The following is a 1153433-nucleotide window of genomic DNA, read 5'->3' on the forward strand; positions in this document are numbered from 1 at the left end:
GCGCCCGTCCGATAATCCGGGGTGGGTGAGGACACTTGGAGGGGTCAGTGCGCAGAGACCGTCCAGAGGTTTTACTGGGGATTGTGGGGGGAAGCGGCGTGGCATTAAGTGAGGGATACCGTTTTTTTCTCTACTTTCTGCACTTTGTTCACCTGGGACCGAAGGACTGGCACGTCCTTCCTGCTCCTTCCGACACGTCTGGGCCGCCTCTGTCCCCCGAGAGGATGGAGGGCTGAGCGAGGGCAGAGGAGGAGCCTACATTCTTCTCAATTACTCTTCTTAGGGCCAATATCACTACTCTTCCAGGCTGTGCCTTCCCGCTGAGCCCGACTGGGCTCCTGGCCGTCCCTGAGGAAGGCTCGGCGATCCCCTTCCCCTGCGTACGTCCTCCCGTGCCCCTCATCCTGGGTGCCTCCCCCTTGTGGGGACCAAGAAGATGCCCACCCTTCCCATGGGGGATTGAGGCCAGAGAGGGCAGCCAAGGTGCAAGGGGAGGCAACTCTGCTAGTACTCCTCAGGAAAGCAGCCCTGGGGGCTCCCACGAAGGGAAGCCACAGCAGCCAGGGACCCTATTAATGGGCCTGCCCTGCTGGCCCCACCCCTTCTCTGACTGCAATAAGAAGGTGGTGACACCTAATGTGGAACCAGAAGCAGGAAGAGCAGCCTGGGATTAAGTTCCAGCTAAAACCCTGTTGCCCAGAGAGGCATTAGGTCTTGCCCAAGGTCATAGCCAGTTAGTTAGTAGCAATGGAGTTGGATCTTGTGTCTGGGACTCCTCTTTTCTAAACCCAGTCTCCTATCCTCCCTGCTCCCCATCCTGAAGGTTTCAGGCATTGAATTATGAAGCAAGACAATTGTGAAATACACAGCCTATGAGGTTGGAATGTGTGAAGGAAGAGTGACTTTATCAGGGATTCCTCAGCTGGCCTGGGATCCAACCTCCCCTCCTCCCTCAATGCCCAGCACTGATATGACTCTTGGCACTGTCATCTGTGAAATGGCATACAAATAAGTATGCGGGAAGTAGTACTATCACAGAGGTGGCTTCCAGATCGACAAACCCCAAGGTAGGAGGAAGAGGAAAAAAGGTTTTAGAATGCTCAACGGGCATTTAAACCAGAGGATTAACTGAAGTGGGACAGCTGCAGGGCCAACACAGCTCTCTGTGCTTGGCATTGTTTCCTGTGAAGTGGGCAGAAGCTGAAGTCCTAGGCCCTGAGCTAACATTACATGGAGGCAAATGCACACCATGATCCCCATGCCATGCAAGGACCATCAGGAGTGTCCTCTCACCTCTGCTAACATCAGGAACCCATCTTCTCAGGGAACACAAAAGGAAAGCAACAGTGTCCCTCAACCCATCTGTGTGTATGGCTATATTAACTTCTTTATAATTTTTAAGTGCTTTTTATTCTTTCCTTGCTCACTTGACGGACAAGTAGAAATCCTCTCTCTGGGCAAAGGACCTTCTAGAAAGGGAGCTCCCTGGGCAGACATTTCCTATTCTTGTACCTTGACTTGATTTTCCTGCAAACCTGACATAGGCATCATTAGCAATAATGTAAATGTGGGCATAGGAGGAGGTGAGGAAGGAGGTATTTTGGACCTACTTAGGAGTACATACTCCACTTGACTGTACCCACTGGGAAAATATTTGCATAAACATAAGATTTTTGAATGGGATGGTAAAGAGCTGCTACCCTAAACCTTCAGAGTGCCCTCTGCCACACTGATTGACCTATGCCTTTCCCCAGCACACACACACACACACACACACACACACACACACACACACACACACATACCCTCCTCCAGGAAGGAAGCTAAACTCAACTAAGAGTTTGGTTGTTGACACTGCTGCTGATAATCAGATTCTCCCCAGTTCTCCTGTAAGTGGGAAGAGGTGAGCCTGAAACAATCTTCCCTGTTTCCTTTTCTACTTGCATTAAAAAAAAAAAAAAAGCAAACAAAAAAAAAACAAACCATGTATTGAAAGCTAGAGCTTGGTTAGAGGAAGCTGTTAGAAAATATGCCAGCTATAGGTGATGTCATTCTCATGCCCTTGCCTTTCCTCTTCCAGGCCACTGACCCCTTCCATCAAGGGCAGGAGCGCTCCTATCCAGCCGGACTTCCACCAGTGGGTGGTCAGCAGAGTGTGCGTTGAGGGGCCTTGGAAAGATCTGGTTCACCCATGCTACAAGGTGAGTGACTTTGGATCTTGGAGGTTCTACCATTGACAGTGTTGAATATTACCTGAAACAGTGAAGGTGGAGAAATCCCCTGTCCTTTCATGTCCTGGAAAATAGCTTACAACAAAAAAAACCACCCTTTCCCAGATGACTTAGATAACACTCAAGGATGTCCCTTTGCTTATCTATGACAAGGGTAGACACTGACCCTACAAATTCCCATTCTTTGCCTCATAAATGATTAGCTGAACTGTTTCATCCCCACTGATCCACTGGACAAAATGCTTGTTAACCAAACTGTGGTTAAGCTTCTCTCTTTCCTCCAGGCCTCTGAACTTTGGCTCACTCTCAGCCTGAGCCAGCATACAGCCCTTCCTGAGAACTGAATTGGACACTAAAATTTGAATTTCATACAGTTTTCACTTGTCACAAAATATTATTCTTCTCTTGATTTTTTTCCCAACCATTAAAAAATGTAAAAAATCATTCTTAGCTTTAAGAGTGTACAAAAGCAGGCAGCAGGCTAGATTTGACCTGTGAGCTATAGTTTGCCAACCCCTGCTCTAGATATTCTAATGAAAAAGTTTATTGTGGAAAGGAAGAAAGTCTCCCTGGTGAAGTTTTCGGATCTGTGTGATTGGGAAAGCAAATTTACCATTGCTGAGATTTGTTTGGGGACAAGATATTCAGTTTCTTTTAAAATTTCAAATAACATTTTTAAAGGGCTTGAGATTTTTCTTTTTTTTCAAAAGGAGCATAGGTTCCCTTAGGTTGAGAAACACTCCTCACCACAATCACCTCACACCCAATAGGATGGCCACTATCCAAAAAAACCCATAAAATATTGTATTTTACAATATGTCCTTGTATTGGCAAGGATGTGGAAAAATTGGAACCCTGTGCACTGTTGATAGGAATGTAAAATGGCACAGCTGCTGTGGGAAACAGTATGGCAGTTCCTCAAAAAGTTAAGCATAGAATTATCATATGATTCAGCAATACCAGTTCTGGATATGTACCCAAAAGAATTGAAAGCAAGGTCTCGAAGAGATTTCCCTGTTCGTAGCAGCATTATTCACATAAGCCAAAAGGTAGAAGCAACCCAAATGTCCATCAGTAGATGAATGGATAAAGAAAATGTGGTAAACACATACAGTGGAATATTATTCAGTCTTTAAAAAGAAGGAAATTCTGTCACACGCTATCATGTGGATGAATCTTGAGGACATTATGCTAAATGAAACAAGTCAGTCACAAAAGACAAATACTGTATAATTTCCCTTTTATGAAGTACCTAGAGTTGTCAAACTGATAGAAAAAGAAAGTAGAATGGTAGTTGACAGGGGCTGAGGGGAAGGAGAGATAGGGAGTTGTTTCATGGGTATAGAGTGTCAGTTTTGCAAGATGAAAAGTTCTGGAGATGGGTTGCACAGCAATGTGAATATACATACCACCACTGAATCGTACACTTATAAATGATTACAATGGTAAATTTTATGCTATGTGTATTCGACCACAATTTTTTAATCCAGTTATTTAAAAGGAAGAAACAAACGAAGAAAGATGCCCCCCAGAGTAACAGAGAATCAACCTGTGCCGCCTTCTAGGTGATAAAACTGTGAGTAGGGCTTCCCTGGTGGCGCAGTGGTTGAGAATCTGCCTGCCAATGCAGGGGACACGGGTTCGAGCCCTGGTCCGGGAGGATCCCACATGCCGCGGAGCAACTAGGCCCGTGAGCCACAACTACTGAGCCTGCGCGTCTGGAGCCTGTGCTCCGCAACAAGAGAGGCCACGATAGTGAGAGGCCCACGCACCGCAATGAAGAGTGGCCCCCGCTTGCCGCAACTAGAGAAAGCCCTCGCACAGAAACGAAGACCCAACACAGCCATAAGTTAAATAAATAAATAAAAATTAAAAAATAAACAGGAGCTGTTGTTTTAAAAAAAAAAGCAAAAAACTGTGAGTATATGAAGACAGCTATAGTGCTCCCACAAACCTTCTCTCTTTCGAGCCAACTGCCCGCTTCATCAGCTCGTCCCCATATGACAGGCTGCTCAGACCCTTTGTTCCCCTCCATTGTGTTCCTTTTAATGCTCTCTAGTTGTTGTTGTTGCTGGGGGTTGGGGGTGCTGAATTCCAAGACAGAAGACCATGATCCACGTGTGGTCTAATCAGGATAGAATGAGTACTTTGGAACTGTTCCTTCCTATACAATCCAGCAAAGAATAAAAAAAAATAAAAATAAAAAAACCACTAGATTTCATGGTCTAAGTAAAAAAAAGACCAAATCTGAAAGTCACATGAAGCTCCCTTCCCAGCTTTTCAACTGTTCTTCACATGATAAATTGCAACAACTGAGCTTTCTTAGATCAAGATTGAGACAAAAATATCACATACATGGCCAATCAGTTTTGTTTAGTGTGCCTGCCTCTGATTGGTAGCGGCTGCCTGCAGCACTGTGTTTAGCAGGAATCTGGAGCCACAGTGAAGGCATAGCAGGGAAGATGCAGGGATAGATTTAAGGTGTCTGTCAAAAACAGGGGTAGGGAGAGAGAGGCAAGTATGCCACTAATTTCCCAGCAAGGCGCCATGGGTTTTACTGTGGTTGAATTTCTGCCAAAGGTCCTGTGATAGAAATCTAGAGGCTGTTAGCAGGGAGTGGTTCAATTGCTCTTAATTGTCATTACCCTGTGGTAGGAAATAAAGCTAGAAAAGGAAACATAATATCTGTAATTCCCTCAGACTTTAAAGGACATCTGCACTACTGGGCTGGTTATTCTGTTTTGTTCCCTCCCACCCAGTTCTGAGCCAGAATCTAAAACAGAAACAGGAAACATAATTCTAAAGGAAGCCAAAGACAGAGAAGACATCACGATGTTATTTTTTTAATTATCGATAATATATAAAACATATGTATGTGAAAATATTCTTTCAATTTTATATGAAATTTGTATGTGGGGTGTGTGTGTGTGTGTGTGTGTGTGTATGAATCTAGCCTCACTAAGATAGAAAGACATATACCTTGTACCATATACCATATACAAGGACATATAAAATCACAGCAGAAATACACAGGAAAAGGACCGAATAGTCTCAATATCATCTGTATTGCCAGCTGTTATATTTAAAGATATTCAGAGTATTTTTATGTTATGAGGCAAACAATGGCCCCCCAAGCCAAATCTGGTCTGTCGCCTGTTTTTATACAGCCTGTGAGCTAAGAGTGTTTTTTATTTCTCCTAAATTGTTGGGAAAAAATAAAAAGAAGAATTTTTCATGATATGTGACAAGTATATGAAATTCAATTTTCAGGGTTCATAAACAAATTTTAGTACTGGAATAGACCAACACTCATTCCTTTACATGTTATCTCTTGTTGCTTTTGCTCTGCAACCCTCAAGTCAAGTCATTTTGACAAAGACTGAATGGCCCACAAAGCCAAAATATTCACTGTCTGGCCATTTACAGAAAAAGGTCTGAGGGAAAGTGGCCATGATCATGTCCAGGACTTCGTTTCTTTTACAGATTCAGCATTGAAACCTCGATTTTGGATCCAAAAGTAAGTAAGATTTCAAGCAACCTGGGGTTTGTACTTTCCCATGTAATTTTATTATAATACATCTTAATCTAAAACAATTTAATAAATAATAGATTGGTCTGAACGTTTTGATAAAATATCAAAATACAAATTGTTGTTATAATTAATATATTAAATATTAAAATTTTATTAATTAAAATATTACATTTAAGTTTTTAATTTTAAAAATTATTAAATGAAAATTATTACAACAACCATTTTCTTTTTAAGTAGTAAACAGCAAATAGCCTAACACCTGGCATATACTGGGCATTCAATGAATGTTTGCTGCATTTAATTAAAATAAATCTTCTATTTCAATTCATTAAATAAAGCAGATATTCCAAAGGCTATTATTTTCAGAGCCTGCTCTAGCAAAGGAGTCAGCCGCCATCACTCATGTTTTGGCAGAGACTCAAAGTCAGGCAGAGGAGTGGAAAAGCTTTATGGTGGAAAAAAGGGAAGACCTGAGGCGTGCCCTTGACTGAAGGCTGTTGGCATGGGAAGCTGCAGGCAGGCTAACCAGAAGTGGAGCACCTTATGTGATTAGTTAGGGGAGCGTATTTGGCTTTCTCCAATCGGTCCAAAGTTGAAAGTAGGAGCAAAAATTAGAGAAGCTGTCAGTTATTAATCAAGTCTTGACCATTTTGGGCCAGTTGCTACGGGAGTTGTTTGATTTTCTGGACTGGCTGCTGTAGATAGAAAATCAGAGTTATATTTTCATATATGGTCTATTTGTATATTAGTCTGTCAAATGCAAAAGACTAAAATTCACTTCAATCCCACAAACATTTACACAACCACCATCTACATGCCAGGAACTGCATCGAATGCTAGGAATAAAAAGATGAAGAGGACATGGCCACGGCCCTACACTGTGGGGGAGGGCCTATAAAAGAACCTACTAGGAGAACAGTCCATCCCCCTTATCTCTTGCAGACATGAATTAAAGCTATTCTTAAATGAACTATTGACCTAGAACCCTCCAAAAGAAATTTCACTGCCTTCACGGTAATGCAAGGCCCTTAGAGTTAGGAAATGGTTTTCATATCTGTCTTGGTGTCAAGACAATATTCTCAAAGCTTACCCAGCAAAATGAGAAATCCATGAAATTTCTTTACTTAACGTTTTTTTAAATTTAAGTTCTGCCATTTTTTCCAATGAAGTCTTTGACTCACTGTTGCTTCCACTCTCACAAACCAGAAAAGTGAAAACTCTATAAAAATTAGACTAAGCTAAGGTGCACCAGCTTCCCAAAACCAGTCTGTTGATCTTTTAGAAACATATTCTTGAATATTGAATGGCACCAGCCAATAAGCAATTGTTATACCCCTCTGTGTCAATCCCAATTTTCTACCTAGAGCCCTGCTTCTCCCTCCTCACTGTACTTAGGGCTGCTCCCTTCCTCTGTTCTTCTGGGATCTTACAAGTCCTGCTGGGTTCACTGAGGCTTATCAATAGCATCCATCACTTCTGCCTCATTTTATTGGCCGGAGCAAGTCACACAGCCAAACCCAAGTCAAGAAGGCAGGGAATGGGCTTTCAATACAGTATTCATATAAAGCAATAAATATTAATGTTATGAAAAAAAAAAAGAAGTCAGGAAAGTAGGCCCCACCCAAAGGGAGGAGTGAGGAACTGGGGCTGATGACATAGTCTACCTCACAAGCATCTGTCTCTGCCTCTGCACACTGTTGTAAAAGCGTAAGCAATAAAGCTCATGTCATCTGTACTGCAGCTCCAGCCTTGAGCTTCCTCAAACTCATTAATAAAGCACAGCACAGGGCTTCCCTGGTGGCGCAGTGGTTAAGAATCCACCTGCCAAGGCAGGGGACATGGGTTCGAGCCCTGGTCCGGGAAGATTCCACATGCTGCGGAGCAACTAAGCCCATGTGCCACAACTACTGAGCCTGCGCGCCTAGAGCCCGTGCTCCGCACCAATAGAAGCCACCACAATGAGAAGCCCGCGCACCACAACGAAGAGTAGCCCCCGCTTGCCGCAACTAGAGAAAAGCCCGCGTGCAGCAACAAAGACCCAACACAGCCAAAAATAAATAAATAAAATAAATAAATTTTAAAAAAACAAAAAAAAAGGACAGCACAGTAGCAAACTGAGTTTGGGAATAGACAGATTTGGGTTTGTTACCTAGTTCTCACCATTTACACCATCAAAACCTTGGGTAAGTTACTTAACCTTTCTCTGACCCTCACTGGTTTCATCTGCAAAATAGAGATAACAACAATGCCTTCTTTACATGTAAAACATGACATGTTTTTATCAGTTAGAGTACAACAGGAAGCAGGCAGCACCCACAAACTGGGAAATATGACAAGAGTTTAATAAAGGGTCTCTTCTATAAAGGTGTGGGCAGAGTATAGAAAAACCAAGAAGCGATAGCATAGTATCCCAGGAATAGCAACGGCAGGAGACTGGTACCAATCCTAGGGCTAAAAGAGTAAGGGAAAGGAGCAGCTACCCAACCCCAGAGCGGTTGCCTACATGGACGCAGCCAATCTGCAGTGAGCCTGAGGAGAATAATACCTCCACCTCCTCCTCTTCCAGCCCCCTTCTTCCCACCAGTGCCTCCCACTGATCAAACACAATGGGAAGCCAGAGGACAGGAGCCTGTTGATGCAGCCTCCCAAACTAGGGTTGCCAGGTTTAATAATAATAATATAATAATATACAATGGAATATTAGCCATTAAAAAGAATGAAATCATGCCATCTGCAGCAACATGGATGGACCTGGAGATTATCATACTAAGTGAAGAAGTAAGTCACACACAGAGAGACAAATATCATATGATATCACTTATATGCGGAATCTAAAAAAAAAAAAAAAGATACAAATTAACTCATTTACAAAACAGAAACAGACTCACAGACTCAGAGAACCGAACTTATAGTTACGGGGGGGGGGGGGGGGGGGGGGAAGGGGGAGGGATAGATTGGAAGTTTGGGATTGACATGCACACACTGCTATATTTAAAACACATAACCTCGGGAATTCCCTGGAGGTCCCGTGGTTAGCACTCTCGCGCTTCCACTGCAGGGGGCCCGGGTTTGATCCCTGGTCGGGGAACTAAGATACCGCAACCCTCGTGGAGTGGCCAAAAAAAAATAAAATAGATAACCAACAAGGCCTACTGTATAGCACAGGGAACTCTGCTCAGTAGTCTATAATAACCTAAATGGGAAAAGAATTTGAAAAAGAACAGATCCATGTATATGTATAACTGAATCACTTTGCTGTACACCTGAAACTAACACAACATTGTTAATCAACTATACTCCAATATAAAATAAAAATAAATAAAAAATACAGGAGCCCAGATATATTTAAATTTCAGATAAACAACAAATACCTTTCTGGTATAAGTATGTCCCAAATATTGCATGAGACACACTTATACTAAAAACCTGTTTGTTTACTAAAGTTCAAATTCAAATTAAACTGGGCCTCCTGTATTTCATCTATATCCCAGGGCACAGAGCAGGATAAAGAAGAGTAGAGCTTCCCGTAATGGTACCAAGTCCAGCCGCTTTGGCCACTGTGTGGCTCACTGCAGCTTCATCACTCACCCTGACTGGTCCAAGGATAGGAACTTCATCATGTCCAATTCTGGGGACTATGAGATCCTTTACTGGGACGTGGCTGGAGGCTGTAAGCTGCTGAGGAATCACCATGAGAGCTGAGACCGGGAGTGGGCTACCTACACCTGCGTGCTGGGCTTCCATGTCTATGGCATGTGGCCAGATGGCTCGGATGGAACCGACATCAATTCCCCGTGCTGCTCCCACAACAAGCGCACGGTGACTCTTTCCGACGACTTCTGCCAAGCAGCCCTCTTCCAGTACCTGTGCGCGTGCGCCAAGGAGCCGAGCCTTGTGGACTGGGGTCACGGCAGCCACGTGACCAGCGTCCGGTTCACGCACAACGACTCGCACCTCGCCTCGCTGGGCGCCAAGGGCACCAGCAGTTTCCAAGGAGGAGTGCTGGGTGCTGGGGGCTTGGGGCCGGCGCCCACTACGCCCTCTCGAACCCCCCTCCCTGTCTCCTACTTCCTCTCTCGACGTCTGACAGCTGCCTGATGGAACGCACTAGCCCTGCAGCCTGGCCCCATCTCACCCAAATCCCCCAGGACCTGGCCGACCATGTCCTTGCATTTACCTGGAGGGGGCGAACGGCACCCCTGCACACACTGTATAGACTCGCTGGCTGAGCCGGGCAGCCCCAGCCTGGGCCCTGATTCCCGGTGTCTGCTTAGGGGCGATAAACGAAAAGCAAAGTTAAAAAAAAAAAAAAAAAAAAAAAAAAGAATGGAGGTGGATGGCCGGGGTGGGGAGAGAGGGGGGTACAAAATAAGACTCTTCAGAACAACGCGCATGTGCCTTTTGTTAATAATCCTATTCTACCGGTTTCCCTTTCTCCTTGTTGGTTCTGAGTTTCTCAGGTCAGCTTTTGTTTCTATAAGTACTAACTAGAGAAAAATACCAGTCATGGCCATGAAAAAGAAATGCCGTTCCACCTGCTGATGACAGAAATCTCCACAAGCTAGGCCTCTCCTCCAGCTGCAGAAAAGCAGCAAAGACTCTGTCACAAAATTGCCCTTGCAGGTGGTTTTTCTACCAAAGAAGTCGTCTAAGACACCCCGACTACGAAAGAAAACTTTCACCTCTTAAAGTCTGTCATTTTACTTTCACCTCTTAAAGTCTGATCTCCTTTCTTAATAATGTATTGCCCTTGTAATGATATTTAAACTGATATTTTGTTTTCTGGAAGGTACAAATATTTGGAAATTTTCTTTAAGCTGGGAAAAGATTGATGGCACTTTCCTTTCCTCCCACATGCACAAGCTAAAATCAAACCTATGACTCTGGCTAGATTTTTTTTTTACTTAAACAAAGAGTTTTAATGTCTGTGTCAAGATTAGAATTCATAATAGTATCTGTCTCATTATGAAAATTAAATGGGCTAATGCCTGGGAAGTAGTTAACGATTACTCATAATAAACTCACTTATTCCAGACTGGCTATCGAACTCTCAAATTAAGTTTGTGCGCCCGTGCATTAGAACAGAAACTCAGAAAGTGGAACAAACAAAACTAGGAGGGACATTACACATGGCCAGTGTGGGGCAGGCCCAGTGCCCAGCCCTGGGAGAGAGAGAAACCAGGTGGAGGAGCCTAGTTCCCGGGGCCTGTCTAGGCTTCATCAAGGGCATGAGTGGGCCCCAGCAGGAAGGCAAAAATGGTGACCGGGAGGCTATAAGAAGCTGATACATAACAAGGACAAGTTGGCAGGCCACATCTGACAACAGGAAGTTGGGCCTCTTCTCCTCTAAAATAATTTATATGATTACAAGTTATGTTATAAACTAAAACTGATTTTTGACATTCTGCAATGTCTTTGCATCTGTTAGCTTGTATTATTCTTATTTTACCATCTTTGGAGCATTTTAAGGAATTTTAAACAAATTCATCTAATGAGTCTTCAGACAGTGTGCTTAATAACAATTATTATCATAGATAGCCTTCCTTAAGCACTTTCTATGTGTTGGAGGATATGTTAAATGCAGCACTTAGCTGACTGTTCAGAGCAGGGCTTCTGATGATGGCCTTGATTCAAAGCCCAGCTGCACAATTAATAGCGGTATGATGTTGGGAGATTATCTCACCTATTTTTTAGGTTCTTCATCTGTGAAATGGGTGAAGATAATAAGAAATTTGCCATCGAAATCTCTATATAAAATGCTGGCCCTAGTAAATTATCAACACCTGTTAGCATGTCATCACTGTATAGTCATGTCATCATTATAACAGCGAGGTCAAGCTTGGATTAATCCCATTTTAGGTTCAGGGAGGTTAAACTACCTGTCCAAGTTTATGCAGGTTCAAATCTAGGTCTTTCTGACTCAGACCCACGCATGTTCTTAACCACTGTGCTATGTCAAACTCCCACCATTTATCAAATCTGAGCATTTTGAAAATGACAGAATTGTTTTAGATCCGTGTGCATTTACTTTGTCTATTTTTTAACATTTGAAGAACTTTTTTTGCCAGTTTGTCCGAAGGGCTATTTATTCAAAACGGAACTAGGGTCACAACAGACTATGAAGCCATGGCCTGACAAACGAAGGACCAGTCACCGGTTCTGCTGTATGAAGGGGGCCTGGGCCCCAGCAACCAGGGGGTGCCCAGTGGCATCCTAACCAGAACAGGAGGTGAAAGCAGGAGAAGCAGCAGTGCCCACCTGAGACCAGGGCGTTTACACTTCCTCTGGTCCCCACAGTAACAATTAAACACATGTGTGATTATCCAGCAACTTGGAAACCGTGAGATAGACATGTCAAATGACTTACCCTTTAAGTAAACGCTGCAGCAGGACTTGTACTAGAGCTTAAGGCGTGGGGCATGGAGTGGAAGAAAGGAAGGGGCAGACCACACAACAGAGAACGCCTCACAGGTGACCGAGGTGGTTGCAGGTGGAGCACTGCGTCTACACCCACGAGCTGTGGGGAACTCCTGGAACCTTGTCTAGGTTGAAAGGATCTCAGCCAAAGTGGAACACACTGGGGTCCAGTTGGAGCATGAGCTGCCTCTGGGGTCTCCCTCCAAGCTAGGGGCTGCTGCCCCAGCCGGCAAATGCGGTTCTTAGAGGAAGAAGGAAGGGAGTGCAAATAAAGGTAAAGTAAGGAGAGAGACATCTCTGTGGGGACCAGACCCCAGCGTGATGACTAGCAACCAGAGCAGACCCAACATGACCCCAGAGCACGACCTCAATTCCGCAGCTGTCTCAGGCTGCAACTTGGAAACTCCAACTCCGCACTGCAGGTGAAGACAGTGCAGCATCCAACTTCATTAAGCCCATGAACAGAGTAGGGGAAAATACTTGGGTTCTGTATCAGCTGGGCATAACAGGAAAACCTGACCAACAGCGGCTTGCTTAACCACAAATGCATTGAACCGAGAGACTGGAGATAAAAGCTTGTCAGCGGGCGGGGCTTTGCTTTCTCCACCCACCCCCAGCTCTGGGGCACAGGCGCATCCCGTCCTCCCGGCCCAGGTTCCCACGCAGCCCGGGTGGGTGAGCTTAGGGGGAGGGTGCTGCGCTGTTGGCCATCAGGCTAAGCCTTCCTGTCCCTGCCTTATCCAAAAGGAAAGGCTCCAGCATCTTGTGAGCCTGGCGCCTCGAAGCTTCACTGACCCCCTGGGAGTGGCCAGCATTATGCTAGGCCCTGGCAATCCGACTATAGACAAAGCAAGTTTCCTCCCCTCTTAAGGAAAAGTCCCCTTTCACCCCGCACCTCCTTGTAATTGCAGCTCTGGGTTCCTACTTCCCTACGTAACAAAGTTTCATCCAAGAACAGGCTGTCACTGGCTGCAACTGTCTCATCTCCCACCACCTTTTAAGAATTTTTCTTTAATTTAAAAAAAATGTAGAGACTTCCCTGGTGGCGCAATGGTTAAGAATCTTCCTGCCAAGGCAGGGGACACGGGTTGGATCTCTAGTCCAGGAAGATCCAACATGCCGTGAAGCAACTTAAGCCCTTGTGCCACAGCTACTGAGCCTGTGCTCTAGAGCCTGGAAGCCACAACTACTGAGCCCACATGCCACAACTACTGAAGCCCTCGCGCCTAGAGCCCATGCTCCACAACAAAAAGAAGCCACCGCAATGAGAAGCCTGCACACCGCAACGAAGAGTAGCCCCCACTGGCCACAACTAGAGAAAGCCTGCGCGCAGCAACGAAGACCCAACGCAGCCAAAACTAAAATAAGTAAACAAATGAATTTATTTTTTTTTAAATGTAGAAAAGTAAAACAAAGCAAAACCACAAACGTATTCATTTATCTCATCTAAGAAAATATCTGGAGATAGGTAGTTCCAAGACTGTTCAGCTTTTCTGCACTTGTGTTGGCCTTCTCAGGATCACAAGATGGCTGCCAAAACGCCAAGCATTGCATAGTCACATAATAACAATCCAAGCAGGAAGGAAGAGGACTGGTGGGAAAGAGCCTTCTCTTAGTACATACCTCTTTTTTGTTAGGTAAAAAACTTGTCCCTAGAAATCACCTAGCAAATGTCCCCTCCTACATCTCACTGGCCAGCACCAGGTCATATGCCCAGTTCCCTAAAACACTAGCAAAGAGAAATGAGATCCCATGATTAGGTTAAGCCAATCCTGATTCCTCACCTGGGGCTGGGAATCGCCTCCCAAACAAAATCGGGCTTCTTTTAACAAGACTAGGCCAGCAGCAGGGGCTCCATCTCCTACTCCCAACCTACCCTTTACCCCTCCCCAAGAAGTCAGTCCTTGATTTATCAAATCCATTTGGCCTACTCACAGAAGAAAAGAAGAGAGCTCTTCTTAATGAGTGGGGAGGCACTTTGTGTGAAGGCCAGTTTCTGCTAACTATACCACGGAAGTTCTTGCCACAACCATTACCAATGGCACCCAGGTGGTGTGGTTTTCCATGGGAAGGCTCTGCTTCCCTCACACCCAAGAACTCAGCACTTTGATACATCTCAAAACAGACCAGTTCCTCAGCAAATTTACTGGCCATGGACATTTCACTGAAGAGTCCATAGAAGCAGACACAGAGGAGTGGAGAACCTCAGTGCACAGCCCTTCACCCCAACAATTCTCCCTTGAAACACCCCTCCAGACCTACCTCCCTGGTAACTCACCACCTCCCCTCTGCCCTTCCTTCACACACCCTCCACAGAAATCGCCCTGAGTAGTCTCTCTTGCCTTCAGCCCACTTTATCCACTCAGCCAAAGGCCCAACAGCCATTCCTGGGTTTGGAACCAAATATTATTCCTCAAGCAAAGCAATTAAAATTATTCAATATTATAGATGTTGATAAGTAGGATGAGTAGGAGAGCAAGGGATAAAGGGTGGAGATTAAGCCGAGTAATTTCTGATAGACAATATTGCAAAGAGAGTATTTATTGTTATATCTTCCAGCAGGTGTTTTTTAGGTCACCTAAGAGTAGCTAAGTTCTACAATTAAAATTCCTGGGACTTCCCTGGTGGTGCAGTGGTTGGGAATCCGCCTGCCGATGTGAGGGATGTGGGTTCGAGCCCTGGTCCAGGAGGATCCCTCATGCTGTGGAGCAGCTAGGCCCATGCACCACAACTACTGGGCCTGAGCTCTAGAGCCCGCAAGCCACAACTACTGAGCCCGAGTGCCACAACTACTGAAGCCCACGCGCCTAGAGCCCGTGCTCTGCAACAAGAGAAGCCCACGCACCACAACGAAGAGTGGCTCCTGCTCGCTGCAACTAGAGAGAGAGCCTGCACGCAGCAAAAAAGACCCAACGCAGCCATAAATAAATAAATAAATATATAAATATATAAAAAATAAAAATGAAAAAAATTTCCTGTCTCTGTGAGATGAAGAAATATACCCAAAGCAAGAACAAATCAAAGTCAATTAGGGTTGTCATACCTTATTTTCATTAGCCCTAATTTCATGTTCAAACTTTTTTTATGTGTGTGTGTGTGTGTGTGTGTGTGTGTGTGTTAAATATAAAGAAAAATTAGCCAAATGGACCCAATTCCCCAAACCTCTCAAGAGCTTGCTATGGTGAAACCAATTTTACAGGCGTCTGTCTTACATAGACAGCCAATTATTGGGATCTCTCTAGAATCCCAATTGTTCCTTAGGGCTTGCCATGTTTCCTTTCCCTCTGGTGAGATTCAGGCAGAACAGGCAGGGGATAAAGTATATGAGGTGCTCAAAGAACTATTGACTTTAGTCAGCTGAGAGCTGAGGCTAAGACAGCTCACAAAGGGGGTGCACTTGCTACCTCACTGAAGATAGGAACTGTGGTTGAACAGAATCGCTGGGGCCATTGATTGAGAATTTTTCAAACAGTGAATTTGGCTCAGATGTACCCTTCCTGGTTGCCCTCTAGGAAAGCTGCTCTCACCCTATTTCAGTTTCAGTTTCCCTTTGCTGTATGAAACACACACATGCACACATGCAGCAAAACTTAGCAGCTTAAAATTATAACAATTTATCATTTCTCCTAAGTCTGGAAGACTGTGTCTCAGGTCACTCATGCAGCCTACATTCAGCTGGGAGCTGGCAGGAACCCCAGTTCTCCTCTACATGGCTTTTCTTTTCATGTGCTATCTCCAACTCTGGCTCCTCCCAGGTGGCCTCTCTCCAACAGGGAAACCTAGACTTCAATAGAGCATGGTAGTTGGGTTCCAAGAGAGAATGTTCCAGAAGACAAACCCCAACACACAACTGTGTATCCAGCCTCTGCTTATACCATGCCTGATAATGTCCCATTGGCCAAAAAAGTCACAGGGCCAGTGTGGGAGGAGACTCCACAAGTGGTTCACTGGAGGCCCTGTTGAAACTGTCTACCACAACCTTAAAGCACCAATTTCTGAACTTACCTCTCTTTGAAGCATAATACTCTTTCTAGACAGGACAATTGTGAGACCCTATGGGCTAGAGCTTCTGAGTCAACAGAAGCAACGCTGTAACAATGAGTACAGAAAGAGGATTTTAGAATATGTGTTAAGATTTGGTACTCGGTGCTACCAAAAAAAATCATATTAATAAGGGTCAGTGAAAACATAAATCGAAAGCATTTAATCAGAGAGTTTAAAAATTTTTTTTTTTTGGGCTGTGTTGGGTCTTCGTTGCTGTTCACGGGCTTTCTCTAGTTGCGGCGAGTGGGGGCTACTCTTTGTTGCAGTGGCTTCTCTTGTTGCGGAGCACAGGCTCTAGGCACACAGGCTTCAGTAGTTGCGGCACGTGGGCTCAGTAGTTGTGGCTCGCGGGCTCTAGAGCTCAGGCTCAGTACTTGTGGCGCACGGGCTTCGTTGCTCCGCAGCATGTGGGATCTTCCCGGACCAGGGCTCGAACCCATGTCCCCTGCATTGGCAGGCATATTCTTAACCACTGTGCCACCAGGGAAGTCCCAGAAAGTTTTAAATTATTGAGTCTGGAAGGTAGTGGGTGTGCCTAATTGAAACTTGTCTTCAGAAATGCTTCTCTGATCTCCTCTTTCCTTAAGTTAGTACTTAATTCGTCCATTTTGTTAATCTTTAAGTGTTTATGAAGCACCTGGCGTCACTACATGTTAAGGCTTTGGGCTGCGCCCTACTCCATCTCCCACCTTCTCCTACCTGGACTCTGGCAGTGGCCCAATAGCTGGTCTCTCCACCCCAACCACACGTGTTTGTTTGAAAACACAAGTCTAAACCCATTTTGTTTCTGCTTTGAAAACCTCTGACACTATTAAAATTTAAACCCTCTAAAGTGGATTTCAAGGCCCTTCAGAACTGAACTCTCATGTATTTTCTGTTAAAGTATCATTTTTCATAAAGGATAAAATCATGACTCAGACAAATATAAAGTAAGCACATGTCAAAGATTTTACTCAGCCATGAATTAATGAGGAACTTATAAGGCATTAAAACCCAATTCAAAGGAGTGTCCACAGAGCAGACACATACACAGGCACTCAGAAATGCTGAAAGGAATTCGTTAACAGGTGCAAAACTAGATGCTTCCAGCTGTAGGGTTTGGGGTGTTGAGGAGGCAGGGAATCAATTGCAACTCTGCCAGACAAAATTCGTTTTCATTTCTACAGACAAGAATCATTTGCATTGCTATCAGAGTTGCATAACTTACAATGTGTAAAAAAGGTCAAAGACACGGAAATGTGCAGACCACTATAGAACCAGATGGTACGGAAGAGGGCACAAGTCAATGCCCAGCATTCTATTGATATGACACCTCGTCATCTTTTCTTTTCCTTTCCTATTTCAAAGCCTTTGACAATTTTTTTACACTTTCCAGCCTTGGCAGCAGTGCCTCTAGCCCTCCACTCTAAACTGTAGCCATACTGTGCTCCTCATAATCACTCTGGAAAGCCCCAAGCAATTCTGACCACATTCCTGGGCATTTTCTGCATCCTCTGCATGGAGTGGACCCATCTTTATTTGGAGATCTATCCATAATTTTTTTTTTAATTCCTCATGTACTTCCTTCTACACCAATAACAGGCCAAGCAGTGAGGATTCAGAAGTGAAGAAAACAGACGAGGTCCCAGCCTAGACTGGGAATTGTACTTTGGGTGTTGCTGTTTACCTTGAATCATCCGAACTTCAGGAAATACTCTGATGTCTAACCATTGTGTAACTGTGAGTGGTGATGGGGCTTCCCTTGCAGTACATGGACATTTCCGCTGTTGATCATTCTGAGTTAAGAGGAGCCCTCAAAGGAGACTGAGGAGGAACATTCAGAGAAGGAGTAGGATCAGGAGAGACCAGGACAGGCAACCAGAGGAAGTCGGATGGTGGTCAACAACGCAACCACCATGGAGAGGTCCAATAAGAATATGATTAAATATGCCCATGTGTTCTAGAAACTGCCCTTTGCAGAGTGTTTCAATGGAAAGATGGAAGCAGAAATCATATTACTCTGGCTATAAAATGAAATTGGGGTATAGAATTTTAGAGATTGGCTGTGGTTTTTTCTTTCGAAGGAATACGGATTCTACTGTGGAGCTAGAAAGTGGAGGATCATGGGAAGAGGAAGTGTAGTATAGGCTAAGTCATCCCCCAAAGAAAATCAGCTACGTTGAGATAGAGAAAAAGCACTGGATATGGAGGCAAAAACTTACATTCAAACCCTGGTTACAAGATTCGGGGCTTGTTTTGCAATCTCTTTAGACCTTAGTAAAATTGGAATAGTAATGCCTCGAAATATCTTTCGATGACATAATCTTTATAAAAGAACATAGTACAGGGGCTTCCCTGGTGGCGCAGTGGTTGAGAGTCTGCCTGCTAATGCAGGGGGCACGGGTTCGAGCCCTGGTCTGGGAAGATCCCACATGCCGCGGAGCAACTGGGCCCGTCAGCCACATCTACTGAGCCTGCGCGTCTGGAGCTTGTGCTCCGTAACAAAAGAGGCCGCGACAGTGAGAGGCCCGCGCACCGTGATGAAGAGTGGCCCCCGCTCGCCGCAACTAGAGGAAGCCCTTGCACAGAAACGAAGACCCAACACGGCCAAAAATAAATTGATTAATTAATTAAAAAAAAAAAAAGAACATAGTACAAAGCTTAATACATCTTTTCTGCCCAATGTGTGTTATTTTAAGCCTCAACAAGAGAGCAACTACTACCCTAGGTAATCAGGTCAATAATCTTGACAAATACCCATTGCATTCCTTGAGGTTTTTGTTTTGTTTTGTTTTTATATCCTGTCTGAGTGGGGTTTCAGAAGTGAAGAGTAAGGGACTTTGCTGGTGGTGCAGTGGTTTAGAATCCACCTGCCAATGCAGGGGACACGTGTTCTAGCCCTAGTCCGGGAAAGATCCCACATGCTGCGGAGCAACTAAGCCCGTGCACCACAACTACTGAAGCCCACATGCCTAGAACCCGTGCTGCACAACAAGAGAAGCCACTGCAATGAGAAGCCTGTGCACCGCAACCAAGAGTAGCCCCCGCTCGCCACAATTAGAGAAAGCCCGTGCACAGCAACGAAGACCCAACACAGCCAAAAATAAATAAATAAACAAATAAATAAATAAATAAATAATTTTTTTAAAGTGAAGAGTAAAAGAGCACACTGTCCAAATGCTTTGAACACTTTGTTAATAAGAGTTTGTTTCAGGATCTGTTTCTAAATAAGGACCTGGGAGATGATCCTGCTTTGCTCTGATTTACCTTACTGAAGAGCAAGGCCCAAGAAAGAGATCCCAGTGCAGACCCTAGACACCAGGTCTCCTGAGAATTGTCCACTGCCCTTTCCACCTTACTAATTAGACCCCAGAAAGATTCTGTGATGGACTCGAATGGGAAATATGAACAGCTTCCTTTTATCACCAAGGAGACAAAGCAACAAAGAACCAAAGCATCTTGCGGTAGAATTGATACAAACCCCATGCCTCCTATGACTAACATTCCACCCACCACCCTCTCCCAAACCCACCACTCCCACCCCCCAGAGGAAGAATTAACTACTTGGAACAGATGAGTTTAGGTTTCTCTTCTGTCCTAAAGAGGGGAAAACAACTTCACTTTCTCTCCTCTAGACAGCATCCTAATTTGTCTCCACTTAGCTACATAGCTCAGGACAAGAGCTTTTGAAATTAATGATGCTTTTCTAAGAGTAATTGCTTCTGCTCTAATCACATGATAGTTCTTGCTGCTCACGGAGCTCAGCATTAAGATTGCCTAAAGGAATCATCAAACTGCCCGAAATGCACTGCTCTCAAGCTCCCAGGTTGCTTAATAAACGATGATGAGTCACCCTAAGCCAGATAGTCACCTCACACACATCTCTTAAAATATGAGCTTTCACATCGATATGCTCCCTAGGATGCAAATCAAAATATGGGGCTGATGACTTCCCTGGTGGCACAGTGGTTAAGAATCCGCCTGCCAATGAAGGGGACAAAATGTTCGAGCCCTGGTCCGGGAAGATCTCACATGCCACGGAGCAACTAAGCCTGTGTGCCACAACTATTGAGCTTGTGCTCTAGGGCCCACAAGCCACAACTACTGAGCCTGTGCTCTAGAGCCCGCATGCCACAACTACTGAAGCTTGCGTGCCTAGAGCCCATGCTCTGCAACAAGAGAAGCCACCACAATGAGAAGCCCCCGCACTGCAACAAACAGTAGCCCCCGCTCGCCGCAATTAGAGAAAGCCGGCGCAGCAACGAAGACCCAATGCAGCCAAAAAAAAATAAATAATTTTTTTTTTAAAAAGAGAGCATCTGGGGGCTTCCCTGGTGGCGCAGTGGTTGAGAGTCTGCCTGCCAATGCAGGGGACACGGGTTCGAGCCCTGGTCTGGGAAGATCCCACATGCCGCGGAGCAACTAGGCCCGTGAGCCACAATTGCTGAGCCTGCGCGTCTGGAGCCTGTGCTCCGCAACAAGAGAGGCCGCGATAGTGAGAGGCCCGCGCACCGCGATGAAGAGTGGCCCCCGCTTGCCAGCAACCAGAGAAAGCCCTCGCACAGAAACGAAGACCCAACACAGCCGTAAAATAAAAATAAATAAATTAAAATTTAAAAAAAATTTAAAAAAAAAAAAAAAAAAAAAAAAGAGAGCATCTGGGACTTCCCTGGTGGCACAGTGGTTAAGAATCCGCCTGCCAGTGCAGGGGACACGGGTTCGAGCCCTGGTCCGGGAAGATCCCACATGCTGCGGAGCAACTAAGCCCGTGCACCACAACTACTGAGCCTGCGCTCTACAGCCCGCGAGCCACAATTACTGAAGCCCACGCGCCTAGAGCCCGTGGTCTGCCACAACAAGAGAAGCCACTGCAATGAGAAGCCTGCGCATCGCAACGAAGAGTAGCCCCCGCTCACCACAACTACAGAAAGCCTCACACAGCGATGAAGACCCAACGCAGCCAAAAAAAAATAAAAAGTAAATTAAAAAAGAAAAGTAAGCATTAAAAAAAAAATATGGAGCTGAGAAAACTAGGGGCTCAGATTTTTTAGAAACCTTCCCTGCTCATTTTTTTTTAATGGAGAGGAAATTCACAAAACATACAATTAACCATTTTAAAGTATACAGTTCAGTGGTATTTTGTATATTCACAACATTGTGCAACCACCAGCTCTCTCTAGTTTCAAAACGTTTTCATCACCCCATAAAAAACACCCTGTACCCATTAGGTAAGTCACTCCCCATTCTCCCCTACCCCATCCCTGATAACCTCTAATCTCTATGGGTTTTCCCAAATCTATGGATTTGCCTCTTCTGGATGTATCATATAAAAGAAATCATGCAATATGTGCCTTTTGTGCCTGGCTTCTTTTACTTCACATGATGTTTTCAAGGTTCATCCATGCTGTAGCATGTATCAATACTTCTTTCCTTTCCATGGCTGAATAATATTCCATTGTATGGATATACCATTAATTTTCTGTTCATCTACTGATGGGCATTTGGATCGTTTCCACCTTTTGGTTATTATGGATAATGCTCTATGAACATTCTTGTATAAATTTCTGTGAATCCCAACTGTTTTTGATATACTTCTTTGCTCCTTCAGCTCACAGAGATCACTTGACTAGAACAACCTCCAAGAAACCCCCAGTAAGAATAAGATATTCTTAAGAAGAAAGGGATGTTCTTCTTTGTCGTTTTGTTTTCAGTTTGCTACATGATTTTATTGAAAATGTTTAGCATGGTATTGGAGGAACATTGTATTCCAAACAGACATGACAGTACCACTATTCCTGGATATTGTTGACATATAATATAATCTAATATGAATACCTGTAAGTTGGTTGATGTAATGTAAGTTTGGGTTCAATGACTTTTGCATGTTCATATTTTCCTGACTCCCTTATTTGACGAGATAAAAGTTGAGTCTCTTTGCATTCAACAGAGTTAGATGTGACCAGAAAATGTGGTCGGTCTCGCAGATTCTGGATCAGTGAGGAGCAAGAGATGGGGAAGCACTGAGACCTGCTGCTTACAATCTTTATCAACTGGATTGGATTGCAACCCTCAAATCTCCTTAAAAATTTGGCCCCTGAGTATGCTAAATCTAGCCTAATTAATTGACAAATGTGTATAAAATACTTTAAAACACAAAAGTAATGTTAAGTAATGATAGAATAATAAATTCAAGCCAGGGAAAGACAATACAGATGGTTGTCATATATTCTGCCTGAGGATCATTTTTTTTCCAAGTTCATAATTTATTGTACAAACTGAGTATCACATGATGAGTTAACATTAGCTTCCCCAGACATAGGAACTTAGTTGAGTACATTTAGAACCTGTTTATGTTGCTTTCACAGCTGGAGGCTTTTTTTTTTTTTAAACATCTTTATTGGAGTATAATTGCTTTACAATGGTGTGTTAGTTTCTGCTTTATAAAAAGTGAATCAGCTATACATATACATACAGGAGGCTTTTTATATATTAACTTGAAGGATAAGACCATCAAAGCAATGAAATATTTTTTAACACCAGTGAAATGGAATTGGGCATCAGTTTTTGGACCTGCCATAATTTCAGCCTTGCAAAAGGCACAAATTCCACAGGCTGTATCCTTCAACATATGCAGCTACCCCTCCCAAGGATTATTATTTTAAAACTAGTTCAGTATATTCTTAGACTCTAAATATCTCAAAGCAAAACGTTTACCTCTAAATGAACTGGTTTTAGCAACACCAACATGTCTGTATTTGCATGTCAAGATGTCTTCATAAACAGGTCAAAAACTACATTTCCATTTCTTCAAGGAAAGAAATTCAAATGCAGAATTCATATATTTCTCAAAAATAATAACTATTACATAGCTTCTTTTTTTGAAAGAAATATTTGGTTTTTGTGAGTTGTTTTTTTTAAATTAATTAATTAATTTGGCTGCCCCAGGTCTTAGTTGCAGCATGCGGGATCTTTTAGTTGTGGCATGTGGGATCTACTTCCCCTACCAGGGATTGAACCTGGGCCCCCTGCATTGGGAGCGAGGAGTCTTAGCCACTGGACCACCAGTGAAGTCCCCACATAGCTTTAAAACATGGTCCTTTTATCATGCTAAGTCAATCCTTTCTAGATATAAGTCATTGTACTGTAATGCTTATCAGACTAAAATAAAGTTCTCATTTGAAAACTTTTTTTAAGGTGCAGTAAAGTACACCAGTTCTGCCAAAATAACTAAATGTTATTTGCTAGCTTCAATTTTCACCTCTTATTATATGAGTCTAAAACTCTAAATGCTGTTCAAATCTGATCAATAGTTTTGATTTTCAACTCACAGAATTTATTTATTTTTAATTTTTAAAAAAATTTTATTTATATTTTTATTTTTGGCTGTGTTGGGTCTTCGTTTCTGTGCGAAGGCTTTCTCTAGTTGCGGCAAGCGGGGGCCACTCTTCATCGCGGTGCGCGGGCCTCTCACCGTCGCGGCCTCTCTTGTTGCGGAACACAGGCTCCAGATGCGCAGGCTCAGTAGTTGTGGCTCACGGGCCTAGTTGCTCCGCGGCATGTGGGATCTTCCCAGACCAGGGCTCGAACCCGTGTCCCCTGCATTGGCAGGCAGACTCTCAACCGCTGCGCCACCAGGGAAGCCCCCAATTCACAGAATTTAGATCAGGATGTATTCTCTCCCTTTTTAAAGATTCGGCAGAATGAAAGTTCCTAGGCTTTGTCTACCCAGGCAAATCCCCTCCTCTCTTTCTGATCTGAATTATTCAGGTTGGAGGTCCAGCCAATCTGTATATAAAATTCAACCTTCTCTTCAGCTGTGTAGGCAGTATGGCGTCTCACTTGGGAAAAAATTGTAAACTGCCAGCTTGTGAATAACAAAATCCTCAGTGAGCTTTTCCCTACCATCACCTTTACTTTGGGCAATTCTTGAACATTTTCCTAATGAAACAATTAAGGCTTACTTATTAGTACTTTTTTCTTGACATTCTCCAACCTGTATTTTTCAGGTAAAATCTGGTAGCTAAAACAATCATTTTCCTAAGAGACCTGCCACTTCATAATACAAAAAGCAAAAGCATATTTAATATGAATGAACTAATCAGACACAGAAAGAAACAAAGAAAAGGGACAGTGTTTATGCATTTGCAGACACTCATAACAAAGTCATCTATTTCTTATATGAAAAAGCAAAATAAAGCATCAGATTGGATAAATTCTAATGGATTTTAATAGTCTTCATTTTGAGGGAAATCCACAACATAAAATTACAAAGGGAAAAAGGAAGGGTAGAAGCTAAAAATACAATGTAAATGAACAAAATGGAAGGATATATTAAAATGCATCTCAAAGAACTAGGAAATACTGTACATCTTCCAACTTCATTTGCAACTCACTAAGACAGTCAGAATTTGCTCATCAATTTGATGATAAGTTTAAAGCAAGTAGCTCTACTGCTGTACATAACTGGAATTTTAAGATTTAGAAGTTCAAGTAAGTGTGAGTAGTTATCACATGTTTTAAGAAGTGGTGGTTTAAAAGTTATGATGATTTCCCAGTTGAATTAGAGGCAATTCATAAAACTGCATTTACTTATAATTACATCACACCTGATTTTTCTAATTCATATGAGAAAATAAATGAGTCACTGGCCATTTTCAGCTAAATAAAGTTTGGCTCAAATAAAGCAAAATAGCTAAACTGGTTTATTTGACCCTGAAAGTCAACATTCAAGGTATTTCATGATTTCCTAATGTTCACTCAAAATAAAGGGTTAATTAGTCAAATGTTCATAACATGTAAACTAGTACACAAGGTGCTTTAATAGGAAGTTATCTTTCTTTTCTTTTCTTTTATTTATTTTTGGCTGTGTTGGGTCTTTGTTGCTGCGTGCAGGCTTTCTCTAGTTGCGGTGAGCGGGGGCTACTCTTCGTTGCAGTGCGCAGGGTTCTCATTGCAGTGGCTTCTCTTGTTGCGGAACACGGGCTCTAGGCGTGCGGGCTTCAGTAGTTGTGGCTCGCGGGCTCAGTAGTTGTGGCTCGCGGGCTCTAGAGCGCAGGCTCAGCAGTTGTGGTACACGGGCTTAGTTGCTCTGCAGCATGTGGGATCTTTCCGGACCAGGGCTCGAACTCATGTGCCCTGCAGTGGCAGGTGGATTCTTAACCACTGCGCCACCAGGGAAGCCCGATACGAAGTTATCTTTGACAACCTCAGAAACATGTAAACTCTGAATTTACACAAGGGGGGTTTATGTTACATAAGGAAATTATATAATTATATACAATTATATGATATGATTGTCGTCTCAAAGTACTGTAAGAGCAAAGGTAAAAGTTACCTGTCACAACAAGGGAAAATAACACAGACATTTCTTATTCAAGATAATTCAATTAAAAACAACACAAATGGTCCTCTATCCCTATTCATTCTCCTAAACCCATAAAGATATGTTCCAAGGCTTAATTTTTTTTTTTTTTTTTTTTTTTCTGGCCATGCCGTGCAGCTAGCGGGATCTTAGTTCCCTGACCAGGGATTGAACCTGAGCCGCAGAAGTGAAAGTGCCGAGTCCTAACCATTGGACCACCAGGGAATTCCCTTTTCCAAGGTTTAAAACAGAGATCTGATGCTTTAATATTCATTCTTCTGTTTTTTATTGAGTTCTAAAGTCAAAAAATTTTTTTAATTCAGAGTATAATTAGTAGTAGCAAAGAAAAGGACTACAACATAAAAAGAAAATGATCTGAGAATAATTTAGTACAGACGATAAAACCACTACTATTGGAACTTTTCTGAGATTTCTTGAACCACTGTAATCTCCCCATATGTGTTACTTTGGCCGCTCCTTCCCTATGATTAGCAGGAAAACCTTTAAAACAAAAAGGCCTGTGTGTTTATTTAGCCCCTGTACCAAGAGACCTCGAGTTCAGGCACATCCTTGTGCTACTCCTGCCAGAGAGGATGTAGACCATATTACAGGAAATGTCACAGTGTTATGCAATGGGGTGGGGATGTCATTCTGTGCCCAGACAAGACTCCCATCAGAAAGGATCTCTTCTTGCCACAGAGAGTACAGCAGTAAAGCAGAGAAAGTTCACTGAGGTTGAGAACAGTCACCGACGAAGCATCAGATGGAGAGTGCTTCTCAGCAAAGCAAAAAGATAAGAGCCTCTCCCGGAAAAGCAAAAACAGAACGACCTCAGCATTTTGCAAAACAGATTGGAGGAAACAACCCTTAATAGAAATCGATTGATGAAAATCGCAGTAAACATGAACTTTTTGCAAACAACTGCAAAAGTAGAGTCAGAGGCCTTGATATGAGAATACCATCTACTGGGATTAATCCCAATAGAATGAGAAAAACATAGGACAAATGGAAGAGGGGTGACAGATTCTGGATACAGAAGACTTGATCTGAACAAGATTATTCTTGTGGTTCATTGGTTGAGAGTTCTGTATTGATTAGCATACTTCCAGCAGCAAAACAACAATAAAATAGAAAATTCCAACCCAAATCAGATTAAATTATTGTAAGGAATGCATTCCTTCCACTAAACTGCAAGACCAGAAGTAGGGTGGCTCTTTCTCCATTTCTTTGACCTCCTCCATGTCTTAGCTTCATTCTCAGACTGGCAAGGAGATAAGCTACAGCAGGTGCCAGCCTCACACCCACACATAACAAAGCCCTGAGAAAGAAGAACAAAGCATGCTCACCAGGCCAGAGAAAACCTTTAAACAGAAAGAATCATGTGCTTGAGGTAGGAGGTCATTGGTGTGATATGGAAAACTCCGCCCAAGTTACAAGTGACCTCCAGGTCCAAGGGGATCATTACAAGGTGCATTGACCGCAACCACTACATTTCCCAGAACCCACTCCCCAGGCAGGCCCCTCAGTTTCCACACCTCAACCACAGTCTCTCCTCTCAGATGTTCCTGGTGTCCATTCTAACTAGATTTCATCTAGATTCAATCAGCAACAGGGGAGGCATGGCTTGGGCCAGCCCCCAGCAGTGGTTCTGGAAAGGATAAGACTCGACATGTACTGAGTACCTACTACAGGCCCAGTTCTGTACATATATTGTCTCATGGTGATGCTCAAAACAGCCCTATGTTTTTCACAATGTCCTCCCAATGCTATATATTGTACATATACATACACATACCCATATACTTATATATACACATATACATATACACATACACATATATATGGAAACAGACCTGGAAAGGGTAGTAACTTGCTCCATCTCAAATGTCTAGGAATTGACACAGCCAAGACTCAAACCACGCATGGTTAACTCCAAAACCTCACACCCTTTCCTCCTAACACATGACGAGAAGCCAGTGCCTCTTCACCTCTCAGCACATTTCCCTTAGATCAAAAGACCCAAGTTTACATTCTTGGGAACTTCAGAAAGCCCCAGTCCTCCCAGAGCCAAAGGTAAAATAAACCTGATTGTTTGCCAGGATATATTCTACTGATACTAAGATATTAGTACCTAAACCCTGCCTACAGGTAAACCTCTCCTTAAGACACATCCACTTAATACAAAGCCCTTTTCATGTCAGGCCAGCTATTTTGCTGCTTTGGGTTTATATGAGGAGGGATTGATGTAGAACAAACCAGAGAAGAAACCTACTCATGTTACCTCCCTCCAGGGGAACACTTGCCAAGGCTGGGGACTAAAGGAATTCAGTACTCATTAAGTGGAGAGACTTTGCCTACAGGACGAGCAAGCTTTAAAGAGTCCAAGTGACATATGTGGCAGTGTTTTCCAGCCTGGGTGTGTGTTGCACCAAAGGAGTGGATAATTTTAGCAAGTTCACCTGCAGATGATTTCCCCAATGAGTCTCTGGAGAAGACTCTTCCTTCCCTCTCAGGGCAACATGAGCTGGGATTATTCTTTCAGCTCCTGCAAGAGATTGGATCCTATATAAAATCCTTTGCCCCGCCCAAGAAGCTCTTAGCAACCATCACCTTGGTCTCATGTTTCACCACTGGGCAATAATTCCATTGATTCATAGGCATTTAATGGGTATTAACTGCTCCCAGCCCTGTGAAAAGCAACAAGGATACAAGCAAGGTCTAGTTGCCCTCAAAGAACGTTGAGGAATGGAGGATTTGCATTTTTTGTGAGTATTAAATTAGACAACAAATGTGCAGATGCTGGCATTGTGTCTGGCACATATAGGCTCACGGTCAGTGTTGGTTTATTTTTTCTTTCTCATCATAGTCTTCAAAATACCTTTATGGGAATTCACTTGTTGATTTCTCAGAGCTTCCTCGAATCCAATTTGGAATGAGACAGAATAAAAGCACATAAATAAGTACAGGAATCCTGTGAGTAGAAAGAGGCAGGCAGTATTAGCTTCATCTGTACTTGAGGAAATCGCAATCAGTTAGGCCATGGAGCAGCACAGCGGGGAAGGGCACAGCTGAGGAGCCTGGGTTGAAACTCTAACCCTGTCACATCCCAGCCCAGACCTTGGGCATGAACTCTCTGCCTCAGTTTGCTCATGTGTAAAAGGGTTTGTGAAGGTTAGTTGCGTGTGTCAACTTGGCTAGGCTGTAGTGCCCGGCTATTTAATCAAACACTAATCTAGGTGTTGCTGTGAAGATATTCTGTAGATGTGGTTAACAGCTACAATCAATTGACTTTAAATGAGGGAGACTACTCTCAGTATTGTGGGCGGGTCTCATCCAATTAGGTGAACAGCCTTAGGAGCCAAAACTGAGGTTTCTCAGAGAAAGAAATTCTGTCTCTGGCAACATAGGCTCCTGCCCAAGCCTAATGATCTGCCCTACGGACCCAGGACTTCCCAGTTGTGTAAGCCAATTCCTTGAGATAGATAGGTAGGTAGGTAGCCAGATAGATAGATAGATAGATAGATAGATAGACAGACAGACAGACGATGGATAGATAATTGATCTATAGAGATAGACGAAGAGAGATAGAGATCTCATATTGGTTCAGTTTCTCTGGAGAACCCTGACTGATACAGGGGACAATAATACATCCCCTCTCACTGGGTCATAGTGAGGAGCAGTGTGCTTAGGAGAGTGCCTGACACAAAGCAAAAACCACACTAAATGTCACCTACTCAAGATCACTTGGCTGGTGGCTGTGAGCTAGGACAAGTCCGCAAGGGCAGGACGTTTACACCACACCCTCTATATCAACTGCCAATGCGTAGAGAGTTGTGCCCATCTGCCCTGCCCTGCAGAACCACTCGAGTGAAAAGGTGAGCACACATTTCCCGAATTCCTGGCCACCTACTCTCTTAGTTGATTTACAAAACGGCTGGGTCCCCCTGCTTGAGTGATGGCGATCCCGACTAGAATCTGCATCTCGTTCTTCCCTAAGGGCTTCAGGGTTATTAATGGGATACCCTCAAGAATCCCCTCAAAGCTGAAACCTGGGTTTGGCTTTAAGCCACAGGTGGGGAGTTCACTTTTCTATCAAGTGTCATTGACCCATGAGGAATAGATAATCAAAATCATAAAGGTTAAAAGTAATTTATTAAGAGTTTGCTTTTTTTGTAAGAATGGAGATATTTTTAGCATTATATTTTGGTTTTATCTCGCTTAGCCTAAGAAAACAGACTGGGAAATGGTAAAGGGGGACTGAAAAGGAAATGGAATTTTGGAATTTGCCAAATTTGCACACAACAGAGCAAGTATTAGAAGCCAGATCCCCACATTTCCTTTAAGTTCCATACTGGGCCCTCTTCCTTTCTGCCTCCTGTTCCATCTAAGCCCCTCCTCCTGGTCCCCCTGCACCCTTTAGCTCCTGCTGCAGATTGTCAGCCTTTTTCAAGGTACCAGGGACCCAAAGGCAGATGAGGCATTACTACAAGTAACCCTGTGCCTGCAGGGAAGAAATGGTACTTTTGAAATAAACTGGGAATGCATATCTCTAAGACACACATGGAGAAGCGCAGGGGCTCAGACACAAGCGATTTTGATCAGCTTCTGGGAGAGAGGGGGTAATTTTATCCAGTGTAACCCAAACATCACCACCCAGTCATGGAGATGGAGTGGCACAGCCAAGAGCTCTGAACCAGGTGTCAATGACCTAAGCACCGGTTCCAGCTCAGCCCCTAAGTCCCGTAGGCAAGTCAATGCCCCTCTCTGGACCTAGGTTTCCTCTTCTATAAGGTGCAGGACTGGGCATAGAGGTGCTGAAGCTCCTTTCCAACGCATCACACTCTGGATCCTGTGCTCTAAGAGACCACAGCTCTCAGTGCAAGCTTGTGTCATCTCCAAGCACCAGTCACTAGGCCAGCAGGAGGCCAGGCTTCATTGGGTGAGGTCCTCACCTCTCAGGGTGGGGGGTGAGTCATCATTTGCTTTCCCAAATAAAGCAAGGGTGGGATAGAAGAAACTAGGCATCCCTGGGGGCTCATTTGTGGTTTCCATCACTATGGAAAATTCCTGAAGCTTCTGTAATCTTCACCTGTGGTGATGTGAACACCCAATCTGGATCTGGGAGAACACCTGGGCCAAACTGCCCCACTGAGCATATCACGTCTTCCCCAGCCTTTTCTCACCCTCTTGCCGGCACAGCCTGCATCTTCTCTGACTCAATTTTCTCCACTAATTAAATGTCACACTTCCAGCTGCAATCACTAAGAGATGCTCTCCAGGCACTTCAGCAGAGGGAAAAGTAAGGTCCTTCCCATTTCTTACTACCCCTATGAGACGGTGACTATGAAGATGGCTAAAACTAATGACAAATAACAGGGCTGCTCTGAAGAAGTGTTAATGGGGCCCATGGCCCAAGAAGTTGCAATTAGGAGACAAAAGGAAATACTTAAAAGGAAGTAAATAGACTCCTTCCCAGAGATCAGGGGAAGCATGTGAGCCCATGACCCACATATCTATGATTCACCACACTCCATGGTTATGATCTTCTACTCTATTTCTCTATTTTATAGAAAATAGAGTGATCAATTATTTTGCAGGCATTCTGGTCGATGCCACAGTTCTTTTTGGAAAGCTGTGGGGTATAGATTCGAAAGTCAACCAGGATGTTACCAGCTGGTGTCCAATGATGAATGAATAGGGATCCAGAATCGGACCCCATGTCAATACATACAGTTGGCCAAGTTAAAGCATTTCACATCTGTGAGACCCCTGCATCTTCAGAACACCTGTGTAGAATGGGAAAGGCATGAGTTCTTGTCTTGGTTTAGAAGATGAGGAAACCAAGACCCAAAGAAGATAAATGGCCTGCCTGAGCTCACTCAGTAAATAAGTGATAGAGCTTCTACACCAGACCATGATTCCTCTCCATGTGGTTTCCACTCTGACAGTTTTCAGGTTCACTCTCATTGAACAGAAAAGGAAGAGGCAGCAAGGAGAACAGGAAGCATCATAGCTTTAAAAGATTAGCCACAGTATCCAAAACCACTAGATTCCCATGGGACAAGAAGTCATGGGAAAATCCGCAGATGTGGGAACATGCCCTCAATTCCCAATGGCTACCAACACAGAACAGATTCCAAACACACCACAGCTGGCAGTGATGGGGTGGCTGTTGATAGGAGGGAAGAATGAGCATTCCTGGGCTTTGCAGATGTGACCTGTCACTTATGGTTAACCACCCCTCCTCCCCACTTGGACCTCAGGCCCTTGACTGATTTTCTCTTCCGCTGAAATGAAGACAACCAAAGGTGGAGAGTTGAGTGCTGGAAGGAAACCCAAACATCCAATTCAACTCCTGTTTTATGGATGAGAAAACTGAAGTCCTAAAAAAAAGAGGTGACTTGCCTGAGGTTACACAGCCCCTTGGCGACAAACTCAGGTTTCCTGATTGCCTTTTCATGCCTCTTTCTGAACTGTTCAGCTGCCCAATTTGCCTGCGTGTGACTGAGATAGTCCTAGTGACACAGGACTCCTATCAAAGTGCTCAAGGGAAAAAGTCAGGCCCTCAATGTATACAGAGTTTGGGGAGACAGCTCTTACCATTCTCTTAGACACTCCCTTTCCTCCTCAGGACGTGCACCCCTGTGGGCATGAGTTAGGATGAGTTCGAGCATAGTCGCTTTCCTAGGACCTTCACTCCTTGCTGATCCTCAGCTTCTTTCTGAAGCCACTTCCTCATACTTATGACTCTTTGTTCCCCTGTGATGAAATTCCAAGACCTCTGAAATCCCTCCCTTCAACCTGTATTGGTATTGGGTTGGCCAAAAAGTTTGTTCGGGTTTTTCCATAATATTTCACCAGAAAAACCCAAACAAACTTTTTGGCTGACCCAATATGTAGCCCCTCTCTTCCAAATGCATCAGATAAGCCTGAATGGGTCTGAACCTACAACCTCCAAAAGACTCCCCATCCTCCTTGTAAACTGGAGGGTACAAACAGATCCTTTAGAGAAGGGAACACCTTAACCCCACCGTCTGGATGTTGCCAGGGCTCAGTTCTGAGCCAGACCCGATTTTCAGCAGTACTCTGTATTCCAGCTTCCCACTCCCACCACAAGCAGAACCCATTCCTCTCTCTCCATGTGCTCCAAAAGCTAACCTACTCATCACACTGTATCACAGCTAGGTAGATGTGTCTCCCGGCCAAGCAGTGAGCTTCCGGAGGGCAGGCACAAAGTAGGTGCTCAGTAAATGATTGCATTATTCATGATAAACGTGAACATTTTTAAATCTCCCTGTGTCTTTATTTTACTCCCTCTGCTAACCTTAAAGCTAACTGCTCTGCAAGTTCAGCCATTTTCCAAGTAATAAAGCCCACTTTCTTGGGCTTGGCTTAAAAGATAGCTTTATTGACGCCACTTAGTTCAACAAATCACATGAACCCTTGTGCCCAGGCACTGAGCTTTGTGGTAGAAGATTCAAAGAGGACAAAGGGCTCAATTCTTGGGGGAAATGTTGTGGACTAAGTGACAGTTAGCTTGAATTGTTGAAATGGAATTGCTGTGACAGGAAAACCATAAAAATAAGTTGATCCAGGGTCTCTTAAAAATAGTAGTAATGACTACCGCCATTTATTGAGCACTTACTATATGACTGAAAGCTATACTGGATGCTTTACATGTATTATCTTAGTTTTTACAACCCTGAGAGGTGGTTATTTTTCCCTATTTACAAATGAGGGGATTGAAACCAGAGACATTAAGTAGCCACCTAAACTCACACAACTAATAAATGATTGATTGGGACTAGAGTCGAGGTGAGTCTGATTCTAGAGCCCATGTTTTCATCTACAACGTTATATACTTAGAGACAAGTTTTTTACAGCACCTCATGTAGAAAATATGAAGGAAAAGATTCCTCCTTTTCAAAAATAAGTGTAAAATAGTATGGATTCAACCCTTTACCTGCCCTTGTGGTGTGATCCCAAAGTAAGTACAGCAGAGTAGAAGACCAGAACCTGATTTGGAATGCAGGATCTGGGGAAAACGAAACACCCATGGCTTCAGCAACTCGTAGCCTGTTCCACAGTGCCCTCCAGCGGCCAGCTGATGTCACGCATGATTTTTCTTCTTAGGTTCAGGAACGAAATGTTTTAACAGCCTAAGATTCAGTCAGGGTCAACCTTGAAAAAAGTAGACGCAGTCTTTTCCAGCCATTCTCTGTTCCAGCCTCATGCCAAATGACCTCACGCTCCTGTGACTGGAGCAGACAGAGGGCAGCAGATTTGGGCATGAGGCTGACCTGAGATCAACTGCCAGCTTCACCACTTAGAGATGTCAGTGAGTGGGAAGCACAGGGCACCAGGACCATGCTGGTCACCTAATCACCATTAATCCTTGCTTTATATATTTCATTGACTCAGTATTTAGGTATGGATTATTTTTTCTTAATAGGTATAATTTTTATCTTTACGAAAGGAAAAACTCAATCTTGAAACTGACCCAGAACAATAAAATTCACTCTTCCTTATCAGAATCTATATGTCCTTAGTCAAAGAGGTGAGACCTTTATCCATTTATTTTTTAATGGGCATCACTGTTTTCAACGCTTATCAATAACATATTTTGGGGACTTCCCTGGTGGCGCAGTGGTTAAGGATCCGCCCGCCAAATGCAAAGCCCTGGTCCAGGAAGATCCCACATGCCGCGGAGCAACTAAGCCCATGCACCACAACTATTGAGTCTGCGCTCTAGAGACCGTGCACCACAACTACTGAAGCCTGCGCGCCTAGAGCCCGGGCTCCGCAACAAGAGAAGCCACCACAATGAGAAGCCCGTGCACCGCAGCGAAGAGTAGCCCCCGCTCGACACAACTAGAGAAAGCCCAGGCGCACAGCAACGAAGACCCAACGCAGCCAGAAATAAATAAATAAATAAATAAATTTAAAAATCTTTAAAAAAAAAAAAAGATACAATATGAATTCTTCCTCTCAGAAACCTCCCCCCCCCCGTACGCTGTACTTTTCCTCACACAATTCCTGTCTCTGCACCATTTCAAAACAGCATTTCAACATCTGTACTAATTAGGGAATCTCCAAAGAAACAGAGCCAAGAGTTTATATACGGTAAGATTTCTTGAAGGAGCTGGCTCATGTGGAGGTGCTAGTCCAACATCTGCCAGGTAGAGACACAGTGAAGAATTGTAGGTCACAGGCCATACGCTGGCACAGGTCCCTCTTGCTCAGACTGAGACTACTATTCAGCTGGCAACAGTGCTGAATTCAGAAGCTCTCCTTATCACACCTAGTTTTCTACTTGGAAAAGTTGTGTAATATTTACAACACGCTTTATCTCCAGCAGGATACTCAGAAGAGCAAGTTTAACGTTATCTTTCCTACTTGGAGAGGTGAGATGGGAGAATCACCCCATGGATCCTCCTGCCTGCCGAAAGCCCTTCCCCCACGTACTGAATGAAACGCTAGATGTCTACCTTCCAAACATTTTCAAGTCTTGCTTGTCATTCTCCCTCCAGAGGACTTTTCTGACTTCACCATAATAGGTTTTAGAACCTTTAGACCTTGTCAAAAACAGTACAGGGACTAGGAGCTCTAAGGTATCTCTTCCAGCCAGACTGGTCTCACAACATGAGGAGACTTTGGTTGGATTACTCTGTGACCCTGGGCCAGTCACCGACTGGGAGCCTCAGTTCCCTCATTTGGGGAGCAAGGAGAGCAACAATACCCAGCTCATGGGCTGTTGAGGTCAATGAGAGAACCTATTTCTAGCATTTAGCAGAGTAACTGGCATATAGCTAGAATTCGAATGTTTCCTATTAACCTGAACAACAAACACTGCCCCATGCGCTGCTGCAGTCTCTTTGGTGTGAGCACAGGGTGAGGAAAGGGAGGTAATGGACACAGGTGTTAGAAACCTTCAGGCTTTGGTTTACAGGGAGGGTCCCTAATCCCACTGAACCTCTTTGGGGATTCAGATTCCTTACCTGCCCCAGGAATGGAGAATGGATTATAGACAGGATTCTGGTACCAGGGACCCAGGTGAAGCTGCTGGGCCACGGGGTGCACATAAAAGAAAGGTCTGGAGTTACTCCCCTCAAAAGTTTCGTTGTTTCCTGAAGAGTTCATTGCCCAGGCTGAAAAGCAGGTGTTTGTAGTTAGGAAAGCACAGCCGCACTCTGCCCTGTAAAGTGCTGCGAAGGAAGAAAGTCGTCCTTGTCCCCCATCAGAACTGGGAGCCTGGGTGGAGGTCCCTTACCTTCTCTTCCCGCTCGCCTGCGATGGGAACACGCGGGGGCTGCCCTGCGTGCGTTTCGACCAGGGCAGCAGCGCCCAGAGGCCCGGGCCCGCGTCGTGCTCAGCAAGTCTGGCTCCCCCGGCAGGAGCACCGTGGGGAGATGAGGCCTTGGAGGTGCGGGGTACCTAGTGCCGGGCGCCAAACGCCAGGGGCCGCGCCCCGCGGCTGCACTGGGAGACGCGGCCTAGGCCTCGGCTGCACCGCCCTTGTCCGCAGCCTCTCCAGCCTGTCCCCCGGCCTCCACCCGGGCCGAACCCCTCCTCAGTCCGGGAGTCCAGGCCTCCGGCTCCGCGTCTCCTAACACCCCCCTCCCCGCAGGCCAGTCTGTTCCCGCGACCGCCACACCCTGCTTCAGTAGCTCTAGTGCACGGGCTCAGTAGCTGTGGCTCTCGGGCTCTAGAGCGCACGCTCAGTAGCTGTGGCTCTTGGGCTCTAGAGCGCAGGCTCAGTAGTTGTGGCTCTCGGGCTCTAGAGCGCAGGCTCAGTAGCTGTGGCACACGGGCTTAGTTGCTACGCGGCATGTAGGATCTTCCCAGACCAGGGCTCGAACCCGTGTTCCCTGCATTTGCAGGCGGATTCTTATCCACTACGCCACCAGGGAAGTCCCCATATTGTATCTTAAACATTCTTGGAATTCACAGGCTGAGCTGCTATATACCCCTGGTTTTTCTACACTCTTAAGGTTTACAGTATTTTATTTGTCCTTTAGAGTTGTGGTTTAGGAGAATTAAAGGGGTAAGTGCTGGAAGTAGGAATAAGATTTGTACTCGGTTTTTCTTAATTGCAATATGACTCAGATTTTAGTGAGAAGAAATTTATAGGATGTATTGTCTTGTGAAACCTGGAATTCCAGGAGTGAAGCCACTTCCGGTTGGCTAGATGGGGATGAGATCCCCTACAGGGTTTGTGTGTATGTTGTGATTGTCTGTTCATGTCTCTCCAATACTGGGGGTAGCAGTTTTCCCTGTACACTCACTGCTGTGAATGATCTGAAAAGAGTTTGTGATATATTAGCTTTTTTACTGTTTTGGGAGTAAGTGACTTCCAAGCATTTTACATAGCCAGAATGTCTACCACCTTTTAAATATTTAAGACATGGAGTACACAGTGCTGTAGAATTGAAAGAGAGGGCTGAATTATGGGGGACGGGGGGGTTGTTTTTTTGTTTTTGTTTTTGGCCACGTCCTGAGGCTTGTGGGATCTTAGTTCTGCAACCAGGGATCAAACCCACGCCCTCGACAGTGAAAGTGCAGAGTCCTAACCACTGGACCGCCACAGAATTCCCTGAATTATGTTCTTAAAAATGGGCTGATTTTAGTAAATATTTAACTTCTCTTTGCCTCAGTGTTGTCTTCTGAATAATAAGCTGAATTAGAGGAGTTTTTGCCATCGGCCAACATCTCCCCATTCCCCCACACCCCGTGCCTGTCAACCACCATTCTATTTCTGTGATTCCACTTTTTCTATATATTTACATAAGTGATCATACAGCATTTGCCTTTTTCTGTCCAACTGATTTTTCTTAGCAAAATGCCTCAAGGTCCATGTGTTGGCAGGATTCCCTTTGTAAAATGATTAGGCTTTGGTAGCAGTTTGGTAGCAGGGAAAGGAGGAAAAGAGGAGTTGCCTTATGTGGAAAAACCCATCTATGGCAAGGTCCTTATTGGACCACCTACATCTTAATGAGATGATACCATGAGAAACTAGATAATGAGGTGCTTTATGCCATCCTAAGAAATGTGGTCATTGTTCCTCATTATCCTGACAGGCAATGATAAGCCATTCAAATACTGTAACTGAAGTGAGGATCACAGATTGCTCAGAAAGATTGTTCTGGAAGCAAAATGGATTACAGGCCTGTGAGATGTGTGGGAGATGGGTTAAGAAAGTTGTTAGTAGTTATTCATGTAAGAACTTGGGGAGGACTTTTCAGTCCTTTGCATTGGTAACCGAAGAGGTAACAGAAGACTGGGTGGTTGTCCTGTGGTGGATTTGAACAGTTGTGGCTGTACAGGTGTGGTGTGTACTGGCTGAACGTAGTGACCAGCTGCAGGAGACAAAATAGCTAACTATTCCATTCTTTCTGGGTTTCACAAATGCAAGTCTGTATTTTCCATATCCTGTGGCGCTCCGTGAGTATCCTAGCTTCCTCGTCCTTCAGTCCCCATTGCCCACTACTCTCAACCAAACACCCATGTTTCCTATGTTTTATAACACGGCACAATTCCAACAATATGGTGGCTACCGGGAAGAAACGAAAACAAAAGACACACAAACAGAAACTGAACCTCAACAGGCTGAAAACTTGAATGAAAAACAAGATATTAACTGAGAAGGCGACAGCCATGACATAGTAAGGGTGACCAGTATCCCTGTGAATACATTCTCCCCTGAGAATGTGGGTGAAAAGGAAGAGGTAGAGAACATTAGCTATCCTGAGGGAGGTATTGCCTCCCTGACCTGGTTGGCTCAGGTCAACAAAGTAGATGAGGCCACTCAGGGTGCCATGGGTCAGTGCTATGATGCACAGCCTGAGCCACCATCAGAAAGCAGTGAAGGACCATGGTGGAAGTATAGGGACCTCTTTGATGATGATGATGATGATTCTGATAGTTATGAGCAGTATTTTTATTCCCCTGTACTGTCCCCTGCCCCCCTGCCCCCCTGCCGAATGAAGTAGGTGAGGGCATACAGCTCGAGGAATTCCCCCAGCAAACGCCCTCTGGAGGTGACTCTCATAGCCTCTATGAGGGGTGTCATTATTCCTCCCCTCCTTCCACCCTGTACAAAGTAGATGAGGGCATCCAGTGGGAAATGAGAAAGGGAGCAGAGCAGCTGGAGAGTAGGTACCAGTAAGTAGATGAAGATGAAGGTGAGGTAGAGAACAATGAGGGGCAGAGTTCCTCCCCTACCTGGTTGGCCCAGTTTACCAAAGTAGATGAGGGCATCCAGTGCGACATGAGTTGGTATGAAGCACAGGTAGAGAAATCTCCCCAGCAAATGCCCTCCAGAGATGAAGGGACCTCACCAGACTGCAAAACCAAGGGGTCATGGAAAAAGCCGGTCACAAATAGGAAATTAAGTGCAGAGAGAGATGAAGTGATCGTGAATGATGAGACTGGGGAGGTGCATAAAGAGAACTTGAAAAGGTGTGCAGAGATTAAAAAGATTGTGAAAGGCAGGAAGCTGAAAGACCTGAGCAGCTTCTCAAATGTTAAGACAGCCTATTTGTTGAAGAAAAGTGCTGCCTTGACCATTGTGCTTCCTGAGGATTCAGAAGACTCTGAGTTGGAAGGTGAAGATGTAATGCATGAGGTAGAATGCCTCCTTGAAGAAGTGAGTCCACAGGGCCCTCTGACATCTTCCAAAGGAAGGTCTTAACTGAAGGCTGGAAGGATAATGAGGATGCCACCTGAGTGCTCTGTCCCTCCCCAACTTATGGTCTGGACCACCAGAAATAAGTACAGGTTATTACAAGCTGGTGGTGAATTTGAGCGCATCCTTGTGGTTTACCAGTTGAAACAACAGGATGGTTATGAAAGCACTGGTGTCAGGCTCCAAAGCAAATACACCATGGCCAAGCAAGAGGGACTGCAGTCCAGGAGAGCCTCTCACAAATAATTGAAATGTAAGTGACTAGTGGGTTCATCTTATTTGGTTGTCTGCGGTGGTTCCATACTGGGTCCTGGATGCAAAGGCAGCTGTGAATCAACAGTATTTCTCCATTTTTAAAGTATGTTTTCACTTAAGCTGTAGGTGCCCACATTCATAGGATTTGCAAAGAGAATCCCAAGTTAGAACTCCTGCATTCTAGGAAATTGCAATGTAATGTGAAACGAAGTGCTCTAGTAGAAGGTGATAGAGAGCTGGGTGATAGCAGTAAGGAGAGTTGGGCTGAGATAGTCAGGAGGACATCAGTCTAGCTGGATTGCTGAGAATGGGCAGTCCATGTGGAGGCAGAGAATTTCGACACAGTTTTACGTTCTGTGGTTTGGAGACAAAAGAGGAGCAAGTTCGGAGTGGGAATGGAGACAGTAGCGTGAGCTCAAATGCGCCGCCAGAGCAGGGTTCCTCTTGAGACCATCCTGCCAGAGAAGGGAAGACTGGCAGAGGAATTGGGAAATAGGAGAATGGGGTAAAGGAGTAGTGTTTCTCTTCACTTGTAGATTATTATCCTGTAGGCAAGGGGCTAATCCAGATTGAGTAGAGAAATGAGACAAATGTGCCATAGGAATTTCAACCAGCAGTATTTTATAGGAGAAATTAGAGTGAAGAGTGCCTATATGGCTGAAAACCAGTTTTATTCAACAAAACCAAGTGGTGAGGGTTTTGATTCACATGGGAGTAAAAGATATGTGAGAGGACTAACAGAACTGAATCTTAAAAAAAAGTCTGGAGTCAGAAGTTGGGAAGAGAAGTTGTTTTGCTTTGCTGTGTGGGTTATGGTGGGAGGGGCATAAAATGGTGAGATTGAGGGACTAGACTAGCAGCCTCCCCACACCTGGTTGAAGCTTGAGTTTGGACCATCCTGTGACTGGCGGGGGCACAGCTGACAGGAGTGGGGAGGGAGGGAGGGCCCAAAGGAGAGCTTTGGGAGATGATTACCTCTGGGGTGCAAAGAATGAAGCAAAGCAGGTAAGTGAAGAATGGGATGCATAAGGGCCCCAGGGAAGTTTAAGTAAGTTCCAGTCTTAGTCCTAAAACCATTAGACTCAAGAAAGATTTAAGCCTACCATTTCCACTTAAAGGTTGGGGTACTGTCACATCTTAACTCTTGGCTGTTATGACTTTGATTCACACTCAGTGATTTGGAATTTTGGGATTTTTAAAAACAAGGTGAATTTATGAGCAAATTTTTTGCCTTTGGTATGTTTAGTCCTTGTTTAGTCCAGAGCTAAACTTCAAAATAACCTTCTTAAAAGAGGTTGAGGTGGTCCCTTGGAGGTGAGGGGAACGAAGGAAAGGGGCTGGGAAACACTATTTTAATTGTGTGCATGAAAAATCTTTGTACAAACAAATGTCTTTAAAGGCAGCAGTACCCGTTCTTCAAACACCATCTTACACTGGATGAAGGTGCTGCTGCTCTGGTGCGGTGGAGGGTGTGCACGCAGAGCTCTACCTGTTCCAGACCCGCCCTCTGTGGCCCAGAGCTCCTCTCAGGTTACCTGGATAAAACCTTAACACGGAACATCCTTTCTATTACAGGCATATTACTGAAGCATATACTCTGCAGGCAGCTACAGCCCTGTGGAAGTCCATTGCCCTTGCAGCCAGAAGCCCTGGAGTCAAAGCACTGCTCTGTCTCTTACCTTGTACCACTTAATAACATATGTTAGGCGGCTTCCTCTATAGAATAGAGATCGTACCCTGACTTTAACAGCGCAGTGGTGAGAACAAATTAAATAAGTGAACTTTTTTGTAAATGGTGCTCTATAACTTGCACGTATTGCGGGTGCTACTTGAAACCCTTCCACACTCACTGCATGACTCTGACTTCTTTCCCCAGTGGCATCCAAAGTCCTTTGGTTGGTGCATGGGCCAGAAATTCCCTGGCATGTTCATTGCCCGGGACATCTGGTATACAGTTTTCTGGCTTAGTCTCACCTTCCTGAAAAAGTAAAGTGCGTAAGCTATGTGGCAAAAAAGCACCGGAACTCTCTCCCACTTGTTTGAGAACACAGCACCGCCAATACAGTGGACACGGCTTCGAGCCCTGGTCCAGGAAGATCCCACATGCAGCGGAGCAACTAAGCCCGTGCGCCACAACTACTGAGCCTGCGCTCTAGAGCTCGTGAGCCACAGCTACTGAGCCTGTGCGACAACTACTGAAGCCCGTGTGCCTAGAGCCCGTGCTCCGCAACAAGCCACTGCAATGAGAAGCCCACGCATCACAACCAAGAGTAGCCCCCCCGCTCGCTGCAACTAGAGAAAGCCCGCGCGGAGCAACGAAGACCCAACACAGCCAAAAATAAAAACAAACAAACAAAAAAAAGTACCAACAGGCAAACTACAAACTGGGGAAGTTATTGCAAAATGCATGATTAAGAGTAACCTATTAAGAATTCTTACAGATTAGTAAGAAAAAGAATGGTATCTCAATGGCAAAACCCTCATATAAGTAATTCACAAAATACTAATCAGTTCAAAATTAATTTTTAAATATTTAAACATACCAGGTTTTGCCTATCACAATGGCAAAGAGAGGAGAAAATAGAACATAGCCAATGTTGGTAAGTGTGTGAAGGGTACTATGAAAAACTAAAACTGTAGGTTGGCACAAACTTTTTGTTGGCAACATGACAGTATCTATCCTTTGACCTTACATATTTATGAATTTATTCTAAGAAAAATAAAAATGTATAAAGATTTAGTTAGACTACTGTGGCCAGTAATAAAGAAAAGGCTAAATAAGTTATGGTAAACCCATTTAATAAAATACTATGCACACATTAATGTTGCCAAAATATTTGACATGGAAAGATTCTCCCCATTTAAATTCAAAAAAAAAAGTCTTATATGGAGGTTACAAAACAGTACATTCAGGAAGAGTAAGTTTTTGTAAAAATAAAATGTGTACTGAGAGTATATTAAGAAAGTCTAAGAGGATATACAGCAAAGTGATTAATATTTTCCTTTTTCCTTTATCTGCACTTCTACAATGTGCATATATTACCTGTGTATTTTGCGTGTTTGTTTTTAATAGGAGTTAATGGAACTTGAGTTCAGTAGAAAAATCGTCATTTCAAAGCATCAGAGTTTGAACTGAATTTTGTAAGTAATCATTTCAGGTTTTTTTAATGCACCTGTTCAAAATCAAAAGCTCATCATTTTGTTTGGAACAATTTTTCTTTGAGAATCAAATGGTCACCTAAATGAGGAAGCAAATAATCATAAAATGACAGGAGAGCAAGTGACAAAGTAACTACAACCACTGGCTATTGCAGTATAATAAATAAAATGACGGTTAACAAAAACACCTTTATTTTTGTCTTCAAAGAACAAACTGTTCTTCTTTTTCCAACATAATCATGATTAACTTACAAAAACAGGCATTTACAATGCATCTTCAAAGCATTTCCCTTTAACGGAAAACTTGGCTTCACAGAATACAAACGTTAAAAAGTTTTAAAAAAAAATTCTATTTTGTTGTCATTGTAAGACAAAACAGAATCTAGCATAAGTCAAGGAAATCCATTCATACTTCAGGTCCTTCTCCTCCAGGAACCAGCTGCAAAGGAGGAAAAAGTTTAATATTTAGTTTAGTACTACATAATCTAAAAACCCCTACTGAGAGCTCCTCATTGATCGGAGTCACGCCTCTTTGCCCCTCCCCCATATTTCCATTTTCTCCATGTCACTGCTGTTTACAATTCCAACATCATCAATTAATACTTAGTGTCTCAACAATGATTCTTGGCAAAATAAATGATTAAAAAGCACAAGCAAACTAATCTTAGGCCTAATGTCATCTTCAACAGTTTGGCCATAGAGCCCCGACCACCAGAGCACCCCTTTCCCATCTTAAGCACCACTGGACCATGAGCATTTAGTCAAGCAAGTTAGTTCTGTAATCCCTGCCCCACAAAAATAGCTTAACATCTAAATAAAATAGCTTTACTGTGTCTTACCATTGTTATGTTATTTCCATTTAGCAAAATTTGATCTAATTTAGTAATTCTTCTTCCTTCTGGTGTGATTTCACTAAACAAATAGATTAAAGGTTAATTATATATAAATGAACATGAGATCAGGCAATTTTATCAACACTTCAGAGACAAAGTGGGTGATGTAAATTCTTCCCCAAAGGCAACAGAGTGGACTGACTGGCCTAAGATGCACATCCACTAGGGCTGATCTACATCTAAAAAGGTGAAACTTGCCAAGGAGATCAAATATGAAATAAAACGTTTACTATCCTCACTCTTTTTACTATTATTTACTACTGATTCCTATCCATTATACCAATCTGTAATTAATTCAAATCTGAAAGCAGAGCTACTGGTCACGATCTTTATAATTACTATAACTGAAGCATCATTTACATTTTCTATTATATATAAGTTGTAGAATAATTAATTTAAAGCATTAAATGCTCTTATTATCAGTTCCTTTATTTGACCTGAGCCCTAAGATCTCTGGCTGTTTTTAGTACCTTTTACCTTAAAGCTTTGTCTCTACTAATTTCCTAGCAATTTAGTGACAATTACATAAAGGTAATAATCCTCTAATCCAATTTTACTAACGTGAATAGGTAAAACTTCTATCTTTAGAGTAGTTCGAATAGGCAGTGTTCTCTGACTCAACAGATCATTTTACTGACTCAACAGTACTAAAACTGCCTTAAATTAAAAAGAGATTCCCCTGCCCAATTCCTTAATTTTTAACACTACTCACAACTCAGTGACATCTTCCAGTACCATATCTGAAATTTGGTGTTAAGAAAATAAATATACCAAGTTAAATTTACTCTGGCTTCTGCCTTTGTTCAGTTTTAATTATGACATTGAACACAATGGCTCAAATTCAAAATGCTTGTGATTGGTAAGAATTTCATCTTCTTTCAGTACACGCACCTCTATCACAATTTCCATGAGAATAAATTAATTTTTATTATAATAATCCGTAAGTACTGATTGTCTACAGTTCTTTTTTTAAAATACTGAAAAAAAACCATACTACCAACTTTTAAAAGGATACTGACAAAGTCATCAAATCCCAGAAGTGTGCCAACAATCTCCTTATCACTCTTCATCACAATGTGAATCCTTGATCCTATACACTTGTCCACAAGCTCTATGGATTTTTTTTTAACAATAAAAAAGGGGTGGGGGGAAGAGGAGAGAAAAGATTATTTTGCCCATTCGTTACTTCAACAAATATGTGAGTGCCTACTGGCACTTATTACTTGCATATGGTGAAAGATAAACCAAGAAAAGTATTCACTCGAAAACTTTAGGTCTTACACTACATGTCTCTGTTCATCATTCTATGAACAGGAAAGTTTTCCCTGTTCTCCACTTACCCCTCCTTTGTAACAATTTATCATGGTTGTGGCTTAATATTATTTTAGGTTACCTTATTGACATATGAACCCCACCCCCGCCCCCCAGACTCTAAGGTCCATGAGAGCAGAGACGGTGGTTGTTTTTACTCATCAGTGTATCCCCAATGGACACTGCCTGTCATACACTGACCCTTCAAAAAGAGTTTGTTCCATGACACTTGACAATCACGGCCACATCCACTAGCTCAATCACCCTTCAGATACAAAATATTAAAAGAGAGGCCTGTCTTCACCAGAGATCCCTTCTTGTCACTACGTCTCCCCCACCCCCCAAAAGTCTATCCTCTGTAGTCTGACAGCAGCTTGAACATCTCTTCAGCAGGCTTAGCGTTATTTGGTACGATGTTTATTTGCCCGGTATCCTGTCTCCTACACTGGTTTGTATGCTATCTGAAGGCAACGGCCGTGATTTTAGTTTGTTCAACAGTGCCCAATCATGGTGTCCAGTGCACAGAGGCGCGATAACTGTTGAATAAATGAACGGCAATAAGAGCTAGTTTCCAGAGTCCTCTTTTAAGGCGCAGTCCAGATCCTGGTGCCTCTCTCAACAACCGGCCAGACGGGCAACAGGGCCTAATCTGGGGATTTTAAATGCTAGGTTGAAGAACGGTACTGCTATCCACTACTGAAAGGCGAGCTCACAACAAAGAAGGCCGACGACTTATTCACTAAGCGTGAACCTCTTCCGGTGACAGTTTGGTCTGGGGAGTCAAAAGTCCCTGCCTCGAGAAAACCCCACCACGCCGAAGAGACGTGGGCGGCCTGAGGCCGCAGAGACTTGGAGCCTAGAGGAGAGCCGCGGAGAAAGAAAGCAATTGGTCATATACATTTTTCTAACACTCAGCCAGGGGCTGCGCTGCCCCTCGGGCCCCGACCCTAATCTTCAGCTCCCCGCCCCGGAACCCCAACACGACAACGGTTACCTAGAGGGAGAAGCTGCGACGGGTTGGTAGTAGCGTTAGCCGCCATGGCTACGCCGGAAGTGGTCTGCGTCTCTTGAAGTTGGGAAGGCGAGATTTAAAGAGCGCGCTTCCGCTTTTTCCGGCAGCCCGGACAGGCTCGACCAATCTGAGGCCGAGAGTGCGATCGGGCTGGTCCATGGGGATCGCTCCCAGTCACTCCTTCCCCGGCAGGGAGATCCTGGGAAATATTTCCGTTCACTGAACGTTCTGCGTTCTCGACAGACACTCATTTTCCTCTCCAAATTTCCAAGAGTCTTTAAAGCTATCCCGCCTTGTAAATAAATTATTCCTCTAACCCGGAAGACTTTGCCAAACGGAAACCTTTGAGTCTTTTTATCTTCCCCAAGTTGTATCTCATTTCAACCCAGGATCTTTCTTCAGACCAGTATAAATAAATTTGATTTTCCCGCCACCGATTCGTTGTGTTGTAATTTTCGTAAATTTTTTTTGTTGTTGTTCTTGTTTTTGTTTCTTTTAAGGAATCTACCGCTTCTTTTAAAAGTTCGGCGGATTGAAAACCCACAGCAAGGGACTTCCCTGGTGGTCCAGTGGTTAGGACTCTGTGCTTCCATGGCGGGGGTATCGGTTCGATCCCTGGTCAGGGAATTAAGATCCCGCCTGCCGCATGGTGTGGCCAAAAATACATAAGTAAATAAATAAAACCCACAACTAGCATCTTTAAAAAACTTTTCTGGGCGAGGGGGAGATTTTAAATATGTTTCCTATTTTCTACTATCGTTCTTAAATCCTGTTATATCTAGGAGTCTACTATAGACTTTTTGTATTCACTATTTCTTCCACAAACACATTGTCCAACAGGCAACCACCAGATGTCACTCTATGTTAATGACATCATATTTAGGAAACCTTGATGCTTTTACACTTCTTTTTTGAAAAGAGAAAGCAAACAAATTTTCTGCCTTAGTCTATTTTATGTTTGTATCTGAGGAACTTAAAACTAAAGAGGCCAGAAAGAACATCCTTCATTCATACAACAAATGGTTGTAAAGCACCCATCATTCATTCATTGAACAAATACTTTAGTTGCACACTGTCTGGCATTTTGCTGAGTATAAAACAGTGTAAAGAACAGAACTACGTCTTCTGTCCTTATAGGAGCCAGATGATAAATAGGGGAGAAAGACAATTAACAAACATGTGGAAGGCATATGAAATTTAATACATAAAGCAAAAAGTCCTCTTTTAGCTTCAGGGATCCTAGAGAAGTAGGTATGATTTAAGGCAAACATCAGTGAGGAGGTTCAGAAGCCCTTACAGGTGGGCCCTTGAGTTCAAAGCCCCCTAGGATTCAGCCTCCTTCTAAATACTAAGCCAATCCTGGCTTTTTTTGCATTTCATAAATATTGAGTACCTAGTATGTATCAGGAAACTTACAAATACACTTACTCCTAATCTTTATTCTTTTAATAGAGATAGAGTAGGATAATTAAACAGTTAGTTTATAAATCCCACTAGGGGATTAAAGAGAGAAAGAGAATTTTAAGGGAGTTTGGGAAACTTGTAAACTAATGACCATTCAAGAAAACAATCCCGTTTAAAAGAAAAATAAGAATCCAGTAAAAATAGGCTTCATTCAGCCTCCTTGACCTTCCCTGAGTTCCAAGGGGCAGATTCAAACAGTTTCTAATAAGGGAAGGGAGGGGATGCAGAAGTAAGGGGGGAGCAATCAAGAAACAATGGTGCAGCCTTGGGGCAGGGTCCTGGTTCTTGCTCAAAGAACATACATAATATCTTTGAATTCTGCAGGAACTAAGGCCCCCACCCAGCTGGAGGATAGTAACTTCAGGTTGAGCGTAAGATTCCTAGAGCACCACCCTGTTACCTCACTACCAATCAATCTGCAGAAAGTCACACACCCTGCAGTCCTCACCCCAAATTTTGCCTATAAAATCTCCTTCCCCAAAACCATCAGGGAGTTCGTGGTTTGGGGGGGCATGAGCCACCCATTCTCCTTACTTGGCCCTACAATAAATCTTTCTCTGCTCCAAACTCCAACGTTTTGGTCTGTTTGGCCTCACTGTGCATTGGGCACACAAACTTGCGTTCAGTAACATTCTCTTATAATTATCTACCCAGGGGGTAACACACATCCCACCCCACTCCACTCCTGCAAAAGACTGTGGGTTCCTCAAAGTCAAGAATTTTGGGAAGCAGCATAATGATTAAATCCATTAGTTTTGAAGTTAAATTACTTTGATTCAAACCTCATCGCCACCACAATTCCTTCTAGTTATTTGACCTATTCAAACTTTGCAAGTCCCATGTTACCCATTGGAAAGAACAGAATAATAGTGTCTACTTACAGGATTGTTGTGAAGATTAAATGAGATAATCCATGAAAAGTAGCTAGCAGAGGACTCATTAAATATGAGCTATTATTACTTATTTATCTTTGTTTCCTAATATTTAATATGATGGTTTGTGTTACAAAAGCTAAAATTGCTAGCTAGCTAGTTTCACATTTATCTTACTTTTAAAGACATAAGCCATTTTAAGGCAGCAATTTTGTTAGCGGAAAACTGGGTTTGCCTCTTGGTGGGTGTCCAGCTGAAAGACACAACCAAGCCAAAGATCCAGAGAAGGCAGGATTTCTTACTTGCAGCAAGTAAGGAGAACACGAAGGATCTTTCCCAAAACAGTGTCTCACTGAACAGGAAAATTGGGGAAGTTTTAAGCTAAGGGTACATGCATATTCATGAGGGGGCTTGAGCAGAAAATTCAGCACAGAATTGGGGCAAAGGTTGACAGAATCAAAGTTTTTGTTGGTTGAAGGCAGGAGGGTCACAAAAGGTCAACATCAAACCTCAGGTTATGGTTGAGCAAAACAGCTCAAGAAAGTGCTTCAGGCTAATCTTTATCATTGAAACAGAACTGGCAGTCTTTATGACAGATTTATTATCTTTGCTATTGTTACTTCTCTTGTCTGATAACATCTTTTGTTCCATTAAGATCATTATTACTGACACCTGTTCAAGGGCAAGCATTGTGGCCAGGCTTAGATCACAGAATCCCTTAAGCCTAAAATGGCTTCTCTTATATCAAAAAGCTGTATCTGGTTCTTTTCCTCCAGGCACCCCCTACCCTCTCTGCTTACAATTTTTTCCTTTCCTTTCCTTCTTTCTTTCTTTCTTTTTCTTTCTTTCTTTTTCTTTCTTTCTTTCTTTCTTTCTTTCTTTCTTTTCTTTCTTTCTTTCTTTCGTGTGTGTGTGAGTGTGTGTGTGTGTGTGTGTGTGTGTGTGTGTATGTACTGTTCCTACCACAGTTCCAAGCGTACTGTATGGTCTAATGTTCTTTAAGTTGATTCTCATTCTATTTCATTCATATCCATCGAAAACCTCCTTAATCTTCACATGATTCTAAAGACAAAGTAATGCCAAATTTGTTGTGAAGCCCTTTTCTTTTCCTGTTTGTTTGTTTGTTTTCCTATCTCTATTCTTGTTTCATTTTCACCATACCATAATATGAGTAGGGACCAAATTCAAGGCATTGTTGCTACTTGATAGAGTTTAAAATTCAGAAAAATATGCTTTAAGAAAGTCAATACTTTGTATTCCATTACAGAAACCAAATTAACATAAGCAATATTCAATACTATTGATGACGAATAAAGAAAGTCTCTTTATACTCTGAAAAAGGAGATACAATTTGTTTACAGAGTAGAGTTAATGGGGATTGCAGGAAGAGAGTGGTTTTATTTTATTGAGTACTTTCCTGAGGCAAGAGACAAAAAGAAATACGCAATTCCAGATGGAGAGTTCATTTTTAATGAATTTGAAAACATGTCACAGCTCTATGTCTCCAGGGTTTTTCTCCCATTAGCTCTTACTTACAGAGCAGATATAAAATAGAATTTATAATTCACCATAAAATATATATAATTAAAAGAAGCTTTTCAATGTATTGTTATGTTCAGAAAAGCATTTCTAATTATTTCCCTGGAGATAAATGTCATCATAAAAATACAAGCAAAAGTTCCCTTTCGGGCTTCCCTGGTGGCGCAGTGGTTAAGAATCTGCCTGCTAATGGAGGCGACACGGGTTCGAGCCCTGGTCTGGGAAGATCCCACATGCCGCGGAGCGACTGGGCCCGTGAGCCACAACTACTGAGCCTGCACATCTGGAGCCTGTGCTCCGCAACAAGAGAGGCCACGATAGTGAGAGGCCCGCGCACGGCAATGAAGAGTGGTCCCCGCTTGCCGCAACTAGAGAAAGCCCTCGCACAGAAACGAAGACCCAACACAGCCAAAATAAATAAATAAATAATAATTAAAAAAAAAAAAAGTTTCCTTTCAAAATAATGTTCAGAACAGAAACGGACTCACAGACTTAGAGATTAGAGAATGAATTTATGGTTGCAGGGGGGCGAGGGGGGAGGGAAGGGATAGTTAGGGAGTTGACTGACGTGTACACACAACTATATTTAAAAAGGATAGCACAGGGAACTCTGCTCAATGTTAGTGGCAGCCTGGATGGGAGAGGAGTCTGGGGGAGAATGGATACATGTATATGTATGGCTGAGTCACTTGGCTGTGCACCTGAAACTATCACAACATTGTTCATTGGCTATACTCCAATATAAAATAAAAAGTTTAAAAAAATAAAAACAAAACAAAATAATGTTCAGGAAGTATTCCATTATCTCAAATTGTTATTTCCAATCTTGTTCCTTACAATACTTTTTAAAATAAAGGAGAAATTTCTATTTTCCCCTCAATAGATATTTGTCCTTGTAGACAATATGTTGTTAATGAATTTATTTTATATTAATACAACTCATTATACAAGTCCTACAACTACTGTAGGACTTCCCTGGTGGACCAGTGGTTAAGAATCCGCCTGCCAATGCAGGGGACATGGGTTTGATCCCTGGTCCAGGAAGATCCCACAGGCCGCGGAGCAACTAAGCCCGTGTGCCACAACTACTGAGCCTGCGCTCTAGAGCCCATGTGCCACCACTACTGAAGCCTGTGCTCCTAGAGCCTGTGCTCCACAACAAGAGAAGCCACCACAATGAGAAGCCCACGCACCGCAACGAAGAGTAGGCCCCGCTCGCTGCAACTAGAGAAAGCCTGCGCGCAGCAACGAAGACCCAACACAGCCAAAAATAAATTAATTAATTTTAAAATATTAAAAAAAAAAACTACCATAAAAGTTGTTATTCTAAATTGTTAAATGGACCAGTCTGTATATTTAGAGATGGAAAGAATTCTGGAAATCCGCTTGTTTACTTTCTCTTCCAATTTTCCCTGTAAGCAGATGGAAGAAAACAGTAACATATTCTGTATACAGGCAATATTATAGTTTCACACACAGTTTTGAGCCAATGCCAAGAATTTTGTAATACAGAAAAGAAATAGTAGCAACATCTTGAAATTTTTCTACAGTATTTTTCTTAGCATTAAAAAAGTTCAACTGAATCATAGAAAGTATATTCTAAGAAGAGTATACTGTTTTTCTCAGCCATACTTAGATTAGAATGAATGTCCTTAAATTTCAAGGCCAGAAGTGGAATCAGCTGCTAAGGTTGTCTAAACTAAGGGATGTGCAATTTGTAATGATAAACTTCACAGCTCGTTATTGTAATAATTGTGAATGTTATTTGAAGCAGGTACCTATCCTCAAACTGCCCTGGATAAGACTTGTTAAATCTATTAGTATTTCCATTATTCACTTTAAATTGACATAAAATGAGATTCAATTTTTTTTAATTGAACTAGTACAATCAGCAAGGAAATAAAAAATCCTGGTGACAACAGACCCCATGTATTTTAGTACTCTGTGCTGACCAGAGTACTAAACTCAGAAAGATAGAATGAATTTTTTTTTTTTAAATATCAGGACTAAAATAATAAATAAATAAATAAGTAAATAAATAAAATAGCAGGACTAGAAGGATCATTTTACAGGTCTCCCTGTAAATTTACTTTCAAGGACATTCTGCATCAGGCCTTAAAACACTTCCAAACTCCTATACATAATATTTAAATAAGGAAAAAAACATAGAACGAAGCAAAAGAGAAACTCTGGGTAAGCAGGTAATTTAGAGGTTGAATACACAGATATACAGCCGCACCAATATGTCTCCGTGTTATCAAAATTTAAGAGTAAAGAGCAGAGAGGCTGTAGGCCAGAGAGACGAAGGAAAGGAAGTGAAAGAACTGGATACTCCGAAAGTGAAGAAAAAGAAAAAGGAAAGCTGAGGGAAGAGATGGGAAGGGGCGGAGATTTTAAGGGGGAAGAAACGAGGACAGAGGAGTAGAAAGCGGTATGAGATCTCACCTAGAGGGTGTGACCAGGGTACAGGTGTGCCAGGCGACCCCACCAGGCCCCGCCCCATCCCGGCGCCCCGCCCCCTCTCCAGGCCCCGCCAGGCCCCGCCCCATCAGGTGCCTCCCGATCCTGCCCAGTCCCGCCTTACCGGCGGCTGCCGCCGCATCAGGTGACAGCCCGGAAGCAGCGGAAGCGGATGAGGGAAGCTCGGCCGCGGCCCGAGGGGGCGGTGCAGAGCTGCAGGAGCCTCGGCCTCCTCCCCGCTCCCTGAGCGGCTCTCATGCAGCGGCCTCGCTGACACCTGAAATCCACTGCTCGCCGTCCTCCTGGGGATCACGGGGTTGCTCGGCTTGCCGCCCTCGGCGGTTTCAGTCGTTGTCGTGCGGGCCTGCGGCGGTCGCCCATGGAGAAGAACGGACGGGGCGGCGATAGCGCCCCCCGGGGGCCCGTACTGCACATCGCGGTGGTCGGCTTTCATCACAAGAAGGGCTGCCAGGTGAGGAAGGGGCCTGTGCCCGCCCCCGGCCGTTCGGGCGTTCGCGCGCTGCCGGCACCCAAGCTGCTCCGCTCTGCTTAGACCTCCCTCTAGTGCCCTCGGCTTCGCCCCTGAACTTGATTCCTCTCTCCGGTTCCTCGCACTCACCCCACCTGAAGCCCACCCCCCCACGCTCCCTTTTTTCTCCTGCCCCTGAAAATTGTATCTGGAGCAGCGGAGGAGCTATGTGTCGGTATACTGGGGTTGGTAGGTATTTAGGTTCTTTGGTGGGGTGGGAGGAAGGAATCGAAGGTCGGCCCACTCTCTTCCCCATCCAGCTCTGCCTCCGCTGACTTTCTGGGTGTCCACCTATAATGGGATCCTTTAGAAAAATTCAGCACTTGGGCTGCGTTTTCGAGGTAATGAGCTCTGGGACTCCACACGCGTGAAGCACACGCGGCGCCGTGGGGAAATCAACTTCCTTTGTTTATCTGTGGAAGCCCTAGAACCCCTGTTAGGCTGGTGTACTGACTCCACCCCCCCCCCTTCCCATTCGGCCTTGGTTTTGCTGTTTAGTTTTGTCCAGATCTTGCCTTTTGGTGAGAGATCGACCTCTCCAGCTCAATTGCAGTGAGAGGACGTGTATTTCACCGAGCAAAGAAACGTGCAAATGTAAAGTCATTTTTAAGCTTCTTCACTGAAATGGTGAACGGGAACAATAGAACATTTGCAGTCTATGTACGGAAGGCAAGGGAACAAAGATAGAAACAGGATTATTTAATGAGAGCAAACGCTGGAAGGCAGTGATGTCATAATGTGCTAGTGAATGGTAAATTGAAATTCTTGAAGTACTAAAAATACTGATTGCTACCACTAGGTAATGTAACATTTTGTTTCTTGCGTTTCACAGAAAATGTAACATTTTAGAAGACTTTTATTGGCAAAATTTAAGTTCGTTAGAGGATGATAACAGAAAAGTGATGGAGTGGAAAGATAGTTGTGTTTGTACGTGTTTTAAAGACTGTTTAACTTTAAAATATATCATATTCCTTGTCCCTCAGGTAAAAATGGCATAGAAAGATACCAAGGAGGAAGTGGCATTATTCAGTATAGTATTTAAAAAAATTCAAAGCAGCAGCAGTAGAATATAAGTTTTTAAAATGTAGCCCTCACAGCAGAAACTAACACAATGTTGTAAAGCAATTATACTCCAATAAAAATTAATTTTAAAAAATAAATTTAAAAAAATGTGGCCCCATATTTAGAGGTACGAAAATAGATATTTGAGATAATTGTACCATGGCATGTAAACACAGTGTTCATCATCAGATTTTTAATACTTTAAAACTTCACATCTTTGATGTTGTCTTTTATAACTTACCTTGGATATGGGCGAAGTAACTGAAACTTGGAGGAAGTAAAATGATCTTACTGAGGTCACGCTGGAGTTAGAATTGCCTGGGCACCATGTGTGTTCATTCAGCTGAGCCCCGTGGCATTTAGGAGTCTTTTACAGTAAAGTAAGAACTGGGGCCCACTTCACAACCAAACTGAATGGAACTTCTAGTGACAAAACAGAAGGAAATTTGGTAGGAAATAGAATAAAATCTTTTAATCGTTGCTGTCATCTAAAGTCAAGATTAATTATTATGTGTTCTACGTGTTTTATTGGTAAAAGTAGTATAATTGATGTTTCCAAAAGGAAAAATGATTTACCTTATGGAAAAAAAATGTAATGCTGCTTAGGGATTAAAGAGTACTGAACAACAGATTGTAAGATGAAGCAGAACTCTGGGGTGAAATAGCACCCTGGGTATGCCCTTTCTGTGGATTTGTTCTGGCTTTTGGTTTCAGCATTGAGATTGATTTTTTTTTTTTTGACTGTGCTGCATGGCTTGCAGGATCTTAATTCCCCAACCAGGGTTTGAACCCAGGCCCTGGCAGTGAAAGTCCTAACCACTGGACCACCAGGGAATTCCCGGTGACTGGTTTTGTAAAATGGACATTGTGCTGGGTGGGAGTCAGAAGACCTGGATGATGTCCTGGCTTCACAGCTTTATGACCTCCAGCAAGTCCAAATTGCTTAATTTTTTCTGTACCTCATTTTCCTCTACCAGATTTCATCATGAGAATTTTAGACCTGGCAGGGATCCTTAGAGGTCATCTACTCTACCTCCCTTAAATTTACAGATGAGTAAACTGAAACCCAGAAAGGTTAAGTGACTTAAACATACTTACACAGCTAGTTAGTGGTAAAAGCAGATTTTATTCAGAAAAGCAATTGCAACATTGAAAAAGAGACCTCGGTATAGAGCTGGACTTGATTCCGAAAATAACAAGGAAAAGTGAGAATTTATAGCCAGGAAGCAGAGTGGGGGCCAGTGGATGGAAAATTAGTACCTCAGGGGTAACAGGGGTTTCTAGCTAAACCAGTCTAACAGGATTCTTGCTAAAATTGGACAATGCAGAGATGAACCCAGAAGCCCAGAAGTCAGGGCCTAATTGAGAAGAGAGTTCAGAGGAGCCTGACTAAAGTTTGGTTAAGGAGAGCCTCTTTGTCAGCACTAACATTAAAGCCCAGCTGTCCCTGGTCTTTATAACTGCATCTCTTTTAGTAGCACTTTAGGTTGTAGGCTTTTAGTAGAGTGGAAAAAATACATGCCTTTTATATATATTTTTGTAATCCACAAGGTGCTTCAGGGAGACTAAGGCAATTATTTTTGAATACATACACTTGTTGAGTGTCTGCTCACCTGGGTTGTTGATAGAACTGAAGAGAACGCAGAGGGTTCTGCCACAATGCGATGAAAGATGATTTGGCTGTGCCTGGTCTTAGTTGTGGCACACGGGATCTTTGTTGCCGTGTGTAGGATCTAGTTCCCTGACCAGGGATCGAACCCGGGCCCCCTGCATTGGGAGCGCGGAGTCTTAACCACTGGACCACCAGGGAAGTCCCAGGGTTATTTTCTTATTGCTGGCTGAAAGCAGGTTTTGAAAATTATACTTACCTCACTTCGCGCTCCCAAGGCAGGGGGCCCAGGTTCGATCCCTGGTCGGAAGGCAAGATCCCACGTGCGTGCCGCAACGAAGATCCAGCGTGCTGCAACTCAGACCATTCCCAGCCTGAATAAATACATACGTACATACACACATAAATAAATATTTAAAATTATAATTACATCTCATAGCAGAAAATGAAGAGCTAAGAACCTGTTTTTGCAAATCAAACAAGAATTTGTTAGAATTTGTCAAAGTCAAAATGTAGGTGATTTTTAGATTGAACTAGTGTGTGTTCTGTAGCTTTTGCAAGAGTCAAACACTTATAATTTTTTTTTTAATTTTATTTATTTATTTATTTATTTATTTATTTATTTATTTATTTATTTATTTATTTATGGCTGTGTTGGGTCCTCGTTTCTGTGCGAGCGCTTTCTCTAGTTGTGGCAAGCGGGGGCCACTCTTCATCGCGGTGCAGGGGCCTCTCACTATCACGGCCTCTCTTGTTTGCAGAGCACAGGCTCTAGACGCGCAGGCTCAGTAGTTGTGGCTCACGGGCTCAATTGCTCCGCGGCATGTGGGATCTTCCCAGACCAGGGCTCGAACCCGTGTCCCCTGCATTGGCAGGCAGATTCTCAACCACTGCGCCACCAGGGAAGCCCCAAACACTTATAATTTTAATAGAACTATTACTATTTCTCAGAGAAACATTTTGGCTTACTAGTAATCTGGTTTCTGTTACTCCTCTAATGGAGGTTAGCTGGAGAGATGACACTGATTTCTGGACTCTAAAGAGAGTTAAGGTTGGTGAGTTGATAATCTGAAAAACCTTTGGAACCCTCTGTGGTGGTAGTCAGGTTGTGTCAGGGGGCTGCTAACATAACCACTCCACTCAGCCAACAGAGCGAATGAATGAAAGGCTCTCACACTGAGTTGATTGGTAAAATTGACACGTCATTGCAGTTGAAAAACAAACTTTTGCTGGAGACGTAATTTGTCTAAATTCATGGAAGTTCATCCAGCTGGAATAGGATGTTCGATTGATCTATACTAGTACAGGAAAAGATGGGAAAATAGTTTGTTCATCTACATTTCTCATTTTTGGTTGCCCTACTTTCTCTCTTTTTTGTCTTAGTTTTTATAAAATATCAAAGTGTACTAAAAATGCCAGTATATGTCATATTAGTTCTTAAAGGATGTTCTTCACTTCTGCAAATGATTTTGGATGACCTACAACTCTTTTTTTTTTAATTTTTATTGGAGTATAGTTGATTTACAATGTTGTGTTAGTTTCAGGTGTACAGCAAAGTGAATCAGTTATACATTTACGTATATCCACTCTTTTTTAGATTCTTTTCCCATATAGGCCATTATAGAGTATTGAGTACAGTTCCCTGTGCTATACAGTAGGTCCTCTATTTTTTATATAGTATTGTGTATATGTCAATCCCAGTCTCCCAATCTATCCACCCCCCCCGCCCCCCGCCCCACGCTTTCCCCCCTGGTAACTAAGTTTGTTTTCTACATCTGTGACTATTTCTGTTTTGTAAATAAGTTCATTTGTACCATTTTTTTTAGATTTCACATATAGCGATATCATATGGTATTTGTCTTTGACTTACTTCACTCAGTATGACAACCTCTAGGTCCATCCATGTTGCTGTAAGTGGGATTATTTCGTCCTTTTTTTATGGCTGAGTAATATTCCATTGTATATATGTGCCACATCTTCTTTATCCATTCCTCTGTTGATAGACATTTAAGTTGCTTCCATGTCCTGGCTATTGTACATAGTGCTGAAATGGACATTGTGGTGCATGTGTCCAACTCTGCTTTCTTAACCCTTCAAAATCCAAATATATTTGATGTTCTGTAAAGTACATGCATTAAGTCTTAGGCAGAAGGACTGTTCTAGAGACTGCCGTTCTTTGTTAATCAGTAGTGTATCAGGTGTTTCAGACTTTCTAATTATGTAAGATTTCCCTCAGGATGGATTAATCAGCTACCTTCTCCACCGTTAAGATTTTACTTCCAGGTGTAAAGGATTAAAAGTACATGGCTCATTGAATTGTAACTGACTTCGGATTGTTTTAGGTGGTTTGAGGGTGCTTTGTTAGACTGCTCTTCCAAGTACTCAAAATGCAGCAGGTCATGTTGATCACCAGTTCATTCCACACACTGAGATTATTCATAGAGAAGATTCCCATACTTGGTTGTAATTTGTAATATTTAGATTCAAGTGAGCCGAAGTAAAACCTTTGCTTAAAAAAGTAATTCCTGGGATTTCCCTGGTGGCGCAGTGGTTAAGAATCCACCTGCCAGTGCAGGGGACACGGGTTCGAGCCCTGGTCGAGGAAGATCCCACATGCCATGGAGCAACTAAGCATGTGTGCCACAACTACTGAGCCTGCACCCTAGAGCCCGGGAGCCACAACTACTCAGCCCGCACGCCACAACTACTGAACCCTGTGCTCCTAGAGCCTGTGCTCCACAACAAGAGAAGCCACCGCAATGAGAAGCCCGCACACCGCAACGAAGAGTAGCCCCCGCTCGCCACTACTAGAGAAAGCCCGCACATAGCAACGAAGACCCAACGCAGCCAAAAATAAAAAGATAAATTAATTTATATATTTTTTTAAAAAGCCAATATATTTCTTTAAAAAAAAAAAAGTAACTCCTTTCAACAGTGTGCTGGGTTGAACATGATTATTTAGGGGAATGTACTAAATCTTTGTAGACTCTTCTGTTATAAAGGTGCTCTGCAGTGCTGTGATAAAGAGGTCGGTTTACATGGGCAAGATGAAAGCCATCTATGTTGAAGATCCTCAAACTAGGCATGTAGATGTTGATTCCTTCACTTTGTTTCCTATTTTTTCTACCTTTGAGGCCTTCAGATGTATTTTAAATGAAAAACGCTTTCTTTTAAATTAAAATGAACATCTGTTTATCATTTGATTTTTTTTTCATTTTTATTTGGGTAATTCATGAGAATGAATTCTTCTATAGATACCATGTTAATTTCTAGTGGTCATTATTCTAGTTTATTGACCTACTTAACATTTAGAACATTTTAAGTGAGCTAAAGTACTACCATGACAATTCAAACGGTTTTGAAATATGTATCCATTCCAGCTCTTTCCCTGAAATTTTTAAAAATTTAGCACTTAGCAAAGAATTCTTCTTCCTTCTTATTCACCTGCAATTAGACTCATTGACATGAGGTAATTTATGGACATCTTCTATATAGTAGTTTGCTTGTTACAGATTGTGTGTCCCAGAGTTTTGCTTGTTCCTTATTTGCTTTGTGGAAGTAAATATATAAACTGTATTTGTTAGATTTGCATAATGTTTGGCAAAATACTATAATCAATGTATATCAAACTTTTTGGTTCTTTCATAGATAGAGTGGAACTTTTTAAAACACTCAATAGGGAATAGTTATTTTCCAAAGTAATGTCATAAAAAGTTGGAATTATTACTTGAATTTTGACCACTATTCTGATAGAGTTCATGGTTTTGTAAACATAACTAGCAGTTTTAATTCTTGGATAAACTGGTTTTACCAGACTGTACTTCTTTAAAAAGTAGAGTTATTAAAGCACTAGAACTCACGTTTACATGAGTAGTTACAAAAATGAATAAAGCAACTAGAAGCAGTGAAGAGAACAGTATATTTTCCTTTTGGTCTGAGTGGGCTGATGATGGGGAAATCTCCATGAATAGCAGGATGTAGCATTGTAAATTCAGGAATGGGTTGAGGAGATTTGAGGGGATGGTTGGTTTATGTTAGGGTGATAGTGTCAAGCCCTGACCCATTCAGGTTTTGGTGACAGAAGGCTGGCTGACAGATACAAAGTTTATGTACCTGCTATTGATGGAATCTTGTGGTGACAAGGATGAAATGTTGGGGAGGTATTGCTTGTGATTCTTGTTGGAATAAGTAGGTCTTTGGAACAGAAAAAACAAATTTTTGGAGAATTAGAGGTTAGGGAAGAATAAAAGTCTGAGTGGGCTGATTATGGGAAAATTTAAGGATTTTTTTTTTTTAGCTATGCAGGAAAACTCCTGAAAGAAGATTGCATTCTCTGGCCCTCCATAGCACTTTTATTTTTGGGTGGAGTTTTTTTGCTGATTTTAGCCATGCTTTTTCTATGCTGAAATGATGAAAATCTCTGACTTTGCAGGGCTGCAACATTAACACTTAATAGCGGTGGAATAGTTTTCTTTTAGGCCTTGGCATCACAGCTAAACAGGGTGGGAGGTCAACCTGTGTAATGGAAATTTAGAAATATCAGGAAGCTTCTTTTGCCCTCTTATAATTCTTCCCAGGTAGCTAGAAGGTGCCTAACAGTACATAAATTTCTTTTTTTTGAATTTTATTTTTTTATACAGCAGGCATAAATTTCTTTCTTTGCCTAAGTCTTTGATCCCCAGTAAAATACATATCATGGGTAGCCTTCTCCTTGTTATCAGTGTGGTGCAGATCCTTTGCTGAGCACAGATTTTGCTAGACAAGGGAAGACTGCAGAAGGGCCCTGGTCTATCATGGATGGGCTCTACAAGAGGAAGATGAAGACCTACTTACCTAATAATTTTGAGAAAGACTGGTCCTATTATATTCTTTGGTTACAGTGCCATCAGAGGGAATTCCCTGGCAGTACAGTGGTTAGGACTCCCCCCTTCCACTGCAAGGGGCACGATGGTGAACTAAGATCCTACATGCCATGCAGCGCGGCCAAAAAAAAAAAGATGCCACCAGATTAAAAACTCAGTTTCTCCCTAGGATATTTTTAGAGGATGTTATTTAAATTGATATTTTTGACAATTTTTAAAATCATATTTCAGCTGTTTTAAAAAGTGACTTCAAAAAAAATAAATTTATTTATTTATTTTTGGCTGCATTGGGTCTTCATTGCTATGCACGGGCTTTCTCTAGTTGCGGCGAGCAGGGCTACTCTTCATTGCGGTGCATGGGCTTCTCATTGTGGTGGTTTCTCTTGTTGTGGAGCATGGGCTCTAGGTGCGCGGGCTTCAGTAGTTGTGGCACGCGGGCTCAGTAGTTGTGGCTTGTGGGCTTAGTTGCTCTGCGGCATGTGGGATCTTCCTGGAGCAGGGCTCGAACCCGTGTCCCCTGCATTGGCAGGCGGATTCTTAACCACTGCACCACCAGGGAAGTCCCAAAAAATGACATTTCTTTTCAGAAGTAATATGTACTCACTGTGGTAGAAAAGTGAGAAAATATAGAGAGGGGAAAAAAAAAAGAAAACTAGCACTTAAAATCCTATATCCTAGAGAAACCTGCCTTGAATATTCCTGGAGGAATATTTTTTATGAATATATATAACTTTCCAAAAATGTATCATACTATAAACAAATTTTAGGACCTGCCTTTTTTTATGTAATATTTTACCATTAATATCTTCCATTTTGATAAGTATTGAATTATAGCATTTTTAAAATAGCTAAATAATATTTTGTAGACATCTTTATTTAACTGGTCTCCTTTTTAGATACTTAGGTGGCATTCCAATTTTTTGCTATTTTGAAAAATGCAGCAAAGAACATCCTTGTGACTTTGCACCATTTTTCTAAGTGTGGAGACTAAGTCATCTTTTCTTTTCGTTCTTTTTTTTTTTAAATGGGGATCTTTTTAAAATAGATTTTGTAGCAGCATATACTGAACACAGTTTAAGTTAGTCTGGATGATTCTGCCTTCATAACAAATGTCACTCATTGTACTATGGTATTATCGGTTTATTTTAACATAGAGTGATTTGCACATGCCTCTGACTCAGCTGGGCTTTTGATAGCCAGTCAGAGAGAGGGAGATGATGGAGCAGTGAGCAGTTACTTCTCAGTGTTGACCAGAAACATAATGTTGTAGTTTTCAGCTTCCCCTCCCTGCTTTCTCATATGTTGCTTCTTTTCTTCAGTGGACTGGGAGGGCACATCTACTAAATGTGTATGAAATAAAATGACTCAGTCATGGGTTTTGAAAGAAGACCTAAAGACTTCTCCTTAGTATATTATCCAGGGCTGCATGACAGCTGGTTAGGCTGATAGATGCTTTTCTTACTTGTTCCTAGTTGGCAGTGTTCTAGGTAATTAAATTGTCATAAGTCTGACTTCAGAATAAACTATGTTTGGGTGTCCAGTTAGATTTGAAATATGGCCCTCTGCACTTGTGTTTTCTTCATCCAACTCGTCACAGGGTATGCTAGCTATTTATTAATATATGAGGAAATCACTGCAGGGTTGTTAATGAAACCTGTTCCTGCCCCCATGGCTTTCACAGGTGATATTAGTAATTTGTTAGATTCTATTTTGTGGGTGTGGTGCATGCCCAGAAATTGGAATCTTTTTTGCCATGTAAAAGTTCAACATTGAAATATTAAAAATAAATTGATGTGTGGGATTTCCCTGGTGGCGCAGTGGTTAAGAATTCATCTGCCAACGCAGGGGACACGGGTTTGAGCCCTGGTCTGGGAAGATCCTACATGCTGCAGAGTGACTAAGCCCGCGAGCCACAACTACTGAAACCCACTCGCCTAGAGCCCGTGTTCCACAGCAAGAGAGGCCACCACAATGAGAAGCCCATGCACCACAACGAAGAGTAGCCCCCGCTCACTACAGCTAGAGAAAGCCTGTGTGCAGCAACGAAGACCCAACACAGCCAAAAATAAATACATTAAAAATAAATTGAGGGCTTCCCTGGTGGCGCAGTGGTTGAGAATCTGCCTGCCAATGCAGGGGACACGGGTTCGAGCCCTGGTCTGGGAGGATCCCACATGCCGCGGAGCAACTGGGCCCGTGAGCCACAATTGCTGAGCCTGCGCGTCTGGAGCCTGTGCTCCGCAACAAGAGAGGCCGCGATAGTGAGAGGCCCGCGCACCGCGATGAAGAGTGGCCCCCGCTTGCCACAACTAGAGAAAGCCCTCGCACAGAAACGAAGACCCAACACAGCCATAAATAATTAATTAAAAAATAAATAAATAAATAAATAAATTGATGTGTAAAAGATTGCTAGGGTAGAGTTCATTAAAACAAATTGATTTTTTTTGCTGTGCTGGGTCTTATTTGTGGCATGCAGACTCCTTAGTTGCGGCATGCGAACTCTTAGCTGCGGCATGCATGTGGGATCTAGTTCCCCGACCAGGGATCAAACCTGGGCCCCCTGTATTGGGAACCCACTGGACCACCAGGGAAGTCCCTAAAACAAATTGATTTAAATCATTTGTTAGGAAGTTTCTAATTTTTTTTCCTGCAAGAAAATAATTTTTGTAGCTTTGATAATCATCTTTGTATATATTCTCAATAGCCTAGAGATAAATAATGTTCTATTTATATCATCTCATCCAGAAGACCAGTCTTCATCATTCCACCCTATGTTTTTTATAAATCCTCTTCCTAGCTCTCCTGTATTAGAGGAACTTTATATACAATATTCCTAATATCCCTTTGTAATTTCAGCTCTGCCAACTTTGTAAGAGACTAAATGAGGAAGAGTGCCATTTCTTTTCTAATACTGAATTGTTGAGAAATTTGCGAGGGAAAATATAACTCAGAGAAGATGTGTCTTCTACGTCCGAAGTTTCATTTAAATTGAAAAACATCATGACAGAGCCTTGGTGCCTAAAATGTTTTGACTGTTAAGAAAACAAGTACCCCGTACTTCTGATAAAGGAGGTAAAATCCCTGAGGTACTTAGGAAGGGAGCGGAGAGGTGGAGCAGTTGCTTCAGAATTTCAGGAAGCCCTCTCCTTCCCTTAGTAAGCCCTGTTGTAGCCATAGCCTGTGGGGTCCAAGGATGTGTTTAATTTGTGTGCTGTTTAGCATTGTGGCTTTTATGGTTCTCTTGACAGTAGAGTGGATTGTTAGACAGTGAACAAAGGGTACTTTTGAAGTAATCAAAGTCCACACCAAGACACTATGTTAATTGTTTTGTTTTTGTAGTTTTTCATTGTTGTTTTTTCAGTCTTTTGCTTCTGAAGACAAAGTAGATGGAATCTGATTAGAGCACCCCAATTTGACTTGTGAACTGTGGAAAGGGGTTGTAATTTTTACCATTCCTGGAGGATAAACATACGTCACGGGACTTACCTGGTGGCGCAGAGGTTGGGAGTCTGCCTGACAATGCAGGGGACACGGGTTCGAGCCCTGGTCCAGGAAGATCCCACATGCCGCAGAGCAACTAAGCCCGTGAGCCACAACTACTGAAGTCCACGCACCTAGAGCACGCGCACAGCAACGAAGACCCAAAGCAGCCAAAAATTTAAAAATATATATATATATGTCACCATTTCTTATATAGTTCATTTAGCATTAAGAAAAATTGCCTTTTATTCTTTGTGATTAGAGCATCTTTATTCAGCTTTCCCTTGTTAGCAATCAGCCATTGTCTTCTTTTTCCCTCCTCTTATCTTCTTTTGTAGTTAAGTATGTAAATTATTACTACTAATTGAGATCAAAATAGATTTTGCCATGTGAGTGTTGGTTGACATAGAAAGAGAGCTACTTAAAATTTGTGTGAGTTAATCATAGGGGAACATTTGATGTATCTGTTATATATTGTCTGTGCTAATGCCCTCCCAGATACCATCTTTGCTCCCCAAATTTAACTTAGATTTGGGGCTGTGAACTTTCACTGTAAAATAGTAACCTTACTGGATGATAATCATTCTAAATGTTGCTTATCTCTGAAGGTTTACTTTGGTTTTTGTCAGTGATTTCTCACATATACTGAGGGCTACCCTGTACAGTGTGCAGACCCTGCACAGCACAGCTGCAGGGAGAGCCCTTCTTGTGAACTGCAGTGTTGGTGGTTTCCCCTAGAGTTGGACTGTGAGGCAGCCTACTATACCTACCTTTACTTTCTGTGGTACTGCTTAGTTTTATTGGCATTATTGTTTAAATTGCATTTTGATGCAACTGAGTATTATGTGAGACTCTCAGGTAACCTCCAAGAGAATTCCTCTTAAGCCTATATGCCATGAATTGTGTGTCTGCCTGGATTATTTTGGACATATTGAAAAGGGGCATATAGAGTGTTGAGTCTGTATTCAAAATATGAAGAATGTACAACTTAAGGTTTATAAATCCCATTATTTCGGAGATACCAGATTCATTGTTAATTTGTTTTTCCCCACACACTGACCGGATATCCTACAATTCAGTTCTATTCTACGCTACGTGTCTACCCCTCAGGTTCTAAAATTTCCTAGAACAACTCGTAAAACTCAGGAAAACACTGCTTACCTTTACTGGTTTATTAAAGGCTACTACTCTGGAATAGCCAAATGGAAGAGATGCATAGGACAAAAAGTAGGTGGGAAGGGGCATGGGACTTCCGTGCCGTCCCTGGGCACAGCATCCTCCCAGCACCTCAGTGTCTTTACCAACTGGGAAGCTCCCTGAACCTCATCATTTGGGGATTTTATGGAGGTTTCATTACATAAGCATAATGTATTAAATCATTAGCCATTGGTGATTGAACTCAATCTCTAGCCCCTCTCCCCTCCCCGGAGGTTTAGGGGTGGCGCTGAAAGTTCCTAGCTTCAAATCAAGGCGTGATGGTTCTGGTGACCAGGCCCCATCCTGGAGCCATTTAGCCCATGCCCACCAAGAGTCCCCTCATTAGCATACACCCAGGTATGGTTGAAAGCATCTTGTTATGAATAACAAAGGCTACTCCTATCACTTAGGAAATTCCAAGTGTTTTAGGAGCTTTGGGTCAGGACCAGGGACAAAGACCAAATAAAAATCTATTTTTTTTTATTACATCACATTTAACTGTACTGAATAGCTTATAATAATTTTTAAAAACTTAAAATGTTCAACAATAAAGGGTTGATTAAATAATGAAACAACACCATATAGCCATTGAAATCGTTGTATGTGTGTAGACACAGAAAGGAGTTTGTGTGAAATATTGTAAATTTGATGAGCAAGTTTAGCAGTCTCCAAATGCAAGGATTTGTTTGTAGCAAATAAACTAGCAGAAGAATTCTAGAAAGTTGCCAACACAGTATAGGCAGTGTACAATTTATGAAAAAGTTGTGTCACAAAAAAGTTAGCTGTTTGAAATTCTGAATATGTTTTCCTGAAGAATCAATGTTACAAGTATTCTGGATGCAAGTCAGTCTAAAGCCGCCTTATTTTACCCAACAGAATTCTTCAAACATATGTAGTATCTACACTTAACTTATATTTATAACAATTTTATGAGTTGATTGCATTTTAAGTTCAAACTAGGGTCACTCAAAACAGATCTTCCTTTAATAGAATTAGGATCATATATATAAATATATATATATATATATTTTTTTTATCCTAGATATTTATTCACATCTGCATTAGTTTGCTAGGGCTACCATAACAAAATCACAGACAGGGTGGCTTAAACAACGGAAATTCATTTTTTCACAGTTCTGGAGGCTAGAAGTCCAAGATCATAGTGTTGACAGGTTTGGTTTCTTTTTTTCTTTTTTTTTTTTTTTTTAGTTGTTTTGTTTGTTTGTTTTTTTATACTGCAGGTTCTTATTAGGCATCAATTTTATACACATCAGTGTATACATGTCAATCCCAATCGCCCAATTCAGCACAACACCATCCCCACCCCACCGCAGTTTTCCCCCCTTGGTGTCCATATGTCCATTCTCTACATCTGTGTCTCAACTTCTGCCCTGCACACCGGCTCATCTGTACCATTTTTCTAGGTTCCACATACATGCGTTAATATACGATATTTGTTTTTCTCTTTCTGACTTACTTCACTCTGTATGACAGTCTCTAGATCCATCCACGTCTCAACAAATGACTCAATTTCGTTCCTTTTTATGGCTGAGTAATATTCCATTGTATATATGTACCACGACTTCTTTATCCATTCGTCTGTTGATGGGCATTTAGGTTGCTTCCATGACCTGGCTATTGTAAATAGTGCTGCAATGAACATTCGGGTGCATGTGTCTTTTTGAATTATGGTTTTCTCTGGGTATATGCCCAGTAGTGGGATTGCTGGGTCATATGGTAGTTCTATTTTTAGTTTTTAAAGGAACCTCCATACTGTTCTCCATAGTGGCTGTATCAATTTACGTTCCCAGCAACAGTGCAAGAGGGTTCCCTTTTCTCCACACCCTCTCCAGCATTTGTTGTTTGTAGATTTTCTGATGATGCCCATTCTAACTGGTGTGAGGTGATACCTCATTGTAGTATTGATTTGCATTTCTCTAATAATTAGTGATGTTGAGCATCTTTTCATGTGCTTCGTGGCCGTCTGTATGTCTTCTTTGGAGAAATGTCTATTTAGGTCTGCCCATTTTTGGATTGGGGTGTTTGTTTCTTTAATATTGAGCTGAATGAGCTGTTTATATATTTTGGAGATTAATCCTTTGTCTGTTGATTCGTTTGCAAATATTTTCTCCCATTCTGAGGGTTGTCTTTTCGTCTTGTTTATGGTTTCCTTTGCTGTGCAAAAGCTTTGAAGTTTCATTAGGTCCCATTTGTTTATTTTTGTTTTTATTTCCATTACTCTAGGAGGTGGATCAAAAAAGATCTTGCTGTGATTTATGTCAAAGAGTGTTCTTCCTATGTTTTCCTCTAAGAGTTTTATAGTGTCCAGTCTTACATTTAGGTCTTGAATCCATTTTGAGTTTATTTTTGTGTATGGTGTTAGGGAGTATTCCAATTTCATTCTTTTACATGTAGCTGTCCAGTTTTCCCAGCACCACTTATTGAAGAGACTGTCTTTTCTCCATTGTATATCTTTGCCTCCTTTGTCATAGATTAGTTGACCATAGGTGCGTGGGTTTATCTCTGGGCTTTCTATCTTGTTCCATTGATCTATGTTTCTGTTTTTGTGCCAGTACCATATTGTCTTGATTACTGTAGCTTTGTAGTACAGTCTGAAGTCAGGGAGTCTGATTCCTCCAGCTCCGTTTTTATCCCTCAAGACTGCTTTGGCTATTTGGGGTCTTTTGTGTCTCCATACAAATTTTAAGATGATTTGTTCTAGTTCCGTAAAAAATGCCATTGGTAATTTGAGAGGGATTGCATTGAATCTGTAGATTGCTTTGGGTAGTATAGTCATTTTCACAATGTTGATTCTTCCAATCCAAGGACATGGTATATCTCTCCATCTGTTTGTATCATCTTTAATTTCTTTCATCAGTGTCTTATAGTTTTCTGCCTACAGGTCTTTTGTCTCCCTAGGTAGGTTTATTCCTAGGTATTTTATTCTTTTTGTTGCAATGGTAAATGGGAGTGTTTCCATAATTTCTCTTTCAGATTCTTCATCGTTAGTGTATAGGAATGCAAGAGATTTCTGTGCATTAATTTTGTATCCTGCAACTTTACCATATTCATTAATTAGCTCTAGCAGTTTTCTGGTGGCAGTTTTAGGATTCTCTATGTATAATATCATGTCATCCGCAAACAGTGACAGTTTTACTTCTTCTTTTCCAGTTTGTATTCCTTTTATTTCTTTTTCTTCTCTGATTGCCGTGGCTAGGACTTCCAGAACTATGTTGAATAATAGTGGTGAGAGTGGACATCCTTGTCTCGTTCCTGATCTTAGAGGAAATGCTTTCAGTTTTTCACCATTGAGAATGATGTTTGCTGTGGGTTTGTCATATATGGCCTTTATTATGTTGAGGTAGGTTCCCTCTATGCCCACTTTCTGGAGAGTTTTTATCATAAATGGGTGTTGAATTTTGTCAAAAGCTTTTTCTGCATCAATTGAGATGATCATATGGTTTTTATTCTTCAATTTGTTAATATGGTGTATCACATTGATTGATTTGCGTATACTGAAGAATCCTTGCATCCCTGGGATAAATCCCACTTGATCATGGTGAATGATCCTTTTAATGTGTTGTTGGATTCTGTTTGCTAGTATTTTGTTGAAGATTTTTGCATCTGTATTCATCAGTGATATTGGTGTGTAATTTTCTTTTTTTGTAGTGTCTTTGTCTGGTTTTGGTATCAGGGTGATGGTGGCCTCATAGAATGAGTTTGGGAGTGTTCCTTCCTCTGCAATTTTTTGGAAGAGTTTGAGAAGGATAGGTGTTAGCTCTTCTCTAAATGTTTGATAGAATTCACCTGTGAAGCCATCTGGTCCTGGACTTTTGTTTGTTGGAAGATTTTTAATCACAGTTTCAATTTCATTGCTTGTGATTGGTCTGTTCATATTTTCTGTTTCTTCCTGGTTCAGTCTTGGAAGGTTATACCTTTCTAAGAATTTGTCCATTTCTTCCAGGTTGTCCGTTTTATTGGCATAAAGTTGCTTGTAGTAGTCTCTTAGGATGCTTTGTATTTCTGCAGTGTCTGTTGTAACTTCTCCTTTTTCATTTCTGATTTTATTGATTTGAGTCCTCGCCCTCTTTTTCTTGATGAGTCTGGCTAATGGCTTATCAATTTTGTTTATCTTCTCAAAGAACCAGCTTTTAGTTTTATTGATCTTTGCTATTGTTTTCTTTGTTTCTATTTCATTTATTTCTGCTCTGATCTTTATGATTTCTTCCCTTCTGCTAACTTTGGGTTTTGTTTGTTCTTCTTTCTCTAGTTTCTTTAGGTGTAAGGTTAGATTGTTTACTTGAGATTCTTCTTGTTTCTTTAGGTAGGCTTGTATAGCTATAAACTTCCCTCTTAGAACTGCTTTTGCTGCATCCCATAGGTTTTGGGTCGTCGTGTTTTCATTGTCATTTGTCTCTAGGTATTTTTTGATTTCCTCTTTGATTTCTTCAGTGATCTCTTGGTTATTTAGTAACGTATTGTTTAGCCTCCATGTGTTTGGATTTTTTATGTTTTTTTCCCTGTAATTCATTTCCAGTCTCATAGCATTGTGGTCAGAAAAGATGCTTGATATGATTTCAATTTTCTTAAATTTACTGAGGCTTGATTTGTGACCCAAGATGTGATCTATCCTGGAGAATGTTCCATGCGCACTTGAGAAGAACGTGTAATCTGCTGTTTTTGGATGGAATGTCCTATAAATATCAATTAAATCTATCTGGTCTATTGTGTCATTTAAAGCTTCTGTTTCCTTATTTATTTTCATTTTGGATGATCTGTCCATTGGTGTAAGTGAGGTGTTACAGTCCCCCACTATTATTGTGTTACTGTCAGTTTCCTCTTTTATAGCTGTTAGCAGTTGCCTTATGTATTGAGGTGCTCCTGTTGGGTGCATATATATTTATAATTGTTATATCTTCTTCTTGGATTGATCCCTTGATCATTATGTAGTGTCCTTCTTTGTCTCTTGTAACATTCTTTACTTTAAAGTCTATTTTATCTGATATGAGTATAGCTACTCCAGCTTTCTTTTGATTTCCATTTGCATGGAATATCTTTTTCCATCCCCTCACTTTCAGTCTGTATGTGTCCCTAGGTCTAAAGTGGGTCTCTTGTAGACAGCATATATATGGGTCTTGTTTTTGTATCCATTCAGCAAGCCTGTGTCTTTTGGTTGGAGCATTTAAACCATTCACGTTTAAGGTAATTATCGATATGTATGTTCCTATGACCATTTTCTTAATTGTTTTGGGTTTGTTTTTGTAGGTCCTTTTCTTCTCTTGTGTTTCCCACTTAGAGAAGTTCCTTTAGCATTTGTTGTAGAGCTGGTTTGGTGGTGCTGAATTCTCTTAGCTTTTGCTTGTCTGTAAAGCTTTTGATTTCTCCATCAAATCTAAATGAGATCCTTGCCGGGTAGAGTAATCTTGGTTGTAGGTTCTTCCCTTTCATCACTTTAAGTATATCATGCCACTCCCTTCTGGCTTGTAGAGTTTCTGCTGAGAAATCCGCTGTTAACCTTATGGGAGTTCCCTTGTATGTTATTTGTCGTTTTTCCCTTGCTGCTTTCAATAATTTTTCTTTGTCTTTAATTTTTGCCATTTTGATTACTATGTGTCTCGGCGTGTTTCTCCTTGGGTTTATCCTGTATGGGGCTCTCTGCGCTTCCTGGACTTGGGTGGCTATTTCCTTTCCCATGTTAGGGAAGTTTTCAACTATAATCTCTTCAAATATTTTCTCTGGCCCTTTCTCTCTCTCTTCTCCTTCTGGGACCCCTATAATGCGAATGTTGTTGCGTTTAATGTTGTCCCAGAGGTCTCTTAGGCTGTCTTCATTTCTTCTCATTCTTTTTTCTTTAGTCTGTTCCGCAGCAGTGAATTCCACCATTCTGTCTTCCAGGTCACTTATCCGTTCTTCTGCCTCAGTTATTCTGCTATTGATTCCTTCTAGTGTAGTTTTCATTTCAGTTACTGTATTGGTCATCTCTGTTTGTTTGTTCTTTAATTCTTCTAGGTCTTTGTTAATCATTTCTTGCATCTTCTCAATCTTTGCCTCCATTCTTATTCCGAGGTCCTGGATCATCTTCACTATCATTATTCTGAATTCTTTTTCTGTAAGGTTGCCTATCTCCACTTCATTTAGTTGTTTTTCTGGGTTTTTTTCTTGTTCCTTCATCTGATATATAGCCCTCTGCCTTTTCATCTTGTCTATCTTTCTGTAACTGTGGGTTTTGGTCCACAGGCTGCAGGATTGTAGTTTTTCTTGCTTCTGCTGTCTGTCCTCTGGTGGTTGAGGCTATCTAAGAGGCTTGATGGGAGGCTCTGCAGGATCATATATTGAACATAACATAGCATCAGATATTAGACTCTGGCCTTTGGTAATTTGATAACTAAATCTTCAGAAAAGGAAATGGATCTCTCCATGTCCCTTTGCCTCCAAAAGGATAGGATGGAAATACTTCCTTCTGAAGTTAGGAACTGCTTGTGGTTATCATTTGCTTTTTTAAAAATTATTATTCTAAAAGCAGTCATTTAGGGACTTCCCTGGCGGTCCAGTGGTTAAGATTTCGCAGGGGGTGCGGGTTAGCTCCATCCCTGGTTCAAGCTAAGATCCCACGTGCCTCGCGGCCAAAAGACCAAAACATAAAACAGAAGCAATATTGTAACAAATTCAATAAAGACTTTAAAAATTGTCCACGTCAAAAAAAAAATTTTTTTTTTTAAGCAATCACTTAGGGACTTCCCTGGTGGCACTGTGGTTAAGAATCCGCCTGCCAATGCAGGGGACACAGGTTCGATTCCTGGTCTGGGAAGATTCCACATGCTGCGGAGCAACTAAGCCACCACAACTACTGAAGCCCGCGCACAGCAAAGAAGAGTAGCCTCCGCTCACCACAGCTAGAGAAAGCCTGCGCACAGCAACGAAGACCCAGCACAGCCAAAAGTAAATTAATTAATTAATTAATTAATTTTTAAAAAGCAATCATTTAAAAATAAATACCAATTTACTTAAAAGTAAATGATAATATCTTCAACTTATTGTCAAATGGTTTAGAAAGTATTTGTATACATGTGCAACACAAATAAAGCACATATGGCCAAAAAATTAGCAGTTTGTGAATATAGATGAAAGTTACAAGATTTTTGAACTCTTTCAAATTTTCTGTAAGTTTGAAATTTAAAAAAAAAATGGAAAAAAATTAACAGGAATATTCCTTTAGCTCCAATCCCCAACTCTTTTCACCTCTCCAGAGATAAAACCTCTATTAAAGGTTTTTTCAAGTATGTTTTTTAATCCATTTACAAAGATGTATAATTGTTTGCATAAATGGAATCACAGTATAAGTAGGATTATACTATATTTACTGATATCCTGCTTGCTTTTTAAATTTAACAGTGCGTATTAATTTTCTATTGCTTCTGTTACCACAAACAACACACTTAAAACAACACAAATTTATTAGCGTTCTGGAAGTCAGAAATCTGAAATGGGTTTCACTAGGCTAAAATCAAGGTGTTGGCAGCTCTGCATTTCTTCAGGATGCTCTAAGGGAGAATCAGTTTTCTTGCCTTTTCCAGCTTCTAGAGGTTGCCTGCATTCGTTAGCTCATGGCCCCTTTCTCCATCTTCAAAGCATCTTGAAGCATAGCATCTTCAAATATCTCTGACTCTGTTTCTTCTGCCTCTCTCTTCTAAGGACCCTTGTGATTACATTGGGACCGCCTGGATAATCCCCATCTGGAGATAATCTTATGTGCAATGTCCCTTTTGCATTGTAAGGTAACATTGACAGATTCTAGGGGTTAGGAGATGGACATGTCTGGAGGGCTCTTATTTTACCTACTATACAGTGTACCATACCTATCTTGCTTTATCAATATATTATAAATCTATGATTCTTTTTTACAGCTGGATAGAACTGATGTAAAATTTATTTGACCAATCTTCTGACGAATATTTAGGTTTCCGATTTTTATGCTTCAATAAGTCACGTTTCTGTGAATATTTTTGTACATATCTGTGTGAATATCTGTGTATTCGTGGGATAAATTCCTAAAACTGAAATTGCTGAGTCAATGTATTGTTGATTTGATAATACTGCCAAATAGTCATCCAAACTGCTGCACCAATTTACAGTCCCACAGCCAAGCCCCATACTCTTGTCAACACAAAATATGCATAATCTTTTTCATGTTTTTCAGTATATGAGTAAAAACTTTATTATTTCAAATTGCATTTCCATGTTTAAATAAGAGGTTGAGGAACTTCCCTGGTGGTCCAGTGGGTAAGACTCCGTGCTCCCAATGCAGGGGGCCTGGGTTTGAGCCCTGATTGGGGAACTAGATCCCACACGCATGCCGCAACTAAGAGTTCACATGCTGCAGCTAAGAAGTCTGCATGCTCCAACGAAGATCCCACCTGCTGCAACTAAGACCTGGCGCAGCCAAAATAAATAAATAAATAAATATTAAATAAAAGTTTGAGCGTTGGCATACTACTTTCTTTTGGAATTTTCTAGATTAAACTTGTCAAATGAATACAAACAAAAAAACACACACGTGAGAGTTGTGAGTTAAGTTTTTTTGGGGGCAAAATGAGAACTATAGCCCAGGAGACAGCCTCTCAGAAACCTCTGAGGAACTGCTCTGAAGAGGTAGCACGAGAGGTTAGTATATGTGTGATTTTTTTTTTTTAATGGAGATTTTTATTTATTTATTTATTTATTTATTTATTTACTTATGGCTGCGCTGGGTCTTCGTTGTGGTGTGTGGGCTGTTCGTTGCGGCATGTGGGCTCAGTAGTTGCGGCACTCGGGCTTAGTTGCCCCTCAACATGTGGGATCTTAGTTCCCCGACCAGGGATCGAACCTGCATCCCCTGCATTGGAAGGCAGATTTTTCTTTTTTTTTTTTTAAGGAAATATCCTAAATCCATTATTATTTTATTTATTTATTTTAGTTTTGGCTGCGTTGGGTCCTCGTTGCTGCCCGCGAGTTTTCGCCAGTTGCGGTGAGTGGGCTTCTCATTGCGGTGGCCTCTCTCCCTGCAGAGTACCGGCTCTAGGCGCACAGGCCTCAGTAGTTGTGGCACACGGGCTCCAGAGCGCAGGCTCAGTAGTTGTGATGCACGGGCTTAGTTGCTCCACGGCATGTGGGATCTTCCCGGACCAGGGCTTGAACCCGTGTCCCCTGCATTGGCAGGCGGATTCTTAACCACTGCGCCACCAGGGAAGTCCCTGAAGGCAGATTCTTAACCGCTGGACCACCATGGAAGTCCCAGTATACGTGTGAGTTGGTGAAGGGGGATGTGTGCAATCAAGCACACATTTTGGCAGAGGGTTGCTGCTAGTCACGAGGAGCAGATGTCTCCGTTAATGATTCTAGTGCTTTTCTAGATATGAGAAGATGCAAGAAATTGGGTTCAGATCTTCTGAAAAGATCTAACTATCTGAAGGCCTGTTCTGCCAGTTTTTCCCAGAGCACAGAGTGCCTCATTCCTGATCTCCGCCCTGAACTCCTTTCAGGGTGTGTTGAAGGTCAGTGACTGCAGTGGCTAGTGACCTAATCCTTGTAGAGGCAGATTGCAAGTGATAATTTTTAGTTGGCAAACTTTTTGGATCCTGAAGAGCAACATACTTCATGATGCATTTGTGAGAATTTGAGTCCATGATGTTTATATTTATTTAAAAGCATGTTTATTCCATACTAAATGCTTTTAAAATAAATACTATACATAAAAATTAGTGGTTTTCCAAAAGAAATTATTTTGTAATAATTACCGAGGCTTCTTATGTGTTATATATTGGACTTTAGTATTTACATAAAATACAATAATTTATTTTCTTGTTTCTTTTTTTTTCCTTGTTAAAGCAAGAATTCTGAGTTGGGAATTTTTTTTAGCTCTGTAACTACCAGCTTCATAGCATCAGCTTTGAATTTATGTCTTTCCCTCTATGGCACACCATGCCTTCCCTTACACTTTTAAGATTTGCCAATATAAAACTGCTGTGATAGAGAAGATACAGAGAAATGTGAAATGTAGCTTGAGATTATTTATGCCCAGCCTTCAGTTAATTGATGTTAAGTAACTGATCCTTTCAAATTGAAATGTTGATTGCTTCTGGAGGTGGGCACAGGGAAATTTAAACATTTTCAATATAGAACTAGATCACCTGTTAAAAATAGTCATTATTAAAGCGCTTTTATAATCGGCTCTCATGTGACTGGTGGCACCTTGATTACTTTGAGATGTGGGGAAATGAGCCCTCACGTCTTTCCACATTAAAGACGGAATCTAAAAGTGATTCTTATCCCTATGTTGTTCCAACTTCAGTGTATTTATTACTAATGCAATGCAAATTCCTGCTTAAATATACTTTGAAAGAAAATTAAACATAAGACACTTAGAACTTACGTCAGTATGATAACCCAAGTCCTCAGCATTTAATTCTGCCTTCCTCTCCAAAAGTCTCATTGAAATAACAACAAAAAAACCCATAAGCAAAGGGAAAATGCTAGTAAACCTAGGGAATGCCAGAAACTGGGGGCTTATACTAAAAACTTTGTTATTTCTACAAGACAAACAGTATTAGAGAGACTTCATTGATCAGTTCTCAGTCTTGGGGGAAAAAAATAACCTGAAGTGGTGGTTAATGCCCATTCACCTCCCTAACAACCCATCGAACCATGAACTCAAAGCTTCAAGTATTGGGAGCAAGGGAGCCAATTGATGGGAAGCAAATCTAGAACTTGGCTCAACTTCTTAGGCTCCTTTGTTGGATCTCTCCTACTCAGTTCAGGAGGATATTGGTTTTTCTCAGGGCTCCATGTCTTCTGTTACTGTCTATTTGATAACAGCTCCCAAATGTACATCTCCAATCCAGTCACCACCACCACTACCCCCTACCCTCGTGCACATCAAAGTTAAACTCCTTTAAATAAAAAAGGGGGAAAAGGCTTACAAATTTTTTCTTTTTCCTCATTTTTTCTTTTTTTTAGGGTTTTTTTCCTTAAACTTTATGTATCTATTTATTTATTTATGGCTGCATTGGGGCTTCATTGCTGCTCACGCACTTTCTCTAGTTGCGGCGAGCAGGGGCTACTCTTCGTTGCGGTGCACGGGCTTCTCATTGCGGTGGCTCCTCTTGTTGCGGAGCACGGGCTCTAGGCGCGCGGGCTTCAGTAGTTGTGGCTCACGGGCTTAGTTGCTCCGTGGCTTTCCTCCCTTTTTCTTTTTCCTCTTCTACACCATAGATTTGCTGAAAATGGCATCAAGAAGTATGGCTTATCCTTAGTTCTGTCATTGAGAATTTGAAAGCATTTTTGTCTGCCAGGGTATAATGCTCCCTTTGATCATCAACCTGTTGGCTAACATTCCTTACCATTTTAGGTTGAATTCTCTTACCCGCCCCTGATCCCAGGAGATGGACATGACAGTCACAGTCTACCTGAAGAATGGAAGTATTTGCCCTTCCTTGCCTTACCAGATGGCGCACACAACTACCAAGAAGGTATGTAAACAGACAGTGGAGCAATCAGTAGGTGGCTTTTTTAAAAATTTGCCACGAGTCTGAGTACTTTGGTAATGAAAGACCTTTGGCCTATTGTGACTATTCATAAAATATTTAAATGCTTCTTTGGAGATGACTAGTTAGTCATATACTAGAGGATCTGCAGAGAAGTGCCAGGCTTATACTGGTAATGGTTGGTGAACACTGGCCACTCCTTTGCCAAGAGCTCTGGCCAAAGTAAGTGATTAGCCATATTAGGACATCTGCTACTGGTAGCACTTTCTGCATTTAAACTTCAGACTCCTCTCAGAGACAAACTAAGGAGCTTTACCTGCACCAGCTGCAGATTGATTGGAGCTCTAGCTTCGTCCTCCAGTGCCCACCTGAGAACAGCTGGGATTGCTTCTCCACCTCTGGAGCACTGCCATCACAGCGCTCTGCTTAAAAGTTTGCTTGCATGCGTGGGGAGCATGTTAACACCCTCAAAGAAAGCAGTGCCGTGAAGTTAGTACTGAGTCTCCTATCACCGTATGCTTTGAATGGCTTAATGAAGAAATACACTATACTTGATGATGGTATTAGAGGCTCTACCAAGACACAAGATTAAACTTGGTTTGACTACTTGTTTTTCTAATATTTACTAATTTTTGTATGAAATGAAGCAAATATTACCCTGCAGTTTAACATAAAATTAATTTTTAAAATTTATTTATTTATTTATATTTGGCTGCATTGGGTCCTCGTTGCTGCGTGCAGGCTTTCTCCAGTTGCAGAGAGGGGGGGCTACTCTTCGTTTCGGTGCGCGGGCTTCTCATTGCGGTGGCTTCTCTTGTTGCAGAGCACGGGCTCTAGGTGTGCGGGCTTCAGTAGTTGTGGCTCACGGGCTCTAGAGCGCAGGCTCAGTAGTCGTACCGCGCGGCCTTAGTTTCTCCACAGCATGTGGGATTTTCCCAGACAAGGACTCGAACTCGTGTCCCCTGCATTGGCAGGCGGATTCTTAACCACTGCGCCACCAGGGAAGTCCCTAACATAAAATTTAAATGCTGTACTTTTAACTTCACAAATCTTTTTTTTTTTTAACCTTTTTATCATGAAAGCTTTTAAACATACAGAAAAGTTGGAAGAATAGTAAATATTCCACAAACTTTCTTTATATATGTGTACGGTTTTGCCTATACTATTTGAAAGTCAGTTGCAAACATCATGACACTTTAAATACTTCAGCCTGCATCTTGTAAAAATTCCCCGGGATGACTTTCGATTCTTTTACCACAGCTAAGAGATTTAACAGTAATTCCATAATACCATCTCATATCTAATCTATGTTCAAATTTCCCCAATTGTCCCAAGAATTTCTTGGATCTATTCAGAATTTATGTGTTGCCTTTGGTTTGTATGATTCTTTACTTTCTTTTTATCTGGAATAATCCTGTATAATAAAGTATTTTCTGAGAAAAGTGATTGTAGTCTCAATTCGACCTGTTATGATTCAGCCTCTTGGGCTTTTTGTGATGAGTGTACACTGGAAGGCAGTGAGAGGAATTCTAAGAAACCAGTGGTTGTGATGCTAGAAATAAGTCTGACATGGGTTCCTTGTTACTTCATCGTTTTTGTTTAAGTGACTGCATTATAATAACGTCAGAGTTCATTATTAATACGGGTAGTCCACTTTGGTATTTACCTTTTTCTGTATATCTCTTAGATACTGTGTTTTTTCACTTGCCACCCAGAAATGGAAATGGAGCCACTGTATATGGTATCTCTTGCTATCGACAAATTGAAGCCAAGGTACAGTTAAAATGAATAACACTAAAAAACGCTAAAAAATTGTTTAATTGTTGGCCACTTAAGATGTAGAATTTGGGGAAATACATAGTCTTTATGTTTCATGTGGTACCTGTGATATTGTTTTAAATTTTTATAAACTATGTAGCTGTTTTCTCTATAGTACCAGTTTATTCACATGAATGTTTTTCTAAGTTGACATTGGTGACTAATTATATTTGTATTGTATAATATTTTGTACATTGTTTTTAGATAGTGATACCAAAATTATCCATTTGTCTTCAAAATACTGTATGTCAATTTCATGGTGTCCTTGAGTTTTCCATTTCTAGTGTTTGGTATGTAACTTTAAAAAATGGAATGGTAATGAGTGTTGTTTTTTTTTTTTTTAAGGAACATTCTAGAAGTAATGGAAAGTACTTATAGTAGCTGCAAACTACTTACAAGTTATCTTAATTATATATAACTAAGATTTTGATCATTCTTAAACTTACCTTCCTGCTTAATGCCTAACTTACTATAATATCTCTAATTAATAAATTTAAATAAACCAAGATGGGTAGTTTCCCCTTTCCTGGTTTGCTTCTGAGCAGCACCGTTCTTTTTGTGGTGGCGATACCCTTTCTGAGTAAAGATCTCTTTCCTCTTATGAAATCATTAATACTCTGGAGTAGTGAGCGCTTTTCAACCTCGGCTTCACGTTGGAATCACCTGGTGAGCTTTAGATACTTGGGATGACTAGGGCCCAACCCCAGAGATTCTGATTTAATGTTCCGGGCAGCAGGAGTATTAAAAGTTCCCCAGGTGATTCTAATATGTAGGCAAGACTATAAACCATGTAGGCAAGACTATGAACCACTGCTCTAAAACAATGATTTTTAACCAGAACTACATGGAGACTCTTTTCTTTTTTTTTTTTTGGCCAGGAGACTTTTTTTTTTTTGGCCACAGCATGCGGGATCTTAGTTCCCTGACCAGGGATCGAACCTGTGCCTCCTACAGTGGAAGCACGGAGTCCCAACCTCTGGACCGCCAGGGACGCCCCAGAGACTTTTTTTTTTAATTTAAGTATACTTGCCGGGCCTTTCCTTCTACAGACTGAAGTAGAATCTCTGGTAGTAGATCCTAGGCAATTACAAAGTTTTAAAAGCTTCCTCAGGTGGGTAATTAACTTAGTAAGTCTTTAAAAATTTTCTTTCAACTTTTATAATGAACGTTTCAAACACGCAGATAAATTAAAAGAATTGCACAATAAACACCTGTATACCCACCATCTACATTCAACAGTTGTTAATGTTCTACCACATTTGCTCTGTGTGTGTGTGTGTGTGTGTGTTTCCCTGAAGCATTTAAAAGTAAACTGCATGAATAAATCCCAGCATACACAAAGTAGTTAACTACCGTGAAATAACCCTCCGTGCACAGGGCCTGGAACATAGGAAACACCCAGTAAATGTTTGTGGTTCAAATGAATAACTGAGTTTAAAGATAAAGAAACCTGTGAATAATTACGCATTTGATTTCTTCATGTACCTTACATCTTATTAGATGAGATGAATTGAGCTGCTGCCCTTTCTTGGAAATTTGTTCCTTTCACTATCTCTTATCCCCTGTAGATTTTATAACCACTAGTAAAATTATTCCTCCGATGCTGTTGTCATTAACAACAGTTCTCATGCTCTACGTAGACAGCCTTTAAGTGGCATTTCATACTGCCTATCTCCCTCACCTCCTGAGTCTGACCCACTCCAGAGTATACTGGGGTTGCCCATTTCTCCAGGTTGTTCTCACCTCATCTGATAACCAGACAGATAAACCAGACATCAGAGAGCCCTAGAGCCTAGGAGAAAGCCTTTCCTTTCCTTTTGAACACAGCTGAGACCCGATGGATGAATCCAATCAAGGTAAAGAGGTAGAAACAGGTTGAGGAAAGGCTCTATTCTTGATGTAATCTAATCATCAGTCCTCAGGCAGTTGAAGACACTGAGACCCCATGGTCCTCAGGACAGATGCAAGGAGACGTCAGGCAGTACACTAGAGGGGGAAGAGTCGTTCTTACTGCCCTCACAGCCTTACCTGAGGTTGATCAAGTCCTGTTTCCTACTAGCAGAGAACTGCAGATATCTCACGTAGTCATCTTCAGAATCACCGAGGCTTGAGTTACGGCTCAGGGCTGGGCTACAATACAATACAGGTGTGCCAGGATAGACTCCAGTAACGTAGAATAACCAGCTTAACAAAACTGCTGACAATTCTTCCATCTCTGGAGAAACAAGCCGTTAAACTGTCCCTTTCTCACCAGAAACATTAGTCTCTGAAAGGGGTGTCCATCTTAAAACCAGAACCAGGGATGACTGATTTGCATTATGGATGTGGCAATTTACACATAAAGTAATCTCCACCAGACTGTAAATTCCTTGAGAGTAGAGATTGTCTCTCACTGTTAATATTCCCATTGCCTGCCAGATTCTGGCAGAGTGCTCTGGCTGACATTTATTCATTCAATAAACATCTTCTGAGATTCTCAATAAGTACTTTTAATTAAGTGCAAGATACTTTTTCTGATTGCTGTTTTATATTGAAAAATAATTATTTTTAAATATTTCCATGAAATATTTTTAATAATGACTATTTGTTTATAACAGGCATTGAAAGTACGACAAGCAGATATCACCAGAGAGACCGTTCAGAAAAGTGTCTGTGTTCTAAGCAAGCTGGTAAGAGAGCAAATAACCTGTTAATGTTAAACACTCATGGCAGCTTTTTATTTGATGATAAAGCATTATTAGAATGAGGAGAGATTTATGAAAACAGTGATACATTAAAATTAATCAGAGGCTTATTGTTGATGCTCTTGCATCTCCTCTTTGCCTTTCAGCAGGTTCACTCTCATTTCCCCTCTGCCCAAAACTAGTTAAGAGGGAGGAAATCTAATAGATCAGTTTTGGGGAAGGAGGTTGATATGTGAGCAAAATGAGGCATCTGATATATTTAATTTATCCAGCTTTGTTTTGTTCTCGAGACTGTGGATAAGTAATATTTTACTAAAATTCAAAGTATCATAATTACTCAGATTTTATTGATGATACAAAAGTGCGTGGCTCTTTGCAGTGAAAAATTGTATCCCTAGCTTGCTCTTTAAAAACTAAAAATGGGGCTTCCCTGGTGGCGCAGTGGTTGAGAATCTCCCTGCCAATGCAGGGGACATGGGTTCGAGCCCTGGTCTGGGAAGATCCCACATGCCATGGAGCAACTAGGCCTGTGAGCCACAACTACTGAGCCTGCGCGTCTGGAGCTTGTGCTCCGCAACAAGAGAGGCCGCGACAGTGAGAGGCCCGCGCACCGTGATGAGGAGTGGCCCCCACTCGCTGCAACTAGAGAAAGCCCTCGCACAGAAACGAAGACCCAACACAGCCAAAAATAAATAAATAAATAAAAATAATAAAATTATAAAGTACCAGCCCTAGCACAGTAGTTGGAACATTTAAAAAAAAAAAAAAAAAACTAAAAATGTTTGAGGAAAGGAAATGACATAATGAATTGTACTATAACAACACTTTAAAATTGTTTCTTCTCCGTACAGGTTGATCAGATGCAAGTTTATAATCATTTTAACTTTTTAGTTTTCAAAAGAAAATATATAACATTTCTTATTTTTCATAGCTGTCTCTATTAAATCATTTGTGATGTCCCATTTGTATTATTAATGGGGTAATAACACCTTTACCAGTAATACCAGATACCTAGTTCTACATGTAAAATATAGTCCCCCCAGTTCTGTTTGTGGGAAAAAATATCTAGATAGCTATCATATTAATTATCTTAGATCTATATGATTACTGAGTACAAATGTTTCTGCAGTTAACCTAATGCAAAACTGAGAGTATTTCATTAGCCTAGTCACCAACAAAACTATGGTTTTATTTAATTATTTCTTCTACAATTGTTCCAATTTCTTATATTCACAGACAGTTTAAATGTAGCTTGCTTAGTACCAAGCTTTAAAAAAAAAAAAAACAAAACCTGAGTGAGAATAACTTAGTACTATGGACCTTACTAATAAGATTTTGAGGATCAGGATATTTGTTCCAAGATAGTAATTTTTTTTTTTCTGTTTTTTGGCTGCATTGGGTCTTCGTTGCTGTGCGCGGGCTTTCTCTAGTTTGCAGCGAGCGGGGGCTGCTCTTCCGTGCGGTGCACGGGCTTCTCACTGCAGCGGCTTCTCTTTTTGTGGAGCACACACTGTAGGCACGCGGGCTCAGTAGTTGTGGGTTGTGGGCTCTAGAGCGCAGGCTCAGTAGTTGTGTGCGTGGGCTTAGTTGCTCTGCGGCATATGGGATCTTCCCAGACCAGGGCTTGAACCCATGTCCCCTGCATGGCGGGCGGATTCTTAACCACTGCGCCACCAGGGAAGTCCCAAGTAATTTTAAATATAGGGCAAGAATAGTCTCCTAGAAAAGGAATGGTTATAAAAGACTTCAATATCAGAAAATTGGTAAATTGCTAATCTGATTCCTGTACACAGTTTCTAGAAGGGTAGCCTGAAAAAATAAACATCAGTGAATTATTGTTTTTTAGTACTGGACCAGATGACCAAAGTATAGGAGTGCTGGATATTGAATAAACACAACATGTTGAAAGGCTTCCTGAATAATTCTTCAAAGAACAGTAATAATAATAATAAGTGCCATTTATCAAGTGCCTCTATGTCAAGTGTTCTATACCAGGCACTTTTTAGATATAGTTGTCATTTTAATCCTCATAAGAAGAGAGATCTAAGTATTTATTGTTCTCATTTCACAAATAAAGATATATCTCAGAGAAAAAATGTCTAACTCTCATGAACATGTAACTGCTATATGATAAAATTGGGGTGAAAATCCAGTTTTATCAGACAGATAAAACAGGCAGGGGGGATGGTGAGAGCCAGCTCACACAAAAATGTTTGGTGGTTCATAGTGCATTTTAGTCTATATATAAAAATATATTTAGTTAGAAATAATGATATATTAACCGGGATATTGGGGGAGAAAAGTATTCCAGTATTACTTGTTTTAACTAATTAGAGTATATATTCAGCATTAGTCTCTACATCCTAAAAAGGACACAGAAACCAGAAAACATCTAGAACAGAACATAAAAGGATGGAAATGGTAGGAAGAAGGTTTTAAATAGAGAAATAAGAATTAAGGAGTAACTTTTTTCAGATACAGAAAAGAATATTATATAGGATATTATAAAGGACACAGACTAGTTGTTTTAAGCCTCTATAGAGGGCAAAAAAAGGGGAAATGAAATTAAATTTAATCATGAATGTTCAACTGAATATAAGAATTAGTGCTATAAGGATGATTAAACGTTACTACAAGCTAGCAGAACAGTGTGCAGGATTACAATATGTTTTAAATTTTATGATAATGATGGCTAGCATTTAAGTGCTTTCTATATGCCAGATACTCTAGAAAGTGCTTTCACCTGTGTTAATATGAGAAAGCCCCATAAGATGTACTGTCTTTTCATATACCCATGTTCACATCAGCCAGCAGATGTGGAGAGGTTAAGTGCCCAGAGTTACGCGGCTGAGTGACTGGAGCAAGACCCAGGAGGTCTGTGCTCACTCTCAGCCCCGGTGCTCTGAGTGGGTCAGGCACTTTGCAGCTGCAGTCCAGGAGCTAGAACGGTGACTTAACAACGTTCAGCTGTGAATAATAAGATGCTAAAGTTGTCAGTAACTTTTTCCTTCTCGGTCTTTTCAAGTTAAAAAGTTGTGGGGTGTTTGTTTTTTTACTATTATCAAACTAATGGTAATTTCTCTTTTTCTTTAAGCCTCTCTATGGCTTACTTCAAGCAAAACTTCAACTCATTACGCATGCGTATTTTGAAGAGAAGGATTTTTCCCAAATTTCCATTCTAAAGGTAACTTTATCCCCCCCCATAGATGTGTGTGAAGACAGATTCATGAATCAAGTAGACTTTTAATAGCGTGAGCTAATCATTTATTAGCTTAAGAAGGACATTCTTCTTTGAAAATAATATTGAAGGGCCAATGATCATCCCAAAATGTACAGTTCATACTTATTAAACTTAATGAAACCATCTTTTATTAGAAAATAATGATTGACAGTTGACTATAACATAAATGTTTCTGTTAATGGATAATAGCCCTTTCGCTATGGCATTGCTTCTCTACATTTGTTATCTTAATAATACACTGAACAGTATGTTTATATATCACATTTCTGGATCCTAACTCCCATACTAAAAAACACAGAAAAACCACATTCCTATTTTACTGAAGATGGATAATATGTTTTTCTTGAGGCTGCCATGGATGTATAGAACATGGATCTCTCCTGGATTCTAGTGAGAGTAGGACAGTTAGTTATTTAGCAAGGAAGTAGAGGAAATTTATCCTAGGAATCCGTACCACCATGGGAATGAATCAAGCTCTAATATGTAGAGGAAGAGAAGGAAGGATTGCTGGAAACTGGCAAGTTTCAGAGAGACAAAATTGCCTCAGTTAAAGAACTAATTTTCCCTTGGTCACCCCATTTCTAATTCAGTGTCTAAAATGATAGTAAAGTGTTCTAAACTGAATTTGTATTTTATAGGAGCTCTATGAACATATGAATAGTTCCCTGAGAGGAACTTCATTAGAAGGATCCCAGGTATATCTTGGTAAGTCACTTTTTTACAAGTCAGAAGAAATGCCCTCATTTCTTTTTGTTTGGCATGCTGAGTTGCATGTAAAACTTCATGATAAGAATTACGTTTCTATATGGGATCTAAATTCCCCAACATTTGATGCTGCTGCTTCCTTAAATATCTTCTTAGGCAGTATTTACATTAAGAAGGGTTGTAACATACTTGTATCAAAATTTACAACTATTATTGTATAAGGAAAATTTCTGCTTTTCAGAGTAATAATGGAAGTTTTTTCTTTTCCTTACATTAATGCTGACCAGGTCAATTCCCTGTCATAACACAGAGGGAGAGCAAGAGAGAGAGATCTGCTTATTAGCTCTTTTCTATTCTAAGATCTTTCAAGTTGAGGGTTTTATGCTGTTTTGACAACCCAGAACATTCGTTCGTGTGTTAGGCACTCAATAAATGTCCTTTTCATGTTTTAAAAAAATTGTTGATCACATAGTGGTTTATGCTTGCTCAATTCCCATTTTAGCATGATGTAGCCAAACCCTGGTACTTCACTTTTGCAATCCTGTGTGTAATGTAAGCTGGTTACAAAGCTCCTATTCTGAGAATATGTTTTTCTCTAAATTAATTTATTTTGTCTAATGGCAGATGATCAGAGAAGATTGTGATTCAGAAATAGTAGCCTATGGGGTGTAGTGACCAAAAACCATGTTTAAATGATTGACTGCCACAGTAGTACAAGCTTTGTAGTTTCTAAACTTGGGTAATTTGTAAGATGGCTGGAAAATGGGGAGGTGTTAGAGCTGCATGACCACAACACGAGCCACTAGCCACATGTGACTGTTTACATTTAGATTAGAATTAATAGAAATTAAATAAAATTTAAAAATCAGTTTGTCAGTCACACTTGCCATATTTCAAGTGCTCAGTGACCACATATGGCTACTCTATTGGACAGTGAAGATTTAGAACATTTTCATTATTGCAGAAAGTTCTATCGCAGTGCTGTTTGACTGTTAACAGTATTTGATAAATTCTGATTATGCGTGTGCACAATGAGATACTACATAAATATTTAAATATTTGCATATTCCTACTTTTACCTGCCTTTCTTTTGAGGAGGTTAAAACTTTCTTTGACAAAAACAGTAGGTTGTAGTCACAGATTAGCTTTTTTTTTTTTTTTTTTTTAACATTATAGGTCTGTCTCCTCGAGATCTTGTACTTCATTTTCGACACAAGGTATGAAACGTTATTTAACTTATGATGTACTAAAATTATTTAACTGGGCAAATTCCATGAGCTGCATGGTCTAATGCAGATTGTGGCATAACCATGTTTTAGTTTTTCTGAGACAGCTGTCATAGTGATACAAAGTTGAAAGTGTTGGTAGTGCTCATATGATAGAAATTTCTAAAAGTATACAAATAGTGTCTGTTTATTTCTGTTCAGGATAGGATACTTTTTTCTATGGTTTTTGTAATTTCGGATATCATGAAATCAGAGTGGAAAGAAACTTTTCTTTTTTTCACAGGATGTTGAGTATCATTCCCCGTGCTATAGAACCTTGTTGTTTATCCATTCTCTATGTAATATCTTGCATCTACCAATCCCAGACTCCCAGTTCACTCCTCCCCCACACCCCCCCATACACACGTGGCAACTACATGTCTGTTCTCTACGTCTGTGAGTCTTTCATGGATAAGTTCATTTATGTCATATTTTAGATTCCACATATAAGTGATACCTGTGGCATTTGTCTTTCTCTTTCTGACTTACTTCACTTAGTATGATAATCTCTAGCTCCATCTGTGTTGCTGCAAATGGCATTATTTCATTCTTTTTTATGACTGAGTAGTATTCCATTGTGTATATATACCACATCTGAAAGAAACATGTTTTTATCTTGCAGAATATTTTATATGTTGCCCTGAGAGTGAAACATTTTCCAGTAAAATATCTACGCTTATATCTTTTGATCTCTATTCTTAAGGCATCTGTTGACTGGGACATACACACATTGATCATTCACTTAACAGCTCTAATGAGTATCTGCTCTGTGAATGCCCTGGACATCCAGAAGTAAATGAATAGTACCTTACCTTTAAGGAGCTTGCAGATATTTCAAGAAAAACTGGCACAACTTATTCCAAAAAGTGCAATTTGATAGCAATTTAAGTGGTATTCACATTTTTAGAGGACACAGGAATTTCTCAGTATAAGTTCATAATTTTCAATGTAGTGTTTAAAGCACTAGAATTATTTAATATTATTGATTCAATGATACATGGTTATGTTTGAGGAGAGGCAAAGGCAAATGAAAAATAGGCTTGAGTTTCTTATTTTAATACAATTTTTTTTTCTTTCTTCAGGTCCTAATCCTGTTTAAACTAATTCTTCTTGAAAAAAAGGTGAGATTTGAATGTTTGGAATATTTAATATTTAATATTTATTGACATTTCTTAAATACTATATAAAATTGAAACTAATGGTAAAATATAAATTAAGACTTTTTTGGCTATAAAAGTACAGTGGGCTAAAGCACATATTTTTGTCCACTACTATAGAAGTGTAAATTCGTGCAGTCTTTTTTGGGGGTAGTTTGATAGTATTCAGTTATCAGAATGGTTTTGACTATAGATAACAAAGTTCTCTTGATTGATTGATTGGTTGCCATGCCGTGCGGCATGAGGGATCTTAGTTACTCTACCAGGGATCAAACCCATGCCCCCTAGAGTGGAAGCGCAGAATCTTAACCACTGGACCACCAAGGAAGTCCCGAAAACTCAATTTAAATTGACTTAAAAAATAAGGAAATGTATTGGCTCGCTTCAGACTTCAGAGTGGATTGACTGAATGGTTTGACAATATAATAAATACCTAGATTTTTTCCATCTCTTTGTTCTATGGTCCACAGTGCTTGCTTTATCTTGAGCCTAACTTCCCTTGTAGTGTAGGATAACTGCCAACAGTAATTGAACTATGTGCTTCCTTAGCTATAACTGGTGGCAGAGATAATACCTCTTCCCAAACCATTTAATAAGGATTCTTCCTGTCAATTCCTTTGGGCCTATGAGGCCATGTGCCTACCCAGAACCAGTAATTGTTGCCAAAGAAATGCCTGTACTGATTGGCTTAAACCTGGGTTCCAGACCATTCTCTAGGACAAAGGGATGGGATTGCAATGATTTTAGAGCAAAGATTTGATGAGGGATTTTAGACCAAGAGTCTACACACTAGGCCCCAGGGCCAAATCTGGTCTACCACCCATGTTGTAAATAAAGTTTTTTTGGAACATAGTTAAGGCCATTCTTTTTCTTATTGTTTATGGCTGCTTTTGTATTACAGTGGGACAGTTGAGTAGTTGGGACAGAGACCAAATGGCCCACAAATGAAAAATGCTTACTATCTGACCCTCTATAGAAAAGTTTGCTGACCTCTGGTTTAGAGTAATGAGGATCCATCCCTGGATCTGTGGCCAGTTATATACACTGTATTACTGTGCTCAGTAGAGTAGGGTGGAATGGATATTGGAGAGTCAGCCATTCACAATATCCAGTATATTTTGTTTCCATAAAAATGTTTATCTGTTTGGCCCAGTAATTGTCCTCTTAGAGGTTTATTTTCCAGAATTAATTCTTAGTTGACGTAAAGCTCTATCTAAGAGATTCTTTCCGTCATTTTTAATAATGAATTATCAGTGACTAAGTAAGTATTGATTTATTTTGTATATAATTTCCAAACAACAAAAAAGATTCTGGGTGGGTTTTTTTATTGTTGTAAAGATGTTTCATGGCATGTTAAGTGAAAAAAGTTTGCCCAGCTACATATCAAGCCCATGATTCCAATTTTATAAATAAATATGTATTCATTGAAAAGAGAGTAGGAGGAAAGACAGCAACAGTTTGGTGAGAATATCGGCTATATTTTTAAGAAGGAAATACACTTTTCTGTATTCTAGCTTTCTGGATGAATATGTATGCTTTCTTCAAACAGAAAAATAGTAAATTTTTAAAAAGTGAATGAAACTAACACGTACTAGTACAGTGTTTCAACCTTTAAAAAAAGTTTATACTTGTAAAATACACATAACATATAATTAACCATCTTAACTATTTTTAAGTGTACAGTTTTGTGGTGTTAAGTATGTTCATGTTGTACTATTATCATCCATCTGTAAAACTCTTTTCATTGTGCAAAACTGAAACTCTGTACCCATTAAACACTAACTCCTCGTTCTCCCCTTCTCCCACCTGCTGGCAACCACCCTTCTATTTTCTGTCTCTATGAATTGGGCTACTCTAGGTTCCTCATATAAATGAAATCATAGGTGTTTCTTTTTGTGACTGGCTTATTTCACTTAGCATAGTGTCCTCAAGGTTCATCCATGTACAACAGATGTCCGAATTTCCTCCCTTTTTAAGGATGAATAATATTCCATGTATGTACATACCACATTTTGGCTGTCATGAATAATGCTGCTATGAACATGGGTCTATGTATGTCTCTTCAAGACCTTGCTTTCAGTTTTTTGGAGTGTATACCCAGAAGTGGTATTGCTGGATCACATGTTAGTTCTATTTTTAATTTTTTGAGGAACTGCCATCTTTTCCACAGTAGCTACATCATTTTACATTCCTACCAACAGTGCATAAGTGTGCCGATTTATCCACATCCTCTCCAACACTTGTTATTTTCAGGTGTTTTGATAGTAGCCATCCCTAATAGGTATGAGGTGATATCTCCTGGGTTTGATTTGCATTTTCCTAATGATTAGTTATGTTGAGCACCTTTTCATGTGCTTTTTGGCCACTTGCATATCTTCCTTGGAGAAACGTGTATCCAAATCCTTTGCCCATTTTTAATCAGGTTTGTTTTTTTGTTGTTGAGTTGTAGGTTTCAAACTTTTTATTGCAACCCATAATAAAAAATGTTCTTTGTTGCAACCTAGAGCCCATGTGGATACATGTTTCTGAAATAAAAGTTTGCAAAATAATATTTAACCTAGCCACATGCAGTGACATTTATGATCAAGTAGACTTTATTTAATGTGGCAAATCACAGGTACACACTTTTTATATTGGTTTGATAAAGTAAGGACATCTTTTAATGCAGTCTTGGTTTCTCTGTACTTGCAAAGCACTCAAATAAGCAATGTGTAAGGAGAGCACAGGAGATTGTGGGTGCTATGCTTTACCGGATATCATTTAGTGCCACTAAATGATTTAATTGTTTAAAAAAAGAAAAAAATCTCACCTGAGCAACTATATGCTTGTTTTTTTCCTCTAATTATCACCAGCGTTAGTTTTAGTGCAATATCTAACTGAACCCTGTTCCAGTTTAATTTTTCTCAATTTTTATTCTGAAAAATGTCAAACCTACAGGAAAGTTGATAGAGTAATATATAATGAACACTTTTATACCCTTCATCTGTATTTATGAGTTGTTAACATTTTGCTTTTGTATTACATTGCTTTATATGTGTTCATTTTTCTCCCTGAATCATAATAATTTTAAACTAATTTGTAGACGCCATGGTACTTCATCCCTAAATACTTTGGGACAGCAGTCCCCAACCTTTTTGGCACCAGAGACCAGTTTCGTGGAAGACGGTATTTCCATGGATCGGGGGCGGGGCTGGGGGGATGGTTCAGGTGGTAATGCAAGCGATGGGGAGCAGCACATGAAGCTTTGCTCACTCGCCAGCCGCTCACCTCCTGCTGTGCGGCCCGGTTCCTAACAGGCCCTGGACGGGCACCAGTCTGTGGCCCCGGGGTTGGGGACACCTGCTTTAGGATATATTTGTTAAGAATAAGGGTACATTCCTACATAGACAAAATACCATTTTCACATTCAAGAAATTTAAGATTGATATAATAAGTGCTATCTAATGTACAGTCCATTTTCACATTTCCCCAGATGTCATAATAATGTGCTATAAGCTGGTTGCTTTTCTTAATCTGGAGACCAAGGATCATTTATTGCATTGTTAGCTTTCTTTAATCTCAAACAGTGGCACCACCTCGCTCTGTTTTTGTTTTTATGACATTGGCCTTTTAATTTTTTTTTTTTTTAAGAATCCAGATTAGTTGCATTATAATATTAGATTTGTCTGATTGTTGTCTTGTCACTAGTTTCAGATTAAACTTTTCTGGCAAGAATACAGGTGGTGGTGTGTCCTTCTCTCGGGGCATCACAACAGGCGCCCCATAACTGTTTGTATTATTATTGGCAATGTGAAATTTGATGATCTGATTCAGGTGGTGGTTGCCGGGTTTCTTCAAATTAGGTACTTGTTTTTTCTCTTTGCAATTAATAGGTAAACTGTGGGTTGATAAATTTGAAGGTATGTGGATATCCTGTTACCCAACAACCTTTCACAGTAGTTTTAGCATCCATTGGTAATTTTTACCTGAACCATGATAGATGCTTGGTGATTTTCTGATTCTATCATAAATTCTGTATGTATTAGCTGTTATAGTTCTGTAAAGAAGAGTTTTCCCCTCTCCCTTCTTTTCTTTTTTCTTGTTTTAAAGTATCATTGTGGACTCATGGATTTTCTGATTTAATTTTGATTGACTCCATTTCAGGTTCTCTTTTATATTTCTCCAGTGAATAAATTGGTGGGTGCCCTGATGACAGTGTTATCCCTTTTTCCAGGTAAGAGCGTAGCAGTTTCTACTCTTTCTTTTTTTAATTTGTCCTGGACCTTTTTTTTTTGAAATTAATTTATTTGTTTATTTTCGGCTGCATTGGGTCTTTGTTGCTGCGCACGACCTTTCTTTAGTTGCGGCGAGCGGGGGCTACGCTTTGTTGCGGTGAGCGGGGGCTATGCTTCGCTGCGGTGCGTGGGCTTATCATTGCGGTGGCTTCTCTTGTTGCAGAGCACGGCTCTAGGCGCACGAGCTTCAGTAGTTGTGGCACATGGACTCAGTAGTTGTGGCGCCGGGCTTAGTTGCTCGGCAGCATGGGGGATCTTTCTGGACCAGGGCTTGAACCTGTGTCCCCTGCATTAGCAGGCGGATTCTTAACCACTGTACCACCAAGGAAGCCCTGTCCTGGACTTTTTTTTTTAATATTAATTTATTTTTATTTTTTTGAATTTTATTTTTTATACAGCAGGTTCTTATTAGTTATCTATTTTATACATATTAGTGTATATACTTATTTATTTTTGACTGCATTGGGTCTTTGTTGCTACCTGCGGGCTTTCTCTAGTTGTGGTGAGCAGGGGTTAATCTTCGTTGTGGTGCGCAGGCTTCTCATTGCAGTGGCTTCTCTTATTGCAGAGCATTGGCTCTAGGCACGCAGGCTTCAGTAGTTGTGGCTCGCAGGCTCTAGAGCGCAGGCTCAGTAGTTGTGGCACACGGGCTTAGTTGATCCACGGCATGTGGGATCTTCCTTGACCAGGGCTCAACCCCATGTCCCCTGCATTGGCAGGCGGATTTTTAACCACTGCTCCACCAGAGAAGTCCCTGGACCTTTGAATGATAAAAATTTTCAAGGAAAAAGTGGTTAGGGTTACCATTCTATCTTTTTTTTTCTCCAAAAGTTTATTTTTTATTTTTTAAAAAAATATTTGTTTATATATTCGGCTGCACTGGGTCTTAGTTGCGTCACGTTGGATCTTTGTTGCGGCACACGGGATCTCTTAGTTGCGACATGGGGTAATCTTTTTTTTTTTTTTAATAAATTTATTTTTTCTTTATTTATTTTATTTTTGGCTGTGTTGGGTCTTCGTTGCTGCGCATGGGCTTTCTCTAGTTGTGGCAAGCGGGGGCTACTCTTCGTTGTGGTGCACGGGCTTCTCATTGCGGTGGCTTCTCTTGTTGCAGAGCACAGTCTCTAGGTACACAGGCTTCAGTGGTTGTGGCTCACGGGTTCTAGAGTGCAGGCTCAGTACTTGTGGCGCATGGGCTTAGTTGCTCCATGGCATGTGGGATCTTCCTGGACCAGGGCTCAAACCTGTGTCCCCTGCATTGGCAGGCGGATTCTTAACCACTGCGCCACCAGGGAAGCGACATGGGGGAATCTATTAGCTGTGTGGCATGTGGGATCTAGTTTCCTGACATTTTCACTTTGGCAATAGGTTTCTCTTTTGTCTGAGATTTTCTTTTCTCTCTCCATTTTTTTGGAATTTATTTTTTTATACAGCAGTTTCTCATTAGTTATCCGTTTTATACACATCAGCGTATACATGTCAATCTCAATCGCCCAATTCATCACACCACCACCTCACCGCCCCGCCACTTTCCCCCCTTGCTGTCCATACGTTTGTCCTCTACAACTGTGTCTCTATTTCTGCCCTGCAAACCGGTTCATCTGCACCATTTTTCTAGGTTCCACATATATGCATTAATATACAATATTTGTTTTTCTTTTTCTGACTTACTTCACTCCGTATGACAGTCTCTAGGTCCATCCACATCTCTACAAATGACCCAATTTCATTCCTTTTTATGGCTTAGTAATATTCCGTTATATATATGTACCACATCTTCTTTATCCATTCGTCTGTCGATGGGCATTTAGGTTGCTTCCATGTCCTGGCTATTGTAAATAGTGCTGCAGTGAACATTGGGGTGCATGTGTCTTTTTGAATTATGGTCTTCTCTGGGTATATGCCCAGGAGTGGGATTGCTGGGTCATATGGTAATTCTATTTTTAATTTTTAAAGGAACCTCCATACTGTTCTCCATAATGGCTGTATCAATTTACATTCCCACCAACAGTGCAAGAGGGTTCCCTTTTCTCCACACCCTCTCCAGCATTTGTTGTTTGTAGTTTTTCTGATGATGCCCATGCTAACTGGTGTGAGGTGATACCTCATTGTAGTTTTGATTTGCATTTCTCTAATAATTAGTGAAGTTGAGCAGCTTTTCATGTGCTTCTTGGCCATCTGTATGTCTTCTTTGGAGAAATGGCTGTTTAGATCTTCTGCCCATTTTTGGATTGGGTTGTTCATATTTTTAATATTGAGCTGCATGAACTATTTATATATTTTAGAGATTAATCCTTTGTCCATTGATTCATTTGCAAATATTTTCTCCCATTCTGAGGGTTGTCTCTTCATCTTGCTTGTGGTTTCCTTTGCTGTGCAAAAGCTTTTAAGTTTCATTAGGTCCCATTTATTTATTTTTGTTTTTATTTCCATTACTCTAGGAGGTGGATCAAAAAAAGATCTTGCTGTGATTTATGTCAAAGAGTGTTCTTCCTATGTTTTCCTCTGAGAGTTTTATAGTGTCCAGTCTTACATTTAGGTCTCTAATCCATTTTGAGTTTATTTTTGTGTATGGTGTTAGGGAGTGTTCTAATTTCATTCTTTTACATTCAGCTGCCCAGTTTTCCCAGCACCACTTATTGAAGAGACTGTCTTTTCTCCATTGAATATCCTTGCCTCCTTTGTCATAGATTAGTTGACTATAGCTGCATGGATTTATCTCTGGGCTTTCTAACCTGTTCCATTGATCTATATTTCTGTTTCTGTGCCAGTACCATATTGTCTTGATTACTGTAGCTTTGTAGTACAGTCTGAGGTCAGGGAGTCTGATTCCTCCAGCTCCGTTTTTTTCTCCCTCAAGACTGCTTTGGCTATTCAGGGTCTTTTATGTCTCCATACAAATTTTAAGATTTTTTTGTTCTAGTTCTGTAAAAAATGCCATTAGTGATTTGATAGGGATTGCATTGAATCTGTAGATTGCTTTGGGGAGTATAGTCATTTACACATTATTGATTCTTCCAATCCAAGAACATGGTATATCTCTCCATCTGTTTGTATCATCTTTAATTTCTTTCATCAGTGTCTTATAGTTTTCTGCATACAGGTCTTTTGTCCCCCTAGGTAGGTTTATTCCTAGGTATTTTATTCTTTTTGTTGCAGTGGTAAATGGGAGTGTTTCCATAATTTCTCTTTCAGGTTTTTCATAATTAGTGTATAGGAATGCAAGAGATTTCTGTGCATTAATTTTGTATCCTGCAACTTTATCAAATTCATTGATTAGCTCTAGTAGTTTTCTGGTGACATCTTTAGGATTGTCTATGTATAGTATCATGTCATCTGCAAACAGTGACAGTTTTACTTCTTTTCCAATTTGTATTCCTTTTCTTTCTTTTTCTTCTCTGATTGCCATGGCTAGGACTTCCAAAACTATGTTGAATAATAGTGGCGAGAGTGGACATCCTTGTCCTGTTCCTGATCTTAGAGGAAATGCTTTCAGTTTCTCACCATTGAGAATGATGTTTGCTGTGGGTTTCTCGTATATGGACTTTATTATGTTGAGGTAGGTTCCCTCTATGCCCACTTTCTGGAGAGTTTTTATCATAAATGGGTGTTGAATGTTGTCAAAAGCTTTTACTGCGTCTATTGAGATGATCATATGGTTTTTATTCTTCAACTTGTTAATGTGGTGTATCACATTGATTGATTTGCATATATTGAAGAATCCTTGCATCCCTGGGATAAATCCCACTTGATCATGGGGGTGTTGATCACTTAACATCCTTTTAATGTGTTGTTGCATTCTGTTTGCTAGTATTTTGTTGAGGATTTTTGCATCTATATTCATCAGTGATATTGGTCTGTAATTTTCTTTTTTTGTAGTATCTTTGTCTGGTTTTGGTATCAGGGTGATGGTGGCCTCGTAGAATGAGTTTGGGAGTGTTCCTTCCTCTGCAATTTTTTGGAAGAGTTTGAGAAGGGTGGGTGTTAGCTCTTCTCTAAATGTTTGATAGAGTTCACCTGTGAAGCCATCTGATCCTGGACTTGTGTTAGTTGGAAGATTTTTAATCACAGTTTCAATTTCATTACTTGTGATTGGTCTGTTCATATTTTCTGCTTCTTCCTGGTTCAGTCTTGGAAGGTTATACCTTTCTAAGAATTTGTCCATTTCTTCCAGGTTGTCCATTTTATTGTCATAGAGTTGCTTGTAGTAGTGTCTTAGGATGCTTTGTATTTCTGCGGTGTCTGTTGTAACATCTCCTTTTTCATATCAGATTTTATTGATTTGAGTCCTCTCCCTCTTTTTCTTGATGAGTCTGGCTAATGGCTTATCACTTTTGTGTATCTTCTCAAAGAACCAGCTTTTAGTTTTTTTGATCTTTGCTGTTGTTTTCTTTGTTTCTATTTCATTTATTTCTGCTCTGATCTTTATGATTTCTTTCCGTCTGCTAACTTTGGGTTTTGTTTGTTCTTCTTTCTCTAATTCCTTTAGGTGTAAGGTTAGATTTTGTATTTGAGATGTTTCTTGTTTCTTTTTTTTTTTTAATAAATTTATTTATTTTTGGCTGCGTTGGGTCTTCATTGCTGCGCGCGGGCTTTCTCTAGTTGTGGTGAGCGTGGCCTACTCGTCGTTGTGGTGCGCGAGCTTCTCATTGCAGTGGCTTCTCTTGTTGCAGAGCACAGGCTCTAGGCGCACGGGCTTCAGTAGTTCTGGCTTGTGGGCTCTAGAGCGCAGCCTCGGTAATTGTGGCACATGGGTTTAGTTACTCTGTGGCATGTGGGTCTTCCCGGACCAGGGCTTGAACCCATGTCCCCTGCACTGGGAGGCGGACTCTCAACCACTGTGCCACCAGGGAAGCCCGTTTCTTGTTTCTTGAGGTAGGCTTGTATTGCTATAAACTTCACTCTTACAACTGCTTTTGCTGCATCCCATGGGTTTTCGATCGTTGTGTTTTCATTGTCATGTGTCTCTAGGTGTTTTTTGATTTCCTCTTTGATTTCTTCAGTGATCTCTTGGTTATTTAGTAATGTATTGTTTAGCCTCCATGTGTTTGTGTTTTTTTACACTTTTTTCCCTTTTATTGATTTCTAATCTCATAGCATTGTGGTCAGAAAAGATGCTTGATATGATTTCAGTTTTCTTAAATTTACTGAGGCTTGATTTGTGACCCAAGATGTGATCTATCCTGGAGAATGTTCCATCCGCACTTGAGAAGAAAGTGTAATCTGCTGTTTTTGGATGGAATGTCCTATAAATATCAGTTAAATCTATCTGGTCTATTGTGTCATTTAAAGCTTCTGTTTCCTTATTAATTTTCTGTCTGGATGATCTGTCCATTGGTGTAAGTAAGGTTTTAAAGTCCCCCACTATTATTGTGTCACTGTCGATTTCCTCTTTTATAGCTGTTAGCAGTTGCCTTATGTATTGAGGTGCTCCTATATTGGGTGCATATATATTTATAATTATTATATCTTCTTCTTGGATTTGTCCCTTGATCATTATGTAGTGTCCTTCCTTGTCTCTTGTAACATTCTTTATTTTAAAGTCTATTTTATCTGATATGAGTATTGCTACTCCAGCTTTCTTTTGATTTCCATTTGCATGGAATATCTTTTTCCATCCCCTCACTTTCAGTCTGCATGTGTCCCTAGGTCTGAAGTGGGTCTCTTGTAGACATCATATATATGGGTCTTGTTTTTGTATCCATTCAGCAAGCCTTTGTCTTTTGGTTGGGCATTTAATCCATCCACATTTAAGGTAATTATCGATATGTATGTTCCTATTACCATTTTCTTAATTGTTTTGGGTTTGTTGTTTCCCGCTTAGAGAAGTTCCTTTAGCATTTGTTGTTGAGCTGGTTTGGTGGTGCTGAAATCTCTTAGCTTTTGCTTGTCTGTAAAGCTTTTGATTTCTCCATTGAATCTGAATGAGATCCTTGCCGGGTAGAGTAATCTTGGTTGTAGGTTCTTCCCTTTCATCACTTTAAATATGTCATGCCACTCCCTTCTGGCTTGTAGAGTTTCTTCTGAGAAATCAGCTGTTAACCTTATGGGAGTTCCCTTGTATGTTATTTGTCGTTTTTCCCTTGCTGCTTTCAATAATTTTTCTTTGTCTTTAATTTTTGCCAATTTGATTACTATTTGTCTCAGCATGTTTCTCTTTGGGTTTATCCTGTATGGGACTCTCTGCGCTTCGTGGACTTGGGTGGCTATTTCCTTTCCCATGTTAGGGAAGTTTTCAACTATAATCTCTTCAAATATTTTTTCGGGTCCTTCTCTCTCTCTTCTCCTTCTGGGACCCCTATTATGCGAATGTTACTGTGTTTAATGTTGTCCCAGAGGTCTCTTAGGCTGTCTTCATTTCTTTTCATTCTTTTTTCTTTATTCTGTTCCACAGCAGTGAATTCCACCATTCCATCTTCCAGGTCACTTATCCGTTCTTCTGCCTCAGTTATTCTGCTATTGATTCCTTCTAGTGTACTTTTCATTTCAGTTATTGTATTGTTCATCTCAGTTTGTTTGCTCCTTAATTCTTCTAGGTCTTTGTTAACCATTTCTTGCATCTTCTTGATCTTTGCCTCCATTCTTTTTCTGAGGTCCTGGATCACCTTCACTATCATTATTCTGAATTCTTTTTCTGGAAGGTTGCCTATCTCCACTTCATTTAGTTGTTTTTCTGGGGTTTTATTTTGTTCCTTCATGTGGTACATAGCCCTCTGCCTTTTCATCTTGTCTATCTATGAATGTAGTTTTTGTTCCACAGGCTGCAGGATTGTAGTTCTTCTTGCTTCTGCTCTCTGTTCTCTTTTTTTCTCATTGAAATTTGTGCAAACATAGCTTATTAAAATTTTTATAGGAGAGTTCCACTCTTCTGTTTGTATTTTTTAAAATTTTATTTTATTTTTTTATACAGCAGGTTCTTATTAGTTATCTACTTTGTACATATTAGTGTATGCATGTCAATCCCAATCTCCCAATTCATCCCACCACCACCCCAACGTCCCATGTTCCCCCCTTGGTGTCCATACATTTGTTGTCTACATCTGTGTCTCTACTTCTGCCTTGCAAACCAGTTCACGTGTACCATTTTTCTAGATTCCACATATATGCGTTAATATACGATATTTGTATTTCCCTTTCTGACTTACTTCAGTGGAGTTCCACTATTTAAAGCAGAATATACAACTCTTGTTTTTCCTTTACCTTATTATAAGCCAAACTATTCTCCAATATTGTATGTTTTAGGCATGATTGAACATGGTCTCAGTGATAGTTCTCAGTATAGACCCCGAAAGAGTATGTCTGAAGATGTTGGGCTTCAAGAAAGTAATCCCCCTGAAGATGAATTTGTTTCTATGCCTGCTCCTGACATTTCAAATACCAACTTGGGAACTGTCAAGAAAATCATGATGGGAAACCATGGAAGAGATGCTGCCATCAAGACTGAAGAACCTTTGTTCCAGGTAGACGATGACAACAGTGAAGGACAGGAACCCAATGACAGCAATCAATATTTGAAACCTCCTTCTCGCCCATCTCCAGAGTCTTCAGAAAGTGACTGGGAGACCTTGGATCCTAGTGTCTTAGAGGACTCCTCCTTGAAAGAAAGAGAACAAGTGGGATCGGAACAGACAAACTCATTTCCAAAGGAGTCTTTGCCCTCAGACAGTCCTCCGATTACTGTACAACCTCAAGCTAACACAGGCCAGGTAGTCCTGATACCAGGGCTAATTTCCGGTTTGGAAGAGGACCAGTATGGCATGCCCCTGGCCATCTTCACAAAGGTAGGGTTTAAAATCCTTTATTAAGGCCCTTAAGGATATAACAAAATCCTTTTAGAATTTAACTTTTAGTGTTAAACACATTTTCAGTCTGAAAATTTTTCTTTGACTGTAAAATACACAGTGCTGTGGCATCTGTGACCATAGTGCAAGGCTACAGAGAATTAATTCAGGGGATTTTGAGGTCACCAATCACTGTATTTGGTCTGTTTTTAATTATTCAGGTTTATCTTTGGTGGGGGAGGAGGCAGTCTTGATTACATTAAATGAATGTATATTAAAATACGACAATTCCAAAAACTACAATTTTGTAAGAACAAGAAAGCTTAAATGGCTAACTTAAATATTAGTACCCCTCGTAGATATAATATAGTGTTTTGGTTAACTTGCCCTAAAAACTATTTTTTAATCTTTTTATGAAAAAACATTCAAAATGTATTTGTGATTTAACTTAACACAACGTAGTAAATCAAATTGAATCTTTGAGCCAGCATCTTATGTCCTAGGATATCATTTCTTGATGTCAGGAATATTTTAGGATTCTGGAAGCGACATTTGGTTTTTTTTGATTTTTCATCCTACTCAGGAGTTTCTCAGGAGAAACTCCTTATTTTATTGCCCTTCATGCATTATTTTTCAAAATGGAGCAGAAGAAAAAAATCCCATTTTTTTTTTTTAAGTAAAATTTATTTATTTATTTTTGGCTGCATTGGGTCTTCACTAATGTGCGCAGGCTTTCTCTAGTTGCAGCGAGCAGGGGCTGTTCTTCATTGTGGTGCGTGGGCTTCTCATTACAGTGGGTTCTCTTGCTGTGGAGCATGGGCTATAAGCGCACGGCCTTCAGTAGTTGTGGCAGACGGGCTTAGTTGATCCACGCTATGTGGAATCTTCTCAGACCAGGGATCGAACCAGTGTCCCCTGTACTGGCAAGCGGATTCTTAACCACTGTGCCACCAGCAAAGTCCCCCAATTCATTTTTTAGTCAAAAAGTATTTATTGCCTTCCTATGTGCTAGGCTCGTACTAGGTTCTAAATTCTTGCAACCATGGTCTTGCAATCTACCATGAAAGACAAATACATCTGTCCAGTAACGAGAGCAATGTTTTATGTTTTCTGTAAATACCTTGCTTTATTCCTGAAGTAAAAGAAAATGGATAGTATTGACTTGAACATGTATTTCCACTATATGATAGATTCTTTCTGGGTTTATTCAGTTTTACAAATAAGTAGTTGCCCCAAGTTAGTGTTGGCTGAATAGTTAACAGAAAATGCTGTCTTTGTTCATTTTGTGACCTGTTAGGGGATGCTGAAATTATCTTAATTGGTTTCATGATTGAACTAATGCACATTTTCTTAAAACTGGGATTCAGGAGCCTGGGGAGAAAACTCAGGGCTCTCAAACTACTGAGTATACTCAATAGCCACAAACTGTGGGTTTTCTGAACTCATATGTGAGTGTCATGACTGCCTATACGTTTTGGAGCCCTTACTTTGCTGCTTCACCCACCCACTCTAATTTTTATCACTGTGGAGATATCAAGAGGGAGGGATTTTGTTTTTGTCTGCCAGGTTGCCGAGTTAAAGCAATGGTAATGTGTTCTGTGTGCTTTTAATAAACCGTTTGGCAGAATATTCTTTTTGTGTCCATTATACCAGTACTGCGTATATGATGGGCTTACCACCATCATTATGGTAAATTAAACTTTTTTTTTGGTTTTATGTTTTATTGCGTAATATTCAAATCTAACTTGTTTAATCACAGTTTCAAATACAATTGCTGATTCTTTCATGTCAGTAGCTTTCAAATACGGAATATACTGAAAAGTGAATTGCCTTTAGGCTTTTTCTTTTTTTCTCTTGAAGATGTTAAAAATACTTGTACAGAAGAACTAGGTTAAAAAGCATCTTTTAAAAAAAATTATTTATTTATTTATTTTTGGCTGTGTTGAGTCTTCATTGCCGCACATGGGGTTTCTCTATTTGTGGCGAGCGGGGGCTACTCTTTGTTTTGGTGCGTGGGCTTCTCATTGCAGTGGCTTCTCTTGTTGAGGAGCACGGGCTCTAGGTGCGTGGGCTTCAGTAGTTGTGGCATGTGGGCTCAGTAGTTGTGGCTCACGGGCTCTGGAGTGCAGGCTCAGTAGTTGTGGCGCACGGGCTTAGTGGCTCCACGGCATGTGGGATCTTCCTGGACCAGGGCTCGAACCCGTGTCCCCTGCACTGGCAGGAGGATTCTTAACCACTGCGCCACCAGGAAAGCCCACAATTTGTAACTGTTTTAGTAAAACAAATATATGAAAGAATTAAAAGTATATGTAGTTGGAAACCAAAATTCTTTTCTGCCACATGTATTAAACCGCTTTATGTATTGCTTCTGAGTTTATATTTGGTTTGCTTGCTTACAGAGTATCATATTCAAATTTAGGGAACCTACAAATAACTCGTGACTAGCTAAAAAGTAATGGATGCATGTTTTTTAGTTTTATTTAAGTGGCACTATACTTTTTCTTTTTCCTCTCAACATTGTTTTTAGTTTCATCTGTAATTTTGCGTGAAGTTGTGTATTATTATTCCTCTGTAGTTTTCTGTTTTCAGCTATTCTGCAGCTTACGAACTCTGTGGATGGAGATCTACATTGTTTCCAATTTCTGGCTACTACAAATAATGCTTCTATGAAATTCTTATTCAGAAATCTTGGCTGTATACATGCAAGCATTTCTTTAGGATTCAGCACCTAGAAGTGGGAATACTGGATTACAGGGTATGGGTATGCTAGCTTTACTAGAATAATTCCAAACTGTTTTCTAAAGTGGTTGTGACAGTTTACATCCCCATAGCAGTGATTAAGAGTTCCCATTGTTTCACATTCTTACCAACACTTGTTATTGTCAAACTTCCTGATATTTAGCCAATCTGATAGTATCTTCTGGCTCTTAGTTTGTAATTTTTTTTCAGTAGTCACTATTGAGGTTGAGCATCTTTTCATGTTCTTCTTAACCATTTGGATTTCCCTTTGTGTACTCATTCTTCAAAGCTTCTGGATTGTTTCCCTTGTCGTCACTGATTTGTGGGACTTAAAGCTTTGTAGTTTTGACTTTCACATTTTGGGTTTTATCTACCTGGAATTAATTTTTGTGTGTGGTGAAGAAAGGGAGTCTGTCTCTGTGTTTTTTGTTGTTTCATTGGTGTATCTGTCTATCCCTGTGTCAGTCCTGCACTGTGTTAATTACCATGTATGTCGTGTCAGGCAGAGAAAAGGCTTCCCCTCTTGCTGTTGTTCTTCAAGAGTTTCTTAGCCCTTTGCATTTCCACATTAATTTTAGGATCAACTTAAGTTCTCACTCACACAGGTTGAGATTTTGAGAGATTACCTTTAAACGCTCGATAAAATTTTGGAGAGAACTGACATCCCTGCAGTATGGAGGCTTCCAGTTCATGAACATGCTTATCATCCCTGAACAGAGGAGAGATGAGAAAATGGCAGTTGGTCCTGATGGCATTGTAGCCCTTCCCAAGTCGCAGTGGAGAAGGCAGTATGCTTTTGCAGCTCTCTAGCAGGTCAGCTCACAACAGGTTTGCCAGATTTACCAAGCTGAGGTGTGTTTTTTGATGTTATTTGTTTTTTAGTTTTAATTGTGGTTTAAAAAAAAACAACATAAGATTTATCTTTACCATTTTTTTAAGATTTATTTTTATTTTTTAATTTATTTTTGGCTGCATTGGGTCTTTGTTGCTGTGCGCAGGCTTTCTTTAGTTGCGGCGAGTGGGGGCTACTCTTCATTGCGGTGCGTGGGCTTCGCATTGCAGTGGCTTCTCTTGTTGTGGAGCACGGGATCTAGGGACACGGGCTTCAGTGGTTGTGGCACGTGGGCTCAGTAGTTGTGGCTCACAGGCTCTAGAGCTCAGGCTTTAGTAGTTGTGGTACACAGGCTTAGTTGCTTTGCGGCATGTGGGATCTTCCCAGACCAGGGCTCGAACTCGTGTCCCCTGCATTGGCCGGCGGATTCTTAACCACTGCGCCACGAGGGAAGCCCCATCTCTACCATTTTTAAGTGCACAATTCAGTGGTGTTAAGTGTATTCTCATGGTTGTACTGCAGATGTCTAGAACTTTCTCATCTTGCAAAACTGAAACTCTATAACCTTTAAACCACAACTCCCCATTCTGCCCTCACCCCAGCCCTTGGCACCCATCATTGTTTCCATGAACTTGACTACTTTAAAATACCTTACATAAGTGGAATCATAATACAGCATTTATCTTTTTGTGACTGTCCTGTTTCAGTTAACATAATGTCCTCAAGGTTCATCCATGTTGTAGCATATGATAGGATTTCCTTCCTTCTCAAGGCTGAATAATATTCCGTTGTACGTAATACCACATTTTCTTTATCCATTTATCCATCGATGGACATATGGGTTGCTTCTACATTTTGGCTATTTTGAGTAGTGTGGCTGTGAACATAGGTGTGCAAATATCTCTTCAATTTTCTTTTTTTTTTTTTTTTAACCATTATATACTGCAGCTCCAAATGTGGAAGTTAAAGCATCCTAGAAAAGTGGAAAGCCATGGTGAGTTTGGGTGTAGAGGCTGCTCTATGTGAAAGTACCCAGGCTCTTGCTGCCACCAGACACTGAAGACCTTTAAAAGATTTAGGCTAAATTGACCATCGTTAAAAGTAATGATGGCAAAATTTTAAGGCCATTTTGATCTACTCTTTAAAATAACTTTATAAATATGTAATACTTTCACATCGTTCAATATTCAGAAGGTTCCAAAGCATCTATAATAAAAAGTCTCTCTCATTCCATCCCCTGCTATTCAGTTGCTCTCTCCAGTGGCAACCAACCTCATCTATGTCTTTTTTTTTTTTTTTTTAAGCAAAATATTCCTTGGAGATGAACTTCATCACTCGCTGCAATGTGTTCCATCATATAGAAGAACATTTATTCATTGCCCTGTTCATGAATAGTTAGGGTTCCTGTCTTTTGCAATGATAAGCAATGCTGCAATAAATAACTTTTTACAAATCTCACACATGAACGGGTGTATCTGTAGGATAAATTACGAGAAGTAAAATGCTGGGTCAAAGAATATATATATGTATAATATTTTAGGGAATATTTTTTTCATTTTTTTAAAAAGCTTTGAACTATTGATTTTTTTTAAAAAACACATTCTTAGTTTTCATGCTGTTATAGACTTAGCCAAGAATTCCGCTGTTGACAGTAGACTTTTCTTCTCTAACAGAATCAATTATGAAATGCAATACTATGAGCAATTAAATCAATCTTTGTAAAAATTGGCAGTTCTGAGAGTGCCTTTATCAAGAAGGATTCTCAGGCCTAGTTGGGGGAGTAGGGTATTCTGGGGTCCATATCAAGTTTGAAAGAACATTCAATACTGTAGTATTTATGTTTAGAAACAGGTAGTTGGGGAGCAGGGAGCCTGTTGTTTTTAACACATAGCACACAAAGTAAAGCATGACCTGTGAGCCTTGCACCAGCTGTTTGAGTGATTTGGCATAAGGACCAGGGGTCCTTTCCACCTTTAGTCACAAGAGGGTGTGGGTTGAGAAGCACTATATACTGAATATGTCTAATGCATAGGCATAGATTTATTTTTGCTGCTTCTGTTAGTTGGCGTATTATAGAGCAGAGGAAGACACTGTCAAGAAGAAGAATAAAACCAGGTTTCTAGACATATATTCCAACTTTTGGAAGTCTTCTCTCATGTTAAGTATATAACAACCAGCTGTGAGGTACAAGGCAGATGGTAGATGCACGGAAGGACATGCAGTAGCAGAAGGGGTGTCTCCTGCCCTCCGCGAAATTCGTCTCGTGAGGGAAACAAGACACTATCCAGATAACTATAGTCAGTGTTTCTTAAAAAAAGGTGAGAGTAAAAAATAAATGAATAAAACTGTCATCAAACTTGATTGAAACAAATTCAGGGTTTCAACAAGTCCTCCCTCCTGCCTTCACATGCAAATTGTGCCACTAGTTGGAAATCTATCTTGATATAGAATCTTTCAGCAGAAATTCCATTTCCTCCTTCAGTGCATCACTCTAGTGCTAACACCTTTATTTTCAGGATATAGGCTGCTTTCTGTACACTTAACTCCCTGCTGTGGCTTGGTGGTTAAAGTATAATTTTCAGGGCAATGGTATTTTCAAATGCAATTCAAATGGAAATTAATTAAATACACTACTGCCACTGTCATTTGTGCTTTAAACATTTAGTAGCAAGTGTCTTAAAATACTGTTGCATAATTTTAAACAATAGGACAATAAAATAATTGCTATGCAGTGTTTGCTATTCTTATAATAGTACTTTGCTGGTTATGTGCAAATGCATGTGTTTTAAAATTTTACTGGAAGAACAAACAGCTTTCTACTAAACAACATACTTTTTTTTTTAAGTATTTATTTATTTATGGCTGTGTTGGGTCTTCGTTTCTGTGCAAGGGCTTTCTCTAGTTGTGGCAAGCGGGGGCCACTCTTCATCGCGGTGCACGGGCCTCTCACTGTCGCGGCCTCTCTTGTTGCAGAGCACAGGCTCCAGACGCGCAGGCTCAGTAGTAGTGTCTCATGGGTCCAGCTGCTCCACGGCACATGGGATCTTCCCAGACCAGGGCTCGAACCCGTGTCCCCTGCATTGGCAGGCGGATTCTCAACCACTGCGCCACCAGGGAAGCCCCAACATACTTTTTAATGGGCTTAATACTTCATTTCCTAAATGAAAAAAAATTCAGTTTGTTAGTTACAGTGGAGGCTTTCAAGTTGAGCTGAGGAACAAGTGGTCAAGTAAGACAACCTTCATGGTAGACCACTTTGCCAAGATTGACCATTCATGGAGAAGCTTAGCAATTAACTGGCCTTAATACAGTCAGGACCTATGGTTGTTATTTTTGGAATATTATTGTGTTGAGTCAAAGATCAGCTGTGTTAGGAATGGTGTGGGGTTGGGGAAAGATGGGGAGTTTTTTTTCCTACTATTAGCTCTCTAGGCTTGAGGAGAGACGTGGCTGTTCCATTACTTTTCTAATATTTTCTGTTACTCTTGTAATTCATAGGGGTATCTGTGTTTGCCTTATATGGCGTTGCAGCAGCATCATCTTCTCTCTGATGTCACCATTCGAGGATTTGTTGCTGGAGCTACTAACATCCTTTTTCGACAACAGAAACACCTCAGTGATGCCATTGTGGAAGTAGGTTTACATATGAGTGTGGGTCCTTGACACCGCTGGTCTGTTTTCCTTCTTTCTTTTTGTTTTTCTTTTTTTTTTAACATCTTTATTGGAGTGTAATTGCTTTACAGTGGTGTGTTAGTTTCTGCTTTATAACAAAGTGAATCAGCTATACATATACATACGTCCCCATATCCCCTCCCTCTTCTGTCTCCCTCCCACCCTCCCTATCCCACCCCTCTAGGTGGTCACAAAGCACCGAGCTGATCTCCCCGGAGCTGATCTCCCCGTGCTATGCGGCTGCTTCCCATTAGCTCTCTATTTTACATTTGGTAGTGTATATGTGTCCATGCCACTCTCTCACTTCGTCCCAGCTTACCCTTCCCCCTCCCCATGTCCTCAGGTCCATTCTCTACGTCTGTGTCTTTATTCCTGTCCTGCCCCTAGGTTCTTCAGAATCTTTTTTTTTTTCTTTAGATTCCATATATATGTGTTAGCATACGGTATTTGTTTTTCTCTTTCTGATTCTTTCTTTCTTCACTGGAATTTGGGACATAGTAATAATACTAATCGTGGTAATAATTGCTTCCTTTGCCAGGCATCCTAAGCGCCTTAGGTATATGAACTGGTCTGGTTTTCATAACAACCTTTGAAATAGGCATTGTTACTGTCTGTATTACACCTGCACAAGCTAAGGAACAGAGAGATCAGACAGCTACTAACTGGATGAGCCAGGATGCCTACCTAGGCAATCTGGTCCTACTACAGTCTCACAATTAAAATGTGTTTATCGTATAAATATTTTAAATACTTCTAGCTTGTTTAATATGCCCTGATATCAAGAGGAAGGAACTAGAGATAAATATTTGACATCTTATTAATATATAAGAAATTTAAATAATTTGTTCAATTTTACAATTAATTTTTACAAATGTGTGAGGGTGATTTCGGCCACCCTAAGGTTTTTGTAGTTTCTAACAGAAAGTACCAGAATGTGCTTCCTGGGAAAACGTTTATAATACAATAAATGAAAAATCTGGGATTCATAGCTATATGTATCCCAATTTTGAGGGAGAAAAATACATATACTTTCCAAGGCAGGAGGATACAGATGGGAGGACCACAGAGTTTTCTCAACATTATTGGTTACATTCTAGCTCTGAAGTTGGTTGGCAAGTTCATGGGTATTTGTTTTATTATTATACTTTAAAACTAACCTGTAAGTTACATATATTTCTTTCTGTATCAAGTATTACATAATAAAAATATTCCAAAGTATCTGTGCAATCAAAGGAAAAATTTTTAGGAATTATATTTAATTGTATTCATTTCTGTTTGTATGATAAAGGTGATTTTAACTATACATTTCTATATTTTCCAAAATATTTAGTCAACATGAATTACTTTTATAATTCAAGATTAAATATTTATGCATATATTTTCTAAGAACAGAAAATGAGCATTTTTAAAATAGTGAAAGAAAAAAAAAACTTCACTGTAAAAAACCTGTCTCTTTCTTAGGCTCACCTTTTGAGAATGCTGTTATTCATATTTTTTATTTCCAGCTCCAACTCCCCAGTAGTTACTCTTTAAAGTGTGGCATGGATATCTGCGTGAATGCCCAGACTCTGACTTATACCTGGGTACCCTCTAGGTAGAAGAAGCTCTGATCCAGATCCATGATCCAGAACTCAGGAAGCTGCTTAACCCAACCACTGCAGACCTGAGGTTCTCAGATTACCTAGTGAGGCATGTGACCGAGAACCGGGATGATGTCTTCCTGGATGGCACGGGCTGGGAGGGAGGCGACGAATGGATTCGAGCCCAGTTTGCGGTCTACATCCATGCACTGCTGGCCGCCACACTGCAGTTAGGTAAGGAGCTCACAGCCTCTATCTCATTTTGTAACTCTTATGGTGTTTTGAATTTCATAAGAAACAAGTTTATGATAAATTACCTGTCACTCCCTTATACAGACTTAACTACTCTTTGCATTTTGAGTACTTTATATCCTTCTAGACCTTTTTCTAAGCCTGTGTTTTGGATTTTAGTTTTGTGGTATTTGTGGTAGTCCTTTTACAAACATGGATCCCATTTTTCATGTTTTTTATAACTTAGTTTTTCTTTATAATAGAAACATAAACATATTATCAAGAGAGTAAGTGCAGATCTTCATCACTTTTTACATGGCCCCTTAGTATTCCACCATATGGAAGGATATATCAGTATTTGAGTGCTATTTATAAACACTGCTTACATGTTAAGATATATAATGGGTGAAAAGAGAAATATAAAAAATAGAAATCATTGAAAATCACATTCTGAGTGATTAGACCTTCACATTTATCCCCCATTCTGAGAAATTTTATCCCTATTAAGTGGTTAAAATGGAACAGGCAAACATAGAAGCACTCCTGAGTTAAAATTATCTCATTCCCCATAGAAAAGAATATATACAAGGAGAAAATGAAGCTCTGCAATGAGCTCTCACACCATGGACACCTACCACCCTGGACACTTAGCATACATTCAGTAGCTTTAGTGGTGGTGGTGTTAAAAGAGTATAGAGCTTTTGTTTTTCCTTCTTTTCAGTTATCCAACTATTTTGCAGTTGCTTTTTAAAAAAATGTAGTGGAATCCACATAACCTAAAATTTACCATCATAACCATTTATGAGTGTATCATTCCACAGTGACATTAAGTGCCTTCACATTGTTGTGTTAGTATTTTTAAATCAACCTCACCACTGCCACCTTCCAGGTTAGTTCTTCACGTAGTATATATAGTTTTAAACCTAGGCTTCGGGCATCTTCTTCATTCGTTAGGAAAGCTAATGGAGTGACTCCTTATTTGCTAGTGGGATTTTTTTTTTTATGTCTGTCTCTTCTATAGTTGTAGCAGCTGAGACCCCAAAATTAAATCCTCTAACCCAGAATCATTCAGTTTATCTAGTAAGAAAACCCAAGTCTCCACCAACCATGTAGCTTCCTGAGTAATTAATTTACTTCTTAAAAATATTTGCCCCGGTAGCTGTGAGCACTGAATAATACATAGTAGCTAACTTTTGGGGGGAACGTGTAACATATGCAGCACCCCCTTTTTTGAACACTTAACATCTGCTAACTCATTTCATCTTCCCAGCAATCCTAGAGGTAGATACTGTGTCATCCTCATTTTACAGACGAGAAAGTGAGGCATAGAGAGGTTAAATAGCTTGCTCTTCCACCTGGTAAGAGGCTGAGCTGGGACTTCAGCCCAAGAAGTCTGGCTCAGGCCCAAGCTCTTAACGGAAATTCAGACCAGTGAGCTGTTTGAGGAGTAAGTTCTTAAAAGAACTTCCTTATGCTGCATACAGAACCGTGTTAGTCCTTCTCTTCCTCTCCCAGCAAAAAAAGTCACGTTTCACCCTCAAAGCAAGCAACTTGAAGTTAACATAGGAAGCAATAGCCATTTGAATCAGTCCTCGAAACCTTTTCTATTCTTCCAAGTAGAAGAAACGCTCCGCATTGAAGCTTCCCCTCGATGGTGATAAAGCCAAAAAGTTTTAAGCATTAAATATATGAAAATCCCCTTGTTATTTTAAGTATTTTGACTGCGGCGAAATGTATGGAAACTCAAGAGTAAGTTTCACTGAATAGTGAGGCAAAGAAAAGTAAATAGTGTCTAAAAAGAACCAATTAATGTATTCTTTCTAATTGCCTTTCTTAGCAAAATGGCATTTGTGAAAAGATGAAAAGATACCCTAATTGCCTGCTCCACGTGTATACATCAGTATGTTTAACCCACTGTCGAGCCTATAGATTTTAATAAATAATACGATGCCTCCTTACCTTGGTAAGGAGAACTTGGAAATATTTTGGAGTTTTAAGGAACCTTAGAAAATATTTGGCTCAACCCCCTTATTTTCTAGTAAGAAAAATGAAATTCTAAGTGAGTAAGTGACTTACCAAAGGCCACATCGCTTCTTAACAGGATTTCTGGAATTAGACCCAAGATTCCTGACATCTGGTAGGCTGTCTCCCCAAGAAAGCAGGGGGACAGGGAGGCTAAAGCCATTTCTTTACTGGTTTAGGTTATTAATCTTTACATCCCTGACTGGCTACAGTCCAGCTCAACTTTCAAATATTTACTTGACAGATAATGAAAAGATCTTATCAGACTATGGGACGACCTTTGTTACAGCATGGAAGAACACTCACAACTACAGGGTCTGGAACAGCAACAAGCATCCAGCACTTGCAGAAATAAATCCGAAGTAAGCACATCCTCTGAAGGTTGATAGAGGTGGTTCACTTAGTAAGTGTGGCCCAACATAAAGAAAATCGTATCTTAACTCTGATGATATTGTGAATATCTTCAAGAATCTCCCTGAGTAGATTTTTATAAAAAGGCTCCCAAGTACAGAGAAGCAGCTGAAAACTGCTTCCCTATTCACACTTCTTACCCACAAAGCACAAGGCATTTTGGAAGCACTAACATTTCTCCCAGCTTCCAGCGTGATTTGGAGACGAAGTCCTGGCCTGTGAGGATGCTGCTACCTCATGGTTCTTCCCTCCCTTTCCCTGGATCTGTGCCTCAGCAGAATGGTCAAGCGAGACAGAAGCCTTGAGGGAAATAGCACTGGTTAAAACTGAGAGGTTATTTTAAAATATGAAGTGTGAACAAGTAAAGTTAATATTTGAACTCCTAGATTTGCAGTCAAATCTGATGCAGTTTCCACGTCAGATTCTAAGATCCAACAAAATTTAATACCTGTCACAGTGTCGACTGCTGGGCAAAGACTTTATCCCGTGTAAAAGACATTTAAACATGCTGGGGAGTGGGGCCATTAAGAAATAATACTGTGTGAATGGCAGAGTAGTGTCTAAGGAGATCAATTAATATAATGCATACATCTTGGGAACTTCTTTTCTAAATTAAAAAATTTAATTTTTTATTTACAATACAAGTATTCGCTGAACGTTTGTTTTCATTTGTATTTTAAACTTTACTTCTCGGTGAGAATCTGACAAAAATCAACTTAGTATTGATTACCATATTATTTGGGAACTAGGGTAAACTTAGCTCAATTGGGGGATGTGATTTAAGTGGTGCTACAAACGCAAAAACCAAGAATTATGTCATAGTAACTTGCAGAAGCATCTGTAAGGAAGCAGGGTTTGGGAGAACATGTCTGCCAATGCTTTGTACCTATCAAGAACAATGAGTAGGTTCAGGACCGATTTGGGGGAATTTAATCCTCATACTGGGCTGTAGCAGAAACCTATGTTGCCATTTGGGTGTGGTAAAAACATAGAGAATTAAAAGGCACAAGCGTTCTAATAGTATTAAATGAAAGGACTAAGAGTTCAGTGTTTTCTCCCTCACTAACCACAGGTCTGTGTCCTAAAGAGTAATGAGGGGAAACAGATGTGAGTTTGTTTGCCTGGCGGCGCTCCTTGTGGCAGTGCTGGGGGAGTGACCGTTCACGGTTTGGTCTCCTCCCCGGTACTCTGACCTTTAGCCTGTTCAGATCTTTACTCAGCCCCTGCGTCTGCTGTAGTGCCTTTAACTTGAAGCAGCTCGACAGACTGTGTTGCAGGTCCATATGAGGATTAGTTGGAATGCGTTTTAAAGGAATGTAAAAACAATACTTTTAAAAATATGTAAATAAATGGCGGTTACTTAGATTGAGGAGAAAGCTGAAGAAAAGGACCAGAAAAAAAAAAGGTAGGGAAATTATGCAGATATGACCATCAGCAGATTTTCAATATTTTCACCAAATTCAAAACAAGAAATGATAGTCTTCAGCTGTCACCAGGGGGTATAATTTAGAAATATTCAAAACTAAATGTAAGGTTTGAGATCTATGAAACCCCCTTTCTTCAACTCCTAAAGATCGGAGAAGGTAGCCCTCTGACTTCCCTTAAAAGCAGCAGGCATGTTTCATCCTTTAAGCACAGCGTTTGCAGGAATAGAAAATGATGAACTAATCTCTCTATTCTTTCCAACCGGTCATTCAGAAATCCAGAAAAAGAGGGGTTGTTAACATATGCTTAATATGGCCAATATATCAATTTGTTGTCATTTGAAAAGCCGTAAATAGCATTTTGATATTTCAGTAAGTGGCTACAAATTTCACTAGGGTCACTTTCTTTGTTAGGCATTGACAGAGAGACCCCTGTGTATGAGATAAGAATTTGAATATTTATTGACGCCTTGTTTAATAGTGTAAAGTTGATCAGATTGCCTGATTTTAAAATGTCGGTGCTTGGGCCCCACCCCAGACCAGGTAAATCAGAACATTAGGGCAGCACTAACACAAACCATCCCCACCCAAGAAAAAAAGCACACCTATTTTACAAGCGAGGACATAAGCTCAGAGGGACTTACGTAACTAAGTGGAGAGCTGTGATCAAAGCCCTGTTTCCTATATCGCATTTGGAGCACTGCCACCCAGCTGAGTCACCCCTGCGAGGTTTCCTGATTCTTCCGTGTGATAACTGTGTTGCAGCTTTATTTGTGAAATACGCATAGTCTAAACTCAAACTTTGTTTTACAGCCATCCTTTCCAAGGCCAGTATTCAGTGTCAGACATGAAGTTAAGATTCTCACAGTGAGTATTTAGGGAAAATACTAGGAACATTCTTACGTCTGAATTTATGCCATGTGTTTCATTGCTAATTGGGAATTGTTTTTCTCTACTTCACAGACTTGTGCTTCAAATAGTAACCAAATATGTGCATAACATTCTCTAGCTCAGCAGTGTGTATGTTTGAAAGTGAAAACACTGCTGTTTCATGGAGAATGGTGTGAACTAATAGCCGGATTTGCCATTTTTATTCTGGTGAAGTTACTTTAGCATATTGTGACTCTAGGGAGAGTTAAGCATACATCCTTATGCCCTTACCGCTTTTTGGCTCATCTGCATATTCTTTTAGTGTTTTCTGAAAATTCACATGCTTAAAATGTTAGTAAATTAATTGATGCATAACAAATAATGAATTATTTAGCTTCTTTCCTCAGTACTGATTTGAGGGGTGGTTATGGAGTGGTGAATGTATACCTGAGGGATTTTTTAATATTGTACTTAACATTTCTCTCCTTTGCTCAGTTCTGTTCAAAACAGTGAACGTGGCAAAAAACTTGGAAACGTCATGGTCACAACGAGTCGGAATGTTGTGCAAACAGGAAAAGCTGTTGGTAAGGATGTCTTAGGCAGGAACAGATTGGAATCATAACACATCTCTTCTCTATGCTCAATATGTCATTGATAAAAACATAAAGTTGTAGAGATCTGTGTATCACATAATAATGCAAGATGGTCAAATACAGAAGTTTTTGTTTTAAATTTTGGTCTTATTCATTAAAACAATTCTTGTGGCACTAGATAATGTCAAACCAAGTTTAGCAAATTTTGTCCTATCTGTTCTGTTACCAGGATTCAATCTTCTCTGGAGTTTTCCCTCCATTCCCTGAGTTGCCCACAGTTCTTTTTTTTTTTTTTTAATTTATTTATTTATTTATTTTTGGCTGCGCACGGGCTTTCTCTAGCTGCGGCCAGCAGGGGCTACTCTTCGTTGCAGTGCGCGGGCTTCTCATTGCGGTGGCTTCTTGTTGTGGAGCACGGGCTCTAGAGCGCATGCTCAGTAGCTGTGGCTCTTGGGCTCTAGGCACACGGGCTCAGTAGTTGTGGCTCCTGGGCTCTAGAGTGCAGGCTCAGTAGTTGTGGCACACAGGCTTAGTTGCTCCGCGGCATGTGGGATCTTCCCCAGACCAGGGCTCGAACCCGTGTCCCCTGCATTGGCAGGCGGATTCCCAACCACTGTGCCACCAGGGAAGTCCCAGCCCACAGTTCTTTATAAATAGTAAAAAGCCATAATAATAAAGTAGGCATTAGGAGCTGCCGTCTTTTAAGGTAGTATCACACAATAAAGAAGGTCAGTGAAACCAACAGTTGTTTTTATGAAAAAATCAACAACATTAGTGAAACCTTTTAGACTAATAAAGAGAAAAAGAAGATAAAATTACCAGTATTGGGCATGAAAGAGGGGACACCACTATAGATCTTACAGAAATTAAAAGGATAATAAGAATATTGTGAATAATTTTATGTCAATTTTTCAACAACTTAGGTAAAATCTACAATTTCCTTGAAAAACTCAAATCGCCAAAACCAATGCAATAAAGAAGTAGAAAATCTGAATAGCCCTATATCTATTAAATAAGTTGAATTAAAATTTAAAAGCTTGCCACTAGGTTTTAAATATAATCTAAGCACAGATGACTTCACTTATGAATTTTATCAAACATTTAAGGAATAATGCTATTGTTATACCAACTCTTTCAGAAAGTAATGGTTGAGGTAATACTCCCCAACTCATTTACTGAGCCTAGTATTACCCTGATACTAAAGCCAGACAAATGGTAGCATGCTGTTGTACACACCCTTCTGTACCTTTTTTCACTTAAAATGTTTTGAAGATTATTCCATATCCTTTCTAAAGAAACTTCTTGTTCCCTCTTTTCTATATTTTTAGCTTTTTATTTTTATATTATTTCAAACTTAAATTGTGCAACAGTGTACAAGGAACTCCCAGTTATCTCAGATTCACTGATTACTTACATTTGGCTACGTTTGCTTTGTCATATCAGTATTGAAAATAGGACCTGTCTCCTTTCTTAGCTCCTGAGAGAGCCTGGCTAACCCTTACTGAACACAACTCAAAAGCCCCAGAACTAAGTGATCTCTATGCAGGGGTCCTCGTAGCGCTAACGTCCTGTATATCCAGAGGTAGACAGGGTGAGAGAACTACTCCACACACTCGTCTTAGAAGAGAAACACAAGGCACATAGCCCCATCACTATGGAAAAGTAGGAAAATTCTACATCATAGTTATATGATGTCAGTTGTTAGTTAATTTTTAGTGATGCTGCTGATATTTAAATTCTAAGGCCTATTCTCTTCTTCCACACTCCCTTCTTCAAGAATAGTGAATATGTATGATTCAACTTAAATAATTTCACTTTAACACCAGCTTTTGAGATAACGCTCTTGAAAACAGAACAGACCTCAGGCAGATAGAGCTCTGTGTGTCTTCATTTGATGCAACATCGTTTTAGATGACAAAAACAAATTTCCCTAAGCAGCCTAACAATTCTTCCCTGCAGGTGGTTTTTAGTTATCAACTTGGATTTAGGGTACAGAGAGCTCATAGGACTTTTTCAGCTCTCCAAGTCATTCTGCTGCACAGCCAGTGCCGAGAACCACTGGCCTGGCACAGTGGGTATTAAGGAAAGAGTTTGCTCAAGATTTTCAAAATGCTTAGGAGAGCAGGGTCTTACACCCGGGCATTATCCAAGTTCCTCTTAGACATTCCCATGGTAAGGGATTATTTTGAAACTAGAAGTGTAAATGGTATTTTAGTAACTATTAGCATGTCGGTTGCAGTTAATTAACATTTATTAATTAACATTGGTTTTTCAGTGTCTCTTAACAAAAGTGAAGACATTTTTCCTTTTGTTTTTCCCCTTCTTCCCATTCAGGCCAGTCAGTTGGAGGAGCTTTTTCCAGTGCAAAGACAGCCATGTCTTCATGGCTTTCTACTTTCACCAGTTCCACTCCACAGAGTCTCACTGAGCTGCCTGACGGGAAACCCTGAGTGGAGCAAGCCACCCAGAAGCTGCTGTCGCTTTCTTAGGTTTAAGCGTCCCCTGTCTGTCTGCTGCTCCCAGACTGTTCCTCTTCATCGACCACAGGTCCACAGCAGGGACCGATAGGTCGAACTGTTTACATGGACGGTTGCCCTCTGTGTAAATGAATGTCACGGGATGCTGAAAAGACGAAACCACAACCGTAGCAGGGACGGCTTCCCAGGTTGGGGTTTAAATTGACTACTTTTATTTCAGTCTGAGCCTGATTAAAACACAGTGAACGTTCTAATGAATTTTGAGTCCTGATATTATACATTTGTTTACTTTAGAAAAGTTTTTACTTGGTGTAGATTTTGTTCTGTTGTTGCTGTTTGAATATCCAGATGGATATTCATATGTGCTAAGATTAAGTTATATTACTATTTTAATTTCTCTAAAATGGGCCCTAAAATGTGCTTACATTTAACAGTAAGGGGCCCTATAATCCAGCCCTTCATTATTATCTTGCTGAGTTATATGAGGATTTTTTGTTTGTTGGTTTTCTACCCACAAAACACATTTATCACTTCACTTCCTCCTAGAAACCGTGGAAGTCTGAGGTGGTAGTTCTGAGGATGGAGTGTTTTGTTTTGTGCTTTTAATTTATTCATTCCCAATCCTAAGCACTTGCTTTGAGGTATCAAGGAGTGTCACTGTGCTTTCTTCCTTTTCCTAATTGTTCAAGTAGATGTGCAAAGAAATAGCATGGTGACGGTTATAGCGGTGTTCAAGCAGTTTAACTGAGTGTGTATTTAGGGCAAGACTTTTAAAGATCTAGGTGTTAGTTCTATTGACTGTAGTAATGTTGCAATCTTTACATGCATTTTTTAACCCAGAGTTTGTGCCTTCTATTTCTTCTTTTGAACAGTTTTCCATTGGGTGTTTACAGACTTACAGGTTTTTTCTTTGTCTTAATCTTCGTAAAGCTTTTCAGGGCGCTTGGCCTTCCTACTTCCCTGATAGAAAATCCTCATGTAATCAATCTCTACCCCCTTCCAAAAGTATTTATGAAAGAAAAGCAAGATGATCTGTAAATATTAAATAGAAATCTCATCTTGGCTCACATTTAGAAAAGCAAGAGAAGAAAACTACAGCCATGACATCAGTCATGTTTCATGAAGGACACCTGGGTTCATTTTAGACACAGGTGTGCTCGCTACTGAAGATTTTTACACAACTAGACCTCATGTGGCTGCCAGGCTCAGCTCTCATTTGCTTTTCAAGGGGACTTTGGATGGGTGTTCTCAGGGAGTACTTACAGGCGACAGACTGCTTTTTCAGTAACAAAGGATACTTGGAAAATACATCATGAGTATAATCTACATTTGATATGAAGAGTATAGAGAAAATCGGGGACCTAATTAGGGAGGACGCTTGATTATATTTGATTTATCCTTTAAGAAATGTTTGTGTAAGAAACACTACTAGGGCATGTGAAATGAAACATAGGGACATAATCTAAATATCCCTAAATTTTCCAATTTGTGTTTTAACACAGGTCCTGCACGCCTAAAAGCGTACTTCCCTTTGAGTATAATAACTCAAGGTAAAGGGCTTATTGTGAGAACTCTATTAATTCCACTTCTGCTAGGAAAGTTAGCTTTCTCAGGAAATACTATTTGAAGAGAAGAAAGTAGTACCAAGCAAAACTTTTAAAAGGTACTTTAAAGTTGCACTGAGACTAACACCTTATTGTTTGGTGAGACCGCATTGTTGGGTAGAGTGTGATAGCGCATCGGTGCGCAGTTGCTACTCTCGACTGCGGGGCTGTTCACGGCGCTAAAAGTGCCGTGAGCGGTCAGCCAGCACGCTGCTGGTTCCTCCTTTCGTTTGTATGGCTTGTATGATTGGGGTGAATTCTCATCTCTCACTATTCAAAGAAGTCCAGTCCACTTTGGAATCCCACTGAAATAAAACAAGTTCCATAAGATTTAACTTTGCTTTAGTATCACTCCCTATTTTATATACGCCTTAATGGAACTTTCTATTCATGTTTCTGATTAAGAGTTCAACTCTTATTTTAACAGTGGTCATTTTTAACTGGCTTTCAACATAAAGTGAGTATTTCAGAAGATAGAACTTTTGTCATAGAAACGGTCAAAAAACCATAACTCTATTTCCTTCAGGTTCTAGAAGGTATGGGCGTCTTCAGGGACTGCAGGCTATTGCACTGTTGGTGGGGGGCCCTGGGGCAGCCAGCACAGTTGCAGGCAGGAAGCCTGGCCCCTGGTCCCGGGAGCCTACGTGCTTCAAGTTTGGGTTCCGGGCTCCAGCCCAGCATCCAGCCCGGAAGCAGTAGCCTCCTGCAGCCACTGGCTCTGTGAGCAATAGGAGCCAACACTGGTGTGGCTGTCTTCGGACAAGTCCCTGGAAAAGGTGTGTGCTTTGCTTGGCCACAGTGTTTTTGCCTGAGAACTGAGTGCGTTTATAGAGGCCCGAGGGAGCTCGGGTCAACCAGGCTTTTTCAGAGTGTGCCAGGCAACACAGACTGCATCCATAGCTTGGTGGAGACCTCGCTGCTGCCAGGTGACTTAAAAAAAAAGTGTTTGGAAAAAGTCCCTGGTGTGCTTTAATTCCTACTAGGCACTGTAATGACGATGACATAGGTAAAGGAAAGAGGGTTAAAGCTGGCCCAAGTGTCCTGAGTTAAGTGAATAGGAAAATTTGCCTGTCACAGTATGGCTTAGGGTTATTTTGCATCTGCATTTGGCTCACATAGCCAGTATGAATAGTCTATCCCCAAATCTGTTAGTGATTTACTAGCCCCCAGGCCCTAAAATACAGTTCTCTTCTACTTTTTGCTTTAAGAAACGCAGCAGCTATATCTTTGGGCAGCAAACCAGAGCATATGACGTGATTTCCTCAACCTTATCTTGCTTTCCAAGTCCTATATTAAGCTTGTTTTTTTTTTGTTTTTTTTTTTTTTAGAATAATTCACTTAGAAAGGCAAGGAGAAAACAAATTAGGAAGGGAGAGGTGAGAAGTTGCAAAGCCGAGAGACAAGGTCCTTTAAAATCTGAATGAAAGTACTTTGAGAGCAGTATTTTTTTTTTCTTTTGGTATAAATTTATTTATTTTTGGCTGTGTTGGGTCTTTGTAGCTGCGCGCAGGCTTTCTCTAGTTGCGGCGTGCGGGGGCTACTCTTCATTGCGGTGCGCGGGCTTCTCATTGTGGTGGCTTCTCTTGTTGTGGAGCATGGGCTCTAGGAGCACGGGCTTCAGTAGTTGTGGCATGTGGGCTGAGTAGTTGTGGCTCGCAGGCTCTAGAGCGCAGGCTCAGTAGTTGTGGCGCACGGGCTTAGTTGCCCTGCGGCACGTGGGATCTTCCCGGACCAGGGCTCAAACCCATGTCCCCTGCATTGGCAGGCTGATTCTTAACCACTGTGCCACCACGGAAGCCCGAGAGCAGTATTTAATATGCTAAAGGTTATAAGAATTCTTTTATGGAGAACTTAAATTTTTCATCTGCTAGTTACAAGTTTTAAAATGAGGCTTTAACTTTATCTCCCTGGCAGGCAGTTTTTGTTTTTAATTTGTTTTGTGGAAGTTAGAGCCAGTGGTCCTTTTCCCTGAGGCCTGGTGATGAGTTTAGGAGCACACAGCCCTGTGAGGGGCCAGTGGACTTATCCTGAACCCCTTGAACTTTTATCTGCTTCAGCAGTTTGGGAAAGTAGCCTGTTAGGCTGGTAGCCGGTAAGTGTTGCCTGTTATTTTATCAGGGAGTTGGTTGGGACTCTTGAGATGGCATTGACATTTGCGTGCTCTGATTGTTTGACCAGAGGTGGCACAGCATTCATGGGCTTTCCACCCAGTTCTGTGGTAGCCTCTAAACACGATAGAGAACGCAACCCTAGTTTCTAGAAGATGATTGTCATTCCATGTAGCTCAGCGTGCCACTACGAGTTTTTTCATTCCAAGTCTTTGGACTTCATAACATTGGAATTGTTTTTTCATCATTTCCAACATTCCATAAATATTTGTCAAGGACAAAGAAAAGGAATGTGGATCTTTATTCTTCTCATATAAATAACTTTGTACACATGACTTCCTGCTTTCATATGAAGGAGAAGAAACTAGCTCCCTTGTATGGCAGCTCCAAGACTAAAAGATTGTTGCACGTATAAGGGGTTGAATATATTTTGTAAAACGCTAATGCATTTGTATTTCTGTGTTGTTCTAAAGATTACCTTTTTACTTGATATTAATTAAAGATATAGAAACTATATATTTAAATCATGTTAAATGGGACACAACTTAGGGATTTTCCTCAATCTTATTTTTCATCAGCTTCTCACACTCATATAGTATGCTGCTCAAATTTTTTTGTGTGCAATATGAATATTTGAACATTTCAGTCAGGTACTGAGCCAGAAAAGGTAATTGAAGTTTTTAGAAAACTTACGTGCTTAGGAAATATATTGTTTTCTTGAAATATTAATAATTTATAGCTGGAAATATAGGATCAAGACTTGTTTCAGGCCACTTGATCACTGGTTCCTAAATTTAGGAAGCATATGATTAACAAGTTGGTGAAAGCATTTAGTGGGTACAGGAATAGTTTAAATACTTGAGATTAAAGGCTTTCCACAAACCCCTTTCTAAGAAAGTTTAGCTTAGAAATCTTAGAAAGTTTTCTTAGGAAGTTTAGAGCTGTGGTACATATTTTGATCAGAAAGGTAGTTTCTCTTTGCTCTAGTAGTTTTATAATTTGTACTAGTCTTTTGTTTCTGTTGTCATTTGTTTTTTAAAAAATGTTAAAATTATCAGTGACATCCAATCATACTGAGTTGTAAAACTTCTACTGTATCTTTATTTTAAGGAAAAATGAGAATAAACTTATGCTGTTTGTCCTGCATACAGTGGACTTGGCCTGTTTTTCTAGAAGTACCCTTCATGTTGTCAGTGTGGTTTCTGGCCTGCTTCACAGTTGGACAGAAGGGCCAGCCTTGTTTATTAGGAAACCAGCGGAACTAAAGGACTCATTGCTCGTTCTTTTTACTCTCTCATTTTGAAAATACTTGTGGTGGTGCTTCAGTTTGTGAGGTGGTGACCCTCGCAGCAAGAATGTTTAGTGCCTGGGGCTGCACAAAGTACAACCAAACGGAGTTTGGTCGTGCAGTAACGTCTTGTCACATGCTCATGGACAGAAATCCCCAGGGGACTAGGATGTTGTCCCAAGCAACCCATTTTTCCATCCGTACTGGTGAGCTTCAAAATAACCTTGACATTTCCACTGAGGACTCCTAGCACATTTTCACATATGTATTTCCATGTACCATGGTTTCCTTACAGCTGTTTTGCAAAACAGCTTCACAGAAGAAGGAGACAAATGTCTTTGCTCCCAGGAATGTGCGCTGCCTTGAGTACAGGGTTAAATTTAAGGTACCAGTGTTCTTACAGCGTGGATTGTTGCTGCCTGGAGCTGACAAGGTGACTCGGGCAGTAGAGCTGGACGCCGCCAACATCTCCCTTTTCCGAGGACCTGTTCCAGCTGCTCTTCAGGCTCTGCCGTGGTGAGGGGATGGTCCCCCATCGTCTCCCAGGTCAGAGCTGCCTGCTCTTCATTCTGATAGGATGGGAGTTGCAGTGATCAAACCTGGCCACATCTGGAAGGAGCATGATTATAGAGCCAGTTTCTTCCAAGGAACCACACTTTGTGAAGGGCTCATCTCCTCCTGTGGTAATCACAGGCTTGGGGAACCGCTCTGCAGCAGGACTGATCTGTCCAAGTTCACAATCGGCAAATCCCCAGATGACCCTCCAGTCGCGTGACTGACAGCCGACTGCAGTCGAGGCGGCTCAGGTCTGGTCATCCGGCACAGGTAACACGCTTCGTGTGGCTGTGGAGTCAGAGGCCAGACAGTGTCCGGGGCAGGAAAGCCAGATGGTCGTGCTCTTTGCTCTTGATCCCATGTATACCTGCTGTGGAACCACTGACCTCCCAGCATAACACAAAAACTAAGATTCAGATGTTTCTAAATGTGTATATGTTTTACCCTTCACCAGACCTGGCTTCCCTCCTGGGGCACATTGATGTGGAGGGTGGGAAAATGGCGAAAGCCACTCGATAAAATATTGATCATTGTTGAAGCCAGGAGATGAGTACACAGGGGTTCGCTAGACTATTCTGGTGTCATGTATGTTTGAGAATTTCCATAATGAAAAGTTAAAAACTCCTTGCTCGCCATTAAACAACTCTGCTGCTGCTGAAAAGGCTCCACCCTCTGTGTCCTCCCTGCCCGCCCCCCCCCCCACACCCGCAATACTCTCAGGTAGTTGCAGGGAATTTTGAAGCCTTCAGTCGGGCTCTCGGCATCAAATCAGTGTGTCTGCTAGTCCTCTTCTGACCTTGTGTGGTTCCAGCCACTTGTCCTTGTAAAGCAGAATCTCTCCTGAGTTAGCTTTAGAATGGAAGGGCTGGGAAAGAACAGAAAATAAGTTTTTGAAAAAGTCTGTTCAGTCACTAAGTTCTTACTGTTCTTCCTCAGTAACTCGTCTTCGTTCCATCTCTTTCTGACTTCACTTGCGTCATTCCTGGTCCATTACGCCTGAGCCTTTATCGGTTTCTCTACTCTCAGTCCGCCCTACCCCTCACACCCAGAATCATCTCCCTAAGACATTAGGGTATTTTTAATTGCCCCTTTGCTGCATGGTAATCCTCCAAGTCTACTTACTGTCTACAGAATTAAATCCAGATTCCTAAATCAGGCACTCAGGGTCCACCACACAGTAACATCCCAAACTTCTCCCCTGACACCCTGGCCTCCACAAGCCCCCTGGCTAAGTGACACCTTTGCTGTGGTCACGCTTTCCCACCCCTCTAGTTGTTGGAGAAGCATTATTGAGAGAACCCCTAATAGACACTTAACAGAAGGTCAGCTCCAGCCTCCCTTGCTTCTCAAAGTCTCCCCTGGGGCTACTCTGAGTTCTTTCTAAAATACTTGGACTCAGCTTTTATTGAGCACCTCGCAAATAGGTGCTTCCGTCTTGGAAATTTTCAACCAGTAAAACTCTAAGAAAGGGATGGGCAACTTCAGTGCGAAATACACACACAGAAAAGAAACGTATACATTAAGCTTAACCAATCACACAACTAGTACCCAGGCAAGAAATAGGATATTGCCCGCACCTAAAATGCCCCGCCCCTTGTGTCTCTCCCAGATCATAATTCTTCCTTCTCCAGATGTGTTTGGTTTTCTGATTTTTGAGATAATCATTTCCTTATAATTCGACCTCCTCCTTCCTGCGTATGTATCCCAAACAGCATTGTTATTTTTTGTCTGTGTTTAAACTTGTATAAACGGTATCACACCATTCGTATTGTCTTTTTCTGCTTAATTTTGGTTGTAGGAGATCATTCTCTTTCACTGCTTTATCAGCTGTTCCACTGTACGACTGTGCCACGGTTTATCCAGTCTGCTGTGGGTGGGCGTCGGCTGTTTCTGGTTTGAAGCTAATGTGAAGAGCCGTGCTGCTCTGACCCTTCTAGTATGCATCTCCCAGTGCACCTGTGCACGTTTTCTCTAGGGTATAAATGTGGGAATGAAACTGCAGGGTCATGGGAATATGTATCTCTTCGAACTTGTTAGTTAATGCCAACCTGTTTTTCAAAGGGATGATACCATTTCACCCTCCCACCAGCAGGGAATGAGAACAACATTGTTCCACATTGTCTCCAGTGCTTTGGTATCACCAGGAATTTAAATTTCTGCTGATTTGATGGGTGTAAGATGGTATCTCATGGTGGGTTTTAATTTGCATTTCCCTGTGTACAAATAAAATTGAGTACTTTTTAATTTACTTATTGACTATTTAGATTTCCACTTCTGTGAAATGCCTATTCGTCTTTTACCCATTTTTCTGTTAGGTTATCTGTTTCTTATTTGCTTGAGTTTTAATTTTATGAGTGTGTATGTATGTGTGTATACATCAATCTATATATATATAGATAGATACAGATAGGTAGATAGATTTCTGGATACTATTTCTTTGTCAATTATGTGTGTTGCAAATACTCATTCTGTGACTTACCTTCATTCTTTATGGTCTCTTGATGAATAGAGTTCTTAATGTAGTCAAATTTATCTTTCCTCTTATGATTAGAGGAAATCATATCTTTTTGTGTTTTATTTAGGAAACTTTTGTCTACCTCAAGGTCATAAGGATATTCTCTATAATCTTCTAGGAGTTTTTCAGTTTTGCCTTTCACATTTAGGGCTTTCTTCACGTGAAATTTCTTTCCCAGTCCCCACTCCCCCCCTCCCCTACCCAATATGGCTAGAAAGTTTTGGCACTTCTTATTTTGCCAAGTAAGGACTCTATTTATTTATTTTTATTTTATTTATTTATTTATTGGTTTTTAAAAACCTCATTGAAATATAGTTGATTTACAATGTTGTGTTAGTTTCAGGTATACAGCAAAGTGATTCAGTTTTATATATATATATTATATATATATAATATACATATATATATACACACACTGTTTTTTAGATTATTTTCCATTATAGGTTATTACAAGATATTGAGTAGAGTTCCCTGTGCTATACAGTAGGTTCTTGTTGGTTATCTATTTTATATATAGTAGTGTGTATATTTTAATCCCAAACATCTAATTTATCCCTCCCCTGTCCCCTTTCCCCTTTGGTAACCGTAAGTTTGTTTTCTATGTCTGTGAGTCTATTTCTGTTTTGCAAATAAGTTCATTTGTATCAGTTCTTTAGATTCCATATATAAACCATATCATATGATATTTGTCTTTCTCTTATCACTGTCACTTTTTACAAAGACGTTTTAATCCCAAAACATGGGAAGAGCATAGGGTCAGAGTAAAGGAGAATCCTTTAAATCAAATGAGTACCTCTTTGTGTTGTATGAGTTTAATTTGTCCATATTTTTCTCATTTTGTTACAGGTCCTGTGCAAAACTTTGCCTCAGCATGAGTTTTTGAAGACAGAGGAAGGAACCCAATTTTTTTTACTTTGAAGGGCTGATGTTCGCCAAGTCTAGCAATCACATAAATGTCCGGTATGTCCAGAACTGTCCTGGGCAGCCACAAGCCCTAAGGACTTTTAACACCGAAGCAGAGACTCACACTGGCCTCCAGAGATCCAAGATGTATACATCTTTGGCTACTTGCCCTGGGAAGTCACTTTCAAAACTAACCCAAGTCCCTCACACTGCATTTTAAACCCTACCTTCTTCCCATCAAGTATTTGAGTGCCTACTGTGTACACACACAGTACATGCCACCCTACATGCCACCCACATAGCAGGGGGAGAATGGATGGTTACCATAGAGGGTAAAGAGGCTGGGTCAAAGGTCAGCCCAGTGTGTTTGAGCACAGCATGGTGGCCAGCTCCTTTTTGACAGGGGTCAGTAGATGTCTCTTCCCCTGAAGGCTAAGTGATAGTTTTAGGAGTGAGGTGGGTTTAGATACAAAGGGCTCCAGGGCCTAGGAGAACAACATAGGCAAAGACTGGGAAGCAGTGAATGTTCTTTGGTGTGGCTGGAACCTAAATGGCAAGGGGGGATGGGCAAGAGATGAGGCTGTAAGATAAGGCCAGGTTTGGAAAAAGAGATCCCTGTCAGCCTGGCAGAGCCAGGTGGACTTGATCTAAAAGGGCAGGGGAAAACCTTAAAGGGCTCTCCAAGGGCAAGTGGCAGGTTGGGTGCTGCATTCGAGAGAGTTCATTCTGGGTTGGGTGCCACTGTATTTGCACAACCATTAGCTCTAGTGATGTTTCTCTGAACTCAGCAATCACCGCCTTCCTTTCCTCAAGGGCCCAATCTCTTAGCTTTGTACAGCTTTCAATCCCATTTGCCCCAAACAATGGGCCCAACAACAGAACTCCTATGGGCCCAGCCCTCAGTCAAAAACCAGTCACCCTGATATCACCCTGATAACTCTTTTCCTTTGATTTCCCCAGCAGTTAGACTCGCGGGGGCTTGTGAACGAGGAGCGGCTCTAAAGTGATTGTGGGCGGTGCTGGGAGAGCACGGAGGACACTTCAGCATCTGCTGAAGTTACTCTTTTTGGCAAAGGGGAGACACAAGACACCCGTGCCGCCACCACCATGTTGATAAACCTGGGTGAAACTCACTTTTTCTTCCTGAAGTTTACAAGCAGGAAGGGAATACTTCGTATGTTCAAAAGTCCATCTGCAGTTAACATCCGGACTTTCATTTATATGTGATCTAATCCATGAAATTTTTATTCTGATCAACATTACCAGATGAGCCATGTGCGCTGAGGAATGATTAGCCCAAAGTAGGACAGAAGATAATCTGAAAAGTAGCCTTTCCACCTGCCCCCTGGCTCTGCCCTAGAAAACAGTCAGTCAGCAGCACTTCCTAGAAACCACGGAGACAGAAGTTACGCTGCACCGTCTTCAGCTGCAGGAATCCTGAACTGGTTCTTCGGACAAGATCATCTGTTAAACGCCAAAGCCTCAGTGCCCTCGATAGATCATTCACTCCCACTAAATGCCTTACAAATGGAAATTCCAGGTAAGGTTTTAACAGATGAAGATAAATTAGTATTTTTTGTGTGTCACCCACTTTATGGTCATTTAAAAGCTCAAGGACTGAAATTTTAAAATCTTTTTTTTAATACATATAAATTTATTTATTTATTTTTGGCTGTGTTGGGTCTTGGTTGCTGTGTGCAGGCTTTCTCTAGTTGTGGCGAGCGGGGGCTACTCTTCATTGCGGTGCGCGGGCTTCTCATTGTGGTGGCTTCTCTTGTTGCAGAGCAGGGGCTCTAGGCACGTGGGCTTCAGTAGTTGTGGCGTGCAGGTTCAGTAGTTGTGGCTCGTGGGTTCTAGAACGCAGGCTCAGTCATTGTGGCCCACGGGCTTAGTTTCTCTGCGGCATGTGGGATCTTCCCAGACTAGGGCTCGAACCCGTGTCCCCTGCATTGGCCGGCAGATTCTTAACCGCTGTGCCACCAGTGAAGTCCCTGAAATTTTAAAATCTTATATTTTACAACTTTTAAAGTGTGTTTTTCTATTAGTGATAGATCCTGCATTTTGGGACTCGAAGTTTAAAACATTTTTATTTTGTGTGCCATTAATTCCACTCCTTTGAGCATCTGGGCTTAATGAATCCTTAGAATTTTTCTTCTTGGGTCTCCTTGGAAATGAAGGATACTAGTCACTACTCCTGGTTGGAAAAAGTTTTTTTTGTTTCCTTTTAAGTTATCAGGTTAAATTCTGTGACTATTCTCACTTGAAGAGCAGATTGTATTTCCAAGGTTTCTGATACAATTCTTAGGGAATGCAGAACGGGTTTCCTAAATGGACAATGTTGTTTGTGGGAGCTGTGTCTCAGCTCATAAAAGCCTGCATGTCAGAGAGCCAGAGTATGTACCGAAGTATAGTAGAAGGTGCTAGAGAACTGCAATGCTCCACACAACAGACAGAAGAATGTAACTTACAACTTGACAGCTGAAAACATAGCTCCTGTCTGCACAGCCCCAGCAGGAGTAAGTCAAGATTCAGTCACAAAACCACTTGCTGTGGGTGAGATGCTGTCGGGGCTCCAGGAGACAAGAGATCTGATAAAAAAATTTGATAGTGAAAAATGTGATGAGTGTCTTGAGAGGTCCAGTAAAGTGCCATGGCAGTCCTTTCAGCTAGGACAATCAGAGAAGGCTTCCTGTAGGAGGTGGCATTCACACTGCTCCTTGAGTGAAGATGGTAAGATTTTGAGTAGAGACAGTAAAGATAAGAGCAGATTTTCAGTCCACCCTAGGGGGGCCTGTGGCCTGTGATGCAGAAGAGCAGGTCAGTGAGTATAGCCTAGGAAGGGTTATGGAGTGATGACAGAGGAGAAAGAAGGAAGAGAACAGTCTTTGGGGATGCTAAAGCCAGAAGGAACCTGAGAAGTATAGAAACCACCGGAGATCACTCTTGGTGAGAATACAAGGATTAAGGAAAAGAATGAGGAGGGGGGAAATCCCCGCCGATACAGGAAGGAAAAGAAGTACCTGTAAGGGGTCATCTGTATGTTGAGGACTTCTGTTGGATGAGGTGGCTGCCTTCCCAGGGTCAGGAGTATGAAATACTTTCCATCAAGTAAGCTGGAAAGTTTTGGAAAGTGCAATTGCCTTTATATCACCTTCACAAAACAAAGCATTTCGAATAGAAACATCAAGTTGTTTTCTTTGGGGACCAGAAGATACTTTATCCGCTTTCAAGCTGTGACAGATATCAAGGCCAAGCATAGTGTTGATTAAAATCAACTATTTCACTTGATCTATGTGGTTTCATAAGTATATACATAGTTAAAATCAAATTGTACACATAAGACACATTAAAAAAATTTTTAATCATAAAAAACCCCAACCATTTCAAACTGTAATTTGTTTCTGGAGTTAGGTAGGCATGGTCAATGGAAGGAATATGGTTTCCATTTTTCAGGTGCATCTTTCAAGAAAACTGCAAACCCAAAAAAGCTGGTGTCTCTGACAAGTGAAAATTACCAAAAAAAGTGCCTGCATTTTCATTTTGCTAGACTTTGGCAACAGTAATCAGCATCAGTCTTTGCTTTTGCTCAGGGCTTTGTAGCTTACAAGTTAGGATCTCATAAATTGGATGTAGACAGGCCTGGGTTTGAAATCCAGCACCCACACTTGCTTATTACTCACCATCTCTGAAGCTTGGGTTTCCCATGGGTGCGGTGGGTTTAGATGATGAATGGGTTGTCGATGCGTTTATTTGTGTTCATATTGGTTTATTGTCCATCTTCCCCCATAGAAAGTGAGGAGGGATTTCTTTCTGATTTATTCACTGCTGTGTCGTCAGGGACTAGAACAGTGCCTGGGACGTAGTAAGCCCTTAGTAAACACTGGATGCACGGACAGTTCTGATTTGTGACTTTCGGAGAAGGGAGAAGATATATGTAACTGGAAGGTGAAAGGTCACAGTCCACAGACAGATGAAAGGAAAATGAAGAAAATGGTGTGAATTCCTAGGGTTTGAGGAGGGGGGACCAGAAATGAACAGCATAATTGGATATAAAAGGAAAGTGAATTTCCTAAGCACACCCACGGGCAGTGTATCTGATACGCAGTTAGCTTTGAACACACATTTGCTTTCAACAATTTTTAATTCTTTATAAATTAACAACTGAAGAGATTCAAATGAATTTTTATCCAATGTGTAGGGTATAAAGGATAACAATAAAATGAACACTCCACCAGCCGATTTAAGATGGTGTTTCTCATCCCTCTAGGCTGGGAAAGAGATGGGAAGAGGAGAGAGGAAAGGCCCAAGGAAGCACGTGGGCCGCTTCCCTCAGGGCCTCCTCCCCTGGGTTCCAATCGCTACCTCAGTTTCCCTTACTTACTAGGACAGCATTTCTGTACAGAGAACCCCAAAAGCTGAAGGCAGAATACAGTCCTAGACTGTTATGTGACCTTGGGCATGTTAAAAAAAGACTTCTCTGGGCCTATGTTCTGAATAAAAGAAAGGAGGTAGATTGGTGGTTTTCACATCCTCTCTTAGGTGGGAAGCTGCTCCAACAAAATCCTCCCGGATGATGACTGACTGAAGAGGATGCCTTCCCCAGCACTTGACTGTTTATTCCTTCCTTATTTAGGTCTCCATGACGCAGTGCTTCCTGTGCTGTATCGAGTTCCTGCACACTCCAGCGGAGTTCTTTTTTGAGTGTGTTTGAATGTTAAGCTAATGCTTATTTCATTGCTTTCAACAAGATGCACTTTTAAGGAGTGTCAAAAACGCAGGCATGAACATTTTTATGACCCTGTACCTTCATCAGGAGAGCGTCCAACTCAATGTAAACGGACTTAATTCCCCCCAAGCCTGATTGGCATTCCATTCCTAAGAGTTAATATCAAGGAAATAATCCAAAAGGCAAAAAAAAAAAAAAAAAAAAAGGCATGTGCATGGAGTTCTTTGTCATAGCATTTTTCATTATAGTGAAAAATGAAACACTGGGAACAACCAACAGAGGACTGAGTTATGATGCTTCAGTGTTATACTAGTGAGTGCGACGCTCATTGTCACATTTGACAGCTATCAGAACAATCACTGTAGAAACTGGGGTAACGAGGAGAAGAGAAAATGCAGAACCTACTGAAGTATACAGAGGAAGCAGGAGGCCAGCTTGCTTCCCCTGCGTTTCTTCTTCCTCTTTCCTATGTCTTTTCTCAGTTTCTCCCACGTTGCTATGGGAACATGGAAAAATGAGTTGATATATGAGGTCAATAACACAGTGGTGATTTTCTGCTTCTGAACTGTGCCAGGGCACAGAATACAAGCACACTGCATGGTAATTAGAGCCTCTCAGGCCTTCAGTGCCTTTTTTCCCCCAGCTGGACCCTGAATGTATTTCCATCACCATCCTTACTGTTGCGGTTTTGTAATGAACTATGAGGACTGGAGCAGGGCACATAGTAGGCACTTGATTTACATTGTGACATGAACAAAACCTTCCTTTCTTTCCTCTGTGGTTGTGGCTTACCGAGAAGCACCATGTAACTGATGCACTGAAACAGCCGGAGGAACTGAGAAAGCAAAAGAAGCAGTGCTTTCAACTCTTTCTGTCTTACAAAGTGCTTGGTGAAACTGTGAGAGGATATTTAGCACCACAAAAAGTAGGCCAAGGGTAAGAAAAACTCTCCATACCCAAGAGAATTCAGATGACCAAATTAAGTCTGATCCAGAATAAACAGTTCTCATCTGGAAATCGAGCAGTTCCAGAAAGTACTGTCCGGGGGAAAAAGGCCCACGATGTCGAGCTGCATAATTATGTAACCCTCCAGGAAAGAGGGAAGAAGTGCCATCGTACAGGGGTGCACGGGGAAAATCAAATGTGAGCAAGTAACAGTTCTCAGGCCTCAAAGAGGAAGACTTTTTGCTGAAGAGAAACCAGGCCCTTTCCCATGAACTTGACCAGCTTCAGTTTTCCCCATCCTCACCCAGCATCCAAAGCCTAAAACAAGGTTGCTATTTCAAATCCCTCCAATAGAAATAACTTTCCAGTAGTCATGTGAGTAGTGTTGCACATGAAGGAACTCACCTGAAATGAAACGGAAGCTTAGCTATTATGAATAGGTCAAGACCATTCATGTTAGTATTTTATCAGGAAAAGCATTATCATTGTCCCCTTACAGGTCACTTAAACACATCAAACAAACAAATTAAATGCCAGATGGTAAGAGGAATTTAAAATATAACTTTCTCCCACAAATTGTAAACATCCAAGCTTGAAATTGAAAGCTGGGACTGGCGGAGATATGTGTACACCCAAGTTCATAGCAGCATTTTTCACAGTCATCACGGGGTGTGCACAACCCAAGTGTCCATCGCTGGATAAACAAAATGTGGTGGATACATATACATACAATGGAATATTATTCAGCCTTAAAAAGGGAAGAAACCTGATACATGCTGCAGTGTGGATGAACCACGAGAACATTACGTTCAGTGAAATAAGCCAGTCACAAAAGGGCAACTACTGTATTGATTCCCCTGGTGTGAGTTACCTGGAATAGTCAAACTCACAGAGACTGAAATCAGAAGGGTGGTTGCCAGAGGCTGGGGCGAGGGAGGAATGGGGAGCTATATTGTTTAATAGGTACAGAGTTTCAGTTTTGCAAGATAAAAAGTTCTGGAGGTGTATGGTGGTGATGGTTGTACAACAGTTTGAATGTACTTAATGCCACCGAACTGTATACTTAAAAACACTTAACGTGGTAAATTTTATGTGTGTTTTACCACAACTTTTAATGCAGGCTTGATTCCACCAGTCCTTTGTTTAATGATGGAAAAGCCTAATTTTATGTCTTGTACTTTTACTGGGGGCTCTGTACAAGATATTTTGGGTAAATAGAGGACTCTGTTACATCCTGTTAAAAAAAAAATTTCTTAACACATAGGAGTCAACCTAATTAATTATAAGGACGTTGTTCTTTCCGCAGCACCCAGGGTGAACCTATTCCAATACCTCATGCCTATAATGATCGTGGTTATGCAGGTCTAATCCCTTAACAGCAAACTCCGAAGACAATACTTCTTTTAAACTCAAGTGGAAATTAATCTTTATATTTCACTTATTCATCCAATAGTAATAATTATTACTGACACATATTGAACAATTGGATATGCTAGAAAATGTGCTAACAACTTTGACATGTGTAATATAAAGTTAATAATCCTATTAGTAGAAATTATTATCCCCAATTTTTGGAGGAAAAACTTGAACGAAGGTGAAACTCAAATTCACATCATCCATAACCCACCACGCTCAAAAAGACCATTGAACTCAGAGAGACATAGGGGATCTTCAAGTTCAGTCGCTTCATTGTTGTTTACCTTCATTATGGAAATTTTCAAATACATACAAAAGTAGTCAGGAGAGTATAATAAACTTCCTTTTTAAAAAAAAAAAAAAATTTTATTTATTTGGCTGTGCCAGGTCTGTGGGATCTAGTTCCCTGACCAGGGATCAAACCCAGGCTCCCTGCATTGGGGGTAGCACAGTCTTAACCGCTGGACCACCAGGGAAGTTCCTAAGCTTTTTATAATAAACCACTCAGCTTCAGTACTCATCAATTTATAGTCAATCTTTTTTTTTTTTTTAAGATTCTTTTATGTGGATCATTTTTAAAGTCTTTATTGAACTTGTTACAGTATTGCTTCTGTTTTATGTTTTGGTTTTTTGGCCCTGAGGCATGTGGGATCTTAGCTCCCCGACCAGGGATCGAACCCACAACCCATTCATTGGAAACCTTAACCACTGGACCGCTAGGGAAGTCCCCTATAGTCAATCTTATTTCATCTTTACCCTCACTTATTTTCCTCCCTCCCATAGAATATTTTTGCCATGTGATTTTTTTTCTTTTTTTTTTTTTTTTTTGTCTGCGTTGGGTCTTGTTGCCGTGCGCGGGCTTTCTCTAGTTGCAGTGAGCGGGGGCTACTCTTTGTTCTGGTGCACAGGCTTCTCATTGTGGTGGCTTCTCTTGTTTGCAGAGCACAGGCTCTAGGGCGTGCAGGCTTCAGCAGTTGTGACACAAGGGCTCAGTAGTTGTGGCTCTCGGGCTCTAGAGCGCAGGTCAGTAGTTGTGGTGCATGGGCTTAGTTGCTCCGCGGCATGTGGGATCTTCCTGGACCAGGGCTCGAACCTGTGTCTCCTGCATTGGTAGGCAGATTCTTTTTTTTCTTTTTTTTTTTTAATTTTATTTACTTATTTATTTATTTTTGGCTGTGTTGGGTCTTCATTTCCGTGCGAGGGCTTTCTCCAGTTGCAGCGAGCAGGGACCACTCTTCATCGCGGTGCGCGGGCCTCTCACTATCGCGGCCTCTCGTTGCGGAGCACAGGCTCCAGATGCGCAGGCTCAGTAGTTGTGGCTCACGGGCCTAGTTGCTCCGCGGCATGTGGGATCCTCCCAGACCAGGGCTCGAACCCGTGTCCCCTGGCAGGCGGATTCTTAACCACTGTGCCACCAGGGAAGCCCTCCATATGATTTTCTAAAGTTTTTATTTGGAAATAATTTCAAACCTACATATAAGTTGCAAAAATGAAAATAGTAAAAAACCAAATACCCATTACCCTTTACTTTCATCTATTATTAACATTTATTCCATTTGCTTCATTTGTAGGTCTGTCTCACACACACACACACACACACACACACACACACACACACACACTTTTTTGGGGGAATGATTTGAGGGCAACATACATCACAATCCTTTATCCCTAAATACTTCATTGTGTATTTCCTAAGAATAAGGATATTCTCTTATAGACCATAGTATAATTATCAACCTCAGTAAATTGAACATTGACTCAATAATTTTATCTACTGTACCATTCTTATTCCAGTTTTGTCAATTGTGTTCTTCAGAGCTTTTTTTTTTTTTTTCAATGCCGCACCGTACAGCCTATGGGATCTTAGTTAGTGGGAACTGAGGAGGCCTTGGTTCCTTGCCACATGGGCCTCTCCCTGGGGTTGCTTGTGTGTCCTCATAGCATGGTACTGGCCTCATCTAGAGCAAGTGATCCCTGAGAGGGCAAGGAGAGGGCAAAGCCTTGTGACCTAGTCTTAGAAGTCACACACTGTCACCTCCACTACAGTCAACTCATTAGAAGTGAGGAACCAAGTCCAGCCCACATTCCAGGGAAGGGAAATTTAGCTCCAATTTTTTTTTTTTTAAGTTACAACTCTTTTTTTTTTTTTTTTTTTTTTTATGGCCACACCGCGCGGCTTGTGGGATCTTAGTTCCCCGACCAGGGATTGAACCCGTGCCCTTGGCAGTGAAAGTGCTGAGTCCTAACCACTGGACTGCCAGGGAATTCCCTAAAGTTCCAACTCTTGAAGGGAGAATATCAAAGAATTGGTGGGCATATGTTAGGACCATTACAGAATCCATTGATGATTCTTGCCTGATGTAATCCTTACTCAAAATAATGATTTCCCACCTATTCTGTATTATTTTTAAAGCGAATTCTAGCATCATATTTCATCTGTAAATTTTTGAGAATGTATCTCAAAAAATAAATATTTTTTAATATTATAAATTGATAATATTATCAAGTAGCAAGTCATTATTCAAATTTCCATTTGTCCCATGAATGCTGTATTTTCTGAGATACAATTCACATGCCATAAAATTCACCCTTTTAAAGTGTACAGTCCAGTGGTTTATAGTATTTTCACAAAGTTGTACAATCATCACCACTAGTTTCATCACACCAAGAAGAAACCCTGTATCCATTAGCAGTCACTACCCATTTCCAAATTAATTTCTGTGGGTATGCCTCTTCTGGATATTTCATATAAGTGGAATAATTACAATATGTGGTCTTTTATGTTTGGCTTCATTTGAAACCGTGGTGCAATCCACGTCACCTGCCTTCACTAATCAAGGTTTTAAGACTTTCAGGTCCTCCAAGCAGCACGTAGCCTAAACAATATGTTTGCCCAAGGTGTTTTCCAGGAACTTGGAGTCAGCTGCCTCTGCTTCAAGTTGAGCCAAGAGTCAGCTCTGTCTGGTTTGAGCCAAGCTGCTTAGGACTGGATAGGACCACTGACCCTTCAACTGGGCATGCGGGAGCATCTGCTTGTGACATATTGAACGTGCAGAGGCCTGCCCAGAACAATTATCACACCTTTTTCCAATAACCTTTCCTCTTCCTCCACACCTCGGACTGCCCTGCTTCTTTGTTCTTTTTCCCATAAATACCTGAGCCCCTTGCCTTTGGGAAGGCAGGTTTGAGATTTGTCTTTCCGTCTTCTCGCTTTGCTGCAAATCTCGGCATCTCACCATTTTGACTTTCTGCGCATCCGGCAGAACAAACCTGGTTTGGTAACACCCTCACTTAGTATAAAGTTTTTAAGGTTGATCTGTTGTAACATGAATAAGGACTTCATTCCTTGTTGTGGCCGAATAATATTCCTTTGTATGGATTTACCAGGCTTTGTTTATCCATTTTTTTGGCTATTACGAATAATTGCTTATGTACAGGTGTTTGTGTGGAGCCATATTTATTTTTAGTTTGTTTGAATTGGTACTGAACTAAAGTCTACACAATGCCATTAGTTGATAAATCTTTCAAGTCACCATAGGTTCCTCCTCTACAACTTTGTATTTTTTTCCAATTTGTTGAAGAAACTGGGTCATTTGTCCTGTACAGTTTTCCAAGATCTGGATTTTGCTGATTGGATCCTTTAGGCATAAATAATTTAACATGTTCTTCTAACATCTGTAGTTTCATAGGTTGGTAGCTGGGTGTAGAGGCTTGATCACATTCACACTTGATGGGGGCGGGAGGGCTGGCAAGATTCCATGCTATGGCCTATTACTCTACCAACATAAAGTCCCAAACTTGCCTTAATAAAAGGTGAAAATGTTACTGTTTAGTATATTTTATGAAGAAATTGAGCTTCATAAGTGGACAAATATGGGGAATTGTATATAATCAGTGTTAATTTAAATGATCTTATTCTGGTGAATGTGATTTTTTTTTTTAAGGGAGTATGAAGCCCTTTTCAAATTCTCATCTCAACAGAGCAGACTACGAGTGAACGAGTCCACAGCGTGATCCATATTAATAGGCTTCTCGTCTTTAAGTCTTCATCCCTTCTTTCTCTTAATTACTGAAGGGCAAATTGCTTCAGAGAAATTTAAATACTAGTATTTGAACTTTATGCATAATTCTTTTTTTTCCCCACACCGCGCAGCGTGCGGGATCCTAGTTCCCTGACCAGGGATCAAACCCGGGCCCTTGGCAGTGAGAGCGCTGAGTCCTAACCACTGGGCCGCCAGGAAGTTCCCCATACAGAATATTCTTTGTAGTTCCTTTTTATTTTTCAAGGGTGAACTGCTTTTTAATAAGTCAATGTCTGTTTATACTTTTCTCTTGGTTTGGGTCATGGTGTTTGATCATGAGAGCTTTCAATGGAATGTGGAATAGGAGAAAGAAAAAAAATCTGCCAAATGTGTTAGAAAGCATTTGAAATAGAAGTGCTGGTTCCTACTTAAAACACTTCTCTTTGCTGCATACACCAAGATGAGAGTAAAAGATGCCTTAATATTTAATTTTTATATTGTTAGAGACAGTGGTTTTAATAAATTCCTATTTATCTGTTGTGTATTTTTAGTTTTTGGTTAACTGAGTTCTTCTAAGTGGTTTCACATAAAACCACATTTCAAGCCTTGTTTGTTTTCAGGTATCCAAATGTATGTCTCAGCCCAAGCATCTTTGTAAAAATAGGCATAGAAGTCTTTTAAATGCTGAACTGTAGTACCTGCTTGATTTATTTTTTTAGTCATAGTAGAGCAAACTATTAGTACAGTTTTATCAGGAAGTTACTGATGTGTATGTGCGATTTACAGTGATTCTGTGTATGTTCCCCAGCTTCAAAACACTTGGAACTACTGCTGTGGTTTCTGGAAGGGTCAGTTGTTGGTTCTTAAAGTTACACCTGTGCAGCTTGGGTTTGAGTTTTTAAAGAATAGTTAACTTTTAAAGAAATTTCCTTAGCCAAAGAGCAGTTTGAGTTGTATCCATGGTTTTTGCTGGGTTAACATTGGCTTCAGTTAAATCGTTTGAATTATAAAGTAAGTATAATTATGGTGAAGAAGATCAGTCTCGTTTTTAAATGCTGAATCACATTTTATTTCTTTAATTAATACAATAGAAACATCAAAATTCAGGACCACTGAAATATGCCAACTTTTGTTTTGGGGTTGTGTGTGTAGTTGTGTTGATTTGTTTGCTTGTTTTTAAATTTATTTATTTAATTTTATTTTTATTCTTGGGTGCATTGGGTCTTTGTTACTGCGTGTGGGCCTTCTCTAGTTGCGGCGAGCAGGGGCTACTCTTCGTTGCGGTGTGCGGGCTTCTCACTGTGGTGGCTTCTCGTGTTGTGGAGCATGGGCTCTAGGCGCGCGGGCTTCAGTAGTTGTGGCTCGCGGGCTCAGTAGTTGTGGCTCACAGGCTCTAGAGCACAGGCTCAGTAGTTGTGGCACACAGGCTTAGTTGCTCTGCGGCATGTGGGATCTTCCCGGACCAGGGCTCGAACCCGTGTCCCCGGCATTGGCAGGCAGATTCTTAACCACCACACCACCAGGGAAGCCCATGTTTGCTTGTTTTTTAAAGAAACTGAAACTGCTATATCTGCTAGTGAAAGAAAATGCTTTGTTTTGCTCTGAAGATTCTGCAGTTGTTTAGGTGTATCTTGGTGCATAAATTACAAAGAATAATGCTAGTTAAATGCCAATGAACTATTTTACTCTTTTTATGTGAAACATACAAATTTCGGAGGGTGATGGTGGCAGTGGTGCCTCTTATACTACCTTATGTAAAACACTGGAACATTTTCATCAATATTGCCATCATCTGTTTAATATTCCCAGTATATTTTCTCAAAGTCTGTTTACTTAAAATTGTATGGAATGATATAATAAGCAATAAAATCTGAATTACACACACACACACACAAAGAAAGTAATAGTTCAATTTTTAAAAATAAGTTTCTGTATTTTGGCAGGAACACAAATAGAATTTTTGACATTCATTAGATGATTAATGATATTTCTTTTGATATAAAGTCCTCTTATTTAGGGTTTAATATTCCATATATTCTAATGAGTACACTTTTCCCAAATAAAAATAATTAAGAAATTTTGAAATTTTTCATGCTAGTGTTTTAATTTCTGAAGACAATAAAGAAAAGAGATTATTTAGTAGACCATTTCCAGGAAAAAAAAAACCATTGACATATTTTACAGTGGTATCCCCTAGGAGATTCAGTGGATTAAGGGTAAAATAAGTTCCTTTGCATACCAGTAAACAGCTGGTACTCTCCCACAGAGAGAAGAATATTTTCAACATGGAAAATACATGATACAACATGTGCTTAGTATTGGGAAAATACCTACTTTCAAATACATATATTAATGTTTGTATTTCAGTGTTTTTCCTCTAAAAATAATGTTACTGGTACAATGAAAAATAACAGGGAAAAGGAATCACAATAAAAATGAAAGAGGAGGTGACGCTGCAGGGCGGGCCCACAGGCTGCAGGGTGGATAGCGGATGCAGGGACGCGGTTTGAGCTCCTGCCCCGCCATGGCGTTGTTGCCGCCATGACGGGGCTAGTGCTGCTCTACTCCGGGGTCTTCGTAGCCTTCAGGGCCTGCCTGCTCGTCGTGGGAATCTGCTACACCATTTTTGACTTGGGCTCCCGCTTTGATGTGGCATGGTTCCTGACGGAGACTTCCCCCGTCATGTGGTCAAACCTGGGCATTGGCCTAGCTATCTCCCTGTCTGTGGTTGGGGCAGCATGGGGCATCTACATCACTGGGGAAGGGGTGAAGGCCCCCAGGATTAAGACCAAGAACCTGATCAGCGTCGTCTTCTGTGAGGCTGTGGCCATCTACGGCATCATCATGGCGATTGTCATTAGCAACGTGGCTGAGCCTTGCAGTGCTACTGACCCCAAGGCCGTTGGCCATCAAAACTACCATGCAGGCTACTCCATGTTTGGGGCTGGCCTCACACTGGGCCTGTCTAACCTCTTCTGTGGAGTCTGTGTGGGCGTCGTGGGCAGTGGAGCCACCTTGGCTGATGTGCAGAACCCCAGCCTCTTTGTAAAGATTCTCATCGTGGAGATCTTTGGCAGCGCCATCGGCCTCTTTGGGCTCATGGTTGCAATCCTTCAGACCTCCAGAGTGAAGATGGGTGATTGGACGGTCTGTGTGGGCGGGGCCACCCCCCACTCTTGTTTGTTTGTGGTTTTCGCGGGACAGCTGGAGCTGTGCCCCTTCGGCTTTCAGGGGGCTTGGTGTTCAGGGCCCTCCCTGCGCTCACTTCTGCTGCCTGTGGACTTGGAGGCACTGCCTGGCTGGACCCTCAGTGTGGCTTGTGGGCTGCTGATGACTGTGTGCAGCTTTGCACCCGTGTCCCACCTCTGCCTCCAACCCATCTTCCCAGTGTTTGTGAAATAAACGTGGTATTTGTCTGGGTCAAAAAAATGTGAAAGGGAAATGTGTTATAATTCAGAAGCTTTAATTTTCAACAAATCATTAGCCTAATATATCTTCCTCTTGTTGGAGTTTTTATTCTTACTGTTGCTCAAACTGCCCTCTCTCTGCTCAGTGGTTTTTCGGTTCATTTTTAATTTTTTGTGGCCTCATCTGTCTCTACACAGCCAGACCTGAGAACTGATTCCAGGGAGCCTCGATGCTGAGTCACAGTGGAACACACGTTTGCAGTTAGCTCTTGCACACTTGCCCTTGGGCATCAGGCCCCTGTGGCCCACCAGGCCGTATTCCTGGGACCAGGGGTTTGCCCACACTGTGCGATTGACGAGGAGGTTTGAATGGTGGTTACAGTCCCTGCTGTCCTTGTGGGTCCAGCAGTCAAGCGTCCCAGGTGTCTCCCATCCCATGGAGCAGTAGTCAGGCCTGCTCAATGGTTCTTGTTGACTAGTGGGCTCCAGAGTCATTTAACGTGACTCTAATAGTCTTTGATAGCTTTCTTTATATCTGGTATAATAAGATATTCTAGGTTCCTTTGTACATTTCTCCTTTCTTTTTTTTTTTTTGCAGTTGAAGTTATTCTTTTTTAAGTTTAATTTTTATTTTATATTGGAGTATAGTTGATTTACAATGTTGTGTTAGTTTCAGGTGTACAGAAAAGTGATTCAGTTATACATATACGTATTTCCATTCTTTTTCAGATTCTTTTCCCATATAGGTTATTACAGAATATTGAGTAAAGTTCCCTGTGCTATACAGCAGGTCCTTGTTGATTTATCTATTTTATTTATAGTAGTGTGTATATGTTAATCCCAAACTCCTAATTTATCCCTCTCCCCTCCCACCTTTCCCCTTTGGTAACCATAAGTTTGTTTTTGAAGTCTGTAGGTCTGTTTTTGTTTTGTAAATAAGTTCATTTGTATCATTTGTTTAGATTCCACATGTAAGTGACATCATATGATATTTGTCTTTCTCTGTCTGACTGACTTCACTTAGTATGATAATCTCTAGGTCTGTTCATGTTGCTGCAAATGGCATTATTTCATTCTTTTTTATGGCTGAGTAATATTCCATTTTGTGTGTGTGTGTGTGTGTGTGTGTGTGTGTCTGTGTGTATCACATCTTGTTTATCCATTCCTGTGTTGATGGACATTTAGGTTGCTTCCATGTCTTGGCTATTGTAAATAGTGCTGCAATGAAACATTGGGGTGCATGTATCTTTTGTAATTATGGTTTACTCCAGATATATGCCCAGGAGAGGGATTGCTGGATCATATGCTAGTTCTATTTTTAGTTTTTTAAGGAACCCCTATGCTGTTCTCCATAGTGGTTGTACCAATTTACATTCCCACCAACAGTGTAGGAGGGTTCCCTTTTCTCCACACCCTCTCCAGCATTTATTGTTTGTAGACTTTTTGATGATGGCCATTCTGATTGGTGTGAGGTGATACCTCACTGTAGATTTGATTTGCATTTCTCTAATAATTAGGGATGTTGAGCATCTTGTCATGTGATTTTGGCCATCTGTATGTCTTCTTTGGAGAAATGTCTATTTAGATCTTCTGTCCATTTTTTTGATTGGGTTTTTTTTTTTGATATTGAGCTGTTTGTATATTTTGGAGCTTAATCCCTTGTTGGTTGCATTGTTTGCAAATATTTTCTCCCATTCTGAGGATTGTCTTTTCATTTTATTTATAGTTTCCTTTGCTGTGCAGAAGCTTTTAAGTTTAATTAGGTCCCATTTGTTTATTTTTGTTTTTATTTTCATTACTCTAGGAAGTGGATCCAAAAAGATATTGCTGCAAGTTATGTCAAAGAGTGCCCTATGTTTTCCTCTAACAGTTTTAAATAGTATTCGGTCTTATATTTAAGTCTTTAATCCATTTTGAGTTTATTTTTGTGTATGGTGTTAGAGAATGTTCTAGTTTCATTCTTTTACATGTAGCTGTCCAGTTTTCCCAGCACCACTTATTGAAGTGATTGTCTTTTCTCCATTGTATATTCTTGCCTCCTTTGTCATAGATTGACCATAGGTACATGAGTTTATTTCTGGGCTTTCTGTCCTATCCCATTGAGCTATATTTCTCTTTTTGTGACAATATCATACTGTTTTTATTACTGTAGCTTTGTAGTATAGTCTGAAGTCAGGGAGCCTGATTCCTCCAGTTCTGTTTTTCTTTCTTAGGAATGCTTTGGCTATTCAGGGTCTTTTGTGATTCCATACAAATTAAAAATTTTTTGTCCTACTGAAAAATGCCATTGGTATTTGATAAGGATTGCATTGAATCTAGATTACCTTGGGTAGTATAGTCATTTTGACAGTATTGATTCTTCCAATCCAAGAACATGGTATATCTTTCCATCTGTTTGTGTCATCTTCGATTGCTTTTATCAGCGTCTCATAGTTTTCGAGTACAGGTTTTTTGCCTCCTTAGGTAGGTTTATTCCTAAGTATTTTATTCTTTGTGATGGTAAATGGGATTGTTTCCTTAATTTCTCTTTCTTATCTTTCGTTGTTAGTGTATAGAAATGCAAGAGGGACTTCCCTGGTGGTCCAGCGGTTAAGACTCTGTGCTCCCAGTGCATGGGGCCTGGGTTCAATCCCTGGTCAGGGAACTAGATCCTGCATGCTGCAACTAAAAGAGCCCACATGCCGCAACTAAAAGAGCCCACACGCTGCAGTGAACATCCCGGGTGCTGCAATGAAGATCCCGCGTCCTACAACTAAGACCTGGTGCAGCCAAATAAATAAATAAATAAATAAATGTTAAAAAAGAAATGTGAGAGATTTCTGTGTATTAATTTTGTATCCTGCAACTTTACCAAATTCATTGATGAGCTCTAGTAGTTTTCTGGTAGCATCTTTAGGATTTTCTGTGTATAGTATCTTGTCATCTGCAAACAGTGACAGTTTTACTTCTTCTTTTCCAATTTGTATTCCTTTTCTTTCTTTTTCTTCTCTGATTGCCATGGCTAGGACTTCCAGAACTATGTTGAATAAGAGTGGCAAGAATGGACATACTGGTCTTGCTCCTGATCTTAGAGAAAATGCTTTCAACTTTTCACCATTGGGAGTATGATGTTAGCTGTGAGCTTGTCATATATGGCCTTTATTATGTTGAGGTAGGTTCCCTCTATGCCCACTTTCTGGAGAGTTTTTATCATAAATTGGTGTTGAATTTTATCAAAAGCTTGTTCTGCATCTATTGAGATGATCATATGTTTTTTATTCTTCAATTTGTTAATGTGTGGAAAACGTCACGTTTAGTCGCCTTGGAGCCCACTGTCTGGTCCCATTGTTTTCCCCCATCCCTATTCCCAAGCACCCTTTGATCTCTCATTTCTGGAAACAGTAAGCCCGTTCATCTATTGTAGAGTAACCCCTGTGACTCAATATTACCATACTGCGATGTCATTTTGTGCTATTTTGAACAATTAAAAGACTTTTTGAAAAAAAAAATTTTGTATCACACTGAATGATACGCAGATATTAAAAAACCTTTGCATCCCTGGGATAAATCCCACTTGATGATGCTGTATGATCCTTTTAATGTGTTGTTGGATTCTGTTTGCTAGTATTTTGTTGAGGATTTTTGTATCTATGTTCATTGGCCTATAATTTTCTTTTTTTGTGGTATCTTTGTCTCATTTTGTAATCAGGGTGATGGTGGCCTCATAGAATGAGTTTGGGAGTGTTCCTTCCTCTGCAGTTTTTAAGAATAGTTTCAGAAGGATAGGTGTTAACTCTTCTCTAAATGTTTGATAGAATTCGTCTGTGAAGCCATCTGGTCTTGGACTTTTGTTTGTTGGAGGTTTTTAAATCACAGTTTCAATTTCAGTACTTGTGATTGGTCTATTCATATTTTCTATTTCTTCCTGGTTCAGGTTTGGAAGGTTATATGTTATATGTTTCTAAGAATTTCCTCTAGGTTGTCCATTTTACTGGCATATTGTTGCTTGTAGTAGTTTCTTATGATCCTTTGTATGTCTGTGGTGTCAGTTGTATCTTCTTTATTTTTAATTTTATTGATTTCAGATCTCTCCCTTTTTTCTTGATGCCTCTGGCTAAAGGTTTATCAATTTTGTTTATCTTTTCAAAGAACCAGCTTTTCATTTATTGATGTTTTCTATATTTTTCTTTGTCTCTATTTCATTTATTTCTGCTCTGATCTTTATGATTTCTTTCCTTCTACTAACTTTGGGTTTTGTTTGTTCTTCTTTCTCTAGTTGCTTTAGGTGTAATTTTAGGTTGTTAATTTGAGATGTTTCTTGTTTCCTGAGGTAAGATTGTATTGCTATAAAATTCCCTCTGAGGACTGCCCTTGCTGCATCCCATAGGTGTTGGCTCACTGTGTTTTCATTTTCATTTGTCTCTAGGTATTTTTTGATTACCTCTTTGATTTCTTCTGTGATCCATTGGTTGATTAGTAACATATTGTTTAGTCTCCATGTGTTTGTGTTTTTTACAGTTTTATTCTTGTAATTGATTTCTAATCTCATAGTGCATAGTGGTCGGAAAAGATGCTTGATATGATTTCAATTTTTGTAAATTTACCGAGGCTTGCTTTGTGGTGCAGCGTGTGATCTGTCCTGGAGAATGTTCCATGTGTACTTGAGAAAAATGTGTATTCTGCTGCTTTGGGATGGAATGTTCTATAATTATCAATTAAGTCCATCTGGTCTAATGTGTCATTTAAGGCCTGTGTTTCCTTAGTGATTTTCTGTCTGGATGATCTGTCCATTGATGAAAGTGGAGTGTTAAAGTCCCCCACTGTTACTGTGTTACTGTCGATTTTTTCCTTTTATGGCTGTTAGCATTTGCCTTATATATTGAGGTTATCCTATGTTGGGTGCATATATATATATATGTATATATATTTTTAATTAATTAATTTGTTTATTTTTGGCTGTGTTGGGTCTTCATTGCTGCACCCAGGCTTTTCTCTAGTTGCGGCGAGCGGGGGCTACTCTTTGTTGTGGTGTGTGGGCTTCTCATTGCAGTGGCTTCTCATTGCGGAGCATGGGCTCTAGGTACATGGGCTTCAGTAGCTGTGGCACATGGGCTCAGTAGTTGTGGCTTGCGGGCTCTAGAGCACAGGCTTAGTAGTTTTGGTGCACGGGCTTAGTTGCTCCGCAGCATGTGGAATCTTCCCGGACCAGGTCTCGAACCCGTGTCCCCTGAATTGGCAGGTGGACTGTCAACCACTGCGCCACCAGGGAAGTCTGTTGGGTGCATATATGTTTACAATTGTTATATCTTCTTCTTGGATTGATCCCTTGATCATTATGGAGTGTCCTTTGTCTCTTGTAACAATCTTTATTTTAAAGTCTGTTTTGTCTGATATGGGTATTACTACTCCAGCTTTCTTTTGATTTCCATTTGCATGGAATACATTTTTCCATCCCCTCACTTTGTCTGTGTTTGTCCCTATATCTGAAATGGGTCTCTTGTAGACAGCATGTATACAAGTCCTCTTTTTGTATCCATTCAGCCAGTCTATGACTTGATTGGAGTATTTAATCTGTTACATTTAAGGTAATTATTGATATTATGTTCCCATTGCCATTTTGTTAATTGTTATGGATTTGTTTTTGTAGGTCTTTTTTCTTCCCTTCCTCTTTTGTTCTCTTCTCTTGTGATTTGATGGCTATCTTTAGTGTTGTGTTTGGATTACTTTTTCTTTTGTGTGTGTGTGTATGTATTGTAGATTTTTGGTTTGTGGTTACCATGAGGTTTTAATATAGCAGTCTATATATATATACAAGATTATGTTAAGTTGCTAGTCTCTTAATTTCAAATGCATTTCCAATATCCTGCATTTGTACTCTCCTTTTCTCACAGTTGCTGGTTTTGATACCATATTTGTGTGTGGATTGTTTCCTACTTTGCTGTATGTTTGCCTTTACTTTGCCTTTACTTTGCTTTCCCATTCATAATTTTCTTGTTTCTAGCTGTGGCCTTTCTTTTCCATCTAGAGAAGTTCCTTTAGCATTTGTTGCAAAGCTGGTCTGGTCATGCTGAATTCTCTTAGCTTTTGGTTGCCTGTAAAGCTTTTGACTTGTCCATCAACTCTGAACAAGAGCCTTGCTGGGTAGAATATTCTTGGTTGTAGGTTTTTCTCTTTCTTCTCTTTAAATATGTCATGCCACTACCTTCTGACCTGCAGAGTTTCTGCTGAGAAATCAGCTGATAACCTCTTGGGGATTCCCTTGTATGTTATTTGCTGCTTTTCTCTTGTTCCTTTTAATATTTTCTCTTTGTTTTTAATTTTTGTGCATTTGATTAATATATGTCTTGATGTGTTCCTCCTTGGTTTTATCCTGTGTGGGACTCTCTGCGCTTCCTGGACTTGAGTGTTTCTTTTCCCATGTTAGGGAAGTTTTCGGCTATTATCTCTTCAAATATTTTCTCAGGCCCGTTTTCTCTCTCTTCTCCTTCTGGGACCCCTACAATGCAAACGTGGGTGCATTTGATGTTGTCCCAGAGATCTCTTAGACTGTCCTCATTTCTTTTCATTCTTTTTTCTTCTGTTCCACAGCAGTGATTTCCACCAATCTGTCTTCCAGCTCACTTATTCGTTCTTCTGCCTCATTTATTCTGCTATTAACTCCTTCTTGTGTATATTTCATTTCAGTTATTGTATTGTTCATCTGTTTGTTTGTTCTTTAAATCTTCTAGCTCTTTGTAAAACATTTCATGTATCTTCTTGGTCTATGCCTCCATTCTTTTTCTGAGATCTTGGGTCATCTTTACTATCATTACTCTGAATTCTTTTTCAGGAAGATTGCCTATCTCCACTTCATTTAGTTGGTCTTTTGGAGTTTTATCTTGTTCCTTTGTCTGCAACATATTTCTCTGCCGACTCTTTTTGTCTAACTTTCTGTGTTTGTGGCCTCTGTTCCTCAGGCTGCAGGTTGTAGCTCTTCTAGCTTCTGGTGTCTGCCCCCTGGTGGGTGAGGTTGGTCCAGGGCCTGTGCAAGTGTCCTGGTGGGAGGGACCAGTGGGAGGGACTCCCTGCCCACTGGTGCATGGATCTGGGTGTCCTGTCCCTCTTGTGGGTAGGGCTGTGTCAAGGGATATGTGTAGAGGCAGCTGTGGGATCAGCCTGTCTGCTGATGGGTGGGGCTGTGTTCCCACCCAGTTGGTTGTTTGGCCTGAGGTGTCCCAGCACTGGAGCCTGCAGGCTGTTGGATGGGGCCAGGTCTCAGTACCAAACTGGTGACCTCCAGGAGAGCTCATGCCAATGAATATTCACTGGGGCCTCCACCACCAGTGTCCTTGCCCCCACCGTGTGCCACAGCTGACCTCTGCCTCCCCCAGGAGACCCTCCAAGACCCACAGGTAGGTCTGGCCCAAGCTCCCAGTGCATGTGAAACCTTGTGTGTGTCCTCTAAGAGTGGAGTCTCTGTTTCCCCCAGTCCTGTGGAGCTCAGGCACTCAAGCCCTGCTGGCCTTCAAAGCCAAATGCTCTGGGGGCTCCTCCTCCTGATGCAAGACCCCCAGGCTGAGAAGCCTGACATGGGGCTCAGAACTTGCCCTCTTGTGGGAGAACCTCTGTCTGCAATATAATTATTTTCCAGGTTGTGGGTCGCCCACCTGGCAGGTATGGGATTTGATTATATCATGAAAGCGCCCCTCCTACCATCTCATTGTGGCTTCTTTTTGTCTTTGGATGTAGACTATCATTTTTGGTAAGTTCGAGTCTTTTTTGTTGATGGTTGTTCAGCAGTTAGTTGTGATTTTGGTGTTTTTCATGAGAGGAGGTGAGCTCAAGTCCTTCTACTCTGCCATCTTCTCTCTAAACTTATAGCCTCCTTTGTACATTTCTTGTCTCACATCTGGAATTAGCCTCTTTTTTTTTGTCAAGAATCTTTGTTTCCTTTAGTGGGACGTATTATTTCAAGACTACCATCCATGGGCTAGGATGCTCACTGCCATAGGATTGGTGATTGTTTTGAGGCCTGTTCAATAGAAAGGAGAAAAAAAATTTTTTTTAAATAAAATATATTGTGAATTTGTATAGGGTTTTATTTATAAAACCCTGCAAACTCAGGGTTTTACTTATCCTCTTCTACTCTTCCTTTCTCCTCTGCAGGGAATTCCAGTTCTAAGAAGATTCTAGTAATAACAGGTAAGATTATTACTCATTTGCTTTAACCACAGTACACACACAGTAGTCTTAGAATACTAATACCAACACTACCACTAATAATGTGACTAAAAAAAGTTAAAGGTTTTTTTTCCTTTTTTTTTTTTCCTTAGGGTTTATTCCACTAGGGATGCACAAATTACTGTTTTAAGTTGATTGAAACTTCCTTTTTGTGGGGTTATGCCACCCCCATATACTAATTTAGATTCTTTTGCTTCATCTTAAAATCTTTAATTTTAATTTTGTTTTATAATTATGTAAAATATTTACATAATTCCAAAGTCAAATTTATAAAACAAGGTATGTTCAAAGAAGACTTCTATTTTTATCCCTCATACTGTTCTTTTCCTTTCCCTCTAGTTAACCATTTAAAAATGTTTATATTTATCTTTTTACCTTAAACACATAACAAATTTTGTAAATAATGTACATTTTACTGTATATACACACTTTTCTCCACTTTGCCCTTTAATGATATATTCTGGAGATCTACTTTATGGATCTGACATTATTTAACCAATACTGATTTAACCAATTACTGATGGATTTTGTGTTGTTTCTGGTCTTTTTGCTATTACAAATACTGTTGTAAGGAATAACAGACCTGTGCATACATTTAAAAAATATTTTTGCCAGTTTATCTTTGGGAGAGATCCCTAGATATAGGATTGTGATCAAAGGATTATTTTACCAGTATTGTCAAATCTCCCACAGCTACCATAGTATTTTGTAGGACTATCAGGAATGTATGGGTGTGCTTGTTTCTCCACCAACAGTATTCAAACTTTTGGATTTTTGCCAATTTAATACATGATAAATAGTATCTCAGTGTTGGTTTTATTGTGTGTTTCTCTTAGCATATATTATATGGTTTTTCACCTCAGAAGCTCAATTTCTTATAGAGTTCTTGGCCTTTTTATTTTTAAAAGCTCTTTAAAGATATTAGAGATACTAGCACTTGAAATTTTTTTTCCAGTTTTTTGTCCTTACTTTGCCTATGGTGTCTTGCCTAGGTGTCTTACTCTATACCAAAGTTTTATTTTTTTGTATGTGAAATTACATTTTGTCTTATTACTTCTGGAATTTGAGCTATTAGGAAAGTTTTCCCTACTCCCTCATTGTAGAGGAATTAATCCATGTTTCTTCTAGTACTTCTATGAATATATATATATATCACAAATGGTCCTTGGATTTTGTCAAATAATTTTTCTGTGTCTACTGAAATGATATGATTTCTCTCCTTTATTCTGTTAATATGTTATATTATGTGATTTTCAGATGTTAAACCAACCTTTCATTCCTGAGATAAACCCCACTTGGTTAAATCCTTTTTATATTGTTGAAAGTTTGTGGGGTTTTTTGTTGTTTGTTTTGGAAAGTTTGTGTTTTAATTTTTATTTTTTTGTTTTTGGCTGCGTTGGGTCTTCGTTGCTGTGCGCAGGCTTTCTCTAGTTGTGGTGAGTGGGGGCTACTCTTCGTTGCGGTGCACGGGCTTCTCATTGTGGTGGCTTCTCCTGTTGCAGAGCACGGGCTCTAGGCGCACGGGCTTCAGTAGTTGTGGCTTGCGGGCTTCAGTAGCTGTGGCTCGCAGGCTCTAGAGCGCAGGCTCAGTAGTTGTGGCGCACGGGCTTAATTGCTCCGCAGCATGTCAGATCTTCCCAGACCAGCGACTAAACCCATGTCCCCTGCATTGGCAGGTGGATTCTTAACCACTGCGCCACCAGGGAAGCCCCGGAAAGTTTGTGTTTTTAAAGTTTGTGTTTTTAATGCCAGCTCATTTGATGTTAATCTGACAAGTCCTTTTCCATACTGTCAGATACTCCAATAATTACTACAATTCTGAAATAGTGGTGTGAATGATTTACTGTAATTCAAATTCCCCTTGTGACCTATGCATGCCTTTATACAGGTTTTATTGCGTGCCTACTATGTGCCAGGCATCCTGTGCTAGGATGCAGAAATAGGGTAGACACAAGCCCTTGCCCTCACAGCAGTGGTGAAAACAATCAATAAGTATAAGATAGTTTAACGAGTATTAGGTAATATGGGGTACAATTGAGATTTATTCTTTTTTTTTCCAAGAATTTTTAAAAATTATTTATTTATTTATTTGGCTGCACTGGATCTTAGTTGTGGCTTGCAGGATCTTTTTTTTAGTTGCAGCATGCAGGATCTAGTTCCCTGACCAGGGATGGAACCCAGGCCCCCCTGCATTGGGAGCACAGAGTCTTAACCACTGGACCACCAGGGAAGTCCCACAGTTGAGATTTAAACAAAGGGTACTCATGGTAGTATCAATAGAATTTTTTTTTTAAGCCAGTTGGAGGAAGTTACCTGAAGTGTAAACTGAATTCAACCAGGGTTACCATATCATTTACTATCCAAACAGGGACACTTTTCAAAGTGAAAGGGAAAACAGGCACAAACTAGGATGTATAATCACCTGAGAGCTAACCAGTCAAAGGGGAAGAGTGTTTGAGGCAGAAAAAACCATATGTGAAAGAGGACAAGGCCCATTCAAATAACTAAAAATCTTTTTTTTTTAACATTAGGCTCTGGTTTCCCTCTTACTTTTTAGGTAATTTGTGTTCCTGCAGTAAGGCTCAAATCAGACAAATATCATATAATCAACAAAATTCTGAAGAAATCACCTGTAACAAACTAAGCTGACCCCGTAAAACTAAAACTAAAAGCATACAATTCCCATCACAAAAGAAAAACAGATATTGAATATATACAATTTATTTAATAAATTAATGTCATTCAAAATACAGTGCCAGAACATTATGCAGTTGAACATGCTAGTAATGTTTGTCATGAAGCACCTGTGCTCATGTTAGATTGGCGGCACCCCGCTACTGCTAGTGGTTCCTGGGATTAATGCCAGAGCAGCACTAGTTATCTGCTCTTCTGCACCACTAGTGCAGAGAATTCCTGAACAGTTCACCTTTCTAATCCTACCCCCCACACACAACAGGTTAAAAAAAAACACACCCTGACAGCTAACGAATATCTATACACAATCACTCTACAGTAATGTTTGTTATTAAATTAAGATGTAATGACCTGGTTAACCCACTCTAAATCTTAAGATGGAGAAATACAACAGCAGCAGGTAGTTATATGCATGAGCCAATGTTAATGTAATACAGAAAGTGGAGGCATTTACTGATTAAAGCTCCACACAGACCCGCACAATGAGGGACTAGCAATTCATATTGCAAGCCCAGCAACTTAAGTCCACACCTGGTAAATGACCAGCTGATTGGAAGACCTGTATTCTAGATAGACAAGTATAAGTTAGTGAGAGAATACATGCACCTAATAGTTAGACTGATCCTGCAGTCATACTTTCCCTGTGCAATACCATAAAATGGAAGATCTTCCTCAACTATAGGATTTAGACAACATTTCTATACCAACATGGACATTAGTGTTAAGTGCAGCTCAATTAACTACACCGAAAAAACTATTCCAGGACTTCAGAACAGAAGCACAGGAATGAAATACATATAATAAAATAACCTCAGCATAATTTGCGATATACCACACTAGGAACAGGAAAACTACTTTAATAAGAGAACTTTTGGAACTGTACATACACAGGGCTAACAATGTTAGATAATCCAGATTTTTATGCTCTCATGATACACATAAAAGTTTCTCAATTATTGGATAATCTATTTCGTATTATGGAAGCATATCTTTCTTAAGACTCACCGATATATATTATACTGATGCAAATATTAAGTAGGGCATAAAAATAAAATTTATCAAAGATAGATTTTTATGTACTCATATTCAGTCCTTTCATAGCCTCTCTCATTTAGCAAAGAAAATGACAAAGCAAATAGATCAGGCGTGCACTCCCTGAACTCCTGACTATACAGATGGTAGTGCAACCATTTCTCCATCCAGTTCAAACTCCTCTGTTCCATCCGGTGAAAAAAGATAAGTTGGTGGCTTCCATGGAGATTCTTCAAGGCAGGATGGATAAAGTTTCCCCACAGTGCATCGAAAATCTCTCCCTAAGTCCCACAGTACACGTTCAGATATATGCTGCCGCAGAGACCACCGGTCAAGTTCCAGATCATACTGGTAAGTGACATATTTAGCTCTTTCATTTAAGTGGGTTTCTCGCATAAACACACACAGAGAATTTGAGATCACAACAGCTCTAACACAGGGATCTGAGTACCTCTTAGCAGGGATGTTGGCTGCCATTTTCCACTCATTTTTATTCACATCATAGATTTCCACAGTTACTGAAGACCCATCTACAGTGCCAGAGGGGAGTCTTATGCCAGAATTGGTAGCAATGTGCAACCCTCCAATATAGAAAATTTTATCACCGAAAGCTGCAGCTGAAGCAAAAGACCTGCTAGTCTGTCTCATGGCCATTTCTACCCATGAATCAGACCTTGGAAAATAACAATACATGAGGTTCAGTGTCATCACATAAATGCAGTCATGAACCACAACTGCTGCACTCCACTGCCAAGCACAAGGCAAAGGGCTTACCATTGTCCATTCATCTTTCTCAGTGTCATATCTTTCTACAGTCCTCCGGTTAAGTTCTCCACCTACACTGTCTCCTCCAATTGCATAGATATAGCCTTCACAGCAAACCAAAGATGGCTTTACGCGGACAAAAAGCATCGGGGTCTTTGGAAACCAGGTATTTTGCTGTGCATCAAACCAGTAAAAGCAATTTACAGTTCTAAAGGCAGTCTGAAGTTTGCTTGTTTTACTGTGATTTGTTTTTGTGTTTTTCAGAGGAACTTGACCACCTGCTATATAGATGTCATTATCGGGAGTTACAACGGTCCCAACCTTATGTAAATCAGCTGGTGGGCTGCATAGCTTGTAAACTTTTTCTGCTTGGGGGCTGTAACAGACAGAAGAGTAAAGACTACAAGGATTTTCTGAAGATGCTTCAATGAAAATCATCATCTCTTCTTTAGTCATTCCAAGTCTTGGTTTGAAAAACTTGGGCATGGACTTATACAGACCTTGAACAACTACAGACTTATCATTGGGTGGCAGACCTTGAAACCAAGCTCTCTGTGTTACTTCTGAAAGTGCATCAATTCTGATTTGGCTAAGAACTGAAGACAAATACTGGGATCGTGATTCTGTGTTGTACTCTAGCCACAGCATAGCAGCTTCACGAACTGTCTCTTCCTTTTCTACGTTCAAATTGTCACTACTGAGAATGTCTATCAGTAAGTCATGTGACAGCTGCATGAAAGCTTCCTGGTGATACACAGCAGTGAACTTGTGCTCCACCATCCTTTTAGCACTTTGTTTTAATTCCTCACAACTGAACAGATCAGCAAAACTCAACAATCGCACACAGTTCTCTGCGTTTATCTTTTTAATTAAATATTCTCGACAACGTTGTAACACATCTTCTACCTAAAATGGAAAAAAAAAAAGGCTGATAAAGGCAGGCTAGACAAATTTTATTTTTATGTAACACACAGGTATATTAATCAGATCCCTATACTGTAGTTTTTATTTTTAGATACACGTTTGGGCTAAGAGATAATGTCTTTCAGTGATAATAAAATTAGAAGACTATGCATAGTTTTGCATTTCGTCTTCCTGTCCAGTGGCCTACTTAACTGCCCTATTTAGGAGTCAGTAGTATAACATTAAATAGGCTCTTAAAAACCTAAACAGCCTTAAAGGGAAAGGGAAAGAAATTAATTCATGCATAAGTTATGTATTTTTTAAAGCCTAGCAAAACATGTAATTGAGAGAACCAAATGAAAACAATGTAAATCAGTATAGGAAATGATTACTGTTGAGAAGCTGGAATCTGGTTTTCTCAACATGGACAAGACAGTCATATAGAAGCAGAAAATCATACACAATGCCTAACAGTAGTTATTATTCGCCTTTCTTACGTGGAGCAGTAGGATAACCAATCAAAAGAATATATTCATGTGCAATTACAAATTACCTACATTTAAACGACCCATCTTAGCCACTCTAACTTTCCTAGATTTGTTGTTTCTTAAGAAACAGTAGATCTCAGTTGAGTCAGAAGTGCTACCTACTATACTTATTCAATGTCACAGTGATTGACTAGAAGCAGTTTGTGATAAGAAGTCAGGCTGCTTGGATTCAAAACCTGGATTGGCCAGTCAACACTTGTACAATATCAGACAAGTAGCTTTACTTCTCTAAGCCTCAGCTTTCTCCTGTATAAGATGGGGAAATCCTTCCTTACAAGTGATTATTTTAAGGATTAGATGAGAACCTATATAAAGCATTAGTACAGAATCTGGCATATAAAAACATCATTTCATGTGGCTAATAGTAAAAGCCATGTTGGTAGTCATAAAATGCCACATGCCCGGGCTTGCCAGGGCAACTTACTCCCAGAGGCAGAGTCCTGTTTTGCATTTGGCCAAGCACATGCCTATAGGTTTCATTAACATGATAGAAAAAATTATAAGGAAAGGTATCACTATAATAACAGTGTTCTGGAATCCAAATTTCTTAAAATTCCTCAATTTTTTAGCAATTATAAAAAAACTTGCTTTTAGAATTGCTGAAAAATTAAAAGAGGTAATGAAAACATATAAGCTATGGAAGAAATACAGTTCTTACAGTAGGTATTTCTCCCTTTTAGGTTTGGATTTAGGATGTGAATGTCTTCCATTCTAAAGCACCAGGAAGCTACCATGGCTTCCGTGTCCCCAAAGTTGTAGGTATAGTAGGACACTGCACAATTTATGGGCAGGGTGGGGGAAAGAATACAGAACTAAAAAGGAAGACAGGTACTTAAGGCATGGACAGACTGAGTTCTGGTTCCCAAAGTTACACCCAGAAACTGGCATTCGACTGGCGTCATTCACATTTATTCAGCACACATTTATCAAGTACCTACTAGGTATCATGAACTGTGCTCCCAGAATTTAACCTTTAAAGTTTCTCCCTCTGGAGAAACTTTATTTCTCCCTTTGGAGAAAATGAGGAAAACATTTTTATATTCCTCTTAAAATTAAAAGAAATGTTGAAGGGGAGCATTCCCTGGTGGTTCAGTGGTTAAGATTCTGCACTTATACTGCAGGGGCCCCAGGTTCCATCCCTGGTCGGGGAATTAAGATCCCGCAAGCCATGCGGCACGGCCAAAAAAGAAAAAAAGTTGAAGGGGAAACAGTGAAATAGTTTATCATATGTAAATATATCAATCATCACTTTTTGTTTTAGTTTAAATAATTCTCCTTAATAGCTCAGTAAGGTCTCAAGCCTATTATAAACATTTATGTTTGATAACTTCCATAAGAATCTTGACATTTTCTGTGAAAATACCATCAAAAATTAGCACATCTAAGCTTTTAGCCAAAAAACTGAAGCACTTAAATTTAACAAATACTGTTAAAAATTTCTTTTACTTGAAATCTAAATCCTGTGGTATATTAGGCAGAATATGAAACTAATATGAAATTTTCACCTATCTTTTTAGTCAAGTTCCCATCATAAAACTAAGTTTATTAGCTGATCAAATCCTATTGTTTTTCCCTTACATATATGAAAAAGAGAAGAAAACTTTTACCTTCTAAAATCTGCAATAAAATTACATAGCTATAAGACACCGAAAAAACTGCTTACCTGCAGGAAGCAAGCTGTTTCATAAAGTTGTTCTACAGTGCTGTCATTTATTGCCAGGTTACCCGTGTATGCGTACGTTATTATTATCTGTAAGGTGGCTGAATCCACATTCCTCAGGTGTATGTGTGTCTGTTTGCTTTCACTTAGTCCACTCATGAACATGGCCCTATAGTAGAGATGGGGAAAACAAATGTAAGGCTAAAAAGAAAAACTAGACAACATGGGATGTTTATTTAGGGTACTTGCTGATGGACAACTTATAGGGAAAGCTTTCAAGGGAGACAATAGAAAATTATAATCCAGTGCCAAAGATATACCAAACTATTCCACTGTGCCATTCTGAGTGATAACATCAAAATTAATTTAATCCTTATAGTCATACAGGAATTCAGCAATAAAAAGGAACTCTATTATATGTACTACAACACAAACCTCAAAATCATTATGCTCAGTGAAAAAAGGCAGATACAAAAGACCACATACTGTATGATTCCATTTATATGAAATGTCCCCCCAAAGCAAATATATAGAGGCAGAAGGGAGATTAGTGGTTACTTAGGACTGTGGGTAAGAACAGTGAGTGACTGTAAATGGGCACAAAGTGATGGAAATGTTTCAAATTATATTGTAATGATGGTTGTACAGCCCTTTAAATATACTAAAATTCATTTAATTGTGTGTAAATTTGATCTCAATAAAGCCGTTAAAATTTTCATTTACTCAAATGATTTCCTAAAAATATGCAGAACAGTTTCCTAAAAATTACATGCAGGAAAATATGCTGGAAAGGCAATTAGTGTTGTGGAGAATACAGTAAAATGCCCATATACATGGAAGAGGTATAAAAAACAAAGAATATTGTTGCATGTACAGAAATGCCTATAGTGATCATAAGTGGGTAGCACAAGAACTAGCCTCTAGCCTGGGCAACCTCAAGGACAAGAAGATGAGAAAGGCTTTAAAATGGATAAAATAGTGAGTCAGGGTAGAACATAAGAACTGTTTTTCCCAGTGACATTGCTGAACATAAGGGCTCATGCAAAACATCGGAAAGATGAATGGCAGTCAGATCACAGAGGGCTTTTTTTTTGGCTGCGCAGCATGTGAGATTCTCAGTTCCCCGACCAGGGATTAAACTGGCGCCCCTTGCATGGACAGCACAGAGTCTTAACTACTGGACCACCAGGGAAGTCCCGCAGAGGGATTTTAAAATGAGATACAGGAGGGAATTCCCTGGCAGTCCAGTGGTTAGGACCCAGTGCTTTCACTGCCGGGGCCCGAGTTCAAATCCCTGGTTGGGGTAAGATCCGCAAGCCCCTCAGCATGGCCCCCCCAAAAAAACCACACACACACACACACACACACACAGACATACGAGTCTGAGCTTTTTATTGTAGATAGTGAAGAAGGGTTCACTGAAGGGTTTTCAGCATGGATTTATTAGCATAATAAAATGTATTCTAGGATGAATATTTTGTACTGACAGACCTCAAGGGCCAAAGGCTGGAGATAGGAAAAAGGGTTCTGAGGCTACTGCAATAATCTACATTAGAAGTAAGAACCACCTGAGCCAAAGGCTGGAGATAGGAAAAAGGGTTCTGAGGCTACTGCAATAATCTAGATTAGAAGTAAGAACCACCTGAGCTAGGGTGGCAGAAATGGATACAAAAGCTTTTACAAAAAACCAACACGATCCGGTGATTTTCTGAACGTACGGAATAGACTAGAGTAGGAAGTAGACAGGGAAAGAATCAAAGCTATCTGTTTATTTTCAAGTAAGTACCTGAAAAAAAAATATTGTTAACCATTGAGAGAAGAATTATAAGGTCAAGGAAAACAGTTAATCTTGCAAAAAAGGTGAGTTAAATTTTAGATATATTTAATTTGAGGTGTGAGCAGCTGAGTCAAATGCAAGTAATACAATAATCAGTTAAGTATTTAATACAACTGGAACTTTGAAGGTCAGGCATTAATGCAGTAGACTGTGAATTATCTACAAAATGACATGTGTTAAAGCCAAGTAAGTTATCTGAGGGAGACTAAAAGAAACCCACCCAGAATCCCAATGACCAACCTGAGGTAGAGTTCAATTAGAAGAAAAAAGAATGACAGAACGTTGAGAAACATTCATCAGAGAAATAAGAACAAGCCAGTCAGTACAATGCTACTCAGGGCAAGAGAGGTAGGGTGTCAAAAACTGTAGAGTCAAGGATAACAAACATTGCAAAAGCAATTAGGAAGGCACTGGTTATTTCTAGTGTAGCTCAGAATGAGCAGTAAGAACAGCAACTAAACTTCAGGCAGTTAGGGAATGGAAGAGTGGCAAAAACATCAATCAGGGTGGTTGATAACTTCCTCCCAAAGAATACATGGCCATAAATAAACACAACCAAGTAACAGAGATTAGGAAGTGCTGTTGAAAAATACCCAAGATGTGACAAGAAACTAATAAAAACACCAATTGCTACTGGCTTCACTTGTGTGACACGGGAGAATGGGAAATAACAAAAGCAACCTGAAAAGAACTATAGGAGCTCTGAGTAAAAATGGAAGATTTAGGGGTCATGTGCCTTTCTGTCTGTGCCAGTAGAAGGTAGTTAACTTTGGAAGAGGAAGTAGGGCAAGGGAACAGCTGACTATACAGATGACACTGAGACTGGTTATTCTAGACTATGGTTTATGACACCAGAATGATGGACTTCTGTGAAGGAACTATGCTTCCTGAAGACCAAAGATTAGTAGAAGCCTAGCCAACTTGATTATAAAAATTTTAAACAGACTTTTTAAAGAAAGAGTAAATACTGAATTGCATAATATTATAGGAGGCTAAATTACCATAGTGGAAGAGGTGTTGAGTAATTCTCAAGTAATTCCCTTCATTTAGGGTCTAAAATGAAGTGTATATGTTACCAAGAAGAAGAAACTACCATTTCAGAGATTCTCTGAATTTTTAGAAGTTCTTTTGATTCTTAGTGGGATGGAACTGGTAAACTACAAAGGAGGAATGTATCTATTTCAAAAGGCAAAATTTCTAGTAGTAAATTTCTAATGATAAAGATTGATAGCAACATTATATGTAAGGATACCAAAATCTACAAACCTGAAAGCAGAATCCAGTTGAAGAACACTTGGGAGAAAATCAGGTTATTATTGTGAGAATATACAGTAACAATAATCTACCCAGTCCAGAGAAAAGATATATATGGGAGGAAAAATTAATATATATGTGTCTTCATCTTGTGGATTATGAAACTGGCCCAGACACAGGATTTTAAAGATGGATGGCTTTAAGCCCAAACATAGATAGGACTACTCTTTCTACTATTATTTCTACTTCTTAGTATCTGATTTGCTTTAGGGAGAATATATTCTCTCAGAACACCAAGGATGCTAAAGAAGGGAACTAGCTAGTGATAAGTTAATAACAGCAGCCTTAAAGAGAATGTGTTGTTTTTAAGATTGTAACATTAATGAAATACTTAAACTTCTTGGGCTTCAGGAAAACCAATTCCAACCCAATTAAAGATAAATAATAACCTCATGGCTAGAGAATTTAAAGAATAGTGTGTTATCTATACAATAAAAAACAGACTTAGCGAGGAAGAAAAAAGGGTAAGATACCTAACCCATAAACCCACATGTTACTTCCTGATAAAGATGATGACAATTCAGAAAATATGGAGACAGACTTTCTGCATAGGTTTAAAAGTTACACAAGATGACTGCTAAAATATTACCACAAAAGATTCTACTCTATGATTACAAATATCAATCTGAAAATCCACAACTAAAGCATATAGCTCATTCCAATAATGGATAATCAATTTGTAATTAATAACCATTAAAAAGGGAGAACTAATGGACCCAGGTTTGATTGAATCTATAACCTTGAATTTCTAACACCATCTACTAAGTCAATAAATATGAAAAAACAAAAACAAACAAAAAAACCTGACCATCACAATCATCTGGGAAGCTCTTAAACATACAAATCCTGAAACTAACTCAGACCCACTGAATCATAATTTCTAGGTTTGAAATCCAAGAATCTCTATTTGTAGAAGCACAAGAGGATTCTGAGCATCCTCTAGATCCATTAGATTCTCTAGAACCACTGTTTGCAAATATGCTAAGCTTCCTAAGATAAGAAAATCAATGTCTGAAATTGCATGAAATATCCACAGCTAAACCTGAAACAATGGCAGGCAGAGCAAGGCAACTGCCATTTGGGCCTTAGCTTCTGTAATCATCATGAGATGTGTTATACTAAGGAATGTTAAATTTCTACACCTTTGTGTATGTAGGCCTTGAAAAGTCAAGATTAAACTTGTCCTGTCTACAGCTGCCACTAAGGAGCAGCAGAAAATAACTTTCATTGCTGATCTCCACTTATGCCAGCTAAGATTTGTAGCAGGAATATACTGGTCCACATTTCATTCATCTTTATTCTCCCTGTTCCTTTCAAATATTAAGTAAAAATTCAACCTAAGGGCAGAGACCAAATATAGGAATTTCTACACCTTAATTCTTTTCCTCCCATGAAACACATAATAAAGGGAAACCTACCTTAAAAAGATTAAAAGTTGCAAAAGATCATAAAAATGTAAAGTTAAGCTTTATTTATTTGTAATTAGCAAACAAATAACTAAATCAACTTATAAATTCTGAGGCATAGAGAACAAAAACATTATTAATTATTAACTATTTCAATCTGGCAAGGAGTCTGGTACAGCTAAAACAATAGCACAAATGATGAAGAAACCAAGAGTGAGAAAAGAAACTCATTTTTGCAAAGGAAATAAAAGTCCTTAACATGTCTAAACAGTACCAATTATCTTCTAAAAGTTATTATTAAGCCTCCTGTAACTCTTAAATTTATAAACAATGACTGTTTTCTAAATTTAACATTTTAAAATCTTAAAAGTGAAAATCAGCCCATTCGTTTTTCTTTCTCTTTCAATGAAAAAACAGTATTCTGAACCTTTTTGCCTCCCCATCATTAAAACTTTACCTTAGTTAATTTCAACAAGTTTCTTGTTTTTAATCCTTTGTAAAAACTTTCGCTTGCCCCTTACTTACACACGCAAGGAGGTGATTTGACAAGCACTATATCACCCAAATAGAAAATTTAAGCAAAACATTAAGACACCTAACTTTTAAAAAAAATTTAAATGTTTAAAAGAATTCCTATTAAAAGATTAAAACAAGCTAACATTCTGCATTTGAAATTATAAACTAACCAAGATTACAGTACTTACCTAAAATAAGAACTACATGTTGCAAGAACCATCTTATGACAAGGGAATTCAGTGCCCTCGACAATTAACACTATGTCCGTAAACAACTGCTGTTCATAAAACAGTTTTAACTGTTCCAGCAAGGACACAGCATATTCAGTATTGATCTGCTTCTCGTCTTGAGTGGACATGACTGTATTCCATTAATATATCCAGGAACAGATTAGAAAAGTCAGTCTTACTGATGGAAGGTCAAGTGAATGCTTCAGAAATAAAGAAAGGAGAAACTCTGCTTGCTGTTATCTGCAGCATTCAGAACCAAGATTGACACATTCACTAACGAGCAGTATCTTTTTAGGCTTAGAATCACTAGCAGGTCATCCTGTGTTAATTACGTTCTTCAGAGTTTTTCAACACAGTCTGCAGATACCTTGCTCAAATTTGTAACTGTTGTTCAACTCATGAGTGAAAGAGAATAACACACGAGGTAGATTTTGTGGCAACATCCTATGTTCTGTGGATCCTCTGGAGTAACTAAAAAGAAAAAAAAGTTCAGTTAGAGTATCTAGGTCAGTACATTTTTAGAATACAATGTTTAAAATTGCAGACTTAAATATGAATTACATTTTTTTGAAGTTCAACTTTAGACATTACCATAAAAATGAAACATGAGAAAGGGACATTTAATAAGTTTATTACATTTGTGGTTTTAATTCTTTGCCTTCTATACAAAATATAAACATTCTAGAAAATACGGAACACATCAACAAGCATACATTTTTTTAAAAGTTCTTTAAAAATAAATAATTTCAATTACCAGCAAAGCCAAATCTCCTACTTATTTGTTTAGGAGCAATACATGACTGTAATTTAAGAGAAAAAAAAACCCCTTTCTCTTGCAAGGAGATTCTCATTTGGGGAGTATAATTTAAATGTATTCACACAGCCTTTATATTTAAATTACTTAAACTATATGATAAATAGACTGAATTTGTTTATTTCCAAAGCATAAACTATATTATAAAATTTGCAGTTCAATCCTGTAACGGAGATAAATACAACATATCTCTCTGTACAGTGGTTCCTTCCTAGAAATCTTTATAAGAACATACAATTTTACTGAAAAATGAAACATAAAACATGATAAAATAGAGAAATGTATTCCTACATGAAGACTTCATACTATACAGATATGAATGTTCTCAAAATGTGTAAATTTAATACAAATCCAACTTGCAGAAGATTCATCTGGAAGAATTCACAAATACTGCCAAGATATTTGAGGAGAAGGGAGGACAGGTTTTTCCTCATACTCTTAACAAATATTAAAATGTATTACAATTCTACAATAAACCCAAGTAAACAAAAATAAGTAAATATAATAAGTAAATAAGTAAATACAATACATCCATGTTAAAAAAAAAAAGACATTAGATATGATAAAGATAAACAAGTCATTTCAAACTAGAAGATTGGGTTATTTCAACAAATAACGTTGGAACAACTGGTTACCCACTGGAGGAAAAAAAAAAACCCACCTAAGTTTTAGTCATACTGCATACCATTCATCAAAAGAAATTCCAGCTGCATTAGAGTTTAATTTAAAATGTTATTTAGAAATCAGTATTTACAACATATGGCAAAGGAATTACAAATCAGGAAAAACATATAGAATATACAGTGCTAATAACAGTTAAAAACTATCACCTATTTCCTAATTAGATGACTCTTAGCTCCATAATCAGAAAGTCAAGTGCTGTTGACATGAAACCTGTAAATATATTTGACCATCACTGGAACCACTAATACTTTTTCTCACAAAAATATCATCCATATGTCAAAGAGAAGATCACATTGTACTTCCTGCCAAACTATACTTTTACATGAACTGCAAACCTGACGTAGACTGTCAAATTTCCAGCCAAGTTAACTATATGGAAGTAACTAAAACAGGTGCAAAGGCAGAGACTTTGGGTCATTTAAGGTAATGACTTTGCTCTTCCAAATCTGAAAGTTACACTATAAATCTAAGTTTACTACTATAACCTCCAAAGCTAATAATACCTAAAATCACTGGCTATTTTCACATATTAATAATGCAGCAAGGCCCAGTGTTAGTGAGGGTGTGGGAAAACGAGCATTCTTACAGAGGAGTATAAGTTGATACATACGTACAAGCCCTTAAACAAAACTCTTGGGACTTCCCTGGTGGTGCAGTGGTTAAGAATCCGCCTGCCAATGCAGGGGACACGGGTTCGAGCCCTGGTCCAGGAAGATCCCACATGCCGTGGAGCAACTAAGGCGGTGCGCCACAACTACTGAGCCTGCGTGCCACAACTACTGAAGCCTGTGCACCTAGAGCCCGAGCTCTGCAACAAGAGAAGCCACTGCAATGAGAAGCCCACGCACCACAACGAAGAGCAGCCTCCGCTCGCCACAACTAAAGAAAGCCCACGTGCAGCAACGAAGACCCAACAACGAAGACCCAATGCAGCCAAAAATAAATAAATAAACTTAAAAAAAAAAAGAATCCACCTGCCAATGCAGGGGACACGGGCTCAAGCCCTGGTCCAGGAAGATCCCACATGCCGTGGAGCAACTAAGCCTGTGCGCCACGACTACTGAGCCTGCGCTCTAGAGCTCACGTGCCACAACTACTGAAGCCCGCGTGCCTAGAGCCCGTGCTCCGCAACAAAGACAAGCCACGGCAATGAGAAGCCCACACACTGCAACTAAGAGTAGCCCCCGCTCACTGCAACTAGAGAAAAGCCCGCGCTCAGCAACGAAGACCCAATGAAGACAAAAACAAACAAACAAAAACAAACTCTTGGAGCCAGCTGTGTTCTAGAATTTAGAATTTTTCAGATCTTACAGAGGTAATGTGGTACATATATCATGTATTACAAAGGGTCTGGGGCAGAGCTCCAGAACTGAACATCCTACTATTCTCACTGAGGGAAATATGCACAGTGTGAAAAACAATACTATGTACAGTCTTATGTTACTTCAGGTCAAGTTTTGCAAAAAAAAATTTTTAACTTGATTTTAAGAGCTTTTTGAATTTCAGATTGCAAATGATTATAGAAGATATATTTGGCAGTGAAAATGCTTACTACCTCAATCTTTCAATTCTACCTGTAAAAATCTATCTTACAGAAATGCATGTATTAATAGACTATAAGTCCTAACCCCAGCTGCAGGACCCAAAATTGTCCCCATCCATATTTATTTATTATTATTATTTTTTAAAATTTATTTTTGGCTGCATTGGGTCTTCATTGCTGCTTGCAGGCTTTTCTCTGGTTGCAGCGAGCGGGTGCTACTCTTCGTTGCAGTGCACAGGCTTCTCATTGCGATGGCTTCTCTTGCTGTGGAGCACAGGCTCTAGGCACATGGGCTTCAGTAGTTGTGGCATGCGGGCTCAGTAGTTGTGGTGCACAGGCTTAGCTGCTCTGCAGCACGTGGGATCTTCCTGGGCCAGGGATCGAACCCGTGTCCCCTGCACTGGCAGGTGGATGCTTAACCACTGCGCCACCAGGGAAGCCCCCCCATCCATATTTAAACCAGGTGACAGGAACTGGTGGCCAGTGCAGGGATATATTTAGATTATACTCTAGACTCCAGAATTCCTTGCAGGGTAGCTGTACAGGTTCACTCTGGTCATTTCTCTGACCTCATACTATGACCTGATTTTTTTGCAGTGACTTTTTTGAGCCCCATTGAATTTGTCTCAGTTTTACTAGATTTGATTTCTTTTTATCATATGCATGAAACTGTATTAAAAGTGAAGTCTGCTTTTAGAATACTACATGGCGAGCCAACTTTATATAATCTCATTGTCACTGCTTTATACACCCTATTCCCACCCCTTCCTTTGAAATCTAGGGTACATTTCTTCCTAATAAAGTAATTTTTATTTATGATATCTTAATATTAAAATATGCAGAAAAAGAAAGTCATTCAGACATCATATTAAGTAAACTTAATTTAAACTGATCTGTATCTAGTACAATCCAAAATAAAATTCAGTGTCCCTTCTCTGGGAACATAGACTTCAAAATGTATTAAATAAAAATGTGAAAATTGGCAAAGTTTAAGATGATCAACAACAACCACCTTAAATGCCCATAACATATTTTGTATAACAAGATTCCTTCTCTCCTAAAACTAAAACTTAAATAATTTCCCAACTTGTTCCAGAAAAAAAAAAAACCTTAAAATCAATATCCTACATACTCTGAAACATTTCACAATGTCTGTACTATATTACTTAATAACCAATGATTTGACATTTTATGAATTTTCCCTTTTTAATAAATATATTGTACCATATATCATTCTGTGTTATACCTAAAATTAGTTTCAAAATAAAAAGTCATACTCCCTGTTGTCTGTAGAAGTTAGCATCCTCAGACTTAGTAATTCTCAGGTATCAATGAAATTGTTTACTTAATTTTCTATTATAGATTAATGGCTACTTAAATTTAACTCAACAAATGTTTGAGTATTTACTAAGGGCTGGTCATTGTATCGTACTCTAAGGACTCAGACTGAGAGTTGCCAACCACTAGAGCTCCAAGACACCAAGCGCATTTACTCTTACTACAGCCAAAACACGACTATCATTTAAAAACAGGGTGTTTTAAAAACCAATTATTCTAGACAAACTCAGAAAGAGGCAGGCAAATGAATAAAATCTAGCTGTCTTGATCTTTCATTTCCAAACTTTTGATAGAGACATAATACAAGAAAATTTTATTGTTTACCATAAGAACAACTGTGGCACAAGTAAAATGAGGAAAGGAGGCAATTGGCACTTGTCCCCATTGCTAACAGTGGTTCACACTGCAGAGGAAGGAAAAACTTATTGAAGACCTATTTAAACCTTCTGAATTTTGTTAACATATGCAATGATTATTTAATTAAAAAACCCAAACTTTCAAAAGGTATACTACTCTCTTTTCTCATCATAAAGACAAAATATTTTAGGCTTTGCAAGCCCTTAAGGTCTCTGTCCCAAATGCTTAATCTATTGTAGCCTCAAAGCAGCAAAAGTCAACCTGTAAACAAATGGACATGACTGTTTCAATAAAATGTTATTTACAAAAACAGACTGCAGGCCAAATGTACCAATCTCTGCTTCAGGCTGCTTCTTGATCAAATATTAAGAAATTAAAAAAAAAAATCAGTGACAAAAATACATATCTCAAGCTGTTTTTCCTAGAAGATTGTTTTCCCTTCAGATCACACAAACAAGGAAAAAGCACAAACCTCAAATGCTTGAAAGTTGAATTAAATAAAATTCTTATAAATTTATTTATGGCTGTGTTGGGTCTTCGTTGCTGCACACGGGCTTTCTCTAGTTGCGGCGAGCGGGGGCTACTCTTCGTTGCGCTGCGCGGGCTTCTCACTGAGGTGGCTTCTCTTGTGGAGCACCGGCTCTAGGCGCGCGGGCTCAGTAGTTGTGGCTTGCGGGCTCTAGAGCGCAGGCTCAGTAGTTGTGGCGCACAGGCTTAGTTGCTCCACGGCACGTGGGATCTTCCTGGAGCAGGGCTCGAACCCGTGTCCCCTCCATTGGCAGGCGGATTCTTAACCACTGTGCCACCAGGGAAGTCCTAAATATAATTCTTAATCTAACCTGTATATATTCCACGTTCCAACTGAAATATTTTAATATCTCTTAACCTAATCACACAACCACTTTCCCCACTTACTACAGGCTCAGTGGACTTTTGAAACACTTTTTTTTTTTAATCTAGTGTGAGTATCCTTTATTAAGCTTAGAAAAAAAGGACTTTTTTTCTGAAGATAATCTGCTGGAAAAAACTCACAATGAGAAAAAAACTATTTTAGAGTCAAAAACACTTTCTCTTTTTTTTTTATCAACTACAACATATTTACATACATTTGAAAACTAGAAGATGTATACAAGACAATGTGTAAAGACACTTAGTGAACACACGGATTCATTAGATGAACCAAGGGCCAAAGACTGGGAAACCACTATTACTTGCCACATTTCCTGGTACCAGGCACCTCAAGATTAATAGAAAAGTCCTGTATTTTAAGCTGGTTGTCAGAACATACTCCACAGTGAAAAAAACCAACTAGAATAAGAATTAAATGGGAGTCATACAAACACAATATAACGAAATTCAGAATCTAATAAAGTACAGTGTACTCTGGCATTAAAACTATGCACATTCTTACTTTTTTTTCTAAGTTCTGAGCTCAATTCAATATTTTTGATTGATCTGTTTGATAGCAGAGAATAACAGCAATGAATAAGGTTAGAATGCTATACATAGGATGAGATCCTTTCCTTTTTACCGACTTCCTGCAAATAAGTACAGAACAAAGACCAACTTATTTTTAAATCTAAGAGCTTCCTATAAGAGCAGAAAATTTATAAATTGCTTGAGATTGAGAGAAAAAAAGGAAAAGCAAAAACTTTGATCCTAACATTTTCTCTAGGATAGGGGCCCCCAACCCCCGGGTCGTGGACTGGTACTGGTCCCCAGCCTGTTAGGAACCTGGCCACACAGCAGGAGGGCAGCCTTACCGCCTGAACCCTCCCCTCCCCACCCCACCCCCGCCTGTGGAAAAACTGTCTTCCACGGAACCAGTCCCTGGTGCCAAAAAGGTTGGGGACCGCTGCTCTAGGATACCCAAGCCTCCAAGGTTCTGAGTGAATTCCACCACACAAAACAGTTTCAAAACAAACATTGTTATTAAACGGTCATTAGGATTAAATCAGTCAACAATCCGTATCAATATATACAATTCTACTTAAAAATCTGAAACACCTCTTATGGAAAGTTATTTCAGTAGGTTTTCCTCCCTTTGAATAATCAATGCGACTATAAATTTTCACAGAGCTAACTTGTTTTTCATTTTCACCGTAGAATCACATTGTAGAAAAATCCAACTTTCAAAGTACCTGTACAGCTGACCCTTGAACAGCAGGGGTTTGAACTACACAGGTCCAATTTTTTTCAATGGTAAATACTACAGCACTACACGATCTGCAGTTGGTTGAATCCTCGGATGCGGAACCACAGATATGGAAGAACATAGAATTTGGAGGGCTGACTATAAGCTACATGCAGATTTTCTAGTATTAGGAGGGTTGGCGCCCCAACCCCGAGTTGTTCAAGGGTCAGTTGTACTCCAGAAGTTTACGCTGGTTGTCTGAAATCCTCACTTCACTTTCCTATAAAAAAAACTGTTGAAGTCCTTAGGCTGCAAAAGCTAAAATATGCCCAAAAGTGTATCTGCAAAGAAAATTTACATAAAGTAAATGCTACTATAATACTCATAATTTAAAAATAATAGTAACAATAAATTTCATAGGATCTAAATACTGATATTCAAGGAACAGGAATCAAGATTAATTGGAAAAAGGTATGAAATATTAAAAAAAAAAAAATCCAAATACTTTCACAGGTTTCAGAGGTTGATGGCAGTGGTTTTTTATTAGGGGAAGTAGATGTGTCTAACTTCACTTTGAAATCTAGTTTTCATTCCCACAGGTGTGTCATTTGTAGTGCCCTTCCACAGAGTAGCTATAGAAACTCAAACAGATACAAAACAAGCTTTTCCAATGTTATACAGGGAAGACCTGGAGGATAAAGGAAAGAATAAAGGATTAAATAACTACTGATTGTGAATATGAGTCTGCTCAGCAATTAACTGAGCTGTATATGTAAAATGAGGAAGGATAAAAAGATGGGGAGGAGGCTGCAAACAAGGACTGCACAAAAACTACACAGTAAGGATAAAACAGTGATAAAAAGCAAGGGCAGTGGGCTACAGGTTATCATGTGTATGAAGCATTTTCAAGCTGTATATTATTAACTTAGGTGATGCTCCATCTTCCAGTGCTACAAATGGCAATACAGAAAATCAAAAACTTTTGTTAGAAAGAATCCAGGGCATTCTGAATGTCATGTATTGCCAAAAAATTAAAAGCATGAACTGTGGAGCCAAATTACTTGGGTTGAAATCCCAGTTCTGCAACTTACTAGTTGTGTGACCCTTTTCTGTCCTGTAGTATGCTCATCTGTAAAACGGGGGATAAAAATAGAATTCTTCTCAATGAATTAAGGATTAAATGAGTTCTATGAAGAGCATGGAACAGTGCTGCCTGAGACACAACACTACTACTGTGTGCAAAAAAATTGGCAATTATTTTTATTAACGCACTCACTGGTCAAGCTTTTTGTAGCACTTTCCCGACTTTCAAAACTTCACACCTATACAGGTCTAAGGGTCCCAATTACAAGGTCTCAACACTCAAACACAGTTCTCTTTTCACGCTGGGTGAATGCTATTTTAGATAAGAGAAATTTATTCAAAGATTTTAGGGAGTATTTTGATGGTACAAGTCATGAAACAAACTAGTACAACAAAGACTAACCTTGAGAAGGCTGATGCCCATGCAGAAAAACTAAATGATACCAGTCATAACACAAACCTTTCTTCATTTCAGTGAGAAAACAGGTTTCTCCTTAGGGAGGACAAAATATTGGTGCCAGAAATACTTTGCTTTCAAGTTACCAAAACAACCCTGACAGTTGAGAATGTTTGGAAGACCACCTGATCTTCAGATTGATTGTCAACCACTACACAAACAGAAATTTCTGGAGTCGTGACAAGCATCAGTTAAAAAACAAACACCTGGACTTCCCTGGTGGCGCAGTGGTTAAGAAGCCACCTGCCAATTCAGGCGACATGGGTTCGAGCCCTGGTCTGGGAAGATCCCACATGTGGCGGAACAACTAAGCCCATGCACCAAAACCACAGAGCCTGCGCTCTGGAGCCTGAGAGCCACAACTACTGAGCCCACAAGCCGCAACTACTGAAGCCTGTGCGCCTAGAGCCCGTGCTCCACAACAAGAGAAGCCACCGCAATAAGAAGCCCGCGCAGCACAACGAAGAGTAGCCCTTGCTCGCCACAACTAGAGAAAGCCCGTGTGCAGCAACGAAGACTCAATGCAGCCAAAGAAAAAGACCAAACACCTTGCCTTTTAAATAATTTATCAAGTTTGATAAATTTCCGTACAGCTTCCTCTAATCAAATTCAGGGCCTAGGTCTATTCCCTTGTGCTCCTCCTTTCCAACTATACTGAAAAAACTACATGGCTCCATCAAGTTAATTATGCTCAGTACCCTAAGTAAATTCAGGTCACAAGAATAAGCTTCTGTTCTACATTATGAATTATAAGTTGTCTCACTTTAAAAAAATTAAACAAGAACATAAAGGAGACACCATCTGTGATAGAATAATTATATGAGTGTAGTATGTCCTTTTATTTTGGATATCACTTTTCTCTTTTCTTCTCAGCTCTGCATAGACTTAAGAAAGCTGGAGAAGTATAGACTAAAGCAAAACTGACCTTAACCTTTTCAATGGGATTTCATTTTCCACCAAATCAATGATTTTTTTCTATCACAACAGCAGAAGAAAATATTTCCCAGATAATAAATATATTCATGAGGTCATTAAGGGCATAGCTGCTTAACAATGATTATGACAATTTAAATTTCTCAGTTTCTTTAAAAAAAAAAAGGGGGGGTAAACTGAGAAATACTTAGAATCCCCTGCCTATCATGGAACCTACTACATGTTGCCACTTGTCAGAGGTACGGGAGTGGAGCTGAGAAAAAAAGGGAAGACTTTAAAAAGCATCTCTCATTAAATGATTACATTTTCTCCAAATTTTCTCCAATAATCCCTTCTTCCCACACAGAGGAATCTAGGTACTGAAAAATCCGGCAAGGGAACCACGAGTAACCTTCATATACTTAAAACGTTACTTGAAATCAACCTATCATTTCCAATACCCTGAGTTATTTAAATATCATCTGCTCTATTCAAACTCCACAAAACTGAAAATGATAAGACTAAGATATAATGAAGGACTTTGACATTTTCATTCGTATTTTTTATGATAGCAGGACCAATCCTTTTTCCTGGGCTTAGGAAGGAGAGCAAGAAAAAATACAACTCTTTTCTAAGTATATGAGTAAAATCTTTGGGAAAATCAAAGTATCTTTTGGCTTTTGTGACTGCATTCAAGTTTCTATGAATTTACCATCCACGTTTTTTTTTTTTTGGCTGCACTGGGTCTTTGTTGCTGCGCATGGGCTTTCTCTCGTTGTGGCAAGCAGGGGCTACTCTTCGTTGCGGTGCACAGGCTTCTGATTGCAGTGGCTTCTCTTGTTTCAGAGCACAGGCTCTAGGCACGCGGGCTTCAGTAGTTGCAGCACGTGGGCTCAGCAGTTGTGGCACGTGGGCTTAGTTGTTCTGCGTCATGTGGGATCTTCCCAGACCAGGGATGGAACCTGTGTCCCCTGCACTGGCAGGCGGATTCTTAACCACTGTGCCACCAGAGAAGTCCCTACCATCCACTTTAAACACATTCAGTGCTCAATATTTGGATTTTATGAGACAGCTCGTTATTTCCATTAACCAGAAGAAAATATATGGAGAAGTGTGGACTAAAGCACTATGACACCTTTATTCCCACCCATCTCCTTAAAGGGCATGTGAATAATCAAAGCTAACAGATTTTATGGTAATGCTTATGAGAGCAAAAAGGAGAGAAGAGTTATAGCACTTAGAACTCTTCTTATAAAACTGTAGAGAAAATAGTACTATGTGGAAAAGCACGAACTATAAAGCAAGCTCAACAGAAATGCCATAGCCCTGTACTGTTTACTGAGGACAACAACCTCTTGAGAATTTCAGGGCCCAATCTAAAGCGACTTCAATAAACACTAGACCAACAAAAGATCAAAGTGAAGAAGTAAGCTTAACATTAAGAAAATTCTACATCATCAAGACTGGAAAACAACTGACTGGTTTGACTTTTCGATTTACTTTCGGTCAGAAAAAGTACTTCTAAAAAAAGTCAGGAAAAAGGTCCTTACCAAAGGTTAACTAAAGTAAGTCACTCACAACTGCGAGATTTGAAGTCCATACCACTCAAATTCAGGCAAAAATTCACAACACAGCGGGAAGGGGGGGAAAAAAAACCACCCTGTCTTAAAAAAAAAAAAAAAAGAAAAAGAGGAAGAAAACCACCCTGTTAATTCCACCCTGTTAACTGGTTGCCTCAATAGAAGAAAATAAAATTTTAGTCAGACCACATTGCTGATAGGGTTGTTTCTGAATGCCTGAATGCTAAGTGAGCCAGACGTACAGATTCACGTGTCAACAACACGTGACCAGTCCTGTACCCTACGTTTTTATAACACTACTGATATAGAAGATAGATATTTCACACAAACATACCCTTTCACAGTTAATTTTACATTTTTAGATTCTTTTTCTATTTTCATTTGAAGGGGCAATCGTGGCATCGGACAATTCTAGAGATCTGTGGAGGGTATATTATTCTCTCTTTGAGGTAGTATAAAAAGAGATCTTAGATCAACAAACGAGAAATAAAAAACCCGTTAACTCAAAATAACCGCTCCACATCAAACTAAGGGATATTCTTCCACTTCACGGTTTCTCAATTCATAGGGAGAGAAAGGTGGTCGAGTTCAAATAAGTTAGCGATTTCACAGTCTAAAGTAAATACGTACAGAATTTTCCGTTTCAAAGGGCAGTTTCTGCTTTCTTTTTAAAATCATCAGTAGATCACAATGGGGCCTCGGTTAATCTAGACATCTCTTGGTTACTTCAAAAGTACCGGGAAAAAAATGCAAGGAAGGTCTTGCCCTCCTACTGCCCACCGTCTCCCGAAGACGTCGCGAGTCTTTAAGGGAAGCAGCTTCATTTTGGCAATGCGGGCGCCAGACGGGGCCAGGGCGCCGCCTGGGAGACCCGCGGCCGGAAACGCCCCCGCGAGTGGCAAGCCCCGCCGCCCCTGCCCCAAGCACCGGCCGGAGGCAGAGCCGCAGAGGGGCCGCCGCCGGGGGTGGAGGGAGGCGCCAGTCGCCCGCGCCCCTCCCCCGCCCGCAGCGGAAGCTTCTCCGGTTTGAAAGATGCCGCCGCCGCCGCCCCCCGCCCGCCGAGCCACAAAGGGCCGAGCCCCCTCCCGCCGCGGCCCTCCTCCCCCAACTCCTCCACAGGTCGTCTCGGGGTACCCCCGCCCGGCGCTAGCGACGCCTGCTCACCCGAGTCCCTCAGTCCCGAGGATTGGGATCCGATGCGGCTGGTGGCCACGAAGACACTGGGCCCCTCACGCGCGGCGGCGGGGGCGTGGCCCTGTTGCCGCGGCTAGGGCCGGGGTCTCGCTTCTGCTTCCCTCCGAGGAAGGCTGGCGCCGCCGCCTCCCCTTCCTTCCGGTTTCCCCTCGCGCCCTCCCTCGGCCGGTTCGTCCTGAGCGGAAAGCAGCGTCCTCTCTGGGCGCAGCTGCACTCTCCACAAGGCCCGACCACCGCCAGACTCCTCCCCCGGGAGCCGCGCAGCCTGCCCGCGCCGCCTCGTCAGCCCCGGAGCCGCGAAACGCCCGGCTAGCTGCTGCCGCCCCGCCCCTGCAGCGCGCTCTCGCCCCCTTGGCGGGCCCCTTCTGAGACCCGGGAACGCGCGGACAGCAGACCGTGGGCCAGCCTTCGCCAGCTTCCCCTTTCCGCTGCTCGCGCGCGTCTAGCAGCACAAACGTCAATTTTGCAGTTTCCCGGGTTCTTGAGACGCCCCCACCCCACCCGCCCTTACCCTCGCTTCCCCCGCCCTTTTCCTTTGCCGGATCCCACCGGAAAGCCAAAACAATTGGGTCCGCGCAGGCGCGTGGAAGAGCCGGAAGGGCGGGGAAGGCGCGAGGTGAAGGGGAAACGCTTTTGAAGGGGTTTTCTGGAGAAGGTCAGCGGAGATCCCGCGTAGGGCGCGTGCGCGGCGGAGGGGTCGCCCCCGAGACGCCCGGGCCTGGGGCGCCAGGGGGTTCGGGCGGTGAAGGCTTCAGGCCTAGCCTGGCGAAAAGGGAGGTCGGAGAAATTCAGTGCTAGGAAATGCGGACAGCACGGCACCAGGTTTTATGCCGTAGAGTGATTTTTCCCTCTTGAAATATAGAAGTTTGCAGGCTGAGTCGGGGAGTGGAAATGAGGAGGACTAGACAACACCAGACCAGGAAAGAAAGGGAGATGTTGGGCGGCTGGCTGAGTGGGCTTTGTCTCCTCGAACCCTGCTCTCCAAAACACGCTCTGCACGTATCAAAGCACGCTCCGTTTTCTTGATCTCGTCAAGAGAGGCTTCATGTCCTGGTCTCTAGGCCAAGAAAAAACTCGAAGCAGCACCTGAAAGAGCCCGCAGTTCTGGGGAAGCTCTGCACGGGAAGCCTTGAGCTAGTTTCGTGCTGCGATGCAGCGGCTCCCCGCCCGCCGCAGTAAGTTCCAAAGGAGAGCCTTCCGCTTCACAAAGCGAAGCCTTTGTAGCAGCTGTAGGCTGTGGCCCACACTAGTGTGGTTAACTTGGTACGGCTTGCGAGCCTGCCAGAAGTCGTAGGTTTACTCTCTCGTTTGATAGCAGTAATTCATAGATCGAAATTGTCAGAAATGCCCATATAGGCTTCTTCAACCACCTTCGTAACTTCCTTTCTTGGCAGAAGCCCAGTCTGGAGGATGTACGTGACCAGTTTTAAACTAAATGCGTACACGTTACTGAAGAGCCTCTTTCTTTAGGCCAGATTAAATCAACTGAATACACACCAAGATGTGTATATCTGGGACTACTGATAAAGGATTTTACAGTAGAATCTAGAAGCTAGATAAACTCAGCAAATCTTTATTGACTATCCAGGATGCTGTCACGCTGCTTAGTCTGATTAAATGTTTACGTGTTTTGATATTTAACAACAAAGAAGCCATACAAAAGATTCAGTCATTTAACAAACACCTGAGCTCCTACTCTGGGCCAGACTGGATCCTGGAGATGCAAAGCCTAAACAAGAAGGCAGAAACAACAAAAAAAGGAGTTTGTGCTTCCTCCTCTAGAGGACTGAGAGCCATGTAAGATTTTTAAGGAGGAGAGTATCTTATAAGATTTTAGAAAAGTAATTCTGAAGCATGGTGGATATTGGACTGGATGTGGGGATACTATCTAATGAGGGGGCTGTAAAAATAGTCCAGAGAGGAGGTGGAGAGAGAGTCCAAACTAACGTAGTGGCAGCAAGGATAGTGAAGCAGAGATGGACTTGAAACTAGCTAGATATAATAAACAAGACTTGGTTACTAAGAGGATGAGGGAAAATAAGAAGTGAAGGATGACTGAGTTTTCCAGTTAGGGTGACTAGATAGTAATAGCAGTAACTATAGGAAGAGTAGCTAATTGTGAGGATGAAAGAGAGTACTAAAAAGGTGTCATTTTAATAGCTGCACAGTTAGGAATGCATATGGCTGCGAATTAAAAAACATTACATTGCAATGGCTTAAAGAAGCGTCTCTTTAGTCACCTAAGTCTGCAGGTAGTTGGTTATCGTTGGTTCAACAGCTCAAGAACAGGAGAGCCACAATTTCTGTGATTCTCTTGACATTTCTCACATGGTTGCAGGGTGGTTGCAGCAGTTTTACTCTTTACACCCCCGTTGTTCAAGGCAGGAAGATAGGGAAAGGAGTGGCTTCAGCCACCTTTTTCTTTTTCCTTTTTTCCAGGAAAGTAAAAGCTTTCTCAGGATAATACTCCATACCCCCAACTCAGCTGACTCTCACATACATCTCATTTTCTAGAACTGTCTTTCAGCCAACTATAGCTGTGAGGACTTAGTTTTTCCAAGCTCTAGCAAAAGGCTATTTGGGTCAGGCAAATAGCAGTCTGCTACTTGGTTAATACCTTAAGCATCACTTTTTAACATTGAAAACACTGTGGGCTGGTAGCCTGGATTGAAGTTTCTAGAGTTTCAAAGAAGCCAATCTTTTTGGTGTTTTATCTTAACTGGGAAAAGAACAGGTTGAAAATTTATCCTCAGGTATTTGTAATTGTTTTCCATTCCTTTTCTCCTCAAAGTTGCCATCCCCTTAAAAATCCTCAGAGGGAACTGGAACCATCAGGAAGAAGCGCCTGCTGCAGTCAGAGGAGGCTGACTCCTTGCAGCTGCTGTGGTAGAACAACTATAGGGTGCTTGGCATTATGAGCATCAACACCACCTTGACTGCTTTACAGATTTCACCTCGTAGCTTGGAAGCAGAACAATCACAGCTAGTTTGAGAGTCCAGTTTAGGGAGATCATAAATCAGTATTTTCTAGCTATTATACTATTTATTTTTACAATGTAAAGTACTCCCATGTGATCTATATCCAAAATTAGGCACATGACATTGTTTTAAGCATTCCCTTTTAGTTAATAAGGCATTTTCTTTCAATTAAGTGCCAATGGCCATGAAACAGAATCCTTCTAAGACTGCATTTTAAACACTGTCATGATTCTAGAAAGAAAACAGAAATGATTTCCTGGGAAAATAAAGATGCAACTACACATTTTCTAAAGTTGAATCTTTGCTTAACCATTTCTGATGTTACACATCAGAATCATTTAAGATATTAAGATAATCTAAAATATTCTTAAGGTTAATTTTAACCTATTTAAAAACCCTGGATTTGGGGGAGGAAGTTACCAGGCCATCTGTGAGGGGGGAGAGTGCACAATCCACAGTTGATTGAATCTGCAGGTGTGGAATTGCAGATAGGGAGGGCCCACTATAAAGTTACATGTACTTAGAGAAGGGTCAGTGCCCCTAACCCCCATGTGGTTCAAGGGTCAAGTGTATACCCTCTCCATCTTGCTTCCCTGTATTATATACAGAGAAAATCCAATTAAAATGGACATCATTATTACCGGGTAGCACAAGGGAGTTCTTTATGGTAACAGAACATTTCTGTATCTTGATTGTGGTATAAACATATACATATGATAAAATTTAATAGAACTACATGTAACACCTACCAAAAAATAAGTGCATATAAAAGGTGATGAAATCTGAGTAAGGCCTATAGTCTAATTAATTGCACTGTGCCAATGTCAGTCTCCTAGTTTTGATAATGTACTATAGTTATATAAGACGTTACCACTGTAGGAAGTTGGGTGATGGGTACACAAGGAACTCTCTGTACTATTTCTGCAACTTCTGAGTCTGTAATTATTTCAAGATAAAAAGTTTTAGAAAGTGGATATCATTTATTCAACAAAGATTTGCTTTAGTACTCTAGGATACAGAGATAAAAGACTCATAGAGGAACAGGAATGTTGGAGGAAAAGACCCAAGCAAATCAACAGTAGGATAAATTCTGTGAAAGCAATATGTACACTGGTGTTATAAGAGTACATAAGAAAAACAAGAAGCTCAAGAAAGTTTTTTCAGAAAAAGTGGAGTAGGGTAGGCAGAAAAAGAAGGGGACCAGCAGAGGAACATAGCAGGGGTCAAGGATAGAGGTTTAAACAAACGAGCTGGTAGGTTTCACTATTATGTTTTCATTGTACACAGTATTTTTAACTCACAGCCCTTCTGATGGTTATAATTAAATGTTTTTATAATGTAAGCTCCATGAATGCGGAAACCCCTTTCATATCTTGTTGACTCTCCAATGCCTTACACAGTGAGTGTCTAGGCGCTCATAAATATTTGTTGGGTGAACGAGGTCATTAGCCATGACTAGAACATGGAGTATTTGTGGGGGAGTGACAGGGTATCTGGAGAGGAAAGCAAGAGGTAGATACAGATCATGAAGCTGCTTATAGGTTAAGTTTGGACTCTATCCTAAAGTTAATGGGGACCTAGCAGTGGAATCAGTTTTGTGTTGTAGAAAGACAGTATGAAGAGTAAGTAGTAGAGTAGAAGCAAAAAGTAGCAGTGTCCCAAAAAGTCAAAATGCAACCTGAGTAGTTTGTGTGTTAGCAGAGGAAAGCAAGCTAGGCTGTTAGTAACTGCAGGTCTCACTCAAGGGATAGTATGTCTACCAGCCTCTGAGTGTCTGAGGTCTTTGTTCTACACCAATAATAATAAAAACAAAACAAAATCTAACTCTTGGTGAGTACTTATTATGTGCCAGGCACTTTATATCAACTCATTTAATCCTTACAACAACTGTTATGAGTTTGCTGCTATTGTCTCCACTTTACAGTTGAAGTGACTAAGGCACAAAGAAGTTAAGTAACTCACTCTAGATCACACTACTAATAAATTAGCAGAGCCAGGATTAAAATCTAGGCTGCCTGGCTCCAGTGTCTATGATTTTAACTACTCTGTTTTACTGCTTTCTTTTCTCCTAGCCAACTGCTTCCGTGTATCACTTCAAATCTTAGGAACTACCATATTATCTCAGTAACATGGTTTAAGTAGTATGAGCAGGAAGGAAAAAGAGGTGATTTTTCTTCTCCCTTCTCTTGGATTAACAGATAGGAAAAATATTTCTCAGAATCTTCAGCAAAGTTCCTCTTACATTGATATCTTCTTGCCCAGGATAATGAGATTCCTGTAGTTGGTTTTCAGACATTGATGGGGCTAGAGGGGGAAAAGACATACTTTCTCTGAACACATTGTTTTTCTTTATCTGGACAACATTGTGGTTCTCCCAGCAAGGAAGAAGTGGGTGAGACCACTAGTAAAACTAGCAACAATGCCTGCTACAAAGACAATCAATCCATGAGACCAACATGGTAAACGAGAGTGTCCTTCAGGAAGAGCACTGGACTGGGTTTTATCAACTTGCCATTCAGTAGCTACATCTTCCTGGCAAGTTATTTAACCTCTCTAAGCCTATATCCTCATATAAAAAATGGGCATACTATACCTTGAGATTGTATAAGGATTCAAGACAATATAAGTAAAGTGCCTAGCACACAGTAGTCATTTAATAAATAGCAGTAGGGCTTCCCTGGTGGTGCAGTGGTTAAGAATCCGCCTGCCAATGCAGGGGACATGGGTTCGAGCCCTGGTCCGGGAAGATCCCGCATGCCGCAGAGCAACTAAGCCCATGCACCACAACTACTGAGTCTGCGCTCCAGAGCCCGCGAGCCACAACTACTGAGCCTGCGTGCCACAACTACTGAAGCCGGCACACCTAGAGCCCGTACTCCACAAGAGAAGCCACCACAATGAGAAGCCCACGCACCGCAACGAAGAGTAGCCCTCGCTTGCCGCAACCAGAGAAAGCCCGTGTGCAGCAACAAAGACCCAACACAGCCAAAAATAAATAAATTAAATAAATAAATTTATAAAATAAATAAATAACAGTAATTAAAATTATGTTCTTTTCCACATGTTAAACAGAGAATTACTATACTCTCCAGCAATTCCACTCCTAGGTATATACCCAAAAGAACCGAAAGCAGGGACTCAACCATATATTTGTACACGCATGTACATAGTAGTACAACAGCCAAAAGGTAGGAACAAATGTCCATCAATAGATATAGGGAGAAACAAAATGTGATATATACATTGGAATATTATTGCAAGGGGAATATAATATTATTCAGCCTTTTCAAAGAAGAAAACTAACACATGCTACATTGTGGATAAACCTTGAAGACATTATGCTGAGCAAAATAAGCTAGGCATCAAAGGATAAACATTATATGATTCCACTTATATGAGGTACATAGAGTAGTCAAATTCATAGAGACAGAAAGGTAGAACGGTAGTTGTCAGGGGCTGGTGGGAGGGGAGAATGAGGAGTTCCTGTTTAGTAGATACAGAATTTGTTTGGGGATGATGAAAAAGTTCTGAATACAGATAGTGGTGATGCTTGCACAACACTGTGAATGTACTTAATGCTACTGTATGCTTAAAATGGTTAAAATGATAGTTTTTCTGTATATTTTACCAAAAAAAAAGGTTAAAACAAAACAACAAGAAAACATTGGAAAGAGGCCTGGCTTTGTCACTTACTAGATCTGTGATCTAAAGCAAATTACCTAATCTACCCAAGCCTCAGTTTTCTCATCTATAGACTGGGAAAAATAATAATAGTACCTACTTCCTAGGTCTATTGTGATGTTAAAATGAGATAAGTTTGTCTTACGCTTAATTCGTCTTGGCTTCAAAAGTACTCTAATTCTAAAAATCATGAAAGTCCTTAGTACTTTATCTAGCAAAACTGCTACTGTCACAGTGGCAGAGAGAAAATGTGCATTTTTAATAGTTGGCTGGATTGTACGGTAGGAATATGTTTAGTTTTGTAAGAAACTGCCACACTCTCTTCCAAAGCAGCTATACCATTTTACATTCCCACCAGCAATGAGTGAGAGTTCCTATTGCTCTACATCCTCACTAGCCTTTGGTGTCGTCAGTGTTCAGGATTTTGGCCATTCCAATAGGTGTGTTGTTGTATCTCCAATAGGTGTGTATTGTTGTTTTAATTTGCATTTCCCTAGTGACATAATGATGTGGAGTATCTCTTCACATGTTTACTTGCCATCTGTATATCTTCTTTGGTGAGGTATCCATTAAGGTCTGTGATCTCTTTTCAAATTGGGGTGTTGGTTTCCTTAGGGTTGAGTTTTAAGAGTTCTTTGTACATTTTGGATAACAGTCCTGTATCGGATATGCCTTTTGCCTTTTGCAAATATTTTCTCCCAGTCTGTGGCTTGTCTTTTCATTCACTTGATAGTATCTTTCCCAGAGTTTTTAACTTTTAATGAAGTCCAGTTTATCAATTCTTTCTTACATGGATTATGCCACTGGAATTGTCACTAAAAAGTCATCACCATACCCACGGTCATCGTGGTTTTCTCTTCTGTTATCCTCTAGGAGTTTTATAATTTTGCATCATTTTACATTTAGATCTATGATCCATTTTGAGTTCATTTTTGTGAAGGGTGTAAGGTCTGTGTATAGATTCTTTTTTTTGTTTTTGCATGTGGATGTCCCATAGTTCCAGCATCATTTGTTGAAAATACTATCTTTGCTCCACTGTACTGCCTTTGCTCCTTTGTCAAAGATCAGTTGACTATGTTTATGTTGGTCTATTTGTGGGCTCTCTATTAGATTACATTGATTGTTTTGTCTATTCTTTTGCCAGTTCCACATTGTCTTTATTACCGTAGCTTTACAGTAAATCTTGAAGTTAGGTAGTGTCAGTCCTCTAACTTTGTTGTTCTCCTTCAGTATTGAGTCAACTGTTCTAAGTCTGCCTCTCCATATAGGCTTTAGAATCAGTTTCTAGATAGCCATGAAATAACTTGCTGGGATTTTGATTGGGATTGCACTGGATCTAGAGATCAAGTTTGGGAGAACTGACATCTTGACAAGATTGAGTCTTCCTATCCATGAACATAGAACATCTCTCCATTAACTTAGTTCTTTGATATCTTTCATCAGTTTTGTAGTTTTTCTCATAGATCTTATACATATTTTGTCAGATTTATACTTAAATATGTCATTCTTAGAGGGTGCTTGTGTAATGTGTCTTTTATTTCAAATTGAAAATTTTCATTGCTGGTAAATGTGAAAGTTATTGATTCTTGAATAATAACCTTGTATCTTGCAACCTTGCTATAATTGCATATTAGTTCCATGAGTTTTCTTACCCATTCTTTTGGATTTTCTACATGGAAGATCATGTATTCTGCAGACAAGGACAGTTTTATTTCTTTTTTCCCAATTAGTATACTTTTATTATCCTTTTCTTATTTTATTGCATTAGCTAGGACTTCCAGTATGATGTTGAAAGGCAGTGCTACTTGCCTTGTAGCAGATATTAGTGGGAAGCCTTCAAGTTTCTCACGATTAAATATGTTACACATGAACTTGAGAAGAATGTATATTCTGCTATTGTTGAATAAAGTAGTCTATAGATGTCCATTTTATCCAGGGGATTGATGGTGTTGTTGAGTTCATCTATGTCCTTACTGATTTTCTGTCTGCTGGATTTGCTCATTTCTGATAGAGGGGTAATGAAGTCTCCAATTACAACAGTGGATTCATCTATTTCTCCTTGCAGTTCTATCAGTTTTTGCCTCACTTAGTTTGACACTTTGTTGTTAGGCACATACATGTTAAGGATTATTATGTCTTCTTGGAAAACTGACATTTTTATCATTATGACATACCCCTCTTTATTTCCTGATCACTTTCCTTGCTCTGAAATCTGCTCTGTCTGAAATAAATATGACCACTCCCACTTTCTTTTTTTTTAATAAATTTATTTATTTATTTATTTATTTATTGGCTGTGTTGGGTCTTCGTTGCTGCATGCCGGCTTTCTCTAGTTGTGGTGAGTAGGGGCTGCTCTTCATTGCAGTGTGTGGGCTTCTCATTGTGGTGGCTTCTCTTGTTGTGGAGCACAGGCTCTAGGCACACGGGCTTCAGTAGTTGTGGCATGCGGGCTCAGTAGTTGTGGCTCACGGGCTCTAGAGCTCAGGCTCAGTAGTTGTGGCACACAGGCTTAGCTGCTCCACAGCATGTGGGATCTTCCTGGACCAGGGCTCAAACCTGTGTCCCCTGCATTGGCAGGCGGATTCTTTTTTTTTTTTTAATTAATTTATTTATTTATTTATTTTTGGCCGCGTTGGGTCTTCATTGATGTGTGCGGGCTTTCTTTAGTTGCGTCGAGCGGGGGCTACTCTTTGTTGCGGTGCACAGGCTTCTCATCGCAGCGGCTTCTCTTGTTGCAGAGCACAGGCTCTAGGCGTGCGGGCTTCAGTAGTTGTGGCAGGTGGGCTTAGTAGTTGTGGCATGGAGGCTCTAGAGCACAGGCTCAGTAGTTGTGGCGCACGGGCTTAGTTGCTCCGCGGCATGTGGGAGCCTCCCGGACCAGGGCTTGAACCCGTGTCCCCTGCGTTGGCAGGCAGATTCTTAACCACTGCGCCACCAGGGAAGCCCTGGCAGGCGGATTCTTAACCTCTGCGCCACCAGGAAAGTCCCCTCCCATTTTCTTTTTTTTTTTTTTTTTTAAAAGATTGACATCTTAGTGAGATTCAAACCAAGCTATAATTTTATTTTTATTTCCCCTGTCTAGTTTAGATCCTCTTTATGTATTCTTTTTTTTAAATTAATTAATTAATTTATTTATTTATTTATTTTTGGCTGTGCTGGGTCTTCGTTTCTGTGCGAGGGCTCTCTCCAGTTGCGGCGAGCGGGGGCCACTCCTCATCGCTGTGCGCGGGCCTCTCACCGTCGCCGCCTCTCCCGTTGCAGAGCACAGGTTCCAGACGCGCAGGCTCAGCAGTTGTGGCTCACGGGCTTAGCTGCTCCGCGGCACGTGGTATCCTCCCAGACCAGGGCTCGAACCCATGTCCCCCGCATCGGCAGGCAGACTCTCAACCACTAGCGCCACCAGGGAAGCCCCCCATTTTCTTTTGATTAGTGCTAGTATGGTACATCTTTCTCCATCCATTTACTTTTAGTCCCCGTGTGTCTTAATATTTAAAGTCAATTTCTTGTTGAATCTTATTTTTTGATCCATTATGTCAATCTGCATCTTTTATTTGGTGCTTGAGATCACTGACATCCAAACTGATTACCCATATAGTTGAATTAATATCTACCATATACATTACTGTTTTCTACTTCTTGCCCTTGTTCTTTGTCTCCATTTTTGTCTTCCACTCTTTTCTGCCTCTTGTGGTTCTTACCGACCATATTATATGATTCTGTTTTTTCTTAGCCTATCAGTTGTACTTCTGCTTTTGCTCTTTTTAGTGGTTGCCCTAGAGATTGCTATATACATTTACAACAAATCCAAGTCCACTTTCAAATAATACTATACTGATTCCACCAATAGTATGAGTACCTTACTAATTCCTAATTCCTACTTCCTGACCTTTTTATCATTACTATCATTCATTTCAATTACAGGTAAGCATATATAAACATATATATACACAAAAGCATATATAATTGAATACATTGTTGCTATTATTATTTTGAGTAAACTTTTATCTGTCAGATTAGGAATAAGAAAAATAAAGTTTTTATTTTACCTTCACATATTCCTCCTGTAATGATCTTTTCTTTATAGGTCAGATCTGAGTTTCTGACCTATATCATTTTTCTTCTCTCTAAAGACTTCTTTTAACGTTTCTTGCAAGGCAGGTCCACTGGCAACAAATTTCCTCAATTTCTGTTTGTCTGAGAAAGTCTTTATTTCTCCTTCACATTTGAAGGATAATTTCACAGGGTACAGATTTCTAGGTTGGTGGATTGGTTTTTTTCTCTCAACATTTTAAATATTTATTCCAATGTCTTCTTGCTTGCATGGTTTCTAAGAAAAAGTTAGATGTAATTCTTATCTTTGCTCATCTATAAGTAAAAGTGTTTTTCTCCTCTGACTTCTTTCAGTATTTTTTCCTTTAGCTTGCATTTTCTATAGTTAGAAAATGATATGCCTAGGTGTAGGCTTTTTTTTTTTTTTTTTGGTATTGATCATGCTTGGTGTTATCTGAGCTTCCTGGATCTGTGGTTTAGTGTCTGACATTAATTTGGGGGAAATTCTCAGTCATTATTGCTTCATATGTTGCTTCTGTTCTTTTCTCTTTCTTCTCCTCCTGGTATTCCCATTATGTTTATGTTTCACCTTTTATAGTTTTCCCAATTTTTAAGTATTTTGTTCTGCTTTTTTCAGTCTTTTTTCAATTTTTGAAGTTTTTAATTCTATTATTATATTGTCATATTCTCAAGCTCAAAGATTTTCTTCAGCTGTGTCCAGTCTACTAATGAGTTCATCAAAGGCATTCTTCATTTTGTTAATGTTTTTGATCTCCAGCATTTCTCTTTGATTCTTTCTTAGAATTTTCATCTCTCTGCTTACATTAGCCATCTGTTCTTGCATGCTGTCTACTTTATCTATTAGAGCCCTTAGAATATTAATCACAGTTGTTTCAAAATCCAGGTCTAATAATTCCAACATCTCTGCCACATATGAGTCAGATTTTGATACCTGTTCTGTACCTTCAAACTGTGGTCTTTGCCCTTTAATGTATCTTGTAATTTCTTTCTAGATAGCTGGACATAATGCACTGGGTAAAGTACATCATGGGTACTGGCTGAAGAACTGCTGTAAATTAGCTTTTAGCAATGTAGTGTTATGGTATGGGGTCAGGGCAAGTGTTCTATATTCCTACGATTATGTCTCAGTCTTTTAGTGAGCTTAAATCTCTGATTGTGAACTTCACACATGTCTCTCTGTCCCACCTCCCAACGCTTAGGTGAGATAGGACAGCTAGAGTGTATGTAGTTGGGAACTTTCCTTCCCAGAAGTAGTTTAGGTTCTGATAAAACCCCAGAAGGGTAGGCTCTGAACAGTTTCTCCTGAGGGCAGACCTTGTTAAGAAGAAAAGAATGATCTGGCATATTTTAAAATGGTTCCTTTTCTGCTACCCCTGCTGAAAGCACTCTGGGATTATTCTGCAATATGTACCATGAGAAAACTGTAGAGCTCCAGGAGGTAAAACTCGTAAACGTGTGGGGGTCCCACCAATGACTGGGCTTACCTGGAGTTTTTATTTCTCAGACTTGTCAACACTGAGCCTCCAGCAATTTGTCAATAACAGTTCAGGTTTCCCTACTGAGTGCTAGTTCCCATAGAGGTTGCTGCTCTTGAGCTTCTCCAGTAAATTGTGATTCTCTGTATTTGCCTGTCCTAGAAACAGCCATTTCTCCAAGCTCTGATTCCTTTGAGTGGAGAATGGCATTTAGAAACCAAGATTTGAGGGCTAGGTGTGCTCCTTGTTCCTAAGGTATTATTTCTTTCTTTTTTTTTTTAATAGTAATCTTTTATTTATTTATTATATTTATTTTTGGCTGTGTTGGGTCTTCGTTTCTGTGCGAGGGCTTCCTCTAGTTGCGGCAAGCGGGGGCCACTCTTCATCGCGGTGCGCGGGCCTCTTCACTATCGCAGCCTCTCTTGTTGCGGAGCACAGGCTCCAGACGCGCAGGCTCAGTAGTTGTGGCTCACAGGCCTAGTTGCTCCGTGGCATGTGGGATCTTCCCAGACCAGGGCTTGAACCCGTGTCCCCCGCATTAGCAGGCAGATTCTCAACCACTGCGCCACCAGGGAAGCCCCTAAGGTATTATTTCTTTAGGCCCTCTCAGCAAACAGAACCAGAAAACAGATGTAAGCACATACATACAGACACACACACATATATATATATATGTACATATTTACATGTATATACACTCATTTATATCAACATATATACATACATTCTATCCCTATCTATCTATATCTATCTATATACATGCCATGAGTTCACACTAACATCTCTGATTCCAATCCAACAATAGTGGATTCATTCCCCCTTTCCATATTTGTAACTCTCTCCTCTACTAGTGAAAAATCTGTCTCATGATGGGAGATTTCAAACACGTGTAACTCAGTAAATTATACATCAAGTAGACCAAAAATTAGTAAGGGTATAGAGAAATTGAACAGAAAAATATTGGATCTAAAGGATATTTATAAATAAGGAACATCTGATAATTAGTGGATAAAACTTCTTTTCAAGTTTACTACAATCATTTACAAAATTTGAATACTTACAAGGCTATAAGACAAGTCCAAACAAATACCAAGTTATTGGTAACTTACAAATCGTGTATTTTGACCAAAATGCAATATAATTGGAAATCATTAATAAAATGTAAACCAAAATAATCTGATGTTTGTAAATTGAAAAACCTAGTTCTTAATAATTCAAGGATCATGACAGAAAGCATATTGTAATTAGAAAAAGGAGCAAAGAGTGGAAATTAGAAAATTTTAGAAATAAATGACTATGAGAATGCTTCACAACAAAACTTGTGAAATACAACTAAAGAAGTATTTAGAAGGAAATTTATAGCTTTAAACATATATATGTATAAGGAATAAAAAATTAAATTAATTAGGTAAATGTCCAACTCATAAGCTAGAAAAGCAAACAACAGAGGAAACACAAAGGCATTTAAGAATATAAATAAAAGAACAGTAATTATTACATAGGAAATAAAGGAGAGGAACAACAACAAAACAGTTGGTTCTCTGATCAGACTAATGAAATGGATATAGTTTTGAGCACATTGATCAGGAAAGAATATAGAGGACAAAGAATATTAAATATCAAAATGGAAACATGTTTACAGATATCACAAGCACTTTTAAAAAATCAAAAATTATGAAAAGTTTTATGCCTATAAATTGGGAAACTCAGACAAAAAGGGCAAATTCCTAGAAAAATTCAAGTCATCAAAACCAAATCAAGAAATGGAAAAACCAAACAGACTTATAAACATTAGATAAACTGCATCAGTAGCCATGTCTACCTACAAAACAAAATACACAACATACTCTTTCAGGGAAGTTCTATCAAACCTTCAAGGAATAAGTAGATAATCCTTGTCTTACGCAAATTGCTCTAGAGAACAGAAAAAAATGGCAAGTTATCTAGCTTATTTTATGAGGCTAGGATATCTTGAAACCAAGAAAAGACAATATGAGAATTAAAAATTATAAAACAATTCCACTTATAGTCTTAGATTCCAAAATTCTAAATAAAATACTGGCAAATGGAATCCTGCAATGTATATTAAAATATATCAAGACCAAGTTGAGTGTATTCTAGGAATATAGGGATTGTTTAATGAGAGAAAAATTTAGTAAGGAATCTGCTTTGTTAGCAAGATGAAGAAAGAGGAAAAAATATTATTTCAAAGATGCAGGAAACCACTTGCTAAAACTTAACATTCATTCAAAATTTTAAAACTTCTCAGCCAATGTGGAATAACAGACCCTACTAACTTGCTAAAGAGTATCTTGAAAATAACCTACAATAATTCTTTATAGTGTATCATTAGAAATTAAGTACAGGACAATGCTATCTGCTATCAGTGTTTTAAATTGAATATTGTGCTGAAGGTCTTAGAAGATTAATACAAATAAGAGAAATGAGAAGATATTCATTGAAAAGGAAGAAACAAAACTTCATTATTGGGACTTCCCTGGTGGCGCAGTGGTTAAAAATCCGCCTGCCAAGGCAGGGGACACAGGTTCGAGCCCTGGTCTGGGAAGATCCACATGCTGCGGAGCAACTAAGCTCATGCGCCACAACAACTGAGCCTGTGCTCTAGAGCCCACGTGCCACAACTACTGAAGACCGCGTGCCTAGAGGCCATGCTCTGCAACAAGAGAAGCCACCGCAATGAGAAGACTGTGCACCGCAACAAAGAGTAGCCCCCGCTCACCGCAACTAGAGAAAGCCCGTGCACAGCAAAGAAGACCCAACGCAGCCAAAAATAAATAAATATATTTTTAAAAAAAAGCTTCACTATTTGTAGATGATTTGAGTGTTCACATAGAAAATCTAGTCAAATCCATAAAAAATTGAAACTAAAGAGTTAAGCAAAGTTGCTGGAATATGAAATCAATATGTAAATATCAATATTATTCCTATATACCACCAACACAGTTAGAAAATGTAGTTTAAATAAATCATTTTCAATAGCAAGAAAACTATAACTCTAAAAGATATTATAAAAGAAATTATAAATTAGAACCTTGTATTTAAGATTTATCCATGGAGACAGATGTGATTCTAGTTCATTCATTTAACTCCTATGTAGTTTCCCATAATTTATCTATACCACAACTTATTTATCCATTCTCTTGTTTCATGGACATTTAGGTGGTTTTCGTTTTTTTATATATATATATTAAAAGCAATGCTATGGTAACAAACATTTTTAATAAACAGCTCCTTGTGTGTACATACAAGGTTTTTTCCCTAGGATATTTCGAGAGGTAGAATTGCTGGTTCATGGGGTATGACACATTTTCAACTTTTTCAGATACTGTCAACTTGCTCTCCAAAGTGATTTTTACCAATTTACACTCTCAGGAGTAATGTATACATGTTCCTGTCACTCCACTTCCTCCTTAACCCTTGGTGTTGTCAGACTCATTTTTTCCCCAATATGTTAGTTGTGAATGGCATCTCATTGCAAATACCACAAGAATGTAGGCTCCTTAGGAATTACAATTTTGTTTTTCCTCTGTTTCCTTAGGGCTAAAATTGTGCTGGTACCATTATAGGGACTCAAATTTTGTGAATGGAATGAGTAAATGAAGGATCACTAGTGAGGCTGAAGGAGGTTTTTAGGTGTGGAAAGCAAGACTATCATTACATTTGTGTTTAAAACTTCTATCTGAAATCAGCATGTCAGTTGAGGGGGAAGTGGAAATTACTCTGCTTTAATGGGAGACGAAGACTGTCAAACTGTCAAAATGAGAGTGACACTGACCACACAAACAGTAGAAAAGGCACTGGGTCTGGGAATTCAAAGACCTTACCCCACTCCCCTTCCAACTAGTAGAACTGCAACTTAACATATGTGGACAGATTATTTAACCTTCCTGAATCTCAGATATCCTCATCTTAAAATAGAGATGATAATAATAACAACCAGTTGGAATCCTGAGCAGAGAACACACAGTTTACCAGCTGGAACTTAATGCAAAAATAGCAACCACCATCTAACCTCAGACACCCCACCCAACACAAAATGCCTCAGTTGGCACAAAAACATCCTTACATCAGCGGTCTAGTTGGAATCTATGGGCCAGGTAGTACCACTCTATGTTTCATTCTTGACATCTTCCAGCACTGCCTCAAATTCAAAGTTCCCAGTTAGCTGGCATTTCTGGGACACTTTCATTCCAGTCCTTCTCCCTGCTGACCCACCTACCAACTCTCCCAGCCACTGCAACCTGGAAGCCCTGTTTGGCTAAGCACAAGCCACCATATTCCTCACCCTATTTACTGAATAGTCATTGAAACTTGTTCCCTCATAAGGAGGTTCTTCATTCTCCCACTCTCCATGCACTCCAGGGCTGACATGGCCACTAGCATGTGGCAGATCCAAGTTTTCTGGGGACTGAAGATTATAAAATTTGGGGGACTCTCTTTAAGAAAAACATCACATTATGAATACAAACATTTTGTGATGTTTCTATCTCTCACCTTGCTGGTCACTCTGCCACATTCATTGAGGACATGGGAACCTCTAAATGACTACAATACGAAAGAGGTGAAATGAAGCAGGGCGCAGCAGGGCCCTCCCGGGTACAAAAGCCTTTCTGTGTCTGCCATTTCTCATTTGTAGAAAAAGGTTTAAGTCTCCTAGATTCTCCCTGAATCCCAAAGAGCAGATTCAAACAGTTACTAACTGGGGAAGTGAGGGAATGCAGAAACAAAGGAAAAGCAAGCCCAACATAACCTTTTCCATGATTGTTAGCTTAAACTAATGCCTTGATTTATGACCCCAAACTGTCGAGATAATGTCCTGTGGCTTCAACCAGCTGGCCCCAAGCAGACTTAAAATTGATGACACCTGGAGGGTCAATTAAGAACTGAAGCTCCTGAACCATCATGAAGGCTCTAAGTACAGAATAAAATGCCTCAACCATTGCTTTTGCTCTCTCCTAGAAAGAAGTTAAGGGATCACAAGACCATGATTTACTAGTTTGCTTTGCAGGAACACATAGATCAATCACAGTCACCAATGACACATCAAGTCACAGGAAGCCAGGAAGTCTGCAGTTGAGGTCTTATAAAGAAGCTGAAATCACAAAGAACCTTTACCTCTGTTGCCTTTAAAAACCTTGCACCCCAGCCAGCCAGCCAGCAAGATGGATTTGAGATGAGTCTAGGTCTCCCATCTTTTGGGTTGGTGCCTCTTCAACAAATACTGTAAACCTTTCTTTGCTCCAAACTCCCATGTTTCAGTTTGTTTGCCCTCACTGTGTGTCTGGCACACAAACTTGGGTTCAGCAACAGAGGGGGTGACTCATACAAAACCCCAGCCTCCCAGATCTTTTCCTTTCTCAGCACAAATGACCTTCATGCCCACAGGACTTCAGCAAACCAATGGCCACGCCGTGGACCTTGTTACAACTTACAACTGCTCCAACTCTGAAAGCCGAAACTTCAGATTTCCATTCTCGGACCACGAACGCCCTCCTCTAGCTCTTTCATTCTCATGTATAAGACCTCCATTACTTTTTCTTAACTTGATCAGTTCCTCTCTGACATTACTTTCTCTTCCTGACTACATGCTAGGCCACTAAGTAGGGTGAGGTGAGGTACCTAGGGAGCACAATTTATGGAGGCACTCACACTCAGGGTCACACGAGTGCAGGGTATACATCATGTGCCATGATGTATTTAACTTCTCACCATTACACTGAACTTTCTTGAACCACTGACTTCTCTTCCCACAAGCCCTACAGAACCACAGTCCTTGATCCATCCAACCACTGTGTCTCTCCCAAGCAACTGAAAATGACTAGGCAAGTGACATAACACTGCAGATGAAGGCCAATACAAATTACTGAATCTCACCCCAGGTCGGCCCCCAACTCTACCAGCAGCTCTTTTTGCATGTCTGTAAATTACTGCTCTTCCCATTCCATGGGGAAATACGGCAGACATGGTTAGTACTATTCCTACCCCTCTTGACTGAAAATATAGTAATAACAAGGTCATCAGATGCTAATGCACTTAAATTCCTGCCTTCAGGATTTCATTTCCCTCCCGACCGCAAGGACTTTCTTCTGTCCAAGGCCAAGCACTGTAACCAGCCTTGGCTACTCTCCCATCCTCAGAACATCGTCCTAACATTCTTCTCTCTCCACTATCAGTAACGTCTCCCTGTCAGTCCATCCCAGGATAAATATACCTCAATCCCTTTCTTTCAAAAACAAAACGAAATCCACAATCCTCCTTACAACCCCACGACTCCCCCCCCCACTACTGTCCTATGACTTTCCTTTCACTCACACACAAACAGTACTCTGTACTTGCCAGCTTCCCCCTTCTAACTGCCCATCCATCACCCCACAGACTTCCAGCGCCTTCCTGTCCCACCACTTCCCCCGACCACTAGCGTCCAAATTGCCGAAGCCCCCCCCCCCCCCCGCCGCCCCGAGATGTTGCTCTCAGCAGCATTAAGCACGCTTGTTCACCTCTCCTGTGTGAATCTTCCTCCTCTCAGGTCTGTCCTCCGTCCACGTTGGCCTCCTTCCTCTCTGCTTCTCCTCGGTAGGCTCCTCTTCCTTAAGTGTCAGCGGCTTTAGGCCCAAGGAAGGAGACCAGGAGCTCAGAGGAGCGGCCTGACCCGACCTAACTCAACACACTCAGAGGAGGGGACAGTCGTGGAGAGCGAAGGGACCGGGAAGGGCTCTGTCCTCTAGAAGAGTCAAGGCCAGGGCGCCCACACACACAGGGGTGTGCAGAAGGGAGGACTGGGGTTCACCCGGGAGCAGGGTGCACAGGACCTCTCCCCTCCACCAAGTCTCAGCCCCGGCTTCTACCAGCGCCTTCAATCCGACCCACCTGGCCTACGAGCTCTGACAGGGCGCATGCGCGGGAGGGAATGCGTCAGGGGCGGTGCCTGCGGAAGAGGCAGCACGTTGTCGTCCAGCCGCCCAGATAAAGGCTAGAGCCTCGGCCACCGGCAGCGTAAATTCCCTCGGTTACAGAGGTCGGATCGGCGCGGGTCGTGTGCGCCACCGTAGAGGCTGCCAGTCGCAGACGTCGAGCTAGAGCAGGTTGGAGTCCCGAATGCGAGCGCGGGTCCTGCAGGGCGCGGGGATGCAGGGTGTGGAGGTCGCGGGAACAGACTGGCCTGCGGGGAGGGGGGTGTTAGGAGACGCGGAGCCGGGGGTCTGGACTCCCGGACTGAGGAGGAGTTCGGCCCGGGTGGAGGCTGGAGGGCAGGCTGGAGAGGCTGCGGACAAGGGCGGTGCAGCCGAGGCCTAGGCCGCGTCTCCCAGTGCAGCCGCGGGGCGCGGCCCCTGGCGTTTGGCGCCCGGCACTAGGTACCCCGCGCCTCCAAGGCCTCATCTCCCCACGGTGCTCCTGCCGGGGGAGCCAGACTTGCTCAGCACGACGCGGGCCCGGGCCTCTGGGCGCTGCTGCCCTGGTCGAAACGCACGCAGGGCAGCCCCCGCGTGTTCCCATCCCAGGCGAGCGGGAAGAGAAAGAAGGTAAGGGACCTGCCCACCCAGGCTCCCAGTTCTGATGGGGGACAAGGACGACTTTCTTCCTTCGCAGCACTTTACAGGGCAGAGTGCGGCTGTGCTTTCCTAACTACAAACACCTGCTTTTCAGCCTGGGCAATGAACTCTTCAGGAAACAACGAAACTTTTGAGGGCAGTAACTCCAGACCTTTCTTTTATGTGCACCCCGTGGCCCAGCAGCTTCACCTGGGTCCCTGGTACCAGAATCCTGTCTATAATCCATTCTCCATTCCTGGGGCAGGTAAGGAATCTGAATCCCCAAAGAGGTTCAGTGGGATTAGGGACCCTCCCTGTAAACCAAAGCCTGAAGGTTTCTAACACCTGTGTCCATTACCTCCCTTTCCTCACCCTGTGCTCACACCAAAGAGACTGCAGCAGCGCATGGGGCAGTGTTTGTTGTTCAGGTTAATAGGAAACATTCGAATTCTAGCTATATGCCAGTTACTCTGCTAAATGCTAGAAATAGGTTCTCTCATTGACCTCAACAGCCCATGAGCTGGGTATTGTTGCTCTCCTTGCTCCCCAAATGAGGGAACTGAGGCTCCTAGTCGGTGACTGGCCCAGGGTCACAGAGTAATCCAACCAAAGTCTCCTCATGTTGTGAGACCAGTCTGGCTGGAAGAGGTACTTTAGAGCTCCTAGTCTCTGTACTGTTTTTGACAAGGCCTAAAGGTTCTAAAACCTATTATGGTGAAGTCAGAAAAGTCCTCTGGAGGGAGAATGACAAGCAAGACTTGAAAATGTTTGGAAGGTAGACATCTAGCGTTTCATTCAGTACGTGGGGGAAGGGCTTTCGGCAGGCAGGAGGATCCATGGGGTGATTCTCCCATCTCACCGCTCTAAGTAGGAAAGATAACGTTAAACTTGCTCTTCTGAGTATCCTGCTGGAGATAAAGCGTGTTGTAAATATTACGCAACTTTTCCAAGTAGAAAACTAGGTGTGATAAGGAGAGCTTCTGAATTCAGCACTGTTGCCAGCTGAATAGTAGTCTCAGTCTGAGCAAGAGGGACCTGTGCCAGCGTATGGCCTGTGACCTACAATTCTTCACTGTGTCTCTACCTGGCAGATGTTGGACTAGCACCTCCACATGAGCCAGCTCCTTCAAGAAATCTTACCGTATATAAACTCTTGGCTCTGTTTCTCTGGAGATTCCCTAATTAGTACAGACATTGAAATGCTATTTTGAAATGGTGCAGAGAAAGGAATTGTGTGAGTACAGAGGGTAGAAAGTTCTGAGAGAAAGCAATTCATATTGTATCTTAAACATTCTTTGAATTAACAGGTTGAGATGCTATACCTCTGTGGTTTTTCCACACCATTCAGCTTAAGGTTTAAATTATTTATCCTTTAGAGTTGTGGTTTAGGGGAATTAAAGTGGATGGTGCTGGGAGTAGGAATAAAATTTGTATTTTTTTTTAAATTGCAACATAATTCAGATTTTAGTGTAAAAAGGAATGTATAGAATTCCAAGAGTGAAGCCACTTCTGGTTGGCTAGATGGGGACTCAAAACACATAATCCATTTTTTAGTCTGTTTCCCTCTATTTCTAGGTTCTGACTTTCTCTTTGTTGGCCTCAATGTCAGCCATTATTTCAAAGTGGCAAAGATGGTCACAGCATTTCCAGGCCTGTAATGATTCTATGGCTAGTGATCCAAGAGAAGAGACCACTCTTCCAGTAGTTTCAACAAGAGTTCCAAGCCTGACCTTCCATGGACTGGCTTTGAAGTTATCTGTCTCTGTAGTTAGATGAACTTCCTTCTGTGGCTTCTAACCTCTTAAGACAGTGTTGAAACCCAAGCTGAGATTTCCTTTTCCTTCAATAAAGGAAAATACCCATATGCATGTGCTTATACAAATATACTAGTGGTATATTAGCCAGGTACTAGAGGCACACTGATACATTCCTCAACAGTGAAACTGGGTTCATAAGATCTACTGCACAATATTGGCTAAATTGCTTCATGAACACTGATTTGAATATGACTGTTCCTTCTTTTATATAGTTAGAAGTTTTACCTTAGCTTCATTTGTCAGTTGTACAAATCTGTCTTGCAAGGTCAAATGCCTTACCCCAAAATATATTTGTTTGAGAGAAATATGTCTGGCATTATTGACACCACTGCAGTGGTTATCCCTAAAGAGTGGAAATAGGGGAAGATGTGTGTGTGTGTGAATGAATAGTGCTGAATACATAGGCTTAGAAAGGATTTTAAATCCAAAAAACTTTTGTTCCCTCTTGCTCTGTAAGGCCTGATGTTATTCTTTTTGCAACCATGACAAGCCTGAGTTATGCCTGGTATGTGCTTGGTCTCTTTTAAAAGGCTACAAAGTAGGGGTGCTATTCTTACTATGCTGACCAACTGATGGCTTGGGAACCAACCAGTTGGAACAGATGCCTACTCTAGTGCTGTTCTAGTGTGAAGAAGGGTTCTGGAGGCCCCACTGTTCTAGTCATTGCTCCTTCACTGGTTGACTCCTGTGGATGACCAGGGAGGAACTGGGGGCCTTACCAACTGACATAGAGAAAACTCAGTATTTTAACCATTGGTGTGGCTGTACAGGTGTTCTGGCGGAATGTTGTGACTGGCCACAGGAGACAAAATGGCTATGCCTTTCTCTTTCTAGGTTTGAGAAATGGAAGTCTGTATTTTCCATATCCTGTGGTGCTCAATGAGTATCCCAGCTTCCTCATCCCTCAATCCCCGTTGCCCACTACTCTTAACCGAAGACCCATAGTCCCTATGTTTTATAACACGGCACAGTTCAGAGAATATGGTGGCTGGGGGAAAAAAATGAAAACGAAACACACACAGACTGAACCTCAACAGGCTGAAAACATGAGAGAAAAACAAGACATGCACGCAGAAGGCGACAGCCATGACATAGGAAGGGTGACCAGTATCCCTGCTACTAATATTGACATTGAAACTGACAACATTCATCAAGAAACAGATGGGGCTTTGACTTCTGTTGCCCAGAAGAGGGAGCTACATAGCAAGAGCCCTTCTAATAACACTCTGTATAGAGATGCACCTCAAGGAATCTGTGTATCCGAGAAAGAGCAAAGGAGGCTAGTACAGGGCAAAGGATCCTCTATAATAAAATTCTGGAAATCATTGAAAGAAACTATGGGTTTGTATGATGTGGCTTATGGTAAAGCCATGCCAGAGAACATACTGCAGCACAATGGGATTTCACAGAGTTCCTGTGAAAGTAGAGGTGTGCTCTGTAACCCTCATGAGGGTGGAGACTGCATTGCATATAAAGATGAACACAGAGCTGTCCAGTCAGAGCAGTGTCTTGATGTTGTAAGACATGAGATGTTTAAGTCAGGATCTATCATGGAGATGAACTTGGGTGAAGAAAAGAAGGAATATGCAGCTGTTTCCCAAAACCCACCACCTCCAACTGACAGAGATGAGATCCAGAATAGCCTGAACTCAAAATTGTACCAGTCTACTGGAGATATCAACAAGCTTCATCAGGAAAGGCCACTCTGTGCCAGCACGGAAGCAGTTAAAGACCCGAGCCTACATTCAGAATCTCAGAAACTCCTTACTGTAGGGGAAAGTATGCCAGAGAACAGTAGTGGGAGCCATGGCTCCCCTGAGAATGTGGGTGGAGAGGAAGAGGTAGAGAGCAGTAGCTACCCTGAGGGGGGTGTTCCATCCCCTACCTGGTTGGCCCAGTTCAACAAAGTAGGTCAGGCCACCCAATGCGATATGAGTTGGTGGTATGAGGTACAGTCTGAGAATTCCCCTGAGTCTTCACCAGAAAGTGGTAGAAAGGGAGCAGAGCAGATGTCAGTGGGGAGCAGGAACCAGGATGAAGTTGATGAGGTAGAGAACAATGGCTGCGAGGGGCGCGTTCCCTCCCCTACCTGGTTGGCCCAGTTTACCAAAGTAGATGAGGGTATACAGTGCGACATGAGTTGGTATGAAGCACAGGTAGAGAAATCCCCCCAGCAAATGCCCTCCAGAGATGAAGGGACCTCACCAGACTGCAAAACCAAGGGGTCATGGAAAAAGCCAGTCACAAATAGGAAATTAAGTACAGACAAAGATGAAGTGATGGTGAATGATGAGATTGGGGAGGTGTATAAAGAGAACTTGAAAAGGTGTGCAGAGATTAAAAAGACTGTGAAAGGCAGGAAGCTGAAAGACCTGAGCAGCTTCTCAAATGTTAAGACAGCCTATTTGTTGAAGAAAAGCGCTGCCTTGACCATTGTGCTTCCTGAGGATTCAGAAGACTCTGAGTTGGAAGTTGAAGATGTAATGGATGAGGTAGAATGCCTCCTTGAAGAAGTGAGTCCACAGGGCCCTCTGACATCTTCCAAAGGAAGGTCTTATCTGAAGGCTGGAAGGATAATGAGGATGCCACCTGAGTGCTCTGTCCCTCCCCAACTTATGGTCTGGCCCACCAGAAATAAGTACAAGCTATTACAAGCTGGTGGTGAATATGAGCACGTCGTCCCTGTGGTTTACCAGTTGAAACGACAGGATGGCTGTGAAAGCACTGGTGTCACCCTCCGAAGAAAACACACTATGCCCAAGCCAGAGGGACTGGAGTACAGGAGAGCCTGTCACAAACCATTGGAATGTAAGTGACTAGTGGGTTCATCCTATCTGGTTGTCTGTGGCGGTTCCATACCAGGTCCTGGATACAAAGGCATCTGTGAATCAATAGGATTTCTCTGATTTGAAGGTATGTTGTCACTTAAGCTGTAGGTGCCCATAGTCATAGGATTTGCAAAGAGAATCCCAAGTTAGAACTCCTGCATTCTAGGAAATTGCAGTGTAATTTGAAACAAAGTTTCTCTAGTAGAAGATGATAGAAAGCTGGGTGATAGCAGTAAGGAGAGTTGGGCTGAGATAGTCAGGAGGACATCAGTCTAGCTGGATTGCTGAGAATGGGCAGTCCATGTGGAGGCAGAGAATTTTGACACAGTTTTAGGTTCTGTGGTTTGGAGACAAAAGAGGAGCAAGTTTGGAGTGGGAATGAAGACAGTAGCGTGAGCTCAAATGGGCAGCCAGCGCAGGATTCCTCTCGAGACCATCCTGCCAGAGGGAAGACTTGTGAGGAATTGGGAAATAGGCCAAGGAGAATGGGGTAAAGTAGTCATGTTTTTCTTCACTTATAGATTTTTATCCTGTAGGCAATAAGGGGCTAATCCAGATTGAGTAGAGAAATGAGACAAATGTGCTGCAGGAATTTCAACCAGCAGTATTTTATAGGAGAAATTAGAGTGGACGGAGAGTGCCTATATGGCTGAAAACCAGTTTGTTTGTTTGTTTTAATTTTATTTTTTGGCTCCGTGGCATATGGGATCTTAGTTCCCCGACCAGGGATTGAACCCAGGCCCCCTGCATTGGAAGGTGGAATTTTAACCACTGGACCGCCGGGGAAGTCCCCCCAAACCAGTTTTATTCAACAAAAAGTGTTGTATTGGGTTGGCCAAAAAGTACCGTAACAGCTTACAGAAAACCCGAATGAACTTTTTGGCCAACCCAATAATTCAACAAAGTGGTGAGGGTCCTGACTCACATGGGAGTATGAGATAGAGACATGTATTTATGAAAATGATTCTGTACTCTAGTAAATCTTTTTCCGCATGGACTCATTTGTATCTCTTCATAGTCATACTCTGCACGATCTGTATATAGTGCATCAAACTTAGAGGTGTGACCTTAAATTTAACTTTTTTTAAAAAAACCAGGAGGTCAATAAAATTTAAACTGCTTAACAACTACGTATACAAAAAAAAAAAAAAAGACATGTGAGAAGACTAACGCAACTGAATCTTTAAGAAAGGGCTGGAGTTTGAACTTGAGTACATCGAAAAAAATGGTAACATCCATGGAAAAGAGTTAACTTGGGAAGAGAAGTTGTTTTGCTTTGCTGTGTGGGTTATGGTGGGAGGGGCATAAAATGGTGAGATTGAGGGACTAGACTAGCAGCCTCCCCACACCTGGTTGAAGCTTGAGTTTGGACCATCCTATGACTGGTGGGGGCACAGCTGACAGGAGTGGGGAGGGAGGGAGGGCCCAAAGGAGAGCTTTGGGAGATGATTACCTGTGGGGTGCAAAGAATGAAGCAAAGCAGGTAAGTGAAGAATGGGATGTATAAGGGCCCCAGGGAAGTTTAAATAAGTTCCAGTCTTAGTCCCAAAACCTTTGGACTTGACATATTTATGCCTACCACTTCCATTGAAAAGTTGGGGTATTGTCACATCTTAACTCTTGGCTGTTGTCATGACTTCAATTCATGCTCAGTAATTTGAAAGGGGTTTTTTAAAATAGGGTGACTTTACAATATGAGCAGAGTTTTTTGGCTTTGGTATGTTTAGTCCCTGCTTATAAAAGACGGCAAGAGAGACTGTCTGGACCACTGTGCTTAGAGACCCCTCATGCATAAGAAAGAAGCACTGTGTAAGCTCCATAATGAATGGGACCATTCCAGATGTGTGTGAGCCCTAGATCACGATGTCTAACATTGTAAAATGAATAAACTAAAACACAGGCAACTTTACCTTTAGCCTTCTCAAAGTCTTATCTGCTTCTGAATTCCCATGTCATTTCCCATCAGAGCATGTATGAATCTTTTTCTATTTTGGGTAATAACATTGGTTATAAATTTACTCCCTCTCCCCCTTCTTAATACTGTAGTTTAGTAGTTTTTAGCACTTTCTTCTTTGGCCATGTCTGAAAGAGAGTCTGGGGAATTCCCTGGTGGTCCAGTGGTTAGGACTCCTTGCTTTCACTGCCGAGGGCCGGGGTTCGATCCCTGATGGGGGAACTAAGATCCTGCAAGCCGCATGGTGCAGCCGGAAAAAAAAAAAATCCAAGTTGTCCTGTGAAGAAGATAATGGGAACTTCAGTTTACTCCAGGTTACACAGTCAAGATTTTAATTTCCAGGCTGAAGTCTCTCTTCTATAAACTGTGTTATTATTTTTGCCAATGATATTTTTTGCTGCCAAGAACTACAGAATGATATAGAATAGTATCATGAAAAACAGGTCAATTTCTTGAAAGATGTGTTTTTGATTTATTTTTTCCTTTTGGTTTTTAAGCAATTTGGATTATTTAATGTATGAATCACTTCTTCCCTCAGGTAACTGTGAGAGATCAAAAACCAAGTTCCCCTACAAAGTAACAGAGATTCGAGGCAGATGCTATAAAGTTTAGGAAATACCCAGCAGCTCTAGAGGTTGGTATCTGTCCTGTGTCCAGTTCGTCTTATGATTTGCTTTTTGGACTTTATTTGTTTGGGGTTTCCTACTTGGTGCCTGGTCTGCCCTTCAAAGCTAACACTGCTTATGGGCAATGACAAACGGCAGAGTTCTACCCAGGTAACAGGCATACCTTGTAAAGAAGGCCCTACCTGACAAGATTAGAGCCAAAGCCTTTCAATTCTGTGGAATGTTATTTTTAAGCTGGCTTTCACACTTAACTCCCGATCTGTTAATGGTAGTATGTAGTGGGTTAAAATGGGATTTTGTAAGTGATCCTGGCAGATTCACTCTTAGTGTCCCAACTTAGAGCTGGGTACTGGAAGCTTAGCATCTCCATTAAGGGGCAGTAGCTTGACAGGCTTCCCTACACAGAGTCTTGGCATTGGGTAACCCTGCCTCACCTCAACCCCTGGGTCCTGGAGCAGTGGCTTGATGGCCCCTTAAAGGCCATTTCTGCCCTGCAGTGGTCATAAAGGGAAGACTGATAACTAAGCTCAGGCAAAATGTCAAGACCTTTGGCTTTATCCTAAAAATGGAAACTAAAGATATTGGTAATGATTCTCTGTATAACATCTTGAGTCTGTTACACACCAATTTAAGGAAATGTATTCTATTGTTATTTCATAGGAAATAAATTGCTGAGTTCCAGCTTCAAGGAAGAGCTAAATATTGCATCAGATGATATCTCTCTTGACTGAACTATTAAAGCATTGTATCAAAAAACAAGAAAATGTGACATTGTAAAGCCTTTGGAAATATAAGTTGTAAAACAGCAAATAAATTGAATTGCAAGTGTGTGATTCTTAAGCATTTTCTTCTCTCAAGATGGCCACATCACTCATGACAGCACCAGCTGTCATGAATAGTTTTGTCTTGTAATCTCCAAGGACCTTTAGATAAGGAGAAAAGGATGGTGGATTTGAGGACAAAATAAAAAGATTAAGCATTCCCCACAAGAAGAATCATCTTGAAGACAGAAAGGATGCCAACTCATTGTTTATAAATGGAGGCCAGGAACATAGTAGGTCCACGGATGGATATTTCCAGTGGTGGCCTGTAGAATCATGTTTTATGCTTTCAACTAGTGTAGACTCCTAGGAATAAAGGAAGCTTTAGGAAACAAAAGATCTTTATACTAAGAACCTAGGAGGTCAATTTGTAGAACCAATCTCCCAATAAATGGTGCAGGTTAGGTCTGTGACTATGTGCTAAAAAGATTTTTATGTGATTGGAGGCTCTCCCACGGTTATTTGAAAGAACAGAGCATATGTGAGAGGATGGGGGTGCCTCCAATAAAGGCTTTCTGGGTGATAGTATGGACAGTATTTTGATACATATCAATGTGTCCACTCAATGCTGCTGCTAAGTAACCCTGTGATGAAAATGTCCTATAGAAAAATGTCCTTTAACTCCCTGTATTAACCAAGTATCCCTCAAAATGGATTAAGGAGATGGTAAAAAGTGATTAAGCACTACATTTTTTCAGATGAGAAGCAAAAGATGATAGTGTTTCCAAGGCTGGTCTTATGAGACCTATGACTTTATCTAACCCCTACTTAAAGATTTTGTTTAGATACTCCAGGAAAACACCTCTCACTCCTATCCCCACCCAAGGCTGGATTATGTGACACTCCTATGTGTTCTAGTAGCACCTGTGTCTTAACTTTCATAGCCCATTTCACCACATGACAGATGAGACTTGTAACATTCTTACCCTCATCAAAGGAGACCATATATTCATTCCTTAGGGCCATGGATTAGTGTAGCCAATGCAGTATCCCCATGGAAGAGTATAGAGCCTGGGACATCATATATATTCAGGTATTTGTGAATGAATGGCTTAGTGTTAATTAGATTAACAAATTGGGCCTTGTGGGTTGGACTCTAGAAGGTGGGGAAACTGGTAATGCCAGTATATGGAAGAGGAAGCACAAAGACAGAGGAGAGTACCGATGAACACTTTCCTGTTCTGTAATCCTTCCCAAAGTCTTGCCTTTATCCTAGAGGGGAGATGAAAAGCCAAGTATAAATTTGGAAAATGGAGTCTAAAATGAACGATAATTTCTGACCACACCTACCCTTCTTCTTCCCTGCCATCTTACCTCTGTGGCAGGTTGAGTTCCTTAGGACCAGACTCTGAGATGGAGATTTGGGTGCAAGAAATTTAATGGGGAGTGCTTTAGGGAATAACATCTCTGAGGGGACAAAGAAAGCATGATTAAGCAGGAGTTTGGGTGTGATGCAGGCACAACAAAGGCCTTGGCCAATCCCACTGAGAGCTCATGAGCTGTAATGACCTTGCAGAACTGTCCCAGTTGGGGCAAGAGGCTACATCTTACACCCCTGCATAGACCAGTCACTGTGATGCAGGATGCCCCTGGAAATGAGGCGTGGCCTTGGATAGGGTAGCTCTCTTCAAGAAAGAACAACCAATCCCTGGAAAGGAGAGGTCATCTGCAACTGTTACCTGAAGTCAGCTGTTAACCAGCAGTTGGGAGAATAAATACTTCAGTCCTGAAGTCAGGCGTAGGGGTTAGGAGGCAAATACAAGTGGCACAATACAGCATCCACTACAACTTCCAAATCATGTTCCAAGTGGAAAATGTAACCATACTTTTAATAAATTCCCATTGAACACCACCATGCATGACACATTGTGTTAGAAGGTGAGACTACAACATGAAACAAGATGGTCTCTGCCCTCACGAATTTTCCAGATGTGGGCAGGAACTAATTACCACAAATATAGTGGCTTAAAGCAATATCCATCAACTTCCAGTCTCTGGTCTGGCATGTAAAGAGATTAGAAGTCTTCACTCTGTCCTAACAAGTAAAAAGCCGAACAAACTAATCATCAAATCTTCTTAAATCTATCAGAGAATTGAGGTCACAGGGCAAACCGCTGACCCAAAAATTGGAGAGATGGGCAGATAAAGAGTCAAAACTTACTGCAGCAGAAACCTCTGTGGGAACCACTGCCATACTTTGCTACCTGCCAGAAAAAAAACTCTGGTTTTAAAATTTTCATGCGAGGGCTTCCCTGGTGGTGCAGTCGTTAAGAATCCGCCTGCCAATGCAGGGGACACGGGTTTGAGCCCTGGTCCAGGAAGATCCCACATGCCGCGGAGCAACTAAGCCCATGTGCCACAACTACTGAGCCTGAGCTCTAGAGCCCGCAAGCCACAACTGAGCCCACATGCCACAACTACTGAAGCCCGTGCACCTAGAGCCTGTGCCCCACAACAAGAGAAGCCATGGCGCCACAACAGAGTAGCCCCCGCTCGCCGCAACTAGAGAAAGCCCACACACAGCAACAAAGACCCAACGCAGCCAAAAATAAATAAAAATAAAAATAAATTAAAAAAAGAAAAATCTCAGGTGATTTGGTTCAGATCACCCAGTCACCCTTAAAAGGCCAAACTATCTTTTAACATAATCTAATCATGGGAGTAAAATCCCTTAAAGTAACAGTCCTACAGGTTTGGGTAGGAAACCTTGGGGCTGTTTTACAATTTCGCCTACCACAACCATGATGGCAGGCTGTTAAGATACCTTGGTAAAGGGAGGTCTGGTGGCTTATTTTGACTTCCTTAATAGTAGAGAACTGAGTTTGAGGAAAGAGGTTATAGGATGAAGGAATTTGATTGACAGCTTTATGGGCTCAGCAGTCTGGGAATCAGAACAGAGGAGGAGGAGTTTGGTTTGAGGTTCTTTTGGGTAAGCTGGGCAGAAAAACCACAGGTCAAGGGAGATAACAGGCTTAACTGATGGACCACAGAATGTAGGCCGGAAATAGAAGACAGAGAAACCTGGAGTGAGGGAGAAGGGACAGGAATTAACTTGCAGGGCTACAGTGGATGGAGAGATTCCCATTAAAGCAGAAAGTGGAGAAAGGCTTTAGTAAGAGGTTAAACATTTAGATCAGCGGTTCTTCAAATCTGTTCCCCAAACTGACAGCATCAGCATCATTTGGGAACTTGTTAGAAATGCAAATTCCACAGTCCATTCCAGAATTAGTACAATAAATCAGAAATTCTGAAACTAGGAGTAGGGCATGGGTATCTGTTTTAACAAGCACTCCAGGTCATTTTGATGCACCATAAGCTCAAGAATCATTCATATTATTCTTCCGTATTGTAATAGAATATGTTTATCATGAATGGGACTCTAGCAGGAGAAAGAAAATTCCTGGAACGAGAATTTTCTGCTGCATGCTGAGCTAGAAATGCCAAGGATAAGTGTAAGGCACTGCTTGAATTAACTGGACTTAGGGTTTTCAGGAAGAGCAAGTCCTGGGCCATTCCAGCCAATTGTGTTATTGAGATAAACTTTCCAAGGCCAAGACTAGGAGCAGTTACTGAGGAGAACTGGGAAGGAGTCAGCCTGGCCCACATTGGTTATTCTTTAAAGAGGGGGGAATCCAATCCCTACGAAAAAAGGCAGGCAGTGGGAACAGTGAGTTCCTGGGACCCTGAGTGATGAAAACAGCAAGAGACCCTAGTGGAGAGGGAAGGACACTTGCTCATGAGCAAAATCTGGCTCCACTTTGGCTCAGCAAGAACAGACGCCCTCTCCTAGCTGCAGGCACCATCCCAACCTGCTGAGCTGCCTCAGCTGCAGCAGTCAAAGCCAGAAGTTCTCGTGTAGGCTGTGCTTAGCCAACAGGATGAGGATATATTTTGGGATGTGGGTAGCTGACCCAGTACAGTAATTCCTATATCCTTGTAAGTTTTCTGAATCAATTATTCTGGGAATAATAATAATCATGGGACAATGGCAATAAGTGCTAAAGAAGATAAAGACAATGATTGTTCATTGTTATTATAGGATAGCCTTTCCCCCTAAAAAACTCAACCAAACATAACAGGGATTTATGATCTCAAGACTTCTGTGTGCAGCAAAGACCAACATACTTTACACTGTTGATTTAAAAAATGAAAACAACAATGCAGACAAATGTGTGTGGTATGCTAGTATTTGTGTTAAAAAAGAGAAAAAACATTTGCTTGTGATATACAAAACATTTCTGTATGACTTCACAAGAAACTGGTAAAATGGATAGCCATTGGGAAAGGGAACTAAGTAGCTGGGGAAGAGAAGAGGAAAGTTTTTCATGATTAAACCTTATATACCTTTTATAATTTTTTTTTGACCACACTTCGTGGCTTGTAGGATCTCAGTTCCCTGACCAGGGATTGAACCCGGGCCACGGCAGTGAAACGGCCGAGTCCTAACCACTGGACAGCCAAGGAATTCCCCCTATATACCTTTTAAATTTGGACCATATATTATTATGATTCAAAAATAAATGAGTATTTTTTTAAATAAATAAAATAATGAGCTTTTATCCTCAGCGACAGAGGAAAGTCAAGCCTGAAGTCTAAGGCCATTAAGTAGCCCCACCATGGAGGGTGGAAGCTGCGGCAGCACCTGGAGGAGCTTCCTCAGAGATTCCCTTAGTCTGGCCACCCTGCCAGAGGCATTTCTAAGGAATCAGGACCCACAGTGATCTGCAGGGAGGAGAACAATGAGAAAAGCTTTCCAGCCTGAAATCAGCCACTGTCCAGAGCTAGCACCTGGCAAGATACAACTCACTCTCCTGGGGGTCACATCTTTACTGGAAGGTAGGTGAGAATTCACACCTGTGACACCAAATCTCCTCCTCTCTTGGTGTCTCTCTCTCCTATTCCTCTCTGATTCCACATTCCTCTGATCTTTGGCCACAGTGTTTGATTTTTGAGAAGAGAATGTTGAACAAGTCAAGCTCTTGTCATTCTGAGTCTGAACTCTCATTTGACTTGGAAGACTTATGCTTTCGTTTTTTCTTCTTTTTCTTTTCTTTCTTCTTTTTCTTATGCTTCTCTTTCTTCTTCTTTTTCTTGTGTTTCTCTTTACGTTCTGAGGAACTGGAGCTGCTCCCATCTTCATCTGATGTTGAATCCTCCAGTAACTGTTTTAACTGTTGTATCCTAAACACATAAGATTGACCAAAGAAACATATTCAATGTAACTTAAAAAATTCTTTTAGATAAAAATATAAGAACAGTAGTGATGTCACAAATCATCACCTCATTAAAGACAGTACTTATTTTTATTTTTGCATGTTTTCCCCATTCTTGCCTACATCCACACCTATTTTACATGACTGTAACCAGTGTACAAGCCATTTTGTATTCTCAAGTTCATACTAGGCAATCTACCTCCTCAACAATTATAATTCAATATCACCAATTTGAAAAAAAAAAAAAAACCTCTTGTTTTTTCACCCTATCTTTATTCATGTCTAAGAATAATTTTTAACAATAGCTCAAATCCTTAAAGCTGCTGGAGAAGATAAAGTAAGCATACGAAAGAGAATCAATCATATAGCAGAACTAGATACCACAATGTGGGTTGCCAACATCAACTATCAGTGACATGAGTGGGCTGGGAGAAGCCCACTGCTTTTTTTCTTTTTTTTTTTTAATAAATTTTAATAACGGTTCTTTTCTAAATTAATTAATTTATTTTTGGCTGCATTGGGTCTTCGTTGCTGCGCGCGGGCTTTCTCTAGTTGCAGAGAGAGGGGGCTACTCTTCGTTGCGGTGCACGGGCTTCTCACTGCGGTGGCTTCTCCTGTTGCGGAGCACGGGCTCTAGGCGCGCGGGCTTCAGTAGTTGTGGTGCACAGACTTAGTTGCTCTGCGGCATGTGGAATCTTCCTGGACCAGGGATTGAACCCATGTCCCCTGCATCTTAACCACTGCGCCACCAGGGAAGTCCCAAAGCCCACTGCTTTAAGTTAACCCAAGTAGAACAGGCTGGCCTGCTCATTCCCCACATACTGGCCTTTTCAGGGATTACTCCTGCTCTCCTAACATTTCACAATTAAAATACCATATTTATTAAACCATTTCTCTAATATTGGAATGGTTGTTTCCAACTTCATGTAATTTCGGACTTTAAGAGGATATTGTTATCATCAGGACAACCTCACCTTACATCCTTTTCATGTCTTTTATTCTCTCGTATGATGTCATACATGGGATCTTCATGTGCCTTAAGGGTGAGAAAAGGTTAAGGTTGGGTTAGGCTTCATGGGTTGTTAGTTAATTAAACATTAAATCCCTGTTACTAAAAGCCAGTTATTCTTTTCCAGTTTGGTTGTTCAAATGTTCTAATCCTTCCTAAGGGTCACCAGAACTGCAAACTCCCTGAAGCTGTGAAAAGCATTTTCCAATTAGAAAAATACAGAAGGGAATTCCCCAGTGGTTAGGACTCCAGGCTTTCATTGCGGAGGGCCTGGTTTCAATCCCTGATCAGGGAACTAGGATCCCACAAGCCACGCAGAGTGGTCAAAAAAAGAGGGACTTCCCTGGTGGTCTGGTGGGTAAGACTCCACACTCCCAATTCAGGGAGCCCGGGTTCAATCCCTGCTCGGGGAACTAGATCCCACGTGCATGCCGCAACTAAGAGTCCGCATGTTGCAACAAAAGATCCCGCACGCCGCAACGAAGATCCCGTGTGCCGCCGCAACTAAGACCCAGCGCAGCCAAAATAAATAAATAAATAAATAAATAAGTATTTTTAAAAAGAGAAAAATACAGTATATAATTTAAATATCCTTTTTTTTAAAAAGACTTTTGAAGTTTGTTTTTTTTAAAAAAAATTTTATTTATTTATTTATTTATTTATGGCTGTGCTGGGTCTTTGTTTCTGTGCGAGGGCTTTCTCTAATTGCGGCAAGCGGGAGCCACTCTTCATCGCGGTGCGCGGGCCTCTCACTATCGCAGCCTCTCCTGTTGCGGAGCACAGGCTCCAGACGCGCAGGCTCAGCAATTGTGGCTCACGGTCCCAGCCGCTCCGCGGCATGCGGGATCCTCCCAGACCAGGGCCCGAACCCATGTCCCCTGCATTGGCAGGCAGACTCCCAACCACTGTGCCACCAGGGAAGCCCCTAAATATCTTTTATAAAGAAATAAACCATGGCAGAATCATGAAAAACTATTCAAGGAAGAAATATTGAGGCAATTCTCTTTGTTCTATGTGGATACATGACCAAGAAATAGTATTAAGAAAAACAAGTGAATTATAAAATTATATATAACAATGAAACATTTATAGGTATGCAAAAATATATAAGTATCCCAAACAAAGTCTGGAAGTATACTGGAGGTATAGATAATTTTAAATGATTTGAATTTCTTAAAACTAAGAACACGTATGGGAAATGTTATGGTATATGAATTATCTCATTTTAAAAAAGAATAAATGTTTAAATGTTTATTACAGAAATTTTAGATATCATCAGAAAATTAAGTTTTTAAAAACTATCTACTACTTCACTACCCAGGGATAACAGTAATATTAACATTCGGTCTCTCTTTTTCTTTTTTTTTTTTTTTTTTTGGCTGCACCACGCAGCTTGTAAAATCTTAGTTCCCTGTCCAGGAATTGAACCTGCACCCACGGCAATGAGAGCGCTGAGTCCTAACCACTGGACCACCAGGGAATTCCCTGGCCTCTCTTTTTATTTATTGGACGCATTGGGTCTTTTGTATTTTTTTTTTTAATTTATTTTTGGCTGCATCGGGTCTTCGTTGCTGCTTTCTCTAGTTGTGGCGAGCGGGGGCTACTCTTCACTGCGGTGCATGGGCTCTAGGCACTCGGGCTTCAGTAGTTGTGGCTCGCGGGCTCTAGAGCACAGGCTCAGTAGTTGTGGCGCACGAGCTTAGCTGCTCCGCGGCATGTGGGATCTTCCCGGACCAGGGATTGAACCCGTGTCCCCTGCATTGGCAGGCGGATTCTTAACCACTGTGCCACCAGGGAAGTCCCGCACTGGCTCTTAGTTGCGGCACACAAGATCTTTGTTGAAGCATGCGGGATTTTCAGTTGCGGCATGCAGGATCTTTTGTTGTGGTGCATGGGCTTCTCTCTAGTGGTGGTGTGCAGGTTTTTCTCTCTCTAGTTGAGGCGTGTGGGCTCAGTTGCAGTGCGCAGGCTTAGTTGCCCTGCGGCATGTGGGATCTTAGCTCCCAGACCAGGGATCGAACCCGTGTCCCCTGCATTGGAAGGCGGATTCTTCACCACTGGACCACCAGGGAAGTCCCTGGTCTCTCTTTTTAAATCATTATTCATAATTTATGAAAAATTATAATCATACCATTTATATATAAAACTCTACTACTTTTCACTTATGTTTTCATAAACATTTTCTCATGATATTACACATTCTTCTAAAACACAATTCCTAATGGCTAAATAATTTCTGTTACAGTAATTTATGTTGATATGTTGGACTATTAAGGTGTTTCCTATTTTTCTTTAGCTCCCATTTTTCTAACCATATAAATAATAATGAAAGCTATCCTTATACATACATAAACAGTTGTGTATATATTAATGTTCTCTTACATCCTTAAGGTAAATTAAAGTGGGATTTCTGAGGCAAAATGAGTATGTTTAAAGTTTTTGAGATTTATCACCAAACTATGTTCTATAGTATCTGTAAAAATTGTCATTCCACCTAAAAGTAGAATGATTGATCCAAAATAAGTTATTTCAGATTATTAAAATGAAAACACAACATCTTAAAATGTGTTAAAAACTGGAGAATGGGGCTTCCCTGGTGACGCAGTGGTTAAGAATCCACCTGCCAACGCAAGAGACACGGGTTCGATCCCTGGTCTGGGAAGATCCCACATGCCGCAGAGCAACTAAGCCCACACACCACAGTTACTAAGCCTGCACTCGAGAGCCCGTGAGCCACAACTACTGAGGCTGCATGCTGCAACTACTGAAGCCCGTGTGCCTAGAGCCTGTGCTCTGCAACAAAGAGAAGCCACCGCAATAAGAAGCCTGCGCACCACAACAAAGAGTAGCCCCCTGCTCACTGCATCTAGCGAAAGCCTGTGCACAGCAACAAAGACCCAACGCAGCCAAAAAATAAAATTAGAAAACAAAACAAAACAAAACAAAAACTGGAGAATGTTGACTCCAGTTTGATATATGTTGATAACCTCAGTACATCCAGACAGCTACATATTTCACTTGACAGAAGCAGTTACTGAATGGAGAATTTACACCCCTGGGAAGTGACTCTGTTAAAATAAGGTGAGGAAATGATAATTTTACTGTCATGTAAAGAGCAAATATAATTTATATATACACTTCTAGCTTATAGTTTAAGACATATAATCTTCAGGTAAAGCCTGGAAAACTAAAACCCTCATTTTAGTTATGAAACATGATTTTTTTATACAATAAGTTAAAAAAAAGTGATTGAATAAATAACAATGTCTGCTTCAGAAAAAGAATCACTATTCCCAAGGTATAACACCTTAATAAGAAGTTTACAAATAACACCTTAATAAGAAGTTTTTTGTTAAGAACTAATCTGTCACACAAATGTACAGGCATGCCTCATTTTACTGCACTTCACTTTACTGCACTTGGCAGATACTGCGTTTTTTACAAGTTGAAGGTTTGTGGCAACTCTGTGTTGAGCAAGTATATCAGCATCATTTTTCCAACAGTATTTGCTCACACCATGTCACTGTGTCACATTTTGGTAATTCTCACAATATTTCAAACTTTTCATTATTATTACATTTGTTAGGGTGATCTGTGATCAGTGATCTTTGATGTTAGTACTACAACTCTCTGAAGGCTCAGATGATGGTTAGCGTTTTTTAGCAAGAAAATATTTTAAATTAAGTTATGTAATTTGTTTTTTTAGACAGAATGCTATTGCATACTTAACAGAATACAGTATAGAGTTAACATGACTTTTATATGTGTTGGGAAATTTAAAAATTCATGTCATTCAAAAAAAAAAAAAATTCATGTCATTCACTATATTGTGATATTTGCTTTATTGAGGTTCTAGATATTGCTAGAACCAAACCTGCAACATCTCTGAGGTATGCCTGTAATTTAACACAAATGTAGTTAACACCCGATACTTTGGCCAAATGACTTCTGGGAATGTATTTTGTGTGAATTTGCAGTTCACTGTTAGTACCTAATCATCTGATATTCACTATCTCTCATAAATGTAAATTGATATGGTAGGGTTCTACTTACTACTATGAACTGTTCTAACTTTTGGTTGCCTTTGATAAAAAAAGGGCATTCTTTGTCGCCTGTTCGGTGACCATATCGTTTACAGCGCCAACCTGAAAACAAAGAAAAGAGGAAATATTTCTGTAAGATAACACAGTTTCCTTTAATGAAGACAAAGGATCAGTAGATCATATTAGTTTTTCTTCATTAAACTCCAATTCTAAAAGCAAATGCAATCAGTGAATGAACCATGTAAGATCCTAAAAAACAAAGGGAAACTACAGATCTTCCTTGAGTTATGATGGGGTTACATCCCAATAAACCCATCATAAGTTGAAAATACTGTAAGTTGAAAATGCACTTAATACACCTAACCTACTGAACACCATAGCTTAGCCTAGCCTACCTTAAATGCACTCAGAACACCTACATTAGCCTACAATTGGGCAAAATCATCTAACACAAAGCCTGTTTTGTAATAAAGTGATGAATTTCTCATGTAATTTATTGAATACTGTACTGAAAGTTAAAAACAAAATGGTTGTATGGGCAGATAATTTTGAGAGCTGGATCTCAGGAAACCATTGAAAAACAATGAAGTTTGGGGGTTCTCTGTTGACTGCCTCTGAGCTGTCCCTGTCTTTATCTCTCCCAACATTTAAAGTTCAGGGAAGGAGGATAACACTCCTTCAAACCAATGTCTTTCTTTGTGTTCAAAACCCTCTTGCCTTTAAAGGAAAGGTGATCCTTACTGTTCAAAATGTGGTCCATGTCAACAACACATGGGAGATTGGTAGAAATGCACAGTATTAGGCCTATCCCAGAAACACTGACACATACTTGGAGTTCAAAAGACTTATTGGTGATGTGTAGACATATTAAAGTTTGAGAACCACTGTTCTAGATAATACTACAATCACTAAAATCAATGAAAGTATGCATATGTATATATATATATCTTGTTTGGAATGAGTCCAAATTTTGTGGTGCCTGAGCTTAAATTATTTGGTGGGGGTGGGGATGGAAGGGGCTCTTCAGGAAAAACAAAAATCTTGCCTTGGCAAATTTTGCAAAATCATATGACCATAATCAACACATCACTATGGTTCCTGCAGGTCTTTGAAAGACACAAGTGAGGGGCCCTGAAACTTAAGCTTCATTTACTTCTTGGTAAAACTGGATCTGGTCCCAACCCAAACTTTTATTTTCCAAGTCAATGCAAATAACTATAAAATACTAAGTGAAATGCAACTAACCACCCCATCAAACAGAGCAGTGGTTTTCAAACTTTAAAAAAAAGCCACAGACTTCTGGGTAAAGATGACAGACTGAACACATTCGTCTCCTTTCATTTCCTTCCTGAGATTCTATAAAAATGACAATGAAGAGAATTCTTTTCAAAAGGAATAATCCAGTAAGTATTTCAAGAAGGGCCAAGTAACAACCTCCATAAATCTGTTCCTCCGTAGAAGCACTGGAAATAGTTGCAAATTTTTCCAAATCAAGTTATCCGAAACCTTGAAAATTAACCAAAGGCTTGCCACAATCTAAAGAGTATTAATTAAAGAAACCCTACTGAGCCTTGGTAAGAACAGCAGGATTTCTGGCGTTTTAACTGGGCTTACTCCCAACCCCTACTTCCACAACAGTCTTAAAAACAAGCAGCCATGCAACCATGACAGCTGTGAAAAGCAGCAGTGTCACACCCACTGAAGAGGGAAGACTGGATTTTGAGCACCTCAAAAAGCCCTGACTTCAGAGCACAGAGCCACGCTGGCAGGGTATTGTTGCTATCTGACTAGTCATGTAGTTTGCTCTACAGAAAAAGCCCTACCCCAGGATATTTGTCAAAAATAGTCACTTGCAATTGTTTAACATCACAGCTTATTATGGCTGTGATATCACTGGGTAAACAAGAGCCCAGCCAAAAGTTTAAAAGGAAGATCTGGGGAATGAGATGTCCATAGAGGGCTCTCAAAAATTCTGACATAATTCTGGGAAGCTAGAAGACTATACACATGTGTAAGGCTGTGTGCATGCATAGTAAAGGCCTGAGAAGGCCTTTTTTTTCACTTCTGACTCACTGTTAAGGCTCTGTGCAAGCAGGCACTAAAGGCTAAGGCAGACATGTAAACCAAACCACATGAGCATTTGAAGCCTGTCTTAAGACACACATATAACCTCTTGGCAAAGGGGAGAAGGCTTCTTAGATCAATGCATTCAAGGAAATCTCTGTTGTATTATTAGCTGACCTCTAAGCTAACAGAGGAGACTTCAGTGGCCATACACTACAGGGAATACAGATTTACCGAATTAGTCCAGGAAAGTCACTAAAAATACAAAAAGGAACAATAAAACCTGGGTAGAAGGGAGAATCTGATTTCCAGACCACCTTATATTATCTAAAATGGGCAGTTTTCACCAAAAAATTGCAAAACACACAAAGCAACAGCAAGTCCAGATACTGGACTTACTAGACAGAGACTTTAAATCAGCTATTATAAATAAGTTCAAAGAACTAAAGGAAGTTATGTCTAAAGAATTAAAGAAAAGTATGAAAGTGATGTCATAACAGATGGAGATTATTAATAAAGGGATACAAATTATAAAAATTAATAAAAAAGAAATTCTGGAGTTGAAAAGCACAATAATCAAACTGAAAAATTAACTGGAAGTTCTTAACAGCAGATTTATGATGGCAGAACAAAGAATAAGCAAACCTGAAGATAGGTAACAACTGAGATTATCCAGTTTGAGGAACAGAAAGAAAAAAGAATGAAGAAAACTGGCCAGTCTCAGAGACCTGTGGGATACCATCAAGATTCACAGCATATGCATAAAGAGAATCTCAGAAAGAAAGGAGTGCTAGAGAGTGTAAAATGTTTGAAAAAATAATGGCCAAAAACTTCCCCAATTTGATGAAAAACATTAATCTACAAATCCACGAAGCTCAATGAACTCCAAGTAGAATGAGTTCAAAGAGATCCATCATAGGCAAACTGTTAAAAAGCCAAAGATAACAAGAAAATTTTAAAAGCAATGAAAGAAAAACTACTCATCACATATAAACAATCCTCAATGAGATTATCAGATGACTTCTTATCACAAACCATGGAGACCAGAAGGCAGTAGAATAACATATTCAAAGTGCTGAAAGAAAGACTATTAAGCAAGAATTCTATAGCCAGCAAAATTATCCTTCAGAAATAAAAGGGGACTTAAAGTTCAGATAAACAAAATCTGAAAATTTATTGCTAATGGACTTGCCCTACAAAAAATAACAAAGCTGAAATGATGAAAGAATATTAGGCAGTTACTCAAATCCACAGGAAATACACAGCACCAGTAAAGGTAACTACATACATAATTATAAAAGACAGTATAAATAATTTTTTGTAATTCTTTTATTCTCCTATCCCATTTTAAAACAACTACATAGAGAAATAATTATAAAACAGGGATGATGAGCTTATAATATATAAAAATAATTTGTATGACAATATTACCACAAAGGAGGGGGAGAGAATGGAGCTGTATAGGAACAAAGTTTCTGTATTCTATTGAAATTACATTAGCATTAATCTTAATGAAAATCAAAAGGCAGGTATTGGCAGAATGGATAAAAAAATGTTTTCCAAGTACAACAGACAAACTTTAGATTCAAAGACAAAATTAAATTGAAGGTAAGAGGATGAAAAGAGATACAAATAAAGCAGTGTTTACAGGAAATTTATAGCTTTAAATACCAATATTAGAAAGGAACAAAGATCTCAAATAAATAATCTAAAGTTCAGTTTAAAAATCTAACTGAAAGAGAGCTGGAGTGGCTATACTAATATTAGAGAAAACAGACTCAAAGGCAAAAATTGTTACAAGAGACAAATATTGACATTTTATAATGATATAAGGGTCAATCCATCAAGAGGATATAACACTTATAAACATATATGCACCTAACAACAGAGTTCCAAATAGATGCAGCAAAAATGGACAGAACTGAAGGGAAAACTAGACAATGCAACAATAATAGAGACTTCAATATTCCACAATGGACAAAACAACTAGAGAGAATATCAACAATGAAATAGAAGACTTCAACAATACTATAAACCAGCTAGACCTCACAGATATCTGTAGAACATCTGACCACCCCAAAAGAGCAGAATACACACTTTTGAATCCCACATGGAACATTATCCAGAATAGAGCATAGGCTAGGCTATAAAACAAGAATTAATAAATTTAAAAGGATTCAAACCGGGACTTCCCTGGTGGCGCAGTGGTTAAGACTCCGTGCTCCCAATTCAGGGGGCCTGGGTTCGATCCCTGGTCAGGGAACTAGATCCCACATGCATGCCACAACTAAGGAGCCTGCAAGCCGCAACTAAGGAGCCCACGTGCTGCAACTAAGGAGCACGCATGCCGCAACTAAAGGAGCTGGTGAGCCACAACTAAGGAGCCCGCCTGCTGCAACTAAAACCCAGCACAACCAAATAAGTAAATAAAATAAATACTTAAAAATAAAATAAAATAAGGATTCAAACCATACAAAGTATGTTTTCCAACCACAAAGAAGACAAATTAGAAAGCAATGATAGTAGGAAACTTCGGGAATCTACAAATATGTAGAAATTAAACAACACATTTCTAAACAACCCATGGGTCAAAGAAGAAATTTCAAGGAAAATCAGCAAGTATTTTGATTTGAACGACAATTAAACATAACATATGAGATGCAGATAAAGCAGTGCTTAGAGGGAAATGTAGAGCTTTAAATGCCTATATTAGAAAAGAATGGGGCTTCCCTGGTGGCGCAGTGGTTGAGAATCTGCCTGCCAATGCAGGGGACATGGGTTCGAGCCCTGGTCTGGGAAGATCCCACATGCCGCGGAGCAACTAGGCCCGTGAGCCACAACTACTGAGCCTGCGCGTCTGGAGCCTGTGCTCCGCAACAAGAGAGGCCGCGATAGTGAGAGGCCCAAGCACAGCGATGAAGAGTGGCCCCCGCTTGCTGCAACTAGAGAAAGCCCTCGCACAGAAACGAAGACCCAACACAGCCAAAAATAAATATAAAAATAAATAAATAAATTAAAAAAAAAGACCTAAAGAAGAAATACATGGCGAATATCTTTAAAAAAAAAAAAAGAAAAGAAAAGAATGAAGCTCTCAAATCAATAATCTCAGGTTCAATTAAAAAATCCAGAAAACAAAGAGCGACCCAAACCAAAGGCAAGCAGAAGGAGGAAATAATAATAATGAACTACTGGCATTACTGGCATGTGCTGTGCCATAGATGAACCTCAAAAATATTATGCTTAAAGAAAGAAGCCGGTGGCTTCATGTGGCAATGAAGATCCTGCGTGTGGCAACGAAGATCCTGGGTGCTGCAACTAAGACCCAGCACAGCCAAATAAATAAATAAATAATTTAAAAAAATACTAAATGCTAAATGAAGAGCAGACACCAGAAAATTGAATTCTAAGCCACCAGAGGGGAGAACGGAGAATCAGCACAATTTCTATTTGCAGAACCTCCAAAGAGCTTAGGAACTGAGCTCTGAGCACCAGATACCTCTAAAAGTAAAGGTAAAGGAGGAGCTGAAATAAGGAGGATTGATGAAAAGTCCAAGGGCAACTCTTACTAGCCCCGGTGGAAGGAAGTTTATTGTCTGAAAAAGGTAAAGCATAGATCTCTGGCAAAATGACATCAGATACATGTGAAGGCAAGGTGCCACAGTAAATATAGAAGATTACATGAACAAATAAAAAGTAAATGGCAAGATTTCCCAGCCTTCTTGCTCCAATCAGATCCCACAACACTAGCAGCTTGGCCTTGACCCTCCAGGAAGGAGCCTTCTTCTCTAGGAAAATATAACCCACCCCAAGAAGAAAAACCTACAGGTACTGACCTCACAAGTTCCCAATTGACAGGACTAGAAAGATCACCCTCCAGTGAAACTCAGCAAGCCCCACTCACACACTTAGAGCTCCTAATCCACTTTTTAATCTCCCAATGATGAGCAATAACTGTGGTTGCCAGTCTCAAAGATGGACCCCAAAATCCCTGACTTCTAAAAAGCATGCCCTCCTATATTCCCTGCCACCCTGAATAAGGCTAACTGTTGTAACCTAGGTACTGGAAAAAGGATGATGTGTGAATGGAGGCAAAGAGACTGCAAATCGCTATTTTAATTATGTGCGTGAAGAATCTTTGTACAAACAAATGTCTTTAAAGACAGCTGTATCCCTTTTTCAAACGCCGTCTTACGCTGGATGAAGGTGCTGCTGCTCTGGTGCGGTGGAGGGTGTGCACACAGAGCTCTACCTGTTCCAGACCCGCCCTCTGTGGCCCAGAGCTCCTCTCAGGTTACCTGCATAAAACCTCAACACCTCTGATGAGGATGACTGACTGAGGCAAGACCCAAGGGACCACCCTCCAGTGCATCCCTTGTCCCCCATGGCATTTCTACATGGAATATCCTTTCTGTTACAGGAATATTACTGAAGCGTATACTCCGCAGGCAGCTACGGCCCTGTGGAAGACCATTACCCTTACAGCCAGAAGCCCTGGAGTCAAAGCACTGCTCTGCCTCTTACCCCAAAACACTTAATAACATATGCAAGGCGGCTTCCTCATCTATAGCACAGAGATCATGCCCTGACTTTAGCAGGGCTGTGGTGAGAATGAATCAAAAGAAGTGAACTTGTTTGTAAACAGTGGTCTATAACTTGCATGTATTGAGGGTGTTACTTGAAACCCTTCCACACTCACACTGCATGACTTTGACTTCTTTCCCCAGTGGCATCCAAAGTCCTTTGGTTGGTGCGTGGGCCAGAAATTCCCTGGCATGTTCATTGCCTGGGACATCTGGTATACAGTCTTCTGGCTTAGTCTCATCTTCCTGAAAAAGGAAACAGTGTGTAAGCTATGTGACAAAAAAGCACCGGAACTCTCTCCCACCTGTTTGAGAACACAGCACTGCCTGGCTTTCTCATGGGCTGGAGATCCCAATGTCATCATGAGTTACCCTCTGAAGAGCTAGAAAGAAAGACAAATCATAACTGACAGAAAAAACGGAAGTAACTATACTAGAAGAGCTAGCTATGCCACAAAAACAAAGTAGCTGTTTTTAGAGAAAAGTTACTAGTGTTTACATAGGATTGATCTGTGAGCTCCAAATTCTGATTCTAGATCACAAAAATTAGATTCTAAGATCACAAAAAGTTTTCTGCTAACTTAAAAGCTTTGTGGAATGAGGCAGAATATAGAGTTAAACAAGTGAGGTTTCCTGGAATAATAAGAACACTGTGTTAGAGTAAAATAGATTATTAGACCTTGAAGGCCACTGTCATGTTTCATAATCTCATACATGCCGTATTTGTGAGATGTATTTTCATTACCAAATAACTGCACTATATAACTAAGGTGCTGTTTTTTTACCTTATGATTTTTTCAAGTTTCCACGAATATTAAATTTATAGTGGAAGAATGTTTTCTAAAAATCTTTTTTTTAAGTTGAAAGTTACCAAACAGAAAAGGTTACTTTGGCCTTAAGTCCTCTAAGTCTCACTCCTGCAGAAAGACACTGACACTGTGGCCAGGGTGCTGGAGGAGGGACTCCTGCAACAGGTAGGGCTGGACTGGATGAGCTTCACGTCTCCTCAGAGTCCAGTGTTCTCTGAGCTGATGACATTCAAGAAATCAGCACCGGGAGGGTCAGAGAAGGAACATGGGGCAGGAGAGCTTTGAGAAGACAGTCACAAGTGAGACAGAAAGAATGGGAGTGAGCGCTGGGGAACACTCGGGGGGGGGCCTGCAGTGGTTTCTTAGGGGACAGACACAAGGCTGATTAAATTTCTGCAAAGGCACAGGCTGTGACAAAGCCCAAAGTGCATGAACCGACTGCCATCTGCAGGGAAGACACAGAACTATCACAAAAGGAGGTTCAAACCTTATGCAGCTGTTTTTCATAACAAGTGACTGAGTCTGAGCACTGAGTCAAATCTGTCTCAGGGAAAAACCAAAAGTACAAACTTCACACTGACCTTGATAAGTCCAGGAGGAGGTTTTTCATAACTAGAAAGGAAAAAAACACTGGTCATCAACCATGTTCATAGGAACGTTAACACATCTCAATCAGCAAAAGGCAACTGCAGACCAAAATGAAAAGGCTTTTTTTTTTTTAGTAAAAACTTAAAACTACATTATAACTAAAACAGTTAATAAAATATGCCGTCAGAAGTCCTATATAAATAAACTGATGCTATTCCACATCCTGCTCGATGTAGAACTTAAATTCACTGAAATCATAACTGGTGCCTTGGCACAGCGATTTTATTTTTGGAAGAAGGGAAAGCAAGAGATTGCAGGGAAAATGTGAGGTAAGAAGAGCCTTGAGGGCCTCCCTGGTGGCGCAGGGGTTAAGAATCCGCCTGCCAATGCAGGGGACACGGGTTTGAGCGCTGGTCCGGGAAGATCCCACATGCCCCGGAGCAACTAAGCCCGTGCACCACAACTACTGAGCCTGCACTCTAGAGCCCGCAAGTCACAACTACTGAGCCCGCGTGCCTAGAGCCTGTGCTCCGCAACAAGAGAAGCCACCGCAACGAGAAGCCCGCGCACCGCAATGAAGAGTAGCCCCTGCTCGCCGCAACTAGAGAAAGCCTGCGTACAGCAACTAAGACCCAACACAGCCCCCCCCCCCAAAAAAAAAGTTATAACAATGTTAACACTGACATTGATTAGGAAAGTTATTATGATGGAGCTATATTGGAAGGATGGAAACAAGAAGGGCAAGTAAGAGAACTAAATCTTTATCTACTATGACAAGAAGTTAACAGATGTCTAAAACTGTTGAGTCAACAAAAACAGTATAAGCATATAATTTAGAAATGTGCAGTTAAATCCAATAAGTAAAAACTAAAAGAGTCTGCACATGGAAGGCTTGGCCTTGTTAGGAGGGAAGGGGGTGGAGGGTTGTGCAGGTTACTCTGGGGGGTAAATGAGGAGTTGGGCAGCCCACCACTATTTTTTGTAGCATTTTTAGTACTATTTGAGTTTTTAAGCTATATACAAGTATTACTCTGGTATGAATTAAACTTAATTAAAATCAAACAAAACCCTGAACTAGAAAAAGCAAATATGTCCATAGCCTAGCCAGTTTCAAATCTGTGAAACTGGAAAAATCCCACTGGTCTGAGAATCACACTCCTGAATTCTGCTGTAATTCTGTTGGCTAATCAGGTCAGTGGCTTAACCACTGAGCCTCCATTTTCTCATCTACAAAACGTTAGCAACTTTCTCTTGTCTGTGAAAAAGCTCTGTGAGCTACAAAATAAACATATAGTATTAACCACCACCTGGCATCCTACAGTTAAAGATACAGAGGGCTGGTGGGGCTAGGCCCTGCCTGAGCCCAGAGTGCCTTGAATGCGCCAGGACTGTGGATGTCAGCAACACGGCACCTGTATCCAAACCACGGCCCACTGACGTGAGACTCAGCTCAAGAGCCACACTGAAAAGAGCAGGCCAGGCTCCAAGCAAGCATGCACTTTGTATCAAAGCTCCCAGAAGGTTAATGAGGGCCTTTCCTTACACGACCGTCTCAGCAATCATAAGAAGGTAGGTAATGGGAAGTGCCTAAAACAGAAATAATTCAGATAACTCAGTGAACACCAAACTTAGTAAAGTCAGACTTCTAAAGCTGATCACAGAACGACAGAAACAAAGAAAAGAACCGCAAGGATCATTAATCCAACCTTCCACCTGATGTTTAAGTCTCCTTTACAACCAACCCTTCTCTCAGGGGTTATCTGGACTCTCTCCAACCCCGGGTAGCTGGGGGAGTACAGTGCCTCCTAGGTCAGGCCACGCTGACCAGCAAGAATCTATGACTCCGGTCCTAATTCTTCTTGTTGAGCTGGAACTGGCCTCTTTGTAGCTTCCACCCTTAACCCTGGTAAAAAAAAAAAACAAAATCCTGGGGACGAGAGAGAAGTCCACGCTCTCTTCTACCTGACAGCTCCTCCCGCAGAGTCAGGGACCAGGCCCTCACCCCACGCTTATTCGTCCCTTCCTCACCGCACTCATGTTACGGGACTGGGCTTTTTCTTCCCTAGTTAACAGCACTAGATGAAAAGAATGGGGATTTACCCAGTTCAGAGCGAGCCCCTTGAACTGAGAAACGGGAAAGGACCCAAGGGCGCAGCCGCACTTCTTCTGTATTCAAATCCTGACCGACACTGACGTCGCCGCGCGAGGAATAAAACCGTCGTTTCCGGCGGGGAAGCGCCCGCCCGCCGCCGCCTCGCGCGCCCGGGACGAGCCTGTGGAGGGAGCCTCCCCGCTCTTCCTCCAGCGGCTGAGAGTCCAGCGTCCCGCAGCCCGGGATCAAAACCCGCACCCGGCTCGCTGGGGTCCGACGGGCCCACCTGCCCACTCGCAGGTCTCCGAACCCTGGCGGGCCCCGCCGCGCGACCCCGGGCCCCGACCCCATTCCTCGCATTAGTCGGGGGCGGGCGTGACGGACTCACAAGGACTCCAGGTGCTTGAGCTGCTGTAGCTGCTGCGCGTCGTGCCGCCGCCGCCTCTGCTCCCGGCGTCGCTGCAGCTCCTGCTCCGGAGGCTCCCGCGGCCGCCGCGCGCCCCCAGTCCCTGAGTCGTCGCGCCCGAGCCGGGACGACATTGCGGCCCCGCGCCGAGCCGCGAAGACCGCACTTCCTCCGCGCCGCGCCGCGTCCGCCCGGCGCCGCAGCGCCCCCTTTCGCCGCCGCTCCGCGGCCCGCTGGGCCGGGCCCAACGTCCCGGCTGAGGCCGCCAGTGCCCCGCCTCCCGACAAGCCGGCCCGACTGCCTCTGCGAGTCCGCGCTCTGAGCGCCCGAACCGTGCTGCGGAGTCAGCGGGTGCCGCAGGCCGGAGCGCGCCCCCTGGCGGCGGCCAGGAGCCCCGGCGCTGTGGATGCTGTGGAGGGAGCCAGAGCTTTCCCTTGGTTCTCTTGAAGTATTCCCTCCAGAAGCCTTCAGGGATGTAAGCTGTTCAGTTGCATAGAAGCCACCATGCTAAGAGGAAGCCCAAGCTAACAAATGGGGAGAGATCACGTGAAGAGGCCCTGAGACAATAAAAAAAGGGATGTCAGGTCAGACCCCACTGTTTAACCACACCCCACCCCTGGTCAGACGACTCCTTGGTGCAAGCCAAAGATAAATCTTAAGGGGCTCACGTCAACCAAGAATTGTTCCTGTCCTGCTGGGGAGGCTTTGTTGCCAGCCAAGTTATGTGCTTAAAATAAAAGAAGAGAAGATGGAAGAAGGAAAAAAGAAAAAAGAAAAGACAACAAACATTATCTAACCACAACCAGTGACCTTATGGCGTGCAAGCAAATAATCTGAAAACTTTAGTATATACTTATATGCAGAAAGCAATTGTGTTGGATTTTTCTCACTTGCAGTTGAAAGAAGTCAATTCAAAGTCAGTTTGCCTAACATAGTGATTTGCTCTCTCAGCAAGAAGACCCAGGGATTGATAATTCCATTTTAGCAAGTATTAGTCAAAATTCTTTTGAAAACAACAATGGACCAAAATCCAAATCAAACTGTTCTAAGAAAAAAAATTAAGTAATTTATGGACTTACATATGTGAAATGTCATGGGATGGGACTTCAGGAATGGCTGGATCTAGGTGCTGAAATGTTATAGTCAGCAATTTCCCAGCTTCACGTTCCTTTGTATTGCTTCATTCTTTGCAGTTTCTCCCATTGTGGGGGCAAAGATGGCCACTGGAAGCCAAAGATGGCCAACAAATTAGCAGCCCCAGCTGGAAGAAACTTTGTTTCTCAGTTCCAATAAGAATTCCATGTATTATACTCATTGGCTTAGCAAGAGTCATGTATTTGTCATGGAAACAATCACTGTAGTCAAGGAGTTGCAGAACACTGACTGCTCATGCCTATGTTACATGTCCACCCTAAATCCGAGGGGTGGATCAGCTTTATCCAAGCCATATAGACTAAGAGAGGGGGAGGGGTTGTTCCTCAAAGCAAAATCCAGGTGCTATTAACGGAGGAAAAGAGAAAGAGAGAGACAGAGGAAGAAGAAGAAGAGGAGGAGGAGCAGGAGGAAGAGGAGGGGGAGGAGGAGGAAGGAGAAGAGAAGAGCAATGCTGGGCAGGGAAAAATAACAGATGTACAGTTCAGTAGTCTGACAGCCTCACCCAGTACCACATCCTGAGCTGCATTCTAGGCATCTCTCTTTGATGATTACCCTGTTAGAGCTTATAAAGCAGTGAAAATTCTTTTTTTTTAAATTTTTTTATTGGAGTATAATTGCTTTACAATGTTGTGTTGGTTTCTGCTGCACAGCGAAGTGAATCAGCCATACACATACACACATCCCCTCCCTCTTGGACCTCCCTCCCCTCCCCATCCCACCCAACTAGGCCATGACAGAGCACTGAGCTGAGCTTCCTGTGCTATACAGCAGGTTCCCACTAGCTATCTATTTTAAACATGGTAGTATATTTATGTCAAATCTAATCTCCCAGTTCATCCCACCCTCCCCTTCCCCCCGTGTCCACAGGTCTGTTCTCTACATCTGCCTTTCTATTCCTACCCTGCAAATAGGTTCATCTGTACCATTTTTCTAGATTCCACATATATGCGTTAACATACAATATTTGTTTAGTGAAAATTCTTTTGCTGCTTATATCCACCTGTTTATGTGAGCCTGGGTTCTTTATGTATTTTGGCACCAGATTGAGAAGTTTCCTGGTCACCGATCCAGGATGATATGCAAGGTGTTGTGGTCACTCCACAGAAGTATGCTGGACCCTCCTCCACCCAAAATCGGTTTGCTGTCAAGACTGATGATGCCACATATGCACCGAGAGGGTAGGGAGAAATTTATTATTCACATATTGAGGCTTTCTGGGAGAGCAGGTCAGGCACCTAAGACAGTTCAAAAATAGCTTCAGCAAAGGAAAGGTGAGTGACCCTGGGTTTTATTGTGTTTAGGAGGTAGAACCTGGGTGACTACTCCTGCACACAAGCCAAGGCTTTGTGGGGTTTGAACTTTCCTCTGGTGCCAAGGGAAGGAGTGTGTGGGCTTTCTTATCAGCTTGCCCACAGGTGGGGAGGAAGCGGAAAGTGGAGGTGGGGCTTGAAGGCTGACAGTGGTCAACATAAAAAAATGGAGTCAGATTCTTTATGACCCAGGGCCATCTTTCAAATTCGGCCCCATTTTCTGATTGTGATAAACTCAATGTAGTGACATCTAGTAAGCAGTTAGACAAACAGGAATTCTTTCTCTGGTGGTTATGATTCTGAATCATTCTTCTTACCCATCACCCTTTCTTTATGCCTATAGCATCTGGAGGGGTGTGCAGGTACAGCTCCTTTCCAGAAAGAAAGAGTAGAGTGATTATTACCCAACTGTGAATACACATGGAGTCACCCTTCACTTTGTACCCGGGCGCCTAGCCCAGGTGAGTGAGAGATGCCTTCTTTGTCCTCCCTCTGTGTTCTATCCTCTGCTTCAGTCTTTTCTACCCCTCTGCTTCATCCTAAGATAGCAGATTCACTCTCAAGGCCAGCCAAAGGGCCTTGGTGTTGGCCTAATTGTAGAGGGGTGGCTGCAGCTAGTCCTGACTCTGTGTTACTGGATAGGTTTGAAGCCTTTCTGAATGAAACAATTTTAAAAAGACTAGATTTTCTTCTTCCCCCCGACCAGGGATGGAACCCAGGCCCCCTGCAGTAGAAGCATGGAGTCCTAACCACTGGACCACCAGGGAATTCCCCCAAATGACTAGATTTTTCTCCTGCTTATATGTATTTTTTAATTAATTAAGTTACTTATTTTTGGCTATGTTGGGTCTTTGTTGCTGCGTGTGGGCTTTCTCTAGTTGTGGCGAGTGGGGGCTACTCTTCGTTGCGGTGTGCGGGCTTCTCATTGTGGTGGCTTCTCTTGTTGCAGAGCTCGGGCTCTAGGCGCACGGGCTTCAGTAGTTGTGGCTCACAGGCTCAGTAGTTGTGGCTCACGGGCTCTAGAGCACAGGCTCAGTAGTTGTGGCGCAGGGACTTAGTTGCTCCGTGGCATGTGGGATCTTCCCGGACTAGAGCTCGAACCCGTGTTCCCTGCATTGGCAGGCGGATTCTTAACCACTGCGCCACCAGGGAAGCCCGCTCCTGCTTATCTTGACCAGCTTTTGCAGCATAGCTTTGATGCCATTGTTTTGCTCACAAGGTGTTTTTTTAACTAGTTCTTAACTTACCAATGACCTTTTCCCCACTGGGAAGATGCAGGAAGGAAAAAAATGAGTTAAAGGGAAAGATCACATCCTATTACATACTGATGAATCATGGCTAGATTAGAGGGTAGACTGCAGAATCTGTCTCCCCCCTTCCCCCCTGCTAAACACCAGACTTCAAAGAATTCTGGTCAAGTAGTAAGCTCCCAAGGGTCCATGTCCACAGTTCTCTGCAGCACAGTGGAAACATTTGAGAAGTCCCATATTATTATTTCTAATAATTTAAACTGGTATTCTATTTAGTAACCAGTAGGATTAGAGGAAAAATTGCAGACAATGTGCTTTACTTGATGCTTGGAGGGAAAGGGGAGACATCTAACATAATTGACAAAACCTGTTGGTTGACAAACCAATTGCCATTCCTCCTTAACTTCCTTGCTCACAGCACTCTGGTTTTGTTCAGGAAGCTTAGGGAGCCATCTACTTCAGAGGAGGCTGGTTAGAGAGTCGAGACTCTTTCCTTGCTCTCTGCAGATGAATCTTGATTAGTCTTAAACCAATCGTAGTAATCCTATTTCTCTTCCACCGATAGGTTAGCAATGGGCATGGGATACAGGTTCAGTCAATGAGACATGAGGGGAGGTCTGTAGGAGGGAGGCTTTCTGGAAATATTTGCTCTTCATAAAGATAAAAGATCCCTTTTCTGCCTCAGGGTGGCGCTCCCTGCATGTGGTAGCTGGATCTGGGAGAGCCGTGTTGGAATCATGAGGGGGAGCAGTGAACCCCCTGAAAAGGACAGGAGAAGACACCTGAGCCCTTGAGGATGTTCTAGAGACACTTTATTAACCACTCCTGCAGCTGCTTCCCATCCAGACTTTCTCTGCTGAGAGACAGTATCCATCTTTATGGGTTAAGTGATTTTTGAGTTGGGTCTTCTCTCACTCATAGATAAATGTGATTCCTTACATTTACACAGTACTTTGCAGATTTCCATCCCTCATAAATTGCTTCACTTGATCCTCATAGAAACTCTATGGAGGTAGGCAAGACATCTTACAAATAAGGAAACTGAGGCTCAGAGAGTAGGGGCATGAGTGGCCCTACAACCAGGGTGGTGTGATTTCTAGTCCAGGGTTTTTCATCAAACCACATGGTGACTCCAGGTGTGTTGTCAAATACTGAAGGTGGGAGAATTTCTTGGAAACTCTTGGGGAGGGAGAGAAGACACTGCTGGAAACATTTCTCCTACTTCACTTTTGCCTCAGGTCAACTCAGATGAATTTGGGGGGGGGGATGTTTTTCTTAATACTGGCCTTTTCTTTATCCCCCACTCAGTGTGTGCCAAGCTAATGTTAATAGCTTACAAAGCTTAGCCCCCAGGGTTTACTGCTCTTGGAAGATCTGATTCATGCATGAGTCCTTTATTTCAGGCTCAATAAAAACTGAGATTTTCTTTAGTGCCCTGCTTTACTTGCCGGATTATGTTTGTAATTTTTCCGCTAACTTCCTGTATAGAGGTGGATAGAAAGAACCTAGTTTTCTGACGTTCATTCAGACCGATCCTGTTTCAGATCCCCCTTCGCTTCCTTCTCCATGTTGTTCCACGCCCCCATCCTGGCCTCAGACCTTTTGGATGTTTCTCCTATTATGTCCTTGCCTCTGACTATGTCACGTTCTCTTGTTCCTTGGCTCTCTGTTCTCTCACTGATTCTCCTCTTCTGTGTTTCCCTTCTTGCTTTCTCTCTCACTTCTCTCCCCGCTCCTTTAAAAAAATTCCAGTACCTTTCCCTTCTTTCTGGTTCCTGTCTCTCACCTGCTCCCTCTTCCCCCTATCTTTACCTTCCCGAACTTTTAGTCTACTGTTGACTCTTCTTGACTGGATTTACAGTTTTTAGACTTGACAAGTCCTCACAAAGTCACCCCCAGAAGTTTAATGGAAATCCTTTCTTTAAAATCTCAGCTTGATTTTAATTAGTTTTTATGATAATGTAGTCAGTAATGCCAAGACGTAAATTTTCCCTTTGGTAAATTGCTACAGAAATCCAATTCAAAGAATGTCTGTTAGGATTTAAAGAGACATTATAGAGCACACATACTGTTTGATCAGATAATTAACATTTTAAAAGGAATAACAAGGGAATTCCCTGGTGGTCCAGTGGTTAGAACTCAGTGCTTTCACTGCCGTGGGCCTGAGTTCAATCCCTGGCTGTTCAGCGTGGCCAATAAATAAATAAATAAAATAAAAGGAATGACAAGGAATCAAACCACTTGGAAGCACTACAAGGCAAAATGGAAGTGGCAGTCACTGCCTGGCCTGTTTATTCCTACATCTGTCTTCTTTTCCATTCTGGAATGTCTTCTCTCTCACAGGATCATAGGCTTTTAGAATTGGAAGAAGTCTTAGAAATCAACCCCTTCATTTTACAGATGAAGAAACCGAGGCCCAGAAGGTGGCATGCGTTGCCCACAGTCACGGTAAGGGAGTGGAAGATTCCTGACTGGAACCAGGTTGACTTTTTTGTTTGTTTGTTTCTGTGTAAAACCTGACATTGTTATTAAAAACCATAAAGAACTACTGAAAAGTACATAGAAGGAAGAAAATGATCACCCCAAATTCAACCACCTATAAATAATCAGTGTTAGGATGAATTGTATTAATAGGTTTTCTATTTCAATAGAATAAGCTCTATTAGGAATAATGAACATTTCTTTAGGGCTACGTGTAGTTTCTCATTAGATCCTGGATCTAATAAAATCTATAATAATCTAATAATTATCATTTTTTTAAAAATTAGCACGTTTTATCTTCATCTTACAGAGGACACAATTTGCAGGTCACCTAAATAGTCCGCATAATTGTGGTTTTTTTCTTTAATAAGTTGTTGGATTCAATTTAGTCACAATTTATTAGCATTTTTGCATTTCTAGTTATAAATTAGGTTGGCGCCCACATTCTCTCTCTCTCTTGCTATCTTTGCCAGGTTTTGCTTCCAAAACTAGTTGAGAAACCTTTGGTGATTTGCTTTCATTATTCCAAAGTTTCAATAAATGAGAACAACCAATTCTAAGCTAAGAATGCATTAAAACTACTCTAATGAATTTCCCCGCAGCATCTGAGTCTCTAATGTGGGGTCTTAACCGGCTTAGTCATGCGGGTGGGATGTTTGCTATTAAGTATCACTCACAGTTAGCAACTTAAAACTTTCGTCTGGACAACTGTCAGGGAAGTCTCACAATTCATGTCTCCCCCTTTCTCTGAGTATTAAAAGAAAATCCTGGAAAAAACTCTTGAAGACGGTTTCAGTCATTTTCAACGTAGAATCCAGGCTTGAAACTAATTAAAAAAAAAAAAAAAAAAAAGTTCTCCTCCCTCCCCAAAGCAGCAAGGGGTTATTGGATCCGCGGCCACGTAGAAGCCTCTGGTGGCCCTAAATCCGGAGAGTCTCTAGCGACAGGCAGAGACCAGCGGGTTTGCCTGGGTAGTAACGGTTTTTCCCTCCCAACTTTGGGCCGAAGCCCAGTCCCGAGGAGTTCACGATTTCTCCCTCGGGGACGGGTCCCCTTTGAACTCGCCAGCCGAAGAAGGCCCGCCTCTTCCCCGGGCGGGCCAGCCCACCGGACCCTGCGGGCCCAGGCTTCTCAGGGCGCAGCAGGCGGGTCCTGGCGCGCGGCCGCGGCTCCTCCCCTCCCTCGGATGTGGCCTGGGGGCGGGGGGCGGGAGAGAGGGGGTGGTTGCTGCTGCCCGGGGAGGGCCGGGAGTCTTTTCCACGTTTGCAAACGCCGCCGCGCGCCCAGGCCCGACCCGCGCCACCCGAGCTCCGCGCGCCTCGCCAGCTCCGCGCCGCGCCCCCTCCTTTCCTCTCTGTCCGCGATGGCGATCAGGGCCCGGGGTTGGCGGCCCCCGCCGCCGCCGCTGCTCCTGCTGCTGCTCTGGGTGACCGGGCAGGCGGCGCCCGTGGCGGGCCTGGGGCTGGGCTCCGACACGGAGCTGCAGATCGAGCGGCGCTTCGTGCCCGACGAGTGTCCCCGCACCGTGCGCAGCGGCGACTTCGTGCGCTACCACTACGTGGGAACGTTCCCAGACGGCCAGAAGTTCGACTCCAGGTACCTCGCCCGGCGTGCCGGCCCGACCTCCGAGGCTGCAGCGCCCACTCTCCAACTTCCCTGTCTCCGGACAGGCCTTTCCCTCCCGACGGACCTCCCCCAGCTCCGCCCCGCGCTCCTCCCTCTCCCTCTTCCCACCCCAAAGCTTCCCAGACCCTTCATCCCTTCAGCCTGGAGTGTTGGGGGGTGGGGGTGGGGTGCCGCGAGTTTCCCGGTCCTTTTGCTTCCCTGGTCAGCGGGAATCTTGATAGGACCTTGCGCAGCAGCTGGGTCAGGACAGATCACGCCCTCCATCTCCACTCTGCGCATGAACACAGGCGAAGTGGGTGTAAAGTCGTCAGCCCGCAAGCAGACACCAAGAGCAAATGCTGGTGTCCGCCTGCGGGTCTCCCTTTACTGCTCCTTCCGGAAAGGCCCTTGAGTGTCTAGTCAGACATGCCTCTGGAAGGTGATGATAGCAGCCGCTAACATATATGGAGCTATTACAGTGTGCCAGGGTAGTTCTAAGTGCCTTCCATATAACGAACTCATTTAATTCTTAACAATTCTCTGAGGTAGGTACTATCATTACCCTCATTTTGCCAGTGAGGTAACTTGAGGCCATTGAGGCTAAGAAGCTTGTGTAAGCGGAATCATTTTCAAACCCAGACAATCCAAGTCCAGGATTGTGCCTGTTAACTACTGCCCTCCCTTTACTGCCTTACCAAAAACTCCCTGGGCAGGAGGTAGTCCAGAGCAAGTCACTCAACTTTGCCACGGGGCCGTGCACCGTGTCCACAGTTTCAGCCCTAAACTCTGCCCCAAGATCACAACACCTCTCCCAGCTTCTCTCCAGTTTAGCTTTAGCGCTGACAAGGCCTCTTCTCCTCCAGCTCCAGGCTGCTCTCCTTCCCAAGACTTTGTTATAATCCTAGGTCTGTGCCCTATAATCTCTTAAGTGAATCGCCAGACTAAGTAAAGAGAAATGTTTGTTGAGCATCTGTTTTGTGTTCGAGGCTGGGCTAGGCTCATTCCTGAAGTTACCTTTTAAAAAGTACTCTTAGCCTCTCTTGCCTTTTTTGAAATTCCAGACAATGAGTGAATATAAAAAAGCTAGTTAGTATGCCACATGGCACATAGCAAGTGCTGAGAAATAGTCATTCTCACTATTGTTTCAGTTGCTTCTTTTTTAAAAAAAAAAAAACAGCTTTATTGAGATATAATTCACATTCCATACAATTCACCCATTTAAAGCATACAATTCATTACTTTTTAGTATATTCACAGAGTTGTGCAATCACCACAAGTCTCTAATTCCAGAACATTTTCATTGTTCCGAAAAAGAAATGCTGGCTCCATTAGCAGTCACTCCCTTCCCCTCCAGCTCTAGGTAACCACTAATCTACTTTCTGTCTCTTTTTGGAATCATGGAATTTGCAGGCTTTATGTCTGGCTTCTTTCACTTAGCATAATGTTTTCAAGGTTCATCATGTTGTAGCATGTATCAGTACTTCATTCGTTTTTATGGCTGTATAATATTCCATACTGTACTTTGTTTATTCATTAGTTGATGGACATTTGAGTTGTTTACACTTTTTGGTTATGAATAATGATGTTATGAACATTCATGTACAAGGTTTTCTGTGGATGTGTGTTTTCATTTCTTTTTTTTAAAAAGAAATTTATTTGTTTATTTTTGGCTGCGTTGGGTCTTCGTTGCTGTGCACAGGCTTTCTCTAGTTGCAGTGAGTGGGGGCTACTCTTTGTTGTGGTGCACGGGCTTCTCGTTGCGGTGGCTTCTCTTGTTGCGGAGCACGGGCTCTAGGCCACAGGCTTCAGTAGTTGTGGCACGCGGGCTCAGTAGTTGTGGCTCGCGGGCTCTAGAGCGCAGGCTCAGTAGTTGTGGCGCATGGGCTTAGTTGCTCCGTGGCACGTGGGATCTTCCCGGACCAGGGATTGAACTGACGTCCCCTGCACTGGCAGGCAGATTCCCAACCACTGCGCCACCAGAGAAGTCACGTCCTTGAGGTTTTGATTCATGTTTCCCTAATGGCTAAAGATGCTGAACATCTTTTCATGAGTTTATTGGCCATTTGTGTATCTTTTTAAATTTGCTTCATTAATTAGAAAATAGGTAAGAATTTCCTGCTTGTGCTGATGTTAATAATTCCCATTGGAACAAATCGTCTAATACTTTCTACCCTCTAGGATGGCAGTCACTGTGAGGCAGTGTGGGACAGTGGAAAGAAAACAGAGGAGCTACCATCCATTCAGCAAATGTGTATGCAGTGTCTGCCCCTGAAGATGGTATCCCCTCCCTGCCCTTTCGCTTATAGTCCAGACAATTATATAGTGTGATAAGTACAGAAAGAATAATAGCACACACTTCTGTCTCTCACATAGAGTTCACACATAGTTCTTACCATGTGCCTTTACATATATGAACTAAAATGAATTCTTTTAACCTCACAGTACAGTGAGGGAGGTATCTCATTACGAACGAAGAAACTGAGGCTCAGGAAGTTCAAGTAATTTACCCAAGGTGGAGTAAACTACCAAGTAGTTTAACTACTTAACTACTAAGTGGTGGAGTGGGGCTTTGAATCTAGGCAGTTTAGTGCCAGAGTCTAAAGTTTATGATCTGTAGTCCACCACGTATAGGATGGAAGAACGGCAAGGAGCTTTGGAAGCACCCAGAAGGCTTAACTATATGTCGTGTGTGTGTGTGTGTTTGTGTGTGTGTGTGTGTGTGTGTGGAGGGGTCGGGGGGAGGGGGAGGGGTGGTCAAGATGGAGCTCTGGGATAGCAGGAATAAAGCCTGAGGAAGATTAAAATTTACCAGGAGGAGCTGAGGGGTGAGTGCTGAGGAGTAGGGGTCGGAAGAAAGGGTGTGACTGGTAGAGAGAAGAGCATATGCAGAGGCCTGGAAGTGAGGGCATGTGGAAGCTGTTCAAAATAGCCTGAGCTTGGAGTGGGAGTAGAGGAGTGACAGAGGGCGTAAAAGAGGAGGTGAAGGGAGGCCAGAGAGAAAGACAGGAGCCAGCTTTTGAGAGCTCTCCTCTGCCTGGCTATGGAGTTTGGTCTTTTCGAGGGACAATGGGAAGCCATTGAAGAGTTAATCAGGGACGTGAGGGATCAGATTTGCATTTTACAAAGGTCCCTTTGGCTGCAGTGTGGACAATGGAATGGTAGGAGCAGGGTACACAGTAGGTGATTCATTAATGTGAGTTTCCTTCTAGGACCTCTATTCCTTTGGGAATTTATGAAGTATTAGGGCGTTACTTTGCTCTTCCTGCACAAAGAGCTTAGGGAAGGAGAAATCCGCATGCTTTGGGCTTTGGCTGTTGATCTGGAGGTTTTGCCCAGAAGAAAATGATAGCTGTCGCTGTGACCAGAGTCATAAACCACAAAGGGCCTTTCTTTCCACAGAGCATTCTTCCTGCGTCTGTGCCTGGCGCTTGGGGGCAGTTGGTATCTTTTCAGCTTATGGGCATTTGCAGTTGCCAGGAGGCCCAGCCCTTCACCCTTGGTCACTGGCTTGGACGTGGTTTCATTTTATTTTGGAGCCTCCATGGCCTTGTTAATATGCTCTGTGGCTGCTGCTACAGACCTAAGGAGAAGACAGCAGCTTCCCGCCTGCAGGTTTCTGTGGGGGGCTCCTGCTCTCACTCTCTAGTCCTTGGAAACTCCCTGTCCACCACTCTTGATTCAGCTTTTGAGGAGTTCCATAGCATTCCTAGTAGTGAGGGACTGAAGTTTAACATGTTTCTGTTATCTTTAGCAGGCAAAACCGGCATCCTGGTCAGTTCATGCACAGTCTCAGGCCTGTCTGCAGACCTTTAAGGTCTCTACATTCAATAAATATTACTGTGTGACCACTACATGCCCTGTTGGGTATATAGAGTTGTAAATGCTCAGACCCAGTGGTGTTCAAACTGTACACGCATCAGAATCACCTGAAGCTTATTATACACAGTTCCTGATTAGGTAGGTCTGGGATGGGGCCTGAGAATTTGTGTATCTAACAAGTTCCCAGGTGATGCTGATGCAGTGGTCTAGGACCACATTTGGAGAACCATTGCTCTAAAAGAATCATAGACTCGTAACAGAGGTCAACTTCATTTTACATATTCATTCATTCAACAAATATTTATTTATTTATTTATTATTATTATTTTTTAATTTATTTATTTATTTATTTATTTTTGGCTGCGTTGGGTCTTCGTTTCTGTACGTGGGCTTTCTCTAGTTGTGGCAAGTGGGGGCCACTCCTCATCGCGGTGCGCGGGCCTCTCACTATCGCGGCCTCTCCTGTTGCGGAGCACAAGCTCCAGACGCGCAGGCTCAGTAGTCGTGGCTCATGGGCCCAGTTGCTCCGCGGCATGTGGGATCTTCCCAGACCAGGGCTCGAACCCGTGTCCCCTGCATTGGCAGGCAGACTCTCAACCACTGCGCCACCAGGGAAGCCAACAAATATTTATTGAATACCTACTATTCTAGTTGTTGGGATGTAGCAGAGATAAAACAGACAAAAATCCCTGCCCTCAGGTAAAACTATTTTGCATGATACTCTGATGGTGGATACATGTTATTTTACCTTTGTCCAAACCCATAGAATGTACATCACCAAGAGAGAACCCTGATGGGGGACTTCCCTGCGGTCCAGTGGTTAAGACTCCACGCTTCCAATGCAGGGGGCGCGGGTTTGATTCCCGGTTGGGGAACTAAGGTCCCACGTGCCGTGCGGCCAAAATAAAATAAATAAACTTAAAAAAAAAAAAGCGTGAACCCTGATGTAAACTATGGACTTTTGGTGGTAATGACATGTCACTGATTATAACAAATGTACCCCTCTGGTGATGCACTCTGCTGATAATGGAGGAGGCTATGTGTGTGTGGGGTGGCGGGGTGGCGGCGGGGGGTGTGTGGGAAATCTCTGTATCTTCTGTTCCGTTTTTTTGTGAACTCAAAACTGCTCTAAAAAAACCAAAGTCTATTCAAAAAAATCCCTACACTCAAGCCAGGGTAGAGGGAGGGCCCAGAAACCCATTCCAGCTGGCTTAAGAAGAAAGGAAGGGAACTTATTGGAAGGATCTGCAATTCCTCCTGAGGATCCAGAATCGTGAATGGACTTGACTTTCTGGATCTCTCTGAGGGATTGCAGAGGGACCGCATTTTCCCCTTCCCTGAAAGAGAGCTCCAGCAGGCTTTCCATACCACATACGTGACCTCTTGGGTCCAGTAACGCTGACTCACTGGATTCTGTCTCAATTCCACATTCCCAGGATCTCTCCCATTTGATTGGTCCCATTTGCATCAGGTTCCCGGCCCCCCCCCCCCACCACGTGGGTGTTAAGTCATGTGTTAAGTGGAAGGGTGTTAAGGCTCATCCCTTCTGCAGGACTGGATCTCAGAGAGCCGGTGGGCTGGGCAGTACCTCGGACAGTGTCAGGGTGGACCGGAAGGGTTAAGTGGCGGCAGAGAGCCTCAGGTCAGGACTGGCTTACTTAGGCGGGAAGCATTTAAATTGTTGATCTGCATGGTAAGCCTTCCTACAGAAAAGCCATGTAAAGAAAGAGAAGCTGCCCAGTGAGTGCAGTTCTGCTAACTTTAGGAAAAGTTATTCTTTTATTGGCAGACCAACCTAATGCCCCCTTTGAAGACTTAATGGCACTGTTTTTTTTTTTTTAATATTTATTTACTGATTGATTTTTATTTATTTATTTTTGGCTGCGTTTGATTTTCGTTGCTGTGCGCAGGCTTTCTCAAGTTGCGGTGAGCGGGGGCTACTCTTGGTTGCGGTGCGCGGGCTTCTCATTTGCGGTGGCTTCTCTTGTTGTGGAGCATGGGCTCTAGGCACATGGGCTTCAGTAGTTGTGGCACGCGGGCTCGGTAGTTGTGGCTCGCGGGCTCTAGAGCGCGGGCTTCAGTAGTTGTGGCGCACGGGCTTAGTTGCTCTGTGGCATGGGGGATCTTCCCAGACCAGGGATCGAACCCATGTCCCCTGCATTGGCAGGCAGATTCTTAACCACTGCATTAATGGCATTGCTTTTAATTTTCATTTGTGGGTCATTGCAAGTAACTATACATTCATATTGATTATTTAAGTTGGCTATATTTTGCTGGGCTGAGAACTTGTGTAAAATAAGAATTATTTATAGAGAGCTGACATTTTAACTTGTGCAGTTGCTTAAAAGCAAAAATCCACAATAGCAATGTAACGATTTTACTTTCCTTTGCAAAACTTTTCTTTTAATGATATTTTAATGCACCAAAGACCATCCAAGCCAGCCACTTGCATGTCAGGGTCTGACCCTCCGTGGAGGTGTGAATAGATGTGTTCTCTCCTTTCCTTCCTCTGCACTCCTACTCGCTCCTCTTTTCTCCCTCACCTTCTCTCTCTTCCTCTCATTTTTCCATCTGGGTAGCAGACAGGTAGTCTGCCAGATCATTAATGGCTTGCCTTTCCCCCCTGCCAGGGCTCATTAGCTGCTGGTAGAGGTGGTTGTTTGAGGAAGATACTCTTGGGCAAAGGGTCTGGGTAGCCCAGAGTCACCTTTGGGAGCAAGAGGTGTGGGGAGGGAGGTGGGAGGCAGAAACATCAGACTTGGCCTCCCTCCCTTGAGTTGGGCCCAAGCTCAGCAGTGGAAGTCAGCCTGGGGAGTGTGTTGAATCTCAGCTGTGTCATCCCAGGGCTAGGCATCCAGCTAGGAGGTGAGTTTCTGCTTTTGTGCATTTCATGAATGTTCTAGTCTCATTCACCAAGGGCTTTGGCAAGGACCACAGTCCTCATGTCAAGCACGTCCCATGTAAGCCAGCCATCTGACCAACTTTGAGACACCAGAAGGCGGTTCCCATGCCCAATCGACTGGCTCTTTATTAACTTGCTTCCCTTCTGTTATGAATTCTCAAAATATGGCAGTCTTTTTAATGTTCAAAAGAAATTTATTCAGTCTAATGTACAGCAGTGTGAATATAGTTAATAATACTGTATTGTGTACTTGACATTTGCTAAGAATGTAATTCTTAAGTGTCCTTACTACAAAAAGAAAAAGAAAATGGTAACTATGTGAGGTGATGGATATGTTAATTAGCTTGATTGTGACAATTATTTCATGATGTATCAAAACATCAAGTTATACACCTTAAATATACGCACTTTTTATTTGTCCATTATACCTCAATAAAGGTGCAAGGGGGAGTAATGTATTTGGTTATTATTTGTCTAAACTGAATCTAAAATTGGCATTTAGAGCAAGCTGTCTTTTCCTTTCATAGTTGATCAGGGCTTCAGCTCTGCTAACCATAGGGCCATTCTCTCTTCCCTTTGTAATGGCCATTTTAACTTCATTTCTGGCTCTGAGATCAGAATAATCTCAGCAACAAGTAGTATACATGCATGTCAATTTTTGGCAAAATGTTTTAAAATTAATTTAATTTTTAAAGCAATACAGATGCACAGAGTTTTAGAAGCAGTTAAATAATTCCATAAAGCTTAAAATTATAGTTACCAAGCTACTATGAGTGGGGAAGGGGCTCCGGCATGAGGTGTAGCTGCTCTGAATTCGGACTTTGATGCTCCAGGTTTCTTTCTGCCCTGCGGCCTCCGCAGGCTCTAGGAGGCACACGGCGTCCACCCTTGACCAGATCCCCTTTTGCATACACCTAGATTCTGTTTCTTCCCTTCTAGGTCAGTTTCTGCCCCTCCGTTCCCTTTCCATCTTCCAAAATGTTGCCATCTCTTGACAGCAAGGGTCTCCGCTCTGGTTTTCTCAGTCCTTTTTAAAAAAAGAGCTTAGGAGCTTGGCTAGGAATGGGCTTTAGGGGCTCTAGAGAAGGGGGTGTGTTCAGTTTGCCGTATGTTCTTTTTAAAGTTCATCCTCACTGCAGGTTGAAACCTGCATTTAGAAGTAGAGCCACAGTACTTATGCTTTAAGAACACAGCCACAGGGGCAGTTACCTATCTTGAGGAATAAGCGCAAGGCAGTGTATGCTTGTTTGTAGCAGATGAGTGAGTTGAATTTGAATGAGTTGAATATGATGGGTGTTACGTGATGTCTCCTGTCGTAGTGGTCCTTGAGCTGATCAGCTGGAAGAGCATCATTGGAGGGTGCTGCAGCCACCTCCCATACCCCGCTTGGGGCAGAGGAAGGTAGAAGTGTCAGGGGCAGCAATCAAAGGGTCTACAGCAGTGAATGAGCAGGGGAGAAAAAATAAGCTGGTGGAGAGGAGAGGGGGTGTTGGATGTGCTGGATAATTTCCATTTGCCTTTCTAGGTCCACTCTACCCCTGTTCCACTTGCTTTTTGCTCTGGGAGGTTGACCTATATGGACTACCTGTGCATAGTACGGGTTATATCAGTGACCCCCTTGTAGTCCGGCTTGTGGTTGGGTTCAGCCAATGGGGCATCAGCAGGAGATCAGAGGGAGGGAGGAGAGTGAGGTGGAGATATTTATTCCTCTGGCTTCCTGCCTATAGAGTCATCACATGGGCTGTGTTCCTAGACCAAAGGTCCTAGCTTAGCTTCTGTCAGGTGCTCTGAGCTCCCTCTCTATTCCTGGATCCTTCAGGTCCGGGTGTGACAACAGCACTCCCTTCTGGTCCCCAGAGGTACTGCATTGTCCCTTAATTGTTTCTCTGCACCCTGCACACAGACCCTTTATTAAAGTGTCCTGGAGCTGCCTAGTTTGTGCCTCTCATCTCTTTCCTGCAGGACCTCGATTGGGACATCTGCACATCAGCCCGATACTGGGACAGGCTGAATAAGGGCTAATTGCAGCACTTGCAGAAATAATTTTCATGACCAGCTTCTGGCTGGACCCTGCATATGAATTTGTTCCAGTTGTACTGATCAGCACAGACTTGCTGAGAACAACTTTATTTTTCCAGATGGTCAGAGTTTTCAGCTGTAGGCAAAACTGGCCTTGCTTGTTAGTTTCTCATGTATGTGAATTATACATTTTCTTTTGGAAAGGTGTTTTTTGTTTTTAGCATGTTGCTTAGGCAGTCATCAAATGAATAAATTAATGCTGCGAGGCCATACCAGTTTTTATACATCATCTAGGGAGGCCCTGTGCATGGAGGGTAAGAGTCAGATAGTCCTGGGTTCTAGCTTTCTTTCCCACTTGGCTAACTTTGTGAGCTTGGGAAATATTTTCACCTCCCAGGAGCCTGAGTATCAGCACTTACCTTCAGGTGTTGTATGAGGATTAAATGAGGTAGCATATAGAAAAGCTTAGGTTACCCCTGTGCCTGACACATAATAAACGCTCTCTAAATAGTAGTTATTATTAAAAACTCCCGTTAAATTTGGGTTCTGTGGATGAAAAATATAAAGTTCCGTGCCTGGGAAGTCTTCGAAGCCTGAATTCTGGTCCATAAATCCTCCAGTTTGATGATGGTTCAGGGTGTGGCAAAGCCCCAGCCAAGTGAAACTGAAGAGCTGGCATTCCCCAAGTTGGGTTTCCGTCCTCCGGAGACAGAGGGTGGAGGCTAGAGCCGACTTTGGCACAAAGCTGATGATGTGCTTTTGTTCTCTGGCTTGTCAGCCAGAACTTGGACATTTGCTTTCTGTTCACTGACCTTGGAGAAAGGAAGGCTGTGAAACGGACTGTAAAACTAGGAGGAGAAAGGGAAGGAGAGGGCAGGTCTGAGGAAGATGACCTGACGGATGGTTAGGTAGACCGTGCTGCTCTCCCAGGCTGTTCATTAAGGAAAATGAGGAAAATGTAGAAGTAATTTACCAAGTGAAGGGCAGGTAGATTCCAACAGCCCTTAACATTTTATTACACAAGTACAGTTGTCTCTCGGTATCCATGGGGCATTGGTTCCAGGACCCCTTTGGATACCAAAATCTTCAGATACTCAAGCCCCTTATAGAAAACGGTGTAGTATTTGCATATAACCAAGGCACATCCTCCTGTATACTTTAAGTCATCTCTAGATTACTTCTGATACCGAATACAATGTAAATGCTATGTAAATAGTTGCCGGTGTGCAGCAAATTCAGGTTTTTGCTTTTTGGAACTATCTGAAATTTGAAAAAATATTTTCAATTTCCAGTTGGTCGAATCCATGAAGTGAAATCTGTGAACATGTATTCCATGATCATTTTGAAATTAAGAGAGAATTAAAGAGAAGACAAATCGTCACCTGAAATCTCCTACCCATAGATTACTATTGGTAATATTTTCACGTGTCACCTTGTGGATTTTTCACATGCATCTGTATATGCAAATTCAAAATGGGATTATTTTATATGTGGCTCTGTAACCTACACTTTTCTCTTCATGTGTATGTCCTTCTATGCCAATGAATAGAAATGTTAAAAATTTTTTTTTATTGAGGTATAATTGACATATAGTATTATATTAGCTTTAGGTGTACAACATAATGGTTTGATATTTGTATATATTGCAAAATGATCACCACAATAAGTGTAGTTAACATCCATCACCATGCATAGTTACAAAAAACTTTTTTCTTGTGATGGTAACTTTTTTTTTTTTGGCTGTGTTGGGTCTTCACTGCTGCATGCGGGCTTTCTCTAGTTGTGGCGAGCGGGGGCTACTCTTCATTGTGGTTCACGGGCTTCTCATTGTGGTGGCTTCTCTTGCTGTGGAGGACAGGCTCTAGGCACGTGGGCTTCAGTAGTTGTGGCTCACAGGCTCTAAAGCTCAGGCTCAGTAGTTGTGGCGCACGGGCTTTGTTGCTCTGCGGCATGTGGGATCTTCCCCAGCCAGGTCTCAAACCCGTATCCCCTGCATTGGCAGGTGGATTCTTTTTTCTTTAACATCTTTATTGGAGTATAATTGCTTTACAATGGTGTGTTAGTTTCTGCTGTATAACAAAGTGAATCAGCTATACATATACATATATCCCCATATCTCTTCCCTCTTGCGTCTCTCTCCCTCCCACCCTCCCTATCCTACCCCTCTAGGTGGTCACAAAGCACCAAGTTGATCTCCCTGTGCTATGTGGCTGCTTCCCACTAGCTATCTATTTTACATTTGGTAATGTATGTAAGTCCATGCCACTCTCTCACTTCGTCCCAGCTTACCCTTCCCCCTCCCCGTGTCCTCAAGTCCATTCTCTACATCTGCGTCTTTATTCCTGTCCTGCCCCTAGGTTCTTCAGAACCTTTCTTTTTTTTTTTTAGATTCCATATATGTGTGTTAGCATATGGTATTTGTTTTTCTCTTTCTGACTTACTTCACTCTGCATGACAGACTCTAGGTCCATCCACCTCACTGCAAATAACTCAATTTCATTTCTTTTTATGGCTCAGTAATATTCCATTGTATATATGTGCCACATCTTCTTTATCCATTCATCTGTCGATGGACACTTAGGTTGCTTCCATGTCCTGGCTATTGTAAATAGAGCTGTAATGAACATTGTGGTACATGATTCTTTTTGAATTATGGTTTTCTCAGGGTATATGCCCAGTAGTGGGACTGCTGGGTCATATGGTAGTTCTATTTTTAGTTTTTTAAGGAACCTCCATACTGTTCTCCATAATGGCTGTATCAATTTAGGCAGGTGGATTCGTAACCACTGTGCCACCAGGGAAGCCCCAATGATAACTTTTAAGATTTACTTTCTTGGCAACTTTGAATATGCAACACAATATTATTATTATTTTTAAAAATTAATTAATTTATTTATTTTTAATTTTGGCTGTGTTGGGTCTTCGTTGCTGTGCGCAAGCTTTCTCTAGTTGTGGCGAGTGGGGGCTACTCTTCGTTGCGGTGTGCAGGCTTCACATCGCGGTGGCTTCTCTTGTTGCAGAGCACGGGCTCTAGGTGTACGGGCTTCAGTAGTTGTGGCACTCGGGCTCAGTAGTTGTGGCTTGCGGGCTCTAGAGTGCAGGCTCAGTAGTTGTGGTGCACGGGCTTAGTTGCTCCGCAGCATGTGGGATCTTCCCGGACCAGGGCTCGAACCTGTGCCCCCTGCATTGGCAGGCGGATTCTTAACCACTGTGCCACCAGGGAAGCCCTGCAACACAATATTATTAACTATAGTCACCATTATCTATATTCACTATACAGTATTATTATCTATAGTCATGTATAGTAATGCTATACATTACATCCCTATAGCAGAGATCTGTTATTTTAAAATGGCCATAGAGCATTTTATTACATGTCCTTGCCTTATATGCAATCAGTGCCATACTCTTGAACTTCTAAGTTATTTCCAGTGTTTAGTTATTATAAACCAAGCTCTGTAGTCATTTTCTTAAACACAGTGTCTAAAACTCTGTAGGTGTCTCTGCCAGTATATAAGGTACTTGTAGGCAAAGTCCATGCCTTGGACTTTTTTATATCCCCCAAAGCCCCTAGCATAGTATCCTAATTGGCACCCCCTTGTTGTTGCTAAGTTTGACATGGAAGAGGATGAGAGCTTGGATCATAGCCATGATTCCATTATTTATTTTCCTACTTAAGGCCATCACCAGTCAGCCTTTAAAACACATGTATTAGTGATTTCAAGACTACATCAGACTTTCTGTCACCTGCAATAATTATGTATAGTAATATTGGCATAACCCTTAGGGTTTCAGAGTACTTTTCACATTGTTTTATGGTACGGATCTTGTGATGGCTATTATCATCACTCACATTTTGCAGTGGAGGAGACTGAGATTAAGAGAGTTTAAGTGCACTTCCTGCTACACCACGCTGCCTCTTTGTTTAACTTATTGACTTAAAAGAAAAAAAAAGAAAATTAGTGTTAATTTGCACATGAGTATCTGTGATGTTGCTGTTAGGTACCAATCACATAGAAATGGAGTAAACGATTTTTTTTTTTAATGGAAGAATTGGTAGATATTTCACAACAAACAACATATATTTTTTTCTAGAGAGAGTTATGCTGATGCTTATCTGACTAGATTTGCTGGCAATATTCAAGGTAATTAAAAAATTCCAACCCTGCAAGTACTGTCCAATGAAGATATTTCCTGCATCAGTAACTCCTCTGTGGGCTTTTTACTTTGCAGTGACCTCACTCTGTCCATGGGTACATTTTTACAGGTTAGTTTCACTAAGGGAAGGATTATTTATACTTTTCCTTCTCTCTCCCTACCTTTTGGGTCTTCAGCTATGACAGAGACTCCACTTTCAACGTGTTTGTGGGAAAAGGACAACTGATTGCAGGGATGGACCAAGCTCTGGTCGGGATGTGTGTAAATGAGAGGCGTTTTGTGAAGATCCCCCCAAAGCTGGCCTACGGAAGTGAAGGAGTTTGTAAGTGTTTGTTCTGTTCTTGTAAACACATCTGCCAAAACCACCAGAACATTTGCAGACTCTTCAGTCAGGCAGACTAGAGTCTTTGGAAGCTTCGGGTAGGGGAAAATGAGAAGCTGTGAGCACACACACACAGCTAAAATTTCATCTTAAAAGTTTATTTATTCTAGATATGAAAGAAGTGTTATTAACACAGATATACTGAATGTTATCCTTGCTGAGAGGAAATTTTTGTGTTTTTTTCTCTTTTCTTTAAATTTCATTTGGAGGGAGTTCCCTGGTGGCCTAGTGGTTAGGATTCTGGGCTTTCACTTCCATGGCCTGGGTTCAATCCCTGGTCAGGGGACTGAGATCCCGCAAGCCACAGGGTGTGGCCAAAAAGATTTTTTTTTCATTTGGAAAAAAGAAGGAGGGAACGTGGCTCATTTTGGAATTGTATGTGACCTCTTGAGCCCTTTTGGCTTCCATTCACCTTGGCAGCATCCTAGGTGTTTATTTGTCTGGCCCAAAAGGCAGCAGCTTCTCACTGTGAACCCTCTTTATTTTCTAGCTGGTGTGATCCCCCCAGATTCAGTGCTTCATTTTGATGTACTTCTGATGGATATTTGGAATTCGGAAGATCAGGTTCAGATTCACACTTACGTCAAGCCCCCCAGTTGCCCTCGGACCATCCAGGTGTCTGATTTTGTTAGGTACCACTACAATGGAACGTTCTTGGATGGGACGCTGTTTGATTCGAGGTAAGTCCCGCCATTCGTGGTAGTATCATTGAAATGCCCCTTAGTTCTTTCTCTCTCATCCGCTTTTTTATGCCCATGGAGAAGTCAGAAAAGGGATTTATTCCCAACTGCTCTGTGATTGGGAACAAAGATGTATACATGCTTTTTCTCCAGGGATGGGTATGAGTTCATTGGTAGCTGAGTTTTGGGTAAGAAAAACCTTTTGAAGGATGAATTGGAAATGCCCTCATGGTATGGAACTTTTCCCCTTTCTCATTGGTTTTCAGTCACAATCGCATGAAAACATATGACACATATGTGGGAATTGGCTGGCTGATTCCTGGAATGGACAAAGGGCTGTTGGGGATGTGTGTGGGAGAAAAGCGCATCATCACCATACCTCCTTTTCTGGCCTATGGAGAAGATGGAGATGGTAAGTCCTTCTCATTCTTCGAGCCACTCTCATCTGTCTTTATTTCTTTTGCAGTGGTTAATTTAACTTACTGTGTGAAACCCACCAGAGCTTTTGGTCTAGACTTGCAGTGTCCAATATGGTAGCCACTAACTACATATAGCTATTTACATTTACATTAGGTTAAATAAAACTTTAAATTCTGTACCTTGGTCACACTGCCACAGTTCATGTACTTAAAAGCCACTTGTTGCCCAGGGCTGCTATACTGGACAGGGCAGATACAGAGCATTTCCATCACTGCAGAAAGTTCTATTTGGATGGTGCTAGTCTAGATCATTTGCTGTCTGATGAGTAAGTTGCAGAAATCTCCACCTATTCATGGTCATTGTTGTTCTTTTTCTTTTTTTTTTTCCACCTAGCACTATTTTATTTTATTTTATTAAAAAAATTTTTTATTTGAGTATAGTTGCTTTACAATGTTGTGTTAGTTTCTACTGTACAGCAAAGTGAATCAGCTATGCGTATACATATGTCCCCTCTTTTTTGGATTTCCTTCCCATTTAGGTCACCACAGAGTACTGAGTAGAGTTCCCTGTGCTATACAGTAGGTTCTCATTAGTTATCTATTTTATACATAGTATCAATAGTGTATATATGTCAATCCCAATCTCCCAATTCATCCCACCCTCATTGTTGTTCTTAAGTAAGACATCTCGGGACTTCCCTGGTGGTCCAGTGGTTAAGACTCCATGCTTCCAGTGCAGGGGCATGGGTTCCATCCCTGGTGGGGGAACTAAGATCCCACAAGCCGTGTGGCCAAAAAAAAAAAAAAAAAAAAAAAACAAAAGAAAAGAGAAAAAAAAAGAAAATGTGATGCTATTTAAGAAGCTTACTGACAGCGATACCCAACTTCTAATAACCCCCTAATATAATGTTTTCCAAGCTATGTTTTCTGGCTCTAGGTCTACAGAGCAGGAGGAGAGGTTAGCCTTCTCCCCTGTCGACCTCCACTTTTATTACTGGGAATCTGAAGACAGTTTCTTTAAAAACCTGCTAAAAAAAAAATATAAAACTTGAAAATAACTGCCACAAATATATCTTAATTCTCCCCTCCCCAAGATATGTTATTATTCTTATCACTACTCAAACTCTCTCATCCTTGGCTAGTGGAAGTTCATTCCCCTTGTCTCCCAAATCCTTTTGTCATCATCCACATGCATATGAGGTACCAAATAAAGCTAGATGCCTAGCCTGATGTGAGGAATGTTATTTATTTATTTTTAATAAATAATAAATAATTTAAATATTTAAAATAAATAGTTTATTTAAAATAGTTATTTTTAAATGCTTTATACTTTGACACTGTGCTCAGCTATCCAGGTATAAATTTAAACAGGTGAATTGTATAGTATGGGAATTATATCTCAATAAAGTTGTTATAAAAAAAACCAAATATTCAGGTAGTACATAATAATGCTAGAAAAATTTAAACCCTGGGGTTACTGTAAGGCTTTCTGTTTTCTATTAAATTAAAAGATACAGAAAAGTAAAAAAGATTAACATTCTATCACACACCCTCCCACACCCACACCTGCATTTCAGGGATTAACCACACCTGGCGATCCAGAGGCTGACTCAGCAGCCTGCTTTCAGCAGATTTCACAATTCCTCTGAGGGGAAGGAGACAGAGGGGTGGGCTCTGCCAAAGAGCCAGTTGAAGGAGCACAGGCTTGGCATGCCCTGTGGTTCACTTGTCTAGGCCTTCTCCTTTGCATGACATAACAAATGGCAAGTAAGAGTGTTGAGGTAAGTGGTTTGTCAGGTAACTAACTTCCTTTTATCCCAGAGTCCTGGATTTAGAGTTACTTATTGGTTGATGTTGATCTTTGCAGGAAGAGCTAGTGCCCAATAATCTCTTCATGTGGATTATCGTGTTGCACATATTCAATAAATCCTCACTGTTAGGAACATCCATGAGAAGCAATACCATCCTGAAGTGAAATAGAAATGATTTGAGGGCTATTTATGTTTTGGATTGTGGGTGCCATTTTTTCCCCTCTTATCTCAGCTAACTTTAGTTTTACTTATATCTTGTTTTGGATGCACTTAAAGGATTGAATTTTTGCCTCTTTAAAAAATTGGGGGACTTCCCTGGTGGCGCAGTGGTTAAGAATCTGCCTGCCAGTTCAGGGGACATGGGTTCGAGCCCTGGTCCGGGAAGATCCCACATACCACAGAGCAGCTAAGCCCGTGCGCCACAACTACTGAGCCTGCGCTCTAGATCCTGCGAGCCACAACTACTGAGCCCGTGTGCCACAACTACTGAAGCCCACGTGCCTAGAGCCTGTGCTGCGCAACAAGAGAAGCCACCGCAATGAGAAGCCCACGCACTGCAATGAAGAGTAGCCCCCACTCACCGCAACTAGAGAAAGCCCGCACACAGCAACGAAGACCCAATGAGCCAAAAATGAAAATAAATAAATAAATAAATTTATAAAAAAAAAAATTGGTTGTGAGGGACTCTGGTAGAGCTCACACCAAGGAGTACTTCCCAGAACTTCTGCTGCCAGTGTCCTTGTCCCCACAGTAAGCCACAGCCACCCCTTGCCTCTGCAGGAGACCCTCCAACACTAACAGGGACTCAGATTGATCTCCGAGATGGCCCCAAAACTTTAGCAAGACTGAATGATATGAAGGAAAAAACCTATATGTGTGGAACAAGGACAGAAACTAGCAAAAGAGCCGTGTGGTAGACAGGGTTGTGGTGCTCCAGCCAGGTGTCAGGCCTGAGCCTCTGAGGTGGGAGAGCCGAGTTCAGGACATTGGATCACCAGAGACCTCCAGGCCCCACGTAATATCAATCGGCAAGAGCTCTCCCAGAGATCTCCATCTCAACGCTAAGACCCAGCTCCACTCAACGACCAGCAAGCTACAGTGCTGGACACCCCATGCCAAACAACTAGAAAGACAGGAACACAACCCCACCCATTAGCAGAGAGGCTGCCTAAATCATAATAAGTTCACAGACACCTCAAAACACACCACCGGATGTGGTCCTTCCCACCAGAAAGACAAGATCCAGACTTATCCACCAGAACACAGGCACCAGTCCCCTCCACCGGGAAGCCTCACAACCCAGTGAACCAACCTCACTCACTGGGGACAGACACCAAAAACAATAGGAACTACGAACCTGCAGCCTGCAAAAAGGAGACCCCAAACACAGTAAGTTAAGCAAAATGAGAAGACAGAGAAATACGCAGCAGATGAAGGAGCAAAGTAAAAACCCATTAGACCAAACAAATGAAAAGGAAATATGCAGTCTACCTGAAAAAGAATTCAGAGTAATGATAGTAAAGATGATCCAAAATCTTGGAAATAGAATGGAGAAAATACAAGAAACATTTAACAAAGACCTAGAAGAACTAAAGAGCAAACAATGACGAACAGCACAATAAATGAAGTTAGAAATTCTCTAGAGGGAATCAATAGCAGAATAACTGAGGCAGAAGAACGGATAAGTGACCTGGAAGATAAAATAGTGGAAATAACTACTGCAGAGCAGAAAAAAGAATGAAAAGAATTGAGGACAGTCTCAGAGACCTTTGGGACAAGATTAAGCACACAAACATTCAAAATATAGGGGTCCTAGAAGAAGAAGAGAAAAAGAAAGGGACTGAGAAAATATTTGAAGAGATTATAGTTGAAAACTTCCCTAACATGGGAAAGGAAATAGTCAATCAACTCCAGGAAGCACAGAGAGTCCCATACAGGATAAAGCCAAGGAGAAACATGCCAAGACACATATTAATCAAACTACCAAACATTAAATACAAAGAAAAAATATTAAAAGCAGCAAGGGAAAAGCAACAAATAACATAAAGGGAATCCCCATAAGCTTAACAGCTGATCTTTCAGCAGAAACTCTGCAAGCCAGAAGGGAGTGACAGGACATATTTAAAGTGATGAAAGGGAAAAACCTACAACCAAGATTACTCTACCCAGCAAGGATCTCATTCAGATTCGATGGAGAAATTAAAACCTTTACAGACAAGCAAAAGTTAAGAGTATTCAGCACCACCAAACCAGCTTTACAAAAAATGCTAAAGGAACTTCTCTAGGCAGGAAACACAAGAGAAGGAAAAGACCTACAAAAACAAACCCAAAACAATTAAGCAAATGGTAATGGGAACATACATATCGATAATTACCTTAAAGGTAAATGGATTAAATGCTCCAACCAAAAGACACAGACTGGCTGAATGGATACAAAAACAAGACCTGTATATATGCTGTCTGCAAGAGACCCACTTCAGACCTAGGGACACATACAGACTGAAAGTGAGGGGATGGAAAAAGATATTCCATGCAGATGGAAATCAAAAGAAAGCTGGAGTAGCAATTCTCATATCAGACGAAATAGACTTTAAAACAAAGACTATTACAAGAGTCAAAGAAGGACACTACATAATGATCAAGGGATCAATCCAAGAAGAAGATATAACAATTGTAAATATTTATGCACCCAACATAGGAGCACCTCAATACATAAGGCAAATACTAACAGCCATAAAAGGGGAAATCGACAGTAACACAATCATAGTAGGGGACTTTAACACCCCACTTTCACCAATGGACAGATCATCCAAAATGAAAATAAATAAGGAAACACAAGCTTTAAATGATACATTAAACAAGATGGACTTAATTGATATTTATAGGACATTCCAACCAATAACAACAGAATACACATTCTTCTCAAGTGCTCATGGAACATTCTCCAGGATAGATCATATCTTGGGTCACAAATCAAGCCTTGGTAAATTTAAGAAAATTGAAATTGTATCAAGTATCTTTTCCAACCACAACGCTATGAGACTAGATATCAGTTACAAGAAAAAAACTGAAAAAAATACAAACAAATGGAGGCTAAATAATACGCTACTGAATAACCAAGAGATCACTGAAGAAATCAAAGAGGAAATCAAAAAATACATAGAAACAGATGACAATGAACACACGAAAACCCAAAACCTATGGGATGCAGCAAAAGCAATTCTAAGAGGGAAGTTTATAGCAATACAATCCTACCTCAAGAAACAAGAAACATCTCAAAAAAATAACCTAACCTTACACCTAAAGCAATTAGAGAAAGAAGAACACACAAAAAAACCCAAAGTTAGCAGAAGGAAAGAAATCATAAAGATCAGATCAGAAATAAATGAAAAAGAAATGAAGGAAACGATAGCAAAGATCATAAAACTAAAAGCTGGTTCTTTGAGAGGATAAACAAAATTGATAAACCATTAGCCAGACTCATCAAGAAAAAAAGGGAGAAGACTCAAATCAACAGGATTAGAAATGAAAAAGGAGAAGTAACAACTGACACTGCAGAAATACAAAGGATCATGAGAGATTACTACAAGCAACTCTATGCCAATAAAATGGACAACCTGGAAGAAATGGCCAAATTCTTAGAAAAGCACAACCTTCCGAGACTGAACCAGGAAGAAATAGAAAATATAAACAGACCAATCACAAGCACTGAAATTGAGACTCTGATTAAAAATTTTCCAACAAGCAAAAGCCCAGGACCAGATGGCTTCACAGGTGAATTCTATCAAACATTTAGAGAAGAGCTAACACCTATCCTTCTCAAACTCTTCCAAAAGAGAGCAGAGGGAGGAACACTCCCAAACTCATTCTACGAGGCCACCATCACCCTTATACCAAAACCAGACAAAGATGTCACAAAAAAAGAAAACTACAGGCCAGTATCACTGATGAACATAGATGCAAAAATCCTCAACAAAATCCCAGGAATGCAAGGATTCTTCAATATATGCAAATCAATCAATGTGATACACCATATTAAGAAATTGAAGGATAAAAACCATATGATCATCTCAATAGATGCAGAAAAAGCTTTCAACAAAATTCAACACCCATTTATGATAAAAACCCTCCAGAAAGTAGGCATAGAGGGAACTTATCTCAACATAATAAAGGCCATATATGACAAACCCACAGCCAGCATCGTTCTCAATGGTGAAAAACTGAAATTATTTCCACTAAGATCAGGAACAAGACAAGGTTGCCCACTCTCACCACTATCATTCAACATAGTTTTGGAAGTTATAGCCACAGCAATCAGAGAAAAAAAAGAAATAAAAGGAATCCAAATCGGAAAAGAAGTAAAACTGTCCCTGTTTGCAGATGACATGATACTGTACTTAGAGAATTCTAAAGATGCTACCAGAAAACTACTGGAGCTAATCAATGAATTTGGTAAAGTAGCAGGATACAAAATTAATGCACAGAAATCTCTTCCATTCCTATACACTAATGATGTAAAATCTGAAAGAGAAATTAAGGAGACACTCCCATTTACCATTCCAACAAAAAGAATAAAATACCTAGGAATAAACCTACCTAAGGAGAAAAAAGACCTGTATGCAGAAAACTATAAGACACTGATGAAAGAAATTAAAGATGATACAAACAGATGGAGAGATATATCATGTTCTTGGATTGGAAGAATCAACATTGTGAAAATGACTATACTCCCCAAAGCAATCTACAGATTCAATGCAATCCTTATCAAACTACCAATGGCATTTTTCACAGAACTAGAACAAAAATTTCACAATTTGTATGGAAACACAAAAGACCCCGAATAGCCAAAGCAATCTTGTGAAAAAAAAACGGAGCTGGAGGAATCAGGCTCCCTGACTTCAGACTATACTACAAAGCTACAGTAATCAAGACAGGATGGTACTGGCACAAACACAGAAATATAGATCAATGGAACAGGATAGAAAGCCCAGAGATAAACCCATGCACCTATGGTCACCTTATTTTTGATAAAGGAGGCAAGAATATCCAATGGAGAAAAGACAGTCTCTTCAGTAAGTGGTGCTGGGAAAACTGGACAGCTACACGTAAAAGAATGAAATTAGAACACTCCCTAACACCATACACAAAAATAAACTCAAAATGGATTAAAACGTAAATGTAAGGCCAGACACTATAAAACTGTTAGAGGAAAACATAGGCAGAACACTCTATGACATAAATCATAGCAAGATCCTTTTTGACCCAGCTCCTAGATAAATGGAAATAAAAACAAAAATAAACAAATGGGACCCAATGAAACTTAAAAATTTTGCGCAGCAAAAGAAACCATGAACAAAATGAAAAGATAACCCTCAGAATGGGAGAAAATATTTGCAAACGAAGCAACTGACAAAGGATTAATTGCCAAAATATACAAGCAGCTCAGGCAGCTCAATATCAAAAAAAAAAACAACCCAATCCAAAAATGGGCAGAAGACCTAAATAGACATTTCTCCAAAGAAGATATACAGATTGCCAACAAACACATTAAAGGATGCTCAACATCACTAATCATTAGAGAAATGCAAATCAAAACTACAATGAGGTATCACCTCACACTGGTCAGAATGGCCATCATCAAAAAATCTACAAACAATAAATGCTGCAGAGGTTGTGAAGAAAAGGGAACCCTCCTGCACTGTTGGTGGGAATGTAAATTGATACGACCACTATGGAGAACAGTATGGAGGTTCCTTAAAAAACTAAAAATAGAACTACCATATGACCCAGCAATCCCACTACTGGGCATATACCCTGAGAAAACCATAATTCAAAAAGAGTCATGTACCACAATGTTCATTGCAGCACTATTTACAATAGCCAGGGCATGGAAGCAACCTAAGTGTCCATCGACAGATGAATGGATAAAGAAGATGTGGCACATATATACAATGGAATATTACTCAGCCATAAAAAGAAACGAACCTGAGTTGTTTGTAGTGAGGTGGATGGACCTAGAGTCTCTCCTACAGAGTGAAGTAAGTTAGAAAGAGAAAAACAAATACCATATGCTAACACATATATATGGAATAAAAAAAAAATGGTTCTGAAGAACCTAGGGGCAGGACAGGAATAAAGACTCAGATGTAGAGAATGGACTTGAGGACACGGGGAGGGGGAAAGGTAAGCTGGGACGAAGTGAGAGAGTGCATGGACATATATACACTACCAAATGTAAAATAGATAGCTAGTGGGAAGCAGCCGCATAGCACAGGGAGATCAGCTTGGTGCTTTGTGACCACCTAGAGGGGTGGGAGGGAGACGCAAGAGGGAGGGGATATGAGGATATATGTATGCATATGGCTGATTCAATTTGTTATACAGCAGAAACTAACACACCATTGTAAAGCAATTATACTCCAATAACGATCTATTGAAAAAAAAGAATATATATATATGTGTAACTGAATCACTTTGCTGTACTGGAGAAATTAACACAACATTGTAAAACAACTATACTCAATAAAATAAATTTTTAAAAAATTGTCTGTGAGTTCCAAAGAACAAGTCTATGTAGTGTTCTCCAGAACCAGATCCAAGCTTTGGAATGTCTGTGATTTGCATCTGTGTACAAACAGAAACCCACAGAGGTATGTATTGGGGTTTGCATGTGGGTATATAACCACTCACACAGAGCCTTGATTTGCAAGCACAAGCATAGAAAATGTGGTCACAGTATTCTCCATGTCATTATTATCGGTTTGCTCCTTTTTCTGAGGAAGTCAGGCTTCAAATTATACCTGCCAGCCTTCGGTTGGACACCATGGTGAGACAGCACGGTTAGACACCATGGGGGACCACCCAAGATGTGGAAGAACATTTGTTTCCTTGGCTTGGAAACTTCAAGGAATGCGTAACACCAACGCAGTGGGTGTTGAATTGTAGTTAAAATACTGATACTTCCTAAATCTTGTGTCCTGATTTCATCATCTTCCTTCATTCCACTCTAGGGAAAGACATTCCTGGACAGGCATCTCTGGTGTTTGATGTTGCATTATTGGACCTCCATAACCCCAAGGATGGCATTTCCATTGAGAATAAGGTAGTACCTGAAAACTGTGAGCGGCAAAGTCAAAGGGGGGACTTTCTCAGGTATCATTACAACGGCACACTTCTGGACGGCACATTCTTTGATTCCAGGTAAGCAAACAACAGGGTCCTTCACTTACCAGAACCTCTTATTAAATATAGTTTATAGCTTGTCAGTGCTGATTTTGAGTTAGTATTTTCATCTCCAGTATAGGTTTCTATTTTCTGATACTGAATTCCTTCAGAGGTTGTTAGAACAGTCTCCTTGGGGCCTGTGGGAGATGGGTCTGCAGGAAAGCAGGAGAGGCTCACCCTAGACTCCCACCATCCCTCTAGACTGTGCTTAGCTATCCAAGTATAAACCCAACTCTGGGGTCCAAGGTGGGAAGTGACCAGAAGGCAGGTCCAGGCGGTAGGATGCGGAGAGAACAGACTTGGTGCTGGGAGACCTGGATTCCAGTCCCTGTGTGTGGTGCACTAGGTGTGTGACTTTGGATAGCATTTGACCTCCTTGAGCTTCAGTTTTTTCCCTGTTGTTAGCACCTTTCTCAAAAAGATGGTTAGATTAAAGAGGGAAGGTAGGCAGAAGCACTTTGCAAACTTTAATGGCTTATCTGCTGCAGGGACTGTTTGGATGCTGGGCGGAGGCTAATTACTGAGCCTGTTGTTATTCAAAGCTTTGTTTTGTTTATCAGGCTTAGCCTGCAGTTGTGAGCAGGCAACAGGTGTTTGGTATGTGTTGCTCATTCAAGTGGCATGTGTTGGTTTGGATTCCTTTAGCTTCCTATAGAGCAAGCAAGTAGTGACAGCAATCTACCTGTTTCTCTGAGGTAAGAGACTTCTCGTTTAATTAGTCACCCAGAAACGTTACAGAATTTTTATATGGTATAATTTTATTTGCATAATTCATTCTTCCTACTCCGAGGATCCCTTCTTTTAAATTTTTCATTTGATTTTTCGGAAAAAGGCAATAGTCTCATGGTTCAAAATTAAAACAAAATATGCGTTAAGATATGTTGTACCAACCATCCCTGCCAACCTCACATCCTCCTCCCCCCAAGCCACTTAGAGTTAACCACTGTTATTAATAAGTTTCTTTTTTTATTCTTCAAATGTGTGGATTTTTTTCCTAAAGCAGATATAAGCAAATACAATTGTTATATTATTTCCTCCGCTTTATAGTATATAGCATATAGAATACTATATACATACATATATAACATTATGTATTATATACATATACACATAACATAATGCTACGTACTATATGCACTATTCTGCTCCTTGCTTTTTTTTTTAAATTAATTTATTTTTGGCTGCCTTGGGTCTTCGTTGCTGCGCACGGGCTTTTCTCTAGTTGCGGCGAGCAGGGGCTACTCTTCGTTGCGGTGCGTGGGCTTCTCATTGCAGTGGCTTCTCTTGTTGCTGAGCACAGGCTCTAGGCACGTGGGCTTCAGTAGATGTGGCATGCGGGTTCAGTAGTTGTGGCTCCCGGGCTCTAGAGTGCAGGCTCAGTAGTTGTGGTGCATGGGCTTAGTTGCTCCGTGGCATGTGGGATCCTCCCGGACCAGGGCTCGAACCCATGTCCCCTGCATTGGCAGGCGGATTCTTAACCACTGCGCCACCAGTGAAGCCCCTGCTCCTTGCTTTTTTTCACCTTGGAATTTTTCCATATTAATGCGTAGAGAGAAATCATTTTTTATGTCTGTGTAGTGTTTCATTGAGTGAATATACCATATTTATTTAACCATTCCCCATTGATGACATTTGAGTTGTTTTTATTTTTTCTATTAAAAAAAATTGAGAGAGTGTGTGCATGTGATTACTTGTCACATATGAGCTTAGTTCTGTCTTTTATTTCCTGGAATTTTGTTTTTAGCTGAAAAGCCATTTTTCTAGTGGATACCAGATTTCTTTCCATATTAATGGAACCACAGTTTTCTTAGGTTTCAAACAGATTTCCATTTTAGTACACTGGGGTCTAATCCATCCTAAGAGCTAAGTAATATTCCATTATATAGATTTGCCTTAATTTAGTAATCAATCCCTATTATTTTCTATCTTTTGATGTTCTAAGTGGGAGTGCAATAATTATTTTTGTAGCTAAATCTTAAATAATATGATTGTTTCCGTAGGATAAATTTCTAGAAGAATTTCTAGGTCTAAGGTTATGTGTATTTTTACAGCTTTTGATATAAGTAGCAAGTTGTCCTCAATGAAGGTTTTACATCACTAAGAGTACCCCATTCCCTGCAAACTCAGCAACATTGGGTATTATTTAAAAATAATCTTTGCCAATTTATAGGAGAAAAATAGAACTTTATAATTGTAATCTGAATTTCTTTGATTGCTATTAAGGTTGAAATTCTTTCAAATGTTTATTGACTATTTGGATATTTTCTTTTGTGATTTACCTGTTTGTGTATTTGCCTGTTTTTATATTGAGGATATTGGTATTTGTCCTTTTCTTATTAATTTAAGATCTCTGTACATTAAAGATATTAACACTTTTATGGTTGCATATTGTTGAAAGCATATTGCCTGTTTATTTGCATTTTAATTTCGGTTGTTGTGATTTTTGATCTGTTTAAATATAAACCTTTTATGTTGTTAAATACATCCCATTTCTCCTTTATGGCTTCCTTTATTCTTATATAAACTCTTATATATTCTGTCTTGAGTAACTTACTAAAAAGTCTCTCCCCGCCCCTGGACTTGTTTTTTTCCCCTAGAGTATATAAATATTCACCTGTATTTTCCTCCTGCTCTTCTAATGGCTTTATTTTTTTATCCTTTAAAATATTCTCTATTAGAATTTTTATCTTAAAAAGTATTATGTTCTTGTTGTATAAGTGAAACAATGCAAAGATATTTAATAAAAGGTAATAATTTCACATCAACCCCTTCCATTTTCACTACTCGAAGTAAATATTAAAAAGCTTCTGCAGGCTCTCTCCATGTTTATAAATGCTTTCATGTTTAAATCTTAAATCCATCTGGAATTTATTGTGGTGTTCAGTATGACAGTAAGGATCTAAATGGTTTTTTCCAGATGGTTAGCCAGTTTTTCCAACACCCTTTATTGAATAACTGTATTTTCCTCACTCATTTAAAATCTGACATTGATCATGTACCAAATTCTTGTATACACTTTTGGGTCTTGGTCTAGAATTTTTATCCTTTTCCAGTGATCTAGCTATTCCTGGGCCACAATCATACCTTTAGCTATTGTAACTTTTTAATTTGTATGATAGAGAATATTCTTTTTCTTTTTAAACATTACTTTTTCCTACTGTGATACATTGATATGGTTCAAAATCCTAAAAGTATAAAAGAATATACAATGAAGAATTTTTCCCCTGTCCTTGTCCATCAGTCACCCAGTTCCCCTCTTCACAGGGAACCAGAGTTATGCATTTCATAGGTCTTCCATACATATACAATGAAATACAGATAATTATGTAGAAAATCTGCTTCCTGGGTGAGGAGAATCATTTGTTACTATCATTTCTTCACGCCCCTTGGCTTTGTGGTCCCTGAGGGGGGTTGAGAAGGAAGAGCCCCTCACAGCTCTGCCTTTTCATCTCCCTGGTCCCACTGCTGACCATCTTCTCTGACACAGTCAGCATTGAGCTGTGTTTGATGAGGTGACAGTGGAACTGACTGGCCCTTTCAGGACAAGCTTTTTGCCACATCTGCTCCAGCTGGGGGTGGGTAATGGGTACAGATCACTGTGGTTCAGAGTTCAGTATCTGAAGTGGCAAATAAAGTTTTATTATTTTATTCTGGAATCATCAGGCTTTGTTTTCTCCAAACTCATAGTAATCAGACTCAGTTGGCAATTAATACAGAGGCTGGATCTCTCCACTGAGTGGAATGCTTGGGGCTCCTACCGGAGGCACTTGGGAAATTCAGGTACTCACCGGGAGGTAGCTTGGTGAGCATGGATTGCAGTAGGGCGAGTTCACTGCAGAGTTAGATTGCTCTCAGTATATATGCAACTTTTCTGGCAATCGGAATATTCATGTCCCACATATACAGATACTCTCCTCTTTAGAGAAATTCTTAGTTTCTTTCTTTCTTTCTTTTTTTTCCTTTTTTGGCTTTCATTTGAAACTTATGTTAGAGTAATAGAAGACTCTAGAACTTCTAAGTTGTTTCTTTACAAGAGATAACAGAGAAATTCTTAGTTTCTGACAAGGGCCCCCTTGATGCTTTTTTCATTAACCTGACATGGTCAACAAGCGTACAGTCCGATTTACATTAGCTACATTTCTGTGTGATTGCTTCTTGTAACCTGCATCCATTCATAACCTGACCAAACCAGAGGGCTGGAGGGCTCGTTTCTGGGAGCGTTTGTGCAGGCGGCAGCTCCCACGCAATGTGTGGATCCTTGTTCATCATTTCAGGGGAGCCTGTTTCCTGGCTTGTACTCAGATTCTAGGGTTCACCCTATTCCAGGGTCTGGAGGCCCCTGCGCTCTGTTGCCTCATGGTACCAACTACACTGCTGCTGCGGTATCCCTCGTGACCAAGCTCTTCTCCTCTTTCCCAGCTACTCGCGGAACCGCACCTTTGACACCTACATTGGGCAGGGCTACGTGATTGCCGGGATGGATGAAGGTTTACTCGGCGTTTGCATAGGAGAGAAGCGGAGGATCGTGGTCCCCCCTCACCTGGGATATGGCGAGGAAGGAAGAGGTGAGCGCTGGCTGCCTTCTAAGGTTAAACTGAGAGGCACTAACTGATGCTTCCATGCTGCTTGGAACCAGGGCCTCTGGCAAAGCATAGAAGCTAAAGTCTAGCTTCAGGCTCGAATACTCAAATAACTCTAGTTTCTAGAGATGCTCTGTCGTTACTCCTTGTTCCCCCTGCCCGTTTTCCTTTTCCTTTTGGAAAATTTAAAACCTACACCAAAGTTGAAAGAACTGTACAGTGAACTCCACTTAGATTCACCAGTCGTCAACATCTTGCTATATTTGCTTTATATATATAACTACAGTACATTTTTTCTTTGTTGAGCCATTTGAAAGTAAATTGCAACCCCCCTTTTTTTGTTTTTCGTTTTTATTGAAATATATTTGACATATAACATTGTGTACATTTAAAGTGTACATGTTATTTTGATACATTTATATATTGTAATGTGATTGCCATTGTGGTGATAATTAGCACCTCTATCATGGTACATAATTATCATTTCTTTTTGATGGTTGGAATAATTGATAATTAGTAAGTTTGATGATTATAAGACAATATTGTTGTCTATATTCACTATACTGTGCATTAGATTTTGGTTTTTGTTTTTAACAACTTTATCGAGGTATTATTTATATACCATAAAATTCACCCAATTTAAGTATACAATTCAATGACTTTCAGTAAATGTTGTGAGTTGTGCAACTATCACCTTAATCCAGTTTTAGAATATTTGTCACCCAAACAGCAAACTTCTTTTAAAAAATTACACAAATAATATATGTTGACTTTAGAAAAAGAAAATAGAGATCAACAACAACAAAAATCTCCCATAATCTCACCACCCAGGAATAACCATTGTTAATGTGGTAGGTGGAATATCGGCCCCAAAAGATGTCCATGTCCTAATCCCCAGAATTTGTGAATATGTCACTTTACACAGTAAAAGAGACTTTGCAGATGTGATTAAGGTAATGGTTTTGAGGTAAGGAGATTATCCTGGATCATCGAGGTGGCCTTGATGTATTTACAAGGATCTTTGCAAGAGGGAAGCAGGAGACCAGAGAGAGGATAAAATGCTACACTGCTGACTTAGAGGATGGAGAAAAGGGCCACAAGTCAAGGAAGGAGGGTGGGCTTGAGAAGCTGGAAAAACAAGGAAACAGATTCTCCTGAAACCTCCAAAAGGAACACATCCCTGCCAATACCTTGAATTTAGACTTTGACTCCCGAGTTATGAGAATAAATTTATGTTGTTTTAAGCCACCAAGCTTGTGGTAATTTGTTATAGCAGCAATAGGAAACTAATATAACCATGAAGTGACTATCCTTCTATACTTTTGAGTATATGTGAATCTATGTAGATAAAAGGAAATAGACACATATCCGTCTACACTATTGACAAAAAATGCTACAGTATTTTTTTGTCAATAAATACTGACAAAAGTGGAATCATCTATACATATTAGTTTGTAATTTCTCTCTGTACGTAATTTGTTGTGAACAATGTTTTATGCCAACAGGTTGCATAGAATTTTAATGGTTGCATAGTATTCCAAACCATATTTCCTTTATTTTTTTTTCTCAGATACCATTTTTTGCTAACTTACTTAGGAAGAGTTGATGCAGTATTTATTTTGCTTTTGTGTTCTTTTTGCTGATGAGATTCTGGCTGTCCTGGCTGGCTGTACACATTCATTTTGTTAACCTGCTTCTGACTTCTACTGCTACAGTGGATTTCAGAATTTTCCCAGTAGGATTTGTTTGGAGGATCTAAGAATCACCAGGTTGGTTGGAAACTAGGCTGTACCATGGAGAAATATTTTTTTTCCTGACTTAAATTTCTGATTTATAAAGCCACAGCAAATCACAGCTTAAGGTCTTAAGATCATTCAACAGGCCTTGCTTCATGTTCTGCTTGTCTAGTGTCTTGATGCTCTGTTGTTTTGTATTATGTAAATTTCTACTTCTAGCCAAATACATGCAGGAACAGACAAATACTTTCAGTGTATTCATGTTTCATTTTGCCCTCAGGACTAACTCTTCCTTTCTCTAAAAAGAATATACTGATGGAAAACATTTGCTTAAATTATTTCTACTTTTGGCTTTCTCACAAGTATGAGACAGTTTTGTAAAGAATTATATAAGGCTCTGGGAAACATTTGAAGTCTCATAAATTTTCTGGGCATGAGGCTACTTCACCCTGAATCATTTGTTCCCATGGGGGAGAGGGGCACCCTGGCAAGTAACACCCAGCTGCTCTTGCACAGGGTCTGTTTCTGTCCTATTGATTAGCGAGTGCCCTTGGCCTCCTTGTGGGGTTTGCACAGGACCTAAGGCTAATCACTGAGGGACTGACCTTAGAAGGGTGTCAGGACACAGAGGAAGCCTGTGGCTTTCTCACCACATACCACAGGGCCAGGCACATGGTAAGCATTCAGTAAATATTTGTGGAAGGAAGAAATGCTGGACTCTCCGACTCATCAGCATTTCATTTTGTTGCAGCCATTTTCTCTTGCAGGGTTGGTGGAGGGGAGGGGGTAGTCCTTCTGTAAAGGCTCTGGCCCTTTCTGCTGTCTGCTTTGTTCCATGGGGACAGTCCTGAATTTAGAGCGCTTGGATGTTTGCAACCCTGAAGTGGAGAATGGATTCTGCCGCAGGGTTGTGGCAACATCACTTTCTCAGTGATTTTCTGTTCCCCAGCTTCCACATGACCTTTTAAGCACTCTTTTTCAAAAGTGAAGAAAGCTAATATTTTACCCACACTGTGAAGGACTTCTCATGTACGAGCTCATTCAAACCTCAAAACAGTTCTCTGTTAAGATAACGAGGCCCAGAGAGGTTGAGTCATTCGCTAGAGGCCACAATAGCTAATCAGTGATGGAGTTGAATTGCACCCAGGGTTCTTGCTGCCTGTGTCATAGGCAGAGGGGAAGAATGAGTTTCCATTACGCTGTGACTTGTTGATACCCATATATGAAGAACTGAGAACTCCAACCAGAAGTCCCAGAGCTCTCAGAGGAAACCCACACTGCCAAGAGCTGCCGTGTTTCCTTCTGGCCCAGCTGGCCGGCCGCTTTATTTTTTGTCATCTGTGTCTCTTCTTGAGGCGGTTTATCTAGTGGGGAAAATTGATGAATACTTTTCTGCATTGGTTAAGGGTTTATTCAGAGAGGAGGCTGGTGTCGGGGCCATAATGAAATGTTGGATTATTTTCACCTGTTTGCTGGTGTTGGGGAGGAGATAGTTTCCTCTACCCTTCTAGGCTCTTCTGGCTGGTCTAAGAAATAAATTGATATGAGACAGATTAACAGGAGAAAGTCAAACAAAGTTTAATGACATGTACATATGGGAGAGACCTAGGGAAACTGAGTAACTCACCAAAATGTCTGAAGCCCTCACCTTAAACACCACCATTAGCTAAAGACAGAAGAGGATGTTGGGGGTAGTGGTTTCGGACCTGGAGATGGAAAAGCAAATGTTTGGTAAACAAATGTTTACTGGGCCACACAGACATTGGGACACCAAGAGAAATTTTAACTAACGGACTTTGCTAGGTTCCTTCCTGTCTACACATCTGGTTCATACCGTAGTTATGTATGGTGATAGCTCCCCCCATGCCCCAACAGGTCTTCTATCTACATTCTTTAGGCAGTTAGGGAGGTAAAAAGAAAGGTTTTCTTTTTTTCTTTTTTTTTGAGTCTTTTGGGTCTTGTTTATTTTCAACTTGAAATAATCCACATGTCGAAGAGACATTTTTGGGGTGGCAATTTTACTCCCCTACACTGGTCAGCACTTATTTTTACACTGTATATTCTTTGGAGAAGGCAGAGCCAGATAGAGGGAATGAGGGTGGAAGGGGTGCTGGCTGCCTGGGGCAGGTGGGATCTTATGGCTCGAGGTCTAGTCTGGGTTTTTTGCAGGCCCAGCAACCCCATCTATCTGTCCATCAAAGATTTAGTGAGTGCCAGGCTTCTCTGGTGGCGCAGTGGTTAAGAATCCGCCTGCCAAGGCAGGGGGCACGGGTTCGAGCCCTGGTCCGGGAAGATCCCACATGCCACGGAGCAACTAAGCCCATGTGCCACAACTACTGAGCCTGCAGTCTAGAGCCCGCGAGCCACAACTACTGAAGCCCGTGCGCCTAGAGCCCGTGCTCTGCAACAAGAGAAGCCACCGCAATGAGAAGCCCATGCACTGCAGTGAAGAGTAGCCCCCGCTCACTGCAACTAGAGAAAGCCCACACACAGCAACGAAGACCCAACACAGCCAAAAATAATAAATAAATAAAAATAAAATTTATTAAAAAAAAAAATTTATTGGATGCCTTCACATCCAGGCACTGCCCTAAGGTGTTGGGGATTCAGCAGAGAAAAAGACAAACTCCCAGCCCACATAGAGCTTACGTTCTTATTGATGCCTCAGTAGATGTGCATTTGTGCCTTAATCAGACACCTGGTAGACTGACGCATGCTAACTTCCCAGGAGCCGACATAGAACCGGACATTGAATACTTACTTGACAGGGTGTGATTGACCTCTCCACTGATCAGAATTCTTGGACCTGGGATCCTGGGGGCCTGAGAAGCTGGGTTAGTTATCAGGAAAGTGCTGGGCAAACTGATATCAGAGCACAGGGGCGTGGGTAGTCCTGGTGCCCTAAGATAGTCCTGCACATGAATGTGCCTTTGAGGGTGTCAATTAAAAACAAACAAACAAACAAAAACAACAACAATGTAAGAGCTGTGAGTTCAGTTTTATAGTTTTATTTGGGGTTACTGAGAACTATAGCCTGGGAGATAGCCTCTCAGATGGCTCTGAGGAACTGCTCCAAAGAGGTAAGGGGGATGGCCAGTAAATATGTGAATTTGGAGGAAGGGTATGTGCAATAAAGCACACATCTATTTTTTTTTAATTAATTAATTTATTTGTTACTATTTTTGGCTGTGTTGGGCTTCGTTGCTGTGCGTGGGCTTTCTCTAGTTGTGGTGAGTGGGGACTACTCTTCATTGCAGTGTGTAGGCTTCTCATTGTGGTGGCTTCTCGTTGTGGAGCACGGGCTCTAGGCACACAGGCTTCAGCAGTTGTGGTACGTGGGCTCAGTAGTTGTGGCTTGCGGGCTCTGGAGTACAGGCTCAGTAGTTGTGGTGCATGGGCTTAGCTGCTCCACGGCATGTGGGATCTTCCAGGGCCAGGGCTCGAACCCGTGTCCCCTGCATTGGCAGGCAGATTCTTAACCACTGTGCCACCAGGGAAGCCCTAAAGCACACATCTTGGTAGAAGGTAACTGCTAGTCACAGGGAATAGGTATCTCAGTTACTGACTTTAGTGCTTTTCTAAATGTAGGAAGATGCAAGAGTCTGGGTTCATAAAGTTTTCTCCTGAAAACCTCTAACTACCTGGAGGCCTGTTCTGCCAGTTTTCCCAGCGCACAGGTACCTTATCCCTGATCTTCCCCCTGAATTTTTTCCAAGGTGTGCTGTAAGTCAGTGACTGCAGTGGCTAATGACTGAATTCTTGTAGATCCAGGTGGCAAGCAACATTCACTTAGGTGGTGCTGGGCTGCAAGCCTTGTAGTTGCCCAGCCTCGAAGCTGAAGAAAGAGCCCAGAGACAGCAACAGAGACATCAACCAGTTATTGGATAAGGGATCTTACAAGTCTGCAGCAAAAGATCCTGGAGTAACACCCCATCGTGAATGGCAGAGAGCAGGCAGAACATGGCAGGAGTCTTCGCTACGTGCGGGGGAGAAGGGGCCACCATTTAAAGGGGGAACTGATGTCAGCTTGGCTCATCAGTTACCAGGGAAACCAGCACCTGGGGCAGGGGGCAAGCATGTAGGCAGTTACTGATTAAGCGCTATGATTAAGAGAATTGGATAGTCATATGAGTGAAGCAGGGACTGGTCGAGCAGGGGCTGTACAGAGAGCAAGAGAACAGCCCTCTTGAATGGTCCAACCATATAGTTGGCAAGGGGAGGTTAAGTTTGTACCAGCCCAATGCCATCAGGTTCTTGTCCCTTTTTGGGCTCCATCCACACGTTTTCTTCAGAGAGGTTATTGGAGCTGCTCAAGGTGCAGCTTTCTTTTCCACCAATCCCCTTCATCACAGCCATGGCCTGCACCTTGGTCCTCCTCATGGAGATGAGAGGTGGGGTTCCTAAATATCCTCAGCTGCTCACTTACAGACCGTTTAGCACAGCGCTCCTAAACCTTGGCTGCCCCTTAGAAACTCCTGGAAAACCAATGCCTGGTGCCACTGTAGTCCAGCCGTTCTGCGGTGTTGTAGCATATCACAGACAAGAATCACCTGGAGAGCTTAAAGATCACAGAACCAGAGGTGCTGCATGGGAAAGGGCCTGGCCCTTTGTGTTTTCGCCAAGTTCTCCAGGACATCCTGATGGCGCCCAAGGCCGAGATCACTGCACTAGGTGAGCTACATCTGAATCTCAGAGTGGGGCCCAGGTGATGTTTTTTTCAGATGATCATGATTTTTTCTTTTATTCTGTGAATGTGGTGAATTATATTATTTTTTTTATTGTGGTAAAATGCACATATTTACAATTTTAACACTTTTTAAGTTTACAGTTCAGTGCCATTGAATATATTCACAATGTTGTGTAACTATCACCACTGTCTCTACCCAGAACTTTTCCATCATCCCCAACACAAACTCCCCATGACCCTCTCCCCCTCCAGCCCTTGGCAACCACCATTCTACTTTCTGTCTCTATGAATTTGCCTATTCCAGGTGCCTCAGATAAGTGAAAGCATACAATATTTGTCTTTCTGTGTCTGGTTTCTTTCACTGAGCATAATGTTTTCAAGGTTCGTTCCCCGTTGGTTTTAATGAGCAGCCAAGATTGAGAAACCACTTGTCTGGCTCCACAGCCGCTCACTCCCGCTAGTGTGTGCTGTTTCCCGCAAAGAGCTGCCCTTGGCCCTGGTTCCAGGCACCCTCCTATGGCAGTTTGCAATACCTGGTTCCTCTGGGAAAGATCCCGGACCCTGTTAACCACTCACTTCAGCAACTCCCCATCACTAGTGAGTATGAGGCACCTGTGGGCTGCTGTAAAAGCCCAAGCTTCTCGAATTACTACCTCGGTCACTTTGGGCAGCCATCAAAATCTGTGCCTCAGTTTCCTCATCTGTAGGTTGGGAATATAGGATTATAATGAGAATTAAACTAATACATCTAAAGCACTTAGAAGAGTGCCTGGTACCTAACAAGCACCTACCCATTAAGTTTGTGTTAGAGAGACAGCAGCCGAGAAACAGAAGAGTGCATGGTGGGGTGGGGGTGGTGTGATCTGGAGGATGGGGGGTGGGGAGGGGCTGTTGATGTCCACGTAGCGCTACTGAATTCTGTCTATAGCTGTGTTGTTTTCTTGAACAAGTTATATCTGAGTTGGTTTTCTTGTCCGTAAAATGCTAATGAAAATACTATACCTCCTTGATTCTAAGTAACACTATTTACAAATTTTTTACATGTAAACTTCTCTGAAATGATCTGGGGGTGTGGTTAACAACTGATACCCCCCCTGAGAAGCTGTCATTAAATGAATGGATGATCTGCTACTCCTGCATTTATGGTAATATTTACCCAAAAAGGTTCCTGCAGGGATTTAATGAGAGAGCATATGTGAAAAATGCTTTGTAAACTGTAAAACATTATTCAGATGTGAGATAATGTTTTCAAAAATGGAAAAGAGTAATAATTTTGTGTAGAACAAACAGGATGTGTTGTAAAGCACTTTGTGAATTGTTAGGTGTAGTATATCTTAAGGGGCATATATGGGCCAAGTTTGGCTAGGTGATTTCCCCTGTGAAGTTTCTGTTGGTTTTGCTTCTCTTGAGCAGTGGGAGGGCACTAAAGTGATTTTCATTCTACAGCTGATTTTCTCATCTCACTTCTTACTTCTAGCAGGAGCGGGGTAAGGGTTGAGCTTTAGTTTTCTCATCTGTGATGAACTTAGCCATAAGTCTTTCAGGTTGAACCATTCCATGGGGCAGTAGTACTGTGTCTTGAATTTTAGTCCAAAGTGTGCTCCTGACTGTGGACCCTGGACAAATCTGTGCCTCAGTTTCCCCATCTATAAAATTGGGTTAGGCTACTTCTAATGGCCCTTGCAGCTTCACTCTTCCAGCATTCCCTAGGATTTCACAGGTGGGTCCCCGTGTTCCTCACTGGAGGTCTGTGAGGAATAGCTGGTGATACTGGGGAGGCACGTGCGCTGCTGCTTGGAGGGTTCACTCTAATTGCCTTTGTCTGTCCTTTAGGGAACATCCCCGGCTCGGCTGTGCTGGTGTTTGACATCCATGTGATTGACTTTCACAACCCTTCAGACTCCATCAGCATCACCTCCCACTATAAGCCCCCCGACTGTTCAGTGCTGAGTAAGAAGGGGGATTACCTCAAGTATCACTACAACGCCTCGCTTCTGGATGGGACCCTGCTGGATTCCACGTAAGGGCAGCCAGGGATGGGTGGGGTGTGAGCCTGGCAGATAACAGTCAGTGTTCCAACAATCCTCCTTTTCTTTTCATCCGGTACTGGTTGAGAGCTTTTATCTTCACGCCCTTTGTGCTGAGTATCTCAAGTGTACATCGCTACTCTGGTGCATTGTTCCAAGAGTTCCCTATGAATGGTTTCATCCTGCACCCGTGAAACTGTCTTTCTGAAAAGCAGATCTCATCTTATCCTGCTGTCTTTAAAAATTAACCCACAGATAAAATCTAAACTTCAGAGTCTCGCACATCAGGCTCTCTTGTCAGCTCTGTTCTGCCTCGCCAGTCTCATCTTCTGCTGAGGCCCGTCTTCCGCCTCCCAGGGGGTGCCATGTGCAGTGGTGCAGGATGTGCACTGCTTACACCCTTCCTTCTGGCCAGCTTCTGCCCTGGCTTAAATGTATTCCCTTTTCTCAAAATCTTTGCTTAATTCCTAGGAAGAATCAACTGCTCCCATTTCTGTAGTCTCATAGTCTCATAATGTTTTATGTATTACCTGCCTTTTAGTTATTTTTGTTTCTATCACTGGTGCTGGTCTGAAAACCTTAGACACCCAACATGTTTATTCATATTATTCCTTACACCTAGCCCAGAGCATAGCACAAAGGGAGTATTTTATAAATGTTAAGTGATTGAGATGAATCTGAAAATATATTACTAGGAATCAACAGCGTATACTAGTATCATACAGGTAAAAGGAGCTTTCCTTCTTATGTATCTGAATCTTCAGAGGTATCTATAAGTTAATACACTATTCTCTTCTTTGGGAAAGAAACATTTTTGGCCTTTCTTTTTTTTAATTTTATTTAGTTTAGGCTGCATTGGGTCTTTGTTGCTGTGCATGGGCTTTCTCTAGTTGTGGCGAGCGGGGGCTACTCTTTGTTGCAGTGTGCCGGTTTATTGTGGTGGCTTCTCGTTGTGGAGCACAGGCTCTAGGTGCGTGGGCTTCAGTAGTTGTGGCACACAGGCTCAGTAGTTGTGGCTCACGGGCTCTAGCGTGCAGGCTCAGCAGTTGTGGCATGCGGGCTTCAGTAGTTGTGGCGCACGGGCTTATTTGCTCCGTGGCATGTGGGATCTTCCCGGACCAGGGCTCAAACCCGTGTCCCCTGCATTGGCAGGCAGATTCTTAACCACTATGCTAACAGGGAAGTCCCTGTTTATTTTATTTGTTTATTTTTGGCTACATTGGATCTTTGTTGCTATGTGCGGGGTTTCTCTAGTTGCGGCGAGTGGGGGCTACTCTTTGTTGCGGTGCGTGAGCTTCTCATTGTGGTGGCTTCTCTTGTTGTGGAGGACAGGCTCTAGGCATGTGGGCTTCAGTAGTTGTGGTACACGGGCTCAGTAGTTGTGGCTCATGGGCTCAGTAGTTGTGGCTCATGGGCTCTAGAGTGCAGGCTCAGTAGTTGTGGCTTGTGGGCTCAGTAGTTGTGGCTTGTGGGCTCTAGAGCACAGACTCAGTAGTTGTGGCGCGTGGGCTTAGTTGCTCCACGGCATGTGGGATCTCCCTGGACCAGGGCTTGAACCTGTGTCCCCTGCATTAGCAGGCGGATTCTTAACCACGGCGCCACGCAGGGAAGCCCTCAGTCTTTCTTTATGTCTCCATATAAGTACACCCATTTTTGTATTGAGCCTGACTTAGAGTCCCAAGTTTAGTCTTGAGGAGAAAGAAGGGCTTCATATAAATATGTGCTACTGCTTTTATTCTAGATGGGGAGGGTCTTCTCTCCCTTCACGCGTGCCTCTGCCTTGTGGCTTCAGGTGACAGAGTGTGGCTGGGGAGAGCCAGCGTGCAGAGCCTGAGGGACATACTGCTCAGAGCATTCTCTCTGGTGCTATGACATCCGGTATCCTCAGGCAGTTAACGTATTTCATCAGATCTAAAACGTGCTGGTTGTTAGAAGCATCATTTTATGTGTCTCAAGAAAGTAAGAACACTGCCAAAAAATAATGAGATGATGTCAATTGTAAGATGTATCCCAAATCAAGAGATATTAAAATGTGAAAAAAATATGCATTATAGAATCAAGGAAATATGTTCTAGGTGCTGGGGCCCAGATTTACAGGGACCTGGCTTACAACAAACCTCTTTGCACTGATGACTAGACAGTGAGGAAGAAGCATGGCTTGTAGTTGTTTTGGGATCAGGTGAGCTTATGCATGGGAAAACTAGGTTAGAGCAGTCTGTAAGGCCGATGGCTGGCTGTCATTGCTCTGGCCAACGTTCATATTCTTGTCTGGTGCTCCTATGGCCTTGGAAAGGGAAGTGGGGGTGGGAAATGAACAAAGGAATTTCTTCTCTGGTGGGTTCAGGATACGCTTCTCACGTGGGGTGGGGAGAATCAGTCTTCCTGCTTCTAATGCGTGTTTGGCGGATGCACAATATTGTTACAGAGCATCCGGGAGCCACGTGATGCTCCTTCCTCTTCTCAGAGACTCCATTCTGAACCACTTGAGTCATTTGTGTCACGTGTAAATCGACACGGAAGAGCAGTGTCTGGGCTTCCCTGCTGGTCTCCGCTGGGTGGAAGCTTCAGAATAATGGGATAATGGGAAGTGTGGCAGGAGACTGCTTACCTGGGTGTGGGAGAGGAGCTCCTTCTGGAAGAGGGGATCTGGTCCCACCCCAAGCCCACATGGGCTCTGTAAACAACGAGGCAGGTGCTGCTGTGGTTGCTCGTTCATCAGCGCTAGGAGAATCCATGATGGAGAGGATAGAGGGGAGTGTGGGTGGAGAGCCAGAGGGGGCAGCCTGCAGGCAGGAAGCAGGAAGCTTGCAATGAATGGGAAGCCGGGAATGCACAGAAGGAATGAGGAGAATGTCTGAGAGAAAAACTGCAAAATAAAAAATAAAAATAAAATGATGACTTGAGGAAAAAGAATTAGCAGGGTTTTCAGAGATGACACATGAAAACAAATTGCTTGCTTGGAGGATTTTTTTTTTTTAAATTTTATTTATTTATTTTTGGCTGTGTTGGGTCTTCGTTGCTGCGCGCGGGCTTTCTCTAGTTGCGGTGAGGGGGGGGCTACTCTTCATTGCGGTGCGCGGGCTTCTCATTGCGGGGTTCTCTTGCGGAGCACGGGCTCTAGGCATTCAGGCTTCGGTAGTTGTGGCATGTGGGCTCAGTAGTTGTGGTGCACGGGCTTAGTTGCTCCGCGGCATGTGGGATCCTCCCAGACCAGGGCCCAAACCCGTGTCCCCTGCACTGGCAGGCGGATTCTAAACCACTGTGCCACCAGGGAAGCCCTTGGAGGATTTTTTTTAATGTATGTTGAAACTGGCCTCAGAGAAGAGTAAACATTTGTTATTTGATAACTAAATGAGTTCTCAAATATTCTGTAAGACTTTGAAACCCAGTAGTCCCACGGGAAGTTCCCCACGGTCCCTGGAGAGAGGCAGTGTGAGGGCGCCTCTGTGCCGCTGACAAAGGAGGGATTGTGTGGGGGGCAGGACAGAGGACGCGCCTGCCCTCCCGCAGGCCTGCGGCCAAGGCATCCTGTGCCAGAATTGGCTTTGTTTCTGCTTCCTCCCAGGTAGGACAAATGCAAACGCGGTTTTAATTTGCTAGCTCCAGAGAACCAGCCTGGCCCTGGGAACCAGCTTGAGGAGGGAAGGAGGCTGCGGCCCTGCAGCCAGGGGAGGCTGGGAAGCCTGAGAAGGGGAGGTGACCACAGGGGCAGTCCCTTCCCTGTTGTCACCACTTGGTGATGGGCATCAAGGGGGCGCCAAGATATCCAGGAGGCTTTTCTTCCTTGCCATGGAAGAACATTCCCACTGTTTGCCTTCAGGATGTGATAGGAATGCCATCAATTTGGAAATAGATTTACTTTCAGTAGTGAATGAGGTGATTGAGCCAACTTTTATTTGTTTAGATTCCCCTAGGACCTTGGGCATCAAGGATAATTAACACCATGGCCCAAGTTCACAGTTATTTTTCTGGAGTCATAGGCTATTACAGGCACAAGCACTTCACACTCTCAAGGCCATCCGTTTATTGAGCTCTTCATGCTTGCTCTCTGCCGTGCCAAGCATATTATTTACTATTTGGAACCTGTGCAGTAGCTGTTATTATCTCCATTTTATAGATGAGGAAAACTGAGACATTATATTTCCTAGGGTCAAATTAAATTTGACCAGGATTCAAACTCAGGTCTTGCTGAATCCAAATCCCAGGGTCTTAACTACATTATATATTTTTTAAATTCTCATGAAAATTTCTGACTAGCTACAACACTGACTAAAACTTAGAGAAAAATTGCAAGACCAGTACAAAGAACTTCCCCCCCCACCCCGAACCATTGGTGAGAAGGTTGCCACTATGATGTCTCTTCACCTCTGAAAACTTTAGTGTGTATTTCCAACAAACATGGACATTCTCTTACATAATTCAATTAAAATCAGGAAGTTAATGTTGATACATTACTTTTAATCCTCAGACCCCACTTAAGTTTTGCCAAATGTTCCAATAAGTTCTTTTAAAGCAAAAGGATCCATTCCAGTATGTCCAAAACTCTTGAACTCTCGAACTCCCTTAGTCTTCCTTTGATTTTCACCTTGACACTTTTGAAGATTACAGGCTGGTTGTTTTGCAGAATGTCCCTCAATGTGGGCTTGTCTGATGTTTCCTTATGATTCCATAGGGGTTCTGTATCTTTGGCAGAAAGATCACAGAAGTGGTATGTTCTTCTCAGGAGGACACTCTTAAGTACCAGTGGGTTGATGGCCTAACCGGGGACTCTTCTGTTTCATTTTTAGGTGGAACCTAGGTAAAACGTATAATATTGTTCTGGGATCTGGACAAGTCGTGTTGGGAATGGATATGGGTCTCAGAGAGATGTGCGTCGGGGAGAAACGGACCGTGATCATTCCACCCCACCTGGGATATGGGGAGGCTGGTGTGGGTGAGTATGCAACAATGTTTTATAAAAGGTGTTTGGGGCACATGTTTTGTCTGTATTTTGTGCTTATTTAGAACAATATGCTTCTTCCATTTAAAACCTAAAGACTCTGTGGGACTTTTTTTTTTCAAATTTATTTTTGGCTGTGTTGGGTCTTCGTTGCTGTGCGTGGGCTTTCTCTAGTTCCAGCGAGCGGGGGCTACTCTTCCTCGTTGTGGTGCGCGGGCTTCTCATTGCAGTGACTTCTCTTGTTGTGCAGCACGGGCTCTAGGTGCGCGGGCTTCAGTAGTTGTGGCTCACGGGCTCTAGAGCGCAGGCTCAGTAGTTGTGGTGCACGGGCTTGGTTGCTCCGCGGCACGTGGGATCTTCCCGGACAAGGGCTCAAACCTGCATCCCCTACATTGGCAGGTGGATTCTTAACCACTGCGCCACCAGGGAAGCCTGGGGACTTTTATTGAAGTATTTAGCATTTTTGTTTCAAGACCCCGTGAATTCGGTGTTAGTGCCACGTTAATGGGATTAAGCAGGGGTTTCTGTGAAATAAACCTTGGCTCTTCAAACCCACATGTGGGAAATGTCCCTGAAAGGGCTTGCCAGGTGATTTCTCTTAGGTGAGCCAGGTGCTTCCTTGGGGAACTGTTTCCCAGGGCACTGGAATGCTGAACCTATAAGCTATCCAAGGAGATTTCCTTGTGGAAGAGATTGGTTTCAAGTTCTGGAAATACTGGCATTACGTCGCCCTCACAGCTGTTACGGTTTACTTCATGATTTTGGCCAAAATGAGCCCTCCTCGTGGGGGTGGGTGGGAACCCCTTCTTTTTCAGTTTTTATGCCCCTGCTGTCTGGAGATGGAGGAGATGGGAAGTGCTAACTTATAGAAGTGATAGGTACTTTGGATTTTCTTTTTCAAAATTTTTAAGAAATTGTAAAAGATACTCTCTGCTAATCCCCCCAATCGGAGAAGAAACACTTTAAAAAATAATGTAGTATATCCTATACGACCATGCTCCTATGATATAGATTATAGTTATAATATATAATTTAAAATAATGCACATTTATTTATAGTCACATACTTATAAGTTCTTTTGGACCCATACTATATATACTGTTCTAGAATTTGTGTTTACAAATCATATCCTGGATCATGATTTTAAGGCATACTGTATTATTCTTAAAGTTCAGCGGTTAGATTTATTCAAAAGTTCTACCATTGTAGTCTCTGCTAGTGGCTTTTAAACTTTTTTCACCAAGACACACAGTAAGAATTACATTTTATCTCCCAATCTGTGTTACACATAAGCATGCAATTTTACCTAATATACATATCCATTTAATTTTATATATAAAATTAAAACTAAGTTTCATAAAACAATACCTATCCTTTCTATGTGCAATGTACTCTGATTTTATTCTATCCCTTAATTTAAAAAAATGTTGGTCACCATTCTCTAAACTGATTTTGAGACTCACTATCCACAGTTTGGAAAAACCACTCGCTGATTGATGCTGAACTTTCTTGGTTTTGCAAGAGATGCCTCCATCCATGAGGCAGCTAGAACCGGGGTTGGGGCGGGGGAGATGAGAGGGGCGTGCCCCCCACCTTGTCGCTAACGCCCCCTCCTCCCGTCGCTGCGGCAGATGGAGAAGTGCCCGGCAGTGCTGTGTTGGTGTTTGACATCGAGCTGCTGGAGCTCGTGGCCGGCCTGCCGGAGGGGTACATGTTCATATGGAACGGCGAGGTGTCAGCCAACCTCTTTGAAGAAATTGACAAGGACGGCAATGGAGAAGTCCTCCTGGAAGAGGTAACTGACCTTTTTGAAGGGAAGTGGGACCCAAGGAGCTCAGGGAGCCTCACTGGGCCGGGGTACCCACCCTGAATGTGAAGCCTTTCAGAGTGAGGACAGCTGTGCTTGCTTGTGATGCTGGTAACCTGCGTGCTCGTGTACCAAGCACTTGCACGCACACAGTCTCTAAGTTGAGCTCACAATTCCTCTTTGAAGAGACCGAGGCCCTGAGGGCTTCAGGGCTTGGCTCCAGGTCTCACAGCTCTGGATTCAGCTCTTCATTCCTGGGTGCTCACTGCGGCCTGCACTGTGCTAAGTGTTTTTCACATACATTATCTTGCTTGACCTTCACAACAGCCTTGTCATCATCCCTATTTTTCAGAAGAAGCAGCTGTGCACAGAGAAGGTAAATGACTTCCCCAAGATTGCACAGCCATCCAGCGGTTTGTACACATCCCCGTCTGAAGCATCTAGATCCTGTGTTGTTTCTCCTGCATGAGACACCCCTTTGTGGAACTGGGCAATAGAGCCCTCTGTCTTGTCACAGCCCCAGGGAATTCCAGCTCTCCACCTGTTCCACGTCTGCTTATTCAAGGACATGGCTCCAGCCTTCTCCCCTTTCTCTCTTCTGTCATCAACATTTCCCCAGCTACTGGATCGTTCACATTAGCCCGAGAACATGCTGCTGTTTTCCCTTCTCTTAATGCATCTTTCCATTTCTTTTATGCCTTTGCTCCCTTTACAGCAAAAACCTCAAAAGAGTTGTCTGTCCTCCCTGCCTCCAGTTCCTTTCCTTGTAATCCATTTCACACCCACTCCTGTTGGGTTTTTATCCCTCCACGCCACTGAACCTGGTCTCGCTAAGGCGCTGAAACTTACTTACTCTTACTTCAGCACAGCCGTCTCCTTTTTGAGACGTCTTCTTTCCCTGGCTTCCACAGCACAGTTTCTCTGTGTTCCTTCTACCTCACTGGTAGCTCCTTCTCAGGAGTCTTCTTCCTGGGCTCTTCAGGGTGGAGGGCCCCAGGCTAAGTCCCGAACTTGAGCTCTTCTCCCCCTTTACGTCACTCCCTTGGTGGTCTCCTCCAGTCCCATGGCTTTACCATCCTTGTCCTGTGACTTCCAGATGGGCAGCTCCGGGCCCATCTTCTCTCCACTTCACACTCAGGTATCCAGCTGCCCACTCGATATCTTCATTTATTGAACGCCCAATATCCACCCCCCCGAACTTGCTTCACCCAAAGCCTTCCCCATCTCATTCGATGGCATCGCTTTCCTTCCAGTTGCTCAGGTGAGAGCACTCAGTCATCTCTGACTCCTCTCCTCCTCTCACAGGCTAGAATAGATCCATCACGAAATTATTCTAGCTCTGTCTTGAAAACATATCCAGAACCTGACCACTTCTCATCACCTCTGCTCCACAGCATATCTCAGTCCAGGGCCCACCGCCTCCCGCTTGGACCTCTACGAAGGTCTTCTTGCTCTCACCCTTGCCCCTCACAGCAGCCACAGTGATCCTTCTAAAACGTAAGTCAGAGCATGGCCTGCTTCATCTCAGAACCCTGCAGAAGCCTCCTGTTGGGCTGCATCCCGCAGGCCTGAAAGCCTTGTAGTTGCCCAGCCTTGAGACTGAAGAAAGAGCCTAGAGACAGCGACAGAGACATCAACAACTTATTGGACAGGGGTATCATACAAGTCTGCAGCAAAAGGTCCTGGAGCTACCCCCCGCGCACTGTGTACGGCAGACAGGAGGCAGGACATAACAGGAATCTTCGCTACCTGGGGGAGAAGGAGGCCACCATTTATAGGGGAATTGACGTCAGGTTGGCTTATCAGTTACCAGGGAAACCAGCAGCTGGGGCATGTCCCTCACAGCCCCTCAGGTTAACGACCATCACGAGGGCAGAGGTTTCCCTTTACTAAACTAGCAGGTGGAGCCATTCTGGCCTAAGGATTAGAACAATCACTAGCTGGGGCAGGGGGCAAGCACCTTCTTGTGAGTAAGGTGTAGGTGAAGCAGGGACTAGTCAAACAGGGGATGTACAAAGACAAGAGAACAGCCATCTTGAGTGGCCTGACCATACATCCCCCTATTTCCAGTCTTTGCGGTGGCCCACAAAGGCCCTACAATGGCCCTCCACCACCTGCTCGCTGTAACCTCCCCTCCAACGACTCTCCCTTTGCTGTCCTGTAAACACACCGGCCATGTGTCCACCCCGGGCCTTTTTACCAGATGTTCTCAGCTCAGAAGACACTTCCCCTAGATAACTGTTGGGCGTGTTCCCTCAGTTCCTTCAAGCCTTTGCACAAGACTCTCTTTAGCATTAGGGTTTTACCCTGACCACCAAATTGATATTTCAACCCGTTCCCCTAACTGCACTCTGGATCTTCCTTACTTGGCTCTACTTTTTCATTTTTCTGGAGCATTTTACTTTCTAAGTTAACATGTAGTTTACTTACTTTTTAAATGTTCCTTTTTAATCGTGTATCTTGTCCACTAGCATATGCTAGAATTGCAAGGGCAGGATGTTTTGCTTGTTTATTGATATAGCTCCAGGATCTAGGATGGTGCTTAGCACACAGTAGACAATAAGTTTTTATTGTATGAATGAATGAACGAATGAATGAATTCTTAGAGGCGAGGGTGGTTAGGGGATTGGCCTTTGGTGTTAAACTAAGTGTTGATTTGGGGAAAAGGGATAGTTCCAGTGGCTGCTGTGTATTGCTGCCTGGGGCCTAAGGGCTCCTGGAGTCATTTTGGCAGGGGTTTTTTAACCTGCATCTGGAGGAAAAAACCCGGGTCATGTAGTTCAGAAGATTTTTGTCTGTTCTGCTGGCTCAGTCTCAAATTCCAGCCCCATCGCCCTTGGGCTGCTCTGTTCAGGCTCCAGCTTGGTGTTCTCAGCTGCTGTATCTCATGGTCTGTCCTGCCCCTTTCTCTCCAGTTCTCAGAGTACATTCATGCCCAGGTGGCATCTGGCAAAGGGAAACTTGCCCCTGGATTCGATACTGAGATGATTGTGAAGAATATGTTCTCCAACCAGGACCGGAATGGAGATGGGAAGGTCACAGCTGAGGAATTTAAACTCAAAGACCAGGAGGCAAAACACGACGAACTCTAAACCTGATATGAGCCACTTGTGTGATGCCAAGCCCCCTGTTGTGGCAGAATGTGCAGTGAGGGTGCGAGGGTCTCTCAGAAGGGGAATCGTCAGCAAGTAGTAGGTGGGTCATATAGTACCTGGGACATACATCGGGGTGGGTTGATACACATGGTGAGAATTCTAGGCTGATGTCGGTGATACTAGAAAAATCAGTGCGGGTGCCTTAGCATGGGTTGTATAGAATATTGAAAATGCTGCATTGTCAGCAGTTGTTTTGTAAGCCTTCTGGGTAGTTTTGTTATTAAAGGGAAATAGTGTCATACAGAAGTTATAATCATCTTGGAGGGAACAGAAGAAAATGTGTCTAGGATATTTACATAAAGAGGATTAAAAATGTTTTTAACTTGCTGGTGTTGTAAAATTATTCTCCAGATGGCTAGAAGAGACAGAGGGCATGCCCCAGCAGGATTCCCAGACAGCCCCAGAAAAGTTTTCCCAGTGGCCCGTATGGGCCCTGGTAATGCCCAACCTCCACCATGCCTCTACTCACACACACACACAGACACACACACACACACACAGACACAGGTGTGCTCTTCTAGTTAATCATACCCCACCTCACTGTGGTCCTCCTATTGGCTAGGTAACTTGGAGGTTAAAAAGAAAATCAGTGGACCAAACAAAAGGCATCTTGGACCATGAGTAGAGAATTTGATTCTGCATTTGTCACATAAGATTATCTTCTTCACTCTTGCTTATTCCCATCACTCTATCCCATAGCACCCTCTCTTCTCACCCTGAATCCTTTGATCAGATATAGATACACGTAGGGCTGGTGGCTAAGCCTAGCTCCAGGGTATCTCACTGTGGCCAAGATGGAAATGTCATCCCAACAGGTGAGCATAGACAAAGTGACATACTTCTGCCTCTCATTCGTGTCCTAGAGAGGGAGGTGCCCTAAGGCCTGGGAGCCTCTCTCTGCATAGGAGAAGGACACTGTACCTGCTGGCCTGTCCCCATGTTATGCAGTAACCACCTTGCTGCCTCATGTCCTCTGTTCCCAAGTGGTGGTGGCACTCACCCTGCAGTAACCAATGATTTTCGTTTTGAAACAGCTTTGTTCTACTAATTTAAACTGTTTTGTACTGATGTAGCCCTGAGATAGATAGTTCCTGAAAATGCTGTGCACTCATTCAATGGAATAAATGTTGGAAGATGACTTTTTCATAAATAAAATATTGAATTATATCATCAGGTTTTGTGGTGTTTTATTTGAAGTCTCATTTTTCCCATGAGAATACACCATGCCATCAGAATCCCCTTGATAAAAACTCAGCAGGACTGAATTGGAAGAAGTGGAAGATTGCCGTACGGTATATGGGGGATGTATCAGTCAGAGTCCTGGCTGGAAACATACCCTCATGTGGGACTTCTGAAGAGAAGCTAATGAAAGTACTCTTTGCAGAAGCGTGGGCAGGGCTCAGGGGGCCCAGTAAGGATGTCGAGGTACCCATGACTGCTGTTGGCCAATGACAGTAGGAAGCTGTTCCACCCCTGGGCGGGGCTGCCTGGTAGGAGCCGGTGGGGGGATGCAGCCACTCCCAGCGCTGCGGCTGGCAGTGGAGCAGAGTACTGAGGGAGGAAACACCCATCCTCTCTGTCCTGCCACTGGCTCCCATTAGCTGAAGCCAACCCGAAGCCAGAGGGCAAGGAGCTCAGGGGCTGGTGTTCTCAGGGATCAGTCTTTTGGGGTGCAGAGGAAGGTGGAGAATGACCGGTTGGTGTTGGGTTGGGAGCAAATGGAGAATAACTGGCACATGTATAGGGAAAAAACTATACATACATGGTTTTCTAAAGAGCAAATGTTCTGGTTTACTCTTTGCAGAAGCAACTTCAGGGACTCTGTGTGCTTTTGGGAGGGGAAGGAGGTGCCCATGGCCTTCCTGGCTGTTCCCGAACCCTCTTCTACGGTGCACACAGTCACTCAGCCTTTTCATTTAACAGAATTCCTTAAGTGCACTAGATGCGTTTATGATCTGCTAAACTGAACTGCTCTTTGGAATGCATTTGACCTGTAGCACTTCATTACGCTTACGTATCTTCATGAAGATAAACATCCTGTGCTTGGTCTCTACCCTACATCTTTAGTTGGTCCTGTTTGAATATCTTCACTGGCTGTTTTCTATAGTGGTGGAGACAGGTTGGCTGAATAAAAAATAAGTTTCTCTAGGGAAATTAAGGACTGTGGGCCTTAGAGCTTCAAGAATGAAGGGTAACTTTAGCTTGTATTTGTTTTTGTATTTAAACTGCCTACCTGACTGCTGAGCTGGAACGCTGGTCTTTTCTGGCCTTCAGACTCAGACTGAAGTCTTGGCTCTTCTTGGGTCTCTGTCCTGCAGGCTTTTGTTGTTCAGCTTTACTGAGGTATAATTAACAAAACTGTAAGACATTTCAAGTGTATGTGATGACTTGACATAAATGTACACTGTGAAAGGATTCCCCCATCTACTTAAATTAACACATACATCACCCATCACCTTTTTTTTTTTTATCACTTTTTTTTTGAGAACGTTTAAGTTCTACTCTTAGCAAATTTCAGCTATATAACAGTGTTATCAACTATAGTCACCATGTTATACATCAGATCCACAAACCTTATTTATCTTATAGCTGAAAGTCTGTATCCTTTTTTGTATTTCCCCCACCCTCTAGGCCCTGGTAACCACTTTTTTACTGTTTCTATGACTTCAACTTTATTATTTTTTGATTCCACATATAAGTGATACCATGCAGTATTTATCTTTCTAAACCTTTGGCTTGAGTGCTGCCTGGCACTTCCATTCTTTCCGTTGCTAAGGGAACGTATGCATTTTGTTAAGGAAGTTGGCCTGACTGCAAGATTATACATAGGCACTTTAATATCTTAGGTTTCTAGGAACAGAGTTGCTTTCTTTGAAGGCTTCTTCCCTTGGATATCTTAGGGTCTGGAGTCTTTTTATAAAATAAGAATACTGCTCTCCATTATTTATTGCTAGTTGCAGATATTATTAAAATAGTGTTTGATTCTGTGTGGTCATCCTTAATGTTGGAATTTCAATAGGTCATGGGAATTCCTTCCAGCTTACAGTGGCCATATTTAAATCTCATTGAAATGCAGACAACATCCAGATTTATAATTGCCAAAATTTCTCCTCTGAGCTCTAATCTGCCTATGGTATCTTCTCCTGTATATCTCACAGGCATCTCAAACTGTGTGTTCAAAATAGAATGTATATTCCCACTCCCTTCCCAGCACCTTCCATCCAAGCCTGTTCTCCTCTCTCATTCTTTTGCACCCATTCGCTCAAACCAGACACCTGGGGTCACCCTATTCTCTCACCCCACATGTTTAATCCAACAGCAAGTTTTGCCATTTCTGAACTGGTAATGGCTAGAAGAGGCTGTAGAGACTGCTCTCATGGCTTTCATTTTAAAGGGAGGTGACTGACCTATAGTCTTAGCAAAGGACTGAGCAATGACTAGAATGCAGGTCATAACTTCAGTATTCTTTACACTTACACCATGCAGTGTGCTTATTTGTGGAAGCACATTATAAATCCTATGGAAAATAGCCAATATGGCAAGCTCTAATAGCAAATACAGGAGTAAAGAGCTCTCATTAGATAAGGGATTCCCAACTTTTTCTATGTGAAAAAGTCCTCCAGGTAATTGATACTCCCATGCCATGCTATCTGCTTTAAAGCAAGAAGCTTGGTTTTGAGTTCCATTCTGGAAATACCCAAGCAGGGAACAGTCTACTTTGTGCCACCGAGTACTTTGCTTCACTGTTTATTATAAAAAGGAGAAGTAGTGATGGAAGATAAGGATGGGCTGCAGGAAAAAGGTTTGCATCACAAGACCTTGCCTCCCTACCATATTCGACTGGACTAGAGATTACTGACCACACTAGATGTCCAGAACCAACTGGATCATGCTTTGTCTGTATCATAGCTCACATGCTAAGAAAACCAATTAGTTGCTCATAGACTCTGCAGTTCAAGGGCTAGAGTCAGGGTCAAATTTATCACAATGGTGGGCTTCCCTGGTGGCGCAGTTGTTAAGAATCCGCCTGCCAATGCAGGGGACATGGGTTCGAGCCCTGGTCCGAGAAGATCCCACATGCCGTGGAGCAACGAAGCCCGTGCGCCACAACTACTGAGCCTGCGCTCTACAGCCTGTGAGCCACAACTACTGAAGCCCGTGCGCCTAGAGCCCGTGCTCCACAACAAGAGAAGCCACCGCAATGAGAAGCCCGCGCACCGCAACAAAGGGTAGCCCCTGCTCATCGCAACTAGAGAAAGCCCGCATGCAGCAACGAAGATCCAACACAGCCAAAAATAAATAAATTAAATAAATAAATTTATTTTAAAAAAATTTATCACAATGGCAAGTCTAAGCCTTGTGTAAACCATTATGGGGCAACCAAAACTCAGAATGGGAAGTCAGACTGCATAGAGGAATGGCAGTTCCTAACCCTGAAGTACTCTGTTTTAGTCATCATGAGACCCAGCTACATTTTGTTTTCTGCCTATGGCTATTTCTGAAACGCTTAGACTTTCAATATAGTACCTTCTTTTACTAATATTTTCAATGGGGGAAAACAATTTTCCTAGGCCCCAGTATTTTCTGAAGGACAGATTAAATTTTCTCTGCAAAACTCTCTTTATTTTTATAGTGTGTAAATCTGAAAATAATCTAAATAGCCACTATGACAAGGACATTAGGATTCATACATCACACACAAAAACATGGCAGGTTCTGTTGAATGAATAATAATAGTCTTGACAGAATTAAAAAGGCTTTTCATTTCATTTTTATCATCAGTGCTTCAATATAGAACATTCTGTAATGATTAGTGGCATGTAGATACCAATAGATTTTTTTTCAAACATCAAGTGCCAATATTTTTTGGTAAATATCGATTTTCACCAAACAAAATAACCAAACATAACACAATTTTAGGAGATGGTTAATCCATCAACATAATTCACCCAAATTATAAAAATGACAACACTTAAAATCATGCACATTATTTCACCATTTCAAAAAACTTTTTAAACGTCTACAAACTTTCCCAATGTAAAAAGACTTCTCAAAAATGTCATAATAACATTAAGCTACAAAATTCACTATGGAAATGTAGGGAGTTATTCTTCAAATTTTTGCTCTAAGTTTTTTTTTAATCTGTTAAAAAATATAGTGAGGAGTGTGTTGAGAGAGATGGAGAAAAAGGAGCTTCCACTTGATGGATTCAATAAATCTGAAAATACTTCAGCAGTATAGAGGAAAAACTTCAAGATCAAGAATATATTATAAATAAAATCTTTTAACAAGATGAACAGATGAGCAGCTCTTGCATCAATTGCACCCACAGGTGAGAGGTCTTCTTGAAGAATGCTTGTTTATAGAATCTTCTGTAAGATAGAGTTGGCTACATCCAATGATTCATCTTTTACTAGAACAATATCATAAGAGTCCATGTACTTTTCTAAAAGCTCATCCACCTAATCAACAACCAAAAAAATCACAAAAATTAAATTAATATGCAGGGGGGAGAAGTAAATAATCTCAATATAAATCTCACTGCTATGTTAAATCTTTTGGGTAAAATGTTGTAAATTAATTTGCTTTCATAAAACCTTTGAAATGAAGAAATACTTTCAAAATTTTAAAACTCATTGACATAGGAAGTTTCCCATATGGTGGCTTTTCTTCTGAAATGATTTCTCTCTAGCCCAGTGGTTCTCAACTGGGGAGATAGTGCCCAAGGAACATTTGGCCATGTCTAGAGACATTTTTGATTCTCAACTAGGGAATGATACGGGCTTCTAGTGGGGAGAGGCCAGAGGCGCCTCATTTAGAATGTACACTCTCCCTCCCCGCCAATACCTATAGCATGCATATGTGCATACCAACTCCCTTAATCATCACCAAAGTAAAGGGATAAAGAGAAATCAAAATGTCTCTAAAATAACTGGGGCTTCCCTGGTGATGCAGTGGTTAAGAATCTGCCTGCCAACGCAGGGGACACGGTTTTGGGCCCTGGTCTGGGAGGATCCCACATGCTGCGGAGCAACTAGGTCCGTGCGCCATAACTACTGAGCCTGCAAGCCACAACTACTGAGCCCACGTGCCACGGCTGCTGAAGTCCGCGCGCCTGGAGCCTGTGCTCCACAACAAGAGAAGCCACCGCAATGAGAGGCCCGTGCACTGCAACGGGGAGTGGCTCCTGCTCGCCGAACTAGAGGGCTCGTGCGCAGCAACGAGGGCCCAGCACAGCCAAAAATAAATAAATTAAATAAATAAATTTTAAAAAAAAGTCTCTAAAATAACTACTTTCTCAGGCACCTTTGGTAACAATTGTCTATAAAGTTTCATCCTAATTTTTTTTTTTTCTAAAGAAAATTAAATGACATCTATATACTTACTCTATCATTTAGATATCCAATTTTCAGAATGTGTTCAACATTGGCTACTCCATCTGCCATTTTTAAGTCCCCTTGGGAGTCTCCCAGCAGAATTATGTTGCTATTGTTTTTTAGTTGATTGAAATATTCCGTATTCTTCAAGGATCCATCATCTTTGTTAAACACATGAATTAGTTCTCCTTTAAATCCTCTGAGCAGTCCCTGTTAAAAATATAAATCCTCTGAAACAATAGGTTCTGCAAGTTCTACTTGTTGTATTTTTACATTCATGATAGGTAAGAAGGGCTCTGAGAAGTTAATGACTTCCTAGAGACCACTTTAAATGCATTGAAAACCATTGAAAAACCACTGAAAACCACTGAAAGCACAATGATTTGAAAACCCAATTTTTACTTTTCATTTGTTTCCCAACCAAAAGGTCTCATTTTATGTATATCATAATATATTGTCTTTCTTAGAACTCATTCAAATAATGTCAGTTCTAATTCACTTTTTTTCCCTATCTATGGATATTAAGTGTTCAGAATTGCTGCATTAAATTACTTTAAAAGAAGTTTTACTAATTTTATTATTAGTCTGCAGCTTCAGAAGCAGAAGAAGGGTATATTATTATTTTTTGGTATATTATTTTTAAAACATGGATATAGACATAACCCTGGGAGAGATGATGATTTCCAGAGCAGGCCTATCAACTTGGCCTAATTTAATGAATATACATTAAATAATAAATTAAAATGCATTTACACGATTAAAATATTTTCTGATACTAAAATTAATCATGAAGAATGATTTGCTATCCTTACACTGTCATCAAAATCCATGAAGTTGGACACTACTTTGACATTTGGATAATAAACACCAGCTTGACGGATAACCTCCTCTAGTATATCACCGATACCAGCTGAGAATATGAACACAGGAATACTGTATTGTTGCAGCTTATCAAAGAAATTCTCATATCCGTCCCTGTAAGATGGAGGTAAGAAGTGAGTGTTAAAGAGCAAGGTATATCTCCTTTTCACCTAGAAGTTAAAAAAGCTAAATATTTCTACTTGATTCTATGGCTCATTTATATTCTCATTTCAAAATACTGCCCAAGAGGGCTGTTACTGTTGTCTATGACACTACTGCAAGTTTTTCAAACTGGTTAGCTTTTTATCCTCCTTTCAATAAATTCTAACAGTACAAATTAGATGATTTTAGACTTGCACTGAATATGGATATAAACCTACCGTTCAGAATGTATATCATTTTACAGCAAATAATTGAAGCACACCTTGAAAAACCCACAAAAGGTGAGCTGGAAGACCTCCTGCTTGTCATCTTGCTCATCTACTCCTTATTGTAAGAAAAGCAGAGTGGTGTATTCTCTTTACATCTGGCATCTCTCTTACCTAAGATCTGGCAGCCATAGGTAATGTCTTGATCTTAAAATCAAAACTCATTTTACTCTTAATGGACTATAGGGTAAGCTGCCTACAAAGGAATGAAATACTTACTAGCTGTCCTCACACTCTTTCTGACAATTTAATGCTTTGCTCCTTAGAAGCAGATCACCTTAAAATGTAGCATCATCAAAAAAAAAAAAAAGAGAAAAAAGAAATAGCATCATCATATTCACCTAATGAGTTGAAAAATTTAGAAGGTGGTAAACAGTACTGAAAATAAGCTTAAAAATGTTTATATATTATAATTCCTATATTACAAATATTTTTATTATCTGCTAAAACATATTCGCCTTTCCTAGAGATAGTAGTTTTCAAGGGGAGTTTGAGAATTCAGAAGGCAGATCATGTAACAGAAACAGACTCATGAGCTTACAATCCTTTTCAAGTTGATTTATAAACATTCCTTTCATATTTCATGTCTTTCAAAAGTATTTTGCTAAAATATTTCAAAATGGTCTTGGTTTCATAAATTTTTAAGTTAGTCTTGAAATTATCTGATATGTCATTCTACGTTCGTTATCTCACCACTGTTTTATGATAGGTGGCATATTCTGGATATGTTTTTATATGTGATATTTTATAGATTATTTTAATAAAAAACCGCACTTGAATACATATATAACAACAGTTCAAGTCTGTAGACAATTAACAACAACAAAAAAACACCCGAGAAACTTACTTGAGCATAATGTCAGATTCTTCCACAATTTCTTTAAGTTTGGCTTTTGGTAAAGCCTGTTCAACAAGCAAACCATGTGATTTAGTATACCTGGAAAGTATAAAGAGAATATCAATTACCAAAGAAAAAGAGAATATCAATTAAAGCAAATTAAGACTATTATCTTTATTAAAAAGCATTCTTCAGTATGAGAAAATGAGTATTTCATTCATCATAATTTTGAATTTAAATTTTAGAGATTTAAATTCATCACTAATGAATGTATACCCCATGTGTCTCAAAATGTGATATGCACGTTCTTACTGTATTTCCCAGTTCTCAAAGTCTGGTTTAATTTAAATGTGTTAATAAGATAATGAAAGGATACAAGGTGTAACTCTTTCCTCAGTCTACAGATAACACTGAATTGAAGCTAGGGAGGCACAATCATTTCTCTGATTGCAGGGAGAATTAGAGCTAAGCCATTTTTCCCCACCTGTTTGTGGTCTGAATTTTCATGAAGAGCCGAAGTACTGAAGATGTTGCCTAGTGAGCCAGAGAAAATTCTTGCTATGGAAATTTTTATATATAGGTGCTTTGTAATTACATAAAACCACCTATAATTATAGCATCTCAGTATAATAGGCCTTTAGAACCTCTCTAGCTGATATCTAAAAATCTACCTATAATGTTCCTAAGTGACCCTCCTCTCTGAGTCAGCTCCCATCATGTTAGTGAGCTCATTCTCCCAGGGAAGTTTATACCATTGCTAGAAAATTCTAATTGCTGGACAGTCCTTTCTTTCATCATGTTGAAATCAGTTGGCTTAAGCCTTCCAAGTCTAGTTCTGTTTCGAGAGGCACGTAGAGTAAGTCTAATCCTCTTTTCAGTGTTTCATACCATAAACACTAATTAAGTGTGCAACGTATTCAGGTTAGGTGATGGGATAATGAAAACCAGTAACATCATTCCTAGTCTTCTGAGACTAAAACCACAAGTTGCTGCTTCTCAAATCAAAGCATCCTCTCTATTCCTTGAAATCTTCCTCAAATGGGATGGCTCCAATTCCTGTGGTTATCTTAGTGGACTCCTTTGACACAGACTAAGTTTGTCAACATTTCTCTTAATAGCATTCTCCCAGGACTCAACACAATGCTTTCACTGTGGTCTGCTTGGAATGCTGCATTTTGATTAATGCGACCAACATCAGAGGATCATTTCTCAGTAACTATGTCACCTGCTGGCTCCAACTAAATTCAGAGTCAACTTAAATCCTAATTCTTTTTCTTTATACATTCAGCCACATCTGTCCATATACTTAAAAAAATTTTTTTCTTCTTTTTAATTTAAGGCTTGAGTGCAGGATTTAAATTTATTCCCACTGATCTTCATATTAACAAAACAAATTCTAGACTGTTGCAGTGATTAGAGAATTAGAGTTCATTTTGTCATATTTAATCACTGCTCTAACTCACTGGATAATCTATGAATCTATTTATATACAGTGCAGGGGAAAACCATTAGTTGTAACTATAATGTTATTTTATATTTTTAACCCTCCCATCACCCAATACACACTTACCACTCTACTATATAAGGGTACTTCTCTTCTACAGTAAGAAAAGGATCAATTTCAATAGCATAATATTTTTCCTTTAGTTGCAGTAACTAGAAATAAGTGAATAACAATCGTTAAGACTACAGAGTTGTCATTAAGCTGCTTAGTTTTACAGATAGCAAAACAATGTAAGCAAGTGTTTTCCACAAACTGCTTTATATGGTAATGATTAGATCATGCCTAGCTAATGCATAGATCCACTGAAGACATCTTTGTTGAGCTTAGTTTACATGTAACTAAATACACCTGCAAAAAGTTACCTTGCTTTTTCGGGGGCTTCCCTGGTGGCGCAGTGGTTAAGAATCTGCCTGCCAATGCAGGGGACACAGGTTCGAGCCCTGGTCTGGGAAGATCCCACATATCGCAGAGCAATAAGCCCGTGTGCCACAACTACTGAGCCTGTGCGCCACAACTACTGAGCCTGCGTGCCACAGCTACTGAAGTCCGTGTGCCTGAAGTCACTGCAATGAGAAGCCCGCGCACCGCAACAAAGAGTAGCCCCCGCAGCTAGAGAAAGCCCAAGTGCAGCAGCTAAGACTCAACATAGCCAAAAATAAATAAATAAAATAAATAAACTAAAAAAAAAAGTTACCTTGCTTTTTTAAAGTACTTTCAGGTCAGTAATTCAGTGAAACCAGTAATCAAATTATCACTACCAAAAAACTCTTGTTCTCCTATGAAAGTATTCAATTTGATTCATATTTGGAGTCTTATTTGTTAAAATAGACACAGATAGACACTTACTCAAGGAAGTAGAGAACTGAGCCAGTTTCCTGATCAATTTAAGGGGATAAAATACATAAAACCACAGCACGTTTTTTTGGCTGCAGGGCTTGTGGGATCTTAGTTCCCCGACCAGAGATCAAACCTATGCCCCCTGCATTGGAAGCTCGGAATCCCAACCACTGGACAGCCAGGGAATTCCCGTCACAGTATTTTTGTTTTAATTCTCCAGTTAATATAAGGACACCAGAATATTTTCGTAATCTATTAAAAGTTTCTCATGTAAGTTTTGTTGTTATTGTTAAAAAGTAACTGTTAATTTTTTCATTAAAATAAGTTGGGAGCATATAGTCCATACAATAAACCTAAGATCTATTGAGTGTTTACTATGCGCCAGATATGGCTATAAGCACTTTGCAACCATTCTTGTTTCTATGAATGAACCTGAAAAAACTCTCAGCAAAAAGGGTAATGAAGTCTTTGAGTAACTCTGGATTATAGTTAGTGTTTACCTTTTCTCGACATGCATCTGTAATTAGCTTACAGTTGTCAATGACATCTAAAGAAAGAAAGCAAACTAGGCATTAAAAAAAATACTCTGAACTATATTCAATATCCTGGGATAAACCATAATGGAAAATAATATAAAAAAGAATGTATATATATATGTATAACTGAGTCACTTTGCTGTACAACAGAAATTAACTCAACACTGTAAATCAACTATACTTCAATTAAAAAATAAATTTAAAAAAAAGAAAAGAAATACTCTGATGCTACTAGTACTATAAATAACTTATTACTTTTAACTTAAATGCCAACTCAAGTAGCATGGTCATTACAACTTTTGGTGTTAGTGCTGTAATTCACATGGCATTCCTAGAGAATCTAATGGTTTTAAAATCTAAACCTTGGATCTAAAGCTTTTTTCCTACATTTGGGATTACTTGATTAGAAATTCTCCAGAGAGGAATTACTGGGCCAAAGGGTACAATTTTTAGTAGTTTTTAAAAATAAATTATCAATGATTTCTCAAATTACACATGTTCCAACAGTTAGTGAGAGGGCTTATATCAGGTTGAAGAGTATTATTTTAAAAACTCACTGCTAAGTTTGGAAAACAAAAAAGGTATATTATCCTAGCAACAGACTTTAACTGGATATTTATTTAGTAACTCACTCTTTTACTTAGTTTATCAATGATACAAAAATTTAGTAACATTCCTAGAAAACACAAAGCATTTGATAAATCTGTTTCTTTAGGCTAATTCAAAGTTTAAATTCATTTAAATATTTCCTGAATAATAAATAGACCACATTTGGAGAGAAAAATTTCAGAAGTCTTCATTCCTCTTGCAACCAAAACCATACAGGAAAATAGCCATTTATGTAACATGGGGAAAACAAATCCTAAAAATATAATAATAAAATAATAAGGCTCCCTCACTTTCAATGTCCAAAAAGAAGAAAAAACCCCAAGTAATCTCATAGATAATACAGGTAGAAAAGGAACTTAAAATAATGATTACTTTCATAAATTTGTTTATGAATGCCACACTTACTATGACATGATGGGCATCTTTTCCCTCTGTGGGAAAATCGACTCAGTGTCATATCAAAGTCTGTTATTATCTGTAAGAAAAGGGAAAAAGGCATTATGAAATTACAGCCACCAAGGCCAGATACTTAATGCACATTTCCTAGAGGCATGAGACTGTGTTCCGTCCCTGCCCTCCACCGTAGGTTATTCGGTCTACACTGAGATTTCTAATGCAGTTCATATATCAAGTCCTGAGAATTTCCTTAACTACAAGGTGAACCTTAAGTGCCCCAGCACTGTCGCCAAATAAAATCTGACTAATCGGTATAGGAATTTGCAACTGCAGGTAATATGGTTACTATTGCTGACAGCAATAAAACATTGCACAATTTCAACCTACTTGGTCAATGTACAAAAATGCAGTGGAAGCAAACTACATGAAGCTTTACGTTATTGAAACTGTTACATTCTTGAGTTAACTTGTCTATTTAGGTAAACTCTACCAATGAATGAATGATACGTAGCAGCAGTTTACCAACTCTTGAAACTTAGGAGACTGGGCTAAATATTTTTTCAGAAATGTTTAAAAAAAGGAATAAGTTTTTACTGAATATCCAGACTGTTGATTTAATTTACATGTAAAACATTCCTTTAAAAAAAAGGAAAGAATTAAAAAAAAAAGTTATCTATCTCCTAATAAAGTTACATCTTACTTTGAACTACTAAGATTTATTTTATTAAAAAAAATTTTTTTGGCTGTGGTGGGTCTTCGTTGCTGCACGCAGGCTTTCTCTAGTTGTGGCACGCGGAATACTCTTCATTGTGGTGCACGGCCTTCTCATTGCGGTGACTTCTCTTGTTGTGTAGCATGGGCTCTAGGGCGTGCAGGCTTTAGTAGTTGCGGTGTGCGGGCTCAGTAGTTGTGGCGCACAGGCTTAGCTGCTCTGCAGCATGTGGGATCTTCCCAGACCAGGGCTCGAACCCGTGTCCCCTGCATTGGCAGGCAGATTCTTAACCACTGTGCCACCAGGAAAGTCCTGAACTACTATGATTAATTAAATTAAAAGAACAACTTGAAACTGTACACATTTTAAAGAATATTATATTATTAACATTAATATTTTACTTAAGATGGTTTAACACTTATGCACAGCACTAGTTAGCTTAGCACTTAATATTAAAGAAAAGCTAAATTTATCTCAAGGCTACTAATTTTGTTTGTTTCCAGTGGGTCATTCTGCGTATTTTAGACCAATTCTAGATATATCTCTTAGATTTTACATTCCAAAAGGATAGGCGAAGCTTGCTATCTAAACTTTCTTTACTTAGATTGTAGCAACACATAGGATGAATGAGTCTGCTTGAACATTAAAAATAAAGGTTTAATACTAAAGGCTTCTTGATAATTATTCACCTGAAGTTTGGCAGCTCCTCCTTTGATAAGACCACAGATAATTTCTTCTACTCTTGTAGGGTTCTTGATGTGAACTGAATTTTTCTGGAATTCTGGCATCTAAAAATCAAAGAAATTAATTAACTATTTTTAATTCCTTTTTCCCCAGGTTCCTTGGATACTAAGCAGAATAATATAAAAAGCTTATATTATTTAAAGATGTAAAAATGTTGGGGCGTTATTTTTAAAAAAGCAAACCACCATATCAAGTTGCCATTTATTTGTACAAAAAATTTTAAAGCACATCAGTAGTTTCCATCTAGAAGATTAAGGCAAAACTACATTGGTAATACATTATCAGAAAATGCAATTTTTCTAATTATAAAAGTCATGCATGTTTACCACAGAAAAAACCGAAGTATAAAAAAGAAATAAAAATTGCCTGGAATTCTACTGCCCAAAGATAAACAAGTAAACATTTTAATCAATTTTCCATTATTTTCATTTTTATGATTGCAATCATGTATGTATATGCACATAATTTATCTCATTCTCATTACATACTTTTGCACCTGGCTTTTTTTTTTTTTTAAAGTAAATACCTTAGTTTTAACAGTACTTAAAAAAAGAATGCATTCTTTTTAAAAAAAATTTTATTTATTTATTTATTTATTTTTGGCTGTGTTGGGTCTTCGTTGCTGTGCACGGGCTTTCTCTAGTTGAGGTGAGCAGGGGCTACTCTTCGATGCGGTGCGCGGTCTTCTCACTGTGGTGGCTTCTCTTTGTGGGGCACGGGCTCTAGGCACGCAGGCTTCAGTAGTTGTGGCACGTGGGCTCAGTAGTTGTGGCTTGTGGGCTCTAGAGCACAGGCTCAGAAGTTGTGGCGCACGGGCTTAGTTTGCTCCGCAGCATGTGGGAATCTCCCTGGACCAGGGCTTGAACTCGTGTCCCCTGCATTGGCAGGCGGATTCTTAACAACTGCGCCACCAGGGAAGTCCTTGCATCTGGCTTTTTGAAATTAATATTAATGTATTTAATTTGAAAAGTTGCTTCAAGATCTTTGCTTCTTTATTGTACTATATCCCCCAAAACTTCTTTGTTCTTGGCATAAATTTTACAATGGATTTATTTCAAGTTAAGACCCTACTAGGTATTAGACCACCTGGGCTTAGAAGCTGCCACTAGGCTGGTTTATGCAGGCTTTAGTTTCGCTCAACAATTTAATGTTATATAAATATTGTTTCTCTTTTCTACCATATCACAGATATAATGAAATTGATCAGAGTTTGATCAGAGTAAAATCAGCACCAGCACAGTGCTCTTACAGCTGTACAAGCAGACTGGGGGAAGGAAACTATGAATCATTTAATAGTCAGCTCACAGTATAAAAAGAAAATAACTGAACCTCAAATCAAGATTCTATAGTGGTTTGTATCAGGTAATATTTATTTACTTTATATCCTATTATTATGGGTGTGTTATCACCAATATTAACATATTTCATGTGTGTTATGGACACAGTTATGAAAAATTCCCCAGACCTTGTATCTCTGCTACAAGAGAGTCTGACCAGTTAAGTCTATTAGGTCCCATGTTGTCGCTACACAATGGACAAAATTAGAAAATCAGAAGAAAGCTAAAATGTTTTCCTAAGACTGGAGGATGAATACAGAGTGTACAGGAAAGAGAAGTGGGAACATTAAATTTTTCTCCATGAATGAAAGACCTGGACTTATAATACACTTAATTTTAAAAAGCCATATTTAAATAGGATAGGATAACCTGCAATGCAACTAACCTTCATACCGTGATCTTTTTAATTTAAATGGACTTTAAAGGGTTTCAAAAGAATAAAGAAGGTTATTTAAATCATCTAAATAAATCACTATTTTATTGTGATTTTTTAATCGATGAGAAAAACCAATAGGCATTTGTCCCTACATTCCTTTTTTTCATTCATTAATATCCATTCACTTGTTTTATAAATACTTATCATGTGTCTACTTTGTGTCAGACACGAGAAGCTAGAGATATGATGACATGATGCTTATACTGTTTTCTTGTTGAGTTTTAGGAATCATTGCTGTTTTGGAATATCACTTCTGTTGCTCCCTTACAAATACCTTAGCTAGTAAATGATCCCCTAACTAAATTCTGCTCTTACTTCTGCCTTAACTGGCAGATGCATAACAACCAGCATATGCTTGATTCAATAACTAACCTGTTGATGAAAGCAATAGAGGGTATATGTCACCTACTGTATTTTCGCCAAGAAAATTAGACATTTTGTTTCAGTGTGTCAATACTGAGGAACATGTCCTGCCTCAAGCAAGTCACATATTACAATACATTTAATTTTAAAAAGCCATGTTTAAACAGGACTTCAAAGTAGGCTGGTTTCTGCTAGGCTAAACAACTATTAGATTGGTTTATTTGACGGTGAAAATAAAGAGAACCAGTGGCTAGAGGCATTCATATCCCTGCTTCTGCACAAAATATAACCATTCATTTTCAGATAAATGAGTAGCGAATACTCAAACAGTACTAGGGTGAAATACCAGTGGTGAAAACAGATGGAAGGGCAGCTACTCTCTCCAGAGAACACGACAGGATGGAGGACACCGGCGTAAGAAATAAAAAAATTATAATTATACTTGCCTTGGACTATATGGTAATACACCACACACCCCCCTTTCCACAATACACATACAATATTACTAAAGTATATGATAAATACTTCTCAGGAACTTGAGATATTGGACATTTTACTCAAATATTTTAGAATACAGCCTAAGAAATACAATTTTATATATGAAATGTGTCAATGAATATCAGAATATCAGAACATTATGAAGCACACTGCAGGAGTATGCATTTCATCATATGTCACATACTTTTGTTACCTCCTCAAATCCCTTCCTCATATTCCTCTTGGACAAAATACACCTTCCTCTTTGGTGATACATAAAATAATGATACTTGAAATTTGAAGGGCAAGTTATTTTAAATTTTTCGAAAACTTTCCAATTTGATAATACAATTTTATGAAAAATAAGGGGCTAAAAATTTCCATCATTTGTGAGCAAAAGAAAACAAATTCATTTTCTAAGGCCATAATATAAAATGTTAGGGAGGGAGCGAAGCTTTCCTAACAAGAATCAGGGTATTCTGGTTGACTGGAGCCTAATCTGAAGCAATGCCAAAGATAACTATGGAAAACCTAAAATATACTTATTCTGGCTGATCTTTAATATACTGTATTTGTACAGATGAAATGAATTCCTAATTATTAGTCTACTTACATATTCAGAATGCATGATTTCTAAAGAAATTGATTTCAAAGTTATATAGTTTTGTTCACAACCCTATAGCAATATTAGAGTATTTGATATTATCTTGTGGATACACTGAGATGATATAAATGAATATCTGCATGGTAGTCACAAAATTGTCCTAAGGATGTCTACCTGTATTTTTCTAAACACGGCCACATCAAAATTAGTTTGAATTACTTAAGAATCTTTGTCTGAAGCTCTCAGGGAAGATATTTTTTCTTTGTTTTCCAATGTTCAGATATGGTACAAGCAAAAGTCTTCATTACTGGTACAAAGGAGTGGGCACTACAATTTTTATGTGATGACATAAAAAGTATAGATTTTTAAAACCACCTATTCAGACTGGTACATTTACTCACTCACATACCTGGATGATTCTATGATTTACTTTGAAGATTATGCACTGCTAAATTTTATTGATAGCCGTCTCTCCTGCCTACCACATATCTGGCCTGTCTCCACATTAAGGGAGTGTAGGCCAAATTCTTTCCTTCATTTACCATATAGTCTTTAACTGTAAGGCATTCTGTTAAGCAACTCTGTAAAAGATACAGAAGTTTTAGTAAGATATACATCTTATACTCAAATGCATGTTCTCTAACATGGATTATAATACAGGAACCCAAATAACTAATACATTGCCAAGATGTCCAAGTACAATACTAGAGAAACAGAAGAAATTGAGATTACTTCTGCTGGGGTCAAAGGAGGGAGGGCCAATGGAGCTAGGATTTCAGAGTGAAGCAGGATTTGGGTATGCTGAGACTGGGGAGGGGTCAAAGTACAGGGTCTAATGTGGGAAAAGGATAAACAGCTCTGTTTTTCTAGAACTTAAGTGTACATGGAGAAGAGTGTGAGTGTGTGTAAAGTCTGGAAGGAGAGATTTGGACTCAGATCATGAGAAGTTAAGAATAACATCCTAAGGAGATATCAACTTAAAGATGTATCAATGTTTTTAGAAAAGCAAACCCAAGGTAAAAATTGTGTAAATTCATGCAATGATAGTAAAAAGTATTTAAGTATATATCATCTTTTGGCTTGTTTTCCTTCAATAGTGTTATTGTGGGTTAACTACATTGCTACTTGCTTCTAAAGGAGACACATGTTAGAAGGTTCTAGGATCCAGGTAACAACAAATTATATGCTAAGACTTTCCTATGTCTCTTGTATTCATTTTGGTTAAAAAAAAAAAAAAAAGAAAATCAACTCAAGCAAGAAAATGAGTTTAGAATGATTTAATTCAGCAATGTTCATGCTCAGTACCAATGAATCAAATGCCAATCATGCAACGGATGCAAAGATCATGTCCAAGTATTAGGCTGAACCATACAAAACTGCCAATATTGGACTATATTTGATGTATTGAAAATATCGGCAATTTCATGTGCTTTATTCTAACAGCTCTAAGTATACTGATGACAGGCTTAATCAGCACTTTGAGTCAACTTTAACCTCCCATCACATATTGGATGAGGAAAGTTAAACGAGAGATCTACTAATTGTGACACAAAGCTGTTTGCATGCTAAGTTCTGGTTTATAGGCTCAAACCAGAAAAAGAAAACTAGAAAGAAAAAGGATGAAAAAATAGAGAAGAGGAAGAACAAAAAAAAGGACAGAAAGAGAAAATACGAAAGAGATCATGGGGCAGTTGTCCTCTTTAAAGGACAGAAACTGTGATTTAAAAAATGTTTATGAATAAGGAGGATGGACATAATTTTCCCCACACATACAAATAAATGCTACATACAGAGCTAAAACACTTACTAACATAATATAGGAGATTCACATTCACTGAGTGCTTACTATGTGCTATGAGGTACTTTATATATACTTTTTCATTAAATATAAGAACATTTCAATTATAAGATGAATAAGGTCTGAGGATATAACGTATAACAACATGGTGATCATAATGTTTAACACTATCACAAAATTGAAGTTTACTAAGAGAGTAGAACTCAAATGTTCTCAAAAAAAAAAAAAAAAGGAAATTTGTGAGGTCACGGATGTGTTAGCTAGATGGGGTAAACTTTCACAATGTATATGCATATCAAATCATCACACTGTACACTTTAAATATCTTGTAATTTTATTTGTCAATTAAATCTTAATAAATCTGGGAAAAGATATGAATGAAAACAACACAAAGTTGGTGCTTTCACACCCATTCCTTAAAGGTGAGATGGTTGCCTTCATTCAAGGGTATCACAGCTATCAAGGACTGAGTTAAGATCTGAAGCCAGTTCTGATGCCAAAGCCTATATTTTCCCTACTTCATCCTAATTTCTATAATGCAATGAAAGCTACTGCTGTTCATGAAGTTTTTAAAAATTCTTAAATGCTGGTCATTTTAATTCAGAGGCCTAAGATAAAAGATCTCATGTTGTATGATTTAAGTGTGCTGTTGCTGAGCAAGGAAAATTTAGCACAAAAAGGAACGGGGTAATCATTTTATATGCCGAGAAACACTTTAATGCACATTATATTTCAAGCAAAAATAATTCCAAAGAAATTCAATTCAACAAACATTCGAAGTTCTACTGTGTGTCTAACATTGGGAAGAAAGATCTGTATACATTTACAGTCCCATAATTAATTATCTGGTTAGAGACAGAGGTAAAAGTGGTGAAGATTCTCCATTAATAAATGGAACTGGAAATATTCAAATACCCACCATTTTCACATGTACAGCAGAATCTTGATTAGGCATTTCTTGGTTATCCAATCTTCTGGATTTTCCCAGGTGATGTCACAGTGAAAGAGAGAGAAAAAAAGTACATGTGACATACATACACATTTTAGTCTCTTCCTTTATGTTAATGACATACCCGGGAGGTGCTTTTGGTTTGATTGAAATACCCAGTTACTGAAGGCATTTTTTTTTCTTTCCTAAGAAGCTCAGCAAAGATTTTACTCTGTCTCACAAAGTTTTGGGTTAAAATTGTGTATGGAGAAGCTGCAGCTCTCCTATAAGAATTTATATGGTGTTAATAAGATTTGAATAGAATTACAGTGAAGTATATATTTGCAAGAAAATGCTCTATTGCAAGAACACTTTATCAACATCTGTACATGTAAGGGTGAAGTTTGTGGGAAAATTATGCATTATTATTACTGAATAAGAATGTAAGGAGAAGCATAATCCACACAAGTCAAATTTATTCTTCAATTTTCTCATTTTAAAATCTTTAATTTTGTGAAATGATGTGACTAAGATCTGACTTGTGTTTGAATCTAGCATAGTGTCTGGCACAAAATAGTATGTAATTGAATGATCATTTAAGGGTTTTGGGTGAAATTTATATGCATCTATTTGTTAAACCAAAAGAAGTTTTAAAAATACCCTATCATTATACTAAGTTTCATTTTTGCAGTATAAATTTTAGGGAAAATTATTTATTTTTGTTCCTCAATGACTTTACTTTTACTTTATTCTAGGTAAGCAAAATTTTATAATAAAAGCACTGTTTAAAAAGGGTAAGTTAGTTGAGAGGGAAAAACTGACTTTTTCTTAAACTCTAGCAATAGAAGTTGAACATTAGATCTGTGTTCTTTATAATTAAAATGTGTGTAGCAGACATAAAAAAATTCTCAAATTCTAAAATCCATCCCCCCTTCCACTTAAAGTACATATATAAAATTGGGAAATATCTTACTTAAAAAAGTATTTCCCACCCCTCTCAGAAAGGCTGTTAGTAAGTTGATGATCTTATAACTGATGGTATCTTAGAGTTGAATAAACAGTATTTCCAAACAGTAAGATACCTCCATTTTTTCACATCTGAAAAATATTGTCATCAAAACTGCCTGGCAAGTCTCTTTCTTCATTTATAGACTCCAAAGCGTAAAATATTAAATGCTTATGGCTTTTCTTCAATGTTTAATATCTGAAAAGGATTTCTAGATTTCTCAGAAGGCACTATTTAAATAAAACCATTTTATTAGCTTGAAAATGAGGAAGGAGAATGTGAAAAAGTACAGTGGAGTTTACAAAAATATCACATACTCTGAAACATTTGAAAAGCTCAAAGGAAAACAATTCAAGCAGTGAAGAATACGTTTTAATATCTGGGAATCTCAAGTCTTTTGTTACACATAGCCAAGTAGCCCAATTCCTCTCTACTCTCCGCCCCCAAGTATGGCTCTTTTTGGAGCATTCATTCCTTTTCTACTAAATAACTGGCCTTTGAAATCTATTTTCTTTTCTTCTACCACCTTCTCTTACCCTCCCACCTTTTGCTATTCAGTTTCATTTTTGTTTTATGTCTGTATCAAGAGAAAGTTTCATTTTCCAGTTTGTGTATTTTTCTTTTCACTGCTGCCCTGAAAATCTAATTAGGGAGAATTCTTTAAATGCCCCCAAGAAACTTATTTTATAATGTTATACAAATAAGGAACTTATAGTTTGATTTTCCATGTGCTAATCACAAAATATATTTCAAAATAGAAATCACAAAATAGAAATCACAAGATAGATTTCAAAGGCCAGTTATTTAGTAGAAAAGGAAAGAAGGAAAAAAAAAAAAAGCCAGTGTTAGTAGGTAAAGGAGTTAATCATCTTTCTCATGGTCTCTTCATTATTTTATTTATACAAATGAAAACAAAGAGTGATCAGAAATTTGATAATGGCCAACTTTAGGACATTATTTTTAATAAGTAAACCTAATAGTTTACTAGATACTCTGCAAATTTCAATGACGATATTTCATTCTTCCTAATCCTCACTGGCAATCTGACCAGAATTTATCCTTACTCAAAGATAATCTCACATGAAGTGATACTGCAGTCCTAATAGAAAAATCACTATCATTATAGAAGTGTAAAGACTAAGGTATAAATGTCAGCATTCTGGCGCTATTCTAAGGAAGACATTGAAAATTAGGGCAGGATATTTTTAAACCAATAGGCTTGTAAACCTATACTTGGTATATAAACTTCTGGCTTACTTTGCCAGCAGTCATCTGTTGCAGATGCTTCAAGAGAAGAGTTGCTGAAAAAAACACATCAAGTGTAGAAGACATGTTCAAAAATAGAAAATATTACCCTTGAACTATGAACTCTCTACTAAGAAAGTTATGAAGTTTTAAGTATTTGGAACCTTTAAATGTGGACTGGAAAATGTGGAAACTGGAAAATAATTACTTTGTGTTCTTTCACTGTGAGTTTAAGGTCTCTACTGTAACAGTGTTCATTACAAGGAACATGTAGGACAAAGCTAAAGACTGAAGCAAGAGGTAAGAAGAACTTCACTTGCACAGCACAAACTTGATAACTGAAAGTTTTAGCTATTGTGGTATTTCATTCTGAGATGATTCTCTTTACACCTTGAAGTTATTTACAAATCAAAATGACTGAAAATTTCTATATCTACCTGAAAAAAATTTACTTGCCTTTATACAAGTTTTAAAGTATCTATTTGAATGCAAATTGAATACTTTTAAAGGCCCACTTGACTGTCTTCTGGGAAAGTGAAAAAAGATTAAATTCACTGATATTCATAGCTTAAAAAGCTGTGATTCTGCTTTAAGCTTGATACTTTTAGAAACATTTAAATTACACAATAAATTAATGAAATTTTGAATGGTAAACTGTATACTACTTACATAAGAAAAGGTATGCATTACTACAGTATGGACAGTGTGTCAGCAACAGTCCTAAATATCTTACTGCACATCTCCAGCAACATATATTACTTGTCCTAAGCTTGGGTTTTTAATAATGACACTTTTTTAGGGTGATTAGCACATGGAAAATCAAACTGTAAGTTCCTTATTTGTATAACATTCTAAAATCAGTTTCTTGGGGGCATTTAAAGAATTCTCCCTAATTAGATTTTCAAGGCAGCAGTGAAAAAAAATACACAAACTGGAAAATGAAACTTTCTCTTGATACAGACATAAAACAAAAATGAAACTGAATAGCAAAAGGTGGGAGGGTAAGAGAAGGTGGTAGAAGAAAAGAAAATAGATTTCAAAGGCCGGTTATTTAAAAATTGGCAGTTTATACCAATTTTCTTAAATAGTAAAATGTGGCTTCTCAGTCAGAATTTTGTAGATACTTATGAAAATACACAATTTCAAAGCTTAGAATTTATTCATCTATCCTCCCCACGTCCACTAACCTAATAACTAATAGCGTTTTTCAAGATGAGTAAACCAAGGCACATAGAAAGTAGATAATATATACTGATTACCCTTAGAGTACTCTGAGTTCCTCTGTCCTTGAATATGTCCTAGAACAACAGCATAGGTAGTAAGCAGTATCCAGAGATGCAGGGCTTGGATATAGGCTGCCAATAAAAACCAAGTAAACTACTTTAAGAAATGGTCTGCTGCATTAGCTAACTATAAAAAATAAGGTAAATTCAAGTATTTAAATCTAAGTTAACTAAAATGTTCTAGGCTATTATGGTGATATATATGTTTGAATCTTAATTTTCAATATACCATGTGTTATAATCCTTACAGACAGTAATCCAGCTTTTATTAATTTATAAAACATACCAGTATAAACCCATTCCAAGATATCCTGGATAAGGCTTATGGGCACAAAATAAAAATTAATTATCTTTATTACTAGCCATAATAAATAGTTCCTAATCCTAGGTACACAAAGCATGTGGCTATCAGCAAAACTGAATCACACAACAACTAATGAACAACAAAATTGGATCTTTTTTCCCCTTGAAAAGAGATTTCTGAGGGTACTTTGCTTTTCCTTAACATCTATGTGTGAAACAATAAGCTCTTTTTTTTTAAACAATAAGCTTTTAAAATTAGATCCTACAAATTATAATTTCTGAGACTCAAGACACTGCAAAGTTTTACATATTCATATCTTTGCAAACTATAAAAAAGTTTTACATTATACAGGATCATTCTGTTTTTATTTCCTTAATTTGGATGTTTAAATGCCTAAAATTTCAATAAGATACAGAATCAAAAAAGAATCAGATAAAGTTAAACAAGAGAAACTCATTTTTACACGAACTGTACACACTTACCCTGAAGGTAACCGGACAAGCTACCGCAGCAAAAGAAAATTCTTCCTGTCTGAGGAGTACTAATATAGCACAAGGTGCAGCTGAGGGCGGTTCCAAAAGCCTTGGCTAATAAGCTCTATGCAAAAACAGTCTTGTGACGCATCACTACACAGTGCTTTATTATGCTCTGGGTGACAGGCTTGCTAGCTCTGAGTTAGTCACCAGTCAGTCTACAGAACATGATCAAATAAAATAATGTGGCAGTTAAGAGAAGGTAAATCTGTACTATTAGAGCACTGCCAACTTGCTCTGCAAAGAAAAAAGGAACCTCAACAGTAACACTTAGAAACACTCTGTTCCTCATGTGTTTTTTTGGCTGTCAGCGTACTTGTAGTATGTGTACTTTTCTGTATGAATATTATATTTCAATACAAAGTGAAAAAGAGTAGGTCGTGGTTGCCAGGGGCTGGAGGAGGGGAGAGAGGGGAGCTATTGCTCAACGGGTACAGAGTTTCAGTCTGGAAGATAAAAAGAGTTCTGGAGATGGATGGTGGTGGTGGTTTCACAACGATGTCAATGTACTTAATGTCATCGAACTGTACACTCAAAAGTAGTTAAAGTGGTAAACTTTGTTATGTATGTTTTACAGTTTTAAAAAGATTTGTTCATTTAAGACGTGAAAAAAACATGATGCATAAAAGTGTGGTCAGTAAGATATTAACAATCTTTATTGCAGGGCAGTGGGATTTAAAGTGACTTTTATGTTTTTCTTCATATTTTCCTACACTGTAAATTTCAACAAGACCATGCATAGATCTACTAAAAAATCTGAACACAATGAAAACTAATTTTTATGGTTAAAAAAATTGAAAAAAGTTCCCTTCCTGCTGGAAATGAAAGCAAACTGTTGTGAAGATAAATATTTTTAACCTTTAAAGAAAAATCAGTCTTGTTTTCAACCTGAGTGGTAGGAATAAATATGCTAATACCATGTGTCAGGGCCTGATACATAAGTTATGCTACGGGCTCTGGGAAGCTTTATCATTAGAAACATGGCTATGCTACACTTACGTAAATAAATTTTTATATCAGCCTTCTCTCTTCTACGCTCAAGAGAAATCAAACCCACAAAACATTTCAGTAATCAAACTTTGTGAAGTGGCATTCTCTATTACAAACAACACAAAAAATTTTAAAATAGCTTTTAAAAAAGGCCACTAACAAATTATCCAAACTTGGTATCCTACCAAATGTTAAAAATTTGGCATTGCTATCTTATTTTAACAAGATGAGAAGATTGACAACATAACATTTCTCTTAGAGGAAACTCTTTTATATTCTAGTAATGGAGGCTCAAGGGCAAGCAGGTGATCCATTTTGAAAACACCTCTGTATTAGGTATGAATGTGACGACTTAACTGTCCTTTAATATATTAATATGGTTAGTAATGATAAGAATTTTAAAGATATCTCATTGAAACATGACTCCAGATAAATCATCTTCAACAAAAACAACAAAGAATGCTGGAGTTAGAGTTCCATAACCTTTCTGGAGGGGTATTTAGAAATACTATTAAAAGCTTTAGAAATACACATTCCCTTTGACACACCAATTTTATGTCCTAAGGAAATAAGACAGTACACAAAGACTTAGTTGCAAGGGTGTATATTGCAGGGTTGCTTTATAATACTGGGAAACTGTAAACAGCCTAAATGCTCAGTATCTAAATGTTTATTAATACTGGAGAGGTGAATAAATTGGGGTAAACACATAAAAAATTATACAGTTCTCAAACATGATTATTATAAATAGCTAAAATTTATTGTATGTTTACTGTGTGCCAGATACTTTTAAGCACTTGACATACCTCTTCTCATCTCATCTCATATTCATAACCCTAGAAGGTATGGGCTATTATTATCGTCATTTTAAAGGTGAATAAATTAAGGCTTGTAGCTGGCAAATGGCAGAAATGGATTCAAATTCAGGTCTCTTGACTTCAGAATCCATGCCTGTAAATCACTATACAGTACTGCTCTGTGAGATCAATATTGACATATATACTGAGACATACATGATCTACTATTGAGTGAAAAGAGTTATGAGAGTATCTATAGCAAGAGTCCAATTTTGGGACAGGAAAGTCTAAAGTAGAATACATAAGACAGTATCAGTAATGGGATTAAGGGGCCATTTTTATTTTCTGAGCTTCATAAAATAAATGAGTTCCTTAGGGAAAAAATGGCTTGTTAAAAATGATATAGTAGTAGAACCGATCATGTCCATAATCGGAAAAGAAAGTTAAAAAAAAAAAAATCAGAACCAGTCAACATCATACGGATGGATTATTTTAAACCATATTTCTAAAGTAGAGACAGAAGCAAGGAATTCAGCCAGTTTACTCTAAAACAAAACAAAATACTTTACAGCATGAAAACCAAGATGGCTAGTTTCTTATCAAGAGGGGTGCTTTGGTCTCTAAGGGATAGATGACTTTGGCTTTGATAGTGTTCTGTCCAGCTACTCTAAGGAGAGTGGAGAAGAGAGGAAATATGAGCATTGTTTCCTGATCACATATAGGGGACTTCTTCGGCCTTTCAATTCCATCTAGTAGGTGGGTATACGTGGTGGGGGTGGATTGTGTGTCTGGTGGGGTGTCCCTCTATGTCTAAAAAAATATGCATACCTTAATTTAAAAATAATGTATTGCTAAAAAGTGCTAATGATCACCTGAGCCTCCAGCAAGTCAAAATCTTTTGGCAATAGTAACATCAAAGAACACTGATTACAGACCACCATAACAAATATGATAGCAATGAAAAAGTTTGAAATATTGTGAGAATTACCAAAATGTGACACAGAGACACAAGCTCACACAAGTGAGCAAATGCTGTAGGAAAAATGGTCCCAATAGACTTGCTTGATGCATGTTTGCACAAACCATCAATTTGTAAAAAAATGCAATATCTGCAAAGTGCAATAAGACGAGGTATGCCTGTGTAATTTAATCAGTAAAACCTTAAGAGAAAGATAATACTTCCCCCTTCATTATAGGTAAGGAATCTAACGTCTGGGAGAAGTCACTTGTTACTTACATACATGAGCTGGAAGACTTTTTTTCTTACTTTATCAGCACTGTTTCTAGGCAATATTATTAACATAACACTTACATGAGAGGGCTAAAGATGTGTATGATAAGAGTAATGTTTTGAAACTGTGCCATAGAAAAGGAACAAGGACACAAGCAAAGTACTGAATGAAAGAAAATGAATTTTGTTTCAAATAGCTCTAGGATCCTCTTTTTTTTTTTGAGAGGAGACATAAAGGATCCAGGAATAAAAGAAGTCATAAAGGCAGTCTCTTTAGCAGCACAGTAGACTTTCATCTCTGGACACAATGACTGGGCCTTGTTGCCTTGGAGTTTCTTTATTCACTGTCATAGAAACAAAAATTACTCATATCACTCCTGATGCAAACTCTAAACATGAAATTGATATGCCAAGAGCAAAGAATCATACAGGACTCAAATATCTGGCAGATTTTTCTCCCCTTATAACACTGAAACTGGCCGTCTTTATCAACAGAGAAAGGGATATTCATTTGTACTTCAGAGTAACTTGTTACAACTTTTAGATACCGTCAATTTTCAATTAACTTGAAAAGCTAAAAATGATCACTTCATATTTTGCCATCAAAAAAGTTTCTCAAAATTTTGAAATAATGAAAAAACAAAAAAGTACACAGAAAATCTATCAGGTTAAATCTTAATAACTTAGTAATTGATTTTGCCTTTAATCTTTGGGCAGGGAGTAAAGGGAATAAAGGTATTATATTAATTAATAGTTATATATGAAAAAAATCATTTCATAATCCCACATAAAACCTGTGGTATTGTAGTTATTTCTCAATAATCCAATCTATGACTTAACCACTAACTCAGAGTTAATTTACCATAATCCAATTACCATTTCTCTGTGGAATGTATTTTTAAACTTCATTCTGAACTTGCTTGACACCCTAGGAAGTTATTCCAAACCAAACAATAAAGTCATATAAGGAAGACAATTCAGTAGGAGGTGAGATGTAATACTCTCTATAAGGACTCTTGCCAAACTTGTTCCTGCTAATTGTTGCATGATGTAAATAGAAAGACCATTTTTTTAAACATGCAAAACACCTGTCTAGGCATTTGACTTCTCTCAAAACTTCTCGGAAAAAGACAACAGTCAACTAACTTTAAAAGTGTGACTGTTCAAAATAAAATTGAAATAAGGTGATATAGATGTTTATATGAATATGGTTTAAAATGTTTAAGGAGCAAAAACAGAGATGAAAACAATGAATTATTATATGTTGGGGAAATGAACAGCAAGTAAAGATTTTCTCATAAGTTTTTCTCTCATTTAAAATAATTCCAAAGACTTATCCTATTAGGTGACTGTTAGCAAAGTTGATTGCTGCATTTATGAATTTAGCAAAGTTGATTGCTGCATTTATGAATTTACACACATATATATATAAACTGAGGAAAACCTATGGTTCTAATCTCAATACATTTCTTAAAAACTCTATGCAGGGCTTCCCTGGTGGTGCAGTGGTTAGGAATCTGCCTGCCAATGCAGGGGACACAGGTTCGAGCCCTGGTCTGGGAGGATCCCACATGCCTTGGAGCAACTAAGCCCACATGCCACAACTGCTGAGCCTGTGCTCTAGAGCCGGAGCTCCGCAATGAGAGAGGCCACAGCAGTGGGAGGCCCGTGGGCACTGCAACGAAGAGTAGCCCCTGCTTGCCCGAAGACCCAATGCAGCCAAAAATAAATAAATAAAATAAATAAATGTATATATTAAAAAAAATACATCTTTGTTGATATGTACACATTAAAAAAAAAACTACTCAAAAATCTAGGATTGAGTGACTTAATTTTCAGAAACTCAAATGAAGTTCTTGGACACAGTCTATATCTTTTTACTTTCTTATTTAAGAAGTAATAAATTCTGTAAACTCCTTTAGAGGAAATGACATTTGTGTTGCAATAAGTAGGTCAAGTTCAAGAAAATCCGATGTAAGACAGTACCATAAATGAAGGAAGTCTTTCCTAACTCTCAAATGTACTATGTTCTAATCTTTCAAGATGCTTAGCACTGAGATTATTGTTCCTATTTTATTATATCTGGATTTCTGTGCCTGAAATGCAACAAGAAGAAAAACTTTTGTTTTAATTTTGGACTCCTTCCACATCACAAAGTTGGCATTCTATATGTTGAAAAGAAACAGTATTGTTTAGGATTGCTATTTTGATATGGGTTATAATAAAAATGGTAAAAAAGTTATGTTATTAATGGCTTTTATTATTGATGTATTATATCCAGTACATCTAAAAGGAGAGTACAAAGACAACTTACTATCCCTTCTTCTTGCTATGCTAAATAAACTCATTTAAAAAGTAATAAGGTAAGAAAACAATGAAGAAAATTACTGAGATTCAAGTTCATAAACTAATAACTTGTAGCAAATAATTATTTGAAATTATATGGATGATATCAGCGGTTGATAACTTGAGTTTTTAAAGTATATAAGTAGAAGAAAACACAAAATATAACCCTTTCAAAACCTCTCTGATTAATAAACTCAACATAGTAAACCAAAGTAATTAATTTAATCTTAGAAAAGTTTTGATAACATATAGTACATTCAATAATGGAATGTGTGACACAGAAACCAAATTTATGGTTATCAAAGGGGAAAGGGCTGGGGGGGGGGAGGGATAAATTAGAAGTTTGGGATCAGCAGACAAATTACTATATATAAAATAAACAAGGTCCTACTGTATAGCACAGGGAACTATATTCAATATCTTGTAATAAACTATAATAGAAAAGAATCTGAAAGAGAATATCTTATCTATCTATTTATCCATAAATAAATATATCTGAATCACTTTGCTGTACACCAGAAACTAACACAACATTGTAAATCAACTATACTTCAATAAACCAAACCAAACCAAACCAAAACCAACAATGGAATGTGTGCTCATTAGAACAGAACTTATAAAAATAAGTTTATTAGAAAATGGCCTTCAAAAAGCTTTGTGATCAGGTTTTATACTTGTGAGCTCTTTCAAACTTTAACAGATAGCTCCCATGCTAGATAAACTATAACACATAAAAAGAAGTTAACTACCCAATTCCATTTATGAACTAACTAGTATAAAACCCTGAAACAAATGTCTCTCAAAAAGAGACAAAAAGAGAAAAGATACCTAATTTCACTTATGAATACACATAACAAAAGTTTTAAATAATAAACCAGTGACAGGGTGGGATAGGGAGGGTGGGAGGGAGACGCAAGAGGGAGGAGATATGGGGATATATGTATATGTATAGCTGATTCACTTTGTTATAAAGCAGAAAAAAAAAACCCAACAACCCAGTAACAAACTAAATTCAATAGTATAATAATCATCTGACATGACTGAATCAAATATATTCCAAAGATCAAGTAATAGTTATCAAACAGCAATGATAGGATCACAGGTGATTGTATTTTCTTCTTCATACTCTCTGGTATTTTCTAAATTTTCTATAATGAATAGTATCTTATACCTAGAAGAAAACAAAGATTATTTTTTAAAAGTTACATGTCCCAAAATAAAAGAAAGTGAAAGTGTGTATAATGCTACTACATCTTTAGAAGAAATGGACATGGCATATATTAAGTAATATTTATGAAGGTAAAATGAAAATTATCTATTGGGACAAATCATAATGCCTTACTATTTTTTTCTGTAGTTAGCCTTCCTCATTCTATGGCTGGGAGGGTCAACTAGTGAGTAAGTTATACAAACTATTTAATGTTATATTCTCCTCCTACTCTGGCTATCAAATGAAGTCATAATGTGTAAATGAGGAGTCATGTGCAATCAAGGTTAGTAAAACATTCCAAAGAATTAGTACGTTGGCTTAACGAAGCCATTTAAAGGTTTGAAAAGGAAGGTCAATTTAGACTACTCAAAAATGGAAGTGAAACAAAAACTTGGAAAAATATATTTCTAACATACTCTCATGGCTGAAAGTCATTTTATAAAAGCCCTTGCAAATCAAGAAAAAGAACTCAGATGGTTCAGAAAAGAAGAAAATAAGTGGCCAATTTTTTAAAAAGTTCAACTTCAAAAGTAATAGAAATATTAATACTTTTTAAAAAAGCTATCATTTGGCAAAGATCAGGAAAAAAAAAAAAAAAAGATATCTACTCCCAGGAAAACACGGAGCTAGGTACTTAAATATACTGTTGGTGAAAATATAAATTGGTACAACCTTTTCAGAGGGTAACCCCTGGCAGCACATTCAAAAGGCTTTCATCAAGCAATTCCATTTAAACAATCATGGACACGCACAGATGCTACAAGAATGTTCACTGATCCATTATTTATCATAACTGAAAGTGAGAAACAATCTAAATGTTCACCAATGAAGAACTTGCTAAATAATTAATGATATCCATATATGATATAATACCAAAGACAATATAGTCATTAAAATAAGTATAAGTTTATCATTAAGAAATAAATTAACAAGTTAAACACTGTTTTAACAAGTTAAAAACAATGTTACAGTATGGTCTTATTTTGGGAAAAATGATACTTAATAGTTATATGTACAGAAGGAGAAAGGAGTACATTTACTAAAATATGGGGTTTTTTAGGTGGCGAAAATTGCAGATTACTTTTTTTGCTTATCTAGATTTTCTAATTTTATATCAGCATATAGTACACCAGAAATAAAAAGAGAAAGAATCAAAGGGAAAATTAAGTTTAAGATAGGTAAATAATTAAAAATGGAGAAATTCCTTGTAAAAAGCTGGATCTTAATTCAGGTACTCATGAGTCCTTAATCATCAAAACTCCCCTAAAGCTGAATCAAATGATTGGAAATCCACACCTGTGGACCCCATGAGTTAATTTTGAAATATATAATGAATCACATGATCTGTGCTTGTTGTAAGTATACTAGAGGGGACTCAAAAGTGAGTCAAACAGATACAGCTTTATCCTTTATAATAACTCATGTTTCTCATACAATTGTAGTGAAATTAAGTCTCAGTAATTGTAAATGATATATGCCAAGCCTCCAAGTGTGCTACCCAGGTCAGCTGAACCATCTACAATTGTGACAGCAGGCATGCAGGGATTGGGCTAGGTACAGTTTTCTAGAATGCTAGGTACTCAGGTTAAAAACTGTTGCTCAGAATTTGGCATAATGCTGGACATTTCTCATTCCCAATCTTTTTAACTTTAAGAAAGATATATGATAAAACTAGTCATTCAGTTTTTATCTCCAAATCTGAGGGCTCAAATGGAATACTGTTTAGACATCATTTTTAAATGCATTACTTAATATGAATAATATACTATATGAGAACATCATGTCTAAAATAAAGTTGGGAAAAGAATAGCTTTGTTTATTATATACACTGCATGTATATAATTTCTTTTTTAATCTTAATAACCCAGGTGGATACTAGAATAGTATACTGTTGGAATTCTCCCAAAGTGTAATTATTTAAAACAAGTGAAATGAAAAATAACAACACAAAAACAGAACATATTCTAATATAATACCCTGAAGGAAACGGGGCAGAAGAGTTTTTAGGTGAATCTTTTCCACTCTAGAGAACTGGAAACTAAGGCTTACAAAAGTGAAATCTGTCCAGGGCTAAACCATTAGAATGTGGCAGTGCTGAGATCTGAACCAAGGATTTACCAAATACTAAACTCAAACATTTATTACATGACCCCATTCCCTTACAAGATTGTCTAGTGGTCAGATCACAGATTAACATAACTTGTTAAAGAAAGAAAATGCTGTGTATCTTTACTAGATAAACCACAATATTTATATTACGCAGAGAAAAACAGAACAATAATTATGGATCAGTAGATAGAGTTCCTTCTCCTGCCAAAACTAGGAACACGTGACAATATCATGCATGGTACACAGTTGTGTACAAAAGACAAAATAGAATAAAGTAATTAGCTTAGAAAGACAAAATTTTTAAAGATCAGCAACATAACAACACCTTACTAAAGAAGTAATTCTCATTCCCAACTGGAAGCATGCTTTACTCAAGAGCTTCAGAGAGAGCTATAATCCGAGTGAATGCTGGCTCTGCTATTTATTAGCTAAGTTCCTAAGCAAATTGATAGAAAATTACAATAATTACCAGCTGTACTGTGTTTTAAGAATTAAATTAGGTAAACATGCAGGGCACACTTGGACATAAGTAGATAACTCAAAGTTTTAGTTCCTTTTCCCTGGTTACAAGATAACAAGGCAGTGCCAATTAACCCAAATGCAAATCGGTTTCTAATTGTTTTCTAGTTCTATGCAGTGTAGAGCCCCCTGTTATCTTAGGGAACTTCAGTGGGTTTCTTTTTTGTAACATTTCACTATGCTTTAAAGCTAGGTTAGGTTCTCAAACTTTTCCTATCTCCCTCTACCAAAATCCATCGAGTGTCTCATTCCCTTAGAGAATGAGAACGCTAGAACGCTAATGGTGTGACTGACAGAGAAATCAAGATAAACTGACAAACTGTTCATGGGGGAAGACTGTATAATAACATGATGATTTTTTTGATGGTGTATTCAGAACCTAGACTCTGAGCGGGACATTTGAGGTAAGGTAAATGAGAGGGCTGTGCCACGACAAGGCTTCAGAGGAGATACAACAGAGGCAGGAAGGATGTTGCAGGAACCCACATCATGTTAAACCTCTGACCGTCTACTTCCACCTAATTATAAGCAGGAACTTGCCAAACAAATTAAGCAACCCTCCAATCAACTGCTAAACAACTTTGTAATCTATTAGCACCTTGAAAATGAAGAACATATGTTGAAAAAAGTAGACAAATGGCATTTACATCTATAATGGCAGAATACTGTCATACTTGGTTTAAATTTCATAGGTTAATGGTCTTTAGGAGAGGAAAAAAATTTTCTCTCTATCCTTCTAGATTCTTGCCTGAGATCCCCTGTACTAAAAAGACAGATTAACAGAAAAAAATTTTTTTGTACCTACAAGAGCTCCCACGAAGATATGAGACCCAAAGACAGCCAGGTAGGGGCTTCCCTGGTGGCGCAGTGGTTGAGAATCTGCCTGCCAATACAGGGGACACAGGTTCGAGCCCCGGTCTGGGAAGATCCCACATGCCGCGGAGCAACTAGGCCCGTGAGCCACAATTACTGAGCCTGAGCATCTGGAGCCTGTGCTCCGCAACAAGAGACGCCGCAATAGTGAGAGGCCCGCGCACCGCGATGAAGAGTGGCCCCCGCTTGCCGCAACTAGAGAAAGCCCTCGCACAGAAACGAAGACCCAACACAGCCAAAAATAAATAAATAAATAGAGTTCCTTTAAAAAAAAAAGACAGCCAGGCAACTGAGTGAGGCTTATACACCATACTGAGCTAAGGAGAAAGAGGTAGGAGTCTGGGGCTTTAAAGGGGAGGAAGGCAATTCACAGGAAGAGGGGAAGAGCAAACGTTTGGTAAACAAACATTTGTCCTGCTATGCAGATAAGTCTCTCAGATGAAAAATGTGATCTCTGGTAATAGCTCTCTTCCTGGTACAGGACCCCTGTCTAAATTTTTAGGCAGTTAAGGAGGAGGTAAAAAGCTTTTCCTGAGTCTGCTGAGTCTTACTGCCTTCAGCGCCAAATAATCCACATGCCAAAATGGCACATTTTGGGGTGGCATATTCTGCTCCCCTTCAGGTTTAAGAAATAGATGGTAAACATAAAAGTGCATTAATAAGGAAAGTAAATAGTTTAGAAATGTAGCACCGTGCCATAGCAGAGGGAGAAGTCTGCCACCTGCTGACAGAAAAACAGGATTGTATAATTTCCCTGATTGCTGTTTTTTTTAAAGGGGGAAAACCTATCAGGTAAGGTTCGACATTAGATTTCAAATAAGTTATTACATGATGATATAAATTACAACCTATAATTAAAAGAAGAATAAAGATTAAAATAGGATTTCAGATTCTCTGTATTTTTTTTTTTAATAAATTTATTTATTTATTTATTTTTGGCTGCGTTGGGTCTTCGTTGCTGCACGCGGGCTTTCTCTAGTTGCGGCAAGCGGGGGCTACTCTTTGTTGCGGTGTGCGGGCTTCTCCTTGCAGTGGCTTCCCTTGTGGCGGAGCACGGGCTCTAGGCACGTGGGCTTCAGTAGTTGTGGCACGCGGGCTCAGGAGTTGTGGCTTGAGGGCTCTAGAGAGCAGGATCAGTAGTTGTGGCACACGGGGTTAGCTGCTCCACGGCATGTGGGATCTTCCCGGACCAGGGCTCGAACCCGTGTCCACTGAATTGGCAGTTGGATTCTTAACCACTGCACCACCAGGGAAGTCCCTCTGTATGCTTATTAATTTAATAATAATTATTAATATTAATATATCATTAAATATTATTAATTTAATAATTATTTTAAAAACAAGTAAAAGAGGAATATATGGAAATGATTTAACATAAATTATAGGGAACATTCAAACTGCTGTGAAAAATTAAGGATAACCCAAAACGCTTGGCAAAATTATAAAATCTGTGGGGGAGGGAAAGTGATTTTCCCTCTATCCTTCTAGGTTCCTGGATGAGACTCCCCTGTAATAAAAGACAGATTGAGAAAAACAAGTTGAATAACATATACAGTATACTTCCTGTATACATGAGAGATACCCAGGAAAACTGAGTTAACTCTCAAAATGGCCCAAGCCATCGCCTTAAATACCATCTCTAGCTAAAGACAAAAGATGCTGGGCAGGGGAAAGCCAGGTTTTCAGGCAAAGCTCAGTAAATAAGGGTATGGTTGTCATGCGGAGTTAAGACCTTTAAGAGTTTCTATAGGTTCAGTTGTTGCCCTCTTTCTGACAGAGAGAGGTAGACACCCGTACAAATGGAGATTTCCCTTATAAGTGTAAATTGTTCTTATCAAAGGGTAACTTCTGCTTGCTTTTCAGAGTTTCTCGTGTCAGCTGTTTTTTTAAAAAAAATAATCAGCCTAAAATAATCCCTAATGCCACAGAGGCATATTTTGGGGTTACAAATTCTGCTCCCTTTCAAATACTGTAGATTTCACCTCTGCAATCCTCTTTCTGTCCTCCTCTCTCAACTGCTCCCACAGCAGTCTAGAGAGCATAGTCATTCTCTTTACTCCAGGCGTATTTTAATTCCTGCTCGTCCAGAGTGGCAGGTTTGCCACCCCAAGGTGTACCTCTTTGGCATAAAGATTATTTTTAGATGATTATTTCAAAGAAACAGCAGACACAGGAGAAGCTCTGAAAACAGAGTAGAAATTACCTTTTTGTAATGGAAATTTACATTTATGAAGGACATCTCCATTTGTGTGTCTCCCTTTGTACCAGGAAGAGAAGATGAGTAAAGCACAAGAAACATATTAATGGAGAATGCACTTAAATTTGTGTATCAACCCTAGGTCAGGCTTGCCATACCCTTCTTCTGCCGCAACTCTTAACAGGCTCCCACACCGTTCTTTTGTCTTTAGCTTTAGATGGTATAATTCTAAGCCATCCAGGAGTTACTCATTTTCCCCTGGTATCGCCCATGTGTACATGTTAATGAACTTCTGTTTGTTTTTCTCTTGTTAGTTTGTCTTGTTATGGGGTCCCCAGTGGAGAATTTAGAAAGGTGGAGGGAAAACTATTTTTTCCTCCCCTATATTTCTCTCCTCCTGATCCTAGTAATGCTAATTCAGTGTACCTCAGATACCAGGTTATTCATACTAAAACGCATTCCAGATCTTATTTATTTTAGAAAAACAAACTCAAAGGCTCTTTAGCAAATTAATTACAAACATCTGATAATAAAGATGCTTCTACAATGTGGTCCCAACACACTTTTTATAATGTTATTGCTTTTAATTAACCAGTTTTAAAAAATATATAAAATACATGCACATGTTCTTTCAAACAGTATGAAACGTTAAAGAATGAAAAAGCTGAAGGCTTCCTCCACAGTCTCATCCTCCCAAGTTTGACTCTCACCAGCAACAACTATAAACAGCTTCTAATATAGTTTTTCAAGAATTTCCAATAACAAGCATATACATGTTATCTCTTTTGGAACCAAAACTGTCCTCCAACTTGCTATTTTCCCCCTCGTTTGAGTTTTTGTTTTTTAAAAATTTTATTTATTTTTTATACAGCAGGTTATTAGTCATCCATCTTATACACATCAGTGTATACATGTCAATCCCAATCGCCCAATTCATCACACCACCACCACCACCACCCTGCCGCTTTTCCCCCTTCGTGTCCATACGTTTGTTCTCTACATCTGTGTCTCTATTTCTGCCCTGCAAACTGGTTCATCTGTACCATTTTTCTAGATTCCACATATATGCATTAATATACGATATTTGTTTTTCGCTTTCTGACTTCCTTAACTCTGTATGACAGTATCTAGGTCCATCCACGTCTCTACAAATGACCCAATTTCGTTCCTTTTTATGGCTGAGTAATATTCCACTGTATATATATACCACATCTTCTTTATCCATTCGTCTGTCGATGGGCATTTAGGTTGCTTCCGTGACCTGGCTATTGTAAATAGTGCTGCAATGAACATTGGGGTGCATGTGTCTTTTTGAATTATGGTCTTCTCAGGGTATATGCCCAGTAGTGGGATTGCTGGGTCATATGGTAATTCTATTTTTAGTTTTTTAAGGAATCCATACTGTTCTTCATAGTGGCTGTATCAATTTACATTCCTACCAACAGCACAAGAGGGTTCCCTTTTCTCCACACCCTCTCCAGCCTTTGTTGTTTGTAGATTTTCTGATGATGCCCATTCTAACTGGTGCGAGGTGACACCTCATTGTAGTTTTGATCTGCATTTCTCTAATAATTAGTGATGTTGAGCAGCTTTTCATGTGCCTCTTGGCCAACTCGTTTGAGCTTTTTAAAATGTTAACTCATGCAGATTTACTTTTTTGTTTCCAAAGCTGCACAATATTTTATTATACAAATGCACCATAATTTAACCATGCACTATTGTTTATTTAACCAATGTATACCACCTCCAGAGTAAATGAAAGTGACCATTTTTCTACATCCTCATCACTCTGCTTTCTCTTCTTCACACAGTAATTTCTGGCAGCCCCAATTTTCACTATTTGTGAGCACAAGACTTGGAAGTCTTGTGACTTGTAAAATTTGTAATTTTGCTGAAGGCAAGAACTTGAATTTTTTACTTCAATGGTTCTCAAACTTTTGCAAGCCTCAGAATCACAGGGGTGGGGGGGAGGCGGGGGGTGGGTTGGGTGGTAGCTTGTTAAATGAAGAAAGTAAAAGGATCTAAGGATATGACAGCTTTTAGCCAGAAAACAAAATTCTTGAATAAATTAAAAATATTAGTATCTGGTTTAAGGGTGGCTCTATCTGTCATGTAAATGAATTCACAACAAAAGGAATAAGCAAAAAAAAAAAATTTGTAAAGCTAAAACTTTTTCAGGAACTATTCTAGCTAATATAAAAATGGCTCACTAGATAAGAGATCACATTTTTCACTGAAGTTGAAAATGTGGTTTAACTTGCTGCATGAGGATAACACACAGGAAATATGACAAACGTGCTTTGAAAAGTTAAAGTCATATGCCTGGTACAAACATTTCCCTACTTCCAAATTTGGAGATTCAAGATGACCTTGGATATTTTCTTTGCCAAAGTTAAGATTTTAATGTATTTTCCTTATTTGACAATTTATTTTATTCAAATTGGACTAATCATGATTGCTACCCCTCAAATACCACCACATCCATCAAACATTACCCAATGTCATCTCCTGTTCCTTTGAACTCCACAAAGCCTTCTGTTGATCTCTCTCTCAAGACATTTATATTCATTCATTCTAGAAGTACTGTTAGGACTTTAGCTTTTAAGCTAGTTGTGACACATTTGGGAGATTAGCTTCTAAATCTCATTAGCATGTATGAAGGCAGTGGCCATGTGCAGGAGCTATTTAAGATCTAGATATTTCAGGTGTGAATGAATAAATCCTTACTCTTGGGGTGGACAGAAGATCAAAGCTATTCAGAATTTGTATTCTCTACTGCTGTATAACCAAATACTTGGAATAGTTGGAATGCTCATTTTTCTACCAGCCTACTGACCGCTGGTAATATTATATTATATACAGGTGTTTTCATTTGATTAAATATTGAATATTTACTGAATAGTCAATGATATGAAAAAAGAACAGGCACTGTGGTGTGGCACGGTAGACTGGTAATTACCTAATACACACCCTCCTCTTCTTCTTACTAATAGAATCTCAATTTTGTCAGAGGGTGGCAAGTTGCTCAATCAAAAAAAAAAAAAAAATTCCTCAGCTTCACTTACAGTTAGGATGACCATATGACACTGTTTCCTCCAATGACATGCAAGAAGAAAGTTTTGCTTATTAAATAAGTATTCTCTTTCCTGCTTCCTCCTTTCTGCTGCCTGGAAGACGGAAATGTTGGCCAGGACTACAACAGCCATCTTGTGACCATGAGAAAAGCCAAGGACATTTCAAAGACCTCTTTATATCCTTGTACCCTCTAATTAACACCAGCAACTACCTATTTTTTGGACTTCTCATTACACTAAAAAAATAAAATCTGTACTGTTTAATAAAGCCACTGATTTGGGGTCTCTGTTTCTCTTAGTCAAGTACAATTAATAAAAAAGGATGACAAAGAACTATGCACCAATCCAGACTCTTCAAGAATATACATTACAGGGGCTTCCCTGGTGGCGCAGTGGTTGAGAATCTGCCTGCCAATGCAGGGGACACGGGTTCGAGCCCTGGTCTGGGAAGATCCCACATGCCGCGGAGCAACTGGGCCCGTGAGCCACAACTACTGAGCCTGCGCGTCTGGAGCCTGTGCTCTGCAACAAGAGAGGCCGCGATAGTGAGAGGCCCACGCACCGCGATAAGAGTGGCCCCCGCTTGCCATAACTGGAGAAAGCCCTCGCACAGAAACGAAGACCCAACACAGCCATACATACATACATACATACATAAATGAATAAATAAATAAATAAATGAATAAATGAATATACATTACAGTAAACAATATAAGAGAGTACCTAAATTGCTAAATTATGAGAAATCATCAGGAAATGCCGCAGGAGTTCAGGGAATACGCTTCACAGAACAAATCAAGAACTCAAAACAGGTGCTAAAAGGTCATAAATTTCTGTACTGATATAAATTAGATGAAAGTTGAGTTATAGAAATATTTTAAAAGCCTATGTGATAGTGTTGATCCACTAAAGCAGCTGTTTGAATCTTGGTTTTCCCCCCTCCCTTTTCTAAATATATCTAAATATAGACTCAGTAGTGGGCTTTCCACTTAGAATAGTACCCAGAAAACATTTGATATTATCTTTAGAAGAAAGGAAGAAGTTTTTGTTAGAAGTTTATCTCCAGGAAGGAAACACACTGAAGTTTCAAAAACAGCACCAGCTATTTAAGGAATAACTGCTGATGTTCACAAGGAAGCCATAAATACTTGAGACGTGTTTAAATTAGAAATGACAATTTTAATTGGTTGGGGAACTTCCAGTGACAGTACCATCTCTCCTATTCCTGCTGTCGCAATAATTTCCACCCTCTCTGTTGCTCTTTACAGAATAGTGTTGAGACTATACATTTGTTCTGGTTTTGTGCTTCCATTTTATTTCATTTGTTAGATACTTCTACTTTGGGAGAATTCCCCACCCCCAAATTTATAGAGATATAACTGACATATGTCACTGTATAAGTTTAAGGTATACAGCATAATGATTTGATATACATATATTGTGAAATGATTTCCTCAATAAGTTTACTTAGCATCCATCATCTCATATAGATACAATAAGAAAGCCAAAAAAAAAAAGTCTCTGTTTCTGATGAGAACTTTTAGTATTTAATCTCTTAGCAGCCTTCCTATATATCCTACAGCAGTGTTAGCTATAGTCATTATGTTGTACATTATAACCCTAGTACTTATTTATCTTATAACTAAGTTTGTACCTTTAATAAAGGATATGAGAAGAACTGAATAAGATTAAACCATCTTATCTTTTTTTGGAATTAGTTTTCTATTGGAGAAAAATAAGTAATCTGCTGGTAAAAAGTAAAACCAGAATATATTCTGGTAATACAAAAAAAACAAAAAAGAAAACAATTGATATATAATAATTGGAAAGAGGTGCCATGTAGTAGGAGAAATTAAGTCAACTGGACAGAAGTAAAGAACAAAGTAAGTAGAGACAGTGCAGGGCTGAAAATAAGACATAATGTAAATTAAAATATGCATAAATAAGTGGATACTATAAATCAGTGAGTAGTACAGTCGGCCATCCGTATCTGTCAGTTCCACATCAGCGATTTAACCAACAAAGGACTGAAAATATGTGGGGGGAAAAATTCCAGAAAGTTCCAAAAAGCAAAACTTGAATTTGCTGCTTACTGGCAACAATTTACATAGCACTTACATTGTATTTACAACTATGTACATACCATTTACATTGTATTAGGTATTAGAGATAATCTAGAGATGATTTAAAGTATATAGGAGGTTGTGTATAGGTTATAAGTAAATACTACACCATTTTATAAAAGGGCCTTGAGCATCCTTGGACTTTGGTATCCAAGGGGGTCCTGGAACCAATCCCCCATGGATAGCGAGGGGCTACTATTCACTCTTAGAGAGAGGGATGTTCCTTATTCCTTTAAAAAGGCATCTGTCCACCTGTGTTCTCTATCCCCTACCTTCCTATCTCCTCTGGAACTCAGCTTGATTTTCCCTCTCCCCCTCTCTCATTTTTTTTTTTTTGGCCAAGCTGTGGGGCTTGGGAGATCTTAGTTCCCCAACCAGGGATTGAACCCAGACCATGGCAGTGAAAGCGCCGAGTGCTAACCACTGGACCACCAGGGACCTCCCTTCCTCCTCTCTCACTTCTTTAAGCACTCGTTTTTCACTGCCATTCTGCCTGCCAACATGGTCACGTGCCAACCATTCAGAACCAAAACCAAACCAAACTACACTGACGGCACAAGTATTTTTGTACTCAACAATCACTTTCTGGTCTTCTTCACTTCATTGTTCCTCTAGTGGCTGTCCAACCCACAAGGCTTTCAGTCAATTTTTGATCTGTGCAGACTGACACTTCTGCCTCTGCCCCTTCTTTTGGAAACATGTCCTGTTACCCCATCTCTGAGATCTCTGTTTTCTTTACTGAACACCCACTATATGTCAGTATTCTCAAGTTTTCTTTTTCATCTTGCTGCAAAGTTATGGGTGAGAAATTATAATCATTTCCACTATTATTGCCAAGAGGCTAGACACTTGAGAAAGTAGCTTCTAGTCCCAGTTTATCTTCGCAACTCCAGCACTACATTTTCCATTGCTGTTGCTAATAATAACAGGTAATGTATATACTATATATTACTATGGGCCAATATATGGCAACAAATGTTTTTCTAAGCACTTTAGTTATTTTAACTAATTTATGGACATTTCTACTTGGCTAAACAGGACAAAGTGAACTTATTGTTCCACATTGTCCCTGCCTCCTCTTTCTTTCCCCCTTTCTATCTTGGCTAATAATGTAGCCAGTATCACCATTTAGCTTGTAATCCCCCCCACCCCTGTGATTAATCTCTTTATTTAATGATCATAAATAATGATAAGCTCACAAATGATAGCAATTATGTCCACTGTGTTATTTCATGTAATCTTCACAAGTACCCCATGAAGTAGGTAGTAGTATTATCTTCCAATTAATAGATGAAGAAACAGACTCAGAGGAGTTAAATAACTTGCCAAAGATCACATAGCTTGATAAATGAGAAAGCCTAGATTCAAAGCCAGGTTTGTATGAGTCCAGAGTTTGTAGTGCCACTAAGTCCTGTTGATTTTACCTCTGAAATGTTTATCCTCTGATCGCTCATTTCCTAGTCTAGACCCTAATCATCTTTCACAATGAATACTGCCAACAACCTCCTAAATTATCTCCTTCTTTCCAGGCTCTCCCCTTTCACCCTATCTTGTCTAAGTGATCTGCATAAAATATAGTTTTGAACATGCAACTATCCTGTTTAAAAACCTTTCATGGCCCCCTATTGCCTACAAGATAAAGGGCAAAGCCTTTAGAATGGCTTTACAAAACTCCTTTACAATTTGGCCTCTTTGCCCACATTCCCCATCTCTTCCTTCCAAATACACATCTGTGGCTTCCTGGTGTCGCAGTAGTTAAGAATCCACCTACCAATGCAGGGGACAGGGGTTCGATCCCTGGTCCAGGAAGATCCCACACGCTACAGAGCAACTAAGCCCATGCGCCACAACTACTGAGCCTGCGCTCTAGAGCTTGTGAGCCACAACTACTGAGCCCACGTGCCACAACTACTGAAGCCCGCGTGCCTAGAGCCCGTGCTCCGCAACAAGAGAAGCCACCACAATGAGAAGCCCGCGCACCACAACCAAGAGTAGCCCCTGCTCGCTGCAACTAGAGAAAGCCCGCGTGCAGCAATGAAGACCCAACGCAGCCAAAAATAAATTAATAAATTAATTAAAAAACAAAAACAAATACACATCTGTATATTATGCTGTAGCCACAAGACTACTTGTCCCTATGCCTGAATTAATATAACATATTATGTATATATAAAGATTGACTGATTTCTATACTACAAACAATGGGCCTTAATTATTTTCACAAAGATGGCAAACTGTTCTTATAATGGCTTCATTGTGGATTTTGTGAAAGCATTGATTTTTACCTCTACCTGGTTTAGAGGAGAAGTGATAGACTAATCCACAGTCTAAGTACATACAGGAAGGTATGGCAATGTGGGTTTTTTCCCCACATTTGTATTATACATTTTTGGTTTGGAACAAAAGGAAGCCACCAAAGTTTTCTATGCAGGACAGCAACATAAACAAAATGAAATTTTTGAGATAAAAACATTTGCTGCTATGAGTACAGAGATGGAGAAAGACTATGTAATAATAATCTAAGACTAATTTAACCCTACCAATAAACAAAACTATTGGCATATGAGATATGTGGGAATTAACTTTTTTTTTTTAACTTTTATTTATGGAAAAATATTTCTGTATTCGACCTAGGGCCAATAGCAAACAACGGGACAAAAAGTTTCTTTGATCAATTAGAACATATGATTGGGCTAAGTATTCTAACATGAGCCTAAAATGATATTATTTAGTACAGCGGTAAACTGTCAACTGACTTGTCAAAAATACTTGACCCCAGAAGTTCACGCGTGTAGTATCTCATCGGGAGTATACACGGGATTCTTCACTCCAGGAAGTATATTAGAATGCAACTCACTGAGAAAACTGTCTTGACGAGTGGGCTCTAATTAAAAAAAAAAAACCTAAAAACATCCCCAACTTTGGAGAAAATATTGCTTATAATGTACCTCAAGTAGAATTCTTCAAACACTGTCTTACAATAAAATTGGAAATAAATTTCTAAAACGTTATGTAAGAGGTTTGCGGGGAAAAAATGAACACGAAGGCACATCCCGGCAGTTTGAGACAAGAAGGAATAACATTCAAATACAAAATAAACTATTTTGAACTCCAGCTGGGTTAACTGGCATTCCTTTAATTAACCACTGATAAGTTACACCTTGTCATAATCGAACTCATCCTAGCCACGGTGCAAAAAAAAAAAACCCTCATCAGAATGGGATTGTTGCAACGGTTTGACGCGGGATGAGGGAAGGAGAAATCTGCCCAGAAACGTCCGTTTATTTCTCGAAAAAACGGGTTTTGCGGCGGGAGGCAGCTTGTTTCCAAATCACCTATTTTGCTGTCTTTTTGTTTCAAATGGAGACATAACAAAGCCCATGGGAAGCCGAGTGCCGCCGTCGAGAGTCCAGACCAGGTCACCTGGCCGCGGTGTGGCCGCACGCCGGGCGAACGGCTCCCCTGTGGGCCCCTCTCATTCCAGCAGCGGTCGGCACGGGAAGGCGAGGCCGGACGGACCACCCGCGGCCCCCTAAGCGCTCCGTAGCGACTAGCCCCCATACTCACCATCTCGATGATCTTGGTCTTCCGGCCCGTCTTTCTCTTCAAGGTGAAAATGTACTGGGCCAGCACCGCCCCCGCCACGACGGCGCACACGCTGGCGCTCGCTACCGCGCCCACCCTCGCCACCGCGGATCGATCCATGGACGGGACCTCCTGCGCCTCGCGTTCCAAGGAAAGAGGTCGCTAGATGGCTGCGGGCCTCGGAAGCGCCAGCCAGGGAAGAAGCCCCCACGCCCCGCCCCGCCTGCATGAGCCCCGCCCCCAGGAAAGCCCCACCCACGAGCGCCCAGCGGCGGGAAGCCGGAGGGAGGAGGAGGGACTAGCCTGCGTGGGCGGCCCAGGTGGGGAAGCTGATCTTCTCAGAACCTGGGTCCGAGAGACTGAGGACAGAAAAGGGGACTTGGAGTTAATTCTCTCTCTCTCTGCTAATGAGGACCAGGCAGTGGTTCATTCCAGCCCCGCCCAGCAGAAATCTGATTTTAACCATCACTCAGAAAATATCCTCCGCCTTCCACCCGCCTCTGACACTCAGGACTACAACCCCCAGAAGGCATCCGGGCTCAGCTATCTGACTTGCGCAGTAGCTTGGCTGTAAAGTGCTGTGACAGACTGCAGGGTGCAGCGAAGAAAACAAGGGAGTAAAAACGCGACCTACAGAATGTGAGAAAATATTTGCAAACCGTTTATCTGATAAGGGGTTAGTATCCAGATTATGTTAAAAAATTATGTCAATAACAAAAAACAACCCTATTAAAAAATAGGCAAAAGACTCAAATAGACAATTGGCCAAGAAGCTTACGAAAAGATACTCGATATCACTAATCATCAGGAAAATGCGAATCAAACCCACAATGACATATCACCTCACACAAGTTAGGACAACCATTGTCAAAAAAACAAAATTAAAAGTGTTGGTGAGGATGTGGAGAACTGGAACCCTTGTGCACTGTTGGTGGAAATGTAAATTGCTGCCGCCACTGTGGAAAAAGTGTGGAGGTTCCTCAAAAAATTAAAAATAGAATTACCATATGATCCAGCAATCCCATGTCAGGGTATATATCCAAAAGAACTGAAAGTAGGTACTCAAAGAAATTTCAGCCCTCCTATGTTCATTGCAACACTATGTATAATAGCCAAGATGTGGAAACAACCTAAATGTCCATCAAAAGATGAATGGATAAAGAAAATGTGGTATGTACATCAAATGGAGTACTATTCAGCCTTTAAAAAGGGGGAAATTCTGCAGTATTTGACAACATGGATGAATCTTGAAGACATCATGCTAAGGTAAGTTAAATAAGCCAGTCACACACACACACACAAAAGTGCTGCATTAGTCTGCTTACGTGATTAGTCACTCTTAGAAAGTAGAATGGTGGTCATGGGGTCTGGGGAAGAGGAAATGGGGGGGTCGTTCAACTGAGTATTGAGTTGCAGTTTTGCAAGATGAAAAACTTCTAGAAATCTGCTGCAAAACTATGTGCCTATATACTACTGTATTGTACCTCTAAAAATTGTTATGTTGGTAAATTTTACGTTATACGTTTTATGCCACACACATAAAAACTTGCTATGACAACAGAGCAAAGGTGGCTTGAAGTTAGGCTGGAACAAGTAGGTGTTCGTCCTTTTTCTGCTACATCTCGGTCAGTCATCACCTCTTCCATCATTTTCTTTTTGTGAGTAGCAGGACATGTTCTCACCTTCCTGGTCTCTTTCAAGGGATGGATGCAGTTTCCTCTGCTTTTCTCTGGGGATGACAGGAAGGGGATGCAGTGGAACTACCTGTGGGGGGGAATCACGCCAACTCTGTGATGCTACTTGGTGAGGTGCTCTCTTTGCCCAGGACATGGAAGAAGTTGGAGCAGGAGAACAAGAGGGAGCAGTAAGGGTTATTTTTCTCTGCATCCTCTGCTCTTGCTCTAGTCATTCCAGCCCTGGGACCCTGGCAGGTGTTCTGCTTAAAGGGAAATTTGTGGAGAGTTGTTAGAAAGGTGGGATAGAGCTCACCTGAGCAGGCATCTGGTAAGAAAACAAGTCTGGAATTAACCACTGGGTGCATGAATGCCTTTTGCAGAACTGGGAAACACATGGTGGCTACTATCAGCCCATATGTTTGGTTTCTCTGTTGTTGTTTTTAACTTTTTAAGTATGTAAATCTTTGTTTTCCAGTAAATTATTATCTACAATGATACATGATGCCACTTGGGACAGCAGGAACCATGGGAAAAATATGCAGGAATTTGATGTAAATTTATGAATTTTGCTATGCACGACCTTACACTTTGCTCTGATAATTGGCTTGGCCTTGGTTTGAAGTAGTTAAGTAGTGTTCTTGTGAGGAAGAGCCATTTGTTGGATGTAGGTTTAAGATCTCCTCACACTAACACTCCTGTTAAAAATTAAAACAATGGAAAGCAAAACTAAAAACACACCACTGACACCTGCTCTCTCATTTCTTTGGATATTAAGTTGTGGGATGGTGACAGCATACAAGAAACTAAAGAGCAGGAAGAAAGTAGGCAGAAAGCAAGCTTCTGCCATTAGCTGTGCTTAGAGGAGTAATGTCAAATCTCTAGGCTTTGCTTTCTTATTCTGCAAAAGGAGAAAAACCAAATGATTTTGGACACCTTTTAGCTATTAAAGCTCTTTGATTAGAAAGTAATGGTCTTTTTCATGCCCTGGAACTTGGCAGAGGTCCTAGGAAAAAGAAGAGGGAAGTTCTGCTATAAAGAAACATCCAGGGCTTCCCTAGTGGCGCAGTGGTTGAGAATCTGCCTGCCAATGCAGGGGACACAGGTTTGAGCCCTGGTCAGGGAAGATCCCACATGCCGCGGAGCATCTAGGCCCGTGAGCCACAACTACTGAGCCTGCGCATCTGGAGCCTGTGCTCCGCAACAAGAGAGGCCGCGACGGCGAAAGGCCCGCGCACCGTGATGAAGAGTGGCCCCTGCTTGCCGCAACTAGAGAAAGCCCTCACATGAAACGAAGACACAACACAGCCAAAAATAAATAAATTAAAAAAAAAAATCCTTCCCTCTACTTAGAAAACAAATGAAAAAAACCTTAAATATTAAAAAAAAAAAAAAAAAAGAAACATCCACCTAAGGCAATCAAGTGTCAGTTCAACAAGTGCTTCTCAAATGTTGGGGTGAATGTTGGGGATGTTGTTTGGGGTGAGGCCAAGATTCCACATTTCTAACAAGCTCTTGGGTGTTGCTGATGCCCCTCGTCTGGGCACCACACTTTCAGTAGCAAGGAACTAAATTGTGATTGGGGGGCTTTAAGAGACTTTAAGGAGTTAACAAATGGAGGGAGGGGTGGCTAAAGAGAATTGATAGAACAGGAGAAACAAGAAGGAATTAAAGTTTGCCAATGTTATTTTGTCAACAGAAATAGATCTTCAGTTTTATGTTTGAAGTCCATGGGAAATTACAGTTTGATATAGACAATGTTGGAAAGTTAGTTTTGCTTAATGGAGACATTTTTCTCTTCATTCTAGCAACTTGACAATTTTTTCACTAACGAAGGTGTTCAAGGCCTTTGTCACATTACAGCTATTTTTACCTGATACAATTACTTTTTTTAAAAAATTTTATTTATTTATTTATTCTTGGCTGTGTTGGGTCTTCGTTTCTGTGCAAGGGCTTTCTCTAGTTGTGGCAAGCAGGGGCCACTCTTCATCGCGGTGCACGGGCCTTTCGCCGTCGCGGCCTCTCTTGTTGCGGAGCACAGGCTCCAGACGCGCAGGCTCAGTAGTTGTGGCTCACGGGCCTAGATGCTCCGCGGCATGTGGGATCTTCCCAGACCAGGGCTCGAACCTGTGTCCCCTGCATTGGCAGGCAGATTCTCAACCACTGCGCCACCAGGGAAGCCCTACAATTACTTCTTGTTTGAAGTTATTTAAATTCAAACAGAAGCCATGTCTCTTATCTAAGCGTTTTGATTTTGTATATATCATTCAATAGCCTTGATTGAAGAAGAAAAATTCTCTTGCACCATTGCTTGGGTGTTTCGTATGTTCTCTAGGCAGGGCGCATGAGGTTCTCTCTTCTGTCCCCATGAGCGGACAGTAAGACCTCTTCAGATGTTGGGCAGATCTTCCCTTCCTATTTTATCTCCTTGAGACTCTTTTTGAACTGGCTCCTGCAGACTGTGTGCAAAGGATCACTTACTTGTTGGTTAGCCTATTGGTTTCTGTCCTTGGCCGTGACTCCAAATGGAGCTTGTGCCCCCAAGTCTTCATTCTTTATGGTGGATCAGCAGCAGTTGATATAGCTGGTTACTCCCTCTTTCTAGATACACTTAAAAAAAAAACAGATCACAGTGGTATTATTTTTATTTTGTATTATTATTATTATTTTTTGGCCGCACCACTTGTGGGATCTTAGTTCCCTGACCAGGGATTGAACCTGTGCCCTCGGCAGTGAAAGTGCAAAGTCCTAACCACTGCACTGCTAGGGAATTCCCTAGATCCATTTTTTTCCCCCACTTCCTTCCAGATAACATTCCTGGTTTTCCTTTGATCTCCTTAGATGCCCCTGTTCAGTTTTCTGGTGACTCCTCTTCTCCCTGACCTCTACAGCACCCTAGAGCCCAGTCCTTTTGCCTCTTCATTTCTCTATACCTCAGTCACTAAGAGATCTCCTTCTGTTTTTATGACTTTAAGTATCATGTATATTCTGATTACTCTCTTTCCCAGAGCTGCATCCTGCACAGTATATCCAACTTTTTATTTGGAACCTCCACTGAGATGTCTAATTGACATCCACACTTAATGTGTACAAAGCTGAACTCATTATACCTTCCTTCCTAACTTCTGCTACTCACTGTATTCTCCATCTCAATAATGGAATTTCATCTGTACAGTTACTCGAGTCAAAACTTTGGAGTCATCCTTGACCTCTCTCTCAAACACACCATCTGGATCCAAAATACATCCAGAATCAGACAACTTCTCACCTCCACTTTGACCATTTTGGTCTATTCTACCATCATCTCTCGACTGGATTACTGCAGTAGCCTTCTAAAAAATTTTCCCTCCAAAATCTATCCATGCTCCTTCACAGTCTGTTCCATACATGGTATCCATAGTGATCCTTTGTACAGTACATCAAATCATATCACCCCTTTGCTCAAAACCCTCCAATGGTTCCCCAGTCCACTCATAGTAAAAGCTGAAGTCCTCACAATGGGCTGTAAGTATATGTATTCCTATACTCTCCTTTATCTTCCTTTAATATTTACTCAAAAGTTACTTTCTCAGTGATCATTACCCTGGCCACCCTATATGTAATTTCAGTCCTTCCAGCTCGGGCAATTCTGATCCTCATCACTCTTGCCATAGCACTTACTGTCTCTAACAGACTGACAGACTAGTATAGAATTTATTCATTATGTTTATTGTGTCTCTCTTCCTGATACAATAACCTTCTTAACAGCAGAGATTTTTGTTTTCTGATGTATTTTTGGCTTTAGAACTGTACCTAGAAACAAGAAAGAAATTACATCATATGTAAAAATAAGGATAAATCTGGAAGACAGTATGCTAAGTGAAATATGCCAGCTTCAAAGAAGAACAAATACTGCATGATTTCACTTAAATGAGGTGTCAAAAACGGACAAACTCATAGAAAGAAACAGAGAATAGAATGTGGTTACTAGGGTCCAGGGGACAGAGACATGGGGAGTTGCTGTGCAACGGCTATAAAATTTTAGTTACGCAGGATGAATAAGTTCTACAGATTTGCTGTACCACATGTGTCTATAATTAATGATACTGTATTGTATACTTTAAAAAATTTAAGAGGATAGATCTCATGTTAAGTGTCCTTATTACACACACATTAAAAAAAAAAGTGGCTGTACCAAATTACATTCCCATTAACAGTGTACAAGGGCTCCCTTATCTCCACATCCTCAACATTTCTTATTTGTGGTCTTTTTGAAGGTAGCCATTCTGACAGTTGTGAGGTGATATCTCATTGTGTTTTTGATTGCATTTCTCCGATGATTAATGATTTGAGCATCTTTTCATGTGCCTGTTGGCCATCTGTATGCCTTCTTTGGAAAAATGTCTATTCAGGTCTTCTGCCAATTTTTTAATTGGGTTGTTTTTCTTTATAAATTTATTTATTTATTTTTGGCTGCATTGGGTCTTCGTTGCTGTGCGCGGGCTTCTCATTGTGGTGGCTTCTCTTGTTGTGGAGCCCAGGCTCTAGGAGCGCGGGCTTCAGTAGTTGCAGCACACGGGCTCAGTAGTTGTGGCTCGCGGGCTCTAGAGCACAGGCTCCGTAGTTGTGGCGCACAGGCTTAGTTGCTCTGTGGCGTGTGGGATCTTCCCAGACCAGGGATTGAACCCATGTCCCCTGCACTGGCAGACAGATTCTTAACCACAGTGCCACCAGGGAAGTCCTGGGTTGTTTGTTTTATTGTTGTTGAGTTGTATGAGCTGTTTATATATTTTGGATATTAACCCCTTATTGGTCATAGCACTTGCAAATATTTTCTCCCATTCAGTAGGTTGTCTTTTCATTTTGTCAATGGTTTCCTTTGCTGTGCAAATGCTTTTAAGTTTAATTAGGTCCCATTTGTTTATTTTGGATTTTGTTTCTTTTGCTTTAGGAGACAGATCCAAAAAAGCATTGCTATGATTTATGTCAAAAGTGTTCCACTTATGTTTTCTTCTAGGAGTTTTATGGTTTCCAGGCTTACATTTAGGTCTTTACTGCATTGTGAGCTTATTTTTGTATATGGTGGTAGAAAATGTTCTAATTTCATTTTTTTTACATGTAGCTGCCCAGTTTTCCCAGCATCACTTATTGAAGAGACTGTCTTTTCTCCATTGTATATTCTTGCCTCCTTTGTCATAGATTGACCATAGATGCGTGGGTTTACTTCTGGGCTCTCTATTCTGTTCCATTGATTTATGTATCTGTTTTTGTGTCAGTACCATACTGTTTTGATTACTGTAGCTCTGTAGTACAGTTTGAAGCCAGGGAGCATGATACCTCTAGCTCTCTTCTTCTTTCTCAATACTGTTTTGGCTATGTGGGGTCTTTTGCATTTCCATACAAATTTTTAAATTATTTGTTATATTTCTGTAAAAAGTTCCATTGGTATTTTGATAGGGATTGCATTGAATCTGTAGATTGCCTTGGGTAGTATGGCCATTTTAACAATATTAATTCTTCCAGTCCATGAACACGGTATGTATTTCTATCTGTTTGTGTTGTCTTCAATTTCTTTCATCAGTGTCTTCTACTTTTCCAAGTACAGGTCTTTTACCTCCTTAGGTAGGTTTATTCCTAGGTATTTTATTGTTTTTGATGCAATTGTAAATGGGATTGTTTCCTTAATTTCTCTTTCAGATAGTTCCTTGTTAGTGTATAGAGAAGCAACAGATTTCTGTATTTTTGCATCCTGCAACTTTACTGAATTCATTGATGATTTTTGGTGGCACCTTTAGGATTTTCTATGTGTAGTATCATGTCATCTGCAAACAATGAAGTTTTACTTCTTCCTTTACAATTTGGATTCCTTTTCTTTCCTTTTTTTTTCTTGTCTGACTGCTGTGACTAGGAATTCCAATACTATGTTGAATAAAAGTGGTGAGAGTGGGCATCTTTGTCTTGTTCCTGATCTTAGAGGAAATACTTTTAGCTTTTCACCATTTAGTATGATGTTATCTGTGGGCTTATAATATATGGCCTTTATTATGTTGCAGTATGTTCCTTCTATACACAATTTCTGGAGACTTTTTTTTTTAATCATAAATGGATGTTGAATTTTGTCAAAAGCTTTTGAGATGATCATGTGTTTTTTTATTCTTCATTTGTTAATGTGGTGTATCACATTGATTGATTTGCGGATATTGAAAAAATCCTTGCATCCCTGTGTAAATCCCACTTGATCCTTTTAGATTCATTAAAAGATATATGATCCTTTTAATATACTGTTGGATTTGGTTTGCTAATATTTTGTTGAGGATTTCAACAATGTTTCGTCTATGTTCATTATGATATTGGTCTGTAATTTTCTTTCTTGTATGACATCTTTGTCTAGTTTTGTTATCAGAGTGATGCTGGCCTCGCATAATGAGTTTGGAAGCATTCCTTTCTCTGCAATTTTTTTGGAATAGTTTGAGAATGACAGGCATTAAATCTTCTCTAAATATTTGGTAGAATTCACCTATGAAGCCACCTAGTACTGGACGTTTGTTTTTTTGGGGAGTTTTTTTTTTTTTTCTTTAAATTACTGATTCTATTTCATTACTGGTAATTAATCTGTTCATATTTTCTATTTCTTCCTGGTTCAGTCTTGGGGGATTGTACATTTCTAGGACTTTGTCCATTTCTTCCAGGTTGTCCATTTTATTGGCATAGAGTTGTTTGTACTAATCTCTTATGATCCTTTGTATTTCTGTGGTTTGGTTGTAACTTCTCCTTTTTCATTTCTGATTTTATTGATTTGGGCCCTCTCTCTTTTTTCGTGATGAGTCTGGCTAAAGATTTATCAATTTCATTTATCTTTTCAAAGAACCAGCTCTTAGTTTCATTGATCTTTTCTACTTTTTTTTTTGTCTCTATTTTGTTTATTTCTGCTTTGATCTTTATGATTTCTTTCCTTCTACTAACTTTGGGTTTTGTTTGTTCTTTTTCTAGTTCCTTTACGTGTAGGCAAGGATGTGGAGAAAAGGGTACCTCTGTACACTGTTGGTGGAAATGTAAATATATGTAGCCACTGTGGAAAACAGTATGGAGGTTCCTTAAGAAAATAAAACTAGAACTACCATATGATCCAGCAGTTCCACTACTGGGTATATATCTGAAGAAAACAAAAACACTAATTCAAAAAGATACAGGCACCCCAACATTCATAGCAGCATTATTTACAATAGCCAAGATATGGAAGAAATCCAGGTGTCCATCAACATTGACATTTGCAACAACATGTGTGGATTTGGAGGGTACTAATGCTTAGTGAAATAAGTCAGACACAGAAAGACAAATACTGTATGATATCACTTATATGTGGAATCTAAAAAATAAAAAAGGTTAGCAACTATAACAACAACAACAACAACAGAAGGTGGTAGAGTGTGTGTAGCTACAGCAGTTAATAAATTTCCAAATGTGTATGTGTCGATTGCTTTGTATTTTAAGCCCTCATGACCAAGATCCTGAATTTTAAAAGTTTCTACACGTACATACACAAAGAATTGTACCTGGCACATAGCAGGTGTTCAATAAATATTTGTTGACTGAATGAAGAAAGCATATTGGTACATTTTAGCATATGCCAGGAATTGGGTCTGGATGGATGGATGAAAGGTAGGGATATTCCCCTTCATCTTTCTTTTGAATACAAATTACCATTGTAGTCTTTTATGGGTTAGAGAATTAGTTTCTTGTATCTGAAAGAAACTAACAGTAACTCAACAGTACACTAAAAAATAACCTGATGGAATATGGATGCAGATTTAAGTAGGATCAAAAGGCATGTGGGCTTAAATTTTCATCTCATTTACTTTTTTTTTTTAAATTTCAGTTCATTTCTGCCTTGCCTTATTTACTTTTTCTAATGGCTCTCAATTTATTATTATTTTTGTATCTACCCTTGCTACTGTCATGGAATAATTTGAACTGGCAGCTTGGTTGCCACAAGATTCTGAAACCTTGTTTGGAAACTTGTTCCACTTTGAAGCCACACTAAAAAAGCCTAGGTGATTTGAAGCAGGTCTAGGAAAAAAATGAGAATATCTACATTGATTCTGGGTCTTCAGAGCATTCAGAGTGACTAGGTGGTATTTCAGGCTGGGAAGCTGGGGAACATTCTGATCTGGGCTGCAAGAGAATGATGTATCTTTGGTTGTCCAATAGTATGGCATATTATAGTATTCCTATGCTTCTGGAGTACACAAATGAGAATATATGTCATTTATTAAATACTGTGACTTCCCTCTCAAATTAAACAAAAGCAATAAAAGTACAATAAAAGGGTTTATTGCATTTAAGTCTGGCTGCCAGATTTGAAGTGTAATCATAGGCTGATTTTTAAGGTTATATAATGCAATTAGCAATAATGAGTGATGCAAATTTTCTATAAGCTCTTCCACATATATTAAATTCATTATAAATTTATTTATCTGCTATGTATTTTTTTCTTCAGTTCCAGCAGTAATTTTTGTTTTTAATCTGACTAGTTTCTTTCTTCTTAGCAAGATACCTTGGTTGGAGGCATCTTTCTTTTTCCTTCCTTCCTTCCTTCCCTCCCTCTCTCCTTCCTGTATTCTTTTCTTTCCAGTGTTTTTTTCTTTTTTTAATTTTCATTTTGAAATAATCTTAGATTCCCATAGAAGTTGCAAAAATGGTACACAGAATTCCCATGTACCTTTCACACAGCCCCCAAAGGTACCATCTTACAACTCTATTTTATAACCATAACACAATTACAAAACAAAGAAATTGACATTGGTACAATATAGAAAGTCCATTATACATCTTTCTTGAACTTCATCAGTTTTCACAAGAACTATTTTTGTGGTAGGTATATAGTTCTAAGAAATTTTGTCAGGTGAAATCAGTTTAAGGATACAGAACAGGATCCTTTACCCCAAAGGAGTTCCCATGTTATGACCTTTTTTTTTTTTGGCCAAGCAGCTGTGACTTGTGGGATCTTAGTTCCCCAACCAGGGATCAAACCCCACCTGGCAGTGAAAAGGTCGAGTCCTAACCACTGGACTGCCAGGGAATTCCCTTGTATGACCACTTTATAGTCACAGTCTCACCCCAGACTTAACCACTGGAAACCACTGATCTATGCATAATATCCTTGAGATTCATCTAAATTGTTTTGTGCATCAGTACTTCATTTTTTTCTATTGCTGAATTGTTTTCCATGATATGGATATAACAGTTTGTTTAACCATTTTACACATTACACATTGAAGAATATTTGTGTTTTTCCTTGAATGTTGCTTTTTGAAAACCATGAAAAGGAAACAGCATCAATGACTAACATTTCTTAGGTACTTAATAAATAGTGTCAATTTCAAGACTTTTATTGAACTCAATCTCCAGCTCCCTGCTGCCCCCCCACCCCCCAGAGGTTGAGGGGTGGGACTGAAAGTTCCCACTCTTTAATCACAAGTTTGGTCTTTCTGGTGACCAGCCTCCTTCCTCGAGTTATCTAGGGGCCCCACCCTACTCACCTTATTAGCATAAATTCTGCAGTGGTGGAAAGGGGCTTATTATGAATAACAAAATACATCATTTGCACATGTCCTAACAACAGCACAAGTCTTCTGTTGAGATATACATGTCTAGTCGAGAGACTGGAGATAGAGATTTGGGTGTGAGCAGTATGCTGGTTGTATTGTAAGCCCCGAGAATGGATGAAAATGCAGAGACAGTGGAATAAAATGGAGAAAAACTTAAGACCATAACCTGGAGAATATGAACATTAAAGAGAGAAATTTGGGAAGAGAGCCAGTAAAAGCCTTTAAGAAGGGTCAGTAGAGAGGCAGTCAATTAGGCTGGTACCTGGGAGGTGAGGTTTAGTGATATGAACTGAAAAATTTCCATGCCATTTAGCAGCAAGTGGTTTATTAGTGTCCTTGGTGAGGGTGAATGAGTGGGCATAATGGTAACAAAATCTGGATTTGCAGTGAGTAAAGGAACAGGAGGTGGAGAAGGCTGAGTGTTTATGGTCCTTTATAGAGAAATTTAGCTGTGAAGGGAAGAAGGTAGGATGATGATTGGGGACGATAAGAGTAAAGGGAAGTGGAAGAAGAATGTTTCTTTCATTACCTGAATCCATATAACAGACACTGTTACCTGCCCAATTAATATCTATTCTCCACTCTTTCTTAGTCACGGCATCCCAGTTTCTTCCAAGTGGCAATATGCCCAGCTCAAAGACAAGAGCTCCCACACATCCTTTCAACTGGGGGTAACCAAAGAGATATAACCTGAAGCTGCATGTGTTTTCTATTATAACTCTTTAAGAACACGACTGATGACTGACGAGCAGCTGCTGTGTGTCCTTTGTGCCCCCCTCCCCCCTCCAATTTCCCTTGTTTTCCTCCTGCTTTCTGCTTGGAACAAGCATTTGGATAAAGAGGCAAGTTGAAGGAAGAAGCCAGTTCTAAGGATGTTGGGTAAAGAGTGAACTAGATGGAGTCCTTTGTGAGACCAAGAAGCCACCAGGCCAGCCCTCAGGCAGTCCACCTCCAGAGTTTTTTTATGACAAAGAAAACCTTTACTCTGTCTCACCAACTGCAATTTCTGGCCAAACACGATTGCGACCTGGTAACACAGTCATTCCAAACTTTTAATGCTCCTTAGAAGTACTATTCCTGCCCGCTTTACTACTGTCCTATGTCTTTCCTTTCTCTCATGTACAAAGAGTACTCTGTACTTGCCAGCTTCCCCCTTCTAACTGCCCATCCATCACCCCACAGACTTCCAGCGCCTTCCTGTCCCACCACTTCCCCTGATCACTAGCGTCCAAATTGCCAAAGCCCCTTCCCCCAGAGATGTTGCTCTCAGCAGCATTAAGCACGCTTGTTCACCTCTCCTGTGTGAATCTTCCTCCTCTCAGGTCTGTCCTCCGTCCACGTTGGCCTCCTTCCTCTCTGCTTCTCCTCGGTAGGCTCCTCTTCCTTAAGTGTCAGCGGCTTTAGGCCCAAGGAAGGAGACCAGGAGCTCAGAGGAGCGGCCTGACCCGACCTAACTCAACACACTCAGAGGAGGGGACAGTCGTGGAGAACGAAGGGAACGGGAAGGGCTCTGTCCTCTAGAAGAGTCAAGGCCAGGGAGCCCACACACACAGGGGTGTGCAGAAGGGAGGACTGGGGTTCACCCGGAAACAGGGTGCACAGGACCGCTCCCCTCCACCAAGTCTCAGCACCGGTTTCTTCCAATGCCTTCGGTCGGAGAAGCCTGGCCTGGGAGCTCTCACAGGGCGCATGCGCGGGAGGAAATGCGTCAGGGGCGGTGCCTGCGGAAGAGGCGTTACGTGCCGCCCCACATAAAAAGGCGGGAGCCAGTGCTGTAGCACTGTAGGCTCACCTGCTGCTGAGGTGAGGTCAGCGCGGGTCGTGTGCGCCACCACAGAGACTCCCAGTCGCAGACATCGAGCAGGTTGGTGTCCCGAATGCGAGCGCGGGTCCTGCAGGGCGCGGGGTGCAGGGTGTGGAGGTCGCGGGAACAGACTGGCCTGCGGGGAGGGGGGTGTTAGGAGACGCGGAGCCGGAGGCCTGGACTCCCGGACTGAGGAGGGGTTTGGCCCGGGTGGAGGCTGGGGGGCAGGCTGGAGAGGCTGCGGACAAGGGCGGTGCAGCCGAGGCCTAGGCCGCGTCTCCCAGTGCAGCCGCGGGGCGCGGCCCCTGGCGTTTGGCGCCCGGCACTAGGTACCCCGCGCCTCCAAGGCCTCATCTCCCCACGGTGCTCCTGCCGGGGGAGCCAGACTTGCTGAGCACAACGTGGGCCCGGGCCTCTGGGCGCTGCTGCCCTGGTCGAAACGCACGCAGGGCAGCCCCCGCGTGTCCCCATCGCAGGCGAGCGGGAAGAGAAGGTAAGGGACCTCCACCCAGGCTCCCAGTTCTGATGGCGGACAAGGACGACTTTCTTCCTTCGCAGCACTTTACAGGGCAGAGTGCGGCTGTCCTTTCCTAACTACAAACACCTGCTTTTCAGCCTGGGCAATGAACTCTTCAGGAAACAACGAAACTTTTGAGGGCAGTAACTCCAGACCTTTCTTTTATGTTCACCCCGTGGCCCAGCAGCTTCACCTGGGTCCCTGGTACCAGAATCCTGTCTATAATCCATTCTCCATTCCTGGGGCAGGTAAGGAATCTGAATCCCCAAAGAGGTTCAGTGGGATTAGGGACCCTCCCTTGTAAGCCAAAGCCTGAAGGTTTCTAACACCTGTGTCCATTACCTCCCTTTCCTCACCCTGTGCTCACACCAAAGAGACTGCAGCAGCGCATGGGGTAGTGTTTGTTGTTCAGGTTAATAGGAAACATTCGAATTCTAGCTATATGCCAGTTACTCTGCTAAATGCTAGAAATAGGTTCTCTCATTGACCTCAACAGCCCATGAGCTGGGTATTGTTGCTCTCCTTGCTCCCCAAATGAGGGAACTGAGGCTCCTAGTCGGTGACTGGCCCAGGGTCACAGAGTAATCCAACCAAAGTCTCCTCATGTTGTGAGACCAGAGGTACCTTAGTGCTCCTAGTCCCTGTAATTTTTCGACATGCCCTAAAAGATTCTAAAAGCTATTATGGTGATGTCAGAAAAGTATGTTGGAGGAAGATGACAAGCAAGTCTTGAAAATATCTGGAAGGTAGACATCTTGGACCTAATGGATAGAAGTCCGTTCACATTGTCAATTTCTAATTGTGTGAGTTTTGGCAAATTGTCTCTTAAGGAATTGGTCCTTTTTATCTATGTAATAAGTATTGTGGGACTATGGTTCATAATATTCATTTCTTTTTAATGTCCATGGGATCTGTAGTAATGGACCCTCTTTCATTTCTTTTTTTTTTTTTAAGACTCTACTGAGTCAGTTTTTTTTTTTTTTTTTTTTATGGCTGTGTTGGGTCTTCGTTTCTGTGCAAGGGCTTTCTCTAGTTGTGGCAAGTGGGGGCCACTCTTCATTGCGGTGCGCGGGCCTCTCACTATCGCGGCCTCTCTTGTTGCGGAGCACAGGCTCCAGACGCGCAGGCTCAGTAATTGTGGCTCACGGGCCTAGTTGCTCCACAGCATGTGGGATCTTCCCAGACCAGGGCTTGAACCCGTGTTCCCTGCATTGGCAGGCAGATTCTCAACCACTGCGCCACCAGGGAAGGCCGACCCTCTTTCATTTCTGATATTAGGAATTTGTGTCTTCTGTTTTTTGTTTTCTACATTCATTCAGTTGTGGTCTAAGCAGACATGTTGTGATTAGTATACTTTTAAATTTGTGTTTTTTGTGGCCCACAATGTGGTCTATCTTGGTGAATGTTCTATGTGAGTGTGAGAAAAATATTCCGTTGGATGAGGGGATCTGTAGAGGTCAGTTATGTCCAGTTGGTTGGTGGTGCTGTGGAGTTCAGCGGTCCTTATTGATTTTTTTACCTGGCTGCATCTATCCATTTCTGCTATAGGTGTGTTAAAGTTTCCAATAATGGATTCATCTATTTTTCTTGCAGTTCTGTGACTTTTACTTCACATAGTTTCACCCACTGTTAAGGACATACATATTAGGGATTGTTATGTCTCAATGAAGAACTGACTTTTTCTTGTAATGCCCCACTTTATATCCCTGGTCACTTTCCTTGCTCTGAAATCTGTCTGAAATAAATACAGCTTCTCTCACTTTCTTTTGATTAGTGTTATTAGCGTGGTAAACCTTTCTCCTTCCATTTCCATATAATCCCTGTTTTTATATTTAAAGTGAGTTTTTTTTGTAGACAGTTTTTGCTTTTTCTTATGCCTTATAATGTCTTTTTGATTGTCAGCCATTTTGTACTGGATAAAAGGAACTGATCTGAATAGGCCTTTAGTAATGTGGTGTTACCTTGTGGAGGTGGGGAAGGGATCATAGTCCTGTTTGTGAAAGGACTATGATTAGGTCTCAGTCTTTTAGTGTGATTGTGCCTTTGGACAGCAAAATACACATGCTTCACCTTCCCCCTCCCATTGGGTTGGGAAGGGTGGCTAGAGTGGGCTGGAGAAAAGTATTTCATTCCCCTGCATCAGTCAGGCTCTGGTTAAATAGTTTCTTTTGAAGATGAACCTTGTTAAGAACAGTGCTTTTGGTGTATGTTACAGTGATTCCTTTCCCTCTCTCCCTGCAGGACGGACAGGGGATTTTTCTCCTAGATTTACTGTGAGAAACTGGTTGAACTACTGCATGTAGAACTTAAAAAAGTATGTGGGGCGGTCCCCTTATGAATGGGTTCCTCTGAGGATTTGAACTCAGACTTCTGCATCCATCCTGATCTTGCAGTCTGTCAATAACAGTTCAGATTTCCCTACCCCACTGAGTTCCCATGGAGTTTTGTTTTTTTTTTAATATTTATTTATTTGGTTGCGCTGGGTCTTAGTTGCAGCAGGAGGGCTCCTTAGTTGTGGCGTACGAACACTCAGTTGTGGCATGCATGTGGGATCTAGTTCTGTGACCAGAGACAGAACCTGGGCCCCCCCTACATTGGGAGTGCGGAGTCTTAACTACTGCTCCACCAGGGAAGTCCCTCCCATGGAGTTTTGATTTTTTGAGTTTGTGCTCCTGTAAGCTGTGAATGTATTCACATGTCTCTCTGTGTTGTGGTAGCAGTTTTCCCTGTAACTACATTGCTGTGAATGATCTGAGAATTCTTGATTCTTGTTCAGCTTTTTACTTTGGTAGGACTGAGTGACTTCCAAGCTTCTAGAATATCCAGAATTATGAAGCCTACCATCTTTTAAATATTAATTGGACATGCAGTACACTGTGCTGTAGAATTAAAATAGCTGAATTAGTTCTTTTCTTGGGTAAATGTTTCCCTTTTCTTTGCCTCCATTTCGTCTTTTGTATGATAAGCAGAATTAGAGGTTTCTTTTTGCCATTGGCCAACATCTCCCCATTTCCCAACCATCTAGCAACCACCCCGGCAACCACCATTCTACTGTTTCTGTGATACCATCTTTTCTAGATTTTACATAAAAGTAATCATACAGCATCTGCCTTTCTCTGTCCAACTGATTTCTCTTGGCAAAATGCCGCAAGGTCCAGCAGTTGTTGAAAATGGCAGGATTCCATTTTTAAAATGTTTTGGGGGAGGGGATATGGGAATATATGTATACATATAGCTGATTCACTTTGTTATACAGCAGAAACTAACACAACATTGTAAAGCAATTATACTCCAATAAAGATTAAAAAAAAAAAAAAAAAGATTAGGGAAAGGGAGGGTGTTCCAGAAAACGAAAGAGAAGTTTTCAAAGTTGGCTTAGTGGAGGAATGCGCCTATGGCTAGAGCCTTGGTGGACCACCTACACTTTAATGGATGTAATGAGATGATACAGTGGGAAACTAGATAATGAGGTGCTTTATGCCATCCTAAGGTCATTGTCCCTCATTATCCTGACAGGCCACGATAAGCCATTCAAATACTGTAACTGAAGTGAGGATCACAGATTGTTCAGAAAGATTGTTCTGGAAGCAAAATGGATTACAGACCTGTGAGATGTGTGGGAGATGGGTTAAGAAAGTTGTTAGTAGTTATTCATGTAAGAACTTGGGGAGGACTTTAAGACCTTTGCTTTGGTAACAGAAGACTAAGTGGTAGTCCTGTGGTGGATTTGAACAGTTGTGGCTGTACAGGTGTGGTGTGTACTGGCTGAATGTTGTGACCAGCTGCAGGAGACAAAATGGCTATCCCTTTCTCTTTCTAGGTTTCACAAATGGAAGTCTGTATTTTTCATATCCTGTGGTGCTCAATGAGTATCCTGGTTTCCTTGTCCCTCAATCCCCGTTGCCCACTACTCTTAACCGACGACCCATAGTCCCTGTGTTTTATAACACGGCACAATTCCGACAATATGGTGGCTATTGGGAAAAAATGAAAACAAAGGACACACAAACAGAAACTGAACCTCAACAGGCTGAAAACTTGAATGAAAAACAAGATGTGCGCTCAGAAGGCGACAGCCCTGATGTAGGAAGGGTGACCAGTATCCCTACAATTACATCAAAAGAAACTATGCCATTGTATGATGTGGCTTATGGTAAAGCCATGCCAGGGAACGAGGTGCAGCACAATGGGATTTCACAAAGTTCCTGTGAAAGTAGAGGTGTGCTCTGTAACCCTCGTGAGGGTAGAGACCGCATGAACTTGAGTGAAGAAAAGAAGGTATATGCAGCTGTTTCCCAAAACTCACCACCTCCAGCTGACAGAGATGAGATCCAGAATAGCCTGAACTCAAAATTGTACCAGTCTACTGGAGATATCAACAAGCTTCATCAGGAAAGGCCACTCTGTGCCAGCACGGAAGCAGTTAAAGACCCGAGCCTACATTCAGAATCTCAGAAACTCCTTACTGTAGGGGAAAGTATGCCAGAGAACAGTAGTGGGAGCCATGGCTCCCCTGAAAATGTGGGTGGAGAGGAAGAGGTAGAGAGCAGTAGCTACCCTAAGGGGGGTGTTCCATCCCCTATCTGGTTGGCCCAGTTCAACAAAGTAGGTCAGGCCACCCAATGCGATATGGGTTGGTGGTATGAGGTACAGTCTGAGAATTCCCCTGAGTCTTCACCAGAAAGTGGTAGAAAGGGAGCAGAGCAGATGTCAGTGGGGAGCAGGAACCAGGATGAAGTTGATGAGGTAGAGAACAATGGCTGCGAGGGGCGCGTTCCCTCCCCTACCTGGTTGGCCCAGTTTACCAAAGTAGATGAGGGTATACAGTGCAACATGAGTTGGTATGAAGCACAGGTAGAGAAATCCCCCCAGCAAATGCCCTCCAGAGATGAAGGGACCTCACCAGACTGCAAAACCAAGGGGTCATGGAAAAAGCCAGTCACAAATAGGAAATTAAGTACAGACAAAGATGAAGTGATGGTGAATGATGAGATTGGGGAGGTGCATAAAGAGAAAAGGTGTGCAGAGATTAAAAAGACTGTGAAAGGCAGGAAGCTGAAAGACCTGAGCAGCTTCTCAAATGTTAAGACAGCCTATTTGTTGAAGAAAAGCACTGCCTTGACCATTGTGCTTCCTGAGGATTCAGAAGACTCTGAGTTGGAAGTTGAAGGTGTAATGGATGAGGTAGAATGCCTCCTTGAAGAAGTGAGTCCACAGGGCCCTCTGACATCTTCCAAAGGAAGGTCTTATCGGAAGGCTGGAAGGATAATGAGGATGCCACCTGAGTGCTCTGTCCCTCCCCAACTTATGGTCTGGCCCACCAGAAGTAAGTACAAGTTATTACAAGCTGGTGGTGAATATGAGCGCATCCCTGTGGTTTACCAGTTGAAACAACAGGATGGCTATGAAAGCACTGGTGTCAGGCTCCAAAGCAAATACACCATGGCCAAGCAAGAGGGACTGCAGTCCAGGAGAGCCTCTCACAAATCATTGGAATGTAAGTGACTAGGGGGTTCATATACTATTTGGTTGTCTGTTTTGGTTCCCTACCAGGTGAATCAATAGCACTTTTTCATTTTGAAAGTATGTTGTCACTTAAACTGTACTGCTCACATTCATAGGATTTGCAAAGGGAATCCCAAGTTAGAATTCCTGCATTCTAGGAAATTGCAGTGTAATTTGAAACAAAGTTTCTCTAGTAGAAGATGATAGAAAGCTGGGTGATAGCGGTAAGGAGAGTTGGGCTGAGATAGTCAGGAGGACATCAGTCTAGCTGGATTGCTGAGAATGGGCAGTCCATGTGGAGGCAGAGAATTTCGACACAGTTTTAAGTTCTGTGGTTTGGAGATAAAGAGGAGCAAGTTTGGAGTGGGAATGGAGACAGTAGCGTGAGCTCAGGCAGGATTTCTCTCGAGACTATCCTGCCAGAGGGAAGACTTGTGAGGAATTGGGAAATAGGCCAAGGAGAATGGGGTAAAGTAGTAGTGTTTCTCTTCACTTGTAGATTTTTATCCTGTAGGCAATAAGGGGCTAATCCAGATTGAGTAGAGAAATGAGACAAAGAAATGTGCTTTGTCTTCCACCGGTAGTATTTAAGAGTAGGAATTAGAGTGGAGAGTGCCTATATGGATGAAAGCCATAAAGTCAGTTTTACTCAATAAAAAGTATTGTAATTCAACAAAACCAAGTGGTGAGGATCCTAACTCACATGGGAGTAAATAGACATGTAAGAGGGCTAGCACAATTGAATCTTAAAAAACAAACAAACTGGAATTTGAACTTGAGTACATCGAAAAAAATGGTAACATCCATGGAAAAGAGTTAACTTGGGAAGAGAAGTTGTTTTGCTTTGCTGTGTGGGTTATGGTGGGAGGGGCATAAAATGGTGAGATTGAGGGACTAGACTAGCAGCCTCCCCACACCTGGTTGCAGCTTGAGTTTGGACCATCCTATGACTGGTGGGGGCACAGCTGACAGGAGTGGGGAGGGAGGGAGGGCCCGAAGGAGAGCTTTGGGAGATGATTACCTCTGGGGTGCAAAGTATGAAGCAAAGCAGGTAAGTGAAGAATGGGATGCATAAGGGCCCCAGGGAAGTTTAAATAAGTTCCAGTCTTAGTCCTAAAACCTTTAGACTGAAGAAATATTTAAGCCTACCATTTCCACTTAAAAGTCAGGGTATTGTTAGATTTTAAACTCTTGGCTATTGTCACTTTGATTCATGCTCAGTGATTTGGAGGGGATTTTGTAAAACACACGTTGCCTTTACAATATAAGCAGGGTTTTTTGGCTTTGATAAGTTAGTCCTTGCTTGCAAAAGGGCAAGAAATGATATGGGCCACTGTGCTTAGAGACCCCTCATGCATAAGAGGTGGCAGCATTTTGTAAACTTCAGAATGAATGTGAGCATTCCAGATGTGAGCCCTTGTTTTTAACGTCTAACATTGTAAAATCAATAGTTAAATTAAAACACCAGCCATAATACTGTTGGTCTTCTCAGTCTTATTTGCCTCTGTATTCCCGTGTCATGTCATTGCCCATCAGAGCGTGTATGAGTCTTTTTCTATCTTGGGAAATGACACTGGTTATAAATTTACTCCCCTCACCACCCCTCACCGCCCCTCCCCTTTTAATACTGTAGCTTAGTAGTTTTCAGCACTTTCTCCTTTGACCACGTCTGAAAGAACGTCTCACTGAGTTTTCCTGTGAAGAAGTTAATGGGAACTTCAGTTTACTCCAGGTTACACAGTCAAGATTTTAATTTTCATGCTGAAGGCTCTCTTCTCTAGATTGTCTATTATTTTTGCCAAATGTATTTTTTACTGCCAGGAACAATAGAATGGCATAGAGTTGTATCGTGAAAAATAGGTCATTTTCTTGAGCGATGTGTTTTTGAATTGTTTTTTCCCTTTGGTTTTGAAGCCACTTGGATTGTTTAATGTATGAATCCCTTCCCTCAGGTAACTATGAGAGCTAAAACCAAGGTACCTTACAAAGTACCAGAGATTTGAGGCAGATGCTATAAAGTTTAGGAAATACCCAGCAGCTCTAGAGGTTGGTATCTATCCTGTGTCCAGTTTGTCTTATGATTTGCTTTTTGGATTTTGTTTGGGGTTTCCTACTTGGTGCCTGTTCTGCCCTCCAAAGCTAACACTGCTTATGGTAGATGACAAATGGCAGTGTTCTAACTGGGTAACAGACATACCTTGTAAGACCCTAGCTTACAAGACTGGAACCAAAGTTTTTCAATTCTGTGGAAGTTGTTATTATTTAATTTATAATTTATTTTTATAGAATTTTAAAGGTTACTTTCCATTTACAGTTATTACAAAATATTGGCTATATTCCCCATGTTGTACAATACATCCTTGAGCCCTGTGGAATGTTATTTTTATCCTAGTTTTCACATTTAATTCCTGATGCTGTTAATGGTAGTATATTGTGGATTATATGGGATTTTTTAAGTTTCCTGGTGGCTTCACCCTTAGTGTACTAGTTTAGAGCTGGGTAATGGAAGCTTAGCATCTCCCTTTAGGAGCCAGTAGCTTGACAGGCTTCCCTTCACACTGAGTGTTGGCATTGGGTAACCCTGCCTCACCTCAACCCCTAGTCCTGGAGCAGTGGATTGATGGCCTTTTTATTTTATTTTGTAAATACATTTATTTATTTTTGGCTGCGTTGGGTCTTAGTTGCCGTGCGTGGGCTTTCTCTAGTTACGGTGTGTGGGCTTCTCATTGCGGTGGCTTCTCTTGTTGTGGAGCACGGGCTCTAGGTGCACGGGCTTCAGTAGTTGTGGCACGCGGGCTCAGTAGTTGTGGCTTGTGGGCTCTAGAGCACAGGCTCAGTAGTTGTGGCGCACAGGCTTAGTTGCTCTGCGGCATGTGGGATCTTCCCGGATCAGGGCTCGAACCCGTGTCCCCTGCATTGGCAGGTGGATTCTTAACCACTGCGCCACCGGGGAAGTCCCTAATGGCCTTTTAAAGGTCATTTCTGCCCTGCAGCGGTCATAAAGGGAAGAATGATAACTAAGCTCAGGCGAAATGTCAAGACCTTTGGCTTTATCCTAAAAATGGAAACTAAAGTTATTGGTAATGATTCTCTATATCACATCTGTTTCACAACTGTATTATTCCATTGTGATTTCATAGGAAACAAATTGCTGAGTTCCAGCTTCAAGGAAGAGCTAAATATTGCATCATCATGATGGATTAGAAAATGTGATCTCTTTCTTGATTTGAACTACTGAAGTTATACCAACAAACAAGAAAATGTGACATTGTAAAGCCTTTGGAATTAAAAGTTGTAAAACAGCAAGTAAGTTGAATTGCAAAAGTGTGTGATTCTGAAGCATTTTCTTCCCCTCTCAAAGTGGCCACAACACTCACGACAACACCAGTAGAATTGGATCATTCATGAATAGTTCTGTCTTGTCATCTCCAGGGACTTTGGGATAAGGAGAAAAGGATGGTGGAGTTGAGGACAGAATAAAAAGATTTAAGCATTCCCCATAAAGAGGAACTATCCTGGGGAATAGAGAGGATGCTGACTCATTGTTTATTAACTCAGGCCAGGCACATAGCCGGTCCCTGATAGATATGTGGAAGGGTATGTTGTCACATGTTCTTTACTAGCATCTAGTGTCTATTCCTAGAAACAAAGGAAGCTTTAGGCAAGTAAGACTTCTTTATACTCAGACCCTAGGACCTGGATGGTCAATGTGTGGAACCAATCTCCCAATAAATGGTGCAGATTAGGTCTGACTAGGTACCCAAAAGGTTTGTGTGGTTGAAGACAGCTAGGTTTTTTGAAAGAAGGTGGCATGGCAGAATTCATGGTTTTCCAGGTGTGGGAGACAACGGGAGTGCCACCAGGAATGTCTTTGGTCATTATGGGGATACATGGTTGGGACTGGCCAATGTTCCGAGTTAAGCTGTATGAGCATATCCTTGATGTGCTTATAACTCCCTATACTAAACCAGTACTTCTAGCTGGTGTAATAAGAATGTAAAAAGTGATAGAAATGAGCAGAGACAAGCAAAAGATAGTGTTTGCAAAGCCGGTCTTATTAGAAGGTCTATGACTGCCTAACTAACTCCTACTTCAGACCTGCTTTAAGTAACATCTGGAAAGTGGTTCTGGCCTGTATCCCCACCCATTGCTGGATAAGGTGACCCTCATGTGTCATCAGTGCACTGTTACCACTTTCATAACGTGACAAATGAAATGCAGTAGCTGTCAGTCTCCTGACTATACTGTACATTTCTGGCTGATATTGATTTGCTGTATAATCAATAATATCCTCATTAAGTAGTTGTATAGAGACTGCCATTTAGTGTACAGTATTTAATGGATAGCTTAGTTTTAACTTAAGATTAACCCATTTTGCACTGTGGTCCCTGTCTCCACTAGCATTCCAAGCCCATCAGAAGACAACTGAACTACAGAGGTAGTTCAAGATAGGAATCCTGGAGATAGGAATGCAATGGTTGGGGTAACGAAGGATTGGGTAGGAAGGGTACGGTAAGCTTCCTTTGCAGATCCTGACACCAGCAGTATGTCTTACGATTTAACTCAGTTCTGACACTCTCTGCCTGGAAATAGCATCAGATTCTACGTGGTAAGGGCTCAGTCGTATAGGACTGTGCCACCGCCCCCCACCCCAGCTTCAGATTCTACTCAAAAGCCAGGTTTCACCTGTGCTTTTGACACACTGGCTATAGATCGGAGGTCTCGTAACCCCCCGTTTGGGTTCGATTAATGTGCTATATTACTGGTTTATTATAAAAGGCTGTAACTCAGGAACGGCCTGATGGAAGAGATGCATAGGGCAAAGTAGGTGGGAAGGGGCACAGAGCTTCTACACCCTCTGCTTGCGGAGCACTCTCCCAGAACCTCCATGTGTTCACCAACCCAGAAGCTCTCTGAACCCCCACCTTGGGTTTTTATGGAGGCTCCGTCACATGGGCATGATTGATTAAATCATCGGCCATTGGTGACTGTTTCAACCTCCAGTCCCTCTCCTATTTCCCCAGTCAGGGGGTGGGACTGAAATTTCCAACTCTATTCAGTTAGGTTTTCCTGGCAACCAGCACCTCCCCCCATCTTTAGGTACTTTTCAGAAGTCACCTTATGAACATACACCTAGTTGTGAATAACAAGACACCCATTTCACCTTTCAGGCTCTGTCATGAACTGAGGACAAGAGACCAAATATAACAAAAGATGCTCCCATTGCTCTTGCCATGCATGACATTCCAAGGGTTTTGGGAGCTGTGGGCCAGAAACTGTGGACAAAGGCCAAGTATATCTGAGAAACATATTTTGGTCATATGAGTGATCAAATATATATTATAAATCACAATATTGAAGAATGAGAAATAGGAAACAACTGAATTGCGATAGAGGAATGGTCAAATGAGTCATAACACCTTCAAACCAAGGAATTCTGTGGCCATTTAAAGCTTGTGGTATATATGGTATATACAGACAGCTCATGCAGCTCAATATCAAAAAACAGCCCAGGCTTCCCTGGTGGCGCAGTGGTTAAGAATCCGCCTGCCAATGCAAGGGACACAGGTTCGAGCCCTGGTCCGGGGGGATCCCACATGATGCGGAGTGGCTGGGCCTGTGCGCCACAACTACTGAGCCTGTGCTCGAGTCTGTGAGCCACAACTACTGAGCCCACGTGCCACGGCTGGTGAGGCCCACGCGCCTAGAGCCCGTGCTCCGCAACGGGAGAGGCCACCGCAATGAGAGGCCTGTGCACTGCAGGGAAGGGTGGCCCCCGCTCGCCGCAACTAGAAAAAAGAAGGCCCGTGTGCAGCAGCAAAGACCCAACACAGCCGAAAATAAATAAATTTAAAACAAACAAACAAAACAAAACAAAAAAACCCAGCCCAATCAAAAACTGGGTTGAAGATCTAAATAGACATTCCTCCAAAGAAGACACACAGATAGCCAAAAAGCACATGAAAAGATGCTCAACGTTACTAATTATTGCAGAAATGAAAATTAAAACTACAATGAGGTATCACCTCACACCAGTCAGAATGGCCATTATCAAAAAGTCTACAAACAATAAATGCTGGAGGGGGTGTGGAGAAAAGGAAACCCTCCTACACTGTTGGTGGGAATGTAAATTGGTACAGCCACTATGGAGAACAGTATGGAGGTTCCCTAAAAAACTAAAAATAGAACTACCATACGACCCAGCAATCCCACTCCTGGGCATATATCTGGAGTAAACTGTAATTACAAAAGATACATGCACCCCAGTGTTTCATTGCAGCACTATTTACAGTAACCAAGACATGGAAGCAACCTAAATATCCATCACAGATGATGGATAAAGAAGATGTGGTACATATATACAATGGACTATTACTCAGCCATTAAAAAGAATGAAATAATGCCATTTGTAGTAACATGGAAGAACCTAGAGATTATCATACTAAGTAAGTTAGAGAAAGACAAATATCATATGATATCACTTATATGTGGAATCTAAAAAAAATGATACAAATGAACTTATTTACAAAGCAGAAACAGACTTAAAAAAACAAACTTATGGTTACCAAAGGGGAAAGGTGGGGGGGAGGGGTAAATTAGGAGTTTGGGATTAACATATACACACTATTACATATAAAATAGATAATCAACAAGGACCTACTGTATAGCACGGGGGACTCTACTTAATATTCTGTAATAACCTAAATGGGGAAAGAACCTGAAAAAGAATAGGTATATGTATATGTATAATTGAATTACTTTGCTGTACACCTGAAACTAACATAACATTGTAAATCAACTGTACTCCAATATAAAATAAAAATTAAAAAAAAATAAAGCTTGTGGTAAGCAGTTTGCCAAGGTATAGTAAGTGAAACCAAGTCATAGAACAATATTCATAGTGTTCTTCAGTTTTTACAATAAAATAACCCTGTGCCTATGTGTTTGGTAATGCATTTTTTAAAAGATCTGGAAGGCTATATCAAACCATTATAAGTAGACTCTCACTTTTTATAATGGCCCTGAATGGGGAACTTTTTATGAGCATGTATTAATTTTATAATTTTAAAATAATTTTTAAATGCTGGGGGCAACATAGCAGTCAAAAAGAGTCTGAAGACGGGAAATGTGATAATGAAAGGAGGAAGATGCCCGAGAAAGCAGGAAGAGATGTTGATGATAGCATAAGTAGTAGCAGGAGTAGCTAGTATTCATTTAGCAAGTGAAATGTGCCAAAATGTGTCCTAAATGCTTTACAATACCAAGTCACTTGATTCTATGAGGTAAATATTATCAGTCAAGGAAATGAAGGCATAGAGAGGTCACACACCTTGCCCAATCTGAGAGCTCATGAATGGTGCAGCTGGGATTCAAAACCAGGTTGTCTGAATTCAGAGGCAGTGCTTTTATTAATCACTGACCTCTACTGCTGGCTGACAGGTGGGGTCCAGAGCACAGGTGGAGGAAGAGAGAAACCTGACTGAACTGTTAATTAGTTTTCTGTTGTTGCATAACAAATTACCACAAACACAACGGCTTAAAAAAACCATTTAGTATCTCACATTCTGTAGGTCATAAGTGTGGGCAGGCTTAACTGGGTTCTCAGCTTAGCATCTCACAAGACCAAAATCAAGATGTCAGCAGGGTTGGGCTCACACCTGAGGCTCTAGTGAAGATTATGCCTCCAAGGTCATTGACGTTGGCAATATTGAGTTTTTTTGGCACTGAGACTGAGTTCCCCATTTCCTTGCTGGCTATTAGGGGCCTCTAATTAGTTTGCTGCACTCCTCACCTTGTAATCCTGACTTCATCTGTATCTGTCTGTAAGGTCAGCAGTGGCACGTGGAATCTCTCAACAGGCTTGAAATCTGAGTCCCTATACTGTGACCAGTTAGAGAAAACTCTGGAATTATAAAGGGCTCTTATGATTTGGTTAGGAACACCCACATAATTTCCCTTTCCTTGTGCTTGTAAAATTATCTAATCATCAGAGAAAAATTCATCATACTTAACACTCCCGGAGAATAGGGGGAAAATCCTGGGGCCATTTTAGAATTCTGCTTACCACAACTATGATGGATGGTGGGACGTCTTGGTGCAGGAAGGTCTGAGGGCTTGTAATGCCTTCCTGGATAGGACTTGAAAATGCTCAACTTGAAGGGAGATGTTTTGGGATGAAGATTTGAACAGGTGACTAGCAACCCAAAGTGTGCAACTAGTCAGCTTTATGGTGTAAGTTGAGTTTGGAGGTGACTTTAGGGGGGTACCAACTACATGGCTGTGTGATTTTTCTCTAGCAGTCTGGCTCAAGGTTCTTCTGAGAAAGAAGGCCAAAAGGACCACAGGTCAAGGGAGATGACAGGCTTAAGTAATGGACTTTAGAATCTAGGCCAGAAAGAGAAGATAGAGAAAAGCACAGTGAGGGAGTATGGACAGTTAATTTACAAAAGCTGCAGCGTATGGCCAGATTCCAGTTAAAGCAGGAAGGAATGCTCCAGTAAGAGGTTAAAGATATAGAGCAGTGGTTCTCCAAGTATGGTCCCCAGACCAACAGCCTTAGCATCATTTGGGGACTTGTTAGAGAGGAAAATTCCCAGGTCCACCTCAGAGTCAGAAACTCGAGAATTCTGGGAGCACAGGAATCTGTGTTTTAACAAGCACTCTAGTTGATTTTGACGTCCCAAAGGTTTGAGAATCATTGATGCAGATTCTTTCCTATTTTTAAAGAACATTTCATCCTGAATGGGACAGTAAGAAATTCCCTGAAGAGGCTGGGACTGGGTAGCAAACATTGTGAGACATATAGAAGAGGACAAATGGCCCATGTTGTGCATGCTGAGCTAGGATGCCAAGGATAAGTTTAGGGCATACCTAACTTAACTGGCCTCAGGATTTTCAGAAATAACACGCCCTGGTGATTCCAATCTGGACAATTGTGTTACTGAGGTACTATTCCAAGGGCGAGACCAGGAGGATTTATTGATTAGAGTAAGAGGTGGGTCCATTCTGGGCTTGGATTGGCTGTTCTTTAAAGAAGGGGGAATCCAACCCCCAGGGTAAGAGGTTGGAAATGGGAATAGAAAGTTCCCGGGACCCTGAAAACAGCAAGAGACATGCTGGATAGGTAAGGACACTTACCTGTGAGCAAGATCTAGCTCCATTTGCTTCAGCAAACCATAGGACTTACTTACTCTCCCATAGCTGCAGGCACCACCCTGATGGGTAAGCTGCTTCAGCTGTGGCACAAAGCTAGAAGAGCACAGGTGGGCCATGCTTACCAACAGGAAGAGGAAGGAAGTGAGGGATATATTTTGGGATGTGGGTAGCTGACCCTGAATAGTAATTCCCCTATAGTCTTAAAAATTTTTCTGAGTCAATTACTCTGGAAAAATCATAGGACTCGCGCAGTAAGATCCAAGCAAGTTAAATACAATGTAGCCACACAAGATTTTTCACTATTGTTATAGGAACCCCTCCCCACAGTCAACAAATCATCTCAGGTGATTATGAACACACTGTACCTGTGGTGCAGCAGCACAGGATGTACTTAATATTAAAATCAGTTTTAGGGTTTCCCTGGTGGCACAGTGGTTAAGAATCTGCCTGCCAATGCAGGGGACACGTGTTCAAGCCCTGGTCTGGGGAGATCCCACATGCCGCAGAGCAACTAAGCCCGTGTGCCACAACTGCTGAGCCTGCACTCTAGAGCCTGCAAGCCATAACTACTGAGCCCACGTGCCACAACTGCTGAGGCCCGCGTGCCTAGAGCCCATGCTCCGCAACAAGAGAAGCCACCGCACTGAGAAGCCCGCACACCGCAACGAACCCAATGCAGCCAAAAATAAATAAATAAAATAAATAAAAAAACAAGTTTTATACTGTTAAGTTAAAAAAATAACGTGCAGATGAATGTGTATAGCATTTGTGTTTAAAAAAAAAAAAAAGGCCCTCTGCTTGTCTGTGATGTATACAATATTCCTGGAAGACTTCACAAGAAACTGGTAAAATTGGTAGCCATTGGGAGAAGGAACTGGGAAGCTGGGGGAGAAAGGAAGTAGTAAGAGTTTTCATAAGTAAACCTTAGGTACCTTTTAAATCTGGAGCACATACATGCATGCATTAAGAAATAAAAAATAAATACATTTAAAAAATAAATAACGAGATTTTATTATCCTCGACAACAGAGGAAAGTCAAGCCTGAAATCTAAGGGCATTAAGTAGCCCCACCATGGAGGGTGGAAGCTGCGGCAGCACCTGGAGGAGCTTCCTCAGAGATTCCCTTAGTCTGGCCACCCTGCCAGAGGCATTTCTAAGGAATCAGGACCCACAGTGATCTGCAGGGAGGAGAACAATGAGAAAAGCTTTCCAGCCTGAAATCAGACACTGTCCAGAGCTAGCACCTGGCAAGATACAACTCACTCTCCTGGGGGTCACATCTTTACTGGAAGGTAGGTGAGAATTCACACCTGTGACACCAAATCTCCTCCTCTCTTGGTGTCTCTCTCTCCTATTCCTCTCTGATTCCACATTCCTCTGATCTTTGGCCACAGTGTTTGATTTTTGAGAAGAGAATGTTGAACAAGTCAAGCTCTTGTCATTCTGAGTCTGAACTCTCATTTGACTTGGAAGACTTATGCTTTCGTTTTTTCTTCTTTTTCTTTTCTTTCTTCTTTTTCTTATGCTTCTCTTTCTTCTTCTTTTTCTTGTGTTTCTCTTTACATTCTGAGGAACTGGAGCTGCTCCCATCTTCATCTGATGTTGAATCCTCCAGTAACTGTTTTAACTGTTGTATCCTAAACACATAAGATTGACCAAAGAAACATACTGAGTGTAACTTAAAAAATTCTTTTAGATAAAAATATAAGAACAGTAGTGAGGGTGAAAAATGTCACAAAGCATCACCTCATTAAAGACAGTACTTATTTTTATTTTTGCATGTTTTCCCCATTCTTGTCTACACCCCCGCCTATTTTACATGACTGTAACCACTGTACAAGCTATTTTGTATTCTTTTCACTGTCCTAAATGTTTCTGCATGTTTCCATAGTCCTTACTATTATAACTTCTAACAGATGGATACTTTCCTAAATCATTCCCCCACTGTTCAAGTTCATACTAAGTAATCTACCTCCTCAACAATTATAATTCAGCACAGGGAACTATACTCAATATTTTGTAATAACCTATAAGGGAAGAGAATCTGAAGAATATATGTTATATATATATATTATACATAATAATTATATATAATTATAGTTCAGTATCACCAATTTGAAAAAATACCCCCCACACCCCAAAAAAAGTCTTCTTGTTTTTTCACCCTGTCTTTAACCCTGTCTAGGAATTTTTAACAAAAGCTCAGATCTTTAAAGAAGATCTAGAGAAGATAAATTACAGTTGCCAACGTTAACTATCAGTGACATGAGTGGGCTGGGCCAAGCCCATTGCTTTAAGTTAACCCAAGTAGAACAGGCTGGCCTGCTCATTCCCCACACACTGGCTTTTTCAGGGACTATTCCTGTCTTCCAAATATTTCGCAATTAAAGTACCATATTTACTAAAACCACTCCTCTAATACTGGAATTAAAAAAATTTTAATTTATAAAGTTTCTAACTATATAATTTCAAACTTTAAGAGGATATTGTTATCATCCGGACAATCTCACCTTACATCCTTTTCATGTCTTTTATTCTCTCGAATGATGTCGTACATGGGATCTTCATGTGCCTTGAGGGTTAGAGAAGGTTATGGTTAGGTTAGGTAGGCTTCATAGACTGTTAAGTTAAAATTAAATCCCTCTTCCACTGAAACCAGTTTTTTTCCCCTCCTGTGTGGTGTAATTTTATATTTAATACATTCTAATCCTTCCTAAGAGTTGCCATCATTTCAAACTCCTGGAGGCTATAAAAAAGATTTTCCAGTTATACAAATACAGGGTATAATTTACATAGCCTTTATAAGGAAATAAACCATGGCAAAATCATTATTAAATACCACTCAAGGTTAAAAATCTTGAGGTAATTCTATTTGTTCTATGTGGAAGGAAGATCAAGAGATATTATTAAGCAAAACAAGTGAGTTGGAAATGATGCGTAAGAATGATTCATTTATAGGTACACAAAAACATACTGGATATGACCAAAGAGAAGTCTGGAAGTATACTCAAGCTACTTACTACAAATTCCCTCTGGGGAGAGAGGCAAGATTGGACTTGAAAAATCAATTGTGAAAAAGCTTACTGTAATGTTTCCATTTTGTTAAAATAAGGCAAATTTATTCCTATGATATTTGTATAATTAAAAGCTACTTAAATTACTTAAAATATGAATACACATAGAATGAATTTTATGGCATGTGAATTATCTTTAAAAGTATATTTATTATAAAATTTTTACATATCAAAGAAAACATAAAGTTAAAAATATCTATTATTTTACCAGCCGGGATATCCACTGTTAATATTTTAGTATGGTTCTTCCAGTCATTATTCATAATTTACAGAAGATTATAATCATGTTATATATACAACTCTATTCTCTTTTTCACTTATGCTTTCATGAATATCTTCCTATGACATTACATATTCTTTTAAAACATAATTCTTAAAAGCTATATGATTTATATATTGTGGTAACTTATGTTGTATATTGGACACTGCAGTTGTTTCCTATTTTTCTTCAGTTTCTATTTTCTAATCATATAAATAATTCTGAAAGTTATCCTTATACATTCATAATAATTTGTGCATACTGATGTTCTGCTATATCCTTAGATCAATTCTTAGAATTTAGGTTTCTAAATTTAAAAAATATGAGTATGTTTAAGTTTTTGAGATTTATCATTAAATTTTCTATTATAGGCACTGTAAAAGTTGACATTCCAGGTAGCAGTGATTTATCCATAATATTTTCTGTAAATTAGTAAAATGAAAACCCAGTATTTTAAATATCTTAAAATCCTTGGAGAATGTTTATATACCCCTGTTTGATATGCTGATAATCCCAATATATCCAGTAATAGCATAGTTAAGTTGACCAAAACAGTTACTGAATGGTGAATTAACCCTGGGAGGTGACTTTGTTAAAATAAAGTGATGAAATGATAGATTGATTTTACTGTCATCTAAAGAAGGTACATCGTTTATACACACACTTCCAGTTTATGATAGAAAAATATACTATACAGACTTTAGACAAAGACTGGGAAACTAGAACCCTGATTTTATTTATGAAATATGATTTTTTTACATAAGTAAAAAAAGACTGACTGGGGAATTCCCTGGCAGTCCAGTGGTTAGGACTCTGCGCTCTCACTCCTGAGGGCCCAGGTTTGATCCCTGGTCAGGGAACTAAGATCCCACAAGCTGCATGCCAAAAAAAAAAAAAAAAAAAAGACTAACTGAATTGATAAAAATGCCTGCTTCAGAAAAAGAAGCACTGTTCCCAAGACAAAAGCAAATAACATTTTAATACGCATTTTTTGTTAATGAACTAATCTTTCACACAAATTCGATTTAATAGAGATGTAGTTAACACCAGATACTTTGGCCTAAAGGCTTTTGGAATGTATTTTATGTGAACCTCCAGTTCACTGGTGACTGCCTGATTCACCGACATTCATCATCTCCAGTAAACGTAAATTGACACTCTGGGGTTTTACTTACTACTCTGAACTGTTCTAACTTTTGGTTGCCTTTGATAAAGAAAGGGCATTCTTTGTCGCCCGTTCGGTGACCATACCGTTTACAACGCCAACCTAAAACAAAGAAAAAGGGATATATTTCTGTAAGATAATGCATTTTTACTCAGTCAAGATAAAGGTATCAGTAGATCATATTAAAGATATTCTTCATTAGATTCCAATTTTAAAAGCAAATATAATTAATGGATGAACCATGTAAGATCCCAGAAAAGAGAGGGAAACTAATTACTTCCTCAAGTATCCTTTAATCGTAGAGGTTTAGAAATGAACCAAGTACTTACTAAACAATCCCATGCAAAAAGCAAAGTGTGATTTTTTGTTTTTTAAGTGTCTTAGAGGTTGAATTGTGTCATCCCGTCTGCTTCCCCACTGTATTGAATTGTCCTAACCCCTAGTACCTCAGAATGTGACCTTACTGGGAGACAGGGTTTTTAGAGAGGCCTGGAATACATCCTTCCCTCACAGCACTCAGGAGGACACCCTGACTTTGGACTTTTAGCCTCCGGAACTGTGAGACAATAAATTTCTCGTTTAAGTCATACAGTTTGTGGTACTTTGTTACAGCAGACCTAGTAAACTATACAGGCATTAAGCAACTCCAACCAAGGAGGTCAGGAAGCAGGAAGAGGGATTATAGGTAAGATCAGCCAAATTTGCTCCATGCTGGTAGCTACTGAAAATATGTAGTGACAGGGAAATAACGTTTTCCCCTTTATATTTTTATTTGAGAGTTGGTAGTAGGAAACCATTGGGAAAAAATGAAGTTTAGGGATTCTCTGACCTGCCCCTGTCCTTATCTCCCCACTATTTCCACGTGGGGAAGAAGGAATGCACTCTTAATGTAAATGCAGACCGCTTCAAACATGTCTGTCTTTATGACAAAAAGGGGGGGATTTTAAATGCCACGGATTGATGTGTGGGTATCAAGAAGGATACATACCATCTGTGATCAAAACTCTTTGTTAAAGGAAAGGTGATCCTTGTTACTCAAAGTGTGGTCAACGGTACGGACCAGCAAGATTAGCATCACCTGGGAGCTTGTCAGAAATATGGAATCTCAGGCCCACCCTAAGTTTGAGAAGCTCTGCTCTAGATAACACTAGGATCATGGAAATCAATGAATACGGGGTTATGTGTGCATGTGTTTTTCCATCTGGGATGGATCCAAGTTCTGTGGAGTCTGAAGCTTACATAAATTAAGTAGAGGAAGGGCTCTTTAGGGGGAAAAAAGTCTTGCCTTGGCAAATTTTATAGAAAGAAAGAACCATATGACCGCATTGGTGGGACTCCAAAGACCTTTGGAAGGTACAAGGGCCCTAAAGGTTAAGCTTCATTAACTTCATGTAAAACTGGTTCTGGTCCAGACTAAACACTTTTAATTTGCAAGTCAATGAAAAGAACTATAAAATGGTAAGTGAAGCACAACTAACTACCCTATTACAGAGAGGAGTGGTTTTTAACCATAATTAAAAAAAGAAAAAAAAAGAAAAAAGAAATGTAATCAGTTTAATACGTGATTCAACTCTGAAAATAATAAACACAAAGGGTTTACTTAACTAAATTTATGATATAATTATTACTGGGAAAATGAGATATAGGAAGGGTATGTGTATGAGATGGGATGGAGGAAGAAAAAAAGAGCTGAATTCTTGTCTTCTACAGGAAGAAGTCAACAGATAATGAAGAAACCTGAAAAATCAAGGGGCAGGAATATAACCCTGTTATCTAGATACACAGGGATAGGGGCTTCTCTGGTGGCGCAGTGGTTAAGAATCTGCCTGCCAATGCAGGGAACATGGGTTCGGGCCCTGGTCTGGGAAGATCCCACATGCCGCGGAGCAACTAAGCCCGTGCGCCACAACTGCTGAGCCTGCGCTCTGGAGCCTGTGAGCCACAACTACTGCGCCTGCGTGCCTACAGCCCATGCTCTGCAACGAGAGGCCACTGCAGTGAGAGGCCCGCGCACCGCAATCAAGAGTAGCCCTCGCTCGCCTCAACTAGAGAAAGCCTGTGCGCAGCAACGAAGACCCAACGCAGCCAAATTAATTAATTAATTAATTAAAAAAAAAACAAAAACCTTTATAGATACATAGGGATAAACTTCAAAATAACCTTCCTAAAAGAGGTTGAGGTGGTCGCCTTTTAGGTAAGGGGAATGAAGGAAAGGGGCTGAGAACTGCTATATTAATTATGTGCATGAAGAATCTTCGTACAAACAAATGTCGTTAAAGACAGCTGTATCCCTTTTTCAAACGCCGTCTTACGCTGGATGAAGGTGCTGCTGCTCTGGTGCGGTGGAGGGTGTGCACACAGAGCTCTACCTGTTCCAGACCCGCCCTCTGTGGCCCAGAGCTCCTCTCAGGTTACCTGCATAAAACCTCAACACCTCTGATGAGGATGACTGACTGAGGCAAGACCCAAGGGACCACCCTCCAATGCATCCCTTGTCCCCCATGGCATTTCTACATGGAATATCCTTTCTGTTACAGGAATATTACTGAAGCGTATACTCCGCAGGCAGCTACGGCCCTGTGGAAGACCATTACCCTTACAGCCAGAAGCCCTGGAGTCAAAGCACTGCTCTGCCTCTTACCCCAAAACACTTAATAACATATGCAAGGCGGCTTCCTCATCTATAGCACAGTGATCATGCCCTGACTTTAGCAGGGCTGTGGTGAGAATGAATCAAAAGAAGTGAACTTGTTTGTAAACAGTGGTCTATAACTTGCATGTATTGAGGGTGTTAGTTGAAACCCTTCCACACTCACACTGCATGACTTTGACTTCTTTCCCCAGTGGCATCCAAAGTCCTTTGGTTGGTGCGTGGGCCAGAAATTCCCTGGCATGTTCATTGCCTGGGACATCTGGTATACAGTCTTCTGGCTTAGTCTCATCTTCCTGAAAAAGGAAACAGTGTGTAAGCTATGTGGCAAAAAAGCACCGGAACTCTCTCCCACCTGTTTGAGAACACAGCACTGCCTGGCTTTCTCATGGGCTGGAGATCCCAATGTCATCATAAGTTACCCTCTGAAGAGCTAGAAAGAAAGACAAATCATAACTGACAGAAAAAACGGAAGTAACTATACTAGAAGAGCTAGCTATGCCACAAAAACAAAGTAGCTGTTCTTAGAGAAAAGTTACTAGTGTTTACATAGGATTGATCTGTGAGCCCCAAATTCTGATTCTAGATCACAAAAATTAGATTCTAAGATCACAAAAGGTTTTCTGCTAACTTAAAAGCTTTGTGGAATGAGGCAGAATATAGAGTTAAACAAGTGAGGTTTCCTGGAATAAGAGCAATGTGTTAGAGTAAAATAGATTATTAGACCTTGAAGGCCACTGTCATGTTTCATAATCTCATACATGCCGTATTTGTGAGATGTATTTTCATTACCAAATAACTGCACTATATAACTAAGGTGCTGTTTTTTTACCTTATGATTTTTTCAAGTTTCCACGAATATTAAATTTATAATGGAAGAATGTTTTCTAAAAATCTTTTTTTTAAGTTGAAAGTTACCAAACAGAAAAGGTTACTTTGGCCTTAAGTCCTCTAAGTCTCACTCCTGCAGAAAGACACTGACACTATGGCCAGGGTGCTGGAGGAGGGACTCCTGCAACAGGCAGGGCTGGACTGGATGAGCTTCATGTCTCCTCAGAGTCCAGTGTTCTCTGAGCTGATGACATTCAAGAAATCAGCACCGGGAGGGTCAGAGAAGGAACATGGGGCAGGAGAGCTTTGAGAAGACAGTCACAAGTGAGACAGAAAGAATGGGAGTGAGCGCTGGGGAACACTCGGTGGGGCTTGCAGTTGTTTCTTAAGGGACAGACACAAGGCTGATTAAATTTCTACAAAGGCACAGGCTGTGACAAAGCCCAAAGTGCATGAACCGACTGCCATCTGCAGGGAAGACACAGAACTACCACAAAAGGAGGTTCAAACCTTATGCAGCTGTTTTTCATAACAAGTGACTGAGTCTGAGCACCGAGTCAAATCTGTCTCAGGGAAAAACCAAAAGTACAAACTTCACACTGACCTTGATAAGTCCAGGAGGAGGTTTTTCATAACTAGAAAGGAAAAAAACACTGGTCATCAACCATGTTCATAGGAACGTAACACATCTCAATCAGCAAAAGGCAACTGCAGACCAAAATAAAAAGGATATTTTTAGTAAGAACTTAAAACCATATTATAACTTAGTTAATAAAATATGCCTAGCAGTCAGAGATCTTATATAAATAAACTGATGCTATACCATATCCTGCTGGGATATAGCACTTAAATTCACCAAAATAGTAACTAACTTGGTGTCTTAGGACAATGATTTTATTTTTGGAAGAAGGGAAAGCAAGAGATTGCAGGGAAAATGTGAGGTAACAAGAGCCTTGAACGAATTATGGTTCCAGCCTGTCATTACAGTTGTTGGTTGATTCACCTACCATAACTTCCAGCTTCCATAACACTGAGAGGCTCATGGGGGTGGGGGGGTGTGAGTGATCTGTTCTAACAAGGATGGGGGCTGTGCAGAGGGGAGGGAGCAAAGCCAGAGGGAAGGGCCTGTTGTAGGGGAAGGAGGGGAGGGTGATCTGTCCCAGAGGCTCCCCCTCCCACCTCGCCCGCTCCCCCCCCCCCCGCCCCAAAAGCTCCAGATTCAAGATCCTCCCCACTGGCCTATCCTGTTTGCAGAGTGGGCTGCTGGGCTGCCGTCTGCTGCTCAGCTCTCTGACTGCCCTTTATGCCCCTACTGACCTCCTGGGACTCAGGGATGCAGGACTCCTGCTTGGTGCCTGGACGACAGGCTGGCACTCAATGAAGAACTACCGCTAGAGAAGCAGGTGACTGATTGTGTGCAAATGTACTTCCCCTTCCACCAACAAAGAGAGCTCTCAGACCCCCGGGTCCTGAGGATACAAATCATGCCTGTGCTCCCAACTCATTTCCACTTCTCATCACTCTGCTGGAACTTCTGGAAAAGGCTGATGGATGCCAAATCTAGAAAAGCAGCATCCAATGCTAGGGTTCATTTTAAACAAATCAATTTTAAAATTAAAAAATTGAGATATAATTGACATATAACACTGTATTACTTTCAGGTGTAATTATGTTCAGTTTCAAGTACTGACACATTCCAGGCTATGCAGCACATAGCATGGGCGTCTGGCTTTTAAATATGAGTGCCTAATTGACACAACCCCCTTCTTAAAAAAAAGTAGTTGGAGGGACTTCCCTGGCGGTCCAGTGGTTAAGACTCTGTCCTCCCAATGCAGGGGCACGGGTTCTATCCCTGGTTAGGGAACTAAGATCCCTCATGTCACACGATGCAGCCAAAAAAAAGTAGTTGGAAAAAGAGGCAGAACAACTGAACATCTGAGGTCTTTTCAATGCCTCTATAACGAAATTTTACTGAGAGAGGGCATCAGGATGCTGTGGCTGGTTTAAAACTGTATCTGGGCTCCAACAACTTGGAAATGGGGGAGTCCCAAGGTTGCTACACACAGAAGGTGAGTTCAGAGATGATTAATTTTTTGAATTTTGTACAGTGAAAATAATAAATTCTAAAATGGTTAATCATTTATCTAATAGTCAAATAGATACTAATTATCCCAAAACTAGTCGAAAATTGTTTAAGTTAAAAGAAAGAAAGCAGTAGTGTATAGGACAGTGTGTTTGGTATGGTTCTATTTGTGTGTACGGGAAAAGGGAGATTATATATATAGGATACCTGAGGGAGGGAGCTTTATTTTTCACTTACATTTATTTACATGCAAATACACTGCCTCAATGTTTTTTAGTTACAAAAGAAAAATGAAATTAATGTCATCTTCCTTACACCTATGTTGGTATGAGCCCAGGCTAATAAAGTTCTGAGAGATAAACCAAAGGTAACTTGGGACGTAGGAAAAAAAAAAAAGCCAAAAATATGCTAATAGGAGCTCATTTCTGCTATAGTTATATAGGCTGCATTTTTGTTTTAAAATTTCAATGTTGGGCTTCCCTGGTGGCGCAGTGGTTGAGAGTCTGCCTGCCAATGCAGGGGACACGGGTTCGAGCCCTGGTCTGGGAAGATCCCACATGCCACGGAGCAACTAAGCCCGTGAGCCACAATTGCTGAGCCCGCGCGACTGGACCTTGTGCTCTGCAACAAGAGAGGCTGCGACAGTGAGAGGCCCGTGCACCGCGATGAAGAGTGGCCCCCGCTTGCCGTAACTAGAGAAAGCCCTCGCACAGAAACGAAGACCCAACACAGCCATAAATAAATAAATAAATAAATGGATCATCACATTAAAAAAAAAACCATCTGTATGAAAAAAAAAATTTCAATGTTATTTCTCTAATTGTTTCAGTAATTAAATCCTCACTCTTGCTCTAACCAACTTGCTATTTCCACTTACCAAAAAAGATCAGGTATATTAGGAGAAACTAAACTTAATTTTAAGGCGATACTGAAGGTTCAACTTAAAAATTTACTCCTTGCAGAAGTAACCAGTCAACAATAATCATGCCAGGCTTAGTGCTAAGTAGCAGAAGGGAGAACTAAGGGGATAAGGGTACTCCTAAATGAAATCTAGAAAAGCCATAAAGTTGAAACTCCTCTCAGAAACACCCATGTAATTCTTGACAAAGGTACTTCGTAGCTTGGGACCCCCAGAATGGAGGCCTCCCCAGTGGCCCAGCTCATGTCACAAATCTAAACCTAAGTCAGCCTGCACTAACGGGAAATGCCTCACTGTCAAGGAAATCTGGAATACCCCAATCACGATCCTCCAACTCAGCTTAACTTAGCTTATCTGACCCTAGGTAAGAGGACATGCTAGTCTTATAAGGAAATCCCTGACCCTCTAGCCAATCGTGCCCTATTTCCAAGTTGCCTCACCTAACGCCCTATAAAACCCGCTCTTGTCCAAAATCCCTGGGAAGAGTGTTCCACTGCATGTGAAGTGCTGTACTTCTCAATCCGCGGATTGTTTTCCCTTGAATTAAGGACATCAAACTCGTTAACAAATTGTATAATTTTTCTCTTTTGACATTCTTTAGAACGGTCTTTTTTTTTTTTTTTAATTTTATTTATTTATTTATTTATTTTATTTATGGCTGTGTTGGGTCTTCGTTTCTGTGCCAGGGCTTTCTCTAGTTGCGGCAAGCGGGGGCCACTCTTCATCGCGGTGCGCGGGCCTCTCATTATCGTGGCCTCTCTTGTTGCGGAGCACAGACTCCAGACGCGCAGAGTCAGTAACTGTGGCTCACGGGCCTAGTTGCTCCGCGGCATGTGGGATCTTCCCAGACCAGGGCTCGAACCCGTGTCCCCTGCATTGGCAGGCAGATTCTCAACCACTGCGCCACCAGGGAAGCCCCTAGAACTGTCTTGATAAAGGAGATGTTTTGTTTTTTTGGAGTAGAGAACCCCATATCCCAGCCAGAACGTTTTCCAGTTCTAAATCAGTGTGAATGGGCTTTGCAGGTAAAAAAATTTTACTTTGAATTGTGATCCACTCTCACTGCTGTGTACCTTGGGCAAGTTACTTAAACCCCCAGAGCCTCAATTTCCTCATGGGTAAAGAGTTCACAGCAAACATGTGAAAGGCACTCCACAATGCTGGCTTCTGCCTCTTCTGTTGAAGAAAAGTTAGTGCTCTTAGTAGCCTCATGAGGCAGCTCAAGATTAGGCACTAGCATCATAAAGGTCAAGATCTGGACCCAAGAGAGAGGCCTCGCCAACCCTCACATCTTTTTACAGATCTGCAGCTTTACGGGGATTTACCAGCTGCTCCTAAGAGGAGGTGGGCACAGACCTGGCAGTGGACTTCCTACAGACATCATCCCCAGCCAGGTTTACTGCCTTTCTAGGCCATGTGACTCTTCAACATCTGGCTCCAGGGATCACTGCCTTTTCCCCATGCAGGTGAGGTGGTATAGGATCATGCCACCTAAGCTGGCTGTTCTTTGGCTCTCTTTATATCCCCTATTTGATCAGTCCCTGCGCTTCACCTACACCTTCCCGCATGACTGACCTTCCCTCTTAATCACAGAACTTATTCAATAACTGCCTCTGTGCCTGCCCCCGCCCCAGCTAACAGCTCCGCTAGGATAGTTTATCAAAGTGAAAACCTCTGCCCTATGATGGTTGATAACCTGAGGGGCTGTGAGGGACACGCCTCTCTGCTGGTTTCCCTGGTAACTGATGAGCCAACCTGATGTCAATCCCCACTATAACTGGTAAACCTCCCCACCCCCCAAAGACTGCTGTCTGTGTCCTGACTGCTGTCTGCTGTACACAGTGGGGCGCTGCTCCAGGACTTTGCTTCAGACTTATAAGATCCCCTATCCAATAAACCTTCAGTGTCTCTGTTGCTATCTCCAGCCTCTTTCTTTGGTCTTGTGGCTGGGCAATTATAAGGCTTGCAGGCCTGGGGGGTGCAGCGAGGTATATCAGAGGTGCAGAGGTGGTAGATCAGGGTTCAGCAAATCTATCCCTACCTCCTCTGAGGCTCAGCAAATCACCATGTGATTAGAGGACTGGAACTTTCAGCCCCACCTCCAGGAAGGCTGAATTAATCACTAATGGCCGATGATGAATCAATCAAGCCCATGTAATGAAACCTCTATAAACACCCAAAAGGATGGCGTTAAGACAGCTTCAGGGTTGGTGAACACGTGAAGGCGCGGCATACCTGGAGAGGGCATGGAAACTCTACACAGCTTCTCACATACCTTACCCTATGTATCTCTTCCATCTGGCTGTTCCTGACTTATATCCTTTTATAATAAACCAGTAATCCAGTTAGTAAAACATTTTCCTGAGTTCTATGAGCTGCTCTAGGAAATTAACCAAACTAGAGGAGGGGGTTTTGGAAACCTCCAATTTATAGCAGGTACCAACCTGGACTTGCAAACATCTCTGGACCCTTCCAAATAAGGATTATGATGGAGGCATCTAGTCTCCATCCTCATCCTCACTGTCACTAATCCAGGGCCTTTCTAAAGGGACAGAGGAAGATTTACTCCCTGAAGATTACACAATAAACAACTGGGTATAAGTAGAATTAGCCTTTTAGATACAGTACAAAGCTTTTTAGGTATGGTATTTCCAAAGCAAATTCTTAAAATATTTTCCAATGGAAAGCTGTCGCATGTCATAGGCCTAGGCCTCTTTTAGGAGGAATAATGGAAATTTGCATAAATTGGGCAGGTGATACAGTCCATCAGCAGCCCTTCATTAGAAACATTAATGCTATGTCTTAGGCATTGGGACTTAAGGGAGTTTGGAAGGGAGGTGGTAAAATCTATGTAAATATCCAGTAATCCGACAATAATTTCTTTTTGCCATAGGAGTTGTACAAATAACATGGTCAAACTATCTGAATTCCTGAAAAATATGTAAATGTTTTTGCCTAGATAGAAAAAAAATGTGATGGAACTGCACATTTCTTTTTAATTTTTAAATTTATTTTTATTTTTTGGCTGTGTTGGGTCTTTGTTTCTGTGCAAGGGCTTTCTCTAGTTGCGGCGAGCGGGAGCCACTCTTCATTGCAGTGCGCGGGACCTCTCACTGTCGCGGCCTCTCTTGTTGCGGAGCACAGGCTCCAGACGCGCAGGCTCAGTAGTTGTGGCTCACGGGCCCAGTTGCTCCGCAGCATGTGGGATCTTCCCAGACCAGGGCTCGAACCTGTGTCCCCTGCATTGGCAGGCAGACTCTCAACCACTGCGCCACCAGGGAAGCCCCTGCACGTTTTGAAATCTGTTATTATTAGCAATGGACTTCCCTAAAAAAGTCCATTTTAGAACTGTTTCCACAAGTGTAAAGGAATGTGGTTGATGTTTTTTCCTAGGGCTAAACAATTCATTAGTTTAGGTAGCATGTTAAAAAGATATTTCTCAAAGATTAAGGTAATATTTAACTATTGAAAATAACATTTGGAAATGAGAATCGGAGTGTGTTTATTGAGTAGCTGGCTTCTGTGCTGTGACAGCTGAGAAGTGTGCATTATCTTTGTAATTAATCCTCAGAATTAAAAAAAAAAAAAGTTAGTGGAGGCCCATTATTTTGTGCCATCTGTGAATCCTTGCCATTATATCATTCAGATTGTGACAGGTTGCCCTGGGCAGTATAAAGACTAAATTAAGATAAATTTCGATAAGAGATTATCTCCTAAATAGGCATGGGACAAAAAAATCTTTATTTTGCCAAGTACTTAATAATACTCTTTGAGTATTTGAGTGTTGGGGTAGGATTTCTTTTGGAAGAGTCCTTCACGTAAGCATACTCCATCCCAGTTGTTCCTGTAGCCTGGCCCTGTGGGGGCTGGAAGGCAGAGATGAAAGTCCACATATACACAAAATGCCCATTCTGTTATGCCCAGTAGCCCAGGAGCACTTGAGTGACAGAGCTGGAAAATGGGCAGGAGCATGTGTGGAACACTCAGATGACTTTGGGGGTCTGGCAGGTATGGTAAGAGTAAGAAAAATTAAGGTCAGGTGTAAGAAAATGACCAGAGGAGTGTGAGGGTAACTAAAGAGGGCATACCAGGTGGCAAAAGGATTTGAATTCCATTTGTAAAAAACCACAATGGAACTTAACATGCCTGGTTGACCAACTTACTTATCTGTCTTCCTTCCCCAGACTCTCTTAAAATGACAATTAAAGAAATTAAAAAAGGGTAGAAGCCACACAGAAATCCTGAGAGGAGATACAAGGCTGGAGACAAGAAGGGAAGGGAAAGAGAACTAAACCCTCATCTACTATAACATGAGCTTAATAGGTAACGTTTACTATTCAATGGAAAAAAAGCAGTATAAGCATGTAACTCAGAAATAGTTAAATCCCAGAAAAAAAATTAAAAGTTTCCCCATTGAAGCCTTGGTTGGAGGGAAAGGTACAGGGAGTGTGAGTAGAGATACAAACCACTATTTTTTGAAATTAGACTTTTCATACTATTTGATGTTTAAACTACGTTAAAGTATTATTCTGGAAATACAGACTTTCATTTAAAAGGAAAGAAGCCTCTGAACTAGCCAAACTATAAATATGTCAACAGCCCAGAACTTTTAAAATCTCTGAACTGAAAAATCCCACTGGTCTGAGAATCAGACACCCGGGTTTCTCTTTAGTTTTGTTAGTTTACAGTTCCGTGTGTGCTTGATCAGGTTACTTAACTGCTGAACCTGCATTTTCTCATGTGCAAAAGGAGGTTATAAAAGGATGTCTGTGAGTGCGCTCTGAGCTACAAAATAAATGTAGAGTATTAACAACTATGTGGCATCCTACAGTTAGGATACTGAGGGTTATGGGGTGGGGTAGGGCGACTGAGCCCTGCCTGAACTTATCCTAGGGAAATATTGTTCAACATCGGCCTTGCACGGGCAACAAAGAGCCTCCCAGAGTGCCCTGAAGGGGCCAGGACCGTGGATGCCAGCAGTCCACAACCACTGACCACTGAAGTGAAATTCAGCTCAAGAGCCACACTGAAAAGAGCAGGCCAGGCTACAAGGAAGCATGCATTTTGTGCCAAAGCTCCCAGCGGTTAATAATGAAGGATTAACCCTTTAAGGACTTTTCATGCTATCTCAGCAATCATGAGAAGGTAGGTAATGGGAAGTGCCTAAAACAAATAATTCAGATAACTCAGTGAACACCAAACTTAGTAAAGTCAGACTTCTAAAGCTGATTACTGAACGACAGAAACACAGAAAAGAACCGCAAGGGTCATTAATCCAACCTTCCACCTGATGTTTAAGTCTCCTTTACAACCAACCCTTCTCTCAGGGGTTATCTGGACTCTCTCCAACCCCGGGTAGCTGGGGGAGTACAGTGCCTCCTAGGTCAGGCCACGCTGACCAGCAAAAATCTATGACTCTGGTCCTAATTCTTCTTGTTGAGCTGGAACTGGCCTCTCTGTAGCTTCCACCCTTAACCCTGGTAAAAAAAAAAAAAATCCTGGGGACGAGAGAGAAGTCCACGCTCTCTTCTACCTGACAGCTCCTCCCGCAGAGTCAGGGACCAGGCCCTCACCCCACGCTTATTCGTCCCTTCCTCACCGCACTCATGTTACGGGACTGGGCTTTTTCTTCCCTAGTTAACAGCACTAGATGAAAAGAATGGGGATTTACCCAGTTCAGAGCGAGCCCCTTGAACTGAGAAACGGGAAAGGACCCAAGGGCGCAGCCGCACTTCTCCTGTATTCAAATCCTGACCGACACTGACGTCGCCGCACGAGGAATAAAACTGTCGTTTCCGGCGGGGAAGCGCCCGCCCGCCGCCGCCTCGCGCGCCCGGGACGAGCCTGTGGAGGGAGCCTCCCCGCTCTTCCTCCAGCGGCTAAGAGTCCAGCGTCCGGCAGCCCGGGATCAAAACCCGCACCCGGCTCGCTGGGGTCCGACGGGCCCACCTGCCCACTCGCAGGTCTCCAACCCCTGGCGGGCCCCGCCGCGCGACCCCGGGCCCCGACCCCATTCCTCGCATTAGTCGAGGGCGGGCGTGACGGACTCACAAGGACTCCAGGTGCTTGAGCTGCTGCAGCTGCTGCGCGTCGTGCCGCCGCCGCCTCTGCTCCCGGCGTCGCTGCAGCTCCTGCTCCGGAGGCTCTCGCGGCCGCCGCGCGCCCCCTGCCCCCGCGTCGTCGCGCCCGGGTCGGGACGACATCGCGGCCCCGCGCGGCGCGGCTGAGGCGGCCCCGTGCGGCGTGGCTGAGGCGGCCGGCGCGGCGAAGACGGTACTTCCTCTGCGCTGTGAACGCCTAGCCCCGCAGCGCCCCCTCCCGCTGCCGCTCCGCGTCCCGCCGGGCCGAGCCGGGTGTCCCCTCCGCGGCCGCCTGCACCGCGCCGCCCAAAGGCCAGCGCGGCCTCAAGTTGTTGATCGGAGCGCGGGGTCCTGCAGTCAGGTCGGCTGGTGCCGGAGGCCGGAGCGCGCCCCCTGGCGGCGGCCAGGAGTCTCGGTGCTGAGGACGCTCTGTGAGGACCCAGAGCCCGTTCTGCGCGTGGCTGGGCCCCTCTCCGGGTCGGGCGCCTCCCCTCGAGATCTTCGTCCCTGGAGGCCGGGAAACCTGTGCAAGTCATTTTCGTATTCCCGCAGTGGCTAGGCACACAGGAGCTGCTCGTTACATGTTAGTAGGATTCATCCGGTTTTGGAAGAAAGCAAGGCTTCCATAGAAATTCTCCAATTTTCCAGAACATGTGATCCATGCGATGTATAGTCAGTGTAGTATACTGTATTCAGATAAGGTTTGGGTTATGGAAACGAAAAGCTAATATACACTGTGCACTTTTTATGCGGTCATTGAGCTAAGCCCTTAATAGGAGTTGATTTAATTTTTTAAGTTAATTAATTAATTAATTTTAATTTTTGTCTGTGTTGGGTCTTCGTTTCTGTGCGAGGGCTTTCTCTAGTTGCGGCAAGCGGGGGCCACTCTTCATCGCGGTGCGCGGGCCTCTCACTGTCGCGGCCTCTCTTGTTGCGGAGCACAGGCTCCAGACACGCAGGCTCAGTAGTTGTGGCTCACGGGCCTAGTTGCTCTGCGGCATGTGGGATCTTCCTAGACCAGGGCTCGAACCCGTGTCCCCTGCACTGGCAGGCAGATTCTCAACCACTGCACCACCAGGGAAGCCCTGATTTAATTTTTAAAATCGTAATAAGTGCTGTACGTAATACCCATGTGTATTATCCTTATTTTACAGATAAGGAGGCCCAGAGAGTTAACTGACATGCCCAAGGAAACAGAACTCGTAGGTCATGGAGCCAGGATGCAAAAGTGTAAGCTGCTTAACTAGGTTGTGCTTTGAAACTGTATCTGATATATAATTTTTTCAGCCTTGAAATAATGGAAGAAGCTGCAGAGGAATTAAAAATAAGTGCATAAGGGAAATGCTTGCCAAAATATTCAGTTGTTAATACCCCAAAGTGAAGAGCTCTTTCAAATTTATTCAAGAAAACACAAACACACAGAAGCTATGCACAGACATGTGAAATTATGCTGATACATGTTCTGGAACTTGGAAATGACCTCTTCCTCTTAAGAATGAAGCCAATTAAAATTGTTGCATGAATGTATGATTCAGCCATTCATGTGTAACAGATCAGGACCCTATGGGGGCCTTCCGGGATAGACCCCTCCCCCATATACTCTGCTATAGCTCCTGTTTGAAGTACCCAGATAATAGTATCTCATGCATATTTCCTGAGTTTTTCATTTGGTAAAAACCACCACAAGTGGAAGAAATTAACTACTTGATGATCATGAGCCCCAGCCCCCAGACCTTCTGGCACCTAAGAATTGATAATGTTAAATTAACCACCCAGTTACCTCAACATCAACCAATGAGAGAGTTGTGCAGTAGCTGATCACATACCCTGGGACGCCCCTCCCTCACCTTGCCTTTAAAAATGCTTTGGTGAAACCCTTCGGAGAGTTCAGGGGTTTTTTTTTTTTTTTTTGAGCATGAGCAACCACTTCTCCTGGCATGGCCCTGCAATAAACCTTTCTCTGCTCCAAGCTCCAACATTTGGGTTTGTTTGGCCTCACTGTGTGTCGGGCACACAAACTTGCGCTCGATAACGATGGAAGTTACCTGGGCCAATAAATGACCTGTATGGTATCTTATAAGACATCCAAATTCAGTTAAGAAGGAGGATATACTCTTTGGAAGCTGTGATTTACAAACAAAGAAAATGTAATTGTGTTGCAGAAAGAAGTTGGTCTACAGAATCAAGAAGAAAACCAAGGGAAAGCAATCAGGTAGTGTTTTTCCTGCGCTGTTGTTATAGAACAGCACGTTCCGGGTGTCCCACGCACAGTACATATTCCTTCCTCTTCAAGGTAACAATGTACTGGGCCAGCAGCACCCCAGCCACCAGGGCGCACACGCTAGCGCTTGCTACCGCGCTCACCCTCGCCATAGCCGCTTGGTCCATGGACGGGGCCTCCTGCGCCTCCCGGTCAGGAGAAGAGGTGGCTGGGTGGCTCGGGCCTCGGATGCTCCGCCCCAGAGACCAACACAGACGCCCCGCCCCGCGCCGCCCGCGCCCCGCCTCCGAGGAAAGCCCCACCCACGAGCGGCGAGAACGGAGAAAGGCGTGGGAGGGGCGTGGCTTGCGTCCCCGCCGGGGTCGGGAGGCGGGTCTTCCTCAGAGCTCGCGTCTAAGGAACTGTCCAAGGACAGAAAAGGGGAGTCGAATTAATTCTCTCTCTCTCTCTCTGCTAATGAGGACCGGGCAGTAGTTCATTCTAGCTCCGCCCAGTAGAAATCTGATTCCAAACATCACTCAGAAAAAAATCCTCCGCCTTCCTCTCTCCTGACACTCAGGACTACAACCCCCAGAAGGCATCGGGGCTCAGCTATCTGACTTGCGCAGTAGCGTTCGTTGTAAAGTGCTATGACAACAGGGCGGAGATGGCTTGGAGTTAGGCTTGAGTAGGTGTCCCTTCCGCCGCTGCTGTCCTTTTTCTGCTACATCCCACTCACTGCCTCCTTCATTATTTCCTCCTCTTTGTGAGCAGCAGGTCTTACCGCTGTTCTTTCCTGCCTGATATCTGCCACGGGATTGATGCCGTTTTTCCTGCTTGTCTCAGCGTGACAGAGAGGGGATGCAGGAGAGCTACTTGGTGGGATCGCTCAAGCTCTGTGGAGCTGGTGGTGCCAACTGGTGAGGCGCTGTCTTTGCCTGGGACGTGAAACAAGTTGGATCAGGAGAACGAGAGGGAGCAGTAAGGGTTGCTTTTTCCTGCACCGTCCGTTCTTGCTCGTCGTTCCAGCCCTGGAATCCTGGCAGACGTTCTTAAAGAGAAATCGGTGGAAGGAGAGTTCGAAGAAAGGTGGGGCAGGACCCACCTGACTCGGCATCAGGTAAGAAAGTATGTCTAGAATTAAACAGCGGGTGCATGAATGCCCTTTCTGTGTTTTATTTTTTAGTCAGATTGATTCTCTGATGCCGTATAATGGTTTGGGGGATATAGGGTGATAGGTTTCTTATGAAGGATGCTTGCATTCAAAACAAAACAAAACGAAACTGCCAGAACAATGTGTGTGTGTGATCCTGTGAACATTTTTGAGAAAGGGTGATAAGAATTTTTAGAGATTCCATTCAGGAATGTCACGTGGTGCACAAGCATTTTCCTCCTGTGACACTTCAACAGGTCTTGTGAGCAAATGGTCAAAGCAGTTCCCATCCTATGACTGAAGTAGGATGCATGTACTAATACCCCCTAATTCCTTCTTGCAATAGGATTATTGCTTCTCCTTCTCCCTTTACCTTGCAGACCACAGCAGTTTCGATGAGCTGAGGTGATATTATTAGCATCTTCCTTCCCCAATCAATTCCTGCAATCGACTCCAGTTTCCTGGAGTTTTTCTGTTTGTTTGTTTTTTTTAGCATCTCACTTTTTTTTTTACTAAACATGCCATTAAAAAAAAATTATTTATTTATTTTTTGGCTGCGTTGGGTCTTCGTTGGTGCACACAGGCTTTCTGTAGTTGTGGTGAGTGGGGGCTACTCTTTGTTGCGGTGCGCGGTTTTCTCATTGTGGTGGCTTCTCTTGTTGTGGAGGACAGGCTCTAGGCGCACGGGCTTCAGCAGTTGTGGCACGTGGGCTCTAGAGCGCAGGCTCAGTAGTTGTGGCGCAGAGGCTTAGTTGTTCCGCGGCATGTGGGATCTTCCCGGCCCAGGGATCGAACCCGTGTCCTGTGCATTGGCAGGTGGATTCTCAACCACTGCGCCACCAGGGAAGTCCCTACATTTTGATTTTTAAATGCACTCTTTTCTTTAATGGTTAAAGCAGGTGTACAATGCATGTTTGAGCAGATGTACAATGCATGTTTGACAGGCCGTGAGACAAGCTGTTCTAGTTAGCATAAAGTTTACGTTAAATCATATATAAGCCAGAATGACTTTCCCATACCTCAATATGTGAACATTTCTTCCATAAAGTGTTTTTACAATGGAAGAGTTTTGGATTTTGTCAAATGCTTTTTCTGACTCTGTTGACATGATTAGGTGGTTTTTGATTTTTATTTTATTGCTTTGGTATATTTCCTTAATAAATTTTGGGTGTTAAACTAACATTGTATTCCTTGGGTAAACTGCACTTGGCCATGGTGTATAATTCCTTTAATATATTGCTTGATTCACTTTGCTAGTGTTGTGTTGAGGATTTTTACATACATATTTGTAAGAGATATTGGTCTGTAGTTTTCTTTTCCTGTATTTGTCTAATTTTGGTATCAATGTACACTAGCTTCATCGAATGAGTTGGGAAGTGATCCCTCCTCTTTTATTTTTTGCAGAGGTTAGTGAAGAATTGATGTTAATTAAAAAAAAATATTTGGTAGAATTTACCATCTGAGCCTAGTCTTTTCTTTTTTTCTTTTTTTCTGAGCCTAGTCTTTTTTTGTGTGTGTGGATAGTTTTTTGATTACTAATTCAATCTCTTTCCTTGTTATAGGTTTATTTAGATTTTCAGTTTCTTCCGTAGTCAGCAACAGATAGCTGGGAGCAGGACAAATAATGCTGATGTCCTGCCCTTCCTGGGAAAATAGTTCTCTGATTGGGAGCTGTGGGGAGAGGGTTCTTGGATGTACCACTCTGGAGTGCAGTTTCCATCTTGCTGAGCTAGGAGTATGGAGAGGAGTGAGTCTTAGTTTAAATACTACAGACTCTTACTGTTCTTACTGAATTTTAGATTTTTAATGTTTCTTTATTTGTTGTATACTCTTAGGACAATTTCCAGAGACTTGAAATGGTTTTTTTTAAAAAAATAAATTATTATTTTTAAAAAATAATTTTCAGTTTCACTGGGAAGTGGGCCAGTGGAGCTTCTCACATGTCACACTGAAAAGTGGAATTCTCTGAAACCTTAAATTGCTTAGCATATGGTTATGGGAGAAATACCTATATTATCAAAAGATTTCATCAGAGTTCCATTAGATATCAAGGTGCTCCAGTGTCTGTAAGACTTATATTTAAGAGCAAGTATAAAAGTGATTATATATAAGCTTATTAGGAACACAACTGCTGTGTGCAAAGAGAAATTTTTTGTAGGTGTGTTTTATTTGTTCAAGCCAAAGGATTGAGCCAAAGGATTAAGCTTTTTTTTTTTTTTGGATAAACAGGGATATCCAGCAACCTTAAGTTGTTCAGACTTGCTATCAAATCTGTCTTTGAAGCCAAAGTGGAAAAGAACTCCCCTTTGAAACCTTTTGCCTTGCAGCCTACGCTGTCATTTAAAAATACACCAATTTTTAGAAAAGGAAATTAATGATGTACAAATTGCACAAATGAGGGTTTGTGGTTTCTTAATTTCTTGGGAGTGGGCAGTGCGCCTTCCTCTGCTTCTGCCTTTGAAATTGGAGAGAGAGGCACTGGGAAACATGCTACTGACCATCAGCCCAAATTGTTGGTTTTCCTATCGTTCACTAATTTTTCAAAGATGTAAGACCTTATTCAATAATTTATTGTCCACCATGGTAAATGTTAACACCTGGGTCATGGGAGAACCAGTATGCAGAATTTTGGCATAATGGAATTTATGCAGTTCTGCTATGTATTAACTTATGTTTTGCCCTGGTATGAAAGTAAGTTGATCTGAAATGAAGCAGCTGTGGTCTTGTGAGGAAGAACCATTTGTTGGACCTAGGTTTGAAATTAGCACCCTCTCCCCCAACCTTTTAAAAATTAAAACAAAGAGAAACAAAAAAAAATCCCTCTACTGACCCATGCTTTTTCAGTGTTTTGGATATTAAATTGCAGGCAGTGACAGCCTAATAATACAAGGGTCTAGAGTAGGGACAGGGTATGCAGAAGCAAGTTTCTGCCATTAGCTGTGTGATTTAGGGGAGTCATTATAATCTACAGAATGAGAAGACCAGCTGATTGATGGGTACCTTCTAGCTGTTGAAGCTCTTGATTTTAAAAATGAGTCTTTTTTTCAAACTTTGGAAAGGTAACTAACTGGTGACAGAGGTCACAGGAAAAAGGAAGAGAAGTAGAGCATTGCTATAAGAAAACATCCACTTAGACTATCAGGTATCCGTGCAACTAGTGCTTTTCAAATTTTAAGGTGCGTGTGAATCACTTGGGGATCTTGTTTGGGGTGGGGTTGAGATTCTGCATTTCTCACAAGCTCTTGGGTGATGCTGACCTGCTGGTCCAGGGACTACACTTTGGGTAGCAAGGAGCTAAACAATCTAGGAAAGGAGGGCTTTCAGAAGCTAATGAAGTGGTAGGTGACTAAGGAGAAATTGATAGAGCAGGAGAAACAGAAAGGAAATAAATGTTGCCAGAGGTATTTTGTTACTAGGAATAGATACTAAATTTTATGATAGAAGTCCATGAGAAATTAGTGCTTGATGTAGAACAGTTCCATTTACACACCATGTTGGAGAGTTAGTTTTTCATATTGGAGTTTTTTTCCCTCCATTATACTAGCAAGCTGAAAAAATTTGTTCAGTAACAAAGGTTTTTAAGGCCATTTTCACATAATAGCTATTTTCATCCGATGCAGTCATGTGTGTTTATATTCAAACTACAGATACATGCACTTTTTCCCTTTCCTGATTATGCTTTTTATCCTTTTGAGTAATCATAGCCATGATGATGACTATATGATGACTGTAGTGCTGTGAGTCCTCCTAGTGAATCATTGAATGGTATTGAATTTGGGTAGCATTCTGCCCTGTGCTGCAAGAGAATGACGTATCTTCATTGCGGCAGTCCAATGGTATGGCGTATTATAATTTTCCAATGTATCTCGAGTACATAATGAGAATATATGGTATTTATTAAGTACTGTTACTTCCCTCTCAAATTAAAAAAATCCAGTAAAAGTATAATAGGAGTGTTTATTACATTTTTGAATACTTGTTGTGAGATTTGAAGTTTTGAAGTCATCTGGCAATTTGTATGGTTACATAGTGCCAGTATTAATAACAGCTGATGCAGATGTTTTTCAGACACTCTCCCACATGTTAAAACTCATGATAAGTTTATTTACCTGCTATGTATTTTTCCTTCACTTTCATCAACACCTTGCCTTTACCTGACTACTTTCCTTATTAGCGTAAAGAGAGGGCCTTAGATGGAGTTTTCTTTCTTTTTTCCCCCTGTTGTTTGTTTCTTTAAACTTGTCACTTTGACATGATTTATGTTCACATAGAAGTTGCACAAGTAGTGGTTTCCCAATGATAAAGTACAATTATCAAAACCATTAAATTGACATTAGTACAATACTATAACTAAACTATAGATCTTATTTTGATCTCCCAGGTTTTATATTACATACGCTATTTTGGGGGGAGAAATATAGTTCTAAGAAATAAAATTTATCCCGTGAAACCACCACCAAAGTCAGGTTACAGAACTTTTTCATTACCTCAAAGAAATTCCTTTAAAGTCACAGTCTCTCTTAACCGTGGTAACTACTGATCTGTTCTCCATCAGTTTAATTTTGTAATTTTGAAAATGTTATAGAAATGGAATTATTTAAAATGCAACCTTTTTGTAAATCAACTATACTCCAATGAAAATTTTAAAAAAACCTAGATAAGCAACAGGGATAAGTTGTATAGCACAGGGAATTATAGTCATTATCTTGTAATAACTTTTAATGGAGTTAACATAATGGAGTTAAAATACTTAATCACTATGCTATACACCTGAAACTCATATATATTGGAGCTCAACTGTACTTCAATAAAAAATACACCTGAAACTCATATATATTGGAGCTCAACTGTACTTCAATAAAAAATAATGAAGTAAGGAAAAAAAATGTAACCTTTTGGGATTGGTAACCTGTTTTTTTAACTCAGCGTAATGCCTTTGTGATCCACCCAAGTTGTTGTTGCTTCATTTTAAAAAATTGCTGAGTTGTAGCTAATTCAAAAAAATACATGCACCCCAAAGTTCATAGCAGCATTATTTACAATTTCCAAGATATGGAAGCCACCTAAATATCCATCAACAGATGAATAGATAAAGAAGATGCGGTATATATATACAGTAGAATACTACTCAGCCATAAAAAAGAATGAAATTTTGCCATTTGCAGCAACATGGATGGACTTGGATGATATTATGCTAGATGAAATAAGTTAGACAGAGAAAGACAAATACTGTATGATATCACTTATATGTGGAATCTGAAAAATACAACAAACTAGTGAATACAACAAAAATGAAGCAGACTTACAGATATAGAGAACAAACTGGTGGATACCAGAAGGCAGAGGGGCAATATAGAAGGCAGAGGGGCAATATAGGGGTAGGGGATTCAAAAGCACAAACTATTATGTATAAAATAAGCTACAAGGATATATTTACAGCACAGGGAATATAGCAATATTTTATAATAACTATAAATGGAGTATAACCTTTAAAATTGTGAATCACTATATTGTACACCTGTGGCATATAATATTGTACATCAACTATGCTTAAGTAAAAAACAAATAAATAAATAAATAGCACTTTGCTTTTGGGGTCATTTGTGGTTGTGTGCAGAGTTGCAAACAATTTGAGTCACTTGATATGCGTGTTCCCAGCTGATGTCACACACAGCGACTCTCTGCCTTCTTGCCTTCTTGTTTCAGCTCTCATACTATAAACAAGGGTCCTTTTCATAGTCTATTTAGTGCCATGTTTTCGACATCTCTGTGGTTTGGGTTGTGTGTGTGTGTGTGTGTGTGTGTGTGTGTGTGTGTGTGATATTGCTGTTTAAAATTGTCCCCCAAAGTCATGCTGAAGTGCTGCCTAATGTTCCTAAGTGCAAGAAGGCTGTGACGTACCCTGTGGAGAAAATACATGTAGTAGATAAGCTTCCTTCAAATATGAGTTATAGTGTTGGCCACTGAGTTCAATGTTAATGAACCAGCAATATATTAAATAAAGTATCTTTAAACAGAAGCAAACAAAAAACAAAGTTATGTATTGATTGGTTGATGAAAATGTTGTAAATAGAGGCTTGCACGACCCCTAACCCTGTATTTCCTCTAGGAGCAATGGTTCAGTATTTGCTAATTCAATGTTTGCTGCAACCTTATAGAACAGAGTTTTTTTGAATGAAGAGCATTGACTGCGTATCCTAACATTTAAATCAGTGTAGCTTGAAGGAAATCTTCATTTATGTTAGATAAATGAATTTTCATAGAATCCCAGGGTATGTGATGTTTGTGTTGTAATTCAAAAGTCCAGTGGGCTTTCACATCTGCCACATTCGTAACTCAGTGGTATGGCTGGTATATCCTCATTTTAGATGAGGAATCAAAGCACAGAGAGGTTGTGTGGGTTGCCTGAGGACACACAGGTAATTAGTGGTATAAATAGACTTACAACCCACTTTTCCTGGTTGTTTTTGGTGTGAATTTCCCTCTTCCATCTTCCTTTCTACAATTAGAAAGGGGAAATGGAGTGAATGCTTTTTGAGTACCTGTAATGTACCCCTTCCAGTGTTAGTCATTTGATGCATTTGATCTCATTTGCTCTTCTCAGCAACTCATTGTGAAAGCAGATGCTGCAGTCTTTTTAATGACCAAACTGAAGGGAAATTAGGTGTTATGCCTAGGAATTATGTGCTAACTAGTTCTGGTAGAATTTGAATCTTGATCCTCCGAAGAATATGTTTGTTACTTTGTACAGTTGTCTACTAAATGTCCCAGAATAGAGAATTGACCCAACATAAATGTATAATTTCTCAGCTTGACTTTTCGATGGCATTGCAAAATATCTGATTAATGTTTCCACTCACTTGGATTTGTGGTTTCACATATGTCCACAAAATACAAAACATTAGAGTTGAATACAATGTTTTTTCTCAAAGTTGTCTAACTTTAGTTTGCTATGTATGCCTTAAGAGTTAATTAATTCAGAACAACAACAACAAAAAAGAGTTAATTAATTCATAAATCATGGTGTGAAGTGGACTTTTTTTGTGAAGTGGATTTTTATTATAAATAAATGCTTTCTTTTTTAGAGTGAGCGAAAATGTCTTTATTTAAAGCCCGTGATTGGTGGTCTACTGTTCTGGGAGAAAAAGAAGAATTTGATCAAGGCTGTTTGTGTTTGGCTGATGTTGACAATACTGGAAATGGACAAGGTAAACAACTTATGACCAAGCATCTTGGAGCAAAGCATTTTATAGGGATGGAATAAAAATGACTTCTTTTTTTTAATGTGTACTTTATAGAACTTAGGTGAACTGTCATGACTATGCCCTAGTTTTTAAGGTAGTTTTCCTTATAAGTAATATTTAAGTAGCAGGCTAATAAATGTGGTTATTACTTATGTTTTGTTGTTTGTGTTTTTCTGGTTTGTGTTGATTCTGTCATATTATTTACTGGAACTCAGAAAAATATTATAAAGCATCATTTAATTTGTTTTTATTTGTTGCAAAATCAGGTTTCGTAGGGTAGAGCTGGTAAAATATTTTGAATTTTGAAAATTTTTCTTTTGTAGAAGCTGCAAGAAAAATTATATTCTTTTAAAATAGAATCTGAAAGCCATTTACCAGAATGGAGAAATTATGTTAGCTCTATTTGTTTGTAGAAAACAATTGTTAAATCATTGATTTCATTTTTATATTTTGAAACTAGAAACGATATTCTATTTTATTCTTATATTATTTGCTCCTCTTTGCGTCTTCATATAAGTGGTCTTTAAAACATTTTAGTTCTATATTATTGCTACTTGAAATTTATATTTGGTTTGAGTGATTTATAGTCATGAGCTTTTTTTTTTGTAATTCAGATAGTCACTGGCCTCTTAAAAAGAAAACTTATTATAATAATTTTTCTTTTGTTCATTGTATATAAACATTGTCCCCTTACATTTTTCTTTATTCTATTTCTCTTGCCTATAATGAAAACAGTAGAATTTGGGGGATAAAGTGAAAGGAGAAAATTATATTGGCAAAGAAGAGTGGGAGGCACTAAACTGTTCTGAGCACCTACTAAATTGTTTCTAAGGAAAATCTGGGCCCTGCCCTCCTACTGATAGGAGAGGCAAAGGTCTTCTATTCATAAGGTGTCCTGAGCTGTTCTTCAAAGATTAGCAACCCTGCCTCCTGCCCAACTGTTTGTTAAAATTTATGATTCCTCTATAATTTGGTAGCATAGAAGAGTCATATCACAAAAATACCTGCCAGAGAGAAACAATTTCAAACCCACCTCTGCCCAAACTATTTAAAGCTTAACTTGGTTGGAAACTATACTTACTGATTATCTGAATAACATAGTGTTCACTCATCATTTCTATTAGAGCTCCTCACTGGGGTGCCACCACTGGGTTACCAATATGCTGAGATGTTTCATCCACCCTATTTACTTCCAGCTGTGAGCAGCTTCCTCTGTTTTCCCAAGCATGCTATACAAAAATCATTCTGTGTGTATGTGTGTTCCACATAGAAAAAAAACACTGATCATTATTTCTCAAAGCCTGGACCACCTACATCATAATATTCTGGGGTGATTATTATATATGAAGATTTTCTATCCCAGATGTACAAGATCTTCTAAGATCATATTCTCTGGGGGGTAGATGGATTGGACGGGGGCTTAGGTATCTGCATTTTGACAAGCTCCAAAGTTGAATGGTGGCACACTGAAGTTTAAGAATTATTACTGTTGATCTTATGGAGTGGAAGTTTAGTGAGAGCAGTTTCGGAAATGCTCTGTTTGAAACAGAAGTGTCTGGTAGGCAGAATCGAGGTAGAGATTTGGGAGTGAGCAGTACACTGGTTGTATTTGAAGCCCTGGGAATGGGTGCAAATGCACCGAGAGAGAAGATGGAACAAGAGGGAAGGAACTTTAGGACCATAACCTGGAGAATATGAGCATTAAGGGAGACGCTTTGGGACAGGTAGTCAGTAATAGATTCTGAGAAGGGCAGGCAGAGAGGCAGGAGAACCAGTTGGGCTGATACCTGGGAGGCAAGATTTAGTGACGTGAAGACTGATTTTTAAATTTCCATATTGTTTTGCGGCAAGTGGTTTGTTAGTATCCTTGGTGAGGGTGGATGAATGGGCATAATGGTAACAAAATCTAGATTTGCAGAGAGTGAAAGAGTTAGAAGTGGGGAAGCCTGAGTGTTTATGGCCCTTTAAAGAAACAGCTGTGAAGCGAAGAAGGGAGAATGATGACTGGGGACAATGTAGGGTAAAGAGAAATGGGAAAAATTCAGTGTGTAGCATAGAGGATATAATTGATAAAGCAGGGATCCAGAGAAGACAGTTGGAGGTGGGATCAAGTACGCAGATGGAAGGGTTAACTTTAAACAGGTTTGAGAATTTTTTTCACTGTGATAGAAGGCAAGAAGGTAAGAATGGACATAGATGAAGAGAAGTTTGCAGGTCAGTTTGGGAAGTTGAGACAATAATGCCAGTTGATCCCTACTTTCTCTGAGGTGATCAGAGAGTGAAAGGATAGTATTAGGCATCTTGAAATTGCTTTAGGTGAAGCTGACTTGATTCATAGAAGAAGGATTCCTCGTTAATCTTGAGAGAATCTGAATGGTTCAGCTTAGATTACGTGCTAACATATAACCTGGAGGGAGTGTTTATTACAAGAATCAGAGTTAAAAACACATTATATAAGGCAGACTAAAAAATAGTTCTTATATTTATCTTTTAGCTTCTCAGCATTTATACCTTACATGGGGCAACTGTCCCTTGTACAACTGCACTTACACATACTCTTACCCATCTGCCACGGGAGATAACTGCGTGCACCTGCTGCTTCAGAGGCTCTTTCAGGGAGCTCTGGCTCTTCAAATCTAGGATCCCTGGGTGTTATACCTTTCGTTTGTCATTCGGTCATGATCATGTTCCAATATTCTGCTTCCTCTAGAATAATTGGTACATACAATCCGTGTTCACAACCTAATATATAATAGTTGAGGAAAAGAAGAAGAGAAGGAAAAACTTAAAAGTTAAGATGAAGGAGCAGGAAAAACTGTATGGCAACTTGAAGAAGTCATGTTGGGAGCTACATCCTTTTGTTTTGCAACTGGTCACCCGGCTGTGTTCTAGGCCTCTTCATTCCTGGGGGATCTAGAACACTGACGCTTGCCTAAAGAGGGTTATAGTAATTCCATTTACTACTGATACAGACAGTACAGGAAGGGCCCATGGGGGTCCCTGGGTTTCACTCATATTTCTTTCAGCCCCATTCAGCCTTTATGAGATGGTGAGGTAGTCCTGGCTCCTGCAGATTGGATTGTGGTCGTACATGTAAAGATATACTCCTGCTTCTGTCAGGTGAAAGCAAATCATTTCTGTTGGTCTCTGTGTATTGGAAAGGAGAAAATACATTACTAAGATTTAGAACTGTACTCAAGCAGATGGGATGTATTAGTTGGCTCCAAGAAAAAATAATTTGTGGAATAACAGAAGAATTTAGAGTTACCATTTAAGTTATACTGATCAACTCTAACTCTATAAGACCCATTAATTAGACTTTGATATCAGCAAATCTGGTTATTAAACAGGGCTTTGATAGGAATTATCACATATTACAGAGTTAAGTGTTTTGGAATTAAATTTTGGAAACCACCCCAAATCAGGTTTAGGAGTGATATTGATTTTGATTTTCTCCCTGTTGGAGAGATGGAGTTCCACTGGCTTCCATATAGTCCTTTCGATATAATATCCCTCGCTCTGCATGTTAGAGAACCAAGTGGATACTCTACCGTTTTCTACGGAAATACATTTCCTTTAAGCTCTCCTATGCTGGGTGAGAAATCATAGGTTGGCTTTGCTTTCCCACTGGGTGAACTAAATTAGGAAGTTCATTTATCATGGGATCTCCATAATTGGCAACAACAGTATCTTCCTGGGCTTCCAGAATTAGCAGTAATTTAGAGCCAATATTCAAGTGTTCTCATAAAGGTTGGGTATATACCTTTCCTCAGTACACTTGGATAAATGACTACTGGTCCAATAGGGAAGAATCTGAGGAAACTTCACATTAGGCATGTGTGGTGTTACAGCAGTCTATACATAACCTTGTCTTTGTTCAAGTGACTCTGAGTCTATAAATTGACTTAAGTATGGGGATCAGTGCTATGCCATGACTGTCTAATATGGTGGCTTGAGTTAGTCCTCTTTTCCATAGACCTGGACTACTTTTGGTTATAGACTTCAGAAAAGGCCTTAATTTGATAAACACACTATAGTACATTGTTACAATTAAATACTACTCAATAATAAAAAGAAATCAATCACTGGGAAAAAGGGCCTTAATGAGTTGCCTGTTTGTTCCATTCCTGGGGATCCCATATTAATTAATTATAGCTTGTAATCTGTGATAGTTAGACTGTTACCTGAGATCTGGTTACTATAATAGTCCCGCTGTCTATTTTAATAATCATACATACACATTTTAATTCTAGGGGTTAAATTGTCACCACTTGGACTTGGCCATCCTGGTTTCCTCTTACCCCTGAGGATAGGGCTTTGTTGAAGTTGAGTCCCATTCTTTGTGATCAATGTCTTTACTTTTATGCAAGAAACCTGGAGAGACTGTGAACTCATTTGTTACTGCAATTTAAAACCTATAGAGTTAATCCCTGAACTAGATTCTTAGGGGTTAAGCCCCCTGCTAAAAGAGGTAAGAAATTCTGCAGACTCTCAAAGACCCTGAGTTTTATTCTTTACCTTGAGATGAGAATTTTGAGATTTAAACCTATCATTCTCTTACTTTAAATTATCCAGTGCCCTTAGAAAAAGCTATCTTATGTATGGTTTGGCATTCCTCCTTCCTGTTCATTTGGCAGCAGCTGTTCAGTTCACTAGAGTGTCACCTGTAATGGGCACAGTGTTCCAGATGCTTGGAGGTGTTAACTTGATTACTGTTCTGTCACTGTGTACAATGCTATTTAACCCCACCTAGAATATGAACAGGAGTCTTAATGCTTTGTGCCCCAACTTAGCTCAACAACCAATTTCCAAATATCCCTGCAGGAATTGGTGTCTGTAGTTTATTCAGTGGTGCTAATCTGTATATCAATTAACATCTTATTTTATTTTTTTGCCACAAAGTGACAGGAAACAATTTTGATAAATGCAAATAAAAGAGAGATTGGAATGAGAGTGACATAGCTCTCCTGAATGCAGGAAGAGTTCATTTGGCCAAGCCTTAGTCAGAGACAGGAACCAGTATGTTTCCAGAGACCTTGTAGACCTCTGAGGCTGCCATCAGATCACCCAGCACCAGATTCATTTTGTTTTTAATTGAAGTATAGTTGATTTACAATGTTGTGTTAATTTCTGCTGTACAGCAAAGTGATTCAGCTATATATATATGTATATATATGTGTGTGCGTGTGTGTGTGTGTGTATATATATATATATATATATATATATATATACATTCTTTTTCATATTCTTTTCCATTATGGTTTATCACAGGGTATTGAATACTGTTCCCTGTACTATAGAGCAGGACCTTGTTGTTTATCCATTCTATATATAATAGTTTGCATCTGCTAGTCCTAAACTCCCAATTCAACCCTCCCCCATTCCTCCTCCCCCTTGGCAACCATAAGTCTGTTTGTTTTGTAAATAAGTACATTTGTGTCCTATTTTATATTCCACATATCAGTGATATCATATGGTATTTGTCTTCACTTAGTATGATAATCTCTAGGTCCATCCATGTTGCTGCAGATGGCATTAATCCATTCTTTTTTATGGCTAAATAGTAGTCCATTGTATATATGTACCACATCTTCTTTATCCATTCATCTGTTGATGAACATTTAGGTTGTTTCCATGTCTTGGCTATTTTGAATAGTATCACCAGATTCTTAATGACATGTGTGTCTCTATTCAGGATTGAAATTCCTAGGATAGTACCTCTCTCATAGGGTTATTATGAGGATTTAATCAGTTAGTATATATAAGCTACTTAGACCATTGCCTGGCACCTAATAAACTCTCAATAAATAAGTGTGTAGAACTCCTTCTTTTAAGCTGATAGAAAAAAGTCAATGTATTCTTCTAATCCAGGGATTTCAAACAACCCAAAGTATTAGTTTCCTAGGATTGCCATAACAAAGTACCACAAATTGGCTGGCATAAAACAACAAATTTATTCTGTCACAGTTCTGGAGACTAGAAGTCCAAAATCAAGGTGTTGGCAGGACTACGCTACCTCTGAAGCCTCTAGGATCCTTCTTTGCCTCTTTCAGTTTCTGATAGTACCAGGCATTCTTTGGCTTGTAGATGTATCACTCCAATCTCTGCCTCCATTGTCACATGATCATCTTCTCCTTGCTTGTCTCTATGTCTTCACGTGGCATTCTCCTCTCCCCACCCCTGTCTCTGGCTTCTCTTCTTATAAGGATACTAATTGAGTCCTATCACTTACCTAATTGAGCGTGACCTCATCGTAACTTGATTACATCTGCAAAGACCCTATTTCCAAATAAAGTCACAGGTACTGGGGGTTAGGACTTCAACATATCTTTTTGGGGGACACAATTCAACCCATAATACCTATCCTACTATTTCCTCCTTTTGTACCCAAGACTAGAAATTGTAAATCAGAGCACTCTGTCTAATGAGGCCTCAGTGTTTTTACACTGAGTTAATACGGTGTTTCAACAGCCAAAACCAGGTATAGAGTTGACACTCTATGACGAAATCAGCTTACAACCTGATACTGGTCCTTTCTTAAAAGGGCTTGCTTTGACTGTGTTAAATTATGGCTACGACCCCAAATCAAGGCTTAAGAAAAATATAATATGTTAGTACATTTGAATATTGGTGATGTAAAGCTATTTTTGAAAAGCTATGTGTTATTAAGATAAGTTCACTTTAATTACATATTCTATTGGCAGATTGGTTTTTGCATATGAAGCAAAACTGGATTCTTTTAATTTTTAGATTTCTCTTTTAGACACTGGAAATTTTATTTCCAAAAAATTTTTGTTGCTAATGTTTGTTTCTTTCTATATTTTTAAAAAAATCTCTTTACAGATAAAGTAATTGTGGGTAGCTTTATGGGATACCTAAGGATCTTTAATCCTCATCCTGTAAAAACAGGAGATGGAGCTCAAGCTGAAGATTTGCTTCTAGAAGTGCATCTACGAGATCCAATACTGCAAGTGGAAGTAGGAAAGTTTGTTTCGTAAGTACAGCCCACCAATTCTGGTGTTTTATCTTAATACTTGGAGTATGTCAATCCCTTACTATGTCACTTTTGTGGATGCTTCAAAAAAAAAAAAAGACTATCTATGAATTAAATATATTTCCTGTATATTGTCACCTAGGTGGTCCTCATGTACTGAACATTTTAAAATTTGGAAACCTGTACATTTAAGATAGAATAATTTAGGACTTTTTTATAGTAACAGACCTAAGATGCCTGATGTGTCAGAAGCTTAAAGAAAAGAGATAAGCTTTTGAAAAATAACCAGACAAAGAAATAGAAAGTATTCACCACTTAAAGCACTAATTGTCCAGTTTTAAACAAATTGTTTGTTTAAAAAAATTAGACATCATAGCAGTTATGTGATTTGGTGCATAACTTTGAAGCTTTGAAATGAATTACTTATTTGGGGTAGAGAGGTCCTTAGTTTCTTAAAGGACGCCAGCTCACCCCACAAAGTAAGTCTTTGGTTCAAAGTACTTTATTTTTAAACCTTATTTATTTTAGAACACCGTTTATTATTTTGCATTTTGTGTAATATATCTGCTTTTTATTTACTGATGATATTGCTGATTTTATCTTATTTTCATACATGCATTTTCTTAAAATTAAGCCTGTATTTCTTAATCATTTATAAAAGTATCTATTGTGAAGTGTTATGTAGACAGAGGTGGCCTTGTTTTCCCGTACCTTTTCTTTTTGAGCGCCCTTTTGCTGTCTTAAGTCGGGGAGTGCCCTGAGCTCTGGATTTTGGCTCACTCCAGTTGCACATCGTGATTTATTGGCCCCAGGTTCCACTTGTTCAGGGCCCTGACTCCTACTAGAAAAACCTGAAAGACTGCTCCCGAGCATTAACCCTCTTCTGGTAACACGATTCATTCTGTTGGGAAGCTGCTTCGTGGATGCTATAGGCCAGGACATGAGATGGGACTTTTATGCCCTGTGACAGGCTGGATCAGGATGTTATGATTGACGTGGCTGGTAAATATCTACTCCATCTCAAAGCTGATGATGATTAGGTGCCCATTGTGTACCTAGCACATATTAAATATGATGGATTTATAAAGTAAGGAGACAAAAGAATTCTTGCCTCTAAGAGCATTTTTACCTTTTCATTTTTTAAAAAAGTGGAATGCTGTCACAATCATTCTACACAGTAGTGTGGCTTTCACCTATGTGATCACTTGTTGGAAGGGAGGAGGTGAACATTAATGATACTGTACTAGTATTAATTGACTAGTACTATCTCATTAATCTTATCTGTAAGATGTGATCTGCGTTTAGAGATAAGGAAACTGGCTAGAGCTTAGAGCTTTAGGTTACACAGCCAGCATTCAGGCCCAGGTCTGTCTGACTCCATTCTTTACTGTCTTTCCATGACATCATGTTCTTTTCCTGTGCATGATGGAAAGATTGTTTTGAGTGTTACAGGGTACATATAAAAATCTTTGAAGGCGGTCTTGATTATGTGATAGTTGTGTATATTTTCATTTTCTGGTAGTAGAGTGAGTTGGTGAGTATTTATATATTCACTGTAACAATGTTTTGCAGGTATTATCTAATATAATTCTTATTTGATAAATGACAAACTCACACTCTGAAAGATTAAATGATCACAGAAATATCAAAGTGCAGAGTCAAGACCCCAGTCCAGGCCTTCAGACTTCAACTATAGTCCTTTCAGTTTAGAACAGAGTCTGCATCAGAGGTCGAACATCAGAGGCCTGCTTGCAGATTAGTTTTAAATTTAAAAGAATTGCCAACATTTAGGAATGAGAAATTTTCACATAAAATCCCTGCTTTCTGGCTTTTCTTGAAAAAAATGTGGAGATCTGGCCACAAGCCCAGAGCTGAGTAGTCGCTGCCTCCTTTAGTCTGGCCCTAGTCTCCAATTGATCACAGCCATTTACACCCTTTATTCACTTACATCTTCTGACTTGACCCTTGAAGACTTTGAAGTTGGGATTTCTAGATTGTGCCTTGTCTCTGGAAACCACTTGATAGGGGCTGGGAAGTGTAGTGGTGGCAGTGGCCGTTTATTTCTATTTGAGATTTAGACCAAACTGAAATATTTTCAATACCTTTAGTATAATTTCAGACCTCCATGTGATATATGCCTTTTGCCAATGATGATTAGCATTCTGTAGTGCTTTATACTTTACAAGGTGCATTCACATGATTTTTATTTCATTTAATTTAAACCTCTTATTTTCCAAAAGAGGAAATAGGCTTAGAGAGTGTAAGTGACTCGCTCAAGCCAGGACCAGAACGTGGGTCTCCCCCTCCACACACACCCTGCGGCTTGCGGGATCTTAGTTCCCTAACCAGGGATTGTACCCGCACCCACTGCAATGGAAACGCGAAGTCTTAACCACTGAACTGCCAGGGAAGTCCCACATGGATCTCCTTATTGTGGGAGAGCACTCGTGAAGGCACCTCTGATATGACTTTTGCTGGGAGACTCCCTTGGCCTCAATGTGAAGGCAGCTTCTTGAGGCAGAGTGCTTGGGCCTCTGGTATTGCCAAACTGGTTGCTTGTTGTTCAATTTATTTTTCAGCTTTGAATGTTATCTAGTGAATTATTTAGTTCACTCATGATAGGTTATGGTTAAAATCTCTTTTTAAAATCATTTTGTCATTTTTTTGGGTTACATCTGAAACTAGTATTTAAACTTTTAAAACTTTCCCTGTTTTTCAGAGGTACTGAAATGCTTCATTTGGCTGTGTTGCATTCTAGAAAACTGTGTGTCTACTCTGTCTCAGGTAAGAAACATTTTTTTCTAATGTAGAATTTGTACTAAAATCTGGACTTCTTAGTATTATGTAAGAATAGTTAATATTGACTCAGTTGAAGGTTTTCTTATCTTGCTTAGCATTTTCCCATTGTTCATTTATTCTTTCAGGTACAAAGGCTATTACATTTTCTTGGTCTGCTATTTCCATGCATACTTAAATTTCTATCACTGTAGAGGGTTCCTTGGAATCTCCTTCCTCTGAGGAATTGTGTGCAGGATTGCCTATGACTAATAGAGGCCAATTCTGGGTATTTAGGACACTTGAGTCTTAAGAAATGTTCAACAGCAACAGCAGAATTCATTAGATGCTGAGTCATGGTGGTTTAAAGTACATTTTCTTTGGTGAACCTCGAGTATTTCTCTTTACAGTTCCAATTTCTTGGCTTTTGGTTGTCTTCACTCAACCAGACCTCAAGGCATTTATTTGAGACTTAATTAGGTTTCATTCCCTGACATGGTTCTGTGGGTACAAGTATGAAAGTTAATTGCATTTTGGTTTCAGCATTTTGGCCCTTATTAAATATGAAAAGGTAACTTACAAATTTTGTTTCAGTTATTAGATAAATTTTAGTCCAAGTTGACAGTAATTTTTATGACGTGCAATATGGGGGAATCTTTTAACGGATACAATAAAGCTGAGTGTCTGTGGACCTATTGCTTATACAAAAGATACTCTCTTTCGGAATTTGCTGTAAATATTAGCTTCTAGGATTTGGATGTCTCACATTCATTTTCTTGATTTGGGCTTTCTTTGTATTTTGCTTTCAATTTGAGTCATGATTCATATTTACTGTCACTGAGCTGGATTTTTTTTTAAGATAAATTTATTTATTTTATTTTTGGCTGCTTTGGGTCTTCGTTGCTGTGCGCGGGCTTTCTCTAGTTGTGGTGAGCAGGGGCTCCTCTTCGTTGCGGTGCGCGGATTCCCATTGTGGTGGCTTCTCTTGTTGCGGAGCACAGGCTCTATGCAGGGGCTTCAGTAGTTGTGATGCATGGGCTCAGTAGTTGTGGCTCGCGGGCTCTAGAGCGCAGCCTCAGTAGTTGTGGTGCATGGGCTTAGTTGCTCCGCAGCATGTGAGATCCTCCCCGACCAGGGCTCGAACCCATGTCCCCTGCATTGGCAGGCGGATTCCCAACCACTGCACCACCAGGGAAGTCCCAGAGCTGGATATTCTTAGGCCATCTCTTTTTGGGGCAAAGATCTATTAGATTTTGAAGGCAGCCTTGATACATGGTGTGTGGTAGGCATACTTGTTGAATGAATGAATGAACTTATTTCTAGGTAATGCTGAGGCAATTGGTAGTGGCTATTTATTACTCTCTGTATGTTATTTTCTTCTTTCTTCTTTCCCTTCTCTGTTACCACTATCATTTTCTTTTCCATTTCCATTCTATTTATATCAGAGGCCTGGTAAACTACCTCTTACTGTCATTGCTAAATACTCTTATTGGTTTCATGGTAAAAGATGTTGCTCCTCCTAGTGGTAGGGCAGATATTTAGTGTTCCAGAGTAAATGGAGAAGGTATGATATAGGCTACTTTATTGCAGGAATCTAGTTGTTCCTCTGTTTTCCATCATAAGCCTGTTAACTTCAAGTGATATTTTATTAACAGGTATGGAGGAGGAGAACTTGCCCACAGTAACTCTTGAATACTGCTTGGGGTACTGGTCCCTTCTAGAGGCTCTGGGAGCTCTAAGAGGGCAGGAGAGGGAGACATCCTAAAATCTAGAAATTAGGTTAGACTCTTGGCCTTCCCTGGTCTCGTTTGAATGATGGCTCAGAAAGCCAGAAGTCTCTAGAGTTTCACTGGGGTGTAGGGCATAGACTAGGGATGAAATGTGTGTTTATCAAAAAAGGCTAGTGAAAGAAACTGGCATGTTTGGTCACAACTTGTTTATGGGACATTGGTATCCTCCTTCAAATTAGTGTTGATAATGAAAGTTATTTGTCACGGGAATGGCGATTTTATTGCTCTTTTATTCTTTCTATTCATTTACAAGCTTTGTATTCTCTGGGGATGAGGAGTTGTCCAAACTACATTCCCTTACACTCCACCTCATTTTCCTTCTCTGTCTCTCATTTCTTCAGCTTCCTATGATATTCATACGCTGACAGTTTGTATATTTTTCCTGGCTTGGCTTAAATTGAGAAGCAGAGAAGTTAATGTTTTTGTTCTCTTGAATATGTTTCTTGAGGTACCAGACTGAACTTTTACCTAGCTTTTACTGTAACAGGGGAAGCATAAACACTTTCTAGTTTAAGTGAAACCACTGGTGTCAGCAGATGAAAAGTGTTAGCTGAACTTGACATCCTTAACCCTGACGGCCCCCTCCCCAAATGTTTTTTGTTTTCTTTTATGCGCTAATGTACTCCTAAAAAATATTTGAGGCAAATTAGAGGAGACCTCCTGGATATAGCAAACAACTCCTAATAATCAGAGGCTAGTGTGCTGACTTTTTTTTTGGGGGGGTGATATGTCATTAAATGCAGGCTTAATACAGAGAAACAGCAGGGTCTTGCTGACCTGAACTTTGCCCATCTTATCATACTCTGGTAAAGGAAAAGCATCACATGGCATCTCAGATTCCTTCCTGATGGGCCGCAGTTTCTGAGTAAATGGTTACAGATGTGTGAGCTTAAGCCATACTGATTATGTTCTTTTAAATATTCTTTTCCAAAAATTTTGTACTTACTAAGCATTTGACATATTTATAGAATTTTAATATTTGCCGTGAGAGGGCAAAAGGATGTCTCTTTACTTTTGACAGGGTTATATAATCTAATTTGATTATTTAATACAATGAACCTTTTAGCTTACTCTGTAATGGCTTTTATTTCATTTAACATCATTAGATTTCTCAGCAGTTATGTAAAATTACACCAAAACCTGTTTTCAAGGTGACCTTTGATTGTCCAGAGAATTATTTTGTTTAAATTAGGTCTTGTTTAAATAAGACCATCAGCATAAATGTTCTGATATCCATTTACTATCTAATTGATGAAACTTTACATTAACTTTAGCTACATATAGACTATTATTATAGATATACATTTACTGTATTCAGTCTGTATATTCAAGGACAAAACCTATGTAAGTAATTTTAATCTTATGTCATCAATGCTTCTCTAGAAAACAAGTGATCAGAATTTTTAGATTTTCAGGTACTACCTTTATTCCAAGTTAGTATTGAAGGAAGATAAATTGTCTTTTGTTCTCCATAGGTGCACTAATACATTTTAAAGTGCTGTCACCTGAAATTTAAAAACTTACCAATGCATTTGCAGCTTTTTCAAGACATAAATCCTAATGTCATTTCATGCAAGTTTGTTTAAATATTGACTGCTGACCCTTGTGTTCACTGACCTTTTGGCTAGCAGGCATGCGTAAGTGCATTCCTTACTCGGAGGGGTCCATCCGGTTTTAGGTGCAGAATGAAATTTGGAATTTCTGTAGGGACAAACCAAAAGTTTCTTGGATCTTTTTTTTTCCTGGTTTCTTAGAGGCTAGAACTGTCCTTAGGTCAATGCTGTGAGTTATGTTTTTAGAGTTTTTGTTTTTTGTTTTTGCCCGTGTGGCTGGTATGGTTGTGATTACCACCAGTTTCTCTGGACCTTACTGATTTTACTACCATTTAGGTTCCAGAAAGCTTTCATCTCCTATCAGGGTTAGCTGGCAAATCTGAGTCTTTCTCTTTGTTTTTTTACTCTATTGGTATGTGAGTTGTTAGCATTTTCAGGGGCATAGATCTGAGTAGAAGTGGTTCTCCTCCAAGAAATCCTTGCCTGTTAGTTTTTCTCTTTCAACCCTCCACCTTCCAAATGAGGAAGAGAAAGCCAGGGAGAGAAAGGTAGAGGTGAAAATAACATATATATATTATATTGAAGTATAGTTGATTTACAATGTTGTGTTAATTTCTGCTGTACAGCAAAGTGATTCAGTTATCCATATATATATATATATATATATATATATATATATATATATATACACATATACACACACACACATTCTTTTTTATATTCTTTTCCATTATGGTTTATCACAGGATATTGAATATAATTCCCTGTGCTATACAGTAGGACCTTGTTGTTTATCCATTCTATATATAATAGTTTGCATCTGCTAACCCCAAACTCCCAATTCATCCCTCCCCAGGAAATAACATATTTTTGATGCTGCTTTTTTTTTTCAATTTTGGAAGTTGTCATTGGCTTACCAGGTTCCCTGAAAGTTGTTAAATGATGGACAACCAGGTACCAGGATATATAGTGCTGGCTCTGAAGACCTAGTTTGAGTACTGTGTCCCTTATCAGCTATGTGATTTTGGGGGAAATTTATTGAATTCTTTTTTAAACTTAAGGTGCCTCAGTTGTAAAGTGGAAGTAGAAATACTTCTGTTCTTGCAACCTCAGTGTACACTGGTGAATCCTTCTGGACAAAAAACAAACAAGTAAATGCACATGTATAAATATGTATATACATACATACATACAAACATATATTTAGATTTTTTAAAAATAAATTTATTTATTTATTATTATTATTTTTTTATTTTTGGCTGTGTTGGGTCTTTGTTACTGCACACAGGCTTTCTTCAGTAGTTGTGGCACATGGGCTTCGTTGCTCCGCGGCATGTGGGATCTTCCCAGGCCAGGGCTCGAACCTGTGTCCCTTGCATTGGCAGGCAGATTCTTTTTTTTTTTTTAAACATCTTTATTGAAGTATAATTACCTTACAATGGTGTGTTAGCTTCTGCTTTATAACAAAGTTAATAAGTTATACATATACAATATGTTCCCATATCTCTTCCCTCTTGCATCTCCCTCCCTCCCACCCTCCCTATCCCACCCCTCTAGGTGGTCACAAAGCACTGAGCTGATCGCCCTGTGCTATGCGGCTGCTTCCCACTAGCTATCTATTTTACATTTGGTAGTGTATATATGTCCATGACACTCTCTCACCCTGTCTCATCTCACCCCACCCCCTCCCCATATCCTCAAGTCCATTCTCTAGTAGGTCTGTGTCTTTATTCCCGTCTTGCCACTAGGTTCTTCATGGCCTTTTTTTTTTTTTTTCCTTAGATTCCGTATATATGTGTTAGCATACTGTATTTGTTTTTCTCTTTCTGACTTACTTCACTCTGTATGACAGACTCTAACTCCATCCACCTCATTACAAATACCTCCATTTCATTTCTTTTTATGGCTGAGTAATATTCCATTGTATATATGTGCCACATCTTCTTTATCCATTCATCTGTCGATGGACATTTAGGTTGCTTCCATGTCCTGGCTATTGTAAATAGAGCTGCAATGAACATTTTGGTACATGACTCTTTTTGAACTATGGTTTTCTCAGGGTATATGCCCAGTAGTGGGATTGCTGGATCGTATGGTAGTTCTATTTGTAGTTTTTTAAGGAACCTCCATACTGTTCTCCATAGTGGCTGTATCAATTTACATTCCCACCAACAGTGCAAGAGAGTTCCCTTTCCTCCACCCCCTCTCCAGCATTTATTGTTTCTAGATTTTTTGATGATGGCCATTCTGACCGGTGTGAGATGATATCTCATTGTAGTTTTGATTTGCATTTCTCTAATGATTAATGATGTTGAGCATTCTTTCATGTGTCTGTAGGCCATCTGTATATCTTCTTTGGAGAAATGTCTATTTAGGTCTTCTGCCCATTTTTGGATTGGGTTGTTCGTTTTTTTGTTATTGAGCTGCATGAGCTGCTTGTAAATCTTGGAGATTAATCCTTTGTCAGTTGCTTCATTTGCAAATATTTTCTCCCATTCTGATGGTTGTCTTTTGGTCTTGTTTATGGTTTCCTTTGCTGTGCAAAAGCTTTTAAGTTTCATTAGGTCCCATTTGTTTATTTGTGTTTTTATTTCCATTTCTCTGGGAGCTGGGTCAAAAAGAATCTTGCTGTGATGTATGTCATAGAGTGTTCTGCCTATGTTTTCCTCTAAGAGTTTGATAGTGTCTGGTCTTACACTTAGGTCTTTAATCCATTTTGAGTTTATTTTTGTGCATGGTGTCAGGGAGTGTTCTAATTTCATACTTTTACATGTATCTGTCCAATTTTCCCAGCACCACTTATTAAAGAGGCTGTCTTTTCTCCACTGTATATGCTTGCCTCCTTTATCAAAGATAAGGTGACCATATGTGTGTGGGTTTATCTCTGGGCTTTCTATCCTGTTCCATTGATCTATATTTCTGTTTTTGTGCCAGTACCAAACTGTCTTGATTACTGTAGCTTTGTAATATAGTCTGAAGTCAGGGAGCCTGATTCGCCCAGCTCCATTTTTCGTTCTCAAGATTGCTTTGGCTATTCGGGGTCTTTTGTGTTTCCATACAAATTGTGAAATTTTTTGTTCTAGTTCTGTGAAAAATGCCAGTGGTAGTTTGATAGGGATTGCATTGAATCTGTAGATTGCTTTGGGTAGTAGAGTCATTTTCACAATGTTGATTCTTCCAATCCAGGAACATGGTATATCTTTCCATCTATTTGTATCATCTTTAATTTCTTTCATCAGTGTCTTATAATTTTCTGCATACAGGTCTTTTGTCTCCTTAGGTAGGTTTATTCCTAGATATTTTATTCTTTTTGTTGCAATGGTAAACGGGAGTGTTTTCTTAATTTCACTTTCAGATTTTTCGTCATTAGTGTATAGAAATGCAAGAGATTTCTGTGCATTAATTTTGTATCCTGCTACTTTACCAAATTCATTGATTAGCTCTAGGAGTTTTCTGGTAGCATCTTTAGGATTCTCTATGTATAGTATCATGTCATCTGCAAACAGTGACAGCTTTACTCCTTCTTTTCCGATTTGGATTCCTTTTATTTCTTTGTCTTCTCTGATTGCTGTGGCTAACACTTCCAAAACTATGTTGAATAATAGTGGTGAGAGTGGGCAACCTTGTCTTGTTCCTGATCTTAGTGGAAATGGTTTCAGTTTTTCACCATTGAGGACAATGTTGGCTGTGGGTTTGTCATATACGGCCTTTATTATGTTGAGGAAAGTTCCCTCTATGCCTACTTTCTGCAGGGCTTTTATCATAAATGGGTGTTGAATTTTGTCGAAAGCTTTCTCTGCATGTATTGAGATGATCATATGGTTTTTCTCCTTCAATTTGTTAATATGGTGTATCACATTGATTGATTTATGTATATTGAAGAATCCTTGCATTCCTGGGATAAACCCCACTTGATCATGGTGTATGATCCTTTTAATGTGCTGTTGGATTCTGTTTGCTAGTATTTTGTTGAGGATTTTTGCATCTATGTTCATCAGTGATATTGGCCTGTAGTTTTCTTTCTTTGTGATATCTTTGTCTGGTTTTGGTATCAGGGTGATGGTGGCCTCGTAGAATGAGTTTGGGAGTGTTCCTCCCTCTGCAATATTTTGGAAGAGTTTGAGAAGGATAGGTGTTAGCTCTTCTCTAAATGTTTGATAGAATTCACCTGTGAAGCCATCTGGTCCTGGGCTTTTGTTTGTTGGAAGGTTTTTAATCACAGTTTCAATTTCAGTGCTTGTGATTGGTCTGTTCATATTTTCTATTTCTTCCTGGTTCAGTCTCGGCAGTTTGTGCTTTTCTAAGAATTTGTCCATTTCTTCCAGGTTGTCCATTTTATTGGCGTAGAGTTGCTTGTAGTAATCTCTCATGATCTTTTGTATTTCTGCAGTGTCAGTGGTTACTTCTCCTTTTTCATTTCTAATTCTATTGATTTGACTCTTCTCCCTTTTTCTCTTGATGAGTCTGGCTAATGCTTTATCAATTTTGTTTATCTTCTCAAAGAACCAGCTTTTAGTTTTATTGATTTTTGCTATTGTTTCCTTCATTTCTTTTTCATTTATTTCTGACCTGATCTTTATGATTTCTTTCCTTCTGCTAGCTTTGGGGTTTTTTTGTTCTTCTTTCTCTAATTGCTTTAGGTGCAAGGTTAGGTTGTTTATTCGAGAAGTTTCCTGTTTCTTGAGGTAGGCTTGTATTGCTATGAACTTCCCTCTTAGCACTGCTTTTGCTGCGTCCCATAGGTTTTGGGTCGTCGTATCTCCATTGTCATTTGTTTCTAGGTATTTTCTGATTTCCCCTTTGATTTCTTCAGTGATCACTTCGTTATTAAGTAGTGTATTGTGTAGCCTCCATGTGTTTGTATTTTTTACACATCTTTTCCTGTAATTGATATCTAGTCTCATAGTGTTGTGGTCGGAAAAGATACTTGATACGATTTCAATTTTCTTAAATTTACCAAGGCTTGATTTGTGACCCAAGATATGATCTATCCTGGAGAATGTTCCATGAGCACTTGAGAAAGATGTGTATTCTGTTGTTTTTGGGTGGAATGTCCTATAAATATCAATTAAGTCCATCTTGTTTAATGTATCATTTAAAGCTTGTGTTTCCTTATTTATTTTCATTTTGGATGATCTGTCCATTGGTGAAAGTGGGGTGTTAAAGTCCCCTACTATGATTGTGTTGCTGTCGATTTCCCCTTTTATGGCTGTTAGTATTTGCCTTATGTATTGAGGTGCTCCTATGTTGGGTGCATAAATATTTACAATTGTTATACCTTCCTCTTGGATCGATCCCTTGATCATTATATAGTGTCCTTCTTTGTCTCTTGTAATAGTCTTTATTTTAAAGTCTATTTTGTCTGATATGAGAATTGCTCCTCCAGCTTTCTTTTGATTTCCATTTGCATGGAATATCTTTTTCCATCCCCTCACTTTCAGTCTGTATGTGTCTCTAGGTCTGAAGTGGGTCTCTTGTAGACAGCATATATATGGGTCTTGTTTTTGTATCCATTCAGCCAGCCTGTGTCTTTTGGTGGGAGCATTTAATCCATTTACATTCAAGGTAATTATCGATATGTATGTTCCTATTCCCATTTTCTTAAATGTTTTGGGTTTGTTATTGTAGGTGTTTTCCTTCTCTTATGTTTCTTGCCTAGAGAAGTTCCTTTAGCATTTGTTGTAAAGCTGGTTTGGTGGTGCTGAACTCTCTCAGCTTTTGCTTGTCTGTAAAGGTTTTAATTTCTCCATCACATCTGAATGAGATCCTTGCTGGGTAGAGTAATCTTGGTTGTAGGTTTTTCTCCTTCATCACTTTAAGTATATCCTGCCACTCCCTTCTGGCTTGCAGAGTTTCTGCTGAAAGATCAGATGTTAACCTTATGGGGATTCCCTTGTGTGTTATTTGTTGTTTTTCCCTTGCTGCTTTTAATATGTTTTCTTTATATTTAATTTTTGACAGTTTGATTAATATGTGTCTTGGCGTGTTTATCCTTGGGTTTATCCTGTATGGGACTCTCTGTGCTTCCAGGACTTGATTAACTATTTCCTTTCCCATATTAGGGAAGTTTTCAACTATAATCTCTTCAAATATTTTCTCAGTCCCTTTCTTTTTCTCTTCTTCTTCTGGGACCCCTATAATTCGAATGTTGGTGCGTTTAATGTTGTCCCAGAGGTCTCTGAGACTGTCCTCAGTTCTTTTCATTCTTTTTTCTTTATCCTGCTCTGCAGTAGTTATTTCCACCATTTTATCTTCCAGGTCACTTATCCTTTCTTCTGCCTCAGTTATTCTGCTATTGATCCCATCTAGAGTATTTTTAATTTCATTTATTGTGTTTTTCATCGTTGCTTGGTTCCTCTTTAGTTCTTCTATGTCCTTGTTAAATGTTTCTTGCATTTTGTCTATTCTATTTCCAAGACTTTGGATCATCCTTACTATCATTATTCTGAATTCTTTTTCAGGTAGACTACCTATTTCCTCTTCATTTGTTAGGTCTGGTGTGTTTTGACCCTGCTCCTTCATCTGCTGTGTGTTTTTCTGTCGTCTCATTTTGCTTATCTTACTGTGTTTGGGGTCTCCTTTTCACAGGCTGCAGGTTCGTAGTTCCCGTTGTTTTTGGTATCTGTCCCCAGTGGGTAAGGTTGGTTCAGTGGTTTGTGTAGGCTTCCTGGTGGAGGGGACTATTGCCTGTGTTCTGGTGGATGAGGTTGAATCTTGTCTTTCTGGTGGGCACGTCCACGTCTGGTGGTGTGTTTTGGGGTGTCTGTGGCCTTATGATTTTAGGCAGCCTCCCTGCTAGTGGATGGGGCTGTGTTCCTGTCTTGCTAGTTGTTTGGCATAGGGTGTCCAGCACTGTAGCTTGCTGGTCGTTGAGTGAAGCTGGGGCTTGATGTTGAGATGGAGATCTCTGAGAGATTTTTGCCGTTTGGTATTACGTGGAGCTGGTAGGTCTCTTATGGACCAGTGTCCTGAAGTTGGCTCTCCCACCTCAGAGGCATGGCCCTGATGCCTGGCTGGAGCACCAAGAGCCTTTCATCCACACAGCTCAGAATATAAGGGAGAAAAAAATAGAAAGAAAAAAAGAGGATAAAATAAAATAAAATAAAGCTATTATAATAAAAAATAAGAAAAAAAATTATTAAGAGTAAATGTATTCAGAAAAATTTTTTTTTAATTTTTAAAAATAGATTTATTAATTTTTTATAGTAAAAAAATAAGAAAAAAATTAAAAAAAAATTTATTAAGAAAAAAAATTTTAATTTTTTAAAATAAAAAATATGAAAAAACTTATTAAAAATTTTTTTAATTTCTAAAAATAGAAAATACGGAAAAAATTATTAAGAAAACATAGGAGAAAAAAATTTTTTTAAGTAAAAAGTAAAAAAAAAAAATGGACGGACCTAACCCTAGGACTGATGGTGAAAGCAAAGCTATACAGACAAAATCTCACCCAGAAGCATACACATATACACTCACAAAAAAAGGAAAAGGGGAAATTAATATATCCTGCTCCTAAAGTCCACCTTTTGAATTTGGGATGATTCGTTGTCTATTCAGGTATTCAACAGATGCAGGCACATCAAGTTGTTTGTGGAGCTTTAATCCGCTGCTTCTGAGGCTGCTGGGAGAGATTTCCCTTTCTCTTCTTTGTTCGTACAGCTCCCAGCGTTCAGCTTTGGATTTGGACCAGCCTCTGCAAGTACGTCGCCTGAGGGCGTCCGTTCCCCGCCCAGACAGAACGGGGTTAAAGGAGCAGCTGCTTCGGGGGCTCTGGCTCACTCAGGCCGGGGGAGGGAGCGGTACGGAGGAGGCGGGGCGAGCCTGCGGCGTCAGAGACGTCGTGACGTTGCAGCAGCCTGAGGCGCGCCGTGTGTTCTCCCGGGGAAGTTGTCCCCGGATCACGGGAGCCTGGCAGTGGCGAGCTGCACCGGCTCCCGGGAGGGGCAGTGTGGAGAGTGACCTGTGCTCGCACACAGGCTTCTTGGTGGCGGCAGCAGCAGCCTTAGCGTTTCCTACCAGTCTCTGGGGTCCGCGCTGATGGCCGTGGCTCGCGCCCGCCTCTGGAGTTCATCTAGGCGGCGCTCTGAATCCCCTCTCCTTGCGCGCCGCGAAACAAAGAGGCAAGAAAAAGTCTCTTGCCTCTTCGGCGGCTGCAGACCTCCTCTCCGGCTCCCTCCCGGCTCGCCGCGGCACGCCAACCCCTTCAGGCTGTGTTCACGCCGCCAACCCCAGTCCTCTCCCTGCGATCCGACGGAAGCCCGCGCCTCAGCTCCCAGCCCCGCCCGCCCCAGCGGGTGAGCAGACAAGCCTCTCGGGCTGGTGAGCGCTGCTCGGCGCTGAGCCTCTGTGCGGGAATCTCTCCGTTTTTCCCTCTGCGCCCCTGTTGCTGTGGGATCCGCGCTGATAGCCATGGCTCGCACCCGTCTCTGGATTTCGTTTAGGCAGCGCTCTGAATCCCCTCTCCTTGCGCGCCGCGAAACAAAGAGGCAAGAAAAAGTCTCTTGCCTCTTCGGCAGCTGCAGACTTTTTCCCGGACTCCCTCCCGGCTAGCACCAAAGCCCGAGCCTCAGCTCCCAGCCCCCGCCCGCCCCGGCGGGTGAGCAGACAAGCCTCTCGGGCTGGTGAGTGCTGGTTGGCGCCGAGCCTCTGTGCGGGAGTCTCTCCGCTTTGCCCTCTGCACTCCTGTGGCTGCGCTCTCCTCCGCGGCTCCGAAGCTTCCCCCCTCTGCCACCCGCAGTCTCTGCCTGCAAAGGGGCTTCCTAGTGCCTGGAAACCTTTCCTCCTTCACGGCTCCCTCCCACTGGTGCAGGTCCCGTCCCTATTCTTTTGTCTCTGTTATTTCTTTTTTCTTTTACCCTACCCAAGTACGTGGGGATTTTCTTGCCTTTTGGGAGGTCTGAGGTCTTCTGCCAGCGTTCAGTGGGTGTTCTGTAGGAGCAGTTCCACGTGTAGATGTATTTCTACTGTATCTGTGGGAAGGAAGGTGATCTCCGCGTCTTACTCTTCCGCCATCTTGCCCCTACTCCCAGGCAGATTCTTAACCACTGTGCCACCAGGGAAGCCCCTATATTTAGATTGTTTTAATCATCTAATATTATCCAGTTTGGGACTATTTCATTTGCTTTGTGATATTTTAAGTTTTTCTTTTAACTTTTGCATTTTTGAACAAATGACAAAGATGCTTCTTAATGGAAAATGTTACATTTGGAATCATTTTTCTTTCTAACACCTCTTTTAATCATAATGTTCTTGCCTGATCACTAGGATATAGCTCTAACTGTATATACTCTAGAAAGCCTAACAACTAGAGAGTAAAATGCGGATAAAGAATCTTTTCTCATTTGGAATGAACTACAAAGTGATTGTAGCACATATGATCTATTAAATGCAGGGAAAGTATTTTTCTTTCTTTTGAAGGAGATTATTCTTGGCAGACTTCAAAGAAAACATATTGTATTTACTTGCTGAGAGAAGCTTTAGATCTCTCTATTAAATTAGAACATAATATATTAGGGGCTTGAATATTTTGAGAGTTGGGACAGAAAATTGAATTGCTTGAAAGTGTGGGGAATTTTTTTCTTAGACACTTTGATTCATGTCTTTGGTCTATCATTGTTATAAATGCAGGGAACTTAACCTCATTTATTTCAGAACTGAAATTGGAGAATTTTGTTGTTACTTAAATAATTACACTTTACTCAGTCATAATGGACATAGATAACAAAATGTCACCCAGCGTAGTATTTCATCTATTGGTATAATCTAGCTGAGACTTAAATTGTTTTAACTGTGCTGGCATTCTGTGTCATCAGTATACTAATTGTTCATAATACATATGTTTTAGTGCTTTGCCATTTTAAATTTCACTGAAATTGAATTACTTGGAATTGGTAAGAGGATGAGAAGATATTAATATATTTTAATGTAAACAAATACAAAGCAGTCTTTTTATTTTTCTCTTTTTAGGAAGCTTGGGTAATGTGGAACATGGGACCCAATATCAGATCAAATTGATGTATGAACATAATCTTCAGAGAACAGCCTGCAATATGACTTATGGATCATTTGGTGGTGTAAAAGGTAATTTGCATTTAATCATGAGTGTGCTATTGTAAGGGCCAGAATATTTGGCCATATAAAAATGGAGAATTATGTGGTATGAATCTTAGAGTGAAACATATTTTATTGAAACCTTTATATTCAAATACTTGGGCAAAGTAATAAAAAAAGAAAACTTTAAACCTTGAATGTGTTTGATTTTCATATAACCAGCACTTTTATGTGGTCTACAGAGACATTTCTAAAACTGTCTTTTCTTTACATTTTGTCTTTTATAAATGAGCTGACTGAAATTGAGCTTTTCTGTGGTGGAACTGTGTCCCTGCCTCTCTCAGTGGAAGAAGGGGTTGATCTTTTCGTTGATGGGGGTCCCTGCTCTACTTAGGCAGGGTATAGGCAGGGTGAAGCTGTAGACCCCTGTCTCCACCCAATCCACCTCCAGGGCCACTGTACAGGGTTGTGCAGATTGTTTCTAAACCAGGGCACCTGGACCAGGGGCATGTGGAGACTGAAATGCAGACCTGATCTTGCTCATCAAGCCATGTGCTCTGGCCTGGAATAAACATCCCCAGAGGAAGGGTGCCTTTCCTAAATTTCACAAAGGCATTACCTTTGCGAAGTATTGGCTCAGTGAGGCTGGGTTCCTCCCACCCTGGTGGTATCTCTTTCTAATTAGCGCAAGGGCTGCCACCGTAGTTCCAGAGCTTCTGAGTTACCAGGGCTTGGTGCTTGCTTGTGTATACTGTTGCTGTTGGTGTGGGAGAATAATTTACAATCCAACTCCTCTCATTTCACTGTGACAGGACGATAGAGGAGCTGCTAGTGCTGAAATGAGGATAGGAAGCCAGGTGTCGACACCTGTGTGATTGTGTGTGTGTGTGTTTGTGGGGGGCACCTGATGAACATGTAACTAGGGATTTTATAATATAGCTCTCTTTGGGCTCAAGTTTGTATGAGTTTATTGTTTAACTGTTGTGTTAATAAAAAGTAGGCTACCTGTGTTAGATTTTGCTTTAGTGACACAAAAAATGTCTTTATTTTGGAAGCATCCTTCATTCATGTGAACTCACTTTTTTCATATATAGAGGTAAAGGCAAGAATATTTTGGGGGGTGGTAATGTAAAAATAAACATTTTGTGTAATTAAAGTGATATGAGACAAAACACTTGACTGGATTGCAGTATTGCTTACCTTGAGTAACAGGAATGTTTGGATTATTTGAAGAATATGGGAGATGTCTAGAGTGAAATGAAGAGAGGAAAGAAAAAGCTAAAATTTGATGAGAGGCTAACTTCTGTGAGGTGTCCCCTCCCAACTTCAGCTGTTAGAACTGATTTCCACTGTTCTTTAAAAAAATGTCTGATATGATCGGGGGACCTAGGTCTCCCCTGTTTAATTAACTATTTTCCATGTTCTTTCCCCTACTAAATCCCCAAAAGAAAAATGGCTAAATTCTATACATCTGGAGTAAAAAAAATTATTATATGAGGAAAAAGTGCTTTGGCTAAATGAAAGTAAGTTTTTATTTTTTGGTAGTATCAAGACATTTATTTATTTATTTATTTTAAAATTTATTTATTTTTTATTTTATTTATTTTTGGCTGTGTTGGGTCTTTGTTGCTGTGCGCAGGCTTTCTCTTGTTGCGGCGAGCGGGGGCCACTCTTTGCCGCGGTACGCAGGCTTTTCATTGCAGTGGCCTCTCCTGCTGTGGAGCACGGGCTCTAGGCGTGCGGGCTTCAGCAGTTGTGGCTCGTGGGCTCAGTAGTTGTGGCTCACGGGCTCTAGAGCGCAGGCTCAGTAGCTGTGGTGCACGGGCTTAGTTGCTCCGAGGCATGTGGGATCTTCCCGGACCAGGGCTCGAACCTCTGTCCCCTGCATTAGCAGGCAGATTCCCAGCCACTGTGCCACCAGGAAAGCCCTATTTTTAACAAGACAATTCTTTAGATCACATGTCAAATGTTATCTTACATTGATTGCACTGTACTTTTAGTTTTATTACCAGATCAAGTTAACCCAATTAAAATAAAGTTTTAAAATTAAATAAAAAAGAAATTCCTTGCTTTTGTGTGACATTTTTGCTATATTCAGTAATGGACTTTCAAAGTAATTAGAGTTGCTACTAGTTTTGGAAAGAATAGGTAACTTTGTACTTATATATCTTCTCTTAGTTCTTAAATTATGCCTTACATTTAAAAAGTACCTTCTGAAAAAACAAAAGGTGATTATAAGTTATCTTACTTTCCTATGGTTAAGCAGGATATTTCCCAATTTGAAACAGAGAGATATCCGAGTAGCAGAAGCAATTATTCGTTTCATGGGTTTGAAACACTTGCATAATATCATTGAGGTATCTAAAAGAAAACATGAAAAAGTAGTGGGGTGGTAAGGTAGTAAAAATTAGCCTTTTGGGGGGATTGGCATGGGGAATGGGGAGTTACTGCTAGTGGTTACAAGGTTTCTTTTTGGGATGATGAAAATGAACTCAAGTTAGATTATGGTGATGGTTGCACAGTTCTATAAATACACTGAAAACTACTGAGTTGTATACTTTTAAGGGGTGGTAAGTAAATTATATCTTAATTGTAAAACTGTTAAAAAATTATCCATGGGATAAAACTTGCTGCTAGAGTGGTGATAGTACAGTCTGTACATCCTACATGGCTTGTGGCCATGTAAAATTTTACAGTACTATTACAAAGCAGGTTGGCTGTTAAGAACTGTGAAAATGTTCTTGAATGCTGATATGTGGTTTACGGGAATGTATATTAGGAAGTGATCCAAAATGTGAAAAAGTCATATCAAATTGACATATATTTAATTATTTCCTTCCTCTTTGTCCTCCCTTCCTTCCTTTTGTATATACATATATTTATTTGTAATATAGAAAAATTAGAAGTGATCTAAATGAGTAACAGAGGAGAATGATTAAATAAGTTTTGATGCATAGATTCAGTGGGTTATTATGAAGCTGTTGAGATTAAGTTTGGTTTGCTGAAATGAACGTCTTTGAATATAAATCTTTGCCCATGTTTCTTATTATTTTCCTAGGATAGAATGTAGAAGTGGAGTTATTGAGTCAGAAGGTTACAAAATACTTTTTTTCTCAAAAAAGCACCCCTGCAAACTATATAAATATATTGTAAAAAGTACAGAACTTAGGAAGAAGAAAGTAGAAGTCACCCCAAGAAATGCACATTTCAAAAGAAAGCCTATTTTCTAAGCCTGATGCTGCTAGTGTGTGTCTGATGTGCACCTTTACAGGAGAGAGCGGGTCAGTCTTTTAATCTGAAAACTTCCCTAGGCTTGATCACTTGATCTGAGGTTTTTTTTTTAAATTTTTTATCTGAGTTTAAAAAAGGAAATTGAAAAATTTTTGTCTTCTACCTTCCTCTGTATTTAAGATGTCTTCTTGTGGAATTATTAAGTTGGGTAATCGTGTCAGTAGTCTTCAAGAAAGGAATTAAGCAAAAAGAAAACCTGGCAGCATTTTAAACAAATGTGTTTAGAGTACTGATAGGCAGAGGGAGTTTATTTGGTATGTGCATCAGAATGAACTACCACTAGATGGCAGTCCTCTACAACCTTGGGCTTTAGTTGGGTCTCTCTTTGAATACAGAGGTATGGTAAAAAATCACTAACGGAGGAATTTTTATCCCAAATAATACTTTGCCTTTTGCTAAAAATAAATGTAACTTCAGAAGAGCAATGGAGTGGTTCTTTAAAAAATTAATTATTATAGGTAATACCTCAGAATATAATGTAAAAATGCTTTCTAGATGTTCTTTTCAAATTTTAATTTGCATCCAAATCATAAAGGGATCATGATAAAATTGTAGGTTCTGGCTCTGTAAGTCTGGAATTGGACCTGAGAGTTTGAATTTCTGACAGTCTCCCAACCGATGCCAAGTTGCAGAGATCTAGAGGTTTGCTGCCACCCTGCATCTACTGAGTGCTTATTCTGTACCAGGCACTGTCCTAAGGGCTTTATAGGTTGAGTAACTTAAGATATACTTAGTACATGGTAGAGGAGGGATTCCAACACAGGCTCTCTGCTTCTAGAATCTTATGGCGTTAACCATACTAAACTGGGCTATCTAGGCTATGAGTAAATTTGCTTTCTCCCTGATTCAGGAAAAAAACTTTCCAATCAGAAAGATGTGTACTTGGTTTGGCTAAAGATGGTGCATAACTTTGGTTCGGCATAGATTATGGAAAACATGTTGGGTAATTTCTAGGTCAGATATTTGCTTTCTCAATTTCATTTCTTTGGTTGGTACTTTGGTTTATAAGAAAAGTACCCCCTAAAATAATCAGAGAGTTTATATGTGTGTGGAGGTAATATATTATTTGAAATCAGCAAAAGAGTAATTACTGTTTTTTTCTAACCTTTTTTTTGTTTGCTTGCTTGTTAAGAAAACCTTTCAAAAATACCCTTTATACATTTGCAAAAACTCAAAGGTGCGTTCATTTGATGTCATAAGTTTTGGTTTTACCTCAAGCTATGTTGCAATGTCTATTAATGAGAAAGAAGTGCTAAAGAAATAGGAAATCTAGTTTTATGAACTACTTGAAGAATATTTGCCTAGTAGCTTCCATTATTCAAACTACTACCTGCCATTCCAGAATTTAAATAAAAATTCTTTCCATATTATACTTTTTAGAGGGAAATGATTGAAATGTGCGATATTAGTGGCTATATTGGGCTTTTTTTTTTTTTTTTAAACTGTTCTTAAATTTATTTATTTATTTATTTATTTATTTATTTATTTATTTTTGGCTGTGTTGGGTCTTCGTTTCTGTGTGAGGGCTTTCCCTGGTTGCGGCGAGCTGGGGCCACTCTTCATCGCGGTCGCGGGCCTCTCACTGTCGCGGCCTCTCTCGTTGTGGAGCACAGGCTCCAGACGCGCAGGCTCAGTAGTTGTGGCTCACGGGCCCAGTTGCTCCGCGGCATGTGGGATCTTCCCAGACCAGGGCCCGAACCCGTGTCCCCTGCATTGGCAGGCAGACTCTCAACCACTGTGCCACCAGGGAAGCCCTGGGCTTTTTTTTTTACAGAGGGGTGTGGAAGATGTGTTTGAAGTTTAAAATGTTTATAGTTTCTTTGATTTTAATCTAAGCCGATTTAAAAAAAAAAATTATTTATTTATTTATTTATTTTTGGCTGTGTTGGGTCTTCGCTTCTGTGTGAGGGCTTTCCCTGGTTGCGGCAAGCGGGGGCCACTCTTCATTGCGGTCGCGGGCCTCTCACTATCGCGGCCTTTCTTGTTGCGGAGCACAGGCTCCAGACGCTCAGGCTCAGTAGTTGTGGCTCATGGGCCTAGTTGCTCCGCGTCTAAGCCGCTTTTTTGAAGGAACATGTGACTCTGGGTTTTTGTAAATATGGTAGTTTATCTATGCTTTTTATACTATTGACTAATGCTTGCAAAATTTAGTGAGTGACATAAGTATGGACAATCAAATTATAGTTTGGAAATATACTAAATCAATTTTGAAAAGGTGGATTTGAATTGATTTAAAAATATGTAACTAAAATTGGTGTTATTTATTTTGTTTGGTAATTTGAATTCTACTTGTTTTTGAAAAAAGGAACAAGTGATATACCTGCCAGATTTTCCTCTGCTTTTGTTTCATTGTGTCACTACAACTTCCAATGGTTTTTGACATGATACTTTACCTAATTAAGATAAGCTTGCCATTTCAGAATAGTATTTGGAAAAGGACATCATTAATGTTTACTGACAAAAACCCAGTGGTGGAATGAAGAAGGAACATTATTGTTTTAAGGTCAACAACTGTGTATACCTAGTTTGGTAAAATATGATACTTTATGTAGTCTATGTAATGTATCTTGCTACTATCAAGATAAATTTGAGCTAGAATTTCCTTTACTCATAATGTGACTTATAGACCCTATAGTTAGTTGCATCCTCAACTACCCAAAATTTATCCTGTAGGGCTGAGACAGGTTGATGAACCTTATAATGTATAGGAATCTTTCAAATGTGTGACAAGGACAGTGGGAAGAAATAGTTGATTTGTTGGAGATGTATGGGAACTTTCAGGGACTAGAGCAAGTGTGGTAATTGCATCATCTCTCTCTGTGTGTCTGTCCATCCATCCATTCATCCATCCATCCATCCCTCCATCCATCCATCCATCCAATGCCCATTTACTGAGAGTCTTCTGAATGCCCAGGCACTGTACTAGTTTCTTAGAGTAGAAAGATTATAAAGTCTTTGAGGAGTCTTCGAGGACATAAGATGAAATCTTGATCTGATGAACAAAATGCCTTCCATGATATTTTGTTGAAAAATTTAACTTGAATACATTTTTATTTGAAAAATTACACTGGATTATGATGGGCCAGTTTTGTTCCTTAAAATTTTTTCCCATTACATAATTTGTGCTTTTTAGTCATGTTGAATTATTGCCATCTCTTCATAATGAATTGTGGTTTATTAAAAATAGGCTCTATAATACTTCAATAGTGATTATCACCACCATCTGGTTCTTTATTCAATTTTTAACCTTCTCCAACATTTTGCTTCTTTGCTCTTATTTTTTATATTTATCTTCCATTTATTCATTCATTCTATCTATCTATCTATAATTTTACTGTGGTAAGAAAAATTAACATGAAATCTACTTTTTAAATAGATTTTTAAAAATTGAGGTATTAATTGACATACAACATTATATTAGCTTCACGTGTACAATAGAGTGATCTGATATTTGTATCTCTTAACAGATTTAAAATGATATAACACAGTATTGTTATCTATAGTCTGCTCTAATTTTTAAAATTAATTTTCTTGATCATAAATTTTTGTTTTTCATGAGAGTATTTATATTTTGACCTTACCTGGTAATAAACAACTCAAGACTTAAAAAAATGTTGCCATCAAAACCCAAAACTTCCCAATTTCTGTATAGGCCACAATTCTGCTTTTCCACTGGATGTGCTTCTTTTCTCTTTCGAATCTTGCCTTTGGTACAACTGAGAATTCTTTTGATTGCAGTTGACAGTTGGCTTAAGCAAGAGTAAGAAATTTACTGGCTCTCATCATCTGGGCCTTCAACGTGATCAGATCTGTTTTCTCTCTTTTCATCTCTTGCTTCCGTTTCCTTGGACAGGCTATTTCCCCCTGGTTACAAGATGGCTATAGCAGCTCTAAATTTTACTTCTCAGATTCTAGTCCATGTGAAAAAGTGCCTGCTTTCCTCCCAGAAGGCTCAGCAAAGCTCTCTTTCCAATTCAGTGGCTCTGGTTGGGCATCTCTGAACTGTTACTCTCACCAAAGAAATGTGATTACACTTGGGCTAGAGTTACTTTTGCTGAAGGTATAGTGAATTCTCCTTTTACAAATAAGATTGAGAGTGGGGAGGGGTGGCTCTTCGGGGGAATATCAGTGAATAATTAACTGTGGTGAGTTTGAGGATTTCAGAGCTGTTCAAGGAAAAAGACTGTGAGATGGCAGTAGCACACAATGAGCTTTTTTTGGGTGGTGCTTTGACAGGATTTCTTATGAGGGGAAGTCCCTTGCAGCAGGAGATCTTCCAGAGACAGTGACACAGGACCACCACCCAGAAGGGGAAGAGGGCAAGGAAACTCCCAGGGGAGGCGGAAGTTCGAGTGGGGCTTATGTGTCTAGGTGAAGTTGCTCAGATGCAGGATATTGAGTCTCTGTCAGGGAGCTGTGAAGGGCAGCCATGACTTGGAGCCTTTTATAGCCCCAGGATTTGTCTTATATGTGGCTAGCAGATGTTAGTTGCAGTTTCGCAGAGTATGCAAAGAACGTACACTCTAAATGGGTAAAGATATGCTAATTTGGGCTATATTTAAAGCAGTTGGAGGTGTGAACATTTGAGTTTGGTATCTATCTGCGGGTTTTGAGTTCACTGTCAGCCTGCTGTGAGGAAGTAAACAATGTAGGGTAACGTGCCTTTCCTTTAAAATGGCAAAAAGTTTCACACATTGATTTTAAACCTATGCACATTATATATTCTGGGAAAGCCATCTTGAGGTGCACATAGGGTGTGTCCAGTCACACCTCAGGATCTTTGGTAACATTGTCTGCTGGTGGATGGGGAGTATCCTGTATCAGTACTCTGGGACTGATGGGCAGTACCCTGTATCAGTACTCTGGGACTGATGGGGAGCATGTGTGACAGCACTTCTGACAGTCATCGATGCCCTCTGCTGATTCTCAGTTCTGTTTTTTCTTCATCTGTCTTTCATTTGTTATCTTCCCCTTTCTGTCTCTCCCTGCCTTTTTTTGTAGTGCGTTTGTGGAATTGCCAGGGCAATCTCTCTTTATCTTGCTCAAGACAGGGCAACTCTGTCTGGGTCAGTTTGCTTTTTTATGGTGCTGGTGAATTTTCCTTGCCTTTACTCCTACCCAACCAGAGAAGAGTTTGTTTTCTTTTCTGACACACTGTTTTGAGGGCTAGATGTTGCTCAGGGAGTATTTGTGGCTGTGGCAGCCATACTGGACCATCCGGCCTCAGCCCTGTCTTTTGTGGTTTTGTTCATCGTCTTGGATCACTGTTTACTCCACCTGGATGGTCTTTAACTTGTTATTTTGGAAGGTGGGAGGGTATTCTTGGGCTTTGGATTTTCTCTGTGCTGACTTCCTCCCCACTCCCCCTCTTCCTCCCACCCCGCCCTTTCCTTCTGGCCCCTTGTGGGTATGTGTGAGGCTTCTCTAGCCCATCTTCCCCTCCCCATCCTCATCATCATTGTTGGAGATATTTAGTGTGGCTGCTATTCTTACGGTCTATGGCCTTTACTGTTGTTTTTCTTTTGGCAGAAAAACACCAACATGGTAAAATTTGTTTTACTTATCTGATAGAAAGGGAATGTGGTAAAGGTAGAGGTTTTGTTATTCTGGGCATTTCCATTTCTCCAGGCTGTCTATATCCCTTCTGGGTCTGTCTTTCCCTAAATTTGGGAGTTTTAGTAAGGTTTCAGAATTTTGTTTATTCACTACCTCACCACCCCTCCTCCTTATGTGGAGTTTGGATTTAGCACCTTCAAAAAATGCACTAAGTCTAGCCCTGAAGATTCTTGGAAACATCTACGTTTTATGATGGTCACCATTTTTCAAAGCTTATGGCATGAAGTTGTGTTCTTTCTTTTGTTTCACTGCTGCTGGTGTATGTTTACTATTCTTTTTATCATTTAATTATTTGTTTGTTTAGTCCACAATGTTACATTTTTGAAAGGGTTTTTTGAAAGTAGTCTGTGGACTGCCAGATTTGATGAATGGATGTTTATTATAAAAATTCTTCTGGATTCAACAGTTCAGTTGTTTGGATGATTCTGGTAGACTCCTGGATAGATGATCTTTTATTTTATTTCTATTATTTGAGCTATTTATTTAGTACAGATTAATTTCTTTGTACTTGGTGCGAACGTCTTTTTGCCAGATTGTTCTTGGCTTTTAAACTGTGGGTTCTTGGCTTTTAAATTACGTGTGTGTGTGTGTTTTAATGTGGTCAAATCGTTCCTTTCCTGTTCAATTTATTCTATTTGTTCTAAGTTTAGAAAGATCTCTCCCTTGCAGAGTTTTGATGTTTCTGTCTTCTGTAGTTTGATTTTCCAACAGGCATTTTTATATTTATTTATAGAGAAGACTATATGGAGAGAGCTAATATTTATTATCTTCTCTATGTTGTGCTATTGCATTTAACCCTGTAAGATAGGTGACTTAATTACCATTTCCCAGATTGGGAAACAGAAGCTCACAGACCATAAGTGTTTTGCTGCAAATCATACCTGGACAGAGGGAGGCCTTGAATCCAGAGCTATCTGATTTGTAGACTTAAAAAATTATTCACAACCTAAAAGTTGAGAGTTATGTTTTATTTGGTGGGAGTTTTAAGGACTTCAAGCCCGGCAGACAACATCTCAAGTAACCCTGAGAAAACTGCTCTGAGGAGGCAAGTGGGGGAGCCAGGTTATACGGACATTCTGAAACAAAGGGCAAGTAATTGGGAACATCAAAAGATCATTGTTAATTAAAGAAAACCAGATATCCCAAGTTAAGGAATTTAACACTTTTCTGTGTCTGGGAAGATGCAAGAGTCTGGACTCACTGAAATCATTCCTTTGATATGCACCTCAGCTCTCTGGGGCCAGTATCCTGTATTTTTACATCCTGAGTTTCCTCATGGCTCACTGTGGGGAGTGGCTGCAGTCTGATGGCTGCTAGATGGCAGGTATTCTTTCCTTTCTGAGTTTCCTCAGGGCTCACTGGCTCACGTTGGAGGGCTGCAATTGCTGATGACTGTGACATCCTTTGTTTATTGATATGGCAGGAACTATTCCATTTCTCAGATTCTAAAGCCTATGTTATTTCTAATACATTACCTCTTATTTAATTGCCTTTCTAGTTAGAGGATTTATGTGAACCGTGAGAGAGGAAGGAGAAGGAGCCTTTTCTGTAAGCTTAATGAGGGCAGACACCATATTTTTTGTTCACCATCGTGTGTCTAATGTCTTGCACAGTCCTTGGCACTTAGTGGGCTAAATCAGTATTTGTTGAGTGAATGAACCAAAATACCCATGTAACTGAGCAGGGCCGACGTCATACACATCAGGCTTTCAAGGTTATTTTTCAGAAAAAAACGTTAGCCCGGTGCCCTCATTCTAGCCAACTTCTGGGTTTTGTTTTCTTCTTTAACAGGCACGTGTTGAACATCTACTACAGTGCATGGGTCATGGTAATTACTGTTAACCACCATAGTGGTAAAAGTGGAAGTGATTACTTGGGCTTCCTGGATTCACCTTTGCTCAAATTATTTCTCAATATGCCAGTGAGGCAGCACTTATACAAGACAAACTTACCAATAGAAATAATCAGTTTTTTCATCTACTTGGGGTTGTGTTTCTATACATTATTGATTCTTTTGTTATTAATATGTTTTTCAGCATAAAATGATATTCAAAATTATTTGAGTGTTTGTGATAATGTTCACAAATCAAAAAGTTTTTATTTTTCAAAAATTATTTAAATTCTTTAATATTTAGTATAAAAGACATTTCTTCTCTTTAACCCTTTTATCTCTCTTGTTTTTGTGCCTTGTGAAAGCTCATTTTCCTTTAATTCTTTCAGTTCTTTTATTTTACTTTGATTTTTTCAGTCAAATGGAACTTCAAAAAAATAGAATTTTTATCAAGGAAAGGTTAATGTTAGAGTGTAGACATAATATGGGCATGGTATAGATTATAAAGGTCTGACAGCACAGTAGTCCCACGTTTGTGACTGAGGTGGAAAAAAAATACTATATATAAAAGGTTCAGTATGTTTGGGAATATAATTGTCAGTAAAGGAGGCGAACAGATTTTACCAATAATATATATGAGCATGGTGGAATATTTTTTAAATCATAAAATGACTTCTATAAGCTTGTATGGGATTATATTGTCACATAAATAAAAATTCATGAATTCTTTGGAATAAAAAGCCCGCCAAAGAAAATACTGAATTGAAGAATAAGTAAGTCACCTTTGCCTCATCTTGAGGCAACCCTAGATAATCAGATCCTCAGCCTTCAAATAACTTCTAATTGTCTAAACTGGAGCCTTTTTCTTGTCTGCCAAGGAAATGTATTAGTGGCCACATGTGGTTGCTGAGAGGCTATACTTCTCAAAGCCGTCTGGATTCTTTGATTGCCATCCAGAGAGTGAGCTGATATGCTCAAATGGGGTGAATGAACAGCCAGAACACAGCCTTGCTTTTCTGTGTAGGGATGTTAGCGCTAATAAAAGATTAATGCTATTTTCCTTATAGGGAATCAAAAAATAATGTTTGGATAACCCTTGTCTCACTAGTGAACCATACGGCCTCTATTTTCCAATAGATATGGTTGAAATGTTGGAAAATAATGTTATGGAAGAATCCCTATGCTGTGCTTGCTCCCATTCCTTGCTTAAGCATTAAAGTATAGAGGTTTTATAATACTGGAGAACTTCCCTCATTTGTTTTTAAGATCCTTTATGGATCCACCGTGAAAAGTCAGAAGATCAGGAGGATGATAGTATTGATTTTCATCCTGTGCTGGTTTTTCTCATATATATGGTATTCATTTATAAAATCTCTGGTCCAAGACCCATAAAATAATGTTACTTTCAAATAGCATCTTCCTGTATATTATGTTTTATAAAACCTTTAGTTCCTGTGGGAATGTTATAAAGAGAGTTCCCTGTGTTCTGCAAATTCATTTTTCACACGATCATTTAAAGTTGTTACTTTTCCTGAAAGGTGAATTCTGATTCCCTCTATACATATGCTGTAGAAATTTAGTGGTTAAATGCCTCCTTGCCTACTCTGGCTAAGAGGGGGGGAAAGGTTAAAAAGAATATTTGAAGTTTCTTGGTGTTGTTTGAAAAAAATACTTTCTTTCATGGTGGCCAAATGCCAAGGCTGGAAAAGTGTTATGGGAATGTCTGTGGTCAGAACTGCCTTTGACAAGAAGATGGTTAAATATGGTAGTCTTGATAGGATTTGACAGCCATTTTTGATCTCTATATATGTTTAATCATGGTCCCCTTCTTAAGAGTGGAATAACTAAGCTATTAAATACTTTACTCAACTGAGAAGGAAAATGATTACCATAAAACTACTTTATTCAGATGACACTGTGATATAAAGGGTTCCAACATTTAAAAAAATTCATCTATAAAACACATTGTCATGGGAAATGAACAATCTCCCTCCCCCCACCCCCAGTCTCTCTTGAATTAAGTTGATTCATTAACCCTTTTCCATTCTACATGGAAACTCTTGCTTGCAGATTTAAATTCTAAAGCACAAGGTAGAGATACATGTTAATGCTTAATATGAAAAACAAATGTTGTGTTGACTACTACCATGTTAAAGGTATTTTCAAAGTGCATTAGTAGTCCTCTGTGTAGAGGTTTTACATATAAAAGAAATTTTAAGTAGATTATCTTTTTGATGGATATTTGGGTGGTTTCCATTTTTGACTAAAATGAATAAAGGCTATAAACATCCTTATATAATTCTTTATGTGGACAGTACAAAAATAAAAGTGTTAAACAAATGTAGATGATTTTAAAAATTATACTGCTACAATTTTTTCCCAATCTTTTTACTATTAAAATTTTTAAAGATGTTCAAGATTATCGAGAGTAGAGTTCTATTAGTAGTAATAAAGTACTACTCTTGCTTTATGTGCAAGAGTAGTATTGTGTGTGTTTACTTCTTAAACGTTAAAGATATAAAATGTGTACCTTCAGTATTTCATATAGTACATAATTTAAGTCACTTCTGGCTAATTTAGAATATCAGAAATTATTAAGCTTGGCATATCAGAATAAGCCCCGCCCCATCTTATTAATATTTGAACTGTAATTCTGCCTAAGTTAAAAATAAACATTGTTTGTTTGTTTTTTTTTAAAATAAATTTATTTATTTATTTATTTATTTTTGGCTGTGTTGGGTCTTCGTTTCTGTGCGAGGGCTTTCTCTAGTTGCGGTGAGCGGGGGCCACTCTTCATCGCGGTGCGCGGGCCTCTCACTATTGCGGCCTCTTGTTGCGGAGCACAGGCTCCAGATGCGCAGGCTCAGTAATTGTGGCTCATGGGCCCAGTTGCTCCGCGGCATGTGGGATCTTCCCAGACCAGGGCTCGAACCCGTGTCCCCTGCATTGGCACGCAGATTCTCAACCACTGCGCCACCAGGGAAGCCCCTAAACAGTGTTTTTAAACCAAATTTCCTTACATTGAAATTTGTGAATAAGAACCTTTTAAAGCAGCATTTGCAGATCTTTGCTAAAATAGGACAGTACTATTTAATATGGAAACAATAACCAAAAAGTATTCCTAAATCTAATTTGGAAAGTTATATTCATGATTTTAGGGGACTGTGAACATAAAAATGTGTGAATGGAAAATTAAGATTTCATATAGCTTTTTGCAGCTGGTTGATTAAGTCCTATGCAGTTCATTGCCCTAAACATGAAATTTGTACAAGGTTTTGGAAGGTAGGAGTTGTATATTTAAAGTGCTTGCTTCCAAGGTAGTACAAACTGGTTTTTAACAGTCTATCATCTTTCATTTACCAAAGGAAATACGTAAAAAGAAAAGGAAAATGTTCAGCAGGAACAAAACGTTGAGATGATGAAAAGCTACAAGGAAAGAAAAAAGACTTTAGAAAGGCTACTAAAAAGAAACTAGCTTTTTTCCTCAACAATCTGTCTGAATTCATTTTGCTTTCATTATATATCTAGCCTGGAGGCAAAGAATGTTGAGTATTACAACAAAGAGGGTGTTATAAGGAGGACTCTTTTTTCAATAATAAAGTATAACATATGTGTAAACCATGCAACTTTGTAACAGGAAACTTTATAATATAGGAGGACTGTGCTTAGCTTTTCCACAATTTTGGAAGAATAAGTTTTATTAGGCGTTAGACAAAGAAATTATCAACTGACTTTTATGCTGTAAGGCTGAAAGATTTGTTATGACCATTTCTAGACTTAGCAGGGGTTTTAATGTAGGTCCTGATATATTAGGAACAGTGCCTAGCACTATTAATATGTCTACTGTTGATAGTTCTCTTAAGGAATATGATGTTTAACTTTTGCCTTTCAATGAAAGATTATTCCAAATCCTGTTATTCTGTGGTTTTCTCAGCAGTATTAGGCTGTTCTTGAATTGATCAACACATAATTTGGGAACACAATCAATAGTTCTTTTCTTTTTGAAAGATGGTGACAAATTCTACTGAAACTTGGGAAATTGGCTCCATCATTCATCCCTTACTCTTTCTTTGCTTCTCTTGCCCAACTTCCTGAAAACCATATTGTTTTGATGTCAGTATGTAGAATAGATTATCTGTTGGGGAAGCAGTGTGTATTAATTATATTGGAATAAATGTAAGCGTGGCAAATGATATAGATTAGTAGGCATTGGGCCTAATAGGTTATTCAGTTAATGAAGACATTAAAATTAGGGACCTTTAATGTGCCTGAACCATATTTCTTGTAAATTTTCCTCAGTTTTGAGATTAACTGGCAATAGCTACGTTTTTCAGGCTTTTAAAGGCTAATATATTATGGTAGAGTTTTAGGATTTATATAGTGCTTATTATAGAATAGTTGAGCTGTTTGTATTTATCACACAGTTACTGAATGAAGTGAGCTAGAAGTGTAGAAGTCAGTCTTCTACTTTTTTGGCTTTTCAATAATCTATTTTTTAAAAAATATTATACCTACTTATTCTCCTCCCTCTCCCACTTAAAAATTACACACTATGTACATTTATGTACTGTCTTAAATCAAGGTGGGGGAATTTAATGATACCTTTTAATATGGTACAATCCACTGCAGGGCTGTTGGAAAATCAGAGGTGAAGCTCCTAGGCTTAGGAGAGAGATGTTAGAAGCGTATTAGCAAAATATGTTATTATATCTTTAAAAATAGACCACTTACTTTAACAATTTTTTTATTTTATTTTTTTACAATTTTTAAAATTGAAGTATATTTGATTTATAGTGTTGTGTTATTTTCAATCAGCAGAGTGATTAACTTTTGCCTTTGTAAATCAGCAGAGAAATTCAGTTATACGTATGTATACATATTCTTTTTCATATTCTTTTCCATTATGAGTTATTATAGGCTATGGAATATAGTTTCCTGTGCTATACAGTTGGACCTTGTTATTTATCTATTTTGTATATAGTGTGTATCTGCTAATCCCAAACTCCTACTTTATCCCTCCCCCACTCCCTTTCCCCTTTGGTAACCATAAGTTTGTTTTCTCTGTCTGTGAGCCTGTTTCTGTTTCGTAAATAAGTTCATTTGTGTCATATTTTCTTTTCTTTTCTTTTTTTAGTTTTCAACCAAGAATAATTTTTTTAAATTTTATTTTTTAATTGAAATATAGTTGATTTACAATGTTGTCTTATTTTCAGGTGTACAGCAAAGTGGTTTAGTTATACATCTATATCTATACCTATATCTATATATTCTTTCTCAGATTCTTTTCCCTTATAGGTTATTACAAAATATTGAGTATAGTTCTCTGTGCTATACAGTAGGTCCTTGTTGGTTATCTATTTTATATACAGTAGTGTATATGTGTCAATCCCAAACTCTTAATTTATCTCTCCCTACCTTCCCCTTTGGTAACCATAAGTTTATTTTCTATGTCTGTGGGTCTATTTCTGTTTTGTATACAAGTTCATTTGTATGATTTTTTTTTTTTTTTAGATTGCACATGTAAGCAATATCATATGATATTTGTCTTTCTCTGTTGGGCTTACTTCACTTAGTATGATAATCTCTAGGTCCATCCGTGTTGCTGCAAATGGCATTATTTCATTCTTTTTTATGGCTGAGTAGTGTTCCACTGTGTATATATACTACATCTTCTTTATCCATTTATCTGTCGACGGACATTTAGGTTGGTTCCATGTCTTGGCTATTGTAAATAATGCTGCTCTGAACGTTGGGGTGGATGCATCTTTCTGAATTAGAGTTTTCTCCAGATATGTGGCCAGGAGTGGGATTGCTGGATCATATGGCAACCCTATTTTTAGTTTTTTAAGGAACCTCCATACTGTTTTCCATAGTGGTTGCACCAGTTTACATTCCCACCAACAGGAGGATTGTGTAGGAGGATTCCCTTTTCTCCACACCCTCTCCAGCATCCGTTTTGTAGACTTTTTAATGATGGCCATTCTGACCCGTATGAGGTGGTACCTCATTGTAGTTTTGATTTGCATTTCTCTAATAATTAGTGATGTTGAACATGTTTTCATGTACCTATTGTCCATCTGTGTATCTTCTTTGGAGAAAAGTCTATTTAGGTCTTCTGCCCATTTTTTGATTGGATTTTTTGTTGTTGTTTTTGTTATTGAGTAGTATGAGTTGTTTGTATATTTTGTCCTTGTTGGTTGCATCGTTTGCAAATATTTTCTCCCATTCCATAGGTTGTCTTTTCGTTTTGTTTATGGTTTCCTTTGCTGTGCAAAAGCTTTTAAGTTTGATTAGGTCCCATTTGTTTATTTTTGCTTTATTTCTATTGCCTTGGGACACCGACCTAAGAAAACCTTGATGCGATTTATGTCAGAGAATGTTTTGCCTATGTTCTCTTCTAGGAGTTTTATGGTGTTGTGTCTTGTATTTAACTCTTTAAGCCATTTTGAGTTTATTTTTGTGCATGGTGTGAGGGTGTGTTCTAACTTCATCGATTTCCATGTGGCTGTTCAGCTTTCCCCACACCACTTACTGAATAGACTGTCTTTTCTCCATCGTATGTTCTTGCTTTCTTTGTCAAAGATTAATGACTGTAGATGTGTGGGTTTATTTCTGGGCGGTCTGTTCTGTTCCATTGATCCATATATCTGTTTTTGTGCCAATACCACACTTTGTAGTATTGTCTGAAGTCTGGGAGGGTTATGCCTCTGGCTTTGCTTTGGCAATTCTAGGTCTTTTATGGTTCCATATAAATTTTAGGATTATTTGTTCTAGTTCTGTGAAAAATGACATGGGTAATTTGATAGGGATCACATTAAATCTGTAGATTGCTTTGGGTAGTATGGCCATTTTAACAGTATTAATTCTTCCAATCCAAGACTATGGGATATCTTTCCATTTCCTTGAATCGTCTTCAATTTCCTTTATCAGCGTTTTATAGTTCTCAGCATATAAGTCTTTCACCTCCTTGTAGACCATTTACTTTAAACCTTGCAAGATGACAGAAACATTCAAAATAACTTTTAACCATGTGCAATTTATTTGATAAAAATAAAATGTCAAATAGTACTGACAAACTTATGAAGGCGTCAGCCCCCCACTTCCCCCTACTCTCCAATATGATTCATTTCTACCTTTATTTTTTCTGATGGCTAACTCCTTGTCTCTAAATAATGAGATGAGGTTCTCCATATCCTTGCCAACACGTTATTATTTATCTTTTTGATTATAGCAACTCTAGTGGATATATGGTGGTATCTCATTTTGGTTTTGATTTGTGTTTCTCTGATTGCTAGTGATTTTGAACACCTTTTGATGTGATTATTGGCTACTCATTTATATTTAACAGTCAAGCAATAAAGGCTAACTGCAAACCATGTGTCCTTGGGGCCAGGGGCCAGGGCTTATCAACTGGTGGGCTTCATCTTAGGGCAGTTAGGGACTACCTCACTGTTTCACTGGGGACTTGGTTATCAGTAGCTGTGTGTCTTTTCTCCTGAGGTGGTTTTCTTTCTTTAGAGGTTTCTTTAAGTCCTGTCTCGGGAGAAGAGCTAGTCCCATGTTTTCTGGAGCTTGGTGGGGAAGGGAGTTAGAGGATTGACTATTCAAGATGTAGACAGGTTTTTTATCCTTGTATTTTCAGTTGTTTGCCCTGTTCCCATGCTATTTCACACTTGGTGTCCCTCTAATCTGGAATCACTTGCTTAGTTCAACTGCTCCAGAGATTACACTTTCTGTATCCTGTAGAGGTCTGGGTACCTAAATGTTAATTACACAGACATTAAAATATTACCCTTATCTTCAGATCCCACCTCACCCCACTTTCTGTGGTGCCTGGTGCTTTTCAGAATTTTGGGGGGTGGATAAATGTATTCCTTTCTAGGCATTTAGATTTGACCTTTCTCTTCTCTTCGCTATTGTTTACCTTTTCTTTGTTCACTTGCTATCTTCATAGATTGTGGTTAGGCTTACCATAGTTCTGATTTCTTTGAAGGAGTTGATGTCTGTTTATTTTACTCCTTGTTGTTTGGTGTGGTTTGTTGCTGTTGTTGTTTTTTTTAGAGGAGACATAAGGGTCTTTAGCTGATTATCTTGAAATGGGAAGTCATACCTGCTCTTTTGTTATAATGCTTCTATAAAATATTGAGGAGAAACTTGTCCTCAGAGTCACTAGTCAGTTAAAAGAAAATCTGAGTGCCTGTCTCCACAGGCTTTTAATTCTACCCTGAGTAAAATAATAATAAAGGGGGAGAGAATGGTTGCCAGGTCATGATTACAGAAGCTTGGCTGTAAGTCATGGGCAAAAAGTTTTATTGTCTGCCCCCATGGTTGAGTGAGTTATTTCACCTCTGGGACCCAGTGAATGTTCAGACAGTTGAGTAATCCTACCTTCATGTACATGGTTGGCAGCAGGGCAAGTAATATCTGAGTACTTGGCATAATAATGAATGGGGAATATAGAGGGAGTATAAACGTTTGACAAGACTGTCTCTTAGTTTCCTACAATTTCATTTTCATGGCTACTAATAGGATTGGTTTTGCTCAGAGATTAAGGGTGTTTTTAATTTTGGTAGATGTTTGGGATTACCATTTTTCTAATATAGTTTCTGGAGGGGAGAGGAATGAACATTGTGTTAATCCACAATCTACTATAAGAACATTTTAACCCAGTGTTTGTTAGAGAGGCTAACAATCCCAGGGTCCAATTTCCTATTTCAATACTCCATTTATAACTGGAATTCTATAAGCCCCAGTTTGACTAGTGGATACTGTGGTATTTGGCATTCTCATGGATTAATGAACCCTGGAAGGTCTGTATATTTCCTTTTTCTTTGTGCAGTGTCATCCTGTTAAATGGTCTTCATAGAAGCTTTTGAGTTTTCCAATTGTACCTTGATTTGGGAGTTTAAGATCCCAAGCTTTTATATTTTCTAAGTGCTTAAGCCAAGCAGGTAGCCCATTCAGCAATCTTTGTAATTACCACTCTCATCAAACAATCAAGTGCAATAGCCATTTATCTCTCAAAGTCTTCCACTGGTACTCTGTCGCACACTGCACCAATGTTAATTTGAATAATTGTGATTCCATTGCATACCATGTATTTCTGTTGTTTTTTTTCCTCAAAGGGAAGTCATCTGTGCGTTCATCAGATATGTGAGCAAACTAGTCCCCAAATCTCTTAAGTACTGTATCAGTTAAGATCCCAGCAGGAAACAGAATTCATGGCAGATGTTCAAATGAAGTGGAATGAAGAAGTGGGATTACAGATAGAGATGTGGAAAGGGTTTGGAGAAGAGATTGTCTCTACAGTTAGCAAAAATAAATATAAGCTATCTAATTTAAGTCATTGTATTTTGGTGTATCTTTGTTATTGTAGCTTGGCCTTTTCCCTAACTAGTACAAGAATTTACGTTATTACGACTATGTGTAGACACTACTGACAACTGAGATTTGATTACCTTTCCTTTCTTTGTTTTCTCTGAAGTTAAAAATAATATAAGAAATAGCCTTTATACCCTTTACCCATGTTTTCCTATTGTTAATACTTTTATTTGCTTTATCATTTCTTTCTCTCTTTTGCACTCACTCTCTCTTTCTCTCTCATGTGCGCACAATTATTTTTTCTGAACCATTTGAGAGTACATTATATGCCTCGTGGCCCTTTATTCCTAAGCACTTTAGTGTGTATTTCCTAAGAATAGGAATATTATTACATAACCACAGTACAGTTGCTAATTTCATAAAATTACTTTGATATAATACTTTCATCTATTCTAATATCCAAATTCTAATTTTTTCAGTTGATCTAATAATATAATAAAGTGCTTTATAGGATTCCGCCCCCACCCCCCGCCACCCTCATCCCACTGTTATAGGATCTAGTCTAGAGGCAGGCAGTGCATTCAGTTGAATGTATTTTTAGACTCTTTTTTAAAAATTAAATTAATTAATTAATTAATTAATTATTTTGCTGTGCCATGCGAGGCATGTGGGATCTTAGTTCCCAGACCAGGGATCAAACCCGCGCCTCCTGCAGTGGAAGCGCAGAGTCTTAACCACTGGACTGCCAGGGTAGTGCCATTTTTAGCCTCTTTTAGTCTGGAAAATTTTCACCCCCTTTCTTTGTCTTTTATGACATTGACATTTTTGAAGAATGTAGTCTCCCCATCATTTAAAAAAAGAAAATATTGCTCATTTCCTCATTTTGTTTGTCACCTGTTTCCTTGTGATTACGTTGAGAATATGCATTCTTGGTCAGAATACTGCCAAGAGTAGGTAATATAGCATTTGTTTCACAGTATCACATAGAGTCATCTTTATTGATAATTAATTTTGATCTGCTGGTCAAGGTTTTGCTTGATTTTTCCACTGCATAATTACTGTTTTCCCCTCTTGCTACTAGTAAACAGTACAAATATCCTGCTTTTTGTCAAAATTTCCCTGTAAATTTATCATTCATTGATGATTCTTGCCTGATAAAACCTTTACTGTGATGGTTGCAAAATGATTTTTCTAACTCAGCATTTTCTTCACATTTGCCAGTTGGCCCTTAGTATTCTACTATACGCACTAGATATTCCTTCTCCATCATTCATGTATTTGTCTATTTATTATAGTGTGCACTCATGAATTTCTATAATTCAATACTGAACTTAATAATTTTGGTGCTTAAGTTGTCCCTAGCATTTTTTGTTTTTTTTACTTTCTAGCATAGCAAGATGTTCCAGGATAATCTTATACCTATCCTGCTCCAGCCATGGAGTAAGCTTTTTCTCTGAAGAACCCTTGTTCTTTTCAGTGGGAAATGGTATTAGAGACCAAGCTCTAAGTGCTAGGTGTGCTCAGGTTACATAGTGTCTTTGCTTTTAGGCCCTTTCAGAGGGCAAAGCTAGGAGATATGTACATGTGCAAATACACATACATATATACAGATATACATAAACACATACATGCATACATATAAACATGCACATAACCATGAATATATGCACATAAGTACGCATAAACTCATACATTAACATTATTTAGATACCGCAAGTTCACACCGGTATCTCCAATTTCACTCCATCCTTACCTGATTCTTTATTGCCTTCCCCATTCCATATTTATATGTCCTGTCTTCCAAAGTGGATCCCTGACTCCCGACAACATCAACACATGTATTTACTTGCTCATTCCTATAATACATCTAAAGTAGTTTCATAATTGCTTCTGACCATACCACTTATCATGTAAACAAACCTCTTTTTCTATCTTCTCTTTCTAGCTAACTCACTCCCCAAATCAAGTGCTTCTCTAAGGCTGCCACTTCCAGTCCTGCACACTTTCAAGCTCCTTTCCTGTAGCCAGAGCCATGAATTCCTAGGTCCCACCCCATGTTAAGTATTTACATTTATTGTTTCACATATTCTTCTGATTTTGTCTGTGCTTTCTCTAAAATCTCTGCTTCCCTCTATTCCTTTTCATAGAATCTTATGTAAGTCTTCCCTTCTCCATTCCCCATACCCTCAGGTTTTTAGTAGTAGCAGTGGGCTGATGGTGGAAGCACTGTTGGAATTTTCTCCCCCACCCCCCTTATGTATGGTGGAGATTACAGTATTCTCCATCTAATAGTAATGCAGAAGGTATGGGTGCAGTGTTGTTTTATGGTTTTTTCCAGGAGAGTAAAGGAGGGAGGGTTTTGGAATTAGGTGACCATCATTATTCCCTAAATCCAGAAACTCTGTTTTATTTATTTATTTATTGCTGTGTTGGGTCTTCGTTTCTGTGCGAGGGCTTTCTCTGTGGCAAGCGGGGGCCGCTCTTCATCGCGGTGCGGGGGCCTCTCGCTATCGCGGCCTGTCGTTGCGGAGCACAGGCTCCAGACGCGCAGGCTCAGTAATTGTGGCTCACGGGCCCAGCTGCTCCGCGGCAGGTGGGATCTTCCCAGATCAGGGCTCGAACCCGTGTCCCCTGCATTGGCAGGCAGATTCTCAACCACTGCACCACCAGGGAAGCCCCAGAAACTCTGTTTTTTAAAAGACACTTTCAGGTCCCAGAGATATTAAAAGGAATATAAAGGAATATTATGAACAACTTTACACCAATAATTTAATAACTTAGATGAAATACACAAATGACTTGAAGACCACAACTTACCACAAACTGACACAAGAAGAAATAGAAAGTCTGGATAGCCCTATATCTACTACATTTTTTGAATTCATAAATAGCCCTATATCTACTACATTTTTTGAATTCATAATAAAAACCTTTTCACAAAGAAAACTTCTAATGTGTATAGTTTCACAGGTGAAAGGTCATAGACTGAAATGTAAAAGCTAAAACTGTAAAACTTGTAGAAGAAAAAATTAAGAGAAAATCTTTATGACCTTGGAGTAGGCAAAGATTTCTTAGGGCATTTAAAGCACTAATTATAAAAGAAAGAAAATAATAAATTACATTGCACTCAAATTAAAAGTCAAAAGACAACTTCAAAAGAGAACTGTCAAGAAAATAAAAAGACAATCCTTGGGCTGAGAGAAAATATTCACAATGTATGTTGCTGACAAATTAGTTGTATTCAGAATATATAATGAAATCTTATAACTCAGTAAGAAGATAAACAACTCAATTAAAAAAAAATAAATTTATTTATTTTATTAATATTTATTTTTTGCTGCATTGGGTCTCTGTTGCTGCACGCAGGCTTTCTCTAGTTGCGGCAAGTGGGGGCTACTCTTCGTTGCGGTGTGAGGGCTTCTCATTGCTGTGGCTTCTCTTGTTGTGGAGCACAGGCTCTAGGCGTGCAGGCTTCAGTAGCTGTGGTGCGTGGGCTCAGTAGTTGTGGCACACGGGCTTAGTTGCTCCACGGCATGTGGGATCTTCCCAGACCAGGGCTTGAACGTGTGTCCCCTGCATTGGCAGGTGGATTCTTAACCACTATGCCACCAGGGAAGCACCAACCCAATTTTTAAAAATGGACAAATATTTGAAGAGACATAGCGCAAAAGAAGATATGCAAATGGCCCAGTAAGTGTGTGAAAAGTTGCTCAGCATCATTAGGCCTCAGGGAGATTCAAATTAAAACCACAATGAGATACCTCTACATATCCAGCAGAAAAGCTACAATAAAATTACTGGCTGATCACCTTGATGTTGTGACAGCTTGATTTTATGTTCTTGTAGGGCAGATTTGCGGAAAGTCCAAGGTATTTCCTAAACTCCTTTGACTTGGGATGTCTCAACTCCCAAACTCTCTCTTCCCTGTGGCGCTTGTAAGGGCTTGGTTTTAGACTGTGTTAGGTGGGTGTAGAGCAGACCTTACTCTGGGGCCTGGCCCTTACTCTTAACAGAGCAGCCTTTCTCAGGGTATTTACAAGGTATTAATGAGGTCTTTTCATATCAGCTGGGTCAGGCCTTTAACATCCCCCAGCACTGCTTGACCTCTGGTATCTGTTCCATTCTCACCCCTGTAGCAGTCATCCTCTGATAAATCCTGCACAGTCTCTCCATGTGCATGCTCAGCTCAGCGCTCAATTAGAGTCAATCAGGGAACGTCTCACAGCCTTCTGTTTCTCCCACTGAAAGGCTCCCTTCTCTCTGGTGCCTTGCCCCAGATTTCAGGTTCTGCAGCTGCCCCCAAGTCTGATAGCTGCCTTCTTAGCTTAGTGGGGCTACTGTGCTCTGCTTGAACTCCAGCTTGCTGTGCTGCAGTTGGAAATTATCTCCTGACAGAGCTTGGGCAGATGCAGGGGCTCACCTCATGAGTTTCCCTTCTCTTGGTGTCATAGGCTGTGCTGCCTGTTGTGTTAAATGCCTGCTGACAGTAGCCTGATATGTTTTGTCCAGTTTATAGTAGTTTACAGTAGGAGGGCTAGTTATTTTGTTTTAGCTGGAAGTTGAAATCCTCCAAGAGAGTCTAGATGTGTTAATACTTGGAAAACGAGATTATTCATGATTTCCTAAGAGAGAATAGGAAAGCTGTAAGATTTGCCTTAAACTTCATTCAGGAGCAGTGAAGAATGAGTCCACAGAACAGCTTTACAGGAACAATGATGGGGAAAAAATTGTTTCCTGGTTGTACTCTGCTGAGTTCAGGAAGGAAGGAGACTTCACCTTTCCATTTGCTACTCTTCTGACTGTTCAATTCTATTAGTTTTATAATTTAAAATGGTTAAAAATAGATCAAGTTTAATCTTATGGACAGGCAACCCCTGAGACAGAATAATAGACCACATAAAGACAAATGGCTGTCATGCAGCCCCAAACCAAAGAGTTTCTACCATTCCAACAACGAGAGAGAAGGAATGAACTATCACAATCAAAGAGACCAGTGAAAAGCTTAGAACAAGGATAAAGAGCAAACCTAGAGCTCTAAACTAGAGACTTGGCATTGTTTTATCTTCCCAGATTAGAAATTTTTTTTCTATTTAATCTATTAAAATGTAATTGAACTAAAAATGTTAGGATTACTAGATACATGATCACAGGTATCAATAGTTTCAGGAAAAATGGCCAAGTATACATAAAGGAAAAAGAAAGATAAGATTTAAAATGTTTGGAAGAACCACATCAATAGGAGTTTTGGTAAAATGAGATCTAACACCAGCTAGTTGCCTTACTGGAATTTATGAAGTATCCCTTAATACCAAACTCTGAATGAGTCATTGAAACAGACATAATTAAGAAATTACAAGATATTGGAGAAAACAAAATCAATTTCACAGTATATATAGTTCTATTGGAGAGGCAAAATTGGCTCCAGTGACATTACTCACATTGAGTTGCGAAATGTCACACTTTTATTCCCTTGAATAAAGTTTATTCTTGTAAGTTTTGTAGAATTTATTCAGTGCTTTTATTGTGGGAAATTTTTCTAGAAATTTGCCCACTTCATTGAGGTTTTCAAATTCATTGGCATAAAATTGTTGTTGAGGTGGCAGTAGTCATGGCATCTCAGTGGTTCCTTTTTTTATAAGATTCTTTTTTTTTTTGATGTGGATCATTTTTAAAGTCTTTATTGAATTTGTTACAATATTGCTTCTGTTTTTTTCTGTTTTGGTTTTTTGGCCCCAAGGCATGTGGGATCCTAGCTCCCTGACCAGGGATCAAACCCGCACCCCCTGCATTGGAAGGTGAAGCCTTAACCACAGGACCACCAGGGAAGTCCCTCAGTGGTTCCTTTTTGATAATTTTTTGAAAAAATTATAAACTCACAAGAAGTTGCAAAAATAGTACAAAAAGGTCCTGTATACCCATCACTCAACTTCCCCCAATAGTAACATTGTACAATGTGAAAACTAGGAAACTGATATTGGCACAATACTACTGACTAGATACAGACCTTACTTGGATTGCATCACTCTTTACCTGAACTGATTTTTTTCTGTGTGGGTATAGTTCTATGAAATGTTATCACTTGTATGGACACAGGTAGTTGCCATCCCAATCAAGATATGGAACTGTTCCATCACACAAAGGCCCTCCATTGTGCTACACTTTTATAATCATACCCCTCCCTAACCTCTGACAGTCACTGACCTGTTCTCCATCGCTCTAATTTTGTCATTTCAAACTTGTATAAATGGAATCGTATGGTATGTAACCCTTAGATATTGGCTTTTCTTCACTCAGCATGGTTAATGATATTGAACATCTCTTCATATGCTTATGTGCACCCATATTCCCTATTTGGTTAAGTGTCTATTTCAAACTGGATTTGGTGTTTTTTGTTTTGTTTTTCTAACTGCATTGTTTGTGTTTTTACTGGTAAACTCAGAGCGTTCTTTATATCTTTCGGATACAAGGCCTTTGTCAGATATGTGATTTGCAAATATGCTTTCCCAATCTGTGGCTTATCTTTCTAACCTCTTAACAGGGTTTTTCACAGAGCAAAAGTTTTTAATTTTGGTGAAGTCCACTTTATCAATTTTTCTTTTATGGATTGTGCTTTTGATGTTATATCTAATAATTCTTTGCTTGCCTTAGGTCACAAAGATTTTTTTCTGAAAGTTTCCCTCTAAAAATATTATAGTTTTACTTTTTACATAGACTTATGTTCCATTTTGAGTTAAGTTTTGCATTAGTTTTCAGGTTTGCTTCAAAGTTCATTTTTCTTTCTAAGAGGGTTCAACTGTTCCAGCACAATGTGTTAAAAATGCTATCCTTCCTTCATTGCATTGGTTTGCACCTTTGTCAAAAATCTCTTGGCCATACTCGTGTGGATATATTTCTATGTTCTCTATTCTGGTCTACTGATCAATGTGCTTCACTACTAAATAACCAGAAGATCGCTGAAGAAATCAAAGAGGAAATCAAAAAATACCTAGAAACAAATGACAATGAAAACACGATGACCCAAAACCTATGGGATGCAGCAAAAGCAGTTCTAAGAGGGAAGTTTATAGCAAAACAGTCCTACCTCAAGAAACAAGAAACATCTCAAATAAACAACCTAACCTTACACCTAAAGCAATTAGAGAAAGAAGAACAAAAAAACCCCAAAGTTAGCAGAAGGAAAAAAATCATAAAGATCAGATCAGAACTAAATGAAAAAGAAATAAGGAAACAGTAGCAAAGATCAATAAAATTAAAAGCTGGTTCTTTGAGAAGATAAACAAAATTGATAAACCATTGGCCAGACTCATCAAGAAAAAAAGGGAGAAGACTCAAATCAACAGGATTAGAAATGAAAAAGGAGAAGTAACAACTGACACTGCAGAAATACAAAGGATCATGAGAGATTACTACAAGCAACTCTATGCCAATAAAATGGACAACCTGGAAGAAATGGACAAATTCTTAGAAAAGCACAACCTTCCGAGACTGAACCATGAAGAAATAGAAAATATAAACAGACCAATCACAAGCACTGAAATTGAAACTGTGATTAAAAATCTTCCAACAAACAAAAGCCCAGGACCAGATGGCTTCACAGGAGAATTTTATCAAACATTTAGAGAAGAGCTAACACCTATCCTTCTCAAACTCTTCCGAAATATAGCAGAGAGAGGAAACTCCCAAACTCATTCTATGAGGCCACCATCACCCTGATACCAAACCCAGAAAAAGATGTCACAAAAAAAGAAAACTACAGGCCAATATCACTGATGAACAAAGATGCAAAAATCCTCAACAAAATACTAGCAAACAGAATCCAGCAGCACATTAAAAGGATCATATACCATGTTTAAGTGGGGTTTATCCCAGGAATGCAAGGATTCTTCAATATCTGCAAATCAATATGATACACCGTATTAACAAATTGAAGGATAAAAACCATATGATAATCTCAATAGATGCAGAAAAAGCTTTCAACAAAATTCAGCACCCATTTATGATAAAAACACTCCAGAAAGTAGGCATAGAGGGAACTTACCTCAACATAATAAAGGCCATATATGACAAACCCACAGCCAACATTGTTCTTAGTGGTGAAAAACTGAAACCATTTCCACTAAGATCAGGAACAAGACAAGGGTGCCCACTCTCACCACTATTATTCAACATAGTTTTGGAAGTTTTAGCCCAGCAATCAGAGAAGAAAAAGAAATAAAAGGAATCCAAATCGGAAAAGAAGAAGTAAAACTGTCACTGTTTGCAGATGACATGATACTATACTTAGAGAATCCTAAAGATGCTACCAGAAAACCACTAGAGCTAAGCAATGAATTTGGTAAAGTAGCAGGATACAAAATTAATGCTCAGAAATCTCTTGCATTCCTATACACTAATGATGAAAAATCTGAAAGAGAAATGAAGGAAACACTCCCATTTACCATTGCAAGAAAAAGAATAAAATACCTAGGAATAAACCTATCTAGGGAGACAAAAGACCTGTATGCAGGAAACTATAAGACACTGATGAAAGAAATTAAAGATGATACCAACAGATGGAGAGATATACCAAGTTCTTGGATTGGAAGAATCAACATTGTGAAAATGGCTCTACTACCCAAAGCAATTTACAGATTCAGTGCAATCCCTATCAAACTACCAATGGCATTTTTTCACAGAAGTAGAACAAAAAATTTCACCATTTGTATGGAAACACAAAAGACCCTGAATAGCCAAAGCAATCTTGAGAAAGAAAAATGGAGCTGGAGGAATCAGGTCCCTGACTTCAGACTATACTACAAAGCTACAGTAATCAAGACAATATGGTACTGGCACAAAAACAGAAACATAGATCAGTGAAACAAGATAGAAAGCCCAGAGATAAATCCACGCACCTATGGTCAACTAATCTATGACAACGGAGGCAAGGATATACAATGGAGAAAAGACAGTCTCTTCAATAAGTGGTGCTGGGAAAATTGGACAGCTACATGTAAAAGAATGAAATTAGAACGCCCCCTAACACCATACACAAAACTAAACTCAAAATGGATTTGAGACCTAAATGTAAGACCGGACAGTATGAAACTCTTATATGAAAATATAGGAAGAACACTCTTTGACATAAATCCCAGCAAGATCTTTTTTGATCCACCTCCTCGAGTAATGGAAATAAAAACAAAAATAAACAAATGGGACCTAATGAAACTTCAAAGCTTTTGCACAGCAAAGGAAACCATAAACAAGATGAAAAGACAACCCTCAGAATGAGAGAAAATATTTGCAAACTAATCAATGGACAAAGGATTAATCTCCAAAATATATAAACAGCTCATGCAGCTCAATATTAAAGAAACAAACAACCCAATCCAAAAATGGGCAGAAGACCTAAATAGACATTTCTCCAAAGAAGACATACAGATGGCCAAGAAGCACATGAAAAGATACTCAACATCACTAATTATTAGAGAAATGCAAATCAGAACTACAATGAGGTATCAGCTCACACCAGTTAGAATGGGCATCATCAGAAAATCTACAAACAACAAATGCTGGAGAGGGTGTGGAGAAAAGGGAACCCTCTTGCACTGTTGGTGGGAATGTAAATTGATACAGCCACTATGGAGAACACTATGGAGGTTCCTTAAAAAACAAAAATAGAATTAGCCTATGACCCAGCAATCCCACTGCTGGGCATATACCTCGAGAAAACCATAATTCAAAAAGACACATGCACCCCAATGTTCATTGCAGCACTATTTACAATAGCCAGGTCATGGAAGCAACCTAAATGCCCGTCGACAGATGAATGGATAAAGAAGATGTGGTACATATATACAATGGAATATTGCTTAGCCATAAAAAGGAACGAAATTGGGTCATTTGTAGAGATGTGGATGGATCTAGAGACTGTCATACAGAGTGAAGTAAGTCTGAAAGAGAAAAACAAATATCGTATACTAACGCATGTATGTGGAACCTAGAAAAATGGTACAGATGAACCGGTTTGCAGGGCAGAAGTTGAGACACAGATGTAGAGAACAAACGTATGGACACCAAGGAGGGAAAGCCGTGGGGGGGTGGGGATGGTGGTATGATGAATTGGGCGATTGGGATTGACATGTATACACTGATGTGTATAAAATTGATGACGAATAAGAACCTGCTGTATAAAAAAATAAATAAAATAAAATTCAAAAATTCAAAAAAACAAAAAAACCCCCCAAAATAAACAAATGGGACCTAATGAAACTTAAAAGCTTTTGCACAGCAAAGGAAACTACAAACAAGACGAAAAGACAACCCTCAGAATGGGAGAAAATATTTGCAAATGAATCAACAGACAAAGGATTAATCTCCAAAATATATAAACAGCTCATGCAGCTCAATATTAAAAAAACAAACAACCCAATCCAAAAATGGGCAAAAGACCTAAATAGACATTTCTCCAAAGACATACAGATGGCCAGGAAGCACATGAAAAGCTGCTCAACATCACTAATTATTAGAGAACTGCAAATCAAGACTACAATGAGGTATCAGCTCACACCAGTTAGAATGGGCATCATCAGAAAATCTACAAACAACAAATGCTGGAGAGGGAGTGGAGGAAAGGGAACCCTCTTGTACTGTTGGTGGGAATGTAAATTGATACAGCCACTATGGAGAACAGTATGGAGTTTCCTTAAAAACTAAAAATAGAATTACCATATGACCCAGCAATCCCACTACTGGGCATATACCCAGAGAAAACCATAATTCAAAAAAGTCATGTATCACAATGTTCATTGCAGCACTATTTACAATAGCCAGGACATGGAAGCAACCTAAGTGTCCATCGACAGATGAATGGATAAAGAAGATGTGGCACATATATACAATGGAATGTTACTCAGCCATAAAAGAAACAAAATTGAGTTATTTGTAGTGAGGTGGATGGACCTAGAGTCTGTCATACAGAGTGAAGTAAGTCAGGAAGTGAAAAACAAATACCGTATGCTAACACATATATATGGAATCTAAAAAAAAAAAAAAAAGGTTCTGAAGGACCTAGGGGCAGGACAGGAATAAAGAGGCAGAGGTAGAGAATGGACTTGAGCATACACGGAGTGGGAAGGGTAAGCTGGGACGAAGTGAGAGAGTGGCATGGACATATATACACTACCAAATGTAAAATAGATAGCTAGTGGGAAGCAGCCGCATAGCACAGGGAGATCAGCTCGGTGCTTTGTGACCACCTAGAGGTGTGGGATAGGGAGGGTGTGAGGGAGACACAAGAGGGAGGGGATGTGGGGATTTATGTATGTGTATAGCTGATTCACTTTGTTATACAGCAGAAACTAACACAACATTGTAAAGCAATTATACTCCAATAAAGATGTTAAAAAAAATAGATCAAGTTTAAGAAGAGTAAGTGCGTAAGTGTAGCTCCCTATTTCTTCAAATGTCATATGACATGTGTCTATGACTTCAAAGGTGGTTTTCAGCCAGTCCTTTGATAAGCACAAATATCATGTTTATAAGTTTTACATAGCTTTGGCAATGACGAAAGAAAATAATTTGAAATCTTTTGTTATTCTGAGTATTGGATTATCTTTCTCAGATAATTTCCTTCTAAGAAGTAACGTACTTGTTTAATTAAAATGGAAATATATGATATACTGATATCAAGAATATACAATAAGAATGTTAGACATCATGGGCTTCATAAACATCTTTCATCATTCAATTTTTACTTTAATATGATTAAAAATAGCTATCATTTATTGAATACTGTTTCAGTTACTGTGCTAGGTGCTTTGCAATACTGCTTATATTGTATATCTTTTTTTTTTTTTTTTTGGCCGCGCTGTGGGGCTTGCGAGATCTTAGTTCCGTGACCAGGGATAGAACCTGGGCCCCCTGCAGTGGAAGCGTGGAGTCCTAACCACTGGACCGCCAAGGGAATTCCCTTAAGAAATAAGTACCTATAAAAAATGGGTGATACTTTACCCCAATTTTTCGTATGAGAAAATTCAGAATTACAAAATAAAATTTCTGTTCTTTCATCAGTTTGATAAATCACGTTCCTCTCCAAGTAATTCTGTATGCATTTAGAAAGACAGTTTATTTTGGAAGTTGTATTAATGGTAGACAATTTAACACAGAGATCTTAAAATTATGTATTAGCTAATTCAGTTTTCTCCCTTATTTTCCTATTCCTTGGCTTCCCCTAGCCTTTTCTTTTCTCTCTGATGTATTGTCTTCCTCTAACATTTCATCTACTTGTATGTGTGCAAATTCTAAGGGATGACAGAATGGTAGGGATGCTTGTAGTGGGGGAATAAAATTACTTTAGGTGTTTGCTGTACCCAATTCAGGTACTACTAACAAAGCTACACCTGTAGGTTTGATCCCATCGCTGGCTAATTAACTGCACCTGTTTAACTTCTGCATCCATTTTAGCCTTTTGGGGATTAAGTAAAAGGCTATGGTTAGTTCCCTAGAAACTTGTTCTCATGACTAAGAAACAGCTCAGAATGCATTTGTTGCTGACTGAATCCATAATCTTATATTCGTATATGAATATAAAGTGCACCAATTTGCTTCACCCTCCCACTCCTCTATTTGGTAAGAGGAATTAACTTTGCATGTTTTTCTTACATTTGTTGGAACCAACATGATGAACCAATAGCACCAATAGAAGCTGGATGAGAAGAGAAGCTCTAGAATCATTTTATCATTAGGATATATATATATTCTTTTTGATTTACATCCTGTCCCTTTTTTCTTGAATTTTCTTCTTAGGAAAAGTTCATGTTTTAGGAAACTAACATTAAAGGGAAGCTCTGAATGCTGATTCTGCATTAGACAGGGAAAGGGTTGTTACTACCATGGGTAATTCATTGTTATTAGTTTCCACATTCTTACCCATTTGAGGATCAAAGGCTTCGTTTAAGTCATTGAACTCTGACCCCTTACAAGGCAGCACGCACTCTGACACTAGGCCACCAGGCCTTCTGTGTTCTTGTTAAATATATAATGTCATAACGTACATGCTGTTCTTTTGACTAGTGTAATGGCATCTACACTTCTGCTTTTAATAAGAATAAGACCCCTTTATAAATACTGCATTAAACATAGAATAGTTCTTCCACTAGTAGCAGATGCTCTTTATTCATGGTTGACATAATTTTTTGGTTTCCAAACCTAGGTCTCAGTCCTATCCTTGCAAAAAACCAAGTTGAACTTTATGTCTTCTGTTTACCAGAGAAAGAGATTAGTGTCTCTCTATACAAAGAAAAGTAATTATTAGCCATACAAGAAAAGTGTAGGTACTATATTCCATTCAAGGTTGATAAGCCACTGGAGTGAAAAAGAATTGCCTTTTAATAATGAAAACAATCCCTGATCTTTCACAAAAAAGATATCTATGGAGAGTATAAAAACAATCAGATAATAAACCTATTGAAAATCAGTTTTAGGATCATCAAGAGGTTTGCTGTGCTTGGCTTCTTCACATGGTCATAGTTTGTGCGAGAACTTTAACCTTATTTGATGCAGCAGATGCATGTGTTTGTCTAGCTTATTGATATAGTATGAAGGAAAGGGTCTCTTGGATGGGCCAAATTGCTTTTTGTTTTATTGATTATTTTATGAAATTGGGATTGCCTTTCTTTTTTAAATAGTTAACCAACTTAAAATTGCAACCCTTGGAAAAACAAGAATTATGTTTGGTGAAATTTGACCCTTCATTTTTTTTTTTTTAAAGATTTTTTTGATGTGGACCATTTTTAAAGTCTTTATTGAATTTGTTACAATATTGCTTCTGGTTTATGTTTTGGTTTTTTGGCTGCGAGGCATGTGGGATCTTAGCTCCCCAACCAGGGATTGAACCTGCACCCCCTGCATTGGAAGGCGAAGTCTTAACCTCTGGACCACCTGGGAAGTCCCGACCCTTCATTTTTTCTTTTTTTTTAACATCTTTATTGGAGTATAATTGCTTTACAATGTTGTGTTAGTTTCTGCTGTATAACAAAGTGAATCAGCTATATGTATACATATATCCCCATATCCTCTCCCTGTTGCGTCTGCCTCCCACCCACTCTATTCCACCCCTCTAGGTGCTGACCCTTCATTTTTAATAACTGAAAATTTCTCATACATTGATGTATTTATGGTATGTTTTGCTAAAAAGGCTCTATGTTAATAGTCATTTGTTATGTGACAGAAAAGAGCATACTTAATATTACTTGCAGTTCCTAATTTTTTTAACACTAAAGGTGCTTTTTTTGACATTTAGCATTTCTGCTTACATGAGCCACTATATCTGTGAAGTGTTTTGGACTTAAAGAAACTTTGAAAACAGAGGCATTGACTAAAATTCAAAAATTTTAGCTCCCCAAACACCACCCACTGGTTACTTAAATTTTATATTGAATCCATACAATGTTTATAATGCAAATACATTCAAAATTTTCATATTTTGATAAGAATAACATTTATAATTCTCAGAATGCACATATATTCCAGCCATGCCAAGATAACACTTGTGTTCAAACAACAGTAGCTGGTCTGACGTTTAAAAGAAACACTTGCTAGCTGAAGGAAATTCCTCTTGAGGCACGAACTGGAAACCATGTTGAGTATGCTAAGTGATTCCATCTGACCTGCAGAAAACCACTGTGGGTTACATTTTCACTTTGCACATATGTCACTGACAAAGCCAACTGGCTGGAGTAAGATTTTTGAAATGGACATTTCTGGCTGAGCTTGGAAGACTGCATTTTTAAATGTGAAACATAAAAAACGCACTATTCACTGGTTGCACATTAAAAGCAAATGGCCAGAGGAAACAAGATGAACTATAAAAAGCTCATAGGATAAAAACATTAAACTTTGTGTACAATTTTAATTTATTCTATTTGTAGTAGGTTTAAAAATAATTATCCTTAATATAATAAGCCAACGTCCCTAAAAAAGCAAAACGATTTACAATCAACCTTATATTACAGAGAAGGATACATTGAATAGCTTAATAAAGAAAAGATTTTGGCATTGTTCCTTTTATAAATGTTTATTTGCAACTGTATATAGATTTCATACTTTTTGAGTGAAGACTTGGAAAATCGATGTGAATCAATGTACTTTTGTCCTTTGAGGAAATGCAGTCTGGGATGGAAAAAACTCTAAACTTGAAGCAAAAATTTCTGAGTTCGAGTCCTTGTTTTGCCATTGATTCACTGTCCATATAAAACATACTCTTTTAGCCTTGGGTTTCCCTCAAAATATGGTTATGTGTTTACCTCATCCTGTCATTGTCAGTAATGAACTGTTATTTAGAAGTGGCTTAAGCTCCTGGTAAGAAAGCCATTTTTGTAAATTCAGGGTATTGTTTTTACAGTGTGCACTAACTGAACTGGTACAGCCAGAGCTTATGAACCACATGTGGCATTGAGAGATTGTTGAGTATTCAGAAGTAGTTACCCAAGCCATTTTAGTTAGCTGGGTTTTACCATAGGCTTCTTTTGTGAAGCTCTTTGCTAGATACTGTTAGAGTTATAAGATAAATAAATGCTAGTGTCTTAGCCCTAAGAAATAAAGGAAACCAATGTAAGAAACCAACATGAGTTACATGCTGAATTGTGCCGGGTACTTTGCTGGTTATTGACAGACCTCATGTAATAACCTATATCAGTTGAAGACTTCACAGCAGCTTTTATTCAGTGCTTACTATGTGCCAGGCATTTTGCTGGAGTTGCGTAACTGTAGTTTATTTTACAGATGAGGAAACTAAGCTTTAAAGAATTTCCTTAAGAGCATATAGTGCTAAGTGGCAGGGTGCACATTTCATGCATGCATTGCTTCACAGTTGGGGGCAACATATTTTCAAATGAAAAGAGTTTGAGAGTTAGATATCATGACATAGTTAAAAAAAGGGCATATTTCCGTGTTGAGGGATGATCAGAGTGGATGCCACTGATATTTTTTGACTGACCCACCCCTCTTTTGCCAAATGGGAGAAGTTCTCTGGTGTTGGGATGTTCAGGATATTCTCGATTGACTAACACTTGGAATTTGCTTTGATGTTCGCCTGGGTCCTGTTGTTAGACTGAGTCTTCACTATCACAGTGATTCCTATTAAATATAAAACTACTTTTTATACAACTGTGTCCATAAACATAAAGACTAGATTTAAGGAGTTTTGAGCACCATCATGTTTAGGAAATGTGAAGATAATTGGTTCTCAGGCAGGCACACTGTGATTTAATAGTAAAGAAATGAGTTCTATGTGATACATTCTTTTTTACATATATTATTTGCAATATTGTAAGTTATCCAAATCATCTGTTTACCAGTTTACATTTAATCTTACAGCAACTCATCTTAAACAAATGCCAACGCCCTTCTTAATTCTGAAATTAGCATGGAGTAATAACAATAAAATGAAATACTCTAAGATCACCTTTGAAATGCAAGTTATAAAATTTCACTTGTCTAAGGCTAAGGGAGAGAAAACATGTTTTATGGTTTTGACTTAGACTAAGAAATTTGTTTTACAACTACAAAGTTAAAGTCATGTACCTTTTCTAAAGTGTAAGAAAAATCTAAAGCCTCTTTTATAAGTTTAGCAGTGCTCTTTGCACATGCAATTTCTCCTGTCCTGGTGGCAGTTACCAAATGATGGCTTTTCAGCATCAGACAGAGCCTACTTGGAGCCCCACCCCTGCTGGTGTCACTTTCTCTGTTAAGCCTTTCTAGTCTGGCCTGCTGGTTTGGTTATTTCTCCATTTCTATTTCTACAGAATTTGTTTATACCTTACCTTTAATTATTGCATGTACTAAGTTGTGGTATAATGATTTGTTTTAGTATTTCTTGACCCCAGTGTTTGTTTCTTGAGATTAGGACTATATTTTATTCATATTTTTAATCTCTAGTACATAGCCCAGTCTCAGACATACAGCAAGTAATTAACATCTGGATTGAATGAATATGATAATTATATTTTGATTAAAAAAATATGTATAAGATTGAAATCACCAAGTACAGTGAACTCCATGCAAAAAGTATTTATTTTAAAACATTTCAGTTTGAAATTAAAATGTGTTCTTTGGTTATTTCATTTTAACAAGAAGAAAAAAAAATTAGGGGAAACTGCTTTCTACTGTGGATGTTATGTACTTGATTAAATAATTCCCTTGCTTTTAAATTACCCACTTTGTTGTTACAGAAAAATTGTAGAGCACTGGAATTTTGGAATAAATCTAGAGTGCTTCAGGCAATTCATGTAGCTGAAGATAAAGGTTTTGTACTGTTCAGATACTAGAGTAATTTTTAATTGCTTATAACCTCTTAACTTTTTTTTTTTAAATTTTTATTTATTTATTTATTATTTTTGGCTGTGTTTGGTCTTCGTTTCTGTGCGAGGGCTTTCTCTAGTTGTGGCAAGTGGGGGCCACTCTTCATCGCGGTGTGCGGGCCTCTCACTGTCGCGGCCTCTCTTGTTGCGGAGCACAGGCTCCAGACACGCAGGCTCAGTAGTTGTGGCTCACGGGTCTAGTTGCTCCGCAGCATGTGGGATCTTCCCAGACCAGGGCTTGAACCCGTGTCCCCTGCATTGGCAGGCAGATTCTCAACCACTGTGCCACCAGGGAAGCCCCCCTCTTAACATTTTTTAAACAACCTTACAAACCTTGCCAGAGTTGCTGTTCTTCATAGAGGTATGTGGCAAGTTTGAATTTGGAAATGAATTTGTGTTTGAATTTTAAATAAGGAAATTATTTTGAAAAGGGAATCATGTTTGCATTTGAGGAACTTGGAGGTGATGAAAATAAAAACAACTATATATCTATTATCTATGTATTCATATATATATATATATTTAAAAGAAGTATTCTTGGTTAAAGATTAAATACACTATAGGAATTTTAACCTTAAGAGGAAAATATTGCAATATATATAGAATGAAATTGGGCAGTCTTTGTAAATGAAAGGAAGCCAGTGTGTAATTAGTGATAGCAGACACTATATGAATTTGAATATAATTTTAGCCTCTTAATCTATGTAGCATGAACTCTATTGAAAATTGAAACTTTTTCTTATTTCTTATTGTGTGTGTGTGTGTGTCTGTGTGCACGCGTTTCTGTCTAATGAGTCAAAGACTTATGCACATGTCTATTTGTTTACAGGAATAATAGAGATTATATGGAGTTCTGCTCCTTAAATTTTTTTTTCTCTCTTTTATAACCAAGGCATCAAATTGGTTTGTGGTTGAGTTTTGAAAAAGTCTAGGCTACCATAATGGTGGAATTGGGTGACATCTTTATTATCACATGAACTGGAGGATCAGGATCATTGGCCTTGATTTCTATGCTGTTCTGTAGGTCCTGCTAACAAGGAGTTCTAATGACATTGAAAATGGAGGAATAAGATGCTTCATCATCATCTCTACCATCATTGCCTTAATTTGGGCTTTCTCTGTTTCTCATCTACATTGCTGGAAGAGGCTCCCTGCTGCTCTGTATGCCTCTTATCTTGCTCCCTAGGCTGCCTGTTTCTTTCTTCCTTCCATTCTTCATTCTGCTGCTTTAGAGTAATCTCTCAAAGCACAAATCTTATCATGTCTTTGACCTGCTTAAAATTCCTCATGGTTCCCATCACCTGTGAGAATAACAAGGCTTATATAAGTCTCTGGCCTGCTTAACTCTATCATCTGATCTTACTTCAGACCCCAGCTTGAAACAATACTTTCTCATGCTTCTGCCTGTACAGTAAAATTTACTTTCCCTCAGTTTTTCATTTAGCCAACTCCTACTCTTTCAAAATTCAATTCAGGCTCACTTTTTTGGTGGGAGGACTTTGAAACCAATTACACCTACCTCTTGTCTCATCCCCCAGTCCTAGGTATGCCTTTTATGTGAAACTATAAGACCCTTTGTGTGCTTCTATCATGACACCACAATGTCTTATAATTTTTTATTTGTCTGTTTCTTTCACTGGACTATGAGTTCCTTGAGATCAAGAACTTCTTTTATCTTTTCATCTGTGATGTCTGACAGAACTTCTATTTATTTAGAATCCTAAAAACTCAAAGGAATGTTTAGTATTTATTATATTTGAGTCTATTTTGCAAATAGCTACTGGTCCAAAGGCTAGTGCCACTTTGTAGTAAAACAAGTAGTACCAATTGTCAATTTGATTTTCTAACCTCTTTATATTTGGTAAATAATTGCTCTTATCTGTTAACATAGGTTTAAGGTTGACTGAGGCATATTTAAAATTAATTTTTCCTCCTTTCTTGATGTTTCCTTAAATGGGTCTTCATGTATGTAAATGTGGTGAGTGTGGTATTTACTTTTGAACAGGAGTTTTGTGATTCTTCACATTTATATTTTAAAAATTCTAATGTGAGACATTTATTATTTATGATAAAAACTACATTTAGTGGGCATGTTTTATGAGTGATTCTGCTAAATTCTTTGTATACAGTATCTTATTTAATTGTCGAAACAATCTTGTCAAGTCAGTGTGATTAAACTTCATCATACAGATGAGGAAACTAATGCTTATAAAATAAAATTTCTTGCCTCAGTTTACACAGCTATTAAGTGATAAGCTATTAAGAGCTGAGGTTTGGACCTGGGTGGATCTGACTTGTAGACTGAGTTCTTAACTATTTTGTCTCCCTGTTGCATTTATGACTGTGATTGAAAATAATAATTTGAAAGCCATAAGTTCATTTCAAGTTTTTAAAAACCTTCTTACAGTGCACATTTTCAGTTAGGATTAACTTGAGAGTACAGTGGCAAAATAATGTGTTAAAATGCCAAGTTTTACTGGCTTTTTATTCCATTAAAATATATTAATAGGTTAAAATTAGATTCTCCTTCTCTTCTCTCTCCTCTCCCCTCCCTCTTCTCTCCTTCCTCCCTCCCTCCCTACTCTCTCCCTCTTTCTCTCTCTCCTCTGTAACTTATTTGTTGAATAGATTGAATTGTTTGTCCTATTAATTCGCATAGTCTAGTTTTTGCTTGTTGCATGCCCATGGTGTCTTTTTTTTTTTTTTTTTAATAAATTTATTTGTTTTTATTTTTTTTTGGCTGTATTGGGTCTTCGTTGCTGTGCGCCGGCCTTCTCATTCTCTAGTTGAGGTGAGCTGTGGCTACTCCTCGTTGTGGTGTGAGGGCTTCTCATTGCTGTGGTTTTTCTTGTTGCGGAGCACGGGCTCTAGGCGCGCGGGCTTCAGTAGTTGTGGCACGTGAGCTCTAGAGCGCAGGCTCAGTAGTTGTGGCACACGGGCTTAGTTGCTTCGTGTCACGTGGGATCTTCCTGGGCCAGGGATAGAGCCTGTGTCTCCTGCATTGGCAGGCAGATTCTTAACCACTGCACCGCCCGGGAAGCCCCCCATGGTGTCTTATAGATGTGTTCCTCTGTCCTTCAAATTTGTAAATTTGTAGTTAGATCTAGAAGCTTTATCAGATTCAGGTTTGATTTTTTGGCAAGACAGCTTCACAGCTGGTGTTGTGTACTTCTTCTATAAGTAGGTACATGATGCCAGGTTGTCTGTCTTTGTGTTGTCAATAGCCATTGATGATCATTGCTTATTAGATCAGTATTTTATTAGAGATTCAAAATTGTTATATTCTGATTTTGTCATTTCTTTATTATGTAAATACATCTAAAAGAATAGATTTTTAATAAATTATAAACTATTTGGTTACCCAGAGATACATTTCATATAGGAAAGGCAGGATGAATGCTTGGTTCTCTTTTGTTTTTCTAAATACAGAGTTGGTTCCGTAGAACCCTCCAAAGATGACAAATTAGTTGTTATTTTTGTTATTTGCGTATTATTATGAACTCATGGATTTACATATTTGGTGCATTTTAATTTACTGAAGTTGTTATTTTTATTAATGCTAAAAATAATACCATACCATTTTTGGCCAAGGGAACCTTTACAAGTTGGTGCTTCCGAGCCCTTTTGACAGAGCTCCAGTAGTCCCTGTCAGCATTCTTGCTTTCTGTTATGAGATATTCCAGCCACATCTTGTATATTTCCCCTTCCAGAACTGGAATAAGTCGTTTTTTTTAAAGGAGCATATTTCTTTTTCTTGGTGGGAAATGGCATTTGAAGATCACAATCTGGGTGCTAATGGTGCTGATTGCTCCTGGTTAGTTATTGCTTCTGGTTTGTTTTGGTGGATAGAGCTAGGAAATATATAAAAATAATTTTTAAAGATAAAATATATTATAGGTTCATATTGATACTTCCAGTTCATATTCAGAATTACAGGATTTACTTATACTCATTCATCTTATATACATACACGTGCATGTGTTCTGGAACAATTTTGGGAACACTGCCATAGTCACTGGTTCTCAGACGTTTTTTCTTTCCCAGGATAACCAAAGCTGCAACACACTTTCTTTTGGCTTTGTGGCAATGATTTTCATTCTCAAGGGAAAAAAGAGATGGAGAACCTATAGGTTCTCATTGGTGAGTGTCAGTGCAGTTTGAAAAACTATCTTTACACTCATTCCTTTGAGAATTCATACCCCAGAAGAGGAAAATTTGTCCTGGGAATTCTCCTCAATATTCTGTAATAACTAAATGGAAAAAGAACTTGAAAAAGAACAGATACATGTATATGTATAACTGAATCACTTTGCTGTACACCTGAAACTAATACAACTTTGTTCATCAGCTATACTCCAATATAAAATAAAAGTTAAAAAAAGAAATTTAACCAATAATTAATAATCTTACAAAACAAGAAGAAAGAGATTTTTTTCAGGAGAATTTTGGATATTAGCCTGGGAGATCATTTTTTTTCTTTGTTTTTAAAAAATTTTTATTGGAGTATAGTTTATTTACAATGTTGTGTTAGTTTCAGGTGTACAGCAAGTGAGTCAGTTATACATATACATATACCCACTCTTTTTTAGATTCTTTTCCCATATAGGTCATTATAGAGTATTGAGTAAAGTTTCCTGTGCTATACAGTAGGTCCTTATTAGTTATCTATCTTATATAGTAGTGTGTATATGTCAATCCATGGGAGATCATTTTTAATGAATTTTTAACTGTTAGATGGTGTCAGCTTTAGGGTTTAAACAGATACACAGATCTGCTTTGTTAGACATTCTTGTGCATTATAGGTATATCTTGTAGGTCTTTGATTTTTTTAAAATTATTTTCATTTTTTTAAAAGTCTTTATTGAGTTTGTTACGATATTGCTTCTGTTTTATGTTTTGGTTTTTTGGCTGCGAGGTATGTGGGATCTTAGCTTCCCAACCAGGGATCGAACCTGCACCCCGGATTGGAAGGTGAAGTCTTAACCACTGGACCACCAGGGAAGACCCCTTGTAGGTCTTTTATTGATAAGTACTGCAAGATTAGAGAAATCTCTTCTCACTTCTAATATTATGCAGAACAAAGAAGACGGTGTAAGAGCCATACAAAATATATCTTTATATTATCAAGAGTGAATGAATACTCAAAAAGTTAAAACAATTAAACATAGACTTACTGTATGATCCAGCAATTCCACTGCTGGGTGTACACCCAAAAGAAGTGAAAGCAAGGACTCAAGCAAATATTTGTATACCCACGTTCATAGTAGCATTATTTACAATAGCCTCCAGAAGGTGGAAGCAATCCAAGTGTCCAATGACACTTGAATGGATAAACAAAATGTGTTATATACATATAATAGAGTATTATTCAGTCATAGAAAAGAATGAGGTACTGATATATGCTACAACATGGATGAATTTGAGAGGCATTATGCTGAGTGAAATAAGGTAATCACAAAAAGACAAATACTCTGTGATTCCTCTTATATGAGGTTCCTAGAGTAGTGAGATTCTTAGGAACAGAAAACAGAATGGTGATTGCCAGGAGCTGGGAGAGGAGGGGGTGGGGAGTTAGTGTTTAATGGATACAAAGTTTCAGTTGGGAAAGGTGAAAAAGTTCTACAGATAGATGGTGGTGATGACTGTGTAACAATGTGGATGTATTTAATGTCCCAGAACTGTACATTTAAAAATAGTTAAAATGGTAAATTTTGCATTATATATATTTTACCGCAATTAAAAAAACACAGCATCAAAAAAAAAAAAGCAGGATGAAATAAATATCAAAAAGCTGTGATAAGAGTGTTAGTACAGTATGTAGTTTGTTTCGAGTCCTTAAAGCCTTCAATCTTTATTTAGTTGAGACAATTAAAAATAAAACAAATATTAATTTGAAATAAAAATCTTATTAGCTGGATTTGATTATCTTTATCCAAATTCAGAAACTTTTCATTTCCTTTATTCTAGAAGATACACTCACAAAACAAAGAGGAAGAACTTTTGTGTATCTTTAAGTCTCTTATTTCAAGGTTATACTTGATTTTGGGTCAGGGGTATGCTGAGGGCGGTGAGGACAGAGAATTAAAATTGAGAATGAAAGAAAAGTTAGGCTTTATTTTTTAAACTGCTTTAAAGAAGTAAGTAGTTTAGATGCTTGGAAAGTTGGAATTAGTGTGTCCTTCAAAAGAAACAGGAATAACTTTTTGAATTAAAATTATTTGTCTTTAGGATTTTGACTTGTAACTTAAACATAAAAGATTTATATTTTGTACATCAGAGTTTCTTACCCTTGGCACTGCTGAGTTTGGTCTGGATAATCCTTTGTTGTGGAGGCTGCCCTGTGCTATTGTAGGATGTTTAGCAGCAATCCTGCACTCTACCCATTAGATACCAGTAGCACCCTCCACCAACCCGTGTGACAACCACTCGGGGGACAGAATCACCCCCACTGCTCTCATTATAGGATTAATATTAACAAAAATTAAGGACTATATTTTAGGTATAACTTACACATCTCTTTTCTTCTCTTATTACAACAGTTAGATCTGAATCAGAATTTAATATATGTATGTCCCTTTTGAACAAACCATGAAAAGTCATAAATTCATAGATTAGCCCTTTGGTACTATACATTTTTCTTTGGAGGGAGTTACCAATACCAAGCTTTCTGATTTATAATTCATACTCAAATGTTTTAATTATTGCTTTAGAATTACTTCTGTTTTAAATTATGAAGGCCACATATAATTTGCACAAAATTTGGAAAAATACAGAACATTAAGAAGAAAATTTAAATTACCTTTAATCTTAAAATTTAAATATAAACAGAAATACATGAACTTGTAAATCAAGTATTGATGAAAATGCAGTGTGATTTTGGTGAACATTTAGAGACACTAGATTAAAATAGAATCCTCCCTTTTTGGGGTAAAAATGGCAAACAATGACTGTAAACAATTCTTGATTTTTTTAAGAAATAAATGTGCTAGAGCTCACCAGTATTTTCACTTAGCTTAATTTTGACTGAATTGTATAAATAATTGTGGTAGCATTTATGAGGATATCTTTGAGATTACAAAAGTTTTGTTTATGAATGAATTATCCATTTGAGAGATTAATATTAATTTCCTCATACGTGTGTAAAGTACCTACTTATATAACACTCTAAACCTTTCAACTGTTCATATATAATATATAGCCTGGGTGTATATGTTTATAAATGTGTGTGTATATATCTTTATATATTTGTATCTGTTTCTAATTTTATAAACAATAAAATCTAGGTTTGAACAGAAGCCATAGTCTTTGCTATATAATTGAAAAAACATGTGTTTCCACGTAGGCAAACCTAAGGAAAGCAGTAACTCTCAAACAATTCATCTGTTTAGAAAATGCTTTCAGGACGTTACATGTTAAATCCATAATTCTATTACAGTTATTGAATTTTGTAACGAGAAACATTTGTTCATTGACTTAAACTTTTAACAGAGTTTAACAATTAGAAATTTTCCAGAATGATGCATGCTGTGTATATTGGAGAAATAGAGGAGATTGAGAAATGAGACATTGTCTGGAAAGCTGAAATAATCTTCTTTTATTATCAGATTATAATATGAATCATATTATGGCATTGATAGTTTAGGTGGCTATTGATGATGCTGAAATGTTAATTTTTTGTTTGTATTATTTTCCTTTAGAATGTACCATAGCAATTTTGACTGGTTTCAAGTAGTTAGTAAAATGTTACCAAGTTGCAAATATATTTTTATAAATTACAAATAATCTGTTCAGAATGTTATTTACTTTTTCTAGGAGAGGAGGAGTTTTCATTCTTAACTTTTTGCTTTCTCATTTTGGAGTCATTAGAGATTTATTGACTAACGGCTTATTTTGATATTAAAGCATATGAACTTTCTATAAGGAGGAACATCATTGTGTTTCATACATTAATTTATGTTTTTGTTAGACCAACCCTTTTTTTTTAAATGAAAGCTACTGGTATTGTATAACTGACATCCCAAAATATGAAGTCAGTAAAAAACTATGAAAATATCTTAGATGGAGAGTGTGTTTGATTTAAGAGGGAAAAAACAAGACAACTGCAGATGTTGTTTCTTTTTCTTGTGTTAAAGAGATCTCCTAATAAAGGCTACTAACTTTGAAATCTCTATTGTCTTTCCAAAGGCTAAGAAAAACATTTTTTTGATTACAAGATTTGGTTATGTGTCTGGTACTGTGCCAGGTTCCTTCACACGTTTCCATTTAGTTCTTGAAACAACCTGCAAAGTAGATATTATTCCCATTCTACAGATGAGGAAATTGACAAGAGTCAGAATTCTGTACAGTTATATATATTTGTACATATTTATAGGTATATTATGTGTGTGTATGTACATATACTTATATATACATACATACACACATATATATTAAAAGATTTGAAAATTTCAAGGTTTAAATATCATAATGGCAATCTCAGGGGAAGAGAGAAAAATTAAGTTTTCGGGAAATACTGATGTTTTTCAACATTCATTGTATCATCGGATGAATTTTTTTGAATGGACAATAATAGAAGTCATGGTTTTATTATGCAATCTCATTTTTTTCCTCCTTGACTTCGTCATTGCTGATATATTTTGGTTTTGAATTTGACATGTGACAAGTATATTTTAATATTTTGTTAGAGTAATGCTATCAAGTAAGGGATTTTATCTGTTATCTCAGATCATGGATCCAAAGAAGAGTATGTTTTACTTTTTTGGGAAATGAGAATTTTGCATTTGGCAGCATTGGATAGTTTAAGTGGCATCACTTATTTTTCTGCATGAGAATATAGTTTTCTATTCTTTCCTCTTTCTTCCTTTAAGACAGGATTCAGATCTGAGGTATTTTGAAAATCCACTTGAGGTAGGTCATGAAGGACTTGACTTTTTCTTCAGCAGGAGGTGGCAATCTTAGCACATTTACTTCTAATTAAAACCAGAGCCCAGTGTTTCACTAGGGAATTTATTATTACTTTTAAGCAATGAGTATTTTGAACTTGGGAGTGGAGTTTTCTCTTATAAACCTTAAAATTCATTTGAGCCTCAGGATTTAAAAAACTGTTGACTGCCCATTGTGCATTAAAAAGGTTAAAAGTCATCATTTTAATAGTTAGTTTCTCTTTCATTATAATGCTTGTTTTATGGGTTTTATAAAGGTGCATTAAAATGCAGCAACTTCTGTTGGAATGATGTTAAATTAAGGTCGTGGCTTCACTGGCAACTTTTTTGTCCTTTATAAAATTGATTAGACTTTTAAAGCTACACACATGACTGAAGATGGAAATGTTTGTGCACTGGCATATATTATATAAAGTAACTGAGGTGTGTACATATACAGGAAGTGAAGTAGAAAAGTGGAGGTGCTTACCCGGGCAGTTCAGATTCTTTACCAAATTTACCTGAAATACTTGGCTATTTTCTCTTGTTATACAAACAGTTTCTTTTATTTTTCACTTTACTTTGTGTGACTAGAAACGGTATTAACAATTATTTATTCACGAACTTTAGATATATAGCTTTTTTTGTGTGCATAATGAAACTGTTTTAAGGAATATTTTTCCTTATTACTCTACTACTATGTTAATTGTTTACAGATTAGAGAATATAGTTAAATGAATAAAAAAAATTATACAGTGGGTTACTGTTAAATTTTATGACTAATTGTGATTATTGACTTTTATATATTCATTTATATACACATATATGTTTTATTTATTTATTTTAAATATTTACTTATTTATTTGGCTGCGCTGGGTCTTAGTTGTGGCACACGGGATCTTTTTAGTTGCGGCATGCGGGAACTCTTTGTTGCAACATGCGTGATCTAGTTCCCCAACCAGGGATGGAACCCAGGCCCCCCCCTGCACTGGGAGCACGAAGCCTTAGCCACTGGACCACTAGGGAAGTTCCTATATACACACATATTCTTTAAACCAGGGGTCCCCAACCCCTGTTCGGAACCTGTTAGGAACCGGGCCGCACAGCAGGAGGTGAGCAGTGGGCTAGCGAGCAAAGCTTCATCTGCTGCTCCCCATCGCTCCCCATCACTCTCATTACTGCCTGAACCATCCCCTGCATCGCTTGCATTACCAACCTGAATGATTCCACCCCCCTTCCCACCCCCGGCCGTGGAAAAATTGTCTTCCACGAAACTGGCCCCTGGTGCCAGAAAGGTTGGGGACTGCTGCTTTCAACAAAATGGGTAATACTGTTCATTCCTGGCCATTTTGCCTTATAAATTGTGACTGTCTTTCCATGTCAATGAATATAAATCTACATTTTTAATGGCATAGAATTTGTGTTTTATGCATACATATAAGTTGACTGTTGAACAACATGGGTTTGAACTACAGGGGTCCACTTATACTTGGATTTTTTTCAGTGAATACATACTATAGTACTACACGATTCTTGGCTGGTTGAATCTACTCATGTGGAACCAAGGATATGGAGGATTGATTGTAAAGTTATGCTCAGAGTTTAGACTGTGTGGAGGGTCGGTACCCCAACCCCTGTTGTGTCCAAAGGTCAGCTGTACATCATAATTAATTTCTGTTGGTATATACACTATCTAATGCTTTTAATATTTTTCTTTTTATAAATCATTGAATGTATTTGTAATTCTTTATATATTTATTAAAAACAAATATATCCTTATATTTTAAAAAAAGAATAAAAACTGAAAGCCCCTTTTTTATTTCCTTGCTGCCTATGAAATTTTACTCCTCTCTCAAGGTAAACAGTTTGGTGAACAACATTGCACTTGCATACATTATTCAATGCATTTATAAACATATTTGGTTTTGTTTTATTTTGTTTTATGTCAATGGGATCACTCTCTATATGTTCATCTATAACTTGCTCATTTCATTTACATGGATATCTTTCCATGTCCAAATGTATAGGCTTACCTCGTTCTTGTATGCGCCTCATAGAATTCTTTTTCGTTTTAAACTTATTTATTTATTTATTTATTTTTGGCTGCATTGGGTCTTTGTTGCTGCTCATGGGCTTTCTCTAGTTGTGGTGAGCGGGGACTATTCTTTGTTGCGGTGCATGGGCTTCTCATTGAGGTGGCTTCAATTGTTGTGGAGCACGGGCTCTAGGCGTGTGGGCTTCAGTAGTTGTGGCACGTGGGCTCAGTAGTTGTGGCTCGCGGGCTCTAGAGCGCAGGCTCAGTAGTTGCGGTGTACAGGCTTAGTTGCTCTGTGGCATGTGGGATCTTCCCCGACCAGGGCTCAAACCCATGTCCCCTGTATTGGGAGGCGGATTCTTAACCACTGCGCCACCAGGGAAGTCCCCATAGAATTCTATATATGGGTATTTCATAATTTATTTAACCATGGAGATTGCTTCCAAAATTTACTATTGTGGACAACCTCTTTTTGCATTGGCTCACTCTGCTTTGATATATAGGCTCAGAGTAAAGCTCACAGGTGACTAGTCCATTGGACTGACTGTGACATGTACTTTATTATTTACATTTTATTACACTCAGGAGTACAGTTGTATTTGTTGATCTTATGATGGAGAATAGAGGCAGTTGGCTAAACATTCTAGAAAATTTGCAGAGTTTGATCAAGTAAGTCGAGCACAGGAGTTTCCTCACTTCTGGTACTACAGTTATCTAGTACATTCTTTAACAGTCATTTTAATTAACCTTCTCACTGAAAGCCCATTTGAGTAATGGAAGAGTTCCAGAAAGCTACTGAAGAAAAACAATAGCTATTAGCAGGAATGAAAAACCAAGATTCAGTCAGACAAATATTTTTTGAATGCTTATTATTCCTTCCATAAGGATCTTTCCACATGGCTGGAGAGATGAGAGTAACATACATCAATCTGACAATGATACTGAACAACAGAAGTCATCGTGTAATATTTTCTTCTGATTAATTTTGAACCCAGTCTGGGAGCTGGTGGACTTGAACCACAGGTATTCTACTCTTGATGGCCTTTAAGGTCTTTATCATCTTCTAGAGAAATAATGTTGTTATCACTTGTTTCTGACTTTTGTTGGCTTTTTACCATGTGAAAATAAATTGATAAAGATTCCAAATGTATCAGGGCTTTCTAGGTAGGCTACTCAGCAATTAGTGTTTTTTCAAACTCTTATCCTGGCGAAGATCAAGATCAGTAGGAGTCTGGCATTTTCATGGCTCATATGATATTTTATAGTCAGTAGAAACAGGGCTTGTCTAGAAGTTGCATCAGTTAGTATATGATGAGGTGAATGCATATTCTCTCTGTTTTCTCCTCGCTTTTCTTCCCTTCTCCCTCATCCTTAAGAATAAAGAGATATTTCATGTACAGAGGGCATTGTTTTATTTCATGAAATAAGAATAGCCTGCTTAAGGATAGATTCTTTTTGTCTACTTCTGGAAGGAAGACTATAAATCAGCAATTTTAAAATTTAGGTCATCATTTTTCCAAAAGCGTTTTAACGTATTTGCCTTCTTGCCAAGGTTCAATTTATATGTTTGGTAATGGATTTTTAAAAATGTTTGCTTGAACTTTGATCTTTATACCTGTGGAAGAGCCAATCATTGGTGGGGCCTGAGCTTCAGGAATGGTGGGAAGTTTGATTGATACCTGCCTCCTCCATTAAAAAAATTTTTTTTAAGTAACATGTTAATTTTGGAAACTTTGGATGAGGTTTATATGAGAAGGGAAATAAAATAATCTCTACTCAACACTAAGAACTAACTAATCATTATGACTATTCTAGTATATTTATTTCGACTTTTTATTTTGAGTTTTTATGCCATAAAACCAGATTCATATTGTATTTACTCTTTCTTTTTTAAGGAACATTTATTTATTTATTTACTTATTCATTTTTGGGCTGCGTTGGGTCTCCGTTGCTGCATGTGGGCTTGCTCTAGTTGCGGTGAGCGGGGCCTACTCTTCGTTGTGGTGTGCGGGCTTCTCATTGCGGTGGCTTCTCGTTGTGGAGCACGAGCTCTAGGCACGTGGGCTTCAGTAGTTGTGGCACGTGGGCTCAGTAGTTGTGGCTCGCAGGCTCTAGAGCTCAGGCTCAGTAGTTGTGGCACATGGGCTTAGTTGCTCCACAGCATGTGGGATCTTCCTGGACCAGGGATTGAACCCGTGTCCCCTGTGTTGGCAGGAGGATTCTTAACCACAGTGCCAGCAGTGAAGTCCCTGTATTTACTCTTTTAAGGTCTATTTCTCACTTAACAATATCACAAATATTTACCAAATCAACAAATATTCTACTGCAATGTAATTCTAAATGATTATAGAGAATTCTATGATTTACCACTGTTAAATTTTGCTTTTAAAATATTTTGCTTTAAAAAATACTATGGTCATCCTAAAGCTTGTATGGAACCAGAGAAGACCCCAAGTAGTCAAAGCAATCTTGAGAAAAAAAGATCAAAGCTGGAGAAATCATACTTCCTGAATTCAAACTGTATTAGAAACGTATAGTAATCGAAACAATATGGTATTGACATAAAAATAGGTATATAAATCAATGGAACAGAATAGAGAGCTCAGAAATTAATTTATGACAAAGGAACCAAGAATACAGAATGAGGAAAGGATAGTCTCTTCAATAATGGTGCTGGAAAAACTGGATTGCCACATACAAAAGAATGAAACTGGACCCCTATCTTATACCATACACAAAAATCAACTCCAAATGGATGAAAGACTTAAATGTAAGACCTGAAACCATAAAACCCCTAGAAGAAAACATGGAGGGTAATCTTCTTGACATTGATCATGGCAATGATGTTTTGGATTTGGCACCAAAAGCAAAGGCAACAAAGAAAAAATAAACAAGTGCCATATAACACTGTATAAGTTTAAGGTATACAGCATAAATGATCTGACTTACATATACCGTAAAATGATTACCACAGTAAGTTTAGTTAACATCCGTCATATGATACAAAAAAAAGAAAAAAGAAAAAAAAATATTTTTCCTTGTGATGAGAACTCTTAGGATCTACTCTCCTAACAATTTTCAAGTATTATATCAATAAAACTGGAAAGAATAAAAAGGAGAACATTTTTTAGCACCACAAAAAATCAAAAGAGAAATAGAAGTGCTAGAAATTTTATACCCATAGAAAAGTTGCCTGATGATCAAAATTGAGTAGCAAGGAGTAGCTAGCATACATTTTTATTACTGAGAAAATGATGACCATTCAGATTTGTTATTTCTATCACATTTTTGGATAAATTCTTTGGAAAGAAAAGTGGGTGGGGCCAAAGGGGGACCTTTCCTTTGCCTGTATCATTGTAATTATTATAACAAAAATGTATCCATGAGATTAGTTGCAAATTTTAAAATAAATAATCACTGCCTAAAAAACCCCCCAAACCCCACAAAAACCAGGTGGGATTACATCAAACTAAAAAGCTTCTGTACAGCAAGGGAAACCATCAACATAATGAAAAGGTGACCCGTGGAATGGGAGAAAATATTTGCAAATCATATATCTGATAAAGAATTAATATCCAAAATATATAAAGGACTCATACAACTCAATAGAAAAACCCCCAAACAATCCAATTTAAAAATGGGCAGAGGAACTGAATAGACATTTTCTCGAAGAAGATATCCAGATGGCCAACAGGTACATGAAAATGTGCTCAATAATACTAATTATCAGGAAAATGCAAATCCAAACCACAATGAGATACTGTCTAACACCTGTTAGAATGGCTATCATGAAAAAAGACAAGAGATAACAAGTGTTAGTGAGGATGTGGAGAAAGGAGAACCCTTATTCATTGTTGATAGGAATGTAAATTGGTGCAGCTACTATGGAAAACAGTATGGAGGTTCCTCAAAAAATTAAAAATAGAACTACCATATGATCCAGCAATTCCACTTGTGGTTATATATCCAAAGGAAATGAAAACAGGAGTTTGAAGAGATATCTATACTCCCATGTTCACTGCAGCATTATTCACAATAGCCAAGATATGGAACAACCTAAGCATCCATCAATAGATGAATGGATAAAGAAGAAGTGGTAGATACATATAATGGAATATTATTCAGCTATGAGAAGGAAGGAAATCCTGCTATTTGTGACATCATGGATGGATGTTGAGGGCATTATGCTAAGTGAAATAAGCTAGACAGAGAAAGACAAAATGCTGCATTCACTTATGGGGAATCTAAAAAAAAAGTTAAACTCATAGAAACAGACAGTAGAAATTCTAACAGACACGCAGAGGTTCAAATACTGGTAATTATGACCACTGTATTTTTAAAATTTTCTTATTTTAATTTGGCTTTGTTGAGGTATAATTGACATATAAAATTGTAAGATATTTAAAGTACATCGTGGTGATTTGATATAGGTACACATGGTTTAAGGATTCTCCCCATTTCGAGTGGCATGATATATTTAAAGTGATGAAAGGGAAGAACCTACAACCAAGATTACTCTACCTTGCAAGGATCTCATTCAGATTCGACAGAGAAATCAAAAGCTTTACAGACAAACAAAAGCTAAGAGAATTCAGCACTACCAAACCAGCTCTATAACAAATGCTAAAGGAACTTCTCTAAGTGGCAAACACAAGAGAAGAAAAGGACCTACAAAAACAAACCCATAAAAATTAAGAAAATGGTCATAGGAACATACATATCAATAATTACCTTAAACGTGAATGGATTAAATGCTCCAACCAAAAGACACAGGCTCGCTGAATGGATACAAAAACAAGACCCATATATATGCTGTCTACAAGAGACCCACTTCAGACCTAGGGACACATACAGACTGAAAGTGAGGGGATGGAAAAAGATATTCCATGCAAATGGAAATCAAAAGAAAGCTGGAGTAGCGATATTCATATCAGATAAAATAGACTTTAAAATAAAGAATGTTACAAGAGGCAAGGAAGGACACCACATAATGATCAAGGGATCAATCCAAGAAGAAGAAATAACAATTATAAATATATATGCACCCAACATAGGAGCATCTCAATACATAAGGCAACTGCTAACAGCTATAAAAGAGGAAATTGACAGTAACACAATAATAATGGGGGACTTTAACACCTCACTTACACCAATGGACAGATCACCCAAAATGAAAATAAATAAGGAAACAGAAGCTTTAAATGACACAATAGACCAGATAGACTTAATTGATATTTATAGGACATTCCATCCAAAAACAGCAGATTACACTTTCTTCTCAAGTGCACACAGAACATTCTCCAGGATAGATCACATCTTGGGTCACAAATCAAGCCTCAGTAAATTTAAGAAAATTGAAATCATATCAAGCATCTTTTCTGACCACAACGCTATGAGATTAGAAATGAATTACAGGGAGGGCTTCCCTGGTGGCGCAGTGGTTGAGAATCTGCCTGCCAATGCAGGGGACACGGGTTCGAGCCCTGGTCTGGGAAGATCCCACATGCCGCGGAGCAGCTGGGCCCGTGAGCCACAATTACTGAGCCTGCGTGTCTGGAGCCTGTGCTCCGCAACAAGAGAGGCCACGACAGTGAGAGGTCCGCGCACCGCGATGAAGAGTGGCCCCCGCTCGCCGCAACTAGAGAAAGCCCTCGCACAGAAACGAAGACCCAACACAAGCCATAAATAAATAAACAAATAAATAAAAAAAAAAAGAAAAAAAAAAGAAAAAAAAAAAAAAAGAAATGAATTACAGGGAAAAAAACATACCAAACACAAACATATGGAGGCTGAACAATACGTTACTAAATAACCAAGAGATCACTTAAGAAATCAAAGAGAAAATCAAAAAATACCTAGAGACAAATGACAATGAAAACACGACGATCCAAAACCTATGGGATGCACCAAAAGTAGTTATAAAAGGGAAGTTTATAGCTTACAAGCCTACCTCAAGAAACAAGAAAAATCTCAAATAAACAATCTAACCTTACACTTAAAGGAACTAGAGAAAGAAGAACAAACAAAACCCAAAGTTAGCAGAAGGAAAGAAATCATAAAGATCAGAGCAGAAATAAATGAAATAGAAACAAAGAAAACAATAGCAAAGATCAATAAAACTAAAAGCTGGTTCTTTGAGAAGATGAACAAAATTGATAAGCCATTAGCCAGACTCATCAAGAAAAAGAGGGAGAGGACTCAAATCAATAAAATCAGAAATGAAAAAGGAGAAGTTCCAACAGACACCGCAGAAATACAAAGCATCCTAAGAGGCTACTACAAGCAACTTTATGCCAATAAAATGGACAACCTGGAAGAAATGGACAAATTCTTAGAAAGGTATAACCTTCCAAGACTGAACCAGGAAGAGACAGAAAATATGAACAGACCAATCACAAGTAATGAAATTGAAATTGTGATTAAAAATCTTCCAACAAACAAAAGTCCAGGACCAGATGGCTTCGCAGGTGAATTCTATCAAACATTTAGAGAAGAGCTAACACACATCCTTCTCAAACTCTTCCAAAAAATTGCAGAGGAAGGAACACTCCCAAACTCATTCTATGAGGCTACCATCACTGATACCAACACCAGACAAAGATACTACAAAAAAGAAAATTACAAACCAATATCACTGATGAATATAGATGCAAAAATCCTCAACAAAATACTAGCAAACCGAATCCAACAACACAATAAAAGGATCATACACCATGATCAAGTGGGATTTATCCCAGGGATGCAAGGATTCTTCAATATATGCAAATCAATCAATGTGGTACACCATATTAACAAACTGAAGAATAAAAACCGTATGATCATCTTGATAGATGCAGAAAAAGCTTTTGATAAAATTCAACACCCATTTATGATAAAAACTCTCCAGAAAGTGGGCATAGAGGGAACCTACCTCAACATAATAAAGGCCATATCTGACAAACCCACAGCAAACATCATTCTCAATGGTGAGAAACTGAAAGCATTTCCTCTAAGATCAGGAACAAGACAAGGATGTCCACTCTCGCCACTATTATTCAACATAGTTTTGGAAGTCGTAGCCATGGCAATCAGAGAAGAAAAAGAAATAAAAGGAATCCAAATTGGAAAAGAAGAGGTAAAACTGTCACTGTTTGCAGATGACATGATACTATACATAGAGAATCCTAAAGATGCCACCAGAAAACTAGAGCTAATCAATGAATTTGGTAAAGTAGCAGGATACAAAATTAATGCACAGAAATCTCTTGCATTCCTATACACTAATGATGAAAAATCTGAAAGAGAAATGAAGGAAACACTCCCATTTACCATTGCAACAAAAAGAATAAAATACCTAGGGAGACAAAAGACCTGTATGCAGAAAAGTATAAGACACTGATGAAAGAAATTAAAGATGATACCAACAGATGGAGAGATATACCATGTTCTTGGATTGGAAGAATGAATATTGTGAAAATGACTATACTACCCAAAGCAATCTACAGATTCAATGCAATCCGTATCAAATTATCAATGGTATTTTTTACGGAACTAGAACAAAAAATCTTAAAATTTGTATGGAGACACAAAAGACCCCAAATAGCCAAAGCAGTCTTGAGGGATATAAACAGAACTGGAGGAATCAGACTCCCTGACTTCAGACTATACTACAAAGCTACAGTACTCAAGACAATATGGTACTGGCACAAAAACAGAAATATAGATCAATGGAACAGGATAGAAAGCCCAGAGATAAACCCACTCACCTATGGTCCACTAATCTATGACAAAGGAGGCAAGGATATACAATGGAGAAAAGACAGTCTCTTCAATAAGTGGTGCTGGGAACACTGGACAGTTACATGTATAAGAGAAATCAGAACACTCCCTAACACCATACATGAAAATAAACTCAAAATGTATTCAAGACCTAAATATAAGACTGGACACTATCAAACTCTTAGAGGAAAACATAGGAAGAACACTCTTTGACATAAATCACAGCAAGATCTTTTTTGATCCACCTCCTCAAGTAATGGAAATAAAAACAAAAATAAACAAATGGGACCTAATGAAACTTAAAAGCTTTTGCACAACAAAGGAAACTACAAACAAGACGAAAAGACAACCCTCAGAATGGGAGAAAATATTTGCAAACGAATCAACAGACAGAGGATTAATCTCCAAAATATATAAACAGCTCATGCAGCTCAATATTAAAAAAACAAACAACCCAATCCAAAAATGGGCAGAAGACCTAAATAGACATTTCTCCAAAGAAGACATACAGATGGTCAAGAAGCACATGAAAAGCTGCTCAACATCACTAATTATTAGAGAACTGCAAATCAAAACTACAATGAGGTATCAGCTCACACCAGTTAGAATGGGCATCATCAGAAAACCTACAAACAACAAATGCTGGAGAGGGTATGGAGAAAAGGGAACCCTCTTTTACTGTTGGTGGGAATGTAAATTGATACAGCCACTATGGAGAACAGTATGGAGGTTCCTTAAAAAACTAAAAATAGAATTACCATATGACCCAGCAATCCCACTACTGGGCATATACCCAGAGAAAACCATAATTCAAAAAGACACGTGCACCCCAGTATTCATTGCAGCACTAATTACAATAACCAGGTCATGGAAGGAACCTAAATGCCCATCGACAGACAAATGGATAAAGAAGATGTGGCACATATACACAATGGAATATTGCTTAGCCATAAAAAGGAACGAAATTGGGTCATTTGTAGAGACATGGATGGATCTAGAGACTGTCATACAGAGTGAAGTAAGTCTGAAAGAGAAAGACAAATATCGTACATTAACGCATATATGTGGAACCTAGAAAAATGGTACAGATGAACCGGTTTGCAGGGCAGAAGTAGAGACACAGATGTAGAGAACAAACGTATGGACACCAAGGGGGGAAAGTGGCAGGGGGGTGGTGGTGGTGTGATGAATTGGGAGTTTCGGATTGACATATATACACTAATATGTATAAAATGGATAACTAATAAGAACCTACTGTATAAAAAAATAAAATAAAATTCAAAAATTCAGAAAAATAAGCATTCCCCCCCATTTCAAACACATCCATCAACTCACATATTTATCTCTTTTTTTTTTTGGTGAGGACATCTAAGTTCTACTCTCTTAACAACTTTTAATTTTACAATACAGTGCTATCAACTACATGTTTTACCTTAGATTCTCAGGCCTTATTCATTTCATAGTTGAAAATTTGTACCCATTTACCAACCTCTCCCTATTTCCTCTATCCCCAGCCCCTAGCAGTTACTTTTCTACTAGAATCCTAGGACTTTTTTTTTTCTTCTAAAATTCTAAACTGTGGGGATCATGGTGATGGTTTACCAGGGCTCCCTGACCTATACAGGCCTCTGCTATGGGGGTGATGGCCAGTCCTGTTGTCTGAGTGATTCCCTGGGCCCAGCAAAAGGACCACATTTCCCGAGCCCTGAAGACAAGTGCTAACATCCCAAAATATGGCCTTATTTTCCACTCTACCTTCATTAGTTGAGCAGCTGCTAAGAACAAAGGCTGCATCTCCTGATACCTGGCAAGTAGAACAAGTTGTGGAGCAGCTGTCCTTCTGTGAGACTGGAGAGATTCCACGAAAGAATCTGGATGTCATGAAGGAGGTAATGGTTCAGAGGAAGCGGCTGCTGAGATTACTAGGAAGCTGGAGAAACAGGAGAAGTAACGCTTGAAGAAGGAAAAGAAATGGCTGGCTGCAATTTCCCTGGCATCTTCAGAAAACAGCAGTAGTACTCCAGAGGGGTGTTGAGGAGATAAGTGAAAGACCCAAAAAGAAGCAAAAGCAAAAGCCCTAGGAGGCTCCTCAGGAGGATGGAATAGAAGACCCATCTGTCTCCTTCTCCAAACCCAAGAAAAAGAAATCTTTTTCCAAGGAGGAGCTGGTTAGTAGTGATCTTGAAGAGACAGCTGGCAGTGGAAGTCTTCACAACAGGAAGAAATCTTTGCCCGAAGAGGAACCAGTTAGTGACCCTGAAGAGTCAGGAAACAAAGAGTGTCCCCATGAAAAAGAGGAAATTCTCTTCCAAGGAGGAGCCACTCATCAGTGGACCTGAAGAGGCCGCTGCCAGCAAGAGCAGCAGGTCCAAGAAAAAGAAAAAGCTCCGAAAGCTGTCCCAGGAGAATTAGAATGGACATTTCCCTAGTGGGGCATAGCTTGCAGAGATATTTCTCAATCCATCCCCTATAGTCCAATAAAAATAAAAACATTTTCAGAAAAAAAATCCTAAGACTAGGTACTGAGACAAAAAGCTTTTGATACACATTATAAATTGTTTTATGTCAGGGAGATGGGCCAAATATACCCTTTTCTCAGCTATGTGTAATATCTGTGCCAACATCATGTACTATCATTTTTTAAAAAGTTCAAAATCTCCACTTAATGGGCAAAAGTGATATGTTAAATTTTCATAATTTAAAATAGTAGCAAAAAAATATTTATTGGACACTTGCCAGGTGCTACCACCTAGGACTGTGCTAAGGATTTAACCTTAACTTTCTCATTTAATTCTTAAAGCAACCCTGAAAATCAGGTCATTATTTTCATTTCAGGCACAAGAAAATTTAGGCTTGGCAAGATTAAGTAATTTGCCCCAGGTTGTGTCCTGTGAATGATTATTTTAACCTTGTTCATTTACTTAATGGGACAAATACTTTAATTTTTTATGATGTTAAACGTTTTGATCTTTTTTGTTGTGGCTTCTGATCTTTGTATCATTCTAATGAAGACCTTTCCTATACTACGATTCTAAAATATTTTCATATGTTTTCTTAACTTTTCTGGAATTTATTTTTAGGTATCGTATATAGTAGGGCTCTAATTTAATTTTTTTCCCAAGTGTATACCCTGTTGTCCAAGAACCATTTATGAATATTCTTTTTATAATTTGAAATGCTAATTTTCTTATATGCTAAATTCCCGTATAATCTGTAATTTGCTCTTAGACTCTATTCCTTTCCCTTGATTTATTTGTCCATAAATAGTGTATCTATAAAGAATGCCAATACTGTATTTAAAAAATTTAATGTATAGTATGTTTTGATATGTGGGAGGAGTAATCATTCTTTATTGGTCTTGTTTTTAAATATTTATAGGTTATTCTTGCTTTTTTTTTCACTTTCCTTTCAGGTTTGAAAAATAGTTTATTGAGTTCCATGAAAAAATCATGCTGGAATTTTGTCTGGCATTGCATCAAATCTATAGATTATTTTAGTGCATAACTGACATGTTTATATATTAATTCTTCCCATCCAGGAATATAATATGTCTTACTATTTATTTAGCTGTTCTTTTATGTCTTTTAGTAAAAATTTTACTTTTTATCTATATTAGTTTTTATTTGTTGGTTATATCTTCCTTGCCTCTTTCCTTCCTTCTTTCCTTTCACTTATGTGCCAAGCACGGTGGTAAACAATATGGTGATAAGTATAGAGGTCTATGGCCTCATTAAGTTTGGAGAGGGAAATACACAGTCAGTAGATAATCATAGAAATAGATATAAAATCACAAGTGCTATGAAGGAAAAGATGCCATGATAACGAGGGTATATTTTAGGTGTATATTGCCTAATTTGGCCTTCCTAAGGAAGTTAAGATCTGAAAGTTAAGTTAGAGTCAGTGTGTTAGGAACTTAATTGCTTTGGTTGCTATTGTGAATGGAATCTTTGTAATAACATTAAATTTTTTTTTTTGGAGGGAATGGGAGGAAGTCTGGGAATATAATGTTATGTTGATAGTTATTTTTCTTGCTACACAAAAGATAATATTCTGCTCTATTCTGACTTTCACTGGTGTTAAGAGGTCAACTTTTAGTCTAGCTGTTATTCTTTTGCTAGTTAATCTGTCTTTTCTCTATTGCTTTTAAGAAATTCTCTTTGGCTTTGGTGTTCTGCAGTTTCTCTGTCGGGTATCTAAGGGAGGATTTATTTTTACTTATCCTATTTGGAATTTATTTGGCTTAAACCTGGTCTTAGGATTAGTGCCTTTCAACAATTCTGGAAAATCTTCAGCTATTATTTCTTTGAATATTGCCTCTTTCATATTCTCTCCATTATCTCTTAATGAAAATCCAATTAGATACATGTTAGACCATCTTATGCCATTGTTCAAGTCTCTTAACTGCACTTGTATTTTCTGTCTCTATGTTTCTTACTAATGCATTCTAGATTATTTCTTAGATGTATTTTCCTGTTTCCTAAATCACTGCTATTCGGAGAGTAATTTCTTTTGAAACTACTCTTGGAGTTTTATTAACTTTGTTAAGTCTAGTTATTATATTTATTATTTCTCAAAGTTTATTTGGTCCTTTTAAAAATCTGCTTGGTGATTGATAAAATCTTTTATTCATATTTTTAATACCTGTTTTTATTTCCTTAAACATAAAATGTAGTACTTTTATTCTGTTGATTATTTCAGTAAATGAAGTCTTTGCATTTCCGATTGTGCTATTATTTTTGCTGTCTCTTGCTTATATTGCCTCCAATTCCTTGTATATTGTGATTTTTGCCTGTGAGGTCATATTCTTGGAACTTTATCCATGGGAATGATTGGTGTGTCCCTTCAAATATTTGAGTTGTCTTTTGCCAGGGATTTGGTGGTACTTCTAACCCAGGATCACTTTTACTAACTTCACAGATTGAGGCTTCTTGGGCAAGTCAATAGAGTGAATTTGGTCTGAAAACCCACATTAAGATCAGCTTGGGGTTTGTGAATTCTTAGGAGAGATTTTTTTCCTTTATCTCATTCCAAGTTTTGAGATATGCATTTTATTTTGCTTTCTCTTGGGCTTGGGTGGGGGTGGGGGGAATGCTAGTTCTAAGTTCTCCTTACACTAAGGGTAGAGCCCTTTGTGGTCTTAGCTTTATACCAGGGGGGAGAAAGATAATGTACAGGATCAATTGGATTTCCCACCTAGAGTGGGCTCCAAGGTTCTTCTCCTTTACCACATGTTATTTTGAGACTATGAAAACTGATGCTGTGGGTATATGATTTAAGAGATTGCCCCAGGGGTTCTGTTTACCTTTGTGGGTTCTCACGTTCACTTAGTGTTTGGCTTCTGAACTTTATTTACCTTTTTTTAAGTGGGGGGCAGCATATTGATGTACTCAAAAATGCTGCTTTTAACAAACATTTTATTCAGTAATTTTAGTGGGAGAATCAGGGTTTTATCTGCTGTTCTCCTCATCTACTTAGTTTAGAATTTGTTTAGTTTTATTTACCTTTGCAAGCAATCCTTTTAGAAATAAGACAAGAATAAATAAATTATAGCAAAGAATTTACCAAGCAGCTATATCAAGTTTTGTCTGCCAAAGTGAAATATTTAACATTTTCTACTTAAATCTGATGTTATTTATAAGCATACCAAGTGCATTTGTGATGTTAGGCCATGTTAAATTTGAAATCAGAAAGGAATTTAGAGATTATGTCATTAGAGTATCTACTTTATGCATAGTTTTCAGTTGGAGAAGCAGAATGAAGATTAGAAGATGTATAGGGTTGAATTCTGCCTCTGCTACTCACCAGCTGTGTGTCCTTAACAAACATCGAACTTTCCTGAGCCTTAGGTCTCTCTATAGCCAAATGAGAACAATAGTTCTTGATCTTCCCAAGTTATAGAATAGTTGCTAGAGTTGGATGTGTTAATAATATATGGGCCAGTGCTTGTAACCTGCTATTATTGTTAATTTTGAAGTCTTTAATTTGCTTCTTTTAATCTCATGAGATTTCTGTGAGAGAAGGCCGTTAATGCATTCATAGATTGCTACCTTTGTTCTGCATAACCTTTTGAAACCCACCTCATTTCTTTAGCCTTTTTAAATTTCCTCTCTGTATGACATTCTAGCTCAGTTAAGCTTTAGAGCATAGAGCAGACACCAAGAAATTTGAAAGCTGGTTTAGAAAGATTTAGTGAAATGTACACGGAGTATTACCTAGTTATAAATGTCTTTCACATTTTTATCAGATGGAGCTATATTCCAGTGTTTTAGGATATAAAGTAAAACTAGTCTTTGATAGAGAATAGTAAAAGCCCATGCGATATCCAGTCAGTATTGGAAAGATTTTTGAAAAGTCAGTTGCCTTTTGATAGGGTTAGATTCTTTGTCTACTTGTCAGCAGGGGGAGCCTTTGCCTCACTTTTTGATTCCAGAAGTCTGACAGTGGTGGCTCTTGTCAAGAGCCAGCATATTATGGAAAATGCTTGTTTCCTCACCTAACCTAGGCCTGAATACGTTTTGGAACCAGTTTTTCCTTTCTTCTTCTAATGGGAAAACTTTTTGTGCTTGTTTTCTGAGTTTTTTTTATACTAGTGGTATTTAAGTGCTGGTATGGGGGTTCTTTAAAAGTGGTTCATGCTAGGATAAACTAGTGGTTTGCAAATGCTATGCCCCGTTAAAGTTTTAAATGGTCTTAAGGTAATGAAAAAAAATTAGCTAATGAAGTAAATTTTTCATAAAGCTATAATTTGTTCAGTTAATGGACTATATTGAAGACTAACATTTTCTACTTCCTACTTATTCGTTTTACATTGTCTTTGTAGAAAATGTTGGTGATGATAGTCTTTACTTTTTTTTTTTTTTTTTTTAAATATCCTTATTGGGCAGTTTACAAGGTTGACAACCTATGATGTTCCCCAGTAGTTTCTGAAATTTTATAGATCAGTGAAATTCAAGAGCCAACTACTTTAGCAAATAAAGATTGGAACTTCTGAACTGAACCATTTCCAACTTCCTGGTCACCTTTTTTCCTAACTTTTCCCTGAGGTGTTTACTTCCCTTTTACACCTAAGGAGTGAGACTTAATGACTAAACTACTGTATCTGATATTCAAGATATAAGTGTAGGTACTAGGGAAAGTTGGTTTGATTATTTTTTTAAGTGTGCTGTATTTGGAATTAAGATCGGCATGCATTCCTACCATGTTCCAGGTCCTGAACTGGATAATTTGCATATCTTCCGTATCTTTACAGCAACCCAGTGGGGTATAGAGATTGTGATAGGGTTTATTTTGCATGTGAAGAAACAGAGTGAACGAAATTAAACAAAATAGCCAAAGTCACGTATCTAGAATGTGTCAGAGCAGGATTAAAACATTACCAGGTTGCCTTTTTGATTCAAAATCATTGCTCTTTCCACTACGTATTAATACTTTATGCTACATTTGATACTTTTCCCATCTTCGCTCAATTTATTCTTTTATAATATACCATCCTGCTCTAAGAACAAGGAATAGCCAGAGAGTATCCTATTCAATACCCTTTTGGGGGGTGCTTTTCCTGCTGGTAATAATCCCTTGTTTCCTGTTACCCAGAGAAAGATTTTGTACCCAGGGCTCTAATAATTACTAAAGTTTTAAGGCTTAATCTGTGTATGTTTTTGCAGTTAGAGTTTTATGAAATACTGATGGATTTAAAGATCGTTCTGTTTCTTTGGTATCCTCTTTGGGCTGCCACAATTTATTCTTTATGGTTAAGTGATTTCCCTTCTCATTTATATATTTTCCTTTTGCCATCCTTTCCCACCCCACCTTTATTTCTTGTGTCTTTCTATTAGGCTTTATCTTTCTTAAGAGCAGAGTATTTCCTAGTGTATCTAATGTTGCACATGCAATGAATACTTTGTCTTTTGACATAGTACTAAGCCTTGAAATAATTTAGAATTTCAGCTTCTTAAGTGTCACATGTTAAAACTAATTGTTTTAGGGCCTTTTCCATACCACTTTTACTTTGCTGCTATTCATTCATTCATTGAATGATTATTTATTGATCTCTACTATATACTAGGGACTATTTGGGGTGGGAAGGTGTGGTAAATAAAGCATAATGCCAAATCTCAAGGAGTTTTCATGTGACTATGGTAATATTATCAAATATCTTGACCCACTTGATGATCATTGGCATCCTGATACCTAGTATTACAGTTTGAAATGGTTTTCTACTTCCATGTGAGTTCAGTTGACTTGAACAGATATTTTTGGAACACTGACATATAAGGGACTATACTGAATGCTGTGAGCCAGACCGTGAAAACAAAATCGACTTACCTTCAAGGATTTTATGCTTCATTTATGGGAGTTGAGGAGGGGAGAGAAATATGCCAAATTTAGCTGTATCACCAGGAAAAATATTGTCAGTACTAATAGGCAGTGATGCAGAATGTACTAAGAAAGAAGAGAGGAAGAGTGTGTTATTTATGCCTAAAGGGGATTGGAGAAAGCTTCAAAATGGTTGGGTGCTGGGGATGGAGGATATGTAGAAGGATTTTATGAGGTTAAGATGGGGGAATGATATCTGAGGTGAATTGAACTAGAGTAACAAATGCATAAGGGCATTTAAGGCAAGCTTATGTTACCTGAAGTATTTGGTGGTTGGGACTGGATGAGAAGGAGTAGTCAAAGTTCATTTAGCGGATACACTGAAGAGTTCTTTGGATATCCTGCTTATTAATTTCTACTTATTTCTGGAGACACTGGTGTACCTTTGAAGTTTTTGAGTGGGTTGACAATGTGATTCCATCTGTATATTAAGATGATAACTTTGGTATATTTGTTTTCATGACTTTTATTCAAGATATGGTATTTTAACTGCTTCTTTTAGAAGAATCCAAGGACATTTAACAGACCAAACAATGGTTAAGCGGCACATCAAACTTTGTGATAAGAATTGACAGTTCAGGAAACTTAAAGTCATTGTTGTCATTATCCCAAATTCATTTTGATTTGCCTTTTAAAATTGTATGAGTTTAGATGAAGTTGAACCTCAGCTGAGAATTTCCTGGCTTTAGTTATTTTTTTCACAACCTAATTTAATTGGTTATAGTGAATTCAGTGTAGACTATAGTTTTTTCTTATTCCTTCTTTTGATACAATGACGATTTTAGGATTGAGAGTTAACAATATATAAAAAGCAAATATTTAGCTTTTGGTGTTATTGCTTTATTGGACTGATAATATTGCAAATGAAGAATGTTTGTACAAAATGAAGAGGTATTTAAATTTTTTTTCTTTTTTAAATTGTTTTTTGTGGAGAGTTTTCTGGATTTCTTATCATGGCTGGTTATTACCTTGAGAAGTTTACCTCACTTTGAAACCAGTTATTAAAAAAAAATATATCTCCAACATTATACTCACCCTTTAAGAATTTTCCTTTTGGATGAGAGAGAAGAAAGGAATGCTAATAAATAATGGGCTCTGCTGTATGATATCATCTATCTTGTCTTTCGTATGTCACTCAGGGTCATCCTGCAAAAAACGTCAATAAAAGAGAGGCAGGGTTGGGGGTAGGGGAAGAAAATGGGTATGTGTGTGTTGGGGGAGGGTACAGAGGCAGGGACAGCTCATTCCCAAATAGAGCTTTCTGACACACTCATAATGTACTTCTTTAGAGATTTCTTCAATAGTTATCATGTTAGAGGAATTGCTGTTTTGAGGAAAGTATACTTAAAATAGACAGAAAATCATCTTGAATAGACAGCAGTTCACACAGACCTAGGTTTTGAGAGATTTTCCATAGTTCTTGAAGTCTTAAAAATCCTTTGCTTTGGCAAAAAGGGTGAATTTCTGATTTGGTGTGTGCTTCTTCCCACATTAAATTTTATCCTTTTTGGTCTGAAGGATTTTTTCCTCTCAATTTTAAGTTTTTCACATAATTTGGTCTGTAAGGAAACTGGTAATCCAGTAATATCAAACACTTACCATTTATTGAATGCTTATTAGGTACCAGCCAGTATGCATTTTTATTGTATTTTATCCTTACAGTAGCATCATTACAATCTTCTCCTCATACGACTGCTGTACAGATGAGGATATTTGATAGAGCTTTCAGGGCTAAAGTAAGGTTGCAGCAAATGTGGACTTAAGTTGTGGCTTTGCCATCAGTTCTGATGAGCATGCCTGCCATCTTCATCAGCAGTATCTCCCTCCACTCAACGCCCTCCCTCAGAGTTTACTGATCTTGTTCCTCTTCAAACAGAGCTTTCTTATAATCCTATAATCCAAGTCTCTGAATGGCGTGCTTTCTGCTTTTGCTTCTCTGAACGTTTGGCAAACTCTTTCTCAGCCTGCAAAACCCAAGTGTTATTTCTGTTCTGAAGCTTTTCTTGATTCTTCCAGATACTATTAATCATGCTTCCATAGCCTTTGTATGCCTCTGTTCTTACATTGTTATAACTCCCGTATTCACTGAACTTTCTGAGGGTAGCGACCGTCTCTCCTAGCATATACTAGGTACAGCAAATGTTTGTGGAATTTGTTGAATGAATGTGAATTCTGGAGAATGTTATCAAACCTTTCATGATCATTACGTCTGACAAAGTAATTCACCCAATATTTTGTGGATGGATGCAAGTGATAATATGATGTTTAGGGCCTTCTTTTAAACTCTAACATTGCATTCATATTGAATCTATCACATGTAATGCTAATTTAATGAATGGTTGTAATTTCTTTATAATATGTTATTAACCTTGTTCACAGTTTAGGGGGGAAAATAGTGATAAATAGCTTAGTGGAACACACATTAGTGGTCTTTGTGAGGCTATTAAAATTCCTATTAAAATGAGAACATTAAAATGTCAAAAGTCAAGTTCATAGGAAGAGTTAGTATGTAGACCCAATTTTTATTTTCCTCAGTCTTAATTAGTCTCCTGAATTATTTATTGGTATAACACTTGAATAATAGTTGAGAATTTGTGTAATTTTTCTGTGTTACATATTTAAAAATATTAGCCATTTAGCTCAACACATGTATCCTATTTGTTGATTTCCTCTGTTTTCTTAGGGCTTTAAATACATTTTATTTATTTATAACTAAGGTTTTAAACTTCGAATCTACTTGAATATTGCATTATTATTAGACACTAATTACTTTTCAAATGCTCAAATAAAAAAGAATATGAGGGAGAGAGTAATAAGAAAGAAGTTAGCTATTCTTTTATTCAATTAATTACCAATTATTAATTTTTAAGCATAGCCAAATAGTAGCATGTATCTCAAAAAATGGTGATAGTTTTATTTCTATAATGATATGAGAGAAAAGGCACAAAAATGATATTTAATGGCAAATTTACTATCCTGCAAGCTCTAGAAATCCATCTACCATTGTTTTTAAGTCAATATCTGTTGAAATCCTACTCTGAACATTTTTGTGTCTGTGCTCATAGCAAACATGTTGTATCATTTTTGAGTTAAGTTTGCAATAAAGATTAATAAGTTAGTGTTTCAGTTTTTCTGTAACAACAACAACAAAACCTTTTTCTGTGCATGAAGTGCATGCATAAAACGAGCGGAAGTTCCACAGACTTTTGGACTCTTCTGTTCTTACGTGTAAGTCTCTTGATGTTTCCTGTCTGCCTTTTTGACTACCTGTACAGCTGTTTTTCATGTGTTTTTCAGACTTGGAGAAAGACCAAGTATTTTTGACAGCTGTATGCTGAACTGCAGTGTATGCTTGGCCACAGGTCACGTTTGCATTTCTTCACTTGTATTTTTACTCGATGTGTAAAAGAAATACGAGCGTAGAGAGATTCAGAAAACATGTAGCATGCTGAGTAATGGTAGTCTTCTTCTCCACTTACTCTGCTACATAGATTCCACAGAAAGAAAAAGACAGCAGAGAAATGGAGGAAATGGTATTCAGAACTACCCTCCATGGGGCCCTTGTTGCTATAATAATGAATGATGGAAAATGCTCTGCGTCAGGCATGGTGGAAAGAACTGAGCACAGGGACACACACACACACACACACACACACACTGCTACAGACCATTTTAGTGAACAGACTGTAATTTAGTAAAGAAAAGTGTTAATCTAGCAGTCAGTTCAACATGTAATTGATTACCAATTTATGCATAATGTTAAAGCTTTGTCTATATGATATTTTAACACCAGGAAATGAGACACACTTTTTAATAAATATTCATTTCATGAGGCTGCCATAATGGAACTTTCCTGCCTCCACCCACCCATCCCCACAGGCACAAAATTTTTTCATTGCCTTTGAAAATGAAAAATACTGATTTCCAAAGTTCTTTCAAAATGATTTTGGTAGGTCCTTTGTCAGTTTGTTCCTAGATCTTGCAAATAGTGTTTCAAATCACAATGCTTATTTTTCTGTCATCATGGTTATGATTAATGAGATAAACATCCAGATTTTAAATTCTGATGAAATCTCCACCCTTCCTAGTTATTTCAACTTTAAAAGATAATTTTTCCCCTGTATTATTTAGGCATAATTTTTGAGGAAACATCACTTAGCTATTGTCATCTTTTCAATCTGTTGCTTTTACATTTCATGCCCTGGTGGTAAAACTTGATCCATTGCATTGGATCAAGTCTAATTGTCTCTGTATCTTTTTCTAATATGTTCTTTTTCTCTTGCAGAAATTTCCTCTGCTTTTACCTTTGATCTCTTTTCATTCTACTTATCCTTCTCAGTCTAGGTATCCTTCTCAACTGAGAGGTAGGATACATCCTACCTCTATCATGAAACTTTTCCTAGGAAGTTCACTGTAATGAGGCTCTTTGATTTTCTATAGTGCTTAGTCAGTTTCACATCATTTAGATTTTATATGTTAACTTATGTTATTTTAAAAAAATGGATCCAGTGTGGTAAAATGGAGTCAGATTCTGACTTGAGTACTAGCTGTCATTTTTTAATTCTTTGACATTAGACAAATTATTTAAGCTCTGTGGGTTTCAGTCTTCTCATGTGTAAAATGGGACTATTGTTATTAAAGATTATAGCTATATGCTGGATAAATGTTTAGTACAAAGGCGGGAATATAACAGGTGCTCAGTAAGTGGCAGTAGTAGTTATTTGCTGTTGTTCTATATTTCTTACAGCTCCTAATATAATACTGAGCATGTGGTAAAGACTCTTTGAGTATGGTTCATGGCTAGGTCATTTAAATAGCTCCTGAAATCCCATCGCTTTTATGAAGGCTTCCTGTTGGCTCTGTCCTATTAGAACTACAAAACTTTCATGGCTTCTCTGGACTGTTCTTTCTGTTCTCATTATCAGTAAGGGGAGCCTTTGGTATGTATTCTGAAGTGGCTTCCAATACAGTGATTTGAAGAATTTATTTATTTATTTTTGAGTAATGTTTTGGATTGATCCCTACATTTTTCTAATCGTCAGTGGCTGGGATTGTAATAAATAAAGCATTTTTCATGTACTTAAAATGCAGTATGTGAAATGCATAGAATAAAGTCTCAGCCAATCTGAGCTGCAGATGAATAAAGTATTTTGCCTAGCTTACTTCAGCTCAACAGACATTTATTAATGTACCTCCTATGTGCCAGGCATTTTCTAATTGTTGGATTTACAAAGATGAGTAAGATATACCTTCTTGCCGTTGAGTTTAAGCTAAGGTTAATGAGAGGCACAAAAATAGATAATTTCAATCAGTGATTAATTGTAAGATGAAGGTAAGGATGGGGCTCTGTGGGATCACAGATGGAGGGTAATTGAAGGGAAAGAGAAGATTTCTGGGAAGACATGAGCTTCAGTCTGTGATGTCTCTCAGAGGACAAATGGGTTGATCCACTTGATTCAGGGACAGAGAGCCAACTCAGCTTCAATATTTATGAGAATTTATTGCCTATAAAGTTCATGGATAGGTTTGGCTCCAAGTGAGGCTTGATGCACTTGCTTAAACAGTGTCTTCCATGGCCCTCTCTTAACTGCACCCTTGTAAAAGCCTAATGGCTTCTCTGATTCCAGACCTTATCCTTCTCACATATTACTCCCCGGGGGGAAGAGTAAGTTTTTCTTTAGTTTCAGCTCAGTTTAGGGATTTAGTTTCTTTCATTGGCTGTAAATTATAACCATCCCTTAACTAATCACTGTGACTAGTGGGATACTAATTAGTTTATATAAGTCAGGGCCTACCTACTCTCAAGCTTAGAATGAAGTCAGTCTCATTCAAGCCTCATGGCTAAAGATGGGAGGAGAGGGCAATGGATGACCAGGAGGCATCCAGCAAATGTTCACTATCCCAGGGGAAGAAAAGTGTAAGAATTTTTTTGGAAAGGAAATAATATAAGCAAAAGCAAGGAAGTATGCACCATTACGATGTGTGTGGGAAACAGCAAGTAGTTAAATATTAATACAACATTTAGTATGAGACTTAGAAAATAATTATAAAATAATAACGCGATGCAGTATTTAACACCTGCTGGATCTAGTTTCCGTACATTACTTAATTGAATTCTCACAACAGCTAACTAAGTTAGGTACACCATCTTGCAGATAAGGAAACTTGAGCCCAAATTCACAGCTAATAATTGGTTGAACTGGACTCAAACTCAGATTATCTGGCTCTAGAGGCAGCCCATGTGGACATTACAGTATATTAAGTATCTCCTCTATATTGCTAGAGTTTCAGGAAATAAGACTTCATATATCATGCTAAGGAGCCAAGTGTTCTCTGGGGCTCAAGTTTTTTTCAAGCTCTAGCTCTTTGTCATACCATGCGAAAGCAGTAGTTCTCAAACTTTAGCATGCATCAAGTAGCCTCTAGGGCTTGTTAAAACCTAGACTTGGGCCCTATCATCATAGTTTCTGATTCCATAGGTATAGAGTGGGACCCTAGGATTTGCATTTCTAAGAATTTCCTAGACAATGCTGATGCTGGTGGTCTGGGAGCCACACTTTGAGGACGACTTCTTTAAGGTCTTTGGGAGACTGGAAGATTTGTGGTTCAGAGACATTCAACATATTGAAATGAACTCAAAGTTTATTGTACTTCTGCTTGGAAGTATACATGCCTTGACCTCACATTCTTTAATAATACAAAGAGTATATTTTGGTTACAGTAATATCCTCCCCCATAGGTCAAGGTCATTGCATGTGTTTCATTGATTGGATTTCTTCTGTCTCTGATTCTTAACTTATTAAGATTAGATTTATTGCTCTCCTCCTAAGTCCTGCTCAATGTGCTAATGCTCAGTTCCCTCCTTGATGGTTAATAAAGTGCATTTGTATACTAAAGGAATATATTTGAACACTTTATGTTATTTGTTTACATTTTGATTGTGAAAAAATTTAAATATCAGAACAAGTAACATGAATGTCCATTTTTCCACCATTTAGAGTCAACAGTTGTAAATGTATACACATGTATACACACACTTTTTTTTTTTTTGATGAACCATTTGAAAGTAAGTTACAGATCTTATGCCACTTCACTCATAACTATTGCAGAACACATTTCCTGATAAGAACATTCTCATATGTAATCACAATACCATAATCACACTTAAGAAAATTAACAATAATTCCTAATGTTGTCTAACATGCAGTCACATTCCAGTTTCCCCAGTTGTCCCAATGTCTTCTATATCTGGTTGTTTTTTGGTATCAGGATCCAATCAAGTGAAATTAAATTTTAAGAGTCAGTAAAGCTGGATGGATCTTTATGCTCAGATAAGTTCTGTGTTATTTAAGATATAAGTTTCATTGCTTTAATAAAGACCAAACTTAATTAAGGAAGATGTTTATTTCTGTCAGATTTAACCACCTGGAGATAAAGTGGTCCAGGACTGGTAGGCAGCTTTGTTGTTCTCAATATGTGGCTTCTATCTTTGAGGCCAAGATAGCTGTTCCAGCCCTACCATCATGCTGGGAAGAGGGGAAGGGAGTGCATACTCAGCCCTTTTAAGGGTAAGTCTGGGTGTTGCACATATCACCCTGCTCCCATCTCATTGGCGAGAAAGTACTCATATGATGTATCTGTCACAGAGGCCTGGAGATACAGGCTTTATTCTAACTGGATGGCCATGAGTCTAGTGATAATTCAAGTACCAAAAGAAAGAATGGCTCTTAGGGGGAGCAGTTAGCATCTCGGCCACAAGTTTGTTTTTGCAAATGACTAAACTATACTAAACTGTATTAAATCCATTTAATAGCTACTAGTACATTGTAATATGCCATTTCTCTTTTTGAGATATATAGGGCTAGTAATTGCTTCTAAGCTGAGCCCTGACTGTTATTCTTTTTTGAATTATTGGATATATATTTTATAGATGTCCTGTTGCCTTCTTTTTTGTTGGGGCATAGCTGTCACTGCTCACAGCTATCAGTGTTTTCATACCTTTTCTAATTTGCTATTTTCTTTTCTCTGGGCTGGGGAAGCAGGTAATGATAACCGTCATAATGATGCTATGATTTATTGTGTTTTATGTGTGCTACACAGTGTTAGAGACTATTAAATCTTATCTGTAACTTTGGAGCTCTTAGGCAAATATACTCATTTTATAAATGAGGAGGCTGAAGCTCCTAGAATATCAGTAACTAGTTTATGAGAACTGCAACTGTTCGAACCATAATTAGAATAAGAATCGATGCCCTGAGTGAGACCTGGGAATCCTACCTGTAAAAAGTTTGCATAATTTTCATTACAAAGACTTTGCAGCATCTATTTTGACTATTTAGAGGAATATTTATACTTTTTCATTTTTGCTTGGTACAGACAGGAGGATTGCTATATAGTTAAATTCTGGATAGATGAGGTACTCTTTGTCTAAATATATCTCTGTGAATACACTTGTACAACATGCATATACATACAGCATCCATACAAACTCATATCTTGTTTTATGAAAACTTTAATAAGCATAGTAGATAAAGAATAGATTAAAAAATCTTAAAACAATGACTGAAAAACCTACTATGCCTTATAAAAGAATTTGAGCTTTGAGGGAATACTCTTCAAAACAGCATTAACATGAACAATCCCTTTCTCTCTAGCAATCCCAGAGTGGTTCAGATGTGTATTTTGTGAATATATGCTAAGACAATATTCAACCTGAAACATCTCTCAGACTATTTAAAGTTGTTAAATTTATTGAATCAATTAAGATGGGGTAGAGTATGTTGCAGTAATAAGCACCCCAAAGATCTCAGTTTGTTTTCTTTTTAAAAAAACTCCTTTGGCAACATATTTTGATTTTTAAAAATTGCCCTTATATCCATACTCAGATACAATAATAAGACTACCATCCATTTCTATGCAATTTAATTTCTTTTTGAGCAAAGTATTCTTTAAATTTCAAAATTTAGGGATAACTGTATTGGCACTGATATCCAAGGTAAAATGGAATAGTTACTACAGGACTTACTGTATGTGGTAAGTATGGGTTAGAGATGACAAATTAATTAGAAGATTGACCTTTTGTTTATTCTCTTAATGAGTAGCTTAATTTTTCTTTGACATAGTTCTTCCCTATATAATAGATTATAAGATACACTAATCGCACTAGCAGAACGTGAAAAGTTATAGCCACTAGATCTTTCTCAGATTAGGGATACTATACTGCACCATAGAAATCATCATCATTATCATCATCTCAGTATGTTTTAAGAACTGTGAATTTTGTAGTTAATGTTTACAGACTAATAGTAGAAGACACTTCAAAATCAATCGATAGTTTAGGGCAATCAGTGACTAGTATTTTTCGGTATTAGTCATTTTTCTCTCCCAACAGTGCTCAACACTGTGATTTGTATAAAACTGGTGCTTAATACATGTCTATGGATTTGGTCTGCTGTGTTTGACTGATGTCTAAGTCATTTGAAAGTATGGGGCTGACATACTATGAAGAAGAGAAGGCGTCATGCAGAACAGTTTGTATTTCTGATTTTGGAAAAAATGATATCTTGCAAAGAGTCATGATTGTTCTCAGGTATGCTCTTGAGCTACAGATTTTAGCTCAAATAAATGAAAATAAATGTATTTAAAACTATAGACATGAATAATGAAAAAACTGGGAAATGTATAGATAGTGATATACAATAATCTGATAGCTTCATCAGTTTGCGATTTAAAATTTAAACTGCCCATTTTGTCCCTTGGGGAAAAAATTAACTGACATATTTGTGGTGAATAGGGATAAAATCATTACATTCATAAAAAGAATAAGTTACCTAATTTCCTCTAATTCTTCTTTAGGTCGCGATTTAATTTGTATCCAGTCTATGGATGGAATGCTGATGGTGTTTGAGCAGGAAAGCTATGCTTTTGGGAGATTTCTCCCTGGTTCTCTTTTACCTGGCCCTCTTGCTTACAGTTCCCGTACAGATTCCTTCATTACTGTTTCATCCTGCCGACAAGTGGAAAGTTACAAGTAAGTTTGGATCTTGAATCTTTGGAATCATGGTTTTTTAAGTGTATGCTGCTGATAATTTCTTATCCACAAAGAGCTTGAATATTGCAAATGAAAAAGAGAGTGGTTTCTCTGATAAAATGTAATTGTGGTGACTTAGAGGATATCATTTACATATCATAAAACATTTGAAAGGCAGTATAGTGCAGAGATTGAGAGGAAGGATTTGGAGAGAGGCACACCTGGGTTGGAGTCCTGATTTTGCTACTCACAGCTGTTTGATGGTCAGTCTCCTTATCCTGAATGTAAAGGAGGTAATAACATCTATTTCGACAAATTTGTTAAAAGAATTAAGTGTATGTCAAGTTACCACCCCATAGAAAATGCTCAATAATTATTGCGATTGTTCCTTGAATTATAAATAATAAAACACAGTCTGAGTGAAAAAAAGCCAGGTACAAATACATATATAGAATGATTTTATAACAAAAAAAGAATGTATATGATATAGGAAGAATACTGGCAAGAAATACAAGTGTTTTTATGAATGTTTTTAAAAGAACGGTTTACAGAAGTGAAGTATGAAAATGACCCTATGAAAACAGCTTATACTTTTTGCTAGAAATTCATATTGATTTCGGTGAATTGTGTTTCAGAGAGACCGTTTTCTCCTCTACCAGCTAAATTTCAATAAAGATTATGGTTTTGAGTTTTTGGAGGCTGTGTTTTTTATTGGAAGGGAGAGTGGGAAAAAAAGTAGAAATCCATTCTGGGAAAAGAAATAGACTTGGAGAATTATAATATTTTCAGTAACTTTATTGTTGTTATCTTACTGATGGCAGCATTTAGAACTTTAAACATCTAAGCAGCACTTCATTATAGCCTTTCAGTATTATTTTTGGCCACCTGATTTTTCCCAAGGCAGGAAGAAAATATAAATTCATCAGGCAACAGATGTAAATTTTTGCCTTCAAGTTTTATTATTGTGTATATTGCAAGTTAATGTAGTTTTCTCTTAATGAGTGGCAATCTACATTCTGAGAATTATTGTTCAGGCATCTAGGATTTAAAACTCTGAAAATAAGCAAATGTTTGTGACTAAGCAGAAGTTAACTGATGGAGGTAGTGTATCATTATGTCATATTCCTCCTACAACTCCTATGGTGCTTGTCCAAAGGAGATGAATGAGTTGTGGCATTGCTACTGATAATAAATAAAATATCATAATTATTATGAGACGCTGAGAAAAATATCTGTATAATTCATTCAGTCCTGCCAAAACTTAAGCAATATTGAGAAGATCTGCTTTGCAGCTTTCCACCCAGTTCTTGCCAAGTAGAGTGATACTAGCAGTGTTACACTGGGGTCATGATACAAAGATGTGAATGTTCCATGACTTACTCTTTGAAATATGGGAATAGGAATTAATTTGGTAATAATTCCAGGAGTGATTGGATGAGAAAACAATGTGTAGGTTTCCTTAACATGAAGGTTTAATCTCACAGAAACTCATACTGTTTTAACTGTGGTAATTCTCCAACATACTGATCTATTAAATTCATCTCCATCTAAGACTAAAAAAATGCACACTTTATTTATTATGTGGATCTTTTAAAATGGTAAAAATGCATGGGATATGTGATTATTGTGAAATGATGACAATCAAGAGGGTTTATAACATTGAGTAGTATGTTGTATTTATATATACTTTCAACTTTAATAGATTAAATGGTAATCACAGGTGTAATTTAGGATGGGAGAAAGCATGAAATCTGTAGGTTTGGTGTTCGGAGGCTTCATTAAATCTATTTATAATCAGTTAAAAATATAATCAGTTAATAGAAAAGGATTTTAAGACATAATTCATTTTCATTTTTGATATTGATGTTTAATTACTTTAAAAACAGATCAATTATGTTCAAGTAGGAACTAGAGAAGTCTATGAGTCTCAAACTTTAGTGTGCATAAGAATCATCTGAGCATCCTTTTATGAAATGCACATTTGCAGATTCTTAATCCCCAACCCCTTAGATTTTGATTTAGTAGGTTTGGGGAAAAGACCCAGAAATCATCACAAATACATACTCCAGGTGATTCTAATTCAGGACATACTTTGAGTGTTGTTTTTCTTTTGAAGTGAGAGAATTTTTTTTTTTTTTTTTTGGTAGAGGAGGGGCTTAGGGCCATTCCCTTGGCCACGTTTGTACAAACTTTGGATCATCTTTTATTCTCTTTTTCTTTCCTTTGCTTGTCAGAATTATTTAGTCAGTAAATCGTGACCTTTCTACCTTTTTTTTTTTTTTTTTTTCTCTTATTCAGCCGTTGCTTCCCATTCGCATTGGCATTCAGACCTTTATCTTTTCACTTGGATTTCTGTTTTTTTTTTTTTAACCTCTAATCTAAACTTTGAAGGGCCTTTCTCATAGCTATTCTTTTAAAACACCTCTTTAAGCCAGAATAATTTTTGTTGTCCATTAAAAAATCTAAATCTTCTCATACGACATTCAGTGCTCTTTATGCTCCAGTCCCATTTTACCTCTGTTAAGTGGACTTTCAGATTTGGAAGGGACTTTTAAAATTAACTGGTTTAAATATCCTCCTTTTTTTTAACCTCCTAGATATATTATTGCCCAACACACTGATTGTTGCCCAATATCATATTTGCTTTTTGTGTTGTGCTAAAATGTTCCAGAGTGTCTTGCATTATCAGGTTCCTGAGAGCAGAATCTGTTTTAAATACCTGTTCACTAAAGGAATAATTCAGTTCATTGGTTCAGTCATTCATTCAGCAAACATTTTTCAAGAGGCTTCTCTGTGCCACACACTGTGCAAAGCACTGGAGATGCAAAGCCAGATAAGACCTGTCTCTTGTCCTCCAACAGTATGCCAGCAAGTGGGGAGGTAGCAAGTCAATCAGCTACTTCAGTTCATTGTGATACTGGCTATGGCAGCACTGTGCACAGGAAACTGAGGAGCCTAGAGGTGATACCTTTAAATAAGAGTTGAATGTAAGGAGGCTCCCTGAAGAAGTATACTTGCCAGGAGTTTTATCTTTCTCCCCTGTTTGCTATACACTTTCCCCTGTACCCCTACAGTGGCTCCTAATATTAATACATTGCTAAGTAGACAATAGTCTTTAAATCAGTATTTTAAAATCTGTTTGTTGAATTTAATGGATAGTATTTGAAAAAGAGGATTGTGTTCTTCACTAGCCTTAGGCTCTTGCCAAACTGAAATATTTGGTGTTATTCATATATAGTCAGAGCTTCTCTCTTTCTCTCTCCTCTTTTGCTCATGATGTACTCTGTCTGAAATGCTCTTCCTTCCTTTTCTGTGAATGAAAATTAGGTCTGGAAGCCTCCCTGCTCCCCATTCAGATCTTGACTGACATAGCTGTCAGTAACAACTCCTTCTTCTCAATTCACAGCGTAATTTTTCACTGTGTTCCATAAGCACTATTCATGCTTTCACTGATATGACATATTTACTTGTTTTTCTCCTTGACTAGGCTAAATGTTCCTTGATGGCAGGGATTTTATATCCCCTGAAGTGCCTAGCATTGTACCTTGTTGAAAGTAGATGTTTAACAAGATCTTAATGAAGGAATGAAAAGTTTGAGTAAACCTTCTATTTTGTTACTGGCATCTTTCAATGAAAATGATTCTCCCAGGCATAATCAAGAATGCTTTAGCTATAGTTGGAATGAATGTAGTAATGCTCTGTATCCAGAGCTTCCAATTCTAGTAGAGTTCTGCAGGTTAAATATCAAAGTTCCCAAATCTCCTGGTACACTTTGAGGTGACAACTATTTTTCATTGGAAAATAAATGATTTTGGAGGGTTTACTTTTGTGTTCTGTGACACCTCAATCCATATTTTAGTTACTTGCTGCTGTTTTTACGATGTGATACAGAGGAGCACTAAATTATATGGTTGAGTTTGTCATTGGTGCTCCACAGGACCTGTTAAGCATTTGTGGCTATTGGTTCAAAAAGTACCACTGTTCACCTGGACTTGCTGTATTTGTGATTAGTGCCCTTTCTGTTCTGAAAAACACATATGACACTCTTTCATTAAATCTTTTTACATTGGACCTGATTATTCTTTCAGCAGTTTCAACAAGGGAATTTTATTCTTTAGCTTACTTATATCACGTAACACCTGAGCGATAAGAAAAAAAAAAATCCAAGTGTTTTCTTTATTTCAGAAATTCCAAGTCTGCTTGGAATTGTTTGGTTTTGGAAACAGATTTCCATGTACATTATTGGTCACAGTTAAGAGAATTTAAGGAAGAATCATAAAATAAATGCTATTGTAAGTTTGTCATCATCTAAATTTACTGTCAGTTACGTTTAGTAATAAAATACTCTTCTGAGTTGTCTTCTGGGAAGAGAATTGGTCTGGGTTTAGAAATCAGGAGTCAATTTTGGCTGTGTCTGTGCCTGCTGTTTTGATGTTAATGAGGCCACTTTAGGGGTTCACTTATGGCTCACATGAAATAATAACTCTTTTTAGTTATATAAGAAGCTTCAAACAGCTCAAAATCTTTGGATATTTGCAACAATCTCATGAATATCCGTATCATCCTCTGGTAAGTTGGTGTCTGCATGAAATGAATGGCCTATGTAATTAATTGCCCGAGGTTAGATCCATTTGCAGGACCAGCTCTGGACTGATGTTCTAGTCACTAGTGCATACTAATTTCTGTTACCATGAACCAGAAAGAGTAAAGCAATCTTATTTGGAGGTTGGACTATGAGGTCTAATTATTTGGTGCTTTTGGAGAGTTAGGGATTTTGAAGGTCAGTCTCAGATGGTATGGAGATATTTGCTGCAGCTGCCTACAGGATTTTTTAGCATGATTTTACAAGGCCGAGATCTTCAGCCTCCTACCATTTTTTGTCTCATTTCCCATGACTCATTCCTCTCCACCATGCATCTCTCCTAAACTCCTGCCATGGCCTTTCATGTCTCTTTTACTGCTGCATGCCTTTGCATGTGCTGTTTGCTTTGCCATAATGCCTTTTACTTCTTTAACAGCATGATGAGTTTTCACTCATTCTTCAAAACCTAGCTTTCTCCTCCTGAACTGATACCAAGAACATATATATTTCCTCCACCCCAATTACCTGTTCCTGCGATCATATTCCCTTGGTACTTATATGCATACCTTCTATTAGCACAGGGCACTCTGAGTTACACTTGTTTGTATATGAATCGTCACAACTACTTTGGAAGGTCCTGGTGGATATAGGTCATGTAGTAGTTTTTCCCCTTGTTATTGCTTATATGAGATCCCTACTATATGTTTATTGAATGAATGAACTTTATATACATTAAGCTTTCTTATTAACTGTAATTTTCATGAATGCATTGCAAAATCTATCTTAATTCATAGTCATTCTACATTCACTGAAAATTGGAGGCTTTTTACAAATTAAGTATTGCTGATTGAGATAGAAGGCTTTAAGAGTTGGTATATGACATTTGAATACCAGTGTAAATTTCAGTGCTTGTTTAGATATTCTGCATTGCCTTTATTCATTCAGGTCCCTGATGTTTACACTATCAGACATCTTTCTCTTAGACAATATGAAATGTCTGAATATATCTATCTACTAATTTTCCTCTTAGCTATCAAAGAGCAATGTAAGAAGTTTTGATTCAATAAGAGGGAAAGGCTTAATTATTTGTTGAGATGTTTTTGTTAACCTTCTAATACCTTTTCTCTGCCAAGTGTTACCTTTTGGAGAGCCTTCCCTATCTCCCCTATGTAACTAGATATGCACCAACAATAAAAGTAAGAAACTTCAAAAAAAAAAAAAAAAAAAAAGAGGGAAAGGAATCTATGAGCCTAAAATTTCTTCATTTTGAGTAGGATTATTACTCTAACAATATACCATAAATTAGTGCGAGTAAGGGAATTTAAACTTTATTGTCTAAATTAATAATTTCTAAATTGAATGGTATTTATAAATTGTTTTTAAGAATGATTTGAGCTAAATGTTACTATTTTTTAATTTTTAACTTTTAAAAAATTTATTTTATTGAAATATAATTGATTTACAATGTTGTGTTAAATGTTACTATTGAAATAAAAGCTTTAAAATACTTATAGAAAGTTATAATGTCCATTATTGAGAACTTATTACATACTAGATAAATTACTAGGTGATTTATCTCTATGTATATATAAATCTGTATCTGTCTATGTGTTTGTCAATCTGTCAATCAATAATTGGGCACCTAGTATATACCAGATACTGTACTAGGCACTAAATTATTTTTTAATTCTTTTAACAATGCTTAAGTTCGAGATTATTATTCCCATTTTATAGATAAGACAGAGTGATTAATTTAAAAAATTTTTCTCAACTTGTTAATGGTTTAGCTGGGAATTAAACTCAGGTGTTCTGGGATCCATAGATAATCTATTAATAATGTCTACTATTTCTACTACTACTTTTTTGGGGGGGTTGCAACAAGTCGTCTGGTTGCTTTGCATTATTTGCATTTTTTTCTGTTTTGTGTTTTGGTGCTGGATCTTTCTTGAGTATTGTTATTTGTCACATAAAATTCTAATGGAGATGCTTTGATATTTGGCAGAGCTATTTTTCCAACATTGAATTTTGGGACATATGGTTATAATTTCTTTACTATTGCAGTTTTACATAGTCTTAAGCCACAGTATCATTCAGTATGAATTCATTACTAAATTTTACAATTTTTAAAATCAAGGAAAAAGTTATTCATAAGGTTTGTAGATAATGTGCATTTAAAAATTATAGCTATACTGAGATTATGTGTTTTTAAAGTTTAAAATAAATTACACTTTTTAACTATAAAGTCACTTACAATTATTCCATATCTTTTAAACAGATACCAAGTACTTGCTTTTGCAACGGATGCAGATAAAAGACAAGAGACTGAACAGCAAAAACTTGGTTCTGGAAAAAGACTAGTTGTAAGGCCTTTTAAAAATATATGAAAATTTTAGTAATGTTATATCTAATTAAAGATGTTCGTGTAGAATAAGAATTCCTGGGAATAAAAATTTAAAAAACATATATTTTAGCCATTTCTCTTTTCTGTGTTAAAGTTATGTCAATGATCAAAGAATTTAGTTGGCTATTATTGAGCAATGGAGATACATGCCTAGTCATGGTCATAATATAGCAGATTATAGAGTTGTACCACTAGAATGATAGATATCCAGATGCAGTCACTTTTAACTGAAGTGATTATAAACTAACAAAATAAAAATAGAAAAATTAAAAATTCCTTTAATAGGCAAAAAAGTTGCTACTAGTAGGCATGTGATGAAATACATAAGTAAAAGATGAAAAAATTTTCACAGCCTACAAAGATAAAGTTAACTCAAAGACAAACGTGGACGTTTGATAACTTGAAAAAGTAGTTTGAAGAAAAATTGTTTGAATTTTATGGTTTCTGGTCTTACATTTAGGTCTTTAATCCACTCTGAGTATATTTTTCTATGAGGTGTGGCGAAATGTTCTAATCTTATTCTTTCACATGTAGCTGCTCAGTTTTCCCAGCACCACTTATTGAAGAGACTGTCTTTTCTCCATGGTATATTCTTGCCTCTTTTGTCATAGATTAATTGACCATAGGTGTGTGGGTTTATATCTGGGCTCTCTATTCTTTTCCATTGAACTATGTGTCTATTTTTGTGCCAGTACCATGCTGTTTTAATTACAACAGCTTTGTAGTGTAGTCTGAACTCAGGGACTTACTTCCAGCTTTGTTCTTTTTCTCAGGATTTCTTTGGCAATTCAGAGTCTTTTGTAGTTCCATATAAATTTTAGGATTATTTGTTCTAGTTCTGTGAAATATATCGTGGGCATTTTAATAGGGATTGCATTAAATCTGTAGATTGCTTTGGGTAGTATGGACATTTTAACAATATTAATTCTTCTAATCCAAGAACATAAGATATCTTTCCATTTCTTTGTATCATTTTCAAATTCCTTCATTGATGTTTTATAGTTTTTAGAGCATAGGTCTTTAACCTCCTTGGTTAAGTTTATTCCTAGGTATTTTATCTTCTTGATACGATTTTAAACAAGATTGTTTTCTTGCTTTCTCTTTCTGATAGTTCATTATTAGTTTATAGGAAAACAACAGATTGTCTATATTGATCTTGTATCCTGCAACTTTCTGAATTCATTTATTAGTTCCAATAGTTTTTTGGTGGAGACTTTAGGGTTTTCTATATATAAAATACCATGTCATCTGCAAAGAGTGATAGTTTTACTTCTTCCCTTTCAATTTGGATACATTTTATCTCTTTTTCTTGTTGGATTGCTGTGGCTAGGGCTTCCAATACTATGTTAAACAAGTGTGAGAGTGGGCATCCTTATCTTGTTCCTGATTTTAGCAGAAATGCTTTTGGTTTTTCATCATTGAGTATGATGTTAGCTGTGGGTTTGTCATAAATGGCCTTTATTTATTTATTTTTTTTGTGTGTGTGTTTGTTTGTTTATTTATTTATTTATGGCTGTGTTGGGTCTTCGTTTCTGTGTGAGGGCTTTCTCTAGTTGCGGCAAGCGGGGGCCGCTCTTCATCGTGGTGTGCAGGCCTCTCACTATCGCGGCCTCTCTTGTTGCAGAGCACAGGCTCCAAACGCGCAGGCTCAGTAATTGTGCCTCACAGGCCTAGCCGCTCCACGGCATGTGGGATCTTCCCAGACCAGGGTTCGAACCCATGTCCCCTGCACTGGCAGGCAGATTCTCAACCACTGCGCCACCAGGGAAGCCCCATAAATGGCCTTTATTATGTTGAGATATGCTCTCTCTATACTATCTCTGATGAGAATTTTTATCATGAGTAGATGTGGAATTTTGCCAAATGCCTTTTCTGTGTCTATTGAGAGGATCATGTGACTTTTATCTTTCCTTTTGTTAATGTGGTGTATCACATTGATTGATTTGCAAATATTGAACCATCCTTGCATCCCTGGAATAAATCTAACTTGATCATGGTGTATGATTCTATTTATATGTTGTAGGATTCAGTTTGCTAATATTTCATTGAGGGTTTTTGCATCTATATTCATCAAAGGTATTAACCTGTAATTTTCCTTTTGTGTAGTGTTTTAGTCTGGTTTTGGTATCAAGGTAAAGTTGGCCTCATAGTATGAATTTGGGAGTTTACCATCCTCTTTAATTTCTTGGAAAAGTTTGAGAAAGATAGGTAGAAGTTCTTCTTTATATTTTTGGTAGAATTCCCCTGTGAACCTGTCTGGTCCTGGACTTTTGTTTGCTGGAAATTTTTTTAAAATAACAGATTCAATTTCACTACTAGCGATCCATTTATGCAGATTGTCTATTTCTTCCTGATTCAATCTTGTCAGGTTGTATGTTTCTAGAAATCTGTCCATTTCTTCTAGGTTGTCCAATTTGTTGGCATGTAGCTGTAGTATTCTCTTATGATTTTTTGTATCTTGTGGTAGTGGTTGTTATTTCTCCTCTTTCATTTCTTATTTTGTTTATTTGGGTCCTCTTTTCTTCTTGGTGAGCCTGGCTAAAGGGTTATCAATTTTGCTTATCTTTTCAAAAAACTAGCTCTTGCTTTCATTGATCTTCTCTCTTATATTTTTTGTCTCTATTTTATTTATTTCCTCTCTGATCTTTATTGTTTCCTTCCTTATGCTGACTCTGGGCTTTGTTTGTTCTTCTTTTTCTAATTGCTTTAGATGGTAGGTTAGGTTGTTTATTTGAGATTTTTCTTGTTTCTTGAGGTGGGCCTGTGTCTATAAACTTCCCTCTCAGAATGGCTTTTGCTGCATTGCATAGATTTTGGAAAGTTGTGTTTCCATTTTCATTTGTTTTGAGGTATTTTCTGATTTCCTTTTTGATTTCCTCATTGACCAATTGGTTTTTTAGTAGCATGTTGTTTAAATTCCACATGTTTGTGCTTTTCCCATTTTTCTTTCGGTAATTGATTTCTAGTTTCATACTATCGTGTTTGGAAAAAATGCTTGGTATAATTCCTATCCTCTTAAATTTGCTGATACTTGTTTTGTGATCAGCATGTGATCTGTTCTGGAGACTGTTCCATGTACACTTGAAAAGAATGTGTATTCTGCTGGTTTTGGATGGAATGCCCTGTAGATATTTATTAAGTCCAATTGGTTTATTGTGTCATTTAAGACCACTGTTGTGTTACTGATTTTCTGTCTTGATGATCTGTCCATTGATGTAAGTGGGGTGTTAAAGTCTTCTACTATTATTGTATTCTTGTCAATTTTCCCCTTTATGTCTGTTACTATTTGCTTTATATATTTAGGTGCTCCTGTACTGGGTGCATATATGTTAATGATTGTAATATCCGCTTCTTGTATTGATCCTTTTATAAGGATACAGTGATATTATTATATGATATCATGTATTATATTATTATGATATTATAATGATATAATGCACTTCTTTGTCTTTTGTTATAGACTTTGTTTTAAAGTCCATTTTGTCTGATATGAGTGTTGCTATCCTTGCTGTCTTGTTGTTTCTGTTTGCATGAATGAAATATCTTTCTCCATCTCCTCACTTTTAGTCTGTGTGTGTCTTTGGCTCTGAAGTGAGTCTCTTGTAAGCAGCATATAGATGGGTCTTGTTTTTTTAATCCAATCAGACACCCTATGTCTTAAAAAATTTTTTTTATTGAGGTATAGTTGATTTACACCCTATGTCTTTTGATTGGAGCATTTAGTCTACTGATATTTTAAAAAATATTGATAAGTATGTACTTATTGCCATTTTATTACTTGTTTTCCAGTTGTTTTTGTAGTTCTTCTCTGTTCATTTCTTCTTCTTGTTGTTTCTTCTCTGTGGTTTGATGATTTTCTTTAGTGGTATGCTTGTGTTCCTTTCTCTCTAATTTTTGTGTTATCTGTTGTAGGTTTTTGATTTGTGGTTACCATGGGTTTCATATATGTTGACCTACAACTGTATCTACTTGTTTTAAACTGGTGGTCATTTAAGTTCAAACACATTCTAAAGACCTACATTTTTTACTCCCCTCCCCCCATATTTTGTGTTTTTGATGTTATATTTTATGTCCTCATGTTTATCCCTTAACTGTTTATTATAGTTATAGTTGCTTTTATAATTTTTTTGCCTTTTAATCTTCATAGTAGCTTATTTAAGTGGTTGATCCTCAGCCCTTACTATATATTTGTCTTTCCTAGTGGGATTTTCCCTTTCCTATAGATTTTTACTTCTTTCCCACTTAGAGAAGATGTTTTAGCCTTTCTTTTAGGGTAGATTTAGTATTGATTGATGAATGTTTTTAATTTTTGCTTGTCTGAGAAGTTCTTTATCTCCCTTTCAATTATAACTGATAATCTTGCTTGGTGGAGTATCCTAGGTTGCAGGTTTTCCCCCTTTCAGCACTTTGAGTATATCATGCCACTTCCTTCTGGCCTGCAAAGTTTCTGCAGAAAAATCAGCTAGTAGTCTTATGGGGGTTCCCTTGTGTATAACTCTTTGTTTTTCTCTTGCTGCCCCTAGAACTCTGTCTTTATCTTTAATTTTTGCCAGTTTAATTATGATATGTCTTGATGTGGATCTGTTTGAATTCATCTTCTTTGGGACCCTTTGTGTTTCCTGTATCTGTATATCCATTTCCTTCTTTAGGTTTGGGAAATTTTCAGCCATAATTTCATCCAATACCTTTTTAACCCCTTTCTCTCTCTTCTCCTTCTGGGACCCCTGCGAATGTTGGTACATTTGATGTTATCTCTTAAACTGTTCTCATTTTTAAAATTTGTTTTTATTTTTGCTGTTCTGATTTGGTGACTTCCATTATTCTATCTTCCAGATCACTTATGTGTTCTTCTGTACCACCTAGTCTGCTATTTATTCCTTCTAGTGTGTTTTTCATTTAAGCTATTGTATTCTTCAGTCTGACTGGTTTTTAAAAAATATTTTCCAGTTTCTTGTTAAAATTCTCACTTTGTTCATCTATTCTTTTCCCTAATTCAATTAGTAGTCTTATTACTAATGCTTTGAATTCTTTATCTGGTGAATTGTTTATTTTTGTTTCATTTTTTGGTTTTTTTAGGTGTTTTCTCTTGCTCTTTCTATTGAGACCAATTCCTCTGTCTTCTCATTTTGCTTAACTTTCTTTCTTTCTATGAAATTAGGTGAAACAGTTATCTAATTCAGTGTCCTTATGCGGGAGCATCCTTGTATAGTTTGTATGTGCCCAGTGGTTTTGATGGGAGAGCTGGATTTGATGTGAACATAAGTCACATCTTTCCACAGGGTGTGCTGGCAGCTATTACCTTGGTAGGAAGTGGGCTGGAGAAGGAGGGCTAGGGACAGAGCCAGGTGTGAGCCAAGGATTCCCCTCTCTTCAGTGGCCATCACTACCCTATCAAAGGTGGGGTCAGGTTCCAAGTTGCTGGAGCAGAAGCCCTGAGGGTAGAGTCTTTCTGGCTCTGTTCCCTTTAAGTGTGAGCCCTCCCCATTTCCAGCACTGGCACCCTTGTCCCAGAGGGGAGCAGTGCTGGAGTAGGAGGGCCTGTGCAGGCTCTTGGTGTTTGAATGGGTATAGGCTGTGGTGGTCCAGCCATAGACAGAGGTTAGGCTTCTTCTGATGTGCTGCCTGTGCTGCCCCCTCCCTGGTTAGACAATGCTTTTGGTCTTAGCTGCCTCTGTGTCTCACTGCTGAGTTCTTTCCTCAGTCATGGCAGCCCTCACTCCAGTGTGGAGCTGCAATGTGAAGTAAGCAGGGCTGGAGCATTCAGTCTGCTCAGGCTGGGGCACTCACGAGGCGGTTGCAGGAAACCAGTCAGCCACCCATGCAGTTCTGATCTGCACTTTCCACCCTGTTTTGGGAGTGAACAAGCATGTGTGCACTCCTTCTGAGTTGGATCTGGGGTTCCCTCAACCTTCCTATTAGTCCCACCTGCCCTCCAACTAGCCAAGGGGGTTTGTCTTCTCTGTGCAGGACCCCAGAGCTAGGGTGCCCAACATGTAGTTCAAATTGCTAACTCCCCAGGGAGGATCTCTGCCTGTGAAATCTCCCTTTTCCTCTGAGTCCTGTCCCTCACACAGGTCCTGACCTGATCGCTTCTCTTCCCTTTCTACCTGATTATGTGTGGATCTCTCTTCCAGCCTTGGTTGTACAGGAGTCTTTCTGCCAGTTTCCAGTTAATTTTAGGTGAGAATTGTTCCACATATGGATGTATTTTTGATGTGTTTGATGCAGGAGGTGAGTTCTACATCCTCTGACTCTGCCATCTTGATTTCTTCCTCCAAGAGCAGAGGTCTCCTCTGTCTTCTTGCTTGCATTGTTCCCATGAGAAATCTTTCATCTTATCTTTGTTCCTTTGTACATAATGTCTTTTTTCTCTGGATGTTTTTCAGATTTTCTCTTATCACCTGTTTTGAGCAATTAGATTATGATGTGTTTTGTGTAGTTTTCCTTTCTTTCATTCCTTTTTTGATGCTTAAGATTTGCTGAACTTCGTGTATAGTGAATTTATAGGTTTCATGAAATTTAGAAAATTTTTAGCTATTAATTCTTCATATATATTTTTCTGTTCTCCATCTTTTCTCCTCTCCTCTCAATTACACATACATTTAGGCTACTTGAAGTTACCCTACAGGTCACAGATTTTCTTTTTCTTTTCAAAAATTCTTTTTTCTATTTCATTTTGGATAATTTCTACTGCTATGTTTTCAAGGTCACTAATATTCTTTCTACAGTGTCTAATCTGGTATTAGTTCCCATCTGGTATAGCTTCTATCTCTACAAGTTCAATTCAGGTGATTTAAAAAATATCTTCCATGTATCTACTTAACTTTTTGAAGAATATAGTTATAATAATTGTTTTAATGTCCTTGTTTTCTAATTCTAACATCTGTATCAATTTTTTTTTGATGTCTGATCTTATTTATTTGTTACTCTTAGAACATCTCATTTTTGACTGGACTCAGACTTAGAAGTAGAAGCTCTCAGAGAGGACAGCCTCCAGCTCTTGGCAATCTGTTCCTGGCATTTTTCTTTGGCCTCCTTCATTCTCCTGGCCAAAAGTTTAGCATATTCTGCAGCCTCTTCCTTATTTTTCGTAGTACGCTGTTTCTTCAGAGCAATACACCAACGTTTGTCTTGCAGAACACGTGGAGTAACAAGATGCTGAATCTTGGGTGCTTTGGTCCTAGGTTTCTTACCTTCTTTGTTTAGGGGCTTTCTCACAACATACTGGTGGACATCATCTTCTTTAGAGAGATTGAAAAGTTTGCGGATTCTGCTAGCTCTTTGGGGCCCCAGGCAACGAGGCACACTAGTATAGTGAATCCAGGAATATCCTTCTCCCCTTTTTTTTCGATGGCCAAATTGAGAACGCTCAGATTGGCATCTACAATGCAACGCCGTACAGATTTGCCCTTTCTTTCTCCAGTCCTCCTTGGTCTGTAACAAGAATGCCCCTTACTCAGTAGCAGGCGGACTTGGCCATGGGTCAAGACACCCTGTTTCATGGGGAAACCCTGTTTGTCATTTCCACCACTGATTCGGACCACATAACCCTTCCATTCTTCACCCAGAGCGTCAGCAGCAACTTTCATGGCCATACGCTTCTCATAAAAGGTATGAAGTTTTCGTTCATCGTCCACTTCAATGAGTTTCTGGCAGCCAGTGGCCGGGAAAGAGATGTTCAGCTTCATTCTGAAGTGGCCAGCCGCCTCTGAGGCGCCGCAAAAAGAGTCTGTATCAATTTTGAGTGAATTTCAGTTTATTTATTTATCTCCACATCATGGATCACACTTTCCTGTTTCTTTACATGCTTGGTAATTTTTTATTGGATGCCCAGATATAGTCAATTTTACTTTGTTGGGTGCTAGATATTTTTGTGTTTCTATAAATCTTCTTGAGCTTAGACCTGGGAGACAGTTAAGTTAGTTGGAAACAGTTTGATCTTTTTGGGTCTTGCTTTTAAGTCTTGTTAGGTGGGACCAGAGAAGTGCTCATTCTGGGGCTACTTATTCCCTACTCCTGAGGTAATACCCTTTGAGTGCTCTGTCCAGCTCCCTTTGAATTATGAGGTGTTCCAGTCTGGCTGGCGGGCACTGGCAGTATTCCAGGCCCTTTGTGAATGCTGGGCACTGTTACCGCTAATCCTTTTGGGTGGTTCTTTCCCTGGCTTTGAGTAGTTTTCTACATGAATGTGCTGATAAGTACTCAGCTGAATACTTGAGAGGATTCTTTACAGATCTCAGAGTTCTGTCCCTTTGCTGCTCTCTTTCTTTGTCATGCTGTCTTATGAACTCTAGCTGCCTTGGTTTCTCTGAACTCTTAGCATCCATCTCCTCAACTCGGTGTCTGTTGGGCTTTGCCTGGGTTGTTTCTCCCTGTGCCATGGCCTGAAAACTCTCTCATGGCTGGAGCAATTTTACCACTCACCTCATTTATTTTATGTTTTTAAGGGGATTGCTGTCCTTTGTTTTCTGATATCCAGTGCCTTGCAAATGGTTGTTTCATACATTTTGCCCGTGTTGTGGTTGTTTCAGATGGATGGAAGATTTTTTTCCCATTACTCTATCATGGCTGGAAATGGAAGAAGTTTTAAATGATTGTTCTTAGTAAACTTCTGTGCATTTTGAGACTCATTAATTTAGAATGTGGTATATTTCCCTAAGGGGAGGTTACAAAGAGTGGCACTCAGTACCTAGTGAACTGAAAGTATTTAGTGGCAGGATCTTGGCCTGTGGCCTCAGAAACTTTGCCTATCCACTCTGAATGAATCGTCATCTCTCAGAGTCAGGGACACATCAGCCTGAGTTACAAGCACTGAAAAGTAATGCTAGAATGCTAACCTATTATATTGTAATGAGAAATGTTAACTGTCTTAGGACTGATGTTCATGTCTTGTGTCCAGTAGAATCTTTTCATAGTTCACTTGAACTAAGTGGTAATTGAATGATTTCTTGGTGTTGAATCTGAATTTAGATGAAGATAATCTGATGCATCTACCTATATTTACTATGCTATCTCCCTATTCCACATTGTTCTTATATACACACTGATTATATTTGCCTCTCTGGCTAGCCCCATTTGGATTTCATACCTTCTTCAGTATTTTAATCCTAAAGTAGACAGATTAATACCTAAATCATTTCTGGATGGCATGAAATTTATATATATATATATTTAAAAAAATTTTATTTTTTGGCTGCTTTGGGTCTTCGTTGCTGCGCGTGGGCTTTCTCTAGTTGTGGCAAGTGGGGGCTACTCTTCGTTGCGGTGCATGGGCTTCTCATTGCAGTGGCTTCTCTTGTTGTGCAGCATGGGCTCTAGGTGCGCAGGCTTCAGTAGTTGCAGCATGCGGGCTCAGTAGTTGTGGCACGTGGGCCCTAGAGCGCGTGGGCTTCGGTAGTTGCAGCACACAGGCTCAGTAGTTGTGGTGCGTGGGCTTAGTTGCTCTGCAACATGTGGGATCTTCCCGGACCATGGATCAAAACTGTGTCCCCTGCATTGGCAGGTGGATTCTTAACCACTGAGCCACCAGGGAAGTCCATATCTATCTATCTATCTATATATATATATCTACCTATCTTTAATGTGACTTTTCATATCTCTTCTTTGAACTTTTATTTGCTGATTCTTGCCTCAAAGCCTAACTTTGAGGGCAATCTTACTTCCTCTTTATCCACGTACTTTTGTGCATTCCATCTCACATTGCGTTTCCCTGATGATTAGTGGTGGTGAGCATTTTTTAATATACCTGTTGGCCGTTTGTATGTCTTATTTTGAGAAATGTCTATTTAGGTCTTTTGCCCATTTTAAAATCAGATATTTGTTTTCTTGCTATTGGGCTGTCTGAGTTTCTTATATATTTTTGTATATTAACTCCTTATTGGCTATATGGATATATTTTTTTCCATTTCATAGATTGTCTCTTCACACAATTGATTGTTTCCTTTGCTGTGCAGAGCTTTAAAAAATATTTTTTTATTTAATAAAAGACTTTAAATTCTATAATGCTTTACAATTTTCAAAAGTTTCACACACATGATTTCATATAATCCCATACTAACCTTTTTTTTTTTTTTCCCTGCAGAAGCTTTTTAATTTGATGAAATCCCTTTTGTCTATTTTAATATTGTTGCCTGTGCTTTTGAGGTCATATCCAAAAAAATCATTGAGCTTTTCCCTATGTTTTCTTCCAATAATTTTGCAGTTTCAGTTCTTATGTTTAAGTCTTTAGTCCATTTTGAATTGATTTTTGCATATGGTATGAGATAGGGGTTCATTTTCATTTCTCTGCATGTGGATACCAAGTTTTCCCAACACCATTTTTTGAAGAGACTGTACCATCTTGCATTGTGTGTTCTTGGTACCTTTGTCAAAGATGAGTTGACTATAACTGCAGAGTTTTATTTCTTGGCTCCCTATTCTGTTCCATTGGTCTAGATGTTTGTTTTTTATGCCAGTTCCATGCTGTTTTGATTAGTATAGTTTTGTAGTATATTTTGAAATCAGGTAGTATGATGCTTCCAGCTTTGTTCTTTTTGCTCAACATTGGTTCGGCTATTTGGAGTCTTGTGGGTTCATATGAATTTACACATTTTTTTTTCTATTTCTGTGAAAAATGTCATTGGAATTTTGATAGAGATTTGAATCTGTAGATCACCTTGGGTAGTAGGGACATTTTAATAATATTAATTCTTCTAATCCATGAATGTGGAATATCTTTCTATTTATTTGTGCTCTTCAATTTCTTTCATCAATGTTTTATAGTTTTTGATGCACAGATCTTCACCTCCTTGATTAAACTTATATGAGTGTTTTTGAACTGCTGAATAGCTAATATCATTTGGTAAAAGATGGGGCAAAAACTATTAGAGTCTACAAATTATCAGAAATATGGTCATAGGAAAAAAAAAGTGAATGAAGATTAGCCAATCCTTTTTTTTTTAATTTTTAAAAAAATTTATTTATTTTGTTTATTTATTTTTGGCTCTGTTGTGTCTTCGTTGCTGCATGCGGGCTTTTTGTAGTTGCGGTGAGCGGGGGCTACTCTTCGTTGAAGTGCGCAGGCTTCTCATTGTGGTGGCTTCTTTTGTTGCAGAGCACAGGCTCTAGGCACACGGGCTTCAGTATTTGTGGTACACGGGTTCAGTAGTTGTGGCTCACGGGCTCTAGAGCGTAGGCTCAGTAGTTGTGGTGCACGGGCTTAGTTGCTCCATGGCGTGTGGTATCTTCCTGGACCAGGACTTGAACCCGTGTCCTCTGCATTGGTAGGCGGATTCTTAACCACTGCGCCATCAAGGAAGCCCAAGGTTAGCCAATCTTTATGCCTGCGTTGTTGTAAAGCATTTCTTAATTGTATTGATATGACAGTGACTAAAATGTTCTGTTTTTAGCAACTAAATTGATCATAAGTTTTCCTTTGCAGGTGGATTGGACTCTAAATATTGGAGAGCAAGCCCTTGATATATGTATTGTCTCTTTCAATCAGTCAGCATCTTCTGTTTTTGTTCTTGGTGAGAGAAACTTTTTTTGCCTTAAGGATAATGGACAAATTCGATTTATGAAGAAACTTGATTGTAGCCCAAGTTGTTTTCTCCCATATTGCTCAGGTGAGTAGAAAGATTTTCTTTTATCTCTTCCATATGTCATGACTATATTTTATACATCAAAAAAAGCCCAAATCACTCACATATATTTTAAACATTTAGGAAAATAGTTTTATATGGAACATGTAATGGAAATTTTAACTTTTAAAATTTGAATAGAAGTGTGATATAAAGCACACATTTGGTTTTGTCAGTTATTTTACTTCATACAAAATGACTTGTAGAATTGGCCTCAGGTATGCATTAATGCTTTCCAAGATGTGGCTGTTCAAGATGCTTCTAAGAGAACATCAGACTCTTTTACAGGCAGAATGGAGCATAGTAATGCCTAATAGGATTATTTGTCTGTAGTGAATGTCTAGTAAATATTAGCTTAAACGTGTTAAATATTAATCAAATTCATGCTTTCTAGATAAAATGCAAAAATGTTGGCCACTATCTAGTTACAGTTTTTGTAGTTATATAAGTAGTTTTTATATACTTATAAAATGATTTTTTTCTTTTTGATATTGGTAGCTTGTAGTTGAAAAATAATGTTTTATTACTTAAAATCTTTATGCATTGTCAAGACATTAGAATTAATTTGTATCATAAATCCTCTAAAAGGGATATAATATACTGTTGGAAATGATTGTTTTCTTATTATCCTCTTTTTCTATCTTCAACCCATAGTTTCTGAAGGAACAATAAATACGTTGATTGGAAACCATAGTAACATGTTGCATGTTTATCAGGATGTGACATTGAAGTGGGCCACTCAACTTCCCCACATTCCTGTAGCAGTAAGAGTGGGCTGTTTACAGTAAGTGGTTTAATTGAACAGTTTTTTAAAAGGAGTATCTTAAGGAATTCACTAGAAGTTGTATGGCAAATGATTTTACTAAAAAATGACAAGTGACATTGAATGTCTGCAATGGAGATAATTTAAAATATAAATTTTATTGGTAAAGAAGGATATTAAAAACCCTTAATTAGCACCGTTAATCGTTTTTATCTAGTATCTCTAACAAGATATTCTTTATAAATTCAAGATTTCAAGAAAATAGTTTACCTGATAGATTATTTTCTTTAAAATGAAAAGAATTTCTTCAAGCACTTAATGGATCCCATTTAGAGATCACTTATTGTTGACTGTGAGAATGTTACACTTCAAAATTTGTTTCAGAACTTATTATGTCAAACGGTGCAGAATTGCTAATGATTATGTGTTCAGGACAGTTTAGATTTTAAATAGAGCCTTTTTGCATTTAAATGAAAGACAAAATTCGTGTGTTAACATTAACTTTACAAAATTTATCAAAAACGAGAGAAATAGATATCTAACTGTGTAATTTTTCTAGTTTGTCAGTATATGAGGCAAGATCTTGACAAACTCTTTAGCATCTCAAATTATGTTTAGGAATTGAAAATCTCAATAAATGTATAGAAACACAACTTTCTATAAAGCTTCATGTTTCCCAGATCTATTCAATTCTGCTTATTTAGATCATTTTATTGAACATTTAAAAACCGTATGTAGAATTTTTCAGTGATGCCTATAGTATCTGATCAATGTGGCTAATCCCCGCAATTTAAGAGGTTGAATGTGGAATATTATTGTTGAGGCTCAATGAAAGGCATTCATATTTGCATTAATGGTTAATCTGAAGCTTAGATGTTGGAAAAATGAAAACAATGTTTTGAAAACATTGAATATTTTAAAAAGAAACTGCTTTTCATATTTATGAGAAAATACTATAATTATAATACTATAGTTATAGTTTCTGTGCACTTAACACAAATTACAGTTATTTTGTATCTGAAGAAAAATTTAAAATTTTGAGTTAGCTTTTGCAAAGTCCACCAGATGGTCTTTTAAGTTCAACCAAACACTCAGACTCACCAGACATTTTATATCAGATTTACTTATAAGGATTTAGAACAGGAAAAATATCTTGCCAGCAGGACAACATCAAGTAATTCTCTTTTGGGAGAGTAATTCTTGCAGCGGTCCATATATCCATCCAAGAGCTGTTCTCTTTGGCCCCCCAAGTGACAGCTTAGGTGCAAGAAGACAGATTCACACTGGTGGGTATGCAGCCCATCTTGGCTTAGAGTCTCCATGCCCCTCAGGAGCCAGTATCTTTAAATACTAAAAAGTCATTGTGGTTTTTGTATGTATGTGGGGCATGGGAGAGTGATAGAAAGAACTTATTGAGATCATTTAGTTGAAATACTTATATTACAGGTATATTATTTACAAGGGATATGTCTATTTTAAGAGTCACCATACTCATTGAGAAGCTCAGAGATATGGGTTGCCAGCAGATATTTATGGTTAATTTATAGTTTCTGGTCCAGATGCAACTTACAAGTCAAGGGACAAATAGTAACTGAAAGTACCTTGAATAAAAAGTCAAATTTCTATATAGTGTGCAGCAAGATGCTTATATTCAAAATTAGCCTGACACACCTAAATTTAGGTACTTGTAAATGAAACTTCCTATTTCTCATAAAGATCATAATTATAAATAAGTGCAAATATTACCATTAATGATTTCCACGGTTAATATATAGCAATAATTTCTAATTATTCATTGGAAGATTTTTCTTATTTTTATGCACTTTAACATAAAAATATAGGATTAGAGTGTTTGAAAGAATTTCACTGTAACTTTTAGTAGAATCAAAAAAATTTATTACTGACTTAACTATAACATATTTGTATTGAGAAGTTATTATTTGAAGTTAGAGCACTGAAATAATGTCACTTCTGCTTTTTATTACCTTTAGGGTTAAACTTTTTTGGTAGAAGCTTCCTTGGCTGCATGTGTTTATTTGTAAAGGAAATTGCTGCTATTTTAATATGTTTCTTTTCAATGAATAAGAAATATTGGATTTGGATCAAGTTGGTGCAATTATACTTAATAGCAGCATTTTCTTCAGAAACTACGATGCTTTATTTCCTCCCACTCCCTCCTAGTTGGCAGTCCTAGTCCTCTCTACCTTGTTTATTATAAACCAGTTTTAAATCTGTCTGGGTTTCCTTCTTTCTTTTCAGAGTAAATGGCATTCTTGATTAGAATTTTTTTAGTCTAATTATTTTAATTTTTGTGTGTTAGACTATAGGAATGTGAAATAAATATGCAGTTTACAGAATCAGAAGAGCCCGAATGTGATAATGTTCTTTAAATTCTTAGCTATTACTGTTTTCCTCTCATTGCACAAAGTAGCTATGGAAGCCTGGCGGAGTATCTTACCTCTGCTATAGTCAGTTTCCCAAACGGCAAATAAAGATCATTGTTTATCGGTAACGTTATTCTCTCTAGAGATATGAAATATACCTAAAAGTAGAAGTCTATTTGAATGGACATTCAAAGTGATGGGAGCCTTTCCAAACTTTAGCTGGCAGCCACAGCCATTGTGCTTTAAAATCTTGTTACAGCTCATTTTTTAGTATAAACAATTTGGTCTAGGACTACGGTGTTTTTCTTCCTAGGCTATATTCACTATAGTAACTTTTTATAACTGTCAGTATTTAACATTTTATTCTTTAGTCTTCGTTGATATAGTATTCTTGACCAGAATGTTTTCCCCGTTTCTTCTCTGGATTTTCAGATTTCTTCTATCTTCGAGTCCTAACAAGTCACATAAATAAGCCTTCCCTCCTACCCTGATCTCCTTCTTTGAATTTCTATAATATTTATAGTATGTTGGTGACTGTTCTTTGCTTTTTCTAACTCCCCAATGTGATCATACACTGTTTTAATGTAAGGACCTGTTCTACTTTTGCATATCACATTGAATAATCAGTCAGAAAGCTGAACATATGGTATATGCTCGGTAGATACATGAAAATCATTGTGGTTTGTGTGTGTCAGGGTGAGGGGTGGCTAGAAAGACCTCATAAGAGCTTTTAAAGTTTTTTTTAAATATGAAAAAATTGAGACTCATAGATGGAAGGATATTGTTTCTTTGATATTTATTAGGAGAGTTTTTAAATTTCAAAGTGACTTTTTCTTTCGTTTTAGTTTAACGTTTGCTGTTAATTTGTCTTTTTTTTCCTTTGTGCTTTGTAGAAAGAGAATGTTGGCCTATATATACACTTTCTGCTATGTTATATTTTTAAGGATTTCCTTTGTGGCTTAATATTCCACATAATATTTGTAAATATTCTTGGAAGTAGGGTAGAGCATAAATTATGATTTTCAGAGCTTGTGCATTCTTACTGATATTTTCCTCTGTTAATCTATTAATCAGCAGTGGAATGCTTGTCTTTCATTACTATATTTTTCTGTCAATTTTTTGTTGAAATCTAAGTATTTTTGATTTATATATTCTAGTTCTATGTATTCAACTTATGTTTATGATAGTTATTTTATTTTATTTTTTTGGTTAGTTTAAAAAATTTTGCCAGTATAAAGTGACCTTTTTTTGTGCTTTCATTTAATGTTTTCTTGCTTCTTTGTTTTGTTTTGTTTGCTTTGAGTTCACTTTGTTATTAATTATTGGTATGCTATTGTCTATGCTTTTTTAACCTGTAACTTTATTTTGGGTGTATTTCTTATAAAAAGAATTTGATTGGATTTTTCAACCCATTTTGGAGACCCATTTAAAATTGTTACATTCGATGTATTTTGTCAATTTTCAGCTTCTATGATATTCTCTACTTTTTATACTATTTTCTTTGGTTTCCATTTCTTGTATGTGAGTTGTGGTTTCATTGCACTTGGAATTCTTTCATGTATTAGATGTTACATACACATACATATCTCTTTTCTTTATTTTACCATAAAATATAACACCCTATACCATTCTGGGGAACATTAAATCAGCCTACTGAGGGAAGAAGCACAATTAATAAGTTAAAAAATTAAAATTCATGATATAAAAAGATTCACAATCTTTAACAGATATAGAAAAATACATTAAAATCACTGTATGATCGTATTGCCTAGATAAAAAGTGAATGCAAATTTTAAAAACATTCTTGAAAAGAGCATTAGTTTACAATAATAATTTATAGCTGATAAAAATACATGACAGAAAAATATTGTACAATGATAAATTTTTATCATACTGCTGTGGGCCTGGGTTTGATCCCTGGTGGGGGAACTAAGATCCTCTAAGCCACATGGCATGGCTGGAAAAAAAAAAGATAAAACTCAAGCATTATTTAAAGTTACCTCAATCTTACCATCCAGAATTGACATTTGTTAGCACCTGTTAAACATCAAGCCTGATATTTTTGTCTACAGATATGCCAATTAGGCATAGGATAAAATTTACAAAGCAGAATCATATGTTTTTTATATATAAGTTTATTTTATGTTCTAAGAGAAAAAAGAAATAGATAAAATGGAAGGAATAAATGAATTTTACATAGATATTAATTCACAACAATGTATTTCAGTTTCTAAAAGACCCCTCTAAGTATAGAAAAAAAGTAAAAGGTTGATATTTTCAATTTTTTAAAGTGGTATTTCAACTTTTGGCAGTGTCTGTTGACTCCTGTTATAAAAGATAAGGAAAACAGCAACTTATGCTTTCTTCTTCCTCTCTTCTTACCAAGTTCTGACATTGTTGGTATCTTACTATTATTTATTTTGTCAAAGTTTAAAACATTTACATACATTTTAGTAATCACTATTTTTAGTCCTTTATTCTATCCTCTCAAAGCTCACTGCCAATTCTTTTACCGTTCCTGAATTATCTTGATTTACTTCTTGGTTAGTTGAATTCAATCATCCAGTAGATTTGAGGAAAGCCTTATAAGTCTTCTTGCAATCTTGAGAATTGTTTATTGCTTTTATACATGAAGGTTATCTTAGCTTCCCCCAGAATTTTGGAACCTCCATTTGGTGTTGATAGTGACTGTGGTAAAGTCTGAGGCTGGCTGAACTTTTCTTAAAACTTCTTATTGAATGAATTGCTTTTTCTTCCTGGATGCTCATATCTGACTTATTTTTTAAATCCTTAAAAGACTGTAAATTCACTAGCATCATCATCAATTGATTAATTTTGTATGTATCAGTTTGTTCTAGAACAAGGCAAGATTTGATAGATTCAAGTTTTTGTTCATATCAGAAAAATTTTCTTCCATAATACCTTTGAATATTGGTTCTGGTCTACCAGTTCAGTTTTCTTAATCAATATCATTATTATAAATATATTAAGCTTACATTGTCTTCCAAATCTAGCATCACCTCATTAATTGTCAATTTTTTTCTATTTTGATTTGTCTATTTGTCTATTTTGATTTATCCATAACTCTCTACCATGCTCTTATGTTTGTTTTTATTTTATTTTATTTTTTCTTGTTATTGCTCCTAATGTGGCTTTCATCCCTCCAGTTTGTGTTTGTGCTTTTCTAACAAAGAAAAAATTATGTTTCTTTCGTTTCATCGATACAATAGTAGCTGTTTGTCTGATTTCTTCATTTATTTCCCTAGGAAGTTCTTGCTATGGATATTTTCTGCTTTTTGCTTATGTTCTAATCTCCCTCATCTCTATCTCTTTTACTTTATTTGCAATTTCTACACAAAGGTCCTCTGTTCATTACTTTGCAATTATTGCTCATTTTAAAAATGATGGCAGCAATTTACTTAAGAATCATGTGGGAAGTGATGGGAGAGAGTAATGAACTCGGACCACCTGAGTCTTTTACCTTCTCATTGTGTTTAATTTCTCCTTTGCCCTGGTGGTCCATCTCCCTCAGTTTTCAGGGTTTAAGTGGTGGATGAGTCTAACAGAAATCCCCCTGTATCTCCAGTCACAGGCTGTTGGTGTTAAAAATCAGTGGCTGCTGCTTGTCCTCTTATCTTCATTGGTTAGGAAGCTAGCTGATTGATAAATGCATCTTATACTTCTACTGTATCTTTCTATTCTTTTTTTAAATTTTTATTGAAATAGAGTTGATTTACAATGTTGTGTTAGTTTCAGGTGTAAGGAAAAGTGATTCAGTTATATATATATGTATTTTATATATATTTTATATATATATATTTTAAGATTTGTTTCCATTATAGGTTATTAAAAGATTTTTTTGAATTTTATTTTATTTATTTTTTTGTACAGCAGGTTCTTATTAGTTATCTATTTTATACATATTAGTGTATATATGTCAATCCCAATCTCCCAATTCATCCCACCACCACCACCCCCGCCCATTACAAGATATTGAGTAAAATTCCTTATGCTATCCAGTAGGTCCTTGTTGGTTATCATACCGTGGTTTTCTATTTTCCATTTCCTGCATCCCACCTGTACCCTTAGATTTCATTATGTTAGTCTAGGGCCTGACTCTGTATACCTCTATGCTTGAGGTCTGAGAAGCATGTGTCAGCTCTTGGCATCCTGTCTTATTACGGTACAGAATTTAAAATGTTCAGCCTCAATAAAATAGATAAACAACCAGGACCTACTGTATAGCACAGGGAACTCTATTTAATAGCTTGTAATAATCTATAATGGAAAAGAATCTGAAAAAGAATAGACATAAATATATATATGTGTATAACTGAATCACTTTGCTGTATACCTAGAACATTGTAAATCAACTATACTTCAATAAAAAAAAGTAAATAAGATGTTCAGCCTCAAAATTTGCTGATTGTGACTGTAGTGATGTCCTTGTTCAATTTCCCTTTTTTTTGATGGGGGCACTGGTTGTTATTGTCATACTTTCTGCTGTTTTTTGTGAGTTTTGAGGAGTTTTGCTGTGCCATCTTTGGCTGAAAGTCATTATTTTTTTTTATCAGTTGATGTTTATTGTTGCTGGGGAGAAAATTATGGAAAACTTGATTTTTGTTGTGTTGTAAGTAACTAGTTCTTTGTGTGTGGTTGCTTGAAGAATGTTTTTCATTTTTTTTTCTGTAAATGCCACATTTGTCACTATATATTTGTATGATATTGTTTTCCTTGATTTAGTTGGGAATGTGGTGGATTTAATCTGTTTAGACTATTTGTTTGGCTGCTGAAGAAAGCTTCCTTATATTGTATGTTTGATTATTCTTTCAGTTCTGTTTGATATAGTCCATCCTTCAGGGAAATGAATATTGTTTGGTTGGCTATTTATTTTCTGTTCCCCATGTCCACTATGTTCTTCTTCATAATTTTTATTTCTTTGTCATTCTTCTTCCTGTTTTCTGGGAGAGTGTCTGAATTTTGTGTTCTGTATCAGTGCTTCCACAGCATTTTCTATGTCTACCATTGGAGATTTTTTTAGCCTACTGAAGTGATATCTTTCTCCCTTCTGCATGCCTCCCTCCTCCTGCATCTTTGGTATTATTAACCAGTGTAGTACATGGCAGGCTATAATTCCCATGATGTACTTGTGCCAGGTATGTCTTACTTTGAAACCTGTTTTTAGTGTTTATTTTGGGATTCTATCTCTGAGCATATAATATGCTACTATTAATTTCTGTCCTTTACTTAGCCAGTTGTTTTATAGAATTTGTTACCTCTGTATGGATATAGATAGTGCAGAGAGGCCAAGGGCAGTGGCAGAAGTGGGAAAGGTTCTGATGGGTAGGGATAAAATACCTTGCTTCCATAATAGGTCAGGTTTGAGTAGTAAAAGATGTCAGCATAATTTTATGGTTCCTATGGAACCTGGGTCGCTGAACCAGATTAGGGTAGGTGTTGAGATTAGGGAAGAAGAATAAAACATCTTCCTACCTTTGTTCAGTTGGTCTCTATGAAGTGAAGCTGGGGTGTGGCATAAGCTAAAGCTGCGTTTTTGGCTTTATCTACCTGATAATTAGTCTAAATTTCTTTTAGGTTCTGAATTTACAGTTTATGGGATTGTTTTCTACACTTTCCTCCCCTTTTCTTCCTTTTTCCAATGATTTCATGTCTGTGTCTTTGTCTCTTTCAGCTCCTGCATGGCCATTTTAGTTAGCTATTGGAGAGACTGCATGAGGACTGTTGCCATATTGAATTGAACATTTCAGAAGAGCCTTAGGATCATATCATTAAATTGCAGAGAAAAATCTAGTGGGCAATTAGATTTGAATAGTACTTAATTTAGGGATCCTTTTGGAGAAATTGGCTTTTTTCCGGTCCTGACCACCATTTAATTTCCAAAAATAATTTTGGTTCAGGCTAGAGATTGAGCAGAATAGTGAGTTTTTTGGGAAAAAAATTAAAAAATAAAATGGCAACCTTTTTAGAAGATATGGTCCTTGAAAGGTGGCTGAGCTCTTAATTTTACACAGAATATATCACTGTCTTTAGTAACTGGGTATCCCACTGTACTTTCTGACTGGTTCATATTTGGTCTTGTTTCATGCAGTGTTCATTATAGATGAATTCTAGATCAATTGAAAGAATTTGCATACCCTCATAAAATTTAACATAGTGGGTTTTGACATTAATTTGATTGTTTTCCTAACCTTCCATTTTCCTCACCATAATGTAGCATTTGTATTCTTTTGGTGATTTTTAGAAATTTTGTAGTTGATTGTAACTGGTGCTTTTGGCATTGTAATTAAATTAAGCTTAATTTAGCTCATTTTACTGTGATGAAGCTTACTGATTTTCAGTGTTTTCACTATTATTTTTTCCTGAGAAGTCTAATTCCTTCCCCTATTTTTTATTTGCTTGTTTAGTTTTTGTTTTGTTTTGCTTTTTCCTTTTATTTGGGAAGTAAAAAATATCTTTTCTGTATTAATAGTGATAAATCAGTTTTAAAGAAACCCATTGAGACTTAAGTGGCATAAGATGATAATTGGGTTGTTAACCAGAAATATTAATATTATATAATATATTATGTGATAAATAAATATAAATATAAATAGGGTGAGAGAACCCCTATCAGAAAAGGGGAATTCCAGTTTGGGACATGGTGGGCCTGCTAGTGTAACATAATAGATTATAACTTAATGTAAGGAGATATGGGGGAAGGAAGAGAAGGAAGAACAGAATTTATCATATTTGGTATTTTTTTTCTTTCTCTTATTGTTGATACCTCAGTAACCGTGATTTAGACAAATTGTTTATGTCAATTCTATTGAAGCATTTTGGGAGTAAAATGAATTGCTGTACTTTTGATGGTCATCATTACTTGTATGCATATACAGTATTTCTATTGTGTATGGTCAAGGTCTTTAATGAGGTGATTTCTAGATTTTATGTTGATTGGATTTTATATCATTTGAACAAGAATTGTGCTTGTAAAGTCTTTATAACCATGTAGCTAAACCATGGTTGACCTATGGCCTATCAATATGCTGCTTTATGAACTGTAGTATTGCTCCTTCCATAAGTATTTTATTCACATGGAAAAGACTTGCAGTAATCTTATAAATAAATTAAAAAGCCATGTCTTTATTGTTATTTATCAGTTGAGGTTATAATCCTTAGAAAACTTATGAAAGTTAGAAATCTTTTGCTGTGGTCTCATGTTTTCATTATCATTTTATTTTTTATGTAGTAATGTAAAACACAGCATCCTCCATTCTCATGAAAAGTTTGATAGTAATTACAGTTGCAGATTGTTTGACTTTGGTACATTCCATAGCAAATCTGTTTAATTTGTCTGCCAGAGGTTTTAGAAACACTCTACAGCCAAAGATAAGGAGTTGCACTTAGAATGCTAGTTGGGTTTATTCTTTTGTGTTTTATAAATTAAATGTTTTAATGGTAGAATTCATATTATTACCATGTATTTCCACTGCAAAATTTCTTTAGACATACTGTCATTGAGACTGTGAACTTCTCTTAAAAGGAAGTGCTCAGTCTCAAAGAAAATAATCTATATGGAAAAGCCTTGTGTTTTGGTTTCCGATTCTCTGTCCCATACTGATATGAGAGTTAATTTCATAGTGGATGAAGGGGCTGGCAGAGGAGTCAGTTGTTCAATAGAGTGGTAGCAGCAGAAAAGTGTTTTGCTTTTCACTAGTTAGGGTGACTTTTGTCTTTTAATAAATGCATAGCTCCTTGGCCTTTTGGTCTTGGAGATTATTTGTATCAGGTTGGTGACTTTGCTTTCATCTTTCTTGGAAATACATGCATCTTTCTTGGAAATATATAATTTTACATTTTCCCTCCTCACTTAAAATACTCTGGTTTCAAAGATAGAATGTGCTTTAAATTTATTTCTAAATTATTAAAAAATATTTATTTTCCAAGATAAAAAGAGTTACATTTTCTAAGTTGCTTACTGGAGAGTATAAAAGAGAAACAAAGTTATTTTTTGGGGTAGTATTAGGTTATATTATGCTACTAATAACTTTGGAACTTTTAATGAACTTAGTTCTTTTAACTTGTTAACCAGTATATGGTCTATACTTTTGAACTAGCATTGGAGTGCATATCTGGGATATTGCCAAAATAAAAAAGGGTGTATGTAAGTATATAAATCTTACTCTATAAGCTAAAGTTGGATGCCTTAAAATTAGAATCAACTGTTATCTGAAAGGAAATGCAAGAATACAACAGTACATAGTTATTGCCTGGTGTGTACTGGCATCGTTGTATCATTAGGCTTTTAAATTCTAAAAAGAACTACATTAGTAACTCATTCAAAACTTCTGAACTGTTTAATAGTTTAGAAATCTTCACTAACTCCCTACATCTTTAAAAAACAGATTGGGGAGGGTGATGGTGCATTACTTCATTTCAAGAGACTGGAATACTAAATAAAATTACCAAAAAAAGGGGTTGAAAAATATAATATAGTCAAGCAATCATGTTATCATTTAAGTCCTCTTTATAACTTTAACTTGAAACTGGTAAGTAAATGAAATTTTGCCTGCTAAAATAGGGCTTTATCTCTCAATTATCTGACCTCTGTGACACACGGAATCTGTCACTGAATAGATAGGAGGGTTCCCACATATTCTAAAATGGGGATCTGTATTCAATGGTTTTCCTGCCTGTAGATAGAGAAAGTCTACTAACTTTTGTCCACTGAAATGCAGTTTACTATTTAAAATAAGTGTAAAATAGAAACAGACTTACTACCTGCTTTATTGATATGCTAAAAAAAGAAAGATTCAGATGCCCATATAATTTGTTTTGAGTGTGTAATATTTAAAACCATAGAGAAAACTGTACTAATTCAAAGTTAAAGTGTTTTTGTTTTAATTAAGTAGGTGACAGAATGCCATTATTGAACGTTAATTCATTAATGTAGAACATATGTTCTAATTAGAACTTATGTTCAAATCTTTATAAGCCTTGGCTATGTGAAATCTTTGCTTAGTTCAGAAAGAAAGATTTATTATACTTTTTTCCCCTTGTAGTTCATCAAAAAGTCATCTTTAATTTTCCAATGTTTTTAGAGTGAGAGTATTTTAATATTTGTAGATAGCATGTATTACATATTATGAAGATGTTTTAGAGCATACATTGATTGTCTAATTAGTAATGTGTTCTTTTACCATAACACTGTTCCAAGAGTCCATATGATAATAATAAGTAATATTTATTTCACTTACTATGCACCAGGCAGTATTCTAAGTGCTTTATACATAGTAATTTATTTAATTCTTCTAAGAATTGCTACTATTATTAATATTATTACCATTCCCATTTTATAGGTGATAAAACTGAGGCATAGAAAAATCAATAATAAGCCGGAGCTCATAATCAAACATGTAAACAACTAATTATAGCATAAATGGGTTAATGTCCCAACATAGAAAAGCAGAAAGTGATAGGGCCCTTCAGAGTATTTAGTCTACCATGCTACTAGAAGTCGAAGTCCCAACTCTTTTTGTTTCTACTAAAAAACTCTCATACCTTTCTTTTCTCCAGAACAATTGCTTACCTTTCATATTAGTGCTACCCAATATTCAATCTAATGACAGTATATTGTTTGAAATTAAAATGATAAACATTTGAAAAACCAGAAGGTAGAAGCCTAAAACAAAAGTGATTACTTTTGGAGTGTGGGACTGAGGGGTGGAAGAATCTGGATATGTTCTTTATTTTATTTATTTATTTATTTTTAAACATCTTTATTGAAGTATAATTGCTTCACAATGGTGTGTTAGTTTCTGCTTTATAACAAAGTGAATCAGCTACACATGGATATGTTCTTTAAATAACGTTTAGAAAGCCTAAGGTATTCTAAAAATCACCTTCAGTCTTTGGAAAAACAATGATGCTGCTAAGGCTCTTTCATTTAAATCTAAAATAGTTTAGATGTATTAATATAGATATGAATATTTTAGAATGAATAAAAAGTGAAAGATAAATTATTAAGTATTTTAATTAAGAAGAACAGTGTTATAGAAAATTATTCCTTTTTTCTTTTTATTTGAAAGAAAAGTTATGGTTTGTGAATTAGAAATTACTAGTATTCAGTTATCAAAATACAATGAAAAAAATAATACCTTTTATCTCTCACTTATACTTATTTCCAACAGCAAATTTCTCTCCTCTTTTTATCCCATCTTGTTACCTTCATATTTCAAATGAGTAGAAACAGTTCATATTAATTGAACATTTAAAAATTTTTCTTGGAAGGAAAATTATTCTGATTTGGACCATATAACAATTTACCTTTAGCAATGAATTTTGCAATAACTCTGAACATTTAGGAGTATACAAATTCTACATTTCCCTTCTTTTAAAAAAACTTTGTTAACGATGGAGAAAACATATATGACATCTTTCAAGATCTGTAGTTGGAAAAAAACATTCTCTACTTTGCAAAGCCTCAGCTATGCCCATACTGTGTGAATGCAGCATGGAGCTAGTGTGTGAGTGATCAAGCTGCAGGAACAGTTTCTATGGAAACAATATTCAGAGTACTTAAAGTTTAGCAGAAAAATATGAAAAATTAAAACACAATCACATTGGGAGTAATGGGCGGATGGAGATAAAAAAGTTATCTTGCTGCTTTTTTAAATTTCTGCAGGCTTCCAGATGGTACGAAATGCTTTGTTCTTCCCTCCAGCCCATCTGTTGTTCTTTAGTGTAACTGACATCACCACAACTACTGCAACCATTAAAGCATCACCATATAAAAATGGCAAAATTTAGAACGTATTGCATAGTTTTATGGAAAGAAGATTACAAGAATCAAAGTTATAGTTTGTTGAAAGATTTGCTATTTTATTTTTTATTTTTTGGTGTGTGTGGCATAGTGGTATGATAGAAGTAATGCCCAGGAATGATGTACTCTAAGATTAGAACAAATTTCCCTTATTTGAGGTGGTGTAGAAAAATTTTCATGATTTAGAATTAAACATAGGGATTTCTTTATGTATCATTGAAATGAATTACTTTTTAAGTAAAGGATATAGTGTATGTGATCCACTAAACCTATGCATTTGTTTTATTTCTTTTTTCCCCAGACTATTAGTCTTTCCAGAAATGGATATGTGTGTTACTGTTTTCTATACAAAGATTACTTTAAAGAAAATAGTTATAATAATAATTATTTGTGCCAGTTTCAGTCCAGCAAATATATAATTTTTGTAGTTTAAAAAAGTTAAGCAAAATAAATTTCTATTTAAATAACATAAAATATTATAAAATAATTTTTATTTATTGGTGTCTGCCTAAAGGCAGATCTCATAAATTTTATTTGTTGTTTTTTTGCCACTTTTATCAAACAGAATTTGTGTTTGCTAGAATAGAATTTAGATAGTGAATTCTTTACTCTTAATCAACAAATTCATATCCTTAGAGTAACTTTGGATTGATTATTCATCCTAATTCTTTCCTTTTTTACTCCTTAATTACTTATGTCTAAAAACTAGTCTTTATGAAAAGTTAAATGAAGTTTTGTTAAAGTTAGAATAATTCTTGTCTAGGTTACTTTTGCCCATTTTTAAGTGCTATAATTTAAAAATACTTTAGAAAAATCAAGCAATAGTTATGTGTTGCTTTTAAGGAGATTCTTGTCACCTTTCTTGTGTTATTCCCCCCCAATACATATCTTTCTTCCAGCTTGTATATATTTCATGAGAATTCATATTTATTTTGAAAAAATCTTTCAAGATTATGCCACATTTGAGTTCAGGAAATCCAATTTTGACTAGAAGTATTGCTTTACCTTTAGCAATGTGAAAATGAATTAATACAATACCTTGAGTTTTGGCAAACTCATCTTTAAGCCATTTGAACCTCCCAAGTGATACTCAAATATGTAGTGAAATTCACTAGCTCCTAGAAGCCCAGTGAGTCTACAATGTTTGGTTTCTTAAAAACAAGCTAAACTGAATAGCAGTATTAGGTGAGTTTCATTCAGAATGCCATGTAGCACGGAAACAAGTCATTTGTCTTCCAGTGTGAATTCTAATAGGTCTTAGTTCCCCAATCTAGGCTCTTTCTGTGGCCAGGACTGGGGTCCTATGATGTGTAGTCTTTAGGGACACTTTAGTTTCAAGTCTGGGGAGAATACCTTCTCCAGCTGAGATTTTTCTCTGGGAAGTTGGCTTACAGAATGGGCATCTCAGAGACTAGAATAGTGGTTATTAGGGGTGAGGGAGATGGAGAGATTCTGGTCAAATGGCACAAGCCTTCAGTTATAAGATTAATCAGCTCTGGGGATCTAATGTACAGCATGGTGACTATAGTTAATACTGTGTTGTATACTTGAAATTTGCTAAGAGAATAGACCTTAAGCAGTTTTATCACACACACACACACACACACACACACACACACACACACACACACACACACACACAATGGCAACCATGTAAGGTGATGTATGTGTTACATCTGGTTGTGATAATCATTTCATGAAGTGTATGTATGTCAAATCATCCCATTGTATACTTTAAATATATACAGTTTTATTTGTCAATTATACGTCAATAAAACTGAAAAAAAAAAGAATGGGCATTTCTTTTTTTCACATAGGGACCACCCTGTTCAATTTCTTCAAACGTGGCAGTGAGTTGGTATTCAATGAATGTTGGTTGAATGACTGACTGACTGAAGGGATTAATGAAGCAATTGAAAACAAGTGACTTAGTTAGAAGGGTCAAAGGCATACTGCTTCACAGCCTGAACACTTTGCCTATGGGAAATTAAAAAAGTATTTAGTTTGGCTGCTTAAGAATTTTTTTTTGACCATAATGCATTTGTTATAGGAGTGGACTAAAACTATGGCCTGAAAAAAGTGTTTTCAATTTTGTGGGAATTTAATTTAGTCTCAGTAATCCTGTCTTCTCTTCTGTGGATGATGGGAATTTGTTTATGGAACATTTATTTGTTTGTTGAGGTTAAACATTTTATTAACCTTTTGTATTCTGTCAGACATAGATGAATAACTCATGAAGAGTCTTAGATCCATATTTCATGAAGGGCATAATTGCGACTTGAATCGCAATCGCAATTGATTCCTTATATGCATAATTATTTATTATGCTAATGAGTATGCTTGTACTGTTAACTTTAGGTTGTAGAAAAGAAATTTTAAAAGAATTATGTTTTTATTGGCATTGACTTTATTTTATGTCAGCAGTCATGAATTCATGTATTTTTATGTACAGAGTGTCTCATACCACTTCATAGAAAGCGTATTTAGTGTTGTATGAAAGGAGAGAAGGTTAGCACTCCCCTTGACAAGGATGGAAGAGGCCTTCCGGCCTAACAACACACATATGGTTAAGAAAGCATATTTAATTATCTTCTAATGGATTATGTCAAAATTTCTTTCTCTTACATATTTTACATGGAAATATTTTTTATTCTTATCAAACTCATATACATATGTATCAGGAGTGGCCACTTGAAATATATAATTATAAGAGAGTGAAAATAGAACGGGTTATACCAACAAAAATTTTTTGATAATCAGAAATAACACAACACTCTGATGCTCTTTGGGAGAAACCTCAGGGCTTTTTTCTTTAAAAAAATTCAACTTTATTGAGGTATAATTTACATATAGTTAAATTCACCCACTGTAAGTGTTCATTGAGTTTTTTAATTTTTAATTTTTTCTTCCAGTTTTCTTGAGATATAATTGACATAGAGCATTGTGTAAGTTTAAGGTGTATAGCATAATGATTTGGCTCACATCTATCATGAAATGATTATCACAATAAGTGTAGTGAACATCCATCATCTTATGTGCATACAAAATTAAAGAAATAGAAAATTTTTTTCTTGTGATGACAATTCTTAGGATTTACTCTCTTAACAACTTTCATATAAAACATAGAGCAGTGTTCATTATATTTGTCTTGTTGTACATTACATCTGCAGTACTTATTTATCTTATAACTGGAAGTTTGTACCTTTTGACTTTTTTCATCCAATGATGAAATAGGCAAGCAAAGGACTCATGGGCAAAAGAAAAAGGGGATTTGTAATTTGTCACAAGAGAGGAGATGAGTCAACGTAGGTCAGAGTATATTTCTACCTAGGCACTGAACAACTTCATACCTTATAATGCAAACTTCTATTGTTTCTATTGAAATATTGTTTATATTTTTATTTTTTATTTTTTTGGCCATGCTGCGTGGCATGTGGGATCTTAGTTCCCCAACCAGGGATTGAACCCTCGCCCCCTGCAGTGGAAGTGCGGAGTGTTAACCACTGGACTGCCAGGGAAGCCCCTGAAATATTGTTTCTTGAGGTCACATAATATCATCTAGGAAACAGTGTTAAGTAAAGAAAATTTATAATAAAATTAACTGTCTTGTAGGATAGCAGAGACTGAGTGCAGTGTATTATCTACGTTTTTTTCCATTTTCTCTTTTCTGTGTGTTTAAATAATATTGTGTCTTGTTTAACCAATAGATAAAAACCTATGTCTGTAGACCACTGGGCCATTGTGATTCATATACTTTTAATTTCTGTAATTATTAATGAGTAATATACTTAATCCCCCCCAATAGCTTCTTTTATTCTCTGTTAAATACATCACCTTCTGTTTCTGGGAGACTTAAGTTTTTTCCTATATGAAGAGATTTAACAAAATTTTATGTGTGGCTTCAATGTAACTGCTAGAAATATTTTTTTTTTTTTTTTAAAGCACTTTTCTTTTTTATAGCTACTTTATTTATTTATTTTATTTTATTTTTGGCTGTGTTGGGTCTTCGGTTCATGCGAGGGCTTTCTCTAGTTGAGGCAAGTGGGGGCCACTCTTCATCGCGGTGCGGGGACCGCTCTTCATCGCGGTGCGCGGGCCTTTCACTATCGCGGCCCCTCCCGTCGCGGGGCACAGGCTCCAGACGCGCAGGCTCAGTAGTTGTGGCTCACGGGCCCAGCTGCTCCGTGGCATGTGGGATCTTCCCAGACCAGGGCTCGAACCCGTGTCCCCTGCATTAGCAGGCGGATTCTCAACCACTGCGCCACCAGGGAAGCCCTAGAAATATTTTTATGCTACTTCATTTCTCAGTGGAGCATGAGTTACATTGCCCTAATGTTGGGGGAGGGTATTAAAGACATTTTCTCCCTTTCTTTCTGAGTGGCCTGAAACCTATGAACTAAAAGCACAGAAGCATCAGACTGTGAATCTTAGTTTAATATGTATTTTCTTAGAAGCCACTACAGGTGAATTATTTATTCTGTATTATACGATGCTGTTTAACTTTGATCTGGCCAGCTAGTAGCAATAAGACTACTTCTAAATATCTTTCCATTTGGAGATGTTTACTATTGTCATCAACAGCAATCCCCTCCACTCCCACACACAAAACACTTTCATTTATGTATGTATGTATATATGTATGTACGTATTTACATTTTTATCTTTCCTCCCCTTCACATTTGGTGGGATGTGCGTGGCTTTCTGGAGAGCGGAGGGAGAAGGAGGCCTTGGCTGGAGGCTGCTATTGATTTAAGGCAGTGGGCATTAATAGGCAGCATCTGCCCTCTCACTTTTAGTAATGCAGCTGACCCTTTTAGCTGTTGGATACCCGAGCTGTAAGTGGCAACTTTAATGTGATACCTTAGAGTTATGTCCTTACTAAGTAAATCATATTTAGAAGCTTTTATGTTATCATAGTCATGCTTGTTTTTAAAAAGCCTAAACATGATGAACATTAAAAATGAATTTATATTCATGAAGCAAAATTTGATTTTCTAGGTAATTACCAATTCATCTAGAAACTCAAACGGTTGCTTTTAGTGTTCATCTATGTAAATGACACAATAAAAAAAGAAAGCTATTCTGTGATACTCTGTGCTTTATTTCAAATGATTTTCTTGATGATACATTTATTTTGTCTAAGGCTTTTTCAAATAGTCTCTTCTTTCCTAAGTAAGTTTGCTGTAGATGGAAATAACTTAATATGTCTATTGTTAGAATGAGACCAGTATAATCTTTTACTTAGTCTTTTATTTAGGTACAACCTGAGTGGGCATATTGAATATTTGAAATATGGTTGTAGATTAAAGAATATACAGAGAAGTTATGTAATCTACCTTTAAAGCAAGTAGTGTTGGGATTTGTACTTAAGTGATGTTGGATCTAAAATCGAATCAAAGAGGCAGAAATTCAGAGAGGTTTGTTTCTCCCTAATTAATAAGAGAAAGAGATGAATTGCCATTGATTTTTAAGAGTAAAATTCTTAACCATGATGGAGGATTTCCCCATATTTTTCTCCTCATATCATTCTCTTAATGTTATTCATACACAGCTTTTGTTATTTAATTTTAGGTTTGAAATGGGAAATGATCAAAAAGCATTTTTATAATGGAAGCTTAAAGATTATAAACTATATAGTTAAATTTTTAATTGTATAAAAATGCAATAAAGTGGGCAAAATTAAGAAATATATATTTTAAAAGGACCAAAATTTTATGTGATACCTAAATTTTAAACCTTAGTTCTGCTTTTACTTCTTTTCTTTTTTGGCCACACTGTGCAGCATGTGGACTCTTAGTTCCCCGACCAGGGATCAAACCCGTGCCCCGTGCATTGAGAGTGAGGAGTCTTAACCACTGGACTGCCAGGGAAGTCCCATTATATCCGTGTAGCTTACTTATTTTATACGTAGTAGTTTGCTCCTCTTAATCACCTACCCCATCTTGCCCCTCCCCCATTCTTCTCCCCACTGGTAACCACTAATTTGTTCTCTGTATCTGTGAGTTTGTTTCTGTTTTGTTATATTCATTCATTTGTTTTATTTTTTAGATTCCACATAAGTGGTAACATACGCTATTTGTCTTTTATTTTTTGAATTTTTGAATTTTATTTTATTTTATTTTTTATACAGCAGGTTCTTATTAGTTATCAGTTTTGTACACATCGGTGTATACATGTCAATCCCAGTCTCCCAATTCATCACAACACCACCCCCACCCCACCGCCGCTTTCTCCCCTTGGTGTCCATACGTTTGTTCTCTACATCTGTGTCTCAATTTCTGCCCTGCAAACTGGTTCATCTGTACCATTTTCCTAGGTTCCACATATATGTGTTAATATACGATATTTGTTATTCTCTTTCTGACTTACTTCACTCTGTATGACAGTCTCTAGATCCATCCACGTCTCAACAAATGACCCAGTTTCGTTCCTTTTTATGGTTGAGTAATATTCCATTGTATATATGTACCACATCTTCTTTAGCCACTCGTCTGTCGATGGGCATTTAGGTTGCTTCCATGACCTGCCTATTGTAAATAGTGCTGCAATGAACATTGGGGTGCATGTGTCTTTTTGAATTATGGTTTTCTCTGGGTATATGCCCAGTAGTGGGATTGCTGGATCATATGGTAATTCTATTTTTAGTTTTTTAAGGAACCTCCATATTGTTCTCCATAGTGGCTGTATCAATTTACACTCCCACCAACAGTGCAAGAGGGTCCCCTTTTCTCCACACCCTCTCCAGCATTTGTTGTTTGTAGATTTTCTGATGATGCCCATTCTAACTGGTGTGAGGTGATACCTCATTGTAGTTTTGATTTGCATTTCTCTAATAATTAGTGATGTTGAGCAGCTTTTCATGTGCTTCTCAGCCATTTGTATGTCTTCTTTGGAGAAATGTCTATTTAGGTCTTCAGCCCATTTTTGGATTGGGTTGTTTATTTTTTTAATATTGAGCTGCATGAGCTGTTTATATATTTTGGAGATTAACCCTTTGTTGATTCGTTTGCAAATATTTTCTCCCATTCTGAGGGTTGTCTTTTCGTCTTGTTTATGGTTTCCTTTGCTGTGCAAAAGGTTTGAAGTTTCATTAGGTCCCATTTGTTTACTTTTGTTTTTATTTCCATTACTCGAGGAGGTGGATCAAAAAAGATCTTGCTGTGATTTATGTCAAAGAATGTTCTTCCTATGTTTTCCTCTAAGAGTTTTATAGTGTCCAGTCTTACATTTAGGTCTTAAATCCATTTTGAGTTTATTTTTGTGTATGGTGTTAGGGAGTGTTCTAATTTCATTCTTTTACATGTAGCTGTCCAGTTTTCCCAGCACCACTTATTGAAGAGACTGTCTTTTCTCCATTGTATATCCCTGCCTCCTTTGTCATAGATTAGTGGACCATGGGTGCGTGGGTTTATCTCTGGGCTTTCTATCTTGTTCCATTGATCTATGTTTCTGTTTTTGTGTCAGTACCATATTGTCTTGATTACTGTAGCTTTGTATTATAGTCTGAAGTCAAGGAGTCTGATTCCTCCAGCTCCGTTTTTTTCCCTCAAGACTGCTTTGGCTATTCGGGGTCTTTTGTGTCTCCATACAAATTTTAAGATTTTTTATTCTAGTTCCATAAAAAATGCCATTGGCAATTTGCTAGGAATTGCACTGAATCTGTAGATTGCTTTGGGTAGTATAGTCATTTTCACAATGTTGATTCTTCCAATCCAAGAACATGGTATATCTCTCCATCTGTTGGTATCATCTTTAATTTCTTTCATCAGTGTCTTATAGTTTTCTGCATACAGGTCTTTTGTCTCCCTAGGTAGGTTTATTCCTAGATATTTTATTCTTTTTGTTGCAGTGGTAAATGGGAGTGTTTCCTTCATTTCTCTTTCAGATTTTTCATCGTTAGTGTATAGGAATGCAAGAGATGTCTGTGCATTAATTTTGTATCCTGCAACTTTACCAAATTCATTGATTAGCTCTAGTAGTTTTCTGGTGGCATCTTTAGGATTCTCTATGTATAGTATGTCATCTGCAAACACTGACAGTTTTACTTCTTCTTTTCCAATTTGTATTCCTTTTATTTCTTTTTCTTCTCTGATTGCCATGGCTATGACTTCCAAAACTATGTTGAATAATAGTACTGAGAGTGGACATCCTTGTCTTCTTCCTGATCTTAGAGGAAATGCTTTCAGTTTTTCACCATTGAGAATGATGTTTGCTATGGGTTTGTCAGATATGGCCTTTATTATGTTGAGACAGGTTCCCTCTATGCCCACTTTCTGGAGAGTTTTTATCATAAATGGGTGTTGAATTTTGTTGAAAGCTTTTTCTGCATCTATCGAGATGATCATATGGTTTTAATTCTTCAATTTCTTAATATGGTGTATCACAGTGATTGATTTGCATATATTGAAGAATCCTTGCATGCCTGGGATAAATCCCACTTGATCATGGTGTATGATCCTTTTAATGTGTTGTTGGATTCTGTTTGCTAGTATTTTGTTGAGGATTTTTGCATCTATATTCATCAGTGATATTGGTCTGTAATTTTCTTTTTTGTAGTATATTTGTCTGGTTTTGGTATCAGGGTGATGGTAGCCTCATAGAATGAGTTTGGGAGTGTTCCTTCCTCTGCAGTTTTTTGGAAGAGTTTGAGAAGGATGTGTGTTTGCTCTTCTCTAAATGTTTGATAGAATTCACCTGTGAAGCCATCTGGTCCTGGACTTTTGTTTGTTGGAAGATTTTTAATCACAGTTTCAATTTCATTACTTGTGATTGGTCTGTTCATATTTTCTACTTCTTCCTGGTTCAGTCTTGGAAGGTTATACCTTTCTAAGAATTTGTCCATTTCTTCCAGGTTGTCCATTTTATTGGCATAGAGTTGCTTATAGTAGTCTCTTAGGATGCTTTGTATTTCTGCGGTGTCTGTTGTAACTTCTCCTTTTTCATTTCTAATTTTATTGATTTGAGCCCTCTCCCTCTTTTTCTTGATGGGTCTGGCTAATGGTTTATCAATTTTGTTTATCTTCTCAAAGAACCAGCTTTTAGTTTTATTGATCTTTGCTATTGTTTTCTTTGTTTCTATTTCATTTATTTCTGCTCTGATCTTTATGATTTCTTTCCATCTGCTAACTTTGGGTTTTGTTTGTTCTTCTTTCTCTAGTTCCTTTAAGTGTAAGTTTAGATTGTTTATTTGAGAGTTTTCTTGTTTCTTGAGGTAGGCTTGTATAGCTATAAACTTCCCTTTTATAACTGCTTTTGCTGCATCCCATAGGTTTTGGATCGTCGTGTTTTGATTGTCATTTGTCTCTAGGTATTTTTTGATTTCCTCTTTGATTTCTTAAGTGATCTCTTGGTGATTTAGTAATGTATTGTTTAGCCTCCATATGTTTGTGTTTTGTACGTTTTTTTCCTTGTAATTCATTTCTAATCTCATAGCGTTGTGGTCAGAAAAGATGCTTGATATGATTTCAGTTTTCTTAAATTTACTGAGGCTTGATTTGTGGCCCCAGATGTGATCTATCCTGGAGAATGTTCCATGCGCACTTGAGAAGAAAGTGTAATCTGCTGTTTTTGGATGGACTGTCCTATAAATATCAATTAAATCTATCTGGTCTATTGTGTCATTTAAAGCTTCTGTTTCCTTATTTATTTTCATTTTGGATGATCTGTCCATTGGTGTAAGTGAGGTGTTAAAGTCCCCCATTATTATTTTGTTACTGTCGATTTCCTCTTTTATAGCTGTTAGCAGTTGCCTTATGTATTGAGGTGCTCCTATGTTGGGTGCATATGTATTTATAATTGTTATATCTTCTTCTTGGATTGATCCCTTGATCATTATGTAGTGTCCTCCCTTGTCTCTTGTAACATTCTTTATTTTAAAGTCTATTTTTTCTGATATGAATATCGCTACTCCAGCTTTCTTTTGATTTCCATTTGCATGGAATATCTTTTTCCATCCCCTCACTTTCAGTCTGTATGTGTCCCTAGGTCTGAAGTGGGTTTCTTGTAGGTAGTATATATATGGGTCTTGTTTTTGTTTCCATTCAGCCAGTCTGTGTCATTTGGTTGGAGCGTTTAATCCATTCACGTTTAAGGTAATTACCGATATGTATGTTCCTATGACCATTTTCTTAATTTATTTGGGTTTGTTTTTGTAGGTCCTTTTCTTCTCTTGTGTTTCCCACTTAGAGAAGTTCCTTTAGCATTTGTTGTAGAGCTAGTTTGGTGGTGCTGGATTCTCTTAGCTTTTGCTTGTCTGTAAAGCTTTTGATTTCTCCATTGAATCTGAATGAGATCCTTGCCGGGTAGAGTAATCTTGGTTGTAGGTTTTTCCCTTTCATCTCTTTAAATATATCATGCCACTCCTTTCTGTCTTGTAGAGTTTCTGCTGAGAAATCAGCAATTAACTTTATGGGAGTTCCCTTGTATGTTATTTGTCCTTTTTCCCTTGCTGCTTTCAATAATTTTTCCTTGTCTTTAGTTTTTGTCAATTTGATTACTATGTGTCTTGGCATGCTTCTCCTTGGGTTTATCCTGCCTGGAACTCTCTCCACTTCCTGGACTGGGTGGCTATTTCTTTTCCCATGTTAGGGAAGTTTTTGACTATAATCTCTTCAAATATTTTCTTGGGTCCTTTCTCTCTCTCTTCTCTTTCTGGGACCCCTATAATGCGAATGTTGTTGTGTTTAATGTTGTCCTAGATGTCTCTTAGGCTGTCTTCATTTCTTTTCATTCTTTTTTCTTTATTCTGTTCCGCAGCAGTGAATTCTACCATTCTGTCTTCCAGGTCACTTATCCGTCTTCTGCCTCAGTTATTCTGCTATTGATTCCTTCTAGTGTAGTTTTCATTTCAGTTATTGTATTGTTCATCTCTGTTTGTTTGTTCTTTAATTCTTCTAGGTCTTTGTTGAACATTTCTTGCATCTTCTCGATCTTTGCCTCCATTCTTTTTCTGAGGTCCAGGATCACCTTCACTATCATTATTCTGAATTTTTTTTCTGGAAGGTTGCCTATCTCCACTTCATTTAGTTGTTTTCCTGGGATTTTATCTTGTTCCTTCATCTGGTACATAGCCCTCTGCCTTTTCATCTTATCTGTCTTTCTGCGAATGTGGTTTTTGTTCCACAGGCTGCAGGATTGTAGTTCTTCTTGCTTCTGCTATGTGCCCTCTGGTGGGTGAGGCTATCTAAGAGGCTTGAGCAAGTTTTCTGCTTTTACTTCTTAATTACATTTCTAATTTTTCCTTGTCTTTTTGAATGTCTACATTTTCCTCCAGCCACTTCCAAGTTAAAAAAGAAAGTCTAGACTTTCTATTTCAGAAAACACTGACTTTGAAGAAAATATGTGAGTATTTAAAACATGTAGTAGGCAGAAAAATCAAGAAAAAAATTTCTGGAAATACATTGCAATGTGATTTAATCACCACACCAATAAATGTTTAAACCATACTGTTGACAAAATAGCCCAGAAAATATTATAATTAGTGACTCTTGATAGTAGCTTTCTGAATGTACCTTGGAATTGATTGGTACTTACAAGTTATAGAACTGTGGAAAATATTATATACCATATATAAAAAATACTATATCATCAGAATTTAATTTGTGACTAGATGACATTTGATAAAATTTTATTGATATTATAAACAAACATGACACCCAATTAATTTAAAGCAATTATTATTCAGAAATTGCATTATTTGGCATGCTTTCATTTTGGGTTTGTAATTTGGTAAATCTTTAAGTTGGAATGATCACTTGCTTTGTTGAGATTATGGTAATCTAAAAAGAGCAAGATGGGACTCCTACTTAAATTAGACATCTGACCCAAACTTAGCAGTTTTCTCAGCTTGCCAGGGAAAACACTTGATGGTTTCACTACTTTCTTCCCTCATCTTGAGAGATTCTACCCCATTTTCCTCCTCCATTGACTAACCTTTGTCTTCCCAAACCTGCATTTCTTTCCAACAGGGGTGAATAAGCACTCTTGGTATGTGAAGATTAAAGGTCCATGGACCCTGCAGGTACCCTGAAGCAAATTTGTTCAGAATTAATTTGGTACCTCCAATTGTGGTTTTTTTAGGATAGGAAACTAGATAGAATTCAACAGTGTATCTTGAATCTTAGAACTTAGTACTTTTGTTACAAACAACAGGGAAAAAAAAAAGAAAAAGACCAAGTGCCAGTAACGTTTACTCTTCAAAGGAAAGTTTTTGTCTTTCTGTGCCTGGTTATCTTCAAGAGTTGCAGAATAAAAAAGAAAATTTCAGTGGAAGTATACTTCAGCCTCTGATATAGAAAAGACCTTTAAAAAGAGTCATTGTTGACATGAAAGGGAAAACATTCTGATTTTCTGGGATGTAAGCCTTAGAAAACAAGCCAGAGTAAAAGAACATGTAGAAATGAAAAACTTATGACTCCAGGAGATGACCTGTTGTGAATTATTTCAGAATTCAGTGGATATCTCAGTTGGTTGATTTTTCTCCTATGAATCCTTGCTCCTATGAACGTACTGAGTAGGCATCAGCTCTGTTTTAGAGTGAAACAGTCACTGCAACGAATATCACTGTTTGGAATACATAAACCGGTTGTTCTAGAACATACTGTAAAGTATGTACTTGTAAAGGGCAAAATGTGTCTATATGACTAAAGAATGTAAAGAAGTATTTCTCTAAGAAATTGTAGCTATTGATTTGTCTTTTGTCATAGGTGACTTGGCTTACAGATTTCAGAATCTAAAACTAGTAGATGCATTTTGCCAATTACACTTAGGTGATTCTGGCAACAGAGATAGTAATCTGGAAGTGACAGAGGAATTAAGAAGCAGAGAAGCAAGAAGGAATAGATCCTTTCTTAGGCATATGCTTTCTACCTTTTCGTAAAATAAAGTGTGCAACAAAATATATGTTTCACAATACTACCGATGCAGCTGACTCCTGGAATTCAGTTGATTATGTTCTATTTAGGAACAGAAGCAGTTAAAAACAGGCATTTGATAATATATTTGGTAAGTTCTAGTTGGGTTGGCAAAATAGTACATTCAAAATCATGAAAGGATGCTTCTCTTTATTTTTTATTTATTTTTTAAAAAATACTTTTAAAATTAATTTTTATTGGAGTATGGTTGCTTTACAATGTTGTGTTAATTTCTGCTGTACAACAAAGTGAATCAGCTATATGTATACATATATCCCCTCTTTTTTTGGATTTCCTTCCCATTTAGGTCACCACAGAGCATTGAATAGAGTTCCCTGTGCTATACAGTAGGTTCTTATTAGTTATCTATTTTATACACAGTAGTGTATATATGTCAATTCCAATCTTCCAGTTCATCCCACCCTCCCTTCCCTCCTTGGTATCCATATACCAGATGTCTGTTCTCTACATCTAGGATGCTTCTCTTTAAACATCAAGCATAGGGCAGAATCAATTTTGTTATATCCAAACACCTTCATGTTATTGAAAACTTATTGCATAATTGGGTACCTTATAAATAGTTATCAAAGTCAGTTTTTCAATCCTCTACATTTTTACCATAGAGAACCTTCTGAAATTTCATTATTTAGAAATCTTAAGATAGCCTTCTTTTTTTTAGGAGAGATATGCTCAGTTCTCTTATTTGTTTGAAAATCTAGGCTTTGAATTGTTAATATGAAAATAAATAGAAGATATAGGAGAGACTAGAGCTTTAGAAGAACCTTAATCAGTTGAGTAATGTCAGGTTCAGGAATATTTTTAAAAGCCATATTTTTACTGTTAAGATATTATGATGGTTAAAGCAGAGGACCCTGGACCACATACATGCTCACTAGCTTACTAACTATGAGACCTTGGGCAAGGTATTTAAATTCTCTGTGCCTCAGACCCTCTTTCTGTAAAATGGGGCGCAGAGAATTTAAATACCTACCACGTGGGGTTGTTATGAGGATTGAATAAGTTAATACAAGTACTAATAGCACTACTATATATGTTTTAGCCAACACTATTATTAGATTTGGTGCATTTGCCAATTTGCTTACTTTGACGATTGTTTTCCTTAGAGAGCCTATAACTCTCTAGTTATTGAATTAAATTCTTTGCAGGAATACAGTTGTCTCTGAATTATATCTCTCTTAGAAGATTGGGCCCAAGATAGGAAAGCTAGGCAAAACAGATATTTCCTGGTAAATATTATGTAATGGGTCACTGAGTCAGCAACATCATTTAGTGCCCACATGTGTTCAGAGTTTTGTTTTAGCCTCTTCTGTTTGCTGGATTGCATCAAGTTCAAACAGTTCAAATCACAGGGATTTGGAAATTGTGTTTCTTAGAGGAATTTGATTCAGGAAGGCAGCTCGTTATGGTTTCTAAGATCAAGGACTTGAACTGGAGTCCACATGGAATCCAGGTTGAACTGGTACCTTGACGCAGTACAAAGGAACAAGTCGTACTTTTCTTTTTCTACCTATTGAACCAGTACCATAATCAGCCTGGAAAAAAATACTTTGCTTCGTGATTTAAATAACAGTAGTCTTTTATTGTTGTTGATACCTAGAGAAAATTTGGAAGATGGTTATCTATATAGTGTTGCCAAATATATTGTTATTATGCAGACCCTGCAGGCAGCAGCTGCAGTTGTTTTCCAAAGGACGTGCAACCAATCTAGCTATCGTGCACCCAGCTTTAGTATTGCTGGCTGTATTTGTTCTTTTTATTCACAGATGCATGCATACTAACTAACACTTTTAGTCACAGTGTTAAAATTGAAGGATGGGTGCTATATTTTAATGGTCCTTATCTTCTCTTTCATCTGTTCTTGGTTGTAGTTCTTAATTACTGCTATTATTCTTGGGCATTTCTGATCACAAGCATACATTCAATTTCTATCTAATATATCCTTTTTTTTTTGGTTCAGGGCAGTTATGTAAGTATATGATGTACTGAAATGATTTGCTTTGACTTGACCCAATTAAAGTTTACTTTAAGTCTTGAGCCAGCTGAAATAAGATTCAGCTGATTTATGCCACTATTTTTTTTCCAGTAATGTTGACTGGAGCAGAACCACTTATTGTGCTAATGCTCACTTCTAAAATGTACAGGCTTATTTACATAGCCTGAAAAAAGTATGCATACTAGTTGCATTTTAATCTTGTGGTAGGCAAAGTAGCATATTGTAAAAGGTATAGTTTGCCTCTTTGACATGGTTTTCTGGTATGAAACTTGATGTATTAAATATTAATCAAAATAAGACACGAGATGGATATATTTATTCCAGAATTATAGTCATGTGGTCAATTTTATACCATACCTGTGAAGCAGATAGTGGTAATCAATAATAATAATGATAAAAATAATAATTATTTAATATTTATTAAGCCTTTACTTTGTACCAGGCACTTGGGTTAAGCTCTTTACATTAAATAATTCACACCAAACAACAATTTTTGAAGCAAGTGCTAGTATTACTTTTTAATTTTACAGATGAGATAACAGAGGCTTAGAGGTGTTAGCATACTCTCCAAAGCCACACAGTTTTTTTAAAAATAATTAATTAATTAATTAATTAATTTATGGCTGTGTTGGGTCTTCGTTTCTGTGCGAGGGCTTTCTCTAGTTGTGGCAAGTGGGGGCCACTCTTCATCGCGGTGCGCGGGCCTCTCATTATCGCGGCCTCTCTTGTTGTGGAGCACAGGCTCCAGACGCGCAGGCTCAGTAATTAGCCACACAGTTTTGAAGCAGGGATCCACTTCCAATTGTTTCTGACTTTAGAGCCTGAGCTCTTAGTGTCTGTTCTATTTTTACTACCTTCCATGTTATATATTGGCATGCAGTTATATAGATCAGGGTCTTGGCGGCAAATAGATTGCACACTCAAATGGGGTAATTGATATAGGAGTTATGAACAAGAGTAAGAGATAATAACAAGGGATGATGAAGAGATGGTGAGGCTAGCAACAGTGGGAAATATTATCATCCCTATATATGAAGGGACAAAAGAAGGGATTGGTTACTGGATCTTGAAGAGAGGGCCATCTGACAGCCCCTGTTGTCTTAGGTTGAGGGACATAACCAAGCTTGGTGACCTAGCAGGGAAGGAGCCGAGGAAATAAATACCCTGACCGCATTTTCCTCCCTCTCTCCAGTCTCTTGCCAGTGATCCTCATTGGCTGAACTCAACTGGAAGCCAGAGGAAAAGAGATCCTTTGATGCAGTGATGAGCTTCTTCTGGCACACAGCAGGTTGGAAACAGATAAAAAGTTTGCAGGGCAAACAGAAAATATCCAGTTCACAGATGCACTACCAAGAAAATAGTTTCTCAATGTCAAAGCATTAGTGAGGCCAGGATTTTCTACTTAGGTCTCTAATCATTTGACCTGCTTATTCTTAATTTTAATTTTTTATTTTGACTTCTTAATTATAGATTTCAGAAACAGCATGCATTGGTAGGGAGAATGTAGACCAAGATTCTTTCCTTGAAATTGCCAAGGTTACGTTTAGGATTTTGAACAAATTAACTTTGGATATGTCTCAACTGTTTTCTTCTTCTTTAAAATATGAATAACAATATCAGTACTGTTCTAGGTAGATACAATAAACGTTCATGAAATAGTTATAAAATTTGGACATTTAATAACATATACATATGTCTACATTTTTACCTTTTTTACTAGTCTTCTTCCTTTCTAAATCCTTAAGTGTTTATCTGAGATCATTTTTCTTCTCCCTAAAAAACACCCTTTACTGTTTCTTTGAGTATGAGTCTGCTGGTAAGTTTTTCGATTTTTTTTTGTCTGAAATGAAATGATTTCTTTATCTATGTTCATTTTTGAAGGGTATTTTTGCTGGGCATAGAATTCTAGATTAGCAGTTATTATTATTATTATTAGCAGTTATTCTTTCAACACTTTGAAAATATCAGTCCTTTAGTCATCTGGTTTCTGTAGTTACTATTGAGAAGCTAGCTGTGTTGTTCTAACTATTACTTCTTTGAAGGTAGTCTGTCCTTTTCTAGTTGCTTTTAAGATTTTCTCACTTTGATTTTCAGAAATTTTACTATAATAGGCTTAACGTTATTAATATATTCACAGCTTGCTTCTTTCCAAAACACTTATTTCAAGAGGACCCAAAAGGTTGGAGTGTTAAGTAATTGTTATTTTTAAAAAATAAAATTAATAAAAAAACTGATAGCTAATGAGGGCTGATGTAGATAAGTTAACAGGTTCCTCTTTTAAGTACTTTTACATATTTCTTCTTAACATTGCTTCTTTTTTCCAGCTTTATTGAGGTATAATTGACAAATAAAACTGTATATATTTAAGGTGTACCATGTGATGGTTTGATATATGTTTACATTTAGAAATGATTACCATAAGCTAATTAACACATTCATTATCTCACATAGGTACCATTTGTGAGTGTGTGTGTGTTAACATTGCTTCCTTTTTTTTAAAATAAAAAAATTAATTAATTTTTGGCTGCATTGGGTCCTCGCTGCTGTGCGCGGGCTTTCTTTAGTTGCGGTGAGTGGAGGCTACTCTTCGTTGCGGTGCGCGGGCTTCTCATTGCAGTGGCTTCTCTTGTTGCGGAGCATGGGCTCTAGGCACACGGGCTTCAGTAGTTGTGGCACGCAGGCTCTAGAGCACAGGCTCAGTAGTTGTGGTGCATGGGCTTAGTTGCTCCGCGGCATGTGGGATCTTCCCGGACCAGGGCTCAAACCTGTGTCCCCTGCACTGGCAGGTGGATTCTTAACCACTGTGCCACCAGGGAAGCCCAACGTTGCTTCTTAACAGAAGAATGATGGTAGTGCAGGAAGTCAGGTAAGGTCAAAGAGAATCTGGCAAGGTTCCTTCTTTCCCTTATCTAATGCCAGGAATGTAGAAGAAGAGAAGGAAAGGATAGACTTACGTCAATTCAGAAGTATTATACAAAGTGAAGGATCTTGAAAATAGTAGAAGATTGTTTATTGCAAAAAACAAATTATTTTGCCCAGTGAATTGTCAGTCTATAGTGAAGGCTGTCATGCTACTGAAACATTTTTCCTTACATACACCAAATTCATATCATATTAGCATCAACAAAATCTCCCATAGTCAATTCTGTTACTCAGGACAAGAAAATGTAGAAAAAGGAAAACAAGAAATTTTATGATATAAAATTTAAGAGTCTTTTTACAATCATTAAATTGTATTGGAGTAAAAATGATGAAATGCTTTTCTTTTGATAGTAATCTCAAAAAGTTTGTATACTAAGTCCTGTAAACCAGATATTTGAGTTATTGGATTGATATTGTACAATGGAAAATATTTGAAGCATTCTGATTTCTTGAAAGGTTATGTTGTTAAAAATTTGTTTTGTAAGAGTAGATGTACAAAAAGCATATGTCGTTGTTATTACCTAGAATCCAATAAAAGATAGCTTTTGCAAATTATTACCACATGTGTGTAGGAGTTGCTTTCACAGTTAAGTTTTTAAAAAATAATTAATTAATTAATTAATTTTATTTTTTGGCTGCGTTGGGTCTTCGTTGCTGCGTGTGGGCTTTCTCTAGTTGCGGTGAGTGGGGGCTACGTTTCCTTGCAGTGCACGGAAGGAAGGGCTACACTTCTCATTGCGGTGGCTTCTTGTGTTGTGGAGCATGGGCTCTAGGCACGCGGGCTTCAGTAGTTGTGGCATGTGGGCTCAGTAGTTGTGGCTCACGGGCTCTAGAGTGCAGGCTCAATAGTTGTGGCACACGGGCTTAGTTGCTCCACAGCATGTGGGATCTTCCCGAACCAGGGCTCGAATCCGTGTCCCCTGCATTGGCAGGCAGATTCTTAACCACTGCACCACCAGGGAAGTCCAGTTAGGTTATTTTAGATAGCAGGATAATTTGTTTTACATTTTAAGCATTGAAATGCCCCTTTAAGTTCTGTATTCCTGTGACTCCAGCATGATATATAATAGAAATAGCACAGAATAAAATATTTTGGCAAGTAATTGAAATAGCGAATTCTGTGGGTAGTGTATTGAATGAAATAATGATATTTGCAGGGGCATTGTATGAGTGCAGTATCTGTGAGAAGTCTTCTCCCAAAGCTACTAAATTCAAGACTTATGTCCTTAAACCATATAATTAAAAAGAAGAAGAATATAAGGCAATTGACAAAGCAAAGAATGACCAGCAATTCATTGGTGACTGCAATATAGTATAATTTTCAACTTTTAACTTGCAACCTATATTTGCTTTTAAAGTATCACTTAGCTGTGCACATGCAGCCACAAAATTAGGATTTTTTTTCTCCTTGTGGTCTGTATTTACTGAATTTTAAAGTTATGGCAAAATTCTGAAGTCATTTGAACCCTAAGGGAATTTACAGTCTGCAATCATAGTAGAAGCAGAAGTATTAGTAACCATAAAGAAGGCCATTCTCATTTCCCACTTAGAGGTCATATGCCTTGTGTGATCTATTACAATTGAGGGCTTATCATAGGCCATCTAGAATTTTCAAAAAATTGCTTGGGACTTCCCTGGTAGCACAGTGGTTAAGAATCCTCCTGGACATGGGTTCAATCCCTGGTCTGGGAAAATCCTACATGCCGCAGATCAACTAAGCCCGTGTGCTACAGCTACTGAGCCTGTGCTCTAGAGCCCGTGAGCCACAACTACTGAGACTGCGTGCCACAACTACTGAAGCCTGCGCGCCTAGAGCCTGTGCTTCGCAACAAGAGAAGCCACCGCAATGAGAAGCCCACACATTGCAACGAAGAGTAACCCCTACTCACCGCAACTAGAGAAATCCCGCACGCAGCAATGCAGACCCAACGCAGCCAAAAATAAATAAAATAAAATCAATAAATTAAAAAAATTCCTTATTAGTACTGAAATGTGTTTAAAAGTTGGCTGTCAGTTTATGAGTACAATCTTTGCCTTACATACTGCATTTTTGGTATATTTGTTACTAGTGATTACTCGGTTGTAGGGGCTGATAGACACTGAGGAGTATTTTGCTTTTATAAGTTAAAGGTGTTACTAACTTGGACTAAGTTCTAATAGATTTAGATTATTTGTTTATCATTAAGTATCATTGCAAATAAGTTAGTTCTGTAGGCCTACAAAAAGGAGACAGATTTGTGCTGTAATGAAACCGTTTGATACTACTCAAATTATGCTGTATTTTGTTGCAATAGCGTCACTTTATACTCTACCAAAATGAAGTTGTAAAACAAACCAATTGCTAGATATTTAGCAGGTCTGCAAAATGGCCTCAATCATTGAAGGAAAAAAAAGTCAAAAGCTAGGTGGTCATGAAGTACATGTGTTCATTGGAGTAAATGATGTGTGTAGAGGGGTGCGAATTGAAGATGTACAAGTGAATAAATGTCATCTTCTGAGTGGTAAAAGGTAAGTTGGCAGGATATTGTTGTTTGGGTGCTCTCAGCAATTCAGACAGCTAGCTGACTGTATGCTTTACAAAGACCACATTGACCACAAAGACCACAAGGACCACATGCAGCATCTGTGGGGAAACATGGAATCAAGTTAAGAAGGACTGGAGTTGGAGGATGCAGCTCATCACAGAACCCTCTGTTCTCCCTAGAGAAGAAAGTTAAAGCCAGAAATAAGGTTAAGCTGCCTAAAGAGACTGAAAGGAAATGGTGAAAGGAAATTTAGAGGTTGATTTGTCAAGATTAGCCTAAACTTTCAGGTAGGAGTAAAGTAAGTCAGAAAATAGACATCAGTGAGTTTCTGAAATTCTTTGTTTTAACTGGATTGTTCTACAGAATTATCATTGCTAAGGTGTCTAATCATAAGATTTGGTTGTTCGCTAAAGGTCTGATGTTTGGTAGCTTGAGTTTATAGAGCTATAGGAAAACACCATTCACCACAATTCTGAAGTTAGGAATTGTCCTTATCTCCTGAACTTTGTGCCACACTGATTCTCCATCTCAATCAGTTGACAGTATTTCTAAATTATGGTAGCAGTTTTCAAGAGATAAATAGATCTCTTCTTGGTATTCGGAAAATGCAAGCCCCAATCACTACTTTATGAGGGATTTTAAAAAAATAGACTTAATACTTATTACGTCCTCAATCCTGACATAGTTTCTGTAGGGGAAATCAGAAGACTACATCTCTGACCTGTGACCTTTTAAGAGACACCAACCATACACATATGGGGGAAAAAAGAAAGCATTTTTAAAGCAACATAGAAGCAAGCATTATATTAGTTGGTGTAGATTGTATATAAGTAGTAGTTGTTCTTTGGCACAATGAAAAGAATGTGAGTTTTCGAATCAGAGAGAGCTTGGTCCATTTACTAGTTAAGAAACCTTGAGCTAATCTTGTCACTTCTCTGAAACTGAATTTCCTTACCTGCAAAATGGAAGTGACAATATTGAGGGCTTAGACTTGTGGCTTTTAGTTTTGGTGGCTTTAGAATCACTGGAGCATGGGGTCTTTAAATAACACTCATTTTTGGACCCCAGAAGGACTAGGTATAGGTGATTTTTTAGAAGATTCCCCCAGGTGATTCTAATGTACTGCTAGGATTGAGAATCATTGGCCTAGAGTAAGGTAGTGACGAATGAATTCAAGAATTTGGAGGACTTAAAATCGTAACAGAGTTGAGCTAGAAGGGGCATTAGATCAACTAGTTTAACTACTTCATTTTGCAAATGAGGACACTAAGAAGCAAATAAGTCATCTGATTCGGTGACTTTTTATGCAGAGGCGTGAAGTAGAGAAAGAATTATGGTCATTTCTGTAACATGGTGTTGAGGTTAATTGTACTGAAATTGAAAGAGATGGAAAGGTTGGAAAAGGGACCAGGTTTATGAGAAAGAAAAGTTTAGTTTTCACTATATTGAATTTAAGGCAACTGATGTACATAGATGGAAATAAATGTGTGTGAAAGTTGTTTTTTTTTAACATCTTTATTGGAGTATAATTGCTCCACAATGGTGTGTTAGTTTCTGCTGTACAACAAAGTAAATCAGCTATACATATATTCCCATTTCTCCTCCCTCTTGCATCTCCCTCCCTCCCACCCTCCCTATCCCACCCCTCTAGGTGGACACAAAGCACCGAGCTGTCTCCCTGTGCTATGTGGCTGCTTCCCACTAGCTATCTATTTTACATTTGGTAGTGTATATATGTCCATGCCACTCTCTCACTTCGTCCCAGCTTACCCTTCCCCCTCCCTGTGTCCTGAAGTCCATTCTCTATGTCTGTGTCTTTATTCCTGTCCTGCCCTAAGGTTCTTCAGAACCAATTTTTTTCTTTTTTTTTTAGAGGCCATATATATGTGTTAGCACACAGTATTTGTTTTTCTCTTTCTGACTTCACTCAGTATGACAGACTCTAGGTCCATCCACGTCACTACAAATAACTCAATTTTGTTTCTTTTTGTGGCTGAGTAATATTCCATTGTATATATGTGCCACATCTTCTTTATCCGTTCATTTGTCAATGGACACTTAGGTTGCTTCCATGTCCTGGCTATCGTAAATAGAGCTGCAATGAACACTGTGGTGCATGACTCTTTTTGAATTATGGTTTTCTCAGGGTATATGCCCAGTACTGGGATTGCTGGGTGGTATGGTACTTCTATTTTTAGTTTTTTAAGGACCCTCCATACTGTTCTCCATAGTGGCTGTATCAATTTACATTCCCACTAACAGTGCCAGAGGGTTCAGATTATTGTTTGTAGATTTTTTGATGATGGCCATTCTGACTGGTGTGAAGTCATACCTCATTGTAGTTTTGATTTTCATTTCTCTAATGATTAGTGATGTTGAGCATCCTTTCATGTGTTTGTTGGCAATCTGTATATCTTCTTTGGAGAAATGTCTATTTAGGTCTTCTACCCATTTTTGGATTGGGTTGTTTGTTTTTTTGATATTCAGCTGTATGAGCTGCTTGTATGTTTTGGAGACTAATCCTTTGACAGTTCCTTCATTTGCAAATATTTTCTCCCATTCTGAGGGCTGTCTTTTCATCTTCTTTATGGTTTCCTTTGCTGTGCAAAAGCTTTGAAGCTTCATTAGGTCCCATTTGTTTATTTTTGTTTTTATTTCCATTACTCTAGGAGGTGGATCAAAAAAGATCTTGCTGTGATTTATGTCATAGAGTGTTTTTCCTATGTTTTCCTCTAAGAGTTTTATAGTGTCTGGTCTTACATTTAGGTCTCTAATTCATTTTGAGTTTATTTTTGTGTATGGTGTTAGGGGGTGTTCTAATTTCATTCTTTTACATGTAGCTGTCCAGTTTTCCCAGCACCACTTATTGAAGAGACTGTCTTTTCTCCATTGGATATCCTTGCCTCCTTTGTCATAGATTAGTGGACCATAGGTGTGTGGGTTTATTTCTGGGCTTTCTATCTTGTTCCATTGATCTACGTTTCTGTTTTTGTGTCAGTACCATATTGTCTTGATTACTGTAGCTTTGTATTATAGTCTGAAGTCAGGGAGTCTGATTCCTCCAGCTCCATTATTTTCCCTCAAGTCTGCTTTGGCTATTCGGGGTCTTTTGTGTCTCCATACAAATTTTAAGAATTTTTGTTCTAGTTCCGTAAAAAATGCCATTGGTAATTTGCTAGGGATTGCATTGAATCTGTAGATTGCTTTGGGTAGTATAGTCATTTTCACAATGTTGATTCTTCCAATCCAAGAACATGGTATATCTCTCCATCTGTTGGTATCATCTTTAATTTCTTTCATCAGTGTCTTACAGCTTTCTGCATACAGATCTTTTGTCTCCCTAGGTGGGTTTATTCCTAGGTATTTTATTCTTTTTGTTGCAATGGAAATGGGAGTGTTTCCTTCATTTTGCTTTCAGATTTTTCATCGTTAGTGTATAGGAATGCAAGAGGTTTCTGTGCATTAATTTTTTATCCTCCTACTTTACCAGATTCACTGATCAGCTCTAGTAGTTTTCTGGTAGCATCTTTAGGATTCTCTATGTATAGTATCATGTCATCTGCAAACAGTGACAGCTTTACTTCTTCGTTTGCAATTTGGATTCCTTTTATTTCTTTTTCTTCTTTGATTGCTGTGGCTAAAACTTCCACAACTGTGTTGAATAATAGTGGTGAGAGTGGGCAACCTTGTCTTGTTCCTGATCTTAGTGGAAATGGTTTCAGTTTTTCATCATTGAGAATGATGCTGGCTGTGGGTTTGTCATATATGGCCTTTATTAGGTTGAGGTAAGTTCCCTCTCTGCCTACTTTCTGGAGGGTTTTTATGAAAAATGGGTGTTGAATTTTGTTGAAAGCTTTTTCTGCATCTATTGAGATGACCATATGGTTTTTATCCTTCAATTTGTTAACATGGTGTATCACAGTGATTGATTTTCTTATATTGAAGAATCCTTGCAGTCCTGGGATAAACGCCACTTGATCATGGTGTATGATCCCTTTAATGTGCTGTGGGATTCTGTTTGTTAGTCATCAGTGATATTGGTCTCTAGTTTTCTTTTTTTGTAGTATCTTTGTCTGGTTTTGGTATCAGGGTGATAGTGACCTCATAGAATGAGTTTGGGAGTGTTCCTCCCTCTGCTAGATCTTGGAAGAGTTTGAGAAGGATAGGTGTTAGCTCTTCTTTAATGTTTGATAGAATTCGCCTGTAAAGCCATCTGGTCCTGGACTTTTGTTTGTTGGAAGATTTTTAATCACAGCCTCAATTTCAGTGCTTGTGATTGGTCTGTTTATATTTTCTATTTCTTCCTGGTTCAGTCTCGGAAGGTTGTGCTTTTCTAAGAAAAGAAATTCTTAGAAAAGAAGAAATTCCATTTCTTCCAGGTTGTCCATTTTATTGGCATAGAGTTGCTTGTAGTAATCTCTCATGATCCTTTGTATTTCTGGCAGTGTCAGTTGTTACTTCTCCTTTTGCATTTCTAATTATATTGATTTGAGTCTTCTCCCTTTTTTCTTGATGAGTCTGGCTAATGGTTTATCAATTTTGTTTATCTTCTTAAAGAACCAGCTGTTAGTTTTATTGATCTTTGCTATCGTTTCCTTCATTTCTTTTTCATTTATTTCTGATCTGATCTTTATTATTTCTTTCCTTCTGCTAACTTTGGGTTTTTTTTGTTCTTCTTTTGCTAATTGCTTTAGGTGTAAGGTTAGGTTGTTTATTTTAGATGTTTCCTGTTTCTTGAGGTAAGATTGTTGCTATACACTTCCCTCTTAGAACTGCTTTTGCTGCATCCCGTAGGTTTTGGGTCGTGGTGTTTTCATTGTCATTTGTTTCTAGGTATTTTTTGATTTCCTGTTTGATTTCTTCAGTGATCTCTTGGTTATTTAGTAGCGTATTGTTTAGCCTCCATGTGTTTGTATTTTTTTCAGTTTTTTTCCTGTAACTGATACCTAGTCTTATAGTGTTGTGGTCGGAAAAGATACTCGATACAATTTCAATTTTCTTAAATTTACCAAGGCTTGATTTGTGACCCAAGATATAATCTATCCTGGAGAATGTTCCATGAGCTGTGAGAAGAAAGTGTATTCTGTTGTTTTTGAATGGAATGTCCTATAAATATCAGTTAAGTTCATCTTGTTTAATGTGTCATTTAAAGCTTGTGTTTCCTTATTTATTTTCATTTTGGATGATCTGTCTATTGTTGAAAGTGGGGTGTTAAAGTCGCCTACTATTATTCTGTTACTGTCGACTTCCCGTTTTATAGCTGTTAGCATTTGCATTATGTATTGAGGTGGTCCTATGTTGGGTGCATAAATATTTAGAATCATTATATCTTCATCTTGGATTGATTACTTGATCATTATGTATTGTCCTTCTTTGTCTCTTGTAATAGTCTTTATTTTAAAGTCTATTTTGTCTGATATGAGAATTGCTCCTCCAGCTTTCTTTTGATTTCCATTTGCATGGAATATCTTTTTCCATCCCCTCACTTTCAGTCTGTATGAGTCCCTGGGTCTGAAGTGGGTCTCTTGTAGACAGCATATATATGGGTTTTGTTTTTGTATCCATTCAGCCAGTCTATGTCTTTTGGTTGGAACATTTAATCCATTTACATTTAAGGTAGTTATTGATATGTATGTTCATATTACCTTTTTCTTAATTGTTTTGGGTTTGTTATTGTAGGTCTTTCCCTTCTCTTGTGTTTCCTGCTTAGAGAAGTTCCTTTAGCATTTGTTGTAAAGCTGGTTTGGTGGTGCTGAGTTTTCTTAGCTTTTGCTTGTCTGTAAAGGTTTTAATTTCTCCATCGAATCTAAATGAGATCCTTGCTGGGTGGAGTAATCTTGGTTTCAGGTTTTTCCCTTTCATCACTTTAATTATGCCCTGCCACTGCCTTCTGGGTTGCAGAGTTTCTGCTGAAAGATCAGCTGTTAACCTTATGGGGATTCCCTTGTATGTTATTTGTTGCTTTTCCCTTGCTGCTTTTAATATTTTTTCTTTGTATTTAATTTTTTATAGTTTGATTAATATGTGTCTTGGCGTTTCTCCTTGGATTTATCTTGTATGGGACTCTGTGTGCTTCCTGGACTTGATTGACTATTTTCTTTCCCATATTAGGGAAGTTTTCAACTATAATCTCTTCAAATGTTTTCTCAGTCTCTTATCTTTTTCTCTTCTTCTTCTGGGACCCCTATAATTCTAATGTTGGTGCATTTAGTGTTGTCCCAGACGTCTCTGAGCCTGTCCTCAATTCTTTTCATTCTTTTTTCTTTATTCTGTCTGTGGTAGTTATTTCCACTATTTAATCTTCCAGGTCACTTATCCATTCTTCTGCGTCAGTTATTCTGCAATTGATTCCTTCTAGAGAATGTTTAATTTCATTTCTTGTGTTATTCATCATTGTTTGTTTGCTCTTTAGTTCTTCTAGGTCCTTGTTAAACGTTTTTTTATATTCTTCATTCTATTTCCAAGATTTTGGATCATCTTTACTATCATTACTCTGAATTCTTTTTCAGGTAGACTGCCTACTTCCTCTTCATTTGTTTGGTTTGGTGGGTATTTACCTTGCTCCTTCATCTGCTGTGTATTTCTCTGTCTTGTCATTTTGCTTAACTTACTGTGTTTGGGGTCTCCTTTTCTCAGGCTGCAGGTTTGTAGTTCCCATTGTTTTTGGTGTCTGCCTCCATTGCGTAAGGTTGGTTCAGTGGGTTGTGTATGCTTCCTGGTGGAGGGGACCGGTGCCTGTGTTCTAGGGGATGAAGCTGGATCTTGTCTTTCTGGTGAGCAGGACCGTGTCCGGTTGTGTTTTGGGCTGTCTGTGAACTTGTTATGATTTTAAGCAGCCTCTCTGCTAATGGCTGGGGTTGTGTTCCTGTCTTGGTAGTTGTTTGGCATAGGGTGTCCTGCACTGGAGCTTGCTGGTTGTTGTGTGGAGCTGGGTCTTAGCGTTGAGATGGAGATCTCTGGTAGACTTTTCACCATTTGATATCATGTGGGGCTGGGAGGTCTTTGTTGGCCCAATGTCCTGAACTCGGCTTTCCCACCTCAGAGACTCAGGCCTGACCCCCGGCCGGAGCACTAAGACCTTGTGAGCCACTCGGCTCAGATGAAAAGGGAGAAAAGAAAGAAAGAAACAAAAAAGTTATTAAAATAAAAAAAATTATTAAAAATAAAAAATAATAAAAGTAATAAAAAAAAAGAAAAAAAGAGAGCAACCAAACCAAAAAAGAAATCCACCAATGACAGCAAGCACTAATAACTATACAAAAAAACCCCCCAAAAAACAGGACAGAGAGAACTGTAGGACAAATGGTAAAAGCAAAGCTATACAGACAAAATCACACAAAGAAGCATACACATACACACTCACAAAAAGAGAAAAAGGAAAAAAAAAAAATATAAAAAAAAGGAAGATAGGAACCAAATCAATAAAGAAATCTACCAGTGATTAAGCTCTACATACTAAACTAAAATAAACATAAAACTAGAAACAAATTACATGTAGAAAGCAAACCCCAAGTCTACAGTTGCTCCCAAAGTCCACTGCCTCAATTTTGGGATGATTCGTTGTCTATTCTGGTATTCCACAGATGCAGTGTACATCAAGTTGATTGTGGAGATTTAATCCGCTGCTCCTGAGGCTGCTGGGAGAGATTTCCCTTTCTCTTCTTTGTTCACACAGCTCCTGGGGCTCAGCTTTGGATTTGGCCCTGCCTCTGCATTTAGGTCGCCTGAGGGCATCTGTTCCCTGCTCAGACAGGATGGGGTTAAAGGTGCGGCTGATTAGGGGGCTCTGGCTCACTCAGGCCTGGGGCAGAGAGGGGTACGGTAGTCATATTTGGAATATGGGGCAAGCCTGTGGTGGCAGAGGCTGGTGTGACACTTCAACAGCCTGAGGCGCTCCTTGTGTTCTCCCAGGGAAGTTGTCCCTGGATCACAGGACCCTGGCAGTGGCGGGCTGCACAGGCTCCCACTAGGGGAGGTGTGGATAGTGACCTGTGCTTGCACACAGGATTCTTGGTGGCTGCAGCAGCAGTCTTCACATCTCATGCCCATCTCTGCTGTCCACCCTGGTAGCCACAGTCTGCGCCCGTCTCTGGAGCTTGTTTAGGCTGTCCTCTGAATCCCCTCTCCTCGCGCACCGCAAAACAATGGTCTCTTGCCTCTTAGGCAGTTCTAGACTTTTTCCTGGACTCCCTCCCAGCTAGCTGTGGTGCACTAGCCCCCTTCAGGCTGTGTTCAAGCATCCAACCCCAGTCCTCTCCCTGGGATCTGACCTCTGAAGCCTGAGCCTCAGCTCCCAGCCTCTGCCCGCCCCGGTTGGTAAGCAGACAATCCTCTCAGGCTGGTGAGTGCTGGTTGGCACCGATCCTCTGTGCAGAATCTCTCCGCTTTACCCTCTGCACCCCTGTTGCTGTGGTCTCCTCCCTGGCTCCAAAGCTTCCACCCGCCCACCCCCCATCTCCTCCAGTGAAGGGGCTTCCTAGTGTGTGGAAAGTTTTCCTCCTTCACAGCTCCCTCCCAGAGGTGCAGGTCCAGTCCCTATTCTTTTGTCTCTGTTTTTCCTTTTTTCTTTTGACCTACCCAGGTATGTGTGAGGAGTTCTTGCCTTTTGGGAAGTCTGAGGTCTTCTGCCAGCGTTCAGTAGGTGTTCTGTAGGAGCTGCTCCACATGTAGATGTATTTTTGATGTATTTGTGTGGAGGAAGATGATCTCCACGTCTTACTCCTCCACCATCTTGAAGGTCCCCCCCTGTGAAAGTTGTTTTTAAACTGAAAAGACTCATACACATGAAAGTTAATATAATTCAAGTGGAAGTACTCAGAGGTGATCTGGTCACATGATATTTGAGATTACAGGCTGTGAGTGAGACTGGCAATTGTTATCACAGAGGTAATAGCTAATAGAATGAATTCTCAGAGTTAACAGAGAGTGGGAAGCAGAGAAGTTTGAGTAGTGTTTAGGGATTCTCAAAATTAGGAAGCAGGAAGAAGAGCCCTTGAAGAAAACTAGGAGTAGACAAGTGGGAGAAGTCCAATGGCACTGGAGCCAAAGGAGCGGAGCACATCACCACAAAGATCTGTGTCCCTGCAAGTTCTGTGCTTCCGCATGTCTGGTGGGTATCACCTGAGTATTGAGAGGGTGCTTCAAAATTCAAGCTTACTATCTTCATCATCTCCCCATTCACTCCACAAAATACAACCCATCTTCTATTGTATATCTAATCTTGATAGATGTCTTTATATCCAGCTCTCTCAGGCTAAACCTTAGGGATTTTCTTTGACTTCTTTTTCCCACATTTAATTGATCATCATGTACTATTTATTATTCTTTGTATCTCTGCCGTGTTTCTTCTGTCCACTGTCATTGTACTATTTTCATTAATTCCAAAGCCTAATACAAAGGTAGTTTTTTGTTTTGTTTTGTTTTAAACCATAGTTCTTGGAAATAATGCTATAATTTCTGCTAGGTTAGAAGAAATACCATGGTCATTATGTACATAATAGTTCACTTGGTCTGGGCAAGAGAACCCATATAGATACATCCAGGTAGGATGACAATATAATTTATTAACTTGGATACTTCTGAGAGTGAAAGGGGGTGGTGTTAATAACTGTACCAGGACAACAGGCATAAACTGGGACTGACCTTTGCAAACCAGGATGTATTATCTCCTAGCTCAGTGGTTCTCATCTGGGAGAGATTTTGCTACCCAGGGGACATTTGGCAATGCCTGGAGACATTTTTGGTTGTCATAACACAAGGAGGAGGGAGAGTTTTTATTGGTATTTAGTGGGTTCAGAGTAGGGATGGTGGTAAACATCCTAGAATGCATGGGATATTCCCCCACAACAAAGAATTATTTCGCTTTCTTCATTTAATTAATTCAGTGAATGTCTATTTAGCCTCCCTCTCTGTGCCAGGTACTCTGCTAGGTTCTGGAGATACGTTTTTGAGCAAAGCAATCATAGTCACTGAATTTATGGAACTTGTATTGAGGAAGACTGATATTAAATACATGATTACACAGATAAAGATATTATTTCAATAGTGAAAAATCCTGAAGGGATAGTAGTACCTTGTTCTTTGGGAGCATGTAAACAAGGAGCCTCACCTAGAATGTGAGGTCCTAGGAAAATTTTCTGAGTTGAAATCTGAAGGATGAGTAGACTTGAGCTAGACAAAGATCCTTTTTAAAGGGAGGGGAGGAAGAGCATACCAGGTACTAAAGGGGAATGGAGAATGACAATTCCAACGAAGTGGAAGAGGGAAGTCAGTAGAAGGATAGGGAATGGAGGGCTGGGGAGGGAAGTGACTACAGGTCAAATAAGCAGGGGTCATAGCTTAATTTAAAGGATTTTTTATTTTTATTTTATTTTACTTTTAATGTTTATTTATTTATTTGGCTGCGCCCGATCTTAGTTGTGGCACGCGGATCTTCGTTGCCACGTGCGAGATCTTCGTTGCAGCATGTGGGATCCAGTTCCCTGACCAGAGAACAAACCCAGGCCCCCTGCATTGGGAGCATAGAGTCTTAACCGCTGGACCACCAGGGAAGTCCCAGGATTTTGATTTTTAAATGGGAAATCACTGGAGGTTTCTGATCCAGGGAATGGTGTGATTAGACTTGCATTTAAAAAAAGATCCCCTTTCTAAAATGTTGTCTAATTCTGTTATTGCCTTACTTAAAAGAGAGTGCTCACAGCCTTCAAGATCTGTCATAGTCTGGCCCATTTGCATTTACAGAGACTCTTCACTTACCTGCCTTGTTTACCGCATGATGTGTTCGAAAGCTGCCTTGATTTTTCTCCTAAAAATATCTGTATATTGATGTTAACATTTTAATTGCTTAAAATAGTGGTCATTATTTTTTCCCACTGACATTCTTCAATAGAATGTTAATCTAAAAAAAAAAAAACAAAAAAACCCAAAAAAACAAAACAACATAAAAAAGAATGTTAGTCTAAATAGTAAGAAATACACTTTTCCCCACAGGGTATATTATAATAAAAGCTATTTTAATTTTGGAAGAAAAGTAATGTGGCCCAGAAAGATTTGCATTTTTTGTGAATTAACTCTGATGCAGAAAAGCTCTTATGATTTTTGCCATACTGCACTTGAGATGACATATGATTGTGTCCCTCTAAAATTCTCCACCTGAAATACCCTTTTTCTGTCCATCTCTTTTTGTTTACATCCTATTTGTTTTTCAAATCCTCCATGAAGGCTTCCTTGGTTTCATAATATTAACATTTTATAGTGTCCTTTTCTATGTTACTATTGAACTTTGTTCATTCATTATATTACTTAGCACATAGGATCTTGTGTTATCTAGAATGGAATACAAGCACCTATCTTCCTTAGTGACCAGAGATGAACCACACCTCTGTAACCTTTTATGACATATAATATAGTATTAATTTAAAAATATTATTATTATTATTATTTTTAAAGATTGATTGATTGATTGATTGATTAATTGATTGATTGCTCTGTTGGGTCTTCGTTTCTGTGCTAGGGCTTTCTCTAGTTGCGGCAAGCGGGGGCCACTCTTCATCGCGATGCGCGGACCCCTCACTATCTTGGCGTCTCTTGTTGCGGGGCACAGGCTCCAGACGCGCAGGCTCAGTAGTTGTGGCTCACGGGCCTAGCTGCTCCGCGGCATGTGGGATCTTCCCAGACCAGGGCTCGAACCCGCATCCCCTGCATTAGCAGGTAGATTCTCAACCACTGCGCCACCAGGGAAGCCCTTAAAAATATTATTTTTAACACAGTATCATGTAGCTGCACAGTGAGTGCCTATGGAATGAGTGAATGGGAGGGACATGATCAGTTCTGTCAAATACTGCATGAAATTGAGGAGTACTGAGAAAATTTATTGTTTCTCCTCCATTGGGATCTTTCAGTGGTTTCCTATTGCTTGTGGCGTAAGGTCTACAATTCTTTGCAGGGCATTCAAAGCCTTTGTATTTTTATCATCTTTAATTTTTATCACCCTCACTTTTCCATATGAATCCCCTTGGGGAGAAATAGACTTTCTGGTTGATGGAAACAGGTGTATCTTAATACTTAATGCTGTTCCACTGTTCTGGAATGCCCTCCCCAGCCTATGCAACTCATGTCTTTCCTTCTAGGTCCAATTTGAGTCTTACTTTATCTGCTTACTTTTTCTTCATAGCGCCTGTCACCTTTGAACTTACTATATATTTATTTCTTTTGTTCATTGTTTTTCCTCTCCTTACCAGAATGTGAGCTCCTGGAGGACAGAGATTTTTGTGTCGTTTCTTCACTGGTACTCACTTTGAGAACTATCTCTGACACATCTTTGATACTCACATAGATATTTGTTGAATATCTATTTGGTTCTGGCTTTGGTAAAACACCTTCTGAATGCCCTGTACTCTATGCAGGGTGTGTGTGTGTGTGTGTGTGTGTGTGTGTGTCCCCTTTAAGGAAAATGCTTTGCTGGAATACCCTGCTCCTTCTCTTATCCAATTCCTGCTTGTGTTATCTCCTCTAGAAAGCATTCTGTCTGCTCACTGTCTGATTTTGATATTCTTTCACTTTGTTTTTATTGGTTCCCTTGCTTACATCCATCATTCATCAGAGCATGCTTCATACATCTCATACATTTTTGTTTGATTTACATATCTGTAATGGCCACTGTACTTTAAGTTCTTTGAGGAAAATGACCAGTGTAACCTGCCTATCTATCTATAACATCTAGAATGATGCCTGGATACAGTAAGTTCTAAATAAACACATAATTTTCAATAATGAAAGAGGTTAGAGTTAAGTCCTTATAAATGTATTTTGCTTCCCCAGTGCAAAATAGGCACGTCTAGAAGTTATATCTTTTCTTTTTTATTTCTGTTTAGCAATTTACCTGTTCAGTCTTGTGAACATAATTAGCCAGATTTAGCAGTCTTGTGTGACTTTCTAATAAGTCTAATAAGAGATAGGTTTGAAAGAGCAAGCTCACGTCTGAGTTTTTGATGCTTAGAAATTTCTTTACTACAAATGGTATTTTGTTCAGTCTACCCAACTACAACCTCTGTAATTTCTGCAATTTGCTGTGACAACTTCTTTTGGTAGAGCTATTTTTACTATGATATGTTTGGACTCTGGCCTTGGCTCCCCCATTTTACTTGTCCTTTTCTTGGGCATTCTAATTACCATGTCTCTCATATTAAATAATCCAGCTCTTGATTATCGAGGCTAATTGTGGATAGCAATAATAACTAAAAACCATTTACACAAACCTCAAATTACACCTTAAAAATTGTTTTAAATTTTCCATTCTTGGGAAGTCAACATGGAATGGTGGGCAAAAATATACCTCACTGTGAATCAGGAAACTTAGATTCTACGCTTGATTCTTCCTGGCTCCCAGATTTTGTATTCGGTACGAACTATGTATGTCAAAAGGTATTGATATGAAGCTTTGCCTGGGAGATGGTCATACAGAGAAGAACAAACAAGGCCTAATTATTTTTAAAAATTGCAAAAGTAACTCCTCAACACGTAAGAGCTAAAAATACACAGGTTGTTTCCTTAATGCCTGACTTAATTCTGGTAAGGGCTTAATACATTAGAAAATTATGGCATCAAATCATGTCTTCTTTCATGCATCAGGGAAGGACTCCAACATCTAGTTTTATTTATGGAAAGATTCATTGCTTTGAACTTTTACTTTAGAAAATGTTCTTATTTTCCTTGGGAGAGACTATATTTGCATACTAGCTTTCTTGGCATTCATACGTTCAAGGCTCAGTGCCAGGTTAGAGCTACCACCTGCATATTCTTATCTTCCCACTCCTTTTGGCATTGTCTTATTATTTGATGATTAGAAGGAATAAGGAAGGGACATTAGATAACTGTAAATAAAGTTGGGTTTATCTTATATTGATCTAAAGGGTTCCATTTGAAGTATTATGGACAATTACAGAGGTCTTCTAGATTTATTTGTTAGTCTATAATTATTGATTGGTATATGGAGTGTTGTGGTATTTTTGTATTTGCTTATGACTTAGTATTAGAGGTGAATTTTGAATTCTTTTGGAAAATTTCATATAGATGAAGTCATTGTGTCTGGCACTGAGGGACACAAATTCAGTGTCACATAATTCCTGCCCTGAGGGAATTAACAGCCTGGTTAAAGGTGACAAACATGCAAAAATTTAAAGAAATGCTATAACATTTTGTAGATGCTACTATATAAGTATTATTTAGTGGGTATAGTAAAGTGGTCTATTTTATTTGAAGGTAGTAAGATTGGCTGTGGAAGAGATACTTTTTAAAAGAGGAGTCAGTGTTAGCATCAAAAAATAATGATGCCTTTAATTATTTGGGGGGGAAAGGGTCACATTGATGGGCCCACACATTGGCTTGTTAGTTTTTTTTTTACCAGTGAATCAGTTGCTGTGGAATTGTTGCTTCATTTAAGTAGCTATATGTCAACAAGGTACTTAAAAATACCAAGTATTCACATAAATCATCTCTCTCTCTCTGTTTCACACACACACACACACACACACACACACACACACACACACACACACACTTAAAAGTTCTGTGTGTCTGTTTATGCATGTGTGAATAAGGGTGGGAATGGGTGCTAAAATGTGAGGCAGGTCCCAGCTCACGTCAAGGTAGATTTTATACGTTATCACTAAAAGTATTTTGTGTTGGTGGTATCACTTTATATGTATTTGTGTAGTATGTATACACTTTATTTGCTTCTTTTTAAACCCCCCAATTTTTGTATTATGGAAAAGTTTAAATACATACAAAGTAAGTGGATGGCATCATGAACACCCTTGTAGCCAGTGCTCAGCTTCAGCACTTACCAGTGTTCTGGCATGCTGGCTTTTTCTACACCTCTGCCTACCCTATTTTTTAATTCCTTTTTCAAAGGTAAAATTTATATACATTGGGAATCACAAACCTTAACTGTACAGTTTTGACAAATGGATATACACCTGTGTAACCCATAGTTCTCTCAAGTTATAGAACATTTCCATCACAGAAATTTTCCCTGTGTCCCTTTCCAGTTAATAATCCCCTTCTTCCCTGCTTCCAGGTAACAACTGTTCATATTTTTTTCATAATAGATTTGTGTTGCCTGTTCTAGAACTTCATATAAATGGTATCACACAGTATGTACTTTTTATGTCTGTCATTTTTTTCAGCATAATATTTTTCAACATTCATTTTTGTTGTTGCATGTACCAATGTTGGTTTATTTTTTGCTGCTGAGTAATGTTACATTCAATGAATGTATCATAACTTGTTTATCTCATTTTATGTATGAGCCTTTTTGTGGACATATGTTTTCATTTATTTTAGATAAATAACTAGGAGTAAAATTGCTGGGTTAGAGGGTTGGTATATGTTTAGTCTAATGAGAAACTGCCAAACTTTTGTGCACATTAGTTAAACCATTTTACACTCCCACCAGTGATATATAAGAGTTTTGGTTGCTCCACATCCTCTCCAGCATTTAATGCAGTCAGTCTTTTAAATTTAGACATTCTGATGTATGTGTGGTGGTAGCGAATTGTGATTTTAATTTGCATTTCCCTAATGACTAATAATATTGAGCATTTTTTCTTAACTTGTTGACAGTTTTTATACTTTACTCTGTGAAATATCTATTCAAGTCTTGCCCAGTTGAATTTTGTATGCGTGTGTGTGTGTGTGTGTGTGTGTGTGTGTGTGTCTTGGTCATTTGTTATAGTAGTTCTTTATATGCAGAGGACACAAGTCCTTTTCCTCAATTACTGTAGATTTACAGTGTGTCTTGAAGTCAGTTTATGAAAGCCCTCCATCTCTATTCTTTTTTTCAAGATTGTTTTGCCATTCTAGGTGGTTTTTTTGGCACTTCCATAGACATGTGGAAATCAGCTTGTTAGTTTCTACAAAAAAAAGCTTTCTGGGATTTTCATTTGGATTGTGTTACATTATGGATCATTTTGGTGAGAATCAACATTTTAAACTATATTGAGTCTTTTAGGGTACATCTTTTTAAAGCATATTTTGCTTATGTCACTCACTAGCTCAAAAGCCTTTACTGGTTCCACAATTACATAGATTAAAGCTTAAGATCTTTAGATGGCCTTATTCCCCAGAGTCTCTTTCCTCTTTTTTTTTTTTTTTTTTATTCAATGAATGTTGATCCAGGTTGCTTGTTCTTTCTCATACATAGTCTAAACTTTTCTCCCTCTTCTTCTCTCATGTTCTCCGTGCTGAATGTTCTTCACACCTGTTCTCCAAATCCCAAAGGCTCAAATACTACAGATATTTATGTTATAATGTAATAAATTACAAGTTAACAGTAAGAAGCCTTTAAAAATAAATTGCCACATTTAGAATGTATAAACAACAAGGTCCTATGGTATAGCACAGGGAACTAGATCCAATCTTCTGGGATAAACCATATGGAAAAGAATATTAAAAAAAAGAATGTCTATACGTGTAAAACTGAGTCACTTTGCTGTACAGCAGAGATTGGCACAACATTGTAAATCAACTATATGTCAAGTAAAAAACAAACGAACAAACAAAATAAATTGTCATGGGGCAGATCACTTAAAATTTATACAACTGTGATTGGAGCACCAAAAAAGCAAAGCAAAGCAAACCAACCAACCAAGAAACCAATCAACCAATCAACCAAACAAACAAACCAAACCCAAATAACAGTCATATTAAAATAGGACTTTACTTTTAAATAGAAAGATGATGGTAGCGTGAAGGAAGCGTTGAGGAAAAAAGAGCAAAAGACAAACTGAACATGAGAACCATGTAAGAAGCACTTTCAATCCAGGACATATTTGCAAACTGAGCCAAAAAGAACAGTGGAATAATGGTGCTTTGTATATAGTCATGTACTATATTTTCCTGCTACTACTTGGAGGTTCAAAACAGTCAGGCGATGGGTAAAAGAGTATGAACCAACTTCAAAGTTCTATTGACATCATTTCCTTGCTTACAAATCACATGTGAGTTAATTCAGATTTCAGAAATAATCTGAAGAATAGACTGAATTTCATTGTCCAGCTTAAGCTTTTATTTCCTCCATCAAAATTTCCCTGATCCCCTTGGCTAGAAATGACATTCCTACTTCTGAACACTAAAGTACTTTATACTTGTCTTATAGCTCTTATGTTTTCCACCCCATGCATACTTATCAAGATGCATGTCTTATTCTTTTACATGGTTGCAATCTTTTTCAGCTAATTTCTGATTTTATCTGTGTATGCTCTATAGCACTTCAAATGGCATCCTGCATATAACAGGTGTTTGAAAATATTTGATGAATGAATGAATGAGTGAGTGAATGATAAGCAAATGAAATATAGTAGAGAAATGAGAGGCAGATAGTAAATAAAAAAGAGACTAGATGAAAATCGTGCACCTTCCTACTTTTTGTTTTCTGTTTCAGTATTATTTTGGTAAAGGCATGAAAGAATCCAAAATTTAAGTTTTTAAGATTTCTTTGATATCTGTATATCATAATAAAAACCAGACTTTGATGATTTGATAATTTAAAATATTTCTATTTTGCATAAAGTGCAGCTGGACAAGAACCGTTAGATTCAGTGCATGTTCTTTTCATTTGTTTTTAAAGCTATTATTCATTTGTTTTATTGTATTAGCAAAAGAAACTGTTCATTTTTTATCTTTTGAGCTGTATTTCAAATACTTTCAAGTTGCTCACTTTATAGATTGGCCTTGTCAGAAAAAGAGAACTAGATAAAAGTTTTAATTCCATAGATTATTTAACCTTTAAGTTGCTGATTCAAGTGAATTGTACATTTTCTTTGACCTTTTTCTTTTGAGATATACTCATTTTCATTGACTAGTAAGAGTTCTTTACATAGTAGATGGAACATACAAAATTATTTTTATAGGTCAAAAACAGTTGAATATCCACAACTTCATATGATTCAAGTTAAATCATATATTTATGTTGGTTGCCAAGGTCTTCCCAGTTTGTTTGTCTTTTGTTCTTTTTACTGTGATGTATTTTTAAAGCATAGAACGAGTTTAAAATTTTTTTGTGGTTTAATTTAGAGATCCTTTGCTTTGTCCTCTATTGCTTTCTTGCAGCAAAAGTTCTTTCCATCCCAAGGGCAGATAAATATTTTTGTAGTTTCATATTTTTTAATTTAACTTTTAAAATCCATCTGGAATTTTGTTTGAATGTGTTGTTAAGGCCAGGATCTGTTTACTGAGTGAAGAAACAATTACCCTCAGTTTCCTGAGCTAACTCTATTGTTTAATTTCATGCCCCATTGCTAAAATCACAAAATTATTGTGTGTCCTAGCAATATATCATCTTTGACCTTGAGTCCTCATAAAATACATCATTCTGGTTCCTTGGTTTAGCTGATGTATTTCAAGGACCAGAGTAATCTAGAGACCTTCATTTTGAAAGTGTTAACTCTAAGGATGTAAGTAATAAGGTACACAATACTTGATTTACTTGATGGCTTCTTCTAACCATAAAATTCTATCACTCAGAAAATTTTACTCATTAACTCACATGGACAATATTGTTTTAAAAATGTTCTTTAAGTAGAAAGATTAAAAAAATCTTGATTGTATTCTCTTTTATACTTAAATTGGACTTTATACTTAGGTTGGGCTTAACTTTAGGAATGATATATATATATATTTATATACATATAATTTAAAATTTTCCTTTGCATTTAAGATACCAAGTGATGACATTACTTATGTATTAAGTAGTGGTATAGGCCTGTGTCAAAGTACTTTTTCCATCATAGATGTTTTAGACAGAAATTTCACTGATTTATTCTAAAATATTTAGAGCTTGTGTTAGTGTTCCTGTGGAATAAAACATGCAATGTTAAATGAATTCAGCTATTCTAAATTTCTGTTATTTGATCTAAATTGTATGTAATGGCTCTAATACCGCTGATAAGAAAAAAGTAAATTGCTTAAGTTTTGTAATTTAGTGTTAAGACATTTTGGTGATGCTTGTTAGGCTCTTTAAGTGGGTAAAGACCCTGGCTCCTCCCTTTTCTGTTTGGACACATCAAAACACCAGTAAAGAATTTTTTCTTTTTGAGATGCTGAAGAAATATGTGTATACACTACTATTCAAACTCTCTCTATCTGAACTCAACAACTTAATAGGTTCAGATAAATTTTTAGATAAATCCCTGTATCTAAATTGTTGCTATTTGCCATCTAAAACAGTGGGATGAAACTGATTCCGTAATAAGCTATCCAATTCAAAGACCAAATAAATTTGGATAGTGAGGTATATTTGTAATGCCTCATGCTAGGTTTCCTTTATAATGGATCACTCAAAGGGGGAAGATAAAATGGAAATACCCTTTTGGATTCAAAGAACAGGTGATCCCCACATTGTCTGAGAAGCTCTGCCTTTTAGTTTCCTAGCATTTCCTTAGGACATACTGTATTCTCAGACTTCAGTAGGTCTGGGTGGAATGGGGAACAGACTACAGTCACAACTAACTCAATAGGGACAGAGGTTTGCCCTCTTGAAATGGGCTTGTCAGAGCTGGAAGTTGGGATTTCCATGGCCACTAAGTGGCTTCAGTTGCCTGCAAGGAAAGGGTCAGGCCCAGAGATACTACAGGGGTGAAAACATTTTATTTTAGGAAAATAATTTTATTTGGGAGTATTTATTTTCTGAGCTATTTTGATGGAACCAGTTTGTTAAACTTAAAGACCTTTGAGGATCATCTCGTTTCACCCTCTCATTTTAGACATAAAGCATTTAGGAAGACTTCTCCAAGTTGACTCAGCTACATAGAGCAGAGTCAGAGCTAGAACCCAAGTCCCCTTTTTAGTTTTTAGCTAGTTTTTTAGCTATCGAATCAGTGATACCAATCTATTTTTTATTTTTCTGAAGTCACATTACAGAATTATGTATATATCCTGGAGAAAGTATGTACAGGAATATTGTATTGAAGGCAGGTGGTGAAGTGGTTGCTGGTGGCCACCTTATGGGAAGGATTGAGCAATGGTAGTATTTACTGTCAATCAAGTTGAGCTTTTAGATTAATGAGCTGACCACTTGCTGTGACCCGAAGTTGGGGAGTTTTAAAAATTCTTATTTGTTCTGAATGAGTCCTAGACCCTTATATACCTTAACTCCTTTTCTTCAGATAAATAGCAACACTTCTTTTCAAGTTCTTTTCTCTCTCAAGTTTTCTGTTGTTTTTGACTAATATTTAACCTTTAGAAAAGTGTTGGAAAACTTGTTTTTTGTTTTTTTTAAATCACAGACCAATAGAAAACACAACAAACAAATCTAAAACAAATTCATTTTATATCAGTTCAAAATGACTTATGGCAATATTGAATTTTTTCCCCTCTGGGTAAGGTAGGGAGGAAGCCAATAGTGTTCATCTCAACTACTTTTTATAGCAAGTTCAGGAAAACGTACAACTTTTATTTTTAAGCATTTATGCTAAAGTTATCTATAATTTATATATTGTGGCTGTTTCTAGAGAATAACAGAGATGAGGGAGCCTAAGAGAGAAGGAAGAGTGAAAGGTTGGGGAGGAAAAGAGATAATCAGGATGAGAAGAGTGATGGAGAAAGAGCTACTAAATGAGAAAATGGGATACTTCTGTCTAAGAGTGAAGGGAAAGAGAGAACAGACCAGAGAGCTACTTGAATAGGAGTGTGTGTGAAGGAAGCCATGGTGAGTGGACCTGGGGAGGGAGGGGAAGCATGTCCCAAGGGTAGAGAGAAGGAAAAGGAAAAGAGCAGGGGGCACATTTCTCTTCAAGGCCTCGTAGGGCTTCCTCCACTAACCTTCCCATTCCCCTGGATTGTCCCATCTTCCCTCCTGTGCCTCAGCCCTAGTCTTCAGCCAGCCAGTAGCCTAGCTCTTGATCCATTGTAGCTCCTACGTGTTGTTCACTGCTTATTATGAATCTGCCAAGTGGGAGGTGCAGTGAGGATTGAATGATACAAGTAAGACCTTGAAAAGCTCTTAGAGCAGAAGTTGCCACATAGTTATGTCCCCAAAAGTGGAAGCTTTAATAATAATTGTTATATTTCTGTAAATGTAAATCATGTTTGAAACATTTAAATTGAGTCCTTGATGTAAAACTTTAGAAATAGATACATTATATAGTCATTTTCTTAATGGTATGTTGAAGCTGAATTGAATGAAAATCTAGTTGGTCTAGATTAAGTCTAAATCCACCAAAAATTTTAATTATGTCTCATTTTCTCTTCCTATTTGTAGTGATTTAAAGGGAGTGATAGTCACTCTGAGTGATGATGGTCACTTGCAGTGTTCATACCTGGGGACAGACCCTTCTTTGTTCCAAGCTCCAAAAGTTGAATCTAGAGAACTAAACTATGATGAACTTGATATAGAATTGAAAGAACTTCAGAAAATCATCAAAGATGTTAACAAATCACAAGGTATTTCATTTGCAGCTTTTTATTATTTGATTTTAGTATTCATTATAAAATTTATATTATTTTGTATATGGATAATGTTTTGTACATATTAGTTGATTTTCTCCCCCCAGCCTTATTTAAAGTCATTTTTGTAAAAACAGCATTGCTCTTTAACATACTAGTCTTTGTGCTTAATTTTATAGCTTCTGAAAAATATGTCCTATTTAAGGTAATACTTTTGTTAGTGTGTTTCAGGGACAGTGCTGAGTTTTTTTCTTTAAACTCTAAGAAAGGAACATGTATTTCTTTGGATAGTGGTTTTAGACCTTTAGAATTACATTAAGGTTTAGAGTGATCATTTATTAACTTCTAATATCCCTGAAAAAATTTTAGTTGCTTCTTTTAAAAGAAATCAAAGCAGTACGTGAATTACTACTTTGTTACTAAAAATGTAGTCATTTGCAGCCTAGTGATATAATTTATGTTTGTAGTTAATTAGCCATCCAAATGGAGTGTAGCCTGTGGTATGCTGATTTCTAATGACTCAGAGGCTGATGATATTTTCAGTTCTTGAGTTTTGTATAACTCAATATTATCTTACTTTGGGATTCACAAGGGTATAATTTTACTGTAAATTAAAAGGAGAAACAAAACAGCAATCCTGCAGTTTGAGTTGGACATGTGAAAAGCATTACTTTAAGTTCGCTTCTCAGGGTCAGGTAAAAGTATTTTTTTAATGTGAAAAAATATGGACTATTTTCACATAAAAGAAATGTTAAAACAAGCAGGAATAATAAAAGAAGCAGAGCATCAAAAGCCAACCAAAACAACAGAGCCAGTCTTAATCCTGGTCCAATCACTTTCCTAGATTTATGTATTTTTGAGTCCATATTACCAAGAGACATTCAGAGGAATTTAGATAATATATTTTAAAAATATTAATATTAAAATAAAATTATTATGCTTTGGTTTTATACATTCTCTTAGAAAGTTTTGAAAGTAAGCAAGTGAAACTTAGGTCTTTTAAGTACCTCCAATTATTTAAAAACCCATTTGTTGTCAGGACCCTCATGTCAAATAGAAAATAGTTAAAACTGGATGTGTCATATTGCACATTTTTTTCCATTTTTGATACTAGTGTTTTGGGATTAATGGAATATGTCTCATTTTGTCATTTAAAAATGTAATTGGAGAAGAGTGGCATACATATGAAACATGAAATTTCCAGAGTTGGTTAAATAAATTTAATGTGGCTTTTCACTCCAAATTTTGTGTCTTGAGATTTTGGCCTTTCCATAAACAATGTGCTAACGATATTTTGATGAACACTTGATTATGTAAAACATTTCTCAGGTAAATCCCTTACAGCTAAAATTTATTTTTTGGTGGCCATAGTGATTCCCCTGGGTGAGAAGGGTTAGGCTGTTTTACTTGTCATTACCCTGATTATTCTGTGTATCTTGAAATAAGTGCTAATTAAGCTAGGGATGTACCTACAGACTTGAGTGCAAAGTTTATTATTTATATAACCTCAAAGTTAATATTTGAAGTTCTCTGCCCCTTCTTTGCCACCATCATTTGGTATTATTCCTAAAAAAGAAACCGAGACTCTTTTAAAAAAGAGAGACTTTTAACATATTTTATTTCTAGATATGGAAAAAATTTAGTATTCTCTACACTTATAAAATTGTGGTAATTTGTTCATTAAAATACCTGTAATTATATAAAAGCACCAAATCATTTCATTACAGAAGACTATGAGAAGTTAAAACTCTGAACTTTTTGATGACCTCATTATTCATTTAAATGCCACCTATTTTAGTACAGTGACTTTAACTTGCAAAAAGGAAGTTCACAGTCTTGTGGGTTATGTTCAGCACTTAAAAGCTTTTTTTATTTCTTCAAAGCAAGAATTGCAGCAAAATGTAAAGCCAATTTAAAGAGTATATTTTGTTGTACACATGGTATATATTATCTACTGTAATAAAAGTATTTTTGAAGCTGATTTTATGTGTGTAAGTTATATGAGGGATGTATGTTGTAAGCATGAAATTATAGTAATAATTTCTGTATGGCTTATGGATTTTGAAGCTTTTCATACTCAACTCATTAGTGAGAATCCTGCCTTGCATTTCTGTTACTAGTAGTCAACAACATCTATCAGTCGGCACTTTCAAAAACAGAGTTTCCTTATGATTTATTTAGACAGTTGATATGTTCTTTACTTGGGATGGATATGAAGGAAAGGGTGCAATACTGAGATAGACTCCCACACAGCATAGTTGTGTCTTCAGGAAGAGAAAGAGAGCAGTAAGACATGGGCGTATAAATGAAAGTCTTCATCCATTTGAAATATGTCTAGGATAACTAAGTTGCTTCTACCATTGCGTAGTAGAAACATTTGTACTTGGTAACCTTGTTGGAAGATGTGCTATTCAGGGTTATGTCTGGCTGCATATAACAGAATGCCTCAATAGGGTGCTTAAATAAGGCACAGGTTTATTTCTTTCTCATGGAAAAAAAGTCCAGTAATGGGCAGTCCAGGGTTGATTTGGCAGTTCCAAAGTCATCAGGGACTCTGATTCCTTCTCACCCAGGGTCTTCTGTTGGTCTAGGATGGCTTCTGGAACTCCTGCCCTCACATCTGCAGCTGAGTCAGCCCACTTAACGATCTTTCCTGGAAGCCACACCCTGAACAGCTTCCATTTACTTCTCACTGGCCACTCCAAGCTGCAAAAGAGCCTGGGAAATTTAGCATTTTTGTTGAGCACTTTGTTACTTAGGATAAAATTGGACTCTTTTTTAGTGAAGAAGAACTGAAGAATCTTTACTGGGTGGGCAACAAGCAGCCTTTTGTACTCTCACTAAGTTTTGGAAATTCTTATTCCAAACAGTGTAATATTGGTGGGAATGCCTGGTGGCAATTGTAGGCAGTTCTTTTCTCTTTGTGAGACAGCTGATTCATGTGACATCATCCAGGTGCTTTCTATATTTTCAGTCAGCCATCCTCAGTGTGGGGGGATGTTTCCTCTCAGGGTCACAGGGTGATTTTAGCAGTTCCAGGCATTATGTGCAAGTATGATTCACAGGGAAGAAGAGAGATATTTCTCCCAAGTCTCCCCATTTATTAGGGAGGACTAGCTTTCCCAGAAGCATGTACCAGCATGCCGACTCCCACCTTTCCTCACCTCACATCTGCCAGGATTAGGCTCCATGCTCACGACTAAAACAACAAAAGGTCAGGGGAATGAAATCATCATGATGGGATTTGACCAATTCAATAACTTTGAGATGAGGTGAATGCTTCAACAGAATTAGTGTTCTGCCACAAAGAAGGAGGAGGGAAGAATGGATGTTAGGGGGACAGCCAATAATCTGTCATATATATATGTATATATATACACATATGTATGTGCATATGTATTATTTATGTTTCTTGTTTATTTAGGATCTCTATAACTTGTTCATAATATCTCATTATGCACTATAAACATTTTTTAAATTGTGAAATTTTAAGTTGTAAAGAGAAAATGAATATGGTCAAAATAATTCAAACAGTACTGAAAGCATAAACCCCAGGTCTTAGTTCCACTAGATTATTTAAAGGTAACCTTTATTAAGAGTTTTTGTGTATTCTTTGAGAAAATTTTCCTGTTTATATAATTGTTTTTACACAAATATGTGTGTATTAGAGACATTGTACTACATCTTGCTTTTTTTTAATCAATAGCATATCTTGGAGTTCTTTTCATGTCAGTATATAACGATGGACAGCACTCTTATTTAGAGTTTTGGGTTTTGGACCATTGCACAGTGTTGATATACCATAATTTAGTTAACTATTTATTAATAGAAATATAATTTAGATTTAGGCTGTTTTTGTTTTTAATAATTACTAGCAACAGAGAAACTCCTTGGGCATGTCTATGAATATTGGGTAAATGTTTGGGAGTAGAATTGTTAAGTCACAGGGTATGTGAATTTTACATTTTTTTGGTGAATTTTACATTTTGATAATTATAGCCAGTTTACCTTCAAAAGGGTTGTACTCTTCTGGGCTTCTACCAGTAGCTAAGGATAGGGAATTGAAATTCCTGACACTGGTCAGTCAATGGGTCACATCTTAGCTAATATCTTTGGAAAAAGAGACAGTTTTTCTTTCTAGTAATGTAGAGGGGAAAGAATTAGCATAAAGCTTCTCATTCTGTAATGCCTCAGTTTTTTTTTTTTCAACTCGTGAGTATATTTTTGATATATGGTATAGATAAACCTTAAAACAACTATATACAGCAAGTTTTACTTTATGAGTAAATACTTTTTTTTCTCTTAAAATTACAGGTGTTTGGCCTATGACCGAGAGAGAAGATGACCTGAAAGTCTCTGCCATGGTTTCTCCTAACTTTGATTCAGTATCTGTAGGTGTATTTGCAGACTTTCAAAGGGTTTGTGATAGTGGCGGACTCTGATAAATTGGGATCAAAATGTATTGGTTTAAATTCTGGGCCTCTAAATAGAAACTTTAGGGAAGATAAGTTTTAGGCTTTGTTACTTCTAGAAAAAAACACTTCTAAGCTCTTTGTGTAATAAGAAGTTCCTTAGGCAGGATTTCTGTCTTAAAAAAGGGAGGGAAGGGAAATGGTCAAAGAGGTTCTCACCATTACTCTGAATCTACCTACTTTTTTTAAAAAAACTTTTTCAGTGCTGAGTATTGAGATAATCCTAATCCAGATGAATAATACTGACCCCACTAGATATTTGTTGAAGGTTCAATGAGATAATGTTTATGAAAGGCATAGGTCAGGGTTTGGTAATTTATAGTCTTTAATACATTACGGTGATTGTGGTGGGGAAGTAGTTTAAGAATAGAGTTGGGCCAGGAATTATTTATCCTCTCATTTCTATCTGTGTGACCCAGGGCAAGGTATTCAATTTTCTTAGTCTCAATGTATTCATCTGTAAAATGGGAATAGTAATAGAATCCACTTTGTTGAATTATGATAATTAACTAACAAATCATTATAATAATAAAATTACATTTTAATTCTTTTAAAACGATCATCACGATCATCACCACCACCACCACCACCACCACCACCACCACCACCTGCATTCTACTCGTCTTCTTCAGTGCCATATCCTTAGTGCCAGTCACATAATGGGTGTTCAGTATATATTCGCTCTATAAATGAATTAATAAAGCTGAGAAACAAGAAAGAGAGACTGTCCTTGGTTACATTACCCCATCTCTTTGTTTAGTCTTCTGTAAGCACTTGTTAGATTATGGTTGGGTTTCTCTCACTGTCTGCAGTTTGGGCAAAATATGTTAAGTTTATCTATATCTGTACCAAAGTTTATCAATTTAGGAAAGTGATTGAATTCACTGTTTTTTACTCTGTATGGAATTTATGTCATATAATTTTGCTTAGGAAATGACTTTGATATTTAGGTATCACAGCGTAATATAGTAAGTAGTTCCATAAGCTTTTCAAAGATTAATCTTAGTATAAACAGCCAACCCAAGTTGTGATAAAAATCACATTAACATTGCCATAGTATAGTAAGTTGGGTATACTTAAAAAAAGTAGGGCTATATATGAAAGAAACATTCACCCAGCTGAGTCACATAGTAGAGGTACTGTTTAAACATTGGATATTCAGCACACACCATTTCTCACTCTACCTGAAGGGTGCAGTCTGAGTGGAACATTTTTGCTTAGTAAGCTGACAAATGTACACACATTTTCTTGCCTTGGAAATGATTCTTTTTTTCCTTTGGGCAACTTATATAATTTTTTCTAGGTTCTCTTAAACATAGGCTATTTGGATTGAAATTCCCTTTCTGTTCTTTAGCAACTTTTGATCATTGTGAGAAAAGGCCTTATGTAATAGCACTGTATTGTAATATATATTTCCCTATCAGTAACCTGGAGTGCTTTTTCCTCTTAACTAGATGTCTCTTTTCAGCTTCATTTCCCCTTCTTACTATTTTTTTTCTTCTTAAGAGATTCTTGAGAGTATCATATTCATCCCATTGGAAAACATCAGTCCAACGACTTAGGTGGCTGTGATGCTATACTGTCTTTGTAGAGCTACTTCTCTCTGGCTGTAATTTCATGTTTCCGAAGGACTTTTGTCCCTGAAATATCTAGGTGTTTAGATATGGATTGAAAAGAGCAGGAAACAGGAGATGTTGGTTTCTCTTCCAGAACTGCCGACAGCTAAATGTAAAACATTTCCTGGATTTTAGGTAATACTAGAGCAAAAAGCCTGGCTTAATATTTTATTTTCAATCATTGTTATGAAAGCACACATCCAAAAAATAATATAATTAGTGTTAGAATGGGGGCTTTTACAGAAGAGATAAACATCGCTATCCTCTCTTCTTGATTGAGAAGTTGGATCAAAGTTCATATATAGTTTCCTATGGAATCATAAATAGAATATGAATCTCCCAACTCTTAATTATGCTGATGACCATTACATCATAGTGATCCCCGCTGATTAGAAGTGATTTAATTTTTCTTAGTAAAATAATTCCAAATAGGTTAACAAAGTACAATGGATTTATTCATTGTTGGACAGAGACTTCATGATCTTAATTGTTCCCTCAGGAATTCATGTGGGTATTATTAGAAAATATGTTATGCTTTGATCTTATTCTATTGTAGAGTGACCATATTTTCCTCTCAACCTACCACTCTAAAAAATAAGTTATAAATTCTAAGGAAATGTTTGCTCTATTATATTATATTCTGAATTCTTTAAGAGATAGGACCAGGTAACCAAGGCTGATGCTCAAGGAGTAAAAGAGTTTATGATATGCGCTAGTAAAAAAAATACACTCCTACTTTTGTTTTATTTTCTAGGTGTAAGGCCACTCAATCTTTATATCATTAGTTACATGTCTTAGATATCAATACATATTATTAATCAGAATAAAACATACCTTTGGCAAGCTAAAAATACAAGGACCTAAAAGAATGGCATACTGTTTATATAGAAAATATACAGAAGTCTTCTTTTATATAATATAAAGAATGAGTTAATAGAATTAGTTTCAGTTTTTAAGGAAATTTGGCAATAGAGTAGTTTGATAGTAAAATATGTGAACTTTTCTTCCCTTTTTGGAGTCGTGGGTTTTTTAATATTAGCTTGTGACTTTCCCAATGAAGCCATCCAAAAAGTCACACTGACTCTTTTAGTCTGCCATCAGAGTGATAAATCCGTTATAGTTTTTTTTGGTGGTGAGAAGTATGTATCACACCTACTGTGTTTACTCATTGATGTGCAGTATTGAAACTATTCTTTCTTTCCTTCTCTTCTCAATTCTGTGTTTACAGCAATCTACTGATGTTGAAGTGGGAGCTGACCTTGTCCCTTCAGTCACAGTGAAGGTATTGTACATAGTTCTAGACTGTAATGTGCAAACAATATCACACATTTCATCACATCTGTCACTTGTCAGCCTATAAGTAGCTTATGGAAATGTAAAAACACTTGGTGGGCAGAAGAACTAATAGACATTTACCAGAGAGAACATCAAAATGGCCAACAGACACATGAAAAGATGCTCAACATCACTGATCGTCAGGGACATGCGCATCAAAACCACATGAGATATCACCTCACACCTTAGAATGGCTGTCATCAAGAAGACAAGAGACAACAGGTGCTGGTGAGGATGTGGTGAAAAGGGAGCCCTTAAATATTGTTGGTGGGAATGTAAGTTGATCCAACCACTTTGGAGATCAATTGGAGGTTCCTCAAAAAATTTAAAAAAAATCTACTGTATGACCCAGCAACTCCACTTCTGGCTATAAACCAAAGGAAATGAAAATAGTATTTCCCACGAGAGATATACACTCTCATGTTTATCACAGTATTATTCACAAAATAGCCAAGATATGGAAATAACCCAAATGCCTATCGATGGATGAATGGATAAAAAAAGATATGGTACATATACACAATGGAATATTATTCAACTATGAGAAGGGAGGATATCCTTCCATTTGCAACAACATGGATGGCTCTTGAGCACATTATGCTAAGTAAGATAAGTCAGACAGAGAAAGACAAGTCCTGTATGATATCACTTATATGTGGGAATCTAAAAAAGTTAAGCCTGTAAAAAACAGAGGGTAAAATGGTGCTTACCAGGGGATTGGGGGTGGTTAAGAGTGATGATGTTTAAGGGCACAAACTTGTAATGAGTAGTAAATAAGCCATAGAGATCTAATGCACAGTATAATGAATATAGATAATAATATTGTACTATAATTATGTAATGTGATAAATATCACTGCCTTGGCAATCATATTGCAATATATAAATGTATCAAAGTAACATGCTGTACATGTTAAATGTACACAATGTTACACATTAAATTTATTCAATTAAACAAAAGATTTCTTGGTTAAAAAGTTAAGAAATAGAAAAACTCAAACACTTGACATTTGTAAGTTTTCCTCAGCCTTGAGTAGTAAATAGATAGCCTTTATTGTTTACTACAAATTTAAAACTAGTAATTGCATTTATAGCAATATGTATATAATAATTGTTAGGACTTATTCCTACCATTAATTAAATATGTAGTGTGATTAAGGGTCTTTTTTCTAGAAACAAAATTAGTATTTAAGTATACTAAAGGAATTGTGTCATCACATTCATAGTAGACCAAGCAGTTGATTGCAGTATCATACATATATTGGGGAATCATATGAATATTAATAACATCTTTCTTCTATGTATGATTATGTGTGTGTTTGAAAAGAATTTCCAGCCATCTATCTGCCATAGTATTAGCTTTAAATAGATGTATTTATAGCAAGAAAATATTAAATGAAGAAACCACAAAATAGAGTAGTGACAAATTGATAGTCCCCAAAAAATAGAGTATGAAGGATGTGGTTTTGGTTAAGATTTTTAGTCCTGCCATTGCAGAATTTTAGAACTAGGACTCAAATGTAGAACCCTCTTAAGGCATTTAGATTAAAGTGTGGTAATAAGTCAGCACATTATTAAGCTGAAAATATTTATCACTGCCCAGACTTTGGAGCCAGGGAAAGTTGTGGATCTTGGCGATTTGCTAAGTCGAAACTTGGACAGGGCTTTATATTTTCTTAGATTATGGGTTGCTGTCCTTGGAGGAGCTTGACAGGGCACCAGGCTTTACCAATTGTGTTCGCTTATACTGGACCCAGCGGGTGGCCCAAGTGTGGGGATCTTTGGTAGAAGTTGAAGGGAGCCCAACCTTATAACAGTTTCCTAAGCTAATTTTTTTGGATTCTTGCCACTGGTAACAAGGGTGGTCTTTTCCCAGTCTCCCTTCCCCCTGTCCAGTCAAAGGCTCTATCCCATTAATACTTCTGAGTCTGGAAAAGCATTAGTGGCAAGAAATCAAACATTTAAGAAAAAAAACCCAACAACCTTGTAGCGTTCCAGGAATGATCTATAGACTTTTGTGTAGGGAAATCTCTTTTATATCTATCTACTGATATTGTTCTGACACATAACATAATAATTCAGGAGCACACTGCAAATTGCAAAAAGAAATCTTGTACCTAAACCAGATAACTTTGCTCATGCTATTTTTTTCCCTCACAACTAGTTATTGCTATAAATAAATACACATTTCCCTCCCGTGCCATTCTTAGGCTTTCATGTGTAATAGCCACCTTAAAATGGTGGCATGACACTATTGGAAAATTCTCCTTCATTAGGAGAATAACATTTAACTATGTTTGAGAATGGCTAAGTCACAGCTCTCTTCCTTATTGCCATTATAAAAGAATGGGAAAGAATGCGACACACGAGTTGCACAAAATCAGCTGGACTTAAGCAGCAGACACCATGACTTCCTGATTCTGCCTGACAGTTCCTATACAAATTTCTGTTATAAATCTCTCCTTATAGCCTTTTATAACAACAGCAGCCAAGGTATATAACCATGGAAGTTTCCATCATAATAAATCCTGTTAATTGAGAAAATTTTTCCATCCGTTCCAAGTGAATGAAGATGTGGCTAGCTTGAGTGTGTGTGCGTGATGCGTGACCATCTATTGCAGGCAACTAAGGCAGAGTGGTTGTTAATACCTGGCCTTTGGAGCCATGTTTATATATCTAGGATAAAAATTTAGTATTATGTTTCCTGAAGATCATATTTTATTTTGTTAGAAATGGAAAATAGCATGGAAAATTCTGATATTAATTTTTGTATTTTCCCCTTAATCTATAATTATTTTTCTCTTAAAATATGAGGTTCATGGTCTAGCCAAGTCTTTAACTCTTTTTTTTGGCTCAAACACAACTCTTCTTTGTTACTGTAGTTATTTTTGTCACACATCTTCTTGATTCACTTTTTTTTTTTTTTTAGAGTATTAGTCATTTTATTTTTATTTATTTATTTATGGCTGTGTTGGGTCTTTATTTCTGTGCGAGGGCTTTCTCTAGCTGCGGCAAGCGGGGGCCACTCTTCATCGCGGTGCGCGAGCCTCTCACTATCGCGGCCTCTCTTGTTGCGGAGCACAGGCTCCAGACCCTCAGGCTCAGTAATTGTGGCTCACGGGCCCAGTTGCTCCGTGGCATGTGGGATCTTCCCAGACCAGGGCTCGAACCCGTGTCCCCTGCACAGGCAGGCAGATTCTCAACCACTGCGCCACCAGGGAAGCCCTCTTGATTCACTTTTGAAAGTGCCTTGTCCATTGCTGGGATTCGATAGATCTGTGTATGAGAGTTATCACCATTAATCTTGCATCTAAACTAAATGCAAGCACTTGTAACAATGTAAAATTGTACGATTGTTGTCTAAGTACATGTTGTTATGCCAGGCAGAGTCAGAATGTCTGCTGTCTTAAAAATGGCTTATTACTACCTTAAGGATTTTTCATTTTCATTTTTAAAAGTAACCTCTCACGAGATGTTCCTGGTCATAGTTTTCAGCTCTCTTGTACATATTGGCTGGATGGTCTTAGACGTGTTATTGAGCTTCTCTGGACCTCTAGTTTTAAACTGTAAAATGAGGGTACTTCTTCATTTGCAGAGTTATTTTGGGACTTAACCACAATTGATTAAGAGTGTGGGCTCTGGATTCTGACAGACAGAAGTTAAATTGTGCTTCTTCCACTTATAATCAGAGTAGCCTTAGTCAAATTATCTAGCTTCTCTGAGCCACATTTTTCTCTTATGTAAAATGGTATATTGTGATAGTACCTGTTTCACAATGTTGTAATGATTAAATGAGATAATACACATAAATAATTTATTAGCGTGGTTCCATGAATATAGAAAGCTGCTAATGGTTATCATTAATTTTATTTAAAAATATATGTGCAGATCAGCATATTATTGTTAACAGTAAAATATTGAAATTGTGTTCTGTTTATTTAGTGGAATAGCTATCAGAAGGAATGTTGTCTACAGCACATGTGTACTTTCTTCTTCCCATAATTACCATCAGTGTTTTATTAAAAAGGTATTATGATTTTTATAATGGTCAGATATCATTACGGAATCTTTCTTTGTGGTATGCAGATTTCCCCCCATATATTCCCAGGGCTTATAAAGTAAAAATTGAGGGTTCATTGTTCATTTGCTGTGTTTATTGTATTTATTTGCATCAGTAGTTGTCCTTTAAAATTTTTACTTTGCAAGTCAAAAATGTTATGCTTATTTTTAAGTTGTGCAGAATATCCACATCATTTAAATTAATACAAGACATTTACTGAATCTAATTATATGTGTATAATGTTTGTGGGCCAGATGTATATTCTTGTATATTGTTTATCTATAGTATGTATGTATATATATAATTAATGAATAGTTGATACATGCCTTTTACCTAAGAGAAAATTCAAAATGACTTTTCCTAAAAATTAAGTATGCCCTTGCATTTTGTCAATTAATAATGAAATGTATCTGTCTCATATACTAGAGTCTAGTAACTAGACTAAATTGCTGCATAGCAAAGGTGCCCTGTATAATAGAAGAGTGCTTCTCAACGCTGGTTGTAAATAGCTATCACCTGGGGAACTATTAAAGCAATACCAATACCCAGGTCTACTCCCAGAGATTGTGATTTAGTTGGTCTAGCAACTCTACCTGGCCAGTGACTGTGATAAATCTGGCTTACCATGTGGATAAACTCATCCAAAAAGACTGTTCAAAGAGGCTGGGACTTTTAGGAGACAAAATCCAAAGAGAGAATGTTCCCAGTGGAAGCCAGATATTTAAGCTTTTTCTTTGATGCCCCTAGCACTGTGGCCCAGTAAAGATCCTTGGGCCTGATGGATTCTATTGACGTTCCTCCTCAGGAGGACTGAGAGGAGTCCTGGCCTTCTCTACCCCTACCCACCCTATTTCTCAGTCAAACTATTACCCCAGAATTCATAGCTATTAACTCTGACTAGAATGGGAATTATCATTCCAAGCATCATCAACCAAGAGCACCAGTTTGGAAATACAGCCAGCTTAGAAATGCAGCAGTCATTATTGCCATTCTTTGATATTTTCTAGAATTAGTTATGTCAGGTATTTTTGTATTAAGCCGTGGAAGAAACTGTAGTGCTTTGATATGTATTTAAACTACTGATGGTAAATACCTACCTAGAAAGGAAATCTTTAGAGAGTAACTTGTGTAAAAGGTAATATACTGATACTAGATAAAATAAATAATTCATGATGCCACATCTATACATGTAAAGAAGAATGAACACATATAATATTTCATGATGTAATTATTCACCAGACATGAGGGCAGATTTTTTTGGTCTGCTTTTGATAGAACATATTTTAATAGCTTTATTGAGATATAATTCACATACCATACAATTTACTCTTTTAAAGTATACAATTCAATGATTTTTAGTATATTTGCAGAGTTGTAGAATGATGACCACAATTTAATTTTTGAACATTTTTGTCCCTCCAAGGGAAACCCCATATTCATTAGCTGTCACTTGCTGTTCTCTCCATTCCCCCACCCCCAATCCCACTACCATCCCAAAGCAACTACTAATCTATTTTCTGTCTCTGTAGATTTATAGATTTGCCCACTCTAGATATCTCATATAAATTGAATCATATAATATGTGGTCTTTTGTGACTGGCTTCTTTCGCTTAGCATAGTATAATGTACCCATGTTGTAGCATGTGTCAGTACTTCATTTCTTTTTATTATTATTAATATTATTAAATATTATTCTGAATAATATTTCATTGTAGAGATATACCATATTTTGTTTGTCCATTCATCAGTTGATGGACACTTGGGTTGTTTCTAGTTTTAGCTATTATGAATAGTACTGCTATGAACATGTGTACAAGTTTTTGGGTGGACATATGTTTCATTTCTCTTGGCATGGAATTGTGAGGTCAGATGGTAATTTTATGTTTAATTTTTAAAGAAACTGTCAAACTTTTTTCTTGAATGGCTATACCATTTTACATTTCCATCAGCAATTTATGCAGGTTCTAGTTTCTCTACATTCTTGCTAACACCTGTTTTTGTCTGTCCTTTTGATTATAGCATTTAAGTAGATGTGTAGTAGTATCTCATTGTGGTTTTACTTTGTATTTCATACAAAGATTTTGAGCATTTTTTCACGTGCTTATTGGCTATTTGTACATCTTCTTAGAGAAAAGTCTGTTCAACTCCCTTGCCCAGTTTCTAACTGGGTAGAACTTTTTAATCTACTACCTATGTTACAGGTTATGTTTTGTGACAGCTCATTTTTTTTTCTCAGATGGTATTTCCTAATTATTTGCAAATGATTTTTTAAGTAGTTGTGATATTCTATCAATTTGGAAAAAATGTAATTTTTTTATTAATAACAATTTCTGTTTTCTCAGGTCACACTGCAGAATCGAGTGACATTGCAAAAGATCAGATTATCGGTCTATGTACAACCACCTTTAGTATTGACTTGTGATCAGTTCACCTTTGAATTTATGGGTAAGTGTTTTGTTTTGGCTTAAAGTCTATCATGGTGTGAGGTTTTTTTTAATTAAAAATTTTTTTTATCAGTGGGTTTATTTCATGGCTATATTTCTTGTCTGAATAGTGAGACTGGTATCTTCCTGAAATCAGTGATTGTGTTGTTTTGCTTATATTTTCCCTCCAAACATCAAGCATGGACATTCAGTGAATGGCTGTTGAGTTGAAGTAATTACAGATTTTCAAACGCTTTTCTTAACTAGATGGACGTGTAATTGTACTTAAATACTATATTTTGGAAGGCTTTTTTATTGGTGTTTCTCTAGTGAGCTATTTATTGAATCTGTAATGTTTGAAGAAAGAATATTGGCTTTGGAGTCTGGCCTGAATTTGAATCCTGGCTCTGACACTCAATGTGTAACCATGGGCAAGCTACTTTAGTAATTACTTGGAGCCTCAGTTTTGTTTTGTTTTAATCTGCAGAAAGGGGATAATGATATCTGTGTTACAGAACTGTTTTAATTAGAATTTAATCAGAAAATTAATTGGACTTAATTAGAAAATGAATCTATGTAAGATAACTGTAATAATGCCTAAGATTTCTTTGCATAGGGTCTCTCTTACCACTTACATCCAGTTGTCATTAGTCCTGTTAAAATGATTTCTGAATTATCTTTCAAGTCTTTTTCTGTCTTTCTTCACTGCTACTGTTCAGCTGGGAACCCTATGTCTTATTCACAAAAAGCAAGAACATATCTCTCTTTTTTCCTTTTTATAACCAACCTCTACCTTAGGTGCCCGACAGATAGTAGAAACTCAATAAGTATTCATTGAATCAGTGAATGAGTGATTGAATGGTTGAGGTAAACTTGTAGTTGATATCTCACTTTATTTTTTAATTTTTCACAATACTTCCAATTTGTCTTTCTAAAAAACATTCTGGACAATTAATGTTTTAAGTTAAAAACTTCTCTAATGCAGGTTGGAGGTCAAATACATGAATATGGAAGGCTATGCACAATCTGCCAAGTTGCTACAGTTTTAGTTACATCCATATCCAATTCCCCCTTCCATTTTCTCCTGCAGACTGTGTTCTAGCCATGATAAGGTACTATTTCCCACTCCCAACTTCTCTTGCCCTTTGCGTACCTTTTGCTTTGTTCATGCTGCCTGTTCATCTGAGTAAAGAGAAGCAGTGGTGTAGAATGTTAGGTACCCTTGTTCTGGAGTTCTGGAGTCAATTCCCAGCTCTGTATTAACTATATGACCTTGGGCAAGCTTTTTAATCTCTTTGTAGCCATTTTCCTCATGCACCAAAAAATGGGGATAATAATAATACCCACCATGTAGGGTTGTTGTGAGGATTAAATGAGTTAATCTATGTTATGTAAAGTGCTTAAGACAGTAGCTGGCATGCAGTATATGTCTAATTTTAACTGTTTGTTAATAATAATTGTCCAAAATTATGTAACATATTATTTTTACATTGCTTATAGCACCGGAGATGACTAGAACAGTGGGCTTTTCCGTTTATCTGAAAGGAAGTTGTTTACCACCTGAATTGGAAGGAAATACTGTTGTTTCTTATTCCAGACCTACAGGTAAGCATACAGTTGTTCATGAATTTACAAGCCTAATCACTTCTTTTAAGTTATTGGAGTTATGAGTTAAATGTTTAAGTGTTTAAAATGGGAAAACACATTGTAAAATATTATTAAATGAAAAAATATTCTTTTCTAGTGTTAAATAAAAATGTATGTTCAAATTACTTTGATGTGTTAGGAATAATTAATGATAGTCTATTTAGCTGATCTCCATTTGTAATGTTTGATTCTATCTTTTCAATTAATAGCAAATATGATGTATTTTTATTCCCACTAGAAGAATGTTATCTAGCCAGACTTCATGTATTTGAACTAAAGAGAAAAGCCTAGTCTGAATTAGTAAAAAAGACTATTATGGGTTGCTGTAATATTAAGTCAGTCTTCAGAGTTTCAGACACTGCTTTAGTGATTAAATAAAACTCTTTATTATCTTACATGTTAAAATATTTAAGAACAGGATCTGTATTATTTCAAGAAACTCTTAATAGATCAAAAAAGTTATCTTTAGTCCAGTTGCGATCTAATTATTATAAATTTCAACTTGGGTTCAATTTTATAGTTTTGTGTGTGTGTGTGTGTGTGTAGTGAATTTTTCATAGTAACAGTTTGACAATTAGTTGATTGATAGAATAAGAATAGTTATTGCTGTTTTTAAAAGCCGTTTAAATGTGGTGTAACTGATAGGGTATTTCAACAATGTTGCATTTGTGTTTTATAAGCATTTCTGTACAGTTTTCTTAATTTAAAAAGCTTAGAGATGCCTTATTCATATTTTTTTCTCTCTGTTGATACCTACTTTGCTTACTTAGCAATGTTTTTATGAGACTGATGCAACTACCTACTGTGCTAACAAGGCACCTTGGCAATGTTTTTAATAATAGTAGTTCTTATTTTGTCTAAGTGAATTTTCTGGTTTATGAATTGACAACTCTATGCTTGGAGGTGATTTTATAACTTTAGTACATGTTTTCAAAATCTGTTTCTCCTTCTTTGTAAGTTATTTTGCTTTAAATTATAAAAAAATCATTTCTGGCCAGAAGTGACCACTTTAACCATTTACCTATATTTTCAAAATTTGGGGTAACATAAATATTTTATGGTTAAAAGGCTTTGCGAAATCTGGCTTTGGAGAGAAATACGAATCTTCTGTAAGGGATCAAAGAATGATGGACTTTTTAGTTGGATGTTTCTGAAAAGAACATTGAAATGTTCAGTGTTATTTTAATTTTGAGTTGTGAAATAAAAAACAGGAAATGTTGGCTAAAATCTCTAGATCATTTATCATTAATTGAACATCTCAATAATCATAGGCATGATTATACTTTTTATCTTTGTTACACCTTGTGTATGTAGTTATAGAGATTGTTGATGCCTTAATTCAACTAATTATTTCATTTGCTTTCAAGGAAAAGTAGTGATACTGGTTGAAAATAAATTTAAAATAAAGAAATGGATTACCTAGCAAGTGGACAAAAGGCTTAAAAATGCATTATGAAGTTATAAAATCATTCAGTGAGCTTATGGTTGCACATACCATTTTTAGCTATTATGCTTTTCTAAAGACAGAATTTGAAAGACTATAAATTATTACTAAACCAAAGAGCATAGGCATTAATTGGTTGAAAGTTAATTAGAAGTTAAAGTAAAAACAAGTCTATAAAAGTAAAAGAATACCAAGACAAGCTGAAAAAAAAAATAGACATTGTTCCATAGTAGTATCTATTAACTAAAGTTATAATATAAGCAAGACTAACTGGAAATATTAATATTATATATTTGTCTTTCACTCAAATTTTTTCCAAAAAATTCATTTAATGCTCTTGATGTCATTTACATATTGAGTCTGGTTTGCTTTTGGCTAGATCATATATCTTTACCTCTTTTTGCCACATTTATACTGGAATAACACCCTCTCATGGATTTCTGAGAATGAATGAAATATATTGTTAGATTTCATTTATTCATGTTATATTCTTCAATTGTGAATTGGCTTATCTTTATTGGAGGGCCATTTAAATCATCTGTAAGAATCTTGAAAATTTTAAATTATATTTTAAGCAGATATGTGTTGTAATTTTATAACAGATAATTTGTTACATTTTCTCCCCTATCCCTTTTTGCATTGCCTCTGATGGATAGATCGAAATCCTGAGGGTAAGTGAAAAGATAATTTAGAACAAAATGAATTTCAGAACTGAAATTTGGTCAGTTAATTGAATTGGTATTATACCATGAATGAATTCTTTTTATGGACTGCTGTTTTAACTATAGCAACCTCTTTAGGGTGATTCAGTGCCTTGATCTGGCTATGGAGAAGCTAGTAGATGTTTCCACTTATAGATACTTGTTATTCATTATTAGTTGTTTCAGAGTCATGAGAAACAATGAAGCTCCATGACTTTATTGAACAAAACCAAAGGCGCCACTGACAACTTATTTTTGTAAGTCATTGGTGATTTACCTGTATGCTCAGTTATCTTAGTGTACTTAAAAAGAGTAAGGAAAAAAATTCTGAATTGTAATTGTGTGATTCTGTATACCCCAAAATATTCACCTCTTTGATCAGAATGCCATGTGTACTCATTCTATGGGCCTATTCCTTGTCTTGTTTAGAATTTGTGGGGGAATATCATCAAGGGACTGACCCCTTGAACTTGCCTGGGTCAGTGTTGTCACCATTTTGCTTTCCCCAAATCCTTTGTTTACTACTCTGCTATAATACTTATCATAATATGAGTTTCATTAAGTTTGTTCCTTAGGTTCTCCTAGTAGATTTTTGAGCTCTTTAAGAGTAGGGTTCAAGTACTTATCTTAGGATTGTGCAGTATCTGGTTACATGGCAGGTACTCTATAAGGATCTTCTACTTTGATTAGTTTTCCTCCTAGACGTAGACTTAATGTGATGGTTTGTCTTAGTTTATTAGCCATTTTAAGATTAGTATTAGATAATATTAATTAGTAATAATTAGATAAATAAAATACTTAAAAATAATGGCATTATTTACTCATATAGTTTTGGTGGTTCCAACAACCTGAGTTGCATAGTGTCTGGGAGGTGAATATATATTTATATGAGAAATATTTTAATAGAAGTAAGCTTTTAGCTTAATAACATAAAGTATACTTGTCAAATTAGAATTTGGGTTATTAAAAATAATTTTAATAATGAATATTTACTTTGCAAGATTTCAATGTAACTGATAAGATTTCACAATAACTTTTATAAAATACAATATTATTATTTAAATTATTTGTTTTGAGTTTTAAAAAAATCAGTAAAGGTTATTATTGAAAGGAATTTATTTCCTCTTACTAAAAATTCAGATCAAACCATGAGAAAAAAAATCACAATATATGGAAATCTTAGTATTTCAATGCAAACCTAAAGCTGGTTTTAATAATCTCTTATGATATATTTTAAAATTATAATTAAGCTTCAGGGAGTAGAGTTGAAATATTCAGCTTTACCTAGTAGGCAAGAAATTAATATGTGGCCACTTAGATCTTACTTACATAAGGCTTCAAATTTCAAAGACTTTTCCATTTTATTGGCCTGATCTGTTCAGGCTGTATTGCAGATAAGCAGTCCTGCTTTTACATATGGAAAAAGAGAAGCAATCGAGGTTTTATGTTGTCCCATAAGAGTTTGTCTCCATTATTTCTGCATTAAAGTTACATGACACGGGCAGCGTAAAACATGACTGCAGATGGAGCACAGTACGTAGCCAGACATAACAGGAAGGGATCAAGGAAGTTCTGGCTACCAGACATTGCTACTGCTTTGGGGTTCCTTGTTTTCAATAAGAAATGACTCTAGCAGGCCCCTGGAAAGAGTTCTAAAGGCATTATGTAGATGTGTAATATATAGATACAGTTATTCAACTCTGGTATATAAGTTCTTTTTTCTTTTTTTTAAAGCACATTTTGGCATCCCTCTTGACAGTGATACTGGTCTCTTGGGTGTGCCAGGGGTAATTAGAATTCTCTTCCTGGAAAAATTGTTGTGTCAGGAGTGATTTTGATCTGAATTTTCTCTCTAAGTGTTAAATAATTTTGTGATTAATTGCACCATGGTAGTTGCGACTATCCATTTCCTCTAGTAGGCTAGAAGGGGAAGTGTTTGAAGGAGAGGTGATTATATTTGTTAAAAAACTGTAGAAAAAGGTCAGTCTGATGAGTGAGTAGGCCAATATTTGAGTATTACAAATGACCAATTTCTTCTTTTCTCTCAGCATTATATTCAGAGAGTTGAATGAGCCAAATAGAGACTGTTTTGCCAACTAAATATCGCTGATGGTAGGCAGTTAGGATCAGTTAGGCTCTTTCAACTGAGTTGCAAGCTATCCTACTAGCAACTTTGGAAAGTCTTCAAATGCATATAATCCTTTCCTTCCTCATTACAGATACACGTATGCATACACTCACACATACCTCTACGTGTCTCTGACTTCAGGTTCTTAGCTACAGTTATAGCCTGAAGAGTAACTGGTAGCCAAATCTGCATTTCAGGTTTCTTAAGAAAATGTAAATCTCAATAGAAATGTGCCTCTGATGAACTCCATGTCTAAACACTAGACGTTATATTTTGAAACGTTTGGGTTTTAATTTGATGGGAAGTAATATAAAATATTGGCAGTATAATTTTTCTTTTTAAAGGTATGGTTTCCTTAAACTGGTTTCTAAAGGATTTCATGCTTTTTTCCCCCCCAATGGTAAAACTTTTCAAGCTGCCATCATTTAAAAAATAGCCATAATCATTTTATTAAGTATGAGTGTCATCATTTTTCAAAGTAATGTTTTCCAAATGTCCTGTGAAACAGGTTTACAATTCCTGGAGAGAAAAGAAATTCTGGAGGGGTTCTTCAAATCTTAGCAACTGCAGACCATTGCCCTAGTGTGTGATATTGTCATTAACTGACTTAACTGAGCTGTGAATTGAGTTACAATGTATTTCCCTTCTTGGGTTTATTAGTGCTTGCAATCCATTTGTTTCAATTTCTGAAACATTTATATACCACCAGTTTCTTTAGCTCTGGGTTCTCAGAGTTTTAGTGTAATAATCTAAGTAACATAAGGCTAGTGTTGTTGATCATGATTAATCTTGTTTTACCACAACAAATTCAGTCAGTACCTGGCCCAAGTGAAGTAGAGCCACAGTTTCAGCAGTGTAGTTTTAGAAGAGCATTTACAGCCAAATTTTATTTGAACAATTAGCTCAGACTTTGGTTGAAAGTACATAGAAGATAGCTTCTCTTTGTGCATGTACAGAGTTGTCAGAAGATGAAGCATTTTTCCCCCGTTATTCTATTCATTGAAAATGAAGGAAATGGAACTAGGTTTCAGTTTCCTTGTTCTTTCCAGACTGCATCTATTAATTGAGGCTGTAATTTATATATTGTAGAGGAAAAACATTAGTAGGTATATTTCCATAATTTGGGGATATATGGAATATATGAAGTTGGAAAAAATAATGCTTTGTAATGTTTTTTGTGGTGATATTGATAGTTGTGGTCTGAGCAGTAGCTTAGATCATGTTACCATAATATTTTGAGTCAAAACATTTCATCATTTTAAAGTACAAATACACATGCCTCTAAAACCTCACAAAATGTCAGGAAATAATACCCTGGGACTTCTCTGAAGAGACACCAGTCATAATTTGCATCTAGGATTCCAGGAGAAGTGAATTTAACATCTGTTGGTTATGAGCAAAAAATGAGCTATGTAAAATTTGATGGATAATAGATTATGTTGAAGAGAATGACAAATATGCTCCACATGCTCTGAAAAAGTATTTAATTGGCCTCATATATCAATATGCTTGCCATTGTTGATGATCTCTTACTATCCTAGTGAATAAGTAGTTCTGAAAAGTGTACTCCCAGCTTGGTTATAGAGTAAACCACACAACTCCAATTGGCATTAACAAAATATATTGCTAATTCTAGGAATCCTATTTGGGATCATGTCTACAAACTTTACTGCTTCCGCTTTTGTTATTTTTAAACTGCTCTCTGACTCCACTGTAAAGAAATAAAGGAATTAATGTGTGGATCTATCCAGTAGAGTAGAACATTTTAAATTTTCCTTTTTTCTACAGTAGTTTACTAAAATATAGGTTTCTGTATATTATCTTTTGTCTTATCCAGTCAAAAATAGAATCCTAGTATAAAATGAGAGAGAACTAAAGTTGTAGAATTGCTTTACTTGATTTATAAGTAGAGAGCCTAATTTGCTTTGGTTTCAGTTTCATTCTTTGTAAAAATATTAAAAGGAATGATTTTTAAAAACTTTAAATTCTGATATAAAACTCTTCATTGTTATTTATTTATGCAGTTACTTATTTCAATATACCTGTATACTTTCTGAAAAAAATTTGAGAATTGAATGACTATGTAAGCCTTTCAAAATGTTGCTTAACAGTGATATGTAAAGTTAAATGGATTGAGGAAAATTCAGTTTGTATGAAAGTAATATTCTTCATATTGATGTGTAAAATGACATCATTAGAATGAACTTCATTAGAACTTCAGTAGGGCAAATTCTGCTTTCATGCTCATAATTTATTGCAAATTGTTAATTGTACTTCGAATCTTCAATAAGTAAAAAAACTAAAATTAAAAAATTCAGGGGGTAGAGAAATGATTAGATATGGTCATATAGAGTCTTCCTGATATAAATTTCATATTCTTTGCTCATTTTAGCGGATAGTCTTGGATTAGGGCTAGAGCTTTGAAGGTCTTAAAGACAGTTCAGTAATTGAATATAACTACATATAATGTTTTATATAGCGTTCAACTGTGATGACTTTTAAAATATGATATTACTATTAAAGGCAGAGCTTATCCTATGCTCGTTTTTAAGATTTTATTTTTGCCTTGCACTTTTTGACAATAAAGTAAAAACATAAATTATGATAATGCTTTCCAGTTATTTCAGTTATGCTAAATGAAATGGGCAGGTAACAAACATTTAAACTAAGATATGTTGCTACTATGTACTACTATTAGTAGTACAATATTTTTCTTATTTGTCAAATTTATGAATATATATTTCTCTTTATTTCAGGCATTCCTCGAGTTAGCCAATGTAAGTTTAGACTTCCCCTGAAATTAATCTGCTTGCCAGGCCAGCCTTCAAAAACTGCAAGCCACAAACTAACTATTGATACCAACAAATCTCCAGTCAGTCTTCTCAGTCTCTTTCCAGGTAGGACTCTTGAAGTAACATGCCTGTAACATCAGAAATGTTAAGAATTTAGAATGGAATCCTTCATCAGCAGGTAATGATGGGGTAATTATCAGATAATTGTTAAGTCAGAATATAAAAGTGCCTCAAGGATTTTTTCATCTTGTTTGCGGGTTCAAAGGCAAATAGCTTATATCAATAAGGTAATAAAGCGTACCTTTTAAGTTTGATTAAAATTATTATAATCATTATTTTGCTTCAGTCTTCAGAAATGAAAACATCAAATGTTTCTTTTTAGGCTGTGGAATTATTTGGCTTGGAATGTAAATATTTATTATTCATCTTTCTTGTAGGTTTTCAAATATATCCCTTTTCTAAGCATGTAAATATTTATTATTCATCTTCATTGTAGGTTTTTGGAAATGTCCCTTTTAAAAGCATATTCTCATGCCCCTGAAAAGTAACCTCATAAGTAGGTGCTCTATGTGGTTCTGCTGTCTTCAGCAGCTGGAGGGGGCAATGTCCATTCTTTGCCTCCAGTGCTTTAGAAGGGGCTACATGTATAAAGCTAGAATATCACAGCGAACATTATTGGTAATTTGTGAAGGTGTGACTTTCTCCAGGTGTTGGTTTTTCTTTTTGAGTAGCTTAGAAAAGAGAGAGGCATTGATTGGATAAAACATCTTTAGTTGCCAGGGTTTCTAATGTGTCGCATCTATTAACTTTCTTGGTGATGAGGTGGAATTAAAAAAAATAATCTGGGAATTAAATCGACCCTTTTAAATCCATCATTAAAAATCAGCACTGTTGCCTGTAAGATGCATCTTCACCCTTGCATTAGTGGATAGGATTTAGAATACAAGTATTTCCCACAAGGTTTAGAAATTTATGGTAAGTCAACTTTTGTGTTATAACCTACTTAAAGTGACTAAAATTTATTTTTCATTAATTTGAATTTTTTTTTTTTTAAGTTTAAGCTAACTTTTTTTTTTTTTTTAAGCTAACTTTTATTTATTTATTTATTTATGGCTGTGTTGGGTCTTCGTTTCTGTGCGAGGGCTTTCTCTAGTTGCAGCAAGCGGGGGCCACTCTTCATCGCGGTGCACGGGCCTCTCACTATCGCAGCCTCTCTTGTTGCGGAGAACAGGCTCCAGACGCGCAGGCTCAGTAATTGTGGCTCATGGGCCCAGTTGCTCCGTGGCATGTGGGATCTTCCCAGACCAGGGCTCGAACCCGTGTCCCCTGCATTGGCAGGCAGATTCTCAACCACTGCGCCACCAGGGAAGCCCCTGAAGTGTTTTTAAAAGCTTTATTTATGTATAACTCTATGAAAAATCTCCAAGATGCTCTTTATTACAATTAATCTATTCTTTAGTTTGAGTGAGTTCGAGTGAATGAGTGTGTGTGTGTGTGTGTGTGTGTGTGTGTGTGTGTGTGTAGTTAGCAAATAGTTTTGTACCTTTTGGTTTCTTATTCCCTTTCGTTCCCTTTCTTCTTTGTCAATTTTCTTATAAAAATTTGGATTATAAAAAAGGCAGAGAGTCACTACCTTTATAACATCTTATGCAAACATACTAGTTCCTTGGTCTCCTATTCTATCCTGGCAACATAGTTGGAAATTGTATGTTGCGCACCAAATTTATTGATGCCTTTGAAAAATGTTTAAGACTCTGGCTTCTGAGTGGTCAATCTTTACTGCAGATGACTGAAACCGATGGAGATTGAATAAGAATGTATGCTTTTGACCAGAGAGGGTATCTCTGTAAGCTATGAATTGGGTAAGAAGTACTAAGGAAAGCTTAGATAACTCATGTGTCCTGATTTTGGACTCAGTTGTTTTGATGTCACAGGTATCTTAGGCTCTTCAGCATATATTTGCTTCTTATTCACTTTAGAAATGAGACTCAATGACAAATTTAAAAAATTTCCCCTAAGAGTCAATTTATGTAATATAGTGTGTTCTCTTTTTGAGTTTCCAGACTTGTGTTCATATTAAACATGCTGGAATCCTGTAATTGTTTAAAAGAAGTACTCTTGCTACTTTTTCACTTTTCATGATACGTTTCACTCTTGCTATATATGACTTCTATATGTTGATGTTAAAGTTGCTATTACAAGTTATTTTTTAACGGAAATAAAATTAATGATCTTCATAGAGTAGAAATAAAACTACTTTTAATCTACATCTCTTCCTATTTGTTTATTTCAGTTCTTTTTTTTTTTTGTATATTTAAAATTAATTTTTCTTATTACAAAAGAAATGTGAAATTTAGGAATGGATAACCAAAAAGAAGAAAATGAAAGTTACTGGTAATTCTTACACCCAGCAATATCTACTTATATTTCATTACATTTTCCTACTCTTTTAAAAAATATTTTTTCTAAGCATTTCATCCCCCCAAAGAATATTACTTTGCATATTGTTGGGAGACACCTTTCTATATAATTAGATTTTTTATTTTATGATTTTAATGATTACATACTATTCTATCATAAATCATTTGGCCAGCATTATATTTTTCTGTATTTATGTTGTTTTCAGTTTATTAATATTGTAAATATATTATAGCAATATTTCTCTAAATTTATTATTACTTCTTTGATGAATATGTAAAAGTGGAATTACTGAGTCAAGCAAAGGATAATAATATTTTTAAAGCTTTTGAAATATAATGTAAAATTGACTTCCTGAAGGGCCACTAGTTAACTCTATCAACAGTGTTTGAATGGAGGTGTCTAGTGCCCCAAATACTGGCCAGTAGAGAATATTATAATTATAAAAAGCTTTAATATGCTTAATGGCTATATAGAAAATATTTATTTACATATATATATATATATATATATATATATATATATATATATATATATATATATATAATAATTATCTGGAGTGATTTTGGCTAAATGTGACTTAAGCAAGATAATATGTATTTTTTATCTCAAATAAAGAGAGGTCCACAAGTGGGCAATGGAAGCTGGTATAGTGGTTTGTGAATGTTATCAAAGACCCAGCTTTTTTCTTTCTTTGCAATGTGCATTCTCTAGTGTGTTGGCTTGTTCCATGGCAATAGGATAGCTGCTTTGGCTTAAGTCATCATAACTGACTACAGGGCAGGAGGTAGGGGAAAGAGATAGCTATAGCAATGACTGTAACTTTTATCAGAAAGGCATGTTTCCATAAACTTCTTAGGAGATTTCTACTTAGGCCTCAATAGCCAAAATACTGTCACATGGCCTCTTCTAGCAGTAAAGGGGGCTGAGAACTACTGTAGATGGGCTGGGGAAAAGGAGGCTGGGAATAGATGTTAAATTAGCTGACATTCATTGTATGCCATGATACCAGTAATTTTACACAAAAATTTTACATAAATGTAATAACAAATAGCGTGCTATTGTAGCAGCCTTTTATGGTACTCAGATATATGGCTATCTTTCCTTGTCAATGAATTTGTATTTTAATGTTTACATAATATTCTATTGTTTAGGGGTGCCATGTACATAGCTTTTTTGTACTTCTCTGTTTCTCTTTGGAGAAATTCCTTGAAGATAAATGACTGAGTTAAAGGATATGCACATTTGAAAACTTTATTCAAATGCCAAAGTTACTTCCAGAATAATTGTATCAGGTTACAAGCCCAACATCAGGGTTTGTACCCAGGATAGCAGCTGGATTTAAAGCTTTTAAAATTTTTGACATGGTTAGGTGAAATATGACATCTCTTTTTAAAATTTGCATTTCTAAATTATTTGTTAGCATAGAAATTTTGTAATTGTTATTAACTACTTGTATTCTTTTAACATATAAGGTTTATATTTTTAGGCAGTAAAATTTATCTTAAAATTTAATTTTATAACTGCTTTATTTAGTTTCAAGTTTTCATGTTGTTCTTAGAATGATCTCTATTTTAAGATTATAAAATATTAATTATATTTTCTTCTGGTACATTTTAATACATTCTTTAATTCTGAAACACAGCTTCAGTATATATTTTTTGTTTTTATAAAAAACAACTTTATTGAAGTATAACTTATGTACACATGTATAAAGTATACAATTTGGTAAGTTTTGGTGTTTGTATATACCTTTGAAACCATCCCTGCAATCATGATGCTGAAAATATCCATCACCCCAAAGAGCTTCCTTGTGCCCCTTTGTGATCTGTTTTTCCCCCATCCCCAGGCAACCACTGGTTTCCTTTCTGTCACTATAGATTAGTTTGTACTTTCTAAAGTTTTATAAAATGGAATTACTCAGTATGTGCTCTTTTTTGTCTGCCTTCTTTCATTCCCTTATCAGATTATATGACTTGCACATATTTTCTCCCAGTCTATGGCATGTCTTTTCATTCTTTTAACAGTGTCTTTGGAAGAGCAGAAGTTCTTAATTTTGATAAAGCCCAATTTATCTGGTCTTTTCTTTTATGGATCATGATTTTAATGTTATATTTTTGCCTAACTCAAGGTTACAAAGTTTTTCTCGTACTTGTTTTTCTAGAAGTTTTCTAGTTTTATGTTTTATATTTAGGGCTCTTATCCATTTTGAATTGATATTTATGTATGGTGTGAGATATGGATAAAATTCATATTTTTGCATATGAGTATCTAATGTTCCAGCACTACTTTTTTTTTTTTTTTGGCTTCACCACGCGGCTTGAGGGATCTTAGTTCCCCAACCAGGGATTGAACCCGTGCCCCATGCAGTGGAAGTGTGGAGTCCTAACCACTGGACTGCCAGGGAATTCCCCCAAACTACTTTTGAAAAGACTATTTTTTTCCACTGAGTCACCTTTGCAAAGTTGTTGAAAATCATCTGAATGTATATCATAGGACTATATAAATCATCAGAATGTATATATATATTTCTACTCAGTTTGTTCCATTGATCTAATTGTCTTTGCCCATCAATATTGCTATATACCAATAGCATAGTGTCTTAATTACTATATATAAGTCTAGAAGTCAGGTAGCGTAATTTCTCCAACTTTATTCTTTTATTTTCAAAGTTGTCTTGGATGTTCTAGATCATCTGCATTTTCACATGAATCTTAGAATCAGCTTATCAATTTAAAAAATGCCTGAGATTTTGATTGTAATTGGGATTGCAACTGATCTAATTCTATAGATCAATTTGGAGAGAAACAACATCTTAACAATATTGAACATGGTAAAAATTGCTCCACTTATCCTAGTTTCTTAAGATGAAAGTAGAGACCTTCCTTTATTTAGGACATATTTTATTTTTCTCACTAAGAGTTTATAGTTTTCAATGTACAGGTCTTACAAATCTCTGTCAGATTTATCCCTAAAATATATTTTGATGTGATTGCAAATTGTAGTGTTTTATTTCAATTTCAAATTGTTCTTTCCTAGTACATAGAAATACAATTGGTTTTTGTATATTGATCTTGTATCACACAGCATTGTTTCTACTAGCTTTTTTTTTTTGTAGATTTAATCAGATTTTCTACATAGATGATCATGTCATCTGTAAGTGAAAACAGTTTTACCTCTTCCTTGCCAATCTGGAGATTCAGTTTGTTTATTTTTTGCTTGCTTTTTAACCTTGGCTAGAACCTCTGGACGATGTTGAATAGTAATGGTGAGAGCAGACATTCAGTCTTTCAGCATTAAATATGTTTTAGATGTAAGTATTTTGTAGGTGTCCTTTACACGCTTGGGGAAGTTTCCTTTTATACCAAGTTTGCTATGAGTTTTATTAGGAATAGATATTTAATTTTTTCAATGCTTTTTCTACATCAATTGAGATATTTTATATCATTTTCTTCTTTAGTCTGTTAATAGGTGGATTACATTGATTAATTTTTTAATGTTAGCCCTACTGTGCATTCTTGAGATAAATCATACTTTATCATGATGTATTTTCCTTTCAATAGACTGTTGGATTTAATTTGTTAAACTTTATAATTTTTACATCTGTGTTTATAAGGGATATTGATCTGTAATTTTGCTTCTTTATAATTATGTGTCATTAATGTGGAGTTCATGGAATGAATTGGGAAATATTTACCTCCCTTCAATTTTTTTGAACAGTGTGCAGAATTGGTATTATTTTTTGCTTAAATAGTTGGAAGAATTCACTAGAGAAGTTTTCCAGACATAGAGTTTTCTGTATGGGATAGCTTTTAAACTACAAATTCAATTTCTTCAAAAGATATAGGCCTCTTGAGGTTATCTATTTCTTATCGAGTGAACTTTGTTAGTTTCTGTCTTTCAGGGAATATGTACATTTCATCTGAATTGTTGAATTTATTGGCATAAGGTTGTTCATAATATTTTCTGATCCTTTTAATATCTGTAGAATCTGTAGTGATGACAACTCACTCATTACTGATACTGCTAATTTGTGTTTTCTCTCTTTTTTGTTCCTGATCTGTTGACTAGAGGTTTATCCATTTTATCTCGCTTTGAAAAACCAGCTTTTGGTTTCATTCATTTCCTCTTTTTATTTTTTGTTTTCTATTCCTTTTAATTTCTCTCATATTCCTTTCTTGTGCTTACTTTGGGTTTAATTTTCTTTTCTTGGTTAGTTGGTTAATGCTATAAAATTTCCTCTATTGCTTTAGCTGCATCCTACAAATGATGAAATGTTGTAATTTTAATTTTCATTCAGTATAAAACAGTTTTAAATTCCCCTTTTGATTTCTTTTTTGACCCTAGTGTTATTTAGAAGTATGGTATGTAGTTTCCAAACTCTTGGGGATTTTCCATACAACTTTTGTTATTGATTTGGAATTCAGTTTCACTGTGGTAGGAAAACATACTTTGTATGCCTGGAATCCTTTTAAATTTATTGAAACTTATTTAATGGCCCCAAGATAGGACTGTTTTTATAAATGTTCCACGTGCATTTGAAAATAATGGATTTTCTGCTGTTGTAGGGTGGGATCTTATGTAAATGTCAGTTAAGGCAAGTTTTCTGATAATGTTTTTAATCTTCTATATCCTTACTGATTTTCTGTCTACATGTGTCAATTATTTTATTTTATTTTTTTTATAAGAGTAACCACCTCTTTTTTTATATATATAAATTTATTTATTTATTTTTGGCTGTGTTGGGTCTTCGTTGCTGTGCGTGGGCTTCTCTCCATTGCAGTGCACCGGCTTCTAATTGTGGTGGCTTCTCTCTGCAGAGCACGGGCTCTAGGCGCTCAGGCCTCAGCAGCTGCGGCACACAGACTCAGCAGCTGTAGCTTGTGGGCTCCAGAGCGCAGGCTCAGCAGTTGTGGCGCACAGGCCTAGCTGCTCCGTGGCATGTGGGATCCTCCCGGACCAGGGATCGAACCCGTGTCCCCTGCATTGGCAGGTGGACTCTCAACCACTGCGCCACCAGGGAAGCCCTACATGTGTCAATTATTGAGAGTAGTTTGTTGAAGTCTTCAACTATAATTTGTCTATTTCTTTTTTTTTTTTTTTTTTTTGCAGATCTGAAGTTTTTGCTTCATACATTTTAAAGCTCTGTTTTAGGCACATGAAAGTTTAGGTGTATAATGTTCTCTTGATTATTATGAAATAGCTTCTGTTTTTGTTAATATTCTTTGCTCTAAAATCTACTTTTATGATATTTATATAGCTATTCCAACTTTCTTTTCCATAGTGTTACAGTGATATATATGTATATTTCCTTTTAAGATGTTTACATCTTTATATTTAAAGTAGGTTTCTTATAGGTAGCATACAGTTGAGTCTTGGCTTTTTTAATGCAATACAATATTATCTATCTTTTAATTGGGGTGTTTAGACCATTTTTAAAAAAAATAAATTTATTTACTTATTTTTGGCTGCGTTGGGTCTTCATTGCTGTGCGCAGGCTTTCTCTAGTTGCGGCGAGCGGGGACTACTCTTCGTTGCAGTGTGCGGGCTTCTCATTGCGGTGGCGTCTCTTGTTGTGGAGCATGGGCTCTAGGCACACGGGCTTCAGTAGCTGTGGCACGTGGGCTCAGTAGTTGTGGCTCTCAGGCTCTAGAGCACAGGCTCAGTAGTTGTGGCGTATGGGCGTAGTTGCTCTGCGGCATGTGCGATCTTCCCGGACCAGGGCTCAAACCCGTGTCCCCTGCATTGGCAGGCAGACTCTTAAGCACTGCGCCACCAGGGAAGTCCCTAGACCATTTATTTATTTAAAAATTTTTGTAAAATTAATTAATTAATTAATTAATTTTTGGCTGTGTTGGGTCTTCATTTCTGTGCGAGGGCTTTCTCTAGTTGCAGCAAGTGGGGGCCACTCTTCATCGCGGTGCACGGGCCCCTCACTATCGCGGCCTCTCTTGTTGCAGAGCACAGGCTCCAGATGCGCAGGCTCAGTAGTTGTGGCTCACGGGCCCAGTTGCTCTGAGGCATGTGGGATCTTCCCAGACCAGGGCTCGAACCCGTGTCCCCTGCATTAGCAGGCAGATTCTCAACCACTGCACCACCAGGGAAGCCCTGACCATTTATTTTTAATGTGATTATTGATATGGTTGGTTTTAAATCTACCATCTTGCTCTTTGTTTTCTATTTGCCTCATCTGTTTTTTTTTCTGCATTCTTTTTTTTTTAAAGATTTTTTTTGATGTGGACCATTTTAAAAGTCTTTATTGAATTTGTTACAATATTGCTTCTGTTTTTTTTTTTTTATGTTTTGGTTTTTTGGTCACGAGGCATGTGGGATCTTAGCTCCCCGACCAGGGATCAAACCCGCACCCCCTTCATTGGAAGGTGAAGTCTTTTTTTTTTTTTTTTTTTTTAACATCTTTATTGGAGTATAATTGCTTTACAATGGTGTGTTAGTTTCTGCTTTATAACAAAGTGAATCAGTTATACATATACATATGTCCCCATATTTCTTCCCTCTTGCATCTCCCTCCCTCCCACCCTCCCTATCCCACCCCTCTAGGTGGTCACAAAGCACCGAGCTGATCTCCCTGTGCTTTGCGGCTGCTTCCCACTAGCTATCTATTTTACGTTTGGTAGCGTACATATGTCCATGCCACTCTCTCACTTTATCCCAGTGTACCCTTCCCCCTCCCCATATCCTCAAGTCCATTCTCTAGTAGGTCTGCATCTTTATTCCCGTCTTGCCCCTAGGAAGGTGAAGTCTTAACCACTGGACCTCCAGGGAAGTCCCCTCCTGCATTCTTTTGAATTGAGTATGTTTTATGATTCCATTTTATCTCCTTTGTTGTCTTATTCACTATACCACCTAGTGTTAATTTAGATGCTTCTTTGAAGCTTATGGCAGTGTTTCTCAACCTTTCTTTTATGATTTTCTCCACAAGACTTTTTAGAATCTTTTTCTTAATCAGCCCCTCCACACAGTTTTAGTACCACAGATAATCCTGTGTATCTGTTCACATTCTATATGAATATGTTTTTATAGATAAAATGAGTAAGATTTTTCTGAACTCTATAAATTTTTTTTTAACATCGTTATTGGAGTGTAATTGCTTTAGAATGGATGAACCCTATAAATTGATTTTTGCCCCTTTGGAAGCAATATTTCCCTGTCAAAAATGCACAGATGCATAATACTGTGTACATCTTTAACTTATCACAGTCTATCTTTAGGTGATAGTATAATGCCTCAAACATACTATAAGACTCGTACAATAGTATACTTCCATTTCTCCACTCCCAGCCTTTTTGCTATTGTTGTTTTATATTTTATATCTACATATATTATAAAGCTTGCAATACATTGTTATGAATTTTGCTTTAAACAGTGATTATCTTTTTAAAAAAATTTTTTATATTGGAGTATAGTTGATTAACAATGTTCTGTTAGTTTCAGGTGTACAGCAGAGTAATTCAGTTATACATGTACAGTGATTCTCTTTTTAAGAGATATTAATAATTAAGACAATGATCTTATATATTTACTCATGGAGTTACCTTTTCCACTGCTCTTCATTCCTTTGTGTAGAACCAGGTTCCATCTGGTATCATTTTCCTTTTTCTTGAAGTACTTTGTTAACATTTCTTTTAGTGTAGAAATACTGGTGATGAATTTTTTCAGCTTTTGTAGGTCTGAAAATGTATTTTTTCACCATTTTTTTGAAAGTTATTTTCACTAGGTAAAGATTGTAGGTTGACAATGTTTTTCTTTCAATATTGTAAAGATATTGCTCCATTGATTTCTGGCATTGCATTAAGACATAAGCTGTACCTCTATATGTAATATGTCTTTTCTCTCTGGCTGCTTTTAAGATTTTTTTCTTTAAGAAATTCATTTTTGGTGTACCTTGGTTTAGTTTTTTTGGTTTTGTTGTATTTTTATTTTGCTTGTGCTCGGTGTTTGTTAAGATATATATATATATTTTAACATCTTTATTGGAGTATAATTGCTTCACAATGGTGTGCCAGCTTCTGCTTTATAACGAAGTGAATCAGCTATACATATACATATATCCCCATATCTCCTGCTCTTGTGTCTCCCTCCCACCCTTCCTATCCCACCCCGGTAGGTGGTCACAAAGCACCGAGCTTATCTGTCTGTGCTATGCAACTGCTTCCCACTAGCTATCTATTTCACATTTGGTAGTCTATATAAGTCCATCCCACTCTCTCACTTGTCCCAGCTTACCCTTCCTCCTCCCTGTGTCCTGAAGTCCATTCTCTAAATTTGCATCTTTATTCCTGTCCTGCCCCTAGGTTCTTCAGAACCATTTTTTTTTTAGATTCCATATATGTGTGTTAGCATATGGTATTAGTTTTTCTCTTTCTGACTTACTTAATTCTGTATGACAGACTCTACGTCCATCCACCTCACTACAAATAACTCAATTTCGTTTCTTTTTATGGCTGAGTAACATTCCATTGTATATATGTGCCACATCTTCTTTATCCATTCATCTGTTGATGGACACTTAGGTTGCTTCCATGTCCTAGCTATTGTAAACAGAGCTGCAGGGAACATTGTGGTACATGACTCTTTTTGAATTATGGTTTTCTCAGGGTATATGCCCAGGAGTGGGATTGCTGGGTGGTGTGGTAGTTCTATTTTTAGTTTTTTAAGGAACCTCCATACTCTTCTCCATAGTGGCTGTATCAATTTACATTCCCACCAACAGTGCAAGGTGGTTCCCTTTTCTCTACACCCTCTCCAGCATTTAATGTTTGTAGACTTTTTGGTGATGGCCATTCTGACCGGTGTGAGGTGATACCTCATTGTAGTTTTGATTTGCATTTCTCTAATGATTAGTGATGTTGAGCAATCTTTCATGTGTTTGTTGGCAATCTGTATATCTTCCATGGAGAAATGTCTATTTAGATCTTCTGCCCATTTTTGGATTGGGTTGTTTATTTTTTTGATATTGAGCTACATGAGCTGCTTGTAAATTTTGGAGATTAATCCTTTGTCAGTTGCTTCATTTGCAAATATTTTCTTCAGTTCTGAGGGTTGTCTTTTCATTCTGTTTATGGTTTCCTTTGCTGTGGGAAAGCTTTTAACTTTCATTAGGTCCCATTTGTATATTTTTGTTTTTATTTCCATTTCTCTAGGAGGTGGGTCAAAAAGGATCTTGCTGGGATTTATGTCATAGAGTGTTCTGCCTATGTTTTCCTCTAATAGTTTTATAGTGTCTGGCCTTACATTTAGGTCTTTACTCCATTTTGAGTTTCTTTTTGTGTATGGTGTTAGGGAGTGTTCCAACTTCATTCTTTTACATGTAGCTGTCCAGTTTTCCCAGCACCACTTATTGAAGAGGCTGTCTTTTCTCCATTGTATATTCTTGCCTCCTTTATCAAAGATAAGGTGACTATATGTGCCTGGGTTTATCTCTGGGCTTTCTATTCTGTCCATTGATCTATATTTCTGTTTTTGTGCCAGTACCATACTGTCTTGATTACTGTAGCTTTGTAGTATAGTCTGAAGTCAGGGAGCCTGATTCCTCCAGCTCCGTTTTTCTTTCTTAAGATTGCTCTGGTTATTTGGGGTCTTTTGTGTTTCCATACAAATTGTGAAAGTTTTTGTTCTAGTTCTGTGAATAATGGCATTGGTAGTTTGATAGGGATTGCATTGAATCTGTAGATTCCTTTGGGTAGTGTAGTCATTTCACAATGTTGATTCTTCCAATCCAAGAACATGGTATGTCTCTCCATCTGTTTGTATCATCTTTAATTTCTTTCATCAGTGTCTTATATAGTTTTCTGCATACAGGTCTTTTGTCTCCTTAGGTAGGTTTATTCCTAGGTATTTTATTCTTTTTGTTGCAATGGTAAATGGAAGTGTTTCTTTAATTTCTCTTTCAGATTTTTCATCATTAACGTATAGGAATGCAAAAGATTTCTGAGCATTAATTTTGTATCCTGCTACTTTACCAAATTCATTGATTAGCTCTAGTAGTTTTCTTGTAGAGTCTTTAGGATTCTCTATGTATAGTATCATGTCATCTGCAAACAGTGACAGTTTTACTTCTTCTTTTCCGATTTGGATTCCTTTTATTTCTTTTTCCTCTCTGATTGCTGGGCTAAAACTTCCAAAAGTGTGTTGAATAATAGTGGTGAGAGTGGGCAACCTTGTCTTGTTCCTGATCTTAGTGGAAATGGTTACAGTTTTTCACCATTGAGAACGATGCTGGCTGTGGGTTTGTCATATATGGCCTTTATTATGTTGAGGTAAGTTCCCTCTCTGCCTACTTTCTGGAGGGTTTTTATCATAAATGGGTGTTGAATTTTGTTGAAAGCTTTTTCTGCATCTATTGAGGTGATCATACAGTTTTTATCCTTCAATTTTTTAGTATGGGTTATCACATTAATTGATTTCCGTATATTGAAGAATCCTTGCATTCCTGGGATAAACCCCACTTCATCGTGGTGTATGATGCTTTTAATGTGCTGTTGGATTCTGTTTGCTAGTATTTTTTTGAGAATTTTTGCATCTATGTTCATCAGTGTATTGGCCTGTAATTTTCTTTCTTTGTGACATCTTTGTCTGGTTTTGGTATCAGGGTGATGGTGGTTTCGTAGAATGAGTTTGGGAGTGATTCTCCCTCTGCTATGTTTTGGAAGAGTTTGAGATGATAGGTGTTAGCTTTTCTCTAAATGTTTGGTAGAATTCGCCTGTGAGGCCATCTGGTCCTGGGCTTTTGTTTGTTGGAAGATTTTTAATCACAGTTTCCATTTCAGTGCTTGTGATTGGTCTGTTTATCTTTTCTATTTCTTCCTGGTTCAGTCTTGGGAGGTTGTGCTTTTCTAAGAATTTGTCCATTTCTTCCAGGTTGTCCATTTTATTGGCATATAGTTGCTTGTAGTAATCTCTCATGATCCTTTGTATTTCTGCAGTGTCAGCTGTTACTTCTCCTTTTTCAGTTCTAATTCTATTGATTTGAGTCTTCTCCCTTATTTTCTTGATGAGTCTGGCTAATGGCTTATCAATTTTGTTTATCTTCTCAAAGAACCAGCTTTTAGTTTTATTAACCTTTGCTATCGTTTCCTTCATTTCTTTTTCATTTATTTCTGATCTGATCTTTATGATTTCTTTCCTTCTGCTAACTTTGGGGTTTTTTGTTTTTTCTCTAACTGCTTTAGGTGTAAGGTTAGGTTGTTGATTTGAGATATTTCTTGTTGCTTGGGGTAGGATTGTATTGCTATAAACTTCCCTCTTAGAACTGCTTTTGCTGCATCCCATAGGTTTTGGGTCGTCGTGTTTTCATTGTCATTTGTTTCTAGGTATTTTTTGATTTCCTCTTTGATTTCTTCAGTGATCTCTTGGTTATTAAGTAGTGTATTGTTTAGCCACCATGTGTTTCTATTTTTTACAGATTTTTTCCTATAATTGATATCTAGTCTCATAGCATTGTGGTCAGAAAAGATACTGGATATGATTTCAATTTTCTTGAATTTACCAAGGCTTGATTTGTGACCCAAGATATGATCTATCTGAAGAATGTTCCATGAGCACTTGAGAAGAAAGTGTATTCTGTTGTTTTTGGATAGAATGTCGTGTAAATATCAATGAAGCCCATCATGTGTAATGTATCATTTAAAGGTTGTGTTTCCTTATTTATTTTCATTTTGGATGATCTGTCCATTTGTGGAAGTGGGGTGTTAAAGTCCCCTACAGTGATTGCGTTACTGTTGATTTCCCCTTTTATGGCTGTTAGCTTTTGCCTTATGTATTGAGGTGCTCCTATGTTCCTATGTTGGGTGCATAAATATTTACAATTGTTATATCTTCTTCTTGTATTGATCCCTTGATCATTAGGTAGTGTCCATCTTTGTCTCTTGTAATAGTCTTTATTTTAAAGTCTATTTTGTCTGATACGAGAACTGCTACTCCAGCTTTCTTTTGATTTCCATTTGTATGGAATATCTTTTTCCATCCCCTCACTTTCAGTCTGTATGTGTCCCTAGATCTGAAGTGGGTCTCTTGTAGACAGTGTATATATGGGTCTTGTTTTTGTATCCATTCAGCCAGTCTGTGTCTTTTGGTTGGAGCTTTTAATCCATTTACACTTAAGGTAATTATCAATATGTATATTCCTATTACCGTTTTCTTGATTGTTTTGGGTTTGTTATTGTAGGTCTTTTCCTTCTCTTGTGTTTTCTGCCTAGAGAAGTTCCTTTAGCATTTGTTGTAAAGCTGGTTTGGTGGTGCTGAATTCTCTTAGCTTTTGCTTCTGAGGCTGCTAGGAGAGATTTCCCTTTCTCTTCTTTGTTCATACAGCTCCTGGGGTTCTGCTTTGGATATGGCCCTGCCTCTGTGTGTTGGTCGCCTGAGGGGGTCTATTCTTCCCTCAGACAGGACGGGGTTAAAGTAGCAGCTGATTAGGGGGCTCTGGCTCACTCAGGCTGGGGGTAGGGAAGGATACAGAATGCTCGGTGAGCCTGTGGTGGCAGAGGCTGGCATGACATTGCACCATCCTGAGGTGCACCATGTGTTCTCCTGGGGAAGTTGTCCATGGATCATGGGAGCCTGGCAGTGGCGGGCTGCAAAGGCTCCCAGGAGGGGAGGTGTGGATAGTGACATGTGCTTGTACACAGGCTTCTTGGTGGCTGCAGTAGCAGTCTTAGTGTTTCATGCCTGTCCCTGGGGTCCACACTGATAGCCACAGCTTCCGCCCCATCACTGGAGCTCGTTTAGGTGGTGCTCTGAATCCCCTCTCCTCGCGCACCCTGAAACAATGGTCTCTTGCGTCTTAGGCAGGTCCATACTTTTTCCTAGACTCCCTCCTGGCTAGCTGTGGCGCACTAGCCCCCTTCAGGCTGTGTTCACACAGCCAACCCCAGTCCTCTCCCTGGGATCTGACCTCCGAAGAAGCCGGAGCCTCAGCTCCCAGCCCTGAGCCGTCCCGGCCGACAGGTGAGCAGACAAGCCTCTCGGGCTGGTGAGTGCTGGTGGGCACTGATCCTCTGTTGGGAATCTCTCTGCTTTGCCCTCTGCACTCTGGTTGCTGCACTCTCCTCCCTGGCTCCGAAGCTTCCCCCCGCCACCCCCCGTCTCCACCAGTGAAGGGGCTACCTAGCGTGTGGAAACTTTTCCTCCTTCACAGCTCCCTCCCAGAGGTGCAGGTCCCATCCCTATTCTTTTGTCTCTGTTTTTTCTTTTTTCTTTTTCCCTACCCAGGTATGTGGGGAGTTTCTTGCCTTTTGGGAAGTCTGAGGTCTTCTGCCAGCATTCAGTAGGTGTTCTGTAGAAGTTGTTCCACATGTAGGTGTATTTCTGATGTATTTGTGGGGAGGAAGGTGATCTCCATGTCTTACTCCTCTACCATCTTGAAGGTCTCCCTCTGTTAAGATATTTTGATCTATGGGTTATAATTTTTATCCAATTTGGAAACATTTTGGCTATTATTTTTTCAAATATTTTTTTCTGTCTCCACTCCTTTTTTCATCTTTATTTTAAGGACTCCAATTATATGTATATTTCTCACTTGAGGTTGTCCCAGAGCTCAATGGTGCTGTTTTTGTTTTTTCAATCTTTTTTCTCTTTGTGCTTTTTTTTGGGTAGTTTCTACTGCTATACATTCAAGTTATTTCTTTTTTCAGTGTGTAATGTGTTCATAATCCCACTCAGTGTATTTTTTTAATCTCAGACATTGTAGTTGTCATCTCTCAAGGTTTGATTTGGGTCTCTCTCTTTTTAAAAAAATTTTTCCACGTCTCTATTTAATATAGCTCCTTTGAATATTTATAATAATATAATAATTATTTTAATGCCTTTGTCTACTAATTCTATTGTCTGTGTCATTTCTGAGTTAGTTTTGATTGATTTTTCTCCTTGTTAATGGGTTGTAATTTCTTTTCTCTTTCTGTGTTCTGTAATCTTTGACTGAAGGACAGAATTCCTGAACTTTATCTAATTGTGTGTTGAGTATTTTAGCTTTCCTATAAATATTCTTGAGGTTTTTTTTTCCTGGGACACATTTAAGTTACTTGAAAAAGTTTGATCATTTTTAGTGTTGTTTTGAAGCTTTGTTAGGTGGAACGGGAGCAACATTTATTCTAGTGTGAAATTTACCTGCTACTGAAACCAAACTCTTCTATGTGATCTACCTGATACCTAGTGAATTTTGATGGTCTATATTATGGCCAGTGTGAAAACAAGGATTATCTCTGGCCCTGTCTGGGCTTGTGGATTATTTCCTGTAATCTTTTTGACTGTTTTTTTTTTTTTTTTTCTCCCCAACCTCAGGTAGTTTCCTCATAGGCATGCATCCATTAGTATTCTACTGAGTACTCAAATGGGACTCTGCAAATCTCTGGAGTTCTTTCTCTGTAGCTCTGTCTGCTCTCTGCCTTGAGAACGTTTGCCACTTTGGCCTTCCCAGATTACCAAATCTATCTCCTCAACTCGGGGAGAATGCTGGGTTGCTCCTGGGCTCCCCTCCCCTGTGTTTTGGCTTGGAAATTTCTCTAGGTGGTAAGCTGGTGCAAACATAGGGCTCACTTTGTTTCTTGTTTGTCAGAGATCCCTGTTGTTCATTTGCTAATTTCCAGTGTCTTAAAAATGGTTCATATATTTTATTCCATTTTTTAGTTTTTTGAGATGGGAGGGTAAATTTGGCCCCAGTTTTTCCATCTGGGCACAGAGTGAAAGTCTCCAGTGTTATAATTTTTATTTGTTTTTTTTTTTTTTGAGTCAGGAATCAAATATGTTTCACTTGTAATTTTTTGATATGAATTTTTTGATATCTCCTCTTCTGTAGGCTTTCTCCTTCATGTCTCTTTTTAATTTGCAGTTTATTTGTTAAAGAATACAAATTATTTTTCCTGTGAGTTTCCCATTCTCTGAATTTTGCTGATTACATCCCTGTGATTTTGTTTAATATTTTCTCTGTCTTGTTCCCTGTAAATTGATAGTTGCATCTAGTGCTAATAGAGTTAGGATTGATTATTTTGGCCATACTACTGCAAGAATGGTGATATATACTTTCAGCAGTGGGTACATTATATCTGTTTGTCTCCTTTTTTTGTGATTGTAACAGCTATTGATAGTCAATGCTAAGATCCATTAATTCATTGGAAGTTGAAAAATGGTGGTATTCTATTCTTTCAGGCTTTCTACAATTTTTAGCTGGAATATTTCCACACAGAGAATGTTTCCCTTATTTACCACTGTTTATGTGGTACAATTTGGTAGGATCATCAGGATAAATGCTTGGTTCTTTGTCTTTATTATTGATTCTTAGAATAATGAGTTGATTCTCTAGGATCCTTCAATAGTGAGCATTTGGGTTTTTTGTTTTATTTTTAGTGTCAATATGAACACATGCCTTTCAATATATTTGATATATTTTACTTCATTGCAGTTATTATGATTATTATTTTGATACTCAAGTATTTTCATCTCTGGCCAGTGGTAGTCTCTTTAAGTTGGCTCTTACGTCCTTTTCATACAAATCTGCTGGTCACTGATAGTTTCCTTGCTTTCTGGTGTGACAGGCATTCTAAGTTCATCTTGTACATTTCCTGCCTCAGACCTAGAATGAACTAGTAGAAGAAAATTAAGTGATTTCAGCATGTTCTTCTGAGGCAGTAATTTTAGCAATTGGAAGCAACTGTGGAGATCAGTTAATATATTATAGTCCACACATGGACCTTAAACATGACTAGTGACATAAAAAATACTCATTGTCAACTAAGCTTCCTATTTTAAACATTAAGTGTTTTGCCTTGTGATTATGTAAGGTGATTTTTTCTTTTCTTTGCAGGCTTTGCCAATCAGTCAGAAGATGATCAGGTGAATGTAATGGGTTTTCGCTTCTTAGGAGGTTCCCGAGTTACTCTTCTTGCTTCCAAAACCTCTCGTAAGTAAAGCCATGGTATTATTGCTTTTGAAAACTTCTATTAAGAACAATGCATCACAGATCATTGCCACATCAAAGATTTCTGCAAGGGTGATGTTAGATATTGAAAACTAAGGGCCATTATATTAGTTATGAAGATAGAATCCTGTTTTATTAGTGATACTTAACTTTGGTTTTGGGGATGAGGAGAGTTTGATAGAGGAATTTAAAGAACTGAAAAATGTTTTTGAGATAGGTATATGGTGAAGTAGGTTTTAGGAGTTACTAGAAACTGGAGTTAATTTTTTTGGGTTATGTGTATATTCTTACATCCTCCTTTTGGACACTTGCAAAGATGAAAGTGAAAGTGAATAACTTTTGCTGAGATTAATCTCAGTAGAATGAAAAGTAGTAATTGTATAGTCAAGTTTGAATTTCAGATTTAAATATGCTTTATTGATTTGTTTGCTTCATATGAGAATAATGGTTGAAACTACTCAATGTAAAACTGACTTCTGATGTATGTAGACAATGAAGCTACTAAACTCACTGAGTTTTATATACCTTCTTGGAAATAAATTAAAATATTAAGAAAGGAAGTGTTTAACAAATTTTAGGTACACTAAGGGTATTAGGGGAAATGAATGTGTGTGTGTGTATATATATATATATATAAGTCTGAGTACACTCCAATTTTTAAAATCTCTGCCATTTGTACAGTGGGTTTCATTTTCTATCAATACTTTATGGATTTGCAGTTTTAGTTGGTTATTTCTTTTATAATTAGAAAAGATAGTAAAATAAGGATATGTTCTTTTTGAAAAATGAAGATGTTAACAGGGGGAACATATATACATCCTTATTTTAGAAACTAATGAAGTTTCTGTGGTTAAGATCATAACAGCTTCTGGAATGTGTAGGTTGGCGGCTAGTGAAATAGATTTGGAAACAACTAAAAATTAAAGAATAAGATACACAAATTAAAGACATTTCTGAGAAGAATGAGAGAATTCTGTACTTTTCGTGGTCTTTGTGATTGATCATGATTGTAGTCTTCTTTACATTGGCACCATTTTGTTTTGATTAATTTTAATCTTCAGTTGGATGATGGAATCATTTTTGTACATTTCTCTTTGTTAAAGTGTTCTCTTTAGTTATACTAAAAAATTGTTGCCAACATTTCTTTGGGAAATTATACACATCTGTTTGATTTCAGTTGATGATGCTGTATAATGAATCTGCAATTGAGACCATTTAAAAAAGGCAAAATTTATTCTTTGTGCAAATGAGGGTATTTATGTCCTAATGCATTATATTTATTCTTTTTTATATAAAGTAACTCTTAGAACATTGCTGTTGCCCATAGTTACTTTATCATTCTCTAAATTTTACCCAATATCCATGTATATAACTGATTTATTCACATTCATCTTAATATATGGTAATGAATGCCTTGACACAGCTACAGTGTGGGCAGACAGACTAAATAATGGAATTGGACAGGAACTACTAAATAAAGAATCAAATGAACTGTGTAAACTGAAACATGAAGTGTAGCCATTACAATTCCCTGATGGTTATTTTGGCTTCAGTGATGCCCAGAATTCTACCTAGGGAATGTCCTTGGAGATGAAGGGAGATAGATATGAAGAAAACACAATGGGATGGAGTCAAGATGGTGGAGTAGGAGGAAGCGGAGTTTGTGTCTCCTCGCAACTAGGGCACCTACCAGGCACTGGTGGGGGACCACGGACACCTAAGGAGATGGGAGGAACCCCTGAGCAACTGGGTAGGATGTGGGGGTGGGGAGGGAGCGTAGGGAGAGGTAGAGGAGGCAGGTTGGGACCAGTGCCCCTGAGGGGTGGCTGAAGGAGGGGAGGTGTTCCCATGCCTGGAGTGGCCCACGCATGGTGAGGGGAGCATCGGGGATGGGGGAGAGACCCTTGGGGGATCGGAGGGAACACAGCCAGCATTTCCCCTGCCCACTTGGGCTCCGGGGAGTCTGCTGAGGTCCCAGGCCTGGTCCTCTGCCCTCTGAGGCCCCTCCAGCCGTGTGGGTCCTGAGGGCATGGGAGGGCGGGAGAGGGAGAGGGGAGAGGAAAAGTGGAGGCCAGACAGGATTGGTGGCCCTGGGGGGGCGGCTGGGGGAGGGGAGGGGTTCCCACGCTCGGGAGAGGCCCACTACAGTGAGGGGATCAGCGGGGAGCCTGCTGAGGTCCGGGGCCTGATCCTCTGCACTCCGAGGCACCCTGTGCTGCTCAGAGCCTAAGCCCCGCCCCCACACCCCCACCCAGGGCCTAACCTCCGAACTCCTCACTCTGAGGCCCCCTCCGACCCTGCTGCATTTTCCGGCCCTGCAGGTCCTAAGCCTAGGCCCCGCCCCCACCTAAGCCCCGCCCCCACCACCAAGACCTTTTCCAGCCTTTTTTTTTTTTTTTTTTTAGGTGTGGTTCTGTTTTTTTTTATTTTTCATGTTTATTTATTTTGGCTGCACTGGGTCTTAGTTGTGGCACACTGGATCTTTGTTGCAGCATGTTAAGTTGTGGCATGCATGTGGGATCTAGTTCTCCGACCAGGGATCAAACCCCGGCCCCCTGCATTGGGAGCATGGAGTCTTAACCACTGGGCCACCAGCAAAGTCCCTATGGTTCTGTTTTACCTTGTTGTTGTTGCATTTATATCTTTATTTTTTCTAAAAATTTTTAATTTTTCTAATTTTACTTTATTTTTTATTCTTTGTTACTGTACTGCTCCTTTTTTTTTTTTTTTGCTGCACCACGTGGCTTGCAGGATCTTGATTCCCAGGCTGGGGGGGCAGGCCTGAGCTCCTGTGGTGAGAGAGCTGTGTCCAAACTGCTGGACTAACAGAGAACCTCAGGCACCAGGGAATATTAATCAGAGTGAGGTCTCCCAGAAGTCCTCATCTCGGCACCAAGACCCGGCTCTACCCAACTGCCTGAAAACTCCAGTGCTGGATGCCTCAGGCCAAACGACCAGTAAGACATGAACACAGCCCCACCCATCAAAAAAAATGAGATGACAAACAAATATGTTACAGACAAAGGAACAAGGCAAAAGCCTACAAGACCAAATAAATGAAGAGGAAATAGGCAAACTACCTGAAAAAGAATTCAGAGTAATGATAGTAAAGATGATCCAAAATCTAGGAAATAGGATGGAGGCACAGATTGAGAAAATACAAGAAATGTTTAACAAAGACCTAGAAGAATTAAAGAACAAACAAACAGTGATGAACAACACAATATCTGAAATGAAAAATACACTAGAAGGAATAAATAGCAGAATTACTGAGGCAGAGGAACAAATAAGTGAGCTGGAAGATAGGATGGTGGAAATAACTGCTGAGGAGCAGAATAAAGAAAAAAGAATGAAAAGAATTGAGGACAGTCTCAGAGACCTCTGGGACAACGTTAAACACACCAACATTCAAATTATAGGGGTTGCAGAAGAAGAAGAGAAAGAGAAAGTGTCTGAGAAAATATTTGAAGAGGTTATAATCGAAAACTTTCCTAACATGGGAAAGGAAATAGCCACCCAAGTCCAGGAAGTGCAGAGAGTCCCATACAGGATAAACCCTAGGAGAAACACACCAAGACACGTATTATTCAAACTAACAAAAATTAAATTCAAAGAAAAAATATTAAAAGCAGCAAGGGAAAAGCAACAACTAACAAACAAGGGAATCCCCATAAGGTTATCAGCTGATTTTTCAGTAGAAACTCTGCAGCCCAGAAGGGAGTGGCAGGATGTATTTAAAGTGATGAAAGGGAAAAACCTACAACCAAGATTACTCTACCCAGCAAAGATCTCACTCAGATTCGATGGAGAAATCAAAAGCTTTATAGACAAGCAAAAGCTAAGAGAATTCAGCACCACCAAACCAGCTTTACAACAAATGCTAAAGGAACTTCTCTAGGTGGGAAACACAGAGAAGAAGAAGACCCACAAAAGCAAACCCAAAACGATTAAGAAAATGGTAATAGGAACAGACATATCAAAAATTACCTTGAATGTAAATGGATTAAATGCTCCAACCAAGACACAGACTGGCGGAATGGATACAAAAACAAGACCCGTATATATGCTGTCTACAAGAGACCCACTTCAGACCTAGGGACACATACAGACTGAAAGTGAGGGGATGGAAAAAGATATTCTATGCAAATGGAAAACACAAGAAAGCTGGAGTAGCAATACTCATATCAGATAAAATAGACTTTAAAATAAAGACTATTATAAGAGATAAGGAAGGACACTATATAATGATCAAGGGATCAATCCAAGGAGAAAACATAACAATTATATTTATGCACCCAACATAGGAGCACCTCAATACAAAAGACAAATGCTAATAACCTTAAAAGGGAAAATTGACAGTAACACAATAATAGTGGGGGCCTTTAACACCCCACTTACACCAAAAGACAGATCATCGAGACAGAAAATAAATAAGGAAACAGAAGATTTAAATGACACAATAGACCAGATAGATTTAATTGATATTTATAGGACATTCCACCCAAAAGTGACAGAATACACTTTCTTCTCAAGTGCACATGGAACATTCTCCAGGATAGATCACATCTTGGGTCAAAATTAAGCCTCGGAAAATTTAAGAAAGTTGAAACCATATCAGGCATCTTTTCCGACCACAATGCTATGAGATTAGAAATCAATTACAGGAAAAAAACTGTAAAAAACACAAACACATGAAGGATAAACAGTGCACTGCCAAATAACCAAGAGATCACTGAAGAAATTAAAGGCGAAGTAAAAAAATATCTAGAAACACATGACAATGAAAACATGATGACCCAAAACATTTGGGACGCAGCAAAAGCAGTTCTAAGAGGGAAATTTATAGCAGTTCAATCTCACCTCAAGAAACAAGAAAAATCTCAAATAAACAATCTAACCTTACACCTAAAGCAACTAGAGAAAGAAGAACAAAGATAACGCAAAGTTAGCAGGAGGAAAGAAATCATAAATATCAGATCAGAAATAAATGAAAGAGAAACAAAGAAAACAATAACAAAGGTCAATAAAACTAAAAGTTGGTTCTTTGAGAAGATAAACTTGGTAAACCTTTAGTGAGACTCATCAAGAAAAAAAGGGAGAGGACTCAAATCAATAAAATTAGAAATGAAAAAAGGCGAAATTACAACTGACACCACAGAAATACAAAGCATCATAAGAGACTACTACAAGCAACTATATGCCAGTAAAATGGACAACTGGGAAGAACTGGACAAATTCTTGAAAAGGTACAACTTTCCAAGACTGAACCAAGAAGAATCAGAAAATATGAACAGACCAATCACAAGTAATGAGATTGAAACTGTAATTAAAATCTTCCAACCAACAAAAGTTCAGGACCAGATAGCTTCACAGGTGAATTCTATCAAACATTTAGAGAAGAGCTAAAATCTATCCTTCTCAAACTCTTCCAGAAAATTGCAGAGGACCACCCCAAATTCATTCTACAAGGCCACCTTCATGCTGATACCAAAACCAGACAAAGATATCACAAAAAAGAAAATTACAGACCAATATCACTGATGAACATAGACGAAAAATCCTCAACAAAATACTAGCTAACAGAATCCAACAACACATTAAAAAGATCATACACCATGATCAAGTGGGATTTATCCCAGGTATTCAGGGATTTTTCAATATATGCGAATCAATCAACGTGATACACCATATTAATAAATTAAAAACTAAAAACCATATGACCATCTCAATAAATGCAGAAAAATCTTTTGACAAAATTCAACACCATTTATGATAAAAAATCTCCTGAAAGTGGGCATAGAGGGAACCTGTCTCAACATAAGAAAGGCCATATACGACAAACCCACAGCAAACATCATACTCAATGGTGAAAAACTGAAAACATTTCCTCTAAGATCAGGAAGAAGACAAGGATGTCCACTCTCACCACTATTATTCAACATAGTTTTGGAAGTCCTAGCCACAGCAATCAGAGAAGAAAAGGAAATAAAAGGAATACAAATTGGAAAAGAAGAAGTAAAACTGTCACTGTTTACAGATGACATGATACTATGCATGGAAAATCCTAAGGATGTCACCAGAAAACTACTAGAACTAATCAATGAATTTGGTAGAGTTGCAGGATACAAAATTAATGCACAGAAATCTCTTGCAATCCTATACACTAACAACAAAAGATCAGAAAGAGAAATTTAGGAAACAATCGCATTTACCATTACAACAAATAGAATAAAATACCTAGGAATAAATCTACCTAAGGAGGGAAAAGACCCATACTCAAAAAACTATAAAACACTGATGAAAGAAATCAAAGATGACACAAACAGATGGAGAAATATACCACGTTCTTGGATTGGAAGAATCAATATTGTGAAAATGACTCTACTACCCAAAGCAATCTACAGATTCAATGCAATCCCTATCAAATTACCAATGACATTTTTCACAGAATTAGAACAAAAAATTTTACAATTTGTATGGAAACACAAAAGACCCTGAATAGCCAAAGTAATCCTGAGAAAGAAAAATGGAGCTGGAGGAGTCACACTCCCTGACTTCAGACTATACTACAAAGCTACAGTAATCAAGACAGTATGGTACTGGCACAAAAACAGAAATATAGATCAATGGTACAGGATAGAAAATCCAGAGATAAGCCCATGCACATATGGTCACCTAATCTATGACAAAGGAGGCAAGAATATACAATGGAGAAAAGACATCCTCTTCAATAAGCGGTGCTGGGAAAACTGGATGGCTACATATAAAAGAATGAAATTAGAACACTCCCTAACACCATACACAAAAATAAACTCAAAATAGATTAAAGACCTAAATGTAAGACCGGACACTCTAAAACTCTTAGAGGAAAACATCGGAAAAACACACTTTGACTTAAATCACAGCAAGACCTTTTTTGACCCACCTCCTAGAGTAATGAAAATAAAACCAAAAATAAGCAAATGGGACCTCATTAAGGTAAAAGCTTTTGCACAGCAGAGGAAACCATAAACAAGATGAAAACACAACCCTCAGAATGGTAATAAATATTTGCAAATGAAGCAACGTACAAAGGATTAATCTCCAAAATTTACAAGCAGCTCATGCAGCTCAATATCAAAAAAACAAACAGGGCTTCCCTGGTGGCACAGTGGTTAATAATCCGCCTGCCAATGCAGGGGACACTGGTTCCAGCCCTAGTCCAGAGGATCCCACATGCCACGGAACAACTAAACCTGTGTGCCACAACTACTGAACCTGCACTCTAGAGCCCGAGAGCCAGAACTACTGAGCCTGCGTGCCACAACTACTGAAGCCCACGTGCCTAGAGCCCGTGCTCCACAATAAGAGAAGCCACTGCTATGAGAAGCCCGTGTACCACAAGGAAGAGTAGCCGCCGCTCGCTGCAACTAGAGAAAGCCCCCTCGTAGCAATGAAGACCAGACCCAATGCAGCCAAAAATAAATTAATTAAAAAAAAAAAAAACGAACAACACAATCAAAAAATGGGCGGAAGACCTATATAGACATTTGTCCAAAGGAGACATACAGATGGCCAAGAGGCACGTAAAAAGATGTTCAACATCACTAATTATTAGAGAAATGCCAATCAAAACTACAATGAGGTATCACCTCACACCGGTCAGAATGGTATTCATCAAAAAATCTACAAACAATAAATGCTGGGGAGGGTGTAGAGAAAATGGAACCCTCTTGCACTGTTGGTGGGAATGTAAATTGATACAGCCACTGTGGAGAAGAACAGTATGGAGGTTTCTTAAAAAACTAAAAATAGAACTACCATATGACCCAGCAATCCTACTACTGGTCATATACCCTAAGAAAACCATAATTCAAAAAGTCACATGTACCCCAGTGTTCATTGCAGCACTACTTACAATGGCCAGGACATGGAAACAACCTAAATGTCCATTGACAGATGAATGGATAAAGATGATGTGGTACATATATATAATGAAATATTACTCAGCCATAAAAGGAATGAAATTGGGTCATTTGTAGAGATGTAGATGGACCTAGAGACTGTCATACAGAGTGAAGTAAGTCAGAAAGAGAAAAACAAATACCGTATATTAACGCATGTATATGGAGTCTAGAAAAATGGTACTGATGAACCTAGTTGCAGGGCAGGAGTTAGAGACACAGATGTAGAAAACGGATGTGTGGACATGGTGGGGGAGGGGAGGGTGGGATGAACTGAGAGATTAGGTTTGACATCAATACACTACCATGTGTAAAATAGATAGCTAGTGGGAACCTGTTGTATAGCACAGGGAGCTCAGCTCGGTGCTCTGTGATGACCTAGCCGGGTGGGATGCAGCGGGCGAGGGAAGTCCATAAGGGAGGGGATATATGTATACATATAGCTGATTCACTTATTGTACAGCAGAAACTAACACAACATTGTAAAGCAATTATACTCCAATAAAAAAATAAAATAAGGAAGTACAATTTTCCAGAGTCTAGGCAGATATTGGTGCTCCCTACTGCTCTATCAGTGCATTCATACCCAAGAAAGGAATGAAGTAATTTGTATCCAATTTGTTTGGCATTTTTCTTTTTTATGAAAGTCACACAATCTTTTGTCTTGAAATCTGCATGGACAGAAAAACCCTACATATGGAAAGAACCCACTATTTTTTCCCTAGCAAACAGTCAAATGCTACATATGTCATATATAGTTGTCCTTGATCCTGGATAGTGTTTTATGTGGGTTTTAAAACCTGCTTGATAATCAACCAGTCTTGAAGTGTACTATGCGGTAATTTTAGTTCAATTTGGTGTAGATCAGTCAGAGCAGACAAGAGAAAAGTGAATGCAGCTCTTTGGCTCAGGTATCCAGTCACCTTCTCTGGGGAGCTGAATAAGTTTTTCATTTCAGAAAGTAATGATTCAATGTAATTAGAGTTTATTATGTGAATTCTGAAAAATCCCAATGCATTGAACATAAAAATATGTAGGAAAAATACTCTACACTAGCGAAATTTCTGAAAATGATTTCCACAGACCTAAATTGAAAATAATAAGACAGGTGATGGATATGTATATTACTTTTTAATGTATGTGTATTACTAATATATGTATGTAATATATACTAATATATGTATATATGTATGTATATTACATTACTAATTATGTATATTATTGATTGTAGTGATAGTTTTACAGGTATATACATATGTCCAAATTCATCAAATTGTGTGTATTAAATATATACATTCTTTGTATATCAGTGCTACCTCTATAAACTTGTTAAAAATAACCAGTAGGTCACATTTTGTGAAATCAAATATTTTTATAATCAGAATTATAGAATATTTCTACATGGAAGTCAATTATTTTTACTGATTCAGTACAATGAAATTTCAGAAGAAATATGCTATTGACTAAATACTTATATATTCCTGCCATGGCACTCTCTTAAGATCCAGATCCACTTTGTGATTTATTACCTCACACAACAGACACTACCTCCTCTCTCTCCCTCTTCCTTCCTGCCCCTTTTGTCTCCATACTTTTCTTGATCTTTCTTATATATCTATTTTTGTCTTTTTCTCTACTATATCTATTTGTACTTTGCCTTGTTCCACTTTTTTTTAATGGATTTAAAGTATATATATAAATTATAAAAATTTCCAAAATATGAAAGGAGAAAGTAAACAGTTGAAGGAACAGAGAGAGAAAATAAGAGCAGGAAATTAATAAAGATAAGAAAAAGATTATACTGCAGAATCAATAAGATGCTAGCAGTCTAAAAATAACAAGAAAGCATTTTAGTTCCAATTTTCAGAATGTTCATAAGATCAAATCAAATCAATTGTTCAGGAGATGCACAGCCTTTACTGATGCTGAGTCCAGGATGAAGTTTCTCTTCTGAACATCATAAAGATAGCTTCTTCAATAATGTCTCCATAGCTTATTCTTATAGTTATAATTGTTATACTTATATAATTATACTTTATGAGTAACAAATTTCATAAAGCTTTAAAAATAATGACAAAATGCAATTACTAGGTATAATTCTGTATGAGCCCAAAGCAGTACAGTCTAAGCTGCAGCTTAATCCAAGGATAAATTTAGAGTGTCTAGTATTACACACTCTAATTTAGTATCTAGCATTTTCAGTAAGAATTGGACAACCAAACTCAGTAATTCAGAAGTAAAATGTAGCTGGAAGGAGTTGTGGGTTTTGTTTTTAAATGAGCAGTATTAGAACATGTTTGAATAGCAATTGAAATGATTGAATTAATGGGAGAGGCTGATGATCAGGAAGAAGGGGATCACAAAGCAATGAAGTCCTTTAGAAGGAGAGAAGGGGTGGGATGCAGAGCCTGGAGGGTGAGGAGAATTGAAGGACAGGCCTTTTGTAACTTTACTGTGACAAGATGTAGGTCCAGGGAGATTCTGTAGATTTGTTGACGGAAAGATAGGGGAGCTTTGATGATGTCTAAATTTGAAAAAGAAAAGGCATGACACTGATGTCTTGAAGAATAAGAAAGCAAACTCATGAAATATAAGGCAATGTTGAAGTCTGAGATCCTGAATTTTGAAGTGAAGCCAGTCATCCTTAGACGATTTTGCCTGGCAGTGATTTGTTTATCAGTATCCAAGCAACTAAAGTCAGGGCTGGGATTTTGAAACAGAGAATTTCAGATAAAATATTTTTATGAGAATCACTGTAATAATGGACTACTAAATCTAAGAGAAATAAAGTAGAGAAAACTGATACATGGTGAGAATTTAATGGGTTCAATGGATCACAAGCCTTGATAAGGTTGAAGAAGTGAAGTAGTAGGAGTTATAGAGCAAGTGAACCAGAAGAACAAAAGGTGGTGGTCAGAGAATGAATGAAGTGCTGATGTAAAGCGTTCAGAGAGACTGCAGATTCTGATGAGAGGCTCATCAGGCAAGGTGTGACACTGGGGCAGTGGGTTGTGAAGATGGAGAGAAAACCAATGGAAACAAGGATTTCTAGGAAATGAAATGTCTCAGTTGTGGATATTGGAAGAGCCTATTTGATGTTAGCACAATGAAAGAGAAAAAGAAATACATACAGATATATTATTGTGAAATTTTAGAGCACTAAGAATCAGGAGCATATCTTCAAAGATTATAAAGGAAAAAACAATCTACTCAAGGAACATGAATCAAGAAGGCATTTAACATCAAAATTATTAGATGCTAGAAGACAATGGAAAAATTTTCGCTAAGATCTGAGGGAAATGATTTTCAATTTAGACTTCTGTACCCTGCTAAATTGGTAATTAGCAATGAGTGCTGAGTAAATACATCTTCTCAGTGTCACAAGTAGGGCTAAGCAATTGCAAATAGCAAATTTATGTTGCCTCAGGTAGGCCTTTGGGATATGGAAAGGATAACTAATATACTAAACATTTCAATATCCTGAAAGATTTTAACATGCTAGAAAGAGTGATTGAATTGAACAAGGTCAAGTTTAAAAGTCCTTTGCTTATCCATTTTGACTATTTTGTTTTCAGGTATAATGAAAGAATTGTAGTCATGTACGTGAATAAGGGTTGGGCCTTGAAAAAGCCTTTTGTTTTGCATCTGTCAAAAGAAAGCATATGTGATCCTGAACTGTGTTAAACAAAATACCTTCAGAACAAGGAAAGTGAGAGTCTTGCTCCACTCCATCTGGGTAGACCACGTGCTTTTGTTCATTTTTCATTCAGCAGATGTATTAGATATAGAGACTGTCGTGGCTGTTGTGGAGCTTCTGTGCTAACGGGAGAGACAAACAGGTAGCGAACTGATACCAGAATGCTTGATGTGCTTACAGAAGCACACTTTAGCTGCTGTTGGAGTCCAAAGGAATGAGATTCCATAAGAGATTTTATTTGTGAAGGATCTTGAGGAATGAATAGGAGATTATTAGGTGGAGGGCATTCCATAAAGAGAAAAAGTTATCTTCAGATGCTTGATAAAGTGGGGGGTTTTTAGAGATCAGTAAATTTTCTTCTGTGCCTGGAAGTTCATAGAGTAGGGTGTCTGTGATAGTCCTTTAATAAAGCCAAAAAATTTAGGGACAAGTGTCATGATCAAATCTAAACTCACCTGACACCCACCTCATGCCACTGTGAGTGCTTTAATGTGTACAGTGATTCATCAATATAATATTACTATTAATATTTATCTTAGAACACCTTAGCAGTATTATCAAGGGACAATGGGAATATTATATAAATCTGCTTGGAAAAAGCCTTTTGCAAAGTAAGTTTACAGAAACCATCCCCAGTTTCTACTAATATTGAAGAGGTTGTATATGTAGAATATTATACTAGTATCTACTGAAATTGTTTCTATTATTTCTTCCAACTTTTGGTTTAAAAAGCATTCATCTGCTTTTCCATCTCACATTTTAAAATTTCCAAAGATCATAAATTATATTGATGCTTTGTTTATGATATGGATACAAACATTATTTATATTGATGAACTTCAGATGTTCTGACATGAATAGAGACTGACATTATGCACTTTTGTGCCCTGCTTAGTTAAATGTATTATTTTCTCCATTTGTAGTAGGCTGCAATGACAATTGACTGGGTTCTAATCATCCAAATTTATTTCATTTGCAGGCTGAAATGGTTATTTCCACTGAGCTGCTATTACAAGATGCAAAGGAAAAGAGATAAAACAATAAATTGAATGTTCATTTTGGCAGCTATTTTAATTACCATATTGTAAAGATATATTTTATAGTACAACTTTCTTCTTTCATGTTATATTGCAAACAGAAATTTTCATTTCTCCTTTCCATGAAATGCATACTCTGGAAAGTCTCCAGGGCAATGTTAACTACCTGGGAGTACTAGTACTGAGAATATGCTTAATAATCAAAATAATGCCTTATAAATCTTCAACTTATTGATTCTTGTTGATTTTTGGTAATCTGAAAAAAAATCAACTTGCAGATATCGTGTTTATATTTTTATTTATTATTTTTAAAGATAAATTTATTTATTTATTTATTTATGGCTGTGTTGGGTTTTCGTTGCTGTGTGTGGGCTTTCTCTAGTTGCAGCGAGTGGGGGCTACTCTTCGTTGTGGTGCGCGGGCGTCTCACTGTGGTGGCTTCTCTTGTGGCGGAGCACGGGCTCTAGGTGTGCGGGCTTCAGTAGTTGTGACACGTGGGTTCAGTAGTTGTGGCACACGGGCTATAGAGCACAGGCTCAGTAGTTGTGGCGCACGGACTTAGTTGCTCCGCGGCATGTGCGATCTTCCCAGACCAGGGCTCGAACCCGTGTCCCCTGCATTGGCAGGCAGGTTCTTAACCACTGTGCCACCAGGGAAGTCCCTTGTGTTTATATTTTTAAATCCCAAGTCTGATGGTGTTTTTTTATTTTAAAACATTTGTTCCTGCCCCCCACCCCCACATGTGTTGATGAATAAGAAAATAATTGAGGCCCAAATGTTAAAGTTACAGAAAATATCACACTATTTAAATGTTTATTATTATGATTTTTACTTTTTTGTTGTTTGGTGACATTCATGTATTATAGTTTATCACAGTGGAGTACTATCTTAATCCATTTGGGCTGTTATTAAAATATACCATAGACTGGGGTGGCTTTTACCCAACAGAAATTTATTTCCAATAGTTCTGGAGGCTGGGAAGTCCAAGATCAAGGCACCAGTAGATTTGGTTTCTGGTAAGGGCCTGCTTCCTGTTCATAGATGTCTGACTTTTCAGTGTGTCCTCACATGGCAGAAGGGTCAACAAAGATTTCTGGGGTCTCTTTTATAAGGGTGCTAATCTCATTCATGAGGGCTCCATCCTCATGACATAATCGCCTCCCCAAGGCCCCATATCCAGGTATTATCACATTGGGTATCAGGACTTAACATATGAATTTTGGGTGACACAAACATTCAGGCTATAGCAAATACCTGCTGGATATATAGAATTTTATTTATATTTAAATTTTTCATTGAGCTTTAGATTTTTTACTCACTTCATTCCACACTTTTTGTATCAAAGTTTTAATTTTTTCAGCCAATGTATTTTGAACATCTAATTTTGCTTGATCTAAATTTTATAATACAAAGATAAATTGTGCTTGTGTAGGTCTTTTCCATATAACACTATAGTTGATCTCCATACCAACCTTGTGAGGTACGTTTTATTTTCCCCTTTGTGTGGATGAAGAAATTGAAGATTGGATGATTTATTTGTACTGAAGTCATAGATTTAATAATTTACTACATTTTAAGTTTTGCTCAGGGATAAGACCTGAGAAACTGGAGATTTCCTTCCTAATGTGATACCCTTAATTGCTTATATATGCTACCACCATCTGTTACCTTGGTCATGGTTATAATGTCCTAACTCTAAGTCTATTCTTGTCCCTTTCCAATTCGTTTTCTACTCGGCAGTTCTTGTAATAAAAACGAGGAAACAAACAATTACAAATTATATCATGCCACTCTCCAGCTTAAAATCTTTTGTGTTTATAATAATATCCAAACTTTTACCAACGCTTATAGGTCTCCCTGTATGTTCTGGCCTAGCCTAACATCCAGCTTCATCTACGGGCACTCTCTTCCTCACTCTGGCCTTCTCTCAGTTCCTGGTACATGTCTGACTTTTTCTACCATGAAGTTTTTAACTTGCCATTCCCTCTACCTGGGCTATTCTGCCCATCCTTAAGCTCCAAGCTTTATGCACAAAATGGTTAGGAGTGTGGGCTCCAGGCTCTGGCTTAGAGTTCGTTTGAATGACTTTGAAAAAATTACTGTGCCTGTTTTTTCCATCTACAAAACGGAGATAAAATAGTACAATTATAATGTGTGAGAATCAAATGGGATAATTCCTAAAAAGCATGTAGCAATTTCCTGGTACATTGTAAGTGCTCGTGAAATTTTAGCTGCTAGTATTATTTAGCTGCTGTATTATATGAAATAATATAAAAACTATTTTACCCATTAGTCTTTATCACAGCACCCTTTTTATCTGCATCATAGTCCTTTCATAACTTTTAACTATTTATTTGTTATTTACTTATTTATTTTCTGCCCTTCTCACTAGGATGAGGACCAGGACCAGTATGTGTTGTTCCCCATTGTTTCCCCAGCACTTAGCATTTAATATCTTTTGAATTGAATGAGTAGGTGCAGAGTAACTTTGAATCTTTTTGAGACTATCAAATAAAGATAGTCTTGAATTATGGCTATTTTGTAAAGGGAATTGCATTTCATTTCTCTCATTTGTCTCTTTCCTTTGAACCTATTGTACACGACTTTTCTCTGTTACTTTATCTTTAGAAAGTGGAAGTCATTGCCCAGTACAGGGGATTGAGATGGGTTTCTGAGAGAGTTCACAGACCTCTGTTCAGATAATTCAAATCTTGATAAAAGATAAAGGGAAATGTTTAGACTTGCCCACATTTCATTTTGTCGGATTAGGGATTTTGTTGTCTGCCAGGAGTGAGGAAGGAGCTCCAGCTGTAGGTAGCAGAGATAAACACTTCCCCTCTCTGGGGAAGAGTTTTGGGCACCACTGCCTTTCTTGGCTATCCCACAACATCCCCTGCTCTCCTTAATGAAACACCCATGCCCAGTGTAAGCTGTGAATGGGGACTAAACCCAGCACTTCCTCGGAGGCATTAGAATAGGTGTTAATTGGATTTGTCTTTCCCCAGCATCAGCTCAGCCAGTGGACAGCTGAGCTTGGGGTACTGGTTGGTATTTGGCTGAGAATCCTCTCCATATTTCCCCCAGTCATAAATTCTAATAAAATGTTTAACTTTTAAATAAAACTTAACTAATAAAACTAACTTTTGGTGGACAAACTTGCCAGGACATACCAGAATATGCCTTATTATGAGGTTTTCTTGCAGTACCTACGTAGGTGATTTAACAGAAACCGGTGTATTATCTCGTTATAGTGCAGCATAAAAACTGCTCACTCAGCTTCAGCCATGCTAGCTTCCTCAGTGTTCCTAAAAGCACATTTCCGCCTCAGGGCCTTTGCACTCACAGTTCACTTGGCTGGGAATGCTGTTTCCACAGATATCCCCATGGCTTGCTCCATCATTTCATTCAGGTATCTTGAGATGTATATTTTTCGCATCTTGGGCCAGATGACATAGTTCTTTTAAAAAATGTGTCATAATAATCCCAGTTGTTTATGTGCATCTCTTTTAAGATTTGTAAATTGTGACACATTTGTATTGAAAAATTGTAGCTGAATGGATAACTTCCTCTGTAGTTTTATTTCATTTTTTTTTAAATTTTATTTTTTAATTTTTGGCTGCATTGGGTCTTCGTTGCTGCACACAGGCTTTCTCTAGTTGCAGCAAGAGGGGGCTACTCTTCATTGCAGTTCATGGGCTTCTCATGGCAGTGGCTTCTCTTGTTGCGGAACATGGACTCTAGGCATGCAGGCTTCAGTAGTTGTGGCACACGGGCTCAGTAGTTGTGGCACACGGGCTCAGTAGTTGTGGCTCACGGGCTCTAGAACGCAGGCTCAGTAGTTGTGGCTCATGGGCTTAGTTGCTCTGCAGCATGTGGGATCTTCCCGGACCAGGGATCAAACCCGTGTCCCCTGCACTGGCAGGCAGATTCTTAACCACTGCACTACCAGGGAAGTCCTATTTCACTTTATATATAAGAAATTTTATTCTTTAAGTATATTTAGGCTATACCCCAGGTTTTTCTACTTGTATGTGGAAGCCTATTCAAAATCCTTCTAGGACCTAAATGAATTAAATTTCCTTTGAAATATCAGCGCCGTAATATTTATGTAAAAATTTACAGCTCTATCTAAAATGACAATAAATTCTATCCTAAGGAAAACACATTTTATTAAGGCCGCTTTTTTTTTCATATCTGCTATTTGAAAGTTACTGGGTTAGGTTCTATGTGGGTCTAATGAAGTTTATTATGGAATCCCTGCTCTTTAGTTTATAATAGCCCTGAGGAAATAATGGTGAGAACGATGACAATGGATAGCATTTATTGAGCACCTAATATATTTTAGGCACCGTTCTGAGTATTTTATTAAAAGGTACGTATACATGAGAGGAAATGACTGCAATGAGGCAGTGCGTTGTCTCACTTTCAGGATCTCAGAATCTGGGAGTAGTAAAGGATCTTGTTCAGTATGATGAACCCTGGAGGTAGCTCTTCTCTAATGATCTTGACAGGCATTCCTGCAGGATCTCCATGGAGATTTGCAAGAAGGGCGGGGCTTTGAGCCCTGAAGAAGGAGCTCACACTGCCCAGAAGGAGCTGAGGCTGAAAGATGAGGGCCATGAACAGCTGTTTGAGGTGTGGGAACACCTGGAACAGGAGCTGGAGGAGTTACTGATGGCCAGCCTGTCTGAGGAAGCCCACAAGATGGTGTAAGAAGCCCACATGAAGTAGGTGGGATCAGAAAAGCAGCTGAAGGAGGCATAGGCTGACATGCCGTAGGTGGAAGTGACAGCCTTGAAGACATCGGTCATCATATCCACACCAGCCTCTCCCAACCATGAGCTCCACCTGGCCCCACTAAGCCTGGACCCCACAAGGGCCCAGAGCACTGGCAGCTCCATCTGCCCAGCTGTGTGTCCCGCTGTGGGACATGCTCTCACCCTGGACTAGGATGACAAGGAGGTGGACATGAGTTCTTTCCCACCCTGGACAAGCCCTGTTCCTTCCTGGGAAGGGTGTACCATAAGGATGTGGGCCCCTGCCTGGATTTCACAAAGTGGGATCTCCTGGTGCTGGTGCAGGCCACTCTGGAGGACAACATGCTCACCACCCAGCCTGTGGCTTTGCAGGCAGCCACAGTCAAGTGTGCAAGTGCCAACGTATGTGCCCACACCTGCTACTATCACATTTGGCTCTGTCACTCCAATAGTCAGGACTACATCTCACCATCCTCTTGGGCCTGCATCACTGCAGCATGCAACTTCATCACCTACATCTGCTACATCCAGTGAGGACTGTGTGGCAGAATGTGAAGCCAGTGTTTCAGGAGCTCACAAAACTACAAAAGGAGATGTAGCTGAATCAGCTCAGCTTCATCCTCTAGAAGGCCAAGGGCACTGCCTGGGCCTGGATGGGTGCTCTCGGTTGGAGCAAACACCTGCCCCAAGATGGGCAGACACAGAGAAAGACAAGGTCCTGGAGCCAACCCTGAGCCAGAAGCCACCCATCTACCTAGGAGTAGGGACAAATGGCTGGGACCCGGAGGCAGCACTGAGCTGCCAAATATCTGTCCCAGGATGGATGGAGGGACAGACAGGTCTGTACCTCCAGAGATGGCCTGTCTTTCTTCCCCATTGAGTTCTATATCTCCCAAGGAGATTTTAAAGAAAGCACCAAACACCAAGGAGCTCAGAGCCTTAAACACTTCCTGAGGCAACTGACTCTGTGAATATCTATAATTATTATATAATTCTATCGTGCCTTCTGCCCTTTGCAGCTCCCTTGCTATTGTCTAATCCTTCTGCTGTGTGATAGACCGTCACATACTTGAAAATAGTTATATATCACTGGGGGAAAGCCCTGGAACTTTTGTGGCAAAGTCAACCTTAATGGGGTATCCCTGACTCAGTGATGGCGGAAGCCATGTTTGTTCTTCCCCCATCACTCCATCTTCCCAGGTCGAAGGGGAGCTCCGTGAGAGCAGAGGCTCTTGCTTTATTCCCATTCTTGCTGATTTTATCCCCAGCATCTTGCACTGACTTATATAAATGAATGAAAGAGTGAATAAATACCAGTCTGGGTTTACTGTGTTGGACCCCAAGCTTACCTTTGGTAAGACTCCAGATTTAGAGGATCCTAATACTAGCATACTTTGTCATCAGCATTCTCCCTTCTACCTCTCTACTCACACCCCTCCATAATTGTGCTCTCTTTATCCTTCTTCTAAAGGATTAAACCTTCAGTGACATTTACAAAGAAAGGTAAAATTGTTATATCTGACCTTGGTCCTACTATCTTTGATGAGGAGAAATGAGGAAAACATCTGATCAGCACCATGGGCAGAAACCAACATTCAGAATAAGACTGGAGTGAGGGAGGGCAGAGAAGGAAGCTGAAAGGAGGGGGGATGAAAAAGACACTGAAGCCCTGTGGCTGACAGGATCTTGGTGTTCTGACTGGGTGTCAGGCCGGTGGCTCTGAGGTGGGAGAGCCAAGCTCAGGACATTGGTCCACCAGAGACCCCCCGGCTCCAAGTAACATCAAACGGCAAAAGCTCTCCCAGAGATCTCTATCTCAATACTAAGACCCAGCTCCACGCAACAACCAGCAAGCTACAGTGCTGGACACCCTATGCCAAACAACTAGCAAGACAGGAACACAACCCCATCCATTAGCAGAGAGGCTGCTTAAAATCATAATAAGGTCACAGACACCACAAAACACACCACCCAACGTGGTCCTGCCCACCAGAAAGACAAGATCCATCCTCATCCACCAGAGCACAGGCACTAGTCCCCTCCACCAGGAAGCCTACATACCCACTGATTCAACCTTAGACACTGGGAGCAGACACCAAAAACAATGGGAATTACGAACCTGCAGCCTGTGAAAAGGAGACCCCAAACACAGTAAGTTAAGCAAAATGAGAAGACAGAGAAACACACAGCAGATGAAGGAGCAAGGTAAAAACCCACCAGACCAAACAAATGAAGAGGAAATAGGCAGTCTACCTGAAAAAGAATTCAGAGTAATGATAGTAAAGATGATCCAAAATCTTGGAAATAGAATGGAGAAAATACAAGAAACATTTAACAAGGACCTAGAAAAACTAAACAGCAAACAATGCTGAACAACACAATAAATGAAATTAAAAATTCTCTAGAAGGAATCAATAGCAGAATAACTGAAACAGAAGAACAGGTAAGTGACCTGGAAGATAAAATAGTGGAAGTAACAACTGCAGAGGAGAATAAAGAAAAAAGAATGAAAAGAATTGAGCACAGTCTTAGAGACCAATGAGACAACATGAAACACACCAAGATTCGATTTATAGGGCTCCCAGAAGAAGAAGAGAAAAAGAAAGGGACTGAGAAAATATTTGAAGAGATTATAGTTGAAAACTTCCGTAATATGGGAAAGGAATTAGTCAATCAAGTCCAGGAAGCACAGAGAGTCCCATACAGGATAAATCCAAGGAGAAACACGCCAAGACACATACTAATCAAACTATAAAAAATTAAATACAAAGAACAAATATTAAAAGCAGCAAGGGAAAAACAACAAGTAACATATAAGGGAATCCCCCTAAGGTTAACAGCTGATCTTTCAGCAGAAACTCTGCAACCCAGAAGGGAGTGGCAGGACATATTTAAAGTCATGGAAGGGAAAAACCTACAACCAAGATTACCTAGCAAGGATCTCATTCAGATTCGACGGAGAAATTAAAACCTTAACAGACAAGCAAAAGCTAAGAGAATTCAGCGCCACCAAACCAGCTTTACAACAAATGCTAAAGGAACTTCTCTAGGCAGGAAACACAAGAGAAGGAAAACACCTACAATAACAAACCCAAAATAATTAAGAAAATGGTAATAGGAACATACATATCGATAATTACCTTAAATGTAAATGGATTAGATGCTCCAACCAAAAGACATAGACTGGCTGAATGGATACAAAAGCAAGACCCATATATATGCTGTCTACAAGAGACCCACTTCAGATCTAGGGACACATACAGACTAAAAGTGAGGGGATGGAAAAAGATATTCCATACAAATGGAAATCAAAAGAAAGCTGGAGTAGCAGTTCTCATATCAGACAAAAGAGACTTTAAAATAAAGACTATTACAAGAAACAAAGAAGGACACTACCTAATGATCAAGGGATCAATCCAAGAAGAAGATATAACAATTGTAAATATTTATGCACCCAACACAGGAGCACCTCAATACATAAGGCAAATGCTAACAGCCATAAAAGGGGAAATCGACAGTAACACAATCATAGTAGGGGACTTTAACACCCCACTTTCACCAATGAACAGATCATCCAAAATGAAAATAAATAAGGAAACACAAGCTTTAAATGATACATTAAACAAGATGGACTTAATTGATATTTATAGGACATTCCATCCCAAAACAACAGAATACACTTTCTTCTCAAGTGCTCATGGAACATTCTCCAGGATAGATCATATCTTGGGTCACAAATCAAGCCTTGGTAAATTCAAGAAAATTGAAATCATATCAAGTATCTTTTCCAACCACAACACTATGAGACTAGATATCAATTACAGGAAAAAGTCTGTAAAAAATGCAAACACATGGAGGCTAAACAATATGCTACTTAATAACCAAGAGATCACTGAAGAAACCAAAGAGGAAATCTGAAAATACTTAGAAAGAAATGACAATGAAAACACGACAACCCAAAACCTATGGGTTGCAGAAACAGCAGTTCTAAGAGGGAAGTTTATAGCAAAACAATCCTACCTCAAGAAACAAGAAACATCTCAAATAAACAACCTAACCTTACACCTAAAGCAATTAGAGAAAGAAGAACAAAAAAACCCTAAAGTTAGCAGAAGGAAAGAAGTCATAAAGATCAGATCAGAAATAAATGAAAGAGAAATGAAGGAAACAATAGCAAAGATCAATAAAACTAAAAGCTGTTTCTTTGAGAAGATAAACAAAATGATAAGCTATTAGCCAGACTCATCAAGAAAATAAGGGAGAAGACTCAAATCAATAAAATTAGAAATGAAAAAGGAGAAGTAACAACTGATACTGCAGAAATACAAAGAATCATGAAAGATTACTAAAAGCAACTATATGCCAATAAAATGGACAACCTGAAGTAAATGAACCAATTCTTAGGAAAGCACAACCTCCCAAGACTGAACCAGGAAGAAATAGAAAATGTAAACAGACCAATCACAAGCACTGAAATTGAGACTGTGATTAAAAATCTTCCAACAAACAAAAGCCCAGGACCAGATGGCTTCACAGGCAAATTCTATCAAACATTTAGAGAAGAGCTGACACCTATATCCTTCTCAAACTCTTACAAAATATAGCAGAGGGAGCAACACTCCCAAACTCATTCTACAAGGCCACCACCATCACCCTGATACCAAAACCAGACAAAGATGTCACAAAGAAAGAAAACTACAGGCCAGTATCACTGATGAACATAGATGCAAAAATCCTCCACAAAATACTAGCAAACAGAATCCAACAGCACATTAAAAGGATCATACACCATGATGAAGTGGGGTTTATCCCAGGGTTGCAGGGATTCTTCAATATACGCAAATCAATCAATGTGATACATCATATTAACAAATTGAATGAGGAAAACCATATGATCATCTCAATAGATGCAGAAAAAGCTTTCAACAAAATTCAACACCCATTTATGATAAAAACCCTCCAGAAAGTAGGCATAGAGGGAACTTACCTCAATATAATAAAGGCCATATATGACAAACCCACAGCCAACATCATTCTCAGTGGTGAAAAACTGAAACCATTTCGTCTAAGGTCTGGAACAAGACAAGGTTGCCTATTCTCACCACTGTTATTCAACATAGTTTTGAAAGTTTTAGCCACAGCAATCTGAGAAGAAAAAGAAATAAAAGGAATCCAAATCAGAAAAGAAGAAGTAAAGCTGTCACTGTTTGCAGATGACATGATACTATACATAGAGAATCCTAAGGATGCTACCAGAAAGCTACTAGAGCTAATCAACGAATTTGGTAAGGTAGCAGGATACAAAATTAATGCACAGAAATCTCTTGCATTCCTATACACTAATGGTGAAAAATCTGAAAGAGAAATTAAGGAAACACTCCTATTTACCATTGCAAGAAAAAGAATAAAATACCTAGGAATAAACCTACCTAAGGAGACAGAAGTCCTGTATGCAGAAAAGTATAAGACATTGATGAATGAAATTAAAGATGATACAAACAGATGGAGAGATATACCATGTTCTTGGATTAGAAGAATCAACACTGTGAAAATGACTCTACTACCAAAAGCAATCTACAGATTCAGTGCAATCCCTATCAAACTACCAATGGCATTTTTCACAGAACTAGAACAAAAACTTTCACAATTTGTATAGAAACACAAAAGACCCCGAATAGCCAAAGCAATCTTGAGAAAGAAAAACGGAGCTGGAGGAATCAGGCTCCCTGACTTCAGACTATACACCAAGCTATGGTAATCAAGACAGTATGGTACTGGCATAAAAACAGAAATATAGATCAATGGAACAGGATAGAAAGCCCAAAGATCAATCCACACACATATGGTCACCTTATTTTTGGTAAAGGAGGCAAGAATATACAATGGAGAAAAAACAGCCTCTTCAATAAGTGGTGCTGGGAAAACTGGACAGCTACATGTAAAAGAATGAAGTTGGAATACTCCCTAACACCATACACAAAAAGAAACTCAAAATGGAGTAAAGACCTAAATGTAAGGCCAGACACTATAAAACTCTTAGAAGAAATCATAGGCAGAACACTCTATGACATAAATCACAGCAAGATCCTTTTTGACCCATCTCCTAGAGACATGGAAATAAAAACAAAAGTAAACAAATGGGACTTAATGAAACTTAAAAGCTTTTGCACAGCAAAGGAAACCATAAATAAGACTAAAAGACAACCCTCAGGATGGGAGAAAATATTTGCAAATGAAGCAATTGACAAAGGATTAATCTCCAAAATTTACAAGCAGCTCAATATCGATAAAGCAAACAACCCAATCCAAATATGGGCAGAAGACCTAAATAGGCATTTCTCCAAAGAAGGTATACAGATTGCCAACAAACACATGAAAGTATGCTAGACATCAGTAATCATTAGAGAAATGAAAATCAAAACTACAATGAGGTATCACCTCACACCGGTCAGAATGGCCATCATCAAAAAATCTAGAAACAATAAATGCTGGAGAGGGTGTGGAGGAAAGGGAACTCTCTTGCACTGTTGGTGGGAATGTAAATTGATACAGCCACTATGGAGAACAGTATGGAGGTTCCTTAAAAAATTAAAAATAGAATTACCATACAACCCAGCAATCCCACTACTAGGCATATACCCTGAGAAAACCATAATTCAAAAAGAGTCATGTACCACAATGTTCATTTCAGCTCTATTTACAATAGCCAGGACATGGAAGCAACCTAAGTGTCCATTGACACTTAGAAGATGTGGCACATATAGACAATGGAATATTACTCAGCCATAAAAAGAAACGAAATTGAGTTCTTTGTAGTGACGTGGATGGACCTAGAGTCTGTCATACAGAGTGAAGTAAGTCAGAAAGAGAAAAACAAATACTGTATGCTAACACATATATATGGATTGTAAAAAAAAAAAAAAGGTTCTGAAGAACCTAGGCACAGGACAAGAATAAAGACGCAGACGTAGAGAATGGACTTGAGGACACAGGGAGGGGGAAGGGCAAGCTGGGACGAAGTGAGAGAGTGCCATGGACTTATATGTACTGCCAAATGTAAAATAGATAGCTAGTGGGAGGCAGCAGCATAGCACAGGGAGATCAGCTCGGTGCTTTGTGACCACCTAGACAGGTGGGATATGGAGGGTGGGAGGGAGACAGAAGAGGGAGGAGATATGGGGATTTATGTATATGTATAGCTGATTCACTTTGTTATAAAGCAGAAACTAACACACCTTTGTAAAGCAATTATACTCCAATAAAGATGTTAAAAAAAAAAACAAAAAGACTGGAGTGAGGGGAAGACTCGGGAAGCTCCAAGGGGAATGATATGACAGCAGAGAATACCAGGGTGTTTGCAATGCACCATGGCAGGCATACTCAGTGTATTTTATTCCTTATAGAAGTGAAAAGAGTATGACTAGGGGAATGAGAGCAGATATATTCTTGAATTCTAGCTGAGGATGACAAATTGAAGTTAAAAACCAATTTAAAGAGGTAATATATTTATAGAATTTGTCAACGTACCATGGGGAATATAAATAAATATTTCACATGCACGTATCGTATTACCTTAAGCTCCTTAAGCAAAAAGACTAAGTTAATTTTTGTACCCCCAACATTTCTTTCTTTATGAAATTGCACATAATAGTTGTTCAATAAATGGTGAACTAAATAAAATAGGTAACTTTGATCTCAAAAAGTGTACAGTCTCTTTGCAGAGACTGAATATAATCATCTGGAAAGTTAAATAAGGGTACATGGTTGTATGTATTAAGTGCATAGTAAACTGTAGAATTCTCTGTATAAATTCAGAGAAATGCAATGTTATGAGGTGCTTAAAATTGATAGATAATCTTTGGATGAATTGCTAAAGTTCCAATCCCTGCTCTGTTACTAACTGGCTAGATGACCTTGCAGATTATTTAAACTCTTCTGTCACTAGATTTATTCTCCTGTAAAATGGGTCTATTGTTATATAGCCAGTAGCCTATTGGGCTGTTGAGGTTTAAACAAGAGAGTGAATGTGAAGTGCTTTAGATAGTGATTGGCACATATAAGCCTTCTACAGATGGTAGAGAAATAAAGGTTTCTTGGGGTAGGTGAGACTGAAGCCAGATCCTGAAGAATAGGTAGAGTTTAGACAATTGGGGAAGAAGGATATATATCATGAATTATAGGTCTGACATTTAAATTGCTTTGTGACCTTTGGCAAGTCTCTGAAATTCTCTGTGCCTGGTTTTCCTTCTTATAAAAAATGGGTTGTTGTAGTTAATAGTGCTTGATGCATAGCTGGTGCTCTTATCATAGTTGCTCTCACCATAGATGTGGTTATTGTCACTGCTGTCATCATCATTGTTGTCATCATCATCAGGGTAGGAGGTAGACAAGACTTTGGCTGTCTTGGAGCTGATGTGTCAGGGAATGGAGGGAACCAAGATTTATAATTGGGGAAGGGTCTTATTGCAAAATCTCTCTTCAAATGAAAGAACTATTAGAAAAATAGAAAACTTTGATTATGATTACAGGAATTTAAGCTGGCTACTGTGTCCAGGATGTGGGCTTTCTATAGAATAAATTTTATTTCACATCAATTTTTTGAAACAAACTAATGATACCAGATTGTACTTTTGCAACGGCTGTTTTCTTACCTTTTTTTGTTATGTTTCTTTGTTTTTTACCTTTTGAGTAAAGCTCTTTTTAGAAGGATCCAAATTTTGTGTTTTTACCATACTGAAACCTATTATAAGATACATAGTTAAAAGGACTGTGCAGCTTGCTGCTGTGACCACATACCTTTGGAATGAGCTTTGAAAATGTTAAGTTGTTGATGCAGAAAATCACGATAAGGCAGAATTATTATTTTTTTTATAAACATTTTTATTTTATTTTATTTTATTTTATTTATTTATTTATCCATCCATGGCTGTGTTGGATCTTTGTTTCTGTGCGAGGGCCTTCCCCAGTTGCGGCAAGCGGGGGCCTCTCACTGTCGTGGCCTCTCTTGTTGCGGAGCACAGGCTCCAGACGCGCAGGCTCAGTAATTGTGGCTCACGGGCCCATTTGCTCTGTGGCATGTGGGATCCTCCCAGACCAGGGCTCGAACCCGTGTCACCTGCATTGGCAGGCAGACTCTCAACCACTGCGCCACCAGGGAAGCCCCAGAATTATTTTTATTAAGCCAGTAGAAATTGTATCTATATTCCAAAAAAGAAATCCTTGTCCTTTTGGTATTCATGTCAGAGTTAGTGATAATTCATGTAGTTTCAGCTACTAATTATGTGTTAATAAGCCTTTTCCTTAATTATTTTTTCTCCTTAGAACGATATCGCATCCAGAGTGAACAATTTGAGGATCTTTGGCTCATAACAAATGAGCTTATTATCCGCCTTCAGGAATATTTTGAAAAACAGGGAATCAAAGATTTCGCATGTTCTTTTTCTGGATCTATGCCCCTTCAAGAATATTTTGAGTTGATCGATCATCATTTTGAGGTGTGTATGATCATAACCCGTATCATCTGTAATTTTTCAATATATGAAAGAAAGATGCTATAGAGGTAAGGATTCTAGTATACATGCTATTAGGCAGTGTATGTCAAGTTGTTATTCTTATGTGGATGGTGGGGTTGTGAATCTGTTCCTGCCCTCTTGCCCAGTTTGTGATCAATTGCAGACTTTTACAGAGTGACTGCTTGGAGCTGTGGTCTGGCCTCAGAACAGAGCTGGTTTAATTCTCCCACATGGGGATTTAACCTTTGACCCCAATAACCCAGTGTTAAAACTATTTGAGCTTATTGGCAGCCATTTGGCTAACTAATTCTAGCAGACCATAAATGAGGTGTGATGATAAAGTAAAGTGATTTTTCCTTTTCATTTTTAACAAGCACACCAGAACTTCTGCATCTGAATGAGGGTTAATCACATAAAATATTCTCCAGTATCTGGCACAATGGGTGCTTAGTAAATGCTGAATGATTAAATGTCTAAATTAATGAGATCTGACAGTGACTTTGTTGCCTGGATATGTTTGCATTTCTTCTTTGGAAGTACCTTCAGAGCCTGTGTTAGATTCTCTTGAGTATCTTGAGGGTGTCAAATCTTCATCCTTTGAAGATTGATTTGATATTTCCAAATGGAAATAGTCAGGAGTCATGTTTTGTGAAAAAAATTGGACAATGAAAGTCATTGTTTTAAGTCCCATGTGTTAAAAAAAAAATCACCAGGCTCTTCTTATTTGCCTATAAGTAGACCCTGTAGGGAATTACAAAGAGGAATTTCAAAACAAGTTTGCACTTTATTTAGGGAAACATTGGTTCCCTAGAGTGGCTACTTTTTAAGGAATCAATAGGTTTTTGCATTTCAATTTGTAAACTATGGTGCATGTGTGTGTGTGCATGCGCGTGTGTGTGTGTGTTAGTGAGAGAGAGGATGAGAGAGAGAGAGAGAGAGGGAGAGAGTGAGAGAGAGAATAGGTCATGTAAATTGTCATTCACATGAACATTCTACTTAATGTTCAGTCCCTTGAACATTCTAAGAGCATTGACTTTAACCTACAAATAAAGACTTCTTTGAATACAGTGTGAACATAAAGGGAAAATTTCAGTGCATACCATCCAATTGCAGATAACACGTCATTATCAAATAAATTGAATTTATTTGGGTCTTCCCTCATCTAAGCTGATAATATTGTATAGGACAGTATACTTTGATCAAACTGTGGCACCAAAATCAATAGTTTGGGAAATATGTTTAGGTACGCTAAGTATTGAGAACCTTTATAATTCTCTAGAATATATCTTAAGAAATTCCTGCTTCACTGTGCAAAACTGGGGTCCAGTGACTTATGGAAGACAGTCCACAGAAAGATTATACTAATTACCTATTTGTAATATTTAAAATCGAAAATATTAGATTCTAATTGACTATGTTTGACATACAGTCCGCCTCCTTCCTCCCCCCCTTATTTGCTGGCTAGTAAATCCCTGGAGTTTCTACCTCAGGGACATTTCCTTTCTGGGGAGGGACTTAGGGAATGTGGTGAACTATAGGCACTTTTGTTACACAGTTAGAAAGGGCATGCTTATACTTCCTTTGCTCTCTGGCCCCGCTCCACTTTTTTTTTTTTAATATGACTTTAAACTTTGAATCAAGGTGGCTTTTGGAATCTAAGTGTCCCTTAGTGTAAGCTCCATGAAAACAGGAATTTTTGTCTGTTTTATTCATTGTTGTAATTCCTAGAGTCTAGAACACTGCGTGGCACTAAGATCAATAAATATTTGTTAAATGTTGAAATTCTGACGTGAAAACATTTCAATCACTGCTGTTTTGTTACACGTTCAAAGGAATGATAACCTGGCTGATGTCTCAGTTTTGAGAATATTTAAAAAATTTTTTGTTTCATGAATTGAGGAAATAAAATATTATAGCAGGAAATCATACAATTAAAAGGGTGAATTATTGATAACTCTAACATTCTTTTTTAAAAATTTAGTTGTTATATCACTTAACTTTTGGTAATGAAAGGTTTTTTTTTTCCTTCAAGAGAATATTCTTTGATTTAGTTAGCTACTTAATGCTTCTGAAACTGGGGTTAAAAGAAGTTAATAGAATTCCAAGTTTTTTTTCCAATCATGTGTCTGTTCTCCATACATGCACTGAAAAGGTAAGGAAATTTGGTTTGATGTCAGAAATGTAAACTATAATATGTTTGATTTCTGAACATTTTGAATATGGTATTTACTTCAGAACTAGTTATGACTGTTAAGTTGAATTAGCAGTTCACATGATCTGGCTTCATGGAGTTGTTCCCTATGACTTTGACTACCTTTCTTTATTTTAATAATATTAAATTCAAAAGTTATGAGAAGAGTTATACTGAAAAGAGTCAATTCTGATTCTCATCCTCCCACTATTCAATCTCCTCTTTGGAGGCAATTTTTGGTGTACAGTTTCTTGTTACCTTTCTAGAACTATTCTATGCAGTCACAACTATGTTACTATATAGATTAAAAAAAATAACGTGAATGATATTCTGTATTTCTTTTTTGCTTTGTTTCATTCAATGCATCTTTGGCTAGCATTGCTTATCAGTACCTGGTGGTCCTGCAAAGTCCTCTTTATTTATTCAACCTGTTCCTCTATTGATGAGTATTTTGATTATTAACATTATCTTACTATAATAGCAACAGAAAAAATCCTATAATGAATATCCTTGTGTGTACATTACTTTTTGCAAGCTCACCCCTAGGATAAATTCCTGGAAGTGGGATTGCCAGGTCAAATGCTGTATGTTTGAGAGCTATTTGTATTAACTTTTCTGTGAATTTTGCCCACTTTTCTATTGGATTGTTGCTCTTTTTCTTACTCATTTGTTTGGGTTGTGGTCCTTTTACATCAATTTGTAGATGCTTTCTAGATATTATAGGCATGGTTTTTTGTCTCTGTGGTTATTGCTATTATTTTTTGCAGTTTGCTGTTTGTCTTATCACTTTACTTATAATGTTTTTCTCTACTTTTTTTCTTAACCACGTAGAATTAAAAAAAATTTTTTAGTTAGTAATTTATCAGGGGTGTGTGTGTGTTTGCGTATGTGTGACTTTTGACTTACAAAGATCTGTCTCATGCTAAGATTATTTTAAAAAATATAATTTTCTAATGCTTTGTTGTGTTTAAACTTTTGATTCCTCTGCAATTGATTTTGCTGTAAAGACTGGGGGAAAAATCCTTATTCCTTTTTTCCCTTATGTATTTAATCAGTTATCACAAACATTTATTGAATGATCTATCTTTACCCCAATGACAACTGGGCCATTTTTACTAAATTTCCATTTGACCTATTTCACTGTATCATCTATGTATTCATGTATCAAATATCACACTTTTAATTCTCTTAACTCTGTAACACACTTAAATTTCTTCTTTACTCTTTTCAAACTTTTATTGGCATTGCCAGTATCCTTACTTTAGACACGTTTTGTTGTGCACATTTAACCTGAATTAAAGAAATTCTTCATTGTAGTTGCGGATAAATGGTGAAAAATTAGAAGAACTCTTATCTGAAAGAGCTGTACAATTTCGGGCCATTCAACGCCGGCTGTTAACAAGGTTCAAAGATAAAACACCTGCTCCTCTCCAACACCTGGACACCTTGCTAGATGGAACTTACAAGCAGGTTAGTATAATAACAGTGATAGTTTTATACTACTGGATATAATTTTTTCCCTCACCCTAGAGTCATGCACCAGACTATCGAGATAAGGTATTTCTTTCCTATGTATTATGGAGCAGCAAATAGCACACAAGCTTTAGAGTCAGAATTTAAAGTCAAGCTCTCACTTTCTAATTATGTGACCTTGAGTAAATTAGATTAGATCCATCCATATTTTACTTCCCAGGGTTGTTGTGAGGATTTTCCATCATTTATGTGAAGCAGCCAGCTTAATGCCAGGCACATAGGATATGCTTGATAAATAGTAGCTATTATGATTAGTGTTATTATTGGACAATTCTTGGTACATCCCATAATTATCATCATAATTCTCAAATTGTCTTACAGAGCAATTGGATTACACTTCTAGTTTTATGTCAGTTGATGTTTTGAGATGGAATTCTTTTTTTAAAATTTATTTTATTGAAGTGTAGTTGATTTACAATGTTGTGTAAATTTCTGCTGTACAGCAAAGTGATTCAGTTATACATATATACATTTTTTTTCATATTCTTTTCCGTTATGGTTTATCACAGGATATTGAATATAGTTCCCTGTGCTATAGAGTAGGACCTTGTTGTTCATCCATTCTGTATATAATAGTTTGCATTTGCTAATGCCAAACTCCCAATCCATCCTGCACCACCCCTTTGGCAACCACAAGTCTGTTCTCTACGTCTGTGAGTCTCTTTCATAGGTAAGTTCGTTTATGTCATATTTTATATTCCACATATAAGTGATATCATATGGTATTTGTCTTTCTCTTTCTGACTTACTTCACTTAGTACGATAATCTCTAGGTCCATCCATGTTGCTGTAATGACATTATTTCATTCTTTTTAATAGCTGAGTAGTATTCCATTGTATATATGTACCATATCTTCTTTATCTATTTATCTGTCATTGGACATTTAGGTTGTTTCCATGTCTTGGCTATTGTGAATAGTGCTATGAATAGTAGGGGTGCATGTATCTTTTTGAATTATAGTTTTGTCTGGATATATGCCTAGGAGTGGGCTTGCTGGATCATATGGCAACTCTATTTTTAGTTTTTAAGGAACCTCCATACTGCTTTCCATAGTGGCCACACCAAATTACATTCCTACCAATGGTGTAGGAGGGTTCCCTTTTCTCCATACCCTCTCCAGCATCTGTTATATGTAGACTTTTTAATGATGGCCATTCTGACCGTTGTGAGGTGGTGCCTCATTGTAGTTTTGATTTGCATTTCTCTAATAATTAGCGACGTTGAGCATCTTTTCATGTGCCTGTTGGTCATGAGATGGAATTCTTAAATAGCCCTTTGTTCTAAATCAAAAAGACTATTTTCTTCCTCTTCCTGATTCGTCCTTCTACCAGTGGTTTATCATTTGCATGACTAGGGTGATCTGAGTCTCACTCTTAAGGTATTATGTCTTCAAAAACCATTCAAAATTATCATCTCAGGCTTGAAATAATAATTTTTAAAATTCAAATTTCATGGGTAAGGCCTCTGCCAGTTCCACTATAAGGAAGTCAGCTTTGAATAACTGCATTATGTCTTCTCATATTTCTATACAATATCACTGATCTGTTTCAAAATCAGTGTTGGTGATATGAATATTCTGTTGATTTTTTGATTGAATTTTTTTGTTGAGATAGTTGTGTATTCCCATGCAGTTATACCAAAAATACAGCTAAATCTCATGTATCCTTTACCCACTTTCTTCCAGCAGTAGCATTTTGTAAAACTGTAGTATAATATCACAACCAGGGTATTGACATTGATAAAATCTATAGATTTTATTCAGATTTCCACAATTTTACTTATACTCATTTGTGGGTGTATTAAGTTCTATATAGTTCTATCACACATGCAGGTTTGTGTATCCACCACCACATTCAAGACACCAAGCAGCTCCATCACACAAGACTCCCTCATGTTGCCTTTTATTAACAGAACTCCCCTCCCGTCCACTGCTCTCTACCACATTCTGTTGTTTTTGAAAGAACGAATCAGGTATTTTTTTTTATAGTTGGCTTTTCTAGAGGAAAGAAAAATAGCTTACCATGTAAACATCAATAAATGTGTTGATAATACATTTGCTTCTTGAAATTTTCATGGTTATTTGAAAATTAGTAGCAATTCGAGGGACAGTCTGTAGCAATAGTAGGGTATTGGAAAGAACACTGGGCTTGAAGTCCAAAGACCCCAGTTCTGTCACTTATTAGCTATGCAGCTTTTGGCAATTCCTTTACCTTCCCAGAACTTCAGTTTCTTTCTATAAAATGGAATAACTACTCACTGTGTTGTTACAAAGATTCTATTCCATAATGGATGTAGAAATGCTTGGTAAATTGTTCTACAAATATAGACTGCCAATTTCTTTTGTGCTGGAGCAATTATGTGACTCTTAGGTTAGTAGGCACTAACGCTCTTTCTGTTCCAGACTTCTTTTTTCTCTCTTCGGTACATTTTTTGTTTTGGTTTGTTTTTCATTTTCTTTCTTTTTTTCCTCCTCCTTCTTCTTCATATCTCTTTGATGACCTATCTCATTCTTAGATTTCCTGCCACACCTGCACCTGGGGCTGAAGAAATGCTGAATCTTATCTTTAATGGTGCTGTATCTTTTTGTGGACGCAATGGCAGAGGGGTCTTTAAAGGGGTTTGTTGAGGATGCTTGATTTAATGCTTTCCATATTTTCTATATAGCAAGACTTTCTTTGTCTTTTATGCATTCTCAGTTCTGGGGTTTATTTTTTTCTGCTTAACTCCAGGTTGGGTTTTTCCATGATTTTTAATATGGACAAGATGATCAAAACCATAGAGTTTTGCTTGAATCTATGTGTTAAGTCTCCATTCTTTTTAGATCAAAAAAGAGAATGAACAAACTTTTGAAAGAAACGTATGAATACTATAAGAAATTTGAGTTAGTTTTAATGCAATTTACTACTCAGTTTTATTATATATATTAAGATTATACAAAATGCTAAATTCTCGAACTTAGTTCTTTATCATCTTCTCAGAAATATAATCACTTTGTATGTTTTTGTGTCTTTCTAGACCTCTTTGCCTTCAAAAACAAAGTGTTGTTTTGTGAGGCTAAAAAATTCATAAATAGTATCATACTATATGTATTAGTCTGCCTTTCTTTTTTGTTTTGCTTCCAACAGTATGTACTGGAGCTCTTTTCACACTGTAGATCTACTTCTCTATTTGTAATGGCTGCATAGTATTCTGTAATATAGACATTCTGTAATATGGAAAAGCACAGTTTATTGAAAGATAAATCTTAAAAATAGTTTTAATTCTGAGTCTAACACTGAGAAAAATCCCTTTTAGACAATTCTATTGTGACTAGACAGGTGTATGACATACCTCACTATCACATACCTTTGGTTTAGTGTAAACTTATCTTTATACTTTGCCTGGCTAGGGGGCAGATTACTTGGATGATTTACTTGGCAGATTAGCCAATCATGAAATAATGATTTGTGCTAGAGCCTGCTCTTACTCTCCATGGCATAACACCATTGCATGAGTGTCACTAGATTTGTAAAGTGTTTTCCTAATGTGTCAGTTTAAAATTAGTTCTACTACCTGTGTGGAGTCCTTGTTTTCTCATGTGCAAGGGGCTTTTAATTTTCTCTTTTCTGTGGATCTTAGTGCCACTTTAGTTTTAGTTGGATAAGCATTCTGAGCTGTGCATTGATAAATTTACTTCCTGTCCATTTGTCACCAGGCATCAGGAAGATGCTATATTGTCATCATATAATGAAGTGGTGATAATTGGTTCATGTGAAAATAGAAGCAGAAGTCAGTATCCTCCTAAAACTAGTGTGTAAACTCTCTTAAGGCAGGGACCTTTTTTTTCTTTTGTCTTATTCACTACTATATTCTCAGCACAATACACTTCTTGTCGCGTTATAGGTGCTTAATAAACATTTGTTCTAGGAATGAATGCTTTCTTGCCACTAAGATAATTTCTTGAAACTGGATGTCTTGGATAAGGGCAATCCTACAAAGAACAGAGCAGCAGAGAATTCCTTCAGTTCAGGCTCATGAATCATTAGGATGATTTATTCTAAAATCCTCAAAAGCCACTAAAAAAATGAAACTCTTCTTGCTTCCTAAATAATATTGTTGGAGGACTCAGGTAAACTGTCATAGCTAGGAAGGTTTTATCGCTGAAAATTCTTGACTAAAGAAATCTTTTCTATTCTTTTTTTGTGAGTATGTATGTGCCAAAGTTAAATATGAAATAATCATCTGTTGAAATATCTCAATGCAGATACAGAGGTTAAATTTCATCATATTCTAAGTGTAATGAGAATTATTTGAGATCTTTCAGTATTAATACCTGTCCAGAAGCATGAAAAGTTTGATTGTCTTCATTTTCCATTTACATAATTGTTGGGTTCTTTCTCTTGGAAACAAAATTTCTTTCATAAAATGTATCCTCTGAACAGTGAGGATAGGATGTAGAAATGTAGAACTGAGGAAGTTTGGAGGTCTTATGGGTGCTACATGTCCAGCAACTGCTATGAATTCCAATAAAGTCCTTAGGACAAACTGAAAGTGAAGCCCAAGTCCCTTCATATACGAATGATTAAGCATTGCTGAGTTGGCTGTAATGTGAAATAGTTGGTATGGTATATTTACTTGTGTAATAGAGTTAGTGATGGTATGTTCATAGGTTCTGAGGTCAAAGTTTGGCTTACTAGCTCTGCACTCAGTAATGATAGCTATTGTTATTTAGGAACCAAAAGTCAATTTACCAGGTACAGGAGTAGGTAAGGTCAGGGTGGGAGGACAGAATGGCTTCTGTGCCCTTGGTGTTTAGCAGAAACTCTGGGTACCACTAGTTTACATGGTGAGGCCAGTGAAGTGGGTTTCCAATCTTTGAATGACTTGGGATGTAGGTGCCTTTGAATCTGGTCCAGCAAGAGCCTGTTAGAGAAAGCCACTGCTTCTAAGGTTGCGGTAAGACATCCAACATTGTTTCCTTTAAATGCATGCTAATAAATGTTCTAGGGTTTGAAGTGGAGTATCTGACTTATCCTAGTATAATGATCAAGAACTCTGTGTCCAGAGACAGCTTACTTGTATTCCAGCCCTGGCTCTGTGACCTTGGGCAAATTACTTAAACAAAAAGAAAGCCAAAACCCTCCTAAACCTCGGTTTTCCCATCTGTAGAATGGTGCCTCCTTCATTGGGTTTTTGTGAGGACTGAAATGTGTAAAGACATAAATTGCTTAGAATAGTGCTTGGAACACAATAATCTCTCAACAAATGTTAACTACAATTCTGAGGATAGTTTTTCATCTTTATTTGACTAATAAGTTATGCCATCTCAAAAATGGTGCTATTCATTGGTCAGAAAAAAGAGGTTATAATACATCATCTTTCTGAAACTTCGCTATCTGTTGGCATCACAAATCTAGATCTCAGCTAAGAATCATGAAGATCATGTATCCTCAGGGGCACCCCCAAACTCCTCTAGGGTAACTGCCTTGGGTGTTTGGTTCCAGAGAGGATACCAAAAGGAAAGGCGCATCAGGATCGTAAGGTCAAGTGACCATCTTACCAAAATCCCTGATTGTTTCATCTGGATGTATTCTTAGAAGGAAAATTGCTCAATCAAAAAATATTTCTCACTCACACACACACACACACACACACACACACACACACACGTACACATACATATTGCTTAGCAAAAATGTACTAAATTATAGTTACTCCAGCAGTATATAAAAATGTCTATTTTGTAGGTATTATTGTTTTGATCTTTACAATTCTTAACTGAAAAAATAATTTGACTGTTATTTCAATCTTTCTTTCTTTGCTTACCAGTGAGGTTGAACATTTAAAAAATGTTAATTGGCCATTTATATTTCTTCTTTTGTGATTTACATATATAGAACCTTTTGTTCAATAGTATATCAGGTAGTTCAGCTTTTTCTTATTTTGTGTATATTAAGAGTGGCAATCTTTTAGCATACTTTTGTCATGCATAAAAAATACTTTGTGTATGTAAGGAATGCAATCTCTCTTCATATGTAAAAGAAGTTTTACCAATTTGTCATTTGCCTTTTATTTTTATTTATGATGTTTTTTAGACAAGTAAAATTTATAAAGTATTTACATAATAAAGTCTATTCATCTTTTTCCTTTAGGTTTCTCTGTCTAGGAAAGTCTTCCCACGCCAAGAGTATTATCGATCTATAATTTATTTTAACATTTTTATGCTATCATTCTTTATATATACTTTTTTTTAATCCATCTGGAATGTATTCTGCAATTTAGTGAGAATCTCATCTCCTCGCCAAAAATGGTGAGCTAGTTGTCTCAGCCCCTGCTTACTGCATAATCCATTTTTCTCTTGCTGAGCTGAAATACTACTTGTATCATTTAACAATTTTACTGTATAGCAAACTACCCCAAACCTTAGTGGTTTAAAACAACAGTTCATTATTGTTCATGAGTCTCTGAATCAGCTGGGCAGTTCTGTTGACCTGGGCCATGGTTGACTGTTCTTGTTTGAATTCACTCATGTGTCTCTGGTTAGCTGGTTGCTCAGCTGGGGACTGGATGGCCTAGGATGTGCTTACTTACATATTGGCATTTGGCTCACAATTAGATGGGGTGATTGTACCACATGTCTCTCCTGTGTGGCAGGCTGGCCTGGGCTTGTTTACATGGTGGCTACAGGTCCCGGTGCACAAGTATTCTTCAAGGCTCTGCCTGTGCCATGTCTCTCATTCCCCATTGGTTTTGAGCAACCCAGATCAAAGGGTTGGGGAAATAGACTCTGCTTCTTTATTTAAGGAGTCGAGAACTGTGGGCATTTTTACAATTTACCCTAATTCTAAATGAGCATATACTAAATGAGCAAAATGTTTTGAAAGATAATTTTTTTCAACCTTTCCTAATCCTTGAACTTAGGTTTTCTATACTTTTAACTTTGAAACCTAAATTTTTGTTGTTATTAAAATTTTATTAATTCATAATCAGTTATGATCTATGGATTTGAAAGATAATTTCTCTTATAATTAGATTTGTCAAGAGTTATTTAAAGCAAACAGAGCATCTGTGCTGTTTTCAGGCTAGTGAAACTGCCTGAATACTTGCCTATGTGCTTAGTTATGGTCAGGTGTTTCGGGGATGGAATCTGTTATCTAGTCTCCTTGTAGGTCCCCACCATAGTCCTGTCCAGGGTGGGCGTTATGGGTGTGTGATCTATGCAGTCACAGAGCCCTGTGTTTGGTTGAATGCTCTGTGGTAGCCGTCGTGAAATTCTTAATACTTTTTGAACAAGAGGCCCCATATTTTCATTTTGCCGTGGGCCCCTCAAATAATGTAGGTGGTTCTTGCCCTGTTGGGATACTAACTAATTTTTAATGAGTAGAACAAGACAATTGGGAGCTCAAATACAGAGTAGAATTCAAAGACATACTGGTTTTATTACCACTACCCCAAAACCACCTGTACGTTTCCCCAAAGATGAACAGAAAGGGATGCAGTGGGCATCAATGAACTCCTCTGAATAGCTCAAAGGCTTCTTTCTGGGAAAGGCATCTTGGTTAACTGACAATGAAGTGACAAGGGTTATCTCATTTAAGAATATCATCCTGCAATTAGCTGTCTCTAGGCATGTTGTGGGTGGCAGACTTTTTTTAGATTTCCATTCTGTGGGTCACTGGCTTCAAGATGCACCATGAATAGTTATGAGTTTTGGTGCACAAAGGGTTCAGCCAACCACTTTTCTCCTGTTTTTAACTGCAGGTTATTTCTTATATCCTTATCTTTGATTGGACAGGAACCCCAAAACCACAGCACCACATTATACTTTTAGTACCATGCCTTTCCTGTATAGTATCTACTAACCATCACATCACACTTCACTGGGGGCATCTACCAAGCACCCTTTACTGAGGTCATCCTACAGCTGAGACAAGAAGAGAGGACTAGGACTGGCACTCTGGGAAAAGCATCTCGTGATTCTTATGTGGGAAGGATCTGGTTTCCAGTGAATGAGGATTTTCCAGTTGCTCACCACAATTTCTATAATTTATTCTAGAATTTTGGAAAAAAACTCTTACTTTTTGAAAGAACTTTCACCTTTACTTCTAGCTCTAGAGGCATAATGTTGAAAGAAAGTAACCGTGTCAAGTAATTTCTTTTTTTCAGCAGTTAGAAACCTAAATTTCCTCATTTGGATAATTGGAATCCTGCTTTGTCAACCAACTGAATACATTTTTGGAGGACCTAAGAAAAAAAGTATGGGTAGAGAAGGGAAATTCATGTTTATTGAGCATCTGTTGAGTCTGAGATACATTTCATTTATTTATCATTTTATACAGCCATCTTGTGGGTGGCATTCTTGTTTCCATTTTATGGATGAAGAACTTGAGACTTACAGCAGGGTTAAACAACCTGCTCAGTGTTACACAGTTATTAAGCCATCTATTCCAAAGTCCATGTTTTAGTATGTCATGTGGCATTTTTACTTCAATTATTTCCAGGTGGGAAATAGACATCATAGGTTTTCTTTAGCAAAACTACAGTCAGGTTGAAGAAAAAACAGATTTGTGCAAAATATTTGTACATATTTATGATGTATATATGTATATATTCATGATCATCCAATATTCATTGTATATACACCTATCAGAAGGTAACAAAATCTTCTGGAGAGTTCCCCAAATGTGTATTACATCTGAAACTTGGGTATCAGAGGAAGAGGTGAGTTTGTTAATTTAACTGATACTGAAGTTCAGTTTCTTTGCCATCAAATGCTAGTGCTTATTGCATTTGGCAGAAAAGCTTTGGAAAATAAGTTCTCTTTGATGTTATAAAATTTTCACGTGTATTTGTTTGTCAAAGCAGGACTGGTTGGTTGAATTGAAATAGGGGAAATTTAGACTTACCCTATGGTTTGGCTGTGTTTTGATGCTTTTATGTGTACTAAGATTTTTTTTTTCTCTGCTTGAACACTAACCCTCTGTTGTAACAGGGGAAAAGTGTTTACTAATCTAAAAGTTTAATTGTGTCAGATGACATATGTGTGATGTAATGACTGATAGCCATTAATGTTTTAGAAAGGCACTTGGCTGGTTTTTCTCTTCTGCAAAACAGAGGCTGTATTAGGCATAATTTTAAACAGAGATCCTGTGGTTTGGAGTTTGCTATTTGTTACTTTTTCTATACTTAAAACTTCCTTCTACTCTGTTTATTTGTGTGTTATTGATATATAAAAATCATTTTAAGTCACACAAAAATCTAAGAGCTTTTTGGTCTGTGACTTTTTAAATGAGCATGATTTTGGCTGATAACACAAAGGAATATGTGATGAAACCATTCAGAGGCCTACTTTCCTCTTTGCATTGGCAAGTAAAAAACAATATGCTGAGACTGAGAAGGAAGTATCAGGGATTTGATGATGTTGCTGCATTTGTCTTCCTTATAACCACTTAAGACCTAAGAAAAAGTTCTTTCTTTTCCCAAGGAGATGGAATAAACAGATGATAAAGGGAGCACAGAAAAATGTAACCATATGTTTGGGGATGAATGTGAGAGTTTAAGTTAAAAAAATAAAAGGATGGGATGGCAGTAAAAAAATGGAGTTTGCATGTTTTGACCCTATAATTCTATTCTTGGATGTTTATCTAAGAAAATAGTTCACAAAGGAAAAAAAATACATTCATCAAGTTGTTCATTTACAGTATTAATCACCTTTGCAAGAAATTATAAATCAGCTTTCTATAGTTGGAAAATGATTAGATTTATTATAGTACCATCATTTGATATATCATTTCTTATTATTTTAAAAACTGGAATAATATAAAACATTTTATTTTATTTTTTATTATTATTTTTTAATTAATTTATTTAATTTGTTTATTTTTGGCTGCATTGGGTCCTTGCTGATGCACACGGGCTTTCTCTAGTTGCGGCGAGCCGGGGCCACTCTTGGTTGCAGTGTGCAGGATCTAGAGCACAGGCTCAGCAGCTGTGGCACAGGGGCTTAGCTGCTCCGCGGCATGTGGGATCCTCCTGCACCAGGGCTCGAACCCATGTCCCCTGCATTGGCAGGCAGACTCCTAACCACTGCGCCACCAGGGAAACCCCTAAAACATTTTAAATAATTGGAAAGAGCAGATTACTATATAGTAAGTCTCCAATAGATGTATCTATAATAGATAAGTGTGCAAAGATTTGGAAGGAATACAAAAAATTAAAAATGACATACATTTGTTTTAGATGACTTTAAATTCTTAAATAATTAAAAAAATTGTTATGATCATAATTTTATAAGTGTGAAATTTTTTTTCACAATATGTGAATGTACTTAGCACTACTGAACTGTACACTTAAAAATACCTAAGGTGGTAAATTTTATGTTCTGTTTTACCACAGTTAAAAAGAATAATAACTTTTTGAAAACTGGGATGTGGTCAGAAACTCCTTGTCATCATTGGTTTTCTATTTTTTTTTTTTTGCAGTGTAGACTAAACATAACTTTTTTTTTTAACAGTCCTATTCACTTTTTCTTTTTAACATCTTTATTGGAGTATAATTGCTTTACAGTGGCGTGTTAGTTTCTGCTTTATAACAAAGTGAATCAGCTATACATATACATATATCCCCATATTTCCTCCCTCTTGCACCTCCCTCCCTCCCACTCTCCCTATCCCACCCCTCTAGGTGGTCACAGAGCACCGAGCTGATCTCCCTGTGCTATGCAGCTGTTTCCCACTAGCTATCTATTTTACATTTGGTAGTGTATATATGTCCATGACACTCTCTCACCCTGTCACATCTCACCCCTCCCCCTCCCCATATCCTCAAGTCCATTCTCTAGTAGGTCTGTGTCTTTATTCCTGTCTTGCCACTAGGTTCTTCATGGCCTTTTTTTTTCCCCCTTAGATTCCATATATATGTGTTAGCATACTGTATTTGTTTTTCTCTTTCTGACTTACTTCACTCTGTATGACAGACTCTAGGTCCATCCACCTCACTACAAATAACTCAATTTCGTTTCTTTTTATGGCTGAGTAATATTCCATTGTATATATGTGCCACATCTTCTTTATCCATTCATCTGTCGATGGACAGTTAGGTTGCTTCCATGTCCTGGCTATTGTAAATAGAGCTGCAATGAACATTATGGTACGTGACTCTTTTTGAATTATGGTTTTCTCATGGTATATGCCCAGTACTGGGATTGCTGGGTCGTATGGTAGTTCTATTTTTAGTTTTTAAAGGAACCTCCATACTGTTCTCCATAGTGGCTGTATCAATTCACATTCCCACCAACAGTGCAAGAGTGTTCCCTTTTCTCCACACCCTCTCCAGCATTTACTGTTTGTAGATGTATTGATGATGGCCACTCTGACCGGTGTGAGGTGATACCTCCTTGTAGTTTTGATTTTCATTTCTCTAATGATTAATGATGTTGAGCATTCTTTCATGGGTTTGTTGGCAATCTGTATATCTTCTTTGGAGAAATGTCTATTTCGGTCTTCTACCCATTTTTGGATTGGGTTGTTTGTGTTTTTGATTGAGCTGCATGAGCTGCTTGTATATTTTGGAGATTAATCCTTTGTCAATTGCTTCATTTGCAAATATTTTCTCCCATCCTGAGGGTTGTCTTTTAGTCTTGTTTATGGTTTCCTTTGCTGTGCAAAAGCTTTTAAGTTTCATTAGGTCCCCTTTGTTTATTTTTGTTTTTATTTCCATGTCTCTAGGAGGTGGATCAAAAAGGATCTTGCTGTGATTTATGTCATAGAGTGTTCTGCCTATGTTTTCCTCTAAGAGTTTGATAGTGTCCGGTCTTACATTTAGGTCTCTAATCCATTTTGAGTTTCTTTTTGTGTATGGTGTTAGGGAGTGTTCCAACTTCATTCTTTTACATGTAGCTGTCCAGTTTTCCCAGCACCACTTACTGAACAGGCTGTCTTTTCTCCATTGTATATTCTTGCCTCCTTTATCAAAAATAAGGTGACCATATGTGCATGGGTTTATCTCTGGGCTTTCTATCCTGTTCCATTGATCTATATTTCTGTTTTTATGCCAGTACCATACTGTCTTGATTACCTTACCTTTGTAGTATAGTCTGAAGTCCAGGAGTCTGATTCCTCCAGCTCCGTTTTTCTTTCTCAAGATTGCTTTGGTTATTCGGGGTCTTTTGTGTTTCCATACAAATTGTGAAAGTTTTTGTTCTAGTTCTGTGAAAAATGCCATTGGTAGTTTGATAGGGATTGCATTGAATCTGTAGATTGTTTGGGTAGTAGAGTCATTTTCACAGTGTTGATTCTTCTAATCCAAGAACATGGTATATCTCTCCATCTGTTGTGTCATCTTTCATTTCATTCATCAGTGTCTTATAGTTTTCTGCACACAGGACTTTTGTCTCCTTAGGTAGGTTTATCCCTAGGTATTTTATTCTTTTTTGTTGCAATGGTAAACAGGAGTGTTTCCTTAATTTCTCTTTCAGATTTTTCATCATTAGTGTATAGGAATGCAAGAGACTTCTGTGCATTAATTTTGTATCCTGATTCTTTACCAAATTCATTGATTAGCTCTAGTAGTTTTCTGGTAGCATCTTTAGGATTCTCTATGTATAGTATCATGTCATCTGCAAACAGTGACAGCTTTACTTCTTCTTTTCTGATTTGGATTCCTTTTATTTCTTTTTCTTCTCTGATTGCTGTGGCTAAAACTTCCAAAACTATGTTGAATAATAGTGGTGAGAGTGGGCAACCTTGTCTTGTTCCTGATTTTAGTGGTATTGCTTTCAGTTTTTCACCATTGAGAACGATGTTGGCTGTGGGTTTGTCATATATGGCCTTTATTATGTTGAGATAAGTTCTCTCTTTGCCTACTTTCTGGAGGGTTTTTGTCATAAATGGGTGTTGAATTTTGTTGAAAGGTTTTTCTGCATCTATTGAGATAATCATATGGTTTTTCTCTTCAGTTTCTTAATATGGTGTATCACATTGATTGATTTTTGTATATTGAAGAATCCTTGCATTCCTGGGATAAACCCCAGTTGATCATGGTGTATGATCCTTTTAATGTGCTGTTGGATTCTGTTTGTTAGTATTTTGTTGAGGATTTTTGCATCTATGTTCATCAGTGATATTGGCGTGTAGTTTTCTTTCTTTGGGACATCTTTGTCTAGTTTTGGTATCAGGATGATGGTGGCCTGGTAGAATGAGTTTGGGAGTGTTCCTCCCTCTGCTATATTTTGGAAGAGTTTGAGAAAGATATAGGTGTTAGCTCTTCTCCAAATGTTTGATAGAATTTGCCTGTGAAGGCATCTGGTCCTGGGCTTTTGTTTGTTGGAAGATTTTTAATCACAGTTTCAATTTCAGTGCTTGTGATTGGTCTGTTCATGTTTTCTATTTCTTCCTGGTTCCATCTCGGGAGGTTGTGCATTTCTAAGAATCTGTCCATTTCTTCCAGGTTGTCCATTTTATTGGCATAGAGTTGCTTGTAGTAATCTCTCATGATCCTTTGTATTTCTACGCTGTCAGTTTTTACTTTCCTTTTTCATTTCTAATTCTGTTGATGAGTCTTCCGCCTTTTTTTCTTGATGAGTCTGGTTAATGGTTTATCAATTTTGTTTATCTTCTCAAAGAACTAGCTTTTAGTTTTATTGATCTTTGCTATTGTTTCCTTCATTTCTTTTTCATTTATTTCTGATCTGATCTTTATGATTTCTTTCCTTCTGCTAACTTTGGGGTTTCTTTTTGTTTTTTTTTCTCTAATTGCTTCAGATGTAAGGTTAGGTTGTTTATTTGAGATGTTTCTTGTTTCTTGAGGTAGGATTGTATTGCTATAAACTTCCCTCTTAGAACTGCTTTTGCTGCATTCCATAGGTTTTGGGTCGTCGTGTTTTCATTGTCATTTGTTTCTAGATATTTTCTGATTTCCTCTTTGATTTCTTCAGTGATATCTTAGTTATTAAGTAGTGTATTGTTTAGCCTCCATGTGTTTATATTCTTTACATTTTTTTCCCTGTAATTGATATCTAGTCTCATAGCGTTGTGGTCGGAAAAGATACTTGATATGATTTCAACTTTCGTAAATTTACCAAGGCTTGATTTGTGACCCAAGATATGATCTATCCTGGAGAATGTTCCATGAGCACTTGAGAAGAAAGTGTATTGTGTTGTTTTGGGATAGAATGTCCTTTAAATATCAATTAAGTCCATTTTGTTTAATGTATCATTTAAAGGTTGTGTTTCCTTATTTATTTTCATTTTGGATGATCTGTCCATTGGTGAAAGTGGGGTGTTAAAGTCCCCTACTATGATTGTGTTACTGTTGATTTCCCCTTTTATGGCTGTTAGTATTTGCCTTATGTATTGAGGTGCTCCTATGTTGGGTGCATAAATATTTACAATTGTTATATCTTCTTCTTGGATTGATCCCTTGATCATTAGGTAATGTCCTTCTTTGTCTCTTATAATAGTCTTTATTTTAAGGTCTCTTTTATCTGTTATGAGAATTGCTACTCCAGCTTTCTTTTGATTTCCATTTGCATGGATATCTTTTTACATCCCCTCACTTTCAGTCTGTATGTAGGCCTAGGTCTGAAGTGGGTCTCTTGTAGACAGCGTATATACAGGTCTTGTTTTTGTATCCATTCAGCCAGTCTATGTCTTTTGGTTGGAGCATTTAATCCATTTACATTTAAGGTAATTATCGATTTGTATGTTCCTATTACCATTTTCTTAATTGTTTTGGGTTTGTTATTGTAGGTCTTTTCCTTCTCTTGTGTTTCCTGCCTAGAGAAGTTCCTTTAGCATTTGTTGTAAAGCTGGTTTGGCGGTGCTGAATTCTCTTAGCTTTTGCTTGTCTGTTAAGGTTTTAATTTCTCCGTTGAATCTGAATGAGATCCTTGCTGGGTAGAGTAATCTTGGTTGTAGGTTTTTCCGTTTCATCACTTTAAATATGTCCTGCCACTCCCTTCTGGCTTGCAGAGTTTCTGCTGAAAGATCAGCTGTTAACCTTATGGGGATTCCCTTGTATGTTATTTGTTGCTTTTCCCTTGCTGCTTTTAATATTTTTTCTTTGTATTCAGTTTTTGATACTTTGATTAATATATGTCTTTGTGTGTTCCTCCTTGGATTTATTCTGTATGGGACTCTGAGCTTCCTGGAATTGATTAACTATCTCCTTTCCCATAGTAGGGAAGTTTTCAACTATGATCTCTTCAAATATTTTCTCAGTCCCTTTCTTTTTCTCTTCTTCTTCTGGGACCCCTATAATTTGAATGTTGGTGCATTTCATGTTGTCCCAGAGGTCTCTAAGACTGTCCTCAATTCTTTTCATTCTTTTTTCTTTATTCTCCTCTGCGGTAGTTATTTCCACTATTTTATCTTCCAGGTCACTTATCCGTTCTTCTGCCTCAGTTATTCTATTGATTCCTTCTAGAGAATTTTAAATTTCATCTATTGTGTTGTTCATCTTTGTTTGTTTGCTCTTTAGTTCTTCTAGGTCCTTGTTAAATATTTCTTGTATTTTCTCCATTCTCTTTCCAAGATTTTGGATCATCTTTACTATCATCACTCTGAATTCTTTTTCAGGTAGACTGCCTATTTCCTCTTCATTTGTTTGGTCTGGTAGGCTTTTACCTTGCTCCTTCATCTGTTGTGTGTTTCTCTGTCTTCTCATTTTGCTTAACTTACTGTGTTTGGGGTCTCCTTTTCACAGGCTGCACGTTCGTAGTTCCTGTTATTTTTGGTGCCTGCCCTCAGTGGTAAGGTTGGTTCAGTGGGTTTTGTAGGTTTCCTGGTGGATGGGACTAGTGCCTGTGTTCTGGTGAATGAAGGTGGATCTTGTCTTTCTGTTGGGCGGGTCCACGTCCGGTGGTGTGTTTTGGGGTGTCTGGGACCTTCTTATGATTTTAGGCAGCTCACTTCTAATGGGGGGGGTTGTGTTACTGTCTTGCTAGTTGTTTGGCATAGGGTGTCCAGCACTGTAGCTTGCTGGTTGTTGAGTGGAGCCGAGTCTTAGCGTTGAGATGGAGATCTCTGGGAGAGCTTTTGCCGTTTGATATTCCATGGAGCCAGAGCTTTCTGGTCGACCAATGTCCTGAACTCGGCTCTCCCACCGCAGAGGCACAGGCCTGACACTTGCCAGAGCATGAAGACCCTGTCATCTACACGGCTCAGAAGGAAAGGGAGAAAAAAAGAAACGAAGAAATAAAATAAAATAAAAAAGTTATTGAAATATAAAATAAAAAATAATTATTAAAAATATAAAAATTAAAAAGTAATAAAAAGAAAAAAAAAAAAAAGAAGAGAGCAACCAAATCAAAAAACAAATCCACCAATAATAACAAGTGCTAAAAACTATAGTAAAAAAAAAAAAGAACAGAAAAAAAAGAGACAGAACCCTAGGACAAAGGGTAAAAGCAAAGGTATACAGACAAAATCACACACAGAAGCATACACATCCATACTGACAAAAAGAGAAAAAGGAAAAAAAATATATATCGTTGCTCCCAAAGTCCACTGCCTCTATTTTGGGATGATCCGTTGTCTATTCATGTATTCCACAGATGCAGGGTACATCTAGTTGACTGTGGAGATTTAATCCGCTGCTCCTGAGGCTGCTGGGAGAGATTTCCCTGTGTCTTCTTTGTTCGCACTGCTCCTGGGGTTCAACTTTGGATTTGGCCCTGCCTCTGCATTTAGGTTACCTGAGGGCGTTTGTTCCCGCCGGGACAGGACGGGGTTAAAGGAGCAGCTGATTATGGGGCTCTGGCTCACTCAGGTGGGGGGCGGGGGGTGAGGGAGGGGTACGGAATGCGGGGCGAGCCTGCAGCGGCAGAAGCCAGCATGTCTTTGCAACAGCCTGAGGTGCACCGTGTGTTCTCTCAGGGAAGTTGTCCCCAGATCACGGGAGCCCGGCAGTGTCGGGCTGCACAGCCTCCCAGGAGGGGAGGTGTGGACAGTGACCTGTGCTTGCACACAGGCTTCTTGGTGGCGACAGCAGCAGCCTTAGCGTCTCATGCCCATCTCTGGGGTCCGCGCTGAAAGCCGTGGCTCGTGCCCGTCTCTGGAGCTCGTTTAGGCAGTGCTCTGAATCCCCTCTCCTCGCATACCCTGAAACAGTGGTCTCTTGCCTCTTAGGCAGGTCCAGACTTTTTCCCGGACTCCCTCCTGGCCAGCTGTGGCGCACTAGCCCCCTTCAGGCTGTGTTCACGCCGCCAACCCCAGTCCTCTCCCTGGGATCCGACCAGAGCCCGAGCCTCAGCTCCCAGCCCCCACCCGTCCCGGCGGGTGAGCAGACAAGCCTCTCAGGCTGGTGAGTGCTGGTTGGCACCGCTCCTCTGTGCGGGAATCTCTCTACTTTGCCCTCCGCACCCCTGTTGCTGCGCTCTCCTCCGTGGCTCCGAAGCTTCCCGCCCCCCCCCCCCACCACCACCCCCGGTCTCTGCCAGTGAGGGGGCTTCCTAGTGTGTGGAAACTCTCCTTCTTCACAGCTCCCTCCCACTGGTGCAGATCCTGTTCCTATTCTTTTGTCTCTGTTTTTTCTTTTTTTCTTTTGCCCTACCCAGGTACGTGGGGGAGTTTATTGCCTTTTGGGAGGTCTGAGGTCTTCTGCCAGCGTTCAGTAGGTTTTTCTGTAGGAGTTGTTCCACATGTAGATGTATTTCTGATGTATTTGTGGGGAGGAAGGTAATCTCCACGTCTTACTCTTCCGGCATCTTGAAGGTCTCCCGTCTTTGGTTTTCTGAGAGAAGTATTTTCTCTCACCTGTATATACCTTGTAAACTTATTTCTCTAGTCTCGTAATGTTTAGAACTTTAGGTAATCATTGCATATATGAGATAGTTTATTCCTATTCACTCAAAAGAGAGCAATTAGATAACTGGATGGTATGCTTGAATGAAGATATGAATAGGATGGATGTTGTCTTGCTCTATCTGACCCTAAACTCGCCAGTTCCTCAGCCAAACTGGAGAAGCATACAAAGCTCTTTCAAAATGATGTCAATTTTTCTTCATCCAGGTCAGAGTACAATCTGGAATGTAATCTCCAAAGTGTGTTTGTTTTAAGTACATCACTGACGTATTCAATATAAGTGTGTGGCTATATAGAAATATAGCTCAACAGAAACATACCTCAAGCCACAAATATAAGCCATACATGTAATTTGTAATTTTCTAGCAACTATGTTAAAAAGTAAAATGAAACAAGTGAACTTAATTTTGATAATGTGTTTTATTTAACCCTATATATCTAAAATATTATCATTTTGACATGTAATCAAATAAATATTATTAATGAGATATTTAATATTTTTTCCACAGTAAGTCTTTAAGACATGGTTTATTTGAGACTTGCAGCACATATCAAGTGCTGAATAGCCACATGTGGCTAGTGGGTACCTTAGTGAACATTACAGTTCTGGCTACAGATAATTGTCAACTCATAATTTTATATTATTTCTTATAATGTCTCTTTTGATTTTTTTCTTTCCCTTAGTCTCTTTAAATTCTTGTTCATGATAAGACTATCACTGACCATTGATTTTCACTTACTCCATGTGAATAGCAGGCAGTGGGAATCGCTTAGATTGTTATGGGACTACTAGGAACCTTTGCTTACATAAGCCATGCCTTCAGGTATTGTTTAAAAAAAAAAAAACATCAAATTTTGTGGCAACAGATTTGGGTCCCAGTTCCAGCTCTCTCTGGCTCTTTGGCTTTGGATGTGTCACTTAAACGCTCTAAGCCTTGGCTTCTTAACTTTCATCTTTGGACATCTTAGGACCTTTTTGCACAGCATCCAGCATGGGGCTTATCTTCTAGTAAAATTCTCAATAAATATTTATTGTGTTGTATAATCGTTAGGGCAAGTGATTTAGAATCTTAAGTTTCCATTAGTATAGGATTTCAGAAACAAATGGGGCCTTTGGGTCATCTAGTGCCAGCCCCTAGACTGGAATGTGGTTGTGGGCCAGTCATTGTCTGGTGGACGCTAATGCTAGTGATCTAAGGTACAGGGCTTTGTGAGACTGAATTAGTTTTCAAACAAAATATATAAGTGCAAAGTATTATTATAAATTGGAGCTACAATTTATTCCCTGGATTTATGTATGTAATGCTAATTGATATTAATGGGGATTGTACATAAATCAAGGGGAGAACAGACCTATTAGTGTGTATAAAAAACATTCTACTTCTAATGTCCGTCTGGTATGCTTTACTTCCCTGGGGCATATGTGTTTTTTATAAACTGAATGCATACTTCTTTGTCTTCATGTTGTTCAATCAGTATTGGAGTTTTCTGCTTGCTAGTGTTAGTTTGAACGTCTCCCTAGATTGTAAATTCAGTATTAAGGTTTCATTTTGGCAAACTTAGCAGATGCAGAAATGTGGTATTTGTCTGGTATAAAGCATTCTAAGCCCAAAGTAATCAGGGGTACTCACTTGTGCTAAAATTTCATTCTATTTATTGTTTGATCTTTAAAAAAAAATTAGTCCTTTGACATACACTCAGAAGCAAGATGTTTCTAATATTTCAATAAAACAATTAATGGGTCCATTATAAGGAAATGAAAATCTTTCTGTGTCAGTGATGAGAGAAAAATATATAAGTGGCCTCCAATTATCTGTAATTGTATGAGGTTTTCTTTCATTTATGTTATCTATCTTCCTGTTTAATCCCATCTAGCACAATTATTCCTTTTGTATTAGTTTTCTGTAAATGGAGTTCTGAATGGTTTGAATTGTGAATCAACAATTGTGATGATCACAATCTTCACAACCCTCCTCTCCACCTTCCTTCCCTTCCCTGCCTTTCTCGTTCTCTTTAAATAAAGGAAAACAAATACATTTTCCTGGAGAGATTATTTTATGATCTTTCTTAGCAAAAGAAAAAGATGTATGGTCTTTATAAGAGTATCTATGAATAGCTGAATAATTATATCAGTCTGATATGTGTTTCTCTGTATATTAATAAGTAGAGGGCTAATAGTGCTCTGAAAGTATGAAATGTAACCAAGGATAAATTGAGGTGGTATGTTTTTAAAAAGATATTTTTGTGAGACCTACCTGTATGTCTAGGAACAAGGTAGTAATAGTAAAATCAGTTTCATCTAATTAAAAGAAATGAACTTTGAACATTGGACTTTAAATGGATTTAAATTTATTATCACTCTACCTGGGAATCATTAATAAAATGTTGTACAGTAAAATCAGCAGGCATTTATCTTCACTATTTTACCTGATGGATCACCCTATATTGTTGTTTTTAAGTTTCCTTTTATATGATTTCCAAATCTCTTATAGCAGGATATTAGATTTCAGGGAAATCCAGCCACCTTTCCCACCCAAATATTGATTCTCTGCCTCCCTCTACCCCATTCTAAGACTGGCTTCTGGCCAGCAGTTAATATTCTTATTCAGTTGGTTCCCCAGTTAGAAAGATGGGCTCAGAGGCCATATTCTTGGAGATGTTCTTTCCATGGAAGTGATAGATTTTCACAGGACTGTCACCTTCCATCTTTTATCCCACCTTTGTGATTCAAGGTAAAGATGTGTAAGAGGATTGGCTCTTGCTAAGTTGAGGCCATGGACTCGAGGACACTCAAGGAAACCACAAGTTCCTGGTCCTTGTAGTCTAATATGTCAATTACTTGTCTGACACATTAGACAAGATTAATCTTCTGAATGTAATTATCTGCAGTTTTTCTTTGTCTGTTTTTGTCCTATCTCATTCCAAGACCTTTAGGGCATCCCTGCTGTCTATCCAATTAAGTTGAGACTTCTTACTCTGACATTCAAAGGTCTCTGAAGAGTGGAACCCAACTCCTTCTAAACTCCTACTTCTGCAAAACCTACATACCAATCAAGCTAGCCTATCCTCTTAAACAAAAACTCTATTGATGTATAATTTGCATACTGTAAAATTCACCTGTTGTAAATGTACCATTTAATGATTTTTAGTAAATTTATAGAGTTGTGCAGCCATCACCACAACCCAATTTTAGAACATTACCACTATCCCCAAAAGCTCCCTTGTGCCCTTTTTCCAGCCTTAACACCAAGAAACTGCTGATCTACTATCTGTCTCTTTAAGTTGACCTTTTCTGGATATTTCATATAAATAGAGTCACACAGTAAGTAGTTTTTTGGATCTTTTTTTTTTTTAACCTAACATTATGCTTTTGAGTTTCATCCGTATTATAGTATGTGCCAGGAGCTTGCTCCTTTTTATTGCTGAATAGTATTCCATTGTATGGATATACCACATTTTGTTTTTTATCAGTTCATAGACATTTGGATTGTTTTCAGTTTGACCAATAAATGAATAATGCTACTGTGAACATTCATGTATATGTCTTTATATGAACACGTTTTGTTTTCTCTTGGTAGATTGTTATTATTTTAATTAATTAATTTTTTTGCTCTCAGGCATAATAATGACTTTATCGGGTACCCTTCTGTGCCAGACACTCTTATAGGCCTTAACATTTTTTTTCTTGATTAAAAAATACATGAATAATTCATGCTCATTATAACAAATCAAACAATACAGAAACAGATAAAGACAGCACCAGCATCTCCCCCACCCAAGCTCCACATCTTATTTAATTGTTGCAACCACTATGAGAGATAAGAATTATAGGCCGTATTTTATACATGAGAAAATTGAGGCTGAGAAAGGCTCAGAGTGTACCCTGCAGTGTTTAACAGGAAGAGCTTTGGAGTCTGATTACCTGGGCTCGTTTCTTAACTTTGCAGTTTACTATGTGTCCATGAGCAAATTACTTATTATTTCTGTCCCTCAGTTTTCCTACCTGCTAGTTCATAGGGTGCAGTGAGGATGTAATGTGCTAAAACATAAAAATATTGCTGTTTCTAAAGAAAAAAAGATCAAAAAGAGAAATTATTTTAAAATGACAACTAAGAAGAAAATACTAAGAATTAGAGCAAACTCTGTTCACCATTCTGCTACTTCACTATTCTGCTACTAGTGTTCTCTTGGTGGATTATTAGGAGTGGAATTGCAGGGTCATATGGTAAATTTATGTTTAACTTTCTATGAAATTCACAAACTGTTTTCCTCAGGGTTGTGTTGTATCATTTTATATTCCCGCCAGCAATGTATGAAGGTTCCAGTTTCTCCACATGGTCACCAACACTTGTTATTCTTTTTTAAAATTTTATCTATAAGCATTCCAGTGGGTATCTCATTATGATTTTAATTTGCATTCTTCCTAATGACTAATTATGTTGGGCATCTTTTCATTTGCTTATTAGACTATTCTCTTTTGATCAGACTTACCCTATACATTTCTTCCATTATGCCTGTGCTTATGCTGTTCTCAGTACCTGAACCTTACCTTTTTTTCCCCATTATCTTTTTTGGAAGCTTTCTACAAAGTCCATCTTCTTTTTTGAAGCCTTTCCTTATTTCATCCTGCCACTTCCAGTTATTGGTGATCTCTCCTTCCTTTAAACCTCAGGAGCACTATGATTAAATCTCTGTTGTGACATTTATTTATATTTTTCTGCCTGATATTATAGTTACTTGAGTATTTGCCTCTTTTCTCCTGGTGATCTGTAAGCTCTTGGATAACTGGGACAGTTTCTTTACTTACCTATCAGTGCACAAAACAATGACATACTGGGAGGAGTACTGCATGACTGTTTGCCAAATAGACTTGTGGAGGAAGGTGTATGTTAAAGAAGAGAGGCTTCTTTAGTTAGTAATAAAGGCAGATAGGCTAAGTGGGCTCGGTTTCAGTCTGCATTAGCTACAGCCACAATGCTTCCTCTCTCACTTTGTGAGGATTATTCTTCAAACTGTTTTCATGTTCCTTGCTCTCTTTACGGCATAGATTCCAGTATGATCATCTCAAGTGATTTATTCCCTATGCCCATGAGTCCCTCGTTATAGTCTTTCCTTTCCTTTGGGAAACCAGTATCAGAACACTGTCTCTGTTCCTGCTGCCACTTGAAATTCATGCCTCAAAGCTCATTTGCCTAAAATCCTACCTTCACCTTGGTCAGTCACCTCTCCCATTTCTCTTAGTCAGTCAGCAATCTCCTCAAGCCCAATACTCACCCCCTCCCTCTCACTCTTAGGAGACAACCTTAAAGCCTATTTTGCCAGGAAGATTGAGACCATCAGGTAGGTCTCTCTCATTGTCTCACCAAGGCTCTAGAAACTTATCTACATCTATTTTTCTGTCTTCCTTCCTATCTCAAAGGATGAGGTTCCTTCCTTTTCTCCACTTGATCCTTTTGACCTTCCACTAGCTTCTAGAATACAAACTTACAGTCATTTATTCTGGGTCTTATATTTTTGATCTCTCCCTCTCTCTATTTTTTCCCTACAGCTTATAAACATACTGAAGTTTATTCCAACATAGACCTGCCTCCTGCAGCTTTTGTTGGTATTTCTCTCCTAGATGTAAGCCATCCTTTCTTTTCTCCTTTCACACACTTCCCTCATAAGAACTTTCTACTTTTATTTTCTCTACTCTGTCACCTCCCATTTCATGTATCCATCCACTTTTTTTTATTGTGTTGAAAAAAACCACATAATATGAACTCTATTCTACTAACAAAATTTTAAGTATACAGTATAGTTTTGTTAACTGCATGTACATTGTTATACAGTGGATCTCTAGAACTTTTACATTTTGCGTGACTGAAACTGTATACCAAATATACAGCAACTCCTCATCACCTAATCCCCGTAACCCTTGGCAATCACCATTTGACTTTCGAGGAGTTTGATTACTTTAGATATCTCATTTAAGTGGAATCATGCAGTAGTTGTTCTTCTGTGATTGGCATAATCACTTAGTGTTAAGTCCTCAAAGTTCCCATCTTGTCACAAATGGCAGATGGAAGCCGTTTTTATGGCTGAATAATATTACATTGTGTGTGTGTGTGTGTTTATGGCATGTATATATGTGTGTGTGTGTGTGTATATATATATATATATATATATATATATATATATATATATATATATATATATATATATATATGGCATGTTTTCTTTATCCATTTAGATTGTTTCCGTATCTTGGCTACTGTAAATAGTACTGCAGTGATCATGAGAGTGCAGATATATCTTCAAGTTACTGTTTTCAATTCTTTTGGGTAAATATTTGGAAGTAGGACTGCTGGATCATGTGGTAGTTCTATTTTTAATTTTTTGAGGAACCTCCACACTGTTTTCCATAGTGGCTGTACCATTTTACATTCCTACCGACAGTGTACAGTGGTTCCAATTTCTCCACATCCTTGCCAACAGTTATTTTCTTTTACTTCTTTGATAATGGTGTTTATTATCAAATTGTAGGAGTTTCTTATATATTTGTGTTATTAGCCCCTTATTATATATATATGGTTTGCAAATATTTTCTCCCATTCCATAGGTTGCCTTTTCACTCTGTTGATTATTTCTTTTGCTATGCAGAAGCTTATTAACTTGGTATAGTCTGACTTTATTTTTGCTTTCATTACCTATGCTATCTCTACCTATGCTATTAGTGTCATATCCAGGAAACCGTTGCCAAGACCAGTGTTATGATAGGGAATGAATTGAACCTGTAGATTGCTTTAGGTAGTATGGACGTTTTAACAATATTAAGTCTTCCAATCCATGAACATGGGATGCCTTTCCAATTATTTGTGTCTTCTTTAATTATTCATCCACTTTTAATGTCATTTATGCCCCTGCCACTGTTACCCCTGACCTTCTGATTGTCAAATCCATTAAATACTTATTGGTTATAATATTACATGGTCTTTCTTACATGTTTAACTCTGTTGTGTACTCCTGTTTTTTTGAAATCTTTCCTGGCTGCTTTAATTGTATAGCCATTCTTATGACCTTTTCTTCTTTGCTCTCCTTATGGGCTACTCTTCCTTCTCTTACCTTTAAATGTTGATGTTCCACCTGATCTGCTGCTCTTCTCTCTAGACATACTCTCACTGCCTATATGATTTCTATGTAATTTCTATATTCCCTTATGGGACATTCTGATGTTTGCTTATGTATAAAACTCTATGTTAGAACTGTGAGGAGAGGAGTGATAAAAGTTAAACAGAGGTAATCTCTACCTGTTTCCATATTCAATGAATATATTTTTCAACTGGAATATCCCATCCCATTAGACACACAAAAACATGTTCATGACCTATTTAACTGATTGCACACACCGCCGGTTTATTGTTTGAGAAGCACTGAAGATAGAGCAGAAAACAGGTCTGAGGACTGAGCCTGGTGTTCCTCCAACATTTAAGGCCTATTAAGTATTGTTTGTTTCTCCAGTGAATAGTCTAGACAAAAATGCTATTTAAAATTCTTTTGCCTACTTTTAAAAAATATATAATTTGACTTCTTGCTTTCTGTTGGATTTTGGGGTACCATTTTCTGTTTCTTTCTTTTTCTGATTTGTAATAGCCCTGTTGACTCCTAATTTACTAGTTCTAGAAGTTTAGCAAACAGGTTACCAAGTCTGTTTGTTTGATACATAATTAAGGCTAGTGAGTGCTAAGCAGGGGCCTAAAGTTCTTGTTAGTGCTTTATGTGAATTTGTTTTAGGGCATGGGCTTTATTTAGGAATCCATTTTAGGAGTTCAGGTGTGTTCTCCCCTTACTCTCTCCACCCCCTCATAATTCTTATTATTGCTTTGGGTGGATGACATTACTGGAAAATTGACATCTAGATAGCTGATATTTTACTGAATGTACACACCTTCCCACACTTCTATATGCATGCATACATTCTTTTAGTTTGTTACAAAGGTTTTCACCCTTAGAAAATAAACTTAAAGCAATTTCTAAAGTTAGACACCGTGTGATACGCCACTATTTACATAATGATATTCTTTGATGTTTCTGAATAAATACATATCAGTTGCTCTAAAAGTCCTAGCCAGAAAAAAAATATGCTGTGTTAAATAACATAGCGTTAATATAAAATTTGACATTTATTTAGTTGACACAAGATGAAATAAGTTATAACAACGTAGAGCCACTGGTATTTATGCTGTGCTAACCAATTTTACCACCCTTGGGGATTTCTTCTTCCACTTGTGAAGAGCTTCTACCGATTTAAAATGAATTGAATCTTTTCTTCTTGAAACCACTCTTGCTTAGAAAGTTTCCCTTGAAGTTAAGGGATCCATGTAGATAAATAATCTGGCTCAGAATATCTGAATTGCTTTTAAACTTCAGGCAAGGTAAAGGCAATATTTGCTGATGAAGCTATTTTTTGTTTGTTTGTTTGTTTGTAACTTCTGGGTAGAGTGAAATGATTTAGAGATTGCCTTTGACATTAGTACCATTTAGGTAGTTTGAAACATCACATATTTTAAAAAAGACTTGTGTTGGCATGTTTTTAACTTAGGAAAGAGGATAAAATTATATAAGAAGTTAAATTTAGATTGTGCACATGTACAAGCAGACCACAGAAGAATTTAAAGTTTTCCTTTTTTTAAAAAAAAAAAACTGCCTTATATACCTCTAGTATAATGTAGGCCCTATGTATACATAAGGGAATAATTAAATACAGAAATGCAGCCTACTTGTTAGCCAGAAAGGATGCCTGGAACATGTGGATAAGCTTGGATATTTGTCTAATGTTAATTGGAATATTGGTTTTCAGTTGAAGATGCCAAATCTTCAGAAAAGTAATTGGATTTAGCTTCCTATTTAGCAAACTACTTCAAATCCCTGAAGTATCCCACATCCGAAACTAATTTTTCTTGATTGTATCAAGTTTAGTCATGAACAGAACAGGGTTGACATAGTTTTTTAATATTTAAAATATTTTTTGACAAGGTTTCAACACTGTTGCTTGTCCACAAACCTTATTGTTACATTCACTAATGACAGATGAAACCGTAGTTTCTGTGGAAACTAGTTTTAAAACTTAGTGAAACTATCCTCTTGAAATAAACCAATTTATTCTTCTTTCCTATACATTTAAATTTAAGCTTAGATTTTGCTCAGATTTCAAGAAATAACACAAAAATGGTGTATTTCTTATTCCTTTTCATATAAACTTTTATGTGTGCTTAATTTAACTCCTTCAGATTCAGCCTAGGAAATGTATTTTGTGGTGATTCTTGGTTCTCAAAAGCATTTTCAGTATACAGATGTTTACTGTGATGTGTCAAAGTATTTGTAAGTTGTTTAAAAACTTCTTAGAAAGAATACCCTATTTGATCATTAAAATTCAGGGATTAAGAGATTCGGTTTAAGGGATTTCTCTATCAAATATCTATTGAGCAACTACTATGTATAGGTTTCTTTGTGATTGGAAGAGAGGTATAAAGGTGTTTATGATATGGTTTATAATCATATAACCATGAGGAGCATGACTTGCTTATACTGATGATAATTATAAAGATAGACTAACATTACCTCTTCATCTAGTCTTTTGCCACTGAACACAATCACTTTAATATTTGAAAAGATAAAGTGGTGCCTCTTAAGTGAAATATTAGCAGATGTATTACACATAATTTTTTAATTAAAATATATTATGAAAATGATGAAAATTATCTTAATTGATATTAACAGTGATTAATAGCTATACAGCTCAACAATAGATTATTCTAATGTATTTTTTGTTCTATGAACCATCTTGTTAGAATAAATTTATAGCCGGGCTTCCAGGTAATTTTCCTTCCAGTAGAAGAATACTGTACATTTCAGCTGAAGTAGATTTTCAGTCTATTTTTAGTTTGTCTTCAGGGAAGAATTAATAGCCAGACCTAACATTGTTCACTACTGTGCCCCATTGCCTAACACAGAGCCTAGTATGGCACATAGTAGGTGCTCAATATTTGTTGAACTTGATGGTCCTGCCCCCAGGGCAGTTGGCCTTTCTTTAGGGAGCTTCTGAAGGCATGCCTTCTGTCTCTGCCAATAATTTTTCTGGGACCAGGATATTATTTAGATAATGAGATATGTACTTTATAACTTGTATATTTTAGATCTACATTTATTGTTCCCACTCCTGGAGTTGAACAGCCATTGCTGATACTATGGGCAATGCTATTAATCCTCCTTTGCTATGATTGTGTTGTTTTTTAATTTTTAAATTTTTTTTATTTTTTAACATCTTTATTGGAGTATAATTGCTTTACAATGGAGTGTTAGTTTCTGCTTTAAAACAAAGTGAAGCAGCTATACATATACATATACCCCCATATCTCCTCCCTCTTGCATCTCCCTCCCACCCTCCCTATCCCACCCCTCTAGGTGGTCACAAAGCACCGAGCTGATCTCCCTGTGCTATGCGGCTGCTTCCCACTAGCTATCTATTTTACATTTGGTAGTCTATATATGCCCATGCCACTCTCTCACTTCATCCCAGCTTACCCTTCCCCCTCCCTGTGTCCTCAAGTCCATTCTCTATGTCTGCGTCTTTATTCCTGTCCTGCCCTAAGGTTCTTCAGAACCAAGTTTTTCTTTTTTTTTTAGAGTCCATATATATGTGTTAGCATACGGTATTTGTTTTTCTCTTTCTGACTTCACTCTGTATGACAGACTCTAGGTCCATCCACGTCACTACAAATAACTCAATTTTGTTTCTTTTTATGGCTGAGTAATATTCCATTGTATATATGTGCCACATCTTCTTTATCCATTCATTTGTCGATGGACACTTAGGTTGCTTCCATGTCCTGGCTATTGTAAATAGAGCTGCAATGAATACTGTGGTACATGACTTTTTGAATTATGGTTTTCTCAGGGTATATGCCTAGTACTGGGATTGCTGGGTGGTATGGTAGTTCTATTTTTAGTTTTTTAAGGACCCTCCATACTGTTCTCCATAGTGGCTGTATCAATTTACATTCCCACTAACAGTGCAAGAGGGTTCAGATTATTGTTTGTAGATTTTTTGATGATGGCCATTCTGACTGGTGTGAGGTCATACCTCATTGTAGTTCTGATTTTCATTTCTCTAATGATTAGTGATGTTGAGCATCCTTTCATGTGTTTGTTGGCAATCTGTATATCTTCTTTGGAAAAATGTCTATTTAGGTCTTCTACCCATTTTTGGATTGGGTTCTTTGTGTTTTTGATATTGAGCTGCATGAGTTGCTTGTAAATTTTGGAGTTTAATCCTTTGTCAGTTGCTTCATTTGCAAATATTTTCTCCCATTCTGAGGATTCTCTTTTCGTCTTGTTTATGGTTTCCTTTGCTGAGCAAAAGCTTTTAAGTTTCATTAAGTCCCATTTGTTTATTTTTGTTTTTACTTCCATGTCTCTAGGAGGTGAGTCAAAATGGATTTTGCTGTGATTTATGGCATAGAGTGTTCTTCCTATGTTTTCCTCTAAGAGTTTGATAGTGTCTGGCCTTCCATTTAGGTCTTTAATCCATTTTGAGTTTATTTTTGTGTATGGTGTTAGGGAGTGTTCTAATTTCATTCCTTTACATGTAGCTGTCCAGTTTTCTCAGCACCGTTTATTGAGGAGGTTGTCTTTACTCCACTGTGTATTCTTGCCTCCACTGTCAAAAATAAGGTGACCATAGCATGGGTTTTTCTCTGGGATTTCTATCCTTTTCCATTGATCTATATTTCTGTTTTTGTGCCAGTACCATACTGTCTTGATTACTGTACCTTTGTAGTATAGTCTGAAGTCAGGGAGTCTGATTCCTCCAGCTCTGTTTTTCTTTCTCAAGATTGCTTTGGCTATTTGGAGTCTTTTGTGTTTCCATACAAATTGTGAAATTTTTTGTTCTAGTTCTGTGAAAAATGCCAGTGGTAGTTTGATAGGGATTGCACTGAGTCTGTAGATTGCTTTGGGTAGTCGAGTCATTTTCACAATGTTGATTCTTCCAATCGAAGAACATGGTATATCTCTCCATCTGTTTGTATCATCTTTAATTTCTTTCATCAGTGTCTAATAGTTTTCTGAATAGAGGTCTTTTGTCTCCTTAGGTAGGTTTATTCCTAGGTATTTTATTCTTTTTCTTGCAATGGCAAATGGGAGTGTGTCCTTAATTTCTCTTTCAGATTTTTCATCATTAGTGTATAGGAATGGAAGAGATTTCTGTGCATTAATTTTGTATCCTGCTACTTTACCAGATTCACTGATCAGCTCTAGTAGTTTTCTGGTGGCATCTTTAGGATTCTCTATGTATAGTATCATGTCATCTGCAAACAGTGACAGCTTTACTTCTTCTTTTGCAATTTGGATTCCTTTTATTTCTTTTTCTTCTCTGATTGCTGTGGCTAAAACTTCCAAAACTATGTTGAATAATAGTAGTGAGAGTGGACAAACTTGTCTTGTTTCTGATCTTAGAGGAAATGGTTTCAGTTTTTCATCATTGAGAACGATGTTGGCTGTGGGTTTGTCATGTATGGCCTTTATTATGTTGAGGTAAGTTCCCTCTCTGCCTACTTTCTGGAAGGTTTTTTATCATAAATGGGTGTTGAATTTTGTTGAAAGGTTTTTCTGCATCTATTGAGATGATCATATGGTTTTTCTCCTTCAATTTCTTAATATGGTTTATCACATTGATTGATTTGCATATATTGAAGAATTCTTGCATTCTGGGATAAACTCCACTTGATCATGGTATATTATGCTTTTACTTTGCTGTTGGATTCGGTTTGCTAGTATTTTTTTTTGAGGATTTTTGCATCTATGTTCATCAGTGATATTGGCCTGTAGTTTTCTTTCTTTGTGACATCTTTGTCTGGGTTTGGTATCAGGATGGTGGTGGCCTTGTAGAATGAGTTTGGGAGTGTTCCTCCCTCTGCTATATTTTGAAAGAGTTTGAGAAGGAGAGGTGTTAGCTCTTCTCCAAATATTTGATAGAATTCGCCTGTGAAGCCATCTGGTCCTGGGCTTTTGTTTGTTGGAAGATTTTTAATCACAGTCTCAATTTCAGTGCTTGTGATTGGTCTGTTTATATTTTCTATTTCTTCCTGGTTCAGTGTTGGAAGGTTGTGCTTTTCTAAGAATTTGTCAATTTCTTCCAGGTTGTCCATTTTATTGGCATATAGTTGCTTTTAGTAATCTTTCATGCTCCTTTGTATTTCTGCAGTGTCAGTTGTTACTTCTCCTTTTTCATTTCTAATTCTGTTGATATGAGTCTTCTCCCTTTTTTTCTTGATGAGTCTGGTTAATGGTTTATCAATTTTGTTTATCTTCTCAAAGAACCAACTTTTAGTTTTATTGATCTTCGCTATCGTTTCCTTCATTTCTTTTCATTTATTTCTGATCTGATCTGATCTTTATGATTTCTATCTTTCTGCTAACTTTGGGGTTTTTTTGTTCTTCTTTCTATAATTGCTTTAGGTATAAGGTTAGGTTGTTTATTTGAGATGTTTCTTGTTTCTTAATTTAGGATTGTATTGCTATAAACTTCCCTCTTAGAACTGCTGTTTCTGCAACCCATAGGTTTTGGGTCGTCGTGTTTTCATTGTCATTTGTTTCTAGCTATTTTCTGATTTCCTCTTTGATTTCTTCAGTGATCTCTTGGTTATTAAGTAGTGTATTGTTTAGCCTCCATGTGTTTCTATTTTTTACAGATTTTTTCCTGTAATTGATATCTAGTCTCATAGCGTTGTGGTCAGAAAAGATACTTGATATGATTTCAATTTTCTTAAATTTACCAAGGCTTGATTTGTGACCCAAGATATGATCTATCCTGGAGAATGTTCCATGAGCACTTGAGAAGAAAGTGTTTTCTGTTGTTTTTGGATGGAATGTCCTATAAATATCAATTAAGTCCATCATGTTTAATGTATCATTTAAAGGTTGTGTTTCCTTATTTATTTTCATTTTGGATGATCTGTCCATTGGTGAAAGTGGGGTTTTAAATCCCCTACTATGATTGTGTTACTGTCGATTTCCCCTTTTATGGCTGTTAACATTTGCCTTATGTATTGAGGTGCTCCTATGTTGGGTGCATAAATATTTACAATTGTTATATCTTCTTCTTGGATTGATCCCTTGATCATTATGTTATGTCCTTCTTTTTCTCTTGTAATAGTCTTTGTTTTAAAGTCTATTTTGTCTGATATGAGAATTGCTACTCCAGCTTTCTTTTGATTTCCATCTGCATGGAATATCTTTTTCCATCTCCTCACTTTCAGTCTGTATGTGTCCCTAAGTCTGAAGTGGTTCTCTTTTAGACAGCATACATATGGGTCTTGCTTTGTATCCATTCAGCCAGTCTATATCTTTTGGTTGGAGCATTTAATCCATTTACATTTAAGGTAATTATCGATATGTATGTTCCTATTACCATTTTCTTAATTATTTTGTGTTTGTTATTGTAGGTCTTTTCCTTCTCTTGTGTTTCCTGCCTAGAGAAGTTCCTTTAGCATTTGTTGTAAAGCTGGTTTGGTGGTGCTGAATTTCTTAGCTTTTGCTTGTCTGTAAAGGTTTTAATTTCTCCATTGAATCTGAATGAGAGCTTTACTGGGTATAGTAATCTTGGTTGTAGGTTTTTCCCTTTCATCACTTTAAGTATGTCCTGTCACTCCGTTCTGGCTTGCAGAGTTTCTGCTGAAATATCAGCTGTTACCCTTATGGGGATTCCCTTATATGTTATTTGTTGCTTTTCCCTTGCTACTTTTAAATTTTTTTCTTTGTATTTAATTTTTTATAGTTTGATTAATATGTGTCTTGGCGTGTTTCTACTTGTGTTTATCCTGTGTAGGACTCTCTGTGCTTCCTGGACTTGACTATTTACTTTCCCATATTAGGGAAGATTTCAACTATAATCTTTTCAAATATTTTCCCAGTCACTTTCTTTTTCTCTTCTTCTTCTGGGACCCCTATAGTTCAAATGTTGGTGCATTTAATGTTGTCCCAGAAATCTCTAAGACTGTCCTTAATTCTTTTCATTCTCCTTTCTTTACTCTGCTGTGTGGTAGTTATTTCCACTATTTTATCTTCCAGGTCACTTATCTGTTCTTCTGCCTCAGTTATTGTGCTACTGATTCCTTCTAGAGAATTTTTAATTTCATTTATTGTGTTGTTCATCCTTGTTTGTTTGCTCTTTAGTTCTTCTAGGTCCTTATTAAACGTTTCTTGTATTTTCTCCATTGTATTTCCAAGATTTTGGATCATCTTTACTGTCATTACTCTGAATTCTTTTTCAGGTAGACTGCCTATTTCCTCTTCATTTGTTTGTTCTGGTGGCTTTTTACCTTGCTTCTTCATCTGCTGTGTATTTCTCTATCTTCTCATTTTGCTTAACTTACTGTGTTTGGGGTCTCCTTTTTGCAGGCTGCAGATTTGTAGTTCCCATTGTTTTTGGTGTCTGCCCCCAGTGTGTATGGTTGGTTCAGTGTGTTGTGTAGGCTTCCTGGTGGAGGGGACTGGTGCCTGTGTTCTCGTGGATGAGGCTGGATCTTGTCTTTCTGGTGGTCAGTACTGCGTCTGGTGGTGTGTTTTGGGGTGTCTGTGACCTTATTATGATTTTAGGCAGCCTCTCTGCTAATGGGTGGGGTTGTGTTCCTTTCTTGCTAGTTGTTTGGCACAGGGTGTCCATCACTGTAGGTTGCTGGGTGTTGAGTGGAGCTGGGTCTTAGCACTGAGGTGGAGATCTCTGGGAGAGCTTTCGCCATTTGATATTACGTGTAGTCGGGAGGCCTCTGGTGGACCAGTGTTCTGAACCGGGCTCTCCGCCTCAGAGGCTCAGGCCTGACACCCGACCAGAGCACTAAGACCTTGTCAGCCACACGGCAAACAACGGAATACCAACTATGGAAATGGTGTTGCTTTTCTTCTTTAAAAAAATTTGTGTCAGTATCTGATTAAAATGCTGGGCCCTTTGGATCTTCTTCTTAGAATGCCCTCCTTGTTTCTCTTCAGCAAATTATGACTACTTTGTCCCTTACAATGCTGCAAGATTTTCTTCTGCTTCCTCTAAGAAGCTTTCTTTTCCTCCATCTCTTTACTGAGGAAGCTGGCACCAACACCCACGTTCTTTCTTTTTTTTTTTTTTAAAGTCTTTATTGAATTTGTAACAATATTGCTTCTGTTTTATGCCTTGGTTTTTGGGTGACGAGGCATGTGGGATCTTAGCTCCCCAACCAGGGATCAAACCCTCACCCCCTGTACTGGAAGGCGAAGTCTCAACCACTGGACCGCCAGGGAAGTCCCCCCCACGTTCTTTCTTGATGTACTCCATTACGTCTGGTATGCATCCCCCAAAACATAGTTTAGAGCATCATCGGTTTCAGCATCATGCACCCACAGTGGCAAGCTCTGCAGTACAGTTCTGGGGTTGGAGGCCACCACAAAGAGAAAGAAAGACTGCTAGTGTTGGAGGGTCTCCTGCAGTGGTAAAGGGTGGCTGTGGCTCACCACAGGGACAAGTACACTGGCAGCAGAAGTTCTGGGAAGGACTCCTTGGCGTGAGCCCTCCCAGAGTCCACCATTAGCCCCACCAAAGAGCCCTGTGATTGTGTTTTAACCACTGATTGTTTCAGGACTCTGTTTTGTCACTGTGGAATTTTTATGATCCCTTTGTGCTTAAAAAGCAATTATCATCTTGAAACAAGAACATGCTCCATCATCTTTCTGGTGTTAAGTTGAAAGTGTTTGAAAGGTTTATGCTGTATATTATTTGAGGTAAATTATTTTTTACATCCCAGTTAGGTTTACAGTTCTTTTTTAAAAATATTTTTCATGAGCCTGTATCATAGGTTAAGATGAGGTACTTCATCTTTCCAAATTTTGGTTTCTCGTTTGATAGCACTCTCCTTGAGTTTGGCTTTTATTCTTAAAATAAACAAAATTTTCCATAGAAATTTCAAAGCTGGTGACTGCAATTTTGATATCATTTAATGGGGAATGTTAAGTAATAATTGGATACCTGGGACCTAGAAAAGGAGTCAGTTCATTTTTTGTTATGAATTAGTTTTTCTGAAATCCTTACAGTCAACACTAGGTGATAAGTTAAATGATAGTTCCTCTAGCCTCCCATCAGGTACTGGTCCAGATAAAATATGTTTCAATAGTAAGTGTGTGAAAAACCAGGTGTTCCTACAACTCTTGGTGCCTGAGAAAACTTATAGGCTCGTTTCTACTCTCAGCCATTATAACTTTCAGCTTTGTCAAGGTGGAGACTCTATTGGAACCATGAGTGATGATTTACTTAACCATTCCCGATTAAGACTTAGGTTGAGTTTAATTTTTTGTACTGAACATCATTTTTTTCTATATAAAAGTTTCTTTTCTTAAGATAGACTTCCCCAATAGTAATTACTAGGTCAAAGAATAGGAACTTTTTAAGGCTTTAATCTAAATGACCAGATTATTGCTAATTTTATGAGTTGATAGTGCCACCAGAAGCAGGGAAAGTGCAAGGGTGATTCTTTAATTATTCCCTGACAATGTCTTCACTGTGCATCGGCATCACTGTTTGCAGACTGCCTTACAGGGAATTGCCAAAAGGATGTGTCTACGTGGTCCTATCTTAGAACACCACCCAGCCCAGCTGGAGAAAGCAAAGAGTTGTATATGGAAACAAACATGGAATACTAGCATGAATAGCTAAAGATAGGGGCTGGCTATTGACCCCTTGCTAATGGTGAATTTAAAAACCAAGCCAAACAAAAACCCAGCTTCCCAGAGTGGACTGAGAAGGAGGCAGCACTGGAGTACCTCTGCAGTCTTGTTTTATATGGGGATTTAGATCAGTTAGTAACAATTTCTCTGACTGCTTCAGGCCTACAAATACACAGGAGAAAAAGGGGGAAATGACCCAAAAGGGTGGTAAGCAGTGATTGACTTCTGAGTGGATTATATAGTGAAATGAGTTTAAATTATACCCACAAAGAAAATTTTTACAAAATTCTTTTTGAAGACAATCAGAAATACTTTCGGTTTATGTACTTACAAAATTTTTAAGAATTACATTAAATACTATCATGGTAGAAAATTTGTAAAATTCAAACAAATGCAAAACACAAAAATGAAAATGAAAAACACCCATAATTCCCTGTGAGTATTCTTCTTTTTCTTTCTCTGTGTGTATACATGTGTGCATTATTTTAAAAATTGGGGTCATTATATAAAAGATATGTTTGTAGTCCTATTTTTTCCCTCAGTTTCATCTCAGGATTATTTTTAATGTCATTATAAATATTATTATAACATCTTTTTTAATGCTACATAGTGTGGCTATGTCAAAATTTAACCAGTTTTCTAGTGTTGGATAATTTGTTTGCCTTGATGACTTTGTTTCTATAAATAATGCTGCAGTAAACATCTTTGGGGGTAAAACTTGGTATATTCATGGCCATTTCCTCAGGATAAATTTCTACTTGTGGAATTGCTGGGCTAAGGTCCATGTATATGTGTAAAGGCTTCTAATACATGTTTTCCTTCAGAAATGCTGTATCAGTTTACTCTCCCTCCAGCAGCACATGAGAAAATCCACTTCTCGGCATCTCTGTCATCATTGAGAATTATCATGAAAAAAAAAAACCAAAAAAATCTTTGCCAGTTTTATAGATGAAAATGGTGTTTTTTAATTTTAGTTTGAGTCTGTAGTGTTATGAGGTCTTGGTCCTAATCTCTGTCGACATTTGGGATAAGTGTTCTTCTTTCATGTCTAATTGTTGGATGTGGAGATTAAAGTAAAGATTAATTGAACTCCCATCCAATTCTGTTTCTAAGTGGTTTTATCTAGTTTGTCTCTGGGCTCCATAGTGGTGTCTTCTTTTACACATGCTTTCTGAACTCAAGGAATATGGGAATTACTATGGTTCTCAGTTTGTATTACTACTAGGTTTCCTTCTGCTTTTGGCTCTTACCCACAGCACTTTTTAATGGAACATTTTACAAAACATATTTTTACTTCAGTATGTGACTCTAAGTCTATCCCTTTCTCAGATTTAGCCTTGGACTTTGTCTCCTCCTCCTCTTACCCCAAGAAGCCTATCACCATAGTCACTTGTTTTCCAAAATGGTTTCAGTGAGACCCTAAGATCTCAGTGGAGCCTATTGGGCAGTTAAGATAAAGGGTGAGAGGTCAGCCTTCATTCTGGAGTACCTCAGTTTTATTTTTTTTTTTAGGTATTGGGCTTCACTTAGGATTTCAATCTTCGAAAAGCTTGAAAACTTTGCCCTAGTTATTCAAGTTTTTCCAAGTTAGAAGGGGCCTTCAAGGCTGCCTGTTCAGCCTCCTGCTTGTTGTATCCCTGATTTATAGCCTTTGTAGCTTTGTTTGAATACTCCCAAGGAAGCAAAGTGCTCTCTCCCACTTTCCTGTCTCTTTTGCCTTTTGGAAGGAACAGCATAGGAATAAATCATCCTCATTTTCTTGATCAGACATTAGAATGGGCTCACACAGTGTTTTTATTGAAACATTTATTAATTGCCAAAATTAAAAGCCAGAAAATTTTACATTTAAAAAATTGACTTTTGGTTTCTCTTGAAAAATCATAAGTCCTAGCCACACTGGGCTTACATTTGCCTGTGGTGTCTATCTGGCTGTCCTCTTCATGCTTGGTAATCCTCATCAGTGGTATTGTCTGCTGACACTGAGACAGAGGGTCAGTTACCATTTATCATCAAGTTTGTGCTGCCTTTTTTTTTTCATATTATAAACTTAAAAGGAAAGGGAAATTGTTTTTTTACCTACATTTGTAAAAATTAGAAAAATGAATGGTAGACTGAGAAATTATGTATACTTTAGGGTTCAAAACATTATACTGATTAGTACAGAGCCCAGGGGGCCTGTTAAAATATATTGCCTGGACATGATAGTCATTCATTTATTCAACAAATGTCATTTGAGTGCCTGCTATGTGCCAAGTCACCGAGCTAGTCATCAAGAGCTCAATAGTTCACAAGATAGTCATGGTTCCTCCCATTATGAAGTTTACAGTCTGGTGGGGTTTTCCGTGTTATTCCAAACCCATAGCTTATAAGCATCTGATAGGTGAAAATGGCCATTCCAAGTCACTCAGAGGCGGTAGAGGAGGTGGCCAATTATCTCCTTTTAGTGAGCAAACCACCCCCCCCAAAACAAAAAAAACACACTGAAGCCCCATTGTCCCTTTTTCCTTTTATGTGAATAGAAAAGAGTAGGGGCATTTGCTTCCCTGCTGCTTTTAGGTTTCCTCCTAAGAAAATCTGTCATTTATCTACACTTGCTTAATATTTATTAGGCACACTGGCAGAGGAGCTGGGGAGGGACACAAAATATGTCAGAAATGGTTGTTCTCCTCGAATTGTTTCCAGTATAGTCAGGGAGATGAGATATGCACTCCCACAGCTGCAACAGAAACCACATTTTAGCAGTTTTGGTAGTTGTTAGATCTTGGGTCTAGTCCACAAAGCTGTTTTAAACTTTTATTGAGAATAGTATACTAACCCCCCATAAGTCTGTTATTTTCTACTACTCTTTAATTTCAAATGTATACTGGTTCAGTTCCATTTTGTCACATAATGGTCTAAAAGGGTCTTTTGAGGACTGGTTTGTGAAATAAACACAATTTATAGTATTGTCTCACTGGGGAAATTCCTTCTATGGGTTTAAATACCCTACTAATAAACACATTTTTGGAATGTTGTAGTTAATTTAAGTTGGATACGTCCCAATTTTGGAATTTCATATTCTTAGATTCATGGCATTGCAACTGACTTAGTCATCTAGTCCAACTTTCTGTTGGGTGTTGAAATTTTTTTTTTTATTGCAATCTAAGACTGCACTAGCAAATGAGTTTCATCTCCTATGCCAATTCTGAACAGTTGGTGGTAGCTGCCTAAAATACTGAGTTGAGAAGGATTCTGAGGTTTTATTTGGGCTCTAAGGCAAAGGTTACCATAACCATTTAGCAGAGTTTGTTAAGGACATGGAATTAAGAATGTTTTAATATATGCCTGAATATATGAAGGAGATTTTCTGGCTAATGGGAGTAAGTTTTGACCATCAGCCTTTAGAAATAGAAGTCTCAGTACTATTTTCTCTTTCTAATGGCCAATCTTTCATTCAGCCAGATTCTTTAGGAACGTCGCCAAAGGATTTAAGCACAAAAAAGAGAGCATATAATGAGGAGAGATGGAAAAAGTGTTTCTACTGAGCTGCTTTGTTCACGTTTTGAGTTTGGGCCCTTTCCTCTTTACCAAAGGTGAAGCCTTATTGACTGAGACTATCTGTCGCAGTGTGTGCAGCTACTAGGTTCCGGGTCCATGGGGACAGGGACCACATCTGTCTTGTTCACTCTATCAAGCACATTGCCTGGCATATGATGGGTGCCTCAGAGTTTATAGAGTGAATGAATGAATACAACCCCTGACATCTTTGGAGGAAATTAATGATTAGCCCTTGGTCTTCTTGAGAGTTACATGGTACCTGGTACTGGATGCTTAAGCAGGTTTCTGATTACAAATGTGATCAGCAGAAGGATGATGGATATGTTTTCACCCCTGATGATGAGGAATAAGTATTGACCATGCCACTGACCCTCTCCCTTGGGAGACAGAGTGTGTGGCCAAGTGTGGCACGGTGATTTCTTGCAATGTAATTCTTAAGCTTGGGTGTGTGTTCCAGTTCTCTTTTCTCAAGCTCTGGAGCTAGGTCATGGGGTCTTTTCACAGTGTAAACCATTTTTGCTCAATTAATTGGATGAAAACAAAAGCTGGCCTTATGCCCTGTGGTTATTGCTTTATAAGCAAGAGGCGCAGGTTGAACTGCAGGCTCCCTATAGGTCCAGGACCGGAATGCTGTGGTGGCTCTGGCCCTGTGGAGAGAGCTGAGTTTAAAGCATCTTGTAGCCACCTTTCTGGTTGACTTAATCGGAGAGAAGGTAACCCTGCAAAGGAGCATTTCCCAGCCTAGGGAAGTGTGGATAAGAAATCCTGAGAACTTGCTAACAAAACTCCTTAAAGGGTTTTGATCTTTCTCCCACTTTTAAAAAGAAACTACAGATAAAACGTGCCAATCAGATGGCAGTCTCCAGAGTCTTTCATGTCACAATGTGTCCGTTTACCACAGCATTTAGTAGGCCAATAATGCCTTTAGCTTAAAGTAGTTAATAAGCATACCTTGCAGTGTTACTTTTATTTTCTGCTCCCTGTAGCACTGAGCAAAATCCCATTGTGCAATTGGGTATTATTAAATGTTAAAAAGTTAATTTGTTCTGCATTCCATTAAAATTGCACTTTTTTTTCAGGTGCACTTGTCCTTACATCTCGTTTAAAACCTATAATTTAAGCTCACACCATGGTAGAGTCTTAAGTAACCTTTCGCCCCTGCTGCCTTAATTATTCTTCATCACACACATTATTTCAGGAGGATTGTGGCAATGGGTTAGCTATTTGTTAGTTAATGAAAATATCTATCATTTAAAAAGCAAAATGTGGACTTGGAATTTTAATTAAAATTGCACATCAATAAGGACATAACATGTACTTTTTATTGAGGAAAACAGACTTTAAAAAGCATTGCTTGCTTGCTTTTTGAAATAACCATGCTTTGGTTAAGGCCAAACACTTGATTAAACAATTGATGGAAATGGGGAGCTTATTTCCATTTAAAATATTAAAACAGTTGCTTTTTAAATGTAATAATTTTCCACTTTAATTCATTGTCACCTTATATAAATATGCTTAGAGGTTATGATACAGTAGAAAAACAAGTGAAACCAGATCCTAATGGTGATGTGGCAAAAATAAACTTTTTGTTATTTGATTCAATTTTGTTAGATAATTTTTTTTCAATTTTGTAGTGAATAAATAAAAAATAATTTTAGGGATTGAAATTTCCTGAGACCATATTTTAATAGTTCTTGGTGCTTTATTTGGCTTACTTTTATTTGATAACTAGTATACACCATTAAACACGACCAGGTTCAGAGAGAACATTACTGACAGTTGCAAACTCTACTCAGTAGTAGAGAGTGTCTGACATATGAAACCCTTAGGATTACCTTGGATTTTTTTAGCCTAGAGAATTTACATCCTTATGTCAAATCAAAAAAAAAAAAAAAAAAAAAGAAAAAAAAGGTGGTGGTGGCGGTGGTGGGAGTAGCAAAGAAAGATATGAGCAAGTCTGGAGAATATGGATTTTTGGAGTGTAATAGAGTCTTAGAAATTAGGTTCAGTCACCTCATGTCACAAAAGAATAAAAAGAAGCCCCAAAGATTCAATGACTTGTCCAAAGTCCTCCAGCTAATATAAATAGTTGAGATGGGAAAGGAACTGGGGTCTCTGGGCAGTTTGGTGGGCTTGGCATAGATTTTGGGGTCAGAGACAGATCTGGGTTTCAACCCTGACTTCATGGTTAACCACCTATGTGACCATGGGCGGATTGTTGAAGCTCTCTGAGCCTCAGTTTCCTCTTCTATAAAATGGGGATAATTTTCCATTTCAAGGGCATTGAGTGAATTTCAGGAGGTAATGGATTCGAAGGGCTGGTTCAGGGCCTGGCTCCTCTAAGTGCTTAGTCAGCATGGGCTCCTTTTCCTTTGCCAGGCTGGTGGTGTTTTCTGTACAATACACAATTGTTTGACAGCAGGTCATTTATGCAGATTGAGACCCTGGCTATTTTGGCCTTGAGGTCCGAGTTTGCTGCTGGCCCAGCACCAGACATGTGGGGGCAGTAGTATATAGTATACACTTGGCTCTTGATGATAGTGTTCAAGGTTAGAGCAGGGAACCCATGCTGAGGCCATTCCACACCTTTGTTCCGTGGCCTATGGACTCCTGAATTTCTCCACTCTAAATTTGATAGTGCAGCTGAGGAGTCCACAGAGAGGGAGATGACATTGTGGAGGCCGCTGCCTTTTTCTTTTTTTTTTTTTTGCAAAAGAAATGTTTCACAGAAACTTTCCCTGTGAACCCTCTTCAGGAGATTTATACAGATTATGAAGTCAAAAGATGGGGTCATTCCAGACTTTTCTTTCCAGGCAAAGAGGCCAACACATAATTTTAGCAGGTATTAGTAAAAATTGAGAATATTTTATGTATGCTGGGATTCTTGCCAACATCTGTGTTTGCAACTCTCAAGATAGGGCTAAGGTGAAAGTTTTTCCTCCCTGCCCTTGGAAGACTGTTGAAACAAGCTGGCCACAGTTTTTTTCCATCGCATCTGTGTTACCGAGGCCTCTCTAGACACTGTTTTGTGGAGTCTTGGGCCAACACAAATTAATTTACTTTTCACCGAAAGAGCTTCATGCTGAATGTTGACTGCAGGTGTGTTTTGGAGGAAGGGGTAGAAGAGTAAAGACTGAGGGATTTGGTAGTTAGACAAAGCAGGTGTAAGTCATTTGACTATTTCCCAACAAACTGCAAAACTGCTTAATTTGGTAGGAGGTTTTTTTTTTTAATAAATTTATTTATTTATTTGTTTGTTTATTTATTTATATATTTTTGGCTGTGTTGGGTCTTCGTTTCTGTGCGAGGGCTTTCTCTAGTTGTGGCAAGTGGGGGCCACTCTTCATCGCGGTGCGCGGGCCTCTCACTATCGCGGCCTCTCTTGTTGCGGAGCACAGGCTCCAGACGCGCAGGCTCAGTAGTTGTGGCTCACGGGTCTAGTTGCTCCGCGGCATGTGGGATCTTCCCAGACCAGGGCTCGAACCCGTGTCCCCTGCATTGGCAGGCAGATTCTCAACCACTGCGCCACCAGGGAAGCCCTGGTAGGAGGTTTGGTTTTTTTTTTTTTTTTTTTAAATGTAACAAATGATTCTACAAAACGTGAGTCCAGTTAGGTACATCCAGGGAATTTACAAGATTAAAGATAGATCTTTGAATTTGTTTAAAAGAGATGAGAAAAGATCTGTCTCTGAGGGGGGTACAAAATAAACATTTAAAAATATTACCTCTAACATACCATAATTAACTATTGCATGTAGAGTCATTGATTAATATGTGAGCATGGTGATCCTTGGTGTGTATGTTTATAAACCATATCCCTTTTATTAGATTAAAGAATATGCTCATTTATCCATAAAAATGAGTAAACCTCCATGAGAACATTTTAACCAGATATAGCAAAGACGGAAGCATTCTTTACTGATCGTTTTGTGCAGAACATCAGAGAATGTTCCAGCAGAGTGCAGCAAAAGCCAATTATTGCAAAATATACTCTTGTCTTTCTTTAGTCAGTCTGGAATGTGGAGACATAGAAGAATTTCAGATTCAAAAAATGATGAAAACAAACAATAGAGATCCTGAAACAGTGTTCCTGTCCCCCATCCTTATGAGCAGGCCTCAAACAAGTCAAGTTTTCTCTAACTACTCAGCAATGCTGATCTTTCTTGAGGAAGGGAAGTGGTTGTAGCCCAGGATAACACTTAAAAGTTAGTGTGGTCTATTTTTACTTCCTTGTCTTTTAAATATAACTTTTTAAAAAGCCACAAGTACTACGTAACAGAATTATTTGTCAGAAGAATAAGATAAGTAAAGAGAAGAAAATAAAAATAAAAATTACCCTAATCCCACTGCCCAGAAAGAAATCATATTTTAAATTAAGTATATTTCTTTCCAGATTTGTGAATTTGTTGTATTGTGTATAAACATAAATAAAAAATAGAAATATTTTAAAATGGGGTCATGAGGTACATACTGTTTGGAAAGTTCTTTTTTCCATGTAAAAATAAATCATTAATATGTTCCATGTTAATAATATATGCAGTTTAGCTACTAGACCTTTTAAAAAATAGTTAACTCTCGCAGCTAGTTTCAATAACATTTGTATGGTATGTTTCTGCCTTTTGAAAAAATGTGGCATACTGCTTCACAGCAACATGTAAGTAATTCATTTCACTTTGTGAATAAATATTATTCTGATGCAGACCACTGTATATTTGATGTGTACCACAAGGAATAAATATTTACTATTGCAGACTAGCCGATTTTTCTTTCTGTTGGTAATTTACTTTAAGAAACTTCTCTTTCTAACTTCTATCCCATTTTTAGACAGAGTGATATTTTTTACAAGAATGTGATTACATAGTGATAATACCTCAAATTTGGTAATTTTTAAAGTGTTGGTTAAGTAGGAAAATAGATGCCTACTTTTCTTGCTTTCTGTCTGCCAAAATTCTATTAATTTTGATTGTCCTACTTAACAACAATAATAATATGTTATTATATTCTCAATATGATAATTGTGTTCACAATTATGTTCACAATATGATAATTAAAAAAAGAAGCATAAAAGATTATACTTGGCTTTCCACAAAGAGCAAGAGCTATCAAGTTTTAAAAAAATGTAATTAATAAATACTATTTAGTTGGCATATGAGCACATCCATTTGAATTATGTCTGGCATATGAATATTCCTGAAGGAATCCTCACTGGGGAAGAACTTGAAGTGACCCAAGTCAAGGACCCTCCCATCAGAAATGAGTGCCACTTCCCCAACAGGCTGGGGCAGTGGTCATGGTGAGTGCCTGGGATCTGGACACTTGTTGATTCAGAAGCAAGGAGATCAGCTATGTAGGAAACTATAGCCAGGTTAGAGAGATTATGGAAGCGACTTGCTGAGAGGCTGAGGACTTAGCAGGCCTGGCTGTGGAATAAGACTGGCTGCAAAAGCACAGGTGTGGACCAGATTCCGTAGCAGAGAACACCTGCCTCTGCTACTGCGGGCGGGAGCAGCCCTGGGCCTGCAGGGACACAGTGGAGGAGGCATGCAGAGTCAGGGCCCATGCGTGGGCACACCCTGCCTCTGGTAGTTAGCAGGAGTTAAGATTAAGGGAGTCTTTTTTACGGTATGTAAAGAATATACAATCATAGAAAACAAACAAAAAAAACATAAAAATATCTTGCATTGTTTTAGCAACAGAGTTCAAAGTCGGTAAACTTCAAAAATTGTAGATGCCTCAGGAAATAAATTTAAGGGCTGGAGATATTCACTTTACAAGAATGAGCATATCAGGACATTTAAAAACCAACTTTAGTTTCTGTCCTTACTTTAATGATGAAACTTGAAGTTGTCTTTCAAGACGTAAGCCTCCATAAATGTAAAGCCACTATGGAGAACAGTATGGAGGGTCCTTAAAAAACTAAAAATAGAGCTACTATATGATCCAGCAATCCCACTCCTGGGCATATATCTGGAGAAAACCGTAATTCGAAAAGATACATGGAACCCAATGTTCATTGCAGCACTATTTACAATAGCCAGGACATGGAAACAACCTAAATGTCCATCAACAGAGGAATGGATAAAGAAGATGTGGTACATATATACTCAATGGACTATTACTTAGTCATAAAAAGAATGAAATAATGCCATTTGCAGCAACATGGATGGACCTAGAGATTCTCATACTGAGTGAAGTAATTCAGAGAGAGAAAGACAAATATCATATAATATCGTTTATATGTGGAATCTAAAAAAAGGGTACAAATGAACTTATCTACAAAACAGAACTAGAGTTACAGATGTAGAAAACAAACTTATGGTTACCAGGGAGTAAGGGAAGGGGAGGGATAAATTGGTAGATTGGTATTGACATGTACATACTACTGTATATAAAATAGATAACTAATAAGGACCTACTGTATAGCACAGGGAGCTCTACCCAATACTCTGTAATGGCCTCTATGGGAAAAGAATCTAAAAAAGAGTGGATATATGTATGTGTATAACAGATTCACTTTGCTGTACACCCGAAAGTAACACAACATTGTAAATCAACTATACTCCAATAAAAATTAAAAAAAAAAAAAAAGACATAAGCTACCTAAAAAATCTTGTGATGGAGGTAAGCAGCCACCAGGGGGCAGCCACAGCTTGGTTAAAACTATTGCATGTCTGAACAATAAAGTATTTTCTCTGGTGGGAAAGTTAAAAGGACTGCTTTTATTCCTTTTTGAACTAAAGCAAATAAAATTTTAAAAAAGTTAAGTAAAATTTACAAAACAGAATTAATGCATTCTTTGACTTCTTAGCTACTGAGTGGCATTTTCTGCTTCAGCCTCCGACTGCACCATCTTTCTCTGACTTGACTTTCCTGATGTTTTTCTCATCACCTTGTAGCTAGAGAAATACACACATACACCATGTATATGTATTATTTTTATTTTAAAATTCTATCTTTTTGATTCTGTGCTTGAAGAACAAGTGGTTATAGCAAGGTGATTTATGGAGGAGCAGAAGAAAACTTCTTGGCTTATCATTTCAAAAGAACAGAGAGAAGACTGCTCTCTCTATTCTTATAAAAGAGAGAACCACCCCTTTTCCAAAGCACAGTTTTCTGCTGCCAGCCAGATGCTGCTTGAAATGTACAACCTCTATCCTTTAGTAGTTCTAAAATTTGCCTTAGGTTGAATCTAAAGGGGAGCATTTAAAAATACAGATTCCCCACCGTAGATTCACTGAATTTCAAGGAAGAAGGGATTTTAAAAAAGTTTTCCTGGTGATTCTGATGCAAAGTCCAGGAAAATGCCTGGCAACTTTCTCTCTTGTAACTTGTGAGCACTACACTAGTAAGAGAATTCTTCAGAACTAACTTTTTAAAAAGTTTGAATTATTGGAAACAGGTATTTAAAAATATCTACAAATAGTACATGTAATAAGGTTTTAAGCAGAGGTTTTTCTTTTTTTTTTTTTTAAATCTTGATGGTATTCACATTGCTTAATTTGTGTCATGCTTTATTTATTTATTTATTTATTTAATTTATTTATGGCTGTGTTGGGTCTTCGTCTCTGCGTGAGGGCTTTCTCTAGTTGCAGCGAGCGGGGGCCACTCTTCATCGCGGTGCGCGGGCCTCTCACTATCGCGGCCTCTCTTGTTGCGGAGCACAGGCTCCAGACGCGCAGGCTCAGTAATTGTGGCTCACGGGCCCAGCTGCTCCGCGGCATGTGGGATCCTCCCAGACCAGGGCTCGAACCCGTGTCCCCTGCATTGGCAGGCAGATTCTCAACCACTGCGCCACCTGGGAAGCCCCTAAGCAGAGGTTTTAATACAATTTTGTAAAAAAATTTAGTGTGTAGACTATATTTTAATGAAATTTCTTGTTTGGGGGTTTCTTCTTTACACTTATGGTTATCTAAGTATAACATTTGTTTTTTGAATTTTGGAAATGGAAGTGTACTTTCCTGCTTAGCAGCTTTTCAAGAAAGATCATTAATGCCAGAGTAATTGGAGTTCCTTTTTATGACTTGACTTGGAGATTTGATCACTCTGAGAGTAACAGATGTACAAGTGGATAGTCACCATCATGTTATGGTAAAAAATTTTAAAATTGTTTATGATTTATTTGGTACACATTTATTTGGTATAAAATTAATATATTATGTGTTCATTAATCTCTCTAAACTATGAAAACTATGTCTAGTTTACAGACAAGAACTTGAGCAATGAGGAGGGAGAGCACTTATGTAAGGACATTCTAACATACTGTAAACACACAGAAGAGCCCTGGATTATTTTGATTTACATGTCATTTTGTTATCCACTATTTTGGAATAATTGGAGAAGTTCTTCTGCTTTTCCTACCCCCTGTCTAAACTTAGAGACTGGTTATAGATCCAGCTGTTAAGTCATTCTTCCTAGACCTCACTTTATCTAGTGGTTTATCGTTAATTAATTCAAAGCATGATGTTAATTCACACAGGCACACTTTTGAGAGGCAGTTTGGTCAGGTGATACATGTCTTGGAGAAATGGATGTCAGGTCTCCCCTCCTCAAAAGGCTCAGGAAAAAAAAAAAGTACTGTTATGAGAGGAACTAGAAGTAGCAGGGAATTAAGAAACATCTTTCGGGACCTACTCAAGCTAACTTTGGCATTGCCTGTGATTTAAAAAAACCAAGCAGACCTCGCGGTATTTTATTTTGGTGCTGAGCTTCATAAACTAAACCAGTGTCTTTTGCCACTTGCTCATAAGATCCTGCTTGACCTTTCGGTGGCAACCCTGTTAAGAGAGAAAAAACTGAAGAAAGCACAAACACAGAAACTTTGAATTAGTTCTTCTAAACAAACGAGGATCTATTTTCTTACCTTAAAAGAAAACAAAAAGGAAGCCTGGTTTTGGGTAACATTTATCAAATTTAGACTAAAATAAACCTAGAGGTTTATAAGGTCCAGTCTGTGGAGTAAAACATTGGCATGAGGAGAATGGAAACATTGCATGTAGGAAAATGTTCGGTAGTAGAATTAGAAGGGAAAAATCACTAGTCATGACCCGATGTTACTACAGCTACACCAGCTTATTTATAATAGGAATTCAGTGTGTTATAACAAAGAGGGTTCTGTAAATGCACCATGATAAAAATGACTAATACTTATAATAGCTGCTATTTTTTGAGCACTTACTGTGTGCCAGCTAGTGTTAAGTACTTTACCTACATTATCTCAATTATTTTTAAGGGTTCTTTTGCACAGAAGGACTCTGAATTTTTTTGCTTCCAATAATTTAATTCTTTTAAAAGGCATTTCTTTATGTAAACACTTCCCTGTGGATTTGGGATTTTAGGAAATAAAAGGGAAAATATTAGCTAAACTTGTGTAAGAGAGAATGATGATATTGGGCACATGGTATAAACTCTCCCCAGATTTCCCAAACTGTGCTCCAAGGAATATTCCTTCAGGAGATATTAATAAGTGTTTTGTGAAAAATGGGTTTTAAAACACTGCTTTCTATATCCTCCTGTTAGGGGTTCACTAAGCCACGTTGGGTTATTAAAGGCTCTGAGAAGTTTTGCTCTAAAGAAACTTAAAAAAAGCTATGTTTAATATTTCCCTAATTTATGTAAGCACAGAACACTGTGTGTGGGAGAAGGGAGTATATATCCCATGAGTACGTGGCTGGTGTCGGGAGACAGTCCTGTATGGTGTATCGTGTTTCTGCACATCTTGCGAGCTAAGGCACTGGCTGCCTTTGCTCTGAACTATCTCTTTAAGACTATTTTTACAGGGAATAGCCTTGGATGATAGAGATAACATCTCCCTCCAGAGTGAAGCATAGGTTGTTTCTTGTCTAGTATAATAAAGATAGTCACTCCTTCCAGGCATACTTACCATTATAAAATATTTGGGTTCCCTAAGCTCTGGATTCTTCTTCTGTAACCCAACCCACTGCCTGTGTAGATGTCACCTTGGTTCTTTTAATATCACTTGTGGGAATTTGGGCTCAGGAAACTGGCACAAATACTGAATTCTGAGTATTTTTTTGTTTTGGCTGCGCGTGGGCTTTCTCTAGTTGCAGCGAGCAGGGGCTACTCTTTGTTGTGGCGCACGGGGTTCTCATTGTCGTGGCTTCTCTTGCTGCAGAACACGAGCTCTAGGTGCAGTAGTTGTGGCACGTGGGCTCAGTAGTTGTGGCTCACAGGCTCTAGAGCGCAGACTCAGTAGTTGTGGCGCACGGGCTTAGTTGCTCCGCTGCATGTGGGATCTTCCTGGGCCAGGACTCGAACCCGTGTCCCCTGCAGGCAGATTCTTAACCACTGTGCCACTAGAGAATTCACTGAATTCTGGGTATTACGGTTGCTATAAGTAATAAAATTTTTTGTCTTTTGAATCTTCTGCAAGCATCCATGAAACTATGACAGATTAACTTGTTAACTTGCAAGTAGGGTGAAATCTTAGACCCTACACAATTCTTGACAGTTAGGAAATGCTGAAATATGTCCTTGGAGGTAAATGAGTCTAATTCTGGCTGCGTAAACTAGGGTGAGATAGGGTGGAGTAGCTGGGGGAAAAGCTATGAAGAATGGAAAGGAAAAAAAAAAAAGGAAAGATTCAACAATGTATGTCGCCAAGATGCAAGAACCTTCCAAACATTCTGGAATATTGAATCTCCTTGCAATTTTGCTCCTCTGAGACAATTAATCTCAGTTCCTATTGCTTTCCTTTTAGGCTGTATTTTCTAGACTTCAGTTATATTTTGCTACTGTTCTTTTTTATGCTTTATTTTTCCAGGTGTAGAATTTCTATTTATATAATGAAACATAAAGTGGTGGTGGATCATTAGTAATGCAGCTCTTTTAGATTTAGGAAAATGAAAGAAATAAACATTTATTGACCATGTATTGTATACCTGGCACTCTGCTAGGCACATTACATGGGTTTTTAAGTGTAATCTTCCATGCTACTCAGGATTTTGGTATTATTATATTCAAGAAGCAACTTGGGGCTCTGAGGTGGTGGTTGTAATAGTCATAGCTAGCATTTATAGAACACTTCCTACACCAGCTACTATGCTAATAGTATATGATACTACATAATAGTATATAGTATAAGATATTTTCTTATCTCATTCTCATAATGACCCTGAAATAGTTACTATTATTATCCTATTTTATGCATAAGGAAACAAAGGACCAGAGAGGAAGTGATCCCAGGTCATGTAATTAGCAAAGCTATGATCTGAATGCAGGTATGCATCTATGACTTCAATATCAGGTCATCCCCTCAAGCCTTGATTTAAGGTTTTATGAACATAACAGTACTATGTGGCTTGAGCTTAAGGTGACTATGTAGTTAAAATCCAAACTAGATGTTTTGGAGAGGAAAGAGGAGCAATATTAATAATTGCACCAGGACAAAAGGAATAAGCCCAGACTGTCATGGAAAAGCACGTGTGTGGTCACTCAATGATGTGCAAATAAAACAAGTAAGTTCTAGGATAGACTGAGCATATTTGCAGTACTGATTTTTGACAGTTGTGGTTCTAGGGTATTATCTCCCATTGAGTCAATATGTTGAATTCAAATAGTTTTAAGTATTTTAGTATTCTTTTAAAAGTGTTTTATTGCGAAGGTGGATCCACCCTTACTGACAGTTCCAGTATAAATAAAATGGATTACTGCACATCCTTTTCTCACACCTCAGAGTTTTATGGGTACCAGAATTTAGTACGGCCCAAAGTAGAGTGAATATTTATGACATTTTTAAAACAAAACAGGAGAGAATTACTTTCCTCTCTCTTTCTCCACTCCCTCAAACTGAGGAAAATGATTGACTTGGCTTTATAGGGTCCACGTTCCTAATCTAAATGAAATGTAGCTGAGGATGGAAAATTGCAACTCTATCTTGTCCTCCCAATGTCAACTGACAAAGGATAAAATACTTAAACTTTGCTTTCCTTGACATCATTTTCAGTGGGAGTTAAAGAGAGAATAGTATTTAATATACAGATCTATAATAACTATGGTAGTTTTCTTGTTGTGGCTTATACATAGTTGTTTAATTAGCCTCTACAGGATATTACAGTGGGTTTCAATTGATTTTTCTCTATGGCACTACTTGTTAGATTTTTTTGATGTCAGGGTTAGGCTAGCTTTGTATATACATTTTGTGCATTTTTTTTTTATACTGAAGTATTTTTGAAAGAGTATATTCTGTGAAATGATCCCACTATCAAATAATGTATCTTTTGGTGATTAACCATACACTTTAGCATGTTAGACTAAGAGAAATGCATGTGAACAAATAACTTGTTCACTTTCTTTAGCCTAGCATTTCCCACATTTAGACACCAAATGTCTTTTTTTTTTTTTTTTTTTTTTTGTGGAGCATCTATTAACTTTCTATAAACCTTTAGAAGCACATTTTGGAATCCATTGGTATGTGTGTATTTCTACTCTTATTTGTTATTATATCTCCTTTTCTTTCTTAATTTTGTGTTGCCGTCACTTCCCCACTGTTTTGAGTAGTTTTGCCTTGGGATTTAAAAAAATTCAACCAGAACTGTCTCTATTATTTATTTATCAAACTTACTCTAATTCATTATGTTTGAATCTCTTAATCCCCCTTTTCCTGCCTACTGTGGTTTGCTTTGTTCCTTTTTCAAACTTCTTACTTGAATGCTTGCAACATTTATTTTAATTCTTTTAGAACACTGAAAGCATGTAAGGCTATGAATTTGTCTTTGAGTACAGCTTTGCCAACATACACATTTAAGTGTAGTGATGATGCAGTATGGCTTGGTGAAAATACCATAGGCTTAGGAGGCAGCTGGACCTTTATTAGGATCTTGTCACTTATTTCATGATCTTGAGTCTCACTTTATGCTACTATGAAATGGGACTGTTAATACTTAGCTTTCAGATTTACTAAAATAAGTAATTAAATTTTGTCTGTAGAGTTCATAGCATATAGTACCTGGATGGTAGATTGTTGACCAATGGGTGCTTACCATTATTATTTTTATATTTTTACAAATACTCTATAATTTAAATTTTTATTTCCCTTTGACACAGTAGTTGTCCAGTAGCTTTTTAGGAGAGTGATTTTACTTCCCAAATAGCAAGATTTAAAAACATACAGTTTTCCTAATATTTAGTTGTTTTATAAGCTGATCAGACCATGTGGTCTTTAGAATTTTGCATAGGTAAACCTACACAGGCAAGGGATAGATCTGGATTTTGGTGGAAATATTTTTTGAAGGTCCAACTCTCTCTGCTTAACCTGACTTTCCTGTTCAGAGCCAGAGTCACATGGTTAGTAGAAGTTACTCCTGATGCTGGTGGATAGTTGACAAATATTTTTACTTTGCAACGCTTTGTAACTGAGCCTTTTTTTGTTTGATTTCAAGAGGATTAATGTTGAAATAGGAGAAAAGAGCAAATCAAGTACTGTGTGCTAGCTACCATGTCAACCAGAAAGCCCCTTATATTACATTTGTTCTTGTAAAAATAACCAAAGAAAAAATATTTTATAATATTCCCAAGAAACTCATTCCAGTTTGTCCAACACTTGTGCCAGGAATTTTTTCTTAAATTATTCTCAAAAATCTTTATTTTGCAGTATAATTCCATTATGATGTGATTTTATAAATGTTATGTTTCTTTCATGATAAACCTAGAGGGTTCCATGAAAAACTAGCTGATATCATCAGATTCAAGGTGTTCTTTTTGGCCATTATGCTAAAGTATTAAACTAAGGTAGCTTTGCTTCTTTTCTTTCTTGTTTTAACAGAAAAATGCTCTCGGAAAATCAAATTTGTATATTTTATTTTTCGAAATAGAGGATGACTTGAAGTAAAAACTATGTAATTTTTAAAAATTAGGTATATAGGAGAGTTATTATTAATGTCTAAACAAATTTTTATGATAAACATGCTTTTCCTTTTTTCCAAGCGATTTCCCCCCATTTGTATCACATGTGGAATATTATGCTCTATGAGTTTCCCCTGTAGGATTTTAGAGTTGAGGAGCCATTTACCTGCTAGGATCCTCTATCCTTCACTCTCTCTTAAGGCACTGATCCATTCTATAATTCAGACCCTCAGTTGAAAAGGAACTGGCATACATGTGAAAAAGAGAGGGCTTATGTATTCCTTGAGGCATGTTTCATTAATCACCTAGCCACTTTACCAAGGAGACTGAAAGCTGTGAATCATTTCCTCCAGTGCTACAGGCTAGAAGACCCTTGACTTAGGAATATGGATAATGTGTGCTACAATTAACTCTTTTGTATCTGTTTTATTTCTGTTCTTTGTTTTAATACATAGCATATAGTTTTATACTAATTACAGAGATAAGCAATTAAAATTTTGCATTTCCTAGCATTAAGACAAGTCTTTTATTGATGAGTACTGATAGTTACGTGAAAACACATTGTATATTAATCAATAATTTACATTCAGTGACAGTCATCTGTGTAATGTCTTTCCTCTGATACATCATTGATACAGCACAATTTGGCAGTGAGATAGCAACAGTTGTTAATCGATTTTGCATTCCTTCGGCAGAGTTGCATCAATTCTCCCATAACCTGATCCAACAGAGATATTAGATGGATTGCTATACTGTACTTGCATTTGAAATTTCTTCCTCTGTTTTTACTCTGAGTATTTATTTTCCATCATCTTGTAGCATTGTAGCATTGATTGGTACAAGTAATGTATTATTCATGCCATTCTGGTTTCATTCCATTAGTGCTATCAGCATTAGTATTCAGTCTAAAGAGATACAATTACGTCAAGAGCTCTTTGGATCAGCTTGTTCCATTTTGCATTTGTTTCACATTCATAGAAGAGACTCCTTTTGTATAGTAGACCGTTTTATTTTGTTGGTTCTAATTGAAATGATATAAGAAGCTAAGATGAGGCTGATGTAAATGTGCCCTCTTAAATAATTTTTTAGTTTACAAGTAATCATTGTACCAAATGTGGAAAATTTGGAAACATATTAAGGAGGAAAATAAAGTCATCCATAATTTCATCACCCTATTCACGTCTTGATCCAATACTGTGCCTTCTACTCTCTCTCTTTTTTTTTTTTAAGTTAAGTTCATGTTGGACTTCCCTGGTTGTCCAGTGGTTAAGACTCCATGCTTCCATTGCAAGGGGCACAGGTTCTATCCCTGGTCGGGAAACTAAGATCCCGCATGCCGCAACGTGTGGCCAAAAACACCCAAACCAAAACAAAACAAAACAAAAAAATCACAAATAAAAGTTAAGTTCATGTTATATATACAGTTTTGAATACTGATTTTTCCTTTACTATTATATGTAATAAACATTCTGGAAAACTTGATTTTTGATGTATTTGTAATGGTTCATATTGTTGTATCATTTTCAAACATTATTAATTTTCAAGCATTTATATTTTTCCATAGTTTTATTTCTATCAGTAGTAATGCACATCCTTGTTCATAAATCTTTGGTCATATCTCTGATTATTTCCTTCGAATAGATTTCTAGAAGTGAAATTATTGGGCCAAAGAATATAAACATTTAAAAAGCTCTTGATACATATTGCCAAACAACTTTCCCCAAACACTGAACCATTATCTTCTGGTCAAAAAATGTAATCATCTGGTTTTAACTTATGTTGTTATAGTCATTTTTGGTGTAGTGTTATATATCTCTGTCTTTTTAGTAATATATTCACTTTAGTAGATACATTAGGACATTATTAGATTGCTAAAATAACTAAGGCAACTCCTTGGATAGCTTCCTAATGCTAAAAGCTGCCTGATGTCTTGATGGACCATCTTTCCTTAGCATGTAATTTTTGATGACTTAAATTGTTCCATTCTGTAGCTAAATGTATGAACAGAAATATGGCATGGGTCTGAGCATTCAGAGAGATAACAACAGTTCTACTGTCTGCTGTGGAAAAGTGAGAGCTACTATCTACTGCTTCATGAATAATAACTGAGCTTTTATTGTGTTTTACCTGTGATTTTACCTAGTTCCTAGAACCATTTAGTGACCTAGTTTTTTAATTATAAATATGTCTAAATTAGTAGAAAGTCTAGGTACTTTATCAAAACAGGTTACATTTGATATAATATATCTGCTCATTAACTTATTGAATCTTAAGTAATGGGAATCTAGAATGTACAGTGATGGTCATGACATAATTTTTTATGAGTTTAAAATAATAAGTGGCTTTGACCTTATAAAATACACAGAAAACACTAAGTTCAAAGGAAATATTTTAATTAGAGTGTTGTGTCTGTGTTACTAATTTTAGCCTTCTATCACAAGACATTTTAAAGAATATTAGGAAATCTCACATCCTCTGTAAAGACTATGTAAAATGAATAATGATTTCTATTCCTCTGTCCAAGCTGGTGGGAACACTGTTTTGATTAAAAAGTAACCCTAAAACATGGGCATAATATAAATACTGCATTTTTGGTATAATATAAATAGTGCATTTTACTGCTCTTTCTACTTGAATATCTCTCTTTGGGTCCTGCAATAAGATCACCATCTTATTGATGGTGAAGGGAAGGAAACACTGGAATTATCAAGATACTTGGAGTCATTCAAATATTTTATCTGTAACGTTTACTAGCTATATGATGCTTTTCAAGTTCTAGATACTTTCTAAGCCCCAGTTTTCTCCTCTGTTAATGAGGGATGACATTGCCTCAAATATTTAAGGGAATAATGAGTGAAATGCCCCATTTGTAGGAGATCCTTAATAAAAGTTTGTCCCTTTCTAGTCCTTATATGTAAAATATGTGGAAGGTTAGGGCTAGACCAAGAACTGTGTTGAAAGGCGCCAAACCATTAAGCTCGCAGCCTGCAGCACTCAGAAAAGTAATACCATCAAAAATCTTTTTTTACTTTCTCTACAATACAGATGCATCAATAGATACTGAATTAAATGCCTAACTTAGTGTGTGGGTTGGCAACATTCTGTATTTGCAACTCTCTTGGTACTAATTTGCCCAATTTGCAGGAATCATAATTATGAATATGTTATTCACTAAATAGCAGTAGATGTTCACTATGGAGACATATTTTCCATGAAAATCATTAAATTGGTTCCAAGAGGATTTAGTGTGTTCTCTTGTGACACTGAGTGTTTGGTCCCTTGTGTTTCTGATATGTAGAAACTTAAGTGCTCAGAATTGTCAGTATGATTTGGCCACTCATCACATTGAAGCAAGCGTTCTGTGCTGAGTTATCAGGGCATTTTTTGGGGCCAGAGGTGGCACAACGTGTTCACTTGGGCAGGTGGCTTTAGTCCCCCCATGACCTTCAGTGTAGCCTTCCCCAATTCTTTGATATGGAGAGATAACATACTTGCAGGTTTTTTTAATGGAAAGTGCCATGCAAATTCAGCTTCAAGACCAGTCAGCCCCCTAACTTCCAAGCAGATTGCTACACTGAGGCTAGAGCCACTACAATTTGGGACTGCTTGATTTGAGCAAGAATTGTTGGTTTGCCATCACCTACTACCTTTCTGCTGCTTAACTCTTTCCTGAATCTTGGAGATGTGGGAACCCTGTAACAAAAATATATGACCACTGCTATCACTGGATGTGAACTTAGATCATATTTTTGCATGCATGGAATAAGTATGTTATAGTGTACTTGAAGAAAGATGCCCATTAGTTAAATTTTTTTCTTTGTTATCATTACTGATTGTTGTAATATTCCTTTGGTCAGTGTACCACTTTGAATCATCTAACATCTAACTTCAGATGATCATTACTCAGAAAGTTATTTTCTTAAGTGTTGTATAATTGACACTTGTAATCACGTAATTTATAATCTCACACTCTCATACTGGAAATAATGAATAAAAATATTTGGTTTTTAAAAAATATTTGGTTTTTTAAGTCCAAACCAAAGGCATTAGATCTCCTGATATTATTTAACACTCCAGTCCACTGTTGACTCCCATTTGCCATTGATCCACCTTGACTGTAGCATTTATGACATTGCATTGCAATCACTTGATAACACATCTGTTTTAAAAACGTTGTGAGCATTTGAGGGGAGGGGGCCTGTCTTCTTCAGTGATATCCCTAAGTGTTAGTAATTGTCCCCATTGTAAATAAGCTCCAGATAAATTTTTTCCAAATGATCTTGAAATGACTTAACCATGAAACATTATATAAAACACTCAAGTTATAAAGCATTAGCAGTCCAAGGTCATTTTTGTGTAACTTGACTTGGAACTGTGACATGATTTATTTAACATGAATTTTGGTGGTTACATTTGTACAAGAGTGAGGAAATTTTAATAGATGATTCAAAATACCAGGAATTATTTATTTTAACTGTTATTTTAAAAATGGAAGTATAATTGACATAATATTATATTAGTTTCAGGTATATAACATAATGATTCCATATTTTTATAGATTACACATCATACAAAGTTATTATAAAGCTATTGATTATGTTCCCTGTGCTGTATATAGCCCTGTGACTTATTTAACTTAAGACTGGTAATTCCCCTTCACCCATTTTGCCCCTTCTCTTATGCCCCTTACTTCTGGCAGCCACCACTTTGTTCTCTGTGTCTGTGAATCTGTTTCTGTTTTGCTACATTTGTTCATTTGTTTTGTTTTTTAGATTCCACATGTAAGTGAAAACATACTGTATTTGTAAGCAACAACAACAGCAAAGTATCAGGAATTAAATAAAGAAACAGCCTTCAGCTTTTAAGTGTCAGTTGGACCAGCCTTCTAGAATCCATCTCTGTTTATCGCAATCTTCAGGCCCATCTCAAACATTTAATCCTTCTAGAAGGATAATTAGAAACCCCCCAATTCAACGTCATCTCTGTTGTAAATTGAGTTAGGATAAATTGAAACTTGCCTTGGAATTACCCTCTTTAATGTCAGAGCAAGGCTCGCCCTGTTGTGAAAGGCCACGCCGCTGACCTCTCAGCTCCCATACCACTCCTCTTCCAAACAGTGGTTTGAGAGTATTCATCGAACAAAGCCTAGTACTATATCAGGTTAACTCCAGGGAATTTTTAGTGGATATACATGAATGTTTGTTAAACTATAGTTTTAATTTCTGAATTTCAGAGAAAAGTCAGAGTGATATCCATAAGACTTACTTCCAATTTCTTTGGGAAAATCCTTTTGAATTTTCATTAATTGTTTAGTTAGAAACACTGATTTATATTGAGGATTACTATGCACAAGAAGTAAGAGCTTCTTAGATAATGGTGTTCATGTGTTTTCAGTGTATCTTTGGGAACAGCTTTTGTGCTTTAACAAATAATATATTCAGTATTTTTGCTAGGCATGGTGTTAGGTTCTAAAATACAGAAATGAAAAAGACACAGGCTCTCTTCTTTAGCAATTCTAATCCACTGGCAAAACAAAACAAAACAAAACAAAAAGTACTTTGAAATACCTTGTGATAGGGCCACAATAAAAGTTTTGTGTTGTTTTGCTTTTTTAAAATACCATAGAACTAAACTGATTGGCTATCTATATACAGTAAGTCCCCTACATATGAATGAGTTCCATTCCGAGAGCATGTTTGTAAGTCCAATTTGTTCATAAGTCCAACAAAGTTAGCCTAGGTACCCAACTAACACAGTCAGCTATATAGTACTATACTGTAATAGATTTATAATACTTTTCACACAAATAATACATAAAAAACAAACAAAAAGCAAAGAACACATTTTTAATCTTACAGTACCTTGAAAAGTATAGTAGTACTGAACAACAGCTGGCATACAGGGGCTGGCATAGAGTGAACATGTTCGCATCTTTGAAAGTTTGCAGCTTGAAGGTTCGTATGTAGGGGACTTACTGTATAAAAAATACAGTTGGATCCTCACCTCACACCAAAAACAAAAATAAATTCTAAGTGAATTAAATACCTAAATGTGAAAGGTATGGCTTTTACGAGAATACAAAAGCATATTTTTATAACGTCAGGGTAGGGAAAAATTTCCTAAAGAAGCTACAAAAAGCACAGTCCTTAAAAGAAGAGATTGATAAGTTTGACTATGTTAAAATATAGAACTTTTGTACAAAAAAAGAAACTATAAACGAAATTAAGACAAAATGTTTTTAGTTCATTCTACCAACAAAGGAGTATGTAAAGGACTACATATAAATAAGAAAAACAAACCCAGTGGAAAAATGGGCAATGTGAAGAAAATTGGGTATGTGAAGAAAATTCTCAAAGAAGAAATGTAAATAGCCAAAAAACATATTAAAAATGCTTAGCCTTGGTAATACTCAAAGGAATGTAAACTAAAACCACAGTGAAATTCCATTTCACACATATCAAACTGAAAAAAATATTAAAATGTCTGTTAGGATAAAGTATTGGCAAGTACATGGAACCATGAGAACCTACCATATGCTACTAGTAGGAGTACAAATTGGTACAATATTTGGAGAGCACTTAAAATGAATTAACCAGGGCTACATCTGTCAACATTTAAAACAATCTAAAGAATACAATGTTGAGAAACAATAACCACCTATGGTGTGATGTCAAAGTTAAACAACATGCAGAATGTATTGTTTAGGTATACATACATAGTAAAATATGCAAACACTGTATTCAGGATACTGGTTACCTCCAGGGGAAGAGAGGGTAATATGATGGGAGCAAGGCCCAGAGGGACTTTGGCTGTATCTAAAATGTTTAATTTCTTAAAATCTATGGCAAATATGGGATCATGTAAGACATTTGTTTGTTTGTTTATTTATTTATTTATTTATTTATTTATTTATTTATTTATTTATTTATTTTGGGGGGATCATGTAAGACTTTAAATGCTGCGTATTTGTTATATTATTTCCTATACCACCTTGTATGTTTTAGCTATTTCATACTAAAAGGAAAGGAAGAAAGAGCACAGTGGAGAATTAATTTTCTGAGGGAAGGTCAGGGAGGGCTGTTTGGAATAGGTGCCCTTTAAGCTGGTTTTGGAAAAGTGGTATAGTATGTGGAAAGGCATGGGGTTCTGAAATAGCATTTCGTATTCAGGGACCTATATGCAGTTTGTTATTTCTGCAGTTCCAAGACAGGGGTGTGGATGGGATGAGAAATCAGGAAGGTTATTATAGATGAGCCTAGAAAATGAGCCAGGAATCAGATCTTATACAGGATATTCACTTCCCAAAGCTGGTAAATTTTCTCATACACTGCTATTCTCTACTTTAGTTGGGACATTCAACTCATTGAGTTATGATGTCTAGAGCTCCGGAAGAAGACCCTTTTGACCTTAGTTCATAACCTTTGGTAGGTACTTATAGGGTTTGGAGCACTCTACTGGTACTTTGGTAGATAGGCTACTGATAATGAATACAGAACTTTCAAGCTTCAAGCTGATTTACAAACAGTCAGAATGCCTACATTGTTGAGCAAGCTTTATGGCTCATCCAGTTCTAAAGCCTGAGGCCAGCTCAGGTTTGAGGGGCATGCTAGGCATGGCCCTAGTTGTCTTCCCTGGGCCACCTGGAAAGATCAGTTTCACCTCTTCTTACTACCACTCATATGGCTCTGCCATACATGTTTTTGTTTCATTCTTTTTTAATACATTCATTTCTTACAAGAACTTTCTCTTGGAATGCCCTGGAGTGGAGTGTTTTGATTTTTGAGTGACTGCCTGTGTGAGCTCTTACTATGTTTTGCTTATATCAAATAAACTTATCTGAGTTTTAAAGAATGCCCTTTACAGTATTATTTTGGGGAAAAATACTATTATCTTTCCTGTGCCATCCATGATTTCATAGATTTCTAATTTTCCTTCCCAGCCTTCATTATTCCAGACTGAAACATTTCTGTCTTCGTAAGGCTGTACCCACACCCACTTTTCCTCTTTCTTATTGATTCTTAAGGGAGCACCTCCCCCTCTAGTCTTTTCTGATACCTAGAGTAGGGCACAAGGAACTGGCTGCGAGGTGGGCAAAGCAAGTAAGGTCAACCTTAGCAGTTAGGTTTTGCATGAGGTGTTTGTCTAGAACAGTACGTGGTATAGCAGGGGAAATTTGATATGCAATCAGAAAATGTTTTCTGGTAGTATAATGTAAAAAGGTTTGGAATTTAGGAATGGCAGTTTTCTAGCTATGTAATTTTGGAAAAGACTCTTAGTATCTCTAAGCCACAGTTTCATCCATCGAAGGATAGAAATAATAAAACTTATCTCATATAGTTTTGTGGTATGTTTTAAAGTGCATTGCAAATTATGTAGTACCTTACAAATATAAGATATTAGTGTCATCAGTATTCTTCTTAATGATGCTTAACATTCTCTTGACCTTTTTTGGCTTTGTCAATACATGATGTCAGTGTGCTCATAGCTCAACATAGACTTTCATCCCTATTTTTGGTGGCCTTTGTTTCATAAAGAAAGGGTAGATTATTTATCCATAGATGAATTGCAGCTGGGGGCATCCCTTTTAACACATAAAAGTCACTAAATATAGGATGGTACTGGTGGGGATGCTACTACGTGGTGCATGCAGGGTTGTGGGCCACAGTTCTTAGTTTTGGGGGCCTGTCCTCCAGTCTTTGGATGCCATGGTCAAGAATTTGATATCAATAAAGAGAAACTGCCAGAATTTCAGCATTTCCTTCTCAAGGAAGTATTTATCAAGAACCTAAAAGCCTACTGAATTACAAAATATTATGTTAATTGATGTTAAAGAGTCATTGGAAATTCTTGAATATGGAAAAATTCCAGGATCCATCAGTGCACATTTAGATAAGGTAGGCCAAGCTCATGTGAACCCAAGATATGTCAAAGAGAAGTACAATAAAGTAAAACCATCCAAATCTGGCAGTCTAGTGTTTTTTTGTCTACCTACGTGAGAAAGAAGGAAGATGACTTTGGATACAGCAATATCTTTGGGCTTTAATAGTACTCAGTACTATGCTGGAGATTGGAAAAAGTGAGCAACATATGAATTTTCAGAGAATAAACAAGGTAATTGAATTTTGAACATAAGTTAGCCCTTTCTTTGTATCAATATATATGCAGCCTGAGTTAGTGGAATGAAAGAAAAATTTCTAATGCTGGTGACACCAGATAATTTGTAGGGTGATTTTGAGCAAGTCATTTACTATTTTATTCTCCTCCTTATCTATAAATTGAGAATACCACTGACCCCTGCCTATTTTGAAAGGCTGCTGAAGATTGACTGAGACAATGTATGTTACTTGCCATGGAAATATAAGGGTTAAGGTTTTAAGACTTAATTTTTATGTAGTTTAAAATAGTTCAGTAGTGTTCTCAAAGACCAGGCTACCTGTGCTACCTAAGCAAGAAGTGTGACCTTTTGTGTTAGTACCTCTTTTGTTCAAATAGGCAACGTGTTAGACCAGGAGATCAATAAACAGACTTGACTCTAAAGGATAAAAATTTGGGAGCCAGAGACATAAATGAAATTTGAACAATAAAAATATATTAGCAGCATCAAAGGAACTATGGAATGGTATATACCCATATGACAGTGACATAACTTATAATTCAATAAATGGACATGATCTACAGGAACAGAAATCAGAAGAATGGTTGCTTTCATGGAGGGAAAGGAATTAACTGGAAAAGGGAATGAGGCAACTTTCTAGTTCTATTTCCATATCTTTTTTTTTTTTTTTACATCTTTATTGGAGTATAATTGCTTTACAATGGTGTGTTAGTTTCTGCTTTGTAACAAAGTGAATCAGCTATACATATAAATATATCCCCCTATCTCTTCCCTCTTGCGTATTTCCGTATCCTGAGTAAGGTATTGGTTATACAGGTATATACATTTGTCAAAACTTATTGAACTCAACACTTAAAATTTGTATATTTTTGCATGTAATTATGCTTCAACAAAATAATAAAAGCAGAAAAAATATTTAAATGGAAAAATTACTAGGTATGAAAGAAATAATCAAATGGATACAGATTATCATAGTATAGGTAAAACATCTAATTTTAATGGAAAACAAAGTGAAAAAATCATCAAAGTATTTGGAGTGGAGTTAATCCAGGAATGCCCCCTATTTGGTGGGTTCTTGAGCTTGGTTTTGAGGAAAGGATGAGCTGTAGATTGCCAAAAAGAAGGGAAAGACCTTTCAAATCCTGGAAACTCATATGCACAAGGGTTCAGAGGGAGCAGGGTACAAACTGAGGCAGGATAGCAGATTGATTTTTTCAAAGAATTTATGATGGAGTAACAATGCTTTAATGTGTCTATTCATAAAATGAGAACCCCAGTAACAGCTTGTGGAAACTTAATAATTAGTCATTTAATGATATTTTGGATTATTACTGCATAAAATATATATATTTCTTTAGAATGTTCTTTTTGACATCTTGAGTATTCTTGTTAGTAAAGACTGAAGCTTGAACACCCACTTTTTTTTGCATTTATATATCTAAGATCTCTATTATACCAGGAAGTTAGTGTTCACATGGTTATTATCCCTTTTAATTGGAACTAACGTGCGCTTTGATGACTTTTGTTTTATTTCATTACCTTTTTGATTTGTTTTGTTTCCTAAGAATCCATTATGAGGACTTTGACTCATCTTTTGCAGAGCTCAGAAAGTTTAAGATGTGTTAAAGGCATTCCTTTAATGGTTATCTCAACTCAATGCATAAAAATTGCCCGTCAATTATAGGAATGTTTTCAATCATCCCTGGCATATACTTCTAAGAAAATTTCACATTCAGTCAGTTTGACAGTTGAATCCATGAACTCTTGGTCTAAAAGCCCTTGATACTAATTATTGTATTAAGTTCGTCAAAGAACAGGAAAGAGATTAAGATAACAACAGTTTGCATAATTCAGGCTGTAATATAAAACATAGAAAAAGAGCAATGTGGTTTGTGGTGTGTAAGCTATATGTAGAATACAAGTATGAACTTTTAAAAACTGAAATGCATTTTCAAGAAAGTATCAGTGGCATGTGTTTGAAGTACTTTGGAAACATTTTACCAAATTAATAATATTATTTGTGGTGGAATTAGAAGGGGTGAAAGTTAATAATTTTAGAAAGTTTTTTTAAAATCACAAGCTAAAGTATTACAATTGATTAAAAGGGAAGTGAGTCCATTTTTACTGAAAAATTATTACTTTCTCTTGGGTGGGAAGGAAAGGGTGATTAGCACCTCACAAATCAACAGCAATGATGGGAAGCTCCAATGTATATACACCAAATTTGAGAATTATTGTCCCTCAAAGAAGGTATGCATTAAAGATGACATGATCACTTATATTTGTCTGGTTAGCTTGATGTTTATCAGATTTCTATAGTTAACCTAGGTCTGGTTAGAGTTATAAGCTACTTGCACCTGGATTGGTCCTTGTCCAATTTTTACACTATGTAAATATAGGCAGAAATAAAAAAACTTTCCTAAGAAATAGATTTGAAAACTAAGGAAGTCTGTTGGAAATAAATATAAAGTGTTTTTGGCATCTTATATGTCATGTATGAAAAGTTAATGGAATTGGTTTTCATGACTGGCTAATGGAATTGGTCTCCTTATTATATTGTCACACCTTGTATATGCGTAAATGGGTAGATCGTATACTCATTTCTGTGGAAAATTATGACCACTCCATGGAAGAACTGGCAGTATTATCAAGAGTTTATGAATTGGAGCATGATTTTGGTAAAACTGGACTTTGTCTTGAGCCAAATGCTTTAATAACCAAACCTTTCAGTCTGTAACTGTTCACCAGAATTACTTGATTTTGGTTTGATAAAAAGGTGGAGGTGGGAAATGAGAGTTGCTTGTCATTATATCTGCTGGTTCATAAAAAGAAAAATGGAAAATTTCATCCTTGCATAATTTGAGTTTTGGCTAGTAGAAGAGTAGTTTTGTCACTGATTTCTCTTAAATCCAGATATCCTGTCTTCCAGGCCCCTCACTTCCATTCTGGGAACCCATATATTATCCTTACCTTTGGACTCCATGCCTTAAATATTGTTTGTCTCCCAAGGATATTAAGTCATTTTTACGAATACCACATAGAATGACATATAAAAGTTTTTTGACCAGTGTGAAATAATTTGTATTGCTACAAAGAGACTTAATATTTTACTCCACTTTGGAAACCATATTATACATAAACACGCACGTTTCATCATTTAAAAAAATATTGAAAATAACTTGTTGACTCTCCATTTTGACCTTTAAGGAGTCCACATTGGAGGCATTTTCTTACAGTCCTGTTAGCAAGCATTGATCTATTGATCAAGCCAAAATGGGGTACGTATGACACCAGACCTCTTCTTTATGAACATGGATTATAACTTTTTAAAAGGGGTTTTACTTGAGACTAGTTTAGGGCAACAAAGTGAATGCCTGAGAAAAGAAGTCATCAGCAGAGGTTTATGAGTTACCAAAACAAAGGGTTCAAACCATGCTCACCAAAAGCAGAAGTAGTTAAAAAATTAGAGAAGGTGTTTGAATTGAGCTGTTTGAGTTGGTCCTCTGACCTCTGAAATGACCTTTCCCATTGCCTCCTCAGGTTTGAAGATAATTCCTCTCCTCTTCTTTCCCCCTAAGGCAACCCTGGCCAGGATTTCAGTTTGTCCTTTTGAAGGGTGATATCATGGTGCAATGCATTGGGTCAGGATATGACCCTGCACATCTGTATTTCACTAGGACCACTGAATAGACATGGCTACCACTGTTGCTGCCTTTGGATGGGGGCTTAGGGTGGTGCCTCCCCAAATCCAAACCAGTCTACATCTTGATAGCTTCTAATAGCAGGAGGATCATTCTATTCTACCCAAACGGTTTTTCTTTTTTCATTGTCAGTTTTAGAGAACAATGACTCTATTATTCAAGGGGATAAAAATGAAGTAAGTTATTTGAAAGTGGTCTAATATGATAGTTATTTTATATTATGAAGATTTTAAAAAGTTTCTCCTATTTTTCAACATGTTTAGCTGCTATCTTATCTTCATAGCACGTCTGGAGTTGTAGTAATAAACAGCTTAATCAGGTCTTATAAATTTGTTGTACACTGCTAAGGACTTTAATAGGAAATATAATAAATCCTTTAAGTAAGGACTACTCATTATAGAAAGCTGATTTGCAACAGCTGAATGTTCGCATTATACTAAAGTAAGATATAAACACTCCTTCATAACTTGCATGTCATTATAACACACAGATGTCTTGGCTCCAAGAACACGTGTATTAAATGAGTGCTGGCTTGGATTTATGCCAGGGTTGAGGCTTAGTGATCTTAAGTAAGAGCCCAGAACATCGCATGATGGGAGGTCAAGCTAACTGCCTTTTTATTAAAAGAATTCTAGTCTATGCTTTGGAGTCTGTAAATGGTAGAGAGTAGATGCCCAGTGTAGTCTGTTCTCCTACAACATACTTTAAAATCTCTCACAACTAAAGACAAAGCCTTTTCAGTACATGAAGACCTTAAGATATAAGTTGAAAATCTTGCAGAAGACTCTTGCTTTAGGGCAAATAGTGGCTGGTTTAGTTGATTTAAGAACTGCTGCATTTTCCACAGTTTTTAGTTACGTGGGGAAGCTGAGAGTGTAGACTGCATCTTTCTCTGTGTTTAAATAAATTGTGTGTGTGTGTTGGGGGGAAGTGAGTGGAAGGAGGGAGGGGGAGAAGAGGAGCAAGGCTATATGCTAGGGCAGATCCACTAGGTCAGATTTTGAATTTTGGTGTATCTGATCTCTATTGGAAATGAATCCATATAAGGACCTATATTTTGTAGGAGGAAGCATGAGTCTGGGTTTTAAGGCTGTAAAGCACTGACTGATCAATTGCTGGATCCAAAGGCTAGTAAATATTGAACTGTGATGATATTACTATTAACACTATTATTATTTTAGTTAGTACTCTGATTACAGAACTGTATACTTTTCGAGAGGTCTGCCCATAATCCTCCACCCCCTACCACCCACTGCCTGCCATAGCCTTGTTATTTTCATTAGGCAGTTTTCCAGAATGTGATGTTTTGTAGAAACACAAATATTGTATTTATGTCAGAAATGCTTGTATACCATGGTAAGTATTTACTTAGTAAACTGCTTACATGTTGATGTATAGTTAAATTTTGTTATAAGACCTCTGTGACCAGGTTGAGAAGCTGAGGCATAAAAAGTTTGAGTTGTTGTCATATAATTGGAAGGTTCTCTGTTTATCAAATTGTTCCTCTCTTTGTGAAACTATTTTAACCTCTCTAAATGGTATTAATATATTTTTTAAGCAGATAATGTAGAATTGTATCATTATTCTTTCAAATAATACATTAAGACCTACCGCCTCAAATTTAAATTTATTCGATGTGGGAGTGGGTCTCCTAGGATATAGTTGCTTGAGATGAAAACAGCAGCGACAACAACAACAACAAATCACTTTATGATAGAGACAAAGTCACAATGCTTTATAAGGGAATAAAGGAAGCCCTAAAAATGCAGTCCTTGTGAGCAAGAGAATAATTCACATGAGCCATAAGTTCCTGTCTTCCTATGTCGGCTATTAGGGTACAATTCTGAGTCCACAGTGTTGCCAGTTGGTTAATATCTGGATATTAAATATTATGTTAATATTTAAGTATTAATATTTAATTAACTAGTATTAATAATTAATAATGAAATTAAGTATTAAAGCTATTTTCTTGAAAGAGCTCAAAATTCCCTTACAACGTTAGGTGTCATAACTATCATTATATCAAATCTAAAACTGGGCAAATGTCAAGTATCGAGTACCCACTCAGTAGCACAATCATATTTGATAAACAGCCTATCTAAAGGAATATTAAGGTCTTCATTTAAGCTTTTTTGGAGGTGGAAATGTGGGGTTGGCCAAGAAAAGGCAGAAAATGATTAACTGAGAAGGTGGCTTAATTCCTGCCTTCTTCATTGCCTTGTATTTCTCCTATCCCATCAAAAAGATGATACCACATTTTCCAGGATCAGCCACTTCCTCTCATGCTATTGAGGTGAGTGGTGAGCAATACTAGAGAGAAGACTTGGATTGCTTGCCTTTCCATTCCCTTGGTGTGAAGCACACCAATCCCCAGATAGGATCTGGTGTTGAGCACAGCAGAGGTCTTCCAGCTGGCATCCAGACAAGGCCCGAACATGTGGAGAACAGATTTAGTCTGAGTTGACTGTGGGACTCATTTCATCCTATATTAGGCCAAAGGTGGCAATCCCTGCTCTCAAGGGAAGACTGCTTACTAGTTTAGGGGGAAAAAAAAAATCCAAACATGGGCAGTAAAGAATCCAATGAATTTATAAGATAAGCAAAGAAGCATGTCATATTATCAAAAGCCAGGATCAAACCTTAGGAGCATCCATCCCCAAACCATGCAAGTATCTTTAGGATTGTGTTTCTTACACATTATCATGGAGGAAGGAAAAGAAAAACAAAGATTGCTAAAGATGTGCAAGAGACAAACCAGAATATTTCACTTTATTCCTATTTGGCAGTTTTCTCCCTTCACTACTAGGCCAGATGACCACAGACTGATATTACGATGAGAGGCCTGAGATCCACAATTAATTACTGAAGCTGCAGGGAAGCAGTCATGGTGGGCCTTCATGAAGGAACAGACTTCAGAGGAAGATAGTCCAGTCAGACCTGGTATTTCAGAGGAGAAACCTCATTACAATTAGCATTTTCAGTACTTAATGAAGTAAATAATAATAACAAATAAAATACATTTTCAGTAGTCACGGCTTGAGTTGACTTTGAGTATTGTCCTGACATTTTCTAAAATTTGCATCTAGAAAATGTAGATCTGACTTGGGTGCTTGTTAGAAGGCTAGTCATCTAATTGCTCACCAAAAGGCTTTCCTATAATGTTTTCCTTAATTTGCCACTAGATATATATATTTAGTGTTGTTTTACATAAATGTACCGTTGATCTGTTAAATATTTTTCTGATGTCAGCTGAATGATTAGCAGCCAGTCTGATATGGCCACTGTGGGTCATGTGTCTATTAGAGAATTTCTGTGAGTTTTAAACTAATGCTGACTTTGGATCGCTTTTGCCCTAGATACAATAGATACGTTATTTTTGGAAGTTTCAAAAAAAATCATAGTTGATTTTAATGAAGAAAGAAAGGTGGGTATATGTTGTTCAGGGACCTCAGGTTGCCTACATGGTGTCTAGCACCCCTTTTTTTTTTTTATAAATGATAGATGAAGCTACTTTTTTTTTTTTTTAATTAGTTAATTTATTTATTAATTTTTGGCTGTGTTGGGTCTTCGTTTCTGTGCGAGGGCTTTCTCTAGTTGCGGCGAGTGGGGGCCACTCTTCATCGCGGTGCGCGGGCCTCTCACTGTCGCGGCCTCTCTTGTGGAGCACAAGCTCCAGATGCGCAGGCTCAGTAGTTGTGGCTCATGGGCCTAGTTGCTCCGCGGCATGTGGGATCTTCCCAGACCAGGGCTCGAACCCGTGTCCCTTGCATTGGCAGGCAGATTCTCAACCACTGTGCCACCGGGGAAGCCCTAGCACCCCTTTTATTACTAGTAGAACTCCAATTTTATTTGGGGGTTGGGGAAAGGAGTGGGTGGGCAAAGTTTTATTGGTACCTAGTTAAAAGCCCCTCCATTTTCTAGTCTCTCTTTCATCTCAGAGTGGACATGTTCCACAGGTCTGGCCAGTGAGATGGAAGTGGAAGGCCTCATGCCTTCTTTGATGTTCCATCACACCGATTCCTGGCTGCCAGATTTCTGCCTCTGTTAGACGTGATAGCTGCAACATTGCTCACCATGTGGGAGAACAAGGACTTGCTCTGATCGGTGTGTGTGCCAGTGCCAGACTGTTTCTTTGGCCCCCAAATGTCCTGATTTCAGCTCTGCTCAGACCTTTGGATATTTCCCCAGCTCAGGCCTCTCTCTCTTGTTTCCTAGCTTTTCTGGTGTCTGACACACATTCTCTTAGACTGGGGTTGGTTTTTCAGATTGAGATGTAGTCTGAGTGCCTTCCCTTTGTCATGGCAGTTTTCCACTTTAAGAGCTCTGGTATATAGTCTCTCATTTGCTGTTATGAAGGCAGCAAAGGGTCGGGGTATAGAGCAGTCACTGTAGAGCAGTGACTCTATAGTCAGACTAACCTGTATTTGAATCAATGTCTAACCTTGGAAAATTTACCCAGCTCACTGGTGCCTCAGTGTTCTCATTTCTCTAGTGGGGGTAGTATTTTCCTTATAAGATTGTTTGTGTGTTAAATGAGATAATGAACACAAAACTCTGAATATGATTCATGGAACACACTAAGTGCTCAGTAAACGATATTTATTATTAAATATTATTTAAAACAATACATTTTTAATGTTTCATGTATTTCAAAAAGACAGTAGAGTAAATGTAATAAGTTATGAAGGTAAGAGAGTCATTGTAGGAAGACACTCTAGCAACAGTGGGAAGTAACAACTGATTGTGTGATTGGAAGAAAGAAGACAGACACTATAAAATTAGATATAAGAGCAACAATTGTTCAGTAGTTATACTCATGTAGTATAGGATCAAAAGAGCTTTCCACCTCTCCATAATTTCTTCCAGCTGAATAAATGTACAGCTGAATACAGCAGTTGATATTCATAATAGGGACTTCTTTGAGTCATCAGGAAAAGATTAAATTATGTGAAGTGCACTCCATTTAAGAAGGCAGTGGGGTTGGAGCACAATTTAGAAAGGTTTTTCATCAAAATAGTGCCTTTTTTACTGATGGCTCTGCAGACCCTCAGCCTATATAAAAATCCCTGATGTTCCATATGAACATTTAAAGTGCTGGAAAGCAGGCTAGATCTCGGTAGTTCTGGAGTAAGAATGGCAGTGCCATTAGCAAGACATGCTTTTCAGATGATGTAATGTTCCAGAGGATTTACATCCTCTGACTCCACTCACAAAAGCAGCTGAGCTAAAGGAAAGAAGGGGCTAAGTGACCCTTGCTGGGCTGACAGTGCCAGCCTAGATCTAAATACATGTGACTCTGGATTTAAGCAGGACTTAGGAGCCTTTTGGCTCTTCACTGAGGGTAAGGGTTGCCCCTGAGCCCTTCCTCCTTGCTCTGCCTGGGAATTAGTATTGTAGAGTGGTCAAGAGCATGAGCTTTGAGATCTACCAGTTAAGGGATGCTTTTGGCTGTAATTGAAACCCAACTCAGACTGGCTTAACCAGTAAGGCAACGTGTGGGTCCATATAACTGAAAGTCCAGAGGATTCAGGGTTGTCTATCCAGTGGCTTCCATTCTGTTTTCTTGTGACGCACTTGGTTTTGCCTTCCTCTGTGTTTTGGTTTCATCCTCAGGCTGGTAATGGTGAGATGTCCACAGTAGTGCTGGACACGGGACATCTGGAGACTTACGAAGCATCCAGCAGACTTTTCCTTCTGTCTCTCTGGTCTATATTGGGTCATCTACTCATTTTGGAAGCAATCTCTGATTCTGGAGGAATGTTAAATATTGAGTAGCTTAGTCCAGGTGCCTGAATCAGTCATTGCCAAGAGGAATGGGATTATCATGATTGGTTTAGACAAATCATGATTTACCTCTAGAGCTGGAGTCAAACCACCTAAATCACAATGGCTGCTACGCTGTGGGTGGATAGGTGTTGAGGATAACACAGTATTCTTTCTAGAGTCAAACAGGACTTGTTCCCAAGTTTCAGCTCCATCATTTACTAGCTGCAGGCCCCTGCCTAACATTTGTGGGCCCTGAGGGAAGAATACAAATGATGGCTCACATACCGTATGTCAAAACATTTAAAAAAGTTATAAATCAAGCCAATTTCTCCTACCCTGACAAATTTACCTTTATAGTGACCTGGAAAGTCATGTTTGAATTTGAATTCCTGGATATTTCAGAGTTCTGCCCTAGAACATGGTTACACAAGGTGAGTAGAACCTAGGTCTGCTGTCTGTGTCTGTAGCCTCCCTGCCTCTTATCCTACACTGTAAAGTGTTGACATGCCAGCCCATAGTCCAGGCTGTGTCTTTCACACTCAGAAGGCCACCCCTTGTCTACCTTGGGCCTAGGCGTGTGGCCATGTGATATCTGCTATACAGTCAACCCTGGGAAGGATTTGGGAAAGAGGCCCTGGAGGTGAGCTTGGGGCAGTTTAGGCAGGGAATTCTGAACTAATCAAAACATGTCTAGAGGGCTTCCCTGGTGGCGCAGTGGTTAAGAATCTGCCTGCCGATGCAGGAGACACGGGTTTGAGCCCTGGTCTGAGAAGATCCCACATGGCACGGAGCAACTAAGCCCGTACACCACAACGACTGAGCCTGCACTCTGGAGCCCGCGAGCCACAACTACTGAGCCCGCATGCCACAACTACTGAAGCCAGTGTGCCTAGAGCCTGTGCTCCACAGCAAGAGAAGCCACCACAGTGAGAGAAGCCTGCACACCGCAACGAAGAGTAGCCTCCGCTTGCTGCAACTAGAGAAAGCCTGTGTGCAGCAACAAAGACCCAACACAGCCAAAAATGAAAATAAATAAACAAATTTATTAAAGAAAAAACAAACATGTGACTCTTGGTTGATACATACCCTTGGCCTTATACCCTATTGTATCCTTGGAGAGAAGTATAGAAAGGAGGGCCCCACTCTGGCCTTTCAAAGCCCAGTACCCAGGGTAAAGGGTCACCTTCCTGGTATAAGGGCAACTCTGATGAGCTATGACACCACAGGCAAGTAACAATTCCCCTGAGACTCAGTTTTCTTTTGTAAAGTGGGACAATGCATGTAATATCCAGTTAATCGAGTTGTGAAGGTTAAGTGAGATGAGCTATGCCAAATACTCACCAAATGCCAGGTCCATTTAGTGTCATTAAGTATCCCAGTACACAAGTGTTTCCTGGCTCTGATTCTCACTAACGGGAAGACCTTGGACAAGTAAGTTGCTTCACCTCTTCAAACATCACTTTCTCTTTAAAATACAGTTGGTGGTGCCTTTGGCGCTGTTGATGGATATAATGGGAGGGAACATAAAATACACAGCAGCATAGCCTAGACTCTCAGGAAACCTCTGCGTTTCTTTTTTATTTATTTATTTATTTTATTTTTAAACATCTTTATTAGAGTATAATTGCTTTACATTGGTGTGTCAGTTTCTGCTTTATAACAAAGTGAATCACTTATACAGATACATATGTCCCCATATCTCTTCCCTCGTGCATCGCCATCCCTCCCACCCTCCCTATCGCACCCCTCTAGGTGGTCACAAAGCACCGAGCTGATCTCCCTGTGCTTTGCGGCTGCTTCCCACTAGCTATCTGTTTTACGTTTGGTAGTGTATATATGTCCATGCCACTCTCTCACTTTGTCCCAGCTTACCCTTCCCACTCCCCATATCCCCAAGCCCATTGTCTAGTAGGTCTGCATCTTTATTCCCGTCTTGCCCCTAGGAAGGCGAAGTCTTAACCACTGGACCGCCAGGGAAGTACCCTCCTGCACTCTGTATGACAGTCTCTAGGTCCATCCACCTCACTACAAATAACTCAGCTTCATTCCTTTTTATGGCTGAGTAATATTCCATTGTATATATGTGCCACATCTTCTTTATCCATTCATCTGTTCATGGACACTTAGGTTGCTTCCATGTCCTGGCTATTGTAAATAGAGCTGCAATGAACATTTTGGTACATGACTCTTGTTGAATTATGGTATTCTCAGGGTATATGTCCAGTAGTGGGATTGCTGGGTCATATGGTAGTTCTATTTTTAGTTTTTTAAGGAACCTCCATACTGTTCTCCATAGTGGCTGTATCAATTTACATTCCCACCAACAGTGCAAGAGGGTTCCCTTTTCTCCACACCCTCTCCAGCATTTATTGTTTGTAGATTTTTTGATGATGGCCATTCTGACCGGTGTGTAGTTTTGATTTGCATTTCTCTAATGATTACTGATGTTGAGCATTCTTTCATGTGTTTGTTGGCAATCTGTATATCTTCTTTGGAGAAATGTCTATTTAGGTCTTCTGCCCATTTTTGGATTGGGTTGTTTGTTTTTTGATATTGAGCTGCATGAGTTGCTTGTATGTTTTGGAGATTAATCTTTTGTCAGTTGCTTCATTTGCAAATATTTTCTCCCATTTGAGGGTTGTCTTTTTGTCTTGTTAAGGTTTCCTTTGCTGTGCAAAAGCTTTTTAGTCTCATTAGGTCCCATTTGTTTATTTTTGTTTTTATTTCCATTTCCATTTTATTTCCATTTGACCCACCCAGGACGTGGGTCAAAAAGGATCTTGCTGTGATTTTTGTCATAGAGTGTTCTGCCTATGTTTCCCTCTAAGAGTTTGATGGTGTCTGGCCTTACATTTAGGTTTTTAATCCATTTTGAGCTTACTTTTGTGTATGGTGTTAGGGAATGTTCTAATTTCATTCTTTTACTTGTAGCTGTCCAGTTTTCCCAGCATCACTTATTGAAGAGGCTGTCTTTTCTCCACTGTATATTCTTGCCTCCTTTATCAAAGATAAGGTGACCATATGTGCGTGGGCTTATCTCTGGGCTTTCTATCCTGTTCCATTGATCTATATTTCTGTTTTTGTGCCAGTACCATACTGTCTTGATTACTGTACCTTTGTAGTATAGTCTGAAGTCAGGGAGCCTGATTCCTCCAGCTCCGTTATTCTTTCTCAAGATTGCTTTTGCTATTCGGGATCTCTTGTGTTTCCATACAAATAGTGAAATTTTTTGTTCTAGTTCTGTGAAAAATGCCAGTGGTAGTTTGATAGGGATTGCCTTGAATCTGTAGATTGCTTTGGGTAGTAGAGTCATTTTCACAATGTTGATTCTTCCAATCCAACAACATGTTATATCTCTCCATCTATTTGTATCATCTTTAGTTTCTTTCATCAGTGTCTTATAATTTTCTGCATATAGGTATTTTGTCTCCTTAGGTAGGTTTATTCCTAGATATTTTATTCTTTTTGTTTCAATGGTAAATGGGAGTGTTTTCTTAATTTCACTTTCAGATTTTTCATCATTAGTGTATAGGAATGCAAGAGGTTTCTGTGCATTAATTTTGTATCCTGCTACTTTACCAAATTCATTGATTAGCTCTACTAGTTTTCTGGTAGCATCTTTAGGATTCTCTATGTATAGTATCATGTCATCTGCAAACAGTGACAGTTTTACTTCTTTTCCAATTTGGATTCCTTTTATTTCTTTTTCTTCTCTGATTGCTGTGGCTAAAAATTCCAAAACTATGTTGAATAATAGTGGTGAGAGTGGGCAACCTTGTCTTGTTCCTGATCTTAGTGGAAATGGTTTCAGTTTTTCACCATTGAGGACGATGTTGGCTGTGGGTTTGTCATCTATGGCCTTTATTATGTTGAGGAAAGTTCCCTCTATGCCTACTTTCTGGAGGGATTTTATCATAAATAGGTGTTGAATTCTTTCGAAAGCTTTCTCTGCATCTATTGAGATGATCATATGGTTTTTCTCCTTCAATTTGTTAATATGGTGTATCACATTGATTTACATATATTGAAGAATCCTTGCACTCCTGGGATAAACCCCACTTGATCATAGTGTATGATCCTTTTAATGTGCTGTTGGATTCTGTTTGCTAGTATTTTTTGGGGGATTTTTGCATCTATGTTCATCAGTGATATTGGCCTGTAGTTTTCTTTCTTTGTGACATCTTTGTCTGGTTTTGGTATCAGGGTGATGGTGGCCTTGTAGAATGAGTTTGGGAGTGTTCCTCCCTCTGCTGTATTTTGGAAGAGTTTGAGGAGGATAGGGGTTAGCTCTTCTCTAAATGTTTGATAGAATTCGCCTGTGAAGCCATGTGGTCCTGGGCTTTTGTTTGTTGGAAGATTTTTAATCACAGTTTCAATTTCAGTGCTTGTGATTGGTCTGTTCATGTTTTCTATTTCTTCCTGGTTCCGTCTCGGGAGGTTGTGCATTTCTAAGAATCTGTCCATTTCTTCCAGGTTGTCCATTTTATTGGCATATAGTTGCTTGTAGTATTCTCTCATGATCCTTTGTATTTCTGCAGTGTCAGTTGTTACTTCTCCTTTTTCATTTCTAATTCTATTGATTTGAGTCTTCTCCCTTTTTTTCTTGATAAGTCTGGCTAATGGTTTATCAATTTTGTTTATCTTCTCAATGAACCAGCTTTTAGTTTTATTGATCTTTGCTATCCATTTCTTCATTTTTTTTTCATTTATTTATGATCTGATCTTTATGATTTCTTTCCTTCTGCTAACTTGGGGTTTTTTTCTTCTTCTTTCTCTAATTGCTTTAGGTATAAGGTTAGGTTGTTTATTTGAGAGATTTCTTGTTTCTTAAGGTAGGATTGTATTGCTATAAACTTCCTTCTTAGAACTCCTTTTGCTGCATCCCATAGGTTTTGGGTTGTTGTGTTTACATTGTCATTTGTTTCTAGGTATTTTTTGATTTCTTGTTTGATTTCTTCAGTGATCTCTTGGTTATTAAGTAGTGTGTTGTTTAGCCTCCATGTGTTTGTATTTCTTACAGATTTTTTCCTGTAATTGATATCTAGTCTCATAGCTTTGTGGTCAGAAAAGATACTTGATATGATTTCAATTTTCTTAAATTTACCAAGGCTTGATTTGTGACCCAAGATATGATCTTTCCTGGAGAATGTTCCATGAGCACTTGAGAAGAATGTGTATTCTGTTGTTTTTGGGTGGAATGTCCTATAAATATCAATTAAGTCCATCTTGTTTAATGTATCATTTAAAGCTTGTGTTTCCTTATTTATTTTCATTTTGGATGATCTGTCCATTGGTGAAAGTGGGGTGTTAAAGTCCCCTACTATGACTGTGTTGCTGTCAATTTCCCCTTTTATGGCTTTTAGTATTCGCCTTATGTATTGAGGTGCTCCTATGTTGGGTGCATAAATATTTACAATTGTTATATCTTCTTCTTGGATTGATCCCTTGGTCATTATGTAGTGTCCTTCTTTGTCTCTTGTAATAGTCTTTGTTTTAAAGTCTATTTTGTCTGATATGAGAATTGCTACTCCAGGTTTCTTTTGATTTCCATTTGCATGGAATATCTTTTTCCATCCCCTCACTTTCAGTCTGTATGTGTCCCTAGGTCTGAAGTTGGTCTCTTGTAGACAGCATATATACAGGTCTTGTTTTTGTATCCATTCAGCCAGTCTATGTCTTTTGGTTGGAGCATTTAATCCATTTACATTTAAGGTAATTATCGATTTGTATGTTCCTATCACCATTTTCTTAATTGTTTTGGGTTTATTATTGTAGGTCTTTTCCTTCTCTTGTGTTTCCTGCCTAGAGAAGTTCCTTTAGCATTTGTTGTAAAGCTGGTTTGGTGGTGTTGAATTCTCTTAGCTTTTGCTTGTCTCTAGAGCTATAAATTTCTCTGTCAAATCTGAATGAGATCCTTGCTGGGTAGAGTAATCTTGGTTTTAGGTTTTTCCCTTCCATGACTTTAAATATGTCCTGCCACTCCCTTCTGGGTTGCAGAGTTTCTGCTGAAAGATCAGCTGTTAACCTTAGGGGGATTCCCTTATGTGTTACTTGTTGTTTTTCCCTTGCTGCTTTTAATATTTGTTCTTTGTATTTAATTTTTGATAGTTTGATTAATATGTGTCTTGGTGTGTTTCTCCTTGGATTTATTCTGTATGGGACTCTCTGTGCTTCCTGGACTTGATTAACTATTCCTTTCCAATATTAGGGAAGTTTTCAACTATAATCTCTTCAAATATTTTCTCAGTCCCTTTTTTTTTCTCTTCTTCTTCTGGGACCCCTATAATTTGAATGTTGGTGCATTTAATGTTGTCCCAGAGGTCTCTGGGACTGTCTTCAATTCTTTTCATTCTTTTTCCTTTATTCTGCTCTGCAGTAGTTATTTCCACTATTTTATCTTCCAGGTCACTTATCCGTTCTTCTGCCTCAGTTATTCTGCTATTGATCCCTTCTAGAGAATTTTTAATTTCATTTATTGTGTTGTTCATCTCCGTTTGCTCTTTAGTTCTTCTAGGTCCTTGTTAAACGTTTCTTGTATTTTCTCTATTCTGTTTCCAAGATTTTGGATCATCTTTACTATCATTATTCTGAATTCTTCAGGTAGACTGCCTATTTCCTCTTCATTTGTTTGGTCTGGTGGGTTTTTGCCTTGCTCCTTCATCTGCTGTGTGTTTCTCTGTCTTCTCATTTTGCTTAACTTACTGTGTTTGGGGTCACCTTTCGCAGGCTGCAGGTTCGTAGTTCCCATTGTTTTTGGTGTCTGTCCCCAGTGACTAAGTTTGGTTCAGTGGGTTGTGTAAGCTTCCTGGTGGAGGGGACTAGTGCCTGTGTTTTTGTGGATGAGGCTGGATCTTGTCTTTCTGGTGGGCAGGTCCACGTCTGGTGGTGTTTTTTTGGGTGTCTGTGGCCTTATTATGATTTTAGGCAGCCTCTGTGCTCATGGATGGGGTTGTGTTCCTGTCTTGGTAGTTGTTTTGCATAGGGTGTCCAGCACTGTAGCTTGCTGGTCGTTGAATGGAGCTGGGTCTTGGCATTGAGATGGAGATCTCTGGGAGATTTTCACCATTTGATATGACGTGGAGCTGGGAGGTCTCTTGTGGACCAGTGTCCTCAACTTGGCTCTCCCACCTCAGTGGCACAGCGCTGATGCCTGGCTGGAGCACCAAGAGCCTGTCCTCCACACAGCTCAGAATAAAAGGGAGAAAAGAAAGAAAGAAAGAAAGAAGAAGATAAAATAAGATAAAGTAAAATAAAATAAAGTTATTAAAATAAATAATTATTAAGAAAAAAAATTCTTTTAAGTAATTAAAAAAAAGAAAACAGACAGAACCCTAGGACAAATGGTAAAAGCAAAGCTACAAAGACAAAATCACACACAGAAGCATACACATACACACTCACAAAAAGAGAAAAAGGGGAAAAAATATTTATATCATTGCTCCCAAAGTCCACCTCCTCAATTTGGGATGATCCCGTTGTCTATTCAGGTATTCCACAGAGGCAGGGTACATCAAGTTGATTGTGGAGATTTAATCCGCTGCTCCTGAGGCTGCTGGGAGAAAGTTCCCTTTCTCTTCTTCGTTCGCACAGCTTCCGGGGTTCAGCTTTGGATTTGGACCCGCCTCTGCATGTAGGTCGCCTGAGGGCATCTGTTCTTTGCTCAGACAGGACGGGGTTAAAGGAGCAGCTGCTTCGGGGGCTCTGGCTCACTCACGCCGGGGGAGGGAGGGGTACGGAGGCGGGGCGAGCCTGCGCGGCAGAGGCCGGCGTGACGTTGCACCAGCCTGAGGCGTGCCGTGTGTTCTCCTGGGGAAGTTGTGCCTGGATCACGGGACCCTGGCAGTGGCGGGCTGCACGCGCTCCCGGGAGGGGAGGTGTGGAGAGTGACCTGTGCTTGCACACAGGCTTCTTGGTGGCGGCAGCAGCAGCCTTAGCGTCTACTGCCCGTCTCTGGGGTCCGTGATGATAGCTGCGGCTCGCGCCCGTCTCTGGAGCTCCTTTAAGCTGCGCTCTTAATCCCCTTTCCTCGCGCACCAGGAACCAAAGAGGCAAGATAAAGTCTCTTGCCTCTTCGGCAGCTCCAGACTTTTTCCCGGACTCCCTCCCGGCTAGCTGTGGTGCACTAACCCCTTCAGGCTGCGTTCATGCCGCCAACCCCAGTCCTCTCCCTGGGATCCGACCGAAGCCCGAGCCTCAGCTCCCAGGCCCCGCCCACCCCAGCGGGTGAGCAGACAAGCGTCTCGGACTGGTGAGTGCTGCTCGGCGCCGAGCCTCTGTGCGGGAATCTCTCCGCTTTGCCCTCCGCACCCCTGTGGCTGCGCTCTCCTCCGTGGCTCCGAAGCTCCCCCCCTCCGCCCCCCGCATTCTCCACCTGCGAAGGGGCTTCCTAGTGTGTGGAAACCCTTCCTCCTTCACAGCTCCCTCCCACTGGTGCAGGTCCCGTCCCTATTCTTTGTCTCTGTTTTTTCTTTTTTCTTTTGCCCTACCCAGGTACGTGGGGAGTTTCTTGACTTTTGGGAAGTCTGAGGTCTTCCGCCAGCGTTCAGTGGGTGTTCTATAGGAGCAGTTCCATGTGTAGAGGTATTTCTGATGTGTTTGTGGGGAGGAAGGTGATGTCCGCAAGTTACTCTTCCGCCATCTTGAAGCTCCTCGTAACCTCTGCGTTTCTGATGAAATAAGGTAGAGGTTCTAGGCCACTACTGCCCTCTATAATTTTTCAGGTAAAATTTTCCAGGTGAAATCTACTGCTGACCAGATAATTTGTTCAGACTTCAAAGAAATTCAGTTTATTAAACCAGAAAGAAAGTTTTGACAAATTAGCCCTGTTCTTTTATTGTACTTAAAAGTGTTGCCTTCATGTCCCACCTCTACTCAAGGCAGTCTGACAAAGTCACTCTTGTTTTTCCTTGACTTTATTTAAGCAAAATTATCCCCATAATGATAATTAACAGGTTCCCATGGCATTTGAGACTGTAGAAAACTGTCAATGGTGAAAAAACATCCCCATGTGGTATGGTAACCGGGATGTGGACTTTTTCAAGAAAGGCAGTATCTGAATGGGACTCCAGCTAACCAAGATGAGAATCACAGGGGATTGTAAGAAAAACCTTTTATTCCGTTTTAACAGAGCTGTTAGTGATAAGCAGTTGCATATTTGGCTCAACATATTTTGTTGCAATATTAAAAAAGAAGAAATCATTTGTTTAATTAGTACTATTAAGTCAATATATCTGCCTTTTATATATTTAATAAGCAATTTCAGAAATATTTGGAATATGTGGAGATAATGAAATTATTGTGCTGGGGAATAATTCACCATCAAAGCAGAAGCATGGGATCAAACACACACACACACACACACACACACACACACACACACACACACACACACCATTAATCCAAGATATGTTTATGTAATGTTAGTGTTCTTTGGTAAACAATTTTTGTTTAATCATAGAAATAACAAATATTTTAGTTATAGTACACAGAGAGAAGGCGACTAAGTATCTTGGAACTGATTTAGGGGTGGTATTTTAAAAAATTTAAGTTCTAAGTTAAATCCTTTAAACTATTAGGTAACTTCAATTTTCTCACAGACTTTGAATTTGAATGTAGGTACTGGAATTAATTCCATGTTAAAGGAAAAATATGCATTTAATTAAGAAAACATCATTTTCACAGTGATAGCTGTATTGCTGTAATTTTGAATGAAAGAAAATATAGATAACGAAATAAGATGGTGTCTTCACTTCAGAATCTTTCTTCTTAAACATGTGCTGTACCAATTTATATTAGTCTAATATGAAGAGTCATTTTTAAGTTGTAATTGGAAGACTCTTTTACTTTGTTCTAGGTGGGTTTTATGACTGTTTTTTTAGAGTTAAAAAAGCAAAGCTCAAGTGAGAACCACGATTTCCCTTGTGTTTTTTCTCTCCCCCTGAACAAGTTGTTTTCTGTATCTTAGGTTTGGGTAAATAAATGCCTCTTCCAGATAAAATGGAAAGTTTAGGATTGCTATCATAAAGAACAAAGCCGTGAATGTCGGTTCCCACTAAATAATGTCCCTGCATTTCCTGCAGTGTCAGTTGGAGCTTTAAAGAAGTGGCAAGATGTAACATCATTCAAAAAGTTCAAGTTTTTAAATAGAACAAATAGGCCATAAATAGAAGGAATACCAATTATCTTTAGAACTGATTTTGATTATGAGATGGTTTTTCTTAATAAAATATGTTTGTAGAACAAACAAGTCACATTGTTAATTAGTAGGGTGACTCATAAGTAGGGCCGAGACTTGGTCTCCATGGTGCGTGGTGGAGAATGTGTGTATGTAGCCCCTAAGAGGGAGGCATAGGTGCACTCCAGAACTATTTTAAAACTAGTCTTTTGGGAGATAGATTAGGATTTATCCTTTTGCCCTCTTCTCTGGCTTCTGTGGGCCTCCTCAGACATTGTTTACACAGAGGGTCATCTTTCTGGAAAATCCATGGAACACACTGATTAATGAGTCACAGAAGCAGTTAGCTTTGTAATTCTGAGAGTTATTGGCAAGAGGCCACATATTTTCCTAAGGTACAAGAGGAAGGTCAAGAATGAAATAAATTAGCCTATGCTTGCTCAGAGGAGTTTTTACCTCCACAAAACTAGTCTCTTATTACTGATACACTTTGAGAAATGCGGTAGGGCAGATTTCAGGGCCTTTCTTTGGCTTGCCCTGAGGATAACATTTTAAGACTTTCTCTGGACCAAAGAATAAGGATTCATGAATCTTGGCTAATGTTATTGTTTTAATAAACCTGTCCACTATAGTTAATCAATGAGAGATGTCATGATACTCATTTCCATACATTATGAGATCAGATGCCTTCTTTTTTTTTTTTTTTAACTTATTATTTATTTTTGCTTCATTGCTGGGCACGCGCTTTCTCTAGTTGCGGCGAGCACGGTCTACTCTTCGTGGCGGTGCGTGGGCTTCTCATTGTGGTGGCTTCTCGTTGCGGAGCACGGGCTCTAGGCACGTGGGCTTCAGTAGCTGTGGCACGTGGGCTCAGTAGTTGTGGCTCTTGGGCTCTAGAGCACAGACTCAGTTGTTGTGGCACATGGGCTTAGTTGCTCCGTGGCTTGTGGGATCTTCCCGGACCAGGGCTCGAACCCGTGTCCCCTGCATTGGCAGGTGGATTCTTAACCACTGTGCCACCAAGGAAGTTGCAAGATCAGATGCCTTCTGAAACTTATTTGTTGATAGAATAAGATGTAATTTTTGTACTTAAAATGTTTCACAGAATACACAGGAAACATGTATCTTAGGAAAATCTTTTGCATTCTTCTTAGCGAGCTGATAATTTTGAACTCAAGATTAATTTGTCTGGAAATGTAAAAGATTTATCTATGGAAAAACTCGAGTGAAATTGTGTCTGAAAAGAGTGTTATTTAAAGACCCCAGTATCTCGATTTAGAGTTTAAAAATACAATTTAAGTTTGATTTGACAACTTTTAGCCAATGCTCTTAAAGTGTCCCTTCCATAAATTACCCTATCATTTGCCAAATAGTTGCCATTTATAGATCAATAAAAGTCCAGAGAGGTTAAGTAACTTGTCAAAATAACACAGCAAGCGGCAGAATCAGAAGATTCAAAGCTTTTAATTTCTAGTCTTTTGCTCTAAGACAATTAGCTAGTTCTCCCTCGAGTTCAGCACAAGACAATTTAAACAGGCTTCCAGGTGCACTTTGTAAAAGGGACAGTTGTCTGGCCTGGATGAATCTGTGCTTTTTTTCTTTTTTTTTGGATCGTACTTGTTATAGAAAATGTCTGGTTTTGGCTAAACTGTTTATGTCACTCTTTATCTAAGAAGGAATTTAGAACTCAGCTGAGGAATGGGTAAATGGAACACATCTGTAAAGTTGATTTTCTGAATGAGAGAAAAAATGAAAGAAACTTCTTTTACATTTTGAAAAGATAGCTCTCAGAACATTATGCCAGTGTACCTGTTTATTCATTTGATTCATAAGTTTCTTCCTTGAGAGCACCTAACGTCGATATATAATTAGATTTGCCCTTAAGGTTCAAGTCCAGTTTAAGAATTTGTGGAATTAGCTTATCATTTTGGAGAAAATGTTCATATTAACTATCCTGCACCTATTTCTCTTTGTGAAAAATCCTTCTTTTAGGCTAGAATAAGTAACAAGAAGCTAAGGCTTGTAGCTAATTGTCTAGAATACAGGATTAAAAATCCAATTCTGACAGAAGCCAAATGAGTTACACTGAATTTGGCACAGGGTGTAAAAGAAACTGGTCTCTGTTAATGACATGTTCTTGTTCATAAACAGGTGTTTGCCCAAGGGGAGTATACTTGCACTTCTTTGCAAATGTTATGGAAGAGTGATTCACTGGAATAGTTGAACATTTCTCAATTTCACACCCTGAATATGTTATGGCAATTTTAGTGCTCTGAGTTCAGTGAGCTTTCGCTAGCAGCGGAAGAGATGGGATTCCACTAACTGTAACACCCTCCTTATTTGGTGTTTCTGAGTTTAACCGAAAGGCTGTCGTCCCTGTTCTTAATTAAATTGCTCTTCAACCCAGTGTCTTTGAAAGACAGCTTTCGTGAAGTGTGTCAAGCACTAGGGCTTTTCTCTTTTCTGCCATGAAGTTTTTAGCAACAGAGGGAATGAAGTTAGGGGATCAGGAGTATAGCACTAAAATAGTCATTAAAAAGGCCTTGCTGCTGACTGCTGAGGGGGAAAGAAGAGGAGAAATGTTAAAGAAGAAAAAACAAACTCCTTTCCCCCAAGATCCCTCTTCTTGTTGCTATATTGGCTCTTTACACCAGCCAGAATTTCACAGCATTATTTGATCAGTGTGTTTAACTATCAAGTTTTATTTAGTTCATCATTTTGAAAGTTTCTCTAGAGCATGGTTCTCAATGTGGGGAGGAGATTTTGCTCCCTTCCCACCCCCAAGACATTTGGCACATTTTTTTTTTAACATCTATATTGGAATATAATTGCTTTACAATGGTGTGTTAGTTTCTGCTGTATAACAGAGTGAATCAGCTATACATATACATATATCCCCATATCTCTTCCCTCTTGCGTCTCCCTCCCACCCTCCCTATCCCACCCCTCTAGGTGGTCACAAACCACCGAGCTGATCTCCCTGTGCTATGGGGCTGCTTCCCACTAGCTATCTATTTTATGTTTGGTAGTGTATATATGTCCAAGGCACTCTCTCACTTTGTCCCAGCTTACCCTTCCTCCTCCCCGTGTCCTCAAGTCCATTCTCTAGTAGGTCTGTGTCTTTATTCCTGTCCTGCCCCTAGGTTCTTCAGAATCATTTTTTTTTTCAGATTCTGTATATATGTGTTAGCATACAGTATGTGTTTTACTCTTTCTGACTTAACTTCACTCTGTATGACAGACTCTAGGTCCATCCACCTCACTACAAATAACTCAATTTCGTTTCTTTTTGTGGCTGAGTAATATTCCATGGTATATATGTGCCACATCTTCTTTATCCATTCATCTGTTGATAGACACTTAGGTTGCTTCCATGTCCTGGCTATTGTAAATAGAGCTGCAATGAACATTGTGGTACATGACTCTTTTTGAATTATGGTTTTCTCAGGGTATATGCCCAGTAGTGGGATTGCTGTGTTGTATGGTAGTTCAATTTTTAGTTTTTTAAGGAAACTCCATACTGTTCTCCATAGTGGCTGTATCAATTTACATTCCCACCAACAGTGCAAGAGGGGTCTCTTTTCTCCACACCCTCTCCAGATTTATTCTTTGTAGATTTTTTGATGATGGCCATTCTGACTGGTGGCACATTTTTGATTGTCACAGTTGGGGAGGAGGGGATAATGCTATTGTCATCTAGTGAGTAGAGGCCAAGGATGCTGCTAAACTTCCTTCAGTGTGCAGGGCAGTCCCCCAGAGAAGCACGGGCCCAAGATGTCAATAGTGCTGACAATGAGAAACTCTGCTCTAGATGAAGAAATTAAAGGGCTTTTGAAAGAACTGGCCTGTCTCTGCAAATTCATAGCCAGTTTGTGCAAGCAAATATTCAAAATATCCCGGTCCAGATAATAAAGGCATTGAGCTGTTTTTGTTTTTGTTTTCAGCACTGCCTTACTTCCCGACACTGGAAGATGTTCCAGGCTCATCTTGTGTATTTCATACCCTAGCCCTAGAATCAGTTGTTTCTCCAAGGAGGCCGTGTTCTTTTATTGGACAGTAGTAGTATGAGAAACCACAGCCTGGGTGCTGAGTGTGCTCGTTGGCAGCGGGGTTTTAAACTCCATAATCTAAACTTGGTTTATTCATTGGTTCATTCATTCATTTTTTAAACCTTGTTCTTTACCATATGCATGAGTGTACTTTAAAAATACTTTTCTTAAAAATTTTTTTTTCCAATGTTTGAGCTTATGTAGAACATTCAAATTACCCAGGTAATACTGAAATTTGAAATGACAGTTTTATAAAAAATAAAAGCTCTAATAATGTGATTTATAAAGTATATTTCTTCTTTTATAACATAATGATGGCATCTGTTGCTTTAAGTCAACTTTTGTTATTGAACACTTACCACATATAGTTTTATTTAGTTTTATTTCATAGCCTCCTATGAAATAGGAGGTTGGAAGGTGCTTAGTCCTGCCCTGTCTACATACGGATAATTTGTTCTGAAGTGTGTAAGAATCTGCATAATGGTGAACCTTGCTATAAGAGTTCTGTTATGATTAAGTTAAATTTATTTGATAGTCTTTAGTCTTTCGTTAGTCAGTGTTCATATCTCTGTGGAAATTTAAGGTTTAAATTCTCCTAAGATGATTTCCAAAATTTCCTGGCTTTACCTTTAACTGCTTTGCTTATTTTAAAAAACTGTCTTCTATACGCATGATTGATCTACATAACTTGTCAGGGTTTTCTCTTTAAGTGTCATCACTGACTTTTAAAACATTCCACATACAAGTAAAACAAAACAATGCAATGATTTTTTTCACACTTCAGTGTACATATAAAGAAAAATGTAAACAAAATAAATTGTTTAAGATATTTTTAAAACTTTTTCACATTCAGGGTCTGTTTGGGATCACTTTTAAACTTAGAGTTGTCAATATCTGTATTTTTCCAAACAATATTGTCCTCAGTGTTATCAGAAATTTTGGTGATATAGCATTGTTAAAGAATGATTTGAGATGAAATTCACATACTATAAAATTAACCATTTTAAAGTGAACAATTCATTGGGATTTAGTACATTCAGAATGTTGTTTAACTGTCATTGCTATCTAATGCCCCCAAATTTCTATCACTCCAAAGTAAAACCCTTTACCCATTAAGGCATTTCTTTCATTTTACCTTCCCCCTAGCTCCTGGTACCCACTAATCTGAGTTCAGTCTCTGTGGATTTATGTATTCTGGATATCTCATATAAATGTGATCATACAATATGTGACATTTTGTGTCTGGCTTCTTTCACTTAGCATAATATTTTGGAGGTTCATTCACATTGTAGCATGTATTAGTACTTTGTTCCTTTTTATGAGTAATATTCCATTGTGTGGGTGTATCAATTTGTTTATCCATTCATTTGTTAATGGACACAGGTTGTTTTTAACCTTTTGGCTATTCTGAAGAGTGCTGCTGTGAACATGTATGTATATGTACTTGTTTCAGTACCTGTTTTCAGTTCTTTGGGGCATATATCTAGGAGTGGGATTATGGGATCATATAGTAATTCTGTGTTTAACTTTTGAGGAACCATCAGACTGTTTTCCACAGTAGTGGAATGATTTTTAAAAATATTCTTTATGTCTGTTATCTAAATCAAAATACTCTATTTGGAAGTATATTCTCTTCAGTGCTTTGATTTTGTTATTAAAAAGTAAATTAACATATCCACTGCTTTTTCCAAAGCTACTTAAAAAAATCTTTGGATAATTCCCATGTTCCTCTCAGGAGAGTTTGTAAGACTCTCAGAAAAAGATTCAAGGCTTTTAATTTCTAGTCTTCTGCTCTAAGACAATTAGCTAGCTCTCCCCTGAGCTTAGGGTAAGCCAATTTAAATGTCCAAACACAGAATCTGCTTTCCATGTGACTTGATAAAAAGCAAAACAAAAACAAACAAGAATTATACTGGGTGTTCAATGACCTTTTATATATTTAAGGAGACAATAAATATTTTGTTTACTTTGAATAGGATAAAAAGAGATCTGCATTTTAAGATGTATCCATGAAATAGAATGCTAATTTTTTCTTCTTTGCCATAGTGGCTAGAATTTTAAAGATTTGCCTGAAAAGATATTATTTTGCATTGGACTCTTGTAGCTTCATACAGCATATGTTTTTTACCAAGTGGATTCAGAAATAGTGTGTACATTCCATGGTCTTTATTACTGGCAACTAATAGTTTATATTGTTTTCTAAGCACTTCATTTATATGAGCTTTTTATTTCCGAAGACACAGAAAGGGAGCCAGGGATCCTATGTTAGCTCTCTCATACCCTTAAATGAGTCAGAACAGTACTGGTTTATTACAGATGCTTGATAAATACTTGCTGAACTGAATTGATGGTAAATTCTCCAGACAGGAGACTCCATGAATGCAGGAAGCACGTCTGTCTGGTTCATGGGAATACTGCCAGCACCCAACACTGTCTCTTCCACATAATAAATATTTATTGAATGAATGAGCACACCAACTCTAATGTATAACATAAATATTTTCTACATGGTGATGAACGGCAGTTTTCTGAAGCTAATTCTTCCTATATCAAAGGTCATTTTAATTTTATTTCTCTATTTGGTATTTTTATGATATTCAAACATGAAGATATGTAGTTTTTCCTTGAGATACATACACTAGGTTAATTGTTAAGTAATAGAAGTCAATCTAAATTTAAAATGTTAACTAGTTTGATTACACAAGAACATTTTATTGAGATTAATACTTGGTTTTAGTTGTTTGCTTCTCTTATGGAGAAATACTTTTATTCTATTAAATAAATAAAATATTCCAAATTTATATCCATAACTGGCTTTTATATCCCAGATGTGTTTTGCATTTACATTTGAAGTCAATCAAATATTTTCTTGCAATCATTTCCTTAATTAAGGAAATATGTAAAATTTTTTGACAAGAAATAGAATGTCATTGTAGGAAATGAAGTAATATATGTAGTTTCCCTCAGGGCACTGGAAGATGGCACATGGTAAATTCAACTCCAAGTTGCCACAATTATTAGGTAACAAAAATATCTCCTATGGATGGCTACACTTATCTGAAAACACTGTGGGCTGACAGTACAAATTATTACCGTATATTGACTTGGAAAATTGGAGTAGTTCAATTTGAAACTATGAAAGCTTAAAGTACTGTTCACATTATTTCTGGCAGTGACAGAAAAGTGATGGTGAGTTCTTTTGTCTTTAACTAAACTTTAGAAAAAAATCTGTGCTTAGGCACATACCTATGGAAAAACATTTAAGGATTCCAAGTGAGTTCTTTAAAACTTATTCCACACAAATGAAGATATTACCTGGAACAAGTCAGAATGAAGTTACCCAGGAAAAGTGAAAGGACATGTCTGGAATGGCAGCTCTTCTTGCACAGTGGAATTGCTCTGTGGATTTGATTCAACAAACACCCACGAAGCCCATGCTCTGTCCACTTTCTAAAAAATGTTTTTTTAATTAGGAAACATTTTAAGAAAGTCTGAGTGAGTAGATCAACTACAAAGTCATTTTGCATTTAAACCTTCTTGGGATTTAGAAATGTAAGGGCAAGCCAGGAGAAAATGGGAGATAGAAGGGGGTATGCTTATGTGTGATGTGCAAAATAGGAGGCCTGGGCCATCCCCAGGCCTGGGGAGCTTGAGGGTCTGCATAAGGAATAATGGATCTGTAGTTTGTCTGGATTTGCCAATATTTCTTAAAGGGAGTAGTGTGCCCAGGCTTCCTTTGTGTTTAGTTGTCGCTGGCCAGAGGCTATGTTGTTCAGCTGAACAGTCAATCAATTAATCAACAAAACCAAACCAAACTGGTTGCTTGGAGTCATATAGACCAAAACACAGATGTGCAAAGGCTTAGATTTTCCCTTTTCAACCAATTGTGCTGGCATTGTATATTCAGAAGTGAAATAGCAAAGGGAGTTTTTAGATTAACTTTCTGACATGGAGCTGCCTCTATCTTCCTCTGTAGATCCAGTTTCAGTTAGGGACCTTGTGAGAGAAAAAAATAGTCTTGTTTGGAGCAGTGGGTGAAATGGGTTCCAAAGTTTTCCTTGTTATAATGATCCCTTCCAGTTCTAAAAATTCTGAGACTCTAGACTGTGAGTTTACATAGTATTTCTGGGAGCTGTGATGTGCTCTTACCATTGCTCTTAATCTTTTATTTTTATTTGAAGTAAAGTTAATCAAATTCCTCTATACTGGAACAAGCTTCAGCTAGTAAAATGGGGCTATTGCAGCCAGATATAAACAAAGTTAAAATAATGGTTTTCAAGTATTTTAGGCTTTTAAGCTATTCTGTTAGCCAAAGCAGAAGAGCCTAATTTATATAGAATGAGACCCATCAAATATTATACAAATATAAAGGTGCTCGATTCACTTTTGTAGAGATTAAACTTAAAATTAAAAATTTCATCTCCCTATAAACCCAGAGTTGACATTTATATTTTATATGGGTATGTGAAAACTGTTAAATTGTTTGTTGTTCAATAAGTTGACAAATCTTATGGCATAATATTCTCAAGTATTTTTAGATGTGGTGATGTTTAAATATGTTTCATGTTTTTAAATGACAATTCTTGTTGTTTTGTTAAATTAAAATTATATTCCATGTATAATATATCCAAATTTGTATAATGTCTCATGGGACTCAGTCTATAAATGTGGCTATCTGCTTTGGCTAATAGAATTGCGTATAAACCTAAAATAATTGAAAACATGACTTTAGCTTTGTTTACCTAGACACAGACATCATTATCAGAAAAACTAGGTCAAGATAAAACAAAAATGAACCTCATGACAATGAGGGGACTATTCTTTAGACAGCCTGGGATTATGTAAAAAGATAAGAGGTGTAGATTGGAAGATTGAGAATTATTTCCTGCTTTTCCACTTACTCCCTGACTCAGTTTCCTCCTCTGTAAAATAGGAATATGTTTCTTTCATAGTAGATAGAATGGGAATAATAAAATGTAACAGATATAAAACGGAAAAATTTCTTTATAATTCTGTAGAGTTTTTGTGGGGGGAGTGAGGAATATTTTTCTTGAACTTCATTTTTTCCCCAGAACTTTTTAAAGGTCTCCATTTAGACGATCTGATTGAAAATATAATAACATCTGTTTGATAATTTTTTTCCACATTGGAATACAGGAGGTATATTAATATCTTTCAGATTGTTCTGATAGATCATGAATGTGGAGTGCTAGTGTTTTCATTCTCAGTTTTTATATTATATATTTGATAATATTTAATATTATAAAGCATATTCACCAGTTCTTGTTTAATTTTATTTAATTCTCATAATGAGCCCATTATATAGCTGTTATGAACGTATTTTACAGGTGAGGAACCTGAGGCTTAGAAACTTATTCTGACTATCGCTTATCTCTGCCAATCCCAGCTGTCACTGAGACGGATGGTATGTGTCAGTTGGTCAGACTTTATAATTTTTAATTATGTTGTTCTTTTAGAGCTGGCAAAAGCCAGTTCTTCCATAAAAGCCAGAGCTTTTGTTTCTTCGTTACTTGGTGGCAGCTCCATGTAGAGATGGAGATCTGTGGTTATTGCCTGTAATTTTGCTTCAGAGGTAATACTTCTGGTACCAGAAAGGCTAACTCTGTATTCATACATTAAAAAAAAAAAAAGTATGAATGGTTCTGGTTTCTTCAACTTTTTACCATTAATGCTTCCATGAAGCATATTCATTTTATGATCCTTATGAAAACCATTCCCAGTGCAGTTCTCACGGTGGGGTGTGGGTGAGGTGGAATAGACCCTGAACATGTGAACAGTGCACTTGCAGAGGAAGGCCAGCAGGGGGAAACATGAATGCTATTGTCCTAAAAGTACTTCCGTTAACAAAGTGAAGGATAATTCCTTTTTTGGCTGTCTCATTTTGAAAAGATAAAATGAACACTCTATAAACATTAGTTAATTTCAGGATACTCTTACTCCATCCAAAATGACGTTTTGAATTAAAAATCTCTTTCTGGGACCTATCTGGATTTGAATTCTGGCCCTCATTAGCTTTGTATTCCTGAGCTCGTTACTGCTGTATCTCAGTTTCCTCATATGTAAAATGGGGTAATAAGAACTTCACCTCGGGACTTCCCTGGTGGTCCAGTGGTTAAGAATCCGCCTTCCAATGCAGGGGACGCAGGTTCCATCCCTGGTCGGGGAACTAAGATCCCACATGCTGTGGGGCAACTAAGCCTGTGTGCTCTAGAGCCCGCACACTACAACTGTAGAGAGGCCCGCGCACCACAACGAAGGTCCCGCATGCTGCGACTAAGACCTGATGCAGTCAAATAAATAAATATATATATATTTTTTAAAAGTCCTTCCTTTAAAAAAAAGAACCTCACATTTAGTACATGGTACATACTAAATGCTCAATAAACGTTAGCTGCTATCAATATTGTTATTATTACTTTTCCCTGCTTTGTTGCTTACTGTTAACTGGAGTAGTAACTTTAAAGAATACCCTTTCTAGCAGTGAAAATAATGCTTTCACTAAATACCCCTTCTAGCAATGAGAATAACAATTTCATTTCTTACTATATTTGATGAACTACAAAAATAAATCAAGAAAGATTGTTTTATTAGGAGTAATCATTGTCATGAAAGACACTAATTGATTACTAGGTAGAAGAATAAGAATCATGACATCACATTTGACATCCTTAAAAATTAAAAAAAAAAAAAAAGACTAAAAAAGAAGGATAAATAGCAGTTAAAGAAGAGAAAGAGTAATTTTATAACCAGGAAGAAATGGGACAATGTCACGTGTTGATCAAATATAAGTCGGAAAAGACATACAAGCAGGCATCCAAGCCCAGTGGGCACAAACTTGGCCCAGGGGATATGTCTTGGACATGGGCCTATCAGATTCTCTGCTTTAGTGTGGAAAGCTTGGGGTGGAGGGTATCAGCTGAGCTCCTCTGGTACAGCTTCCCAGATATCAGGACACCTCCACCCAGCCCCTTACTCTCTCTCCCTTATTATGACAACTGAACTCCTCATTATGAAACTAATGAATAACAACTATTCAATTAAGAGAATATGGTTACCTTTTTAGTAGAGGTGGAAGCTGTGATTGAAGATGGCCTAAAGACATTTGCTACATGCATCCTTAGGAATGGGGGTGGAGGGATGGGAGGGGCTTGATTCTGACAAGATGGTTTTCCAGGAAGCGTTCTATGCATATCTCTAGGTTGTCTGCTGGCTTAGTGACTTGAACAGCAAAACACTGCCTTACATTCCAGTTTGTTTACTAGATCCAGAATGATATACCGTCTTCTGTGTTTTTATCACCTTCCAGCTCTATTTAAAAATCATTAGAGAGCCCAGATTCTGTGTTAAATTTCCCTTGTATCTTCTTTGGGGCTGGACAAGATCATTAACTTTAATTCATTCTTGTTTTCCTATTCCTAGTTTACACGAGTAAGTCTACCCATTCATCTGTATATTTTTTGCATTTTGGCCCCTTTGTGTGACCCTTTCTTTTTCAAATGTCCTTCTTTATCACTGACCCAGTTGTGCTGTGGAACAAACCCCTAGCCCAACCCCACTTTTGTAATTGTCTTATAACTATTAGTACTCTTGATATAATGTGTTAATCTTCTGTCTTAGAGTTTATAATGGAATTTTCCTACATAAATGAAAGGATCTTGCTGGAGTAGTGGTTTAAAAGCCAAATTCTTCACTCAGAATTTATCTTCTCTCCTTTTTTGTTTCTTTCACTTTTAATCATGACTCTTGTCTGTCTTCATTTTTGCTAAAATATTGATCATTTATTATACTGGCTGAAGACATTTTACTGGTTTCTTTGAACTTATTACAGGCCACATGGGTAACAGAATCCATTAGCAGCTTTTTGCCATCTAAGTTGCATCAAATTATACCAGTGTTAAGTCTGTAGGAATTTAATATAACCTTTAGCCATTTTGAGATATCTGACTTCTATTGACACAGAACAATAGCTGTGGACTTTATGATACTACAGCTCTTTCTCCCATCCTGAACCACTATTATGACTCTTTAAATTTTTGGATCACATTGAAAATTCTGTCCTAGACTAGACTCACCATGTTTAATCCCCAAAGCTATCCTCTTCCCAAATCTATTCATCTCCTGTAGATCCTAAATTTAGGCCCAGCTGCCAGGAAATCTGCTCTATTCTCCATTATTTTAGCAATGAAAGGTAGTTCAGTCAACAGAATGAATTTAATCTGTTCAAGATATTAAGCTGGACTTCGATTTTGGGGGTTCTTTTGCATACATACAAACAAACAACAGAAAACACATTGCACATAACATTGTATCATCCTTAGGTGATAGAAATTACATTGAAAAACCAGAATCAGCAATGAATAAATAGATATTTCTTGTGCTGAAAGATAATAAATGATGTGGGTCTTTTAATGTGCAGAAACTCTAATAGATTCTGAGTAGTCAGTGTACCTAGGTGAAACAGTGGTTGAAAAGAGAAAATATGACAGCTTCTGTTAATGGGAGGGAGGAAGCAAACCAGTCCTGAGGCTGAAATCTAAATATGTAATTACCTCACTGAGTTGTCCAAATCCCTGGCTAAAGAATACATGGTCACCTTGAAAAAGATTTCGTCCATTACTTTGCTGATAATTGATCAAACCTTAAGACATAATAGTCTGTGATCTAAGTGTTCAAGTGATTATTCATTTTTAGGGAAAAATGTAGCTACAGGAAGATGCATGTGTTTTTTCACTCTGATGTTATAGAAAATAGTGGGAAGAGGAAGTTGAAAAGAGGGCGGTCAGGGAGTGGATAAAATAGCTAGGTGTTGCAGGAAAGAAAAAAAAAGACTCTTAGCATTAACGGGGGCAGTGCAGACATAGTGAGTTGACTCAAGTTGTTTCAAGCCCAGATATCTTTCAGTACTTTTTGAAAACTGTTCTAATAGATTCATTTCACTGTGAAGGCAGACCCCATCAAACAGTGATAAATTCTTCATTTCTGATCTAAATTTAGAAACCACTCTTTTGGAGGTTGTACTAATAACCACTTATCACAGAGGAGTAGATTAACTGTGCATTGGTAAGTAGTGTCAGATTGTTCAACACCCCTTCTAGTGATTAATTGGTGGAATCTGAGTCAAAATAGAGGGACTGGTGAATGCATTCTTTTCAAAACTATCTTAGTACACGTTTCTCTTCTTAGCTACAGAAGAAAAACAATATGAGTTACAGTTTACAGAATCTCAGACAAGGGCAGTCTATCTTATGTTGCATTCCATTTGGTACAGACCTGTGGAGTGGTCAGTGGAGTCAGTGTGTGCAGACATCCCTGCACATTTTTGTATAACAAGATCTTGGACTATATTTTAAAGCCTGCTTTCCAATCAACATCAATTTTATTTGGCTAAATAACTTTGATATGTAGTGTATCACGTATCACAAAGCTCCTATCTCTTTACAGACAGGAGGAATATCATTACTAAATTAGATGGGGAATAATAGAGAAATTACTAAGAGGGGGAAGATGTTTTCTCAGCTAAGATGCAAAATGAAACAGTTGACAAAATGGGAAAATATCTGGAGGCTTAAATGAACTACGAAAAATGTGAAGTCTATTTGAAACCCTTTTTATTTTTGCAAAACTAAGCAAAGCCAAAAGAATAACTTCTTTGGACCAAGCACCTTACCCCACAACTTTCCCAGCTGTTAAAAAAGAATAAAGAAAAGAAAAGCTGCTTAGACCTCAGTGGTCCCAGAAAGCACGTAACCCTGGTTTGTAACTCAAAGTGCCTTAAGGTTTGACTTTGCTTCCATTTTTCCTCATTGTGTGCCCTTGAACAAACCAGCTGGCTATGTTGTCTTGATTTTCTTACAATAATATCTTCTTTTTCTCAAGAGTATATACTTGTGAGCACATTTAAGGAACCTTTGTTTTAATTACTATAACTAGCAGATGTCCGTGTGTTAGATTGGATTAGTTCTGAGAGAGCCTTTGTGAGCTTGGAATTAGAATGTAAGCTCCTTGGGGCTTCCCTGGTGGCACAGTGGTTAAGAATCTGCCTGCCAGTGCAGGGAACACGGGTTTGATTCCTGGTCCGGGAAGATCCCACATGCTGTGGAGCAACTAAGCCCGTGAGCCACAACTACTGAGCCTGCGTTCTAGAGCCCTCGAGCCACAACTACTGAGCCTGTGCGCCTAGAGCCTGTGCTTCGCAACAAGGGAAGCCACCGCAATGAGAAGCCTGCACACCGCAAGGCAGGGTAGCCGCCGCTCACCACAACTAGAGAAAAGCCCGTGCGCAGCAACGAAGACCCAACGCAGCAAAAAAAAAAAAAAAAAAGAAAAGAAAAAGAAAAAAGAACGTAAGCTCCTTGAGGTTCAGAGGCTACATCTTATTCATCCTTGGAACTGAGGGCCTACCTAGCACAATGCCAGGGGCCATGGCGCCCTCAAGAAATGCTTATTTTGCTAAACCAAACTGTGGTGTTACTTTGCTTTTTCATAACAGTATAGAATTACATGATTTTCCCCCCAGAATTTCACATTTATTTTAGTATTAGCTTCCTAAATGTCTGTAAACAGTGAATACCAGCATACTTTTTCTCAGATAAATGATTTGCTACAGGTCAAACAACTAATTATTTCTATAGTAGAAAATTAGAACCTAGGTTTTTTATAATGGCCAAACCTTCTAAAAAATATTCCTTTTCTAGTGATATTCAGGCTCTCTCCCTGACCTCCTAATGTAAATTCCATTTCTTCCCCTTTGTTATTAATTTATTTATTATTCTCCTGTAGATCATTTCTAGTTTTCCACGGAAATAGCAAGCTTTTTCCCTCTATGGAGATGTATGATGCCAAAGCTCGGTGATGAATTCCCTCTTTTCAGAGTGGTACTGGACTTCTATCTCAGCATAACAGGCCTTGGAAGATGGAAAGCCAAGGGAGGCAGAAAATAGCAGTGAGTGCCTACTCACCCTGAGCTATGATAAGATACTACCGCTGAAGAATTAAAAATTCTATTGTAGAAGAGAAATCATGTTCAAATTAACAGTTGTGGAAGGCTGTTCCAACAAGCAACGTATGAAGGATGCAAGAAAATCCTTGGACCAACTCTGTTGCTCTGAAGATCTGAGCAGCTAAATGGACATACAGAATGAAATTGAAGGGGGGAGGATACCCTGGGGTCAGGAGATGTTGAATTTTGAGTACGCTTTTCAAAAGAGGGGACAAATAGGAATCAGCTGAGAAATAGATGGTGATGAGTCTTAGAAGATTCTATAATGTCATCATGCCACATACTGGTATAGGCTGTCATCCTGAGCATTATTTATTAACCAGTTTTCAATTTGACATCTTCACATGTGGAATAATGTGAGATTTTTAGCTGATATCAGTAAAGAAGTATGTTTTTCTTTAGCATCAATTCAGGTGACTTTTTGTTGTTGCAGTGGCTTATTATCTAATTGCTGACTTATCCAAGCTTCTTGTTTCTCCTGTTTCATTCTTTCACTTGACTTTTAAGTGGACAATCCTAGTGGGACAAAGGAAGAACGATGAAGTGATGATCTTTCATTTATTCTAAAATCGTCACCTATTTGCTTGTACAGAAGTTGATGGAGAAGAAGGTTTAAAAGAGTTGGCTAAAGTGAGATGTTGGAATTGATTTTGGATTTATCAGCAGTATTTCTTTTTTAGCATAAAAGATGACAAGTTGGCTGTGTATAGAATTAAAGAATTGTTCCACTATGAACTCCTGGAGGGTGGGGGTTGTGACTTATACCCCTTGTTACACATCTAGCCCATAATAGGTGCCTATTAACTGCTGTGGAATAACTGTCTGACTGGAGCTGGAAGGGAGCTTAGGGGTGCAGAAATCAATGTCCAGGAAATTTAAGGGCATTCTCATTAGTAACAGAATCAGGACTGGTCCCAGGTCTCCTTACCTTCCATCCACTGTGCTTTCTACTACACCTCATTGCCAGAGGCCATGGCAGTGCTAGCCACGTAGAGCCCAACAGCCAAGCTGGAGGCTGTGCCCAGGGACAGGAAATCAGAGGCAGCTGGGGCGAGAGGGATTTCTTGCCAAATTTGCAAATGTTGGTTGTCAGCAAACCAGAATTACAGAACTGTTTTAGAAAATTTCCAGTTAAAGTGGAATTTTCAAAACCAGGAGCTGCTACTAGGTCAGCAAAGTTGGTTTTCTGGGAACCCAGGGTTCTGCACAGCTGGTAGAGCAGGCTGGTAATGGTGGCTCAGGTTGAGGACTTCCGTCTGACTGAATTGCCTCTGACCACAAGTGCCTAAAATCATCTACTCCCAGAGATGTTCTCCTCGTCATTTCTTAGGACAAAAACCCATTTTCTCTCTAATGCCTTTTGGCTCACAGAGTAACTTCCAGAGAGACATTTATTCATCTCATCTTTCTGTAGGCACCGACTGAGAATTAGTGAAGTAAGCAAGAGGGTGTAGGAGTGATTGCTCAATGATAAGTAATGACTTGTGCAGAGAAATGGTATTTTTATTCCTTCAGAGGCAATAGGCATATCTCAAGCACTGTGAAGATGTTCAGGTGAGTTTATTAAATTTTGAAAGAAAAGAAATAGATGAGGAGTAGATGAGAATCTTGGATGAAGGCCTAGACCTCGATCATGGAGGATTTTATTTATTTTTTGATATTTAGAGTGGATAATAGCAAAGCAAAATTCATAAAGAGGATCATTTTCCAGGAAAAATGTAGCACTGATTTCTTATGTAATACTTGAGAAAATATCTCTCAGAGAAGATTCTGGATCTAATTCTAGCAAGTGGGCCAAATGTAATAAGTAAGCTTGAAGCTAGGTGACCTCTCAGATCTAATAAGATGAGGGCATGATGTTAAACAACATGCGGGCTGGCTAGTACTTATGAACAGACTATCCCTAGCAGGTGTGGCATTAGTTAGCTGCTTCAGAAGTTCTTTAGCAAAGAGATAATTGCAGGATACACTGACCATCAGAGTTTATAGTTGAAGTTAAGGGCATAGTTAGTTGTGTGAGCTATTTGGGCCAAATGGCCTCTTTTTATCCTGTGGCTCTTTGCGTCCTAACATACAGTAGCATTAGCTCCATCCTTTTAATCACCCTTGTTTTTCTCTTCTGGTGAACGTATAAACTTTATTTTTTGTGGAACTCACCACATGATAAACATTGTCAACAGCGTCAGTGATCATAACCACATAACAAATTGCCTTTCCACTTGGGCCAACTTGTAATGAAATGATTCATTCCAGACCTCTTCTTCATGGTGACTTGATTGGGTATTGATCTAATTCCCGGTTCCACAGGGTTTTGGACTCTATCTAACCCCAGGCTCTAGTTTGGCCGTGTGGACCTGGATGGTCCTGCTGAGCTCCAGCTCTGGGATGGACCCTTTTTTGTACTTGGGAAGACTTTCTCCTTCATGAAATTGAGACCATCTTGTCAGTCTTGAAAGAGGATGTCTTCCCCTACCAGGTTTATATTGAGGAATTAATGAAGACAAATCACCAAGTATAGTGACCTTTTAGGAAGAACAGTGCTTTGAAATAAAAAAATACTGCCTACACGCTAATGTGTTTTAAGTAACTACATTCAAATTAATATATGATACAAGCTTCACAGTCTTCTGTATGCAACATTTAAAAATAATAGTTTTCCAAATAGCAGCTTCTAAAATTTTTGTGTTTGTGTGGTAAATTGCACTTTCCATAATGTTTTCTCACTCATGACTTTGATTCTGACTAGAGTATCTGCTCCTCCTATGTGTTTCCATGACACTGTAAACTCCTGTTCTGTGATTCCTTGTCTTATAATTCTCTATGTATATTTATCATTTTCCCCACCAGATGGAAAGCTCCTCGAAGGCAGGGGATCATGTCTTATTTGCTTTTGTGTCTCTAGAACCTAACACAATGCCAGGTGCATTATATATTATGTAAATATGTGCTGGGCTACAATACATACTCTGGAAAATGAGGTTCCTTACACTTTGAAGATTTTAAATATCCATTTGGGTTTGGTGCATCACAAATTCGAACTGATTAAAATCCAAGTTGTGGTCTCTTTAGTTGCTGCTGATTTTTGGAGAAAAGATTGCAAGCAGCAGGAGCTGGTGCCGTGTGCTGCCTGTGGTAAGCCTTTGATTATATCTCTGCAAACGTGGCCTCTGCTGGTTTAAATTGCTCCAGTTGCGATGGAAAAAGGAAATAGTTACTCTTCACTGTCGTTGTTGGGGGAAGTTTAATTTGCTTCAAACCAGAATTGTTCTACTTTAGAATTTATATGCATTAGGGACCCAAACATACGTACACTAAAATATAGACTTAAGGTAATTAAAAACTCCTGTGGTTATTTGGGTTCAGCCTTTTTTTTTCGCTTCTTATCAAGTCTTCTTGCTTCTCAATTTTAATTTTTTTCTTATTACTCATGTAATACATCCTCACTGTGGAAAAAAATTTTAACATACAGAAATCAGGTTGTTTTCCCTCTCTTACTTCCCCTATCTTTGGAGTATTATTCTTTCCCTAGCCTTGGTTGCAAGGTTGCTACTGTAGTTCTAGCTATCACATCCAGACAATATAATATCCAGAGGAAAAAAGAGGACATCCTTTTCTGTCTCCTCCTTAGAAATAAAGAATGTTTTCCCTAATGATCCACCGTTATGTCTAGCAATATTCTTCTCCCATCCTAATGATCTTATGCCTTCCCGAGCAGTCCATTCCTAAACCAATAACTGGCAAGAACAATAAAATTACCATGACTGGCTTTCAGGGGTTGGCAAACTTTTTTGTAAAGGACTTTGCCGCTCATCTGGTCTCTGTCATAACTATTCTACTCTGCTATTGTAACAATAATAGACAAAAAGTAAATAAATGGGTGTGGGTGCGTTTCAATAAAACTTAATTTACAGAAATAGGTGGCAGGCCTATGGGCCATAGATGGACAGCTCCTGGAGCCTTAGACCAGTGACTCCAAAACATTAGCATGTATCAGAATCAACTGGGAGCTTGTTAAAATATAAGGTCCCACACTCAGAATTTCTGATTTAGCAGATTTGGGTTAGAGTCAGAGAATTTGCATTTCTAACAAGTTCCCAGTTGATACTGTGTTCAAGATCGAGTTGATGCTGGTTCAATAATAGACCAGGGTTTCTAGATACTTCTTTGTCATGTGTGTGGGAACTGTCCTGTACATTGTAGGACGTTTAGCAGCATCTCTGGCCTCTATTCACTAGATGCCAGTAGCCTCTTTGCTCCTCCTTTAGTACAATGACCAGAAGTGCTTGAAACATTGCCAAATGTTCCCTAGGGGACAGAATCTCTGCTTCTCCCTCCCCGTTAGACTTACGCTATTCAGATCTACCCCCTGGATCTGGGAATAGGTTCATCTTTCCTTGTAGCATTTTGGGGAGCAGTGTCACTGTTCTGCGAGGAAAAAAGGGAGAGGAATGATTCTGTTGGATAGGCAACCAACAGTGTCTACTGCTGATCACATCAGAGCTCCTGAGAAAAAAGACCTCACTGACCAAAACAGTCCAGAAAATGGAACAAGAATACCCATTTTCTAAGATTTTTCTTGAGCATAATATTGACTGCAAAATTGAAGGAATTTTACAGAGAGTTTGACAATAAATACAGAGGGGTGGACAAATAATATGTAAAACATTCTGTTAAGTAAAGCCTTAGTTAAAGGTGACATCTATATTTTGTTCTTATAGGATTTTTTTCATGCAAAGTCTGTAAAAGAGTTAATGTCATATTTATAAAATTTTGTTGGCTTTTTCAAAAGATCATTAACAGACTTTTTTTTTTTTTTAAAGGTAAAGCTATTTTTATTATTTATTTATGGTTGTGTTGGGTCTTCGTTTCTGTGAGAGGGCTTTCTCTAGTTGTGGCAAGCGGGGGCCACTCTTCATCGTGGTGCGCGGGCCTCTCACTATCGCGGCCTCTCTTGTTGCGGAGAACAGGCTCCAGACGCACAGGCTCAGTAGTTGTGACTCACGGGCCCAGTTGCTCTGCGGCATGTGGGATCTTCCCAGACCAGGGCTCGAACCCGTGTCCCCCTGCATTGACAGGCAGATTCTCAACCACTGCGCCACCAGGGAAGCCCTACTTTCTATTTTTTATAGTTAAAATGTGAAACACCTGTTTTTGGTAAATTTATGGGACTTTTGCTTAGGAAGTATTTATTCTTGGATAGTATTTGGGCTAGAACTTTGACTATTTATGTAGGTAATAAAGCATGGTGGAAACCTGTGTGGTTACTGAGCCATTCCTCACCCTTTTCCAGTTCAGGTCTGTGTCATAGAGGGTTGTGGGCCACATCTCTCAGGATCCATGTAAGCTGGGAGGTACTGGTAGGAGACCTGAAGGCAGCATGAATTTTGATGTCAATGTTTCCTTCCTTATTTGCTTTGAGCAGCATCTCATTAGTGGCTGCATTTCCTCAAGGGCTCCAGCTCTCTCTGACCAAACCTGACATTGGTGATCCTGGATCCCTGGTCTCTGATATCTCTGTTCCTTTTCATTATCCTTCCAGCCTGTGAGGTAGATGGTAGTAGCTTACTACGGCTGCTAATCTCCAGGTTACCTCACCACCCAACCCCTGCCTGGCTTCTAGCTCCTCCATACCTATTAAACCCTATATCAAAATCCTTGAACTGTAAATACTGGAAGTGGTTTCTGTTTTCTCGATTAAACTCATACTGATGCAAAGCCCAACCACAACTGTCTTGTCATACAGACCTAAAAAATTTACATCTCTGCATGAGATTTTGTACAAATAAAATATCTATTAGAATTGTCAATAATAACCCATATGCTAATGTGTAACCTTGATAGCTGTTAGTTTCAGATTCTTATAAAAACAGAAAAAGGAAGTTAACAAGTTCACTATAATGGGGACCCTTTATAGCCTAGAGACAAAGAACACTAGTTCTAAAGTTGAACTGCCCAGGTTCAAGTGGGCCATACCCCTTCCTAGCATTGTGGCTTTAAGCAAATGATCTAACTTCTCACTACCTCAGTTTTCTTGACCATGAATTGGTGATAATAATGGTACATATTAGGTCTCAAAGAGATTGTTGGGAGGATTGAATAATACACCAAAAACACTTTGAGAAGTGCTTGGCATATAATAAGCACCCAATAAATATTAGCCATCATCATCACTATTGTTGTTAACTTACCCGAGCCATAACTGATTGAGTCACCCTGTCCCTATGGAGAAAAATTTTAGGCCCTAAAAATAAGTTTCTACATGGAATAAGGATGAAAGTGTGTATCAGAGAGAAAAGTGCATTCGAAAGTATGCTCCCTGAAATACCTCCTTTTCCTCCTAATTTGCTTACTGTAAGTCTGACTGCTTTAAAGCATGTATAAATTAATATACATACCCACACCTTAATATCTCATAATAGAGATTATTACTTTAAAAAAGCTTTTGTGAATGTCAGGACTTCAATTTTAAGAAGAGTAAGATAAGATTCTCCTGATTACATTGGTTTAATTGACCCATGGCAGTTCTGTTATTCACGCAATGTCCTAAAGCTCTGTGAATAAGCAAGTATACATTAGGTTGTTCACCATAGATATATTATTGACCATGGGCATTTTAATCATTGAATGTAAGCAGTGGGCTTCTAGAAGAGCCTTAGCTAATTCATTAAAGTTTGTCTGGTCACCACAAGTTGTGCAAACACAAGAGCTAATAGGTCAGGAATAGAAAGAATATCAATTGAAACTTACAGAATGTGTTGTGTTTTGTTTTTATTTGTTTGTTTTCTGGAAGAAGAGAGAAGTCTTCTGAGCGATGTGAAAAAAAAGCCAGGAAATATTAATCATGACTTGTTAATTATTAAAATGCTCATTTAAAAAGAAAGTTCTTCTAACTCAATGGTTTGACTTTTCTATGGATTGCACTACTATTCATTTATTCATTAGCCCTAAATTTCTCATAAGAGATCCAAGAAGTTGGAAACATTTGGTGTGAGATGTGAAAATTTGTTTTATTTGTCTCTTATTTTCTGCTAAGTTCCTAAAAGTAGTTGTGTTGCTTGTTAGATTTGTCAAGTATCTTACCCCAAAGTAAAACTGAAGTGATAACAAAGAGAGAAAAGCATCACTTCCTTCTTTTATTCAAGATTGCACATATTATTTATTAATTTTAACATTAATTGCTATTGTGTAAATTTAAAGAAATTATTATTGGGATTCATTTTGTAAGTAAAGATCATCCCATAAGAGCTGGAGCTGCATGCTGATGTGATGTGACATAAAGTGTGATGTAAGACTCAACTTGCCTTAAAATATCCTATTATTCCAGCTTCGGATGCTTACAGTTTTTATCACTAAAGTTATTTGTTTTATTTCAACACTTGTATGGAAAGTCCTTATAACATGTTTACCCAGGGAATGTGGCATAGAAAAATCCCTGTGAACACGTTTGCCCACATTAGTTCAAGCAGACTGGCTAGTTGTCCTTAACTAGTTAGTTAGCTGTGCCATCTGTCAACAGTTGAAGATTGGTAACACTGATACATCAGGGTGAATTGGGTTGGTGAGACCTGGTAGGGGAGTGGTAGAAGAGAGAATCTCAAAGAGAGCTTTGTGAGTGTGAGTGCATTTTAAGTGAAGGAAATCATATGTCCCTTGATTCAAGCAGCAGGTAGGTTTACTTGACTCTGCTAGAAATTCCAGATCTGTGAAATAATAATGGATGTGGGCCATTAAATATGATGGAGGTGATGAAAGTAGAATATTAAAATTACGATACCTGTGAACCTTTTTTGAGGTCAGAGACTCCAATGGGACTCTGAAAGCTTTGGGCTCTTTCCTCCAGAAAAATACATAAAAACATCTAAAATGTTACTTACAATTTCAGGATATTTACCAACCCCTGAAACCCATTCTTGGGCCCAAGTTACAAACCTCTAGTCTAAATGAAAAGTTAGGATTTTTAGGAAAATGTCAGTCTTTATAATTTTGTTATTCATTTGGGAAGCAGCTGGGAGCCACTGTAGTTTTCTGATTGTGGGATTGGCACGGTCATGGTAATTCTTACACTTCTTATAGAATATCTATAGAATTCTATTATATAGAATATAAAAACTGATGCAAGGTGCAATAGAGTTAGAACTACGTATTTAACTGAAAAAGAGTATGAATTTCAAATGTTTATCAAGGGAAACACAAAAAAGTACATTAAATGTAATTTTGCCTCAGAATAAAAGGTGTTCTTATGGGAAGCTTTGATTTTAGTCAAAACAATCAGGAAGATTTGTTAGCAATTTATTTGTAATTTTTTTAAATTTGAGAGATGATTCCAGGTTTGTTGTTTGTTTTACTTTTCTCTTCATTCTACATAAATCAGAACATGATTCATTAGAGCCACATACTTTGCTTTTATAACTGTTTGTAAACCTTCATTTAGACAATCTTAACAAGTCTGTAAAACAGTGAAAGTAGATTGTTCTTCCAAATAGGCAAGAGAAGCAAAGTTGATATTTGTGGTTTTTGGACCTATTTAAATATGGTGTTCTTGTTTTCCCAAACATAATTTATTCTTGACTGATAATAGTACTTTACTGTCCATTTACTAATAACTGACATTCCTGAAATCAACGTTATCAAGCAAAGCAATCAGGCTGGGTTCAGGGTATGGCTATACAATGTAGCAAGCAGTTATGTCTTTCTTGAAGGATTTCAGACCATTGGGTCCCAAGCTTGTTGACTTTTAGCCCTGCATGGCTCAGCTCAGGAGGAGTCACAGCACTGTTTTCCTGTGGTAATGCTCAGAGAGGAAAGTCTCAGTAGAGAGTTACCTAAACTCTGAACTCTAGAAACAACTTAGAAATAAGAGGAATAGATGTAAATTATAAAAAATTCTTCTAAATTCTTATTAGGTGCATGCAATTACTAGTCACAGCCAAATTCTTATCTCGCAGCATTAGCAGCAGCAATAACAATACACTATTACTTACTAATTTTGTACAGGGCTCTGTACTAATTTCTAGGAACACAAAAGAAGGATAAAGCAAGTTCTTTAGTTGTAAGGAATTGACTGTTTAAATGGAGAAAGACCTTTGTACCCCCAAAGGTAAATTACAGTATAAGAGAGCATAGACTAAGTTTCAAAATGAATAGCATGGGTAATAAATAAGTGGCAGAGGAATTCTGATCTGGGAGGAGACATTATGGGCTAGGATGTCTTGTCAAAGCTTCTCAGAGGAGATTTTTATGATGGGTGCCGCAAAAGTTCTCTGTCATTGTATCTTGACCTAATGTTTATCACATTTTGTGTTATCAATTTGTTAGTTGTCTTTCTTGGCCATTAGTGGGTAGATTGCTTAGGGGCAGGGCTGATGGGTACATTGTTCACCTCTGTATCTTTAGCACTGGGGCATAGTAGACGCATAGTAAATATATGTTGAATGAATGTATAAATGAAGGTGATACTTGTGTTTAATTTTGAGGGAAGGGCACACATTTGAGAGGACATAAGAAGGACTTAGAGTCAGACAGAAGGGTAGAAGTTAATGTATGGTCATGGAAATCCTTGAGGAGTCTGGGAGATGATGACTGGACCAAATTACTTGTGATGAAGAGGCTGATATAGGAGAGTAACAAAGTTGAGATTAGGTAAGATAAACACTGGCAAGATTGGGAAGACTAAATATTGTTATTAAATTACTCCATAGCATGGGCAAGATCTCCAACTTCAACATGTATTTCTTTCTTTATAAAATGAGGATACAAACAGATCAGTTAGGAAATACAAATACAGAAAATGATATTTTAGAATTAAATTATATAGTATGATATTTATTGTATAATGTTGATTTAATTAAGCAAACATCTAAAATATGATCCCATTCATGTGAACTTGTGTATATATCTATACATGTGTAGCTAGTCTTAGAAAGAATTGTCTGAAAAGATGTTTCCCAAAATATTAATAATGGCTCTCTGTAGGTAGTGTAATCTGAGTGAACTTTTTCCCGCTTTTCCAATTTAGCTGAAGTCTCTTTCAGTAACTTAGAGGTGATTTGAGGAGGATAATGATGGTTGGGGTGGGGAGGAGGAAATAAATATGGGGAGATGTTTTGAAGGCAGAATTGAAAGGACTTGGGGGGGTCTTACTTAATAAAGCGGATCAAGGAGGAATTGTGAGTTAAATATGATGTTGAGGTTTTGAGCCAGTTGGCATGGTTAATACCAAAACTGGGAAGCGTGTGCACCCTGTAGGTTGGGACACTTTTCATTGGAAAATTGGCTTATTAATGTTAATATCTTGAACTATTATGTAAATACATGAAGCAGCAGCTGGAGTAGTAGCTAGTAGTGAACTAGATCAGGTAAAGAAAAGACTGGAGTAAGCAGAGGCTGGTAGTAAATTGTGATTTTTCTACCACAGAATTCAGCATTCTTGAAAAAACAAATGTCTTCTCAATTCTCATATTTTCTTGAATAGAATGGACAGATATGATTTATCCTCATTTTAGAGACTGGGGAATTAAGAATTAGGGAAATGGAGAAACTTCCAGTTATGTTCCAGTGCTTACTGAATGGCAGCGGGAGGTTCTTCCTGTTGGTTGCCTACTGTGTTGCCTTGGATGGGAGAAAAAGTCTATCACTGATGCTCCTGTATCCCATTGTGATTGGCCCTCCTTTGGTTGTAACTCTTTCTTCTTTTTTAATCCTGATAAAAAAGGGCTTTGTTTTCAAAAGCCATGGTGGCCTATTTTTAAAGTTTAACCAATAACATAGATGAGATGCCATGAAGAATGGCTCAAAATAGAAAATACAATTGTATAATTGAGACAAAAGCGATATCCTGGAAATAATATTATGTTTAGTAGTAAGTTTTAGAGCTTCTAATTATACTGGTCTTTTCCCTCCTCTAATTACTAATTTTAGAAAATGTTTCTTTCAATTTAAGAGTTAGTCAGCCTTAAATTTGTCTCCTGAAACTATGTTGGAAACCACATTATTTCCAGTTCGGTTGAAATTACATGGTATTAAACCTGTATCTTTCCAGGTTCTATAGACTTTGACAGAAATGTTGGGATTTAAAGCATTAGTGCTTCAGTGGCTTTCAAAGGTTAAGACCCTCTTGTTTGGGCCATACACACTTTACCATTTTTGTGTCTGGGCTGTTCTGGAATGGAAATGAGATTTATTCATTTCCTTTGGATAAAAGTATGTTATTTATCCCTATTTAAGGGTGGATTAGTAAGCCAGATTCTGGATTGAAATCAAGGGAAGGGGCAGTTTTACATTTTAATCTCATAGCTTGAATAAGTCATGAATTCTAAATGAAGAATAAACACCTTTATTTTCTTCTGTGAAATAGCTTAAACATAGACTGAAATGTTTGATAGCCTGTCTTAAAATAATTTGGTCCTTGGCCTTGAGCAGAAAATCCTTACATTCTATGAAGAGAAGTAGTTACACTCTGTATTGACCTGGCCCAAGATGGAAAAACTCGGCACTTGGCCTTTGGAGTCACCAAGCTCAAATATTTGATTTGATTCATTATGTCCTTCTATAATTGAATTTTCCAGGACTTTCTATCTTATAACTTTTGCTTTTTTCCCATGGCTGTCTTCATTAGTGTACGAAAACATGGTGTCATTGGCCTATGAAAACAGAGTCACCTCTGTGCCTTCACTGGCATATTTACCTTACCTCCAGTCTTCTTTGACAGAACTAATTTAGGTTCTCCAACCTCCAGTGAGTCTTTACTAAGAACTCCAGGCTTCATTTATTAAGCTCATCAAGATCATTCCTAGGAAACACTTTGAAGTTTACCACTGAATTCAGTACCCTGTGATATTTCCTTTGGTTTAATAGATGCTAATTTGATCTCAACTTAAACTTTTACTGAGTATCACCTTTAAGCTTAAAGACAAGAACCTTCTTTTTGAGGCAAAGTGTCAGGCACATAGTAAATGATCAACATTACTGGCCTTAATATTAAGGTGATATAGAGAAAAAATTCTGAAATGAGACTTATTGGGCTGAGAGTTAAATATTTGCTAATGTTAATTGAGCTATTGAGACTATTTTTATTGTGCTCAGCCTGGTATAAGCCACTTAAATTAAATTCAGCAAGAACTTGTTGTTAATTAGTAGAGTCAGCCCAGTAGTACCCAGGGAAATCTAGAGAAAAGTACGTTAAATCAAGGTAGATTTCTCAACAAGTCTCAAACAATCTGCATGGAAATGTATAAAAAATATTCCTTCATTGCTAGACATGGACCACAGATTTGACTTATCTCTAAACAATACAAAGTTGAGATCACAACCACTTAAAAGATTCTTAATGTTTAAAACAAACAGAACACTTTTTCCTTGTTTTAGTTTTTTGACTGCTTGTTTATTTTTGTTATTGTTTGGTTTTTCAATAGCAGATTTACTTTCCGAATACCAAGGTCTAAGAGGAGTTTTTCTCCTCAGTCTTTATAAGGTGGACATGGTGTGATATAGAGAATAACAACCTTGACATGAGTGGGAAGATATGGTCAAATTAGTTGAATACATTCAAATCCAAAATTAAACAGTTGATTAGGTGTGAACCTTAAGAAGGCCATTGATTCATTTTACCCAAATTGTTCGTTTTTGCGAGTTCTTTGCTGCAGTGGAGATAGCCACTGGAAAAAAGATGAATTCATTCACTGATTGAATCCAGTGCCTGATGATTCATGAATAGTTGGGTGTAATTCTTATGACCTCACAATGGTGGGTTGAAGCCTGATTTCCTAACTTTAGAAATTAATCTTTTTTATGCTCTTTCGGGGGGGGGGGTATGGAGGGGGAACAACCAAAGTAGTCTCTGTCTTCTCCAAAATTCAGGGACATAATTTAACCTTGCAGTTCAATACTCTCTGCCAAAGCTGAGTCTGGGGCAGAGTTTCTTTTTTTCTCAGTCTAAATCATCTAGGCTAAATCATTTTTTAGCTTAAAATCAGGAGCAACCTTGGAATAAAGGTACTGTCACAGCACCTCAAATTCATAATATTCAGGTGGGCTGTAAATGGTCTCCTCATGGATGTATGTGCTGGGGCAGCCCCAGAGAGAGCCCCTGGGAAAGGAAGTGCTGGAGTGAGGGAGCCACGGTCAGAGAATCTCCTATTCAGCTGCATGACAGTGTGCTCCTGAGAAAAACCTGTAAAGAAATGAAATTTGTTTAAATCAAATTCTATTTTTAGTGTACTTAGAGAGTTGCTGAACATAAAAGGGATTCTGTTAAGAATCATTTCTTTAAAGTGAATAAACTCCTCCAATATTGTGTGATTTCATATTTTTACATGTTCAGGGATCCTTGCCTAACTCACCAACCAAGAAAACATGATTCATTGTCTTAGCTAGTAATGTGTTTTATTGAGTACAGATTGAGTTTGTGATTTGTTGGGTTGTTTCTTACCTGATGTCTTCATCATGTGAATGTCCCAAGCCAATGACTATATTTTATTTTAGATATTGAAATTCAATGCCAGTGTTACAGAAAGCAAAAGATCTTTCTATAAAATTTTTTGATATTGAAAATCCTTTGATCCTCACCTGTGGCTATTGAATGTCCCCTGTACTCCTGTATAATCTGGCAAATCTTTACTCTTAAATAGTATTCTTTGTTTAAGGACAGATGCCAAAGATTCATTGTAATTCATTGGTATCCCCATTTCTTAAACAGTAATCTGTTCCAGATGCTATTATTTCCAGATATTATTTATAGATGCTATATATTTCCAGATACTGATTTTATATTCTTTTCTTGTAAATTAGTTGAATAGAGACCTCAGTTTGGAGAATATTAATTAAGAATATTTGGAGCTGTTAAGTTCCTTATTCTTCTAGTGTAGTGACAGCTAACATTTATATTGTATCTCACAGTTTACTAAAAGCTATTACATACATTGTTTTAATTGGCCCTTATAATAACTCCGTGAGGCAAGTTAGTATTACTTTGCTACTTTTTACATTAGGAAAATGAGAATTGTCAAGAAAAATAGAATGACTTGCCTGAGCTAAACAGCAAAACTGGGACCCAGACTGTTAAGTCGAAGGCCTGTGTTCTTTCTGTCACATCAAGCAATCTTGAGATAGGTTTTTGCTTCTGGAAGAAGTGGTCTGGGCTATTTCTTTTCCTCTTTTATTCCATGCCCACATTTTGATCTCCTTCATCCCAGTAACTCTGGCCAGAATGGCCAGGTTATATGTCTTGGTCTCTGCCCTTTATGAATTGTGTTGTTCTCAACTGTTAGGAAACACCTTATGCCCAGCCTGAGAAAGGGTTAAGGTAGAGGCTCAGGTTCTCCTATAAAGAAAACATCTCAACTTAATGTCCCAATATCACAGCCTAGTGATCACAGGGAAAATAATCATCAATGTCAGAGATGTGATAGACTGTAAACTATACATGAGATCAGCTATAAAAATTATAAAACTGTGACAGTGAAGAAAATTACTAAATTTCTGGGAAAATAGAAAGTCAAAACAAAGCCAGACTATGATCCTGTTTTATGGAGAGACCAGCTTCAAGATTTCCTCCTTCCTCCAGCCAACTGCACCTGTGCCCCTTATATCAATTTCTTTTTATGCAACATCTATGTTTCCCCCTTTTGTGCCATCCCATTTTCTGGAGCACTTGGACTAATTTCACTTCCCCTTCCTAGCTTGTTCCTTGTAGGTAAAGAGTGGCATGTTTTAAATCCTCTGTGGCTTAAGAGTAAAAGCTAAGGCATGGAGTTCTGAGTTTAATACACTTTTAAACCTGCCATGTGACCTTGGCATTTTGCAGTTTTTCCTAATAAAATGAGGATATAGGTGCTTACTCCACTTGATTTGAAAGCTTGTTGTGAATAGTTAATGAGACAGTGTAACTAAAATCCTTAAAGCAGGATGTGAATGTGCCCTGGTTCTAGTACTAACCTTCTATGTGATTTTAGGCAAGTCACTGAACCTCTCTGGGCTTTAGCATTTTTTATATATATAAAAAATAAGGGGCTTAAACTAGATGATTTTGAAAGTTTTTTCAGATTCAATTCAGTTGAATTCAGATGAATGTATTGAATATTTACAGTGTCATGAGCTTTAAATAAGGATGTAGTCCTTGGTCTTGAAGAACATATCTAGGGAACGGAGACATGTAAACAAATCACTGTTGGGTGATATAGTAAGTGTCTTATGATGTAGCCCTCCAATTTTGTTATTGCTAAATTCTTCTCCTCTTGGTCTCATTAATATTAGAGTTTATTTCTCGTCAGAGGAAAGGAATTTATCAGACCTCTAGATAAGTAGTTTCATATTAGGCAATGGAGTTTGCTTGGTTTTTAGCAGAACATCACTACTAATTGATAATATATGTGAGCGGTTAGCATATCTGAGATACCTTATAACACTCAGGATAGACTTCTTTAAATCAAAATAACCAATTGAAATTCCCATAGTGACAAACTAATGAAAAACCTTTGGTCTAGAACATTACAGAAAACCTTGTGGATATTCCTAGTTAAGATTTCTGTTCTTGGGACTTCCCTGGTGGTCCAGCGGTTAAGACCCTGTGCTCCCAATTCAGGGGGCCCAGGTTTGATCCCTAGTCAGGCAACTAGATCCTGCATCCCACATGCCACAACCAAAGATCCCACATGCCACAACTAAAAAAAAAAAAAAAAAAAGATCTGCAACAAAGATCCCATGTGCTGCAACTAAAGACCCAGTGCAGCCAAATAAATAAATAAATATTTTTTAAAAACCCAAAAGATTTCTCTTCTTGAAAGAGATTAAATTTGATTGGGAGAAGAGTCAACTAGTAGAAGACTGGTCTAGAGATTTGGTCCTAACCCACCCCCCTCTTTTTAAAAATGAATCTGATTCTAACTCTTTGTTGCTAAAGTTGCCGCTGAGTTTTTCTTCAGTAAGTGGAAGGAAAACTTGGATATTTAATACCTTGTCAAAGTAGTATTAAAAACCAAAACCTTTCTATTGCTCCTATCTCTGTTCAAGCAAAAGTTGTTATAAAACCAGAGAAACAATCTAACTATCCTACATATCGGTAAACTAAGATGTGACTGGTCAGCCTCTCATTCTCAGATTCCTGCCAGAATGGATTTCTGACATCCTGGAAGTTTTGTGGTGAGCAGTTCCCCAGTAATGTGTATAATCTTTCGTAAAACTGTTTTTTAATCATCAAATCATATAGTTTTAAAGATTGCTAAACTCTACTTTTCTAAGGTGTTCTTAGGAGACTTAAAATGATGGCTGCAGGATAAAACACTAGAGAACTGAAACAAAGAACTATTTCCTGAGGGTTCCCAAGCCAAACTGTAATCTTTCCCATCACTCATGCATGCCCCGAAAGTGCCAAGATGGCATTCTATCCCCAGATTAAAAGTTTCTTCTCTGGATGATTTGGTGTGATATCTGTTATTTTACCCAAATTCAGCTTGTTATCACATTTTTGGATATTAATTCCAAGAATTTAAACAAAAAGTGTCTGTGTGAATCAGTTACTGGTGTGATGATAATCTTTTTCTCTTATTCTCTGAAAATGGATTCAGATTTCTGGTAAATGGACTCTATTGGAGGATTCTGATTTAACCTCTGACACCTGTTTGGTTTAGCTAAGTAAACTAGAAAGTGAGTTATTTTTAAAACTAGCTTGTAACCCATACCTGTCTCATCAGATACTGTCTTCCATGTATAGTCTATTTCAGCTACTTAGAAGGAAGAAAAAATATGTTGGACTTAGAGGGACCTTTTTTTGTTTTGTTTTAATAAAAAATATGTTGATCAGATGTTTAGCCAGGGAACAACGAATAATAATAATATTAATACTTCTAAGCTCTATTGAGTACTTACTGTGTGCTAGGTGTCGTGACAAACACATTTATGTTGTATCTCATTCGATCTTTGCAGCAAATGCCTCTCTTTCACAGAGGGGAAAACTGAAGCTTAAAGAGATTACGGGCCTCTCTTAGGGTCAAACCACAGTGAGGGGTGGGACAGGACGAGAGCCCAGATTCAGGTTTATTCATTTGTGGTGCAGCTGATTTCTACTTTGTCATACCTGTTGTAGTTGTTTTATGTTTGAAAAGCTTGTGATTATTGCAGGGATTACAAACTCATATGACTACAGGGCCAGGCAGGAAACAGAGATGTAGATGCAATACAGTAAGGAGTGATGTTCAGGACTCATGAATGCTTTTCTGAGCCAAAGTCATTCAAACGTTCAAATGTGGATTTGTTTAAAAGAAGGGCAAAGGAATCTGTGGGCCCTTCATCCCCAGAAAGTCACCCTCCTTGGTGGGGAGGGGTCGTTTATAGATTTTTCTCATATTAACCCAATAATCATTTGTATACCACTTACATAGCATAGGGGTGTGTGTGTGTGTGTGTGTGTGTGTGTGTGTGTGTGTGTGTGTGTGTGTGTGTGTGTCTATGGGCACAGTGTGGTATGCTGGGAAATAGTTGGGCTTTGGAGGTTTTAGTCCTGGTTTGAATATAGGAACTGCTGTGTGATTTTGAACAAGTTGTTTAACTTCTCTGAACCGTGTTTCCTTCATCAGTCAAAGATAATAATTACCCAGAGGGGTTGTTGAAAGGTTTAGGAGTAATATACATGGAGTTCTCAGGATTGTGCCTGGCACATAGTGAACACACAGTAAGCAGCAGCTGTTGTTTTTATTAATATATTTGTTTTTATTGCTAAACTGTTCTTTGCAGGCAGCTGTTAAGTCACATATATCCTCATCACTTAGCACAGACTTGACATTGCGCATTACCTTTGCCAATTTGGTCATGCATAACTCTTAAATTCTTTTCAGTAAGTAATGATAGCCATCAAAATACTTGAGATGAATAAGAATGAGCTATTTCCCCACAACCTTTCTTCCTCGTTACAGTGAAAGTAAGTCTCACGTAAAATTTTGCCACATATGAAGACATTTATTAAATAAACACATAAGCATGGAACCATTCATACTCTAAGCTTGGGGAAGGCTCATCTCTATGTCTTTCAGATACTAGAACATCACCTTCCTGGAAAGGTTCACTTGAGGCAGATAGGACAGTAATCCAAAGCAAGATCCATTTATCCTCATACTGAGCATCAGATAGCTAGAAATTTTCTGCTCCAAAGACAAGACAAAGGATCACTTAGGCTCAAGACTTGGACCATATCCCTTCAGGGTCTTCCTGGATTCTTATACTCTGTTCAAGCAAAGAAGAGTATGAGTGTAAAAATATTCAGCTTATTTACTTATCTTAAATACCATTAATTTTGTCAATGAATCTATTTCTAGCACCCATAATGCTAATTATCAAACCTCTGCACCAATCAAAACTCATTTCTGACGTTCATTTATGGTAATTAGAAAGTCTCCAGTGTTACTAGAGACACCAATAGCTTAAGTGTTTGTGGTAGACCCCTCTGGCTTGTGAGCTTTGCTTCTGATTGGAATGGCTGTTTTGAGCACAAATGCAGACTCTAGAGCAGCAATTCTCAACTACTATGATTTTGCCCCCAAGGAGACATTTGGCAATGTCTGGAGACATTTTTGGTTGTTACAACTAGGGGGAGGGTGCTATTGACACCCTCTAGTGTGTAGAGTCCAGGGATGCCGCTAAACTTCCAGCAGTGCCCGGGACAGCTCCCCATATCGAAGAATCATCTGGCCCGAAATGTCATTAATGAGGAGGCTGAGAAACTCTGCTCTAGAGTGTAGCTTAAGCTGATTCACATGCTTTCATCATATGACCTTGTCTATGATGATGTATTTTAAAGTTAAATTACAGACTTTATAGCACTCACCACATAAACTTAGCAGCAAAGACTTGAATGAATTTAGTAATTCATTGTAATACTACCTGTGGAAGGCATGAATTTAGACCCTAGTTATTTACTATCTATGGTAGACCCAATAAGTAACAAAGCCTATAAAAACTTTTAAAAAATGGTAGGTTCTGGTCTTGTTCACCTGGAATGTAGGGATGGACTTCCATTGCCCAAGTAGTGCTCCTGTAAATTGGCATCTTAATGGACACTCTGCTACTGAGTTATTAGGCTTTTTAATTTACTTCAGTACAGCAAACATGCTGTGAGCCAGAGACTATGGGAAGGGTACAGCAAACAATAAAATAGTCTCTGACCTGGAGGAGTTTACAGAAATCTGGCACAACATGTCTTCAACAAAGCCACTTGCAATTATAATGTCCCTACAGCCTATGATTGTAGAGATGCCCATAGTTTATCTTAGTTTCACTTCACATGAAACCAGGAAGCTCCATTTATTGCCTTTTGTATTATTTCCATGTTGTCTGAGCCATATAGTCCTCTACATATCTTGCCAAAGTACTACCAGATAGTAGTGGTATAACTATGTATTTTATCTAAAAAAAGCAAAAATGATTAAAATTCACAGGTGTTCAAGAGAAACAGACTCTTTGAAAAAGCAGATCTTTTAAAAGAAGATTCATATAAAGGAAAAACTCAACAGTTTCACTTTTCTGTGAACATGTCACGCTCACCTCTCAAATTCTGGAACCAAGGAAATGATCAGTAGCATCGCTGGCACCGTTGGGGTCTCCAATCTCTCTTTTTGCCTTCGGGTGGATCATCAGCATGCCTTAATTGATCACACTTAATAATGTGTCTTAGCATGTGCTAAGGCATGCTCTTAGGACACCTGCCAACTGCCCATCTATTCATCATTTCCCCCCATTGGAGATGCACTCAAGGCTGTGTGGGTGGCTACATGTAAGAATGTGGCCTGAAACTTTCTAAACTTAGAAGCTATTCAGGTCAGACCTCATGGTGGTTGTTTTTGGACAGTGATAACTCTGGCATTCTCCAGGGTTTGTAAAATGAGCTCTGACATTGCCAGCCATAGGTTCCAGCTTTAACAGCGATCTGTTCAATGAGCAACGGTGGTCCGGAGAGCATTCATTCTTCTGTTTACAACTTGAGTCCATTAATTTTTTTTTTTTTCAAATCGGAGTTTCACTTGGCTGTAAGTAGATAATTTTATGGAAAGTGGTGAAAATTTGGTCACCTGGTGTTGGGGGGCAGTGGTAAGAACAGTAATCAGGTTTGAGACCAGTTGTATTTTTGGCACTATATTAGCCAAGCACTGGAGTTAGTTTCCCTTCAGCTGGTTAAGTTACATGTCTATTTGGTGAATAAACTTTGCAGAAATAGCAAAATTTGTCTCTGTGTCACTTATAAATGATTTATTGTCTTTTTCATTTAACATTTTTATGTATCAATGGTATATATTTTAAAAGTCCCAGCCAAAGTCTATATTCCAGCACTGCCTACCTTTTATATTCTTCTGGGCAGAACATTAAAAAAGAAAAAAAAAAAAGGGTTCTACAGTATATAGTATAAAGAAGTTTCTCAGGAGTAATTTGTTTTTCTAAAACCAGTTTTCTATGAATTCTCAAGGCGTTTGGCAAGTGTAGATTGGTGTCAAGGAAAATTATAATCCTAGACCAGAAAAACCATCAGGGCTTCAAAGAGTCACAAAGATCATATCTTGCTGTTGCAAAGCATCAGGTGATTTAGGCAATTAGCAGGTCTCTTTTTATGAAGATAAATAACTTGTGCAACTGAAGTTTTTTACTGAATGGGTACACTTTCTCTGTTGTTTTAATAGCTACTCCAAGGTTGAGCATGGTTAAAAATGTATGCTAATCCTGGGTTTGGTTTAGAAGTTTCAGCTAAATGCATGTTATAGGGGTATCTTAGGTTTTTTACTTCATGTGAGGTACAATAGAATGTAATCCAGTCCCCTATCCTATTTATACAAAATAACATAGTAGCAAAGTAGCTAAGAATTAGATTCTTGCTATGCCTCTGAAGTAAAAACCCAAAGTTCTCTTTTATCTAGCTAAAGGTTCAGCACATAGATAATGAAACACTTCTTATATGCTCATCTGGCATTTAAATCATCTCTGTGCCCTTTCTCTTTTCATTTTGAACCTTATTTCACTGTTTTTTGGTAAAAGAATAATTCTTTTGGATACAAATTGGATCTTTTCAGCCAAAGTAAAAGTTTAGACCTGGTAAACTTTTTCTTCTTCCTCATTGCAAGGCCTTTGCCATGTTGGAGTCCGCAGCAAATGCCATGATAAATAACATGGTTGAGTAGGAAGCATGTCCTATTTCTTGCCTGCTTCCAAGTCTCCCCCAGATTTAAAGTGTCTTTCTAACCAAAGGGCAGCCATGTGAAGAATAAATTAATTTCAGCAGTCATTAGAGCTGTCTGTAGCTTGGCGTTAGACAGCTGTGGCTAAAGGTGAATTGGAGGGATTTTTTTTTAAAGTACATGACAGATATATTGAGGTAGGTCAGTTGTTTCCATGTGACATCCCTTGAGTTCCATTCAAATTGGGAGCCTGACAGTATCTGATTGTGTCCAGGATTTAAGAAGTAGTTTAGTATGGCTCTTAGTTGTGCTGGATTTTTGGGCAGACTGACTTTGAGGTTCATCAGTTCAACCAGCATTATGGGACACCCACTGTGTACTGAGTACTGGAAAATTGAGGGCATGTTGGGTGTAACTTCATCAACATTTTATTCACATCACCAAATTTTCTAGCATTTTCACTAAGGTACAAAGGAAAATCAAACAATGTCTAGCTCCCTGATTAACAAGCCTCAGAGGATTTCTAGAGCACAAGTCATATCAGGCAAAGTTGTGTGTCTGTGCGTGTGTGTTTTAACAGAATTGCTAACGAAGTTGAAAAGGGAATCCAATACATGTAACTTACATAGCTTGTAGTAATATATTGAAACAGGGTCTCATGACATTTTACTTTGAAACTGGATTAAACTTGGCTACAGAATGAGCACTGTCCCAATGAGTGACCACACAGAGAGGGCCAGGGAGCACTGCAGAGTTATCAGCTCTCCTGCATCGCCTTAGGGGGCGGTAGTTGGTAGTGTGCCTCAAGTACCAGGAGAAAGGTCTTCCTTTTTCAATGTCATTGTTAGTCTAACAGAAAAAGTAGAATTTACCAGGTGTTACTAAATTGAAATAAGCCTTCAACTATAGGAAATATTAAGAAACAGTAACCAGGAGTGTTGTTTTACAGGTGAGAAAACTGAGTCTGAGAGAGGTAAAGTAACTAGCCAGAGGTTGTACAGCTAGTAAGCAAGCATTACCAGCATTCAGATTTAGATCTAATAGACTTCAAAGTCACATGATCATTCCATCATCTAGAATGTCATTAAGCCCCAGTTGCAATTTGATATAGCCATTAATATATCAAAATTGTTTCTTAAATAAAAGTGCCTTTATTTGTGTTAATTTATCTACCTTTTATGAATTATGCTTTCATAGTACTTTTAACTTCTATTATTATTTTTAACAGCTTTATTGAGATATAATTTACATACATACAATTTGCCCGTTTAAAGTGGACAACTTAATGATTTTTAGCATATTCACAGGGTTATGCAACCATCACCACAATCTATTTAGAACATTTTCATCCTCCCTAAAAGAAACTCCACACCCATTAGCAGTCGCTTTCCATTTCCTCCTGTCTACCACCCACCCCAGCCCTAAGTAATCACCACATGCTTACTATGTTTATAGATTTGCCCATTCTGGACATTTCATATAAATGGAATAATACAGCATGAATAATACAAGACAGTCACAAAAAAGACTTTTTGTGACTAGCTTCTTTAACTTAGCATAATATTTTTAAGGTTTATCCATGTAGTAGCATGTGTAAGTACTCCATTTCTTTTATGGCTGAAGAATATTCCATTATATGGATATGCCACGTTTAATTTATCCATTCATCAGTTGATGAACATTTGAGTTGTTTCTACTTTTGGGCTATTATAAATAATGCTTCCATAAACATTTTTGAACAAGTTTTTTACTGGATATATATTTTCATTTCTCTCGGGCATAAACCTAGAAGTGGAATTTCTGGGTCATATGTTAACTCAATGTTTAACTTTTTGAGGAACTGCCAGATTGTTTTCCAGAGTGACCATACCATATTTCCACTAGCAAGGTATGAGTGTTCCCATTTCTCCACATCCTTGCCAACACTTGGTATTGTTCATCTTTTTACTTCTCTAATTTAATTCTCATAATCCTATGAATTAGTCAAAGAAAAACATTCTTACCGGTATTGTATAGATAAAAGCTGCAAATCAACAAACATTAAATGAGAAACTCAGTATGTGTACAAATAGAGGGGAAGAAATGGATGGATAGATGGGGAAGGAGCATGGATAGTTCAAAATAAATCATACAAAAGTAATTTAAAAGTTTTTGCATCTGACACAGCTATGATGGTTGTTAGAGATCATATTTCCCACCCCTACATTTTAAAGGTGATGAAACTAGAGCCCTGAAAAGGGAAGTACATTGAACTCTGACCTAAAGTTTTTTAGTAGGGAAGCCAGGACTAGAATCTCTGTCTTCTTGGCTCCCAGGCCATTGCCTGTTCCAGCACAGCCTATTACATTCTGTCCTGGGGGATATATAAACTCATCCGTATCATAGGAACTCCATTTTCCTAACTCGTTCATCCATGCTGACCTTTTGTTAAAATAAACCTATCTTAATTCATATGGGGTATTGGAACATCAGCAAAGCTGAAACCTCCCATTGGGAAACTTTTGATAGAATTTGTTCCACATATTGCCTATGATGAAACTGATGTGCAGGCAGAAAATTAATGCAGGCAATGTTGCTTGGTGATGTTTCTTGGGTCAGATTGCTTGGGTGTGAATTCTGGCTCTGTAACTTACTAACTGCTTGACCCTTTCTGTAATTCTGTTTCCTTATTTTTTAAATGGAGCCAGTACTAGTATCTACCTCATAGAATTGTTTTGAGAGTGAAATGAGAGAATCCCTGTAAGGACGTTAGCACAGTGCCTGGCTCCTAGAAAGCCCTAAGACAATGTTAACAATTATTGTTATATACCATCAACTTGCTCAGACCACGGAAAACATTGTACTCTATGATTTATAGAAAATAAATCAATCATTCCTTTTAAAAAAGTAGCTTCACTAAAGGAGCAGGCCTAGGAAATAGCTGTTTTCTAGTCTTCATAATTTTGAGTTATATAGAACATAATTAAATTCCCTTTGTTAAGAGAAAAAAACTTACTATGTTAACTTCCCATCCTTTACAAATTATGAACTAATTTCCTTTATACTGTAACTTTGGGCAGAAACCAACCTGGAAATTTCAACCTATGTTAAAAGCCCCAACAATGGGAAAACTTAAGTAAAGCACATATACCTGTTATTGCTACAATATATTAGTAGTGTTTTTCCTCAGTGTTTTTGTTTGATTATCAAGATAAAAATCCACTGGATTACTTTATGGAGCCAACTGTATACGTTTGTGTATCAGTGAGAAGAAAGGGCACCCAATGGGGAATCAGAAGACAGGATTAAAATCCCGGTCCTTCCCTGCCCTAGTTCATTACCACAGGCAGTGTGCTCATCATTTGAGCATTAAGCTCATCAGAGCTCTAAGCTTCTGTTTCCTCAGCTGGAAGTGGGAGCCAAGGTGATCAACGATTTTCATCTCAGAAGGTATCATGAGGACCAAGTGATAACCTGAGTGTAACAGCACTAGCCCAGTGCCTGGCCCACAGTCAGGGCTCAGTAAATGACAGCTAAACAGCAGTGTAGTGGGGTTCTGTATGCCATACATGAGATTGGGAGCCAGATTCGATGGTAAGTTTAGGTGAAGAAATTGGACATGTCTGTGTTCACATAGTATGATTCATGTCTACTTTGCTGTTGCTGCTGCTGCTTTCCTGTGACCAATTTTAGAGCCTATCTTGGCAGCTGGAAGTATTTGGGATTAATTTCACACTCACTTTATGAGTTGAGCGTTTTCCTGCAAGCAGCTCCCTGGGCCTCTGCCTCATTACTTTGGCATCAATTGATATGGCAGTTGGATAGAGATGTCCTTTGGGGTCTCCATTTTATTTGGAATCCTTCAATTTGAAAAAGCAAAACAAAGGCCATCAACACACTGTGCTTGAAATCGTTAGCATTTATTTTTTCCTAAACCTCTCCCTTTCTGTAGTTCTGTTGAACACCAGGGAACACACATCTTGTACAGCCAGTGATGAGCACTGAAAAATCATTGTCCCTCAAATGTAAGCCCTAGCAGCTGGTTGGCCTCATTTCTCAGTTCCAGGTGAGCTGCGAGATCCTCTAGGCCCTGGTCAGACAGATCTAAGTCTTGATGGGTCTAGTTTTTCCATCCCTTTTTACTCTGTTAATTCTGCTAAATTCATTTGGCTCTTGTGGAGAACAAAGTAAACTTGGCTATTACGTGTAAAACTAAATTGAGAACATGGAGATCTGTTTAGTATTTCATGCTGGCCAGTAGGTCAGGAAGATTTTCCTTGGGGGTAATTTACATAAGGAATTGTTTATCCCATTTCTTTCCAATTTCTGTGACCATTTGGGGATAGCAGACTCTTTCCACAATGGCACAGAAATATATCCAGCGAGACTGAAACTTAGAGAAACGATGCTTCTCCAGGATTGATGTATTTTGGGTCTTGCTCAGGAAAGATCCTGTGGCTTGGGCTGCTGTCTCACTGAGAAGTCATTCTTCCACCACAGCTGTGTTTAGCAAGTTGGGTGGGTCCACGAACTGACATGCTGTTACACTTAGTAAGAATTTTCCCTTGATAGTGAGGAACGTGCATAAAAGCCTCACTTAAGTCCCAGCAAATGCTCTAAATGTTTGCTGTGATCCGATGGCTACTTAGAGCACAGCCTCCATCAGATAACGCCCATACTCAGAATACTCTGTGGCTCTCCAGTACCTGCACACTCTTCACCTTGACATTTTGGTTCCTCTACAACAGTTGCCCAGGTGACCTTTTTAGTCTCATCAAATGCTCTTCCCAAACTGGAATATTTGCTCTTTCCTGAACAAGCAGCCTCTACATTTGCGCTTTAATGCACTTGCTCAGGTTGTGTCCTTCACTTTTAAAGCCCCCTTGCCCAATATCTGTTCTTGAGGACAAATTTCAGGTACCTCTTCTCAGTGGCATGCTGGTAAATATTTACCAACTGGCTATTTGGGAGGAGCAGGGTGGGTGGGAAGCCTAACTTTATAACATTTGTTGATTTGCATGTTGTAAATACCTCCACCATGGCTGATTTCAAGCTTCTAGCATGAGGTCACTGAATGTGGAGTTGGGAAGAAATGGGCAGTAGCTCACCATTGCAGAGTGTTGCCAACATACAGATGCAACAGGCATAAATAACCTCAAGGGCCTAGATAACAGTAAAATAATTAGGAAGTAATATGTTTTGAGTATTTATTACTTTTGTTTTCATGTAACTTATTTTTAAGTTTACATAATTTAATTTTTAGCAATGGCCATGTTTAACAACTGGCTCACAAAATTCCTGAAAACTGAATAATCAGTCCTTTCTCCTGAGCTGGTAGGAGCTGGCTGAGCCTGGTCCAGTGGCCACTGCTGCTTCTTCCACCTTTTCCTTCCCAAGGCCCTCCACACTCACTAGTAGTTAGGCCCTTCTCCGAACCTATAAGGTGCTTCAGGTCTCATGCAGACTTCAGAGTGAGAGACTCCAAGTCGAATCCTGGTTTCTCGTTACTAGGTGATGGTCAAACTGGCTACTTAATTTGCAGTTCCCAGTGCAAAATGAAAATGCAGGGCCCTTGTTAAAAGGTAGAAGAAAGTGCTATTGAAACAGCTACTAAAATATAAAGTTCTTTCCTTTCTTCAGTGGTCTCTCTTTCACACCTTCTGGTGGTGCTTTTATTTCCTATTTAATGTTATTTCAAGTAAAGAAAAATTAAAATTTTAAATTGTTAGCATGAATTCTATGATTAATCTTTATATTGTGCAATGCCAGTTTTAAATGCAAATGTAAGAGCATTTAACTCTCTGAGTTAATGAGCATATCTCCTCTGATCATGTGCATGGTCCATTATCCTATAGACTTCACTTACAAAGCACAAATTCAAAAATAAAGTTATGAAGACTTTCAAGACAGACACAACAGGGCCTTAAACCAAGCATGGAGCACTTCTAAGCACAGACACAGTTGGCACACCCTATGTACAGTACTGGGCACATTCCTTACATCTGCTGAGCCTCAGAGACCTCATCTATAAAACAGAGATCTTGCCAACTAAGTCTCAGTGGAGGCGTGAGGATTGAACGCACTGATACCTGTATGGCACAGAGCAGATTGCTTGGCATACAGTTCATGCTCAATTAATTGGAGGGATTATTATTATTAACATAATGATCATAATGTTAGTGGTATTCTCCTCCTTAGTAGTCTATAGGGTCTTCCCTATATTGTCAGTGTTTGCCTCCTTGACCTATTTTCCTTTCTCCGTTATAAACTCTTTGAAGGTGGAGGTTATCTCTGTTGCCATTGAATTCCCTGTAGTGCTTCCTGCAAATTCTTGCACATCTCTGGCATTCAGGAGGTGTTTATCACCTTGGTCTTTGTATGATTTGGACTTACTGACAATAAGCATCTGTGTCATCATATGATGGCCCCCACAGTGAGGCTTAATTGATAACATTCACAGGAAGAAAATGAAATTAAACTTAGATTTTTAACAGGAGTCAGTTGTAATCATGGTGAGGGTTGGGGAAGCAGATGATTCCAGGTGTTTTGGTTTAAGGAAAGTGACTTCTCCATCTCTTCGAGGGGACTTCTTGAAGTAATGGGGAAGGGATGAGTTCCAAGCCTCATTTGAGTAAAAGAGGCCCCAGGGATATTAACTCTGGCCCATAGTAATCTGCCCCTTAGCTAGCTTCTTTCACACTTACTTTCTGTGCTGCACAATAAGGACGTTATTACAGTAATGCTTCTTTCCACTAATTGGTTGTGTATGTATGTTTCCTGTCCAACAAATTATAAGATCCTCATGGGCTATAGGGTATCATGTACCCTTGAATGCAAATGAAAAGTAGCACAGTAGTAGGCACTCAGTAAGCAGTGTGCTTTATTGTTAATGCTTACCTTGGTCCCAACGCCCAGGGCTCCCTCTAGAGCTGAATGTGCATTGTGATTGCCTTTCATAACTCCTGCAAGTGGCAAGGAATCCTGGTTTGCCAGGCATTGTCAGGCAAGGGCCTTCAGGTGCTTTGTCTTTCTCTAACCTACATCTCTTTTCCAGTGTCTCCCAGATACTCTGAGGACTGTCCCCTTACAGCCCTTCTCCTACATGGAATTTGGGAGACCACACAGCTGCAGACTATACTTGTTTGACTGATGATTTTTTAATAGGCCCTTTGGGCCAGTGTCAGTAAGCCGTGAAATATCACCAAATGGATCATCTGCACTAGGCTTCTGAGACTCACCTGAGCTCTAGGCCCTCAAGCTGGTGGGGACTTGTAGAAAGGAGCTTACATTGCCCCGGCTTTCGCTATTCCAGTTCTGGGGGCTGTCAGGTGCCTTGAGCCTCTGGGCCAATCAGTTCATTACTTTTAAGGAGCACAAAGTTCACCAAGACATTAAAATAAAATAAAACACCAATGGGCTGTCTTCAATGTTCTATCCAGTTGTTACTTTAGTTCTTTTTTCCACAGGATTATTCAAGAGGATGAAAAAAAAAAAAAAAAAAAAAGCCAATTCTACTCACTCCTGCCAGTTTTATCCTAAGTAGATTAGGCATTGTAAAGCTAACACACCCTGAACATTTTTTTCTTTCAGGTCCCTGTGGGCTGGTGCCTGACATTTGTGTTAAAAATGACATTGCTTGATTAGTCAAATGTTTGAACATTATCTACCTTTTAAATATAGTAAAGAAATATTGGATATTCCAATACCACGTAAAAAGTAATAGAGGAAGACAGTTATTTTCTGAAAAGGGTATTATGAAGTTATTTGAAATTCCAAGGTAAATGCAGTTACTTTGATAAGAATTTTTTAAATTGATCAAGAATATTTTAAATTGATCAATCTCTGTGACTGGTAATGATGACCGTAATAACTGTTTTAGAGGTTACTTATATTATCATATATTGTAGAAGGTGAATCGATGGTGAAGCAGACACTGAACAATGTCCCCATTAAGCTGATTTCGTGGATATTTTCATCTCTTGGCCATATGGATTTGGAATTACTTTGGGTATTTTTTTTTTAAAGAAGGAAGCGAACAGATGAATGATAACTCTTTTATTACTCAACATAGCTTGTGTTTGTGGAAGACAAAGTTCATGAAGTTGTTTTAAAGAAAAACAAGAGTGTGCCAAATGTAATTTGTTGAGGGCTCAAGAATTGTGAAATTATCCCTAACTGAAGTTTGTAATTTCTGCAGGTAATCGCTCTAGCAGATGCAGTAGAGGAAAACCAAGACAATCTGTTCCAGTCATTCACCAGGCTGAAAAGTGCCACCCATTTGGTGATTCTGCTGATCGGGCTGTGGCAGAAGCTTAGCGCCGACCAGATTGCTATCCTGGAAGCAGCATTTCTGCCACTGCAGCAGGACACTCAAGAACTGGTAAGGACCCACAAGCCTGCAGTGGTAACAGCCACCGTTATTGAAAAAGGTTGTGGTTTTAGGAAGATATCACATGGCTATCATGTTTTCTAAGGTATCAAATGAAAGCTTGGTTTTGTTTTGTTTTTTTACCCAAATCCTGTTTTCCTTTTCTTCAAACCATAATAAAAATGTCAAGTAAAGGCCTTTTTTTTTTTTCTACAGCTATTTAAAAAAATAGGTATATAGTCCATTTTTATGTGGTATCCAGTCTATTTTTTATATACTCTTCAATCACTTAGAAGCCAGGGAAACAGTCATTTGACCGCCAGGGTGATGGCAGTAAACCTTCAGATTATCTAATCCTTTCCTTTTCCATGAGAGAAAACAGTTCAGCCATTTTAATTTGCTCAACGTTCTTAAATTTGTGTCACTTCAAGGGTTAGAGAGAACTGAGGTAGCCTTGCTGAATGACAGGGATATTTTGTTACATTTATGTAATTCTTTATATGTAGTTTATAAACTCTTTTACTCTTGATCCTTTGAATAGGCAGTTTAGAACAAAAAGGGAAAAAATGGGGGTATGCATTTGGAGTTTTTGGTGAAGGACGATATAAATAAACATCTTAGATGCTTTGAATCATTGAGGTATGTGACTACCAGGTGCCGTTAATGCATGCTTTTATTTACAAAGAAATAATATACTTCTTTGAAATCAGAGATGCTTGAACTTATATTTTTGTATTGGAGGAAACTGTTTCAACAAAAAAGTCATTTCAGATCCATTTTTAAACACAGATGTGAAAACATGGTACTAAAGATAATAGTACTAAAACTAAAATTTTGGGGTGTTAACTAGGTACCATGTTTTCTTTGAAGTGTTTCACAAGGATTATCTCATTTAATCTTAAACAAGGACCTATAATATAGTTAAGGTATTGTTTTCATCCCTATTTTACATATGGGAAAATTTAGGCTTTGAGAGTTAAGTACCTTTCTGAAATTAGTGGGTGGTAGAGCCAGAATTTGGACCAAAGTCTGTCTGCTTCCAAAGACATGTTTTTAACCTGTATATGGTATTTTAGCAACAAAGTCATGAACATGATTTTGAAAATCACAAGCTTTGTCAGTTGAATCTAATTTTCTACAGTTGGGTCAAAGGGTTGTCAGAATAAAAAAAAAAATCAAGCTATATTTTATATCCTTAACAAAACTGTAAAAATAAATCAGAAAAATTTTAGAGTACACATTATTTTTAGATTGATAAAATTACAGCTAAAATCGACCTTTGAGAAGCTAGAAATGTACACTGTAATAATAGAAAATAAAGAATAGAATGGTCAAGATTATATATATATATTTTTTGAATTTTATTTTATTTATTTTTTTATACAGCAGGTTCTTATTAGTCATCAATTTTATACACATCAGTGTATACATGTCAATCCCAATCTCCGAATTCATCACACCACCACCTTCACCCCCCACCGCTTTCCCCCCTTGGTGTCCATACGTTTGTTCTCTACATCTGTGTCTCAATTTCTGCCCTGCAAACCGGTTCATCTGTACCATTTTTCTAGGTTCCACATATATGCATTAATATACAATATTTGTTTTTCTCTTTCTGACTTACTTCACTCTGTATGACAGTCTCTAGATCCATCCAGGTCTCTACAAATGACCCAATTTCATTCCTTTTTATGGCTGAGTAATATTCCATTGTATATATGTACCACATCTTCTTTATCCATTCGTCTGTCGATGGACACTTAGGTTGCTTCCATGACCTGGGTATAGTAAATAGTGCTGCAATGAACATTGGGGTGCATGTGTCTTTTTGAATTATGGTTTTCTCTGGGTATATGCCCAGTAGTGGGATTGCTGGATCATATGGTAATTCTATTTTTAGTTTTTTAAAGAACCTCCATACTGTTCTCCATGGTGACTGTATCAGTTTACATTCCCACCAACAGTGCAAGAGGGTTCCCTTTTCTCCACACCCTCTCCAGCATTTGTTGTTTGTAGATTTTCTGATGATGCCCATTCTAACTGGTGTGAGGTGATACCTCACTGTAGTTTTGGTTTGCATTTCTCTAATAATTAGTGATGTTGAGCAGCTTTTCATGTGCTTCTTGGCCATCTGTATAAGATTATATTAATAAGAATATTAACTATCACTATCACTATGAACTCAGATTTAGTAGTCAAAAAGACTTGGGTGGCTTGAGGTGCTGGTTCCAGCAAAGTCCTTCTGGTCAAGTTTCTTAGCTGATCTAAATCTCTGCTTCTGTAGCTCTAAAATGGAAACAATTACGTTAGCTGTCCAATAAATTGTAATAAGAATTAAATGTGATAATTGGATAGAGTGCTAATCATCATTACTAGTGGTTTGTCTACTTTATGTGTATTATTTATAGTCCTCACTTAAAGCCATGCAAGGTAGATATTACTACCTTTTCATGGTGATTTGTCTCCTCAACTACACTTGAGGGCAGGAATTATATCTTACTCATTTTTATATTCTCAGTGCCTGGCACAATGACTGACCATAGCGCAGTTGATATTTGTTGGGGTGAATGAATGGAGATAAGGGTGGAAGCTAACAAGAGGTGACTTGGCAGAACAGATGCAGTGGATCGAGTCTGGAGCATGAGGAAGCAGGGCAGGGCCAGCTGTATAATTTACGAGGTTGAGTGCAAAATGAAAATGCAGATCCCTTGTTCAAAAAAGTAGGAAAAAATGCTGAAGTGCTGTTAAAACAGGTACTAAACACATAGCTTTTTAGTTTCTGTAGTCTCTCTCTCATCGTGGTATTTTTGTTTGCTATTTATTTATGTAGTTCTAAATAAAGAAAAATTCAAAGAATTGCCACAATTATACAATATATGCAACTTGTATTTTGTAGCTCATATGCATTTTGTTCTCATGGAACTGCAGAATTGCTGCACAAAACTTAACTGTCTTTATTTCACTTCTTAACCAGTGCACATCTACCAACACTCTCTACCTTCAGCTTCCTGCTGAGTAAGGAAGGACTGAAGGGAAAGGAGCTCTGTGTCACTCTATTGCCCTTTCTTTCTATGTTATCATTTTCAGTGTAAGTGGTTGGTTAATACAGGGAAGTAACAGGAGTGTAGTGGGTTTCCTTAGTCATTCCTGTTTCTTTGAATCTATTGCCTTCTTTCTTAATTCAAAACAAGTTCTGGTTCAAATGAAAAGCCTCTCAGGGCTGTCAGTTCCTTTGCTTAATCAGTCTAGACAGAATAGGCCTTCCTCCTGCTTACTTTGAGTCTCTGTGAACTCCCACTCATCCTGGGGCCACGGGAATTCTGAGCTATGGGGCTGTATGTGAATGGGGGGAAAGGAGGGAGGAGGCATGCATATTGCACATATTTTCCCCTCTCACACGTGCTTCATTGTCTTATCAGACTTCACTTACAAAACACAAATTCAAAGATTAAATTATTAAGAATTTCAAGATGATGACAACAAAGCACTAAACTGAGCACAGGGCCCTGTGCAATTACACAGCTTGCATGCTTCTGAAGCTGGCCCTGAAGCATGCTTAGACCCAAAGGAAGAATTTCCTAGAAATAAACATTCTCACATGTAGGAATTGAGTCCCAAGAGAGACTGTGGTATTTCTGACTCCAGAGATCTTTAAAAACAGCTTCATTCGCCAGGAGTGTGTAAGTATGCTCATCCCTGTAGGCAGGTGAATGGACTTAGCATCTTCTCAAAGCTCCTTTCTACCCTGCCTCTGTATTCTTTACTGTCATACCTCCCAAATCATGTAAGAAAAAATTACTTCAACTCTCTTCTGAATTTGGTGAGATTAGAAGGTGTGTATACTTGTTATGTCTATCGAAGTCATTAATGAGACAGGACATTTGATAAAAACATAACTTGGAGAAGAATGAATCAAAAAAGACATTTTAATACTGCTTGTTATACTCTTCATCTTTAATTAGGTTGTGGTATTCACTTTGGACTTATACTATTGAGACAGCTTATATATCTTGAGAAAAAAAGGAATCCTTTTTCATTCTTTAAGACGTACTCATGCAGTATGTGGTTTTGACATGCTGGTTCACAATCCTCCACATCATGCCTTTAGACCTCACAAATAAATGTTATGTGATGGGTATCCCGCTGAGATGTGAAAATGAAATATGCAAACCTGAAATAACTTGGAAGGAGGGTGAGGTGGGGAAGAAAGGAGTCTCTGACCAGAATGTTGAAATATATCCCATATTGAAGTTATTATGATACCACAAAAATCTGAATGTAATTTAGACGGTTTGGTTGAGGGTGGATGGCAGAATACATTGTGAGAGGGAGAACTTTAGACATGTGGGCAACATTTTCAGAAGAGACTCTCAGTTCAAGGTCAGATGTCCCCACAGTATTGAGAGGTAAGAGAAAGTGCTCAGAAGATGTTTTATTTACGGTTCAAACAGCACTGCATAATGGTTTGTTGTATTGTTATTTAGATGGCATGTGTCACAAGACAGGCTAAATACCATAGTCAACTCTGGAATATTTTCTTCTTAATAGCCTCAGTTTCACAAAGCAAAAATGTTTAGAATTCATTATTGCTAATGAAAGGTAGTGTTCTTCACACTATATTATCAGTATTAAAAAAAATACCATCCCATTTGGAACAGAATTCATCAGTGTTTTCTTTGATCTGTCTCTTTAGTAACACTTTTCCATTTTTGCCACTTCTCAGTACTTTTGGAAGGCAAATAAATGCTGGTGTTGCTGACTATTATATGTGATTTTTTAAGTTGCTGAAAGTTATATATACCAAATGTGTTTTTGTAGGGATACTCCCTATCACTTTAAGAAAAACGTTAAATGTTTTATTTGGCGTCTCCAAAAAGAGGTCATAAACATAGTTCTATCGGTGGATTTGATAATATAGTATTATCCCTATTGTCTTCCTGTGATGCTGGAGAAGTTTTACCTAAAATAATGTTCTATCAGAGTACCTGTTAGGGAAACTCTAAAATGAATTTTCTTACTTTTCTGAGGATATTTCAGAGTATTTGGATCCTCAGTGCAGAATTTAAATACGCCTCTACTGACCCTCTATCCACTTGAAGCTCTATGGAAAATACAGTCTCCTTAGACTTACCGAAGTAAGTCTACTTAGGTCAATGTGTTACTGGTTTGAGCCTGAGAGAGTATTTAATTGTGATATTACACACATCTCCCCCTCATTATGCTGTATAGAAGCCAAAAGCTGCAAAACTACACATACCTCGGGATTGGCCTAAGAGGAAAAATCTTTTATCCAGTTCATTTATTATCCATTTTTTCATTCAATGAATATTTATTGAGCACCTGCTATGTTTCAGGCAGTGTTCTAGGCACTTAGCATACCTCAATAAACCGAATAGACTTGGTACCCATCCTTTGGGGATTTACTTCAACATTACAAGCAAACATATTCTAGTCATATTCAGTTGTAAACATATTGGCTATCTAATATGGTAGCCACTTGTCACATGTAGCTATTTAAATTGATATTTAAGTAAATTAAAATGAGATAAAATTAAAATTTCAGTTTCTCAGCCACACTAGCTGTATTTCAACTGCTCAATAGCTGCATGTGGTGAGTGGCTACCACATTGGACAGTATAGATACAGAATATTCCATCATTGCAGAAGTTTCTGTTGCATAACACTATCAGTCATTAAGAGGGAAAGGGTTTTTTCAGTTGAGTTAATAACTTAAGCACATTTTAACAAATTAGTGAAAGCAGGGTAGGATACTGACATTAAATGATGCCATGGTGTTTGCATTAGCAGCCCTTATTTCTGGTATTCTGGGATCAGCCTGGTCATTTTCACAATAACCATATATTCTCCCAGGAACAAGAAACTTCTCTAGGGAGATGTGTGCATCTGCATAAAGGAGAGGCAAGAATCTGGCACAGGGGCTGCTACTCCCCCTTCATATGGCCTTGGTAGACGTTATAATCATCATAGACTCTTTCCTGTTGAGCTGACACCATGGCCTCAGAATCCTTTTGAATACAGCACTCTAGGTAGTTACTGTCCCTTGGAGTTGGTACGTGGATGAAACCTTTTTGCCCTTCCTAATCTCTATACAGATCTGCTTCTTATTTTCCTAGTTAACAGCTTAGATGACTAAGATTCTGTACGATGAAGTCCCGCAGATGGCAGGAAAATAAGGAGAAGCAGTGCTGGTATTTCCAAATGGCTGTCTCAAACTTCTTCTGCTCTAAATGTTCATGTGTTCCACCTGATTCCAGAGGAATCTCTAAAGAAAAGAGCAACAGTGCACTGGTTTGGGGACCTGATTACATACAATCCTAGAGTTGGAAGGAATATTGGCACGTTGCATAGCATCTTGCCTTTTTCTTTTCTTTCAAGTGCATTGAATATCTTTAGTAGCTGTTATCTGCTATTTGAAAAAAGAAAAGCTTTATTGTGTCCTTTAGGGGTTTAATAGTTACCTTCCCTAGTACTGAACTTTAAAATCCCCTGGGAAAGTTAAGATGGAAATTTACATCAGTGGGGGAAGGAGATTTGGACCTTCAGCCTTACTTTTTGATTGATTATTCCTTTTACAAACTGATATGGAAAGAGAAACTTATTTTTAACATTTTCAACATGGTTCATGTGAGAAAACAGATGTTTATAATAGGAAATCCTATTGTGTGGAGGGACTTATCAAGACTCACTTACAAGGCTTAAAGACTTCTACGTCACAGGTCAGATTTGATGCAAGGGCCATTGTGCTGCCTGTCTGGATTGAGTGATGACTGAGATGGCTAATCATTACTATTATTAATGACCTTTTCTTAAAAGGCAAACAAAAGGAGGAAGTCTGGTGTCAGTATCAAGCCTGCCTTTATGACTGCTAAAGTATCATCGCAATTATAACTGTCTATGGGAACATAGTGCAGAAAGTAAATATTTTGGTAATTCCCATGATCTTAGCCAGCAAGATAAACATGAAAGAATTAGTTTTATGTTCATAATGACCACATACTCTGTGTTGTTGCTAGTTAGGTGCAACTGGTGTTATGTAATGTAATACTTGACTAGAGTTGAATATAATGTATCTCAGAGCTTTTCTGATGACCTGCTTGCAGTTTTAAAAATTGAAATAGTTGAAATACATCAGAATAGGAGCCAAGTAGAATACATTTACAGGTGGTGACGTGTAATTTTTTAATCTTTCCTTATGTATATCAAATATGAAACAGCGCTTTAACGGACACATTTAGTATTATTCATGCATTTAAGAATAAAGAGACTAAGTAAATGAACAAAGAATTGATTATTTGAAGCTCCACTCTCACTGTATGTGAGATCCTTTGTGAAATAAGGTGTGATTTAATTATAAATAAGTAAAATAAGTAAAAATCACGCTACCACAGTGAGGAAAATAATGATCATCGCCATCCTTATAATGCTTACCAATTTGATTCCTGGCTGGAAGTGTATTTACTTAGTTCAATTTCCTTAAAATACCGTTACTGTGCCTAATTTGAGTCTACTAATTACAAAGAGATGATTTTGCCATTTCTGGGACGTTGCATTCTCTTACAAATGTACACCTGGAAATTGGTGACTCTTTCCTCTAAAACCGGTGCTCCCTCTTCGCTGTAACCACATGCAGAGCTGCACCTCCAGGTTTAGTCAGTCACCCTAGCCGGTGGTTGTTCATTTGGAAATGTTTCTGGGAACCCCCCTTGGCTTGCGTCCTTGTTATTCTACCTGGCTTTCTGTGGTGGCATTTGAAGTAGCCTTTCTACCCACGTTTTGCCCTGCACATCTCTGCAAGACTCAGCCCACTGCTCTGCTGTCACACATCTGCTTACATACTTTCCATGGCTCTCTTTGCCCCTGGTCGAGTTTGGGTTCCAGTGCCAGGCGTTCAGGACTTTCAGTCACTTGGCTCCACTATATCTTCTTTCTGAAACTCCTTTTCTGCGACTTCCCAGCTTCCCCACTTTGTTCTGGGAAAGCTGACTTTCCATGGATACACAACTTCTTTCCATCAAGCAGGGCTAATAGAGCTTTTTTCCCTCACCTAAAATAGTGTCCTCTCTTTACCCTTCTATCTACCCTCTTTAAGAGGCAGATCAATTTTCATTTCCTCCCTATTTATTCTGGCTTTCATTCTCTTGTGAATTTCACTTGGGAGTATGACATAATTTAGCTCTCATTTTATACTCAAAAATTGTCTATGTGCTTGTCTTGTATTCTAATTTAAGGACAGATTCTTTCATATCCCCACAGAATTGAAGCTTAAATTAAGCATATAGTCGGATATAAGATCCGTGGATTGCTTGATACCCCATTTACTTTCATAATGTTTCACACAATTACAGATTGTCCTCCAACAACTGTGTAGATTTTTAAAAGTCATTTTTAAAAAAGGAAGCAAGCTATTTCCATGTTGAATTACTCCTTTTTTTTTTTGCAAGCAACCTCAAATTTTTGGGGCATTCTATAAGAGAAAACTTGATCTTTCCTGTACAGATGGTAAAAGATATAGGTAAACTGATAGCCAGACCATCACACATAAATATTTATACATATATTCATTCACATATCCTGTAATTCAAATCAGTTAACATAAAAATTTTCAGTCTTACCAGTAATGAATATATGCAAGTGTAAACAGCTATTAGGTACACTTCACCTTTATTGATTTAGTCAAATTTGGTAATAAATACTACTAACAGACATGTAGTGAAATAGACACACCCAGCTATTTCTGATATAGTCTTTCCAGAGAGTCCTCTAGGAAAATGTGGGTCATAAAACTAATCCAACACTTGGGCACCAGTAATCTAAGTTAATGCACTGAAAGTAGTAAACTAAAATCCATTTAGTACCATAATGTTTATATTTATAATTATGAAATACCACAAGCAACCTAAATGCTAATAGTTGGAAAATACAAATGGTGGTATATCAGTTGAATAGAATATTATGTCAGACCGGGGTTCACATCCCTTTTAGAGCAAATACTTAACTAGCTGGGCATCCTTAGGCAAATTACAGAACTCTTTAAGCATTGGTTTCCTTATCTGTACATTGGTGAACGAGACCAGACCCCAAGGACTGGTTCTGCTTCGAAGAGAGTTGAGAGTGGCCATCCAGCTTTGATTTTACCTTACCTTTGCTTTATATTCCTACTGAACCAGTAAATAAATGGTACAGAGGAAGAACATGACATAAAGAAAGTGAGTGAACTTGGCTCCCCAATGCCTTTCTCATGAAGACATGCCCAGAGTTTGTTGGAAAACACAGTTCGTGCCGAGTGAGGAATCTGCCAGTTCAGAGGTGCTCAGAGCCAGAAACTCACTGCCCTTCACACAGTTAGGTCGGGAGAAAGGCCATGTCAGGATCTGAGGAGCTGTACACATGGAATTTCTCTTTACATTTCAGGTATATCCTTTCCTCTACTATGTATTTTTTTTTTTTTTTTTTTTTTAAAACCACGTAATCTGGCTTTCCTTAGGTTTGGCTATGGTCTACTATTCATGATTTACTGAAACACAATAAATATTGAATAAAAATATGTATAAAATAAGGTTTTTCTTCTTCAATAATATTTATCCAAATTCTATTTCCTACACAAAGTAAGAAAGTTACATTGCTCGTTTGGTCTCAGTGAACTAGACCATATACTGAGCCTCCTTTGGGTGTCTTCACCATCATTTTTAGATTCAGGGTTTTGATGTTTAGTTATCTATGTCAACTGGAAGACCAGAATACCACTACTACCACTACCACTACCACTACCACCACCACCACCACCACCACCACCACCACCACTACTACTACTACTACTACTACTACTACTACTACTGCTATTATTAATACTACCACAGAAGTGCTAAACCTTATTTTAAAACAATATTACTTGTGTGAACTCATTTGGAAACTACTTGTCGAAGATGTGCAGATGTTAAGGACACCTTTTATAAACCTCTTAAGGTTCATAGGAGGACTAATTGAGGAAATGTACATAAAGTGCTAAACATGGTGCTGGGCATATACAATCTCCAAGAATTACTAGCTCTTGTTACTACTATTTCAATAATGGAATGCCATCCATTGTAAGTGACAGCATTATTTTATGGACCGCTTAGAAAAAAAAACAAACACTGCCAATTAAACTATGACATAGTGTTCTTTATCACTTAAAATTTTAGATAATTATTGAAAGAGATTTTAGACTTATTTAGACATACATTTTATCACATCTTACTCTTGAGCCTCAGTAAGAGGAAAGCAGCATAAATTGGTTAAGGTATTCCTGAAACTTCTTCACATTCAAAGTTTGATTCTCTTAAGTCACCTTTCAACTACAGGTGATCCCTATCCGTGTTTTTACACACAGCATTGTCCTGTGTGCCATGAAGAGCATTTTGACACAACCTTAAGAGTGTGCCACTGTTGCCTTCATGACTTTTTTCTGAGTCCCTAATATCTATTCTAAAAATTTTCCATTTTGACTGAGCTCAAAGCTTCGTTTTTTTCCTTCAGTTGAATCGTATATTGGTGCAAGAAGCTTCTATCCATAGTTAGCAAGAAATTTTAGGCAAATTGATGTTTACTGCTTTAACAATAGTCCTGTGTGATACATTAATTAATCAAACCACATCTATCCCAGAGACTTGGCAATTTCTCTTACTTCAGTTGTATTGTTTGACAGAGAATAGTAATCTGTGCGCATGTATCTCAGTAACAAAACATAATACATTTCTCCTATCTGTATCTTCTTATTTTACATCCTGGAAGGCACTTTGCTTTTGCTTTGCAAGAACATATGGAATTGCTGTCATTCTTCTGTCATGAATATTTGCTTCACTAATTTCAAATTTATACTTCCAACTGTTCTATTCCCATGCCTTTCCGTGCACACAACTTTTTTGTTCAATGATGAATCATAGTATAATTTTGATATTTTAAATGATAATCAGTTTGACAGGAAAGTATGGCCATTGCACATCCATCAATTGAAGTGACAAAATATGAACAGCTAAGACAAAGACTGCGCATACACAGGCACTGACAGCAATAGCATGACTGGTGCCTGGAAGCCAGCGGTTGTCAGATGCTGCCGAAATTGACACAATCTATTTCAGAGATGTTAAAATGTGAAAAAATTGCTCTGGAATTGATGGAACATAATTGTAGGCACAGAGTAAAAGATTTTAATTACAGTCATTTTTTATTAACAGGAAATTTGTGAGTGGTTTGAATTGGGGACAGGAAGTTATAGGAAAGGGCAATGCCTTGGTGTTCCGTCTTGGAGCAGGCATCCTGAACCAGAAGCAGATTTCATATAAGTAGGAAAGATCTTACCAGTTGTTGCGTTTTGAAGAGAAAGCTGCAAATAAACTGTGAGAAGTAATGAAGGTTGCTATCACTCCTAATTTGGCAGATTGCATAACATGATTATGAAATCTAAGCTTTGATTTTCACTGATATGTCATTTATGAGGACTGCAGGAACACAGGTCTTCTCTCTCACCACAGTGAATGAGACGATGCGGATGAAATCACTGATATTGTGAGCAGGAATATGCTTCACTTTCTGCATTTAAAGTGGTGAAACTTGCCAGTTTCCTATGAAATCTAATTTCTGTGGTTTAATGGCAGTGATCAGTTGCAGTGGTTAGTTATTTTCTAACCCATTGGCTGTAAATTCAAAGTCATAAGCATCTCTATATACTTTTTAGCAATCTCAGAACCACATCCAATAAACTTCACTAATTAGAAGACATCCCTGTTTTGTAGAGAAATAAGGAGGGAAATTAAACACACACACACACATACACATTCATACACACACAGAAGATATAGGCCTGCCTCCCCCAATTCAAAGAAATGTAAGAAAACTAACTTATTGAGCGTTATTAAGTACTACGCATTGGCCAAGGACTCTGCATACATTACCCCATTTAATCCTCACTCTGTGCTGGATGCTGTTTGTGCTTCACCCATGTCTCTCCACCTCCTGCCATTCCTGAAAGCTTCTACATGCTGGACACCTGCCGTTTTGCTGCCTGGGGATTCTCCCTGTTTGGCAGAGGCTGTGCAGCCACATGTTTGATCAATGACTGACAGGGGTTGGTAGATTAATACCCCAGCTCCCTCATCCCTCCAGTTGGCAAAGTCCAAGGTACATTACACACCACCTCCCAGAGTAGTCCAGCAGGATTGCACCAGTTACCTACAGCGGTAACTGCTCACAGCCCAGCAGTTTATTGTCTTCTCCCCCTTCCCCCTCTCACTTACTCACTTCCCACCAGCACCTCTTGGATCAGCTGTCAGATAAACTACTTGCATCCACATCCTTGCTTCACAACTATTACTTCCAATTTACAAATGAGGAAATATGCCCAAGGTCATATAGCTAGAACACAGCAGAGGCGAGATTTGAACCCAAGCTAAGGAGCTTCACAAAAATGAGAAACCTGACTCAATGGGGGAACTTTTGACAAGGTGATCATACGGAAGTTTTATTCTTCTCCAATATGACTACTTTAACAAGGATAAGTATAATTTATATTGTGTATTATGTGTACCCGTGCTGGATTCTATATTAGAAAATGCTGACAAATTTAATCTACTTGTTTGCTTCACATAACACTAAAAAGAACTCAAACTATATAATTGATTTTTTCACAAAGTTGACGGGAAGGTACCTCATTATGTAGACAATTACTATTTAACTTTGAGATTTGTGCTGCTGTGTTGCTGTTATCTTAGCTTGATTGCTGTGAAAAATGACATGAACATTGAATGGTGTACAGTCAGTCACTTCAGATCCCATTTTCTGTATTTTTTTCTTCGGACTTGAATTCTATTTGAAGGAAGATAGAAATAGAAATCTAGTATTTGGACCTTCCTATAGCTGTTTCAGATCCACCAATGGCTTTGACCAAGAAAGAAGTAGGTAAGCGAATCTTAAAAGAGTGAAGCTTCTGGGTGGTCCTAAAAAATACAAACTAATTAAAAGGAAGAGAGAGACACAGAAAGAAAGGGATCCTAAAGAAAAGTGCTTTACACTTAAATCAGTGGTTTCATGTGTATTGGGACATTTTTTCTTGAATTTGGTTATTTCCTATTCTTTGAGATTTTTAAGAACACAGCATTGTTAGGGAGGAGTTGATGCCTTCAGTTTATTTACATGGCTCTTCTCTCGTCCTAGCTTCAGTAAGATTTTCCCCAGACTCTGTCAGATATATGGGTATTTGGGGAGTCTGTGACCCCATGAATCTTTTGATTCCATAATAAGAATGGGCTCTCCAAGTATTCTCAGTAATGAGTCCTTGAAATGAGCACATAACTCAGACTCATCAGAGTCAAGTCTGACCATTGTTATGTTTTCAGGGGATGTGGTGTCCCAAGGCCATTCCTAGATGTTAGTTACAGTAGTCTATGCAGGTGCTAAAAGCTTTGACCCATCCAAACTGGCACAAATCATAGTGCTTTTTGATTATGCAGTAAAATCTTATTTAATTGTATACAGATTATTCACTTGGATGAAGAAGCTGATTTGAATTTTGATTCCATGAATATGTTAATTGTGACCATAAATTTTCTGGGGGAAGACCTCATATGATATTTTCTGCCTAAGGTGATCTGATGAAAATAGATTGAAAGGCACACATGATGAAATGGGGAAAAAGTGGTCTGTAGTTTAGTGACCAAGAGCATGGAATTTAGAGCCATACAGTCCTGAATCCCATTACAGCTCTTACTTTTAATAATTGTGTCATTTGTGGTAAAATACTTTGCATCTAGCACCTTAGTTGGAAGTTACAATACCAATTTAACAAGATAATTATTTACAAATAATATTTGTAAATTTCTTAGCATACTTTCTAGTACATAAGAGGTCCTAAATAGTTTTTGCTCTTGTTGTTATTTCTAGTGTCATTATTATTCACAAGAACCAGCCCCCAAAAGATCAACTTTTAGAGACAACTCCCAGAAGTAAGAATAATAGCATGGAATTAAGTAACTACAATTGCTAAATATGTCTCATTAAATCTAAAAGCACCTGGCAAAGGAAATTATTTTTCTGATTTTTAACTGATGAGGAAACTGAGACCCAGAGACCTAAAATAATTTTCCCAGAGACATACAGCTTGTAAGGAAAGGTGCCACATTTTAGCCTAGGTCTTCTGACTTCTAACCCAGTGCCCTTCTCATGACCCATGCTGGCTCTTACATGGAAATACATAAGCAAGCATAAGTCATAGCCTGAGATGGTGAATAAGTGAAGGACCAAAGCTGCATGTTAGGCCAGGTAACTAATGACCTCAGGGGAAAAAGCAGCCACAAATTCAGGACTCGCTTTCCTGGGCTTCCCTTGTCCCCTGGATCTTGACCTGGTAACTACTATCTTGTTAGCTTTTCTATAACTTCAAAGAAGTGATTTTTGTATATGTTTTTTCTAGTTATTCTCAGTGAGATAATTGGTCCAAATGATCTAATCTACCATCACCAGAAGCAGGTTTCCCTTGGAATATTCATTATCAATTTTATTTTCCAGTCTTAATATTTTTGTAAGTTGTTTCTGAATAGTGCATGTGACTGGAAGCTTTTGCCTGAAGCAGACTTTAATGCTTAGTCAAAATGGTTGGCTAGGGACTTCCCTTGTGGCGCAGTGGTTAAGAATCCGCCTGCCAGTACAGGGGACACACGTTTGAGCCCTGATCCGGGAAGATCCCACATGCCATGGAGCAATAAGCCTATGCGCCACAACTACTGAGCCTGCACTCTAGAGCCCACGAGCCACAACTACTGAAGCCCGTGTGCCTAGAGCCCATGCTCTGCAACAAAGAGAAGCCACCTCAATAGAAGCCCGTGCACTGCAATGAAGAGTAGCCCCCGCTCGCCGCAACTAGAGAAAGCCCGCTCACAGCAACGAAGACCCAATGCAGCCAAAAATAAATAAATTTATTTTTTAAAAAATGATTGGCTAGGTGGGACATCATTAATGTTTTGTTTTGTTTTAAAATTGAATACGGCTATCCAGGATCAGATTTCATGATAATTCAGGTAATCTACTTGTGTTCCTTCCTCTGTCTAAATCTTTGGGGTCAGAATGGGAGTACAGATCAAATGCAAATTTCTTAGCAAAACATAACTTAAAAAAAGTATCAGAGTAGGTTGATTGGAAGCAACCTTATGTTTTCTGCTTGTACTGCTGCTAAACTCCATGAAGATTGCTTAGCTTCTGTTTCTCAAAAAGGTTTTGGATTTTCATCCAATAGGAAGCAATGTGCTTTATTTTTCACAATGCTATGTTGATAAGGCTGGCACCCTGTTCTACTTTTGGTTAAAATCTGAATGAGATTTTTACAGCTTTTGAATCATGACAATACTGAAGTCCAATAAATCACTTCAGTTTAAGATTAAAAGATGATGATATTGGGGAGTGCTTCATTTTATTAGTGATGGGTTGAAAAAGTTTAAGCTGATTTTTTTCAATGTTTTATTTTATAAAAACCACTGAACATAATTTTAAACTCATTAAGATGCCATGTAGGCCATACAGCTTGGTTTCATTTTTAAATTTTATTTTATTTTGTTTCAGGTTCAAAGAGTTGTTTTACTCTTCAAAGGTAAATAGCTCAACATTTCAAGCCCTCCTTTGCATGAAGGAAGATTCACTGAATAAAATCTAGTCTTTAGAAATAATCTGAACCTAGATAAATCCGGAAAAATTCTTATATCTTCCAAAATATATAATTTACAACTAAAGAAATAAGTTTTCTTTGTACCTAGGTTTACAGTGACCCTTCATTTGATTATTTTTCCTTATCTTGGCTAATTATAATATGATACAATACAAAGTAGTAGTAATCATAAGATCAATCATAAATACCAAAGACTTTTAATTGTGAATCCTTTACATCTATTCAAGAGGAAATTTATTTCTCTTTAATACAACGTTTTTTTTTCAAATAAATGAATACGATGTAAAGGTCATTTTACCTTCAAATGTACAATGTAAGACGGGCCATTTCTGAGAGTCTTCTCTCCTCAACTGAAACCTGGGATGTGGGTACACAATCTCCATTTGTTCCTTTACACAGATTTCTTTTTTTTTTTTTTAACCTTTCCTCTCTCCCTTAGAGTTAACTGTGTGTACATTTGGTAACAAATGCTACCATGGCATTGTGTTGTTTTCCCCTATACTACTATAGTTGCGGATGTGGTAGTGTTTCTATTATAAACATAAGTTTGCAGAAGTTTATAATTTTTTTATAAATTTATTTTATTATTTATTTAATTATTTTTGGCTGTGTTGGATCTTCGTTTCTGTGCGAGGGCTTTCTCTAGTTGCGGCGAGCGGGGGCCACTCCTCATCGCTTTGCGCGGGCCTCTCACTATCGCGGCCTCTCTTGTTGCGGAGCACAGGCTCCAGACACGCAGGCTCAGTAGTTGTGGCTCACGGGCCTAGTTGCTCCATGGCATGTGGGATCTTCCCAGACCAGGACTCGAACCCGTGTCCCCTGCATTGGCAGGCAGATTCTCAACCACTGTGCCACCAGGGAAGGCCCAGAAGTTTATAATTTGTTTGAATAAAAGTTTAAAGATATTACTCTTCACATTGGATTCCAATTGTGTATTTGTATTTTCTGATTTAAAAAAAAGTAGGATTGAATATACATGCTTATGCCATAGTATCTTCTGCTTAAGATTTGAGTGCCTTACCATTCATGTAAAATTGGCTTGGCAAATAGTGTTATTCCTGTTTTATGGAGACCTTAGATATACCCTGCAGAGATTAAGTGATTTATCTAAGGTCATACAGGAAAGAGGCTGTTGAGGTGAATGAGGTTAAGTCAAAATCCAGAAGCCTTGGGGCAGTTATCTTCAACTCGGCTGTTTTAATTTGCAGGTGGCATGAGAATACTCTTTTAGTTTATTTTTTTCTTTGGTTACTTTGATTGATACCCTAGGAAATTAACTTGACAAACTTAGTCAAACTTTCTGCGTCTTACCGTTTCTGAAAAGCCACTTGCTTATACTGGTTTTTGGGCACAATGACCAGTGGAGACTAGCAGGGTATGTAGAGCAGGGAAGTCAGAAACTCAGCCATGGCTGTGTGGTCTCTGGATAGCAAAAAGCACAGCTCGGTTGACTTCAGGCAGGAGGAGGAACAGGCTAGCAGAGGCTGAGGCCTTGAATTTGAAAAGCTTCCTCCTAGAAATGGGGCATCACACTGGTACAGAGAGGCATCTGGGACCAGCATGGCATATAGGAGCCTCCACACAGGCAGGTGAAACATGAAAAGCCATGTTGGGGAACGCACACAGCAGGCAGCTTGGCACTGAAGTCCGGCAGCAGGGCTACAGCCTTAGGTCTAGTTTCTTGGAAGGGATTTGGCAGGAGCAAGGCAGCCCAGTCCTTTAAGGAGTGACCCTTTAAGCAGGCTCCCAACGTAGGGGCTCAGGTAGAAGGACTAAGGCAAAAGTTAAGTTACCACATGGGGTAGAGCCTAGACCTTGGGAACAAAGCAAAACCCCGATCGTCAATACTAGACTAGATATAGTAAGCACAAAAAAGCCCAGTAAATAAATTAATTTCTAGTACTGACAAGGGCCATGAAGAAGATAAAACAGAGTAACATGTACATTTAAATTTATTTATGGATTTAGTCACACATTTATAGCTGTAACTTCACACCTACTGTTGTTTTCTAAAAGCCATACATGGGTTAACTGGGACTTTAAGAGTTAGGCTATGGATTTGAGAACTAAAGTCATTTCAACTATCACCAAAGAGCACTTGCTTAGTAGTTTCTTCCCTTCCAGATGTTTTGTAGCACCATTTTACCAAAATTCAGATTTTCTTTCACTCTTGCAATTAGGAGAGGTAATTGATGTTCAAATGATAAACATCAACTGATGTTCAATTATTAGTACAATTGGTGTTCAACTTTAAAGGATAAAGGTCAGGTATGTGCATGTGGTGTGTGTGTGTGTGTGTGTGTGTGTGTGTTTAGACATTAAAACTGAATATTGGACTTATCAATTTAAGGGCTGTAAATAAAGGTAATGGATTCAAACACCAAAAAGGTGGTTAAAGTAGCTTATCTTTAATGTACTTCTCATACTTGAGATTCTAGATTTCCACATAGTTTTGTTTCACATTTTATCAGGTAAGTATGCTACATGGTTGATCAGTGGATTATCACATTGCATTTTTAAGGCTCTTCTTTTGTCTCATAAACATTCCTTTTTATTATCATATTTGAGTTTATGTAGCAATTCAGGCCCTCCAGATAATAACCCTGTATTTCAGTAACAATATTTTTGAAGTATTGGCATCATGCCTCATTATATTAAAGAAATATCCATGCCAAATACCTAAACATGACATGGTTTTTGACTTGATCTGCAAGTTGGCAGTAGAAAAGGAAATTCTGTAGTACCTCTATATTAACCAAATGCCATATCTACTTAAATTATCTAATATGTTACTGTAACCTACTTATGAAAACAGTAGTTTGCTTAGATGAATAGTCTATAAAATAGTAGGAACTGTTTTAATGCTGAAATGACCACAGAGCACACAAATGCCAAATTATATACAAAGGATTTTTCCTTCTTATACTCCAGAGGTCATCATCAGTGCCTTCAAAAACAACTTGAAAATATGTCCTCTCCAATGACATTTGGGTTACTATTTTGTCTTAATTTACCTCTTCCCATTATTATTGAAATACAGTTCAATTTTAAATATTTGTCTAGTTTAGATTTTGATATTTGTATAGAGATGTCTTTGTAGTAACCAGCAGTTTATTATTCTTTAGTGGTTTGGGATAGGAAGCTGTTTTTATAGCCTTTGACATCTCATTTAAAAATAATTAATTTGTTTCCTAATTTGCCATCTATAATGGGTCAATAGAGTAAAAAATCCTGATGTTGGCAATCAGCGGGAAGTTCTCTAGTGGATATATACAGAGTCTGCACTTTGCTCTAAAGAACCAGCTGCTTAAGCCTACAAGGAAGATGTGTGGTGAGTGTGGAAAAGGCCTGAGGCTTAATCATCTGTTTGCTCGTTGTGAATCAGGAGTGTGGTGCAGCTGCCAAGAGAGCAGAGGCAACCAGAGGCCAGGCTGGCAGTGAGAACTCCCAGTAAATGGGTGGCGGCTCTTTCCACCCTGCACTCCCATCCCCAGCCTGGTGTCTTGGGGTCAGTTTGGGGTTCTCTAGTTAGCTGTATAAATGTTTAAGTGTTTAAAATTGGAGCTCATTCAGAGACAAGTGGTCAGGATGGAGAGAAAACTTGAAACCATGTTTATATAAGGAAGAGCTGGAGGAACTGAGGATGTTTATTCTGGAGGAGAGGGTACAGAATTGCTGTCTTCACAGATATAAAGGGCTGTCATGTAGAAGAGAGGTTAGATTTATTCTCCATGGCGCTGGAGGATAGAATAAGGGCCAACGGGGCAGATTTTGGCTCAGTTTAGGAATAGCTTTCTGCTGGTTACATATGTCCCTGAAAGGAGTGAACTGCCCCCAAAAGTAGTAATTTTGGATCTTGGGGACAACCATACCTAGGCAGATGGTTGCTACTGTATTCCAGGGAACGTCCCATGAGACTGGACTAAAGATCTCCAAAGTCATCCCAATGCTAAGGTCCTAGTTCACCATCTCTCTGTCCAGCAAACACATTTCTTGACGAAGCACAGTGCTAGGGGTGCGGAGACCTCCAGGCACTGGAGAAACCAGGCATGCAGACAGTGGCCACTGCACAGGGTGAGGAGTACAGTGATGGATGTGGGTGTGTGAGGTCTCAGAGTCCCGGAGAGGGCCCACGAATGCGATGCTTGGATGGCAGTGCCTGAGCTGAGTCGTAAGTAGTAGTTGGCCAGGTAACAAGTAGAGATAGGGCATTGCAGCAGGAGGGCCGAGCATGTGTAGAGGCCAGGGTGAGAGTGGGAGTGCAGATGGACAGGGAGAGAATAAAATGGAGCAGGAGCTGGAGCAGAAAGTGCTTTGTATGCTAAACTGAGCATTTGGCTTTAGGAGTTGAAGTTTAGGAATAATGTAATCCGATTTGCATATATGAAAGGTGGCTCAACTGATAAGGTTGAGGATAGAGTGGTACCAACAGTGAAGTCACCCAGGGACTCCTCTCTGAGTCTCAGGTTTCTCACCCCTTATGTGAGGGGCTTGGACTATTCTGCAGTATTCTATGAGGATAGTCATTCAGTATCATCCTTTATAATTTCACTTTGATTGTCAAGCCTGTGGTGTTCTAGGTCTCACCAGCCTCTGGGTACAAATGCAATCACATTGGCAATAATACCCAGATTTCATTCACACTTCTCTATTTTCCTGCTTAAGACCTCCAGACCCCCCGAAAATCATATCCAGTTGTCTCTGGGGCCCCCTGGGGATGTCCGATGGGAGAGCACAAGCTGACCCCTCCCACTTCTCATTCTGTTGTTATCTGAACCCACCTGAGGGTGGTGCTTCCTCATGCCAATCCTCTGTGATGACACCGCGGTCCCTGCCCGCCATAGATATCCCTAGAATTACAGCTTGCAGGGTGCCGAGGTGACACTGCACTCCTCATGGTCTTCACTGCAACCCAGCCACACTGTTCCCAGCAAATGGGGGTAAACGGCTCACTTCCTCACTTCGTGTCACTTTTTTGTCACCTGGGCACGGGAGTGGGACTGGATAGGCTTGTATCTCCCAAAATCCCTCTTGACAAAGCTCCTCTGGTTTTGGCCTGCAAACCCAAGGCTGTGGGACCAATAGCTGAGAGAGACATCAGGGTTTTCTCTCCATTCCGGTTTCCCCCAGTCTCCCCTTGTCCTGGCTGGTTCTCCTTCAGCAGCAAAATGAACTATAATCCTAGGGCTTCACTCTCTGGATCATCAAACACACATACACCTGAGATGATGATGATTATCATGCCTGGCACAGGGCTAAAAGCTTCTCATATACCATCTCATTTAATCACCCCCACCCTTGGAGATACTACATATTATTAGTATCCTCATTTGTAGGTGAGGATGAGGCTAAGAGGAATTAAGTAATGTGCTCAAAGTCAAACAACTGACAGAGCTAGAATTTAAAACCAGACTGGTCTGGAATATTCCAGACACCAAGCTCTTAACAAGTCCCCAACACTGGGACATAAAGACACTCATAATCTTATAACTTGATTAACAGTAAAGTGCTTACTTTGCTCATTTGTCATCTATGCATAAATTCCAAACTGGCTTTTGCATCCAGGGCTGGGAAGAAACGGTGGATGCTGCTATTTCCCACCTTTTGAAGACCTGCCTATCGAAGAGTTCCAAGGAGCAGGCTTTGAACCTCAGCAGCCAGTTGAGCATACCCAAAGACACAAGCCGATTGAAGAAACATATCACCTTGCTGTGCGATCGATTAGCCAAAGGTGGACGTCTCTGCCTAAGTACTGACGCAGCGGCTCCGCAGACCATGGTCATGCCAGGTAAGAGCTCCATTCATGCTCCCAAAACACAACTGTACTTTGGCCAAATTAAAGGAATGTGCCTGTGGTTGTACTTGGGGTTTACATTTCATATTAAAGTGATGATAGCCAAGAAAATTGCTTTCACGTTTCCCCTCAGATATCCCAGGGTAACCACTTGGATAAATATTCTTGGGGTATTTGCTTGCTAGACATTTCTAGAATGGTATGTCTTTTTTCTTCCCTCTGCTTTTAAATATATGATCCATTTTGTTTTGCTTCTAACCAATAAAAAGTGGATTAGAGAATAAAACTATTTTTAAGGAAAATTTTACTAAATATGATCTCACGATACCGTATTTCATAAATGTAAATAGCATAATACAAGCAGCTAATATAGTCCAGATGAGTCCCATCCCTTCTGCTGTTTTCCTGGTTGTGGTCACCAGAATACGGGGGAAGAGACAAAGAAAAAGACTGGAGATCAGGAGACATGAGCAGGCTTCAGGGCTGAGCCCTCTATGTGCCAGGGGGAGAGAGATCCCGGTTGCCCAGACCTGGGCAGTCAGTGATGACCATGGGCATCCAAGTCAGCCCTTCCCTCAGTCAGAGGGGCTGAGCCGTCAATAGCGCTGCATTCGGTCCTTTAGAGGCCGCAGCTCCCAAGTCCCGCTTAGCTCTACTTAGTGTCTCTCTTTATGGCAGCAGCAAGGAGCATAAGTAAATGAATTTATTAAATGCAGCAGCGGTAGCATCTATTTCCTCTTAAAGCAAGGACCATAGTATGGGAAGTGGTGTGGAGTTTTTCATCTTCCTCCTTACATGCATTTCGTACACTTACCGCCCGCCCCCCCCATGCTGATGTTACTGCTCATATGACCTGGATATGTTTGTTAACTTTCCAGAGTCTAGTTTCTCCTTTCAAAGTGGGTATAATAATGCCTTCCTTGTTGCCAGGGCATTATATGTTTGTAAAGCACCTAGCACAATTCTTGGAACAGAGATACACTTAAAAAATTCAAACTATAATTATTACCATTGTACGGATGTATGCATAATTCACCTTATAGATTTGGAGTGGAGAGAATGGCTGGCTTGGGACCATGGGATTCTGTATTCTATGGTTTGAAATTTTTTTTGCCTTAATCATACACAGGCAGAACCTAACTTTCATTCCAAAATATTTCTAATATGGCATCTCAGAATAGAATTGCCTTCCTACATAGAAACAGTTCTAATAGTTTGTCTTAATTTAGGTCTTCTTCATCTTGCCCTTGTTAACGTCCTCCTAACTGGTCCTTGGGCCTCGATTCATCCATCTCTGTCCACTGTTAGGATGATTTTCCTAAGAAATAAATATGTAGGCTTAATGAGATAGTAAATGAAAAATGTTCACTATAATCAGCAATCAGTATATGGCTCTCCCTCCTTTCTTGCCAATTGGAGAAACAAAGGAGGCTTGAGGGAGAAGGCCAAATACATAAAAGGGAAAGCTTAAAAAGAGATGGACTGACCCCCTGATTGGCTGGTGTGTTTGTCAGTGCAGGCCTTGGTAGCCCTGCGTTCTCTTCCCCACGTCCTTGTTGGAGCCTCTTTGGGAACAGCCACTAGGAGTCCGGTGGCATTGCTGTGAGCAAACACCTGGACACCTGGAGAGAAACGATGCTTCTTTAGTCACATTTATTGATTATAGAACTTTAGACATTTGTTTAAATAACTAGATTTGGAAGCAACCTCAGGGCTGTGTCCTTAGAAACCCTTGATGTAAAATTTCTGAATGTTTGGAAGGAAGAGGCAGAGGAAAGGAGGAAGAGAAGGAAGGGAGGGAGAAATGAAGGAAGGTGGAAAATGTGTTTGTTCACAAACCAGAAATCTGGAAGCCAGGTGTGTGCCTGTCACGCTAGTCTAGCTGAGTTCATCCCGTTGGAGAGATTGAGGCTGTGCGTATTTGTTGCGGTCATAATTGATTGCTTTTACTTAATGATGACCCACTTTTTTACTTTAGTTGAGTGACTCTCCCTCCCACCTGCCATATCCAATCATGATAGCGAGTTCTTAAAATTTGTTAAATCAGTGCTCTTCGTCATTACCATGCTCCATTATTGCCTATAATACCTTTCCTCCATAGAGCTCAGATTTTTCACATACTCATTTCCGTTCTTAACACGTTTTTGAGGTAGAAGAAACATGTAGAATTATTGCTGTTTTACAAATAGAAATGGAGTTAAGGAAAGCTAAATATCTTTCCCAGAGTTACATGGTTACTGGAAGGGTTAGGTCTAGAATCCAAATCTTGTAGCCCACTGTGCTTCCCTCTAGACCACACAGACCACACGGTACAAATATATTTCTAGCCAGAGCCTCCTCCTGTGTGAGCTATTCTTGATCTGGCCTTGTTTTCACTTAAATTGGCCTAGGATTTTGGGAGGAAAAGGGCAGAAATTTCACACAGTCTCTTTTCTTTGCTATGAGGAATATAATAAGGATTTACCCTGTATTTGCTTTGTGCTTAATTTTTATTATCTCAGTAGGTGACATGGTACCATTATTACAGAGATTATTTCTGCTTCAAACCAGTAGTTGTGAAATTTATGATGTTTAGCTATAGTAGTTGTTTCAGAATATGTGAAGGTAAAGTGGCATATTAGAAAGGAGTAGATTACTGAACACATAAGCATACAAGCATTTTTCACAGACATGATCTTTTTTTAATAGCTGGGCAGGAACTCAGAAATCATCTGGTTTACTTCCCTCTCTTAATAGCTGAGGTAACGAAGGCCCTAGGAAGATGAAGTGACTTAGTGGTTGATATTAAAAGGCAGGGGTGTCTGTAATTTTACCATGTTCCCTATTAAATTGCAGATGAATCTCAGAATAAAAAACTCTTGGTCTTCTCTAGCCTCATGACTTTATGAACCCAGCACCTTGGATGTGCCCTTTCTTTGCTCCAGTAAAGGCCATCATGACAACATCCTCCCTGGTGTCCAGAATTTGAAAATATTTCCCACTGGGAATTACCTTATGGACTTCTTTGCCTCACATTTCTCCTGCTTGCCTTTATCAACCTTCAGTTTCTCTATCAGGATTTAGCCTAATCTTTATTGGGTATTCTTTTTATTACAGAACCATCAAACTTGTATTTTTCTTATCTGTACCTCTGTATTCACATCTTTCAGCTGGGGAATATTGCATTTTCATTAAATGTCTTTTTTCTAATCTCAGTGGTATGTATTCTACCCTTAGAACAAGAGTTACAGAGGGCCACCAGGGTAGTGTTTAAAAAAAAATCTGAATGTGAATGCCTTTAGTTGCCTAGCTGGCTTAATCATACCTGTTTGTTACTTGCTGTATCCCTGCAGGTGCTTGAGGCTGAGGTTTACCTTAGATTGCTAGATTGATTAAAGTATGGAAGGTTCAAGACTAATTGGTATCAGAAAAAGACTACCTGAAACTGGAACCAACATTTCATTGTTTTCATTAGGAAAACAAAATATTTGTTTGAAAAAGAGTAAAATTAAAATTAACAGTAAGTTTATCATATATTTGCCAAAATTTATGTTATGCCTGCAATTTTGTGCCAATTCTTAGATACAGCAATGAAGGAATTGTGTGAGGTTTTTGTTTTTGCTTTGTTTCTGGTATGATGATGGACACTCAAATTTGGCCTAACTAGCACCTTCACAAAGAAGGTAATTTTTAGGAAAAAATATTCCAAGGCATTATCCATTTTCCTAGGGGTCTTTCTTTGATATGCAAACCATTTTCTTCAGAAACATCTATCATGTCATCATTCTAGCCAATTTTCTTCTCTTCATTGTTAACTGGACCAATTGCCAGATTTTCTTTTTTTTTTTTTTTTTTAAACATCTTTTTTGGAGTATAATTGCTCTACAATGGTGTGTTAGTTTCTGCTTTATAACAAAGTGAATCAGCCATATACATACACATATACCCCCGTATCTCCTCCCTCTTGCGTCTCCCTCCCACCCTCCCTATCCCACACCTCTAGGTGGTCACAAAGCACCGAGCTGATCTCCCTGTGCTATGCGGCTGCTTCCCACTAGCTATCTATTTTACATTTGGTAGTGTATATATGTCCATGCCACTCTCTCACTTCGTCCCAGCTTACCCTTCCCCCTCCCTGTGTCCTCAAGTCCATTCTCTACATCTGCATCTTTCTTTATTCCTGTCCTCAGTTGCCAGATTTTCTCCGGGTACTGTCCTTGCATGTGATACAAGCGGTTCTCTAATAACACTTTAACTGCATTGCATCTTGCATCATTTGCAAGATTTGTAATTTCCCTCTGCAACCCATTTATGCTGTATTTGCAACAGTTTCCAACAGTTGGTGAGAGATGAACCAATACAAAAAGTTGATAGCAGATGGGGATTCCTCTAGTGTTAAATGTGGAAAGATACTGGAGTAGAGACTAATTTTATAAGTGGCCGATTAGTTTTTGAGTGAATATCTTTGTATTATGCTTTTGCTTTTTTATGATTACAATTGGGATAATTAGAACATCTATAAGTAGGAGAATCCCCCCCTCCCCCAAATTATGTATGTAAGAATTTAGAAGGTGCTAGCCTGAATTCTGATCTCGTGTGCTAATGGGGCATTTCAAAGCAATGGAGAGAGGACAAGGTGAATTAATTGAAAAATGTTGCTGGGAACAGGCCAACCATTTGGAGAAAAAATAGTTAGATTCCCTAACCCATTCTGTGTGCCACGATACATTTCAGATGGATAAGAGATATAAATGTAAAAAAAAAAGGAAACACAAAAACACAGAATGAAATAGAGGTAGATACATAGGTATGGAGGTGCAGGACAGGTCTTTCTAAGTAAGTCAGCAAAGACAGAAAGCAAAAGACAGAGCTTCAGTGATACACGTCTCACAATCTGGTCCAGAAGCATATAAACCGAGGTGTGTGTTAATGATAATTATCCTAGGTGCCACAGTTATAGGTGGTGTCTGAGTGTCCTCCTGCTATTTCCCTTCCATATAATGTGTACATTTTCCTACAAATAACGTATATAACTTTTGTAAAAAGAGACTGTGATAGAAAATGCCAACAATAAAATGACTATAATTGTATCAGAAATGGTGGTAAGGAAAAAACAAAGATTGGTTTCATAAATCAGGAAATTAATGACTTTTATGTTATTCATGGACAATGACCTGTGTTTATGGGGCTTGTCTGTATTTCAGTTCTGATCAACAAACCCAGGTACTTTGCAGGACTTTGTGCAGCTAGTTTATGGATTCTGCCTCCTTCCTACCTCTGCCTCTCCTCTCCAAAAGTAGGCCAAATCATGCAAGTTATTGATCTCTGAGCACTTTTTTAACCTTTTCCCAAGTGGCTTCATAATTGCTAAATTGGGTGAGCACTTTGCCTACAACCCCCTTGACTGCTCTGCAGCCTTTTTCAGTGAGACCATTTCCTTCTTAGAACGTTTTCATTCCTTGGCTTCTCTTTTACTGTTGGAAACTGTTCCTGGCCCCCTCAGGCTTGTCTTTTCCAGTCTGCTTTGTGCCTTCTTGTTCCTTTTTGTCTCTTGACTATTGGTGTTCCATCTTTATGGTCTCCTGGACAATCTGATCCAACTACTGCCTGAATTCCACGTGCTTCTAAATTTGTACCTTTCTGTCTGGCGTCTTCCAGGTTTCACATGTCTCAATCAGTACCCCACTGTCCTCTCCAATTCCACATGCCTGAGTGAAACTCATCTCCTACGGTGCGCCTGATCTCAGTCGATGATATTACCCAACGCCCAGGCCAGTGTCCTCAGAAACAATCTTGAGTCTGTTTCCTTTCCTCTCCATGTTCAGTCAGTCACCAAAACCTGATGGTAGCACCTCCCAAATATATCTCTTTTCACTCTCCACATTGCCATTACATTACTAATGCTCTTATCTCCTATTCAGACTACTAAAATGACCTACCAATAGTCTTCTTGTATTAAAAATCCTCTTTTATTTTTAGTACTACCATCAAAAACAAACAACTTATGAATGTTCATATCAACATTATAATCAAAAAGTGGAAACAATCCAAATATTCCTCAAATGATGAATGGATAAATAAATATAGTATATCCATACAGTAGAATATTCTTTAGCAATAAAAAGAACTACAACATGGATGAACCTTGAAAACATTATGCCGAGTAAAAGAAGCCAGTCCAAAAGACCATATATTATATGATTCCATTCATATAAAATGTTCAGAATAGGCAAATTCATAGAGATAGAAAGTATATTAGTGGTTGCCTAGGCCTGGGGGTGAGGTGGGCATGGGGAAGTGCATAGTGATGGCTAATGGTATGGATTTTCCTTTCTTGTAGCTAAATCTGTATACATCCATAATGAATTTATACTTTTCCATGAATATGAGTTTCTTTGGAAAAATAGGGATCTGGGTATGTTACTTCTCTGCTTGAAAATATTCAACAGGTGTTACCTACCACATTAAATCAAAAGTTCTAAGCCTGAAATACAATGCTCCTTACTAAATAGACCCACATTATCCTTCTACCCTTATATTCTGTACTTTCTTCCTTAAAATCCTTTACTAATACTGAATTTCTCAGTATTTTCCATATACACAATGCTATGTAAGCTTCTATACTTTTAAATAGTTTCTTTGACTTAGAGAGTCAGTCTTTAGCTGGTGGTAAAATTACCACTAATTTCTGAAGACCCAGAAGAAATGATATTCCACAAAGCATTCGTTGGCCTTCCTGGCACTACTAGTTCCTCTCTGTGCTTCCCTGGTCTCTAGTCATATGGCTCTTACAGTACTTATTTTAGGGTACCATTGTTTAATATTTTTACTTCATCCCTTACCACTGTATTAGTTTGCTAGGGCAAACTAATAACAAAATACCACAGGCTGGGTGGCCTAAACAACAGAAATTTATTTTCTCACAGTTTTGGAGGCTGGAAGTCCAAAATCAAGGTGCTCATAGGTTTGGTTTCTCCTGAGGTTTTTCTCCTTGGCTTGCAGATGGCCACCTTCCCTCTGTGTCTTCACATGGCCTTTTTCTCTGTGCATGCACACTCCTGGTATGTCTTCCTCCTCTTATAAGGATACTAGTACTTTTGGGTTGGGGCCTCACCCTCATGACCTCATTTAACCTTAATTACCTCTTTAAAAGCCCTATCTCCAAATACAGTCATATTGGGGGTTAGGGCTTCAACCTGTGAATTTTGGGGAGGACATAAGTCAGTCCATAATACCTCCAGATAGAAAGTGAGTGCATGAAAGACTCAATATATTGATATATTGTATTCTTTTTTGTGAACACAGCATCCTACTTATGCCTGGTATATATATATAGTTGATGCCCATCATATATTTTTTAAACTTCTTATTTTGAAATAATTACAGACTCATAGGAAGATGCAAAAATACTACATAGAATACCATGTACCCTTCATCCAGCTTTCCATAATGGTGATATTTCATAGACTGTAGTATAGTATCAAAAATAGGAAACTGACCTTGGTTTACCTTATATTATAGAATCAATCAGTGGAGCTGTTTCGAAAGAGGCTAAGTCTTGAAGTAAGTGTGAACTTTAGACTTTTAGAAAGGATAGTGGCAGATATTATAGATAGAGTTGGTGATCTAAGCAAGGAGGTATGGGTCTGTAAGTAAACTGGTTAAGTTTCAGATTAGAAATCCAGTTTGGTAGATCAGTAAGCATCTTTTGATATAGGAACTTGAAAAGCTGGATAAAAGAGATTGAGCATGATGCAGATGGTGATGGAAGCTATTATAGATTCTTAAGCTATAAGTGATTTATGAAAAAACAGTGTTTTGTTCAATTTAGAAAATGGTTTAAAAAACAAAACAAAACAAAAATAATTCCCAGTGTTTTAGAAATACTAATCTGATGGTGGTATGCAGGATAGAGAGAAGTATGAAGAATAGGGAAGACTATAGATAGTTCATCAAGTTTTTTAGTTGCCATTGATGGAAATGATTAAGTTTGTAATTTTGTTATGAATAATGTGCTTCATTTCAAATACAGTGAGCTTGAGATGATTAAGATGCATCCAAGAAAAGAAATATGTCAATAGCTGGATCTGAGGGATTTGAGTTGAAGGGAAAGATTAAAGCTTGAAAGTAGATTTTAGTATCCTCAGCTTAGAGGTCATCATTGCAACTTTGCAATTGGATGAACCCTCTGGTAGTGAAGGCAGAAGCTGGGGAACACTGGATTTGGGACTTATCTGCAGAGCCAGACAAGAGGTGGATTCTACAGGGAGGAAGTGAATTTCAAGGAATTCCCAGAAGAGGTTGTGTCAGTACTATAAAGGACAGAAGAAGGTCAAGGAAAGATCCTTCTGTAACTGGATGGAACAGTTTAGGAAGGCAGATAGAAAAAGAAGTAAGTAGGCTATGATCAAGATTTTTATTTCTTTTCTTTTTCTTCTCTTTAGAAAAGATATTTCGAGATGTTTGAAGGTCAGGGGGTGGTGGCAAGATGAGAGTGCTAAAATCCAACATTCATGTTAAATGGGAAGGTTTGAGGAGGCAGAGGAATAGTCTAGAATACAGGTAAACTGAAAAGAGTTAGTATTTGAGAAGAGAAAGAAATGAGAACCCAGGTATAAATTGGAAGTGTAGGGAGATTTAAAGAAAAGAAAGTTTAATGAAGTCCAGCCACATGAGCTTTGGAGAAATAAAGTTTTATAATAATCTGTGAGCAAGAAGGGGTGAATGGTGAGGTGGTAAATTAAGGTTGATTTGCAGTAGCTGCTGTGGGAAGGACATGCTCAACCATTTAGCAATTGTGTAGCTACTTATTCTTCGGGAGCCATAGTTTCCTCACTTGAAATATTGAGATAGCACCACCTTGTTTTGAAATAACACACGGTTTCAAAATTGTTTTGAAAATCAAACTATATTGTTATAAGTAAAGAAAGCATTCAGTTTTTAATAGGTTGCTCGTAATTATCCATTGTAATAGGGAGTCCATACTGGGATGAATAAAGGTTAGTGGAAGAGCATTTGAATCCAGGATTATGGTTGTATTTGAGAGGAGAAGCAATTAGGAGTAACTATCTGGGAAGGCCTATCATCAAAGACCTAATAGAATAACATTCTCCCTGTGTGTACTTAGCAAATACTTGTTGATAGACAAGCTGGCTGGTAACTAATTAGAATGTGATGACCAAAGCCCAGTTTCTTGGAAGTAGGGCTGTTAATACAGGAATAGAATACCAGGGGAGTTTGAGGAATTTCCTTCTCTACAGATGTTTAAACTAATACAGATAGTCAACAGTCTAAAGATACTTTGGGGAAAACCCTGCCTGAAAGTAGGGGGGATGAATTAAATAACTTTTAAAGTGCATCACTATTTCTGTTTCTTTAGTCGCGTCGTATGAACAAATATATAAAATGTACATTTTTACCGTCATCCAGCTGTAAATGTGAGCTGTCTTTTCTTTGGACTATTCTCATATGAAATATTATAATAGAAAACCTAACTCTGTGTAATTTTCAATATCCTTAAAAGTTACATAGGTTGGCCAAAAGAAAGAGTATCTTTGTAACACAGGAGCATCCATGAGGAAGATATTTATCTCTGAGGCTTTGTATGATATCAAAAATAACTTTTCTCACATATTCGATTGACAGTTGGGACTGTTTTATCTTCAAATGGGAGGATGAAAAAATTTGTATTTATTCCAGCCACCGTTGGTTTGAAGGGATTTCTACAAATTCAATTTGTAAAATTTTTTTCTAGTTTTCTTCCCCTCGACTTCTACCCCTGCCCGAACTTCTGCTATCTCAGTCGGTTTGCCTTCAACAGTAAGGTTTTACTGGTTCACCTCAAAGTTGTAGTAAATACACATCCTTTTTTCTTCCCTTCAACTTTTACTCCCAATACCTGCTGCCTCTGAGGAATTCGATCTTCAACAATAAATTCTCTGCTTTCAGTGTAAGTTCAGGAATATTATTAAAGTTGTATTTATTTTCATTTTCCTTTAGATTTTAGGGTGCCTGGATAAAGTATTTCAAGTGCTTAAAAGCAACTCACCAACCAGTTACTTATGTGAGACAGTCATTAAAACTTATTTTATATCACTTTATTTTCACTTAAAATATATGCATAATGAGAAAATCCACAGATAGATGGGGCAGACCCAGCGATCTGGCCTCCTCCTGTGGCTTAGTCATTTTTAGTTTTGGTCAAAATACCTGGCCTAAGCTCAGAATGGCATTCATTCTGCTTCTGACACCGCACAGACCCCCACAGGGAAAGGTGATGTTCTTGCAGTTTGAACTGCTGAATGAAGTCTGGTCTAAGCTGCCGGCCTTTAAAAAAAACTTTTCCTACTAAACTTAAAATAAATTTTTTTTATTGTATTTATTCAAATAAATTGTTGGAATAATTAGCCCCTTCTGATTTATGTGTAATGTGGTTATTCCTTATACAATTTAAAATTAAAATGAAAAACTATTATAGCTGGTGGTTCTCGGAGCACATAATCTGATTCTGAAAAGTAAAGCACTTTTAGTTGTATTCCTCTGTACAATATGTCTCAACTCTGTATGTTTTTTAAAATGTAGCTTTTTGTTTTTAAAATGTTTAATTTTTTATTTAAAAATAAACATTTTGGTTAGTTAGAAGTTTTGTAATTTCTTTCACGTCTACTTTCTGAGCCATACTCCATGCCATATGGAAAATGTTACTGAAAAATAAAGTGATGTCACTCTCTAGCTTCAGGAGCTGTGATTTATGCTAATACCAATAGGATGATTTTTATTTGGTACAGGTATTTGCATATTGGTTGTTTTAAGATATTTTTGGCTTTTACTTTTTTTGGTAAAAAGTAGACTTGGAAGTGACTGTAACCATAAAACGAGAAGCAAATACATTGTACTAGTGAGTAGTGTGGCAAGGGGTGCAGGGCTCCAACTTACTAGTATTCTAGTTATAAGCAAGTGCCATGGCAGATACCAAGGGTTCTGGTGTGAAGTCTGGTGAGTTTCAATGAAAAAATAAAGTTCGATGCAGCACACTTTGTCACTGGGACATTTAGTCAGTATACTTATGCAGATAAGTTACCTGATGTTGTTATCTGTTTTTATTATTTATTTATTTATTATTATTATTTTTATAAATTAATTAATTATTTTATTTATTTATTTTTGGCTGTGTTGGGTCTTCGCTGCTGTGTCCGGGCTTTCTCTAGTTGCGGTGAGCGGGGGCTACTCTTTGTTGCGGTATGTGGGCTTCTCATTGAGGTGGCTTCTCTTGTTGCAGAGCATGGGCTCTAGGCGTGCGGGCTCCAGTAGTTGTGGCACGTGGGCTCAGTAGTTGTGGCTCGCAGGCTCAATGGTTGTAGCTTGTGGGCTCTAGAGCGCAGGCTCAGTAGTTGTGGTGCACGGGCTTAGTTGCTCTGCAGCATGTGGGATCTTCCCAGACCAGGGCTTGAACCCATGTCGCCTGCACTGGCAGGCGGATTCTTAACTACTGCTCCACCAGGGAAGCCCTGTTTTTATTTTTTTAAGAGATTAAAAAAATAATCTCTCCTTTCAAAATTAGATAAAACATGAGTGCTATAATTTTTAAAACTTAACATGTTAACTCATGGAAAATCACTGATAATTTATACACTTTATAAGTTTATAAATTATGTACTTCATCCATCATTTCCATTAAAAAACACATCATATAACAAGCCAAGATTGAGACCCCAAAGTGAAATTGTTGTTGAGTTCTTACTTACTATGTTTCAGGCACTGTTCTAGGTACTAGAGGCACAGTGATAAACCAGACAAACAATTCCTGCCCTCATGGAGCTAACATTCTGGCATCGGGCAGTCAATATACAGAAAACCAAATTTTAGACAATGAAAATGCCAAGCAGCAAAATAAGTCAGAGTAAGGGGAAAGAGTGCCAGTTATAAACCATTTGTGCCCGTGTCTTTCTTATGACTAAAGCTTCTTTCTCTTTTCCTTCATTTAGTGAAATGGAAGGATGGTATATTTTATTATTTGAGACAGATTCTTTGTGTGACTAGTTAAAATAATTCTGTGTTTAGTTATATAATTTAGTTTATTACTATTACTATTATTCGGGCACTATAATTTTCAAAGTTTTCTGATGAAAGAATGTGTTTCAATTTCCAGAAAAAGAAGCCAAAGTAATTCTTTATAAAATAAAATTTTTTTGAAATATGGTTGATTTACAATGTTGTGTTAGTTTCAGGTGTACAGCACGGTGATTCAGTTATATATATATATATATATATATATATATATATATTCTTTTTTAGATCAAAGTAATTCTTGAGAAATTTTCCTAATAAATTTGATAAAATATCTGTAGTGATCATTAAAACACCTTGTACCATAAAAACAATTTTCATATTATTTTCATCATATCTTTGAGTTTATTCTTATTTTTGTGTTATATCATCAGTCATTATTGTCTACTCTCTGTTGACATCAGCTTTCTAGAAGATGACATCTCTGAGGGCAGAGACTGTCATTCATTTCCAAACTCTAGAATCTACACAGAAGGTGCTCAGAAGGTGCACATCCTTGTGAGACTGATTTGAACTGAACCATTTACCTGAACATTATCTCCTCCCTTTTCTGATTTCACATCACTCAGTTCTCTATTCCTCTGTACCCCTGCCTTCCAACACACCCACTCCACCTCCATCTGCTCCTCCACTCCCTTTTTGCTCTGCCTTGTGGAACCCCGTGGATTTCTAACCTAGTTTCCTTATCAGTTTCCAGCCTGAGTAAATCTTTGGCTTTCCTTGGATCTGCTCTGGGACTGGAAGTAGTTGCTAATATTAATCATAAAACTGACCCAACAGCTTCTATCTTCTTTCATGCTGTGTAACTTCACCTGGACCCTCCCCTGCTAATTAGAATGCTATTTACTTGTTTTTGATTGATTTCCCGCCTTATTTTCAACAGAAGTTAATCCTTGTCATTTTACTCAAGATCCCACCTCTTCTCCAAACTGAGCAGAAGACATCCTCCTGCTATACCATGAAGATCAAGACTGTCAAAGCAAACTCTGCTTCCCATCAGTTTACTTCAGAATTTCTTTTGTAATTTTATTCATTGTTTGTCTTCCTGTTCTTTCTCAGAAGAAGACACACTTGATTTTAGGATTAAACTCAGACTTCTTACTTTGGCCTACAGGACTCTGCTTCCTTTCTCTCTCTCCATCCAGTCCTCTACCAGCAATTCCCCCACAATTCCTCTTGCCCTCTCTGCTTTAGGCCCACAAGTCTCCTTTCAGTTCCACTGATCAAACTTTTCCTTGCCTCAGGTCTTTGCATATGCTGGTCCCTTTGTCTTGAATACTGTCCTCTATTTACCCCCAAATTTTCACCCACCACAGATACTCATGCTCACCAGCTAATTTATATCCATCCTCAGGTCTCAACTTACAGATCACTTTCCTGTAAGAGTTTTTCTATGACCCTTGTTATTCTCACACATGGCCTCTTGGACTGTTTCTTTAGAGCATAAAGCATAGTTCAAAATTATATGTTCATTATGGGTTTATTTAATATTTTCCCCACTATACTATAAGTTTCATGAGGAGAGAAACAATGTCTGTGTTATTCACTACCGTATACTGCTCAGCTCAGCGCCTGCCATGTAATGAGTATCCCAAAGACAGTTAATGGATGAATTGCCTCCTCTCCTGTATTCTTGTTTCCTCAGGGACCTTGTAGCCCCATATTCATCTCACTTGAACCATCTGCCTTTTATTTTCTGGTGTTGCTTTCTCATTTCTAAACTTTGCTCAGTTTTCCTCTGTTACGTTACATTGACTATCTTCTTTTTCTTCTCCTCCAGACTTATAAATTATACCAATTATATTGTGGTCTCTTAAATATAAATGTGGGATGAAGCTAATAGCAGTATCTGTAAACAATTCATCTTTGGTATAGGGAACAATATTAGAAGTATAATTTGCACATGTAAAATTTTTGAAAGGGGGAAAGGAGTTTTCTTCATGAAATAGGACTATTTTTTGTTCATTTAACAAAAATTAAAAAAAAAATACCATCATGTTCCAGGCACTATACTGGGCATTGGAATATACTGATTAAGAAGAGAGACACCATTTCCACCCTCATGAGAGCTTACATTCTGGTGGAGGAGCCAGATAATAAACAGAAGAGTTGCAGGTTGTATTATGTGCGGTGAAACAGATAAGAAGTTGAGAGTTGCCAGTGGGGGCTTCTTTAGACAGGGTGATTGGGGAAGGCTTCCGTGATGTGAAAGAACTAGGGGAGGGGCATTCCAGGCTGAACAAATAGGATTCAAAGGCCTGGATTTGCTAAGGGAGTAGAACTTAAATGTTCACACACACACACACACACACACACACACACACACAACACACATAGGTAAATATGTGAACTGATGAATGTGTTGATTAACTCATTGAGGGGAATCATTTCACAACATATTATATATCAAATCATCACATGTACAGTTTAAATCTCTTACAACTTTATTTAATTATACCTTAATAAAGCTGGAGAAAAGAGAATTTAAAGGGCTGGAGATGAGAAAGGGCTTAGTGTATTCAAAAGATACTTGATGGCTTGATCTTAATGAGGAAGTGTGGCAGGGAGAGCCACATCATGGAGTATTCCTTACATTTATGGTAAGGAATTTAGATGTTATCCTATGAGTAGTGGGAAGCCATCAAATGGTTTTAAGCAGGGAAATTATATGATCAGATCTATGTTTTTAAGAATTACTATGGCTACTGTGTCTGGAATGATTTGGAAAACAGCTGGAATGGAAGCAGGGGGAGAACTAGAGAGACTATTGTAGAAGTGTAGGCAAGAGATGACGATGACTGGAGTTGTGGCAATGGCATATTTTAGAGGCTAGAATATGTAGAACGTGGTGATGGATTGCATGTAAGGGGTGAGATGAGGGAGGAAGCAGAGATGACTCCTGGAATGTTGGATTTAGTAACAAGGTAGACAGTAATGCTGTTGGTGAAATGGGGAATGTGGGGGAAGACCAGTGTGTGTGTGTGAATGTGGATGATGGGGAGGACAGAATAAAAGACTCAGTTTTGGGCCTTTTCCCCCTGTGAGACCTAGTGGGCACCCAGTCGTAAATGTTGAGTGGTCTGGATCTCAGGAGAGAAGCCTGGGCAGCAGAGAGACTGTCGGGAGGCGGCAGCCTCTGTATGGTATTTGAAGCTGGATGGGCTCACTTGTATGGAGAGAGAAAACAGAAGGGAGGCCTCGTCTAAATCTTGAGGCCTTCCAGCATCTCGAGGTCAGGAAGGGCAAGAACCAACATCGGAAATTGAGGAGAAGTAGCCAAGGAATGAGTAAGACGAAAACTGTGAGAAAGGAGCCACATGGAAGCCAAGAGAGGGGAGAATTTCCAAGGTCAGCATTGTCACATGCTGCTGAGATGGAGCAAGATGAGGGCAGAGGTGGGAGCTGACAGACTTTTACCTAAGGTTCTAATATATTTTGTAACATTTCTTCTTTTGTATATTTATTCCTTATCATTAATGGAAATAAATTTTATTTTTTTTTCAGTTTATAGAAATAGAGAGTTTAAGCATTGTATCAAACAAATCAGTACTTTGTCCCCATCTTGTTATTTCTTCAGAAGTACACAGTATCAACCCCATTCCTAATAGAACAGTACCAAGTTTCTTGATTAGGTTCAGGCCCTTCATAATCTGGCTTAATCGTCACTTCTTTCACTCCTCTTTTTTTTTTTTTTTAAATTTATTTATTTATTTATGACTGTGTTGGGTCTTCGTTTCTGTGCGAGGGCTTTCTTCTAGTTGTGGCAAGTGGGGGCCACTCTTCATCACGGTGCACGGGCCTCTCACTATCGCGGCCTCTCTTGTTGCGGAGCACAGGCTCCAGACGCGCAGGCTCAGTAATTGTGGCTCACGGGCCCAGTTGCTCCGCGGCATGTGGGATCTTCCCAGACCAGGGCTCGAACCCGTGTCCCCTGCATTGGCAGGCAGATTCTCAACCACTGCGCCACCAGGGAAGCCCTCTTTCACTCCTCTTTATCCTGAACCCTTAGCTCCAGTTAGGCCAGTTTCTTTACTTATTCCTTCTTTATGTTCCGGGTACTGTTGCAGGCAGTGGAAAATTGATGGTGAACAAAACAGACATGGTCTCTACCATTACGGAGTCTATTTTGTCAATTAATGAAATAATCATACAGATATCCAGTTACAAAATGAGGTACATACTATGAGGCAAAAGATGATAGAGGCTCAGACTTGGGAAGTAGTAGTGGAAATCAAGAGGAGCAGATAGCTATGAGAAATTTTGCAGGAGAGAAAATCAGCAGACTTTATTAATTGATTGGAGATAAGGGTTGAGTGGAAAAGAGAAGTATTGGGGAGGGCTCCTGGATTACTTGTTCTAGTTGGCTGGTGCTCCATTCATCAAGAAGGTATCTTTGGAAGACAACGAAGGTTGAAGGAGACAGGTCATGAGTTCAATTATATCCAAATTAATTTGAGTGCTTATCTCATGTCTGCTTTTCCTGCAGGAAGCCTTCCCTGAATATTCTATCCTTTGCTAATTATTCTAACTCCTATAGATTAAATAATGTTAGCAATTTCATATGCTTCAGCCCAGTACTTACTGTCAATACTTCCCACTGGCACTTCTTATTACACTGTCTGGTTCTCTAATATGCTGTATATCATTCTAATTTAGAACACAAACTCCATGTGGGCAGAGAGTACATGATTACTATTTTTGTTTATACAGTTGACAACACTTGGCAAAGTATGATGTTATGTAGTAGTACGTATTTGAATCCCCAATGTTACTATGGGATTTTCTTAAAATAAGGCTAATTTCTTATGGGTTAATTAATAATCTACAAAGATTCATTAGATAACAAATGTCTTCCAGGGCAACAGGAATGAATGAGTTTATTGACATAAAGTGAATTATATACTCTGACATTCTAGTGGAATTTGTTCCCTATCTGGAACTACTTTCAAATTAAAGATGTGAAACTCCTACTACTTACTGTGTTGAGTAGTATTAACTGAACTTCAAGTAAAAGACAAGGATGGTGAACCCTTGAGTTTTGCCAGTCTTATATTTTGCTTTTTGTGAGTTATTTCTTTAATACATTACAAAACATCATCTAAATTTGTGTCTGTTATAGAATTTGATAACCCCTTCCTACTTCAAATTGGCCTCAGAGACTTCAGCATTGGAAAGTTGGGGTTTTATTTTCCCAGCTCTTTAAATGTAATATATTTGAAGACAGAGGCACTGTCCTGTAAGTTTATAGCCTAAATAAATCTATTTTAAAGGTGTGCTGGTCTGGGGCCAGGTGGCATAGTGAGATGACATATGAGCTATTCACATTTGAAGACCTGGCATTAAACACGTCTCAGGATGCCAGGAAAATGACATTAGAGGTGTCAATTTGCTGGAGTCCTTGGTGGGCATCTGAGAACATCACAGAACCATTGTAAGGTCTTACATAATGTATCCTCTGTAAATTATATTGCTCCGTTAGCCACCTAAGGTACAAAAGGGCAATTTGAATGACTTCAGTTGGCATTCAGAAATCTTGTTTTAATAAGTAATGAGAAGTACAAGACTATCTGAAAGAAAACCAGCCGAATCTAAAGGGTTGTGTGTGGAACTGGGAGTTGAAACTTAATCTTTTATATTTCTCTAGTCTTTATCTGGCTCATCAGTTATTTAGCAAATATTTACTTAATCCCCCTTTTCCCAGCCTTTATCATTTCAGGCATGGATTTTCTAACAAGACAAGTTACCTTTCTTCTTCCTGGCTTCAGGTCTCCTACAAATGCCAATAATAATATTTCAAAGACGTGTCATGAAAAAACTTATTATTACTCAAAAAAAAAATACCATAATAATCCTGTCTTGAATACTTGTAAAATCATCTCTCAATAATCCCAAGGTGCTTAATTGGACCGCTTATCTGAAGATCTTTTACCTTTTTTCATTTGCCTTTGCCAAGAATGTCTAGAAATTATACACTCAGTTTCCATTTGAATAGCTTTTTGAATTACTTAAAAGGCCATCAGCGTGAATTCATGTTTAGTATCTGAATCTAAGGTTTCCTTATTGTAGTTACACATTGTGTGCTAGCCAGAAACATCACTTAATTTGAGAAAGCATAAACTGCTCAAAGGTACCAGTCAGACTTTGATTTTTATTGTGAAAATATATTGCAGTAACTCACAGACTTACTGTTTGTTAACTTGACCTCTTTAGTTCCTTTCCTTTTGCGTTTAGCATAAGTCCTTTACACAAAATGGTCTGGTTAATGATTTTTTTCAGAGGAGACTCTAACCAGGAAGGCAGTGATGGTGGACCATGACAGCTGATGAGGGGTGATCCTGGGCAAAGTGTGTCTGTCTTCTTTCTTTATCCAAGAGGAGGATTCAGTCTGAAACCAAGCTACCCACAGATTTGTGGCATTTCTAAGGAGTTGGTCCAAGTTGATAGTGCTCCAGGCTGCTTCCGGGCTCTCTTCTTTCCAAAGATCCTCCTGTTGGCTAGGGTGGTGGGGATCCTCCATGGAGTGCAGTATGCTGAAAGACAGGCAGATGGTTTTTCACTCAGTGTCTCTGAAGCTCAGTTTCTTTTTCTCTACCTCTAACTGTTAGGATCTCAGTATCCCTCTCTCTGTGAGCCTGTGATACAACCCTCTACGAACAACAGTCCCAAGTTCTAGGTTATGGCTTGTGACTCTGCTGATTGCTTGGGCAGAGCCCTTTGATGGCCCATAAAGTCTGTTCATAGAAAGATGTGAGGAGAATTGGGGATAAATTGTACTTCTTTAATTGAAGAGGTGATTTCAGGTTAAAATATACTTTAATCATTATCTCTTGGAATTAAAAATTCATTTATTTTATAAATCTTTATTGAGTACTCATTACGTGCCTATTACCATTACTAGAGTCTAGGTGTATAGCGGTGAACAAAATAGATGAATGCTCTGCCCTAATAAAACATCCATGCCAGTGGGGAAGGAAGGCAATACACAAACAAAAAAAGATAATTATAAACTGTAATAAATAATATGAAGGCAATAAGCAGGGTAGTGTGGTAAAGAGTAACCAGCAGAAGGAGGAGGAGGTATTGAGGAAGCCTTCCTGAAGAAGGGTCATCTGCAGTGAGACTGGGAATATGGGAAGGAGCCATCTCTATGAAGATGCCGTTGGTGGGGTAGGGACTGAGAGTAGGGGAAGCGGTAGACATCCCAGAGAGAGAGAATAGGAAATGCAAAGGATTCAAAGCAAGTAGGAAAGAAGGCCAAGGTGACTGGGGAGAATGACAGGAGATGGGATTGGTAAAGTGGGTAGGGTCCAGATCTTAGAGGAGGCCTTGTTTCAAAGTTTAGGTTTTATTAGAAATGACAATCCTTGAAATAGGACATTTTTATGAACCTGTTTTCTCTTAGACCAAATGAAAGGTGGCAGTCCTAACCTTGACTAGCCAACGTGCATTCATAATCTGGAATGGTTTTGAGCAGAACCCAGCAGCATGTTGAAAAAGTACTTTATTATATTCAAAGGCCTGAGACCACTCAGTTGTCAGGCACTTATCACTTGAAAGTGGAGGAGTAGAAAAGTTTAAAAGGCTGTAGCAATAACATTTGAGAAAATGAATAATTTAAAGTGAATTAAATCATGAATAATGAATTGTAAAAAAAGAATCCTCGCTTGTGATTAGAGATTCATAATTTTCATTTTACAGCAAAATATAGTTGGCTGCCATGCGTTCCTGACTTACTTCATCTAAGTACAGTTAGGCCCAACACATTAGTGCCTTGATGTGCAGACTTACGACTGGCTTCTTGTGTTGAAACCATTAAATTTTAATGTATTCAGCTTGAGCATAAGTGGTCACAGATGATTCATAACACTGCTCCCTGCTTTTGGTGAAAATGATCGTCAGCAAGAGAATTGTCCCCAATGGCCACACTTATCTTCGTAGTTGATTTCCTAAACATTTTTGTGTCCATAGGAGACCAGGAATAAACATTGCATAGCTGATGGGTAAAGCACAATAATAATTGCTTTAAAACCACAGGATATTTGATGATGATAAAGTAGAACTCTGTAACTGTTGACATTTTCTTTTTTTAATTCTTGGTGTCAGGAGGGTACAAGTGATATATGCTGCTCTTTAAGAATGGAGTTAGCCAACCATGTGTGTGTGTTTTTTTCTTTAAGAAATAAATGCCAAGAATTGCCCACAGTATCATGACTTCATCATCTAGCTATCAGGCATAGAGGCAGGATGAGCCAGCAGGCTTGCCTGACTGATGCTTTAGATAGCAGCTTAACCCAATAAAAAATAGTATTGTGGCTTGGGCATGGAAGACTTACCAGTCTGGTAATTGAATGCTCACCTGACCCAACCACTATCCACTATCCAGGTACTGAGGAATTTCAGCCCAATATGCTGCTAGCTGAATTTACATGTCTTACGCAACCCACGTAGACACATATGATCTGATGATGTCCCTTCAGAGTTGAAGTCCCGATTACCTTCACAATAAACTCCCAGTTATCTGCCATGACTCATGAGTCCCATAATGATCTGGCTTCTGTGTCTCCAGCCCCTTCACTCATACTTGCCACTTATGCAGCTGCCATTCTGACCTACCCACAAGCTCCCGGAAGGAAGCGTTTTTCCTTCTCTTCAGGTCTCCATTGTCCCCAGGCATACAGCTTCTCTTCCTCGGATTCCCATTTTGCCTATTCCAGCTGACTGACTCATGTGATCTTTTGCAACTCAGATATTGTCTGAGACCATTCCTTCCTCTCCCCCTACTCCTAATATCCTTCTCTCCCTGAGTCATGGCTCTACCCCCATTTGCCCATTGCACCCTATATGGGATTGCATTGTATTATAAAGATCGGTATCCCCTAACCCAACCCTGCTGTGGGCTCCTTGAGGATAAAGGATGTGTTTCGTGCCCTTGGTACCCCTAGCTGTTAGCACAGAATTTGCATGTGGTATACTCTTGGTGCTGGATGAATTGCTGTATGGAGTATATCTCTTTCTTGGCCTTGAAATGCTGTAGAACAACTGGCTTTTCTGCAAACTGGGCTAGGTATCATACTGGATTATTCTTGGTAGTAACAAGATAACCAGACTTACTTCAGTCTCCTCATCACATTACAATTTGACTGCTTTCCTTTCTAAATGAAGACATTTTTACAATCCCATTACTTAATGAAGGAGCATGGTCCAAACTTGCTGTAACTCTGGAAATCCTCATGAGACTCATTCATTAACTATTATGAGCCACACCTGGGTATAGGCTTTGATTCAGGTGCTCTGAGAATTGCTTTTATTCAAGCAAAGTCAAAATAAGAGTGCTGTTGCGTGCTTCCCCTCCCCTCTTCATTGTAGTTTCAGTGCATGTACCACTGAACAGTTTGTCTCATTAAATAAAGCAATAGTATTTTAGGGCTGGAAGATAAATCTAAAAGTCTCCATTCTAATACTCCAGGCTATTGTGTATCTAAAACTACCCCAGAAAGATAGATCTTTATTCTTTTTCTTTTTCTTTTTTCTTTTGGATGTTTATTCTTAAGTATCTCCAGGGATAGGCTTCCACAGTCCTCTCAATTATGTAATCCATTATCTCACCAGTCTTCTCATCAGGAAGGTTTTTTTTTCCCTTAATGTCTAACTTTAACCCCTCCTGTTGCAATTTAAACTCATTTCCTTTTGTCCTGGCTTCAGTGGAAATAAAAAATAACTCACAAGTACCCACCCACCCCTATTTGTAATTGAAGATGTCTGACTTCCTCCAGGCAGCTCTTTCTAGTGCTAAATGGACTGAGTTTTGCCCTTTTTCTCCTTTTGCCTTTCTTGGAGACTCTTCCTTTTAAAAGTTTTGTTGTTCTTATTGCACCAAGTATCAGGGACCATACATTTCAGTTCTGTCATTTTAATCCTACAGCTTATTTTTTCAGTCTACCAATCTGTATAACCTTAGTAAGCCACTTAACACATTGAAAAAGAATCAATGGACACCATTGTAAAGTGCTTTACAGTTATGAAATTCTTCATCTCTTCAAGAGATCTGCTACCATTGTCCAGTACCCTCCCTCCCTGATTTCCATACCTAGGGGTGAAATGTTTTTCTTGTCTTATTTCTTCCCTCTTCATGCATACATTTCATGTGGCCACAACTACAGTGTTTCTGGGTCCCAGGTCTACTTGCTGCTCTGCCAGAATAGCTCAGGGGATAGAGGGAAGAGGAAATGGCTAAGTAGCCATTAGCATTGGCAGAAGCTACAAATTTCCAGCTCATGGAACACTGATCTTTTTGGGAATCTGAGATAAGAACTTGGGAATAATATGAAAAGGAAGATTAGCTGGAACATAAAAATACAGTTGTAACTTCCTCCTAAAAATAGGAACTTCTCCCTAAAAATTAGAAAGGAGATAATGATAGGTGTGAATGAGGATGAAGTTAAATTAAACAGCAAGACGAGAGAAGAGGAAGCAGAGCAGGAAGAAAACACAGATATGGTCAAGTGAAGCAGGAAAAAATGCTTTAATTTGTGATCCTCTAACCGAAAAATATCATGGTAAGATCTCTTAGTAAAAAAAAAAAAAAAAGTATAAAATTCTAGAATAAGAACAGTGACTCAAGTTTATAATATAAATATGATAAGAGTTTCTGTTGATGGCTATACTATTAATTCAGTGACTCCTCATAGACATATGAACAGCAACTGCCTATGCTTTGTAGAAAGATGGGTGTTATTAATTTGACCGCTTAACAATTCTACATAGTCTGAGCCTTCAGGAATAATCCTTGACTGTAAATAGAGATGTCACTGAAATTACTGTAACTTCAAAGTAACTTCAAATTCAAAGTAGACATATAAACAGTATTATGTTTTCTTGTATTAATTGAAGATTATATTAATGATACTCTGTCTTCTATGTAGCAGTGCCATACAGGGCATTTCAATGAATATCTAATTGGCCCTTAAATTTACCCTTGAAATTCAAAGGAATAAATTGGTGTGCATGGCTGGTGGACTGAATATTAAGTCTCTGTAGTATTCAATAGAGGATTTCAAACATTATTAGTAATCACTTTTGGAGGATTCCTTAAGGCGAGATTTCTTTTTAAATGTGCATGTCTGTTTGTTACTTAGGACTACTTAAAATTAACTACAAATACTCAAAAGGAAATGAAATATTCCTTTCTCTTGCTTCTCTGAAAAGGTACCATTTGACCAAAGTTTCCGTCTGCAGACAGGATGGAATGCCATCTTCCCCTCAAATTAAATTAATTGGCTTCCACTAAATCAAGTGTGTGCCCTATTATAAGGCACAGTCTTGAATCCTAAACTAAACTTGAAACATCTAACCTACAAAAACTTAAAAAGCCTTATGTCTTGGAAACTTAGTGATAGGAGCCATAGAAATGAGAAAGGAGATATTCTTAATATTTTTTACACAACCAAAAATATGCCCATTTTGATGCCATATTGTTGATGCAATGGAGAGCATGAGTAAAAGTGTGATGATTATTATGGAGTGTATTTTTTGATTTACATTGGTAAGGCCTAGACAGTTGCAATGGGTCTTAGATGTGTAAATCAGAAATACTGTCAAAACACTACTCCAGATGTGCTGTGTCATCTATAGTGTCAAAATGGCAAGTTCAGATCTATGATAAAATAATTTGCAAGGATATATATATATATATAGATACCTAGATTTAAGCTCCCAGGTTTTAAGGCATCTATACATTTTACTTCAATTTTAAGCCAAGGTAAAGACCACTGGAACCTGAAATCTAAAAATGGATTTATTGTTGGGATTAGTAATAGTTGTTTCCTTTTAATTCATTGTCATCCTATGACTATTATCCTAAGAGACTGCTTTTAAAAGAATTTACAGTCCCCACAAACACAGGAAGTGAAGTCTACGTGGAAAAAAATCATTCTATTTGAGCCAGTTCTGACATTATTCTGATTTGAAATCAAGACATTGATTAGAAAATTGAATTTTGATAACATTTTTACAGCCTGTTTTACAACAACTCTCTGTCTTAGAAAGGAGACAGTGTGGTGCTTATGCTTCAAAGAAATGGTGTGTACTTTTGGCCTCTTGTCCAGCTCTTTAAAAGAAACTTTTAATTTTAGTTTAGTGTAAAATTGATTCTCATGTGAATAACTCAATCCTCTATGCCTGTTGAGTTGCACGTATGGGTCAGTTTAGCTGCAGTGCATACTGTAAATGATGGCGAAGGGAAGGTATGTCTTGAGTAGGAGTGCAATATAATATCCGTGCCAATCTGCATTTGGTGCTAAAGTAGAGTCATGAGATGTGAAGTAAGGACTTCTTTGAACATTGTTTATGGTGGGCCTTGTTACATGTTTGGAGTGTCTGAGAAAGAAGCTAGCCTAAAACTTCAGATCTCAGTATGTTGTTGCCAATAAGACCAAATACTGACTGGAACTTATGCTTTATTCATTTCAGCTTTGAAAGATTAAAAAAATCTTGCCTGGAATTCATTAATTTAAAACTATATTTCATTATATTACTGCGTTTTACTTTAAAGATAAAGATTGTGTTCTTTTAAGTTGTCTCCTCTCTGTTTTACTGGCAAATGAGGAGGGGAAGGGGACGGGGGAGAGAAGGAGGGAATGAGACAGAGAGAGAGAGAGAGAGAGAGAGAGATTTCTTTTATTTGCATTTTGGTAACATTACTATAATGTAACTTACCTGCTATGGTTCTATTCTTACACTATTTACCCTATGCCCCTGTGTCATCATATTTGTAACTCTCATCTATAATACCTCTTACATTTTAATACTGGAAGGTATTTTAATATAAGGCAAGCAACATATAATTAGTTGGAGGTGATGTGTTTTTGGAGCATGATAGATAGAGGCAGGCCGACATGGATTTGTATTCTAATCTACCACTGAACTTGCCATGTGATTTTGAGCAAGTAACTTAACCCTTCTGAGCCTCTGTCTCCTTAACTGATACAATGGTAGCATTGCGAGGACCGATGGCAATAATGCATGGAAGACAGCGCAGGATTGGCGCGTGGGAAATGCTCAACTCATGATGATTTTTTCTTTTATTATTATTATGATGGAAAATGATTTATTCCTTTTTGCATCAGATGTGCTAAAAACTGCCATGGAAGAGTACATAAAGAAATTCTTGGCTGTTACTTTAAAGTCCTGATCAATTTCTTCTGGAAAAGAGGTGAAAATGTAGTGTGTGTTCGTACTATGATGAGAATAACAATCTCACAAATATTTCTGTGTTGCCTTACCAGGCATTTGAGATTGAAAGCAGATCCAGGCTGTTTCTCCAAAAACTGAACTCATTGCTGGGAGATAATCTCTCTTTTTGAGGTAAAGAATGATTTGTATTGATTTTTTGGAACTAACACTTAGGAATGTCTGGCTGCAGACCTGCAGTGTAGATATAACATCAGAAGGAAATATTTGCATCTTGTGATGGGTGAGGCTACATGGGGAAGTGAAAATAGCTTAAAGGTTGGTATGGGGAGAACCTGCTTCAATCCAGATTCTAACTAGTAATTTTATATCATTTACTCCAGTGTCATTTCTAAAATGATGACTATAATGCCTAATTTGCAAAGATATTGAAATATCAAAAAGATAACATACATAAAGTACCTTAACCTAGTATCTGGCTCATAGTAGATACTCAGTAAATCCTCCTGCCCTCTGCCCTTCCTACAGTATTTGAGATAGTTCCATAGAGAACTACCTCTGTTTTTACCACTTGCCCTACTTTCTAGGGTCTCTAACTTTGAGTCATTTCTGACCCACTGTGTTTGCCTACTTGGTAAGAGGAAGCCTGGCCTTGTCACATAAGTTGCCTAGTAGAGTTTCAGGAAAATATGACTTAAAGAGAAATAAGCTAGTACCTATTTACCAACTAAGACCTTGGTGAGCTGTCAGAAGATGCATCAGTACCACTTAATGACTTCCTCCTTACTAAGTCCATCACAGTCAACAAAATGATGCTATGCAACAGTTTACTTTCTTCTGTTCTTTCTCTTGATCCCCTGTTTTTTTTTGGTTTTTTCATGATACATGAAGATAGCAGAGACTGTTTTAAATTCTATATTTAGTCCAGAGGTGCCATATTGTGAGTATTCTCTTGCCAGTGAAGGAGAAAGACATGCATGTCATTCCTGAAGTTTTAGCAGCCCATCCTCAGGGCTGACTTGGAGACTGGCGTAGCAACCAGCATCCAAGTAGGGTCAAAAGCAGAGCCCAGATCAATACAAAGCATTAAGGCTATCAGCTCCTCAGATGAAGCATCTGTTGTAAGTATAACTCTAAAATATAGCTATAAATAAATCAGAACACTTCTTAGACAGCAGTTACAAAGCATTTGTTTATACAGGCACAAGGTGGGAAGTGGAAGGGACTGTGTCCCAGGATCTTATTTGGATCATTTATTTATTATTGGAAAAAAGTACAGGGAGTGTGGTCTGCAGATAACATCTGGACCAGTTTTATCTCCAAATGTCTATTTAGGTTTGTTTCCTTTAGACATAGATTCTGTTGATTTCTGCCTATGGGTCACAGACTCCACTTTATGCTTCACCCATTCATGTATATATACACAATATTGATACATTCTGATGAGAAAGATTAGTTCTCATTATCGTTAAGGTGTTGGCATAATGTTAGATTAGTGATGAAGAAATGCTACAGAAAAGCAGTAATGTCAGTAATGTATCTTGAAAAAGATGTCTGCACTTTTGCTAATTTTGAGAGATCTTATATTGCAATATATATGTATGTGTATGTCTCTATATATGTATTATATATCTATAATTTATACAGGTATATATATATATATTCTGATTGTAAGTTATTTCCTGGAAGAGAGTAAATTCTGAGAGCAACATCCGCCTTAAAGTTCCCATTTAATAAAGAGAGCCAAATATTTCTAATAAGGACCCCCTCACCTAAAAATTAGAGAGGAGGTGCTCTGTTGTTTTGTTTGTTTCGAAATAATATCTATGATTTGGAAGGTAGAGAGAAAAGAATTAGTGTCTTTCACATTTAAACACTTGCTTGCTATTTTGATAGCTCTGGTTATTATCAGAAAGCAGTCCTTTTTTAAACAAGGTGAATTAATGAGTCATTACTGTATGTATACAGTATATTTTTTGCCAAAAGTTATAAAATACATATGTTATTAATATAAAGACAAAACTTTCAAATGAAAGATTCTAAATTGGCTTAAAATTTCATTGAAGAAGAATGTACATTTGACAAATTAGAGACATTTTTCCAAAGAAAATTACAAGAACAAGTATTAGATCCTTTATGTTAAGAGTATAAACAGCTACAATTTAAGAACATAAGAAAAATAACCATATGAGGAGCTTAATTTCCCCAGGTTGTAAGTTCCTTCCAGGTGGTGGTTCACTGGGATAGTGAGGGCTATAAAAGGAAAAGGAGACAGGAATGGTACTCAGGTTCTGTTCCCCTTCAGAATGGAAGCCTGATGTAGATTTAATTAGATGCATGTTACTAAAGGGATCCCTAATCAGATCCAGTTGGTTCTCTATTAAGCACTTAGGATGAGCCTACCTAAGACCTCATCTTTATTCTTTTTCTTTCCATCTGATGATACAGTGCTCTTATTTGACCTGAAACTATATTAATTCATTCCTCGTCCCAGCAGCATTCAAACTCAGCTGAGTCTCTCCCTTTTTTCTGTTGTAAGTACATACATTTAATATTACGAACATTTCCCTGGATCCCAGGACTCTCAATAGCTGTTGCCATTTCTTTCTCCTTCTTTCAAAGTCAAACTTTTCTGAAATCATCTCCCTTGTTATCTTCCTCAACCTTGAGCAGCATCTGGTGCTGCTGGCTGTTCCTTCCTCCTTGAAGTAATTCTTTCCCCCAAGTTCCATGATACTACTCTTTGCTGGTTGTCTCATCTCATTGGCTGCTCCTTCTCAGCCTTCTTTGTGGGTCCCTCTTCCTCTGCTTAACCTAAAAAGTTGATATCCTTCAGGTTCTGTGCTTGGCTCTCTTCTCACTTACTGGTTGACTTTAATTTCTGTCATTACTTTCCATACTCTGATGACTTCCAGATTTGTATCCTCACCACATTCTCCCAAGCTCTAGATTCATACATCCAACCACTTATTGGCCTTCTTCACTTAAGGGTGGCATATGCACCTTAAGCTCAACATTTTCAGAAACTAAAGTCATCGTCTTCTACATCCTGCTCCACCCCAAGCCTACTTCTTTTTGTATTTTCGTATCTCAGGATTAATACTGCCATTTAGCTGCCCAAGCTAGAATCCGTTTAATGCATAAAATCTCGTCTCAAACCATTTCTACTTCCACTGCCACCAGCTTACTCCAGGCCACCACTATAGCTACATTTGTTTTGTTGCAGCAGCCTGTTCTCTTTTCCGCTACTCTTTCTTCTTCAATACATTTTCTGCATTTCACACAATGTATAAAGAAACCCCTTGACTTAAATCTTAACCTCTGTGGCTCCCACTGTTTCTAGGATTAAATCCAAATTCCTCACCATGGTAAGAGGCCCTTCATCACCTCATAATCTCATCACTGCCTTTTTTTCTAGTCTTTTCTCCCACTCCATGACATGAACAAACTGGATTTTCTCTTTAAACATTTGGACAAGGCCTTGTTTTTGCAGTCCCTGCCTCTTCCTACCTTACTACTTTTGCCCAGCCAATTCCTAATTGACCTTCACATTTCGGCTTGCATGGTATCTCCTCCAGAAGCTCTGACATCTCCACTTCCTTCCTCCCATTCACCAAATCAAGGTTTTGTGTTTCTCCTATATACCCCTATAAAGTACCCCTATCATAGCACTTACCCCAATGTATTAGAATTGTCTTTTTACTCTCAACTTTCCCCTCCAGGCTGTAAATTCCTTATGGTTAAAGATGTTGAAACTTCTGGTTCCTGGAATATAGTGTATGCTTGAAAAGTATTTCTTGAATTGAGTGTGTAAATGAATTATTGTGACTTTTCCTTACTGTTTCCATGGTGGTTTTTCCAATGTCATCATGTGTTACATATTCCCTCAGTTTCAGAATCTCTCTTCTAATTTTATATGAGAACTTAACTTCAAAACATTTTGAACAGTGTATATGGTTAATTAAAAAGGTGAAATACAGAATAGTATTACAGTAATTGTCCCTTAAGGTAAGAAGGAAGGTATATAAGATAATATACATGTGTCTGCTTATTCGTGCAAAACAAGTACAGGAAGGATAAACCAAGAACTAAAGAGATTGGTTACCTATAGGGAGTAAATGGGAGAGGGGTGGAAAGAAGTGGGGACCTGGGAACATGATAGCAGAGATGAGGAGGGAACAATTCTTTTCCAAGAACTCCTTTGAATATAACCTTGACTCCTAGAACCACAGTAGTCTTTTGCATACTCCCTCTCCAAAAATAAATAGGTAAATAAAACCAGGATGTGGGGGAATCCAAAATATAATACAAAATATAACAGGTGAGTCTAACTTTATTGTGAATTAATAACATATCCACAGTGAAGAGAGTGGGAAAGAGAAACACTAACCTGGGTAATTCTGGAAAACAGTATTTTGACTGGATATTGTGAAGCTAAGGGAAAATACGGTAATCAAGTTAGTGTTTCTTGTACAGGTGTGGGTTGTCAGTTTTGAAACTGCTTTATGTTAAACAAAGAGGTTAGAATTATGGAAGGGGGAACCCTGTAGTATCGGACTGAAAGCATAGGTAGTAGTATGAACTCATGGTTTTTTACTATATATCTGTTATATATATATATATATATATATATATATATATATATATATATATATATATATATATATATATATATATATTATATATACACACACACACACACAGAAACATGGATACAAAAGTAAAATAGGTGTGTGTGTGTGTGTGTGTGTGTGTGTGCATGTGGTGAGTATGCATAATATTCCCTTGCTCTGTTTGCTGAGAAGGCCTAGAAGCAACGACATACTAACAGGAGTAAGCATTCCTAGTGCCCAAGTTTTGGTTACCATCTTTAATAAAAGGAACAAGGCTAATTATATGGGTAATGCATGCTTATTTTTAAAAGTAGTAGTATATTCTGCTTTTCTTACTTTCTCTATCATAAATATTGTACTGTGTGTGGAAAAGCATTTCTCAAGATTCAAAGGACATCCAAATGCAAGGGATCTTTACCTTAAAAATAAACAGCAATAGCCTTTTCATCTAGAAGAAAAAAGAATTAGAAATTTTAAAACTTGAATAACAACCAAAAAAGGAACCAATGCTCCTTGGGAAAGTAGTTGATTCCAGACCAGAGGCAAGAAAACACACGATGAGCCTGGAGCATCTTATTATGACAGTAAGCCTGAAAACATGTTCAAAAGACAGAGAAGCCAGCCTCAAGGAGCTCCCAACAGCCAAAGCTGGAACAATTCTGAGCAACAAAATAAATAATGATAGTGTTGGATTATAACCCACTGAATAAAATAAATGTCCATGAACTCATATTGACATAAACAAATAATTGAATAAATAAATGGAGGAGGAGGGGCAGATCTTCCTTATAGTATAATTCCATTTAATAAATGTAGAAGGAGTGAGGGAAGTACAAAATCACCATTAGACAGACACCACAATAATAATTATTTCAGGTGAGATCCACCAGTGGTTGCTAACATCAATGGGAGAAAGTTTGAGGAGAAATAGGATATTTGCATAGTCTCCAAGTATCCCCCGCAGTGTATTTATTAACTCGAAAGGGGAAAGTATTACTTTACAGCAGGGAAAGCTGGTAGATACCACCTTAACCAAATGATCACAGTTAATACCACTTGTAGATTGTAGTAAGATCTATCAACGTCATGTATGCCCAGTATGAGGCACTGAGAAGCGCACAAGTATCACTTCTCTGGTATTTTTTTTGGGGGGGAGATACAGTTGTTTTACAATGTTGTGTTATTTTCTACTGTACAACAAAGTGGAGTTCCCTGTGCTATACAGCAGGTTCTTATTAGTTATCTGTTTTATACATTTAGTGTATATATGTAAATCCCGATCTCCCAATTCATCCCTCCGCCGCTTTCTCCTCTTGGTGTCCATATGTTTGTTCTCTACATCTATGTCTCTATTTCTGCCTTGCAAACTGATTCATCTGTACCATTTTTCTAGATTCCACATATATGCATTAGTATACGATATTTGTTTTTCTCTTTTTGACTTCACTCTGTATGACAGTCTCTAGGTCCATCCATGTCTCTACAGATGACCCAATTTTGTTCCTTTCTGTGGCTGAGTAATAGTCCATTGTATATGTGTGCCACATCTTCTTTATCCATTCATCTGTCGATGGGCATCTAGGTTGCTTCCATGACCTGGCTATTGTAAATAGTGCTGCAATGAACATTGGGGTGCATGTGTCTTTTTGAATTATGGTTTTCTCTGGGTATATGCCCAGTAGTGGGATTGCTGGGTCATTAGGTAATTCTATTTTTAGTTTTTTAAGGAACCTCCATACTGTTCTCCATAGTGCTGTATCAATTTACATTCCCACCAACAGTGCAAAAGGTTTCCCTTTTCTCCACACCCTCTCCAGCATTTATTGTTTGTAGATTCTCTGATGATGCCCATTCTAACCAGTGTGAGGTGATACCACATTGTAGTTTTGATTTGCATTTCTCTAATAATTAGTGATGTTGAACAGCTTTACATGTGCCTCTTGGCCATCTATATGAATTCTTTGGAGAAGTGTCTATTTAGGTCTTCTGCCCATTTTTTCATTGGGTTGTTTGTTTTTTTAATATGGAGGTGCATGAGCTGTTTATATATTTTGGAGGTTAATCCTTTGTCCGTTGATTTGTTTGCAAATATTTTCTCCCATTCTGAGGGTTGTCTTTTCGTCTTGTTTACAGTTTCCTTTGCTGTGCAAAAGCTTTAAGTTTCATTAGGTCCCATTTGTTTATTTTTGTTTTTATTTCCATTTCTCTAGGAGGTGGGTCAAGAAATATCTTGCTGTGATTTATGTCAAAGAGTGTACTTCCTGTGTTTCCCTCTAAGAGTTTTATAGTGTCCTGTCTTACATTTAGATCTTTAATCCATTTTGAGTTTATTTTTGTGTATGGTGTTAGGGAATGTTCTCATTTCATTCTTTTACATGTAGCTGTCCAGTTTTCCCAGCACCACTTATTGAAGAGACTGTCTTTTTTTCATTGTATATCCTTGCCTCCTTTGTCACAGATTAGTTGACCATAGGTGTGTGGGTTTATCTCTGTGCTTTCTATCCTATTCCATTGATATATATTTCTGTTTTTGTGCCAGTACGCTACTGTCTTGATTACTATAGTTTTGTAGTATAGTCTGAAGTCAGGGGGTATGATTCCTCCAGCTCCGTGTCTTTTTTTCTCAAGATTGCTTTGGTTATTTGGGGTCTTTTGTGTCTCCATAAATATTTTAAGATTTTTTGTTCTTGTTCTGTAAAAAATGCCATTGGTAATTTGATAGGGATTGCATTGAATCTGTAGATTGCTTTGGGTAGTATAGTCATTTTCACAATATTGATTCTTCCAAGAACAGGGTATATCTCTCCATCTGTTTGTGTCATCTTTGATTTCTTTCATCAGTGTCTTATAGTTTTCTGAGTACAGGTTTTTTACTTCCTCAGGTAGGTTTATTCCTAGGTATTTTATTCTTTTTGTTGCAATGGTGAATGGGATTGTTGCCTTAATTTCTCTTTCTGATCTTCCGTTGTTAGTGTATAGGAATACAGGAGATTTCTGTGCATTAATTTTGTATCCTGCAACTTTTCCAAATTCATTGATTATCTCTAGTAATAGAGATACTGATGGCAGTCTCTCTATATTTTTTTCTGGTGGCATCTTTAGGATTTTCTATATATAGTATCATGTCATGTGCAAACAGTGACAGATTTACTTCTTTTCCAATTCGTATTCCTTTTATTTCTTTTTCTTCTGTGATTGCTGTGGCTAGGACTTCTAAAACTACGCTGAATAATAGTGGCAAGAGTGGATATCCTTGTCTTCTTCCTGATCTTAGAGGAAATGCTTTCAGTTTTCCACCATTTAGAAAGATGTTTGCTGTGGGTTTGTCATATATGGCCTGTATTATGTTGAGGTAGGTTCCCTCTATGCCCATTTTCTGGAGAGTTTTTATCATAAATTGGTGTTGAAATTTGTCAAAAGCTTTTTCTGCATCTACTGAGATGATCATATGGTTTTTATTCTTTAATTTGTTAATATGGTGTATCACATTGATTGATTTGCATATATTGAAGAATCCTTGCATCCCTGAGAGAAATCCCATTTGATCATGGTTTATGATCCTTTTAATGTGTTGTTGGATTCTGTTTGCTAGTATTTTGTTGAGGATTTTTACATCTATATTCATCAGTGATATCGGTCTGTAATTTTCTTTTTTTGTAGTATCTTTGTCTGGTTTTGGTATCAGGGTGATGGTGGCCTCGTAGAATGAGTTTGGGAGTGTTCCTTCCTTTGCAAGAGTTTGAGAAGGACGGGTATTAGCTCTTCTCTAAATATTTGATAGAATTCACCTGTGAAGCCATCTGGTCCTGGACTTTTGTTTGTTGGAAGATTTTTTCATCACAATTTCAATGTCATTACTTGTGATTCGTCTGTTCATATTTTCTATTTCTTCCTGGTTCAGCCTTGGAAGGTTAAACCTTTCCAAGAATTTGTCCATTTCTACCAGGTTGTCCATTTTATTGGCATATAGTTGCTTGTAGTAGTCTCTGATGATGCTTTGTATTTCTGCGGTATCCATTGTAACTTCTCCTTTTTCATTTCTAATTTTATTGATTTGAGTCCTCTCCCTCTTTTTCTTGATGAGTCTGGCTATAATGGTTTATCAATTTTGTTTATCTTCTCAAAGAACCGGCTTTTAGTTTTATTGATTTTTTTTTTTTTAAAGAAATTCACGTTCTTTTATTTATTTATTTATTTATTTATGACTGTGTTGAGTCTTCATTTCTGTGCGAGGGCTTCCTCTAGTTGCGGCAAGTGGGGACCACTCTTCATCGTGGTGCGTGGGCCTCTCACCATCGCGGCCTCTCTTGTTGCGGAGCACAGGCTCCAGACACGCAGGCTCAGTAATTGTGGCTCACGGGCCCAGTTGCTCCGTGGCATGTGGGATCTTCCCAGACCAGGGCTCGAACCCGTGTCCCCTGCATTGGCAAGCAGATTCTCAACCACTGCACCACCAGGGAAGCCCCAGTTTTATTGATCTTTGCTATTGTTTTCTTTGTTTCTATTTCATTTATTTCTGCTCTGATATTTATGATTTCTTTCCTTCTACTAAATTTGGGTTTTGTTTGTTCTTCTTTCTCTAGTTCCTTTAGCTGTAAGGTTAGGTTGTTTATTTGAGATAGTTCTTGTTTCTTGAGGTAGGATTGTACTGCTGTAAACTTCCCTCTTAGAACTGCTTTTGCTGCATCCCATAGGTTTTGGATCATCATGTTTTCATTGTCATTTGTCTCTAGATACTTTCTGATTTCCTGTTTGATTTCTTCAGTGATCTCTTGGTTATTTAGTAACGTATTGTTCAGCCTCCATTTGTTTGTGTTTTTAACATTTCTTTTTCCTGTAACTTATTTCTAATTTCGTAATGTTGTGGTTGGGAAAGATGGTTGATACGATTTCAATTTTCTTAAATTTACCGAGGCTTGATTTGTGGCCCAAAGTGTGATCTATCCTGGAGAATATTCCATGAGCACTTGGGAATGAAGTGTAATCTGCTGTTTTCGGATGGAGTGTCCTATAAATATCAATTAAATCTATCTGGTCTATTGTGTCATTTAAAGCTTGTGTTTCCTTATTAATTTTCTGTCTGGATGATCTGTCGTTTTGTGTAAGTGAGGCATTAAAGTCCCCCACTTTCATTGTGTTACTGTCGATTTCCTCTTTTATAGCTGTTAGCATTTGCCTTATGTATTGAGGTGCTCCTATGTTGGGTGCATATATATTTATAATTGTTATATCTTCTTCTTGGATTGATCCCTTGATCATTATGTAGTGTCCTTCCTTGTCTCTTGTGACATTCTTTATTTTAAAGTCTATTTTATCTGATATGAGTATTGCCAATCCAGCTTTCTTTTGATTCCATTTGCATGGAATATCTTTTTCCATCCCCTCACTTTCAGTCTGTATGTGTCCCTAGGTCTGAATTGGGTCTCTTGTAGGCAGCATATATACGGATCTTGTTTCTGTGTCCATTGATACAGTCTGTGTCTTTTGGTTGTAGTATTTAATACATTCACACTTAAGGTAAATATCAATATGTATCAATATCAATATGTATGTTCCTATTACCATTTTCTTAATTGTTTTGGGTTTGTTTTTGTAGGTCCTTTTCTTCTCTTGTGTTTCCCACTTAGAGAAATTCCTTTAGCATTTGTTGTAGAGCTGGTTTGGTGGTGCTGAATTCTCTTAACTTTTGCTTGTCTGTAAAGCTTTTGATTTCTCCATTGAATCTGAATGAGATCCTTGCTGGGTAGAGTACTCTTGGTTGTAGGTTCTTCCCTTTCATCACTTTAAATATATCATGCCACTCCCTTCTGACTTGCAGAGTTTCTGCTGAGAAATCAGCTGTTAACCTTATGGGAGTTCCCTTGTATGTTATTTGTCATTTTTCCCTTGTTGCTTTTAATAATTTTTCTTTGTCTTTAATTTTTGTCAGTTTGATTGCTCTGTGTCTCAGCATGTTTCTCCTTGGGTTTATTCTGCCTGGGACTCTCTGTGCTTCCTGGACTTGACTGGCTATTTCCTTTCCCATGTCAGGGAAATTTTCGACTATAATATCTCCAAATATTTTCTTGGGTCCTTTCTCTCTTCTCCTTCTGGGACCCCTATAATGCAAATGTTGGTGTGTTTAATGTTGTCCCAGAGGTGTCTTAGGCTGTCTTCATTTCTTTTCATTCTTTTTTCTTTATTCTGTTCCACGGCAGTGATTTCCACCATTGTGTCTTCCAGGTCACTTATCCGTTCTTCTGCCTCAGTTATTCTGCTATTGATTCCTTCTAGTGTATTTTTCATTTCACTTACTGTATTGTTCATCTCTGTTTGTTTGTTCTTTAATTCTTCTAGGTCTTTGTTAAACATTTCTTGCATCTTCTTGATCTTTGCCCCCATTCTTTTTCCAAGGTCCTGGATCATCTTCACTATCATTATTCTGAATTCTTTTTCTGGAAGGTTGCCTATCTCCACTTCATTTAGTTGTTTTTCTGGGGTTTTATCTTGTTCCTTCATCTGGAACATAGTCCTCTGCCTTTTCATTTTGTCTATCTGTCTGTGATTGTGGTTTTCGTTCCACAGGCTGCAGGACTGTAGTTCTTCTTGCTTCTGCTTTCTGACCTCTGGTGGATGAAGCTACCTCTTCTCTGGTATTCTTGACAAAAACACACATCCTCTATATAATCATGAGAAAGCATCAGACAAACCCAAACTGAAAACTGTTTCAGAAGATAACTCATCAGTTTGTCTCAAAAGCATCAAGGTCATGAAATACTGAGGAACTCTTATAGATTAGAGGAGACTAAGGAGATTTAACAACTAAATACAATCTGGAATTCCAGATTGGATCTTGGAAAAGAAACGGGGTGCTAGCGGAAAAACTGGTGAAATTTGAATAAAGTCTGTAGGTTAAGTAGCTAGTATTATTATACCAATGTTAATTTTCTGGTTTTGATAATTGTACCCTGGTTCTGTAAGATGTTATATAGGTAAAGGGTATATGGGAACTCATACTATTTTTCAAGTTTTTTGTAAGTCTAAAATTATTAAAAGTAAAATATTTTGTAAATAAGAGCTATAAACATGATCTAGGATCTGTACTGAAAAAGAAACAAATACACTTAGGGTAAAGCTATTAGAATACTGATTAACTTTTGACTTTTACAAGTTAGGTTTGTATTTTATAATTTTTAGGAAAACCACTAAAAGAATAGGGAAAAAAGCAGAAAGAGAAAGAGACAAATAGCCTAAAAAGAGAGAAGAGAAAAAGAAAGAGGAAAATGGAAGGGCAACTGGAAAGCATAAAATATTCTTCCTATCAGATTAAGGAAAGTTCCTTCTATTTCTAGTTTGCTAAAAGTTTTCTTTTTTAAATCATGAATAGATGTTTAATATTAAATGTATCTTATGTATCTTTGAAATGATCATTTAATTTTTCTTGTTTTTTGGCATATTCCTTTTGGAATTTGAGTCATAATTGGGAAAATTTCCTCCAATCCCAGGTTATAGAGGAAGTTATTATATTTTATATTTTCTTCTACAGTTACATAGTTTCATTATTTTAAAACTCAAATAATAATTATAAGAAGAAGCTAAAGAGCTTAGTTTGAATCTAATCTTTAAGTTAGTTTTTGCTGCAACCTTTCCCCTTCTTACCAAACCTGTGTCAATGGTATGCAACACATACCTATGTAGTGCTTACTATGTGCCAGACGCTTTTCTAAGCACGTTACGTATATTAAAGCCTTTATTCTTTTAACCACCCAATGAGTTAGGCACAATTTCAGAGAAGAAAACAAGAACCAGAGAACTGAAAGAACTCATTCAAGGTCACATACTTGTTCAGAAGTCCAGTCTACTAATTGTATGATAAGATCCTGGCAGCACAGGCAGGAAGATGTTTGCCTGATATCTGTTATTCTTTTCCTGCCATCTTTGGTGACAGAGCCAGGGATCCTCTGGGACCACACAGGTAATCCTAGTAATTTCTGATATAGGAAAAATAAGCATATCTACCGTACTGGGAATCACAGAGAATATATAGTTTTAGAAGAGGTTATATTTTGGAGGAGGTGGAAAGACTATTTAAAAAGAAAAATTGAAAGGGCATTTTTAAGCCTTTTTTTCTTTTCTTTTCTTATGGTAGTTAACTGATTGTTATTTTCAGATTTAAAATGTGCAGGCTTTAAACCCCATTTCTTGAAGTTACAGCTTGGGTTAGCTTCTTACTCTTAATTAAAAAGAAATAATCTCTATTCAAAAGTGAGGTGCTTATCTGGCTTCTCCTTTTATGTAACCTTATCTGTCTTGAACAGGGCTGGTGATAGGATGATTAACCACTCTGAACTCCAGGACTTTAGCCTGGTAAATATTTGTCTTCTTAAAAAAATGAAATGATTAAAAAAATAGATATTCCAACCTCTCCCAAGTAGAGGAGGACAGAGAAGAATTGATGCTACATGCTCTCTGTTGGCTCAGTCTTCCTTTCGACTTTTTAGAAGGAAGGAATCATGCCTGGATTCCATCACCTTGCATGAAACAGTTCCTCAGTAGGTTGAAAGCCTTAGAGAAATGTCCCCTTTCTAAGAAGGGTAAAAGCTTGATTCTGGCATATCTTTCCCCTATCATGTTTTAATTGTCATTATTTGTAATAATTTTGTATTATTATGGTGTTTTCACATAAGTTATGATGTTTCATTTTCACATCAACCCTGAAATAAGAAGGGAAGCTATTACCACCACTATATAGAGAAAACTAAGGCTTAGAGGTTTCAAGCAATTTTCCTGAGGTTGCAGAGCCAGTGGTGGGGCAGAGCTGGTAGGAGATGAGTAAGCTGGCCTCCTGGCTCTGATGCCTGTTCTCCCCTACCATGCCCCGCCACTAGAATAACACAGAAATACTAGGGATAGTCCCATTTATATACAAATATTTAGGATATTTTTACAAGTGTATTTAAAATTCATGGAAAGTTGTGCTGGAACTTGGGGTAAAATTTTTTTAAAAACCTAAAGTTGGATAGATACATCAAATAAATTTCAGAAGGCTCTCAAACAAGTTGTCTTCCAGATCCCAACAGTAACAATAATTGTTTAGCTATGGCCTGGTGTGAAGCAAGGCAGTGTCAGGGATTGCTTCTTTCTTTCACAGGTAGTCACTCATGTGCTTGTGCTGGCCCTTTAAAACCATTTTTGCACTTCTCTGCATGTTTCTCTTTTTTTGTGGAGAACTCTGCTAAAGAATTGTAGCCTAGTTTTGGCAAGTAATAGAAGACAAACCAGAAATCACATAGGAAGTAGAGTGTGTTACTACTTACCTTGCACAATCTCTTGTGCTACAGCCTGCAACAAAATGTTATAGGGGCTTCGGGTAGGAATTTCTGTTTTATGTTGCATTGCCTTTTAGGAAGGACTCATCACAGCCATGTTCTGAGATTCATGAGCTGTTAAAATCTATTCCATATCAGTGTATAAGCTTTCATATTTCCTACATCTGGGACAAAGGGAAATGGTGTAGTCTTCCATCTGGCTTCAGAATATACTCAGCAAAGAAAAAGCATATGCAAGATCTAGTATGAAGCACTGGAGTAAAGCCTGAAGGAAGTATGCATTAAAAGTACCAGAACATGAAAATCCTCAGTGTTCAAAGGGGAGAATTCAGCCCAGCTTTAGACTGTCTCGTCTTGCAGACTCTGCTTTCCCACTGGTCTGACGTGCTATTTCTCCATGTTCAGAAGGCTCAAGCTCGCTCTTTGGCCCTAAGTTCTAACAGCTTGAAAATCTTATTGTTGGGTATTCCTACTTGAAATCTCTAATAAAAATGGGAAATTTGGGGGGCACCATCCTTTTCGGTATTTGGCTTGGAACTTATCCTGTCCTTCAGGGGCCTCCAAAGACTAACTACTTCGTCCTCTGAAACACTTCATTATGAGCTGAAAAGGAGCCAGGACAAAGACGCTGTTCTCTCTGAGATGGAACAGGGCAGTATGTTTGTCTTATTCCTAACGTGGCCAAGTCACCAAGCTATTCACCATCTCAAATTGGTCTTATTTATTTGTGTCATGCAAGAGAAATTTATTTTCTAAATTCTTAAGAGTTTGAATATATTTATTACACTCTTTGGAAGGTTTGGACCCAGCCTGTCCTGAGGCATTAAGATTTGTTTTCCATCAGTTCGAGCCTCAAACATAAAAGAGTTTCAACAGTGGCTGGGATATTACCTGACATTTTAATGATTGGGTGAAGAGAAGTTAAATTATGAGATGACCTGGATAACAACCAGACTTCAGAATCCTTTTCAACAGAGTGTTAGTGAGCTGCCCAGTACCCTTGATGGTGGTTAAAAAATATATAATAAAATGTCAGCCAAGCTCTTCAAGACAGATAGAGAATTACCCAATTCCCTCAACCTCTTCATTCTAAGTCTAAGGCAAATGTTTGTTTAAAATGTGAAAACTAAGCAGTTTATGTTCAACTGGATGAATTTCATTCATTTGGGACAGAACAACAACCAAAAAAGTTAGTCTGTAGTGTTTGTTTCATAGCTGGTGTATTCTTAATAAAGAACATTCTTTTGTGTGTCAGTACTCAAAATTGGGACACCAAAAATGCAGCAATTAAGTAAAAACTTTTTATTTAATTATCATCTGTTTGTAACTAATTTATTTATGATAAAAATAAGAGTTGCTAACATTTATTGGCCATGTTTGTATGCATGACATATTTTTATGGAGATTGTCTCATTTAATCTTTTCAAAAATTCCAAGGTAGATACTGTTATTCCCCCACTTTTTAGATTACTAAACAGAGGCTTCCATTGATTAGATTCCTTGTCTAAGATCATACAACTGTGGAGCTGGAACTGAAGCCCCATGAGTCCAGCTGCAGCACTGAGCTCTTATCAGCACGCTAGATGGTTTTCTTTATGGAGCCCAGTTCATCCAGGTAATGTGGTCGGTTGATGACAGGTCTACTGGATGATCACTTGAGAACAGAAAGCTAATCATGTGGCATTGCCCAAAACTGACAATTTTTTAAATTGAAGTATAGTTGATGTACAATATTATATAACTTAACAGGTGTACAATATAGTGATTCACAATTTTTAAGGGTTATACTCCATTTATAGTTATTATAAAATATTGGCTATATTCCCTGTGTTGTACAATATATCCTTGTAGTTTATTTTATACATAATGGTTTGTACCTCTTAATCCCTGACCCCTATATGGCCCCAACCCCTTCCCTCTCCCCACTGGTAACCACTAGTTTGTTCTCTATATCTGTGAGTCTGCTTCTTTTTGTTATATTCACTAGTTTGTTGTATTTTTTAGATTCCACATATAAGTGATATCATACATTAATTGAGAAATTGACAATTTTTAAACTTGTGTGTTTAGCACCCACATAATATAATTGTAGGCACTTTTGAAGTTAAGTTCATGGAAGTAGGTGGAACTGCAGTTGTATAGTAATCAAGAAGTACAACTGCTTTTTTGTATCCAAAATGATTGCTATTCATTATGTTCCCAGATGAAACTTTGTTTTTCTTTTTTAAGTGATAGATACCCATATGCTGCTGATAAGAGACCAGAGAAAACACAGAAGAATGCCACAAGAGACTGAAACAGAGAGTGTCCTGGGAAGTTGTTAAAGGATAATTTCATTTAAGGGAAAGTTTTTACATCAGACTGGCAGATGGGGGTTATTCATTTGTCTCTTCTAGAAATAGCTGAAAGAGGTACAACAGAAATCATTCCAATTCAAACATATAGGGAGATGAATTCAACCAGGATGCTAAGATAATTTTGGACGTTTTCAGCTTTATAGGCTGAGGGTTTCCATGAATATCACTGAGACCCATGATTCAGTAACTTGGAGGGTTAGAAGTTTCACTCCCTCTGCATTGTAACCCGTATCATTCAGGATAGAACCTTTGGGAAAAGTAAAAATTTTTTTTGTTTGTTTTTTTGTTTTTTGTTTTTTGTTTTTTTAGTATTGACGAGTAGCCATACCAAGTGGTTTTATACCTAAAACTAGTCATTGACCATGGCCTTCAGAGAAAATGTTTATCTACCATTTATTGAAAGTTGTGTCTATAAGAAGGATCATTTCTTTAATTCTAAAATGACCATTTTGGGCCAAGATCTTTTGTACTCATATTTGGGGGAAAGACTGTAAAGCATATTAGTTTAAAAAAAAAGTAGTTTTGCTGGTAGAATTAAATGATAGTAAGTTCTTCTCATTGGCAAAATGGAAGTTCACTGTATGTCTTGAGTTTTTAATTTATTTTTATAAACATTATGGCCTGGACACATTAAGCCCATTTTCTTGTGCATAAAATGCCACTTTACCTCAACCTTGCCTTGTTCCTGTAAAAACAGAGGTTTGTTTTACGGCCCATCTAGCTGTATCTTTCCCTGACAAATAGACATCAAATAAAGAACCAATTGTTGTAACTTACTCAGAGACTTTTGCTAGATCTACTTACCTGAACAGCCCTCAGTAGTAACAAACAGAGCCCAGCCGATAAATGACTGGTTTTGTTTTCATGAAAGTTCTGAGAAGTATCACCTGCCAGGAGGGTTTATCTTGGAGTTTGGGGGCAAAAGCCTGTACTGGCTCCAGAATGATGACAGTCACTAATGTTTAAGTGATATTCTAACCTTTCCAAAATCATTTATATGATCCCATTTTATCCTTATAGGGTTTTTAGAAAATAAAAGCCATAATATACATAGCATATACTGTTTCAGTTGTTTTTTGCCCACATGAATTTAAACACACGCACACACACACACAATTTCCAGAAATATTCACTGTCAATTTCTTACTAGGTTAATGTACTCTTATTTTTCCTTTTCATATTTCTCTCTTTTTTTGTTACTCTCTGGACAGTTTTTCTCCCAGCCTTTGTGGAACATTGTGATTATTTGTTCAGACTCTCCAGTAAGGAAATATCCTTTTTGGCTATTCAAGTGACATATATTACACAAGAGCATTTAGCACAGTGTCCGACAAATAGTAAAATGCTCTGTGTTGACTTCTTTTCCTCCTCCCTCTCTCCCTCTTTTTGTTTTTGGTTTAGTCATTTGGTTGATAGTGTGGCATCAGCACACATTTGATGGATAGATAGGTAATCTAGATAGATAGATAGATAGGTAATCTCTATCCATCTATCCTTGGTCCTTGATTCCCTCTCTATATAGATTTCTTTCCTTTGATCCTTTTTTTTAAAATTAATTAATCTATTTATTTATTTATTTTTGGCTGCGTTGGGTCTTCGTTGCTGTGCGGGCTTTCTCTAGTTGCGGCGAGCGAGGGCTAGTCTTCATTGTGGTGCGCGGGCTTCTCTTTGTGGTGGCTTCTCTTGCTGCAGAGCACGGGCTCTAGGTGCACGGGCTTCAGTAGTTGTGGCATGTGGGCTCAGTAGTTGTGGCTCATGGGCTCTAGAGCTCAGGCTCAGTAGTTGTGGCGCACGGGCTTAGTTGCTCCGTGGCATGTGGGATCTTCCCGGACCAGGGGTTGAACTGGTGTCCCCTGCATTGGCAGGCAGATTCTTAACCACTGCGTCACCAGGGAAGCCCCTCCTCTGATCCTTGATATTCAGTTTCTCTACTTTTTTATGCATGTATTTTGTATTTATTTATTTATTTATTGGGTAAACGTGTACAGAAAGCAATCGTTGTTCTAGTAATTGTGCTTAATCGTGAGAGACACAAACCAGAGTAAGATAAAATCCTGAGTCTGGTGCATGAGATGCACAAATAAAGATGTCAAACCATGTGTGACGTGCTCTCTAGAGAATATATAGGGGACATGTAGTGGGGTTGAGAGTTAGGGCCTGACTCTGGGATTGGGGCAGAGGGAAATTTTACAGAAGAGGTGGCCTGGAGAGGCCAAATGCTAACATGGACTTAGAGGCACACTTTTTGTTGGATGCCTAGCACTAACTAGATGTGCGACCTTGGGTAAATGACTTAACCCCGTACGCCTCAATTTTCTCCTCTGTGAAGTCGAAGTAATAAAAGCATTACCTTGTTGGGTTGTTACCAGGATTAAATGTTATCATCTGTAACTCACTTAGAATAGCAATTGCCTCTTAAAAGCACTTGATAAATGTTAGCCATTGTTGTCACTATTACTTTTGCTATAATTATTACCATAGCTGTCATTATTATTCTTTAAACTGATTCATGAGGAACATGAATTTAAAGGAAATTAGGGGAGGACATTCCTGGCAGAGGACATAATTTAAATAAGAGTAGATGAGTGTGGAAAACCAGAGCTTGTTCAGGAAACTACCTGCAAGATCTCTAGAGTGAGAGATATGTAACAGGAGTGTACAGATGCTGTAACCCTGATTGTTGGACATTTAGATAGTTTTATTTTTAAATTATTATAAATACTTCTGTGTTATACATCTGCATGACGATATTATATGCATCTTTGATTACTGCCTTAGAGTAAGGACCTAGAGTTGAAAAACCTGCTTATGCTTCCAGCTTGCTCCCAAGTAAGTGCTTCTTGATTTAAAAGTTCATCTGTGACTTTTTGCTACCTCCTTGACATCAATGATTATCATTCTTTTTCATCTTTGTTGATATCATAAGTGGAAACTGGAATTTTAATTGTGCATCTGTGGTTTTATTAAGATTGCATTTAAAAAATATTTTTAGCCGTTTGATTTTCTATTGTCGTAATTTTGTGATAATGTGCACTATTCCTATTGTTTATTAGTCTTTTATATTTTTCCTTCTGTGAATTATTCTTCATGCTTTCCCATGTTTCTGTAAATCAAAATATCACCTTTTATTATTGATTTGAAGAGCACTTTGTATCTAAAGGAAATTAACTCCTTTTCTTTAATATATGTTACAAATATTTTTTTCTGGGGTTTTGGTTGTTTTGAATTTTGCTTAAGGTAATTTGTTTGTTTGTATTTTTTTAACATGACTTCCTTTAGGTAGTCAAATCTATTTATTTTTTTCTTTATTGATTCCAAATATGTTTTTTTCTTACTTTTTTCTTCTTGCATTTTACATTGAGCTCTTTTAGCCATCTGAAATTTATTGGACTTTTAAAAACCTATCTAACTTGAGGTTTTAAAAAAATTTTTACCCCATATTCCAGCATATTTTATTGGATAATGCATCATTTTCCACTAATTTGAAATACTTACATTTTATACTAAATATTTTTATATACGTGGGACTATCCCTGGTATTTCTGTGCTATTACATTTTCCTCTCCATGTATTCTGACATTGATAGTAATGCTGTTGTAATTATCATTACTGTATAATAGCCTTTAAAATTGGTGGAACAAATTCCTCAATTCATTATTTATTATTTCCTGGTTCTTCTCAACCATTTATTCTTTGTTATGCACTTTAGCATCATATTTTCAAGTTAAAACACTCCTTTGAGATTTAGAGTGAAATTGCATTAAGATTCAAAGTCAATTTGTAGACAGTTGACACCATTTTTATGCTGAATCTTGCTGTATTTTTGTCCATCTATTCAAATCTTTTATGGTTGTCTATAAATATTTAGTTCTATACCTATAAGCTTTGGCATTTTTTTTTCCTAGTTATTTTATCTTTACTGTTTTTTAAAAAAATTTAGTTAGTATCCTTTTGAGTATAAGAATTCCTCCATTATATTTTCTAACTAAATGCTGTTAATGCAGAGGGACATGATCAAATCTTCAACCTATTCAAATATAGTTTTCTTTCATATTCTTGGAAATTTTTTAGGTGTACAATCATATTATCTGGAAATGTAATCATTTAGTCATTTTTCTAACATATACATTTCTTCCTGTTTTCTTATCTTATTATATTGCCTTGAATTTCTAGAATAATGTTAAATAATAGTAGTGATAAGTGGCCAGGATCCTCATCTTTACAGTGACTAACATGAATGTTTTTATCTGCTTTATTCATAATGTTGCCTATTAATTTCAGATAGTTATTCCTAGTTCACTAGGCGATTTTTTTTTTAAATCAGAAGTGCGTGATGAATATTATTACCCTCTGTTGAGATTTCTTTTTGATATAACGTTTTGAAGAATTAACATTAATTGAATCCTTTTGCATTCCTGGAATAAGTTTTTCTTTATTGTTGCTTTTTAAATATATCATACTGATTTGCTAATGTCTTAATTTGAATTTTTGCATATATATAGTGCATGAGATTGCCCTTGAGGTTTTCTTCTGTGTGAGTTTGCACTCAGGACTTTGTGAAGTTTTTGAGCACAGTTCTGCTAACTTTGGAAAACAGATCTTCGTGTTAATGTCAAATGTTCTACCACTGTGCAGCATCCTGAGAAAGACTTAATTTCTTTCCCTATGATCATTCTTTTAATCATTTTCTTTACTTTTGTTGTAGTTAAAAAATTTCCTCTATGAACTCATTTTAATTTCCCAACTTTTAGAAGACTGCTTTGTCTTTTGCTCGGTGTTGTTGAAAAGGCATTATCTTCCACTTTACTATTTCACTTCTTTCTAGTTGTAAGTCCTATCTACTCTACTGAGCCACTTCCTCTCCTTTGTAATTATATTCTATAGATGCATCATCAATTCTGAATTCTTTTTAAACAGTCTAAGGATCTTTTTAGACGTCTAAGTATCTGTCTTTACTGGTGGCTCTTTTAGTTACTTCTATGCTGATTTCTTTTTTGCTGAGATGAAACCTCAGTCACTTTTCCAAATCCTTTCACTTTTCTTTTGAGCATGAGATTGGGAGGGATCAGATGTCGAGGGTATGAGGTACACACCATGATCCCGTTTTTGCCAATCTAAAACTCTTATTCTTTAAACAGTAATTCACAATCCCATTGCTGTGTGCCTTTTCTTTCTATCAGGGAGAAACAAGATTCTGGAATGGTTTAAGACTGGATTTTGGAGTCAGCACATAAAAGATTCTCTCATTCACTATGCGCATGACTTTGAGCAAGTCACTTAAACTTTTTAGAGTCTAGTTCATCACCTGTGAAATGAGACACTACTAACTACCATTTTAGGCAGCTGTAAAATGAGCAAACATATAAAGTAAGGAGCACTATGACTAGCACATAAAAAGTAATTAAAAATGGTACTAATGTAATTATTCACCTATCATAAATAAGCCCCTAATCCTGTCCCTTCATGCGGCATGGTCCTCCTTTCCATATTCTTATACAAAAATTGCATCCAGTTTTCACCCCTCAGAACCCAAAGTCTGGATCTTCAGTTGTCTGCATTGTTTGTACTGCACATTTCTGTCTGTACTTCTTAGGAGCTCCCTCAATTTCTGCCTTCTGTCTTGCTCTCTACCACAATGTGCTACCAATTATCGAGCAGGACTTTGATGCTTTATGTAATATCTCATTTACTCCTCATAATCATTTGTTAGGAAGATATTATTCCCACTTTGCAAATGAGGAAATAGAGATTCAGAATTATTAAGTGACTTGCCCAGGAGCTGAGTGGGCGGTTTTCCTGGAGTCTGGGGGTGCAGATTTTTACCTACTCTCCACTCAAAGTTGTCGTGAGGACCAAGGTCAAGTGAGAAGGTTTCACAGACTGTGGAACATGATGCAAACAGAACAGCTCTATCAGCCTAGTATTTTCTTTTCTCTCCTAGCCACCCCCTTTTATTCCTAAGTCTTCTGACATGTGGGTTGTACTGTGGGCTGGTTATCCTCATTCCCTCTGCATTTTCACACCTTTGTTTTCCTCCATTCTCTCCCTCCCTTCCTTTTATCCCCTGCGGCATTTCCACAGAGCTTCTTCTCTTAGATAGGTCTTACTCTATGTCTCCCTTTCTCAGCCAGAGAGAGCTCTCCTCACCCTGATGTTTTCTTGCCTTACTGACTCTTTCAACCTATCTCTTTTGTGTTTGACACCATTTAAAAATTGTTTTCATAGCTCAGTTATAGGCAGACAGCTTCACATTTTCCCTCTGTGTTTTTTAAAGGTTTGGTTTGAAAAAGGGCAGTACAGGATGTATAGGAGGTAAGAAAGAAGAGAAAAGAAACTGTTGGGAGGGGCTGCTTATTCTATCTTCAAAGAAAGCAGAGCTGGGGTTAGTCCAAGTTGTTTTACAATTGGAAGAGAGTCATCCTACCATAGTTTGGACGAAACCTGGCTTTTTATTGCCAAGAAAGTATAAGATGGAAATGGAGGTAAATGTGAATAATTCAAAGTAATGTTTAAACTTTGAGGATATTTTACCTTCTCTGGAATTAGAGATTTATGCTAGTCAAGAGTTAGGGAGGAATTTGAAATGTTTATGTTACCAGAGTGTAAAAAACATTGTCCAGTTGTTTATCTAATCTTTCATTGGGCTTGCTTTTAAAAACACGTTTAGATTTGAAGTAGCCTGGGAATAATAAACTGTTCCAGACCATAACTTGATGCCCCAGTGGAAATAAGATAGATCCTTTTTCATTTGTTTTGAGAAATTTCCCAAGCAGACAGATGTCTTTGTACCTTCCTTTGCAGTTCCTTCATCCACAAATGACTGTTATCAAGAAATAGAATTACAAGTGTTCTGTTACTTCTTTTTAACTTTAGCTCCCACAGAAATTACTACTGGGATCTTATTTCTTTTCTGGGCTGAACATTTTGTTGTCGTACCTACTCAGTCTCACAGATTCTCCATGTGTTATCATCCAGGAAGATTCATTTCTTAAAGATGTGTATTAATTAACACAAAGAACTTTTTGAGAAGCTTTTTTGATCCACAGAGCAACCACGTGTGCTGGGGCATGGGAATAAGAGGTACTATACTACATTCTGCTGTAATTATTTTCCAACCTCCCAGTGGAAAACGTAGATAATGTTATGTAAAAAATAGAATGAATTTTGGTTTCCATTTCTTCTTCCTAATCCCTTAGCCTAAATTCATTCACTCAAGGCAACCAGTAATTATTGTGTGCCTACTGTGTGCCAGGAACTATTCCAGGGCTTGGGATACAGCAACAAACAAAATAGACAAAGATCCCCGAAATTTTGGAACTCTCATTCTAGCGGGGGAGACGATAAAAAATAGCATGATAAAGAAGTAAACTACATAGTATGTTAGAAAATAACAAGTGTTAGTGTTAAAAGGTGATAAGTACTATGGAAAAAGAAATATCAGAAAAGAGGCAGTTACAAGATTGTAATTTTAAATTGGGTTGACGGTAGGCTTTGTTGAGAAGGCAACTTTTGAACAAAGACTTAAAGAAGTGAGGGATTTATCCATGCAGAGATCAGAGAGATGTGTCCCAGGTAAGGAGAATGAGCCTGGCATGTTCCAAGGACATCAAGGAGGCCAGTAGTGAGGCCAGTAGTGAGTGGTAGGAGATGAGGTCAGAGGGGTGAGATCATGTACAGCCTTTTGGCTGACTTTTGCTTTTTTCTGGGTGAAGTGGGGAGGACCATTTTGAAGAAAGGAATATAATCTTACATTTTAAAAGGATCCCTGCCTGCTGTATTGTGCATAGACTATGGGGGGTGGGTGGTCAAAGGTAGAGGTGGGCAGTCAGTTTGAAGGTTACTCAGGTAAGTAATTTAGCAATAGTTCAGGTAAGTGATGATGGTGGATTGCACCAAAGTGGTAGTAGTGCTGAAGGTGGTGAGAAGTGATCTGATTCTGGATACATTTTAAATGTAAAGACAACAGAATTCCTAACAGAGTGGCCGTGTTGGGTGAAAGGAAGAAGAGAATCCAGAACAACCCCAAGAGTTTTGGCTTGAACCACAGGAAGGATGAAGTTGAGATGAGAAAGGCTGTGGGATGGAACAGGTTTGTGGGGAAGATCAGGAGTACAGTTTGGGATATGTTGAGTTTGAGATGCTATAAGATGTCCAAGTAGAGATATTGACTAAGTAGTTGGATATACAAGTCTGAAGTTCAGGAGAGAAATCTGGGCTGGAGTTATAAAATTAGGAGTTGTCAGCACGAAAGTGTTATTTAAAGCCATGAGACTAGATAAGGCCACCAAGGGAGTGATTTTAGAAAAGAGATGAGAATCAAAGACCGAGTGCTGGGAGAGTCAGAATTTTAGGAGTTTGGGAGAAGAGGGGGAACCAGCAAAGGATGCTGAGAAGGAGCATACAGTGAGGTAAGAGGAAAATCAGTAGAATGTGGCATCCTGGAAGTCAGGTGAAGAAAGAGTTTTAAAAGGTGGTGGAACGATCAGCTGTGTCAAATGCTAATGGGTCAAGTAAGTTGAGGGCTGAAAACTATAGATTTAGCAACGTGGAGGTCACTAGTGATCTTGAATAAAGCAACTGTTTGTGGAGTAGTAGAGGCCAGGTCTAGACTGGAATGGATGTACAAGAGAAAGGAAGAGAATTAAAAATAGCAAATACAGACAGTTCTTTGGAGAAGTTTTGCTGCCAAGAGGAGTAAAGAAATGGAAGAAGATGCAGGAAAAGTGGGGGTCAAGAGACGGTAAATTATTCCTGATTTGATGTTTATTGTTGCCCTTTATTATTTATCTAGACCCCAGTCCTTGTTCTTTCTTTATCAAGCTGTTATTTCCTACTGGCTACTGTTTTTTTTTATTTTTTTGCTAGGCCAGACAACCAGTTAAGGTTTTCCTTGACTAGCTAACACGACAGTTCGTATTTCCTGGAGGTCAGGCAGCTGTAGCTGCTGCTCTCTGCCTTCTGAAAATTCACCACTCTCCTTTCCTTCAGCTTACATGAGAACCTCAGGCTTAGGTGTGGGAATTTTGGCAATATAAGGCAAAGATGATGAGAATAATAGTAATACTTATTATTATAACACTTAATGTATCACTTGCTATGAACCAGGCATTATTTGAAGTGCTTCATATAAATTAACTCATTTAATCTTTACAATTATCCTATGAGCTAGGTACAGTTATCATCTGCATTTTACAAATAAGGAAACTGAGGCAGAGAAAGATCAAGTTACCAGTTAAAAGAAAAAAAAGTAATGGTGGGGCTGGGATTAAAATTCTGACAGTCTAGCTCCAGAGTCCATGCTCTTGAAGCACCTGGAGAATTTTAAGAGCAAGATGTTAGCTAGAGAGATTTCATTTTACATAATATGAGAATTTTCTAGAGTTGATGGGCTGAGTTTTTTGAGAAACAAGATAGAATACAGGAGCTGATGGGGCATTTCCCCAGATTTACTGGCCTGTACATTAGTGGACTGTCACCAGCACGTAATATTGGAATGATGTGGTAGAGCATTCTTCAAAGATAACTTTTTTAAAGACTGTATTTCCTATGTATTTCCTCAAATTTCATGAATTCCTTTCCAAATCAACAAGTATATATTAAGCATCCACTCTTTGCATGAAAAAGAAAAAAAATTAACTATTTTCCTCTATCTGTTTATTTTCCTGTGGGAAGCTTATTTGTTTATCATGCAGGCTATAGAACAATCTGGAAATTAAAATAAAAAGGACTGTATATGTGAATATAACACTATACTGTTTTTTTAAGGATTCTTAAAATTTCTGTAGCTTTAGAGATGAAGTATGAACTAAATGACCCTTTGTTAAGTGTTAGTTCTTAGAGCACTGGCAGGCAATTGCCACTGAATCCTTCATTAATAATCCCTTCCTTTTCCAGAAGGACTTGCCAGCACCCATAAAATATTCACTAGGAGAATTAAAATCATATAAAAATAATTGGTGTTTGCTTCCTTCAAGGCATACATTTAAATACATTGCTTTATTCCTCCGCTCCTTGGCTGCCTCCTATGTTTAGTAACACTAGGTCAGCAGACTTCCTCTTTTAAGGTTCATCTGCTGGCCATTTCAATTTCCCATGAGAAAGCAAAGCTACCACTGTTTTACCCTTTTATCTTAATGTTTCATCCATTTATGTCATATTATCTTGTGGGTTTGTGTTTCTCAGTAGTAATGGCACTGCTGGTAAATAGAAAATAATGAATGTGATTATGCACCCCTGATCATCATCATCATCATCATTGGAGCCCTTTTAAAATTCCTGTTTTGATCTCAGAATAGTGGTTATCTAGGATAGTAGATTATCAGTGATTTCATCCTATAAAGAATGTGTGCACTGTTTTTCAAGTGAATTATTTTAATGCCTGGTTGACAATTTTGGCTTTGACCACTGGGTCCAGCTAGAAACATTCCACCACTGGTCTGCCTACCCCATCTTCTGGGTTTACCTGAGCATTTTTTACAGCATCAAATATAAATTCATGCCGTGCTCATGGCTTGTAGTTTCATGTGTAATTGGCTGTAACGTAATGACTAACGTATGTTGGAGGTTAGTACTGAAAATAATAGCCCAACATTTATTGGGGGCGTACTCTGTGCCAGGCTCTGTGATAACTGTATTACAAGCACTGACCAATTTAATCTTCGCCTCTCATAAAGTAAATGCTATATTTTCTGAATTTAGAAAAAAGGAAACTAAGGCCCAGACTTATGTGACTTTGCTCCAGACATAATGATACTTGCCATGTCCCATTTTGGATGTCCCTTTCCACTATCCATGGGCTGGTTATCATCTTGTGTACATTTCCCTTTTCTGCAAAATATGACATTGTTTAATGGACTATTGTAGAAATATATCATTAGATAACAGAGTTGTTTAGGAACGAGTCCTGAGTGCTTGTTCAGTTTCCTCATTTGTGAACAAATATGGTGAAACAGGTGCTCTCCAGAGATGTTGTGTTCTTCACTCTTTTCCCTCAACCTGTTTATAACTGAAGTGGCCCAGCAGAACTCTCAGTTTCAAAATCACCACCTAAACTCTGTCATTATTAAAAACAACACAATTTGGTCAAGATGATGGCTTTTAATTGGGTTATGGAAAGAAACTCAAGTTGAAGAAATGTTGCCAGGATCACTGAGGAATTAATAACCACTTGATGCAAGAGGGAAGCTGTGAAGAACACTGGATCTCTTATTATGTGGTGTCCAGGCAAAGTAGAGTTATGCTCTTACTCTTTCACTTTTTTAGTAATTATAATTACAGAACTATTGGCTTCCTTTCCTCCTCAACTGTAGCTATAATGTTTTATTTGTGCATGTATACTTTTGAGAGAGAGTTGGTCTCTGAAGAGGGACTTAGGAAAGTATTTGAAATGGAAATGTCTTAAAATCATGTGTCTTTCCAGTTGTACCTTGGGTTGCCTTAGGATTTAGAAACAAAATGGAAATTAAATACCACAATCACCTTCTTTTTGAACAAGAAGGTGCTATACTTATCAGTATAGAAAAGATCTAGTTGAAAGACAATAGATCTTGCATTTCCTTGGAGAGTGCTCTAGACATTGATCAGCTGACAAGGAAAAGCAAGTATTAACTTTCTCTTCTTCCTCACCTTCTCACAATGGCTGGGTAATACTTTTGTATTCCTGTTTGGAGGATTTAATGGCCTTGTTAACATGTGGGAAAACATTGCAATTGGAGACTTTAACAAAATAGTGAGTAGTTTTATTTTTTTTTAACTTCCATGTTTATGTTTTTACTGGTGTGTGTCTTTCCAAGTACTCCAGGTTAAGAACTAAATGTGTTAGAAAAACAGATGTAATGCAAATAAATGGGAGAGTTCTCATGTCCTTCAGTGAAGAAAGCTCCGAGTTCCTGAGCAGTAATTTTATGGGATCTTCTCTCTGTATCAGAAAAAAATTGTGCTTACCCCACTTCTTTCCCCTGAGTTCTGTTGTATCATAACTGACTAATGACCTATAGGACCAGACAATTCACCTACATATGGTAGGGGATCATAATGCACTAACATAGTACAGAGATCACTCTTACCAACAATTAATTGGGGAATTCACTTTATGAAGCCCTGTTTACAGACTGACATCTGGTGAACTTCTTAACCTGGATCTGTTCCAATCTTTAGGATTTATGGACTGTGCTTGCTTTTTTGTAAATAGGACTTTTTTCTGCTTGGTATATTCTCTTTACATAATTATCAATGGATGAAAATGGCTATGTTCCTGTATTTCTTAATCCTTTGTACTAAGTGGACCTAAATTCTAAGTGGTGGTCCAGCTAAAAGAATACTTGGACACCTATCATTATTCAAGTTGTGGAAACATCTTAATGCCAGGAGGACCCTACCCTCTTAAATCCAGATTCTCTGACTGGAGCCCTTATACCCCAAGGGACTTAGTATTCAGTCTTTATGGGATTTTTAAAACTTGTTGAGACACATGCTAGACCTCTTAAAATATATTAGACTTCCTTTTATTCACAAACTTGGTCTCTGCTGTGAGGTGTGAAATGGAAATATTTTCAAACATAGGTATACGTGCATAGTCCTGAACACATTTTAAGTTCTTACCGGATGTGGGGGGATCAAAGTTTATTATTAGGCAGTGGAAATGAAATCCCAAACATTCCACAGGCATCATGTTGGACACACATTACAGTGAACTTCACCTGCCTCTCAGTGGTTAACCATTATTATCTCTGTTGCTAGTAGATGAGCTACTGTCTAGCAGTCAGCATGTCATCTGCAAATATAGGGAGAAAGAAAAGTTATCAAATGGATTTAAAAGAAACATAGAAAAACAAATATCATATGTTGGAACTAGAAACCTAAGACTATATAGAAAGGCATTGTTTTCTTCTGTTTTCTTGAGTTTGAAACTGTAAAACTGTACCAGGTTAAGTGTGAGATGCCTCTACATTACAACAAAGTAAAGGGCAGAATGGAAGGGGAGATGAGAAAGATATTGACATATGCTCTCCAGTTCCTCCTTCAGAGAAGCAATGGCACCATATGATATCAACCTGATTTGCCACACTGTGATAAGAACTCATCCAGTGATACATTACATTCTTGAGGGCTTTATTTCCAAGATGTGCTTTGACAAGGTCTGACTGTTGTATTTTTAACAATCTCCTCTATGTGTAGTTTTCTGGAGCATCTGCTTAGTAAGCACCTTGGTAAACCCAATTTCACAGAAGTCTTGGCTTTCTAAAATGGCCTGTAAGCACAGAACAGAGTCATGCACACACACACACACACACACACACACACACACACACACACACATCATTAGTCAAAAAATTTCCAACAAGCATAGCTTTACCAATTATGGTGTGCTCTTAAGGAAATGTTAAGTCCAAGTACAAGATGGACTGGGCCCTTTGAAGTCCAGTGTGGAAGAAGAGAAGTCAGTGGAGAATTAAGGGGGAAGTGCAGCCCCACTTTTCCTCCAAGCCTTTTGCTGTTTCTCTCCATGGCAGCCCTTACGTAAGTCTTTATCTGACACAAATTTTCCTAGCTATACCTCCTACTCTGCATTAAATTTTTCTAACTGCTATTGTATTTTTTATTCTTTAATATTTTATTATCTATACCTTCAGTAAGTCACCCCAAATATCGTCTGTAGAAGTGTACACAGAAAAATGGAATATGTTGATAATTCATCCTCCCCTCCCCACTTTTCCTTTTCATCCTCTATCTCCTTCTCTCTTTTACCCACCCCTCTTCCTTCCATTCTTCCATTTTGTCAAAAGATTTGTAAGTACTTGGTTAAAATTGCTACACAAACATACAGTAGGATTCTTGGCTTCCTATAGCTTACATTCTCCTTGGGCTAAAAAAATATATTTTAAGAAAATAGAAGAATGAACAGAGTAGAGGAGAATTATCAGGAAAACTCTTATACATATCTTTAATGCCTATGTGTGGTTGTATGTGCACATTTACAGAGAGAGGGAGAAGGAGAGGGAGAATGAGAAAGGATAAAGAGTAAAACTATTCCAAATGAATATATTTTCGGAGAATTTTTTAACTACTCATAGTATCTTAGGGAAGCTTTTCATATTTAAGATAGTGAAATATTCTTTTCAAAGCACCCATTCGCCACACTTCACGTGAATTATAAACCTTTGAAATGAAATCTGAATGTTAACCTCAAAAACACTTTATCCATCAAGTAAATCTTGATTAAAAGAAAAATGTCACTGGTGTATATTTTTGAGGTTTCTGCTGTTTTAAATTCTTAGTGGCAGTTCAAGCATGTGAACAGAAGATTCTTTGGCTGGCAAGTCAGAGCATGGTCTGTGGTCATTTGTGATTCTCAAAGTGTCTCCTTGTTTGATTGCTTTTAAATATATGAAGAAAAAAGAAGAAAAAAAATTTTTCCTCCCTGAAAGAATGGAACATTTGCACCCATACACTCAGTTGATTGCAAAGGTCTCTGTTGCAAGAATATAAATCCGCCAAGTCCTAAAATATACCCGAAGAACAGCTTGCCAACCTTCTGGGTTTTCTGTATCACTGAAAGGAAGTACTGGTTAGGACAGCCAACTCACAAGCAAATCCACTGAGATCTTGACGGGAAAAAAGGTATTCTTGAGAAAGCTCCAACGGTTTAGGAAGCAGGAGAACCAGGAATCGGCTTTAGGATATGAGGGGCATCCGCTACCCTCTCTGAGCCTCTGTTCTGATGTCTCCTAAATGAAGGTGGTTGCACTAACAGCTAAAGTTCTTTGATTCCACAGATACGGTGTGGAAAGTGTATCTATGCCAAGAAAATTCGTAGAAAACAGAGACGGTAAAATGTACTTTGTGCTGAGCACTGTGTTCAGTGCACACGGTCTCACATGATCCTCACAATAGGCCTCATTAAGACCCTCTCTTTACAGCTGGGGCAACTGATAACCTGCCTGCATCCAGCAGTTAGACCCAGACTGACCCATTCCTGAGGACTTCACAGTCTAAGTCAAGCCTTGCTGTTGGCCTCCTTTGCCTTCAGTGGCCTCCCCATTCACTGCCCACCTGGCTTTCACTTTTGATAGAGGAAAAGAAGAACAACTGGAGAGAATCCTAAAATATGGGAAACTCTAAGAATTTATGAAAAGAAACTGTCTTTAAAATTTTTCCCCAATCTAGTCGTGAGAAAAACATTAAACAAATTCCAGTAGAAGGGCATTCTGCAATATGCTTGACCAATACTCCTCAAAACTTCAAGGCCATCAAAAGTAAGGAAGGTCTGAGAAACTGTCACCACCAAGAAGAGCCAAAGGAGATGCAGCAACTAATGTCATGGGGTATTCTAGATGGGATCCCGAGACAGAAAAGGATGTTAGGTAAAAACTAAGGAAATCTGAATAGGCTATAGATTTTAACTACTAATAATGTATCAATATTTGTTCATTGATCAAATGTACCATGCTAATGCAATATGTTAACAATAGGAGAAACTGTGTGGAGAATATATGGGAATTCTCTGTACCATTTACTAAATTTTTCTGTACATCTAAAAATGTTTTAAAAATTAGTCTATTTTTTTTTAAAAAAAAGCTTATCACTGCCCAAACAAAAAGAGCATTTGTAGCAGTAGGGCAAATAATATTCTTTTAAAGAACTGCTACTATTACTCCTCCTCCTCTTCCTCTTCCTTATTGCTATTATTATAGTAATACTATGAGATGATCTGGCAGTGTTAAATGCCTCTAGGAACCTTTAGAATTAGGATGCAGTTGAAGAGCAGCTTTCTGTGAGCCTTGTATTAGGCCAGGCGTTGGCAAACTACAGCCAATGGGCCAGATCTGACTGTTTAAGTAAATAAAGTTTTATTGGAACACAACTAATGCTCATTCATGTTTACATTTTGTCCTTGGCTGCTTTTGCACTACAATGGCAAAACTGAGCAGTTGCATCAGAGACCAGATGGCCCACAGAGCTTAAAAAATATGTACTATCTGGCCAACCCCCGGTTTAGGCTACTTGAGTTACAAGGCAGATGGTGAGGCAGGTAAGCTGGGCCACCAGAATTCATCTGGGTTAGAATCAAGTATCTATCAAATAGAGCTCAGCAGATCAAGTAGCGTGAGTAAATAGAGTAGTCAGCTTCAGAGGTGGCCACATGTTTAAGGTGTCTGAACACTTTCTTTTTTTTGCTGCAGAGCTGTGTCTTTTGGCCCCATGGGTGTATCAGCTGTGTGAATCCTACCCCTTCAGACTCCCAACTTTAGGGACTTCCGTCTTGGCCTATTCACTCTACTCTTCTTTTAGTGTTCCTAACTTTGACATGAGAGTAAATAGTCAGAACTTAATGTGTTTTTCAATGTGCCAAGCACTTATACATGCTCATCAATTTCTTCCTTATGAAGTAGGGCTGCCATAGTCTCTGCTTATAGATAAGGAAACTGAGGCTCATTAAAGTGAAATAATTTGCTCAGGAAGGTCACTTGGCTCATAAATGCTGAGTTGTGGTTTGAATCGAGGCTTTGTTAAATTCCCTACAAATAAGCCCGCATTCAGTGCTGGAGCTGGCTCACACTGGTTGGTGAGGACCAATCATTGAATTTTTAGGAATTCTGTGAGCCAGTTAACAAATTCAGCCATTATTAAAAATTAAATTATGTAAACTTATAACCAAATAAATTGTATTAAGAACAAAGATAATACACCTCAAAACTCTTCACTAGTTATTTTATTACTACACTTTACTATTCTCTATGCTCTTGAGATTATTTATGTCTACGGAATCTGAATGGTGAAAGTGCTATCTCATGGTGTCCTCTTACACATCTCTGCCAAGCTCCATGTTTGGTGATGTCACGTTGGTTGCTTGAAACTGGCCATGGTAGGAGTATTTATACCAAAGAAATGGGCAAACACTACAGATTAGGGCTTTACCTTTTTTCCTTGAAAGCCAGCTGGTTACATGTTTTCCAGAATACCAGTGCTTACCCTGCATTCTGATTTTGATCTCTAGTATTCTAGACAGTTACATTTGTTTCTGCTTGGCCTCCTATCTTGACCTTTGAACTCTATAACTTTTATAGTTCATGCTATAGCAATCTACAGAGAGGAGCTGAGCTCTGTTTTTTTTTTTTTTAAGACTTATTTATTATTTAGTTATTTATTTTTGGCTGCGTTGGGTCTTAGTTGCGGCAGGCAGGATCTTTGTTGAGGCATGCGGGATCTTTCGTTGCGGAGCACGGGCTCTTCATTGTGGCGTGCGGGCTTCTCTCTAGTTGTGGCGTGCGGGATTTCTCTTCTCTAGTTATGGTGAGTAGGCTCCAGGGCACGTGGGCTGTGTAGTTTCCAGCACGCAGGCTCTCTAGTTGAGGCTCAAGAGCTCAGTAGTTATGGCTGCAGACTTAGTTGCCCTGCGGCATGTGGGATCTTAGTTCCCTGACCAGGGATCGAACCCGCATCCCCTGCATTGGAGGGCAGATTCTTTACCACTGGACCACCAGGGAAGTCCCTGAGCTCTTTTTTATTGTTGTTTTTGTTTGTTTGTTTGTTTGTTTTTCTGACAGTGGGTAGAATTTCCTTAGTGTAATTCCCTTGTTGATAAAATATGTTCCACCTGGTGAGGAGGAAGTTTCAACAATTTTATAATTTGCTTTTGAATGCAGAAACAGGTTTAAGGACAGCTTGTAATCCATAAAAAAAAAAAAAAAAAAACCCTAGAGTTGAATTATCTTTATAAATATAGGGTGATCTCCTATTGTTCAGAATTTTTGGTAAGATTTTCTACTTAAATAATTTTCTGGCTACATGAGGATTGTAGCCAGAAAAATTTTCTTTAAAAACGTTTAAATTTAAGTATAGTGGATTTACAGTGTTTCAGATGTATAGCAAAATGATTCAGTTATACATATACATATATATATCTATTTTTCAGATTCTTTTCCATTATAGGTTATTACAAGATATTGAATATAGTTCCCTGTGCTATACTTGTCGTTGTTTATGTATTTTATATATTGGAGGATTGCTATATATATTAATGTGCTACTAATTTGCAAAGAAACAAATTTTTGCAGCCAAGTTAAGTTAACACAAATGGTCATGCACATAATTTGATTGGTAACAATTCAGAGGAAGAGGGAGCATGGTGAAATGTCTCAGAAACATCCTCTTAAACATCACGGGTGTAATCTCCAATTTAGAAACTGTCTTGTTCCAAGTGCTATAGATACTGTTTGCAATTTGTGATACATGCTTCATGTTTTCAAATTTCACCTGCAGGGGTTAGGGTTCCAGATTACTCCAGAAAAGCGTTTTAAGCATTTAATTATAATAGGACTCTAAAATGAAGCCACCACTTATAACATTGTTCCTTATGAAAATGCCCCCAGAGTTCTGACTCGGGATCCCAGGTTCCTTAATGAAACTTCTTTTTACACGAGAGTACAGGGATAGAAGTGGATCTCCATAATTGTACCAGCAGTGGGCAAAGGAGTGCCTGGACATCCATATTGGTGGGGAGAGGGGGGCTGTTCTGGACATTATGCAAGGAGGGAGCTGCCAGACAGATATTGGAGTAGAAGGGAGGTACATAAGTTGTGAGAAGCCCCTGCTGTTGCCAGAATGAGTTTACTGGCTATTTGAACTTCTGATAATTAGGAGTTGGCTGAATTATTATTTTTAACCATAATTCCATGTATCATATTAATTAATGTAGACCATATCTTGAAATCAGTGCTGTTCAAAGTGTGAATAGAAGACTAGCATCTGTCTGCAAACTGTCTGTTACTTGAAACTGAGAATAAGCGTTCAGAAACTTGTAGCAATTGACAGTGTACTTTTTACAATGATTGAATCTAAAAGATAAGGACCTGTATATTGTTCATTTTATTTTTCTAGTAATTCCTTTTATTCATTTTTATTATATGTGACAAAAGTATTGGTTTAGATAGATTGGAAATTTTAAGGCTGGTCCTTTTGAGAAGCATTGCTACAATGGGCTTCAGAAGATCTCTGTTAGTTTGGAAATTTTATATTTTATTTCTCTCCTTTTACTGTTTACTCTGAAATTTTTGTTTGTTTGTTTGTTTTTACTTTGAAATTTTTAACAAATATTTTTTTCCTAGCAAAAATCTCATCAGATATGCCCATTTGCCCTTCTTATTCAGTAGGTGTGGGTGGGGCCTGAGATCGCATTTGCCTTCTGTTGCCTGCTAGCTGCACTGAACTTGCCGTTTTCTTTTTGCAAGGTATCTAGTTATCAGAAGCAGCCACCCTACTCTGGAATCCTTATAATTATAAATGTTGCCATGCCACAGCTACTTGATCTCCTGGGCTTGACCTCTACATGCACATCATCCCAGTTAACCATGGGTGAAAGCTTAAGTAATTGCATAACAGAAGTTATTCCCAGTCTGTTTACCCGCAGCCATGGAACCCCTATTTCTTACAGATAGGTGGGCGATCTAACCTCAAAATTCCATCTTGAAGGCCTGCTTTTTAGTACTACTTCCCATGTCAATGATTTTTGCAAGAAAACAGAGCCTGAGGCAGGAATTAAAGTGGCAGTTTATTTGGCCAACTCAAGGAAGGGAGGATGAGGAAAAAGGGAAGCAAGTCAAGGAAATACGTGAGGTAATACAAAGTGATGCATCCTTCGCTGGTGACCACTTCTCTCAAAGAGCCAGGAAGAGTCCCAGCAGGTGCATCTACTCAGCACACAGCACTTTTCTGGAGGTTGACCAAAAAGAAATAATAATTCAGAGTCGATCCAGGGAGAGAGGCAGGAGGGGAATTTTCTGCAAGGCTCCTTCCCTTCCCCCATTTCCCATTGGTTAGGATGCCAGATCTCACATCCTATTGTTCCTTCCAAGCTTAAAGTGGCAGAACTTCTGGGCATATGGTTGGTCAGTCTGGCCGCATGGAGGTATCCAAAGAAAAGAGGGTAACATTCCTAGGGCAAGTGACTGGTCAGCCCTGCAGTGGGATTTGAGAAATTCGTCATCTCTGTACTTTGGACAAGGCAAAACTTTTGTGCCAAGGACAAGAGAGGAAATTACATACATTGTAATTTATGTAATGTATAGTCTACAAGATAGTCTACAGCAAGTGACTTTTCCTTTTGTGCCCACCTGATTGAAGAACTAGTGCTTTTGAAGTCTTCATCCTTCTCACTTGCCTCACTATTGAGTCAGCTGGAATAAACGGTAGACACTGATTAATCAGAGGAGACCTGCCTCTCTCCACGTATGGCAGCACTGCTGTCCGATCACTGCACTCTCTCCCATCTGTTGGCTGGAGACACTTCTTCCCCAGTCTTGAAGTTTCCTTGTGTGCAAAGGTAGCTGCATCAGTACAACATGCCTGCCCTCATCCTGCTTCCTCCCTCCCTCTGCCTTGGGGATGGAGAAATGACTTAATCTGATTTATGGGTCTAGAAAGCCATTCTTCGGCCTTTTTTCTTGGGATCAGGGTTCTGTTTTGCCGGGAGCACTCCCTTCTTTCTGTTCTTCCCTGTTAATGTTAATCTTACAGAGGTACCCCTTCCCCACCTCTGCATACCCTATTCCTTTTTTCTCAGTTGGGTGAGAGTCCAGGAGGAGAAGAAGGGTGCTGTTTCTTGGGCTTCTCCAAAATCCTGGCATCTCTGAGCCTGTCCCTGGCCTCACAATAGTCTAAGCAGTGCTCCTCGCAACCACACCTGGTAGATCATCAGGTGAGATAAAACCTGCTGACACCCAAGACCTGCAGCCAGGTATCTCTTTGGTTGATGCTGCAACTGGGAGCCATATAGTAAATGGTTAGATAACACAGGCTTTGGGAGTTGTCACGCTTGGGTGTGAGCTCTGTCTTACTCCTTAGGAGCTGTGTGACCTTGGCAAAGAATTAACAAGAAGAATGGCTTTGGGAAAAAAATAAGTACAGTGTACAGCATTTAAGAACATTTCCAGGAAATGATGTACTGATCTCCTGAAACCTCAGTCTTCCTATCTGTAAAAGCAGAATAATAACATCTATTTCATGGTGTGATTTGTAGGAACTAAATGAGATGATATGGGCAGAGTTTTCAGCATTGAGAAGGTATGTAATAATGATAGTTATTGTTACCATGATCTATAGTCTTTGGAAAGAGATTAAAAATAAGCCTGGTTCTCCTTCTGGATGGGGGCCCTAGCTATTTTAAGATAAAGCCGGGCAAGATCCATTGCATTGGTGGATAATTCTAACATTTCCTGTTTGGGGAACCTCTGAGGCTACCTCTAATTCTTATTTTATGAGTGTGGAAATCCTTGTCTCTCAAGTTTCCCTCAACATCGATTTCTTTTTCAGAGGTGATACAGAGGGATGGATGGTAAGGTATACTTTCCTTCAGACCGGGGATCTTGACTTCACTCTCATTTGAATGACGTGGTTTACATATCAGTGCTGCTGATACCCTCTCTTTATAAACCCCCTCACACATAAAGCCAAACTTGAATATGGAGGCTTTGGACTCAGTGTATGAGAAGCCTCAGAAAAGGAAAAATCACACTTCAGTTACAAGAATGGCTTTGGGAAAAAATGGGTACAGTATACAGCATGTTAGTACATTTCCAGAAAATTAGTCAAATTAGTCAAATCAAGTTGCAGATGTAGTCAGGAAATTCTCAACATGAGTTCTCCGTACAATATTTTGGTGGATAAAATCAAATGACTTATACCTAATATTTTAAAAGTGCAGTGGTCCCAGCTTATCCTCAAGTCACCTTGGAATTGACTTGGAATTGAAAGCTTCCACAATGCATTCATGGCTTTGCTGTGAATTATGAAGTGTTTGTGTCTGTGCTGTAAGGTGTTGGGATTCAGGAATAGAATCAAATTCCTGAGAAATACCACCGTAGTCACCAACTCAGAACACCAGTGGCCTTCCTCTTTGTTCAGGGAAGTTTTCTTTCTCTCACAGTCGATGTGCTTTGTTTCTTTTATAGTTTCTGATGCTCTGGTATTAAAGGGAATTTCTGCTGAGGTACCATTATAGTATGGATATCACATATGCTATAGATTTTGTCCTTTCTGACTTTAAAAGGGTTAAATTTGAAGACAACACCATTGCTGCTGTTGCTAAGTGCTCATCGGTATGTCTTTAAAGGCAATGACTCATTCCCAGCATTTTCACCAAAAGAGAAACATTTAAGATTATTCTTTTTTGGTCTGCTCCTGAAGATTGTTGTCTCTTTATTTATTATCTTCATGACTGGTACGTTCTTAAGCTGAGGTTGCCGTATGGAGAGGTAGATTTTTCTACACATTGCTTAAAATATTGTTTGTATTTTTCATCTAGGTGGCTGTGCTACGATCCCTGAATCAGACCTAGAGGAAAGATCAGTAGAACAAGACTCCAGTGAACTGTTTACCAACCACAAACACCTCATCGTGGAGACGCCCATGCCTGGTAAGAGAATGGGGGGCCTTCGCAAATGGTACGTCAGGAACAGCGAGACACTGGTCAGGTTTTGTCATACCAGAAAGCATTTTGCAAAATTGCTTGTTTTCTAACTTATCCATCCTTCCCCTTGGCATTGGTGCAGCTGAATTTGATCATTTGTGTATTCCTTTCAATATTCAGACCTTTTCTCTCTCTTGCTCTCTTTCATTTTTCCAGAAGTTTCACCCCTCCAAGGAGTTTCAGAATAGTTGAAGTAGAGTTGTCTGGTTGAGGGGAAGATGGCCTTCCCAAGGCTGATCATGTGTGGACCTCATGCCAAGCACAGATGAAGGTGCTTCATACAGCTCACCTGCCAGGAGATAAAAATAGGTAGAGATGGGGATGGGGACTTTTAATTTTTCTAGGAGGACTTGTAATGCTATGGGCAAGTCAGTTGAACTTGTCTTACCAGGAAAGGATGTTGCTGCTTTTTGGTCATCTGTATACTTTCAGCCACAGGATATAGTGAGATGACATCTTTTGGGGGCAGACTTTGTAATGCAAAGACCCAGATCCTACTTGATACCCCAATTTTTTCACAGAATTCTTATATATTAAATGTATCAAGTTTAATAAAAGCATCTCATTGTCAAACAATATCTTGGATTTGATTTATAATCAGAGGGTTATATAGTTGATTTCTTTATTTATTTAAAGTGAAGAAATTGAACGGAACTAAAAATGTTGCTTCTCCACAGTAAGACTTGAATGTGGTTATTTTATAAATACAAGAAACTACTATTAGGCTAAAAGTGGGAAAAGGTGAGTTTTCTAGTATTGTATGAAAATGTTAAAATATTTTCAAGGAAGCTAGTACATTAACATCCTCTTTCATTACCCCAATGGGAGATACCTTTTAAAAATCCAGGTTATAGAAGGATTCACGCTTTATTATAATTAAAAGGTAAGGTTTTCATATGCAAGAAATAAAGGGGATTTTGCCAATTTTGAGTTAAAATTACAGTTGAAAGACTGATTTATTTAAATAAAATATGTCTGTGCCAGTTTTGGAATGCCTCAGTCAGTACAAAGGAGAAAGTGGCTCGCGGTTTTTCTATAAGTGAAATGTCAAAAAAATTGCAGAGGATGTATTATTTATTATTTATAGCATTCTTTTTTAGGAGACGCAGCAGAAGATTAAGTAGTTTTCATTGTCAAGTATGGGAGTGGACAACTTCTAGCCTTTGGGCCAGAATCAACCATTAGGTTAATGTTACCCAGCCTGTGGGGACCAGTAAAAGATGTCTTGGCTCTGTGTATGCCTAAAGATGCAAAACCACAACGCTTCTGATCATCTTTAACAGCTTCATTGAAGAAAGGTTAGGAGAGAAGTATATTCCTTCTTTAAAGAGTGTTTCTGGGTTGTGTCTTTTTTTCTTTTTCTTTTTCTTTTTCTTTTTGGTATTTGGTTCCCATGGATATTTTTTCCATGGAGTGCATGTGTCCATGTGCTCATCTCTGTTCTCCTTTCTTTCTCTTTTTTTTTTTGAGTCATGTCCTGTTTGTCGTGTCCTGTCTGCCTTTCTTTAACTCGATTTCTTTTTCTCTCTTGTTTCTATGTTCATCAGCCTTGATCAGTCTTTCCCTTCCTCTATTCCCCCCAGTTCTTTCCCTTCACTTTTTGATTCTCTCCCTTTATTTCCTGTGATATAAAACTGAAACATATCATTTGATTTGTAAAGGTTACTTTAAATGTGCATGAGTACAGTGATTTCTATCTCTTTCAAATCTCTCCTCCATTGTTTCCTTTTTTTAATGGCCTCCACTATTTCTCTATTCCATGAGGGAGTGTTTACCAATGTAAACTCAAAAGGCTTCCTATCTCTGATTTGGGAGTTTAAGGTGACTTTTGCTGCTACAATTACATCTTATACTGAGAGTTTTTAATGTTAAGAAGTATATTTGCAAGAAGTTTTCCTTGAAATCATTATCAGTATCTTAAGCCTATTAGCAAAATTACTTGACCAAATAACTTTATTTTTTTATTTGGATCATTTGAATACAGAACTCTATATGCATATATCATACATATAAATATTTTAAAATGTTTCTAATTTATTACTATTTGTATTTTACTAGCTGCCAAAAGGAAAGAAGTTACTAATTAAACTTTTTAAAATTGAAATATAGTTAATTTACAATACTTTGTTAGTTTCAGGTGTACAGCATAGTGATTCGGGTTTTTTTTTTGCAAATTAATTCCATTATAGGTTATGACAAGATATTGAGTATAATTCCCTGTGCTATACAGTAAATCCTTGTTGCTTATCTATTTTATGTATAGTAGTTTGTATATGTTAATCCCATATTCCTAGTTTGTTACCCCCTCCCGTTTGGTAACCGTAAGTTTGTTTTCTATGTCTGTGAGTCTGTTTATGTTTTATATATAGATTCATCGGTATTATTTTTTAGATTCCATATATAAGTGATGTCATATAGTATTTGTCTTTCTCTGTCTGACTTATTTCACTAAGCATTATATTCTCTAGGTCCATCCTTAATTAACCTTTTAAACATTATCAAATTTAAAATATAAGTTCTAAAATGATAAAAATGATTTGATTAATGACATAAATGTACCTTTTGTTAAAGAATTTCCTGAATTTAAGTTGTACATATCTTCTACTCCTGATTTTAGCCTCATGATTTAAAAACACAAAAACTGTTTAAAGTGTTTCTACTAGCAGAAAAATAATGGAGCCAAGAATTATGTTATCTTTTAGAGTGGCTGTTTAAAAATCAAGACCCAAATAATTCTTAACTATTCCTATTATTTTGAGACCAATATTTCAGTCTTTAATAACGATTGTCCATTATGTCTTTTGTGCGTGTGTATGTGTGTGTGTGTACATAATCTTGGTGTAACTCACAAATCTGGAAGAAGGAAGATGATCCAGGTTTCTGATTAGCCCAATGGTTTCATTATTACCCAATATATCAGGATAGGTACTAATAAAATAGCAAACATTTATTAAATTCTTACTATGTGCTGGTACTTTGTATGCATGATTTTGTTCACTCTTCATGACATTACTGTGATGTAGAGAATGTTGTTATCTCTGTTTTACAAATGAGAGTACTGAGATTTACAGAGTCTAAATAATTTGCCAGTATCCCACAGTTAATATGTAGCAGAACTGGGATTTTAATCCAAGCTGATTCCAAAAGCCCAAATACACACCCAAATGTATAGATTATTGGTAAGATGTACATTTTAAAACCGAGGGCTTATAGTCCAAGATAGCTACATTTCTTTGATTACTAGTGTGTTTGCACATTTAAAAAACTTACTTTTTTTTGCCATTTGTATTTCTCCTTTGGTGAATTCCCTGTTCCTACTCTTCTTTTCCTTTTTTTTGGTGGTGGTGATAATTATCTCCTTATTAATTTATAATAGCCTTTTATGTGGAAATGATTTTAATCTTTGGTTGACTGAGTATGATATAAACATTGTTCTCAATTTTTCACTTGTCTTTTAATTTTGTTTCTGAGTGTGTTTTTTTTTTTAATAGAAAATTTCTAAATTTTAAGTAGCCAAATCTATTAACCCCTTTCTTTGTAGTTTCTGCTTTTGGTGTCCAACCTGGGTAGTCTGTCTAATGTCCTTTCCTGTTTCTTCTCTGTGCCAGTCTGCAGTCGTGCTCAGGCTGTTGTGTTCTGTGCTATGGCAGCTTCAATCATATCCTCTACTCTGGTGCACTGGGTTCTGTGAGCCACAGAGCTATGTTCTCTTCTGCTTTCATATCTCAAAGAGCTTTACACGAAATGTCTCCTAGGTTTTACCCAGTTTCTTCCTTCCGCCTGTGGAGAATGACCCAAGTGATAGACACTCCACAGCTTTCAAAATACCACTCCCTTCTGATCCTTGCCCCTCCTCCGTCATGGGCTCTCCTTTAGGATGATTGGCATTCCGAAAGTTGCCTTAGCACTCTTGTAAATAGCCTTGCCCACACCATGCCCTCCAGACGTGGCCAGATGTGTCCCCATCCCATGTGAACACAGGTTGGGCTCAGGTTGGGCACGTGGGGCCCATTTATATCTATGTGTACAGACGTAAGAGAGGTGAGTCAGTGATAAAGTTCTGTACCTCAATCCCCCAGTTCTCTAAGCTGTTTGGTTCCCCAGCCTCTCAAGGGACTGGCTTGGTATTTCCACAGGTCAGGTACATCTGGAGTGCAAGGGTTCCCTCAAGTTGAGGAACATCAGATTGTGTTATGAATGGCTTTTCTAAAATTCCATTAATTAGAAAAAATATTCTCTGGCCTAAAAGTTGCTAAACCAAGAGACCTCTGTGTTTTCTTAAAATATCTGTCTCTGACTAGTCGGTAGTCTGTGTCACAATGTACACAATTCCCTGTCACATAAAAATGCAGGTAAAGACGAGCGAAAGAATTAAAACAAAATATATGTGAGGAGTGTTTAACCCCCTAAAAAGCATTGTATAAGCACAGGATTGTCAGTGGTCACCTGCCACAGCAGCAATGTCCTCTTTGTGTGCCAACAGTGTCGTCCATGGCCTTCTGTTCAGATATTAAAGGTGTGTCCACAATAGTCAGGGAGCCTGTGAGGGGAGGGTTGATGGGAGAGAGACTCAAGCTGGTGGTTTTCAGCCTTGGTTGCATATTAGGATCTTTTATTTTCTTCTTTTCGCTGATCTATATTTTCAGTGTTTTTTTAATAAATATTTATTGCTCTTGTAATAAGAGAACAGATCCCATCTTCGAATGTATCAGTTTTAGTGATATAAATAATAATTAGAAATGTACTCTTGCTGATTAGCATTTTCTATATTAACAGCGTGAGTTTTAGAGAATAATCTACTTGGACAATGAGCTCTAGTAGTTCAGAAAAGTCCAGAGTGTAATGTATTTTCATCAAAATAGCATGATTATTATAATTTATAGCAGTAATATGAACATAGAATTGTATTGAAAATTACAGTTTCTCTTCATGTCCTTAACATCATATGATACAAAAAAGCAAATGTGTCAATTAAATATGAAAATAATATTAAGAGGATTCTGAAAGAGCAACACAAGGCTGTTTAGATTCTAACAGATGCTGCCTTTTCTGTAGTCTTTCTGTGTATGAAGCATTGAATTAGCTGGTGTTATTTTTCTATTTTTGTAGGTAAATTATGGAAGCTATGTGGACATCGCATGTGTTAAGAGTTTTGTTGATTTGGACTTCAAAAGGTATAACTTACAGTACAGCAATATTGCCAAAGCCTGATTAGAGTAAGATGGCTGTTAGAGTGATCACGTCCCCCAGTGCCTAATCTCTGGGCTGGAGAGAGGGTCTCTGTTCAGGCTGATGTGGAAAAAAAGTTGCAAAACCACTAATTCTCAGGCTCGCCATCATTTCATTTTAATTATATTCAACCTAGATCCCAACCCTTCCTTCAGGGCTTGGTCTGAATAAATTATCTCCTCACCTGGATGCCAAGAGCCACATTTGAGGCCCTCTAGGGGCAAGTGGGCAGAGCATTGTGCATCACAGCTTTTAGTCCCATTTGCTGGCTCCTTATTATATTCTCCTCCTTTTCTGTCTTTTTATTTCACTCCACTTTTAAATGTATTCTCTTTTGTTGTATTGACAGGACCTCCTTGTAAGCCCCTTAAATCACTTCTGTAATGGGGCGGGGGGGAGTTGAATAAATCAATATTGGCACCTCTCAAGACTTTCCTAACCGCCATTGCTGGCAGTCACATTTCCCTCACGAGAACGTTGTGAACTCCATGCCCCTCTAACAACCTCTCTCACTTACTGTATTTCACAAGTTGGATTTTCCTTTCCTGCTAGAATAGATGTGCACATTCCTTGGACACAGCAGTTCTTGGATTCTTTCTACTGTTTAGTAAATATTTGTTGTATCAATAAATCAATTAACCTAAAAGCAGTCAACAAGCCATAGATAAATGGAGCAATCAATGATTTAGAATACTGGCTGTGATCTTACTTTCCAAATTTATTTTTGCAGATTGTGCTAAGAAGAGGCTGATATGACTCTCCAACTGTGTTTACTTAAAGTTGGCTTTAAAGAGAGGTATGATTCTGAAAAATTTAATAGCTCAGGACATTTTTTTCTATGAGTGCTTAGGTGACATTAATTTGAACACAGGGTTCAGGTTTTGTGACTGTTTGAAGCTTATACAATTTTGGAGCACTTTTAAAGAAAAAGAATAAAAAATTTTAGTACAACATTAGGTATAAAAGTGTATATTTAGTTAGAGTCAAGAAAGAATAGCAACATATTACATGTTTGTAAAAAGTCAATAATTGCCACAAATGTCATAAAATCCATAAAAATAACATATTTATACTATTGACTGCTAGATAGTGCTTTTTTAATACTTCTGCATATTTTTGACATTCTTTATTCACCTCTTCCATTAACAACAATTTTATAATTTCATTTTCTATAGCATGAATTGAAAGATAATTCAATTTTCCTCTGGCATTATTGAGCAAATATTTTTAAAAAGTTACTAATAGTTTGCAAGAGTTTCTTTCTGCTTTACAACTTATTATTAGTAATGTGTTAGTTTTTAGGATTGTTATCATATTTAGGGAAACTTTATCAATCTTCTTTCATATCTGCATTATAAGATTTCAGAGCATTTCAAATTTTATTGTTCAGTGATAAATTTTATCATTTTTTTTAACTTTTTTTTTTAGTGGTTTCAGAGACAGCAATTTTTTTTTAATTAATTAATTAATTTATTTATTTTTGGCTGCATTGGGTCTTCGTTGCTGCGCATGGGCTTTCTCTAGTTGTGGCGAGAGGGGGCTACTCTTCATTGTGGTGTGCGGGCTTCTCATTGCGATGGCTTCTCTTGTTGCAGAGCACAGGCTCTAGGCGCGGGGGCTTTAGTAGTTGCAGCACACAGACTCAGTAGTTATGGCACATGGGCTTAGTTGCTCTGTGCCATGTGGGATTTTCCCCGACCAGGGATCGAACCCGTGTCCCCTGCTTTGGCAGGCAGATTCTTAACCACTGTGCCACCAGGGAAGTCCAGTGATAAATTTTAAATAGCCATGGAACTGACAACTGTCATTAGCCAGTTTGTCATCAATATCCTCATTGAAGTTATCTTCATCACCATCAGTATTTTATGTGAAAGCAGGAAGATATTTAAATATTTTTCTAATGTCTTCATATGATTCACTCTTCTTCATTAGCTAGATTATTAAGCACTCCAAGAGCCTATATAATTACCTCTATTTGAAATTTATCATCTCGTCTTAATGAACTAATCTTGGTATGACTTTAAAGTGTTTTTGTTATGATTTTCTTGTTGATAGCAGAATAAGTTTTTTGATTTTATATGGGAGTTATATGACAAAGAATGTTATTGTATATGATAGGTTTGTAATTGTGTACTTTGAAGTATCAAATATTCCTGAAAGGCAAGAACTTCCACTTTGACTTGGTGTCTGTGAAACTGGAATCTTTCCCTTACACTTTTAGATGTCTGATATTCAGAACATCAGATTTCGTATGTTTCAAACTGTGTTTTATCTCCACCACACTTACACTTTCAGTACCGGGCACCACAGAACATGCTCGTCTAGTGCTACAGCCTTTTGCTCTGCGCCTTCCTCTCATGACACTGGGTGAGGAGGAGCAGTGGCCGGTAGCGAAATTCCTGGAATCTATTCCTCAGCAGAACAGCTAGTGAGATTTTAGCCATATTCAGAGTTGACTGCAAGCCACATAAATATTACATCCCCAATTCGCTATCAAATTTAAGAAGGCCACATCCCCTTCATTGGCTCCAGGATCATCCGATTAGTTAGAGTGAATAGGTTTAAAGTGCTATTAACTTAAATTCTGTTTAACTGGACATAGTAATCAATACTTGTTCCATCTGGTACCAGTTCCAGAGAGAAAAGTTCATGGCATCACCTGTAAATTCTCATTTCTTCGTGCCTGACATCCCAAGAACATTAAGATCATCTGAATATGGGGAACAGTTGGTACCAAATCCTTTCATGTAAACAAAAAATCTAGAAACTTTGTCTTCTAACTTAGGACAGAATACTAATTAAGCCCAGACTCCATTCACTTGCCATTTAGTGAAGTTTAGTTCTATAATATTCCTTGAATCCTTTAATGTTATCTTCTTGCATTTAGGTGAACAGTTGTCTTATTTATTTGAGGAGGAAAATTAGGAAATATCTTTAGGTCTCTAGTCATAAGTAAGGAAACTGAATCTTTTATTTTCCTAACTCTTTTGGGATAAAATTAAGTAGTTACTCATTCCTTGGAGAAAATGATGGTGTGTAATCCTCATCTTTCACACTCAGCAGCTCACAAAAATGAAAAAAAGCAATTAACAAGTAATTCTGAAAGAAAACATTAAACATTTCCCAGATTTTAATCATACATGAGATAGATAAGGATGAGAGGTGGGATGTTTTTCAACTTTTCCTAAAACACACACACACACACACACACACACACACACACACACACACCATACCAGACATAGTTTACATTCTCTACTTCTAAAACCAGTGCCATCTGGACCTAGTCCTCCCTCTCCACCCGAGTAACAGTGGTATATTTTTCCTCAGGCTGGCCTCCGATTTCATCACCTCCCCTGATTTGGTTGCCTTTGTCCTTGATTTGAGTCCCTCTCATCATTTGTGTATATATAATTGATTCCTCCAGTGGCATTGGCTCGTGTCATCTCTGCCTTATCTTTGGTTGTGAAGTCTGTTGTGCTGGATCCACTGGACATACACATGCAAAAAAAAAAAAAAAAAAAATAGAATCTAGAAACCGACCTTATACTTCACAAAAATTAACTCAGAGTGGACCACAGATGTAAATGTGAAACACAAAACTATAAAATTCCTGGACGATAACATAGGAGAAAATCTAGATAACTTTATGTATGACAATGGCTTTTTAGGTATAAAACCAAAGATATGATCCATGAAAGGAAAAATTAATAAGCAGGATTTTATTAAAATTAAAAGCTTCTGCTGTGTGAAAGACACTATCAAGAGAATGAGAAGACAAGCCACAGACTTGTCTTCACAGGTGAAGAACTGTTACCCAAAATGTACCAAGAAGAAAAAACTGGATTTGAAAAATGGACAAAAGACCTTAACAGATACTTGACCAAAGAAAATAAATGAATGGCAAGTAAGCATGTGAAAATATGCTTAACAACATATGTCATTAGGGAATTGCAAATTAAAACAACAATAAGATACTGCAACACTTATCTTAGAATGGCCAAAATCCACAAAACTGACAACACCAAATGCTGGTGAGGATGTCAGAGCAACAAGAACAATCATTCATTGCTGGTGGGAATAAAACTGGTACCGGCACTTTGGAAGACAATTTAGAAGTTTTTAATAAATCTAAAGATACTCTTACCATACAGTTCAGCAATCATGCTCCTTAGTATTTACCAAAATGAGTTGAAAACTATGTCCACGTTAAAAACCTACGTTTGAATGTTTTTAGCAGCTTTATTCATAATTGCCAAATATGGAAGCAATATGTCCTTCAGTAGGCTAATGGATAAATATACTGTGATACATCTAGATAACGGAATGGTATTCAGTGCTAAAAAGAAATGAGCTATCAAGCCCTGAAAAGACTGCAAGGATCCTGGATGGCAAAGGCTGTGGGTATCTGTACCTGTGGCAAGGGCTGCTGGCTCCTCAGTGGCAAAAGACCCTGGGGTCCTCCTGCTTTCTTTTTCTCCCATGAAGGCAAGTCGTGGTCTGAGGAATCCCTCTGTGGGATGGCATAATGCAGGTAGAATGCTTCCTACAGTTTTCTCTGCAACCGTCCTCAGTTATTGTGCTCCACTGGGTTGTTGTTCTTAATCATGCTCTGGAACTCTCAGAGCTATTTTCATTCATGAGTAGTTGTTAATATGTTGTTTCTATGAGGGGATGAAGGTAAGGACCTCCTAGTCTGACATCACCTTCAAGAGAAACCACTCCTATTCAATTTCTTACAGGAGGTACCAGTTAGCAGTAGAAAAAGAAAATGATTTAAAAGGTATATGGATTGTGGAAAGGAAGATACAAAACTGTCATTATTTGCAGCTATCATGACTGTATAGAAAGCTCCCCACCCAAATTATGTATAAATTACAAATAAATTATTTTAATTGTTAAGAATTAGCAAGTTTGCTTGGCACCAGACCAATTTGCAAAAGTGAATTCTGTGTCTCTGCATAGCAATTTTATTTCCATAAAAAAGTTGAAAACAAAAAACCTCATGTATATCACCTCCCTCAAGATTCTGATAAATTTTAGCCCTTGAGAGATGAGCCCCAATTTGCAAATCTCTTTGCCTTGCCAGTAGAGGCTTTGGTTAAACTTTACTTGCCTTGATTGAAGAAAACAATGGGTATTTTTGTTCTTAAAATGTAAAATTATATGTAATACTATATCGAATATACCTTTTCTAATATATATACCTATTCCTCTCTGTTTAGATTTTGATTACTTCTCCACCCATCAACTACCACTCACCCACCTCTACCCTCAACCCTTGAGAAGTATCATACAATAGCCACATCAGAAGCCAGGGAATAATACTGGGCAGAAAGTTTTGCAAATACTAACTTTCTGATCTAACAAACCCATCTGTATCTCCTTCTCATATAAACATTCTGTTTGGCAGTACTGCTAAGATCTATTTCTCCTCTTTCATTTTCTAATTAACTTGCAATGTGTTTTCTCTAAATTCACAATGAGCTTGTAATAAAAGTAATTTGCTTCACCAGGTGGTATTTCTCACATTCCAGATGTTAATATAGGTCTTAAACCATGGTCAGCTTTAAAAGTAACAACAGCACAGTAGTACTTATGGTATCTACCAAATGAGTTGCATAATACAGTTGTTAAAGGATAATTATAGATAGAGTGACCATGGAATTAATTATCCAAACACTTTTGGGAATGAAAGGGAGCACTATTAATAATTATTCTGGGACACATAAACAGGAACAGTTCTAGGCAAACTGAGATGTATGGTCATCCTGATTATAGAGGAATCTAGCTCAGTGAGTACCCAGCTGAAAACACATCGGGTCTGGTACAGGTCCTATTTCAACAATTAAAATATTGTAAACGGAAACTATCTTGGTTTAAGAAATGTGCCCTGTCATAATTGTCTTTAACTAGCACTCTTTTTTTTTCTTAATTTATTTATTTTTCGCTGTGTTGGGTCTTCATTGCTGTGCACAGGCTTTCTCTAGTTGCGGCGAGCGGGGGTTGCTCTTTGCTGCAGTGCACAGGCTTCTCATTGTCATGGCTTCTCTTGTTGCGGAGCATGGGCTCTAGGCACGCAGGTTCCAGTAGTTGTGGCATGTGGGCTCAGTAGTTGTGGCTTGCGGGCTCTAGAGCTCAGGCTCAGTAGTTGTGGCGCATGGGCTTAGTTGCTCCACGGCATGTGGAATCTTCCCGGCCAGGGCTCAAACCCGTGTCCCTTGCATTGGCAGGCAGATTCTTAACCACTGCACCACCAGGGAAGCCCTAACTAGCACTCTTGACATATGTGTTTACTAGGCTTCATTGACACCAACAATTGGGGTGCCTGCTTATTGAGAGGGGGTTTTCCCAGCAATCCATGCAAAGTAACAAGTGTCCAACTATTCTATGAGGGAAAGATGATTTTGTATGTTTTGTCATTTTTTAAAGTTTGATTATCACCTGAAACAGCACAAGATATAGTAACAGGGGTCCTATTCTATATGGGCTCAAAATGTAGACAGATGGTTTAAATATAAGACAAGAATAATAAAAATTCTTTCTTGAGATGAGGTGGAAATTATTTGTACAGGTTTATAAATAATAATAAAATAATGAGAATGAGCCTTTATTGTGTTCCTACTATGTGCCAGGCACTGAGTTCTACTCATATTATAGCACTTAATCTTCTTGACAACCATATTAAGAAGTGATTATTTCTATTATCTGGATGAGGAAACTGTTAAGGAATTCACACAAGATTACATAAGTGGCAGAATTAAGGGTATAAATTCAGATCTGTCTGACTCTAAAGCCTATCTTCTGTCTATTATGCCAAGGGACTTTCTGGATTTTTTCATTTTATTATTTACATTGCTACTGTACCACTATTGATACAGAGGTCAGGCTCCTTTTGGACATTCATAAGGTGGCTCCTCAATTTCCATTACACAACTACTATTGGAATTATTAAGTTGATTTTAGAAAGCATCTTCCCATGATTTGGGATTGTGTTTATATCTGTCACCAATGGCTCCTAATAAATCAAATGAGAAAAAGGGGAGATATTTTTAAAAAATCAAATGGAACTCTAGAGAAAATTACAATATATGAGATAGAAAATACACTGGGTACGCTTAACAGCAAATTCACACTGCAAAAGAAAAGATTAATGAACTTAAAAACTAGCAATAAATACTATCCAAACCAAAGCTCAGAGAAAAAGAAGTTTGAAAATTAAATAAACAGAGCCTCCGTGACCTGTGTGAAAATATCAAGGACTTTTAAAATATGTATAATTTGAGCCCCTTAAAGAAGTGGTGGTTGGACAGTGCGGAGTGAGAAAAAAATATTTGAAGAAATAATAAGGGAAAATTTACCAATTTCGATGAAAATTATAAACCTACAAATCCAAGAAGCTCAAAGAATGCCAAGCAAAATATATAGAAGATCATACCAAGGCATGTCATAATCAATTTGCTGAAAACCAATGATAAAGAGGAAATCTTAAAAACAGCCAGTGAAAAAGACATGCCATACAAAGAAACAAAGATAAGAGCACAGATGAATTCTCACTAGAGACAATGCGAACCAGAACAATGGAACACCACCTTTAATGTGCTGAAAGAATAAAACTGTCAACTGAGATTCTATATCCAATGAAAATATAACTCAAAAACAAAGTTAAGATTAAAAAGATTTTCAGACCAACAAACCTAGAGAGTTCATAGTTCATTGTTAGCAGATCTGCATGACAATAACTATTTTTAAAAGTTCTTCAGGCTGAAGAAAGATAATTCCAGATGAAAACTCAGATCTACACAAAGGAATAAAGACTGCCAGAAATAGTAAACATGCACGTAAATATATAAAACTGGGAGGAGCTTGAAGATGGCAGAAGAGTAAGACGCGGAGATCACCTTCCTCCCCATAAATACATCAGAAATACATCTACATGTGTAACAACTCCTACAGAACACCTACTGAATGCTGGCAGAAGACCTCAGACCTCCCAAAAGGCAAGAAACTCCCCATGTACCTGGTTAGGGCAAAAAAAAAAGGAAAAGCAGAGACAAAAAATAGGAATGGGACCTGCACCAGTGGGAGGGAGCTATGAAGGAGGAAAGGTTTCCACACACTAGGAAGCCCCTTTGTGGGCAGAGACTGTGGGTGGCGGAGGGGGGAAGCTTTGGAGCCACGGAGGAGAGAGCAGCAACAGGGGTGCGGAGGGCAAAGTGGAGAGATTCCCGCACAGAGGATCGGTGCTGAGTAGCACTCACCAGCCCGAGAGGCTTGTCTGCTCACCCACCAGGACGGGTGGGGCCTGGGAGCTGAGGCTCGGGCTTCGGTCAGATCCCAGGGAGAGGACTGGGGTTGGCGGTGTGAACACAGCCCGAAGGGGCTAGTGCGCCACAGCTAGCCAGGAGGGAGTCCGGGAAAAAGTCTGGAGATGCCGAAGAGGCAAGAGACTTTTTCTTGCCTCTTTGTTTCCTGGTGCGTGAGAAGAGGGGATTAAGAGCACCACCTAAAGGAGCTCCAGAGACAGGCACGAGCTGCGGCTATCAGCACGGACCTCAGAGACGGGCATGAGATGCTAAGGCTGCTGCTGCCACCACCAAGAAGCCTGTGTGCAAGCACAGGTCACTCTCCACACCTCCCCTCCCGGGAGCCTGTGCAGCCCGCCACTTCAGGGTCCCGTGATCCAGGGACAACTTCCCCGGGAGAACACAGGGTGCCTCAGACTGGTGCAACGTCATGTTGGCCTCTGCCACCGCAGGCTTGCCCCGCATTCCGTACCCCTCCCTCCCCCCAGCCTGAGTGAGCCAGAGCCCCCGAATCAGCTGCTCCTTTAACCCCACCCTGTCTGAGGGAAGAACAGATGCCCTCAGGCGACCTATATGCAGAGGTGGGTCCAAATCCAAAGCTGAACCCCGGGAGCTGTGCGAACAAAGAAGAGAAAGGGAAATTTCTCCCAGCAGCCTCAGGAGCAGCAGATTAAATCTCCACAATCAACTTGATGTACCCTGCATCTGTGGAATACCTGAATAGACAAGGAATCATCCCAAATTGAGGAGGTGGACTTTGGGTGCACAGTAAGTGAAATTAAAAATTCTCTAGAAGGGATCAATAGCAGAATAACTGAGGCAGAAGAACGGATAAGTGACCTGGAAGATAAAATAGTGGAAATAACTACTGCAGAGCAGAATAAAGGAAAAAGAATGAAAAGAATTGAAGACATTCTCAGAGACCTCTGGGACAACATTAAATGCACCAACATTCGACTTATAGGGGTCCCAGAAGAAGAAGAGAAAAAGAAAGGGCCTGAGAAAATATTTGAAGACATTATAGTTTAAAACTTCCCTAATATGGGAAAGGAAATAGTTAATCAGGTCCAGGAAACACAGAGAGTCCCATACAGGATAAATCCAAGGAGAAACACACCAAGACACATATTAATCAAACTATCAAAAATTAAATACAAAGAACAAATATTAAAAGCAACAAGAGAAAAACAACAAGTAACACATAAGGGAATCCCCCTAAGGTTAACAGCTAATCTTTCGGCAGAAACTCTGCAACCCAGAAGGGAGTGGCAGGACATATTTAAAGTGATGAAGGGGAAAAACCTACAACCAAGAATGCTCTACCCAGCAAGGATCTCATTCAGATTTGACAGAGAAATTAAAAGCTTTAGAGACAAGCAAAAGCTAAGAGAATTCAGCACCACCAAACCAGCTTTACAACAAATGCTAAAGGAACTTCTCTAGGCAGGAAACACAAGAGAAGGAAAAGACCTACAATAATAAACCCAAAACAATTAAGAAAATGGTCATAGGAACATACATATTGATAATTACCTTAAATATAAATGACTTAAATGCTCCAACCAAAAGGCATAGACTGGCTAAATGGATACAAAAACAAGACCTGTATATATGCTGTCTACAAGAGACCAACTTCAGACCTAGGGACATATACAGACTGAAAGTGAGAGGATGGAAAAAGATATTCCATGCAAATGGAAATCAAAAGAAAGCTGGAGTAGCAATTCTCATATCAGACGAAATAGACTTTAAAACAAAGACTATTACAGGAGTCAAAGAAGGACACTACATAATGATCAAGGGATCAATCCAAGAAGAAGATATAACAATTGTAAATATTTATGCACCCAGCATAGGAGCACCTCAATACATAAGGCAAATACTAACAGCCATAAAAGGGGAAATCGACAGTAACACAATCATAGTAGGGGACTTTAACACCCCACTTTCACCAATGGACAGAGCATCCAAAATGAAAATAAATAAGGAAACACAAGCTTTAAATGATACATTAAACAAGATGGACTTAATTGATATTTATAGGACATTCCAACCAATAACAACAGAATACACATTCTTCTCAAGTGCTCATGGAACATTCTCCAGGATAGATCATATCTTGGGTCACAAATCAAGCCTTGGTAAATTTACGAAAATTGAAATCGTATCAAGTATCTTTTCCGACCACAACACTATGAGACTAGATATCAATTACAGGAAAAAATCTGTAAGAAATACAAACACATGGAGGCTAAACAACACACTACTTAATAACCAAGAGATCACTGAAGAAATCAAACAGGAAATCAAAAAATACCTAGAAACAAATGACAATGAAAACACAATGAACCAAAACCTATGGGATGCAGCAAAAGGAGTTCTAAGAAGGAAGTTTATAGCAATACAATCCTACCTTAAGAAACAAGAAATATCTCAAATAAACACCCTAACCTTACACCTAAAGCAATTAGATAAAGAAGAACAAAAAAACCCTAAAGTTAGCAGAAGGAAAGAAATCATAAAGATCAGATCAGAAATAATTGAAAAAGAAATGAAGGAAATGATAGCAAAGATCAATAAAACTAAAAGCTTTTTCTCTGAGAAGATTAAAAAAATTGATAAACCATTAGCCAGACTTATCAAGAAAAAATGGGAGAACACTCAAATCAATAGAATTAGAAATGAAACAGGAGAAGGAACTGCTGACACTGCAGAAATACAAAGGATCATGAGAGATTACTACAAGCAACTATATGCCAATAAAATGGACAGCCTGGAAGAAATGGACAAATTCTTAGAAATGCACAACCTCCCGAGACGGAACCAGGAAGAAATAGAAAATATGAACAGACCAATCACAAGCACTGAAATTGAAACTGTGATTAAAAATCTTCCAACAAACAAAAGCCCAGGACCAGATGGCTTCACAGACGAATTCTATAAAACATTTAGAGAAGAGCTAACACCTATCCTTCTCAAACTCTTCCAAAATATATATAGCACAGGGAGGAACACCCCCCAACTCATTCTACGAGGCCACCATCACTCTGATACCAAAACCAGACAAAGATGTCACAAAGAAAGAAAACTACAGGCCAATATCACTGATGAACATAGATGCAAAAATCCTCAACAAAATACTAGCAAACAGAATCCAACAGCACATTAAAAGGATCATACGCCATGATGAAGTGGGGTTTATCCCAGGAATGCAAGGTTTCTTCAATATACGCAAATCAATCAACGTGATACACCATATTAACAAATTGAAGGAGAAAAACCATATGATCATCTCAATAGATGCAGAGAAAGCTTTCGACAAAATTCAACACCCATTTATGATAAAAAACCTCCAGAAAGTAGGCACAGAGGGAACGTTCCTCAACATAATAAAGGCCATATATGACAAACCCACAGCCAACATCATCATCAATGGTGAAAAACTGAAACCATTTCCACTAAGATCAGGAAAAAGACAAGGTTGCCCACTCTCACCACTATTACTCAACATAGTTTTGGAAGTTTTAGCCACAGCAATCAGAAGAAAAGGAAATAAAAGGAATCGAAATTGGAAAAGAAGAAGTAAACCTGTCACTGTTTGCAGATGACATGACACTATACATAGAGAATCCTAAAGATGTTACCAGAAAACTACTAGAGCTAATCAATGAATTTGGTAAAGTAGCAGGATACAAAATTAATGCACAGTAATCTCTTGCATTCCTATACACTAATGATGAAAAATCTGAAAGTGAAATTAAGAAAACACTCCCATTTACCATTGCAACAAAAAGAATAAAATATCTAGGAATAAACCTACCTAAGGAGACAAAAGACCTGTATGCAAAAAATTATAAGACACTGATGAAAGAAATTAAAGATGATACAAATAGATGGAGAGATATAACATTTTGTTGGATTGGAAGAATCAACATTGTGAAAATGACTCTACTACCCAAAGCAATCTACAGATTCAATGCAATCCCTATCAAACTACCACTGGCATTTTTCACAGAACTAGAACAAAAACTTTCACAATTTGTATGGAAACACAAATTGACACAACAGTATGATTATCTCAATGGATGCAGCAGTAGTATTTGATAAAATTCAATGCCTATTATTGGTTTAAAAATCTCAGCAAACTAGAAATAGAAAGGAATTTCCTCAACATGGTAAAAGGCATTTATGTGCTAACATTATACTTAGTGGTAAAAGACTGAACTCTTCTTTTTTAAGACTGGAAATTAGGTGAAAATGTGTCTGCTGTCACCATTTCTATTTGACATCTTACTGGAGGTCCTATCCAGTGCAGTAAGGCAAAAAAAAAAAAAAAAAAAAAAAAAAAGCAGGCAGTGGTGATGGGCACAGAAATTGGAAAGGAATAAATAAAACTGTCTTCATTCACAGACAATATAATCTTCAAAAAAAGCTACCAGAATTCATGAATTAGCAGTTACAGATTCAAGAATATAAATATAAAGTATCAATGATATTTCTATACACTATCAACAAACACTTGGAAAATGAAATTAAAACATCTACAAACAATAAGTACTCTAGAGGGTGTGGAGAAAAGGGAACCCTCTTGCAGTGTTGGTGGGAATGTAAATGGATACAACCACTATAGAGAACAGTATGGAGGTTCCTTAAAAAACTGAAAATAGGACTACCATACGACCCAGCAATCCCACTACTGGGCATATACCCTGAGAAAACCATAATTCAAAAAGACACATGCATCCCAATGTTCATTGCAGCACTATTTACAGTAGCCAGGACATGGAAGCAACCTAAATGTCCATCGACAGATGAATGGATAAAGAAGATGTGGCACATATATACAATGGAATATTACTCAGCCATAAAAAGGAATGAAATTGGGTCATTTGTAGAGACTTGGTTAGACCTAGAGTCTGTCATACAGAGTAAAGTAAGTCAGAAAGAGGAAAACAAACATTGTATATTAATGCATGTATGTGGAATCTAGAAAAATAGTATAGATGAACCTGTTGCAGGGCAGGAATAGAGACACAGACATAGAGAATGGACGTGTGGACATGGGAGCAGGGGGAAGGGTTGGGATGAATTGGGAGATTGGGACTGACATATATATACTACCACGTTTAAAATAGATAGCATAGGGAGCTCAGCTCGGTGCTCTGTGGTGACCTAGATGGGTGGGATGGGGGGGGAAGGTGGGAGGGAGGTCCAAGGAGGGAGGGGATATAAGTATACATATAGCTGACACACTTCCTTGTACAACAGAAACTAATACAACATTGTAAAGCAACTATACCCCAATTAATAAAAGAAAAAGGAAGAAAAAGAAAAAAGAAAATACTCTTCCCTGCTCTCAGAACAGGAGGGAAACAGATAACTAAGTAAATGCAGTGTGACAGGTGTTGGCAGTGGTGGGCCCAGAGTGCCAGGAGCAAACAGGAGAGGCCTCCCAACTCGGCCAGCGGTGGAGGTGTGTCTGGGGTCCATGGAAGGGAAGGGGGTGAACTCCGGTTGAACTGAGTTATTGTTTTCATTCGTGCAACCTGTTGAATAGCGTCTGTGCACAAGGAGCAAAATCAGCGCTGACCTCGAGGACTTAGTGCAGTAAAGGCTGTACAGGGGCAAAAACACAGACAAGGAGAATGTGCATTTTGTGTGAATTAGGGATAGTTTCCAAAGCCAAAGAATGTCATTTACGTAATTACTCTTAAATCCTGTGTATGAGTTGTTGTTGGTTTTTGCTAAAATACTCATGTGTCAGCTCTCATTTAGGAAATGATTCCAAAATTAATCTTTGTTTCCTTTGTTAATTTTTCCTGGCTCTGCCACTTGCTTGCTGTGTGACCTCAGGCTCTGAACCTAGGTTCTTAGCGTATGTAAAAAGAGTGAAAAACACCACCTCAGCCCATTGTGGTGCTTGCTGAGTAGGCTGGGAGAAAATATAGCAAGCTTCTGGTATGATGCTTGCCACACAGTAGGAACTTAAATGATACTACTTTGCTTCTTTCTCTTTCACATATTTTAAAATATAGTCATTAAACTTTTTCAGAAACAGAGTACTTAAACCTTACAGGACAAGCGATCGCGGTGACATATCCTTATTCAGTGTTAAAATTACATTTCTGTGAAACCATGTATTCAGCTGAATCTCCCTTACATAAATACAATTTCTTACGTTAGCAGTAAATTAAACTTCAACAATTATACTTGCTACTGTGGTTACCTCTGAGTCCCTTTAAAACGCCTCTGTATTTTATTGCTGTGTAAATATTTAGAAGACTTTAAAAGGCTAATTTCAGATTTGGGCCTTCTCAGTTCAACAGTTTATATTTCAAGAGCTTTCATCCAGTTCGTGTTCTCTTATGTGCAACCTAGCGCAGTTCTCACATTGGTATTATTTACATTTTTTTTGTAATGTGCCACAGGTTTATAAACCTTTCCATTTAAATTTTTGATGTGATTAGCTGCTTTTAATTACATCTGAAAACCCCTTGCCAAATAATGATTAAAACACACAGAAATGGTATGGTTGAGACATAAGCAAAGCAAAACAGATCTATGTGAAAAGTGCTTCAAGCAGTGTAGCAACAGCAAATCCATTTTATTTGTGCATATGTGGAGGATTTCATTCAAATTGAAATAGAACAAAAGATAAATAAGGTGGGGAAGGTAGATAAGAGAACTTTGAAGCGTAAACATTGAAATACTGTTTTGTTTTTTAAAATCAGAGCATAATTGATGCTTCTGGGAAATTTTTGGAGTAAAAAACAAAATTCATACATAACTATGGTTCACAGCAAATTGCATTTACTGCCTGTTGAGCAAACTCAATTGGATTACTAAACCACAGTATTTCCCACCCCTGTGTCAGTTAGAGAGCAAACTCTCTCTCCTCGCTAGTTCTCTAAGGCCCCCAAAGCTTAAGCACACTTAGGGTCTTCTGTGTGTTGGGTTTTTCAGGCAGCCACTCCCCTCCTCTTTTTCAGTGGATCGCCACAGCTTTCAGTATTGAATTGAAGTTCACATTTTTGGTAGGTCCCAATTCCTTCACAGCATTCCCTGGTTTCCTTCTGGCATCCCCTACCCACCACACTCACCCTTTCCTCTGTCCACACAAGACTCGCTTCCCAGGTGTTGGGTTCCATGTCTTCTGTACTCACTCATCTATTCATCCTTTCGGTCATTCAGTCATTTATCCCACAGATATTAAAGGGCACCATGCTTAACGGTGGGGGTCCAATAGGAAGCCAGACGGAAACCCTGTCCTTGTCTTCATGGGGTTACAGTCAAGTGGAGGAAATAGACTAACTGAAGAATCCTACAGGCAACTATTAAACGACTGCTCTGATGGATGATGCAGAGGTAAACGACATGGGTGATGCAACCCCTGTGAAATGCCGGGACTTGATCTGGTCAGAAAGTCAGGAATGTTTCTCTGAGGAAGTAACTGTGGCCCTGACACAGAAAGAAGAGCAGAAGTTACCTGGGTGAAGGCAGAGCACTGGAGGAGGAGCAAGGTATAGTAGGAGCTGTGGGTTAGAAGAAAGAGAAGTTGGATGTGGCTGGAGCACAGAGAAGGAGGAAACACAGTGAGGCTGCACTCATCAGAGGGAGACAGACACTCCTCTCACTTCACCTTCATCTCTTGGGCTCAGCTCAAGCGTCCCCTTCTCTGGGAAGCCTTTGGCGGCCCTGCCCTCTCCAAAGAGTGAAGGGCCTTCCCTCTGGAGCTGTAGCCTGCTGATCTTTGCATCCTCAGCTCCTTTCACAGGCTCCGACACAAAGTAGGCATCTGCTGTGGAGGAGTGGGTATAGGTGGAAAGGCAGGGCTGAGCGTGATTGGGAGGCTTTGCTCGCTGAGCATGGAGAGAGGCAACTTGGCCGTATGAGTCCAATTTTCAGAGGCTTTCCCAGCGGGTGGCCCCAACTCTTCCAACATGAGTTCAGGGGCCCCTTCCCTCAAAAAGACCCCTCCCTTTTAATTCAAACCAAATCCCAGCTTGATGTAATTTCAGATGGTAAGGAAACACTGGATATGATGTGGAAGCATGTGGTTTGTACAGAAGAACTCAACCGTGACTTACTCCATACTACGGGTGCCACCCCGATTCTCATCAGCTTTCCCAGCTTGGTGTTCCAAAGACGGGGCTTATTAAAGGAATCCTGGAGGGAGAGGTTGTTCCCTCTTGGGAGTGTTCCAGTGAGCAACAGGGAAACCTGGATGGGGAATCACAGCCGTTAATTGTGGCATAGATGGAACAAATTCCCTCTCATCACTGAAAGGTATTGTATTTCACATTGAGGGAAAGGAGAGATTTGCCTACAAATTAGGCTGGAAACTGTAGAGAAGAAATTGTTTGCTGGCCAGATTGGTATGCCCGGACTGTAATGAAATATGACAGAAGGAGAAGGGGGTAGGTGCTCAAATAAAAAAGTGGTTTTTTTTTTTAGTATGTCCTTTACTGTTCTTTCGAAGAATTGAGTCCATCTTATTGCTGGTGTTCCTTGGCACTCACCAAATGGTCCTCATCTGGATGATTTTTAACCCCTTTGCTCAGCAGCTGCTCCAAGAAGCAGAAACAACCCTGAGAAATGTTCACTATTCACAGTTCTGCTGAGTCCATGGAGAAGAGAATGAAAGCTGCTTTCCATTTTTGGACATTATTTTCTCTTTGTAAATGAGTGACGAAGTTTGACAGATACCAAACCCAAAGCCTCTGGTGCTGCACCCACCGACTCAGGGCTTCCTCCCAGCAAGCTTTCCCTCCCTTGCACCCTGCGTCCTCTCCATCCTGCATGCCAACCCTTCCTCCCCAGAGAGATAGCTCCCCACCCTTGGGTGCCCCCATGGCTTGTTCATTTGTTCTGGCTTGACGTGCCTCTCTGCCCTATCCTCCCTCTGGATCTGCCTGTGCCTGTGTTCTCCTGTCTCAGAATGACCCGCTTGGGCTCAGGCATTGGGCTTCAGAACTACCACTGCCCATCCCTGATGCCAGGCTATAGCACTGTCTCTCCCATCCCTCCTGGACCAGGACAATAAAAAAAATAATAATTATTTAGGGTCCTTTGTGCATTGGCTTTAACATATATACTCTTCTACACTCCAGTGTTCTTGATTGGAAAAAAAAAACAAACCCCACAGTGGAAAGACAGATGTCAATAAAAGCATTGAACTGATTTAGGGTTTCTTTTGGGGTGAATTTGAATGAGGGAGATGCCTGGAGGCTGTTGAGGCAATGTTTTCATTTTAGCATTAAGGAAGAATTTCTTTGGTTTGCTCTAAGAGATCACTGAAACCTTTCAATTGGAGAATGTCAGTGGACAGCCTAACCCCTTCTAAAGCACTTATGTGACCCAATTAGATGGCTCAGAGTTGGATTAAGCAAACCAAACAAGGCCTGTGAATTAAGATATTTTGCATAGGGGAAGCCACTTGCCCTAATACTTAATCCCTGAAAAACCACTTGCATGCTGCTTACTGAAGCTTTGTCCTTACACGAAATTCCTTTCTCTTCACCTGTTACTTCTGACTTGATTGAACTGGTTTTTTTTTCCCATAATGCAACGTGCAAATGTAGTCACTGATTTTACTAGAAAACAGTTTTATGTAGTTTTATCTTGTTTTTAAAAAGACTTAAAGAAAAGACTTGGGAAAAAAACTTTTAAAAAATCACTCAATTGCCTTTTTTTTCTGGGAAAAGTGACAGATATATTTTTGGGGGATGCATTTTGGAAATGTTTCTCAGGAAAAATTATATTACTCAGCTGACAGATTTTGAAAGCTGGGAACTCATGGACAATCTGAACAATTGTTTTGCCTTGTGAAGTTGGTGAAGTGAACTTTTTTATAATCAGGTTTGAAAAATATTGTGATAAGGATAAGAGAGGAGCTCTTTACCAGGTAAATACCAAAATAGAGTTATCGTGTTACTTTTATGGGTTTTCCCAAGATCTTTGGAACAACTTCCTCATGAAGTAATAAAGGAAGACTTGTATGTACTTTACAAGTTTAACTGCAGTGTTGTTCTGAGGAAAAATGATTTCTTTTCCTCTAGTAAAAACTGTGTTCATATAATTATCTTGGGAAATGTGGTTTTGAGGTCAATAAAAGGGAGACTTCTTGCTGGTAGACTACCTTTCCTCCATGTGAACTGGAGTGTGTCACTTGGGCATCAGAGCTGTTTTCCTACCCACCCTCTCCACCTTCTGCCAACCTCATCTCTCAGAGTCCTTCCTGAACTTGGGAAAACAGCTGCTTCCCCTGGTGCCACGGCGCTTCTCTTCATGGTTCAGAGTTGAGCCCAAAGGACTGTTTTAGGAATCGACAGCAGACAGGCACTGCACAGCCTTCTCCTGGTCCCAGGTGTCGGCCACCCCACCTCAGAAGCTGCACAAACGCCTCCTTCACCAAGCCCCTTGCCCCATGGAGGCTTATGGACTAAAGCCTGCAGGCTCCCTGCTTTCCCAGTCCCTGCCTTGCCCAGAAGTGCCTGAGCTTCAGTCGGGAGGTGGGTGCATGCAGGGCTCAGTTTTGGCTAAAGTGCTCTGCTGAAAAGGAGGACAAGACCCAACAGAGCCTGTAGACTTTTGTCATGTAATTTGTGAGGCAGGGGAGGCACTGGGTGAGCTTAGAGTGGGAGGCCTTGCATGGACTCTGTCATGAGGCAGCCTGGCATCTGGGTTACAGTGAGCCGTCACGCTGTTTACCTCTCTGAGCTTCATTTTCTTTATCTATGAAGCAGAGATAATAATACCTGCTCACATGGCTGTTGTGAGGATTAAATTGAATCATACGTATAAAATACTTTGCGTGCTTCCTGACATATTAGGAATCACAAAAGAGCATTTCCAGACTTTCCCACTGACCCCTGTCAGATGCCCCCACTGTCGGCAGTAGCATATGTTGGTGCCGTTACCCCAGGAGTGTGTTTCTGTCCTGCCCCAGGTTGTGTCAAGTAGAACAGATTCAGTGCATGTTTGTAGGAAACAGCTCAAAGAAACCCTACAAGGCACGATTTAAGAGACACTGATGATAATGCATTAGCTCATGGTATGTGTGCTCACAGGATAGGTTGTAAATAAAAGCTGAGGCAGGTCCTGGTCAGAATTGGAAACCTGTCAGGTGAAAGGAGGATGATCTGGCTCCATGGTTTGTCTCAATGATGACCAAGAAAAAGTTCTACAGCTACAGGTTCAGTCCTGAGTGTTGGGCTGGACATGGCACAGTGGACTCCTCCCACCCTCACTGGTCACATCAGAAACAGAGGCACAGGCGTGTGCAATCGCTGCTCTTCTCCACTGACGGGTTTAGGGGGCAGAGCTGACTCTGGGGAAAAATGTATAGTGAGTGACATTCTCCTTTGGGGTCCTTGGCCTTATTGTTGCTGCCTCCCCACTTTTAGTGACTCTTCTAAGGCATCAGATAGCCAGCGTCCTTCTCTCTCCCTCCATTAAATCCTGTGCTCAGAATTAGGTGCTGCAATACATGTGAGGGATGTTGTACTGGCTTGTGGTGGCTGTGGCTTTGCAATTCCCTGCTTGCCTTTACTCCCACTCCATCCCCTTCTGGTCACAGACCCGGTGTCTGGACCCCAGGGGTGGGCAGAGGACCCATCTGGACTCTCAGAGCACCTTACCCCTCGGCCAGTATCTCCAAGTGATGGTTGATGTATGGGCCCCAAAGTCAAGCTAAGCCAATCAGAGCTCTTCCCCAAGTTGCTTGACACTGGGGAAGGTCCTCCTGTCTTCCATTTGTGAAGTTAGAAACACTAGGGCCTTGTCTGCTCTGTGGAGAAAGCCTGTATGCCAAAGGGGAGCCCAGGACCGAGCCAAACCAAAATGAGTGCTGGAGCAAGGCCTGCTGGGACCAGGCCCTGGTTCTGGTCCCCCAAGGCCCCAGAACTAGCCTGGTCCATGTAGCTTCAGCTCTTCCTGTCTGTGAGCTATCCCCAGTGCCTCTCCAATAACCTCCCTTGTGTTTTAATCAGATTGCATTGCGTTTCTGTCACTTGTCTCTGGAAAAATTCTGTGTGCTTTAACCAACTCCAAGGTGTTCCTCCCTGAGGTGAATTTCTTAAAATCACTATTAAGTATCCAAACACAGGAGAGTCTATAAGGTGTTTTTCTTTGAAGTATCCACTCTAACGAATGACACTGAGTAATTAAGTAGGAAATTAAATTCATTGTAAGATTATTGGTCTGTATATACTTCTTTTTGTCTAAAATGCTCAAAGTAGTGGGCAGCTATGATAAAGTCACTTTATTTTTGAAAGAGCAAAGACAATGCAATTTAATTTTAGATCATTCCAGACTGAGTTTGAGTCAACATGCAGAAAACTGGAAATCTGCCAGGAATTAAATACTGATTACTGGGTCCCAACTTTAGGTTATGACCCAAGTTATGGTCACTGTGGATATCCCAAAGGGCTGCAAGATTATTTTAAAGAAACCCAAAATGTTATCTTTACTTCTGAGCTCTGTATTTATTGGGTTGGGGGAGGGGAAAACTTTTTAATAGGGAGGGGCTCTGGGGAAGAAAGTCAGCTACAGAGAATCCAGGCCAAGGGCAACAGCAATACCAGAGCCCTGGTCAGGGGCAGTGTTCACGTAGAGTGTATACCAGGGACAGGAGTTTGCATATGCTTCATTGATTTGGAGCAGGGTAGAAAAATAGGTTTCATCTTATATGAAGATTCTTGACAGATAATGAAGACTACTTGGAGAATTGTATTCAGAAAGAGTCTGAGGTTGAATGGAGGTTCAGTGGGTCGGCCATGATTATTTATTAGTGATGTCTGCCTTGGGCACAGGAGTGGATTCTAGTGATACCACATGGGTCAGGTATTTCCCATCTCCAATTCAGATTCTCAGCAGTGGAGTGAGTAAAAAATTCCACCTCATCGCAGCAGAGCCATACTTGATGAGTACCTACTAGTTATTCAGAATTGGGCAGTGAGATATTCCGCAGCCTACATGCAGATCTGACCAGAACTTAAGGGGGCAGTCAGCAGAGCTACTGGAGGTTGGTGCATTGCTGGCTGTTGGCGAATACTGAGTTTAGATAACTCTCCCTGTAGAGGATAGAACATTTTGAAAAAATCTCCAGTGTAGGCTGGTGAGAAAAAAACTGTAGAATAAGGGAAAGGGGCCAATATCTTGAAGACTAAAAAAAAAAAAAAGATCTACTACAGATTCTGGAAGAAATTTTTAGAAAGATGACAAGGCTCCAGCAATACGTTTAAAAACAAACAAAACAAAAACAAAACATGGACTCTGAAGTAAAACAACACTGGGGACTTCCCTGGCAGTCCAGTGGTTAAGACTTTGCCTTCCAATGCAGGGGGTGCGGGTTCATTCCATGGTCGGGGAGCTGGGATCCCACACACCTCACAGCCAAAAATCCAAAACAGAAAACAGAAAAACAGAAGCAATATTGAAACAGATTCAATAAAGACTTTAAAAATGGTCCACATCAAAAAATCTTTCAAATAAAACAACACTGAAAGGAGAGATCAGGCTGAGATGAAAAGACAATTGGAATAAGATGAAATTTACATATTTATTATTATTATTATTTTTAATTTTATTTACGTTTGGCTGCATTGGGCCTTCGTTGCTACAGGTGGGCTTTCTCTAGTTGCGGTGAGCAGGGACTACTCTTCGTTGTGGTGTGTGGGTTTCTCATTGCAGTGGCTTCTCTTGTGGAGCACGGGCTCTAGGCACACGGGCTTCAGTAGTTGTGGCACACGGGCTCAGTAGTTGTGGTGCACGGGCTTAGTTGCTCCGTAGCATGTGGGATCTTCCCGGACCAGGGCTCAAACCCATGTCCCCTGCATTGGCAGGCGGATTCTTAACCACAGCGCCACCAGGGAAGTCCCTACATATTTATTTTCTATAGGTTTTTCGGTTCTTTTTCTTCCTTCTTTTAGCTGAATGTTTAGTTCTTTTGTTTTCAATATTCCTTATTTTCTAGTACAGGTAGTTAAGATGATAAAATTTTCTCTGAGTACCAATTTGGCTGCCTCTCCTAACTTTTGATATGCCACACTGAAAGTAGTCTGAGATTTTAGGTATTCAAATTATTTAAAAGGAAGTAATAAAGTATTTACTAAGTGAAGTGGGGTTTTTTGCTATCTTTTGACAGTTACTTTCTAGTTTTATTACATTGTGATCAGAGGGTAAACACTCTATGATTGTTACTTTTTATAATTTATGGAGTTGTTCCCCTTGAGGACCATTGCATCATTTTTTGTAAATATTCTATACATTCTTACTTATGATTGCCTTACATGATCTGTTGGTTAGGCTAAAGTTTTCCAATATGACATTGGATTTGTCAATATCTCCTTATTCTTCTAACAATTTTTACTTTATATATTACTATTTAGGTGCATAAAGATTCATTAAAAGGTGTCTACTTTTTGTCAATGCGTTTTCCCTTTGTCATGTTTAATATTTTCATTTGGAGTTATATTTTTGGAATACTAATATCACATCTAGTTCTTTTTTGAAAACATTTATCTGGTGTATTATATCCATCTCTTTATTTTTAATGCTTCTGAGTAATTTTGTTTTGTTTTGATGTTTTAAATCTCTTTTAAACATCAACATAGAATAAAAAAATTTTTTTTGCCCAGTCTGTGTCTCTTTCAACAGGAGGAAATTTATAATTTTTCTATTATGGAAAACTTCAAGCAAACACAAAAGAGGAGAACAGTAAATGTCACTCTGATTCTAAAACAATAAATTTTCACCAATTTGGATTATTCTGAAGCAAGTTTTTTTGTTTTTTAGATTTGGAAGAACTGACAATAGAGAGTTTTATTGCAGATGGGAATGACCCAGGAGAAAGAAAAAATTTTTGATGCTAATATTAAAAGTGTTTTTAACATTAGGCCTCTATTTAGGCATAATTTCCTGACAACTGCCTGAAGTCTTATTAATACATTTTTAGGTTTCCTTATGAGTTATTCTAATTTATTTATTGCTTTTCCTCATATCCCATATTTTCCTCTTTTCTCGGTTTGTGTCTTGGATTTGTGTTTTATTTTTCTAGAAGATATCTTCTAATGATCCTAACAGAAAGAGTTCTTGATTGACAAATTCTCAGTGAATAATATTTCAATAGAATTCCAGGTCAAAATAATTTTTCCCTCTGAACTTTGTAGTTATTGCTTTTTTATCTTCTTGCATCTGCGGTTACTTCTTCCATTGTAGGTAAATGGTTACTCTTTTCTATTTTGGAACACCCAATAATTTATTTAGAAGCAAAGTTGTTTGGAATATATTAAGACAGCAGAGAGATGTTCTCAGGTAGCAAGAGCTCAGAAATTTATAGCAGCCAGCAATGCGATTTTAAATATTTTCTTGAAGATGTGCATCTGCCAACTTAGACATGAATTAAGGGGATTCATGACCTATGGATTTCTCCCCTCACTGAGCTTTAACCCCTCCCCTCGTCCAATTAGGCCTCTGCCTGGATTTTTGTTGTCAGACCAATTTGATCCTGCAGGGAGTGCTTGGTCCCACTGTGTCTCAAGCAAGCATTTTCCTTCTACCATTGTTCTTCTCCCACTTGGGACGAATGAGTTTTTCAATTTCTGTCCTTCACCCTTGAAATTTCTATTCCTTCTTAATGATCGCCTAAAGCAAGAATAAAGCCATTCCGTTCTAGTGGTTACTAACATTGGCTAAATATTTTGCCGAAAGAGAGATGAAGAGAGACAAAACCCCATGCCTCTAGCTCCTACAGATCGTAATTTCTCTCTTCCCACTTATGGCTTCATTATTCTTCCTTCCACTTCCTTCCAGCTTGTAGTAAGTTAATGCCCCTTCTGTCTTTTCTTGAAGAATTTGTCGTCTTTTCAATTGGCTGACACTAAAAGCTATTTGAAAACAATGGAAAGGCTAAAGTTGTATTTTCAGTTTCTGGTATCGAGAATGTGAACAATTAAACAAGAAAACACAATCTGGATTTGTTTTTAATGAGATAGATACAGTTTCAACTTCCTTCCTAGGAGAATACCAGAAGGAGACAGAACTGAGAGCCACAAAATAAGGCCTCAAGCTGAGAATAACAATGATTTTGTTCTGTTGTCCACTGCATCCTCAGTGCTGCCCATTCCAGGATCTGTTCTGCTATTTTCATAACACTCGAAATGATTTCACATCTGCAAGTAATTAGTTGCAAAATAATCTATCTTGGGACTGTGGGCTAGAGAAGGGTTGGGTAATAGGAGTTCCAACTGTGGTGTAACAATGTGTAGATCATGTATTCCTTCTGTTTTTGCCCACATATACAGTAAATATGTTACATGGGTATAGGCTGCTCCTGTGAAACTGTGAACATAGCCCTTTGTTTGAGAAGCTCATCATCGATGAGAACAGCACCAACTTCACATTTATATCTTATCTCACATTTTACAAAGCTCTCTCCTAACATTATCTTAATTCTTTTTCACAACCCTGAGAGATAGCCAGGGGTAAGGGTTCTGTCTGATACAGGAGGCATCTGTGGCTGGTAAGCTACTAGACAGTAGGGGACATGATTTGGTTTGCTGGGTTTTTGCAAACATTTTATTAACAGTTCGTTACTGTAGTAACACATTTACGGAGGAGTGCAGAAAATCATAACATCATGGCTCAATGAACTATCAAAGAGAATACTCTCATGTAACCTGTTCCCAGATCAAGAAACAAAACAATATCAACACTTCTGTACTCTCTTCCAAGTCACCCACCCCCAAGGGTAACTGCCATTCTGACTCCTAAATAGGTTACAAGTTTATTTGAATTAGTTTTGTATGGCAAGTGAATAAGGACCTTGCAATTTATGGATGTATTATGCACGTGTGCTTGTTACATTTAAGAATACATCTTTTCATGATGAAATGCCATGCATGTGAGGAAATGATAGAGGAATGAGATGATCCAACCTGAAGAAGGTTCATATGAGTTGGGACTTAATAGCTCCAATGTATGAAGGATGAATGCCTGGAATTTTTTTTTTAATTGATTGATTGATTGATTGCTATGTTGGGTCTTCGTTTCTGTGCTAGAGCTTTCTCTAGTTGCGGCAAGCAGGGGCCACTCACTATCGTGGCCTCTCTTGTTGCAGAGCACAGGCTCCAGACGCGCAGGCTCAGTAGTTGTGGCTCACGGGCCTAGTTGCTCCACGGCATGTGGGATCTTCCCAGACCAGGGCTCGAACCCGTGTCCCCTGCATTGCAGGCAGATTCTCAACCACTGCGCCACCAGGGAAGCCCTGCCTGGAATATTATAAGAAGCTTTCTCCATTTCGATCAAGAACTGACAAAAACTCAGTTTATATAGAAAGAGAAAAATACCTTTCTTTCATTCTTAGAACTTCATGGACAAAAAAGAATCGATTTCCTTCTATGGATATTTTAAATTTTAGGCTGTAAGTGCTAAGTCCGAGATGACTTTGGTTCAATCTTAACCGGTGGCAAGGAATGGACAAAGTCATTTTTCAAGAGGATTTCCTTTCCCTCCTGATGTTTGGCTGAGCATTTCTACCAATTCCTACGGGAAGGTCAGCACTGTGTTCTTTTAAGGGAAATGATGTTTTACTGGAACAGGGAAGTGGTGCCTAATTTGCCTCCGTCTCTTGGAGGTAAGCGTGTCCCCAGAGATGAAGTCTTTGCTTGTGTATGTGCTGCATCTCCTTCAGATGGCAGAGCCAAAGACTGACAGTAATTGTTCCAGCTGGTATCCTTCAGCAGATGAATTTTGGAAGCTTCCCCTCCCATGTCCTCAACACTATTCTCTCATTTTTCTCCACCATTATGAGAATCGGAAGCCAACGGGTAACAGTGACTTGTTTGAAATGGTTTGGGGCTCATGTGCATGGAAGAATATAGACTAAGGCTGCTCCCAGGTTTAGTGTTGCCTTGAAATGGAATCCTTCTAGACTTTGTTTAGCAAGGGCTGTGTTGATGTGACCTCCATTAGAAAAGACCTGCTTTCTCTTTGGAGTCTGTGTGAGTCCCTCTACTTCACCCCCAGACCCTCTGAGCTCAGAGCAGAGGAATGTTTACATGAAGAGAGACTGCCAAGGTTTTAAATTACAACCATTAAGAAATGAATTATCCTCTTAATCGTTTTTTGCTTCATTCTCCAAAGATTAAAATGCTTTTAATTTAACAAAGTTTTGAAAAATAGGTAAGTTTATAATTTACAAAAATGCATTCAGAGAAGTAGGAACATATAGGGAACCCTAGAGGATACTGAGAATGACCTATTTAGGTCTCATTCATCTCATTTTGGAGATACAAGAACACTGCCCACTTTTGGCTCTCCAGTCTATTTTAGAAGCATTTGGACTATTTTCTTTCCCCTATCAAATCAGTTAAATCAAAGTGTAGGTCACAATCTTAAAAAAAAGCTGACATTTCTTCCCTTTAAAAAATTGACACTCTTCTCTAGACAAGTACCTGCTTAGAAAGAAACACCACTTTTATTCACTTTTCTACCTTTATCCTACAGATACATGAAAATATAGATCACAAATAAAATCTGCATTTTGGATTACAAGGTCTGTTCTGAAATGGATGGACATAAGGATAAGAACATCTTTACTACTCTTATTTAGTTACAAATAAATATTGTAATCAATTTTGCACAAGTTTAGACCAGAGCATAGCAGGTCTGGATGCCAGTGTTAAACTAATTCTTCTTTGTTTGTAGATTCCAGGGTATGGCTTATTACTAATCTGAAAACATAACAGAGAACTTGTGAAAAAGCAAATGTTCACATGTAATAATCATTTCAGCTAGATGTTCTAAATAATTTTTCACGAAGCCATTGTTTAACCACCATGAAATAATGGTCACTTATCTCCAAAGGGAATATTTAAAATGCAAACTTCTCCTATTGTTACAAGGTGCCCTAGATTGAATATGTGTGTCCCCCCTAAATTCATATGTGTGTCCCCACCCATTCATGAGGTTGGAGCCCTCATGAATGGGATTAATGCCCTTATAAAAGAGGCCTGAGAAAGCTCCCTTGCTTCTTCCACCATGTGAGCTTATAGCTAGATGATGTCATCTATAAATCAGAAATTGGGTTCTCACCAGACACTGAATCTGCTAGCACTTTGATCTTGGGCTTCCAGCCTCCAGAAGAAAAACAAATGTTTATTGTTTATAAGCTACCCAATCTGTGGTATTATGTTATAGCAGCCCTAATGGACTAAGACAAAAGGTATACATATAAATGTAGTGAATTTCCATTTAAAAAGTATGTAGGTCCTGTAATAGCACAGGGAACTCTACTCAGTGCTCTTTGGTGACCTCAATGGGAAGGAAATCCAAAAAAGAGGGGATATATGTATGCATATAGCTGATTCACTTTGCTGTACAGTAGAAACTAACACAACATTGTAAAGCAACTATACTCCAATAAAAATTAAAAAAAAAAATGTATGCAGGTCAACCCATTTCTGAATGAGAGTACCTGGATATTATACCTTAAATTATTCATACTCCTGCATCCCTAAAGAGGAAAAGGAAGATTTAAACTTAAAAAAAATTATTTATAATGATGGAAGAAATATTCACATATTGAGGTATGAGGAAGTCATTCTGTCTTATACATGATTTGGACTGAACTTTATGCTAACTAGAACAACCTGTCAAACATGCATTGTACATCTGCTTTAACAATTAACAAAAAGGATGCATTTAAAAATAAAAATGGAGTAACTGTGGTTCAGGCATCCAAAATAGAGCCGGTGACCATTGTGGATGTGATTTCTGACATGCTCCTGCATCACTACGCACTTGAATTTTCTGAACTGTATCAAACTCAAGAATACCATCAGCTGTTCTCCAAACAATATCTGCTAGTTGCTGTCAGCTGCAGCCTTATGGTCTCAAGGTCTCCCCTGGTAACTATGCAATCATTTCAAACCCCAACAAATCCTTACTTCTTGCCAGCTCCAATCCTAATTCTTGACAAACAACTAATGTAACTTTGTGGTTTCTGCCTATATAAGCCTCCCCCATTTTGTAGTCCAGTGGAATACAATTCAAGTGCTTTTTTTTTTTTTTTTTTTTTTTTTACCAAATCCAAGTAACAATTTTATTTTAGTCTGCAGCACAATTTTTTACATACATTTTAGTGGTTTTGACAGTGTTACTTTTGAGCGGACTTTAAATGAATCCACAAAAGTTAATACATTTAAAATAAAATATACACAATAAAACAAGAGGCATCCAGGTGTTCAGAATCATGCAGAAGGGGTGGTCTGGCTGGTGTTATCACTGGATACCATGCCTATTTAAGAGTTCATCAGCAAGAGGCCGTTCTTCTGTCCTTCATTCCCATATAATTTACCAAAGTCAGAGAGTTCTAAACATGCACACACAAAATAAACCCTCATTTAAAGCTACATCAGTACAAAATTTCAATGAATTGAATTTAATGTATTGTCAAACCAACAATTCCAGTGATCAAACACATCACTAGAAAACAGGCAATATCAGCACCTGATCTAAAGTTAAGGTTATCTCATTTATTAAAATACCAACAGGATAATAACCAACAAAGCAACTAATATGTTAATCTTAATATAAGACACTGAAGGAAAGCCAAAAACAATATATTAAGTACCACTCCACTGAGCCAGGATATAACCCATGGATGACAGACACATGAGTTTATCTGTCAAACAGTGCTTTAAACACTTTTCTATGAAAAAGAGGAAAGTGTATCAGGAGATGCAAAGGAAAGGTAGAAATGTGAATTTATGCATCTAGTTCCATAATTTAAAATGACTATCAAACTGATAATATAAAGCTAAGTGACAATGACTTAACCATTGGGCACCAAACAGGCATGACCACTATTCACTGTAATTCATCATGCTCTTCAGGAGTTTTCAGTGGATGGCCAACCCAACAATACTCTCTTAGTACAGACTAGATACTCATCCACTGTTGAAAAAGACCCTGAAGAAGACATGGCAAAGGCATAGAGAAAAAGTTGAATCTTTTGAAAAAGTTAATGATATCAAAATACTTTTCCATCGCTGGGAAACCAAACTAAGTCAAGTATACGGCCCAAAGCAGCATGGAATTCAGAGTCAGAGCCTGGCAGAAGAGTTTTGGAAAACTTGCAGTTTTTAAAAATTGGCAATTTCTCCATGCTTAATAAAACTATCAGGAGAGGTATAATGTTTGTTCATTTCTGGAATGTTGACAGCTTGCTGCAAAAATTCACATGAATGAGGAACTGCAGAGATGTGCTTCAATGAAGTATTTTTTTAAAATTTACAAAAAACTGAAGTTTCTATTTAAAAAATAACCATGTTATGCCAAGATGAAACATGGTAAAAAGTAGTGTAAGTTCTGTCCATGATTCTTTACACAGCTAATGGGAAAGTGATAGAAACCATTTTCTCTTAAAAAGGAAGTTTTGTTATTGCACTGACTTTTACAGCCTGACCTAATAATTTAGAAAAATCATGTAGTAAAACCTGTAAAATTAAAATACAAAATTCTGGTTTGTAAACATCAGTTGGCCAAGTCTATCCAGAGTACTTCATGATAGTGGAATGGAATGAATAATTAATTCACTCCCTTATTTATTTGCTGTGAGGGGGAAAATTCCAGAACACAGCTTTTATACTTTCACAGTAATTATATTCAAAAGATATAAAGTCAGTGCAGTTGTCTTCTTCTTCTTCTTTTTTTCCCTCTGTGCAATTTTCAGCTCTTACCCCACTCCTAAGTGCCATAATTGAAATAATACTGGTTTGGAGACCTAGTAAAGATTGGTCATAAATGTCGCATAAAGTCTGTAGGACTTGGGTAAAGATATTTCCAAATGGCATAGTAATGCACTGCAGCTGCCATGGCCATGAACAGGTGCCAGATGACATGGGCAAATGGAATGATGCCATCGTTCTTGAAGAACACAACTCCCAGGAAATAAATTAAGCCCCCACAGGCAAGTTCGTGAAGTCCTTCGGTGTTACTCATTGATGTCTCCACCAAGGCTGGAGAAAAACCCATTGTGAGATAGAAAAAGAGCTTAACCACCTTGTACTTTTCATGGTAGAGAAATACATAAATGGTTCCTCCAGCTGCCATGAGCTAGATAAACCAATGCACATGAGGTGCCATATGCATATGTGGTTTATGAACCTGTTCTGGCACCAGATGGCTTAAATAAATGATACCTGGCTGCCTCCTGGCACCGCTGGAATCGATTCTGGAACTGCATTGATCCTCTGCTCCTCCTCGAGGGCCGGGGGCTCCATCTCGTCAGTGCTGGCGGCCGGGAGCGTGACCCTCATGGGCTTAGGCTGCTCCAGAGGCCACCGCATGCCAGGCGGACCACTCAGCAGGGCAAGGTTGGAGAGGGCCAGGCCAGGGGTCGGGACAGGGCTGGAGCCCGACCAGGACTCAAGTGCTTCTTGAATCTGTGTCTCCTGGGCTATTGCCCTCAGTTTGGTTCAAACAAAACTCTTTTCTATTGGTATTATAAATTGTTTATTGATTATTTCCACCAACGATAACCATTTGAATGATACAAGTTAATTATTTAACTAAAATTTTGAAAAAATATAGAAAAGAAAATAACTAAAGTAATTAAATCTCTTAGCCTAATGACAATTGCTATAAAGGAAAAAAGTTTTATTAAAGTGTGACTCACAGAAAAATTAAATCGTACATTTACAGCTCTAAGAGTTTCAAAAAGTGAACATCCTTGTGTGGCCAGTGTCCAGATCAAGAAAGAGAAAGAAAACATTGTCATTCCCCCAGAAATCTTCTCTGAAAGGGCCCTCTCAGTGACACTCTTCCATCCCTCCCACTCAGGAAATTGCTAGCCTGGTTTGTCTTCTAATCCCATTGAATAGTTTTGCCTGTTTTTTCTTTTATCCACATCTTTTTATAATTTTGAAAAATTTCAAATCTACAGGAAAGGTGAAAGAGTAGTACATTGAACACTCTTATTTCCTTTACCCAGATTCACTCATTGTTAACATTTTGCCACTGTTTTCTTATTTCTGTGGACTATTCTAAAGTTGTAAGCACCATGTTCACCCCTGAATACTTTATCAGATATCACCTAAAAATAAAGATATTCTTCTGTATAACCCCAATACCATTAGCACACTCATAAAATTAAATATTGATAGAGTAATTTCATCTAATATATAAATATATCCAAATTTTTCCAATCATTCCAATAATTTTATAGGTTTCTTTTATCCATGACAGGATCAAAAATCATGTGCTGTATTTTAATTTTTACATCTTTCAATCTCCTTTAATCTGGAATAGTCTTTCTGCTCCTTTAAAAAAAAAAAAAGATATTGGCATTTTTCCAAGTGTCCAGGTTGATTGTTTTATGAAATGGCCCTCAATTTGAATTTGTCTGATTGTTTCCTAATGATTCAATTCAGATTAAACATTTTTGGCAAAAATATCATATGAGTGAAGTGACTTCCTCTTCACCATATCAGTCAGGAGTCAAATGTCAGTTGATCACATTATTGATGATGCTAAATTGGATAATTTGGTTAAGAAAGTGTCTGCCAGATTCCTTTGTCATGAAAATATTCTTGCCCTTCGCAATTAATAAATATTATTTAGGGTAATATTTTGACACTGTGTGGATCTTCTGTTCCCCACGCCCACCCCCAAACTTTTCCTCAATGATTTTATCATCCATCGATAATATTTGCTTGAATTAATTGTTACATTAATGAATGAAAAATGGTGATTTAAAAAATTCTATTACTCCTACATTGATTAGCTAGCATTCTTCTGTAAAGAATTTTTCCATTCCCTTCTCGCTCCTCCCCCCTTCTTAATTTCACATGGACTCTTTGATTGCTTTACTGAGTGTTTTACAATTATCATTATTAGTTGTTTTGATGCCCCCAAATTTGGCCAGTGATAGTCCCTTCAGTGAGTCCATGAGTCCTTTAGATGTCCCCGCAGTCTTTGAGCACTTCTTTCTGGCATGAGATGTTTTCCCATTTATTCAAGAATAATTTTGTGTATTTTAAGAGTGTTTTAAAGTTTTTCTCAATAGCTTTTGCACATTTTAAAAAAGTTTATTCCTAAGTATATTAGGAATATTCCTATAAAGTATATAAAGTATATTCCTAAGTTTATTCCTAAGTATATTATTTTTTGTTGTTGCTATTGTACATGAGGTGTTTCTATGTCTTTGTGTGTGTGTGTGTGTGTGTGTGTGTGTGTATGTATACTATCAATGTTTATATGTTAATTTTATGACCTGTTATTTTATTGAATCTCTAATGGTTAAGTTAGTCATTGATTCTTTTGAGTTTTCCAGGTATATTATCTGTTATCTGGGTATATTATTCCAGGTATATTATTTCTATTATCTGAAAATAGAGTTTTGAATCTTTTCTAATTCTTGACTTCCCATTGTTTTTCCCCTGTCTAATCATTTTCTCTTGTCTAATTGCATCAATGAATACCTCCAATATGGTGATAGTTGTTCTTCACATTGGTGGGTATGCTTCTGATGTTTCCCATTAGACCCAGCTCTACTCAATGACCAGCAAGCTAGAGTGCTGGACACCCTATGCCAAACAACTAGCAAGATAGGAACACAACCCCACCCATTAGCAGAGAGACTGCCTAAAATCATAATAAGTTCACAGACACCCCAAAACACACCACTGGATGTGGTCCTGCTCACCAGAAAGACAAGATCCAGGCTCATCCACTAGAACACAGGCACCAGTCCCTTCCACCAGGAAGCCTACACAGGCCACTGAACCAACCTTACCCACTGGGGACAGACACCAAAAACAATGGGAACTATGAACCTGCAGGCTGTGAAAACAGACCCCAAACACAGTAGGTTAAGCAAAATGAAAAGACAGAGAAGTACACAGCAGATGAAGGAGCAAGGCAAAAACCCACCAGACCAAGCAAATGAAGAGGAAATAGGCAGTCTACCTGAAAAAGAATTCAGACTAATGATAGTAAAGATGATCCAAAATCTTGGAAATACAATGGAGAAAATACAAGAAACATATAACAAGGACCTAGAAGAACTAAAGAGCAAAAAAACAATGCTGAACAACACAATAAATGAAATTAAAAATTTTCTAGAAGGAATCAATAGCAGAATAACTGAGGCAGAAGAATGGATAAGTGACCTGGAATATAAAATAGTGGAAATAACTATGACAGAGCAGAATAAAGAAAAAAGAATGAAAAGAATTGAGGATAATCTCAGACACCTCTGGGACAACATTAAATGCACCAACATTCGAATGATAGGGGTCCCAGAAGAAGAAGAGAAAAAAAGAGAGACTGAGAAAATATTTGAAGAGATTATGGTTGGAAACTTCCCTAATATGGGCAAGGAAATAGTCAATCAAGTCCAGGAAGTGCAGAGAGTCCCATAAAGGATAAATCCAAGGAAAAACACGCCAAGACACATATTAATCAAACTATCAAAAATTAAATACAAAGAAAAAATATTAAAAACAGCAAGGGAAAAGCAACAAATAACATACAAGGGAATCCCCATAAGGTTAACAGCTGATATTTCAGCAGAAACTCTGCAAGCCAGAAGGGAGTGGCAGGACATATTTAAAGTGATGAAAGGGAAAAAGCTACAACCAAGATTACTCTACCCAGTAAGAATCTCATTCAGATTTGATGGAGAAATTAAAACCTTTACAGACAAGCAAAAGCTAAGAAAATTGAGCACCACCAAACCAGCTATACAACAAATGCTAAAGGAACTTCTGTAGGCAGGAAACACAAGAGAAGGAAAAGACCTACAATAACAAACCCGAAACAATTAAGAAAATGGTAATAGGAACATACATATCGATAACTACCTTAAATGTAAATGGATTAAACGCTCCAACCAGAAGACATAGATTGGCTGAATGGATACAAAAACAAGACCCATATATATGCTGTCTACAAGAGACCCACTTCAGACCTAGGGACACATACAGACTGAAAGTGAGGGGATGGAAAAAGTTATTCCATGCAAATGGAAATCAAAAGAAAGCTGGAGTAGCAATACTCATATCAGATAAAATAGACTTTAAAAAAAAGACTACTACAAGAGGTGAAGAAGGACACTACATAATGATAAGGGATCAATCCAAGAAGAAGATATAACAATTTTAAATATGTATGCACCCAACATAGGAGCACCTCGGTACATAAGGAAAATGCTAACAGCCATAAAAGGGGAAATCGACAGTAACAGAGTAATACTAGGGAACTTTAACACCCCACTTTCACCAATGGACAGAGCATCCAAAATGAAAATAAATAAGGAAACACAACCTTTAAATGATACATTAAACAAGATGGACTTAATAGATATTTATAGGACATTCCATCCAAAACCAACAGAATACACATTCTTCTCAAGTGCTCATGGAACATTCTCCAGGATAGATCATATCTTGGGTCACACATCAGGCCTTGGTAAATTTAAGAAAATTGAAATTGTATCAAGTATCTTTTCCAACAACAACGCTATGAGACTAGAGATCAATTACAGGAAAATTTCTGTAAAAAATACAAACACATGGAGGCTAAACAATACACTACTTAATAACCAAGAGATCACTGAAGAAATCAAAGAGGAAATCAAAAAATACCTAGAAACAAATGACAATGAAAACACGATGACCCAAAACCTATGGGATGCAGCAAAAGCAGTTCTAAGAGGGAAGTTTATAGCAATACAATCCTACCATAAGAAACAAGAAACATCCCAAATAAACAACCTAACCTTACACCTAAAGCAATTAGAGAAAGAAGAACAAAAAATACCCAAAGTTAGCAGAAGGAAAGAAATCATAAAGATCAGATCAGAAATAAATGAAAAAGAAATGAAGGAAATGATAGCAAAGATCAATAAAACTAAAAGCTGGTTTTTTGAGAAGGTAGACAAAATTGATAAACTATTAGCCAGACTCATCAAGAAAAAAGGGAGAAAACTTAAATCAACATAAATACAAATGAAAAAGGAGAAGTAACAACTAACACTGCAGAAATACAAAGGATCATGAGAGATTACGACAAGCAACTATATGCCAATAAAATGGACAACCTGGAAGAAATGGACAAATTCTTAGAAAAGCACAAAAAAGCACAAACTTCTGAGACTGAACCAAGAAGAAATAGAAGATATAAACAGACCAATTACAAGCACTGAAATTGAGACTGTGATTAAAAATCTTCCAGAAAACAAAAGCCAGGGGCCAGATGGCTTCACAGGCAAATTCTATCAAGCATTTATCAAACATTCTCAAACTCTTCCAAAATATAGCAGAGGGAGGAACATTCCCAAACTCATTCTACAAGGCCACCATCACCCTGATATGAAAACCAGACAAAGATGTCACAAAAAAAGAAAACTACAGGCCAATATCACTAATGAATATAGATGCAAACATCCTCAACAAAATACTAGCAAACAGAATCCAACAGCACATTAAAAGGATCATACACCATGATCAAGTGGTGTTTATCCCAGGAATGCAAGGATTCTTCAATACACACAAATCAATCAACGTGATAAACCATATGAACAAATTGAAGGAGAAAAACCATATGATCATCTCAATAGATGCAGAAAAAGCTTTCAACAAAATTCAACACCCATTTATGATAAAAACCCTCCAAAAAGTAGGCATAGAGGGGACTTACCTCAACATAATAAAGGCCATATATGACAAACCCACAGTCTACATCATTCTCAATGGTGAAAAACTGAAACCATTTCTTCTAAGATCAGGAACAAGACAAGGCTGCCCACTCTCACCACTATTATTCTACATAGTTTTGGAAGTTTTAGCCACAGCAATCAGAGAAGTAAAAGAAATAAAAGGAATCCAAATCGGAAAAGAGGAAGTAAATCTGTCACTGTTGCAGATGACATGATACTATACATAGAGAATCCTAAAGATGCTACCAGAAAACTACTAGAGCTAATCAATGAGTCTGGTAAAGCCTCAGGATACAAAATTAATGCACAGAAATATATTGCATTCCTATACACTAATGATGAAAAATCTGAAAGAGAAATTAAGGAAACACTCCCTTTTATGATTGCAAGGAAAAGAATAAAATACCTAGGAATAAACCTACCTAAGGAGACAAAAGACCTGTATGCAGAAAACTGTAAGACACTGATGAAAGAAATTAAAGATGATAGAAACAGATAGAGGGATATACCATGTTCTTGGATTGGAAGAATCAACATTGTGAAAATGACCATACTACCCAAAGCATTCTACAGATTCAATGCAATCCCTACCAAAATTCCAATGGCATTTTCACAGGACTGGAACAAAATATTTCACAGTTTGTATGGAAACACAGAAGACCCTGAATAGCCAAGACAATCTTGAGAAAGAGAAACGGAGCTGGAGGAATCAGGCTCCCTGACTTCAGACTATACTACAAAGCTATAGTAATCAAGGCAATATGGTACTGGCACAGAAACAGAAATATAGATCAATGGAACAGGACAGAAAGCCCAGAGATAAACCCACACACATATGGTCACCTTATTTTTGATAAAGGAGGCAAGAATATACAATGGAGAAAAGACAGCCTCTTCAATAAGTGGTGCTGGGAAAACTGGACAGCTACATATAAAAGAATGAAATTAGAACACTCCCTAACACCATACACAAAAATAAACTCAAAAGTGGTTTAAAGACCTAAATGTAAGGCCAGACACTATAAAACTCTTAGAGGAAAACATAGGCAGAACACTCTATGACATAAATCCCAGCAAGATCCTTTTTGACCCACTTCTTACAGAAATGGAAATAAAAACAAAAATAAACAAATGGGACCTAATGGAACTTAAAAGCTTCTGCACAGCAAAGGAAACCATATACAAGACGAAAAGACAACCCTCAGAATGGGAGAAGATATTTGCAAATGAAGTAACTGAGCAACGATTAATCTCCAAAACATATAAACAGTTCATGCAGCTGAATACCAAGAAACCAAACAACCCAGTCCAAAAATGGGCAGAAGACCTAAATAGACATTTCTCCAAAGAAGATATACAGATTGCCAACAAACACATGAAAGGATGCTCAACATCACTAATCATTAGAGAAATGCAAATCAAAACTACAATGAGGTATCACCTCATACCAGTCAGAATGGCCATCATCAAAAAATCTACAATTAATGCTGGAGAGGGTGTGGAGAAAAGGGAACCCTCTTGCACTGTTGGTGGGAATGTAAATTGATACAGCCACTATGGAGAACAGTATGGAGGTTCCTTAAAAAATTAAAAATAGAACTACCATATGACCCAGCCATCCCACTACTGGGCATATACCCTGAGAAAACCATAATTCAAAAAGAGTCATGTACGACAATGTTCATTGCAGCTCTATTTACAAATGCCAGGACATTGAAGCAACCTAAGTATCCATCAACAGATGAATGGATAAAGAAATGTGGCACATGTATACAATGGAATATTACTCAGCCATAAAAAGAAACGATATTGAGTTATTTGTAGTGAGGTGGATGGACCTAGAGACTGTCATACAGAGAGAAATAAGTCAGAAAGAGAAAAACAAATACTGTATTCTAACACATATATATGGAATCTAAAAAAATATATTTATATATATGGTTCTGAAGAACCTAGGGGCAGAACAGGAATAAAGACGCAGACATAGAGAATGGACTTGAGGACATTGGGAGGGGGAAAGGTAAGCTGGGATGAAATGAGAGAGTGGCATAGACATATATACATTACCAAATGAAAAATAGATAGCTAGTGGGAGCAGCTGCATAGCACAGGGAGATCAGCTAAGTGCTTTGTTTTCACCTAGATGGGTGGAATAGGGAGGGTGGGAGGGAAGCCCAAGAGAGAGGAGATATGGGGATATATGTTTAGTATAGCTGATTCACTTTGTTATACAGCAGAAACTAACCCACAATTGTAAAGCATTTATACCCCAATAAAGACATTAAAAAAATTAAAAGATTAAAAAATAAAAAATAAGTAAATATTAGAAAATTTTTTAAAAAGCATCCTTCAATTCTTATTAAATAGGGTATTTTCATCAGGAATGGGTTTGATTTTTTTCAAATACCTTTTCTACATGTAAAAACAGTTTATAAAAGTTTCTCCTTAGATGTAGTAATATGGTCAATTACATAACAGATATCCTATTTCAGATTTAAGGACTCATATAGACTCAAGTGAGGGATGGAAAAAGATATTCATGCAAATGGAAACCAAAAGAAACTGGGGGTAGCTATACTTATGTCAGACAAAATAGGCTTTGAGCCAAAAATGATAATAAGAGAAAAGGAAAGTCATTATATAATGATGAAGGGATCAATCAGTCAAGAAGGTGTAACAATCATAAATAAATACTTACCCAACATTAGAGCACCTAAAAATATTAAGCAAATACTAACAGATATGAAGGGTGAAATAGAGAACAATACAATATTTGTAGGGGGCTTCAATACCCTACTGTCAACAATGGATAGTTCATCCAGACAGAAAATCGACATAGAAATGATGGACTTGAACCATACATTAGATCAAATGGACCTAAGAGATATCTCTAGAACATTTCATTGAACAACAGTGGAATACACATTCTCTCAAGTTCACATGGAACGTTCTCAATGGTAGATTATATGATAGGAGACAGTACAAGTCTTAACAAATCTAAGAAGATTAAAATCATTCCAAATATCTTTTCCAACCACAGTAGCATGAAACTAGAAATCAACAACATGAGGAAACCTGGGAGATCTACAAATATGTGGAAACTACACTCCTGAACAACCAATGGGTCAAAGTAATCAAAATAAAATCAAAGAATATCTCAAAACAAATGAAAATAGAGACACAAATAAATAGAATCTATGGGACAAGTGCAAAAGCAGTTCTGAGAGGGGAGTTTTTAGTGATAGATGCATATATTGAGAAATAAGAAAGATTGCAAATAAACTAATTTTGCACCTCAAGGAACTAGAAAAAAAGGGGAAATTCAGCTCAAATTAGTAAAAGGGTGGAAATAATAAAGATCAGAGTGGAAATAAATGAGATGGTGACCAGAAAAAAAAAAAAAAAGAAAGAAAGAAAACAAGAATGACACTAAGAGCTAGTTTTTTGAAACAATAAACAAAATTGACTAAACTCTAGTGAGACTAAGGGGCAAAAAAGACTCAAATAAATAAAATCAGATATTAAAGAGGAGAAATAATAACTGACACTACAGATATACATAGGATCATAAGAAACTATTGTGAACAGTTATACATCAACAAATTAGATAACCTAAAAGAAAAAGATAATTTACAGAATCATACAACCTACCAAGACTAAACCAGGAAGAAATAGCAAGGTGGAACAAACCAATAAAGAGGTTGAATCAGTAAAGTCTCCCAACATGAAAACCCCATGATCACATGGTCTCATGGGCAAGTTCTACCAAACATTTAAAGAATAATTAATGCCAATCCTTCTTAACCATTTCCAAAAAATTGAAAAGGAGAGAACACTTCCAAACTCATTCAGTGAGGCCATAATTATCCTGATACCAAAGCCAGATAAGGACACTACAAGAAAAATATAGATCAATATCCCTGATGAACATAGATGCAAAAATTCTCAATAAAATATTAGCAAACAAAATTCAAGAGCTCATTAAAAGGATTGTACACCATGACCAAGTGGGATTTATCCCTGGAATGCAAGGATGATTCAATACACGCAAATCAATAAATGCGATACACCATATTAATAGAATGAAAGATAAAAGTCATATGATCATTTCAACAGATGCAGAAAAAGCATTTGATAAAATACAACATCACTTCATGATAGAAATCCTTAATAGACTGGGTATAGAAAGAGCATACTGCAACATAAAAAGGCCACATATGACAAACACACAGCTAACATTATACTCAGATTGAAAGCTTTTCCACTAAGGTCAGGAACAAGACAAGGGTGCGCATTCTCTCCACTCTTATTCAACATAGTTCTAGTCGAGCAATTAGGTAAGGCAAAGAAATAAAAGGCATCTAAATCAGAAATGATTAAGTAAAATTATTGCTATTTGCTGATGATATGATCTCATATATTGAAAATCCCAAGGACTCAACTAAAAAACTGTTGGATCTAATCAATAAATTTACTAAAGTTGCAGGATATAAAGTCAATACACAGAAATCAGTTTTTCTATACACTAATAATGAAACATCTGAAGAAGATGATCCCATTCACAATAGCATCCAAAACAATAAAATACCTAGGAACAAGTTTAACTAAGGAAGTGAAAGATCTGTACAATGAAGACTATAAGACTTTGCTGAAAGAAATTGAAGGAGACACAAACAAATGGAAGGACACTGTGTTAATGGATTAGAAGTGTTAATATTGTTAAAATGTCCATGCTACTCAAAGCTATCTATAGATTCAATGCAATCTTTATCAAAATTCCAATGACATTTTTCACAGAAATAGAAAAAATATTCTAAAATTTGTGTGAAACCACAAAGGACCCTGAATAACCAAAGCAATAATGAGAAAGAAGAAACAATTGGAGACAATCACACTTCTGATTTCATACTATACTATAAAGCTACAGTAATTAAAACAGTATGGTACTGGCATAAAAATAGACATATAGAACATAGTAGGGAGCTCAGAATTAAACCTCCTCTATACAGTCTACTATATTTGATAAAGTAGCCACAAACATCCAGTGGGGAAAGAATAATCTCTTCAACAGATAGTGTAGGGAAAACTAGATAAGCACATGCAGAAAAATGAACTTGGATCTCTATCTTACACCACCCTCAAAAATTAACTCAAAATGGATTAAAGGCTTAAACATATGTCCTGACTGTGGATGAAACAGGGAAAGATCTCTTTGACATTTGTTGTGGCAATGATTTTTTTTTTTTGATATGATAAAAAAGTACAAACAACTAAAGAAAAATGTCAACAAGTGGGGTTAAATCAAAGTTAAAAGCTTCTGCACAGCAAAAGAAGCAAACAATAAAATGAAAAGGCAACCTACAGAATGGGAGGAAATTTTGCAAACCATGTATCAGATAAAAAAAATTTATAAAGAACTCATACAACCTGATAACAAAAAACCAAACAATCCTATTTAAAAAAATGGTCAGAGAAACATTTTTAGATATTTTTCCAAAGTAGACATCAAATGGCCGACAGGTACATGAAAAGGTGCTCAATATCAATAATCATCAGAGAAATGCAAATCATAACCATGGTGAAATATCACCTCACACGTGTAACAAAGGCTATCATCAGAAACTAACATGCCATTGTAAAGCAATTATACTCCAATAAAGATGTTTTTAAAAAAAAGACAAGCGATAACAAGTGTTGGTGAAGATGTAGAGAAAGGAGAACCCCTCTGTGCACTGCTGGTGGGATTGTAAGCTAGTTCAGCCACTATGAAGCATAGTATAGAGGCTACTCAAAAAAGTAGTACTACCATACAATCCAGCAATCCCACTTCTGAATATATAGCCAAAGAAAATGAAAACAGGTTATGGAAGAGACATATGCATTCCCATATTCATTGCAGCATTATTCACAATAGTCAAGCTATGGAAACAACCTAAATGTCCATCAGCAGGTAGAAAGAAGGATAAAGAAGATGTGGTATATATACACAAAGGAGTACTATTCAGCCATGATAAAAAGGAAACTCTGCCATTTGTAACAATGTGATGGACCTTCAGGACATTATGGTGAGATAAGTCAGACAGAAAAAGACAAATACTGTGTGATATGTCATATATGTAGAATCTAAAGAAACTGTAATCATAAAAGCAGAGAGTAGAATGGTGGTTACCATGGGCTAGGTGGGGAAAGATGTTGTTTAAGGGTACATACTTGCAACTAGTAAATAAATAAGACCTGGAGACCTAATACACAGTACAGTAATTATAGGCAGCAAAACAATATCATAAACATTGAACTTTTTAAGAGACTAAATTTTTTTTTTACTTTTATTGAAGTATAGTTGATTTACATTGTGTTACTTCCTGCTGTACAACAAAGTGACTCAATTATACATATATATATTCTTTCTCAGATTCTCTTACATTATGATTTATCACAAGATATTGAATATAGTTCCCTGTCTATACAGTAGGACCTTGTTTATCCATCCTATATGTAATAGTTTGCATCTGCTAATCCCAAACTCCCAATACTTCCCTTCCCCTCCCTCTGCCCCTTGGCAACCACAAGTCTGTTCTCTATGTCTGTGACTCGTTTCTCTTTCGTAGATATGTTCATTTGTGTTGTATTTTAGATTCCACATGTAAGTGATATCATATGGTATGTGCCTTTAAGAGACTAAATCTTAATTATTCCCAACACTAGAAGAAATGATACTTATGTGATGTGATAGTGGTGCTGGCTAATGCTACAATGGCAAACATACTGCTATATAAATGTATCGAATGAATATGCTGTATACCTTAAACTTACACTATGTTGTATGTCAAATATATCTCAATTAAAAAAATAAAAGGTTTTAAATTTCCCAATGAAAGTCAATTTTGTTTTAACAAATTTGTTATTAATTTATATTTTTACTGCATTGCAATGTATGTTTTTGTTATTTGTACTTTGTGGAATTTATTGAAGCTCTCTTTGTGAACTAGCATATCACCAATTTTTGTGAATGTTCCATGTATATTATCAAAGTGGAGAGATTAAGAAATATACATTAAATATACATTACTGTTTTGTTTACGTCTTTTATATCCTCATGTTTTGTACACTTGACCTTGGTTTTTTCCTTCTTTTCTCACATCTCTTGAAGTTGCTGATCTACTATTGTCTTGTTTTGTACTATTGCTATTGAGAAATTTGATGCCAAACTGATTTTCTTTCCTTTGTGAGTGATTTGGTCATTTTGCTTGGAGGCCCAGAGGATTTTTTTTTTCTTTTTCTTTTTCTTTAGAAGCCTAACTAGAATATGTCTTGAAGTTGACCATTCTGAGTCAGTCTTATTAGATTTTTGTCCACTTATATTTTGAGTTTAAAAATTTCTGAATCAGCCTTCAAATGCTTGTTTAAGGATATTTAATTCAGGTTGGGGTGTTGACATCTTCTGCTTGTTATTGTTTTGGGAGGGAGAATAGTCATGAGCTAAAAAGTTTTGATTTTTATGTTTTCTTCTTACAGTCACTTTGTATGGATATTATGCTGTTTACTCTTCATTTTGAGATGTTTTATTTTCCTGAACCAGAATAACTGTCACACGTACATAGAAGCATGGAAGTAAGGAGGTGAGGAGGTGAAGGTTTGGGTGGTATATGAGATTTCTTAATTCAAGAGCTTCCTCTTTTGTTTGTGAAGTACAGTTTCTTAAAAAAACTGCCCCCTTTTGGGGGGTGGGGGTGGTATATCTTCTGATTTTGTGATCCTCTTGTTTTTGAAGTACTTGTAATTTCCAGTTCTTGATTATTTTTCTTCATCACCAAATATCTGAAGGCTACTCTTTCCAAGTTACCACTTCTCCTCCAGACGTGGTGCTTTCCCAAGATTTCCACCTCTGTTCTTGAAGACTTTCAAGCTCCTTCGTTTTGATTTGTCAAATAATAATGCTGTAATCTACCATGTCTCATGCCTACCACGTCTCATTCCCATTTAGAGGGAGACATTCTCTTTTTGGGAGTTATCGTATCTGTTTTTCTACACCTAGGTCTGCTTTCCTTTCCTCTTTTCTGAACTGGCTTTTCTGAATTTGGTCATTTATTTACCTATTCTGGCATAATTTGAAGTTTGTAGTATTCTCTGTCTCATAGATGTGCTGTAAGCATGAGTTCTAAATGGTTTGACTTGCTCATTTTGTTACTCTGTATGGTCAGGAATATTTATGGAGAGATTCAGAATATACAATATTTATTTCCTTCGGATCTTTCCCTCTCCATCTTTTGTCTGTGAGTAATTTTACATAGTTGTCATCACAGGTCTCTTCAATTTTGCTTCTTTTTAACTTAACAATATTATTTTAATTTCCCCAATTTCTTTCATAATCCTGTAGATGCTATCTTGTTTGTGAATAGGCCCATCATATTTTGCCAAGTGGATATGTCATGCTATATTTGATTACTTTTCTATTGTTGGATGTTTACATTGGAAAAGGAAGGTTACAAGTGTGTTTGGCATGAATAAATTTAAGCTCAGGCCATTCTGAGGGATGAGCATTTGGCCCAGAATAAGCTTGTAATAAATCTTTATGGAATAAATGATTCAGAAGAAAAATAAAACTGACCAAAACTACCCAAATAGGAAGAAAGCTGAAGTGTCCTTTAAAATGTCCAGTTAAAATATGTAAATCTCATATTCTACAGGAATTTCGTTACCTATTTAGTACTTCACTTGGGGGGGCACACCAGAAATAAATGCTCTGGGAATGTCAGGTTGAATAAACTTTATAATTAAGTTAGGGTTTTGGTAGAGTCAAATGCAGCAACTGTGTCTAAGAGTGAAGGTTATGAAAAAGTGCTTCAATCTGAGGATAACTTTTATTCAGGGTGACTCCTGGGAATAAGTAACCGTGTGACCTTGTCATTTTGCTCCCTCTCCTTTGCATGGGTGGTGATGGTTAAACCAGGGAAATGAATGAGGCTTGCAGCTCTGGATGTGGTCAGTCTCCATAAATCATTTCTTCCATTGTCTGAATACATTTGGGCATCCACAGTAGTTTATTTCCAAAGTATAGAAAGAAGCAGAGGCCAAGGGTGTAATCTTGGAGCTATTTAAATAGAGTGGTTCTAGTCAAGACAAGCAGCTGTTCCCAATTATTAGTCCATATATTCTAGGTGCCAGGGAAAACCCACAAGAGTGTCACTAAATTGAATTTTAAAGTGACCTCCTGTTCAGATGAAAATCTCCTAGCTGTTGTTTTTTCCCCAAAGACTGATCTCCTATTGAATAAGCTAGCAACACTCTTGTTATGAATGAATCATTGCTACTGCCTATAGAGGAAATCTGAATTATTCCATAGGGCTTCCAAGGAACGTGAATTTACCTTCCAGGAGTCCTTTGTAAATGCTGTTAGGCTAGAAGCCTGAACACAGGACAAGTCAGAAATTGGCAAAAAGTGCAAACTCTAACGATGGTGGGGGTGGTTGTAGTATTTTAAACTTATGTGAGTTGTGTCAAAGCACGATTCCAAGAGGTGCCTGGAATCTTAACAGTCCCTGTAGGAACATGGGACTTGTGATCCATTTCTACTTAGGGAAACAGGTCTTCCTCTCTTTGGAGCTTATCACTGGTTATAGGAGCAACTTCTGCCAGAGCAGTCCCTAAAAAACATGAGCCGCCACAGACGACAGGGATCTCTTTCAACACAAAATCTTACCTTGGAATGCCTCAGTATCGCTTTTGCCTAGTTCCATAAACTCTAATACTAAAGAGCACAAGCTTTGGAATCACATTGCCTGGGTTTAAGTCTTGGTTTCATCACTTATTGTGTAGTGTGACCTTGGGCAAGTTCCTTAACCTTTTTTTTGTTTTTTTTATCCTCATTTTTGTATCTGTAGAATGGAGATAATAAACTTCCAACTTAATAGGATTGTTGTGATAATTTAGTGAGATTATCCATTTAGAGTGTTTGACAGCTATGGCCAATTTCCTCCTTCTCCTCTCCATTATCTTTGACTATTTTCATCCCTCTCAAGGGATATATACATGAAATTAAAACACTGCTTTCATTTATCTGACGCTGTGTATTGAAGTTATCCATGTGCGGAACAGGGACTACTTAAATTATCCAAGGCCACCTATTTTCTTTTCCTCTCTGTGCATGTGGAGAGATTACAGAGAGAAGTCTGAGCTGCTGTTTCACAATTCACAAAGCTAAAGATGTCCTTTGTTAGGCTAATGGAAATATCTCCTGAGGTCACTGGCCAAGGCAGAATGTCACCCCATACAGTTTTTGAAAGCGGCCTCAGGTCAGTGAAAAATTCCTCATTGTGAACATTTTCCCTTGGTGATTTTAAGAATTGAAGTTTGAGGAAAACACATTTGGTGAATGTTATTGTAAAACACAGTAGCAGTGTATATAATTCTATATGCCTCAGAGAGATATATCAATAGAATATTTATTTCACAAACATGAAAAAGGCCCATTTAATTAGTTGTCAGGGCTAGTGGCTTTATGTCTTAAAGTACATGTGAAAGCTCTTTGAACAGCAGCACAGAGAGTTTATTTAGTTGTTCTGTTTTACTGCAGTGAGGTGCCAAGTTGACTCCAGAGAAATCTTGCAATGTGGTGCCTACGAGTCTAAGTCCTAAATTGAATGCCTAGGCTGCTCTGTCCTTCCCATATCAAGAGTCAAAAAGCAACCTCAAGAGCAGCAGGCCTTTTATTTCACACAACTGAATTCTTAAGAGTTGATGTTTATGATTGTTTTTACATACAGTTTTTATGACTTCTTTTACGTCTACAAAGTTCCTAGATTATGTGTCCCTGAGTTCAGTATTTCCCCTTTATTCTCTCAGACCTAACTGTGTTTGATATGCTGCATTTGATATGCTATCTTTTATTATGCAGAGGCCCTTTGATCTCTGCAGAGGAAAGGCGCCATATAAATGCAGAAATCCATTATATTCGTACCGAAGAGTGGCTTTATGGGTGAAGTCCAGCTTAGTGATGCTGTTGGACGGAAGAGTGTATGAGGCTGTGGAGTGCCAACGCCAAAGTATATATTCAGATAAAGGAGCTTGTTGGAGAAGTTTATTTTTTAAGTATGCTTCTTAGTGAGGTAAACACACAAACCAAAAAAGTACACAGATCATAAGTGTTCAGGTTGATGAATTCAACACGGTGAATACATCCATGTAACCAGCACCCAGGTCAAGAGCTAGAACATTACATATCCCCACATGCCCCTCTCATTCCCCATACCCCTACTGGTTACCTCCATTCTTTTTATCACCATAGGTTAGTTTTGCTTGATTTTAAACTTCACGTAGATCAAATCACACAAAATGTACTCTGTAGGGTCTGGCTTCTTGTTCTCAGCATAGTATTATTAGCAAGATTCATCTATGCAATGATTCTTCAGTTCTTTTTACTGTATAATTTCATAGTGCGGCTTTTAATGTAGAAATATACCATTATTTACCCATTTTACTATTGAACGGCATTGAATTGCTTCCAATTTTTTGCTATTACGTGTAATGCTACTAAACATTCTTTCAGATGTCTTCGGATGAACATATGTGTGTATCTATGTTAGATGTGTACTTAGGAGTGGAATTCTTGGCTCATAAATCATACATGCATGTGCTTGGCTTTGGTAGATATTACCAAAGAATTTTCCTAAGTGGTTGTACCAATTTTCACTCCCTTAAGTGGTGTATAAGGGCTCTGGTTGCTCCACACTCTTACCGACATTGACTTCGTCAGTTTTTTAAATTTTAGCCATTCTGTTGGGTGTAAAGTGGCATCTCATTGTGTTTTTAATGTTCACTTCCCTGATAGCTAATAATGTTGGACACCTTTACATATGTTTATTCTTTTTTTGTGAAGTACCTGTTCAAGTTCTTTGTCTATCTTACTGTCAAGTTGCCTTTTTTATGGGTTTATGGGAATTTTAAAATTTATTCTGGTTATGAGTCCTTTGTCAGATATGATATATGTATTGCAACTATCTTCATCCATTCTGTGGCTTGGGTTTCACTTTTTTACTAGTGTCGTTTGATAACATCAGTTCTTAATTTTAATGTATTTCAATTTATATATTTTTTCTTAAAGGAAAAATTGTTTAATGGTTTTTTTGTCCTGTTAAGAAATCTTTTCCTATGGAGCTATTCTTCTATGTCTTTTTCCAGAAGAAAAAGGTTTGGATCTACAAACCATTTGGAATTGATTTTTTGTTTGTGGTTTAAGGTGCAGGTCAAGATACATGTTTTATTTTGTTTTTTTCCTATACAGAGTTGCAGTTCTCCAACATCATTTTTTTAAAAGTTCACACTTTCTCCACCAAAATTCACTTTTGAAACAAGTTCAAGGTTGAAATTCACAACAGGAAGATCACTCTCTTCTCATGCATAGGTTTTCAGACTGTTGTGCATAGGAATCATCATGAAATGTGTGTAAAACGTAGATTCCTAGGCTACATTCCCAGAGGTTCTGATTCACTGCAGATGATTCTCATGCCTGGGGATGTGGCCCACACTCTGAGGACTGGTGTTTCACTCAGACCACCCTGAGCTAATCAGACCCTGCATCTCTCTGCCTCATTTATCCATGTATAGTAACCCTTGTAGGGGGTGGATGGACAGAGGGGGCTTCTGATGACAGCCACCTTTCCTGATGAAGTCATGAGGGACTCAGTGCTGTATGATGGGGAAAGATATGGCTGCCTTTGTGCCTCCTATAGATTTCTGTGGCAGGGAAGACCCAGTTAACGAGTCAATTTTTGGAAATTTTATTTATTCTACCAACTCTAATGTTTTATTTGATTATACTCTCTCCTTTCATTAGTCATTCATTAATGCCTATCAGTTAATGACCATTGGTTTGAATTTCACATGGGCATTCCACCAACTCCCTTGCCACCCACCCCACTCTCATACTCAACAAAGCTCATTGCAAAGCAAATCCTTTGAAACAATTTGCTTGTCTCCAGCAGGCTTAACCCAGTGGTCTTGTCCTTTCATTAGGATCCATCACGTTTGATTGGTCTTTATTGAACACCTACTAGTGGCCAAGCATTGTCTTAGAATCAACTCTTTATCCTCAAGGTTCTTAGAGTCCCTAGTGGTGGTGGGGATACTGACCAACTTCTTAACAAATGAGTGCAATGAAGAGTGATCTATACCACAGTCAGGGGCTGTGTGAGGTCACCCCTCCCTGGGGGAGGTCAGAGAAGCCTTTAGTTGTGGTGTTTGAGCTGGGTCTTCAAGACTGTGTAGGAATTCACCATGGGATAAGTGGGTGAGGGTATTTCGGAGGAAAAAGACATGAAACAACGTGGCATGGTTGAGGAACTGCATGTAATCCCCTGTATCCCAACCTCTTCAATAACTTGAAAGCCCATGGAAATTGGATGGCAGGAGCACTGTACCATTGACTTTAAAACAAGAGCCAATCCAAAGGCCAAACATAATTCCAATTTAAATTAGTGAAATTTGGGTTAATGTAGCATGTGAGCCACAGATGCCCATGGTCCAGGAGGTCAAAATCCATTTCCCTTCAAATCCATTTCCCTTCCATGTAGACCAGCATGGAAGGGGAGACCTTGACAATGAGTCTATTCCTCAGTTGCTTGGTGCCTGCTGCAGATTTTTCTGGCCTGTCAAGTGACACCACCCAGTGCTGAAGTGGGCTGCCATCCACCCTCACCCTGCTTTGCTGAAGACGTTCAAATAGTGGGGAGGGGAACATCCTTACTGACCCTTATAGGGGTGGATAGACAGAAGGGGCTTCTGATGACAACCACCTTTCCCGATGAAGTCATGAGGACCTCAGTGCTGATGATGGGGAAGGATGTGGCTGTTTTTGTATCATAGATAATAAAAAGGAGAAAATCTGCTATTTCGGTATAAAAATAATTCAAAGTCATAAATATCCCAAACTGAAAGCAAACTCCAGAAAGGCTAGTTTTGAAATTGGAGGTAATTAATTCCTCATGTAATGTGCTGAAATTCAACCCAGACATACCTTTTTTTGTTTCTTTCAGACAGTTTACAGTCCGGTGGAAAGTAAAACCATGCAATCCCTTGGTGTGGTACAGTTTTACTGTGTGTCTCTTTTTATTATTTTGCTCATTTTGATCATTTTTTACGTGAACGTGCATAAATGAATTCAGCTCCTCTTGCCCATGAGATTTATTTTACCCCGAGGATGTCTCTTCCCTCTATTGGGAATCAAATTGTTAGTGCATATCTTGATAAAAGAAAAAGATCTTCAGACTAGAGCGTTGAAGGTAAATGCTGACATATTTGAAATTTTGATATTTTTTTTTGTTCAAAGAAAAAAACTGCTGCTTCGTGAAATCAGACTTAAAGTCAGCAAAATAAGGTTCACATTCCATATCCAGGGAATTGTAAGCCTCCGTACTGCCCTGACCTTTCAGGGTCTTTTTAAACCCTCTTCTGCAGTCAAGTTGAAAATCTTTTTAATCCTAAATGTATTGTTCATATTCCCAACTCTGTACCTTTGCTTCGTTTATTCTCTGAGCCAGGCCTACCCTCACCACCACTTTCTTTTTGTCGGTGGAGATGTCCACTGAAACTCAGATACACAAAAGAAAGTACAGGGTTTTTTTTCTAGAACTATTCTGTACTCTGTAGGACTCTCCACCCTTCTAGATGAGACTGTGTATTTCTTAGAAGTACACAATCCACGTTAAGCCTTAGACCCAATCAATAATTTAAAGAATGTCTCTAATTAAACCTGTCTTTGGGAATGATGGCTCTAATTTCCTCTCTAATTTCCATCCCATGTCTCCTGCTGTCTTTAGAGTAGTTGGGTGTGTAGAGTGGAGGCTGCATTGCTCTCATGGGGTGGTCCCCCCATGGGCTGGTCCCCGGGTCTACATCCAGATGGTGCCTGGATCTACATGAGGGGCCCGAGTCCCTCCCTGGATCCAGCTACACTGTGGCTGCTGGCATCTGCAGGCAGCCATGCCCCTGTGTGTTTTGCTGGCCTCTTTCCCTGATGTCTGCAGCTGATAAATATGTCACCTTGTCTTTCTCATATTAGCCAATGATGATTGGCCCCTCTCTGTTGACGAGACCTTCCCTTGGTCCTGCACCTGCTTCCTGACTCAGCTGCTCTGCTTAGGCTGTGCCAGAAGGTCAGCGTGTGTCCTGTGAGGTCCTGGGGCAGCCCTAGTGGTTTTCAGCAGTGTCCAATCCCCTTGATCCAGACGGATCCTCTGGAGTAGACACCAGCCCTCTCCACCCGACTGCGTGCTCTTCCCTCTTTGCTCTCCTGGCTTGCCCCCAGTTGGCTGGAACCCTGCATCGCATTTTGCCCCTGATTTTCTCAAACAGGGAGGAAGGCAAGGGCCCCTTCTGCCCTTGGTGTTTCCCACAAATTACCTGGCAGTGCCTCCCAAACTCTCATCTGGATAATGTTTCAAGTAAAATGATTTCCTCTAGGAATTTCAGAGCTTGATCACTGCTTATAATTAATCTTTTAAACATATTTGGAGGCAAAAGATCAGTCACTTTTGGTAATGAGGTCTGGTGAATGAAGAACTGATTATCCCAAAAGGTAAATCTGTGTGTCCTATTACAGCTATTTGTTTATGTGTCTCCTCTGGACAATGTCTCAATCATATCTGACTCCCCTTTGTCTGACATAGTGTCTGGCACTGCATAGATGTTCAACAAGATGATTTTGGAATTGAATTGGATTGTGAATTCTTTTCAGTGAGTGGTCTATGCTTGGGTTGGCAAATACCAATACTCATTATTTTCTCAAAATTGTGTAAAGTTCTTTATTGATGTCCCCAGAGACAGAGGGGTCTTCTGATCCCTGAAGCCTGGCTCTGGTGTCGTTTTAACCCTCTAAACTCTCAGGTTTTCTAATAAAACTCCCTCATACAAGAGGCTGGAATTCCTGCCTTCATGAAGTACTGATACCCACATTTTAAGGAATGCAAAAAAAGAAAGAAATAAAAAGTAGTCCCCCCAGAGTGTACTGGAGGTTTTTGATTTGTTTGAAAATATTTGGTGGGAGAGAGAGATGAGGGTTTATGATTTATGTACTTTCTGATTTCTTCTCCTCTTTTGTTGCGGATTTAATCTGATCACTTATAGTAAAAGTTCCAGAGAGCACTCCTAGGTGGAGAAATACCCAGTTTGAAAGCCAAGCCAAGGAGGTGTCTCGATGGTTTGAGCAGAAAGGTCCAGAGGCTCTGGGGAAATTAACTTTCTCCTGCTGGGTTATAAGGCTAGGTGGAGGAGACACCCTGGAGATATGGGAGTGTTGACTAACTAACTAATTCACAAATATTTGTCGTGTGTTATTTGTGTGACTGCCACTGTTTTAGGCACTGAGGAAGAATTATCTTTAGGGAGAATGAACTTTTGAAGGGATGAGGCAGCACAGGAAGACAAAGGGGGACTGCCATGGGGAAAGGACGGAATCAGCTCTGAAATGTTTGCCAAGAGGTCCACACAGACCACTGTCAGGGTGGCATTCTTGTGACATAGAAGGCAAGAGACAAAGTGCATTGGTATCACCATGCATGTATTAGCTAAATGTTTATTTCTACAGAGATTTTCTTCAGTTTTCGTCTCTGGCATTTTTTGTCGAGAGTATGTGCTCTTTTTATCCATCAGTTTCTTTTTGACTTGAGGTCATGGATGGTTTGCTTAGCATTTTGAAGTTCAATCCTAGATAGAAAACCAATATTGAAATTGGAAATGGATCTAGAAGGATCCTTTTGAATCATATGAGTTTTGTCACTTTTAAATTTGTGTTAGTTTCTAGTAAGGGAGATAAAGCATGATTTATCATCATCACTGGGATTCCAGACTAGGCTTGGACATTCAAAATAATGTTCAAAATTAATGAATTCCTTTCATAACAACACTGTCTTCATGACTCTGTTTATTTTAGGGGTATTTAATTTTTAAGAATGATATTTTTTCCTGACTTTATAGCACATTAAGTGCCTTTAAATATGAACACTTTTATTCTTTTTCAGCATAGTATTTCAAAGTTTATAGTAAGCTGAGTTTTTAAACTTCCAATTTTTGTACGCTTAAGCTTTTTATAACCATGGTGAAGAAAGAAAATATAAACAGTTGTGTTCAACTTTCTTCCTGTGTATTAGCATTAGTATAAGTTCCCACATCATTTCCGTTCAGAATTATAATTCTGATTAGAAAGTCATATATATAGTTTTATGAACATATTAGTACTTTTTGAGGAAGAAAATGGAAATAGTAAGATGGAAAGATAGGGGCAAAATGATCAGATCTTGCTCATGAAGCAAGAATGTAGGTGGTCTAATTTGCTTCCCTGTTGGTGCACTGATAAAAAGGAGTTGCTATTCATGAAACAGTAGATCTTTTGTATCCATTTCATCTTCATTATTTCAATTATCTAAATGCACATGGTAAATGACACTGATTCATGGGCTTGGTGTGGGCAGGAGTTCAAAGGCCTCATCAGCAAAAGACCCAGGAACTGAAATAGGACAGCCACCACCCTCACCCCACACTCATTTACTCTATAATAAATTAACTTCATCAGGCAACTTCATAACTTCTCTGGAGAGAAATGAGAAGATTCAATTGACATCATTATCTTCCTCGTTTGGCACTTGCTTTAAAGTGTGGTGAGGTTAGGGATTGGCTGGATGGAATAGAACTTGGTGCTAGCAAAGAGCTACTGTTGAAGGCAAGCAGAGTTTCAGTGAAAAGCATAAATCACAATCACTTGAAGGGGTAAGAAGTAGAATCAGTTTATTTCAGGGTGGAATGATATGGGAAGGCACTATGGAAGATTTTAGTTGCAAGTGTAGAGCCCTGAATCCCCCTTCCCGCACTGCTGCAGATTGGCATGGCTAGTCGTTCCCCTCCGTGGGTCTCAGAAGATAGGGTTTGGTTATTTGGTATCTGTTGCCAGCTCAGGAAGGAGTAGCAGTAGATGTGGTCCATGATGGGACGGTGTGATGAACTTAGAATCAAATTTTATTTCCTCCCCAAGGTTACCTAACCTCAGGGAACATCATGGGAGTCCTATGTGTTAAATGTTAATTCCGTTGGCACTTGGGACCAAAGTCATGTACTGATTGGTTGTGGGCCAGTCAGGTACTGGCCCCTCTCCTAACTTGGACTTCTTGTCCTTTGGGCCTCTTCCCTGTTCATAGGTGGGGATATAGAGTCCAGTATGCTCCACTCCCTAGAAACAACATGACGCAGTTTAACTATCAGCAAGCATCATCTCCCCTCGTGAGGGGTAGCATGGCAGAGTATAGATGTGCAACTGGTACTGGCATCATTTGATTGCCTACCTTCTAACAGACTTGAAATTCTGCTAACTTTTTTTGCAAAAATTGTTAATATGACTTTACTAGCCAGACTGGCTGTTAAATTTCCTAGTTCAAAATTTTTTTTTGCCTTCAGGGTTTTTCTCCATTTTGTTTTATTGGTGGTGTTTTGACTGAAATTATTTTGGCTGTATATAATACTCCTTGATGTTTTTAAAATCCTTGGAAATGATCTAATCTGAACACCCATCCACTGCCTGGGTCCTATACACAGCTCTGACAGTGAGATGCTCCAATCTGTTTGAAAAGCTCCAGTGAGAGGAATAGACTAACTCCTCAGGCGGTGCACTGCATTTTTTTAAAAAAAGATTTTATTTTTTAGAGTAGTTTTAGCATCAGAGCAAAATTGAATGAAAGGTACAGAGATTTCCCATATACTCTGCCTTCACAAATGCTTAGCCTCCCCCATCATCAACATGAACCTACAGTGACACATCATAATAATCCCAAATCCATAGTTTACCTTAGAGTTAACTCCTGGTGTTTACATTCAGTGGGTTTGGACAAAGGTATAGTAACACATATCCACTATTATAGTATCACACAGAGTATTTTCATTGCCCTAAAAATCCTCTGTGCTCAATCTATTCATTCCTCCATACTCTCTAGCCCCTGACAACCACTGATCTTTTTATTGTCACCAGTTTTGCCATTTCCAGAATATTATATAGTTGGAGTCATACTACTGTATGTAGCCTTTCAGATTGGTTTCTTTCACTTAGTAATTCTCAGTTAAGTTTCCTCCATGAGTTTTCATGACTTGATAGTTCATTTCTTTTTATTGATGAATAATATTCCAGTATCTGGATGTACCATAGTTTACTTATCCATTCACCTACTGAAGGGCATCTTGGATGCTTCCAAGTTTTGGTAATTATGAAGAAAGCTGCTATAAACATCCATATGCAGGTAGCTGGAAGAATTTAAGTTTGAATTTTAGCAGTTTCATTCCAGACTTTTTATTATTGTTATTTTTCCTATTATTTTAAATCACAAAGCAATAAACCACAAGTCTGAAGTTTTGCCAAAAAATGTTTTGGCATCTTAAGCTTGTTTTTCTCAATAAAGTTATGAGATATTCTTTGCCAAAATAGACACTGGGGTTTGTTGTGAAAGTCGTTAAAATATAATTGAAGCCTACTGTGATTTTTGAGTCATTTGGAATTTTTTGCATTTTCCCCCCAGTGGTCTGGTTTTGAATTGAATTAACTAGAAACCAAGTTGCCGTCACCTATGTGATCTTGAAAAATACTTTTGAAAGAAATAACATTCTATATATCCTTTACAAATAGACCACAAAATGGGGTTAGTAATTTGATAATTTAATAGGAAAATTATTATACTTTATGTGACAGTTAATTTACTCTGGTTGTCCATTGGTAAGTAGGCAGGAAGAAATATAAAGGAGCAGAGGGGAAAAGTTATACCATGAGGTTCAGCTAATGACAGAGTGAGGTCAAATAGAAAGCTTTCAGTTCTATGCATGATCATCTTGTACTGCCTCCTTTTAAAAACAGACAAGGATGAACATCTAAATAAAAATCTATGAAAAGCAAAATCAAGAGGATATAGGAATATTGTATATTGATTCAAGTCTAACAAATACATAACCTGTCATTGGTGAGGAAAGGATTTTGGAATGGTTTTTAGAATTCATTTTAATATATGTTTCTATGAAGTTGGCTGTAGAAAACTTTTTCCTGTGGAATATGGTGTTAGAGGTGTACATTTTCAAAAGAGAAGGAAGGAAGTTGTCCCACTATGTAATAAAAATCAGTGTTGAGATTGAAGCAACTTTTATAAATCAGACATTTTAAGAGGATATATACTGTACTTTTCTGGCTAATAGTCCGAACAGTCAGATATGTAGAAATGCAGGCTTGGAAACTGAAAATATTTTATAATCAATTACACCCTTCGGAAGCTAAATCTTTGGTCTTTGATATGAGAAAGAATTGTGCTAAATTTAGTCTTTAAGGTAAATAAACAGCCCCCTGTGGGGTATTTCTAGCTTTTATCTGCCTTTTGGCTCTGATAAGTTTCATCTTGGACTCTGTTGGTGCAATTAGGATGTGTCTGCATTAGTCCCTAGGATTCATCCTTGCTTCCTTTTAAAGAATCCACTCATTTCTGTAATCTGAGGAATGGGTTTTTGAAGAATGAGTTTCTTCGTTTAAGCAGCGGTCACTGCGCAAAGAAAATGACTTCTCATATTTACTTGTATCCTTCCCTCTCTCACTTCCAGGAAATAGGGAAGAGTGGTAGAGTCTCACTGATTCAACAAATATTTGTTGGGTGCCTATATGCTCTAGGCGCTGTGCGAGGCACTGTCACATTGTCCTTGTCTTCATGGAATTTTCTAGAAAATGTAAAAAAACCTCTCCCAGATGGCCTACAAGGCTAAAAATATGCCTCTTCAAAACACCAAAATAGATATTATCAGTGTAAATGGCCCAATATTACAAACAGTGCCAGTTGATCCCCAGCTATTCTGTGCAGTTTGCTGATAGTAAACTAAAATTATTTATTTTGCCCTAGTCATGGTATAATTTACAAAACATATCTTTTACATGTGAGAAACTGGAGACAAAGTAATGGGGTTGATTAGTTCATAGCTGTTTGGGTAGGTGTTCACTCATGTTAGCTGCTGTCTCAAGACAGTGTCCGTGCCCACTGCAGGTGGCCGAGAGGTGGCGTTGGGTCTGTTCTCTGTCACCAGAGTCCACTTGGACTCTAGCTAGTGTAATCTGGTCCAGTAATAAAGGAGTCCAGTGATAAAGGATGGCAGAGATTTCTTCCATGATGTAGACTTATGGGTACTTCTGAATTAAGTCCCAGAGTCCTTAATATATTTTGGAGAAAGGTATATGAGCCAATCAATTAGATTAATTGTAAAAAGGATATAACAAGACCCATTTCATCAGTGGGTGTGAGTATGACCTGAAAGGACATATACCCAGGGCCTGGCTAGCATGCAGGTGGTTAGGCCTGAAGCTTATGCAATTTTGGGGGCCCTATAAGAAAAAATACAGAACTAAGAGTTTAAAACTAATTGATTTCACTAATTTATTTAATAAAAAAGAGAAAACGAGACAGAATGCTTTTCAAATTAATTCATTTCATATACTGTAAATGTAGCACAGTAATACATATTCCCTCATGGATTTAATCTGATTATAAAATATATATATATTAGACTAAAAAATATATAAATATATATATAAGAAGGAGGAAAATCTCAAATTAAAAATTAAAAAGCTGATAATTGTCACAAATATTACAACATCCAGAACAATAACATAATTTTTAAAATTAATTGACTGCTAGATCTCTGACCTTGTAACACTTTTTCTGTATCTTTGATCTGCATACTCTTTGGCTGTCTCTTCATATGACATGTTATGTTATACTTTTCTATAGAGAGAACAGAAAGATAATTTTGTCTTTCCTCTGACATGATTGATCAAATTAACTTTGTTTGTTAGTTTGTTTTGCTATTGATAGTTTTAAAAAGTACTTTAACTTCACAACTTACTATTGACACTGTGTCCTCCAAAGATAGAGTATTAGTTTTTCAGATAAGATGGGAAAAGCCCCATAAGCATGAGCTGTGAGACTTTGCCACTTTTCTACTGGAGACAGGAGCTACCAGCAGTTTTCACCTGATGTCCTGACTGATCTCCCACTGATTTTCATAGAACCCACTTCTGGTGGACGGTGTGGGTTTCTTAGCTGGGGAGATGTTGGCACTTTCTATACAAAAGTAATGTTTTTACTCAATCTGAACCCACGGTAGCTCTTTAAAAGAATGATTTTCCCTTTCTGATGATAAAAGCAACCCATGTATATGGAAGAAAATTTAGAAAGTACAGAAAATACAAAGAAAAAACATTCTGAAAACCATCACAACTGTTATGACTGATCAATGTTTAGTGTTCTTCCTTCTAATCATTTCCTGGTGTGTGTGTGTGTGTGTGTGTGTGTGTGTGTGTATTTAATTGGTATATTGTATAGCTTTCTATCTTTCCCATTCTCTGGTTTCATTTATCTATTATTATTTATTTTACTTATCATACTTTCCCTGTCATTAAATATTTTTTTGAAAACTACATTTTTTCATGACTATATGACATTCTATCCTATGGCTATCATAATTTACAGCAGCATTTTTTTTTGTTAGACATTATATCCACACAGACACACCCCAGCATTCCCACTTCTATAAAGAATGTTGTAACAAACATCCTTGTATATAAATCTTTGACTATATTTCAATTCTTTCTTTAAAATAGATTCTCAGGATTGGAATAACTGGGCTAAAAATGAACATTTAAGGTACTTGAATCCAAATTATCAAGTTACTTTCCAGGCCACAGTGTAATTTAAATTTTATTCCTAATGTCATCTTGATGGTTAAGAGGAAGAATCTAAGCCCTCAACATTCTAGTTTAATGAGAAAATCAGATCTCAATTGAAATAGTCATTATTGTATACAATGTATTAAACTGCCCTGCCAAGAACAAGTAATGGGTCTGAAGGTGACTTTAGACACTGCCGCATTTTACATGGGTCTGAATGGAAACCTACAGAAGTGGTTACTCACCTGAGGATGCACAGTGGGTCGGTGGTGTGGAGAACCAGCAGTGCTGATGTTATAACTTGAAATTTATAATACCGTACTTTTATGTGATTTCCAACTTACCTAATTTGACCATGGTGACCTATAAGATAGACAAGGCAAGAGTTATGATGGCCATTTTACAAGTGAGAAAACTGAGGCCTCAAGAAATTGAGAGCCTTATGCATAACCCGATAGCTAGTTTGGTCAAGCTTGAATATTCTGTTCCACAGAGCCAGTGTTCCCAATCTTGGTGGTGCGTTAGAGTCACAGGACTCTATCTCAGACGAATTGATCAGAATTTGGGGTTAAAGACTGATCACTCGTATATTTTTAAATCTCTCCAAATGATTCCATTGTGTAGCCAGAGCTGAGAACACTGTCCTACATCGAGGATAGCATAAGGCTTCATCTCTCCTGCCTCCTCTGATCTTTTGGTTGTCTTACCTGGAGCCTAGTGTTAAGAAGGATTCTGAGACCTTCTTGTCTTAGCAAGAAACTGTGCATCATTATAATGTCTGCCATGAGTTGGGGCTGGGGATTGACATCACAAGTGCCCTTGCTATCCTGGCACTATACCATATTACCATTCCACTCATAGTTTCTAGAAAGTATATTCTCATTAAAGATATACAAAGATAAGGGCACAAACAAGAGTGTGTTAGAATGTAAAAGGCAAGCAGTCATAAAACGTCTAAAGCAAATTGCTGTGGCATTTTAAGTATTCAAAAATATTTTTCCAGCAGTGGTATCCCTCTGCCTGTGAAAGAAACATGGATTATAAACAGCATTGCCGTGAGTTAACCTTTTATTTTGCCAGGCTTGGAATTGATTCTGAAACCTTCCAAGGTGTATTCTAAACAAAATGGGAAAGTAAAGGAAGAAAGCTCAGTGTGGCTCTTTGGAGCTTGTGTTAGTTTGCTAGGGCTGCCGTAACAAAGTGCTACAGCCTGGACAGCTTACACAACAGAAATTTATTGTCTCACAATTCTAGAGGCTAGAAGCCCCAGATCAAGGCGTTGGCAGGATTGGTTTCTTCTGAGACCCCTCTCCTTGGCTTGCAGATAGCCACCTTCTTGCTGTGTTCTCACATGATCTTTCCTCTGTTAATGAAATCTTGGTGTCTCTTTGTGTGGTGAAATTTCCTCTTTTTATAGGGACATCAGTCAGATTGGATTAGGGCTCACCCTAACGGACTTATTTGAACTTAATCATCTCTTTAAAGGCCCTATCTCTAAAGAGAATCACATTCTGAGGTACTAGGGGTCAGGGCTTTAACGTATGCATTTTGGGGAGGCACAACTCAGCCCCTAACAGGGCTGATCCTTGCAAAGTGTTGAAAAGTAATACCTATCCTTGTTTATCAGGTGCTCAGGCTTTGGGTTGGAACAATCTCCACCAGAGGCAATTTTGCCTCTCAGGGGACATTTGGCAATGTCTGGAGACATTTTTGATTGTCATAACTAGAGTGAGAAGTTGCTAATGGCATCTAATGGGTAGAGACCGGAGATACTGTAAATATCAGACAATGCACAGGAAAGCCCTTCAATGACAAAGAATTATCTGGTCCAAAATGTCAGTGGTGTTGAGGCTGAGAAATCCTGAGATACAGAGACCTCAATCTGAATCCTTCTTATGACACCTAATAGATGTGTGACCTTGTAACACACTCCGTCTTTATGAATATCCTCACCTGTAAAGTCCTCATCGTGGGTTAAATGAGATAATCTTTTACAGCTTTTAGCACATGGCCTGAGTCCTGGGAAGCTCTCAGCAACCTTTAAGTGCTTTATAGATTTCTCACCCACAGATGCCTCACTTGAGAGCTCAAGTTGGAATTAGAATTGGGAGGTATCCAGCATAAGGAAAGAGGAAGGGACATGCCAGGCACAGGTAGGTAATTGGGCCACAAGAAGGCAAAGGCCAGGACTTGCAGAAATATATTGAATTCCATATTTTCTTTGGATGTTTTCCAATTTCAAATATGTCTGCTTCACTAGACGAAATATGGCTTGAATTAGGGACAGCCCTTTCTCTGAATGTAAAAGGTTACATCATGCATTTCCAGTATCTGTGCAGCCTGCTTCTTCTTCCTTGAAATCATTTATAAAGAGGGTCATCGGGCACATCAGACTTCCTGCTCACAGTGTCAGGTCTAGAAAGCCTTGGAGGAGGAGGAGCAGGAGGGAGAGGCAGGAGAATAGAAGCATTTCTTCAGAGGGGAGAACTGTTTGACACAAACCAATATCCTCAGAGTTTTCTGCTAATTAAAAAGTTATTAGAATGCATCGCTGTATTAGGACCTACACTGCATTTTACAGAAAGGTTTACCTGGGCGATAAAGTAGTAGATTTTTGCTCTTTCATTAGCTTCTCTCAACCCTGCTACACAAAGTGTGGTCCATGGGCCAGCAGCATGGTTCTTGGGGAAGTTTGTTAGAAACACAGAATCTCAGGCTCCACTCCTGAGGACCCAGTGAGGCCAAACCTGCATTGTAATAAGATCCCCAGGCGAGTCCTACTAGCATGAGAAGCCCTGCTCTAGTCTTCCTGTCACGACTTCCTCTTTCTTTTACTGGAATCTTGTCTTTCATCTTCTTTAATGGCTCCTTGGAGCTCTTGTAATTTGGTTTTTAATGGTGAGCCACTTCAAATCCTTTTTGGCCCTCAATGGAGTATAACTATTTAGTAAATGTAAACTGTCATCTGTCCTTCAAGCCAGGGTTTTGCATAGAACTTTTCTGTTGGAGAAGTCCAAGCACTTCCATGCGTATTAGAGAGAGTATTTTTGCAGCAGCTCTGTGCAAGAGAAAGAGGCAAGGTTAGTGGTTTTAACGCAGTTCCATCTTAAAGAGTCGCTACCGTTAGTTGAGTATATATTGTGTATCAGCCCTGTATATGAGAAGTCACTGAGTCCTCAAAGTCTACGTGGTGGCTGTTTTTATCTCCATTTTACAGGTTAGGAATGGAGGCTCAGAAAGGTTATTTTCCTTGAAGAAGGAACGTGGTGCCAAGCACTGGCTTCAAGGGCTTCATTAACTTCCTGTCACCACCACCAAGCTACCACTAAAAATTAACCGAATAATAATATGTTGATAATTTGGCAGAAATTGCACATAATGAAGAAAATAGAGCATGCTAAACAAATCTGCTTTAAGACACCCGCCTCACACTGCCACCCCTTCCAGCTAGCTCATTGTCCCTACTGCCGTTCCAAGTGGAATTTTGAGAGTGACACTGCGCCGCAGGCCACTTAACTCCACCACGTTGTCCCAGGGGGTCTTCTGGAATCGAAGGAAGAAAAAGTTTTAAGTAGCCTGCCAAACACTTTAAATCAGGAAGGGTTTTGGAAATTTCCTACAGCATTGTGAGAGATTTCCAAAGGAAAGCCTCTCAACTGGCTATTCTACAGTTAACTTCCTATCCAGTTCCTATGAACAGAAGGAATTTGACCAGCTGTGCTGGATCAGGTTATTCTCCTTCCACACTGTCCCACAGTGTTTCAGATGAAGAAAGGAGGGAAGGTGTGCAATAGAGGAAGACTCTGCATTGCGTTGGCAATGAGGACTGGTATTTGAAGCATGATGCTGGCACGTAAGCTTATTCTCTTTCCATCCTGCTCTGAGGGTCCAGCATTAGTTTCTGTGACTAAAGAAGGACTGGGAAGAACTTGGATAGAATGAAGTCAAGAGTTCCAACAGCTGGGCTGGAGCAAGGAATTGCAGGGAGAGCGGGGCTATAGGGTTGCACAATCCCATTAGAATCCTGGCTTCGCAGCTCACTGGAAACCAGGTCTTGGGCAAATGAGTTCACCTCACTGAGCGTTTTCTTTGTGCATTCATAGTGTAGATAATTGTGCATCTCAGGATTTTTGTAATAAGGAAACTGGCACATAGTACAGGCTTAGTAAATGGTAGTTCTGATGACGATGGTGATGATGATGATGATGGGAACATGAAAGTCATCTGAATTAAGAAACATTAAAGGACTACGATGGTTCAGCCTTGAGGAGAGAATTGCCTTAGAAACAGTCTTCAAACAGTTTTCATGCAGGGATGGTGCTGGCTTTTTCTGTGTTCTGATAGATCGAGCATGGAGATCATGGAGACCATCCATCTGAATGTGGTGAATAAGCAAATGTGCCTGGAAGTTAGGCAACCTGGGTCCAATCTGGGTCAACCACATCGTAGCTTCACAAATAATCAAATTGGCCAATCTCTCTGGATCTCTGTTTCCTTATCTGTAAAATGGGGTAACAGTACTAGGAAACCTGAAGGGTTTTTGTGAAGAATGTACTTAACACATTGCTGGGCACACAGTTTGATAGGTATATGCATTTATATTTAAATATAAGGCCATCTCTTCCAGATCTGATTAGAATGTGTGGAATGGCCTGTAGAAAGACTTTGCAGAGTCTCCGTTTGAGAAGGCATTTAGTCAACAAGGGAGGTTATCTTAATGTGGAATGGTTCAGAGGGATTCCTTCTTACCCTGAGACTCCTGGCTAGCCTCGTGCACTGTGGACACAGGAAGCCTTTCTCATGAGCCTGAACTGCAAGATTCATCAGTAGGACTGTTGCTAAAAAAACTGGTAATCTAATTTCTAACTTTCCTTCCTGCCATATTGCCAAAGGACTACAGAATTGTCATTATGGGCCAATCCGGGTAATTTCCCTGTACAATATTTAAATACTTTCAAGTCCATCTCTATTTTGATAGCATGTTATTTTTCCATGTTTTATCAACCTGTATGATCAGAGCTTCTTATGTGAGAAGCTTTAGGGTGGGCTCTTGCAAAACAACACTATGAACACGTATGTATCATGTGAATGGTGTGATTCTTTTCATTTTCCCCATTCTGTCTGACACAGGAACAGAAATAAGACCTGCATGATGATGGTTTACTATTTTTCCTCTTTGCTCTTGTAGCTTATTACCCATCTGACATCGTGTTTTTGTTAGGGCCCAGTGGGGAGGTATTGTAATTTTCTTTAGTGCCTAGCAATTGAGGACTAGGCATTCTGATGGGAGGTTGGAGACACATGATCAGAAATAAGTGATTTCTGAAGCAAGTAACATCCTATTTTTCTGAAAATTGTTTGGGAATAAGAAACAAGAATAGGAGAATGCACAAAATATGATCTGTTATCTCAGATTGTTTCTAAAACAAACTGCTTTCCAAAAGTAAAGCTGAAATTTTTTTCTACCATGTAATTGCTCTGGGCTGCATAAATCCACTGGGTACTTTCAGCTGGGCTGGAGTGGCAGAAGTTTCGCAGTTTGTATAAGTTACAAGAAATACTGTCTTAATTTCTTTTTGGCATAAAGGCCAGTCATTCACTGATTTGTGAATAGACTCAATCATTCATTCAACAATATCTATTGAGCACCTATTGTGCAGAGGTGAATGCATCGTGGACCCTGCATTAAGGAGTTCATGCTTCTGGGATAACAGATACGTGCACCCACTCTGACCAGCAGGGGATCATGAAACACAGGTTTGCAAACACCGAGCAAGGATCCCCATCCAGTTTAGAACTCTCAGGGAAACTTTCCAAGAAGTGAGAATTGAGCTGACTCTTGAGGAATGAAGAAGAATAATTAGTTAAGTTTTGGTAAAGTAAACGAAAAAAGAAAGGGATTTCAGAGAGGGGAAAGAGCACATGCAAAGACAGAGAGGTAGGAAAGTGTGGTGGGTTCATGGATCAAACAGAAAAGCAGAGGTATTCTAGGAGGCAGTGGGGTGCCATTGACTGTCATTAACTGAATGCTGTTTCCTGGAAAGAAAGAAAGAAAGAGAGAGAGAGAGAGAGGAAGGGAGGGAGGGAGGGATGAAGAAAAGAGTCCCATGACTCCTTACTAGATCCATGCTTCCACCACACTTCAAGACATGTTTTCATATGTTTCGTATGTGTTTATTGAGAAGGATCTATTGTTCTCTGTTCTCCAGGAAATGCTCCATTGTCAAAACATCACTTGACATTCCATCCTCTTGCAACAAACAGGATGACTGAAGCTATACTTTATCTTGTAGTTATGACCCATGACAATTACATTACCAAGAATAACAGTCTTTAGAGCAAGATCCACGAATTTATCACTAGTGTTTAAATCAACGCCCAGTCACTTGAACAAATATCCGCTTTGCTAAATGACTTTCTCTGTCAGTGTCAGTGAGAAAAGGAGTGACTTGAGAGCTTTTGCTTGGTGTTAGCAGTGAAGACCCAAGGAGTAGGGATGGGCAAATTGAAAAATACATTTCTCAGATAGTTAAAGTATCAGTGCTATGAAGTAACTGGAGTATTTCTGCACATCTATGTGAAAGTATTTAGCTCCAGGGTGTGAATGAGTGTCCTAGTCACCTGGAGGTAGAAATCAGAAAGAGAGAACTGTAAAAAAGCACAAAACCCATTTTAACACCCATCTGTTTGGAACGGTTGGTTGGCAAGGTTGTGAACGCCCTGCCAGGTGGCTTTTTAAGCTTTCCCTAATCTCTAATGAGTCTGCTTTCTTCTCTCACAACTGGGGCAGCTGTCACTCCTCTCAGACTCTGGCAGCAGGTATTGTTGATAAGGTAAAACCAGTGAGGCTGAAAGGTCTATGAGTGGCCCATATTTCCCTGCCTGCTTGGATGAACTGCCCTTTAATAAAAGTAATAGCAAGAGTATGTCGTGGTGAACCAGGCATTTTACAAATATGATTTCATTTATCTCTATACCAACCCTATGAGATAGGTATTGTCCTCCCCATTTTCACAGGAGGAAACCGTAGTTCTGAAGAGTTTAACTTGCTGAGGTCACCTAGCCACTAAGCACTAGAACTGGGTTTGAACCCAGCCAGTCTGATGCCCAAACCACATTTTCCCACCATGGCACACTACCTCCTCGCGCTATCTTGTAGCATAGGATTTGTATACTAACCTCTTAAATTCCTAGATCAGGTTTCTTAGAACACACTCTCTTCCACTGAAACCAGAGTTATCCAGAGAGAGTAGAGACAGAGAGAAAAATAGAAGCCTCCTAAGACTTATGCCTAAAATGTTGTGGCTATAGCAGAAAGCATCATGAGTCTTCCACTACAGGCAGGGTGGTTTTGAGCAAGTCACTTAATCTCTCTGGTTCTACATCTTTAAGCTGAAGGAGTGGGGTCAGATATTCTCTATGGTTCATCCAGGCTTCAAATCTAGAAATCTGATTTACTCAGCAAACAGAGAGGTGAGGGGAACTATGGGGGTGGGCTTCACAAGTAGTACCTAATTTAGTTTTGGGGTTTATATTAGAGTAATGTGTTATTTGGGGCTGTTTAGGCTGCAGTTATAGAAACCCAACCTGAACCAAGCAGCTTATGTTCAAACTGGGGGATTTTATGGATTTCATGATTGGGACCCATTGTGAACCTCCCAAGTTGGGAAGCAGTTTGGCTTCAGGAAGGGATTCTGCAAGTGGAACCCTGAGAATCCTCAAGTGCCTGCCCTCTTGGCTTCTCCTGGGCCCTTGTCTCTTTCTTACAGAGCAGTCTTCCCTGTTTAGCTGTGCAGGTGGCAGAAAATGATTATCTCTTAGATCTGATCCAAATTTTGCAGGGACTGACTTTCTCTGGCTTGGGTCCCACTGGGCCAATCAACAGCAGCTAGAGGGTGGGGTCATGTAGTAGGGCCAAGGAGCTCTCACTCACCTTTGAGGGTAGAGAAGAGCCGTACTTTGATATTAAGCCGGCTTGAGTCATTCCAGAGGATGAGAGCCATGGCTCCCATTTATCTGAGGTGATGGCTCAGATGAAAAGATGTCGAAGGACTCAGACACACTCAGACAGCAAGTGACTGAGTGGATTAAAGTGAAACCCAGATCTTGGGTTTTGGTTTTCTCCCTACTTGAACGTATTTCATTAGATCTGACTAGGGAATCTAATAAGTTATTTGAGTAGACTCTGTAACTGCTTTGAGAGGTAATTCTAAGTACTAGAAGATGGAATCTAAAAGAATTACACCCCTGCCCCTCCCCCAAAGATATATCTTTTCCTCTGCACATTTAATTGGCCCAAAGTAAAATTAAATGGAAATTGTCCCCCTTCCCAGTAAGCTTTCTTTCAAACTCTAATTTTATAAGACTGTTAGAAAAGATTTTATCAAACGATTTTAGAGGTGAGCAATAAATACATCCCACATTTCTTATAAATCCTAAACCTCACATCTCTCGGTCCTGAGACTAGGTCTGCGAGGGGTCACTGTGGCTTTCTTGAAGGGCCTTATGTCTCTTCCAGCAGGGTGAGATCTTGTTTGAGGGACCCGAGCACTTAGAACTATGGAAGAATTTCCTTTGTGTGAAACTTAGGTGCTGTGTCATGCTTGGTGGAGTTGTTTATGGGCTACTTCCTTTCAACCCTAACCAGCAGGCCCATTGCTGCATTTCACAAGCTATTGAAAACACGCGTGCTTTCTTTTTGTGTGGGGGGCATCTACCCATTTATTTTGAATATTACATATTCGGAAAAGCATTCAAAATAGAAAATGATGGCTTTGGGGGATTCTGACTATGCCCTGAGTAAACTAGATCTATAATCTGAAACATATTCCCATTATGCAGGAATGATGACCGTGGTCTGTTGCCACGATTTTTGTCAATACTTGAAAGCCTCATTTTTCTGTTTTCAGGGAATTATGTTTTGATTTCTGTTTTCCATAGACAGTAGCAGACACTCACCTCCCTTAATCATTCATGACCTTCCCTCACTGTTTTTATTTTGGCTCCGAAGAGTTTCTCCTTCTCCAAATATACCCTCCAGAGCATTCAACATTTTTCTCAGTATCACTTAATAAACCAATACAATCTTTTGCTAAATTACATTCTTACAGTTTATGAAACACTTTAATGAATATTTTTTCATTTGATCTTCTCCTAAACCCTGTGAAATAATTATCGTTCTCATCTCCATTTTACAGATGAGGAAACTGAACTTCAGAGAATTCCTGAAGGTCATACAAGGTTTGATTTATGCCCAGGGCCTCTGTCTGTAGAGCGTGTGCTACTTAGTCTTTCATTCATTCATCCATCCATTCAATCATTCACTCATTCGTTCGTTCATTCATTCATTCAGCAATAGTTTAGTACCAGTAATGTGGCAAACAGATAAAAGAGGCATATCCCTGCATCTAGATGTTCTAGAGGCTCATGGAAGTCCAACAGAATGGGACAGGTCTTCTGGCAGGGTTAGCACACTGGGCTTGCCTGAGGATGAGCTAACTGTGATTGTGTCTGATAACATCACATCGACTACATTGCAGGCTATTCAAGCTCCCACTTGTTCATGTGCAGCACTCCACCTGTTGCTTTTTCCAGTGAAGGCTGATGGGAAGCAAGCTGATGGCAGGAGAACTGAGGGGGAGGGGACTTGTTCACCTTTCCATTTGGCTCAACTGACAGGGTCTTAATCACGATATTGTGCTGATGACAAGGCACACACACACACACACACGCACAACGCTTTCATTTTTCTTTGCCTTTCCTTCAAGCTTATTTTTAATGGCAGCTGATTCTGTTTCTTAATAGGAGAATTCTGTTTATCTCCTCTATGTTCTAGCCAGGGGTCGGCAAACTTTCTGTGATGGATTGCAGGAGCAGGGCTAGATGAATGAGCGATGCACTTGCCTTGGGTGCAAAATAGAACGAGGTGTCAAAAAACTCAGTCATCAAGATAAATGATATTTCGATACAGTATTTTATATATATAAACTTATTTATTTATTTATTTATTTATTTATTTATTTATTTATGCTGTGTTGGGTCTTCGTTGCTGCGCTTGGGCTTTCTCTAGTTGTGGCGAGCAGGGGCTACTCTTTGTTGCGGTGCGCGGGCTTCTCATTGTGGTGTCTTCTCTTGTTGCGGAGCACAGGCTCTAGGCACCCAGACTTCAGTAGTTGTGGCTTGTGGACTCAGTAGTTGTGGCTCATGGGCTCTAGAGCGCAGGCTCAGTAGTTGTGGCACATGGGCTTAGTTGCTTCGTGGCATGTGGGATCTTCCCGGACCAGGGATTGAACCTGTGTCCCCTGCATTGGCAGGCTGATTCTAAACCACTGTGCCACCAGGTAAGTCCCCGATACAGTATTTTTAAAAAATCCAAATTAATACAAAATTCCATGAGGAACAAAAATATCAAAAATGTGAATAAAGATCAGATAAGTTACCATGCCACACTGAGTCATGTAGGAGCCTGGGGCAAAAGGAACGCTCAGTGATGCTGGTCCTTTGCTGGAGCACTGAAATCCTACCCAGGATTTACCTTCATTTGGCCTCATCATTCCAGAGACATTTAGAAACTCTCCTCATGCTCTTCCTCAGCATGTCTCCCTGAGAAATCTCTTTACTGTAAGCATGCCTCACTGCTTTAACTACCCCCAACTTTGGAAAATCCAACTTTTGATTTCCAAGGAAACCTCAGAGTCTAGAAAATGTCTCTGAGGTTTTCCTATAGCAAGTGGTCATTCCTGAGAGCAGAGAAGACAGGAATATCTGTGGCTTCCTGGGCCTTAGAAGCCAGCGCGATATCTCATTATACCTCCAGATGTGCCAAAAAGAAGTAGGCATTTGGAGATCTCTTCCTTTAGGAATTCTTGTTTGATCCAGAGCCAAAGTTCAAAAGGTGTGCTTCACTCCCCTACCTTCATTTAACCTATTTTGGATTAATGAAAAACATATTTTTTTTTATAATACCTTCTTTGTAGATTTTGTAATGTATTACAGATATTAACTCTGACAAAAACGGGGTGTGAAGGGAAACAAGGTCAGCCTGGTGGATATCACTTGACTGATAACATTGCTTTGGTCCTCTTTCTGTTGGTTGTTAATTAGAGAAAAGAAGAGTGCTGTGGGCTGAATATTTTTGTTACCCACCTCCTCCAATTCACTTGTTAAAACCTAACCTTCAAGGTGATGGAACTAGGAGATAGGGCCTTTGGGAAGTGATTAGGTCATGAGGGCTTCAGAAATTGTGTCCTTATAAAAGAGGCCCCGGGGCTTCCCTCGTGGCACAGTGGTTAAGAATCTGCCTGCCAGTGCAGGGGACTCGGGTTTGAGCCCTTGTCCGGGAAGATCCCACATGCCGCGGAGCAACTAAGCCCGTGAGCCACAACTACTGAGCCTGCACTCTAGAGCCCGCGAGCCACAACTACTGAGCCTACGTGCCACAACTACTGAAGCCCACATGCCTAGAGCCCATGCTCCGCAACAGGAGAAGCCACCGCAATGAGAAGCCTGCCCACCGCAGGGTAGCCCCCATTCACAGCAACTAGAGAAAGCCCATGTGCAGCAACGAAGACCCAATGCAGCCAAAAAAAAAAAGAATAATTAAAAAAAAAAAAAAAGAGGCCTGAGAAAGCCCCCTTGCCCCTTCTACCATGTAAGGTTATGACTAGAGGGTGTCATCTATGAACCAGGAAGCCCTCAACAAACACCAAATCTGCTATGATCCTGGACTTCCAGCCTCCAGAACTGTGAGAAATAAATTTCTGTTGTTTCTAAGTCATCTAGTCTGTGGTATCTTGTTATGGAAGGCCAAACGGACTAAGACGAAGGATAAGAGGAGCTGGGCACCCGACATCATGAAGTTGTTCAGGGTGTCTGTTTCTCGGCTGGGAGCCCCAGGTCAGGTGAACAAAAGGCTACATGATATACACAAGTAAGGGGCTGGCTGTTTAACTATAGATTCACGTCTTTGCAAGAATCAGCATCTTTAAGTGAATAGCTCTTTCCAGCTATGCCCTCTGCTTGCTTGGCAATGGCTTCCTGTGAACCCCACTTTGAAGGATTAACAGAGCAAAGTGTGGTCTCTTTCATGTATCTGCTGCCTCTGAACTAAGCCTCATGCGTGACCTGCAATATGGAAATCTATTCCAGGCAAGGTGGACTCAAGGCTCAAGGACTGCAGTCGGGTCTTTGGCCTCTGGGGTTGGGCTTCTGCAGCACCTCTTGGTTCACATCAGGGTAATCTTAGCATTTTGCCTTGTTGGGCAACTCATGGTCTGGCTGATATTTTATGTAGAATTTTCTGAATCAAAAATTTGAACTACAGTTTGTGCACTATGACCTTACAGTGGAAGAGGGTACTTTAAATCGAGTCTCTAAGAAATTCAGTATGGATCTCTGTATCTTTGACAAATGTGTAAATTTTAAAATTATTTATGAATTTGTGTTACAATATTAGGACATATTGATTTTGTAAATAACAGTGATATATGGTTTTCTGGAAGACCAAGAATGATAAAGCAAAATAGATGCTGCATGCAAACACTTGCATAATCATGTTAATACATAATTCATTTGGGGGAAATATAAGCATTCTTCCTTGATCCTGGAATATCATATTCAGTACGTTTTTCTTGTCGAAGTTAACTGTCTTTGAGTAATGTGTCAGAGCTAAATCTGATTGATTTCACAAAATGAACCAGCACATAAATGTGCACTTTTAATACTTACAGGGGACTATTAACTCTCTAAAAGGTAACAGCACTACAGTCAAGCCGAATAACTAAGAAACTCCCCAAGGTTAGGAGGAGTTGAAGGACTGATCCAGTTAATACCCCCGAGTTTTACATGGGGCTCCCCCAAGAGTAACACACCAGTGAGAAGGACAGGATTACCAGTGGGAGGGAACAACTTCTCCTGTAGGCTCTGGCTAGCTGAAAACAGCAGCACAAGAAGTACTCCCACCATTCAAAAAATTCAAAAAAAGGAAGAAAGGAAAAAAGTAGCTAGCTCTCTGCTTTCAAGCTCACAACACCCCCTTGACAGTTTCTGCCATTTTTCCTTATACCACTGTGACTTGACAAATTAAAACCAGTGCTATCTTGTGAGATGCCACAACGATTCCTGTCCCCTGGCCTATCTGCCTACCCTTTTCTCTTTCTGTGTTGTTAGAGTAAATGTCCCTTTCAAGTTGTTTTGTGCTCATCCTAAGAATGGCTCCCACAAATTGCCCACAGATTAAACAAGAAACTGCTTTTTCTCCAAGCCTGTTCTTTGTCACAGCTGTCTGAATTGATGTGTGCCCCAAGCCTGCCTGTTTTGAAATGCACAGCGAATGAGGAAAGGGAAACAATCAGGCAATTCCTAAACTCCAGTTATGACCCCACCCCCCATGGCCCTGCATTTTACTGCTGAGAAATAGGACTGGGGGAGGGAAGCTTCCAGAATCAGGCAAAGTGAAGCTACAGGAAAATCTACACTCCAAGTATTACCTTCTGTGTGGTGGACAGGAGGGGTGATTTGTGGGACATGACCAAGCTTGTTTAACTTTTAAAAAGCTGACCAAAGGGTAATGCAGTATCCAATCAATATTCTTGAGATGGATTTCCAGTCGGGGGAAGTAGGCCTGGTTCCTAGGTTTCCTCCTATTTAGTGGGGTCATCTCCGAGAAGACTAATGTGTTTGGTGAGATCACATTCATAGAGAGAAGTGACCTTTAGTCTTCATTCATTGCTTTCAACATGAGTTTCCCCTCGAGTTAATAATTTTTCAGAAACCTTAATAAAGTGTTTGAGAATCTCTCCCTCCTTGAGAGCCAGTGCCAGGCACATGCAGTGTAGAATGGGGGTTTTGGAATAGTAGACCTGGCCTCAAACTTTGTTCAGACACTTACTATCTGTGTGAACATGAGCAAATTACTTAATTTCTCTCAGCTTCAATTTTCCACCCCCGTCTGTAAAGTGGATAGAATAATATCCTGTTCACAAGATTGTTGTAAGGATTAAAGGAGATAATTTATATAATGAGATAGAACTCATTCACTCTCTTACACCCTTCTCTACTTTTAAATGTTTCCAATGATGATTCTGGAAAAAAAAGAAGAAAAAATGATGATCTGACTAACCAAATAGTAGTGAATTTCCAAGTGAGTTTTGTTTACTAACATTATAAACAAACTTATGTATTTAATATTTTAAAAGAGGGTAAAAAAGATATAAAGAAATTAAGCCATGAATCTAACTTGCTTTGTTTATAAATATTTCAGTTTTTATTTATGTTTATGTCCAGCTTTGCTATTTTAGGCAAGGGCTTCCTCTCTGGCAGCTTGTGCCATTGCCCTGAATGTGTACTGTGTTTAGAATTTGCATCCTAGAGACAGCTAGAACATTAGGGAAATGTACTGGTTCCCATTGAAATACATTGCCTGTTTTTAAAAATCTCCCTGACTTGGCAAATCAAGAAGCGAGTCCAAGAAACGTGGATGCAGCCTGGGAATGTCTGGCAAAGAAATCCCTATTCCCGTTTGGAACCATGTACAAGCAAAAAGACCCTTGTTCCAGGTGCCGTCTCTCTTTGTGCCTGGTCTTTGCTATAGAGAAAGGCATTGTTGTGGTGGTCGTATTTGCCAGAATAGTCCATTCTTGTTGATTCTGGATCAAGAATATGTGAAATATATGTGAAATTCATCTTGAATCTCAAAGTCTCATTTTTAACCACTGATTTCAATTTACTCTCACATCAAGCTATTTTTAAAACTCAAAGTTTTAAATGAAATACCTAGACATGAGATTTTCCCCTTTACTTTCACTTGACAAGCACTTTGGAGTCAGGTATTAAGAGTATCAAGCAGGAAAAAACAGAGGGCCAGGAAAGAAAGCCCAGCCAGGGAACAGTAAGAGTCAATAGGCCTGGATTTATATCCAGCTCTGCCCTTACTAGCTCTGTGACATTTGACAAGTTATTTAACTTCTCCCATCCTCAGCCTCCTCATCAGTAACCTGACAGTAACAAAAACAACAGAAACATTATTTATTTGCCAATTAATATATCAAAATAACTAATTGGTTGAATATTGATATTTTCTGCTTCTGGTTGTTCAAATATTGGTTATTTACAATTTTTAATGCACTTTAAAGGCATTTTTAAAAGAACATTTGTTTACAAATCTTTGTTTCATAACTTCTAGGATGGTGTAGCAACTTTTAATGTGTTCTAATGCTTTCTCCGTTTGCTTTTGAGATTCTATATATAGAATCTAAATCTAAATATATTCTATATTTCAAATTTATTTTGTCATTTATGAATACATGAAGTTAGAAATAAAGATAAAATAAACTGAAAACTATAGACAAAATTAATAAAAGTAAAATATCAGTGAAAATAATGCCCATTTTTGCCTCTTTAGCCAGTATTTCTGCAAATTTTATTGTACAATATTTTAATTTTATTTTATTCATTTACTTTTGTCCAATTTTTGCTAGGTATTCCTGAGAGGGTCATTAATAGGTTATTTTTTTAAAAATGGAATGTGAAATAAAAAACTGAGGAATATTTGTCTAGACTTTTTCTTTTGTTTGAGTATTCTAGTAGGCATTGTTGGTACTTTTTTCTCAAGTTCATTACTGTGCATCTAGATGATGCAGGTCCTTTTATTTCACAGTTGCTAGAAAGGCAAAATTGCCATGACTACCAGAAAATATGTTTTAATTTTTTTTCAAAAGCAAAGTACTTAGAAAGTGGTGAAATATCTTAAAAATTTAATTAAAGTAAAAATTCTAATTAAAAAATCAGAAAATCATTCTAGGATACACAGACGTCATCCGTATGTGAATTACTTATCAGAAACAAGAATTTCTGGATCATTTTACTTTCAATCACTTCACTTAGAACTGAACATAAAAATTTAAAACTCACAAAATATATTGCCAAACAAACAGGCAGAATTGGTTAAAAGATATTTGAAAACTAATGATCTGGAAGATGGACAAAAATGCAAAATACACATAAAATTTGGGGTTGCTCTCCAAAGTAAAAAATCTGCAAAATGCATAAAAACTCATAAAGAGCACCAAAACTGCTTAACAATACACCAAAATCACCAATATATATCATAAAAATCTATGTATGGAAATATTCATTTTTACCTGATTAATCATTTTGGCCAGTTTGTTATTTTAACCAATTTGTTTTAAAATGATTTATGTATAGTCATACTTTCCTACCTTGCAAGATGGTGAATGAGGTGGAAAATATATGTTTGTAAAGGGACTGGATCAAAATAGACACTTAACAAAGCATTGTTCTCCGTGTTTTTTGAGGCTCAAAAGACTTGATAGCATGCCCAACAAAAGTATAACAAAAAAGTGTAACAGATTGAAATAAACTTTAGGATTTGAGGATTGTTGGAGAATAATTTCTACAAATCCTCTATTACTCAGTATGTCTGATGTTTGCATACATAATGAAACTGGCAGAAAGAGAAATACATATATAGTTGATTCAATTCTAAAATGTATTGTGATGACCTAGAGGGGTGGGATAGGGAGAGTGGGAGGGAGGCTCAACAGGGAGGGGATATGGGGATATATGTATACATATACTGATTCACTATGTTGTACAGCAGAAACTAACACAACATTGTAAAGCAACTGTACTCCAATAAAGATACAAAGAAAATTCTAAAATGTATTGATTTATCAGTTTATGCAATGAATATTTGATAAGTCTTGTTAGAGAAGGTATAATCAGAGGCTCACCAGCTTCAAAGCTGTTTCCTGTATTATCTTCCTGGTCATCTTGCTGTTGGCTTGTGGTGACCAGCACTGTATTGTGAACAACAGCAATAATATCAGAATTTGGGGTTATGTTCTTATTAGTGATATATGCACACACATGTATCAGCTGAGCCAAGTTATAGTTCATGATTCTTTTTCCTGTTTTTTGTAACTTTTTGCTTTTTCTTCAGTTAATAACTTTCTCACTTCCTGCTCCAAAGAAGACTATCTTTGGGCCAGCTGCCCAGTTGTTATCCTGAGAATTCCCTCTGTCATGCTCCTGTCTGTTGTATCATTTGATTTCCAGATCCCACTTCTCCCTCTTTTTTAAGCTTACTCCCTTATTTTGGTGAAATGTATCCTTTGGTAACATCTCAAGAAAAAAGTTCATGGGTTCCTTTGAGACTTTGCATGTCTTAAAGTATCTTTATTTTATTATTGTGCTTGATTTATGATTTGGCAAGATATAAGATTCTCGAATTTCTTTTTCACTCAGCATTTTTCATGCCTAATATTGCCTCTAATATTGTTATGAGAAATCTGATGTCATTCTGTTTTCCAGTCCTTTGTATATAACTTTTGTTCTTCTCTGGAAGATTTTAAGATCTCTTTATTGTTAGTGTTCTGGTAGATTCATGATAATATGCCTTGGTGGGGCCTTTTTGTGTGTGTGTGTGTGCTGGGCACTCAGTGGGCCCTTCAAATTTAGAGTCTGGGAAAATTTTCTTATATTGTTTCTTTGATAATTTTTTCTGCCATGTTCTCTAGTCTCTCTGAACAAATTCTCTTTCTCTCTCTTATTTTTTCTATTATATATACTTCTGATTTTTTTGTTCTACTTTGGGGAGATTTGTTTGACTTGACATTTTTACTTTTTGCTGACTGAAAAGATTTAGCTATTATACTTTTAATATCCAAGAACTTTTTTCTTCTTTGATTATTCCCCTTATATAGCAACCTGTTCTTGTTTCATGGTTTCTTTGAAATGGTCTACTGCTTCCTGCAGTGTATCTGTAATCTCTGACTTCCCTTTTGTTTATTTGTTTTAGTTTCCCTTGTTCATCTTGGAAGCTTTCCTCAAGTGTCTAGTAATCCTTGGCTGTCTTTTCATAGGTAAAAAATGGGTTACTAAAAAGCTGATTGGAAGTGTCTGTGTGTGATACCTCACTGTATTGTGGTCTAGTGACTAACAGGCCTCAGATTCAAATGTCAGTATCTACAGATTTTTTTCAATGGGACAGTACCTCAGAAGAATCCTTCAACTTCCTGCCTAAATGTTTTAAGCTTGACTACTGGTGTTCAGAGCTGTGTGGGAAAGGGAGCCTGGGGGTATCTTTGTTCAGTGTTTGGTCTTTCACTTCATTTTTCTTTTTAGTCTGTTATCCTTGTTTCAGGAGCCTCTCTTAATTCAATTTCTCCAGAGACCATATTGTCTATCTCTGGTGGGGAAAGGGTTTCAGTAGATAAGGATGGAACCTGGAATTATAAATGACTCTAATAAAGACTTTAAATAACCCCATTTTCAGCCATCCTCCTCCCTGCTGCCTTCATGGTGTTTCCAATGTCTGAACATTTCCAGGGTTTCACTGTGACTCAGCTTGCTTCTCATCAAGAGTGCCATCCAAAGGCACTTATTCTGACCCTCTAGCACTCTGTTGGGTCAATCCTCTTTTTCGGTTTATGTATTGCAGTATAAGGTGATAGATGTCCCCTAATACTACTAAAGACAGAATTTGTGTTTCTGTTTCTCATTCTGTTTACTGTTTGGAGAGAATTTTTCAGAGGATAAGGAGGTAGGAATGTCCTTTTACTGTATCATCTTAAAATGTGAAGACTCTGGTGTTAACTTTTACATCAGAATATAGTAGAAATGGAACATTGTTGCTCCAGGTACAAATTAATACTTGGATGCTAAAGAAGCTAAACAAACCCTCTTTCTTCCTTTTACAATAATTAAGTTTGGTTTTCATGGAATTTCCAACTTTCGATTCTGTGTTTAGTTGCCTTAGACCATCAGCATCAAGTTAGCCAAAGATACAAAGTATTTCTGGGAGGAGAGTTGGTGATGAGGTAAACAAGGGCCTCCTGGTCAATGGGCACTTCACTGTGTGGGTCCCTCTCTTTAAGGTTAGTGCCCCCTGATGCTTGTGATAAATTAAAAAAATTTAATGCTCTTCATCTTTGCTTCCAATCTCTTCATCTGGTTCAAAGCAAAAATAATTGGCTTTCTCATTATTTCAGAGTGTGAATCTTGCTGGTTCCTTATGAACTATGTGAACTTGAATAAGTTAAACAATTGTACAAATTCAGTCTCTTCTCCCACAAGCTGGGGAAACTAATACCAGAGTTATTGAAAATATTAAATGAATTAAGAAGTTAGTTCATTTATTTACCTAACAAATATTTCTGAAACTCCTTTTAAGTGCCAAGCATTATGCTTGGTGAGACAAAGACAAATAATCCAAAAATCCTTGATAACAGTTTAACAGGGGAGGGAAGCACAGGAATGCTTATTAGGGTAGAGAATGGAAGTGCTGGGATAGAGGGATGCATTGTGGAAGGACAGATGGTGAGCAACTCACCCCGCCCTGGGGGTTGGGAGCATGTCAGGGATTGCTCTCGAGAGGGTGGTACCTGAGACTTGAGAGGCAGATCTTAAGAGAAGAGTAAGAGTTACCCAGCTGAACAGGAAGTAGAAGAATATTCCATGTTATGGAGACAGCATAAGCAAGGATTACAGATGAGAATCAACATCATATGGAAAAGGGAAAATGATTCAGTGTTGAATTGCTTCACAAAGACTCCGACCCTCCAGAAATGTTAGTCACCTCCCTCTCTTCAACCCCTAAATGTGGTCTTATTAAGAATTAAAGGGAAAAAAAAAAAAAAAGAATTAAAGGGGTTCTCAAATCTTGGAGTCAAGACATAGAGATACCTGCCATATGAGTCAGGTATAGCCACTGCAGGATGTGTACACACTTGTACATCAGTGTGTGTTTGTGGTGTGTGTGTTGGTGAGCTTGTGCTTTGTCATCTATGGCTGATTTTATATAGGTTTCATTAGGAAGCCAATTTCTTCCTCTTAGCAGTTCAGTTTGACCTCTGCCATTAGTATATTAGATTAGAGTATAATCTAATATGCATGTATACATTATATACACAAAATATACACTAATGTGGTCTATTAGGTTGCCTTCTGCTGTACTTCTCTATGAACTCTCTGTATAGCTCTCTAAGAAAACAGCTGTCATGTTCTATGAAAATCCTTGTGCTCAGACTTGTACCACAAAGGGGACTTTTCTTAACAGTGAGCTAGATTTGCCTATTCCTGAATTCCCTAAAAAGGTATTCCTGCCAAGGGCTGCAATGGAATTGAGACTGACTCCCTCATTTGAGACACATTCAGAATTCTAGCTCAATATTAAAACTCTGCTGTTGAGGTTAACATAGGTTTTTCTAATTAGATTGTTCACAAAAGGGGATGGATGAATCACCTATAAGTTCTCGATCTTCTTTCTTAGAATCAGAGACGAGTTGACATGGACAGTATATAAGTTGCTCTATTAGTGCTTCTGGCTTTGCTTATATTTTCCCTGGGGAGCATAGCATGACTTGGTCATTGCTGAGCTTAGTTTATTTCAGGATAGTGGTAAACATTTTCTCCCATGAAGTGTAGCTGTAAAATGATGATAAAAATAATAGAGATAAATATGGCCTCTATCATGGTTAGTCTCTTGGGAAAGTGGATTCTGGTGCCAGCGCTGCCTTCAGATCGAAGCATGATCTATTGGATACTCTCAATTAATTTCATCCTTTTAAGGATGAATTCCATTGCGTAAACCTCGCAACCATGTCATGTAAATAAAGCATGAAATATCATGTTAATTTATACATGAGGTGACACTGTAAAGTAGTAAGAATCATTTTCTTGGACGCCTTGCAAAAATGGTTCTGAAGGTAGTTTTAAAAGAGTTTCAGAAAAACTTTTAGCATTAGTTGACTCCCTTTTTAGTTTTATTCATTTGCTCATTTTTTTCATCAGATATCTGTCAAGGGCCTATTATTATTATTCTGGTTGTCTATTACATACTGGGAATAAAAACCATGAGTGAGACTTAACCTGTTCTTTGATGAGTACTCAATCCACTTTGGGTGGTGGTCATGGGGTAAGCATGGAAGAAATACACAAAATACAGTGTGATAAATGCTATAGTATTAGATATATTCTTATGTCTTATATATATTATACATTAATCAATAGTGACCAATTCCTGGATTGTTAGGGAAGGCCACGCAGAGAGAATAAGGGTCTCTCCCAGAGCTGACGTCCCTGGAGAATAGGACAGTGTTGGGAAGATCTAAGCTCTGCCTTCTCTTAAAAGACAGTGTCATCGTGGTGTAGATGTGTTAATAGTGACAGAATTGTACTGGTTACTTGAATTTCAAGTGGTAAATCTAAGGAGAGAAAGATTTCTGGATGAATTAGAAAAGAAAGTCATCTGCTCCATTTCTTTTAGAAGTAGTAAACTCTATGGTTCTTTTTCTAAGACAAGAGTGAACATGAAAATCTTTTCAGATTATTCAAATAAGAGTTGCAATTGTCATTATTTCTACCTTTATCCATTAATGCTTTAAATCAGCTCTCAAACACAAGGTTATGAAAACTGACTAAGAGTAGTCCTTTTTTTCTTGTAGCAAAGAATTTACCAGTTGAGACTAAAGGAAAGAAGCAGCAATAGAAATGACCCAAAAGCATATTTTACTGCATGTTTTAGGGAAATGCTATTTTATTACTTTGGGGTAAAACAGAGAAGCAACAACCCATTTGCTAAGTGAAGAGTTAAAAACAATTCTGAATTCTTTATTTGCTCTCATTAATCTTGTTTTCAACATTTCATTTCTTTCTACTCAACTTTCTGTGCAGAGATAAATGTCTCAACCTAAGATAAATGTAACAAAATTCATAATTTATTCATTGATCATAACGTTTGGAGGTGAAATATTGCCTTCTAGCCAACATCAGAATTAGCTGCAGCTAGTACTAGGTCCTGGAGGCATTAAAAAAGACACACAAAGTCTAGGTCCTTCCTTAAAGAAAGGGAAATCTAGCTAGAGTCGCAATAATTGAATGATACTGCCAGATTCACATTAAAAAGCTTGTGGGACCTGTGACTCTCTCATGTATAAACTCTTAGATATTGAAACCCTGAGAAACCTTTCAAGGTTGACTTAAGTTAGTAGGACGTATTCATTTATTAACTACTAGTGCAGACCTAACATTTGCCAGTTACTGAGTTTAGTGTCGAATATGTTTCCACAAAGACATGGTTCTTGCCCTCATGGAGTGGATGTATTAGTAGATTCAGGGGATGCTTGTATCAGGCATGGTTTGTGCTTCTTGTTGATGAGGCAACATGCATTAAAATTCAGTTTTAGAAAAGGGTGATTTCTGGGGCAGGTGGTGCAGAGGAAAGTAAGTGTAATGACCCTGAACTTCTAAAGCTAGACCCAGTTCATCATGCTGATTGGTTTGAATCTAGAAATCTCCCAGGATGGGATAGCTAAGTTTACATGTCAGAAAAGTGTGTGACCACAGCTCTGAAGTTGCCTCCTGAGATGCTATTGAATTTCGGGGCCTGGAATCTGGCCTGAGAAGTGGGTGTTTATAATTACATGTTTTCACATATGTTTTCCTGACTGCTTTATGTTTTGGACATTATTTATACACATGCTGTATAGGAAAAAACATATACTTGACAAGAAAATTAACTAAAAGATTTTAATGTTAAAAAGGACAGACAGAGCTGGGGCCTGAAATCTAGTGAGAGAGGTAGATAGTGAAGGGTTAACCAGGCTGGTCTTCAGCATTAAGGAAAAAAAATCTCCTCAGATGTGTTTCTAGCTCTATAAGCTAGTCCTTCCACAAACCCACCACACATAAAACCTAACATTCTTTGCAAGTCTCAAACAATAGACACTCTAAGAAGATTACATCACAGTGCATGTTTTTGGTCAGGAGACGGCATATTTGTGAATAGGTTGGCCTGCAGCGGTTTTCTGCCAGTGTAGTCCTGTGATTGACAAGTACAAATAGTTCCTCTAGTGGCAGCATAATTAGGTATCACGGCTGCTGTGTGTGGTGCACGTGGCTGCCAGCCTGAGTGAGGTATTCTAGAGTCGAGGGATTGGTGAAGCTGATTTTTCAAGGTGTTCCTTCTTTTGTTCCTGTTAAACCTCTTCCTTACAAAATATGTCAGAAAGACAAGCTTTATATTGAGAAAGATTATGCTGAATCCCGCTCAGTAAACAATGAGATAGTAATGTAATACTCTTGCGACATGCTTTGGACTCAGCCTGCTGATTTTTCACTGAAAGATGCTTGGTAAATCTCAAGAGGCCAAAAGAAATCCAGAATACTCCCAAAGTCAGCCTGTAACTAAACTCTTCTTGTAGCAAATCTAGACGAAAGACCCCGGGTCGTTAAATTGTTTTTCTCTTGCAAAACACTCCTCAGAAGTTAAAGGTAGAAAAGTGGAAACAGGAACATGGGCCATAATGCCCAGGAGAGCTGGAGGTTTAATAGCTGGCATTAGGGGGATGCCAGGGCAATGATAAAAAGGATTTTGTTGCAGTTCCCCACTGTTGTTTTAATTTTCTTTATATGGCAGATCCAAAATTTGAATCCCTTCTTAGCCACCTAAGTCACCTACCTTGCCTGCTCCAGAATCTCCTCTCATGGTCAAAGATTAATCTCAAGGTGAAAGGGGTAATCATGAGGTGGCTTTACCTTAGAGTTTGTCTTTATTTTCTGCATGTTTGGCCTCTGACATAATTACCTTTTCTAATTTAATCAACATATGGAATTACTTTTCCTAAACATGACTGAGGGGGTCAGCATTTATGTTTCTTTTAATAAGATTACAAAACTCCTTAAAAGTTGAGAGAGAGTTTTCCTCATGTGATAAAAAATTCCTAAGAGATTCTTGATTTATTACTATTTTTTGAATGCAAAGACTTGAGCACAGTGTTTTAATTCTCATTAAATGCTTATGTATAATTTTAACTATTATTCATTTGCTAGTTTACATCCATAGGAGACATTACATAGTGTGCTGGTCCCAGTTCCCCATTTTAAGTGTGGCGAACTTTATTTATAAATATTCTGGTAGTTGATTTTAGATTTTATTTTACCCCAAACATCCACAAATAAATTTAAAAATAGATGTAAAAACACAATATGAAAGTATCTCCTCAAATTCATTTTATTAGGATAGGACATGATTCTCAAATATATGTATAGAAATCTAAACTTGCAATAGCAGCTGATCTGGAGGTGATTTTTTTTTTTTGCAGTAGACTAGAATTCTTTGCTTTATAAAATAACTCTCCACAGATTGATTTAAGTAGCATTCCTACCCAGTTCGTTTAACAGAGGATTATGAATAAGAAGAATTCCTAAGCACTTTGATGTACATTTAACTTCTTAACATTTCTACTGAGTGAAGGAAGGCATTTATATATTTGTCTTTCATTCAACAGATTTTTTTAGGTACTTCCTATGTGCTGAATGCTGGAGTAAATGTAGGCATTAAGAGTCCTTAAAAGAGGGAGAGATAGAAGGTGGGAAACTGAGGTTGGAGTGGTGTGCTTTGGAGAAGGAGAAAGAGGTCATGAACACATGAGCAACCTCTACAAGCTAGAAAAGGCAAGGGAACGGATTCTCCCCTAGAACCTCCAGAAGGAACGTAGCCCTGCTGACACCTTGATCTTAGCCCAGTGAAACTGATTTTGTATTTCTGATCTCCAGAACTGTAAGATAATACATTGAATTGTTTAAAGCCACCTAGTTTCTGGTAATTTGTTACAGCAGCAATAGGAAACTTATACCTGGAGTTCTGCCCTAGTTCTTGAAATTAATAGAAAATTGATAAAGATCGAGTTTATCCTAAAACCAAGGATTAAAGGCCCTATTATTTGCAACCACAGATACATATCTTCATTCAGTCAGTTTCTTTTTGTGGACATATGTCTAGTCTCTTCTATGTGCTAGGGATGCAAAGATGGATAAGACATGTTCCCTGCCCTCTCAAGGGCCAGGATAGTTTTAGATGCTTTTGTCTTGCATAATAGGTGGAGGTATCAGTACTTAATAATGAGTTCATTATAGGAACTGGGTCATTTTTAAATTTGTGGATTTAGAAGGTTCTATATAAATTTACACCAGCTCAGTTTCTGAAGATAGTTTGTCTTTTTTCCCTGTGTGATTTCCAGCCCCCTTCAGAGGTTGGTCTACACTGAATTTAGAGCTGAGTGAGCAGACCATGGTTCCTCACACAGCCTCTCCCTTCTGGATTCTCTGATGACCTCTCTGATCACTGCCCACAGCCCAGGAGGCTGAGGAGAGCTGATAATGCCACTTACTGACATTCAACACAATTTCATTAGACCCAATACATTTTCCGTTGCTTACACTAACTATGAAACGTTTGGACAGATAAAAAAGCCCACCAACAGAGTACTTATTTGGGAGAAATTCAAAGCTGGGAATTGGAAGGGAAAAATGTTAGAGGAGGAAACCTATGAATACATTCAACACAACTGGCTTCAGATGTAATGTTTCAAAGGAATTGAGAATGGTTGTGACAAGGTCTCTTGATTCAACGTCCAATGTTAAAAAAGAAAAAAGGAATATAAGTCTATCTTTTCAGTATGAGAGAGGTTTAAAAAAGAGAGAGATATAAAACAGAGTTTGAAGAGGTGGCTATGACAAGACTGTGACACATAATTCACCTGATCTTCAAAGGAAGTGATGGAGAGGGCAAACTACGATGATTAACAGCAAAACTGAGGGAAAGCACGAGTTGAGAAGTGGACCAACCATGTGAGGAAGGAGGAAATTGACAGCACAAAGCCTAGTGGAATGGAGTGGTGTGGGAGGAAAGGGTAAGGTTGTGATGGATAGGACTGTAGAATGCTGAAAAATAGGGTGAGGTTTAACTATCCAGCAGACAAGGAAAGCCACTGAAAGATTTTGCAGTTTTTATCCATTACCTGGCATTGGCTTAATGTAGCCATAACTTTATCCCATGTGCTGGCTCTTCAGAGTCGTAAGGGAAGTTCTTCTGACGTTCCTCCATCTCCAGATTTAAATGTGTAAGGAAACATGAGTCATCTTCCACATGGCCTATGGAGGAGGCATGCTTCATATTGCGTTCTCACCAATATATACCTCCCCCTCAAACATAAACTATTATAGTTTCTTCAGAAAGTGGAAATAAAAGAGTAGCTCATCTCCTCCATGGTCAGAGCCTGGCTCAGTAAGATGGTTTGTAGAGCTCACAACAGTGTTAGTAAGACTTTGGATAGGTGATCAGGGTTCAGTGGGAGGGTGGGGAGGAGCGGGTGGTGTGAAGTGGTTCAGCTCCCCATCTTCTGGTTGCACATCTACTCTTGACACTGTCTTCCATGGAGCAAGAGAAGGGTTTATCTGTACTGCAGTGGACTAGTGTGTTATAAAATATCTTATAAATAATAAGAGCTGTCTTTTCTTCTCCCAAGGTGAAGGCTAGATAGCATAGCCCCAGAACAAGGCACATATAGAACCAGGTAGATGAGAGGTGAAGGGAATCTTTTTTTTCTTAAGTGCTTGGAGTTCTAATGAAAATGCCATCGAACAAGAAAGTAAGTTTTGTTTTCTTTCACGTCCTAAAGAATGTTGTCAAACTAAGACTAACTTGGACTCAGCCAGAGCACATCGTCCTGGGATCCCGGAACACCTCTCTGAACTTCTTTCCATTGAGTGCTTGAATTTGAATGCAAAGGTAGCTCAAGAAGACATTTGAAGACAGCATTTTGGAAGGCAGTTAGCTTGGGGCTGCCAAAAGTTTGGCCACATGCTGAGCTAGTTCAGAGATGGGAACCCAAATGAAGTCAACTTTCCCCCTTTTGGCATCATTTATAGTTGATAAGGAGTTAACTCAAGTTTGCTTGTTGCCTCCACCTTGTGAGAGAATTCAGTTTCACAAAAGCAAATTTAGAGGAAACAGAGTTGCATTAAAAAAATAACAGTCCCTTTAGATTTGGGTCATCTTGAAGATTTGATTTCAAGAGTGTTTTAGTGTAAACACATTTCTAAGGTTTTCGAATGCCAGTTGATATAGTCCTTTGGGGAGAAACCAAATGTGCCCAGATAAAATAGGGGTAAATGCCACAGTGAAATTCTCATGAAAGGTAAACTGTTGCAAAAAGATATATATATATATATTTACTATCAGCTTTGGCCAGAGATTCAGCAAAGATAGCTCAAGATAAAGTAGGACAAAGACTAAATCCTAATACTTTTGATTAAAACAGACTCAAAATTATTTAAAATAATCTTTCCATCTTCACAAGGGAGTCAGCTGTGGTTTGTGGTCTATGATGTCACTTATGCACATCCCAGCAAGGGACTGGTGTAAATAGCCACCACCAATCCCAGGGTGAGCAGCATTCTCAGTGCAGTTCCAGATCCTTTCTGCTTGTTTCCTCTGTGCTGTCTTCAGAAAAAGTGAGGAATGGCCATCCCTCTCTATTCAGTAGGGACAGTCAGGTGTTCAGAGACTCTTGAGTTAAGATGGTCCATGTTTGTCCAATTTTAATTCAGCAAACACTTACTGAACTCCCTTCATTTAGCAAATGTTTACCATACTCTTCCTTGTACTGTGGTTATAGGGATTAATCATGGTCTCTTTCCTCAAGGATTTCACAGTCACTTGAAGGAGACACGTCAGTAACCCAGCAATAACCATGCTGAAGTAACACAGGATGCTGGGGAGGCCAGGGGAAGGCAGATAATTCATCTTGGTAGTGAGGCACAGAGGGAGGTTTCCAGGAAAAGTATCCAGAGAAGACCACACTGAAGCTGACTCTGATACTCTGAAATGTAAATGAATTACATAGAATAAGCCCCAAACCTTACTTCCTAGTGAGAAACATTTGTCTGTCTTACTAAGTGATGGATTGTGACTCAGACATAATAATGGGTCTGGATATTATTTTACTGGTTTCCCATCCCAATCCTGCTTCTTCCTCCTTTTAGTTCAGGGTGTTAGATACACACTAAAACAAGTTAGGAATCTCAAGTGTTGAGTACCATTTTAGAGCTCATGACTATACTAGTTGAGAGTCTATTTGCTCAGGGGAAATAATTTGTAAGGAGATTATGGAAACAATACCATCTGCGTTTGTATAATGGCTCTTAGAAAGTACATTAATGGGCATGATGTTATTTGGCTAATACTCAACTCATCCTTTCAGTGACTAGTGTCAATATTTCCCAGGCAAAATTTAGAGCAGATGTAATTAAGATGAGGTCGTCCTGGAGTAGAGTGGGTTCCTGATCCAATGTGACTGCTAGCCTTATAAAAAGGTGATATTTGGACACAAACACTCATAGAGGGAAGGTGATGTGAACAGACACAGGGAGGAGATAGCCATCTACAAACCAAGGAGAGAGGTCTTGAGCACATGCTTCCCTCACAGCCATTGGAAGAAATCAACCTTACCACAATCCTGATTTTGGACTTCTAGCTTCCAGAACTGTGAGACAACACATTTCTGTTGGTTAAGCCACCCAGTCTGTGGTAGTCTGTTATGGCAGCTCTAGTCAACCAAGATGCCCACCAAACTCTGACATCATGGCTTCAAGTAGAGGGAATATGGGTCTATTGACCCATATTGCCTCAGCCTATCAGAGCTGCTCACTTTCCTCTGGGCTGCCAGGAGGGAACTTGAGTATTTTTCTCAGAGGTGCCAAGCGTGGGTTGTGAATTAAGTATTGCCCAGCATGAGGACCTTTTGTCTTTTAAAAATGGTATTGGAGGAGGGTAAGAACTCACAGATTAGCTTTCTTTTATTTTGTGGAATGTTGGACAGGGAAGAAAACGAGAAAGAAACGGCCCTCAGGGCAATTTAATAATACTTATTTTAACCAGTGGTGAAAGAATTCACAAGGTATTGGTGGAATATTTTTAAAGAGAGAAGGTATTTCTGTGGATTTCCTTTTCAAATGACAAAAACAAAAAACAAAAAACAAAAACAACCACCTTAAAATCTTCACTTTATTTTCTTAAAGATTTGTAGCACTCTATAATCTTCATTGCAACTTCCTGACTATTTTTTAGTTTTCCTCTAAATTTGAACCCTTAATGATCAATGTTCTTTAATCCCATGCCTAATTGTTACTAGTTGTCCAAGAGGCACATAGTTTACTTTCCCTGATTTGCAGAAGGCATGTGTATTTGTCTAAGGGACAGATTATAATATGATCACACTTTTAATTTTACAATGTGATATGCTGTTAGTATTAATAAAGTCTATGCATACAATAATTTGAATTTTGAACGTGACTGAGTAGGAAACAAGTAGGAAAGAAATATGGTGTCTAGAAAGACTATTGGACTTGGAATAAGAAAATCTGTGTTTAAATGCAAGCTCTGACTTCCTACCTCTGAAACTGAACTGATCGTATAACCTCACTGAACATTGTTCAAGACTATAAGATAGTGATCTCCTGCATATGTTTATTCTGCAAATTAAAATTAGATAATGTACATCAAATCATCAGGAATGATGCCTACACATAGGTACACCCTAAAAAATAGTTATTGGGAATTTGTTAGATTGAAAGCTGTATTAGAATAACAAATGGATGTTATTTACATTCCAGTTCTGTTTTTTAAATAGCATGTTTTTTTCTCAAATATGAAAGCTTCTTAAAATTAAGTACAAAGGACCTAACCTATAATCTATTTTTCAAGGCATCTAGTTTTAGGATGCTATTCAATATTTACTGAGGGTTTCCTATGTACCAGAAAGTGGTTATTATCTCATCTGGTCCTTATAAAAACCCGAGAAGGGAGACACCATCATTACTCCCATGAGAAAACCGAGGCTTAGAGAGTAAGTGCAAAGTCTCAGCTAAGAAGGGAGAGAGCTTGGATAGGAAGAAGCATAGGGCTGGGACCAAGCCTTTAACCTCTGCACTAGGCTGCCTCCCTATAGTAGAGAAATTATCCCAAGCACTACCCTCTCATCATCCAGAGGATGGCTTACAGAGAAAACATTTTTATATTGAGAAAGATAACTAGCAAAAGGGATTAGATTTATCATTACCACAGCATAAAGAATGAAGACCGAGAAAGCAGAAGAACTACAATCCTGCAGCCTGTGGAAGGAAAACCACATTCACAGAAAGATAGACAAAATGAAAGGCAGAGGGCTATGTACCAGATGAAGGAACAAGATAAAACCCCAGAAAAACAACTAAATGAAGTGGAGATAGGCAACCTTCCAGAAAAAGAATTCAGAATAAAGATAGTGAAGATGATCCAGGACCTCGGAAAAAGAATGGAGGCAAAGATCGAGAAGATGCAAGAAATGTTTAACAAAGACCTAGAAGAATTAAAAAACAAACAAACAGAGATGAACAATACAATAACTGAAATGAAAAATACACCAGAAGGACTCAATAGCAGAATAACTGAGGCAGGAGAATGAATAAGTGACCTGGAAGACAAAATGGTGGAAATTACTGCTGCAGAACAGAATAAAGAAAAAAGAATGAAAAGAAATGAAGACAACCTAAGACACCTCTGGGACAACATTAAATGCACCAACATTCGCATTTTAGGGGTCCCAGAAGGAGAAGAGAGAGAGAGAGAGGACCTGAGAAAATATTTGAAGAGATTATAGTCGAAAATTTCCCTAACATGGGAAAGGAAATAGCCATCCAAGTCCAGGAAACACAGAGAGTCCCAGGCAGGATAAACCCAAGGAGAAACTCACCAAGACACATAGCAATCAAACTGACAAAAATTAAAGACAAAGAAAAATTATTAAAAGCAACAAGGGAAAAACGACAAATAACATACAAGGGAACTCCCATTAGGTTAACAGCTGATTTCTCAGCAGAAACTCTGCAAGTCAGAAGGGAGTGGCATGATATATTTAAAGTGATGAAAGGGAAGAACCTACAACCAAGAATACTCTACCCAGCAAGGATCTCATTCAGATTCGATGGAGAAATCAAAAGCTTTACAGACAAGCAAAAGTTAAGAGAATTCAGCACCACCAACCAGCTCTACAACAAATGCTAAAGGAATTTCTCTAAGTGGGAAACACAAGAGAAGAAAAGGACCTACAAAAACAAACCCAAAACAATTAAGAAAATGGTAATAGGAAGATACATATCAATAATCACCTTAAATGTGAATGGATTAAATGCTCCAACCAAAAGACACAGACTGGATGAATGGATACAAAAACAAGACCCATCTACATGCTCTCTACAAGAGATCCACTTCTGACCTAGGGACACATACAGACTGAAAATGAGGGGATGGAAAAAAGATATTCCATGCAAATGGAAATCAAAAGAAAGCTGGAGTAGCAATACTCATATCAGATAAAATAGACTTTAAAATAAAGAATGGTACAAGAGATAAGGAAGGACACTACATAATGATCAAGGGATCAATCCAAGAAGAAAATATAACAATTATAAATATATATGCACCCAACATAGGAGCACCTCAATACACAAGGCAAATGCTAACAGCTATAACAGAGGAAATCGACAGTAACACAAAGAAAGTGGGAGACTTTAACACCTCACTTACATAAATGGACAGATCATCCAGACAGAAAATTAATAAGGAAACACAAGCTTTAAATGACACAATAGAACAGATAGATTTAATTGATATTTATAGGACATTCCATCCAAAAACAGAAGATTACACTTTCGTCTCCAGTGCACATGGAACATTCTCCAGGATAGATCACATCTTGGGTCAGAAATCAAGCCTCAGTAAATTTAAGAAAATTGAAATCGTATCAAGCATCTTTTCTGACCACAACGTTATGAGATTGGAAATCAATTACAGGGAAAAAAACGTAAAAAACACAAACACATGAGGCTAAACAATATGTTACTAAATAACCAAGAGATCATTGAAGAAATCAAAGAGGAAATAAAAAAATACCTAGAGATAAATGACAACGAAATCACAACAATCCAGAACTTATGGGATGCAGCAAAAGCAGTTCTAAGAGGGAAGTTTGTAACAAAACAATCCTATGTCAAGAAACAAGAAAAATCTAAAATAAACAATCTAACCTTACACCTAAATGAACTAGAGAAAGAAGAACAAACAAAACCCAAAGTTAGCAGATGGAAAGAAATCATAAAGATCAGAGCAGAAATAAATGAAATAGAAAGAAAGAAATAGAAAGAAAACAATAGCAAAGAGCAATAAAACTAAAAGCTGGTTCTTTGAGAAGATAAACAAAATTGATAAACCTTTAGCCAGACTCATCAAGGAAAAGAGGGAGAGGACTCAAATCAATAAAATTAGAAATGAAAAAGGAGAAGTTACAACGGACACCGCAGAAATACAAAGCATCCAAATACAAGCAACTCTATGCCAATAAAATGGACAACCTGGTAGAAATGGACAAATTCTTAGAAAGGTATAATGTTCCAAGACTGAACCAGGAAGAAATAGAAAATATGAACAGATGAATCACAAGTAATGAAATTGAAACTGTGATTAAAAATCTTCCAGCAAACAAAAGTCCAGGACCAGGTGAATTCTATCAAACATTTAGAAAAGAGCTAACACCAATCCTTCTCAAACTCTTCCAAAAAATTGCAGAGGAAGGAAAACTCCCACACTCATTCTACGAGGCCACCATCACCCTGATACCAAAACCAGACAAAGATACTACAAAAAAAGAAAATTACAGACCGATATCACTGATGAATATAGATGCAAAAATCCTCAACAAAATACTAGCAAACAGAATCTAACAACACATTAAAAGGATCATACACTATGATCAAGTGGGATTTATCCCAGGGATGCAAGGATTCTTCAATATATGCAAATCAATCAATGTGATACACCATATTAACAAAGTGAAGAATAAAACCATACGATCATCTCAATAGATGCAGAAAACACTTTTGACAAAATTCAACACCATTTATGATAAAAACTCTCCAGAAAGTGGGCATAGAGGGAAACTACCTCAACATAATAAAGGCCATATATGACAAACCCACAGCAAACATCATTCTCAATGGTGAAAAACTGAAAGCATTTCCTCTAAGATCAGGAACAAGACAAGGATGTCCACTCTTGCCACTATCATTCAACGTAGTTCTGGAAGTCCTAGCCATGGCAATCAGAGAAGAAAAAGAAATAAAAGGAATCCAATTTGGAAAAGAAGAAGTAAAACTGTCACTGTTGGCACATGACATGATACTGCTATACATGGAGAATCCTAAAGATGCCACCAGAAAACTACTAGAGCTAATGAATGAATTTGGAAAAGTTGCAGGATACAAAATTAACGCACAGAAGTCTCTTGCATTCCTATGCACTAACAATGAAAGATCAGAAAGAGAAATTAAGGAAACAATCCCACTCACCATTGCAACAAAAAGAATAAAATACCTAGGAATAAGCCTACCTAAGGAGGTAAAAGACCTGTACTCAGAAAACTATAAGACACTGATGAAAGAAATCAAAGATGACACAAACGGATAGAGAGATATATCATGTTCTTGGATTGGAAGAATCAATATTGTGAAAATGACTATAGTATCAAAAGCAATCTACAGGTTCAATGCAATCCCTATCAAATTACCAATGGCATTTTTTACAGAACTAGAACAAAAAATCTTAAAATGTGTATGGAGACACAAAAGACCCCGAATAGCCAAAGCAGTCTTGAGGGAAAAAAACAGAGCTGGAGGAATCAGACTCCCTGACTTCAGACTATACTACAAAGCTGCAGTAATGAAGACAAAAACAGAAATATAAATCAATGGAACAGGAGAGAAAGCACAGATATAAACCCACGCACCTATGGTCAACTAATCTATGACAAAGGAGGTAAGGATATACAATGGAGAAAAGACAGTCTCTTCAATAAGTGGTGCTGGGAAAACTGGACAGCTACATGTAAAAGAATGAAATGAGAACACTCCCTAACACCATACACAAAAATAAACTCAAGGGGCTTCCCTGGTGGCTCAGTGGTTGAGAGTCTGCCTGCCAATGCAGGGGACACGGGTTCGAGCCCTGGTCTGGGGGGATCCCACATGCCGCGGAGCAGCTGGGCCCGTGAGCCACAGCTACTGAGCCTGTGCGTCTGGAGCCTGTGCTCCGCAACAAGAGAGGCCACGATAGTGAGAGGCCCGCGCACCGCGATGAGGAGTGGCCCCCGCTCACCGCGGCTGGAGAGAGCCCTCGCGCAGAAACGAAGACCCAACACAGCCAAAAAAAACTAAATAAATAAATAAATAAATTTATTAAAAAAAAAACAAAAACAAAAAAACCTCAAAATGGATTCGAGACCTGAATGTAAGACCGGACACTATAAAACTCTTAGAGGAAAATATAGAAAGAACACTCTTGGACATAAATCACAGCAAGATCTTTCTTGACCCACCTCCTAGAGTAATGGAAATAAAAACAAAAAAAAAACCAATGGGACCTAATGAAACTTAAAAGCTTTTGTACAGCAAAAGAAACCATAAACAAGACGAGAAGACAACCCTCAGAATGGGAGAAAATATTTGCAAATGAATCAATGGACAAAGGACTAATCTCCAAAATATACAAACAACTCATGCAGAGCTCAATATTAAAAAAACAAACAACCCAATCCAAAGATGGGCGGAAGACCTAAATAGACATTTCTCCAAAGAAGAGATACAGATGTCCAAGAGTCACATGAAAATCTGCTCAACATCACTAATTATTAGAGAAATGCAAATTAAAACTACAATGAGCTATCACCTTGCATTGGTTAGAATGGGCATCATCAGAAAATCTACAAACAACAAATGCTGGAGAGGGTGTGGAGAAAAGGGAACCCTACTGCACTGTTGGTGGGTATGTAAATTGATATAGCCACTATGGAGAACAGTATGGAGGTTCCTTAAAAAACTAAAAATAGAATTACCATATGATCCAGCAATCCCACTACTGGGCATATACCCAGAGAAAACCATAATGCAAAAAGACACATGCACCCCAGTGTTCATTGCAGCACTATTTACAATAGCCAGGTCATGGAAACAACCTAAATGCCGATCAACAGACAAATGGATAAAGAAGTTGTGGTACATGTATACAAGTGCGTATTACTCAGCCATAAAAAGGAACGAAATTGGATCATTTGTAGAGATGTGGATGGACCTGGAGACTGTCATACAGAGTGAAGTAAGTCAGAAGGAGAAAAACAAATATCGTATATTAACGCATATATGTGGAATCTAGAAAAATGGTACAGATGAACCAGTTTGCAAGGCAGAAATAGAGACACAGATGTAGAGAACAAACGTATGGACACCAAGGGGGGAAAGCCAGGTGGGGTGTCGGTGGTGGGATGAATTGAGAAATTGGGATTGACATGTATACACTAATATGTATAAAATAAATAGCTAATAAGAACATGCTCTATTAAAAAGAATTTTAAAAAATAAGGAATGAAGACCTCTCAGAGATCACTGCTGTCTTTAATCTCTTCTTGAAAGAGAAGTCTTGGGAAAGGATAAATGAAAGTGCACGATGCCCAGCATTGGGAGAGAAATGGTTTCCCACATCTGAGATGACTCACGTCTTAACCTTTTTGCTCTAATTTCTCTCTTTGTACATATCCTGTGATTTACTCTCTGGATGATGGCTCTGCAGCCAATTCCCAGCCAAAGCACGCAGATGCTATCCATTTCAGAAGAGACACGCACTCTGCTTGTAAGTGGTCACTTTTCCCCTAGCTTTCCATATTTCTCTTCCCCTGAGAATACATTGTTGACCATGAAGTAGGTTAGGAAGCACAACTGTTTCACACAATAAAAGAGACAGGTTGATTTTGTGGCGTTTTGCTACATCGGTTACAACCGATTGATCCTGGGTATCAGAGCCTCCTGTAACTTCCTCTTGGGACTGTGGTGGTGCGTATGTGTTGCTGGTTTTGCAGTGTGGCCTACATAGGGTTGATCCTACCCAATAATTAGGGGCTTACTCCTTTGATTTTTGTCTCATCAATCGGGTTCATTTTGCCTCAGACACATTTTTCTCCTGAAGATTATCTCCACACACCTCAGTGCTGAGAAAAACGAATTCCAGTAAAACCCAATAAATCTGACAGAAAAATGTGGAGTTAGGGATCCACACAGACCATGAGGACTGTCACATTAAAGGCTCCTGGGGATTTTTTTATGACTTTTTTTTCCTTCCTCTAATGCTTGGTCTCTTGCTTCCATAAATTGTATGGGCTGGCTTTTCATTAACTCAGAAAGCTGAAATAATTCTTTGTAAAGAATTCTTTAGTCACACATAATTCAGAAGTTCACCAAGATCAAAGCCAGTCAACTTTGTGGCGGACACAACACCGTATATTTCATGTAAATGGTGTGGCTTCCTGCCTTCTCAGCTGGAGTTGTTCCAATTTCACATCCCTTCAGCAGATAATGGGACCCTCTGATACTGTCCCCAGCACAAGAGGCTGCTCTGTGTCCGATCCCATCTCCCTCAGGAGCCAGTGCAGATGCTGTCTGTACGGGCCAGTGAAGTCATTCTGACACCCCTCCTTCAACATTATCTGAAATTTCATGAGGCATGGGAGTCCCTAGGGGGTCTGGGGCAGAGGGGTGGGGGAGGCGGGCAATGGAGTAGAGAAATGCTTCATTGTTCAAGCCTCCTCTGTTGCTCTTATTCTCCCTTTAGGGGGGTGGGATGTATTAAAGGGGCCCAAAGGTGAGATTAAAGTAAACCAAGAGCAGCAAGACCAGACAGTCTTCCTTCTTGGGGGTATTGCTCTCTTGTTCTTAGACTGTCTTACTGTCCTTACGTTTTTCATTTAAAGTATACAGGCACAGGAGGAAATGATGTGTGAGAGACATGGGAGAAAGAGCTTGACAGTTGGGCTGTAACAATAACAGCACTGGAATAATAGAGGGCCTTTCCAGGGGCTCACCTCTTCTATGCATCCCCACATCGTGGGCAGAAGCTCAGAGCCGTTCAGAGACTCACCACACACTCGGATGAAACAAGGATAAATTCTTCATGATGCAGAAGAAGGAGAAGGGTGTCTCAGCAGGTGAACTCCAGAGGTTCCAGGCACCTATTTACTGTGTGCCTGTTGGCTGCTGTATTGTTGAAGTGACAGCCATCTGAGTCCATTTCCAGATGAGTCCATGGAATCACGAGCATTCAGTCCCATGCATGGCTAGTAGTGGCTGTGATATCTGAGAGAGACTCCAGGGACTCAGAGGAGGCCCAGAGATGAGGGACAAAGATAAGAGATGATAGAGAGGCAAGGGATGTACCTGAGAAAGACATCCTGTGCCCTCAAGGAGAGGAAGACTCAAGGAAGAGAGGTGGAAAGTCAGCCAGTTGCAGGAGGTAAAATGACGCCTTCACCTGGCACATCGCCGTGTGCTAAGTGGAACTGGCCATCCTGTTTCCATTTGGTAGTCTGGGTAATTTCTCGGGGACTTCAGCAGTCTAGGTAACATGGCCTTTCCATTATACCACAAAATTCAAACCCTAAAAAAAGTCAGCCTCTGGTTCATCCCTTCCCGTGGCTAGCACAACTTGGGGCCAATTGCATTATACCCTTTTGCCTTAGCTTTTCACATCTGCATTACAGGATCAGAGTAACTAAGCCTTAGCTTATTTTGTCAGGATGTTAATGAATATAATAATACATGTGGTCATTCAAACTTGTAGAAAATGCTCTGTTTGGCAACATAATGGAGATATCGACAGTGAAGTCAGAAGAACAAAAACTGGCTTTCTATTACTCCCAACAATAGCTCATACATCACAGAAGTTGCAAGTCAGCCTCCCCTCCTTCCTCCATAAGGAGCAAAGCATATTTTCAAAAATGGAAGCATCTGGTTAAATATTAAATAGGAGAGTCATTCTTCTGAGGTCTCGCATTGCCAGCACTTAGGTAGCAGTTAAGTAAGATGGCCGTTGGCTTTGACGGCCGTGCATTTATGATGCTGTATAAATAATAACTGACAGCAGTTCCACGACAATCTTTCCAACAGTCTTGCCTCCATTTGCACTTTCCTTAGCGGCTTATGCTCACGCATACCCTCATACATACCCACACACTTTGCCTGGCTATCATAATAGCTATTGTCTTCTCCCTCCCCCTTTCTTTCAACAGATGTGTCCATTTTTAGTTAATGCAAAGGAAATGGCAGCTTTTAAAGGTAGCCTTTTGTATGGGAAAGAGCTGCATTAACTGTAAAAGCCTTTTAGTTGCACAATTTTTATATTCAGGCTACCCTCCCCAGACATTGCTCCCCCAGCTCTGCATTTCTCTTCAAGCTTACTGGCTATTAGAAGGGATTGCTTAGGGGGCTGTGAAGGAGCAGCTCACGGCAGCAGCAATAGCAACAGCTGAGAAACTTTAGCTCTCGGTTCCTGGGCCAGCGAGTAGTGGCATTTAAAGCCTCTGACAAGTAATATTTGTGTGTTCAAAAACATTTTACGGAAAAGTTTTTTGTGCCAACCCGTGCTCGAGTTGCTAATGGTATTTGTCTAGGCCATTGGCCAAATAAAAACAGATTCACACATATGAAATAGAAGGACCCTTGGAACAATAACTGACATTTTCAGATTGTCTCAAAATGTGATTAGCATGTGAGCTCAGGAGACTGTGAGATCCGCAGGGCCACTGTGGGGAGAAGCTTCAGCCATAAACTGACCTCAAGTGAATCCATACAGGAGAGAAACCTTGCATGTTTGTGGTGTGGGAAAATCTCAGGCAGGCAAGGGAGAATGCCAGCTCTGCCTGCCAACTCAGGTATAGGAGAGAGGGCCCAAGGATGTAATTCATGTGGGAAAGATTCTATAAGGTGATCACATGGAACCCATCTAGTATCTAAGGCTTCATACTTCAGCCAGCGAATGCATCCTACAGGCCTTACTCAACAGAGTATGTTACCAGAAAGACAAACCTCCCTCCCTTCCACCTTGCCCTGAAGCCCAAGTGTTGAGAATGCACAAAATAATTTGAAGAATCTAAAGCACTCTCTGGAAATTTACAAACTCAGAAAAACCAGCCATCAACCCAAGCTGTAGAATTGTCAATTCCATCGTGGCTCAAAGCTTGCTACTCACTAGAAAGAAACTCTCTACAAGGATCACACCCCGGTTGGTATCCATACCTTGGACTTAAAGAAAAGTCTTGTGACAGGCAGTTTTTCCACTCTACTCTCCTCTCCATTTCTGAGAAAAACCTTCTAACCTCCTATGTCTTTCTAAAGGCTGCTCCTGGCAAAGGTGAGCAGAGCGTCTGTTCCCTTAATGAATGCATTTGACTATTATGTTAGGAAAATTTGCAATGTGTCCATATTCCTCTAGGTGGAACTGAGAATCAGTGAAAAGATAGGATCATTCATAAACAGTTGAGCACCAACTGTGTACATTGCTAAGTTCTGGGGGATATGAAAGTTTTCAAGACAGATAATGTCTGCACCTTCCTCTGTTGAGCAGCCCATGTCAACAATGAAGATAAACTCCATCAGGACAACCTACCAACACCTGAATATGAGTTTTTGTTCTTAAGTATTTCCTGTGAGTTCTACCAACAGATGAAATCTTCCCCCAACTGGTCTAAGTTTCTTCTGTCCTCATGTCTAACCAGCCCACGGATCATAGTGGTTCCCAAACTTGGCTTTCATTGGAATCACCTGGGGAGGTTTAAAATACAGTGACCCTTACCTTCCTGAGGTTTTGATGTAATTGGTCTGAGGTGCACCCCAAGCGATTCTATTGAGCAGCCAAAATTGAGCGCCACTGCTAGATTCACATCATCTCCCCATGGCTGTTTCCAAATAACAGGCCATAACCGATCCAGCTGCTGGGAGTGTCTTCTTCATTCTCGCCTGCCCCATGCCCTCTCTTACACCCAGTATATGGGTTTTCATATGTTTGCCAAATGAACTTGACCAAAACAAGGTCTTCAGATACCAAGGATAATTCGGTTTCTCTAGAAGGCTGCAGTTTTCTGAAAAACATTGTGGGTTGTTGTAGTAGGTTTCTGTTGCTGCCATAATGAATTACCACCAATTTAGCCAGCTTAAAATTTATTTACTTCCAATCCAAATTTATTTCTATCAACCCTTTTATTATCTTGCATTTCTGTAGGTAGTAGTTCTGTGGAAGTCTGATATAGGTCTCACCAAGCTAAAATCAAGGTGTGGCAGGGCTGTGCTCCTTACTGGAAGCTCTGCGGGGAGAATCTGCTTCCAGGTTCATTGAGATTGTTGGCAGATACCACTTCCATTGGGTCAGGACTGAGGTCCCGGTTTCCTTTCTGGCTATTGGCCACGGTCATTCTCAGCTTCTAGAGGCCACCTGCATTCCTTGGCTCGTGCATGGCTCCCTTCCTCTGTCTTCAAAGCCAGTAATAGTGGTTTGAGTCCTTCTCATGCTTCAAATCTCTCTGATCTGTCCTTCCAGTTCCTCTGTCCTCTGCCTTGCTCTTCCTCCACATCTCTCTCTGACTCACTTCCACCTTCCTCTTCTGCTTTTCAGGGCCCCTGTAATTATATCAGGCTCACCTGGATAATCCAGGACATTCTCCCTATTTTAAAGTCAGCTGATTAGTTTCTTAATTTTGCCTGGCTTAATTTCTTCTGCAAAATCCTTTCACAATGGAACTTCCCCGGTGGTCCAGTGGTTAAGAATCCACCTTCCAATGCAGGGGACATGGGTTCAATCCCTGGTCGGGGAACTAAGATCCCACATGCTGTGGAGAAACTAAGCCTGTGCGCTCTGGTGCGCCACAACTAGAGAGAAGCTCGCGTGCTGCGAGGAAAGATCCCACGTGCCACGACTAAGACCCGATGCAGCCAAATAAATAAATAAATATTTTTAAAAAATCCTTTCACAGGAGTGCTTAGGTTAGTGTTGGATTAAATATCCAGGGGTGAGAATCTTGGAAGATGTCTTAGAATTCTGCCTACCACAGTAGTGATTATTGGAGAGAACAGGAAACTCCTTTGTGGACAGGAAGTTGCTAGAGGTCAGGGCCAGGACCATGAACCTGTAGATGAATGTTTTAAATGATTATTATTTTAGCAGTGACCATTGGTGTCTACAGATGACAGACCCTGAGGCTGTTAGGGCAGACTGGGGAGAAGAGACTCATGTTTATCCCAGGCTTTATAGTTTACAAAGACTTTTCTAGAACTGGCTTAGATGTTTGAATACTGGGCTGTGTGGAGAGGGCAGGCAGGGTGTCTCAGAGGTGCCCCGGGGACTGCTGAGAGGTGGGGAGAATTTGACTACCAGAGGTTAAACAAGCAGGGCTTTGCCCTCCTGCTCTGCCCCCAAACTGGAGCAGCTCTCCTTTGATGTGCTTTGGGTATTGGATTAGAATATAGATGATTTCTTTCTTTTCTTTTTAAATTAATTTTTATTGGAGTATAGTTGCTTTACAATGTTGTGTTAGTTTCTGCTGTACAGCAAAGTGAATAAGCTATACGTATACATATATCCCCTCTTTTTTTGGATTTCCTTCCCATTTAGGTCACCACAGAGCATTGGGTAGAGTTCCCTGTGCTATATAGTAGGTTCTCATTAGTTATCTACTTTATGCATAGTAGAGTATATATGTCATTCCTACTCTCCCAATTCATCCCACCTCCCCTTCCCCCTTGATAGCCATACATTTGTTCTCTACACCCTTATCTCTATTTCTGCTTTGCAAATAAGTTCATTTGGAATATAAATGATTTCTGAAGAAATACTTCTTCATGAAATGGTGTTCAGGGTGCCTTGTGAGGCAGATGGGACAGCTTTTAATTTCCTTGTCTCGCTGGTGAGGAAACAGGTTCCTTGAGGTTCCCCGACATTCCCAGAGTCTATTTAGCCAGTGATGCTTCACTCGGTGCAGAACAAGTTGGCAGTTGCTGCCCTGGAGTGGCCTGCAGAGCCCCCTTATAAGCTTTGTGATGAAAATCAACTTTTTTTGTTTGCTTTGGTGCAATCTCATTTTAACCCTCAAATACTATGGTCCAGCTTGATTTTATTTTTAAGACATCAGACATGGCACTCAACATCTTGGACTTTTCCCACAAATCATGCTATGCAACCATGAAGGATATTCAAAATGATGTGCTAAGTGCTAAACTCAACTGCAAAAGAATTTCTCACGTAGATAGATAACTGACTGTGTGACTGTGTGTGTGTGTGTGTGTGTGTGTGTGTGTGTGTGTTGGGGAAGGGAGGGGATCATTGAAATAAGTCCAAGTCCCATATAGGAATCTACTTTGAAGACGATGAGACTTATTTGGATGCATATACTTTTCTCGTGTATTTTTTAGAAAAAAAAGTTACCTAATTTTACCATATTTAGGTGTTGATAGATTTAATAAAGGTTTTTGAAATCACTGGGAAAAGGACAAAGAGGAAATGGAAAATACTCTGAGTCCATGGCATGTTATCAACCAAAATATTAAAGTTGTACGTTGCTAAGCTTTCAGACTTTTCTCTTGCTCTTGGAAAGGGCTGGGTTTTCCTCCTGGCTACAGAATTTTTACAGTATTATTGAGGCTGTGAGTAAGAACGCTGCTGTCTATACGAAAAGCATTAGCAAAGCAATTGATTTGCGGGGTATTTCCTACAGAGGAAACCACACTCATCCGTCTTTTCTTCCTTTGAAGTGGGCTTCGCGTGGTCTCAAAGTGGGGGATTTGAGAAGGGTAGCTGGGGGAGGGAGGGAAGTCAGGCCAGGGGAGTGTATCTGAGAAGAGCAGCCTCGGCTGCCGCCCCCAATCCCAGTCCCTGCTGCGCGCACAGACACAAGCGCATTAGCAATCAGTTTAGCTACAGTATTCACGGCACCTTTGCCGGGGTTCAATTGATCGCTCCAGGCAAGAGATAGCGTCAGCGAGGATGCGGGGCGGCCTGGTGCTCGGGGGCTTCCGCCCTCACTCATCGTCAAGCCCCATTTGGAAATGGTTTGAATTAATGACACATTCAGACAGACAGTAGGTAAATGGAAATGTTAGACAAGGCTTTTCACCTACTTTGCTTAACATTTCCCGTTACCTTGAGTGCTGGAAACTCCACAGTCTCACTCAGCCTGCGGGAGCTGCGTGAACTCTCGCCCCGCACGGCCAGAAGCATGACGTGCCTCTGCCCCTGTAGGGAGGTTTACAGGGAAGGAGGATCGCTGTCGGCCGATCGGAGAGCGTGCTGGGGGACATGGGTTCCTGTCCTCCAGTATCAGGGCTCCCGCTGACAGGGATGCCATTCATCACGTAGGTTTTTCTTTAATGATCATGACCATTTTCTGGCAGTTGGCAGCAAAGTGTCTTGAGCAAGGTCACCTTTGACAAATTCACACAAAGTGGGCTTTGAGGCTGGTGGCAGGGCTGCCAAGTGATACCGTGGGGACAGAGCAAGGACTTTGGAGTCAGGGTCCAGCTCAAATCCTTGCTTTGCTATTTCCTGCCTGTGTGATGTCGAGCGTGCCACTTACACACCCTGAGATTTAGTTTCATCATCCGTAATCAAGAATGTTATGCTAGACTCAAATGAGGTGAGCTGGGAAAATGGTGATCTTGCTCAGAACTGGAACTTTGCCCTGCTGTTCCACTCTCTGCTTCCTACCAGATAGCCTGGAACGATGGATCACGTGACCCTACAGGAACACGGAAGCACTAAAGCCTATTGACCCAGCAGAACATGCTCATTTGCAGGGCTTGAGTTTGACAGTCTGCAAAGCTATCTGCTAGCAGGGCCCAGGAATTTGTTCCCAGGGAAGCAGCCAGCTTTCTTCCCTGATGGAAAGTTCAAGTTATCCCATGGTACCCTTCTTAACACAGGTGAGAATCAGGGGGAACCCGGTCTAGGCAGGCCAGGAGCTGGGTCAGGCAGTGAAAGACAAGTGGATGGAGGGTCCTTTTATTTTGGAACAAGGGTGATAGCCCTGTGATGGGTGGGGTGTGGAGTGTCAAGGGGAGGCGAAGGCCTGCAGGAGAGTAGGTGAATCTCACTCTGTCTGTTCCTAGGATTTACTCTAGGAAACTGCTCCGGGTTTCCGTTTGGCCCCTCTCTTGACTTTCTTTTTTTTTTTTAATTAATTAATTAATTAATTAATTTTTGGCTGCACTGGGTCTTTGTTGCTGCGTGCAGGCTTTCTCTAGTTGCAGCAAGGGGGGCTACTCTTCGTTGCGGTGCGCTGGGCTTCTCATTGCGGTGGCTTCTTTTGTTGTGGAGCACGGGCTCTAGGCACATGGGCTCAGTAGTTGTGGCTCACGGGCTCTAGAGCGCAGGCTCAGTAGTTGCGGCGCATGGGCTTAGTTGTTCCGCGGCATGTGGGATCTTCCTGGACCAGGGCTCGAACCCGTGTCCCCTGCATTGGCAGGCGGATTCTTAACCACTGCGCCACCAGGGAAGTCCCTTGACTTTTTTATGTACATGGGGGAGCAGAGTAGAGCATGATCTGGAGTCAGACTGTCTGGATCCCAATGCAGGCCTCATGTACTTACTGGCTTTGTGACCTTGGGCAAGTTTCTTAACCACTCTGTGCTTCAGTTTCTACATTTGTTAAAATAGGGATAGTCATAAAATACCTACCTGTAGCAATTACATGAAAAGGACTTAGTAAGTATTTAATACATGTTGACATCTTTGCTGTTTAACTATGATATCATGTCACCTTCTTAGATTTCTAATTGATGTGATTTTAAAATACATGTAAAAATGGATTTTACATGCAAATTGATGTAAATCAATATCAACAGAGTATTGATTTGGTTCCAGCACCCACTGCTGGGGTAGTAAATAAACCAATCTGCTAGGTCTGGGTTCCCCAAGGCCTGTCAATTGAACCTTTGGCTGACTCTCCTGAGGCTAAGCTATAAAACTCCTTTTATGAACTGAAAGATTTTTATTCTGAAAATATTATTTTCACTTTCCTTTCCAAAAGGGGTTTACTCTTCTCTAAGGGAACAATCTGAATTCTCCTTCAGATTACATGTTTTTAGTGTAAATGTTCTATGGGGAAAAGTGTATGGTTAGATGAAAGACCTCAGTCTGGGTTCTGTGTGCATTAGCGGAGGTTTTCAAATGCAAATATTTGATAAAAATATGTGGTTTTGTTTATTTATGTGTATCCATATATTAGAAATGTTAACTTGAACTGAACCGTATAACGTGCTTAATCTGAGGCAGATGGAATGGTCAGTGAATTATTTTTGTAAACCACTTCTGTTGGCATTCAGAGCTTCCTTTCGTACTGATTCCATTCTGGCCAACCACTCGAGGTTTCACCAGCATAAGCTGGTGCCAGACTCCACTTCAATGACATACGTGTTTGTTCCCCCGAAATACAACACAATTGCAAATTTCTTCAACCCATAGAGCCACTTTTGTAACTAATTAGACCAGACAGGGTGCTGCACAGAAATCCCGGACACAGCATCGCATCCTGATGGATATTCGTACAGGCCAGCCCCTTCACAAAGTGAACAATTGCCCAAATAATTATTTCCTGCTGTGGACGCCTTTTTTTTTTTTTTTTTTTAATGCTTTGTTTGTTAAATCCTATTTTCCTTCCTACTTTCCTGTTGACTGCAGCTAAATTGAATTTGGTCCAAACCCATCTCACACTGGGTCAGCAAAACGCTTCACTTTGTGGGGGAAAGGAGTTAACCCTTTGAATGCTGCCTTTCCTGTCAGCTCAGGACCCAGCATCTGGTTCTCTCTTATTCCAATAGCAGAGCAAGAGGGGAGGAAGGGCTGCACTGATTTGGGGGGATATGAAGAATGAGATAGAAATGGAACATGTTGTATTAGGATCATGACCATTCGGGGTAAAGAAAGTTCATGTCACTTTTCATATTGCCCCTCAGAATACAGAATTATGAAAAGGCAGGGAAGAGAGTATGTACAGCTTAGTAAGTCTAAGGAAGGAGGGCACTTTTGAACAAAGGCCTTGTCTAGAAACATGGCATACATGTGAAGCGAAGGGCAGGTTGCCAAACGACATTTAGAAAAATTGGGATACTCACTTCTGCATAATAAGATTAATAGAAGGGTCTGAATTAGAAAAAGGGAAGGGTGACTTGAATTCATTCTCACATCTTAGAGCAATCTGTGGTGGGAATACCCATCTCATTAGTGGTTTCTCACTGTTTGAAGACTTAGGGGTGCTGTGCTGTGAGATCAGATAGCTGGGTATGTTGAGAGGCGTGAGATCCCAAGGAAAGAGAACCAGCTGTGAGAAATATTCTGGCCAATATCAGCAAGGGTGATTTTGTCAGGTATGTTGTAGCCTCTGTCTTCCAGTGTGTGAAAACTGTTCCCATCCAGTGAGACTTTGTGGAACTTGTTGTAAGCAGAGATGGTGTCAGAGGCTGCATTTGGCTGTCAGTCCTGGAAATGTAGCTTACTGTTTCTGCAGGTGGAGTTTCTGGGTCAAAGCATTTTCCTGTTTGATGGAAGAGTCTCAAATTTCTCTCCTTAGATATTGTATAAAATTGTACTTCCACCTGCAATATATGAGACCACCTGCTTCCCCCAGCCCACACTACAAAGAGCATGTAATGAAACTTTTACATTTTGCCGATATATGGTTAAGCAATTATATTTTGGTTGTTTTAAAAAAAATTTTTATTGGAGTATAGTTGATTTACAATGTTGTGTTAGTTTCAGGTGTACAGCAAAGTGAATCAGTTATACATATACATATATCCACTCTTTTTTTAGAGTCTTTTCCCATATAGGCCATTACAGAGTATTGAGTAGAGTTCCCTGTGCTGTACAGTAGGTTCTTATCAGTTATCTATTTTACATATAGTAGTGTGTATATGCCAATCTCAGTCTCCCAGTTTATCCCTCCCCTCCCCCCTTATCCCCTGGTAACCATAAGTTCGTTTTCCACATCTGTGACTCTACTTCTGTTTTGTAAATAAGTTCATTTGTACCCTTTTTTTAGATTCCACATATAAGTTGGCTGTGTTTTAATGTGAGTGAGGGAACATCTGGTCATATGTTCAGGAGCCATACATAATGTTTATCTTGAACTGTATGATCATATCATTTGGTAACTTTTCATTGGCTTGTTGATCTTTTTCCTATGTACTTACAAAAGCTCTTTTAAAATGTCTCATACATTTATGAGAATATTAACGCTTGCTTTATTATGTAAGTTGCAAATATTTTCCCAGTTTGTTTCACGCTTTTGACTTTTCTTTCAGTACTTTATGCTATGCAGAGGTTTCTAATTTTTTTATGTGGTAGAGTTTATGAATTATTTTTTATGACTTCTGGACATTAAGTCATAGTTAGAAAAGTTTTCGTTTTCTACTCTGAAGTTAAATAGAAGACTCCCCTATTTTTTGAAAAAAATGTGAAATGGTAAAGGAAGATAAGAGAAATAGAGGAAATAAAAAGAATTTTAAAAAACTATTTTTGTTCAACTCTGTGCAAATAATTTTTACACTTGGATGAAATAGCCAATTTTTCAGGCAAATATAATTCTCCAAAACTGACCCCAGGAAAGAAAGAAAATCTAGACTAATCAGTTTCCACAGAAGAAATAGGGAAAGTTGTCAAAGAGTAATCCCCCACAAAAGCACAAGGCCCAGATGGCTTCACAGGCAACTGTACCACAACTTTAAATAAAAAATGATTCCATAGCATAGAAAAAAGAAGGACAACTTCTGATTTTGTTCAACAAAATGCATTACATTGATACCAAAACACTAAAAAAGGTGGCAAAAAAGTTAAACAATAACCTTTCTTATGAATATTTATTCTAAAATCCTAAATATTATAAAACATGATTCAACAGCACATTAAAACAATAATGTATCATAGCTGAGTAGGTATTATTCTAGGAATGCAAGGTTGGTTCAACATTAATAAATCTGCAAATCAATTCATCATATTAATCTAAGAAAAACTGTTATTTTTATGGATGCCAAAAAAAATCATTTGACATAATCTCATGTCCATTCTTGATGAAACACTCCATAGGTTATAGCAATCAGATATTTCATTGACATTATCTCAAGTCCAAAAGCCAGTATTATGTTTAATGCTAAAAGGTTCCCACCAAAGTCAGGAATATTATATAGATAGCACTACTATTTATCATTGTATTGGAGGCACAAAATGATAGAGTCAGATAAGAAGGAAAATTACAGCTATAAATATTAGAAAGGAGGAAATGCAACTATAGCTATTTGCAGAAGATATTGTAAATCTGTAGAACTCAAGAGCATCGCCTGAAAGACTGCTGAAAATGAGAAAATTCAGTAATATATCAGGGCACAAAGTTAACATAGAGAAATAAATAGCTTTCATATAAAACAATAATTAGTTAGAAAGTATAACAGAAAAAGATTCCATGTTTAACAGTAACAAAAGAGATAAAATACTTAGAAATAAACTTCATAAGGATAACAAAAACTCTATGAAGAAAACTTTAAAATCACTTCTAAAAAGCATGTACCATACATGTGCACGCACACACATATGCACACACACACACTCGAACAAATGGGAGACTTATCAATTTTTGGATAGGGAGATAATACCATAAAGATGACAGTTTTCACTAATTACAAATTTAACATGATCACAACAAAAAATAACCCATCGGACTTTTTAAAACTTCAGGTAATTCTAAATCAAGAAAGAAGAGCAGAAAAATTCTGGAAAAAAACAGAGCAATGGAGGAGATTGCTCTATGAGATATTAAATTATATTATTATAACTACTCAGTAATAGCAACAATGTGGTATTGATCATGAATAAGCAGACAGATCAATGGAACAGACTAAGTAGTACAAAAATAAACCTCAGTATATGGAAATTTAATATGTGGGAAATCAGTGGAGGAAGCCTGTACTACTCCATAAATGGTATTGGAACAAATCATAAAATCGTAGCCAAGTGTAAAGAGATGAATTTATATCTGTACCTCATGCTGAATATCAGGATAAATTCCAAATGTATCAAAATTTAAATCTAAAAAGATTAGTATATAACTGGTTTTTTTTAAACTAATGGTAAGGATATTAAGAACACAGTGCCATGTCAGTGAGTATACTACTGCCATTTCATTTTTAATAGTTTCATAGTGCTCCACTCAACAAACTATCATAATTTGTTTAACTAAACTTCCATTTATGGACATTCTAGGCTCCTTCCAATTTTTTACTTTTATAAGCAAAGCTGAAATGGCCATTTAACTGTGTAGTGGGGATTATTTACCAGAACAGCAAAGCAAATTTCTCAAAATTGAAGGTCAGTTATTGTGTTAGTTTCCTATCGCTGCTGTAACAAATTACCACAAATTTGGTGCCTCAAAACAACAGAAATTTATTCTTTCACAGTTCTGGAGGCCAGAGGTCCAAAATCGGTGTCTCTGGACTGAAATCAAGGTATCAGAGGGAGGCTCTAGCTTTTTCCTTTCCTCTTCTACCGTCTTCTGGCATTCCTTGGCTTGTGGCCACACCATGCCAATCTCTACCTCTGTAGCCATGCGGCCTTCTCTTCTATGGTCAGATCTTCCTCCACCCGCTTCTTCTAAAGATACATGCAGTAATATTTAGGGATCATCTAGATAATCCAGGATAATCTCCCAATCTGAAGATCCTTAATCACATCTGCAAAGTCCTTTTTTTCCCCATATAAGCTAACATTCACTGATTCCAGGGATTAAGACTTGCAGTTTTGGCAGGGGGCGGGTGGTGAGTGGGCATTGTCCGGCTATCCATGTTCTTGGAAATTTGTAGATTGTTCCAACTCTGGAGAAATTTTTGGCAGTGTTAATTTCTATGCAGATTCTAGACTCTTGCCAAATTACCAGGCTCCTTCTTATTCCCTTCATCCTTCTCTCTCTTTCCAGCGTCATTGCCCCAAGACTCCTCAATTCCTGCTTATCTAGGATGCTGGGCCGCTGAAGGCTCCCTTGGTCCTACTCCTAGGCCATCTGCTCATGCCCTGAGGGTGATTTTTCCAAGGGCTCATCCTAATATCTGGTTATCTCTTCCCTAAGGGAATTTCTTTTTGGCGTTAGACGACTTTTCCTCTCAGCTTTGTTGGTATGTAGCTATTCATGTTATAATCACCACCTTTCTAAATGCTCTGTTCCAGTGGTCCTTCACATGTTTCTCTTGCAGTTTCTGGCTAAGCAACTGTATTATCTGCAATAACACTAGCACCATCTTCCGCTTTCCCAACACTTAACATTTCAGGTCTTGGCAATTTTAACAAAAAGGAAAAATAAAAACTTTTTGCAAATCATGTGTCCCTGAAAAAGTCCCAAGTCCCTGACTTTGTTTTTTATGCCAGGCAGTCCTTATTTCCTTATTATTTGTTCTCTTTTATGGCCTCAGCAAAGGGCCAAGAACCAGGGAAACCCCGACGCTCTAGGCCTGAGCACTTTGCTGGAAATCCCGCTGATTATGTTGTGGGTGCTGGGATCTTCTGGTCAACTTCTTACCCACTCCATGTCCCATTTACGTAGTCTTCAGATTTGTCAGCAGGGAAGTTTGTTTAGTAGGTTAATGACCCAGTGCCCAGCCCTGGGATGGCTTCTGAGAATAAGTAAGCAGGAAATTCCATGGCAAACCCATCCCCAGATGTGGTAAGAGTGTAGGACAGGCCCATGTCAGTCACCCTGCCTTTCTTTGCAAACCCTTCCAGCATCTGTGTAGAAACTTCATTTATTTATTCATTTCTGGATTCCGTGTGCTCCAATGTACAGAAGAAGGGACTTGCATCAAGCCAGCAGGGATTCACAGCCTGGGATTCCACTGGCAGAGATATGATATGTCCAAATTATGTAATCTGGTTCAGCTTCAGTTTCCCAGTCAGTGAAATGGGCCCTGTGAAATCATGTCAAAAGTTGCTGTGAGGACTCGGAGAGACAATGGATGTTGTACACCATTCCTGACTGGCGGCCTCTCAGCATCTGCTCCCCTTTATACTCATGCTCAAACTTGAGCTTTGCTTTTTACTCTGTGTCTTCCCCCATGAAGTCTAAGTCCTCCACTTAGACTATGCTTATACTTAGTCAGCCACAGTATGTGTTAATAATTAAGATAATTGATATTTCTATTTATTAAGCCAGATACTATGCTAAGTGCCTTTTGTGCATTTTCTCATTTAATCTACCTCTTTAAAAAAAATCATAGAAACAGTTGAAGCCTCATTTATATTCCTTTCCAATCTCACCCCCCTCCCTTAAACACAAGTTTGAAGTTGACGAGGATCTTTTCTGGGCTTTTAAAAAATATTTTTGCTACATTTCTATGGACAATATGTAGTTGAAAAACTAGTGTTGTTTTCTGTGTTTTAAAAATTTACCCAAACGGTATTTTGTATTGCACCCAAATGTACTCAAATGGCATTATATTGTACTGTATTTCCTTCTCCAACCTGGTCTTTGGAATCAACAGTGTATTTTAGAAATATACCCATGTAGCTCTAGTCCATTAATTTTAACTTGTATGATAGCTTATAGAATAAAAACACTACTATTTATCTATATATTTGTCTACTAATGGACAATTAGTTTGTTTTCAAATTTACAAGCAATTCTGCAATGGCTATTCTTGTGTATGTCTCTTTGTCCCCAAATTATTATTTTTTAAGATAAATCCCTAACAGGTGCATTTTTAAGACCTTCATTATCTCCCATCACATTTTACTCTATCTCTACCACCATCATTTATGGCTTCACCAGGAGGGTATGAGAATGTCCACTTCTCTAGATCATCACTAACGTTATATATTCTGATTCATTAAAATTTTTGCTGATCTGATAAAAACAAAGCAAAAACAAAAAGCCATCATCTCATAGTTTTAACTTTCATGTCTTTGATGAGTAGTGAGACTGAATATCTTTCCCTATACTTCTTGGCCGTTTGTGGTTTTTGTTCTGTGAGTTGCCTATTCTTTATTCCACGTATTTTGCAAATGTGTCGCCCAATTTGCCAATACTCTTTTCGTTTTGTGGTGATCTTTACCCTGCAAAACTTTAAACTTTTTATATAGTCAACTGGTTAAATCTACCAACATTTCAACTGAATCCTTTTAATTTTTTTAGTTATTGAGTTATGCTTAATTAAATTCCGCAATTATATCTGCTGTGTGAAAGACACCAAGGGTTACAAATAATAGTCAGTTATGGTTTCAGGGGGAACTTATAGTTTAGTTGTGAGACAAGATACTCAAAACTATAGGCACTAGTACAAACCATCTATGGTGAGTGTCAAATACTTGGCACAAAAATTAGGTGATTTCACTTTGGCCGCCCAGAAGCTGAGAGCAAAGAGCACAAGTAAATGCTGAATCACAGTGACTAGATTAGCCTAGGTGACTCATGGAAGTGCAGAAGATGAGGGCTGGAATAGTCCTAAAAGCCATCTAATACAATCCTTCCATTTAAAATAAAAATATACCTCTTTCAGCATTGACTGAATTCCCACCAAAATGTCCTGCCAGCAGACCCAGCAGCAGTGCCAGCCCCCATCAAGGGTTTTCCCAAAGTGACCTCCAAGTGCCCAAGGCCATTCTGTCTCCAGGCTCTTTCTGCTGTGGGCCCAGCTCTGAGAGCAGCTGCCACATGAGCCACCAAGCTCCATAGAGGCCACAGCCGCCAGCACCAGAGCCCGACTACCAGCACCTCAGGTGCTCTAGCTGCCACCCCAGATCTGGGCTCTAGGAACCACAGAGGAGCAGTATCGAAGCCATAGATCAAAGGGCTAAGGCTCTGTTCCAGCGCAGTGCTTCCCTTGCCCTCGCTCTCTTTTCTCTACTGCATGGGGCTGACAAATCTTGTGTTGATGGAGTGAGTTTTCCGTGCAGAATGTTCTCTTTGATTTGGAAACTCAGCATTCATTGTGGAGCCTGATTTCTTCCTTCTCATATGACATCCTTGTCACTGTCAGATTATTTGCACATCATACAATTATTTACCCACCTTCCAAAGCCCAGGGACCCCAGGATACTCTCTTTAAGGGTAATAGCAGAGCCTGGTTTTTTTTGTTTGTTTGTTTTTATTTATTTTTATTTATTTATTTATTTTGGCCGTGCCGCGTGGCTTGTGGGATCTTAGTTCCTCGACCAGGGATTGAACCCGGACCCTCGGCAGTGAAAGCGTGGAGTCCTAACCACTGGACCGCCAGGGAATTCCCAAGAGCCTGATTAAGTGGTGGGACAGCTTGGCAGTTCCAAGGACACTTTCTTCTTCTTTTTTTTTCTCTTTTAACCTTTTTATTTTGGATTAATTATAGACTCAATAAACTGTAATAATAATACAGAATGGTCCCATGTACCCATCACCCAGGTTTCCCCAATGGTGCCTTCTTATATAACAATACATTATGAAGCAAGGAAATTGATTGGCCCCAAACCATCAACTAGACTACAGATCTTATCATATTTCACCAGTTTTCACATGCACTCATTTTTGGTATGTCTTTGTGTATAATTCTATGATATCTTATCACATGTATAGATTTGTATAGCCATCACCACATCGAGTTCCAGAACTGTTTTGTCCCACGAAGGAGCCACCTATATTCCCTTTTGTAGCCACACCCTCCTTCTCTTTTCTATCTACAGGCAACCACTTCAAAATGTTGTATCAATGGAATCACACAGTATGTATAACCTTTTGAGACTGGATTTTTTTTCACTCTGTATAATGCCCTTGAGATCTAGCCAAGTTGTTGCATGTATCAATAATCTGCTCCTTTTTATTGGTGAATAGTGTTCCGTGGTATGGACACACCTGCTGAAGGACGTTGAATTGGTTCCAGGTTCTGGATAGTGTAAATCAAAATGCTCAAGTGGGCTTCCCTGGTGGCGCAGTGGCTGAGAGTCTGCCTGCTAATGCGGGGGACACGGGTTCGAGCCCTGGTCTGGGAAGATCCCACATGCCGCGGAGCGGCTGGGCCCGTGAGCCACGGCTGCTGAGCCTGCGCGTCTGGAGCCTGTGCCCCGCAGCGGGGGGGGCCGCGGTGGTGAGAGGCCCGCGCACCGCGATGAAGAGCGGTCCCCGCACCGCGATGAGGAGTGGCCCCCACTTGCCGCAGCTGGAGAAAGCCCTCGCACGAACCGGGGACCCAGCACAGCCAAAAATAAATAATAATTAACAGAAGCAATTAAAAAAAAAAAAAAATGCTCAAGTGACATAAACTGGTTGGATAAGCTAAATGCATAATAGTCTTATGGATATTTTACGAATGAGCTCTTTTAATCTTTGTTAATTGAAAAACACACATTTCTAGGGGAGTTCTTTCCTACCTGCATTCTTGAGGGGTTTCTTAAAGGGGTGTCTAGGCAAATGACCATTCCCAGGCCATCCTTCTGATATCTACCAATGATTTTCAGACTTTTGCTTGGGAACACCAAGGCGGTCCTCTGCCATAAGAGGTTACCTTTCCAAAAATTCTAATTACCAAAACTTGTCATTTGCTATTTGGATTCCCATCTTAGGGCCTTTGTACATTTTCACCTTGTTTCACTGCCTTCCAACCATTTATCTCTCTGACATTATGCTCTTTATTGATTTGTTCCCTTGTTTGTTGACTACCCCTTCCATGAGAGCTAGACCTTGCTTTGTTCTCTGCTATCTCCCAGTTTATATCTTGGGGGCCAAGTACAGAGAAGGTGTATAATAAATGTTTTTGAATGAGTGTGTGAATGAATTGGGTCTGCAATACATAAAAGAGACTTTTTTAAAAATCCAAGACTGGATTTAAGAAAATGTAAGTAAAGCCCACCAAATATGTAAAGGAAAACCATTCCAGGGCTTGAATTTAGAAAGCCTGAGTCGGAATCTCATCTTTGCCCCTTTCTGGCTCTGAATCTGTCTACAAATGATTTAACTTCTTTGCCAAAGTCTTGTTATTTGCAACATTATACATCGTCTTCACAGGATAATTGTGAAGTTCAAGTAAGACAATTTTGTGAATGCACTTTGTAAGACACTAAAGTGCTATATAAATCGAAGGGGTTCTCCCCATTGTCACAGTTATTATCTCCTCCTTCTCTCTCCTTTTCTCCTTCCCCTCCCCCTTGTCCATCCTCATTCTCATCATCACCACCATCAGGACCGTCTGCATTCTTGGGTGGATGAAAACACCCAGGCAACTGCAAATATGACATCATGACGTTCCTGTGACATTCCATCCAGTAGAGGGCAACAGTTCCCACCAGCTAAGTCCAATGTCTTTAAACATCAAGTTGAAGTACAGTCATGGCAACTTATGATCATTCATACTTATTTATTGTTAAAAGAAACACACGTGTCTATCCTAGTAATCCTTCCGTTCAGCAATTTGCAGATATTCTTGTTTGGTACATTGCTTTCTAACCCAAGCTGCTTCTGGAAATGTCTGGCTGCCTTGAAATTTATCTTTTTTTTTTTAATAGGATTTGCATTCTCTCCCTTCTTTCCTGGTTGGCTGGGTAAAATGCAGAGCAGATTGTGGCTCAGGACAGATGACACAGGCATGCTTCTCTTTTGAATATTTATATCCTTGGCATTGCTCTTATAAGATAGGGTAATTGCTATAGGTTATCCGAGATTTCTCCCACTCCTCAAGTGGGAATTCTCCCACCTATACTCTCTGTTTGCTGGACTGCCACTATATGTATTTCATTCCAAGATTGGTGGAAAAAGTTCTCCACCAAGAAACTGATCTCCTGAGTCTATCTGATAGGATCTAGGAACTCCTTCCTATGATGTTGATCAGCAGTCAGGTCAGTGGTGCAGGGGCAGGGAGGCTGGGAAGTTGCTGGGGGGCTTCACTGCAGATAATGAGTGCAGTGGGGCCTTTGATATTTTGCTTTAACCTGCCGCAGGGGGAGCTACATGAGAACAAGCTGGTGCAACAACCTCCAGTTAAGCAGAGAGGCAGAGAGAGAAAGAGATACACAAGGCAGCCCTGTTCTTTCCAGTTAAGCAGAGGGGATAATCAAACATTAGCAGATGCTTACTTGTTCACTCTGGAGAGGACCGTTTTTGTCCCATCATCGGGTGGAAGAGGTGGCTGGGCAATCCTGGGTTACCTCTTCTTTTTTATGGACATCTATTAACTTTCATATCATACCAGCCCCTTTTATTAAGGAAGGTACCAAAATATTTAAACAAGATGGTTTATACTTTTTGAGTGTCATTCATTCATTCATTCATTCACTCATCTAATGCCAGTGGAAGGCTTACTATATGCCAGAAATTAGACATTCAAAATGAAATAAGATCAGGACCCTTCCCAGTCTCTGTGGGAGACCAGTGCAAACCATTAATGACCCACAGAGGAGTAAGTGTTGTAACTGAGCTAAGGGTGCATGGCTATGAGAGCACAGTGGAAATGGTGATGAGCTCTGCCTATGGGAGGCTTCTTGAGGAGGTGGAGCTGGAGCTGTGTCTATGGGATACGTTTCAGAATTTTTCATCTTGTTCCACTCCCTAAGCAAACCTTGGTCATGTCTACAGGAAGCCTGGATGAGAAAGATGCAGTCAATTTTTATTGTTATCACTCCCCCTCCAAGTCACCCCAGCCCTGCCTGGTATAAGTTATGATTAGATTTGACAGTAGTGAGTTGGCGACCACAGTGAGGTGAGCTGGCACATACTTCCTGAGAGTTAAGGATGGAAAGCCAGATCTTGAGCCTAGGGCGCCACTGGGAAAACGCCAGCTTCTTCCCTCTTTCTTTTGATTTGGCCACAAGGAGAGAAGTGAATGGAACTTGGGTGACTTCCTTTGATAGGGACCACAGTAACTTTTCCTCAAGACAGGGCGTGCCTCTCAGTATTCTGCTATGACTTTTTTGGGTCACTGAGAAAAAGTACTGAGTCAGGGAGAGGACACTGCAGCCTTTAGATGGGGGAAGAGTCCCTGTCCCAGGCGAAAACTCCAACTCTCCCATGAAGCTTTATGCGACCGTGCGTAATTTATTCTTCCTTCTTGGGAACCTTACCACTCTGTATATTAATTTGGTCGTTTTGCAAGCGTTGCCCTCTTGAAGTTGGATCTCTGAGATACCTTTAAGATAAGTTTGAGGGCAGAATCCTGGCCTTCTAGCACCTCTGGAGCTCTGAGCCCTGGTCTTTGGAGTAGTGGGAGTTGAGCAGCTGTCCCCTGGCAGAGTGAGCGAAGAGCCCTGACACCCCAGCAGAGTGCCCAGAGCCACACACCCTCCAAGCTGTGACCGAGCCCGGGACAGAGCCCAGCCCTGGGGACAGCACAGCCCACACTCCCCGGCTAGGAGCATTTCAGACTCGCACTGGCTTGGCTCTGGAGCTGGCTGTGGCCACATGGGACACTGAACCGTTTGCTTGTTCTTTTGGCAGCCCGGAAGAGTTGGAGCCCTTCCCCTGTGGGTGAAGTCTAAATTTAGCTCCAAAGAAACTGCCTTCCCTTTTTGCTGGAGAAAAGCTCTTTTCACTGGAATGGGCTTCAGCTTTGATTAAGTGGGAGGACCCACATCTGGGAATATATAAACTTTATTGTCCTTGGATGACAAAACGTTTTCCTTGCCTACTGGTTTTCCGCCTTTTTAGCCTAGACTGTGGTCGTCTCTGCTTATGACTGTGTTGGCCAGGGCAAGCCATTTTGCTGCGGACTGGACTCCCCTGGTCTGTGCCTAGGCTGGAGTTGACACCTGGGGGTGTTGTCTTGTCCCCACTTAACCTCCTGAGGCCCAGCCCTGTGCACACAGAACAGAACAGAGAGCAGGGGGCTGGTCTCTCTCATGATCCCGGGGGAACGTGAGGGCCAGGTTTGACACTCTTGGATCCTTGGATCAGATCCCAGGATTTCAGGAGGCCTGAGACACCCCGTGGCTTCCCCGCAAGCCTCCAGGGTCCAAGGTTTCAGGGGCCATCCTGGCCTACGCTGAGTGAACACGAGACCCCCACTATAGAAAGACACCCGCCCTAAGGGGTCCTCTGGTCAAAGAAAGACTTTTAGGACTTCTCCTGATCCCCACCCTAGAACCCCTCTGCCATCTGAGTCGTGTGTCAGTAGTTTGGGGTGCTGACAAATGAACATTCCTTTAATAAGTTACCCCCCTAGTTCCAGTTATGACATCCTTTTTGATAAGTGTTTCCTTTGGTGCCCAGTGATACAAGCTCTGGCTAACTCTTCTGCGTAAGAACTTCTGAAATGTAGGGCAGAGAGCACTGGACTTGGCTTCAGGAAAGCTGGGTTGCTGGGTGGTCTGGTTTTACTGCTTATTAGCTGCATGACATTGGTACCTTCTCCAAACTTCTGTTTCCTTGCCTGGAAAATGGCAATAATAAGACTGTACTCGTAGTTCTGTTGTCAGCGACAAGAGGGAGGATTTTATATAGTTTTAAAAAGCTCTTTGTAAAAGTAGATTGCCTTCTTCATTAAGTGATGAGGGCTGGTAGCAAATGTTTGCTTGGATTTGATTGGTTCCCATACAACCCCCCTTTCTCCACCCCATGGAAATCTCTTTTCTCTCGTAGAGCCCCCTAAAGGACACTGGGAGCTTACTAGATCAAGGGAACTCCTGCTCTATTTAGGCCCTTCTGTGCCCACCATTGTTTGATCTCCTGAATCTCACTTTGTTTTCCTGCAGAATGATGGTAAGGAGGTCTGGGAGCAAGACATCATACCTTTGATTGATTCGGCATCTGTTTTGCTGAATGCCCATAAGCAGATTATATCTAGTCTGTCTTTACCTCGGTTTCTTGATCTGCAGAACGGATACACAAGTACCATAAGCAGGCCTTGAGAAATGACTTAGTGAGAACTCAGAGAGGAAAATTGTAAAATTTCAGTACTGTGGTCCTCATCAAACTCTGGCATATTTTCTGATCAGAACCTAGAGTTTGGTGGTTGGAATTTTCCAGTCTATTCTGCACAGCATTCAATATTTAGTACTGGAACAAGCTTTCCCATTTAACACTAATTGATAGAACAGAAATAAATTAGACTAAGTCTAAAAGAAATCAGTCTCTGGGTAAAAAAGAATTGGAAAGATACCCTCTTGCTGTAATTTTCCAGGATGCCCTGGGCAGCCCCCAGAGGTTGTCAGTATGGAAAGAGCTCAGGGACATTTTACAGGCTGGTAAAACATTGTTGGAGGGTTGAGAGAGTCTTTGGAATTTATCTGCATGGATGACGTCACCTTCTCAGCACAGGGAGCCAAACTGTCTCAATGTCTGGGGCTCCTTTCTGGAACTGCTTCCTAGAAGTTGATCCCAAGTGACCCTTCAGGCCACTCACCTGTCAGAAATTTTTGGTTTGCAGTGAGAAGTGGCCCTTTCTGGGTCCCTAAAGTTGGCAAGGAAGCTTTCCTTTCAATCTGAAATGGAAAGGAAATTAATGGCCCTCTCCCCTGCAGACCCATGTCTGGGCGGCCCAAGCCTCACACTTTCGATCTTTGCCTCTTTGCCTCCACAAGTTGTAACAACTGTCATCCTCAGCAGCTAGACACCATCCATAGGCACTTAGCATGATTTTCTGCCCCCAACTTGGAGGATTAAAATGTGGCTTCCAACAATAGACTGAGCAGAATCCTGCACTCATGCTGAGTCCCTGGCTTTGTCATGGTTGACAATGTCGCATCATCTTTCCTAAGCTTTAGTTATTACAAAATGGTGTTCATTTTAATTTGGACATTGGGAGGATATGGCAATGGATCCAGGGATCCAAGGGGGCAAGGAAGGAGGGAACAAATGAACATTTATTGAGCTCCTACTCTGCGCCAGGCACTGTGCTTAAATATTTTAATGCATATAATCACATTTAGCTCTCAAAGAACTCCCCATGCTAGGACATTATTATAAACCTCGTGTTACAGATCTGGAAACTAAGATTTGGAGAGTTAAAAATAAAATGAAGAGTTATATGGCTTTTTCTTGATTCTCTTGGAGGTTGGCTTCTCAATAGGGGTGAATGTCATCCTACGTGGGAAGATCAGAGCAATGATCCCAATGATCACAGAACCAGGACCCCGTGAGACCCCATTTAATAGATCCCATCTCCTCAAGAGGCCAACATGAAGCAACCCAACAGAAAAAAACCCACTAGGGTTTTCTAGGCAAACCATTCTCTCCTTCTCCAACAGGAGAGTTGGGGCAACCGAACCTGGCCATTCCTCACCGCTAGGACAGGGTGACCCTTCAGATCAGCTGCTCCCAAGAAGGCTCTACAGATCCCCAGCGCTGGGTGCCAGCAGTGTTCTGAGGCAGTGAGCTCAGCCGGCGTGCCCCCTGCATTCCGTGCCTGCCTTCCTTGCCTGCAGCTCGATCCCCCGTGACTAAGGGTGTGGAAAAGAATCCCTGTCTCCAGAAGCCCCGAGACTGAGCTGCGACAGGAGGGGTCTGCAGGCCCCCTTCAGTCAGAGACAGCAAAGATGTTTATCCCCCAGAGACAGGAGCCCCCTGGGTGTGAAGTGGGCAGCGGCGGCGGCCGGCTGTCCTCAGGAAAGGTCTGCCACTTTCTGACCTGGTGCTGACCTTAACTCCAGTGGCCACCACTCCCCTGCCATTTGCTCCTGCAGTCAGAGAGCAGGACAGATGACTCCATGGCACTTCTGGGAGTGCTGAAGTGAAGTTTTGACAAATTCCAAGGAACATCAAAGTGCAAAACAACAGTCAACACATCATAGTCTGCCACCAGGTCCCCCACCCCTGATTATCACATTAAATCAGCAATGGGCACATTTCAGCCCAAGCTCAACAGATGCCTACTGGACCTCAGAGTTTCTCCTTCCAGAATTAAGCAGATATGGCAACGGTTTTATTTAAAAATCTGTGCTCTCTATTCTACATTCAGCAGCTGAGGCCTTCATCTCACACACACACACACACACACACACACACACAGACAGATACACACACACACACACACACACTTACTGAGAAAGAGAAGCATATTGCTGAAGAACCCCAGATAATTGGGATTAAGTAGCCCAGGAGAATAGAATAAAGAGTTGGGTTCTAATCCTAGCTCTGCCACTTAGTAGCCTGAGATCTTTAACCAATTAGTTAACACCTCTGGGCCTCAGTTTCCTCAGGGTGAAATAAGGACAATAACACCTCTATTTTCCAAAATCATGAGCTTAGTTGCTAGAGTAGTTCAACAATCATTCTTGCCTGGGAATCATGGACACTGCTTGCTAGTCATGATGTTTCATATTTAATTTTTGATGTGTTTATTATGTGTAACTTTGGGGATGAAAAGTTCTTTTCCACCAAAGATTGGCTGAGAAGCACTTGTTAGTGAAGGGGATGTAGGCCACTCAGGCCTTGGGTCTCGGGTTATGAAGGAAATACTTGCTGGGCTGGTATTTCCCTGGGTAAATTCTCACCAGGGGAGGGAGCGGAAGGTAACTTCAGAAAGAGCTTATGCTGATCTTTAGAACCGTTTTCCCCAAACTCTGGAGCATCCAAAGAAAGCAGTGTTATCTGCCAGAATGTCCCAGAAAGAACAACAGGCATGTGAATTCTGTGCCACGTGATCAGGCATAAGAAATGTCACATTTCTTTTGTTACTTGAAATTAAATTTGATATGCTATTGTAGCCATCCTGCAAGGGTGGTGGGAAAATCAGGCTCAGACCTTCCTGGAACAGCCCCTTCCTCCCAGTTTCTGTGACTGTTCACCCAGAGCATTCAGGTGGAGCCCTCTGGTCTCCTGTCCACATGGGTGACTGCTGATGTGTTCATTTGCCAGGTCCTCATCGTCCTTGGAGGCTGGTGGCTTTACCGTCTCTTGGCAAAGCTTTGCCATGGCTGTAATTTCTCCCTGAGGCCCTGCAGCTCCCCACCACAACCGAGGGCTTTCAGGGAGGTAGAACCTCTGCACCTGGGAACACAGGTCTCTATCCCCTCCAGCCCCTGGAGGAGGCCAGAATACTTTTTGGATTTCCTTCACTAATAGGACTGTCTCCCTCTCCATCCTTTAGAGAAGATAGCCAGTAATGTCCCTGCAGAGAGCCTATAGGAACACAATGATGGCCTCTGATTCAGGGGGTAGGGGAAAGATAGCTTCTCTAGGTTAACTAGAATTAACCAACTCTGTTACTGAGATAGGGAAGGAAGTAGGACTGGAGAATTGGGGGACTTAATGAGGAAAATGCAGGAGAGAGATTTAGAGAACCACAATTGAAACTGGATAAGATTATGGTTCTTCTAAAATACCTGTTGCTTCCCTTCCTCCCATTTCTACTTGTGCAAAGTAACCAGAGTAGGGAGGGAGGTCTGGGAGAGCAGCAGCAGAAGAGAGCTGCTCTGTGGAGAGCTCTGGAGAGCTGCTCCAGAACCGGCAGAAAGTACTGCTTGCCGACGACACGGCATCAATCTCTTTGTAAATTTAAAAGACGCTTGCTGGGAGATGATCTGACTTGACTGTCACAGCCACTCTGCAAGGTACATGGGGCAGTCATTAGTCCCGCTTTCCAGATAAGGAAACTGAGGTTCAGATGATTTAAAAGACTTGTCCATATATATGGAATCTAAAAAAAAAAAAAAAAGGTTCTGAAGAACCTAGGGGCAGGACAGGAATAAAGACACAGACGTAGAGAATGGACTTGAGGACACGGGGAGGGGGAAGGGTAAGCTGGGACAAAGTGAGAGAGTGGCAAGGACATATATACACTACCAAATGTAAAATAGATAGCTAGTGGGAAGCAGCCTCATAGCACAGGGAGATCAGCTCGGTGCTTTGTGACCACCTAGAGGGGTGGGTTAGGGAGGGTGGGAACGAGGGAGACGCAAGAGGGAGGAGAAATGGGAATATATGTATATATATAGCTGATTCACTTTGTTGTACAGCAGAAACTAACACACCATTGTGGAGCAATTATACTCCAATAAAGATGTTAAAAAAAAAAAAAAGACTTGTCCAAAGTTACCGAGCTGAGTGGCTGAACAGGACAAGGCATCCAAATCTCTTGACATTTTCTTCAAGACTCCTCAGTGTCTTTAGCTCATGGTGTTTAAATTAGGCTTCAGCTGCTACATCCATCCATGACTTGGGATGTTTGCCTTTTGCCAGTGGTCTGGCATTCTGGAAACTTGCCGATAGGTTTTGTCTAACTCTTGCTCTTATGCTATTCTTTGCTACTTTCAGGAAGTCAGGCTAAGAGTAGAATACATTTCTTATGAGAGAATACGCTCTGGACTTTGATTCATATCTGGTGGGTCCCCAAAGTCTAGATTATGACAAGTTTAAGAGCATGGTGCTAATTCTGTGAGCATTCAATAGGACTATCTTAGTGAGGGGAGAAATTTTGAAAAACTATTAATTCAAATCTCAAAGAAGAATTGCAGGAAATGTATTTCTGACTATTTAGAAGTGACTCACTATGGGACTATTTGAAAACTATATATTATTTTTATCAGTAAATAGAATTGCCTATAGTCAATGTTATCTCGTCACATCCAGGGATTCTAAGATCCGGTTACCCATTTCCCTCAAAACAACTGACAGCAAATCTGGGGAAGAGAGGGCCCACAAGTCTCTGCAAGGCTAAACCTCCCCTACACCCCACTGCAAACTGATAACGCCACACCCTCCCCTGCAAAATAACAGAAGGCAGATAAGATGGAAATTTTCATTCCAGTTCCCAATAATTTCCACAGCCAGTGAGATATCTGGATCGGAAGAGGTTCCACAACCAGAAAATCTTGGCTGGAGTTTCACTGTTTGGAAGCAAAAAAGGCAAATTAAGGAGGGCCTCAGATAGCTTTTCTTGAGGGGCTTTGTTACGACAGGGGCTTTTGAATATTTAAATTGAAACAAAAGATGGCTAAGAATTTGTACTCTTTAGTCATTTCCCAATTTAACATCAGACTATATAAAGTATGTTAAAAAAATTTTTTTTAATTAATTTATTTATTTTTGGCTGTGTTGGGTCTTCGTTGCTGCACACGGGCTTCTCATTGCGGTGGCTTCTCTCGTTGCGGAGCGCAGGCTCTAGGCGTGCGGGCTTCAGTAGTTGTGGCATGTGGATTCAGTAGTTGTGGCTCACGGGCTCTAGAGCGCAGGCTCAGTAGTTGAGGCACACGGGCTTAGTTGCTCCGTGGCATGTGGGAATCTCCCCGGACCAGGGCTCAAACTCTGTGTCCCCTGCATTGGCAGGCGGATTCTTATCCACTGCGCCACCAGGGAAGCCCCAGTATTTTTTATAGAAAGTACCTAATCTACTTTTCATTAGTTTCTTGAAGTATTTGGCCTCAACAATGTGAGGTAGGAAATTTCGACTCTAGCTGTGTCAGCCAGGCTCTCTCAGACACAGGTATTCACTGTACAAGGCACTCTGGTCCCTAAGTAGTCAAGAATAGCTAAACTTTGCTGCTTCCAAAGTTTGCTGCTTCCTGACCATCCTGGAGCAGGCTTCCAGCTGGAAAGTGATGGACCAGTGCAGGCAGCTTTCTGGGCGTGCTCCATCTGGCGAGAGGTGGTCCAGATCCTTCTCTCCCAAACAGTCCCTGGGTTTGACACTTGCTGAGAAAGCCTGGCTTCGTCCCTTGTGTGCCACAACTCTGGAATGCAGCTCTTCCTGTTAGGAAAACAATGGTCTTTATGGGAAGGCTAGCACTTGCCAGGAAGAAAGAGTTGAACAGCAAAGAGAAGGATGCAAGCATAGCTGGCAAGGGAAATGGTAGGCACATAACCCTAGTGGGTGGGCTGGGCATCCCTGAGGGCTGGATGATGTCTACCTGGAGCAGAGCAGGGAGGTGGGAAGGAGGGGTGGAGAGGTCAGAAAGGTTGTCTAGGGGTTGGGGGCAGCCCAGAGTTTTCAACCCCAGCCTTAGGAATTTGGGACATAGCCTACTGGTCTTGATCACTCAAAGTGTGGTGCAAGGATCAGCAACACACTGTCGTCTGTGAGCTTGTTAGAAATGCAGAATCCCAGGGCCCACCTCAGACCTACGATCATAATCTGCATTTGAACTTGAACCCCAAGAGATCTGTATCTTCATTCAAGTACTATTCTAGGCTAAGAGGAAGCAAGAAAGATTTTGCAGCTGGGAAGTAATGGGATGGAAAAAGTTTTGGTGAATAAGCCTATGGAAGTGGTTGAAGAACACCCACCAAGAATCCCATGGCCATAATCCAGGTGTGGCAGAGAGGAGAGAGAGTGAAGAAGAGAGTCAGAGATGGGTATTTTGACGAGAGCAACAACCCCTGAGGCAGGCCTCTACCGCCTGGCCTCTCCCTCAGGTGGTGGGCAGCCCAGATATTGTACATTAGGCAGGAGATGTGTGTTCCGGAAGCGGACATCTCCAGGACCTGTACTTTTGAGGTCAGATTTCATCGCTGTGGCTGATTGTACGCCCGACCCCGGGGAGCGGGATAGCACAGGGGCGGCCGGTGCCCTGTGGCCACACAAACACGCGGCTGCTCCAGGTAGAGCCAGAGCTTCTGTGAAAGACATTTTGGAAGTTTCCTACGGCTGCAACGAATTGTTGGGGCCTGCCCCACGGCACCGCTGTGACCACCTGCTTTCCTCAATCTTAGGGCAGCCAGCTCCTGAAACTGGAGATTCCAAGAGCCCCTTGGCCTCCACTTCCCATGGGGTGAGGAGGACTACCCCTAATGCCTCCCTCTGTGTCCAAGCATGGTAGTCCAACTGGCTGGGCAGACTGGGTTTCCTGGGCCTCTTACCCCAGGGAGGAGGTGGTTATTCCTTCCACAGAGATGGTTTAGAATAAGTGAGGCAGTGATGTAGGTCTGGGACCCAATTAGGCCTGCATCTGTAGGCAGAAAGGGATGCTGGGTGACATGGAGAGAACTCAACTGAAAGATTCTAAGGCTCTCAATTTTGAAAGGAAAGGGCATGAACTTGCTTGTCTGTTAATTCCTTTTATTCTTAGTTGTCAGTTAATTCCTTTATTCTCAGGATATACACTCAACCCAACATGAGCAAAAATCCACTTTGTAATCATATTTGTAGGCATCAACATGACCTTCTTCCCACAACATTTCTTAGGTCCATCCGGTAGACCTCGACGATACTCTGACTACCCAGATGCCTATACAGCATGAAATACTATTTCATCAATAGGCTCATTCATCTCACTAACAGCAGCCTTTTAAAATTGCTGCTCTGTGACTTTGGCCAGTTAACAGACCTCTCTGAGTCTCAGCTTTTTCTCTAAAAGGAGATGATAATCACTTCTCGAAGGCAGTGAGACCCTGAGTGTACTACCTGGCACATGGATGGCCAACCAACGTTAATTTTCCTACCCTTCCCTTCTCTGGAGTTGCTACCTCTTTCCTGCTGTTTCTTGCAAATAAACTTCTGAATTAAATAACTCCCATCTGGTAATTTGGATCAACTAGAGAGAACACAAGTCTTGAATACATGACATTTTGAATTTGAAGGCTACAGTTTAGAATAAATGTGATCATTTACTGAAACCAAACCATATTCTAGAATGAAGTCCATAGGGTCCTGCTTCATGAACAGACCAGAGGGTCATTAGCGTGTTAGTTATTTGATAGCAACTGGGTTCTCTTAGGACACAAATATAATTAAAAGCAGTTTGCTCTAGTGTCTGCGGTTTAAACGTTGCCCACAGCGTTCTTTTGTCTATTCTTGCCGAGTAAATCCATGCTTTATGAATTCAAAAGCTAACCTCTGATGAGTCCTACTTATTCTAAATATATTCTCAAATTGTGAGTTCCTGAAGGTATTTTCTGTTCTCTGCTCTCTGGAGACTGCGAGGTTATCAATGTGGAAAAACATCCCATAAAGTTTTTCTCTAATAGAGACCTTGGGAACACAGAAGCCTCCTTGAATGGTCAGACCTAACTTTTCCCAGGACCATAAAGATACATATTTTTGTTTCCTACCCCAAACACAGCATAACTCACTTCCCGTTTTTCCTGGGAGATTGTGATAATATGGGGAGGACTGGGGGGTCTCCAGGATAAAGCAGCTTGTAAAACAACTGTGGGGGGGGATTCCAGATCTGACTTAATCAACATTTCTCAAGATCCGTAGACCAATAAAACTGTTTGCTTTCTTACCACAGTTCAGCCGGCTGATTTATTTCTCTCACCCTGCTGAAGCTGTCGCTGCCTAGAGCAGTTCATTTGTCAGGTCGAGAGAATTACAATTCACAGGACCCTCACTACTGCTATCTCAGTTTATAAATTTCACGCATTACAATTTATTGCCCTGCACCCTGCAGAGTCTCATATTAATAAATTGAGTCTCATCTGCAAAAGCACGTGTATATGGCTCCCTTGGACATAGGCTTACGGCCTTAGAGCCACAGCACGTCTGCATGTGGCCAACACACAACCTGAGCTGTGCCGATTGAACTGAGCCCCAGTCAAGTTCCCGCTGCCTCTGTCTGATTCTCCCTTTCCTTGCAATCACTGTTTGCAGGCCCTGGTTTCCTGTTTTTATCTCTACAGGGACGCTATGTAAAGGAGACCAGACACCATCTGCGTATGTGCTGTAGAGGGGACAGTGGGGCTGTAAGAAGAATTTAATTCCTTCCAAAATGTAGGCTTCTACCGTATAGATTTTATCAACCTGTGGGTACAAACAGAATCGCATTAATAATGTAAACCTTTCCTTTGCCAACTTTTGCCCTTACCAGCCAATAGACCCTCAACTCAAGCCTTCTGCAAGTCCTCGGTGAGTTTCTCACATGTTCTCAAAAGCTAGTCCAGTTGTCCATCTGGTCAACTCCCACAAGGCGTCTTCCATTTTCTTCCTTTTTTCCTTGTTTTGGCCTCTTCTGCTGGACAGGTCTCCCATCCACCACCTTATGACTTCTACCAAGTACCCCTGAGTCCACCTGGCACCTTTGTTTCTTACTGAACCCCTGCTGGTTACAGCAGATTCCCATCGGGCATGCCATGATTCTCACTACCTTTCAATCTGCTGTGCATACTTAGGTCATGGGCTGACCTGTGTTCCCCCCAAATTCGTATGTTGAAGTCCTAACCCCCAGTACCTCAGAATTTCAAGATAAACTCTTTAAAGAGGTAATTAAGTTAAATGAGGTCATCAGGGTGGACTCTAATGCAATATAACTGGTGTCCTTAGAAGAAGAGAGAATTTGGACACAGGAAAGTACAGAGGGAAGACCATGTGAAGACACAGGGAGATGACAGCCATCTGCAAGCCAAGGAGAGAGGCCACAGAAGAAACCAACCCTGCCAATATCTTGATCTTGAACTTCTAGCCTCCAGAACTGTGAGAAAATAAACTTCTGTTGTTTAAGCCACCCAGTCTGTGGTGCTTTGTTATGGCAGCCCTAACAAGCTAATATAATCCCCCACCAGGAAATGTCTGGAGCCTTCATGGTGACCTAGCCAGGTACCAGTGGATGTCAGAGACAAGAGCTTGTGACTCCTGTTGAGATTTTGCCTTATTGGATGAGGCCCAAAGCCTCCCAACCCAGCGTCAGCCTACTGCTCCAGGCTCTTCTCCCCACCCTCCCCCAATGGCCTGTGCTCTAGTCATATTGGAGTTATTTTTTCTAGAAACTACTGTGACTTTTAGTTAGAACAGGGGCTGGGATCACCCAGGGGAACCTGGAATCACAGTGATCCTATTTGGTGGGAGTGGGAGCCATGGAGGAGACAGGGCTGCTGCTGGGGGTGTCACTCGAGGCTGAGAAAGGAGGGAAGAAAGGCCCTGGCTGCTCCCTTCCTCCCACCCTTGGTCTCTGCCAAGTGCATCCCGTTGGCCGAGCCCAGCTGGAAACCACAGGGGTCTAGGAAACAGTCTGCAGGGAGCAGCCCCCTGCCATAGAGAGTGGAGCAGGAAAAGGGTGAGGAATGGACCTTGGGGCAACCAGGCTCAGGACTGGCATTCCTTTCACGCCTCTGTATTCATTTCCTGTGGCTGCTGCAATGAATTACAGTCATCTCTCTGTATCTGCTACCCACAACCAACCCTGGATAGAAAATATTCAGAAAAAAAATAAATTCTGGAAAGTACCAAAAAGCAAAAGTTGAATTTGCTGTGCCTGGGTGACTATTCACATAGTATTTACATTGTATTTATAACTATTTACATAGAATTTACAATGTATTCGGTATTATAAGTAATCTAGGGATGATTTAAAATACCTGGGAGGATGTAAGTAGGTTATATGCAAATACTAAACAAGTTTATATAAGGGACTTGAGCATCCGTAGATTTTGGTATCCATGGTGGGAGGGGGAGGTGTTCCCCAGAACCAGTTCCCATGGATACTGAGGGACTGTGCCACAACTTGGTGGCCTAAAACAAGACAAGTTTATTTTCTGACAGTTCGGGGGCCAGAAGTTCAAAATCAAAGTGTCAGCCGGCCTACACTCCCTTCAGAGGCTCTCAGAGAGAGTCCTTCCTTGCCTCTTCCAGGTTCTGGTGGCCCCAGTTGTTCCTTGGTTGTGGCTGCATAACTCCAGTCTCTGCTTCTGTCTTCACATGGCCTTCTCCTCTTCCCTCTGTGTGTCTCTCCTCTGTGTGACACTTGTCATGGGATTTAGGACCCACCCAGATTACCCAGGAGGATCTCATCTGGAGATCCTTAACTCAGTTACATCTTTTCCAAATCAGCCCACATTCACAGGTTCCGGGTGTATTGATACTTTGGGGGAGGCACTATTCAACACACTACAATCTCTTTTTGCTGAAGCTATTTCCCCAACCCTTCTCTATCTAGAAAAATTCTTCAAGTCCCCACTCCAGTATCACTTTCGTACCCCACACCAGTATGAAACCTTGCCTGAACTGCACTATCAGACTCACTCACAGCCCTCCTGGGTCTATAGTTCTTTGTTCACATGCGCGGCGTTTATCACCTCGATAGTCTTGTCCATTAGGCCGTGAGCTCCTCAAGGACAGAGCAGGGCCTGTGTCCTTTGCTGCAAAGGCCAACTTCACCTTTCAGCTTCTCTCTTCCATTAAGACCTTCCATCTGGGTCTTTTCAGTTCTCTTTTCCTGTTTTTGGATCAAAACGTCGTTCCTTACTCCTGTGTGGCTCTGCCCACCATCTGATGCACACCTTTGAGCAACTCATACGTCTGGAACTTGCCCCTCAGTTTGCCTAAACCCCGTCTTCCCTGACTTACATCACACAGGCTTCCTAGCACAATCCTTGCTCAAGAAGTGCTGCTGTTGAAAAAGTCATGTTAGAACCAAATAGGACCAGGACTAGAGGTGGGAAAGAAACATTTCATCATCATAGGGTTTCTGGTAGAAGAATTTGATCTGGAATTTTGGATAAAGACTGGGTCTAGTCCCTAAAAATTCATTTAAAACTAACAGGTAGGTGCAGGTGCTTTTTCATAGTGAGTGATTTTGCATTTTCTTCTAAGTGTTTTAAAAGCCTCTTAAAGTTCTGTAGAAAAAACCTTGATTACCTGGAATATTTGGGAAATGGGAAGCTTTGTTCTTTTAATTTGTCATAAGCCAAACCCCGTTAAGTTGTAATTTTGATACTATTTTGCCTAAACTACATCTCTCTTTGTGTTAGTAGGTGAAAGGCAGCAAATGGGTTGCTCACTTTGTTCCCCTAGGATTGAGGACTAGAGATGTAGGTTTGGGAATCAAGCTGAGGAATCTGGAGCATAACCTTTATAAATCCCCATTTATCTACTTGTTTTCTGAGAATTTTATATTTTTCTCCAAAACTAGAGGGCAGAAAATAATCAATTAAATGAAGGTTTCTTTTGTTGACTTCTGATTAGTTTTCACTTTCCTTCTGAAGTGCTAAGAATATTTTCTTAGCAGTAATCAAGAATATTATAAATGTTGCCATAGAGAGATGTTTTGGCCACATTTCCAGGTTTCCTCCTGCTTGAGTAGGTGTGGATATTCATATGTATGTGTGTGTGTGTGTGTGTGTGTGTGTGTGTAACTGAGTGTGGGTGCAACTGAGTTAGCCTGAGGAGGATAAATCTCCAGTGGAGTGAATGAGAAAAGCAGTGGGTTAGACATCAGAAACCTCTGTATTTTATCCCTCTCTTTACTACTTACCAGTGCTAGGACCTTCAGCAAGTGAATTTACTATATCTATTTTCTCATCTAAAGCTGAGAATAATTCTCATCTCTACCTGCCTTATAGGATTGTTATGGGGATACAGTCAGATGTTTTGAAAATGCTTAATAAATAAAATACTGCCCAGGCTTCCCATGGCATTTCCATGACACCAGGCTTTGTGAAGAAGCAGTGAGTGTTTTTGTAAAGGACTACTCTTGTTAATTGGCACTGTTGCTATTGTATTTTCCAACACTTATTCTTCTTTTTATCACGTCTGAGTCTGTGCATGGGGGCTCATCACAGGCCACATCAGGGCCACGTTTCCAGCCTCGATCATCCTCTTCTCTTGCCTTTTCTTTCTACAGCCGGGCATGCCTCACCAGCCCGCCCCATCCCGGTGCACGGCCATTTGTTATGTTCCAGGGAGAAGCTAGACTCTGCTTTTTTACCCAACATAAAACCTTGATGCCTCCCTTGTGTCAAAAAAAAAAAAAAAAGAAGAAGATTAGACGCCAGAGAGACACTATATATAGTTTTTCTTTGACTGCTGGAAAAGATAAGTGGCTGAAAAGAGACGGGAATTGTTTGCCTATAAATTGAGTGCCAGCAGGTTTATCGCTGAGCACTGTAGATTATGTTGAGTGGAGTAATCAGGAGGAAGAATGGGAGGCTACAATAACACTGCGATAGGGACTATTTGGAGTCCACAACCAGACCCTCCTTGACTTATGCACCCTGGGTGGAAAGTGCTTATGTTACAAAACAGCATGAGGTCCTGGCCCCAAGATCCTTATGTGTCTCGCGGGTAGTGAGGCGGCAGTTGCCAGTTAGATCGGTATGCTCCTTGGCTGGGTCCGATATCACTTGAGAGAACTGGACGGGATGGCGGGGATGGCAGGGGCTTCCTCCCACAGAGCGTGTCAATGCCCCAGAGCCGGAATCCAGAGGGCTGCTGAGAAGGGTAGTAAATGCCTGGTGCAGAATAATATTTGGGCAGGGTGTTCCTTGAACCATGGGAGGCTCGGAGTTGTCTAGGTCTCCCTCCGGCCCCTGCAACCCTGTAAGCTGCAGGTGATAAATAATTTCTTCAGTCCCAGTGGCGCCCAGTGTCTCTATGGAGTGCCCAGGTTGGCCCCTAGATGAGGCCACCATGAGGGCTGGAAATCACATTATTGGAGCCAGGTTGGGGTGGGGAGGACCTCATGACAGCTTCCGTGGACCCCAAAGCCTTTCTGTTGGTTGGTGTTGTGTTTGTGGTGCTGTGGTCTGAAGAGTGAGGTTCTGCTTCCCAGTAGTCCTGTGTGATGGCGGGGAGGCAAGAAAGTGGTCAGGGCGTGGTGACGGCTGGGAAGTGAGATGCAGCCACGTTCCTGTTCTGTTGGCGAGTGTAAATCAGGAGCCTTCTCCCTTATCTTGGCAGTGGGTTTACTTTCTTGATAAATCACACTCATGACCAAATGCGTTTGGCCCATATTCAGTGTCTCGTGATCCTGTAATTTACTCATAGTATTTCTCATTTGTGAGTCCAGTGGCCTCACGGAAGGGACAGACTCAGTCCCCAATAAAACGGATACCTTACATTCCCCATGCAAGCCAGCCGTATGATTAACCGCAGTACTGTAAGACAAGCCGAGTGGCCAGAAAGAGGACGCCACGGTAGGTGCCTCTTCCAAAAGTCTAATAGCTGAATGCAGTGTTTACAGACATCCCAGGTGCTCCCTATTGCCTTCAAAATTAAGCCTCAACCTCCCAGTGAGGCATCAAGGTCTCTCCTTTTTTCAGCTGCATCTCTTGCCACTCCCTGCCTGTGTACCCTTCTTTCTGGCAGCGCCAAAATACTTTAAATTTCCCAGGCAATTTATATTTCCCTGGCATTACTCACACTAACTCCTTTTGGCTCAAATGCCTATCTTTCTGGTGAGCTTCTACTCATCCTTCAAAATCTAACTCGAGTGCCCTCATAACTCTGGGGACCATTCACCGTCCTTACTGTAACTCTGAAATAGACGGAAAGTTTCCTTCCTGTGCTCAGGGCAGGTTGTTTATTCCTCTAGTGCAGGGCTTATCATCTGGACTTGATAGGTATTAGTTCAAGGTCTGACATCCCCCCTAAGTACTAGACTCCCCAAATCTTATTTTCATCTTTAGATACCCCCAAACCAGCACATGCTATATCCTCAGTTTCTTCTGAATTAAAACAATGTACCTGTAACATATGTGACAAAACCAAGAGCTGATTTCTTCTTATTCACTGAACAGTTATGAGGGGAAATGAGATCATTCATAGGAAAGTATGATCATCTTCTATCAGCTTCCTTATGGCACATTATGAATACGAGCAAGGAATAAAAATAAGATGGACTGGAGATTTGTAAATTGCAAGTAGGGGAGAGAAGACTGAAGATCATTTTGTGGGAATAAGTCTTTGCTTTTACTTTGATTATTCATTTTATTTTTCATTGACGTTTCTCAACTTTTATTTTCACCACCAAAAAGAAGTGACAGTGTAATTGCTTGACTGTGTGGTTGCAGAGTGGAGTAACATTGGACTGACAACCCAGATGTCCAGATCCAAACCCTAACTCTGCCGTAAATCATAAATCATCTTTGTTTCAGCTTTCCCACCTGTGAGGAGAATAACTCAGCCCAATCTTTCTCACTCATCCGTTTTGCAGGTAAAATGGGATCATCAACAGAAGTGTTAGGTACACTCCACCACATGCCAGGTATTCTGCTGGGATTTTTACATAGTTACTTCTGAGGCTCACCCACTGATACACAAGGTAGGCTACATTATTATTGTCATTAGGCTCAGAGGGTTAGCCACAGTGCTGCCTAAGTAGCAGAGTATGATTCAGGCCCAGGTCTAAATCCAGAGTCCTGGCAGGTATACTCTGCCCATTGTCCACTACTTTATTTTGGATATAAGAAATACTCTGTTGTTCTTAGGCCTCATGGAAATAGTCCATGATCTCTGCTACTTTACGATCTCAGGTACTTTAAAGTACCTGAAAGCCATATGGTTGCCAAATATTGTGCATCTAATTGTACAAACTGAATCTTCTTTTGGATGTTCTAGGAAGTCCGTGTCTAGTTTGTGCCCCTCACCACTGTTAGGGCAATCTTTTTCAGATATAATCTGATCACGAGTATTTCCTCCTAAAAACCTTCAATGGCTCTCCATTGCCAATGAGAGAAAACCAAGATTCATAAGAAGAATTTCAAGACCGATTATGAGCCAGCTCTTGCATATACCTCCTGCTTCGTTCATGCTTCTCTCCCTGGACTCCCTCCCCACCTCCATGCCACCGATAGATGGAAGCAAGTGGAAGTAGTCATGTTCCCTCCAACTTCCATTCCCACACTGTGTTGGGTCAGTGAGCTGTACATGTATCCTCTCTACCCGAAAGGGGTTCCCCATGTGCCTTCCTTCTCCGCCCGGTAAACTATTTATTTCTATACAACTTAGTAAGGTATTACTTCCTCTGTAAGGATTTGTCTGCTCTCCAAATCTGAAAGTTAATTATTCCCTCTTTGTGACAAGCACAGTTCATTGCCTAATCCATATTCCCTCCGTCTCTTCTTTCTTATTTTCCATATTAGTTACTCACTGCCACATAACAAATTGCCCCTAAACTTATTTAAAACAACAATAATCACTTATGATGGCATGTTATTTCTTTTTTTTTTTTTTGACATAAACATACCTTTAGTGTTTATTACTTGATCAAGAGTCTTTTTTACTAGTATGTTTATATACATCATCAATAAGCAGGCCTACAATTAAAATTTTGATTCATTATGTAATCATATTTTCTAACCCTGTTTCATTCTGAAACAAGCATACTACATATTGGTGTTGTGTGTCTGTTAAAAGACTCATTGCAATGTATTTTATTAAAGGTGAGGGGTTTTTTCTCCTTCTTGTGAGGAAATAAAAACCATTCTTGGGGAGAAATTAAAAAGTGAACATCACTAACTAGGAAACACTTCTTACTCCATCCTACATCCCTGTTAACCCTCCATTCACTGGCCCTGATTGTGTGTGATCATTACCACGTGGTATTTTTATCTCCACCAGCCTTGGCCATAGACCTTTATTTTTACGCATTTGCCTTGATTGCATGCTATTTCTGAGGGTTAGGGATTCAGGAGTGGCTGAGTTGGGTGATCTGGCTGTGGGTCTCTCATGAGGATGCAGTCAGGTTACAGCTGGGCTGCAGTTATCTGAAGGTTGGACTGAGGCTGGAGGATCTGCTTCTAAAATGTCTCACTTCACATGGCTGACATATTAGTGCCGATTGTCGGCAGGATGCTTCAGTTCCTCGACACATGGACCTCCTCACTGAGCTGATGAAGTGTCTCCCCAACAGACACGGTGGCTGGCTTGTCCCAGATCTTCCTTGCTTATTGACCTCAAATTTTGTTCAGTGCAGCAGTGTGCCCACCTTACAAACTTGAATTCCCAGGCTCACTTGAGCCTATGGTGGCCCTATGACACCATTCTAGCCGATAAGGTATAAGTGGGAAAGCTCTTATTTTCCTGGTTAAAATGGAGAGTCTTACTTGGCACATTCCTTTACCCTTACCTGTTTTTCCTGCTTGAAACTCACGTTTGATGTCTGGATATGCAAGCAGTCATTCTGCAAGCATGATGATGGAAGTCACAAATGAGGAATGGCAGAGGGGAATGATAAAAGGAGTTTGGTCCCTGACAACTTCATGGAACTTCTATACCTGCCTAGACTGCCTAACTCTGCACTTCTTGCTATTGGAGAAAAATGACACCAGTTTCATTACATCCCTGTTGTCCGTTTCTTGTTTCATGCACCTGGACACAATCCTAACCAATACGCTCTTTTGTCCTCTTCTGAACTACTAAAACTTCTATTATGACACACATCACACTGAATTTTCATTACTTACTTACATGGGCTTATCCTCAACTCTTCAGTAAACTAACTGAGGGAAAACGTCAGGTTATACCTAGCGTTGTATGGTACATTTTACTAAACTGCTGGGTTTATATTTAAAAGAAACCTTTAATGAATTTTTTGAGCTTTGACCTCAGAGAATAAGCTCAATCTTTCTATTGGCGATCAGCAAATCTGGTCTCATCCTGACTTTCTTTCCCGCCAGTGCCAAGATCTGGGTCAGAGAAGAGAGACATCAAAGGCAACTGGGGGTGGAGAGGGGAAGACCTGTTTGATGTGAAAAAAGAGGGAGAGGTCTTTGCTAGGTTGACTACAAAGAAGCACTTCTGTGGAAATGGCTGCTGGCTCACCAGGTCATTATTTTTGCCATTCACCTTGCATGGGTCAGAGGACTTGAAGACAGATTCCTGTAGCCAGGGAGTCTAAGCTCATCATGAACATGACTCCAACCTGTCACTGGGTGCCCTCCCCACTCCTTTTAATGCCTCTGCCTCAAAGGATAAGGAGGGAAGAGTCAAAGTTGATTCCAGGGTGACGAGGTGACTAGGAGGATGGCTTGTCATTAAGAGAAATGTGTGGTCAGGGGCTGGGGGTGCAGAGCACACAGCAGGCTTGCTTTTGACATCCAAGTGGAGGTGTGCAGCGGGCCAGCAGAGATTTAACTTGGAGAGTTGTCAGGATGGAAGTGGTCTCTGAAAATGTGAGAATGGAAATGACTCCCTAAGAAGGAAAATAGAGCAAGAAGAGAAACAGGTCAGGATTGGAACTTTGGGGAATCTCCCAACTTGGGTAAAAAAAGAAGGAGAAAAAACAGGGGCTTTTTAGGGCAGCAAAACTATTCTGTCTGATTCTGTAATAGTGGATGCAAGTCATTAAACATTTTTCAAAACCAACAACGTAGGAGACTAAGAGTGAACCCAATATAAACTATGGACTTTAGTTAATAATATTATATCAAAATTAGCTCATCAGTGATGCCAAATATACCACACTAATGCAAAATGTTAATAATACAGGAAACTGGGAAGCGAGGGAAGGTATATGGGAATTCTCTGTACTTCCTGCTCAATTTTTCTGTACACCTAGAACTGCTCGAAAAAAAAAAAAAAAAAATATATATATATATATATTTTAATCACAAAAAAAATAAGGAAAGAAAAATGGGTAGGAGGAGAACAAAAAGAGTTTAGTGTCTTGGATACCAAAGGTGAGGGAAAGAGAGAGGGGTGGGAAAAAGTACTTTGGGTTAATGGGAGTGACACTAAATCGGGAATCAGAATAGCCGGTATCAAGCCATTTAATGTGTGACCTTGGAAAATTCACTGATTATCTCTATTGTGTCTGAGATTCAGCGTCCTCATCTGTATAATGAGTATATAAGATATTAGAGTGTTTTCTCAACTCTTCGTAAACATATTACTGGTGGATTTGGAAATGCTGGAATGTGACCTTTGATGATATTGAATCACCTAGTGAGAAAGGTATCTGCTTCCCAGTTCAATTTCAGTCCTAACCTGGTCAAGTAGAAAGTCTGTTTGGTGCTAGTAGGACTTTAACACATTTCTAATAAGTAATTGCTGATTCATTTTTAGAAATTGTGGTAAAATATATATAACATAAAATTCACCATTTTAACCATTTTTAAGTGTAAAGTTCAAGTAGCATTAAATACATTCACATTGTTGTGCAACCGTGACCACCATCCATCTCCAGAACTTTTTCATCCCTGTGCTGAAACTCTGTACCCATTAAATAATAACTACCCACTTGTCCCTCCCCGCAGCCCCTGGTAACTACTTTCTGTCTTTATGAATTTGTCTACTCTAGGTATCTCATGTAAGTGGAATCATACAATATTTCTCTTTTTGTGACTGGCTTATTTCACTAGGCATAAAGTTGTAGCTACCACATTGTATCGGAGTTTCATTCCTTATTAAGGCTAAATAATGTTCCATTCATCTGTTGGTGGACATTTGGGTTGTTACCACCTTTTGGTTATTGTGAATAATTTTGCTATGAACATGGTCTACAAATATCTCTTCAAGACCCTACTTTCAATTCTTTTGTGTGTGTACCCAGTAGTGAAATTCCTGGATCAAATGGTAATTCTCTGTTTAATGTTTTGAGGAACCACCATACTATTGTCCACAGTGGATACACCCTATTCCCAATAGCAATGCACAAGAGTTTCAATTTCCCCACATCCACGCCAACACTTGTCCTTTTCTTTTCTTTTCGTTCCATTCCTTTTCTGTCCTTTCCTTTCTTTTCCTTTCCTTTTCTTCTCTATTCTTTTCTTTTTTATATCTTTCTTTTCTTTTTGCTTTCTTTCTTTTTCTTTTCTTTTCTTTGTTTGATAATAGCTATCCTAATGGATGTGCTGGTTCATTTTTAAACAAAGTGTGAATGGACTTTGGCCTCTGAGCCTTGGTGGGCAGTAGATTCTAGCTAGAATAATACTGTAGAGGGAATGCTGGAAACATGGCCACCTGAAGGAGGCCCCCACCCCTGTTCTTTGCTTCTTCTATGTGCTGTGGAAGAAACCTGTGGGCAATTGGTAGAGTGAGGCCCTGGGCTCTGCTGAGATTCTTATGGGAGAACTGCTGTGGCACTTCCTCCCCATGGGCTGGCCGGTGGTTGGGGAGCAGTGTCTGGGCTTAGGTCATGGGAAAGGCCTGACACGTGCGGAGCGGAAGAGGTTGATAGACCCCTTGTGAATAAGCCAAGCCTCTGTGAACCCGGAAAGTCTGAAAGGAAGCTCAGTAGGGCTGAGACTTCCTAGTCTCTGGGTGGAGCAGTGGGGAAACCAGAGAGCTGATTTTCTCCAGGGGCTTGGATTCTACCCTCAACTATAGGCCCACAGGCCAGAGTCCCTTTCACTTTAAAATATAATAACATTATTTTGTTTTCACTGAATTTCTTTATACTGGTTCTTCTTACTTATGACAAATGATATAGATTCTCCACTTATGAGAATGATATACATTTTTTCTTTCAAAATGAACTTAAGTTAAAATATGAGTCCTTGGGCTTCCCTGGTGGCGCAGTGGTTGAGAGTCTGCCTGCCAATGCAGGGAACACGGGTTCGAGCCCTGGTCTGGGAAGATCCCACATGCCGCGGAGCAACTAGGCCCGTGAGCCACAGTTACTGAACCTGCGCGTGTGGAGCCTGTGCTCCGCAACAAGAGAGGCCGCGATAGTGAGAGGCCCGCGCACCGCGTTGAGGAGTGGCCCCCGCTTGCCGCAACTGGAGAAAGCCCTCGCACAGAAACGAAGACCCAACACAGCCAAAAATAAAAATAAAAATAAATTAATTAATTAATTTTTTTAAAAAAGTCAGATGTTTGCTTTTAAAAAAAAATATGAGTCATTTTCAGAAATACAGTAAGTACATAAAAATGCAGGGGCAAATAGATACGGCAAAAATTGGGAAGGTAGTATGTTAATCTAGATTGCAGTTTGGGAATCTCTGAGATATTACATGCTTTTCTCATAGGATCATGAAGTCCAAATGACAGAGTATGTGTGAAAGTATTTTATTAGCTGTAAAGTACCCTTGGAGTGTAATATATCATCATTTTCATGACAAATGCTGCAGAGTTGATTCAGTAGAGTGGCGCAGGCAGAAGTCTGATGCTGGGGGGTTAAAGAGTAAGTGGGAGGCGGAGAAGACGGACAGGTGCAGGGAGCGGGATGGGAATCTCTTTTGGCAGCACGTGTGGTTGGAGTCCGTGTGATGGACTGTCTTGGACTAGGCAGTGGAGGTGGGATTATGGGCAAGAGTGAGAAGGCTACAGCTCTGCTCTGAGGCGAGGCCCCGCTGACCCGGTAGAGGTGGGGAGGAGAGGGCCAATGGGGAGTAGGAGGTGGACATGTGGGGGCAGATCCGCAGCTCCTTCTCGATAGGAGGGGAGACTGCTGGGAATGGAACCCCCAGAGCAACGTTCTTCAGACTCTACGTGCAAAAGCAGTTCTTGGACAGAGTTTTCAGAAAGCAGATTCCTGGGCTCTTCCCTCCGACTCTGATGAGAGACCTGGCAATTGCTCTTTTAAAAGTACCAGGGGATCATGATGCTGGCAAGCAATTAACCTCACCCAGGAGATACTGTGAGGAAACAAAAGGTGAACAGGAGAGACTGTCGGCAACTTGGGTAGAGTTAGAGATCATAAGTGCATTATTGTGTGTATTTCATCTATTTGACAGTATCTGTTGACCTCCGGTATGTCTGGTGCTGCAGGAAACGCAAGTAAAGAAGGCGTGCCTTCTGCATCTGTCTGCATAGCACCGGCGGCAGCTCCAGCTCGGTTTGCTGGGCTTATGCCTTGGTACTAGTACCGAGAGTTGGGAGGAACGTAATGCCTGGGCTTTTGCTTCCGGGAGAGGCAAGGGGCAGTTTCAGTCTGGACATTTAGCTCTGCTGCCGTGTCTAGGCTCGGGGTAGGTATAAAGTCTGGATGACAGAGCCAAGAGATCTGAGCTAGGAACAGAGAGACAAGGATTTGAGTGCTTGGGAAGAAGCAGTCCAGGATCCTGGGTGCCAGATGACTTCTATCATGTCAGCTGGTGTTTATCACCCCATCAATGTGCCACAGATGTGAGGGTCTTAGTGAGCACCACTGGCTTGCAGGCCTGTGGCCAGGCCCTCTTCTGCTCCCTTTCTGGGGATGACGTCGGTTCCTTCTGGTTTGGAGCTCTCCTGGTGTTGGTGTTAGCAATCTTCCAAATGAGGTTAAACCTAAAATGCCTATTTAGTGGGCTCTAAAAGTATCTCACAAGCAATCCTATTTGCTGAGATCTGTGCTCTGCGAGCCTCCTTGTGAATGGAATCTAAGGGTTTTCGGCAGAGGCAGGTAATATAGTTTGGAGTTGGTGTCGAGGCTTGAAGACTGTAGCATTACAACATTCAGTTGGATGTGATTCAGAGCAAGTTCAGACAGTATCCCCTTAGAAATCAATGCGAATCTGAGCTCTATTTGCCAAGAGGCTTGTAGGCAGTTTGCTGCTAATGTGCTCATATGGAATTTGGACAACAACCCATCTTGCCTCCTCTGGACTGTCATTAAGCATACACTCCAAACATTGCCTTGCTGGTTTGGTTTCCTCCATCCTATTGTCCTTCCTCACTCTTTTCCTTCATGCCACACATGATATGCCCCTCACCATCCTTCTCTTTAGTTGTACCGGAACAACTATTCAACTGCAGTAGCTGTTGAGCAATCAGAGACTGTCTTTTCCTTCATCTTCCCAGAAAGAGGCCATCATTGTTCCAAGTAGCAGGAACTCAGAAGTGGAAGGGACCTGTTATTTTGCCTGGGGGAGGTAGCACTGCCAAAACTCTGGAGTGATTGATGCGTCATGATGAGGCAGATGATGGAACAGTCAACCCTGGATTGGCTCCTCTTCTGGGGGATGAGGAGTCCTCGGTTTGGGGAGGAACTCAAGACTATAACAGAGTTCCAGGGGAATAGAATTTCTGCATCAAAATGTACTAAGAGGTACAAATCTCACATCTTAAAGGAACAAGTTCTTGTTTTGTTCTAATTTGATCTTCAGTCTTTGAGGCTGAGACAAATCTGTTCAACAGAGCCCCCTTGTGGAGCGTCACAATATACAGCTTTATATTAAAGGCTCTGAGAAGTTCCGCAGCAAGGAAGCCTGTTTCTTTCATATTGCTCTTCCTAATATTATTGTCATAGAACTCTGTTTTTCATATTTTACTATGTACTTCCTGGAAAACTAGTGTTCTACAAACTACTCTTTGGGAAGCACTGCTCTAAGAATTTTATAATTTCAAAACCTCTCCTGCCTTAAAAAAAGAAATCTTGTAGAATTCCCTGGCGGTCCAGTGGTTAAGACTCGGCACTTTCACTGATGTGGGCCCGGGTTCAATCCCTGGTTGGGGAACTAAGATCCCACAAGCCATGCGGTGTGGCCAAAAAAAAGCAATCTGTGTTCCCCTGGTGATTAATAATAATGTTTTGGAAAAGTTAGAAAGGCTTGTGTTTTTTTTTCTTTCTTTAGAAATAACAAGAAAAAAATGGATGCATTAATTAGCATATGCTAACCGCTAAAAAAACAACTCCTTAAATCTCAGTGATCTTAAACTATAAAGACTATTCCACAGTCTAAAGCAGTTAGTGGGGAGCTCAGCTCCATGCAGTCATTCAGGAATCCATACTCCTCCTGCTCTGTGGCTTTGCCATCTTCAGAATGGGACTTTGAGGTCCTCTGATGTGGTCCAGCTGTAGGTGAAGGAAGAGAGAAAGAAAGCAGAAGACATATGCTCTTAACTTCCTGGGTCTAGAAGTGACGTAGCCCATTCTGCTCACGTTCCATGGGTGAGATCAGTCCCGTGCCCCACCTAGATACACATGTGCTAGGAAAGGTGGCTTAGCCGTGTGCCTAGAAAAATGAAACATACATGGTGAACATCTAATTCATCTCTGTCTCTGTGAGAAAGAAAAAATACTGAGTTTAGCTATCTGAATCCTATTCTGATGCTAATCTTGGTGGAAGAGCAGAAGGAAGAGACCCAAGAGATGGAGAAGGTGGTGGACGCTACTGAGAATTAGAGACAGGCAAGAGTCTGTGGAGCCTGCAGCAAAGAGAAAGGGATATCTGAGAGCTACCTATAGGATAAAGAGCCAAAGAATCCATGATCTCCATGAATAGAGAATACCACCTTGAGGCCCTGAATGCTGTTAAAGAAGCATGGGAAAAGAAGGAAGAAGGGCATAGGCAAGCACAAATTCCAGGAAGGATGTCAGGGTAGTAGCTATCCATGCTACTTCTGTACTGGGGAATTGCTCTCATTTTATTTATAGCATATCTAAAGAAGAGACATTTCTTGGAAAGGAAATGAAAATATTTCTTTTGAAGCAGGCACGAGCCTGGGAAGAGTTTTATTTTACTTTTCTTAGCTTTACTTTTGTAAGGTATTTTTTTTCCCCTCTAGCACAGTGTCTCTCAACCTGTGTGCCACCAGTGGTACCCTGAGATAATGGTCTTCTCATGCCTTAAGGAATGGGACAGGTGGGGATAGAACCCTCAGTATCTCCTTGGCCTCTGAGCATCTCCTCCATGCACTGCAGTGAATCATACCAACACCATCATTTTCAATGCTCACCTTGATGTGGAAAATCCTGAGAAGTAGCCCATTAGCTCAGTATCAGTGACTGCTAAGGCGATGGTTGGCACCAAACAAGGTGAGCCACAGTCAACCCATAGGTTGTGATATCTTATTTATCTACACCCTGCATTGCATAAATGCCTGCCAAACAAGATGCAATCCAATGTGAAATAGTTGAAGAAAATATGACAAAGGGAAAATCAGGGTTGGAAAGATAAGATGGAGCCAAGAGAGAAGTTGGTACACAAATAGACATTGCTTGGAAGGAAACTGGCTCAGAACTTTCTAGCTGCCAATGCCAAAAAACAAAAACAAAAAACAACACAGTCAATTGCACATTCCCCAGTATCAATAAGATAAAAATAAATTGGATGTTCAAGAGGAAATATAGCTATTCCTAGTACTAAAATGTGTCCTAAAAAAAGACATTATTTTCATAATGACCCTTCACAACATTCTTAGTGTGAATACAAACACATGTGTGGGACTTTTCTTTATAGTGTCCTCCCATGTATGTTCAAGGCAATACTCCAAGTTTCAGGCTGAAAAAAGCAGTTTGGGTGGGAAAGGTTAAGGTTGGGCCAGGAATGCATCCATACAAGAAGATGTTCGACATCACTGGGAATCCAGAAAGTGCAAATGAAAATGCACAGCCACTTTCCAGCTATCACATTGGCAAAGGTCATAAAGAATTCAAAAGAATAATAATGCCTCATACCTGTGAGGGTATGTAGAAACTGGCACTTTTTATATTACTAAATTGATATTACCTTCTTGCACAGCTGTTAGGAAATATGAAAACACATCAAGACATGTATAGCCTTGAGGAAGACTCTTTCTAGGAAATTCACTGAAGGAAGTAATCATGGGTGTGCCCAAAGATGTCGCTACAAAGATGTTCATTGCTGTATTGTTTCTAATATCTAAAAATGACAAAATAGGAGATTAAACAAATCGGAGTTCGCTCATAAAATGGGATGGGCATTAAAAATCATACTGAAGAAAACATTTTTCAAATAAATCATATTGGATGATTTTTCTTGATATGGAAACATGTTTGTAATTAAGTAGGTGAGATAAACATATTACCTTATAGTATGTACAGTATAATCACATTTTCTTAAAAGAAAAGAAAACATGCATACATGTACACACACACACACCCCCTAAAATATAAATAGTGGTTTTCTTCTTAGGGTGATATTTTGAGTGATACTTCTTTTGAGTATACATTTTTTCCCCCATTTTCTCTGTTTCTTTTTCCTTGTTTTTATTTTCTAAATTTCCTACACCAAGAAATAAAACTCCCTTTTAAAAATGGAGGTGGGGGATAATCATTTTTACACCATTCAGATTCTTGTTTTTTTTAATTTTAATTTTTTAATTGTATTTATTTTTGGCTGTGTTAGGTCTTTTTTTTTTTTAATTTTATTTTATTTATTTATTTATTTTTTGGCTGTGTTGGGTCTTCGTTTCTGTGCGAGGGCTTTCTCTAGTTGAGGCGAGCGGGGGCCACTCTTCATCGCGGTGCGCGGGCCTCTCACTATCGCGGCCTCTCTTGTTGTAGAGCACAGGCTCCAGACGCGCAGGCTCAGTAGTTGTGGCACACGGGCTTAGTTGCTCCGCGGCATGTGGGATCTTCCCAGACCAGGGCTCGAACCCGTGTCCCCTGCATTGGCAGGCAGACTCTCAACCACTGCGCCACCAGGGAAGCCCTGTGTTAGGTCTTCGTTGCTGCTCACGGGCTTTCTCTAGTTGTGGCGAGCGGGGGCTACTCTTTGTTGTGGTGCGCGGGCTTCTTATTGCGGTGGCTTCTCTTGTTGCAGAGCACAGGCTCTAGGTGTGCAGGCTTCAGTAGTTGTGGCGCGTAGGCTCAGTAGTTGTGGCTCGTGGGCTCTAGAGTACAGGCTCAGTAGTTGTGGCGCACGGGCTTAGTTGCTCTGCGGTGTGTAGGATCTTCCCGGACCAGGGCTCGAATCTGTGTCCCTTGCATTGGCAGGTGGATTCTTAACCACTGTGCCACCAGGGAAGTCCCTCAGATTCTTGTTTTGAATAATAGTAGAGAGCAGAGAGGCAAATTGTATATATTATGCTATACCCTTTGGGTAAGAGATGTGAACATTCTCCCCAAAAGTGCCTCCCACATTATCATTTAATGCCACCACCTCTGTAGTAAATTGTGGTAGAATTTTCTACCTAGGTTAATATATCTGCTTACCAAACAAATGGCTAACAAGGCACTAGCCCATCCAACCTCCTCCTAGTCCCTTGACAATGTCATCTTTTTCTGCCGAATCCAACTGCAGCTGCTCACTCCCATGGTCACATCTTGGTCATTGCCATCTCCAGGAACTTCCCCACAGAAATCAAATGTCTCACTCTCTAGCTTAGCCTCTTGTCCTTTCCAGTTCTTCATTCAACATTCCCTGCTTTTCATCTCTTCTTAGAATTAATTGAGACCTCCAGTCCTTTGACCAGCCCACCCATACAAGTAATACCTTTATTTCCTTGTTGTTCAATCCAGATTTCATAAAACAACTCTCTTGCATATGAAACAAGTTCTTATGCAGTTCTTTCTTTCCAAAATGGAATTTGTGCAATTCCAACCTAGGATCAACCTAACATCCACCTTCTTCTGGCATCTGAAAATCACCAGAGGAAATTTACACAATTGGGTAACTTAATAACATCATATATTTTGGAACAACTATGCTAATTGGGATCTCAATGGAGTGCAGTGAACCTGCTTCATTTTCCTGGAGAGCACTCTCTCCCCTCCCCCATCATGGCAATTCCATTCCTTCTAAATTCTCTTTAAGCCTTGCTTCCGTTGTAACCGGTCCTCAATTTCAGCCTCATAGTGGAGGCTCTGGGGCAGCGTCTCACCATGTTTCCTTCTCTATCAGCATTTGTTTTCCTGGACATTAAAAACACAAAACCAAAACAAGGTCAAAAAGAAAAAGAAGAAGGTAAAAGAGAGGAGGAGGAAGAAGAAAATGAGAAAGAAAGGGGTGAAGAAACTCTTTTAAAATAAAAGGAAACTAGAAAGTTACAGGAGAATAAAACTAAAATATTTCCATCAAGGTGATGGGAAAAAAATGTAAAGGAAAAGGAATAGAGTATTAGTTAAAAATCAATTAAAATCTTTGTAAGATAAAGTCCATGAGATAAAATGGGTAATATTTAAAGATAAAAGGCTTGAAGCTAATGAGATAAAAGGTTAAAAACATAAAAGAAGAAGGTGTAAAATGCTAAGATAAAAGGCTCATGAGATGAAAAGCAAAAAATGTAAAAGTTGATGGGATTAGGAATTAAGTTCAAGAGTTCAGGACTAAAAAGACTAGGCTGAAAATATGAAAACTCTAAGACTTCAGAAGTTCTTCAGAATTGAGTGCTTAGGGAATAATAGGTTTCCTGGTGGCTCCCCCAGATTTTCTGGTGGCTACTGTGAGAGCTGGCACCTGGAACCTCCCACTGCCCAGCAGCAATGACGTCAGTGGGTGGTTTCTCCACCCCTAAAGATTCTGCACCCAATTCCAACGTGGCAGGGGGAGGGGGGGCAGCCCCAGATGTCCAGATGTCTTCAACACCAGCTGAGTATCCTACAATTCAACTCGATTCTGACACTATCTACACCCAGAGATAGTGTCAGATTCCACAGATTTAGGGTTCAATCCAACACAACTGCTCTCCCCCTCCCCCCTCCCCCCCAATTCAGATGCCATTAGCAAGTCCAAGCAGCCTGTGCTTCTGACCAACAGGCTATAGATAGGAGCTTCCAATGACCAGCTCCTTGGGTTCAATTAATTGGCTACAGTGGCTCACAGAACTCAGAGAAACATTTCAGTCACTAGATTACCAGCTTATTATAAAAGGATATGACTTAGGAACAGCCAGATAGAAGAGATGCACAGGGCTAGGCATGTGGGAAGAGGTTTCAAGCTTCCATGCCCTCTCTTAGAGCACCACTATCTCTGCATCTCCACGTGTTCACCAGCCCTGAACTTCCCTGAACCCTCTCTGCTTAGGTTTTTTTTGGAGGCTCCATTATATAAGCATGATTGATTAAATCACTGGCCACTGGTGATCGTCCATTCAACCTCCAGCGCTTCTTCCCTCCCTGAAGGTAAGTGGGGGTGGGACTGAAACTTCCAACCCTCGAATCACTTGGTTGGTTCTCCTGGCAACCAGCCCCCATCCTTCTTTTTGTCCAAAAGTCGCCCCATTAAAATTGCAAAAGACACCTTCAATGCTCCCATCACTTAGGAAATTCCAATGGTTTTAGGAGCTTTGTGCCAGAAATGAGGAGGAAGCCAAATATGTATATTTCTTATTATAAATCACAATATCACAGCCTCCATCATTGGCATTCGGTTTGGATTTAAGACCCTAAGTTGTCCTTGCATGCTCTTCATAGCTCCCAGCTCTTAGGGCACATCTCAGGCTCCTCAGCTTAGCCTTCGAGACCCAGCAGGTGTACTGCATAGTCTACGTCTTCAGGCCTGGAAGTTGAACCACCTGATCAGGGCATGCTGTACCCTCATGCCTCTTTGCCTCTATGCTTTCCAATCCCTTTGCCTGGAATGCCATTCTTCCCTTCTGTTGCCTGGGTAGGTTTTACCTGTTTTATAAAACAGCTCAAGAGTTATTTCCCCTGAGAAGCTTTTTCTGAATCTCACCACAGTGTGCCCTCCCATCCCCAGTTTGGTTTGGTCTTCAACCCCACTGTAGAATAATTGTGGATTTGCTTATCTGCCTTCCTCATGAGACCAAAAGTGGGGGACCGCTGACTATTATGAAATAAATAATAATAATAATGATAAGACACTACCCATCCATTTTCTCATTAGATTCTCCACAGCCCTGCAAGGTAGGCCCTGATAGCCACATTCTACAGATTAAGAAACAAAAACTTAGTCATTTATTTCTTTGACAAAACTTTATTGACTTCCTACTATGTGCCAGGCTTAGAGGGGTTAAATAACTTGCCCACGGTCACCCATTTAGAAAGTTGCAGACACCATTTATTGAACTCAGGCCTCTCAAATTCCAAGCCTACGCTCTCACTACTTTGTTTTTTTCTTCTCAGCACAGAGTAGGTGCTCACTAAATGTTTGTTGAAAAAAACAAAAGAATGAATGGATGCAAGCTCTTCATGTAATATGCAAATGAGAGTAAAGGCCTTGGGAATCCATTTCTGCTTTCTCTTTTTTTTTTTTTTTTTAATTTTATTTATTTATTTATGTCTGCGTTGGGTCTTTGTTGCTGTGCGTGGACTTTTTCTAGTTGCGGCAAGCGGGGGCTACTCTTCGTTGCGGTGCTCGGGCTTCTCATTGCAGTGGCTTCTCTTGTTGCAGAGCACTCTAGGCACGCGGGCTTCAGTAGTTGTGGCTCACGGGCTCTAGAGCGCAGGCTCAGTAGTTGTGGTGCACGGGCTTAGTTGCTCCGCGGCATGTGGGATCTTCCTGGACCAGGGCTCGAACCCGTGTCCCCTGCATTGGCAGGCAGATTCTTAACCACTGTGCCACCAGAGAAACCCCATTTCTGCTTTCTTGATTCGCCTCCTCTGACACTTGGCTGTGATATCACTATTTGGTGAGTATCTTCAAAATAAGGTGCTGCTGAATACATGTGGAGCGTGTTAGAAAGATGCCAAAGGTAAACACACAAGTTGCAATAAAGCTTTCCTGAGAATCTTCCTTTGAGAAGGCAAACAGGACAGGGACTCTCAAGTTTTCAAGTCTGAGATTTCTAGGATTCATTTTTATGATTTGGGAGTGGAATGTATGGTTTAAGCAAACACAATTAAATCCAAATTACCCATGGCCGAGCAGCTACTTGATGTCTTTTGGTGTGGAGAAAAGTTGGGCTTTTAGGGCTAGAATATATCTAAAGAAAAGGTATGCAATGGCTTTGTCCTTTTCCTTTTTGTAAATGTTCATTTAAAACATGCCAAATTCCCGAGGAGGTTGCCGTTTTATTTGTTTATTTTTTTGATTTGTTAGTATCACAGAGCATGAAACCTTATTTAAAAATCACTGTTCTTTCTTAAGAAAGATGCCCAAGATTTGCGTTCTCAGAGTCTAAGTCCAGAAACCATATACAGCTTTTGCCTCTTTGGGGCACCTCTGTGTTCCTTAAAATATGCCGGTGTTTTTCCTGCTAAAGATTCTTCAGAGACAGAGTGCAGGCAATTTGCTGTGACTCGTAATGAGTTGATTTACATGGAGATTGTTTTAAATGCAGTGTATCCCTTGGTATGTAGTATACATGTTAGTGTGTCATCTCCATATGGTTGGTGCAGACCATTTGAATAAAGTACCAGATGGAAATCATCGTTCAAATTATTCCTTTCCCATCACCTAAATGCAAACAGCAAAATGGGAAGCCATTTTCCATAGCTTCCATAATAATAATAATAATAGTAGTAATAATAATAATAATAACAATAATAGCGTTAAAAATCCTGGCAGATACCTTCAGAGGGTATGGTATTATAATGACCGTAACTGCTATAATGGGACTCCTTTACAGATGGCAGCCGAGGCAGATCAAACCCTTCATTAGTCCTTCTAAAAACTGTCATATACTTTCTCTTCTTTATGGTTCAGAACACAAAAGGCCCTTTGTGCCTTTAGAAACTTAGCTGCAATTTCAACTAAAAAGAGAAGCACATTAGCTGCTTTTATGCATGAGCCATATCATCAGCATAAAAATGAATTTGTAATATTTTGCCACATGTGATGTATTATTGCTGGGCTATGTAAACAATACTGGGCCTGAAATTGAGCCTTGGGGACTCCCTTTACAACTGACAAATTGAGAAACAAGGCCATCAACTCTCACACATTGCATCCGGTGAGTAAATAACTCAGCCAAGATCCATTTCCAGCCCAGTCTGAGATAATCTCTGTCCTGTAATAATAAATCATATTCAAGGGCGTCAGATGCCCCAGGCAAATCTATAAACCTGTAAACACTGCTATGCTACACAATTTTGATCTCTTTCAAAAGCTCAAGCCAAATCATTCATGGGTTTAATCTCAGCATTGGTCATAATTACATTCACAGCTCCTGTCTGCCCATCAAAAACAGCAGGGTTGCTCTTTGGAAATAGATCAAGGTAGCAGCCGTCTCTCTTTGTTGATTCTTTGGTTTTCCCTTCTCCTGGATTCAGCAAAAGCTAGTATCTGCACTGAGAAACAGGTCACGGAGACCCGGGGACAAGCTCTATTGCAGAGGAAGGAAGCAGAAAAAGATTGTATGGTAAAATGGAATTGCTGAGGCAAATGATTCTCTGTCACAGGACCTGAAACAGAAGTTTTAGCCAGAAACGGCCTGGAGGATGGCAAGTCTGCTCAGTTCTGTCTCCCGATTGCTTTCCTTCACTTTGCTTTAGTAGTATATGTCCCTGGTGTCATAGGTTTAACTGTCTGTTTAGTGCCTACATTGTGTACAACAGGACAGTTAACCCTCGACCGTATAGGGTCAAAGCTGAGCCATGAAACTTAATGTTTGGGATTTCTCAGTCTGTATTTAGTTCTTTAACTTACCCTAAAATTCACAATGCGTGCCTCTTCTCATGAGCTTCACACTCATGAGCTCAAGAACCAAAGCTGGGGAGACCAGCAGGGAATACTAAGGGAGGATTTAGAGTTCTAGGTAAGATGCAGAATCCTTTTATGGTTCATACTGGCAGGAGAGGGAATTTGCATTTGTGAAACACATAAAATTCCAGGTACTGTGCTGACAGTTTGGAAATGTTCTCTCATTTACTCCTCACAGTAATCCTGTGGTGGATGATATAATCCTTGTTTAAGAGAGAACAAAACCAAGACCCAGAGAGGCAAAGTAACTTGCCCAAACACAGAGAGCTAGTTGAGGCACAGGGCTGGGATCTGAAATGCTCTTTCTCCTATGCCTTACTCCCTCCCAAGAGTGATAACTTAAATTTATGTGACCTCTTTGGGGTTTTTTTTGCTTTTTTTGTTTTTTAAAATTATTTACTTATTTATATATTTGTTTATGGCTGTGTTGGGTCTTCGTTTCTGTGCGAGGGCTTTCTCTAGTTGCAGCAAGCGTGGGCCACTCTTCATTGCGGTGCACTGGCCTCTCACTGTAGCGGCCTCTCTTGTTGCGGAGCACAGGCTCCAGACGCGCATGCTCAGTAGTTGTGGCTCACGGGCTTAGTTGCTCCGTGGCATGTGGGATCTTCCCAGACCAGGGCTCGAACCCGTGTCCCCTGCATTGGCAGGCAGATTCTCAACCACTGCGCCACCAGGGAAGCCCGACCTCTTTGTTTTTTAAGGCTGGGTAGGCAAATAGGAGTTATGCCAAATTCGGTCGATTAGTAGTAGTGCCTGGAATGCTGCGTTGAGAAAGATTCTTACTGGGAAAGAGCCTGTGATTGATTAATGATGTCTGGCATGTATGCTGCGGGGAGAGCAGCCACACACAGGCTGAGCATATGCTGGCCTTCCCCTCGAGTTACTAGGAGGCATAGTTCATCTTTTGGTAAAATTGTGCCTGTGTGAACTTTGCTTTGAGTAGTAATGTATATCCTGTACATACATCCTACATCAAGTATTCTGATGCTTATAAGTTGGTAGCAAGGTATTGTTCTTGTCCTGTTGGGAAGAAACTTCCACAGAAAGAATGCCTCCCAATTGCTACTCTGGAAACTATCAAGTTGTGGTCAACCAGTGTTTCAGGGGCTCATATTCTTCGAAGTAGAGCACACCTGAAGGCACCCAGGAAATACCTAGGGTATCACACCCTGAAAGCATCCTATTTAGAGGAGAATTATTTCCCATCTTCTAGTTGAGTTGGAGAAAAAGTGGTAAGTGAATGCAGCCTAAATAAATTATTACAACGAAAACTCCTCCAGACATTAGGTGGCGCTATAATCTATTACCCTTAATTTATAAAAGCTTTATGGCTTGCTTGCTGGCTACTCTGTTTCCTTTTCACACTCACTTAGTTCTTTGCCCCACTTTGCCAACCATCCTCAAGACAAACCAACCACCCAGTGGTCCAATGAACAAACATCTCCACCAAGTACCCTTTTTTTACATTATTTTTTTCCTTGTAGACCCTATATTTCAAAGCTTTGGTCTAGCAAACAGACTTCAATTAATACTAGAAATTAATTTTTGGATTTTCATTCATTAAAGACTGCCTATCAGAGCTTCTGCTCAGAATATGACAACAAGTGTTACCGGATGAGTTGTGTTTCTCTAGCTAAAAATCGAAGAAATTTAGTGTTTTAGATAGTGTGCTTGTATAGTCTTATCAAGGGTACACATACAGATTCTACTGGGCTTTTTGAAGTAATGGAAATTGTTCACTAATTCTCATTACTGCCTTTGAAGACTTTTATCATTAATTCCTGGGTGCTGGGTAGAAATTTTGTAAATACAGGATGGTGATGCTGGCTCCCTAAAAGCAACACCTGCTGATTCTCTTTGTTGGCCAGATTTGATCATAGATTCTAGCTCCTTGCTCAGGATAAAATTCTCTATTTCAGATGCTAACTTGTACATGAATAACATCTTTAATTCTAGGGTCTTAGGACTCGCCTGGAAGACGAGGCCACATTTAGTTTAAATTAAATCACTAAAGTTCTTGTATGATTAGTTGCTAATAGTAAAAGAGACTAGAACTCAGGACATTAGGGACCACTCACAATTTTAACAATTAGACCACACTTCCTCCCAGATACAATTTTTAAGTCCTTCAGATAAAAATAAACAGGTTTTCCGGCTGCAAGATTTCAGCTTTTGTTTCATTCCCAGTTAGCCTGGAACCCAGCCGTCCAGATGCGTCAGAGAGAGGGAAAGATGGTAAGACCAAATGTTGCTCAAAACCTTGGAGACAAGTTTGTTCCAGCGTGAACTGGAGTTTTACTAGATTAGGGATGAATACAAGCCGCTTCCCTCAATTCCTCTGCATTATTTCCCACTGCCTAGTGAGCACTATAACTCAAGGGCCAATGTCACACATGCCTTAGAAATCAAAATTCACATATTCAATTACAAAGCATGCTTATTATTTGGTTTCTTCCACTGACAGAGGGAAGGATCTTCCAACTGGACTAAGCTTAATAGAAGTGAGAGTTCTATGGCAAAAGCAATTCGCAGCCTGTCTTTGCTTTATAAGCTAATCAAGCTGATCCTAACAGTCACCTAATCACATTTACCAACCCCACCCTCCATGCAACTCCGGCCTTAACTAAACATCTTCCTAACAATGTGCCCCAAATGGTTTCAGATGGACTCAACACCAGAGCAGATGGGAGAGGTGATTTAAATTCTTTTTCTGAAAAGAATGAAACTGGGACTTAAGTGTAAACATCATCAAGAAAATTGGAGGAGACCTTTGAAATTATCACTTGCCATGATTTAATCAGGACAATGAGATCACCAACCTAATGAGAGTCTTTCACCAAGACTTTACTGAGAGGGTGCAGGAAGCCACTGAGGAGAGAGCCCGCAGTGGGATTTTTTCAGAACCTGGTTCATCGTATTCTCAGTGTATACATTTTAAAGAATTCAGGAGGAGAGCAAAGTGCAACTATGTCTGAAGAACCACCCAGGAAGTCCAGAGGCTGTTGATGGCTCAGTCAATGCAGACCCAGAATAAATATTCAGATTTCAGAGGCATCAAATTTGTGATCAACTGGGATTCAGAAAATGAAGAGTGTGTGAATCAGTGAAAGTTGGTAATCTCAAAAAGGAAAGGAGGACCTCAACTCCCCAGAATGGTACCAGATATGGCTGAGATGCAGACAGGTGTCTGCCAGCTGTCATTCAGGCATAATCCCAGCTGGGAGCCCCATCCTGGTGTAGAAATTAGGAACACTGAATTGCACCTCTGTGACTTTCCCTGGGGCTGTGTCTGGCCTGGATATAAAGATATTTGGAGGAGACCATAAATCAAGCCCATGACCCTGGCTTCAGTCCAGTTCCTTTCACCTCCCTAAATCAGGTCTCAGAGCGACTTGAGCTTAAGGCAGGGGAAGATAATTCTTCTGACTGTGGAAAGTATTAGACAATGACAAACATTAGATGACAAAGATTGGTTGTAAAATCTCTCTAAGAATTAGGAAAAGAGTTATTTAGACCAGTTCTCTGTCTGCCGATTATGGTATAGATATAATGAGCCCTATAATCCTCAGTTTCTTCATCTTTAAAATGGGGACTATGGTAGTAGCTACCTCGACTGGTGGCTGTGAGGATAAAATGAGTTATGTAGGTAATGCACCAAGCCACCTTGTTGTAAGTGATCCCTAAATGATAAATTATGGAGAGAGGTTTTTCCTTCCTATCCTAGAAGTGAGAGATTCCAGCTGATTGTTATTGAGCTCGAGAAGACTCTCTCATGTTCTCTCTCACTCTGTCTACACACACACACACACACACACACACACACACACACATGCCGACAGGTATTAAGGAAAGTGTTCCTTGAAAGCTGTGGTGCTTAATCTTTTAGGGCTTGGTGAGAGCTGCACTCCCTCTGCTTGGACAGCCACTAGGTTTAGAATGATCTTTAAAGGGTTGAATGATGGAAAGTGAAATGCTGCACCAGTTTCTCATCGTTCTGAAATGTATCATTTTTGTGACCATTGTTAAGAGACAGTGTTCTCAACTTTATCACGCATGCTTGTCCTGAGCCTAGCCAATGTGATGACATTATAAAATTCATGGCCCCTTTGGTTCTGATACAATAACGTTATGATAACTTTCAAGCACTGTGCTAAGTGTTGCACACACACGAGCTCATATACCTTTTGGCTAAGACCCTAACAGATGGCTACTCTTTGTCTCCTCATTTTAAAGATAAGGAGATTGAGATTCAGAGAGGGTAAGTAACTTGGCCAAGCTTACAGAACCAATATGTGCAGACCTAGGATTTGAACTTGGGTCTGTGAGAATCAGACCCCAAGTTCTTCATCACTCCATTGTCTTCACTGCCTCTCATTCTGCCACGCTGATGGGAACGGCAAGCATATGATGCTCCAATACTGACCTGGGGCCGAGCTTCAGAATGGGGACTTGGGGAAATGGGCAGTCATATGACCTGTCAAATACTTGCCTGTTCTGTTCTTTTCTGGAAGAGGGGTGTCTTGTCATACCAAGCTCAGCAGGGTGAAGACCCGGCCCTTCTTTTTGACCTTAGCTTGCCTTCCTTTTATTTCATGACTTGGGCTGCTCTTACCTTGTAATTTAAGAGGGGTCATCAAAAGTCCATCTCTGCCCCATAGTAGTCAAATCAAAAGCACAGAGAGATCAGATTTTCATGGTGAGCTGCAAATTTGTTGAGCATCTTGTGTATGATAACTCTTCAATCTTACCTCCTCCCTGTGAAGTAGATGTTCTAATTGCCATTCTGCAGGGGAGGAAACCAAAGCTCAGACAGGTTACTAAACTTATCTGAGGTCAGATAGCTAGGTGGTGGGCAAACTGGGGTATGGATCTTAGGTCTAACTGAATACGATGCTCTTGCTTTTTACTTATGCTGCATCTCTGATACTCTAATGCCATTGTCCTCAACCAGTGGCAATTTGGCCCTGCAGGGGACATTTGGCAATGCCTGGAGACATTTTTGTTTGTCACAGCTGGGGACAGCTACAGGCAGCTAGTGAGTGGAGACCGGGGACGCTGCTGAAGATTCTACAGTGCACAGGGCAGCCACCACAGCGAAGAGTTATCGAACTCAAATGTTAATAATACCAAGGTTGAGAAATCCTGCTCTGAAGGCAACAGGGGAAGCTGTGTGGTGTAGTGGAGAAAAGAACAAGCACAGAGTGTATCACCTCATCCCCCAGCTCTGCAGGGGAGGTCTAATTACCTCCATTTCACACACAGGGAAACTGAGGCTCAGAAAAGTTAAGCAACTTGCCCAAGATCACACAGTTAGCAATCACTGGAGTTGAAATTCAGATGAAAGCCTCCTGATCAAACCCAGAGGTTTTCCCCTTTATCATAACTGCACTTCACTGGATTCTGGCTTTTCTCCTTGAATTTAGACTTTTAGTCTACCTATACATTGTTTAGCTGGGTCAGTGGTTCTCAAACTCTAACCTGCCCCAGTTGCACAAGAGGGTTGGTAAAAACACGGATAGCTGGGCCCCACCCCAGTATTTCTGATTCCCTGGGACTGGGGCAGGACTTGAGAAGTGCATTTCTAACAAGTTCTCTGTGATGCTGCTGGACGGGGGGCCACACTCTGAGAACCACCGTGTTAGGTGCTCAGTGTGTTTTCCTTTCTTCTCTTTGGGATCCTCTCCTGCCTCCCCCTTGTCTCTCCCTCCCCCAACTTTCTGGGGACACGGAAGTGCTGAATGTGCAGTCTGGCCCCCGTGGATAAGTTGAGGCTGACAGGCCCGTGAAATATTTGTGGAACATGTGAAAGCCACAGCCTTATGAGTGCTCACTGCAGAGCTCAGCCAGATTACATGCATTATTGGTGCAAGCGGTCCTTACAGTCTCCCGGGAGTGAATTAAAATCATTTGCTGGTGACATAGGCGGGTGAGCTAGTTCTGAGTCAGGTCTAATCTGGGTCAGAGAACACAGGCTGATCTGTCATCTGAAACACTGAAATCTCCCCCTGGCGTCTCCTGGGGGACCGCGGCTGCACTCTGTGCACGAAGGCAAGAGGGTGGAGGTGCAGATGGAGGCCTCTGTCCCCTGTCCCTGTGTCTGGCAGCTGTTCCCCTCACGGGCTGACTGCTTCAGGCAGCAGTAGGTGGTCTGCTTAAGGGGCTGGGAAGTCAGGCTTCCCACAGCCCTGGGGGTTTCCTCCAATTTATTACCTCTCAATGCTTGGAACATCTGATGTGCCCGAGGTCCAGGAATTTGTGATGAATGTACAATCAAGACATATGCAGTGCTCAAACCAGCATTAAGTAGGCAAAGGAAGGGGAGATAGAAACTAGTATTTATTGAGCCTGATTATGTGCCAGGCATTGTGCTTGATGCTTTACAATCATCTCGTTTAATCCTCATAATAGTTTTGCAAGTTAGGGATTCTTACTAGCATGAGGAAGCCAACTGACTTATCCAAGCCCATGAACCTTGTAAGTGGGGTCACCAGTATTTGAACCCAGGGTAATGACTCCAACAGCTGTAATCTTTCCATTTAATGACAGAAAGAGAGAGAGAGAGAGAGAGAGACCTTGAAGGCCTGAGGTTCAAAGGAGGTGGGGACGCCACATGTGTAGTGATTTACTTGGCAGTTTTTAGGCCAGTTATGTGGTCCCCAATGCTTGGGTCTTAATTGTAGGAAGGGCACTTGAATTGCTAAGACTTTTTTAGCATCCACTCAACTGGAGAAAATTGTGATATCCACGGGATGGGAAGAACCAAACATTTAAACCACCTTTGTGGATAATTGGCCTTGAGCCTCCTAATCCCATAATATGCTTAGTGGTGTCTACAATAGGCTTGACTTGCAGCACTGGCCAATTGAAATTAGACCCAATTCATAACATAAGTAATAATACCTTTCATTATTTAATGCCTTTTACAGTCCTGTACAGCATTTTCAGTCACATTATCTCATACAGTCCTCAGAACCACTCAATGAAGGAGATATTTTCATCTTCAATTTATAGACAAAGACACCAAGCTTTGAAAAGTTCACAAGGTTAGTAAGGGGCAAACTCCCAACTCAGATTCAAACCTTTAAGTCCTATCTGAGTGCTTGTTCACTATATTTCTATCTGCCTCTTTGTTTTGTAAGATTGACTTTGTTCTTTCAACTTGGTGATTAGATTTTGTTTAAAATAGCTGTTCCTTGATAGAAAATAAACACATATTCTTATTGAAAATAGAAAAATCAGTGAAGGAACTCTATTGCCTTGATTATACAACCACTGTGAACATTTTGCTGTATTTTTTTCTATGCATATTGAGTCAGCACCTCTTCATTTTGATTGAGTTCAAATTGCATGTAGTTTTCTCTCCCCAGGTGGCCCTAGCACTATTTCTAAAGCCTGAAAGTTGCTCTGAGGGATGTGCTGAGTGGATGGAGGGATAGAAGTATGAACATGCATTCATAGGTGTGTGTAGGACACAAAAGAATTTGAAGAAACTGTCTATATTCTTGAAATGGTTGCCATCTAAGTATGACAAGACTGAACTTTTATTCATGCAGCAAATTTTTGGAACAAAAACAAAAGGAAGCACCCAAATCAGAAGTTAATAGTGTGGTATTAGTGTCATGTGTAAGTGTTGAGAAGGGGATTGAGCAGCACAAATTAGGACTAGTCCAGGGAAGAGTCTCTGGGCAACACAATCTTTAATTAAATCTTAAGAGAAATGATGTTTGTGGTTGGCAGAGAGGTGTATGGTTCTTTAGTCTTTTCCAACTTTGTCACTATTACCTGAAAATTGGAAGTTACTTATATTCTAGCAATTTTCCTTTGGCATTTGGGTCCCTTGAGTGGGAGCACAGTACATCTAGTAGGCCAAGGAAACCTATTCTTTTAATCCATTTATTGAAAATATAAATGTGACCTGTGTTTCTGAAGAGTGCTATTTTCTAATCACTTAGGGAAACACAAAAGGAAATAAAAATGGCTGCTTTACTATTTAAGCTTTGGGAAAAAGAAATGGTGCAATCTATATAATTTACAGATTAGAAATCTGAGTATTAAGGAAGAGGTCAGCTTTTTTGCTTTTAGAAGAATGATTTATGGGTCTACTTAGCTTTTAAAGTCCTGCTGTGACATTTTGGGAACAATGCTTTTTCATCGATAAGTAATACTGTAGTGTGATAGATGAGGAACAATAGCATAAGTTTGGCCAAATAGCTATTCTTAATGTTTGGTTAACAGATAAAGAAGTCAGGTGACATTTTCCATCAGTGGGTTGTGCAATATTGCAAAACTAACAGCTCTGAGATTTAGCATAGAAAATGAGAAGTTCCCAGGGAAACTCTAGGCTGCTAGTTTGAAGAGGACATCCAACATCAGTTGCATTCCTTAAATACCTTCTCCTATGGTCTTCATGATTCAGTGGAATGTGAACAGACTTTGAAGTCAGATCTGTGTTCAAATCCCAGCTCTAACACTCCTTAGATGTGGGCCTTTGGAGATATTACTTTACCTTTATAAGCCTGCTTCTTTACTCTCTAAATGGGGTTCATAATAGCTATGTCACAAGGTTGTTGAGAGGATGAAAACAGTGACATGTGTAGAGTGGCTTACACAAAACTTGATACCTAGTGGACACTAAATATATCCATTCATTCAACAAACATCTGGCACACCACTATAGGCTGGGGAATACAAGAATAATAAAGACAGTCTCTGCCCTCATAGAGCTAACATTTTAGTGGGGAAGACAGACCCAAAATAAAAGTAAACAGATAAATATATATAATCACTATAAATTTAGCCAAATGTTAAAAAAGATCCCAAATGCAGAGACTGAGGATATTTGTAGTGAGAGTGAAACTATGTCCCAGGTAGGAGAGGGAATGCTTTTTGAGCAGGTGACTTGAAGAAGAGAGCTAAAGCATGAGAAAGAGCCAGCCATGAAAAGAGTAAGGGGTCAGCATTCTAAACAGAAAAAGTAGCATGTGCAGTAGCCCTGCAGGCAATAGCCTGGAGTGTTCCAGGAACTGAACAAGACCAATGGGTTATGGCCTAGAGAGCAAAGAAGTGAACTGCTAGGGAGTAATGAGGCAGAAGTCGGCAAGGATGGGTCATGCATGACCTTGGTAGAGAGTTTGGGTTTCATTCTAAGTACAATTTCATCATTAGTTTTATTCCCTTCCCATTGTAATTTCAACCATTATATAGCATCAAGAACCTGCCAGCTGTCATCCAATTTTGCAGGAATTCCAAGGCGTATGTGCTCCAAAGATTAGGGAATAAGTACCAGGGTGGTGAGAAAGCATATCCTGTTGTGAACTTAAGCCTCTGGAACCTGCATTGAGAGGCTACTAGTCTAGCATTCGTTTCACTACCTTACAATGTGTGAGAGCTGTGATGGCCTTGGAGCTCCTCCCATCCTGCTCCTTCATTTTATAAATGGGAAAGGAGGCTGCATAAGGCATGGGATTAAGATAACTGGGAGAGAGAGATTTAAGTGCTAATTTATTGACAGTCTTCTGTTTTCTAGGAAGGGTGTTGAGTACTTTCCTCTTTATCTTCTTTAACCTCCACAGGTCCCTGTATGGCAGTCATTTTAGTCAGTTTTTCCCATATAAGAAAGATGAGTAAACTGGTGAAGAAAGTGACCCACTGGTGCAACTATTTTGGAAAATAATTTGGTTTTATTCTGTTAAATTGAACTTTCACTTGCAACCCCAAATTTTCACTTCTTGTTATATTCCCAAAGGAAATTCTGACATGAGAGTGCCAGGAGACACATATAAGAATGTTCAAAGAAGTATTGTTCTTAGCAGCAAAGAACTGCAAATAATCCAAATGCCCATCCCTAAGGAAATGGATGAATAACTTATGGTATAATGGAATATTACACAGCAGTGAAATGGAGTGACTTACAACCACCCACAAAAATATGGACTTCATTCAATATAATGTTAAATGAAAACTAGTCCCAAATGACTTTTTAGAATATTATACTCTTCTTATAAAGTTCAAAAACAAGTAAACTAAATATATTATTTAAGCATACATACGTATATGATCAAACTTTTTAAAAGAAAAGAATGATAATCATAAAATTCTGGATACTGGTTACCTCTGTGTGAGGAGATAAGAGATAGGATAATAGAGACAGAGACAAACATGGGTAAATATACTTCAAGTTCTCGAGTAGAGTAGTGGGTTCATGGGTTTCATGGCATTATAACAGAATGAATGATTGGGTAAATGATTGAATGAAATAAAAGTTCACCCTGCTTAGACCAATGATGATTGTTGAATGATGAACTAAGATAATGAATAATCAACTCTAGAACTGAAGTTCATTAAAAGAAAAAAAAAGGTGACTTTTATGGTCTTTCCATTACGCTGAGATGCCTGAGGATTAAAAACAAATATTTGACAACTTACTAGTACAGCTCTAAGCTACTCACTTTGTAGTTTCATTATACGTCTGTAGCCACCACTACCCATATGCCCACAACAATTTTGTTTTTTACTGTAAAGATTTGTGGTCTTCAAACTTTTTTGATCATGCACCTAATCAGTAAAAAATTTTTGGACATCCACTCCTAATATCTGTGAATTTACTGATAAACTATGTACATCTACTATTATTAATATGTCTATATATTTTTTCTTGTTTTGGAGTAAAATGAAATATAAATGGAAGTTTGAATAATTAATTTCTCCCAACACGCCAGTGAATTATCCTGAGCATTCCAATTTGGGGAGATCTGTAGATCACTAAACCATATTATAAAATACCTTACTTTTGTATTTCAAAGTCTCACCATAAATTTCCTTATTTGATGATATCCCTAAGAGGCAGCACAGGCAGGCAGTGTTATTCCAGGGCACCAGTGGGGAAAGCGAAACCCAGAGAATTCTTGGTTCTCTCACAACATTACCAAGAAAGTGGCAAAGTTTGGAGAAAGAGCAGGATGATCCAGCCTCATGCATAGGCTCTTCCCACTGTGTTTGGGAGCCTCTCGCCTAATACCGACAGTCTTATGTGATTCTTAAAGTCAGACCAGCTTAACTTCAAATTCCACCTTCAGTGCTTAGTTGGGTGCTTGATTGGCTCACCCAATCTGTCTGAATCTCAGTTTTCCCATCTATAAAATGGAGATAATTTTCTCTGCCCCACATGGTAGTTGTAAGAAATAAAAATAAGGCCAAATAGATTAAGACCTAAGAGAGAGGACAAGACAGTCAATAAATGTTAGTTTTCTTTTCCTTCTTATTCCTGCTTCCTTCTCCCATTATATTGACATAGGTGATTTAGCAATTTTTGGAAACAGGGGAGGAAGCAGTAATTGTAAACAACATATAAAATACACTTTTATGTATTTAACTTTAAATGTAGAAATTCCCATTAACAGTATTAACCTTGTCTCTAAATCTGTGTCATACTTAGATAGAATTTATAGCCCCTAGGTGGGCAGTGCCACCACAATGAAAGCAAAACAGGCCAAGGCTACTTAAAAGCAGTGTGGTCCACACAGACCTTGTGTCTCTTCCACTTTTTTGGTATCAAATATGATGCCACATTGAAATAGTTCATAAGTGTACCCACTTAAAGAGCTCTAGCTCTTTGAGTTGTATGGTATATATTTTTCTTCTTTATCTCTCTCTGAAGGAGCAGCAAAATATATATATGTTTTTGTATCTAAACAATATCAGCATGGGAGGGACCTGTTAACCTGGCCACCAGAGAATCATACAATTCATATGTGGCCTTATCTGTGAATAAAATTCCTATAAACATAAGATACAATAACACATCTTTACAGAGCTGACCTACTGAATGCCTGCATATGTTTCTAATTTGCGTGGAATTGTTCTCTCAGGAGATTCCATTCTCCCTTAAAAAACACACATGTACAAACACAAAACTTGATTTAAATGAAACAGACACCTTAAGAATCTTAACAAGTAGAGTTGACCTTTGAACATAACTCTACAAGACTGTATTGTGCTCTCCAAGTGTTGCCAGGAGGCCTCAGACAGATCAATGTATGACGACCCCCCTCCTGAACTTCCATAAGCACAGGTCCAGAGGGGGACAGATTCCACAAGGCCCATGGGCAAGGGTGACTTGGCCAAATCAAGCGTCACTGTTTTTCCCCACTGTGCCCAGCTGTAGTCAAGGGCCTTTCTTTCTCCCTGGAAACTAGCATCATGTGCTTCCCTTCATTTGATAGTAGCAAGGCCTTTTAGTACAGAGACCATGGGAGGTTGCCTTTCTGTGTTAACAGAACACATTTGTGCAGTAACATACATGTACATATGCAGGGACGAACTTAAACACACGTAGCTGTCCATGCGTGCATTTGACCTGTTGATCAAGAGTCCAGGTTCATGGCAGTGTCATGGAGTTTGGGAATCAAATAAAAGAAAAAAGTATATTAAATCTATTCTGAGAGCAATTTACCATTTTGCTGAAGACATTTTGATATCTTAAAAAGGCTTGGGTCATCTTTTGACCTTCATTTCTCATGGTTTTGGCCAAGGGCGAAGTGCTGCTCATTGGGTGGGGGGGTGGGGCGGGCACTTGCCCGGACCCACAGGGACAGAACAGATTAGCGGTTGCCAGGAGCTGCAGCAGGAGGGAATGTGGAGTGACTGCTTCATGGGTTCAGGGTTTCTTTGGGGGGTAATAAAAATGTTCTGGAATTAGACAGTGGTGATGGTTATACAACACTGTGAATTTACTAAAAGCCCCTGAATTGTACACTTTAAAATGGTTAAAATGGTGGATTTTATGTTAAGTAAATTTTACCTCAATTGAAAAAAAAAAAAAAAAGAGGAACCAGGAACTAAGAGTGTTAAGCCATGGAACAAATGTCAGGTCTCCCCAGTGCTAGGGAACAGAGGGCTGATTGTATCCTGGAGAGTGCTGAGAGGTGCTCCCGGGGCTGGGGACAGGGCCTGAGAAGAAGGTGGTTGGATTCCAGCGTTGGAGAGGGGCAGGTGAAGGATCTCGGGGTCAGGACTGGTGAGCCTCAGGGGTGTCCAGAACGTACCTATTCACCTTTCCCTGGCCACTGCTCCCTGCTCACCTGCCCCTATTTGGCTGTTTTTTCTGACCCTGGATTATATTCTGGTGACTAAAAGCAGGGAGCACTCCTTGAAATGCATAGGTGTGATGTCCCACAGCCCAGCCTCTGCTCTTCTTTGCCTGGGATGGAATCCAGCCTAGAGGGGTCCTAGTGCTGATGCCATGTGTATCGCATGAGCCTCCGTACAACAGCCCTGGGGTCGCCCTGGGGAGCCCGTGCCAGCAGGGAAGTGCAGGAGGCCAACCTTCCTAGTTTCCATGGCCAGAGCTTTACCCACACATGTTGACATAATGTGCATTTCTCCCTGACAGGTGAGCCCAGTGTCATTCCTGAGTACAGTTCAAGAGGAAACCAGTTTATTTCTAAGGTAAGTCAAGTTGTGTTTTTCATTTGGGAAACAAGAATGTTGGGGCTGAGTAACTCATACAGATTTTTTTTTTTTAAATCAGCTTTCTTACAAAACATTAATGTTAGGCCTGAATTTGGAAGTGTCATGTAAAAGGTTTTTTATTGTGCTCATACAGCAGGACTGAAATGGCTTCCTCTGGCATAAACTCTTTTGTCTTGAAAAATACCAGTGATGAATGTGATGAATTTCTGTATTGGAAAATCTGAATCACCCTGGGATCCACATGAGTTCCTTGATGAAAATGTGAAATTAATTTTGTACTAAATAAAACTTGAAAATGGTTTCAATTACAGGGGGGAAAAACGTGGAAAGAAGATAGTAACTCCACTGCATCATATTCTCGTTTCATTATTCTGAATTTTAAAAATGTCATCATTTCTAGATACTGTTCCATAAAGACTTTGAGATTGTGAATGTTGGAGGTTGTGGTGATACTTAACACAACTTGTCACCTTCTAAAGAGAGGCTAGGACTGCTTTGGCATAGGGGGAAATGGAGGGAACAAACAAATATTCATGGAGCATCCATCGTTTGCCAAGATCTAGGCCAGGAAGGGCCACACTTCTCTCATGTAATACTCTCATTTAATACTCTCTCATTTAAATACTCATTTAATACATGTAATACTCTCATTCAGTACTCATGATTGTCTGAGATAAATACTGACATCTCTGTTTCAGATGGAAAATGAAAGCTCAAGGAGATCATACAAGAGATGACAAAATGATAGAGCTTGTAACTGGCAGAATGGGTGTTTCTCTCCTACTCTGAAGCCCACTTTTCTTTGCAACCCCATAATCTGTTATTGAGGAAATCCAGACAACGCCCTCGCCCACCCCGTGGATAAGGCCTTCTCCAGACCGTCCCCCTCTTCAGCCTGGGCTCCTTCACCAACAGCTTCCACTTGACCTGAGTTTCTAATCTTAGTCATCACCCTTGTCCCTACAGTGAGCTGAACCTTCCTGAGAGAGTCCCCATGACATGTCAGGAACTGTGGTCTGGATAGAAAAGCGAACAAAACACAGTTCTACTCTCTGAGAGCTTAGTTTGAAGTATTTGACCTCAGTGTCTTCACCTTAAAAATGGCAATAATGGTACTTGACCTTAAGGGCTATTGCATGAATTAAAGTAGTGTCAAGGTTCTAGAATCAAAATACATTAATTCTCTTCCCACTGCTACTTCCAGTTTGGGGCAAGAGGCAGATGAGAAACTTTTTTAGTAACATTGAAAGGCAAGATGGAGTTGTAGGGAAGACAGCAATTGGGGTTTTCTTCCACCAGATTCTACCAAAATCTTGGTGAATTCACATAAGTGTATACACATGCGTGTGCACAGTCACACACACACACACACACACACACACACACACATCTTTTTAAGCGAAATCTGAATGCAATATAGTTTCTAACCATCAGAGCAATTTAAAGACAGCTCTGTGGTGGAATTTCATGATAGCAGGATAAAAGCTGAGTAGAAATGGCTTCTTTGCCTCACTCCGAATGTGGTGCCCCTTGGGGTCATGGTCTCTACCACTCTGTCAGAAAAGGGTCCAAAGCGGAGCAGGAAATGGGAGACATTTTCCTCATTCTAACATTTAAGTCTTCTGTTGGTCCAAGGGCACCCTTTTAAAGAAGCCGTATTTTCCAGAATGAAATGGAAGGCTTCATGGTTAGAGCAGAACACAGATTCGTCATTGCAGGTATTGAAGCTCCCCTCTCACAGGTCTGACAGGTGAGTCAAAGACACACAAACCAAAGAAAGAGCAAGCGAGCGCCGGTGTGGGTGAAGGTGAAGGAGCGTCAGCCTTCTGGGCTCAGAGGCTCCACAGTGACTCAGCACAGAGCTTTACCAGCGGTCTTGAGCCTCTGTGAGTGCTAATCACTCACCGACTCTGAGTTTTCTAAATTATTCAGAACACTCTCACCCATGTCCTCTCATGTTGCCTTGGAAGGCGAGGAGAAGGAAGGACAAAGGGAAAACAACATCCTTAATGGAATTTCTAGGGTGTGTTGGGCACTGTTCTAAGTGCTTGCATGTGACCTTATTTCATTTGGTAGGAAATACACAGATTTAATCTCGCCATTTTGCTAGTAAAGGACCTGAGTTCCTGTTGCATATGGGGCTTTTGTCTTTTTTAGGTGTGTCTGCTTATGAATGTTTATAGTATGTTTAGGAGAGTTAAACATAAAAGAGATCAGAGGAAATTGTCCATTTTGAGATCGAAGGCAGATATTGGAGAAAAGCAAAGCAAAACCTTAGAACACGTAAAGGAAATATAATTTGGCATTTCAGGTGAGGGAATGCCTACTTTTATACCTAAGCACCACACCCCAAAGAATGTGTTCCTTTATCCAGTCCCTAATTCTGAATCACTGCTTGTTGGTCATGTAATATGGTCATTTTCCAGTATGGCAGGCTCATTGCTTTGCAACTTGGAAAATGGTGGGGAGCTGTAGTAATGATCCAAGCCTGTTTAGGTTTGGCAAATCAACAACCTTTCCAAGCCCGCTGAAAACAAACCCAAACAAAATGCAAGGGGCTTGAAAATGATCAATAGGATTTGGAGATTGAGGGAAGGTTTTAAATAGACTTTTCATTACAAGTCTCTAATATCCTGGATTCCAGTTGTATTTAGCTTGCTTGTCTTAAAGACAATGATGGAACATCTTCCTGCCATTCTAGACTTACTTGCAAAGCGGTTTTCAAACTGTGTTCTTTGGAATCCCAGTGTTCTTTGGAGGATCTCCCATGGGGTTCCCCTTGGGGAAAGGTTATGGTTAATATGGAAGAGCTCTCAGCTGTCTCCCTCTCACACACGTCTTCCCTCCCCTCCCCTCCCCTTCCCTTCAATCAGAACAACTCTGCTTTTATCGCTTTTATGTATTGGCCTTCCCCATTTGGTTTAGTTTAGAAAAGTTACATTGCAACTAACAACAATTTTAAAATCAGGTCTTTAGGAGTAGTAGCTCTTGGAATCAAATACAAAAAGCCCTCCGCTGAGGAGATTTACCTTAAGATTAATGACTTGGAGAGATTCACCTGAGAGAGTGTGGGCCAGAATATAGGGAAGCATGTTTCACTTTTCAAAATCATGTCAGCTTTCAGGACTAAAAAAGAACAAAACCATTGTGAACGCAAAATATATCAGAAAAAGAACAAAGTGTGGCAACACCACCAGTGAGATCAGACTCCCTCCAGTCCACAGACTTACTGATTGGAGTTTTCTGATGAGGCAGACAGACTCGTGGAAGGCTGCCAGGAAATTCTGGACATCAAATTGCTTTTGCTAAGCCAGCCCAGGGGTGTAGTAAAGAGCTAAGGAGTCCCAGGAGAGGGGTGGGAAAGGATTGGTCTCTGTTTCTCTACCCCTGATGTGGGCCTTTTTCGATTAGGAAGTGGAGTGTGAAGGAAGTTATCGGGGGTGAAATCAACTCAGCAAGAAACCTTTTTAGACCAAAGACCAAGGAAAACTAATAAAACCAGCTGGGCTGCTTCATGCTTATCATATGTTGTGCATGTAGGTCAGCTCACTTTACAGCAAAGACAGACACCCCCAAAACAAAACAGTTCTATGAAAGTACTTCCAAGCCTCTGAAGGATGGCCTGGTTCTTTCAAGGGACATTTGCTACATGAAACTCTAGTATAAGCAAATTTCTGATACACGCTTTCTAAATTAATGATTGAAATGAAATGTTGCCTATTGTGCGGATTGGGGATTATATTTGACTGGGAGAAGCAAAGCCCCCCATTCTTCTTAGGCAATAGGAAGTCTGGAGGCAGCTCAGGGATGCCAGGATCCAGTTCCTCAGTGATCTCTTGGTTTTCTTCACTGCAGACCCATGGTTGTTTTCTTCCCTGGCACCTTCTCCAAGTTCTAGGCAGGATGAAGAGGGCAGACAAAGGGTGAATGGGCGGGACGCCACTGAGTCTGAGCACTTCCTTCTCCTTCTACTCCCATGCCCACATTTTAAGGAGCTTTTCTGGAAACTGTATTCAAAAACTTTAGCTTATATAATTTAACTAGAACTATGTCACATGCCATTCCATCTTCAAAGGAGGCTTGGAAATACAAGTCTTTTAGCTGGGCATGTTGTTGTCCCCAACAAAATTGGGGCTCATTTCTAAAGAAGGGGAGAAGGTATACTATTCTGACAACTAGCAGTGTCTACTAAACCGATCAGAAGATCCCCTCTTCCTAAGTCCTCAGGGCACATCCATAGCACCTCAGGGCCTGCTCTACCCCACCTTTTCAAGTACAGTCACCCCTCAGTATTCATGTGGGATTGGTTCCAGGATCCCGGTGGATACCAATAGCTGCAGATGCTCAAGTTCCCTGTATAAAAATGCGTAGTATTTGCAAATAACAAATGGACATCCTCCCATGTACTTTAAATAATCTCTAGATTACTTATAATACCTAATACAATGTAAGTGCTACGTAAATAGTTGCCAGCATGCAGCAAATTCAAGTTTTGCTTTTTGGAACTTTCTGGAATTTTTTTCCCCCGAATATTTTCTATCCACGATTGGTTGAAACTGCGAATGTGGAACCTGTGGATTCGACTGTATTTCGTTCTCACCATAGTTTTTCTTTCTGTATTGGGTTCTGCTTTCCTTCACAGCCTCAGGTTCCTCATTAGAATATCATAGCATACTTAGGTAGCAGGCACGTCTCTTCCGTGGGTAATGATGATTACAAGTGCTGCTCAAGCTGAGTCACATTGCTGTGTGTGGAGAATGTTGAGTCCAAGCCTTTGCAGATGAAGCAGCTGGTGGCAGGCTTGGGAGAACTGATTGGTGACTATGGGGCTTCCTTTCAGGTTTGCTGTCATGAGGTCGAAGGCTCACCACTGCCGAGTTTACACAATTTGTTCAAGTGTAGCCATTGTTCCACTGACGCAGCTGAGAAATGACACATCCCTGGCCTAAATTGTGCTAGAATCCACTTTTATTCAATGTCTTATGAGTTCTCTGGCTTAATCCCTACAGCAGATGTTTCAAGCTTAGTATATCTAACCCCAAACTATGACTACGTTTCTGTCCCCTCCTCAGTAGAAGGTGACCTCAAATCCTACTTTGCTAAACAAAACAAAACAAAACACGACAAAAAAAACATGAGGTCGTTTGATGTGAGTTGTGTCCTTTGTTCCTCAGAGATCACTGTATTTTCATTCTTCCTCTGTGCTTCATTTTGATTCTGAGGAATCTAGTCCTTTCTTGGTTCCAACGCTGGACTCTTCCCTAAGGCTCTTGCCCCCATCCCTCTTACCCCCTCCAGTGCCTTGCTTTACCATCTAGCCCCCTCTCCTGTGCATTTTCAGTCCCTTCATCTTAACTAGCACCTTCTTATTTGTGTACAGACGATCACGGCTACTCTGGTCTAGATCAAGCTTCCTCTGTTCTGCCACTCCTGTAAGCTACTCCTTTTCTTTCCCTCCCTTTTCCAGCAGGTTGGCTGCATCCCTCCACTGGAGGTCCTACCTCCTGATCTCTTGTTGGATAGCCCTCTCCACATAGCACTTGTGCTCTCTCACTCTCCTTCACACTTAGGAGTGATAAGTGCTCAGGAAAAAATTTAAAAAGAAGAAAAAAAGAAGGAAATCTGAAGATTAACAACTGTTTGCTCTAATTAGGAAATTATTGCAGACTTTTAAAAAAGGAATCTGCTTATTCTTCTATGTACTTTCTAATTTTTTTACATTAAGCATAGTTTTAATCAGAAAAGTAGCTTAAATTTGGACAAATGTCTATCTACTTAGAAAAGCAAGTAGACAAGAGTAAGAGAAAATAGAAGTCAAGAGAAGTGGACTCAAACTTTATTCTTTCATTATTAACTAAATGTCACTAAATGGGTTTCCTCAACCATAAAATCCATAAAATGACAACCATACTACTGCCTACCCTCCAACCTTCCCAGGGCTTTTGTGAGGGGATCAAATAAACTAATATATGATAAAACAACTCTTAAATTATCTACAGTAGGGACCAGTTTGTTTCTGTTCTTTTTCTTCAAAAAAAATATGTTAACTAAAGTCCATAGTTATTTAGATTTTCTTAGTTTTTACCGAATATCCTTCGTCTGTTCCAGCATACCCTCCAGGACACCACATTACATTTAATCGTCGTGTCTCTTTACCTCCTCTTGGTTATGACAGCTTTTCAGACTTGGCCTTGTTTTTGATGACCTTGACAGTTTTGAGGAATATTGGTCAAATGCTTCATAAAATGTCCCAATATTGGAATTTATCTGATATTTTTCTCATAATAAGACTGGGGTTATGGGCTATTGGTCTTGGTGGAAGACCACAGAGGTAAAGTGCCATTCTCATCACACCATATCAAGGGTACAAACTATCAACACGATTTATGACGGTTGATGCTGATCTTGATCACCTGGTTGGAGCATTTTTTTCTTTCTTATTTCCATTCCATTTCATACCTGGTTCTATTGCACACAATCAGGACACAGTTCACACCACATCCAACTCATATGCAAGTGCAACCAAACAAGGCCACTGGTCACATGCTTGGTTGGTGCGGCCACTTCAAGTGCCAGAAAATTTCTAATGCTTACTCTCAACTCACCTGCTTATCTCATCCCAGACCAGTAAAAGTTTGCAGACTGGCCTGGGTCCATGACCACACTTTGAGTAACATCGTGCTCACACGTACAACACAGGAGGTTTCAGTAAATGATTTTAAATCAAGCTGAGTATGATTCAGAAATAAAAAGTGAATTTGAGTTGGAATCTTGAAATCATCGCAGTGAGAATGGGAAGGGATCTTGGTGAGAATCCTTTCAATTCCCTTATCCTACAGATGTGGAATATGAGTCTCAGGGGTTTGGCTCCACATGGGAATGTGGTGGCAAGCTGACGGGACGTCTGGGTCTCTGGTCCCTAATCAGGGCTCTTCCCACCATCTGACTCTGACTGGAATCATTTCAGTTCCCCCCAAGAGGAAGAGCAGGGAAGAAAACAGAGGTGGAGCAGGGAAGGGCCTTAAATCCACAGCAAAGTTAAATTTCTCCCCAACTTCCGGACCTCCTGCTACCCTGTTAAAACTTCAATGAACAGCTGAGAAAACCAAAACGTTTAAGGAGAAGCAGAGGTGCTCGCTTGGGTATAATTGGTATTCTGATCATTGGAGGCAATTTATGCTTTCAAGATAAATAAGGTAGTCTCCCCTTGGCACCATCCCATCTGTCCTGTCTCAGTGCAGGCCAGAGAGAAAGATTCAGGGCTGAGGATGGAAAACAAATTAGTAAGTCGTGGAGGCCCCCCTCACCTGCCCTGTTCATTTCTACTTCCCTTGCAAAAAAAAAAAATGATGGAACGGAGATGTGGGTGAAGGGCTAGAGAAACAAGAAATCAGGGACGTTAGGAGAGGTTTACTCATTTGACTCCTTTTTCTGTGGAAATGTATTTAAGATTAAATTAGACATGACATTTAGTAGACTCCCAGTGGAAAAATATTTTCTTATACCTGAAGGGGCTCTGGGAAAATGGAACAGCCTGGCAACCAGGCTTGCCCAGCCAGGGTATGGTGGGAAGATTAGATTCCGCCGGATACAGTGTAATACGCTGCACAGGATCTGCAGAGTAATGGGTGATGGGATTCTGCGGACATCTGCTTCTTAGCCATTCCTCAGTTGTTTTTGTTTAATTTTGAAGGTCTTAAGTTTAGAAGGGAAAGGTGGTATAAGAAATTGATGTTATCTGACTGGGCATGGCCTCTGCTTCACAACTTTCCATCACCGCCTACGTGATGAAGTCCCACATCCTCACCGAAGCACACAGGGCACCCCACAACCTGGGCCCACCTGCCTCTGTGGCCTCACCTGCCTCTCCCGCCTCCACAGATCCTCCATGCCCTTTATACCTCCACCCTTCTGCACAAGCTCTTTCTTCATCCTGGAAAGCGCACCCTTCCTCATCAGCTGTTGGAACGCATTCATTCTTGAAGCTCCAGGTCAAGTGTTACCTCCTATGAGAAGCCTAAACCAACATCCCAGGCTCAATAAATGGTCCTAGCCCCACCCCCTGCTGCCTATTGAATGTGTCCACAGTCTACACTTAAGACACTGTTTTCAGCATTCATTTATATGCAAAGCATCTACGAAGTGCTACCAGGCTCACTGTTAAGGACTTTGTATAATTTTCTTATTTCACCCCATCAAGATCTATCAAGTAGGAACCATGATTACCCTCCTTCTACAGATGAGAAGAAGAGCCTCTGAGAGACCATGTGACTTTCTCAGAGTGATACAGTCTGTAGAAGAGGGATTTAAACCCAGAACTTTCTACTCTTGAGCCGGCTCCCTTTCCTTGGCTAAACCGCCTGACTCACCACATTCAACTCTGTGTTGGTTATCCGCGGACCTAACTCCATCTCCAGCGCCTATACTCAGCTACGACCCTCTTGGGAGCAGAATCGCCATCAGATTGTTCTCTGGCTTCCCTTGGGCCCTGGCTCACTGCAGGGGCTGGGACTGTTTGTTGGCTAATGTAAACTTACTGCTTGCTTGAGCTCTCTCCCCAAATCTTATTGCAGTAAAGCCTTTGACTCAAAAGGCTGTAGCTGATGCTACTTGTGTAAGAAATAGCCCAGCAGTCAGGAAAATCCACAGTTGAGTCTTAGTGGCTGGCATGTGATTTCGTTGATACTCAGGGCTTTTGTGGTTAAAACGGAAGGCTTTTGAGTGCCAGTGAAGCCTTTTTCTTAAAGACCAAAGTAACCAACATTAGCGCTGTCCGTCTCAGATCCTCCACAAGACTGGAGACTCTTCACATCCCTCTCTCACCCCTGTCCTGCGCAGCAGTCTGTTCTGAGTCTAAATCACGACAAAGCAGCTGACAGCTTTGCACTGCTGGGGGCTGGGGGTGTATTTGGAAGCCCTGGGTTGCCCTTTTTTTGTTCTCTCTTGCCCAGGGACAAGTCCCAACTCCCAGACTTTTGAAGTAGCTCAAAGAATGGAAAGACACCTCTAAAAAAAGAAATTCAAACAAATTCACTCACACACACAAAAAGACTTTTCTGTGTATGTGTGTAAGTATGTGTTTATCTCATCAGCTTTTATTGATTCTCTGTATGGAGTTCCTTGGCCTGTTCTTGAGAGGAGACAGAAGTGCAGATCTTCAAGGCAAAGATTCATGGCATCCTCGGGGCCAGTAGAGTCTTCGCCAACAGGTTCTGAGTGTGCTTCCCTTACTTCAGAAGAGTATTCCTCATCTATTCCCATGCATCTCTTTTCCCTCATGATGTTACCAAGCTTCCCCCTTCCAAAAACCCCAATGGGATTTTAAATGCAACTGCATGACATTTATAATTAAATTTGGAGGACTGGCCTCTTGACAATGCTGATTCTTCCCACATAGGAACATCATGTCTCTGTCTATTTATTCACGTCCCTTAATCAGATTTTAGGTTTATCTCCACACAGGAATCGTGCATTTCTTTAACTGTATTTCTCCAGGTTTTATACTGTTGTGGCCGTAGTTGGGATTTAATGTTAAATTTATGCACACACTCTCCAGCTGTTTTGAAAAGGGAGGTCTTGAAATCAAGCAAGTGGGTTAGATTCCTGTTATAGCGATTCAGACTGTATCACCTCATGGGTGTGTGCCCATGGGCTGCAGGGGCCTGGTACATTCTAGGAGTTCAGGTTCATGAGAGTGATGGGTAGGGAGAGGGGTCCTTAATCATCAAAGTGAAGGTAGGTCAGTATCAGTACTCCCCCAAATGCAGGAGCCTCAACCATCATTTGCTGCTGCTCACACATCTGCAGGTTGGCTGCGGTTCAGCTCATCTCATTGGGGCTTGGCTGGGGCCTTTGCTTTGGGCTGTGACTGCTGCAGTTGCATTGAGCTCGCTCTATCTCTTCACTTCTGCCCAAGATGGTACAAGCGGTCAGATGCAACTTAAGGTCTCAAATTCTGGACGTCGAACTGGTTTGCTGTCGCTTTTGGGCACATGCACTGGCCAAGACAAGTTATATGGCTGAGCTCAAAGTCAGGGGGCAGTGTGGTGGCTTAGCTAAGCTGGAGCTATGTTTCCGAGAATGCCCTTCCCTGCATGGTTCTAGAGGAGGGTTGGCCACAAGAGAAATTTGCAGAAGATTTGGAAGGTGGCATTGAAGCCACGGCGGTGTCTATGAGAGTTGCAGATCACTGCTGTGGACCCGCTGGCTCACCTTGTGAGTGTGGAGCAGCGGCCAGCCCATGCTCCTTTAGTGCCCTCCACACCACCTTCAGCCCCTCTGAATCATGGGCCGGGTTTGTGGGCAGCTCCACGGAGGGAGAAATGCACCAGCTCTTCTGCAGTTCTGCACGAACACTGGGGTCTTGAAGGCAGTGACACACCCATGTGAATACTAGCTTATCCTTGTAGGCTCCGATTGGCCATTGGTCTTCCCTACTCTGCCCATAGCTTTCCTTCTCACGTGCTGACCCTGCTGACCTCAGGCCTAGCACCTGTTGCAAGCACATCACCCTTATATGGACTGCTTCACCCAGTCCCAAGATCACGCAGAGTCTAATTCTAAAATAAATCCAGTATTTGCCTCATGATTCTGCTTCTCTGATTGAACCTTTCCTGATGCAGGTAAGGAAGTGCACTTTGCCCATGACATGACCAGGGCAAGAGAGGGTGAAGAATTGAGGCCATTCATTCTATCCCGGTCATGATATAGTCCTTGCAAAGATGAGTGTGCGTGCAAACCCTTTCTGAATATTTTTTGCAAGTGTTAAGGCAAATGGGGCTCCAGTTAACTTCCAGAACACAGCAACTTTATTTATTTATTTATTTTTTAAAATTTATTTTATTTATTTATTTTTGGCTGTGTTGGGTCTTCGTTGTAGTGCACGGGCTTCTCATTGCAGTGGCTTCTCTTGTTGCAGAGCATGGGCTCTAGGCGCGTGGGCTTCAGTAGTTGTGGCACGCAGGCTCAGTAGTTGTGGTGCACGGGCTTAGTTGCTCCGCGGCATGTGGGATCTTCCTAGACCAGGGCTCGAACCCATGTCCCCTGCATTGGCAGGCGGATTCTTAACCCCTGGGCCACCAGGGAAGTCCCGGCAGCAACTTTAATAATCGGTATCTCCCAGATTGCTTAACTACAGATTTAACTCTGCTGCATTATCCATTTTAAATGATCTAAGAAACATCCAGACAATGACCCTTCAAGAGCAGTTACCAATACTTCATTATAAAGGGATTTTTGAAAAGGAGTCTCTCTTTTCAATCAAAGCTGAAGGTCAAATCACATTGTGACAAATGCTCCTCCAACAAAATTGCATATTATAATTAAATTTCTAAGGTCTCAAACCTCATCCACTTACTTGGAGGAATATTTGATAGGGTAATATGGCAGAATAATTAAACAATCCTGGTCTCTTTAGAGTATCGTTTTAAACAGGATTTGATCTTTAGTATAAATAATTTCTTTAATTTGTCTACCACCATCCTGGATTCCCTGTTTCTTACTGGTCCAAAACATGGGCTTAAGTAACACTTTAAATGTGAATTTCTTTAGAAGTCTTTCGTGCCTTTATTTTTTCTTAAAACAATTTTGTCTTGCCCGGCCTGGGACACTGGCTTTGGGGCTTTTGGGGAGATAAGACACTTCAATGTTTCCCTGACAGCTGAACTAAAGAAAACCTCTTACACACACGTCATCTGATTTGCTTCATGCCATTTTGCTCGCTCCTTCTGACAGTTCCAATCTAATTTTTCTTTCAAAGAAGGGTATCAATTTCAAGGTTTAGAGTTCTTAGGATTTAGAATCTTTGATTAAAAAAGTGAAATTTAATCTTGAATCAAGGGTAGGGAAATGTGAGCAAGGTTAGCAGGCTTCCCTTCGATAGAAGACTCTTGTGACCAGTATTTATTATGGTAATGCTTTGTTATTATAAACCTCCTACGAATAATATTTTGGGGAACTTCCACACAACAAGGCGTACATTATAGCACCCGGGTTGATGGGGGGGAGGTGACCGCAACGAACTGAGAAGCACAATTATCTCATGGTTATGCATGCCTATGAAGTGTGTTATTACTTTTGTTTTTTACAACTTATAGAATATTTTCATTGTAGGTGAAGCATCAGACACGTTTTTATTCAAAGGAAGAGAAACAAAACGAAGGTTGTGTCTGCTCTGTGTTCTGAATGGTACCCTGGTGGCCACAGTCCTCTAGTTGGGGGGCTAATTTATAACTGAGCGTCTCCCAGGCGCCAGAACATTCTGCTTTATTGTCTGTGTCATGGTCTTCTGATATCCATGGCACAAAAGGGGTCATTATTTGAAAATAGTGATTAGTCAGTTCAAACAGGAGCGTCTGCTGGTGTGCCTACAGGGGGTATTGTTTTAGGTTGAGTTAGTTAAAAATAAATTCAGTAAAGCTTGGTGTGTGTTGGTGTGGTGTTTCAGAAAGCAAGTAACCACGCAGCTGGCATTTATTTTGTTGCCAGAGATTTTAAGGCCATATAGGCAGGGCTCTAGGGTAAAAATAAGGCAACTTTGGGGAAAGAAAGTGAATTAACAACCGTTAAGTACTTTGCCAAGTGCTTTACTTAAGGTATCTCTTTTAATTCTCACAGTAACCCACAAGGTTAATATTACTGTCCATCTTTGCAAAGATAAGGAAACTCAGGTTCAGAGAATTCAAATGAGTTGCCCACATTGCTAGAACATGGTGGAGCACATAGTCAGCCCGGGGTCTGCTTGATTCTGTAGCTTAAACACGCTTCCATTAAAGTAGCCTTTCCTAAGGTGTACTTAGAATGGGAATACCACGGATAATGTGTGGAAAGAGACACGTTGTGGGATGGGCCATGAGCAAATGCATTTTGGAAAGGTTAGATGAACGACATTGATGGACTTCTTAAAACTGCAGGACTTCTCAGAGCTTTATCGTATACCACCGTGCAGGATTTGTGACCTACAAATGCCTTTTTGTTTTCCCAAAAAGGGATCATAATATTAAGAACCTCACAGCACCATCTGCCACTCAAGTGCTTTTCGAGGGAGCATTTGTTGGCGTTAATGTTCTGAGGAACACCCGTATCTCTGCTGCTGCTGGCCTGATGTTCTCCCACATCTGCCTGAAACTCCCTCAGCAGATGTGCTTGATTTGCATCCAGAAAGAGGATTTTTTTTTTTTGGCCACCTAGGTATGGTTGTATGACCATACAACCATACACTGAGAAGAGAGCTAGCAAGCAAGCCTGAATCTGTATTCATAGCAGGTGACTGTGTGAACCTGCTCCTTTGCTTGTCATTTTTCCATTTGCCTTGCTTTTCACCTTGCGTGTGTGTGCTCTATCTGGCCTCCAGGGTGTGGATAACAGGCCTCACTTTCAGCCTTCTGTACTCTGTGTGCTTCACTCTCATCTACCATCCCAAGTTGGCATAGGAGGCATGTACACACACGCATAATGATGCTATAATGTGACGTCGAGTGATGGCAGGGAGATGCCCAGAGTATAAGGGGAGCACAAAGGAGCGAGGGACTATATTGGAGAAGGGAAGGAGGGGCCGGGGATGGAGTAGGATGGGATGCCTGGGTCTTAAAGATGGAGTAGGATTTAGTCATGTGTATACAAGGAAAAGGCAGTTCACATGGAGGGAATGGTGCTAGCAAAGGTCTAGAGTGTGAGGCAGCACGGTCTGTGTAAGTAACAGAAACAGTTCCAGCAGTAGCTGGAACATAAACTGGGGGACAGGTGATGGGCGGGTAAGAGCTGAAGCTGCTGAGGTGGATGGTGGTCAGGCCATCCACGGAAGACCTTGTCTGCTATTTAAGAAATGAGAGCCACCCTGGAATCTATGGGGAGACATTGTGAGGTTTGAAAGGAGCAAGTGGTGGGATCAGATCTGGGTTTTAAGTTCCCTCTGTGGACAAGGCACAAAGCCAGCAATGAGGAGACTGGTTATGAAGTAGTGAGAAGGGGTATCACCTGCTCAACATCAGCGCCAACAGTGATGGGGGAAGAAAGAGATTTGCTCTGTATTTAGGAGGGCAAATCATGATTGGGGGTTGATTGGAATTAAGGAATAGAGAAGAGAGAGAAGAATACTTCAGCTAGAGCATGGACTGGGAATGAGAAGCATGCCCATTCATTTTGATCTTTTACATCAAAGAGTGTGAGATAATTCCAAATGCGGAAGCCCCATTGCTAATACTCTCATGTTCTCCTTGTTCATTTGTTTCCTGCCGAGGCTTGGAGAAAATTGCTAGTGCAACCTGGGAAAAGGTCTTAACCTGGATTTGCATGCTAAATAGTCGACAGCTCAACTTGGAATGCAGAAAAGCCACAGGGTATGAGGTAGGCCTGGACCCAGTTTCTATATGTGCCATGTCCTAGCTATGCTACCTGGGACAACCTCTGCGAATTTTAATGTTCTCGTCTGCAGAATTGGAGACAGCCTCTGCTCTGGGGCGCAGGCATGAAGGTGATCTACCTGCAGCATATCTCTCTCTGTATTGGCAGAGATCAACCCACTGATTCAACCCATCTGGCTAGTTATGCAGGCGGCCCCTGCCTTCCTCACCTGAAGCTCTGTGTTTGGTCAACAAGATTAGTCTCCTTCTCAAGTAGAGAGGGACTGTCCTTCTGACTTGGGAATGTGGGAAAGTGTGCTTCTCTACCAGTCCTTCCAATGGTCCCTCAAAATCCAAGAAGACATGTGGAGGGTGTTTGTGAGGGTTAGATGCCATCACAGATATAAAACACTTTGTAAACTCTAAGGCTTTTTTCCTTTTGCTTGTTATTATCCTGGAAATGGATTCTGTTCTGTTCCATCATAAAACTTATCTGGAGAGAATACCCTGGTTGTTTTTCCTTTTGGTTCCTTTGCCTTACACTGATGTCCACAGTTGTTGTGGCTGTGGTGGTTTGCTGTGTCACCTGATGATGGTGAATCCCAGCAGGACTCTTATTCATTCCATATCAAAGGAAGGAAGTGCCTGGCCACTGAGGCAACCCCCAAGATGCCCCAGAGGCTCTAAGGATCAAGTCCTAGGGCCCATGAGTAACTTCAGTGACTCCCTAGATCATCTGGGCCCTCAGACGCCCTCTATTAGTTTTCTTTTACTTTGTAATAAAGTATCCCTCAAATCCAGCAGCTTAAAATAACACACACTTCTTACCTCACAGTTTCTGCAAGGCAGGTATGGCTTAGCTGGGTGCCCCTGCATCAAGATCTTTTACAAGTTTGCAATCATGGTGTCAACTGGGACTGCGTTCTCATCCGAAGGCAGGAGAGGACCCACTCCCGAGCTCACGCATGTAATTGTTGGCAGAATTCAGTTCCTCGAAGCCCATTGGACAGAGAGCCTCAGGTGTTGGCTTCCTGTCTGCTAAAGGCCTTTTTCAATTCTTTGCCTTGTGGGCCTCTCTAGAGGGCAGCTCATGACATGGCATGAAGGGGATGCAGAACAGAAGCCACCTCCCTTTGTAATGACCAAGGCTCTTGCCGTGACCTAACTCTAGTCAGGCTCCTGTAAGCCCTTCAGGCCTCAAACTTGGTCTCTGTCCTTGGCCCACTTATTCCAGTTTTAGCAAGAATGCTGCTGAGTCCCTTTAGTCAGAATCCCCTGCTCTTGGTATATGACCACTCTCGATATCTGACCAAATTCCTCATCCCCAACCCTCTGTATCTTATCACCCTGAACTACCTTCAGCAAAAATTCTGCTGCGTCAAGTTAGCCAGATCTCCCTTAACCTCATGTTTCCTTAGTCATTTTTTATCCACTGACGCCCTCCCTGCTCCTTGGCCATACAGCCCCACTTGTCCTTCTCACATTCAGAATCAAGCCCAGTTCTATAAATGAGGTCTCTCTTCCCTAACTGCAGTAGTTCCTGAATAAATTTTGCCTTCACTTCTCTAACTTCCGTCCGGATATGATTTCTTTTTTGACAGTAACCTCATCTGGGAAATAGCATCCCATCACTTTTGCCGTATTCTACATTTTAGAAGCTAGTCACTAGGTCCAGTCCACAATCATGGGGCTGGGATTGCACGAGCCTGTACTACCAGGAGGCAGGGGTAGTGGAGGGCCCTCTTAAAGGCTTCGTAACACAGGTCCTATCAATAGTGGCCACAGGACTCCTTCTCAGGGGCTGTCTCACAGTCTCCAAACCATTGCTCTGCCTCCGGTGGTTCCTTTCCACTGGGTCCCAGTTGTGTTGATGGTCTAGGCTTTGATTGTGGTGATATTCTCAGAGTTCTCCTGGGACCTTTGGCTTCCGCCACACAGTGCACCCTTGGCCCCAGGCTCCTGCCAGGCCACTGTCTGTGGACCAGAGCTCTCAGCTTCTACTCCTCTGGGAGGGGGACCAAAGAGGAGCCAAACTCAGTGAAGCAACCCACAGAGTCATATTTGGGTTCTCTGAGCTTGGAAGACTATTGGTTCACAATCAATCTAGACTTTCTTGATAACTAAAGCCTCTTGGTCCCCAAAAGCAGTCAATAACAGGTTGTGGGAGATGTTATCTTTCACACGTGATGGTTCTATCGTCTGGAATTTGCATCCACCATCTCCTAGAGGAGCTTGCAGACTGACCCACTGAGGCCTGTCATCTCGGTAGAATTCCTAAATGAATCTTTAATGCCTTGAGAACCCGGAGTGACCTGTTGTTTCCACAACATGTAAGCAATCCTCTCTAATGACGTTGGACATTTCCCTTTTGGACCTGCTAAACTGTGGAAAAGAAATGTGAAAGAACTTTTAAGATACTTCCTAATCCTGGGGTGAGCACAATTGCACTTTTGTTTACCTTAATGTAATAGGATCATTATCTGGGTGCCCCATTTGGATGAAGCCTTGAAAGCATATTAACCTGTTGACTTTGTTAATAGTAATTTAGGAAAATCTCGCAGGCTCCAAACCCAGCTTTTAAAAGCCAAGTGTAAAGTGGTCTTTCCTTGTTTTCTATGTTGACTTTCATTAAAGGTTTGCATAAACATAACTGAACGGTGACTCCGTTGCTCTTTGGTGCCAGCCAATTATGTGAATTGGCTTTTGCAGGCAGAGGGTGTTTTTGATTTTCAGAGTCTGTAGAAGGTGAAGGCTTCGGGTGTTGGTTGACCTTGACCTGAACAAGGGGAGGACTTACCTTTGTATCTCATAGTCTAATAACAGAGACTGCAGTGCTAAATGCATGGGAGCCGGTGGCTTTCCACCCCAGCTGTGACAGAGGGTCTCATGGGGAATGAGAACCATCACAACTGCTCAAAGGAGGTTTGTGCCTCTCTTCCCCCTGACTCACTGCCTGCCTCCATTTACCCAATTAAAGCAGCTGAGGCCATGACCTGCCTGCTGCTTTCCTGGTTTCACTCAGCCGACCCACCCTCTTTGCCTTTGGAAGACATGATGGATTGGTTTGAAACAAAACCATCTCATTCCCAAACTGAAAGGTTCCTTTTTACAACTGGGAACAACTTGAAACCACTGGAGAAAATCATGTGCCAATTATGTATAAACTCCTTTACCACAAGGTATAAAGGAAGCCATAATTCGGGGGGCTTATATTTGATTGAATTCATCTGTTTCCCTTTTGTAAATAGAGAGGAGGGAGAATCCATAGTCGGGGACAGTTGACATAATGCAGCTTCTATTCCTGGGCAAAAGAAAGGGTGGCCCTGTCGTTTCACTCCCTCAGAGGCGGGCTTCCTAGGTGTAAAGAATCACAAGAAACTCCTACGCTGGAAGGGAGGTCAGCCTTGCTCCAGGCAGCACCAGACTCTCCCAGAACCATAGCTGAGGAAGAAAAGGGACCGTGTTTTGTCAATCACCCAGCCAAGAACAACAACCTTCAACTAGGGAAATACCCCCCGGCCCCCATCCGGGATGAGATTTACACTGATGGGTCTGTATTTGCCAGCAGCTGACAAGTCAGACTTCACCCTTAACATCCCTACGTGTGTTGGTACTAATTAGGCGAAAAATGAGATGCACTGTTAAAACTGGCTTTCCTTTCCTGCTTGGCAGCCTGACATTATGGGACACTGAAACCTTACATTGCCTTGCAGAAACATGCCCGAGGATAACTGCATCGTGAGAGTAGGGAGGATCCGGTAAGGGAAAGAATAAAGATCCTTTCACCATCGCTGCCATCTGTCATTAATGAAAGACTGGCTTGTTAATGGGCCTAGTAGATTAATTGATATCTTTCTCCAAATGTGTGTGGCTGGTGACCCCTGATGCTTGGATGCACTGGTTTGGAAGTTGGACAAACTTTGGTGTAATTACAGATTTTCCACTTAACTGGTTGAGTGACTTTGGGCCCCTCCCTGAGCCTCAGTCTCCTGACCTGTCAAATGGGATATTTCTTTGGGCTGCTATGATTAAACAATATTTGAGAATCATGTAACATCGTAAAAGTGAATCACTGGTTCTTTCCTTTCCACTCTGGGCCTCTCATTTCCTGAGAAGTCCGGCTCCTGTATCCTCTTTTTTAAAGTCCTCACGATGGACCAAGATTCCTTGCCATATCGTGGAGAATGGCCACATTCAGAGGCTGCACGTAAACCTTTCCTAGATCTTTCTGTATTCTCCCCAGGCCACTTTGGATCATCTGCCTCTATCTTGGCAGATACGATAACTGGCCCTCTGGATCACTTCCCACCTTAAATCGTTTTCTCTTGTTAATTTTTAAAATATAAAATATTTTTCCCCAAATGAAAATGGATTGCCCTAGGACTGTCTCTGCGGTTTTTATTAGGTCAACTCTTGATCATCAGGGACTAGGTGTTTAATGCTTACTCTCCATGCATTATACAGACCCTTGCTCCTCCCTTGCCTTCTCATCTCTAGTCTGTTCTTCATTCAATTCTGCAAATATTTCATGATAGCTAAGTGGCTTACATGGATGATCTAATTTAATCTTCACCTTATCTGAGAGTATCCAACAAATAAGTGGTGGGGATGGGATTTGAACCCAGGCAGTCTGACCTCAGAACCTGAGTGTCGTTAGGGACTGCGCCTTCACCCACAGGGTGTTCCTTTAGCCCATTAGGAGAGATTGCACAAATGAGGGCCCAAATCATAAAGTACAAATCAGACAAATCCAAAGACTCACCTGTGAACAGAGAGGGTGGAACAGGAAATGGGATGTGAGGTTCAGACACAACTGAGGAACTCACACCAACGTTTAGTCCTCTAGGCCAGTTCCCTCCTTATTCTCATAGTCAGTTGAGGTCTGAAGTGAGTTCTACTCCCAGAAAAAAATCAACTCCCAATTTCTCTAAGATAAATCTTACTTTATTTTAAGTGGAAAAGAAAAAAAAAAAGGAACACACCATAGCTTCCCAGGGCAAGTCACTCCTGACATCCTAAAATAAACTTGGTTACACTGCCTGCCTTTCGGCAGCCAAAATTGTATTCAGTAGTTATCAAGGTTTGTACTCAAGTGACTGCTCCTCCTGCTTCTCTGGAGTCTTAGAATTGTGTTTTTGTTCATGATTTATACCGCGACCACACATCTGACATATTTTTCCTGTTATTTGTTTCAGGCACCAGAATCTCTCAGGCTGCCCCTAGGCCTGAGATATAATGGCTCTATTTTGCTTTTAGGATTCCCGTGGTCTCCCACCCGCCCACCCTGGCTCCCCGCCCTTGGGCATTCAGACCTTCCTGGGTTTGCTTGGTGATTTGAATGCAATTTTTCTCACAAGGCAACAGCTTGGACTTTTCGGGCATCCCTTTTGCCTCCGCCCATTTTATGGGCAGAGGTAGCCCTTGCTTGTGGGACAAACCTAGACTTTTTGAAGGATCAATCCTATCAACGTGTCCAGGGTAATTTGTCTTTGCGGGATGCGTAATGAAGGGGTCTCAGAGACCAAGCAGCAGAGTAATTTGTTCCATCCCAGACAAGGATGGTCTTATCAGGGGTTGACTATCGGCGCTGCTGAGGCAACCGCAGAGCTCTGACAGTATTTGCTTTTGAAAGGCTGGAAGTCTGCGAACCGCAGCAGCACTCAGGCTCCCTTCAAGGCAACTGACCTAATCTTACCCTGATGTAAGCAATTTTAATTCATCGAGATTCCGCCTAATGATTCTGGCGATTTACATTGTTGTCATTCTTGAGTGTGATTATGTTTTCAAAGAAAGGGATCAGCCTGTGGAGACATTTTCCTCTAAAAGCTTCCTTTGAAGGACTCTGCTCACTATGGAAGGGAGAGAAACGAAACAAAAGAGGGTCTTCTGTAAGATAGCCAGGGTCTCTCCTAAGAACTCTGGGAAGAATAGCATCTATTGTGCTCACATGGCTTTTAGATATCTGTCATCCCATATCACTTGGACTGAATCTTCAGAGCAATGCTTGGGTCTGTGAGCATTTTTAGGGTTTCTTGCGCTCAGGTTTGGCTTGAGCTAGTATCACTGTCAAGAGTAGGGTCCCCTTGATTCCACGGGAGGGGGATTCCTACCACCCCAGAGACAGAGCAGGCACTCTGCAAAGCACTTAGATCCAGAAAGGATACTATGAAAGGAAACTTGACGAGCTTAGTGGTTATTTGAAGACTAGGAGGAAAATTAGAGCAAGGAATAAGGAGATAGAGACTATAGCTGTTATGGGAGAGCAGTCTTCAGAACACTGGCAGCTGCTGAGGAGAGAGAAGGTTTGGATTGGCCAGGTGGTTAAAAACTATCATGAGTGGATGTTACAGTGACTGCTTGTGTCCTTCCTTCAACAGTGATCGTATGTCTCACATACACCAGGCACTGCTTGGAGCTTGGGTTAACAGGCTCCATCATCTGTCACCTGAATGTGGCAAGAGCCCCCCAAACCGGTCTCCTTGCTTCCATCCATCCCCCACCCTTAACAATCTGTTATCGACAGAACAGCCAGAGTGATCCCAGGAAAATGTATGTTCAGATCATGTTACCCACCAAAGGCTTTCCACATCTCTCAGAGTAAGTCTGTACAGTAGTCAACAAGGATGCACAAGATCTCTCCCCTAAGTCCCCATTCCCCACTCTAGCACCTCTAAATTCTCCTTTAGCCACTGAGACCCAACTTACATGCCGTCTCCTCCTGGAGAGGCCCTTGGGCCTCTGTGCACTCCTTTGCCCTTTGCTTGTGTCTCAGCTTTAGCATTTGCTATACTGACACCTAATTTTTCTTTTATCTTCTCCACCCCTGCATTGGTCTCTGAGGTTCTTGGAAGAAGAACTGGCTTTTACTTATCTCAGAATCATCCTAGGACTGAATTGTTCGATGAATGAATGAGCAAATGAATGTGTGAGTGACTAATGCCCCTTCTCCATGAGGTGCGTACGGCCCTGGTGCTACATGGAGGCCCGCAGACCGATTCCACAACTGGGCCCTGTTAATGGTTCATGCCACGCCTTCTGTGCTCTGATGCTCCATTGCTGCAGCCAGGAGAAAAAGCACTTCATTTTCCTGCCCCAGGAAACACCTAGGGGCTGACCACAGTTCCATTCCCGGCTCCTGGATAAATGAAGCATGGCCAGAAGATCCTTCCTTGCCTCCTCAGTTCTGGGCTGGCCCCAGGAGAGGGTGGGCAGGATGGGGAAAGCCCCGTGCAGCCGGGCCAGTGCCCTGCTCGCTCCCACTCGGGGACACCCTCCGCCCCCCGCCAACTCTCTGGCTGAACCTGGCTTGGTAGCCTGTCCCCCACTCTCTGCAGCTCCGTCAGTGTAAATATTGTTCTTTGAGGCACTCCACTGTGGGGGGACAGGGAAGGAAAAGCCATCATGGGGGGACACATATGTCTGCAGTGCCTTTTCCAGGAGACAAAAGTCTGGGCAGAGCCAGCTTTGCTGTCAGGCTGCTGGACCCTGCTGCAGGGGAGAAAATCATCCTGCAGGAGGCTCCAAAGGGCCCCACCAGCCCACCCCTCACCCACGTGCACTGGTGGCACCTACCGTGAGCCAGGCCTTCCTCGGGGGCAGGCATACTGTGGGCTCCCAGCACCAAAAAGGTTTGGAAAAATTATAGGGGGGAGAGCTATTTGCTTGTGGCACGCTGCCCAGGCGGTTAACCCAGTCCCTCCAAGGAGAGAGCTCTTCCTGAACAACTTGTAATTAATCCGGAAAGCTCACAGTCTCAGGAGGTTATGAGGACAAATTACTCAGTAGGTTTCAAAAACTGAGTTGTCGTCCAGGTGGAAAGAGTAGCATCTTCCTTAGACAAGCTGGCAGTAAGTAAGTCTGCAAGGGCTGGCAGTGGGGCTGCTGTGGTGGAGGAAATGCAAAGGCCTGGGGGAAGGATAGAGGTAGTGAGAATGTCAATTCTCACTAGTAGTTAACTTTCAGAGAGCAATTGCTATGTGAATGAGTTTGTGAGCTCAGCACTTGATTTGCATCTGCTGGTGTGATTCTCATAAGCAGTGGATACTGTTGTCATCCCCATTTGACAGATGAGGGGAAAGGAGCCCAGAGACATTAACTAACTTGTCTGTGGTCACACAGCGAGGCCGTGCTGAGCTAAAATCTAAACTAAGGCACAGGGTCTCTAGATCAGCTCTTAATAAGTAGGTCTTAGTTCTTGTGCTACCATGGGTTGGAGTGGCCTTGGCGAGGCCAAGCATGTCTTCTCCCTGTGACATAGTGCCACATGTAGAGACAGCTTCGAATTTGGAAAATAACATTTGGTCTTTAGCAGCATGACCCTATAGCAAGTCATTTAATCTTTGAGTAGTGTCCTTGTCTCATAAAGTAGACATAATAATACCTCTCTTACCCATTTTGGGTGGTTGAATGTAATGGTGTGTTGAAATACAATGATAGACATAGAAGTGCTATTGAACTGTCAGACTTTGTAGTGAAATTATCTACAGTTATGATAAAGTAAGAGCATTAGACCTGGGCTCTCCAATAGTCTTTCTGCAATAATGGAAATACTCTTTTTCTTTGCTGTTCAGTATGGTAGCCACTGGCCTCATATGGCTATAAAAGCCCTTGAAATGTGACTAGTGAGATTGAGGAACTACATCTTAAACAGCCAGTGTGGCTGTTTAATTTAAATTAAATTTAAATTTAAACAGCCAGTGTGGCTGGTTGCTACTAAGGTGGCAGCACAGGAATGGTTTCATCTGGGAAGGACTTTGGAGATCATTTAGTCCAACCCCTTTGTTTCACAGATGACACTACTGAGGTTCTTAGTGGGGCGGGAACTTGCCCAAGGTCATTCAGTAAGTTAGCAGAGAGCAGGTCCAGAATCAGGTCTTCAAGCACCCTGATATTCTCCACTTTAAACATTCTGAACATCCCTGATTTAGACCAGGAGATTAGAAAAGAGGGTTGATCATTATCAACCTAAAACCCATGTGAAATACCAGGAAGACTCTGATTTTGGAGGGGGGCTGACGCTAGAGCGAGAGCTAAGACAGGGGTGCCCACACCCATTGGCGTGAAGCAGCGTGTGACTGTCTCCACGGGAGCCTAACTGGGTGTTGCCCTGACCAAGTAGGGATCTTCTTCCTTAGAGTCAACAGACAGGAAACACTTTTTCACTGAAACCCATCCTGACAGGGATGTAGACACCTCTGGCGAGGTCCATCTCTCCGAGGAATGGCTTGCCGGTGATGGAGGGCTTGGGGCTCAGTGGACTGTAATGGTATATCTGTGGAAAGAAAGAAAAGGCCTGTGGTGAGGCTGCAACCTCGGTGCCAAATCGCAATCTATAATTGGGCCTGATTTTTTCCATATGTATCAACAAAAACAGCTTTGCTTTCATGGAGATGAAAGTGACTGCTTTCTTTGGTCATATTTCCCTTTTGTGTATAGTTCCCAGGTCTCCATGGGTTCATCATTCTCCGTTTAAAACAAACCTAAAAGAGAACAAATCAGAAATTCGGGGTATGGAAGGACTTAATGGAGAAAATATCTCTATTTTCCATGGCAGAGAGATATGCTGTTTTTCTGTTTTCTTCTTTTTCTTAACCAAAATTAAATTAAATTACTTTGTCAGAGTTTTGGCGAAATCATATTCTTGGGGTAGTGAAAGCAAATAAGTGCTTAAGACCAGTAGATTCATGGATATGTGTGAACGATCTTTTTTTTTTAAAAATAGATATTTATTGAAGTATAATTGCTTCACAATACTGTGTTAGTTTCTGTTGTACAACAGAGTGAATCAGCCATATGCATACATATATCCCCATATCCCCTCCCTCTTGAGCCTCCCTCCCACCCTCCCTTCTTAAAGGACACTCATACGTTCAGTTAGCACTCCTTTTGTATTAATTTGCTCAGGTTGCCATAACAAAAAACCACAGACTGGAAGCCTTAAGAAACAAAAATGTACGTTCTTACAGTTCTGGCGGCTGGTAGTCCAAGATCAAGGTGCCAGCAACCTTGATTTCTCCTGAAGTCTCTCCCCTTGGCACGTAGACAGCCACCTTCTCACTGTGTCCTCACCGTGGCTTTTTCTGTGTGCATGTATCCCTGGTGTCTCTTCCTCTTCCTATAAGGACACCAGGCCTGTTGGATTATGGCCCCACCCTTATGACCTCATTTAACCTTAATTACCTCTTCAAAGGCCTTATCTCCAAATACAGTCACACAGGAAACTAGGGCTGCAACATATGGACTTTGAGGGGACACAATTCAGTCCTTAACAACTTTATTGAGCACTTTCTATGTGCTGAGCACCAGAGATACAGAAAAAAAACAGTATAACAACCTGGCCTCTGGGAAGCTGGGAGTCTGACAATCGTAAAAGAATGCAACATGATAGGCAATTTATCTACACCAAGGTCACTGAAGGAGAGAATCCACTTTGTTTTGGGGAATGGAAGAGGAAAGATTTAGAGAAGGCTTCAAAGACAAGGAGCTGAGTGAATTGAGTTTTGAAGGGAAGTCTGGCATAGGCAGATTGGCAGGAAAAAGAGTAAAGAATATAGATGAAATAAGCCGTCTCCCTCCCTGCCTTCTGAAAGGTTCTCAAATACCCTCCCCAATTTCAAAGGCCTAACTTCTATGATCAGAGATGATTTCTTTCATTAAGCCATTGTTTCCTAAAAATACAAAAACAAAAAACAATATTGACTTGGAATGCTCTTGGCTATAAACATTATAAAACCACAATACAAGCTGGCCTGAACAATAAGGGCAAGAGTATTTTCCATGAGCAGATCAGTACTGGGGTGGGTTCTGGGCACGGGTTTCATCACTAACTGAGTGATGGCACTGAGGACTCAGCCTTTTTCTGTCTCTCCATTTTGCCTGTTTTACCACTGGCCTCAGCCAAAGGCTGGATGTTCTTCTCCTGGTTATAACGGCCATCAGTGAAAATCGGACCGACGTGCTTACTTACACCCTGCAGGAGAGAAAGCAAAAACCTCTCTCTCCCCGAATCATTGGTGCACTGGAGTTGGCTTGTCCTGGCTCCTGAGATTGATTGTCAAATTTTCAAGAATTTTGCAAGCTCGTTGTTAAACGTAGGTGTTATTAAAAATTAAATTATATAAACTTAAAATAAACTACATTGAAAACAAAGATAATAAGCATTCAAAATTCATCACTCACTATTATTTTACTAGTTTTACTATCATCCATGCCCCTGACGTGATTTACCTCTATCGGATCTGTATGGTGGGGATACGCTATAAGGGGAGCTACGGCACTGCCCTCTCCAACTCCATACCGATGTCTTGAAATCAGCCATGATGGGAGTGTTTACAGCACAGAAATGGGCAAATGCGATAAATCAAGTCATGATTTATTGTTTTTTGACCATCTATCTAGACTTAAGAAAGTGATGGAGAAATGTAAATAATGCAGACTAAATTTTAAAAAGTGTTATTCTAATACTGTTACACTGTGAACAGTGCAAAAACTTGAGGAGATATTTTTCCAGTTTTATCTGATTCAGCAAAGTCACTCACATCATTGACAGGTGAGTGAAGTTCTGATCATATGCCTTCATCGTTTTACTTGTTAACATAAGCAAAAGCAGCCAGCATTCACGCCAGTATTACACTCATCTGTCAACTGCAACCATAGGTTGGTTATAGATGCAAGAATGGCAAAAGCCAGTAAGAGTATTCTGTAAAAATCAATTTGTAGTGTGGAATTTACAATAAAGAACATTTCATGTTTTATTGTATTTGTATTTTGGGTTCTAAACATCCATTAGATCAGTAAAAATTTATAATAAATGTATTCCTATCTATACAAACAGATATGTATAGATATAGATATCTATATGTATGTAGACTGTATTTTTCTCTGGATAGCCCATTGTTAAGCATTTATTAGCACCAACCCCTCATTCCTTTAGTTTGATTGGGCTGATCTTGCTTACATGCCCACCCTTAAACCAGGAATGCCATACATTAATTGCTCTTTGTGGCTGGGAATGGGTAGTTTCCTGAACTAAAAAGAGGGTTTGTGAGGAAAAAGGAAGCAGGGGATGAATTTCGGCTAGGCAAGCAAAACTACCTACAACTGTACAGTTCACCTACCCCCACCAGGAAAAATGACACATTAATACAATGTCTTTTTATTTTAGTATGAATTAATATATGACACCTTTTCCAATAGAGCAGCTGGCTCAGACCACACTGGATAGAACTTCTGACAATTTGGGCTGGATAATTCTTTGTCATGGGAGGGCTGTCCTGTACATTATAGGAAGTTTAGTAACATCCCTGACCTCTACCCACTAGATGCCAGTAGCACCCCACCTCCAACTGTGACAACCACAAACTTCTCCAGACATTGCCAAATGTCCCCTGGGGTCTATTTTGCTCATCAACTACTGGTTTCAACCCAGAACTTAGGGTTCCAAATCTGGAAGTTTTTAGTTTCTGTTCTCCCTCTAAGGTACTGCTATTTGTAGTCAAATGTTAAATTGATGGCTCAAAGCAACACCAGAGAAGAGGCACATTCCTGAGGGCTGGAACGCTGCGCCCCAAAAAAGTGAGTCTGGGGGCAAATCTTCTGGGCTCAGGAGAGATGATTGTTCCAGCTGGGGAGGCCAAAGACTCCAGATACCAGCCTCTCCTCAACTTGGCAGATTCTACCATGGCTTTTTTCACCTTTGGAACTCAAAGCATATGAAGCTCTTGACCTGAGGATCTATATATGAAGATCTTAAAAAGGCTTTGTTTCCTTTTAGAAAACTTAAGAAGATTTTAGGCTGAGTTAGGAAGATTTCATTTAGCTCATGCTTGGGTTCCAGAAGTATCAACTTTTCAGACCATAGCAATGATGTAAGTTCCAAAGGAAGCAAACAAAGGCATCTGAGCAATATGTAAACTGTCCAAAGTCTGGGAAATGTCCTCATGCCAGAATCTATTGACATTTGTGTAAAATAAGCTGACCCAAAGCTCTCATCTCCTCAAGAAAACCCTCCTTAGACCTGTTCCCCCTTCCAGCATCCAGCTGGTCTTCATCTTTCCTCAATAGCTAAGAATCTCAAAGGATTAGTCTTCATTTGCCGTCACAATTTGTTCTCCTTCTGTTCATTCCTTGGATTCTGTCCCCAAATACCAACAATAGTGTTCTAATGTGTTCAGTCACCTCCCCTGAAACATCCTCATTCTATCACCCTTAGGACAACTTTTGACTCTGTCAGCCACCCTCTCTCCCGTATGTTTTTGCCTCCTGTTAGTTCCATAATGCCTTGATATTCCTCCTACCTTTCTGTTGAATTCTTTACTGGTTCTCTTTTCTCTGCCTGCTGCTTAAATAGAAATGTTCCCCGGGGATTTCAGCCTGTTCCTGTTCTTTCCTTTCCTTTCTCTTTGGGCCATCTTCTTATCACCTCTTGACTTTAGACATGTAGCTTCCCAGTCTGCATCTTCAGCCACATATGGCCTCTCTCCTTGGCTCCAAAGATGCATACATTCATCTTCACAGGGGTGGGGGGAGCCACCGGGACTTCAAACACAACACGTCTAACTTGGAACTCCTTGTCTCTTTTCCTAGCCTACCTTCTTCTCATCCCTATCTCAGTTAATGAAATTGCTTTCTTTCATGTCTCCCAGGGTAGAAACCCTAAAGACACCTTGAATTAAACTTCCCCTGTGAATCAATCCCAGTATGCCCTGTATCTCTGAATCCTGTGAATTTCACCACCATCATTTCCCTGATGTGGATGCCACCCTTTCTGTTCTCACCACTCTAGTTTAGACCACAGGCTGGCAAACTTTTTCTTGAAAGGACCAGATAGTAAATATTTTAGGCTTTCTGAGTCACACTGGCTTTGTTACAACTATTCAACTCTGCCCTTGTAGCATGAAAGCAGCCATTGACAATAGGTGAATGAATGAGAAGGTAGGCATGACTGTGTTCCAATAAAACTTTATTTACAAAAGCAGACTTCTGATCTGATTTAGCCCGTGGGACATAGTTTGCCACCTTCTTGTTTAGAGGATTGTTACCTCCCACCCGGATTATCTCATCAGTCCAAGAGCAGATCTCCCTGCTCCAATATTATTTTCCTCTAACCAATTATTTTTATCTTGCTGTCCAAAGTAAATATTTATTGACGGATGCATCTTCTTAAAATACAGACCTGATTAGACACATCAGACTTTGAGACTCTAGGTAAGTTAGCTTTCTTCGAACATGCCACACACTCAAGCTCTATAATTCTCCCTTCACTCTGTTTTCCAGCCTGGAATGCTCTTCCCTGTCCCAAAACCCTTTTAAGTGCCAATCCATAAGATACAGCTTACAAGTCATCTTTTCTATGAAGCCCTCCATACCTCCATTCCCAACTCAGAACTCTTTCGTCTCTAACACTCTCTTAAATATTACACCTGCCTCACAGCATCATCTCATAAAGAGTCCGCCTCATGGTGAAGTTATATCTACCTATGTTGGTCTACCTCCCTCAGTCAAAAGCTCCCCAGAAGGCAGAAAGTATCTTTCCTTTTTTATGCCCCAACATATTACTCCATTCAAATAGTAATCTCTACTTATGTACTCTGCAATTTCAGATACAAAATATACACATTTCCCAAGAATAGATGCAAAAAAAGGTACAGTCCAGAGCTAAAGCAAGTTCACTCTGCTCACTACCACCAGATGGCATTTGGGATTGGTTATTCAGCCTCAACCACATCTTGTTCACCAGTCCATAGCATGCCTACTGAGTCTGTGGTTAGTTTTTAGGTTTCTGGGGGTTTTTTTTTTGAAATTTATATATTTTATTTAATTTATTTTTGGCTGCATTGGGTCTTCGTCACTGCGCGTGGACTTTCTCTAGTTGTGGCGAGCGGGGGCTACTCTTCATTGTGGTGAGTGGGCTTCTCATTGCGGTGGCTTCTCTTGTTGCGGAGCATGGGCTCTGGGTGCGCGGGCTTCAGTAGCTGTGGTGCGCGGGCTCAGTAGCTGTGGCCCACGGGCTCAGTTGCTCCGTGGCATGCGGGATCTTCCCAGACCAGGGCTCCAACCCATGTCCCCTGCATTGGCAGGCGGACTCTTAACCACTGTGCCACCAGGGAAGCCCCTGGTTTTTTTTTTAAGCTTTCAAAAATGGATAGGATGTTGAAAATTCTAGGAAGATGAGGCTATGACAAAAATATAAGAAAAATGCGTTTTAAAAATGGAAAATGGAGAGTGTTGTACGTGTGGATCAAATCATTTGTCCACAAACATGACTTTAAAGGACCGAGAATGAACCAGACAGTGTGTAAAGAATATACTGTCAATGTGATGCAAAGCAATTAACCATAAGCAATAAGAAGGGAAGGTATATAATGAAGAAATGGAAACATATTTTGAGAGTTTATCTAGAGTCACCACTATTTAATATGGTAATTACTAACTACATGTGGCTATTTATGTTTAAATAATTGAAATTAAATAAAACTTAAAATTCAGTTCCTCAGTTGCATTAGTCACATTTCAGTGCTCACTAGCCATTTGTTGCAAGTAGCCACCATATTGGACAGGGGAGGTATAGAACTTTTCCATCGACGTAAAAAGTTCTAGTGGGTAGTGCTGGTCTAGAATCAGCAAAGTCAAATGCCTCTTAGCTGAAAGTTAAGTCAGAAAAGAATGGCGCTTTGAGAAGGTAAAAGCCGAACGTGGTAAATATGCTGGTGATGAAAGTTGGGTCAAAAGCTGTACTGTAGATGGTTCCACAGAGTTGAGGCCCACTGGAATCCGATCAACATTGCTCTGAAATGGGAGACAGTCAGCCCTGAATAGATTACCTCACAGACTCAGTACTTCCATATACCTGCTGAGAGCAACATCCATTACCGATGCTATTTGCTTTTTTTCAAGGTAGATTTAAATGTATATTTTTGGAAGGGATGTTCCACAGCAGTATTTCTCAAAATGTGGGTCAAAATCACTTAGTGGGTCATGAATCATTTAGGACACAAGCAGACATCTTTTAGAGAAATAGAACAGACTGGGAAAAATCAGGCTGCGTCACACATTTAAGGGCAAATGTTGTTTTGTGAATCTTTTGTTTCAGTGATATTTGTGTGCATTTCTTAATGTGAGGCCCTAGGCACTTAAAAGCCACTGCTTTTCAGAACATAGATTAGCACAGAAGGGGAAAAATATGTTTAGTTTTTAAAACGCAAAAAGACAGACTCAACTATCTTTGTGTGGGGCTGCATGTGGAGGATAGAAGCTTGAACCTCTCTCAGTCACCTGGCCTTTGAAAAAAAATCAAACTTAAAAACAGCCCCACAGAATGTAACCTGTCAGTTTTTTACTCTCACTTTCTGGAAATGTGTGGCTTGTTACCGATTCCTGAGTGGTCCGCACCCCAGAAGAGATGTTTTTTCCTTGACATAGGATGTAGCTTGTCACCAGAAACCGCCTGAGCTTCCTGCCAGAAGTGAACTAACCCTGGGGGTCAAGGTTACCTACTTAGAACGTGGTGTGACCCTGCAGTGCATGTGACAGGCAAGACCCTAAAGTCCTCAATGTGTCGCCAGCCACACAGCCCAACAGTCACCTTCCTACTTGGCAGAAACAAAAGCTCTATTAAATTTCGAAGGAAGAGAATAATGCTTGTCTTATTCACATATTAATATGATTTATTTAAAAACCCTGATCTCGTTGCCTCAGAACGACTTATAATGCTCTGTTTATCTCTTGGAACGTTGACAATGAGAGTTCAGATTTCTCCCTCCAGCCTTCTAAATGATCTTTTTTGGAGCTGGTGGGAGCCCAGTGTACTCGCTACCTTATACATTACATAGTAACATGGAAACCTTGATTGCTGACTTTGGCCAATTTAATTAAAAATTAGAAGAAAAAAAAAAACCCAGTTTAATGAAAATTCCTATGGATGGCCACCCAAATTTGCAGAAACCCTGAAAACTTGATTAGTCACTTTGAAAAACAGCATTGATTAATTATAATTGTCATTAAAAGTTCAGTTTCAAAATTCTTTCCAGGTTAAACATCCAATCAGTTCTGACTGCAATATATACATCTCTTTGTTCTAAATTATCGACATTTCCATAGGCAAGAACTTTGTGCTTCAATGGGGGTAGATATTAAGTGAAATTTTTCTCCAGGCATTTGGATGGATGACATATTTCCAAATTCTTTTCCCCTGAGATTTCACTGTACAGATATATGTGTGTATACACACACACACACACACACACACACATACCTATGTGTGTGTGTGTGTTTTAATGTGGTGGCTAACAAGGTTTACTTCAGAATGTTTCCATATATTTGCGCTTATCCCTTCAGTTTTCTCTATGAGGCGTTGTGAGTATTAACAGGGCTCAGTTGCCAGCTCCATGCATTAATCGTAAATTACATTGATCCCAAATTCATATCACCTAATGATTTCAGACTCCGGGACCCTATATTCCCAGGGACATCTCCACCTGAATCTCCACAGGCACCTCAAATTCAACATGTCCAAATCTTCCTGCCTCGACCCTCTCTATCCTCCAGCTGTAATCCTGTCTTGGTGAATGGTGTAGCATTTACCTCATATCTTAAACTGGCAAACTTGAAGTGGTCTTGAAGGTTTCCCTTGTCATCAGCCCCCATCAACTTAAAACATTAATGTTTTTTAATGATAAAACATTAGGGTTTATCAGCTCTTCCTCAGAAATGCCTCAAATTTCAGACTCCACTGGCAGTGCCTGAGTCCGGGCTCTCTGTCTCTCACTGGGATGACAGACCCAGCTCCCTAACCGGCTTCCCTCTCCATTCCAGGTCCTTGTCCATGCTTCCTCTGTGTTATCTTCCTAAAAGCAAGCAAACATACTCCTGACACTCCACTGCCAGACTCTCCTCTATAGGACAATCCCTGTTATCTCCTGTTGTCTGCAGGGTGAAAGCAAACTCCCAAGATAGGCAAATGTCCTTCACAGCTGGCCCCTCTTCTCTCTATGCCTCCCGGATTTGGTGCTTCAGCCACACTGAGTTTCCTTCCACTCCCTTCAAATGGAAGGAGTTTTCACATTTCCTGCCTTTGCAATGCGCTTTCTCCTAGAATGCTCGTACTTTGCCCCCACAAAAACGCCTTTTTATCCTCCAAGACTAAACTCAAGTGTCCCCTCCTATGGACACCTTTTGTAATTACTCCAAGAAGTTTCTTAGTGATTGCTCCCTCTTTTTTTCCATTTCTCTATAATAGCACTTTCCACGTTGTATCGCAATTACCTACCAATGTGTGTGTGGGATTCGTTAGGGCTACCCTTCATGTGTTGCTGGATCTTCCCCAATCTGGTAGTAAGGTAGAATGGCCCTTTCTGGTTTCTTTGTGATTGGGTGGGATCAATGACTAGTTCCGGATAATGAATTGGGAGGGGAAGGGATGAGTGTCATTTCTAGATTGGAACGTTTAATTGCTGGTGCAAGAATCTTCAGACATATCTTTTTTTCTAGTGTGGTGACTGGCAATGTTAGAGATGGTGACTGCTCCATCAACCCAGACTCCTGACCCACAATGCACATGAAACATGAGCAAGAAATTTTGCTAATTTGGGGCAATGAGATGTTGGGGCTGTTTGTTACTGTAGCATCACCTAACTAATCCTTCCTGATACAACATGTGTTATCCCCATGGCGCAGTGAACTCCTCAAGAGGCTTCAGTCTATTATCTTGGGATCCCTATTGTCTTGCAAATGCATGGTAGGTGTTCAGTGAAATGTTTGTTGATTGAATGCATACATAGGTAAGGCATTTAAATCCCAGGGATATCAACAGAAAACTATTAATCAAAAAACAGTGTTTCTATGCCCCTTAAAAAATAATGGCCACTTGAGAAATGTACTTAAATCCAATTCAAAACTGTTCTCTTGGGCTTCTCTGGTGGCGCAGTGGTTAAGAATCTGCCTGCCAATGCAGGGGACACCGGTTTGATCCCTGGCCTGGGAAGATCCCACATGCCGTGGAGCAACTAAGCCCGTGTGCTACAACTACTGAGCCTGTGCTCTAGAGCCCGCGAGCCACAACTGCTGAACCCGCATGCCACAACTACTGAAGCCCACGCGCCTAGAGCCCATGCTCCGCAACAAGAGAAGCCACCGCAATGAGAAGCCCGCGTACCGCAACGAAGAGTAGCCCCCACTGGCCGCAACTAGAGAAAGCCCACGCACAGCAACGAAGACCCAACACAGCCAAAAATAAAAACAAATAAATAAATAAATTTATTTTTAAAAAAACTGTTCTCTTTGATAACAGTTTTCATTAAGTTTTCAGCACAGTTTAGTATTCTGGCTCTGGACCTTGCATTGCAATGAGAGGAATGTTTGTTAAAGAAACGGCACAGGAATACGTGTTTCATTTGTAAATTTCTGTGTGGTTGGATGAGTTGTCCTAATGGACCATCAGAGCTTTTTAGAAAACAGCACTCAGCAATGTGCACATTGCCTTGATTAGGTGAGCTCCTAGATTGGCCCAGGTGTGTGGAGACCCGGTAACGGTCTTCAGATATCTGCCGAGTTATCCCCACAGAAGTTAAGGGACTAGCTGTTTGGAAGCCATTACTGAGACTTACATTTTTTTTCAGTGATGGAAAGTGACGAGGAGCTACCCTTGAACTAGCTGTGTGTTTGCCTTTGTAAGTGAGCAAAACTCTGTGTCAAAGCCCCACACATAAGCTAATCACTTGCATTTGGAGCTGCTTCCTCTGTCTTCTGGACAGAGGCTCAACATTAGGAAATTCTGACTAATTGTGAGGAGAAAGAATTCTGGGAGGCTTATCTAGCTGGGGAAGGCTTCAGGGGATCTTTATAGGAGCCAGAGAAAACTAAAATATGGCTCGATTAACCACGATAAGATAGGAACAAGCAAAGTGGACAGCGTTTGAAAGGGGACAAGCTCAGACACAAGGGACTTTGGGAAGGAGTCATGCTTATTATTTTATTGCATTGGCACACGTCCAGCTTGTGCTTCTTCAAACCTGTAATCTGGGAAAATGTTCCCAACCCTTCACAAGTCTGAAATTTCTCTCAATGTGACCTCTTTCCATAGACTAAGAAGGGGCCAGAGAGAGGATAAATCCTGAATAAAAGAGGATTCTGCCCTGGAACCAGCCCTATCTGGCTGGAGGTCAGATCCCAGAGCTACCACCTACTAGCTGTGTGATCTTCACCTCATTGCACCTCAATTTCGTCATCTATAAAATGTTGTGCTTATTACACTGGAGTGCTGTGAAATGAGATAATGCATGTAAAACTCGTACTATTCTTATTAAGCACATACGAAACCCTCCAATAAGTTTAGTGGTTATCCAGTTTGGAAATGGACATTGGGAAGTCCATTACTTACAAATGGTGTTCTGCTCCTGAAAATGAATCAGAATGGAGAGGTTTAGGTGGTAGAGACAACGGGCAGAGAGCTGGGGCAGGAGGTGAAAGAACATTTTTGTGACAGCTTGTGCTTTAGGTTCCCTACAAGGAAACTGTCTTATAAGATACACTTTTGGGTCCTGTTGTCTCTGTAGCAGGTGGCAACAGTTCAGAATTGCAAGCCTCCTGCTGACGTTAATAGCCTGGGAATCGAACAAAGCCCACAGTCTTTGCTTCACAAAGCAGAGGCCCAGTAGTTGCTATTTTTTCAAAGGCTGCGTTTGAGCTTTGTCAGCTGGCTGGGCTGAAGTTTATCCTGTGTCCACTTCCCTTATCAGCCGCCCATGGCAGGCACACGTTTCTCTGCTCAGTGAATGGCAGGACTTCAGGACTCCCTGTTGAGAGAGCCAATCCATCTTTCTGCTGCTGCCATCTTGAAATAACTTTGGAGCAGCTTGTGGGGGGAAATGGAAGCAGCTACGATGACTGGGAAGTTTTCTTGGGGAATGAGGAGCACTTCTTTTTTTTTTTTCCCCCTGCCGCGTGGCTTGCAGGATCTTAGTTCCTGGACCAGGGATTGAACCCGTGCCCCCTGCAGTGGAAGCACAGAGTGCTAACCACTGGACCACCCAGGAATTCCCATGGAGCACTTACTTCTAAGAGCCTTTTTCCTGATGGAAACTCTGATGATGATATATTAGGGATGAGGGCCAAAACATCTGGGCTTATTTATGGGGGGAGAGGGAGGCCCTCTTATAGGACAGCCCAATGTACCCCACACATAAACTCTCTTAACACAGTGTCTTTAAAAGAGGTTTAATGAACACAAAAGCTCCTGACAAAGTCAAGACATCCTGAATCGCCCTCAGCCTCTTGGAGCTACTATTGCCCAGATCACCCACTGTCGCTGGGGCAGAGGTGGGGCTACTTCCCATCCCTAGGATGGGCCTCTGGTACTGCCCCCACCTCAGAGCTGCTCCCATGGCTCCAGCATCCGCTAGGCATTCTGCAAGCATGCTACTACTGGGTCATTTCCATGTGATTGGTCCTAGGTTTTGAGAACAGTTTTCTTTTGGCAACAGAAAGCAAGGAGGTGGAGACACGCCTTGTCACATTTAGTTCTCCTTTCCTTAGAGATGGATTATCCTCTATATGAAAGAGCCCAGGTTCATAAGAAGCCAAGTCTTCCTAAAGGCTGATTAGAGTGCAAACCAGCATTCCTGCTTTTCTCTTCTTCACCACAAAGTCAGAAGTCAGGTTAAGGGACTCTTGTAGAAAACAGTCCGTCTAGTTTTGTTTTGTTTTGTTTTGTTTTTTAAATGAATTTATTTATTTATTTCTGGCTGCATCGGGTCTTTGATGTACGGGCTTTTCTCTAGTTGCGGCAAGCGGATTCTACAGCGCAGGCTCAGTAGTTGTGGCGCACGAGCTTAGTTGCTCCACGTCATGTGGGATCTTCCCAGACCAGGGCTCGAACCCGTGTCTCCTGCATTGGCAGGTGGATTCTCAACCACTGCGCCACCAGGGAAGCCCCAGTCTGTTTAGTTTGGCCAGAGGGAAGGTTGTGAGGTAGAAGTTTAGCCTGGTCAAAGTGGGTATGTAGGAGGTTCCACACTGGTTCCAAAGTGCAATCTGGGCATGCTCATCTCATTATACAACTCGGGGGTCGGGGTGGGGGCTGGAGGGTGGGCATCATTCATATTACCGACTGTGTGCCTGGCGCCCTCTGGAGTAGTGCAGTGTACAACCTGCACAGCAGGAGGCAGCAACCTGAACTTGAGCCTCAGTTCCACATGACTCACGTTGTGAGTCATTCTCAGCCTCACGTTGTGTTCAGTGTACTTCTGCAGCAATACCCTAGCGGGTGCTTGCAAGTCACTCATATCTAATAATAAAGTACAAACATTTGCAAACATGTCCTTCTCTATTATGAGTTAAAGAAAGCCAAGATCATCATTGCTAGGTCACTTACTATGAGTTAGATACGCTGGCTTTGTTTTTCTTATTTCAATATTAGATATGAGAGAGAGAGAGAGAGAGAGAGAGAGTGAGAGAGGGAGGGAGGGAGACAGGAGGTGGTGGAGGTCCAGCTCCAGAATGTGAATAGGTATAACTGAGCATTGTGATAATTTATCTTAGTGTGTCAGTGATATGAAAGTCATTAGTCACGTGTGTTATGATGGAAACAGAGTCCTCAGACGAGAACAGAAAAGAACACGAGCTCTTAGGGCAAGGACTAAATCTTAGCCATCATTCTTCTTAAAGTTGAGCATGCTGCCTGGCACGATTAAATGGTGCATCAACACTGATTTTTACCACTAATACTCCTGGCATCACCCTGCTTTGGGGGGCGCCTAGTGAGACTTTAGCTCTCACACTTCAATGGAGGGAAGATGACAGATTGTGAGGTGCCCAACCCATTCTTTATCCCTCGCCTTGTATTGCATTTTCCTTAGTGCATGGTGACCAGCATTTTTAGAAGAATATTTTCAAAGAGGAGTGATAACCTTGTTAAATTTGGCAAAGTAGTTTTATTCCCTGCTTTTTCTCACAACATTGTCGTCAACTTTCATTTTTCGCTTAGTTATAAATGTATTTCTCAGGAACATGGGATATATTTGGAGAGCAGCAAGTGGTGAGCTTGGTACAGATCTATTTTTTGAAATGGAAAATCAAGGCAGTTAATTCAGAGTTATATCAAAGGTGGAGCTTATAAAGGCAGTTTTCTCCTCTAAGCTGTTTTGTGAAACCAGCCTTATCTTGGCTTAAAAAAATCACACTAAAGCCTCTGGTAGTGCTAGAGTTCACAGGGTCCTCAGAGATCACCTAAGACAGCTTTCCCTTCACAGCAAAGGTCCTCAGAGGGCAAGTGAATTTGATCCTTGAGGAAAACTCATTTTGGCAAAAGTTCCTTGCCTTGGGCAATGTGGGGCAGGAGGAATGTGCCCGGACTCAGGGGTTGGACAGATTGGCCTTCGCATCTTGGCTCTTCTGCTTGTGTTTGACCTCTGGCAAGTTCCTGAACTCCATGCTCCATGTGTACGAAGTAGGGGTACAGTGTCTCCCTGCCTGGGGGTTGTAAGGAGAATTAGAGGACAGAGCCTCTTTCTCCGCACCAGCCACCCGGGAGAGTCAGGTTATCATTAAAATTCGCTCTCTACTAAGTATCTCCGTAGCTATTCCTTGCCCTTGATTAAGTCACTAACTCTAAATTCTCTGCAAAACCTGCCTTTCCTACACAGTCAATAATTGGCAACCTCTTTTCCCACCACGGCTGCCTATGGACTTGTAGAAAACTTTCTGGGCTCATTTAGGGACTGAGTGCATAACCCTCTATAGGGTGCCTCAGTGGTTCTTCAGAACATGCCCTAGGGAATTTTAAGGTGATTCCTTAATGAGGGGATGACTCCCTTCTCCTGTGTGACATCCAGGTTCCGTATGACCCCCTATACTGCTGTTTGGGGCTGTTGGAATCTTGCAGAGTGCTGTGGCATATTCTTATTCTTCTTCATACTCCTCTAAAAAGGCAGACACTCATAGATTCACATTTTAGTGTCATTCCATACCTTACCTGAGGCCACTCATCAAGTTTGCAGCAGAGCCAGAAACCTAGGACACAAAACACTAGACCACGTTCCCTCCCTTCCTACCACATAAACTAAGAAAAGCTCCTGGAGCAGATAACTAATGATAAATGACTCTCATGCCATTTGAAGTCATAGCAAGCAAACCAGATGTTTGTGTGTGGTAGGCTATCTTTCCCTAGCCTCTCTGGGGTTTTCTCTGTATTCTTTCTCCTACTATAACTTTCTCCTACTATAACTAGATTTGAGGCTGGGATTTCAATCTTAAGGTTTATGGTACAGCCTTGATTTGGTCAATAAGTATATAGAAAGCTAAGATTTAGTACAGCTTTCAAATTCTACCCCTCCCCATCTCTCATGTTCTGTCTTGTATCATAGCTCCTGGGAGGTGTGACTGTCTGCCGTGTTGGAGCTGTGAGACCAGGAGTGATGTCTTATTCTTCTTTGCAGTGTTGTATCCCTGACTTAGTTCTGAAACCTGAGGATAGCTGGTACCCTCCCCTTAACTGACTGCATCCCTCTGGAACTCTGATTTCCTCCCACAAATTGCTTCTTCTGCAGTCTTTCCTGTCTCAAGAAATGGCGTCACTACCCAACTGCAGAAGCAAACATCTATGATCCTTCTCTTTTCTGTCCACACCTCGCCATGTCCAATCCATCAGCAAATCCTCTTAGGCCCTTTCAGAGTTGGCATTGGCTGATGTGGTTATACAGATTGATATATTGAAATCCTTCCAGACTAATTGATAAATTTTCTCTTCTAAGAGTCCCCCACTGAGGGCCTCCATCCCACCATCCCAGCACCCCAGTCCCTTCCACGCAACCCCACCTTTTATCCTCCCGCGTAGTCTAACAACCAAATGGTTAATGCCTAGCCCAGGAAGAATCTGACTTTTCTGAGTTTCACCTTCTTTATCCACTGTAGATGAGCACAGTAATGCCATTTTTAGCTTTATTGTGAGGATTAAATGAGAGAATGTAGTTAAGGTTGTGAATGCGTAAGGCCTGGCATGCCCCATGTGGGCACTCCATAAATGAGTTCGCTTTCCCTTCTGCTTTGACTGGTGTGGTATAGAGTGGGAAGGACTTTAGAGAAAGCGAGATGTAGGTACAAATTCAGGCCTCAACTCTCTTCCTGCGTGTCCTGGGAAATTAAGCAACATCTCTGAACTTCTGTCTTCTTGTCTGTGAAATAGGAATAAGGAATGTCTAGCGCTGTTCCTGGGCATAGAGGGTATCCACTTTCACTAGATATCAACTTTCCTTGGTTAATTGAGTTCGTATAAGTGGATGCTTTGAAATGAAAAAATGTATTGCATACTAAAAAAAGTCTGAAAACAACAGTGAGATACCACTGTGCACCTATTAGGATGACCAAAATCCAAAACACTGACAATACCAAATGCTGGTGAGGATGTGGAGCAACAGGAACTCTCATTCATTGCTGGCAGGAATGTAAAACAGTACAGGCACTTTGGAAGACAGTTTGACATTTTTTACAAAACTAAACATACTCTTAACCATACAATCCAGGACTTGCATGCCTTGACATTTACCCAAATGAACTGAAAATGTATGTCCATGCAAAAACCTGCATATGGATGTTTATAACAGCTTTATTCATAATCACCGGAACTTAGAAGCAACCAAGATGTCTTTTAGTAGGTGAATGTATAAATAAATAGTGGTACATTCACATAATAGAATATTATTCAGTGCTGAAAAGAAATGAGCTAGGGAGCCATGAAAAGACATGGAAGAACCTTAAACACATATTATTAAGTGAAAAAAGCCAGTCAGAAAAGGCTACATATTTGCTACATATTGTATGATTTCAACTATATGACATTCTGGAAAAGGCAAAACTATGGAGACAGTAAAAAGATCGGTGGTTGCCATGGGTTAGTGGGGAAGAAGGAATGAATAGTTGGAGCACAGAGAATTTTTAGAGCAGTGAAATTATTCTGCCTGATACTGTAATGGTGAATGTGTGTCATTATACATTTGTCAAAACGCATAGAAAGTACACCAAGAGTGAACCCTAATGTAAGCTATGGACTCTGGGTGATTATAATGTGTCAATATACGTTCATCAACTGAACAAATGTACCACACTGGTGGGGATGTTGATAATAGAGCAGCTGTGCCTGTGTGGAGGTAGGGAGTATATGGGAACTCTCTGTATTTCTGCTCAGTTTTGCTGTGAACCTAAAACTGCTCTAAAAAATAAAGTCTATGTTTCCAAAAGTCTAAAATTTAGACTTTTTGCTAATTTGAATTGACCTCTCTCCTAAAAATCGCCTTAGAGATTAGATTTCTGGTAGGAAATAGGTGGATGTCATGTGTCCCTTGATAATAATTCCCTCCTCCCGTGACTTTACTACCATAGCTCATTTCCTTTTGGTAAACTTTGAATGAATTGGCCTTGCAGGTAGTTTACTGCCAGTGGTTAAGGCAGACATTATGGTGAATGAAAAGAAGTGTCAGTCTGATACAGTTTGTACCACTGCAAAAATCCCGAAATAGAATACTCTTAACTATCAGAGCATTTTCTACCTGGAAACTGGCAGCTAGGTGGGGTCTGTTGACATGTTGGTGGCGATTGCTTCCTCGATTTTGTCCCGTGTTTTCTGAATTCTCTTTTTGAGTCAAGATGATAACCATTATAAAGAGCTTTATCTGGGCCTTTGAGAATGAAGTCATTCCACCTCAAATCCTTTGTGGAATGAGGCAGGCTATAAATATATCCCTGTGTGAACAAGTGAGTAAGCAATACATGTTTCTGTTGATAGCTCTTCTTGCTCATTTTGTGAGGTTAATCTCATTGCTAGATAGAAAAGTTGGGTTGCCACAAGTTCCCTCAAGCCTGGGGGAGCTGTATGGGTGAGGTACCAGGAATTTTCTTTTTTTTTTTTTTTTTTTAAATTAATTAATTAATTTATTTATTTATGGCTGTGTTGGGTCTTCGCTTCTGTGCGAAGGCTTTCTCTGTTGCGGCAAGTGGGGGCCACTCTTCATCGCGGTGCACGGGCCTCTCACTATCGCGACCTTTCTTGTTGCGGAGCACAGGCTCCAGACGCGCAGGCTCAGTAGTTGTGGCTCACGGGCCTAGCTGCTCCGCGGCATGTGGGATCGTCCCAGACCAGGGCTCGAACCCGTGTCGCCTGCATTGGCAGGCAGATTCTCAACCACTGCGCCACCAGAGAAGCCCCCAGGAATTTTCATGTGAACCTATAAGGCTTGCTTATCTGTTCCTTACACCTAACACTTTCTACACCCAAGTGCTTTTCCTGATTACCGGGATGGTTGGGAAAGGGCAGGATTAGGTAGGAGAGGAGTGCCTTTGTCCCCTCCCATCCTCTATAACCAAGCCACTCAGTTCCAGGAACATTCCCTACCAAGTGACGGAACCATGAATGATCAGGAAGGAAGGATGGTATTGACACCACCATGGTTCTTAGGAATACTCCAAGTGTTCTGGTGGAGGATGTTTCATGGGTTTGTTGAGTAAATCCAGGAAAAGCCTTCTTATACCTACATCATTAATCAGTGGACATCCTTATGCTCTCAGAGCCTCTCCCCTAAGATTTGGGTTCTCAGTCAGAGAAGTATCAGCGAGTCAGGTGTAAGATCCATTTTTCTATCTTCGCATTCACTGAGTACCCCAATAAATGTGGGAACTTTATGAGTCCAAATACCTCCCTGACACTTGGAGCTTTAGTAGCATTACAAGTACTCTCTCCCCCAAATGGCTGATGCCAATTGGCTTGGTGTCTCTGGGCTGTAAGGGGTCTAGGTTTTCCAGAGGGATGTATCCAGGCTTCATTTTGAATTCACTAAGAAAATAGGACCTATATGAAAATGAAAGCAGCCCTTTTTTTTCCACAGGAAATCAGGTCTTCTGAAATCTGAGTGTCTTTGTTTGTGTTGGTGTTGAGTTTTGGGTGAAGGTTCAGCTAGATTCTTGTTTTCCGTAAAATGTTCCTGTCCATAGATGTACTGGCTAATGAAGCTGAGTCATGTGATCCAAGTTGGCAGATGTTTTGCTTAAGTCACTAAGAGTTTGACATGAATAATGATCGAACAAGGATTTAGGATTAACTTCCTTGGTCCCATAAGGTCAACCAAGTTTTTGGGACCCTTCTTTAAGGGATTTGCCTCCAAATTGGCATCCACCATCTGGATATTTGACAAAACAGAATTTGGATTTTTTGTTTTTAGGTCTCCCTTTAGTCCACTTCTAAACCCACATAAAAGCAGTTTGGGACTGGTCGGAGCCCCACAGAAAGGAATAGGAGACTGAGATTTTTGGATGAAAGTTTTTCCTTTTTACGGAGATAATTTGCAATAATACTGACTTTCAGCATAGAGTCCATAGCCTTTATCGCGATCACAAAACATTTTGGATGGCGTGGTGGGGTGGGGGTGAGTTCATTGCCTGCAGTGACTCCCGCACAGGGACCCTGAACAGACATTCATTGGCAGAAAGGCAGTGGTTACTGAAAATGGCTTGGGGAAGGGTGGAGGGGAGGGGCAGCTGAGTGGGGCTTGGGTTCCTTCCTCCTCAGGGGAGCTATTTTTTGCTGTACATGCAAAGAATTGCTTTGTACAGCCAAGTTGGTTTCAATCTTGTTTACATAAAAGAAATCGAACATTTATTTCGTGCCGGGTTATTTTTTTTCTTCCTTTGCCAGTCAGAGGATCCTAGGCAAATCAATAAACAAAGACCCTGCTCTGTTTTCATTTTGTGGATGGAGATTTGGACTGGGTAACCCTTCAATGACTGGATTAGCTACCTCTGCGGAGACTGAGACTTTCTGCCTCGGTTAGATGCGTTGTCAGATACATACTGGTCATGCTGGGAGCCTGGAACTCCAGAAGACAGTGGGAGGACCCCTGGATCCTTGGGTCTGCAGCAGATGGCAAAAGTAGGAGAGAAGAAAACTGCTTCTTTGGCTTCTGCAGAAATTAGCTGAAGCCCTGAAGTGTGTGATTTGATTACTCTAATCTTCACCCAGTTAACAGCCAGCATTGTTATGGGGCATTAAATCAACACAATTGTTTTTAAAAACTACAGCTCTGAAATTTGACTCTGCAAATATGGAAGTCCATAGAGAATCTCCATGCTAGGGGGCAAAACGTATTTTCTTTCTTTTTTTTCTAAATTTACCTGCCATGAACTTGGACTGACCCTTTGTTCTCTTGTTTTTGGACAACATGAAAAATAAGGGGAAAAATGTCTTCATTGTAAAAGCATTCCCTTAACCAATGTTCAACTGGCTGGCTTTTCCCCTTTTCAAGTTCACAACAGTGGCTTTTATAGTGGTTCGTCATCTATAAATCTCAGCTACTTAATTTCTTCTTTAATTCCTGTTAGTATCAGTTGGAGCAGCATGGTTGAGATAGGGGAGAATAAGAGCTTTGGGGTTAGACCTAGACTTGAAATCTTATTTCATCTCATACTAGTAAGTTGGCCTTAGATAAGTTATATAACCTCCCTAAGCCCCAGTTTTCCCCTCTATAATACAGGAATGATGAGACATAAAACATTATTTTAGACAAAATATCTGTAAAGAGGTTGGCATAGTATAACGTACCACAGGCTCCCCCAAAATGGTACTCATCATGGGTTTCATTCTTCAGACTTGGAAGTTGTGGTGACAGGGTCCCTTAGTGCAAGAGGGCCTGTGTCACTGATTGGTTGCGGAGGCTCTTCACTCTTCCGAGGGACACTAGAACCATCTGTAGTGGTATGATCAATAACATGTCAACATGTCAGTCATACACAAGATAAGTATTTGTGTGTGTATAAATATATCTAATATGCTCCACAAAATGAAAGTAAAATAAATTAAATTGAATTAGGCAGTCCTTGTTCTTTGCCAAATAACATTGTTATCCGAATTGGACACAGCTCATTCCTTTGAGTATACCTGTTTGAGCAAGTGTAAAATAGTAGAAAAAAATATTGAATTAGTCAAGAGAACTATAAGTTCATCCACTTACTAACTGTATATGTTTATTAATTATCTAACCACTTAACCAGCTGGAAAAGGATGTGGAGTACTAATGAAAATTAACAGCTAATATTTATTTAATGAGGACCTATAAGAGGCCAGAGAGTGTTCTAAACTTTTCACATATATCAAACTCATTTGACAATTACCTAAATACAATCTCATGGGATAGGTTATTGTTCACCCTGTTTCACAGATGGGACCACTGAAGCTCAGAGAGATTAAGCATTGTGCCCAAGCTCACACAGATGGAAAGTGATGGAGCTAAAATGTGAACACAGAGAGTCTGACTCCAGAGTCCATTATTTTAGCCACTGTATTATTCTCCCTCTAGTAGTGATGGAAAGGTCTGTGGGCAACAGACCTGAATGTGAGTCCCAGCAGTACCATTTCCATCTATGTGATCCGTGTGAGATTTCCACCCAGAAATCTCTCTGGGTTTAGCTTAGATAATGGGCTCATGGCAACTTGAGTATAAAAAAGTGACATGATAAAAACTATGTGAAAGGACCAAGTTAAAGTCATATCTCATGAAAAGATTAGAATCTGAAAGTCATTGCCTATGGTGAAAATCACATGGATTCAAAACTACCCTTGAAAATTTCTTAAATTGTTCACCATGTTCTGTGTATATAACTGTGCGCATACAGCCTGTTACAACAATGTTAAACCACGAGGCAATGGATTCCCTACAAACTCCAGTGAGCACTTCACACATCCCATGTCTAGCCTTTTCCTCCCTGTGACAACATGACTTTAATTTTTTCTCTTGCTGACTGTATATGATTGAAGTCACATCCTTAAACACAAGTGACATGGCCCAACTGGACTGGGCAAATTTTAACTGAATTAGAGCCATTCCTTGCTGGTGGGAACCTTCTGGCATTTCCCAACATCAGAATTGTTACAAGGATCAAATAAGAAGGTGATTTTAAAATGTTTTAAGGGTCTCTAAACATACCACTGCATTATCTTGGGGGTGTGCACTTGTGTTCACCTTGAATCATCACTAGAGCTCTGTGATGCTCAGCAATGTTTGCTCAAAATCACAACCATTCTGCCCATTGATTGGTTGGTAGGTTGGTTTGGTTTTGTTGTTGTTGTTGTTGTTGTCTACATTGTGTCTTCGTTGCTGTGTGCGGGCTTTCTCTAGTTGCGGTGAGCGGGGGCTACTCTTCGTTGTGGTGCACGGGCTTCTCATTGTGGTGGCTTCTCTTGTTGCGGAGCTCGGGCTCTAGGCGCGTGGGCTTCAGTAGTTATGGCACTTGGGCTCAGTAGTTGTGGATCGCGGGCTGTAAAGCGTAGGCTCAGTAGCTGTGGCGCACAGGCTTAGCTGCTCCGCGGCATGTGGGATCTTCCTGGACCACGGCTCGAACCCGTGTCCCCTCCATTGGCAAGCGGATTCTTAACCACTATGTCACCAGGGAAGTCCCAGTTGGTTTGTTCTAAACTGCTTACTTTTCTGACTCTAGTTTTCTTTCGGTCCTGTAAATGCAGTATTCAACAAAGTTTAGGGACGCTTCTTGAATCTTTGCTCTTTCACAACGTGATTTTCAGCTCTCACGTCCTGTCGCACCTACCACTTAATCAGTGCTGTGCCACATGTTTATCAGGCTACCCTGTGCACCAGGCTCTGTGTTTTCTGCAATCCTCATCCTCTGGAAGCTCCAGATCTACAACCTCCTTCAGAACATTTCCACCTAAAAGTCGTGCCATCACTTCATCTCAGCCTGTTTAAACTGGAACTGAGCATCTCCCTTGCCTTTTGGAAGCTACTTCCTAACTTCCTGGATCCTTTTGCTGGCAGCAGCTTCTTCCTGTCCGATGAGGCTGATTCCTCAGCAGTATCATAAGAGGCTCTTCTCTCTTGTTTCTCACTCCTGAAGAGGTACCAGGTCCTGATTCTGTAATCTTTCTATTCCTTTCACCTTCAAACTATTGCAGGAGCCCCCAGTCAGCCTCTGGCATCCTGTGTCTCTCCAGTTTCATTAGGGCATATGTGTTTGTGAGATTAATTTTCCTTAAAAGTGCTTTGTACTGCTTCCAAGAGAAATCTAAGTACACTCTGACCAAAACCAGTGCTTCTATCTTTCTGCTTCTACAGAAAGCTTCTACATGAATACTTTTCTTCAAGCACAGAGTTGTGTTTCTCACTGTTTCTCCATATAGTCAGCCTTTCTTTCCTGAATACCCTGTATTCAGGAGAAGATGGCAGTTCTTCCCAAAATTAATCTACACATTTAATAGAGTTGCAATTGAAATGCAAATGGATTTGTTTGTGTAACTTCTAAAGTTTATCTGAAAGAAGAGAGACATATGAATAGCAAAAATATAGTTAAAAGAAGAAATTGGAGGGGAACATTACACTGACAGATAATAAATTGTAACATAAAGTTGCATTCAAATAAACATGCAGAGCCTGTAACAAATAGATAGAGCAATGGAATAGAATAGACAGCCCCAAATGCAAGGATGCATCTATTTTTAGTATGTGAAAGAAAAAAAAGTAACTCCAGCACTTAAAAATAATGTGAAATGATGGGTTATCCAATAAATGATGCTAGAATAATTTTTATTTAAAAAATTAAGTTAATCCTTTCCCTCTCACCATAGACTAAAACAAATCTCGGGAAGATAAAAAAAATCAGAAAGATAAAACATACCATAAAAGCACCAGAAGAAATCTTAGTTAACTATTCATATAATCTGGGTATGTGGGAGGTCTTTTCAGGCATAATCCCAAGGCAGAAACCATAAAAAATTGAAATATGTAACTATGTAAATGTGAAATTATGCATAAAAGTTATCACAAACAAAATGAAAAGCAAATGGTAAAACTGAGAAAAATATTTTTAACATATAAGACAAACAGGAGATTAATATCTTCAATATGTAAGGAATTGTTACAAGTCTATAAGAAAAAAGTAAACATGAATAGAAACAAAGGGGCAAAGGCTATAAAGAGGTAATTCACAGTAAAGAAATATAAATGCTCAATACATGTGAAAACATATTTAATCTTGCTTGTAATCAAAGAAATGAATATTTAAATGTTACCTCTGAGGAGTAGGGCATTTCCTTTTTTACTTTATAAACTTTTGTATCCCTTAACATTATTTTTTAAAAAGCATTCAAATAAAATTTAAAAATAAAATATGCTACTGTGAAATTCTTGTAAACCTGTAAAGCACTTACCATCTTCTTAATCTTTGAGAATGATCTTCTAGGAGTATATTTATTGGAAAGTTATCCATCAATAAATACATTAAGAGACAAAAATAGCCAGTAGATTAGAATGTGTGATAAGGTCCTATTTTGGTGAAAATGTATGTAGAAATATAAAAATATGTAGAAGAAAATCTAGATGCATATAAAATAAAATGTTATATGGGTTGTTTCTAGGTATTGGAAATATGGATAATATTTTTATTTTCTTATATTTGCTTATCTATTTTCTAATTTTTCAACCATGAGCTTGTGTTGCTCTTTTTTTTTTTTTAACATCTTTATTGGAGTATAATTGCTTTACAATGGTGTGTTAGTTTCTGCTTTATAACAAAGTGAATCAGTTATACATATACATATATCTCCGTATCTCTTCCCTATCACATCTTCCTCCCTCCCACCCTCCCTATCCCACCCCTCTTGGTGGTCACAAAGCACCGAGCTGATCTCCCTGTGCTATGCGGCTGCTTCCCACTAGCTATCTGTTTTACGTTTGGTAGTCTATATATGTCCATATATACACTACCACTCTCTCACTTTGTCTTGTGTTGCTCTTAAAAAAACTTTTAAGTACAACGGACACACATAAAAGTATATAATTTGTAAGTATCAGCTTGATGTATTGTCAGTAAGTGAGCACACTTATATTAGTTTTCTAATTTTAGCATCCTTTGCAATCTAGATGGGCCAAGAACCTCTCAAATCATCAAGTGCTGGTTCCTTTTTGCTCAGCAGTTCCTTCCTCAATTTATCTTTCCCCTCACATTTTATATAAGCACCAAGAAGAGACCAGGCTGCATCTTCCAGACTTGGCTTGAAAAATCCTTCAGCTAAATATCCAAGTTCATGGCTTACAAGTTCTGCCTTCCGCCCAACAGTAGAACTCAATTCAGCCAAGTGTTTTCACATTTTATAACGTGGATTGCTTTTTCTCCAGTTTTAAAAAATATGTTTCTCGGGCTTCCCTGGTGGCGCAGTGGTTGGGGGGTCTGCCTGCCAGTGCAGGGGACACGGGTTCAAGCCCTGCTCCGGGAAGATCCCACATGCCGCGGAGCAGCTGGGCCCGGGCGCCACAACTACTGAGCCTACGCTCTAGATCCTGCGAGCCACAACTACTGAAGCCCGCGCGTCTAGAGCCTGTGCTCTGCAATAGGAGAAGCCACCGCAATGAGAAGCCCATGCACCGCAACGGAGTAGCCCCTGCTCCACGCAACTAGAGAAAGCCCTGCGGGGACACATCTCTAGCTCCTCAGCCCTCCACTGCACCCCCTTTGCCCAGTACCTGACTTCACAGCAGGTGCTCATTAATACGTAAAGAGTTTCAAGATGAAAAAGAAATTGTGTGACAGTGAAGACCAGTTTATACACTATAATTGTTCTAAAGGGGGTGTGGACTGCCTTGGGTGGGTTTCATTTCTCTGTTAGTGAACAGAGATTCATACATCTAGATGCAGTCACACACCAGACAAAGGTTGGCCCAGATGGCCTCTAAGAGTCAGCTCCAAGAATTTGTGCTTTGAATACTCCACATATTCAAGTCACTCCTGGAACAGAACTTATCGGGCGGTGCTCTGCCACTCTGTTCACCGGCACTATCCCTTTCCTCTTTGAATCGCCAGTCCACGGAGCATCTCAGAAGTGTTTGATGCCTCCAGCTGGAGATTTGGGAGCCTTGACCCTGTTGGTCTCTCTGTTTCTGGTGATGGGATTTTGTGATCCAAAGACTGGGGTAAAATGTGTAATCAGTTCTGTTTATTCGGCGCATTCGAGCACTTGAATTTGTAGAGAGAGCAGTGGGTGGGGAAGCTCACAGAACATCGAATTCAGGCACGGTGGGATGCTGAGTGGAGATGGGGAGGAAGCGAGCAAGAGGCAAGAGGGACCGAACAAGACAATGTGTCCTTAGCTAACAAAATTGGAGTGGGATCTACGACTTCTCAAAGGCTGGCTCTCAGGGATCCCAAGGATGAACACCCACAGGCCTGCGCAGAGCACTTCTGCTTTACTGTGTTGGCTCCAGCCAGCTCAGCATGTGCAAAAAGCAAGAAGCCCCAAAGTTTGGCCTATGTAGCAGTGTGTCTCTTTAAGAGCTTATTATTTTTGCAAAGTTCTAATGTTCCTTGCCTGTGGTTTGCCCTGGTGAGTGCTTGTTAATTCAGTTTCATTGTTGCCTAGGGAAAAAGAACCCCAGTGAACCACTATAATAACCACTTTAATGTGGGGCTTCTGCTTTGGGCCTGTGTAGTATCCTTTAACAAATGAGCAGAAGTGGCCAAAATTATATTAGGCAACGCTGCCAGAGGTTTATGATAAAATCTCCAGTCACTGCCAGGGACAGTGTGATCCCTGTCAGTTTGAGGACTGACTTTTCTATAGTAACAGCTCAGACCTTTTTTTCTGGGGGTGGGAGGTTCTCACTACATGCCAGACACTGTGCTGGTGGTGGGAGTGGGGATGGGGGGAGATGCTTTTACACACGTGATTTCAGTTAGTCCTTATAGTATCACTGTAATGTGGATATTATTAATCCTACTTTACCAATGATAAAATGGAGATGCAAATTGTTTAGATGACAAACCCAGGGTCACACTGGTGATAAATCTTGGGACCGAGATTCCATTCCAAACCCATTACCTGCTCTGCACCAGGCTGCCCCTAAGATGACTTGAGAACATAGAGCTAGATGGCCTAAAGCTGGTTATTTGTCCTCCATTATTGGTCAATAGGAACCAAGGCTTTTTCCCACTTCACCTGAGATCATGCAAAGAAAGTGAATTAGGGATAGGAACAAAGAAATTTTCAGCTGGGCACTCTCTGTCTTCCTAGGTAGCATATAGAGGGTGTTGACAAATGTTGGAATAAATTAGAAAATTTTGAACCAATCGTTGCTATGTTTGTTCAGCTGCCTCATATCTTAAATTCCCATTCCAATGCTGAACCAAAGTTTTCCTTTGTCTGACAGATTCCAACATGAACTTTAAATCCCCCCAATAATATCCACTTTGCTGGGTTGTTGTAAGGAGAAACTGCAAATTATAATAAAATGTGCAAATGATCACATTTTCATTTATCACCTCATCGTATTACATAAAAAATTAAGATCTGGGAAATGCAGGAAGTTAAAATGTGAATATACAGACAAAAGAGTCCTATACAATTTTTAATACTGAGCAAAAAATTTGGCTCTGAATTTCCTGTGGGTCAAAGTAAAAAGAAAAATAAGATCAGGTATACGATACTAATTCTCATAAAGAAAAAACTATGGAAAATACCGTTTCTCAAGGGGCACAGAGATTTCCCTGGCACTTAGATTGGAAATAAATTTCTCTAAAAGATTGAGGATGACACTGGATCACCATTTTCCTCATCACTCCCCTCTGCCCATTACATTCAATAGAATTCTTAAGGTATCTTCAATATTACAATGGAGGCAAAATACCAAAGCACAGTCCACTGAAAGGAATTCTGCAAAGGGGCTAAAAGAAGGTGGTTCATGGGTACATATTTCTGGAGCTCCAACAAATCCAGAATTAAAATCTAAAATTGAAAAAAAAAATGGATAAAATGCATATCTTTTAATGTATCTCCTATAAATGACATTTTTATCAATGGAGTTTCAATAAAAAATTGGGTAGAAGACAGTTTGAGGTTGTATAAGTACAATAGTGGCCTCAGAATTTTTTCATTGGGCAGGGAGTTAAGAGGGACAGTCTGGTTGGAAGTGGAGGCGCTAGGTAGAGTGACCAACTTTTCCAGCTTGTCCAGAATTTTCTCAGTTTGGGGGACTAAAAATCCCACATCCCCGGATGCTCCTCAGTCCTCAGCAAACGGAACAGTGGATCACCCTAGTGCCAGGCTGGGAGTTCCAAAGCCACAGTGACATAGCGAACACACTGTGCTTTCTACTTAGATTGCATGTTTATTTAGGTGGCTCTGGGGGATGCTGATGGATTTCTCCCCAAAGCCAAAGCACGTCTTCTGCGTTGCCAAATTGGAATACTTTAGCAGTCCAGTGATTGGATGGTGGAATCAGACCTATCTGTGAAAACTGAGGAACCCAGATTCACTCTGGGGACTAAACATCCATCCCGCCTTGCCTTAGGGTGACTATAAAATCGCTAGGTGAAAACGCACATGGGGAAGTTTTCTTTTCTGAAATTCTTTACAAATTACAGAGAAGAGCTGAACAGAGTGAAAAGCTTTAGAGCTGCAGTGACCCGAGTTAGTGTCCTGGCTTTGCCACTGATCAGCTATGAGATTTTGAGCCGTTCACTCAGTCCTCTGAGATGTAGTTTTCTCATCTGTAAAGTGGCTCATCTGCAAAGATGTTATGAAACTTAACTGAGATACTTGAAAGCCCCTGGCAGAGTGCCTAGTTCAGTAAATATCTCTTTCCTCCCCCTTTCCCCTTCTCGGTCTAAGATGAGTGGAGTTCGGCCTGCAGGTGGGAGATTTGAACCAAAACAATAATTGTTCTTTAGATAAACCCCAGCAGTTAGAATATCCTCACTGCACCACAGTGATGAATGGAGAACTGGACCTCTCAGGGGCCATTCCTAAGTTTTGTCTGTCTGCTTGCAAAAGATGTGATTGGAAAGTGCTTTATGCATATTCAGTACTAATTCAGCCCCATCTAAAACATGTTTGGACTCTAGACTATCTTTTTCAGCCAGTAAAATCTGTATATTTCCTTCCTCCCTCCTTCCCTCCTTTTCCTTCCTTCTTCCCTTTCCTTCCTCCTTCCCTCCTTCCTTCCTTCCTTCCTCCCTCCCTCCCTTCACATCTCCCTCCTCCCCACCTCCCTTATTCTTTTGCGCTTTCTGCTTTTGTCTTTTGCCTTTTGGCCAGATCCACATTTTTCTCCACACTAGACCAGTTTGCTTTTTCATGCTGATCACCCCTCTGGCCTCTTATGTTGTTCAAATTACTAGCTATGGGCTCTCAGGTAAGTTATTTCCCTTCAATAGACTCAATCTCCTGATCTATAAAACAAAAGGAGGAAACCAGATCGTTTATAAGGCCCCCTACAGCTCTACATTCTGTGATATGAGGAATACTGTTCTTTTATTTATTCAGCAGACATTTATTGAGCACATACTAAGTACCAAGTGCAATGTAGTAACTGGGGCTACAGCGATAAAACAAGCAAAGCCTCCATTTTCATGGAACTTACATACCAGTGAGAGAGACAGACAATAAATAAAACACAAATGAATATATAACATATCAGGGGTAGCAAGTGCTGGGAATGAAAACTAAGTGGGGTGAAATGTAAGGAGTGACAGTGATGGTGGGATGTGTGTGGGGCCTCATGGTGCTACTTGAGATGCAGTGGTCAGGAAAGGTCTCTCCAGTAAGCTGACATGTGAGCAGAGACCTCAATGAAGTGAAGAACAAGCCAGGCAGTTCATCTGCAGAAGAGTGTTCTGAGCAAAGAAAACAGTTGGTGCAAAGGTCCTGAGGTTGGAGCACGCACTCATTTTGAAGGAATATCAAAGGAGGTCAGTGTGGCTCTGGATTGTGTGGAGCCAGAAAAGACTAGTAAGAGATGAAGCATGGAATTACGTAAGATAATAAGAATAACTCACCCTCGGTTCAGCATCTGTGCCCAGCACAGGTTTTCATGAGAACCCTAGCAAAGGAGCATAAACCATCTGGGACTCATCTAACTTCTGGATGCTGGCCTCTCACAATCTCTCTTCACATGACAATGTGTCTTAACCTCATCAGGGGCTTAAGGAAGACAGTCTTCAGAGACCATCAGGCAAGCTAGAGAAGCAGAGGCACTGAAGTCTGAATGTCTGGCTTGTTATTCCTGGTACTCACAGGGACAAAGGCTTGCCCCGGGCCCTTCCTTTTACCACCTTCCTGCCTGGAATTGTCCTCAGAGGTTTGGAACACATGCACTGCGTTTAGTAAGAAACTTATGTGGTACTTTACATCACATTGAAAATGGAACAGTGTGATGGAAAGCAAACTTTGGGGAAATGTAAGCTTCAATTTTGTTAATGTGTTGATGAAATTTCCCCAATCTATCTGTCCCTTCCCTAAGCTGGATTTGCCCTGAGCCCGTTCCTCCCAGCACCTGTTTTTCTGTTACGTAAGGGAAAAAACGGTCTAGAAAATCTGACTGGGCACTTTCTGTGATAGGCTGAGAACACCCGAAGTTCAACCTTTGTGTATGCAATTATCTATTGAGGCACAAAGAACTGTGGCTATGGCCTCCTGCGTCCTGCTAAAGCTACACCGTGTCCTGGAGGAGGATGTGGAAAGTCAGGCCCCTGTTTGTCAGAGCCAGCTGTGAAGCTATTGCTGGACTATTTCTTTCCATGGGATTGTCCTCCTCCTTCTTATACTCCAAGGATCTGGTAGAGTCTGAGACCATCCGCTGTGGCCTCACTGAATTGGAAACTGTCCCTAAACATTTCATGTTCTGGAATTTTTTGTGTTCAGGAAGAGGACGCTAATAACATATTCTTGAGTGGCTATATAGTTCTAGAAACAACGCCAGGTACTTTTAACATAAATCATCTACTTCAGCCTCAGCGCTGGACTGTGGTGGTGGGCATGGTGATCCCACTTTCCAGGTGAGGCAAGGGAGGCTCAGGTGAAACAGCTAAAGTCATAAAGCTGGTTAAGTGAGAGGAGTTTTTCCTTTCATTGCCTCCCTGTTATTCTTCTAGACATTATCGGCCTTCGCTCTAATGAAGACTGGCTACTTGACCTAATCCATTCTCTCTTCGAATGCCAGCTGGATTGGAATTGAGGTCTTTGGGAAGGCGTGGTGGAGGAGAACTGGTGTTCTAGACAATGGTCTTTAAATAAGATGAGCTAAGTTTGGCGACACACCTAAGCTGGGCATCCCCCAGCCAATGCAGAAAGAGAGTCGTGCAATTCTGCAGTCAGTTCAGGGCCACTCCACAGTGCTTCCTCACCTTGCAAGCCATCTCTGGGAGCTGCAGGACCCATATGAGGGGCATTCAATTACTTTTCTTCCTTTAGTTTCGCTACATCCCTGAGCAGTTGATCTTCCTACTGCTTTTCATGCAGAGCCGAGGGGAGGCCTACGCAAGGGATGTGATTGCTCTACTCAAACAGCCATACGGGTGGTCTTTGATTTTGGGTTTCCAAGCACCCAGGTATTTTAAAAGCCAACACTTTCTTCTGTGGGATTTCAGCTGTACTGGCACTTTTTTGGTGAAGTGTGAGTTAAGCGAGTCTCGCTGTTTTGGAGATCAGGTCACCGAATTGTTCTTTCTGGCCTCTTCTGCCTGTTACTTTGTGTTGGAACAGAAATTCCACGGCATCTGCCTGCTGAGAGCTCAGCTGGTGTCATCACCGTCCTCCTGGATCCATCAGCACTCACTGACAAACAAGGAAACTGGATCCATGTTGGACACGAACTTTACTCAGTTATGTAGTTTGTCTCTCTGTAATCCCTCTGTTATTGACAAATAGAACTCAGGGACATGGGCGGCAGTGACAGCTCCTGCAGACAGCGTGTATTAGCGTCGGTATTATCGTCCTTGGCCCTGACAGCCTGGGCACTAGAGAGAGGATTAAGCGATTAGTCCTGCGTATGTTACAACCATCTTTTTATTCCTGGTGACTTTTCGGTTTTGCTCACTTCATAAAGATGTAAAACTGGGCTCTGAGTAAAAACAGATGCATTTTTACATTTTTGGGGTCTGATGGGTAGCACATGTCTCAGACATTCAGACAATGTTGAGACATTATCAAGTTTCTCCATGCACCGAGCAAATTCTCTTGCCTTTGTGACAAATATTGGCTTAAAGGGGACTTGGAGGTATACTACATATATTTAGAAAATAAAGATCTCTTTGAATCTCTGACTTACTGTATTTGATGTGTTGGTGTATATATGTTAGATAATCACTTAAATGACTTTGTTCCCTGGAACTTTAGTAAAAGGTAGGTTGATCTCAGGCGATTTTGCCCCTGAGATGGGACTAATGTAAGAGTTAAACATAGGATTTTTTTGCATTTATTTTTGATTTGGCCAAATTCTCTGGAATATTCATCCACAAGAAGGAATGTCAATCATATCTCTCAACATCATTTTTACGAGTGATAGCATGTTATACATTTCCAGGGTAGAAAAGTCTATTGCAGTCATTATAAATTAGGGCCTTTGGTCTTTATCACAGTGTGTGATTTTTAGATTGTAAAATGTTGACCTCTTATAGTCTATATTTTCATTTCTCTTAATTTATTCATTCATGCAAGAAGTTTTTTATTGAGCATCTCCTATGTGGAAGTGACAGAAATCTAGAACAATCTAAAATATATTCTTTGGGGACTTCCCTGGTGGCGCAGTGGTTAAGAATCACCTGCCAATGCAGGGCACACGGGTTCGAGCCCTGGTCCGGGAAGATCCCACATGCCGCGGAGCAACTAAGCCCGCGTGCCACAACTACTGAAGCCCAGGCACCGCAACAAAGAGAAGCCACCGCAATGAGAAGCCCACGAACCACAACGAAGAGTAGCCTCTGCTCGCCACAACTAGAGAAAGCCCGAGCTCAGCAAGGAAGACCCAATGCAGCCAAAAATAAATTAATTAATCAATTTAAAAAATAATAATAAAATAAAATATATTCTTTGCTCCCCAAAAGTCCATTGAGCTGTCACAAGACAGTTTATAACTAAGTGCCAAAGGAGCTCTGGCAACAATGAGTGGAGTGGATTCACTGCAGGGATGAGACGGTGAGGATGGAGAAGGCAGACAAGACTTTGAAGAGGAGGGGATAAGATGGCCCTTGGAGAAGGAAAGGTGTGCAGGAGAGAAGGGCGTGGTTCTTGTTGGGGTAGGGAGGTATTTAGTAATTCATATTTGGGGTTCAAGGTAAGACTGGAAAGGGAGATCAGAGCAAACTTGTCACATTTTGGGAGTTTGGATTTTATCCCCTAGAAACAGGGAGCCTCTGATGTGAATGAGGACGCTAGTTTAGAAAAACATTGGATAGGTGTTCACAGGACAGACTGGCAGGTAGGATGAGATAGGTGACATGGAAACCAGACAGGAGACCAGACTGCTGGAATCCAGGGGTGCAGCCAGGAAGCCGTGATCTCCAGTTGCCACAGAAGGGGAGAAAAGAGGGGATTTGCAGAGGAGGAAGTAGCTATGCTGAATTGTTAGGGGCTGGAGTAAAAGCCAACGTTTCTGGACGCTTCCCATGTGCCCATCAAATTGCTAAGCACTTTGCATGTATTTAATCCTTACAGAAATTCTGTGAAGTAGGAACTCTCATTAGTCCCATTTTTGGATGAGGAAACCAAGGCTTAGAGGGGTCAAGTAACTTGATCAATGTCATATTGTAGAAAGTGGAAGAACTGAGATTTGAACCTACCTTCCAAACTCCCATCCACTGTGTATGCCTTACTGCCTGACTGTGGAGGGGATTGGCAGGGTGGAGGGAGAAGGGGAAGAAACTTTTAAAAAATATTGGAAGTGTAATATTTCAAAAGAATTTATTAGTATTATCATTATTAGCCTGGAAAAAATAGCTAGCTTGAAATAGAAATGAATAAATCACATTTTCATGTAGAAAAAAAGATGCTCTATAAAGTGAAAGAGAAGTTCACCCAAAATGTCCTGTCTTAAAATAGACGCAAAATTCAGAAATGCAATGCATGATGTTTATCTTAATCCTCTTTATTTACATGTTCTCATACACAGAGCACTGTATAATATGAGTCTGCCCATGTGTACATATGTGTAAATGTCACCTAGGGACTTGAACGAATTTAACCTTGATTCAAGCTTGAAGGGAAAAATGGCTGTAGTTTCGACTTTTAAAAAATTATCTGTTTATTTCCCTTTCTCTGTCGATAACTCCTGGTTGTAATGCTGCAATCTTATAAATACGGCACAGTTAACTCACAAAATGAGCTTAGTGTTCTCGGGGCAGTGCAAGTTGAACAACACATAATTTGGCACAATTTGGTGGGCCTGAGTTTAAGACAAATACAAGACTGAGAGAGCATAGAGGCTTTATTATTTCTAAGTGAGTTCATGTAGTGTACACGGGTGGAACCGATCAGAAACCCTCACGCGGCCCTCTGCCACATCCAAGGCGTTCAGTTCTGGTGCTTTCATAAGCGTCGTATTCACAGCACAACGTTTCTCCTTCCCAAATAGGAATGTTGTTGTTTCAAATGACCATCTGTGCTTTTGGCAGAATAGTGAATGCCATCTCCATTTGCCCTCTCACCCCCACCCCAGGCCCTGTTGGTGTCACAGCAAGGTTGGAAGGGCAGTGTGAACACGCAAGGCAGAGTGCGTAGAATCACATAGCTGTGGTTTTCTGTAGTATTAGGAAAGAGGAAGTGCTCCATAGGGTAAATGGAGGCTTTACTAGTCAATCGGAGTGCTTGACATCACATTTACAAATGGAAGAGAAGGATATTAATGTAGACTTGCTTGAATTCTTGAGAAAAAGGAAGAGAAAGGAAACTAAGATTTGTCAAGTATCTATGTTGCATAACTCAGGTAGCCATACACCGAATCCCAGATTTTACCTATGGGTTTAGCGTAATTAACCATGAAACTCCTTCTCACTTTCAGAAGTTTCCTGGTTTAGACAATAAATTACATGGTTGCCCTATGTATAATCTGAACAAGGGCTCTTTCTAGGGAAAAATCTCATTCTTTCCACTGTTCATGTCTGGAAACTGAGTCTCTGAGAGGTTAACTGGTTCAACACACGCAACTCAACACAACAAGGATTTGACAACAGAGATTATTTCTGCTTCATCATGGTACCTCCCAAAGAGGTACCATGTTTTATCTATGCCAAAACAATGGTACTCATCCAACAATGGGGCAATTTAATTTATTTTCAAAGCTATTTGAAAGGTCAGCATGTTCTTTCCATTATTTTCCAGTGATGGGGAGTTGGATTTATCCCATGCTCTCTCAATTTGTCCTCTTGTGACCAGGTGTAAAATTTGGGGGAATAAATGAGGAACTGATGATCACAGTTGAAGTTGTAGAATGGGCTCATGGACTACAAGAAAGTTAACAGATCTGTACAGGAATTAGACCCCGAACTGATTTTTCCTACCATGAAGTCAGTGGCTGAACCAACCATGGGCCAGAATCAAGGAAGCAAGTATTTATAGCATCATGTTTCTACACTATTTTGCGTCGATAAGTAATAAAGTGCTTTTAGCCAGTGGCTGTTTGATAGATCTTAGCCAATCACAGCTAAGAGATGCTTTCAGGCCTTTGGGGTAAACTCCCACTGCAGGAAATAGTGCAGAAAATAAAGAGTTCTAGAAAGGGGACCTGGAAACCTCGATTCCTCCTCCACCTCTCAGTTAACTAGCCTTGTGATCTTGCACAAGTCAGTTGAACTTTCTGGGATTCTGTTCGCTTCTTAGATTAAAAAAAAAAAAAAGAAAGAAAAGAAAAGAAAATGAGGACATTAGTTGATAAGGAGTCCCTGCCTCCTTCAGGCAGGTCCTGCTTACTGCTAGTTTTTGTAAATATAGCTTTCCTAGAACACAGCCAAACCAATTGTTTACATATGCTGGTTTTTCAGCTACAACAGCAGAGCTTAGTTGCAAAAAAGACTGTATAACCTGCTAAGCAGAAAATACTTACTGTCTGACCCTTTGCAGAAAAAGCTTGTCTATCGCAGGATTAAATGATCTCTGATGACAGTTTCACTTTTTGTTTCTAACCCCAAGAAAGACAAGAAGGAGAGTGAGAAAGGGAAGAAGATGAAGTCAGAGTTATAAATCCGAGTCCAAAAACCAGAAAGCAACTTACCAACAATCCACAAGCCAATTGTCCTAACAGTGATAGATTGCATCTCCCCCTGCTGGCCAGGAGGACCTTTTGCTGTAACGTAGGCTAGAGAAGTACAGGAAAGTGACAAATCTGTGCAGGAATCAGACCCTCAGACTCATTTTCAACACAGAGGTCTCTGCTGGTCAGTACGGAAGTTTCGGTTTGCTTCTGATGCCTTTGAACTCATAAAGCACATGCTTTATGTAGGGAAACTAGGGGAATTTGGGTCATCAAGCTAGAGTGTAGAGCTCCTTTGGAAAGAAGTAAAACCAAGAGAGGACAGGGAAAGCTTGCTTGAAAAGAACTTAATCATGGTGAATGAAGCCAAAGCTAATAAACAATGCTGGATGGGCTCTCATGGCCTCAGACAGTAGGTGAGGATGGTTATTGTTGTGACTGCATTAAATCATACTAATCCCAATGCCACAAGCCACTTTGAATGATGAAGTGAAGTGGCCAGCAATGGCAGCCAGGAGGCTGTCCATTCTGCCCCTGTTCGGCAGGGCTGCTGTCAGCCCTCTCAGGCAAGCTCTGCATCCTGTCTTAGGGGCCCAACTCTGCCTTCAGAGGAGCCTTGCAGGCTGGCAGATTTCAGTTTGGTTTGGAGTTTTGTTGTGTGTTTCTTGGCAGGAAGGGACCGTCCTCCATACATGGAGAGCCCTGGATTAATGGCTAAAGTAACACCTACTGGTGGGACCAGCCCAGGCTAGGGCAGCCTCTCTGCTATTGACTCAGGACTCCTCTTGACTCACAGCCTCACTCGGTTTTGTGGGCTGTTTGAGGTTCCTGCTCTAAAGTCCGCCTGTTTCATGATGTGAAAAACATGCTACAGAGTACATGTTCCTTCCTTCCCAGAGTGGAGCACATGCTGCTTCGTGGGCAAACCTTGAGGGAATCAAGAGGAAGTTGTTTTGCGCTATAGTGAATCCCAAGCCAAAAATAAATTAGCTTTAACATACAAATTCTTAACTTGGTTGCTTTCTTTCTTAAGTTTCCTTCAACTTCTGCTCATAATCTTGGGGAATGGTTGAGATAAAGTCCTAAGAACACAAATCCAAATGCAGGCTTGGGTTTTTCCTTTTGGCTCCAGTGAATTGAGGTGAAAATTGCCACAATCTTGGTGTATTTTCTTCTCCTCCATGATAAATCCTTTTGGAAACAAGGTGGGATATGAAAATATATGGCTATATGTTTGTTTACTTACATTTTTTTTTGCCCTTTCTCTGATCCCAAATTGTGCCAAAATGTGCTATTTTTTTCTACTTGGTAGAAGGGCGGAGATTTTTATTTCCCTAATCTCTCTCTCGGGAATATAAAAAAATCAAAATATCTCCTATAAAGTTTTAAAATGAGTTAATTTAACTTGGAGCATGGAGATTACCCTCTGCTACATATAAAACATTTATTTATATCATGGGTAGACATTGAATAATGTGAATTTTCTTCATTTTTGAAGGATATAATACACAAACCAAAGGAATGGTGAAGCATCTGTTGAATTGCTTTAGTCCCCCTCATTATAACGATGCTAAAAAAAAAAAATAGAAGAAATAGGAATGAAAAATGAACTGAATTTCAGGAAAACTGTACAAGAAGTCTCTAAGCAAAAGGGCGTGCAAAAAGGAACTGCTGGGCACATTACTTTGTGTGTGTGTGTATATGTGCATGTGTGTGTCTGTGTGCGTGTGTGTGTGCCCACGCACATGAGCTCTCATGCAGTGGGGGAAAAGTGGGGGAAATTTGACTGAGGAAACCAGTTCCTGGAGTGCAGGCGTAAGGAGAGAGGACTCTGGGATTCAGGGTATCGGAGCAGAGTGGATTCCATGTCTGCCAGTGCATGGGATAGCCTGTGTAAGAGCAAAAACCATCACCTCTAGGCAGGAAATCTGACCTGGTCCTTATCTTTCCTCCTTATGGGAGAGACCAAAATTTGGAGCATATAAGAAAAATAAAATGGACTTGCACGATGCATCTCTGAGAAGAGAAAGGCGATGAGATTCAGCCCGAAGGCCAACCCCTCCCCACTACCTCTTAACCTCTTGGCCAAGAACAGTTGGTACAGAATGTGATCTGCATTTCCAAATGAAGCCTTGCCTGATAGTCACTTGATTGCCCCAGTTGGCGGTAGGGGTGGTGGTGGGCCATTCTTATTTCTGCAACAACTTAATTCAACTGAAATTTTCCTTTTGTGGGTCACCTTAAAGCCAGGATCTCGAAGATGTCAAAACCACCTGCTAAAGTTAATTATTTTCCAAGTGACACAGACCTCAAAGAAAGAGATCTGTGTTCATCTCACCTTCTCACCCACCACGAGTGGCAGCTCTATATGGACTATGGGAATTCCCTTGGAGTCACTGTCCTGGGAGGGGAATCTAGCTGGAGTGGTAACCTTGTCGTTGGAATTCATTTCAAAATTGACCCTCCAGGGGAACTATCTGTATGTCCCACCTCCCAGCAACAGTGCACACTTCTAAAACTCTCAAAGACATCAATTTATAACAGTGTCTGACAAATGGTGGCATTGCACCAAAACGTGTAGCTGTGGATTTTACTTTTGTTGGTTGTATTTGTAATGCTGAGCTTCCCAGGCACATGGCAAAGTCTTAACATCTTACGTGAGCCAAGAAACTTCATCAAGCTGATATTGACTGAAGGAACTGAGAATTGAGGACCTTGTTTACACAAGTAGATGGTCAATACTTATTTATTCAATAGAATATCTTTGCTTTTGAGTAGAAGTTGAAGAGTTAATGGGGAGGTGTTGCTTTAAGAGAAACAAAGTGACTTGCAGATGTGTCCACTCTCTTTAGCTGGCTCTTTAATCTCGAGCAGTACATTATCAGGTTGACATTTTTTAAAAAGATGGAACCCACTGTTGGTGAGAGGTTGGGAAATGGACATACTCCTACATTGCCAATAAGAATATAAATTGTTATGGGTTTTTTAATTTATTTATTTTATTTATTTATTTTTGGCTGTGTTGGGTCTTCGTTGCTGCGTGCGGTCTTTCTCTAGTTGTGGTGAGTGGGGGCTACTCTTCGTTGCAGTGCGTGGGCTTCTCATTGTGGTGGCTTCTCTCGTTGTGGAGCACGGGCTCTAGAGCACAGGCTCAGTAGTTGTGGTGCATGGACTTAGTTGCTCTGTGGCATGTGGGATCTTCCCAGACCAGGGCTCGAACCCGTGTTCCCTGCATTGGCAGGCGGATTCTCAACCACTGCACCACCAGGGAAGCCCTGTTATGGGTTTTTAGATAAAATTATTAGTACACTGTAATTCAGTAATGCTTCTTTTAATAATTTATCCTAAGGACATAATCAGTAACATACATAAATGTATATATACAAGGATTTTCATCACATCATTTTAAGAATGAAAACTTTGGGAACAAAATTATTATATTGGGAACAAAATTCCCAATATAAGAAAATGGTTAAATAAATTATGACATACATATTCTGCAGACATAAAAATCACTTTTGAAAACTTTTTAGAGACATAGAAAGGAATATTTTTTAATACAATGTTAAGTTAAAAAGGCAGGGAATGAAATGAATTAAATAATTTTGGTAAATAGTATATGTATAGGAAAAATATTAGAAGTACATAATCACTGTTACATTTTGGTTTATATCTGGCTGGTGAGATTATGGAAAATCTTTTTTTCTCTACTTTTCTATATTCACCATCTTTTCAACAACAAACGTGCATTACTCATAATTTAAAAATTTATAATTCTGATATTTTTTGAAGAACTGAGCAGTTTATTAAAGGGTATGACAAAAGTAACATTATTTAATTTAACCATGCCCATTTTTCCATAAAAGATTTGAGGCTAATTATGAGACATACATAGGATAAAATGATTAAACACAATTAAAAAATCAGGATTGAAGAAAAAATAAAATTGAATACAACGTCAAGACTGAAAGATAAAAATACAACCCAGATCTACATGCCATAACGTCCTACTTAATTGCATTAGCAAGCCATAGATTGGATGATGCTTCCTAGTGGCTGAAGCAAAGAGGGAAAACTCCTTGGTGGTACAGAGGCAGTTTTGGAGCCCCCAACTTGAGGGGCATTAATGCGGGACTTCACCTGGTAGACATCAAAGGGTGAGGTGAACATATTTCTTGGCAATATTTCCACTGCAGAAGCTGCCATAAGCCTGTTTTTGTAGCATCACTCAATAGAGGAACTAAAAAATGTGATTTAGTGAGGAATTACTTGGGGCCTGTCCTAGTTCGGTTTTTCCTAAAACAGAACCCAACAAGGACTTGGATACAGGTAGTTTATTTGGAAGGTTATCCCAGGAAGCAGGAGTATGAGACAGGGAAAACCCATAAATAGATTTTGTTTGTTTTCTTTTCTTTTCTTTTGGTAATAGCTTTATTGAGATATAATTGGAACATATACAGGAAAGTTTATTTTTCTTATATTCTTAAGTGAATACCATACTATTCACCCACTTAAAGCATACAATGAAATGGTTTTTAGTACATTAAAGAGCATCTTATTGAGCTGGCTACTGGGGGACACAGGGGTTCCATCATGCCGGAATGTACTTCCTTTAGGAAATTTTTTCTACTTGAAATACAATTAGCTCTGTTTATGACTTTTATCACTGTTAATACATATATTTAAGATCTTCGTATATTGAATTATAATTTTCTGTTTATCTGTCTCTCTACTATTAGATGGTGGACACTTCAGGGTCAAGAATACAGATTCATCTTTGTAACTTTGGCACCTCGCCCAGTCCTGACACATAGGTTCTTTGGAAATATATATTGAATTGATGAATAATTAATTGCTTTGCAAGGCAATGTAAGCCAATCAACAATTCACTTCTTTTTTTTTTTTTGGAAAATCTTCAGAGTGTCTCTCTTTTTTTTTTTTTTAATAAATTTATTTATTTATTTATTTATTTTTGGCTGTGTTGGGTCTTCGTTTCTGTGCGAGGGCTTTCTCTAGCTGCGGCGAGTGGGAGCCACTCTTCATCGCGGTGCACCGGCCTCTCACTATCGCGGCCTCTCTTGTTGCGGAGCACAGGCTCCAGACACGCAGGCTCAGTAGTTGTGGCTCATGGGCCCAGTTGCTCTGCGGCATGTGGTATCTTCCCAGACCAGGACTCGAACCTGTGTCCCCTGAATTGGCAGGCAGATTCTCAACCACTGCGCCACCAGGGAAGCCCAACAATTCACTTCTGATGATGTTTATTGATGTCTGCCACATGGCAGCCACTGGGCCAGGTGTCAGGAATTCAAACATGAACAAATCACTGTTACTTCTCCTAGAGTTGCCAGTGTCTAGAGGAGATTGGCACGTGAAAAAGAATGACAACATAGAGCAGGAAGCAATATCAGAGAGGTGTTAAGTCGAACAGTATGAAATGACCATCTTTGTAGGGCAGAAACAGTTGAATATGGGCAATGTCATATAATTCAACCTATTAAAGATTATGCTGCCCCTGGGAATTCCCTGGCTGTCCAGTGATTAGGACTCTGTGCTTCCACTACCAGGGACCCGGGTTCGATACCTGGTCAGGGAACTACTCGAAAGCTGCCAAATTAAAAAGAAGAAAAAAAAAAAAGATTATGCTGCCAGAACATAAGGGAGAATAATTAGTGAATCTGACATCATCTTGATCTGCAAGGGCTTTAATTCTAAAGCTTGGGAAAATGACAAAGACAGTTGAATTCTTAGCAGACAGTAGAGGGTCCTTTGAGCAACTAAACCCAAGAAGAGAGTACGTTGTAGACAAGCAACATGGTTAGTATATTAACGGATGTAGGGAATAAACGAGGATAAGGTTTTTTTTTTAAAACAAATATCCATGAGATGGATGCAACTTTTTTACTTAATTAATTTATTTATTTATTTATTTTTGGCTGTGTTGGGTCTTCGTTTCTGTGCAAGGGCTTTCTCTAGTTGCTGCAAGCAGGGGCCACTCTTCATCACGGTTCGCGGGCCTCTCACTGTCGTGGCCTCTCTTGTTGCGGAGCACAGGCTCCAGATGCGCAGGCTCAGTAGTTGTGGCTCACGGGCCTAGTTGTTCTGCGGCATGTGGGATCTTCCCAGACCAGGCCTCAAACCCCTGTCTCCTGCATTGGCAGGCAGATTCTCAACCACTGCGCCACCAGGGAAGCCCGAGGATAAGGTTTTTGACTGCTAACTTCAGAGGAACAACATCTTCTTTTTCAATATCTCACTTCCCTAAGCTAGTTGCTATCAAAATAAATTGTGAAAAAAAAATTATCCTGTGAAATTCCAGCTCAAGTAATTTGTAGTGCTACCTAATGAACAAAGTACATGTGCCAAGTATATTAATTATCTCTTGTTGTGGAAAGAATTACCCATAATGATATTATCTCACTATTTCTGTGAGTCAGGACTCCAGGCATTGCTTAGCTGGGTCCTCCAGCTCAGGATCTCTCACAAAGTTGCAGTCAAGCTGGCGGCTGTGGGTCCAGTGCTCCCAAGATTTGACTGGAGCACGATCCACTTCCAGGCTCACTCATGTGGCTATTGAACTGAGGGCCTCAGTTCCTTGATGGCTTTTGGACAAAGGCCACTCCTAATCTTGGCCATGTGGGTGTCTCCAAAGGGCCATGCACATCATCATGGCTGCTGAATTCCATCAGAGCAACAAGTGAGAAAGCAAAAGAGAGCAAGCAGGATGGAAGTCACTGTCTTTCATGACTCAGTCTTGGAAGTAACCCCGAGTACCTGAGAATGTGACTGTCTTTGGAGATAGGATCCTTATGGAGGTAATGAACTAAAACTGAGGTTGTTAGAATGGGCTCTAATCCAGTATAACTGGGTTCTTTATAAAAAGGGGAAATTTGGACACAGGGATACACACAGAGGGAAGGCAATGTGAAGAGGCAGGGATAACACCATGCGAATGTAAAAATGGTCATCAACCAGCCAAGGGGAGAGGCCTGGGACAGATTCTTCCCTCGTAGCCCTCAGAAGGAACCAAACTTGCCAACACCTTGATTTTGGACTTCCAGCCTCCAGAACTCTGAGATAATAAATTCCTGTTGTTTAAGCCAACCAGTCTGAGGTTCTTTGTTACAGCAGCCCTAGCAAACTAATATAAGTGGTGAACAAAATGGATAGTTTTCCTACAATCGGAGCTTACAGTCCAAGGGCAGAGACAGATGTTAACCAAATGACCAGATAACAAATGTGTAATTGAAAACTGAAAGATGTGCTCCAAAAAAAAGGAACAAGGCCCTATGGACACATATAAGAAAATAACCCAACCTAGCCCTGCACTGAAGGACAGATCTGAAGGACAGGCAGATATTAAGGAGGTAAAGAGTTGCATTCATCTAGCACAGATTCCTAGATGAATCTGGATAAAAATTGGCTCAGGAGAATTCCAGCAGGGAAGAGTTTAAACATTAGATCCATTGGGCTGCTAAGCATTTCAAAGGAAAGATGGAAATTCCATTTCTTGAGCCATTTCGGATGGCACAGCAGAAAGCACTCCAAAGTCTATTCTAGGGAGTCTTACGCTGGCCAGTTGATTTCATCTTTGTCTCTTTCATTTCTTTCTCTTGTGATTTTCTAGTTGCTTCTCAAGTTATGGCCTGACAGTCAAAAGGGCTATAATGCCTCCTTTATGTAGTTATGACATTTCGTTCTTTATAAAAGGAATCATGCAGGGCTAATAAATTAGGATAACCCCCAAATAAAATAAGGTGACATTTACAACAAAATCATTTAGCAATGTTCACATTCTGAAGGAGGAATAATTGTGTTAAGAAGTTGAGTCTTGAGACGAATTGGCATTTGGCAACCTAAGAGGCTCTTTTCAAATGTAAGATTACTTGGCAGCCCAAAGGTTTTAAAACAGAAGCCATTCCATTAGAAGCTTATAGAAACCATTTGGATTATCTAGTTGAAAATCACAGAGTTGATAGTTGATTCAGCTGGCATATGAGTCATCTTATATCATCTTATATCCAGCCTTTTTTAACTCAGCACCCCAAATCTTGGATGCTCAGATTTCAGCTGAAATGACCTGAAAATCTGGGAAATGTGTCAGATGGTTTCAGCAAGCCAAAAGACTCGCTTTTGTTTTCCTACGCACCACCTCCCAATGGATAAAGTTTAGAGGCACTGATTGTCTCTTTGTCATGTGGGTCTGTGTCACTGAGATCTGATTTGTTGGTGACATGATTGTCCAGACATAGGCGTCAGTCTAGATTGCTGCCAAGGTCATGATGGACAAGGGCAGCCAACCAGGAACAAACACAACACTCCCTCATTCTGAAACCTGGAGATCTCAGCTTGAGCCATGAGGCAGGGAATAAAGCCCCAATTCCAAGTCTTTTACTTTTCTACACCCAGTGCTTCTCTGCTCTGCCATATTTGCCCAAATTTACTGCTTCTTCTTTGTCCACTGTCATAGCAGCCATCCTTTCCTCTTTATAATTGTCCAGTTGTGGGCCATTATTGACCTTGAAGGCCTGGAACCTTGTCTATATTTGCACTTGTTTTTACACATTCTCACTCAGATGGTCTGAGTGATTCTCTCATGCCTGCTGCTGTAAGGCTGCCATCCTATGTCCAGGAAAGGCATATCGACACTGGGAAACAGTTCTGTTGTGATGGGCCAACGAGGTGCCCAGTCACTGATTCCAGGCAGCCCCATTCTGTGTCCCCAGTAGCTGATGATTAAGGATCATAAAAGAGTGGCCAGTCTGGCAAGGGAAGCTCAGGCTCTTTCTGGGATCTGGGCAGTACAGGTGTGAGTAGAGCTCAGTGGGTGGCCAAGGAAGGCCATGGACTCTCTTACACTGTTGGTGTGCTTAGAGATGATGTTGTCCCACTGCTGGTGTTTAAATGAGGTCTGAGCCCTATCTCTGTATCTTCGAGAGTGACAAAGAACAGCGTGAAATCTGAGATGAAAAGCTTGCTTGGGGCAGAATGACAGCACATGCTAATGGTCCGTGTACGTTTGCTGTAAAATTCTACTTGAATGGATGTGTCTGTTCTTGCTCTTTCTCTCTCCCTTACACATACATACACACACACACACACACACAGCACAATGCACATAGTCAGGGTTAAGGGGAGATGAGAGAGACATTGGGGTGATTGCTCTGGTTGGGGAAGCTTTTACCTACTGTCTGAGGCAGGTACAGCCCAGCTCTGCCCAAAGTCTGGGAATAGCATGTCTCAGTTATGCTCCCTTGGTTCCTACCATTGCCCAAACCTCATCCTTCAGCATCCATTTGACCTAAAGCGTTCTCCTTATTTCCTTCCAAAAATGTCTTATTTCTGCTTAAGTTAGTAAGAGTTGGACTGATGGCATTACTGTTTAGGTATTACATTGTTGATAAGGAAAAATCAGGTGGAGTGGTTAATCTTTTTTTCTTTCAGATCTCTCTTAAAACAACAGTTCAGGGGGCTTCCCTGGTGGCACAGTGGTTGAGAGTCTGCCTGCTAATGCAGGGGACATGGGTTCGAGCCCTGGTCTGGGAAGATCCCACATGCCGCGGAGCAACTAGGCCCGTGAGCCACAACTACTGGGCCTGCGCTTCTGGAGCCTGTGCTTCAGCAACAAGAGAGGCCAAGATAGTGAGAGGCCCGCGCACCGCGATGAAGAGTGGCCCCTGCTTGCCGCAACTAGAGGAAGCCCTCGCACAGAAATGAAGACCCAACACAGCCAAAAAATAAATAAATAAATAAATAAATAAAAATAATAATTAAAAAAAAACAAAAACAAAAACAACAGTTCATAAACCCTCCTGGATTGCATCAACTCAATGATTTGGCTGAAGAAGGTGAAGAGATTGATCTAGTTTCAGGATGTGCATCAGTGGGAATGTTGGTTAAAAAGACCTCTGGAATCCAGAGCCTCCTATATTTTCTCTCTTTTCTGAAATTCTCCACCTGTAAAGAGATAAAGGTTTTAGGCAATTAGTGTGAAACTTTGCCTTGGCCTTATTGACCTTTTAATTATTTCATTTTCATTTTACTAACTAAGCTCTAAATAGAGCTTATTTAAGTAAAGACTTAAAAATTAGTGTAAAGTGCCAAGGTATTGAAGTTTTCAAAATGACCACTACTTGTGTGATACAAGCCAGTGCACAGGTGGAGGTTATTATGAACATGCAGTTATGTCACATGAATCAGTCCGCTGCAGAAGAGAGGGCAGGAGGAAGTCTCAGCAAAGGGGGAAACATGGGTCGGCATTTGTACTTTTAACAGTACTTGGCTCCCTCTTATTCCAAGCCCTGTCACTCTTGGATGATGTTGTTTCTGAGAATAAAATATAGCAATGTATAATGGTGATGGGATGGGTCTCAATCACAATTCTTTCGAAGTCTCTTTGGCTGAACTAGGTCCAGGATCAGCAAGAAAAAATAGTAATAATCAAGGAGAATGAATGAATAATCATGCAGCATATATAAATTCAACAGGAAAGTATTGAGGCCCTACTCTGGACCAGACACTGTGCTAAGCCAGAGGATACAGAGATAAAAGATCACTAGTTCCTGTCCTCAAAGGGCTTAGACTCTCCAGGAACTTGGAAATGTGGGTGAAGTAAATTTATTCTACATAAATCATTTCAGACCAGAGGCTTGCAGGGCTGGAGATGAGTTTACATAGAAGCAGGAATAGCTGTCCCACTCTAGACCTGACAGCCATCCAACTCTGACCACAATTATCTGTCCACCTCCCATTGTTTCTGTGGGGTTAGCCAACAAAATTTGGGGGCAAAATAGAGAAGATGGCAGAAAGAAGATAAAGTGAGAAGATAATGGCAGAGCAGAATAGAGCCAGCTCTGCTGTGGGAAAAACGGAAGAACAGAGTAAAAGGCCAAAGATTTCAAAGTCTATTCCATGGATTGGTGCCATCTTGGTGATATTTTATAACCTATGGCAAAATGAGAAGAGAAAGCTCAGTGTAGTACTTTACCATATGCCAGTTTAAGGTTGCTAAAGGTCTTTTGTGGGAAAGACTGTCATTTATTTTAGGAATATCTTCTCCCTGATTTAAAATGCCTTCTCTTTAATGACAGCAGGTACTCAACTGATAACTCTCTGATAATCCCCCAGAATATATTATCCTGGTCTGCAAAATCTGGAAGTCGGGAACCACCGAGAAATCAGAGCACAATTCCCACCGCCTGAGGCACTTCTGCTCTTCAAAAGACTGAGGCATTTCTCAGGAATTAAACAACCCCAGGTTCTTTGTGCAGAAAATGGAGAGGGAATGGTAGGTGGGATTCTGGAACCAGAGCTTCCCTCACAGTCTGTAGGTATGATTACATTCGGCCCCTCAGAGGTTTGAATTTCAGGAGACTGCTTGAGGGCAACGAGTCAGACCAGTGTTTACATGGCTGAAGGGAAGAGTGGGAGAAATGAATGGGTGAGTCAAGATGCATCATTCTGGAGTTAGAGTGAATTCCTGTCCTCCTCAGAAACATCGCTTACCAGCCAGCTACAGGAAAGATGAGGAAATCACTCCAAAACAGGGGGTGGGGGTGAAGAGAAAATTTGCCTTTACTTTCTAAAAAGAAGTTAATATCCTTTTTATCTCTTCTTCATCTAAAATAAGGAAGACTCCTTATAATACAAGCCTCCAAGACAGTGAGCTTTCACCTCAAGAATTCCTCTCGGAGTCTATAGAAATCAACTATGCTTTTCCTTGGGCATTGACAAAGGCCTTGAAGAAAATGCTGGTCTCCTCGAGGGAATAGATCACTGTGCTTCTCTCATTACAATGGAAAGGACTCATCTTGCCCTCTTTTTTTTTTTTTTCTATGTGTTCAATCAGCTGTAGGCTAAAAGCATCATATTGCTTTTCTCAACAGGAGTAAATTATCATTTTGTAAGTATTATTAATCAGTGCTATGAACTGAATTGTGTCTCTCCCACACACTAAATTCAAATGTTGAAGCCCTAACTTCCAATGTCACTGTATTTGGAAATAAGTCCTATAAGTAAGTAATTCTGGTTAAATGAGGTCATGAAGGTGGGGCCCTGATCCGACAGGATTAATGTCATTATGAGGAGAGACATCAGAAAGTTCACTCTTTCTCTCTCTCCCTGTCAGGTGAGGACACAGCAAGAAGGTGGCATCTACAAGCTAGGAGGAGGGCTCTCACCAGAAACCAAGTCAGCTAGCTCCTTCATCTTGGACCCGTAGCCTCCAGAAGTGGGAGAAATTAATTGCTGTTGTTTAAGGCACACCAGCCTGTGGCATTTTGTGATGCCAGCCTGAGTAGGCTAATATAATCAGTAATTATCCTATGAACTGACCTTGATTTCTTAAGAATAAAACGTTTACCCAGAGGAAGTGATAGAAGTCTCCTTGGGCACCACATTGTCACTTAGAAAGAGAAGGGTACTAACATTATTCGTGTTTTTACCTATTTGTTAGACAGGAGCTAATCATTGCAAATACACTAGATAGGAAGCTATGGGTTAGAAAGGTTGTGGAACTTGCTAGGTCACAGGGCTAGTAAGTTGAGGGCCCCAGTGGGATACGCCAGGTTTGCTGGGCTCAGAAGCCAGGCTGTACCTGTTTGCTCTGCCTTCTGCATCATCCCAGCCTGCATCGGACTGAGTTCTCACCTTCCTTGTCTAACATCTCACTTTTGCTGTAGTGATTAAAACCACTTCATAAACTGGGCAAGGTTCTTTTGAACATTCACCAAGATCCATTGTTTATATGATCCCAATTTTGCAAGGATAAAGAAAGAACAAAAGAAAATATGTACAGTATATGTTGCATTTAAAAAGCCTGGGAAAAAAAGCCTGGAAGCATGACATCAAATGGTAATAGTGGTTTTTTCTGAATAGTAGGATGACGAGTGATTTTATTTTGCTTTTATATTTTTTGGACACTTTTATTTTACACTCTCAACTTTCGTAGTCAGAAAAACAATTTTTAATAACAAAGAGGAGGGTACACCGTCCTCTTCCTGTGGCATTTGTGTGCTCTGCCCCAGCATGGGGTGTCCACAGCTCCTTGTTTGAAAGCCTGGGCACCAAAGTTAGGGCTGGGGAGGGCCACAGAGAGAAGCAAATGTCAGCAGCTGACCCCGAGCAATCCCGTTACAGATCGGTGGGGGCAGGGAGGAGATGCTGACACTGGTTCAGTTCCAAACCTAACTGGGAAAACGTGAAATGGTTACCATCTGGAGCTGCCTGGTGACGGGAGGTGAGGCGGGGAGGCGGTCTGCGACCAGGGCTCCAGCACCAGCGTTGCCTCTCTGTGCCCCTGCCCTTCCTTCGAAGTGTGACACGGGAGGGAGAAAGAACTACACCTCTCCGTGGCCTTCAGGTGACCCAGCCACTCCGACAGGGTGGCCGCTGTCAAAGTGACATTTCCAAATAATGAAGTGATCCATAGACGCTGCACCATGTCTTTGCAGATCTGTCTTTGCAGATCTGTCTTTACCAAATAGAAATGAAAAGCAAATTTCCTGCTTGTGTTCTAGAGAGTGTGTGGCCTAGATGGGTGGTATTCTCCGTGGTTATCTTGGCAATAATTAATTCTTATTCCCTCTTATATCTTCTGAAGTGCCATTTTTGGCAAAAGAGCCCAGGAGAAATAGTGGGTGTTGAGGAAAAGGAAACAGTAGGGTTCCCACCCCCAACTCTCTCCCTCAGTTTCATAATGAAAAGTTGTGAACAGTAGAGAGCTAGGATTTCCTGAGAGAAAATGAGGGTGAATGAAAGCTTCTTGTAAGTGCTAGAATATTCTGGAGGGGATCCTGCTGATTAGAAAGTAAAAGGGCTATTGTGTTTTCTCCAGGGAAACTTTGGAGGCTGGCAGTGACCTGAAAACAGCAGAACTTCTAGGATTGGCAGCCTTACCAAAGCAAGGCTCTCTTTGCCTTTTTTGTAACTCTGTCTACCTTTGGTTTTAGTTTCTGTAACTCTTAGAAGGCAGAGATCCTATTCTGTTTATCCATTTGCTCCTTCAGCAACTATTACTGAGCAACCATTATATGAACAGGTCTGTGCTACTCATGGAGGGGATATATGTATATGTGTACGTGTGTGTATATGTACATATATGAATATATTATACATACATTCATTATATATATATTATGTCTGTATATGGTAGTGGGCTGAGTGGTGGTCACCCAAAAGATAAGTCCATGTCCTAACACCTGTTAGGTGTGCAATTTTGAGTAATTTATATCTCCAATGGAGATAACAGTTGTGCCTTAAAGGATTAGATGAGATAACTTATGTGAAGCACTTACATCGTCTGTTGCAAAGCAAGTCCTCAATAAATGTCAGCTCCTCTTATTGTCCTTCTAGTCTCAGTTTAAATGACCCTTCCTAGGGGAAGCCTTGCCTGACCTGAGATTAAGTCTCTCTCATACGTTCTCATGTATTCCCTGTTCTTCACCTATCATAATCCTCACTAATGTTTATTTCAAATATGTGTTTAATGCCTGTCCTCCTTGATAAACAGTAATGTTCTATTGTTCCATGAGATCAGGCATCTTTTTGTCTGCCTGTGCACTAATGCACACTTGTACATATAATATATACATATATGCATATATTATAAGTGTGCATTAATTTCCCAGGCACTCTGACTCAGGAGCTTTGACTTTTCACCATTATACCCTATTGCTCTTTAGTGTGTGGAATGACTAGGAATGGGACTGAGCCTGGCTTTTTAGGCAGAGGCAGCAGGCGAGGGGCTTAGCACACTGTGATATGTACAATAACTACTTCTTACATGAATGATTCCACCCAAGTTCACATCTTAGTCTGAAAAAGGCGAACTTAGAGCAAAAGGATTGCTCTCTTTCATAAATGGTCTTAGCCTGGGCTTCTGCAGAAGCAGACGCTAAGACGAAGACTCCAGTGGAGGTGATCCCAGGAAACACAGGTAGGAGAGTGGGGAGGTGAGACAGGGAAGAGAAGGCAGCCAAGATAAGGGTCCATTACCAAGCAAGTTCCCACTGTGGGTAGCTGAAGATTTGTCCTGCTGTGGATCGCTGGGAGCCAGCACAGGGCACACCCTGGGGTGGAAAGTACTCCCCCTAAGACGTAAGGGAGCTGGGCTATTTACACACCAACTCCCATTAGTATTCTGTTCAGGCCTCTTCATGGGCGACATGAATTCCCTTGTACTTTTGGCCAAGCAAGCAGCAGCAAAGACCTTCCAACAGAGAAACATATGTGCATTTCCCTGGGAGGGAGTAAGTTGGGCCACGGGGAGAGTACTGAGAACATCTGTCTCAGGTGATTGGAAGGATTCGTTTTCTTAGGTTCCTGGTCCTGAGGCTGCTTATGGAGAAAGAGGCGGGGCATTATTTCCCAGAAACGCCAAACCCCTAAGCTAGACATATTGTCCTCCCAGCTTAAATCCAAATTCAGTCAAAAACCCTATAGCAATGAGTGACTAAATCAGTTCTTTTCTTTTCTTTCTCCTTTTCCACACAATCAAATTGTGTTTATTATCATTTGAACCATGCCTCTATTTCAGGTAGAATATTATAAAGAAATAGGAAACCATGTTGGGGGTATAGTTAGGAAAACATAGATAAAAGGAGAGGAAACCTATATGTGGAAGTCATCTCAGACACAGTTGGCACTGGAAAATTAGAAAACAATCTTTCCTTCTTTTTTGGTTGGGGGAGGAGGGTGTAGGCTGCTAGGGGTGGGCGTGGTTTGAAACCCAGCATTTCCCTACATATCTCAAGTCCAGTGGGAGAAGAACCTTTGGGCCCTGTGTACCTTTTGAAAACATTTACCTTGGCCTTCATAAAATTGAACATGATAAATTGTGTGGAAAATTATTACCAAATCCTCCTGAGGGAGGACATGCACGTGGCAGGACTGGGGAGGGAGGGGGGTGGATCTCTCTGCTCTCCCACACTGGGGGCAGGGCCCTCTGGCTCCAGGAAATAGAGCTCTACTAAAATGAGTTGTTTGGGGCAGGAGGGGGCGGAAATCTTTTCTTTACCAAGCCAAGAACCCTCAATATCTATAGAAAGGGGGTCATTTCCGAGGCCTCAGAGGAATTTCTGGAAGAAGAGGCATAACAACATCTCTGTAATCCCCCCTAAGGATAAAATTAAATAAACTCCACATTTTTGGAAGTAGCAACAGAAGTGAGCGGCCTCAGAGGTTGGTCCTCGAATCGGGGAAAGGAATCCCTAGGAGGTGCTGAAGGCTGAAGTGGTCGTAACTTCAAAGTGCTGCCTAGTGACGGTGGCAGCTCTGAGACTGACTGTCATTTCAGGGGAGTGGGGATGGCAAACGGGGCATAGGTGCAGGTTGTGGGGACCGTGGAGGATTAGAGGACCCCTCTGGAAGAATTGGGGAGCAAAGAAACTGGAGCTATGCTCACCTGGTGGCAGAAGATGACCAAGACTGTCGAGTTTATGTAAATAAGTGTTGGAAAATTGGTATAAAGTGTACTCATAGAAAATTTGAGGTACAGTAAGGCCAACGGGTCAGGAGATGATTACCATTAAAAGATGGTGTGTTACAGTTCCCAGGAGGAGGGGGTGTGCACATCAAGGGGGGCCACAGAGAGAGGCACTGGGTTCGGTTAGAAGGCAGAGGGAGAGAGAGAAAACTGTGGACCAGAATCTTTATTATGCTTTGCACAGGGAGGTACAGGCAAGGTAGGGTAAGCAGGCTTAAGACTGGCTAGTTTTAATGGTTTCGGTGGACTCAGGGGCACAGGAGCTGTCCCTGGCTGTCTGGACCCTAGCCCTGGGGTGATTAGGGCGGGTGGGCAGTGGCCAGGAGTGTGAAAGCCTGATAAAGGAGGTGGCTGGGTTACGGGCTCTAGAGTGGTTGGTGTGTATTTGAAAAGTGTGTTCCCAGGCGAGTCATTCATCTCTGGGAATTAACAAACCCTGGGACGGGCAGTCTCTCCACAGTCAGCAAGGCCCCAGATGTCAGAGCATCTGAATAGAGAGAATAAAAGACACAGTTAATACCACAAGCCAGCTGGGAGGCGGTGAGCACCACTCTTTCTTTTTCTTTTCAAACATTTCATAAAACGTTAAAACACTTTACATTTTAAGTCATGGCCCCTAGTTAGCCACGTAGACCAGCCCTAGTATATCCACTCGTGAAGGGAAGCGGTTATATTTGTCCCAGTCCTCGCTTGGAAAGGACTTTGAAATCTTTCTCTGTAGAAGGCCTCATATGCATAAGTACAAAACCTTATTCATTGATAATAAACTTCAATGGAAACTTTTAATCATGTTTTTAAAGGCTGCTGTTTCAAAGCGATCTAGTAGAACCAAAGCCTTCATTATTTGAGAGATGTTTTTATGCAGAGTCTGTTGATACCACACTTTGAAAGTGAATTAATGATGAGCTTGGGTAAGCTGGGTATTCAAAAAGATGTCAGGGACAGTCCCCCGTTGGAAATGGCTTACACTGCAGTATAAAGAGGGTTCCTGTCTCATCCCCACATGAACTCTGGTTCCCCTTCTTTCTCTCTGTCTTGGGTTGCCCTGCCGAGAAGAAACCAGTTAGAAAATTACACATAACACTGTATTTCACTATATGGCATTATTGTTACTTCCATTTGCATATTAATTTTCTAGAGTCAGATGGCAATGCAACTGCATACATAACACCAGGGACGGTATGAAAGAGTGGGTGGTTTTCTACAGCACATGGATTCCTGGCTTTGACCGAAAATAAAAGGCAATAAATACAAAATATTTTTTAAAAGAGAGACATTTAAACCTCAATAGACTGGTTCTTGGGCTTGTGAGAACCGTTTGGTCTCTGAATCACTGAGTGAGCTCTCAGGGAGACCTGAGCTCTTGGAAGAAGGAGCACATGCGTTTCAAAGCCAGTGTTGGCTCTGGGAGCTCAGGGTGTCCTGGTGCAATGCAGCATCCAGAAAACACAGCCAACCGTTCACTCACGTCCAGAAGTCTGATGCTCGCGCTGGAAAAGTTCTCTCGGGTCACCCAGCACAAAGCAAACCCTCTTCGACTCTGGGCCTTGCACTCTGTGCTAATCCTACCCAATTTCAGCCTGTCACAGGGCTGCTGATGTGGAGACTCAGCTCTCAGCGGACTGTGCTTCGTGGGGACAGTTGGAGTTTACTCCTCCGTGATGGCTTTCTGCTACCACCCCTGGACTTGCCGTGGGCTTCCACTCCTGTCAGCAGCATTCCTCTAAAGGCAAAGTCAGCTCTGGCATGATGTGGTAAGAGGCACCGCTCAGGCCATTTGCAGAAGAAAGCATTCTCATCCTCACAGGTCCAAAGGCAGACCTTGAAAGGCTGCCCTACTCTGCTCGGGCCTTCTCAGCCAGCCTGAGGGACCCAAGTGCCCGCAGGCCCCGAAATACAGGCCAGAATCCCCTCCAGGTGTTCATGGTGTCATTCTTTCTGGGAACAAACCCCAACCCCCCAAAAATGGGCAGGTTGCTAAAATTGTAATTTTGCCATGTGAGAAAAAAAAATCTATCTACTCTCCCTATCATTTCACAATAAAAGTAACACCAAAAATATGAATATTGTCCTAAGTTTTCTCATTTACTCACTGTCTGGAGAAAATGTTGGCACAGATTGCTAGGCTATGTAGAAATAATTGACTCATATTTACTGAGTGTTTTTCCAGGTATATCAGGCACTCTTTTAAGCCCTTATGTGTGTTATCTCATTTTTTTTTTTTTTTTTTTTTAAAGATCTTTGATTGTTCCACATGGTCTTTTGCAGTGGTGGCAATTTACCATTTTTGTCACATTGTGTCCATTGACAAGGCCTTGCCTTGCCTAGGGCATTGTGTCAATAGGGATCCTGAGATTAACCAAGGCTGAGTTGGAAGAGTGCCTGATTGATTAACAATGCCTGCCAGGGGAATGTCTGTGTAGCAGTGAGGAGGGATAGGATGGGCGGGTATTTGCCACCCCACAGTTCTCCAAAAAAGTTTCAAAGTCCTCAGTGGGCACTTAAGGCACTTGACAGTTCTTGATGACTTTCTAGACTTGTCTCCTGCCCCTTTTCTTTAAATTCAGTGCTAGTGCTTCTTCAGCTATGATAGGCACACGAATCTCCAGGGTTCTTGTTAAAAAGCAGATTCTTATTCAGTAGGTGTGAGATTCCCCATTTTCATCAAGCTCCCAGATGTTGCTGGTCCGTGGACCACACTTTGATTAGCCAGGCTGCTTACCATTCGTTCTCAGAAACTGCAGTGTGCTTTTACTTGTCAGTTAATAGTGATTGCCATTTATTTTTTACTAGGTGCCAGGCCCTGTGCTAAGCATTTTGCATAAATCATCTTATTTAATTCTAACACAAAACCTCTTAGATAGATCATTGTATTATCATCCCGTTTTATAAATGAATAAAGCCAGACTCAGAAGTTAAGTAACTTGCTCACGTTTATAGGGCAGCATGGGGCTTGAACCCAGGCCTGATGGACCACAGAGCATATATCCTAACTCCCTGTTACTCAGCCTGGGGGTTAGCAGTAGCAGCGTCTTCCTGGGAGCCTGTTAGAAAAGCAGTCTCTGGTCCCTGCCCTAGACCCCACTGAATCAGAATCTGTATTTTATCAAGATCCCAGGTAATTTTTATGCACATTAAAGTGTAAGAAGTGCTACTCTAAACAATCATGACTTCTCAGATTTTCTAATGCTCTTTCTTTCGTAATAGAAAGTCTTGAATCACAATTTTTACCATATCTTTTCAATCAAGGATTTTTTTTTTAATACTCTGCAGTTTTGATCCCACAGATTTGACTCAAAGGACATTTTTACTAGGTTGCTGAGGAAATTTTTGGCTTGGCTGAAATAATCAACACAGAATAAAACTGACAATGGCTAAAGACGCAAGTGGTAAAACTTATTATAAATGAAAACCTGCCTAACGGGTCATATAATGTCAGTCATAATGGATGGTGCAGGAATTGGCTCAGGACAAAAATTAGACTTGGTCGAAGTAATCAACATGAAATAAAACTGTCAACAGCTAAAATTACACATGGCAAGATACAGATTTTTTTTAAAAACTGATAGAAGAATCAAGTCTTCTTAAAAATTAAACCTGCAAAATTGGACCTAGAAACATGAACTTGGTAGAAATAGTGGCCTCAAAGACAAAGCTCACAAGGCAGAGATTATTCCTCTCAACTTATTTCTAGACAACAAGAAATCCTGATTAATGATTGAATATTAAGTTCCATGATTACAGGAAACAGTATCTAATCTTATTTACTGTATATTCCCAGCATCTAGAACAGAGCCCAGCATATAACAGTATCTCAGTTAAAAACGTGTTGCACAAAATCTTAAAATTTACGAGGAATACAATCTGATTAAAAAAATTCAGTAGAACAAAAATGAAAATGGAAAAAAGGTTTTAAAAGGTTTAAACGTGTGGTACAGAATTTGACCAAAGAAGTAAAATGATTTAATGGCATTTGACCCAAAGAATGCTTTTCATCCAAGAAAGATTTCATGAGAAGATGATTCATCAGTGTTGGCAAAATTTGGATAAGAAATCCACAAACATGAGCTAAAATAAGCTAGAAGGTTGAGATCATACTATCCACCTGGTCAAATGGTGGAGTCAGAAATACAGAGCAAAGCAGCTGCATGAGAACAATCTGTATTCTTTCCTTCTGGCAGCAAATCTTAATTATCCTTCAATGCTTAACTGAAATGTAACATCTTGCATTAGGTCTTTTCTTATCCAAAGCAGGACATATTGTCCCCACTGTTTTCACCCCTACCATTTTGACCCAAGAATGTGCTGACTCTCCATAGAGCCTCCTGAAATTCATCAAAGTTGAAAGGACTTTTGAGAACAGTGAGAGTATTTTCATAATACAGCAAGCTTCCAATATCTGAGAAGAATTGCTTACAATTTTATTACAGTTTAGTTAAGAAATAAATACAAACTATCAGACTGTTATTCAGTTCATAATATGTTGCTAAAGATAATATATGAAATACAAAGTGTTACATGATTAACTGTCTGAAAAGTCACCTCTTGTTCATAATATTGAAAACTACAAAAATTCACCAAACATAAAGAACGGGGTATAAATACTCTATTAAAATAGAACTGTTCACAGTTGAACTACACATGGAAGTTGAACTATTAATGGAAGAATAAAAACGTCTTTCAAAATTTAAATCTGACTAATTGAACCCAGGAAATGGAACTAGATGAAAATAATCAAGAATAACATTTACAGAGTGATTCAGTACTTATATTTTTAAGTAAGTTCCATAAAGACATCAACAAAATATGAAAGAGTTCTATCCTAAAATGTTCATTCAGAAGTTATTTATAATAGAAAAAATTAGCAAATACTGCTAAAAATGGAGTATTTGGGAATATTAAGTAAACGATGTCACCTTCTCTTGATGGTTGATGGCTATTTCCCAGATCAGCAGCTCTGTGTTTATGTCTGATCATTTTTATTTGTGTGGTGATGAAAATAATATTTTCCCCATTCTCCTTAACAGTTTCGCAAGCTGGCATTTTTGTGGGTGGTTGTGTGATGTCTCTGAGTGACAGAGCCCTGGAAATACAAAGGTTACTGCTACTGCTGTTTCATCTCCAGGATACCAAACACCAAAGCTGCATCAAGGACTTGAACTGAGGCAGTACCAAAGGACCAACACGTAATCTCGGGGCCTGCCGAGCATGCTGGGACCTAGAGGTTGGAGGATGGAGGAATGGCAAATATAAAACACACTCCACAGCCTCAAGGAAAACCTCAACATCCTGTCTTTTTTGATTCATTTTTTTCATTCATTCAACAAATATTTCTTGAATGCCTACTGTGCACCAGGCATTATTCTAGACAATGTTCTAGCTTTAGAACACTAAATCCAGAGGTGGGATGGTGAACAAAAGAGACAAAAATTCCTGTCTTTGTGGAGCCTACATTCTGGTAGAGAAAGACAGTTGTGAAATACAGATACAGTCTACAAAATAAATAAGGGGAGTATACAGTATGTGAGAAATTGAGAAGTGATAGGGAAAAAACAAAGCAGAGCAGGGCTACAGCGAGTGCTGAGGAATGGGGCCGACAGAGAAGGATGTGATGAGGAGGTGACGTGTGAGCGGACCTGAGGGAGGGAGATGAGTTAGCCATGCAGGTACCTGGGAGAACATGTACCAGGCATAGAGAGGGGCTTCCTTCTGATATTTTCTTGCTTTGGACTTCACCTCTAGTCAGTCTATGATGGTAACAGCTTAAACCTTGAAAACAGTCTGTAGACCTTAATTAATAAATTCTTATTATTTTGGAGGAGGGAACTACATTTTTTAAAATAGTTACTGCTTTTTTTTAGCAGTTTGAGTTTTTATTTTATTTTATTTATTTATTTATTTATTTATTTATTTGGTTTTTTTAGGCCGTGCCGCGTGGCATGGGGGATCTTAGTTCCCTGACCAGGGATCGAACCCTGGCTCTTGGCAGTGAGAGCAGGGAGGCCTAACCACTGGACCACCAGGGAATTCCGAAGGAGGGAACTACCTTAACCTTAGTCAGAAATTATTTGAAATCTGCAGCTTTCCCACAGGAAAAAGAGCTAGCAGGTTTTGAGGCCCCACAGACCCTCTCTCTGCCATCAGAGTTTATATTAGTGTTTCCAAAATGTGTTTTTCAGGAACTCAACCTGAGTGATAGCTGCTCAGGAGAAAAGAGTCTCGTTCTTAAAGAAATTTGGGAAATACAGTGTGCTCTTTTCCCAATTCTGAAGAGTACCTTTGAAAAGCCCTGCAATAAAGAAACATGTTGATTTTGGTTTAACCCCAAACTTTCCTAACTTATTCTCACGTCATTAGCTGTTAATATCTTACAGAACAGATGCTCAGCCGAGCACCGCAGCCCACGTAGTAGTGTTCAGGCGGCTTGCAGCCTGTCTGGTAATTGTCCTTTCTGTCCTCCATAATGTTGGTGTTGTGGGATTGTCATGCAGGTCTAGGTGGTAAAATTCTCCTGCATGACCACTGGGTCCTGGACACAGAGGGCAAATACAGAACATCTTTCAGGATGAAATTGACTTGTTGGCTAACTGTTACTTTGAAAGGAGTCGTTGCTGGCTGGAAATGTGGTCTTACAAAAGAGGTCAGCCCGGGTCTTCTCAAACACGGACAGATGAATATTTGGGGAAGGTAAGGCCTTCTCTCCAGTGTAGACCAACCCAGAGACATAATTTTATTGCACATCTAAACATTTGGGGCCAAGAGGCAAGGCCATGGGGATTTTAGGGAATAGATTAATTCTACACAGAAATCTCACAAATTATTATCTTTTACTGTCCACTCAGCTGACCTCAGATCTGACTGTCTTACTATCAACACACCATTTCCTATCCTATCTGTAGCTACTGAACAAGATCTGGGCCCTGGTTATTTTTTTTCTCCTTTAACTTTTTTGCCATCCTTTAATTTTCTTTCCTCTTATTTTCTTCTCTTCTTTTGGCTGGCCTCTTTTATTGCTATCCTTATTTTTCCTTTTTCCTTTCAGTTCTCCCTCTTTTCCCCTCACTCACATTATCACTCTACACCCATCTATACCATGTATGACCCACCCACTCTGCTTCTGGCTTCATGGGGTCTGTCTTCTCTCCCTGCCTCCATCTGGTCCTTTTGTTTCAGGTCTTTGGCCCAGGACATTAGACCTTTATTTCTTCGATGCATCTTTTTTCATAGCTACCTAAGTCACACCCATGTTTGTAAAGCAATTCTCTTTGACTTTGTTTCCATTTCTAGTAATACATAGGATACATATTTACATTATAACAAAATCTCCTGTCTGGGAATGTGAGATAGACTTCCATAGTCACCACATCCATCAGTCCTAGGGGTTTATTCAATCACTCATTCACTCACTGAGCAATGTTTATGCGTGAGACACTGAGGGTAAGGAGATAGAAGACACAGTGCTGCTATGAAGGAGCTGATGGGCACGTTGAGAGATACAGGGAAGAAAACAATCTCGATAGATTTCAGCAAGTGCTCTACTAGGGATCAAGAAAGAATGTGGTTGAAGGACCATCCATAACTCAGCCCAGGAAGGTCAGGGAAAGCTTCCCAGTCTCAAGGGTAACCAGTCCTTAACACCATAACAAGAGGTAGAGGAGCAGTGTAAGTTTGAGCTCTCAACTGTAAACTGAATTTTGGAAAACTTTTATTTTCCACTCTCAGTTTGAGAGCTTCACAATACTTAAAGACTTCCCTGATGAGATCAGTGGTATTATTAATAAATGGAATTAAAAAAAAAATACTGTATACTCCCTGGTTTCAAACTATAGTACAAAGCTTCAGTAATCAAAACAGGTTGGTACTGGCACAAAAACAGACAACTAGATCAATGGAACAGAATAGAAAGCCCAGAAATAAACCCACTTTTATGGTCAGTTGATCTGACAAAGGAGGCAAGAATGTACAATAAAGAAAAGACAGTCTCTAATAAATGATGTTGGGAAAAACTTGACAGCTACATGCAAAAGAAAGAAACTGGACCACTTTCTCACACCATATACAAAAATAAACTCAAAATAGATTAAAGACCTAAATGTAAGAAAGACCTGAAACCATAAAACTCCTAGAAGAAAACATAGGCAGTAAGCTCTGTGACATAGGTCTTAGCAATTTTTTTTTTTTTTTTTTTTTGGATATGTCTCCTCAGGCAAGGGCATTAAAAGCAAAAATAAACAAATGGGGCTTTTGCAAACTAAAAAGCTTTTGCACAGCAAAGGAGACCATCAACAAAATGAAAAGGCCACCTACTGAATGGGAGAAGATATTTGCAGATGACATATCTGATAAGGGGTAATGTCCAAATTATATAAAGAACTCATACAATTCAATATCAAAATACCAAATATCCTGATTAAAAAATAGGCAAAGGACCTGAATAGACATTTTTCCAAACAAGACATACAGATGGCCAACAGACTCATAAAAAGGTGCTCAACAGCATTAATCATCAGGGAAATGCATATGAGAACCACAGTGAGATACCACCTCACACCTGTCAGAATGGCCTTTATCAAAAAGACAAGAAACAACAAGTGTTGGTGAGGATGTGGAAAAAAAGGATCCCTAATGCACTATTGGTAGGAATGTTAAGTTGGTGCAGCCACTGGGGAAAACAGTATGGAGGTGCCTCAAAAAGCTAAAGATAGAACTACCATACGATCCAGCAATTTCACTTCTGAGTATTTACCTGAAGAAAATGAAAACACTAATTCAAAAAGATATATGTGCTCCTATGTTCATTGCAGCACGACTTACAATAGCCAAGATATGGAAGTAATCTAAGTGCCCATCAATAGAAGAATGAATAAAGAAGATATGGTATATACATACAGTAGAATATTGCTCAGCCATAAAAAAGAATGAAATCTTGCCATTGCAACAACATGGATGGACCTAGAGGGTATTATGCAAAGTAAAATAAGTCAAACAGAAAAAGACAATACTGTATAATTTCACTTATATGTGGAATCTAAAAAACAAAACAAACGAAGAAACAAAACAGAAACAGACTCAGATACAGAGAAAAAATGGTGGTTGCCAGAGAGGAGGGGAGTAGGGGGATAAATGAAATAGGTGAAGGGAATTAAGAGGTACAAACTTCCAGCTATAAAATAAATAAGTTATGGGAATGTTATGTACAGTACAGGGAATATAGTCAATAATATGGTAATACTCTGTATGATGACAGATGATATGTAGACTTACCGTGGTGATCCTTTTGTAATGTATAAAAATATTGAATCACTATGTTGTATACCTGAAACTAATATAATATGTCAATTATAATTCAATTTAAAAATAAATTATGTAAATTCAAAATATTAAATTAAAAATATTGTATAATGAAAAGTGTTAACATTTGGACAATCTGTATGTCAGTGTAATAGTTTCCAATGGATTAAGTTACAGAATCATGCAGGATAAAAGATATTCTTAGAATGCAAGATAGGCAATGGATTTAATGTAACAGAGTATGACATGTTCAATTACATGATATCAAATTCTGCATTGCAACTAGCCTTTAAGAAAGTAATACTTGTCAAGATTTTATGTACTATCAAAGAAAAATATCTAAAATTATCTGGCAATATTATAATATATTTCTTGCTTTTCCAACTACATAATTGCACAAGGCTGGATTATTTTTAGATATTTCAACCAAAACAACATATTGCAATGTACTGAATACAGAAGAAGAGAGAACCAGCTGTCTTTATTAGCCAGACATTAAAGAAATTTGCAGATATGTAAAACAACCCTACTATTCTCTCATTTTTTTGGTTTTAGAAAAATATAGCTATTTTTTATAAAATATTTATGTTAGCATGTAATTTTTATTTAAAAATTAAGTAATTAATATTTAAATTTTTTCTTAGTTTCATTTTCTAATAGTGTAAATATTCCTAGCTGTAACCCATATAAACTAAAGCTCTTTGGGGTCCTCAATAAATTTTAAGAATGTAAAGAGGTCCTGGGGCCAAATAATTTGGGAATCACTGGACTAGATAATCCTTTTTTTTTTTTTTTTTTTAATTTATTTATTTATTTTTGGCTGCATTGTGTCTTTGTTGCTGCGCGCAGGCTTTCTCTAGTTGTGGCGAGCAAGGGTTACTCTTCATTGCGGCACACGGGCTTCTCATTGCAGTGGCTTCTCTCGTTGTGGAGCACAGGCTCTAGGTGCATCGGCTTCAGTAGTTGTGGCACACGGGCTCAGTAGTTGTGGCTCGCGGGCTCTAGAGCACAAGCTCAGTAGTTGTGGTGCATGGGCTTAGTTGCTCTGCGGCATGTGGAATCTTCCCGGACCAGGGCTCGAACCCGTGTCCCCTGCATTGGCAGGCGGATTCTTAACCACTGCACCACCAGGGAAGTCCTAGACAATCCTTTTTTAAGCTCCCAAGAAGTCAAGCTACTGGTTTGAGACCTGTGGGTTACAATGCACTGAAGGCAGCTCAGAAGACCCTCAGTACTCTGGGTCTATCTCTAAACTTGGAGAACAGCGATTTTGATTTTTGCCAATAAAAGTCTTTTTAGTAAGTCTCATTTATTACTTTCACGGACTTACATGAGGACTCTGCTTCTGTTGTCAAGTATAGAATTTTTGAATTGTCATGTCACTGTCCAATCCCAATTGAATATAATTTTCTCTCTTTGGCAAAGTCTCATGCATCCCTGTGACACTGTTCTTATCTTAAAGCTGTACACATAGGTATTGAGTGTCTCCTATGTGCAAAGCAGTTTTCTAGGGAGTAGGGAGACAGTATAATGAAGGAGATGTTATCCTGTTCTTGCGGAGCTGATAGTTCAGTCAGAAAATATAACGTGTAGTATAGTCGTCCCTTGGTATCTGCAGGGGATTAGTTCCAGGAAACCCCGTGGATACCAAAATCCACGAATGCTCATATCCTTTATATAAAATGGTTTAGTATTTCCTTATAACTTATGCACATCCTCCTGAAGACTTTAAATCATCACTAGATTACATATAATACCTAATACAGCGTAAATGCTATGTAAGTAGCTGCCAGAGTGTGGCAAATTCAAGTTTTGCTTTTTGGAACTTTCTGGAATTCTTTTTTCCTGGATATTTTCCACTTGTCATTGGTTGAACCCATGGATGTGGCACCAGCAGATATGGAGGACTGACTGTATTTAGTTGAACACTTACTCTGTATCAGGTTCTGTGCATTTTACAGGTGGTATTTCCATTTCATTATCACAATTCTCTGAGGTTAGTACTAGTATCTCCATTTTACATAGAAGGAAACATGCTCAGAGAAGTTAAGAAACTTGCCCATAGTCACTGTAGTGCATATTCTTGGTACTCCCACCAAGATTCTTTCTGGTCATCTTCACCATTGTTCTGCATCCATCCCTAAGTTTGGTGTGTCTGGCTGCTGATTGCTTGTAGCTACAAAATTCTTCAGAGGATTGCCTACGGGCTAACATAGCTACCCCACCTCCCCAAGTGCCCAGGAGTTTGCTCCTGCACCTCCATCCATGAGCTGATGACTAACTGACACTCAGGTACAGAAGCCCAGCTTCTTTTACCTCTGGATAAACTGTGGGGTGAAATTCATACGTCAGAGATTTCCAGGGATCAGGCTGAGGCTGATCTTCAACTGAAATCAGACCCTCGCTTAGCTTCTTCTTCCCTAGTCAGCTTTTCAAACTTTTACCATTTTTTCCTGGGAGTTCTTTGTTGATAAATCACTTGAACTTGAATCTTTGGCTCAGAGTCTGCTTCTGGGAGAAGCTGACTGTAGCCAGCTATCCACCTAAGTGGCAGAAATCAGGATTTGAACCCAAGGCTGACTGAGTCAAGCACACGTAGTTTTAACCAGCATGTGTTCCCAGTTTATTGGTGTGGGCTTGTTGGCAAGTTGGTCTACCCAGATGTTAATTCTATATAACCACCTTTCTTATTGTGTCACACACCAGGGTGTTTCTTTTTACCCTGCGGATATGTGTTCTTTACTCTCTTGATAAAAATCCTGCACAGAGGAGAAAGTCACAGCCAGCTAGGCTGTCAAGCTTATTTAAAACCAGACAACTGAAAACAAGAATATATAGGCACACGCTAGCTTCCTCCACTCCCCAGCCTAGGTAAAAATAAAGGAAAGAGCGACAAACTCTCCTTTCCTGTCACCATGATGGTGATAGATAAGTAAATGGAGAAATAGTGGCTTGGCTGTAACGTTCCATGGGCTCCTTCCAGAGGATCAGCAGCAACAGCCAAGGTGTCATAAGCTGTCACCACCTCCAGAGAGAAGCAGCAGCAGCCTGGTGTGCGTGTGGCAGTCACACCAGCACCGTGCTGAGCTCTGCCTTCTGTGTTGAAGCGCGAGCTGTTACTCTCCTACGCCTTCCCCAACCCTTGATCCAGTACCCCAAAACTCAAGTCAGGGTGACCACAACTACCCGTGCATTGCCTTTACGGAAAACACTCTGGTCTTGACTGTTGGTTGCCCCCCTGTATCGTGGGGTCCTTGAGTTTGTCTGGTGTTAAAATTCACAGGAGGCAAAGGAACATGTATGCTCAAAGCAGCCTTAATATGAAAGACATTTCTGTGAAAAGGGCCCTTCTCCATTACTACAGAACTGTTTATATATATATATATATATATTTGTTTTGTTTGTTATGAACAGTTTTTTATTTTTTTAAATTTTATTTATTTATTTATTTATTTATTTATTTATTTATTTATTTATTTATTTATTTATTTTTGGCTGTGTTGGGTCTTCGTTTCTGTGCGAGGGCTTTCTCCAGTTGCGGCAAGTGGGGGCCACTCTTCATCGCGGTGTGCGGGCCTCTCACTATCGTGGCCTTTCTTGTTGCGGAGCTCAGGCTCCAGACGCGCAGGCTCAGCAATTGTGGCTCACGGGCCTAGTTGCTCCGCGGCATGTGGGATCTTCCCAGACCAGGGCTCGAACCCGTGTCCCCTGCATTGGCAGGCAGATTCTCAACCACTGCGCCACCAGGGAAGCCCTGTTTATATTTTTTAATTAACGAGGGATAAGGTGGTCCACTGGGGAATTTTGGTTTGGGAGTTCCAGTATTTAAATATGTATGCTAGGACTCCCCTGGTGGCGCAGTGGTTAAGAATCCACAGCTATTGAGCCCACGAGCCACAACTACTGAAGCCCGTGAGCCTAGAGCCTGTGCTCCACAACAAGAGAAGCCACCTCAATGAGAAGCCAGTGCACCACAAGGAAGAGTAGCCCCTGCTCACCACAACTAGAGAAAGCCTGCGCGCAGCAACAAAGACCCAACACAGTGAAAAATAAATAAATAAATTAAAAATTTTAAAAAAATGTATGCTAAGTGGGAGTCTAGAAAGACCTTAGATTAATCCAGTTCTTGTTACATCTGGGGCTGGGGTGGGGGTGAGCGTGGCTGGTTTAAGTCCTGACTTGGGAAGGAGCCACTCTGTTGAAGTTTGGAGCCCTGGGCTCAGGTCACAGCTGCAGGCTTGGAGTATTTCATCGCGCTACGCTCAGTTGAAAAGCTGACGTTTCATCCTTTGACATGGCTTGGTATCTACACTCATCCCTCGATTTTATCTTTTCTTCTCTCTTCCTCAACAAATAGCATCTTATATCTTACTTGAAACTTTGCATGCAGACTTTAAGACACAGTCTATTTTTCAATTTAAGGAAGAATAAGCCCCAATGAGAGCCTTGTTGGGGGCCAGGTTAGGTGCAGGGAACCCCTTGGTGATCCATCCTTCTTTTAGGTTAAACTGAATGCAGTACTTTTCCTCCTTCTGTCTGCTAGCATAACAGGTGTACTGAGTTTCAAAGCAAGTGTACTTGTAAAAATGCAATAAATTTGGTACCTCTGCTCTGGGAAGTTTTCTATAGCAGATATTGGCACAAAAGCGGGGAGGGGCTCACCAGGAATGACTAAGATCACTAATGAAGGTAGAGTAAGAGACCACACTCTGACAACTTCCCTTTTTGTTTCCTTCTTCACTCTATATCCACCCTTCTCCAGTCTGAAGATACAGATTCTTGAAACTTCCCTGGGGTGGGGATGACCAGTGACCAATCTGATCCTGGGAGAAACTAGACTTTGCCACGTCCTTCAGGAGAGAGCCCCAGTTAAGATTTCTACAATTTACCTTCCAATTTATGGCACTGAGAAATTTTTACATCATTTCTTTATTGATCGATCGGAATATGTGAAGTCTTTCAGAAGAGATGTTTCCTTTCATTGTGGCATCACTATGATCTGTAACAGATGGTGTTCAGGCTTGACTTTGTCTCCTCTCCCTCCTCCCATTTCATTTCCATCTACTTGAGGGAAAAGTCTCTTGAGCAAAATGTGTGTTATGATCTTAACACCTTCTTAGGGCCCAGGACACCTCTCTCCTGGGCATGGTAGATGCATGTTTACTTAATGAAACCTAAAGAAATAGAGAATGGGGAAGACTTCTGGCTTAAAATGTGGTTTAGGGTTTGCATCACCCATAAAATACTAACTGCCTCCATCTCAGCTCAGAGAACACACACACAGGTGAAGACTGGGCAGCACTGAGAGCTGGGAAAACTTGGTTTACCTCCCACAGTCCTTCCACTTCCCAGCAAGTGTCCTGCTCACGTCCCTCTCCTCATGTCCCTTCTTCCTGCTGCCTGCAAACCCACGGATTCTGCTGTGCGGTATAGCTGGATTTGCAACTCAGTGTCATGAATTTAGTTCAACGTGTTAATTTCCTTCTGCATTTGTCTTATCTTTAATTAGGGGAGGAAAGATTCTGCCCTTTTAAAGGCATTGTGGGGAGCCTAGAGGGGTATTGAGGATTCAGAAAGGAAACTTCTCCAGGCACCAAGAGAAACACCATCTGACAATGCCTCAGCTAACAAAACTGAGTTTAGGACGTCTACTTTTGGCCTGTTCCCATTAACCACCATGTCCCTGGAGACTGGTTTTCCTCCGAATATGGTGAAATATGCCAAAAGCAAGTAAATTCTCCTGGGGGATTTAAAGGATTTAACTGAATCACATGGAAAGTGACCAGATCTTCTGAATGATTTATGTGGTGGAGGCATGGTTCTTTTTTGGATGAACTTCTTGCTTTATCACAGGAAAAAGAAAGTAAAGTATTCAATATATACTCACCAAGTGGTTCCAAGGGCCTTGCCTTGAAAAAAAGACATAGTTTGTTCTAAAAGTTAGTTTAGAAATGTATAAAAAGAAGTCCCATTTTTATATTGAGTTATCACACTGCCATTTTTTTCCATCAGTACTATAAAGTCACTTTTCTTGTTAGTGCATCATTTAATTGCTCATGAATTAAAAAAAGGTGTGTAAGTGTGGTCTTAATCTAAGTGTTAACACATTGGATGGAAATGTGAAGTCCCACAGATTTATATCAAACACTTAAAACACATGAGTAACATTTTAGAAGCTGAAAACCACATGGGGATGCTGGGTCCCAGACACATCCCCTTGTTCCCTCAAAAATCTACAGCATCTCTTAAAAGTTGAAGCTCAGTTCCACTTAAAAAGGGATCATTTCTATTCCCAGCCCTATTTTAAAATGGAACAGCAGAAATGAATTCAACTGGGTTCTGTTCACATCTCAGTGACCCTAGGAAAGTCTGCAGGAAGTACGCTTCTCAATCAAACATTTAGTTACCATGTACTTCAAAGACCCCAGACAGCGTGTGGTATTTTCAACGACTACAGCAAGATATATTGCTAGAGAATCAGGAAAAAATATACAACTTGTCTTTTTTTTTTCAAAGGTGTCTTCAACTGGAGAGGCAAGAATTATCAAAGAATCTTACATTATAATAAAAAAAGAATGATCTGTTTTTGAAAAGCATTGGGGGGTTCCAAATGGGATTCAAGTAATCGTGGTGTGCTCCGCAGCCAGTGTGTGCCTCACATTTCAGATGCTTTCGGGAACGTCGTGAGGTTGCTCCAGATGTGTCTGCTCTCTATGCTTTAACAAGTTTCTGTTCAGCAGTGTCCTTCACGCCATCTGAAAACCAGCAGTTGTCCTAGGACGGAATTTGGGTGCTTATTTAAAATAAGTGACGAATCTTCTTGGTCTAGAAATGCAGTTCGTAAAATACAGTTGACCTTTGGAACAACGTAGGATTTAGGAGCAGAGCATTGACACTCTGCCCAGTCAAAAATTCGAGTATAATTTATAGCCAGCACTCAGTATATACGTGGTTCCTCTATCCATATATGTGGTTCCACATCCATGGATTCAACCAACTGCAGGTCGGGTAGTGCTGTAGCATTTGCTATTGGAAAAAAATCCTTGTATAAGTGGACCCGTGCAGTTTGGACCTGTGCAGTTCAACCCCTTGATGTTCAAGGGTCAACTGTATTAGGTTTAGAGATCAGTTTGAAAAACGAATTCAAGACAAGAAAAAGGGAACATATGTATCATATACATATCACATTCCGTCTCAGGGTTCCAAAAACTCCAGGTCTAGAACATCATTATGGGAGAATTTTCATTTAGAAAATGTCTATGACAGACAGGAGGAAAGAAATAGGATTCTGACCTTGGGTAGAGATATAATTCCTTTTACTAGTAACCTATTAATCCAACCCATCAGAATAACCTTTGCCCTTGCTTTTACGTGGTTTATAAACGGGAACCACAGGAAATGGCACTGCTAGGAACTTTTCAGAACTGGAAACGAGACCAAGTTGGCTCCAAAAACAAACAAATAAACATAGTATACACCAAAGTCAAGTTTTAAATACTATTCAAGCCAGAGAGACAATGGAGGAAATGCTGATTACTTGGGAGAGAAATGGTGGGAGAGAGGGTGGGGAGAGAAATGGGAAGGGAAGACCAGATGTTCAATTTTCAACATCAATGTTTCTGAAGCCAAGAATATATTGCTGACCCAGGCGTGATAAAATGTGCAGGGATTTCCAGCAATCCAGAGTCAGCTGACCTATTTAAGGAGAAAAACAACAATTTAAAAATATAAAGTTAGGCTGTAAATATAATTTTCTTATCTGGGATTCTGGTTATTTATACTTCAGAATGAATAGCTGCATAAGGATCTTATTGTTTCTCACTGGAACAAGCTTCAAGGCCAGGGAATGCCTTGACTTCATTAGGTTATCAGAAGAAAATGTCTTTTTATGCGGTAGACTGACATGGATTTTATTCAATAGTCACTCTGACATTTATGAAGATGCTCTCAATTATATCAAAAACAAATAGAAATTTTCATCTTATTGCTGGATATGTGGTAGTAATGGTCTCCTTCCAAAGCTGATGGAGATGAATATTTTTGCTTTTCATTTGAGCCATTTTACAAGCTCATTGTTGCTGTTAGAATAAAATGATTTTACCAGTAACAATGAGTGAGCTGTACATTGTCTTCATAATCTGACATTCTGTAGGTTTGGCTCCCTAATGATACCATTTAAAAGATTTCACTCTGTCCACTTTCAATTTCACCTTGCAATTGCCAAACTGAAGTAAAATGGCTTTTATAAGGACATGAATCCAATTGAAACTTTGCAAGATTGGAATCATTTAATTTTTGCAGGTTGTATTCTAGCCAAGAGCCTTCTGTTTTTTGTGTACCTCAAGAATGATTTTCTCTCCAAGGGGTATTTGAATAAAGCAATGGATAAAAGTATGTCCTGTGTTTCCAAGAAACCTAATCTAGTCCAGGGGTGGGAGTCTGAGATCTTCTCTTCCATTATCCTTTACAATACAGGCTGGTAGGCAGTTTGTTTGAAAGCTTATCTACACAAAGAAAATTTCATTGCATTAACCAAGTCTCACAACAGAAGTTGTCGATTTTATGTCAGGCTTAAAAAATCACATCCCGAATAAGTATATTTTCTTTTTTATCAAAATATACAGTTTATGTTCTTCAATTACAAAGAGAGTAGATTCTTTTCAGCAGAAGTAATCCTGCAGTTCTTTTTTTTTTCCCCTCGACTCAAGATAGACAAAAATATTTTTGCTATTTTCTTAGAAAGGATGACCTCAATATCAACTGTCTTTTTCCAGATACAACTTTGGTAACCTCAGTAAATACATGGTATCTTTGTGTTGCATCTTGTTGTTGGTTTAAACCTTTTATAATCCAAAAACATCCCAACTTTCTAAAGTTTAGGCCTATTTACTCCTGCACCTTAACCTGCCCTGCCTTTCCTCCAGACAAACATAAGTCCTACCTGATAAGTTAAACGAAAACATCAGTGATCACATGGACAAATTTCAACATGGACTTCAAGGTGATAAATACTTGTGTTAATTTCGTCCTCTACCCTAAACTGGGCAAGTTACTGATTGAAGCTACCTAACTAGCAGTGTTCGGTGTTCGGTAAACATTTGAAAAACCCTAACCAAGCGTCTCCAGGAAGTTAACAGAAGGTGTGGTGGGCAGCCTCCCAGTGTTCTCTCCCTTGTGCAAACCCCTTTGAATGTGGGCGGGACCAAGTGACTGGCTTTAGCAAAAAAGATGAGTTGTCACTTCTGAGATTAGCTTTTAAAAATTGTGACTTCCATTTTTGCTGGCATTCTATATCGTGTCTTTTAGGCTTGGTGGCTTTGATGAAGCTACTGCCATGTTGGAGAGGCATATGTGACAAGTAATTGAGGGAGGTCTCTAGACAGTGAGAAACTGAGACCCTCAGTCCAAGACTGCAAAAAGAATGGAATCCTGCCCACACCACCTGAGCGAGGTGGGACGCTGATCTTTCCCAAGTTGAGCTGTGAGATGACTATGGACCCAGCTGACACCTTGATTGCAGCTTGTGGAAGGGCATGAAGCAGAGCACCCCACTAAGCTGTGTCTGGATTCCTGGTCCACCAAAACCAGGAGCTAATCAATGTTGTTTGAAGCCATTAAGTTTTGGGGTAATTTGTTATGCGACAATAGATAACTAATACACAAGAGCTACAAGGATCATGTTTTATTCTATACTAGCTGACCTAACTATATACTTACAACAGGTGCATTACATGGTCTGTAAGCTATATCTCAATAAAGTTATTTAAAATGTATACTAGAGCATTCATTAGATAGTATAAATAATATTAAACACATATACATATGTTCATGAAAGTATATGGTGGTGTACAAAGTATATGAGTTGGCTAGAAATAATGCACAGTAGAGTACTTCTGCCTTTACATGTAAAAGGCATAAGAATATGGTAGGCCCAGAGCCCAGTACTCTTCCAAATGGTACCCCAGGCCTAGGAGTCTCGTTCAGCCCTGGATTGGGCCATCACATGGAGGAATTATTGTGGCTTGATTTGACTCAGGTTAGCTAAGATCTACGGCTGGAACACTGTGGCCTTTGTCTCAAGTAAAACCTTCAAGCAAGCTACTTGTCAAGAGTCTGAAGGGTGGAGTTGGTATTTCCCTGAGCTTACAGGAGCAGATTACAAGACATTTTCATTCCTTTATGTTAAGAGTTGCTTGTTTATGAGGCAAAATTTGGTCAGAGACTTGCTTTCATTGTAACACACTATGTGCTCCTGAGGACATGAGAAATCTGTAGCTCTCACCTTTTTCTAATAGAGGCTAAAGAAATCAACCACAAAGAGCAGAACAGTTGTGGATGACCAACTTGACTTGGGCCATTCTGCAAAAGTGCTGGTGTGCCAAAGAGGCTAATGCATCAGATGGCTTGTGTCCCCTGGCATTTTTCTTTGTTATGGCAAATAATTGGTTAAACTGGTCCCTCAGCCAAGACATCAGGTAATTAACCATCAGTTAAGCAGCCTTAGAGAAACAATAGTACCAGTCATTCTCTCTGGAAAACCTTCCATGGTATCCTACTTTCCAAGAACTAAGTCCAACTCCTTTGTCTGGACTATAAGCTCTGACAACTTTTGTTTTCTACACTCTATCAAACACCAAATGGGACAACTTCTGAAAAGTGGGCAGTTCTTGTACTTTCCTGCTTACCTGTCTTTGCTCATTTAATTCCATCCATATGGATGATCTTCCCACCCATTAGCTTTGGATAAACAGTGTTCATTTTATCTCAGGCCCTTGGGTACAAAGATAAGTGTGCCCATAAGAAGCTTATTGTTTAGTGTGTGAGTTGCCATATCAATAAGCAATTTCAATTTCAATTTGGTGAGAGATATGATAGGTTTCTTTTGGGTAGATTAAATACGAACACCAATTCTTTGTGGCTCCTCCTATTAAAAAGTGGATTCTTTTTCCCCACCTCTTGAGCCCGGGCTGACCTTGTGCCTTGCTTTGACCTATGGAATGCAATGGAAGTGACGTCATGTCATTTCTGAGCCTTGGCCTCTAGAGACCTTGCAAGCATCTGCATTCTCTCTTGTAGCCCGGCTGCCATGGAAAGAAGCCCAGTGGAGTTTACTGGAAAATGTGGAGGAGAGCTGAGGAGACTTAGCTGATGGCAGCACTGTATTAATCATGTTTTTTGTTTTCTGCGTCTTATACATTTTGACATCTTGGGAGGCTTTGAGACCTGAGGAGTGACCTCCCCTCCCAAGGCTGGCTAATTCTTGGACGTGGTGGTCAGCTTGCCCGGAGCCTGCAGACTGCTCCATCCCGTGCCCAGGCCCCACCCACCTCCTTATCTACCTCATTCCCCTGCCCTAAATCTACCCAGACCAGCTACCAGGCAGCTAGGGACAGCCCCCATGCCCCGAAGTCTGCAGAAATTATTCAAATTAGCCAATCTTAAACTGTTTACCCCGCCCCGCTTTGTCTTTCGCATGAAAACGCTAAGGAAGTCCCTGGCCCCAGCTTCCCCCTGGCTCCTGCTTCTGCCTCCTGTCCAGAACCTGGTACTTTCCCATGTAGCCCTGCACGGTGTGGTGTGTCTCCTTCTCTTGGGAAACGTAAGTAACTAAAATCTTCTCTCAATGGCGTTATCCCCTTTTTGCCATCATTCTAAATCAAAATCTTGGGGGTACAAATTTGACGTCCACATTGTCTCCAGCTCAAGAGGGGTGTCCTGAGCAGTGTAAACCAAAGAGACCATGGCCCTTCCTTGGCATCTACATTGTTTAAGAGAGGGCACAAGATTGATTTGACCTAGTCATACAGGCAGGAATGATTTGCATCCCGTGTTGGGGAAAAAGCATTCTTTGCTTATTTCTTTCTGTCTCCTGCTGGGTGTGAGCCAGGAATTGTATGAACACTCACTGCAATAGGCAGCCATCTTGTAACCAAGAGGCAAAACAGCTGTGGGACAGAGCCTCTGCTGAGAATCAGAAGAGCAGAGGGCGAAAGCTGTAAGTTTAGAGCCTGACCCATAGTCAGTGTTCAGTGTGTGTGATCTGAGCAGTAGCCTGGGTTCTGAGTTGGAGAGGAACCCTCATTTGAATCTGCACCAAAAGGACTCTGGAGCATTGGCCAGTGAGGATTGGAAGGGCTACTCTATTTCCTGTATATTGTGTAAGGAAAGGGCAGTTTTATCATGTGACCAGCCTTAAATGATTGTTCCCCTTAAAACCAAAACTCGGGGCTTCCCTGGTGGCGCAGTGGTTGAGAATCTGCCTGCCAATGCAGGGAACACGGGTTCAAGCCCTGGTCTGGGAGGATTCCACATGCCACGGAGGAACTGGGCCCGTGAGCCACAACTACTGAGCCTGCGCGTCTGGAGCCTGTGCTCCGGAACAAGAGAAGCCGCGATAGTGAGAGGCCCGCGCACCGCGATGAGGAGTGGCCCCCGCTCGCCGCAACTAGAGAAAGCCCTCGCGCAGAAACAAAAGACCCAACACAGCCATAAATAAATAAATAAATAAATAAATAAAAACAAGCTCCTGCTTTAAAAAAAAAAAAAAAACCAAAACTCAAGTACAATTGGGACATTGGCTTCTGTACTCATTGCCTATAGTCATAATTCATTTCTATCAAATATACTGTCTTTTCTGCCAAACTGTTGAAATTAAAATCTTCAAGAGTCTGGCAAAGAAGTATTTTCCCAACAGAGATAGCGTTTTTACTGTGAATTTTGCCCACGATACTATAAAATAACAACAGTCAAAATCTTGCTTCTGGGCTTCGCTGGTGGCGCAGTGGTTAAGAATCTGACTGCCAATGCAAGGGACACAGTTTCGAGCCCTGGACGGGGAAGATCCCACATGCCACAGAGCAACTAAGTCCGTGTGCCACAACTTCTGAGCCTGAGCTCTAGAGCCTGCAAGCCACAGCTACTGAGCCCACATGCCACAACTACTGAAGCCTGCGCACCTAGAGCCTGTGCTCCGCAACAAGAGAAGCCACAACAATGAGAAGCCTGCGCACCGCAACGAAGAGCAGCCCCCACTCACCGCAACTAGAGAAAGCCCGCGCACAGCAGCGAAGACCCAACGCAGCCAAAAATAAAATAAAAATTAAAAAAATTAAAAAAAATCTTGCTTCTGATAATAAAGTATCCTTTAAGTATCTTCTAGCACCACCACAAGGTGACACTTCCAATTCAAGCCCTTTTTGGGGGATGTGATAACAGAGTTGGAAATTTTTGCTGCTGGCTAACACTTAGCATATTAGATTTAAGCTTCCAGGCATTCCTCTGAATAGAGTTTTGCCAAAATGCACGCATGCATGCACACGCACACACACATACACACACTTTTTTTTTTTTTGAGAAAACAAACCCCCAAAAAACCACATGAAGGAGGAAGAAGCACACTCTGACAAAGCATGAAGTCTTGCTTTCTTCTAGCCTCTTAAAAGCAACAATCTCGTTTTTAAGATGTGGGATGAGAACAGGGAGTTCATCCAGAGTGATGCCCATTTTTTTTTGCTGTAGTTTTGAAATATGGAGATTGAGATTTAAAGTTTGGAAAAATGGCGAAAATTGCATGCTTTGAGTCACAGGACTGATTCTTGCATGATTTTGATGATGATCAGTTTCATCTAACAAGATGTTTTTCAGCCTTCTATTTGGGCAGGTTTTGGTGCTCCCCAGCAGGATCCAGGAAAATCTGCACAGTCAAATGCCAGCTTGGGTTCTGTACTAGAATCTAGTCCCTCTGAGATCACTCAGTGCCTGAGAAGAAGTCCAAGTCCCAGTTAGGGTTAAATGTAAGATCCGGTCTGTTGGTACAATTCATTAAAAGACAGTTTGCCTATAATAGCTACTTAATGTGTCTGCATTATATTTTCACCATAGACAAAATCAATAGAGACAATCAATAAAAAGAATTATCACAATTTTCTGACAACTCCATGGTGGCAGCATCTGGGAAGCCACGGCAGAGGGGTGGGTGGGCCGCTTTGTTGGGCTGTACTTGGGGAGGGCTTGTCTCCCAGCCCCTGGCAGGAAGTCTAGACTGGTTATCTCCTAGTGCCAGCCTTGTGGCTTCCAAGAGAGCTGCCCATAGTCTCCTCCCTGCTTTATCCAGTAGACCATTACCTTGATCTCCTCCTACTTCCCATCCTGGCTCCCAGCCCTTCCCTGGGTGGAGACGGGATGGGGTGAGGCCCTGAATCTGGACTGTTTTGATTTTCATTCTTGTTAACTCCAACCAGGAAACTTTTAAGAACAAGGGTAGCCAGTTGCTAATTCAAGCTGAGGGAGGTTGCTCTGTGCAGTTATAGCAGAACAGACGTATTCTTTCATTCCTGAGTTCTCCCTACTGTTTGCTTGTCTTCACCTATTTTATCCAAAAACAAAAGCGTTGAGCTATCCTACAGTATAATATAAATGGAATAGGAAGTCAAGGTCCTGGGCCAGGACATACAAGACGATTTAGTGGCTATAACCGAGTTGCACAAAAGGCATGAAGAAAAAAAAAAATCACCAAAACCCCCAAAGGACTTGCTACAGGTTCTTGACTAAGAGGAAAAACACACCTGTTCTCAGCCATGCCTGCCTTCTTCATCCCTGCTCACTGAGCCAAGTTTATTCAGGTAGTAAAGAAGTCCAGGTGTCAGGGGAAGTCACCCTTTTCCAAAGCCCCACAGGAAGCCTGTCGTGGATTTCAGTTTCCGTTTGCTTGGGCACCCTTACCTAGCCGCTTTGCAGAGGAGGTGGCAGTGCTCAGACCAATGACATGTCAGGGGATTCTCCCAAGATAACAGGACAGAAACTCCTCTAGGGATAGCCTATTGCAGTTACTCTTTCCTTCTTCTTGTGACCTTAGTGTGAAAGCTTGATGGACTGTGTTTTTGCCGCCATCTTGTCACCTTGGAGCTTGGAGGAAAGGTCAGCAGAAATGCAAAGTTGCAGAACCAGACCCCCTGGGACTCCGTCTCCAGATTTCTGGTTATGTGAGAGAATCAAATACTTTCATTATTTAAGACAATGTTGGGGGGACTTCCCTGGTGGCGCAGTGGTTAAGACTCCGCCTGCCAATGCAGGGGACGCGGGTTCGATCCCTGGTCCGGGAAGATCCCACATGCCGTGGAGCAGCTAAGCCCGTGCGCCACAACTGCTGATCCTGTGCTCTAGACCCTGAGAGCCACAACTACTGAAGCCCGTGGGCCTAGAGCCTGTGCTCCGCAACAAGAGAAGCCACCGCAATGAGAAGCCCGCGCACCGCAACGAAGAGCAGCCCCCGTTCGCCGCAACTAGAGAAAGCCCACGCGCAGCAATGAAGACCCAACACAGCCAAAAGAAAAAAATATATTGGGAATTCTGTTCACTGCAGCTGACCATATGCTACCGATACAGATAGGTCCTGTTATTATGTATCGTATAGGTGGGGACAGTTGTGGCTGCCCAGGGTGACACATTAGTGAGTAGCAATGCTTGGGCTGGAATCCTCCTCTTTCTGAGTCCAGAGGCAGAACGCTTACTCGCCCTCATAGTAATCCTCTAACTTCACCTGGGGTCCTTATCAAAAATGCAGATTGCTCTGCTTCACTCCAAAAGATTCCCTTCAGTAGCCCTGGGGTGGGGTCGCAGGAATCTCCACTCTAAGCAAGCAGCGCGGGTGGTCCTGATGCAAGGGCTTCCTGAACCCCAGGTTAAGACTCACTGCCTATTTTATGAAACCCCTCGATCAAGTTCATTTCTTTCCAAAGCCCATTCTTCCTCCCACCACTTTGGGCTGACCTCACTATAGCACCTATACCTCCCCTCCCACCCTTTACCCTCAGCACAAGAGTAAATTCAGACAAGGTCTACCTTCGCATAAAAACGTCAGGTCCCAATTCTTCGGGATCTGAGGCTGAAAAGTGAGAACAATTACGAAGGAGGAGGGAGACAGTCTCCTCTCCTCTACAGCAGTGTTCTCTCATTTGTCAACTGGACATCCTGGTGGTCACAGATTGAAACAACCAGCTCTAAGCCTTACTTAGTCCACCAGCCAGCCGGCTCATTACTTGGAGGTCAACTCCTTGAACAATAGAGAAGCAAAATCATCACAAGTCTTCTGGGGGAACATGTAGGAAAGGGGTGAGGAGTGTGGTGCACACATTTAATTTGTCTCAAAAGAAACCCACATGGTTCACTGTTATTCAGCATAGATTAGTCCCTGGCTTTGCCTGAGAAACCCAGTCCAAACTCAGTATTGTAGGAAGCTGTGAAACCGAACTTTTGAATTTTTCTCAAGAATTTCATTTTTAATAATAAAAAAAAAAAATTACCAAGCCCACGTGTCCCATAAAAATAAATGAACGTTTTCATTCTCGAACCAATAAAGCAGATGACAGTTGGGAGCCACATAATACTCTCTTTGTAGCTCAGCCAGGTCATGCAAGGGCTTGGAGAATCAACCGTTTATGTTTTGCAGATGGGGGAAACTGAGGCAGCACCAGGTCCAAGTCCCCGAGTGTGGCCATCAGAAAGTTGCCTGCCAACTGCTCTATTTTGGAAGAGCAGCTCTCCGGAGGGTTGGAGAAAAGCCCAGATTCTGTAGCATGGCAAGTCCCAGCCTAGCCAGCAAGTTCAGCTACATTTCTGGCTGAGTCCTTCTTGCACCCAGCGCCCTGCCGCAGAGGGTCCTGTTGCATTATGCCTTTTGTGCATGCTGTGTCTTCTCGCTGAAATACTCTCCTATTTCTTCCCACACAGCAAACGCCCACTCACCCACCGCTCACTCATCACCAGAAGCTGCTGTTCCTCCTGTGTGGCTGCCCTGCCAGGCTCTGCCGCAGCACTTGGATACCCAATGACATTTATGTGTTCTCACGTATCTGGCCCTCCCACCACCTCCCAGCAAAACACACATGGAGCATCTCGAAGGCTGGATCCTGTTTAATTCATCTTTATGTTTCCAGGATGGGTCACGTAGCCAGGCACAGAATAGATGCTCATTAAATGCTTGTTGAAGGCCTAAGTCAATGAACCAGTGCAGACACAGGGTAATGGGAGAAAAAAGATGACACCTTCAACCCCATGGTACTCTCTAAAAAAAAGTTAGAGGAAGAAACGAGAAGGAGGCAGCTCATTCAGCTTTCTGGCTAGCCTTTTCCCAGGGGCTGTGTCTCCTCTCTTGGTCTAAGGAATGTAAACACTCAGATTCCTTTCACTGATAAATAAATTCTCCTGCCATTAAAAAAAAAAAAAAAAAAAAAAGGAAGGAAAACTGACAAGTTACTTGGGGGAACGGTTTCTGCTGGGTTGCCAGGGAACGCGATTGTGACTGTGATGGGTATTTGGGCAAAGACACTACAGGGAGGATTGGGATCACTTAAGGCCTACCCCACTTTGGGGGAGAAGTCTTTAAGCTCTTCTTCTCTTGGGAGGAAGTCACACCCGGCAGTGGCTGTCACGCTACGCTCAGTTTAGTCCTGAATGAGAAAACCCTGGGCTTTAGCAATATTGCCCCTCTAGCTCCTTCAGTACAAAGGCTGGAAATTGAGTAACAGACATACAGTGAGAGGGGTTTTCCCGCCAGCCCTCGGGTGTCAGCCTCCCCACCAGGGGGCTGGAGTCAGGCGTGGCTAATGTATTTACCCAGGCCTCCAGGCAAGGCGGCCCACTGTGATCTGCGGCTGCCCCCAGCCTACCCTGGGCTGTCCTGTGGGCTTTCTTCTCAAGGCTCCGGTAGATTATGCTATCTCTAGGCAACATCTTCTCACAAAAGGTTCAGGTATTCGAATTTTCATAGTGGGAGACTGGGAAATTGGCAATGGGTATTGATGGGAAAGGCTCATGAGATGGAGATGGAAAGTTCTGAATCTTTAAGCAGAATAAACTCTTTTCCTTTCATTGAGGCACAGTGGTACCAAAGAAGAAAAGAGGGGGATATGTGTGTGTGTGTTTGGTGGGCGGGTGCTAAATGGGACAGGAAGGGAATTAACCTTCCTAAGAGCCTGGTCTGGTGGTGCTGTTTTATATGTTTTATTTTATTTAACACACCCAAGTACCCTTGAGACCTCTATTATCTATTATCTATCTCTCTCTTATCCACTGTACACACATGGCAAAACTGAGGCTAATGGGGATAAAGGGACTTCCCAAGGGCACACAGGTAGTAGATCTGGGGTCAGGATGGGAATATGGTCTCCCTGGTCCCAGCCATGAACCAAGTATAGGAGTAGGAAATTTATTAAAAAAATAAAAATGACTTATCACTGAACAGTTTAAAATCAGGTCAGCTTGCGTTTATTGAGTGGCTTTTCTCTGCCAGGCATCATTCTTTTTAATCCTTATAAAACTTCCATTTTGTAGATGAGAAAACTGAGACTCAGAGAGGTCATGCCACTTGTCCAAAGTCAGATGACTAAGGACTTGTGGAGTCAGAACTCAAACTCAGGTCATCTGTAATCTTAAGTATTAAATTGTTAACTCACTAAATTAATTATAAATTTATTTATTTATTTATTTATTATAAATTTATTTATTTTATTTTTGGCCGCGTGGGGTCTTCATTGCTGTGTATGGGCTTTCTCTAGTTGCGGCAAGTGGGGGCTACTCTTTGTTGTGGTGCGCGGGCTTCTCATTGTGGTTGTTTCTCTTGTTGTGGAGCATGGGCTCTAGGTGCACGGGCTTCAGTAGTTGTGGCTTGTAGGCTCAGTAGTTGTGGCTCTTGGGCTCTAGAGTGCAGGCTCAGTAGTTGTGGTGGACGGGCTTAGTTGCTCCGTGGCATGTGGGATATTCCCGGACTAGGGCTCGAACCCGGGTCCCCTGCATTGGCAGGCGGATTCTTAACCACTGCGCCACCAGGGAAGCCCCAATTATAAATTTAATAAAGATGGCAGGGAGGAACCCACTTCTGCATCAAGGAGCAGGAGAAAATAAGAAAGAGCTTGTAGACTCTGAAAAGGAGCAGAGAACAGACGAAAGCACTTCCTGTTGGAGGTTGACACCCCCTACGGGTCACAGCACCCTCCCACTCTCCTCCCAGATCCTGGGATAAGTGCAGGCTCCCCAAACACGGGGATATTTTAAGCTTCATTGTGGTGGTTTTAAACAAGCATGCAAATTCTTTGATACTCATCCCATGAGGGTATCTACATACCCTCCCTTTGAGCCTAGGTGGGCTTGTGATTTGCTAATAACTAATAAAATGCAGCAAAAGTGACTGCAAGATTTTTGAGGCTGGGTCAGAAAAGGCGACACAGCTGCCAACTTTTTGTTGGGAAGCTCACCTTTGGAACCCTGAGCGTGTGAGAAATCTGGTTCCCGCAGGGCTGCCATGCTATGAGGCCCAGGTCATGTGTTCTGGCCAACTTCACCGGGTGGAGTCCCAACTAACAGCCATCATCAACCACTAGATGTGCGAGTGGAGACTTTTCCAGATGATTCCAGCCCACAGCTTTCAAGTTACCACCCCCACCGCCCCATCTTTTTATCTTCCCAGTCCAGGCCCCAGATATCATGGAGCAAAGACAAGCTCTGACTATGCCCCATCAGAATTCCCTACACATGGAATCCAAGAGCATAATAAGGTCGTTGTTTTATGCCACAGACTTGTGGGGTGACTTGTTGCACAGCAGCAGTAGCCAGGACATCATCTCACTTCATTTATTTTTAGGGGAAGCCCACGTTCCTTTCCTTGTCCCCTACGCCAAGCTCTTACCTATCAGCGAACTCTGTGGATACAACTGGCGGCCGTCCTCTGAAGACGGCACAGGCTGGGCTGATCTCATCTTTTGATAAGGGCATTTAGAATGGCAAAGATGAGCCAGCTGCTTTGCTACTGCCTCTCCTAGCCAGGCGCCCAGATTCCACTCCCAGCCCCTTTCCATCCTTCACTTGTAGCTGACAGCTCCTTACTCCCTCCCCCGTGCGTCCCCATTTGGATGGCGGATACCTTTCAGTCCATTGAGCCCCCAGGGCAAAAGCTTCCCATCAACTCTAAGCCATTTCTGTAGTTACTCCATTCACCACACCCCAGGAGCAGCTATGGGCTCTTTGTGAAAGTGGCTGGTATGAAGCCGCCTTAGAGGGTATCTATCTAGCTCAGGTTCTACCCTACTGGCACAGTTCCGTGGTTGTTAAAATTTTTCAAAGAACTAAATGAGCTCATTTCTCTTAAATTAGTGCCTGGTAGGAGAGCTCTCATTTTCCCAGAACAAAGTTCATTATGGTACCCCACTGCTAACTCACTAGCTACTAGCTAACTCATTAGCTACCCTTTCAGCCAGGAAACAGAGAATAAAGTTCAGAGTCCAAATAAGATTTTTCTTGCTCTCTTTTATTTATTTTTTTCTGAGTTGACTCTGGAATCTAGCATGCATCCAGCATGGTATGCTGGTAAAGCTTTAGATCTAAATAGATCAATGTCTCCTCTACTTACTGGTTAGTGACCTTATCAAATCATCTAAATCCTCTGAGTCCCAGTTTCCTTATCAGCAAGATGGAGGTAATAATTCTCACCCGGGGTTGCTGTGAAGCTGGATTGAGAAAATGTTGGTAGCCAAGTTGGCTAGAATCAGTCTAGTTGAAAAATAAGTTCTAAGATCTTGTTATTATTTTTCTTGTGATTATTGTTATTGTTTGTGGTTCCTCTTCAGCAAATCCTACCAGCTCTGTCTTCCAGATAAAGCCAAAATCTAGCCACGTCTCATCACCTCCACAGCCAATCACCTGGTCCAAGCTATGATCACCTCTATTTGCATGATTGCAACACACTCCTATCTGGTCTCCTGGTTTCATCCCTGATGCCTTTTGGCCCCTCCACACAGCAGCCAGAACAGTCCTGTTCAATCTTGTCATGTCAATCCCAGGCTCCAAACCCTTCAATCACTTCCCTTCTTACTCAGAGTATAGTTTTTTTTTACAGTGATCTACGAGCCTGTGCAAAAATCGACTCCTATTACCTCTATGCCTTCATCTATTCCTCTTCTTTCTCACTCTCTCTCCCTTCTTACTAGTCCTCAAACAGCGCACACCTGCCCTAGAGCCTCTGAGCTTTCTGTTTCTTGGCCAGAGAATGCACGACTTGTGCCTTTATCTCCTTCAAAGCTTGGCTCAAATGTCCTCTTCTCATTGAGTTCTTCCCTGACCATCCTATTTAAAGCTTTCCCAGTGTCTCTTTTCTGATTTGTTTTTCTGTAGTTGGTCACCTTCTAACATACAGTTGACTTATTTATTTATATTTATTGTCTATTTCTCCTAACTAGGATCTAAACCAGCTGAAAGCAGAGATTGTTATCTCTTTGGCTGATTGATGTCTCCTGTGCCCAGAACAATGCCTGGCACATAGTAGACCCTTAAATATGAGGTTGAATTGACCATGGACCACAGAAACAACTTACTTGGCTGCTGGCTAATATTTTATATTAACAAAGATGACTGTGTGCATTTACTGCAACATCAATAGTTTTGTTTAAAAACATTGTCACGGTGCTGCCCTTTTTTAGTTTGAGAATATGCTCATGATAAAAGCCTTAAGTAAAAATCTAGTTGAAGTCAAAGAATGCTGGAATAATAAGTCCCAAGTCTTCTGATTGCCGATTCAAAAAACCCCCAAGAATCAAGTGTGGACTCTCATTTTTCAGGACCAGCTATGTAATTTGCAGGGCCTGGTGTAAAATGAAAATGCGGAGTGGCCCCTTATTCGAAAGTATTAAGAATTTCAAGACTGAAATAGCAGAGCATTAAACCGAGAGCTCTGTGTCACTGCACAGGATGCACCCACATGAGGCTGGCCCTACTCATTTCTTACATCTGTATATGTTTTTTGCATCCAAGGAAAACAAACCTTAGGAGGTTTGTTTACTTAGTGAACTTCATCCACCTAATATCTCTTTAAATTATCACGAAGCTGGAATAGTTAAGGGTATCCATGCTGCCTGAGTCCACTGATATTCAGCCTTCAAAATAATCCACTTTTGTTTTGTACTGGATTATATGAGAGCCTCAGTTTTAGATCAGGAAGATTAAAAGATACTTCAAATACTCTTCCTACCCTTTGAATAGGTTATGATCTTGCTCTGAAGACAGTGCTAAATGGTGAGGCTAGAAGCATCCCAGAGCAAGGTAAACAGGGATTGCTACTTCTGAAAGAGATAAGGTCATTCCTAGTCCATCATCATTGTTATCCATGGTCTGACCAGCAGCAGCAACCTCTGGTTTAATGGTTTGCAAATGTGGTCCAGTCTGAGAGGCAACCCTAAGAGAAACTGAGAATGGGACTGAGACACAATCCAGGGTGGAGGCAGGGCCCCAGGTCTCCAGATGCCATCAGGTAATTTTAGCTAATGATGGTGATCTGTGCTAGAATCCACCAAGGCATTGCTGGCCAATCAGCTCCTTTCCTTGGGCTTTATTTTCTCCATCATTCAAAGGAAGACTGTACTGAGACTGTACTGTTCAGAGGTTATTTTTTAATATTAACCAGACTTTAAATATTCTCTTGCATTTTGATTTTTTTTTTTTTGGAGTCAGGCATTATAAAAAATGCAAGCTACTGGACCGCTTTATTCACATAAAAAAAGAAACCTTCTGCCTATTTTCATTACAGGTCCATCTTGACATCTTAAATTTTAATAGTGACTTAAGGCTGTCTCTAGACTTTTAGGAAGTTCTAAAGATGAGATGATTTGGCCACAAAGGTTTAAAAAATATTAAATGAAATGAGCAGAAACATTAGTTCAACATTTCAAGGACAATTTATCACTAAACAAATGAATTTGAACCTATGGAGATCTTTCTTATAAGACTTCAAAGGCTTTCCTTGAAGATAACTAAAATAAATATCATACACTATTTAAAAATTTCTGCATACACTTAAATCTTAAAGTGAATTGTTTTTTGTGGGTCAGAAGTAAACCATTTGTACAGGAGGACACGTGACCACTCATATTTACAAGGGTAAACTTTTCTTCACTTCCATTTTTGTATTTGATAGGGCTGTTAGCATTTCAAAGTAGTTTGGCTTGTGTTGTGATTGTTTAAATGTGCCCATTAAACTGTGGGTATCAGTTTCACAGGAAGTGAAATGTCACAGGGTACTCGACTCTGGTCTAGACTAAAGAATTCAGCCAAACACATTTGGAATCCTAGGTTTCTCACCTTTTACGTAAATATTCTGGGAATTTAACTTTCTCTCTGGTTCTACACCAGGTTCTCGCACAAGTAGGACTGACTTTCACTTTGACCATTCTGATTCAAATATTATCTAGAGAAGGAGGCAGCCTGCTCCAGAAATGCGAGACTGGGGCATGGATCACCTCACTTCTGTGCAGACTTAACGAAACTGCTGTATATCCAGGAATGGCTAGCAGAGTGCAAGGAATTCCTTCCCCCGAAGAAAAATCCACACGGAAAGCTGCAAGGAAGCTGAGTTGTGCTATCTTCATGGCAGTTAGCCTGGTTCCTCTGTCTCAGCCAGGCGAGATATCCCCGCAAGGCAGTCAGCCAGGACCGGCAGTGTCCCCGTATTCCTGACTCCTGCTGAGATTCTCCTTTTCTGAGCCCCACTCCTCCCCTTCAGATCTTCACATTCTTTCCTTAGATATGTTAATACCCTCTCCAAGGAGCTACCTGGGGCAGCTTCTCAGCCTCTTTGAAGGGATTTTATATCTCTACTCAGATTATTTATGGCGCCCATAGAGTCCATAGAGTTGACTCAGAGAGTAGCCTGCCTTCCCTGTTTACAAGTTCAGGTGAGGGTTGCAGGCAGAGGGTACCACTTCTGTGTCCCAGATGTCTGACAAGGGCTTTAAAGCATTGATACTTGGATTGTGCTAAATTCAAGGCTGGACCCCTAAATAGCCAATGTTTCTAATTGATGAAAATAGATAAAATTGATAAAATAATTGATAGAAAAATTGATAAAATAATTGATAATTATAAAGATTATTCAGTTGAATCATAGGAAACTGCCAATATTCATCCATTTTTGCTTATCAATATAGCAATTTCCTATGGTTTGATCTAATACTGCAAAATGGTTTCAGACATCAATGAAGAGATATTGAAAGGTTTTTATTTTGTCTTTTCACTATATTCCATACCCCCTAACTTCTTTTCCTGTACCCTGTATACCTGTGCTAAGACCACACACACACACACACTCACACTCAGAATATGACTTATTCTTTCTTTCCTGGGACCTTAGAGAGGTAAGAAAACCAGATGACAATGAGGTAACACATTTATATGAATGAAAGGCAGTTCTACTCACAATACTCTTGTCCTTTGTTCAGGGATATCCACCCTCCCCTCATCCCCCTCCTCCAAGTCTGCCTGAAATCACTCAATTTAGCCTGAAAGCAATGAAGGCTTGAGGGCAGGCAGCTTGTGTATGGAACAAGCCCCAGTGTTGAGTCACAAACTCTGGATTCTGCATTTGGTTTGATAACTTCCTGGTATGTGATCTTGGACAAGTTACCTAACCATGGTGTGTTTAAGTTTTCTCATCTGTAGCATAGGGACAATCTTATCTACTTGATAGAGTTGAAGGGGGCCAAATAAGATAATATCTGTAATGTACCTAAAACTGGGAGCCAAACTCCTTAAGACCAATAAGATTTCTTGCTCCCTGGAGCTTCCAGCCTCCATGCCTCCCCATCTACCACACATGGCTCAGAAACCAAAGAGCTGCTTTACTTGAAGTGACATGTGGCCTGGGACATTGGGTGTCTCAGTAGTGACCAGGCGGCTGGGTGAGTCATGGCTAGTGGGGTCTCTGTTGCTTTGGGAAAGATAACTTGCAGCTGGGGAGGCAAAGAAGTGGCTTTGTGGCATCAGTGACATTTGGGCTGGTCCCTAAGGATGGTTAGGATTTAGACACACCCTCTAGGCCAGCTCCGTCTCATTAAACTTTCTGCAGTGATGGAAATGTGCTCTAATCTGTGCTGTCTAAAATGGGCGGCTACTGAGCACTTGGACTGTGGCTGGTGTGACTGAGGGGAGAATTTTAAATTTAATTTTCATTAACATAAACAGGCACATATGGCCAGTGGCTACGGTACTAGACAGCCCAGGACTAGGCAGAGGAAACAGCAAAAGTGAGAGAAGCAGAAAATCATGGGGGCAGGTGTGGGGTGCAGCTCGCGTTTCAGCTCAGCTGAAGCCCAGGGTGTGAGAAGGACACTGGTAGTACAGGCAGCCGGAGAGGGATGTGCAGCAAATCCATGGTCAGTGGAAAGAATTTAAATGTTCTTTCCTAAGCCATGGGAGCTAGTGAAGGTTGGTGAGCAAAAGAATGACAGCATGTTGCTCAGTTCAGAGCGATGAATCTGAATTGGGGAGTGGAGTCTCTCTGATTGGACCAGATAGAAGCTGGAAATGGAAACATTTGGGAGCGTTACTGTGAAAACCCAGGGGAAGCTCTTACTGAGTGCAGGGCACTGTGCAAACAGCTCTGCCTGGAATATCTCGTGTCACTCTGAGGCAGGTGTTACCAAGAGATCCATCTTTCAGACAAGGAAATGGGGTTTACCATTGATTAACTTGAAATCCTCAAGTAAGTACAGAAAGAAAATTCGAATCCAGGTCTGTTGGATTCCAAAGACCACAGAAGAAAGTACTTAACTCCACTCCACCTCTGGTTTAGATCTCCCTGGGGAAAGCAGTGTCATGAGAAGAGACACAAAGCCAACCCTAAAGGTGAGGACTTGACATTAAATGAACTGGGTGTGGCTTTTCTCAAGACCTGAGATAGGAAACTCTTCTTTTCTTTCAACATGCATTTCTGAATGGGACTCCCTGTTTTGTTGCCAGACCTGACCTCTCTCATCTTTCTACTGCCTTGGTGAAAGCCTAAATTAGACCATTACTGAGCCCATTAGCTTGCTTATTTGTGGGCCAGAAGAGTTATTATCTATATTTGGGGAACTCTCCAATAGCAGAGACTTATTTCCTTCCTGAGATCTCTTCAATTTGCAGGCAATTATCTGATGGCTTTGAAAATTTCTTTTACAATCTTCCCTCAAAAGGCAGCTCAACATGGTGTTAAAAACAGCAACTCACCAGGCTGCCTGGGCCTGAACTCTGGTTTACAGTCTGACTTTGAGCATGTTATGGACAATACAACCTGCTTCATGGACTGGTTTTAAAGATGAAGAAAGGTACTTAACGTGCTTAGAATTGTGCAAAGCATTTCCTATACGTGGTTTACAAGCATTATGACTTGCCAAAAACTGGGCAGGCATGGGGCGGGAGTGGCCAGGAGGAGGAAGAAGCAATTCTCAAAAGACCACTGGAAAACATCTGGATGTGAATCAAAAGGAATTGGTCAGATAGATACTGGAAGGCCAGTTTTCTGAGTTTTTCAGACTCCTCCTAAAAGAGAAGCCTTACAAATGTAAACGCGTGCGAAGTTTGGCTGGAAGGGAAGGGAAAAGGAAATTTTGACAGGTACTGGAAAGAACAGTTTCTGCATGCGTGGGAGCAAACTCTTTGCACTTTTGGGCAGATGACAGGGCCTTACCCTCTGTCGGGGTCGCGGCGGGCACTTCAATTGCAGCGTCCAGAGCTGCTCTCGCCGGTAGCCTCAGTGCTGCCACCTACAGGGCCTTGGAGGCAAATCGCGCAGCCCTCACTGCTCCCGGGCGGCGGGGGCGCTGGGTCGGCGCTGGATGGGTAACCTCCTCGATAGCCATCATTAGCTTCCCTCTCTTACAGGTTTTAATGCTTCTAGCCCTAGACACAAAAGTCTGGGAGACATTTATAAACATTATTTCCAAAAGGGGGGAGGGAATGAAAAAATAAAATCAGAGAGAGCTCCACACATAGAAATGCAGAAATGTCACATTGATGTAGAACCAAGTGCCAGACACTGAGTTAGGGGCTTGGCACATGAAATTGCATTCAATCCACATAACAGACAGCATCAGTAGCTTTATGCCCGTTTCAAGGTAGATTGAATAACCCAATACACAATTGTTTCGAACCCGTGCCACTCCCATTCCAAAGTCCATATATGTCATAACACACTACCTGACAAATTATTGTCCCACCTTTCCCATGTATAAAAGTGCACACAACTGAGTTGACCAGTCACAAAGAGCTTCTGTTTGCGCATGGCAAATGATGCTTACCCTGAGCTTTGAAAATCTGAACTTCTCAAATGAAGATGCTATAGCAGAAATTTTTCACTTATATAAGGGAGTAGGGACTTTATTACCACGGCCCAAATCTTGGTCCATTTGTAAATTATTTCTATTAATCCAAGCCAATCTGAGTGCATTAATGTTGTAGACTAAACTACAAAACAAAGTGTCTGTCTTGCTTTTACCAGCTCAAACTCTATTAATTAATCAACATTTGGGCACATTTATGCTACATTTATACTACAAAGGTCATGTTTAAATTGGCCTTCCTGCGGTACTAATAGTGCTTCTCAAGCTTCGATGTACATACCATTCACCTGGGGACCATGCTGAAATGCATATTCTGATTCAGTGAATCCGGGATGGGCTCTGAGATTCTGCATCTCTAACCAGCTCCCAGGTGATGAGGTAGCTACTGGCAAGCGCACTTTGAGTTTCAAGGGGTTTGAAGATCTTGAAGTTCTTCTGAATCGCCAAGATAAAATTTTACTTGTTTGTGTATTACTTATACTTTATTGTCTCCTAATATGTTGAGAGTCAGTAAACTATAATCTATGTCCCATCTAAAATACTTTATCAACTAGAACAGTGAATTTACCCGAATAGTCTATTCCTTTACCCCGGCTGGATTATAAAGTGTTTGTCTTTAGAAACTCTGCGACCTAAAGGAATTTCACCTTCAATCAAAGGGTAATTTACGCACCATGAGAAATATTTTCCAAACTTTAAGGGAGAGGAATGATGATACCAACATAAGAAAAACTTGTCAAAATTAAACTTTCTGCTCTTTTTGGTTTTTCAGTCTGACTCTTTTGCCATCTAGGGAATTGATTGCATGGAAGTATAGAGCAGTAGACCCACTGACCCACTTAAAAGCCAGGAAGCACCTTCTAATATCCCTCAGATTTGGGGGTCCATTTATGCTTACGTGCATGAGTCTCCAGATGTTGAAGGGCAAAAAGTAACACATTCACATGTGATACAGAGCAAACACCTATGGTGATGCTCAAAGGACAAGATATTCATAGCAGTGAAGAATAAAGTGACCCATAAACAGACAGTCATTTACTTGTTTGTTTTGTCTAGGGTCCATTGAATGGCATCTGTTATTATAACAATAGCTAATGCCCAGTAATTATTTCCATCATATACCTCACTGGGGATGAAAACTGCAGTGGAACTAGATCTTCTGTTTGGAATTGATATTTTTTTCCCAACATCAATTAAAATATACAAGAAAGAGATATTAAAAAAATAATAAAAAAATAAAGAGCCTATTAACTCAAAAAATTATGCAAGAAAGGTGTTGAGTTCTCCCCAGTGCCTTCCTATTTACACAAATAAAATACATATATGTAAATGGTTAAATGTAAATGGCGGCCTTATATATCTTAGAGAATAGAATGTCTCAAGTTAGAATAGTGGAAATTATGGCAACTTTAATAGGAAGAAAATGAAAGAAAGTATGGTAACTTCAATGGGAACAAAGTATCTGTTATGCACATTGTAGTTTTTCAAAAAATGTGCATTTACTGCCTTAAGATTGATTGCTGGGTTTGCATAGCAAAGACTGACATGGATTGTGAAGATAAGGGTGGACTCCAGAGTGGGAAGCTGGCTGCTGCTATCTACTTACCGTGATCTCAGGGCTTCAGCAAGGCTAGTGTCTCTTTCCTCCTTTGCAGTTCCTACTCTTAAGCCCCAAATTTTCTACTTTTAGTTTTAGTTCTTTAGGTTGAGGCGTTGCTTATTAGCAGATGCTGTTGTACCCAGATATTGGTATATTAATTATGTAGAATTATTATTACCAGAAATATCTATGTTGGCCAACTTCTGTTCAGGGCAACCGTGTGGCAGGCTTCAGGCAGAGAGGAAAATGTACCGTCCTCGCAGCTTAAGTTTGAAAAATCCACGAGAAGAACTGGGGTCATATCTTCAACCCTGGATCAATGAATGTGGTCAGAGGGATAGAGATTACAACTGGCCCCCTTTTGGCCTCATGATCTTCCTGTTTGCTGGAAGTGTGTGTGGGGGGGGGGGGGGCGGGGGGTATAATTATTTCAAACTTTAGTAAAACCATATATTTTGAGGAATATTTCCCAAAGAAGGGGCTTGCTCTTCTGGAAAAAAAATTCATGTCCATCACAACTTGGAACAAGTTACTTTATTTGAACCTCAGTTGAAGAGTTTGTATGTTTGTTTGAGGGAGTAGAATTAGATGCTTTCTGAGGGCCCTTTCATATCTAAAATCTCTAGTTTTCAGTTACGTTCCTACGTAGCACTTTATGAAATGATTTCATATCCAACTCTGACAAGCAGGTAGAGGTGATGCTACTTCACCCTCCTATTAGATGGGGGAAACCGAGCCTCACAAAGTTAATTAATTTGCCTCAATCATTAGAATGTCAAGTGGCAGAACTAGGACTACATATTAAGTGATTGGATTAGTTTCAAAGGATTCCCTTTGAATGCTACCCACATTAGTGAAATTAGTTTTGTTCATTCTGTAATGACCACTAACTAATCTCATTGGTAGCAAACTACTATAAATTAAGCTAGAGTTGATGGGATAGTTTAAATCTTGGGCACTTGAATTTTTAATTTAGCTGCCTTCTGAGAGATGCTGAGGTTATTCATTAATATGATTACTGTCTTTCTGATGGGAAGTACTGGAAAGTATGGCTTGGGGAAAGAAAAGCTACTGAGAATTCAAGTTGAAAGAAACTGCTTATAGGAAGAGATTGAGGGAGAGACTGGGGGCGAAACTGATTATTATCTTCCAGCTCACAGACACTTGATACTATGCGTGAAGCAGATAACGGTCAAATAAGTCGCCATTGTTTGTTTTAAGAATTCCCTAAATAAATATTTACTCCACACAATCAATGAAGTCTAGAAAGTCAATGGAATGTGTTTTATTTTTAACAAGGCTTAAATTAATTGTATATCTCCTGCATCTACAAACATCTATTAAGATCACTCTGAGAACTAGCTTAGAGCTCCTAATGACTGGCTTTCTTTTTAAGCAAGGATTTCAGGCTAGCATATAAAAATTTTAAGACCAAGGGGGAAAATAATCTTTGATTAAGAATGTATAACATTATGATTCAAAAGCCTTAATGCACATACCTTTGGTCTGCCAATTAATGAATTTATCCTCGAGGAAATAAAGATGAAGAGTAAAAGGATGTTCACTGAAGCATCTCTTAGAGTAGTAAAAACAGGAACAACTTAGATGGGAGATGATGATGATGATGATGATGATGATGATGATGATGATGATGATGATGATGATTACAATTCAATACTTTCTGATTTATTCATGGAGTTATGCAACCATTACCACAAGCAATTTTAGAACATTTTCATCACCCCTAAAAGAAACCCTGTACCCCTTAGCAGTCATTTTTCATTTCCTCCCAAGACCCTAAGCCCTGGTAACTTTTTGTTTCTATAGACTTGCCTACACTGGACAATTCCTATAAATGGAATCATATAAACCGGCTTCTTCCACTAGCGTAATGCTTTTAAGATTCTAGATGGGAGATTATTGAGGAAGATTATGGTACCTTTATACAATGGATTATTCTATAATCATTAAAAATGATGCTGCAAAGAATAATTAGTGACAAAAACATTCACAATAGCTTAACCAATAAGAGCATAAGTTCCAGAGTCAGGCAACCTGGATTTTGATTCTAGCTCAACCAACTCCCCATTGTGTGACCTTGAACAATTTACTTAATTTTTGTGCTTAGTTTTACTCAGATATAAAATGGGGCTAATAACGATTGTATCGGCCTCAGAAGCTTGTTGGGTGAAATGAATGAGGTAATCCATATAAACAGCTTAGCACAGAGCCAGGCTCTATAATAAGTTTATCAAAGAGTGCCACATTTTCTTTCTTTGCTGATCTGTATTTCTTACTTTTCCAGCCAACAATTATGTTAATTTGGTAATGATGAAGAAAATATAAAAGTTATTTTTAAAAAATTATTTAAAAATTTTAAATTGTGGTAATATACATATTACATAAAATTTACCATCTTAACCATTTTTAAGTTTACAGTTCAGTAGTGTAAAGTACATTCACATTGTTGTATAACAAATTTCCAGAATGTTTTTCATCTTGCAAAACTAAAACTCTATACCCATTAGACAATAGCTCTCCATCCCTCCTTCCCCCAGCCCTTGGTAACTACCATTCTACTTCCTGTCTCTATAAATTTGACTACTCTAGGGACCTCAAATAAGTGGAACTGTATAGTATTTGTCTTTTTGTAATTGGCTTATTTCACTTAGCATAATGTCCTCAAGCTTTATCTATATTGTAGCCTGTGTCAGCATTTCCTTCCTTTTCAAGGCTGAATAATGTTCCATTGTATGTATATACCACATTTTGCTTATCCATTTATCTGCTGATGAACAATTGAGATGCTTCTGTCTTTTGGCTATTGTGACTAATACAACTATGAACATGGATGTACAAATATTTAAAGATTGTTTTTTCAAAGAAAGAATAGTATAAGTTCCTCTAAATTTCCTAAAACTGATAAGGCACATGTAAACAGGGACTACACAGGTGATTGAAATCCTAGATTTGTTCATTGTCTCAGAAAGTGTATAATAAATAAATTAATTAATTAATATATTTAGTTTTTATTGGGCACTTTGTCTTTGAGGCTAATTATTTCAGAAGATTTTATATTTAGTTGAAAATAACAAGGGAAAGAAAACACCAACAAGGGCTGAAACAAGACGGGTGTTGAAAGTCAGAGGTAGTCAGCCCAGGGCTCATACTGCATTTCATGGTAACAGAGTCTAAACTTCTCTCTTCTTGCTCTGCCATGTCCCTAAAGTTTTTTTCCTGAGGCCTTTACATGGGACAAGGGGGTTGCTGGAGCTCCAGCAGCATTATTTCTGCTTCTATTCCAGCATTACTTCTGTTTCTTCCTTCCAGAAAGGAGGAAGGGAAGAAGGAAGTGTATGTCCCTTCTTTAAAGATACTTTCCATTTCTACTCTATTGGCTGGAAGTTAGTCATGGGATCACTCACGGCTGAGAAAAGTGGTGTTTATTGCCAATAAGCCATACACACTGCACAAATTAGGGACTCAATACTGAGAAAGAATGGATGTTGGGGGACAGCCAGGATTCTCTGCCAGAGTCTCCATACATGTTAACTAGCATCTTGGAATATACATCCTTAGGTAGGTAATGTTGAACTGTTTCTCTCTGAGTCTATAGATAATCTCTAATAATAGTTCTGAGGCAATGGTGATTTTCTCAGCTCTGTTGATACTCCAAACTTGATTTAAAGGAGCTCGTAAAACCTAGAACAATAGGCATAGGGCATTGGCTTTATATTCTGGTGTCTTGGGCTTGTGCTGAGATTCCCTCAACTATCCCTTACTTCAGATAGACAGATAGGGTTACAGCTTTGGTGCCAATGAAGCTGGTGATTAGGCAAAGTTGTTTTGGGGAGTTACTTCCCAGATGGAATGTAGAGATGAGGACACTTTCTCAAAGATCATACTCTATTAATGAGCAAACATTGGTGCCTACCTAGTGGAGTCAAATTTGTATCTGATTTTTATAACTTCCAATATCAAAATGATTTCTTTATTAAGCATTTTAGATGTTGATGAAATTTTTAAAAATCTTTGAAAAATAGTTGCTTTTGTTTTAATTGTAGAACTGGAGAATCTATGACACTCCAATGTGGTTGTTTTGGCTCATGGACATTTAAATGAACAAGTACTTTGTAAAACAGGCAAAACTCACTTCATTACTCATGATGAACCACCATCCTTGAGGCAGGGATTGGGGTGAGGCCAAAGGTGAGTGAGGGTCAGGGAAGGAGTGAAGGGGAGTTTATTTATTGCAATATTAATTCAAAATTTAAAAAAACAGTGATTTTGTTATTTCAGTGCAACTGTGTCTAAAAATGCCTCGATCCCATCGTCTTTATCAAAATGCCCTGCTTTAAAAATGAATAAACTCTTCAGTGAATACAGTCGTATGAAAAGACCCTTAAGGCTACAAACAGTAGAGAAAATGATTAAGTGAGAGAAAGATCACTTAATGAAAATAATTCAATTTTAATAGAGATCATTTAAATAAAATAGACCAATATCACTAAAATGATGCTTTTGTCATTGTCTCCAGTCTCTTCACCTTCACAAAAAAAAGTAATTTCAGAGCCTCTGACTTTTTGGAATGACATTATTTAGAGCCCTCTGGCAGAATCTAGAGGACTTCTCATCAGCCTCAATGGTACCCTCTCCTGTCTGAAGGACCAGAAACTGAGCAAACCAGTAGCAAAACCCAGAAGAGAGTGCAGTTCTTTAATGTTTTAGCCTAGTGACCTAAGAGTAAAGTCACTGTTCAACTGGTGAGCGAAGTTGTGGTCTGTTTTTCTTGGTCTTACAACTTGTGTCATTGGTGCCAGTTCAGTTCAATAGATATTTCAGTACCAATTGAGCTAACTCTATAACTTTAATTTGTATCATATCTAAAACATCCAGTGGTCCTTTCCTATATTCTTATGACTCAATAAGGCAGAACAGTTGTAATGGAAAGCATTATGATCAGAGAGTCAGAGGAACTCTGTTTAAATGGGCTATGCCATTAACTAGCTGTGTGACCCTAGGCAAGTCATTTCCCTGTCAGTCTTCAGAATTCTCATTCTCAAAGGGAAAGGGCAGGGAGTTGGTTTATATGATCTCTAAGATCTCCAGTGTTTTAAAAAAAAATGTCAAAGCACCATTTCTACTTTCATCCCCAGAAGAATCATATAGCCATTGCTAAAGAGGTTGAGAAACTGATTCATGATGTATTACTCATTCCATCACCCAAACCCTTTTGAACAGATGGAGGTGGAAATGGTGCTCTCCAGTATCATGATTAATAATGAATAAATGCACAGATTGCTGAATGCACCTGCAGAAATACTTTCCAATCTAAAGAAATGTAGTCTGGTTGTTTCTAAGAGGTAGGCACTTACTCCATGGTAAATATCCTGTTGCTAATCTGAGGTGGATCCTTCAAGTGCTGTCTATACATCCCTCATTATCAAGCCTTCCCACAGCTCTGCTCAGCTGACAGATAGAGCCAATTAAATGACTGCTCCCCATTCTCTTTGTAAATCATGCGTCTCCCTGCTGTTACTCTCTGCTGCTCCTGGATTGTCCTTCTTTCTACTAAAGCCTCCCCTGCTTTTCAAATCTCAGCTCCTTTGCCACCTCCTCCATGAAGCTAAGTCTCTTCTTTCTTTAAACTTCCATGACAGGGCATGTTATCTCCTCCTCTTACATTCATTTCCTACCTTGTACTGCATTCATTTATAAACATGCTTTATCTCCCTTACTAGACTGCAAGCTCCTAGGTAGCACCATCCCTTATCCTCATCAAGTCTGAAATGCCTCGTGTCTTTCATAAAGCAAAACCCTCACACATTTATGGAATACTTTCGGCCCTCCCTAGTGGTTGGTATCACAATTCCTTTCCCCTGCTGCCTTTTTGAAGGGTCTATTTATTTCTATTTTTAGGAAACTGGGCTGCTGTAATTTCTCTTGAAGTAACTTTGAATCCACATTACTAAGTGGTATATTTAGTTGGATTTTTCAGTGCAAATTCAGCATCATAGTTTTGCCAAGAGATGAAGAGAATTCTCCTACCACAGGCCTCGTTCTCTTTTGGTCTGATTAGGTTATATATTTTATTTTGAAGAGCATGAGATAGCTGTAGTTAAATAATGATCTTTGGGACCCATTACCTCCATTACATTGAAAAATGTCATAAACAGAGCCAAACACATATCTGTTCTCCTTCTGATTTCAGTCAAGAGCATTTGGGGATTTGGATGGTACTGCCCTTTACTTTAAACAAGTGAAGGCAGAAGCTGTATGCTTTTCAGTGCATGCCTGCTTCTTTTCTTTCTTTTTTTGACCCTAGAATATCTCAGGTTTGTGTAGACAGAGGCCAACTGGCAGCTGATAGACTGTCACTTGAAGGGGTGGTGGCAGCAGCAGTGGTGGGCTGATAAGCCCTTTGGGGAGAAAGATGCTCTTCCAGAAGTAGGGTCTATTTGCCAAGAAAGCAGCAGGGGAAATCACTGGTGGCAGCTGATTAGAACAAACAGGAAGAAGGGACAGGTTTGCCAAAGGCTTCTGAGCATCTTTCCCATTGGTAAACTTCCAGGCAGACGAAAATGTTTTCCAGGTGGTTTTTGGATTTATACCTATAAGGCAAGTTCCAGTGCACCCCAAAGCACCAGGTCCCTAGTTTGAGAAATGCCACACACACACAGATTCCATCATAAAGACTTTTGTCATGCAAACCCTTGAGGACGTATGGCTGATGTCAGGGAAGGCACATCTGAGTAACTAATGTGTACTCTTCAAATAGCCTGCAGTTCTCTAATGTGAGTTTATCCAGGTCTACTGCTGAAGTCTAGGGCAATGAAAGGTCTCCCAGCCTACCCATTATTCCGTTTTCCTTAATTAAGTCACGATTATCATCTTTATCTAAAAGCCTCATGCAGAGAGAATCTTTTTTAGGTAGTGGTTTCAACTGACTGTACTTCTCTGTAGTCATAAACGTTTTTATTTTATTTTTTTGATAAAAAATGGATTGGGAGGTAAGGCTAGGTTTAGAGATTTCTTTTTATGCATGTTCTCTTTATCGTTAGTAAATACATTAAACACTCTGATTTTCAAGGAGCTGCCTGGCCGTGGTGGTTATTTGGGGGGGAAAAAAGCAACCACACATCATCTTTCTTCTCTTTTAATTTAAGTTTTACACTAAAAATCTGTTTTGAGAGGGAAATGGAGCGTGCTAAGCTAATGACAGCTTTCCCCTCTCTTACTTTTCCCTTGTCAGAGCAATGCGCTCGTATTGGCTCCTTGGCGTGCCGGAATGTGGGCATTGCAGCTTTAAGTGAAGGCTCCAACTACTCGAAAAAATAAAAACAAATAAACAGCCCCCGCCCCCCCAAAGAGGGGAGGGCTTAAGAGGAAACTGTACTAAATGTGTCCGCAAACTGACTAATATATTTGCAAAGGTATAGTTTATTTTCTGCGACTACCGACAACCCACTTTGCGCCGGGAAACTGTTAGGTGCGTCCCGCTGAGAAACGTGCTTGGTTAGTCCGCGACTGCCGTTTAGATCCACCCAGGCCGACCCGCCAGGAGGATGGGCGTGAGGGGGCCCCGTTTCCATTCGTGGGAAGAGGAAGCCGGCGACCCAAGGCGAGCTCCGAGGACAGCTGATCATCAGGTCCCAACACTTGCCAAGCGTCCCCTAATTCCCATTTGGTTACAAAAATTCTTCTCTCCTCCACTGCATCCCCCACTTTGAGCAAAGGGTGCCACGGCCTGAGCAGGAGGCCGCGATCCGGCCGGGGGGATCCGCGGGCCGTACGTAGGGTCGGACTCCTGGACGCCCAGGGCTGCGGCTGCAGAGGCCGCAGGGTGGCTATTCCTGCTGGAGATTAGCCGCCGCGCCGGTCCCTCCCTCTTTCTCGGGTCAGTGAATGATTAGTCAAACAGCATCTCCCCGCCCCGGTCCGCCCGGGGTTGGATGGGAGGAGTCATGGAGCGACTGTTCTCTTTTTTTAAGGGCGAGAAGCGTTCGCCTCTGTGCGTTTATTAATCGACCTTGCGTGTAGTTTCAGCTTCTGTCTTCCCTAGTGTCACGACTGGCAGACACATAAGCACAGAACACTGATCTGGAAGGCCCCTCGCCCCTCTGTCCGCTCAGCGCGGGAGTCCGCTGTCTCGCCCCCAGCAGACAGAAGCAAAGCAGGGAGTGAAAAGTCGCGCGGCCCCCACCCCCCACCCCGGCGCCCCGTGTCGCTCCATCCCAAAGCTGGGGCGTCTGGGAACGAGCAGGGGTGGTGAGGCGCCCTGCGTCCCATATTCTGCTCCCTCCCAGGGTTGGAGCACCCGGGTGTGAGCGGGGGTGGCGCGGCATTCCCGGCTAGGGGAGGGCTCCCCCGGGAAAGGGAGGAGGCGCTGCGCGCTCCGGGCGGTGGAGACACGCCTGCCCCGCTCCGCTCCGTGCCCCGGGGCAAGTGGCCTCCCTCGAGGGGCTGGGTAGCGGGCTGGACAGCTGGCGAAGACAAGCGCCCGGCGCGGGGCTTCTGCAATCCCCCCTGCGCCCGGGCGCCCCCAGCGGGTTCCCAGAGGCGCCCGGGGCGCCCGGGTCTCCGGCGCCGGAGCGAGCGTGCGCGCGGGCCGGGCTGAGAGCCTGAGGGGCCGTCAGGAGGTGGGAGGGCAGGAGTGGAGGACGCCGCGGCAGCGGCGCGCCCCGGGCAGTCGCTGCAGCCCGGGCGGCGGCGGCGGCTGTGCAGCGGTGCGCAGCGGGAAGCGCAGCCACTCCTTTCTGCCTATCTCCGGCTGCTCCGATACCCCCTCCTCCCGGCCCCCTCTCTAGTATGGAGGAGCCGACGACTAAACCGCTGCGAGCAACTCCTTAAAAAAAAAAAGCCGCATTGGAGGAGCCTGGCCACAGGACCCCTCCTCCCTGGGCGCCCCTCACCCCTCGCCTCGCTCTCCCGCCTCCCCCTCCAGACCCCCCCCACCCCCCCGCCCCAGGCTCCCGGGCGCCCGCCTCCCTCCTTAGCGGACTGTCTCCGAACTCGCCGGCTGAGAGCCCTTTTTGACTGCGAGCGGCGGTAGTGGAGCATAGGCGGCGGCGCGGGACCTGCAGTCGCCCGGGATTCCCTCCAGGTGACGATGCTCTGGTTCTCCGGCGTCAGGGCTCTGGCTGAGCGTCCCTGCCGGCGCTCGCCCGGGATTACCTGCTGCGTCTTGCTGCTGCTCAATTGCTCGGGGGTCCCCATGTCTCTGGCTTCCTCCTTCTTGACAGGTAGGGGAGGGGGCGGGAGGGACCGACCCTCCCGGACGGTGGCTTGATACCTGGGAGAGGAAGCGCTGGCTGGCCTCGGGGACGGGAGGGCGGGGAGCGAGCACCTAGGAGCCTGCCCCTCGCGGGCGGTGGGCAAGAAGCGAAACCCGCGGGGCTAAGGGGTGGGAAGGCAGTGAGTAGGTTAAGGGGTGGAGGGCGAGGAGGCTGTTGACATCAATACTGTAGTGATAACGGAGATTCTTCTATTTGAATTTGAGAAGTTCCTTTATTTATTTTTAGTTTTCTTCAATCTTTATTTTGATCTTTTCTCCCGTATACAATTAAAGAAAAAAATTTGACCGTTTTCCACCCATCGGCCTTTCTCACTCTATAGGGTTCCAGTATAGCTTCTGTACAGGGAGTGCTTTTTAAAGCACCTTGAATTTAAAGAAACTATCATATTTTAAAAGGGTAATAACAGCAGGATATAATAATTATATGCTTTCAGGCAGGTGAAGACCTCAGCTGCTATTCTGAAGGACATACTTTAGTGACACCTGGTGCAAAAAAGAAAATATTGAGGCAATTTCTAAAAGAGGAAAGAAGATTGTGTTTCAAAAAGTGATTTCAGCTCAAGACAATATGAGGCGGATTCATATAAAGGCCTGTTCATTGACACTGTCCTGAATTCTGTTCAAATTTAAAATCTGCCTTAATGGCCAATTTGAATTTTTTTTGCATGTGGGAGTGTGTGTTTACTTGAAATGCCTTCATGAAGGAGGGGTATTATTAAGGATCCAGTGAAATACTTGGAATTGTGCTTAAACCATCGAAAGCAGAAAATCTATCTATATAGCACGGCCTTTAAAAAAAACAAAACAAACCTGTTCTAATAAAACTATTTAAAATAGATTTTCTTCGGGGGGACTTCTTTTGGGTGAGTTTGAGAATTTAAAACTCATTAGGAATTTCTGAAATTTGGGTATAGTTGTTTCAAAAAGCATTAATGTAAAAATTCTATTTTTGTAACAATGGCACTAAGCTAAATTTAAATAACTTATTTTCCCCTTCAGGTTCTGTTGCAAAATGTGAAAATGAAGGTGAAGTTCTCCAGATTCCATTTATCACGGACAACCCTTGTATAATGTGTGTCTGCATGGTGAGTATGGAGATCAGGTAATGTGAAGTCAATTGCTCCCTCTGATAAGGTGAATGCATTAAATGTAATATGACCAAATCTTAAAAACTGGTTTTGGTCATTACAAAACTTCAGATAGCTGGTGAATTGAATTCAGTTGAATTTCTGAGTATTATGGACTTTTGCAGTTTCCATTTCATCAGTCTTGGAATTCTTATCTTTGACATCAGTTTACAGAAGTAAACTTAAGGTGGACTTGGTATGGCATCGTCTCAGTGATAATTACCATTTGCCCTTCTGTTCCCAGGAATGGCTATTGCCACCAAATCATAGGTGCCACCACACTTTCTGCCTTGATTCTGTTGTCTGAGCTCAGTGTGAAAATGATAACATTTAGGTATAAAGGTCTGGGATAAGGTATATGACAAGGGGAAAAAGAGGTGAGAGTCACAAAGCACAAACATGAGGACAAGATGTAATCTTGGATTTCTTTGCCTCTCTTATATCCTAAGCTCTCAAAAACAGTCTTTGTAGTTCTGATTTGGAAGCATGAGTCAGAAAGGATATTCTATCCTTAGAGGATGACACTTGGCTTTCAGCTGCTTAGTTAACACTGGCAGTGGCTAGTAGATTAAAAAAAATTTTTGTTTCAATTTATTTTAACTTAATAGTTAATGATAAGGTCTAATAAGTAACCACACGGCGGAGATTAAGTTATACGAATAAGAATTTCTGAGCTGAAATAGAGACTTACAAAGAACAACATTTTTTGCTTAAAAGTGTTTTACATGCCAATCAGTTTTGCAAACCTTGATTAAAAACTACACATCACAAAACCCTGTTGGAAATACATTAAGGCAGTCAGATGCAAAGCCCCCAAGTGATAGATGACTGCTTGTTATCAGATCAACATGCTGTATGGAACCAGAGAAGGGATTCTTCTGTGTTTAGGTGAAAGCCAAGCCATCTGGGTTTAAACTACCCAAACTTTTTCATGACAAGAGATGAGGTCAATGCTGTGAAATGATAAATGGGTGAAGGTGAATGTCTGTATCAAATGATTATCAGGTTCTGAAGACTAAGGAAATCAACAGAAATAGAGGTAAAAATGCATTCCGTTTGCAGAGATAAGCGTTACAATATTGTTACATTTGTAAAGTTTAAATATACAGTTTGGATTTTGCAGACTGTTCCCAAATAATATAAAAATTCTCCATACAGCATTTCCCCTTTTCCATACTCTGCCCTGGGGGAAGTAGTGCCTTTCCCGGAAAGTACAGCCTTACTGCTAATAAAACAGATATTAGAATCTTGCTGTTTTGAAGGTAAAGAGTGAATCTGAAAAGATGCGTCAGTTGGAGTTCTGGAGTGATACTTATTCCAGAAATGCATTGATTAAGTTCAGACGGGTGGTAGGTTCATTTATATCTTCGAGTAACATTTGGAGGTATCTGCCTTCGTAAGAGCTGTCAGAAATCCTTTCTAAACGTATAAAGTCTGGACTCTGGCACTCCAACTCACTTGCTATTCAGAGGATGCCTCAGAGCTCTCACTAGCTGAAAGCCTCAGTGATATGTTGCCGTGACCTTTGCAGGGGTTTAGGATTATGGGGCCCAAGCTGTCATAGTTATTATTGCTTCCCAAACATTTGTAATACTTGATAAAGTTGAGTAAGAATAGATGTACGACCACTCCTTTATTTGTGTCTGCTCTTGTAAGTTTCTGAGGGACCCATTGCAGTATATGAATTTCAAAGCACCTAGACTGCCATGAGGCTGGTTGACATTTTTTTTTTAGGTTGGAAGGTAGACTTATTTAGCAGATAGATAATGTCAGCAATAGCAACTAACATTTATGAAACACTATTTGCCCACACTTATTGAAGCCTGCATTGTTTCATTTAATCTTCACAAAAATCCCTTGAGGATTTTTGCCCCCCTGTTTTACAGATGAGGAAACTGAGGCTAGAGGAGTTTAGTAGCTTGTGAAGGTTGCATTTTAGTAAATAGTGGAGCTGGAACTCACTCTCACCTGCCTCTAGAGCACATGCATATAATCAAGTGAAACAGGCTGTTTTCTAAGTTAAAGATGTGAAAAAGCAAAGAAAAAAATAGAAAGTTTGTTGAGTTATTTGACTTTTTGGCATTGCTTGAGTAATTTTGCTTTTTTTCTTTTGAGTCTTTTAGGAGTTCGGTTAGCTAACATTTGTTAATCACATTATATGAAAGGAAAATCTCATTATGATTTCAGCTGACCTGCAGGGAGCTTTAGTTGTGAGCTAGTTTTATGTATGTACATTAAGAGGGTATGTAATAGTCAAAACTGTACTTTGGATAAAGAAAATAGTCATATTTAGTTTGTGTTGGTCCAGCCTTTTGGCAGAAAGTTACCTAAAGCTGAGTATAAGCTCATATCTTGTTTCATAACATGTAAAAAAAAAAAAAAAAAGCTAACCTCAACGTATGCTTAAAAAAGATGTAAAATGTTACAGTTGGGAGGAAATAGGTGGCACAAAGTCCTGCATGTAATTACAGTGTAAAAGGTTGAAAAACCCTACAAAATCAACTTGGCCTGATTTAAACTTTTAAGCTCCGAAATGTTTCAAAGGTGGAATGAGCTTATTTCTGTGGGAATTTTGAGGATGACTGCGGATGCAGTGGCCACGGCAAACAGAACTGAATAATTTTATTCTCATTTATCCTTGTCTGCCTGGACCCGAGCATTTGCCAGCATCAGTCGTGGTCCAAGAATAACCTGTTTGTTAGCTGCTGATGGGTATCATTCTAAAGTGTGTGGGTTCAACTATTCAAGAGGGAAGGTGAGAAGTTAGGCCATTGTCCTGAAATCTAGGGAAGTGGGTAGACAGTTTGGATTAAAGATGCAAGTGCTTCATTGTTCAGTTAGAAAGCAAAGTACAGCTTTTCCCCATCTTACAAAATGGTCTTTTGTGGGGCTGAGTTAGGAAGGCCCAGACTTATTGCTGTTTTGTATGATGTATTCCCCCTTCTTGCTAGAATTATTTTTCCCGTAATGCCTAGGACAACACGTTGGTGCCTTCCGTGAAGTACAGCTGATAGGAGCCAGCCTCTCTCAGCTAATGAAGCTAAAGTGGTCCTCTGGATCTTTCGGGCATTCCCATATCCATCCAGTGAACCTGCGGAAGTGGTACCCTGCTTCTCACCCCTTTTCCACCTAACCGTAGCATAGAAGGAAATGGCACAAGCCAGTGAGTTCGGCCCAGTACTGGAAACCTGAGAAAACTTTGGAGGCTGGGACTCAGAAAACCAGAAGTCAGTCAGAGCTTAGTTTGGCATACATTTTGTTCAGCAAAAAACATTATTCTGAGGTTTAAATTTCCTCTTTTAAATCCAGGGGTGCAATTTAGAAATGGACCCTCTGCTCATAAAAAGCAACGTGAGATTTGGTGTTACAAGAAGCAGGGCTCCACCTAGCTTGGAGCCAACCAAGTGGTGCAAACAGAGGGGGCTTTGTCTGCTGTCTTCCACTTTTTAATCACAAAAATCTTCTGTCACTAAACAAGCAGCTACCAGCATCTTTGATTCTCTTGGGTACCTTATCTCTATAAGAGCCTCATGTTTTTTATTGTTCAAATTAACTGGCTAGAGACTAGTTATCTATTATCTGAACAAGTGTTAGGCACGTGTTTGAGAATGAGGGAGATAGCGGTGCATCAGGATTCAATTCGTGTGTGTGTGTGTGTGTGTGTGTGTGTGTGTGTGTGTGTGTGTGAGAGAGAGAGAGAGAGAGGGAGAGAGAGAGAGAGAAAGAGGTGGAGAGAGGGAGAGCCAGGAGGGTGAAGGAGAGAGAGAGGGAGAGGAGATAAAAAATAGTCCTTATGTGTTCAGAGAGATACACTTAGTACATGCACATATGCATAGGTTGCCACAATTTTTTGGAAATTGTTTTGTATCACTTTTGGACTTTGGATTTGGATGCTCACTAAGGAAATGATCAGGAGTTATTTATTTATTTATCTATTTATTTATTTATTTATACTCTGTTTAGACAGTGTTGCGACCAATTGCCTTTCCATAGAATAAGGTACTCAATACAACAGTTTGGGGGGAAATGTAACTAATTTACAGCATTGTGCTGGCAAATTCACCAGTACCAGCTCATAGACAATTATTATTACCCATGCTTTCTTGAGGCTCAGAGAGGTGGAGCAAATGTCCTGAGGTTACATAGTTACTAAGAGACAGATCTGGGATGTGAAAACAGTGTTTTCTATGGTAAACCAACTTGCTTCTGCTGGTCATTTACTACTTACAAACGTCTACAGATAACTTCCAAGGGCTCAGAGAGTTATTTCAGCCTCTGCAAAGCTGACGTAGGCTTACATTGGGGAGCAGTCAGAGTGATCTTGGTCTTGTAACATGACCAGGTCTGGACTTGGATGGCCCTTTTAGAGGAAGACACAGTTTAGGCAGCTATTGGCTGGTTTCATATCATTTTGGCAAAGAGCCTTGGCCCTGGCATCAGACAGGCCTGGGTTCGGATCTTGGCTCTGTCACTTACTGATGGTGAACTCGGGAAAGTTACTTCACCTTTCTAAGTCTCCGTTTCCTCATCTGGAGAGTGGGACGTCTATCACTACCGAGCTCATAGACTTGCTGTGAGAATCAAATGAGATACAGCATTTAAGGCTTGGTCCAGAGCTTGGCATATAGTCAGAAGGATGCATTATTGTTGTTGATGATGATGATGTTGATGATGATGATGTTGATGATGATGTTAAATTCTTATTTCCTCACATGGAATTAGATGCCAAGTTTCATCAGAAAAGGGAGAAAATGGAAGCTGATGGAGAAAAGACATAGGGATAATGATGCCAAGCCCACCCATAGTTATGAAAGAACAGGGCTAAGTCAGTGACATTTTGTGGGGTTTTCTATCCCTCTAGACTTGGACTGGGTCGATCTGAGTTGTTTCCTTATTGGTCCAGTGGTCTGTGAGCCCTGGTATAAGTTTTCCCCTTGCTCTCCATTAAACACTAAAAAAACTTTCCATGGAAGAGGGGCCTCTTTTTTCTGCAGAGTATTTACGTCTCTATGCCTGTGGGGTCACCTTCACTTGTACTTTTATTGGCAGAAGGGTAGGGTTGGGACTCAGAAGTGCTGTAATTCTGGAAAAACTGCCTAGTGGTCTGGCATCATGGGGATTTTCCTGGCCCACCTTGTGGAAGTCTCTCACCCCGTTCCAGACCTGAGTGGGTTTTTGCTGCCTACTTACTTGTGTCCTCCCCTTCCCCATCCCTGTCCCACTTTAAACACGCTTTCTTTTCATTTCAAGGCACCGGCCTTTTTAGTGCGCATCAGCTGTAAACTGTGTTTTAAGTGTGGGAAACCATGCCGAGGAAAGAGAGCCCTTCCCCAGATGGGGATTCAGATATAGTGAGGGCAGGAGAACAGGACATAATAGGAAAAGTCAGGCAAGGCAAAACGATAGAAAATAAAGCCAATTAATACAAATTCGTTGAATAAACAAAGGATATCAGTTTCTCACACCCTCTTCTGTGGCACTTCTGTCCAACTGATGGTCTGTTGGATTCTTTGTGCTATAAAAAATACTAATAACATCACCTTTCATGGCCCCAGGAGGTCAAGTGTGCTTGTTGAACTTAGTTAAGATCAGCAAATGCGCTGGGTGTATATTTTAAGACCTCTTGATTCCCAGTTCTAATTCTATAAAACATCACTTGAAGCACTAGGAGTAACAGGTTATAAATTCAATAATATTATTCTTTCTTCCTTCTCTTCACACTTCATTCTCCCCTTCCATTTTTTGCCTTTTCTGTGTTTGAAGCATTCTGCTGGTTGGGCACCTTGGGGAGGCAAAGACCAGTAACACAGATTCTTGCCCACAGCGGAACGGAGGAGAAAGACACATGCATAAATAAGTTTCATAGGAGTGCCAGAAAAACACTATGCTGGACTCAAACTCAAGTACTAAGGGAGATGTAGATGAATTCTGATTGGATCATCTGGGACTTTGATGGGCGGAGCAAAGATAGCCTTGGCAAGGCGTGATTGGAGGAAAGGCACAGAGGAGTGTGTGCTTGGGAATTGTGGAGATGGCGGAGTCCAGTATGCCCAGTGTACCCAAAGCTCCGGTGGAAGCTGGAGTTAGAAGGCTTGGTGGGAAGCATAGAGGACTTTGAGTGCAGTAATAAGGAGCTCAGTTCCACTCATGGAATCGGGGGAGCCATTTAATATTTTGGCTCAGCCGCATGACACAATAAGATGTGTTTTATGTAAATGCCTCTAGAAGCTTTTGTGGGAGCTGTTTAGAGTGTGGAGGGGCCAGAGTTTGGACAACAGGCACTAGGGATGTGTTGTGGTCAGGTGAGGGCAAGCGGCCTGGAACAGGGAAGGACAGTGAGAAAGAAGGTGTTGGGATAAACCAATATTGCTTATTCTTTTGAATTACTTTCACTGCCTTCTAGTTCTAGAATATTTGGATTAAAAGACTCCAAACAATGCCCGGAAAAACACAGTGATTAAAATGCAGTAGTCACTGCAGTGGGATGATGTGCTAGTGTGTCTCTGTAGCAGTCACTGTGCTAATCACTTGGTGTCTCTGGAGCAGCTCTGGGTGCTGTTACTTGAATAGAATTGTTTACTTCCAGGCCTCACTCTCAAAATTCCATTTTGGGTGCTAGCTCTCTCCTCTTACTCACAGTGATACCTTGCTCTGCACTGTTGCATGACCCCTTCAGCAAATTATTCAGTCTGGTAGATGTATTCTCAGTGGTAGTATTCTCCATGGTAGTATGTATTCTCAGTGGTAGCACACAATTTATACAATTTATACAACCATCGAAATTGGACAACCCACCTTAAAAAAAGTGTACCCATGTGCTGGGACCCCTAGACTTGCAGAGGAGTTTTGGAACCCAAGTTGATAGCACTTGGCAATAAAATAGATGTCAGAGGTGAGAGATGGGGTGGATTGAAGGGAATTTTGGAAGTTCTAGCCAATGTTATAGACAGTGTAGGAAGAGAAGAGGTCACAGATGTGGGTGGGGATAACGAGTTTAGAATTGATGACTGGGCTTCATAGACCTTCCAAGTAGGAAAACCCGGTAGGCTCTTCAAAATGTAGATCTTGATCTCACTAGAGAAATCAGGACTAGAAGACAGCAATTTGTTAACTGTCTGCATTGAAATAAATTTCAGAACTTTGGGAATAAATTATTTGTCTTGGGAAGGGGTCTACGTTGAGATTTCAAGAAATGAGCCTATAATAGAAACTAGAAGTGACTCAGGTATACACATATATACATTCTTCTTTTCATATTATTTTCCATTATGGTTTATCACAGGATATTGAATATAGTTCCCTGTGCTATACATTAGGATTATCCATTCTAAATGTAATAGCTTGCATCTACCAACCCCAAACTCCCATAAAAGAAATAGTAACTAGAAGAAGGGCTATATTTAAAAGAAGGTTAGAAAGGGAGAAGCCAATGACAGAGATTGAGAAATGGTTACAGAAGAAGGAGAACCAACAAAGCATAGGCCAAGGAAGAAGATGCTTGAAGAAGAGAAAGACCAGCGGTATTAGATATTACAGAGTTAGACTGAACCTTCTAGGAGAACATCATAGAAGGAACTTTGTCATCATCTTCTCGAACAATCTTAAACAATCAATAACAGTCAGTGGTGCCCAGGTCCCTAGTACCAGCTGCACATTTTCCCATGGAGTAGAATTGATCATAGATAGAATTCGGTGGAAACTCGTTTGAGAGAAATCCCAAACTAAGATTGCTGTAGGGATTTTGAAAATTTAGTGCAAAAATCACAAATTTTCCAAACTATGATTTAAAAAGGTCTTAGTAAAAGTGAATAAATACCACATTTTCAAAGGTCCCAAACAAAACTAATTTCATGAATAAATGTAATAGGATTTTGCAAGTGTCTTTGGAATGTTTCTATAGTTAAGCGCAAAATGGGCAAGGCTACATTGAGGCATTTTTTATTATGAATCAGAGCAACATTATCAAAGAACCTGACTAATATAAATCTTACCATAGTACACTTTCAGGTTTGCTCTATGAAACTGTTAATGGTGCTTTAAAAAATATTATGATATAATTGAATTCCTTAGTTAGATCTTCAGGAAAAATATTTTCTTTTTTCACTAAATTTTTGATGACTGTTTTGTCATTGAAGTACAGCTGTGGAGTGGTGGCCTTGGTGTCTGAAATTATGGGTTCAAGTCTCCCCAGGGCCACCTTGTAGCTGTGCATCACTCAGCAGCCACCTTGGTCTCTCTGAGCCTTAGTCGTGGGTGCTGGGCAAGTCACAATGGTATGTGTGCCCTTCAGCTTCATTTCTAAAGAGGAATCATAATGCAGAACCCATCTGTTTGCTGTAGCCATTAACTGAGGTGATGTGTATGGATTAAATGTGCTGGTGTTTGTGAAAGACCTTTGTAAACAGTGTAAGTGGAATTATTATTATTAAGGGCCAGAACTGGAATGGAAGGAAGTAAGGTGTATGCTATAAACCAGTTTTTAACATATACTATAATGAGTATATTTTTTAGGAATGATAGTGTAGTGGTTCCCATGCCTCCTTTCATAGTTGTATGGCTCTGTGTGAGTTGCCTGATGTTTCTGAATCTCGACATCTATATTTTCATCATAGGGCTTTTGTCAGAACTGTGAGTCAAAACATGTAAAATTCTTAAAACAGGGTCTGGTAGATGGGAAGCACTTCAAAAATGATAGCTACTGCCACTACCTAAATGCTATGCAATTACTGCCTATCCTATACTTCTAAGAAGTGATTACATAGACTACTGCAAGACTTCTAAGAAATGATTTAATGGACTACCGCTTTTATTTCAATTTATTGTCAATTCCTATGACATGTGTTTACTCTGAACTTCTGTCAGGGCAGACAATGGAAGTTCAGTAGAAGCGACTGCTATCTTTTCCATAAAAGACAGCAAACCCGGGAAGTATTTGGGGCTTAGCAAGATGGGCTGCTCCTCTATTTTTCATCTTCAAAAGTTCACCTGTTTGATTGGTGTCCATCTCCAGACAGCTAATCACAACGTTGCTTTCACAGTGAGGCCTTGCTGTCCTTTGGGGTATTTACCATTGAACGAGGAAGTGGCAGGTAAGAGGCAGAAATGTAAAACTAATTACTGGTAGACCCACCCAGACAGACATGTCAGAGTCCTCCCCATTTAATTTAATTTATTTATTTAGTTTTACTTTAAACATTTTTTAAAAAATTTTTATTTTTTAATTTAATTTTACTTTTGGCCGTGAGGCACGCCTGGCGGGGTCTTAGTTCCCTGACCAGGGATGGAACTTGCGCCTTTGGCAGCGAAAGCGCGGAGTCCTAACCGCTGGACCTCCAGGGAATTCCCCTCCCCCTTTTAGAACGTGCAGGGTCCTGCTATCTGCCCAGCCACAGTCACTCTGTGGATACCCGTGGTGTATCGGGTGATCCCAGATTAACTGAGGTGACTGGATTTGGACGTGTGGACCCTACGCATTCACAGAGCTTTGTGTGTTTGTTTTCTAGGAATCTGCTTCTTCTCTTTGATAGCATGTTCTGCGTTGTATGTAGTTAACTTGGGCAGCTTTATCTTATGAGATGAGGTCTTCAAGTGTAAGAACCTTGTCCCCTCATCTCTGGAAGCCCCATAGCTTCAGTGAGAGGTCCACAACCTTGGGACTTGAGTGGGAGTCAGGCTGGAGTTTCCTGTTTATAATTTGGGTTGTTAACACTTGGGATCACTCCCCCCCAGAATGGAACTCCAAGTTCCAAAACAGGATTCTCCCAGAGAGTTTGTCACAGAAGGTCAACCCCCTCTATAAAAGACATCCTAAATAATCATTACAAAAAACTTTTTTTTCCTTTGAAAGGAATGTACTCACATTTGAAAACTAGAATCATATAGACATGAAGACCTGCTTTTATTTGCACCAAAAGGAACATTCCCTCTTATAGAAATATCCTGCTGTCGAAAGCAGCCTTGTAGGCGACAATGCAGGAGGTGCCCAAGAGGGGGAGGATCGGGGATTATCTCAGTTCTGCTTTCAAAAATCACAATGAAAAAATGCCTCGGATCCCTGTGGCTGCCATTCCCCATCATTTCCTCCCCCTTTCAGTGAGGCTAACTCTGAAACCTTGACATAAGCCTCAGTGTTTATATTAGGTTTTGGATGTTAGCTCCCTTGGCTTCTGGGAGCCGACTCTGTTGAAAATTATGTTTTTCCTTTAAGGACAAAGGCCTTATTGTATGTACACGTCGTGCAGTGTAATGAGTTTTTTTGTTGCTTTTTCTTTCAAATGTTAGGTAATGGGTGGGACTAACCCAGATCTTTCACACGAGAAGCCCAAAGGTCTATAACCTGAATGGCAATTTGAAGGTTTCACACAGGTAACTCAACAAGAGAAAATGAGAGGGCGGGACAAGTGGCATCTTCCCTGACCAGAGCATGTCTCCCGAATGCCCTGCTTTGATGGAATAACCATAAAACGGCTCTGGGAGAAGATCTGCAGCATGAGTCATGATACCCCAGGGACACTTCAAAGAGAATCACAGTGACGGAGATAACAATCCTCACATTTTCACTCACAAAAGCACGCACTTCCAAAATAACTCTTGTATTCTTGGTCAACTAAATAGATTTTGGCCAGATGGTTTTTTCATGGCTGCAAAGGCTGTCAGACGTAGGCTGAGCGTCTTATTTGGAGATGCTGTGTGGTGGACCGTCTGCTGGTGCTGCTGGCCTCTGCAGCCGTGGGTGACCTCAGAAGACTATTTCCAGGAGAAAGAGAGCTGGCCTTCTGAGAGGAGGCAGGAAAACTAGAAGGCCCAAAGCTGTTCTTACATTTATTTGGGCCTCATTGAGAGGCATTTTTAGCATCTTTATCTTAATTTTTTTCCCTCTCTCTCTGTAAAAAAAAAAATTTTGAGCCTATTCTCTTAGGTTCCTCTTGGGGGCAAGTCTGCAGACTGCAGCATTAGCAATAAAGTTCCTTTAACCACTCACTGCTTTCCTTTTAGTGAGCAAAGTAATGACATGTGCATCCTTTTCCGTATTTATTCTTAGAACTTCTTATTAAAAAAATGCTGGGGGATTCCTTTTCCATTTTATTTTCTAATTGAACAAAACCGTTTGAGCCAAGATAGGATGATTGCTCCCTCTGGGTTCAGAGGGCAGGGCTGCAGCTGGCCAGTGGCCTGTGGAACTTGCCACTTCTGTCTCCAGGAGAGCCTTGCTGGGTTGTTTGAGTGCCTCTTACTGACTCTGTACCCTGAGAAATTCACAAATTCTAGAAGCTCTCACAGCCTGCTGGGTCTGGCCTGCTTTGTGGATTTATAGAGCAAAAGCAGTAGCATCATGACATTCACATACCAATGTTTCTAGGTCTCAGGGGGATGCTATTTTCCTGGTTGAGAAGACTAATCAGATATTCCTCCACTTGAGAGCTGCTATGCCATGTACCTGGGTTTATGCTCCTTGAGGGGAACAGGCCTATTAGAATTGAGATGCGGTGATTTCCTGTTTTTAAGCACATGTGAAACAGTGGTTCCAGGAGCCAGTGGGACCCACCAGAGGTCAACTTGCAGTCTCATGAGCACAATAGGTGAGCACCCAGACGGGGTGCTCTGAGGGGTGACTCAGCCTGAATTTGGGGAGTAGCTGGATGGCAGGGAAGGGGACGGAAGTCTGCTTTTTCAGTGAGCGTCATTAGTTCCGGGGTGGCTTCTGTGGGAAGAACTGGCGTTTCTTTTTTTCCTCTGGGTTGTGCATGTACCAGACAACAGTGTCTTCCGTTCCCTTGTGATTGCCTGTGTGCATGTAGGGAACTAGTTGGGATTTATTAAAAAATGTGATTTTTTTTTTTTTTTATGTTTCGTGTAATCCATACACTGGGCAAGGGCAAAGAGACATTTGCTTAAAGTATTTTACACACCAGTTGGCCAAGTTACAGAAATATAGAGCTCCCAGATTTTGGCATTTGATTGAAGTATATGAAATTTTGGATATTTGGTGTTGACCTATTAAAACAGCAATTTCTTGTGGTACAACCTAAGATGTACTTTGAGCACCTGGAGAATTTTTCACTGGACATAGTTCTCCTGGCAGGTTGTTGCAATGTATGTTAATGAGGGGGCCTTTAAATTCAGGGTGAATTGACACTGGGTTCACAAACTAAAAATAAAATGTGGTGATATAGGAAAATGTAACACCTCTTAATGTCTGAGCCCCCAGCTCTGAATTAATGGGCTCCTCTACACATCCTCAGGACCCTCTGATGGTGGCGTGGGGAGGGGGAAGGGAGGGAAGCGGTATTCACCTTGGTCAGTGAGAGGGGGCACATGGTGGGTGCCTTGCAGGAAACGTGGGAACCGAGTTGCAGGACCGACCGAAGTAGGAAAATGATTGATGGCTATTAAACGCAGCACATATGTATTGAGCATTTATGTTACTAGTGGCCCGAGGCACTGTGAGATGGGAAAAAGCTCTTTTTTACATGAACAAAAAGAGATTAAATTATGTTCCAGATAGTTTTGAAGTTATTGCTTTCGAGTTCTTTGAAAATTGATGAACTCGTGCAGGCCATAAATATTAACTCTTGGTTGGAGTATCTGATTAATCAGAACAAATTATTATTCCTTGACTGTGCTGGAAGGCGTATGTGTATATACACACGTATATACATGCATTGTATATGTAGGTATTTAATATGAAATTTGGATCATGGATTTAGCTTGCCAATGACTTTCTCTCATTAGAGAGTCTCAAATAAAAGTGTGAAAATGTGATTGAACCAGAGGTTGTGTACATGTTGGGGGAGACCCTTATAGTAGAGCTTTGAGCACTGGTGACAAGGGACACACAGTTGCGTTCCCATCACTGCCAGCCTGTCCCTCCTCCTCCCTCCTCACCCACCCACTTCAGTCTGATGATGTGTCTTCTCTCACACCGTTGCAGGTCATTAACAAGTCAGTGGTAAGAATTCTCACACCAGCAGAGGTGACTCTCTTTTTTTTTTAATGTGCACAGGAACCCCCAGGGAGCTTGTTAAACATGCAGATTCTGAGGTTCTACTCCAGAGATTCTGATTCAGTAGATCTGGCAGAGACCTGAGAATCTCCATATTTAATAAACTCTTCCAGCGACTCCATGCAGGAGCCAGTATTTGAAAAACTCTTCCCAACTGAGGTTAGTGGAAAGAACAGGATATATGAATATAACCATAAATATAGGTAAATTCCCCAATGAAGCAACTTGTTCACTAGTGGTCAGGTACATTTGAAATTCTGTTATTGGTACCAAACTTATCCATAGGTCAACTCTCATTTATGTAACACTATTTTTGTTGACCTTTCACGCAGTTATCTTGTACATTAGCTATCTTTATTGAAGTGCTACTTTTTCTCTTTGTGTCCTCTCCTCTATCAAGCCTCCCCTAGTCACTTGATCAGAATTAGTCACTTGTTTCTTAGAAGCCTCTTGTTGATTTCTCATATTATAACCCTTACTCCTGCCTACCCTGAAGTTTCATTAATTATTTACATGACTGTCTCCCTACTGGACTTTAAGTCTTCTTCAGGGTAGAAATAGTGTCTGATTCTTCTCACCATCACTCAAAGCATCTCGAAGAGCACCTCGCGTGCGGTAAGTCTCAATAACTATTTTATGAATCAGCACCATGTTCTTAAATTGGGGGTAGCCTGACCTTCATCTTCCTCAAAGCCACGCTGTGAGGGAGAGAAGGCCTTCTCAAGAAACCTGTTTCACAGTCGAGATAATTAAGGCTCGGAAAAGCAAAGCAAGACAAAGCTCACACTGCTAATCAGCGAGATTTGGGACTACAATTCAAGTACGGGAATGCTGGCCCATCCTGGGTAGACTCCACTGAGACATCTCTCAGAGAATGTTTTCTCACTACAAGTGTTGAGAAAGCACCCCAAGGGGGTGAGTGAGAGAGACCCAGCAAATAACTTCCCTGGGGATTATGTTTTTAACAGTCCTTGTGGTCCAGTGAAGTAGAGTCCTGACTGGCGCCTTTGGGTGGGACACGCTGACCCTCTAGGTTGGTGCTAGCCTTTCCATGAGATGGATTCCCACAGGGATACACTCCGTTTCCTGTGGTCTTTCTGTGATGGACAGCAGCTGCAGGGCGAAGCTGATATGACGTATGTTTGTTGCTTCTCCAGCATGAGCCAACTAGATGTAGCAATTTGACAGAACAGCCAGGGTTTTATGACAGACTTGCTGGGATCCAGCAGCATCTGGAGGAGCCAGAGGCAAGCAATGAAGAGCTGAGGGCCAGGTGAAGCTGGATTTAGAGATACGCCCCATCCCAATCCCTTTTGTTCCCGAACCTCTATAACAGAAGCTGTTTCCTTCTGCTGGCAACTTCCGCCCAGCAGGCCCCTTCCTCATCCAGAATGGACTCATTCTTGGAGGAAATGTTAGTTCTTTCCATTCTCTAGATGCCCCCCCCAATTTCTGCCCACATTTTCCTTTCCCTGATCAGGAGAGTATAAAGTCAAGCTGAGAAGGTTCTGATTCATGTTGCCTTCACATAATTCTGGTCACGTTGCTAAACGATTTTCCATACTTTTAATGAGAATCCTTTTTTAAAAAAGTTTTTTTTTTTTTGTTTTTAAATTAGCCTGGCATTCCATTGTTCCAGGGTTCCACCTTTATCATTTCCATCTTTATTATTTTTTACCATGTTATTTTCTTTCTCTGTTATTAGCCCGGCGTTTCCATGATGTCACCACTCCCCAAGTTTTGTGTCTTGTTTTTCTCAGTTTCAGTTTTTAATTCTTGGTCCCAGCCTGATAATGAAATGCACAAACAATTACAGTGGGGTGGTGGTTCTTCCTACACACCCCATGTGGGCCAGACATTTGAGGGATGGACAGTCCAGTGGGGAGCTCTGTGGAGGCGAGAGGAGGACCATTTGTGATAATGACCAAGCGGTGGAGAAAAGGATTGCTGGGAATAGCTAAAGCACTAGCTAGAGCAGTGCCAAGCACCCAGGTAGGGGTTTAGTAAATATTTTTCACTAATGATGGTGTGCTGATAGCATTTAGCCTGGTGGAGAGAATGCCGGGGGGGAACTTTAATGGCCTTCAAGTACGTATTTATGGGAATAAATACGATGTTGAAAGGACAGAGAGGAGTACAAACCCCAAATTTGCAACATAGCCTCAGTTCCAGCTTCTCCGCTGGCTGCTCACTGCCTCTCGCTCTCTTTCAGAGTGAGCCCCAGGGTGGTTGTGGGGTCTTGGCTTCCCTGCTTCTTGGCCAGTGCCTGCCTGTGACCGCAGCCCTCTTCCCTAGATTTCTAAATCCTAGTTACCCTGCTGTAGATGAGATCACACTCCTAGGTTTGAGCCACGTTTGTTAGGATCAGAAATTGAAAGCAGGGTCTTACTATGGACTCTGTTCATTCCAGGGTTTTGGCTTTAGATCTAAGTACAACCGAGAAGAAAACTTAAAATGAGGGATTTTCCTCTTCCTTTTCTTTTTTTACTCCTAGGGGTTTAATGTTCTCTCACTCCCACACCCATCTTTAACACTCACCTACCCTTTGGTCACTGGTCTCTGGGAGGTCCAAGCTCTCTTAGGACACGGGTCCTAGAACTTTTCCTTGGCGTTCTTAGATCTTCTAGGCAGTCAGCATTTTCCTAAACTTGAGTCTGTTCCCTTGGAGATGTAGCTTGGCAGGCATGGTGGTTATTAGCACTAGGGGTAAAGAGTGGCCAGCAGTAGCCAAGACAGCATCTCTTGTGAGCCTTAAGTGGTGGACAGCGACAGCTGTCCTGAAGCATCTCGGTCTGTAGGTATCTGACACAGTGGCAGGTGCTGAGAGAAGGTGACCTCTGGTGGTCACTGGGTTAATGTAATCATCTCAGCCAGCGATCGTGTACAGTTGTGGGCATTTGTGCCTGTGGGTGGGTGTGGGTGTGTATAAGGACTTACACGTATAGAGATCTCTCAGCATTTCAATGATGGGTTTATAAGAATTTTGTTTATTTGGCTACTCTTTCTTAGACCTTTTTATGCTGGGTCTTCCTTACCTTTTTGAACTTTAAATATTGGGAGGGCCCCAGGATTCATTCAATCAAGACGTGTCTCTATTTACACTCCTTCCCTAGGTGATTTTTATACAGATTCATGGCTTAAAAAATACATATATGCTGAAAGTTCCCGCGTTTATGTTCCCAGTTCCCTTACCCTTCAAGTGCAGACTCATAAATTCAAATGTCTACTTGGCACCTCCAAGCATCTCAAACTTAAAATGGCCCAAACAGAGATCTCATTTTTCCACCCCTCCTCCAAATCTCTCTTCCCCCAGCCGGCAATGTGAGCCTCACTGCTCCATTCTCTTAGCCCATCAGCCATGATGTCCTGGATTCCTCTTTCTCTTACATCCTATATTCTATCTACTAGCAAATCTTGATGGCAAAACCTTGAAAATATATCTGATAATATCTAACTATCTCCAGGATCACTTTTGCCTCTGGACAATATATTATCAAGCAGTGGCCATTGAAAACTATACATCCCATTTTTCCACTTATTTACAAAACATCCCGCAGTGGCTTCTCAGCTGACTTGGCATACAGTCTGAAGGCTAAGTACAAGGCCCTGCAGGATCTGGCTTCTGATGCTGTCTCTGGCCCCGCCCCCCAAAGCATCTTCCCCTCCTGGTCTGCTACTCCTGCATGATCCCCAGCACCTTCTCAGCAAGGGCGTCTGCTCTTTCCTGTCCCCGGAACACACTTGTTCAATATATTTACACATTCTCATTTCTTCGCTCTGGCCTCTGAGGGAATGTTTCCTTACTAGAGGGCCTTTGTTCTGACCACTCTTCCCCAATAGTACACACCCTGTCATTCTGTTCCCTTGTCCTGCTTCCTTTTCTCCAAAGCCCTCATCAGTGGCCATTGTATCACGCGTGTCTTTGTTTCTTGAAGGCCTCCCTACTAGAATGTCAGCTCTGTGAGGATGTGGACTCTCCCGTTCTCGCTGTATCCCAGGGCCTGGGACAGTGCTGGGTCCTTCCACTGCGTATCTGTGTCAGTTGGATGACTGAGTATATGCCATGTTTAATTTAATTTAATTTTAAGATTCAGTTTAATTGAATCAATTAGTTTTTAAGTAATTAATTCAATTAATTAATGGTGTGTAATTTTTTGATTCTATAATTTGAAGATCTAATTCTCTTCCTCAAAAATAAATTATGAATTTTCCTTTCTACTCTAACGTCTGCTTTTTCTGTAATGAAGACTTGCCATTTTCATGGCTCACGTTACATTGCATATCAAGTCGGATGGTGGGGAAATTGTACAGATACGCTGACAAAGATGAAAAGCTATCTCCAAGGAACCAAATAAAATTGTAGTAAAATATAGAATAAGCAATAATAATTATAAAATAAAATGTACCCTATGGAAAACTGGTTTTAAAAGTAGATATTCCTGCTCACACTTGGTAACATAATGATGATCGGTTTTGTAATGTAAATTAAAATTCAGTATGCTGGTATTTTACACTTTACCTAAAACATATTATGGAAGAAAGACTAGCAAAGTGTGTTAAATATTACAATTTCATAGAGCAAGAAAAAAGTGGCACAAAGTATTTCCCATGATATGCATCAGACAGGCTGCTCTACTGTAGGCAATGCCCAGCCATGTCACTGCGCCTACCTTGGAGGGCACTAGGATGGCATCACTGAAGGAGATCCCTTTTGAGGGCTGTCAAATCCCAAGGGTCTGACATAGGCAGGTCAAATTCTGTCTCAGTGAGAGAACTGTATGACAAAACTTTTCTGAGGCTGATTCAGGGGCCCCCCTAGTGTCTGAAGAACCAGGAGGATGTGGATGATCTCTGGGAGTTTATGGCTGTGGAATTTGGTGGAAACAGACCTTCGCCTCCTCTGAACTCATGACTAGGACTGCATCCGCTCATGCTGCAGCATGTGAGGTGCTTTTGCCGTGTTTATGCTCTGGCCCCTCTAGAAGACTGGAAGCTCTTCTAGGGCAGAGGATGGATCTGATTCATGTGTTCTGTTCTCAGCAAAAACCTGGCACAGCGCCTGGCCCATGGCAGGGGCTCAACAGTATTTGTTAAACGGATCCATGGATTTTTATTCAGGTAGATTTGAATTTTGCGGTGCAAAGGTTTAACCTACAGAAAAATCCAAGTTCGTAGCCAAGATGTCACATTTTCTAAAGACCATTTGTGTTCTGTTGACATTTTTGTCTTATTGTAGATGTTAAAGCTTCGGAGAAGCTGTCCTATGATGAAACCCTTTAAAAAAAGCAATGATGAAGGGTAATAATCATGGCCAAGCATTTCTTTTTTAAAATGGGGCACATGTTGTGAATCCCTTTAGCAACAAGTTTATGTTAATGGTGTTTTATGGGTGACCGGTCATTTTCATTCCTTTATAACACCTCAATCAGAAAAGGATTATATGCAAAATTGGCATTCGCTGATTAATGAGTTTGAAAGTGGAAACTAGTGGATTAAAATTACATTCTAAACCTATGAAATAAATCTGTGGCTTCTCCAGTTCTTTCTGACATCTGCATGTGGCCCTTGGGGAAGACTTGGTGAAGACAACATGCTGTTAATGGCCCTGGTGAGTGAGTCAGACCAACCCTAGCTCCTCACAGGCTTGCCTTCGTATGGGGGATGCTGTCTGAGGCTGGCTTTTTCAGTTCTGTGAACTTCCATCTGGCCAGAGGACTCCTGCCCCCTTGCTCCCCTGCCTGACATTCCTCAGGCTAACCGGCCACTCTCTGCTGTCAGTACCAGTGTGAATACAGCCCAGGAGCAGGGATGTTTCCATCACCTGATGCATCAGACAGCCCTTACCGTTATCAGTAGACAGGACGGCAGGAACCAACCCTAAAGCCTGCCATCCCAGGGGTCCCTTTGAAAGCCTCTGTGATTGCTGGTGGTCGGGGTCAATTGTACAGATGTCTTGAAAAGTGTCTCAGTAGTGACCAGAAAGTTACTTTGTCAAGATGACAGATGGGCTGCGAGCAGTTCCTCTGCCCTGCGTATTCCCTGTGATGTCAGCTCCATTCACTTGTCAAGATCAGGTATTTTTGTAGCTCCCAACAGCGTGCAGGCTTTCATGGGCAACCCGTGAAAAATTTTCTGTTCTCTTCTGTGCAAAATCTGCTCAGTGGCTTGCTGTTGACCCACAGGAATGAGGGGGCCTTAGAGGACCTGGTGAGTCCCACTCACTGTGGGTGGAAGACGCAGGGAGGAGACACCTACTGACGAGAGGGCGATGGCCCTCCAAGGCTGGTCTTAAGAAGAAGTGGTTTGTCACCACCAATCACCCTGGCAGGACACAAATGTGATGTAAGACATTCGGTTTCCGTGTTTTGGATGTGTTCGCTCTTCATTGCCAGAGAATCATCTGTGTGTACAATTAAAAGGGTCCATTGAGTTGACAGCTTCTTTGGATACCTGGGGAGCCCAGCTTGTTATATTGTGATGAGTCAGAAAAGGGACTGCCGAAATAACTTCTCCAGGTAGCCTTCCTTAACACCATATCACGACCTTTCCTATGGAAGTGACTCCGATTTTATTGTTATTTTTAACTCCTTAACCCTCATTCCTTGCTTCCTCTGATGCCCCTGCCAACCTGGCCAGCAGCCTCTGTGCTGTCCCGGAGACTGGGAAGCCTGGCTAATGCCCTCTGATGATGCCCTCTGATGTCGATCCTGCTGGTGGTTGGGGTCAGACCCCCATCCTCTTCTTGCTAGTTCTAAAGAACTCACCAGAAAGGCATAAACATTTTCACAGACTTTCACCCCACCTCCCTTTTTTTGTTTTCTTCTGGGGCAGAGGAAAAAGCTGATTCATTACTTGTCATGTGCCGAAGGGTGCCCGTAGTGTAAAATAATCAACGGTCTTGGGAGAGGTAGCTGGGCCACTTGCACACGAGGCTGTATTGCTTTGCAGCCTGTGTTCGCCTTCAGCCTGGGTTCATATCTTCTTCCCGTGCGGGAGACTGTGCATGTTTTCTCTGCAGCCCTGACTCCATGCCACATCCCAGCTGTGTGAATCCCTTTTGATTGGGAGGAGAAAAGGGTAGACTCGGGAATGTGGATCACATGAAGGAAGGCTGCTGACATTCACTCCTCTCCGTTCACATACCTGGCTCCCGTCCCCTGGCAGAAGGGGACACAGTCTACCCTCTGATTTTCCAGCCTGCTTCTGGGAGTCTGAGCGGTGTCACAGAGCTGCATCTGTGACAGGGTCCCCTGCACTCAGTCACTGGCTGCGCTGTGTTCAATCCATTCCAGTTACATTAATGTAGTGGTGCCAGCAGATCCCTTTCTTATACGATGTACGGTATAATAACAGCCAGGCAGTGCTACTTTCTGTGGGCTACTATTTTTATTTGGTGGTTATTTCTTCTGTGTTCTGCCTTCGCTAATGTTTTGGTTCTATTTCAAAATATGATTAAACAGAATGAGGAGCTATTTGACACTGCCCTGTTTTAAATCAGAGCTGCACTTGAGTAGCCGGGACAGTCTAATGGCCTCTGTTCCTTTGTTCTGAGAGTCCCTTGAAAAGGCCAAAGAAGAAAAGCCAGACCTAAATCTTTAAACGGCTTAGGACCCCCAAACAAGCCCTCCAACAAACTAAAGTCTGTTAAAAAATAATTGAAATGTTAGGTAAGTTAAATATAAAAAAGGGCCTCCTTATTAATCCCCCGTTGCTTCTGCTGGCACGTGTCATATTTTCAAGGTACAGTATCAGGAGAACACTGTCATTTAGTGACATATTAGGGCCATATATCATGAGAACATCGTCTTGGTAGAGGATACGGGTACTAAAAGACACGATTCTGGCCAGACAGAACAACAGGGGGTCTTACTTCTTTTCTCCAACCCCTTGCACTCCCCCCTGCCTTTTTCTTTAATCTCCCTCTGTTTTGTGTTGCAGAGAAGTGAATTTCTTCATGGGATATGACTTGTTGCAAAATAATCGGAGGGCCCCAGTGGGCTTCATAAAGTCTTTGAAATGGCTGGGCTTCAAGGGCAGCTTTGTTCAGAGTTTGCACCATTAGCTGGGCCAGGGGAGGCCGTGTTTGCCAGGGTCCAGGTCTCTGGGGTAAAGGCTCGCCGAGCCTAGACTGGGGGAAGAAAGAATAACACTCCCAGATGGAGTGTGATGAATTGTGCGATGTTTTGCAAGATGCTTTCACATAAAGACTCCAAAAGTGTGGCTGTGGGATGCTGCCAGCCTCCTGGGAAAGTACCCCTCGCCCCCGCCCCGGCTCAATTCAAGGAAGGAACCTGAGGACTTGGAGGCTTTTGGTCCAGGCTCTGGTCTGTCTGGCAAATGACAGGGCACTCAGAGACTGAGACTTGTTTTGAGTTTTTAAGTCAGAGACTTCATCTGTCTTTCCTCAAAGGCACTATTTTTACTCTTGTGTTCAAAATGAAATCACAGACTAAGGTTTATAATGGTCTGAAAATGGAGAGTGCTTAACAAAGGCAAACATTTAAATTTCTTGGCTGCAAGGAAGAGATGGCTCATCTTAGCCTCTAAACCAAGCAGTGTGCCATAGTGGTGAAATCACCGACTCTGATATCAGCGAGTCCTGGGTTTGAATCTCTGCCGTGGTGAAGCTGGGTAAGCCATTTAACCTCTCTGAGTCTCAGTTCTACCCATAAAATCAGTGCGTGCCTCAGGTTTGTTGTGAGGGTTAAAAAGGACATAATACACAAAACGTGTTCAGCACAGTCTGGCAAATAATAGATTTTCCATAAATGTCAGGTGCTATTATTCTGAATAGTTCAGCGACCTGCCTGGAAAACTATTATTGCCACTTCATTGTTTGGTTAGAGATGGATCAGCTCTGTGACTTTGGTTATTGAAGGGATTTGCAAAAGTGGTGGCGGCTGGGGAAGTGGTTCAGAAAGATCTGGAAATGTTACTTTACATTAAAAGCAAGGGCCATTGACCAAAGATATTTTAAAATAAACAGAAACATAAGAGACTTCATTGCCGCAGACCTGTATTTCAGGAAATGCTAAAGAAAGTTCTTTAAGCTGTAGGGAAATAATACGAGAGGGAAACTTGTATTTTTTTTTTTTTTTAGTTTTATTTATTTATGTATGTATGTATGTATGTATGTATGTATGTATGTATGTATGTCTGTGTTGGGTCTTCGTTTCTGTGCGAGGGCTTTCTCTAGTTGTGGCAAGCGGGGGCCCACTGTCCATCGCGGTGTGTGGGCCTCTCACTATCGCGGCCTCTCTTGTTGCGGAGCACAGGCTCCAGACGCGCAGGCTCAGTAGTTGTGGGTCACGGGCCCAGCTGCTCCGCGGCATGTGGGATCTTCCCAGACCAGGGCTCGAACCCGTGTCCCCTGCATTGGCAGGCAGACTCTCAACCACTGTGCCACCAGGGAAGCCCGGGAAACTTGTATTTTACAGGAAGTAATGTAAAACATCAGAAATGGTAGATATCTGTATAAATAAAAAAGGCTATGTTTCCTCTCAATTTGATTAAAATACATGACTCTTTACAGCAAATAATAAATAAAGTAAAAGCAAGGGCCATTGACACCTCCCACCTCTACTGACCTCAGATGCCTCCCACCTCTTGTACTGACCTCACTCAGTTGGGGAAGAGAAGAGATCTCAGCTGGGAAATTTGGGTTATTTTCCCTATCAAATGCACTTCGCTTTAGAAATGGTTTTGTTGGTGTTTTTTCAACTTTCATTGAGCTGAGAGACATGGCCCAGAGCCTCGTACTTGTACACTAAGGTTTCAAAGTGTCCCAAACTGCCTTTCCTTTTCTTTTTTTTTTTCCTCGCAGCTCTTTCTGTGCAGGAGTTATGGAGAAGTCAATTGTACTATCAGTAACAAAGAAGAAGCAAGTCAAAGCTTAATTAAAATAATAAATCATCAATCACATTTACTACTGACATTGGCAACCACTGAGCTATCTCAGTCTCTCCCCAGCCCCCCCCCCCAACCCCCCCAATGATTATTTTCTAAGAGATTAAGAACAGATTTTGTCCAGAGGAGACCAGCTGGAGCACGTACAAACTTGTGTTGTCTCCTTTTTGAGGCTTATGCTCCCTTGCAAAGGATTTCCCCGGACCACACGTTCCAGGGAGGGAATCACTTTACTTTTTGGATTCTCAAAACCGGTGACATCAATGAAGCCTGCCCCCTCTGGATCTTTTCTTTCAGTTTTTGTCTACATCTCTGCATTCTAGAACTGTAACGTTTTGCAGTTAGATCTGTTTATTTGAGTTTTGGCCCATCCCTTCTGTGGCATCTTTCACAGGTTACCTTCTAACAGGGCAGGGAACATGGCGGGAGACCTCACACGTCCGCCCCAGGTGGCCTGTCTTTCCAGAAAATTTCCAGACTTGCTCAGCTACATACTAATCTAGTCCTGAACTCTCAACGGTCATGTAGGAGCTAACCTAATTTTAATATGATGCACCCATAAATTTTAATGCTGTGTTCTAGCAACTAACCTCCCTGGCTATCCTCTTAATCCAGGTCTGGGAACCAAGTTCTCTTCCCAAGTTCACTGCTAGCTAGCTCTGAGGGACCTGAGACACTTAACTTCATTGTGTGCCATTCCTCCAACTGCAAATCTTAGGAAACCCGTGAGGATTAATGAAATAATGGCTGCAGAGCTCTTTAGAAGAAAAGTGCTATGTAAACATGAAGTATTATTCTTCTGTTTATGAGATATTTTATAATATTGCCTAGGAGAAATTGTGACTGGTGTTCAAAAGTACCATAAAGTTCCTTTTTGGCTCTTTTGGGGCTGGAATTGGGTTACAATGGAGCACTTCACGGAAAAGTTGACCTCTTTGACTACATGTGTGGGGAGACCGGGAATTCCAAGGAGAATACATGCGCTGATGTTGGATCACCTTCCTCCTTGGGAAACTTGACACAAAACATCTGTATTCCTAAAAACAAATTCCTCTGTGAGCAATTTTGAGACTCTCAAATAGTGAAACACTACCGTGTGGGCACTTCAAACAAATTCTGTAATAAAGAGAATTTGATTAAGGGTCTTAGTGTCCTATTTGTGCTCACTGACCGCGATAGCTTTTGAGTCAAGGTGGAATTCTTTTCTGTAGTTCTCACTTGGTGCCAGAAGTTACACTGCAGTGTTTGTGTGATCTGCTAACATCTGATGTCTTGTCCCCTCTAAGCACGTGTACATTTCTAGACCATAGACAGGAAGCTTGCTGTGTGGTTTCTTTCCTGTTCCCACAGCACTGGGTGCAATGGCACATGGGTCAAGCCTCTGGTTCAGCTGCTTTAGAACTTCCACTCCTTTACTTCTCCGAGTCACTGTGCTGGGCATGCATCCCCTGACAGTAGCTGATGACAGAGGGAACCCCTTATTCAGAATTAATATGGGTCCAGCCCCATGGCTATTTGCATTTTGATAGGGGAATCCATCTATAGGGCCCCTCCCTAAAAAAGACTACAGTGAGGAAATGACACAGGGGTGTGTGCATATATGCAGCAAGGCAGGGTAATCTGGAGGGTTTTTAATTTAGGAAAGAGAGTCACTTCTACCTCTTTATCCTCTCTAATGATATCACCTGGCCCATGTGCTTTATTGACATATTTTGTTGTTCATTTGGGCAGAAAAAAATATTACAACTTGACGGCCTTCTTGATTTTCTGAAAAAGGATTTGGCACTTAGAATTTGCAAGTTCGCCAAATGACCGCTATTTGCCTCCAAGGCAGGCTTTGCTTTCATAAAAGACAAGGATGGAAGGAAAATAACACCATCTTGTAGAGGAAGAGACTCATGTGGTCTGCCACCTTCCTAATATGGCTAATCACATGAAGGATCAGCAGGCAAGGCACCAGGTATTTTCATTTTCCCTCTTATTTCAAGAGATTTGTGTTGCTGTTTCATAGTCTAGAAATACAGCATCTGCCAGCCGACATTTCTCCCTGATCACTCTCATCATATCAGCTGCTGTGTTGTCCTCTCCAGATTTTTTATTTTATTGTTATGTTTAAATATAAATGAAAGGTCAGGTAATACTTTCCATAGTCCATAATAGGATTGCGCCTGGAAGAATCTTAGAAAAAAAATATCTTCAAGACATTGGCTTGAAATAAAACAAAAGCATCTCAAAAACATTTTTTTTTTCTCGTTGAGAAAAGCAAACAGGAAAATCTCACAATGGCAATTTGCTATCTTCTCTAACCAGCCCCCCCACCACCCCGCCAAATCAGTGACAGATCATTTCCCTCCATGCCAGACACTGAAAAATGCTCAGGAGGCACTGGCGGGTTTCTTGGCACATTTCCTAAGCGCAGGGAACTCTGTGCTGCCATCTAGTGGCAGATCTTAGATACAGCAAGCTGGCTGCTGGAATCCTGTTTGAACTTGGCTGCGGCCGGAGCTGTGGTTTGGCTCGCATCCTTATAGAGCTTTGTTGCCAGCCATGTAAGTTTTTTTCTTTATTACTCCCTATGCCCCTCTTTTCTTTTTGTTTGTTGGCACTTCATTTCATGTGCCCCCAGAGGCTGTGTTTTGAATTTTGATATATTTGGTCTTTCTGAAAGGAGGAAATAATGCAGACAGATGCCTTTGACAACAGGTAAATCACAGGCTGGCTGACCCTAGAAAGTGGTAAACATGGAGAGACAGAGACTGAGAATGAAAAATGTGATGGTAGTTATTACTCGTAGGCACAGGCTAGGTTGGTTTTTAAGAATGTTCTGACATTTTCCTCCAGAGCATTTTTACCACCATTTCTGTGGCTTAATTTTGGGGAGACTCAAACTCAGGCTAGAATCTTGGGGAAAATTTGCGTGGGGATGTGAGTCTGGCTGTCAGAGGTGTGATAAGCATAGATACCTATCAATATACAAAATAGTGCATCTTTCCTTGTTACCAGAAAACAGCTGGTGTTTGTAGACCTTCCCATGGTTGGTGATGACACAGCTCCTTGGAGTTATTCAGCTCTTGTTAGAGAGCTCATTTCACATATGTGGAACCACCTGGGAGGTATTAATCTCTCCTGGGGCCTTAGGACTATGACATTCTTTAGTTCTTGTGTGTATCCCGCATGCTGGGAAGTAGCCAAGTGCAGCATTTAAGCACGTGCCTTTGGAGTCGGAACTCTATTTGTATTCCAGATCTGCCTCTTGTGTGACCTGGGCAAGTTTACCAATGTTGGTTCCTCATCTGTAAAATGGAGATGATGTGGAATTTTTTTGTGAAATAATGCATATACTATTCTTAGCACAGAGCTTGATACATAGAAAGTGTTCAGTAAGTGTGAGTCAGTGTCAGAAAACATTTTGTGAATGAAAACGTGAACCGAAGGAGCCGTGACCTTGAGTAAGAGCAGAGGACACTTGGTGCACGTGGGGATGAGGTAGCCAGTGGAGAGGGAGTCCTGAAGGCACGGCTTTGCATGTGCCCCTTCTCACCAGAGCTGTTGGCTTGAAGACCAGTGTTTTTGCCTCTTGACAAAATCAGGGAAAGCAAAGTGAGTGGTCTTAATTAACCTGTGCTTGAATTTACTCTGTAGCTGCTGGACTCAATTAAGAAGATGGAGGAATCAGCCTCTCACCAGCAATTCTCTGACGTTTTTCTTTCTTTCTTTGAGGGCCTGGGATTCTGAGCTTGTGCTCCATACCCATGCAAGCAGGCAGCTGGGAAATGATCAGGTCTGGCAGCTCTGTACCAGTGTGACCCTTGGTAGACATAAAAAAACTCCAAGTGTTATCAGAAGGGGGAAAAATATCTCACTAAACCTACAGCTAAGGTTTAGGTTTACGCTCTCTGTGCGAGAGTGTGTGTGTGTGTGTGTGAGTACACAAAAAATTCCAGAAGTGAATCTACAAAGCATCTGGTTGAAATAAATTTTCTGCTGAACTATAATTACAAGCTACTTATTATGGATCTTGGGATCTTGCTATGGATTTTGATTGGCTGCTAGGTTTCTAATTTAGCAAAGAATTCCTATATGTAAGAGACTGTGTGTCTTCCTATACATGAGACCCCAAATTTTGACTTCACACCCACTCTGACTACTGTTAGAGTTTTTACTTCCTTGTGTCTGAGGAGTCTTTCTTTCAGAGAGGAGATGCACTTGGGGGCTGGGGGGTGGCTTTTCCTTAAGGCTGCAGCCAGCTTTGCTGAAGGCATAAAGCCGAGGTAACAGATGCTCTGAGGTAATGCCCTGGGTGGGGCAGCTGGTATCAAACTATGGCTTCGAGTAACTGCACTTTGCAAAGCTAAGTCACTGTTCATAATGCCAAGCAGCACAGACACCTGATTGTTGTTCTCGATTACTCTGGTGGTGGCAAAAGGCAAAAATTTTTAAGAATGTACCTCTTTCATTTGAATTGTGACCATAACTGTGTATTACGTTTGTATTTAAGAAAAAAATATGAACATAAATCAAAGGGCCATGACTTAACAGTGAGTCATGATGCCACCATTATTATGAAGAGAGGGTGAGGGAAGGAGAGTTGCAGGGCTCGGAGCCAGGATACCTGGGTTCAGGTTGCAGGCAGCTGTTCACTCCGGGACTGTGGACAGCTCCCGAGCCCGCCTCAGCCCCGCTGGTACTAAGAACGCTCCCCGTACAGCGGTGGTTTTCAGCCTGGGCTGCACACTGGAATTACCTGGGGAGCCTGGTCCTGAGATAAATCAGATCTGAGCTTCAGGGAATGGGAGACAGTGCCAGGCTTTGTTAAGAACTGCACACGGGTTCTGATTAGCAGCCAAGGGTGAGGATCACTGCCTCATGGGATTTTAAGGAGTCAGTGAGATTAGCCCTATGAGAACCTTTATCACATAACACACACCGAAAAGGGGGAAAGAAAAGGAGACTGGATTACTCAGGTCAACCACACCTTACAATCAGACACCAATAACCAATAAACGAAAAAACAGAAGGTCTGCACACCAGCCCTGCAGGAGTGGGTACAGTGGCTAAGAACTGATGCTCGCTCTTTGAGTGGCCAGGCAGGTGTTGGGACGGCCCCATCTGTGTGTTTACCACATTGGCCTCGGTAATGATGGCCATTTTCTACGTGGGGACGTTTGAGCAGCACCGATCGGGGTGGGCTCATTATTCCCATGCTTCAGTGGCCTTGCAAAGCCATCAGCGCAGTGAGACAACAAGACTGTGTAGAAATAGAGCTGTTGGAATGGCGAGGCTCACCCGTCCCCAGGCTCCATATACCTTACTCTGAGGGGGGTGGGGTGATTGGTGAGTTGGAGGGAGTGGGGTTCTGGGACTCTCAGAGGTTCTGCTCATTCAAAAAGGGAGGAGATGACAATCTGGACTCATTTTAGAATTAGACCCTGGGAACATCTTGAGGGGCTCTGCAACTCCTAGGGAACTGGAGGGCAGCACAGAAGGTGACATGTTTTATCTGAGAACTGCTTTAGAGCTAGAATTTGGTGTATGGGCTCAGCTTGGACCCCAGGTCCCCAACACACACACACACTTAAACACTCTCACACCCCTCACCCCCTCACACCCCTCCTTGGTGCTGGAATAGAAATGGGGAGATCTTCCTTACTCTTGACATTGAAGCATACTGGTTACACTTGTGAATCTTCCCAAGGTCATTGTCAGGGCTGAGTCAGGATTTCTCCTGCACATATTCCAGGAGGGTTCTGAATTCATCTCGAGGTCAGAGGGCTGGTCAGTTGCTCCTCTCTGATCTCTCCCTAAATCAGGCAATGAGTGTGGTCATCCCAGCCTTAACTCAGGGTAGGGCGTGGGCATTGTACACATTTGTGAGCTCAATATTGAAATCCACCTCTGCCACCGCAAAGCTGTATGATCTTGAAAAAGTCATAGACCTTCTCTGAACAGCAGTTTTCCTGTTTATAAACAAGAGATAGTGATAATACTTATCTCACAGCATTTTAATAGGAATGAAAGCCACAGCACCTAGCATTTAGTAGACCCTTGTTACAGCTCCAATCTCGTTGAAGTGTTGTGACATAGTATTTTTGGTCCATGTGCATCCTGTTCTCCAAACAGGTATATGCATCATATTTGGATC

General features: G+C 39.4%; 11 protein-coding genes, 3 long non-coding RNA genes and 2 pseudogenes across 50 annotated transcripts in view; 8 read left to right on the top strand and 8 right to left on the bottom strand.

Annotated features, from left to right (window-relative positions):
- Positions 1-42837: 42837 nt before the first annotated feature.
- Positions 42838-46016, bottom strand: LSM5 (LSM5 homolog, U6 small nuclear RNA and mRNA degradation associated). Its single transcript, XM_082399497.1, has 5 exons — positions 45861-46016; positions 44571-44666; positions 44268-44295; positions 43502-43574; positions 42838-43101 (listed from the first exon to the last, which is right to left on the bottom strand). The coding sequence occupies exons 1-5, from the start codon at positions 45904-45906 to the stop codon at positions 43069-43071; spliced, it is 276 nt and encodes a 91-aa protein (XP_082255623.1). The 5' UTR covers positions 45907-46016; the 3' UTR covers positions 42838-43068.
- Positions 46017-52351: 6335 nt separating this feature from the next.
- Positions 52352-121105, top strand: AVL9 (AVL9 cell migration associated). Of its 3 annotated transcripts, none has more exons than XM_082399455.1 (17): positions 52352-52685; positions 76336-76456; positions 78159-78244; positions 80887-80958; positions 84068-84157; positions 84853-84919; positions 86096-86136; positions 87267-87305; positions 91485-91554; positions 96768-96827; positions 98858-99396; positions 106466-106600; positions 108234-108453; positions 110717-110834; positions 113121-113174; positions 113673-113761; positions 116105-121105. In XM_082399455.1, the coding sequence occupies exons 1-17, from the start codon at positions 52593-52595 to the stop codon at positions 116218-116220; spliced, it is 2010 nt and encodes a 669-aa protein (XP_082255581.1). In that variant the 5' UTR covers positions 52352-52592; the 3' UTR covers positions 116221-121105. The 3 variants fall into 3 exon arrangements, 2 of the variants coding, with proteins under 2 accessions (XP_082255581.1, XP_082255580.1); XR_014246790.1 differs by lacking the exon at positions 96768-96827 and having other exon boundaries at positions 52506-52685; positions 116105-116435; positions 121070-121105; XM_082399454.1 differs by lacking the exon at positions 96768-96827 and having other exon boundaries at positions 52506-52685.
- Positions 121106-126753: 5648 nt separating this feature from the next.
- Positions 126754-139761, top strand: LOC309632215 (V-type proton ATPase 21 kDa proteolipid subunit c'' pseudogene; annotated as a pseudogene). Its single transcript has one exon. The product of its transcript is annotated as a V-type proton ATPase 21 kDa proteolipid subunit c'' pseudogene (transcript).
- A 10882-nt stretch (positions 139762-150643) lies between these two features.
- Positions 150644-173472, bottom strand: KBTBD2 (kelch repeat and BTB domain containing 2). Of its 5 annotated transcripts, none has more exons than XM_082399468.1 (4): positions 173451-173472; positions 160802-161314; positions 155544-155709; positions 150644-153335 (listed from the first exon to the last, which is right to left on the bottom strand). In XM_082399468.1, the coding sequence occupies exons 2-4, from the start codon at positions 160969-160971 to the stop codon at positions 151800-151802; spliced, it is 1872 nt and encodes a 623-aa protein (XP_082255594.1). In that variant the 5' UTR covers positions 160972-161314; positions 173451-173472; the 3' UTR covers positions 150644-151799. The 5 variants fall into 5 exon arrangements, with proteins under 5 accessions (XP_082255594.1, XP_082255595.1, XP_082255591.1 ...); XM_082399469.1 differs by lacking the exon at positions 173451-173472 and adding an exon at positions 172910-173407 and having other exon boundaries at positions 161211-161314; XM_082399465.1 differs by lacking the exon at positions 173451-173472 and adding an exon at positions 172910-173407.
- A 31-nt stretch (positions 173473-173503) lies between these two features.
- Positions 173504-178931, top strand: LOC309632223. Its single transcript, XR_014246794.1, has 2 exons — positions 173504-173594; positions 177991-178931. It is a non-coding gene; the product is annotated as an uncharacterized lncRNA (long non-coding RNA).
- Positions 178932-191665: 12734 nt separating this feature from the next.
- On the top strand, positions 191666-203110 carry LOC309632204 (uncharacterized protein). Of its 3 annotated transcripts, none has more exons than XM_082399461.1 (3): positions 191666-197320; positions 199833-199928; positions 200581-203110. In XM_082399461.1, the coding sequence occupies exons 1-2, from the start codon at positions 195463-195465 to the stop codon at positions 199904-199906; spliced, it is 1932 nt and encodes a 643-aa protein (XP_082255587.1). In that variant the 5' UTR covers positions 191666-195462; the 3' UTR covers positions 199907-199928; positions 200581-203110. The 3 variants fall into 3 exon arrangements, with proteins under 3 accessions (XP_082255587.1, XP_082255586.1, XP_082255585.1); XM_082399460.1 differs by having other exon boundaries at positions 191666-192248; positions 192811-197320; positions 199833-203110; XM_082399459.1 differs by having other exon boundaries at positions 199833-203110.
- Positions 203111-204910: 1800 nt separating this feature from the next.
- LOC309632217 (retinitis pigmentosa 9 protein-like) lies at positions 204911-221821 on the bottom strand. 4 transcript variants are annotated; one of them, XM_082399495.1, is made up of 6 exons: positions 221528-221821; positions 219041-219071; positions 217767-217896; positions 211017-211108; positions 206929-206990; positions 204911-205922 (listed from the first exon to the last, which is right to left on the bottom strand). In XM_082399495.1, the coding sequence occupies exons 1-6, from the start codon at positions 221677-221679 to the stop codon at positions 205724-205726; spliced, it is 666 nt and encodes a 221-aa protein (XP_082255621.1). In that variant the 5' UTR covers positions 221680-221821; the 3' UTR covers positions 204911-205723. The 4 variants fall into 4 exon arrangements, with proteins under 4 accessions (XP_082255621.1, XP_082255619.1, XP_082255622.1 ...); XM_082399496.1 differs by lacking the exon at positions 204911-205922 and adding an exon at positions 206436-206653; XM_082399493.1 differs by lacking the exons at positions 211017-211108; positions 221528-221821 and adding an exon at positions 221148-221491.
- A 7127-nt stretch (positions 221822-228948) lies between these two features.
- FKBP9 (FKBP prolyl isomerase 9) lies at positions 228949-276858 on the top strand. 2 transcript variants are annotated; one of them, XM_082399462.1, is made up of 10 exons: positions 228949-229337; positions 242421-242566; positions 243117-243306; positions 243573-243718; positions 252547-252736; positions 257180-257325; positions 265597-265783; positions 270578-270723; positions 272361-272524; positions 275452-276858. In XM_082399462.1, exons 1-10 carry the CDS (start codon positions 229105-229107, stop codon positions 275626-275628), a joined length of 1725 nt encoding a protein of 574 aa, XP_082255588.1. In that variant the 5' UTR covers positions 228949-229104; the 3' UTR covers positions 275629-276858. The 2 variants fall into 2 exon arrangements, with proteins under 2 accessions (XP_082255588.1, XP_082255589.1); XM_082399463.1 differs by lacking the exon at positions 228949-229337 and adding an exon at positions 234719-234807.
- On the bottom strand, positions 230511-490676 carry LOC309632218 (small ribosomal subunit protein eS6 pseudogene; annotated as a pseudogene). The gene is made up of 2 exons (XR_014249542.1): positions 486220-490676; positions 230511-231338 (listed from the first exon to the last, which is right to left on the bottom strand). The product of XR_014249542.1 is annotated as a small ribosomal subunit protein eS6 pseudogene (transcript).
- NT5C3A (5'-nucleotidase, cytosolic IIIA) lies at positions 279992-321112 on the bottom strand. Of its 8 annotated transcripts, none has more exons than XM_082399481.1 (11): positions 299797-305519; positions 298987-299082; positions 295468-295519; positions 289479-289577; positions 288087-288156; positions 287037-287083; positions 285766-285851; positions 284205-284294; positions 282881-283043; positions 282078-282278; positions 279992-281153 (listed from the first exon to the last, which is right to left on the bottom strand). In XM_082399481.1, the coding sequence occupies exons 3-11, from the start codon at positions 295501-295503 to the stop codon at positions 281052-281054; spliced, it is 894 nt and encodes a 297-aa protein (XP_082255607.1). In that variant the 5' UTR covers positions 295504-295519; positions 298987-299082; positions 299797-305519; the 3' UTR covers positions 279992-281051. The 8 variants fall into 8 exon arrangements, with proteins under 8 accessions (XP_082255607.1, XP_082255606.1, XP_082255605.1 ...); XM_082399480.1 differs by having other exon boundaries at positions 295468-295522; XM_082399479.1 differs by lacking the exons at positions 298987-299082; positions 299797-305519 and adding an exon at positions 320884-321023 and having other exon boundaries at positions 295468-295522.
- Positions 339024-350029, top strand: LOC309632214 (uncharacterized protein). Of its 2 annotated transcripts, none has more exons than XR_014246791.1 (2): positions 339024-342033; positions 343128-350029. XR_014246791.1 is itself a non-coding variant. In XM_082399489.1 (2 exons), coding segments are annotated over exons 1-2 (870 nt in total). In that variant the 5' UTR covers positions 339024-339111; the 3' UTR covers positions 343130-350029. The 2 variants fall into 2 exon arrangements, 1 of the variants encoding a protein (XP_082255615.1); XM_082399489.1 differs by having other exon boundaries at positions 339024-339979.
- Positions 350130-366740, bottom strand: LOC309632213 (retinitis pigmentosa 9 protein-like; the record flags this gene model as incomplete). 3 transcript variants are annotated; one of them, XM_082399487.1, is made up of 6 exons in its annotated part: positions 350130-350780; positions 351654-351715; positions 353652-353743; positions 356458-356587; positions 357727-357757; positions 366176-366472. In XM_082399487.1, the coding sequence occupies 6 exons, from the start codon at positions 366325-366327 to the stop codon at positions 350582-350584; spliced, it is 666 nt and encodes a 221-aa protein (XP_082255613.1). In that variant the 3' UTR covers positions 350130-350581. The 3 variants fall into 3 exon arrangements, with proteins under 3 accessions (XP_082255613.1, XP_082255614.1, XP_082255612.1); XM_082399488.1 differs by having other exon boundaries at positions 357727-357830; positions 366176-366314; XM_082399486.1 differs by lacking the exon at positions 353652-353743 and having other exon boundaries at positions 366176-366740.
- Positions 365802-846018, top strand: BBS9 (Bardet-Biedl syndrome 9). Of its 12 annotated transcripts, XR_014246786.1 has the most exons (30): positions 365806-366087; positions 367359-367434; positions 368367-368416; positions 369179-369524; positions 376643-376765; positions 383645-383795; positions 386515-386579; positions 399880-399993; positions 474301-474475; positions 481333-481417; positions 492878-493061; positions 493731-493860; positions 548674-548855; positions 553173-553249; positions 556175-556228; positions 562683-562785; positions 564264-564368; positions 566511-566525; positions 571440-571580; positions 589708-589803; positions 616576-616748; positions 620275-620427; positions 746543-746725; positions 767988-768210; positions 832028-832138; positions 832349-832501; positions 833293-833490; positions 837302-837366; positions 838152-838217; positions 842647-846015. XR_014246786.1 is itself a non-coding variant. In XM_082399440.1 (26 exons), exons 5-26 carry the CDS (start codon positions 376654-376656, stop codon positions 832378-832380), a joined length of 2664 nt encoding a protein of 887 aa, XP_082255566.1. In that variant the 5' UTR covers positions 365806-366087; positions 367359-367434; positions 368367-368474; positions 369179-369524; positions 376643-376653; the 3' UTR covers positions 832381-832770. The 12 variants fall into 12 exon arrangements, 7 of the variants coding, with proteins under 7 accessions (XP_082255562.1, XP_082255566.1, XP_082255563.1 ...); XR_014246785.1 differs by lacking the exon at positions 832349-832501 and having other exon boundaries at positions 365805-366087; positions 842647-846018; XR_014246787.1 differs by lacking the exon at positions 837302-837366.
- On the bottom strand, positions 754491-767981 carry LOC309632228. Its single transcript, XR_014246799.1, has 2 exons — positions 758665-767981; positions 754491-758107 (listed from the first exon to the last, which is right to left on the bottom strand). It is a non-coding gene; the product is annotated as an uncharacterized lncRNA (long non-coding RNA).
- A 94091-nt stretch (positions 846019-940109) lies between the features above and the next one.
- On the bottom strand, positions 940110-970875 carry LOC309632225. Its single transcript, XR_014246796.1, has 2 exons — positions 950186-970875; positions 940110-949846 (listed from the first exon to the last, which is right to left on the bottom strand). It is a non-coding gene; the product is annotated as an uncharacterized lncRNA (long non-coding RNA).
- A 151351-nt stretch (positions 970876-1122226) lies between these two features.
- The window catches only part of BMPER (BMP binding endothelial regulator), a 255436-nt gene continuing 224229 nt past the window's right edge, over positions 1122227-1153433 (top strand). The window contains exons 1-2 of one of the 2 annotated variants that reach the window (XM_082399457.1): positions 1122227-1123202; positions 1124255-1124340. In XM_082399457.1, the coding sequence (XP_082255583.1) occupies positions 1123070-1123202; positions 1124255-1124340 (219 nt within the window). In that variant the 5' untranslated portion in view covers positions 1122227-1123069. The remainder of the gene's footprint in view (positions 1123203-1124254; positions 1124341-1153433) is intronic. The other variant, XM_082399456.1, reaches the window with a different exon arrangement.

Source organism: Balaenoptera borealis (genome assembly GCF_965194805.1).
Source record: "Balaenoptera borealis genome assembly, chromosome: 7".
In the NCBI taxonomy this organism is placed as follows: domain Eukaryota; kingdom Metazoa; phylum Chordata; class Mammalia; order Artiodactyla; family Balaenopteridae; genus Balaenoptera; species Balaenoptera borealis.

Excerpts from the sequence above, each read along its gene's own strand:
- LSM5 (XM_082399497.1), bottom strand. The coding sequence starts at position 45,906 with ATGGCGGCTAACGCTACTACCAACCCGTCGCAGCTTCTCCCTCTAG. Across the intron at positions 43,575-44,267 it reads CTGGAAGATGTCACTGAGTT|TGAAATCACACCAGAAGGAA; the intron begins GTGAGTAGTGTT and ends CTATTTGTTTAG. Across the intron at positions 43,102-43,501 it reads ATGGAAATAACATAACAATG|CTGGTTCCTGGAGGAGAAGG; the intron begins GTAAGACACAGT and ends CCTCCTTTGCAG.
- AVL9 (XM_082399455.1), top strand. The coding sequence starts at position 52,593 with ATGGAGAAGAACGGACGGGGCGGCGATAGCGCCCCCCGGGGGCCCGTA. Across the intron at positions 87,306-91,484 it reads TAATTCTTCTTGAAAAAAAG|GTTCTCTTTTATATTTCTCC; the intron begins GTGAGATTTGAA and ends ACTCCATTTCAG. Across the intron at positions 106,601-108,233 it reads TCAGTGATGCCATTGTGGAA|GTAGAAGAAGCTCTGATCCA; the intron begins GTAGGTTTACAT and ends GGTACCCTCTAG.
- KBTBD2 (XM_082399468.1), bottom strand. The coding sequence starts at position 160,971 with ATGTCCACTCAAGACGAGAAGCAGATCAATACTGAATATGCTGTGTCC. Across the intron at positions 155,710-160,801 it reads ACATGTAGTTCTTATTTTAG|GGCCATGTTCATGAGTGGAC; the intron begins GTAAGTACTGTA and ends TCTCTACTATAG. Across the intron at positions 153,336-155,543 it reads AAACAGCTTGCTTCCTGCAG|GTAGAAGATGTGTTACAACG; the intron begins GTAAGCAGTTTT and ends TTTCCATTTTAG.
- LOC309632204 (XM_082399459.1), top strand. The coding sequence starts at position 195,463 with ATGTTTTATAACACGGCACAGTTCAGAGAATATGGTGGCTGGGGGAAA. Across the intron at positions 197,321-199,832 it reads CTGTCACAAACCATTGGAAT|GTAACTGTGAGAGATCAAAA; the intron begins GTAAGTGACTAG and ends TTCTTCCCTCAG.
- LOC309632217 (XM_082399493.1), bottom strand. The coding sequence starts at position 221,490 with ATGGGGTCGGGGCCCGGGGTCGCGCGGCGGGGCCCGCCAGGGTTCGGA. Across the intron at positions 217,897-219,040 it reads CTCCTCCTGGACTTATCAAG|GAAGATGAGACTAAGCCAGA; the intron begins GTCAGTGTGAAG and ends TTCCTTTTTCAG. Across the intron at positions 205,923-206,928 it reads AGACATGAAAAGGATGTAAG|GATACAACAGTTAAAACAGT; the intron begins GTGAGGTTGTCC and ends TTATGTGTTTAG.
- FKBP9 (XM_082399462.1), top strand. The coding sequence starts at position 229,105 with ATGGCGATCAGGGCCCGGGGTTGGCGGCCCCCGCCGCCGCCGCTGCTC. Across the intron at positions 229,338-242,420 it reads GGCCAGAAGTTCGACTCCAG|CTATGACAGAGACTCCACTT; the intron begins GTACCTCGCCCG and ends TTGGGTCTTCAG. Across the intron at positions 270,724-272,360 it reads ATATGGGGAGGCTGGTGTGG|ATGGAGAAGTGCCCGGCAGT; the intron begins GTGAGTATGCAA and ends TCGCTGCGGCAG.
- NT5C3A (XM_082399478.1), bottom strand. The coding sequence starts at position 321,021 with ATGGATCGATCCGCGGTGGCGAGGGTGGGCGCGGTAGCGAGCGCCAGC. Across the intron at positions 287,084-288,086 it reads AAGATGCCCATCATGTCATA|ATGTCATTGACAACTGTAAG; the intron begins GTAAGTGTGGCA and ends TTCTTTCTTTAG. Across the intron at positions 283,044-284,204 it reads GAATCTGACATTATGCTCAA|GGACGGATATGAGAATTTCT; the intron begins GTAAGTTTCTCG and ends TCCATCTTACAG.
- LOC309632214 (XM_082399489.1), top strand. The coding sequence starts at position 339,112 with ATGGGTTGGTGGTATGAGGTACAGTCTGAGAATTCCCCTGAGTCTTCA.
- BBS9 (XM_082399440.1), top strand. The coding sequence starts at position 376,654 with ATGTCTTTATTTAAAGCCCGTGATTGGTGGTCTACTGTTCTGGGAGAA. Across the intron at positions 553,250-556,174 it reads CTAACTTTGATTCAGTATCT|CAATCTACTGATGTTGAAGT; the intron begins GTAGGTGTATTT and ends CTGTGTTTACAG. Across the intron at positions 616,749-620,274 it reads TGATCGATCATCATTTTGAG|TTGCGGATAAATGGTGAAAA; the intron begins GTGTGTATGATC and ends TCTTCATTGTAG.